This window comes from Saimiri boliviensis, chromosome 16, assembly GCF_048565385.1.
Source record: "Saimiri boliviensis isolate mSaiBol1 chromosome 16, mSaiBol1.pri, whole genome shotgun sequence".
NCBI classification, from domain to species: domain Eukaryota; kingdom Metazoa; phylum Chordata; class Mammalia; order Primates; family Cebidae; genus Saimiri; species Saimiri boliviensis.
The window spans coordinates 16,603,221-17,556,982 of record NC_133464.1 but is presented as its reverse complement, the minus strand read 5'-3'; the positions used below and the strand labels follow the sequence as shown (position 1 = coordinate 17,556,982).

General features: G+C 38.1%; 2 protein-coding genes and 2 pseudogenes across 2 annotated transcripts; 2 read left to right on the top strand and 2 right to left on the bottom strand.

Moving 5' to 3' along the window:
- Positions 1–41,088: 41,088 nt before the first annotated feature.
- HS6ST3 (heparan sulfate 6-O-sulfotransferase 3) lies at positions 41,089–788,616 on the top strand. Its single transcript, XM_074387526.1, has 2 exons — positions 41,089–42,579; positions 781,833–788,616. The coding sequence occupies exons 1-2, from the start codon at positions 41,873–41,875 to the stop codon at positions 782,539–782,541; spliced, it is 1,416 nt and encodes a 471-aa protein (XP_074243627.1). The 5' UTR covers positions 41,089–41,872; the 3' UTR covers positions 782,542–788,616.
- Positions 527,853–532,438, top strand: LOC120365612 (AMMECR1-like protein; annotated as a pseudogene).
- A 41,289-nt stretch (positions 788,617–829,905) lies between the features above and the next one.
- On the bottom strand, positions 829,906–832,083 carry LOC101029460 (heat shock protein HSP 90-beta pseudogene; annotated as a pseudogene).
- Positions 832,084–916,583: 84,500 nt separating this feature from the next.
- OXGR1 (oxoglutarate receptor 1) lies at positions 916,584–918,192 on the bottom strand. Its single transcript, XM_003928206.3, has one exon. The coding sequence runs from the start codon at positions 918,125–918,127 to the stop codon at positions 917,114–917,116; it is 1,014 nt and encodes a 337-aa protein (XP_003928255.1). The 5' UTR covers positions 918,128–918,192; the 3' UTR covers positions 916,584–917,113.
- Between the last annotated feature and the right edge of the window lie 35,570 nt (positions 918,193–953,762).

Here is a 953,762-nt window from a genome sequence, read left to right as displayed (position 1 = left end):
GATTTCCACATTTCCAACCGAGGTACCTGGTTCATCTCATTGGGACTGGTTGGACAGTGGGTGCAGCCCAAGGAGGGTGAGCCAAAGTAGGGTGGGGCATTGCCTCACCCAGGAAGTGCAAGGGGCCGAGGAACACCCTCTCCTAGCCAAGGGAAGATATTAGGGACTGTTTCCTGCACTCTGGCTCAGATACCATGCTTTTCCTGTAGTCTTTACAACCCACAGATCAGGAGATTCCCTCTGGTACCTACAAAACCACCAGGGCTCATGGGTTTCCAGCACAAAACTGGGAAGCCATTTGGGCAGAAACCGAACTAGCTGCAAGCAGTTTTTTTTTTTTTTTTTTTTTTTTTTTTTTTCATACCCCAGGTGTGCCTGGAACACATGCAAGACAGAACTGCTCAATCCCCTGGAAAGGGTGCTGAAGCCAGGGGGCCAAGTGGTCTGGCTTGGTGTGTCCCACCCCCACTGGCAACAGCAAGCTAAGATCCATTGGCTTGAAATTCTTGCAGCCAGCACAGCAGTCTGAATACAACCTGGAATGTCTAAGCTTGACCTTGGACACCTGAGCTTGACCTGGGACTTTTGAGATCAGTGTTGGGAGGGGTGTCTGCCATGGCTGATGCTCTAGTAGGTGGTTTCAACCCCACAGTGTAAGCAAAGCTGCCGGGAAATCTGAGCTGGGCACAGTGCAACATATTTCAGCAGCTGCAGGCACTGTCTCACTAGATGTTCTCACTTGGCAGGACATCTCTGAAAAAAGGCAGCAGCCCATGAAGTACTTATAAATAAGGCCCCAAACCTCCTGGGACAGAAGACATGGGAAAAGGGGCAGTAGTGGGTACAGCTTCAGCAGACTGAAACAGCCCTGCCTGGCAATTCTAAAGGGAGCAGAGGATTTCCCAACACAGCGTTTGAGCTATAATAAGGGAAAGATTACTTCATTAAGTAGCTCCCTGACCTCCTTATATCCTGACTGGGAGACACCTCCCAGCAGGGGCCTATATACTCCTCATAAAGGAAAGCTCTGGCTGGCATCTGCTGGGTACCCCTCGGGGACAAAGCTACCAGAGGAAGGAACAGGCAGCAATCTTTGCTGTTCTGCAGCCTCCACTGGTGAGTCCCATGCAAGCAGAGTCTAGAGTGGGCCTCCAGCAGACTCCAGGAGACCTGAAGCAGAGGGGCCTGACTCTTAGAAGGAAAACTAATAAATGGAATGAAATAGTTTCAACATCAACAAAAAGAATGTCCACTCAGAAACCCCATCCAAATATCACCAACCTCAAAAACCATAAAAAGATAAATCCATGAAGATGGGAAGAAACCATGACAAAAATTCTGAAAACTCCAAAAACAAGAATGCCTGTTCTCCTTTAAGGGATCCGAGCTCCTCACTAGCAAGGGAACAAAATTGGATGGAAAATGAGTTTGACAAATTGACAGAAGCAGGCTTCAGAAGGTGGGTAACAACAAACTTCTCTGAGCTAAGGGAGCATGTTCTAACCCAATGCAAGGAAGGTAAGAACGTTGAAAAAAATGTTAGACAAAATGCTAACTAGAATAACCAGCTTAGAGAAGAACATAAATGACATGATGGAGCTGAAAAATAGCACTAGAACTTCGTAAAGCATACACAAGTTTCAATAGCTGAATTGATCAAGTGGAAGAAAAAATAATCAGAGATTGAAGATCAACTCAATGAAATAAAGTGAGAAGACAAGATTAGAGAAAAAAGAATGAATAGGAATGAACAAAGTCTCCAAGAAACATGGGATTACGTGAAAAGACCAAATCTACATTTGATCGGTGTACCTGAACGTGAAGGGGAGAATGAAACCAAGTTGGAAAACACTCTTCAGGATATTACCTAGGAGAATTTCCCCAACCTAGCAAAGCAGGCCAACATTCAAATTCAGGAAATACAAAGAATACCACAAAGATACTCCTCAAGAAGAACAACCCCAAGACACATAATCATCAGATTCACCAGGGTTGAAATGAAGGAAAAATGCTAAGGGCAGCCAGAGAGAATAGGCGGGATACCCACAAAGGGAATCCCATCAGACTCACAGCAGATCTCTCTGCAGAAACCCTGCAACCCACAAGAGAGTGAGGGCCAATATTTAACATTCTTAAAGAAAATAATTTTCCAACCCAGAATTTCATATCCAGCCAAATTAAGCTTCCTAAGTGAAGGAGAAATAAAAACCTTTATAGACAAGCAAATGCTGAGAGATTTTTGTCACCACCAGGCCTGCCCTACAAGAGCTCCTGAAGGAACCACTAAACATGGAAAGGAACAACCGGTACCAGCTACTTGAAAAACATACCAAATTGTGAAGACCATCAATGCTAGGAAGAAACTGCATTAACTAACAGGGAAAATAACCAGCTAGCATCAAAATGGCAGGATCAAATTCACACATAACAATATTAACCTTTAATGTAAGTAGGCCAAATGCCCCAATTAAAAGACACAGACTGGAAAATTGCATAAAGAATCAAGACCCTTCAGTGTGCTGTATTCAGGAGACCCATCTCACTTGGAAAGACACACATAGGCTCAAAATAAAGGGATGGAGGAATATTTACCAAGCAAATGGAGAGCAAAAAATAAAGCAGGAGTTGCAATCCTGGTCTTTGATAAAACAGACTTTAAACCATTAAAGATCAAAAGAGACAAGGGCATTACATAATGGTAAAGGGATCAATGAAACAAGAACTAACTATCCTATGCACCCAATGCAGGAGCACCCAGATTTCTAAAGAAAATTCTTAGAGATTTACAAAGAGATTTAGACTCCCACACAATAATAGTGGGAGACTTTAACACCCCACTGTCAGTATTAGACAGATCAATGAAACAGAAAATTAATAAGGATATACAGGATTTGAACTCAGCTCTGGACCAAGCAGACCTAATAGACATCTATAGAACTCTTCACCCCAAATCAACAGGATATACAGTCTTCTCAGTACCACATCACACCAACTCTAAAACTGACCACATAATTGGAAGTAAGTTATTCCTCAGCAAATGCAAAAGAATGGAAATCATAACAGACAGTCTCTCAGACCACAGTGCAATCAAATTAGAACTCAGAATTAAGAAACTTACTCAAAACTGCATAACCACATGGAAACTGAACAACTGGATCCTGAATGACTATTGGATAAACAACAACATGAAGGCAGAAATAAAGTTGTTCTTTGAAACCAATGAGAATGAAGACACAATGTACCAAAATCTCTGGGACATATTTAAAGCAGTGTCTGGAGGGAAATTTATAGCACTAAATGCCCACAAGAGAAAGTAGGAAAGATCTAAAATTGACCTCCTAATGTCAAAAAATTAAAAGAACTAGAGAAGCAAGAACAAACTCAAAAGCTAGGAGAAGACAAGAAATAACTAAGATTAGAACAGAACTGAAGGAGATAGAGACACAAAAAACCCTTCAAAAAATCAATGAATCCAGGAGCTGGTTTTTTGACAAGATTAACAAAACAGATAGACTGCTAGCCAGACTAATAAAGAAGAAAAGAGAGATGAATCAAATAGATGTAATAAAAAATGATAAAGGTGATTATCATCACCAATGCCATAGAAATACAAACTACTGTTAGAGAATACTACTTGCACTCCTACACAAATAAAACAGAAAATATAAAATAAATGTATACATTCCTGGACACTTACACCCTCCCAAGCCTAAACCAGGAAGAAGTTGAATCCCTGAATAGACCAATAACAAAGTCTGAAATTGAGGCAGCAATTAATAGCCTACCAACCAAAAAAAGTCCAGGATCAGACAGTTTCATAGCTGAATTCTACCAAAGATACAAAGAGGAGCTGGTACCATTCCTTCTGAAATGATTACAAATAATAGAAAACCGGGGAATCCTCCTTAACCCATTTTACAAGGCCAACATCATCCTGATATCAAAGCCTGGCAGAGACACAACTAAAAAAGAAAACTTCAGGCCAATATCCCTGATGAACGTTGATGGAAAAATCCTCAGTAAAATACTGGCCAACCTAATGCAACAGCACATCAAGAAGTTTATCCATCATGATCCAGTTGGCTTCATCCCTGGGATGCAAGGCTGGTTCAACATAAGCAAATTTATAAACGTAATCCATCACCTAAACAGAACCAAAGACAAAAACCACATAATTATCTCAACAGATGCAGAGGAAGCCTTTGACAAAATTAAACAATGCTTCATACTAAAGTCTCTCAATAAACTAGGTATTGATGGAACATATCTCAAAATAATAAGAACTATTTATGACAAACCCACAGTCAATAGCAAAAATTGGAAGCATTCCCTTTGAAAACTCGCACAAGACAGGGATGCCCTCTCTCACCACTCCTATTCAATATAGTATTGGAAGTTTTGGCCAGGGCAATCAGGAAAGAAAAAGAAATAAAAGGTATTCAAATAGATTAAGAGGAAGTCAGATTGCCTCTGTTTGCAGATGACATAATTGTATATTTAGAAGACCCCACTGTTTCAGCCCAAATGTCCTTAAGCTCATAAACCACTTCAGCAAAGTTTCAGGATACAAAATCAATGTGCAAAAATCACATGCATTCTTATACACCAGTAATAGACAAACAGAGTGCTAAATAATGAGTGAACTCCCATTCACAATTTCTATAAAGAATAAAATACCTAGGAATATAACTAACAAGGGATGTGAAGGACCTCTTCAAGGAGAAGTACAAACCATTGCTCAAGGAAATAAGAGAGGACACAAACAAATGGAAAAACATTCCATGCTCATGGTTAGGAAGAATCAATATGGTGAAATGGCCATGCTGCACAAAGTAATCTATAAATTCAATGCTGTGCCCATCAAGCTACCATTGACTTTCTTCACAGAATTGGAAAAAGCTAGCTTAAATTTCATATGGAACCAGAAAAGAGCCCATATAGCCAAGACAATTCTAAGCAAAAAAAAAAAAAAATGCTGGAGGCATCACACTACCTGACCTCAAACTATACTGCCAGTCTGCAGTAAACAAAGCAGCATGGTACTGGTACCAAACAGATATATAGAGCAATGGAACAGAACAGAGACCTCAGAAATAATGCCATATACCTACAACCATCTGATTTTTGACAAACCTGACAAAAACAAGCAATGGGGAAAGGATTCCCTATCTAATAAAGAGTGTTGGGAAAACTGGCTAGCCATGGGCAGAAAGCTGAAACTGGATCCCTTCCATACACCTTATACAAAAATTAACTCAAAATAGATTAAAGTTTTAAACATCAGACATAAATCCATAAACACTCTAAAAGAAAACCTAGGCAATATCATTCAAGACATAGGCATGGGCCAAGACTTTATGACTAAAACACCAAAAGCAATTGCAACTAAGGCCAAAATAGACAAATGGGATCCAATCAAACCAAAAAGCTTCTGCACAACAACAACAACAAAAAACCATGTTAGAGTGAACAGGCAACCTACAAAATGGGAGAAAATTTTTGCAGTCTACTCATCTGACAAAGGGCTAATATTCAGGATCTACAAAGAACTTACATAAATTTACAGAAAAAAAAAACAACGCTATCAAAAAGTAGGTCAAGGATATGAACAGACACTTCTCAAAAAGAGACATTTATGCAGCCAAGAAACATGAAAAAAAGCTCATCATCACTGGTAATTAGAAAAATACAAATTAAAACCATGTTATGGTACCATCTCACACCAGTTAGAATGACGATCATTAAAAAGTCAGGAGACAACAGATGCTGGAGAGGATGTGGAGAAATAGGAACACTTTTACACCGTTGGTGGGAGTGTAAATTGGTTCAGCCATTGTGGAAGACAGTGTGGCAATTCCTTCAGGAACTAGAACTAGTAATACCATTTGACCTGACAATTCCATTGCTGGGTATATACTCAAAGAATTATAAATGACTTTATTATAAAGACACATGTACACATGTTTATTGCAGCACTGTTCGCAATAGCAAAGACTTGGAACCAACCCAAAATGTTCATCAATGATAGACTGGATAAAGAAAATGTAGCACACATACGCCATGGAATACTATGAAGCCATAATAAAGAATGAGTTCATGTCCTTTGCAGGGACATGAATGAAGCTGGAAGCCATCATTCTCAGCAAACTAACACAAGAACTGAAAACCAAACGCTGCATGTTCTGTCATAAGTGAGAGTTGAGCAATGAGAACACACGGACACAGAGAGGGAAACATCACACACTGGGGACTGTCAGGGGGTGGGAGGCTAGGGGAGGGATAGCATTAGGAGAAATACCTAATGTAGATGACAGGGTGGTGGATACAGCTAACCACCATGGCATGTGTATACCTATGTAACCTGCATGTTCTGCACATGTACCTTAGAACTTAAATTACAAAAAAAAAAAAAAACAAATAATTGTCCATATAAAACGCACATTAAATAGACAAAGTACACTAATAAAATGTATATTAGTAAACATTTCAGTATATGTGAGTTCAGAATAGTGGGAATGCTCATTTCTCTTTTAAAGAGAACAAAGTTAATCTAATCCAGGCCATTTATGAATATATTTGTTATATATTTTATCTTACATAGTGTTCTAGAAATTTTAATTTGAAACATTCCTCAGACAAAAGCAAGATCTCCAAGCTTGTTTTTCTATCTGCAGAGCAAAAGCGTAAGCCAATGTGATATTTAAGGTTCCTTCTATATGTGATTTCTGTGTGCAGATAGAAAAACTGAAATGCAAATATTGAGTAAATTAGCAAAGTCCACTCAAGTCAGTGGAGTAGCAAAGTATTTTAAAATTCATTATCAATAACCCTTTGACACAGATTGGTTTTGAACTAGGAACCTAACTGTACCTAAGTATTTTTAGCAAAATACGGTTCAGAGTTATTCACTTCAGGATAAAATGAATGAAAACTGAAGGCAACAGTTTCCATCATACGTGGGAGAAGTGATTAATAAGTTCTTTATAATAAGAATCTTGTGTTTAACAGAATAAATCATCTTGAATTTTTTTAAGTACAGTGTGGACTATATGTATTTAATGATAATAATGGCATGATGTGAGCATAAAGTTACTGCCAAATTATTGTGTTATATAATAAAATTTTAATTTTCTAAGTCTAAATGAAATACAATGGCTGAAATCACTTTTTTTCCCTGGTGCGGTGGCTCATGCACAATGTAGTCCCAGCACTTTGGGAGGCCGAGGCAGGCAGATTGCTTAAGGTCAGGAGTTCGAGACCAGCTTGGCCAATATGGTGAAACGTAATCTCTACTAAAAATACGAAAATTAGCCGGGTGTGGTGACAGGCACCTGTAGTCCCAGCTACTCTGGAAGCTGAGGCAGGAGAATTGCTTGAGCCCAGGATGCAGGGGTTGCAGTGAGCCTATATCATGCCACTGCACTTCAGGCTGGGTGACAGAGTGGGACTCCATCTCTTTTCTTTTTCTCTTCTTTTCCTTTCTTTCTTTCTTTTTTTTCTTTTTTTGAGATAAGAGTCTCTCTCTGTCACCCAGGGTAGACTGCGGTAATTCTCTTGAGAATCTGGGACCACAGGCACATGCTACCACACCTGGCTTATTTTTGTATTTTTTGTAGGGGTGGCGTTTCACTATGTTGTCCAGGCTGCTCTTGAACTCTTGGGTTCAAGCGATCTCTGCACCCGTACCTTTCAAAGTGCTGGGATTACAGGCATGAGCCACCATACCTGATATTATTTAGTATCTTAAATACACAGATGTTTTCTACTCATTCCAGTTGGGAAAAATTTAGATACTTACATAATTTGTTATATTTCTATTCCCTAGACAAGATTATACCAAAATTATAATCAAATGAGTAATGGTTTAGATTTTTTCAGCTTTACTCTTTATAGCTTCTTTTAAATTTAAGTGTCTGCAAGTTTGATATTTACAAGTTTGCATATTTTATTTAAGATAGATAATAAATGCCCCACAAATGTCTAATCCCAGTATGTTTGATGACTTTTAGTGAAAATTTTTACTATAGTGGCTTTCAAATATCAAATAAAAGATGTGAAATATGTAATTTTTTAATTAATCATTTTGGATGATATAAACTTGAAATTTGCTATTTAACAACCATCTATACTTACATATATGGTTAGATTGAAGTATTTTTTAATGGCAGAAAATACACATAAAATTTACCATTTTAACCATTTTAAGTGTACAGCTCAGTAGTGTTAAGTATATTCACATTGTTATGCAATCAGTGCCCAGAACTTTTTAATTTGTGAAACTGAAACTCTGTACCCACTAAACAACGATCCTCCATTCTCTCTCCAGCCCCTGGCAACCACCATTCTACTTTCTATTTTTATGAATTTGACTACTCTAGATACCCATATAAGGAGAATCACACAGTATTTGTCCTTTTGTGGCCATCTCATTTCACTTGGCATTATGTCCTTAAGGTTTATCCATGTTTGTACTGTGTGTGAGAATTTCCTTCCCTTTAAAGGCTGAATCATATTCCACTGGCTGTATATACCATACATTGCTTATCTATTCACCTGTCCATGGACACTTGGGTTGCTTCCACATTTTAACTATTGTAAATAATGTTGCTATGAACAGAGGTGTATAATACCTCCTCAAAACCCCACTTTTAATTCTTTTGGATAACCTACGCAGAAGTAGAATTACTTGATCATATGGTAATTCTATTAGGAGCCAACATACCGTTTTTTGCAGTTTCCATTCCTACCAATAGGGCACAAGGGTTCCAATTTTTCATATCCTCCCTAATACTTATTCTCTCTCTCTCTCTCTCTCTCTCTCTCTCTCTCTCTCTGTGTGTGTGTGTGTGTGTGTGTGCGCGCATGTGTCTATAACAGCAGCTATCCTAATGGGGGTGAGGTGACATCTCATTGTGGTTTTGATTTGCATTTTCCTAATTGGTCAAAGTATTTTTTGAAACACAAGTTTTGGAACTCATTTCAGAGCCAATTTATGAGCTGCTCAAGATAATAATTTCCATAATTGTATGAATGGAAGATAATTTTCTTTGTTCTCTGTCCATGTTTCACTGAATTTATTGCTTAAAAGATTGACTTGACCAGCACTTTGGGAGGTCAAGGCGGGTGGATCACGAGGTCAAGAGATCGAGACCATCCCGGTCAACATGGTGAAACCCCGTCTCTACTAAAAATACTAAAAATTAGCTGGGCATGGTGGCACGTGCCTGTAATCCCAGCTACTCAGGTGGCTGAGGCAGGAGAATTACCTGAACCCAGGAGGTGGAGGTTGCGGTGAGCCGAGATCGCGCCATTGCACTCCAGCCTGGGTAACAAGAGCGAAACTCCGTCTCAAAAAAAAAAAAATTGACTTGAGCCAACAGTATCAGTACCTCCAAAAGAGAGGCTTAAACTAGTAAGAGATTCAATTTTCTTTCTCATAAACCTGGAAATTAGCAGTCTAGAGATTTTATGACAGCTAATGATATCCAATCTTTTGTGTCTGTCTGCCATCTTTGATGTGTAGATTTTAATTCATCATCACACATGGCTTCTGTGTCTCCATGTGTCATTTACATATTCCTGGAAAGTGGAAGGTGAAAGAGCAAGGGCAAAAGACAATACTTGGGTGCCAATTGAATTGGTTATATTTAGTAAACTTTCCCAGAAGCCCTATCAAATAACTGCCCCTGATCGCTTATTAATCAGTTCTCAACCAGTTCTCTGCCCCGTAGTCATTCTTTGCACAGTAAGAGGCTGAGAAATGTAATTTTATGGCTGTGCATACGTTCTTCCTCAAGAAAATTGGAGTTCTATTACTATGGAATTAGGGAGTGAAGTGTATTATATAGACCCCTGGCTGTGTTTGCTAAACCCATGTATCATTTCTACTTTCCGCATCTCATTTTGAAGCAATGAGATGGCCTGGAAACCAGGAATAGTGAAATTCTGTAAGTCAGAGGACAATTTCTAGAACAGTATTAGAAAATGGATTGTCTCCCATTAGGACGTAACTTCTAGCCTAATGTAAGTACAATAATGTGGATTTCATTGGTTGAATGAAGCAAATGCTAATCATTTGAAAGTCAAATTGCAGTAAAAGTCCCTTTATTTCAAAAATACTGCAATTCAAATGAAAGAAAATATAAAAATTTAGGATTGAATTATTATCTTGAATCTATTATATTTGCAGCTGGAAGTGCTAAAAAATCACTTTGTCTAAAATTAGTTGTATCAAGTATCATGAGCCAGAAAAATTTACATCATTTGTGTAATTTTGGTTTAAAATGCTCCTGACCTAGCAACTGATCTTAATATAATCAAATAATAATTTGTTTCATTTCAAAAGTCAAAATTGGATTATTCTTGCCTAGCTGAAGAAAGACCAGAGAAATTCATTCTTCCCATTTACTTATTCACCTGCTTCTGAGTACATTTTTCAGCTCTAGAATTAAGAAGGGAGGGTTCTGAAAAAGAGAGAAAGAAGCATGGAGGCACATCAAATGGGGAATTTATTTTTTGTGTATATTATGTCAGATGGAGATACTGAGATATAGGCAGAGAAATGGAGAGAAAGTGCAACCAAGTTTCACAATGTTAGCAGGCTTGGTAAACCTTTTTATTTATTTTCATTTTTGTCTCCATTCTACTTTAGACTCAGTATAGTTCTTTATTCTTTCTTTTTTCTTCTTATTTCCTTTCTATGAGTCATCTGTTATCATTTATTTTTAATTTAGTGTGAATACATTTCAGAACTTAAACTAGAGTTAACACAGTACTGTCTGACAGAGTCGTGTGTTCTGCTCAAAGGTCATTCAGTTCTCCCACTTGCAGCTACACTGGAAGAAAGAGGGACCTGGAGCATGACCTAAGAGAGCACAGGTTATTCTGCTTAACAACAAAATCCTGTTTTATCTGTGCTTGTCTTCTATACTCTTTTACCTGTAGTTCACACTTCTCTCCTTACATCAACACCTTTAGCTCAGTGGCCTGGCTTCCTCACACCAAGCTGCAGCATCAACTACTACATTAGACTTTTGGTCTCACACCCCAGATATTTTTTTCTTTTCTATCATTTGGCATCCAGAACATCTGGGACTGAACCTTTTAAGGAGAGAGGTGGGCTGCATAGGGACGCGCTTCTGAGAAACCTCCCAGAGGAAGGAACAAAATAGGCAAATAGGAATCAGAGGCTACATACGACTGAGTAGAGAACAAAATGTTCCAAAATTTGACTACTGGGGAGTTGGGTTCAGGGCTTAAGCATCTTAGTGCATCATATTAATATCTTAACATATATGAATCTAATAAAAATTAAACTGCAAATGTGGGCACTTTATAGATACTCAAAATCAACAAAGAGAGGATAAAAAGTAAGAACAATTGCAGTGATTGAGATGAACTTCTCACTATTTTTTAATTCCTTATAATGTATCACAAGTCTATGCAAAACTATATTAAATAAAATAATATGTATAAAATGCCTTGTACATGCCTAGTGTATGGAAGGCACTCAAAACTGCAAATATAGGCTGCGCATGGTGGCTGTCTGGGAGTACTTTGGGAGGCCAAGATGAGAGGATTGCTTGAGCCCAGGAGTTCAAGACTAGCCTGGGCAACATAGTGAGACCCCATCTTTACACATAATGATAACTAAAATAATAGCTTGGTGTGGTTGCAAGCACCTATAGTTCCAGCAACTTGCAAGGCTGAGGTGGGAGAATGGGGTTTATGACCTCATTGAGCTTACAAGGTCAAGGCTTGAGTAAGCCATGATTGTACCACTGATCTCCAGCCTGGGAGACAGAGCAAGATGCTGTCTCCAAAAAAGTGCAAATATGTAATTAATTATACATTATCATATAATTATAATTATGTCTATGCATTATATAATAAGCATTTGGTAAGACTATTAATTAATAGGTGTCTTATAAAATTATCTTTAAGTTTCATATTGTTACAATTTTAGTGTCCATGTAGTAGAGTTTCCTATTCATAAATTTTCCAAACTGGTGGGAACACATTGGTGTGGATTTTTATTAAATCCTACTGATAATTATAAATCATATCTTCATCTAAAATTTACATTCCAAGTTTCTATAATTTAAAATGTCAGAATAATTTCCACCACTGATTCTGAAGGTGTCTCTTTCCTACCAGTTTCTCAGCTGTTTTGTCTGGATTTATATTTAAGCATTTGGCTTTCATTTTTATCTCTAATTCATCCAGGCTGGAAGAGTTGAACAGTAATACCAGCTGGCATAGAGTTGAGCCTGTATCAGCATATTGATGTTCCTGTATCAGCATATTGATGCTAGTGACACCAAAATGTTTCTCTGTCTCACTAAACTGCCTCACATAGGCATTAAACAAGTGTGGTGACAAAAGAGAGCTGACAGTAATCATCCCCAGAATGGATGAACTGTTGCCCATTGGAAGAGAAAATGTTTCACAGTGAGTTGGTGCATTATCACAATGACATGAAACAAATCAATATATCCCAACTGTCAATAAGAAATAAGAGTAAGTATATGACATTCTGCTAGTAGTTGATGATTAACTGTTGAGACAGTAACACTTTGGGTTCTGAATATAATTAAAAATAAAACTCCCCATGATAAAGATGCTTAGAAAAACTGCAGCTGCTGCTCAATCCTGATATGAAGAATAACTAGCTAATCTGTTTTTTAATTTAATTAACTTTTCAGTGAAAGAAAAACATATATACAGAAAAGTTCCCACATCATACTTGTACAGCTCAATGAATTTTTACACAGGTGTAACATTTGTGCAACCTCTACCCAGCTAATTGAATAGAACATATTGGTAGCACTTCTCTTGACTCCTAGCAGTCATTACTCACATCTTTCTTCCCAAAGCTAAACGCATAATCAATTAATTTTATCAGTATTTTGAATCACAATTCTTTGCTACTTTTGAGAGTGGTTTAAAGTGGGGAGTGCACTACCGGATACATGTGGTAGATTATTCTACAGCAATACAAAGAAGCTTGAGCCCCAAAGATCAGGTAAGAGATAATTAAAATAGTGTGGGTAAGACAGGGTGAGGAGTCAACAAAGAAGTAGTAATAGGATTTGTAAAGAGGAAACAAAAGGAGAGCCTGAATATCCAAAGCAGTCCTGAGCAAAAAGAACAAAGCTAGAGGCATCGTATTACCTGACTTTAAAATTATCTGACTGTAATTACCAAACATTTTTGTAAAAGGTTGCTGTAATAATTAAAACAGCATGGCACTGATATAAAAATGGACACTTAGACAAATGGAACAGAACAGAGAACCAAAATATAAAACCACATACATAAAGCCAATTAATCTTTGACAAACCCAACCGAAACTTACATTGGGGAAAGAACACCCTCTTCAATAAATGGTGCTGGTAAAACCGGATAGCCACATGCAGAAGAATAAAACTGGACCCCTATATCTTACCATATACAAAAAATCAACTCAAAATAGATTAAAGACTTAAATGTAAGACCTCAAACTATAAAAATATTAAAAGAAAATAAGGCAGGCAAAAAAGGCAAATATCACATGTTCTCACCTATATGTGAGAGTTAAAAAACTTCAACACAAGGAGACAGAGAGTGAAAAAATAGATAACAGAGACTGGGAAGAGTGAGCAGGGAAAGGAGAAAGGATGAAGGGAAGCAGATTATAGAGTACAAATATATAGTAAGACAAAAAGAATAAATTCAATGTCTGATAGCAGAGTAGGGTGCCTATAGTTAACAAAACTTTAAAAGGAATAATCTTGGGTGATGGATACCCTGAATTTCCTAAACTTGATCATTACACATTATATACATGTAACGTATTTTCTCATGGACCCCATAAACTTGCACAAATAAAAAAATAAAAATAAAATAAATAAAAAGAAGAAACAAACATGCATGTCTGATTTGTATAGAGCATGAAGGATCCAGGTTGATCTATAGGTTTCTCGCTGTGACAACTACATGGGTGTAGCTCTATTCACTGAAAGAATGGCACAGGTTTTACGGTAAAAAAGATGAGTTCCGCGTTGAACATGCTGACTTTGAGGTGTAAGGTGGCATAGAGATGGGTTGAGATATTAGGAAGTCAGAATGTAAAATATTTGTTGGTGGAATATCTGGGGAAAGAGCTCAGTAAAGAAACAAAGGTGTGAATCATGGTCCTCAGGACTCTGGCGTGGACAAGTTGGTGAAGGATGCAGACATTTACTGAGCTAGGGGAACCGATAAGTTTTGGACATACTAAGTTTGAGGCATGTGTTGGGAGCCATCCAAACAGGAATAGGTTATGGGTAATTGGATATGTGAGTCTGGGCTCAAAACATGGATTTATTGTTTTGGAGAATATAAAATAAAATGAGATATTTAAAGGAACTCTGGAAAGTATTGTCTGCTCCAACTATTATTTGCTATTCTTTCTGTTGACTCCGTTTGAAAAATCACTGATAGTGATATCCAACTAGTTCATGATTAATTGCTGGAAGAGAAACACCATTTGTGGTTTTGTGGAGGTAAAAGAAGACATTGACATTTTGTCCCTGATGACAATGGCATCATGCCAATCTTAGAAGTCATTTCAGGTAGTGTTCATCAGAAACTATTTACCTAAATTTTAGCTGTGAAGCAGTTCATTTCTGTGAGAAAGGAATGTTAATTTATTCTTTAAAACTGGTTACTATCAATTGTGGCACTAAAAAATGCTTTTAATTGCATAAATAATTGGTGAGAACTGAGGTATGGAACCAAGGCAAGGTAGGAGGGGCACAAACTTGAAGATGAATGATAAACTGGGCAAGAGAAATCAATGATTCATTCAACCATCAAATGCCTATTCATCAGGCACTATGCTAAGTATTCATTATGCCAAATATAAATATATATATTTTTTGTAGTCCTTATAGATGAATATGAAGACAAATATCTAGTAATTATCATGAAAAATGTTAATTATGATAATGAAGATATAAGAAACACCCCGTAGGGGAATAGCAGAAAGGAGTACTTAATACTTGCTATAAGGAATGCTTCACAGATAAAATGGTATGAAATAGGAATTGAGGGATGAGTTGAAAATTAACAGGCAGGAAAATTGATGAGACTTCCACTAGTCAAATTTATGTAATTTGAAATAAAAGATGATGGTACTTAATTATAGCACATTGAACTAAAATTATGCACAGATCCATAATCATATTTAAGAAAGAAATAAAGAAATAGGGGGTAGGGTGCAGTGGTTCCTGCCTATAATCTCAGCACTTTGGGAAGCTGAAGCAAGAGGATCTTCTCAGCTTAGAAGTTTGAGACCAGACTGGGCAACATGGTAAGACCCTGTCTCTATAAAAAATTTAAAAATATAGCCAAGTATGGTGACATATACATGTAGCCCAAGCTACTCAAGAATCTAAGATAAAAGGATCACTTGAGCCCAGGAATTTGAGGTTGTAGTGAGCCACTGCACTCCAGCCTGGGCAACACGGCAAGACTTTGTCCCCCCCACCAAAAAAAAGATGCATTTACATAGTGAGTGTGGTTGTATTTAGCTTTCCATTTATGTGGCACTGCTGTCATGCCTGCCTTGTCACATTGTCCAGGTCCTGGATCACTCTAGATTCAGGTGTAATATGGAGCCACCTCCACTGTGTGCTACAAGGATTCATTCATTTAACATTTAATATGCCCCCAGCTACAAGTCCTGAGCAAGTCAATGGGAATTCAATGATACATCAACCAAGCAGGTAATCAAAACAAATGAAAAACAAATACAAAATCCCTGCCTTTAAGGAGCACAGTTCATTCAGGGTGAAAGATAAATGGCCAGTGATAAAAATGACATGATAACTGATGAAACAAATGTGCTCACAGAGCCATTTCTCCAGGACTCCACCAAAACAAGTGTCAGGAAGCCTGGAGAGAGTTAAGAGAAATCACAAGGAAGCTACCAGGATTCTGAGGAAGTTGTAATCTCATTTCCACCAAAACAAGCAGCACATTTTTGGAATTTTGGTCTTTGTGATTTTATTAGAGTTCTCTGGAGAAACAAAACCAGTAGGATATATGATATAGACAAAGGAATTATTATGGAAATTGACTCATGTGATTATGGAGACTGAGAAGTCCTGTAATCTGTAAGCTAGAGAACTAGGAAAGATGGTGGTATAACTCTGAATCTGAAGCCAAAGGTTTGATAACTTAGGGGTCTACTGGTATAAGTTTTGCAGTCCGAAGGCTCAGAAAGGGGAGCTCCAGTGTCCAAGGCAGAAGAAGACCAGTGTCTCAACCCAAGAAGAGAGTGTTTTCATCCTTCTCTGCCTTTTTGTGATAGCTGGGCAAGCCCTCGTGGGATTGGATAATGCCTGCCCACATTGGAGTGAATGATCTTCCTTACTCAGTCTATTCATTCAAATGTCAATTTCTCCAGAAACAACTCCACAAACATATCCAGAAAAAATGTCTTACCAGCTATTGTGGCATCCCTTAAACCCGTCAAGTTGATGCATAAAATGAACTATCACAGTGATCTTAAAGGGATATTATCTCAGGACTAAGATAGGGTCCTAAACAGTCATTTTCATGCTCGTGCTTCCTGTTTCACCAGTCCAGATGCCTGATCCCTGCTCTCCCTGTCTTGACATCAGGCCTTCTTGGACCTTAGACCAGTGTCAGTGGTGGCATGTGTGATTATGACAAGGTCCTAAGGCCCTCTGAGTTGCCTTATATTGTTAGAGCCTATGCCAGACTCCAAATTTGTGTCCATTGTGCTACTGTAATATGCTTAACATATCACCAGAGAGTAATCTCTCTTAACAGACACCCTGAGGCTTTCTGTTCTTAGTGTAGCAGACAGTTCTTTCCTTAACTTTCTGTAGATGGCTCTCTCATGCCATGTATAAATGGAACCTACATCAGACTCAAGTGAAAACAAACAGTAACATCATTCTCCATTTGCTGCTGTTTGATGTACCACTGCAATTCTGGGTATAGAATTTTCAGGGAGTTTAGGACAGACGTTGCCTAAGTTCTGGCATTACATTCAGCTTTAGCCAAATTGGGAATGAAGCTCAAACTCCTGTTAAAGTCAAATCCTTATGTATTTCCAATGCAGTAAGACAAAACACAAAAACTCACTAATAGCTAAAACCAAACATTATCAGACAATCAGCATATTTGATTCAGGCTTTTGGAAATACAATAAATCACACTCTGATTATAGCGTTTCAAATTGGTAGACTAAAGAGTCCCTAATGAATTAAATATGTTCTTCTAAAAAACAGTGACTCTGTATACAACTTATCATTTTCATGACTTTAGACAGAAAATTTAAGTTATAGTCATTTAATCACTGAGTTCATGCGATCACTTATATTGAACAAAACTGTGGTGAACATGTAAAAGTTACTTTTCGACAATGCAAATGAACATCTTATATTTTTTCCATTAGTTTGAATGTGTAAAATTTTCAACTGAAGTGATTTACATGGGGTCATAACTATAAAACATGGAAGAAACAGCTTTAGAATCAATGCAAAGTATAAAAGGCAGACATGAATGAATATGTAAAAAGATCTGAAGCCACAAGCTAGCACACACATAATTAAAATGGATTTATTGCTTTTGGCTTTGATTTTTTCTCCCTGTTATTAAATCATAATAGGGATCCCTTGAGTTCAATTATAACTACACACATACACATTATAATGTATCACATATATATACTACACATATAGTCTTTAAAGCTGAACTAATATAATAATATATATGCAAATTTAAATATATAAAATTCAGGTGATTAAAAATTATGATTCCCTAAACAACATTAACATACAGATAGTTATGAATCATGGCATTACATGTTAAATTTATATCACTATGTATCTCTCTGGTAATGTGGATTTATGGTGTATGTGTGAGTTTTTAAAATTCTTTGGCTGGACATGGTGGCTCACGCCTGTAATTCCAGCACTTTGGGAGGCCGAGGCAGGCAGATCACGAAGTCAGGAGATTGAGACCACCCTGGCCAACATGGTGAAACCCCATCTCTACTAAAAATATAACAATTAGCAAACTAGCTGGGCATGGTGGCATGCGCCTGTAGTCCCAGCTACTTGGGAAGCTGAGGCAAGAGAATCGCTTGAACCTGGGAGGTGGAGGTTGCAGTGAGCTGAGATCATGCCACTGCACTCCAGCCTGGGCAACAGAGTGAGACTCCTCTGTCTCAAAAAAGAAAAATTGTCATGGGCAAGCCGATTATCCTCTGCACAAGGTCTCCTGCTTAGCAAAATAGCCCTAGATGATTGCATAAGTATAAGTGGTCTCATGATTCTCTTCCCTTGGCCACAGCAGAGATAAGGGGTGGGCGGACACCCTGATGTATAGACTTTTCAAGGGCCTGAATGGTTATTAGGGTTGAGAGCTTTGTACAAGAGAAGACTTGGTGACTTATTAGAATAATTATATTCTCTTGGTGATTTTGAATATGAGACTTAGAAAAAGCTGAGCAGTTCATAGTTAGAATTACTTTTTAAAATATGAAAATAAAGGAGATAATAGCATGTTAATAGGTGAACATTGCAACAGAGATTCACAAAATCTTGTTCTCTGAGGTGGTAGCTAGGTAAGCAAGTTGCCAGAACTGGTTCTAAACATTCATCCTCTATTACGGGTCAATCTCTATTACGGGTAAAACTGTATTCCCCAAAAAGATATGCTGAAGTTCTAAGCCCTGGTGCCTGGTATTGTGACCTTATTTGGAAACAGAGCCTTTGCAGGTGTAATCAAGTTAAGATGAGGTCATTAGGTTAGGCTCTTACCTGATAATGATTGGTGTCCTTACAAGAAGGGAGGAGAACATTGTGTTAGTCTGTTTTCATGCTGCTGATAAAGATACACCTGAGACTGGGCAATTTACAAAAAAAAGAAGTTTAACTAGACTTACAGATCCACATGGCTGAGGAGGCCTCACAATCATGGCAGAAGGCAAGAAGAGAGGGTCACATCTTACGTGGTTGGTGGCAGGCAGAAAGAGAGCTCGTGCAAGAAAACTCCCCTTATAATAATCATTAGCTCTGATGAGACTTACAATCACGAAAACAACATGGGAAAGACTTGCCCCCATGATTCAGTTACCTCCCACCGGGTCCCTCCCACAACACATGGGAATTCAAAATGAGATTTGAGCGGGGACACAGCCAAACCATATCAAATATTATGTGAAGACAGACCCCACCGGAGGAGGATGCCGCACAATGATGGAGGCAGTGATTGAAGTACTCCAGCTGCAAGCCAAGTAACACCAAGCATTGCTAAATGCTAGGAAGAGGCAAGGAAGGATTCCTCCCAACAGGTTTCAGGGAGATCATGGCCCTACTTACCCCTTGATCCCTGACATCCAGCCTCCAGAACCAGGAGACAAATTTCTGTTATTGTAGGCCACTCAGTGTGCGGTACTTCGTTATGGTGGCCCTCAGGAACAAATACACTTTTGAAGAATGAGCTCTGCCAAGTCTCCTGTTCTCTCAAGAGGACTGGTTGCCTGAATTCTGGATGCCCATGTGCCTGAGCTTCACATTCTTCTCATTTCTGTGTGCCAAGAAGTGAACTGACCCAATGTTCCTTGCAACCAGTATAAGTTGGAATCAGTGGGACTATACACACCAGAAGCTCACAGAAAATGAAGGACATGTGGAACCGATTTTGGTGATGAGGCAGAGAAATAAATGGGCAGGGGGAATTCCCTTCATGTCTGCAACAAAGTGCTGCTAGCCTGTACTTTGTGATAATGAAAGAATTAATTAAGCCATAGCCTGTTGTCTATAGATGCTGAGGCAATATACCCACCAAAGCAAGAGTTTCAGGGCTCCTGTAACTCTGAAGATTAGTTCCAAGAGGGCTGTAGGATTGTAGGGTCATCCAAATTCCTGATTAGTCCATATCTCCATGTAAAAATTTAGGGCATAATTGTCAGAGTTTGGAATTCTAATAATAAGAAAATCTGAGAAGCAGGAGAGGTTAAGTGACTTGCTCAAGGTCACACCAATTTTATGTATATTTTGCCACAATTAAAACTACTCAAAATTTTAATAAAAGCATTCAGCTTACTATGAGTCAGGCAAAAAAAGTTAATTATTTCAACTATAAGAAGATATATTGAAGATTATACATGTGACCGTTGGAGGTTCAAACTGGAACAAGATTGGTGCCAAAAGCAGCATCATATTCTTTTTTTTTAAACAGGGAGATAGGGTCTCATTCTGTTACCCAGAATACAGTGCAGTGGTGCAGTCTCGGCTTATTGCACGCTTGATCTCCCATAATCAAACTATCCTCCTGCCTCAGCCTCCCGAGTAGCTGGGACTATAGGAGTGCACCACCACACACAGCTAATTTTTGTATTTTCTGTAGATGTGGAGTTTCTCCATGCTGCCCGTGCTGGTCTCAAATTTGTGAGCTCAAGTAATCCACCTGCCTCGGCCTCCCAAAGTGCTGAGATTACAGGCATGAGCCGCCACCACACCCGACCTCATATTCTTCACTGAATAATATCTGTTGAACCAGTGAAGGACTTGTCTTACAGAGGTTTTGCTACCTTAATGTGAGCGTTTTGCTGAAATGTCCCACTAGGGAATGGAACAAAAAATTTAGTATAATCTAATCTTTATGATCCTTACAGAATGGTGCAAATGTGGAGAGTGCCTTACTGAATCTAAAACTTTGGAAATATTTGTGGCATATGGAGGGGAAATACAGTTTTAAAAGATGTAATGGGGCTGGGCCCAGTGGCTCATGACTACATTCCAAAGCTTTGGGAGGCCAAGGCAGGAGGATCTCTTGAGCCTAAGAGTTTGAGACCAGCCTGAGCAACATTCCAAAACCTGTCTCTATCTACCAAAAAAAAAGAAAAAATTTTTTAGCCAGACATGGTGGCATATGCCTGCATTCCCAGCTAGTTGGGAGGCTGAGACTGGGGGACCGCTTGAGCTCAGGAGTTCAAAGCTGCAATGAACTATGATGGTGCCATTATGCTCCAACCTGAGTGACAGAGTGAGATGCTGCCTGTAAAAAAAAAAAAATAAGGGGACAGTGATCAAGTACTTATTCACTTTTTAAGACTTTGCTCAAAAGAACACACACAATTCAGCAGTATGCTATTTACCTCAAATATGCAGTATCAGGAGAATCTAACTTTTCTAACATATGTATCCTTGATTCCAGTCCTAGTTTTTCAATGGAAACTTCAAAACAAAGGCGGAAATCTCCAGGGTTGCCCCATTCTGTCTCTGAATGGTTAAATAAAATTGAACATTAAATCTAAGTCTGCTTCCTGAATGAATCCTCATTCAGGAAGATAAAGGGTCCTCTGGTCTTCTTTTGGCAGGTTAAAATTACACCAGTCCTTAACCACCTTCTTTTCTCTTCCACACCAAACAAGCCAAAAAGCAGGCAAACACAAGAACTTGCCCAAAAACTTTCTGTGCTGCTTTGGGAATCTTCCAACATTATGCAGAAATTAGTTCCACTCCAGGGACAAGTTTTTCAACTTCACCAAGAAAATGCAAATGTTGGCAACATGCTAACTGATCAAGGACCGGCAGGAGAGCGGAAGGTGGAGTAGACATTTTTCATACATCAACTTATCCTCTCAACCCCCACTGTGATTTAGAAAGGGCTGTCTCTACTTTACGGAAGTGAAGATGTTTATTCACTCAATCAAGATTGCACAGTTAGTGGCAGAGACTGTTTTGTCTGACTCCAAGTCAGGTGCTTTCTCTTTCTAGTATATGATCTAGTCTCTCATCCTAAGAGAATGTTTATTCATGAATTGAGTGATTTTTGCTTAACATTTTCCATAACAATCTCATTTTCTTCAGACCTTGCAACAGCTAAGATCCCTTTTCTTAGGGTTAGTACATGTACACACACAAGTCATAAAGGTGGTAACAAGCAGTGGGCTAATTGATGATTCCCAAGTTTCCTAGGTATCTTTGATATGCTTAATAAGTGAACTTCTGTCAAAGAATGCCTAATTAGGCACAGCAGCTGGATGAGAAATATTTTAAAACAATGTTGACAACCAACAATGATAAGGCTTCCATTGAAGCTGTCTAAATTTTCATATGTGTGTGTATATGTATATATATATTACACTTCCTCTGAATTTGGAAAACCCTATTTCCAAGTGGATGTGTAGATTCTTCAATAAGCTGGTCTTAGAAAAAAAGAATAGACCATTATTTAATTCACAGATATATTCAAACTTTACTATTTTCATTTTACAATTTCCAATTTCTCTTTTGCTTATTAATCTAAAACTGTTCTGTTTCTTGGCTTGGAGGAGATGATGCTAACAAAATGTAATGTAATTGTTTAGAAGTAATTTTCTCCAAAGATCTAGGAAGCTTAAGTAGTTGAGCTTCCTATTACTTTTTGCCCCCTGGGTTTTACATTAGTTCTGCACTGACTTGTCTTGTATATTTGTAAGAGTAAACGATTAGGTAAGAGAGGCTCCAGGGGACCGTTCTTGGCAGTAGCAGGTTGTGTTTAACTACCTTCTACTTGCATGCACCTGATGATGTTGGTTATTAACAGAGTTTTTAGGAATCAGTGACTACAATATCTCTTTGCTTAATAGGTGTACGCAAAGGGGAAAAAAAGATGTAATAACACTTACCTGCAGGTGCATTCTATGGTCTTAATCCAAGAAACAGAATTTTGTAGTGTTGTTGACAGCTGTTTTACTTGTTCCATGTATTCACTGCACAGGTTGAGTCATGAATATTCAAAATATAGTCTGCCCAACTGTGCTACCCATGGGAAAAATCAACAAGAAACAATGTATGTGGTAGAAAGTAATGGACAGCAAAGGCTATGGGAAATGGAGTGGTAGGAATAAAGTGTAAACAACCCAGAATGACGGTTGAGATCATTAGTGGAAGATATTTGAAAATGAAAACGTCAAAATGTTGAAGTCATCCTATGTGTGAATGTTGTTTGATATTTGAGGAACCTGATGACCTCCAATTCTTCTACATTGTCTTACTGCTCCAGACAGCTGGTATGGCTGAAGATTAAATAAAGTTTTGTGACTAGTTCAGAGAAAAATGTAAAGTATAAGGTTTTGTATCCTTGTCCTACTCTCTTTCTAGGGAATAAATTTCTTATTTTTCTTACCCTCTCTTTTCCTTATCTTTCTTTCTTTCCTTCCTTTCTTTCCCTTCTCTACTTCTTTCTCCTCTCCCTTCTCTTTGTCTTCCTCTTCTTTTTTTCAGATGCAATGAACTTTTCCTTGCTGCTGGGTGTTTGAGAAAAATTGGAGAAATGGAAAGTCAGGTGGCTGTTCACAATAAACAGAAAAGGAGACATTCAGAAGGAAAAATCTGGTAGAGGGGTAGGAAGCTAGAGAGGCAATGACCAGCAGGGGGACAGGAGAGGGAAGAGGAGGGTAAGTTCAGGGTTGGGGGTCTGCAGAGGTGTGGAGCTAAATGGTACCTGGAACTTCGGGAGGAAAAGGGTGGTATAATAAGGATTTTAAGGAAGGGTTGCTATGAGATGCATTGTGTCATTCCCTTATCTGTAATTCCAACCAAACTATTGAGAAGATCAGATGGTGTGTATATGTGTGTGTGTGTTTGTGTGTGTGTGTGTGTGTGATCAACACATGTAGCTGGGTACTAGGTAAGAGAGAGCTGACCCATTGAGACACCCAAAGAAGAAACAGCGTGAAAAAAAATTTAAAAATAGGATTTACTTCATTTATTGTCCTCTATAGTCGAATGAGACCACTCACTGCTTTCTGAACCTTGTTTGTCTCTTCTTACCTTCATACCCTTGTGCCTGCACACTCTCAATCTTAGTATTCGTCATCACCTCTGTTTCACGCTTCTGTCAAAATCCTACTAATCTTTCAAAGCTTAAATGCCACCTTTCCCTTAAAGCCTTCTTTGACTTGCTGGCTGGAATTTATTTTCTTTTTATTTCCTATTTCTACACTTTGTTTCAACCAATGCCTTGTCTTACAGCCACATGAGCAAGTCTCCCTCTGCTACAGTGTGGGAGGGAACCCCTCCTAAGCAAGGGTCCTGTTTTATTCATTTCTGTGTCCCACCCAGATCTTCAGTAGATGCTGAGCAAACATTAATGGAACATTAATGGAATAATGCTTGGATCATCAAATACAGTGTTTTAACCTTCATTTTTGCTTATAATTCATGAGTTATTTTTATAAAGCTCTTTTGTAGGTAATATTTCCTTTCCATGGTACAACATTGAAAGGTAAACTTGGCAATACATTTTAACAGCCAATATCATTCTAAAACAAGCAAGATGAAAAAGTAATATAGAACTCCTTTAGAGAATACTATTTACTTATTTATTTATTTTTTAGAGATATGGTCTCACTCTGACACCCATGCTGCAGTTCAAGGGCATGATCACAGCTTACCTTGTACTCCTGGGCTCAAGTGATTCTTCCCCGTCACCCTCCCAAGTATCTAGGACCATAGGCATGCACCGTCACACCCAGCTAATTTTTCTTTTCAAGATTTTTTAGAGACAGGCTTTTGCTATGTTGCCGAGGCTGGTCTCAAACTCCTGTACTCAAGTGATTCTCCTGCCTTGGCTTCCCAAAACACTGGGATTACAGGTGAGAATACAATTTATGATTTCAGTTACTAAATTACACAGGTTTTCATCCATTTTGAAATGTATTTACAAAATAGAATTGTGTGGAACTGAAAGACAGCAAAACTGACAATCTAAAGTTTTTTTTTTTTTTTTTTTTTTTTTTATGAATGGAATGGGTCCATGCTGTTATCTTTGTCTAAAATTTAGAAAGAATTGTCAAATGCAAATTATTCAAGAATCAGGAAATGTAAATAACCTGAGGTGGTAATTAGAGGTAGTTTACATATTTCCCTTATGGAAAGAATAGATACGTATGGCTGTACACTTTCTGTTTTCATATAGTCCCTGTGTCTCCTGGCAAGAGGTAAAAAGAGAAATTCAGGTTTGAGACACTGTTTGGAGAAAATAACAGGATCCCAAAGAAAATGAATGAACAATAGTTACATATACTCACAAAGTTAATCTCAAAAACACATTGATCAGTGAAAAAGCAAATCACAAAAGAATACATACAGGATGACCCCCTTATGTAAAGTTAAAAAGCAGATAAAGCAATATATGAGAGATGTATACACGTTGTTTAAACTATAGAGAAATCAGAGAATGTTAACAAAAAATTCAAGAGGTGAACTTTATATGTCTGGGATGTAGAAGGAAGCATGGAAGGGAAGGGAAATTTAGGAGGAGCTAACAGTTTCCTTCAAAGGTACAGATAATATTTCATTTCTTTTTCTTTCTTTTTTTGAGATGGAGTCTAGCTCTGTTGCCCAGGCTGGAGTGCAGTGGTGCAATCTCGGCTCACTGCAACCTCCACCCCCCAGGTTCAAACAATTCTCCGGCCTCAACCTCCCAAGTAGCTGGGACTACAGGTGTGTGCCACCACACCTGGCTAAATTTGTATTTTTAGTAGAGACAAAGTTTCACCATGTTGGCTAGGCTGGTCTGGAACTCTTGACCTCAGGTGATCTGCACACCTCGGCCTCCCGAAGTGCTGGGATTACAGGTGAGAGCCACCACACCTGGCCATAATATTTTATTTCTTAAGCAGGGTGGTGCATTTTAAAACTGTACCTATGTGTTATGTACACTGTTGTGTTTATTATATAATTAACATTAAACAATAAATACAGTTGTTCCTCAGTATCCATGGAAAATTGGTTCTAGAACCTCTTGTGGATACTAAAATCCATGAACGTTCAAGTTCCTGATATAAAATGGCTGTAGTATTTGCATATAGGTATGCACATCTTCCTGTACACTTTAAATCATCTCTAGATTACTTTTTTTTTGGGGGGGAGATAGAGTCTCACTCTTGTCACCCAGGCTGATATGCAATGGCTCAATCTCAGCTCACTGCAACCTCCACCTCCCAGGTTTAAGCAATTCTCCTGCCTCAGCCTCTGGAGTAGCTGCAATTACAGGCTCCCGCCACCACACCTGGGTATCTTTTTGTATTTTTAGTAGAGACAGGGTTTCACCATGTTGGCCAGGCTGTTCTCAAACAGATGATACACTTGCCTTGGCCTCCCAAAGTGCTGGGATTACAGGTGCGAGCCACCGCATCAGGACTGCTTTTAATATTTAATATAATATAAATGATATGTAAACAGTTGTTAACATTGTATTGAGTAGGAAATAATGACAAGGAAAAAAGTTTGCATATGTTCAGTACAGATACAATTTATTTTTGGAATATTTTTGAATGGAGATTGGTTGAATTCCCAGATGCAGAACCCACAGATTTCGAAGACTGACTGACTGTGTGCTGTAACTTCACAGCCTGTAGTATGATAGAGAGTTGTGTCAAGAGCTATGCAAAACTACAAGATAAACATAACCACTTTGGGGTATCATTTTTAATCCAAGAGTCGTGGGCAAAATTTCCTAAAATTAAAGCATACTGGGATATTTTATGAAATGAAACAAAGCATTGGCATGAAGTGTTTTTTTTGTTTGTTTTGTTTTTGTTTTTGTTTTTGTTTTTTTTGAGACGGAGTTTCGCTCTTGTTACTCAGGCTGGAGTGCAATGGCGTGATCTCGGCTCACCGCAACCTCCGCCTCCTGGATTCAGGCAATTCTCCTGCCTCAGCCTCCCGAGCAGCTGAGATTACAGGCATGTGCCACTATGCCCAGTTAACTTTTTTTTTTTTTTTTTGTATTTTTAGTAGAGACGGGGTTTCACTATGTTGACTAGGATGATCTCGATCTCTTGACCTCGTGATCCACCTGCCTTGGCCTCCCAAAGTGCTGAGATAACAGGCAGGAGCCACAGCGCCTGGCCTGGCATCAAGTTTTTAAGATAAAATATCAAGATAAAATATCAACTTTCTGTCAAGAAAGTTACTGTTTACAGCAAGCCATTTTAAGCGTGACCCTAGACTACTTGGGGTGCTGATTTATTGCCCTTTGTAGTAATAGGCAATCTGGGGAGACTTTACGGGGCTGATGATATACATAGGCACAAAGGGCCATCGCAGAGGGATAACAGACTTCGAGACACAACAAACAGGCATCCTTAAAACTTAGGAAGGCTTTTTCAAACACTCTTTGATCCTTTGTCCAAATACACATTGGCTGTCACTTGTCCAAAGGAAAACATCAGTCTCCCTAACATATGTACATCAAGATACAGTTAAAGTTGTCTCTCAAGGTGAGCAGAGCAAGGATATTCAGAAAGTCTAGATATATGCATTCGGTGAACATTATTGAGTGCCTACTCATGCTAGCCCGTGGGGTCCAGGGGTTCCAGTGCTGAGTAAAAGCATCATTGCTGACCTTTGGAACATATGTCTAGTAAAGAAGATGCACAATAATCAAATAACATGCAATCAAATGTATGATTGGAGACAGCTAAAATGCTATGAAATGAAGGTACATGGTGCTAGAACAGAATGTGCTGCATGAGAGAAGAATTCAACATAGCAGTAGAATGAATTTTAAAAAAACACCACTTTCCTGAGGAAGTAACATTTGAGCTGCTATCTGAAGGATGAGTAGAAATTCACTTGTTGAATTGTTGGGGGAAATCGTATTCCAAAAGAGAAACAGCATATGCCAAGGTCTGTAGGCATGAGGTAATATGCATGGTCCATTCTAGAAAATCAAAGACCAGTGTGACTATAGTACAGAGAATGAGGGAAGCAAAGTGGGCATGGGAAGGGCCTTCAAGGCCATGTTCAAGACATGGTTCATTACCTTAAAAGCAATAAGAAGTCATTAAAGTGTTGTAAACAGGGGAATGGCATGATCTGATATATGAAAAGAATATTATAACTTCAAGGTGTAGAATATACTGAAAGACACAAAAGCAGGGAGACCTGTTAGTGTGAATTGTGAGCCAAACCAGTGGATAATGGTAACTTACCTTGACATGCTAATGGAAAGAAAAAATGTTTTGAGAAGTATTTAGAGATAAAATCCATAGAAATTGAAAATGGATTGAAGATTCTGGAAATTGAAAATGGATTGAAGAAAATGGTGATGAAGAAGAATTGCTAGGGGTGACTTTGGTTTCTGGCTTAAGATGGTTTTGCCATTGACTTGGGGCACACATAAGAGAAAGATCAGGAATTTGGTTATACACATGTTGAGTTGGAGCTTATCAGTGAAAGTACCAAACAGAGATATTGAGAAGGGAGTTGGCTACATGCTGGTGCCTACATGAAGGGAGAAGTTCAGGCTGGAGATCGGAAGATCTGGGAGTCCCTGATATACCGGTGGTAGATAAATGCTAGGAGCACAGGTGAGGCTTTTGATGGAGGGAGTTTAGAGGGAGAAGAGAGGAGGGCTTAGGACTGAGCTCTGGGAAGCTCTAACAAGAATGAAAAGGAGTGGTCATAGAGCTCAAATAACCTATGGCAGGTGTACATGGTAACCTATCCTTTATAGTCCTACTGGGTGTGACACAGGAAAATGAGATGCCCAGATTAAAGTCAATCATTCATTCGATTATACAAAAAGCCTCTAATATGTGTCAGTCATTGAGCTAAGCATTAATACTAATCCAAAGAAGAGGAAGGTGTAGACTCTGCCCCTGAGTAGTCCATAATGTGGTAGGAACATCAAGCTTCCAGGCTCCAGCTCCTCAATTTAATTTAAAAAAATGAAGCCATGGAGAAATCCAAACCCCACCCAAGAGAAACAATCACCCTTTCCTAGTGAGCCCTTAGATTCTCAAAAGGCAGTATTGCTATCCTCCATGAACAAAGCCAATGGATTGATTCTTTGAGGAATCAACAGTCAGTTTAACAATTGGCACCTACTTAGAGCAGTCTGGGCCTTTTATAAGCAAGAAGGGACTTCCAGGAGCAGAGCCAAAGTCTTGTTTGGAACAGTGGCCCTCAACTTTGGCTTTGCATTGGAATTCAATGGAGAGTTTTAAAAATTCTGATGTCGGCAGGCGCAGGGGCTCATGCCTGTAATCCTAGCACTTTGGAAGGCTGAGGCAGGTGGGTCACGAGGTCAAGAGATCGAGACCATCCTGGCCAACGTGGTGAACCCCATCTCTACTAAAAATACAAAAAATTAGCTGGGCGTGGTGGCACATGCCTGTAATCCCAGCTACCTGGGAGGCTGAGGCAGGAGACTCACTTGAATCCAGGAGGTGGAGATTGCGGTGAGCCGAGAATGTGCCTTTGCACCCCAGCCTGCGCAAAAAGAGTGAAACTTCGTCTCAAAAAAAAAAAAAAATTCTGATGTCTGGATCCCAGATTCTAATTTAATTGATCTACAATGTGTGCTTGATATTAGGAATTTTTAGAGCTCCCAAGATGATTCCATTGCTCATCCGAGGTTGAGAATCTCTGGTTTAGAGCAATAAACACAGAAAGACTCACCTTTTCCCATCATTACCAGCTTTTTCCTTCTATGTTTACCTGAAGCAAGCCTTTGATTGTCAGTCAAATCTGAGCCTAGCTCACCTACCTGTCTTGAGTCCTATTAGTCACATTTTTATCTGACTGATTCTATCATAATAAATCCTTATTCTTAGCAAAGCCTATAGAGTCTAAGTCTCTCCTCAAATAAAAATAATAGTAATTACACTCTTGTCCTTGGCCTTAATCCAAACCTACATACTTTATGTATTCTGCAGTTTACTCAGGGGATTTCTGCCCCTCTTACCGTCTGCGAACAGGGACTAGGACAGAGCCCAAGCAAAGTTTGTGAACTTGGGTTTTGGGTGGCTCAAGAGTCAAGAAGGAGCAAGGAAACCAGAATGTGGACAGTGACTCATGATGAGATTAGAAGCAATCCTGACTTGATCTGGAGTCACAACTGTGAGTCAATTGTCACTTTCTTAGGGTCACTATTGGACTGTGGAAACCAGCTCCTAAGAGCTGGCATTTATAGGTAAATCTGAAATGTCCTCAGCTTCAGAGAAGAGAGTACATGATGATTTGATGCGAACTTTTAGATTCAGCTATTTTTACTCTGACATACTGCAACAATGGGTCATTAGACACTCATGACAATGCATCCAAGAGGTGTCTAGCATAGGTACCCTCACTTCTATGGAAGCCCGCAAAGCCAGAGGAGGCCTCCAGGAAAATACCTTTAGTCAAGCAAGATGAGTCTATTCGTTGCTGCAGTTAAGAAGACCACATGCCATGAGGAATCATGGATTGTTTTGAGAAGAGGGAGTTAGACGGAGCTTATTTTTCAGGTCTGTGCTTGTGTTAAGTGATTTGGGGGAGGAGTCAAAGAAGCAGGGGTCTGGATTGGGATCTTTCCGAAAGCAGGCCAATTAGGTGAATGGGTATCTTAATATTTTTTATTTAGGGGGTAGGAGAAATGGAGCAGAGCTAGAGTGGACATTGGAAAGTAAGCAGTTGTCATTCATATTCTCTGGGAGATGCTTGGTTGTTTTGTGGTTGCACAGTGTCTTTTGTTTTGAACTCTGTTCAGGCAAATTTATGGAGTGGTCTTTTTTGTTTACTTTATAATTATCGTGAGTTCTCACCTGATGCTGAAATAATGTGAAGCTGTTTATACACAGCAGGAAAACACTGTGGCCTAGCTGGTAGCAACTAGGCCAGCTACTAGCTGACAGTTGTCAGGGCTATGTTTTTCTTTTCCACCAGACAATTCGGAGTAAGGGTAAGGATGACAACAGGGTCAAGGAACGATTAGGGATGAGGAATGGGATGGAAATTAGGAAACATGAGCAGAAAAAGTTAATCTAAATAGGCATAATAGATCTGCCACATTTCTTCAGCCAGAAAGCCCAATCAATCATTCCAAGGAAGTGTCTGCTCATTCTCTGAAAATTCATTTGTATGAATGGGCCAATTTTCAAAATAGTGTATTTCTTTCATCCTCTTCTCTTTCTTTTTACTCTGTCCTTCCTTCCATACTCTCATTCATTAATTCAAATCAACCAACCAACAACTGACCAGCCAATATTTTATTATGTACCAGGCACTGGGCTAGTGTGTAGTTTTCTATTGCAACATAACAAATGACCACAAATGTAATGGCTTGAAAAAACAATGATTTATTAGCTCACAGTTCTGTAGGGTACAAGCCTGGGCATGCCATGTCTGGGCTTTCTGCTTAGGATCTCATGATGCTAAAATAAAGGTGTTAGCTGGGCTGATTTTCTGTCTGGAGATGCTGAGGAAGAATCTATTTCCAATTTCATTCAGCTTTTGGCAGAATTCAGTTCCTCGAGGCAGAGAGCGTGATTGAAGTTCTTGTTTTCTTGCCGACTGTTGGTCAGGGGCTGCTTGCTCTCAGCTCCTAGAGGCTACCGGCAGTTCTCTGCTATGTGGCCCCCATAGGCAGTTCACAATATGATTATTGATTCTTCTTCCAGGTCAACATAAGTGTGCCTTTCTTCCACCCAAGTACTGGCCAGACTCAACCCTGTTTAGCTTACAAGATCAGACAGGACTGGTTGCATTCAGGGTGGTGTGGCTATACACAGGAGTGTGTCTAACATCTTCCTCTGCAACCAACTGGAGAAAATTTTCTACTTTTAAAGGTCTCATGTGATTAGGTCATTTCTAACTGGATAATATCCCTTTTGCCCTAAAATATAACATAATCACAGTTTCTGCCATACTTAACAGAATAGGATTATATAAGGATAACGGTCACTGGGACCCATCTTGGAATTCTGCCCACCTCAGATCAGTACAGATATCAATAATCAATAGTGCTTCCTTCCCCACAAAGAGCTCACAGTCTTTCATAAGAGTCAGCCATTTAAACATCATTTGGTATGATAATAGAGTGACATAATTGTAGTAAGGTTGATTAAATGGAGGGAATGAGCAACTTTGCCTGGAATACAGGGATTATGGAAATCTCTATACAGAAGAGAAGCTATGGAAGAGTAAGCTGAATCATCAGGAGAGGATGGGGAAGTTTTCCTGATGGAAGGCTGCCAGGAAGAGAGAGAGAGAGAGAGAGAGAGAGAGAGAGATAGAGAGAGAGAGAATATGTGTGTGCGTGTGTGTGTGTGTGTGTGTGTGTGTTTGGTATGTGGTGGGAAGATAAGGTGGGAGACAGGGTTTTTGTCATTGGAGTGTAGTAGACTGAGAAGAGGGAGCCGATAATCTACCAAGCGTCCCCAAACTACGGCCCCGCGGGCCACATGCGGACCCCTGAGGCCATTTATCCGGCCCCCCGCCGCACTTCAGGAAGGGGCAACTCTTTCATTGGTGGTCAGTGAGAGGAGTACAGTATGTGGCGGCCCTCCAACCGTCTGAGGGACAGTGAACTGGCCCCCTGTGTAAAAAGTTTGGGGACGCCTGACTAGACCAATAACATTCAGAGATAAAGTGGTAGAGCAGGAGCTGGTAAAACAGACTCAGGGAAGAGCAATAGTCAAAGACCTGGTAGTACTTGTTTCCATTCTCCGCAAGCAAACACTCCTCCATGGTGCTATGCTTGATTTGGTTAAATAACCATCATGTGAGGTACATGATCATTTTATCTTGCTCTGCCATTTTGTGCTTTTAGTAAATAGAACTTCTCACAACAAAGACCCAGAAAGACAGATGTTTCAATTCCCTCTTTTTGAGGGAATGAGGTGTTTTGCATTTGCTACATTAGGACAACACCTTAGAGTAAGATGCTTAAATGATGTATCATTGCCTTATAAAATCACCAGAACAACATTTAACTAACAACAATTGGGGAGAATTAGCGTTAAACGAGCAATTCATGGGAAAGAGTGATAAGTAGATATCTACAGTGGATGGAAGGAGGAAAAATGAAAAAGGAACTGTTTCAAAATGACTTTTTGTGCATAGTATATTGAATTTGAGTATCTGGGGTACAATTAAGAATTAATTAGATAAAAAGCCATGAGTCTCATAACATGGTTTTAAAAACAAATACTAATATATTAATTAATTGAATAACAATGAATACACATTGCTGAGGTTTATATGTAAGACCTTGATTTGGGTTTGGGTATGAAGATTTATGGCTACATTAAACTGTAAATTTTTTTAATATTCAGAATGTGCTTCTTGATAAAATAGAAATCTTAGAACAATAGTGAGCAGACCTCAAACCTTTACGAAAATGCACTAAGGACAGTAAGTGTTTACTGCCTGATCACTTAGAGGAAAAAAAGATAAAAAGATTCTCTATAATCACCATTATAAGGTAGCACAAAATAATTTTGTTGGGTAGCTAATATGCTTCCATGGCAAGGTGACCAGTCTTTTTGATAAATGAATACATATATTCATATATATATATATATATATATATATATATATATATATAAATGTCATGGAATTTTGCTTTTGTGTGGTATAATTCAACAGATATTTCGCTAGGAACATTGGTCTAAATGATAGCAAAAGGTCATACTAAAAAGGTTGTTATCAGTAGTAGGAACACATTGAACAATTTGCCAAGAGTCAAAGCTCACTTCACCTTAGGTAAAATGCAAGCAAGAAGTGTCAGGATTTGGAAGCTAGGGTTATGTTAGCAAAAGAGTTTGTGAAAACCCTTTTGGCAGTTTAAAAGGAGAACATATTTATTTCTTAACATGTTCAAAGAAAATTTAATCAGCTGCCTACTAAGTGCAAAGTACTGTGCTAAGTACCTAAAAAATCTAATAGTCCTACTTAAAGCTTGCTCTTAGGAGCTTTTGGACCATCTGTCTTTCTGTGCTGTTGAAAAAGGCCATCCTAATGGAGCAAAGAAGAATTGCCTAAAATATCTCTTAGAGCCTGCTTTAGACATTTGATTTCTTATGATTAAAAAAATATATCTACATATATGAAGAGAAAGAGAAAAAAAACACTTATGGCCAATGTAGAAAAGAGGAGATTACATCCTGATTCATGGCATAAAACATTATAAAACAGAAAATAGCTTTTTACCAAATGTGTTTCTACCTAGGATATTTTTTTCCAAAGGTAATAATTAAAGTTATCTGTCTTGCTGGAGACAAATTAAAGTGTATTTTTAAAACTTGCTTTCTTAAAATATAGGTAAACATTTTGAAACTCAAAACCATTTGAAAAACAAAAACATTTAAAGAATAGTCTACACTGATTTTCATGCCCAATTCCTGTATCTGTTTTGCCTTCCATATTAATGACCTTATCATTCACGTAACTTTCGAAGCTAGGACATTTTGAGTCAACCTCAATTTCCTCCTCTGTCACCCTTTCCTACTTAATCACCGAATCCTATTGATTCTACCTCTGGAATAGTTCTGAAGTGTGTACTCGTTTTTTCATTGCTCTTCCTTTTGTTTGAGGTCTCATTTATCTCTTGGACCATGGTAGTTGCTTACTTAGTCTTTTACAGATTTTGTCAACAAATATTTATTGAACACTAACTGCTACTATGTTACCTATGTTATTAAAACCACCACGTTTTAATCTCCTGTCCAGAATTATTACATGAGCTCTAGATACCATATTCAACTATTTATTTGATGTCTCCATTTAGCTGTCTTATTAGCAGTCTAAACTTAGCTTACCTAAAGCAGAACTCAGAATTCACCCTTCCTGCTCCCCACCCTCAACACTTCCTAAATTTTTCTCACTTTAGTCAATGGAACTGTCAGGCTTCTAGGAGCTCAGGAGACACCCCAAGAATCATCTTTGATTCATCCATTGTTCACTCCCTCTTATCCAATCTTTCAGCAAATCCTATTGATTTGGCTTCCAACATCGATCCAATCACTTTTTTCTACCTCTGAAATTAGACTACCTGGTTCAAATCTAAGTTCTATCACTTACTATGTTACCTTGATTTCAAATGATTTAAAAATCAGACTTTTCAAAGGGGTAAAAAAGGCATCATTTAAAAATTCTAAAAGGTGCCTTTACTATCAAGAGCCAAAGTTTAAGGACAGGCAAGAAAAGTGTGTTCTGACTTGGTCTTTTTTTGTCCTCCAAACTGGTTTTTTTTTGACAGAGAAAAGATGGGGATTTCTAGATACGCAATAGGAGTAGAATTAATGCCTAGGAAAGAGTTTATATTCTTCAGTTTGGCGTTTGGTTAGCACCTCGCAATGATTTATTTATTAGTGGCATTTATTTGGTGGGGGCAATGATAGAATTGTCTTGCATTCATGTGACTTGCAAATATTGCCCTATATCCAGAAACTGGATTATCCTTTGATATGTAGTAGGATTTCAAGATAGAATTTCATTTTTGAGATATTTTATGTTATCAAGAAGTATTTTGACCTGACACTTTTTTAAAAGCCTAGCTAATTGGGGAACATTATACATCCCCAATTTCTTCACTCCAAAACTCTATAATTTGTCTGAGTGTGTGATTGCTTCAACTAAGTTTATTCTCTTCTTTTTCTTATGTGTATTTTTAAGTCAGATTCATTCTTACTTATCCTATCACTATTTTTATTTCTGGTGTCCACAAACACCTCTGCTCTTTTATTTTCTTCTTGAAAGGAATGTCTTCTGCTCTTACTTATGTACAAACTTGAGATACTTAAAAGGCAAAAGCCTCTGAGAACTTCTTTATGTTGTCTACTGTAGTCAGGTCTCAGCATTTACACGTTGTAATACACAGTGTTTTATTAATCACTTTCTTTTCATGTTTCATTTACATTACAATTACAGCATTATGTTAATTTTTGAGAAATTGTGTATAGGTAGATTATATTATCTATGATGCTTAACTTTAGATCATTAAAGGAATTACTTCAAAACATTTGTTCAATAAAAATGAGTGCTCCATCTGATGGGGTTAAAAATCACTGGTTTGGAAGCCAGCAAGCCCCTGAGAAAAGGCCATAGAAGGGCTGAGGTGGCAGACAGAAGTGGCCTCACAGTTCAGTGTAGGAAGATGGAGACCGTCAGGACATGACAGCATAGATTCTAAGCAGAAGACCCAGAAGAAATCCAGGCTTACACCTGTGACCAGGTAGGAATAACTGCGCATGGATTGGGGAGAGTGGCAGGAAAAGGAATTCCCTCAGCCAGTACAAAAGTGCTACATAAATTCCCTAGCTGAGCTCACTGCAGGAGAAGCCAAAGAAGAAGGCTATAGGGGAGGACCACGGATCTGACTATTTATTTCAAAGATACAGAGGTTAACTCAGAAGTGACTGAATGCACTTAAGTTGAATGTTTCTCATTTCCCTCTGTCTCAGGCAATAGAATCTTAAAGGCAAAGTCTCATTCTGTTATTTGAAAATGAAGGAAGTGAAATTTTTCCTTACCAAGCCTGTGGACTCATGTCTGTAAATTATCTTCCCCACTGTTGTCAGCCTAGCCCAAATCCCCATAATCTCTTGCCTGGACAACAACACTCACTTCCTAATTGATTTCCCTGCTTTCTCTTTTATCTTTCGTAATCCATTCTTCACGGAGGCCGGTGAGCTTTTAGTATCAAGTAGTCCTGTCATTTCCTCAATGACTACTTTGCACCCAGTATGATGGTTCTGACCCTAAACCTCTCTCTCTGTCGTTTCTCTATTGTCTGTCTGGAGCCCCCTAAACTCTTTCCTGCTCCAGACCTTTGTGCTTTCTGTTCTGCTTAGAAAGCTCTTCTCCAAGATGTCTGCCACAGCTGGTCCATTCTAATCCTTCAGGACTCAGCCCCTTTGCCTCTATGTAACAACAGTCTTTTCTGACTCTCCAGTGGAAAGGCCTGCCCTATTCTCTGCACCCTGGGACGAATTCTTTTTATATCACCCTATGTCCCCTCTTAGCACTTGTAGTGTCATCTTTTGATGACAACTCCATTGTTCCAGTTATTTAGGCCCCAAACTTTGGCTTCATCCTTGACTCCTCTCTTCTTCCTTTACCCCTACACTTCAATCTGTCTGGAAACTCTGATGGCTCTGTCTTGAAAATGCAGGCAATCTGACCACTTCTGACTGCCTCTGCAACCACCCTGTCTTGGTCTGGGCTACCGTCAATTCTCACCTAGTTACTGGAATAGCCACTTAACCAGTTTTCCTGCATCTGTGTTTTTCCTCTTACAGCTGGCTCTCAATAAAACACCCAAAAGGATCCCTTTAAAACTGTTCAAATCCTCCGGTGGCTCTTCGTTTCTCTCAAAGTCAAATTCTTACCATGGCCCACAAGGCCTGACATGACCTTCCTCCCATCGTCTCTCTGACTTCTTCCCTACTGTTTTACCCAGCTGGAATTTAAATTTTTGAGGGTAAAAATTATTGTCCCTATTGTTCATCAATGTATCCCAAATACCTAAAACTACCTGGCACACAGCAGGGCCTCAATATGTATCTTTGGATTGAATGAATGAATCTTGTTTACTTCTTTATAATTTATTTGTCCACTATTAGAATATAAGCTACATGAGGACAGGATCCTTATTCTTATTTAATAACATATCTAAAGCATTCAGAAGAATATACAGTAAACAGTAAATGCTCAACAAGTCCTTGTCAAATAAATAAATGAACATCTATTGGGAAAAGATTAGTGCATCTACTTAGACTACACTGAGTTAATGAATGCATTCTACATACAGATGGTTTCCATTCATTCTCATAGGCAGCTATCTATGGTGGATGTTATGCAGTAAAGCCAAGAATGAATTGTTCAGATAAATAGAACTTTATGGAAAGTGGTATGTAGGGTCATGGTTGCCCCAAAGTTACAATCATGTAGTGAACTATCCCAATTCTTTCCGCCATTGGCTCTAATTACGTGAGCTCTGTCTGCTTAACTTCCTGAGGAAAAAGAAATCTGCCACTTTAATGGTTATTTGCAAAACTGCCTACCCCAGGGGCTTTTATGGGGGGGAAGATTGTTTACAAAACTCGAAAAAAAGTCATTTCAATGTATAAGAACACTTTCTATTCTTGTAGGAGTGAGTCATGCTGCCAATGACTTACATTATCTGTTTTATTTTCATCTCTATTGAAGGGCATTCATATCTCTCTTCCTCTGTGCACATATAGGGGATCCAAAACCATTCTCTGTGATTGTTTGGATTGCTAATCTCTCCAGGGTTTCCTCAACATTCTCAAGGCAGTTTCTGGCACCAAAGGGAAAATGGAGAAGTTGAGATGCAATTTTATCTCCCAATTGAACTTGATTAAATGGGGACCGTTCTAATCAAAAGTTTAAATCCTGGGGGAGTGCGATGCTGTTAACAGGTTTGAGAATATTTAAGAACAGAGAGGAAGTGTGCTAAAGTCAAAGCAGAGAATCAGGCAAGAAAATAATTGTAGGAAAGCTTATTAAGTCATAAAATTAGGTGAACAAATTGCTTCACAGATAGTGTTAAGCTCATTGCTAGACTGGCAAAGGAAGTGGAAGAAAGCTCTTTGAAAACATTATTTGTATTATTTTAATAATTTGTGTAGGAATCATAGTAGCTGCAATCTGTTAGGGAGAAACAAACAATTGCCAGCTGGTGTCATCGTGGAGTAACTACAGTAGGCTGAATGCAAATACGTTTTGCCTTTTTACCTGGAGAGCATTCGATTTTAGAAAGTTTCTATTCATTTTTGCCTGAATGTAAGGTCTGCCCTTGTAGATAAGGAAGCCTGTTTGCTGTGTGATTTAAGAGCTTTGATTAGGTTCATACCAAGTTCCACAACTGTAATAGGGAGACCACACCTGGAACAGACTGTATTTACACAACCAAAGTTTCCTATTATTAGAAAGTGAATTTTTGAATACATGCCTGAATTGTCTGTGTAATTGCCTTGATTCTATGCATTGTTTTCCTTGTGGTTACTTCAAGGAAATGGTGTCACTTCATTAGCTATTTTGCTGAAAACAAAAAGAGATTTTCTGGGATAATGTTCTTTGAAAAGCATTAAAGGTACACTTATTTATGGAAATATACTTTTTGTTAGCAATTTAGCTGCTATACGTTTGTTGTACATTTTTGTTTTACAATTCTCCTAAATAATTTATTTTAACAATTACATAATCATTTTATGATCATTATTGCTATTTTTCCCTCTTTCTTGGAACTGATAGACTAGGTGACAAAGTACTGCAGGATGTAGAATTGCTCTGCTTTGCCTATAAAGCCAGGAGGAGAGAACATAATTTAATTATTCTATTGCAATTCTGTTGTCTCTTCCTGCCTCTTGACTCAAATGGTCTCAAGAGGGGAGAGAGAACAGTATGGTCTGTTGATGTTAGTTGAACTTCAGTGGTGAAGTGAATGTGTTTCTGGGATATTAGTGGTTTCTAATCTTGGTTTTGCTTTCACCTAGCTTTCCTTGCTTCAGTTTCCTCTTTGAAATGGGATATTATACTTCTCTTATCTCCTTTGAGTGTTGTTCTGAGAAACAAATGAAATAATGGCTAGGAGAGTGCTTTCCACTACACAAATTACCACTAGCATTCTGGCTATCCATTTGGGTAGCTAACAAGGTGATGTTTATCCATGTGATATCAAGCAATTTTATAGGAAATGAGAAGCTTCTTCAGTAAGGTAATATAAAAAAGTATAATGATATTTTACTTAACTGAAGCAGAGCTCTGTATATATTAACCAGACACGTTCAGAAAATAATTGTTTTGTTTTATTGTTTTATCGCAGTTCCTTGTTGTGGAGTGTGGTGTGATGACATTAATAAGATTTCAAACGTAAGTGAGAGAAAAAGAAATGGACTCAAATAAGCTTTAAAGAAGCTGATTCATCTTACCCAACACCTTTCCTACTAATATAGACTCCTATATATTAGGAAAGGCACGGGTTGGAGTTGTTTATAGAGTTGAAAACAGGAAAGGAAGCAGAGGAGGGAAGTTTTGTTGAGAAGAATTCCAACTGTCTAGAATAATAAAACTAACTTCCTATGGGCAAACTTTGGCATCCCTGAAAGAGCTCTGGATCTTAACAGATGACTGCAGAGGGGACACCCTGATAAATAGGTGAGATCAGTAGAGTGTCTCGGGAAGAAACAAGCACTGCATGGCTTCATAAAGAGACCAGGTGGGAAGGTGGGCTGCTATGAAATACTTGAACACACCTGTGGAATGCCAGGTGGGGTGGATTACAGCTGGTAGTGTGGCTGGGAGGGACCCATCCGCCTGGGCCAGGGAGTCAGACTGCCTGGTCCGCATCCTCAACACATTGCTACTCTCCACTCAGACAATAGGTCGGGCAGTTTTAGGGATTCTGGTGGAGCAGTTACAACAATTTGGTCGTATATTTATTCACTATCTGAAAAACAGAGGTTGTTATTAAGCAAAGATTTAGTTCTGGGGTAATACTAAATGCAACATCTAGATGTTTGAGAAATAAAGTTTCCTAAAACATCTGCATACAAATTAGGTCTGATCATGAAATATAGGCAAGTTTAAGCCTTACCACCATTGTTGGGAAGGAATTAACCTTGAACATTTAGGCGTTCAATGTCTATTAGTAGAGTGTGTGTGTGTGTGTGTGTGTGTGTTTTGTGTGTGTGTGTGTGTGTGTTTCTTTTTCTTTTTTTAGGAGGCGATACCTAAACTCCTTTTTATGTTCTAAGTAATGCATGGTTGAGGGCTGGACTGTCTAGTGCTGAAACAAAGTGTGTGTTGAACATAGAGCCTGATACACAGTAGTTGCTTAATGGTTAATGGATGCTGGTTGAATACAGTTGCATAGTTGGACGCACCAAGTTTGTTGTTAAGGGAGGACCAGCGTAAAACTCGAGCACCAGTTAGAATGTCTTGGGTAGAAATTCATAGCAGTGTGGCGCCAGTTTCCCCTGCCGAGAAGGGAACCGCCAACCCGTGTGAAGTCTGGTCTAGGTGAGTCTTCCTGGGCGTGTGCAGGTGTTATTCCTGCGAATGAGGCCGGCCACTGCCAGACGGAGGAGCTGCCCATTCAGAGCTCTCAGATCGCTTACCTCGGGGCCTCTGCTCGCCCCACCTTTGCCTTTCTGCCAAATCTCTCCTCTCTCCAGGGCGAAGGGATTCCCACCCCCAGCTGCCTCCTCCAAAGCCCGCGGAGCAGCGGACTCCTCCCCTGGAAACTCCTCCGGGGCTGGGGAAGGCTTTGGCGCATGCTCCGTACCTAGGGCAGGTTTTTGCTGCGGGTAGCAGGGCTCCCGTCACACCGGCTGGCGGGTTGTGGCGGTGCCAGCCTGTGTGTGCGAGTGTGTCTGCGTGCCTGCGCCTGGGCGGACAGCCCCGAGCGGCAGTGCGACTCGCCGGGAGAGGCGTCTCCGCAGAGGCGCCTCGCCCGCTGCCGCCGCGCCGCGCTGCGGGGGCCGCTCTGCAAACTTGCGGCGAGCGCCGTCCGCCCTCGCGGCTCCAGAGCTCCGCGACCTGCCGGCAAAGGCGCCGGGCGCGCGTGCGGGGCGCGGTGCCCGCGGCCGGCCGGGGCGGCGGGACCGGGCCGCGCCTTCGCCCTTCGCCGGCGCCCTGGCGAGCCTCATGAAGCCCCAGCGCTCGCGGCCGCAGCTACCCGGCGGCCCGGCTGCGTGCGGCAGGTCAGGACCCGAACCCCGCTCCTCAGCGCCTGAGCGCCCCCGAGCCGCCGGCGGGATGCCGCGCGTCGCCTGAGCGCGCCGCGCCGGGGCGGGAGCAGGGAGCGGGCCGGCCCGGGCGCCCCCGGGAGCGCAGGGCGCCCCACGCCGCAGCCGCAGCCGAGCACGCCGGCGCCCGCCTCCCCCGCCCGGCTCGCAGGCCCCGGCTCCGCAAGCCCCGAGGGCCGCGGGGCCGCCAGCCAGCCACACGCCTCGGCGTCAGGGGCATGGAGGAACGGCGGGCTCCGAGCCGCGCCCCGGAGTCCCCGAAACTTCCGAGCGGGCGCCCGTCTGCCCTGCCGCCGCCGCCGCCGCTTCGCCTGCCGGCCTGAGAGCGGGACCATGGATGAAAGGTTCAACAAGTGGCTGCTGACGCCGGTGCTCACTCTCCTCTTCGTGGTCATCATGTACCAGTACGTGTCCCCCTCCTGCACCAGCTCCTGCACCAACTTCGGGGAGCAGCCCCGCGCGGGGGAGGCCGGCCCGCCAGCCGTTCCGGGTCCCGCCCGCCGAGCTCCGGCGCCGCCTGAGGAGGGGGAGCGGCGGCCCCAGCTTCCCCCGCCGCCCCGGGGGCCGCCCGAGGGGCCTCGGGGGGCCGCGGCGCCGGAGGAGGAGGACGACGAGCCCGGAGACCCCGAGGAGGAGGAGGACGAGGAGGAGGAAGACGAGCCGGACCCCGAGGCCCCCGAGAACGGCTCCCTGCCCCGGTTCGCGCCCCGCTTCAACTTCACCCTGAAGGACCTGACCCGCTTCGTGGATTTCAACATCAAAGGGCGCGACGTGATCGTGTTCCTGCACATCCAGAAGACCGGGGGCACCACGTTCGGCCGGCACCTGGTGAAGAACATCCGGCTGGAGCAGCCCTGTAGCTGCAAAGCCGGCCAGAAGAAGTGCACCTGCCACCGGCCTGGCAAGAAGGAGACGTGGCTCTTCTCCCGCTTCTCCACCGGCTGGAGCTGCGGACTGCACGCCGACTGGACGGAGCTCACCAACTGCGTGCCTGCCATCATGGAGAAGAAGGACTGTCCCCGCAACCACAGCCACACCAGGTACTGTCCCCCGCTCTGTCCCGCTTCTTCCTCCCGGCGCCCTGCCCCTCCTCCCCAGTCCCGACCCAGAGCGACCCGGCGCTCCCTGCCCCTGCTGGTGGTTCCCTGGCGTCGTCAGCGGTTGGCAATGTAGCTTTGGGGAGGGATGAGAAACCTCTGGATAGTGCCCAGGTCCAGAACTTGTTCTTCCCCCAGTCCCCCCTGCTTCCCACCACCCCCTGCCTTCACCACCTAAGGTGTGCGGAGTCACTGTGTGGATCCTTCTTGGTGTCTAGTACGCGGTGGCCTCCCTCCCAGTGGACGCTGGAAACGCGCCCTAAAATGGGGAGGGGGGTCGCCGTCTGGGTTAGAACAGCCTTGTAGAATTGTGAACTTAAGTTTTGGGAGTGCAAACCCAAACCCAGGAAAAGGCAGGGCAGGAGTTTTCCAGGCGTGGTGAAGCCCGAGACGATTATAATCCCTTCATAAGTGGCGTTTGGGTGGCAGCTCAGGAAACAATCAATCCTCTAGATGCCACTTAACACTTGCAAATTCCTGCCTCTACCTCAGTAGATAACTCTGATTCTGGAGATGGTCTTTGTTGTCCAGCAGTGCCAGGATTTCGACTCACTTGTGCTCAGAAAGATTTCCATTCTCTTCCTAGGCCATTACATCAACTTATTCCAAAAGTTCTTGTTAAATGCTTATAGGATGCCTCACAGTGTTCTAGGTGCTAAATGAGTATAAAGATAAAGTAACATCCCTTGTTTTCGGGATGGAATGACATTCTTGATCCCCTGCCTCCCACCCTTAAAAAAACAATAATACAGTGGAGAATTAGGAAAGTTAAAAATCTTAATAGCCAATGAAATGGCTTACATTATTAACATGCTTTGAGAGAGGCATGGGCTTAAGAATTTGGTTGAATGTTCTTTCTGCCCATTGCAGTTTGAAGACTAATCTGACATGCTCGCTCAAGGACGAAAATATTAAAACCTTGGAACACTAGTTCATTGAAGTTTTAATCTTAAAGGTTTCAAACAATTTGGTGTGAGGAAATAGGAATTTAAAAGCTCAAGCTCATTATGTTGATATCAGATAGCTTTTGCATTTGACGTTATAGAAAAGCATCATTTACTGGAAGCTACCCATATTCTGGAATTCACCACCACTGAAGCATCTAATTCTACTTCGTTTCTCTAAGAATGAGCAAAATTTCATTATGGGATTTTTTTACTTTGGCAATTTTTCAAATACTTTCCTCCCTGCTCCTTTTTCTGTTTCTTGGACATTGGTTAGAATAAGAAACTATTTGGATTTGGAATGAGGGCATTAGGCTCTTCCCTTTGTATATTTTATGGATCTTTGCATTTAAATATTTTTAATAGTATATTACTTTAGATCTTGCTACTCCCTGTTAGCTTAAAAGTTTTTCAATTAAATGTTACTTTCAAACCTCCTAACACATAACACGATTACTTCAGTGAGACACAATTTCTGCTACTTTACATCCAACCTTGTACTCTGTGTTTAGATTAATTCCTGATTGACCCCAAAGAGTTTGCTAGACTGCTTCCCAGCTTCCATTTTCACTAAAACTGGAGTTTTACTGATTATCACATAGAAACGTCTGCTTACTCTTCAGTACGGGCTGGTGTTATTTTTTCTCCATGTACATAAAAGTCATAGTAAATAGATGAAGATTTTGGAGGAGTTAGAGAAGGATGTGAAATCTAAATTATTAGATTTTTGCTTAGTGATGAATAATGCTACCACAGACCCTGCATAGATGGCAACCAGTAAGGTCTCACTTCTATGGGAAATACTTAATATGTCTTTACTCTGTGACTAGGAAAACTCTACCATGACCTGTTTAAACATATGATTTCTAGTGTGTGATCAGACTATTTTCTTTGTTTAGTAATGAAGCATAAACATTCATTTCTCCCTGAATCACAAGTTAGCTGACAATTAGTCACCCCGTTCTGTTTTTTTTTTTTTTTAAAAAACACAAACAAACATTTTTTTGGTAGTATTTTGCTTATAACTCACTTTACAATTTGTCTTTCTTTTCCTTCCCACCCTCTCTGTCTTCCCAGTAATTCTCAAGTACTTTCCTTGCTCTAGATACTGTAGGAAGGAAGTTGTGGCATATGTGAAGTGTCCTGTATCAAAAGCTATGGGGAAAAAGTTGAAAGGATGTTAACAGTAGCATCTCTCTAGCAGAGAAGATTGAATTAGTTGTCTGTCATTGTAATGTCTGTGTATAGCATTCTACAGCCAACTAGATTAGCCTGGATAATGGAGGGTACATTTTCACAATGTAAAATGGCAGATAATCTATTGCTACATAATGGGAACAAGGTTCTACTTCAAATAGGGCTGACTCTAAGCAAAATTGATAAGTAGATCTTGTTGATTTTGGTTCCCTAGTCTCTCTGCTTTTGGTCCCCCCCAAAGTACCTCCTCCCAGTTTCACTCAGAGATCAATGCCCTTATGGATGACATAATAAGTAAGAGTAAGGATTATGAAGTCAGATAAATATGGCTCTTGTACTTACTAGCTGTGTATCCAGGAGTAAGTTACTCTTTCTGAGTCTCAGTTTCTTCACTTTTAAAGTGTAAATAATAATTAGTACGGCCATTATAGGAGTGTTGGGAGAACTAAATGAATCAATACATGCAAAATGCTTAGCATAGTATATATATGCATAGTATAATATGCTGGCATATAGTATTTAATATGTGGATATTCAGTAATACTGTAATATCAGTTGTAAATTGCAATAATAGTTTCCCTATTCAAGGCCTTCTTCCTAAAAAAAGCATGAGATCAGTTTCTTAGAGAAGCACTGTATAAATGGGTCACCTTACAGAGCTACCATTTTATGATTTCTTGTACTAAGCATCCTAGGTTCCAAAAGTAATACGTTGGAAATTATGGACATTTGGGCATCAGTCATTGCAGGGGCAAGGCAGGGAACAGAGTTGGGGGCACACAATATAATTGGATATACATTCTGTTGATAACACAAAAAACTATCCGCAATGGGTGAGAGAGGACGTGAGAACATCCAGGACTGAAGAAAGAAGCAGGAAGCCAACTCTGAAAAAAAATACGTGGCGAACTTGAAGGGGCCATCATATGGATTATGTGGGCCATGAAGGGGCAGGACTCTGGGCTGGTGGTTTGAATCCAGCACAGACGTAATTTCTGACCACAGAAATTGGTTAGAATAGGATGATGGCACATCGGAATGACCTCTTATCATATCACTGATGATTTTTTCCCATTATTTTTGTGTTGCTTTTTTCCCCCCAGTTATTTTTTTGGAAGGTTTTTCTTTCTCACTTCCTTAATGCTTCCTTATTACTGTATGCCCCTTTATCTGCAGTTCCAGGGCCTTAAAAGACTCCTTTTCAGCATTCTTGAGTATGTATAGAATCATAGCATTTTATGGCTAAAAAAGACTGAAGAGAGAATCTATTCCCACATTTTTCATGGGGAATCTAACCATAAAAAGGTGAAATGATACACCTAAGGTGTCTTGAGGGAATTCATGTCTTCATTTTCATAATTTATATTCAATGTTTTGCTTACTATATCTTCTGTTTACTATGAAAAATGTAGTGGAGCATGCCTCAAGCACCTACTTATGTGCCAGGCACTATGATAGTTCTGGGAATTGAGTTCTGAACATTGGCAGCCCTGTGTAGCCTAGGCTTCATCTTTGGCAAGTGAGTATCACTCCCATTCTTAAATAATGATGGAAAGATATTCTATCTGTATCCTTTTGTAGGATAGGATGGCAATTTTTCTCTTTTATGACCTGCATTCTATTGGTTTTGTTAGTGTAGTTTGAACCCTGTGGATGTTATATTAAATAGGACCTTGTGTGTTACAAATGATACAAACCTAACTCAAACTTGTTTCAACCAGAGGGGAATTATTGGCTTATCCAGTCACATCACAGGAAGGCGGGGGAGAGGTGGTTTCAGGAACGACTGGAACTGGAGATTTGGGGTCTTTCTTGACATACTTCTTTGTGTATTGATCTCATTCTATCAAATTGGCTAATTCCACAATGCGGGTAAAGGTTCTTCATATCTAATATCTCCACAAGCGGAGAGAGAAGCAGGCCTTCTTGGAATTCTAGTTTGAAATTTTGGGGAATGACTCTGGTTAGCTCAGCGTAGAACTTGTGACTATTCTTTCACTCAATCATTGTGGCCAGGGAGAGAGAGAAGGCCTCTCCTTGTATCACAGAAGCATTTCTATTTGTGTGTGTGTGTGTGTGTGTGTGTGTGTGTGTGTGTGTGTGTGTGTGTGTGTGTTTTATCTGGAAGAAGAGGAGCTAGCATGGATCCAGCTCCTGGACGGACCACTGGGTTCTGGACAACCTCTCTAACGGTTTCAGCTATAGGTGCAAATACATGAGAAATAAATGAAACTTCAGATTTCTTTTTTGCATAACACTTAGGAAAAATTTTAAGCCAAACTGCAACTTGAATTTATTTGCAGCATCTGGAAACCATGTCATATGAGAATTAATTGAAATAATGTGTAATATATAACATGGAGATGAGAAAAATAAGGAGACATAAAAGCTGCCTTCAAATAGTAAAAAGAGGGAGATGTGGAAGCTGAAGGAGACTTTTTCTGTATTGCTCCAAAGGAGAGAACTAGGATAAGAAGTGATGAGATTTCAACTCAGAGTAAGAAAGAACTTAATAAAATTTATAACTGTCTAAAAAGAGCATGAACTCTTTTGTGCTCTTTTATCAGTAAAAACTTTAGGAATGTCTGGTTAACTACTGATGCTGTAAAAGGAATTTCTTCTTGGGGAAAGGCTTAGCCTGAATGGCCTTTTATTTTAAGTTTCATTAGTTCTAATCTAATCTGAGTGCAGGGTGTCTTTCTTCTCCTCCTTCCTACCTTATACATAGAAAAGAAAAAAAGGATTATAAATGAACTAGTCCTCTAGCATTTGTAAATAGTTCTACTGAGGAAACTTTTTGTCAAATCTGATAGTATAGACTGTTGTACACATTCAGGGCCAAAAGCAATAAATGGGTCCTGTGTATTAGGTTGTCTGCTTCTTAATAATAAGTATAAAGCCGGGCACGGTGGCTCAAGCCTGTAATCCCAGCACTTTGGGAGGCCGAGGCGGGTGGATCACGAGGTCGAGAGATCGAGACCATCCTGGTCAACATGGTGAAACCCCGTCTCTACTAAAAATACAAAAAACTAGCTGGGTGTGGTGGCACGTGCCTGTAATCCCAGCTACTCAGGAGGCTGAGGCAGGAGAATTGCCTGAACCCAGGAGGCGGAGGTTGCGGTGAGCCGAGATCGCGCCATTGCACTCCAGCCTGGGTAACAAGAGCGAAACTCCGTCTCAAAAAAAAAAAAAAAAAAAATAATAATAATAATAAGTATAAAAAGATAAGATGAGAAAATATAACACACCTTGCCACAAAAAACAGAACCACTTTGAAACATTATCTGGTTATTGCTTTTCCTTTAGACAGGAGGCTAAATATATATAAGGAGGTTACAGAGCTCTGTTTCAAAGACTAGAATATTATGGCCTGTACTGCTTTCGAAAGCATAATCTGTTTGATGTCTCTTCTAATTAGAATTGTTGAACTGCCCAGAAGGTTAATTTTTACCATAAGGTTTTTGTAGTATAAAACTAAAGAGCAGTGTAAAACTAAAGAGATATGAGATTGTTCTGTCTGTAGGCTGTATCTACTGATTTGTTCATTATAGGGTCTCCTAAAGTGTTGCTTCTGCTTTAAACCAACAATATTTGCTAGAAATCAGAAAGATGTTAAACCCTTCCAGTTTTTTGAGTAGTGAAGACATAAATTGAAAGTAGTAAATGGTAATAGATGATCTATGCTTCTGCCTTTTTCTTGATGGTTACCTTGGAATTTTTTGACTGGGTTGGTTTTAGAGAAATAGAAATGCTCTTGTAATAGTTAGAAGTGAGGTAAATTTAGCTGCCAACAATGTGGATTTGCTTAGACTCTTATATTATTATTCCCCAAAGCTAATTATTATCATCTCATTTTGACTAAAGACAATCAGAAGCTTATGGCATTTGAAAGTTATTTATGCATGGTAATGAACTAAACAGTTTAATTGAGACTGGCAAATCCTAATGTGATTTTAAAAGCCATAAAATAAATGATTGGGCCAAGAAATAGGTTCAGTATGAAAACAATTAGATGGAAAATCCAAATTAATATTTTGTAGTAATCACTTATCTTGTTTTTGAGTTTGTTAGATTATAGATATCATTTATAAATTCCCTGTTGATTTTAATTGGCCAAATTAATATTTTGTAGTAATCACTTAACTTGTTTTTGAGTTTGTTAGATTGCAGATATCATTTATAAATTCCCTGTTGATTTTAATTGGCTAATACAACTTTGTTTAAATTATAGCTAAGCATTCATGTATTGGGAAGTATAGTAAACATTTTTTAACTTGGACAGTGTTATTTGTTTATATCTTCCTCTGGCAAATACAGTTGCTCAGTAAGACACATGTAAAGTGCCCAGCACAGAAATTAATTTATAAAAGATTCTGAACAAATGTCAACTTTTAGGTTACTTTGAAAACGTATCAGCATACTTTGACAAGATTGTGCTCTTTAAACTATGGAATTATCAAAAGTTTTGTATCATGACTGTGTTACTTCAGGTGCAAATTCTGATTATTAATGGTTGCCTTCCATAATTAGCAAGATGCCCACTCCCCAGATTCTCTGGAAGTAGAGTAAAAGTAAGTATGAAGACCAGAGATTATTGGACTACTTGAGGAGGTTTCTCCTTTTAGACAGTATACCACACATCAGAAATTCATTTGGTTACAAAGAGATGTATTTGCCTCTTGAAAAGATTAATGTAATCATTCATTTGAGCTTTAGAAAAAAAAATCAGGCTAAACTGAGAGAATGTGAACTCTGATGGAGGGTGGGAGGATGAGAAGGTATATATTAATATAATCACTGGTTCATATAGATCTGGATTATTACTGGTCAAAGCCAGATGGTTGAGGTGGTGGTGGTTGGAGATCATAATACTGGAGAACAATAGAAAGAGATGATGAATTAGGAAAAAGACTTCAAGAGAGATTGGAGGAAAACAATGACAAATTTATCAGCCACTGAAAATCATGTGAGTGCTTGATTTATAAATGTAATTGGATAATGTTCAAAAGCATGGGTTCTGGCCCGGCATGGTGGCTCACATCTGTAATCCCAGCACTTTGGGAAGCCAGAGGTAGGTGAGTCTCTTGAGCTCAGGAGTTTGAGACCAGCCTGGGCAACATCATGAAATCTCACATCTAAAAAACTAAAATAATAAAGTAAAATAAAATAAAATAAAATAAAATAAAATAAAAGCATGGACTCTGAAGTTAAACTTCAGTAAGTGATTCAGCCACTTCCCGTCATGTGGCCCTGGGTTAAGTCAGTTACCTGCTCTGCACTTCAGTTTCCTTCTCTGGAAAATGACAGTAAGAAGAGCACTATCTCATGGTGAACTTTGGTAACCCATGTGGTACTCTTAGGACAGAGCCTGACCCATAGTGAGGAAATAATAAAAGAGTTAGCTATTGTTATTTTTTCTTGAGACTCGTCTTATACATATATGTTGTTTTTATGTAAACATAAAATGATAGTTAAACCTGCACCATGTTTTTTGTATTTGGAACTTCTCTTCCTGAATAGTGTAAAAATGAATTTTTAAGGTGTGATGCAGAAGAGAAGCCATAAGTGATAAAAGTCGTTGTTCATTCTTAGGATGCTGTGGATATTCAGTGGGTACTCAGTCCCAGAATGGAAACTTGCAGTCTTTTTTTCCCGTCAGCATGCAATTCTATTTTTTATGGGAAATTAATGAAAGAGCAATAGAAATGTTTAAACATATACAATTAAATTCATACATGAAGCAATCCTGCAGTGAAATTGAATTAGTTGCCTGTGGGCACATAAATATTTGTAGTTAATTGCTATTATTAATATCTTACCATGCTTTTATTGTTAAGTACTGTGTCATTTGTTTTCAGAACCTTGCATTTGACATTGTATATTTATGTTTGCCCCTGCTTTCTAGTTTCTTTATAGACATAAGAGGGTATAAATGCTAGCCACCTTAATGTCCTTGGTATTTGTTTATTAGATTTATGGAATATTTCTTCCAAGTAATTAAAAGTTCTGGATATTTAAGTGTAAACCTGAGAGATGGCATCTGTATTTTGGGGACTCTAGAAACGTGTAGAATTTTATGAGTTTACTTCAAATGTGAAAACAGAGACCTAGAAAGAAGAGTAAATGTGGTTTTAAAGAGAGACATGTGGTAACTTAATGTGTGTGTGTAAATCTGAAGGTAAGAGTCCTATAATATAGTAAAGAACAAAGTGACATGCCAAGGAAGAGATAAGATAGTGATCCTGTAAAGCATAAATTAGAAGAACAGTACAAATGAGGGAGAGAAGAAGAACAAAAGTAGTCAAGGTAAAGAACTGAATCAGAAAAAAAAAAAAAACTGAATCAGAAAGAAGGTAACACTGAACGTAGAAGACAGAAATTTATCAGGTCTGCAATGGTTTGTCTCATTAGTGCAGTTATGGGAAGTAATCCACTATCCAGAAGCCTATCTGATTTGGAAGGCTAGTATATTTAAATGCTGCTAATATGTATTTATCTACTTATACATTCTTTTTCTGTGTCATACAGCTGTTTTAAAACATTGGTAGCTTTATAGGTCCTGGCAGCAAGTAGAAGCACACTTTGGGATTTCAAAGGAACTAGTTTGAGAGGTATGGACAGGAATAGGGAAACCAATATTGGACCTCAAGGTACCTTGCAACCAGTAATAAGGGGAAACTTAACCCCACTGGATGTGAAGTGGCAAAAGGAGAGAATGGTGTTAGCAGTTTTCATTGCCTGCTGGAGGCTGACAGGAGTGCCAGTTTCAGTAGTAGGAGGGAGCGGAAGGAGAAACTTCTGGAGAGGAGATGTTTGCAGAAGGCAGCCACTGCTAGAACTGTAGAGCAGAGGCCAGGAGAAAGCAGTGGGAACACTTTCTCCTCCCACCTGTTCATTTCCCTCTGTTGTCTTCCACAGAGTGAATGCACTTAGAAGCGAAAGGGCAAGAGAGCTAGCTGATGCATTCCGTGGCCTTCAGCAATGGCAGAGAATGATAGAGAATGGATTTGGGGTCCAGCGATGGGAGGGATGAAAATGGAGACTAACTTGCATAGTGTCTAAAAATAGTTTGAAATTTCTTCTAATTCAGTTTATGGATGCCCTGGTTGTGTTCTACAAATGAGACTGAGAACAGATACCCCATACGTTAGTACCTGTACCTCATGTTTTCTGCATGGACCATTAATCTCCACCTAAAGAATGATGAGTGCAGCAAAGGGCCACTCACCAAAGGAACTGGTACCACAGATAAAGTGACTTTTTGCTGAGTAATAAAAATAATGCTAATTTGGGTGTTTGTCATCTTAGTACCACCCCAGGATCATCTGATAATAGTGACAGATTTGGCAAGTTGTATCTGAATTGTGATGCACTGTAGACAACACACATTTTATAAATTTGAAGTTATGTAACAATAGTTGTTAAGGCATGGCAAGTGCTTGCAAAACTGGCTATAGTTTGCAAAAACATTTATGAGATGAGACCCTTTCTATTGCTTAGATTTTCTTCCAAGAGCATTAGAATTCTCTAATTTGTGAGCTTTAAGTCTCTGAAGGTAATAGGTGAGGGAAGAAATACATTGTGTCATGTTTGAAACTATCCTCATATTTTTAGTTACAATTTTAAAGGACTTTTGAAACAGTATTTCCATATTTATTTTTGGGAGATGTGTTATGCTGAAAGTATACATGCATGTACCTTTTGGTGCAAAATGTTATAAAGAGCTTCTAGTACTAAAAATATTTACATAAAATTGGTAACTGACAAAACTCAACACAAGAACCCCCCAATATGCTGCTTTAATTCTGAGAGTCAAAATGCCATCAGCAAAACACTATTCAACATATATATTTATAGAAGACAAAATCCATATCCAATACAATGTCTGTAGGTTGTACATCTATTGAGATTGCTACATGTATGTCACGTTCATTTCTCCCATCCATAGGAAGGGATTTTGAGTTGCTGGAACAGTGTCATCTGTGGAGAATATATCAACCTGAATCCTCTTTGTCATTGTACCTCCTTACACACAGCTGCCTTTTTGCTTCACTCTTGCTCTCTCTCTCTCTTGCGCATGCACATACGCCGTTTTATGACATAGAGTCATCAATGGCTTGTAAACAGAAGGATCATTTTCAGGTCCTTGTCTCTGTGTGACGAGTCACTTGCCACAAAAATATTGCCTGAGGAATTGTTTTCTGCTGGCTATGAAAGTTATTAGTTCTAAGGAACGTGCACTCTGTTGAATTGAAGTCCAGTTAATTTAAAGAATCTGGGAGAGATACCAGAGAAGATATTTTTTTCCCCCACTTGGCTTTCTTGAGTTTGTCATTGTGCCTTCTGTATATTCGATGAAAGAGGTGGACTAATGGATATTTCTATTTGTAATATTTCTATGAATAAACATTTCTGTCACTACTTTTATTGATAAATGTCAAAAGTACTTGTGTATAAAAACTTCTCACAACATGAAGGAACCTATGTACTTTGGAAGTGTCCAATTTGTTATCAGGTGCATTCTTAATTTAAAAATATTTGCTAGTCGGACGTGTTGGCAGGCACCTGTAGTCCCAGCTAGTTGGGAGGCTGAAGCAGGAAAATTGCTTGAACCTTTGAGGCGAAGGTTGCGGTGAGCCGAGATCACGCTACTGCACTCCGGCCTGGGGGACGGAGTGAGACTCCATCTCAAAAAACGAAAAAAAAAATTGTAAACTCTCATGGACCATTCTTTGTCTTTTAAATTCAGACTTAAGCCTAAAACACAACTGCAGATAATTTCTTTGCTTTGAAAGTTTTATTCTCCAAGTTTCTTATGTGTGCTGTAAAGAATAATTAATGTAATGAAAAAATCAATACTGCGTATAAATTATTTAGGCTTTACTATCATTGTAATTTTCTCTTCAACACCTATTGATCGGCAACAATTCATTTGTTAATTTCTTCCTAATAAGATATTCATTGTATTAGGTCTGTAGTAGTGCTGTCCCTGCACTTTCGCAAGCAAGTCATGAATTAATAATGACACATGGAACAAGTTAACTTGCTAGTGAGTGGTATGAGATGGAAAACAGGCAAGGGGAGTGATTTGAAATGCAGTCCTATAGAAACACTGTGTAGGCGGACAACTGCTAATAATTAAATAAGTATACTCTTACAGGATATTAATTTGTAGTTTAAAATTTCATGGGCATGTGTTTTTCTTGGCATATATGTGTTTTCTTTTTAAAATTAATTTTAAAATCCATGATTCTCTTTTTTTGAGAGTGGGGTGGAGGGTCTGCTTTTCCCTAACCATTTAAAGTAGTGCCTTGAAATTGATGGTTATTAAATGATGCTTTGACAGTTGACAACAGAATTACCTTAGAGAGTAGGAAAAATCTGAAACCTTTTTGAAACCCAAAGAGAGATGAATCCAAGAAGAAATCAAACTGCCAAATTCATGGCAAAGAGCTTTTGCATTGGATAATTTGACAGAGTGGCATGTAGAAAAGAGCTCTAAATTTGTAATCAGGCAATCAGGGTTTGAATCTGGGCTTCCTCACTTACTTGTTCACTTATTTATTATATCACTTCCTGCCAACACATCAGTTTCCTGAGGATGGTGAGTGTGTGGTGTTCTCAACATCATCAGTGCCTAGAGTACTGCCTCGTACGTAACGGCTGTCAAACACATGTTGACTGAATAAGTGAAAGAATAAAACAAAGCAAGCGTAAATACATTTACTAATTTATTAGACAATTTGGATAAGAATCTGCGTTCTATAGCTTGTTTTTGGGAATTGCGGGGTGAGAAAATGACTATGAAGGAACTTCGTAAATTATACAGTACTGCGCTATACAAATTTAAATTTATATTGACGTAAGAAGGCTTTTGATATAAAATGGAAAAGGAAGGAGAGTTGGATTTTGAAAATGCAATGAATATGTAATTCAGCTTTCATAGAGCATTTGAAAACACTGGAATGACAAAGATGAAGTTGAAAATATGCAAAATACACATTTAGCTCAACAACTTGTTAGAGTAATGAGCAGTTCCTTTTAAAAGAGGACATTCTATGTCATAAATGACTTACCTAAGTGAATAAGTCTTTCCCTTAGACCACCAGGAAATCTTTTTTCCTACTAGGGATTTGGCATAGATCAAGGTTTGAACGTTTTTTTTTTTTTTTTTCCATTGCTTTACCTTTTTGACAACATTATCATAAAATTAATATTTTTAATTTTGTGTTCATGAGTGTAAATAATAGATATAAATTATAGCTATAGCTTAATGTATCCAGAAGGTGAACTGAGAATGTTATTTTTCTTTACTGAAGAAAATGAAGAAAATTTCTGTTTTAAGCAATTTGTTGAATTGTTCTATACGTACTTGGTTTTGCAGTTAATTACAAAGAAAGCAAGACTTTATTTTAGAATAGAAAATAAAATCTTCCAGAATCTACAGTTTACATTGCAATAAAATCTACTAGCAGAATAATTTTTGCATATATATATATATATATATATATATTTTTTTTTTTTTTTTAAATTGTACTTTAGGTTCTGGGGTACATGTGAAGAACATGCAGGATTGTTGCATAGGTACATACATGGCAATGTGGTTTGCTATCTCCATCCCCATCATCTATATCTGGCATTTCTCCTGATGTTATCCCTCCCCAACTCCCTACCTCCTGACAGACCTCAGTGTGTGATGCTCCCCTTCCTGTGTCTATGTGTTTTCATTGTTCAGCCCCTGCCTATGAGTGAGAACATGTGGTGGTTGATTTTCTGTTCTTGTGTCAGTATGCTGAGAATGATGGTTTCCAGATTCATCCATGTCCCTCAAAGGACATGAACTCATCATTTTTTATGGCTGCATAGTATTCCATGGTGTGTATGTGCCAAATTTTCCCTGTCCAGTCATGGCTTGGCATTTGGGTTGGTTCTAAGTCTTTGCTATTGTACACAGTGCCACAATGAACATACGTGTACATGTGTCTTTATAACAGAACAATTTATAATCCTTTGGATATATACCCAGTAATGGGATTGCTGGGTCAAATGGAATTTCTATTTCTAGGTCCTTGAGGAGTCGCCACACTGTCTTCCACAATGGTTGAACTAATTTGCACTTCCACCAACAGTGTAAAAGTGTTCCTGTTTTTCCCCATCATCTCCAGCATCTGTTGTCTCCAGAGTTTTTAATGATTGCCATCTAACTGGTGTGAGATGGTATCTCAATGTAGTTTTGATTTGAATTTCTCTAATGACCAATGATGATGAACATTTTTTCATATGTTTTTTGGCCTCGTAAATGTCTTCTTTTGAAAAGTGTCTGTTCATGTCCTTTGCCCACTTTTGAATGGGTTTGTTTGTTTTTTTCTTGTAAATCTGTTTTAGTTCTTTATAGCTTCTGAATATAAGTCCTTTGTCAGATGGGTAGATTGCAAAATTTTTTTCCCATTCTGTTGTTTGCCGGTTCACTCTAATGATTGTTTCTTTTGCTGTGCAGAAGCTCCGTAGTTTAATTAGATCCCATTTGTCTATTTTGGCTTTTGTTGCCAATGCTTTTGGTGTTTTAGTCATGAAGTCCTTGCCTATGCCTATGTCCTAAATGGTTTTGCCTATGTTTTCTTCTAGGGTTTTTATGGTGTTAGGTCTTATGTTTAAGCCTTTAATCCATCTGGAGTTAACTTTAGTGTAGGGTTTCAGGAAGGGGTCCAGTTTCTGCTTTCTGCACATGGCTAGCCAGTTTTCCCAAGACCATTTGTTAAACAGGGAATCCTTTCCCCATTGCTTGTTTTTGTCAGGTTTGTCAAAGATCAGATGGTTGTAGATGTGTGGCATTGCCTCCAAGGCTTCTATTCTATTCCATTGGCTTATGTCTCTGTTTTGGTAGCAGTACCATGCTGTTTTGATTACTGTAGTCTTGTAGTATAATTTGAAGTCAGGTAGTATGATGCCTCCTGCTTTGTTCTTTTTGCTTAGAATTGACTTGGCTATGTGGGCTCTCTTTTGGTTCCATATGAAGTTTAAGGTGTTTTTTTTCCAGTTTTGTAAAGAAAGTCATTGGTAGCTTGATGGGGATATTGCTGAATCTGTAAATTACTTTGGGCAGTATGGCCATTTTTGCGATGTTGATTCTTCCTAACCATGAGCATGGAATGTTTCTCCATCTGTTTGTATCCTCTCTTATTTCCTTGAGCAGTGGTTTGTAGTTCTCCTTGAAGAGGCCCTTTACATCCTTTGTTAGTTGTATTCCTAGGTATTTTATTCTCTTTGTAGCAATTGTGAATGGCAGTTCATTCTTGATTTGGTTATCTTTAAGTCTGTTATTGGCGTATATGGATGCTTGTGATTTTTGCCCATTGATTTTCTATCCTGAGACTTTGCTGAAGTGTTTTATCAGTTTCAGGAGACTTTGGGCTGAGACGATGGGGTCTTCTAAATATACAATCATGCCATCTGCAAATAGAGACAACTTGACTTCCTCCTTTCCTAATTGAATACCCTTTATTTCTTTTTCTGGCTTGATTGCTCTGGCTAGAACTTCCAATATTATATTGAATAGGAGTGGTGAGAGAGGGCATCCTTGTCTAGTGCCAGATTTCAAAGGGAGTGCTTCCAGTTTTTGCCCATTCAGTACGATATTGGCTGTGGGTTTGTTGTAAATAGCTTTTATTATTTTGAGATACGTTCCATCGATACCTAGTTTATTGAGAGTTTTTAGCATAAAGCGCTGTTGAATTTTGTCGAAGGCCGTCTCTTCATCAGTTGAGATTATCATGTGGTTTTTGTATTTGGTTATTTTTATGTGGTGAATTACGTTTACAGACTTGTGTATGTTGAACTAGCCTTGCATCCCTGGGATGAAGCCTACTTGATCGTGATGGATAAGCTTTTTGATGTGCTGTTGCAGTTGGTTTGCCAGTATTTTATTGAAGATTTTTGTATCTATGTTCATCTATGTTCATGGATATTGGCCTGAAGTTTTCTTTTCTTGTTGAGCCTCTGCTGGGTTTTGGTATCAGGATGATGTTGGTCTCATAAAATGATTTGGGAAAGATTCCCTTAAATTTTGCTTCTTAATGAGCTGGTTTTCATATGTGAGGCCTAGTACTGATCAACTCCAGGATATAAAAGAATTCCATGGCTTGAGACCGAGAAGTATATGGAACTCCCAGGCTGGGATAAGTCTTGGAGGAAGGTCAGTAAGCTGATAGAAAACCTTAAGATTCACAGTGTGATGTTTCAGGCTTTGCACCTGTACTTTGATCAAAGGCTTCTGCACTTTTGAAGGGAAAGTGACTCTGAAGGGACTGCCTTTCCTAGGGTTAGCTAATCCTAGAATTAATAAAGGACTCATCTTTTAGCATATTTTTCATATGCAAACTAACCATTGCAGAGCCTACACCCCTAACTACTTTCTTTAATGGGCCCTTAATACAGGCCAACCCTGCCTTAATCACTCCAGGGCCAAATAGCAGACAACTAGGGAAGCTCCGGTGCCCCAGGTCCTGTTGAAATGGTTCAAAGTGGCCAGTCCTAAACCTGCTTACTCTGTCTCACTGGTTTCTTTCCATGGAAACCACAATAAAGGCTCTTGCCCATGTTTTCCCCTCTCCCTCTGGCTCCTGACTGACCCATACTTCCCTTTGTGGCCTGGTGTGGTGTGGCCTACCTCTTATTTCCAGGGATCTCCCAGGAGCATAAAATGCTTCTTCCTTCTTGACGGTTGTTTATGTGTCTGCCTTTCTTACTGTACTTGACTAAAACAAATCCTGGGTATCCTTAAAACAGTTAACAAGATTGTAATTCAAGCACAGGACAACTAACGTAATTAACCAAAGGCACAGAGGTGCTTAAAAAAAAAAAAAGAAGGAAAAGAAAACTGTAAAAGCCATTGATCAGAGTATAGGTGCAAAGTCAAATTGAGACTCGACATAGCATTAGACTAATTTGTGCTCTCATACCCATGGTGAGGATTATGGATTGGTGTGAGAGATTGGAGTGGGATCCAGTCTCCAAGTCAAATGGTTCTAAGCTGTAGAAGGACATGGCTGTAGGAGGAAGGAGGGAGATAAGGGAAAGATTTATAGCTGTGAAACCCAGCAAAACCTGACACAGACAATTCCTATAATTTAAGTAATGTTATAGGCTAGGCACTGGGCTCATACCTGTAATCCCAGCACTTTGGGAGGCTGAGGCGGGGAGATCACTTGAGATCAGGAGTTCGAGACCAGAGTGGCCAACATGGTGAAACCCTGTCTCTACTAAAAATACTGAAATTATCTAGGCATGGTGGTGGGTGCAGCTGCTTGGAGGCTGAGGCAGGAGAATCGCTTGAACCCGGGAGGCAGAGGTTGCAATGAGCTGAGATCACACCAGGGTGGGTGACAGAGTGAGATTCTGTCTCAAAAAAAAAAAAAAAGTTATAAAATATTGAATGGTTGGTGAGAGAGATAAAATAATATTTAATTTTGAAGTTATTTTCTTTCTGTCACTAGCTAGATTGATTGGCTCATTCATGCTTGTACATAGCCCAATACCAGGCCCTGTAAAGAATGTGAACTGAATAGAAGACTTGGTTCTGGCTCGAAAAGAATGAAATCATTGTTATGTCATCATGGACAAAATGACTTGGAAATATTTACATCACAACATTTAAGTTAATTCCTGGTATTATAATCAGAACTATCTGTAAAAGTGCTGAAGAAGCCATTTGCAGAAACGAACAAGGCAGGCAATGAAGGGTTTGTACTGACTGAAGTGATGGGGTAATATCCAGTTGGTTGTAGAGCTGCATATAGAGGCTCTGAAAATATGCTTGACTGAGGAAGTTATTTTTGATTCAATGTGAAATTTAGAATTACTTAAAACTCTTAAGTAATAGTAGTTGTTTAAGTATGAATACATCGAATAAATTCTCTGATATGCTTTCCTTCAAGAGGTGAAGCTTAATGCATCCCTTCATGCCCAGTATTAGTTTTAATGACTTGATTCTAATGAATAGAATACAACCAAAGAGGAGATGAGATGCCCCGTCTGAGTTTAGGTATAAAAGGACTGTGGCTTTTGTTTTGGTGGACATTGTTCTCTCTCTGTCTGTCTGTCTATCTGTCTGTCTGTCTGTCTGTCTCTCTGTCTCTCTCTCTCTCCACTTACTCTGGGAGAAGCTGTTCTCAGTGGCACTATAGAGAAACCTACTTGCCAAGAAGTTGAAGCCTCCTTCCAATAGCAGTGTGAGTGAGCTTGGGAAAGGATCCTTTGGCCCCAGTCAGCTCATTACGAACTGCAGCCTTGTGAGAGACGCTGAGCCCGATATGAACACTAACAACAACAACAAAAAAACCAAAGTAGGGTGATATTTTTAAGATGATGAGAGACAATCCAATCACAGAGCACAGGAAGGATCTAATCTGTCTTCTTCCCTTTTTAACCAAATGAAGACAGTGAATTTGAGTACAGATACAGGATGGTTGGTGGAATTGACAGTTGAAAGATGAGATAGTTCTAATCTGATTGCATCTCTTTTCTCTATGAAGTTCAAAGCAAGGTCATTAGCTGAGAGCTTGGAGGAAAGGGAAGGAATGTCGGAAATATGAGAAGAGCAGAGATGTGAATAATTATCTTAGAAGTTGGGAAAACACATTTCCTAGGGAAGTAAGTTGTCTGGCAGTATTGAGTTCTGTTTTGAGATCTGTGATTATACATTTGAAATCAGTCCAGTTAGAGTGGTTCTGTGATTTTCTTCAGTAACATTTAACTGTTCGGGTAGAGGCAAAATTACACAATTCGGTTTAACCAGCACAGGAGTTTTACCCAGTGAGGAGCAAGGGAGTTAACAGATGTTTGCAAGGGAGCATTTTAGTGCCAGATCATGTCATTTAGGCTGGTTGGGAGATAAGCAAGGATAAGAGGGTGGGTGATAGATAAGAAAAATGGTAGAGTCAACACTGTATGTCAAGATTGATGGTAGAATGGGGGTTGTAGGAGTAGGAGTGCTAGAGAGTTGGTATAAGTGTGCTGGACTATAAGAGATAATGGTCAAAGAAAAGGGTGTTTGAAATTGAGTTGCTGGAGTGGAGGCTATTCTTTGTATGGTCTCCGTAAGTGAATGCCTGAGATGGAGCAATGAGCAATTGTTGGAGCTAAAAAGGCAAAAGAATGGTCGGGACAAGGTGTTGGATGGGTTATCCATGAGAATGTTGACATTAAGAATGATGGTAAGTGTAGAGTTGGAGGGGAATGTAGAGTTGGACCTCCTGGTGCTGCAGGTAAGGAGATCCACAGTGCTAGCCCCAGGGGTGAAGCGTGACAATGATGTGACATGTGCTGTGGAAGATTGTAGGAATGTAATTATTCTTTCCCCTGCAAGTCAGAGTTCTAAGCTGTTCAGTATTGCAGGAGGGTGGGAAGGAAAAAAATAAAGAGCAGAGAAGAGAGCATAAAGTAAAAAAAAAATAAGAAAGATAGAAAAGAAGTAGCCACAGGAAGTTTAAAAAAGCATTGGTAAAACCTGAATCCTGCTCTGTAGAAAAGGGTAAAAAGCTCCTCATCCCTGAGTATCCCATCAGGCTCATGGGAACTCCAGGACAGTAAGAGGTCACAAGGCAGCATTCAATGAAAGGTTAAATCTGTGACATCCACTCCTATCTCTGTCTCTGTCTCTGTCTCTGTCTCTCTCCATCTCTATCGCTATCATCTGGATCTATGTCTATATTTATATTTATGTCTATATTTAACTCTACCATAGTTAGCAAGAAATGGTTAAATTTGATTTAGCATTTATTCTTTATGGGGAAGAAAGCAGAAACATGAAGAATATTCATAAAGTTGGCTATCTAAAGGCGTTTTTTAATTTTAGTCTTTGGTGAAGGACAGTTTTGTAACAAGTGTTCCCAGATACATGAGATTTTCCAGTGCACAGATGACCTCACAGGAAATAGAGTCTGACTATTGGATCTGAGCTGGGCCCTAGTATCTGGAAACCAACTATGACTCAGCAAATCATATGTCAGTGTGTGAATGGATAAGTTTCTGGGAAATAGAGGTTTCTTGAGGAGGCAACTCACATTCATAAAAATGGTTTAGACTATTTGAAACCACTTGTGGTTTTGAGGAGATGGGCTGGAAGAAGGATGCATTAGAGCATAATTATTACAGTTTCCAAAAGGTTATGTATTGCTTATGTGTGCAAGGGAACTCATTCACAGATGGGCCTGTGTTTTGTCTAAAGCTTGATTCTCTCCGCATTTAGAAAGCTGCTTACATTTATCAGAAACTGATATCCTTTTGTTCTGTTAGAGAAAGTACAATAGGTTGAACTGGTGTTAGGGACTTTGAGGTATCAGATAAGTTAAAGGTGATAAAGGAAAGGCCTGGAAATGAAGATCCAAAAGTGGCCCAAGGTAACTGGGATGGGAAGGTGCGGATGGTGGGCCATGCACCTCAGTCAGTTGCTTACTGAGTCCTTACATTTAGCATTCAGTAATGTGGCATATCCTGGGCACTGTGAACCACTATCTAAGATATGATGTGAGCAGGTTGGAAGTGCCTTGCACTGGGCTGGCCATTGCAAATAAAAAGGTGAATCAGGTATTTTCTTTTTTCTCAAGGAACTTACAGTGGGCAGCCTCCAGTATGCAGTGAGGGACGTGCTGTGGTTTAGGCGCAGAGCTGCACAGCACAGAAGCAGAGCATAGCCAGAGTGGGAGAGGCTTCTGTATTAGTCAATTTTGTGATTCTATGAAGGAGTATGTGAGGCCGGGTAATTTTAAAGAAGAGAAGTTTATTTGGCTCACAGTTCTGCCGGCTAGATAAGCATCACACTTGCTTCTGCTTGGCTTCTGATGAAGCCTCAGGAGGCTTACAATTGTGGCAGAAGGCAAGGGGAGCAGGCATATCACATGGCAAGAGAGGGACTAAGAGGGAGAGGAGGAGGTGCCAGGCTCCTTTAAACCACCAGCTGTCTTGTAAACTAAGGGAGTGAGACTCACAACCTGAAGGGGACACTAAGCCATTCATGAGGGACCGGCCTCCATGACCCAAACATGTCCCTCCAGGCCCCACCTTGAACACAGGGCATCACATTTCAACATGAGATTTGGAGGGGACAAATATCGAAACTGTATCAGCCTTTTTGGAGGATATGGTGTAATTATAAAGGGTCATCAGGATTTAGAATAAGGAGTGGTTAATTTTCCTTGAGGGGTGTGGTGAAGACTTCAGAAGCAATAATTCAGGAAATGTGCACACACAACTTACCTTTTTAAGGAACTTTTCCAAGATCATTTTCTCACCATTCTTCTCCCATTTGTGTCCTGAATGTGTCTTGATGACATGCTGTTTGCTACACATTGGCTAGTATAAAGATATACCATAAGTGACTTCTTATTAAGAATATTGGAAGTACCGTGGTTTATGAAAAATGCTTATTGTAAAAAATAAAGAAAATTCAAGGTGACCCTGCAGGATCACTCTCATGTTCTGAAATGCTTTCTTGAGTGAGATACAAAGTGGGTAGATTTACAATGTGTCCTGAAGGAAAAAGGTTGAGTACTCCAGTTTTAACATATATAATTAAGAACAGATGAACAATACTATTCAATTATCATATAGCTTAATTACTTGTGAATGTGCATATTAAGGCACATAACATTTTTAGGCTAACTGCTTACTTCCAAATATAATTTGAGGTGATTGCAGAATTAAAACAGGACAATTAAAATTATGAGTAAAACCAAAGCCAATGAAAAGGAACAGAAAAATATGTGTGCCAGACATCTAGGTATAATTCCTTTTTGCAGTTAAACAGGAACTTAAGCTTTTAATATTTTGGCTGCTAAGGCAAAAAAAAAAAACAAAAAAAAAACAGAGAACCCTTGTCACTGGGTTAAGTTTGTCTCAGGAAAAAAAAAAAATCCTTTTCTCTGACCTTTGGAAGGAATTTATTGCTTAAAGTGACATGGGATGACATCCTGAATATCTTTCTATGATAGTTTTGCAGAAGACGCAGGAATATTCTTCAAAAGACTGTTTTTCACATCCACCTTATGAAACAGAGATTTTGGTATATCAGCAATAAGCAACTAGAGAATATAATGAAAAGATCTCAATCACTATAGTGACAAAGATATAAAATACATGGGAATAAGCTTCATTAGGGATGACTGTGACCTACATAAAGAGAACTACAGATTTCACTGGAGACAAATAGTGGCCTGAATGAATAGACAAATATTTTCTGAATGCAAGAATGCATCTTATAAGAATTGTAAATTTGTATCAAGTTAATTAATACATTTAAGAAAATAAATTACTAGTCCTTTTTTGACACCACTCTAAAATGTTTTGAAAAAACAAAACAAAACAAAACAAAAACAAAAAAGTATTCCTGAAGAAGAAAAGTGGTGAGGTAGAGTTAGTCCCAGATCTAAACCATGTTAGAAACAAAATTAAAACTACATCTCTGGATGCATAGCTCGAAGTATACATAAATAGGACAGAAAGCCCCAGAAATAGATACAATTATATTTATCAATTGAATGTGTGATATAGTAGTCCTTACAGAGTGATAGGGAAAGGAATGCTCATTTTATAATCAGTTTCCCGACAATATTTAGAAACATAGCATACTCTTTTAGATCTGTATCACGTAATTATATAACAAACTGCCTCCCAGATGAATTCAATAGTTCAAAAAATAATATAAGCTTTGGGGTAATGTAAAATTGGGCATATTTGTGTTCCTTGGAAAGAATGATTCTTTCTAGTATGTTAAGGGATAAAGGGAGGCATAAGGGAAAACATGAAAGATTTGTCTATATTTGAATGGGGAAACAGGTATATATGGACGTGGTGGCTCACATCTGTAATCCCAGCACTTTGGGTGGCTGAGGTGGGCAGAATGCTTGAGTCTAGGAGTTTGAGACCACTCTGGGAAACATGGTAAAACTGTGTCTCAAAAAAAAAAAAAAGTTAGCGGAGCTGGTGGTGTGCACTTGTGGTCCCAGCTACTCAGGAGGCTGAGGCAAGAGGATTGCTTGAGCCCAGGAGTTGGAGGTTGCAGTGAGCTGAGATCACATCACTGCACTCCAGCCTGGGCAACAGAACAAGAATCTGTTTCAATAAACAAACAAGTAAATAAATAGTGAAACATGTATAGTGAAGACAACGTAACTTAGAATGAAGAAGATGAGGACAGTGGGCAGGTGTCCGTGGGTTTGCATTGGCAAGAGTACTGCAGACACGCATTCCATGGTAAGATTAGATGACGTTCCTGGTTTATTTAGCCAGGGATGCAGGGTTTTATTGGAATGGGGAGGTCACATAGAGCAGGAGCAGATGTAGTGGATTCCAACAGCTCTCTTCTGTCTTGGAGACTTCTAATGAGGTGAGGATGTCGGGCTGCTGTGGCAGGCACTGCCCTCATGGTGCGTGTGGTGCTCCTCCACATCCGAGGAGATCAGATGGTGCTAGACCTCAAGCCTGCTTATGCTCAGGGCTTAAATCACCATCCAGGGATGAATCACACAAACACAGATTCACTTAAACTTAAGCAGGTGTTTACAATCTTCAAGCTCTTCTGTTCTGGAGCCAAACTCAACCTCCTTAAGGTCACAGCCTCATCTATGGGGAGAAGCCAGACTCAGAGCCCAGGCCAGATGTCTCTGAGTAGGACTTCAGTGACTTGTTTTCTAGAATTTTGGAAAGCTTCCCGCCATTAATAGATTGAGGAAATGCATGAGAAGTATGACAGGAAAAGATTAATGACTTTCTTAAAGGCATCCAAACTGGTAGAAAACATTATTACATTCTCAATAGATAATTGGGCAAAACTTATGTACAGCCAATTTTTTTCATTAAGAACCTTAGTAAGTAAATAACTAGAAAAATATTAACCTCATCAGTAAGCAAAGAAAGTAAATACAAATTAAGAAAATAACACAGCTTATAACTACTAAATAAGTAAACATTAAAAAGTATATATATAATATTCACTTCTCATGAAATTGTGGTGAAATGGGTTGGTTTGTAAATTTGGAACCTTCCATTGCTGGTTTTTGGAAAGTAGTCTGACTATATATTAGAAATAAAAAATCCTGCCCGTGGATGTTTATACCAAAAATCTCACTCCTGGGAATTTATCCTAAGGAAATAATTCAAGAGAAGAAAAAAAGAAGGTATATGCACTAATATATTCATTTCACCATTATTTATGATGGCAAATAGTTGGAAAAATGGAACAACTAGGAATTTGGATAGTAGGGGAATGGTTGAACTATGGTACAACAAATTGATGTAATATTATGCTCCCACTAAAATGATAATTACGAAGATCAGCATGTTAGAAAATGTTTGAGACGTTGTTAAATTAAAGAAGACACAAAATAGTTATCTATTTAGTGATCAGCTTCGTATACTTATGGCCAAGTTCTACAAAGAAACATAATAAAATGGAAAAAATTGTTTGTCAAAATGTGGGTAATTTTAATTGTTTTCTTTCTTTATTAATATAATTATTATTTTCTTTTCTAGTGACAGGGTCTGTTTCTGTCACCCACACTGGAGTGCAATCATGTGATTATGGCTTACTGCAACCTCGAACTCCTGGGCTCAGGTGATCCTCCTGTCTCAGTCACCTGAGTGGCTTGGGCTACAAGATTGCCTCTATGCCTGGTTAATTTTTTTATTTTTTGAGGAGACAGGGTATCACTGTGTTGCCCAGGCTGGTCTCAAACTCCTGGCCTTAAGTAATCCTACTTTCTTGGCTTCCTAAAGTTCTATGATTACAGGGATGAGCAGCACTGTTCCTGGCTCTTTTTCTTTTCTTTATTATTATTAAAAGCAGCATGAAATAGTGGTTAGGATTGTGGATTCTTAGATTTCTGGGTTCGTATCTCAGTTCTGCTACTTATCAGCTATGTGACTGGGGAAAGGAACTTAACATTTTTTGTGCCTCAGTTTGCTCGTCGGTGAAACAGGGATAATAATAGGGCCTACTTTATAGAGTTTTGAGGATTACATGTTTGTAAAGTGCTTAGAAAAGTGTCTGGCATATATAAAGCACTATGTAGTATAACGTTGCTTTTCATAAGTTATAGATGGGTGTAAAAACCTCCAAATAAATAAAACACTGCTCTTCTCACAGAACACCATGCCCCCAGGCCTAGTAAATAGATGTTGACTTCTCATAAATATGTCTTTGTGTTGGGAGCAAAGCTATTGACACAATAACTTCCTTTGGTGCAAGGACTGTATTTTACCCAATTGTATAACATGCTGGTTCATGGTAGGCAATCCATTTTTTGACTGAATTTCTAGATATGTGACTTTTTGATGACTGGGTTTAATAGTCTGAGTTTAGGTAGCCATAGGAATTGTTCCTCCTTGACCTTGTGCTGATGTTTAGCCCCATCTTCCTGCCTCCATTTCTGTGTGCCTGCTGCTAGTGTTGCAGGACATGGTTCAGGGGTCATTCTATTGAAGGGGTCAGGAGCTTTCTCTTGGCACAGGCATGGAACCCTATTGATATGTCTGTTATCACATTATATTAAATGTTTGCATTAGTTACAGCTTGCATACTTCCAAGTGGCAGAAATCAATCTAACTAGGCCATATTAGAAGTGGTGTTTTTGTTTGTTTACTTTAAGTTCCGGGATACATGTGCAGAATGCACAGGTTTGTTACATAGGCATGCGTGTGCCATGGTGGCTTGCTGTATCTGTTGACCCATTCTCTAAGTTTCCTCCACTAGCCCCCTATTCCCCAAAAGGCTCTGGTATGTGATGTACCCTGCCCTGTGTCCAGGGTTTTCATTGTTCAACTCCCACTTATGAGTGAGAAGAGGCAGTGTTTGGTTTTCTGTTCCTGTGTTAGTTTGCTGAGGATGATGGCTTCCAGCTTCATCTATGTCCCTTCAAAGGACATGATCTCATTCCTTTTTGTGGCTGCATAGTATTCCGTGGTGTATAGGTACCACATTTTCTTTATTCAGTCTATCATTGGTCATTTGGGTTGGTTCCATGACTTTGCTATTGTAAATAGTGTTGTAATAAAAATACATGTGCATGTATCTTTATAGTAAAGTGATTTATATTCCTTTAGGTGTCTACCCAGTAATGGGATCGCTGGGTCAAATGGTATTTCTGGTTCTGGATCTTTGAGGAATAGCCATACTATCTTTCACAATGGTTGAATTAATTTACATTCCCACCAACAGTGTAAAAGCGTTCCCGTTTCTCCACATCCTCGCTAGCATCTATTGTTTTTTGACTTTTTAATAATCACCATTCTGACTCGTGTGAGATGGTATCTCATTGTGGTTTTGATTTGCATTTCTGTAATGATAAGTGATGTTGAGCTTTTATTCATACATTCGTTGACCACATACATGTCTTCTTTTAAAAGTGGTGTTTATTTTCCGGGATGCTGAGGTGACACAGCAGCATCTCTGGAAAACGGACAATAGAACAACAGGTGACAGGAAGAGTCGTAAGAACCTGGTCAACTTCAGGGAACTCGGCAGTAGGAATTAGCCCTCCTTCAATGACTCGAGTGATAGCCTCTTCACTTACTGGCTTTTTTGCACTGCTACTACCTGAATTGTGATCTCATAGGCCTGGTTATATATTTTGGCACAGAAATCTGACTATCCCACCTCACCTTTTGGTGAGGTCCTGTGGATTGCCAATCAGCTATAGTCGGGTGTCTGTCCTGACCCATCTTGGGGGTGGCAGTAGCAAGAGGGAGTATGGTGGTGATGATATACACATGTAGTCTTCCCTAATCAGTAGAGATTTGCCCTGAGGCAGACTCTCTCAGAAAGGAACAACAGCATGGCAGATACTCCATTCCTGAGCCATGAGGTTTTCAACAGCAGATAAGCGTATTATTCATCCATGAATTCTAAGCAACGAGTGTGGTGTCTGGCATGCAGAAAGTGCTCAATATGCACTATTGAACTGAATTTTCACATACCGGATAGTTCACTCATTATAGCAAATGATATATTGCAGTGAATTTCCAATGAATGCCTGAACACTGCTACTTTAAACTGTTGATGAGAGAGGAGGGCTAGAGAGAGAGGTGCATGGAGCCAAACCACTGTTCTGTTGTGATTATGTTGGCACCTGACCTGTGTTCTCACCATTCCACTTATTTAAAGAGGCTCAGGGACTCGAAGTGGGTAAAAATATACTTAAGGAGAGATGAGCGTTTATACGAACTAAAGGGAAAAGCCGGGGTTTTGGAGGATACACATTAATTTTGATGTTGAGCTTTATCATTGGCCACATATATGAACTTCAGAAAGTCGCTAAGCCCTGTGATCTCCAATTTACTGGTCTGTAAAATGAGATAAATAATTGGACCTAGTTTTTAGGATTGTACATTTAAGATTGTGAAATAAAGTTTCTAGCATGTAGTGGGTATAAGTAATTTAATTCCCTTCCCTTTCACTCTCCTTGCTTTGAACTTCCTTAAATGGTTTGAGAGTTATTTTGAATGGAGTCCTAGGAGCCCTAATTTTTGTAGCATGAAAGAGACTATTTTGGTCTGAATATTTTATGAGAAGAACTTTCAGGAAAAACGCTAACAAGATTAACATTGTAAGATGCCCCCTATGGTCTCAACACATCAAAATAAAGCAGAAGAATAACAAAAATCATAATAAGTATCACAAAGGGAAAATAACTTTTGAAAACAATAATTGCAAATTTAAAAGAAAACCAGTTGTAATTGTGAAAGTATTTTAACACCAACAAAGAAGTACACATTTTTAGGACCAGGCATTTACATTGGTAGAGGTGAAAAACCAGTATCAGGAATCAGAAAGAGTTAAGATTGAATGATGATATTCACTGGAGAAGGTGGAAAAGAAAACATAATATCTAGAAAAATGTGCAGTGATGATGAATGACTGCAGCACATGGAAATGCTGCAGAATTGCCAAAGAACAAGCCGGGTGAGGAAGGGTAGGCCTAGAGCACTGAAGTTAAGGTTTATATTAGTTGTAAACTATAATGTTAAGTGATTGAATTAAAAATGTATAATAGACTGCAGGAATCTAGAAAATTGGTTGAGAGATAAATCTATGCTTAAGAGGGACATTGTTATGGGCTGAATCATGTCCCCTGCCCCCTAATTCATATGTTGACATCCTCACTCATGGGTACCTTAGAATGTGACTTTTTTTTTTTTTTTTTTTTTGAGATAGAGTCTTGTACTGTCACCTAGGCTGGAGTGCAGTGGCCCAATCTTGGCTCACTGTAGCCTCTGCATCCCGAACTCAAACAATTCTACTGCCACAGTCTCCTGAGTAGCTATGATTACAGGTGTGCGCCATCATGCCTGGCTAATTTTTTTATTATTTTAGTAGAGATGCAGCTTCACTATGTTAGCCAGGCTGGTCTTGAACTCCTGACCTCAAGTGATCCATCCACCTTGGGCTCCCAAAACACTGGGATTACAGGTATAAGTCACTGTACCCAGCCCGAATGTGACTTTATTTGGAGGTAGAACCTTTGAAAAGTAAGGCTAAATGAGGTCATTGGTGTGAGTCCTAATGCAATATGACTGGTATCCTTATAAGAAGTAGGATACAGAGGGAAGATCATGTGAAGAAAGAGATAAGGTTGCCGTCTACAAGCCGGAAAGGAAGGCTACAGCATGAAACCAGTCACGCCAACATTGAACTTCCAGCCTCCAGAACTGTGAGAGATTAAATTTCTGTTGCTTAAGCTACTGAGTCTGTAGTACTTTGTAATGGCAACCCTGGCAAAACTAATACAGACACCAAAGAAAATGATGGACAATTTCCATGGAAACCATAGGAAGTAGAAACTTGGAACTTTGGAAAAGAAGAACTTGTGAAAGGAGAGAGAGGAAAAATGTTGAAATGCATTCTATCAGTACTCCTAATCAAGAGCATTAAAGATATTTGCTGGAGAATTATGAGTGGAACAAATATAAAGGACAAGATGAATAACTTATGTTACTAAATGCATACAAATGACTGTGTGTGTAGTAAGCTTAAGAAATCAGCTAAAAATCGGCCGGGCGCGGTGGCTCAAGCCTGTAATCCCAGCACTCTGGGAGGCCAAGGCGGGTGGATCACGAGGTCAAGAGATTGAGACCATCCTGGTCAACATGGTGAAACCCCGTCTCTACTAGAAATACTAAAAATTAGCTGGGCATGGTGGCGCGTGCCTGTAATCCCAGCTACTCAGGAGGCTGAGGCAGGAGAATTGCCTGAACCCAGGAGGCGGAGGTTGCGGTGAGCCGAGATCGCGCCATTGCACTCCAGCCTGGGTAACAAGAGCGAAACTCCGTCTCAAAAAAAAAAAAAAAAAAAAAAGAAATCAACTAAAAATCATTGTAGTAATGAGTTTAGCACAATTACAGCATATAAGATGAATCTGTAGTCTCTAGAGCTTCATATACATATAAAATATAAAAATTAATCTCTTTATAAATAGTATACATAGCATTAAATAATTTCAATTAATTTAATGCGGGTATGGAAGCCATTTAAGGGAATTTAAAATACTAGGAGACTTTTATAAAAATTGGAAAAAACAGAGTAATATTTTAATCAAATGATCTTTCTAAGTGTACTGATGATTATAGTATCTATTAAGTAGAATTTAACATAATAATAGATGTTGATCTGTAAATTATAAAGTAAGATTTGATGCTAGATATTGTTTTATTATTAGAGTTCAGGATAGCAAAATTGAGACTCAGGACAAGTTTGGGAGGAAAATAGATTTTAAGATGGTCTGAACTACTTAAGGATTGAGATAAAGAATGTCTGATTGCTCAGTGATCAATCATTTTGACCTCCTGATTAAGTGAAATTTGCATTGGATCTATCTCACTTCCTACTACAGAGTATGATTAATCTTGAAGACTGTGAGTCAGAGGGCCTGGAGGCTCCTCTGTCTGTTATCTGAGTGTCCTTGGGCAGTTATTTAATACATTTCTGCTCCTCCAGTTTTCACTCTGTACAGTGAAGATCGGGTTGTTGTATGAGGACTAATGAGTCCTAAAATATTGCCTTATGATTAAAATTACTTTCACAATTTGCAGTGTTAAATATAATAGGAAAAAAAAAAGGAAACTGTGTTCTACCATAGGGGATTATTCAGGATGGAATTGTGTCCCCTCTTCCAGAAAATAGGTTGAAGTCCTAACCCGTAGTACTTCAGAATATGACCTTATTTGGAAATAGGATGGTTGCAGATGTAATTTAGTTAAGAAGAGATCATATTAGATTAGGGCAGCCCATAATTCAATATAACTGGTGTCCTTCTAAGAAGAGAGAGACACAGGAAGAATGCCATGTGAGAGAGAAGGCAGAGGTTGGAGTTATGCAGCAACAAGCCAATAAATGCCTAAGATTCCCAGCACCCCCAGAAGCTGGGAAGAGGCAAGGAAGGGTTGCAGAGGGGCTGGGGCTCTGCTGACACCTTGATTTCAGATTCCTGGTTTCTAAAACTGGAAGACTATGTATCTCTGTGGTTTTCAGCTACCCAGTTTGTATTAATAGTATTAGGCAATCCCAGGACACTAATAGAGGGACTGTGCAGTTTTTGCAGTAATTTAAAGCATGTTCTTGAATGTTTTAAGGCTATGAAAAACTGCTTACAATATATTAATAACTGAAAAGCAGGTTATAAGACATTCTGTATGCTCTGTCCTATTATATAAAAAATATCTAAATATATATATGTATATTCCTTCAATTTTTTTCTATACATCATAGAGTTAAACAAATTTTTTTCTCATTAGTAGTATTTTGAACTTTATTTCCTTTATTACATTTTTTCAAATTATCCAGATTCTATAAGGAGATACAAATCTATGAATTTTTTTTGAAGAAAAATGTTTTTTACTTGGTTTTGTCTGCTGTGACTTAGGCATCTATGTCCCCCAATAAAAAAATCACAATAATAAAGATTTGTTTTTCAATTTAAATTTGTGTGTATGGAGCTTGGCAGAACCATTATCAGCTCTGGCATATAAGAGACTAAACAGTAACAAACCAGTTCAAATGTATAAAATTTGGGAGGCTGATGTATCTAAAGGATATGTATTACAGAAGCAGGAAAATATTATATATTAGGTCATCATGGGTCAGTCTCATCTGGAGACTGGATAAAGTTTGGATGAATATAGTGTGTTCTGAAGCTGACGGATGGCTACAGGGCCTGGGCTGGGCTGGATAGGAAAAGTATCTAATTAAACTTGGGCACAAGGGTTTCATTTTCCAAGTCCCAGACCTAAAACAGAAACTGTTAGAATGGGTCACAGAGAACTTAAGTTTATTTGCATACCTATCTGAAGAATATTTTAAGTTATTTATAAGTGTATTTCCATGCATCCTAAGGTTTTAGAAATGCCTTCCTTTCTAAAGGAAGTAAGTTTTAAAAGTATGCAGCTTCTGAGTTACTGATTTACTAATACTTTGAATTAAGATATATTTGATTTAGCTGAATTGAGCTATATCCAAATAAGTAAGTTTTATGGGTTTCTTGGCACAGTTTATTAGAGGCTCATTAAGGAGCCAAGCAAAGGTAGAGTAAGGCTATAATGATTAGAGATGAGGGTCACCCTGTGGAATAGAGGTATCTGCAGAAAAAGCATACACTTATTGCCGTTATTAATTTATAATGTGTGTTGGCACCTTGTGGCCATCCTCCTTCCATTTGGGCAGATGGAACTTCTTTGATGCTATCAAACAATAGAGAAAACAAATGAAACAGTAGATCAATTGCCAATAGCCCAAACCAGTTCATAACAGCAACCCGAGGAGTGAGCTCAACTCTCCTCCAGTCCAAGGTCTCTTCCTGGTAGCAGTGGTTATAAGTAGGACATTACAGATCATGAAATCTTGATTTATTTTTATTGGCTATGGTGACTCCATTTGGAGGAGTAGCTGGTCCTGGGCTCCCAAACTTTTCCAGCTGTTGGACTCCCTGAATTCTGTCTCGTTTACTACCTAGTAAACCTTCCCCAAATGAACTCACTCTGTCCTCTACTCATGATTCCCTGAAATTCATCCCAACCCCGAAGAGAAACTCATAAGATTACATGTTACTCCATATTGGTTACTCATTATTGCTTTATACACTGTAATTTTTACCCGTCATACTGGCATTAGCATGATAAAAGGGTCTCATTACCATGGCAATGAGGAGTAATGTTTGGGAAACCCATTGTCACAAAAAACTTTATTCCCTTTGCTCATACTCATTTACGCTTGCTTTTTCAGTAGCTAAAAAATTTAGAAGCAATTCCTCTGAGCTGGCTAGTGCAACAGATTCACATGCTAGTACTTCTTTTAGTCATCAAAATAACCCTTTCAGGTAGATATTATTATTATTATTATTATTATTATTATTATTTATTACTTTTTTGTGATGGAGTTTCGCTCTTGTTGCCCAGGCTGGAGTGCAATAGTGTGATCTCTGCTCACAGCAACCTCCACCTCCCAGGTTCAAGGGATTCTCCTGCCTCAGCCTCTCGAGTAACTGGGACTACAGGCATGTACCACCATGCCCAGCTAATTTTGTATTTTTAGTAGAGACAGAGTTTCTCCATGTTGGTCAGGCTGGTCTCGAACTCCCGACCTCAGGTGATCCAACTGCCGCAGCCTCCCAAAGTGCTGGGATGACAGGAGTGAGCCACCGTGCCCGGCCTCAGGTAGGTATTATTATTATTATTATTATTGCTATTTTACAGCTGAGGAAATTGAGGCACAGAGAGGTAATTTGCCCAAAGTCACAAAGATAGAAAGTAGTGGAACCAGGGGTTGATATCAGGAGTTCTGACTCAAAAGCCTGCATGCTTACCTATATATATTTACTTCTTTCCAACTATGGCTTTGATTGTGTTATCTTCAGTTGTCACAAGACAATGTACAAAAACATGTTCTTCTAAATCTATTATTATAGTATATTATACTCATTTTAATTAACATAATCTCATAATTATACTTTTGCAACCCCCTAACTAAATATATATATTTTCTGCTTAGTCTAACATAATTTCTCCGCTCACATTGTTGTATGGGAAATTACACTGATGCAATGTTAGCTTTCAAATACACTGCCAGAGATCACTGAACAGAAAGACACACGCAAAATTAAGACCATCTACTCACATGCTTTATTAAATCAGTTTAAAACATATAACGAAAATCAAGGGGGAGAAGATACAGCAGGTTAATGCACTTAGGATAGTATACAAGAGGGGTGACTACACAACCTGAGTGCTGGGTTCATATTTCTGTCTCTTTGTTACATCAGCCTTTCAGACTGGGGCTCTGGTTATGAGGATGAGAATGGGGTTTGAGGAAAGGGGCCCCAACAGACAGATGGAAATCTTCTGGGGAACACAGCTGCTCTATTGGAGAAATATAAGAACATGCACACCTGCCAACAGCTTTGTGTCAATTAGATTGCCAAATAGCTTTGGGTTTTATCTTTTTTTTTTTTTTTCTGGCAGAGAGCATGTAGGGCCAGAATTGAACTGTGCTAGATAGCTGATTTAAGGATAACAATAGTTGTCAGCCCAGATTGGTTGTAGTTTTACCTTAGGACTTAGTCTTTTCAAACCTTCCAGTCATCGAGCAATGCTCTTGTTTGTTCCATTATATTCCCCATCTATCTGTCTTCAATATGTCATATGAGTTGAACTTACTGTCCATTTGTAACATACTGTGATGTGCCCATGTCTCACAAGCCACTTGTTATCTCTACTTAATACTTCCCATGAATTTTGCCTCTTCTCTTAAGCTACTAGCTTGCTTATTACAAGTGCTTAACAATCCTTGAATTCCATCCATGCCATTTGTTTTGCTTATCTTTTTTTTTTTTTAGAAGAATGAAGTATTCTTAAATAATGGAGTAAATACATATTATTCAAGTGCAAGAGATTTCCTTTCTTATCATCAACTGATGAGTAAAAAAGTATCAGATTAAGTAGAGTTTTAAATTTAGTAATCAAGTGAGGATTGGACATAATGGTCTTATGAATAGGTGGGTTTTTTTGGTTAAGGTATGAGAAAAGCTTTTGGAAAAGGTAAATTGGAGCCAATGCTCAGGTTCTTTACACCGGTTAATTTGATTTCATTTATGTCAACTCATGAGACCCTTCTGTCACTCTTAGCTACACAAATGTTAAATGATTTCCATTACTGAGGAAAACCATTCCCAGAAGTCTGGCGTCAAATATGACCAGAGTAGACATAAATTCTCTTCCCTTGAAGCAGCCTGGAATAAACTAGGGTTTACTCTCAGTGGAGTTTTGGCATGATATCTTCTGTGAAAAGGGTGAACCTGTTCCAGCTATGATTGCCTTTATAACTCATTTATACCTTAATTTTCACAATGAGTGGAGGATGCAGGTAAAGGATTTATGGGATGCAAAAATCCTTTTGAAGCTTCTTCCAGAAAAGCTAGTTTGCTGAGAGTTTGAAATAGTACAGTTAAGAATCCTCTTAGAAGTATTATAACAACCTGGTTGTTACAGAAAATTAAAAATGCAGAGCTTATTGAGATGTTAGTTGTATGCATGGGCTGATTAGGATGTTTGACCGATAGCCTCAGGTTAAGCGTGGTGAAGATCATGCATTTTAGCTCTCATATTTTTTTATATGGGGACTGAATTATCCCAGATACTAAAAAGAAGAGAAAGTAAAATGTTCAGGAGCCTACCTTAATAGTTTTTAGAACTGGGGCTTATTGCTCTCTGGATGGCAGTTTCTAGCCTGTTGTTCTACGGAATTGCCAGGAACAGTGATGTTAGGTGTGAAGTTATTAACCATCTCAGGAGGCCTATGCTTTAGGACAAGGAGTCCCACTAGGGACTTGAATTGGGGAACTGATTCCAGGCATTAAAGGTCCTTGTGGACAAAATCATTTAGCTATGCTTCTTCAGTGGGTGGGCCCCACCAGTCTGCTTCCTTACTGTGGCACTTCTCATTTCTTATTTAATGGAATAGATGTAAAATAAATAACTAAAATAAGATAAATGAATGAAAAATTAAGTAGATACTGTTTTATTCCCATTCAGTAATAGAGTGTGTAAACAACTTTGACCTGAAAAGCCTCTAAACATCTAACAGCAGTGAGGATGGACGATTCCTTGGTATGGTGTTTGGGGTTCAGATTGGATTTCCACTCTTGAGCCAGACACATGTGGGTTACATGCTGAGGGCATAACCAGGTAAAGAAATACTTTGCTGATTTAATGAGTCATCCACATTAATACATGGTTTAACTAAGCAGTTTTCTGACCTCACCACATGTGGCTTGCTACCTGCTGTTAAAGATTCTTGGTTTTGATGATACATGTAGACCGTGGCATGTAAGATAGAATACTCATAAGCAACACAACTTATTAGTGGTTTAATGTATGGTATGTTACCAGTGATATGCCATGCCTCAATATAGACTGATAACTGTAGAGATATGCCATACTCTTGGATTATATTTTACCACGTGACATTCCGCTGTATCTAGAAAAGTAAGAAAAAGATATTACAGCAGGATAACTTGAGAAATGACTTTTAGATGTTGAAATTAAGTATGCAGCCAGCAATTTTAAGTAAAGCATTGGCTATTTGGATTGCAACTAAGAATGAGATTTCTGAATATTTATTTTTAATTTATGTTGTACATACTGCAAGGGTATCTGAAGTGGCATGAAATTAAAACCATCAAACCACCATTAAATCAAAGATAAAGAGTGAGTTATAAATAATGAAGCAGGGGGTTGGTTTTAATAGGACATGCTGGGTTAAGGTAGTAATTACAACTGGGGGAAATATTTACTTCCAAATTTCCTGGAGTCAAGATCCAAATGGAAATGGAATGAGTTAAATAACTCTCCTTGTTTAATAATGAAAAATATACTGGTATGTTAGGAGAAAACTTTTAACTGGCACAAAATTCTAAGAAGAATTTATTGCATTGATCTTAACTTAAGGTGCATTAAGCTTCATAAACCAACCTCATTTCCAGTTCCATCTTACTTATTTAACTTTATTAACCTCGTCTCTCTAACTTATTTTAAATTTATTCTATCATACTATATTTTCATATCTTTGTAAGCCACCAAAATCCTACATAGCATAAGGCACAGTATAAACAAAATAAAAGTAAGTGTCGTGATGAGTAGGATCTTCAATTACAATTTTTGTATAATATGCAGGATCATTTAATGGGGTCATTTATAACTGACTCTTGAAAAAGTTTTACAAGTAACGGCAGGTGGTCAAGATTCTGCTAGAACATTTTAGCCAGTGACCATGGCTATTTAATTTTAATTCCATAAATGCATGCACTTTCTTTCCTCCGGATCTCTCATAATTACACTACTACCAGACCTGCTTGCTGACTTCATATAGACCATTAATCTCTTAGTCCTCTCCTTTTTCCACATCTGCTAGTCAGTCCCTTCTCGACTTCTATTCCTTTCCAACCTATAGGGGCCATGTGGTTTATAATCCCAACTACTCTTTCACCAGCATTTTTTTTTTTTGAGACAGAATCTTGCTTTGTTGCCCAGGCTGGAGTGCAATGGCATGGTCTCGGCTCACTGCAACCTCCGCCTCCTGGGTTCAAGCAGTTCTCCTGCCTCAGCCTCTTGAGTAGCTGGGATTATAAGCACCTGGCACCATGGATGGCTAATTTTTGTAATTTTAGTATCTTTAGTAGAGACAGAGTTTCACCATGTTCGCCAGGCTGGTCTCAAACTCTTGAACTCATGCTCTGCCCCCCTCCACCTCCAAAAGTGCTGGGATTACAAGCGTGAGCCACCACACCAGCCTCACTGGCATTTTTTTACTGTGCTACACTTAGTCTTCTCCAGCACTCCACTTTGTAAAATAAGGAATCAGGATTGATGCTACAGTTTGCTGCTTCCTCTCTACATGACCTTAGTCATTGAACCTTTGTCACAGGTGCAACTAGCTGCGGCTGGCATCATGGGTGGTAAAGGAATTTATAAGACAGTTGTACGTAAAGAAAGTCAGAGCTATTAGAGAAAGTATGAAGATACATTGCAAGGGTACATTGGGCAGCATAGCAGAGAAGGGGCTGCCTGCAAAGAGGCAGAGGCTGGAGGGAAGTCTTGCATGGCTGTGCTGCTGGGGCTCCATGCAGATAAGGTTGTGCTGCTGGGGTTATGTATGGTATTTGGGAACACGATGTTGTGCCAGTGGGTTGTCTGTGATTAGCTATCTCTTGGAACAATTGTACTCCCTAACCTGCGACCCCTTCCTCATTGTTATCTACTTATCTTTTTAGGGCTCCATAACCCTGTTGGAGGAAACTACACAAGTCTTCAGCCTGTGGCCATGACATCATCAAGGGGTCCTGGCTCAGCTGGGCTTTTGTGCCTTCAGTTTTCACCTCTCTCTTTAGTCTTCTTCTTTTTTTATTTTATTTTTATTTTTTTTTTTATTTTTTTATTTTTTATTGCATTTTAGGTTTTGGGGTACATGTGATGAACATGCAAGATTGTTGCATAGGTACACACATGGCAGTGTGCTTTGCTGCCTTCCGTCCCCTCACCTGTATCTGTCATTTCTCCCCATGCTATCTCTTCCCACCTCCCCACCCCCCGCCCCTCCCCCATTTCCCCCCAACAGACCCCAGTGTGTAGTGCTCCCCTCCCTGTGTCCATGTGTTCTCATTGTTCAACACCCGCCTATGAGCGAGAATATACGGTGTTTGATTTTCTGCTCTTGTGTCAGTTTGCTGAGAATGATGGTTTCCAGGTTCATCCATGTCCCTAAAAAGGACGTGAACTCATCGTTTTTGATGGCTGCATAATATTCCATGGTGTATATGTACCACATTTTCCCTATCCAGTCTATCATCGTTGGGCATTTGGGTTGGTTCCAGGTCTTTGCTATTGTAAACAGTGCTGCAATGAACATTCGTGTGCACGTGTCCTTGTAGTAGAATGATTTATAATCCTTTGGATATATACCCAGTAATGGGATTGCTGGGTCAAATGGGATTTCTATTTTTAGGTCCTTGAGGAATCGCCACACTGTCTTCCACAATGGTTGAATTAGCCCATTCAAAAAATGGGCAAAGGATATGAACAGATACTTTACAAAAGAAGACATACAGGAGGCCAACAAACATATGAAAAAATGCTCATCATCACTGGTCATCAGAGAAATGCAAATCAAAACCACATTGAGATACCATCTCACACCAGTTAGAATGGCGATCATTAAAAAATCGGGAAACAACAGATGCTGGAGAGGATGTGGAGAAATAGGAACACTTTTACACTGTTGGTGGGAATGTAAATTAGTCTTCTTCTTTACCTCTTTTCCTCTACCCACTACCTCTCATTCTCAGTAGATGGCCTTTGTTTTCTGCAGCATTGAGAAATCTGGGCTTATCAAGATGATCCCCACTTCTTTTGACTTCCACCTGAAAATTTAGCTACCATTTCAGCCATCTGAATTCTGTTCTTTCTAGTCAAAGACAATGAAGTGTTTGGCACTCTATTTCATACCTGTAATGGACCGAATGACAAAATTTATATGTTGAAGCCCTACCAAACCATGTGACTATCACATGGAGACAAAGCCCTGGGTGTGCAGCCTTATATGCTAATGTTGCCTACTATGCTAATTCCCATGAATACTTGCCATTCTATGTCAGTGGTTCCCAACCTTTTTGGTACTAGGGATGGCTTTCGTAGGAAACAATGTTTCCACAGACTGAGAGTGGTTGGGGGTGATGGTTTGGGTTGAAACCACCCCACCTCAATTCATTGGGCATTAGATTCTTAAAATGAACATGCAGCCTTGATTTCTTGCATGTACAGTTCACAATAGGGTTTCCGCTCCTATGAGAATCTAATGCTGCTGCTGATCTGACAGGAGGTGGAGCTCAGGTGGTATTCCTGGCTTGCCTGCCACTCCTGCTGTGTCTCCTGGTTCCTAACAGGCCACAGACTGGTACTGGTCTGTGGCCTGGGGCTTGGGGACCCCTGCTCTGTGATTAATTTCTGGTTGAAGCTGTCTGTTATCAAGCTTTCTTGATTCTCCTTTTATCTCTCTCACTATCACCTTTTCTGCCTTTCTAAAGTTCTCTTTTATCCTACCAATGCCCTTCAAATGATGGTGTTATTTAGATATATGTCCTTAGTTCTGCCCTTATTCTGGACACTCTACTTGTAGGCTCTCATACATTTTTGTAATTTCATCTACCCCTTGTGTGCTCATTGGTTGCTTAGGAATCAGAGTGAAGTCATCTACAGCTATAACATTCTGGTTTTTTTAACTGCTTAAATATTAGAATGTAGAGAAGTAGGAAGAAGTAACAGCTAGCATATTCCCACAGGTTTTGGAATAAGATCTCCACACCCACTGCAAGAGAATCACTTAAATATATATATATACCCAATGCTATCCCTGAATTTCAGAGGCAGTGTGACTGGGATAGGGCTTAGGAATCTGTATTGTCAAAGTCTTTGTGAATTGCTTCTGTTGCACACTTATCAAGTACTTACTGTATGTTAAGTGCTGCGCTAAGTTAGAAAGCCAGTATTTTGTTATAGAAATTTAAAACCCCTATCTGTTTTCTCCAGTTAATGAGTAAGCTTCCTGACTGCAGGATGACCCACAGGTGAGATCAAAACTTGCTTCTAAAAGCAGCTCTGAGTGTGCTTATAACTAACAGAGTTGGCCTAGTGTTCAGTTCTGTCTTGTGAGGGACAGCAGTGTGGTGTCAGGGATAGCAAAAGGCAGGGATTTGCTGATTGTTTTTCCCGTAGATATTCTGTCATGGACAGTTGCTGACATCGAGTTATGCTGTGCCAGGATGGGCCCAGCATGGATTGGCTTTAAAGTGCATTCCAATGTAACTAAGTGGAAGAAGTTGCAAGCTGGATGTCAGCTGAGGCTCTCCTCCTTAGTTGGCTCCTCAGGAAGGTGCCGAATGGTTTTGCCCCACTTTGGTGCAAAGGTCATCTCCCTGCAAATTTCCAGGACCTCATTTTCATTGGTTAGTTTACTGGAGATTTGGGACTCATGCAGGAATTGCATTTGGTATTTGCAGCCTCTGCATCTCTCGGTTCACTCCTTTCCTGGCTGGCTTTTCTGTCTTCTTTTTCTTCTCCTCATTCACATTCCCTCTCTTCTAAGAACTGTACACATTCTCCTCTTTATTTGATGCAGAGACCTTGATAACTACCATTTAAAAATGCGAATATGCTGGGGAGATCTTTCTCTTCATCCTGCGATGTTTATCAGAGTATTCTTTTCCCCTGTGCTTTTCTTGCTTTTTTTTTTTTTTTTTTTTTTTTTTTTTTTTGAGACCAGGTTTTGTTCTTGATGCCCAGGCTGGAGTTCAATGGGGTGATCTTGGCTCACTGCAACTTCTGCCTCCTGGATTCAAGAGATTCTCTTGCCTCAGCTTCCCGAGTAGCTGGGATTACAGGTGCTTGCCACCATATCCGGCTAATTTTTTTGTGTTTTTAGTAGAGACTGGGTTTCACCACATTGACCAGGCTAATCTCCAACTCCTGACCTCAGGTGACCCGTCTGTCTCAGCCTCCCAAAGTGCTGGGATTACAGGTGTGAGCCAGGGCACCCAGCCTCCCCTGTGCTCTTAAGAGCAATTCTGGCAATACATTTTTTTTCTGTTTCACTTTCTAAAATGTCTCCATCAAACCTGTTTCTTTTTTTTTTTTTTTTTGAGATGGAGTTTTGCTCCTGTTACCCAGGCTGGAGTGCAATGGCGCGATCTCGGCTCACCGCAACCTCCGCCTCCTGGGTTCAGGCAATTCTCCTGCCTCAGCCTCCTGAGTAGCTGGGATTACAGGCACGCGCCACCATGCCCAGCTAACTTTTTGTATTTTTAGTAGAGATGGGGTTTCACCATGTTGACCAGGATGGTCTCGATCTCTTGACCTCGTAATCCACCTGCCTCGGCCTCCCAAAGTGCTGGGATTACAGGCTTGAGCCACCGCGCCCGGCCCAAACCTGTTTCTTAAACATGACAATGTTGGTGGTGATGTAGGCAATAGTGTGAGTGGTTTATTCTGGCCATGCTTCTAGAAGAAGTTAGTTTTGTACTTCTGAGGAAAGATGCTATGGCAAGTAAACATGCATCCAGGTAACCTGATAATCGTATTAAGGCATGTGGACTAAGTTACAGAGGGTGGAACTGCAGCATAGTTTTGCTTTAAGTAATTTGGGATTGGAGTTTGGTTTATTGAAACATCTTCTATTCTGGTTCTTGTGGTTCTGGTATAATAAGGTGATTTCGTGTTCCTGGGATCTCTATATGTTAGTTTATATGAAACCAAGAATGACTGGGAACCAAGAATCAAAGTTAATTTGGAGCTTATCTTATCTTAAAAAGTTCATCTGACTTATCTTGAGTAGTAGTAATGGTCTGAAGTGTGACAGTGTATGTGATGATTTGAATTGTGTTTCCCTAAATTTATATGTTGTCATCCTAACCCCCAGTACCTCAGAGTGTGGCCTCATTAGAAGACAGAGCCTTTACCAAGCTAAAATGAGGTTATGTTAGGCTGTACCCAAATCCAGTTTGGTGACCTTACAAAAACTGGGAATTTGAAGACAGACTCACACAGAGGGAAATGGGCCTGGAATCAATCTTTCCCTGACACCCCTCAGAAGCACCAAGTCTGTAGATAGTTTGATTTTGGACTTTTCACCTCCATAACTGTGAGGTAATAACATATTTCAGTTGATGAAGCCACCCAGATTATTGTGCTTTGTCATGCCAGCCCCAGGAAATGAATTAGCAAACTAGTACTGTGCACCGCATTCCTGGTACAGAATATTAGACTAAATAATCCAGTTCTGTAGTTAGGGGAAAAGAATAGCAAAGAGTTTGAAAGCTATTCCTGCCAAAAATGAGAATATGTAACTTTGGGGAGAAGGATGCTAACTTTTTGGTACATACATTACTTTATACAGGGTTTTCAAACTTAACTTGGTAGGGAATCTTTTTTTTTTTTTTTTTTTAAGAAGTTAATAATGTACAGGTATCACTTTCTCTCCATATTCTCACAAACACTTGTTATCTTTTGTGTTTTTGATAATAGCCATTGTGACAGGTATGAGGTAATATCTCATTTAATTTGCGTTTCCTTGATGATTAGTAATATGGAGTGTTATTTTATATACGTGTTGGCTACTTGTATGTTTTCTTTTGAGAAATGTCTCTTCAGATATGTTTATTTGCCCACTTTTTAAAATCGAGTTATTTGTTTTCTTGCTATTGAATTGTTTGATTGGCTTTCATATTTTGGCTGTTAATTCCTTATTTTATACATGGTTTGCAAATATTTTCTCCCATTCTGTGGATAGTCTCCTTACTTTTTGTTTCCTTTGCTGCATAGAAGCTTTTTAATGGTACTTATTTATTATTATTTTTTGAGACAGAATCTCACTAGCAGAATGGCTTTGCTTTGGTTGAAAGGGCATGTGTGTGGTGCTGGGAGGGCATTGGTGGCTGCTACCTTACCTTGAGGTGTCCTAGAACCTTAACCCTTTAAGATACAGTGGGAATATTGTTGGCAATTATTCTGAGTTGACCTAGAAGGAACTGTGCCTGAATTAGACTCTGCAGGGATCAGGATTTGTTACCATTAAAATGAGTAACATTGTCCTATAGAGAAAACATGATTTCTGGAAAAGAGATTAATTACATCTGTCATTTGAGTTGGTTGACCAGATCCTATTTGAGGAAGCTTTTAGGATCTAAAAACGGGGTGAATACCATGGGGAAAAAACTAAAATACCTAACCAATCATTGTGAACTTGTCTTTCCTTAATTCCCTTTTCTTGAGGTAATGCCAGGAGCACCTATATCCCCAAATCTGCATTCATTATTGGCCCTATTGGTTAAGCCTTGAGCTTTTCAGTCAGCTCTGTAGTATTGCATTAAAAACTGCTTATCAAAGGATTTACATTTAATGAATTTCTGTGCAGCTTTCTCTGAGCTCTTTATCCTAATCTACCTAGTCTGGAACTTCCTACTTCAATTATTGCTGCTTTCAGATTTTCAACCTCTTCTTCTTGGGTGGCTCATTCCTTGCAGTTACTACAAATGTTCAGGCCTTACCCATTTTGCCAAATCCTAAGACACCCTCTGCTGGGTGTGCAGCCCTGCTCAGCTACCTGCATTTTGAACACTATTCCCTCCTACTACCAAACAGAGTATTTGAGGGCCAGGGGGTGTCAGGGACTGAGTGAGCATCTGCCATGCAAGTGTGCTGTTTCTGATCTTTCTAGGCTTTGCTCAGCTCACTGCCCTCCGCTTTCCACTAAAACTGCCTTGAAATCCTTTGCCAGAAACTGTAAGTCTTGGAAGGTCAAATCTTCATATCTGCTGCCTTTGTGCTGAACTCAAAACAAGTCATTAACTACATCTAAGACAACAGTACATTTTACTTTACTAAAGAATCTCTTCTATTCATTGAAACTGCTTCCATTTATTCCTTAGAATGCTCGTCTTTGTGTATTAGTCTACTTAATGCCTAGGATATTTTTTTCTTTTTAAAAAATTAAAAAATATGTCTAGTTTAAGTTAAAACAGCTTATTGATGTTTGCTTTCTTTAAACTTAAAAACCTTTTTTAAAAATTGACAAAACTGTATATATTTATGGTCACACATGATGTTTTGAAATATATGTAGGGGAATGACTAAATAAAGCTAATCAACATTATGTGTTACCATACATGCTTATCATTTATTTATACTGAGAACACCTAAAATCTATTTTTCTAGCAATTTTCAAGTACATATACATTGTTATTAATATAGTCACTAAGTTAAGTTTCTTGAGCTTATTTCTTCCATCTAACTGAAATTTTGTGTCCTTTGACCAGCATCTCTCTCGGCTTCTCTCCCTCCCCTAACTCCTGGTAACCACCATTCTACTCTTTTCTCCAAGTTCAACTTTTTTAGATTCCACATATAAATGAGATTATGTGGTATTTGTCTTCATGTGCTTGGCTTATTTTATGTAACATAATGTCCTCCAGTTTCATCCATGTTTTTGCAAATGACAAGATTTCCTTCCATTTTTCAGTCTGAATAGTATTCCAATACACACACACACACACACACACACACACACAACACACACATACACCACATTTTTTTTTCCATTCATCTGTTGATAGACACATAGGCTAATTCTGTATCTTAGCTATTGTGAATAGTTCTACAATAAACATGGGAGTGCAGATATCTCTTCAATGTATTGATTTTCTTTCTTTTGGGTATAGACCTGGTAGTGGGATTGTGAGATCATATGATAGTTCTATTTTTAATTTTTGAGGAGCCTCCATACTGTTTCTATAATGGCTCAAAATTTTATTTTATTTTATTTATTTATTTATTTTTGAGACGGAGTTTCACTCTTGTTACCCAGGCTGGAGTGCAATGGTGCGATCTCGGCTCACCGCAACCTCCACCTCCTGGGTTCAGGCAATTCTCCTGCCTCAGCCTCCTGGGTAGCTGGGATTATAGGCACGTGCCACCATGCCCAGCTAATTTTTTTGTATTTTTATTAGAGATGAGGTTTCACCATGTTGACCAGGATGATCTGGATCTCTTGACCTTGTGATCCACCTGCCTTGGCCTCCCAAAGTGCTGGAATTACAGGCGTGAGCCACCGCGCCCGGCCTATTTTTCATTTTTTAAAGACGGAGTCTTGCTCTGTTACCTATGCTGGAGTGCAGTGGTACAATCACAGCTCACTACAGCCTCGACCTTGCAGGCCCAAGCAATCTTTCAACTTAGCCTCTTAAGTGGCTGGGACCACAGGCATATGCCACCATGCCTGGCTAATTTTTAATTTTTTTGTGGAGATGGGGTCCCACTATGTTGCCCAGGCTGGTCTTGAAATCCTGGCCTCAAGAGATCCTCCCACCTCAGCCTCCCAAAGTGCTGGAATTACAGGTATGAGCCACCGCACCCCCCAGCTAATGGCTGTATTAATGTACACTCCCCGTCAATAGTGTACAGGTGTCCCTTCTTCTCCACATTCTTACTAACACTTGTTATCTTTTGTGTTTTTGATACTAGCCATAATAACAGGTGTGAGGTAATTTCTCATTGTGGCTTTAATTTGCATTTCCTTGATGATTAGTAATGTGAAGCATTATTTTTTATACATGTTTTATTTTGAGAAATGTCTTTTCAGACATGTTTATTTGCCCATTTAAAAAAATTGGGTTATTTGTTTTCTTGCTATTGAATTGTTTGAGTACCTTTTATATTTTAGATATTAACTCCTTATTATATACATGGTTTGCAGATATTTTCTCCCATGATGTGGATTGTCTCTTCACTTTATTATTTCCTTTGCTGTATAGAAGCTTTTTAAATTTTATTAATTATTATTATTATTTTTTGAGATAGAGTCTCACTCTGTTGCCCAAGCTGGAGTACAGTGATGCAGTCTTGGCTTACTGCAACCTCTGCCTCTTTTGATTCTCCTGCCACAGCCTCCTGAGTAGCGTAGATTATAGGTGTGCATTACCATGCCTGGCTGATTTTTGTATTTTTAGGAGAGTCAGGGTTTTGCCATGTTGGCCAGGCTGGTCTCGAATTCTTGCCCCCCACAACCTCCCAAAGTGCTGGGATTACAGGTGTGAGCCACTGTGCCTGGCCCTGTCTAGAAACTTTTTAGTTTGGAATAATCTCATTTGTCTGTTTTCACTTTTATTGCCTGTACTTTTGTCAACACAGACAAAAAAAAGCATTGTCCACTCCAACACCTTGGAGCTTTTCATTTATGTTTTCTTTTAGTAGTTTTATAGTTTCAGGTCTTACAATTAAATCTTTAATCCATTTTGAGTTGATTAAATATATTGAAACATTTAATCCATTTTGAGTTGATTTTTGTATGGTGTGAGGTAAAGGTCCAATTTCATTCTTCTGCATACAGATATCCTGTTTCCCCAACATCGTTTAATGAAGAGACTGTCCTTTTCACATTGTTTATTTTTGGCATCTTTGTTGAAATTCAGTTGACCATAAGTGCATGGATTTATTTCTGGGCTTTCTATTCTGTTCCATTGGTCTGTGTGTCAGTCGTTGTGCCAGGCCTTTGCTGTTTTGATTGCCATTTACTTTTGTTATTCATTTTTTATATTATGCATTTTTTAAAAGTTGAAACCTTTTTTATATTTGTCTTAGTACAGTTACACTCTTAATGTCTCAGCTTATGGTTTTGTGTATTTTAATGTCTTTACTAACACTTTTAATACTTTATATGTTAAATTTTCACGTGTGTGTGTGTGTGTGTGTGTGTGTGTGTGTGTTTTGTAACCAACTCTTTTTTGGTGTCATGGTTTTACCTTTATTTATCTTCTTTTTCATTTTCTGCATTTAGTATTTTTTATTTTGCTCTTTTTCTGAGTTTTAGTTTTTACTCATTTCTATTTTAACAATGTCATGATGTTTTCTCTTTTTATTTCTAGACTTTTGGTATCATCTATTATATAGGCTTTATTTTTATTAATTATTTGTAATATTCAAAACCCTTTCATGTTTATTTGTCTACTTCTTGTTTTCCTGGTACATATTTCATTTCTTTATTTTATTATTATTTCTTAAATTTACAGACACACAACATTTTATTGGTGATGAAAATTGTAAGGGCATTCTTGCCTCTGTAGTCTTGGATGTTTTTGTCCTGACTGTCTCTCAGAGTTGCCCTTTTGGAATTGCAGAATCTCTCTTCATATCCCTAGTATGAATTCTCCAGGTTAAATGAAATCATCATGGATACCCCTAGAATTGCATATGACACATTTTTTATCCAAGAATGATAATAGTTTTCTTTATGGAAGGGGCAAATTTTATATTAGAATTAGAGTTATTCTTTTCTTGCATCCCATAGTGGTAGTTGTTTATGAGACTCTGGACAGTGTCACATCCAATTTGTCTGACATAATCATTGGGATCTGCAAGTTTCTTTACACTGTGCCACATTACTGAAAGAAGAAGTTGAAGGGGAAGGCTGCTCCTGAGACCTGATATTGCTACAGACACTTCTAAAAGACCATTCTGGAAGGAGACTTGATAGTGAGACTACAATCATGCTCCGGAAATCTGTTCTACCTCAGCCTGCTTTGCATGTTGAGTTTGACCTGTCACCCTTTTTAGCAGGTTTATGGGAGTATCCTGGGTTTGTTGATCTTCTTCCTTCATTCCCGCATTACAAAGAATATGTGGGTTGCAGTTATCACTATGGACTTTCTTTCTCTTTTTTTAAGAAAATACAAGTATGGACAAATAAAAGTAAAATTCGACTACTCTCCATTTTGGTAAGACCACACAGGGAATCCTAAGTCTGGTCTGGAACATATACTTTAAAAATAGAATGTCGAGGTAACTTAAAAATCATGCCATATGAGGAACAGTTGAAGGAATATTTAGTCTAATTATAAGAGGAATTTAAAGAAAATTTGCTTGCTTTTGGCAGATATCTCTAGGGCTGTCATGGAAGAGGAGTTTGCTAACTAGGGCAGAACTAGATGCAATGGGTGGAAGTTACAGGGATCCAGGTTTGGCTGTGTTTATGGAGAAAAACAATTCAAATGTGAAATTGTTAAACCGCATAGCTTGCTGCTTCAGAGAGGACCAAGACAGGCGAATAGGGCCATTGTTAGAGAGGCGTTGTTCCTATTAACTTCAGTGGGGATAGTGCCAGGTTCCAGAGGCCAGAGACCCAGAGCCAGTGAATTAGATGTAGGATTTTATTGAGGACTTACAGGGATGGTCCAGTGGTAGGTAGCAGGACAGAAGAACCACTTATAAAAAGCATGAAGTTTATGTAGCATTTTCACTTAGCACCCTCACCCTCAAGAACAGCCTACACCTGACAACCTTTATGTAACCTAAAACAAAGGGCCTCTATCCCCCTGCAGCCTGCATTTCACCAGTGGGCTCAGATATTTCTCATAGATAGGGAATGACTCTCCTGGTTGGGACACTTGGAACTCCCAACACATATTCAGGTGCATCTGCCATATAGGGTCATTCTGAGGATATGCTTAAGGTAAATTATCACCGTCAGGTGCATCTACAATACACAGGTGTGTTTACCCTATAGCCAGTTAGAAGGTTCTGTGATTCTTTGACCTTGTGTTCTTTTTACCTTTGGCCTAAATTGGATTTTTTAGAAAAGAAATTTAATTGTGTATTGTATTAGTTCATTCTTTCACTGCTATAAAACAATACCTGAGACTGGGTAATTTGTAAAGAAAAGAGGTTTAATTGGCTCATTGGCTTCCACAGGCTGTAGGGAAGCATGTCCGCTTCTGGGGTGGCCTCAGGGAGCTTTTACTAATGGTGGAAGGCAGAGCAGGAGCAGCTGTCTTACATGGTAGGAGCAGGACCAAGAGAGAGAAGAGGGAGGTGTTTCACACTTGTAAACAACCAGATCTTGTAAGAACTCAATCACTATACAGTACCAAGGATGGGGGAATGGTGCTAAACTGTTTATGAGAACTCCACCCCCAGTCATCTCCCACCATGCCCCACCTCCAACATTGGGGATTACAATTCCACATGAGATTTGATGGGGACAAAAATCCAAACTGTATCATGTATATTTAAGGTATACAACATGATGTTATGAGACACACACACACACATATATATATAGTAAAATGATTACTACAGTGAAACAAATTAACATATAGTATACAAATGATTTGATTAGCCTATTTCAAAATAGGGTATTTGCATTTGCAGTGAGTTTCTTCATCCACTTTTATTTATTTTGATAGTGAGAGGATGAATATATCTATCATTTCTAAAAGTTTCCATGTATCCCTTTAAAATGTTTCTCTCCTGCTCTGACTTGCACCCAATCCCATCAACCACAGATCAGATTTCTGCCAATACGTATTCATTTGCATTTGTAGAGCTTGGTTAAGTGGATATTAAAATAAATTATGTTCTATCTGTATTGTGTTAAAATAATGCTTTTGAAGAATAATTACATGGGAAATACTTAGATGAGATATAATGTTAGGTGGAAAAATGATATAAAATTATAAATACAGACTGATTTTAAATTGACACACACAAAATGCCTTTAACACGTATAGAAAAAAATGAAGGAAACATTGAAATATGGTTTTTTATGGGTATGTATGATTATGGGTGATTTTATTGAATTTATACTATTTTATATTTTCCAAATTTAGTAAAATCAGAATATATTATTTTATAATCAGTAAGAAAGTAAAGCAAGCTGTGAATTAGGCAATCTAAGTACACAGCAAATGTTTTATAATGTAATTCCACTTGGCTGAGGAATTTTTGTTTGAAGATTTCAGCTGTAAATAGTTAAGAATGTATTCTCTAAGCCAAGGGAAAAGTTGTGATAAAGAAGCACTGTTTTTATCTGGAAGTGCTGGAGTGCTTTGGATATTAATATAATTTTTCTGAGTAATCATGTTAATAACTGTGGAATGTGAAATAATTCCTGCGGTATCTCACTGCTTAGCCTCCTGGAACTGAACTGAACGCATTATGTGAGCTCTCTTGGTAATGAAGGTTGCAAATCAAAGGAAAGAGTAAATGAAAAAAGGATTAGAACAAAAAGAGCTAAAGCTATAACTCTACATCCCTGTTATAATGAATCCTATAATTTGACAAATGTAAGCGGGTAAAAAATGGCATTTAATGAATTAAGGATGAGCTGATCTTCCCTGTTGTCAGTTGGGAATGAAACTCTTTTCCTGAAATACTGTAAGATTCATAAAATTAAAAAAAAATCCATGTGTAAGTTAATTTGTTATATATAATGAAATTATAATTCTTATAAAGTTATAATTCATGGTGAAGTGTACCTGGTGAAGAGGTGAATAGTAATTTTTCTTCATGAGTTTTGCGTATTACTACAATGTATGAAATATAAACAATAATTACAAAGTATATATATTTAGTTTTACTTACTTCAACAAAATAGTAATTGCCTGTGTTGTGTTAGTAGGCCTCTAGGAAGAAAAAAAAAAAAGCAAAGAGTGGTATCTTTGTTCTCAATACACATAAAGTTTAGTGCATTATTTGGGTGCAGTACTTGGGCCTAAAACCAAGTATCCACAGTCGACCCTTAAATAACATGGGTTTGAACTACATTGGTCTAATTATATGCAGATTTAAAAAAATAAATATATTGGAAAGTTTTTAGAGATGTGGGACAATCTGAAAAAACTTGCAGATGAACCATATAGCCTAGAAATATCAAAAAACTAAGAAAAATTTAGATAAGTGATGAATATATAAAATATACATAGACGCCAGTCTATTTTATTATATGCTACCATGAAATATACACAGATCTACTATAAAAAGTTAAGATATATCAAAACGTATGCAGACACATACCATACATGTTGCCACACATATAAACAAAGATGCAGTATTAAATCATAACTGCATGAAATTAACTGTAGTATATATTGTATTACTGCAATAATAGCACCTTCTGTTGCTATTGCAATGAGCTCAAGTGTTGTATATGCTTAAGACGTCATGTGACACTAATTCAGTTTACTGGAGAGCTGTTTATCGCTCTGGTAAATTGGTTATTTCGGTAAAAAGTGATCTCTTTTGGTTCTGGTGTATTTTTCATTGTATGTAGTACAACACTGTAAACCTTGACTAATACCATGGGACCCAAATGTAATGGCACTGGTGATGCTGGAAGTACTCCCAAGAAGCAGAGAGAAGTCATGACATTATAAGAAAAAGTTTAATTGCTTGATATGTACCATTGACTGAGGTCTGCAGATATGGTTGCCTGCCATTTTAAGATAAATGAATTTTGCATAAGGACCATTGTTAAAAAAAAAAAAAAAAAGGGAAATTTGTGAAGCCATTGCTGCAGTTACACCAGAAGGTGAGGAAATCTTGTACTTTTTGCAAACTACTTTTTATTTCATATCAAAAATGCAGCTTTTATGTAGTGCAGGATTACTATAAGAAAGGCATACTTATAGACTACTATGATTGAAGAAAACTTGAGATCATTACATGACAACTTAAAGCAAAAGGAAGGTGAAGGATCTAAAGCTGAAGATTTACTATCAGCAAAGGATGGTTTAATAATTTTAGAAAAAGGGTTGGCTTAATTAAAAAATGTCAGCATAACAGGAGAAGCAGCTTTTCCTGACCAAGTTCCCAGATGCCAGGAAGAAAATCATAAAAGAGAAAGGGTATCTGGAAGAACAGGTTTTTATGAAGACGAAAGTGTCCTATTCTGGACAAAAGAATGCCACAGAAGTATTTATTAGTAAGGAAGAGAAGGGAATACCAGGATTTAAGGCAGGAAAAGACAGTCAAACTGTACCGTTCCATGCAGATGCAATTGAGTTTATGATGAGGACCGAATTTATCTATGAAGCTGCTAAGCTCAGAGCCCTGAAGGGAAAAGATTAACACCAGATTGCAGTCTTTTGGTTGCACAAGAATGCCTGGACAATAAGAACTTTATTTCAGGATTGGTTCCAAAGTCACTTTGTTCCTAAAGTCGGGAAGTATCTTGCCAGTAAAGGACTTTTTTTTTTTTTCCTTTTAATAAACAGGGTCTTGCTCTGTTACCCTTTTGCCCAGGCTGGAGTGCAGTGGCATGATCATGGCTTACTGCATCCTCAAACTCCTGGGCTTAAGTGGATCCTCCCACTTCAGCTTCCCGAGTAGCTGGGATTACAGGTGTGCCCCATCAGGCCAAGCTGATTTTTTTTAGTTTTTGCAGGGGGTGGTCTGGAACTCCTGGCCTCAAGTGATCCACCTGCCTCAGCCTCCCAAAGTGTTGCAATTAAGATGTGAGCTACCATCTCTGGCCCAGTGACTGACTGTCTTTTAAAGTAATTTTGATACTGGGCAGTGCCCCTGACTACCTGTAATGCATGAGTTCGACACTGAAGGCTTCAAAGTGGTTGACTTGCTCCCAAACTCAGTGTCTCGAATTCATCCTTTAGGTCAGGGAGGTCATAAGGACCTTTAAGGCTCATTACACACAGTACGCTATGGAAAGAATTGTTAACACTGTGGAAGAGAATCCTGATAGAGAAAACATCATGAAAGTCTCGAAGGGTGACGTTTTTGAAAATGCCATCATCGTTATAAAGTTGTGAATAACACCAAGCCTGGAAACACTAAATTCCTGCTGAAGAAAACTATGCCCAGATATGCATGACTTCACCAGATTTATGATAGAGCCAGTCAAGGAAATCATGAAAGTAATTGTGGTCATGGCAAAATAAATAAATAAATAAATAAATTAAAAAAAAAAGGTGGCAGAGGGAGATGGATGGTTTCAAGATTTGCATCATGGAGAAATTCAAGAGCTAATCAAGGGTCAACTGTATTTTGAACCTGAAAAAATGAGTATTTTCAATACTTATTTTCATCCATTAGTATACTAAAAAGAAATGAAAATGACAACATCAATCAATATTGTTATCAATTTCCATTAAAATTAGAGTTTGGGTCATTGTTAATGAAAGAATGTATTCTGTAAAAATATTTGAAGATAATTATAAATTTTTTCTCACTTAGTGGCATTGTCCTTTTGTATTTTTTGGATAGGTCATTCTCCTGGAAAACACTTTCCCCAAAGACATAACATTTAATTATCTTGCATCCAAGATCCAAGATTAGTGAAGTTAAAATAAGACTGAAAAGAATCTAGTACTGAGTCAGTGACTCCTAAGGCAAGTGTCTCAACTCTCAATCAAAGTGTAACGGATGCTTTTATATTCAATATAATATTAATATTATGTTCACAAGTACATGCATTATACTTTGTATGATTGAAAGAGTATATATTGTACTCTAATTTTCCTGTGGCAAATTGGTGTGGGAGCTGTGGCTATGGGTAGTTATAATACAAGTGAACATCTCTTACCATAGTATTATTATAGAAGTTTAGATATGTGGTAAGCATACATGTCAGAAACAATGTATCATGAAAGTATAATTAGTGCAATTAAATATTTTATCCTTCTTGTGTGCTTATAGCCTACTTTTCTTCATAAATCCTTCCACTTATTAAAGGGAACTGATTTTTTCAGGGATGTATTTAAAAATAAAGAAATAGTAATATGATATTTCAGTAATGTCTTTTAAAAAAAGATACTTCAGAGTTAAAGTGCTGGTGCTTTCCGAGAGCTTAATTGTATTTAAAAATAAATGAAATTCTGATGACTTACATCTTTACCTCCCCCAAATCTTTCTCTAATGTAAATGCTATTTCATAAGAAACTCCTTAAGCAGAACTTGACATCTTTTAAAATCATTCACTATCATAACATAATGTAATCGGCAAATGTTTTTCACTTCATTTGAGATGTGTCTGTGGATGAACACAGATCCTATTGATAGCAGCCATCAAATGCCTCACTATCATTGCATAATGAAGCTAATATCACTATGAAATAAGATAATGAGCTCTCAAAATCCATGGAGCTCCCCAGAACTTTCTGACAGATCAAAACAAAACTTTGAGTAAAAATAGTGATACAGAAATGTCTCTTAACCATTTTGTATTTAGGCAGATTATCTTATATGTATTATTGAAACTACCTTGTCTGTTAAAAATATGTAAACATAATATACTAATATGTAAATATAATTTTCTTAAGCAGACAAAAATGTAAGTATATGTTTATATAAATATATGTATTTTAAGCAGACAAGGTAGTTTCAAGAAGAACCTTAAATATTTGTAAGTGGTTTATTGCAAATGATTATAATTGAAATTCTAAATTATTTATAATGCAGAGATGTCTAAAAATAATACTATGATTTAAGTACTTGAGATCATTTTTATTTTTAAAATGATTACCATTTACCAAAAAAATAGAATGTTCTAATTAAAAATGAATTATTTTCCCTTTCTAGACACACTTTAAACAAACCATTTAATTAAGTTCCCTCTTGATTGTCTGGGAGCTGGTTACACAGTTTGTAGATCATTCAGGCCCTCTGTTTCTCTTCTTTCTCTGGCTACTGTCTACCTTCTGTTCATATTAGAGCTCTGCAGCATCCTAATGGGGTTGGATGATAGAGGGGGAGCAATGGAAGAAGCAAGTTAGATCAGTCAATGTTTTTCTTATTAACATTAGGAAAATGTTTTGCCCAAAAGCTGTTAGTTAAAATCAGGCTTTCAATGTGCTGTTGATTTTAATTTATGGTATGTGTGTTTCTCATTAACTTGGGGGAATCCTAAACTTAATTGAAAATAAAGGCAGCATGATATAGTGAAAAGCTTTGAAATCAGTCACAGTGGGGTCCGAATTCTGCCTTTGTTCTTGCTTAACCATATGACTTTGGCAAGACCTATTTCTTCATCAGTTCAAGGGGGGTGAAATATCTGTTTGGCAGAGTCATGAGAATTAATAATTTATGTTAAAAATATAGTATAGAACATATTTATAATTTTCACCTGAGTGTGTTTTATAGAACATATTTAGTATCAAAAGCCAATTCCTTGATTATATTAAGATTACTAAGTATACTGTTATCACAAATGTCAGTTTCCAAAGTTTTGATACATAAATGTAATAACTAATTACTAGCAGAATTTTATGAAGCTGACAATCCCAGCACATAGAAAGACACTTGCCACTTTTATTCAGTGTATAGGCAATTTCCATCAGAATTAGGAGATAAACCTTAATGCTGAGAGGGTTAAAAGTGGAAAGTCTAGAGATCCCAATTCTTTTTCAGGTTGTGTTCACTATCAAATAGTTATGTATAAAAAGACCTCATCTTATGTACTTTATGAACTAGATGTGATCTTGAAATTGCTTATAAATAAAATTCTTTTTAAAAATAATATTTAAATATATTAGAAATCCCTGATGTTCAAAGAGATTAAACAAAAACTTCTGATGGATGGTTCCTAATATATATTTGGATTTATTCAAGATAGTTATCAATCATGTCATAAAGATTATACCTCTTCTCATTCCTGCCTGACCCTGTTTCCTGGGACTCTTATGTGCGCCTGGAACAAAAGCAGTTTTTTAAATGAATTCATACTCAGGCATAGTCACTTTGAAAATACATCTCTCAAAAAATTGTTTATCAAGTGTTTTATGGTTTATTTAATGTTATTTATTTAAAGACATTTAGAGAACATAAGGGTTAATACATTTAATAAGGAAACAATTATATTAGCTAGTGTTGAACTGTCAAATGGAGTTCAACCACGGATCAGGCAGAAGGTAGTATTGACTTGGATAATTCAGCTGCAAAAGAAGGTTGTTATACCATCTATCGTCAACAACAGAGGAACGTTTATTGTACTTGCCAGATAAGGAATTGAGATGCATAAAGATGAAGAAAAGTTAACAAAGCAATTAAGTATGGTTGAAGGACCTTTTAAAAGTCAGACTTTCATTTTCTCAAATTTCTGTACTTCCACACATTTTAATTGAACACAAAACAAACATGTTTTGTCATTTTTGGTCGTGATCAGCAGAGCACATAATAAAGGATTAGCTTAATTATTAATCATTGTAGTGAGTGTCATTCATAATAAATATACTTTCATTAATAAATTAAGGCTGTGTGTTTTCCCCATTTTAGCCTGTATTTTTCAGGTTACCCCAAATCACTCAAATCACAGCTAAGTTGCTCTTTGACCAGCTTATTAATTGTCTCTTACAGAGGTTCCCAGGTTTTAGTTATCACGATAAGAAGTCATAATGAATCAGAAGACTCACTAATCAGCATTCTACAGCAGGTCCTGCAATAAGTTGTTTCATTCAGTATTTTTTCATTATAACATTGTGGAGAAAAAGTAAATTGATTCCTGGCTGGGGCCATTGTCTTCTTGGAGTTTGCACATTTACATGTTACCCGTCCCCTGGCTGCATGGGTTTTCTCCAGGTACTCTGGTTTCCCTCCACAGCCCAAAGCTGTGCCCATTGGGTGAATGGGCATGTCTGCACAGTCTCAGTCTGAGTGACTGTGAGTGTACCCTGTGATGGGATAAGATGGTGTCATGTCCAGGGCTGGTTCCCACCTTGCACCCAGAGCTGTGAGGAGAGACTCTTGCTATCTGCCACCCTTAACTGGAATAAGCAATTCGGAAAATGAATGAATGAATGAATACAAATGATTTTAAAACAAAAATTTGTGACATACAATAATTATACAAATGCATAACAATAAACAATGCAGTACGAAAGCACTCGGCAAGCCTACCATATGTGTGTTATTGCTTGTCTTTGAACTGTGTGGTGGTAGGAGGTGTTCCTGACAATTGTGGAACTACAAACATTTGTTCACTGATTTCACCCACCACCACTGTGACTGTTTTCACTCACTCATCCACCAGAAATTGGATAAATAATTGTCTTCCTTGTTTGTATTAATCTTTCTTAAATGTATATATAGCTCATATTCAGCGTTTAATATTAGAAGTGTTTTAGTTCTTTATTTAGAAGTTTGGTGATGTTTTTGTAACCATAAACATACCATAGCAACTTAACTCTTGTTTGTATAATAACTAGCCTATAGTAAAATTGGTTTTGTTACACAGCATTTTGTTTAAAGTCACACTTTCCAAGAACCTACTGATGACATTGAGGACTTACTGTTAAGTGCATATTGGACAAAACTGTACATGTAATGAAAGATTAAATACATATCACAGTCTATTAATTCAAAGGTGGGAGAGTCTATCCTGAACATGGTCAGGCAGAAATACCAGTGAGTAGGGTCTGTGGAGAGAGACAAAAATAGAGATAGAGCAAAAAGGGAGGTGAGACTGTGCTAGTGTTTAGCTACTTCTGAGTTTTGACCTTCAGACTAGAGCTATTTCTTAAGTGAACATGTAAGTTAATTAAGAAAATGCACTTAAAGATTGATGTTTACACAAAGACTACTAAAGAAGTGGAAAAGCAACCTGAAGAAAATGAATTTCAGGAGAGTCAACTAGTAATTTAAATATAGGAAAATGTCATGCAAGTGGAAGGACCCATGAAAATTAGATTATTTCTTAAAGCAACAATACTTATAAGGATGGCAAGATTGAAGAGAACAGGATGAAACCCAGGTAGCTACACAGAGCTGCACATTTAAAATGCCCAAGAGTGAAGATTAGGAATTAAAGTAAGTATTAAACCAGAAATAAGGCATATCAATGATGGCATAAAAAGATGAAACCAGGAAATACACGGTGACTGGAAGGTAAAATACACTAAGGGACAGAATATTCTTTATGTATGTGTGAGAAGAAAACAAGACTGAGAAAACACATCCTCGTTAGATGCGAAGGAAAAGAGGATTGGTTCTAAAGAAAAAACAAAATTCAGTTGACTTTAAAGAAAATTTTGCCTTCATAGTAAAATATAGTCTCTCATTTAGAAAATGGAATAGGAAAGAATGTGGCTGAAGGACAGGGAAACAAATTAGACTTGGCAGGGAATTGATCAAAGAGCATTTAAATAAACAGGTCTTGATGACTTTCACATTAAAACGCCAATTATTGATGATTCTGGCTTTCGGGTGCTAAAAATAACACCTTTTTGATACCGTAGAAAACTATACTTGGTGATTTTTAGATCACTCTGTGCTGTTAGTGCCTGCTTCATTATGCTGTGTGTCAAAGGACACAAAATGAAAGTTTATTTTTTATTATGAGAGTAGCTCATGATCATTTTTTAATGCCTTCATTTTTATAGCATTTTTCATTTTTCTTTATAGCCACAATGGTGTGACCTCCCATTTCCTGTTTTGGGAGAAAATGTTCACCTCCTATTAAAGCAACAAGCATTCACAATAAGAAGTATAGATTTCTCTCAAGTGAGAAAAGCCAAGTTGTTTGTCCCAAAGCTGCCAGTGACTCAGGGCGTTAGAGAACAGTAAACCAAAAGATAAATTCATGATGCACTACTGGCTTAGTTTTAAAAAGTAAACATTTCATTTGGATCAATTAAAGAAAATATAATTCATAGTTAAAAAAATTTACACAATCCTCTCCTATAATGGCAGTTGAAAATTTTATGTCCATGATAGAAATACAAGGCACAACTTTCTATTTTACAACCAAAGGATTTGAAGAACCTGGAAAACTTTCATGAAGAACTACAACAGTCATTTATTAGCAACTGAATAATGACTGTATTTGGAATTTAATATATATTTTTTCTTAAGATATCTGAGGTTGACTCAGTTAATTCTATAGGGAATAAGGTGTTATGTGAAGATAATTAGTTATCTGAAGACAACCAGCTTTACTAGCAGTGACATTGCTAGTGGTAGTATTATGGCTTCTTCGTTCCCATAGTTTGGTGAGCGGGAGGGAGGGTTACAGCTCTTTTATTCCTACCATCTGCAGCTCAGTGAATGAATGGGTTACAGCTCTTTTGTTCCTGCTGCCTGCAGCTTGGCGAGTTACAGGTTCTTGTCCTGTAACAAGAGGAATAAGGTGTGCGGACACTGAGAGTAAAGCAGAGAAGAATTTTATTGAGTGACACAGGAAAGCTCTCAGTGGCAAGAGGGAACCCTGAAAGTGGGTAGCCCTCTGTGAGGCTGAGTCTGGGCTTTTTATGGGCTTAGAATGGGGGGAGTGTGTGCTAATTGGTCCATGGATGGTCTTGGAAAAAGCACCATTCGATTGCTTAAAAGACATCATCCAGAATGAACCAACTGAAAGAGAGTGGGTAAGACAGGGATAGAAGTTCTCACTCTGGTAGTGAACTCTATTGGGAACTGGCAGCTCGGTTTTCAGGCTTTAGAATGTCTTTGGTTTGATGGCTGGGTTTCACCAGGGACCTGTCCCTGTCTGCCTAGGAATTTGTCTGTCTCTTTTCACTATCAGTAGAATATTGATAGAATATTTACAGTTTTAAAAAATAGTTAAACAGAGATAGATTTCCAGTTAAGGTCTACATTTTACCACAGAACTCAAGCGGAAGATCTACACCTATTTTAAAAATGGTTCTTAAATCATTTTTATGACAGCACATCAAGCAATAATAGCATTGGAAATGAGACTGGATTCCTGTCCCAGTGAGTCCCCTGTGACTTTGAGCAGGATGCCTCAATTTTCTGGTTCCTGGGTTACCCTAGAATAGATGTCCATGAAGGACCCTCTTGGACATTCTGATTATATGCTGTATTTTGAATATGAAGAGAGTTTTTGATAAAGAACCTAAGTAAAATATCTAAATATACTAAACTACATGCCTACATATAATGTATAACATAATATATAATGTGAAAAAACATGTCTATATTCTTAAGGGGAACTTGAGTGAGGAAATGTGGACAGCAAATCTATTACTTTTCCTTTTGGCATGTAGGTTGTTTGAAGACATTTCTAAAGAGATGCTTCATAGGCCCATCAATAGGAAATTGGTTGTGGGACATCCATGTGACATAATGGTACCCAGTCCACTAAATAAAGATTTCCTGGATACAGGCTGGGGATGGTGGCTCATGCCTATAATCCCAGCACGCACTTTCGGAGTCCAAGGTGGGCAGATCACCCGAGGTCAGGAGTTTGAGATGAGCTTGGTGAACATGGTGAAACCCCAACCCTACTAAAAATACAAAAATTACCTGGGGATGGTAATGTACACCTGTAATCATAGCTACTTGGGAGGCTGAGGCTGGAGAATCACTTGAACCTGGGAGGCAGAGGTTGCAGTGAGCTGAGATTGTGCCACTGCACTCCAGCCTGAGTGACAGAGCAAGACTCTGTCTTAAAAAAAAAAAAGACGATCGGGATACAAAAATACTACAAGCAGTACAAGTTCCATTAAAAAAGACAGATCACACCATGATGTCTAAATAGATAAATGCATTGTCAATAGTGGTTATCCTTTGGTGGAGAGATTATAGTTGACCGTCTGTGTCTCCACATGGCACCCTCTCCCCTGGGTGCCTCTCTCTTTTTATGAGGATACCTCTCATAGTGGATTAAAGGCCTAATTCAGCATAACCTTGTTTTAACTATTTACATCTGCAAATCCACCTTATTTCTAAGGAAGGTTGCATTCTGAGATACTAAAGGTTAAGATTTCAAAGTATTTTTTTGGGGTAGGGGATACAAATCACCCCATAGTGATCCCCATATTTCAAATTTATCCAATAATTTGTGTTGAAAAGAATCTGCTCATGAATACTTTCTTTTCTGCCTCTCAAGATATAAAGTAACGTTAACTCTTCCTTTTCGCCTGTATCCAGGGAGTCCCACATTATTGAGATTTTCTGGGATACAACATTTCTCAAATATCCCCTTTGCTATTATTGCCATTCCCTAGTTGAGACTGTTTCTAGTTGAGATATTAAAGTGTATTTCCAATTGGCCCCTTTCCTCTTTTTTTTTTTTTAATACTTCCTATCAGTAGTCTGTTTTATATGCTTCTGTACGATTCCCTATGCAATCCATTCCATTTCTAAGGTGCATTTCTGATCTTTTTGTTCCCTTTCTCTAAAACCTCCAATGGCTTCTCTGAATGAAATTTCTAAAGCTTACTTCTTTGGCAGTCAAGGTCATCCATAACTTGACTCTTTCCTTTTTATCCAGTCTTAGTTCTCACAATTATCATACACAAATTCTGTGCTCTAATGTAGCCCGGCTGCTTATGATTTTCCAGAAAAGCTGTATACTTTTCTGTATCCTTAGTTTAATGCATGCTGGTTGCATTCATTGAAATGCCTCCCCATTTCCCCTTCGTACCTATTACATTAACAACCACTCTTCAGTGTCACATGAAATACCATCTCCTACCAGAGCTTTCACCAATTCCTTCATTTAGATGCTCTCTCACCTTTATTTGAACTCCCAGGTGCACACCTGAGCATGCAGACACACATACCTACACCTCCAACCCCTAAATTGTAAAGCCCTGGAAGGCAGCGTGTGTCTTGTCCGTCTTAACATTCCCCACAGTGGCCTAGGATGCTGCCTTGAATCTGTGAGCCCTCATTACAGGCGTTGAGTTGTTACTGATTAGAGCGCACAAGAGAGTGATGTAGGGTTCAGAAGCACGAGCTCAGTCAACAGGAATCAGAGTGCAGATAACTGAATGTGAGAAACAACCTGTTAAATTTGTGCAATGCTGGGGATATTTTTCTGGGGGAAGAATTACGCAGCTGCCGTAGGGAATGACACCTTGGTGTCTCTTCTCCCTCTGAGCCAGGGTTCTTTTACTTATCCTGCCCCATTCCATCCTCGCTATATGAAAGTTTAGGTTGTAGCTCTTTTGTAAATGCTTAGAAGATGTGACCATTGGATCAGTTTCCAGGACACATAGTTTATCTGAATCAAGCTCAAGTTCTGTATGCAAGTATCACAAAAGTGAGCAAAGTATTTAACTTGAGAATTCTACATTATCTTCCTAAATGTCATTTCTTCTGTTAAAACTACCAGTATGAAAAATTATGTTTCAAATCATAGTAAAGTACATAGGCTAAACTTTAAAAATGTAATCAGTGATGTCAGCCTTTATTAATGGAGGTATCAGTTGAGGAATTTCCAGTCAGAATATATACTAAATCCACTTGCTAAAATGTCCTTTTCTAAATTTCTTGAAATCAGTATTAGTATGCAGTGCATTAATACAAGGCCAGACGCTTAGTGATGAGGGACACAGGCCCTGGGTTTTCATTCTGTCCCATCGCTAGCTTTGCCCAGGTGGTTAGCCATTCTAGATGCATATTTTCTCAGTTGTAATGTGGGAAAGCTAATACCTATCTCAGAGGTCTGTTGTGAGAATAAAATGAGATTTAAAAAATTATTATTATACTTTAAGTTCTGGGGTACATGTGCAGAACGTGAGAGTTTGTTACATGGGTGTACACATGCCAAGGTGGTTTGCTACATCCATTACCCTGTCACCTACATTAGATATTTCTCCTAATGCTATCCCTCCCCTATGTCCTCACCCCTGCCCTCTCTCCCCTAGCCTCCCATCCCCTGATAGGCCCCAGTGTGTGATGTTCCCCTCCCTGTGTCCAGGTGTTCTCATTGTTCAACTCCCATGTATGAATGAGAACATGCAGTGTTTGGTTTCCTGTTCCTGTGTTAGTTGGTTGAGAATAATGGTTTCCAACTTTATCCAGGTCCATGCAAAGGATATGAACTCATCCTTTTTTATTGCTGCATATTATTCCATGGTGTATATGTGCCACATTTTCTTTATCCAGTCTATCTTTGATGGGTATTTGGGTTGGTTCCAGGTCTCTTTGCTATCGTGAACAGTGCTGCAATAAATATACATGTGCATGTGCCTTTATGGTAGAATGATTTATAATCCTTTGGGTATATACTCAGTAATGGGATTGCTGGGTGAAATGGTATTTCTACTTCTAGATACTTGAGGAATTGCCACACTGTCTTCCACAATGGTTGAACTAATTTACACTCCCACCAGCAGTATAAAAGCATTGCTGTTTCCTCCACATCCTCTCTAGCATCTGTTGTCTCCTGGTTTTTTAATGATTGCCATTCTAACTGGTGTGAGATAGCATCAAAATGAGATATTTTGTATAAAACATTTAGTACAGTATCTGGCACTTAGTGATTTTTCAGTGAAATGAGGTGATTAATAATAATGTTAATATTGTTAATATTAAGTAATATCAGATAATTTGAGATTTAGTGGAAGCATCAGTTTTAGAGTGGCAGACTCATCAGTTTTACTTAAATTCATTGAACTGTTTCAACAGTGCTTTAAAAGGTCAAGGGAGAGTTAGGGAATAAGATAATTAATTTATCTTTAATTGGCTGGCATGCCGTATTTAAATAAAGCTTTTAATTTCAAAAGATAACTGTAATTATAACAGATAGGTAAGTTTCAGGAAAAGTAAAGACTTATAAAGCCTCCAAATTGTCCCTCAAGTAGTGTCAGAACTTAATGGTGAAGTGCCTCTACAATATTTTAATTTTCATCTAATAATGATGGTGATTTCACTATTCAGCTTAGTGTAATATCAGTAAAATGTCAAGAATCATTCTAATATTCTTACTCTTAGTATTAAATGATTTTATAAGTAAAAGAGATGACCTCTTACAAATCAATAAAAAAGCAGCTTTAATAGATGAACAGATAAATATAATGAATAGATGACTCACAAAGGAAAAGTATAAAATCAGCATGAGAAATAACCATTCTCTGTAATAAAGGAAGTATTTTTTTCTTTCTAGCCTATTACAATAGGAAAAGTTTTTAATATAGAGTCAGGTTCTAGTAATGTTGATTACTCACCTAGAATATTGGTGGCAGTGAAATTGGTGTAATACTTTTAGAGACAGTTTGGGAATATGTATCCAGAACAACATAAATATTTATACTTGCAGACCCCCAATTCTATCTTTGGCAATTAAACCTAAGAGAATAATACAAATGTAGAAAAGTGTATTTGCAATGACGTGTTCATCACTATGTTATTTAAAATTATGAAGACTAGATAGAAGCAGTATTAATGCTCACCACTGTGGAAACGATTAAGTTAATCATTCAGCTATATATTGTTCAGTCAACACACGTGTATTACTATACATGTACGACCATGTACCAACTTGAAAAATGCTTATAGTTGCATTGAGAAATACCATATAACATTATATGTATGCCATAATTAAAGTTTTATAAAAATATGTGTGGAAAAAGCCTTAAAAGCCTAAATAATAGTAGTGATTACCTAAGAGAGTGGTATCATGATTTTATTTCCTCTTTCTACATTCTTTAAAATTTTTTTTGCTATAGTTTTACAACAAAATTCTACATAAAATAACAAAAAAATAATTCTTTTCTCATTGAGATTTACTTTTGGGCAAATATGTTCTTGCCTTGTGGACAAATTTATCTTGGCCTCTAGGGCAAAAGCTGAATGCTTAAATAGGTATTAATTAGCCCTAGATTCAGCACTAGGGTAGGAGTAAGATATCAGAGGTTAATACAAGTTTTGATTGGGATAATTTATACAATGAAAATTCATGTCCATGCTATTCTGGTGAGTTTTCCCTTAAAAAAGGTTAAAGACTTTTTTTTTTTTTTTAAAGACTAAGAATGGCAGGCATTTTAAATAATGAAAACCTGATAATAGAAACAATACTTCAGTATATACCAAGCACTCCTAGCTTCCATGGCCAACATCTTAAGCACAATTAGTTTATCTTGATCTGCAATTTATCATACTGCTTTTCTGTCAAAATATATGAAATTTTGGATTGCATTTAATTTTCCAAAGATGTTTCTCTGAGTAAATAGGAAGGAATCATAAACATGTGGCATTGTTTGGTAAATAACTCACAGAGTTACGAAACATTTTTTGAAAGCTCATTGAAGACCTTCTTTTAGCCAAACCCAAAGGTCACTTTTTCAATGACTTTTGAAAGCCTGAGGCAGGTGATTTCTTCCACTTTGAAACATTCTCTCCCTTTAGCTTCAAGGAAGCTACACCTTCGTGATTTTCATTCTCTTTCTCTCTTCTCACAATATAGTCGTCTAACAATCTATAAAATATCTAGCTAATATTTATTGAGTTTTACCATGTAGTTGGGATAATTTTAAGCACTCTACAGGTATTAATTCAGTAAAGAGTCATAGAAGCCCTTTGAAAAAGATAGAGTCATTGTTCCCATTCTATAGGTGAGTAAACTGAGACACAACATAGAGGCAGACTCACTCAAGTCCTTTAGTAAATGGCGGACCTGGGACTGAAACTCAGCAGTCTGGTTTCCTAGTTTAGGTGGTTTACTGTGGCATCCTCCTGCTTCCTACAGTGCAAACAAGAAACACTGAGAATACTGAAAACTCAGATGTGGTTTAGTGTGGGAAGGCATTTCTAGGAGAAATTCAGAGAGTGAAAGATACGCAGCAGTATGATTAGCTGGCATGATCAAAGGATATGTTTAAGAACACCTATAAGGCTAACAGTATACCACCAAATTTCACCAAATTGCCACCAAATTTCAGAATGGTAAAGATGAGTTTCTGGTGATATTCTTAGGCAAGATCCTGCTGACTTAGGGCAGCGTTGGCCACCATGACAGTCAAAGGATGCAGCAGGGCTGATTTTGAGGACATGGGCTTTCTGTGGGGAAAAAGATTGGCTCATCAGTTCCCCTAACTTTGAGACTTTGGGTTTATTTCTTGACTTCGGGTCCTGAGTTTTGTTTCCTTCTCTGTAAGGATATTACTGCCCCATTCACCACTCATTAAATAACTTGATAAATCATACTGGCTATTCATAGCTCATTCAGTAATTACATTAGAAAATATATTAAGAGCTTATAGCACAGTGTCTCACATAAATGCAGGCAGAGTATAGGATTGACATTCTCTTATGGGAATAATGGTGCCTGGCCAAGAACCACATGTCAGTGAGCTGAGGGAGCACCTTCAGACTGTTCAGTTTTTACCTCAGAAAATTGTTTCAGGTTGCTCCAGCATGTGGCAGGGGCTAGCATTTATCATCTGGGTAACCTTGGGCAATTACCAAACCTCTCTGAACTTCCACTTATTGATCTGTTAAACAAGGATAATGACATTTACCTTGCAGGGCTCTGATGAGCATTGAAGTCAGATAATAAGGTCTTTAATCGCTAACCTACTTTCTTATTACATTAGTATTTGATGCCATTTAGTAAATGTTACCTTTGGAAATGTCTTTGGCTCTGGTTTCTCCAGTTTTCACTTTTATTGCCATCTTCTTTGGAGCTTAGCTGCTTCTTCCTGCCTTTCAATGGGATAATGAAATTACAGAGTTTAATTCCCCAAAGTTTAGAAATAAGGAGAAGCTCATCAAAGAAATTATATTCTGGAAAATAAGAAAGGATAAAAAGAATTTTATAAAACAAAATGTCAGCTGGCAGGAAGAGATATTTCCGTTGGTTTAGAATGAGGCAAACCTAAGTAGGAATAGACACAGCACTGACATTTCAGAAGACGATGAAGTATTTGCTCAGGGACCTGTGAGATAATTTGTCATTTTGGACTTTTAAAGGAGGAGTCAAGAAAGCAACAGTAAGCAGTTGGCTGACTTGGGAAACTGGCGTGCTTAAGAGAATCTCTTTTATTTGTTCAGTGCAGGTAACTTTCAGTGGATGAGAACTTTAAAGGGTTTTATTTTGTGAAAACACTTATTTCAGGAAGAAATAAATAGTGTCATGTTAATCACCTCAAGTTTTATTTTGTGGTCTTACATAATGAATAATTAGTGTGCAAGAGGACTCAAAAATGACTTAATATAAGCCTTATTTCTGATGATGATTCTATATAAACCTTACCAGACAGATGGATTAGTTCAATGAAGTGGACGTCTTTGGAGACGCACTGTGAGCTAGGACATGGGGAGGAATGCAAGACAGCCCCTTCCTTCAAGGAGTAATGAAGACAGAAACAGAAATGAAGTGGGGTGGGACTGCTCAAAGGTACCAGAGGTGCCTGGATGGTAAACGCTGCATCACTGGTGTACACAAAGTGGTTTGGGAACATCGGGGAGGAGATGAGTATTCTTAGGAAGCTGAGGGAAAGCCTCACAAAGTATGTGGCACCTGAGTGGACATCTGAAGGTTAAGAGCGATGTAAAGGAAGGGCACCATTGTACAAGGATATCAGAGCTGTGGGCCATTCTCAAGGGAGAACTGTGGTGTGGTTAGATGGGCCACCTGGCTGCACAGGAGGAGTGCTGAGAGATGAGGCCGTAGAGGGAGATGCAGGAAGGAGGTCAAAATGAATGGTGGTTTATGCTGGGAGATGGCATGGATCTAAACTGGGAGCAAAAGGAAGTGGCTTTGAGGGAAGAAAAGCTAATTCGAAGTGGAGCATCCCAAGGTATATTGGAGAGAGAGGGAGTAGAGGGAACAAGAAAAAGGTGGAAAACCCTTAGAAACAAGGGCCAAAGAAGGAACCTGCAAATAAGACAGAGAGAAGAGAGGTCTGGAAAACAGTCAGAGGTATAGCAAGACAGCTGGTGAAGTTTACTATTAGTGAATCCCAGGGACAGTGTTGGGTCAGGGAAGAGACAACATTAAGGCAAGCTAGGGAGGGAACAAGTCGAGGAACTGAGAGCCCAGTAACCAGGAGGCTGCTGGTGACATTCCTGAGAGTGATACTGGAGTGCAGAGAGCAAGAGCCAGGGTCCTTTGGGATGATGAGTGAGCAGGGGGTCTAGAGGCGAGGACACGTAGGCAGAAAATGTCACTTAGTGAATCCTTTCAGCAGGGAAGAGAAGAGAAAGAAGGAAAGAGTTTAAGGAAGTGGTTATGTGTTTGTACGTGTGTGATACAGGAGACCCCCTGAATATGTTTGTGTGCTGAGAGCTGAGAGCAAAGCCAGGAAGGTGGGAGCAGTTGAGGGTGCAGACAGAGGGGAAGGAGTTTCCAGAGGCAGTGAAAGCAGCTGGCCGGATAAAGAGCACGAATGGGAGGGCGAGTTCCTCTAGAAGCAGGACATGTTTTTTCCTCCAAGACAGGAAGGAAAGACACAGGGATCAATGAAGGTGAAAAGGAGGAGAGTGAATCACAGGTGCGCCCTGGTTTCCAATCTCTTGCCTGAGGGAACAGTGGTAAATAAAAATAGCATTTATTTTATTTTATTCTCTTTTTCCTTGGAGTTATTTAGTCTTGTTGTTTGCTTTTTAAAGGAAATAAAGATACAGTACCAGTAAACTATTGCAGGTTTGCAGAAACCAGTCATTATCCATAGCTGTCACACATGCTAATCTGGAAATGGTTTTCTTAAGGGAGAGAATTCCGGGTCACATCTTTCCAATGTGTCTCTCATATAATCAATATCAAGACGGTCTGAGATCAGAACTGGGGACGTATTTAAAGGGCTGACTGGTGTTTATGTCCTGCTGGTTACATTGTAATTTGTAATAATTATTTCAGCAGTCATTTACTAAATGTGTTATACAAAACAAAAATAAAATAATACTTTGGTAAAAAAAAGCTGCAGATATTAATATCTAATGTTCATTGTATGAGGTCAAAGCATTTGACCAGTTTTGATCTACAAAAAGAGAAGTTTCATGGAGTTCAATATGATAATAAGGTTGGAAACATGGGAGATTCTGAACAAGTGTATCCTTCCAGTGGACACAAGTGAGGGGCAGTGTCCGCAGTGGGTAGGAGCCAGAGCCGCAGCAGCAGAGGGGGCTGGGAACATGCCACTGCTTGATCTGTTATTAGCTGCATGACTTTGGATGTATGCCTTCATCTCATTGAGCCCCAGTTCTCTTATTTGTTAAATGCAGTAATGATAGAATCTATTTCATAATATTTTAATGAGGATGAAATGAGATAATTTGTGTGGTTCTTAGCAATATCCTTGACATGTAGTAAGAGCTCAATAAATAGCTAATAAAGTGAATAATAGCAATAACTTAAAATCCATTTAGCTATGTGAGGTTTTTGTAGAAGCATCTTGTTTTTAATAGAGAGTGTTGTATGTAAGGAAAATGCTGAAAACGGTAGAAATTAGTATACACTAAATCCAGTTATGTTTATAGCTTTCTAAAGTCTTTCTGAAGAGGTTGACTTAATATGGTTTCCCTGGGCACCTAGAAAATATTATGCTGTTCTGATCAGTGTGTGGGTGAATGCTTTGTTTATATTTAATTAGTTATATTCTAGAAGCTCTCTGAATTGAGTGAAGGGGTGAAACACAACTCTGTGGATGTTTAAAGGTCAGTTTTATTCATTATGCTGTAGTAAGGGTTACTTCCTTTAGGTAAAGGGATCCAAGTTGCCCCATTCTTATGTTCCTGACCGTGGCTGCTACATACTATGTAGGAGTGTCTAGAGAGGTACTGATTGATTTTAAGAAGAACTGAATGCCACTACCAAGTTCCGCTCTTTTGTGACCCCGAGTTCATTTAGCTTCCATTTACTCTGGTTTACCTCTTAGAAAATGAGAATAACAACAGCTTCCCTTATAGCTTGAGGCTATTCTGAAAACAAATGAGGGAAAATGTGATATTTAAGCATTTATTTAGTCAACACACTTTTATTTATTTTCTGCTCCTGGAGGATATATAATCTGATGGAGCAGATGGATGCACAGGTACATTACAGGAAGGTAAATGCAGTGAAAGACGCTTGCGGGCATCCAGTAGAACCCACAGGTCTTAGATGGCCCTGGGGCCTTCTCACACAGGGAGGTGGTATTTGAGGCTGTTATAGGCTCAAAATTTCAAGGGCTAATTTCTGTTTGTTATAATCTACAGCAATAATACAAAATCCTGGTTTGGCTCTCTACTTCCTTAATGTTTAATTCCTTAATTCTTTGAATTTAATTTTATAAATACATATTTGCCAAATAGAATTTCTAGGCATTGGCTCAAGGTTCATCTCTTTTTAAAAAGTTGTCAAGTGCCTTTATATGCTGAGCATTGTGCTAGGTTCTGCTTGAAATATAGCAAGAAATAATAAATAACTTTTGCCCTTAAGATGTTAGGACCTAGTTGAAGATTCTAATGCATTAAGGCAGAATGAGATAAGTACAGAGATATGGGACCTTATAGAGGCCAAGTTAAAGAAAAGAAATGTCTGTAACATGTTGAAAGTTTCACAGGAGAGATAGTAGGATCTTATCTGGATCTTGGCAAGTAAATGGGACGTGGAAGTGAAGTGAGTAGTGCCAGCGAAGGCGGGAAACGTGAAATTGCATAGACTCTTTGGGTAGTTGGATGGCTAGAGGGCAGAGTTTGTGAAGAGATGCAATGAGAAATAGGTTGGAAAATGAGATGGGACTATATTCTCCACTAAGATTGCTAACATGGAGTTCTTTTTCCTGTTGGCAATGGAAGATCTAGGAACATGTTTTACTACTCTTTAGGTAAAAGAATAATACTAAACTCAAAGATCAGGCCCTCTCAGTGTGCAGATGAGCAATGTTTAGTTCAAGATAAATGAAGGAAGGCTATTCTAGAATCTTCCCTTTCCATACAGAACTCAGAGAAATATTTAAAAGGAATGATTATAACATCAACAAATTCATACCTGTGCTAATAGAAGAAAGCAAATGGATTAAACAGAAGCATATAAGAGCACAAGTGAAATTTTTCTCACGTGAAATAGGAATTCAGTAAGGAATTACAAAGACCTGAGGAAGGCCTCCATCATGAAAGAGATTACCATTAGTTATTACACAAGGACTTGCTCTCAAGGAAATAGAATAATATGAAACAGACTTCAAACTGAAGGTATTTCATAGCTTTAGGGCGATAAATGTCTTTACATTTATAAACAAAAACAAGCGTTTACAAAATAAGAGTGGACATTTATGAAGAACCTACTTAAAGATCTTGGAAATAGAAAATAAAACTATTAAAATGAAAAACATAACTGATGGGCCGTATCACAGCCTGGAAACAGCTTAATATTACATCAATGATTTGGGAGACCAAGGAATTTTCCCAGAATACAGCACAGAAATAAAGATATAAAAATGTATTTAAAAAATTTAAGTGATTTTTTTTTTTTTTAAATAAACATTTTCAAGGTTTGTCCAAAAGAAGGCCATCTAGGTTCTCAGCTAGCGGAAGACAGTTCAGAGCAGCTGTTGCCAGACTGCAATGCCAGTTTCTTCTACTGCAAACAGTGTTCTCTGACAAAAAAAAAAAAAAAGAAAAAAAAGAGAAAAAAAAAGAAATATATCCATCTAACAAGAAAAAAAAATTTAGGTGATATGGCAGACGGATTCATAAGCTCCAACATCCATTTAATGAGATGAAAGAACAGAAAGTAGAATAAGGGGGAATGTAAAAGAAAGAGTTGCGTATGTGGGACACATGGAATACTTGCCAAATGTCTAGATATTGAGTGTGAAAATGCGAGCTGAAGAGGGTCCTAAGAGAGTAAATGGGTAGGTGAGGGCACTACTGAATATGAGAAGAAAAAGAAATCTGTGCGCAAAGCATTTGTTTGCTTTGAGATCTTTGGATTTAGAGGTGCTGGAGAAAAATCTCTTTGGACATTTGTATCCAATACTAGAAACTTAAGTCTGCAAGCTCAGAAGAGAGGTAGGGAAGAGAAAACACAGAGGCGATACTTGAAGGATTTCAAGTGTGTGATAGAATGGAAAATGTGATAAAATGTGGTGTGAAGAATTCTGTTTGATATACAATTGTTGTACTATATGGTTTAACTTTATTAAATCAAAGTCGACTGTGATACAAAGAGGTCTGGCCCATTAAAAATTTATCACAGTTAAGATGAAAAGCAATACAGTTTATCTTATCTAGCAGTTCTTTTTCATGTTTTGTGTTTGGATTATGTAGTTTGGTTTATATTTGATATGCGAATTAACTATTGTGTTTGATTATTATGAAGTTTTTCCCTGTAAACAGTAATGTGGTTTAGTCTTTTTTTGTTGTTGTTCTACCATCCCCTTCCCAAAAGAAATGACTAAATTATGATGGCTATTAAATGATGCACATAAGAGGTTCCCCCAAATAATCTGATAACAACAAATATAATATTTTGGGATCTAACCCCAAACTTTGAACAAAAGTGGAATTATCATAGCTGCCAATTCTTAAGAAAGGAGGGAAGTTTCTGATTTTATAGAGTTGTTCTTTTGTGTGTGGAGTAACATGCTGCTTTTATAAGGCAGTGGGCATGTAAGTGCAGTATTTTTTTCTGTGTTGTTTCAATGCATTCTGATGTTTAAGTCTGAGATACATTTTTTAAAAACTAGACCAGCCTACAATATTTTCCTTGGTGCCTGTCCAGGTGGTATGTTGAACTATGGTGCTCTGTTAAGAAAAATGCCATCAGTAATGGCATACTAGTATGTATAATAGTATAGGATTAATTTATAATGATAGGCATAATGATATTTAATATATCAATAGCTTAATAAAAAATCCCTTTCCCCCTTAGCATGGATATATCATTATTAAAGTACTACTGCATGAAACGATGTACTTAGATCATTCTGTTGTGGTAAATTCTTCTCAGTAGAAGTTGTGAATCTTTCAGCATTGACAGTTTTTTATTCAAAAGTGTAGTTGCTAGCAGGGGTCTTTTTAGTAGAAGAGTTTAGATATATTACCCAAGAGTTCTTAAATATGTATAAAACTGTGAAACATTTTATAGTCCTGTTGGCATTCTAAGATACATGATTGGAGTTCTGGGAAACACAGTTCTCAATCTTCACTGATGACCCAGGAATGATTCCTGGTGGTTTACTGTAGGGGCTGTGGATACCATTGCAGTGAAGTCTTCTTCCCTTTCTTGGGGAAGAGTCACTTCAAATGGGATTAGGCTTTCTGCTCAAGTTTGTTTTTGCATATCCAGAAAGTACCCATGAGAATTAGCCTACCCATCTGCCTCTTTGTTCACAAACATGCCAACTGTGCCTCCATGTATGTAAAGCATTCTTCAAAAAGGGGTGTACATGCTTTCCAAGGATACCATGTATGGCTAGTGTGAAGGGTTTGCAGTAACATGCTGCTTTCAGGATTCTTGACTTGCCCAAGGAAGGAGGATCACTTGAAACCAAGAGTTTGAGACCAGCCTGGACAACATAGTGAGATACCATCTATACAAAAATAGAAATATAAAAATTAGCCTGCATGGTGGCATGTGTCTGTAGGCCCAGCTACTCAGGAGGCTGAGGCAGGAGTTTTGCTTGAGCCTAAGAGTTTGAGGCTGCAGTTTGCTGTGATTGCACCACTGCACTCCAGCCTGGGAGGCAGAATGAGAACCTGCCTGAAAAAAAAAAAATTAAAAAGATTCTCAACTTTTACATTTATTTCTTTTTAGAATTGCCTGAGAAAGTGTCTGTTTTGCACATTCCTCTTTACCCATCTGAAGTGTTAATGTGGTACCTTTGCCCTAGGATTAGAATCTTTCCATGGACAGAAGAAAGGGATGATTAGAAATATTAGTTTTAGAGGGCTCCTTTAATGATTAATTAAAGAAACTTAAACCTGTGGGTTTGCTGTCTTTCTGATCTTACATGTGTTTCTGATCAGGATGAAGCTTGGCCTTGCAATGTAGATTAATGGTACTTTTTTTTTTAAATTGCAGCTGTGTTTTCCAGGACTAACAAAGTTTAAAAGATACATTAGATAAAACCACGAATACATATTTCATATGGTTTCTTTCTGATTCAGTGGAATTTTCCAATAAGATAGTAAAAAACTATTTTATCAAAGCATGTCCTGAAATACTGATTTCAATTAAAGTTTAGCATCACCTTATTTTGTCTTATAAAATAATATTTCATACCTCTTATTAACAAAAAATTAAAAAACTAAAAAATTTAAAACATAATGAAAAATTTGAGGTGGCAAATGAAAAATATGTAAGGAGGTACATAATTTTGTTTTCAGAGTTCTTTTAGGGGGAATATGAGCAGAGCATTTTGAAGAACACCAAAAACAATTCTTTAAAACATCAGCTAGGATTATCTGGAGGCCTCAGTTGGCCCCTTCTTCCTATTTGGATGCAATACACATGCAGCTTTAGAAGGCCGGCGGCTTCCCCTGTGTTCTCACTGCGGGGGTTTGTCCTGGGTCACTCCTTAGTTTATAAAAGACAATAACAAAAGGCAGGCTTTTAGGAGAGAACTTACGTGTTCTACACCTTCTCTTTTGCAGTGCCAAATGCCAGAAAGGATGTGTTACTGGTTAAGACTGCTGTGGTTATGCTGTGGTAACAAGTGATCCTAAAATTGTAGTGGCTTACAGCTGCAGAGATGTAGCAGCTCTTGTTCCTGCTACATGTAGGCAAATGGGTCAGCCGTGACTGTGCTTCTGTTGTCATCACTTGCCTAGGTGGATGTGTCATATCTGGGAAAGAGACCTGTGGTAGTGGGAAAAGAGACCAAGCAAACTACAGGCTAATCCCCGGAGCATGCCCCTGGCCTGGAAGAGGTATATCGCTTCTGCTCACTTTTCACTTATTAGAGCAAGTATGCAGCCATACCTGTGTCAGTGGTGTGAGGAATACAGTCTTCCCTTAGGAAGGGGCGGTGAATATTGTCAAAACAAAAATTGCATTAGATGAAGTTAAACAGGCAAGGAAGGCCTTCTTTTAAGTCTGTTGCCCTAGGAGAGGGAGACCAGAACACAGTCTGAACTCAACTCTGCTGAAATAAAGGATGGAATGGTAGAAGAGGTGTTTTTTTTTTTTTTTGGAGACAGAGTCTCTCTTTGTTGCCCAGGCTGGAGTGCAGTGGTGTGATCATAGCTCACTGCAGCCTCAGACTTTTGGGCTCAAGCAGTCCTCTTGCCTCAGCCTTCTGAATATCTGGGACTACAGGCACATACCACAGAGAGTTTTTAAGAGCTGGGATGGGGTTGGGCTGGAGGTTAGGGTGGGGGAATCATTTGGTAATCGATGTTATCCAAAGGAAAAGTAAACTTTCTCATACTGCTCGGATCCCTTGGTTCCTATTCTAACTCATCATCACTGATACAGCCTAACCGATTCATAAGTGCTCAGCCACCAAAGCTCCATGGAGAACACTTTCTCTCCTTTAAGCCCTTTGCATGAAAAGGGAATGAATGGATGAGTGAAGCTCTTGAAACCTCTCAGGTTTATTGATTAGGAAAATAAAAATCTCTTTTAATATAATCTAGATTTTACAAATTAGTTTTTTTTTTTTTTTGTATTTTTTTGTAGAGATGGGGTTTTGCTATGTTGGCCAGGCTGTTCTCAAACTCCTACCCTCAAGTGGTTAGCTCACCTTGGCTTCCCAAAGTGCTGGGATTACAGGCGTGAGCCACTGTGTCTGCCCATAACTTGGTTCTCTCAAAGGATAGGCAATGGGGCTCACATGGTTTGGCTGTGTCCCCACCCAAATCTCACTGTGAATTTTAGTCTCCATAATCCCCTCCTGTCGTAGCAAGGACCCAGTGGGAGGTAACTGAATCATGAGGGTGGTTTTCCCCATGCTGTTCTTGTGATAGTGAGTGAGTTCTCATTAGATCTCATCATTTTTAAAGGGGCATTTACCCCTTTTGCTTGGCACGTCTCCTTGTTTCTGCTATGTGAAGAAGGACATCTTTTCTTCTCCTTCCACCATGATTGTAAGTTTCCTGAGGCCTCGCCAGCCATGCTGAACTGTGAGTCAATTAAACCTCTTTACTTTATTAATTTCCTCATTTCGGGCATGTCTTTATTAGCAGCATGAGAACAGGCTAATAATACAGGGGCAGTCTTCGAAGTTGCAAACACTAGCGATCAGATCCCTGACACTTACCTCTCTTATTTCCAGTTTTCCAAACAGAAAAATGGAGATTTTCATGCATATCTAACAGGGATGCTGGGATAATGTATGTTAATGTTTGTATACACACAGTGCTGGCACGCAGTAGGCATGTATAAATGGTAGCCATTATTAAGAAAGATATATCTTTAACTCATCTTTTTTCCCCTCTGCCAGAGTAACCACAGCAGTCATAATTACAGTATTTGTTCAGAAAGAAGGACATGCATCTATTTTTGAATTAGCTTCTGAGGGCTGCAAACTGCCATGTGCTCTGGTTTTACCTTTCCTTAGGGCCCAAAAATCTCCTATGTAACTCCTCTGCTCTAAGTCAAACAGGGCCACAAGAGGTCGGATCATGTGCAGAACAGATTGAAGCATTATCTCTTCAGGCCGCTGGGTCATTTACTGAGCCATGGTGCTTTACAGTATGAAGTATCTTGAGGAAAGGTTTATTAGACAGTCTTTACTATGTCCTCGCACTAATGTTGCATTAATCATGCTGAATCGTGCAAGTACTCAAGTGTTTCATGAATAGGTGATTAATTAAGATGTGATATGCAAGCGTCGTGCAGTATGTGAGAATTTTTATGGAAATCATTAACATTTCTATGAAAATTTCTCCTTGGGGCTATTTATAAATGTATGCCTAAAGATGTGGTATCTCTGATATATAAATAAACTCTGTTATATGTGTGTGTAAAGTTCTCGATGATGATTAAGATTTTCGTGCTGTGGGCTTAGATTATAAGGCTGGAATCTAATACTGAAAATTTTTCCAAGTGTCATTAAAACTTAACACCATTTTTTTTTTCAGTTTCAGAGAATAACTGACAAAATTGAACAAATCAGGAAGTCTTATTGGCAGTAATATTGTGTTTCTTAAACTCTTGTTGCCTTGGTTACTCTTGGAATATTAAAATAATCTGAGCCTCTAGACAGTGAAGACGAGTCCCTATTTATTTTGGACCCATGATGGTGCTAATTAACCACTCTCTAGGGCATGCATGGAGGAAATATACATGTTGTCTACAAGGAGGGATGGCTATGGAGCCAGCAGTTTGGGTTTCTGAACTTCCTGGGAGAATCATTATCTTTAAGACATACAAGTCCTTTCCTGAATGTTTCCGGTACATAAAGGCACGTCATTGACCAGTTGTTTAAAATTACTATTTTACTTTTATTTTATATAGGTTGCCTATACTCTCTTAGAGTAACTTCCAAGATAAAAATACTATTTTAGGTCAGGTGCAGTGGCTCATGCCTATAATCCTAGCACTTTGAGTGGCAGAGCGGAAGGATCGCTTGAACCCAGGAGTTCAAAAGCATCCTGGGCAACACAGGGAGACCTTGTCTCTATAAAAAATTAAAAAATTAGCCAAGGCGGGTGGTGTGCACCTGTAGTCCCAGCTACTGAGGAGTCTAAGGCAGGAGGATTGCTTGACTCCAGATAGAGGCTGTAGTGAACCAGGATCATGCCACTGCACTCCAGTCTGGGTGACAGAGTGATACCCTCAAAAAATTACTATTTTAGAATAGAGAGTGGAGAGCACCTATTGATTCTAATACTGGTTTTTACTTTTTAATTGTTTATGATAGACTTGGGGTACATGTACAGATTTCATACATGGATTTATTGGGCAATGGTGAAGATTGGGTTTCTACTGCACCCATCACCCAAATAGTGAACATTGTACCAAGTAGATAATTTTTCAGCCCTCACACCTGTCTCACCCTCCCATTTTTGTCTTTTTCTAATTAGAAGATTATTATTATTAGTTGATCTGATTATCACTCTCCCCTTTATCCCCTTTCCCAGAGAGAACCAGTGCTGAGCAAGGCATGGTCACGGAGCGCTTCTGAAAAGGTGGTGGTTCTCTCATGATTATTTCTGGCCTGCTGTTGTACCTAGCACTGCGAAGGGCTGCAACCTTATCCTAGAATCAGCATACCAGAATTGAAATGGAATGGAAGTTTTGCTGAGCTCAGTCCACCTTTTTCAGATCAGGTGACTGAGGGTCAGAGAAATGGGATTTCAACTGGGAGTTTCTTATGTCCAGCATGGCAGTTTTTTTTCTCATTCTGTATTACACTGAGGAAAGAACTGCCTTTTCCTTGGAAATCAAAGTCCCTTATTTAAATAACACTGCTATGGGAAAACTGTTTGGTAGCATTGGAGTGTTAGCAGTTGTCTTGATAGAGTTACAAGGCATAGAATCCCAGAGTGGTTTGGAATCACGGAGTGAAAAGGAGCGCTGAGCAAGTCTACAACCCATCACGCTGACTTCAGGCTCCAGCAGGAGTGTTTTTAATACTCTGCATGCTTGCTGCTCATGTCTTTGCAACCATGAGCCCTCAAAAGGTGTGTGTAGTATCAGGTACTCAGGGGACTGAGGTGGGAGGATCCCATGAGCCCAGGAGTTCTGGGCTGTAGTGTGCTATGCCTGTCAGGTGTCTGCACTAAGTTTAGCATCAATAGGGTGACCTCCTGGGAGCAGGGACCACCAGGTTGCCTAAGGATGGTTGACATGGCCTGGGACCAAATGGAGCAGATCAAAACTCCTGTGCTGATCAGTAGTAGGATATGCCTGTGAATAGCCAGTATACTCCAGCCTGGGCAACATAGCAAGACCCTGTGTCTTAACAAACAAAAGTAAGATAAATTTTTTTTAAAAAAATGAGGGGCTACAGATGTGAGGAGAGCATGGCTCGGAAGCAAGGGTATTTGTCTAAATCAGCCTGTTTTGCTTATTTGCCATATTAAGCAACCCAGTTAGAATTTTTGCCTGTTATGTTGTTAAAGTATGGGAAGAAGAATCAGAATTTGCTTATAGTAAAAATAAGCCACCTGATTTGTATTTTAAAGTGCTCCCATTTGTGTTGTTTCATGACCGTCACATAATTCACACTGATAACTTAAGTGTTTAATTGATTAGGATTTAATTAATACACTCAAGAGTAAACAACACAAGAGGGGAAGAGGGATAAATGACACTGGATGCTGTATCCTTCCTGTCAGCCACTTACATTCAGACTATACCACCAGGTGGAGAAGATGTGATTGTTAGCGTCTTACAGATAAGGACACCAGGAACCAGGGAAGTTTGATGTCCTTCTTAAGGGGACGCAGTTAATAAGTGGTCACGCTAGGATTTGAACCTGGGCTGCTGCTGCCAACGAAAGAGAAAACTTTAAAAAGAGAATAGCAACTTGATATCAGAGCAGCACAGCCTACTTACATTCTCTTCCTCTTGCCTAAAAATAAGTTATTTCATGTGATCCTGCTAGTGAGATCTTCCTGCAGGTCCAAAAAGGCAGCTAAGGAATTTTCTAAAGTCTGCAGATCTCCAGAAGTTTAAAAATGGTGGGAGAGAGGGTTCCCCTACACCCTCCCACCCCACCCGAAAGCTAGCACCTGGAGAAAGCCCATGAGTAAGGAAAATCTTAGGACTCAGATTCATAAAGATCTCACTGGAGCTGTCAGGGGGAACTCATTGCTACAGAGAAAGAAGATGAAGATGAGAAAACAGTGAACCCATTTAACTGCATTACTGAAAGGCACAGGAAGTGGTAGAAATGCTGTTATGTTCTGGAAGCTCAGAAACCAAAGTGAAAAATTGGACAATTGATAGCAAGTGAGGCCTTGATGTAGCACAGAAACGTGGTAGAGAAAACTGCACTGAGCCTCCGGAAGTAGGAATGCTAGATCAAGGGGTTTATATTATTTAAAACACACACACACACACACACACACACACACACACACACACACACACACACACGTAGGCCAATGATATTATACTGAAGTTATTTAAAAAATGAATGTTTGGGAAAGATTTAACCTCAGGTCATGCAAATAAAAGGGACTTTAAGTCTATCCACATATAGATTAGTTGGATACCTTTTCATGAAGAGATGTTGAAGCTATATTATATTTTTGGTGAAGACCATGAAATCCCATAATTTTAGAATCAGCTGATAGGAAATGCTCAGATATCAAATTAAAAGGTGAATATTATTTTAAAAATAGGAAACCTTAAGAGAGAACAGTTGAGAACAAAGTACCCCTGATCATGAAATCCTGAATTTCCATGCATTTATCTTTTACTTTTATTTATCTTTTATTTATCCTTCTCCCTTTCTTGACGCTTTCTCTCCCCTCATCCTTGCATCTGTTCTGCATGAGTGGTTTCACAGGTCAAAATGTCTTTTTGTTCTTTGGTTACAGGGAAGCTTGGCCCAGCTGCAGGGCTGTCCTTATGGAATGGAATTGCCCTCCGAGAATTTCGTTTGCAGCACTCTTAGATTTGGTGCCCAGGAAGCTTGCTCAGGCTGCTCTGATTATTGGGATATATTTTGTTTGACAATAGTCTTCTCCGAGTGGGCCCCAGCCAATCTCACACTATATTAGACTTTGTAGCAAATTTTAAGTTTTGTTTTCTGGTCTCTATAAGCAATACTGTAGTTTTGCTGTAACTCCTGTCACAGAGGTTCTCAGACTTCATCAGTTCATGGAGTCCTGAGTTTCTGAGTAATTTATTTCAACAAATAAATTTAATTGTTCTGCTTATTAAGTAGTTGGGTTCAAAGAACTTAATGAGTAGTTATGTCCTAGCAATTATAACTGTTTGAGAAATTAATATGCATAGATTGAAAGAAAAAATATTTTCATTTAATTCATAAATAACTACAATTACTTACTAAGGGAATATGGTTTCTTGTTAAGCCTTGCAGAACTTCACAAACCTCATGTTCTAATAATTATAGCTGTTTGAGAAATTAATAGCCATAGATTGAAGGAAAAAGTGTTTTCCTTTAATTTGTAAATAACTACAATTACTCACTAATGAAATATGTGTACTCGTTGAGTCCTGCACAGCCTCACAAACTTTGAAATCAGATTGGACACCATCAGCCTCATTTTTCATTCCACGGTGATACTTGCCTTTTATCACATCAACTGCCAAAACCCAGCTTTGCAAAGCAATGACATATCAAAAGGTATATCATGCAGTCCAGTGTTGAAACCATGTACCACCTTGAGCTAGTAACTTCTGCAGTGTCTGTCAGATGGTTCTCTGCTTTCTTCAGAAATTAAAAACATCTAGTGGTACCCTGTGAGTTCGCTATAGTTGCCTAAAATGAACAGCCTGAGAATCACTAATCAATCCACTTAGCATTGGGTCTACGTATTACTTTCCTGTTACTTACTCTCAACACATATGCTACTTTGATTTTATAACGAACATTTGCTATTTCTTTGTACTAGAAACATAGTAACACTTTATCAGTGTTTATAAATTATTATTTACAACTGCTATTATAAGTGTTTTCTAAACTTCCTTAAAACAGTCACTGTAGATTTCAGTCCGTAAGTGCCTCAGTTGCATCTTGTTTCTAGTGTTAGAGAAGATCTGATACAGTTAGGGATGAAAAGGAGAAAGCAGAACACAACAAATTCTTTATCTTAATCTCAAAAGGTGTTGCTTACATTCTCTTTTAATATTAGGCAAATAAGAAAGATATTAATGTAACAGACATAGAAAAATATTAATACTTATCTTTCATCAGGTGGCTACTTTTTGCCAAAGTACCAAGAATTTTACATGATATCTCATTTTAATCATCTCAGCAGTATTCTTCATTCAACCATACATTCAGGAAAGTGGATTGAGCAGCGGCTATGTGCCAAGCTTTGTATTAAGGGTTGCAGATAAAGATGAGAACAAAGTAGGTAGAACCCTATTCTCAAGAAACTTACAATCTAGTGCTGGAGACAGGCAACCAACAAAGAAAATAATAGATATACGGAGTAATTGCTGATAGAGATATGTGTTGTGATGAAGAAAAATAAATCAGATAAAAGAGAAAGAATGATGAAAATGTTACTTTAGATAGTCAGGGATGTATTTCTGTAAACTAGGTGTTATTATTCTCATTTTACAGAAGAAGAAACTGAGTGTCCCAGAGATTAAGTAACTTGTCCATGATAGCACCATTAGCAAAGATCCTTCCTAGGATTCAAGTTGCTCTAATCAACGAATTGGTGCCACTCAAAAGTCTTGAATTAATTCAATGATAAAATTATTAACATATTTTTCAAAGTGTATGAATGGATGGATACATTATTGTGTCTGTGCGCCTGAGAATTTATACCATTAACTCCCATCTATAAAGAGCTTGAGAGCTACAGAAAGATTAGTCTCGTTTACATACTTACAAAGGAGATAAAACCTATTATAAGAGAGGTGGAATCATTGAATACTCAAGCAAACATTGCTTAGTATAATCGAGCAAAATCATTTCTCTGAGGACAAACAAGACTTACCTGCTATAGCAGACTTCTTTGAAGAGGCAGAGTCACAGGTTGTAAAAAAAAAAAAAAAAAAAAAAAAAATGGAGTCCAGAGGACAGTAATATTTACTTAGTTCAAGAAAGAGAGATCATTTTCATTTTAATTGGTGCCTAGTAAATAAGAAAAAAAATCAATTGAGGGTTGCATTCCAAATTGAACACCTTAATTTCTTTTTGTGTAAAAAATGTAAAATATTTCACTCATCTGAATTTTAAGTACAGAAAAGGGCAACATGTACAGGATTGTAATGTATTTGTATTATTATTAATGGTTAGTTACATGGAAAAGAGAGCAAGAGAGTGATGGGCAGAAGGAGGCGGAGTTAGCTCCAAGGGGCCTATGTAATTTGTAGGTAAACCATGCTTGTCATACTGTGTTTTGGGCATCAAAGTAAATTATCACCTGTTAATACTACTTTTGGAAGGTTTTTAACAGATAGGAATAGCTGTCAGTTCCTTGGTGCTCTGGGAAGCAGGTTATAAATGAAAGCATATGAATACCAGCTAACCATCATTCTCTTATTCATTCTCATATTTTATTTCCAATGCAAATATTATGAAAAAATTCTAAGCATACAGAATAGCATTACCTGAAGCTTTCCAACCCCAGCTCCACTTCTCAGAGGCAATCACTTCCAGATTTTTCTGCCTTTATGTTTATATAATATTCTAGATAATGCATTATATGTTTATCCCTTGATTTTTCTACTTTAGATGATATCTCCTGAATCTCAGTTGTGAAAGAGGAATTTATCTCACACATCTTTCCCTCTTCCCTCCAACATTTTTAGAAATTTAATTAATTAATTTATTGAGATGGGGTTTTATCATGTTGCCCAGGCTGGCCTTAAACTCCTGGGCCCAAGCAATTCTCTCACTTCACCCTCTCCAGTACCTGGCATTTCAGGCACATGCCACAAGGCCCAGCATAGTAGATATATTATTTTTGGATTTTTGGTTGGGGTTCCTAACTTTAAATGTATATGTCTGTATGACTTTCTCTCTCCCCATTTTTTTTTTTAGTCCTCGAATATTAATTTTATATAAAATGTTCAAAGCACAATGTGGTTCTGTGAACATAATTTTTTCTTTTTTATTTTATTGCATTTTAGGTTTTGGGGTACATGTGAAAAACATGCAAGATTGTTGCATAGGTACACATGTGGCAGTGTGATTTGCTGCCTTCCTCCCCATAACCTATATCTGTCATTTCTCCCCATGCTATCTCTCCCCAGCTCCCCACCTTGCTGTCCCTCCCCTATTTACCCCCAACAGACCCCAGTGTGTAGTGCTCCCCTCCCTGTGTCCATGTGTTCTCATTGTTCAACACCCGCCTATGAGTGAGAACATGTGGTGTTTGATTTTCTGCTCTTGTGTCAGTTTGCTGAGAATGATGGTTTCCAGGTTCATCCATGTCCCTACAAAGGACATGAACTCATTGTTTTTTGTGGCTGCATAATATTCCATGATGTATATGTACCACATTTTCCCTGTCCAGTCTATCATCGATGGGCATTTGGGTTGGTTCCAGGTCTTTGCTATTGTGAACAGTGCTGCAATCAACATTCTTGTGCATGTGTCCTTATAGTAGAACGATTTATAATCCTTTGGATATATACCCACTAATGGGATTGCTGGGTCAAATGGAATTTCTATTTCTAGGTCCTTGAGGAATCGCCACACTGTCTTCCACAATGGCTGAACTAATTTACACTCCCACCAACAGTGTAAAAGTGTTCCTATTTCTCCACATCCTCTCCAGCATTTGTTGTCTCCGGATTTTTTAATGATTGCCATTCTAACTGGCGTGAGATGGTATCTCAGTGTAGTTTTGATTTGCATTTGTCTGATGACCAGTGATGATGAGCATGTTCAAAGAAAGTATGTTCAAACAAAGAAAGTATGTTCTTTGGCCTCATGTATGTCTTCTTTTGTAAAGTATCTGTTCTTATCCTTTGCCCACTTTTGAATAGGCCTGTTTGTTTTTTTCTTGTCAATCTGTTTTAGTTCTTTGTAAATTCTGGATATCAGCCCTTTGTCAGATGGGTAAACTGCAAAAATTTTTTTCCCATTCTGTTGGTTGCTGATTCACTCTATTGACTGTTGCTTTTGCCATGCAGAAGCTATGGAGTTTGATTAGGTCTCGTTTGTGTATTTTGGCTTTTGTTGCCAATGCTTTTGGTGTTTTGGTCATGAAGTCCTTGCCTACGCCTATGACCTAAATGATTTTGCCTAGATTTTCTTCTAGGGTTTTTATGGCGTTAGGTCTTGTGTTTAAGTCTTTAATCCATCTGGAGTGTACAGTGTCAGGAAGGGGTCCAGTTTCTGCTCTCTGCACATGGCTAGCCAGTTTTCCCACCACCATTTATTAAACAGGGAATCCTTTCCCCATTGCTTGTTTTTGTCATGTCTGCAAAGATCAGATGGTTGTAGATATGTTGTGTTACCTCCAAGGCCTCTGTTCTGTTCCATTGGTCTATATCTCTGTTTTGGTACCAGTACCATGCTGTTTTGATTACTGTAGCCTTGTAGTATAGTTTGAAGTCTGGTAGTGTGATGCCTCCTGCTTTGTTCTTTTTGCTTAGAATTGACTTCGCTATGCAGGCTCTCTTTTGGTTCCATATGAAGTTTAAGGTGTTTTTTTTTCTAGTTCTGTGAAGGAGGTCATTGGGAGTTTGATGGGGATAGCGTAGAATCTGTAAATTACTTTGGGCAGTATGGCCATTTTCACGATATTGATTCTTCCTAACCATGAACATGGAACGTTTCTCCATCTGTTTGTGTCCTCTCTTATTTCGTTGAGCAGTGGCTTGTAGTTCTCCTTGAAGAGGTACTTTACGTTCCTTGTTAGTTGTATTCCTAGGTATTTTATTCTCTTTGTAGCAATTATGAATGGCAGTTCGTTCTTGATTTGGCTCTCTTTAAGTCTGTTATTGGTGTGTAGGGATGCTTGTGATTTTTGCCCATTGACTTTATATCCTGAGACTTTGCTGAAGTTGCTTATCAGTTTCAGGAGATTTTGGGCTGAGATGATGGGGTCTTCTAGATATACAATCATGTCATGCAAATAAAGACAATTTGACTTCCTCCTTTCCTATTTGAATACCCTTTATTTCTTTTTCTTGCCTGATTGTTCTGGCTAGAACTTCCTGTACTATATTGAATAGGAGCGGTGAGAGAGGGCATCCTTGTCTAGTGCCAGATTTTAAAGGGAATGCTTCCAGTTTTTGCCCATTCAGTATGATATTGGCTGTTGGTTTGTCATAAATAGCTTTTATTATTCTGAGATACTTTCCGTCAATAACTAGTTTATTGAGGGTTTTTAGCATAAAGGGCTGTTGAATTTTGTCAAAGGCTTCTCTGCATCAATTGAGATAATCATGTGGTTTTTGTCTTTGTTTCTATTTGTGTGGTGAATTACATTTATAGACTTGCGAATGTTGAACCAGCCTTGCATCCCCGGGATGAAGCCTACTTGATCATGGTGGATAAGATTTTTGATGTGCTGTTGCAATCGACTTGCCAGTATTTTATTGAAGATTTTTGCATCGTATGTTCATCATGAATATTGGCCTGAAGTTTTCTTTTCTTGTTGAGTCTCTGCTGGGTTTTGGTATCAGGATGATGTTGGTCTCATAAAATGATTTGGCAAGGATTCCCTCTGTTTGGATTATTTGGAATTGTTTCAGAAGGAATGGCACCAGCTCCTCTTTGTATGTCTGGTAGAATTCGGCTGTAAACCCATCTGGACCTGGGCTTTTTTTGGGTGGTAGGCTCTTAATTGCTGCCTCAACTTCAGACCTTGTTATGGGTCTGTTCAGGGTTTCGGCTTCTTCCTGGTTTCGGCTTGGGAGGAGGCAAGTGTCCAGGAATTTATCCATTTCTTCCAGGTTTACTGGTTTATGTGCATAGAGTTGTTTGTAATCATCTCCGATGATGATTTGAATTTCTGTGGAATCTCTGGTGATATCCCCGTTATCGTTTTTTATTGCATCAATTTGGTTATTCTCTCTTTTCTTTTTTATTAATCTGGCTAGTGTTCTGTCTATCTTGTTGATATTTTTGAAAAACCAGCTCCTGGATTTATTGATTTTTTTGAAGGATTTTTTTGTGTCTCTATCTCCTTCAGTTCTGTTCTGAGCTTAGCTATTTATTGTCTTCTGCTAGGTTTTGAGTTTTTTTTTTTTTTTTTTTTTTTTTTTTTTTTTTTTTATCTTGCTCCACTAGCTCTTTCAATTTTGATGATAGGGTGTCAATTTTAGATCTCTCCTTGCTTCTTATGTGGGCACTTATTGCTATATATTTTCCTCTAGACACTGCTTTAAATGTGTCCCAGAGATTCTGGTATGTTGTGTCTTCATTCTCGTTGGTTTCGAAGAACATCTTTATTTCTACCTTCATTTCATAATGTTTATCCAGTCAACATTTAAGAGCAGGTTGTTCAGTTTCCATGATGCTGTGCGGTTCTGAGTAAGTTTTTGAATTCTGAGTTCTAACTTGATTGCACTGTGGTCTGAGAGACTGTTTGTTATGATTTCCGTTCTTTTGCATTTGCTGAGGAGTGATTTACTTCCAATTTTGTGGTCAATTTTCGAGTAGGTGTGATGTGGTGCTTAAAAGAATGTATATTCTGTGGATTTGGAGTGGAGAGTTCTGTAAATGTCTATTAGGTTTGCTTGTTCCAGGTCTGAGTTCAAGTCCTGGATATCCTTGTTAATTTTCTGTCTGGTTGATCTGTCTAATATTGACAAGGGGGTGTTAAAGTCTCCCACTATAATTGTGTGGCAATCTAAGTCTCTTTGTAAGTCATTAAGAAGTTGCCTTATGTATCTGGGTGCTCCTGTACTGGGTGCGTATATATTTAGGATAGTTAATTCTTCTTGTTGTGTTGATCCTTTTACTATTATATAATGTCCTTCTTTGTCTCTTTTGATCTTTGTTGCTTTAAAGTCTATTTTATCAGAGATGAGAATTGTACTCCTGCTTTTTTTTGCTCTCCAATTGCTTGGTAGATCTTCCTCCATCCCTTTATTTTGAGCCTTTGTGTATCCTTGCATGTGAGATGGGTTTCCTGGATACAACATACTGATGGGTTTTGGTTTTTTATCCAACTTGCCAGTCAGTGTCTTTTGATTGGGGCATTTAGTCCATTTATATTTATGGTTAATATTGTTATGTGTGAATTTGATACTGCCATTTTGGTGCTAGTTGGCTGTTTTGATGCTGATTCTTCATTGTGTTGATGCTCTTTACCATTTGGCATGTTTTTTACCATTTGGCATGTTTTTGGAGTGGCTGGTACTGGTTGTTCCTTTCTATGTGTAGAGCCTCTTTCAGGATCTCCTGCAAAGCAGGCCTGGTGGTGACAAAATCTCTGAGTACTTGCTTGTTCGCAAAGGATTTTATTTTTCCTTCACTTATGAAGCTTAGTTTGGCTGGATATGAAATTCTGGGTTGAACGTTCTTTTCTTTAAGGATGTTAAATATTGTCCCCCACTCTCTTCTGGCTTGTAGGGTTTCTTCTGAGAGATCTGCTGTGAGTCTGATGGGCTTCCCTTTGTGGGTAACCCGACCTTTCTCTCTGGCTACCCTTAGCATTTTCTCTTTCATTTCAACCCTGGTGAATCTGATGATTATGTGCCTTGGGGTTGCTCTTCTTGAGGAATATCTTTGTGGTGTTCTATGTATTTCCTGGACTTGAATATTGGCCTGCCTTGCTAGGTTGGGGAAGTTTTCCTGGATAATATCCTGAAGAGTCTTTTCCAGCGTGGATTAATTCTCTTCGTTGCATTCAGGTACACCTATCGAATGTAGATTAGGTCTTTTCACAGTCCCACATTTATTGGAGACTTTGTTCATTCCTTTTTACCCTTTTTTCTGTAATCATGCCTTCTTGTTTTATTTCATTGAGCTGATCTTCGACCTCTGATATCTTTTCTTCTGCTTGGTCAATTTGGCTGTTGAAACTTGTGCATGCTTCGCGAAGTTCTCGTGTTGTGTTTTTCAGCTCCATCAATTCACTTATATTCCTTTCTAAGTTGTCCATTCTCATTAGCATTTCGTCAAATCTTTTTTCAAGGTTCTTAGTTTCTTTTCATTGGGCTAGAACATGTTCTTTTAGCTCACAGAAGTTTCTTACTACCCACCTTCTGAAGCCTCATTCTGTCATTTCATCACACTCATTCTCCATCCAACCTTATTCCCTTGTTTGTGAGGAGTTGTGATCCCTTGTAGGAGGAGAGGTGTTCTGGTTTTGGGTGTTTTCATCCTTTTTGCACTGGTTTCTTCCTATCTTTATGGATTTATCTATCTGACGTCTTTGTAGTTGCTGACTTTCAGATTTGGTCTCTGAGTGGACGTTCCGTTTGTTGATGATGAAGTTATTTCTGTTTCTTAGTTTTCCTTCTAACAATATGGCCCCTCTGCTGTTGGACTGCTGAGGTCCACTCCAGGTCCTGCTTGCTGGGGGATAACCTGCAGCAGCTGCAGAACAGTAAGGGTTGCTACCAGTTTCTTCTTCTGCTATCTTTGTCCCCGAAGTATACCCGCCAAATGTCAGTCTGATCTCTCCTTTATGAGGTGACTCTTTGGATATACAGGGGTCAGGGAGTCCAGGGGTCAGGGAGCTGCTTGAGGAGACAGTCTGTCCCTTATAGGAGCTCAAGTGCTGAGCTGTGAGCTCTGTTGTTCATTCAGAGCTGCTGGGCAGGTATGTTTAGGTCTGCTGCAGCAGAACTCATAAACCACTTTTTGTTCCCAGGTGCTCTGTCCCAGGGAGTTAGGGCTTTATTTATGAGTTTTCGCTTTGCTGGTGCCTTTTTTATTTCACAGCTGCCCTGCCCAGCAAGGAGGCAGCCTAGTCACTGTCTGCCTGCAGAGGCTTTGCTGAGCTGCTGTGGGGTCCGCCCAGCTGCTGTGTGAAATTCCCTGCAGTCCTGTTTATATGGGTGTAGTTAGAACTTCCTCAGAAATGGTGGCCCACCTCTGTATTGGTGGACTTTATCTGTAATGGCAGGTTGCCTTGACAATGGTGGGTTGCCTTGACAATGGCAGGTTGCCTTGGCAATGGCAAGCAGCCTCAGCAATGGCAGGTTGCCTTGGCAACGGCAGGCTGCCTCAGCAATGGCTGACTACCTCCCTAGTGGTGGAGTGCCTTGGTAATGGCGGATGCCCCTCCCCCACAGAACTGGACCATCCCAGGTTCAGCTGCACTTGCTGTGAATCTCTCAATCCAGAGAGTTTCTGATTGCTGTTCTTTTGTGGGGGTGGGACCAGCCGAGCCTCATCACCGGGCTCCCTGCCTCAGAGCCTTTTTTTTCTTTTTTAGTTGAACAGTTGACTCTATCCCAGGTGTTCCAGTTGCCTGTTGTAAAGACGCCGGGATCTGTGTGATTTCCCATGCAGTGACTCACTGCACTGGCTTAAAGAGTGGTGCTGAGATTTGTGGCACTTTTTTTGCCCAGGAATCTCCTGGCCTTTCTCCCTGTTCAGTCCCCTCTTTAATCAGATGAATGGGCAATTTCCTCTGCCTCCAATCACCAGCCAAAAGGGCACCCGAACCAGTATATTTTGTATGGAGAACCACCGGCTGGGACGCCTGCAAAGCAGCCACGCCGGGGCAAACAGCCGCGCCGACCAAAAGAACCGCGCTGGCCACGCTGGCAACCCGTGGGGCTCCTCCACCTGGGAATCTCCTGGTCCGTGGGCAATAAAAATGTGGCGTCCACTCACCCTCTGTGCTTTTACTGGGAGCTGCAACTCCGAGCTCTTCCTAAATGGCCATCTTGGATCTTCCTTCCCCATTTTTAGTTTATTAACTCATATTGTCAGGATTTATATATTTAAATTCTTTTCTAAACTATATTTAAATGCTTAAAAACTAATAACCAATAAGGAACATTTACAATATTATGATCAAATAAATATTATTTACTGTGGAATCTACTGTATAATTTGACCTTCAGAGACTATAGTCTTACAGAACTGATCTCTTGCTTCTTAATAGTAGTCAAAATACGTTTGAAAAAAATGTGTGTTTGTTCCTCAGAACCAAATTTAGGCCATGGGTTTTGGGCCTAAAGAAACAAAACTTTCTGTTTTTCCTGGTGTTTCTAATAGTGTTGCTTTATGTTTGTAGACACAATGAAGATAAGCCTTCTTTACCATACCGTTAAATTTTCCAGTTTAAAAAAATTATGGCTTTTATTAAGTGAAATGTATTGTTGGAGATATTATTTTTGGGTTTGCATGCCTGTCATTCTAGAATTTTTTCATGACTGCTGAATTAGTCTCACTGTTTGAGCAGCGGAGATGTGCCAAGCTTTGTTTTAAGGGCTGTAGATAAAGATGTGAACAAAGTAGGTAGAACCCTATATTTAAATGCTTAAAAACTAATAACCAATTAGTTTCTTGGATCTCCTATTCTCCTTTTTTTTTTGAAGTTCTTTGTGTAATTTTCTCATAAGATATATGCCGATGCTCTTACATTTGTGTAAATGTGTTTATTTTGGCCTCTCATTTAATATTTGATTTGAAATGAAAGTTTAGGTGAGTGGAAATGCAGAGGCTTGAACTGATCTTCCCAGGAGCGTGTGCACTTCCCTATCCCCTGATGTTCATGAGTGGTCACATCCCTAGGTCCTTTCCTTTTGTAACAGTTTTTTTTTTCTTTTGAAGATTTTAAAATACTCTGTTTATCTTTGATATGTGAAATTTCACAAGGCTGGGTCAGATTGGAGTTCTGTTTGACACTTGCTGGTTCCTTTCAGTTCAATATCATCAGCCCTGGGAAGGATTGTTTTTCCAAAAAAATATTTCTGCCTCTTTTTTTTTTTTTTCTCCTGAAATTCCCATTAGATAGTTGTAGGCTCTGAATGGATCCTCCAGACCTATGAACTTTTCTCACGTATTTTAAATATTTTTATGTATTACGTTTTGTGAAATTATTTCAACTTAATCTAGCCTTTCTAGTGAATCTGGCTTAAAAAAAATCTAATTTCCCTCTTCTTTTATTTCTCACATCTTCAAAGCAGTTTATTCTTGTTTTATGGCTACAGTATCCTCTTGATTCTCTCTGAGGATATGAATTATGTTTTAAAATTATCATTTCTTTCTTTCTTTCTTTTTTGAGACAGTCTTGCTCTGTTGCCTAGGCTGAAGTGCAGTGGTGCAATTTCAGCTCACTGCAGCCTCCACCTACTGGGTTCAAGTGATTCTCAGCCTCCCGAGTAGCTGGGATTACAGTCATGTACCACCATACCTGGCTAATTTTTTGTATTTTTAGTAGAGATGGGGTTTCACCCTATTGGCCAGGTTGGTTACAAACTCCTGACCTCCAGGGATCCACCTGCCTCGGCCTCCCAAGTTGCTGGGATTACAGGTGTGAGTCACCATTCCTGACCAAATATGTTTAAATCTATGATTTTTATAATAAAACAAATAACTCTCATCCACCAAAAAGAAAACAAAAGACAACCTTTCCTTACACAACTCATGAATTACCTCTGTAAGACACAACACTCATTTTTTGAAAGTTGTTTAATAAAGGAGAAGAACTGAGGTTTGTCATGCCTTTCTTTTTGTTTGTTTTTTTTTTTGGAAGAATTGAGGAATTTTTTCTTTTAAATTTTACTTTAGGTTCTGGGGTACATGTGCAGGTGATGTAGGGTTGTTGCATAGGTGCATACATAACCAGGTGGTTTGCTGCCTCTATTCCCACTTTGACTATATCTGGCATTTCTCCCCATTTTATCCCTCCCCACTCTCCCCACTCCCTGCTATCCCTCCACTAGCCACCCCCAACTGCCCCCATTGTGTGATGCTCCTCTCCCTGAGTCCACTTGTTCTCATTGTTCAACACCAACCTATGAGTGAGAACATGTGGTGTTTGGTTTTCTCTTCTATGTCAGTTCACAGAGAATAATGGTTTCCAGATTCATCCAAGTCCCTACAAAGGACACAAACTTATCATTTTTTATGGCTGTGTAGTATTCCATGGTGTATATGAGCCACATTTTATTTATCCAGTCTATCATTGATGGGCATTTGGGTTGGTTCCAGGTCTTTGCTATACAGACAGTAACTAAGGGTAATCAAATAATTGATGAGAGGAAGTTTATAGTATTCTAGATAATAGAAGAAGGAGGAATGATACAATAAGAATATAATTCTGATGCAACTCTAATGAATACCTTGTTCTAGGCAGTGGTTATCAAGGGCTGTTAACTTTGGGAAGAAAAGGACAGCCAGACCTTTGGTACCTTGTAAGAGAAGTATACACAGCATCTTTGAAGTGGTCTTGCCAAAAAAAAAAAATTGAACTTGAATCAGGTCATGCTTCTAAGAAACTTGTCCATGTACAAGAAATATGGACAATAGTGGAATGTATTCTGACATCATGGGGTGGCAAGCTACAAAATGCAAACTTTGAGAAACTCTGTGAGACAAATGGATTTCTTCAACAAATTTAAGTTGCAGGGAAGCAAAAAGAGATGGAAAGAAGCAATTGCAACAAAAGCAAAAATTGACAAGTGGGGTCTAATTACACTTAAGAGCTTCTGCACAGCAAAAGAGTAAACAGACAACCTACAGAATGGGAGAAAATATTTGCAATAGGAAAGACACAGTAGGAAAGACATGGAATTAATCCAAATGCCCATCAATGACAGAATGGATAAGGAAAATAGGGTACATATTCACAATGAGATACTATGCCACCATAAAAATGAATGAGATCATGTCCTTTGAGGGAACATGGATGGAGCTAGAGGCCATTATCCTTAGCAAACTAATGTAGGAACAGAAAACCAAATACTGCATGTTCTCAGTTACAGTGGGAGCTAAATGATAAAAACTTACGAACACAAAGAAGAAAACAACAGATTACTGGGGTCTATTTGAGTGAGGAGGGTGGGAGGAGGGAGAGGAGCAGAAAATATAACTATTGGGTACTGTGTTTAATGCCTGAGTGATGAAATATTAATAATATTTGCAACAAACCCGCATGACACATGTTTACCTATGTAACAAACCTTCACATGTACCCCTGAACCTAAAAGTTAAAAATAAATAGATAAAAAAAAACAAAATAAAATAAAAAGACACAGAAAGAAAGTCTGTAGAGTATAAGAAACCAGGAGACTTATCAACAAGTCATAATGTGTGCTCTTTGTTTTGGAACCCAACTCAAACAATTGTATTTTTAAAAAGATCATTTACAGGACAAATCAACACTGAGTGATGATATCAAGGATTTTTTTATTTTGGGAGGGCTGTGATTTTGGTATTGTGGTTATCATTGTAAAGGGGAGGTGATACCTTTCAGAGATATATAACTATATGTTTACTGATGGAGTGTGATGGTATCTGGGAATTTCTAAACAATTACGTGGGTTGAGGAAATAAGTTGAGGTGGATAGGGTACAAGATTGGCCGTGAATTAATACTTTTGAGGCTGAATATTGGATACAGGGGAGTATATTATATTATTCTTTTGAACCTTTTATATGTTTGGAATATTTTTATAAGTATGAAATAATAAAGAATACAAAATTAGTTTAAGTTAAAATTGGGTAGCACGAATGGATTTTTTTTGGTGATTCAGTGGGGCTTCTCTGTGATGAGGGCTGACTTTGGGCTCCATGATGATTGGTGGGGACTTTAAACTGGCTAAGTTCATTTGAGGGTGTTTGAGATATGCACTGCTTGTTCAAATGCCAAAAGAAAGAGGAACTACTTCTGCCCTAGAACTATAAACTGTGTTGGTAAATTCTTTGCAGAGTAGATCTCATGCTTTCTCTTGGGGCAAGTGTCTTGGTTGTCCGTCTATCTGTGAGGGTGGGAAGTGTTCTTAAAAAAGCTTTCTGTAAGTTAGCCTGATTACTATTCTGCAGCACACTGGGGATATTTTCTACTTGAGATCTCTTAGGTTGGAGTGAATCTCTCTGTTTCTAAGCATCATTCCTATCAGATGCCCACAGAATGGCTTTGTTCTTGCTCTTTGGGAGACAGGAATGCTTCTTCATAGGTGGGGAGTAAAGAATAGGGAAGGTTGTAATCACCCCCTGGGAAAAGACACCATCACTGCCTCATTAAGCATATGTCTGATGAAATTAAAATGAATGCTGGATCTATTATTTATATTATTGAAAGTTATTGAACAAGTTTTATGTAAAAGAATATTTTCAAAAGCTGAATTATATTAGCATTGGGCCAAATACTAAGAAATGGAGAGTTTTACTAACACAAATACTATCATTTACTAAAACAACACAGAGAATCTCAGAATTTTAAATAAGTCATCAAGAACCAGGTTTAAACAGTGAAAATAGTGGGTAGAAAAGAGAGTTGAGTGTGAGAGTGCCCTGGCCAAAGTACCTTTCAAACAAGAAATCCAGACTATATTTTCAATAGATAGAACCCTATTTAATATGGGTTCTGTTACCACTGTAATAGGATTGTATTCCTGAAGCTCACTGTTGACCATCAGCAAAAACATCAGCAAACTCCCTGCATCAGTAACTAAACTCTATGCTTTTCAGTCTGTTTGCTGCAAACCAGCATTATCTTTATAATTCTCATTGAAGTTTCTGATAATGCCCTGTTTTCACTCCTTGAGCTCATCACCTAAGACTCATTCATTTATCCAGATATCCATTCACCATGTATTTATCAGTGCCTGTAAACTCCCAAGCTCTGTGCTAAGTGCTGGGCCCACTGTGAGGAACAAGATGAATATGGTTCCTGGATTCACAAAGTTAATAGTCTTGCGAAGATCATTCATGGCATCTTCTCTTTTGGGCCAACCTACAGGAGACTACTACAAGATAATCTCTTGCGTTTTATCACCTGTTACTTAGCATCTCTAAAACACTTCTCACTACAGTCTGACTTGAATTTTACTTACAAGTCTATCTCTTCCATTAGATTAGGAATAGCAATCATTTGTTATGTAATTATTTCCCACTTTTTGTATCTTTATATGTTTTGTGTTTCCTGTTTTAGTTTAATTTTATTTATTTAGAGATGGTGTCTCACTCTGTCTCCTGGGCTGGAGTTTAATGGTACTATCTTGGCCCACTGCAACTTACACCTCCCAGCTTCAAGCAATTCTCCTGCCTCAGCCTCCTGAGTAGCTGGGACTACAGGAATGCACCACCACATCCAGCTAACTTTTGTATTTTTTGGTAAAAACAGGGTTTCACCATCTTGGTCCGACTGGTCTCGAACTCCTGACCTCAAGTGATCCATCTGCCTCAGCCTCCCAAAATGCTGGGATTACAGGCATGAGCCACCATGCCTGGCCTGTGTTTCCTGCTTTTAGAATGCAATTGTGTGATTTCCCAACTATGAAGACACACACACACACATACACACACACACATGCCGACCAACTAAACTCATGTTCATTGGTCAGGGGCTCTAAAGGAGATGACCAAATGCCTACAGCTACACTTTTGCTCTCTGAGTCTGTAGATTGATCCCTTTCTCCATATTAGTCAGCTTTTCCTACTAGGAAGAGAATGAAAGTTACATATGCTTCCCTCTGATTCTAGGAATTATTGTAAGAAGTCTTCCACCTCAATTACAAGTTTTTGTTGTTCTTATTGCTTTTGAAAAGAAAAAAAAGTTGCGTTTATTCATAAAACTTTAGAGATTTTTGTTAGAAAGACAGCAAAATAAATAACAAAAAGCTAATGTTTATTAAACCCTTCAGCTGTTTTTAATATCAAAAGAATCTTGAAAACAATGAGATTAATTGTTTCATAGTAAATATTTGACATAAAAACAATAAGAATGATTGAGTACTTCTATGTACCTGGCACTGTATCAAGTCTTGTTTATGGAATAACTTATTTAGTTCTCACAACAATTCTATGGGCAGGTACCTTTGCTATTTCTATTTTACAGCAGATTAAGACTCTGAGGCTTAAAGCCATTAAATAAGTTGTTCATAGCTACCAAATGGTGAGACTGAGATTTGAACCAAAGACAATTGTGTTAAAGTAACAAATATAGTCCATCAATTTCTGCCTTCCTTCCCTCCTTCCTTTTCCTTTTTTCTTTATTAATGTGCATAACTTATAAAGAGCAATAGGGAATAAAAAGGTATGACTACATTGGTATGATGCTATAGAGAGCTAATTTACCACAACATATTTAATTTTTATAAAATAACATTCTGCTTAAGGTAGTAATATTAATGTTCTATTATCACATGCATCGGTTATTTAGGAAACAGTAGTGGCTGACTAATTTTTTTTTTTTTTTTTTTTTTGAGATAGAGTCTTGCTCTGTCTGCTGGGCTGGAGTGCAGTGTTGTGATCTCAGCTCACTGCAACCTCTGCCTCCCAGGTTCAAGTGATTCTTCTGCCTCAGCCTCATAAGTAGCTGGAACTACAGGCATGTTCCACCACGCCTGGTTAATTTTTGTTTCAGTAGAGACGGGATTTCACCGTATTGGCCAGGCTGGTCTCAAACTCCTGACCTCTTGATCCATCTGCCTCGATCTCCCAAAGTGCTGGGATTACAGGCGTGAGCCACTGTGCCTGGCCATGGCTAATTTAAGTTGTTTAAATGTACTCTGCATGTAGTAGAGAAATACTTTGTCTTATTACATAAGGTACTCAATATAACCTAATTTAGCAATTTTATCTTCTAGGATATTTGATACTAGATTAGAAAAATTAATCCTACTCAAAAAAATTTCCCCCCAAACTTTCAACTGTGAGAAACTTCAGAGGCATGTCTCCTCAGAAAAAAAAGCAATGGGTCTTCAAATGTATACGCATCGATATTTCCTACCGCAAGTCATTTACATTGACATGTTTTAGCTATTGCATCGTGCTCTTAAAATGTCAAATGCAATTATCATAGTTAGCAATGACTGGAAAAACTTTGCTCCAAATATTTTCCTGAGGAAAGGAGAGGTTTTTTTCTGCCTCGTTTGAGCTCAGTGGCCAGCAGCTTCCTGGGTCTCTGGCTGTGCTGCAGGCTTCTCAGGGCCCGGCCCTGGTGGAGTTGCAGATGGTCTGCTTTCCAGAGCTCTTGCTAGGGTCTCTGTCTTAGAGCTTTGACTGGGAAGGCTGATCCCAGGATGGAGGATGCTTGCTTCCATTTCAGAACTTTGTGAATGCCCAACATGCTCCTAAAACAGAATCCACCTTCACGAGATCTTTTAGACTGAGCATGTTTGGGAGTCGGCTAGAACCCCCGCCCCTTCAAAGCTGTTTCTCTAGACTAAAAAGAGCCTCTTAATTTATACCCACACCTCTGTCCTGGTTTGTTTCAATTTATCTTTTTTTTCCCCCACTGCAGGATATTGTAGAATACTTACTTGATGATTTTTACCCAGTAGTTAGTTTTACTTAATAATACCTTAGAGCTTTAGTAATTTCTGGCTTTAAAAGCCTATGCACCTACCCTGTGTTGTTTTATCTGCCTTGTAAGTTAGGAGGAATTTGTCAGGTGAGAAATGACAGCCTCGAGAAAGTTCAGGGACTCATGAAATGACATAACTAGTTGGCAAAGGAATCAGAACATCAGACAGAGTTCGTGACTATTGGTCCACGCCTCTTGAGACTAGACCATGCTGTTCATATAAAACATTCCCAAAATAGCACTTTCTATAAAGTCCTCTCTTACGTTAATTTGAGTTTCTGAGACCTTGCCATGTTGTCAACCCTTGACCTTTGCTGAAATAATATTGAACCCTGCAATTCATTTTGACTTCTGGGCACAATGATTCCAGCAGTTGCTAAAAGTATGCTGGGCCATAAAGGCAACGTCTTAATGATTTAAGACAAGAATCTTTTATTCCTGAAATAACTCTGCTCACTAATGTGATCAGGGAGCTCAATTTCAATTTGACAGAGGTTTCAAAATAGAACTTCATGAGGGAAAACTGCAATTAGTAATATTCTTAAGTTTGTGAAGTAGAATGTTAATGAAGAGGGGTATTGATTTTATTTTAGTTTAATTATACTACATTTGATGTTGTATTTGCTGCAGATTAAAAATAACTCTATATTGTCATCACTTTGCCTTTTCTTCTTATTCAGTACCTGTTATAAATAAAGGCATAGAATTCTTTGCAATCGGCAGCAGACATAGCATCAAACGTAATATACCTGTTGCTAATAAGCAAATAAAATTCTTAACAAAATTCCTTGTGCTAATACTTAGTTGCAAAATAATGTCATGTTCTCACCTTATTTCCAAAGCACCTCTTCTGAATGAAAGACTTCTGTGAGATTCAAGTAAAGTAGAATATCAGAAAAATAGCCTAGTCACTCACATCTAAATTGTTAGCTTCCTTTTCCGAGTCTTCTGCAATTTCTTTCTTTGTCCAAGTATTTGGAGATCAAGGATTTCCATTTTGTGGAGGACAGCTGTTGTCAGTAGCCTCCTCCTGGGTGAATTAAGGAAGTGATAGAAACTGTTTGAGAGCTGATTCTAGATGGCAGTGGAAACTAACATGGGACATGTCCCTGTTGTTTTTCTGTTACCAAATGTTGTGGATAACAGCAATCATTTTGATAACCTCCATTTTCTTAGAAAAATGACTGAATTGAAAATATAAACTTGGAAATCATGGAGTGTGATGTTAAAGCTTTTGGTTGGGGGGGAAACTTGTATAAAAGTTGATTTTTCTTCTCCTTTACTGTTATCTAAAGATATATCTTTATGTTTGGTAAGAAAGGCTGAACAGAATTGAAATGTTGATTTCCACAAAGATCCCACACCTGGAGAGACTTAGATGCTCAAGGTGGAAGAAAGTTTGGGATGATCTTCATTTTGTTCAGTGTTTCTTAGGGGAAATTGCTATGGGTACCTGGAGATGTTTTTCAACTCCTCTTTCCAGTAGTTAAGAGTTATATATTATCCCCCATCCCCTTTTAATTATAACATTATCATAAAACATCTACTTTTTCCCTTTCAGTTTGAGACGCAGACAGATTTTGTTCAGGGTTTCATTATTCTGTCCATGGCCACATCATAAAAATACCTTTCTCTAAAGGAAGTTCTTATCTGTGCTACAGTATATATGAACCTTGAGGACATTATGCTGAATGAAATAAGCCAGTTACAAAAAGACAGATACTGAATGATTCCACTTATATGAGGTACCTGGAATAGTTAAATCATGGAGACAGAAAATGGTGGTTTCTAGGAGCTGGAGGAAGGGAAAATGGGGAGGGAGTTAGTGTTAATGTATATGAAGTTTCAGTTTTGTAAGATGAAAAGAGTTCTGGAGATAAATGGTAGTGATGGCTACATAACAGTGCAAATATAATTAATGCCACTGAATTTTGTACACTTAAGAATGGTTAAGACAGTAAGATTTATTTATGTGTATTTTACCACAATTAAAATTATATTTTTAAAAGTCTCCTACCTATGTAACAGACATGCATGCTCTGCACAGGCACCCCAAAACTTAAAAGTATAATAATAAGAAGAAAAATAACAAGTCTCTTTTCATCCTGCTATCCGTTGTACCTGGATTTCCCCCTCCCCAACTCAATTATCTGACCTTTTCTAATGACCTGTATTTTTTCCCTTCCCAGCTCAGTTATCTCCTTTTTTCTAATGATTACTTACAAAACATTCACTCAGGTTCTCTAATGCAAAATCTGCATCCTTTTCCTTCTTCTCACACATTCAGCCCATCCCTGAGTTTTGGCGGCTTTACCCGCAGAATGTGTCTGTACTGTATCCGTTGCAGTCGGTCTCCACCACAGTGGCCCAGATCATGTCCTTTCCCCCGTGACAATCTCCTGACTGGGCTTCAATCCTGTCCTTTCTAGCCTTTCTCCTGCTTCTCTTTCTGCTTGAAATGTTTTTTCCTCCATATTTCACTAGGCGGGCCCTCTCATCTTTCAGGACTTCCTGTAAAAGGCCTAGCTCAAAGAGGGCCTCTGTCACCCTCTGTTTTAACATGTCTTTCCTCCCCTGCCCCCACCTCCACCTCAGTTATTCTCAGTCTCACCTCCTGTTTATATTCTGTAGCATGCTTACCACATTGTGTCTTTTTCTTATTTGATTGATTATTGATTTCCTTTTCCAGGGGAACACAAACTCTATGAGGGTAAGAATTTCATCATCTTCCCTGTTATCCCCCCAGGGCCCTGGCACAAGGTAGTGAACGTGGTAGATATTCAGTGAATTGACTGAACAAAAATATCTATCTTTTCTCATTTTCACAATTTGCAAATAATTTCTCTAAGTGTCTTAGACTTACTACAGAGTTCATCGTGAGATTGTAAAAACATGGATCTGAAGAAATTATGTATTTCTAGTTTGTTTCAAATGTATTTAAAATATATGATCTTAGTAACTCGTAATAAAAATGAGAAATTGTGCTGTAAAAGAAGCAATCTTGAGTCAGCCGTTTACCAATTTGGATGTCACAGAATGCTAGGTTTGTCTGTCACCTAGCTGTATTGAGTTTTTCTGTGAAATTGAGGTAATAATACTTTGTCCCATTTACTTTGGAGTAGTTATAAAGACTATGTTTTTGTCCCTATTGTTTGTAGAGTGCTTTAACATATATAAGCTACTTTGTTATTTATGCCTCATAGCAACCAAGTGAAGTAGGTATGACTATCTGCCCTTTATAGAAGAAAAACTTCATTTCCAAGCTCTCAGACCTAGTGAGTGGCAGGGTGAGGCCCCAGCCGAGGCCCATTGCCTGCACACTTGTTTTTCTGTCTTCTGCAGGATGCTGCCTCCTCCCTGTGCCACAGCTGAGGGCAGAGACCATTTCATACATTCTAAAGTGCTATGAAAACACACACTCTTGTCATTGTGGTTTTCGATTAAGAAGAGTTTTACCTATATAAGTTTACTGCATTTTCTCCTGTTATTTGTCTAAATGCTTAGCTGACATACAAAATACACAAACATATACATTCCATATCATTTTTTTTTCAGTAGCAGTGGTTCAATTACAAAATTTTATATTTTGCTTGAATTTAGCGAGAGAGAGAAAATAAAGTGTTCTGAATTTCATTCTGTGTCTGCTTGCCTTAGATGATCATGCTTTTGATAATGGGAGGCCATTTACCATAAGATGTATGCAATGGGAAACATTTATTCACATGTACAGAGCCTACCTGTTCCTTCCAAATTGGGCAGAGGTGCTAAAAAAAAAGTGGAGTCAGTCTAAATAAGTTACATATTGTATTTTGTGTGTATGCATGGATATGTGTGTATGTGTGTGTGTGTATATAAACATATACATGTGCATGCATATATATGTTTATGTAAAAGTACATATTTATGTGTATGTATAGTATATACACATACACACAGATATGTATGTATAAATACATTTATATGCATATATATGTATATGTATATTATAAACATATATATAGTTTTTTTCCTCCTGAAAATGAGCAAACTGGCTATTTTTCTTAAGGCATCACCATTCCTATATACGTGAAAACAGACGAGGTCTTCGAAAGTGTCTTCCCTTTGTGAAAAATGAAAGAAGAAAGGAGAGATGGCGCAGAGCACAAAGCATACATGCTCCGTCATCTACAGTGCAGCTTGAGAAAGGTGGAGCTCTTGGGATTTCATTAGCATTTGCCCTACCACATCTCCTCTACTGGCAGGAATTCTGCAAGAGACCACATATTATTGAATGTTTCTTTAACCTGCCTCTGGTATCTTTTCACCTGCTGAGACTTTTGGCACAAGTTTAAACTTTGACTTTACATTATTATGCACTCAGTGTTTGTTCTATGGATGGATCTGGAAAGTTTGATGTGATTCAAAGCAATGTGTGGATGCCTTTCCACTAAGGAGACCTTTGTGTGTGGGCATAAAACACCCCAGGACTTCAAGCTTCATCAAAAGATATTTGAAAATCCAAGTAAATTGTGTACATCAGGGTCACTATTTTCCATTATTTTTGACTCTGTGGGCAAATGCTTAGAATGCTTCTCAGAGGAAGCCTACGATATTTTTCCTCTGCATGTTCCTTCACATATCCGCTTCTAATCAGACTCTCTGATAGATAAGTCTCTTTTTCTGTTCTTAGCTCTGTGTGTGAGTACTCATAACTCTCAGCGTGGGTTTTTGCCTTTATTCACAATGGGCTGATGGAGCATTTCTTATTTTATTGTCCTTCAGGTGCCACCAGTGATGATACTAGCCTCGAGGGTAGATGTGATGGAAGAGGCCACTGTATGATTAACAGTTTCTGCAACGTAATTTGCTACAAAAACTGTTTCTTGCTTTGTGGCCTAGGACTCTCTTAGCTATGATCAGATCTGATTTACTGGGGGCCCAGGCTTTCATTCTCACAGTCTGTCCAATATGATCACCACGAGTGAGGCATCCTAACACATGTTCTCTGCTTCAGCATTTTGCAGGTAAAAAGCACACTCTTTGAGGCTGTACTTCAGTGTGCCTTTGTAAAACTATTGGTACTTGTTTGCATTCTGTTTACTTTGCAGCAAGTTTTGTGATACCACATATCTATCCCACATCTGGTTAGAACATCTTTACAGCTGAGAATACCAGTTCCAAACTGATCAAATAATTCACAACAGATAGCTGCCATTTACTGAGGACCTGCTAAGTGCCATGCATCTTTTCTGTGCTATCACATTTATTTTATTGCCAGGAAGGTAAGGCATTATTCTTGTTTTACAGATGAGGATATCGAGACTTAGAATATGAAGCAATTTGCCCCAGGTTTCCCAGTTAGTGAGTGGCAGAGCCAGTTCAGAGCCCAGGCCTCTGTGACCCCAAAGCCCATGTTTTACTTGATGTGACCCCATGGTTTCATATTAAATCATAGACTAGGTTCTGTTGGCTGTAGACTCTTTGTGAAGTGTGACTCAGTGACTCTAGGGCCAGTTTTCTTTTTCTTTCCATCTTCTTCTACTTTTTTGTTTTGAGATGGAATTTTGCTCTTTTTGCCCAGGCTAGAGTGCGATGGTGCGATCTCGGCTCACCACAACCTCCGCCTCCTGGGTTAAAGTGATTCTTTTGCTGCAGCCTCCCAAGTAGCTGGAACTGCAGGCATGCACCACCACGCCCAGCTAATTTTGTATTTCATAGAGGTAGGGTTTCTCCATGTTTGTCAGGCTGGTCTCAAACTCCCAACCTCAGGTGATCTGCCTGCCTTGGCCTCCCAAAGTGTTGGGATCACAGGCGTGAGTCACCACACCCTGCCTATGGCCAGTTTTCAAGACTCTAAATGTATTATTTATGGCAGATTCTAAACATTCTGACATGTGGACTTGACACAGGGAACTATCCTTTGATTGGTCGGCCAATGCCATGTTGGTGTTCCATCTATCTGCCCTCCTGCTGAAACACGTGTTAGCCTTTCTAACTTGGCTGGCAACTTCTTTATCTGTCCAGCAGCTGTCCAAGAATTTTCTACCCAAGTAGCAGAATTCAGTGGTAACTTCTTTTTCTCCATTGATAATGAATGACTTTAAATGAGTCTCCTTAAGGAGAGGTTGGTGTCTATGTTGGTCCTCTTCTGGCACTTGTCAAAATTTAGCCATTCAAGTTCTAAACATGTTTGTAGAGTAGTGCTGGTTATATACATAATTAACTTGTATACTGGTATACTGGTATGCAAAACAGGCATATGTTTATTTTCTGGTGTGTTCCTCCCATAGCACCAGGTCATGGGAGTGTTGCGTCTGGCCCTTATCCCTGGAGTATCGCTTAAATACTATCACAAGTGAGGCTTACTGTAAAGTACTGTGTTTAATTTAACAAACATTAGAGAACTTGACATAGTATGATATCTAGGTGTATTGCCTAAAATTTAGTAAGTATGATGTTTATAGTGATTTTTAGATAAAGTTGAATATTAATCTTAATTATAATTTATATGTAACTTTTTTTTTGTTTCAAAATTAGTCCAGGCATGGTGGCTCATGCCTGTAATCCCAACGCTTCGGGAGGCTAAAGCTGGAGGATCTCTTGAGGCCAGGAGTTCACGACCAGCCTGAGTAACATAGTGAGACCTCCATCCCTACAAAAACAAACAAACAAACAAACAAAATTAGAGTAAACTTTCTAGAAAAGTGAATAAAATCTTGATCAACTTCCTTAATCTTTTTGAGTTATTTTCCTCATCAGTAAAACAGAGATAAATATACCTGCTTCCTCACTTAGATATTTATTGTTAATAGAGGGAAATATATAAAACGTGCCTTGGATGCTGCTTGGCATTTGAATCCTCGAAATGACATTTCTCTTTTCTTATAAACTGTGAATCATTGCAAAGTAATTCTTAACCATTTTCTTTGCATTTGTTTATCACTATAGTTATTAATGTGTAATTATTTTTATTCTGATGATTGTATTGGGGATATTTATTGTTCATAATTAGAAGAGTTGGCTGAAAGATGTGAATATGAGTGTCTAGATTACTTGTATGCTAATATAAAAGCTTTTTCCCAATATACTATTTCATATTTCATTTAATTTTTGACACAAATATTAAGATCAATATTGTCACATCATAGAAAATATGTTTTATACTGTTTTATTTGAAGGAATCATTTTAATTAAGCAGGAATGGAAAATACATTTCAGTTCATTTTTCTTCATCTATAATTTTCTATAAATAAAATTTCTTGACTTGATTAAATCTATAGGAATTATAAGACTGTAAAAGAAATGAAAATTGATTATTTTTATTATCATTATTTTAGTTTTAATTCTCTTTTTTATTTATCATTTTATTGAGTTTTCTTTCAGAGAAGCTTATGAACTGTAATCTTAAAAACTTAAAACAGAGCTTGTAAGTAGGGGCTGAATACCCCACTGGTTGGGAAAATAAGTCATGGAGGTTGTAATAGAGTCAACAAGAGCAGATTCAAATTGAATTACATTTAATCATTAATATAAGTTCCTGTATTATTCAGCCATTAGTTTTCAGTTGGACACTTTCTAGTAGGTGAGGTAAAAATGACATTCTCTTGGCTGGGACTTTCTTCTAGCGTGGATCTAGGATGCAGGGCTTGGATGCAGGGCTCTCTCTCAACAGAGTTATCTGACATGGAATTTGCCTGTGAGATCCTCATTTTGAGGTTTGCACTTTCTTCTTCTCATCCCAGAGGCATTTAGTGTATTCTGGGGGTTCAAGAATCAGTCAACATTCACTGTAGAAATAACTGTCAAATCCCAGTGGCTTACTCCAGCAAAAATTTTCTTCTTGCTGATGTTACTTGTGGCTGTGAATTGGCTGTGGCTTTTGTCCAGGCTGCAGAATGACTGTGGGTCAGATCTTTCTGGATCCTAGACCGAAAGGAGCCACTCCTATCTGGGACTTCTCGTTGCCGTGGGCATGAACCCAAGAGACTAAATCAGCTCTATGATCAGATATGAAGTCAGGGCATCATGTGTACTCACAGAGTTTTGGCTGAAACCAATCACATGGCCAATTCCACAGGGTGCAGGGTAGGGCAGAGACAGGAAAGGATGTTTGTGAGCAGTAGTGCAACCCACCCCACATTGACTCAGATCTTCTGAATCTACTTACATGTTAGGGAAGAAATAAGATGGTAAAAATTTGTAATATATTGTAAATTCCCTCACCTGGCATTTATTGAACCATATAGTAGGCTGTAAATGTTAAAAAGATAAATGACCCAAAGTTGATATCCAGTGGAAACTTACATAGTGTTTTATAGGATAACATGTATTTTGCAAGTGACGATAACATATCCATCCATTCATTTGTTAACATGTACAATAAATAATTAGAAGCATTTACTGTGTTGGAGATACTGTTCTAGGTGCCAGCTTCTTTGCCTTCTTATTGGGTCTTTGCCTAGGCATTCTCCTTCAGTTCCCTGGCTTCAGTTACCATCTGTATGGTGGTGACTGAACCCATTCTCAGCAGACTCTGTCCTGAGTTGCATGTTAACTGTCTTCCACAGGGATACGTGTACTTTTATTGGTTTTATCTTTCTAGTACCTGATATTGAAATCGAACTTCTTGCACCTCCCCAAACTACTCTCCCAATGAGATCCTCACTCTCTCATACAATCAGTTATTCATTCATTCATTCACAGCATTCAACAAATATTTACTGACTCCTTACCATATACTAGGTGCTGCTCAAGGTGTTAGAGATAAAGCAATGAACAAAACAAGCTTCTTGCTTTCCTAAAGCTTACATTTCAAAAATAGGGAGACAGCAGAAAGCAGGTACCAAATAACAAAGGGAAATAAAATAAAATAACTAGATTGTTAGGTTAGGCTTCTTGAGGAGAGATGGCATTTCAGTACGGACCTGAATGGAAAGAAGAAAACAGGAATGTGAAGAGCTGGAGAAATTCTACTTTGGGTACAGGGAGCATCTGGTGAAAATGGCTGAAGGTGGGCCAGTCGGGCTGAGTGACACAAAGCTAGATGGGATTGGAGAGGTGGCCAGGACCCAGACATGATAGGCTGTGAAGGCTGCAATCAGTGTGGTCCAAGTGTGATGAGAAGCTGTTTGTGTGGCTCCATCATCACGCCAGAAGCCTGGTCATCATTCTTCATTCTTGTTTCTTCCTCATTCTTATGTCTAATCAATCTTTGTGACTTTCTGTTTCCCAAGAACTTCTCAGTTTCACCCGCTTCTCTGCATTCCCACTGCTACTTCCTCAGTCTATGCCATCATCATTCACGGCGGCTTCTGATTGGTCTTTCTGCCTCTAGACTTGCACGCTCCCAACCTGGTCTCTACCTAACTGCCAGAGTGACCTTTCTAAACTGTAGCTTTGATCAAGTCAATTCTAGTGTGAAGACATTGAGTGCTTCCAATTGCCTTGTGCTCCAACCTCTCCCATCTTTGCTACGCATACACACAGGAGCACAGTCCCACTGTGTTTCAATCCTTGTAGTTCTCTGAATGTATCACAGTCTCTCTCACTTCTGTGACTAGGAATGCTTAGTTTTTGTGCATTCTGTTTCTTCTCCATTCCTGCACCTGGATAACTTCAATTACTCCTTCAAGGCCTAGACGCAAGTAGTGTTTTTCTTCCATAGCAACCCAGTTTGGGTTAATTACCTCTCTTATGTGCACTTACTGCCTCTTGTGCTGTTCTTTCCTATTTTAGCATCACTCCGTATTTTACTCATCTGTCTTTCTCATCATGGTGTGAGCTGTTTGTCTTATTTACTCTCCTATCTGAAAACCCTAACACAGTACTCTAGTACTAGTGGATGTTTAAAAGTTTTTTTTTTCATTTGAATGAATAAATACATGTAATTCAAATGGCCAAAGATGTAAAGAAAGAAGATCTTTTTCTCTATGGGTCAGCCAGTGCTTTGTAAATAAATTGTGCTGTGTAAAAGCTAGCTGAATTAAGTAAAGTGAGAGAATAGAACATAAGCTGTTTCTTGGAACATAAGTAGGGTGAGGCATATGGAAAGACAAAGAGTGCATCTTTTCAAGTCAGAGAGCACAGGCAGCTTAGTGCAGTGGAGAGAACATTGAGCCGCACAACGCAGAGTTTAACTCTTGTTACTCACTGCAAGACTTTGGCCAAATAATTTACCCAGTGCATACTCCGGAGCCAGAGACCTGGGTTCAAATGTGACCCTGGTGTTTATTAATTATGGCCTTGGGCAAATTACTACTCCTTGCAGGATTGCTGTGAGGATTAAAGGAGGAAACAAAAGTGCTTAGAAAAATACCTGGTAAATGTTATTACTGTTATTATTAGTACTCAGATACACATATGAATATTTTCAAGGGATAGAATGTTGACCAAATTTGATAATTTTTTTTCTATTGTAGATACTTATTTTACTTTATTTTAGATTCAAGGGGTATATGTGCGTGTTTGTTACATGGATATATTGCATGCTGGTGGAGACGGACTTCTAGTATACCTAATACCCAAATAGCGAACATTGTATCTGATATATACTTTTTCAAACTTTGCCCCTCTACTACACTCTCCTCTTTGGGGTCCCCCATGTCCATTATTTCCATCTTTATGTCCATGTACACCCATCATTTAGTCCCCCCTTATAAGTGAGAACTGGTGGTATTTGCTTTTCTGTTTTTCATTAGTTTTTATGGCTATGTATATTCCATGGGCTATACACCCCACATTTTCTTCATCCATTTAACCATTGACGGACATTTAGGTTGGTTCCAGGTTGGTTCTATGACTTTTGTCATTGTGAACAGTGCTGCAGTGAACATATGTGTACTAGTGTCTTTTTCATATAAAGATTTATTCTCCTTTGGGTAGATACTTAATAATGGGATTACTGGATAAAATATGATATTTTTTAAAAGGCATGATGGACAGTAAATTAGTATAGAAATATATTAAATTAGAATGAGTATACAGTTGGGAAAAAGTGAAAAATCGTGCAATATAAGAACAGATTGAAGGAAAGAGTTTTTCTGTGCTCTCCGAGAACTATTATTACACTCAAGAGTCTTCTGAGAGGTCTTGGAGTGTCTGTCAGCCTCCTTGATTGCTGCGGTTCCTCTCTCAACAAATTGCAGAGCTGCCAAGTCCGTTACTTCCTTGATGCCAGCCCTGTCTCTAGCACTTTCTCTTATCCTTCTGATGGCATTGGCTCCAGGTTTCTGTTCAAAGACAGATGAGAGAAATCAAGGCTGCTGAATCTCAGAGATCTCTTTTTTTAGGTTTTAGGTGGGATCCTATGAATCCAGGGGATTTTCCCCATCTCTATCTTGTTCCTGAACAAAACCAGTCATGTTTTTATTGCTGGAGTAGTATCATCTTCTCAAAGCTGAAAGAAATGGGAAGGAACATGTCTTGACAGTTCAATTCCATTCCATCAGCACTTTCAGCTCCCACAGCGTACTTGATTCTGTATTACTTGGGGATGTCATTAAGGCTGTGTAAATAACCCAAATGGGGAAGAAGTGGTTGAGTAAAGGCAGAGGAGAAGAAAAGTGAAGGGGGCCTTGGTATAGGCTTTCTAAGAGAGCTGTGAAACATGATAGGGGAAGCTAAGGTTAAACAAAAATGCTGAACTTTCAGACGGTGATCAATTTAAAGAGGTCAGAGACTGTGTTGTGGATATGTCTTAAATATTTAAGACATATTTAAGGGTGATACTGATTATGGGCACACTCTTCAAAACTGGAGCAGATGTTACAGATTTTAAAAATCGAGAGGAGAAAAAGAGAGGAAGTGGGGGCTGAAAACAATAATGATCTAGCCTATGTCTTAAAAATTGGCAGTTGCTTCGATAACATCTGAGTGTACATTGCCTAAGTGTGCAGGATATTTAGAAAGTGGAGTAGTGAAGTTTCTTATGGGATTTCATTAAGCCCCTTTCTAGCCATCTTATTATTTTGTAAATTGAATCAACTCTTTCAGGCCACCAGAGCTAATTAATACTTTGGTAATCTGCTACTTCATTAAGTGGAACTCCTTGAGGAACCCAGGAAGCTTCCAAATGTGCATTCTAGGAATAAGTCTGTTGCTTTTCAGTAATAGTAACAACAAATATGAGTTATTAGACATTTACAATGGGCTAAACACTGTGATCCAAGCTTTGTGGAATTCTCTTTTAACCTGCACGATAATCCTGTGTGTAGAAGACATTTTCCTCAGCCCATTCTCAAAGCCCTGGTCTCCCTTACTTGCTGCCGTTCCACATATTGCACTTGTTTTCCTGGCATCCTCATTTCATTATATACATGATATTGGGAAACCAGGAGAACACAAAAATCTGCTTGCAGGAAATGCCTGTGTCTTCCTAAACCTGATTGTCGGGAAGTGAAACCAAAGATCCACATGTAAAATAGACAGAATGCATTTGAAGATATTTAGCTGTGGCCTCTGAATTTTTAACATAATTCCTTTAGATGAATTACTGTCAATTATAAATTCAGGGAAGTATGGGGGTCTCTATTTTCTAGATTTATCTCGGTACCCAGAATATTCATAGTTTTAAAAATTAAAAAAGTTAAAATTTATTTTCTCCCAGCTTTATTGGAATATAACTGACAAAATTATATATGTTTAACATACATGATGTGATATCTTAATACACATATACATTGTGAGGTGATTACCATCATCAAACTAATTAACACATCTGCCACCTCACATAGTTAATGTTTTTGTGTGTAGAGCAGAGGGTACCTTAGCAAGTTTCAAGTATACATTATTACTAATCATAGTTACCACATTGTACATTTGATCTCCAGAGCTTATTCATCTTGTAACTGAAAATTTGTATCCTTTGACCAAATCCCCCGCCTCCATTTTACTCATCCTCCAGCCTCTGACAACCACCTTTCTACTCTGTTCCTATTAGTTTTACTTCTTTAGTCTCATATTGTTATGTTCCTCGTATTTCTTTTAACTCCCTTTAGTGTTTCTTGTAGCAGTTACCTATAATTTCTATTAGGTAAATTGATCCCTTTTCCAAATTTTAATTAACATTTTGTTATTGATTAGACTTAGAGGTCATGTGCTGCTTGTGGAATTAATGTGAATATGATTTTTAATGGCTATTTTAAAAATGCAATTTTATTGATTTCAGATATAAAACCATTACTCCTTTCAAGAGAGCAGTATGTTGGGGGGAATGATGCTTTCACTGTTACTAGTTCAAGATTTGTCTGCTAGTTTCAAGGATTTTCTTTTTTGAAATGTCAAAACTAAAAAGAGTAACAAAAATAACATTAACAGACCCACGTAGGAAATTATATTACTTGGGGATGTCAAATGATGGAACATGTTTTTTTGTAGACTTCCCTCCTTCCTGAAAATAGCAATGAGTAACAGAAAATCTTTAATGCCATCTTTGAGCTTTTGCTTGATAAAAGGAACTACTATATAGCTTCGAAGGTTTTAAAAAAAACACTCTTTACAGAAATATTTTATCCTTTCCAGAGCATCTTCTTGTTTCTGTGCATAAGCACAGTCCCAGTGCATGCTTAATCCATCTTCCCAGCCCTACATATCTTCAAGTGTGTGCATAAATTCTGTCAGGAAGGAACTACGACTGGTCGTGAATAACTGCAAACAACAGCTGCATGTGGGACTCTATTGCTTGGTGTAAACACGGCCCTGGGTGATCACTCTGTACTTTGTCTTTTAGGGTTATAAGGATGGGTGTGAGCTCCTCACCTTGGTAGCTAACACCATGCACTTGGTAGCAAGCATTTGCTGTAGAGCCAGTACCTGAGAAGCATTGCTTGGCTATTTCCCTAAATTATCATCTACTTCCATTCACTCCAAGTGTTCACAGATGACAGAAAGTAATTCAGACCCCTTTGTGCCTCAGTTCCCTTGTTTGCCAAACAGGGATATCCTTGTATCCCTCACATAAAGTTATCATGTGAGTAAGTGAAATAAAAGCATGCAGAACATCTTGAACAGTACCTGGCATGTAGTAAAATATACACTCGATAAATGTTAGTTTACAACATTTTTTTTTCCTGCTCTTAAGAGTAAGCTTGAGTTCATAAATCCCAAAAACCAAATGATTTCTTTCTATTTTAGGTCTGCTTTTACTTGTGTGCTTTTTCCTCAAGTGTAAGGCATCATTTTGTACTCTTACAGTATGTTCCTGAGAGCACAGATATGAGTAAAAGTGAAGAGCGATTTAGTATGAAGTGTTGTGCTGGGTCTGCACATCAACTGCTTCCTCTCTGCCACTGGCTGAGGCAGCCACTGCTGGTAACCCACAGGATTCCTGGCGGCTGCCATTTCACCCTCCTACTCAAATCTCTCTTCTTATCTGGTTTCTGCCATTCTTGTTGCTTCGGTTTCATAGCTGATTTGAGCCCCTTGGCCTCACCTATTTGGGTTGTAACCCATGTGTATAATCTGCTGGGATTTTGACGGGCATCTTCCAAGTGTCTCCCTGCAGTGTGTCTCCTCTGCTCTCCACTTTTTGAAAGGTAAATCAGACAGGAGGGGAAAGGTACTGTGTTGACAGAAATCCCCACAATGACCCTATGCTGTAGATATTTAGTGTTTTTTTGGACAATTGATATAAAACAGCACAGAGAGAATGACTAACTTCTCAAGGCCATGGGACGGATGAATGCTTTGGTGTGCTTTGAGGAGCATTCTGAAGATGGTCGGTGACTTTGGTAACTGTGTAGCTTGGAGCAGGGGCCCAAGAAGACATGAGTGTGGAGCATGCTGGTGTCACTGGAAGGAAAGTGTGGTAGGTGGGCAGCAGCAATCACAGAGGGACCTTTCTGAAGAGTCTCACCAGTGACATATAGTTGGCTTCTGTCCTCCTCTTTGTTACAGGACCCCAGTATTTAGCTACTGATGTTGCCATTGGAGGCAGACAGCTTTACTCAGCTGCAGCTCTGTCCATGGCATCTGTTGATCCACTGACAGCCTTTGTTTTTCAGAGTTAGAAAGTGCCTTCCTTGCTCCAAAATGCAACTTTCTGACCAGTGTTTCTGCACCATCTTGAGGTTTATATTTCTGGCTCTGTTATTCTTTTTCTGTGTGACCTCCAGATGGAACTGTGTGATTCACAGAGGACTGCCTCATTGTCAATGACATCACAGGTGATTGAAATGCATTTGATAGATAGATGATAGAACTTTTCTTTAGCTTTTAGGGCTAAAGTACATCTGTATTAATCCATTTTTACACTGTTGATAAATACATACCTGAGACTGGGAAGAAAAAGAGGTTTAATTGGGCTTACAGTTCCACCATGACTGAGGAGGCTCAGAATCATAGTGGTGGCGAAAGAAAATGAGAGGAAAGCAAAAGCAGAAACCCCTGATAAACCCATCAGATCTCATGAGACTTATTCACTGTCACAAGAATAGCATGGGAAAATCCAGCCCTTATGATTCAGTTACCTCCCGCTGTGTTCCTCCCACAACATGTGGGAATTGTGGGAGTTACAATTCAAGTTGAGATTGGAATGGGGACATGGCCAAACCATATCATTCCACCCCTGGTCCCTCCAAATCTCATGTCCTCACATTTCAAAACCAATCGTGCCTTCCTAACAGTCCCCCAAAGTCTTAACTCATTTTGACATTAACCCAAAAGTCCACAGTTCAAAGTCTCGGAGACAAGGCAAGTCTCTTCCACTTATGAGTCTGTAAAATTGAAAGCAAGCTAGCTACTTCCTAGATACAATGGGGGTGGGGATACAGCTCTTAAGTAGATATAGTCTTCTAAATGGGAGTGATTGGCCAAAACAAAGGGGTTACAAGACCGATACAAGTCCAAAATCCAGCAGGGTAGTCAAATTTTAAACCTCCAAATTGATCGCCAGATTTCATGGGCTGGCATTGAGTGTCTGTGGCATTTCCAGGTGCACAGTGCAAACTATTGGTGGATCTACCATTCTCGGGACTGGAGGACAGTGGCCCTCTTCTCACAGCTCCACTAGACAGAGCCCCAGTGGGGACTCTGTGTGGGGGCTGTGACCCCACATTTCCCTTCCACACTGCCCTAACAGGTTCTCCATGAAGGCCCCATCCCTGCAGCAAACTTTTGCCTGGGCATCCCGTTGTTTCCGTATATCTTCTGAAATCTAGGCAGAGGTTCCCAAACCTCATTTCTTGACTTCTTTGTACCCACAAGCTCAACACCTTGTGAGAGCTGCCAAGGTATGGGGCTTCCACCCTCTGAAGCCACAGCCCGAGCTATGTGTTAGCACCTTTCAGCATGGCTGGAGCAGCTGGGAGATAGGGCACCAAGTCTCTAGGCTGTGCATAGTGTGGGGACCCTAGGTCAGGCCCACAGAATCACTTTTTATCCTGGGACTCTGGGCCTGTGATGGGAGGGGCTGCCATGAAGGCATCTGACATGGCCTGGAGACATTTTCCCCAGGGTCTTGGGGATTAACAATAGGCTCATTGCTACTCATGCAGATTTCTGCAGCCGGCTCTCCAGAAAATAGGTTTCTCTTTTCTGTCACATAGTTAGGCTGCAAATTTTCCAAACTTTTAATAATCTGCTTCCCTTATAAAACTAAATATCTTAAACAGTACCCAACTCATCTCTTGAATGCTTTGCTGCTTAGGAATTTTTTCTACCAGATATCCCTACATCATCTTTCTCACATTCAAAGTTACACAAATCTCTAGGGCAGGGGTAAAATGCCATCAGTCTCTTTGCTAAAACACAACAAGAGTCACCTTTACTGTAGTTCCCAACAAGTTTCTCATCTCTATCTGAGGCCAATTCAGCCTGGACCTTATTGTCCATACTGCTACAGCATTTTAGGCAAAGCCATTCAACAAGTCTCTGGGAAGTTCCACACTTTCCCACATTTTCCTCTTCTGAGCCCTCAAAACTGTTTTAACCTCTGCCTGTTAGCAGCTACAAAGCCGCTTCCACATTTCTGGGCATCTTTTCAGCAACACCCCACTCTCCTGGTGCCAATTCACTCTATTAGTCTACTTTCATGCTGCTGATAAAGACATATCTGAGACGGAGAAGAAAAAGTGGTTTAATTGGACTTACAGTTCCACATGGCTGGGGAGGCCTCAGAATCATGGTGTCGGCAAGAGAAAATGAGAGAGAAGCAAAAGCTTAAGCCCCTGATAAACCCATCAGATCTTGTGAGACTTACTCACTATCATGAGAATAGCACGAGAAAGACCAGCCTCCATGATTCAATTACCTCCCTCTGGCTCCCTCCCACAACATGTGGGAATTCTGGGAGCTACAGTTCAAGTTGACATTTTAATGGAGACATAGCCAAACCATATCAACATCTTAACACTAGCAATATATAAACGAATGTGCTTTACGTAGTTAAAATAGTTCTTTGGCAACCAGCAATTGTATTCTCCATGTACACTGTGGAACAATTATGGTGAAGGTGAGATTTTGTATATATGATATTAGATTGCTTTACTTAAAAAAAAGAGCAACCACAGAGTATGTCTTGATAGTTACCTATTTTCCCCTAGGACTTCAATTACATTAATTTAAAAATTAATTGTAAGCTTGCTGGCTGAAACTTAGTAGGTCTTTATGTAGCCCAGTGCCTCCTCAGCATTAAATTCATTTTAATAACTGAGTATTAGCTGTAAAGAAATGAGAACCATTAAATATCTATTGATTTTTAAGGGGGGGTGTTCTGATTTCTGCATTGCTTCTGTGTATTTCATTTCATTTTTAGTTTTAAAAGCTAGACTATTCTTGTTCTAAGACAAGACTAAGGCTCTGACAAGTTATAACATACTTTATTTTAAAATTTGACCTGAATTGTAGGAGACTGGCCTACCAAGAAACAACCCATTTACAATCTTATTCATTTTTTTTTGGCTAAAGAAAAGCCTAGGACACTTAGCCAGTGTCATAGTCAAAGGACATGCAGATTCTGGCTTCATATGGTTTTTTTTAAAATATAGCTTGCTAGCAGGGCAAATGAGAATATGATTAAAATTAAACTTTCTCAGAGTAGCCCACAGCCTTGGTGGCAGACTTCTAGGCTCTTTTTAGGAGCATAAAAATATTTCTGACACTGAAAATGAATTACATCCGCGTTTCAAGTCTCCAAATAGAATGTCTTCAAGAACTATAGGCCATACTTAGTTCTAAATAAACACTTAAAATGAACTTGCCTTACGATAAAGTATCAGAACTGAAATTTGCAAAGATCCTTCAGCTCTGTGTCCCAGTATTTCAAAAATGTCTGCCATATTTGGGAGTGGAACCAAAAAGTGGGCTTAACCATTGGAATTCTAATAGATAGTCAATTCTGCAATGGCTGCCCATTTCACTCACAGTAGTATCTCATACCCTTCAATGGTTCTCAAGGACCACATGATACAGCTCCCTTATTTTTTTTTTTAATCACTCTCCCCTTCACTTGAGCATCTTTGCTGTTTTGACAGGCCTGGCATTCTCCTGTCTTAAGACTTTGCACTGGCAGTTCCCTCTGCCTGGAAGGGTCCTCTCTTAGGTATTTTACATGGTTAATTCCCATAAGTCCTTTTTATGCTCAAATATTACACTCTTATAAGGCCTACCTTGACTATCCTATCCTATCTAAAGTTGGGACTTGGCCATCTTTCCTCTTCTCTCCCCAGGCTTTGGCATACCTAGTCCTTCTTACTCTACTTTAGTATTTCATTTTGCCACATTTTATAACTATATATTTTTTTCCCATTTGTTATATCTCTTGATTTGGGGTATCTTCCCCCAAACTACTTGTGGGCAAGAATTTTTGTTTTGCTCACTACTGTATCTCAGGTACTTAGAACAGAGCCCAGCTATACAGTGGGTGACTACAGAGTGTACATGACATCGTATTCACATTGCCTCTCATTTCAAATTCCTCCCACTTTAGATTTTGTTGAATACATGATTTGACTTTGCCTCTGGACTGTAACCCTCTTTCATCCCTAGCCTGATCCCATCATCCCATTTTTGCGCATGCTCTAGTGCCACCCTTGGACTTGTCAGGACAGGGCCCAGGCTAGAAAACTTATGCCTGTGAGTTCATGGCAGGTGGCCATGGTATTCTGCCTGGTTATGGCTGATATTAGAGACACAGTTGATAAATGACAGCCTGCCAAGCATCTATTACCACATCTCAGCTGTGCATGGGAGTGGGTGTGCATCCTGTAGATGGCTGTATGCAGATGCACCTGTTTCACTCTGAGCTCTGGCATGTCTCAGAATTTCTGACGATAGGGGTTAAATGGATGGATCAATTTGGGACCTGACTTAAGTGGTGAAATTCCTCACCTCAAAGGAAGCTCGGCCTGTAAAATGGCATCATCAGAATTTCAGATGAGGGCTGATCTGCTTTGCTATTAGCTTCCATTTCAAATTTCTAAAATCCTTGCATGAAGAAAGCCATCCTAGATTAGGCTGGTTGGAATAATGATATCTTTCACCCCAGGTTTCTGTGACTAATACTGGTCTTTACTTGTGAAGGCCACAAAAACTTTAACAATATAGCAACATTAAAAAATTGGTATAGAAAGTAAAAAGTCATTATTTTTTTCATGGAGAGTTATGTCTTTTGCCATTGCATGAATGATGCTACATTAGAATTTCATTCCTGTTGAATTGGATCCCTTCCAGTGCTCAAGGTATGTGGCTCTAAGAACCATATGATATGTGGTGTTAGCACTCTTCTTAGAGTGTAAGCTTTAAATCTGCATAGAAGGATTCTAAATAATGAGCTGAAGATTCTCTGTATCCTCTGCTTTTATAATGTTCAGCAAGTACCATGTGAGAATTATATGAATATGTTTTTATGACATTGATTAGGATGATATTTAATATTTATTAGGTAAGAAGAGTATCACAGTTTTATTACATTTTTCAATACAAAATATATTTCCATTGGTATACTGAACTTATTAGTGTTGCAAATGTAGAAAAATACTTGTTTGTATCTTGTATGTGTATATGTATATATGAAATAGATTATTTGTGTCAAATATTGGATGCTTATATCAAAGGAACTGGGCCCTTAAAATTAAGAATTTGCATATTGTGAAATAAAATGAAACATTTAGTCAAAATTAAAATCGTGATGAGTTTGAACATCTAAACCATCTTAATATAGATCTGTTTTAAAATAAGCACTCCAAGATTAACACCTGCATATTGCTGACTACCATGATACATTGCAGTGGCTATAAAAAAATTATTCCATTCCCTAAATCCTCTTTTTAATGTCTTTTAAAAAATGAATTGATCTGACACCAATGAAACTTTTTGTAATGAATCACACCAGATAACTGCATTTTAATGCCTTGATGCCCTGTGAAATGGTTAGGGGGGTAAAGGGGAAATGTATTTTTCCTATTCAGGTACTCCTTACATCCATTTGAGATTTCTGAACAGAGGTTTTAATGCTTTCTAGCTCCTGTGCCTTCTGCAGTCCACTTCCTTTTTATGTGACTGTACCGATTTCATCAAATGCCTGTCATCAAATGATTTTGCATGTCACCTCTTCTATCCCACTGTGCCATGGCTTCCTGCTCACTGCCTGTGATCATTTGTGCTTCAGCATCCCTGATGCAACCCCATGAAGTTGAATTGGAGTAGTTGCTCTCATTCATCTGCAGCTGCTCCCGGCAGGGCTGCCCAAGAGAGAAGACTACTCTGATTTGTGTTGCTTTCTTTCCATCATCTTGACCATCCCAAGAACTCTCGAGGAGTTTCACCTCTCAAAATTTTAGGAACCTGTCTCACAGGTTACATAGGGCAATCCTACTGTGATTTGCTGAGGATTTGTGACTGACTTGCCCATTGTGGAAATGACTCAAGTCCACAGAATGGAAAGTCTGGAACCAGTTTCTATGAATTCTCAGTTCTGCTCTTTGTCATTGTAGCTCTGACTTTTTCAGTGTGTGATAAACTCCAAGATGAACTTGGGATGCAAATTTGTTCTAGGTTATTGAGGAGGTTCAAGAGACTCATCAGTGATAAAGGCCTCCTCGCATTCTTTCAGTTCTTCAACTCATTCACTCATTCACTCACTCACTTACTCATTTATTCATTCATATTACTGTCTGCCTCTTATGGCATCAGCCATATTTCTCCTTATATAGAAGCATGTTGGGCTTGACATCCCACTTTCTCTCTTTAAAATATAAACCCTGTCCTAGTCCGTTTGGGCTGCTATAGCAGAATACCATAGATGGGGTGGCTTATAAGCAATGGGAATTTATGTCTGACAGCACTTAAAGCTGGAAAGTCCAGGAAGAAGCTACCAGGTAGATGCAGTGTCTTGTGACAATCCTTTTTCTGGTTTACTGGACGCTGACTTCTCTCTGCCTCATTACACAGCAAGTGGGGGCAAAGGAGCCCTCTGGGGACTCTTTTATCAGGTCACTAATTCCATTCATGAAGGCTTCACTTCTGTGCACTAATCACACCTCAAGGGCCTCACCTCCAAATACCATGACATTGGAGATTTGCTTTCAACATATGGATTCTGGGGGGACATAAACATTCAGTCTATAGCAAACACCATACTGTTAAACTATGCTAAACTAGTGTTAATCTGTTTTAAAATTAATTTGCTTCTACTGTCTTCTTTCAACATTTCCAGTTTAGAACCTCACACCCCCTTCTTACTTGGACTCCTTTCTGTGAGCTGACTGTTCATGTGGGAAGAATGCTAGAAGCCAAATACCATATGCCAGATGCCTTGGATGAAACTTAGAGGGAAACACTGGCAGTGGATTCAGTCTTGCACACTTTCCTAGTGAAAGGGAGTTCAAAGTAGGGTTCAAATTTAAAGTATCTGGAAAATACAGAAAAGTAAGGAAATACCATTCTCAATTCCTTTCTCTTTTGGTACTATATAAAGAAATGAAATGTCAGAGTCTCTGTACATCCCTTTACCCTCACAAAGATTACTATCTATTTGATTTTCATATTTATATCTTTGTCTTGAAATATCACATGGGATTATAAAGCCAAAAAAGGAAGCAAGCTAGCTATTAGTCAAAAGGAAACCAGTTGAATATGTTTTCATGGATTCATACTATAAACTGTTAAGTTACTATTAAAAGAGCGTAGTATTAAAGCTTGATATCAAGTGTCAGATTAATATGTGTCATAAAATGTAATTTTTGTTAAAATATGCACATATTGGCAAATCATAGAAAAGCAGGGGTTGCAATCCTAGTTGCTGACAAACAGACTTTAAACCAACAAAGATCAAAACAGACAAAGAAGAGCATAACATCATGGTAAAGGGTTCAATTAAATAAGAGCGAATTATCCCAAATAGATATGCACCCAATACAGGAGCACTCAGATGCATAAAGCAAGTTCTTAGATACCTGCAAAGAGACTTGGACTCCTATATAATAATAGTGGGAGAGTTTAACACCCCACTGACAATATTAGACAGATAATTGAGACAGAAAATTGACAAAGATACTCAGGACCTGAACTCAGCTCTGGATCAAGTGGATAGATATCTATAGAACTCTGCACCCCAAAACAACAAAATATGCATTTTTCTCATTGCCACGTGACATTTATTCTAAAATTGATCACAAAATCAGAAATAAAACACTCCTCAGAAAATGTGAAGGAACTGAAATTATGACAATCTCTCATACCACAGCACAATCAAATTAGAACTCAAGATTAAGAAATTCATTCAAAACCACACAACTACATGGAAATTGAATAATCTGCTCCTAAGTGACTCTGGGGTGAATAATGAAATTAAAGTAGAAATCAAGAAGTTATTTGAAACTAATGAGAACAGAGACAGCATACCAGAATTTCTGGGATGCAGCCAAAGCAGTGTTAAGAGAGAAATTTATAGCACTAAATGCCCACATCAACAAGCTAGAAAGATGTGAAGTTAACAACCTAACATCCCAATTAAAAGAGCTAGAGAGCCAAGAGCAAACAAACCCCAAATCTAGCAGAACACAAGAAATAACCAAAATCAGAGCTGAACTGAAGGAGATAGAGACACAAAAAAACCCTTCAAAAAATCAACAAATCCAGGAGCTTTTTTTTTTTTTTTTGAAAAAAATTAATAAAATACATACACCAGTAGCTAGACTAATAAAGAAGAAAAGAAAGAAGAATCCAAGGAACACAATCATAAATGTTAAGGGGGATATTGCCACTGACCCCAAGAAATAGAAACAAACATCAGAGACTACTATAAATACTTCTACATAATAAACTAGACAATCTAGAAGAATTGGATAAATTCCTGGATACGTACACCCTCCCAAGACTGAACCAGGAAGAAGTGGAATCCGTAAATAGACCAATAACAAATTCTGAAATTGAGACGGTGGTAAATAGCCTACCGACCTAAAAAAAAGCCCCAGATCAGTCAGATTCACAGCTGAATTATTTCTACTAAAACTGAGCTGGGATCATTTCTACTGAAACTCTTCCAAACAATTGAAAAGAAGGGACTCTGCCCTAATTCATTCTATCAGGCTAGCATTATCCTAATACCAAAACTTGGCAGAGATTAAAAAAAAAAAAGAAAAGAAAAGAAAGAAAACTTTAGCCCAGTATCCTTGATGAGCATCAATACAAAAATCCTTAACAAAATACTGACAAATCGGATTCAGCAGCACATCAAAAAGCTTATCCACCATGATCAAGTTGGCTTTATCCCTGGGATGCAAGATTGGTTCAACATACCCAAATCAATAAATGTGATTTATCACATAAACAGAACTAAAGAAAAACACCACATGATTATCTCAATAGATTTGATAAAATTCAACATTCCTTCATATTAAAAACTCTTAGTAAACTAGGTATTGAAAGAACATACTTCAAAATAGTAAGAGCCATATATGACAAACTTACAACCAATATCATATTGAATGGGCAAAAGCTGGAAGTATTCCCCTTGAAAACTGGCACAAGACAGGATGACCTCTCTCACCACTCCTATTCAATATACTACTGGAAGTTCTTGCCAGCATGATAAGGCAAGAGAAAGAAATAAAGGGTATCAAATAGGAAGAGAAGAAGTCAAATTATCTTTGTTTGCAGATATATGATGTTATATCTAGGAAACCCCATTATCTCAGCCCAAAAGCTTCTTAAGCTGATAAGCAACTTTAGCAAAGTATCCGGATACAAAATCAATCTGCAAAAATCTCTAGTGTTCCTAATACCAACAACTGGCAAGCAGGGAGCCAAATCATGAATGAACTTCCGTTCACAATTGCTACAAAGAGAATAAAATACCCAAGAGTACAGCTAACAAGGGAAGGGAAGAACTTCTTCAAAGAGAACTACAAACCACTGTTCAAAGAAATCAGAGAAGACACAAACAAATGGAAAACATTCCATTCTTATGGATAGGAAGAATCAGTATTGTGAAAATGGCCATACTGCCCAAAGTAGTTAGTAGATTCAATGCTGTTCTCGTTAAACTACCATTAACATTCTTCACAGAATGAGACAAATTGATTTAAAAATTTATATGGAACCAAAAAAGAGGTCAAATAGCCAAGACAATCCTAAGCAAAAAGAACAAAGCTGGAGGCATCATGCTACCCAACTTCAAACTGTACTGTGGGGCTACTAGTAACCAAAACAGCATGATACTGGTACAAGAACAGACACACAGACCAATGGAACAGAATAGAGAACTCAGAAATAAGATCACACATCTACAACCATCTGATCCTTGGCAAACCTGACAAAAACAAGCAATGGAGAAAGGACTTTCTATTTAGTAAATGGTGCTGCGAAAATTGGCTAGCCATATGCAGAAAGCTGAAACTGGACCCCTCCTTACACCATAAACAAAAATTAATGCAAGATGGATTAAAGGTTTAAATATAAAACTCAAAACCATAAAAACCTTAGAAGAAAATCTAGGCAATACAATTCAGAATATAGGCATGGGCAAAGATTTCATGATGAAAACCCCAAAAGCAGTTGCAAAAAAAGCAAAAATTGACAAATGCGATCTAATTAAACAGCTTCTGCACAGCAAAAGAAACTATAATGAGAGTGTACAGACAACCTAGAGAATGGAGAAAATTTTTGCAATTTATTTCATCTAAGAAAGGTCTAATATCCAGAGGCTAACAGGAACTTAAACAAATTTACAATAAAAAACCCAAACAACCCTGTTAAAAAAATGGACAAAGGACATGAACAGACACTTGTCAAAAGAAGACATACATGTGGCCAACAAATATGAAAAAAAAGCTCCACATCACTGACCATTAGGGAAATGCAAATCAAAACCACAATGAGATAACATATCATGCCAGTCAGAATGGCTGTTACTAAAAAGTCAAAAAACTACAGATGCTAGCAAGGTTGCATAGAAAAAGGAGTGCTTTTGCACTGTTGGTAGGAGTGTAAATTAGTTCAGCCATTGTGGAAGATAGTGTGGCAATTCCTTAAAGATGCAGAGGCAGAAATACCATTTGACCCAGCAATGCCATTACTAGGTATATACCCAAAGGAATAGAAATCATTCTGTTATAAAGATACATGCACATATATGTTCACTGCAGCACTAGTCACAATAGCAAAGACATGGAATCAACCTAAATGCCAATTAATGGTAGACTGGATAAAGAATATGTGGTACATATACACCATGGAATACTATGTAGCCATAAAAAGGATTGAGATTTTGACTTTTGCAGGCACATGGATGGAGCTGGAAGCCATTATCCTCAGCAAACTAATGCAGGAATAGAAAACCAGACACCAGATTGTTCTCACTTATAAGTGGGAGCTGAATGATGAGAGCACATGGATACATGGTTGGGGGGAACAACACACACTGGGGCCTGTAAGTGAGGGGCATGGGGAAAGGCATCAGGAAGAATAGTTTATGGATGCTGGGCTTAATACCTAGGTGATGGGATGATCTGTGTAACAAACCACCGTGGTTAACTGTGCAACAAACCCAGATATCCTGCACATGTACACCAGAACTTAAAGTAAAAGTTGAAGAAAAAAATGCATATATTGGTAAATTATGAAAAAGGAATAGGTGATATAAACCAAGTCATTTCTATAGTTTCATTTGTTGCTTTATGTTTTTGAATATTTTAAAAATATATATTATTATTATTCTAAAATAATAAAAGATTAAAATACCTCCCACTCCCTCCACATATTTTAAAAATTTCCCTCTAACACTCAGTCGTGATAAATATATTGGTCTTTGCTGGCATTTTTTATTTAATATAGATTTTTTCATTAAAGATAATCCTTTTCATGACTACAAAGGATATATTATATGTATATGTCACACCTTCTTGAGTTATTTTGCTCCTGATGGATCTTTAGGCTGTGTCTAAATTTTTGGTATTACTAGCAATGCTGTACGGAGCATTGTTGGCTCTGGATATACAGGTACATAAGTAATTCTTTCTATAGGCTAAATTATTAGATGGGGATTTCCAGAGATTTAAATTTAATATTTTAATACCCTGCCTAATTTCCTGGGGGGTCAACTGATTCTTCAGAGATTTACTAATATTAAGTATTTTAGAATAAAATATTTTCTTTCTTTTTCATGACATAGGCCAACTATTGTTAGGATCTGAGATGTTTGGGAAGAACCACTGTATAAAGATAATACGCAATTTTTATTTGATGGCTTACCCCAAACACAATGTTAGTGTTAAATGGTGGCAGTCCTTTTCTTTGATATTATGTAAATAACATACTTTGATATCCTCAGTTAAAAGGGTAAGAGATGAACTGAACAGTTTTGTTTTTTTTTTACTCCCCTTATTTTGGGATAGTTGTTAATACTACAAATAACAAGGCAGATTTTTCCCATGTATAAATATCTTCTTGGAAATAGGGAACATTGGGGAAAATTAGCAGCCACCCTTTTTGGGAAAACAAATACTGTTTTTAACATGACTCCTTTACTGAGCCCATTAACTGCATGAGTTTATGCACACTCCCAAGTTATATAACAGATAATTTCTGATTTCTTAATTTGACTCCACATACAATACTACCTTTGACTTTTCAAGTGTAAAGTTTTGAATACGGATTTGACTATAGCAGGAGAGACAGAATGTAGACATCAATACAGTAAAATAGATGGAAAGATGAGTTGTTCCTTGATCTATATATAATTCCTTGATCTTAAAAGTGAGAGAACTGAGGAAATGAACCGTTGAGCAACTTATAGAAATTGTGGGTTAGCAGTAGCGGGGATCATATTTGAATAAGGTGTCTCAACTCTTAGACCAGTGTTCTTGCTACCCACCATGCTGGATTTTGCAGAGAAGGCCCGAGGTCATGGAGTGAATGCTATACTAGGGTACCAGGGTGTAACAGATGGTTGGTGCTCCCCAGTGTTTTTCTGGTTTCCTGTAAGAGAAAAAAAAAATCTTCATTATTGTTCACCTCTAGACTTTCCTGAGCTCATCTTCTATGAACAAGGAGCCATGAGAATAGATGGATGTAAAAATAGTGGGTCTAATGGTAGTAAAAGTAGCTGATACCTTTTTGGGAGCATTTCTAGTAAAAAAAAAAAATAACATTTGGCTATAGCAATAGTAAATGTGGAAGAGTCAGCAGGCCCTTCTACAGGGTTCCCATGTGGTGGCCCTGCCACCTCCCTGACCTCTCATGCTACCCACCCATCCAGGGTTTTATTCCTTCAAATATTTCAACCTTAATCCAGCCTAGGGGTATTGTACTTGCTATTACTGCTGTTAGCCATGTTGTCCTTATACGTAGCATGGCGTCTGTCTCCTTGGTGTTCAGATGTTGGCTCCAGTGTCACGTCTTTAGAGGTCAGTTGTGACCTCTGTATCCAGTAGGGGTGGCCTTAACTCTTGTCCAGACTTGATGACATTGTGCTCTTTAATTTCCTTTATCTAATTATCACTATCTGAAAATATTATTTTAATTTCTTTGTTCTTTGCCTGCCTCCCCCAAGTATATTGTACTTCTGTGAGACAGGTCTTTCTGGTTTGGTTTACTGCTATAGAATAGAGTAGATGCTCAGGGAATTATTATTGAATGACTGAATGACTGAATGGTCCTATGGAATACTGCCTTGGTTGAGATATTTTTTCCCCTATGTGTGCTTTTTTTGCTATCCAGGTTAATTAAATATGCCTGCTAATATTGGGGAATTTTAAGAAAAGAGTTTTAAAAGCAGAAAGTATTTTGAACGGGAATTAAAGAAGTGACAAATGTAAGCTAAAGTATTTCCATTTCAGAATATTTTCATGTTGCCAAAATTTCAAACATTGAATGTCCTTCGCCCAACCGGTGCACAACTAGGGAGAGAAGAGAGTTTTCCTGAAAGCCTTCCCTGGAAGCACACTCCCTCTAGCCACTGTAGAGGCACAGGCAACTTTGCCAACTTTGGTGGGTCCTGAGGTGTGACCCTGGGTCTCCAGATTATTCAACAATCTCCTGCTCACATACCTATAGCCTTATTAGAAGGAAAGGAGAACAAATATTGCCTTTCTCTGTATTTTTTTTCGATCACATGAACTTAGTTGCCTGTTTGTGTCCTTGTCAATGTTGTTGTTTCTTTTTTTTTTTTCTTCTGAGATGGAGTCTCACACATTTATTACCATGTATGTAAATAGCATACAGCTATTTACATAAGCAGGAAAGTGCAAGCTGAACGTTGTAGTTGTGGGGCTATCATTGGGGTACACACCAGTGGGGCAACTCCAGAGGGGCTGTGGACCACGGTTTGGAGTTAGAGGAGGTGGGCGAGGCAAGAGTGGCTGCAGATGAACAGTGGTCAGGTTTCCAGAAGGCCCAGGGCTGGAACTTTATCTCACCAGCTAAATAAGTAACAGCCATGATAATAAACTTAGTTTATTAATATATCAACAGGGTTATTAATAAATAATAGTAATACAATAGTCATAGATTTATTAATAAATATTAATATAACCTTAATAACAGATTGATTAGTAAACATGTTGTCCAAGTTGGAGTACAGAGACACAATCTCAGCTCACTACAACCTCTGCATCCTGGGTTCAAGTGATTCTCCTGCCTCAGTTTTTCGAGTAGGTGGGATTACAGGCATGTGCTGCAACACCCAGCTGATTTTTGTATTTTTAGTAGAGACAAGGTTTCACCATGTTAGTCAGGCTGGTCTCAAACTCCCGGGTTCAAGTGATCCACCTGCTTTGGTCTACGAAAGTTCTGGGACTGAAGGCGTGAGCCACCACACCCAGCCAATGTTGTTATCTTTTCTGTTTATTATTATTATTATTATTATTATTATTTTGAGGCAGGGTCTCACTCTGTCACCCAGGCTGGAGTGCAGTGGCATGATTTTCGCTCACTACAACCACCACTCCTTGGTTTCAAGTGAGTCTCCTTTCTCAGCCTCCCAAGTAGCTGGTATTATAGGTGTGTGCCACTATGCCCAGCTGATTTTTGTATTTTTTGGTAGAAATGGGGTTTCACCATGTTGGCTAGACTGGTCTTGAACTCCTGAGCTCAGGTGATCCACCTGCCTCGGCCTCCCAGAATGCTGGGACTACAGGCGTGAGCCTGTAATCCGGCATCATTTCTATGTTTATTATCATGGCTGTTATTTACTTGGTTGGTGAGATAAACTTTTAGCCCTGAGCCTTCTGGAAACCTGACCACTGTTCGTCTGCAGCCAGTCTTGCCTCACCCACCCAATCATACTCCACACCATGGTCCACAGCCCCTCTGGAGTTGCCCCCCTGTTGTGCACCCCACTGATAGCCCTATGACTACAATGTTCAGCTTGCACTTTGCTGCTTATGTAAACATGTGTATGCTAGGCTTATTGAACCTCAGCTTAGTACTTTTGAGGACTGAATTAGTTGCTCCAATTTTCAGAGAACAGAGCTGTGGATTATCTAAATGTCTTTTATAATATGAGAATATCCAAAGCCTTTAAATATATTGTTTTTTTATTATTGTATTAGATATTTTCTTATTCCAAAAATCTTTATTTTCTTCTAGGACAAAACAAGATAGTAAAGAGGATGCTATTCTCTCATGGAAGTGTGGCACCATAGGTAGTTGTCTTTATATTGTGTTTCTGGGAAACTTAAAATTTTACATTCAGGTTGTATGGAACTCAGCGAAATGCCTACACATTACAATGATATACTGCTGCTTTTCTCTCACTTACCCTCTTTTTGTCAAGAAAACACAAAACCTTTTATAGATATTAACTTTCAACAACCCCAGAGAACGAGATAAATGGGAACTGGAAAGAAAGTTACAGAAAGGATAGGTAATTTTCTTGCCATCATAGAGTATACCAGAAGCAGGCAAGTTCCGTTAATTTCACAATTTCTCAAACCAGAGTCAATTTGGGTATGCCCCACTAGCTTAAATGCTTACATCAAAAGGAACTTTTGTCTGACTGTTTTGTCTGACTGGTCAATTGCTGCCAGACACATTAATAGGAAAATATCTCTAGGGTAAAAATTAAAAGAAAGTTTTTTTGTAGAATTTTTGAAATGTGAGAGAGGAATTGAATTGAAATACCAGCATCAGTGTTTTTTTTTTTTAAGAAGGAGTCTCACTCTGTTGCCTAGCCCAGGCTGGAGTGCAATGGTGCATCTTGGCTCACTGTAACCTCTGCTTTCTGGGTTCAAACAATTCTCCTGCTTCAGCTTCCTGAGTAGCTGGGATTACAGGTGCCCACCACTATGCCCGGCTAATTTTTGTATTTTTTGTAGAGGCAGGGGTTTCAGCATGTTGGTCAGGCTGATCTCAGTCTCCTGTTCTTGTGATCTGCCCGCCTTGGCCTCCCAAAGTGCTGGGATTACAGGCGTGAGCCACCTCCCCCAGCCACCAGCATCAGTTTTGATTCCTGGGATTTTTTTTAGCCATGCACACAAGAAGATATAAAGGCATTACGTATGTTAGGCACATAGTAAGTACTCAATATATATTTCATTGTTTTGAAAAATACCTGTGAAAGCCTGTTTTCATTGGGGATTATTTAAATGTCTTCAGAAGACAAGTATTATCAGGATATGATGAATTTCAGTATGTGCCTGTCTCAGCAACATCTTCTTAAACAATTAGAGAAAATTAGGAAAATTCTCTGAGTCTTATGTGCTTGTAGATCTTGCACGTGTTCAAATTATATAAATGTAGTCAGTTACATATTTTCAGAGGAAAACAAGATGCATTTTGGTTTGAAAATGAAAGGCCAGGTACCTTGGCTTATGCCTGCAATCCTAGCATTTTGGTGGCTCAGGTGGGAGGATCAATTGAAGCTAGGAATTCAAGGTTTGAAGATGGGTCTCAAATGCTAAGTTACTTTCTAGAGTTTATGTTATTTTATCCTCTTGATTGGCTGATACTTTTTTGGCGGGTAAAGTATGCAAGAATTTTGGGAACAGGCAGACTAGGGACAAAGGGCACTGAATCATAGATGTGATACGGGTTTGCCTCTTTAGTAGTTGAAGAATTCTATTATTGTACATGGCAAACTCTACATGTTCAAATAATAGTATTTCATTTTTCATTTCTAGTGACTAGATTAACTATTGAAAATATATTTTCTCTCTCCAGAACCCAAAAAAAAGAAGAAATTTTCACCTGCTAAATTTATTAACTTGCAACACGAAAGCAGATGGTATTATAGGAAAATATTGATTTTTCTATACTGACAGAGCAGCTGATAACTTATTTCTTATTTTTGGTTTGACTTAATGTATAAACTGTGAGTTAGGTCAAGGGACTTTTATGCGATTTTGTACTGGCTTATCCTGGACTTTACAAATCCAAATACTGACTTTTAAAAACCGAACTTATCCCATTGGGGTTTTTATAAGATGGTCCCAGATTTTCCTTAAAATTTTGCTTCCCTTGTGTAGGTACTTTTCATTAGCATTCCTATAATGTAGCCATAAAAAGGAAATAATCCAGTACTGGAATGTGCCACTGTGGTGTCCACACTTAGGATCTTTTTTTGTGGTCCCTGTGTTCCTTTGCTCTTTTCTCTGGTTTTGCTGGGGCTCTATTTTTAACTGTTTGCTTTGTCCACTCTTAAAGATCCCACTTTGTGCTTCTGTGAGGTGTCCTTTGTTCCTACCTGCACTATGACAGCTGGGCTGAACACCAAGGGAAGTGAATTCATGCCTCCTACCCTTTGGCCTATGGCCAACTGCCTCTGTGCAGGATTTTTTTTTTTTTTTTTTTTTGAGATGGAGTCTTGTTTTGTCACCCAGGCTGGAGTACAGAGGTGTGATTTCAGCTCACTCTGTGCAGGACATTTCAATGTCAGGGAATGATGAACCACATTTACAGTGCCTCTTTGTAAAAGGAGAAAAAACTAGAAAAACTCCTGGAATCAGTTTTGTAGGTGGATGTAGCATGTAGGTGTTTAAGGTATGTACATTTAGTTATTTTCAGAGATAAGAAGAATGCATTAACTTTACAAATGGGTCCCAAAGGATAAGTCTGGATATTTTGAGACTGAAATATTATTACAGAGTATGTATGTCCTAGATCTCTAGGTCCTTATTTCACCTGTTACATCTACCTTGGCTAATGGAGTTCTTTACACTCTGTTTTTATTGTGAAATATATATACCTATGAGAAAGTACAGAGAATAATGTAACAGTACTTACATACCCATTCCCTAGTTTGGGAAATAAAACCTAACAATTACAGTTGAAGGTCGCTGTGGGTCCTCCCAGGTCTCATAACCAGGAATCAATCACTAACTTGAATTTGGTATGATCATTTTCTACATATTTTTACACTTATCCTGCATATGCATCCATGTCTAACCAAAAACTTTGTTTTGCATTTTTAGAAACTATATAAAAGGCATTATCATGCATGCTCCCTGATATAAAGCTTCATGTCCCCCCACTCAAATCTCATCTTGAATTGTAATCTCTGTAATCTCCATAATCTTATTTGGGGATATGGTGGATGGAGGCTGTTGAACGAAGGAATTGCAGCTCTCACGTAGCCCCACTAAGCCCCCAAGAAGTAGAGTTTCATCTCATCTCTGACCACTACTTCTCTCTTGGTGGGTAGCCCTGCCATGGTGGTCTGTTTTCCCCAGACTGGTGGAGTTCTAGTCAGTTCATGTCATTATAATTTTTTTTAAATAAAAGCTTTACTGCTTAAAAAGGTCCTCATTAACTGTATTAGTCTCTAAGGATGGGCCACCTGTTTCCCAAACTAGTATTTGAAAGAAGTTTATTAAATACTCTGGATGTACATTATTTTTAATTTTTGTGCGTACATAGTAGGTGTATATGGGATGTACATTATTGAGGACCCAGAATTGGTTGGTGGAAATTTAACTGAGCCTGGAGCTGTGTGTAGGTAACCATATTGTGACCTGAACATCTCTCCAGTTAGCATAAATAGGAAACCTACAGATAGTAGAAATATCTATCTCTAAATCTGAAAAACAGAAATCAAGCTAGGAAGTTTATTATTTATGTAAGTAAATGAAGATGATCACTATGATGTTAAGACAAAAATTAAGAATTTGAGATTTAGACCATTCAAATACAACAGAATTCTGAGAAAAAGAGAGACATGCTACTTAGACTGTGAACTGAGCAGTGACACATCTTTGGTGCCAACCTGTATGTAGCTCCTTTGACAGATTTTATTGAATCCCCACCTCTGCCCTCACACTTCCTCCCCACAAGACCCATTATACCAGAGTGGGAGGGGGTCATAAAAACAAAAGGGATGTTTAGAGGGGAGGCAAGGTTTTGCCATGGGATGAGGATGGGGATAAAGGCAGCTTGCTTTTCAGGCCCTTTATCTCTGTGTTATAGTGTCTGTGTTACAACAGCAGTTTCAAAACATAGATGTGTTTTGTCCAATTGGCGATGCTGTGTATCAGCAATTTCTTGAGGAAGTAGGGACTCCCTCCTTGGGATGTGTCATGTGCCTGTGTATGGCTTTCTGCTCACCCAGTGATTAGTAATTCTTGCTTGTTAATGGGTAATGAGACACAGCTTGGATAGCTTGGAGAGAAAATCATTGGTCATTCCATTAAATTAAATTCTAGATGTGGAATGCCCATGGCAGTGGGTTTATCCAACCAGTCATAGAAAGAAATGTTACCTTTCCCAAGTGTTACCAGTCAAAATTATTTCTTGGTGATATAAAACTCTATGTACTCTTCTATAGTTCTGTGAAAAATGAATATTAAGAAAGACTTAAGGGGAAGCCATGAAGTGAGAGTTTAAATTTTGTTTTTAAGTCTAAAATGTGAGATTCTTTTGTCGTTTAAATTTCTTTGTTGTTAAAAGCTTTTTTCTTTTGAACTTTTTTCTGTCCCCCCCGACCCTTTTTTAAATCAAAGTAATATATGCTCATTGTAGAAGACTTAGAAAATAGTGCAAGGCAGAATGAATATATAGTGTCATGGTTAGGACATGGGCTATGGAGTAATATTTGGATTCATGGTTCCTGGCTTTGTATAGTTGGAGAATTTACTTAGCCCTCTCTAATGCGGCATTTTTCATCTTTTTAATGGGGTTAATAAAATCTACACATAGAGTTGTTGTGAGGGTTAACTGAAATGATTACTGCTCTTGACAATTGGTAGCTGTTGCTGTTATCAACCTATTTATGGGAGATAATAATGCATGGTAGTGAAGAGCTTGCTTCCAGGGCTGACCCCCTGGGCTCAAATCCTGTTTCTGCCACTTGCTAGCTGGGTTAACATGGATAAGTTTTTAATGTCTGTGTTTCTCAGTTTCCTCATCTCTAAAACAATCGTAGAATTGTTCTGAGAATTATACATGTTTATGTTTGTGAATAACATAAAATAATACCTACCACATAGTAAGTAAACGTTAATTATTATTATTGCACAATTTCTAGGCAATCAGTGCTGACATTCTAGCATATTTTAATGGTTTGCATTGCATGTACATTTTTTATTCTATTTTTTCACATAACCCAGGTCCTCTCCCATGCTGTAAATAGTCTTTTTGATGAGTGTTTAGTATTCCACTGACTGGGTGTGTCATGATTCACTGAGCCATGGCCTCAATATTGGCTACTTAAAGTTTTTTTTCCTTCCTGATCCCCACCACGAATAAATAATATGAACAGAAATATTCTTGTGGCTTACAACCTTGTTAAAAATCCAGATTATTTAAGGGTGGAGCTTTAATTTTGACAATACCTTATATGTACAAATAAGTATAAATAAGAGATCTCCATGACTCGACCACTGGGTTAGTGCAAGCCAGAGTGTCATCGTATAAACTTCGGATCATTCCTTGTCTAAGAACTGAGTCGTTGTGGGGTGGGTGGGGTGAGTAAAGTGTTGGGGAGTAGACACAATCTGCAAACAGCTGCCTGCAGGAAGCGTGGAGACTGCCTCCTCCCAGGTCCGTTTCTCCTGCCCCAGAGGGAGCCCCTGTTGTCACTTATTATCCCGGCCAAACCACGGATCTTCCACCATTTCCTGTTTTCGTTTAGCACACTAAGACAGGTTACAGTTTTCAAAGGGAATTTTACTAAAAATAAAGAGAACATGTAAGGGGAAGGAAAATAAAATCTGAGACGCACAGCCCACTTTTCTGTCGCCACAGACCTTGTTTTCCCTGCTCCTTCCTGTTCTGGGTTCCCTCTGCAGAGAGAAGTCACTGTGACCCCACCCTGTATTCTCTCTCTTTCATGTCTCACCTGCAACCCAGGGTGTGGGTCTGGAACCTGCTCATCTGCTTCTTTGATCCAGTCGCTTGTCCTCCCAGGCCTGAGTTGAGGAGTTGGGTATCAGGGAGCCAGTCGGAAGTTTCCCAGGGGTCTGGAAAGAGGCAACCTATTTTGAACGTCACATCTATTCTGAAAAGCAGGACAATAGCATTTGTTGACTGACATAATTGTACTAGCTGTTTCTCATATACAATCCAATGTAATTCTTCCCATTTCTCATTTAATGGATGAGAACACTGAATCTCAGAGATTTAAACTACTGTGCTCAAGGCCCATTTCTTGGCGTGGGTATAATCCAGGCTATTTTTACCCATCTAGTCCCTCTCCTTCAGAATGGAAGCTCCATGAGATAATACCCAGCACTTGCATTTTTTCAGGACATATTGTGTGTGCATCACTGAGGCCTTTACTTGTGTTTGTTACCTCACTTAATTCTCACAACTTCATAATGAGGTAGATGTTATTTCCTCTCTTTTCTCTCTCTCTGGCCATCTATTCATCCATCCATCTATCTCTCTATCTTTAATTTTACAAATGAATAAACTAAGTCACAGACAGGTGTAATAAATTCTGGCAGGATCTTAAAGTTTAGTCAAGTAGGGCAGGAATTTGAAACCAGTCTAACTTCAGAATCTGTACTGTTAATAACTGTTATACTGCAGAGAAGCAGTATGTATCTATGTATGTTTGTGTGTGTGACTCTGTATGTATATGTGTGTGCATTCATATGCATATGTGTATATGTGTATATTCATGTATGTGTGTATGTGTGTGTTTATATGTATATTAGATACATAGATGGATGGGTGGATTGATAGATGGATAGATAGATAAATGTCTTTGTCCATCTCATTTACTGGTGTATTTCCAGCACATAGAATAATGCCTAGCACACAGTAGGTGCTTTAATAAGTATTTTCTGAATGCATGAATACATTTACATGAGTCTAAGTCCCAATAAGAAAGACATGAAAGAGATGATGTCAAAGTAAAATATTTAAAGGAGACTTTATTTATGAAATGACTTCTCTAAACGTGCAAGCCAGAAGAGCCAAGGATGATTCAGGAACTCGGGAGTGGTATCAGCAATGCTCCTCACCATCTCTGTGTCCCCAGAGAGAAGTGGGTGGCTACTGAAACCAGAGGAGAGGATCAGTGAGTGTCAGAAGAGGGATATAGCAGCTGAGGGGGGCCCCAGGGAGGCAGCCAGGCTCCACTCTCCCTCTGTCTGGCTCCCAGCCTGGACTTCCCAACCACGAAGCCCAATGGGAAGCCGGGGGGCAAGGTAGCCCCTTGCCGTGGTCCTCATGGGACAGCCTCTGGAGCAGAGAGGAGGGTGGAGAAGGATGGAAAGACCTGGAGGGGCAGCGGAAGAGATCTGGCAGCGAATGGCTGTGTGCACTAATCTGTTTCCAGAATATCACGGCTCCTCTGGGAACATGCCAGTTACCAAGTGTCAGGACCCCATCACTCACAGCCATGTGGGGAAAAGACAAATATTAGGGCCATGTTTAAAAGCATAAGCCAGTAACTGGTCAGAGATGGAAACTGCCAGGAAGACACATGTTGTGGTCCGGCTACATTGTGAGGACCTGTGCTGAAGGGCCGGGTTTAGGTATCTCCTGAGCATTCTGTCTTGTGGTAATGGATGTGGTTTGCTGCTGTCCAGCATTCAGCAGATGGGCTTTGCTGCTGCTGTGCCGAGGACTCCATGTGCACCATCCCTTCTTCATCGAGGCCTGGACTGTTCTTGGCAGGGATCATCTTTGCTGTTAGTTTTGTTTTTCTCCCCAGTCCCTAGCCCACACTACTTCTCATGGATGTTGAGAACCTAGAGCTGTAGCCCATGATGGAGTCTAGTGAGCCTTTTTCTGCCTTCCACAATATGCCAATGGCTTCCTAAGCCATCCCCTCACAGGGTTGCATCTTTTCACATGAAGCTGTGACCTCTGCCAGTCCCTGTACATTTTCCCATTGCTAGTCAGTCTAAATTAATATCCACACATACAGGCATGTTTCCAGAGCCACACTAACTCCAATAGCTTGCCTGGCTCACAGATGGTCTCACTCCCCTTCACCTTCTTTTTAAAAAGTTTTTAAATTAATAAGAATTGTATATAATTATGGTGTACAATCTGATATTTTGTAATATATGTATATTGGGAATGACCATATCGAGCTAACATATAGATAACTTCACCTACTTCTCATTTATTCATGATGTGAACACTTAATATCCACTTTCTTAGTTATTTGTTTTCACCTTCTGCCTAAAGCTGTCACCTTAAATAATTCACTTGTTAAATGCTTGGTGCTTTTATTTTCTTCTGTTTGCCCATTTTCCCTTCCAAAATAGTTTTTCATCCTTGTTAAGGAATTTTAAAGGCAGAACACCATCTAAATAACACATTGCTATAGGTGATAGAGCTTGCATTTCCTGGCAAGAACAATATTTGTGGTGATGATTTCCTGTGACTGTATTTTCAACCCTATTCTATCAACATGGCATGTTGATAAAAGCGTGGACAATGGAGAAACATAGAACTGAACTCACATAACCACAGGCAGGATTCTTAAACTCTAATGGCATCATTAATTCATTCACTCATTCATTCATTCCAAGACCATTCATTAAGTACCTCCTATGCACCAAGCCATTTTTTAGGCAAATTGGAGATAGACAAAGCCAACTGCATCCTTCCCTCTGGGGCCACGTTCCTTTATAAGATGGCCAAAATAGTGTCTATTTTGGAGAGTGGCTGTTAGGATTTGGCACATAATAGTTGCTTAATAAATCTTATTTGTCATCCTTTCCCTGCAGGTAGTAAATGTGATATTAGATAGATTTGAAAGACTTCTGGGAAAGATAATCTCGAAGGAAAATATTTTTGTAGGTCTTTTACAGATAGACAATTTTCTAGCTTCATTAAAGTTTTAAAATTTCTGATTTGTCTTCTTGGCTTTTGGGTTGTAAAGGAAGATACCTTTTTTTTTTTTGAAGAGTGTGAGGTAGAACAGTTATCTTATAGTCATCTGAAGTCATTTTTTCTTCTTCTGCCACTTAAATAATAGCTCTTACTAGCCGTGACAGAGGTTCGCTCTTTCTTTGAACTGTCAGCTTATTAGAGCTAGCCAGGTTGTTTGTGATGATCTGTTTCATGTGGATAGTATCTTAAAAAAAAATTAAGAAACGTTGTTTTAACTTCTTTCCCTGCTAATAGCTTTACATCTCCTAATAAATCTGCGACATTTTATCTGGCCCAGGGCTTCTATAAATTCACATATTAGATGGCTGAGCCATATGATGTAAATTTTTAAGGCTGTCCCACTGGCTTCATGAATTTAATTCTGTAATTGTTGAAATTAATGTGGTCTGACAATGTCATGATTTTCTCATATTTTTAATGCCTCAGGATTGAAGCATCCTGTTTGCAGTTACTAAAACCATGACAGTTCACTACAAAACATTAACTGCCTTAAGAAATTACTCAATTACTCAATTTGAGTGTTCCTTGTATTTCCTGCCACAATAAATACTTACTCATAAACTCAGTTTAAAATAATTAAAAATTTGAACATCTTAAATATTATTACACATTTGGGTCAAATGAATGAACAGAAATAGCTAATAAAGAAGAAAATTTACCTTTACTAGTGTCTCAAATAGTCCTTCTGCCCTCCTTCCACCATAAAAACAAAAACAAAAGAAAACCTTTTTTTAACAGGAACAATAGGTGCTACTTTTTGGTGGAGAAACTACTTTGTGACATTTCTACTTTTGATTAATTAGAAAGCACTTAGGGTTAGAGAGAGTTTTTGGGAAATATCTATTTGTGTGGAGTACTTATAACTATTGTTCAAATTGTTGGTCAAGGAAAAGCAGCACTGATACTGGCATTGCTGTATGAACCCTACCCTTCTTTCACTTTTAATTATTTGTTGTTTCATTGTTTATGGGGCATTCCCAGCTATAGAATTCAAGCTAGGGATTCTGACTGTCCTAATAGTATAGTGTTCAGGCCTCGAGAACAATGCTCTTGGTAGTTTCCAAAAAATATTTTTGAGTGAATGTTACTAGATTTTGATTAACTGCAGCAGAATGGGAAGGAGGTAGAATTTGGGGAAACAGATGCAGGTGAATACTCTAAAGTCCATTCAACAGGCAGCAAACAGAAGAGGTCAGATACAGTGCAGACATCAAGGTGTGACGGGGTAAACTGGTGACTGCTGGAGTCTAGCAAGCTAGGAGCAGGCTGCAGAATCTCGTATGTCAGAGGGAACAAGGCTATTCACACATGACCTCTGGAATTTTAGATAGCCGGTGAATTTGTCAGCAGGTTGTATGATGTAAGCAACATAGAAGATCATAGCAGAGTGCTGGGATATAAAATAAGACATAGCCCTTATATTAGGTCATTTGTCACTTTAGCATGGGTGACTGAAAAATATTATTATGTCTTCTCTTCGAAATGGAAAAAAAATCAATCAACCTTGGTTGTCATAAATGTTCTTTTAAGATGGTGAATTAAGTGTTATTTTAAATTTTATAATAGATTTTAGATGGCTGAGCTATAAACTGTAGCATGTTGATTTTAAAATTGTTCCAATTCTGAAATACAGATGATGAAATTGACAGTGTGATTAGATAAAATCAAGTATATTTTTCCTTGGGTAACTGTAAAACATCAATCAAATTCTTTATTTAAAACTTCATAAGACAGCCTAGAGATGCTGAAGTAAATATGACTCCCCTCTTGGCCACTTTATGATGTAACAGGGAATAAATTGATTTTATTTCTTACCAAGGCACAAACCACATAAGAAAAAGAATAAATAAAAGCCTTGAAATGGGCTTTAATAATCTCTAGGCCCTGTAAGATGCTGCAGATGTCTGTGTTGAAAGGTGAAGTGCAACATTTCTTGTGGTACAGCATCAACTTCATTTTCCCTGGACTGAAGATTAATACCACAGGAAATTAAAGAACATAGTAAAGCTCAGAGAAAACTGGAGACAAAATAGCTGGTGCAGGGTCAATATCCAAGCAACGAAGTAACAAGATCAGTGAACACTAACAGCGGCTTCTAACTTTCTTTTTTTTTTTTATTGCATTTTAGGTTTGGGGGTACATGTGAAGAACATGCAAGATTGTTGCATAGGTACACACATGGCAGTGTGGTTTGCTTCCTTCCTTCCCCTCACCTGTATCTGTCATTTCTCCCCATGCTACCTCTTCCCACCTCCCCACCTCCCCATCCCTCCACCATTTCCCCCCAACGGACCCCAGCGTGTAGTGCTCCCCTCCCTGTGTCCATGTGTTCTCATTGTTCAACACTCGCCTATGAGTTTCTTTAATGAAAATTGCCCACTGAAATAACACCAGATAAGTGAGCTTAGTTGTGTTACCTTGTTGCTGGATGATTTCTCTTAGAGCATTGCTCTTTCCATGGCAGTAAGATATTCAGGCTTGACAATGAGTAATAGCCACAATGGCTGAATCAGAATTTGAAAAATCAGAATGAATTTATTTACAGAGAATTATTGTGTCTGCTAGTGAATTTTAAATAGTTTGCAACTTAGGACTTCTATGCCTTCTATGCCATTTTTTAGATTTCCATCCTTCTCCATTTGAGTATTAATTTCTCATTTATCTGGGAGCATGCTTTAGCTCATACAGTTTCAAGTTAGGACTGTTTAGTGGAGTAGGGATGACTCTTCTTGTAGCCTGTGTATATATATGTTTCAGTGGGATTTGTGGATATGACCTGGTAAAAGGTGTCAAGTTAGGAGCTTCTGTGGCATTGTTATATCATGAAACTGCAAAAGTGATGGTGGTGTGCATTTCAATTTGGAAATGGACTATGACTGCCTGATATGCCTGGATGTGTTTGTGTGTTAAGTGACTCTTACTATTGTTACCCATGATTGCTTTGGAATATTTGGTTTCATGAAAGCACGAAAAAAGTTTTTTAGTTGAACTTTCAGTATTAGCATGTCAGCTGTGTAATCCGATGAGGACAAGAATGGGCGAAATCACGAGTGACATTGGAGCAGGGAAGCAGAGATGGACAGGAAGGTGAGGCATCTTTATTTGGCAATAGGAAACGTTATAGTTGCCATTTAGCAAATGTCCTGATGGTGAGGTGGCCTCATATGTATAGGCATGCTTGTTGTATTCGACAGCACAGCCCCCAGACTCTGGAACAGGACAGCTTGTTCCAATGCCCTTTGCAGTGTGGTTGCCCCCACAGTGGCTCAAACGCCTCACTGACACCATTCAGCTAATTTCAGCTTCAGTGTTGGCAGCGTTGATATACACAGAGCATTTTTCTGATGCCCCAGCCTGGGCCTGAGCCCAAGAACCTTCTCTAGCATTGACATTCATGGATGGACCAGAGCAATTGCTTTCAGAATAGAATAGCTGTATTTTGTGGTGATACAAAATAACCCCTTACGTTCTTTCTGGAATGGATATGGAGGAAAATTCTTTTCATTTTTTACTTTTAGATTATTTATTTATTTGTGTCTAACTTAGGGGGGTGGTAAGAGAAGAAAGAAGATTGCTTAGACGTTGTAATAACATATATGCCACAATTTTGGGGAATAACCTTGTAACTGACACTGAGAGTTGCTACCGTAAAAGGTCAACAGTGCTATCTTTGGGTATCTAGTTGGGGGACTTCAATCTCCTTCTCTAAGCCATGGGCAGTTTCTTCCAGATGGCAGCTAGTTCTTTATATAATCTCAAGCAAAATATTCCCTTCCCTTCCCTCTCTTCTTCTCGTCTCCCCTTCTTCCCTTCTCTCTTCTTCTTCCCCTCCCTCCCCTCTCCTTTCCTCTGCTTCTCTCCTCTCTTTTTGCACAGTAGAAATTCGGTAAATATATAAAAGCATGACTCAGCGCAATAGCAACCGGCTGTCCATCCTAGAGGCACACATAACTCCATTCCATGTTACCTGTGGGTTTTCGAGATGTTCTCATTTCCGAGTCAGGATGTCGGCCTCTGTGGTGCTTTCAGTTATCCTGTGGTTCTTCAGCCTAATGATTGCAAAGGAGACCCCAGAGCCCCATCACTGTTAGCCCTGCTGATTTGGACAAAAATGAGTAAAATCTTGAAGCCTATACCTAATTCTAACTTGAGAAGTTTGAGATTAGCTGTTTGTCACCGTGTGTGTATGTGTGTGTGTGTGTGTGTGTGTGTGTATGTGTGTGTGTGTGTGTGTGTGTGTTTTAATCTTGCTCTGTCTGCCAGGCTGGCGTGCAGTGGCATCATCATAGTTCATGGCAGCTTTGACCTCCTGGGCTCATGAACTACTTGACTCAGTCTGAAGAGTAGCTAGGACCACAGGCATGAGCCATCATGCCTGGCTAAATTTTTAAATTTTTTGTAGAGACAGGATCTTACTATGTTGCCCAGGCTAGTCTTGAACTCCTAGGCTTAAGTGATCCTCCTGCCTCAGCCTCCCAAAGTGCTAGGATTACAGGCTTGAGCCACCACACCTGGCCTGTCTGTCACCTTTTAGAAATGAACAAGACAACCTTGTTTATATATGTTCACGGTATTAGGTTCTGGGCAGAATATAAATTGTCTTGTTTTAGAATAAAGGATACAGAGTTAGAATTAGGTAGTGCTTGATCATCGAAGGTTACAGAGCCACTAATTGTTCCATGATGCTGTAGACCAATGAGTGACCTTTCCACAGAATTCTTCTGGTAAGAATCTCACATCTCTAAAAATGAATGTCTGCTTTGCCATCCATTACTTTGATTTCTTTTAGGGCATTCTTAATTTGGGCAGACTTTTATGTTTGTTTAAGTGGAGTGTGTTTGCATTGTTACTAGGAGTGTGTTTAATTTTTCCAAAGGTTAATTGAATTATTCTGAAGTTGAATGCGTGGTTTATAGACAGCAATATATTAGCTTGTAACTTGGCAATGGAGAGAGTCCCTAAAATGAAACATTTCCTTCAAGCGTCTTAAGTATTTTGGGAGCTTAAAATGTGAATTTTGATCACAGACATCTTTTGTAGATGGCAGACTTAATTGGTCGCACCTGACAGGTATACCCATATGCGAAGCCATTTGAGAAGTAAATAGGCATCACATCAAGTTTGGCCTAATTAAATTATCTGGGGGAAATATGTGGAAATACTGTGCCATTACTACAAGTCACCTACACCAGGAGGTGCAACCAATGAGTTGTCTGGGGGTTTATTCCTTTTGGAAATCTTCTAATGAACTACCAAATCATTTCCACAGTCCACAAATTAAGAAACGTAAGACTTTAATATTTTAAAAGTCTTGTTTTTTTCAAAGGGGAAATATTTTTACCGGACATAATCACCTTACTTTTGAATTTCCTCACTGCACAGTTAGGATTATTTTAATCATGTTGAATGTGCAGCTCTTATTTTATTGATGGAGGTGGTAGTGGAAAAGGGAAGCAATGGATCTTAGAGTTCTTGTATATCCATCCTACCTTGCATGAGTCTATGATAGAATATTTTATTTTAATAGCTTTACTTTTCTGTTTTAATGAGTGATACATTTACAAATGGATTCTGGATTTTTGGTTGTTGTTGTTGTTGTTTTTCCCCCGTATTCTCTATCTGTCAATTCTATTTACCCAAAATTTTGGTTTTTATGTCTATACTTTCTCTTTGTGACCAACTAAAATTGATGAAAATTAAATATCTCAAGATTTAGGAAAGAATCAAAACCAAACTTCAACTGGGGGGACTATAAAAGAGTGAATAGAAGTATACAGAAGTCGCTTATAAGCATGCCACCATTTATGAGGAGAGTCCTGAGATAATAGTGTTAGGAAATTTGGTTTATGATCTTGCCAATGACTGGCTGATATTTGTTAAGTGTGTTTTGTTTAGTCTCAGCTTCCGTTGTCCTCAGTGGTGGTGGGAATAATCAGGTTTAAGTAAAGACACAACCTTAAGTGTCACTTTTATGTAGGATGATCGATTTTGAAGAGGGTCTGGCCCTCTCAAAAACAGATTTGATGTACAAATTTAAATAATTTAGAACCCTTAAAAACAACCAACCAGTAGATTAATGTACATTTCAAAAGTAAATACCTTGAAGATTTTTAGGATTAAGATAAAGAAATTGAGACATTATATCTTTTGTTTTGGTGGTGGTTGTATATATTTTTGTTAGTTGAAATCTGTGAACATTCTTCCAACACATACTATTTAAATGGATAACACATTCTGTAGTTTCAATTTCTGTCTTATACGTTGTGTAATATTTTTCTGTTTAAGTAAATAAAATGGCATATTATGTTCTTTGGGGCCTTTAAAATCTGTTTTTAGACATCTTGGTATGAATGCACATTTATGGCACATACATATGGTAAAGTGAAATATTAAACCAAGATAAGAAAGAATCTTTTGTCAAGTATCCTACAGGCAAAGTCTTTTAACAATGGATATTATTGATGGGAGCCAGCTACTCTTAACATTATTCACATTAATTGATTATTCTTTAGATAGTCAGTAGTGTCTTGGTGCTCCATTGTGATGTTATCTAGTTAGTGTGCTGCATAAATATTTTTATTGCATTTAAAACTGTGGCCGGTTAAATCCATAGTTGTAAGGATTAGTTCCTTTATCTTGACACAAGATAAAAGTATTTTTGGCCAATCTCTTGGGAAAAATATGCCCAAAAATATTTGTTTTGTGTGATCCCATATTTTGCAGGTACCATGCAAAAGTACAAATATGGTTTTATAATATGGATATTTCTCACATATCAGATACATTTCTTCTCAAGAGACTATACTTCCTCCAAACTTTGGGATAAATATTTACCCATCTTTTGCTCTAAAAATAGATGCTTAACAGCACTTGTGGAGAGCCACGCTAATCAATTTGATCTGGCCTCTAAAACAGGTGTCATTTTGATAAATGGTCCTAATTAAGCTGAGATATCAAGTAGGAAGCCAATTGAGTTAGTGCATTGGCACCTATATGGCCATAGTCGAACAAGTACAGATGTTATAATGAGGTATAGGCAGCACTTTATTAACTTGGTTAAGTTTCCAAGTTTTGCATCTCCCATTGTTTGACCAAAGAACCTCTGTGCTGTGACACCACTGGCTTTAACTTGCATTTATTCACAGGGAGGCAAAGGTAGCTATGGAAAATTTAGCTCTTTCAGGTCATTTGTAAATAACTGATTTCTATCCTGGAGTGAGAGACAAGTGCATAAAAATGATAAATTAGACAAGAAGCCTCATTGTTTCCAATCTATGATTCATATTTTTTCTGCACAACATGGGTTTCAACTGCTGGAAACAAAGCTCTTTTACGTCTTCTTACATTAATTTCAGAACAGATTGTCCAGGTAGAGAATGTGCAGGATGCCTTCACTGCTTGCTTCTTCATGATTTTTGGTACAAGATAACACAAGGACCTGGCTTTCTCTTCTGAATCCCAGTTGTTCGTGATCTCACAGTATCTAATTATGCCATCAGTAGTTCTACGGTTGGGTATTCCAAGAGAGGGTTTGTGATTTCTCTTTTTATCTCTACTTATTCATTAAGAAATGTTTTGTGGGAATGGGAGAGGTATGTTGAGGGCATATTTTGACAATTATGATTAGTTCAGTTGATCTTTATTAGAAGGTTATTGCCTCAGCCTTCTAATAAAGGATCAAGTAGTAGATATTTCAGGCTTTATGGGCCATGTGTTCTCTGCTGCAGCTACTAAACACTGTTGTTATGGTGTGAAACTAGCCATAGAAAATACATATATGAATAGGTATGGCTGTGTTTCAATATAACATGATTTATGGCTACCAAAATTTGAAATTTTATATAATTTTCATGTGTCATGAATATTTGAGACAGAGTCTTCCTCTGTTGCCCAGACTAGAGTGCAATGGCATGGTTTTGGCTCACTGCAACCTCTGCCTCCCGGGTTCAAGTAATTCTCCTGTCTTAGCCTCCAAGTGGCTGAGATTACAGGCGCCCACCACATGCCCAGCTAATTTTTGTATTTTTAGTAGAGGCAGGGTTTCATCATGTTGGCCAGGCTTGTCTCAACCTTCTGATCTCAAGTGATCCACCTGCCTCGACCTCCCAAATGCTAAGATTACAGGTGTGGGCTACCATGCCTGACCTGTCATGAATATTCTTTATTTTTATACAACCATCTAGAAATATAAAAATGTTCTTAGCCTATAGACATACAAATACAGGCAGTGGGCCAGTGATGGTCCATGGGCTGTGGTTTTCCACCACTTGTTTTAATGCATTTCTTGAAACTCTGTATAAAGGAATTAAGCATTGTTCTTGCCTTCAGGGAACTTTCCATTCATATGAAGAAAAAGCCACATAAAAACAGATCAATGTTATAAAACAGAGCATAGTTAAAGGCTAAAACCCAAACCATACTAATTCTCTGGCCAGCCCCAGAAGGAGGAATAGGGAACAGGAAAGGATGAGTTAAGGAGCCAGCATTGCACAGAGGAATGTGGGTGTGAGCATGGGTATGTGGAGAGCAGTGTGGGTGGAGAAGCAGAGATCCTAAGGGACATGCAGCTCAGGCTGAAGATGCTTTTTACATTTAGGAAGTATTTCAAGTTATCATAAGGGAGCCAAAACATCAGCCATTTCAAGATCTGGTTTTGCTCTTTTATATAGCCATGAAAATACCAAAAAGCAAAATTAATTATATGCTCAATTTGAGTATCATGGTCTATGCTTTAAAATCCAGAAAGGGTACTTATTTTTGTTTTCTCTGATTTTTGGGGCCTGTCGCTTTGGTATTGGACAACACATGCTATTTCTTATTCCTCTATATACATTTGGTCATTCAGTAATCACTATTACACCGCCTCTGTGAGTTAAGAATTGGGCTGGTGTATTAGTCAGCTCAGGCTGTGATAATAAAATACCATACTCTGGGTGCCTTAAAGAGCAGGCATTTATCTCTCACAGTTCTGGAGTCTGGGGAGACCAAGCTTAAGATGCTGGTGGATTTGTTCCTAGTGAGGGCTCTCTTCCTGGCTCACAGATGGCTTCCTTCTGGTGGTGTCTTCATGTGGTAGAGAGACAGACAGGAAAGGCACCCTCTGTTGTCTGTTCTCATAAGGGCATTAATCCTATCAAGAAGAGCCCATCCTCATGACCTTATCTAACCCTAATTATTTCCCAAAGGCTCCACCCTCTGTTACCATCATGTTTGGAGTTAGGGCTTCAACATACAAGTTTGGGAGTCACAAACATTCAGTCCATAACAAATGAATATTGAGGATACAAATAATAGAAGAGGACATAATTTGAACCTTCCAGGGGTTCACTATCTCAAGGGGAGACCTCCCCTTTAGGCTCTTAGTATAATGGAATGATACATGCTGAAATAAAGGGCTTATAATTTGCAGGGAAGAATTCAGACAGAAGCACTTACCTCAACTTGGAAGAGTAGAGCAAGGGAAGGACCCATAGAGTGGGAAACATTTAAGCTGTGTCTCAAAAGACAAGAAAGAATTAATGAAGAAGAATATTCTCTACAGTACGTGCAGAATTGGGAAAGCATGGGGTATGTTCAATAAATGCAAGTAATTCATGTTAGAGCATGGGAAGAACATGTTGGATTAGCAGAAGAAGAGTCTAAAAGAGCATCAGAGCTTAAAAGTTTGAAAGATTTTTCATATTAAGGAGCTTGAAATTTATCCTGTGGGTAATGGTGAGTTGTTGAAGGACCCTGAGAAGAGTAGTGATAGACTCATTTTTGTCTTTTAGAGCAGAGCGTAGAAGATAGATTGGAGTGGGAAAAAGGATATGGCATGGAAACAAGAACCCATCATTTTGGTCCATGTGAGAAATTATGAAAGTTAGAAAGGCAGTGAGGCTTGGGATGGAGAGGGTAGCAGAAGGGGAAAGAGGAGTGTTAAAATTAACTCTCAGGGTACTGGTTTTGACAACTGGATAGATGATCAACCAGATAGAGATTACTGGATTGATTTGATGGGAAAGGTAAATTGAGTTTTTGGAGTGCTGAATTAGAGGTTCCAAGTGTAACTATTCATATCCCAGGTAAAGTATGGGTCTGGAGAGGCAGACTTTGGAGTCACTCAGCATGAAATTGTAGTCAAAGCCTTGGGAACTGAGGAATCAGGGCTGACAGGGGTGTGAGTTATAGGAGAAGAGGAGGTCCAAGGATGGAATTTGGTGAAGACCAATTTCTGGGAGGGAGCACAGGAGCAGTATGGAATCCAAGGGAGGACTGGCTGGGAATGGAGGAAGTAGAGGCATGAGTGTAGATCTCTCTCACAAAAATGGAACTAAATTGCTTATAGGGGACTCACAGTTGAGAGAAGCTTTCTAAAAGATGTACAGTATCTGAGCATGTTCACAGGTTGAGATGATAGGGCCAGTGAAGACAGATGGATTCACGATATAGAAGAGAAAGGAGGCAAATCATGGAGTAGTGTTCTGAAAATGTTATGGGGGAGACAGGTGATTAACATGGAGAGGAATGGACCCTAAGAGAAGCATAAAGACTTGAAGGTACTTGTGGAAATTGACAAATGTAGCAGTTGAGGATTAAGAACCTAAGGCAGCTCCCACCTGGATTTACATCTTGACTATATAGGAGGTGGTAAGACCACCTACTCTGGATAAGGTGGAAAGAGAGATATGAAGGGTAATGTAGAAGCGGTCAGTTAGGAAAGCAGAGGGGGGGGGGCTGCCTTAGTGAAACTCCGTGATTCCTAGAGTGTGTGCATGTTGAGGAAGGGATTAGAGAAGTAAGCAGGTGGGGCTAGTACAGGGCTCCTCCATCCTTACTGTGCCTATTGATCCTGTGGGAATCTTGCTAACGTGCATATTTGATTCATTAGGCTTAGGGTAGGGCTTGAAATCCTTAGTTTTTCACACTCCCAAGTCCCAAGTGATGCTGATGATAGAGGCCTGTATTAGTCCATTCTCATACTGCTATAAAAAATGCCTGAGAATGGGTAATTTATAAAGAAAAGAAGTTTAATTGGCATACAGTTCCACAGGCTGTACAGGAAGCATAGCTGGGGAGGCCTCAGGAAACTTACAACTATGGCAGAAAGTGAAGGGGAAGTAGGCGTGTCTTACATGTCCGGAGCAGGAGGAATCAGGGGATGGGAGGTGCTACAAACTTTTAAACAATTGGATCTCGTGATAACTCACTATCATGAGAACAGTACCAAAGGGGAAATCCATCTTGTGATCAAGTCACTTTCCACCAGGCCCCACCTCTAACATTGGGATTTACAATTTGACACGAGATTTGGGCAGGGACTCAGACTCAAGCCATATCAAGGCCCATGCACAAAAGTTAGAGTAGCAAGAAAGTAGGACATTTTCTGGAACTGGCTTGTATACACTTGCTGTTTTTACTAAGATTATGTGTTTATGTGAAGGGTGGAGTTAGATGGAGACTGCTGATAGAATGCATAGGAGGGCTAACCTTGTGACACTGGCCTTGGTCTCTGTACTGACGAGTCATAAAGGGCAAATGCAAACTACTGTTCCCTCTAATGTTGGAAATAAAAATGTTAATGGCATCAGCATGAATGATTGTGTGTTTGTTTCCAGCAGCATTTGTCTGCTTGGGTGTAAGAGGGATACATATAACCCGTTGTTCTAAAGGGTAGTGTGGTAGGAAAGTTGCAGAAATGTACCACATTGACCATATTTGAAAAAGAGATAGAGCTCATAGCCTGGGGAGGGGGTTAAGGTGCAAGAGTGAGAAAAATAGGTTGTTGGGAGATTATGTTCTGAGAATGTGAATTCACAGTATAAGGTGCTAGAGCAGAGAGGTAGGTAACCTGAGATATGACACAGTTCAACACTGGCCATCAGTGTGGATTGTTAAGCAGGTGTTGGGATGTATGGGCAGGAGTTGAGGATCAGAGAAAGACAAATGTGAAAGTTTTACTGGTTGTGAAGAAGATTGTAAGGTTGTGATAACAAGAAAAAGGGAGTGTTGGGGATAGTAGAGTCAGAGGTCATGAGCCTCTGAGAAGTGTCCTATAAAGGTAGAAAAGTAACCAGAAATGGAAGAGAAAATACAAACAAGAATGCTTGTGTATCGGGTGTGAGAGAATGTGCAGTCTCCACCAGAGAGGGTTGAAAGCGGAAAACCAATCCCTAGGAAGTACAGGATCTAGATAGGGCAGTGAAGAGCTTTGAGCATCCTGAGATGAGCTTGAAACATCACAGATGGGAGTGTCGGGGGACAATGGAAATGAGCAGGAGGGTTTCCAGGGAGCCCAGAGACAGGGCCTGGAGAGGGATTGGCTGTGGGGGAATCAGGAAGAACCAGGGAAGGGAAGATCAGTAGGAAGATAAACATGGGAGAAATGATATGTACCTAAAGATGATGTCTTTTGGGGCTGTGCTCAAAGATAAGGAGAAGCAACAGAGATGTTGTTGACTGGTCTAGGGGTTCTGGCTGAAACTTGGAAAGAAATTAGCAAACTTGTTCCCAGGATGGATGTATTGGGTGGTTAAGCCTAGTGTGTTTCATGCTGTATGTGGCCTTGGTCAGCCAAAGAAGAGGTCTCCTTATTTTATGCATACCAGACAAGAAACCTCTACAGGTTTAATTTCGTACTTTTGGTAAACATGTTAAGCGTTCTTTTTGAATGACAGTGCAGAAGAATCTGTTGCATGATTGACACATTGCCTTTTTAAAATAAAATATTGACTCTGTGTAAAGAATATTTTTCTCTAATTGCAGTGTGGAAATATTTCTACAATTTGGAAAACAAAAAAGTTACAATAAAATGAAGTTCTAACTTCCGGCTCTGAGTGGGACCACTATTAGGCTAGCAACAGTAGAATTCCTGTCCAGAAAAAGGATGTTTTATTTATTTTTTCTTGAAGTTATATAAGGTACTATATGCAAAAGGCTTGTCATGGCTATGGAATGGGTAGGATATTGCAGTGCTGCAGCACTGGTTGTTCATTTTGTTCCTTTAGTATTGTGTAGTAATAGCTACTACACAAAACTGCCCATTGAAAGCAATAGCCAGTGGAAATTGTAGTTTTGAACTTGATGAATATAGAGCATTCATTTTATTATAAAGAGTTTGGAATAACTAAGAAATAAACTATAGTTTTAGGAGTTTCCATCTGAAATGGAAAGTGAGGAGGGCTGGAAAGGATACATAACAAATGAAAATAAAGCTAGTTATGAGGAAGAGCAAAAACACAGAAGGAAATTGGGAAAATAATAAAGGAAATAATGAAACACAATAGAAAACGACAAGATGTTAGCAGTTTGTGTTTACCTGGAAGCTTCATCCAGAAATTAAACTTGATAGAAAGAGGGGATGTGGAACAAGCTGATAATGACTTGGTGCTAGAAGTTTAGAGATGTGGTCGGAGCAAGTCTGTCAATAGGAAATAAAATTTATGGAAAGAATTTAAATTTAATTCAGGGAGCTTTCAGGGATTTTGTGTTGAGGATTAACATGGTCAAAATGACAGCAGGAAAGATAATTTGCATTCAGGATGCAGAATCACAAAGAATCCAGGGAGAGGCATTTTAGGGGAAAGAATAGTGTTACATTACCTACTGTGTGTTGGATGGGACACACCATGGCACATCAGCACACCCGGGTTCTGCAATGGATGTAACTTATAAACAAGACTCTTTCTTTTGAGTCTTCTTTTTTCATCATTTAAAAATAAAAAAAAGAGACCAGGTGTGGTGGCTCATGCCTATGATCCCAGCACTTTGAGAAGCTGAGACAGGCGATCACCTGTGATCAGGAGTTTGAGATCAGCCTGGCCAACATGGTGAAACCGTATCTCTACTAAAAATACAAAAATTAGCCAGGCATAGTGGCATGTGCCTATAATTCCAGCTCTTAGGGAGACTGAGGTGGGAGAATCACTTGAACCCAGGAGGTGGAAGGTGCAGTGAGCCCAGATTGTGCCACTGCACTCCAGCCTGGGTGACAGAGCATGACTCCATCTCAAAAAAAAAAAAAACAACCCAAAAAACAAAAGATATATTAGTCTGTTTTCATGCTGCTAATAAAGACATACTTGAGACTGGGTAATTTATAAAGAAAAACATTTAATAGATTTACAGTTCCACATGGTTGTGGAGGCCTCATAATCATGGTGGAAGGCAAAGGAGGAGCAAAGGCACATCTTACATGGCAGCAGGCAAGAGAGAATGTGAAGGGAAACTCCCGTTTATAAAACCATCAGATCTCATGAGACTTGCTATCACAAGAACAGCATGGGAAAGACCCACCCCCATGGTTCGATTACCTCCCACCGTGTCCTTCCCATGACACATGGGAATTATGGGAGCTATATTTCAAGGTGAGATTTGAGTTGGGACACAGCCAAACCATGTGAAAAGAATAGACCCAAGTTTGGCATCGTAAAAGGGCACTCTTAGGTGCTGCTTATACCAACTTCCTCTGAAGACAATTGGATAATATGTTTCAAAAACCTTAGAAATTCCCATTTTCTATTACTGAATAATACTATGTCAAGTGATTTGCTGTAGATAATAATATCCAAAGGTATCTTCAAAGATTTATGCCTTGGGTTCCTCATTACAGTATTATTTATATCCTAAATTTGGAAGCAACCTAGACTTATAAAAATAGTAAATTGCATAAATAAATCTCAGCTAATTTATCCAATGTTATAATAATGCATTTATTAAGACCCATATTATAGAAGAACCTTTAATGTGTTGGAAAAATATTTATGATATGCAGTTAAGGAAAAGAAGCAGCTTCCCATAGTTTGTACAATACGGGGAAATAATAGACATGACTAAATGTATGGATAGATACTGGATATTTCATTATTATGATGACTAGTAGAAAAAGATTATATTAGGGCACTGTCTAGAAATCTAGCTTTTAAGAAGTACTCTGGTTGAGCTGCCAGACCACAAGGATTCGAACTAGTCAGAGCAGGCAGTCAACTGATGTTTGAAAATGGGCTTCTCCATAGTCCCATCAAGCAGAAACTGTTTCTCATCAAAGCAGAATGCAGGCTGCTTGGTGCCACACATAGAATCAGCAAAGAGGAAGCCAAAAAAGGGTCCCAGGGGAATAAGATGGGATCACCCTTCCTAGCAAATAAATTCCTGTTTCCATCAAAAATGCCAACAAAACGTTTTCATTGAAATGTAAAATAAATAAAAAGAGTATGGCATGGTTGTTTTTGTCCCCTTGTCCTCTATTATTTTTTTAAAGATGTAGCAGTCTCCCCTACCCCACCGCCATTCAGAAACCCCAGATTCCTTAAGTGTTGCACCAAATAGATATACCATCTTTACCTTCAAATCCTTGTGATGTACTGATCTCTTGGTCATCCCTCTTTATTCATTGAAGATTAGCTCCTGATACTGAAGTCTTATCTCCTTCCCCAAACTAGATCATTATTTTTAGTGGCTGTATTAATCAGGGTTCTCTAGAGGGACATAACTAATAGAATATATGTATATATGAAGGGGAGAATTGACTAACATGATCACAAGTTGAAGTTCCACGATAGGCTGTCTGCAAGCTGAGGAGGAAGGAAATCAAACTAAGTCCCAAAATCTCAGAAGTACGAAAGCCAACAGTGCAGTCTTCAGCTTGTGGCCCAAGGCCAGAGAGCCCCTGCTAGACTATTGGTGCAAGTCCAAGAGTCCAAAAGCTGAAGAACTTGGAGTCCAGTGTTTGAGGGCAGGAAGCGTCCAGCACTGGTGAAAGATGGCGGCCCAAAGACTCCGCAAGTCAGCTCATTTCACACTCTTCTGCTGCTTTTTCTAGCCATGCTGCCAGGTGATTAGATGGTGCCCACCCAGATTAAAGGTGGGTCTGCCTCTCACAGTCCACTGACTCAGATGTTAGTCTCGTCTAGCAACACCCTCACGGATACACTCAGAAACAATATCTTGCATCCCTCAATCCAATCAGGTTGACAATATTAATCAGCACAGGTGGCTCTGACACCCCTTCACTCAACCAACCCCCAGCCTCTTGGTTCCCTTACTTTTTCAAACAATCACCTTTTCTACTGTCCCCTGCAATACTTTCTCACTGTCCATTCCTCACCCCTGCCACTCTCTCTTCACTTTCTTCCATACCCAGCTTAGACTCCATAGTTGTCCCCTGTAACTCCCTTGCTAAAACCCTCAACTTTTTTACCTTTCTTCTTCTTTATTTATTTCTAGAAAAACTCTGATGCTATGAATCTGTCATTCACTGTCTCCTTGCCAGCACTCAAGCAGCTGAATATTCCTAGAGAAAAAATACACAAGAGGTGCCAAGATTTAATTTTAAATACGTGACCACAAACCTCAAATAGCTGGTCAGCGCCAAACAGCTAGCCTACTATACTTCTCCAATAGGCTTAATTTCCCACTGAAATGGCTCTGTCCTTTCACCTGCTCTCCTCAAATCTTTTTAGACCTCTTCCTCCCACTTATCTGGCAGTTGGTGGAACCGCCCCCATGATTCAATTACCTCCCACTGGATCCCTCCTACAACATGTGGGGATTGTGGGAACTACTATTTAAGATGAGATTTGGGTGAAGACACAGCCAAATCATATCAGCTGGTGACCTTGCCTCTTAGGCCATTGATAAGATAGAAGCCAACAGAAGGAAGTTTATTTGCTTTTTCTCAACCAAATCTACAAATGCATCTACATCATTCTCTCCTCCTATTACAATAGGGAAAATATCCCTCATCTTTTTCTTTCTTCTCTTCCTTCTCCTTCTCCTTCTATGGCCCTTCTTCTTCCTCCTATCAAAGCCAGTTATTTTTCAAAAGATTCTATTCTTAATTTTCTGTCTTCTGTGGGACTCCTTCTCTAACTCATTTCTTCTTTTTACATCATTCCTCTCTTCCTTATTACCAGATCAGTGTTTAAAAATAAATCTTAAATCCTTGACCCCATATTCTTCCCTAACATCTGCTCCATTTTAATTTTCTTAGTAATCACTGTCTTTAAAAAATTGTCTACATGTGCTGTCTCTAATGCTTTACCTCTAATCTTGTTTTAAACCCCAGCACTCAGTTGCAACTCTTCTTATCGAGGTCATGAATGAGTTGTACGTGGCTTAATTCAGTGGACACATTTTTGTCGTTTTTGGTCTTAGGCTTTACTTAATGCTGGATTTAGTTGACCACTTCTCTCTTGAAAAATTCTGCATTTGGTTTTTTAAACTCCAGACCCTCCTGTTTTTCTTCATATCTTGCTTGATGATTCTTCATTGTTCTGCCTCAAAATGTTGGTGTTACTGTCAGCTAAACCAGGGCCTTGTTTTTTAACTTCCCCCACCCCCTATACCTTCTCTCTGATAGATCTTATTCTCTACCTGTGAATCTCCGATTGCCATCTTGACATCCTCAGTTACTTATCTTACGAGCTTGTCAAACTTAACACATCCAAAGAGACACCTTGGATTCCATCCTCCAAACCTGATCCTCTCTCGGTCTTCCTTATCTCATTAAAGACTACTATCTATCTAGTTGTATAGGGAAGAACTCTGGGGGGTCATCCTTACTTGTCCCTGTTGCCTCTCACATGCAATTTGTCATCCAATTCTATAGTTTTTCCTTTCTATATATCTCAAAACTGTCTGCCATAGTAGAGGCCCATGTCTATCATCAACATCCTAATCCAAGCCACATCATCCCTTACTTGAACTAACTCTCCCTGCAGCCAGTCTTACCACTTTTCATCATTTGTCAGCTGAAGTGCTATCTGTTTTGAAGGCAAATCCAATTTTGCCTGTTAGGTTAACTATAGGCCCTTTATGATGGCCAAAAAGGCTCTTTTGTTGTCATTTCAGCATGGTTTTGTCCCTGTCTCCCTTTTGCTACTGCAACCTCATTCTTAGGTCTTAGACTAAATGCAGCTAATTCAGAGAGCCATTCCTCAACCTCGTAATTAAAGTGGATCCTTTCTTCATCATTATTCTTTAGCACAGTGCCATTTTAGTTTTAGTTTTTTTTTTTACAGCACTTATGGTTTAGGATTATGCAAATTTGTGTGTTTACTGTATGTTTCTTCTGCAAGTCTGGAAGCCCCAGAAAGTCAGGTTGCTGTCCCCTCTGGTTACTGTTTTATCCCAGTACCCAGCACAGTGCTTGTGTATATTTGATAGTGTGCTTTCAATATATTTGTGAAACAAATGAACAGACAAATATTTGCCAAGTGTTTATTCTATTTGATGCCTATGTGGAGAGAAAGGGTAAAAATGATTCAGATTGTAAGATGATTGCCATGTGCCTGGGTGACACAGGATAAGTGGTAAGCGTTGGCAGTGCAACACAGGGAAACAGAAAATACAACAGCAAGATTTAGACCTTGAAAAATGACAAAATGGTTATAGCTTTTCAAAGATGGTGAAGTAGGGCAGGAAGGAATACTGAGGAATACTGAATTCCTTCCTGAGGAATGAATACTGGGAGTTCAGTATTCTGTTCCTTATGTGGGAGACCTTATCCTTACAAAATCTCTTCAGGCCTCCTCACTCAAAAATAGCATTCATGAAATGACTCAGAGTGGAATACAGAACAGAAACCACAAAGTCATTAAAGTTGAGAAAGTTTGGGCACATTTCAGGTCCTTAATATCTACATACAACTAGTGAATGTAAGCATGGAAATGCTTCATATGAAAGTTAATTATTTACATGACAGATGCTTATTGATTATCTAAGAATTCCCTGGGTGATTGTCTTATGGCTTAGAGTGTTAATACGAAAGGCATCCCTTCATCTGGCTCTATAAATGAAATTGATCATTTAGCAGCAGTTGGCTTATCACATTGCACCACTTTATATGAAAGATACTATCCATAAAAGTAATTATAATGAGTGGTTTAATAAGGCAAATGGTGTTGGAGAATACGATTCAACTGTATTCTTAGCAAATACAATGATTTTTGCAAGGCACTCATTTGTTTTATTAAAGCCAATTATACATTGATTTTTGCTAATTTTTAGTGTACAAAAGAAATTTAAAATACTTAGTCAATTACTGTGAGCATGAAGATAAAAATAATGAATGTTATCACACAAAGAATTTATATGTAAAAAGCAAGGCAGACACAAATACAGTATATGGAAATTTGTCAGAAATTAATAACTTCTATTTTAAGCTTCTTTAGAGCATCTGGGGGAAGTAAATACTTTAAATCAATGAAATTTCTGCTTGAATTCATGGACTGAGATGATTCTATCTAAACAGAATACTGATAAAAGCTCTAGTATCCACTCAAGGGAGCTGGCTTTTTCCTTGACAGCATCTTTAATGCAATAGAAAAACAAACTCTTGGTGGTTAAGTCTTTATGCTTAGTCAGTTTGGAATCTTTGATGATTTTATAAGTCATTGGAAAAGAAATGTTGAACCTGCCTTCAAGTGATAATGGAGAATTACATACTTCAAGCAAATTTGAGGTCAGGGAGTGGTGGATATACTGAGAATAACATTTTGGTTATGAATTAGTAAGAAAACTTTTTAACTTACCAACTATTCATTTATGTAGCACTGATAACATTTCAGGTTCACTACTTGGCATACAAAAGCAAGATAGATATGATCCTTGAAGTATAAATTTGATAGTCACAAAGTGAAATGAGACGTTAAACAGGTTGCTCCAGTGACATGTTATGTGTGCCATGATTGAGAAATTAAGAGCATCGCAGGATGGGTGAGGGGAGTGGATAGGGAAAAGAAGATGTTGATCAAAGGGTACCAAGTTTTAATTAGACAGACAAGAGAAATAAACTTTAGTGCTCTAGTGTACAGAATGGTGACTATAATACATTATATATATTATATATATATATTTATATATATATAATATACATATATTTATATATATGTATAAATATATATATTTATATATTTCAAATAGTTCCACAAGAGCATTCATCTCCTAAGTTATGGATGAGAGAAATTTATTTCCTGGAGGAAATAAAGTTAAACTAAGCCTTTCATTTAAGTAGGAATTGGGTAAAAAGGATAAAGAAAAGAGCCTGTATATAGGTTCTGGAGTCTTTGAAAAAAATGGAAAGGTATTCAGAGGGTGAGAAGTTGCAGTGTAGAGAAAAGTGGCAGAGATGGGTCCAGGAGATGGGCTAAGAAGAGATTGGCAGTGCCCATGAGTCATAATAAAGGAACTTTTACTTTATGCTAAACCTGGGAAGCTATTGGAGATTTTAAGGAGAGTAAGGACACTATCCAGTTTTATTTTATCCTTTCTAGCTGCAGTGTTGTTATGCATTCCAGGCAAGGTATTATGGCGGCTTTTACTTGGGCAAGACCAGGGGCAGGAACAGAGGCAAGTGGACAGATTCAGAAAGTGTTTATGAGTTAGAATGACCAATAGGTAAGTAGATAGTTGGTTGTGAGTCTTGGGAGACTCGATTGGCCTGATATATGGCGTGACATATGAAGGGCAGATTGGCAGCTTCTTCCTACTGGCTGCAGTGCCTCCCTGGGCCCCACACAGAAGCAATAGCATTTATATGGGGAAAGTGAATGATCTAAATGAGAGGGTAATAAACCTTTTTGAAACTCAGGTACTTTCTGCTTTTTTTTTTTTCTTTTCAATAAAATGAAAGGAATGCCTAATAGAACTGTCAGCTGATAGATAATTAAAATAATTTTTGATGCTAGATCACTATTTGATTTTTGTCATATAACTCGAGAGTTTAAAGAATTGAGTGACATTGCTGTAATACAACTCCTTCCATTTCTAGCACCTATTTATGTAAAAAATATTCTAGGCACTTATATAAAAATGAAAAACAGGAATAAACCGATGTAGAACATTGCTTCATTCTTTCAGTAAGTTATATTATCCATGAACCCATGAAATAATTGAAAAAAATCAAAAACATTTAAATTAATAGTTCCATCTAAATTTGTTTTATATAATTAATATATATTTGTCAAAATACAAAATATGTTACATTGGGTTTATCAATTGTATTTAATGGTAATTTAATGAGAATTCAATGCAGAAGAAAAATATTATCACTTAGAACCTTGTGGTCCCAGAAGATTCAATAAAAATTAAATTTACCAACATACATTTTTTTTTTTCGCAGAGATGGGTGATAAGGTAATCAATAAAAGACTTTCAAGCATAAAATATATTACATTGGGTTGAAATTTTTTTGTAGAAGTAGAACAGAATTATGAGTTCAAAAATAAAAAGGAATGATATAAAATTTTCTACTGTTAAAGAAGTTCTTATACATACATACATATCTATCTATCTATCTATCTATCTATTTTTTTTTCTTTTCTTTTTGAGATGTAGTCTTACTCTGTCGCACAGGCTGAAGGGCAGTGGTACAATCTCTGCTCACTGCAACCTTCGCTTCCCGCATTCAAACAATACTCTTGCCTCAGCCCCTCGAGTTCCTGGGATTATAGGTGCTCGCCACCATGCCTGGCTAATTTTTGTATTTTTAGTAAAGATGGGGTTTTGCCATATTGTTCAGGCTGGTCTTGAAGCCCTGACCTCCTCAGGTGATCTGCCTGCCTTGGCCTCTCAAAGTTCTGGGATTACAGAAACGAGCCACCATGCCTGGCTTATTCATGCTTTTTTTTTTTTTCCCTTTTTCTTTTTTTTTTTTTTTTTTTTTTTTTTTAGATAGAGTCTTTCTCTGTCACCAGGCTGGAGTATAGTGGTACGATCTTGGCTTACTGCAACCTCTGACTCCCTGGTTCAAGGTTCAAGTGATTCTCCTGCCTCAGCCTCCCGAGTAGCTGGGATTATAGGCATGCGTCAATACACCCAGCTAATTTTTGTATTTTTAGTAGAGACAGGGTTTCACCATGTTGACCAGGATGGTCTCAAACTTCTGACCTTGTGATCCACCTGCCTCGGCCTCCTAAAGTGCTGGGATTGCAGGCGTGATATTCATGTATTTTTTTTTTAACTGGGTAAAGGTGGGAATGCAGTCACTGTGGTGATTTCACATGCTTGAAATGAAATAGACATGTTTAAAAAAAGAAATAACATTTTAAATGTTATGAAGTTGACAAAATGGAGGCAATTATACACACACACACACACACACACACACACACACACATTTATTTACTTCATATTTCATTCCCAATGATAACCTATGCAAAGTTATATGATAATTATTTGATGTCAACTTAAAAATGTGAGAGGGGTTTCTCAAAATTATTTTCAGGCTAAATGAGCACAAAAGTTTGAAGACCACTGGTCTAAGAAGGAAAAGTAGGGTGAAAAAAGGAAAGAGTATAGATTAGATCACCAAGAGCATCACTATTCAAAGATCCTTTCACCTTCACCAGTGTCACAAGAAGAGGAAGCGAGAGAAGGCTGGCTGGCCGCAGGTTTGTTGACTGTGTCTCTATGGGATTGGAGATGAGGTCATCTGAGAGTGCAGGGAGTATGGGAGAGGATGTCCAAAGAGAGGCTGAGGTTTGAAGGAGCTGTTGAGGTCAAACAGGAGTATGAACTGATGGTGGAGAAGCCAGTCCTGAGGGTGGCTATCATGAGTTTAGAGTTATATTAATCTGTTTGATACATAAGTGTCTTCAAGCATTTACTGATAGGAAGTTCCTAAAGTCAATGGATAAACATAGGCATTAAGAAAAATATTAGAAATTACATGATATTAACGGCTTTGGAGATAATCTGAAGCAGAGATTATTATGTAAGGCCTTCTTTCAGAATGACAGTTAAAATCTCACTTCTTACTTTCCACTGAATATTTTAGAGACTTACCTTGTACTTCTTTATGGTATGTGTTATAGTGAATTTGCTTATGAACAGCCCCAGAAATAAGGTGAGAAGTTTGGAAAATGGTGCATGCCCCTCTATGGGACCCCAACGTCTGACCTCAGCCAAAATGCCTAACCCCCCCAAAGTGCTTCCAGACCAATCTCCCAGCTGCCCCTAGAATTCGGAATCCCAGGTCCTACCTAGAACATGTCTTTCTCCTAACTCAGCCTGTCAGTATCTTCTGGATGCTTGAAAGTTCATCCCTTCCATGAATTTTTCAAACTCCATACCAGGATGGTCCAGGAGTAAAAGAATATAAACCACAAATGTGAGCCACATATGTAATTTTAGGTTAATTTATTTTATATTTTATTGTATTATTTACTTATTTTTTATTGCTGTGAGAACACATAACATGAGATCTACTCTCTTAATAAATTTTTCAGTGCACAATACTTAAAATTTATTATATAGTATTGTTAACTATAGGCACAATGTTGTATAGCAGATCTCTAAAACTTACCTTGCATAACTAAAACTTTATGCCTGTTGAACAGCAGCTCCGTTTCCTTCTCTCACCAGCCCCTAACTACCACCATTCTACCCTCTGTTTTTGAGTTTTTTTTTCTTCTTTTTTTGAGATAAGGTCTCATTCTGTCCTGTAGGCTAGAGTGCAATGGCGCCCCCACCTCAGTTCACTTCAGCCTTGACCTCCCGGGCCCAGGTGATCCTCCTGCCTCAGCCTCTCAGGTAGCTGGGACTACAGGTGTACTCCTAGCTAATTTTTTGTCTTTTTTTAAAATAAATTTGAGGTTTTTCCATGTTGCCCAGGTTGGTCTTGAACCTCTGGGCCCAAGTGATCCACCCACCTTGACCTCCTAAACTACTAGGATTACAAGCGTTAGCCACTGTGCCCCACCTAAGTCTATTTTAGGTCCTTATATAAGTGGAATCATACAGTATTTGTCATTCTGTGACTGGCCTATTTCACTTAGCATAGTATCTTCCAGGTTCGTCCATGGTGTGGGATATGAAAGTATGTCTTTCTTTTTTGCAGTTGAATCATGAAGATAACAAGTGTTGGTGAGGTTCTGGAGAAATTGGAACTCTTGCACTTCATTGGTGGGAATGCAAAATGATGCAGCTCCTAAGGAAAACAGTATAGTGATTTCTCAAAAAATTAAAAATAGAATTACCATAGAAATCAACAGTCTCACTTCTGGATTGCTTCCTTTCAATTCTCAAACAATCAACATCAGCATCTCTAAGAGATACTGGCACTCCCATGTTCATTGCAGCATTTTTCACAGTAGCCAAGAGATAGAAACAACCTGAATAACCATCCACAGATAAATAGATAAAGAAAATGTGGTCTACACATGCCATGTAATTTTAATTTTTCTAATAGTCATATTTACAAAAATTAAAAAAATGAATTGAGATATTTAATGTTCTTTTTCTTTTGTACTAAATCTTCAAAATCCAGTGTGGATTTACACATGTAGTACATCTCAATTTGGACTAGATACCTTTCAAGTGCTATTGGCCATATATAGCTAGTGGCTTCCATATTGGACAGTGCAAATCTATATGGTAAATATTAGTGCTAAAATTTTATTTTCATTTGCTAGTTGTTTCTTGCGCATTCATTGTTTTCTTAGCAGACTCTAAGCTTCTTAAGGGCAGGAATCATATTTTAAACTCCTTTGATACTCTTAAGGTTTTTAGCATAATGCCAACCCTAGTAAGATAGCTTGATACTCCACATTCATTGAATTATTTTGACTAATGAAACTTTTTGTTAAACCACCTTGATAATACCCATCTGTTGGCTAGTCCTTTGGAAATAGGATTGCTCTATTTGGAACAAAGAAACTGTCAGAGTTGTAAGTAATTGACAAGGCTGCTAATAGCTACTGAGTGTGTAATTAGACAATCATTTAAATTTGTGAGCATCCTGGGGTTGGGGGGACTGCGGTGGCTTTTCAGCTACTTCCAGTCACAACAGCTTTTGTTTTAAGTATGAACATCTTTAAATGCAAATTAATAGTTCTTTGGAAGGTGTTAGATGTTCTTTAAAAAAATTATGAGTTTAAATTTTCCCTGGGGTGCTTATCAGTTGGTTAATATCATCACACCATTTTGATTTATTGGACTTACTTATTTTCAACTAATTTGAAAATAAGTTGACTTAGCTGTACCAACTAGTCCCTTGGAAACTTCTTTTTTGAGGGGTGTGTGTGTGAAAAAGGGGGTTGCCTAGATTCTGGAAATATCTTTATCTCCTTCTGATAAGCCTTTATGCTGAGAACTGTGGCCTTCAGGATAAACAAACTAAAAAAGGGCCCCTTGTGAATCTTAATTTGTTCAAATTAAAATGAATGTACGAAGATAAAAAAGCTGTTTTAAAAAGCTAGTCTCAATTTTAGCACAGTAGTTTTACCATTCCACTGGGGACATTACATCACCCTTACATTCAGGCTTAATGAAAAAACAGCAATTATTCAGAGTTGTATGAGTTTTTTCTTTTTTTGGCTTCCACCATTGTGAATACAGTATGAATTCAGTAGTGCAAATTCTTGAACTGCAACTATGTGAGATTAGAAAGTCGCAAAGGTGTGTTCAACAGGGAAGAAGGTTGACAAAGCGATCACTTTGTACTAATGACTTTATGCTAAAGTAAACATGTATCAAAACTGGCATTATGATTGAAAGTCTTGTATACATTTGCAGACCAGAGTTTTTTGCATAAAAAGGGAGCTTATTTTTTTCTGTAATTATGACTACTATATTAAATTAATCAAAGAAGTGTGCTAATTTTCTTCTAATACAATTGATTTTTCTGAAAGTTAAGGGAATAGGAGATGTCATCATGATGAATCAGAAATGCTTCATCCTATCACCATAGAAAGCAAATGAAGTTGTCTTGCAGTCCATCTCTTTTTCTATTAATCAATAGAAAAAAAAAAAAAAAACTGTTTTCTTCACCTAGTTCTAGATAGTTCACAGACGTGAAGAGGATTATCCAAGCTAGTTTTAAATTTATAGCAGAAGAAATAGAACTGAAAGTTGACAGCTCCGGGGCTAATTATTGAGATATATTCTGCCAGGGATTCAAATCTATGGGTGGCCTATAACAGAAGTCTGCCAAATATGATATATTCTGCTCATAGATAATGAACTGTTGTCAGTTTTCCTCAAGGGAAATTTGAATGTATTATATTTTCTCTCTAAGATAGGTGTAGCTGTTTGAAAATAAAATTGTTGTTGCTGCTAATACCTATTAACTTTAAATGTTATTCACATGTCTTTGCTCAGAAGGCACAGCACGCACAACACATTAATTTTAATCTGTTTCAGTAGCAGCAGAATTTTACTTCATAACCTACTTAGTTGAATGAGATCAGCAACTGTGGCACTAACTTTGTGTGTCATTACTAAATGATTTCAGATGATTGAAATCAAGTTTCCAGCTTTGTTTGGAATCAACATATGACATGTACAAACAATGGGATTATTCCTGGACTCTCCTTAGAGCTGGTCCCTCTGTCATCACGTTGAGTTTGAAATTTATAATGTACACAAAATTCAGAGAATTGAGTTACTGAACTTAATATTATCACACCTATTTTGACTTATCTGACTTATTTATTTTCACCTAGTTAGAAAATAAATTGACTTAGCTGTACCAACTGGTCCCTTAGAAACTTTTTCTTTTTTGAGGGGGGCATGTGGAGAGGGGTATTGCCTAGATTCTGGAAATAACTTTATCTCCAGATAAAGATATTTAGCGTTAAGACTGCTATCTTACAGTCTTTAACAGATGTAACTTATTTTTTTTTCCATCTGAAGTCTTTGACAATTTAAGGTAATAACTGTCACTTCAGTGTTTCCTCGGTCAAGTCATGGTGTTTACCTTCTCACTGGTTCCAGTTAATTTCTAGGGACCTTGTAGATGTCAAGACCTGAGGGTTCACTCTGCTCCTCTTTCTAGACCCTATTGGTTGCTCCCTACAGATTACTGCTGCCAAGTTATCCTTGTTCTGATTCTAAGGTCTGCAGAGTCCAGACTGTTCTTCGAGCTATTTCTTAATTTATTAGGTACCCTCTTGGCTTGTCTCGGGTGACTAGACACCCCATGCAAACTATAGTAGTCTTTTGGTAGGGTTGGAAAACAAGCCAAGAGACAGCATATTTTTTCCCATTAAGTCTATTGTTCATGCTAGGTTTTTGGCTTTTCAGATACAAAAGTCAAGAATTTGCTTATTTGGGTCTAGTCTGAAATAGAAGCCCCCAAATGCCTACCTGTTTCCTAGATTTTGAGAATGTGGGAATAGGGGAACATCCTGGGATAACAGGGAATATAGAGAGGGAAACTACATTAGTTAATATGTTAAATTATTATTTTCTACGAGTATAAACAAACTAAATGGAGTTTTGGAAATATTAAAAAAAAGATTAGGGTTAGTCAATCTGAGTAACAAAGTTTTCTAAAATATTAATAAAATATATTCTGTATTATATTTAATAAGGTATATATGTAGATATATGAATGGCTGTTTTGTTGTAGCTTGTAGTGACCCATTCATTTCTCTCTCTCGGAGGACAGCCATATCTGTAAAAACCAGATTTAGTCCAATACTTTCTTTTGACAATTAAGAAACAGAGACCCATAACTAGCACGGAGATACACAGCCAGTGTAGCCAACCAGGCAATGAAACCAGATTCTCTCACTGAAGAATTCTTTGCTCATTTCCTCTCTCCCTGCCCAAGACTAAGATTATTTTAAAATGGAAGAAAATTAGGTTAGCTATCAGGATGAGCTTTTTGATGCTAATAGCTTGAAACATTGAAATACATTATTGAGGACATTTGCAGTGGTTATTTTAAAAAATGGTTAGGCAGCTACCTTTTTACTTTGGCCTGGGGACAGTCCTGTGAAATCAGTGCTTATTGAAGTCGATTTCTTCACCCTGGTTTTTAGATTACATGATTTTATGGAAGATAATTCAAAAACATTTATAAATATAGACTTGATTGAAGTATTTACCAGAGATACTGCCCCAGTAGCTTCTCTGATTTCCAGAAATACACTGTGTGTGTTTCTATTTTTGTGTGTGTGCAGAGAACATCAATCTGCCCTTTCAAGCAAATGTAAGGATTTTTCAAGACGTTTAAAAACAGGAGAGTGAAATTGTCTTCAGATCCCTAGAGAAGACTGGATTGCATACAACTTTGGCTTCTTCCCCACGATGGAATGGATTTCCATTGGGAGAAGATTTATAACTTTATGGGGCAGAGAGTGTAAAAGATGTGACAGGCTTCAAAAATAATTTTTCAGTGGGACTATTTCTTGAGAATGGTAATTGATTTCGCTTAGTATCTGCTGCTAAAAACAAACCTAGAAAACTGTGTTGCATTAAATAAAAAAAAGAATAAAGCAAAGTATTCACATTCTTGTGAGGATGTGTAAAGATTTAGATGGATTTGAGAGAGATTATTTTGTATTTCATTACACCCTGGGCTGAGAGGGCTGTATTTTGGGAAGCAAATTAGACATTTCCTTTCCCTCTGGTAATATTTAAAATCTTAGCTTTCAAGAAAAATCTTTCAGAATAACTTTACTCTCCTACCCTGTACCCCGGAACACCTCACCAATCCTTGGGCCCTTTCCTCTTGGTGGCAATGTGTCTATTGAGCAGGTAATTTTGTCGTGGAAATACTTGTTTTAATATAGCCCTGATACGGTTTCGCTCTGTGTCCCTATCCAAATATCAAATTGCAAATCCCCACGTGTCAAGGGAGAGACGTTGTGGGAGGTGATTGGATCATGGGGGTGGTTTCTTCCATGCTATTCTTGTGATAGTGAATGAGTTCTCACGAGATCTGATGGTTTTGTAAATGTCTGGCAAATTTCTCCTTTGCTTACTCTTCTCTCTTTCTTGCCACCATGTGAAAAAGGTCCTTACTTCCCCTTTGCCTTCCACCTTGATTGTAAGTTTCCTGAGGCCTCCCCCAGCCATGTGGAACTGTGAGTCAATTAAATACTTTTCCTTTATAAATTACCCAGTTTGAGATATTTATTTATAGTAGGGTGAAAATGAACGAATACATGCCCCTTCCTTCCTTTCTCTCTCTCTTGCTTCCTTCCTGTCTCCCTCCTTCCCTTCCTCTCTTCCTACTTTCCTTCCTTTTTACAGTGGATGGCTTCAAATTGGCATATCAACATGACAGCATAACAAAGCCTACTTTTAATGTGGTTCTTTTTTGTTAACCTGGAAACCTAATGTACATACTGCATCCTGCAGTTTCATACTTCAGCATACTGGGTTAATTTGAGGGTCCTTTTAAATTTTATGTAATCTTAAGGTTATAGGGATAGGGTTAATTGCCTTTCCAGTACACCTTCTTACTTGTGTGTCAATTCTGTAACAGTAGTTCCTTAGACACAGAATTCAAAATTTAGATTTAATTCAGAATTAATATGACAAGTTAAAATAATCCTGTTATAAATCAGATTTACCTCTAGTCTGTTTTCCTTTTAAAGTATACAGTGTCCTTCAGTATATAAACTCTCATTATTCAAATACTTGCCCTAAAGATTTGCAGACACTTTAACCCTAAACTCACTGAATTAAACTTTCACCACAATTAATATATATGCCTGTACCAAAAAAACCCTTTTGTTGTTGTTCAGATCAGATAAGATGATGTAGTGTGAGTGGGCTGCAGCCTTAAAACCTCGGCTCAGGTTGTTTTAAAGTGTTCTCATGGTTTCTGTGACCTACCCCATCCTTTTCCCAGAAGGTTTGGCCTTTCCTGAGTCTCAGTTCACTTCTGCCAAGAGCCTGGGAGCACTTCCAACCAGCATCTAATTTAGATAGGATCTTTAGTATCTCTTACATATTATGTTGTTTATTTATATTACAGTGTATGTTCCTTGCACATATAAAAGGAAAATGAAATTTCTTTTTGATACTATAAGGAAGGATTCTTTGTGTACTGCATATAAACGTACTACCCAAAGAGTCCATTATGTGTTAAAGAATTAGGTAATTGGTATTTCAAACAACTTAATTTATATAAGTCAGAAATCCTTGCTGGATTTGGATGGCTATGCAGGTGTTTACAGCTATTTTATTGATATCTGAGGAAACTGGATAGGGGTTTAGATGGGTTGGGAACATATTAATTTTCTAATTTGCTAACATTGTATATGATAAGCTCCTACCACCTGAAAACTGCTATTCAAAGTATTTTTTAAATTGAATTCAGATAAGGAATGCCTGTATTTCTGTTCTAAGCAATCACACATACAATTTATATAGTAGCTTTTGCTAGTCAAGTTATCTCAAAATTTTGTGCATGACAAATTTTCACATCTGCCATCTAGTGTAATTGATGTGCCACCTTTTCTGTCACCCAGTAGGTTTATAACCTTTCATGGATTTCTTGACAGCTCTCTCCATTGCTGGCACCATTTCCTCCCCCTGCCTTCTGAAAGGTCATTGTCCTCTAGTCTTCTCTTTCCTCTCTTCCCTGAAGATGATTTTTATTCTCATTCCTCTAATATCAACCTTTGTGGAAACAGAGCTGAATTCTTTATCCCAAACCCTATTCTCTTTTACATCCTCCTGTTTTCCATTTTCAACTAGTTGCTTTCTACATTCATGTCGCAATGTTACTTCAAATATAACATAGTAGGGAGCAAATACATTATCTTAACACTGGGCCCCAGAAATCCCTCTCAGGAGGTGGTGGACTTTGCTTAGGATAATGCGATGCTATTTGCCGCTGCAAACTGAAACCTGAGAAAGAAGATTGACAGAAGATAAGGTGTAAAAAGGAAGCTAAATCACCCTGAATGCATAATGAACAGAGATTTGAGGTTGGAAGGAAAGGAGAGAAATAAAGTAGGAGGTGAGGAGAGGGAAGATAAGTTGAAAAACTTACAAAGAAGTAGAAACAGAGTTGGGAGAAAAGGCCAAAGAACTTTGTAAGGACAGGGTAGTTTGTTAGTCAAATTTAGATTGTTTACATTTTTGCAGTAGGAATGACTTCATCTCCCCAGTATAATCTGCTACATAATACAATAGCTTTCTGGGGGTGAATCTTTTTCATGGCAAAATCTGGAGATAATGGCAGCATCATTCATAGTTGTCAAGAGGTAAAAACAACCCAAAATGTGATATATACACACAATGGAATATTATTCAGCCTTAAAAAGGAATGAAATTCAGGTATATGCTACAATATGATGAACTTTGAAGACATTATGCTATGAAATAAGCCAGATGCAAAATGACAGATATTTTATTTTTCTACTTAGATGAGGTGTATAAAGAAGTCAAATTCACAGAGACAAAAGTAGATTAGAGTTTATGAGGGTGTTGTGGGGGAATGAGGAGGTATCATTTAATGGGTATGAAGTTTAAGTTTGGGATGATCAAAAGTTCTAGAGAAGAATGACAGTGATATTTGTACAACAAAGTGGATGATTTAATGCCACTGAACTGTAACACTTAAAAATAGAATTGGTAAACTTTATGTTATGAATATTTTACCTCACTAAATAATTTAAAAATCTGTAGATAGACGCTGTATACCATGTCTGGGGTGTTAGAGTCTGCACAGGATGAACAGATGATCCAGAAAGTGAATGACTTACTTAAGCATAGGTAGAGTTCTAGGGCAGAGGGAGAACAAACCCCATAAAACCCCTGTAGTGGATTGAATGGTGATCCTCCAAAGGATATGTTTGTTTTCTAACTGCTGGAACCTGGAAGTGGAACCTTATTTGGAAAAAGGGTCTTTGTAGATATATAAGACTCTGGAGATGAGATCACCCTATATTACCTGGTGGGCCCTGAATCCAATGACAAGCGTCCTTATAAGAGACAGAAGAGAAGACTTGGAGAAGGCTGTGTGAAGACATATACAGATTGAAGTGATGCCAAGCAATGCTTGGGGTCAACAGAAGCTGGAAAGGCAAGCAAGAATTCTCCTCTAAGAGCCTTGTAAGTAACAGGCCCTGTCAGGACCTTGGTTTCACACTTCCAGCCTCCAGAATTGTGAGAGAATATATTTCTATTGGTTTAAGCCACCAAGTTATGGTAATCTGTTACAGAGGGCCTAGGAACACAATACATCCTCCAACTTCTGTCTGCTCTGCAAAATATGACTAGACACTGGGTAGTACATTCCTTCTCCACATAATTGCTTGAGAGTTTTTATCCTGAAAAGCTTTTGAATTTTGTCAGATACTTTCTCTGCATCAATTGAGATAATTACATGCTTCTTATCCTTCATTCCATTATTGCGGTACATCACATTTGTTTATTTGCATAGTTGAGCTATCCTTGCATCCCAGGGATAAATCTCATTTGCTTATGTTATGGTGTATAATCCTTTTGATGTACTGTTGAATTTGGTTTTCTAGAATTTTTTTCTGGATTTCTGCTTCTGTGTTCATAAGGGACATTGATCTGTAATTTTTTTTCTTGTAGTATCCTTGTCTGGCTTTGGTATCAGGAAAATGAGTAGAATGAGATTGGAGGTTGTCCCTCCTCTTCAATTTCTTTGAAAGAATTTTAGAGGCTAGGTGTTAATTCTTCTTTAGGTCTTTGGTAGAATTCACCAGTGAAGTCATCTGGTCTTGGGCTTTTCCTTTTTGGGAAATTCTTTAAAAAATTATTGATTTAATCTCTACTTGTTATTGATCTATTTAGTTTTTCTACTTCTTCATGATTAAATCTTGTTATGTTTTTAAGAATGTATCTGTTTTGTCTGGGTTATACAATTTATTGATGTATAATTTTTAATAGTATTATCTTATTATCCTTTGTGTTTCTGTGGTATCAATTGTAGTGGCTCCTCTTTCATTTATAATTTTGTACATTTGAGCCATTTTACCCCTAGTCTAGTTAAAGGTTTATTGATATTGTTTATCTTTTAAAAAGACAACTTAATTTTGTTAATTTTTTAAAACTGTTTCATTTATTTCTGTTCTAGTATTTATTGTCTTTTTCCTTCTACTAATGTTGGGCTTCGTTCTTTTTTCTTGAGGCATACTTTTAGATTGTTCATATGAGATCTGTCTTTTATCTAGGCTTTTATTACTATAAATTTCCTTGTTACAACCACTTTTTCTGCATCCCATAAGTTTCAGTAAGTTTTATTTTTATTTTCATTTGTCTCAAGATATTTCTTGATTTCCCTTTTTATTTTTTCTTTGACCCATTAGTTGGTTGTTCAGGAGTATGTTGCTTAATTTCTATATTTTTTTGACTTATTCAACTTTCCTCCTGTTATTCTAGTTTCATACCTTTGTGATCAAATAAAAGATACTCGATATAATTTTCATCGTCTTAATATTGTTAAGACTAGTTTTTAATATATAATCTATCCCAGGGAATGGGATAGATTATCCCAGGCCACGTGTGCTTCAGAAGAATATATATTCTACTGCTATTGAATGTAATGTTTCATATAAGTCTGGTAGGTCCATTTGGGTTATGGTGTTATTCAAGTCTATAGTTTTCTTATTAATTTCTTGTCTGGAAAGTGGGATATTGAGGTCTCCTACTGTGATTGTATTGCTGTGTATTTATTTCTTCAGTTATATCTGCTTCATAATATTTAAGTGGTTTGAGTTTGGGTACATGTATCTTTACAATAGATATATCCCCTTGATGAATTGACCCCATTGCCTTTATATAATGACCTTCTTTGTTTCTTGTTGACAGTTGCATTTGAAGAATGAGTCATTTCCTCTAGTCTTTACTGATTGGCTTCAGGAGACAGAAATCTTTACCAGTGAGCTCACCTGACAATTCTTGGGGTCTCTTAGACCTTTTCTATGGATTCCCTTTCTCCATTCCTCCTCTTCCCATTAATGGGGTGAGTTAGGATTGTCACGCCTTCCCCAATTTTGCAAAGTCAGGTCTGATGCTGACAGCCTCCAATTTAGTTAGCCTAGGGCAGTGCTCTGAAGTGTTTAAGTGTTCAAATTTCTCCCAGTCCATCAAAGTTGAGCAAGTTGCTCAGATTTGCACCTCTGTTGAGATCTGTGTGCTGTTGGTGGGAGTGATATAGTTTGGATACTTGTTCCCACCCAAATCTCTAGTTGACATGTAATCCCCAGTGTTGGATGTAGGGCCTGTTAGGAGGTGTTTGGGTCATGGGGAGGGATCCCTCATGGCTTGGTGCTGTCCTTATGATACTGACTTCTTGCGAGATCTGGTTGTTGTACAGTGTGGCACCCAACCCGCAACTCTCCCTTGCTTCTGCTTTACCTTCTGACATGAGTCAAACCTCCCTGAGGCCTCTCATTCTGGAGAGCAGATGCTCTCCTTCTGCCACGCAGATGCTGGCACTGTTTCCTCTGCAGCCTGCAGAACCATGAGCAAATTAATCCCCTTTTCTTTATACTTAATAAATTACCCAGTCTTAGATATTTCTTTGTAGCAATGCAAGAATTACCTAATACAGGGAGCTTATGTGAGCCATGCTCAGAGACATGTGAAGTGTTACCCGTTGGGACCAGACAGAGTGCTGGGGTATGTGTTGGCTGGTTGAGAGGATTCTCAGGTGAGTCATACTGTGGGGTTCGTGGGTGGGCCTCATGGGGGAGTTTGTGAGCCAATTAGTGGAATCTGCAGTTTGCTGTTGAGAACTGCAGGCCAGTTGCTGTGTGCTCCTTCACCTACGCGTTTCTCCTAGATGTCCCCAGGTGATTCTGCTGTGCTGACTCCTTCAGTGTTCTAGGTGAGGTGCAACCTGAGTGGACCTCCTGGGTAGCATCCTGCAATGCTGGCGAAGTAGGGCGCTCACTTTTCTCCATGGAAGAAATTATGGGCCAAGGGGGACTTTCGGTACTGAGCTCTGCCACTTTGGAAAGGGATGACAGGAGTAAGGTGGCTGCTGTCCCTACTCTCTGCCATATATCAGCTCTCAGATTTTTTTTTTTTTTTTTGTCATTGTTGTTCTGGATGCTCAGCTAGACTCCAGGGCTCCCAGAAAGTATTCTCATCCATGAATGGTCGCCAGAATCAGTGTTTCTGTGGGGAGATGAGAGCTGGGGCCTCATATTCCACCATCTCACTGATGTTGTGTCTCAGTTGCCTTCTCATTTTTCTTTTCACTCAAAAGTCCTTTACCTTCCCTTGGCAACAGACAGTAGCACTAGTGAATAAATAATTTTCTTTCTAGGTGTTAAATAGCTAACATTTATTTACTCATCTGCATCCAGATCATAATGAATATAGTATTGCCAATTGTATATGTGTCCATGTCACTGAGATCATGAGCTTTTCTGTAATGGGACCACATTAATTTATCTTTTCATTCTTTCTCTCTAAGATAAGACTTTGCAAAAAGAAGGCATTGCATACTGAAAAAAATTTATCATTTTTTCTTTATTGTTTTAATTACCAAAGAATTATGTGCTTATTACTGAAATTTCAAATGTGGTATAAATGTAGATAGTGAAAAGGGCAGGTATTATCCCTAAGTCCAATATTTGTAGTACAGCTTTTCATTTTCTGGATGTATGTAGGTTATAAATATAATTTTTCTACCATAGAGCAGATGGGTCTGTAATATACTTTTTCCTTTTCACACTTACATAGTGGACATCCTTCCTTATTAGTACCTGGTGATCTACCTTATTTCCAAAAAGCCTGACCCTTTAAAAATGTAGTTTGTAGCTAATTTCACAGTTCCTGCTGAAAGAGCTCAGTTGGAATCAGCCAAAGAAAGTGATGTCATTTCAGGTTTCTAAGATATGAAGATATAGAAAAGCTCAAAGGGAAGAAAGACAGACTCCAGAGAGAAGCTCAGAAACTGTCTAGTTTAGTGAAACCAAAGAAAGTAGACCGTTTACCTAAAAGGAAAAAGTGTACTTTAGAAGAAGGAACTTTGAGTTGTCCCAGAAAAGAGAAGGTTATATGTTCTGAAAATCCAAAGAAAAAAGCTGACTAGGATGATTTTTGACCTTGTGGCTTTTTCCATAGCAGTGAATAGAAAGCCAATATTTTGTGAGAATTATAAGCGGATTTCAGCTGTTTAAAACCATTTGTGAAATGAATGAGTCAGAGTAAATGGTGAAAGTTAGGTTAGAAAAGACATTCAATTTTTCTTACTCTTGGAAATATACTTAACTTTTAAGATCCTTTTCAAAATTTATTCAACAAGTAATTAGTATCTGTTCCTAGCCAGAACACGGTTAGACATTGGAGACTCAAAGATAACCATCTCCATCCACAGGGAGTTGATCTTTTAAATTAGGGCTGTGGGACTTCCCCTGTCTGCTGCAGGCTTACTGTGACAGCAAACAGTTTTTGTTATCCTATTTCATTGCATGATGTCTTCTTTCAAACAAGGATAGAAGTCATATACAAAAGCTGACTTCCAGGTTAATAGCAAGAAGCCAAGGAGAGACAATCTTATAGATGTGAAAATATTATAAAATTTCTAATTATAGTGTCAAATATGTTATATATGTCTAGGCTTTTCTTTCTAAACTTTACAATGTATATATTTGTCTAATACACTAAAAAGTATATTAAGAATTAAAAACGTGTGATTTAAATTTGTAAAATTTTTTCCCATCTAAAATTCTAGGACTCTTAACTTCATGGAACTTTAGAAGATAGAAGATATGTATTTTAAATGGAGGCAGGCTTTCTGGTTGTGATTTTTTAGGAGATCACCAAGCAATTAGGATGTGGACTTTAATGGAGATCTACAAACTTCCATGTAAAACTTGCTCAAAGAGTGTTAAAATTAGCCTCTGTCTTCTCTTCATAAGAAATCTGTAGAAAACTTTATCCACATCAATAACTGTAGTGATTTCCAAGTTTCTCTTTGTATCTGAATCACTTCAGTGCTTCTCTGATTTTGATTCTGAATTTACAATTTTACAGATCTCTCCATTTTTACTACACCTACACCTCAAATTGAAGGCACAATGTTTGACCTTAGTTCTGTCATTTTATGTATGTCATTAAATAATTACCATTTCCTTCACAAATAGACTCACCATTGACCAGCTCATGTCCCATGAGATTCTGATGTCTTACTTTTGCTATGCTTAATGATAGCATGCCCTTCTTAAATTATATTAGCACTGACATGAGCATTTCTATTTTTTTTTGTCTTCTAATGTGCTATATAAAACAGAAAAGAAAAGAGCAGCTAAATATTCAAATACTTACACAAATGCTATTTTATAGACAATGGTAGTGCCATCAGGCCATAGCGTAGCACTGAATGTCATCAGATGATATATGCTCACTGCAATTGGTACTAGAAGGAAATGGAGTTCCACTATATAATAAATGAAAGTAAAGGTTGTATGGAACGTGAATACCTTGTCACATGTATTGAAACATTCCATCATCTCAAAAGTGCAGTGAGGGTGGGAATTACATGTTTCATTTTATTTCAGCAGTGTTCGATTTATTAATTTACTTGATCAGTGCCATAGTAACCTCCAAGCCTCAGTTTTACTCTTCTTCTTTAAAGAGGGTATTGATTCCTATCTACAGGGTTGTTGTGAAAATTAACTCATGTGCTTACAGGGTTTAGTACAGTTCTGGCTGTGTGGTAGGGAACAAGAGGGCCGCATCAGCCTCTTCTCAGCCAGCTTCAGCCTCTTCTCAGTACATACCTGGAGAGCAGAGATCACATTTTCCTGCCTCTACAGGACTTTGCACAAGTAGTTACATAGTGAATGAGTATTTTTATTTGTTAGATTTTCCCTTATTAGAATGATTTAGTAATAGAACTGAATTTTAGACTAAGAGTCATAAGACAGATGCGGTAAATTTAGAGATCTTTAGATGAGCTGTGCATGATCATCTGCAGAGATAATTCTCTCCTGTGTGTGTTAATTTTTACAACCAACCTTTGTTTGTCCATGGTGAGGAGATTGTAACATACTTTATCATCCAAACCAGTATGGTTTTGAGAGTGAAAGAGTGTGCTATAAGTATTTACATCGGGATAGCAGGAGGAATCTGGAATGGCCCCAGGCAACTAGGGGTATGTGGTCTCTCTATTTGTGGTTGACACACTTCATTTGGGATCTAGTTTAACATTTTAGGTGGAGCATTTCTCAAAAGGGGTTCCTGTTTCTGTTGAATTAATATCATAATTGCATTCTAGGGAGGAGTGGGCTTATTTCTGAGGATGCCCTTTCTCAGAAGTGTTAGAGACCTTTCCAAAGGCAGGAGTTTAGCCCCTTCACTGTACTTAATAAAACCAGAACTTAATGGTAACAGGACCTTGAGATTAATAGGTTTAACACAAGACTAGAGTATTTTCCTTTCCTAATCCTACTACCATGACCTCATAAAAGTCTTTGCCCTCTATGTACTGTGCATCCGCAAGAAAAGTTTAATTCCAGTTAAGTAATAACACCTGTAATACAGAGTTACATGATTCAAAGTCAAAGCTTATTCATAGATTATTTGCATCTTTCCAATTATTCAGGCTGATATTCCTGTCTAAGTTTGTAATAGGGATTATCATATTTATCTGAGAGGCAACCTACCGTGTAGTTTGAACAAAGATAAGTGCCAAACTGTTTGGGTTTGAAACCTTGCTTTAGCCACTTACCAATTTTGTGACCCTTGACAAGTTACTTAACTTTTTCGGTTTCTTTGTTAGTAATATAAGTGTAATAATAATAGCTACTTCATAACATTGTTGTGAGTATTAAATGAATTAACACTTGTAAAATGCTCATTACAGTGCATACTACTTAGTGAGAAGCATGTATATATTTCTAAGTAAAAATATAAATAAAGCTTCTATGTATAATAAGGTACTGGTGACAAAGTTTCCAATGATTGCAGACATAAAAATGGGAGTACAGGAAAGAATAAAAGAAAAGTGAGTGCTATAGACAGCACAGGATATTAGAAGAAGAATAGTAGGACATGCATTCCACAGGAGATTTTAAGATAGAAATCTTTGTGTTACAAGAGCTGATATTTTCATTGGGCGTAATTAACCCAAAAGACAAATGAAATTTTTCCTTTGCTTTATTCTCTGAGTGCAATTGAATTTTGAAGGAATGTCAGTGCAGTCATTTTCACTGTTGTTGCTATTGTCATCACTACCATCAATATTTTAATCATTGTCATAAAATATTAAATTCCACTGGACTTTGGCAGTTCACTGTATCAGTTAAGTACATTGGTCCAGCCTCAGGACTTAGAAGAAGTGATAGTTCTTTATTGAAGTCTGGATGAGACAGAAGTGGATTTAGTATGTCTACTGTTGAGTTCTTTAAATGAAACAGGAAAATAGAAACATTCATAGAACTGACAGCGTGGTATCTGGCAATGATTGCTTCTAAATCCTGGATAGCATGGTTTCAGAATCACTTCTACAGGATGTTCTGAGCAAGGTTATCTTATCTCGTTTCTAGTTCTCATATCAGATGTCTAAAACAACAACAACAACAATAACAACAACAACAACAAAAACCCCAAGAAGTTTAAACATTAGAAAAACATGAAAACAGAGGAAAGGGTTTTGGGGCTTTGGAATTTGGTAGAACTGTATTAAAATTCTGGCTCTGGAATTAATTGTATGAGCCTCAGTAGCTCGTTGAACTCTGAACTTGTTTATGAAATAGGATTGGCAGCCCCTCCTACAGTCAGAGTAAAGATTAAACAAGATCATGTTTGTCAGAGCAATGGGCATTTAAGATAGACTCTGCTTTTACCTGCCATTCACCAGACTTTTTCTTGATCATAGAGATCATACCTTTTTATTAGTATATCCCCAACATCCAACACAGTAGTATCTGATCTATAGTAGATACTGGATGGATATTTATTCATTATTGAATGAATAATGATCCAACTAAATCCGTTCATTCATCAACCATTAATTATTATATGTCAGTTACTATGCTAAGGGCTTGAGAAATAGTGACGAATGTAACATGATCCCTTCCCTATAGGTGGTTATAGACTAGAAAGAGAATCACACGATAACGACTGCATCATAGAGTCTGTAGAAGGGATTATGAGTGAACGAATGAGGAAGCGTCTCACTGTAACTGGGCAAAGCTTCACAGAAGAAAAGGTATTTGAGCTAAGTCTATCAAACAGATATAATGAGGGGAAGGATACTCTACATAGAGGGAATTACATATGCAGGAAATTAGAGAAAGGAGAGAGCATGTTAACTTGCTGTAAACTGCAAGCACTTTAGCTTATCTGGAAAGTGTGTGTGTGTGTGTGTGTGTGTGTGTGTGTGTGTGTATGTGTGTGTGGTTGTCCTTGTACTTCTGCACAGCTGGAGGACCCAGAGTAAAAACTCAGGTGGTGGCAAATCATGAAAGGCCTTTCAAGACATGAGAAGGCAGCTGAACCTTAAACCTTATCTTTTTTTTTTTTTTTTTTTTTTGAGACAGAGTTTCGCTCTTGTTGCCCAGGCTGGAGTGCAATGGTGCGATCTCGGCTCACTGCAACCTCCACCTCCTGGGTTCAGGCAATTCTCCTGCCTCAGCCTCCTGAGTAGCTGGGATTACAGGCACGTGCCACCATGCCCAGCTAATTTTTTGTATTTTTAGTAGAGACGGGTTTTCACCATGTTGACCAGGATGGTCTCGATCTCTTGACCTCGTGATCCACCTGCCTTGGCCTCCCAAAGTACTGGGATTACAGGCTTGAGCCACCGCACCCAGCCCACCTTCAACCTTATCTTAAAGATACTGGAGGCTTCGGAGAATTTTATGCAAGTACTGGCAGGCTGAGGTCTACAAAGCTCCTCTGCCTGTCATAGGGGATGACTGTGGACTAGGTGAGAACAGGAGGCTGTGGAAACACACAGTGGCTCTGGGAAGAGCAATAGGATAGGTCAAAGATCCTAGGATGCAAGAATTACAGGACTCTGTGGCAGACTAGATGCAAAATCTAAAGAAACCCAATCCCAGTTTGAGTTGACTCAGTAGCAATTCTTCACCATGGAAAACATTTTATGTTTTCTTATGATTTGCTAATTTTACTATAAAGATAGTGTTTTAACATGTGAAAGTCATAACCCCGACCTACCATCTTTTAAATTTTATTTTTTTCTACTTCACGTCCTTATAGACATTTAACTTTGATCATTGAGTTCTGGATTTTCTATTGCTCTTTTTTTGTTTGTTCGTTTGAGATGGCGTCTCACTCTCTTGCCCAGGCTGGAGTGCAGTGGTTCGTGATCTTGGTTCACTGCAACCTCTCTCCACCGGGGTTCAAGTGATTCTCCTCTCTCAACCTCCTGAGTAGCTGGGATTACAGGTGCCTGCCACCATGCCTGGCTAATTTTTGTATTTTTAGTGGTGACAGGGTTTCACCGTCTTGGCCAGGCTGGTCTTGAACTCCTGACCTTGTGATCCACCCGCTTTAGCCTCCCAAAGTGCTGGGATTACAGGCGTCAGCCACCGCACCCAGCCAATTTTCCATCTCTTTTACCTTTTCCTTTTTCTACCTGTTGTTGTTTAACTAGAAAACAAAATAACTATTGATTAGCATCTCTGTCAGAGAGAGAGTAGTCACAGCCAAAGAGGAGAGGTGAAATTTTTGTTTCTTGTTTTCTTGCTCAAATTAAATTTCTATTATAATATAAAGTTTAAACTATTGGCTGCATTAAACCATTATTTGGATATGCAGCAATATTTTTCATAAAATGTTATTTTCTTGGTGGTACCCTCCTTTGAGTGATGACTATGTTGTTTCCTTCTGAGTTCTGTAGAGACACAAAATGAGTCAATAATCAGAGTCTTCTGTTTATTGTATCTTTTTTTGTCAAAAATAATGAAAGCATGTAATACAACTTCTAAATGTGAATATTCTTCATTATCCTTGCTTGAATCATTTGATTACTACTTTGAAAGGATCCTAGCTTGAATGGCCTTTTAAGTATTTTCATATTTTCTTTTCACTGGGTGGACTTTCTCTCTCTCTCTCTCTCTCTCTCTCTCTCTCGACAGAGTTTTGCTCTGTCAGCCAGGCTGGAGTGCAGTGGTGCAATCTTGGCTTACAGCAATCTCGGCCTCCCAGGTTCAAGTGATTCTCCTGCCTCAGCCTTTCAAGTAGTTAGGACTATAGGCACATACCACCATACCAAGCTAATTTTTGTGTTTTTAGTAAAGATGGGATTTTGACATGTTGGCCAGGCTGGTCTTGAACTTCTGGCCTCAAGTGACCCGACCTCCTTGACCTCTCAAAGTGCTAGGATTACAGGTGTGAGCCACTGTGCCTGTCCTGGATTTTCTTATAGTTAAGTCTGTTTGCCTCTAATTTAAACCCCCTTTATAATAGATAATGTTCTGGTTTCTGGTAAAAGCCAAATAGGATTTATAAGAACAGCAATTTATATGTTTGGTAATATTATTTTTGGGGGAGAGAGTGTTCAATTAAACAAATTCATTATTTTAAAAAATGTCTTTGAATTGTATCCTGAAAGTTTTATTTTAGTTTTGCAGGAATTCTTTAGTAAATAACAGTAAGTTTTAATAACATATAACAGGAACTGATTTTTCAGTGGTTAGAAAGCTAATTTAAAGTAGTTAGAAAAATATATGTACCCCTAAAAAAACATATACATACATATGTGTGAATGATTTTATATATATATATATATATAGATATAGATATATATATATATAGATATATAGATAGATAGATATAGTGTGTGTGTGTATAATATAGTAATGATAGGCTTGAAGTGGTTGGGGTTAAAATCAGTTATAGAGAGTACCAATTGAAAAAGGGCATATGGAGCTATGAATGGAAAAGGAAATTGATTGCACACTGCTGCTTTTAAAATGTTAGTAAATCTCCCTGATGATAAATTTTATTTTCAGCATTAAATGTACACAAATACAAGACTATAGTGGATCTGTAGTGGAGGGCCAGGAGATGGCCTGGTGAAGTGGAGAAAACAGAGGAAACTGGTTTTCCTCAGCTCTGGCAGCTGAACGGTGTTGCATGAGTCACTCAGTCTGTTTAGGCCTACCTTTCTCATACAGAAAGTCAGGAGACTGAAACAATTGAACTTTAGAGTCTTTAAAATGCTATCTCCAAGTGTGGTAAGTGGTATAAAGATAGAGATATGTAGAGGCTGTGGCTCTGTAGAGAATGTGGTCCCTGTTCTTTTTTTTTTTTTTTTTAATTGTTTTGTGTTTGACATTGAAATATGAAGATAAAGGTATTTTGTGGTTCTAGACAAATCCATTTCAGCCCAGTCTGGTCAGTGTGTTTGGAATCTACAAGAACATAGGTAACCTGAACCAAGGCTCTTAGGGAAGAAACTGAGAGAAGGATCAAGCGCCTTTGTAAAGGTACAATTAGAACCCTAGAGTCATCTTAGAAAGTAAACATGCATTACCATGACAATGAGATGATTTGTCCCTGTGGTGTTTATCAGATGAATGAAGGTTATCAGAATGGTGCATCATTCAAGAATGTCTGAAAAGTAAGATATCAACAACATCACAACTAAGTATCTTTATCCCCAGGAAATTAAGAGGGGCCATTTAACTATCTGACTCTAAATAAATGAATGAGAGAAAAAAGTCATTAGCAGGTAGAAAATGTAAAACAAAACAAAACAAAAAGGAAATAAAAGGCAAACGTTTTGTTTTCTATGTTTAAAAGACTGTTACGGCCCAGGTACCTCTTTTCTAGTCGGGACTTGTTGGTTGAGCCATCTGGCAGAAGTATTTAACTGGGAAAATATGAAAGCCATGAAGAGTCTGGGTGGATAGATCTGTCTTTTGTGATGTATGTATCTGAGGATAGCATGTGTCTCGTGGAAAAATCAAGAAAATTATGACCAAGCCTAGATTCTAATTGTTTCTTTACCTGATACCTTTTAAAGTTTTTGACTTGATAAAATGAAAAATCAGATAGCAAAAAATACAAAAGAAAGATTCTCTGCAAACAATCTTTAAGATGAATGCATAAGGTTAGTTATGCATTCATCTACACATTCTGGGGTTTACCAGAACAGAAATTAGTCCTTATCCAGCTAACCTGACTGTGGTACTCATGCATCAACCAGAGAGCTGGGAAAGTTCCTTTCTCTTTAGCTTTGAAGAAAGGATATGTCTTAAAAGAACAAGAACTAATCAGAAGTGAAATCTGAAAGTAACTCAAAATAAGGCACATGATGTTATCAGATATGAGTATAGAAAGTTTTTTCCTTTTGTGTGACTTTCCTGAATTTATTCATATTAGTAAATATGGATGCTTAACTGCACTTCTTGTTTTATACCACAGACTTGTTTGTCTGTAGAAACTTATGTGTGATCTCTCAAAATAATGTTTTAAGTACATCAAATAAAATACATAGGATTATGATAGAAACCATTTATATTGAAATATTGTTTTTAAAGTTTTACAAAACAAAAATTTGAAATGGGGCAGATGTCTTAGGTACAATGATTTTGAAGTAATAACGAATTATTTAGTATTGCAGAAAAGCTGTTAAAACTTCATGTGATATGAAAATATATGTAAATTCTATTGGTGACAGTCACAAGTTTGGCTAATACTTTATGGTGACATGTTGCCTGTATTTATAATTCAAGGAAATTTAAATTTCCACTGGAGGTAGAGAAAATAAAGTTGTAATATAATTTTTTTTTTTAAAAATCGTACTTTAGGTTCTAGGGTACATGTGCAGATCATGCAGGATTGTTGTATAGGTACATACATGGCAAAGTGGTTTGCTGCCTCCATCCACCCATCACCTATACCTGGCATTTCTCCCCACATTGTCCCACCCCTCTCTCCCCACATCCTACTGTCTGCCCCCTAGCCCCCGCCAACAGACCTCAGTATGTGATGCTCCCCTCTCTGTGTCCACATGTTCTCATTGTTCAACACTTGCCTATGAGTGAGAATATGCAGTTTTCGATTTTCTGTTCTTGTGTCAGGTTGCTGAGAATGATGGTTTCCATATTCATCCATGTCCCTACAGAGGACACAAACTCATCATTTTTTATGGCTGCATCATATTCCATGGTGTATATGTGCCACATTTTCCTTGTCCAGTCTGTCATTGATGGGCATTTAGGTTGGTTCCAGGTCTTTGCTATTGTAAACAGTGCCACAGTGAACATATGTGTGTGTGTGTCTTTATAACAGAACGATTTGCAATCCTTTGAGTATATACCAAGCAAAATAATTTTTTGTGCAAATAAATTGACTCTCTGAGTTCTACTCCTGATTCCTTTGAGAGTCGAGGAGCTCAGGTTAAGAATCATTCACTTAGAAAATTTTCCCAGCCTGTATTCTACAGTTGACTTAACTTTCATAGGAGAAGGGAAAATAGATGTGAACACCCACATTAATATAACAAATGGAAAATAAGTGAATCATAATATTTATTATAATTAAAATACTATATCATAATTGAAACTATTGATGTGTTTGGGTATACCTTTCCAGCCCCAGCTTTCTCCTTAAGACATGAAAGAACATCAGTATAGTTTGGGTGGAAAATTATTCAAGAAACATGAACAAACTTTCAGAAAATGAGGATATTTTTAGTGCCCATGATACATAGTTCTTAAGCATTTAATGAATTACAAAATATTTAGTATAGATTATAGATAGTAGAAGCCAAAATTCAGACATTTAATACCTGGAGTGGATCATTGGTTTACAAGAGACAGATCTGGACAAGAACAGAGAAGCCACTGACCCAGGTCCAGATCTGGATATTTCACTCTGATTTACAGTGTTTTCTTGATTAACAAATCCCTGGGAGGGTTGGGTAGAGGAGGAGACAGTTTTCTTGACAAAATTATTCAGGGGTGAGGGAATTTGCTGCAATAGCAGTCACTTGCCTGGTCTCCAAATGGAGCCTGGTCTCCAAATGGAGCCTGGTCTCCTGGGTTGTGGGGACCACTCTCTGGCCCCCACTCTCTGGCCCCCACCTCTTAGGGCTAGAAGCCAGCCAGGGTGAGGGATGCACCTATAGGCTCCTTCCCACCCCTAGGTGTATAAGAATGTTGGAGAATTAATGGCTTCATCTGGGTGAATATCATGCCTGGAACACAAACTCATGCCTGTGTTTTTTTTTTTTTTTTTTCTGTTTTAACCTCAGATAATACAGTGTCTCATAGCAAAGAATGTTGCGAATGCATCTTCCACATTTATGCAGGCATCACTGTGCCTCCCTGGACTGGCTGTGCAAATACTGGAAGAGGTATTGAAGTGAGGTAATAGGTGAGACCTCTAGAATAAAGATGACAGAGGGGAACGTGCCTTTTGTTTACATTAGAGCCATTTTTAACTAGCTTTCACCGAAAGGTGCTGCAGAGCCTGTAAAACCAAGTGCCAACTTCTCCCTTGCTGTGGAAAACCCTGATTTCTAGGAAGGTGTTGTGGCTAGCCCTGGCTTGTCCACACTTGGGAGGCAATTCACACAGCCTGTGACCATAGCAAATTAGATCACTTCTATATCTGGTACTGCCGAATAATAATAAACAAGCTGGTCTCTCTTCAAGGTTTTCTGTCTATGAAGTGGAGACTGACCCTCATGAATGGCTGAAAACAGAAAGTAACTGGTCGACTCTGAGCTTAAACCTATGTAACTTCTATTCAAGTCCTTTTCCCAGTTTTATTTTACAGTACAGGGAAGTGAACTCTGGGGATCTGGGGAGATGAAAGGTTTTGCAGCTCTCCAAAGCAACCCAGTGTCACTATGGGTTATTTCTAAAAGGCAAAAGTATGAGACTTGATTTGTGCAGCTTTTAAAAAATTATTTGCCACTGTTACAAATTGACATTTCAAAATGCTGAAACTTGAAAATAACTTTTTAAAAGTTCCAATTAAGCAATAATAAGTAGAATTGACATTTTCTACTATTCACTGAGCAGTTCCCTAGCTAATAACCCCTGAGTATCAAATTCCCAACCCAAAGACATTATATAAATATAGAATGACATTGTGGTACTAGGTAGGAAATTGGGGTCTTCTTAGTGTCCAGCCTACTTCCACTCTGTTCTCCATCCTTCTGCAAAGTGCTATTGATGTTACCCGAAAAAGAAAACAAGAAACTAACTATTTCTTGGAAATTTTGCATTGAAATTGACTTTCTTTAAGCAATTTTAATTTAATTAATAGGCACACTTTTTTTTTTAGGCAGGGTCTTGCACTGTCACTCAGGCTAGGTGCAGTGATACGATCATGGCTCATGTAGCCTCAGACTCCTACATCAGCCTCCCAGGTAGCTGGGACTACAGGTATATATCACCATGCCCAGCTAATTAAAAGTTTTCTTTTTTGTAGAGATAGTGTCTCACTATGTTTCCCATGCTGGTCTCAAACTCCTGGACTTAAACAATCCTCCTACTGTGGCCTCCCAAAGTGTTGGGATTATAGGCATGAGACACTATGCTTGATGAGCACAACACTGTTGACTGATTCATTTAGCATCCCTTGTAACACTCCAGCTATTTTTTGTAGTGTGAAAAGTAAAAATTCCTATTTAGGAATTTAAGAATTATAGGCACATAGGCTGAGCCCAAAGAAGGAAATCTTTATGATGGAGTAATTTCAGATTATGGTGGAATTGCAGACCCATGGTGATGCGAGGAGGGGTTGGTGGACAGGGCTATGGTGACCTTCCTTCATCTTGCCCAGGACAGAGCCAGTTTATACTTGCGGTTATGGTGTTTCTATTCTCAGAAGGTACTCATTTGGATGATAAACTAGATGGTCGTCCTATTAATTGCTTGGTCCATGCAGTAGGAATTATCATCTCCATCTTTTGATGCTCTTAATGCTCTTGCAGGGAATTTTAAAAATATGATGATTCAGTTGCCTTCCACTGGACAAGGCATCATACCCTGCAAGAGCACCGTAGCAATGCTTAGCAAGTATGGATGCAAGACATTTTAGTCTAGTCTGAATTTACTCCCAGTTATTAGGTCTCTGAGTAGTTGATAAGTTGAATCATCTGATGTTTTATGGAAAATACAAGTTGCTAACTCCCTTTCATTGGGCACCTCAGATCAGAGTGCCATTCAATGTAACCAGTTTTGGAGACCCAAGCTTCTGTTAGAAGAGGTGTGGTTATTCCCGACTCCGATCTTGAGAGGGTTTGGTGCAGGTGTTACAATATGCAGAGGTTGGAGAATCATTTGCAAAGGGAATATGTGGTTGAGTGTAAAGATTCTGAGATCACCTGGGACAGAGGTCTGGGCTGAAGGGCAGGAAACAGCAACTTTTTGTTGTTCCCACTTTACACAGTAGAGGTATGTCAACAAATATTTGAAAGTAAATTTTACATTATTCATTGTTTCTCCACTCAAATTTCGCTCATCTTTTTTTTTTTTCCCTATAAAGGTGGCAGAGTTGTTTAATTGACAGGACAAAGGACTGGGAGACCCAATTTTAGATTTCCACTAATTCTCCTTTTGACTATGGGTACATCCCTTGAGATTTCGAAAATCTTTTTTACTTTCAATGATTATGAGTATTGGGTAAAACAAATGTGCTATAACTAATATATTTGACTTTAGATTTTAATGAGATTTTCATTCATGCAACAAGTGCTTACTGAATGCCTGTTCAATAAATGCCTATATGCCATACATTCCAGCTACAGATAAATCAGAAGTGAACAAAATAAATACAGTACCTGCCTCCAAGGAATGGTCAGTCTGTATGTCCTGACCTATATGTTCTAACCATTTCTGAAAGATTGGTGATATGGTTTGGCTGTGTCCCTACCCAAATCTCATCTTGAATTATAGTTTCCAAAATCATCACATGTTGTAGGAGGGACCTGGTGGGAGGGACCCAGTGGAAGGCAATTGAATCATGGGGGCGGGTGTTTTGTGTGTGTTCTCATGATAGTGAATAAGTCTCATGAGATCTGATGGTTATATAAAGGGCAGTTCTCCTGCACATGCTCACTTGCCTGCCACCGTGTGAGATGTGCCTTTGTTCTTCCTTCACTTTCCACCATGATTTTGAGGCCTCCGCAGCCATGTGGAACTGTAAGTCTATTAAATCTCTTTCCTTTATAACTTACTCAGTCTCAGGTATGTCCTTATAGCAGCATGAGAATGGACTACCACAGTTGGCATCTCTCATTTTGTACATTTACAGGAAAGAGCATTTTAGGTTTCTTCTTCTAATTGTATGTAACAATTTCTAAATCTTTAAAACTAATAAACTTCTGGTTTCAACTTAAGCTATTTCATTTCTGCTTATCCTCAATGAGAAGAGAGAAAATCTATTATCCTGACTATTTGAATGTCTTTTATGTTAATAAAAATCTGTGTTAGTCTTTCCAAGGCACTGCGCAAGTAATACCATGTAGTTACTTTCAGTATCATAATGAACTCAACTATTAGCTTACATCTTTTAATTTCCTTTATACTAATATAAACTGTTTTGTAAAGTTTAAAGTATGAGCCTGATTTTATAAGTGCTATATTATAACATTAGCAAGATGATTCCAACTAGGATGAGAAATTGTGTGAAGCTGAAAAGTCAAGAATTTCATGTGGTGGAGAGGACAGGGGAGTAGGCAGAGAAAGGGGCAGTTATGTTTTTCCTGCTGGGAGGTTGGTTACCATTGGGCTTTTCATGTGAGGGCCTTGTTGATAGGAAGGATTAAACATGGAAAAGATTCTCACCTAAATACTCAGGCCTCTTCTCCTGACTTGTAGGCAGCTTTCTTCTTGCTGTGTGCTCACATGACCTCTTCTTTACACACACACACACCGAGAGAGAGAGAAAGAGAGAGAGAGAGAGAGAGAGAGAGAGAGAGAGAGAGAGAGAACAAGCCCTGATGTCTCTTCATCTTTTATAAGGGCATCAACCCTATTGGGTTAGGGTTTCACCCTCATGATTTCTAATTGTAATCACCCCTTTAAATGCCCTATACTTAATATAGTTACAGTGGGGGTTGGGGCTCCAACCCATGAATTTTGCAGGAACACAATTTAGTCCTGTATTAGTCTGTTCCACACACTGCTACAAAAACATACTAGAGACTGGGTCATAAAGGAAAGAGATTTAATTGACTCACAGTTCCACAGGGCTGATGAGGCCTCAGCAAACTTACAACCATGGCAGAAGGGGAAGCACACATGTCCTTCACACGGTGGCAGCAAGGAGAAGTTCAGAGTGAAGAGGGGGAGAAGCCTCTAATAAAACCATCAGAACTTGTGAGAACTCACTCACTACCATGAGAACAGCATGGAGGTGACCACCCCCCTGATTCAATTACCTCCCACTGGGTTCCTCCCATGACACATGGGGATTTTGGGAACTATAGTTCAAGATGAGATTTGGGTAGGGACATAGCCAAACCATATCAAGTCTATAGTAATATAGTTTAATGTGAGAACATATATCACAGATTTAGTTTAAGAATACAGTATACAGAAACTTTTTCTAAAATTTCATCAGTAATTATGATGACTGTTACTGGATATAGATGTGAGATATTCTCATATTATACAAAACTAAAAGACACCAACTTGAAATGGTATGATTTAATTATACCATTTACATTTTATATATTGCATCTTGTATTCATATGCAGTATAACTTGACATGAAAGTTTAAAGACAGATACATGTGCGCGCACACACACTCTCTCTCTCTCTCTCTCCCTCCCTCCCTCCCTCCCTCCCTCCCTCTCTCTCTCTTTAAAAACAATCCATGAATCACATCCCTTCAAACCTGACAGTTGAGTAGCTTGACCACAGATAGCATCTATGCTAGCCTGTGAGCTAGCAGCACTCTGGCTGGCAAGCAGAAATACCTGAAATAAAAGTATTCCATGAACCACACTTGGACTCTTTTTTTCCTTTTTTTCTGCTTGCCACACTAGAGGATGCCTCATTGTCTTACATCTCTATTTTTACATATATTATAAGCATATTTCTTTTTTTAAAAAATTATTTTTTAAGTTCTGGGATACATGTGCAGAATGTGTAGGTTTGTTACATAGGTATACACGTGCCATGGTTGTTTGTTGCACCCAGCAACCCATCATCTACATTTGGTATTTCTCCTAATGCTATCCCTCACCTAGCTCCCTCTTGGCAGTCCCCAGTGTTTGATGTCCATGTGTTCTCATTGTTCAACTCCCACTTATGAGTGAGAACATGTGGTGTTTGGTTTTCTGTTCCTGTGTTAGTTTGCTGAGAATGATAGTTTATAGCTTTATCCATGTCCCTGCAAATAGTTTATAGTTTCATCCATGTCCCTGCAAAGGACATGAACTCATCCTTTTTGATGGCTACATAGTATGCCATAGCGTATATGTGCCACATTTTCTTTATCCAGTCTATCATTGATGGGCATTTGGGTTGGTTCCAAGTCTTTGCTATTGTGAATAGTGCTGCAATAAACATACATGTGCGTGTGTCTTTATTGTAAAAATAATTTATAATCTTTTGGATATATATCCAGTAATGGGATTGCTGGGTCAAATGGTATTTCTGGTTCTAGATCCTTGAGAAATCACCACACTGTCTTCCACAATCGTCGAACTAATTTATACTCCCACCAACAGTGGTGCTATTCCTATTTCATCAACTTGCCAGCCACCCTATAAATGTATTTCCACACTTGACTTTATAGTCTGAAACATTCCTGAATGATTGTGTAGCTGTTGTTATATTGTACTGTTATTTTAATGCTCAGTGCTATTATAATTTATAATTGTTTGTATATACCATAAAAATGGCTCAGAATTCATTCAGTGGTGGTGTTGCCCCAAATCAAGAGCCATGGAATAAAATTAGATGTGAAAAGCTATGTAAAGGGTCAAGGTTTTATAAGTTATTTATTCATGTGTAATTTTTATGCTATTTGATATATGTAAAATGTATATTTAAAAATGAAATTACATGACAATTGTGCTAGATTTATGAAGTCTTGGAATGCATCCCCTGCCTTACAATTTATTATAATACTAAAATTAGTGTTGAATTATGTGAGTTTTGAAAAATGCAAGGTGTTTATCAACCTATTCCTCACACAAAATGTGACTGCTTCCTGCATACTACAACTAAGCATCAATAGCTTGTTGACCTAAAGATGAGGTGGGGGAAGTCATACTGCTTTCCATGAAACATGCACTTCTGCCTGTTCATAATATACATATCTGTGATTATTTAAATAATCCAAAATTGAAAATTGTGTCCATTTCCTTGAATTAGCACCAGGATGAAATTGACATAATATCAGGAATACTAGACCCAAAGGAGCTTTGACTGAGTTTTCATGCTAAAGTCAGCTTTCCCAAAGATTATTTGATATGTGAAGCACACTTCCACTCAGAATCATTAATGTGCAATTTTGCCAAGAAGCCAGAGAATAAGCAAGATGATCTGATGTCCTTTGCAGTCTGATAAATGTAGGTAGTTGTTGGCAGTTCATAATGTAGCTATGTTAGATTTTATCTTTTCGTTGATCCCAGCTCCTCTGCTCTAATCAACTATATCAGCCACTTGGAGAATCAGCTGATAAGCCCTGTTGGTCTCTAGCTCTCTGTACACAATCCCTTCCTCCCAAAAAGACTTAATCAGAATGGAGCCAAGGGCACCATACTGTGTGCTTTGGTCAGCCATGAGAACTCGGATGTACCTGGTTATCTGTCCAATGGTCTAATTTTTTTCCACAGATTCCACTACCATTTTGTCCTTCGATATACCCATTCCTTATAAAAGAGGCAGAGACATCACAGTTTGCTTCTCTGTCTTTGTGTTTGAGTGTGTGTGCGCACAAAGAAGTCATGTGAGCACACAGTGAGGAGGCTGCCTCTGAGCCAAGATAAGAGGACTCAGAAGGGAACCTACCTTGATGGCACTTTGATCTTAGTCTCCCAGATACCAGCACTGTGAGAAATAAATTTCTGTTGTTTAAGCCATCCAGTCTATGGGATTTTATTATGGCAGCCCAAACAGACTAATCCACCTATTATTTTTTAAAATGTAATATGTTTATTTCAGTTTTGATTTTTTCTAAGTTGTAGTTAGTGATTATACACATTAAATTGTCTCTTTTAATTTGAAACCTATTATTTTAATATAATTTAATTTTAAAAGTCAGATTATGAATTTACCTTCATTTCTGAAAATTGGACAATTCATGTTGACTGAAATTTGTGTTATGAGGATTCATTCAGTTACTCACTTAGAAATATGCTGAGGGTATGTAAAGAGTTGTGCTAGGCATCTGGCAGGAGAAAGTTAAAGAATTCATGGTCTTCAACATAATTGTCTATTGAGTGACAGAGAGGAAAAATGCACGTATAACAACATTATAAGGCAGACCATGGAGACTAGGGGAAAAAAAGGGAAGCTTGAAACAATAGAGCTCAACATCATACTCTCTCTTTGCACTGTGTCTCCGTCGGCCTTTCACTTCCTTGCCAGGACCAAGATCTTTATCTCCTCATAGAATTCATCTATGTTTTTTCTTCCCTGGAATGTTCTTCCCCATCCCATCACCTAACCAGCTTTCAGAGCTCAACTCAAGTACCATTCCTTCCAAGTCTTACTTTAGGAAGTTTCCTTGAAATGCTCGGTTATGGCAGTCTCTGTGTCCTATGGTATTGAATATTTAGGTTTCTGGTACCTACCACAGTTACCAGTGATAGTTCAGTAAATGTTTAACAACTGGCTCTATGTGGGGAAGAAAAATACCCTGGTGTTTGCTGATTTAGATGGTGTAAATACTCCCAGCATGGCAATTTCAAGCTGCCAGTGTGAGGATACTGAATGTGGAGTTGGGAAGAGAGTCTCAGTAGCAAGCCATGACATAGAATTTACACCATACAGATGCAAATACTTGAGTGAAGAATCCCAAGAGCACAGAAATCATAAAAGAGAAAGTGGTGAGCTTAAAGTACTTATCGCTTTTGTTTCTCATGTAATTAATTTAAAATTGATGTAACTTAACTTTTAATATGACTATTTAATGACTGGGTTGTGCAAAATTCCTGAAAACTTTGCTAGCAGCTCAGGTAGCCAGTAGGAGCTGGCTTCAGCATGTCACTGACAATCACACAGTTATAAATGTAATCAATTATTCAATGCTTGTATTCCTCATGAGAATGTAAGCTCCTAAAGGCAGGGACTGTTCTTGCCTTGATGTATCAGGGAGTTTTGAGTCAGGACAACAGAAGCCACTTAGGTATTCTGAGTGGAAAGGAGCTTGCATAAGGAACTAGAAACTTACACTACATTGGAAGGTCATGGATGCAAGTGCTTGGGAGCAGGTGACATGTAGGAGTTTACACAGAAGCTGCCTCAGAGAATCTCCCAATCTCAGTTAGAGTTTCCTCTGCTGATCTTAGCAATTCTCAGGAACTGGTCTTCTGCTATAAGTCAGCTTGTGGCTGCTGCCAGAGAAGTCCAAATCCCACATGGACACCTCTCATTTCTTAACTTGAAACTGACACCATATGGAATGCGCATCCTGAAGGCTAGTTTCAGGGCTTTCTGAATTTCCTAGAATCTTTACAAGGGCAGAGATGATAGCAAAGAGGTGATAGACCATCTGCTTCTTGTTCACTAGCATAGCACCAGCACCTAGAGTAGTGTCTTGCACATAGGAGGTAGTACATCTTGGTTGAATGATTGAAGTTAAGGTATTTATTTAAAGTCCGTAACACAGCCATTATAAAGAATAATAGACTTTAAAGCAAAGAATATTTTTTGGCATCTCACCAAATCATTCTGTCCTAGTACCTGTGGCATTTAGGTAAGTCTGACTTAAGAAATAGTATTCTGAACGTTAATGTATAACTTACTTTCTTGGAATTCAAAGCATATTTCTGCATAATAACAATGATATAAATGGTAGTGAGGTCTCTAGACTGGTTCATAAAAAGCCATTTCACTCACAACCATGCTGAAATATGACACTAATAATGTAATAGCTCACAACCTTATAAAATATTCTAGGAGAGAAAAAGCATTTCAAGTCTCAATTCTGGTGCTAGGGCCCCATTTTCTGCTTTTTCCTCTCTGGTGATGAGTATAGGAATTCCTCCTCCCCAGTTCCTGTATAGAATTTAAGCAAGGGGAATAGAAACATCTTCACATATTCTTTGTTTTAGTCAAAACGGAGGAAGTTAAATTCTAAGTGCCCCAATAGTAGTAGATGGAAAATTCTGCATGGGAGAGAAAGTTCCAGTAGCTATAATGCAAAAGCAAATTCTATCTAAGGGATATTGCTAGTGTTTTATATTAGGGTTTTTTGCATTGTGCTTATTTAATTAAAATCAGAGTTTTCATTGCAATAGACTATAAGCTATACAGTTAAAATTAAATTGGAATAAGCTATATTAAAATTTACATTGAGGTACTTTTTTAGTAGGTCTTACCAGGTGAGTGAACCATAGCTTGGGGATATTAACTCTGGCAGTTCTTAAAGGAATCACTTAGTAAATTACTGCTACAATGAACCAAAAAATACCCTAAAGAATACTAAGTGTGTGAAGCTTCTGTGGGAGTGATCATGTCTTATTCATTGTGCTATCCTTCAAGAGTTAGTGCTAAGTCTAACAAACAGGCATACAATGAATGTCAAATGAAATAATGCATCTTTTCCAAGAGCCAAATTTAGAAAAGGAATCATACACTAAAATAATAAAACTGAATCTAAAGATTCATATAACATTTTATTAGAAAGATTAAGAGTGATAGAAAAATTGATATACAGTTAAGAGGAGAGCTAGAGTTTCTAAGTTTTCAGTGCTGCTCACCAAATAATGCAAGTTCTTGGCTTTCTGGGTAGGATGGCCCTTCCTGATGCCTCATGATGAGGTGGGGCTATGACTAGTTTGGCCAATGAATCATTGATTTAAAAAAATGCTTGTAGATATTTATTATAGTCCAGTGCTTTTAATTGCTAGTTTGAGATGCTAAAACATTTCCCCCTTCTTGTCTATGTTGACTGGGAGAGTTCTAGATACTGAGTGCTTCATCAGCTTGGGTCTCATGTGATGGCTAGGTAGCAAAAATGAGAAGTCAGTAGGGAGACTATATAATTTTTCATTACAACCAGAACACTTTTGAGACTAAGAGGCCGAGACAACAGGTATAAACCAGAACTATTGTGAGTAAACTGGGATGTGTAGTCACTTAGAACTAAACCTTTGTTCCTTTAAGCTCCTGAGGCTTGAGGTTGGTTGTTGCTGATGCATAGCCTCCTCTCAGACTGATAACTAGAGTCATTGCCAGAACCGAAGGTGGCATTCTCTTTCTGGATTGCCTTTCATTGAGTGTGCATGTGTTGGTTGGCTTTCACAAAACAGAAACTCAACTGAAATTAGTTGAGGCAAAACCAAAGAAAGTTATCAATACCTGGAGTCTAACAAGGAGTTAAAAAGTAAGACAATGAGAAGGCACAGACTGAACTGAGCCTCAGGACCAATGAGTTTGGGAACCAAATCCTGCCAGGCCCTGCTTTTCTACCTTCTGTCTTTATTTCTCTCTGTGTGCTTGCCTGCCCTCCCTCCCTCCCTTCTTCCCTCTTCCCTCTCTCCCTCTGCATCTTTTTTTCTTTCTTTTCCTTCCTTCCTTTCTTTTTTTTCCTTCCTGTCTTCCCTTCCTTCCTTCCCTTCCCTCCCTACCTTCCTCCCTTCCTTCCTTCCTTGACAGGGTTTTGCTCTATTTCCCAGGCTGTAGTACAGTGGCTTGATCATGGCTTACTGCAACCTCAAACTCCTCCTCTTTTTATTAAGGCCAACTTTCTTGCACAGGGGTATAAAACATGGCCACCAGCAGCTCCTGAATTCTAAAGTTGCGTTTCCATCATCAAAGAAAGACAGACTTACACATGTTCGCTGAATCCAATTTCAAACTTCCAGGCAGAGATTTCTGTTGGGCATAGGCTTGGAAAGATGTCAACCTTTTAACTAACCAATTGAGGCCAAGAGGTCGAGTACTGTAGGAGCAAAGCAGTTTTCCTACAAATGACATTGGACTAGGGAGAGGAACACCTTCAGGAAGGAAATTGGGTTGCTAGGAAGACAAAAACCATAGGTATTTCCTCCATGTGTGTCTATGATGTGTGCAGACACCGTTAGTAAGGTAGTTGGGTGAAACTTTTTTGAGTTATTGCTGGAATTTGGAAACATGTGTAATGTTCTTTCCTCTATATTTTCTTATGGATAAAATCTCACATTTAGAAATAGCTAGCTGGAAAAAATGATGAGTTGTGGGGCCAAGGGACTAAGTAAAGCTAACTGACCCACCTGGGCATTGAACCAGAAATGCTGCTCTCCATAGAATTATATTCTAATCAACCAAGCCATAGGAACAGAAATGACATAATGACATTCAACCAAGCTGTAGGAACAGAAATGACATTATGACATTCAAAGTGACTTTTTAAAGCTGACCATAAAATTCCATTATCAGTGATTAGCTAACATAGTCCTTTACACACACACACACACACACACACACACACACACACACACACATACATGCGCACACACGCACACGCGCAGAATAATTACATAATATCAACTGAAGCTTGTCTTCAAGGTTAGATTGTGGGGCCTATGATTCTGTTGCAGGCTCCAGCACTGGGTTTATTTACTAGTACCTTCTCTCCTGCCACACCTAAGCATAGCATTTTGCTTATTTTCAGTGTAAATCTTGGGAGCAGAAAACCTACTCCCAACAGGGTTACCAGCCAAAGTTTTCTACAGCTCTGAAGGTACCTATGATGAAGAGTTGTGTCATGATGAAAATAATTGCTTTAGTTAACCATTAAGCAGGCTTCAGGGTCAATGTGATGATGGGTTTCTTTCCATGTTTGATTTAGTAGAAGCAGTTAATGATTTTGTTTTTATTATCTTTACCCCCTGCTTCAGAATTATTTACTTAGTACATGGAAGGCAACAGATATTTGTTATTATAAAATCAATTTCATGCCTGACTAGACCATCTCTTCCACCTTTGTCATTACTCTTTGAGCTTTGGGTGTTATCATGGGCTCATTTATGTTTATACAACTAGATGGCAATGGGCCCTACCAATAATTATTTGGGGAATTTGAGTCATACAGCAGCTGGCAGTGCATTTTCATTCTCATTTTCAGAGAATTTTCATGTATTCATTTCCCCCCATTTCTATAGAAAATTCTAATCAATAGAACAATGTTTCCAAAGCTGAAGTATCACAACATACTTTCTCCAGTTACCTACATGATAAGAAGAATGCATTATGTATCTAGGGTAAAAATGCAATATGAAAAAGAAGTAAAACACACATTCATAAGCTGTCATTTTGGTTAAAAGCATTCTTCTTTGAAATCTTTGTTTCCTCAAGTTGTTTCCTTTGTTTTCCACAGCTTTACTGCAAGGCTCACGGTGACAATCATGACTTTTCTGAAATGTCAATAGCTGTGAAGTTAAATAATCCAAATGCCATAACATTCTTTTTCTTTCTGTGTTTTTCTTGTTTTGGTGGTGGCAATTCTGAATTAATTTCCAAAGCATGCATAAAATTATGTGTGCAAAGCCTCCCCATGCCTGTTAAGCATAGCCTTGGTGTAGGGTTTTGGGTGTGGGGCATGTGTTAGTCGACCTGGTTCCATTAGGACCTACCCTCTGATCCTATTATGCTTTGCCTCTCCCATCATGCCTTGGCATTCCCATCATGCCTTACCATTCCCATCATGCCTTGGCATTCCCATCATGCCTTGGCATTCCCAGCATGCCTTGTTAGCCTCTCATTGCCCTTAGTTGCTGGTATGGAGGTTTTACCAGTCAGTGCAGTTTCACTAGGAGTCACAGGTGAATTTGCTATCCCAGTTGTCTAAGCAGCCCACCATTTTTCCGCTGAGTCAGGATTCCTGCCTTGCTCCTCCCTCTAGCCCTGTCTTGTGTTCTATGGAACTGGATCCAAGACATTACCCTGACTGATACCCAGCAGACCAGTTATCTAGAGCATAATGCCACTTTCTGATTCCATTGCCTAATCTTTCTCTTTGATTGGCTTTGACCTTCAATATCCTGCAAACATTTTGTAAGCAAGTTCACAAACCTGGCTGGAAGCACTAGCTCAGCTTCTTACTGGCCATGTAATGCTTAGCAAGTTGAAAAAATTCTGAAACTCACTTTCTTTACTTTGGAAACAGGACTAAATATAGATATTCACCTGTATCTAGCTCACAATTGTTCTAAAGATTCAAAACAGTAAAGCATGTGAAAGTATCTAGTACACGTTTTATTCACAGGTTTTATTATTTTACGTCATTGGATTTCTGTTGAAAAATAAGCTCTATAATCTTTATTAGCTAATCTCTCCTAGAAAATTCTATGCTAGTGTTATAGTTAATGTTGGCACAGGTTATGTGGAAGATTCTTAGACTTTTAAGTATGCCAGAATCATCTTGGGTGATTTAAAGGGATAGATTCCTGGGTCCCATGCCCACAGATTCTGGCTTTAAGTTACCGTAAGGCTCAGGAACCTGCATTTTGAAAACCACCATGTATTAGTTTGCCTTGGCTGTGCTAACAAGATACTGCAAGCTGGTGGCTTAAATAACAGTCTCGCAGTTCTGCAGGCCAGAACTCCCTCTATGCTCTTGTTGGATAAATACTGCCAAGAGAGTAGGTTTACTCGCCTATTCAGTTTTCTGTCCATGAATTCCTCACAACTGGAGAGAATGAAATGTCTATGTACAGGCCCAATCCTGCTTTATCCTGGGACAGATGCCACCACTCTTGCCAAAGTCCCTGATTGGACATATTCAAAATTAAGTTGTTTTCTTTCTGGAACACCCTTCCTATATCTCACTAAATGTACTTTCTCCATATTTCAAGCTCTATCCAAGTCAATGTACTCAGTGCAGCATTCTTTCAATAGCAGTCTACATGCATCTAGCTTACCTCTGAAGTTATGGTTGAATTTTACCCTGTGTCTTTGTCTTGTCATTTACTGTGTTATAAATTGGTTACAACCAGAGATTATGTGTTATGTTCTGAGTATTTCTCACCACTTCTATTATAATGTGCACCTTCTATTATAGGTGCACCATTGTCTTATTTAAGAGCTATTTGAGTGCATAGACAAAGATTAGAGCTCCTTTGCTACTAAGTAAGAATTTTTGAAAAATACAAGTTAATTTCTTTATTTATTCAGAAAGGTGATAGATTTTCCAAATATCTTTGGCAAAGGTTGATGGTTGGGTATATTGTACTAATTAAATGGAATATGCATATTCATTAAAATTATAACTATGATGATTATATATCGATATGAAAATGTCACAAATTCTTTTTAAATTTTAGGTGAGAAAAACAACATAAAATTATATTTGTACTGTAATCACTGCTATGAAAACATGAATAAAAGCTGGGAGAGAACACAGTTATGAAAATAGTTATATTTGGGTGATAGATTAATGAATGAATTATTTTATTGTAATACTGCAATACTGCTTTCATAATAATGGGAAGACATAACAGTGATAGACAGTTTGGATTTTGTCAGCTATGGGAAAAAAACACTCAGTTTCCGGGACTGGAAAATGAAATGAGTGATATAGAGATTTCAGCAGCCTTCAGTGCATGAGCTAATTGTGATAGCCTTGTGCTGTTAAGTTTTAGCTTAAATAATAATGAGGACTCAGTTAATACAGGAAGTATTTGAAAGATGTGGCTAACCTGTCTTAGGAGAGCCATCTTGGAACCTTGCCATTTATCTATACTTATTGTAAGCTTGATATTTCAATTTCCTCCCAGGAGTAGAACTGCCAGTAGGATATCTGAAATTCAAGACCTATGACAATCAATACCCTAAATTTCTTTTACTCAGAATCCACATACAAGCTCTTTTTGGGACTGTCTTGTTTTTTGTTTGTGTGGCAAGAAACAGTTTCTGGTCTTTGAATCATCATGTCCTTTTCCAGCATAGTGTCCTGTGGGGTTTTCATCAGGGAAGAAAGTCAGCGCACAGGAGTAAGATTTTGCTATGATTATCTCATCATCTCTTTTCATTTGCAGTGCCACTGGTAAAACTCTTTTTTAAAGAAGGGTTCAGCAAAATGATTGACACTTGGTAAGTGGCTGATATTGAATAGGAAAAGCCAAGAGCTAATTTGAAGTCTTTATATAATGTTCTTTGTTTAAAAAAATTGAAGAGAAAAAATCCGAAATTAGAATACTAAGAACTAGAGCAGTCTTGCACCATACTGTTTTAATTGGCTGTTGCTCATGAGAAGAATCAATAATTTCTTTTGAAGTTTCACATCAACTGCTTAATTTTGATCAAGTCTGATAATTAATCAGCTGTGAATAAAATGAATCAGCTGTAATTTTAACCATGTTTTCTTTAAAAAATAGCTACAATGATACAAGTAATGGGTTATCCAACCTTATTCAATGTTTTATAAATGATTTGAGCAGTATTTTAGAGGAACTACAATTTGTCAATTAACTCATGAGTTTTGAAAATCACATTTTCAATACCTTTTAAGAACAAACTTTTTGAAATGTTAATGTAATTTTGTGTTCTTCAGGTATTGTACTTGTTTTAATTTAACTATCAAGTAATAATATAATACCTGCTGTATTTCCAACACCATGCGAGGCCTCAGAGAGGCAGAAGAGTGAGTGAAAAGCATCCCAGGTTATCCTCAAAGACCTTACAATATAAATGGAGGAACAGATAATACATGAAACTATCAGAGAGTAACTGATTTATTTATACACAATCACCGTGATACATGGTGTCTGGACTATTTTTTCCTTCTTAAATGGGAATAGAGTTTAGCTGCCTAGCTGAAGGCTGCACTTCTCACACAACTTGCATCCACAAGTGGCTACAAGGTCAAGTTCTGCCAATGACATGTAAGCAGAAGTGTGTGTGCAGCTTCTAGGTTATGTCATTGAGGTGGAAAATTTGCTCACCTTTTATTCCTTTTTGTCTATTTTACTGGGTGAGTCAGAGATAAAGTAGCTGGGAACTAGAGCAGCCATCTTGGATAATGATATTGGAGTTGCATGAATATGGCAGATAACAAGATTGAAGGAGCCAGAACCTCCATCAATTTTATCAGAATTGTTATGCTAGTCCAGAATTTTATAATATATGCAAGAGAAATAAGCCAATATCTTGTTTAAGCCATGTTGGACCTGCCTGTTAGAGTAGCCAACCCTATATCCTCACTGATACAGATGGATAGAGTTTAAGTTATCAGAAGTGTAGAGGGAAACAAACATTACATGTGAAGGAACAGCGGCCCTGGATGGGGTTTAACATGGTGAAACTGAGTTGTCAATTCTTTACCACAGAGAGTCTTCACTTATATCAAAGAATAAATGAAGTTTATAGGTATGATTTATTTAATTTCATTGTAGTCATGGAACATATTTTTAAATTTTTTGAATCCTTTTAAATTTATTGAGACTTATTCATTAGGTCTAGTTCATTTATGGTGTTGCTCAAGTTTTTCTGTTACTTTGATGATCTTCTATCTAGTTGTATTCATTATTGAAAGTGGGATATTAAAGTCAACCACCATTATTGTTGAATTGTCTATTTCTCCCTTCATTTCTGCAAGTTTTTGTGTAACGCATTTTGGAACTTTCTTAAGTTTACATATGCTTATAATTGTTATATTTTCTTGATGGGTTGACCCTTTTATAATTTGAAAATATCCTGCTTTGTCTCTAGTAAAAGAATTATCTTAAAGTCTGTTTTTTTGATGTTATATAGTCAGTTTAGCTTCCTTTCAATGTATATCCTAACATGTCAGTAATCACATTAAATGTAAATAGACTAAACACTCCAATTAAAGGCAGAGATTATTTTTAGCTTTTAGTTTTCTGTATTTTGTTTTTTTTGTTCCACTGTTCCTCCATTACTGCCTTCTTTTGTGTTAGATTTTTTCCCTAGTGCACTATTTTAATTTCCTTGTCCTTTCTTTTATTATTATATATTTTGAGTTATAATATTATAATTTATAACAATCTAGTTTGGATTAAAACTTAATTTCAGTACTATAGAAAAATTTTCTCCATCCTCTCCCTTGCTCTGTTCTCATCATATGTACATTATATGTCTATTAACACAAATTTATAATTATACAATTGTCTTTTAAATCAATAGGACAAAATGAACAGTCACCAACAAAAATATATTTCCTTTCTCATCTGTATTTATTTGGATAGTTTTAGAAAATATAATTATTTAACAAATTTTTATATAGTGATTAAAATGACTATTCACTGTTCTAGCCACTTCACAAATATTGATCTCTTTAATTCCTATAAATCTGTGAGGAAAGTACTATTATGAACCTCATTTTGCATTGAGGAGGCAGAATCAGAGATAGGTTAAGAGTCTTGCCGAAGTTCACACAGATAGTGAATGGCACAAACGGAAGTCAAATCCAGGCAATCAGACCCCAGAGTTCTTTCCTTTAATCGTTTTGCTAATGCTTCCTCTCCACATACTTACATTAATGATTACATTGGATTGTTTACTCATATATTTATTGAACATATATTATACGCTGGGTACTGTGGATATTTTGGTGAACAAGGTATATATGGTCTCTAGCATTGTGGAGTTTATAGTTGAGGGCTAGTAGAATATAAATATTAAACAAATAGCTATATAAATTATAAGTGATACAATGACCAAGTTTCAGAGTGATACAGCAGCACTCATCAGGAACGTCTAATCTTGTCTGGCTAGAAAAAGGTTGATTGCAGAAAGAAAACTGCCAAATTAAGAACTAAGAGCTGAGTAGAATTTATCTAGACCCCAGCCATAGCCAATCCTATTAAGGAATCCGGATGCTTCTGTTAGTTATTCATCTATTTTCTTACTTGCTCTATTTTCCTTGCTTCTTTCTCACCTTCTTTATCTCATAATTATTCTTTTGTGTTTTGCGTATCACATAAAGGAGTAATCATTAGCATTCAGTCAGCATGCTTCTTTAATTCTGTGTTGGGAGTAATTTGGCAATGTTTGGAAACTCTCAATTGCACCTATAGTTTGGCGTTTAGAGGTTTCTTCTCAGTGTCACATCGTACAACCATATTTTTTGCTACTTTAATTTTATTTTCTATTTTTTACAAGATATCTAATACATTTTGTTTAAGAAATGGCAAGGGATTGCAACTCTCTAAAAGGTTTGAATTTTTGCTTCTGTGGCTTCAACTGTATATGGATATAGCTTCTGGGTTTGTCAGCTGTTTGCCTTGGTCTCCTCTATCAGTAGCTTAGCAACGTATTACATTGGCAGGTTTTTATTGTCTGTCAACATAAAGCTTGCTTTGTGTACAGTATTAGCTCCTGGATAGTTCTGCAAAAGTGATGTGTCACTGAAATTTTCTTTTTTGACAAGTCTCTTACCTGGTGGTTAATAGCTGCGATGAAATATTTTTTCTTCAAGAAATGAGCTATTTCTTCTTGGCCATATGTTCTAGTCATTGATGATATATTTGCCAAAAAATTGCCAATGAAACCTTCTTTTTTTCTGTCCATTTAAAAAAAAATGTACCATTTCTCCATTCTACGTTTATTATTTCTATCAGTGAAGTGATGTGTAACTGCAGTCTCTCAGACATTATATTGTAAACCAATTGAATGACTGCCTTCAACGTGAGGGACCCAGTGTAGAGAAAGAGGAGGTGACAGATTCAGGATGTATTCTGTTCAACAACAAATGAAATAGAAAAGTAGATTTTTACTAAATTTTTTGAACAATCAGAGAGTTCAAACTCCCCGAAGAGAGTATATATTTTGTAATCAATATAAAATGACTTATGTTTTTGTCCCTCTTGTACTGCATAACACAAAACCTGGTGGATGTATTTACTGTTGTAGAGAAATCTAGAAGATATATCTAGCATATCTGTCTTAAAAGAGCTTTGTGGCCTATGCAAAATTTATGAAGATGTACTTTAATATGATAGCCATTATCTGGTGCAATAGCTAATATTGCGATAGAATAAGAAGTACATGTGATGGACAGACAAACCACATATATAAAGACATCATATCTTTATAAAACAAATGCTAACTTCAATGTAAGGTTTAAATCAAAGTAATGACGGGAGCTCTGAATTATAGATATTGGTTTTTAATATCCTGCTTCTCTTATGGGCAGTTCTTTTTAGCATACTCCAGTGTAGCAGCAGAAATTTATATCTTTAAAGATAGCCTTGAGCTCTGTAAAAAATATCTTTAAGGATAGCCTTGAGCTCTGTAAAGAAAATCAGCCAATTTCTCATAAATGTGAGTATTCCTAGCATGAAGACTAGAAACAACTGTGCATGCTTTTTTTGGTATCAATAAAATAGGTAAAATTGCAGTAAAAATGATTCAGACAACTGTGAGGAGAAAGACCAGTAGTACAGGTAATGTGTCTCTAGCACTGCAATAGAATTTTGAGGGCTATTGTAGATTTTTTGTCCTGATGGCTTTAAAAATAGCATAGTGTCACCAGTCTGAAGTGGTTAATTTGCCTGCATCCAGAAGTATTGACTAGACATCTTAAAATTACTGGAAATGGCCGGGTGCGGTGGCTCACGCCTATAATCCCAGCACTTTGGGAGGCCAAGGTGGGTGGATCACGAGGTCAAGAGATTGAGACCATCCTGGTCAACATCATGAAACCCCATCTCTACTACAAATACAAAAATTAGCTGGACATGGTGGCGTGCGCCTGTAGTCCCAGCTACTTGGGAGGCTGAGGCAGGAGAATTGCTTGAACCCAGGAGGTGGAGGTTGCAGTGAGCCTAGATCGTGCCCTTGCACTCCAGCCTGGGTAGCAAGAGCGAAACTCCATCTCACAAAACAAAACAAAACAAAATTACTGGAAATGTTTTTACACTGGGACTTGGATTATAGTTCTGGTTCTAGTACTAATTAGTTCTGTGGTCAGAGGCATATTTCCAAAAAGAGAAAGCGAAGGAGTTATATTGGATGCTCTTTGAGGTTACTTAGAGCTGTGAATTCTTTCAGACTTCCCTCATGATACATTAGGTAACCACAGTCAGTCATCATATTTTGCATGACTGTCTGTTATCCTCATGGCAAGATTACATGTAGTCAACGCTACTGGGAAAGCTCAAGAGATCTGTAATAAGAATTTTTCAGCTGGTCCACTTGGTGACATAGCTAGACTTAAGACCACTCCTTGTGATAATGCTGATATAAAGTTCTGTACTTGTGTAATTCTCTGAATTTTATAAATCCTTTGATAGGTCAACCTCTGTTGTATTTTAACTATTTTAATCTTCTAATTCTTCTCAGTAACTATTCTAAACTTCTCAAAATGCCTTCACATCTAGTGTATCCTCTTTGGTCTGCAAAATAAGCCTGGGACAAGGGTATATCATGAGTCTGTCCCTGAGCCCAGTCATACTAAGATGAGAGAATCTTGTAACAGAGGTGGAAGGTGGGGTGACTCTTCTGGAATCAGTAACGCGTGGAAGAGAGAGAAGTCAGTAGCTAGGAAGTCTGTTCAAAGTCGGTAGCTGGAAGGAGTCCAGCTAGACTTGAGTTGGCAGAAGTGTGACCTTTCAACAGGTGAAGGTCAACATCCAAGGGGTCAAGGAATAGTGAAGCAGGTACAGATCAGACAAGATGTTTCGGGAGACATATCCATGCATATTGAATTCCTGTACAGAGTAGGGGAAGATCTGATTATACTTAGTAACCCATGAGGAATGTGTGTGGGTCAGTGAGGCAAAAAGACTTACCCAGGGTTGTTCTGTCCTCATACCATGGGATGCCAGGAATTAAACCTACATCTTTTGTATAAAATATCTTATTAAAATATGTAGTTTTTTCTGTTTCTGAATACAACATTTAGTTTCTTCTCCACCCTCTCACTGTCATTATTAGGGTACTCCAAGTATGTTAAATAATATGTAAATTATTTCATAGAATTTTTACACTGCCTCATAATATACTAACCTGAAAGCAAATTTGTGAAACAAATCCTGGTCAGGAGGTGTATCATGAAAACCCAAGGCTGCATATTTGCTCAGTGAGGTTGCTTTCCTTGCAAGCAGAGTTTTAGAATTCAGAGATTACTCAAGGGGCTATTGTGATCATGAATTTTTAAAATCAGTTATTGTTTAATGTAAAACAGCAAATAAGGAATACAAGCCTGGTTACCAGAGGGCAACATTGTTGGCTGGAAAACCCATTCACTCCAGAGTTCTCCCCAGTTCCAAAAGTCCCTGATGAGTAACCTGGCTGGCATCTCCTGAATATCTTTCCCTCACTGTGCTCCAAGCATCTGCTCTCCTAGACTCATTGTTTCTCTCATTTCAGAGACATTGATGATGGTGATGCAGGGTGTTTTGTTTTTTTTTTTTTTCCTTTGCAGAAAAATGCAAACAAATGTTTGATCTATAAGTTCTTTATTTGTATATTTGTTTTATTATTTGTTACCTTTCCCTTTTTAAGTGACTCAGCATTCTTTATTATCCACCTGGATTAAATCATTATTCTTGCTTAGTAACTCTCCACAAGCTGCTAAGTGAGTCCTTTCCAGTTCTCCATTCCAGCAAAAGCTGGTATTTATGACTGCAAAGATTGTTTTCGTTCTAATGAGGTTATTTTGTCATTTTTGAAGATGTTTATCATGTAACATTTGAATATATAAACTATATGTAACATTATCATAACAGGAACACCTGTGAATCCCCCCTTGCATTAGGAACTGGAACAATTCTGTTGCATCTGTCTTGTCCTCCTCCCCTGCTTCATCTCTGTACATCCCTACTCCCAGAGGGAATAGTGTCCTAAATTGCCTTTTAATTTATAGTTTCTTCACCTGCATCTGAATGACCATTTCATTTATTTTGTAATCTCAAAATGAATATGTATGTGTATGCATATAATTATTTATAATTTGCCTTTTTCCAACAAAATTATGTTTCTAAGGCATTTCTGTTCGGATCCCTATGGAGCAGTGCTTTTGACGGTTTAATGTGCATATGGATCAACTTAGGAGCTTGTTAAAACATGGACTCTGACTCCGTCTGTCCATAGCAGGACCTGAGACTCTGCATTTCCAGCAAGCTCCAGGTCTTGCTCATGCTCTGGCTTGCAGGTCACCCTTTCAGTAGCAAGGTTATGGAGGGTACAGATGGTTCACAATGAATAAGTGTTGCCTTATTCTAAAACGGATAGCTTATTTATTAAATGCCAGCAAACCTTCCTGAAAACGTAGATTTTTTTATTCCATTTGTTTCTTTCCCTGAATCTTAACAGACAGATGGAGATTCTGAAAAGAATTATGGGGGCCATCTCCCTTTGACCTGAGCACAATGATGAGCAATGCTTTTATCTAAAAGCCGTGGGGTAATAGGGAACCAAGTTTTCCCCCATTGATGTATTGGTTGTGTATCAGGGTTCTCCAGAGGGACAGAACTAATGGGACAGATGTATATACTAAAGGGAGTTTATTAAGTGGTACTGACTCACATGATCACAAGGTGAGGTTCCACGATAGGCCGTCTGTAAGCTGAGGAGTGAGGAAGCCAGTCCAAGTCCCCAAAACTCATAAGTAGGAGTTGGGAAACTGACAGTGCAGCCTTTAGTCTGTGATCAGAGGTCCAAGAGTCCCTAAGCTGAATAACTTGGAGTCTGATGGTGTTCGAGAGCAGGAAGCATCCAGCTTGGGAGAAAGATGGAGGCCGGAAGACCAAGCCAGTCCAGTTTTTCCATGTTCGTCTGTCTGCTTTTATTCTGGCTGCGCTGGCAGCTGATTAGCTTGTGCCCACCCAGATTGTGGGTGGGTCTGCCTTTCCCAGTCCACTGACTCAAATGTTAATCTTCTTTGGCAACACCCTCACAGACACACCCAGGACAATACTTTGTGTCCTTCAATCCAGTCAAGTTGACACTCAGTATTAACCATCACAAGTTGGATGCATTTTTCTAAGGTTTTTATAGAGAGGGTACTGGTCAGCTTTTTTTGTTTTGTTTTGTTTTGTTTTAAACTGGGATTTTCAGGAAATGATAATATACATTGGCAATGCATGTATTAGTTAGTATCTTAGGGCTTTAAGATTGAATGGATATTTTAACTTTTTAGTTTTGCGCTTCATTGCTTCATGATCTTTGGCTCTGGTAAGGTCTCGACAGTGTAAGATAATCAACCAGAAAGGAAAGAACAGGAAGCCGTGTGGCAGGACTTCAAGCACCTCTTCAGGGTGATTCAGCTGAAAGATCTACAACTCTGACATGTTGATGATTTATCATCCTTGTGCTCCCCAGCACATCAATTTCAAGGAGAAGCTGACACTTCTGATCATCTTAAAGATATACTATTTAGCAATAATTTAACTTCCAGAGAGACTAAAAGATACTTTTATTTAGTGCTATTTATTCTACTTCTAAATTCACGATACTAAATTATGAAACTATAATCACCTTCCATTTTAAGAACAGCCATTTAGCCATTGAGAAGATAGAAAATATGGTCACATATTATATGTGATTTAATAAAGCAGTACAGAATAGGGAATTAGGTTCTTAAGCTCTAATAGTTATCTGCCTTAGTGAGAGAATTGGTGTTCTGAGGAATAAGTCATGAATTAGTTCACACAATATTAACCGTTACTCTAAATAATGATGAATTTGGCAGTTGTGCTGTGGATTTGAGAGTCTTTCTGGCTTGTTGGAGATACAAGAGGCGAAGTTTAACTTAAAGGACAAGGTATCGTTCCATTGCAAGGAAGAGAAACTTAAATTGGTTTAAACAGAAAGGGGAATTTCTGTGCTCACACAACTGACAAGCCTTATGGTTCTCTAGCTTCAAGCATTAATAGATCCAGGGGCTTAATCAAGTTATCAGATTGGTATATCTCTCTTCATCTTTCTCTTTTTTCCTTCTGCCTCCCTTTGGCTTTCTCTCTCCCTGTTTCTCTCCCTTTCTCCCTCCATTTCTCTCTCTCTTCTTTCTACCTCTCTATCTCCTTCTTTCCCTCCCTTACTTTCTCTCTCTCTCTCTTCCTTCTTGCCCCCTTCCTCTCTCCTCGCTCTTTCTCTTTTCATCACATCCCCCTTCTTTCTTTTTCTCAGTTCTGTTTTTTTCCCCCCCTGGGTTTTGGCTTCATTCTTACCAGTGATTGGTCAGGTTGGCAACCTGCAACTTGAGACTGACATTGCCTGACAAGTGGCAATCTGAGAGAACAGAGTGAGGCACTTTCTGTGTAGCTTAGTCATTTAGTTCTCCCCTTCTTCTTTATTTTATCTTCTCCCTCTTTTTCTGCTTTAACTATTTAATTCTTAATTGTTTAGTCTGGAAATCCCTCCTCTTTCCTTCTCGAGTTACCACTCTTTATAGACCTACAGTCTTTGAAAGCTCTGTGTGTGGTGTGTGTGTGTGTGGGTGGGGGGGGGGAGCGTGTTTAAAATTACATTGTGTAATGTTTAACATCCTGTAAAAATGTTCATAATACATTAAGTGTAAAAGCAGATCTCCAATAGCCATAAACTATGGCATCCTTCAAAACACAGATGAATAGAATTTCTAGGTCTGTAGACATGAAGACATACAGAAACAATAAGATACGCAGTAGGATATTTTCCGCAGAGTTAACAGTGGTTGTGGCTAGGAAAATATTCCAAAAATTTAGCTTAGTATCCTTAAGTCTTTACTTTGGGCAATTTGTATTCACCAGCAATGGGACCTTCATTCTCCTGTTGGGAGATTTGCTTGTCTATGCTTGGCTCTATTATCCTGGGAGCTGAGTTGAGAGGAAGACTGTGGGTTTCAACACTGGATATGTGGACTTTTGGCTAATGCTCCTGTTTTCAGGATGGTATAGATACCTACCTTAATTATGCCTGAGGAGAGGTGGGTGTGTGTGTGTGTGTGTGTGTGTGTGTGTGTGTGTGTGTCCAGGCTGTGCTGAGCAAAGCAGCAAAGCAGATGTGGGAGAGAAACAGAATCCCCCAGCACCCTATGGCAGCAATGCCAGGGCAGAGCCTCTCCTCTGGAGGTGCTTGGAAGACAAGGAGATCTTTGTCACCAAGGCACAATGTAGTAGAAGTTGACTCCAGCAGCCACAGTCCCTAATTCTCAATGTTCTCTATTAAAGTAAATCGATGAGCCTCTATATAACATTTCAGACGTTCCTGTTGAATTCATAATTAAAAATCTAAATGAATCATTTTTTATTAAGGTGTGCTTCCAAATGCTTAATATCCATGAGATAAATATGATTTACTTCATTTCAAGAAGTCTTAACCATAAAACTATACAGGAAAATCTTATATAATACCTTAAAATATTTTAATATTTGGCAATTTTAAGATCCTTAAGGAGCTTTAGCTTTTTAGAGCTATTTTAAGATCTTTAAAGAACATTATCCACATATAGCTCAATATAAGTTATTACTTACTATCAAGCTACATGTAGAAAGTAGTTTAGTGAACAATTTTAGATGGAATAATACCTAACATCAAATTTAAAGTAACATTGGTGATTTATTTAATTTTTATTTTCCTGGAATTTATGGCTCACTGCTGAAAATAATTACAATATTTTTTATCCCCACTTCATGTAGAGATGAATATTTCTACTCTAGTTAATTCTTCATTCTTTTTGCTATTAACTTAGTATGTTAGATACTGTCATACAATGGAAATAGTTAATAGGCATTGGGTGTTAACAGGCATAGTCTTCCTTCTTAGCTCCTGTTTCTTCCCTCTCCTTCCTTGTTATTTTTAAATTCTCTACTTTTTTCATGAAAACATAATGGCAACTAATATTTATTTGCTATTTGCTAGGCTCTATGCTAACTGCTTTGCATAGCCTAGATTGTTTGATTCTCACAGTGATCCTATGGGGATTGATGGTTATCTCCATTTTACAGATGTGGAGGCTGAAGCTTGAAAGTTTAATTAGCAAGTTTAAAGCTTTATATGCTGTTTAGCAGTGGTTCTCAAAACAATCCCTAGACCAGAAGGCTCAGCTTCATTTGGGAACTTGTTAGAAGTGCAGATTGTTGGGGATCACTGCAGATTTACTGATTCAGAAACTTTAAAGGTGAGGCCTAGAAATCTGTTTTGATAAGTTGTAAGGGTGATTTTGATCTACACATACGTTTGAGAGCCACTGATGTAATTCCTCCCTGAACTTGATGTGAAAATTGTTTTATATTGTTGACTTTTTTCTTTGTTACATATATACACACATATAAATTTGTTATTTTAATTTATATTACATTTTTAAGCTCTTAACAAATTATTAAAAACTTAGGTTTAGATAGATTTCTTATAGTTTATTCTGGTGATTTTTTTAATTTATATTTTGGACTAATTTGGATTACTCCAAATGTTACCAGCTAGAATCTGAGAATACTGTAATATATTAGAAAAAATAGATGCCATGAACAACTAGGGTTACTGTCTGGGACTATAACGATGGGTCAGGTATCAGGAAATCTATGAATATAATTTGCTGCATCAACAAATTAAAGGAGAAAAATTCATTATATTCATTGAAAAAGTGTTTGATAACTTTAGCAGCCATCCCCAGTAAAAATTCTAAGCAAAATGGAAATAAAAGGAAAATACTTCAGTATGATAAAGACCATTTACTAAAATAAACAGCAAACATCATCTTAAATAGTGAAACACTAAATCATTTCCATTGAAATCAGGATAGAGAAAAGGATTGCCTTCTTTTGCTGTTATTACTAGCATTGTTTTGTAGGTCGAAATAAATGCAAGAAATCAGGAAAATAAAATCACAGGTATAACGATAATTAAAGAAATAATAAGGTCAAGTTTTTTGTTGTTCCTAAATAGATTTTTTATATACCTAGAAACCCCAAGAGATGGTGCTAAAAATGGCTAGAATAGATGAGGGAACTTTATAAACAGCCTGATTATAAGAGAAATATTTAAGCTTTCTTTTTACTATTAATAGTCACTTAGAAATGGAAATAGGAAAACTATTCCTGTACTTTTCATAAAAATGACAAAAAATTCAAAATACTTGGGTTTAATTTAAGAAAGCCACAGAATTTATAGGAATGAAATTATAAAAATATTATTGAAGGGTATAAAACAAGAGTTAAACAAATAAAAGAACTAATACTCTATTTGTAATATAGAAACTCAATGCCTTTTCATTTAGAAACTCAAGTTATTTTTGGAATTGAATTACAAAATTCAAGATTAAGAAAAAACACTGGAGAAAAAATTAAAATATATTAAAAAAGAAGAATAAGCCATTTTCTTGCTGGATATCAAAACATAGTGTAAAACAACTGTGATGACAAAAATATTATGTGGGAATAGAGCAAAGATAGATTGGTGGACTGGAATAAGTATCCTGAAACAGATCTCTCTATAAATGAAAACAATCTGTGATAAAGGTGACATCTTATTTCAGTACGAAAAGAATGATTTGGTTAATAAATAATGCTCACACAACGGGCAATTAAAAAAATGGGTACCATTATTTCATATATATACAAAATTAAATTCAGAAGAGTAAAAGACCTAAATTTAAAAATTAAATTCAAGAGGAAAATTAAACATATATGTGTATTAACATGCAGGTTGTGAAGACCTTTCTAACCAAGACATAAAGCCTAGAAGCTACTAAAGAAAACCCTTTTGGCCACCTGAAAGTAAAATATTTGAGTATGGCAGATGCTACAAAGACAATAGACTGGCCATAGCTTGAGAGGATACTTTTGATGTCTGTTTTCCAAGAAAGCAGAGTCTGAGGCGATGATTCAAGGGGTGAGGCTTTATCTGTGAGGTGCATACCCAGGTTAGCGAGCATGAAGATTAAAGAAAGAGAAGCAAGGGAACATGCCCGGCTACTGCTTCCCCAAAACACACACAAGATGCAGCAAGTCACTTGGCTGGCATATTTTCTCCCCATGTCACTCTTCTCAAATGAGCTGCAAGGAGGACTTACCTTCTGAGAAGTCTGTGGGTAGGGAGGGAGGACAAAAAATATATCTGCCTACCTAGCCCCTCTCTGTGTCTTGTTTCCTATTGATAAGTGCTTATCCTATGGGCAGTTAGCTTGCAGAGGGTGTCAGTAGAGCTCCTCATGTTCCCCATTGCGATGTTTCCTGTTAGTCTAGAAGTGGCCAAGAAACTGAGCATGTGGCTGGGCAGTGCGGCACAGCAGGAGCCAAGGGGGATGACCCAACTCATCCAGGGTTCGCATCTGGTTGCATCCCTGTGTTGTTAACGGGTTTAATAGGCAGGTAATATGACCAAGGGGATCCCAGGAGAGTCAGGAGATTTGTATTTGGTATAATAGCAGAGAGAGATAAAAAGGCCTTTCAAAGAAGTGCAAGTCCTGAAAGACACCCTGACAAGGTGAGTGATCTCCTCGGTAGATGTAATATTAAAGGCATGTGCCACAGTAAGAGGGTTGGAGGCAAGAATTGCCCCATGACTCGGAGGGGTCCTGCTTTTTCTCACATGCATCCTGCTGCCACTGCTCTGGTTAAAGCTACCATCAGCTCTTGCCTGCATTAGAAGGAGGCAGCCTTTACACTGGCCTTCCTACCTCTACTCTCTTCCCACTTTGAAAGTCTATTCCCAGTATAGCAGCCAGAGTAATCTTATAAAAATGGAAGATACAGCACTTCATTCCTTGGCTCAGAACCCACCTATGGCTTCCTATCTCTTTTAGTGAAAAAACTGAAGTTCTTACAGTGACCTGTGAAGGACTTCCACCTGATGCAGTTGGTTGTCATCTCTCTGATTTCATCTGCTACCATCACCACCGTGTGCTTCCTGCCTCCAGTGACACTGACCTCTTCACTGTTCCTCCTACAGTCCAAGCGTTCTCTACCCCAGGGCCTTTGCACTTGCTGTTGATGCCCTTCCATGGGCTATGCATTGCCTTGTTTTCTTGCTTTCATTTTCATTATTGACTCAGAAGCCACCTTTTCTCTGAAGCCTTCCCTGAGCACCCTTTAAACATTCTGAAATTCATCTCTTATATTCTTCATATCCTGCTATTTTTTCTTTCATTTTAGCATTTGCTAATATAACATACTGTGTATTTACTTACTTATTATTTTTTCTATTTTCTGTCTCTCCTATAGAATGTGGCCTCTCTGTGTGTCATTCCATACTTCATCCCTAGGGCCTCATATAGTCTCTGACATATAGTAGATGCTCAATAAATATTTATTAAATGAATAAATGACCAATGAAATAAGAATAAGGGCTAGATTCTGTCAGCCTTGGACTTGTTTAGTATTAATGAGAAAAGCTGGTGGTTGTGTGAAGTCAGAGTGAGGCACCCTTGAGTTCTCAACATGCCTGGTGCAGTCCATGTTTTGGGAAAGGATAGGAACTGCCATGTTCCTGAGTATGGGCTAGGAAATAAGGAAAATCTATGTGCTAGTGGGGGAAGATGAAGAAATCTTATTGGGAATATGAAATGTCTGATTGGGATTTAGTTTGATAATAAGCGTTTGATTTTTAATAAAAACATTGATAAGTAAACAAGATAAATGCGTTTATTTTCAAAAATTTATTCTTGGAAGATAAAACCCTTTTTTATTTAATGATATGAAGAGTTATTGAAATATTGTTTTGTGCTGTGATGAAGCTTTCTGTTAATGACTTAAAACTGGAAAAGAAGTGCTGCTAGCAAAATTAAAACCAAAATGTGATTGATTTTGAAAAGCTTATCTAGGCAGGATTCCATTCCAATGAAGTCAATATAAAATAATGATCTGATTCACCATGCAGGAAGATCCTAATGATTGTTTTTTGGACAAAAAGCATATTCTTGTTCATGCCATGGAGTACTTATTGAGTACATATGGTTTGTCTCATTTGTCAAACTCATGTTCCGTAGAAAGCTATTTTACAAGATGCTAAGAGTTGTTAAGTTTTTTCCGTGATTAAATATGCTTAGAAAACCTTGACTTCTGAGATGGTAAATATATAAGAGAGGTTTTGAAATGTAATTCCCATATCATGGAATACTTTTATTGTAAAACAACTGTTAACTTGTTTGAGAATGGTGTTCTATGTAAGTGAATTTAGGATATAATCAGCATAAAATGCTAATACGAAGTCTTTAGAAGTTTAGAGAAAATGTGTGTGTGTGTGTGTGTGTGTGTGTGTGTGTGTGTATATATATATATATATTAAGGTTTAGAGGGTTTATATTACTTTAAAGTGATAGGTAATTTTGACTTTTCTGGTGTTAATTAAACATCTGTACCTCAAAGACCATGATAATCCAGTTATTTTATTTTAACAAGATAAGTTTTGTATTTTAAATTTTGTTTCTTTGAGCAGTGGTGTGATTCACCTTGGATTTGAGGAGCTGTGTCAGTTCAAATGCTTGTTATTAACAACAGCCATTTAAATTAAATATACTTTGTTAAAGCCAAATGGTATTTTGTTATTCAGGAAATTTTTCAATCTATGCAAAGAAATGGGTGAATTTTCAAATTCTTAGTTTTAGTTACATTTCTATTAAAAGTGTAAGACTATACATATAATCCTTCAGCTAAGTAAACAGTTAATAGGTTGAGAAATATTTATTGAACTTGCTACTGTGCCAGGTACTAATAAGCACTGGGGACTGACAGAGATAAGAACTCTGTCCCTAAGGAGAATTCATTGTAAGGCAGAATTCAACTTGGTAAATAAATAGCAAGATTATTAGAACAACTCTACCCTTCTTTCTAGTTATTAAATCGAAAAGAAAATGACTTTTTAATTTTATTCCATTTCAAACAATTTCACATTTTAGAGTGAAACTTCTAAATAATTTAAAACATTTCTTAGACAAAATATGCTAAACATGAGTTGCTGCTTTTATATGCTGTATTATAAAGTCCTAGTTCTCATGTCATAGATTTAGCTCACAACTAATGGATGATGATTAGTGATAATGAAGCCTGTGGTTTCTCTTTAGAAATGAGAGACTATAGAGATATTAACATACGACACCTCCACCCCCAAATCAGGATTTTATTATTGACTAATGATAATATAGATATTTATGAAATAATAGTGCCTTGAAAGAGAACAATAAAAGTTTATAAAATTATTAAACAATAGGGTTGAATTAGGAGCATGACCATCTTTTATTTTATATTTCTTCAGAATAAAATAGCAACTCTAATAAGAGTTTCTGAAGGTCAGGGCTAACAACTGATGATGTTTTGCTCTGATACCTTGAGTTTGCGTATAATATTATGCCTTTTTTAAAGCTCAGAGTAAGAACCATTAGTGGATTCATCACTTAGTTTGATATATCCAATTACCCATTTCAGATTGTCCTTCAGATAGAGAAACAGAGAGAGAGAGTGCACCATGTTTTCAATATAGTCGTCTTAGATGAACTGACTTCTACTTGACGCTCATAACCGATTCTCATACATGTGTATATTGACATATACACATACAATATATGCAGTGCACGTGGATGTACATAAACTCTCACACAGATAAGACATACACACGTACATATACACTCCCCCCTCATGTTTGCCAAGATGGAAGTGTTATTCAGAATCACTAGAGTGTCAATTCAGTATTTAATAAGTATTACATATTTTTCCTTTAATAATATTATGAAACCACGATTCTCAGATCATGTCACAACCAGTTCTTAAGCGCTTTAGGATTGATTTCGGTATCACCTCTGGAGAATATAGGTAAGAAAATGAAGTGGAAATTGTCCAGAAAGCACTGTCTTCATGATGCACAAAGGGAGAGGCTAAGATATCAAAGTGTGCAAACTGATAAGCCCCATCATCTCACAGGAAATCCCCGAGATTGAGGATTGGGGTGATAGAGGATGTTAGTTGTCCATGGACTTTTCTTACCCTGGCCTTTTCAAGAGTCTTCCAGTTGCATGGTGGTGGCAGGATCTTTAAATCATAGTTTAAGATCTATAGATCCATTGTGGCTTAGGGAGCCAATAATAGTACCATGAATGTCGAGAGGAATGACATTACATTTCGTGGGTTATCAATCCCAGATGGATTTGGTAAAGCTGTTATTGGCATTTTTTCGTCCTGTCTCTAGGCAAGAAAGGAAAAATTCTCTCTTATTATACAGAGATAATTCTATGAAAATAATTATTTATACAAATTATTTAAATGTGAATGGTTATTTAGGGAACATCAGTTCCCTAAATATGATGACTATTTGTTACCATTATAGCATTAGATTAATTTCAGAGCAATTTCTATATAGGTATCTTGAATACCTTCTGTAAGTCTATATACTTATATTCCTGGTGTATGGTATAAGGTAAGAATTCAGCATGACCGAAGCTATTACAACATTATTTCTTGGTTCCCCAACAACATCTCAAGTTAAAAGAAAAAAGTTTTTCAGTTTTGTAGTCACATTAGCCACATTTTAAGTACTCCATAACCACGTGTCGCCAGTGGCTCCTGGACAGGGGAATGCAAACCCGTGATGTTCCCCAGATTGTGGAAAATTCTACTGAACAGTAATGAATTTCTCATTCCAGAGGAGTTAACTTAAATAGAACAATATAAGTTGGTGAAGGAATTGGTGAAATAGTAATTATATTGGAGTTTTGTGTAAAAAAGCAACAATTATAAGTTTATATGCTTATATAAAATAGACTAAACCAGGCTGTTTTTATTATCTCTGACCATTTGTAGGGTAACTTAGCTTTTTAGATTCTTTTAAAATATGCTGATATTTTATACTGAATATTTTAGGCAATAAAAATGTGGATCTTGGTAATGAATGTGTTTTTTTTTTTCTGACTGAGGAGAGTATATTTATATAAATACAATATAGAATGAATGCATGTGATGGAAACTCTGCCTAATCCTTAATAGCATTGCTATAATTCTCTATAGTTTAAAATTTCCTTCCTTAGTTGTGTGAATAGAATTATTTTAAAGGACTCATAGCAAGAAACAAAACCACTGGATTTTTATAGCCAGTTTCTTTTTTTTTTTAATAGTATGTGGTTAATACTAGGGCCATGGTAACAATTACAAGAGAGTGATTTATGAATGGGCTTTACCTCCCAGCTGTTTCACCAGATGGCCATGGCTAGGTATTTTGTACCTTTTAAACAGGATACATGTAATAGAATGAAAATAATTCCATTGAAACCTTATAGATTTGCGGATAATAATACTTCCATGCTTTCCTTTTTTAGTTTTCAACAAAGATAATGTTTCTTTATTATATAATAGGTTATGCTCACCTCTTACTTTTTTTAAAGAAACATATGAAATATCAGAACATAGCAGTGTTTCTTGTTGTTGTTTTTTTCCAAGTGTTGTTGTGATTTAGAAGCCATGTTAACATAACAACAGTTGATGCTGTTGCAGATCTTTCTGTTTTAAGGTTTTTAAGGGCTCCGGGCTCTCCCCATGGATCAATACTGGCTTCAGTACAGATGTTGAACTCTCTTAAAAAAAAACAGTGCTGAGCCTGATCCAGGTGTTCCCCCATTGCCCAACACTTTGATTAACCTTTTATGAAGTATCTGCCCACAGAAATCTGGATTAGTATGCTCCCTTGTGTCTTATTAAAAGCCTGCCAGGCTTTATTGAATGCTGTGTTGATATTTTTTGTTCTCTGGACAGTTTTGGTGTCTGGTAAGCATCAAATGGAAAGCGTTAGCATACACTATGTTAACAAGGATGTCTGATGTTAGCTGTTGACTTGAGTTTGGAACGGTAACATCAAGGTTTGATGGGCTGATTGTCAGGGAAGAATAACTGTGGTTACACACGCAGGAGGGGCATGGTTTTCCATCTACCAGTTGTTAATAGAGGGCCTACTTTGCTTTGTTGGGAGACACGTGAATAGAATTTTCTGTTGTTAACAAATCCTTGAGATAGGGTTTCCAAGTTTGTGCCCATTGTCTAGACTAGTCCTGGGCCCTCAATACAGGAGCCACTAGCCATATATAACTATTTATATTTAAATAAAAATTAAACAAAAAATAAAATTCGGTTTTGCAGTCGCACTAACCACATTTCAGGTGCTCCACGTATGCTAGTGGCTCCTGCAGTGTGAAAGGCAAACCTGGGACATTCCCCCAGCTACAGCAAGTTCGAATGGACAGCGCGGCCCTCAATTTTAAAAACCAGACTGACCTATATGCTACAGAGTTTCCATTTACACTCAACATTTGTTAAAGGATTTTTCCAATGGGCTTGCGGATTTCTTTAAATTTACAGTATGAATATCAAAAGTATCAGCTCTTTCCTAGAGGAGCAGTGAGCTCCCATTACTTCTAGCTTAATGAATCTTTGGGTGAGAGATTAGAGTTTGTGATTTTAGGATGTGTTCTTGGCATAGCTAATTTTTTTTTAGATACCTGGGTAACTCACAGGAATATACTTCAGGGTTAGTGATGGTGGTTTGTAGATTGCGAAGGACAGAACAATGGCGAGAAAAGCTGACAAAAAATTTGCAGTGTTTAGAAAACGCTAACATTTTTCCAGGCTATTTTTAAAAAAAATTTTTGTATAATTAACAGTCATTTACTATTTATATAGCTGTTTTTGTTTGTTTGTTGTTTTGAGATGGAGTTTCACTCTGTCTCCCAGGCTGGAGTGCAGTGGTGTGATCTCAGCTCACTGCAACCTCTGCCTCCTGGGTTCAAGCAATGCTCCTGCCTCAGCCTCCTGAGTAGCTGGAATTACAGATGCATGCCACCACACTGGCTAATTTGTTTTGTATTTTTAGTAGAGATGGGTTTTCACCATTTTGGTTAGGCTGGTCTCAAACTCCTGACCTTGTGATCCACCTACCTCGGCCTTCCAAAGTGCTGGGACTATAGGCATGAGCCACTGGGCCCAGCCTGTATAGCTGTTAAGATGACTTTAAATGGACGAGCTCATGATTATGTTACCCTAAAATTCATTTTTTGCCTACATTGAATGAATGGGTTCAGGCATTTTTAAATTTCCCAAGTTATATTCCTTTTATAACATGAAATGTCTTTCAAACTAATATAATTTCATTTGAATTTTTTGTCAGGAACATTTCTACTGATTTTGCTATATCTGCCCTTCTCTTTATTTTAAATTGATAATGCTTTAATTTATTAATACAATTCATTGGAGACCAACATCTCTTCCCTTGTTTATGGCTTTCACCCAAAACTAGTTTTGTGGTCTCTAGTTTGTCTCCTTTCTGGTCTATTCTTGATACTGCTGCTAGCGTTATCTTGCTAAAGTGTACATTTGATCATGTCGCAAACCAATTAAAAGGCTTCTGTTAGATTCCCATGGCTTGCCGTATTACAGACTCTTTAGCATTATCACATTGGGTCTATAGTTACTTTTTGAACTATATTTCTAACTATTTTTTATTATTTATCTAAAGTATTTCTAATAAATATATCCGTCTTTATAATGAACTTTTCCCTTTCTGAATAGGTTCCTAGCTTCTTTCCTAACTACTTGTTTTCCACAATGGCCATTTTATTTTACTGTACACATTGAGGTATTTTTCTTTTCTCCTTTTCTGTTTCTACATTTTTCTATATTTTGACTTGTTTTCTTTCTCTGCTACTCTTTTAGGGGGAAGAAATATTGCTTCTCCTATCAAAGTAATTAAACCAAAGCTGAACTCTTAATCCATCCTTTAAAACCTGCAGTGCTTTCCCCACAGACTGTAGGTTAAAGTGAAAAAGCTCTTTGGTGTTCCGGGAACAGCAGGGTTCCTCCCAAATCTACTTTGCCAGCGTTAGTTCTCACACTATTCCTTCCCTGAGTGGTCCCTGAAAATGGAATGATTGTGCCCTTATTTTGCTTACTCCCTACCTTGCCCGATAATCTTTCTTCTAAATATAGTTCTCCTATCCCTCATTTGTAATCATTTTTGAGCTTCCAGACAAAAGCTGTGTCCCAGATGAAGGCATTTCTGATTCCCCCAGTGTGCAATGCTCATGTCCTCATCTGCACTCCTATAGCATGGTATTATCACTTCTACTGGCATTCATAAGCTCGCCTACTCATAGAGGAGCTTCTTGGTAACAATTTATTGCTAATTCAGCTTCTCTTATTTTCTAGTGCCTAGCACATAACCTTGCACATAGTATTTGCACCAAAATGCATCTTGAATGAATAAACGAGTGGAATAACTTATTTCCAAGCCTGAACATTTTATTAAAAGCCACTTACAAACATATATTTATTTTAAATAAAAATTTCTTCAAAAAAAAAAAAAAACTATAGTTTTGGCTCACCCATGAATGAATTCTGGATTAGGATGGGGAAGTATTTAATTTCTTACTTTAACTGGTTAGATATGATGTATTTAGATGATTACCGAAATGCTGAAGTTTGCTAGATTTACATATAGAGAAGTATCTGTTTAATAGTCGTAATTTCATAGATTCTTTGTGCTGTGCTTATATGCTAAGATGTCAGAATTTTCAATAGAAAGGAAATAATTTCAAATTAAGTAAACAGAGGTGTGTACGCACTCAAATAAGCATGGTTTGGCATGTGAACACATAAAACATAGCATGTGATGGGAGGAGGGAAATGGTGAAATTGAAAAGGTGGGAAAAGTAAATGGGCAAAAGGCAAAACCTTTAGTTACACATTCTTAGAAGTCTTTCTGCTGAAATAAATAGTATAAAGTAGGTTTTCTCCTTAAGCTTGTTGGCAAAGAACACTACTTAGATCAGACACCCAGGTTTGTAATTGTTCACTGTGTAGAGAATTCTCTGAGGCTGATTGCCTTGCCTTCTTTCTGTGTACATTCTTTGAATCCTGAGACATCTCTAATAGCCTGGTACCTAAATCAAGATAAAGCAGCACCCAAATTGTTCTACAGCAATTGCAAAATTTTTTTATAACTGAACTCTACTTCAACTTTATAGATATTAGTTGACCTGTCACAAGGAATGAGGTTATCGTGTTTGACCTCCATGTCCTCTGCCTCTTTTAAAGGCAGAAAGTAACAGCTCAGCAGAAGTGAAGCTGAATACCTATTCTTTATCATGCAGCTTTACTTCTACCAAATACATGGAATTAAGTGGAAGAAAGTGTATATTGCAGAAAATAATGAAGATTACCAATACCTGGATAAGGGAAAAGCAATATCCTTTTTAAATTTGTAAGTTCAATTGTAGTAGAGAAAAATGCATTTTGAAATATTTAACTTTTAAGTAAGTTAGAAGTTTAAAGATAGCCTGTTTCAGTAATTGTTTCTGTATCTTTTATATTAGGGAAATAAAAAGTTCAAAAGTCCTGTTTCTTTGGGCTATTTCTCGTGGTGGATTAAACTCTTTAATTTCAGCCCTTAATCTGGACACAGGGAAATTTAAAGACAAGACAGTTGCTGCTTGGGTAGAATTTGCAATCTATTGGTGAAGGTAACCAAATAAAGCAACAATGGTGACACAATGTAAGTTTAGAATACAAAACTCTATGGATGTAAGATTTCATCTGTCTCATTCACTGCTTCATTCCTGGCATCTAGCACAATGCTTTGTACATGGCAGAAGCTGAATAAGTATGTGTTAGATGTGATACAGGATTTTGCAGAGAAGGAACTTCAAGGTGTAGTACTTGATCCAGTGCTTAGAGGGCTTCCCACTGGTGCCACTTGAGCAAACTCATGAAGGAAATGTGAAAGTCACCATGCATAGAGAAAACAGCCACCAGATGGAATGGACTGTGAAGGGCATGCCAGAACAATGGAACAGAGGGGGAAAAGCACAATAGCATGAGAGAACATGCAATGTTTTTGTTGGATTGAATATCCAAAGTTAAGTCTCTAGAGGCAGCAAGTCCAAATTATGAAAAGACTTGGGGGATAAGCAATATATTTGCACTTTAGCATGAAGTCTACCATGAGCCCATGAAGTGTTTAGCAGAGTAGTGTACTCAAGTTTGCTCTAAAGAAAAAAAATGTCACTGTGACATTGGTGTTTTGAAGGAAAGTGGGAATGGGAAAATTAAAATATTCCAAATTATGATATGAAAAAGTTGTATTAGTCTGTTCTCACACTGCTATAAAGAACTACCAGAGATTGGGTAATTTATCTTTAAAAAAAGGAGGTTCAGTTGACTCACAGCTCCACAGACTAACTACAGGATACACGGCTGGGGAGGCCTAAGAAAACGTACACTCATGGTGGAAGGGCAAAGGGGAAGCAAGCATGTCTTCACATGGCAGCAGGAGAGAGAGTGAAGGGGGAAGTGCTACACATTTTTAAACAACCAGATCTCCCACTCACTACTAGGAGAACAGCAAGGGGGAAATTCATGCCCATGATCCAGTCACCTCCCACCAGGTCCCTCCTCTAACACTGGGGATAACAAATTCCAACCTGAGCTTTGGGTGGTCATACAGAGCCAAACCATATCAGAAGTCTTACTACAGAGGTAAATTTACTGTAACATTTATCAGCAGAAGAGAATATTCTTTCTTTCACGAAAAAAAGTTTAGTGAAGATAAATATTTATTAATCATTTATCTGGGGTTTTAAAATCAATTCATTCTGTGGATTTTTCTTTTAATATCAGGAATCAAGGTAGACTTTATGTCTTTTTATATTAAAAATATATAGCTTAATATGTTCATAAAATAATTATGTTTGCTCTGTTAGGTTACAAATTTAAAAATTAATTATATAATGTATAGTTTAAATTACTTTGAAAGATTTTTAATAATGGTAATAAAAACTTAATGTCCTCATGAAAAATATTTTTAAGGATGTTGATTAGACAACATTTTGCATAACATTAAAAAATGCCAGAAGTACCATTAGAAGGAAGATATCAAAGTCCAGAGTTCTAGAAGAAAGAGGCACTTGTCTTATCTATGCAATGATTCTCATCTGTGATTAGCTTTCTCTCCCAAATGAAGCAATTCTTGACTGAAAGAGGATGCCTTTAATTACTATGCTGCCCAAGAGCTGTAAGCTGAATTAGTGCCTGTGCAAACCAAGATGTATGCTCATCTCTGTGAGCAACCCACATAGCATTGGAAATATTTATAAATATATATTTTGATATATTTGTTATTCACAATGTTAACGTCTAATCCTCCTCCTGTATACAATTAAACAAAACGAAACATAAAACATTTCACCATAAAATTTGCCAATACTGTATACCTTGGTCTGAAACACTTTGGCGAGAAGAGAGAAAAATGGGGAAAAAAGTTTACTGATTACCTTTCGCTTAAAGCTGAAGTAATAGATGAACTAGAAATGTTTTTTTGAGGTCTATCAGACTGATCCAAATGTTCAGGTTATAGAGGGGAATAGGGGTTGCAAAGTGCAATGGGAAGCAAGCTTTGCTCTATCAGCCAAAGACTTGAGTGCTTGTCCTGAGTCTATCTCTCTCTATCTCTGTGACCATGAGATAATACTTAACCTCTCTGAGCCTCAGGATTCTCCGTGTCTTTCAAATGAAAGCTGAATTGTATAAAATTGTATTGTAAGAAATAATTTTCTAGCCAGGCACAGTGGCTCATGCCTATAATCCTAGCATTTTGGGAGGTTGAGGTGGATGGATCACATGAGGTCAGAAGTTCGTGTCTGGCCTGGCCAACATGGTAAAAGCCCTTCTCTACTAAAAAGACCCCCCCCCCCCAAAAAAAAATTAGTTGGATGTGGTAGTAGGCACCTATAATCCCAGCTACTTGGGAGGCTGAGGCAAGGAGAATTGCATGAACCCAGGAGGCAGGGGTTGTAGTGAGCCAAAATTACACCACTGCACTCCAGCCTGGGATCAATAATAATATTATTATTTTTAAAGGTAAGAATTAAACTTTTCATTAATGGAAGAGATGCATGTTAAACTATAATGTGATAGCATTAAGCTCATCAAATTAGTATGTATAAGACAAAGAACATCACAAGATTGGATGGCAGTGGGGGTTATGTTAATAGTTTGCTTTTGGAGTTGTGTTAGTTGAAGAAGTCTTTCAGGAAGGCAACCTGACATGTATATCAACAACCACACACACACACACACACAATCTAAAAAAACTATTTGACTACACAATTCCCTTTGTTTCTTTCTTTCTTTTCTTTCTTTCTTTTCTTTTCTTTTTTTTTTTTTAAGATTCAGCTTCTTCAGCTCACTTTCTTTAATAGGCAACTTAACAATATAACCTCCCTACAAAGCACGATGGTGAAGTTCAAATGAGAAATTGAAGGCATGACCAAACTAAAATGAATTGCTGTGCTGATGTTAAGAGTTCCTGATGACCCACTACTTGTTCATTACATAGGTCTTGATTTAGAGGTAGATTTTAACAAAAATCACAATTCCCTTTCTAAGAATTTACTATAAGGAAGTAATCAGATTGTCATACAGAGATTTATGTACAAAAAGATCCATTGTCGAGTTATTTATAGTAGCATGACAACTGGAAAGAAACACCTAGTATTAAGGAACTGATTACATGATTTGTCACATATGCGGCTGATGATAACAAAATTCCATAGCCTTTTAAAGTACTCTTGAAGATTACTTAGTGATATGAGTAAATATTTATAAAAAGGATGAATAAATCTTTATAAAAAGGATAAGTAGGTATTTAAATAGATAAATAGTTATTTATAACTCTTTATTGTTGAATAAATACTTCACAAAATTATATATATAATATGGTAATTACTTTGCAAGAAAGTACATATATAATATGAAAACTATTTATATACATGAGATTTATATGTAATGAAAGGTTACATATAGAAGGTTAACACCAACATGTTAACAGTAGCTATCTCTGTGTTGTGAGATTAGAGTGAACTTCTGCTTTCTTTTTTATTTCAAAATTTTCTTCAATATTGTTTATGTATTCTCAAAGGATAATATATATGATATGTAATATTGATATATAATAAGTATGGTAATATGATTATAATTTTTAAAAGTTTGCTAAGCTAGATGATTTATAGTGTGTTATCTCTTGTTTTAAGAAATTAAAATTAATATACCTATAATTTTATGCTAGAACAGAAGTTAGCATACCATGGCCCTCAGATTTCATCTGCCCTGCTATTTTATTTTGTAGATACAGTTTTATTGGAACACAGCCATGGACCTTCACTTATATGCTATTTATGGCTATTTTCATGCTACAATGATAGGGTTGAATAGATGTGGTAGAGACTGTGTGGCCTGCAAAGTCTAAAAGATTTATTATCTGGCCCTTTACAGAAAAGGCTTTTTGATCCTGATTCTAGAGTGTCGAATTGGAAATTTCTATCATTTAAAAATACATGAATTCAGTGAAAATATAGTTTTATATTAATGTTTAACAGAAATGTTGATGCCTAAACTTCTCTTACGGCCTATATTTTAATAATTTTGTGAATATTGAATTCATAGGGATAAGAAAGGTTAAGATCCAAGTTGACTCTTTTGCTGAAGAATCAGAGAGACTTAGATCTAGTGAGGGCTGCAGAGGTCTGGTCTGCTGCCATTCCTCTGTGACCCGACCTTATGGGCTACAAAATGTTGTTTTCAGTCTGGTTTTTAGGAAGGAGAAGGGGTTAGTGTTGCTTTTTTTGCAAAATGGTTACTCTGCTTTCCAGCTGAAGGTGAAATGCTGCATTCATTTCAATAGCAAATATTTATTGCCTGAGGCATTCTGTGGGCTGCTGGAAAGGATGAGTGAGGAGTCCCTGTCTTTAGGAACCTGAAGAAACAAAATGGAGAGATGTGCTTTCAGTATGGCACAGGAAAGATGTCTGAGAGCTGAAAAATTATGACGGTCTGTAGGTATTTGGGAAGATAAAGATAAAACGTGAATAAACTGAAAGAACTGAGTGAGTTTTGCATTGATATTAGCTGTGATTCTTTTTCACTTTGTTTTGTAATTATTTGATGGGAACTAAGAAGATTTAGCTTAAAAATCTGATTTGTGTTGGGCATGGTGTAATCCCAGCACTCTGAGAGGCCGTGGTGGGTGGATCACCTGAGGGTGGGTGTTTGAGACCAGTCTGGCCAATATGGCAAAACCCCGTCTTTACTTAAAATACAAAAATTAGCCAACTATGGTGGTGTGCACCAGTAGTCCCAGCTACTTGAGAGGCTGAGGCAGGAGACTTGCTTGAACCCAGGAGATAGAGGTTACAGTAAGCCAAGATCATGCCATTGCACTCCAGAAAAAAAAAAAAAAATATATATATATATATATATATATATATATATATATATATATATAGGCTGGGCACAGTAGCTCATGCCTGTCTTAGCATTTTGGGAAGCCAGGGAGGGAAGTTCACTTGAGCCCAGAAGTTCAAGACCAACCTGGCCAATATGTCAAAACCCCATCTTCCCATCTTTACTAAAAATACAAAAATTAGCCAAATGTGGTGGCACACACCTGTAGTCCCGCTACTCGGGAGGCTGAGGCAGGAGAATCTCTTGAACTCAGGAGGCAGAGTTTGCAGTGGGCCGAGATTGCATCTTTGCACTCCAGCTTGGGGTCAGCGAGTGAACTCCATCTCAAAAAAAAAAAAGAAAAAAAAAGGAAAAATGTGATTTGCATCTTTCAAATATATTCAGCTTTGGCATTGGCATATGTTTTCTACTCATGCAGATTCTGTTTTGATTGGCCCTCACATTACAAGGTTAGTCACTGAGGAATTACATTTCTCGGATTATTTTGAGGGTGGAGTTGCATCTCATCCAGAATAGACAGAAAGGGTGACCAGAGTCTTCTGTGCCTCTAAATGTTTTCTTCCCAATTCTTTAATTAGACATGTATTTGATTTAAAATGCCCTTCTTTGCATCAAAGATGTGATTAGTCTTAAGAAGCATTAAATTATTTATTATACATTAGTGCCAAGGCCTAATCAAGGGACCATCTAATGGAGATGTGCCTTAGTTAATAGGTGTGACTGATGATGGTAGGAGAGTGGAAGGATGATCATTTTGGAGTTGGGATGTGTTTGGAGGAAACTGAGAAATCTGATTGCCTGAGGAAGAGGAGAGAGAACAACATACATAGTTTGAAGGCTTCAAAACTGAACTACATGAGAATTCCCACTGGATAATTTTCTAATGATTTTCCTGCTCTGAGCTTTCCGTATTTACATCCTTCCACATTTATTTATTCATCAAGAGATCACAGAAATCGAATAATTCTTCTGAAATTGATTCCTGTCTCTAGATTATAGGCATTGGATACCTGGATCTTATTAGAAATAGAAAGCCTAGTGGCTTTTTTACTTGGGGGAAAAAAATTAGGGGAACACTAATGACAATGATAAACTTTGTTGTCAAATATTATCACTTGTAATTGCTTGGTATGTTTATAAATATTTCTGAAAAAAATCATATTTATCCCCTAAGTAAATATTTAATTTTACAATACTTCATGAATATTTTAATCTTTATATTCTTTGGTAGGTAATAAATTTTATAGCAAATTTTTGTTGAAATACGAAGAACATATAAAATGTATCATTTATGGAGTTTTCTAACTTGCCTTATTCTGTTCGTCAAGTTTTAGACAGCTCTGTGTCTGCACAAATTATACAGTTTATCATGTGGGATCTGTACATATTTTACCGTGTAAATATACATATTGCATATAGAATTTCTATGTATGAAAATGAAAATAATGTAAGTTTTTTTTACATTATTATATTTACATAAATAATATGTAGCTAATTTTAGAGTCTAATCCTGAGTCTCATGTAAATCATTAATGGTTTAATATCCTCAGAAGTTATACATAAAAATAATTATTAGTTATTTGTACTGAAATTTACGTATGTCCCACAATAATATACATAATATACCTTGGGCATACATAGTTGGTTCAAGATCAGTTTGTTACTTGCTTTGATATATATTGTTATCTAGGTCATGCTATTTCTCCCTTACTTACAATTTTTTTTTTTTTGAGACAGAGTTCACAGTTCATTTCTGTTAACATTTATATACCAGATTTCTTTCTTTGTCTCCTTTTTTTTTTTTTTTTTTTGAGACAAGATCTCACTCTGTCGCCCAGGCCAGAGTACAGTGGCCAGATTTCGGTTCACTGCAACCTCCGCCTTCTGGGCTCAAGTCATTCTCCTTCCTCAGCCTCCCAAGTAGCTGGGATTACAGACACGCAGCATCCTGCCCAGCTAATTTTTATAATTTAGTAGAGACGGGGTTTCACCACGTTAGCCAGGCTGATCTCAAACTCCTGTCTTCAAGTGATCCACCCGCCTGGGGCTCCCAAAGTGCTGGGATTACATGCATGAAACACTGCACCCAGCCAGTTAAAATTTTTCCAAATTATTTTTGCTTTCAAATGACCTGTATGAAGGTGAGTTAGATTCTGTCCCTCTTAGAGTAACAGTGCTCATAAGTTCCTTATCCTTTCCAGGAAAACCGGAAGAATCCCACTGACTGCTGGGGAAAGGGCTCCTCTTTTGAGTCAGTTTCTCTGCTTGTCCTGTGTGCATGGTCTGTGTTTTTGCATTTGTGTGCACGTTGATAGCTTCTTTCTGTGTTCTACTATTGCTGTCATGAAGTGTTTCACTCAAATATATTCGCTCTGTATGTTCAAGAGAAAATAGATTTACCTCTGTATAAAACAGAATTCTGGATGGTAAGAAAGCTTGACTTTAACAAATAATTTTCATCATTATCATAAGCAGATTTTGAAAGTGCCTTACCTGGAGCTGATCCTGGATTGGGCGCACAGCAGAGAGGCAACACTGATTCAAGTAAATATGAAGGAGATGCAGACAGCTCCATCAATGTTAGGATCCAAAATTCATACACCAAACAGATGATTTAATAGCATTATGACCTCTAGGGGAATAATTATATAGGAAAAGTGGTAGAGTGCCATGAAATTTCTGTTGGTCTTCTACATTCAGTTAGTCTAGGAAGTCGTTAAGAAAGAGGAGGGATTTTGGGCCGGGCGCGGTGGCTCAAGCCTTTAATCCCAGCACTTTGGGAGGCCGAGGCGGGTGGATCACAAGGTCGAGAGATCGAGACCAACCTGGTCAACATGGTGAAACCCCGTCTCCACTAAAAATACAAAAAATTAGCTGGGCCTGGTGGCGCGTGCCTGTAATCCCAGCTACTCAGGAGGCTGAGGCAGGAGAATTGCCTGAACCCAGGAGGCGGAGGTTGCGGTGAGCCGAGATCGCGCCATTGCACTCCAGCCTGGGTAACAAGAGCGAAACTCCGTCTCAAAAAAAAAAAAAAAAAAAAAAAAAAGAGGAAGGATTTTAAGATGATTCAGTGAAAGAAAGTGCTCTCTCTAATATCGTGTCTTGGGCAGCAAATTACTATTTGAGTGTTTTTCCTACATTCGTAATCTTTGGCAATTATTTGGACACATAGACATAATATATTCTCAAAACTGAGAGAGCAAGATCCACACATTTCTGCAAACAATGAGAGTAATTATTAAATGATTCCTGGAAAATTGGAAAAAAAGAAACTTACATCACTAGATAAGTAGTATCTTAAATTGTGGACATCTTGTAACACTACAGACAGTTTTGATTTTTAATGTTACATTGGATAAGTCTGTTAAAAAAACTGCCAAGGTGTATTTATTACTATAATACATTAGATAGTCTTGAGATGATTTCTGAACCTGCGGTGTTCACTAATTTTCTCTTTTTATTGATTTATTGTGACATAGGAATTAATTTATTGTGAGTTATTCAAAATTTCGAGTAATAAGATATCTCTTTTAATGGGCAGTAAATATTATATGAATATTAGTTCATCATACAGAGTGTGATATACTAAAGTGAAATTTATCACCAAAACAAATTCCTGTTTCATATACATATTTTCTTAATATACTTTCTGTGTGCTACTGCAAAGATGCTGTAATTTGTTTTTTGAAATTACAGCTCTCCACGATGAGAGGGAAGCTTGATTTGATTAATTATGCTTACAAGCTGTTAGAGTGGGGGAAAAAGAAAACGGTTTTGACTGTAGTTTTTGCATAATTGCTGCTTTTTGGATTTACATTACTTCCATCAGTTATTGAGAAATGAAGAACTAATTTATTTTAAAGAGAGAGAGAGAAGATGAAGAGTCAAGGGTATCAATACTGAAAAGTAGTAACATTTAACTACCACTTTAATATGGTGATCAGTAAGATGAGAGAAAGTATTTATGAAATTTATAGTGCCAGACTTCATGGATATTTTTCAATCTATAAGAAAATAGTTATTCTTATATTTAGAGGACTGATTCCTTAGATGATTTTCATTTTACTTAACTGACACCATTAGACATTACATCAAAAGGAACACAATCAATTCCTTACATACTGCTTCGTTGAAAGCATTTGTAATGATCTTTGAGGTTGGTATTCATTATCCTACAAGAAGAGTAACAGATTCATTTCATTTCTTCTTAGTCAAATAATTATAATTAGACAGAGAATATTTATTGCTGGTACTGAAACAATGTTTTAAATATCAGAAAACCAAATGTAGGCAAGCCAATATCCAAAATCAGGCACCTGAGTTTAAAAATTAGATATGATGGTCATTAAAATAATCAACGTGGTTTCCTCTTTCTCTGTAATTAATGAGTAGATATTTGCATCAGGCAGCAGACTTATGTAAAAGACTTTTGCAGTGGAAAAAACTTATTTAAATCCATCTTATTAACTCTGGAAAGGTAGAGGTGAAGGTAATTTCTGGGGTACCATTTTCATTCTTGCTTCTATTTCCATTCTATCCTTATTCCTTTCTTCCCGTACACTCTTAAGTCTGGTATTCGGCAAGAACCCCCATGAACAGCCATGTTTGCTTAAGATTAGCTTGTTCTTTTCAAGCTCACAGCTTCATAAATATGCATTCTATTCTGGGAAGCAAAGATTCTATCCATGACAATTTGCTGTCTAGTGGTATGCATGATATAGTCTGTTATAATGGGAAGATTGCATACACATGTTGACTGAAGAGAGTTTTGCTGATAGGAAATCAAGAAACTTCCTGGGAAGATTATGAAAATTAACCTTTGTCTAGCATCAAGGAGAGAAATTATATTTGGCGTATTTCCTCTATATTTGTACAAAATATTTACATAGACTTCGACTGTGGAAAAATAATTTTAAATATTTTCTAAGCGAATTTTCAGATCAAATACTCACATGGCACAGTTTGCAAATATTTATTTTCCTTAAATTTATTCTAATATTGTTCTAGGTTATGTACTGGGATCTCGTGGTACTTGCATTTACTCTTAGTGTTTACCGCCTTCTGTTTTTTATTATTTGTTTTTCTCACTTAGCCATGCATTTTTGAAGGGTGGGGGTGGCATTTACTTCAGCATGTGCTTGGTTTCATGCTGAGCATAGCACACAGGTACAGAGAGTGCTCAATAGGTATTGTCTAATTGCATGGTGATAATCAACATCAATGATGACAAAAATGACTTGATTTCTGACTGTGATAAAAATTTAAATGTAACATTTTAGGAGGTTGGTGCTAGCTTATGTATTTGAAATATTTCATTGAATTCCTGTCCCAAGTTATATAGTGGAAAAATTTTCACATATAATAGGGCTACTTAAATCAAGTTCTATAGTCTGCTGGGGCCCCATAGATATGTTTAACATTAATGCAGACTCTGAAATAGTTTGCAAAATGTGGCATGCATGTGTGTTTTTCCGGAGAGAGAATCCAAGCTTTTAATAGATTCTCAAAGAGCGCTCTGATTTAAATAAGATTTAATGACTGAGGAGTTGTTTTGGCAAAAAGTCCAGATTTTGTCAGTTGTCATATGTTCTCTCTATTCTTATCATTTGAATTAAACTTTGATAAAAGTTAAGTGAGATTGTGCTTTCCTATTGAATACTCTCTTCAATTTTTTTAAAATTAAAAAACACATCAGTGTCCTTATTTTTAACTATAACAGGAACCTTTATTTGAGGAGAATGTTTTTAGAGAAAATCAATAGCTAATAGAAAAGAGGTTATAAAAATTATGTATAGTGGATATATAGTTTGTAATTCAAAACATTTTAAATAAATAAAATACATTTATAAATGCATAGATAAAGACAGGTAAGATGTCCTTAAATTGTCTACAATGATTATTCCTGGGTTAGTCTTACAAGATTTCATTTTCTTCTTTTGGCTATTACAATCTGTATTTTAAAAGCTACTCTTCAAGAATTTTATATATGCATAGTGAATAGTATTCAAAAGTTCTTTCTCTTAGTCATTCTTTGCATTTTTTGTCATGCTGATTATTTTTCTTCAAACATTTAAATATAAACACATGGATATATATGTACACATATACACACACACATACCTGTATATAGAATCAATCAGCGAGCAATCTGCTTCAATGACATTAGAAGAATTTAAACATGATTGAAACGAAATTTGTTTGTCATTGTGTTATGTGACCCTGTGCTTTCATGGCCAATAAATTATCCTTTGCTTAAGAGTCTTGTGTTTGCAGAAGGTTGAAGGGTTGCCTCAGCTTTTTTGGATACAGGTAGAAAGTTTGAGATTCTAAAAGTGGGCTGGAAAAAAACAAGTTAAATCTAACAACGAGTACTGAGAAGCATAGGAGTTGCTCATATTCTCCATACAATTAGAAAAGATGATGAAGGGGGATTTGAGATATGCTCTCTCTTTCTATCTCTTTCTCCCCCCCTCCCTCCCCACTCTGTGACACACATAAAAGCACATGCATACATCACAACCTATTGCATCCATGTACTCTTTCATTGTATGTAGCACTTTTTTGGGTTCTTCTCTTTTTCAGTGCTACCCTCGATAGTCATTTAATTACAGTTCACCTTAAAAATGTGTTTTTATTTAGTTGGAAGCTAGGGGCTTATTAGCAAATACTGTCTGTTGCTTTCTGCTACACCTGTCCCTTCCCCGTATGTGTTGAATGTATACCTCTGGCCACCCCCATGAAACAGAGGGCCTTGAAAATCTTGAAATTTAGACTTACATGTGGAAATTCAAAAATATTTTTACCTCCGGTGCAGATAACTCGAATGAAGCCAAGAGAGCAAATAAGCAAAAAGTACTCTAATGAATACATTTGATAACTAGTTTTCTTATTTTATGAAATTAGGCTATAGGATACTCCCCACCATGCTATGTAGCACATTTATGAAAAGAATCCTGTTATCTGCATAGCATTGTAAGCCATCAGTGAGTCTCATATTCCATTGATAGGGAACGGTCAGGTGGATTTGCGGGCTTAGGGAAGAACCTTGGTAATGTTGCTATCCTGCTTGTTTTTAATTCCTGCCCTCTTGGTTCACATGCCACAACCTCTATACTGTGGAATGGCAGCGTGCACACATTTCTTGAATTAACAAAATGCATGAAATTTAAACTTTGGCTGTTGGTGGGAGGTTACGGGGGCTGGAGGACACTTTCCAGAAGTCTGAAAAGAGAAGGCAAAGGAAGGAGGTAAAGCTTATCAAAGCAAAGAGGCCACCTGTCCCTTCATTCTTTGATACTCCCGCCAGAGTTGTCATCATGAAACATGGGTTTAAAGCCAGTTAAAATGAATGTCCGGGTTTTGGCTGGAAGGCATCCATACTCTGCATTTTTACAGTAAACTGGATTTCCATTGAAAAACCTCTTTCTCTTCTACATATATGTCATATATTGGAGGTGGATGTGATACAGTCCTGTCCAAATAGAACATTTTGCAATGTCCTGTTCAGAGCAGTTGATTCAGAGATGGGCAAATGAGATTGAAGGAGATTTTCCAAGGACAGGGTAAATCTAAGGAAGATGTAGGTCCGTAGCTTCTAGCAACTGTCTAGCCACCAATTAGAACTTGAGAATAAAACCATTGTGGAGGAGAATGAGCTTCAAGAGGGAGAGAGAGTGGGCTCTGGGGACATTTTTTAAGCCTCTAAATAAATCTCTGATAGCTTTCTCATTTTCTTTGGGTAGTTAGTTCATTTTTTGTTTGTTTGTTTCATTAACGTTGAGTTGTTTTTCTCATCTAAAATGCAAATATTTTTAACTGATACAACGTTTGCCCCCTCCTGAAATCACAGGGATTCTATATTAACCGCAGAGTAACATAGAGCTCCTTAGAACTGAATAGCAGCACTGCATAATCTGAACCAACACCGCCTTTTGGCTTCTTTAGGTTTTGTTCTGCTAAGCTTCTAAATTCTTAAACTGTCCACTTAACCCAATAGTATCCAGCCCTTCTTCATTTCTAAGTAATGCTTTAGTTGAACATCTCAGACTTGGATATGTAGTATTTTCCAGCTTGCATTGTGGATCATTATTTGACTTATGAGTTATTTATATATTTTTAAAAATCACCAATCATATTGTTTAAGTTTTCTTCGTTATTAGTTTCTAATGTGATTGTGTTTCTGGGTTTGGGGGTTCAGTGGAGCCCTCAGTTCCCCTGAGAGGAAGTTTCTCCAGGTTCTTGGTCTGTCACTCCCCCAAGAATGGGAGAGGGGACCACGGCACAGGGTGCAGTAAATGCCAGACTCAAAAATGTTTGTAGAAAGTGATTTATTTAAGTAGAGAAAGAGAAACGGGAGAAGGAGAGAGAAAGAAATAGCAAACTCTCACACTGAGTGAGAGAATCCAGACAGATGGAATCCAGGAGGAAAGCAGATTCCATACCGAGTGGAAGGGAATAGAGAGAGAGAGATGGAGTTTAGGAGGGGAAGACAGGCTTCCAGGAGAGAGTGTGGAAGGGGACTCCAGAGGGAAAATCCAGGAGAGAAGAAGACAGCTTCCAGGGGGGTGGAAGGGGATCCAAACATGGAGTCAGAAGGGGTATGGAAGAAGGGGATTTCTAACCTGGGAGGAACCCCCACATTCTCTAAGACCCCTGGCCAATGAAAGGAGTTACTTAGAACTTCCGCTGGAATGATTGACTTTTGGTTCTTCTCCCCGCTGGCGAAAATTAAAACGGAGACTGTTAAATCTCTCTTGGATGCAGAGAAATGGGAGGCGGGCATGGCGCTGGGAAGTTCTTGCCCTTAAAACTACGCCCCCTTGTGGACCTGGAAAGAGAACACATTCCCTCAATTACATTGTGGTCAGTGAATGTGATATGTCTGATATTCATCTTTTGTAATACGTACATATTTCATTTTATAATTTTATGATAATTGTATAGTTTGTTAATTTCATTTAAATTGTTTTAAATCTTTAGTTTCCATTATTGTTCTAGTTTTAGTTTAGTTTCTGTTATTGTTCTCTTGTCAGTGAAATCTCTCTATTAAAAATCTCCTTAATGAAATGAATTTTTCAAGTGCTTTTATTCTGTCAAATATGGCTTTATTTATTTGGAATTTATGTTATTAGCTGTACATGCATTTAGAATTATTACATTTTCTTGGCCAAGTTCAGTGGCTCATGCCTGTAATCCCAGCACTTTGGGAGGCTGGGGTGGGCAGATCACCTGAGGACAGGAGTTGCAGACCAGCCTGGCCAACATGGCGAAACCTCATTTCTACTAAAAATACAAAAATTAGACAGGCAGGGTGGCAGGCACCTGTAATCCCAGCTACTTAGGAGGCTGAGGCATGAGAATCGCTTGAACTGGGGGGCAAAGGTTACAGTGAGCCAAGATCGCACCACTGCACTCCAGCCTAGGTGAAAGAGTGAGACCCTGTCTCCAAAACGAACAAACAAAAAAGCAGAATTATTACATTTTCTTGGAGGATTTAATGTTTTAGTGTTATGTACTTATCTTCTTTTTCACTAAAAATACATATTGCCTTAAAATGTATTTGTTAGTATAAATAGCACTATTACCTTCCTTTTGGGTAGTGTTTGCCTATAGACTATTTCCATCTAGGTTACTGGAAACTGGCAAATGCCTCAGGGTAGCTGCTGGATTGAGAACTTGCTTCCCACCTTGGATGCTTGCTCTGGCTTTCTATTATTTTAGGATTTCCTTAATTTTCTTATTGTCTTGCAAGCTCAGCTATGCGCTAGAATGAATTTTTAAAAAGAATTGGACCCAACGTTTTTAGGAAGTTTATTTTATCTGGTATCTTATGAGAAGTAAAATTCTTCTCCATTTTCTGCTCATTTAAATCCCTCTCATGTTTAAAGGCTCCAAAGCTACCTCTTTGGAGAGCTCTTCTGTCAGACAGAATTAATCCCTCCCTCTGGAATTCCCCTATTATTTATGCCTCGATTTAGCACTCATTTCATTTCATCTGACACAACTCTCATTTACATGTCTTAGCTCACACAGTTCTTTCCCACTTACTTTCAACAGTGTCTTCCCTCTTCTTGCCCATTTTCCTAAATGCCGTAGATTCTTCCCAAGTCTACTACAAATGTTATGTCCCCTTTGATAGCATCAAATATTCTGTTCTTCACTGATGTGTTTCATTTCTGAATTCCTATTACCTTCTTAGCTTATGTCACTGAAATAGCACTCTGGTCCATAAGCTTGCCTTGTTCTCTGATTTTATGATGGTCTGAGATAGAAACCAGAAAGAAGTTAGTCTATTTTGTTCTAACCCATCCTGGTGTCTGTTGGAGTCTCCTTGACTCTTTAATTGTAGATGAGATTGACTTGATCGATCACTGCACACTGAGCATTTATCTAAAATCCTCTCCAAGCCTGGAAGTGGTGGTTTACACCTGTAATCCTAGCACTTTGGGAAACCAATGTGGGTGGATCTCTTGAGGTCAGGAGTTCAAGACCAGCCTGGGCAATATGGCAAAACCTTGGCTCTACTAAAAATACAAAAATTAGCTGGGTGTGGTGGGGTGCACCTGTAATTTCAGCTACTTGGGAGGCTGAGACAGGATAATCGCTTGAACCTGGGAGGCGGAGATTGCAGTGAGCCAAGATTGTGCCACTGCACTCCAGCCTGGGCGGCAGAGAGAGACTACATTTAAAATAAAATAATACAATAAAAAATAAAATAAGGTAAAAATAAAATCCTTCCCAAGCTCTTTGGCTTTTCCCAGGCTGGAGTACAAGTGTGGTTCTCAAGTTCATGTACATCAACCCAGATATGAAATTCATTATCTTAATTTCCACAAAGAAACTCACACACATAAGGCAGTTATCTATAATATGCTTTACTAAGATATTAAGAAATTTGTATTCCAGCAGTACAAGGAAATTTAACTTTATTATTTTTCACATATTTTCTTAAAAAGTCACTCTTCTATCTCATCATCAGAAAGAAATGAAAGAAAGAAATTCTTCATATCTTTGAAGACTTTGGATGTAACTCAGCATTGCCAGACTAATTCTTATTTCATTCCCAAGAAATAAATCAGTCTATATGTCTTTGGAGAGGATATTTTACATAAGAAAATAGACCAATATTGTGAATAATTGCTGCACTCATCAACATGGATGGATTTCAAAAACATATTGTGGAATGAAAGAAACAACCTCAGAGGAGAATAAATTCAGAATTATTCCATTCAAGTAAAGTATAAAAACAAGTAAAACTAAACTATTTATTGTTTGGGGTTATGTACAAAGGTAATAAAAATAATTTGAGGGCATATGGGAATCCTCTATTTATTGACCTCGAAGTCAGATGCAAATATTTCATTTTATTACTGATCTTTAAATTTTGCATATACATCTATACATTTTCATATACTTCATATAATTTCAAAATATAATAAATACATAAAAGAGGCAAAAAGGCAAAAAGAAATAAAATACACCAATTTCAAGAAAGCAGAATGTGTCAGAAACTTTTAAATTTCACAAGTCTAACATTATATCTGTAGATGAACAGATCTTACCTAAATGTTTTTGACCTTGGGAAAAAATAAAGTACAGTTGTTACTAAACAGGAAGTCTTTCCTCTTGCTGAATATATCAACTGCAGAGGAGAAAATCAGTGACTCATAACATACTACACCCAGTGTCTGCACAAAGGATTTAGATTAATTATTCTTGGTTGGTTCAGACATATTTCTCTAAGATCTTGACAACTGATACTGGTTGGTTATGACCCAAGCCATTACAAAGAAACCGAAGAAACAGACTGTAATCATTTCTATGAAAATAGAAAAGGTTAAATATAGCCAATTATTATTAATAGTTGCAGAATAAACAAGAATAAACGTAACACATTGTTTAAGCTGATAACTAGGGATCTTTACTCAGAGTGTAAGAATATGCTTTTAAACATTGTTTTTATATTTAGAACAATAATTGCTACAAGTTTGCATTTAGGTTTTTAGATTAATATAGGATATTCTTTCAGAGATTAAAAATGAAAAAAAAACTAACAATTTTTCCTTTGTAGAATGTTTCAAAGCTCATGATAAAATTAAAGCTTTATATAATACTGAATGCAGTTTCCTCATTTGTTTGCATTACTTTATTTTCTTTTTACTTTATTCTCCTTGTTACCCAATATAATAAATTAAAATGTCATCTTTTTTTTTTAAAAGGACTGTTTGTGTTAATCATATGGCTTTATGTATTTTCACAGACTTAGTATCTTTAACCTGAGAGTATTTCTATTAATATTTCTCAGCATTTTCAATAGCAAGCTTGCTAGTTCTTTGAATAGGTAAAATAGATACCCAAGAGAGATGTGACTTTTTCATGAAGTCAGTGGGTTTTCTTTATAAGAAGATCAGGTTCCCTTTTTTCGTCTTGTAAGAAAAATGAGAGTTGACAGCATTGTGTAGCAAGCCAGATATACCGCAACACTTGGCTTCTCCCCGGAACCCCAGAATGCACACTTCTGGTTGTATTTTTAAAAATATTACTGTGTTGATGTTTACAGTTTGTATTGAACACATGTTTGGAGTACGGATTTGTGGTTAGTGTTATTTTGTTTTCCTAAACCAGTACTTGTGGACCACTATAGATACATAAGGTATGATTATATTAATATATATATATACACACATATGGACATGTATGTATATGCATACACATATGCATATACACATGTACTACATGCACACCTGTGTGTGTGTACAGTGGATGTGTAAGACTGTGAATGTTGAAAAGTCTCACTTTAAGCAAAGAGCTTCAAAATGAACTCAAATAAAAAGAAAACATAACTTCCCTAAGTTCCAAACTATCCCAGGGTGCTCATCTCCATTGCCTTCCTGAGTTTTCTCCAAATGCACCTTATTTGTTGTAGATTTGGAGGACCTGTGAAGATGAAATGCAGCTCTAGCAATGGAGAGGGGATAGCTAGGGAAGGTCTTTGTCCATTCAACACACCCTTCAGGAGAAAAGCCCACTATTCTGAAGTTACCATTTGGCCTCGTCTCCCCTGAATGATGAGAAAATTGCAAGTCACATCCAGTTTGTTAGTTTTATTTCAATTATGATAATTTTAGCTGAAAGCTAAATTAGAGCTTAATTTTAGTCACAGCCAGCAGGAGCAGATGCTACTTTTCTGGCTCCTGGACATTTCTTCTCATATGAACAAACATGCCTACCCCCCTTCTCTCTTCTCCCTACCTTCTGTATCCCATCTAAAGCAACATAGGAAAAAATGGACAGGCATTCTTAAATCGCAAAGAATCACCTTTTATTATTTTGTGTTTGTGTACAAATAATTTCTGTTTATTCTAAAAGTGCTTTCCACACTGAAAATAGTACAGTGTTGCTCAGAAGACAAGTATATAAAAATAAGTCTATTTTCTTTATTTTTAAAAATTTCAACTTTTATTTTAGATACAGAGGGCACATATGCAGGTTTGTTACATGGGTATACTGTACCCAGGTAGTGAGCATCGTACCCATAGGTAGTTTTCTGACCCATTTGTCCTCCCTCTAGTAGTTTGCAGTGTCTATTATTCCTATATTTATGTCCATGTGTGCTCGATATGTAGCTCCCACTTATAAGTGAAAATATGCAGTATTTGGTTTACTGTTCCTGCATTAATTTACTTAGGATTATGGTCTCCAGCTCCTTCCATGTTTTTGCAAAGGACATGACTTCATTCTTTTTATGGCTGTGTAGTATTCCATGGTGGATACATACTACATTTCCTTTATCCAGTCCACTATTGATGGGCACTTTGGTCCATTCCATGGTTTTGCTATTGTGAACAGCATGGCAATGAATGTATGACTGCATGTGCCTTTTTAGTGTAATGATCTATTTTCCTTTGTAATGATCTATTTTCTTTAGTAATGGGATTGCTGACTTGAGTGGTAGCTCTGTTTTAAGTTCTTGGAGAAATCTCCAAACTGCTTTCCATGGTGGCTGAACTAATTTACATTCTTACCAGCAGTATATAAATGTCCTTTTTTCTCCACAGCCTTGCCAGCATCTGTTATTTTTTGACTTTTTGTGATAGCCCCATTATGAGTGGTATGAGATGATATCTCATTGTGGTTTGATTTGCATTTCTCTTGTGATTTATTATAATGAGCATTTTTTAATATGTTTGTTAGCCACTTACATGTCTTAAGATATGTCTGTTCTTATCATTTGATGGAGTTTTTTTTTTTTTCTCATTGATTTGTTTAAGTTACTTATGGATTCTGGATATTAGATCTTGTTAGATGCAGTTTGTGAATATTTTCTCTCGTTCTGTAGGGTGTTTGTTTCCTCCGTTGAGAGTTTCTTTTGCTGTGCCGAAGCTCTTTAGTTTAATTAGGTTCCACTTATAAATTTTTGTTCTTATTACAATTGCTTTTGGGGACTTGACCAAAAATTATTTTCCAAGGCTGATGTTGAGAAGAGTATTTCCTAGGTTTTCTTCTGGAGTTTTTATAGTTTGAGGTCTTACATTTAAATATTTAATCCATCTCGAGTTACTTTATGTGTACGGTGAAAGGTAAAGTTCCAGTGCTGGATGTGGTGGTTCATGCCTGTAATCCCAGCACTTTGGGAGGCCGAGGTGGGTGGATTACCTGAGATCAGGAGTTTGAGACCAGGCTGGCCAACATGGCAAAACTCTGTCTATACTAAAAATACAAAAATTAGCCAGGTGTGGTGGCAGACGCCTGTAATCCCAGCTACTTGGGAGGCTGAGGCAAGGAGAATCACCCTCAGGAAGCAGAGGTTGCAATGAGCCTAGATTACACCATTGCACATCAGCCTGGGTGACAGAGACTCCATCTCAAAAAAAAAAAAAAAAAAACCAGAAAACCGTAAAATTCCAGTTTCATTAGTTTCATTCTTCTGTATATGACTAGCCAGCTATCCCGGCACCATTTATTGAATAGTGAATCCTTTCCCTATTTCTCGTTTTTGTTGGCCCTTTCAAAGATCAAATGGTTGTAAATATGTGGCTTTATTTCTGAGCTTTCTATTCTGTTCCATTTGTCTCTGTCTGTTTTTGTACTAGTACCATGCTGCTATGTTATGGTTTAGTTTGAAGCTCAGATGCTGGTCACCTATTAGACCCAAGTTCTAATAATGACATTGAAAATAAAACTTATTTTTTGACATACAGATATTCACAAAGGAAAGTGTTAATTCTGTCTTAGTATCTGTCCTTAGCTTTTTAAATAATAATCGCCTTATTAAGATACAGTTCATCCATTTAAAGTGTACAATTCAATGGCTTTTAGTCTATTTACAGAGTTGTGCAACCATCACTGTAGTCAATTTTAGAGCATTTTCTTTACCCAAAAAAGAAATCCTGTGCCTGATAGCAGTCACTCCCCATTTTTATATAACATCCCCTAGTCCCTGACAATCACCAGTCTAATTTCTGTATCTATGGATTTGCTTATTCTGGACATTTTCTATAAACAGAATTTTAAAAAAGCAGTCTTCTGTAAATGGCTTTAACTTATCACAATATTTAAATTATCACAGTATTTATCACAATGTTTTCAAGGTTCATCCATGCTTTAGCATATAGCAGCACTTCATTTTATTGTGGAATAATATCCCTCTGTATGGATAGACCACATTTTGCTTATCCATTTATCAGCTGATGGACATTTGGATTGTCTGCATGTTTTGGCTCTTATGAATAATGTTGCCATAAACATTCATGTGTGAGTCCTCGTGTAGACATATTTTTAAAATTTCTTATATATATATATATATATATATATATATATATATATATATATATATACCTTGGAATCAAATTATCAAATTACTGGGTCATAGGGTAACTCTATATTTAATCCTTTGAAAGACTGCAAGACTTTTCCCCAAAGTGGCTGCACCATTTTCCATTCCCATCAGCAGTGTGTGAGAGTTCCAATTGCCCCATGTCCTAGGCTTTTAATTTGATTTTTGTTATTGAGCCACACTAGAAAAAAAGTCTATACTTAACTGCAATGTTACAATGTTAGCACCAGAAGCAATATTTAACAAGCTTGTTATGACTTTTGCAGGTGCATTTTAGGATTTGGTCTTAAAGCACTTGAGAACAATCTTTCTATAGCTCTTTGCTGGGAGTCAGAAAGTTTTCCAATACTAGAGCTCTCTGAATACTGGAAAAACAAGATTGCTGCCCCAGAAATTGCTTTTCTTTGTTCTCTGTGGACATCAGATATGAGTCTGTGGTTTGGGCTTCTGATGAGTTCGTCTGTATGTGATTCAATGGTGGTGGGTTTTTCAGTTTACTCCTAAAATGACTTTTTCTCTTTCTGCATGCTTGTGGAAAAGGGAAGATGAAGAAAACAAAAAGAATCTGTCAGAGACCTCCCTGATGCAGTGTCTTGGAGAGTTCATGTGCAGCTTCATCTGGAAATCTTTTTTTTTTTTTGTCTTGAAAAGTCACTCTTTAGCACACATGAACACTTTGATCTTTCACACACTGTTTTCTTGGCAAAATGCTTGTCTTACATTCCCCCACTTTGGATTCTGAAATGTTGTTTACTTCTCGTTCACAACTCCAAGTACATTTGTGTCTCTTCCTTGACACCAAACTGAACTGTTAGGAGAAGAGATACTGATCCTTCACAGGGCCTTGCATTATATTGTCTCCTACCCCAGAGTTTTCATTGAGATGTGAGAACATTCAGTTCTAATAAGTTTTACTCGCTTTTTACTATTGTACATAAGCAGTGTTGTTATAGAAATAGACTGTGCTGAGGCATAAATATGTACAGAAAGCTGACAAAAAACATGGAGGGCTTGAAAATGGGCCTTTTAATCTTTGGGACTGGATTGAGATGAAACTCACCACAATGCTGATTTCCACTTTAAGTTTTCCTTACACTGGAGTATATGTTATTTGTTATTATTTGACATGGAATTTCAGCTGACTTCAACACTGTCAACAGCTGTCAGCCCCAGCATGGCCCAGCAGCTGGTGTAGAGGGTTTGGGGTTGGGCCCAGCATGCCCAGAGTCGAGCAAGAATGAGGATACTGGGTGGGACCCCTGTTTCCCACATGAGTAGGACGTTGGGTCAGTCCGTTGTCTTTGGTGACTTGGGGAGCCCCACTTCCTCACAGAGACTCCTGTGTCAGGACCCATGATGTCAGATCAGATTGGTATGGATGCTGATCCAGGTCAGCCCGGCATTTGTCTCACGCCCTTGCATATTATAATGTGGATTTCTGACCTCTTCCGAGGGCTGGAGCATGCAGCAAGCGGGATTGCCTTGGTCCAGGTACTGTTCTTTGCATAATTACCCCCTTTCATTCCATCCTGATTATGATGAATAATCAACAGCCATTTTTTTTACTTTGTCTAATAAATTCAACTTTTTTTAAAAAAAGAAGTAAGATAAGTTTGCTTCTTTCAGCTTATTGAAGATAATAGGAAATTTAAAAAATGTCCTTCAGTGTGTCTGCTTTGAATCTCATGCTGTTAGACTGAATCACCTGTGATCCCTCCATGCTGAAGTTGCCTACTTATCCCTACATCCCTCCCCTCAGTCCTTGAAGATTTGTCTCACTTTACAGCACTGTCGTAATTTCTGGTGATCTCATGATCTTTTTGCCTCTCATGTCCTGTATCACCACTCCCCTGCTGATGGTATTTTTCTTTCAGTCTTCCTCAGCTAGTCCAGCCTGTATATCATTGTTACTTATCATGTGAACTCCTCCATATCTTAATTCCAAGAATCTCATCCTCTGATCAGCATGTCCTAGGTCTCCAACTTACTTTCTCTGTACTATGTTTCCAGTCATTCTTCATCTTCTCTGGGAGCTACAGTCAACTGGCCACTTCCTTTTCACTGCCTCTCACTGTCCTTATTCCGGAACTTCCTCCTGACTCAGCGTTAATTCCATAGTCGGTCATTTTAGCCCCTCTCTTGCCCTTTCCCTTGATGTTCCTGCTCCTCTGTCATGTCATTGGACTTTCCCAGTCTGTGGCAGATTCATCCCTCTGTCTCCTCTACCCATGCAGATGAATGTGTTTGGGACAAAAATAGAGAACCCTGCTGGTAGGTTTCACTTAGAGTTACAGCCATGAATCTCGAATGAGCTTGTACCATGCTTCCCTGGTCCATTCACTCTGTGCTCTCCTAGACTATCTCATACTTCTCCCCCCAAATTCCCGACAGTTCCCATCGTCATTCTCAGCTGATGACTTCATTCTGACTTCACTGAAAAAGACAATGGAACTTATCAAAACAGAACTTCTGGACTCCCATTACCTCCTCTCTCCACTCACATACAACTTTATAACAACTACCTTTATAACAACTACCAGAGACAAATGTTTTCCTGTCTACATCAAGCCAATCTTTCAACCTAATAGATACCAATCTGTCTATTCAAGAACATTATTCCAGAAATTTCCTGCTTCCTGACCTGCATAATCTATTTTTCCTCTCTATTTGGGCATCCACATCTACATTTTAAAAACGCTATTTCTGACTGGATGCCATAGCTCATGCCTGTATTCCTTGAGAGGCCAAGGTGGGTGGATCGCTAGAGCTCATCAGTTTGAGACTGGCCTGGGCAACATGGATAAACCCGATCTCCATAAAAAATACAAACATTATCCAGGTATGGTGGTGCATGCCTGTAGTCCCAGCTTCTCAAGAGGGTGAGGTAGGAGGATACCTTGAGCCTGAGAGGCAGAGTTTGCAGTGAGCCGAGATTATGCCAGTGAACTCCAGCCTAGGCAACAGAGCCAGACCTTGTCTCAAAAAATAAAATAAAAAATAAGATAAAATTTAAAAATAAGGTAAAATGCTATTTTCCCACCTTAAAAGAAAATAAACCCTTACTTAACATCACTCTCAAGCGTCTGCTTTCTCTTAACCACTTTATAGCAAACCTCTAAAAAGAATTGACTGTCTTCATTCTACATTTTCCTTTCTTTCATGAACCTGCTATAATCAGACTTTCTTTCCGTCACTCCATTAAAACTGGTCTGTCGAGGCCACTGATGGCCTACAATGTAGTTAAATCTGATGGCCAGTGGTCAGTTTTCTTCTTACCTGCCCTATCAGCAGTTTCTACAAAGAATCACTTCCTTCATTTTCAAACATTTTTTTCTTCACTTGATTTCCAGGTCTCTGTACTCTCCTGGTGTGCCTCCCACCTCACAGGTGATTCTTCCCAGTCTTCCTCACTAGTTCCCTTTAACCTCTTCAACCTCTTTGCACTGGTTCATCGCAAGATTCAGTCCTTGGACACCTTCTTTACTTTTCCATGCTCATGACTCTAAATACTATCTCTATTTTACACTTACAAATCAATATGTACTCCCAGCCTCTGTATCTTTCCATCATGAATATATCTAACTGCATATATAGTGACTTCTTTTAGGTATCTGATAGATCAGGTGTCCCCAAACTACGGCCTGTGGGCCACATGCGGCCCCCTGAGGCCATTTATCTGGCCCCCCTGCCGCACTTCAGGACGGGGCACCTCTTTCATTGGTGGTCAGTGAGAGGAGCACGGTATGTGGCGGCCCTCCAACGGTCTGAGGGACAGTGAACTGGCCCCCTGCGTAAAAAGTTTGGTGACGCCTGCGATAGATGATCTCAAAGTAACACTTCCAAAACAACCATCCGAACTTCTCTCCAAATCTATTCCTTCTACAGTCTTCCTTACCTTAGTAAGTAAAAGCTATCCTCTGGGTGCTCAGACTAAAAATCTTGTGTTATCTCTAACCTCTTTCCTTTCTGATACCTCGAACTCAACCTTTAAGCAAGTCCTATAAATCTGTCTTCAAAACATATCCAGAGGATGACCACTATTCGCCACCTTCACCACCACCCGCAGGTCTTCCTGACTGCCTTCATGACTTTCACCTTCGCTTTCCTACACTTTATTCTCAACACGGCAACTACAGCCTCACAGATCACGGCACTCCTTTGCTCAGTTTTACTTTTATTGTTGTGCCTAGCTTGGGTCTCATACATACCTTTAAGATAGCTGTATAAGGTTCCAGCCCATTAGCTCCTTGCTGTTTGCGGAGCACACACCCCTCAGAACCTTTGCCCTCCCTGTGCCTCCTGCCTGGAGCCCTGGCCCATATGCCTTCTTCCTGTCTTTACTCAGCATCAGCTCCACTGAAGAACCTATTTAAAGTTGCAATCTGCTGCCTTCTGGCACTTTCTATTTTCCTTCCCTTCTTTATTTTGTGCAACAGTTATAACCATCTTACATGCTATATATTTTACATCTTAATTTGTTTATTTTCTTCCCACCACCAGCAGAATATATACTTCATAAGGGCAGGAATTTTTGTCCATTTCATTCAGTGCCAAGAACAGTGCCTGGCACACTAAGCCCTCAATAAATAGTTGTTGTCGCAGGAATACCATGTGGGATTTAAACTGGGCTTGCTTTCTTATTATAACCTACCTCTTCCCACAAAGCCTTGTCCCTATGAGGTGACAAGGCTCCTATAGATGAATCACTTTGAGAAGCTGGATGCTTTATTAGTCCTCTGTGTCTCCATGCTGGCCATGAAGATTTGCAGCAATAGAGGGTAGAAAGCTGGGTTCAGAGAAGAAACTGATGGTGACAGTTTCTAGCACTAACAGGCTTCCAGAAGTTATAGAAAACTCCTTTAAACATCTTCAGAAGCTTTATTGAGTGGCCACTCCACCAATAAATTCATTGCTCTCATACATATCTTTAAGATAGGTGTATAGGGTACTCTTTTATTGTATAATAAAGAATTCTAAGGAAGAGACTACAAATGCTGTGATCTCCAGCATACCCGGAGAGTATAGTGTCCTGGAAATCAAGTGAAGAAGATGTTTGAAAATGAAGGAAGTGATATGGTGTGGAATTTGCTGATAGGCCAGTAAGAGGAAGAGTAACCCCTGACTATGTAGTAAATTAAATAATTCAAGGGAAGAGATTATGAATGCTGTGAGAATTCATGATATTGAGTTAGTACCTGTTAAGGGTTGAATTATGTTCCTCTCTACAAAGATATTGAAATTCTAACTCCAAGTCCATTGTGAATGTGACCTTATTTAGAAATAGGGTCTTTGGGGTGGTCCTAGTCCAATACGACTGGTGTCTATGAAAATGGGGCATTTGAACACAGGGACACATAGAGAGAGAAGATGATATGAAGCTAAAGAGAGAGAATACCATCTATAAGCCAAGGAATGCCTGGAGCTACCTAATAGCTAGAGGATAGGCCTAGAATAGATTGTCCCTCTTGGTTCCTAGTAGGAACCAAGACAACTGACCTCGATCTCAGACTTCTGGTCTCCAGAACCGTGAGATGGTCCATTTATGTTGCTTTTGCCACCCAGTTTGTGGTGCTTTGTTATGGCAGCATTACCTGGTTGTACTTTTATTATTGTATGTTGCTTGGGCAAAATATTTTAGGACTGACAATTTATTTAAATCCCAGAGCTTTAGATTTTAATTCTCTAGAAAACATTTCCACCTATCACTTACTCACCAGTAAAACCATGGTGTATACTGTAACATTCCCAGACTCTTAATGAAAAGAAACAATTTTTTCCACCTTTTATATGCATATTGAGAGGGATAACTTTACAAATATAATGAAAGACCGTATTGAACTATTTAATGCTATACTTTTTAAAAGCATTTTTTGGTAAATATTTCTTTAGAAATGCAGTTATATAAATGATACTCCTTCAGAGTTTTCTAAGATAAAGAAATAGTTTTACACACAGTCAACTTTCTGTATCTGCAGGTTCTGGAGCCAAGAAATCAGCCTAATCTTAATCTGATAATCTATGAAGACCCTGTTTCCAAAACTCAGACCAAAAATATTCTTTAGTAAACAATTAAAAATAACAATAAACGAAAAATAATACAAATGTAAAACAACACAATAGGACAACTATTTGTGTGGCTGTTACATTTTATTGTATATTGTAAGTACTCTAGACATTTAAAGTGTATGGAAGGAGGTGCGTAGATTATATGCAAGTTCTATGCCATTTCCTATCAGGGACTTGAACGTTTAAGGATTTTGATATCCTTGGGAGTTCTGGAGCCAACCCTCATGGGTACTGAAGGACAACTGTAATCTTAAACATTTAACATTAATGACTGGGACTATGAATGGAGTCTGGAAAAAAGGATTTATCTTTGAGGGGCTAAAATTGGTCATTTAAATTGGTTGAGAAAGTTTTTAAGATATTGTGAAATCCACTGAAATTGACAGACTTTAATGTTAGTAAGAAGTAATCATTTCCCTCCTGTATTCATTATGTATGTTAAGATATGGTAATATGTACACAGAACTATAGTTTAAAAATACTTAATTTAGTTTGACATTATTGTGAGAAAGAAACAATCTAAGAAGAGATCAGTGGCTTAAAATTCCATAGTGATAATGAACTTGGAGGGAACTTTGTATACTTAGTAAATTATAGTCTAAAGATAGTGGGAAAACTGTACTCAAATAATAATATTGAAAAACATCCAATTTATTCTGTTTATGAAGAGATAATTTTAAACATATCTAATATATTCATTTTTTTCGGTTTTGATTTTCTATTCTCCAAATTTTATATCATAGTTTTAAATTTTGTTTCACAACAGTTTTGTAGAACACATTAAAGGACTGTAGATTTGCATGTATAGCGTTCTTTCAGAGCATGTAAATTTTGGATCTTAGTTCTAGCTCTAGTTTTGCTTACTACCTGGTAACCTTGAGAAATCTTTACATCTTTTTATTTTCAGCACCTGTGAAACTCTAACAATCTGTTTAATTTGCCTTCTGAAAGTCTTTGTGGAGCCTGACAAAGTTCAGATATGTGGTTCTGTCTCCTGAGAATTTACTCTGTGTGGAACCATTTGAAATATTCTCTTGTTTTAGGTGGACTTTTTGTCTTCTTCTGCTACTGGCTGTAGTTTCCCTTTATTGTTAGAGGCCCTCTTTGGACATCTCATATGAAAAAGAACTGCTCAATCTGTGAATCTTGAAGAATGCCACTATGACTGAAGGGATTACAACTAAACAAAATGAAAGCATTTTACATTTTCTGCAATTTCATTTCTGCAGGAAATTGCTTAATATCTAAAACATACACTGACTTGTGTAGTGTCTATTTATATGTTCATCGGAAACACATAGTGCATTGTCCCTGATGTTTGTATCTCCCCCAGATTCGTATGTTGAAACCTAATCACCAGTGTGATGGTGTTAGGAGGTGGAGTCTTTTGGAGGTGATTAAGTCATCAGGGCTCAAAGATTCCTCAGAGAGCTAGATCAACCTTTCCATCACGTGAGAGCACACAGAGAAGATGCCATCTATGATCCAGAAAGCAGGTCCTCCTTAGACACCAAATTTATTGGCACCTTGATCTGGGACTTCTCTGCCTCTAGAACTGAGGCATTTCTGTTCTTTATAAGTTACTCAGCCTTTGAGATTTTGATACAGCAGTCTGAATGGACCAAGGCTCATGGGTAAACATTTATTTGACCACATCTACTTAAAAAAAGGAAATGGGAATACAGGCATGTTGCTGGTTCTTCTTTTGGGCCATAGACTAATATTGAGAACCATAACTGCATATTATGACAACTGAGCTCAGAATCAAAGCAAGTGACACTCTTTGTAAAGATTCCATGTTGATAGGATGCAGAGCACTTTCCACCAAATGCTTGTGTTCTTTCTTGGAAGATCATTAACCTAAAGTGATTACATTTTAGAGAGGACTGCTGTTAGGACTTGTGGTAAAGGTCAGATGCAAGACTAGGGAAAGGTGGCCAGGGTAAGGAAGACAGTCTGGGAGCTGAGTCTCTCCTCTCTTTTTGGGGGCTTTGGGAAAGCCTGTAGCTTTACCCACCTGCTGACAAGCTTTTGGAGTAGCAGTAGTTCTGGGACTTGCAGGAGAAATACGCAGGGGTGAAAACTGAAGTTATATACAGGGTAGAAGAATGGCAGGACACTCCACACTGACACATGGATAGATGAAAGGCAAAATACTTTGTTACTTACAGCTCTAAGTGAGAGACAGCTTCCAAAGCTTCCAGGCAGGACCACACAGCAGGTTGCACCCAGTGACAGGGTAACAGCAAGCTGGAGCACCAGGGGAAAGCTTGTATATAGCAAGTTGGGTGAAGTTAGGGAAGTTTTGATGGTTCTCTGTGGATTGGCTTGTTTGAATAATTCTGCAGGTTCTGGGACATAGGGGCTGTCTCCAGATGCCTGGTACCTGGCACCAGGGCCTTTAGGGTAGGTACATAGTAGTGCAGAATATGAGAGCTCCATTAGGGAAGTGACTGTAGTGTGGATTGAATTAGCCGTGCAAAAAGGGGAACTGACTGGCTGCTAACCAGGGCCTCAAAACTGGGTCAAGACATCTTTAAAAAATTCTATTATAGTAGGTGATAGAGTTTGAATATATGTTCCTGCCAAGTCTCATGTTGAATTGTAATCCGCAGTGTTGGAGGTAGGGCCTGGTGGGAGATGATTTTATCATGGGGGTGGATCCTCCCGATAGTGAGTTCTTACACAGTCTGGTGTGTGGCACCTCTCCCCAACCCAGACTCTATGTTGTCCCCCACTTCACCTTCCACCGTGAGTGAAAGATCCCTGGGGCCTCTCCAGAAGCAGATGCCAGCATTATGCCACCTGTACAGCTTGCGGAACCATGCGCCAATTAAACCCCTTTTCTTCATGAATTACTGCATTAGTAAGTTCTCACACTCCTAATAAAGACAGACCCATGACTAGGTAATTTATAAAGAAAAAGAGGTTTAATAAACTCACACTTCTGTGTGGCTTGGGAGGCCTCATAATCATGGCGGAAGGCAAGGAGGAGCAAGTCACATCTTATGTAGGGGCAGGGAAGAGTGAATGAGAGCCCAGCAAAAGGGGTTTCCCCTTATAAAACCATCAAATCTCATGAGACTTATTCACTACCATGAGAACAGTAGAAGGAAACCACTCCCATGATTCAATTACCTCCCACCAGCTCCCTCCTACAACACTTAGGAATTATGGAAGCTACAATTCAAGATGAGATTTGGGTGGGGACACATCCAAACCGTATTTATTACCCAGCCTCAGCCATTTCTTTATAGCAACACAAGAATGGACTAACACATAGATATAAGTTCTTTATAGTTATTCTTCAAGTACCTAGTTGATGGTTTTTCTCAGCTCTGCCACCAGTTGGTTAGTGGCAAGGGAGGACAGATGTTCAAAAAACTTAATGAGCTTAGAAAACATCTTCCAACACTTTTATACAAATTGGGCTGGTGGCTGGTGGACCTCTTGACCTCCTATGGAGGCTGAGGATCTTCTTGACCTGAGGAGGGTGTCTGTTGTTACTAATTTGGGATGGCTGGTGCAGGAGGTGTCCTGTATGTCATGTGCCCATCAAAGACCATCCCCAGAAGCAGGAGAGCCTGAGACCATGCTAAGGGAGAAGGTAGAAACCACATCCAATGTGAGGTGACCCAAGAACTCTTGCAGGTTGAAAAAAGTTGAAAAGTCTCTAGAGTCATCCTGACCTGTTTTTGACCAAGGTTGGCATTCCAAGTGATGATATGTCTACTGACAACACCATATTGATTGTTCAGTGGTTTGAACTGACCTCGGTGATGAGCAGGGTGGTTTGGGGGTGCCTGTGATGTGCTTGACTGCTGGCTTTGTCCACTGAGCAGCACTGTATCTTGTCTTAAGAAAGCTTATCTCCCTTTCTCATCCTTGTTGCTCTGGTTCTTTGGTACCACTGTAAATAGGACTGTACTTAACTGCCTACACCAATATCTTTTAGCTATAGCTGGGATGAGTGTTTCCATGGCAATTCTAACTTCTGGAATGAGGAATCTATGAGGGGGCAGTTTTGGCTGGTACACATGGCCACAGTTGACTAAGGTGCCTGCCCACAGAGTGTAGTTTTATAAATTAGCTGGAGATTGCTGTAGTCCTCCTCTTTAGAGTTGGTTTCCTCTGGCCTTCAGGGTCCTCATTGATAGGATATTAATGGCTTGAATACTTCACTGTTTTGTTTTCTCAAAAGAGATATAGAAAGCAAAGAAAAAGACTCCTTTTGTGTGTGTCAGGGTAGAATAATTCTTGTTATCTTTTATACATGAGCCTTTCTTTATAGTATCGGTGCCTAGGAAGTATTATACTAAACCTAAGTGTTTGACATTTTAAAATACAATGAATTCTGGTTAGTTTATCATCATTTTCTTAGTTATTTATGCCTTAAATGTCATAAAATATTGCATCCCTTAGCATGTGGTAATAAGGTGAGAACTTTGACTAATTGGAAAGATATCTATCTATCTATCTATCTATCTATCTATCTATCTATATCTGTATAGATAGATATAGTGTGTATATATAGTGTATATTATATATATAGTATTTAATTATTATTCACATTTTCATAATTTTTTGTTGAAATACTCCAATTTGCTTATTTTTATCATATTTAAATAGATGTTTTAACAAAGGACAACTAGTTTTATAAGACTTTTAAGAGAAAAGTAATTCCCTGCCCATCCTCTGCTCCTCAGATTCCCATGCTTTGGAGACAACTACTTTGAACTCTTTGAGCTGCTTCTACTACTTGCCTCCATGTTTCTGTGACTTTTCCATTTTAGGTATTATCTACTGACTTTCTGGTTGTCATGGGCTGCATTATGTCTCTGTTAAATTCCCACATTGAAGCCTTAACCCACAGTACCACAGAATGTTACTATACTTGGACACTGGGCCTCTACAGAGTAATTAAGTTAAGATGGGCCCCAATCCAGTCTGACTGGTGTCTGTATTAGAAGAGGAGATTAGAACACGAATATATAAAGGGGGAAGAGAATATGAAGATCCCAGAAGAAGATAGCCGTCTACAAGCCAAAGAGAGAAGCCAGCCAACCCTGCCTACACCTTGCTCTTAATCTTCAGCCTCCAGATCTGAAGGGAAATACATTTCTGTTTAAGTCACACAGTATGTGATATTTATTATGGCAGCCCTAGCAGACTAATACATTGGTTTGGAAGGAAGATAATATTTTAGCTTTCTTATACTCTCATATCCTTACCTTGAGTTTACATAATCCAACAACTAAATTTATTAAATTATTCTTTGGACTTTGGAATATTATAAAACTATTACTCACAGGTGAGCCAAGAAGTACACTCTGATTAAATAACCTTTTGTTCTTCCCCAAATTAATAATTGTCCCACCTATCATGTGACTAGTTTTCTATATCTGGTTACTACTTCATCCTCAACTCTAACATGGGTCTAAATCTCTTTTCAACATTTAAAAACAGGAAGTAATTGATCAGTTTGATTTTTTTTTTTTCTTAAGGAAATTTCTTCTGGATTTTGCTGTCAGCTCCATCCCAGAGTCTCTAGTGTCATCCTGAGAAATTTCGTGGGATGAGAGATGTTATACTCCTACAGTTCTTTCCATTGTTCCTAGTTCCCAGTGTTGCTGCTGAGATGCTCAAGGCCACTCTCACTTCTGACCCTGTGCCAGGACTTCACCTGCACCTTCTCTGCTTGGAATGTGGCAGTTCTCAGCGTTCTGATAGTTCACCATGATCTACCTAAGGTCAGATAGTTTTTCATCCTTATAGCTGAGAATTCGGTGAGCTCCCTCATTTAAGCATTTAAGAATTCATCTTCTAGAATTTGAGCCAATAAAAGAAAATATTTTAATTTTATAATTTTTACCTATTTTTTCCCCTTTTTTCCTTTGGGGGCAACTGTTACTTGGAAATAAGACCTCCTGGATTGAGTCCTGAATTTTCTTATAATGTATCCCCTGTAGTCCAACTTTTGAAGCCAGTTTCTAGAAGATTTTCTCCTTTATCTTACAGTCCTTTTTTCCATTTGTGTAATCGTATTTTAATTTTTTTTTTTTTGAGACGGAGTTTCGCTCTTATTACCCAGGTTGGAGTGCAATGGCACGATCTCGGCTCACCGCAACCTCCGCCTCCCGGGTTCCGGCAATTCTCCTGCCTCAGCCTCCCGAGTAGCTGGGATTACAGGCACGTGCCCCATGCCCAGCTACTTTTTTGTATTTTTAGTAGAGACAGGGTTTCACCATGTTGACCAGGATGGTCTCGATCTCTTGACCTTGTGATCCACCCGCCTTGGCCTCCCAAAGTGCTGGGATTACAGGCTTGAGCCACCGCACCGGCCACATTTTAATTTTTAAGAATGCTTTTTGTTATGAGCATCAGAACACTGGTAGCACTTGTTTCCTGAATAATTTATAGCCTCTGCTTTCTATTTTTTTGGATGTGATACCTTCTTATCTATCTGAGGATATTCAAAATAGAATTTAAAGATTTTATTTTTCTCCATTATCTTTGCTATGTTTAGGTTCTTCTTTTATTTTGATTACTTTGGTCCTCAGTTTTTCTAGAGGCTTTTCTCCAATCTTTAGTGGCCTCTGGCTGCAATTGTTATGGGAGGGTGAGTCACACAAAGGCTACTTGAAGCTCTACAAATGGCCAGTGAGCCACATTGCTGGAAAATCACCAACCTTCAGATGTGGAGATGTTTCTCTTGGGTCTCAGTGCACAGGGGAAACGTGTGCTTGGCTGCAGTATTTGGAGAGCTACTACGGGAAGGGGACCGTGGGGCTCACACTTCTCTCTGGAGATTTTCACTTATTCCTGGTGTACTGTACATCTCTGAGCTCAGAGCTCTTCTCTCACTGCGTCCAAGGTAATCTTGCTGTTCTCTGCTGGAGCATGAGAGGGGCAGTCACCTGGCCAAGAAGAGTTAGAGATAGCACGTGAGACCTCCGCTTCTTTCAGCAGACATTACCAGTATCTGTAGCTGTCCATATGCTGCCCTACTTCCAGAGACTCCTGGTGCCTCGAATTTCTGGGGTTTTGCAGTATGGAATCTCTAGCTCCAGGACTTCCTCCTGCCGGCTTAGATGTCAGCCGTCCCCTCTTGTGGCAGTTATACCAGTCCCTTTGCTTCTCTCTCCTTCCCTCTGTTTATAGTTGTACAGCTGCCCCTTTGCTGCCCCTTTCTTGTCATTTGGTGGGATACAGGGAGCAGCGGCAGTACCCACATCGGTCCCATCCGTCACATATCTGGAGAAACTACCTTACACTGAAATTCTCTTTCAAAAAAAAAACAAGGCTCTTTGCTTTTGAGATCTTAAATAGCCAAGGGTAGGAAGTGGTGCTTTCTTTCTAGGTTCAAAAATTGGTGATCACGATTATTGTTTTACAGAACAGCCAGTTAAACTGCTGCCTGCTGCATGTGGGGATGTAGATATTGTGTCTACCAAGGATGAACTGTTAGGGAAATAGAGAAAATTTAGGACATGAAGTACGCTGCTCCTCCGTGAAGGCTTTGATGATATCCTTCAAGAAAGAGAAATGATTGAGCCAAGGATGGTGTGTTTAAACAACAACAGCAACACAGTGACACACAAGAACAGTTGGTTTTGTTAAGAAAGCATAAGAAGCTTGGCAAACCCATTGATGAAGAACAAACCCTCTTTGTTTAGAGCCTAAAGTCAGTGTTGGTTGATTTAAAAGGCAAATTCTCTCTCTAGAGCAAGCAAACATTGGGAGGTGGATTTTACACAGGAGGTAAAATGGGGCCAAAAAAAAAAAAAATAGCCAGACTTATCAGGATCTCTCACATTCTTCTCATGGAGCATTTCCAATGGCAAGGTGATCAGACCTGGGGCAGACAGTGCTTGAGGAGTGCTTCCTTGCCCAAGGCTATAGTTTCTAATTGCCTCAAAGCAGAAGACATTGAAATGAAAGCCAAGGGGAGGGCCCAGGAGCCTGTGTCCCGTAGATGAACTCACAGAAGCAAAGACTACCAAGGAATCAAATAGACCAAGAGTTTATTATGTAATTGAGGAACTAGAATGTCAAAGAAACTCCAGCCAGTGGATTATAGCCATGACTGCCCAGCTCTTCGGACAATTCTCAGGCCTCCCCAGATCACCCCCATCAATTGGGAGTAGCAATGGGTTACTATCTTTATCCCAGTCTTGGGAAGGGGCTCTTGATCTTCATCTGTGTCTCTGTGGGCCGTGTGTGGATGTGGAGGACAGTGGAAAAGGAAGATGCTCTTTGTGGGTGTTACCACAAAACTTTAGAAGGCAGATAATCAAGAAATTCTTTCCAGAGGGAGCTGGGGTTGGTACATTTGCTGATGAGGAACTAACTCTCCTATTCAGAATTAATTTATATTAATTTTCAGAATTGCCATGGTGGTGTTTTTATGGGCTACGATGTATTAGGTATGCTAGAAATAGTTTATCTTTTAGACACATGTTGCTGAATCATAGGAAACTCTATCTGGACCTAAGAAATGAACAACATGTCACCCAGAGGTCCTGGACTTGGAACCAGTTGCAGAAACGAATACTATATATGAAAACAAAAAGCAACACAATCCAAAGGACACCTTACATGGGACGGGCAGTTGATGGTTGATTCTGGGCAGTGGGTTTGTAGATAGATGGGTCTAGCTCTGTCATTTGCACTGTGCTCTCTTGAGAACATTAACTTCTCTCCGCTACATTTTCTTCCAGTATGAAGTAGGGATGATAATAGTCTCTATGTCATAGGGTTGATGTGAAGAGTGTAGAAGGCAGCATTTGTGAAGCCCTTAGCAGAATGCCTGGCATAGAGGGAGCATTTGATCAGTGGTAGCTGTGAGGACCCTGACTCCGATGGTGATCATACCGTAGACACAGGTGTGGTGCAGCACTGGGTGCTAAGACACTGAAGAACTAGAGGGACGTGCTTGGGGTCAGTCTCAGGTTTCCCAAGAATGCCACCAGCATTTCTCCCTGGGTGTCCTTTCGTTTATATGTCTGTTTCTGATATCAAGCTCTACTCTGCCTGGGCATTGCCATATGATTTACGGCATTCTCATCTCAGGACCTAACATGCTGTTCTATATAAGAGATGGTCAGTAAATGTTTTTTTGAATGGATATCTATTTATCACTAATTCTATCCTTAAACCAATATTCACCCCAAAAGTCTTCAATTTCCTTAGCTTCCAGTTTATTTTTTAAAGAAATATTGGATGTTTTATTCTCAGACATAATCACTAAACTAACAAAAAAAAAGTCATTGAAATTTAGTATTTTCTGGTTGTACATGGAAAAATCAAGCATTTATTCTCAAGTACTCTTTTACAGTGTTGGGGGAAAATGGCATACATTTTCTATGGAATAAAAATAATCTATAAAAGATTCTTCGTTTTATTTAGATCTGTCACAGAATTTGGCCAGTTTTCAAATGGAGAAGAAAAAATTCCATGTATTGCTTTAAAAGACATTTACAGTGTTTCAAAGTGGTATAAAATATGCACATTGTTAATTTTTAAATTACCTCTTCAATGTATAGATTAAAACAATCACATAAAGACTTACTCCAATTTTTAAAAATTATGTTAAACTTGAGACATACTTTTTGACTGTTGTTGGGAAGGATTCATATTTCATTTTGGAGAAGGACTAATTATTCTTCACTTTGAGCAACCTTGAACCACATGAGTCTTAAAAGGAAGCAATTTATAAACATGTGTGCCTACATATACGTGGATAGTTTTGAACATATTTGATGCAGCCCTATATACAAATCAATATTTTTTGTAAATTATATTAAGTACAAATTCCTTTTCATTAAGGGCCTACTCTAACAAATTCTGCATGTTGTACTTTTCAAACTAGAATATTCTCACCCTGGGGGTCTACAGTAATGTGCCCACAGGTGTTGTGAGGCGCTAGAGTGAATATGACTTGTGACATATCTACCTGGGGTGTCCACTTCAATTTTGTTTTGAAGAGATATGGAGGGGGATAAATGGAGATTGATGGACTCTTTTAAGTATTTCTTAAATGGTAATTAAAACATTTTTATAACACAAAGTAGGAAATTGGGTAAAAATTCTTAGGGACTGTTTAAAAATGGAAGCTTTGAGTATATGTCTCACTTGGTAAAAGTAGGACTCCCAAACTCTATGGGATGCATTTTCATTCTTCTCTACCACTAGTGTTAAATTTTCAAATAAACTTTACTATAAAGAGTTATTTAGTGTGCCTATTATAATTTACATATATAGCAGTGATTTTACATGTATATATTTTCAGCAGATGGAGGATATTCTAAGCGAGGGCTCAGATGAATGTCCTGAAATTGAACATGTCTGTGTGTACTTTTCTTCTTTTTTTGAAATTGTGCTTTAGGTTCTGGGGTACATGTGCAGATCATGCAGGATTGTTGCATAGGTACACACATGGCAAAGTGGTTTGCTGCCTTCCTTCCCTCATTGCCTATATCTGGTATTTCTCCCCACGTTATGCCTCCCCACCCCCCACTTTCCCCCCCAATCCCCCCTCTAACTGACCACAGTGTGTGATGCTCCTCTCCCTGTGTCCATGTGTTCTAATTGTTCATCACCCGCCTATGGGTAACACCATGTGGTGTTGTATTTTCTGTTCTTGTGTCAGCTGAGAATGATGGTTTCCAGATTCATCCATGTCCCTATGAAGGACACAAACTCATCGTTTTTTATGGCTGCGTAGTATTCCATGGTGTATATGTGCCACATTTTCTTTATCCAGTCTATTGTTGATAGACATTTGGGTTGGTTCCAGGTCTTTGCTATTGTAAACAGTGCCACAGTGAACTTATGTGTGCATGTGTATTTATAATAGAACAATTTATAATTCTTTGGGTATATACCCATAATGGGATTGCTGGGTCAAATGGTATTTCTATTTCTCGGTCCTTGAGGAATCTGTACTTTCCTATTTGTTATCTTCTCTTCACCACTAAACCTCCTTTTCCCCCTCCACACAATAAAGCTTCATAATTTTCATTAGAACCATAAAGGGATCTATGATAAAAATAATATTAAGAACTCATTGATTTAAATTTTTCTTTAAATGTTGTCATTCACAGTTTGAGGCTTCTATGGCAAATGGTTCCTTTTCATATTTGGATATTTATGATTTGAGACTCAATGTCAGTTTTTGTTTCTTTGCATATAATTTGTTATATTTAAGTTATTTGTCTGTCATATCTCCTTCCTCTAGACTGAGTTCCATGAAGGGTAAAATACATGACTGTATTTTACTCAGCTTTAAAGCCTTCGTATCTAATACTGTGCCAGGCTCAATCATACGTGTTGAGAGTTGAACTGAATACCAAAACACGTTCATATAGTTCCCCTGAAGCATTGCCCTTGTAGCCAACAGAACATACTGTCGCACATTTGTTTGAACTTAAATGAGTCAATTATCATGTTTACTTGCTAATGTTATCCTATCAACTGTGTTTTAGAGTTGGATATTTGAAGAATAGCTTCTTCTTAACAAGACAGAATCCAGACAAAGCAATAATCTGTCTTTACTCAACCCAGACCTAATATGTTAATTCTGATTTAATTTAATTTTCTTTGGCTCATGGCACTGAAATTTTCAGATGGTTCATTTGGTACTTAATTATCAGCTAAAAATTTCACCCTGTCTAGAGGGAAGCCGTGCTGTGTCAAGTGCAGATCATTTATCTCGGCACATTTCTGTTCTTCTCACGATTGTTGGGCTTTGTGTTGTTCAAGAAGAAATGTTTCCATCTGTGACTCTAATTTGGAGATAACGGATGTATTTTAGAAAGTATATATCTTAGCCCTAAGTATTGCAGGGCTAAATGCCATTGTCTTGCAACTTCATGTTGGTGTTGTGTCCTCAATGTTGTACTGCTTCTCTGTTCTCTTAAAGGGTTTTTGCATAACAGCCAAACTAGCTACAGTGTCATGGGTACTTTCATCAGAAGGGAATTGCGTACTAATAGGAGCTTCTGACTATTCAGCATCAATGACAACCAGACTCATCCATGCTTTTTCTGCCAGAGCACATGCTATCTTGCTACTCCTTATCCCTCCTATATTAGTTTACTCTTGCTGTGTATCCAGCTACCACAGACTTAATAGTATCAAAAAAAAACACGTGCATTATCTGTTGGTCAGAAGTCCAACACTTGCCTCACTGGGCTAAGATCAAGGTGTCAGTGAGGCTGCATTCTTTTCTTGAGGCTCAGGGAGGATCCACTTTCTTGCCTTACCCAGCTTCTAGAGCCTGTCCACAGTCCTTGGCCTGTGGCACCTTCCATCTTCAAAGCAAATAATAAACTGGAAACCATTATTCTCAGCAAACTGACACAAGAACAAAAAACCAAACACTATATGTTCTCGGTCATAAGTGAGTGTTGAATAATGGGAACACATGGACACAGGGAGGGGAAGATCACATTCTGGGGCCTGGGGAATGGGGGACTAAAGGAAGAATAGCAGGGGGTGGGGGGATTGGGGAGGGATAGCATTAAGAGAAATATCTAATGTAGATGACGGGGCAATGGATGCAGCAAACCACCACCATGGCATGTGTATACCTATCTAAGAAACCTGCATGATCTGCACTTGTACCCCAGAACTTAAAGTATAATAAATACATAAAAAATAAATAAAAATAAATGTACAATTTGAATCAGAGCAGGGGGAAAAAAAAGAAAGTTGAGCTCTTCTCATATTGCATCACTCTGACCTCCTTCTTCTACTTTTAAGGATTCTTGTGATTACACTGGTTACCTCTGGATAATCCAGGCTAATCTTCCCATCTTAACATCAATCATAATTCCCGTTTGCTGTGTAACATCACATATTCATAGGTTCTGGAGATGTGTCATTGACATATTTGGAAGGAGGTATTACTTTTCCTGCTATACTTCCCATTGTCTTTTTTTCTTCTGCCTTTTACTTTCATTTCTTTCCACTTCCCTTATTTCTTTCCTGCCACTCCTTAGTTACAGTATCTTGTCCCTTTATTATTTATTTTAACTTTATTTAACATATACATATATAATGTATGTTATATAAATGTGTATACGTAGGTGTCAGAAAAAGCTCTTTAGAATGTTAGCACTTTAGTATTCATAAGAACTCTATAAGGTTGTCCTATGGAAGGAACTATTTCTAGGTCCCAGAGAAAACAGTAATTTGACTATTCAATAATCAGTACAATCCTTACTTATTCACAAATTGTACTTATGACTGAAAGAAACTAATATAACTATAGAAGTAACATGTGAGGAAGGAGATGCTTACCTATCTTCTGTGAGATAGGTATAGTTATCTTCATTTCCAAGATTAAGTCTTAAAATGTACACTTGCCCAAGGCCAGACAGTTGATAGCTGATAGATAGTTGGAATGCCAAAACTTAAAATCTTTGTATCATGTGATAGCATCTTAACTGATGAATATTTATAGATTTGGTTATGCACTGCTGCTTCTCTTTCTCTTTGCTATTGATTGGTCATTTTGTGAACCTAGCAAGTGGGCATGTTGCATTTTGCTATATGAGTTTATTAAATTTATCCTCTCTCCTGTGGTGGTTAGTGGTACACACTGACCCTGAACTGTCCTCTATTACAAAGAAGTGTTTGGTGTGTATTTCATCTCCTTCTTTTGATGTTGCTTTCATGCTGGCTGTTTCTGTTTAATGAAGGTCATTGCTTGTGAACAATGTTGTTGGTCTAGAATACCATCCGACGAATCACGGTGATAAGCCTGCTGATTGAGGTATTATACGAATGCCTGTTTTGCTCATAGATAGATGAGAAATCTTATGACATGATCTTGTATCTTTCTCTCTTATTATTTGCTTGTCCGTGTATAAGTAATGACAGAACAGAGAATTCTTTTTCAATTGTGTGAGGATCAGATTTGAATAAAAGTAATACAGCATGATTACATTTTCCAGTAAAATTATCTTCAGGTTTCATGTTGAAGAAGCATTTGGGTTAGTAATAATCTCAGCCCACAGCATTGATTAAGGCAGCATTTGAGAAACACCCTAGAATGAGGGGTGCTAGAGACATTTTGTCCTTCTTTTGTTTTAGAAATATATTTGCATTGAATTAGGCAGGCTTCAGGAGGATTCTTCCTTAGCGTGAGCTCATAGTGCCTGTTTTCCATAAGGCTATCATCAGTCCTTGAGGGGTGCAATTGCTTAGAAAACAAAATACAGCCTCTAGCAATTTACCTGAAATGTTCTTATTTATATGGTTGTTTCAGGGCATTGTTATTATCAGGCTAGACAGCTTTTTTCTAAAGCATGTTTGTCTCAGTGACTGGATTAATTTTTAAGTGTGTGTGCATATATCTAGTGCCAGGTATTATTTATTAGGACTGTATGAAGATGTAATGTTGCTAATGGATTCCAAAAACCAGTAGGTGTGCAAGAATTCTATTTGGCCTGTAGAATCCATTTACTCCCCACCCAGATTTGCTGTTTACTTTTTCTACTGTTTCCTTCACATGTATTAGAAGACAATGTCGTAACACACTACTTGTGGGTATCCTCTGTGGCAGCAATCCCCAACTTTTTTGGCACCAGGGACAAGTTTTGAGGAGGACAATCTTTCCACAGACTGAGTTGGGTGGGGATGGTTTTGGGATGAAATTGTTCTACCTCAGATGATCAGGAATTAGATCAAAGACATCCAATATTTTGGCTTCCCTGGACCACATTGGAAGAAGAAAAATTGTCTTTGGCCACACATAAAATACATTAACATGGATGATACCTGATAAGCTAAAAAAATTACATCACCAAAAAAATCTCGTAATCTTTTAAGAAAGTTTATGAATTTGTGTTGGGCCACATTCAAATCTGTCCTGGGTCGCATGTGGCCCATGGGCTGCAGGTTGGACAAGCTTACATTAGATGCTCATAAGGAGCATGCAGCCTAGATCCCTAGCATGTACAGTTCACAATAGGTTTCATGTTCCTATGCGAGTCTAATGCCGCCGCTGATCTCACCAGGAGGCAGGGCTCAGGTGGTAATGCTCTTACCTGCTGCTCACCTTCTGCTGTGCAGCCAGGTCCCTAACAGGCCATGGATTGGTAGGGGTCCATGGCCCAGGTGTTTGGGATCCCTGATTTTTAGAGAGAGTAAAGCATATCAGATTGCTTATCTATATTAAATTCTCTATTGGAACCAGTTGTGTTTGTGACTGTATTAAATATTACTTAAAATAACAAAGTGAAGAAAAACAAGTACCTTAATCTCATGTTTGTATATTTCTGCTAGAGAATTGGAAATGTGCCAGAGCTTGGGCATGTTTTACACTGACTGAGACACACTAACTGTGGCCTGTGAATCGACCTGTAAGGCAAACTATCTTGCAGATGGCCCCCAGAGATTACAGTCCCTGGGCTTAATGATTTTGTGTGATCCTTTCCCCTTGAGTAGCTTTCTTCTGGCATAGAATATGGTAGCATTGAGAGGGTGTCACTTGCATAATTAGGTTTTGAGAAATCATGACTGCTATCATGCTGGCTGACTTTATAGCCTTCTTTGCTTGCATGCTTTGATGAATCAAGCTGTCATGTTGGAGAGGTCCCCATGACAAGGAATGGAGGGCAGCCTCCAGCCAACAGCCAGTGAGAAGCTGAATCCTACAAATAACTGCTGGATGGAGTCTTTCCTTGGTTGAGGCTGCAGATAGCACTGGAGCTTTGGCTGCCACCGTCATTGCAGCCTATGAGAGACCCTGAAGCAAAGGACCCAGGTAAGCTGTACCTGGATTCCTAATCCACAGAAACTATGTGATAATAAGCTGGAATGGTTTCAGGCTGCTAAGTTTTGTGGTAATGTGCTACGCAGAAATAGATAATGGATGCACCCTGCTTTTCTGAATTTATCTGCCAAAGCATCCATTCTGTCATGAAACATATGGAGTTGCCAACAAAAGCATGTTATGGTTGACCATTCTCAACTCCTTTTATGCCTCATTCTGGTCTTTTGCTGCCTCTTTTAAGATCCAGGCTTGATGAAATTGTCATTGTTTCCTCAATCATTGTTCAGAAAATTCAATTTCATAAATGAAACCTGAGTGAAAGCATCCTTGTGTGCTTATTCCAACACTGCTGTTTGGGGAATTTTTAAATTTTATACTGAAGGACCACCTAATATTTGAAATATATAAAAAATTCCTTCTTTCTGACTCAACCACAGTTAACATTAATAGAAATTAATAATATAATCAGAAAATATGTTGGGCAGTTATGCCACATTGTTTTTGGCTGTAGAATTCAGAGAAACAGAACATATGGTCTGTGCTTAGGAAAAATTCCACTCTATCCTCTCTGCCTTTTTATCTTTCTTTTCCCAGTCACCTATTGGAACCCAGTGAAATGATGCTCTCTAGGTACTTATCTGACTTCCCCTCTTCACTCCACCCCTTCCACTGTTACTGGGCTGAGTACTCCTGCTCTGTGCTTTCATTCCAGAGCTCTTCAACTGTAGAGCTGTTGTTTAATTCTTGACATTTCCTGATAGGCTTCAGGCCAATATTAAAGCAAGGAACATAAATCTCTTATTCATCCTGTATCTCTAGCATCTAGCACACTCTTTGGCATAGAGTAAACACTCAGTAAATATTTAGTGAAGAAATATCTTTTGAATAAATTTAAATGTCAACACTATGCAATCAGAGAGTTCTTACCAAAGGAATCAGAAAAAATGTGGGAGGAGATACTTGCCCCAGAAAAGCTACATGGAAAACTACTAAGACTTTCTTTTCTGCAGTATTAAAGCAGCACTTGACTGGAAAATTCAATGATGTTGACTGAAGGAAACTAACACAATTATTTAAAGATTCTGTAAGAGAGAAGGCCATCTAGGAAGGTGTAACATTCAAATTCATTAGAGTTAAGTTGAGGACCTATTACTGTAGTTGTATTTACTCATCAGGAGGTGTTGGCTTTCACATAACACTGAAAGCTGTGGGTTGTAACATATTTAGAGGGTCTGAGGGAAGGTGCCTCAAAGTACTTCAGTATCTGAAATAGTACTACTCAATGACTAACCATGGAAGATGAAACTTAGCTTTGTGACATAAATGGCAAATATGCTTTCTATAGCAATTTTTTTCCCAAATAACCATTTATCAAGATTACTGAACCTAACATGTATACTTGTAGATTCAATGAAAAATTGCCAAATATTGTGTTGTAAAGGTGCTGTCACAGAGGGACTTGATCTTGTTTTCACAAGGACTGCAGGCATCTATTTTGTTACTCAGAGAGCTAGCATCCAAGGCAGCTGGAATAGCCTGACTCTTTCAGAGCGGTCTCAACTGATTTCCCAAGGCACACTTAAAAGTTGTGGGCACATCTTGGAGCAACCAATCTCTTTTCACCTGCCTCTCTTTAGTTGACACATGCTCTTGAAGGTTGTACCTTTTGCTCAAAGAGGAACAAATGAAGAAAAGCCTGATAACTAACCATATCCTTAGTCACATGTGGTAGTTGAATTTTACTAATCAGATCACCAATTAAAGTTAGGGGTGTTTTGAGTGCAGACAACCAATAGGGAAAGAGATTGAACAAGTTTAAGGGTTACGATATTAAAATTTCATCCCAAATTGTATCCTGGAGCACTGTTTTTGTCTAACTAGTGATACGCTAAATGTGATACTTTGCATAAACCGGAATTTGTAAACCTCAATGAAAGATTTGCTTACCCATGCAATCCAATGTTTGTCTCTGATTCTTTTCTGAATTGCAATAATCATAAAGTAGTAGTACAATTTTCAGTTAACACTTCTGGATTGGTGGAGATTGGTCTGCTAAGTTAAGGTTAAAAAGCAAAACAACCGTTCTGAAGTTTTTAGCTTTTCTCCATAATTTCAAATAAGCATGTCAAGAGTTTCTTTTTTGCAGTATTTTTTTTTTGTGCTCTATGGTATATCCTTCTTAAGAAAGCGATTGTGTGGTTCCTTTTTATTTGTTTGTTTTGGAATCATATTGTTCTTTGCTTAAGTTCATTTCCCTCTCTTCCAAACAATTCTCTCCAGAAGTGCTGTGTCATATTTTCAAAAATTGAAATAGAATGTCACAACACCTTCTGAGAAAGGAAATATCCAGGGACAACCTACTTCAACCTCATTAAGATTGAGAGTATAGGGATTCACTCTGCTTCCAAAAGTGTATTAATGGTATAGCTTAATGCAAGTCTTAGCTTGCCAATCATGTTTCCTTAAAGCATGTTTATCTTTCAAACTTGTGTTTTCAGACTTTATGGTAACATAAGGCAAAAATTTAAACTGCTTTGTTCATTTCAGTTCAGCAGAATTAAAAGAAGAAGAGAAAAATTTTCCAAAGAAAATACGATTGAATTGTTAATGCCATATGACCTCAATATGTTTGGTAAGCAAAGATTAAGGAGAATCTATTCATATAAAAAACAAATAATCTTGGTATAAATGTTGACTGGAATTCTTATCAGGAATGCAGGAAATTAACAAAGTGTTTATTTCCAAGGAAATCATTTAACCCCAGTTCAGGTGGTTTATAAAGTAGAGATGAAACTGTCTCTTTCATTACTAAGTCATTGTAACAAATCTTACACTATGCTTCTGAAGGGTACAGCTGGGTATTAGAACAGAGTATTTTGCAGAGTCCTAAGTGTGTAGACTCCAAATCTGTGGAGTTCCAACAATCACAAAATTTCCTTGCCCAGATTACATAGTCTGTCTTGTTTCTGCTATTATTCATATAAATTCTGTAGCCATATTAAGCCAGGCTACTGAAATTAGTATTGAAATAAATCCAATTTCCCACATCTATTGTTTTTCATCAGGCTCACAACAGATGTTGAGACTTGAAAGGGTTTGAGCTGAACATGTCTGTGGTTCCAAGTTAAGCACAGAAAAAGCTAGCTTATATTTTATAGTCATTGTCTATACTCATGTAAATCCCATAATGTTTGGTGTGAGGTGACTCTACTAATGTTGCTCAAACTTGCTCATAAATCTGGCATTATGATAAGTCACTTTGAAAAGTCTTGACATAAAATTTGTCTGTAAAGCATAGAAAAAAGTCTTCTCAAGCATAAATATCATTGATACGCAAGATATGTTTCCAGAATTAGAATCTATAAAATGTGGGGGTCTCCAACTCTAATCTTAGAAGTTCATTTGCCTGCAGTTTAAAGTGCTAGATGTTCTTCTGTTAGACATAGATAAGGAAAGAATTGCCACTGAACAACTAACTGTAGGAAATAATGAGCCTTTTACTTTACCTAGTTGTTATTTTGGCTTCTTTTCCGTCACATGGATATAATAACAAAATTGAAAATCCTTGGAGGGTGTTTTAACACCTGCTAGTGTATTTCCTTAGTGCAGCACAATGAAGAGAGAGGGTTTGCAAGCTTCCAACATTATTAAAAATCAATTTATCAGTTACAGTATAGCTTTCTCTTTTTCCTGGGTTTCAAAAATGCTCCCTATTGCTTCCTGTCTATCCAGGTTCATTTTGAAAATGGTTTCTCAACTTAAATATTTCAGAAGTTGCATTACTTTTGGAAGTTATTAAAAGGAAAATTATTTGGGAAGGCTTTTTTTCCTTAAGCAGCGTCAAGACCGTATTCCCTTTTAATTTTAACCTTTTTCATTGAGAACCATGTTTTTATTTATTTCTGTAGTTTTAATTGCCACTTTCCATGGTTTAAGGAGAGAATTATTTTGGCTAAAGGTCGAGTAGCATTAAGAATAATAAATAAAAGGTAATAAACTATGACAACTGCCATCTCTTACATTTTTTAGTTATACTATTAAGAACCTGAAAGCAAGGTTTGATTTGGTATAATTTTAAAAATTATTAATGTTTTTATGAAAAATGAGAGATTATGAGGTTATAAAATAAAAAATATTATCTATTTCATCTTCCCCAAACTGGGGAAAGTGGCAGTCTTTTTTTTTTTGGAAACAAAGTCTTGCTTTGTTGCCCAGGCTGGAGTGCAGTGGCATGATCATGGCTCACTGCACCCTTGACTTCCTGGGCTCAGGCAATCAGCCTCCTGAGTAGCTGAGACTACAAGTGCCTCCACATCTAGCTAATTTTTATATGTTTGGTAGAGACAGAGTTTCGCCATGTTGCACAGTCTGGTCTTGAATTCCCAGGGTCAAGTGATCTGCCCACCTTAAACTCCCGATGTGCTGGGATTGCAAGTATGAGCCACCATGCCCACTTGATGACAGTGTTTAACTACAAGAATATTCAGAAAAATTGAATAAATCAAATTGATAAATACTGATGCCATATAATGTCTTCTACTATAATATATTTTAGAGGTAATATTTATTACTTCAGCCAGTGAAATTACAAAGGAGAAAGAAATAGCTATAAAATGTAAAACAAAAAGTGAAATTGTTATTCACATATGGTATATTTCCACATCTTAAAAATGCAAAACAATCAGTTATAGCTTCTAGCAAAAAGAATTTAGCAAGTTGGCTGGATATGAAATTAACAGAAAATTAATAGTATTAAATTGATAATATAATTTAGAGAATAAAGTGGAAGGAAATATAACAGCAACACAAATAATAAGGGAAATTATGCTAGACCTAGATAAACAAGATTTAAAATATCTACTATTTTTTTTTTTAAATTTTGCATCAATAGACTAATATGAGAAGGTCTGTTCTATGTAAATGCATCTATAAACTCAATGCCTTTCTAATAAAATTGCCACTAGGAAGGTATATTCATTATATATTGTTGTATAACAAATTAACCCAAACTCAGTGACTTGAAACAGCAAATCTTTGTTATAAATCCTTATTATTTTGCATAGTGTCTGTGTATCAGAAATTTGTGAGCAGTTTTGTTGGGCGGTTCTGGGTTGGAATCGCTCTTGAGGTTGCAGTCATGCCTGCTATCATTTGAAGTCTCGATGTGAACTGGGAGATTCACTTCCAAGATGGTTCACCCACATGGTAATGATTTTTGGCAGGAGGTGTCAGTTCCTTCCCTGTGGGCCTCTCCAGAGGCTGCTCAAGTGTCTTTACAGCATGGCAGCTGGATTCCCCAGAGCAGGAGATCCAAGAGAGAGGGTGCAGTGGGAGCAGAAAGATCTTCTATGGCCTAGCTTTGAATGCCACACATAGTCATTTTCCTAATATCCTGTTGGTTACACGGCTCAGTCCTAGTTAATGTGAGAGGAGGCTTCCCAAGAACATGACTTCTAGGAGCCATAGGTCATTAGTGACCATCTTGGAGGCTGCTACCATAAAAGGTTTAAAAACTGGGAAATCAATCCCAACGTTTATAACAGAAACAAATAACTGAGGATAGCCAGAAAATGTTCTAGGAAGAAAAAGCTAACATTTATCAAACACTTAGTATTTACCAGGCATAATTATAAGCATTCTGTACAAATTATATTAGTTATGCCTCCTAACACCTTTGTGAGGTATTTATTATTATCTTACAGATGGAATATGGGGGCACAGATCCAAATAACTTCTCCAAGATCCCACAGTAAATGGCAGAGCCAGGATTTGAACCCAGGCCTCTGTGGCTCTACAGCACAAATCCTTAACTCTAAGAGGAAAAAGGGTAGAGTGTTTACTAGACCTAGTATATTCTTAAATCTGCAGTAATGAAGGTAGTTCTTCAGTACTTAAGACAGTACTAATAGGGAAACAAATTAATGGAAGTGAATAGGTTCAAGTACATATGGGAATTTAGTGTAGAATATAGGTGGCCTTTCAGAAGTGAAACAATTTAATGTATGGTATTGTGGCCACCTGGCTAACCAATTGGAGAAAATTCAGCTAGAGTCAATCATTCTTTACACCAAAATTCCACAAATAAAGGATGAAAATATAAAAATGTAACTGGATGAAAGCATTAGAAGAAAATGTTGCCAATCTACATTTTTTTCTAATAAATGGGAAAAGTGCTTGTTTTTGTTAACCTATAAGTTATATGGAAAGAGAGTGATCAATTTGACTATATATGGAAAATATATTATAAGCAATCAAAAGATAAATAACAAGCTAGGGAAAATCATATACCTTTACTTATGCAACAGCCAAAGCTTTGATTTCCTTATATATAAAGAGTTCTTTTAAAATCAAAAAGAAAAGACATTTAATTCAAATTATAAAGAGATAACAATTGCCAAAAAATAGAGGATTTATAAACACATGAAAAGTGCTCTGTTTCATATTTAAATAAACTTATTTTCACCAATCACACTGGAATATGGCAGGAATGAAAATTTTGCTAATTCAACAGTGTTAACAAGGGTGAAGGGAAAGAGGTAACTGTCATGTACTACTGTCATTATCTCCAAAATGAAATGTTCCCTGATTTTTTGACCGATTAATAGTTACTAAATGCATGCTATCCTATGTGCTCAAAGATATATGCATAGTTATTATTGCACTATTGCTTGAAACAGTAAGAAGTAAAATTAACAACCATATGGAATTAGTTTAATAAGTTATTGTATAACTACACAGTGAAAAACTATGCATGTATTTATTAAAGAGAGTAAGCTGACAGGGATATGCTGATATGAAAAGTGATACAGATACAGTTTGGGAACCAGTCACATGCAGAACACTGGTTGCTATAAAAATCCCGTTTGTATAACAATAACATCAACAAAGGATTCACTTGCATTTATTTTCATACATTTGAAATTTCTGCAAGGAAACCTTGATAAAAACAGATGCTGTTAAGAAGTAGGGCCGGGCACGGTGGCTCAAGCCTGTAATCCCAGCACTTTGGGAGGCTGAGGCGGGTGGATCACGAGGTCAAGAGATCGAGACCATCCTGGTCAACATGGTGAAACCCCATCTCTACTAAAAATACTAAAAATTAGCTGGGCATGGCAGCGCGTTGCCTGTAATCCCAGCTACTCAGGAGGCTGAGGCAGGAGAATTGCCTGAACCCAGGAGGCGGAGGCTGCGGTGAGCCGAGGTCGCGCCATTGCACTCCAGCCTGGGTAACAAGAGTGAAACTCTGCCTCAAAAAAAAAAAAAAAGAAGTAGGAATGGGGACCTTGAGTGGGAAAATAATCTTAATCAATCATTATTTTCCATTTTGTACTCTTTTCCTTTTTTTTGGTCACGTATCTATATTACTTTTACAATACGAATTATTATCTAATTAAAAAATAAAATCTGAAGTAGGGTTTGGTTTTATGATATGTGGCATGAAACTCCATATATCTTCAAATTTATGCCTGGTCCCATGAAGAATTAAATAACATTATTGCTTATTAGATGGAAATAATAAATAATAATGTACCTGTTACTATTACAACAGTGTAAATTGCAGAAGTGACTTAAAATGGAAAAGAAAAGATAACGTAAGGATTGTGAGATTCTGTTTAATGTTACAGCACTTTACTCTCAGGATTAGTAGTTTAATACAAAGTACCCTGAAAAAAAAAAGTCCATTAAAATCAAATTAAGGAACTATTTGCTATCAAATATAGAACCATATTGTGTGTTAGTATTTCCAACTGTACGATTCCAGGCTATTCTGATTCAAGCTACCATAAGATGAGCAATAATTTCCTCAACTACCAAAATTATATTTCCCATAGAAAATATCGAAATCCACTTAAAATGAAATTTCAATGAATATTTTAGGCAACTAAACAAAACACTAACCAGCATTAGAATGTGTCCACCTCCAGGAGTTTGTATGAAGCAGATATAAATGGTCACATTTAGACAATTTAAACATCAAAAAAGGATAATTATAATGATGAATTAAAACAAATTAATAAAAGGTAAAAGCATGATTGCTCTGATGATCTGGGCAAAGTAAATTTAAAACCTCCTGGAAAGGACTCATCACTCTCGGTGCCATTAAGAACATCCATGATTCATGGGAATAGGTCAAAATATCACCCTGAACAGGAGTTTAGGAGAAGTTGATTACAACTCTCATGGCTGATTTTGAGGAATTCAAGACTTCAGTGGAGAAAGAAAATAAATCATGAGTCTATAGTTAGCATACACACACACACACACACACGCACACACACATAGATAATGTGGGTTTGGCTCCAGACTGCCACAATAAAGCAAATATGGCTATATATATATATATATATATATTCTTATAGTCTGTGTATATAGTATCTATTTATCTATCTATCTAGAATGACAGAGAAAGAGAAAGCAAATGTGGCAAAATTTTTTTTTGAAATTTCAAAATATTTATTGAACAAAAGAATAAACATAAGCTCCCCAAAAACATGACAAACTTTATATGTAAAATGTAATTTTCCTCTAATTAATATAATTGCTCTCTGTTCATGGTTTACAAAATGACTGATGTTTCCCTTCTATCCTTTTGTACCTATGTGTATCTAGCAGAAATGCTCTTAGCTCTGCCTATGGGCACACAGAAACTTGTTATCATTGATCATGTTCAAATGTTTATTTCCTTTCCCCAGAATAAATTGGGGGACTGGCATTGTCTGGGTTAATCACAGGACAGATACTCAGGAAGCTCTGATCATCTTGAGTTTCATGTTTATGAGGAAAAAATGGACACAGCGACTCTGTAACAGGAATGTTGTTGAATGTGTAGATAATGGCACCAACTACTAACAGTCTGGGTAAATGTACACAGATATTTACTGGAATAAAATAGTCTCTGGTTTGAAATTTTGGAAAAATGAAAAGAAAAATATTAAATATGGATTAATGGCTTGCACTCTTTCCAGTGGATGGTTTAGAAGGTACTTGATGTTGACTTTATCTTTACTTTCGGGGGCAATTACAATGTTTAGGAGGGTGCTTGGGAAGGACCTAACTTGGCAAGATGAAAGGGATTCTCATACTTACTAGAAACAAATACATTATGATTGATAATATAAATGAATATACTTTTAGCAGCCTCAGCTGTGGTCACTTTTTTCATCCTAAAACTTTTTGTATCTCTAATGAGATTGTTTATAATCCACGATTGACTGGGTGTCAGAGTATTGAACAGCTCATCATAAAAGATGTTGGCTTTCAAAATTATTGAATTGGATTTCTGTGTAGGAATGTGGGACACTATCTACTTATATAGGTGGATTAATCAGTACACTTTTAGAAAACCTGGGTTTTTCATTAAAGCTTTTATTTTAACCATTAACAGGCTAACAAAGTGTGGTTCTCATAGGAGCAGCTTCCATATCACCTGGGATTCTTTGTTAGGGTTTCAAATTAATCAGAACATTGGGTATGGGGCCCAACAACCTGGTTTTATTACTGAAAACTTCTATTACTGAAATCAATAGGTTGTTTCATTGGCACATAGGTTTTCAGGAATGGCACTAGTCACTTTGCTGGTCATGTAGGGCCTTGAGGAAGGGAATTAGCATCATGCTGACTCTGGAGTTATTCATACCATTGGTCTGAACATGTTGCAGGCACTGAAAACCTTCAGATTTGGCTTTACAAAGTAGGGCAGGAGAAAATGGATTAATACTGTCAAGGAGGGCAAGTGGCAAAACAGTTCTGTCCATTATTAGTTTCCAGCAGGAGTTGAAGGGAAGATTTGACAGAGGAGAAACTTGCACTGAAGCAGGAGTTGACATGGAGGTGGAGGAATGGGGACACACTATAGCCTCTCTTATTCCACCACTGGACAGGGCTGAAGGTCCAAGGGCAAGTCGGAGAAATGACGTCATCTAGGCCATCCAGACAGAAAGTGAGGGCACACTTCCGGAAGACAGGGCAGAGATGAAGTGAACAAGATGCTCTGCCATCTTGGGGTGCTCCTAAGCTGGGAACAGTGTTGGAGAGAATAGGAACTAACTCTGTCATTGAAGGATGGGGTGCTGGCACAATCCAACAGCAGCAAGGGACCTTCCTGGCGATGGGGGGTGGTGGTGCTGAAAGAGATTCCACTTTGTAGGGAGGATACGAAAAGACTCAAGGGACCTTAGCATCTGCGCCGAAAGCATAGGCACCCTTGGATGTTTTATAGGAGCTACTGACAAAAAATAGGGGAATGTCTTATTCAGTGCTCCATTTTTGGGGGGGCAGAACAAGGGAAATTAATGTTGAATCCCTCTAGGGATTACAAGTGATTAGACCTTCAAGCTAGTTGTGGAAAAAGAGAAGCAAGGCAAGTCTGATATTTAGCGCGGGCAGGATGGGCCAGGAAAGGGTGCTGGAAAAAATTTCAATCAGCCACTATCAGAAAGAGCTACTAATATCCTGTCAGGCTAGACTTCTATTGATACCAAGGTAGTAGACTTAAGTTGGGGCTACTGTTATAATAAACAGTCACAGAGAGATTAAGAGAGACAGGGAATATTATGGTTGTTCTGAAATTCTTGGGAGGGAAAACATGGGGAGAAATGCCAGATATAGTATGCACCTAAAGTAAAATAAATAAAAGAAAAATTCTCAAGAGACAGAGACTGCCCTGACTTATGTTGTTTTTGTACTATCCCCCCCAAAAAATAAATAAATAAAAGGCCAGACACAGTGGCTCATGCCTGGAATCCCAGCACTTTGGGAGGCAGAGGTAGGAGAATGACTTGAGTTCAGGAGTTCAAGCCCAGCCTGGCCAACATGGTGAAACCTTGTCTCTACTAAAAATACAAAAATTAGCCATGCATGATGGTGGGTGCCTGTATTCCCAGCTACTTGGGGAGATGAAATAGGAGAATCGCTTGAACCTGGGAGGCAGAGGTTGCAGTGAGCCGAGATCTTACCACTGTACTCCAGCCTGGGTTACAGAGCAAGACCCTTTAACAAAAAAAAAAAAAAAAAAAAAAGGAGGAGGCAAAAGGGTATTTTTCTGCCATATATTTATGAGTGCTTAACCAAGAGGCTAAGATATTAGAAACACTATGCAAGAATGATGTATTAGTTAGATAAAAGGAATAATATTATTAATTGGGCTATTAATAGCTGACAAGTTGATTCTCTCGATTTAGAGAGTGATTTGATATATATTATTTAATTAAGTATGATTTGGTGTATCTGTAAGTAATATAGGCATAATTTTATCCCCATATTGCAGGTGAAGTCCAGGCTAACAGTACTTGACATGGCTCATCCACAGAGGACTGATTTCAATACAGTCTCTGACTCCTTACTTTATCACAGTGCTCTATTTTGCCTATATAAAAATGCTTTTGGCTCTTTTTAAATGATTTTCTTTATTTTCTGTTATTCTGAATAATGGGTAATAGAAAAAATACAAGAATTTTTAAAAGACTAATTTAAAAGACTGTTAGGGAAAGCTAAGATAGTTTCATCTTCTCATCTCTCAGTTTGTATCCTAATTCACAACATTTTAAAGTTAACACTTAACTAGATTCTTCCCATCTGACAGACTCAACTATTTGAAAACACAAAAAGGGTGAGTTATCCATCCCTGAAAGTGCTAAAACAGAGAGCAGGCTACTTGCTTATTTTGGATATAGAGGAGTTTCTTGCTTTCAGAAGAGGTTAGATTAGATAATCTTTAAGATCTGACTGCCAAGATTCCATCGGAAGCTGGAAGAAAGTTAAAAACCAATGAAAAATCTTACCAACTAACCAAAGAATAACAAAACCCAGTTTCTCCATAGTCAAAGCAGATGCTGCAGCATCTGGTTATAGAATTCAACTTAGTTGGTTCATTAGAGATGCCTTCATGTATTCTTTCGGAGTCTTGCATCTCTTGTTTGAAAACATTACAATCTTATTTTTATGATTTTCTAGGTCAGTGGTTCTCAACGTGTGGCTCTCAGACCAATAGATTCTGGATCACCTGGGAAACTTGTTAAAAATGCAAATGAATCAGAAACTCTGGGAATGGGGCCCAGCAAACTGATTGTAACAAGCCCTCCCGGTGATCCCGATGCAGCTGAAGTTTGAGAATTACAGTGCTAGGGAATATGTGAGCAGAAGTCACAAATTCAATTCAGTGGAAGAGTAATATCAGAGGGAGGTGAGCTAAAAACAAAGAAATTGAATAAACCAATCTGGTCAAGGGAGATTTAATGTTGGGTTTACTTGTGCAACCCATGTTACTACTGTGATAATGCACTCTGATTTTGTTTTCTAAAAAACAAAGTAAAAAATATTTAATAATGATTTCTAACAAAATAATTTAAAAATTTAAAAACTGTTCTTATTGAATATATGTGATTGCAGAAAAGTTTATTATCTGTTGTGTTAGAATGTGTTGTATTCATTGGGTTTTATTTAGTTTGTTAGTTGTATTAGATAGGATAGGCCACACTGCTGTGACAAATCAACTTAAACACATACAATCTTATCTCTATCTTATTTAAAGTCCAAGCTAGCTATTTCTGAGCAGTAGGAAGCTCTCCTTTACTCAGTGATTCGGAAACCAGGCTTCTTCCACTTTGTTTCTCTATCATTGCTAGTGCCTTGCTATGTGAATCCCACTGGTAGAAGAGAAAAAAAGAGTTGACAAGTCACACTCAATTAAGAAAATGCTCAGCTCATGGATATCTCTTCAAGAGAAATAAACACACATGTTCATGCAAAAACCCACACATGAATTTTCACAGCAGCTTTATTATAACCCAAACCTAGACACGACCCAAATGCTTTTCAATGGGTTAATAGTTAAACTGTGATATAGTCACACTATGGAATATCACTCCGCAATCGAAAGCAAGCAACTATTGATATATGTAACAAATTTGATGAATCTCAAAGGCATTATGCTAAATGAAAAAGCCAGTCCTAAAAAGATTGCATACTATGATTCCATTCCGTATGATTCCACTTAAAGATGTTCTTGAAATTACAAAATGATTGAAATAGAGCATGGATTAGAGGTTGGCATGGGTTACGGATGGGAGAGGAAGGTCACGGTTATAAAGATGTAACACAGGTGACAGAATCGTTCTGTGTCTTGATAAGGGTGGCAGTTACACAAAGCTATAACGATGATAAAATTGCATAGGACTACACACATGCACACTCACACACACACAGACACGAGTGCTTGCAAATCTAAATACATTCTATGGGTTGTACAAATGTCAATTTTCAGCTTTTATTATTCCATAATATGTAGGCAGGATGCCACCAGTGGGAGTGGGTGAAGGGTTTATGAGGTCTTCCTGTACATTTGTTTTGCAACTTCCTGTGAATCTATAGTGATTTCAAAATTTAAAGTTTAAAGCAAGGAAATTGATCCAGAAGTGGCACACATCATTTCTTAAGACTTCATTGACAGGGACGAATTGCGTGGCCACACATAGCTGCAGAAGTACAGGGAATAAATTGGAAGAGGACAAAGGATTTTGGCAGGAAACTAGCTTTCACCACCACAACAAAAACTTCTAATTTCCCACTGAAACCCAATTGCTAAATCCAAAGGCATTTATGCTAATCCATACTACATTCTTCTTATTATTCTCCTATAGCCTTATCTTTTGTAAACACTTGTGTGGTTACGTTTATTCAATAGCAGCAATCAGTCTTTTTAGACCATCATCACAAAATACCCCTTTATCACAAAGTTAAAAAAAAGTTAAAAAATCAAAAGAGTAAGGTATTTTTTATAATGATACTTTATCCGGTTATAGATTAGAGGAAAAAAAAGATGAGAAGGAAAGGGTGAGATGAAAATAAAGTTCCTTCAATTGTTTGTATTTTATTCAGCAAGTCTTAGGGATATGTAAGTATTATGTAATGAATTTTAATTTTTTTGGAAATGAAAAAAGAACACTTGCTATTTCTCTTCCTTGTTGGAATTATTTTTTAAAACTTTAAAATAATAAAAATATGAGAAAAGAAAAATATGCCTTTACAAAATAACCTTTAAAATTTTTATTTTGGTAAATATTGGATAAGCTGAGTAAGTCTAAAATTTATTTTATTCAATATGCTTGAAGAAAAAATAATTTATAAAAATATTTGAAGCACACCCATTTAGATACCTATTATTTTTAAAGAAAGAGGAAAATCACGTTGGTGAATATGTAGAAAAATTGGAACCCATGTACATTGCTGGTGGGAACATAAAGTGGTGCAACCACCATGGAAAACAGTTTGACGACTCCTCAGAAAGTTAAACAGAGAACTGTCACATGATCTGGCAAATTCAGGGACTCAAACAGATACTCGTACACCCATGTTCACAGCAGCATTATTCATAATAGCCAAAAGGTGAAAACACTCTAAATGTCCACCATGCATGAATGGATACACAAATTATGGCACAGCTTATACCTGCAATGGAATATTATTCAGTCTTTTATTATAAAGGAACAAAATCTGATGCATGTTGCAACAGGGATGCATCATGGAGAAACGTTATGTTAAGTAAAACAAGCCAACAAGCTAGACACCAAAGAACAAATACTGTTATGATTCCACTATTAGGAGGTACTTAAGTGCAGTCTTGCTCATAGAGACAAAGAATAGTTACAAGGAGCTGCGGGAGGGAGGAGCTGAGAGTGATGGATGAGTACAGAGTTTCTGTTCGGGATGGTGAACAAGTTCAGGAAATGGATAGAGGTGATGGTTGCATAATGTTGCGATTGTACTTAATGCCACTGAAGTGTACACTTAAAAATAGTTAAAATCTCAAATTTTGTGTTGTATATGTTTTACCGCAATAAAAATGTAGGAGTAAATAGTATTGGAAGAAAAATATTTTAAGGCTTTAAGTCAATGGCTGTTTGTGCTGGTTTCACACATTACACAGGATTATGTCAGACCTTCCTCTGAAAGAGGAAGGAACAGATTATCTCAATTTATTTTAAAATTTATTTACGATCTGCCTTCTGGGTAGTAAACATTGTTTAATACAGAATTGCCAAGGGGTTATACAATGTGTTTATTTAATTTTAATTTTATTTTAAGTACTTATTTAAAGGAACATACTTCATACTCTTAGATTCTTTTTTTCCCTTCAAAGTGATCCAGTGGGATTGGACTAGGCACTCTGTTTTTCTAGGTCAAGTTTAGGCCAGGTTTTAAGTCAGAATGTCCATGTGTCAAATGACAGAAGCCTGGGCAGAGATACTCTAGATATAGTTTGCCAGGTCTGAGAGGAGGAATGTCCCTCACTGGACTGGCAGATGTCCCTCCCTAACACACTCATTTTCAGAACGTGACATCCTGTGCCACATGAGGCATTGAATGTGGGGATTCTGGCTGTGGTTTAATCTAAAAGCACATGTTTTGTGTTTATGAATATTCTTGTAGTGTTATTTTCCAGTTTTCTATGCCAGCCTGCCATGCTGGCATTTGGCAGGGCATGCGGTAGGGTGCAAAGCATTAGGCTTGATCAACCACATTTAACAAGTATTTATTATATTTTTCTCTTTTTTTCTGTTCCATCCTAGGCACTGGGACATTATAGGTGTAAAAGTAAAAGATTCGTAATAAGGAGTTCAAAATCATATTTGTTATACTATTCTCCTTATATTCTTTGATTTTGCTTTGTGAAAATTCTTGTGTTAACTGCAACATGTAGTGTGCATTAAGTAAATATTAGTAAATGTTGTTTCTAACATTGTTATTTGTGACTAAATAGAAAGATTAAAAAGAAGCCATGAGTATGAAGTATGAATATTTTCAAGTTTATCAGACTAGAAACTTTATTTTCTTTTAGGAAACATAGTGCTAATACCTATAAGGGGAAGAACATGTTTTCCAGAAAAAACATGGAGATGTTTGTGTTACAGTTTCACCACTTACTAGCTAATTCACTTGGGTAAGTCAAAAGCCCTGAACCTAAATTCAGTAATACTTAAAAATAACAATTATAGTAAGAATATTCCACAAGCTTGTTTTCATATTAAATGACAAAAATTACAAAGAAATTCTTAGACACTCTAAGGCGTTTTAGAAGTATTTATAATGATCATATCTACTGTTGAATTAGTTCTACTTCTTCCCTAGGGAGGTGACTACAGAATTAGAAAATGTTGAATTTTTTATTCACTTGAATATCTTTGAATTCTTTTCAGATATATGTAAATTAAAATTTTTCATTTCCTTATAATTTAATATGTGTAAGAATCTGGCTGGACACAGTGACTCACACTTGTAATCTCAACACTCTAGGAGGCTGAGGTGGATGGATCACCCAAGGTCAGGAGTTGGAGACCAGCCTGGCCAACATGGTGAAACCCCATCTGTACTAAAAATACAAAAATTAGCTGGGCATGGTGGCATCCCAGGTACTGGGGAGGTTGAGGCAGGGAGATTGCAGTGAGCCAAGATAGCACCATTGCACTCCAGACTGGCTGACATAGCAATAACTTTTCTCCAAAAATAATAATAACAAGTGTAAAAATCACCTGAGTATCTTGTGAGGTCCTAGACCCATGCATAGGGCCCATGCATGGAAATCCTTCTTTAGTGAGTCTAGGCTTGTGGCTTGTGGTTCCCAATTTTGGGTACACATCAGATTCATCTAGGATATTTCTAAAAATCCCCATGCCCAAGTACATCCCAGACCCATTACATCAGAATTCTAGAGGTGAGACCCAGTCAAAGTACCCCAGATGATTCTGGTGTGGGTAGCCCAAGAACTATCACTTAAAAAGAAAATGTTTCTGATATGGTTTGGCTATGTCCCCACCCAAAATCTCACCTTGAATTATAATAATCTCCATGTGTCAGGAGTAGGGCCAGGTAGAGATAATTGAATGTTGGGGCAGTTTCCCCCAAACTGTTCTCATGGTATTAAATAAATCTCACAAGATCTGGTGGTTTTATAAATAGCAGGTCCCCTGCACATGCTCTCTTGCCTGCCACCATGTGAGATATACCTTTGCCCCTTCTTCCACCGTGATTGTGAGGCCTTCTCAGACAGGCGGAACTGTGAGTCCATTAAACCTCTTTTTCTTTATAAGTTACCCAGTCTTGGTTATGTCTTTATTAGCAGCATAAGAACAGACTAATATGGTCCCTAAGGAATAAATTGCTAAACTGAGCCATGAACAATTAAGATTTGTATTTTTCCCTTGTGTAAAGGAAGATGCTAAAATAGATTAAAAATAAAATTTAACATGGTTTTTGTGAAAGAAAAGCTGATATAAGACACATACCTTAATTCTTTATGTAAAACTTTAAATAACCCTGAAATTATATTTCTAGACAATGATGATATTAAAACAATATTTATTGAAAAACCAATGATGAAAGGATTTGCACTTATAAATATTTTAATTTCAGGATATAGAGTTCAAATTATTTTTGAACTGCTTCTTTCAAATCTAATGTCTATATATTTTGTTTTCTGTAATTAATGTGTTTTACCTAAATATTGATCCACAACTTCCTCAGTTTTTTTCAATTTTGGATGCACATCAGAATCATCTAGGGTGTTTCTAAAAATCCCCATGCCCAAGATGTACCCCAGACCCGTTACATCAGAATTCTAGAGGTGAGTCCCAGGCACTTCCTCAAATCATAGCTGTTAACTATGACACTTGTACTCTTACTATGCTTTCTTTTCTAGATTCACGCCTAATCTCCTGCTTCTCAGTTCTTATTGGCTCTTTCTCCTGTTCTTAGGACAATTCCACTTCTTAGTTGTTAGCAGTGATGGAAGCGAAAGGGATGTAAATGAGTTAACCTTGAAGCTATTTGCAAAATGTAAAGAAAAACATGTTACCCATTATTATTGTTGGTGCAAAGAATTCAAGACTGTTCTAGACCTCAGTTACATGGAAGCAACAGTGGAGGAAGTAAGCAGGTCATATCCAACCCAATGGGAAGGGTTTGTCTTGAGACCCAGTAGGTTTTGTAACCTAATCTATTTGCCAGCTGCCCACTCCTCCTCTATCTTTCCCCTGGTGACTGTTCTAACTTTACATCCACAATGAGCAGCGTTCTTTCAACAAGTTTCTTTTGATAACTCAATAAAAACTCATTTCATGATGTTTACGGTTTTTTCCTTTATATACAAAGTCAAAGAAAGAGTGCACAGAGCCCAATATTTCACCCCCAAAACCCCGACTCCCCACATGGGAGTTTGCTCAAGGTTCCTTATGGTTGCTTTGCCTCTACCCCACAGAGCCCAGCATTGCTGGCTACTCCTTTATTGTTTTTCTTGGACCCTGTGAGTTTCCCTCTCCCACTGTATGCATAGTAGTTCACTAACTCTAGGTTCTTACTCTATGCTTGCAAGTTGAAACCTATTACCCATCCAAAGTAAGGGGCTGACACATAGGACCACCCAATTTGGATTGAAGATTGGGTACCTGTAAATTATATAACAAAAATTTCAGGAACTTTGTAGTAAAAGGAAGGCTGGTTTGTGTCAAAGAATGTTGTATATAAATGTCTATTATATTAAGCTTTACTATATTTGAAGAGGACATATTTTCAATCCAGCTGGTAGACTTGTTTGATGAAAAAAAAGACTTCTCACATCATGAGCATGAATCCAGATTCTAGCCAGCAAGCCTGATGTTCAGAGCTTTTAAAAAACCGTAATTTTCTCCTTCATTTTGAATTGCATGGTATAATTCAGTATCTACAGCATAATTCTTCATTTTAACAGAACCATAATAAAACTGAGTAAAAATTCAATTTTTGTCAGTTATCTATTTTCTCTCCTTAGTCAACTATCAATTGTTTAGAATGTGTCTGTGTTAGGAATCATTCCATCCATTTTTCCTCTTTCTCTTGTTTTTGAGTTTAGACAAAACAGTCTGGATTCAGAAGGAAAAGGAAAGGAGATTCAATTGGAATAAGTTAGTTATGGTATTGGAAAGGCTGGGTAATGATTCAAGAGTGGGACTATGGGAACTGATGCCACATGCTGATGTTTATTATAATTAACAATTGAAGTCTTTAGACTTCCTAATCCCTCTTTCTTTGTGTAAAAGTGGAAGGGACATGTTTATTCCCAGGAAACATTTATCTTACTATCACTGGCATCTAGGAGAGACATAAAATTCCATCACAATGTATTGTTTGTTTGGACTTAGGAGGATTAAGTCTGTAAGAGAAAAATGGCATCTTGCTGGTGTTGTTGGACCCATTGTGCTTCCATAGGTTTATCCTTTCCTCTAGAGCAAAAACCAGATCTTCAATTAGCAGGGGCATGCCCTCTTGCAGCATACTAAAGAGCCGGGCAGACACTGCTTGGAGCAAAGCCACCAAGAAGCGACCAGGAGATTCTCCTTTGGAACCAACTGCAGGAGAGTGTGCAGACAGTTACTTGGTTATTGAATCAAAGGATCACTCCCTCCTTCCACAGTTTTCTGCTTAGTGAAGTAGAAAGCAGATGCCTTAAAGGACCCAATTGCCTTAGGTATTGTTAACAGCTGTCAGATAACATTGTGTGAATATAATTTGGGATCCCAGGATATCACCATGTTTTGAGCTGCCACTGAAGTCTTTCCAGGCAAAGCCTAGAGAAAGAAGATGCTGGAAGTTGTATTTTTCATACAAATGTGCAGAGCTTCTAGCAAGCCCTGCTCACATTTGTTAGCACCTCACTGGCCTCTGTCATCTCAGTAGCAGACGCACAGCAAGACTGATGAGCACAAGGAGGAGGCTGGTAGACACTTCTTCAGGGTGATTTCCTGGGCTTTGCTGCACATCAATCAGTACAAAGTGGAGCAGAGGGTATAAAGCAGGGTGGGTTTTCCACCCTCTGAAGAAACGGAGGGGAAACAAAGATAAGGGTTTATGTCTATTCACCTGGAGAAAATTTGGAATGCCAGGGCATTGGTGACTGTTTTCAGAAGGAGATCTTTTTAAAGCCTATGTTCTTTCTACCATTTTTTTTTAAAAGTTTTAGTAGAAACTGGGTGAAATTCCTGACAGTATAATTATATTGATGAGTTAGTGGATGGCTTGAAGCCTGAATTTTCCACTAATAGAGCAAGTCACTTCTCTCTGGCCCCAGTTTTCCAACATAAAATAAGAGGCTTGGTTTAGATCAATGATTTGTAACCCTGGCTGCATATTAGGACCATCTGGCAATGGTAAAAGCAAAAACAAAAGAGAATAAACAAACTCATGACTGGTTGCCAGTCCAATAAATTTTGATTTATTTGGTCTCAGGTGGGGTCTAGGCATTGTTCTTTTAAAAGTTCCAACGTTCCAACGACGACTCTAAGTGATTCTAATGTATAGCTAGAGTGGAAAACTAGCTAAAGTTATTTTCCATTTTCCATAGCTAAAGTTATTTTCAGCTGCAATGTTTCAAAATTGTCTATATGCAGCTTTTCTCCCTTTAGAACAACGAAATTTTTGTCAGTTCATTTGTTGATTCCTTATTTTTCTTTAAAAAAATTCTAACATTTTCTATGTAAAAATTTTTATGTAAAAAATCTCTGTAACATATATGTAAGCTATGAAGCATGACAATAATATGGAAACCCATCAACACATTATCTGGCTTAAGAACTAGAGTATTACCATCAGTATTGAACTTGCTGATGTGTTCCTCTAGAATCTCATGTCTCCAGACCCTCTCAAGGGTAATTGGTGTTACAGATTTTGTCTTCATCACGACCATTAAAAATAATCCATCATTGGCTGGGTGCAGTGACTCACACCTGTAATCCCAGCACTTTGGGAAGCTGAGGTATGGGGATCACCTGAGGTCAGAAGTTCAAGACCAGCCTGGCCAACATAGCGAAACCCTGTCTCTACTAAAATTACAAAAATTAGCCAGGCACACTGGCGGGTGCCTGTAATCCCAGCTACTCAGCAGGCTGAGGCAGGAGAATTGCTTGATTTCAGGAGGTGGAGGTTGCAGTGAGCTGAGATTGAACCACTGCACTCTAGCCTGGGTGAAAGAGTGAGATTCTGTCTCAAAATAATAATACTAATAATATTATATAATACATATATATAATATATGTATGTATATATATGGTATATATATAGCTCATATATATACATATATTATATAATATTTGTATTATATAATATATATTATATATTATATGTAATTATATATAATTATAATATTCATATTATATATTATATATACATATATTCATATTATATAAGATTATATATTATACAATATATATTATATATAATATTCATATTATATAATATATATTATATAATATATAATTATATATATAATATACAATATATTTTATATATATATATAAGCAAAGCAGAAAGCAGATGCCTTAAAGGACCCAATTGCCTTAGATATTGTTAACAGCTGTCTGATAACACCATGTGATTATAATTTGGGAATCCCAGGATATCACCATGTTTTGAGCTGCCACTGAAGTCTTTCCAGGCAAAGCCTAGAGAAAGAAGATGCTACAAGTTGTATTTTTCATACAAATGTGCAGGGCTTCTAGCAAACCCTGCACATTTGTTAGCATCACACTGACCTCTGTCATCTGAGTAGCATGCATAGAGTAATGTGTGTATATATATATATATATATATATATATATATATATATAAAATATTAAAAATTAAAAATAGAACTACCATGTAATCCAGCAATCCCACTCCTGGATACATATGCAAAGGAAATAAAATTACTATCTTGAAGAGATGTGCACTCTCATGCTCATGACAGCATTATTTACCATAGCCATGCATAGATTGCTATATATATTATAAATATATAATATATGTTTATATATTTATAATATACATAGTATATTTATACATATTATAAATATACTACATATTTATAGTATATATTATATACATTATATATTATGTTATATAATAAATATATATTTATATATTGTTTAGTAATACATACATAGAGTAATATATAGTATATTATAAATATAATTATATAATTATAGTATATCATAACTATACATTAATGTATATATAGTATTATATATTAATATATAGTATATTACAAATATATTATATATTTATATATGTTTATATATAGTATATTAATATATATAGTATTATTTGATGCTTAAACACCAGACAATATATTGTTTAGTAATACATTCATAGAATAATATATATAGTATATATATATTTATATATACTACATATATAGTATATATAGTAATTATATATTTTTATATATATAAGTATATATAAAAATATATAGTATATTTATTAATATAGATTATATTATATATAAATATCAAATAATATACTTTGTTATTTTACACATTAGCTGTTTTTCACTTGAAATTATTTCTGAGTTATTAATGCTGTGTAGCTGTATTTCATCTTCATTGCTATATAAAATTCAATTTGTGTGAACAAAGCACAGTTTGATTGAGTCATCTTGTTAATGGATATTGGGTTATATGTTACTCTGCCCCATATTGTGATCACATGATGTTATCAGTCTTTAACATTTTTGGCAATCTCATATGTATGTGAATTGATATTTCATGGTGGTCTTAATTTGCATTTACCTGATTACTAAATATCTTTTAAGAAATCTTTTTATAGCTTTCTTGAAGTAAAATTGACAAATAAAAATTGTGTATATTTAAGACATACTGTGTGATGTTTTGATATACATGTAAAATGTGACATGATTACCACAATCAAGCTAATTAACCTATCCATCACCTCACATAGTTATGTATGTGTGTGTGTGTGTGATGAGAATACTTAAGATCTCTCAGCAAATTTCGGGTATACAATACAGAATTTTTAACTATAGTCACTGTGCTGTACATTAGGTCTCCAGAACTTACTCATCTTATAGTTGCAAGTAAGTACTTTTTGATTAACATGTCCCTGTTTCCCCCACTCCTAGCTTCTGGAAACCACCATTCTGCTGTCTGTTTCTGTAAGTTTGACTTTTTAGATATCACATCTAAGTCAGATCATTCAATATTTGTTTTTTGTGTCTGGCTTATTTTTAGCATAATATCTACCAGGTTCATCCATATTGTTGCAAATGGTAGGATTTCTTTCTTAGGTTTTTTAAAGGATTACTGGTATCCTATTGCATATGTATGCCATCTATATGTTTATATGTTTGTGGATCTTCTTTATCTTTTAATCAGTGTATGAACACTTAGGTTATTTTCCTATCTTGGCTATTGTAAATAATGCTGTAGTGAACAAGTGAACATGACAGTGCACATCTCTTCAAGATAGTGATTTTCTTTCCTTTGGGTATGTATCCAGGAGTGGGATTGCTGGATTATATGGTAGTTCTATTTTTAATTTTTTGAAGCATCTCCAAGCTGTTTTACATAATGGCTGTATCATTTTATATTCCTACCAACAATATGTAACGTTTATCTTTTCTCCACATTCTTGTCAGCACTTGTTATCTTTTGACATATTGATAATAGGCATCCTAGCAGGTATGAAGTGGTATCCCATTATAATCTTGATTTGAATTTCTCTGATGACTACTGATGTTGACCATTTCTTATATACCTGTTGGCCAATTGTATTTTTTCTAAAATGTCTTTCTAGTTCCTTTGCCATTTTATAATAAGGTTTTTTTTTTCTTGCAATTGAGTATATGAATTCCTTGTATATTTTGAATGCTAATTCCTTATCAGATATATGGTTTGGAAGTATTTTCTTCCATTCCTTGGGTTCTCTTTTTATTTTGTTGATTGTCTCATGCTGTATAGGAAATTTTTAGTTTGATGTAGTCCCATTTGTTTCTTTTTGCTTTTGTTGCCTGTACTTTTGGTGTCATATCTGCAAAAATTCATTGCCCAGACCAATGTCCTGGAGCTTTCCTTGTATGTTTTCTTCTAAGAATTCTATGGGTTTAGGTCGTATGTTTAAGCCTTTAATTAATTTTGAGTTGGTTTTTGTGTATTGTGTAAAAGAAGGAGCCAATTTCATTTTTTTGCATGTGAGATAAAGATCCATTTTTTGTTTTTGCATTTTATCCATGTGGATAGCCAGCTTTCCCAGCAGCGTTTATTGAAGAGTTCACAGACTTGTTTGCTTGATCTGTTCTGCTGCTGTGCTCTCTATTGCATTTTTAAATTTTATTAATTGTATCCTTTTAGAATGTGGATTTTTAAAAATTTCTATCTCTTATTTAACTTACCTTTTTCTTCTTAGGTTGAAGAGAATTTTTTTCTTTTATAGTTGTAGAGACCATAAGTTCAAAATCAAGGTGTTGACAGGACCATGCTCTTTCTGAAGGCTCCAGGGGCAAATCCTCCCATGCTTCTTTCAGCTTCTGTTGGCTCCAGGCCTTCCTTGGCTTGTGGCTGCTGCATCACTTTAATCTCTGCTTCCATCTTCATCTGGCCTTCTCTTCTTTCACGTCTCTCCTTTGTACGACTCTTATAAGGACACTTGTCATGGGATTTAAAGCCCAGTTGGATAATCCAAGATGCTATCATCTTGAGATCCTTGATTATATGTGTAAAGATCCTTTTTCCAAATAAGGTCACAGTCACATATTCCTGAGGGTTAGGATTTGGGTACATCATTTTGAGGGTCACAGTTCAACCTATTAAAGGTCCCTACCTTCCTGAAATTGAAGTACATGATCTTTATATATTCCAGTATATGGAGACCATGCATAGTATATACATAAATTGAATAGGATTATATATGTATTTTTAAAGAGCATGTTGTTAAAAAGGATTTTGGTGATGTGTCATGATTATTAAAATAAAAAGAGCAGCTGCGCATGCTCGCTCACACCTGTAATTAATCTTAGCACTTTGGGAGGCCCAGGTGGGCGGGTCATGAAGTCAGGAGTTTGAGACCAGCCTGGCCAACATAGTGAAACCTGGTCTCTACTAAAAATACAAAAAATTAGTGGGACATGGTAGTGAGTGCCTGTAATCCCAGCTACTTAGGAGGCTGAGGCAGGAGAATCGCTTGAACCTGGGAGGCAGAGGTTGCAGTGAGCTGAGATAGCACCAATGCACTCCAGCCCCGGCGACAGTGTGAAATCCTGCCTCAAACAAATAAAATGAGAAAGAAGAATATAAATAGAGATTGTTACTTAAATTATTTAGAAATCTAACATTAGAATGAAGCTTTCTGAAGCATAAGCTTTCCATTTCTGTGTGTCATTACTTGCCTTCCCCGCCAATTTGAAAATGGGGCTGTTTAGATTTTTTCATGTTGTTAACAAATATGTGATTTAAGGAGATGTAAGAGGACTGTTTTATGTGAAGCTGTGCGTGTTAAGCAAATTTTTCCTCAAGCATTCTCTGCTTATTTCAATCATGTCTGCTTTCATCAATTTGATTGAAATAAGTGGCTGGGTTTTTCCCGATGTAATCCCCAGGGTATACAAATCATGGTTTGCCTGACACACTGATATCGACCTGAAAAGCACTACTATGTCTGACTATCACAACTTCCAAGTTTCAATTATCTTATCTTGTCGTGATGTTGGTTTAAATCTGCTTTCCTTTTCCCACTTAGGGTTTTGACCATGTTAATCATGCTTTGCATTCAGGGAAAACAAAATGATTATTTTGTAAAGGCAGCCTTATAAAGTTATTTGATCCAGTTTCTTGCCCCCAAAGCAGATAAACACGTTGACTAGACCAGTCCAATCCCTGTCTCTCCAGAAGGAGAGTGCCTGTCTTAATGCTTATTAATCTGTTGCACAGTTAAATATCCTATCAAGTGTCCTTATATTATTATATTATTGTTTTAATCTTTATAGTATTTTTGTTTGTTTATATTGATTTGTTAATAAAGAACTGAAAAGAGTGTTAAATACATTAGGAAGATAATTCAACCTAATTGACAATCAATAATTGAAACATTTTTATAATACTAATTTTTGAAGTTATCTTAAAAGTGTTTTTTAGTTTTATTTTGTGTCTCTTGCAAACTTCAAGTCTTTTCGGCTTTACTTGTTAATATCTGCCTCTTATGATTATCTTAGCTTGTGGGATTTCCCATTCTCTGTGATTTCATCAGATTTCTCCTTCATGTAGCATTCCTCAAACCTTTGTCCCTGTCTCTTCCTGTAGTTCCAAGCAAGAACAGATCTTGAGGACTCTCAAGTCATCCCTCCAATGAGCTTGGAGGAAAACGTCTTGTTCTTTTTATTTCCATCTTCTGCAAAGAGCTTGAATAGCTTTCTTTAGTCATTAGATGTATGCCAGGTGATAAGGACTAGGAAAATTCCATTGGGGTTGTGAGTGGTAAAAACCATAAGCCTGCAGGCATCACAAAAAGGTCACTATACATCAGAGCACAAGGAGTTCTCCCCTCCTCACTGACTCCTCTGTTCCTCCCCTGTGCCTCATGATCAATATCTATAAAACAAAGTAGAATGGATAATCCACACATTCCCCTCCAACTCCAAAATTTTATTAATATTATTTTCTTCAAACTCACTAGCTGGCCCAGATGCACTGCATTAATTTTACATATCAACTAAGTAACAAGAAACTTCTGCTTCACCAGTTATAAGCTTTTCATGCCACAAAGGCCCTGAGAGGTGGGCTTCTGCACTTCTGTTTAACTGTATCACAGGCCACTCCCCTCCCTACTCATCGTACTATAGCCATCCTGGCTTCCGTTCTTACCCCTTAACTTAGAAAGCTCTCTGTTGCCTCAAGGTCTCTGCATTTGCTCTTCCCTGTGCTCTGCACACCTTTCTCTGTCTCTTTTCTTGCCTTGTTCCTTCACACTCAAGATTTAGCGAAAAGACTACTCTCTCAGTTAGCATTGCCTCTCAGTTAGCATTGCCTGATTACTTCGTAAAGACCTGTCTCTTCGCCCATTGGTGCTTCCCGTCACTCTGAATATTTTCTTTATAGCCTTTAGCATGACCTATGGCACTCTTGGTTTCTTGTTTTATTTTTATTGTCTCTATTCACTCAGCAACCCAGTATATAAATGCTTTGAGAACAGGAATCTTCTCTGGGTTATTTCTACTGTATTCTGATGCCTAAAAGGGTATATAGATAGATGCACAAAAAATACTCATTGAATGAATGACTTTATCTTCCTGAGCCAATTGAATTGTTCTTCTATAAAGCACATTTAATAAATTATCATCTCTCTCACAGTCTCTAACTTCAAGCCTGTGACCTGGGTCAGTGTGTATAGCAGGGTGCTTATTTTGGTTCTCAATTATTTGTCTTTATTGCTTATTAATATCTCTGAACAGGCGATAAAAGCCAATTAACATGTGCCACCTAAACTCTAGAAAATTATAATATACTAACTACACTTGACCTTGAGTGAAAATGGAATGCTGGTATTTACTTTATGTGGAAAAATACATCCATTGACTTAAAAAGTCTAAAGTTATTGGTGAGGATTTTCTTTACGAATATGACTGTGTGTGACACTAGCATTTTATTAGACCCTGGGAAGAGAAAATCATTTCTGTGTGTGTAAATGTTGAAGGATATATTTCAATGATAATTTAAGCCAGCATTTCTCCCTGGATTTATTTATATTTTGTCTTCAGTGTTTTTGAGTTCCTGGCATTTATCTTCTTTAATAATTTTGTTTTGAGATTTGCAAGTCAAGCAATATGGTAATCATGGCCCCAGAAGCATATGGAACCCTGAGTGATCAACATAATCCAGGCTTCCACCAAGTAGGTGGTGTGACTCCAGTCGTAAGAGCAGATGGAGTTAAAAAGGGTGGATAATAATATCCTAGGGACTAAGCTAAGTGAAGAAAAATAAACTTGCCTTCATGGTTTAACTAAAATACAAATTTATCTTTTATAGAAAAAATGTGCAAATATGCTGCCACTACCATTTGGGCTTTTCATGAATTGATACCTAAAAGTGCTTTTGGATTGTTAACTACAGATGCTAATCTGTTACCGTAAACCCTGTATCATTGTAGGAGACTCTTGGCAAATAGATGAATGCTTGGGAGCCATTGTACTATCTTTCATGTCAAGCAGTCAGACTGCAAAGTGATTCAATATGGACCTAAATCTGTTTCTTTAGTGTCACATTCACATGACACTAGTATGTCATATTCTCAAAATGGATTGTAGTGTCTTGTTAAGAAAAAGTTGAATTGCATCAAAACTGTCCAAGGCTGGTGGCATGGCAAGAACCTGATATACCAGGAATTGAATCCTTGATCTGCCTTTACCATTATCTATGACATTTATTGACTGTGATATTATCTATGACCTTTGAGCAAGTTATTTAGTCTTTATGAAGCTTCTCATCTATAAAATTGGAAGAGCAATGCTAATCTCACAGAATTATTGTGAGGATGTCATGAGAAACCTTATAAATTCCTGGACTATAGTAAACAGTCAGTAAATACTTATTTCTTTTGTCTTCTCTGCTCTCCCTTTCTCTAGAAACTTTGTCTTTTGAAAGTTAAGGGTGGGCATTGTGTCTCAATCCTGTAATCCCAGCACTTTGGGAGACTGAGGCAGGAGGATCTCTTGGGTCCAGGAGTTCAAGACCAGTCTGGGCAACATAGCAAGACCCCTATCTCTACAAAAAATATATAAAAAATTAGGCCAAGTGTGGTGGCTCATGACTGTAATCCCAGCACTTTGGTTGTCTGAGGTAGGAGGATTACTTAAGCCCAAGACTTTAAGACCAGCCTATGCATCATAGTGAGACTGTGTCTACCAAAAAATACAAAAATTAACTGGCTGTGGTGATGCCTCAGCTACTTGGGAGGCTTAGATGGGAGGATTGCTTGAGGCTTGGTAGTTCAAGGCTGCAGTGACCTATTGTTACACCACTTCAGCCTGAGTGACGGAGGAAGACCCTGTCTCAAATAACAACGGCAATAATAATTAAAGTAAGTTGAAGGGTTGTTCTTTTTAAGAGACTATAGCTTAATTTTATAAGCAAAAGTACACACAAACATATATACAATTATTGATGATAGTTCTCAAGTATTTCTGCTGTGTTTAAGTAGATCTTCTAGACATAGTTATGAGCACTAATGGCAGCAGTTGTATAAAAGAAACAAAAGCAGTAGTATTTGAGTTTTTTTTTCTAATTAAAGAATCAACACTCCTACAGTGGATGTAAAATTTGTAAAATAATGAACCAAATGAGACATTAAGACACAGACTTAGGATACAGGTGCTGACATCTGTGCTGTTTCCATCTGATGTGCCACTTCAGGGAAAACAATGTGAGCATTATAGTCAAAAGAGCAAGAAAATTAAGTGACTGTGGTAGAAATATGACACCATGAAAGAAACAGGAAACATCTAGAATAGGTATATAAAATAACTTGTTAAAGGGCCAGAGCTCATGACAATTAGAGAAATGTTTTCTTAGCAAAGGACATACAAGTTGGAGTAACAGAAAGAGGGAGACAATAAAATACCTGGCTGGATTTTCCCCTAGGAAATTTTCAAAGGAAGTCTATTTTTTTTACTGGGTTTTGATGGGATTAATTGAGTGACATCGTTTATAAAGTTAGTCTTGTTAATGTCATTTGACAGGATTGGGGAAGGTTAAAACAAGAACAGGGACCCCAAATCTTGTTTTAGCAAGTGAATGAAGAATGTTATTGAATACTGGACTTTAGGTATCATGCTAACTGTGTACCAGGTGCTGTCCCAGGAGACACAGCAATCAATGAGACACTATCCTCACCCTCTTCAGTTTTGCAATGTCACGAGACTTATCTGTGGTTTTAGATTCATTGCAGTGACTCTAAAGCAAAGCCCTCACCAAAATGAGACCTTACTTCAGTAGTTTCTGACTTAGCATCAGAGGAGGTGTGTGGACTTCCATGAAGCTGGTAGAGGGTGTTTTGGGGACACAATCTTAGGGGAACTTCTCCCGCATGTAGGAAGCTCATCCAACAATCTACCTCATGATTCCCGGAAACTGTTCTACCTGGTGACTTAACCTTGCTTGGCTTTATCCATCCATTCCCAGGGCAATGTCCTCAATCTTACTAGTGTTTTTACTTTTATGTTCATTTATTTCTTCATTTTCCAAAACATTTTTTGAATGACTGAGTGGGCCAACTACACATTTTGCTTTCTATGAGGCCCCTTAACTGAGGGGCAAGTGGGGCTCACATCCAGCCCTTGTTAGGGTTCTCTAGTCGTAGGCACGGGGCTGTGTCTGCTTACAGGCAGAGGCATCTTCTAATTTGCCCAAAGGAGTTGTTCATTAACCAAGCTGTGCTTGGAGGCATACCTCTACCTAAATGGCAGTGGCTTTTTCTAATTTTTACAATAATACTGTATGGATTGGCAGTATCCCTGCTGGGTTTCACAAACGTGACTAATAATCAGAAACTCTCTTGGCTGGTGGCATCTGCAGCTGGTTCATCTCCAAAGCTTGAATCTGGAGTTGAGATGTCCTTCACTACTCCTGGTCTCTCCCCCCAGCTCTCTCCATGGCACTGTGCCTCACTCTGGAATCATTAAGTCTTACTGATTTAGCCTGTGCATTTCGAGCCTTCTATTTTTTTTTTTAAACCATCCTCTTTCCAATTCTCCACTGATGGTCTGCTTCAAATGGATTATTTTAACACATTTTCTTGGCAGCACTCTTTCCCTTGGGATCATTCTGCACATTGCCATAAATGATTTAACAAAAAAACCTTAAATTTAAGTTCTGTTTGCTATGGTCTGAATGTTTATATCTTTCCAAACTTCATACATTGAAATCCTAATCCCTAAGGTGATGTTATTTGGAGGTGGGCCTTTGGGGGATGACTAGATCATGAAGGCAGAGCCCTCCTGGATGGGACTAGCGTTCTTCTAAAAGAGGCCTGGGAGAGTCTCTTGCTTGGGCCCTCCTGCGAGGACACAGTGAGACGCCATCTATGAAGCAGGAAGCAGCTCCTCACTAGACACTGGATCTGCCAGCACCTTATCTTTGATTTTCCAATTTCCAGAGCCATGAGAAATAAATTTCTGTTGTTTATCAACTATGCAGTCTATAAGTATCTTGTCATAGCAGCCTGAAGGGACTAAGAAACTATTCAAACAGATTTTACATTTTCTGAAGCAGTGTTTTTCCATGTGAAGTTGATATAATCCCCAAAGCAGGCAGATCTTTACCCCGATACAAATGCAGATTCCTTAGCCACATTTTGGATGGACTGGTTATAAATTCTGATGTGGGATACATAGCGTGGGCTTTAGAATCTGCACTTTGATAACCTCCCCAGGTGATTCTAACAGACTTATGTTTGAGATCTGGGTTAAAAATTGCCTACAGTGAGGCTGTGCTTTATCAAATATTTCTTTCTAGAAATATTTCTAGAATTGTGGCAACCGCCTAGTGCATAGACGAGTATTTTTTTTTTTTTTGAGAAGTGAATCAAGAGGAAAAAAGGAAGAAATTCTAAAACCAGTTTCTATTAAAATGATAAGATGTTTGGGGTTTCTGTAAAATCACATAGTTTTATAACTAAAACTGCTTTGAGAGCAAAGTAGGATTCAACGTTTACTCAGACAGAAATTTTCTTTTCCACTTCCTTGATAGGTAGTCATTGAACATTTTAAATATTTTCAGCGAGGAGCTCTCTGCTTCATAGAAAATTCTGTTTCAGTGTTGGTTGTGAATGGTTTCAGTTGGTTGACCTTGAGCTTGCATGTGTACATACATGTGTTTATGTTCCCAGATAACTTATGAATCTTATAACAGATACTAGTTTTACTAGTTTTAAGTTAGTACACTTTTTTTTTTTTTTTTTGAGACAGAGTCTTGCTCTTGTTGCCCAGGCTGGAGTGCAGTGTCAGGATCTCAGCTCACTGCTGCCTCCACATTCCAGGTTCAAGCGATTCTCCTGCCTCATCCTCCTGAGTAGCTGGGATTACAGGTGCTCACCACCATGCCTGGCTAATTTTTGTACTTTTAGTAGAGATGGAGTTTCACCATGTTGACCAAGCTGGTCTTGAACTCCTGACCTCAGGTGATGTGCCCACCTCGGCCTCCCAAAGTGCTGGGATTACAGGCCTGAGGTACCATGCCTGGTCTGAGTCACTGCGTCTGGTCTGGCACACTTTTTTAAGATGACAAGTTCTTAAAGATTATTTACAGGGATCTACTTTATCAATTTGTATGAAAACTATAAATTTTACTCAAAACATATATTAAAATGTTCAGAAAAAGTCTGACCGCTTAAGAAATAGTTTTGGATAAAGTAGCTACTGATGCCTTAACATGTTTTAAATAAACAATATCTTGCTTGACAGTTTATACTTTAATATTCATTTGTTTCTTCATATTCCAAAACATTTATTGAACGACTGAGTTAGATTCTGCCTATGCAAAAAGAAATGTGTAAGACCTGGTTGCTACTCACAAACAGATCATAGTCCAGGGAAAAAGACATGGATAAAAATGCAATGTGCTAAGTTTGAAACTGAGATGTTCAGAAGATAGATGGAAGCATAGAAACTGAATTCAAGAAGTGGAGTGGAGATAGCTTGAGCTGGACATACCATTTTGTGTAATTAAATCTGTGTTTAGCATGGAAAAAAGAGAGGGCCTAAACAATACTAAGCTATTTTCAAATACTTAATAAAAATGATGACTGCAGAGGATAATAACTCATGAATTGTGCGCTGCTCTTCCTTATCTGTGCTTGAGGCAATAGATAATGCTCTTTCACTTTGTGCACTCAGTGGGCACTGCTCTTTTCTTGTGTGGTTAGCAGAACTGAAATCAGAGTAACGTTTGTAGGCCCAGCTTTATATTCCTAAGCTTATATTTTTCAACTCTTTGCACCTGGTGAAGACTGTAAAATCTGTTTACCAGAGGACTCACTCATTCCAAGACCAGTGTTTCTTTTGGCGGTGGGGTTAAGAGTGCGGACTCCGGGTCCATCACATTAGCTGGCTGCCCAGCTTCTCTGAGCTTCAATCTTATTGTCTGTGAAATGGGAAGAACAATACTACTTGCCTCACATGACAGTTGTGAGGCTTAATTGAACTCAGCACAGAGTCTAGTGCTTGGATATATCTCAGTGCTCACTGTCATTCGTGGGGTGGGGATAGCTTTGGAGTTATGGATAGCTGCGGCCGTGGAGTTCTAAGGTCTGGCTAGGATGGCCTGCTCTGTCATGTTTGTACTTGTCCTGTATTTTGATCACCTTTTTTTGGTTTACCATTGATGGAGGAGGGATTCCCAGTCTCATTATGGGGTTGGGGATGAGTTACTGGGATGGGCTGACACACAGCAACAGACAGTAGGCAGGCGAGATTAACAGCAGTTTCTTACTTACAGATTCTCACAGCCTGGGGGATGAGGACACTGGCCCATGCAGCATCTTCACAAAGGGGCTGCGTTAAGGAACTTTTTTTTCTTTTTTTCTTTTTTTTAAATTGCATTTTAGGTTTTAGGGTACATGTGAAGAATATGCAAGATTGTTGCTTAGGTACACACATGGCAGTGTGATTTGCTGCCTTCCTCCCCTTCACCTATATCTGGCATTTCTCCCCATGCTATCTCTCCCCAACTCCCCACCCCCCACTGTCCCTCTCCTATTTTCCCCCGACAGACCCCAGTGTATAGTGCTCCCCTCCCTGTGCCCATGTGTTCTCATTGTTCAACACCCCCCTATGAGTGAGAACATGTGGTGTTTGATTTTCTGCTCTTGGGTCAGTTTGCTGAGAATGATGGTTTCCAGGTTCATCCATGTCCCTACAAAGGACACGAACTCATCGTTTTTGATGGCTGCATAATATTCCATGGTGTATATGTGCCACATTTTCCTTGTCCAGCCTGTCAGCAATGGGCATTTGGATTGGTTCCAGGTCTTTGCTATTGTAAACAGTGCTGCAATGAACGTTCACGTGCATGTGTCCTTATAGGAGAATGATTTATAATCCTTTGGATATATACACAGTAATGGGATTGCTGGGTCAAATGGAATTTCTATTTCTAGGTTAAGGAACATTTTTAACAACCAAGAGCTGTGGGAGGCAGGCTTGGTAGTATCCAGAGGGTGGGATGGCTTGTGGCTCCCTGAGGAAGATGTGATTGGCTAATTTGAATAATTTTGTGGGCTGATAGGGAACAGAAACCTGCTACTCAGGGAGAAGCAGGAGCTGTGCTTGGTCCCTGTGGTAAGGAGGGTTGTTTGGTTAGAGGACTTTGTCAAAGGAGCGGAGTGGGGAGAGTAACTTTTCATTAGGCCATTCAGAGCCTTTCCAATTTTACCAGATGTTAAGGAAGCACATAGCACTGAACCTTAGTTTCAGGTCTTATACCATACTGTGTGACTGAGAAATTTACTTTCATTTCATTGCAGCTCTATTTCCTCCTTTCTAAAAAAGATATGGCTTTAAATGAGTGTGTCTTATAAACTATGGTCTTCACAAATACGATGTGTTATTAGGTAAGCTATTAGTGACTATGATTTGGAAGATATTGATGGTATTCTGGTTATAATTTCCAGAAAATATATCTTGGTAAACTCCTTTGCATAAGTCAAGGTCATGCTTTCATTCTTACTGAAACATCCTTCTTTCCTTTTATTTTAGAGTCAGGAATTATGTGACAACGTAGAAAATTAATGAGTTTCAGTAAGTTTTGCAATAATATAACAAACATAACTGTCAAACTTAGTCCTATCACTTTAGAAATTAAAACCCAAGGGCTGTGCACTTCTAGAAAAGCATGAATATAATAAAATTTACCTTGAAGGTAGTAGATATCAGTTAATATTTCTCACTGATTATGTTTCTCATGTCAATATTTGCATCTGAAAAATAATATCAAAGTTATGAAGAACTATATTACTAAGATCACTTCTCTCTCCTTATCTACTTTCCTCAGTCTAAGACTACCTTATAATTTAATTTTTGGTTTTTGCTACATTCTATTAATGGCAATAAATAATTAATATCAAAGTGAAAAAAATACATGCACATGTTTAAAATATTTCCGTTGTGTCTTTATGTGTATGAGTGTATATAATAGCATAAGCTTTCTGAATCTACAGACTAGGTCAACAACTTACCCCCATACTGCGGTATACTTTTGTATGAACTGATTTACAGGGACCAAGGTGTCTAAACTAGAAAAAGATCGTCAGTCATATAGAGGCAAGTTTGAGAGGTTAGATGGATGAGGTAAAAGGAGGAGAGAGGCCAGGCATGGTGGCTCATGCCTATAATCCCAGCACTTTCAGAGGCCAATCTGGGCAGATTGGTTGAGCTCAAAAGTTTGAAACCAGGCTGGGCAACGTAGTGAAACCCTATCTCTACTAAACACACACAAAAATTATCTGGGCGTGGTGGCATGTGCCTGTAATCCCAGCTACTTGGAAGGCTGAGGCATGAGAATCTCTTGAACCTGGGAGGTGGAGGTTGCAGGTTGAGTCACTGTACTCCAGCCTGGGTGACTGAGCAAGGCTTGGTCTTGATCTCAAAAGCAAACCAACAAAAAAAGGGGGAGAGAGGTACTCAAGACAATCCAGACTCCAGGGGAGACTATGAGAATCTATCCTGATGCAAGAAGTTTCTGGAACAATGAACCACACTTGGCGATAGAAGCTGAAGCTGAGGGAGAACAGTGCTCCTAGGTCAGTCACCAACTGATCCGGCTCTTGCTTAGGCCTTGACTATTTGTACACAGCCTTATAAGGGCAAACTATGAAAAGCTCAAATTCTGCGGGCCAAACAGTTCTGCAAGGGGACCCCTCAAAGTGGCGAGGACATAGAGGAAGGGGGTTAGTTTTCAAGTGGCCAAGAGAGGGGAGCACAAGATGGTGAGAAGCAGCAGGTTGACCTCAGGGTGAATGCTGATGGACAGATGGGATCTGGGGTTAGGTCAGAGGTTGGGATGAGGCCCAAGTTTAGGGGAGTCCTGAGCCTTGTAGGGCAGGTAAATACAACCTGAGAGAACTTCTGCAAGCTGGGGCAGGATTCCATCCTCCAGAGAAGCCTGAGAAGAGACACTAAAGGAAACGGGAGATGGCGGTTCACAACAGTGCGGGAGTGGCACTGGAATGGCTCCGGGGCACTTGGAGCACATGGGGGCACCTCTTGAATACTCCCTGAGATACCAGAGGCAGAAATGAACCAGGAAAAGTGGAGGCTATCCAAGATCCTGAAGTTATGTTTGTGGAAAGGAACCCCTGACGGAGCCATAGGTGGGTCTATTAATGTAACTTCATTTGGGGTTAGAGTGAGGTGTCCTTGGTCTTTCAGACTGACTACATGTGAAATCACATTTATTTTATTTTTATCTTTGTTATTTTCATTGTTATTTAAAATCCCATTTATATTAATTTGCAAATGATAGTAACTCTGAGCTCCGACTTACTTGTGCCAAGTCTTATTTTTTCCCTCCTTCTGCTCTATCCGAGAATGTCAGGTATGGTTACTGAAAACAAAAAGCTAGTGCCCATTTGTCGTGTCTTCCACTAAGTCCAGGGAGTTGGAAGTATTGCTTTGTTTGCCAATGAGAGTTTTTTTTTTTTTTAACCTGTTGCTAATTCATGTCCATTGCTGTGGCTGTGGGGTGGAAATGTTCCTTCCTTGCCTTGGAGTTAGGTTTAGACAGAGGTATGCCTCCTGCTTCTGGTGAATTGTATCTCAAGGTCCTCTCCAGTCTGGCCTGAGTCAGGGCTAACTCAACAGCGTTCAGTAACGTTGAACTCAGGCCTTGTGTTCTCAATACCTTCCATTCCAGAAGACTGCTCAGAAGCAAATGTGTACAGCCTCTTTCCAACAATCCCAGCCTTTACTTACCAAAGGATAAGGGATACTTACTACCTAAGCTCAGATTCTGGTCAAGTCAACAATCTTGTTGTATACTTCAAAGGTAAAGTGTTGAGGAAGCTTTGGACTTGTATGATTAAAAATTACTCTTAAAAGTGTTATTTTGAGATTAAAATAAGTTTTCCTAGTGGAGAAGTTCTAGCTCCGAAGAAAGAATATAAGTGAATATGTGTCCAAAGACACTTCATTGCCTTTTAAAAAATAAAGCCTCCCTCTGCCGCGGCAACAACTTCATATCTGTGAGATCTCAGTAACATTCCTCTTTGCAAACTCATTAACACTGCAACACAGCATTGGTTAAAGGAATATGTTAAAATCACACTGGACTTTGGTAGTAATTCCAGATCTTCCCCAGTATGCTACTGCTGTGAAAAGGTAGATAAATCCCTTCCTGGCCTGAAAGAAGACTCTGGCATGGGCTAGTGGATATGAGTCACTCATGATCACAGAGAACTTTCCTACTCACTACAGATATTTACAGAATTAGAAGGTTTGGACAATGAGCATCAAAATGTATTCTTTGACACTTTTTGTCCATGTCTTAAGCATTCTTAATATGTAAATGTAGATAATGCTGTCAGTCACTGGAATATGTTCTATATTGAAGTAAAATTAATTCTAATGACAGTTATAATAGTAAGAATTCTTTTTTGAGTGCTTACTATTTTAGGTACTGTAATTTGCATGAATTACCTTGTTTCATTAACGTGTGCATTAAGTATACATTGCAATATCAATTTTATAGTAGTTAAGTAACTTGTCCCAGTCATTTATCCAGTAGGTAGCAGATTCCAGATTTAAATCTAGGTCTGGGCTCTTATTATGTACATACAGTGCATGCAGAAAAAAAAAACACAAACCAAAGCTCCAGCATGATTTAGCTATAAAATCATGTTAGGCTTGTATCTGTGTTTAAGAAACTGAAATCTAAACCAAGAAATGAGGTAATAAAAGAGAAGACCAGGAATAAATTGTGTAGAAAAGAAAAACAAAAAGAGCCATAAGAGAAAACATTTTGAAAATTTGCTTTATAGTGACCTAAATTGACCACCTGCCCTCGGGGACAAAGCAACAAGATTGATTTGTGTAAATAAATATTGATGTGACAGGAAGTCAGACACATGAATTATGTGAGTAAGTGTATCTATTGTATTTTAAACAAAGCAGTACCGAAAGCAATCTGGGAAGAAAACCGTTACAGCAGAATGGAGACCTCTCCATTTTGCCGATATCCTCTCACTTCTAAAGTAACGTGCAGAATGATGCCTTTGCCCCAAGCCAATACTCCTTCCAGATTTCTCCATTTCCCTCTGCCTGACCCATTGGACATCACACAGACTTTTCTTCCTCCCCCGCCACCAGCTTTATTGAGGAATAATTGACAAAATTTGTATATCGTTTTTAAAAATTGTCAAGATGCTAAATTTTATATGTATGTTTTACCTCAATAAAAAAATTAAAATTATATATTATTAACTATAGTCACCAAGCTGTGTATTAGATGCCTAGAATTTATCTATTTTTTTTGAAACAGGATCTTATTCTGTTGTCCAGGCTGGAGTGCAGTGGCATGATCATGGCTCATTGCAGCCTCAACCCCCCAGGCTCAGGTGATCCTTGTGCTTCAGCCTCTTGGGTAGCTGGGACCACAGGTATGTGTCACCATGCCCAGCTTTTTTTTTTTTTTTTTGTAGAGATGGGGTTTCACCATGTTGCCCAGGCTGGTCTTGAACTTTTAGGCTCAAGCCATCCTCCCACTGTGGTCTCCTAAAGTGTTGGGATTACAGGCATGAGTCACTCTGCCTGGCCTATTTATCTTATAAACTGAAAGTTTATACTCTTTGACCAGCATGTCCTATTTGCCCCAACCCCTCATCCCTAGAACCTACCATTCTGTTCCCTACTTCTGTGAGTTAAATTTTTTTAGGTTCCACATATAAGTGAGATCATGTAACAGTTGTCTTTCTGTGTCTGGCTTATTTTATTTAGCATAATGTCACACACACACACACACACACACACACACACACACACACACAGACACACCTTTCTTCATCCATTGACAGACCCTTATGTTGTTTTTATAACTTAGGTATTGTAAATAATGCTGCAATGAACATCACAGTGTATCAGTGTCATTTTTGACCTCCTTCTCTTCTTTGAGCTCTCTTTATCATGATTGTGAGAGAACACTGACTGTGTCTCTCTGATTCTATGTTAGTGTCCAATACTTCTTCTATATAGGTACTGGACACTAACATAGAATCAAAGAGACACAGTCAGTATTCTCCTGAAGCCTGGTTTATTGGGATTACTTGTGGCAGAGGCTTTGGATCCCAGCTGGAATGTGGTTGTTCTTGCTGTGGTTGAACTCTGGTGGGATTGGGAGAGATAATGAGGACCGCCTTCAGGTTTCATGGGAAGCTAGTGAGGGAAATAATCTGAGATGAATTCATATAAGCAATCCATTAACAATCTGTATTCCCTATTGATCCTTGGATCTATTTGTGCCTTTCCATTCTTTCTACTACTATAGAGCTCAATCTCATTATACTCCATTTGGTTATTATGAAAGACTCTTCTAATTGGTCTTCAAAGTGTTACTGAAACATCAGGGGTTAGGTCTCAGTCCTGCTCCTTGCGGCACAAAAAGCCAATCACTAAGACAACAGTTATTGCCAAGGAAGAAGGCTTTAATTGGGTGCTGTAATTGAGGAGATGGGAGATCAGTCTCAAATCCATCTCCCTTACCAACTAAAAATAGGAGTTTATATAGTAGGGAAGAAATGTTACAGTGTGCAAGAGGATAGGAACTGGAGGCCGGGTGCAACATCTCACACCTGTAATCCCAGCACTTTGGGAGGCCAAGGCAGGCAGATCACGTAAGCTGAGGAGTTCAAGACCAGCCTGGCTAACGTGGTGAAACCCTGTCTCTGCTAAAAATACAAAAATTAGTCAGGTGTGTTGGCATGTGCCTGTAATTCCAGCTACCCAGGAGGCTGAAGCAGGAGAATCACTGGAACTTGCGAGGCAGAGGCTGTAATGAGACAACATTGTGCCACTGCACTCTTGCTTGGGTGATAGAGGAAGACTCTGTCTCAAAAAAAAAAAAAAAAAAAAAAGGGAAAGAAAATAGGAACTACAAAGGAGGGGTAAGGAAGCAATCATGATGAATGAGGGGTCCAGCAAATCAGTGTCTGGATGTGGTGATCTGGTGAGTTTCAGTTCAGTTCTTTGATTTTTTTTTTTTTTGAGAGGCCTGAAAATGCAGATAAAACAAATGTAAATTTCAAGCTCTAAGACCACAAGAGTCAGTTTCTATGCTTATCAAAAACAAACGATAAAACCGTCTATGGGACTATTGTGTTAGTTTCAAAAACATTCCTTTTTCAAGTGTTTTTTGTGTAGTGCAACCATATTTATTTTCCTGGTGTATGAAGTCATTGTTTTACTGTTAAGCCAAAGACTATCAAGTTCCTCATTTTATAATTCAAAGATCTTCATCAGTTGTTGATTCCTTCCCTATTGAGACAACCTCTGTATCAGTCTTATCATTTCTCAATGCCATCCACCACCTAATCTAGTCCCATCTGACTCATTATTTCTCTGCCACAACTATTTATTTGATTGCTACTCACAAAAGCCACATTTGGTTTATCTCTTTGTGTGTGTGTGTGTGTGTGTGTGTGTGTGTGTGTTTATATACAGAACTTTTTTTCTGGAGCCATTTGAAACAGGTTGCAGACATGATCCATCACATGTAAATACTTCAGCTGTATCTCTCTGGAAAACAAAGACATTCTCCTACACAACCATAATGCCATTGTCATACCCAAGAATTCAACACTGGAGTAGTAGTATTATTTAAGATGTGGTCTATATGTATATTTCTCCACTTAAAAAAAGTAACCTTGCCATTTTTCTTCACTCCAGGATATAATCAAAGAAATGCATTGCATTAAGTTGTTATATCTCTTTTGTAGTCTTTATTCTGGAGTACCCCTGCATGATGTTTTATGTTTGGAGAAATTCATATTTTTGAAAAGCACATGTCAAGCTTTTTATAGAATGTCCCTCTATTTGGATTTGGATTTATCTAATGATTTTAAAAACCAGCCGAATTGTTCAATAGAACTGATGTTAATGGTTTCTTTTGAATAAACATAGAAATTGATCCTCCCATTCTTAAAACTTGTGAAAGTTGCATTTGTCTTATATGCATTCTTTTTTTAGGAAGCTGACCATCAGGCCTCTAGACAGTATCTAGGAACTGAAACTCACCAGATCACTGCATCTGGATAATGAAATGCCAGATTCCTCACCCCTCATGACTACCTAATGGCAACCTATTTCCTGTTGAACAACTCCCCTTCCTTACCCCTCCCTAATTTCTGTGTTCCCACACATAGTTACATTCTTCCCTGCTATGTAAACCTCTAATTGTAATCAGCTGAGGGGACTGATTTGAAACTGATCTGGTAGCCACAATATCCGATCAAAGCCTTCTTTCCTGGCAATACTTGTTGTCTTTGTGATTGGCTTTCTGTGTGGCAGGCAGCAGGACCTATACCAAACCTCTGGTGTTTGTTAACAGTTTCCTCATGATTATGTTCAAGTTAAGCATTTTAGCAAAAACACTGTATAGATGATACTGATTCTTTTTTCATCCTTTCTTTTCTTATGTTGCTCTCTTGCTTGAATGATCTCTCCCTTCCATTTTATTATTGCAATTCCCTTCAGTTAAATTTGGAAAATTATTATGTGATCCTTGCACTGTGCCAGATAACCTGCTCCATAAAGAAAGCAGAAAATTATCCTTTGGGGACAGCCTAGTGGCATCCAAAGAATCTTCTCTAATGAATCCTTCTTACAGTGGTCCTGCCCTTTCTGAATTTCTATGGCATTATCTTCTACAAACTGCAAGCTTACTTTGATTACTAATGTTCAGTCTTATAAAATGATATGTCTTTTTATATCATTTGTAATATATATCATTAGTAATCAAGTACTTTGATTACTAATGTTCAGTCTTATAAAATGAAACTTCACACTTTTTAAAATGTGAAGTTTCATGTCACTAAAATTCTAAGTTCCCTGAAGGTAGACACATTTCTTTTACCCTTTTTTCTTGTTTATAACACCCAACACTGTTCTAGATGAAAGGCAAGTGCTTAAAAACAGTTCAGAGTGGATTCTGTTTTTGTAATGTCTTCTTTAGTTCTTTTTCAAATGAAAGTAATTGTTGACAGCCTTCTGCAATAAAAAGGAGTCATGAAATAGCTAATATATTAATAGATAGCTTTGGGGTGCATTGTATGACTTTGGAAAATCATCATTTTATATCATCCTTATTATGTTTGTGTAAGACCATAATAGGTTTGTGCTCCTGAGTACGAAATTGAACACTGTGGAAAGATAATCAGGAGTGTGGTGAATGATTCTGATTTTTAAATTAACATGGATGATATTAAGAATAAATAATCCACACCTGCAAAATTAATTATTTAAACCCTTTCTCAATATGCTGGATTAGATGGTTGAGCCATAATATTATTCTGCACAGGAATCATTCTTCTTGTGGAGCTGTTTGTCATCTGTCGGTTAATATATTTTCTTTTCTTTTGGAGAAAAAAGGTAGTTCAAAATGCAGAGAATTATAATACAGCCAAATATGTAGATTGAACAGAATCCAGTGGAGAGGCTGGTGTTTTATAATTACTCCATTATTCTACACTGGGGAAAATGTGTTTACAGTCGTGGACCAACTGAATCGCTCCAGTTACCCCAAGGCTCCAAATATCATCTTCCCCATGCAGAATCAAAGCTTTCATTTATCATTGTTTGTTTACTTATCCATTTATTTATTTATTTGGGATTAACCAAGGCCCAGAAGCTTTGCATGATGATCTTGCAGGGGGTTCTGTAAATTGTCTCTTTTCTGCTACTTTGTGCTTCAGGGGCCATCTGCAGGTGACTGTGCCAGGTTCCTTGATTGCCAGCCATCTGGTGTAGCCTTTGCCTCTGAGTCTTAGAGCTATAGAGCCTCAGCAGTGGATTCACCACCAATTCTGATATAAAACAACAATTTGGCCAACATGATGGCCTTTAAACTGCCAACTACCCTCTAGTTTGCCTGGACTTCCATAGATTCATCTATGGTTTGATTTCTGGAAAATAAACATCAAGGTATTTAAACATATACTTTTGGTCACATCCAAATTAGTCTGTATTTCATTTGCATTTAAAGAGCTTAATCATAGAGCAATCGTGAACGAATTCTATATGGATATCCAGAATGAATCAAAATAACCACACTGAGTCATTTGAGTAATTAGTTGGATATGGTTCTAAGAGCAGTGAGTCCATGAATTGTAATTAAAACAATTAAATGTCCACAGGATGGTGTGTTATATAGTTTCTAAAGGATTGCCATCACATTAATGCCTAATAAATATATTCTTCATGAATATGCTAAGGCAATATTAATGTACTGAACTAGGTGGGGTTATAAGGAATAATTAATTGAAATTATTTCATAGCCTTCTGCAAACAAAGCTGGTTGTGTAAACAATCCTTCAAATTAGAATGGATCCATAGGCCTAGAGCTGAAGAAGTATATGAATATACCTAGAATTGCTGACAATAAGAAAGGGAAAAATGTTATTCTTTCTATACATTTTTTGAAGTTCCTGGAATTTCCTACCTGATGTAGTTTGGCTCTGTGTCCTCACCCAAATCTCACCTTGAATTTTAATCCCCCATAATCCCCAAATGTCAAGAGCAGGACCAGGTGGAGGTAATTGAATCATGGGGATGGTTCCACCATGCTGTTGTAATAATGAGTGAGTCTTATGAGACTGGATGGTTTTATAAGCCTCTGGCATTTCCCTGCTGGCACTCCATCCTGACACCCTGTGAAGAAGGGCCTGCTTTGCCTTTGCCTTCCACCATGATTGTAAGTTTTCTGAGTCCTCCCCAGCACTATGAAACTGTGAGCCAATTAAACCTATTTCCTTTATAAATTACCCAGTCTCAGGTCTTTCTTCATAGCACTTTGAGAATGGACATACACTACTGTTGGCTACATCCTTAACCTAACATATCTGGGAAAACATTGTCAAAATCTTGTGAGTTGGTTAAATATTTGATAAACTCATTAAAAATATGGCCAAATGTACAGAGACAGAAAATTAAATCATAGTTTAAAAATATAGACACATAGCATAAACAAGTCTGAATATCTCATATAAGACATGATAACTGTGGTTAACAAAATTGTATTGGACTCGGAATTTTTGTTGAATAAGTAGATTTTAGCTGCTGTGGTCATAAAAAAGTAACTATGTGAGATGATAGACAGGTTAATTTGCTTCACTATAGTAACCATTTTACTATCTATATGTGTCCCATAACATCACGTCGCAAACCTCAAATACACACAATAAGATTTATTTTAAAAATAAAAGAACTCATGTGTTGGAAATAAATATGTATATCAAGCTGATATAAATTATTGCTAATGATTTTAAAAACCTGCCCCAGATGGTATAAATAGGAATATTTTTCTCTGTATCAAACACACTGATAGGGAGACCTAACATTTTAAAATACTATTCAAGCATTTATCTAGAAAGATAAGTAGTGAATTTCAGTCTCCCTAAATCTCATCTCCTCTACCAACAGGCACTATGTATGAAAATATGAGTGTATAATATAGACGTACTTAGAACATGAGCACAATGGATAAAAGACTATTAGAAATTAAAGGAATTTCAAAAACCATTTAGCTGAAACCCTTTATTTTATAGATGAGGAAACTAAGGACTACATAGCTGAGGGAATTTCCCCAAGCTTTTAACAGTAACCGAATTAAGATTGGAACTCTGGTTTCCCATATTCTAGACCGTTGCTTTTTCTGCATTCCAGGAGAAAGTGGAAAATTAAAATTTAAAACAACTTTATGTTTACTGAGGCCCAACTTAGCAAGGAATTCGATAAGAGGTCACCAAAAGCTTGAAATGTCACTTTTGAACTTGGCTTGTAATTTTTTTGGGGTTCTTTCTCTTTTTTGTAGTATATATGACAGTATATCTTTGGGGCTAAATTAATTTTTTTTTTGCCATTTTACTTTCATTGAGATTAGAAAATATCCTTAGTATTGTTAAAAACTATTGTTTGATCTAAAATTATCTGTAATTTCTGTATCATTCAAAATATTGTATAGGCTGTATAATTCAGTCCCCTAGCATGAATTGAATGATCCTCTTCCATTAGAGGCACTCAGTGTATATATAAGAACCTTAAAGAAGACCAGCCTGACTAACATGGAGAAACCCCATCTCTGCTAAAAATACAAAGCTAGCTGGGCATGGTGGTGCATGCCTGTAATCCCAGCTATTCGGGAGGCTGAGGCAGGAGAGTCACTTGAACCTAGGAAGCAGAGGTTCGGGTTGAGCCAAGATCACACCATTGCACTACAGCCTGGGCAACAACAGTGACACTCCATCTCAAAAAATAAAAAATAAAAATGAAAGATATTTGTAGGTTGCTAAATGTACTGCCATGATCTGAATGTTTTGCTCCCCACTGCCATTCATGTGTAGAATCTAATCACCAATGCGTTGGGGCTTTGGGGAGGTGATTAATCTCCTCATATAAAAGGCTTCCAAGTGCTGCTTTGCCTCCTTCTCCCATTTGAGGATACAGTGAGAAGAGGCTTTTTATGAACCAGGAAGCAGGCCCTCGCCAGAAAGTATGTCTGTCAGTGTCTTGATCTTGGACTTCTCGGCTTCCAGAAGTATGAGAAATAAATTTCTTTTGTTCATAAGCTGTGCATTTTATGAGCTCAATGCTATTTTGTTATAGCAGCCAGAGCAGATGAAGACAGGCACACACAGTATCCTGAGATCATTCTTCCAGTCTTCAACAGATTCTTCCACTTATCTGCAACACTCAATTTCTCAGTCAATCCTGCTGTTTTTTTACCTGTTAAGTATCTCCCAACATGTGCCCCCTTCCTTATCCTTTTGGGCAGCAGTTCTAAATCAGGCTGTATCACCTCTGGGCCAATACTTGCTGCAGCCTCTTAACTGACCACCAGATTCTATCCTCTTTGCTTAGGTTTTCTTTACATCACCAAGTTATTTTTCTAAATTTCCAATGTCTAAATTGCCAATCACTCCCATAGCTTAAAAACTGTCATTGTTTCCCGTCAGTGAGATGCTAAAGCCCTAGTTCTATTGCAGCCATGTATAATGTCCTTTGCTTCTTTAAACCCGTGTTTCTGTCTTTTCTGCCAGCCTGATCTCTGATCCTAACATCCCAGCCACATTACACATCTCTACTCTGGTGATCTTTTGGACTTCCTCTTCTAATTCCTCCTTTTTCCTCCATCCAGCTGAGTTTGCCACATGCCTTCATCTTCAAGATGTACTTCATTTTCTGCTCGCTTGATAGCATTGCATTCTCAATTGTTACGTTTTACTCTCAGTACTTGTATGTTTAGAGATGTATTGTTTTTGTTTTTGCTGTTTTTTGGCTGTGTGTTCCCAGTACTTTTTGCTTTGTGGATCCCAAATATAGTTGATCCTCATTATTCACAGATTCCACATTTGACAATTTGCCTACATACTAAGATTTATTTGAAACTCCAAATTCAGTACTCATGCGTTTTCATAGTCATTTATGCAATGGCAAAAAATCTGAGTTGTGGGATATGCATGTTCTCAGCTGGGATCAAACAAAGCAACAGACACCTTGCCTTCTTGTTTCAGCTCTCATACTACTATGGATGCCCTTTTTGTGGTCTGTGTTAGTCTGCTTTCATGTTGCTGATTGATACACCCAAGCCTGGAGAAAAAAGAAGTTTAATGGTCTTACAGTTACACATATCTAGGGAGGCCTCAGAATCACGGCAGAAGGCAAGGAGGAGCAAGTCATGGAAAAGAGAGGAGCACTTGTGCAGGGAAACTCCTGTTTTTAAAATCATCAAATCTCATGAAACCCATTCACTATCATGAGAACAGCACAGGAAACACCTGTCCCATGATTCAGTTACCTCCCTCCAGGTTCCTTCCACGACACATGGGAAATGTGGGAGTTATAATTCAAGATGAGATTTGGGTGGGGACACAGCCAAACCATCTTATGGTCTATTTAATGATACGTTTTCACATTTTCGTGCTTTTTGTTGGTGACTTTGGTGTTTAAAATGGCCCCCAAACATTATGCCGAAGTGCTGTCTAGTGTTCCTCAGTGTGACATTTTGTGGAGAAAAAAATACATGTGTTAGAGTAGTTTAATTTGTTACCAAACACCAGGGGTTTGATTTAGGCTCTGTTGCTCATATCTCAGACAGGCAATTACTGAAACAACAAATATTATCAGGGAAGAAGGTTTTAGTTAGGTCCCACAGCTGAGGAAATGGGAGATCAGTCACAAATCCATCTCTCTGACTTAAATTAAAGCTTTATGTATCAGGGAAGAAATGTAATTGTGTGTGGGAATACAGGAGTTGGGGAGGGGCAGGAAAGAGGAGTTGGTTAACAGGAAGCAGGTGGCTGGTTAGGCAGTCATGAAGAATCTGGTGTCTCATTGTCCAGGTGCAGTAATCTAGTAAGTTCCAGTTTCTTTATATTGTCTGGGAGGCCTGGTGATTGTTTTTTTTTGAAAAATAAACTCAGATAACACAATTGTAATTTTAAAAAATTTTAATATTGGGAGGGTCAATTTTTTTGTTTATTCAAAGAAGCCATAAACATCAATTTCATGGGACAATGGAGCCAATTTCACATTCAGGCATGAGTTAGTGTTGTTGGTCATGATTTCAATGCCAATGAATCAAGAAGAATGTATATTAAATAACGTATCTTTAAACAGGAACACATGTAAAGCAAAGTTATGTATTGATTAGTTGATGAAAATGTTATGAGCAGAGGTTCATAACAAAGAACTTAATCCTGTATTTCTCCTAGAAGCAATGATTCCATGTTTGCTAATTTCATGTTTGCAGTGACTTGAACAAAATTATTGCAAATAATGAGCATTGACTTAAATATTAGGTGGAGGGACAGATGAATAAATGAGATACATCCATCACTCCCCTTTCTTTCCACAAATTTAGTGGTTTATGAGGGACAGAGTTTCATTCCAAAAGCCTCAATGAGAAAACCCATTGAAACTCCTTTGAAATAATTCTAGTTGTTTTCTTTTTCTCAGGTTAAGCAACTAGACACACTTGTGCATTAGCATCATGTATGGAAATAGGAGGGAACCAGGCATTGAAGACTTGGTTACATTCAATAATTATTGAGCATCTTTTCTGTACCAGTAATGATGGTCAGTGATGGAAATACAATGATGAGTAGGGAGAGAATGAGGCCCCTGTCCTAATTGAGCTTCCAGGCAACTGGGGTGGGGTAATTAGCCAGCATAATGAGACAAATAGTGCATGAAAAAGAGAACACGACTCCACGAACACTTGGAACAAGGACAGCTGACCCACATGTTGATTTGAAGGAAGTGATGGCATCCTGAAAAAGTAACACGTGATCTGAGGTCCAAAGAATTAGTTGGGGCTAAGTTGTTGAATGAAGTTGAAATGGGGTTAGCAGAGAGCTTTGAGTATACCAAATGGGTGCAGAGTCTCTGCAAAGGCCCTGTGGCAAGATGGAGAGTAGCACATTTAAAGAACTGAAAATAACTGGTATGCCTGAAGAGCAATTAGTGATGAGAGACTGATAGCAAAGAGGCTGGAAGTATAGGAGGAAGCAGATACCTCAGGGTTTCAGAGGCCATGTTGATAGTTTGATCAATATCTTAGGAGCTGTGGCAGGCTATTCAGGGGTTTTAAATATAGGGTTTACTTTAGCATATTGTCATTCTGAAAGGATCACAGGGTGATATGGTTTGGTTATGTCCCCACCCAGATCTCATCTTGAATTGTAGCTCCCATAATTTCCACATGTTGCGAGAGGGAACCAGTTGGAGATGATCAAATCATGGGAGCAGGTTCTCTCATACTGTTCTCATGATAGTGAATACGTCTCAGGAGATCTGCTGGTTTTATAAAGGGAGGCCCCTTTCACTTGGCTCTCTTTCTCTCTTGCCTGCTGCCATGTGAGACATGACTTTCACCTTCCACCATGATTGTTAGGCGCCCCCAACCATGTGGAAGTGTGGGTTCATTAAATCTCTTTTTCTTCATAAATGATGCAGACTTAGGTATGTTATGAGCAGCATAACAATGGACTAATACACTGGGCTTGCTGTGTGAAGAATGATTGCAGAGAGGTGGGAGCAGCCCAGAGGAGACCTAGGGAGGCGTTAGATAGGAAGCTGTTATAACCATCCGGGAAATGGCTAAATGTGTGACAATTTGATGTACAATTTATAATAACTTAAAAAGTGTAGTTTAAATAAAGTTTCTTCTCTTTCATTTTATAGACTGACTCCTTTTTTTATTCTTTTTTGGGCCAGAGTCTCTGTCACCCTGGCTGGAGTGTAGTGGTCCCATCTCAGCTCACTGCAACCTCCCTCTCCTGGTTTCAAGCAATTCTCCTACCTCAGCCTCCTGAGTAGCTGGGATTACAGGTGCCCGCCACCATGCCCAGCTAAGTTTTGCATTTTTAGTAGATGTTTGCCAGGTTGGTTTTGAACTCCTGACCTCAGGCGATCAGCCCACCTTGGCCTCCCAAAGTTCTGGTGTTACAAGCATGAGCCACCACACCTGGCCAGCCTGAGTCCTTTCTTAGTGATTATTATCTTCGTAGTGATGCTATAAATTTTGAAATATGCCTATAGACAAGCATATATTTTTGGCAATACTTAGAGAACATAAAAAAGATTGCTTGCTTGACAAAAAAAATCTTGATGATTTTACTTTTTAAAGAAGGGAAAGGTAAGCGCTTAAGAATTTAAACTTTGTGGCATTACTTCTTGACTACATTCAGTTGTGATTGTAAGTGTGCAGAGTTTCTGTTTTAGAAAAGAACTCAGCGGGTAGAGCTTATGGCAAAAAAGGGAGATGGGCTTGTTTAAAGATAGCAAGAATAAAGTCTCCTGCCATTCCTTATAAAATATTAGCTGTGAACTTCCAAGTTAGAAGTAAAGCTATAGGGGTGGGGTGAGGAAACTGAGCCACCCAGAATTTAACCACCCCAGTATTTGTTCTTACTGTGTTGGCATCCAGATGCTAGTGATAGTTTTTAGCTTATGATGCCAGGAAATGGTTCAATAATGAAAGTAGTTTTGGCGAAGAGTGGTCTTAGTCTTATGAAATTATTGATAGTTACAATTTTAAATGGCCAGGCAAATAAAGAGAAACCAAAATATGCTTTTTTCAGTATTTTCAGTCTCTCTTGGCAGATTGTAACCTTTGTGTTTTCTTAGCTTTCTCTCTTTAGTATCTGTGCTGAGGAAGCAGAGTAAACCAGATGTCTGGTTATAGCCGAGACCCCTTTACCTGTTGAACTTCTCCATAGCCATTCCTGTGGCCCTTACTGCCTGCTGAGAGGAGTGCTTTAGTCAGAGACATGCTCAGCCAGCTTGCCCCATTTTTTCTAGAATAGAATGGCCACAGCTGGTAACCAAGTGTTTAGCAGTGTTTAATGCACTAGCATGTCTTAGGGTACGGGAAAAAGGGTCACTCTTTAGACTCCAGCAAGGCATCAAGCTTGTCTTCCCATCCTCACTGCTGTCCTGCATTTATTTCGACTCTTTGGACAGGATAGAGGCTCTTCCATCTTTTGCAGTCTCAGTTTTAAGTCCGCATGGTTTCATTTTTTGTAAAGCAATACCTGAAGTTTGATAAATTACCTTTAGAGGTGATATGGAGCGTATCTGGTAGAAATATGATTTGTATAAAACTGTATAATCCTTATTGTGCAGAACTTGAAGAAAGGCATGAGTATAGCATATTGCCAATAATCTTTGCAATAAAGAGCTTAGCGTGTGATCCTATTGTTTGAATGTGTGCCCTGCCTTAAGGTACGTAGACTAGTACTAGGATACAGAATGGTGTAAGAACACTGAACAGTGAGTCTCATTTTTGTACAGAGTGAGGCTTGGATCTTTTAAAGGAAAAAATGTCCCTCAAAGGTGGACAGACTTGTAGTAGCAAATACTTAGAATCATTTAGTTTTATGTACTGTGTGAAACTAATGGATATTTTTATTATTTTATTTTATTGACTGTAGGAAAAAGATTAAGTGGTGGGGGTGGCTAAAATGTTGAAATAATTGCCACCTCTCCCTGTTTACACCGTGAAGATCTTTCTATTAAGGCCTCATTTGTTCATCTATTGCTTTGTGGTCTTCTCAAAAGAAAAGCTTCTGGCTAATGCACTTATATTATTTGGAAAATTTCTATTTGCTCCAGAGGGTATTGGAGAGACTCTATTTCTTTTCCCAGCACTGAGCTGAAAGATAAATTATCTTTTTGTAATGATAATAATATTGTAAAAAATTTTATAGTGCTTCGGGAGAATGACAAAGAGGGTATTTATTAGCGTTACAGCATCTCTGTGAAGTTTCTAGCAACTGCGATTATCCCTATTTTGCAATAAAACAAACCAGTTACGTCAAATTTATCTTTAATAGCAGATTAAACTCCAGCCTTAATTCTAAATAGGTGCTCCAGAACTAAGTCGGATGTTATAGTAAGAATATCCTTCTTTTCGTCCCCCACCCCTGCTGCCTTCTCATTTCTCTCTCTCTCTCTCTCTCTCTCTCTCTCTCTCTCACACACACACACACACACACACACACACACACACACACACACACTCCATCCATCTGTTTTTTCCTCCTAGTATGTGAAATGCCTAGCAGCACATTCAGAGATGGTTGAATGCTGACTTAGATAATGGCAGGCTTCATAACTCTCACTTCATGTGCTCCACCCTCAGTGTGCCTGTTCACATGGCTGTACTATGACTGCACTTATTAAAATATTTTGCAGGGTTAGTGGGTGGTCTGCCTTGACCCCTGTCCACTCCCAGTTTCAGTAGGGTTGAATCCTTGAGGACAGTACTCTAAAAATCTTTTTTTCTTTTTCTTATTGCATTTTATGTTTTTGGGTACATGTGAAGAACATGCAAGATTGTTGCATAGGTACACACATGGCAGTGTGATTTGCTGCATTCCTCCCCATCACCTATATCTGGCGTTTCTCCCCATGCTATCTCTCCCCAACTCCCCACCCCCATCCCTCCCCCATTACCCCCCAACAGACCCCAGTGTGTAGTGCTCCCTTCCCTGTGTCCATGTGTTCTAATTGTTCAACACCCATTTATGAGTGAGAACATGCAGTGTTTGATTTTCTGCTCTTGTGTCAGTTTGCTGAGAATGATGGTTTCCAGGTTCATCCATGTCCCTACAAAGGACACGAACTCATCGTTTTTGATGGCTGCATAATATTCCATGGTGTATATGTACCACATTTTCCCTATCCAGTCTATTATCGATGAAAAATACTTATGTTACTTATTTACTTTTATGTACTTGGTTATATGCACACTGCCTTGGGCATAGAAGACACCAGGTGGATTTTTAGTAAAGAATTAGAGGAGAGAAGGGGGAAAGGAAGGAAGAAGGCAGAAAAGAAGAAAAATAGAGAAGAGGTAAGAAAGAGATGGAAGAATGAAATAATCTGTTTATTACCTATGGGGAAGTTTGCCTGAGCCTCTGTTTCCTTATCTGTAAAATGGGGAAAATGATACCTACCTCCTATGATTAATCAGGAATTACTGGCTGGGCTCAGTGGCTCACACCTGTAATTCCAGCACATTGGGAGGCTGAGGTGGGCAGATCACTTGAGGTCAGGAGTTCAAGACCAACCTGGCTAATATGATGAAACCCTGTCTCTACTAAAAATTTGAAAATTAGCCGGGTATGGTAGAGGACACATTTAATCCCAGCTACTCTGGAGGCTGAGGCAGGAAATGCATGTGAGCCCAGGAGGCGGAGTTTGCACTGAGCTGAGATCACACCACTGCACTCCAGCCTGGGTGACAGAGGGAGACTCCATCTCAAAAAAAAAAAAAAAAAAAAAAAGTAGGGGGAATTACTTCAGATAACATTTATAGATTAGTATATTAATTAGTTTCTTTCCAATTCTTCCCTTTGAAAAATTCTGTTTTTCTAGAAGTCTTCCAAATTAATCCTGCCCAGCCCAGTTTAGAAATTCAAAGCCTTGCCATATAGATATATCGGTTATACTACATTAAGCTGAGTTTTATGTTTCCTTGATGTATGCCTTTTTAATCTTTTCGCTCGTGCTCTGTGGTATGCAAAGCCACCTTTTTGCATCTCCTGTTCCGTGACATACCATTGATAGCTTGAAATTGGCCATGGAAATTGACAAACATCCCCCTCCCCATCAGTTGTTAAACACCTACCAGCACACCACTGCTGTGTCCCTCCTGCCCTGCACTACAGCTGGCCTTTGGGCAAGGGCAACAGGTGTCCTGTTATCAACTATCCCCTTAGGACAAAGCAGCACTTGCAAGTGGTGACAGCGTTGATTTGCCTAAAAACAAAAATGAAAAACAAGTATATGGCAAAGGTAAAGCCAATGAATTAAAGTAAATAAATAAAATAAATATAATCACCCTTAGACTCAGAAATAACTGCCTTTTGGCCGGGCACGGTAGCTCATGACTGTGATCCTTGCACTTTGGGAGGCAGAGGCACGGGGATCACTTGAGGTCAGGAGTTTGAGATTAGCCTGGCCAACACGGTAAAACCCTGTCTCTACTAAAAATACAAAAATTAGCTGGGCATGGTAGCAGGCAGTGACCTGTAATCCCAGGTACTCGGGAAGCTGAGGCAGGAGAATCGCTTAAACCCAGGATGTGGAGGTTGCAGTGAGCCAAGATTGCCCCACTGTAATCCAGCCTGTGCAACAAACAGAGCGAGACTATGTCTCAAAAACAAAAAAAGAAAAAGAAAAAGAAATAACTGCAATTTTAGACTAAATAATTTGTAATCTAGGTATCTACTTTTAAAGCATGTTGTAGACTTACTAAGTATGCCTTAGCATTTATAATGTCCTGTAATGTTCTTACAATATTATTAACTATTTCTGAAGATATATTTTTCCCTTTGATCCGCTCATTGTTCGTATGATCCATTTTTGCCTGTCTTAATACTTTACATTTTCTCTTCAAACATATAAATGCCCACTTCTTTGATTCATCAATATGAATTGTTACAAAAATCTCTTACATTTCAATTTATTTGTGGACAGGCATTTTATTGCTTCTCCTAAAGAAAGATAAATGGAATATTTATTTTTCTTTCTGACTTCCAGGGCCTTTTCACCAGAGAATGTAGTAGGCTGATTTGCTAAAGAATCCTGAAAATTTCTTGCCAGAAAAAAAAAACAAACAAACAAAACATAAAGAGCCACTGAGTTCACTGCCCTTCCTGTATGCTCATATGTATAGTTCTTTAGAGTTTACACACAGCTTACAGCCAAGCAGCAATGATACGGCTTAGTAAGCGCTTACAGTGTGTGAAGAGCTTTACACATCTCATTCTCATTTCATTTTCACAACAACCTTATGTGGTATCTAGACCAGGGACTATTATCCTCTCCATTTTACAGATGTGGAAACTGAGGCTTAAGACTATAAAGATTTGCTGCGTAACCTAGTCTCTAGGCTTACAAAAGTGGTAGACGTTTCCTTTGCTGCCGTATAGGAAAATGAGTTTAGGATTATCAAGTTCTGCTTCTTCGTGGTTGTGTGGCCTTATAAAAGCCACTTAGTGTATCTTTGCATCACCTTTTGTACTCTGAGATGGGGGTGATAACTATATTTGACTATATTTAATAGTCAAAATAGGGTCATTTTGACTATTAAATATAATAAAAGTTGTGTGCAAAGCCCAACTCATAGGACGCGCCGAGCACATGCTGCTTTCTACTCTGTTTCTTATCATGGCAACTATTGTAAGAAAGTTTTCCAATAGCATTCTTCCCTATCTCATTTTAGTTCTTAATTATCTATTGCATTACTTATTTATTTATTTTTCATTTTTCATTTTTTAGTTTTTGAGACAGAATATTGCTCTGTCGCCCAGGCTGGAGTGCAGTGGCATGTTCTCAGGTCACCGTAACCTCCGCCTCCTGAGTTCAAGCGATTCTCCTGCCGCAGCCTCACCAAGTAGCTGGGATTACAGGCACCTGCCACCACACTCAGCTAATTTTCATATTTTTAGTAGAGATGGGGTTTGGTCTATTGTCCAGGCTGGTCTCAAACTCCTGACCTCAAATGACTCCACTTGCCTCGGCCTCCCAAAGTGCTGGGATTACAGGAGTGAGCCACCAAGCCCAGCCCCTACCTGCTGCATTTTAAAAAGTTAACGGAAGAAGTTAGTTTGCTGTTGTCACAGGATTGTTTTGCCTTTCACATTCTGGGAACAGACCCTTAGGTGACCCCATTGCGTCACGCCCTGGTGTGATCCACTGTCCTCCAGCAGGAGGCAGAGCTTGTGTCTTGCTTCCAGCTGATATAAAATGGCAAAGGAGAGAAGTGCTCTCCCTCCTGTGGATATGATATGCTGTAAAGACTTTGTCTTAGAAGTTGCTGGACCTGAAGGCTGCCTCTAGGACAGTTCTAGGAGCTGAGGGTGGCCCCTAGATGACATCCAGCAAGTAGACAGAGACCTCAGGAGCTGTATGTTGCCAACAACCTGAGCTTGGTGAGGTTCCCCAGCTCAGAACAGAATGCAGCTTGGCTGACACCTCTTGAGACCCCAAGCGCAGGACCCATCTATGCTGGGCCCAGACTCCAGACTCATAGAAACTGCCAGATAATACATGTGTTGTTACAAGCCACTAAGTTTGTGATAATTAGTTATGCAAGCAATAGATAACTAATACACACATCAATTCAAGTTTCTGAGTACTTTTCTGATTTTGACCAACTTTTGCCAATTAGTATTAGACATTAAGCTATGGCTTTAATTTGTAATTAGAACAAAATAAAATCTAGTTTTTAATTTTTTAAAAAGGGCTATTCATAGTTTTTAATCATGGCATGTGAAATTACAGAGATAAAACAGACCCTTTTAGACTCAGAGACCTTAGAATTAGCCTAACCTTTTTATTTGATAGATGAGAAAATTTAATCACACATAACTGCCTATAACAGGGTTTAGATTAATAGCAAGATGACTTACTGTTCATACCTTGTTATACGACACTGCATAGCCTCTCTACATTTTGAAATCTTCACTGAGATTTTTATACTATCATCCTGAAAGATGGCCTTAATGTGTATAAATATTCTTTATATTGTTTATTTCTAGAAGTGAGGAAATGCCCATAGTTACTTTGTACACATACAAAGAAAATATTTGAATGTTTGGCTTGCACCAGAGCCCTGCCCATCACAGGATAACACTGACCGCTGGCGCATCTGATGTGGGCCTGGCGATGTCCAGGGATCTCCCGTGTTCACTGGCTGGTGCCATCGTCATGCTGTCCATCTTCTTATTGATTGAGTTCTGACTTACAACTGAGAGACCTAAGTTTGTTAAGTTTATTTGTGTGTTTACTGTAGGATGCAATATTAGTTGTCACTGACTCATAATGCCTATAAGCAAAAACTATACTCCTTGCTGTTGAAGGCCTTTCCTCAGCAATCTGGTCTAATTTACTACCTCAGTCCTGGGACCCTCTGCTCCAGAACCCAAACTTTCTTTTCAGGGGAGACTGGTCTCATCATTTCCACCTCTAGGTTTTGTTCACAGCAACTCACTAAAAGTTCGAGCCCTGTTTTTCATTCAGAGAGGGAAGCTCAGGTCTTTCACCTTTTCAGTAGGAGACACCTCTGCTCATCTCAATATACTGCAAATGCTCCCTTCAAGTCAGTAGTGCTGAAATCACACCCACACAGACATACACACAGAGAGACACACAGACACATATACACAAACACACACACAGACATACACAGACACACATAGGCACACATATACATATACAGACACATACATGCACACATTCCTGACTCCCAAATAGTCTGGAAATTCCTTCAGAGTAGGGAATAGTGTCACATACCAACATTTATACCCCGTAATATCTAGTAATGTGTCTTGATAGGTATTAATTTGAGGTTTGTTAACGGATTAATGAATTAATTGGTTAGTGTGGATAAGAAAGTGGGTAATGGATATAATTAGAGAGGTGATAACAGGAACTTATCACTGTTGATGGGAACTGGGGAGTTGGTAATGGCTGTAATTGGAGACCTTCCAACAGAGGTGTATTAGAAAAGGGATATCGATGGGAAGATGAGGCCACAGGAGAGGAGTGATGAGAGAAGGCACTGGGACTGAAGGGCTGAAGGAATATCCCACCAATGGTGCAGGGCTTTGTGGTCTGGGAATTCGTCTCCGACAAATCTGAGAGTAGTAAAATACATGGTGGTTTGCACACAATTTGTTCCTCTCCTCACGTCTTAGTCACTTTAACGTCCTTCAGTTACACTCCATCAAGATTTCTGGGCATTTTCTTTTCCTCCCCTGAAGAGTATTCTACCTCCTGGTTTCAAGACTCAAGAGTGTTAATTTTTCATATAAGGGAGATAGAAATGGACAGTATAAACAGCTAACACCTAAAAATATTTTAAGTATACCCATCTGGAGTGAAAACAGAATAATTTGAATATGAAACTGTCACCAATTTAAAACATAGTGATTATTAAATGTTTATTTTGGCCGCATAGGGAAGACATCAAAGTAATTAAAACAATGTAGTGATGGGGAGGGTGCAGAAGGAGACTGGACCTTCCTTCTACTGGGAGTCTTTTAACAGAGATTTTCCTTGCCTTTTGTACCTGACAGCTTTTTCCACCCTAATTGAAAAGACCAATCTTTGTTACTATTGAACATCATTCTGTTTTTAACTCTGATTCACAGGGGTTATTTGAAACTGTGTCCAGCCCTCTCCACCCTTTAAGTTGATGTCAATACAAACTTAATACACATTCTTTGTTTAGTCATTGTCCAAGATGCCATTCAGAATGTCAGCTGTGTCAGGTCCTAAAATGGATAGACCTTAGCAGACAGATAACTATCTCAGAGCTATGCCCATCTGTCTTGCCTCTACAGGCAGACAGCATCTGATTGTGCGCAGTGAATCTTGGTGGCACTGTCCTTTCTCAGTTTCTCATAGTTTTATTTATTGTTACAGTTGTCACAAGTATACATATTAATGAATCAAAAATATAAAGACTGTTATTTATTTATTTATTTATTTATTTATTTATTTATTTTGAGATTGAGTCTTGCTCTGTCACCCAGGCTGGAGTGCAGTGGTGTGATCTTGGCTCACTGCAACCTCTGCCTCCCAGACTGAAGTCATTCTTTACCTCAGCCTCCTGAGTAGCAGGGATTACAGACATGTACCACCATGCCTGACTAATTTTTATATTTTTAGTAGAGGCAGGGTTTCACCATGCTGGCCAGTATGATCTCAATTCTTGATGTCGAGTGACCAGCCCACCCCAGCCTCCCAAAGTGCTGGAATTACAGGCGTGAGTCACCACAACCAGCAGGACTGTTAGATAAGTGAGCTTAGAACAGTCATTTATATAGTGAATACTATGTAAGTTTTAATTATTATTATTATTAAGTTCTTTAATAATAATGTTACTTTATTAATCAGTTAATAATTCATTAATCAATTCATTAATCAGTTAACAAACCTCAAATTAAAACCAACCGTTTTGGAATGATTAATAATATGGCTGATCACTTTTAGGTTTGTATTTACTTGTGTTATAATTTAATTTTAGGTGTGCGGCTTGATGATTTTTGATAACTGTATACATCTAGGTACTCCACAGCTCAATCAAGAAATACAACATTTGCATTACCTCACAAAGTTCCTCGTGCTGTTTTGCACTCAATCCCCATTCCCCAGAGAAAACCATTTCTCTTGCTTGTATTGCCAAAGATTTCTTCTCCCTACTATAGAGCTTCGGGTGAATGGAATCATAAAGTGCATACTGTTTTGTGTTGTGCTTTTATTTGGAAATATATTTTTGGCATTCACCCATGTGGTTGTATGTGTCAGTAGTTCAGTCCTTTTCATTGCTGAGTGGTGTTCCATTATATGAATATACATCTTATGTATCCATTCTCCTGTTGATGAACATGTCGATTGTTCCCAGTTGGGGCTTGTATGAAGAAAATGGCAATACATATTTTTATGTACACCATGTTGAAGATATATGTTACCTTTCGCTTGAGTAACACCTAGGAGGGTAATCACCAGCTTGCAGGTGATTTGAAAGAAACAGTATAATGGTTTTCAAAATGCCTTTAACATTTTATATTCTCACCAGTAATGTATGAGATTCCCAGTTGTTTCATGTCCTCGCTGATCCCAGTCTTTGTAACTTTAGCTGTTCTGGTGACATGAAGAGGATCTCATCATAGTTTTTATTTCCGTTTCCCCGTTAACTAAAGATGTACTTCTTTTCATGTGCTTGTTGGCCCTGCAAACATCTTTTAATTTTTAATTGATTCGTTTTTATTACTGATTATTTTGATGTGACTTCAATACTTATGTAACAGTGCAATTATTTGAATATGTACAGCTCATTTATGACATATGATTTCATTTGTCAATGGAAGGAAGTCACTGCCAAAATGGTTAACTTATCCTTAAATAGACTCAGTAGAGTTCCAGTACCTTGGTTTTAGAGTTTTACACCACAATCAGAGCCAGAGCAGGTGTTGCTGCCATCTGAGAGTGATCATCATTTGCAGATGCTGCATATGGTATCTCCAGTAACTCAGATCCCACATTATGTAGTTCTGAACATTTTTACACTTTTGTGACTTAATTATTTCCTTCCTATACTTGTTTTAATTTGTGTCTTCAAGAAGAAAAAGAAAATCCCCCTGAGAATAATTAGCTTTTATGAATTGATTATTTGAAGCAACTGTTTGTTTCCTTAGGTAGAGGGGAGCAACTGTCTTTTTTGGGGGACAGGTTGGGCAAAGGCTTCATCTTCTATGTACAACAATACAGCTGTGACATTTCAATGCTTTCATTAGCGTGTTTCAGGGTCATTACAGTAGTGACAGCTAAGAAATGTTAATTCATATTTAGAAAATATGTTTGTTAATAGTTCTCAGGCAAAGACTGTGACAGAGCTGCCCCTAATTCCGTAAACATAAGGCATATTAATCCCTTTAGTTGACAGGTGCTTAAATGGGCAGATTGGATGAGTAATTGGGTTGTTCTCCTAATCCTTAGCTTTGAATATAAATGAGAAATGTCTCCATATTTTTATTTGTCTTTAGTAATGTCTTCTAATTGATTTATTTTAAAATGAACTGTTTCTGTAGAATAGTGATTTCTTTTAGCATCTGTTGTTCATGTGAGGGGAGTTGCAATTATAAAACATTTCTAAAAGTTCATACCTTTTAACACTCAACCATTTTTCCAAATCCCATGTAAAAAACTGAAGAAGTTATTCTCCAGTTAATTCATTTTAAAATACATTTTATTTTGGAGAAAAAATCCCACTCCTCCCTAGGAATAAGATGAATTTCTTTGGAGGATGTTCAGTGCCTTATATGCCCCTGGGACACAATTTAGTGCAATACTGTATGACCCAAAATTTAAAGGTAGTTGTCTAAAAAGCCTAATGTACTCTCAAGAGGCAGCTCCTGTCCTGGAAAGACCTGGCTGAATATTCCTCTCTACCTGATGACAGTGAGAAATATTACATAACATTTTAAAGAGTGGGCTGACATATTTCTGAACCTTTTGTTGCAGACTCTCACCTGTCATTGTGATGAAAAATTAGGGAAAAATGTTAGAGTGAGAGTCATGGCAGAAGAGGAATAGAAGACATTTCGTAGAGCAATATAGGAAGAAAAGTTTGGAAGAAAAAGTTGGGGAGTTCTAGGGCATCAAATAGGGCCAACAAGCCAAGAGGTTGGCAAAAGGCCAATATTTTAAAACTAGCAAAAATGTCACTCTAACCACAGTAAATCAGAGGACAGTGGTGAGCCGGGGAAATTAGATCAGATAATAGAATTCTATGCTAGAAATCCAAAGAAGCACAAGGGCAGGTGATATGGTTTGTCCATGTCCCCACCCAAATCTCATCTTGAATTGTAACTCCCACAATTCTCACATGTAGTGGGAGGAACCCAGTGGGAAGTTATTGAATTATGGAGGCAGGTCTTTCCTGTGCTGTTCTTGTGATAGTGAGTGAGTCCCATAAGATCTGATGGTTTTAAAAACGGGAGTTTCTCCGCACAAGTTCTGTCTTTACCTGCCACCATCCACATAGGATGTGACTTGCTCCTCCTTGCCTCCTGTCATGATTGTGAGGCCTTCCCAGCCAGGTGGAACTGTAAGTTCAGTTAAACCTCTTTCTTTTGTAAATTGCACAGTCCGGGGTATGTGTTTATCAGCAGCATGAAAATGGATTAACACAGCAGGGGATGACCAGAGTAGCCAAAGTTTGCATGCGTATTTGTTTTTTTCCTCAAGTTTAGAGTTAGTTTTATATTTTATGTCCACATATGCCATCATTTATACAAACATTTGAGAACTTAGTTTATACACCCTTGTAAATTTTTCATTTGTTAGTATGTTTAACGTTAACAAATGTTAATTTTTTGGCAGGTTCAACAATATGAATATATTGCTACCTGTAGAACTATGATATTGCCATGTTTGGTCATGACCAATGGGAATGCCTGGAAGGAAAGGTCCTTATCTGTTCACTTTTGTACCTTCTGCATCTAATACCGTGCCTTATTTTTCATAGGTACACAAGGAATATCAGTGAACGGAATAAAATCAGATTCAGGAGCTTTCTATCTGACATGGGTACTGAATAATGATCTTTCTTGATAGAATGCTACAAATGCCTTTTCTTAAATATTAAGCACATGCTGTATTTTCTACCTTTTTTGCTGCTATAAAATTCCCTTCTTATGTAAAAAGATTATCTATGGCATAACAGAGCAAGAATCTTTGGAACGATTGTTTCCCTTGGTGCAAAAGGCCTGCCAGTGCAAAAAGGGACAGGTTTGTGAGAACAGTAGATTTCAGAGGATGGAATTTCCTTGCAAGTGCCTTTGGTGTGGTCTTTGGTTTCTTTTTAAGGAGTCATTCAAATTCATAAACTTTCAGCAGTGAGTTTTGAGCCAATTTGCTCCCCTTCCCTTTCCCACAAGAAAGGGAAATTCAGATATTTGGAAAGTTAGAACAATAGGAAATAAAAATCTCACCTTTTCCAATAAGACTTTGGAGAATGCTTTTTATTTTAATTCACTTTTCAGCTGTATGATTAATGTAGTTTCCTTAAAATTTGTAATCCTTTATGCTAGGTATCATAACTCTTTAAGGAGCTGGAATACTAATGAAATTAAACTGTTGTGTTTATTGTGTATTAGTTCAGTTTAATTACAGTCTCAGCATTTTCTAATCAGTTTTATATTTTTATTCAGACATTATTCTGCTATCACACACAGATATTTATGACAGCTCCTTAATATGAAAATAATGTAAAAGCATTCAACTAATACTTTGAAGACTATATGAGACTTATACCATAATTCTTAGGCCCAGTGATACTGATTTATTTGTTCTCAAATACTAGTGATTACCACCATTACCTATTTTTGTGCATTTCACTTAGTGTTGTAAAATTAGAGTACTTGGTTTGTTTTTGTGGGTGTGGAATACCAGTGCTATTCATTAGCTATATACTAGAACACTGAAGTGCTGTATGCATTCATCTTGCATTGGAACTTTGGAATTAGTAGAATGTTTTAACTATCATTTGTATTTCACAACCAGAGAGTTATTCAACTTAGACAAATCTAACATTGAGGTAGGAATTGTGCTACATTTATTCTCAATTTTTCTTGGAATGGCTTGAATTTTAAAAATGCAGTTAGCGTTCTTTTTAGGTAACAGGAATTCTAAGATGTAAAAGAGCAGCAGTGGCAACTTATTTAAGCACCGTGTGGCTAAAATAGGGGTTGAGAGAATGGAGATCTTTAAGTTAGACAGAGGTTTATATCCGATATTTTGTCTTCTCTCAGAAGTTACTCTAAGGAGATTTTGATTTGACACAGTTCATATGTGTCAGACAAAAATGTATAGGAAGTCTTCTTGTGTTCTCTTTCCATAATGACCCATTTGATCAACTTTTATTAAACATTTTCTGTAGGCAAGATACATACACAACTGTACATTTGGAATATACTTTTATGTTTTTGATGAACATTGCATCCTGATAGTCATTCTACAGTTCAGCTTCTAGATATTTGTATTATCATCCTATAATCCTATTGTGATTTATACAAAGTTATATTATTTTATGGCAGGCATCCCCAGACTTTTTACACAGGGAGCCAGTTCACTGTCCCTCAGATCGTTGGAGGGCCACCACATACTGTGCTCCTCTCACTGACCACCAATGAAAGAGGTGCGCCTTCCTCAAGTGCGGCAGGGGGCCAGATAAATGGCCTCAGGGGGCCTCATGCGGCCCGCGGACCATAGTTTGGGGACGCCTGTTTTATGGCATTTGAATTTAAATCCAGGGACTATCTTTGAAATGAATGTATTTGTTAATATTAAAACTTAATGCAATCATATGTTAATGTTGAAACTTGAAGTATTCTTTGTGGAATTTTGAGCTCAAGAGGGGAGAGCTATTTATAAAGTTTCTGTCTGTTTGGTCTTACAAAATATAAACTGTAATTCATCTCTTTAATGGTCACCTATTCTTACATCCTTATGTACTTCTTCAGGCAGTACAGTGTATTGGCTAAGACCTTAAACTTGGCTCTTGGATAGATTGGGGTCATATCTGCGCTCAGCCATTCACTCCCTGTTTAACTTTACTAAGTCTTGGTTCTTTTACTGGCAAAATGGGAATAATACTAGTATCTAACTTACAGAGTTGTGATGATTAAATGGGCAAGACCATGTGATATGCCTAATATTGGGCCCATATTAGGGACTTAATAGGTGTTGACCTGGTTAGATGTGTCCCTCAGTGAAGTGCTAATTACTTAAATCAGTAGATAAGATTTTGATAACCTAGCAAGATCAAAGCACTGTGCTGGGTGCCATGGGACATATAAAACAGGATATGAAATTGTCCTTGCCCGTGAAGAATTTACATTACAATTATAGATGGGGAAATAAGACTTGAATATTTGAGAAGTTTGAGAATAATTTTAAGTTAAATAACAAGAGAAATGCTAAAAGCAGAGGATAGAAAACGATCATTAAGTAAGTGATAGGAATAATAAGAACCTTAGAAGTTAAAAAAAATGCCAAGGCTCAGGATTCAGAGAAGATTTGGTTACAACTCCAGACTTCCGAATTGATAATATTCAGGATTTTTATTATTTTTAATACTGATAATGAAATGTATGATCCATTTCCCTCCCCAGTATTCATATGTCAACGTAGGTGGTGTGTTAATATAGTGCAACCAATGAGTCCGGTGGCAATGGCTTACAAAATTGAATGAAAAATACCCAAATTGGAGCACATTGCACAGATATATATCTGAAATATAAGCTACAAAATGGTAGCTTTACTTAACTAACATACAGTAAATGAGAATAGAAGATGAGCCTCATTTGCATGTACTTGTTATCAAATAGGCAGTGCGTTTGCCAGGACTACAAAGAGAAGACATAACTCTGATCCTGAGGAGGAAATAGTCACATGGGGTTGAGTGCCAGGTAGGCATACAGATGAACACAGAAGCAAGACAAAAATACTCTAATCGGGCCGGGCATGGTGGCTCATGCCTGTAATCCCGGCACTTTGGAAAGCTGAGGTGGACAGATCACCTGAGGTCAGGAGTTTGAGACCAGCCTGGCCAACATGATGAAACCCTGTCTCTAATGAAAATACAAAAATTAGCTGGGTGTGGTGGTGGGCGCCTGTAATCCCAGCTACTCGGGAGGCTGAGGCAGAGAGAATTACTTGAACCCAGGAGGCAGAGGTTGCAGTGAGCCAAAATGGCACCACTGCACTCCAGCCTGGGTAACAGAGCAAGACTCCATCTCAAAAAAAAAAAAAAAAAAAAAAAAACTCTAATTGAACATTGCACAAATGCTCTGGCAGCCCAGATGAATGTGCCATTTGAGTTACTAGAAAAAAGAAATGAAGAGAAATATCCAAGAGATTCTAATAACCTCTAATGGAGAAACTAGAAAAGACTTCATGAAAGAGAAGGTATTTGGCGGGATGTTGGAGGGAGATTATCTCTGCAAATATGATCCTGCACATGCTAGATATTTGTCCATATCTGGCATGTGCAGAATCATATTTGTATGAGAATCCTGGGCAAAATAGAAGCATGCTACTCCATGCTGATAGCCAGTAGCATTGTGTCTAGTCATGTAGCAGGGGCTAATGAATATTTGGTTGAATAAAAAATATTTCATTTATATTGTGCACAGCAGAAGCAGACTGGGATTAAAGAAGTTCTGTATAATGCTCCTATTTTTCATTTATCTTCTTATTCCTCACAATGCCTTGTAAATGGTAGGTGCTGGAATATTTGTTAAACTTATGACTCCTGGTTGGGAAGAGTGTTGATAATGAGGCCTATGTTGGAAGTAAACTGGTAAGAGTTTTCCCATGGCTGATGTGCCAGGTCCTATGCTAAGTTTCAAAATGTCATTGTGGTGCTGGCACAAGTTATCAGTCAATAAAATAAATAGGAACTTCTATTTATTGAGTGCTTCTAACTTTCCATATGCTATGATAAGCATCTCATATGAATCATCTCTAATCTTTAAAGCAGCCAGCAAGCAGACCTATCTGTTTTGTAGATAATGGAATTAGACACCAAGAAGTGAACTGACTAATTCAAGGACACAACATCAGTAAGGCCTGAAAATGAGCCACAAACAGAGAGCCCCTAAAAAGATCTGTTATGCCATATAGAACATCTTATGAAACATGGTCTTAAAAGAAGCTCAAAAAGGAAGAATTATTCAATAAGTGATACTGAAGTAAATATTAGTGGGAAAAAAATTATGTTTCTTCCTCAAATGGTATGCCAATATAAATGCCAGGTGGATTACAGAATTAAATAAAATAAAATGAAATAATAAAAATACAATAAGGTTAATATTTTCCTCATGTTCACATGGGGAAAGATATTCTATTATATTTTATATAAAATAATGTAAGAAACAACAATGAAAATAATGATAGTTCTGACTATGTAAATATTTATAGCTTCTGTAAATTAAAAGAATCAAGACCACTGTGCACAAAGTTGAAAAGCAAATGGCAAACTCTGCAGAACACTTAGACAATACACACCAAAAGGTGATGATGCATGATGTCATATTATATAATGCAATAATAATATAATAAAGTTTTTATAAATCAATAATAAAAATACAAATTGTGTATTTAAATAGGCAGAGGAAATGAACAAGCAATTTTCCAAGGAAATACAATTGATAGCAAGCATGTATAGCCTCAGTGATATTCAAAGAAATAAGAATTAAAGCCATAATGAGATATATTATATCTCAGTTTGATATATCATATATCAAACTGATATGAATTTTAAAAAGTACTTTGTCCTGGTGAGAAATTGTGAAAACAACAACAACAACATTCTAATACACTGTTTGGGTATTTGTTGTAGTGCTACCCCCAAGAGTGAAATGCTGAAAAAGAATTAAATGCCTGTAAGAGGGTAGTATAAAATTATGGTTTGTTAACCATAATTATTGTTAGCCAAATTATCCCAATTGAATTCAATGTAATACTAGTTAGCCATATTTAGATATAATATTTAATGGTACAGAAAGCACCTAGTAGCATTGTTTTAAATAAGCAACGCTTATGTAGAGAATATCACTTTGTTAAAATTGGAATACAGACAAATAACAAGACTGGAAGCAAATACATCTAAATGCCAATCATGTTGTCTAACTCTAGTTACATTATGAAAGGTATATTTTCGAAATTCCCTACACTTTAGAAATGGTGAAATAAAAATCTATAAAAATAATGAGAGTATGCTTTGCTACACAACTTGAAATTATATGTTAACCCTGAGCTCATAGCCAGGAATGAGGATGGTGAATGTCCAGGGTAAAGTTCTTTGGCCTCACCATTCAGCCACACAAACCATTATTTGTGATATTTGGGAGAAATAAGCAACCGAGTGAAGACGACTTAGGGTTCAAGTTATTTTGGGAGAGTAAAAATATATATTTAAAATGACTTATGTATTGACAATTTAGATCAGTTTTAGGATTTAATGAATAAAAGACAAAGTTTTTATTTGGAGAAGAATAGAATACCTCTCAGCCACCTCCACAGTACCCCATTCCATGATGATGGCTTCTCAGCGATCTTGGCCAGTGAAGAAGCTGCTTCTCCAGTGCCCACATTGGCAACCTGGGAACAGGTGGCTGCAGAGGAGAAAGCTTTGAAGCCATACAGAGGAGCCAGGGAGTTCTCATGGGAAATATTTTGGGACTTACATAGGCCTTAATGAGGAGAACATCCTAAGCAAAGGAGATATTCACAAAGGTTGAGATGGGTGAGATAGCATGGCAGATTCTGGTAATACCAGAATTTTGGTGGGAGTAGAGCCAAACGAGGTTTTAAGGAAATAGTATTAGATGAGGCAAAGAAGTGAGCAAGGCCAATTCTTGTGTTGTGCTAAGACTTCATCCTGTAAGACATGGGAACCAGAATAGACTTATAGGATAATTGTGGCACACTCAGATGTGTGTTTTAGAAAGACCATCTATTACCACGCTGGAGAACAGATTGGTGGGAAACTTGATTTGAGGCAGGGCAATTAGTTAGGTATTGTGGCCATTCAAATGAGAAATAGTAAAGACGTGAACAAAGGAAGTGGCAATGAGGGATGGACAGAAGATAGATCTGAAATATAAAAGGGTGTTAGGAACAACAGAACTAAATGATAGATGAATAAGGGGGAGTGAGTGATAGGAAGAAATCTGCAATGACTTGAAGTTTCAGGGTTGAGTCCCTAGGGAAATGAGGAAGTACGAACAGGAAATGTAGAAGGAGAAGGAGACTGGGAAACAGAGGAAGGTGGTATGCCTGGTATTTCTAAGAAGAGAAGTTCAGCAGAGGACTGAAACTGTCTCTGAGGCCCAGGAAAATGATTAAGATCAGAGATAAAGATTCTAAGTCAAGGGTGGGAAGGAGAACACATCCTAGGGAGAGTTTTTGTAAAGAAAAGAGGATGGAATGATATAATTCTGAGAAACATTGCCGTTTGGATGCCATGATCTGTCTTATTCTTAATCCATTAGAATAAAATGGATTAAGAAGATTCTTGGGTAGAAAATGTCAGGCACAATGGATAGAGCACTAAGAGAAGAATCAAGAGTATGTGCTGTTACTGGGCCATAAGAGAGAGAATTTCCACCATAAGTGTATCAAAACCATAGAGATCAATGAGAAAAGTATTGAATGGTTTCTGTTGAATCTCCTTCTTCCAGGACTTTGTAGACACTCAGTAGAAACTTCTTTGACTCAATTAGAAATGAACAGGTTTTAAAGAAAATAAATTCCATTCAAACCCACAAATTTCCATGTAAGAATACACGTTTGCATATATAGTATATTATATATATAAACATATATAAGTTTTAGGCATAGTGAGTAATCAATATTGACTGAATAAACAATTGAAGAAAGAGAAAGAAGAAAGAATGCAATATAAAGGGACCTTTGTGTGGTGTCCCTTCTTCCCACTCTTTTCCAAATCCCCCTCTTCCCTGTGTTACTTTCTATCTACTCCCAAGAGTCAAAATGGACTGCCTTGGTTTCGGGCCTGAGAACATGCCCATCCAGCACTGTAAACATGTGCTATGTGAGCACATTCTTACTTGAATTGCCTTTTTGAAGGGATGCTTTCTGTATTTCACTCTCATAATCACATGACTTTTTTAAATTGGATTTTGTGATAGCAGCTTCAGACTCAATAATGGTTCATCCTGCCACGAGAATTATTCATTGATTAGACAGGTTGTTTCTTAAGTGTGTGAGTAACAGTACCTTGAACACTTAATCTAGAAATAAAGTGAATGGGTATAAACAGTATAACATTTAACAGGTTAAAGCAAATTATTTTATCTTTAGAATGAGCAGAAAATAACCAGTCCAGTTGTGGCATGAAGATAATTTGAGTAAACATATGGTCAGAAAAGAAATTTAGGGTGGAAGAGATGAAAACCAATGCAAATCAGTTAAGAATTTTCAAAAGATTAATTCTTGCAAAATATTAATCTTGAGAATTAGTAGAGGATATTGCAACAAAACAATTTTTAGAAGAAGTCTTAACTATTTAATTTCAGCAGCATTCAGGTATTCACGACATGTTTGTTTTACTTGTTAGACCCTTCCTGAATTTGCTTATAATGGCTACAGTTGTGAGAATAACATATTTGATGGACATTTAAAGCTTGAATGCCTATCATGTGATAAAGGTTATGATTTGTGTTTTGGATCTAAATCTATCTCTGAAGATTTACAAACATCATCTGTCTAGAACTTGATGACATCTAGTATAATTGTCCTGTGAATACCTTTGATTACTGCTGCTATTTAGCATTTGACTTCAAAATCCATGGTGGAATTTCTTTCTTCCTATAGTTTTTGATGAGATGAAAACTATTGTTAGCACTTAGATTGCAATTATGAATGCATTCATGTTTTCAGTTATGTTAAACACAAGCAACAAAGTGTCACATAAATTAAACTGGACAATAGCCAAATTCCTTTCAGAGATGGCAAAGTCAAAATGAGAGAAAGCCTTTTAATGTTCTTTTAAATCCACATGGTGAATTTTGCTGAGTTTGTTACAGTTCTTAAGTTATCAACTAATGGCCTTAGTGATGCCTTTAAGAAATAAGGTATTTGATAATGTGTATTAAGGAGATCTATTTTAAAAGAATAAAAATTTCACCTAGGCCAGGTCTTCAGAAAGAAAATTTGTTTAATTGTGGTTTACTAAGTGTTAAATAAAGCAATTAAGAAATGATTTTATTCATATTATTCCTCAGCCAATTAAAATAATTGAATTTTAGAGTTTGAAGGGTTCTTAATATCATTAGTCTGACCTTTTAATTTAATTTGTATATGCAAAATATGAGGTCCAAAGAGGTATATTTATCCAAAGCCAAATATTAGCTAGGTTTGTGTGATATCAAACCAAATTTCTTGATTCATATTCTTTTTTTTTTTTTTTTAGATGGAGTTTTGCTCTTGTCACCCAGGCTGGAGTGCAGTGGCGCAATCTCAGCTCACTACAACTTCCTCCTCCTGGGTTCAAGTGATTCTTCTTCCTCAGCTTACTGAGTAGTTGGGATTACAGGCATGTGCCACCATGCCTGGATAATTTTGTATTTTTAGTAGAGATGGAGTTTCACCATGTTGGCCAGGCTGGTTTAGAACTCCTGACCTTAGGCGATCTGCCCACCTCAACCTCCCAAAGTGTTGGGATTACAGGTGTGAGCCACCACTCCTGGCCTTGATTCATGTTCTCATACTCTTTCTAAACACAGTGTAACATCTTACTGAATAAATATGGGCTTTTTTTCATTTTGTACAAAATTGACTCTTTCAGATTCAAAAAATGGCATATTTTATAAGAAAGGATAGAGCCTTTCTCAGAATTCTTGATATTTGAGCCAGAAATTAAACTCCCCTCCCTTCAAAGAATGAGATCATTTTAAAAGAATTCAACATGTTTTATTTTTCTTAAGCTTAGCTCCTATAGTTATATTAATTACTCAAAAATATAGCTTTAAAAATAGGATATTTTACACGTACCTGAGAAAATTCATGCTTGGACATTACTGCTTTGCAGTTATTTTCTTTGGGGAATGGGGTGACCTGTTTAACCATTTTGAATCTTCTCTCAGATTAATCAGAAAATTACGGTTTCTGAGGGAAGTTGTCTGGGAACATGATGTTCTGTACGGAGAGGGTGGGAACCTATGAGGAGAGGGAGGGAGGTAGAGTCATCTTACTCCTTTGCTGGTGACATTGCGGGAATCCATGAGGAGCCCCAAGTCACGCTGATAAAAGGGAAACAGCATAATACAACTCTAAAGCCTCTCACAGCCCAGTGATGCACTTCCATTATACTCTTGCTAAGCCACTACAATTTTCATTGACTTTGGAAGAAAAAAAAAAATAAAGTGCTCTTTTTTGTTTGGATTGAAGGGCAAACCATTTTGAACGCTGTTTTTGCTGGTTCTGCTTAATGAAGCAGCTTAGGCACCATGTGACTGGGATAGCTGGAGATGGGAGAAATAAGACCGGCTTGCATAGCTGTCTAGATGTGCACATTGGCACAGAAGACCTTTGATTGGCTTTAGAAAATAATGGTTGATGTTCTCTGTGGATCTTGCAAGAGAATCTTACTGGAGAAAAAAAGGGGGGACATATTTCATTTACGCCACTTCCTTCTGTTACTGGCAGCCCTGCAAATGATCTGGAACAGGTGGGCATACCAATAAGCAAAGAATGTATTTTATAGCCTGTCAGACTCCACTTATCTTATTTTGATGAAGATATATAAAGGGAGGATCATATTTGTACTTGATCTTGTGTTTGGAATCTGTAAAGCACTAACAAAATAAAAGGTACAATTTCTCTTCGGTAAGTTAGTTGACTATTAAAACTGAGAATAATTTTCTTGCAATTTCATAGAACCGTTTTTCATCGGTGGCAGTCATCATTTGGGGCAGGAAAAGGAAAAGCAGTCTATCAAAAACAGATAAAGAAAAGCCACACCACAGCCTGCTGTTTCTGTTATTGTGGATGATCGAGCTTGTGCACAAATGAAATCATGACAGATTCATTTATATGAAATGGCCATTGCTGATCTCCTTGCCAGAAACTAGATTGCTTTTTTATTTAGGAGATTTTCAGAGCAGTCCTTAGCTTTTTTAGTTAGTGGCAAAATGGCACCTGGCCAAACTGCCTCTTCTCATCCAGTTGGTGTTGCCAATATCTTAGGATGCATGTATTAAAATGTATTTGCAGTCAATTGAAAAAAATCTTTTTCTTTTTAAGTGTCTTAATCACTTGCGGACTTGAAATGGGTAATATCCCATTCGACTAATACTAAGATTCATACCTGGAATGGTATAAATTTGGCAATCAATAAGCATAGGGTTGGGATGAAAAACAACAAAAAAAACAACCTATGGATACTTTGTCATTTAATGGCATTTACTATTATTGATCGTCTCTGTGCGGGTTGTTCAGGCCAAATGTATTGAGTGATTGAGCTCAATAAACTGACTGATTGGAGAACATGAAGGTATTAGGTAGTCACAAAGGAGAATCCTTCTTTAGAACTGTCAACTCGCTCTGTGTGTGTGTGTGTGTGTGTGTGTGTGTGTGTGTGTGTGTGTGTATTTATTTATTTATTTGGATAGCTCTTTCACTACTTTCCACTGTCCCTTCAAGGACTTGCCTGCTTGCTTATCAGCAGAGGCATGGGGTAACTTTTATGCTGCCAGCACATGTTTAGAAATTCTTAGCAAGGGGCATTGTAACAATTATTATCAGATAAATGGACAGGTTCTGGAATTTATTTTGCAGTTTGTTTCTGTTCTTTTTTCTTGGAGGTACCAGCTGTTGGTGGGTTTAGTGAACCAATAAATTGATTCATTTACCAAACGCTACGTTCAAGGTACCTGTGCAAGGAACTGGAGGTTCAGAACAGAACAAAGATCCCTGCCCTCATGAGCTTACGTTCTAATCATGCAACACTCTTCTTCCTTACTGTACTCTTTTCCATAGCCAACTGAGAGAGAGGAATTAAACAGTGCTGATAAAAACATCAAGTTTTACTACTGATGAAGCTGATTAGAGAAGTGGATGTCCATGTAGCATCCCAAAGGGGTTTGCTAATTAATCTTTTACCTCTTTACTAGACTTGGAGGTCCATGAGAGGTATAGCCATATCTGTTTTGTTTATTGCTATCTATACAGGGCCCAGCATGGTGAAAAACACACACATATGCACATTTATATATGTAAACAAACATATTATATAACTATATATACATATACCTATATATTTATATATACATATGTGTATACATAGCCTATTTCACACACATGCACACTTAATAATCTGTCCTCATTATTCATGGTAACTGTGTTCCGTAAAGTTGCTGTGAGTACTGAATTAATGAATACTAATTGCTTTTAGAGGAAATACAGGTTTAGGTTCCTGCAAGCCTCCAGTCACAGTATTTTCATCAATGAATCGATGCATATCCTAGTTTTATGTGTGTTTCTGTTGAAGGACATACGTGGACATTTTCACTTGTGTTTATTTAATGTGTTATTAATTCATTAACACTGCCATGACATTATAACTCATGCCTGAACAAAACTCATCTGACACATGTGTTCTCTTCATAAGGCACATCTCAATCTTCTTGTGCTTAGGACTACCAGGAGACCTGTCAGCATGTTGCTTGAGACCATTTTAGATAGTAAAATCACCAACAAAAAGCACACAAATGTAAAACACATGGCACTAAATAGACCATGAAAAGAACACTTGTTTGCAGCATGAGAACTGAAATAAGAGGGTGGAGAGTAGCCTTGTTCCACCTCAGCTGAGAACAGCTCAAATTATTTGCCACGTTGAACCTGCAGTATGAATGACTGTAAACATTCTCTGAATGTTGACTTTGGCATTATGAACAATTTTAGCAAGCAGGCGATTTTGCAGATACAAAATCTGCAAATTGAGGATTGACTGTATCTATGATATATGTTAAATTGTGCGTTCTGTCTTGCTCAGTGAGTTCTGAGCTTTATCTTTGGATGAACTGCAGTCCAAAGCCTGGAAATGGCATTTTTGGCTCCAAGCAGGGAAGCAAGATAAGCCCCATCTCCTTAAGTGGTAGCTCAGCAATCTGACCTCCTCTTTCTGCCTTTTCTGCCTATAACCTGGTGGGTGCCATAAGAGATGCAAATGGTTTAATGCTTCAATCAACCCCCATATCTTGTAACTGGCCACATCCCAGGTGCTGCAAATACTGAGCTGGAGAGAAAATGGTTGGAAGAGAGGAGGCCAGCAGTAACAGGGTGGAAAAACAAAACAAAACAAAACAAGAAAACAAGCTGTCTGAGCTCTACTAGGCAGTAGCAGGGCCACACTCTGTTTTGTGCCAGGTTCTGCTTCTCAGCTCTAACTCCAGGCTTCACTGAGTCATTCCACACTTCAGAAACCTGCCAGCCTTAGCTTCCTCAGGATCAAACCCTTCCCAGCCAACTGGCTGTCCTTTCAAGGCAGGAGGGATGTGACCCATGTCTGCATCTTTGGAAATCTAAAGCTCAGCACCAGGGGTATGAAACGCCCCGATAAATGCCTTCTTGATTGATTAACTGTCTTGATGCTTTTTACAGATTCTAAGTCAGACTTTTTTTCCAGTGTCAATTGAACAGGCGGGTGCCTAGAATGCGTTTATTGCAGAGAAAAGCCTTTCATTCTGTAATTATAGAGGCAAGGAAAAGATCATAAAAATATTCAGTTGTAACAATTTAGTGTGAATGCTTTTCAGTTAAAATGTAATTAGTCAACAAATGTAAATCACTAATTATGAGTTCCTTTTCAGTTTTAATGCGAAACCATCCTTCAAGACTCTGGAGCAGGAAGAGACCTCAATACTGAAGCTGCATAAAAATGTAGGAGGGATATAGAGTGGCCAGCTACAGAATAAAACAAAGCAAAAGAGAAAATGTGACCACTTTGCATCTGACTGAGCCTAGACAAAGAAAAGCTGGGTTATGAGGTGTGGTATTTGCAAAGGCATCAGCTCTGCTTGGTATGATATTTTGATGATAGATAGATAAATGGAGGAAGTAGGCAGATAGATTGATGGAAAGAGAAAGAAAGAAAGGTAAGCAGATAACTTCATATAAAAGAGTATATTTGTTTTCTAGGGCTGCCATAACAAAGTACTGAGTCTGGGTTTTGGAACACTGGGAAGGCTCAGCTCCCTGATAGGATGTGTTCTTCTAGGCCCTTGGTCCCTCACACACCCAAGAATTGGGGAGAGGACCCTGCCAGGCGCGGTGGGCTCATTTAAGTAAATTTCAGACCCCAAAGAGTTTTGCAGAAAGTTAGTTATTTAGGCAGAGAGAGAGAGAGAAAAAGGAGAAAGAAATAGAGCGAGCTCTCATGCTGTTGTGAGAGAGGATTCAGAAATGGAGTTCCCTCCGACGTGGGAAAAGGGGACTTTTATCCTGGGAGATCTTCCTGCCCCATTCAAGTTTTCTCTCCTGTGAAGGATTCCTCTAAACTTCCGCTGGAGTGATTGATCTTTGATTTCTGACATTTGATTTGCTGTTTGACCCAGAGTCCTCTCATAGCTTCTCACGGGCTTTCCTAGACAAAGGAAGCTCACCAGACCGTCTATCTTCCGGTGCTGGCCAAAGCTTCCAATGCCTCTGAGCTGCCCGGTGGAGACGTGGGTGGAGATGTGGCGCTGGGAAGGTCTTGCCTTTGAAACCACGTCCCCTTGTGGACGCGGGGAGAGAATACATTCCCTCAGTACCGCAAACAGGGTGTCCTAAAACAACAGTTAATTGTGTATAGTTCTGGCGGCTAGAAGTCCAAAGTCAAGGTGTCATAGGCCATGCTCCCTCTGAAACCTGTGCTGAGAAGCTTTCCTTGACTCTTCTAGCTTCTGGTGTTTTGCTGGCAGTCTTTGGCCGCCTTTAGCTGTGGATGCATCACTGCAGTCTCTGCCTCCGTCACGCCTGGCCGTCTCCTCCTTGTGTGTCTATGTCCCCATAGCATTTCCCTCTTTCTATAAGGACGCTAGTTGTGTTACTTTAGGGCCCACTCCAATGATCTCATCTTAAATTGATTGCATCTGCAAAGACTCAATTTCCAAATAAGGCCATATTCACAAGTACTAGATAAGCCTTCCACATGTCTTTTGAGGGAACAGAATTTAACCCCATAATGAAGGAATAACTATCATTCATAAAAATCCTGTATATAACTTTGGGGTGTAACCTCATAGTCACACAATTTAACCCTATAACAAAGGAGTTACTCTATTATTCATAAAAATTCTGTTTATAAATTTGGAGTACAACCTTGTAGTCACACAATTTAACCCCATAATGAAGGAGTTACTCTATCATTCATAAAAATCCGGTATATAAGTTTGGGGTACAACCTCATAGTCATAGGTTAGGTTACCTTTGGATCGCTTTCCTTCCTACTGGAGGTTTTCCTGAAGTTTTCCAGTGAACAGCAGCAAACAACACAGTTGGTATCTGCCTGTGCTGATACTTTGTCCTCTAACCAGCTTCATTCTGGCTGGGCAGGGGGAAGGAGTGCTGGGAGTCGCTGGTGAGTACCTGGGTTTATATGAGGGGATTTACGGTATATCTTTGAAGGAAAAAAAGTCAAATGTTTGTGTTTGGGAGGGTTCCTGGGTTGTGCCTGCTTTTCTGGAAATCTTTATGCATCTTCCTCTTCTTTATTCTCTTCACTCTCCCCACATCCTTTATGTGGTCCTGTTTCTTTGTCAGATTCATGATATATTTGCTGAAAGTACTGTAACGTATCACTTAGACTCTGGTGGATGAAGAATTTGGGTTTGAAAAATTTATTTTGCTTTTTTTTCTAGTTTGGTGTATACTTGGGGGCATATCTAACTTTAGAGCAACAAATACACATTTTAAATGTTGCAACATAGCTGATAATTGATGATCAAATACATGCTAGCATCAGTCTTATGACTGTTTCATCACCATAGTGCCCATGTTGGTCCTTTTTACATCATCTCCTGTTATGTGCATTGAGATAAGGAGCAGGTCCTCAGCCTCTCAGCCTCTAGACCAGAAATGCCGTATCAGTTAATATATGGTATGTTTTACTTAGAAGCATGATTTCGTTTGGTTTTGAAACATTTCTGCACAGTCAAGGAATAGTATAGTTATTTCTACATTGCCTGGATGGAGTGACATAAAGAAAGTGTGAACCATTTGCTGAGGTTCATATGGGTGGTGAATGAGAACGTTTTCGGAACCTTGGTTTTCTTAGCTCGAGTTGGACCTTTTCTCCTACTCCATTACCACCTTTCATACAGTTTAACCTTTGTCATTCTTCTCCTCTTATGAAAATGTAGCCACAAATAATTTACTCTCTGTGGTGCTTTATTGACTGTTCCTGACCTATACTAGACCCCAGTTATGATGCCTCCTCCTCTAGAGGTTACTTACAGGTGGAAATCAGAGTTGCATATTAAAGCTAATAACGAATGTTAACATCAATATTAACAAATGACAAATATTCAGTATTTGTCATGAATTAACGAAAATATCTTTGGGCTGTTGCACAGAAACACCCTTTGTATGGTTGACTTTAAAAATAGGATTTCTTGGCCAGGCACTGTGGCTCATACATATAATCCCAGCACTTTGGGAGGCTAAGGTGGATGGATCACCTGAGGTCAGGAGTTCTAGACCAGCCTGGCCAACATCGTGAAACCCTGTCTCTACTAAAAATATAAAAATTAGCCAGGCATAGTGGTGTGTTCCTGTAATTCCAGCTACTTGGGAGGCAGAGACAGGAGAATTGTTTGAACCTGAGAGGCAGAGGTTGCCAAGATTGTGCTAGTGCACTCCAGTTTGAGTGACAGAGCGAGACTGTGTCTCAAAAAGAAAGAAAGAAAGAAAGAAAGAAAGAAAAATAAAGGATTTCTTTAGTACCACAGTTAAAAAAGAAGAGAAGAGATATTTAAAAATTGTTATGTTGCCAATTCATGAATGACTTCCTTTCTTCCTGTGGAGAACTTTAGTTATTGTCAATGCCTCACATCTTCAGGGAAGGAAACAGAACTGTTGTATTTTACAATCTGCTGAAGTTGCATAGCAAATCTGATTATAATATTCACCTACTTAAAATATTTCAATAATTTTCGTTTTACTCAAGTTAAAAACCAAGCTCTTCCTGAGCATGGTACCTAGGTCTTTTATGATCTGACTTCTGCAATACTCAAATGACATGTAGTCACCTGAGTGTGCCATTTTTCTTCTCACCTGGGCACAAGGTGTTGCTTCTGCCTAGAGGCCCTCTGTGCTTGATTTACTCAATGACTTGCATTCATCTCTGAGATTCTATCTTAGTAATCACTACTAAAGGTGTTCTTAACTCACCAAGAAGGATTCTATGCCCTCTTGTTTCCATGCTTCCTTAGTATTTTGAAAACAATTCTGGTAAAACAGTCCACATATTGTTTTTTTCTTTGCATATCTATTTTCTGTGCTACACTGTGAGCTCTTTGAGGTCAAGAACATTGTCTTTTCATCTTTACATGTCCAGTTTATGCATTTAGATATTTGGCATGTAGATAAGTAAATGTTTATTGAATGAATGCATGTTTTTATGCCTTGGCTCATTTTCTCCACAATTCAGCTTTTTCATATCTTTACATAATTTGTTTTATCATTCATGAAATAATTATCACCTCCTTCTGAATATATTGCACGTTTCATGGTTCCCTGAATAACACTGATTCATTTTAACACTATTTAGCTTAGAAGTCTTTTTGTAATTAAAACAAAATTACAGCACAGTGTTAAGATATACTTTTTGTCATGCACTCTCAGCCAATAAGAGCGATGACAGTCTGTACTGGCCAGACTGCTTAGCACATCACATTGCAGATTCTCAGGCAGTGAGCCACTGAGCTATTCTGAGTTGAGTGGGTTCTGCAACACGTGTAGTTTGGTCTTCAGTGGCCTTTCTCGTTGTCATATATTTTGTATTTTGGTGAGCATTTCTGCAAAGCAGGAGGATCCTTTTGGATGTTGCAATGGGAGTTTTATAGCAGCTTCAGAGTTCTCCAAATGATGTTCTAGAAAATAGAGGACAATATTTATCAAGAAACTAGGACTTGATGGAAGACCCTGGACATTAGGTATGCTACACATGTATCGCTACAGACTGGGCAGGGTGTTCAACAGTTAAGAATGGTGCCTGGAAGAAGTATGGCAGAAGGTATATCAGAATTACAAGAGATTTTGAGAAGGATGAAGGAGCAGCTGCCATTGTGTGGGGTGCATCTCCATGGGCACGATAATTTGATGACTTCATGTCATGTGAATTGCATTAGAGCTAATTCTGTTAGAGCTCCTGTTTCTATGAATGCACCCATGCACCCATTATTCCCCACTTCTCTCTTCTAAATGAAGTATGTGTATACTGGTGAAATTAAATGCCAGGTAATCAAGCATTGCATAAGAAGGAATCAAGAAACTAGCCAAAGGCAATAATAAAAAAATAGATTCTCCCATTTATCTTTTACTTTTAAAACAAGTTTTCTCCTTTTGACTTGCTTTCTTAATCGTCAAGTCCTACCACCTAGCTTCTGTAATACTATCAAATCATCAAAAGTAACATACTTCTAAATATGGACATTAAAGGAAGCCTAAATATTTAACGGTAAGAGTACTAAAATGAAATAAATATATAATTGAAACTGAAATAATCAATGGGGAATAGAACAAATGCAAAAGTCTTTTTTTTCTCTCTTATTTTTCAGGAGCTCATATATTTCTACCAAGGTTTTCTGGGTGTTTGGAAAGTAGTCATCTAGACTGAATCCATGAAGTTATACTCTTCTCTCCTTAAGAATGAGGGTCCTCTCTTCATTCTAATTCTAGTATTTTACTTTAAATCAAAATGCTCATTCATTCATGAGCTTTCACTCAATTACTAAGATTCATGCATTCATTCCAGATATATTTAGAGAATTCCCATGATGAGCCTAGCAGTTTTCTGGGTCTTGGGTCCTGGGTCCAAAAAAAAGTTTCTTTCCTTGGTAATCTTATTTTTCAGTGAAGACTATGGGAAATGACAAAATAAAGGTAGACGCTTTCAGGTAGTGACAAGCACGGTAAAGACTAACAAAGTGGGTAGATTGGCTGGAGAGTGTGTTGGGGTCAGGTGGAGTGAGGGTGACTGTCTGAGATGGGGTAGACAGTTAAGATCTCTGAAGAGGTGGCATTTGGGTACCTGGATAAAGTGAGGGCTAGCCATTTGGATTTTTTAAGGAAGAGCATTCCAGGCAGAAGGAAGAGTAGGTACAAAGGCTCTGTGAGAGGAGCCCACTCTACAAGTTTGGGAACCAGCCAGGAGGCCAGTGTGACTGAGCAGAATGGAGGCTATACTTTCTTGGCCACTGTAAAGATTTCTATCTTATTCTCCCTGTGATGGTACACCTCAGGAGAGTAACTCAGATCTAAGTTAGGTTTTAGAGGGATCACTCTGGCTGCTGTGTTGAGAACAGACTAGAAGGGGTGATGAACATGGAAGTAAGGTCAACTATGAGGCCAATGCCATTTCTAGGTGACTGCATAACACCACCCGTGGCTTTCCAACTTGCTTCATACCCCAAACATACCATTGTATCTTGGCTGCAACGATCCAAATTATCCACGTGCATTAAATATTCTAAGCCTGCTATTCCAATTTTACACTTCATAAAGACTGGATTCAAAACTACCTAAGGGACTATTCATATTCATATTATAAATGTGTGTTTCCCATAAAGCATCATCTTTCTCTAGCTGTATCAGTAATGCGAAACTCAATTACAATGAACGTATTTATTAGAGGTAAGTTTTTTCCCACAGTTGACATCACCAAATGAATTCCAGAACCGTGGAATATTTCCAATTAAAATGAGTATGTCTTCATTCATTTTCACTTTTGTTTTAATGAAACAAGTTCCAGCCAATTCCTGTCGAATCATTATACCTGCAAATGATTTCAATTAATCAGTTTCCAAACACAAAACACAATTACATAAATTTAAAAGATTATAAAGCCTGATGTCATTTGCTGCAATTTCATTTGGAAATATAATATTCATTAAATGGGCACATCTTTTGTTTTTGACAAACATCCTTTTATACAATGAACTTAACAACAACCCCGAAGTGACATCTTAGTTCCTTTGAGTTGCTGTCGTCAAATGGGTAGCATATACATGATAAAAACTGATTTCTCACAGTTCAGGAGGCTGGGAAGTCCAAGAAGGAGGTGCTGACAGATGCAGAGTCTGCTAGCAGCCCGCTTCGCTTGCAGCCCGCTTCCTGGTCCATAGGTGGTGACTTTTTCTGTGTCCTTATATGGCAAAAAGGGTGAGAAAGTTTTCTCTAGCCTCTTATATAAGGTCCCATTTGTGAGGGATCTGCCCTCATGACCTAATTATCTTCAAATACCTTTACACTGCACATTAGGACTTAACATATGAATTTGGAGGGGACATAAACATTCCATCCATTGATCCCATAATAAAAGAAACACAATTCATGCTGGTATATAAGATTGGTGGCTCTCATTTGTACACATCAAAGTAATGTACAAATAGAACGTGTAATTCTGGAATATTATTGTGGATGGATATTGTAGCAGATTTTGCGGTGTGGGGGATAAAGAGAGAGAAGTCGTGGTTGGCTGATATCCATCAGGAGAGGGGTAAATATGAGTACCGGCCCTAGTGAGAGACTACCTACCTGGGTAAGAGCCCATGTTCTGCCTTGTATAGGCATGCAACTATAGGCAAACGATCTGCCAAAGCCTTTTCTCTGTTAAATGGGAATAAACATGGTACCAGCCTCTTAGATCATTGTGAGGATTAGATAGCTAAAATGTTTAAAGTGCTAGCACAGCAAGCATGGCAAGCACTAAATAAATGTGAGCTTTTATTATTATATCCTGCAGTTTGCTGCCTAAAGCCTTGAAGAGCTCTGCAGTTCTTTTTTCCTTTTTTTTTGAATTAAATGTCCTAGAGAAATCTCTCTTTGGCATATATGAGAAAATCTGCCAAGTTCATATTTGGCTTTTCAAAGATAAAATGTTTGTGCAACAAAGAAGTTTATACACAGGCTTCATTACTAAAACTTCTAGACAACTAGGTATTAGTTTCATGTCATTCTTATAAATTGCTCTTGTTTTCCTGAGTTTTTTTGTAAAAAAAAATGACAAATCAATATTCGTATCTTTAAATCACACATATGTAAAATAATTATAAAGGTGTGTGTGTGTGTGTATGTGTGTGTGTGCAAATACAGTGAGATACCTCTAACCCCACTCCTTACCATAGCCCTGCGCAGACACCTCAGGCAGGACAGTAAATAATCATCCTCTACTAACCCTAGACTGTCAGCTGAATTGCAGGTACAATTTGATGTCCAGGCCAATTACCAGAATGATTTTTTTGGGGGGAAATATAAATCACACATGGTGGCTTCCAGGGCTTTTCAATAGGTTAAATATTAGAAAACACAGCTTTTCCCTATAGATAGGTGAATTTCTTTCATTTATTGCATGAGTCCTTACTGAGCATGCTCCGTTATTCACACAACTGTGCTTGGTGCTGTGGATGTTTCAAAGGACAGAGAAAAACTAGTGCCCCCGAGAACCCCAGGAGAGATGCAGGAGGTCTTCATATGGAAACTCAAAATAGGAAATTGCCATTTGCGTAAGTCAAATATTGGCTAATCCATCTTCAATCTAAATTGTATTTTTTAAAAGGGTAAAATTTTAAAAAGGCACCCTTAGTGTAAGACCCAATAAAGAGGGGAGGAAATGTACTTCAGTCAGGGGTCTCTTCAACCTGTCACAGCTGTGTAATTATGTAAAGCTAATAAGTTTCATAACCTCATTTCAGGGTTACTATTGTTTGCACTGCCTCTATTTGTGTTTTTTGAATCCAGCTCGTAAACCCTATAATTAGGAAGAAGCATCAAAGTGCCTACTTACGCACTTTTTATTTGTTTTCTAAGGTTGTAATTGTCTGTAAGTGCTTGCATGGCTGACAATTCAGCAAACAGAATGGTTTCCAAATACTCTCATTGCAGCTTTCTTGATGTTTCTTTCTGTTTCATTCCTCACCTTGAAGCAATTCAGTTTTTCCTAGCTTTAATTCCACTCAAAAGTAGGAAAATGTTTATTTTCAATTAGAGTCTTACATAGCTTGATGGTTTCCCTTTGCCATTTTAAAGGGACAAGAGGAAATTAAAATCTGAGACAGTAAGTCATTTGACTTTTTTTTAGTAAAAAAGATTGCTACTTTCTTCTCTTTATTGGAGGGGTTTTGAGATTTATCTCTGGAGTCAACTGCTTCTGTGTTCTTGGTGCTTCATGTAGTTAGCTGCTGAGAACTCTTCTAAAGTTGGTCCCTGTTCTCCACGTGTCTTTTAAAGAATTTCTTTTGCTTGTTTCCTTAAATAATATGTCACACAAGTTGAACTTAATTGATTTTGATAATACATGCTTACTCCTGAATAAATAATAAATAGGACTGCCTGTCTGTTGCAAAGCTTTTAGTTCTGTTCTGTATGATATTAACATTGATAAACTAGTAGAGTTGTTCTCTACACATATGAAGTGTCTGGGGATAATATAAAAATTCCGAGGTCTAATCAAATCCTGAAATAATCACAACAGAATTGCACGTAGGATTTGCACCTCAGGAATTTTTAAAGCTTCCCAGGTGATTCCAATATTCAACTAAGAATGAAATCCACAGAGTTAGCACAGATATACTTAGGAGACAGTATAGTTGTTTGGGACATAAAAATTCATACTTAACCAAGAAAACACACATGGTGCATTGGAATTAAATGGAGTTGTGTCTGAATTCAAGTCTGTCACTTGTTATGTGACCTCGGAGGAATCACTGAAATATGTTTGAGCTTCTGTTTCATCAGATGTCATATTTTATAAATAACAATGCTATTGTGAGGATTAAATAAGATAGTACCTGTTAAATACTCAGTATCAGGAGATCTCAATGTTGGCTTCTTTCTCCCCTACTTTTTTAATAAAGAGTTTATCTTAGAGAAGAATTCACAATGATAAAATATGGAATTTTTCTCCATTGGTGGTGTTTTATTAATTCATTTATTTTATTATTTGATTTTTACATTATTATTCTTGGTATGTATTACTTTTATAATACATTATTTATATTATGATATATTATTTTAATTTTGGAATAAATTTAGAATTACAAAAATATTTCAAAGATAGAACTGAGAGTTTTTATATACCCTTTACTCAACTTTCCTTAATATTTAACATCTTGCATAACCATAGGACCTTTATCAAAACTAAGAAATCTACACTGGTACAATGCTGTTCATTAGAGTATAAACTTTGTTTAGATTTCACGAGCTCTCCTCAGAGTTCCTTTTTCTGTTCCAGGATCCCACACTGCATTTAGTTTTTACGTTTCCTTGGACTCCTATAGTCTGTGGTAATTCTTGGACTTGCCTTGCTTTCTTGACTTTGATACTTTGAGAGTACTGATCAGTTGTGTTGCAGAATACCTCACAATTTGGGATTATCTGATGCCCACTCATGGACAGATTGAGTTTAGGCATTTTTGACAACAATACCATAGAAATAATATACCCTTTTCAATATGAGGGGTACATGATGTTGGTATCTGTGGGGTTCTTTACATAATTAATAATAGTTAGGGAAATGAGACACATTTGATGGTGCCATATAGTTTGATAGGGCTGCTATAGAAAGTATCACAGACTGGGTGGTTTAATAAACAAAAGCTTATTTCCTCAGCATTCTGGAGACTGGGGGTCTGAGATCAGGGTGTCAGCAGGGTTGGTTTCTTTTGAGGTCTCTCTCCTTGGCTTGTAAACAGCCATCTCATGGTGTCTTCATAGTCTTACCTCTGTGTGTGCGTCTGTGTCCTATCCTCCTCTTCTCAGAAGGACACCAGTCATTGGATTAAGGCCCACCCCAATGACCTCATTTAACCTTAGTTACCTCTTTAAAGACCCCATCTTTAAATAAAGTCAAGTACAAGGAAATAGGACTTCAGTATATGAATTTGGGGTGGCAATTCAGCCTATTCCATAGACTGAAATAAGAACATAGACTGAAATAGAACAGGCAAAGGATTTGACCAGGAATGCAAGTACTCTGCAGTGCTCCTTAGAAATAGAAGCAGCTTGTTGGCAAATTGGAGAAAACCATCACAGCAAACATAATGAAACTCGATGAGGACAAAATGCTCAATGGGGGAACCAAGCTGCTTAAGCAGTAAATAGAAGATCGTGGAAGAACATGATGGGGATGGGTAGGAACCGTCCTTGTAGTTATAAATGACTATAAGAAAATCACGTGCCTGTATTGCAGCTGTAAAAGTCAACATGCTATGGTGATACTGCAAGATATTTAAAGGTACAGAATTTTTTTTAAAGAAACATTGAAAAGGGCTTATTCAGCCAAAAGAAGAAATTGCTGATGGGGGATTTAATTATCTTTGAGTACTGTATGTGCGGGAGCTGTTAAACCAAGGACAGTGGCCAGCTGTTTCGAAACTTTACAAGAACAGATTTTAAGTAAACAGGCTTAAGTGACAATGAATGAGATTCAGATTAGAATAAAGTAAAATTGTCCTGATAGAAACAGTGGTTAAATACCAAAAAGGCGACCAGTAGATATTATAAAAAGAACATTGGATTGATGTTAGATCTATCTGTTTTAAATACCAACTTACTATTCTGCTGCATGTTCTTAGACAAAGAACTTAACCCTTGTGAAAACACTAACAGTCTCATTTGTCGGGGCACTAACTAAGCTACTGTATGTGATTTTGGTAGATTTACTAATGTAAATTTAGAAGATTTAGAACAGAGCTTGCTGCTTAATAATTGTTAGTTTGATCGATGGTTACTTTCTTTCCTGTGTAAGTTCACTCACTAGACCTGTCTAAAGAGTACAGTGTTCTTTCCTCAACTTGAGCTGGTGTATATATGGTATTATTTGAAGTCCAGAGAAATTATATTTTCAGCCCTTTTGCTGTAAGACTTTACATTTCCTATCACTAAGTGGTTTTTAGGCTTAAATTCCTAACCCTCTAAGAGTTCAGGTAAAGCAGATTGTCTGTAGGTTCGATAGAAAATTATAGGGAATAGAAAACTCTTCTTTGCTGTCAGAATAATGCAGGGGCTTGTGTTTGGGAAAAAGCATGAATTATTTGACAAATCATAGTTTATAAAATTCAGCTATGGTTAGCCACTGTGTGTTACTGTATTTTACAGAAATATTTTTCTGTCATAGATTTAAACCCCTTAACAAATAGTAAGCCCTGACAGAAAGGCATAATAAAATATAGGGACTCATTCATAGAATCTAAATTGACACTGATCACTATGCTTTCACAATTTGATTTAATGTACCTGCTGTGTGTTCATCCTCTGAGACAGCATTGCAGCTAGGGTCTTAGCATAGCTGTGGATGCTACAGGCTTTGAGTTCTAATTTGGGGTACTATCCTTTTTTAGTTTGAGGAATATCTCACAGTCTTTCAATTTTCTATCTATGAAATTAAAATATACCTAATTTCTGGCTACATTGGGGTTATTTATTTTAAGTGTAATGCATACATCTCCTGTTTCACCAGCTTGGGGAATACAAATGATGTCACATTTAGCAGTCAAATTCAAAGTCGGCTGTCTTTGTCTGGCAAACTGCAGTAGGTGAACACCCTCCCTCATGGATTCCTCATGGTTACCTTCATTATTTAACACCTTTCTAGGACAGTATCTCCATGAACTTCCTATGCTAACCTGGGCACAATCTGGCCCTCTATTCCACTTCAGAGAGCTGAACTCATTCATGCTCTCCTGGGTTGAGGCCCTCACTGTTGGCATGAGCAGAGCCTCTATTCCAAGTGTCTCAGTTGGTCCCTGGGTTCCTGCTATTGTGCTGCTGTCCTCTGTGTTAGTTTCAGAAGGCCCTGCTCTTCTCTTTACCACCTGGACTTCTAGCCATGCCCCACAGTCTGAGCCCCGAGATGGCCCAGAGGAAGGGCACCCCTGAGGCCAATTTCCCATTGACCACTAAGGCCAATTTCCTCAAAGGTTAAGGGCAATGCAGGCACTCTCTTCAGAAGCTGCTGCTCTGCTTAGATGCGTCATGGTACCCCTGCTTGACTGCAGGGTCTCTTTTGCCAGCATCCTCCTGTTGCCATGTTTCAGAGGCATATTTTCTCTCCACTTACGTCTACCTGTTGAGACAGATTATTTGGGTCCAGTCCTAAGAAAACATTTAGCCCCATGCAGTGGGTCATACCTATAGGCCCAACTACCCCAGGGCCAAGGTGGGGGGTTTGCTTGAGGACAGGAGTTCAAGACCAGCCTGGGCAGCATAGTAAGAGCCCTGTCTCAAGAAAACAATATAGCGGGGTATGGTGGCATGTGCCTGTAGCCCTAGTTACTCGGAAGGCTGAGGCAGGAGAATTACTTGAGCCTGTGATTTGGAGGTTGCAGTGAGCTGAGATTGCTCCACTGCACTCTGGACTGGGAAACAGAGACCTTGTCTGTAAAACAAACAAACAAACAACCACCACCACCAACAACAACGAAGAAACCAAAACCAAACACAAACAAATAAAAAAAGAAATTAAAGAAAACAACATCAAGAGGGGGAAAGGGCTTCTCTTTTTTCACTTTGGTTCCCTCCTCCAAATCTCATTGTTAGTCTCTCCAGAGTGATTGACAGTGGGAATGCCCAATCCCTTTGGAGCTTGCTTTCCACCACAGGGGTGTGGTTTTAACCTTTCCCTCCCAAGGCCTGTTACCAAATCTCTTCCTCACATTTTCTCCTTCTGAATTACAAAAACAAAGGACAGTTCCTTTAATTGAGGCATTTCTCAGCGTCTGTGAATTTCATTTTTACATAATTCCATGTGTTAGACTTCTGCTGGCCAGTCCAGATTGGGCTCTGTCAAGCTACTCCCGCTCCTTTTCAAAGATCTTCCACCTTCTGTATGCTCTCAGGCTCCACTTACCTGAGCAGACGGCTTGAATAAAACAAATACCTGCCCACAAGAACAAGCAATGGTTGACAATCACTATTTCTCCAGTTAGACGTCTGTGCTCAGTGGTGCAACCCTTACCTACTACATGGATGATCTCTTGCAGGGCAACTTAGTTCCTTCAAGCCCCAGCTCTGCAAACTTTCCACTGTACAATCTGTTATTTGTTTTATGTAGTCATAACTCAGTGGTCTGTACCTGTGTCTTTTCCAGAACGAAGGGCATGGTCAGCACTAAAGGTACATTCTGCTCACTCCATTTCATTCCTCCATAGCACAGTCTTTGAAATGAGTGGCCCCCTCCTGCTTCTAAGATTTCAGGCTCAAATCTCTCCAACCAGAAGTGGGTGTTATTCCGGCCCCTTCCCAGAACAACGTATGGAAATATAAACTTCCATTTCTTTTTGCCTTTTTTCCTTTACTTTTCAGACTAAAATATTTGCCCAAGTGATACCTTAGCCCTACCTTGGACCAGCTAAGGTGCTATTTTATGTAGAAATTAATAGATTCAGAAATCCCTTCAAAATTATGGCTTATGACTCCTGTAGGAAATATACGAATTACCACAATGGTATAGGTTACATTTACTATATGTTGTAAATTGCTTACCTAATACTGAGAAACTTTATAGTATTGTATTTAATGGTGTATGTCATCAGATCTTTTCCAAATAATTAGAAATTCTAATTCTCTTATCCCTTTGTTCTCTTCTTTTATATAATATCTTTTCTAGTATATTGTTAATAAAGGCAATAAACATTGTATTGAAACTTGGTTCACTGGCTAAAAGGGATCCCATATCACTGGAGTTATTTGCTGTTTTGTGGCATTTGTATTTTCTGAATTTAAAAGCTTATTTGTAATGCAGTAATATAATACTCAGATTTGCTCTGAAAAAGCTAATGGAGCTAGAAAATAAAAGTTTTACAGGCCTCAATCAGGATGAAATCATCACTTTCTTATAATAAATGTTCTTTAGCAAAAGGTCAGCAAACTCATCTTTATTCTTATAAAACGTGGGCAGGAATGAGGAGAAAGTGAGAGGACAAAAATGAGAGAATCAAAATTACTTATAATTATATCTCTATGAAGTAATAATAACTTTATTATCATGTTGCATATGTGGCTTGACATTCTAAATGAGCTGCATGAAATTAGTACCAATAAAACCATAAAGACAATTACTGGCAAATGTATAAAATAAAAGGTCTTTAAGCCCTTTTTAAAATATTGAAAATCGTAAGAGAAGACTGCATGGTAATTTTCCCTCTCGTCTTTGACTTTAAATCCTGGACAGGCCTATTTGGCTAATATATAGTAAGAAAAATGAAGCTGGGAATACTAGCTAAAGCCACAAACCAAATTTGTTCTTTTAAAAAATTTTCTCTCACTCTGTGTTTTTTGATTTTTTTATTTAAGATCTAATAATTAAATGATAATAAAATTCTCAGTGTTGCTAAGAAACAGTCAATAGTAAGGTTATACTTTTGTGTTGTAGTTCCTCAGCTGAGCAAGTTGGCTTCTTTAGGCACGGGAGAAGATAGAGGTAGTTAAGTTTGAATCAGTTTATTGGAGTGAGCCTTAATCCAAAAAAGACTGGTATCCCTAATAGAAGAGGAAATTTGAATACAGGAATTGATACAGTTTGGCTGTGTCTACAGCCAAATCTCACGTTGAATTATAATAACCCCATGTATCAACCCATGTGTCAAGGGTAAGGCCAGGTGGAGATAATTGAATCCAGGGGTGGTCTCCCCCATACTGTTCTTGTGGTAGTGAGTAAGTTTCATAAATTCTGATGGTTTTATAAATGAGAGTCCTGCACACACTCTCTTGCCTGCTGCTGTGTAAGATGTACTTTTGCTTCTCCTTCATTTTCTGCCGTGATTGTGAGGCTTCCCCAGCCATGTGGAACTGTGAGTCTATTAAATCGTTTTCCTGGCTGGACATGGTGACTCACACGTGTAATCCCAGCACTTTGGGAAGTTGAGGTGGGTGGATCACCTGAGGTCAGGAGTTTGAGAACAGCCTGGATAACATGGTGAAACCCCATCTCTACTAAAAATACAAAAATTATCCAGTCATGGTGTCAGGCACCTGTATTCCCTACTACTGGGGAGGCTGAGACAGGAGAATCACTTGAACCAGGGAGGCAGAGGTTGCAGTGAGCCAAGGAGGTCGTACTATTGCACTCAAGCCTGGGGGACAAGAGTGAAACTCTATCTCAGATAAAAAACCAAAAACCCAAACAAAACCTCTTTCCTTGATAAATTACCCAGTCGTGGGTATGTCTTTATGCAGCATGAGAACAGACTAAATAGGGGTGTACAGAGTTAAGACCATGTGAAGAATCAGGGAGAAGATAGCTATCTACAAGCCAGGTGGAGGGCTCAGAAGAAGACACCCTGCCTACTCCATATCTTGATCTTGGACTTTCAGCCTCCAAATTGTGAAAAATATTACAGATTTTTGTTGTTTTAGTTATTCAGCCTTTGTTACAGCAACCCTCATAGACTAGTATTACAGGTTGTAATATTAGTATTATATTAACTTGAGGTGTATTATGCCCCTAGGATTTGTCTTCTTATCTTGCTACTATTCTACTATAAAATCAACCTGGGGTATATAACACTCTCCAGGTTATTTTTTTCTTTTTTGAGACAGAGTCTTGCTCTGCCACCTGGCTGGAGTGCAATGGCTCCATCTTGTCTCACTGCAATCTCCACCTCCAGGTTTGAGTGATTCTCCTGCCTCAGCCTCCCGAGTAGCTGGGACTACAGGTGTGCACCACCACACCCAGCTAATTTTTGTATTTTTAGTAGAGATGGTGTTTCATCTTGTTGTCCAGGCTGGTCTTGATCTGCTGACCTTGATCTGCTGACCCCCTTGATCCACCCACCTCAGCCTCCCAAAGCACTGGGATTACAGGTGTGAGCCACAGTGCCTGGACTATTTTCTTCTTATTGTGTTATTCATCAATGCTAATTATCACAGTGGTGGCCTGATTTCCTGCCTTCTTTGACTGGTGGCTGCCTTGGCCCTGGACTTAGTTGTCCAGCCAAATGGCTTCCTACAGTCCTCTTGCCCTTTACCTGCAAAACTGATTAGCCTCCAAATACAGGTCAGGTTCACCCAAAGTTGGAGACCAGCTCGGAAGGGCACCAAGTGCTGGTGCTCTGGCTCTTCCCTTACCAGGCCTTGGCCTCAAGAGCTCTGGCAAGATCCAGGCTTCTCTTTCCAAACTTCCCATCCTTCTTCCTGAGATTTTCTGGGTTGTCTTATACCTAGATGAGAATATCTTTACCTTGATTGCTTTTATGAGAACTAAACATTCTTTATCTGTTATGTTATCATTTTCTGATTTGTACACTAATACTTTTGTTCATTTTTATCCCCCCTGCAAGATTATTAATCCCTTGACTAATTATAAATTATGAAAAAGATTTATTGAAAGAATTCTAGATTGGATTTCTTCTTTCTTGATCAAATAGTACGTGCTTGCTCGTATAATGGAATTGTTTGTCTTGATGGGCAAAACCATTTTTGTCTGCCTAATTTTAATTTATTTTTTTTCCTTTCTCTCTGGGTAACTTTGCAGTCCTACTCCGTGCTCTCAACCCCAGTCCATCTTATTTTCTCTTTTCCTGACGGTGACGATATTCAGTGCTAAAAAATTCCTTGAAGCACTCTGGAAATTTTAAAAGTGAAAATTCAAGTTGCAGTGGTTAAATCTGACCAAGAACTCATGTGGTTTCAAAAACAATTTTGAAAATGAAAGCCTTAGATAGAAATTCTCCTCATTTTTCCTTCATTTATTCTCAAAACTTGACAGATTTTTTTTTTCCATGTTTTCTTTTCTCCTTTCTTTCCAAGATAGAAGTGTCTTTATTCTCTTCCAGGGTGAACTCCTTTATGGAGTCTGTATGTATTTTTTTCATGACGGATTTTGCCTGGACTCTTCTCCGTGAAATGTATCTTCTGTTTGTTAGCTTGACATACCCATCTGGCCAGCATCAGTGCCAGCCTTCTTCCTTTGTGAGGCCTTTCCAGGTTCCCACTGGACATGTAGGTGGTCTTTCCCCCATATATCCTGTGCCCTTGGATATATGATCATTAAAACAAATAACATAGGGCCATTGTCTGTATCCCAACTAATCTGTTAAGTCTCCCGAGGAAGGGGAGAGACAAGCATAGTGCTAGGAAGCCCTCATATATTGGTTAAGAGAATAGATGGAGAATTCCCTCATTCCTTGATTCTTTAACCCTACTTCTAACTACCATCTTTTCTCTCAACCTGTTAACAAACTCTAGTGCGATCTTTGAACAAACATATAAACAAAAATAAAAACAAAACTTTCATGTAGTTTTCCCCTAGGTTATCACTATATTTTTTATCAGACTGTAGAAGAGAATCACGAATTCTTTGTACTTCATTTCCCATTCACTTTCAAGCCACGAATTTGTCTTTCATGATCTCAACTATTCTAACATTACTTTTCTGAAGACCATGAGTGGCTCCCAAGTGCCATGTCACATACTCTTCACAGAGTACTCTCATTTATTCAAACTCTTAACCACATTCTCTTTCTTGGAAAGAAGACCTCGCTCTTTCCTAAGTCTTTTCCTTCTCTTTGTCGTTCTCTTTGGATGCCAGGAACTGGAAGTCAGAATGCCCAAGCTCTAATCCATGGCTGTGTCTCTTCTATCACTCTGCCTTATGTTGCCTTGGGAACAGTCATTTGTTTTAACAAGAAGTCTTATCACCAAATTTATCTATTGAGACATTTCATCAGTCCTATAGAGGAGAAATCAAAGGTCAGCATTATCAGTTCCCAGTCTAAATTTGTAACTCCCCAGTCTTACAAAATTTTGGAGTTAACCGTTTACGTTGGAATGTATTTATCTGTACTTTTGTATAAATCCATAGTTTAAAAGTTAAATTTCACATTCACAAATATGTAAACGGTATCATGCTTTCTTCATACGACTGTACATAGTTACCAATGACATTTCCTTGATGATTAAAAATTAAACACATCCATGTTACTGGCCAGATTGATTGTTTCCTTCTCCCAGCTTCATATGTTGAAACCTTAACCCCCAGTACCTCAAAATATGACTATATTTGGAGATAGAGTATTTGAATATCCAACTAAATTAGAGTAAGGCCATTAGGGTGAGTCCTATTCCAACCTGACTAGTGTCCTTATAAAAAGAAGAAATATCATCATATTAAAAGGATACAAGATGTGCCCGTTCACAGAGAAAAGGTCATGTGAGGACACAGCAAGAAGGTGGCTGTCTGCAAGCCAGAAAAGGAGCCCTCACCAAGAACTATATGGATTGGCACCTTGTTCTTAGACTTCCAGCCTCCAAAACCATGAGAAACTAAATTTCTGTTTTTTAAACCACTCAGTCCATGGTATTTTGTTATGGAAGCCCTAGCAAACTAATATAACCCCTGTGGCAAAAGTGAACATTCAAATACGTTTATTGGTGAAGTTCTAAGTGGAGGGCATTAAAGGAGGAAATCTTTTCTGTTGTTCTTTTAACCCTTCTTGTATTCCTCACAAATTCAATGTGGGAGCATATTTTAGGACAGTGTTCTAGAGGGCTGTAATAGCTACCAAATATGTCGTAGGGTGCTCCTCACACAACCCTCACACAAAGTCTCTGTGTGGTCTGTTTTCCCTTTGTTCCTATACCAAACTCCTCTAGGTTTTGAACTTTGAGTTCTGCATTTACAAACTCAAGATGCCTCCCTGTTCTTCATGCACATCCAGATCCGGCCTGTGTCCAGCATGACCTTGTTAATTTTGTTTCCTACCAGGGAATCTCTCAGGCCACCCATTCTGCACTGATGTCTTTCTTATTCATCCTCAGTCCCTGTTGCTCCTGATACTAATTGCTGAGTATCATCAGCTGCTTTGTTTCATTATTTAGGCTCTTCAATGTTTGTCTTTTTTGAGTCTTCTTTGCTTTGAAGACTTTATGTTTTCTGAAGGCCAGGAAAATACTATCACTTCTTTCTCATTTCCGGTCTTCTCCCCACCTTTCTGCCACATCTTTGTCCCAGTGGGGCTAGTGTACCACTGAACACATGAGGATGCTTAATTCTTGAATTAAATTCAGAGAATCTGACAACTCATTCTTCATGACAATATGGGGTAAAAACAAGGGATCAGAAACAGGCTGGTATTCTGGATTCAGAAATCAGTATCTGTTTTCAGAAATGAAGGGGACATTTGAATACAAAGGTAGATTATTATTCTGGGTTGAGGCATTGCCTTTTCTTATTCAGTGTCTTTCTTGCTATAGTTAGTTCATAACATGCTAGGGAAAAGAGAACTGCTATTGACAGTTCAATACATCTGATGAAAAGACACTTAAATTATTTTAGGGGAACTTTTGTTTTTTCAGTAACCCAACTGGGGATACTCTTCATGTTAGAAAGTATGAGGATTGGTCTCTTTTCTAATTTTTCTTTCTTGCTTGCGTAAATGCACCATAAATTCCTTTGACAGTCAGAGGCACAGACAAATGTTATTGGAAATCTCCAACCTGTATTAGGGAGGAGTAACGCTCTTAACAGTGAACTCACTGGGTGACGCTCTGTTATGATGTCATGACTTCCTACTCTTTACAAATGTCAGCAACATTCATCTTTAACAGTTTCACTGGTCTAAACATATATATTTCTTGCCACTTGTTCATTCATTCAATATAAACAGCACTGTGTCCAGGGACTGATGTCTATTTTCAGTTCAGGCTTGTTTCTTGTGTCTTAATACACACTATTCACTGTGTAATAATTTGATGTCCTTTCTTCTTCACGTTTGGTATAAAACAAGAGCATTTGAAGGTTTATTACATGTATGAATTTTAACCATATGCTGATGAAAATCTTAGATTCTGACAGCATTTCATCATACTGCATACTCTCATGTGAAATTCTTATTTTACAGATAAGGTCTAGAAAGTTGCAATGGCTTATTCAAGGTCACACACAAGGTTAGGGATAGAACCAGAAGCCATATCCAGAGCTCCTAACTTCTAGTCTTGTGTTCTCTCTCTCTCTCTCTCTCTCTCTCTCTCTCTCTCTCTCTCTCTTTCTCTCTGGCTCTTGTTTGATGCACTGTAGCTCATCACAGAATAGCTACTTCGGCCATTCCATTGTTATTCACATTTCTGAGTCAGAAGAGTTATTGTGAGTATCACTTCAGTTAAAATATACTGAGTTTATTCAGAGACCTCACAATTAATTGTTCCTGACCAATAATGCATATAATGAAACTTCTTAAGTATGATTATAATGATGATTATAATGAAACTTCTTAAGTATCTTGAGAAATTATCTATATGGCCAGGTAGTCCAGAATTCTGAGATCTTTTCTGATTTAAAATATTATTGTTATGGCTGGGTTCAGTGGCTCATGCCTATAATGCCAGCACTGTGGGAGCCTGAGGTGGAGAGATCCCTTGAGGCCAGGAATTTGAGACCAGCCTAGCCAATATGGGAACCCCCATCTCTACTGAAAATACAAAAAAGTTAGTGGGGAATGGTGGCTGGCACCTGCTCCTACTGAGGCAGGAGAAGTGCTCAAACTCAGGAGGCAGAGGCTGCAGTGAGTCAAGATTGTGCCACTGCACTCCAGCCTGGGCAATAGACAAGACTCTGTCTCAAAAAAAAAAAAAAAAAGATTATATGTGACCTCTGGAGACCTTCGATTCGATCTTATGTTTGAACGTAGGCCACATTTTTTAGTGGAAAGAACAGTGGAATTGGAAACAGAACACTGTGGTTCTAGCTCTAGCTCTGTCACCAGTTGGACCTGGTCCTCTTTATCAATTAGGAAGATTATGTTAAGATCCATCCAGATAATATGTGTTTCTAAAAGTATAAAAATGTAAGATAGTAATTTTAGACTGGTTGTCGTAATCTTTAAATTATAGCAAGATGGTTCCGTTTGTCATGTAGAAATAAAATGCTAACTATAATTCCAAGGGACATATGTTTAGTGGTTTTTTTCAAAGCAATTCAGATAAATTAATTGTAAGTCACAGTGAGGAGACAGCATGTGTAGAGGGTGAGATACAGATTCTGGAACCTGATTGTGTGTCATTTACTTCACAGCTCTGGCACTTAGTGGCTGTGTGACCAAGAGCAAGTTACTCTTCCTACCTGTGCCTCAGTTTCCTGTAAACTGTGAATGATAAGAATCCTGCCTCCATAGGGTTGGTGTGTGGGAATTGACAGAATTAAGATATGTTGAATGTTTGGAATGATGTCTGGCTCAGAATAGGTATGAGGTGACTATTAGTGCTAAAGCAGTACATGTCTAGAGGCTGGGGTTGTGCAGTTAACCAGAGTGTTAGCTGCCAAAACACTGAAATAGAAGATTCTGCAAATGAGAGGATTCTAATTATGTGATTAATTCAAGTCAGCCAGTCTGAGTAATTTTGGGTAGTCAGTGGTCAATTTTCTCTTTTGCTTCAGATGGGTAGACAAAACCAGACAGAAATAGGAGATAGAACTTTCTTCTGAGTATGGTGAACTGGCACAATTTCAAAAAGGCCTGGGGCTTATTTACTGATATGTTGATATAGTGATATGCTCCATTTATACCAGTAAGTATTCTTTGGGCAGATCTTGCCTATTTGTGCCTATTTATTTATTTGCTTTTAAGGCTAAACTTGAAGTTAATTTTCCCTAATATAGAAACAAAGAGGATTGGTTGTGTGCAGTGGCTCCTGCCTGTAATCCCAGCACTTTGGGAGGCCAAGGAAGGTGGATCACTTGAAATGAGGAGTTTGAGACCAGCCTAGCCAACATGGTGAAATCACATCTCTACTAAAAACACAAAAATTAGCCAGGCATAGTGGTGTACACCTGTCATTCCAGCTACTTGGGAGGCTGGGGCATGAAAATCGCTTTAACCCAGGAGGCGGAGGTTACAGCGAGTTGAGGTTGTGCCGCTGCGTTCCAGTCTGGGTGACGGAGAGAGACTTTGTCAAAAAATAAAAAAGAAAGAAAGAAACAAAGAGGGTATTCTTAGTTCAAGATGGCTTGCACATGCTTTTATCTCCTCTTATTCTTGAGCATTTATTAATACCACACTGAAGAAATAAAACTGGCATCATCACATACAAGTGAAGAGGGGGGAAGGGTGCTAAACATGGACAATGGGGTTATAAAAATTTCTGGATAATATAAAATGGAAGAGTATTGAGAGCTAATCAGAGCAGCGGATACTATAGTGGTTTAACTTAAGGAGTCACAGCAAGACTATAAGAAATAGTCTTGAGACTATAAGAAAAAATGGGTGACAGAAATGCAGAAGAATTATTAATCCCTTTACCCCCACCCCCCCACCTTTTCTCCAGCATTTATTGCTAAGTTGATTTAAAAAATAGATGGAAGACTAAAACGGACTGAATGTTTTGGTCTCTTCCAATTCCTGTGTTGAAACCCTAACCCCATGGGATGGTATTTGGAGGTGGGAACTTTGGAAGGTGATTAAGTCATGAGGATGAAGCCCTATTGGGATTAGTAGCCTTATAAAATGAGGCCAGAGAGCTAGCTGGCTTTCTCTCTACCATATACAGATACAACATGAAGACTGGTGTCCATAAACCAGAAAGAGGGCCTTCGCCAAGTACCTGACCGTGCTTGCTGGCACTCTGATCTTGAATTTCCAGCCTCTAGAACTGTGACAAATAAATACTTTTTGTTTCTAAGCCTCCTAGTATATGGTATTCTGTTACAGTGGCCCAAACTAAGGTAAAGACTTAAAAAAATTGAATATGCTTTTTTTTTTTATGTGTAGGGGGACAGGGGATCATCAAGAAAACGAATGGCAGGGATTGTGCTACAGAGCAAAGCTTTGCACCCAGCAGTACTTGAGGAGCCATAGCACAATGATGGCTCCTCACTGGCTCACCCTAAAGTGGAGAGGGCCTGTTGACAAGCCTCACCCATGAACACAGAGACACAATTATTATTATAAATGAACACTGCAAAGAAGCTCAAGACAGCTGAGGAAAGTCTTCAGCATTACAGAGAAAGAGCTATAAGAACATGGAAAAACGAATGTTTAATGAAGCAGGTGATTCAGAGTTCAGAAAACACTGAAAATAAAAAAGTTACAATTGGCATCCTCAGAGAGATGTGAGATATTACCTCCATAAAACAGGAGCATGATGCTGTAAAAGTGAATAATCAGAGAATAAAAAAGAGCTTCTAAAGGTAAAAAATATTACTATTGATATGCAAAATACAATAGAAGATTTGGAAATTAAATTTTTAAGACATCTGAGAGAATATAGTATAAAAAGATAAGACACCAGAAACAAGAGAAAAAGATAAGACATAAAAATCAATCTATAAGTATTTAATGTTCAACTGATAGAAACTATAGAAATTAATAAGTGAAAAAAATCAATGGGAATAAATTTTTAATCATATAAGAAAATTTTCCAGTTAAAAATTATCACCAAGTTTTATATTGAAAAGACAGAGGGCTGATCAGAATGATAATAGGATTTTTTTTTTTTTTTTTTTTGAGACAGGGTCTCACTCTGTCTTCCAGGCTGGAATGCAGTAGGGTGACCATGGCTCATTGCAGCCTTGACCTCCCAGGTTCAGGTGATCCTTTCACCTTAGCCTCCCAAGTGCTGGGACTACAAGTGTGCACAACCACACCCAACTAATTTTTTGTAAAGATGGAGTTTCACCACGTTTCCCAGGCTGGTCTCAAACTTCTGGGCTCAGGTAATCCATCCATCTTGGCTTCCCAAAGTGCAGAGAATATATTATTTCCTAGCTGGGAATATATCATTTCGGCCAATGCCTGGCCAAAAATATCATTTTAAATCTTTAGGACACAAAGCTTAAATGAAGAGAATTAAACTTATTAGCTAAGAGAAAAGGAAAGATCCACTTTTTCTCTGACTGTGCATGAGCACACTGGATCCTAGAAAGCAATTGAACTCTGAAAGAACTCTCAGCCTAGAATTTTATGTCCTGGTAAATTATCAATCAGGAAACCAGAATAAAGTCATTTTCAGGCATGCACTCTTTCTTAGGAAGTTCCTTGAACATGCATAGCTGAAAAAAGAGGATGAGAATTTAAAAAATGTAGTAAGGAGCTTCAAATAGCAGTGCATCCAAGGGAGAAGGAAAACCGCAGGACAGCATTTCTGTAGCACACCTAGGAAGACCAGATGAGAGAGGAAAAGAGAGGACTTCGGGCGGTAGGGTTCTGGGAAAACAGTGAGTTCTGCATGGTAAAGAGTACAATTGGAAGTTAAAAAAAAAGTCGGAGAATATGATAAAGGAACCAAACATTAGGGAAAAAAACAAAACAGAAAAAAATCCTGAAATTCTGGGAATAACAGAGAGCTTTACAAGAAAAATCTTGGTCCACATATAAATATCCTAAATTACATTAGGAGACTGGTCAACTTTAATGAAAAACATTTCAATCAATAGAAAGAATGAAGAAGAAATTGAGCAATATAAGGTAACACATGGATAATTCTCCCAACAAAGACAAAGAAAGAAAAAATATACAAGAAAACATCCTTTAAATATAAAGCAGACTAAAATGTAGCCTAAGTTTGATCATTATTTAAAAAAAGGAATCATAACACAAATTTCTATTTAAAATGACATTACTATTTGTTCACTTACTTATTGCTTCCTTGTTACTAGAAAGTAAGTACTATGTTGGCCTTGTACAATGACTGCTCTATTTCCAGCATGTGGAAGAGTATTTGAGCCTGTATAGTTACTTGGTAAATATTCGTCACTTGAATGAAGAAGTAAACAATTTCCCTGTAGTTATGACAAAGTAAGTACTTGGTATTGGTGTTCAGCTTTTGGAATGAATCTGTAGGCAAAGACTTAGTTCTAGTTATGTGGCAGATACTGTCCTTGGTCTTGATATTGTTGGTCCTGAGACTATAAAATTAATCACACAGATTGCACTTACATGGTGTGTATCACAATCCTGATACTGCTCTACATATTCACATATGCAAACTTACTTAACCTTCACTATGAACTACTTGCCTTATTATTATTTCTGTATTACGGATTTCTGTAACAGCAGAGAAAAGCTGAGAGATGTCAGGGACGAAGACCAGTGAAGAGAAGTACAGAGTGTGAAGCAGGCAACTCTTCTTCTCTTATAGATCCTTCTGGGCTACTTGCTTTTAAATCACGGGCACGTGTACTTTGATAAAAATTTAAAAAGAAATTCTTGAATGTGGCAGGCACATGAGTTGTGGTGTATGAAGGGAAGCACCATACAATGTGACACAGTAAGACCTTACGGCTTCTTGGGAATGACCAGAAGTAATAGTCTATTTCATATGGCATGTACGTTTCAAGGCACTAACTGGGTATTTTGGAATGGACTCAGGCATGGGAACAAAACAAAAGAGAGATTTCATTATGATCATTTCCCACTAATGCACACTACATGTTTAATTAACATTTACTTAAACGGTGAGGTCTTACTCTTGTTTCTCTAAGTTGAACAAAATTTGAGTATTGTGAACAGCCTAATGATCAATCTTAATTTCTTAATGCTAGGATCTTAAAATTTTAATTTTTATATTGGAACACCAGTGGGCTTGTGCATAAATCATACTTTATACTATGCTTTCTGGGTTCAATATGATACAAAATGATAGATTTCTTATGTAGGAGTATATTTAGTAGAGTTTGCCTTTTTATGAGCAATTAAGGGACTTGAACATGATAAAGAATGCAATTATACAGTATATAAAACAGATATTGTTACTATGCTATTTATATATGTGATTTCTCTCAGGATGGTGACGTGAAAGCAAAGTATTCACCTGGTAGTTTCTCACAGACTGAACGGATGGCACTGGCTGAGAGCACTTTTCAGCTTTCCGTTTTTTCACTTTCAAACTGTACTTGGATCGCATAGATATACTCTTTGAAGATCAGAAGATTTACAGCATACTATGCTCCGTCTAAATAAAAGCATAATCTAAGTGGAAGGAGAAATTGTTAAAAAAATTGGGGTATCAAATGTAGTGAATGACTTCGGTGTATTTAGGGGTTGATTGTAGAGTCAGAAATGAATTACCCTGCATTAGAGATGCTGGATGGTACAATAGGTTGTGGAAATTGGAAAGAAATAGGCAAAAATAATAGGTCAAACCTATTACACTGGCCTTTCTTCAGTGTAATTTTGTGCTAGAAAGCATTGAACCAGATATTACCCTGTATTTACTGAAGAAGAAAACATTGAAGCTATTACATTTTTTATGAAATAAAACAGTCAGTTGGGCAAAAACTGTCAGGAGATGCTTGACATGGGTGTTGGTATCCAGAGCATATGACAGCTAAATTAGTTTTGTTCATTTACTTTTAACATTTATACTTAGAAAGTAGTTTGAAGTCTTGTACACTATATTATATATATTTTTTCATACCACCTTACCAAAAATAATAGTAATTTAAAAATTACAATGTTAGGGCTGGGTGCGGTGGCTCACGCCTGTAATTCCAGCACTTTGGGAGGCCACGGTGGGTGGAACACCTGAGGCCAGTAGTTCAGGACCAGCTTGGCCAACATGATGAAACCCTGTCTCTAATAAAAATATAATAATTAGCCAGGCATGTTGGTACATGCTTGTAATTCCAGCTATTTGAGAGGCTGAGGCATAAGAATCACTTGGACCCAGGAGGCGGAGGTTGCAGTGAGCCAAGATCACACCACTGCTCTCCAGCCTGGCAACAGAGCAAAACTCCATCTCCAAAAAAAAAAAAAAAAAAATTAAGTAAAAAATATTTTGTTTATGGAATTTATGTAAGTTTCATATGAGTCTCAATCTTTATGTTTTTTATAAAAAATGAGTTTCAAAGTAAGTTAAAATTTTATTCAGGCATTTTTTTTTAGACCAGTAAACTGAGGCTAAATTTAATTAGCATCATGTTACTATGCATACTGACATACCCAACAATAACACCTTTATATATGCATACTTTTCTCTGATTTCTGCTATTTAATAAAGAAAGAACTCTTTATATTTAACAAGACTGGTGCAGGGTAACAAGTGAGAGTATTCTTCCCCTCTCACAATAATTGCAGGGTCTCTGGTGTGACCTCCCTCTACACAGATATTATTCTGCACTCCCAATAGCCTTGAACTGGGTGTCACTATTCTCATTCTGGTGGTTTCTTTCTTTCTTTTTTTTTTTTAAATGAATTCTTATGCAACTTTGGCAGTGGAAAGGAATAAGCATATTGATGGGTCCAGGAGAGTTGTGTGTGACATCCACTGATTAAAAGTGGAATGTTCTCAGTGAACTTTTTATTCACAGAGACCGCCAATGCTGGTGTGGCCATTGGAGCACTCTAGGACTACTCCCGCATTCTATAGTTATGTAAAGAAACAGATCCGGCTGGGCGCATTGGCTCAGGCCTGTAATACCAGTGCTTTGGGAGGCCGAGGCGGGTGGATAAAGAGGTCAGGAGCTTGAGACCAGCCTGGCCAACATGGTCAAACCCTGTCTCTACTAAAAACACAAAAAATTTTCAGGGTGTGGTGGCAGATGCCTGTAATCCCACTTACTTGGGAGGCTGAGGCAGAAGAATTGCTTGAACCCGGGAGGCGGAGGATGCGGTGAGCCGAGATCACTACAGCACTCCAGTCTGAGTGACAGAGCGAGATTTTGTCTCAAAAGAAAAAAGAAAAAGAAACTGAGTTCCAGAAAGGCAAGCACTTTGTCTGTGAAATATGGCCCTTCTTCAGCATTCCTTAGGTCACATGGTGAGAGAATTATCTACTTTATTCTCTGGCCAGAAATCAGGAAGTGCACTCATTTCCACACCCCCTTTTCTCCAGGTGTGCCCTCAAGTCCTTTTTTCTTCTAGCTTTTTAATCTCCGACTTGTCCATTTTTTAGCTAGAGCCCTCAATTTCTGAATTATTCCAATAACACGTATCACCGTGAGTGCCATTCTGTATTCGTTGACTGGGATTTCTCTGGCTTTTAGATGAGCGCCCTCAGCAGAGCATCAACTTCTACTTTATTGTTAGTTAGTCCTGCTCAACAATTGTAGCAGCTGACGGATTTCTGGAGGCAAAACTCACTGGCACAATAAGGCATCCGCTTTCATGCATTCTCTCTATCCAGAGCCGTCCAAAGTAAGTCCTCACCCCCTCCTCCTCCCCCTCTTATGCCGGTTGAGACTTTACCCTCGGCTCCCAGAAGACCTGCACTTGTGTACTCCTCTCTCCAGAGCCTTGTATTTTCTTCATTTCCATCTTATTGTTATAGGAGTTATTAAGAAATTATTTTAGGCAGATAGAGCAGAAAAGGGGTCCTGGGGAAGTTTTCCTTTCTTTTAAAGCAGCGCCAGAAACATTTTTTGTCTGGCAAGAATGCCACCTTTGACATGCAAATACAGGCTATTAGAAACTGGGTCCACCCAAACGTGAGGATTCCAGCTGACTACTACTTGCCCTGGCCCTACAGGTTATCTGGCAACATGGCCCCACCCACATTTACCCACGTGTGTAGAACGTCATGGCGCCCTTCATTTCCATATTAAGTGGGTGGGTTGGGAGGGCCAGTTTTTCCCGAGGGCTACTTGAATGACAGGCCTGGTTAAACCAATCCCCTGAGGCCTATGCAAATCAGACACCACCTCCTCATATAACTGGCTGGTTTCCAATAAGCTAGGCGTTTCCACTGTCTGCTTTGGAGCTCCCCCTACCCCACCCGTCTCTATACAAGGGAGCTTCTTCCTTCCTTCCTTCTTTCTTTTTTCTTGCCTATGAAACTATCTGCTCCTTAAAAGCACTCCACGTGTCTCCTTGACATTTTATCCAAACCAGCGGGAGGACCAAGAACCCTGGTGTTCCTTCACTCATCCGAGCTGTATCAGTATTATAGAGGAGGTGGTGCTCCTCTTCCTAAACATAGAGCAAACTTCTGTCGTTGAGGAGGCTTTACCTAATTGTCCATGGTAGTTATTGCAGCTGGTTGAAGCCAGAGCTATGACCTTTCTCAAGTCTTCTTATCTTTAGTTCTGGCCTAAAACTTTGAGAATATGCAACTTATTCTTTCTCTTGACACAAAGTTTCTTGGTTACCTTTAAAAATCAGCCCACTAAATGTACATTTTATTGTCTTAAATTCTATGCCGCTTATATACACCTGCTGAATTCTATCTATTCCTTAAATAATCAACCACTGTCATCATCCTTATATAGGCTGCCAGGGTGTCTCTCATGTAAATATGATCGTGTTTTCCCGGCACTTAAAATTACTGTATGGTTTTCAAATTACTTACAGCTAAAGATCAAACAAAATGCACCCTATGGTCATCTCAGTCTACCTCTGGCCAGACTTTCAGTCCTCATTTCTCACTGCTCCCCTGAACACAGATTTCTTCTGGGTATTTCCAATGTAGTAAACAGTGCAAGACACCTAATAAATACTCAAAATAATAGTGATATCCGCCCTAAGCCATTTATGCTTCTAATAAATCATGTTCTCTTTGCTCCTGTAGGTTTTTCCTTTGTCTAGTGCCCCTGCAATTTCTCTTGCTCCTCATCCGCTTGACTTTCTGGACTGAACTCCAGAGGGCCTCCCTGGATACCCTTCCACCTAACGTCTAACCAAGTGTCCTTCTTTATTCCCACGTCTCCTCTGTAGCACTTAGTTTGTGTTGAAATTGTTTGCCTGTTCGCGTTAGACGATGACTATTTGTTCAGTTGATCTTTCTATGTCATGCCCTGCACATTAGCAGCCACAGAATGAACATATATTTTTGGATGGGGTATACTTTTTATTTTTATTTTTTCTCAACTTTGGCATAAGTTGGTATAATCTAGAAGTCTTTTCTTTAAAGACAGGGTCTCAGTTTATGAACCACCTGAACCTGAAGTGCACTAGTGTGATCGTTGCTCACTGCTGCCTCAACTTCCCGGGTTCAAGTAATCCTCCTTCCTCAGCTTCTTGAGTAGCTGTGACTACAGGTACATGCCACCATGACTGGCTAATTTTTATATTTTTCATAGAGACCAGATCTTGCTATCTTTCCCAGACTGGTCTCAAACTCCTGGGCTCAAGCTATCCTCCCTCCTTGGCCTCCAAAAGTGCTGAGATTACAGGCTTGAGCCACTGTACCTGGCATAATCTGGAAGTCTTTAGAATGACCATGCTTACTATGAACTCTTGTCCAAAAAGATACTCTTCCCCCTTCCACGCCAGGAAGATACTGCCAAGGCATTTTTTCTGACATCTACATGCCAGTCTGGGAGAAATAAAATTTATCCCTCCGCTATCAGTCTGATGATTACACTTCTTGCAGAGTTCTGTAAGGGAAGGTACTTCTCATGACTCAGGACTTTGTCTCTTTTATTCTACTCTACCTCCTGGACAACCGATTCATTGTTACCAAGTAAAGCTACCCAGCAGTTCTCTTTATAGGGTGGGCCCATGTTAAATCTCAAATAATCAAATAAATTTATCCTCAGGAGACTGTACCTCCGTATATATATTTCCCTATACATATATACATGCATACATAAATGTACATATTCACATATACACATGTATATCTAATCAGTGTATATATTTAAATATTTGGAACACTATAACAATATAGATGTTCATTATTAAAGAGAGTGCAAGTAGTAGGCTATCTAGCTTTTTATTACAAGAGACTTACTTCTTGGAAACAGTTTCCAAATACATTGAGGAATGTTGGATGACTTCTGTTACCCTTCCCCTTAAAAAAAAGATGATAAAATTTGAAAGTTAGAATTTCTGTAAGATGACAGCTGTTGTGCATTACATTATATTGCTTGCTAAAACGCTGATTTGACTTATGAAAACTACAGGTAAAACATATACCCTGAATTTAAAAAAAAAAAAAAACCCATCAAAGAGCAGCCCCAGGTTGGATAGTAATTCTTATTTTGGTTCTTTTCCCATATTTATGCCTTCCGTTCCAGAGACCCAACTAGTTGTTATATGTGGAACTTGCCTTGCTGACCTCAAACAAATGTTTTGTTCAATGGTGGGTCAGTGAATCTGCAAACATGCTCTCGGAGAGATAGGTAGTTCTTATAAATGAGTTGGCTTGAACAAAGTCATTTTTCGGGGGAATATACGTTGGCTTTTTATCAGTTTTATGACCCTTTTTGATAGACTGTTACTTTATTTTTCCCCACTGGTATTTGCCATAGGAACTTTTATGATTTGTTTTGAGACTTATTTAAAAATGTATCTATTCATCTGAACAGAACATTGATGTTTGTGAAAATTCTCACTGTGGTTGATATTTTATAGAATTATTGTGAGATCTGTTTATTTTTAGATAAAGATGCCTTTAAACATTTTGTGTTGAATACAGACCCCTGCTTGCCTACCCCTGTGCTTTTTTTCTAGCTGGGATTCGAATGACTATTGAGTATTTTTTTTCATACCCTGGAGACAGGCCATCTCTCTTTCATTCTTCAGTACAAATATTTACCAGTTTCACAAGAAGTTGAGATAATTGTCTTGAGCATATAAATTGCCCCAGAGGTTTCTGGCTAACTTGTCTATAGCAACTGTGCCTATGATTAATAAGCAATTACGCTGTAGCAATATTTTCCTTGCTGAGAAAAAGGCAGTAACTGTCCCTGCTCATTATGAAATAGATGTGGCCAAAATTGCAGTTGTAGCCTGTCATAGAGCATTTGGCATCTCTGCTAAAGAGGTGAAATTATGATACGGGAAAAACAGTCTGGGTGGGTATCAAATATATTGGTGTTAGACCAAAGCTCGGCTGTGGCTTGTGAAGTCCTAATGGGAGCCCTTTAAACTCCTATGTGAAGGGCTCAGGTGGAAACAATAGCCGATTTTTGCCGTGTCAGAAGACCAACCAATATTACAGAAGCAGATTTAGTCTCCTAGACCTAAGCAGCTAGACCTAAGCTAGTTTATTTCTAACTTTTTCCATGTTTTATAGAACAGTATTGCCTCTTAACACATAAAAATTAATCGGTGTTAGGGGGACAAAGGATGGGTAGAGGGTAGTTACATTACCTATTTTTCTACTATTGAAATAAACCCAATGATGTTGATATAGATAACAGAATTTTATCCTTTAAAAAAGCCAAAATATATTTTTATTTTGAATTTCCGGTATTGGCAAGAATGGTTTTACATCTCTTTGTTTCAGTTTTGCTCTAATCTGAGGGTTAAGGCATAGTCATATTATACAATCTTGAGTGTTCATACCAAATCTATAAAATTTAAAATGCTCTATCTTACCTTTTCAAGCAAGGATATTAATTTAATTCAGATGCTGTACTTCAGGATTTTAGCTAAATATTGAAGTTTGAATTCTCTGCTCAAGCCTCTTTAGTAGTGATTAGGTAACACAAATGCATCTCTGATTTATGCATGTCTAAAAATGGTTATGAAAAGCCGTCTTGTGCAGAGTTGATTGTTTTTATGTACAATTTTGGCCTTCTAGGCCATCTTCTTCAAACACTGTAATAAAATTGGCCACCTTTGGGATATAACACTGGCAGACTGCTTGTACTCTGCAAATTAACATTATAGTTATGGTTCTAGAAATTGAGAAGACACATATTTTTGTGGTAATGAGAGGTTGGGATGAAATTTACAGAAAAGCAAATTTATACTAGGAGGTTTTTCCTTTTTAAAGTTACTATAGATTTCTAAGTGAATTCCTGACATTTGGAAATGTTTCGCTAGTCCTTTCTTTGCATAAAGCTTTATGTGTAGCAGCCTCATTGACTTGTTTCTGTTTAGTCTGGTTTTTACGTGATCGTTTTACCTCTGTTGAATCGGCAAAAAATAGTTTAACATTTTAGCGAGACTCTAGCTGGTGCAAGAAAACTCTGAATCCAGCCAGGAATTTTTCTGTGGCCTAATTTCACATTACAATGAACATAAAATTTGCATCTTGTTTTATTTTTCACTGTTTTTACTGGTATTTGTGTAATGCAGAATTAAATGTTGTGGAGCATTAGTTAACCAAGGAGAACATAATCCTTGGCACATCTATATAATGAATCTGTTCAATTCATAGAGATTCAGAACTTGAGGGTAAATAGCCATCTTTTGGAACAATATTGTTGAGTTTGTCCTCCAAACAAATGACACTACTGAGCAGTAGTAACTCAAGTGTCTAAGGAGACATTTTTCCTTACTCCCAAGAAATTACAGAGTTCTCCTTTGTCCGCTTAAAAGATTGATAGAAATCCATTGATATGAAAATAATTTAGCTTGCTTTTAATATTTTAGAAGCAGACTGCAAATTAATATATGCAATCACAAATCCAATTTTCAATGCCATTCAAGTTTTCTTTTCAAAAATGTGAATTTTAAGAAAGTTATATTAGTTTTCCGATTTTTTAAAAAATTGCCAATGGTTCTCTCAGGAATCACAAAAGTCTTGTGTCTTAAAATAATATACATTTTTCTAATGTACAATCAAGGGGACTATTAGATTATTTAGGAAAATATGGCTGTTCCCAGGTCTTGGAGAAGTCCTCTTATGCCTGGCTCTTGATTTTCTTGTAACATCCATGCTGCAATCAGACATTGCTCTGTGTTTGTTTGTTTTTTTTCCTCCCTGGGTGGGTTAGAGATTCCATAGCCACTTTCTACACTGCTACCTGGGAGGAACTGGATGATGAAATTTTACCCTACTTGCAAGCTAACAAGTTAGGCTGCCACAGTTTTATGGATGCTGGCAAGAGACACAAGACCCTTGGGTCAGAGACTCATGCATGACAGGTGGTATGAGCTTTGAGGTTGTTTCTCCACCTTCAAGTCCCATGGAGGAGATGAAGAGCAGCATAGATAGATGCTGTGCAGACAAGGATTTGTGACACAGCAAAGGACCCCTGGGTATGAAAACCCCCTATATTTTACAATGGACAATGTGTAAACCTGACTAACCTCTGCCCTGGTGGAAAACACTATCTTTTTTTTTGTCTTTTTTTTTTTTTTTTTTTTTTTAAGATTTAGGAAGTATGAGTACATTCTTGTTACCTGGATATATTGCACAGTGGTAAAGTCTGGGCCTTTACAGTAACCATCATCCAGATAGGGCAGATTCTACCCAATAAGTAATCCCTTATCCCTCACTCCTCTCCAACTCTCCCACCTTTTGGAGTCTCAAATGGCTATTATTCCACTTTGTATGTCCTTGTGTACACATCGTTTGCTATAAAAAAGGAAGATACTATCTTTATCTTCTAAGGTTGTTTGTCATACAAACACCCTTGAAAGATTAGGCTAGCACAAAAGCTGCTATAAGATGTGAAGAAACACCACAGAGAATCATCTCTTAAAGTTGCCAGGTGAAAATAACCAGGCCTGGCCTCAATTTGCCTTTCCCCGGGTAGTACACCCATGGTGTCCTTTTAGTAGCATTGGAAGAGGCAGAAAACTGGTTCTAGGTTAGAATTATTATTGCAACTATAAGCCATTTTATTAGCTACTGGTTACTTTGCTCATTCAGAAAGCCTCAAAGTCACCATACACCTGGAAATCAAATGGACAGGAAGACTAGGATTACATCAGAGCACTGCTTAGCACATAACTCTCCTTCTTTTCTCTACATCTGAATAATCTGAAAAACTTAAGTATTTCTTGGCTAACTTTTGCTGGCAGTAATTAAGGGAGTCAGGTTTGATCAAAACATTGATATGGAAAAGAGTATCTTAAGGAGAACTATACTTCCCTTTCTGGGTCTTCTCCCCTTTATCTTATCCTCTTCTCTTGCCCTGTTGGGCATCATTGAAAGGAATTGTATAATATTATTGAGAGAAGTTGACACCAAAGGGGAAAAATCTCTCCCTTCCCTCTCCACCACTCCCCCGCCCCTAGCTTGCCCTTGGCCTTCTGATCCCAGGGTTTCCGCTGTCTTAGTGTTGGCTCTGTGGGCATTAGATGTTGTCAAGATTGAATGTGTTGCACTAGACCTTTTTATGGAGCCTGTGGATCAAGGGTCTGGAATTTAGGCACGTATTAGGAACTGAATGTGCCTCAGCTCTGGGCCATCATTGAAATCATAAGTGGGGTCTGTGCTGAGGCAGACCAGCGGTGAGGGAGTAGGACTTGAGACCTTTGCTTTTGTAATGTGAGTATGAGCGTGACTACGTATGATAGCGATCATTGATTTTTGGGATAATTTAATGAAAAATGTAGTACTATGAAAATTTGATTTTGCTGTGTAAACCTAACATTAATTGTAGTCATTTATGTGAACGACTTAGCATTTATCTTTAATTACCATGCAGCACAATGATTATTCATAATACTAACTATGTGTCAGATCGATGTTTTTAAGTTGCATTGATTATAACACTAAAATCTGCTCATGTGTGATACTGTCTTCACTTGGATGGGTGTTTGCTAAAAGAGCAGAGCTTTCTACTTACAACTTAAAACACTTAGTTTTTTTTAATGGCTGGAGAGACTCATTTGCATTAGAAAAGTCAGATCTGCAGTCTGTTTGACTGTGAGTCGCTATAGACGGTAGAACCCTGAGATCATGAGGACAGTGTTAGCAATAGTGGGAGCACTGACATTTTAAGACTTTGAGTGTAAAAACTAATTATCTGGTTCACTTCTTGTTTTATTTTTGCCCCTTCTGTGATTACCAGGGAATGATATTATTGAACCCTAAGAAAAATAACATATGCCTTCATGCCAGCCAAGCAAAAGAATATACAATATCATTGATATGCTGAAGTAAATTGAAGTTAGAGGAATTACTGTGTCTAGGAGGGTGAGTGATATGAATTCCTCCCCTTTTCTGCTTTCTGGATCAGGATTTGGTGTCTATATTTTTGTTTGTCCATCTGACTACTAATTTTACCAATGTGTGTTAACTGACATAATTTTACATTAGCGTGTTTTTTTTTTTTTTTTTTTTTTTGAGACAGTGTCTCCCTCTCTCACCCAGGCTGGAGAGTGGTATGATCATGGCTCACTGCAGCCTTCTGGGCTCAACCATCCTTCCACCTCAGTGTCCTGAGTAGCTAGGATTACAGGTATGCACCACTATTTTTTGTAGAAACAGGGTCTCACTTTGTCTCCCAGACTGTTTTCGAATTTTTGGGCTCAAGTGATCTACCTGCCTTGGCCTCGCAAAGTGCTTGGATTACAGGCATGAGCCATCCCGTCCGGCCTACAAGGGGGTAATTATCAGTTTGTCTATCACTTATTGATTATCTACTGGGTGGCCAATATATTTGTGTCTTCATCCACTAACTGATAGATAAAACAAGTTTAAAAGCAATTAGGCAAAAATTTAAAGCAATAAGGCTTGAACTTGAATAAGTGGCTATGTTTTTAGTACATTGAGTATAGTTTTGAAATAAAAGTTTGATGGTTAAATAATTTAGAATTTTGCCTTTATTGTAAACCGGTTTGAACTATTTATTTGTATTCAGGTTATTAGTTAGATTTTACAACAGTTTCAAACTCTTTGATGCTGACTCTATAATGGAAGCAGAAAGTCTGTGCTTTTGTGAAACAGAAGTAGCCAGGCTAGTGGAATTACTGTGCAAAAATAACCAAATGTCTTTTAAAAGTTGATGGTTAAAACTAGGCCCCTTGAGTTGAGTACTCACAATTTCTCAAGTTATTCTTGGTAAAGTAATGAAGCTATGCTATCATTTGTAAAGAGTCAGTTTCATTGAATGCTTTTTATTATGTGTATGTTTAGTTGGACAATAGAATTATAAAAATTCAGCTCTTCCAGGTGAACTTTTTTGTCTTTTTAGTTAGGTGTAGTAGAATGAATACAGTAAGTATTTCAGGAATAGAATGACTATAGAATCAGCGTTTTCACTGCTTTGTTATTACTGCTGTGTAATACTGAAGAAAACCAGATTGATCTAGCTGTATAATCTGCATCTTGACCTTTGTTAGAAATCATTTCTGATGTGTAAAACTGAAGAAGAGTAGATTAATCAGAACATATGTTATCTATTTATAATCAATTTCCAGATGAGACAAAGTGGTCTCACTTTATCTAAATTTGAATATCTAGCAGTCCTCTACCCCAATTACCTGAATTACTGATGTGCAAATGAATTTTCCTAAGTTGTAAATAAATACATTTTTCTTAGGGGTAAGTTATACAGTATTTAATCTTATTTATACATTCTGCTAATTTCTATTATGTGTATCTGCTACACATGTCCTTAACTTTGTTAGCTCTGATGGCTTTAGATTTTAAGTTCCTAGAGGACAGTTTCACTTCTACCTTATTATGAAGTTATCTGAGAAAGTGACCTAATATTGGAGCTTTGCAGAATCATGTTTCCCCCCAGTAATAGTGGTATTTATGCTGAGGTTTTCTTGCTCTAAACTTCTTTTTCCAATAATTTCATTTATGTGGCATTTATAAAACTTTACTTATATTTACATCTAATTTGTTTAAATAAGTCATGGATTTTACTGTGTAGTTCTGATTTTAAATATATTTTTCTTTCTCAGATTAAGTATTTGTTGCTGTCTAGAGTTCTTCTTTGGAAAACATGTCATTATGGCATATTTAAAATGCATATTTATAAGATAAGTCAATCTTTCAGAACTATTACTATAGCAATCCTTAGCATGTGCAAATGATTTTAAATTTCTAGAATTTTAATTGTAATATTTTAATACAGTAGTAAAATAATAGGTTAAAGCTGTTGATCTATATGACTTCAAGTTCCAAAAAAAGAGACTCCAGGGAGGCTGATTACATTAGCTAAATGACCCTGATTAGAATCCCTGCTCTTATATTATTTTTGCTCTGAAGTATATTTCAGTGGTCAAACACTTATTCTTTTAATAGAAAATTTATGTCATTTGGATGTGGCCAGATTGACATTTATCTTTAAAATACTTAATGGAAGCAGTTTGCTTAAATTATAAAAATGCTTAATATCCTAAACCTTAAGATGCCAGGATGGACTACTTTAAGATAACCTAAACCTCAAACAATGTACAATTATTTCTGTTAACTCTCAACTTCTGGATTCTGAGGTGGCAGAAAGAGAAACATTTGTTATTTGCTTGGTGACAAAATGGCAGTTACATAAATGTGATGCACAAAGTGAACACATAAATAATATTTCAGAAACAGAAAATCATCCAAGTCCCTGTTGATTATTGTATAGGTACTAGACATTTTAAAGGAATTGCTTCTTAATTACCAAACTCTCTTTGATAGCCATGAAAAAAAATTGGATTGGACATTATTGATTCCAAGCACTTCTGTTCCTCTTTAGGGAAATTCTGAGCTGGCAAAACACATACAGATGGCAGACAAGACTGCTTAGTTTGCCCTCTGCTGAATTTGATCAATAGAAACCTATTTCTGTATCAAGGAGAAGTGGCTCTGTTAATTTAGACCTGGAAATCTCATCATTAGATCCTCTTGAGTAAGAAGATTTAAAATATTTTACTTAAGCTGTAAATTGCATGCAGGCATTTTTTTTTTTTTTTTTTTGAGAAAACTTGTTTTTCTTTTTCTTTTTCTTTTTTTTTAAACAGTCATGTCACCTGTTTCTTTGAGTTGTTTTTTTTTTTTTCCTCAATAAGAAAGCTTGGAGTCTAAACTACTAGGTTTAGTACCTAGTAGATAAGCCTCCCATTCTACTCAATAACTTGCTTCTTTACAGTAGTATTATATACAGTTTTAGGAACCAGGGAGGAAATAGGATTAACAAAAGATAAGACCCATTTTGCCTGCTAACATGTAGTGTCTTCTTTTATTGTTACTCAGATAAACAAAATTCCTACTTTGTATTCAGGCATTTCTGTTATGTAGAATGGTCTTACCTTTATTCATTCCAAAAGCATTTACCAAGTCCTGTGTTCCAGGGTAATGGTTGAAAACCTGGAGTCAAGAATATACTGGATATTAGGAATGCTAAATTATGTTTTTCTGTTTTAAGCATTTATTCGTGTAATCATATTGCTAGTTTAAGAAAAGAGATAAAATATATGGATTGATTGCACTACATCCGATTTATGATGCTTCCATCTTATTACAAAATACCCAGAGAAGTTTTTCTTAGATATTTTCTGCTGACTTCTTCTAATGGAGCCATTTCTTTCTTTGAGTTCAGATTCACTCAAAAGGGTCAGAAGTAATGGAGAAGGAACAAAGCCTTAGCAAGCAGCTGCATTTCATAGTCAAGGTGTTCTGGCTCTGATTTGACTTTCTTTTTTAACATTTGGAATAGCTTCTAAGGGACTGTCTTGCCTACCTCATCTGTTACATTTGTCAGGCTCTCAAGACAAAAAAAAAAAAAAAAAAAAAAAAAAGTGGTCTTTGAATTGCAGTTTGAGATTTGAAATTCCTGGATCATATGTCCATTTTTGTGCTATATGTATTCTGAGGGAGCTGGGGCATTATTAAAACCATCTCGGAATTGGAGTCTGCAGGAGACATTAATAAAAATGAAGACATTTATAAAAAAGAGGTGATGTGGCTGGGCATGGTGGCTCACTCCTGTAATCCCAGCACTTTAGGAGGCCCAGTAGGGTAGATCACCTGAGGTCAGGAGTTTGAAACCAGCCCTGACTCTACTAAAAATACAAAACTTACCCTTGTGTGGTGGCGAGCACTGGTAATCCCAGCTACTTGGGAGGCTGAGGCAGAAGAATTGTTTGAACTCTGGAAGTGGAGGTTGCAGTGAGCCAAGATTGTGCCATTGCTCTCCAGCCTGGGTGACAGAACAAGACTTTCTCCAAAAAAAAAAAAAGAAAAAGAAAAAGAAAAAAGAGGTGACATAAGAAGTGGTGAAGCATTTACAATTTGTAATTTATCCTGGCAGGAGAGACTATGATTTGGTAGTAGGTACTTCCTGAGGTTATAATTAATACTTATTTGATGTTTACTAATTTTATCATAAATAAAGAAGAAAATAATAAATACATATCTGTAGACGTTCTTAAGGAAAGGAAGAAAAAATGCTTTATCTTGTTCTGAACCTGAGATATTACTGACTTCAAAAAGAGGCTTTCGGGATTATCGTGGATTTGCTTCTCATGAGATCATCTTGGTTATCATATTGGAAAAGTAAAAACAAAAAAAACTGTGAGAATCACACTAATTTCAGAATAAAGTATAACACAATATGGAAAAATACTGAGTATAGATATCTGACAGTATAGGTACAGTTCTTGGTAGATCAGTTAATAGCCCTGATATCAGGGTTATGCTTGCAGTTTTGAAAAGAAGATGGACTCTGATAATTCTACTGTTGCTGTGTTGCAGTAGTTTCATTCCTACATATTCATTTGGATAAAAATGTGATTTTAATTTTTCTCTTATGTTTCAGCAATGCTCAGTCCGATTGCATGTATGTTCGTTTCTCAGCTCTAGGCACACACACTGGCTACAGCTCCATCCCAAGCTGTAAAGAGATTGATCAGTGTTCACATTTGCTTTTGTACCTTTAAAATGATAAATTGAATAATGGGATAATCAAGATCTGCTTTAATTAGCTGGATACGGTGTGTGCATGTATTTGTAGACCACCTTTTAAAATTCAGTGTTTGAAAGTTGTAGGAGTGAAGTTTGACCTGAGAAATGTTTTGAAAGGTTATTTGCTTGATTCTCCTTGTGAGTGTAATGATGATTAATGAGCAGATTGGTTTACTTTGAATACTTTTGAGTAGCTAAATTTGCTATATTGCAGTTATTAAAGGCAGGCGTTTTACTAGACTCTTTTATTTGAAGCTCAAGGTAGAGCCAAGACATACACAACACAATAGGCAAAACACAATTTCTATGAAAGAGTGTTATTTTCCCCACAATTGAACCATTTTTCTATGTGTTTCTCACCCCACCACTGTGCCGTTATTAGTATTTGGGAGCAGAAAACAAACCCAGAATCAGACAGGAAAGTCTGGCTTCAAAGTATAAGCTAGTACTGAAAATTTAGCAAATTAAACATGTTTATGCTGTGAAAGTAATTTATCTGCTTGAAATTATTCTACTTATTTAAGTTGTAGATGGTTTTGTACATAGGAGAAAAATTCTTTTAGTTTGGTAACTAAGCTTTATCTTGGAATTGTTTTCTTTCCAGGGTTCATATATTTTCTGTAAGATTCAATAGTGTTTGGCTCATAGATTTAGTTTATCTTCTTTGAGCGATCAGATTTTGGAAGTATTATGGTGTTTTCGAAGACAGCTGGGTTAACTCAGCTGTTGGCCTGGTCTATACACCTTTTAAGACTAGATGCAGTTAGTTATTATAGATGTATTTGTTTTTCTTCAGAGAAATACATGTGCATTGGTATTGATTTTTGATATTTTTATATTTAATAGTAAACTGTGGGAGGCCATTACTTCAAATAACAGTGGCTTTAAGAATTAGCTCATATGACTCTAAATTCTGTTTGTAGGCAGTTTTCAGTTAAAGAGATAGGTCTGCTAGTGTGCCCACTCAGCACAGACCTATTTGACTTCCCTCTGTTTCAATGGTGAGGTTCACAGCATATTGTCAGAAAGTATAACTTATGTTCAACTAATGCCTGGGAGCTCGACATCTATTGCCAAAAACAAGCTGCCTGGGGGCAGAATGGAAAAAGCATCATAAGTGCTATGGAACAACTCACCGTAGGCTTTTAATTATCTGAGATTTACATAAGCAACTCTACAAAATGGGAGATATACCCAATTAAATGACAGTAAATTTACTTTGCTGCAGAATTCAATAATTTACATCTTGGTTTCCCTGCATTGCATTAATTACTGATTTGGTAGCAGATGAAAAAGCATCTGGGTGAAATTTAACCTACGTATATTCAAATTAACCAGAGATGGATTTATCTGTGTATTTATTTACTCATTTATTCAGTATGTTTATGTGCCACATGTTGAGTATGAGAAGATGCATACACAGCTTCATATCCTTGAAAAACTGACAGTTCAGAAGAAGTGATTGGCATGTAAGTTAAAATTATAATGTATTATAATAAGAAAAACCATAAGGCCGGGCGTGGTGGCTCATGCCTGTAATCCCAGCACTTTGGGAGGCCGAGGTGGATGGATCATGAGGTCAAGAGATCGAGAGCACCCTGGCCAACATGGTGAAATGCTGACTCTACTAAAAATACAAAAATTAGCTGGGCGTGGTGGTGTATGCCTGTAGTCCCAGCTACTTGGGAGGCTGAGGCAGGAGAATCCCTTCAACCTGGGAGGCAGAGGTTGTAGTGAGCTAAGACCATGCCACTGCACTCCAGCTTAGCGACAGAGCACGACTCCATCTCAAAAAAAAAAAAAAAAAAAAAAAAAGAAACACAACAGAATATGTTTACTGTAGTTGTAGTATTCATCTGTTCATTTAATAAATATTACATCAGCCTCTATACATGCCAGAGGCACAGTGGCGAGCTGAGGTAGACATGGTTATAGAAATAAAAACCGGTTAAATATTCTTAGAAGAGCACAGCCACTAGGACACCCATTTCTGGTAGTATGAAAGGCCACCTGATTAAAATAACCACAGACTAGCAAAAATATATTTTAAAAATCCTTTAAACTATATTGCTGAACTAACACAAAAAGGATGAATCTGAAGAGGCCAAAACATAAGAGCTGGAATTCTGCAAGGTGGATAAGCTCCAAAGTTGGCTTTCACCCTGAGGTTTTGTGCCAAATCCACAGAACCTTGAACTTTCACATCTGTATCAAGTGGCTCCCACCAGATACTTGGGGAACAGGTAACCATACTCCCTCTGAAAAGGAGGAAGAGAGAGCAATCCCAAATTCATTATGTGGGGCAAGCACAACCTTGATACAAAAACCTGACAAGGAGGTTAGAAAAAAATAAAAATTATAGCTTACCTTCTTCTTGAATGGGGATACAGATGTATAATAAGAGATTGTAAGCACATGAAATCCAGATACATCTAAGAAAGAGAGTATAAATTATGTTATCTCAGGAATGTTAAGTTAATTTAAGATTAGGAAATTGATTACCATATCACACAAAATACATTAAAGAATTTTTTAAAAACATTTCTCAGATAGGGTCTGACTCTGTTGCCAAGACTGAAGTGCAGTGGCATGATCATGGCTCACTGCAGCCTCAACTTCCAGGGCTCAAGCAATCCTCTCGCCTTACCCTCCCAAGAAGCTAGGACAAAAAGTGTGTGTCACCACACCAGACTAGTTTTTAAAATTTTTGGTAGAAATAGGGTCTTGCTGTGCTGCCTAGGCTGGTCTCAAACTCCTGGCCTCAAGTGATCCTCCTACCTCAGCCTCCCTAAGTGTTGGGTTTACAGGCATGAGCCACTGTGCCCAGCCCAAAAACTTGTAATAGATTGAGAAAAAAGGAATTTGATGAACATCAGCATTTAATGACTTGAATAATTTGTGGCAAACTGGTATATACTGAAACTTCATTAGTCCTACAAAGAGGATTTATACAAAACCTACAATAAGCATACACCTAATGGTGAAATATTGAAAACATTCTTTTTAAGATCAAGAACAAGATTAGAAAGCCCAGTGTCACGATTCCTCATTGATAATGTACTGGAGATTTCAGCCAATGCAATATGACAAAGAAAAAGAATGACTGGAAAAACAGGCAAAACTGTCAGTGTTTAAAGGTTATCTATGAAGAAATCTCAAGATGATTTATAAATTGCTGGAATTACAAAGGCAATTTAGCAAATTACTGGATATAAAATTAGTCAATCTATGTATCTGTGTATGTATGTATGCATGTATCTATCTATCTATCTAAATGAGTTGCATTTCTAGATGCTATCACCAAGAAGTTAGTGTAGCAATATAAATAAAGTAACAAGAAATAAATCTGAAAAAAGTTTTGTAATGACCGTATTTCCATTTAGATAATGTGTGAGGTAGGCCAATAGAACTAGGGAACAATTATAGAAGATTATAAATTTAATTTTAAAAAATAGTAAAGAAAACAAAAATGGTTGGAGAACTATATCATATTCCTAGCTAGGAAGACGTTAACTTTTCCCAAGTTGATTTATAGATTCAATGCCAAATTAATTTAGCCTCACTGGAGTTGTGTGAATTTTGTAACAAGACTAACTGTTTTTTAAAAGATTTATTTGAAAAAGGAAAGTGCAAGGAATACCCAAGAAACCCATAAGGAAGATCAAGACAAACTCTTTCAAATAATCAGGTTTATTTAAATCTGTACTTCAGTTTAGACACTGTAGGGAGTTAGAACAAGAACCCTGGAGTAAAATGCAGAGCACACCAAGAACTCAGGCAAATATTAAAACTTAATTTATAAAAACAGTATTGTAGAATAGAGGTAAATGTAAATGTTGCTAGGGCAAATAATCATATAATAAGAGTGAAGTTGGTTTCCTGTCTTCATAACAAGAGTAAATTACAAGTAATGAAAAATTTAAAAGAGTGAAAACTATAAAATGTTTAGAGGAAAATATAGGATTATGTTTTCATGACCACAGGGTAGAAAAAGATTTCTTGAACAAGACACAAATCATGCAAGATACAAAAGAGCAAACCATTTAGTAAGGATTTAACTTGACCATATTAAAACTAAGATATTGTTTATCAAAAGGCAATGTAAACAGAAAAGATAAGCCACAAACTGGCAACACATACAGCTGCCAAAAACCTAGTATGCAGATTATACCAAAGAACTTCCTCAAATCAGTAAGAAAAAGAGAATTCAAAAGACAAATAGAAAATAAACACAAGAAAAAAGGAAAGGCTTAAAACATATGACAAGATGTGAAATAACATGAGTCAAAGAAAGAATTGAAAGCAAAGTTAAATACACTTACCACCCACTAAAGTTACCAATCTCAAACATTTTGTGAGGTTATGCCAGTGGTGGAGAACCTGCATTCACTTGTGGGATTTCTTTTTCTTTCTTTCTTTTTTTTTTTTGAGATGGAGTTTTGCTCTTGTTACCCAGGCTGGAGTGCAATGGTGCGATCTCGGCTCACCGCGACCTCCACCTCCTGGCTTCAGGCAATTCTCCTGCTTCAGCCTCCTGAGTAGCTGGGATTACAGGCACGCACCACCATGCCCAGCTAATTTTTTGTATTTTTAGTAGAGACAGGGTTTCACCATGTTGGCCAAGATGGTCTTGATCTCTTGACCTCGTGATCCACCCGCCTCAGCCTCCCAAAGTGCTGGGATTACAGGCTTGAGCCACTGCGCCCGGCGGGATTTCTTAAGAAATTTAAACATTCACATATTTGCATTGAAACTGAGCCATTAGTCCCATAGACAAGTTTTTTTGGGATAAACATAGAAATTGACCCTTCTGCTTTTAAGGCTTGAAACTTATGTTTGTTTTATCTGAGTTCCTTTCTCAGGAAAAGACCCAAGGCCATAAATGAATGAATGAATGAACTGAAACTCTCCAGATCATGCATCTAGACAATGTGATGCCAAATTCATTCATCATAAATGCTTCCCCTCATTCATCATTATTGCTTCCTTACTCTACTACACAGTTCCTGTTTTCTTACACATTATTACACTTCTTCCCTGCTGTATAAACTCCTAATTTTAGTTGGTTAGGGAGGTGGATTTGAGGCTGATCTGCCACGTCCTTAGCTGCAGTACCTGAGTAAAGCCATCTTCCTTCTCAACAATCATTGTCTCAGTCATTGGCTTTTTGTGTGACAAGCAGCAGGACCTAAACTGAATTCCTGGTGTTTCAGTAATATCATGACTGAAAATACCACTTTTCAATGTATATTCTGGAAAAATACATCACTTTACACTAATGTTCATCGAATCACAGTTTGTAATTGCTAAAAAGTGGAAACAAACTTGCTTATCATATAAGTAAAAATTGAACACATAAGTATATATATATATATATATATATATATATATACACACATATATATATTTGCCCATTATATATATGTGTGTACATATATATGTATATACATGTGTGTACATATATATGCGTATTATACACTCACACACATATATATACACACACACATACAAACACACACACACATATACACACACACACACACACACACACACACACACACATATATAACTAGATAGGCAAAAACTAGGAAGTTTGATAATACCAATCATTAGGTTGTAGATGGGGACACTTATCCACCTCTGTTGGGAATAGATATTGCTATAACTACTCTAGAAAACACTTTGGTATCACTTAATACACTTGAGCCTGCAATACTCATGAAGCCAGCAACTACATTACTAAGTGGAATCCCCAGAGAACTTTTGCATACTGTATCAGGAAACATTCTTACAAATATTCTTATCAGCAGAATATGGAAACAACAACCCAAATGTCCATCGAGAGTAGAATCAAGAAATACTCACACAAGGGAATAATACACAGCAATGAAAAGAACTGAAATACAGTTTGAGACTTCCCCTAGGTAAATCTTGCACAGGCACAAGGAGGAATGAAAAGAAGCAAGCCTCCAGTCATACATAGTATGGTTTCATTTATATAAAGTTACAGAACACAACTTTAAATACGTTACTTAAGGATGCAACCCACAGGTGGCAAAACAGATGTTAGGCTCAGGGAGAGAGAGGGGATGTAGATATTCTTAGAAAAATATGGTATGATCATGGTCAGAGCAAAGAAAGAGTCTGAGGTGAGATACAATTTTCTGCTTTTGAACATGGATGGTGCTTACATAGGTGTTCACTTGGTTATGCTTCTCTAAAATGTTCTTATATTCTATATACATTGTGATCTATATATTATGATCAATGTCTCAATAAATTTAGAAATGAAGCAATAAACCAAAATATTAACAATACTCTCTATGGGCCATAGAATTAAAGATAATTTTAAAATTTTAAGTTTTTTTTTTTCTAAGTCTTCCAAATGAAAATGATAATCTAAAAGGAATGACATATATTCTTTCATGTTTCTTCTTTGTGTGTGTGTGGTAAGAACACTTAAGATCTACTATCTTGGGTGGGCGTGGTGGTTCATACCTGTAATCTCAGCACTTTGGGAAGCCAAGAAGGGCGGATTATGAGGTCAGGAGTTTGAGACCAGCCTGACCAACATGATGAAACCCCGTCTCTACTAAAAATACAAAAAATTGGCCGGGCATGGTGGTGTGTGCCTGTAATCCCAGCTACTCAGAAGACTGAGGCAGGAGAATCGCTTGAACCTGGAAGGTGGAGGTTGCAGTGAGCCAAGATCACGCCACTGCACTCCAACCTGGGTGACTGAGTGAGGAAAAAAAAAAAAGATCTATTATCTTAGCAAATTTCAAGTATACAATTCAATTACTGTACTGTTAACTACAGTCACCATGTTGCACATTACATCTGTAGAACTTATTCATCTTATATCACTTGAACTTTGTATCTTTTAACAAACATATCTCCATTGCCCACTCCTCTACCCTCTGTCCCACCCCTGGCAACTGCCCTTCAATATTCTGCTTCTATGAGTTTGACTCCTTTAGTTCTAAATATAGCTAAGATTGTGCAGTATTTGTCTTTCTGTGTCTGGTGTATTTCACTTGGTATAATGTCCCTCAGGTTTATCCATGTAGTTATAAATGTCAGGATTTCTTTCTTTTTTAAAGCAAAGAGAAAAAGGAGGATGAGAAATAAAGGAAGTGGTAACTATGGGAGGTGGTGGCTATGTTGTTAAGTAGCTTGATGTTGGTAATCATTTCACTGTGCATGCATGTGTCAAACCGTGAAGCTGGACATCTTAAATATATGCAATTTCAATTTGTCTATTATGCTTTAATAGAGCTAAAAAATGACACCCACCATGTTATTATATTTAAGTTGGAAATCTCCTATGGTGAGAAGAGTATATGTGTCTTGTAAGAAAACTCTTCTGGTCACAGAAGAGGGTGAGTACCTCCTGAATAGAATTTGATTTTTCTATACTTAGCAGGGATGTTAGAGCTAAAAGTTAGACAATTATACAGTGTTACTGAAGCCAGGGTAGCACAAGAAGCTGCTTCCCTTTGTTTCAGTCATTTCATCTTTCCATCTATGATATGTTCTTTCTGACTTCCATTGCAACATATGTATACATTTCCCTTCTGTCTCTGAGTCGGCTGTGCTTGCTTGAGTTCAACATATCACATATACTGATCCCAACCTTATTTTTTCCTAGTTGTTTCAAAAGTTCGATTACATTTCCCAACTCTTCATGTGTTCTATTTGCCTTTAAAAGGGAAGCTATCTCTCCAAGTATCACCATTCAATGTGATGAGAAGGAGAAAGGAGGCAGGGCTGTCATCTTAGCATTTGGCACTGTCCTCTGCTTAAATCTGTCCTGAGTCCCATTTCTTTAATTAGTCTCGTAGGAGAAGAGGAGCAAGATCATGCTGCCAAATGGGATATTTTTGGAATTCTCATTATTCTCGTATAATTTTGCCCCTGGTCATTTTAAACCTTTACCTTAGAAGAGTTTCTAATAAAGACCAGATGCTGGACAGCTTTAATGTGTTGAGCACCTACCATATACAAGGCTTGTTCACATTACTGAATGTACAAGGCCTGGTTTGTTTCCTCAAGGAACCTATAATCTAAAGGAATAGATACCTGTGTTAATTATAATTAATAATAGTAAGTCGTGATAACAACCACAGCATTAATTTAGCATTTCCTGTATGATAACCGTTCTCGTATTAATCCACCTAATTCTTGTAACAGTTCTATCACATGGGTACCATTTGTCACCATTTTGCCGACGAGTACATTGAGAAGAAGAAGGAAAATCATGTGCCCAAAGTCTTATAACTACTAGTTGGTACACTGAGAATTAAAAAAATGGGCAGCCAACTCATGACCCACTGTTTATGTCCAGTACACATGTGACATTCAACTTCACCATGAAATAAAGCAGAGTACAGGGTTGGTGCAAGGACTAGATATGGACTGAGAACAGCACTAGTCAGTATCAAGATTTTAGCTGAAACCCAGGAATTCAGGGCTAACTCCATTAAACCCCTAATTCTGAGGGAATGTATTCAGTGTTCTTTAGTCCTGTGTTCCTTTACACTGATATCTCAGGACTGTGTTTTCTTGATGATTATAACTTCTCTTTTTGTTAAACATACCTTATTGTTGACTCTTCCAAGCAGCGATTTGCATTTGTAAATGCCAGAAATTGCTGCACATGATCCCAAATAAGAACTTTAAGACTTAAGTTTAAGAAAATGACAAATCAGGCTTAGAAACAAATGTACAAATATATGGCATGATGTGCTAGGCATCTTGAATGGGCGTTTTTCCTCATAAATTATAAGAAGACTCAGAAAGGAAGAAATTAGGTGCCTTTAAGTGGAAATAAATTTGAATAAGAGCACAGAAATGGAACTGATAGAGCATTTATTTGGTTATATGACCATTTAATTACTTTGTGTGGCCATTTGAATTTTATTTAACACTTAGCAGGACACACGCACAAACACACCACACACACGCACACGCACACACACACGCACACACTGTAATATTATCAATTCCATTTTCTTTTTCTGTAAGGAAAATGAGGAAGCTAAAAGTAAAAGATATGCTAATGCAGGGCTGTGGTTGAATTATAGTTCCTACTGTGAGTTTAAGTCCACCCAACATGCACCCACTAAGAGCAGGATGTTCTCATCATAAACAACAAGAAAAATCTACTGTACGTATCCTATGGAGCCTTGTTTACAGAGCCTGCGGAAGCTATAATTTAGAATTTTGGACATTTTTAAGAAGTAAAATCTCTACCTTGGATCTTTTGGCATTAAACATAAAATATAACAGCTCCCAAGAAGATATACCTTCATGGAGCTTCTCTCTTTGGCAAGACCTGAAAAAGGCCATTTTTGGTGACTTTTCCATATTGATTCCCTTTAAGGAAGCTAATAAATAATTTCAGCACCACTGTTTTCCTCTTGCTTATTCATGTCTTTTACTAAAGAAAATAAATGTTTTGCTAATAGAAGAAACAAAACAAAATATTTACTCCCTGCTGTGTGTTTCTTTTGATGAGGGCCAATGTGATAAAGAAGTTTTTTTCTCCCTCATAAAATTGTTTACAGGAAACAGTGGAAGAGAACTAAAGAATAACAGTTTTTCTTTAGCAGCTGGAGGTTGTCTGAATGGAGTCTTCAATTCCCATGCATGTTTTGTAATGCAGATTTCTTTGAAAATCGTCTTGCCAGTGCACCTTAAATACATTTTAGAATTATCTTACCATGAAATTGGTTTTCTCTGTCATTGGCTTAGTTGAATCCCTCCCCCAACTTTTTTTTTTTTAAATCAATGCTGGGACATTAAAAATAAAGCCATGGTTACACATGCTGTTTTTGGAAGTTCCTATCAAAATTCCATCCTTCAGCAGGCTAGTGTGGTTAGAGCGGCATGTCTCTATCACAGTATGGCTGTGTGGGATTCAGCTCCTCCACCTTTTCCTGAGGCTTAATTCTCCACTTTCTATATTTCCCATTGGCCTGTATTTCTGTAATAATTAACCATCAGTAGAGCAAGGAAGAAGCTTCAGGAGCAAAAGTCGCCCAGAACTTGGTTGTCATTGAATGAGTGATTTAAAAAACAGCAGCTCATGGTTTAGAGATCATGCTGGAAAACTAGCTGATGTTAATGATATTTGTAGAGGTGGTAGTGGACATGAAAATAGAGATGGTGGTGTTGATGGTGATGTAGGTAGTAATGGTAATAATAGTAGTAGTAGTGGCAAGGGTATGGGAATGACTTAAAAGCATCCCAGTTAAGGTCTGGGAAATGTGACTGATGCAACACTTTAACAAAATTTTCTGTGCTCTGATCATTTTACAACAGGTAGTTTTCTGTTCATGCTAATATTTTCTGTCTCTAAATTTTAAACTATTAATTTTAAGTAGAAAGTCTTTATCAAATATTGCTACATACATGTAGAAAATTCTCAAAGCCAACAAAATCAAATTTCAGATTATTTGTTTGATACACATTGTGCACCCTTGGAAAATGAGAGTTGTAAAAGGAAACCAACCCTGTAAGATAGTAGTGCTAAAAATCTCCCCATCTTCACTTTTTCCCTTGCTGTTATACCTGAGAGGATTGTCCTGATGCCATTGCTGGTTGGCACGTGTGTTTGTCATTCCACACTTTGAAATATGAATCTATTACAAAAGGATCATGTTGGCGAGGCACTGAGGATGAGTAAGTTAGGAACAGTAATTAGTTTTTAAGCATTTCTTTTAATGATGGCAAAGCATTTCCCCCCTCCCCCAAATATTAAATAATTTCCTCCCAAGCAGTTGGTTTATAAGAACAGTTTAACTAAATTTTCATATTCTGAATGGACTGTCTTTGTCTTCTTCTTGACACATTATTTCTCAATTTCATTGTACTGTCCCTTCTGCTCATCATCTCCCACAAAAGAAACCCTCTTCCAGATCTGTCATTCTGTGTCTCATATCTGGAATGGGAAACCCTTCCCACTTAAACAAACAAACGAAACTCCCCATTGTCATCCTGTGTGTACCCCTCCCCTCTTCCAGAGTCATGTATCTTGAAAATGTAAGAGTTTCCTACTCTTGTTTCTGTTTTCCCACTCAGCTGTTCAACCCACAGCACTCTTGCCTCTGTCCTCACCACTCCACTAAAATTTCTCTCAATATTGGCCACTGCCCTTTTTTGCTCAGTTGCAAGGCCATTTCTCAGACCTTTTCCTGCCCACCTGGATGGTATCTGACCCTGTTCCTTACACCCTTTTTGGTAAACTACTTATCTGGTCATCTCCAATTTACCATTTAGGTTTCAGCTTAACTATCAGTTCCTCCAAGAGGACATTGTGGAGCCCTCCAAGTCTGAGAAAGAAACAGCATCTGTAATTTCTTTTTCATTAGCCAGGACTGTTAAAAATTTTTATTCACTTGTCTGACATACTTCCTTTATATCCCTGATGTCTAGCACATGTATGGCACAAAGCGGGCATGTATTTTCCTCCAGTTCTTTTGGATTTCTAAACAGAAACTTTCTCCAGCATAAGCAAAAGGAGAATTTATTATTATGACTTAGAGTTACATCTTGGGTCAAGCAACAAAAAAATGCAGCCAGATCATGGAGGACTGAGAATAGGAAGTGACAGCTGTAGGAACCAAGACAATTTATCTTGGATGTCCTCTGCCTTCAAGGGCCAAATGATTACTAGCTTCTGCTTCTTTCTGTGTTTTGGCCCAAGTTTTTTCCTTCTATAGACCAGCTCTCCTTCTTCTCAGCATCCCTTTCCCTCTTCTGAGTTTATACACCCTCAGCTGTAGTCCTCTATGCCAGTGGAGCAGAGACAAGTGGTAGAAGCATGGATCCTGGGGTTGTACCTTGAGGATGTTAGAGTGCCATGGGCTGCTCACGGGATGGGGATCATGAGCTGAGCAGGCACCCAGTGTATGTCTATTTTTGTGCTTGCTTAAAAATCCAGTGAATGATTGAGCAGCTGTCTTCCAAGATTCTCTCATTTTCATAAGCAATCTAAATTCTCCAAAGACTAATATTCCTCATTTACAAGAAAGTGAGTTCATCCAGGATAGCTTCAATACTCTTCTATGCTTTCCTTATTGACAAAATGGATGTATTGTTCTCATCAAAGGAGCTAATAGTCCTTAACAGATTCTGACTGAGTCGGCCATCACCTTATTCTTTTGGTTTAAGAAGCAGGGGTTGGAGGGTTGGGGAATGGACTCAGCGATTGCTATAATATAAGGCAGAATAAGAAACAATCCTCTGGATCTCAGGGACTTGTAACAACGTGCATCTATTTTTCTTGCTCATGGTTGTGTAGGAGCTGAGGTTTGGCTCATTTTGGCTGAGCTTGGTTGGGTTTGGTGCTTCTTCAAGGACCTGGACTGAAGGGACAGTGGCTACCTGGGGCTTATTCTTCTTGGGCAGGAGCCTGCATGGAAACATGGGCTGCTTCTAAAGGCCTGGGCTCAGAAATAGCAGCTGTTACTCCCACCCACATCCTGTTGTTTAAGGCCAAGCTAAATGGTGGTGAGATGTATACTTCATCTTCTCTATTCTATTGCAAGTTCCTGTGGCAGTGGGAGGGAATAAGAATTGGGAACAAGAATCCAATCTACTGGAATCCTAAAATTGCTTACATGATTTCAATGACTTTTTCATTTTCAGGGTAAAGTCCAAATTCTTTAGCTAGGCATGCTAGGTGACCAGGTGTGCAGCTACAACTGGGTGATCTCTTCAGCCTGATTTCATATTCATTTCCCTTTTACATGTACAATTTGGCTCAAGTCAGGTGGAATCTCTGTTGAGCATAGCATGTCTTCTTGCATGCTGTTCTTCCTGACTCCCCTCTGCCCTTCTTTATTTAGCTAACTCTTATTTTACCTTTGAAACTGAGGTCAAGAAAAGACTTCTTCCTGGAGGCCCTCCGTGATTTCATGAAACACACATCAGTGCTTTCCTCTGTGCTCCTTGGCATCTTGTGCTTTTCTCTAGCATGGCACTTATTATTTTGTGCTGTGTCATTGCTTCAGCCATCTGTCCCTTCAAGTAGAATTGAACTTTCCTCGAAGGCTATAGTAATACCTCAGTTAACTTAGCCTCCCTAGACTCTAATAGAGCACCTGGCACTTAGTAGGTATCCAATGAATGTTTGTGAAAGGAAAGAAGAAGAAGATGAAAAGGTGGGAGGAAAGAAGGGAGGAAGAGAAGAAAGAAAGAGGAAGAAAAGGGTTACTTGTTACGATTATAAGGGTTACTTGTAAGAGGAAGATTGGTTACTTATAAAACAATTCATTCACTGGAAGCTTATTCATTATTTATTCATTATTATTCATTCACTGTAAGCTTATGTTAGGAATATCTTATTGCTATAGTTATGAGGTGGTACCCCTTAACCAACATACCATTGTTGGCTTGATTTTGTAAGGAATACTTTTTTCATCTAGAGAATCCACATATTTAGTATGACAAGCACATACTCAGACCCTAAAAGTCCCTTTCCAAAGCCAAATGCCTGTTCTTTCGGCCCCCTCCTTGTGCATGTTTCAAGGCTACTACCTTGCCTAGCAGTGTCTGCCCAAACATGGGCAGTTTTAATTACACAGGGAGCACTCTTGCCCTGCCATTGACTGATACGTAGTTAAAGGCAGAGCCTGGCATACCCCTAGTGGAATGCTAATAAGGAAATGGGGACTTAGTTGTTACTAGGTTATTTTCTTAATGGAAAAACGAAGGGTGATGAATGCAGCCAGGACCAAGCTCCTCATATTCCAGGCATGTATCAGAAAGAATTTATCTTTATCTGAGCTCTTGTGCCAACCTTCTTAGAGCAAGTGACTACATGACACATCACGGTAAATAACGTCTTTAAAAAGTATATGCTGGCTTGTTTTAGAATGCATGCACTGTTTAAAAATAGGTAGGGAGTTTGACACACACCTGATTGCCTCTGAGATGAAATCCGAAGTGTCTGGCGTCGCCACCTCTTCTGGGGAAGGTTTCTCGTCATCTCCCCTCTTGTCTCCAGCTGCTCGGGCGGCAGCTAGGTCTACAGAGGCGGCGTCCAATTACTCAGAATATTTGTCCCTGCTCTTGGCAGGGACTTACACTTCCTGGCTTCTGCAGATGATGGATGGCACTTTTTGTAAAATGAGATTCCTTTGGAATAGGAAGGTCGAGTCAGGAAAAGGATAGGTCTTGATTCCCACAGGACAGAGCAACTGAGAATGTAAATGGCCAAAGTCAAGAGGCCATTGAGCACAGGCTGCAGAGAGATTTCATCAGAACCAGTGAGGACAGGGTTGCTCAGGAACACATTTGCTACAGAGTGCTCTGAAGTAAGGAACCATAGTTGTTTTTTGTTTAATGTGAATTTCTTTCCAATCTATTGTTTTCACCCAGTGGAATGGGAAGGGGCTGGCCAAAAGTGGTGAGCGTCCCTGTGTTGTTGCATGGGAACCACAAAAGGAGTGGAACGTTGCAGAGACTGCTGTCAGCTTACAATGAGCAGTGAAAATCAATGAGAGGAAAATGGCCCATTTTTGCTTCATTGATTTTTGCTGGTCAGTGAATCCTCTTCATTTTATGTACCCCCTTCCTTCAATTTTTTTTCCCCTGTTGGACACATCTTAATGTTACTGCTCCGCATTAAGCACAGTACAGAGAGTGACACTTTCTGTAATCACATGGCATTGTTAGTGATGGCAATGTGTCAGATTTGGAGAGGGGCACAGTGAGATGAGACTGAAGCTTGGGGAAGAGCATGTTGTTATATAGCATTGAGTAGGTTACCTTAGGGCAGGCGTCCCCAAACTTTTTACACAGGGGGCCAGTTCACTGTCCCTCAGACTGTTGGAGGGCCGCCACATACTGTGCTCTTCTCACTGACCACCAGTGAAAGAGGTGCCCCTTCCTGAAGTGCGGCGGGGGCCAGATAAATGGCCTCAGGAGGCCGCATGCGGCCCACGGGCCATAGTTTGGGGGCGCCTGCCTTAGGGACTGGTGTGACTGTGTTCAAACGGATAGGAAATGTATAAAAATAAAACAGGAAGAATGACAGATCTCTTAAATGAAGAGCAACTGTAGGGCCCTGGGAAGACAGCAGTGATAACTCTGTGTGGGTCCAATCATGGAATTCACGAGGGATCTTTGCATTATAAAATCATCATACATGACTACATCAATGTTTTGTGAGAATACAAAGAAAAAAATAACATTTGTTACAGAGGAATAAGAGTTTAATGTAATACATTAATAATTTGGAGTGATTTTCTTGTATTTACTCACATCATTAGGTAGAATAATAATTAGCTCCAATGAAGAGAAATCAGAAGTCCAGAAAAAAATGACCTCTCTGGAATGTTTGCCCCAGGGAGGCTTGTTCAACTTAATGGAAAAGAATGAACAGAAAATTATCATCTCTATCTAGACTAGTTTTAATTATCTTTTTCAAACAATCTTTGGATTGCTCTTTTATATTAAATTTTCAGATAAGAAACTAAGGCACAGGGCATTTTAAAAAATTGCATAAGAACAAATAGAAACTAAGTGCAGTGCTGAGAGGAGAACTCAAAACCTTTTTTTTGTCTATTGATTGGCTACTGAAGCACGTTACCTTATGATGAAGCAGTTGACAGTAATTGGGATTTCCCCTAGTAGAAAATGCAAGGTTCAAAGCTAAATGCAACTCTGTTCTCTCACCAGTGAGGCTACTTATTTTTTTTTTTTTTAGACCCTAAATAGGGGTATATTTTGCTTTTGGAAATTCCTGCTCCGATTCCCCAAACGAACAGTCCTGAACATTTTTAGGTTGAGAATGTATTGCATTCTCTAAGCTATTCTAGTCTTCAAAGTCTTCTACCTTTCTGGTTGTGAATCAAGAAGATGGACCATGACTTAGAAGCCTGCTTCGTGGTTTAAGCTGTGCCTTGCAACAGGGTAGTTCGTGCTCCTGTAGCTCTGGGCACACTAAACAGGGATGACAGGAAGCAGATAGCAGCTATTAGAACAGGTTCCAGGAATGCACGTTGTCCTGAAGGCTGTGGGCACTAACACAAGCATAATGGTTTAACTGCTTGATAATAAATATATAATGTGTCCTTCAAGCTAGTTTTCACAAGTTTTCTTTTATTCCCCTGGAAATGTAAGCCTGTCCCTTGACCATCAGCAATCTGTTAAGGCACATGTCAGCAAAGCTATTTGGCTAGAATACAGCTCTGAGAAAATAGCTGCATTTCCCAGAAACTGGTACCAAAAAAAAAAAAGAAAATTATCCTAAATTGTTTTGAATTTGGTTTTTCTTTTTTTTTTTTTTTTTTTTTTTTTTGAGACGGAGTTTCACTCTTGTTACCCAGGCTGGAGTGCAATGGCGCGATCTCGGCTCACCGCAACCTCCGCCTCCTGGGTTCAGGCAATTCTCCTGCCTCAGCCTCCTGAGTAGCTGGGATTACAGGCACGCGCCACCATGCCCAGCTAATTTTTTGTATTTTTAGTAGAGACGGGGTTTCACCATGTTGACCAGGATGGTCTCGATCTCTTGACCTCGTGATCCGCCCGCCTCGGCCTCCCAAAGTGCTGGGATTACAGGCTTGAGCCACCGCGCCCGGCTTGAATTTGGTTTTTCTAATGATATATACTAGTTAATTAAGAACTTAAGTCATTCCACAATGGTCACAGGTAAAAAAAAAAAAAAAAAAATCAGTTGAAATCATTGTAAGTTTGTAATTCGTAAACCTGATGAGTCACCATAGTAAGCCAAACAGACATCTGTGGCCATATGCCAGAATGAGGAATTTGCAAATTGAAATTGGATTAACCTCATCCAAAAACCTTCACATGGCTAAAAGGAGGAAGGGCTGGAAGAATCATGAAAACAAACAAATAAACAAACCGAAAAACCATGCTGGTATCTCAGCCCTAATAGTCAGACTGCTTTAGAAGAATGTAGGCTTACCTGCTGAGATGCCTTGGAGGCTGGTAAATTTTTACTTGAAGAGAACAACAATAAGCTGAAAATAAGAGGTAGCTACATTTCAGTTAAAAGGGATGAATGGTAATCCTCATAGTTGGTGAAAGGTGTTAAATTTAAGGAATAATCTGAAATGGACGTGATAAGAAGAGGCTGTCTTCATCTTTGCTGGGTGGGGTCTTAACACTCCAAAAACAGTCCTTAACACTCCAGATAATCAGGTTAATTTTCTTTGACAGTTGCTAGGGGTCTTTAGACACATGCAGTGGATGGGTTGCTGATGGGGAGAGAGAACTAGACTTGAATGATTCCTTCAGACAGCTAGCTTTCTTTCTTTCTTTCTTTTTCTTTCTTTCTCTCTCTCTCTCTTCCCTCCCTCCCTCCTTTCCTTCCTTCCTTCCTTCCCCTTCCCTCCCTCTCTCCCTCCCTCTCTCCCTCTCTTCCTTCCTTCCTCCCACCCTCCCTCTCTTCCTTTCTTCCTTTGTTTCTCCTTCCTTCCTTCCTTCCTCCCTCCCTCCCTCTCTTCCTCCTTCCCTCCCTCTCTTCCTTCCTTCCTCTTTCCTTTCTTCCTTCCTTTCATTCTTTCATTTTTCCTTTCTTCCTCTCTCTTTCTTCCTTCTTTCTCTTTTCCTTCTTTCCTTCTACTTTCTTTCTTTTCTTCTTTCTTTCTTTCTTTCTTTCTCTCTCTCTCTCTCTCTCTCTCCTCTCACCCCTCCCCTTCCCTCCCCTCCCCTCCCCTTTCATCTCGCTCTGTTACCCAGGCTGGATTTTAGTCATTCAATCTTGGCTCACTGCAACCTGTGTCTCCCAGGTTCAAGCGATTCTCCTGCCTTAGCCTCCCGAGTAGTTGGGATTACAGGAGCGTGACACCACGCCTGGCTAATTATTGTATTTTTAGTAGAGATGGGGTTAGCTAGGACGGCCTTGATCTCCTGACTTCATGATCCACCTGTCTCAGCTTCCCAAAGTACTGTGATTACAGGCGTGAGCTACCTTGCCAGGCCGAGACAGTTTTCTACCTGCAGTAACGTTAGATCTCATGTACATCGCTGGTGTTGATCACTTGGATGGGATCTCACTGGGGTGTAGTGTTTTGAATCATAGAAAGGGAAATATGTTTGTGCTGTTAATGATGGGAAACCAATTCCTGGGGAAAAGCCGATATCAAAAGCTGGTGGAGTGGAACTGAGGATAACCATGCCTTGATTTGTTGATGTCCTTGAGTTCTAAATAATTCAGAACATTTTACACAGATGAAGGGTTGAAATAAATTGTAAAGAGGAATTTCCTGAAAGTCGAGACTATTTCATATTGGACATGAGTTACTGAGAAAGGTTAGTCTTCAGCTACCTATAAGCAATGTTTTAAAAATCAACTCCTTTTAGTAAAACTTTGGCCAAGTAGTATTTCTTTTCATTTTCCTCATGAGGACTGAGCGGCTGAGTTTAAAGTACCCCCCATTTCTTCCTTTCCCCATTGCCCAAATCACACTCTACCTAGTACTAGCTGTAAGATGATAAACGTTTGGTGTTCCTGATCAGAATTCTCTCCACTATCCTGTTGCCTCATTTAGTTTAGGCAATGTGCTTTCTGGACTGAGAGACTGCGATATGGAAGAAGAGAGGGATGTGAATGGAATTTTCCTTTGGTCATCAAACTCCTTTAGGAATGAAAACAGCAAGTAACAACAACAACAACAAAACCTAAAAGTTACTATATTCTTCAATAGGTAACAATGGCTATGCTTTCTTGACACTGGTGAGATATTTCTGTTCAAGAAATAAGTGCGTTTATGTATTTGTAGGCTTACACCCTTAGAGGAAACTGACATCCATGCCTGCCCTACATTTTTGGTTCAATAAAAGAAGTAACTAATTTTTATGATTAACAAGCAAGTCTCCTACATATGCAAAACAAAATACTGTGTTAGCTGCCGAGCACAGTGGCCTCATGCCTGTAATCTCAGCACTTTGGAAGGCCAAGGTGGTGCATCACTTGAGGTCAGGAGTTCAAGACCAGCCTGGCCAACATATCCATGTCTACTAATACAAAAATTTGCCTGGTGTGGTGGTGGGTGCCTATAATCCCAGCTACTGGGGAGGCTGAGGCAGGATAATCTCTTAAACCTGGGAGGCTGCAGTGAGCCAAGATCGTGCCACTGTTTCAGTTCAGCCTGGAAGATAGAGTGAGACTCCATCTCAAAAAAAAAAAAAAAAAATTGTATTATCGATTTGCTACGTACTTCACAAAAAAAAAGAAAGAAAGAAAAAAAATGTATTACCAATTTGCTATGTGCTTCACTTAAAAAAATCCAAAGCCAAACCAAACAAATATCTCTTTCTGCCTGGGTATCAATAAACCCAAAGTATCAAGAAAGAAGGACTTTTCCCTTCAAGACATTTTATTTGAATTAAATATGGCTAATAGTTTGTAACTAATTAATATTTGCTTAGAGAAAAAAATAGGACTTAGCTCAGTGCCCCAGGCCTACAACAGTGGGCGCTCAATCAATATGTGTTGAATTAATGACTGAGGTGAATGTTGGAAGACCTGAAATTAAGGCTTAGTATTTTAAGTAAGGATAGATTGCTCAGTTTTATTTGTGTTCATTAACTGCCAGACATAGAAAAAAGAAAATGTATAGAGAGGGATTTTCAGGATGCTAAGAGAAGACACCATGGAGAAGGCAGGAAGTCATCGTAGGAGTCCTAGGTGGCAGGAAAAAGAAGAACTGTCATTGTAGTTAAAAAGTAATGTGCATAGTGAAATAGAAAGGGTGAGGGTGGCAGAAGCAGCTGGCAGAGGGTTAAGTAACATTATCCTTCATATAGTTCCATAATCTTGTCTCTGGTCGAATTGTTTTCTCTTCCTGCTTAAAATGAAATCTGATCTCACTTTTAGGTGTTTCCATTGCTGCCGTCAAGCCCATTTTTGTATGATGAATAATAACAAGAATACTCTTATACCTGCCATTTATATTTAGCATTTGTTTTGTGCCTCTCATTCAGTGCCTGTTTTATGTTCTAATACTTACAACCCCATCATGGAAATGCTGCAATTTACAACTCCATCATGGAGATACGTATAATTGCTACCATTTTACAAGTGGAGATTTGGGGCTAAGAAGGATTAAGTTGCTTGCCTAGAGTCACACAGTTTCCAAGTGGTCGAGGAATAATGTGAAGACAGATAGATTAGACTCTTAAATCCTTTCTCTTTCCTTCTGTTCGGTACCTTTGGAATAATTGAGAGGAAAAAGCAGGAGAGAGGCACATTGGATCTAAGCATTCATTCTTTCGCTTATCCATTTTGCAAATACTCGCTGGAGGTCTCCCATGTGCTGGGCCCTGAGAATGGAGTGATGGCCAGAAAACAGTTTCCGTGTCAAGCAGCTCTCCCTCTAGCAGAGGAGTGTCAAGGGGACAGGTGATTCTATATCCTGACCTTTAGCAGGAGTGAGCAGAGGCTGACAGTGGAGCACTCAGTTCAGCCTTACAAAGTCAGGGAAGGAGATGTTTGCCTAAAGAGGTTTCTAAGGAATTAGCCTAGAAAGAGGTGGACAGGTGGACAAAAGTGTTCTATATAATGGGAGTTCCAAAGAAATCTGGCATTTCTAAGACAGAAACATAGAGAGTGGAAGGTCAGGTGGTGCACATGGAGAGGGAAACGATTAGGAGGCCGTTGAAGGCCATGGAAGGAGTTCCATTTTATCCTTGAAGCTATGGGGAATCACTGAATGATTTTAGGTAAAGAAATGAAAGGCTCAGGTTTGAACTTTAGAATGGTGACTCTGGCTGTATGGGAAAATGGATTAGAATGGATCAAGAGGCAGGGAGATCTGTCCCATCAATACAGGTGAGAGGGAATGGCGACCTGATTTAAGGTAATGACTGGTTAGCATTGGATAGATCTGAGAAATATTGATGAGGTGGAATTTAAGAGAACTTGGTGATTAATAATCTGGACAAGCAGATGGTATTAGTCAGATTAAACTAAGTTACACTGCTGTAAAAGCATGACCCACATCTCTGTAGCTTAACAAAAGCTTATTTTCTTCTTACACAGAGTCTATTGTAGGTCTAGGTAACTCTTTTGGGTGATCGTTCTACATGCTTAGCAATGCAGTTGCTTCAGCCTGTGTTACCTTCATCTTAATAGAACTCCTCAGCAAACACCGTGACAATGAGAGACAATTGGGGTGAGCTTTTCAAAAAGTGACCCGCTGTATTCTGCTCCAATCTCCTTGGCTAGAACTAAAGGGCTCACCCAGTGACAGGAAAGCTGAGAAGTGCAGTTTTCTGTGTGCTCAGGAGTGGGAAACCTTCCAGATATTGGAAACACCAGTATCATCTATCACAAGGACTAGGAAGCTCTCCACTTACTTACTTACTTATTTATTTGAGATGGAGTTTCACTCTTGTCATCCAGGCTGGAGTGCAGTGGCACAGTCTCGGCTCACTGCAACCTCCACCTTCTGGGTCCAAGCGATTCTTCTGCCTCAGCCTCCCAAGTAGCTGAGATTACAGGCATGCATCACCACGCCCAAATAATTTTTGGATTTTTAGTAGAGATGGGGTTTCACTATGTTGGCCAGGCTGGTCTCAGACTGCTGACCTCAGGTGATCTACCCACCTCGGCCTCCCAAAATGTTAGGATTACAGGCATGAGGCACTGTGCCCGGCCTCCACTTTAAAAATTTAAGAATGTGTACGTGAGTTTAAGTTTGACTCTGTGTGTGTGTGTAGAGAAGGGAGTAGAGTTTGTGTGCAGCATCACTGGGCTTAATTTTCCAAGTTCTAGGCTGCTGATTCATGAGATGGGGAAGGTATGCATGTCCTAGTACCTTTTGTGAATTTGGCTGCTTTGTTGTGAAAACAGCACCAATGTTTATCAGAGTGTCTCTGCACATCACTGGGTTCTATAGGCCTCTCTCCACTGTGCTACTCTTTGATCCCCACTTCTGTCTACCTTCTGCCATCTTGGTGTTATGCTTCCCTTAAAAAGTTGTTTGGATGGAAGTTTAATCCAATACTGGGAAGTGACTCCCTAGCAATCCACAGTCTTTGTGTGGATTATCCTGCATTGTGGATTCATCTGAGTGTTGCTTTAGTGTACTCTGGAGCTTACAGTGCCCGGATACTGAAGAAATACTTACAGATACTTGAAAATGGGGTGTACTAAAGAGACTAAATGCTTAGAACACCTTTTGCTTAGATTCATTCTAAAACATAAATGGTAAATCATAAAGAAAGATTAATTGCAAAAAAAAATTTCTCTATCTAAAAGCCTTTATTTTCTATTTTATAACTTGTGATTTGGGGTTTTGATAGAAAACAAGAATTTCTTGATATTCCCTGCATAATAATTTCGAGATCTGAATTAACTCCCGAATACTTCATCCTCATCTCTGTCCTTTGCCTCAGGCACAAATTAAGTCAATGTAAGATGAACTGTCTAAAATCAAAGAGCACATGACCTAGAATTCTTGTCAAGGCTATTGAGAAAAACGTGATAGAAAGTGAGAATTTTTTAAAAATGTGTTTGTTAATTAAAAAAAAAAATCACAGGTCACAAACAAGAGCTCTGTTCCCTGCTTTTCCTCCTGTGTAAGTGAAGAGAGAAGCAGTGTGTTCCTTTTAGGGAAGATCTGGGGTCCATTTTTCTCTAGAGTAGGCCCACAGTAAACTTGCAGTGCATGAATTAAGAGTAGAAAAACCTTAATCAAGTGCTGCCTTGCCAGCTGAGGATTTGGTTTTCTACAGAAGCAGCTCTGCTTAACCCCCAGACTGGTAATAACAGCAGCAGTTACACAGACTCACACTCCACCAACCTTAAAACTTGGCGTTTGTCTGTTGCCTTCCCCAGATGCATTCTGCAGTCAGAAAACTCACACAGAGCCATCCTGCCCCTCCGCTCTCTGGCTCAGGGACTTTGGGCAACTTGCAGCTTCTCTAAGCCTCAGGTGATCAGCGAAGAAAGAAGAAGCAGGGTGGTGATCCTTGCCTGTCTGTCTTGCAGGCTTGCTGTGAGGTGGGATGAAATCATGTGTGCTAAGTGCTTTGGAAACTGGAAAGCCCTCTGGAGCTCCAAAGGAAAACTAATTATTTTTCAAAATTCTCTTTCTCTGGCCAGGCTCTCACCTCTCTCACCTTTGCGTCTTCCTTCCTTTCTTTGTTCTCTGTGTGTCCTCTGTCCTCTTCACAACATGCTCACTTCCTTGTTCTTAGATCTCCACCTTCTGTGCTTCATTAACTCCAAAAATAAAAGAATAAAAATGGGGGGAAAATCCCTTACTATTGCTGAAAGTTTCAGCAAAATGCTCTCTTGTCTTTTCTCTATGCTTATCCTCAGAGATGCTATTCACAGCGTCTCACACACACTGTGGCTGCCTTATAAATATTCTTATTAATAATAACCCAGAGAGTTACCTATTTTTCTACACCAGTGATGATATTTACTATTTACCTATGACACTGATCTTCAGGGTTCTTTCTCCTGGGGCAAATGCATGCTCATTATTTTGGTCTGTCAATCTGCTTTCTTTGCCATAGCTCCCAGTGGAGGCTGAATGAGAGACTGGTTATGATACCGAGATCATTAGCTTTCCAATCTGCCTCCTTGAAACCAAATAGAATGTATTTTCTGCTCATATGACAATAATTTTTTCATCTCATAAGATTCACCTTTTTTCCCCCCATAAAGCCTAGCTTGGAGGTAGCGTTGTCTGTCCTTTGGGGAGTAACTTTTTATTTGGTCTCCTCTGCAGTGCTTTTAGAAGCCCGTAATAATCAAATGACTTGATTAAGGTCATTTCCTGGGCTGAAGCAGCTGAATCGGTCTAGGCCCTGACCAGCTTTCAAAATTACTTTCCATCAGTTCCATCCAGCAATTGTCTTTCTTCACCTCAAGTTCAGTCAAACATTAAATATAAAGAAATGGATAAGATAGAAATCTATAGAAGGGTGCAAAGCTAAAAAGACAGATTAGGCTGAATGGGTATGTTTCACTTTTAGTTGTTCCTAGGAGACCCTAGGAAAAATTGTTAAATAGAAAAAATTTTAAAGGTAGGTAGGCCTATGCCTTTAGTGATTACTTTTTCTGACTTCTTTGATGCATCTCCACAAATGTGCATTTTCTTCCTGATGTTACTTTTAGCACGTCATATACACTAAAAGCAGTTCTTAATCCATCAGCTGATTTGATAGTAAGCCGTGTTTATTGAGTACTTGCCATGTGCCAGATACTAGGTGCTGAGGATAAATAATATGAATGCAAAAGCAGACATAGTCACCATCCTCATGGAGCTTACAGTCATTCGTGAGAATATCGCATTCATGAACGTATAATGGCAAACAGAGCTAATTTCCTGTGGAAAGGAATATGGTTTGATGGTTTGATGAATGCACTTAACCATGGGAATGGTCAGATTTTGAATATATGACAAGTCAGGGAAGTGGTACTAGAGATCTGAAAGCTGAGAAGTGAGCAGGAGTTCCCCAGATGACAGGTGGTGCTTATGAGGTGAATATTCCACTAAGGGGGAACAGTAGGTGCAAAGGCCCATTGGTGGAAAGAACCTAGAATCTTTGATGAACTGAAAGGAGGAGAGTGTGTTTGGAGCTTAGAGAACAAGAAGGCAGTGGTTTGGAATGGGGCAGAATAGGTAGACAGAACAGGGCACTAAGGCCATATAGACAATCCCTGCAATGTCATGTTAAATGACTAAAGCATTTTACTTAAAAATTGTAACATAATTAGATGTTCATTTGAAAAGAGATGTTTGGCTTCAGAATAGAGTGCTTTCAGAATTAGGAAACTGAGAAATTTGAAGTATGGAATCTGTAGTTCACTGTTGCATTACTCATCATGTTATATTGCTGTGCATCTTTGTGGGTTATGCTAAGAGATGAGCATCTTTGACAGAGTAATTTCCTTTTGGTGATGAACTGTCATATCCTATGGTCCCTAGCCTAATTATCAAGGAAGCCATTGTGGTTAGTGTTCAGAATGGCTCACAAGCAGTCATCATCAAACCCAAGGTCATCTAGGTTTTCTCTTGTGTTATTTTCTAGAGTTTTATAGTTTTGCACTTCACATTTAGGTCTGTATTCCATTTTGAGTTAACTTTTGTGAATAGGGTGAGGTCTGTGTCTAGATTCAGTTTCTCACATGAGGTTGTCCAGTTGTTTCATCCCTGTTTGTTGAAGAGACTACCTTTCCTTCATGTATTGTCTTTGTTTCTTTGTCAAAGATCAGTTGACTATATGTATATGGATCTATTTCTGAGATCGCTATTCTGTTTCACTGATTTGTCTGTTCTTTTGTCAGTACTACACTATCTTGATTACTGTAGCTTTTTTCCTGCTTTATTGAGGAAAAAAATGATACGTAGAAATTGTATATTTTAAAATGTAAAACAGTGTTTTGATATATGTGTATATTGTGAAATGATTGTTGCAATCAATTAATATATCAATTACCTTACATAGCCAGCCTCCCTCCCTCCCTCCCTCCTTTCCTTCCTTCCTTCCTTCCTTCCTTCCTTCCTGTGTGCTGAGAATACATAATCAATGTGTGCACATTGTTAATGTAAGGCATACTCAATGTTTCAGTGTTCGCAAATTTCAAGTATATAGTACAATATTGTTAACTATATTCATTATGTGGTACTTTAGATCGCCAGAATTTATCCACCTTGCATAACTGAAATTTTGTATCTTTTGACCAGCATCTCTTCATTTATCCTTCTCCCACCACCAACTATCATTGTACTCTTTGCTTCTACAAATTTGACTATTTTAGATTACACATATAAGTGAGATCATGCAGTATTTGTCTTTCTGTGTCTGGCTTATTTCATTTAGCATAATGTCCTCCAGATTCATTCATTGTGTGGCCATTGGCAGGATTTCCTTTTTCTTAAGGCTGAATAATGTTTTAATGTGTACAGACACTACATTTTCTTTATCCATTCGTCCACTGATGGACACTTAGGTTGTTTCCATATTTTGACTATTGTGAATAATGCTGGAATGAACATGGGAGTGCAGAGATCTCTACCATATTGATTTCATTTCCTTGGGATATATGTGAGATTGCTGGGTCATATGTTAATTCTATTTTAATTTTTGAGGCATAACCATACTGTTTTTCATAATGGCTGTACCAGTTTGCATTCCTATCAACAATGTATAAAATTTTTTTTTCTCCACATCCTCACTAGCAGGTTTTATTTTTGTGTTTTTGATAATGGCCCTTTTTAAAGGTGTGAGGTGATATCTTTGTGGTTTTGATCTGGGTCTTTTTCTAATCTGTATAAACCTTGAATCAGTTTATCAATATCCACAAAATAGCTTGCTGAGATTTTGCTTGGGATAGCATTGAATCCTGTATATCAATCTAGGAAGAACTGACAGACATCTTTAGAACATTGAGTCTTCCTATCCACGAACACAGAATATCTCTCCCTTTATGTATTTTCTCTTTAACTTCTTTCACAGGAGCTTTGTAGTTTTCCTCACATAGATGTTGTACAGATTTTGTTAGATTTATACCAAAATATTTTGTTTTTTTGGGGTGCTAAGATAAACAGTATTATGTTTTCAATTTCAAAGTCCACTTGTTCCATGCTGGTATTAGGAAAGCAATTGACTATTGCATATTAATCTTATATCCTGCAACCTTGCTGTAATTGTTTACAAGTTTTGGGAGTTTTTTTGTCAAATCTTTAGAGACAGTTTTATTTCTTCCTTCCTAATTAGTACATGTTTTATTTATTTTCATATTGTTGTATTAGCTAGTACTTCCAGTATAATGTTGAAAAGGAGTGGTGAGAGGGGACATCATTATCATGTTCCTGAGATTAGTTGTAAAGCTTCAAGCTTTTCACCATTTACTGTGATGTTTGCTGTAGAATTCTTATAGCTATTCTTTAATGAAATTGATGGGTAGAGGGAAATATATGAATGAACAACAGTTCTATTCACATGACATATATGGAGTTGGTTTGGTCTAGCTCAGGCATCCCCAAACTTTTTACACAGGGGGCCAGTTCACTGTCCCTCAGACCGTTGGAGGGCCACCACATAACTGTGCTCCTCTCACTGACCACCAATGAAAGAGGTGCCCCTTCCTGAAGTGTGGCGGGGGGCCAGATAAATGGCCTCAGGGGACCCCATGCGGCCCGCGGGCCGTAGTTTGGGGACACCTGGTCTAGCTCATGTAGGCTACAATACTTCATAGCTTTCAAATTCTTTTTAGAAATATATAAATTTCTTTCTTAATACTCTATATAGAGTAGCAGCTCTTGGACTATAGATAGATTGGAGGTATAGCATGATTCATATCAGTTTCTGGGGAGCCTGAAATGAGAACAGCCTTGATGTGACCTATTATACTCTCAACTGAAAAGGCAGTAAACTGAGATGACTAGCATTATTCAGTACCAAAAATGCCCTTGAGTCAGACTTCATCAGTAGAAAACACGTTCAGTTTAAAGAGTACAGATTCTGGCAAAAGTTGAATAAAGGAATAGGCTGACGGGGAACTCTAAGAGACAAAACGTTATTTGGAAAGGTTCCATATAGGTAAATAAAGATAAGATTGGCCCCATTCAATTATCAATTACCAACAAAGACCATTTATATTTGGCTGATCATCCCTTGGAAAGTATCTCACATCTACTGCAGTTGTGTTTTGTTTGTTTTTACGGATGTATGAAAAGGAGGTCTGACTTATTTTGTGTGTTTGTTTGTTCTTTTTCTTCCCAAAGGAAAATAAAATGATTATGAATATGAAAAAAATAAGACACTCTAGTAGTGCAATGTTATTTTTGAAGGGCAAGGCAAGACTCTCTTGCTTGTTTAGAAAGGTAAAATTTCAGGACGATATTTGAGGTTTTCAGAGCACATACTGAGTTGATGTTGGCTTAGGTTGGTCTGTGTACCTTATTTCCTTAGAGGCTTTATAGGTGATTGCTAAAAATATCTTAGAAAATGTGTCCTGCTTAAATTGAATTTCTAAATATGACTTTCCTGAGAAGTAAAAAACTTAAATTTTTACAGGGACTAATATTTATTGGAGGGACTGGTATCAGGATTGCTTTTTGGTAATCTCAAGCTCATACTAACGGATGATCTCCAGTTTTACCCATTTATATTTCCACATTAATGTAGAATCTTATATGTTCAAAGAAAAAGGCCATGTTTGATATTTATATGCTGTATCATCTAGAATTGGTTGTTAGTATATTTTAGAGATTTGATCAATATTTAAACAAAGTAGAGCAAATAATTAGACCCTGGGTCACATTCAGACCATTCATATTTGGCCTATCATCCTTTTTTAACATGAATTCAGATGTGACTTAAGGGTTCCTGAAATTGACTAGGGCACATTTATAATGCGACGCACACTCGATATTTTCTCTATTGCCGAATTACCTTCAAAATATAACACTAGTTATGTACATCTATCACTGTGGATGGAAACAGCTGTGTACCACCTGAGACTGTCTAGTGTGAGTGGTCAACCACATCACCTACAAATTAAGTTTACTTGTCAGAAAAAAACATTATTTAATTCTACAAACTCACACAATCAGAAGCTTTCTGTATAGAATGTTTTTCTTTGCAAAATGTTTCATTATTATTGTTAACCTGTACCTTGGATTCACCCCAAATGATTTTTCTTTCTTTTTTCTCTCCCTTTGGCTTCCTCTCTTTGGATATGTATGCACCCCATGAACTTGGCTGCTTCTCTCCTGGATAACAGGTAAGAAAGGGCAATTTTGCTATTTATATTTTTTCCTGTGTTCCAGTTATACGTGGCTAGAAACATTCCTTATCTCTTCTACTGCTGTACTTTAATAGACTGAGAATATGCCCTTAAACTTAGAAACTGGTACTTCTTAGGATGCCTCTAAGATGCAAACTTTAAATTAATAATGATACATACTATACAGTGTTACTTAAATCATGCACTGGTATTTGTATTATATATCAAGGCATTTTAGCAAGAGTAATGCGTTCTTGAAAGTTAGACTGTAAATTGGTTCATCATTCTCCGTTGGCTTATGTCATAACTTCTGATTGAGTGTTCATGGACAGTGCTGGCTTATGTTTTCAAAAGCTGAGCTTCTTTTGTTTTCTGGTTTGTTCTCCCTATAGCAGTTGGCTATTTATGAAGATTAGGAAAATGCGCTTGGAGGGTAGAACTAGGCCATGAAACTTTTTGTCAGTCAAATTATCTTGTACATGGTGATTAATCATTGCCATCTGTATGATAGTTTTTCTTTTTGAAGTGAAGGATGCATGTAATTAAACTAATATCCTTGGTCCCTTCGAATGCTTCTACTTCATTCTTCCATTCCATGTATTCAATCTTACTTTTACTACGTGTGAATATATTTCCTATCACTCACCACAAAATTTTGACATCCTTAGAAAGAATTTTTTTTTCTACTACTCGGGGAAAATAGATATAAAAAATTGTCAAGAGTGTACATACCATGGTATGATGTGTTTAATACGGTGTGTGTGATTCTTGGGGATATGTACTTTGTTTATGGGAAGAGGAAGATTAATAATACATGTGACACTCAGAAAGTCTTGTGAGAAAAAATAATATTGTAATGGGCATGTTAACTAAACTATTATTTTAAGGTCTCTAAAATACATCTTTATATTATTGACATAAAAAGAAATAGCATTTCTTGCCATTATTAGCTTTTGTCCCTCTAAAAAGCCTTTATGGTTATAATTTATTGTTGTATTTTTAACTTTTACCAAAGCTTCTTACAGCAAAATGATTACTTATAGAACAAACTACAGTTAGTAAATGGCTCTTCATGATGTTAAATTAGTGGATCTGAATCTATCAAGACACACAATAAACTCATAAGAATTTATGGCAGTAATATTTTTCTGTATGTACAAACACACACACATGCACACATACACACACACACAGAGTTTATTTCTAAAATTAGTGAAAAACAAAAATATGTTACATTTTTGACTGCCAGCTAGGAAACTTAGAATTAAATTTTCTCCTTAAACTAGAGTAGCTCTTCCACCTTAGTTCCTAGTGAAATTTTTTATTTCCATTATTTTTTCATGTTTTCTTTTAAAATTAATTATTTTTAATAGCACTGCTTATGTGTGTTGTCATACTGTGTCCCGTTAGGCAAGATTGTAAATGGTAAATAATATAATATGGATCATAACAAGAGCTAATATTTTTTAAGTTTCCTAAGTGCCAGGCACTGGAGTAAGCATTTTACATTTATTAAGTTGTTTAAATCATATGCCCATGCACACACATACACTCTTATACTTCTTATGTATTTGGAGCAGATTTTGTTGACATTTAGGGGAAAGAGTATATTTATATCATAGCATATCAGATAACACTATTCTTAAAATGTCTTCATCCACCTAGCTCAGCCAGTCTTCTTTCTCTTTTCTCCTTCTCACTTCTGCCCCCTTCTTTCTAATGTACAAAAATAAATTTCATTCTATTTTCTTATGTAGAGCAAATTAGCTCCATCCATCCCTTCTACTCATACTTAGCTCTGAGCCTTCCTTTGCATATTATAGAAACCCAGAGATGCCTTAAATAGCCTCATATAGGGACAAATACATTAAATTCCTGAGAGTTAGTTCTTTCAGTTTTATAGGCCATAATTATAAGCAATGATACTAGTTCTTGGAATTATATTATTTAAAATATTTTTGGATTCAGCAGCAGCTGAGCTTAATTCGATAGGAAAGCATCTATAATTAGTTCAGACCCAGAGTCCTAATTCTAGAACTGTTACATGTTTATGGTGTTCAGCAGAATAAGGACATCTAACGTGTGTTTTTATGGTAGTAGATTCCTAAAGAAGAAAGGTGAACATGTGCATACTAACCTAAATGAACTGGTCATTGGAAGTAACATGTTCAACTCTAAACAAGCATTTTCAGTATATTTTTAAGGTTCATAAATAAAAATAAATGTGCAGGACATAGAGACATTAAAATGATTAACATAAAAAAAGTATTACAATGCTAAAAGATTTATGAGATGACTGTTTTGCATTGACCAGACTGAGAATGCATTTAAAATATTAATATGTGTATTACAGTGCTGAAAATGCTTAGAACATTTAAATGACATGGTTACAGACTCTGTCTTTCCAAGTACTAAACAATTGCATTTCATGGTTCTGATGTCACTTGAGAGGCATACTTTATTGAATCGCCTGTATCATCTGGCCTATAAATAGAACTCCCCAGAATATCTACAAAGTGGTAATGCATTAAATATAGGGCTTTTCACAGCATTTGCAGGGTAGTAGGCAAACTTGTTGATAACCCCACGCTCTGTTTCTATTATTGTATTAACACAATCAGGCTATGCTGCTTCACATCTTAGAGCATATTGTGCTACTTGCTGTCCCAGCAATCAATATTGAATCACATCTGGATAGCTTGAGCGAGCTGCCTATGGCGAACCATGCAAGGGCTTTTTCTGCTGCCTTGTATTTAGGACATGGGTGTGTGTGACTTGAGACTGCTTGGGAGCCATTCTGAACATTTTCATAATGACGTCCTCCATAATCAGTCTGGGAGACCATAGGGTATACGATAGTTCTTAACATGATTTGCCTTCTTGAACCAGTTCTAAAGAAGACCCATGTTGATCTGAGTCTCATACTTTAGTTAATTAAGTTCAAGGGAAACACCATTTATTTGAGGAAATTATCCAATTATTTTTTGCTAACCAAACACATTTTGAAACATATTAAAAAAAAAAAAAAGACAAGTGACCACTGCTGAAAGCTGTTCCCAAAGCCATATGCATACCATCTGGTATTTCTTCCCACGGCCACTGTTTCAGTATTCTGTGGCAGGTCGGAGGGAATCAGGGACACATTTCATACTGCCATGAATAAAAGAGCAGGGAAAGTGAGGACATACTTTGTTTTCAAGGGGAAGAAAATGATTTTCTTAATGTAAAGTTATTGGCAACTTTATAATTGTTGCCATGTGCAAAAAAATACCCAGAACAGTGCAGACTCATGATTATGGGGCTTTGAGAAAAGTGTGGTGAAAATGGGGGTTCCCAGTTGTCTGCTGCTAAATGGGACATCTTTGGTAAGTGGATTGTCTGCCACTACCCACCTGCGTTCCCAACTTGCACACTCATAGACATACAGGACCCACCAGGTCAGTTCTGGTGATAAGTTATACCTTAGCTATTAGCAATATTTCCTACCAGTCAGCCCATGTACACATGGCCTCTTCCAGTCTCTGTCACATGCTAAACCCTTCATGAAGCCTAAGTCATGCTGTCTGTATTCATTTTGTTCTCATTTTCAGATCTCTCAATTGCAGCCATCTTTGTTGATAGATGTGCCCGGAAGATCTCCCAGATAACTTTTTCACTTGTTTATTATCTTCTACTCAGAGAATGAATAAAGGAGAAAGATCTAGTCTCAACCCAATTTTTGTTACTAGAGCTTCAGTTCCACTACCTGTCCCACTTAGTGGTTGTTACCTGGCCCCCAACAATGAGGGCGGTTAACTTAGTGACTGTTCTTCTCAATGGCGTACTCATGTTACAGAGGACAAGACCCCCTGATTTATCTCTTCCTCTCTTGCCTGTAGATTGTAGGTAGGTAAGATTGCTTTTATCGTTGTGCCAGGTACTGTGAGCATGTCTCACATTTCACGGATGCTGCCATTTGGTTGGTTAATCCACATTCTCCAGGGGTTGGCTCCATCTCTCTGCTTTTGCTGCTAAATTCACCCATCCTGCAGACAGTGACACTCTTTCTACAGCAACCAAAAAGACTATCAGTTCTCTCAGCCAACTTTGGAAAGGTTAGCATCTTATGTTACTTTAAAATGTGTTCTGGTAGGGAACATCTACGAGTTTTTCAGGGGCTATCCCGAGGGCTGCTGTGTGATCTCATTCTGTTGTGAGCACATCTTCCTCCCTGGCCCTGATCTGGTCCTATAGTAGGGGGCATATCGTTTCAAGTCCCCTTTAGTAATTTGAGTACTCTGCCTTGCCAGGCATCCTATCTCTTTCTTCTTTGCAGAAATGTAGTCCCAGTGTCTACAGATAGACAATCAGTTTGGAAGCATCTTCACCATTTCTAAGAGGACAATTTTTATTTTTTGAAGAATGGCCTGTACTGAGACCCTAATACATATTTGGGGGTATCTATCTGAGTTTGAACTCCTCCAGAATTTTTAATCACAGATTAAAATTGATTTGAGTCTTCTCATATATTAACAGGAAGTACAGTAGCTTCCTTTTGGGATCTTCCTTCTCTTAAAATTGTCTTGAAACCTGAGGGCTTGCTCACTCCAAATGGGGATTGAGAGGTCTTAATTTCTTTAGAAGAGATACTGGATTCTCATCAGTTTGCTAATGCTGTTGCTTGCTTGCTGCTGCCAAGTTGGGTGGCTGTTGACAAAATCATGCTCTCTGCTCCAACAGATGCCACTAATTCACATCTTCACACTGGCCAAGGGCACTCTGCCAGTGTTGACTTTTGAGCGAGGACAACTTTAATTTCTCAGAGCCAGGCTCAGAAAAAGTTGCCCTTCGCTTAGATTCCCAAGGTCATGTTTCTTGCTGTTTAGCTCCTTTAGTCGTTTTTCAGAACCAGATTCCCTGTCTGTTCCTGAAGACATCCACCTAGAGGATGGGTAGCTTTTTATTGTTGTTAAACACAAAAAAAGATCTGACTATACCCATTTCCCAGAGAGTTCATCGTTTGAAGGGAGGTTACCTTAATGATTCCAGAAGCCTTTATAATCATCCTTCTCAAGGTTTCCCTCAAAGATTTCAAAGTAATGCTCTAAGATCTCTCTCAATAAAACATTTTTTTTTAAAACATCACAAGTTAAATTTCTGGTAGAGCATTTTTCTGCACATACATATCTAAATAATGATGATGATTTAGGTTTTAGGATGTTTTACAGGGTTTAAAGTGGCTCATTATTGCATTCATTTTTTACAGCCATCCTGTCTGCAAGATCAATGTTATCATCTTTCTTTGTGACAGCGTGGGTACCTTTGGTTCAGAGTGATATTGAACTCTTCTGTTAAAATAAATTAATATTTCCCTCTTGACCTTAATATATGATCAGGAAAACGTTGATCCCTTGATGTGTGAACTGAACTACATATTTGCACAATAGCAAAATATTAAATGTGTCATAGTATTGCTTTGCCAAAAAGCTTTGGAAAAAGGATAAAGTTTTCTTTCTTTTTTTTTTTTTTGAGACAGAGTTTCGCTCTCGTTACCCAGGCTGGAGTGCAATGGCGCGATCTCGGCTCATCGCAACCTCCGCCTCCCAGGTTCAGGCAATTCTCCTGCCTCAGCCTCCTGAGTAGCTGGGACTACAGGCACGCGCCACCATGCCCAGCTAATTTTTTGTATTTTTAGTAGAGACGGGGTTTCACCATGTTGACTGGGATGGTCTCGATCTCTCGACCTTGCGCAGTGGCTCAAGCCTGTAATCCCAGCACTTTGGGAGGCCGAGGCAGGTGGATCACAAAGTTTTCTCTTTCTTATATTTTTATGGCTATGTCTTTTTAACTTCAAATAATACATGGTGGAGATCAGAGTAGTAGAATGATAGAGACAGATATAGAAGGTTGTGAGAAAAAATGCTGTGATTTATTAAAGAAAAAGTATCAGTATTTCACATTTTAAAACAAATATGACTATTATGACATTTTTTGCATAATGGCTAAGTGAATTACCTTGGATCTCATGGTCATTACTTAAAAGCCATTAGTTCAGAGTCATGACTCAAAAGTAATTCCCTTAATCTCTGATCTTGTCTTTCTACTGTGTCAATGGTTCTTAGTCTTTGTGATGCATCAGAATAACCCCTGGAGCTTGCTACAATGACAGATGCCCAGAACCACCATCCACCTACTAAATCACAGCCACTCAAGGCAGGGTCAAGGAATGTGTACTTTTATTAAACTCCAATAGACAATTTGAAACATCCCATTTCAAAACACACACACACAGACACACACACAAACGCACACACGCACACACTCACACTCACACGCACACACACAATGTAAGAGATAAGAAAAAGAGAAAATAAGCTTTTCAGCCCATCTTTGATATACATATGCTGGCTCAACCCCATTAGTGTGGGATATTAATAAGCAGGTGGTAGAATAAAACTGACTGCTGTTGTTACTGGTCCTACTTACCTGTGCTTTGGCGCCACGAGTATTGCTGGGAGATCTTCCTTCGAATCTCTCCCTGATACATGCTTAAGGAAATACAGCAATATGAGGAATACTTGGGAATGTTTTTGCACTTGGGACAAATCTGGTTTTGTGACACACAGTAGTGTGCCTGATTACATTGCTCCGTCCTCTGCGTCCTTGGCTTTCACCTTGTTCCTTTCCCTCCTCTACCTGCCCAGCTGCTTTTCTTTTCTTATTCTGTCTTGATGTCTTTTTTACTCTTCCTGACTGATATTACACTCTTCTCTTTTCCACAATCACCCTGAGGAAGGTTTTGTTTTGTTTTGTTTTGTTTTGTTTTACACCGCTCATTTATAACACCTAGTTCTTTTATCAAATGCATTCAAGAGTTTATTGCTGCAGAATTTGTTAATGAAAAGAGAACTGTTCTCTTGCAGTACTAGCATAGAGGATGCCATGTCATGAGGGTTTTTATTTCTAGGGTCATTGTCACCTGAAAGAAATATCCCTCTCCTTTTGTTTTTACTCTTATTTTTTGGCTACTTAGCAGTTTCCTTATTACCAATATTTTATAATAGACTTCATTAAGTGAGAACACCTTTCCTTCATCATTACCTCCTTAGAATTTTAACAGTGCTTTAAACACTGAGAGCTGGTGGTTTTCCATGTTAAGTGGAAAGAATTGATGAGGAAAATCACCACAGAGTAAGTGGGGAGATTGTTCTTGTTTTGTTGATGGCTTCTTTTAGTGATTTCTTCAGTCCTGATCAAGCTAAGATTATTAAGAACTTAATGAAAAGAACATATTGCCTCTTTATTTAAAGAGCCATTTAATGAAGACTCTAATGTCATTCTAGCCTGAGGCAAGGGGAGTATAATTGATGTGACTTCATAGGGCCACAAATTGTTAGTTGTGTAAATGTGTGGCCAAGACCCAACTCTCAGTATTTTTGAATGCATCCCTTTGCAAACCACTAGTACTAGATTTGCAAAACTTTACACTGTGAGCAAAGCATCTTTTTTTTTTTTTTAACTCATCAAGGTTTGGATGTATTCTCATGTACCCACTCCCTTCACGAACAGGGCAGTAGTTCCTCTCCCCCTTCTGCATAAGACCCCCACACAAGTCAGGTGTGAGCAGCGTGCTCTGGGCCTTCCTTGGCTGTAATCACCACCTGCCTCCCAACCCCATGTTAATGGGGCCTTGCAAGGGCAATGGGCAGAGGCAAAAGGGCTCATAAGTGAGATGTGGCCCCAGGCCTGTCTTGCTGTTTGGGCCACATTAGACAAAGCAGGGTGAGAAGAAAGGGCAGTGAGTTAAGCACAGGCCACAGTAAAGGGTACTCCAAGGGCAGGAACTGTGCTCCAATCCCATTCCACCCAACACCTTTTTCATCCCCTTCCTAAATGCTCCACTCCTGACTACAGTGGCCACAGTTTATTGCTGATACTCATTTTATTATTGATATTGGGCATTCTTCTTGGTGATGGAGTGACAAATGTGGGGAGAGAAGGTCCGAAGTTCCTAGAAAATATTCTATGTAACTCTGGAAGATTGTTTCCAAGAAGGGCCACCGTCAGTGCCTTCCCTCTTTGTGCACTCATGCTGCCTGAGCCATCAAGAGGGACGTCTGCATTCCCTCTCCCTGAATGGGCTAGTCTTCTGACTGGCTCTGACCACTAGAATGTGGTGAAAGTGACATTCTAGGTCTTCCTTCCTCTTGGAAGCCAGCTACCAAATAAGAGGTCTGACTACTGGAGGCTACCATGCCTCAGCTTGCCTCGTGGAGAGGCCATGTGGAAAGAGATATGCCTGTTCCCACCTCCCTAGCCAACTGTTCCAACCATTCCAGGTGGGATGCCAGACATGCTGATGGAGAAGCCAGACATAATCACCATTTAGAAGACTAAGACACAATGGGGATACTCCATGGGGGTTGTGTGCTGTCTCGTCGTGATGCTTAAGGGTATGTAATTTGGATTTGACCTTGTCTGGTGAAAATACCCAAGCTGGTCTGATCTGGTGGTTTGGGCAAGACAGCAAGGAGCAGCCATCACTAGTCCAGGACAGGTAGCAGGGTGGCAAGGGTTACTTAAGGCACCGATAGATCTCTAGTCCAAATGAAAACATGGAGACTGAATCTGGGAAACACATCAGAGGACAGGAAAAGGGACCTGCTCTGAGCCTATCCATAGGTTAATCTCAGGCCCTGCCGTCTAGTGGGTACAGGACTGCTAATATTACTACCTGCGTTGATGAGTTCTGACCCATGAACTGAAAGGGTTGGTCCTGCAGACTCATGAGCACCCCGAGGAATGTTGGGTATAAATTGTGAGATATTCCGGATTGTTGCATAGCTATTACTACCTTTCAGTCACTCCCTGAGACCCATCTAACCAATGACTTACTAATTTACAGTACTTTCTGTGTATATGCCAAGTCGATCCATTTTTATGCTCCCTCACAATAACCTCACCATAGTCTAAGCAGCCACTTTCTGTGAAGTAGATAGTTGTAGCAGCCTTCTTACGCCTCCCAAGCTGCCTTGCTCAGGCATCTCTAATTCATTCGACATGAGGCCCTCCAAGTGATCCTTTGAAAATACAATCTGATTGTGCCTGGCATGTTCTGCTTCTGCCAGGGCGATGGTTTCCCATTACGCTTAGGTTAATATTGTAAAACTCTGAGTGAGGTTTCAGAGCTGGTTAAAGTCTGTCCCCTGCATTCTTCTCCAGCCCTATATCATGTTGCTTTCTCGAATGGCTTTAGGCTCAGACTTCCTGACTTTTAAAATTGCCTAGAATATACCATGTTGTCACTATAGGGAAAATTTCCCCTTTGCCCTCTGAAGGTTTAGTAAAAATCAAGGGACGAAAAGCAGATTAATAGGAGAAAAGATGTACAAATTCACCAACATGCATCGGAGAGAATCACAGAGTGATTGCCCACCATGTAATGGAATACAGATGGTTATATAGCCTTCTTCCTAGGGGAAAAGAAGATGGGGTAAGTGTGGATGCTTTTAGGGGTGTAGTGTAAAGCCAGCACTTTGGGAGGCTGAGGTGGGCGGATCACGAGACCATCCTGGCCAACATGGCAAAACCCCGTCTCTACTAAAAATACAGAAATTAGCTGGGCATGGTGGCGCGTGCCTGTAGTCCCAGCTACTCTGGAGGCTGAGGCAGGAGAATTGTTTGAATCTAAGAGGTAGAGGTTGCAGTGAGCTGAGATCATGCCACTGCACTCCAGCCTGGTGCCTGGCAATGGAGCGAGACTCTGTCTAATAAATAAATTAATAAAATAAAATAAAAATAAAAATAAAATGATTTTGGGGGGAATTCAATGGGCTTGAAGAACACACAATGTCCTGGGACAAGGTCTGTTGGGCCCACAGAGCAGATAATGGTTTGTGACAACAGACTTTGTCCTTCTTCCTGCAATATGAGTTCATTTAATGCTAACTCAGGGAAGAGACAAGAGGTAATTGTTTTCTTTGGTGAGCCCAAACTTTATTCACTTAAGGGAACTTCAGAGAACAACTTCATCCCTTGCTTTGGAGAGTCAGAAGATTGAAAGACAGGAGGTAGGATGGGAGAAGGTCAGAAAGACCTCAACGTGGCTTCTTCAGTAAAGCATGTCCAAGCACCGTATTTTGGGGTATCAGTTTCTGAGTCCCAGCAGCACTTATCTCTGGGCCTCTTTAGGATGGCTCCTTGTCTTTTAAATCCCAGTTTAAATATCCCTTCCTGATTGAAGCGTTCCTTTCCTACCTAAAGTGACCACTCAGCTCTTATTACATCACCTGGTTTCAATTTTCTGTATAGAATTTCTTAGTGATTATATTTTTCTTATAAGTTTATTGTTAATTTTATTCCCAGAAGATCTAGACAGGTTAGTTCCTGTGACATGTCTTTCCCTAGAAAGGTATAGTCACCTTTCATAATGTCACTGTTCTTTTGGTTACGTATTCAACTTGTATCCTTTATAATAAAATATGAAATTCAAAAGGGCAGTGATCACACCTTCTTGTTCAGCCAGTGTCCCCAGTTCTTATTTGGTTTGTTTGGTTTGAGCTGAATTAAATCATTTCTCTGTCATATTTCTCCTAACTGGTGATTGGGAGTATTGAGGGGCATTTAGAAAAGACTGAGTAATCCAGGTACATTCTTATGAATATTCTGTCATTCAGGTCAGTTTGGAATATTCATGACAAAGGGAATTAAGCTGGAAAGATTGTTCACACATTTCTTCAACAAATGATCATTGAGCACATAGGAAGCGTCAGACGTTGTTTGGGGTCCTGGGGATACAGATGTGAACAAAAGAGCTGCTAATCTCTACCCTGGAGGAGCTTACATTCTAGCAGAAGGAGACCTTGGTTATTTACTGAAGGTATTGAGTTTAAAGGCAATAAAGACAAAGAAGAAAAATAATGCAGGGCTAGGGTGATGGGGCGATAAGGACAGCTGTTTCAAGTGGATACTCAGGGTAAGGCCACATAGAGAAAGCGACATTTGAGGAAAGATGTGATGGAGGTGAGGGCAGGAACCATGTGGCTTTCTGGGGCAGTCACTTTCTGGGTAACATGAACAGCCTGGGTAAGACCCTGCAGCATGAGTGTGCCTGATGTGTGCAGTGAGGCCCAGGAGGCCAGTGTGGCTGGAGCTGAGTGGATGAAGGAGAAGCAGAGGGAGATGATGCCCGAGTGTGGGTGGGAGGGTGTGTCGTATCATGTAGGGCCTGGGCGTACGGAATGCACTGGGGAGCCGTTGGACTGCTTGAGCAGAAAAGCAGCATGATCTGACTTCAGTGTTTTGTTTTTTGAAATTATAGCTTTATTCAGATATGATTCGCATACCATAAAATTTTAAAGTATGTAATTCAGTGGATTTTGGTATACCTGCAGTTGTGCAACGTCCCTGCTGATTTCAGAACATGTTCATTACCCCAGAAAGGAGCCGTTATGCCCGTTAGCAGTCAGTGATAGCAGTCAGTCTCCACTCCTCTTTGCCTCCTACCTCTGGCAACCACCGGTCGTCTTTCTGCCTCTATGGATTTGCCAATTCTGGGCATCCCATATAAATGGAATTATACAATCTATGGGTCTTTGTGACTCACTTCTTTTACTTAGCATAATGTCTTCAAGGCTCATCCATGTGTAGAAGATATGAGCACCTCATTTCTTTTTATTGCTGAGTAATAACAGTCTATTGTAAGGATATTCCAAAATGTGTTTATTAATTCACCAGTGGTTCAACATTTGTGTTGTTTCTACCTCCTGGCTATTATAAATAATGCTGTTATAAATGTTTGTATGCAGGTTTTGTATGGATATGTTTTAATTTTTCTTGGGTATACACCTGTTGAGACTAGGCTGAAGGGAGCCAAAGATATACAAGGGGGGACCAAGTTAGTTGGCTATTGCAGTAATCCAGATGGGAGAACAGGGTGAGTTCAGGATGAACTGCTGTTGAGCAACTGGAAGCCCTAGGACATAATTGATCCATGGACCCCCAATGACAGTCACTCTCTTGTGCTCAGGGTGAGTGCCATCACAACACATTGACAAGTCCACTCCCATCCTAGGAATGGTGTTAAGATTAGCACTCTGTGACATGTATTTTCTAGAGAGAGTTTTTATTCATAGATGTAATGATACTGCCCTGGATCAACATGAAATCTATTAAAATGTAATGCTCTAATAATATTAGACCTATAAAAATAACTGTAATTGGCTTGCAAAGAGTAAATATTTAGGCGTATTATTGAAGTGCTTTCACCAATTGCAGACATCCTAAGCTATGACACAGATTACAACTTATAATGTAGTTTGACAATCTCTCTCTCTCTCTCTCTCTCTCTCTCTCTCTCTCTCTCTCTCTCTCTTTGTAGAGTGAAAGCTTGGGTGGAAGGAATTGCAAGTGGAGAAGGGTAGGATTAGAAAAAAATATAGCCCACCGATTTTCTGACTATACGATGCCTTTTGGTGGAGGTGAGAGGCTAAAAGAGAAAGAGGGAAGATCTTACAGCCCACATCTGTCAAGCTGCTGAGGTGTCTGGCTGATGAGATTAGTCATTAGTGTGTTGTGCTTATGCTGCTGTTTGGAACCTAATGGTCTGTTTGCTCAACAAAAGGGTCTCAATTCTTGGAGCACCCGATAGCACATAAAATTGGTTTCTAAACAAGGGAAAGTAGAGTAAAATGTATTGAGTACTCACTACTGTAACATACTTTTTCACATTCAACTTTATCACATCCTCTCAGCAGACGCTTTTCTTAGGAGAATGAATCCTGGAGCCAAACTCCCTGTGTTCAAATTCTGGCTCATGCATGTCTGAGTTGCTGTCCTTGGGCAAGTTGTGTAACTGTGCTGTGCTCTGTGCTCTCATCTGTAGATGGAGATAATAGTAACCCACTTCATAGGGCAGTTGTGACAATCCATAAATTAAAAACATTTAGAACAGAGCTGGGCCCTTAGCAAGTGTGCCAGGAACCAATTTTGAACAAAGTTGTGCCACAGAGCCTGTGAAGATCTGAATCCCTCCTGCATTATTGCTTGTTTTCTAAATGCATAGACTAAATGGAATAGAGAGAAAATTTGGGAAGCAGCAGCTCTTCCTATCCCTCCTCCTTCTTCCTCTTCCTTTCTTCTACCCTGCATGCTGCCTCTTCCCAAAAACAGACGAACATGTCGTGCATGAGCTATTGATCTTCTAGTTTACCTATTACTTTTCTGATATGCTAGAAATTCCTGATGAATGTAAGAACTGGAAGTTCTACAGAACATCTAATGAATCCAATTAAATTTGTTGGTTGCTCAGGGCTTTAGCAAACTTGTAAACTTGTCCTTTGACGTATACATACCACAAAACTTTTGTTAGCTGGTATACAACTGCAATGCTGAATGAAGCAAATTTCAAAAACAATGAGTCTTCATTCATATTGCTCCTCCACTCTGAGTTTTATTTTATCAATTTCTCTCTTTAGACCTATAACCAAACATATGGGCCATAAATTGTGACTGTTAAGGCCTTGTATGACAGGTAGATCTAAATTTCCACCTTTAAGAAAAGATGGCATAATAACTAACAATGTTCTAATGACCCTCAGGTGCCCTAACCTTACTGTGTAGTTGGTGCTGTTCAGTTGGCTTACTGTTCCTGAACAGATTGGAGAGTTGTCTTAGGTGATATTTGAAATGCCAGTTTCTGATAGCTGGTAGTTTCATGCCTAGCAGGCCATCAGTAAGTATTAATTGGCTGATTTGCTTTCTACAGCTTTCTGGTTAGTAAAGCACCAGCATGTTGTTACCCTGCACCTGTGTCTGTAAGTCTCTTCACTTTTTTTTTTTTTTTTTGGTCTGGCAGTTTTGGACACGTTAAATGAGAACAGATCACAAGTTCTGACATGGAGAGGGAAGTGGTTCAAATTATTCCTGTCATTCTCTCACAAAATTATTCCTGTCTTTTGCTACAGTTATTATTTAAAGAACTTATTTATTATCAAGCAGGGACAAAGCAGACACACAACCTCTGTGTATATTTGATGAAGTCCCATTCTGTTAGGTGCTATAATCATGACCTTTCAAGGAAGATTCACTGGAGTCAGATATACAATATCCCAAAGTAAGGATTCCGTAGAAGTTTGTGTAGGTGGCTCTATGCAACCAGAGGTCTTGTTTTGCCGGTTTCTGGAACAGGAGCATGCACCATCTCTCATGGTTCTGGTTATAGGTATCAGTAGTTCTTCTACTTTGTTTATTCAAGGGCATGAGTGTAACTTATCTCCCTAAAATATTTTAGCCAAGCCATATATCTTGAATACTAATGAGAACCCAATTCTAACATCCTTAGTGTGGATGAACAAACCATGAATTTGACCAAGGAAAACCTAACAGAATTTTCTCTGTTGGATGATCACACTGGTGTGAGCTTCTGTCAAGTGGGAATTCCTGATTAGGCCCATCGACTACAACTGGAATGTAACTTCACTAAATCATACACAGCAGATTCACTGTCTGTGCTGGCTAAAAAAAGAGTTTCTCTTCTTAAATGAAAATTTAGTGAGCATCATTTTGTGCATATGTGATTTTGTGTGTGTGTCAAGATCTGAATCCCTCCTGTATTATTGCTTGTTTTCTAAATGCATATACTAAATGAAATAGAAGAGAAAATTTGAGAAGCAGCAGTTCCTCCTATTCCTCCTCCTTCCTCTTCTTTTTTGTTAAATGTACAACAAACTCTCCCAGGATGTTCACAACAGAGTGAATAAACACTTGTTTGGAACTTACCCATTGGTGAGCAACTGCCATTTGCGGCCTAGGTCAGGGCAGAATCTGTCCTGGCCTGATGTTTAGCTCTGAAGGTAACATGAATGCACGGAAAACAATTAGAAGGCAACACACTAGAGTATCTCATTAACAAGGAAAGGATAGGAGTGTGTAAATGATACAGAGGACATCAGGGGAAGTTCATCATGAGCTGACATATTCCTGGAACAGCTCTTGGAGGTGGTGGGCCTAGTAGGAAGAGTTGGATTTACTACTGGAGGAAGACAGGAGAGCATTCCAGCCTAGTGAGATAGGGGTCCTTATGAGAAAGAATGAACATGATGTGTTCCAGAACATCAAAGAAACGGATGAGAATGGAAGGAGTTTGGACTAAACGTTATAGCTCACATTCATTGAACACTTACCTGCCATGCAGTGTGCTAAATACTTTAAGCCTATGAACACATTTAATTCTTTCAAAAGCTATACTGTCTTAAGTCTGCTTGGGTAGCCATAGCAAAACACCATAGACTGGGGTGCTTAAACAACAAGCATTTATTTCTCACGGTTCTGGAGGCTGGGAAGTCTGAGATCAAGGCATGGGGAGATTATGTGTCCAATGAGGGGTCCTCCTCCTGGCTTGCAGATAGTTGCCTTCTTGTTCTAGCCTCACAAGGTAAAGAGTGAGAGAGATACAAGCTCTCTTTGGTCTCTTCTTATAAGGACACCCTCATGACTGAATTTCCTCCCAAAGGCTCTGTCTCCAAATACCATTACAGTGGGGGTTAGGGGTACAGCATATACATATTTCAGGGACACAAACACTCAGTTCACAGTACCTAGGGAGTAGTTGCTACTGTTGTTCCTGGAATACATAAGATGAACTACGCCTTGGCAAAGTTAGGTAGCTTGCCCAACAGTCACATAGCTGATGAAAGGTGGGATTTGAGCCCACGAAGCCTCACTCCAGACAGTACAACTCTCACACTCATGACTGCTATGCTATTTTGCCTCCCTAGTGGCTAGTGGCTGTGGTAGCTGGTGTATTGTGAACAAGGGGAAGTTTCTGGAAGTCTTGGAAACTGCAGATATTTGAAACAGATTCTGAACAGGGGTTAGCAATAGCTTAGCAATGAATGTTACTGGTGGGATTCAGTGAGGTTTAGGATGTAGACAGGAAAGGGAGACATTAAGTCACAGAGAGAGACAGTTGGAAATAGGCAGGCACAAAAAGAAAATAATAAATAAACAAAATTAAAAGGGAGATGAAGAGGGAAAGAAATTGTCTACAGTACAGAATGATGAGGTAGCGCAAACTTATTCCTTAGTGACGTTTGGTGGCACGCTTGCTCTCTGTTGCTTTGACTTAGTCCCAGGGGACCTGACAGCATTAAACATTTTTAGAGAATGAGACTCATTATCTTATGAGCATGTTGTGGTATTAGACCACAAGTTAAGAGAAGTTCAGTGGTGAAAGAATGGCTTACAAAAATATATAAAATGTCACGTAATTCTTATGTAACAGACATCAGGTAATACTACAGTTTCAAGATGTAACTGCTAAATGTAAAAATAAAATTTAAGATAATAAATGACCAACAGTCAGGCTTCTCTTCCTGTCACTTTTGGGAACTATTACCCTAGATGAGAAAATACTGATCCAAAACACTGTGTTACACACTCAAATGCTGATTTTTGTGGCATCCTTTCTGTGAGGGTGTAAATAGTGGCTTATCCAACATAATGGAAACATTTCCAGAATTTTCTAAATGATCTCCCAAAGCAGCTGAAAATAGCTTTAATGTGGAACAAATTTATTCCTTTGTAATTGCTGCTTTCCATCCTGTGTAGTCACATGGGAGAATTCCCAAAAGATTGGCAGGCTGCAGTTTAAATCCATCGAAAACATGCAAGAAAATACGAACAGGCAGACTTCCCCAAAAGCACCAATGAGAACAGCAAATAGGTCATGAAAGGGAAGCCCCATCATAGAATGTTCTCCCCATGTTCCTCCCAGCACGAGCCCTTTTAGGTGGAGGAGCTCTGCATTTGGGAAATACTTCTAAGAATTCTCAAAGCATAATTCAGGCTGAGATGGAATGTTTGAGTGTTGCATATCCTTTTGTGCATGGATTTGTCCAGCTTAAATATGTCTTTGAACTCTTACCTCCCTATAGCTCTCTCTGTCACCTAAAGAATTACTGATGTATCAGCAAACACTTGGATTGAAATGAATTGAGGAAAACACATTTCAGGAATTATTTACTTGTCTTCATTTTTTCTAAAAATACATTGCATATCAAAACAACTTTGCATGGGTAGACCTCTAGTTATTTGAAGAAGAAATTTTTTGAAGCCCTTTTAAAATTCCTTTCATAAGCACAGAGAGAAAAGATATACATTTCTTATGTTCAATAAAAACTGTGTGTCACATCAAGAAATAGAACTTAGGAAATGGTGGAAAATGTTTCCATGCATACCTTCTCTGCAAAGGACTTTTCTTTAAGAATTTTACTGTACTAGTGCTTTTAATTGGATATTGTTTTAAATTTAAAAGCTGCTGGTCCCAACTGTTTCTGATATTAATGGTTCTGAATTTCACTTTGCCACTGTGTCTCCGAGATGATGCACAAAGAATCGATACTTCTGTTTCTTTACCTGCTCTGCCATTGTGAGACCTTGAGAAAGTTTCTTATTCTTTTTAGGTCTCAGTTTACCCACCTCTAATAAGGACCTAAATAATGCAGGGATTTTTTTCAAGTAAGATTTGAATAATAGATGTCTGCAAAAGCTTTTAGATTTAGAATTTGAAACTGCTCTATAGCTGGTGGTGATAATAATAGATATAGCTTGGATTAACAGAGAACTTTTCTTTCAGAAACTCTAACCACTTTTACATTATTTTTCCATTTATTCAAAAAGTGCTCTTAGTAGGTAAGAATGAGACAGTCTCAGGTTCCTCATTTTACAGATGATAAAATGAAACAGGATGCTGGAATGAGTACTAATTTTCAAAAACAGAATTTCTGATTCCAGGAATATTTCCTGATTTCAAAATGGCAAACGTATTTTTGCAGTGTACTAGATATGAGTGGAGAAACTTCCTATGAAGACTGCCTCTGCAAGTTGTAACTGCCATTAATTCATCTCTTAAATAGGATAGGAAACCATCTTTTGCAGTTATTGCTTATTTTCCTATTGAATGCTGCCCTTCCATTTAGATGGTGATTATTGTTTCCGTGCTCAATGCAATCAGTGAATGGAGAGAGAGATCCATGTTATTTCTGCTCCCGTGAAACTGATTACATTGGCATAGTCCTGGATAAGCACTCATAAGGTACGTACAGATATCATTATGCTGCCACATAGGTTATCCATATGCTGGCATTATGATTTTCAGATGACTTCCACCTGTAGCAGTGTGTAACTGAAAACCAATCACTCCTCTTCCAAGAACATCACAAAGCCTGCTGCTGAAATGGAAATTGACAGGAGGAGTTAGATACAGCTGTACCTGATCGTCAAGGGATAAATTATTTTCTGTAATTGTTAGAGCCTCGCTAAGACCTAATGGAATGAACATGTTGTTTTCCACACCCATGGGTATGGATAGTTCTTACAAATATTGTGTGCTTGGATTTAAAGTAGTGTGAGACTGTCAGTCTGTTGACAATGAGAAAAATTAATTTGAACTGCTGATAAGGAAGGGAAACATACACAATGAATTAAATTTAATAGACTGAAAAAAATTGGTTTCTTCTTACTATTTCCATGTGGGAATATGTCAGACTTCATTTAACTCAAATAACTACAGATATCAAGGACAGCCACACTGCAGCCTCTGTTGGAGAATTCTGCATGGCAATTTGGCACATCCACTATGGACACTGTTTTGGTCAAGCTTACCTTTTAATGTGAAATGGAATGATGTGTGTCCTGAGCAGAAAACAGAGTGCTTGGCTGTCAGTGACAAATCAGACATTGTTTCTTTTCATTATCCCTTGTGTTTTTGATGTTTCAGTAATGAACAATGGAGTAAGGCCAGACCCTGATTGGGATCTCTTTCTGAGATCCTAAGAAGAGAGCTCTGCTCTCTGGAAGAGGAGGAGGTAGGGCTTTGCAACTAGGATCTCACTCAGAATAAATTTTTGCTCTCAGTTTTCTGCAATTAATATAAGGCCCTGGAAAATTGTGGGCATAGATAGCTTGTTCTTTTTTCTCTATATCTCTACTTTTATAGACTAACAGCTGATAAGAACAGCTCCAGTCATTGCTACCATGTCCTTGCTATTTTTTTCATCTTATTAATAATAATAACTTTATTATCACTGTAAAAAGGCTACAAGCATCTTAAATTTTAAACAATTAAGAAAGACAAGGAAAGTGAACATTCCTATTCAGGTAGAATCATCATTATCATTTGGTGACATCATCCCAGAAAAAGAAAATCGAAATAACTTTAGAATGTATTATACCATACACGTGATTTTAAGATTCACTATTCAGTTGAATTTTACTTGAAGTTAACAAAAGAAGCTGACAGAACCTAACACAATTCAAATTCAGGTAGGTACTTTACCAAAAATATTAGAACCTGAAAGTGTCTAAGGTTAAAAATAAGAGTGATGAAGAACTTTAAGAGTTGAAATTACAATGCTTCTTATACCTACATGTTTGAAATGTAGACTTTACCTATTGACTCTCTCCTGTGAAAGATGAGGAAATTTGCACATTTGTACCCTTTGATACCCACCACCCACTATTTTTATTAGTTACCTGATTATGTTTTATGATATCATGGCTTATAACACTTAAATTTTGCAGGGTAATATTGATCCCCAGGGTTTCATAATTGCCGTTGGATATGTAAATTAATAGACTGCTCAACTCAAGTCTTTCTACTGTAAGTTTTCTACCTGCAGTTTTCATTTATTTGCCTTGATTTATTTCATAATGGGCTGAATCTTTTCAGTAGCCATCATCCTATACCCCCCGTCCTCCACAACCCCTGGCATAATTTTCCGTTTTGTACAAAAAAATTATTTCAATAGCTTTTCGGGTACAAGTGGTTTTTTGTTACATGAGTGAATTATATAGTGGCAAATTCTGAAATTTTAGGGCACCCATCACCTGAATGGTGTACGTCATACCTAATGTATAGTTTCTTTTTATCCCTAAGTGCCCTCAATCCTCCTCCTTCTGAATCTCTACAGTCCGTTATATCACTCTGTATGCCTTTGTGTACTCATAGCTTCTCATTGTGTTTTTAATTTGCATTTCCCTGATGATTGGTGATGTTGAGACTTTTTCATATGATTATTGGCCATTTGTATATCTTCTTTTGAGAAATGTCTATTCACATTTTTGCCCACTTTTTGATGGGATTGTTTTTTCTTGCTGATTGAGTTTCTTGTCGATTCTGGATACTAGTCTTTGTTGGATATGTAGTTTGCAAATATTTTCTCCCATTCTGTGTGTTGTCTGTTTACCCAGATTATTATTTCTTTTGCTCTGTGGAAGCTTATTAGTTTACCTAGGTCTCATTTACTTATTTTTCTTTTTGTTGCATTTGCTTTTGGGGGTCTTAGCCATAAATTATTTGCCTAAACTAATGTCTAGAATAGTTTTTCCAATGTTGTCTTATAGCCTGTTTATCGTTTCACATCTTATATTTAAGTCTTTGATCCATCTTGAGTTTATTGTTGGAGAAGGTGAAAGGTAGGGATCGTTTCATTCTTCTACATGTTGCTTCCAATTATCCTAGCACCATTTATTAAACAGGGTATCCATTCCCCAGTTTATGTTTTTGTATGTTTTGTAAAAGTTCAGTTGGCTGTATGTATTTGGCTTTGTTTCTGGGTTCTCTATTCTGTTGCATTGGTGTATGCGACTACTTTTATACCAGTAACTTTCTGTTTTAGTAACTATAGCCTTGTAGTATAATTTGAAGTCTGGTGATGTTAAATTTCCAGATTTGTTCTTTTTCCTTAGAATTGTTTTGGCAATTTGGGCTCTTTTTTTGTTCCATATGAATTTAGGATTTTTTTTTTCCAGTTCAGTGAAAAATGATGTTGGTATTTTGATGGGAATTGCATTGAATCTGTAGATTGCTTTAGGCGATATGGTCATTTCTACAATATTGGTTCTCCCAATCCCCTGAGCATGGGATGTGTTTTCATTTGTTTGTGTCATCTATGATTTATTTCAGCAGTGTTTTGTGGTTCTACTTGTGTAGAGATCTCTCACCTCCTTAGTTAAATATATTCCTAGGTATTTTATTTTTATTTTATTTTTTGCAGCTGTTGTAAAAGGAATTGAGTTCTTGATTTGATTCACACCTTGGTTGTTGGTGCAGTGCTACTGATTTGTGTACATCGATTTTGTAACCAGAGACTTTACTGAATTTTATTTTATCGAACGTAGGAGTCTGTTGGATGTGTCGTTAGGATTTTCTGAGTGTGTAATCATATTGTATGCAAACAGTGATAGCTTGACTTCTTCTTTTCCAATTTGGATACCCTTTATTTCTTTCTCTTGCCTAATTTCTCTGGCTAGGGCTTCCAGAACTGTGTTGAATAGGAGTGGCAAAAGTAGGCATCCTTGTCTTATTACCACTCTCCAGCCTGGTGCTGGGGGATGTCTGCCAGGAATCCAATGATGTGACCTGTCCTCAACTTTCCCCACCATAGGTAGCAGCAGCTCTAATGGAGGTGGTAGAGGAATGATGCCCACTCTGTGAGATTCCTTTGTTATTGATAGCCTTAGCATGTTGGCTTTTTGAACACCCAACATAATTTTCAACCTCAGGGAATGAATAGTTCCTGCTCCTTAGTTCATGTGCCACAATCCCTCCTTTAAAAAATTTATTATCATTATTTTATTAATGTTATTATTAATTCTATTTTATTCTCTAATGTCATTCTTCTCACTCAACCCCACAGATAAGCATTCTAATGTGTTTGATGTATATCTCATGCATTTGATGAGTTTTTACTGTCTTGTAAAACATACAGTGTTGGTGTTTTACATAAGTAACATTGTGTTAAAGGCCTCATTGCATTTCTTGCTTTTCACTCTATATGATATTTATAGCTTCTACTTATGTTTCCGCATTTATCATCGTTTGTTGCTTTTGCCACTGCATAGTATTCTGTATAACTTGTTGTCCAAAACGGGATGCTTTGGGAGCTGAAAAGGGCCTATTGATCATTGCACCAGGACAATAGTCTAGATGTAAGTTAGTATTGACTCAGCACACTGAGGTGCATGGTCACCTTATCCACCTTTCCTACATGTTTTATATTTTCAGCACTGTGTTCATGGAGACCTGGATTGTATTAAACACTCTGCCACCACTGACGATGCCGAGATGGACATGCTTATATATATGAAACTGAGTGAATCTTTTTTTAGAAATTTATATCTAGAGGTTGCCGGGTCAGAGTTGTACAGTGTGATAGACTTTACTAATAGCCACTTTATGCTCCAGGATGACTGCAGCTGTGTAAGCTTTATCATCAGTGCAGGAGGATTCCCACAACCTCATCCCTCCAATAGCTAACATTAGGCAGCACTCTAGTTTTTCACAATCTTAAGGGTTTAAAGTAAGGACTCAATGTTATTTTAACTTGAATTTCTCTAATAACTAATAAATTTGAGCTTTCTAGCTTTTGAATTTCTTCTTTCATTGAATTGCCTACATATATACTTAGCCCATTTTTAAAATTACATTTCTTGTTTTTGTTTGTTTGATTTTGATTTGTGGGCATTCTAGATGAGATTCCACTGTTGGTGTTAGATTGGGAACACCTCCAATCTCTGAACAAAGGTTTGTTTGTCTGTAAACTTTGCACTTGGTGTCCTTAGGTGAACAGAATTTTTTAATTTAATCAAATCTGTCAATGTGGGTTTATGTCTATGCCTTGAGGCTTACATTTAAGTCTTTTTGCATTCCTAGGTTATGACAATCTTTTCTATCATTTTGCATTTATCTTCATTGTTTTCATTCTCACACTTCTATTTGAAATCCACTTTTATATACTCTGTTGGAGAGGAATTCAGTTTTACTTTTATCCAGATAATGAACTAAGTTCCCCAGCATTATGTATTAGACAGACTAATATTTCTCAATTAGTTTAATGCACCAACTTTATATATATATATGTATAAAATTATATCTAGAATCTAGAAACTCATTTCATTTATAAATCTGTCTATATAGAAGGATATACCGTTATATATAGAGAGAGATTATTTCTTTCTCTTTCCTAATTGCTCTGGCTAGGACTTCCAGAACTGTGTTGAATAGGAGTAGTGAAAGTAGGCATTCTTGTCTCGTTGACACTTTCCAGTGTAGTGCTGGGGAATGTCGGCGAGGACGTTCTCTGTAGAATTACATCTTGAAACTCCTTTTCTTGCCCCAGTACCATATTGTATTTGTTACTATGACTCTGGTACATTCTAAAAATACCTCTTAGGGCAAGCACTCTGTCTACTTTTCGTTCGCAATATTGAACTAACTGTTCTTGAAACTTATTAAAATTTTCAAATAAGTTTTAGAATGAGTTTATCAGAATTCTCCAGAAATCCATTTGGAACTCCGATTGTGGGTGCACTGAATTTTATATTGATTAATGAATAATTGACTACTTCTTAATATCCAATGTTCCCATTGAATAGATAGATATGAACTATCTATTTTTGTTTGTTTGTTTAGGTTCTTCAGTGAGTTTAAAATATTTTTATTATACATTAGGGAATCATGAACTATTTTTAACTTACTACACATTTTACACATTTGTTGCTAGTGTGAGTGGTTCATTAGTTATATTTTCTAACAGTTCATTGTTTTAGAACAATGTCACTATTCTTATAAGTTTATTTTGTATCTGTCAACTTCACAGAACTCTCTTATTAATTCCAGTGGCTTATTTGTTGATTCTGTTGGTTTTCTTCTGTGGACAATTAATCATCTATAAATAATAAGAGTTGTTTTTTTCTTCCTCTCTCACTTCTGATCTTTAACCTCTTATTACTATTTTGGGGGTTTTTTGTAGGATGGGCAGATCTACTATTTCTCAAAAGTTTTAAGGACAGCATCATAGATGTTGTCTTCCCTTGGTTCTTATATGCTTGTGAATATCATTCTGTTACACCAATTGGATGATTCCAAAGTTACTCAGAAAAAGCATTTTCCTTGAAATTCTATGGACTACTGCAGTATCACATAGCTGTGTGTGTTGCTTTGGATGAATCTGAGATCAAACTGTGTTTTTCTCTTTTTAAATGCCTTTCTTCCCCCTCCCTGCTCTACTGGATGCCTATATTATATCTCTTCTTATCCTTGAAGTTCAGTGCCTTTCCACAATATATTTTGGCCTTGATCTTTCTCTGAATTCTTTTTTTCTGGGGCAAGATCTAAAGATTTGAGCCTTTATTTTAGGAAAGTTTTTTCTGTCTTGTCTTTGAACATTTTTAAAAAATTTATCCTTTCCCCTGTTCTCTGCTTCTGAATACCAATAGTGCTCATTTGGGGTTTTCTTTTCTTTTCATGTCTGTATGTATTGTCGTAATCATTTAAACAACTTTGCTAATTTCCATTTTGTTTCATGTAATTTTCACCATGATACTGACATTTTTAATGTATATAAATTCTAGTTTTTGTAACTTTTAAATTTATCTTTCTCTTCCACTTCTTGCCTAAGTTCTGCCAGGTGACTTTATATTTCTTTACGTTGTCTTAAATATCCTTTGAACTCTTGTATCTTTTCTTTAAAACCATCATACTGTCTATAATTTATTTGAGGCAACAGAGAACTACAGTCATACGTTGCTTAAAAATAGGGATACTTTCTGAGAAACGCATTGTCAGGTGATTTCATTATGAACATCATAGGGTTTACTTACACAAACTAAGGTAAAAGGATTTTTAAATAGGGTGATGAGGGAAGTGGTGTTGTAGGAGGCCATCTTTGAGCACAGGCCTACATTGTTGAGATGCAATGAGAACCAGACCTATGACTATTGAAGGAAGGTTTACAAGCAGAGAAAGGCTCCAAGACAAGAATGTTTTAGAAGCATGTGAGGAAGAATAAGGAGTGCAGTGTGGTTGCAATGGTGTAGGAGAGGAGAGTTGGAAGAGCTGCACTTGGAGGGTGGGCAGGAGTCTGACCATGAGTCTTGTGGGGCCTCAGTGCGATGGGAAGCAGTGGGGATGTGAGTAAGGAAGTCACATGATATGACTGATTTTTCAAACATTCGCTGTGGATGTAGTATCAAGAGTAGAAGAGCAGGGTCAGAAGAGGGGACAGAGGGATGAATAGGAGTCAGTGGTCATAACCCTCAGATTCAGTGATACCAACGTGGAGTAGGCTGATGGGAGTAGAGCAAGTGAGAATTTCCTGGGTTTGGGCTTTATACTGAAGGTGCAGCCAGCAGGATTTGGGGATTAATTCAACGTGAGATATAAAGTTTGGAAGGAGTTCAATTTCACAGCTTTTCTTGCTCTGGCCATTGGGATGCATGGAAATGCCATTTTCTATAGGGGGCTGCTGTGGACTCAATTGCATCCTCAAATTCATGATAAAACCCTAGCCTCCAATGTGACTGTATTTGGAAGTGGGGTTTTTAGGACATAATTAAGGTTGAATGAGCTCATAAAGGTAGGTCCTAATCTGATAGGATTAGTGGCCTTAGAAGAAGAAGAGGAGAGATCACTCTATGTCTGGATGTGCACATGGAGGAGGTCATGTGAGCACACAGCGAGAAGGTGGCTGCCTAGACGCCAAGAGAAGAGAGGAGGCCTCTGAAGCAATCCTACCTTGCTGGTACCCCCATCTTGGACTTTCAGCCTCCAAACTGTGAGAAATAAATGTCTCTTATTTTAGCCATCAGTCTGTGGCATTTGTTATGGCAGCTTGAGCAGACCAATCTGGAAACCCTGAGTAAGGTGCCTTTTATTTATTCACTTTAGTGATCTTGAAGAGGAGTTATTAATCAAAGTGTTTGACTTTTGACAAGTTAAATTTGAGATGCTCTTAGGCATGCAAGTGATTGCCTAGTAGCAAGCAGTTCGGGGAATGATGACTAATCATGATGAAAGTAAACTAATAGTAATTTCTAATAAAAACCTTTATTAGTGTTTGAAAGTCAGAGCCACCTCAAGGCAACAGTGATTATGCACTAAAAACAAAGTGTCTTTTCTAAAATTGTCAAGAATTTGATCTATCTTTATGTGTACCTTTGCCTGGAAGGTAGGAGCCTTGCAGTTGATTGGCTGCTGCACACGCCTTCCCTATCCACATTAACATCAGGAATAATATAACATTAGTTTGCAAATACCAAATATCGGCAAACTTGAATAAACCAGGAAGACGCAGCTCTAATAAAAATTAAAATCTATGGGGTTCCCTGTTATTCCTTTATAAGAATTGAAGACAGCAATTATTATTGATTGAATGAGTCCACAGTACACTAGGAGACATTCTAAGTTCAAATTGTGGGGATTGGACCATGATTTGAAGCATTCAGTTAGTGAGTGCCTTGCTAATATTAGGCATGAGGGGATGGCCTTGTTCACATTTTAGAAAAGTTGCTTCTGCTTTATTTTTTCCTATACCTGCTGAACACATTCATGTTTTATGCATTTACATATGCTAGGATGCCTTTTCCCTGCTCTGTCTTTGCACACCCTTGCTCATCTTTCTCCTTTCATCTTACATGCTACCTGCTCTGGTATGGGTGGCTGTGTCACCACCAGCCCCATAATCCCCACGTGTTGAGGGAGGGACCTGGTGGGAGGTGAGATCTGATGGTTTTGTAAGTATTTGACAGTTCCTTCTTCACATGCTGTCTCTCACCTGCTGCCATCTAAGACATGCCTCTTCCCCTTCTGCCATGATTCTAAGTTTCCTGAGGCCACCCCAGCCATGCAGAACAGGGAGTCAGTTAAACCTCTTCTTCATAAATTACCCAGCCTGAGATGTGTCTTTGTAGCAGTGTAAGAACAGACTAATACATGCTCTAAGATACTATTCAGACTCCTTAAAGCCAACAGAGGCTCTTTATGCCATAAACTCCTAATGAAATTCTGTGCAGCATTTCATTTTACCAGTTCTTTTGTTGCATTGTTACTCTAGTACACTCTGTTGTTTGTCTAGATGATGATGATGAAGATACTAACAGCATGAACTTTTTTCTTTTTTGAGATGGAGTCTCCCTTTGTCACCCAGGCTGGAATGCAGTAGGGCAGTCTCGGTTCAATGCAAACTCCGCCTCCTGGGTTCGAGTGATTCTCCTGCCTCAGCCTCCCAAGTAGCTGGGACTACAAGTATGCACCACCATTACTAGTTAATTTTTTTTTGCATTTTTAGTAGATATGGGGTTTCACCATGTTGGCCAGGCTGGTCTTGAACTCCTGATTTTAAGTGATCTGCCCCCCTCAGCTTCCCAAAGTGCTAGGATTACAAGTGTGAGCTACTATGCCTAGCCAACATTTATGTCATCCTTACTTTGTGGCCGACAAATGCCCTATTTACTTAACTTACACTTCTCATTTCTATATTCACACATCTACTGAGTACTTAATAGGTGCTTAATAATTATCAATTAAATGGTTACATGTTGAGTAGTATTCTTCTGGATTGTCACAAAAAATAGCAAAACATTGTCCCTCCCTGATATATTTTGTTGAAATATACATGTTTTCAAATATTATTTTTGAGTAAAAGTTTAATTTATATCTTCAGTTTTCTTTATATGCATGGGATAAAACAGCAGAATAACTCTATTGGTTCAGAGTAATCATTTGCATTAGAATCTCAATGAACACATTTAAAAGAATTGCATTTACTATAGTCTTGGTGGACTTATAACCTAAATAGCTTTCAAAATTTTTAGATGTTAACCTCAGCTATTGCCACAGTAATGTTGTATAACAAATGACCAAAGTTTAATGGCATACACAATAGGCATTTATACATAGACCTGTGAATTTCTGTGGTTCAGCCATCAGGTCCTGGTTCAGTCGGTTTTGGTTCAGAGCCATGATGAGGTTCAGGTCTGTTCTATATATTTCTATTTCTTCTAAGACCAGTGGGACACATGGGCAGGCTCTTTTTAAGGCAGTGACTGGAAGCTCTCAGATGGGCAAGAGGCCTTGCTTAGAACTGGCATATCATCACTTTCACCTACATTCCATTGGCTGGAAAAAATCAAATGGGGAGGCTGGGCACAGTGGCTTATGCCTGTAATCCCAGCACTTTGGGAAGCCAAGATGGGAGGATCACTTGAACTCAGGAGTTTGAGACCCATGTGGGCATCACAGGGAGACCCTTATTTATATATATTTTAAGCCAGGTGTGGTGGCACGTACCTGTGGTCCCAGCTATTACTCAGGAGGCTGAGATGGGAGGATCACTTGGGCCTGGACTGTCAAGGCTGCAGTGAGCTCTGATTGGGCTGCTGCACTTCAGCATAGGTGACAGAACAAGACCCTGTCTCCAACAACAGCAACAACAAAATCATATGCCCAGCCTAACAACAGTAGAACCAAGAAAGATCTTCCCAGGGAGGTCAGGGGAGAGGACAGACATAGGGAACAGTGATCCGATCTACCACAGTGGTCTTTCATATTTTCTTTGACATAGAAACGTAGGTAACTGTAGTAGGCTGTGCACCTTTCTCCTTTCTTATTTTTAGGTGTCAGCTACATTTTTTTTCTTAACTTTTACTTTAGGCTAGGGGGACATGTGCAGGTTTGGTACATAGATAAACTTGTGGCACAGGGGTTTGTTGTACAGATTATTTAATCACTCAGGTACTAAGCCTAGTACCAAATTAATTAATTTTTCCTCCTCTTCTCCCTCTGCCACCCTCTGCTCTCTAGTAGGCCCCAGTGTCTGTTGTTCTTTTCTTTATGTCCATGAGTTCTCTTCATTTAGCTTCCACTTATAAGTGAAAACGTGCAGTATTTAGGTGTATTCCACAGGAACATAAATCATTCTACCATAAAGACACATATACATCAATGTTCATTGCAGCACCGTTTACTGTAACAATGACATGGAATCAACTGAAATGCCCATCAGTGACGGACTGGATAAAGAACATGTGGTACATATACATCATGGAATTCTGTGGATCCATAAAAAACAGTGAGATCGTGTCTTCTGCAGGGACATGGATGGAGCTTGAGGCTATTATCTTTAGCAAACTAACACAGGAATGGAAAACCACGCACCTTTCTTAAAAGCTCTCTTTTCTCTGACCATTTGGAATGGTTTCCTTGAAATGCTTCCTTTCGCTTGTAGGAGAGGCCTTCTCCTAAAGAGATTTTTTATTGAAATAAAAGCAATGAGATCTAGAACATTCTGAATTTCTTTCTGACTAAAACAAATGAAATATTAGTTAAATATGTCTTATCCGTGGTAATGGGCATGATTGCAAACTAATTCTTATTCCCTTTTTTTAATGGTTTTTATGGGAAGCAGTTGGAATAGTATGAGTTGATTTTGTGTGTTAGAGCAACTAAAAGAAGTATGTTTAATCTCTTTAGTACATTCTGTATATCATATAGCAACTTCAAAGCTATTTACAAAAAATATTACAAAAGAGTATTATCTTGTGTACAAAACTATTGCCTTTTTTCACTACCTGACAGGTAGTAAAAAGAAATTCAGTAAACATTCTGTCTTGTTACTTGCTTGGTATGAGTAACATTTCTTTTTATAATTATTGTTATTATTTTTAAATTTTTTAAACTTTTAATTAGTTTGAATCAGGATCCAAACAACGTCCACACATTACATTTGGTTGTCACATCCATTGATTCTTTTTGAATCTATAGCAATAGCCCTTCCCCGCTTTTTATGCCCTAAGTAAATCAGTTGAAGGAACTGAGTCAGTTGTCCTCTGGAATGTTTCATGTTCTAGATGTGTCTGCTTGCTTCGCTTTGATATTCATCACCTAAACACACTGATCAATCTTAGAATCACTAAAAATGAAATAACTAGACATATGCCTTCTGATTCAATGTGAAGTTCCCAGCGTCAACCATGACATATCTTTAACAAATAAGTGAATCTCATCAAGAAATATGAGGAATAGAAGAAGAAATTAAATGACACAATGAAGCAAGGTATGAGTAACATTTCTTAAAACTAGGAACGGCGGGGCACGGTGGCTCAAGCCTGTAATCCCAGCGCTTTGGGAAGCTGAGGCGGGTGGATCACGAGGTCAAGAGATTGAGACCAGCCTGGTCAATATGGTGAAAACCTGTCTCTACTAAAAATACAGAAAATTAGCTGGGCATGGTGGCACGTGCCTGTAATCCCAGCTACTCAGGAGGCTGAGGCAGGAGAATTGCCTGAACCCAGGAGGTGAGGTTGCGGTGAGCCGAGATCGTGCCATTGCACTCCAGCCTGGGTAACAAGAGTGAAACTCCGTCTCAAAAAAAAAAAACAAAAACAAAAACAAAAACAAAAACAAAAAACCAGAAACTAATAACATAGTCATTTCTAACCATTATCAAGGATTATGTACTATTCATAATTATATGTGCTACGATTTATTTTTATAGGTTCAGAGAATACATGTGCAGGTTTTTAAAGTTGTAAACATTAGAATGTCTGGATTAAGACAGCAATAATTTAATTATTCACCTGTGTTGTGCTCCTATTAAAAGAAGTGATCAGATGAAAAGGAAATGTTTGAAAGCATTTTTGAGCTTCTAATTCATTAGGGAACATTTTATAATGCCTATGCTTCATTCGAAGTCTTTTTGTATTCCAAGTTGTCTTATGAGGCAACATTCATGCTAAAATCATTTTGCTTATTTCTGAAAAGAACGGGTTTCTATTTTCTATCCTTTCTGTGTACAAGCTTTCAGAAAACATTTATTTTCACATTTTGGCTGAAATGGCTGTAGAATGGATAGAGAGTTTATGGTCCAAATATGTGCTTTCTATTTTACCATTTTTTATTGGTAAGTTGTCTAAAATGATAAAACACTTGTTTAAAAGCTATTTACTTGGTGCAGAGTTCATTCTGTTTGCTTTCAGATGTGTTCTTAGGGGCAGGGCAGAGAAAAGCCTGGGGAATCCCCTGGGTCTACAGCAAGGTTAAGGCTGCCTTTGAGTCACTTTGTTAATGACTGGTGGTCTCAGTTCTGATTGACTCCAATGTTTTTTTAATTGCCTGTTAGAATTGTTATCGTGTTTCATAGTCTGTCTCCTAGAGAAGAGCTATGGCTTCACTCAATGACCTATACACTTTCCCCAAATTATGTAACAGAAATTGGCTATTTTGAAGTGGTCTTGTTTTGGTTTGAATGATTGCATCTATACTGAACTTATGTGTGTTACCCTACCACTGAGGAACAGAGGAACAAATAGATGACTGTTTCTGGGCATGGTCCAACCAGTGGATATGTATTGGGTTCCAGTGACAAGGCTGGTTTTGCCCTTGGCCAGTTAAAACTTATTTGGGGAGAATTTTATTTGCTCGTTGATAGTTTAGGAGGCAGTATGATGCACAAACTTTGGAATCGGGACAAATGAGTTTGTATATTACCTATGTGAGTTATTAGTTGGGAAACTTAAAGGGAATTACTTAACTTTGCTATGACACAGTATAAAGAAGGCAAAATGATAGCACTTATCCTGTAAAGTTGTTCTGAAATGAAGTTCCTGGTTCTGCTGGTGGTTACCTCCATAGTGCTAAGTTGTAGATATATACACTTAGGTCTTGATTTGGAAAATTTAGATGGTACTCTTGGACTCTTCAATATGAAAACTGAAGGATTATTTGATTTTCCCCAGCCTTCCTTTCCTCTCTGTCTCTAAACTGATGCTTGTCTTTATTATATTTAGTAATTCTCTTGGTTACCTTTTGACAAACTATTTGAACCTCCATTCCTTGTTCCATCATGTTTAGTCAATATTTGGTGATTCCTTACAACAAACCTATGGGTCATGTCATCTTTATTCTGTCTCTTTCTCTAACTTCCAAATTGTGTCAGCTTTATCATGACCTTCTAGAAGGCCAATTGCTATTTAATTTTTTATTGAACTACATTTTAAGAATCAGCATTGTAGTATAGTAGCAATAATAGTAGCAACTTTGATGGATATCCTGAGTAATGTTTCTGGTTTTCAAGAATCCTTGGTCTTATTTTTCTTTCATTTTTTTGACTTTGTTCTTATATTTATTTAACAAATCTTTCTTGAATACCTACTATATGCCAGACACTATTTTAGGTATTTGTGATATACTTGTATATAAAACAGACAAAATCCCTGTGATTGTGGAACCTTTACTGAAGCCAGAAAAACACCATAAACAATAAAAGATGGGTAAATTACATAGGCATGTTAGAAGGTGATGGGGCTATATAGGAATCAAAAGGACAAAGGCGAACAGAGGGAAGCAGACCAGCAGAGATAGTGGTGGAGGGGAGGGTTACTATATTTTACAACAGTTTTTGGTTTGTAAAAGAAAGTGAGTAGAAAGTACGGAGTTCCCAAGTACTACTTATTCCACCACAGTTTTCTTTAGTATTAACGTATTGCATTAGTATGGTGTATTTGTTGTAATCCATGAATGAATATTCATGCACTATTCTTAATTAAGATCCATAGTTTATGTTAGGCTTCACTCTTTGTATGATAGCTTCTGTAAACTTTGACAAATATATAATGACATTTGTCCATCATTATGGAATCATGCAGAACAGTTGACTGCCCCCAAAAATCTCATACCCTCCTACTTATCCCTCTCTCCCTTGCCCTGAACCTTGGTGACCACTGATCTTTTTACTATCTCTAGTTTTGTTTTTTTTCCAGAATGTCATATAGTTGGAACCATATAGTATGTAGCCCTTTAAGACTTGCTTAGAAGCATACATTTAAGATTCCTTCATGTCTTTTCATGGCTTGAAGCGCATATCTTTTTACTGAGGGTTGCCATTTTTAGTAAAGTGAGCAATGCATGTCCCACTGATGGAGTACATACTCTCAGAGCTTTAGAAGGGGTGCCTGGGAGGAAGATTTTCTGATTCCTGGAGTCCTTGAGCATGTTAATGTTTTATCCTCACACTTAATTGATAATTAGGTTTGGCATAGTATTCTAGGAAAATGGAATGTCCCCTTAGTACGTTGAATGCATCATTTCATTGCCTTTTAGCATCTAGTGTTGATAGTGAAATGTTGAAATTCAGTAGTTTGTAGATTATCTTCATGTTTTATTTTGCTCCAGATACTTTTAGAATTTTTTGCTAATCCTGATTGTTCTAAATATCACAAAGATGTGCCAAGGCATTGCATCTCTTTATTTTCATCTGGTCTTAACATTTTTCTTCTGTTATTTGTTTGATTATGTTCTATTGCTATGGTTTGAATGTGTTCTCCAAAAGGTTACATGTTAGAAACTTAATTCCCAATCCAACAGTGTTTAAAGGTGGGACCCATTAAGAGATGATTGGGCTATAAGTATGGCACTCTCATGAATGGGCTAATATTGTTATAAATAACCTGAAGCAGGTTACTTATCTCAACAGTATGTTGTAATAAATGGAGTCCCACCCCTGGTGCCCTTCACTGTCTCATGCGCTTGCTTAGGCCTGCCATTCTTCTGCGATGTTGTAATGCAGCACGAAGGCCCTTGCCAGATGCCAGTACCATCCTCTAGAATGTGAGAAATGAATTTCTTCTCTTTATAAATTACCCATCCAGCAGTGTTCTGTTAAAGCAGCAGAGAATGGCCTACAACACCTTCCCTCTATTTTTTTTTTTCTTTTTGCAACTCATATTGGCCCAATGTTGGCTTTCCTAGATTGAATATCTTCCTCTCTTAAATTTTATCTCATGCTTCCTGTCTCCTTTCTTCTGTCTCCATTCTAGGAAATTTCCTAAAAAGTATCCCTAACTTTTAATTTTAATTTTTAATTTGATAATTTTATAATTATGAGACATAATTATAATCTTTTTCTTGTTCACATATGATTTCTCTCATGGGATCTATTCTTATTTGATGGTGGTAGTATCTTCTTAAACCTGTACAAGGATAATAATTCATGTTTTTATTTGTATAAATTTAAAGGGTACAAGTGAGGTTTTTTTACACAGATATATTGAATAATAGTGAAGTCTGGGCTTTTATTGTAATTATCATCTGAACAATTTTTAAAGTTCTCTTTTGTTTCCTGAATTATGTTTTCTCTCATGTCAATTAAGTTTAAAATGTTTAGATGTGAAATAGACTGACAACTTGACCTTCAATCTTTCTTCTCACACTAGTTTGCTTAATTTCTATTTAAAAATAGATGGGGATTGTTACTTTGCTTATTTTGCCTGGAAGTGAATTCTGAGCTGCTCATTGTTGGCACCTGCTAGAATAGAGATGGAAGGTTAGAAACTGGTATATTTCTGTAGTCACCCATTCCATTTTCTGTTTACCTCCCCTACCCTCCTAATTACCAGTGGACTCTGAATTTTCAGGTTGCTCTGGTGCTTCTCCAGGAAGATTGGCTGTTACCTCTATAGCCAACAGGTTATACCAGCTACTGACAACATAATAAGGCAGGAGCTGTGGACATTTTCCTGATGTTTTAGTCACACACACACACACACACACACACACACACACAAACACACACCTCTCAAACACACAAATTCAGGTCTTTAATTATCTATTTTGTTATCAATTATTTCAGATGACTTCAAATCCATGACTTTGAAAGATCTTCAAATGAAATTATTTTGCCATCTAGTTAGAAGGCTTTTGTCTCATTATCAAGTTTCTTTTATAATGTACCTATTAGGTCTGGACGTGATGAGAATCAGTAAATAACAAATCTAAACGTATTAATTCACTTGTTCTTCAGCTACTTACTGTGTAAACCATGAAGTGGCCATTATGTTAGACTCTGGTGACAAAGCATTTAAAGACACTGTTCCTGACCTCAAGAACTTTGCATTTTAGTCAGCAAGATATACAAGGAAAGCCGCAGTTGTAGTACTGTGTATGCATACTCTTTAGGCATGCACAGGACATTATATAAATACAGGCATGCAATATTAGATAAACTGAGTGAAGAGGAAAGTTTTCAGTAGGTTACTGAGTTGAATTTGGAGAATTTTTGGAGCTAGCTAGGAAAAGAGAAGATATGTATTCCGGGCAGATGGAGTGCCTTAGTTAAAGGTACAGAGATTTCTAATTTGGGGAACTGCAGCTTGTTCAGTTTGTTAAAGGTGAATTACGCATATGGGAAGATGAAGATGAAGGTGGGTAAAGATCCAGGTAGGACACAGATCCCAGCCGCAATGAACCTGTGTGACGAGCCACTGACGAGCTTGGAATTTACCCTGAGGATGAGGTGTACCAGTGAAGGATTTCAAATAAGTGAGTAGCATGATCAGAATTGCATTTTAGAAAGGTCACTCTAGATGCTGTGGGGAGACTTAAAATTATTTCCTCTAATCAGTGTGGTGCTGTGGGGGATTTATTTTCTTTCTGCTGAGATCCAGCAGTATTAGTTAAGGGTTAAGCTGTCCGCTCACCTCCTTGTTCTAATCCTCTACAAATTAGGAGGTATCAGTGAAGATTCTCAGTAAATTGGCAGCTCACCTTTTTCCCCCTCGTACCATTTCTAGCGGTTGAATTGGGAGTGGTTGTTCTGTTTAATCATGGCCACGATTTTAGCAAAACTTAAGGTATGTAGTTGGACTCTTTTCTTATTAAGTTGCTTCTGATAATTATTGTTATTGTCATTACTAGCTACTGTTCATAGTGTTTTTCTTCATTTCATTAGGTATGGGAGAAAGCAAATGCTGTGATCTAGTTTCTTCTTCTTTTTTTTAAGAAGCGGTGTCTTGCTGGGTCACCCAGGCTGGAGTGCAGTGGCACAATCACAGTTCACTGCAGCCTTAAATTCCTGGGCTCAATTGATCCTCCCAACTCATCTTCACAAATTGCTGGGATTGCAGGCATGAATCATCACACTGGGCTCACATATTTTTACTGGACCCCATTGATTTAGAACACTCTCCTTTATTCATTAAAAAATAGCATAGCAACAGTGTTTAAAGAATTTTTTTTTTTTGACGTAAGTTAATCTGTTCGGACAGTATTTATTGAGTACCATGTTAGAACTCTGGTGGCAAATAAAACAGTCTTAGCTTTCATAGAGCTTATATTTGAGTGCAGGGAAGCAGACAATTCACAAATAAGTCAGTAAATACGTAATGTAATTCTAGTTAGTGGTGAGTGGTATGGAGAAAGTAGAGCAGAGTATGAGAATTTCCCAAGGCTCTACTGGGAAAGACAGAGCCTCTTGTAGATAAGTGAGTCAGATAAAACATCTTGGAGGAGCTATCCCTTGAACAGAGCTACAAGTGATAAGGAGGTGAACTTCGCAGGTGGGAGGATCACCAGCAGAAGGAACTGCAAATGTAGAGTCACTGAAGCAGACATAAGATGAGTGTGTTAAAGAAAGTGCTTGTGGCTGGGGCAGAGGGAGGCAGGAGACTTATAGCAGATGGTGTGGCTAAGTAGGTAGCATTGTTCACAAAGTATAGCTCACAGACCCCTGGAGATCCCAAGACCTGTCAGGGGTGTCTTCAAGGTCAAAGCTATTTTAGTGTGTTAATATTTGCACTGATGATGGAAGCCATGGTGGAGCCCTAGCGCCTTTCAAGCTGGGGACACTAAACTCTTCTAGCCTCTGTATTCTCATTGCCATTCAGACCAGCACACATAATGCCAGGTTCACTTAAGAATGACCTTGGTAAAGCAGTGAAATTACTAATTGCATTACATCTTGAGCTGTGAGTACACATCTTTTTAACATTCTTTGTAATGAGATGAGAAATACATGCTAAATACCTCTGCCACATACTCAGATAAAATGGTTGTCCCAAGAAAAAGCACCAGGGCGATTGAATCGTAAGCTTTACCTGCAGTGTTTTTCATGGAACATATTTTTACTTGAAACAAGCAATGTCTTACAAATTAGTTATTCAGGCTCAGCTATTTAGCAAGCATTTTTCTTAAAAACGAACCTATCACTTCGAAAGTGAGCTTCATCACTTTGAGGAAAACAAATGACATTATTTGTTGCTAATGATAACATTTAAACTTTCAAGAGAATATTAAATTCTCTTGAAAGAATTTAATATTTTTCCAAAAAGAACTTTTTGGAAAACTTGTGTCAACCTCCATGAGCTGCTTGACAGGGGTCCAATACTGATGAAATTGGTGAAATTAATAAATATGTTTTGATATTATGTAATAAATTATGCCAACATTTAAAAGTTCTGCATAACTCAGTGAACCTATAGTTTCCAATGCTTAATCCGTAATATCAAAAATCATCTCTGGGAAAAAGGTTCATTAAAAGTTCAAGACAGAACAATATATTTTACTATAGCACTGTACAAAAGGTTCACTGATAAAGCTTCAGATTCCACATTGCAACTAACTCTAAAGATGTTAGCACTTACATGTTGTATCAAATAAAAATATCCCCAATTATCTGAATATCCTACTAAGATATCCATGACTTTTTGAACATATTTGTCAAGGCTAGATTTTCTTTATACCCTTCAATGAAATAACATATCAAAATGGATTAAATGCAGGAGTAGATAGGATAATCCAGCTGTCTTTTATTAGGCCAGACGGTAAAAAGATTTGCAAAATGTAAAACAATGGCACACTTTTCAGATTTTGGGAGGAAGTTAGTATAATATTTTTTCATAAAAAATATGTTCTTATCATGAAGTATGTTTACTAGTGCCTTTTATAAACAAATTAGTAAACTACTGTTTCTGATATTTCACATTTTTATTTTTTTTATTTTTATTTATTTATTTTTTAAAGATGGGGTTTCACCATGATGGCCAGGCTGGTCTTGAACTCCTGATCTCAGGTGATCCACCCACCTCAGCCTCCGAAAGTGCTAGGATTATAGGCGTGAGCCACTGTACCCAGCTCGATATTTCTCATTTTTAAATTTCAAATACAGTAGATATCAGCAGACATAACCTACATAAACAAGCTTTTTGGATTCTTCAATATTTGTTAGGAATTTAAAGAGCCCCTGAAGCCAAATTGAGAACTGCTGATCTAGAGTTAGAAATTTGGATTATATTCTAGGTATAATGGAATGACAGAGGGTATGACAAGAATTTAAGCACAGAGTATGACAAGATCTAATTTATGTGTAAAATATTATGTAGCTCCAGAAGCAAGGGCATATCATAAGAGGGGCTGTATGGAGGCCAGTTAGGATGCTCAAATTCAGAGATGAAGTCTTGAATCAGGGTAGCCATGGTAGAAGCAGTAAGAATGCATTGCACTCAGATATATTCATATTTGCAAGTTAGAACCTGAATTTACTGATGATTCATGTGTCTATATTTTACCTCAATCTTATTTATCCATATACTTTTGTTTTGATCATATGCATACATGAATTCATATAATTGCAACCATAGTTATCTAATATTTTATATTCTTCACTATTTGGTTACCTTTTTGCTATAAACTTTTTTTTTTTTTTGAGGAGGAGTTTCGCTCTTGTTACCCAGTCTGGAGTGCAATGGCGCGATCTCGGATCACCGCAACCTCCGCCTCCTGGGTTCAGGCAATTCTCCTGCCTCAGCCTCCTGAGTAGCTGGGATTACAGGCATGCGCCACCATGCCCAGCTAATTTTTGTATTTTCAGTAGAGACAGGGTTTCACCATGTTGACCAGGATGGTCTCGATCTGTTGACCTCGTGATCCACCCGCCTCGGCCTCCCAAAGGGCTGGGATTACAGGCTTGAGCCACCGCGCCCAGCCTGTTATAAACTTTTTAATATGTGGAGTCTTTATCTTTGTAACCATTATTTGCAACTTTGCCTTTTACTGTATAAACCAAATGTGCCAAAATTCATTTATGATTTTTGCTTCTTAACCATTTAGGTGATTTTAATTTTTTTAATATTATAGATAAATCTCATTGTATCTATCTGCATTTATAATGGCTTTTTTCTATTGTATTGTTTTCTTAATATAAATTTAGATAGGATCACCCTTATCTTTTATTGTCCAAGAGCAAACTGTCTATTTTAAACAATGCTCACTTCTCCCCTCCATTATTCTAGAGGTCGCTGGTAATAAGGCCAAGTGTGTCCAAATTTTATTTGTCTCAATCCCTCAAGGAATAACATGAATCCAAGGACATGGAGGGTAACAGACCAGATATTAGACTTCACGTCCTATGGTTAGATTGGAGATAGTCTCCAATGAGCATTGAATGATGCTCTGAAAATGAGGCATTTATAGGTAGAAAAACAGTGACCAAAATCATTGCTACTTAGAATATGGTCAGTGGACAAACTACATAGGATTTTATTAAGAAAATATGATGAATTTGTTGTTTTTGTTTGTTTTGCAAATAAAGTTTGAGAGTAAGGACTTGGAGCACTACCCATTCGACTTCCTCTTTTCAACTCCCAAAGTAACTCCTCAGATTCCTAGGGATTAATGGAATGTAATTTGAAATCCTATGATCTGGATAGCGAATGCAGTCATTCAACTTACATGTAGTGCATACCCTCTCAGTGCCAGATTTGAAATAGGTTGTGAGAATATAAGATAAACAACCCCTTGCTTGAAAGATGACCCAAAATAGAAGCCTCAGAACTTCATCTTAATTCTTCCTTTACACAGATATTCTTTAACTAATCAGTTTCCTTTTTCTTTTTTTTTTTTGGAAACAGGGACTCAGTTTGTCACCCAGCCTTGAGTAGGGTAGACCAATCATAGCTTACTACAGGCTAGACCTCCTGAGCTCAAGTGATATTCCCACCCCAGACTCATTATAGGCTTGAGCCACCATGCATGGCCTAACTGGTCAGTTTCTAAAACCGTTCTTACTATTTGTGATACGTCTTTTCAAATCTATTTCCTCCATTCTATTTCCAGCGACGATTTGGTCCTTATCATCAATCACTTGGACTACTACAAAAAAAACCCAGTTGGCTGCCTGGCTATGCTGTTTTCTTATTGATCATTTGTCCTCAAACTCTTGTCAGTCATCCAGTATCCTCTTGAGACACAAATTTTAATGTGCATTAGAATCACCTGGGTTCTTGTCAAATTGCAGATTTTGATTTAGTGGATCTCATGACTCCGCATTTCTGACAAGTTTCACATGAATTCTATGCAGTGGGTCCATTGACCACATTCTGTGTAGCAATGATTTAGATCATTCTTTATTGCTCCTAAGCTTCTCATCTTTAGAACATTGTTAAATGCTGATTAGAGAAAATCTCCAGTATTTCCAATATATTCTAGCCATATCTCTTTCCACTTTTTCTCTCCAGTCACCCTCCTTTATTCCCTCATCATTATGCTAATCATTCTCCCAATTAACAATGAATTCATTTGTAATAAAGTAAAAGTTTGCAAACCCCTCTTCCCTGCCATCTTGCCCCATAGCCAGACTCTGAGAGATCCAATTTCTCCTCCTGATTTGGTGACAAATTAATATTTGCAAAAATGAGAAGTCCCTTGGATTAAACCATATTTTATAGATGCTCATTCACTGTTTTTACACATATTGTGGAAGATGTGCTTTATTTATAGCTCGTTACTGTAAGATCATTTTAAGCTCAAAGTTTAGCAGGGTGTTCTGAGAATGTTCCCTCTTTGTTTTGGCTGGATGCTAGTTAGCATAAGTTTCAATTTATGATAATTATAATTAAGCCTTGAGCTGTTTCTTCTATTTATTGCTCTCCAGGGCAGGTCAGCAGGGCAGAGGGTGGTCTGTGGCCCATTAGTGCTTTTGCAGCCATTACCATCCGTCTGGCAAGACAGGGTCATTGGCTGGTCTATGGTCATCTCTACAGCGAGTGATTTGACAGTTCTAGTTTTCTTGAGGGTGCACATATTTGGGCAACAAAATACTTTAAGTAAGAAAACTAGCACAATGGACTGAGGTCAAAGAAGCTGAAAAGAAAGCTTATACTGAGAGACTGAATCCAAGGGACGTTCAGAACTCAGGGGACTGTGGAGGAATTCCATCTGCTCAGGGATTCCATTCCCCGGCACACACATACAGTAAAAAAGCAATGTGCGGTTACGTTTCAAAGGTGCACTTGACTGGGCATTACAAGCCTGGATCTCCTCGTTCTGAATCCTACTAGTTTTGTGAACTTGAGCAAGTCCCCAGATATCTATGAAACCTCATTTCCTCACATGTGAAACGGAGAAGGAAATATATTTGCCTTACTTGCCTACCTGGGGTGTTGTGAAGGCCAAATGAGACAATGACAATCATAACAGCAACCACTGCCACTGTTCTTTATCTCATAGAATTACTTTTTTTTTTTTTTTTACTGTAAAAGCCACTAGAAATCAAGTAGCTGATATGTACCAGTCATCACTGTTGAGGCAATATATGTAATAAGTAATTCCTGCTGCCTCTCTCCTGCGTCCTTTCACCTTGGAGAAATAACACAATGGTCTCTGATATCAGTTTTATCACAGACAAAGCTGGAGGAAGAAAACATGTTGGATCTGAGGCCCATGTGGGATTCCTTCTCTTTCTCACCTAAATAGAACATACCTGCTTCCCAAAGCCGATGTTCTAGACAAGCAACAGCAGGCCATTGGGTCACCTGCGCCCTACCTGGTCTCCAGCAGGGGTAGGGCCTATCCCAGGCTGGATCTAAAGGACAGCCAGGCCTCAGTGTGCAGTCACCTTTTCCTGCGATACTAGGACAGACTGTCACGAAGACTGAGAAGCGGCTCCCCCATACTTTTGAAAGGGGAATTCTTTGATGGGGAATAACAGGCATCTAAAAAGAGGGAAAAATCTTTTATTCCACATATACATTATTCTGTTTAATCTCTGCCACTAGACTTTGATATACGTATTATTTTCCCAATGAGAAATAACAAGGCTTAGCATGTTTGAGAAACTTGCTCAAGTTATTTCAGCTAGTATGTATATGCAAATGGGTGGCACACTCTCAACTCTTGAGCAATAATGAAACATTTGAGGTCTGGGGTTTTATCAGGAAAAATGTTTGCCAATGATGGGACTGGTTCATAAGGAGTAGGTTCAAAAGGAGAATGTTGATAGAAGATGTTCTAAGCGGGGCTCAAAGAAGGTGAGAAAAGCTTGACCTGAACTTCAGGAAGTAAAAAGTTACTGAAAGCTAGGAGGTCTGAGTTTGAGAATGAGGCTGCAGGAGAAAATCTGCGCCAGGCTCACAAAGCGAACCTTTCCCAACAGTACCAGGAACCCGATTGTCTACCTAAATCACTGACTGAACAGAAGAGGTGGTTGACCTGAACTTCAGGAAGTAAAAAAATGACAGAAAGCGTGGAGGTCTGAGTTTGAGAATGAGGCTGCAGGAGAAAAAGTGTGCCAGGATAACAAAGAGGACCTTTCCTAATAGTACCAGGAACCCAGGCATCTACTTAAACCACTGATGGAGCGAAAGAGGGTGGGAGGGAATCGAGCATAGACAGCCATCTTCTCAGCCGCGTTTGCTTGCCTGATGAGACCAAGCTCTCTCTAGTGTTTCCCTAAAGTGGAAGCTGTTTCCAGGAGGTGGTCTGCACACAGCATTTCTAGGCAGGAGGTTAAAAGCTCTAACATAAGATGCATACTTAATGTGATTTTCTGCTTCATTCTCCTTTAAAGATAAACTGGGGAAGCTAAAGTGTCAGTGTTTGTAGCTTCATTCTCTGTTGTAATTGGATGATATTGCTTGCATTTGAAATGGGAGCCAAGCGGAGTGAAACTAAAAACTTCTTAAATGGTGCTTTGATTCTTCAGGGGAGGAGAGACACAGAGACTGATGAGTTATTTGGGCCTTCTTAGGAAAAACCCCCGGTGTTGTCAAGTCCTCCACGTTTATTTACTTAAAAACAAGCTTCTCATTCCTGAGTTTCAAAAATGATCCTGCATGTTATTGACAAATAATAATTTAATGGACAGCCTGATTAGATGGCCACAATGAATTAGCTATCGGCCTGACAGCCGTGCAAGCATTATGTTCTGTATCTGTTTACTCAGCACTAGGTGAAATACAGAAGTCTATTGAAAATCAGATTTCCATGCTGCTTTGTCAAAGCAAATTTAATCACAGCCAGAACATGTGGCATCCATCATTTCCACTTCAGGAGACATCAACGGGGGCAGATCAGCAACAAGGAGCCGGGCTGCCATGGCTGTCCTCCACTCACATGAAAATTAAATTTAACTATAGATCCTTGATAAATGAGGCCACTGAAGCCATCAAACATGATGACTAAGTGCTCGGTATTAAAGTCATCCCCAGAGGCCCCAAACGGGAAAGCAGCACAGTCTGATTGGATCCGGCCTTGAGGTTTTTGCAGGCATTCACACCTCTGCTATGGACAGATAAATATGGGCTTTAGCATACTGCCCCCGGGGTCCAGAGATTATTTTTCTGGAACTCTTTCCTTGGTCTTTGCTTTTCCAGAAGTTTCTGTGAGAGCTATCATAGCCACTTGCCCTATCTGTCCTTTCCTTACACACGCCTTTCCTTTCTTTTCATTCTTTCCCCACCGTCAGGCATTGCTTCTCCAGCCCACAAATGACTCTTGGATTTCAGCTGTTTTTTTTTTTTTTTCAATTTTTTATTTAAGAAATTTTTTTAAATTGTACTTCAGGTTCTGGGGTACATGTGCAGATCCTGCAGGCCTGCTGCATAAGTACATACATGGCAAGGTAATTGCTGCCTCCATCCCATGCCCCCCATCACCGAGATCTGACATTTCTCCCCATGTTAACGCTCCCCAACCTCCCCCACCCCTACACTGTCCCTCTCCTAGCATCCTCCCCACAGACCCCAGTGTGTGATGCTCCCCTCCCTGTGTCCATGTATTCTCAAATGTTTCTTCTCTAGCCTCACACATTATTCCTTCCTAGGACTCCAACTTAGGGGAAATAAGACCACAGACACAGTTTTGTGGACTGCCAAGATGGGGAGCTGTTTGAGGGCAGGGACCATTTTACTGATTTATTTTTTAGCCTTAGAGCCTGCAGCATATGACACATAGGCTGGGCTGGATTCCTGTATGTCAAAGGAATGGTGAGCAAATGAATTCTCATGGAACTCACTGGAATGCTCTTCCTAATGTAATCCAGATGTATATACTGGCTCTATTATTAAATATCTCCAGGATAATTATGTATGCCTACTTTTTTGAAATTCAGTTTTCATAACTAGCTAAACAAACTGACCTTTATATGTCTCAGTTTTAAATGCTGCATTAATCCTATCTGTCCCGTGTGGTTGTTAGGGGTCCAAATGCAGTAATTCATTAATACTGGTCAGCACAGGGCCTCCATACATGAAGAATCAACGCATGTTACCTTCATCATTGTCATCGTCATCACCGTTGTGGTTGTCACTACTTACATGCTCTTTGCTCACCACCAGTCTTGGTGTTGCCTCAGAAGACTAGGAAAAAGCCACATATACAGGAACAATATATAAGAGGGGGCCAGGTGCAGTGGCTCACACCTGTAATCCCAGCACTTTGGGAGGCTGAGGTGGGTGGATTACAAGATCAGGAGTTTGAGACCAGCCTGGCCAACGTGATGAAACCTTGTCTCTACTAAAAATTCAAAAATTAACTGGGCATGGTGGTGTGTGCCTGTGGTCCCAGCTACTTGGGGAGGCTGAGGCAGGAGAATCACTTGAATCCGGGAGGCGGAGGTTGCAGTGAACAGAGATGATGCCACTGCACTTCAGCTTGGGTGACAGAGCATTTAAAAAAAAAAAAAAAAGAGAGAGAGAGAGAAATGCAGAACAGACTGTGAAAGCATAGCATTTCAAAGTAGGGCCTGCCCAGTTGTGTATAGAGAAACCCGACTTAGTGGGAAAATATCTAGGCCTTAGAAGGCAGGTCACTGTAGGCAGAAAGTCCTGAATAATGTGAGAAATGGAAGTTTGCCTGAGAGTAGGGTGGACACGTGGATCCAGGAATGGGACGTGAAGGAGACTGGCTTAACTTCAGTAGAAGGTTTGACTGGGGATTAGTAGAAGATTAAATTCCATAGGTATGGGTAGAGTTAAAAGTTGGATAATCTTGAAAGTTAAGTAGGGTTTGAACTTGTGGCTTGATACATATGCATGGAGATCTGGTTCTTTATCAGGGAATCACATAAAAAAGTGAATAATTAATGTAATTGGGGATGGGAGGCTGGGAAATGAGATAACAGGTAGGAGATGAGGGAATATGAGTAAGGGGCAGACGTAATGCATCTCCTAGAGGAGGAATCGGTGGGTTTGGGTGACTCTTCTGTGTTCATTGCCAGACGGTGAGAAACACACTGCTGTTGAGAGGCAAAGCTCCTTTCTTAACGCCAGCAAGAGGGAAAGGCAGGATGAGGTCACCGCCCTCCAAACTGATTGACTTGCTGGAATAATTTAATGTGATGCTAATTGAGAATAACGCTACAGCCTGTGAGCACTGTGCACATGGAGTTTTATTTATACCTCCTTCTTTTTAACTTCATCAAATGCCAATTTAAAAACATATAGTCAATAATCAAGGACATTTTAATTCCCCCGGAAAAATTATGGTGTGCACTTAAGTTTACCCCCATGCTTAAATTTTCAACGTGAGGCATTCAAAGGGAGTTTGAAGTGAGTACTGTGTACCTTCTTAGCAGATTTACATGAACATTTTTTGAAGTTGTTATAAAAATTGTTAAAGCCTTTTCCTGGTATCTCTTGGAAACACTTAGAAGTTTTGGCAGAAATCGTTGTCTTTGGTCTAATCACATACTTCCAAAGGCAGTTTACAAAACATGTTATTTTGCTATTTACTAATTATATTTATTTGATACACCAACCACTTAATAGCCTCTGGCTGCATTTACAAATAGTTTTGAAAAAGCTCCCGCTGTTATACTTATAATTTATTATAGACAACGTAAAAATAAGATGCTCTCTCTCTGCATGCATAACACACAGGGATGCTTAGAGAAAAACTGTACAGATCCAGAACGATCAAATATAAAGGACAGTTTTAGCTTGGAGGATTCTTGTCTTTGTAGACAGCTGGAGATTGTGGCTCTTCTCTGTCTGTGATTGGAGAGAGGAGAGGCAAGGTCATGCCTGGAATACTGACTTTGGTGGGCCAAGAAAGGTGGAAAACTGTGCCCTCCAAGGGACAGATTATGCTTGCCACTTTCTACCCTTTTTCAGGATTATCTGAAACAACCAGGTAAAATGTCGTCCTCAGGAATCTCAAAGACCCTATGATGAGTAATACTTTCTCCGGAGATGTTTATGCAAAAATAGGCTGTCTTATGCAGAAAGCATCAAAGTTGTGTCGTTTCAGAAGTATGCCAACAGCCCACATTTTTGGGAGGAAGGAAATCTTCCACCTACCTGTGCAGGTGGTCCTCCATTTTAGCCTCTTCTCATTTGAATAGTCATTCCTTAAACATTTATCAAGCACCTGCCTTGTGTCAGATGTAAGACTCCTCTGTGAAGTCCACACTGGTAGACTAAAACACTTCTCGCTTGCTTCCTGAATTAGTCTTTTTTCACACTGCTGATAAAGACATACCCAAGGCTGGGTAATTTACAAAGAAAAAGAGGTTTAATGGACTCACGGTTCCATGTGGCTGGTGAGGCCTCACAATCATGGCAGAAGGCGAAAGGCACATCTTACATGGCAGCTGGCAAGAGAGAATGAGAACCAAGAGAAACAGGAAACTCCCCTTGTAAAACCATCAGATCCTGTGAGACTTCCATGAGAACAGTATATCGCAGAAACCACTCTCATGACTCAGTTATCTTCCATCTGTCTCTCTCACAACATGTGGGAATTAGCATCTTGATTAGTAGCATCTTGAATACTACTACAATTCAAGATGAGATTTGGGTGTAGACACAGCCAAACCATTATCACCTCCTATATCTGAGGAAGACTCTATAATGAGGGTCATAACAGAAAAGTGGTTTTCACTCCAAGTTGCAGTTAATTCCATGTTAATCCCCAGTTAGGCATTGATTTCTTTGTGCTTCCTCTGCCCATTCAAATCATTTATTCTGTTTCTTATATGCATTTGTTTCTTTCCCTAAAGCTTGTAATATTGTAAATGTCTCTGAGGGTAGGGGATTTGTTTCATGCATCCTTATATAATTGGCTTACGAAATGACTACAAATAGAATTAAATGTTAAATATAATATGACATTAAAAAATAATTTTATCCTGGATCAGTTAATTTCATTAATATGTCTCAAAGAGCCGTGACACTAATCAATCAACCAATGCGAGGATGGATAAATTTTTGATAAGTTGGGTGTCACAAGTGTCTGTTTTCTATATGAGACTGGGAGAGAGTCTGCCTCTGTTTGCAAAGGCATAGGGTAAAATAGAAATTCATCATGGTGGGAAATGCAGGTGGTCAGTGATGGTTTCAAAGGGGAAAAAGCGTATCAGAAGAAGTGGGCATGAGTTACAGTCACTCTCTGCTTCAGTATCACAGTTCTGCCCAATGCCTGGCATATCTTGAGGATTATGCATCACATGTTATGGATGCAAATAAACCAGAGACTGATGCAACTGTGACGCTTACACTGTGTACTTCCAAATAGGAGGAATCAAACACGAATTAGAGCCTGAGTTTCAGTTAAAATGTTAGCAAAGCATTTTAAAGGAACTTCACTACACACTCCAAATAAAGGTGCTATTTTATTGTGCTAGTACAATATGTGAATAATTTATGAAGTAAGTCCAGTCATACTTAGTGAGAATCAGTGATGATGGCCATGCCTTTCTCTTGCCTTATGTATTAAATATCTAGTGCATTATAAATTTATTCACAGCTTGAAAGAGGATAATAGTTTTGTTTTAAGATATTATGACATCCTAGTGAAACAGTTGAGCACATGAAAATTTATTTATTTGTTTTTGAGACAGGGTCTGGCTCTAACACCCAGACTGGAGTGCAGTGGTGTGATCTTGGCTCACTGTAACCTCCACCTCCTGGGTTCAGGTAATTCTCATGCCTCAGCCTCCTGAGTAGCTGGGACTACAGGCCCATGAAACCATACCCAGCTAATTTTTGTAGAAATGGGGTTTTACCATGTTGCCCAGGCTATTCGAAAACTCCTGGCCTCAAGTGATTTGCCTGCCTCAGCCTCCCAAAGTGCTAGGATTACAGGCATGAGCCACTGTGCCTTGCTGAGCATGTGAAAATCTGTTTCAGAAGTGTCTATACCACATAGAAAATTCAAGACACATTGAAAAAGTCTTATCTAAAAACATTTGTCACTTTTGCTTTTTCAGTGGAATATATACCAATTCCACTCTTTTCTTGGTAAGGGTAGGTTACAAAAGACTTGGGTCAGAGATGATTCTGCATCTCTAATTGTCTATTAATCCTATTTGAGCAGATCCCTTGTTCTGTGTTTTTCACATGACCTCAACATTTTTCTTCTTCTCCAGTATCTGTATGGGTTGTGCTATTATCCAGGAGTAAGAGTGAGTTACTCTTCCAGGGTTTCTTGGAGAAGTATTTTCAACTGAGTATTATGTCCAGTACATCTGGAAAATAGTGGCCAACAGAGTAGGTGCTTTACACTTTGGCCATACTGGTTAGAAATAGGAACATAGAGCAAATAGGGAAAATATAAACTTACAAAACAGGTTCTGTCAGTTTATGTCCTATCCTAGCATTCATTGTTTCGCTGGTGTTCTCTGTAAACTTTAATCTGAGCTCAAATGTGTCTCCATCCTACGACTATGACTGCAAAATTCAACCCAATGAAGGCATTTGCACAACTCAGGTTGGGCACTCATTTTTACTCATTTTTCAGTATTTCTTCATTGTTTTCCCACCATTTTAATGTATTCTTGGAATTGAAAAGAGAAACCTTCTGATGGATAGTTGGCTGTTCATTAATCGGTGTTGAGTTCCCCCAGCGAACCACCCCTAGGTTCACAAAGCCACAGTAGCTTCCATTTGTACTTGGGCACATCCACGTGTTCTACCAGTTCCCTGTTAATATCTCCAGCTACTCTCCTTTATGGCCCATGCAATAAGTGTGCCAGGTATTTTGTTGTAGCCCAGGGACTAATCATTCTCCACATGAGAATCTACTTTATTCCTTTATGCTCAGAGTCTTCCTGATGAGTGACAAAAGCAGAATGTGGAGTATAGGCCATTGACAGGCCTGGGAAGTGGCTAGTGGCTGCTGGCTAAAACCACAGCAATACAGAGAACTCTTTCGTGGGGACGCAACATTGAAAACTCACTTGAGGATCACCAGATAAAGTTTTGAACTTTTCCTGGAGGTTGGGTCTTGCTGCATGGTGAGCACTGCTCTCCACCCTGCTACATACCTAACTCTTTGGCAAGTTCAGCCTGATTGCATTTCTGTCCAGGTAATTCCTAATAAATGTTTTATATTTATTTCTTGTAAGCCACTTTCCAAGACAAATTTCACCTTTCCCTGAATGCCCATTCTAGGTTTTTCACAGCACTCAGGTGTAAAGCTTACTTACAATGCCCAAATTTTTATCATGAACTTGTCAATTTATACATTTGTTTCTCTTCTTCTGGTTTAAGTTGTCCCTTCACTTACATTGGATCCACTTTATCGGCAAAATTCTAAGCAGATGAATAGCAGGAAACATTTAGGGATGTCTGCCTCCCATCTCCTCCAACAGTCACTGCCCTTCTTAGGCAAAGGAGCCTTGATCAGCCTTGTTTAGGTTTGGTTAATGGATTCTTCGCTGAGAATAATGTCTTAACTTGATAGTTTAAGCCATGCCATTAATGACTAACATGCTCTTGTAACTTAATGCCAGTTCTTTCACTTCACTCTGCAAACCATTTTTGTTCTAAAATAACTTTCATAAAGGAATCACTTCTCTTTGCTTAGCCTCAGACGTCTACATTAGCCCTAGGCATTCCTATTTATTTCTGGTTCTGAGGACCTTCTAGAATTAGATCTGACACAGAGTTCTCCACAGGGAGCTGGCAGCCGGCAGCACTGGGATGGATGATCCACTGAAAGAGTGTGGAGTAAGAGTGACCCCAGGAACAGATTAATTTCCATCTACGCACAGATCTGTGTCAGACTTATTCCTGAGAGCTCTGATATACTGAGCCAAAAAAAAAAAAAAAAAAAATCTTAGAGCTGGGGAGACTACTAGAGGCCATTTGTTTTATTTTATTATTTTCTTTTTATTTATTTTTCTGAGACAGAGTCTCACTCTCTCCCCCAGGTTGGAGTGCAGTGGTATGATTTTGGCTCACTGCAACCTCTGCCTCCCAGGGTCAAGTGATTCACCTGCCTCAGATTCCTGAGTAGCTAGGATTACAGGCACCTGCCACCACGCCTGGATAATTTTTTTGTATTTTTAGTAGAAATGGATTTCACCATGTTGGCCAGGCTGGTCTTGAACTCCTGACCTGAAGTGATCTGCCTGCCTTGGTGTGCCAGAGTGCTGGGATTACAGGTGTGAGAAACTATGCCCAGCCCCATTTAGATCAAGCCTGACATTTTACCCACGAGACTGAGGCCCAGAAAGAGGTGACTTGCTGGAGTCATAGAGCTGCTTAATACAAGAAAAAGCAGTATTAGAACCCAGGTCTTCTGGTTCCTGAAAATGCACAGGGATTTGGGTATTTAAGAGTTTTCAGTTATTCCTGCTAATTTTAAGGCTTAACACATAAGGATACCTGAGAGTTAACTAGCAAAATTGAAATGACTGTAATAAATTAACAATGTATATAGTGCCCGGGAGCTATGATTACAGGTGGTGTAAAAATGCAAAATGTAATGAGATGATAACTTCACTGAGAAGCTTCTGAAAATGAGATGATATAAGGTCTGCCTAGGGCCAAATGGGAGGTGCTTTCCCCAATCAATTGATACTCTGTGACTTCATGGAATCCATAGGAATGTTTGCCCAGTATGCCATGGCTTGCCATTGTGAAACATAAAATTATCTTCATCATTGCCAAATTATTTATAAGAGTGATTTTCTTGGTAGACTACAACTCATTGTATCATTTGATTAAGAAGCAGTCCCACAATGTACCAGTTGCTTTTCTTATTATATCCATTGAAATAGAACAGTATGGGAGCAAAGTTTAACATAATGTACATTTTCTGAGAGTTTTGTGTTTGCTTTCTTTCTTACTGTTGTTGGATCAAAACACTTTTACCTCCTGTGGACTAGTTATGCATATCTACAGATCTGAAACCTTTTGATTTAAAAATCCCTCAGGGCAGAAAGCCTCTGGGATAAATACTTAACAAATTATATTTGAACAATTACATAACAAAGAGATGGTCCCTGGCTCAGTAAGAACAACACATGACAAATTATTTCCTTTTATTTGCAGATAGCATTACTGGTCTGGCAGGTGAAGGAAAAAACCATTACCCATAGATAGAGTTTAGCTCTACAGAGCCAAAAATTCATTGAGATAGCCAACAGCTTTCTCCTGGTGGGTAGGGAGAAATTGGGCAGTATAATAATAGAGTCAATTGGGTTCCTTTCACTAAAATATCTGTATGCAAAATATTAGATTCATATCACCCTCAAAGATACCTGCAGTCCCAGTGGTAATTTTATGTAATTACATAAATGCATAATCTAACAAAGTAACAGCCTCCCACTCTTTCAAGGGTCCATCTTTTCTGGCAAATTTGGGAAGGGGAACTAGTTCTCATATTACTCCTAATGCAATCAAGGGGATTGGCTTCACTCCTGGACTGTTTCTGACACTTTCCAGCCACAGCCCCTTCTATTTGTTATATCTTCTTGTTCATGAACTTCAGCAAACTGATAAGTGTGGGAGTGACTGCATTCACCTCCACCACCCTACCTTTTTGCTGCTCTTATGACCTCCACTCAGGATTGTTCAAGTATGTGTCTACAAGAAGTCATCTTCCCCATACGACACATACTTGAACAACCTTGAGTGGAGTCTTTTCTCAGCGTTCTTGCACTGCCACTTTCAAGTTCTGCCCCATCTCAGTCCTCTTTCAACCTATTTTATAGCCAAATGTGGTAACTGAATACTTCTCTGTACAATGTTTGAGATGCTGGGACAAATGAGGGGAGATGTGATGATGGTTATAATGGTGGTTCCTGCTCAAAAGGAGATTTACATTCTAGTGATAGGAGAGACACAATTAAAAATAATCAAATAAGCAAGATTCTTTTCATTTGTCACATACCATATCCTTGTCTTTATATATCTGTACATATCTGTTGTTTGGCTCCCTGTAGGGTTTGCCACCACCAGGTACAGAAAGACATTTATTTATCCTTCAGTCTCCTCCACAGATTATGCAGGATGCAGCAGCTCCCAGCAATGCATGTCTCACTACCTGATTTGTTCAGTCTAGAATAATCTCCTGCAGGACTTCAGTCATCCTCCTTCCCGAGGTCTGATTGGATTAAGGTTTCCCTGTCATCTGCTGTTGTGTGGTGCAAGTTGTCTGTTCATCTTGGTTGTCACTCACTGGGTGATCACTGGATCCAATAGGCACTCAACCCCAAGAGTAACTCTCAGAGCATCAGAAGACACATTGAGAAGTAGAAGCACAATCTTCAGGGATGCCCTTGCCCACAGCAAGGAAATCACTTAACAACTTCGTGAGCCTTCTTCACTGACAGATGTTTGCTCTTTACACTGGAATCTTCAGGGATATAAAAGACAGAACTATTTCAGACCCACCTTCTCCCTATGGGTCATCTCTTAGCCATACAAAGGTTGAGCAGAAACTTTGCTATTAATATTTTTTTCCCTTTAAATCTGAAGCCAATCCAATTTCTTGACCAGGGCATTCTCCTTTCACCTTTATTTGAAGGGAATCAGTTTCAGGACCCATTTCTCTCTCCAAGTAACTTTCCAGGAAAGTGTGGCTGATTGTGCTTTAGTTACATAGGAAACATGCTTATCAGTTTTGTGCATGACACAAACTATGAAGGATGGCAAATATATTTTAAAGCATGTTTTCATATGACCTATTAAAAAATGTTGAATACACCAGGCCAAAAATAGATGATAGAATCAAAATTTTTTTTCTTAATAGAATGGAATGATGGTGTTTCAATCATGGATATATAATATGATGGGGATACACACACATACATACACACACACACACGGGCACACACACACACACACACACACACACACACTGAATTCTAAACCTTATCTGCACTAGTTTAGGGTGAGGGAGATCAGGCGTGACTTGACAACAGTTGATATGAGAAGACCCTAAGGGCATTAGTAAACCATGAACTCACCCTACATCTGCAGAATGGCATAGCAAAGAAAGGGCAGGTGCCTAGAACCAGGGACAATATATTCCCACTGACATTTGCACTGGTAAGCTCAAATCTGGAATACTGCATCTAATTTGGGGACTAACTCACTGACAGGCATACTTATAAACCAGAGAGCATTCAGAGTAGGTTGACTCCCATGGAAGAGCACCTGAAAACTGTATAATATAGTGAACTGTTTCTGGAGTTGAGGAATTTAATACAGAAAGAAAAGGCTCACAGTAGACATAAGTTTCTTCAAATATTTACATGACTGGAAGAATGAGTTGGTAGAAACCATGTTGTACAAGAGAACTGATGGCAGACAGATAGCAATTTCAAAGTAGAATAGTTCAACAGTGGAATCAAGCTATTTAATAAAAAAGTGCTTTGTCACTGAAAGTGATCAAGTAGGGGCTTGAACAGACCTGTAAAATGTAAATCATTATTACCTTTATTTTATTCAAGTTATTATTATGGTCTTTGTGACAATTCTTTTTAGTCTTCCTTTTTGACCTGCAGTATGGAAAAATTCAAAGTTTGAACATTTTTCAGCTTTGACCCTCTCATCTTTCTCCTCTCTTACTTGTGCATAAAGTTTTCATCACCTTTCCAAGTACTGTTCTCTGGTGAGTGTCTGATGGAGCATGGTAAGTGGTCCCCCACTGGCCTGAAAGGCTCAGTAACTACCAGGAAGTGACTGGGGCACTGGAGAAAATCTGGCTCATTATATTATTTTAAAATGAGCCTTATTAAGAAATTCACAAATGTATTGCCTTAAGATGAAGCTTACGCTAGAAGAAATACTTGAAAATTATACAAATAAAGAAACTCCTTTCAAAATTAATATTCTAGAGGAAATCAGATGAGTCTTTATTAACTAAAAAAATAGAAAATGCACTCCTTGCCTGGGGAATATATAATAGAGATGTGTGAGAACATCTCTGTATAATGCTATCTAAGTCTTGCTGGCATTATTTGTGCAGCCTGAGTCAGCCATGAGGGAGCCATGGTGGGTTCTATGTAAGACTAAAACTCATTTGTCTTTTGAATCTGTTTTTGCTTACATTTCTGCTACTTATCTGGATCATAAGTTTGATAGCTCAGCTTATTGTGCTCATGGTATCCCATGTAAAAATGGAGCAATTATTTCCATTTGCCTCATCAAACCATTGTAGGCAGACTTTTCAGCTGAACATAGTAACCAGAAATTAAATGACATCCTCCTACAACCAACGCTGGCGTGTTTGCTATTTTGCACTTGCTTCATAGGCAAGACTATGCTTTGAAACGCATAGGAAATATTTTAGAGTTTATCTCAAATTATACTCAAGCCCACCTCATTGATCATGGGAGAGAAGAGTGGCCTAACTCAGTGCTCTGCTTCCGGTAGAGATCAGACTTAAGCGTAGCAAGTCTAGTTTGTGCTGAACTTTTGTTACTCTCATAATTTCAGAAGAGAGAATCAAATCTCTCTAAGGAGATATTGTATGCTATTGTCTTTCAGGTGATTCTTTGAAACGTTAATTTCTTAACCTGTTTATTACCTGTGTTCTTACTGCTGTTGTAAATATGTATCAGTTCATTAGTTTCCATCTGTATTCCTAAGGAATTTAAAAACAGAGGTTCCAAGTAGGAAAATCCAGTACCTAATTGGAGAGCCAGCTGTTACCATCCACAGATATTAAGAACAGGTAGAACGTTAGCTGGGAAACACGAAGTAGAAAAAGCAGTCCAGAAATGCCTGCTGAACTCTATATTCTGAACAGATAGGGCATGCCAGTCTTATTTGTGTTTGTATCTCCAGGGTCTAGTGCAGTGCACTCAATAAATATTTGTTGAATTTGTAATAAATCATAAATCGAAGGTGAATTGGAAATGAAATGGCCTTACAGTATGGTCTCTTAGTTTATTATTCAAGTTATTTATAACAGTGTTGATTTAAATTCCACATTGTAACTCGGCTTAATAATATTCATATCCTTTTAGCATAGGTAGTAAGTCTCAATCTGGGCTTCACCTGAAACTCAAAAATCTCAATGCCTCGGGCTGCCCCCCAGCCCAATTTGAGCAGAATCTTCAGGGGTGGAACCCAGATAACAGAATTCTTTAGGGCCCTTCGAACATTCTAGTGTGCAGCTGAGTTTGAGAACCATTACAGGAGTGTGGGGCATGTGTTGGGTGTGTGTGTGTGCGTGTGTGCATGTGTGTGTGTGTGAAACATAATTTAAGCTCCATATGCGAGTTTTACTTGATGCTACTTCTCTTTTTTGGCAAGGGCAGGAATTGAGGGTCTGGAGGGGAAGAACTTGCACCAGACTGTAGAAAATGCATAAATATGTATGGAGAAGGAGTTGGTGCTATAAATCATTTCACTATTAATTATGCCATGGCCTGTTTTTATGTTCACTCTTCTTTATAAATGAGATGAAATAGCTTTACAATGTGCCTAACATCGTTTTAAAATGCCACATAAATTCACTCCTGTTTTTATGGGGTTGAAAAATTTTAGCACAAAAATAATTTGCCTAGCTTGAAGAATTTGCATAAAACCATCGTAGGGGTGTGTTAAAAATTACTCTTGTTCCTTTTAATGTAAGAGCGCAAGACAGGATGGAGGATAGATTTCATTCTTATGGTGCCCCAGGTGAATCTCACATTTGCATATTAAAGATTCTATTTAAAATAAACTTCCAAGTCACAATGGGCATTTACCCTAGAATACATATTTCAGCATCAGCCTGGGACCATGCAAGGAAAATTCCTAGAGGGACAGCAGTGTCCACAGTTGTTCTAGCTATGCACCTCTTGTGTTTTTCTTTACAAATGTCAGCAGGAGAATGTGGTCTGGCTAGTCCACCCCGATGCCAGAGAGAAAATGGTAAATTATAGAAACAAAACGGTATAGCAGTCTCACTTTTACTTCTCAAAGTCTTATATTTCCATTATTTCTGTGAGCAATTGGGCTCTCTTATGCGAGTAAGTTGATGAAAGCTTGTTATTACTAACAAATGCTATTGGAAGTGAGGAGATACTGGGAATAGCTTCTCTCTTAGGGAACAATAAATATTACCTAAAAGAAATGAACTCTGGAAAGAACAATTAAATGGTGCAAGGCATGAGTGCAAGTTAAGATATGCTTGGGTTTTGCTTAGGTGGCTGTTGATATCAGGACATTAACTTGGTACCAAAATTAGCTCAAGGCAACCCATCAACAATTCTAGCATCTTTTTCCTCTTTTCTGAGCTTGCCCAATCTCTCAGTCTAGTATTTCCTTATTCACTAAATGACACTGAGAATAGCCCTACCACCAGAAATATCTTTCATTAGTGTTAAATGAGAGCTACTTTGTTAATTTTATATTTATTAATTTCTTAATATTTCATTTAAAACTTAAATGTGATAGAATAGCTTTTCTTAAGGTTAACTTTAGTGGTTTCCTTGTTTAAAATGTAAAAGGCCTACAAAGAAAAAGAGAGAGAAAGAGAATTTAGCTTAGGTATTTCTGCAGAACATTTAAATTATTCTTCTCTTTCTGTAGTGTCACTGCTTTATCTGCTACCTTGATTGTTTTTGCCTCATCTTCGTTTGTGGTGTAAGTTGTTTGGAGTTCGGCCAGCGTATCTATGTGAATAATGTGTTTACGGCTACAAAGGGGAAGGTTCCAGTTTTACTGCTTAGTGTTGCTTGGTCTGTAGTTTGTTCTTGGCTTAAAAGACTTACAGGACATGGGGTGTTTTAAGGCCTGGGAGTCTTTTTTTTTTTTTTTAATCCTACAGATTTGCTTGAAAGATGAAGCTGTCACAGAGGCACCCAAGGAAGTCATGACAATTCTCTTTCACCGTGCAGCTTTATTTAGGAGAAATGCAGAAAAGTGCAGAAGTTGCAAGAGTGTAATGTTTACAGAAAAGCAAACCTAGTCTTTTTCCCTTTTGTTCAATGATTTGTTTTATTTGAAGTGTTGCTTCTCCTGCACCCCCGCCCCTGCCCCTGCCTCCCACCCCCTTGGCCAACCTAACTTTTAACTCAAAACATTTTCCAGTTCTTTTTGATTGAAAATTGGGTTCATATAGGGCATTCTGTCTTCCTCACATGATGACCAAACCCAGGCTTCCAGATTCTTCCTCCTCCAGTAGGTTACACATCACATCCAGACACGTCTTGCTTATCACATCCCCACCCTGACTCAGAGTCATCCAGGGACATGGACATCTGTAGGAATCAATCCCCTGGCACTTTTCTATCTTTTCACTTTTCTGTCTTCTTTCATACCATATCCATGTAAACTGACTTATCCATCGTCACTCAAAACTGTCTTCTGCTATCTCAACTTTGCCTGTTTCCTCATACTATTTCCTCTTCATTATTGCTTTCTCTATTAGTCAGGATTCTCTAAAGAAACAGAAGTAATAGGAGGCATATACTCATGTGCACATGTATGTATGCATGCATCTATCTATCTGTGTATCTATCTGTGTATCTAGGTATATATCTATCTTCTATCTATCTATCTATCTATCTATCTATCTATCTATCTATCTATCAATCATCAAATAAGGAATTAGTTTGTGTCCAAATCTGCAGAGCCAGCCTCCTAGTTCAAGTCTGCAGTTCATGGACTGCTGTAGAACCAGAAACAGCTAACATTTTAGTTTGTAGGCCATCAGGTCAGACAGTAGAATTGTCCATTATTTGGGAGGGCAAATGTTATTAGGAAGGGCAATCTGCCTTACTTGGTCTTTGGATTTGAATGCTAATTTCATTCAAAAACACTCTTGTGGAAGTATTCAGAATCATGTTTGAACAAGTATCTGGACACTCCATAGCCCAGTCAAATTGACACATACAATCAACCCTCATATTCTCCTTGTAAACACTTGAAGCCAGTTATGGTTACTCTCCTAGAGACAAAATTCTTCAACCTAAACATCTCAGGCCTTCAGCCACTCCTCATATGGTAGAGTTTGAGGAACATTAGCACCTTGGTTGCCCTTTCTCCTCACCTCCTCACAGTTTTATCCCAAAGCAGGGATCTGGTTTTACTCCTGTAGTTCTCCAAGGCTGAGTAGAGCTCCCTTGGGTTGTTTTTTTTTTTTTTTCTGGTTTTATTCTTTTGAGGCACTCAATGAAAATGATTTCTGGATGTGTATGCAAAATAAAGAACTTCTGTAGTCTCTAGGAACCCCAATTTATGCGTTGGTTGAGTACAAGTGTTCATGTATTTATGTTTTTCAACATACAGTGAGATAGTTTTTCAGACTGTGAAGAAATGGTGGCATGAGGTTTGAAGTTTTTGAAGCTGGCTTTATCAGAGAACAGAAGATTGGAATATTAAATCCTCACTATGTCAAGGGACAGCTGTGGTTCTGATTTGATTACAGGCTTAAATAGAAATTGTTAAACTGTTTTTCTAGAAGTAATAAAAAATACTAATATTTAAAAATAAAGCTCCTAAATTTTGTAAATTACAGTCAAAGATCCTCTGTCCTTTTATTAAATAATTATAAAAAGTAAACTTTAGCCCAATAATAATTTTTCACTTAGATCACTTTCAGAAGCATTGCTTTTACCCAGGTAACAGTTTATGAGAAGGCCTGAGAGCAATTCTGATAGTCTTTAGCACCCTCCAAGTTTCCTTGCTAGCTGTACCAAGAAGTTTGTGGTCTTTGAGCATGCCATATTTCCATGCCTTGGCCCATTCAGTTTATTCTGCCTAGAACACTCTCTCATGCCTGCCCACCTGAGACATCGTCTTTTTTTTAAATTTCATTTTAGGTTTTGGGGTACATGTGGAGAACATGCAAGATTGTTGCATAGGTACACACGTGGCAGTGTGGTTTGCTGCCTTCCTCCCCTTTACTTATATCTGGCATTTCTCCCCATGCTCTCTCTTCCCAAATCCTCACCCCCCACTGTCCCTCCCCTATTCCCCCCAACAGACCCCAGTGTGTAGTGCTCCCCTTCCTGTGTCCATATGTTCTCATTGTTCAACACCCGCCTATGAGTGAGAACATGCAGTGTTTGATTTTCTGCTCTTGTGTCAGTTTGCTGAGAATGATGGCTTCCAGACATCTTCTTATTCACAGTGCTTCAGCTCAATGGTGTCTACTCTGAAAGGTCTTCTCTGACTTCAGCAGGCCAACTTCACATTCTTTCCAGGCAATAAAGCACCATGTACATTCTTTTATCATCTCACTTGTCATGTTGTACATTGTTATTTCCACATTTGCCTTTCTGCAACAATAGTGTCTTTGAAAGCATCACACATGAATACATACTTGTTACTATTATGCTTCTGATATTAGCAATTCAATGGTGAGCATTATGGATGTGGTCTGAGAGGGTGTGGTTGTGTGTCCCCTCCAAATTGCATGGTGAAATGTGACCTTTAATGTTGCAGGTGGGGCCTAGTGAAAGATGTTCAGGTCATGGAGGCAGATCCCTCATGAATGGCTTTGTGCTGTCTTCCTGGTGTTAAGTGAGTTCTCACTCTATTAGTTCACCAGAGCTGGTTGTTTAAAAGAGACTGGAACCCCCTTCCCTCTCTCTCACTCCCTGTCTTGCCATGTGACATGCCTGCTCCTCCTCCACCTTCCACCATCAGTAAGAGTTTCCTGAGGCCCCACCAGAGGCTGAGCAGATGCTGGTGCCATATTTGTACAGTCTACGGAACTGTGAGCCAAATGAACACTGTTCCTTGTAAATTACCCAGTCTCAGATATTCCTTTGTAGTAATGGAAAACAAACTAACACATGCTCCCAACCCTGTCAACCTTCAAGCCTAATGTGGACCAAAGTCATGTCACCTTTGTTACCAGTACCTATTAAATCGACAAATAAAAATGGATTTCTGCAGTAGACTCTTTAAATATAGGGAAAATATTTTATGTTTTTTTTGGTTTTTGTTTGTATACTCAAAACTTGGCATAATTATGTGTTGAGTGAAGGGAGGAATGATTAATTTAAGTAATTTCATTGTTGACTTTCAGTTTTAGATGAGCAAGTAACTTTTCAGAAAAATCTCATTTAAATGTGTATGTTAATTTCTTTTCATAAATGCTGTTTTGAAGCTGATAATTTTAGGGGTAATGAAAATTCAAAAGTCAGGTCATCTCCCAGGGAGAGTGAGTAGGAATGATATGACACTTTTACTAGCAAGAGATATTTAGACAATTCTAATCATAGTTTCAGTAATTATAAAATTATTAACATCAACTGTCAGTTATGTTTAGACTTCAAAGGTAGAATTTAACCTTTAACTCTGTCCAAATCTGTCATGTAAACAACCTAAATTAACTATCCTTTGAGATCAAAAATTAATATCTTACAAGGGTTTACTCAGAGTATGCTAATTCTTTGAAGCCTCCTGAAAACCAAATTCAAATTCAAGACAATTAAATGTTAATAAATTTCTAGCGATCAGAGAGACAAATACAAGGAAGATTAATATTCTTTCCCCATGCTTTAGAGACAGGCTCTGAAAGTGATCAAATAAAATCTTACCTTTGAAAGTGACACCTTACATAACAGTATTTGGATGTCCTTCTATAGTTAATGAACAGGCAGAGTTTTTTTCTTCCTACTGAGCATTGAGATAGGTGCAAGGGTTGGTGAGCTCCCTTGAGGAGGTCATAGTAAGAATAAAAATGTATTCATTCATTCAACAAGTTTTTATTGAGAAGCTGTCATTGGCAGACGTTGTATTCAACACTGAGATTATAGAAAAGAAAAGCATGGATCTTGTCTTGTGGAGCTTACTGTTGGGGGGCAGGGGGATAAAAACCACAAATACACAGAAAAATGAACACAAAGTAATTAACAAATAAAGACAACATCACTTGTAAATACTTAAGAGAGCATTGTATTTCACAATTTACATTTTGACCTAATTTTAGGATGGTATTTAGCCAGATCCTTGAGTTGGGGATTTAACTGTAAATGTTTACTCAGAATGCAAAGTTTGTGCAGAGCCTCAGAACCACAGGTGTCCTCACCTACTGCTCAGCACACATCGCCACCCCTCAGAGCACACTTTCTCACTGGAGGAAATAAGGCTAATGTAGGAAGCATTTAGCTCAGCTCTATGCCAGCTCTGTATTGACCTTGTATGTTCAGCTCTGTAATTTTAAGACTTCATAAATATAAAAATACTTACTTTTTATCTTCAGTTTGGCTTTAATTTCTCTTCTCTGGGAGAACTGTAAACCTGCCAACTTTAAAGTTAGTTGATCTATTTATTCTGAGCTATAGGAATACAGAATAAGTCAGCTGTTATTTTTTTTAAAGTTAGAGCAATCTTAACTGATATCCTAGGGAAAAAGTTTATTGCATGCATTAAAAATGGAATTTGGTTTATTTCCATGGTTTTGGAGCAGTTCAGTATACATGTATTTATTGTTCAGATGCATGCTGTTACACCTATTACAGAAGCACAGAGGCTTAGGATGATATTTTCAATGTCCTTCCTCTTAAACACGTTTTACTCTTCTGAAGCTCTTCTGTATTTTTCTGACCACAGCCTCATAGGATCACCTGAGGACAGGCCTCATCGTCTTGCATCTGGATTAATAAGATCAACACAGGGGCAGCTAGGAACAGCAGCTGACCCTGGCTATTCTTAAGGGGACACACTATTTGGTTTGGGTATTTCTGGGTTCTCTATAGCTGGCTTCTGCAAGCGGTCACATCTGTGGTCAGAACCAGGTCAGCTAGAGTGGTAGGGCCAGGGGGTAAGTGTTCAGGGTCCTCACTGAGACTTTCCGACCTTGGGGGTATGGGCGCTATGGATATCATTCTGCTGCTCACTCTTGAAGCAAGGCTTGTGGGACTGCCAAAGCTGGAAATCCAGGCCAGCAAGAGCTAGCACAGGAAGAGCTTCCTAGTAAGGAGTAACAGATGCATCTGGACAAGTGGTGGGGCTTGGCAGCGATTTCAGAGGAGGCAGGCATTTGGCATCAAGGGCTACTTCAGCAGATAGGGGACACCTAGCTTGGGTTCAAAGGTGAGAGTACATACTGGAGGAGGTTTAAGGATGGTAGTGAGAAACACAAACCAAAATCCAAAGTTCAGAGGATGAGGGGAGGGGATTTATAAGGCAGAACCTTAGCATAAAGCAAAGGAATCCAGCTTCCAGAACTGGAGTGCAGGCACGTGAAGAGATAGGTCCAGTTATAATGGCTGAAATTACAGCAAATGTCCTTAAGAGTCTTACAGGGGTTTGAGTTGTTTATCTGTAGGGAGAGGAGTGAGGTAGGGGCAGAGAAAGGACACACCTGACCCTAAGGATCAACAGGTCCTCCCTGAGGTGTGGGACCTTGGAGTGACTGGAGTTAGTGCAACTTGTGAAACTCGGTGTTTTTTTGAAGGAGGCTGTGTAATTCCCCACATGAACAGTTTATTTCCATCTCTTTTCTAGTCCTTTCCCTGGGACTCAAGTGCCCATTGTTCAATATTCAGCATAGGCTTACTGAGCACCTACTATGTTCAAGGGCATTGTGTTAGATTGTCGGAGGCCTTCAGTGGTCGATGAGTCAGAGTCCCCATCTTCAAGATATGGACACTATGGTGCTGAGGCGTGAAAAGGATGCAAATATGCCCAAGTCGAAATGCTAGGTGGTGGATGGGATATGAGTAGTCCAGAAGACCACAGCTGTCTAGGGCAGAAAGATAGGGTTCAAGGAGTGTTTATGGAAGGTTTCTTAGAGGAACCCTTGCTTGAGTTGAACCTTGGAGATTGACCTTCAGTTAGTATAGAGGAAGGGATAAGGCTGAGGAAAGAGTAGTTCTAGAGATAGGAAAAGCATCCTCTTGGCATTTAGGACAAGGAGACAAGGTTGGAACTGAAAGACAGCCCTGCACAGATGTGCCCACATTTGGTAGAGCCTGAGTGTCAGATTAATTCCACTAAATCACGTTGAAGCTTCAGGTGGTAGTTGCAGAGCTTTCTCGAATATTTTATGCAAGACTAATACAATGAAGGAGGTACTTAGTTTTACACAGGGTGAATTAAATGGGCACCTAAGGAAGAAAAGCATGTCAGAACGCATATGCAATTGTGAGAGCATCCTCAAGTGCTGTGATGGTAACAACTTGATGAGGGAGAGAAAGGAATCAAAGTTGGCTGCTGTTTTGAATCCAGCTGACTCCGAGACTATTGGTACAATAAATTGCATTAGGGAAGTCTGTGTGTGTGTGTGTGTGTGTGTGTGTGTGTGTGTGTGTGTGTGTATGTATGTGCGTGCGTGCGCGCGTATATGAGGTATGAATGCAGAAGACTGAAGTACAAATAAAAAGTTGATTAGGCAGCTAGCTAGAAATAGATGTGAACATGTTCAGGCAATTAGAATGTGGTGCCAGGGGATGTGTTAGGGATTGAGACAGAAGAGAGGTCAGAACCTTGGCTTTCATGTTCATGTGAGGCACAGAAGGAAAACAAGGAGCAGGAGAAAGAAACAGAGACACAACCATTCATAATAGATGACAACCAGGAAAGTGCATTACCAAACCAAGAGGTGAGGGTTTCATGGAGAAGATACTCTATTTTGCTCTATAATAATGAAAACTTTTCTATCTGTCTATGTTAAAATGGAATTACAAATAGAAGTCACCAGTTAAGAGGGATAAGAGCATCATATTTAATCAAGTGCATACATCCATTAATATCCATTATCAGAATGTGAATAGCTTAAAATAAAAGCTGACAGAAGTCCCCTCTGTCTGCTGTCACAAAACTGGTGTTCGCTATATAAATAACTTTTAATTTTGGTTTTCTAGTGAAGAGTCTGGGCACAGTCTCCTTATCTGTGGGTCAAGGAAGGAACTGGTAACATTGCACAAAAGCCCTTTTTCATCTGCCACTGAGCATGGGAGCACCTCATCTATGTCAGCAGCTCACACCTTCCTCCAGGCATGGGGCACAGGGTCATTGTACAATCTCCTTTTGGTATTTCCCCTCATGAGCTTGGAAAAGACAACTTGGAACTTACTGTAGTGTGGTGATTGAAAAGTTCTGTGTAGCCAGGCACAGTGGCTCACACCTGTAGTCCCAGAACTTTGGGAGGCTGAGGCAGATGTATCACTTGAACCCAGGAGTTTGAGACCAACCTGAGCAACATGGCGAAACTCTGTCTCTACAAAAAGTGCAAAAATTTAGCTGGGTGAGTGTTGTACACTTCTATTTCCAGATACTTGGGAGGCTGAGATGGGAGAATTGCTTGAGCCCAGGAGGGACGCCATTGTATTCCAGCCTGGGTGACAGAGTGAGACCCTGTCTCAATAAATATGTAAATGGTTCTATAATCTGCAGAGTAAAGAGGGATGCTGTATGCTTGCAAATTGCTAGGAGAGTAGATTTTAAGTGTTCTCAACACAAAACATTGGTAAGTATGTGAGACAGCGTACATGTTAATTAGCTTGATTTAGCCATTTCACAATGTATACATATTTGAAAACATCATGTTGTATACTATAATATATACATTTTTTATTTCTCAATTAACACAGTGAAAAGCATTAGACCTAATTCTTCAGGATCAGTGGTCAAGTGGTTCACAGTAGGGAATAGTGGACTTGGTGCATACTGTTAATCAAACATTTGCCTTAAATTTCAAGTTAAATATGATATTTTTAAAGAACACTATAAGATGAGATAGAGATATATAATGAGACTAAAACTACAGCCTTACTGCAGAGCTCACTAGACTTAATGATGGAAAACCTACAGCTGCATTGTTTTTGGTGTTATCAGGGCTTGTCTATAACATGCTCTTGGTGTTAGCAAACATGGTTTATATTGTGTATGAATTACTTGGGTATAGATGTAAATATCACTTCTATATTTAGATTCTCATATTGGGTTCTGCCTAGAGCTCTATGAATGACTTTTGCTATTAGAAAATTTATGATCTGTAATTTGTAGACATGTCAAAAACGATACCAAAATGAATTAATAAAGACACTTTAAACAGATGGTTCTTAAAAAAATGTCCTATATGGGATACAGTATACTGAACTGAAGTGAGATGTGGAAGACAATACATTCTTGTCTGAAAACCTTCACAGATGTCAGTGACAATAAATGCTAGACAGAGCCAATAAATTCTGGACTTTTTAGCAGGAAAATTGCTTTGAACAATTTATATCTCCAGAATCTCAGCCACCTTAAGTTAACATCATAGATCATTGTATCTTGATCTCCTGTGCATATGAACTAAGGAGAAATGGAAAATTTCAGGAAGAGTCTGAAGGTCAAGGTGGCCCTAAGCTTTGGCTTCTTGAATCTAAACCACTCTTATTACAGTGAAAATGAATATTTGATTCATTTGAATCAAATATTCAAATGTTGACCATGTGTTGACCATGTGTCCTTTCTAAGGCAATTTTTAAATTTGGAGAAGTACAGCAGGGCTTTCCTTGGTATTAGGATAGGAGGGCTTGGTTGTTCATGAAATATTGGAATAGCCTTAGGTTTTCATGTGCCTGTATTTATACTACTTAAAAGAAGAAACCCTTCTGAAATTGGAGGAAAGAGACTTCAGTTTTAGGGCCAGTTTTGGTACTAACTAATATATAACTAGGTCATTTACATTATGGTCCTTATATTTCTGCCTTTAAAATAAAGTTGTTTTTCAGCATAAGCAATATTTTATTTAGGTTTTATACCCATTCTTAGAAACTCATTCTTGGAAATTGATATCTAAATAGACATCTTCAAATTTGTTTGAAGCGTTGGCCAGAACTCATTATGTTTACATTTGTCAAGTGGAATTACACCTTGACCATTAAAAAAGAAATCCTTCTTGGATGCACTTTTGAACTGATTAAGAAAAGTATTTGTTTTGAAAAGATGAATGCATTTTAATAACGATCAATGAGGCTTGATTGGACTATGCAATACAGGTGAGGCAGTTTTATCCTGATTTTGATACCTACTCTTTTGTGTGTGTTCCCAACCATCCACTTCTATGAGGAGAGCAAACAATAGGGACTGTAGCCCAAGCATGGGTGAGTCATTACTCATAAGAATAACAGAAAAGCAGTTTCCAATGCCAGAAGTGACATTAATGCTATATAATCATGTCTCAGGATATTTTGGCTGCCCTCATATTTGTTGGTAGCAGCTACAGCAAAGTGCCATTGTTGGGTATGCTGCAAAGAGATGTCCAGAGTCTGATGTCAGTTCCAATTTTTTGAAACACTTAATCCACATGATTTATAGGTCATCCTTAAAGTTCAGATGTGTTCACCAACTGCAAGGTTCTAGAAACAGCCTGTCCAGCTGTTCATAAGTAATATTTGCTACTGAAATCCATATTCAACAGATGTACCGAGTACCAGATATTTACACATTTATAGTCTCATTGTACCCTTGAAAGTACCTGTGAGGTGGGTCTTGTATCAACTTTCATAGATGAAGGTTAACATCTATCTAACAAAGGTTAAACATCTCATCTGAGCTCATATGACTAACAAACGGTACAACCAAGTGAGCCCTTCAGTACTCACTCCAGTTGGTAACCAGGTCTCACCTCTTAGGTTCTGATGTCTATGTAGCTACTGACTGATGAGCTGAAGTAGTGGTCTCATGAGTAATGAGAGAAAAGAGTATGCCAAGAAAAAATAAGAAAGACATCGCACCAATGAGAAAACCCAGCAAACTCAGACCCTCCTGAGCTTTCAATGAAAGGACAATCCCTACATGCCCAAGGTTTGGACTGGATTGCTGAGAACATTTATGTCTTTCAGCCTCTCAGCCTAAGTGATCCTTCAACAGTCTTTGCAAATGCATGAAGAATAAGGTTATCGACACTGAGGTATCATCATCCCAAGCTCTTAGTGAACTGCTGCACTAGGTATGTCCAAACCATGGTACACTCAGGTAGTTTATGCCTTCAAGGCAGACATCCTCTATCGTTATAACAGTGTTTTCAATATTCACTCAGTCTCTCTGCTGCCTTTGATTCCTAACTTAGACCAGGAACAGAATAAGAGAGTAATTAATTAAAGCGTTGACTTTGGAGTCAGACTGCTAGGTTTTCTCATTTTTGTCACTGACTGGCTGTGTATTTTTAAGTAAGATAGTTTACCTCTGTCCCTCAATTTACTCTTCTGTAAAATGACAATAACAATAATAGCTATCTCACAGGGTTAGGAGGAGGGATAAATAAGTGTAAAAATTTTCTATTTGCTTTGGGTTGTTCAAGTATCTTCAATAGGCCAATAAGTGTTTATGTTTAGGTATTATTTTTTATTTAAATTCTTTTTTATTCTCTTTAGCCTTTACCTTTTCGCTTTTTCATCTTCTCCTAAATGCTCTTTAAATTCCTATTTTATAAATAAGTGTGTCATCCAAACCTACTCTCTATTTATTTTACTTCTATCAACCCATTCTTTGGGGAAAAAAAAGTTCAATCACAGCTTTAATTATCACCTAAGTTCTAATAATGCTCAAACTGAGATGCATTTAAAATAGGTGACTTTGGAAGACGCACTGTGTGCCAAGTTCTGGGAGAGTGTCTCTTACATGTATTTTATTGATTTATCTCAAGAGCAAATATATACTATTATTTTGATATTAAAGAAGAGAAAGTTAAGTTCCAGAGAGATTTACTAACTTGCCCTAAGTCTCACAGCAGGTGAATAACAGTTATCACTGCTGGCTGCCTGCTGAGCTATAAGAGGTTCATTTTTCACAAACCATTTACAGATTCATTTACAAGGTGTGTAATAATGTTCTGAAGAATTTGGGCAGTATAGAAGTGTCGGATAAGAGGAAACTTTTAGCTTAAAAAAGATAATATAGTAAAAAGATCTCAGGGCCAGTTGTAAGCCTTAGGTTGGAATTTTTTTTTTCTTTTTAGCAATTTAGGATCTGTTATCTCAGGATAGTCATATAATCATTTCAATCTTCATCTTAAAAATGAGATTCATAATGTTGATGTATTTTAAAACAGTATAGATGAGAAAGGTGTTTGTAAATCTTCAGTCATTATAGAAATGTAAATTCTATTACTCTTATTATTTATTTTTCAGACATGTAGAATTCCATTTGTAATCTCAGACACAAATTGGTGAATATTAATTAACTGTTAGGCAAGATTCATTCTGATTTCCTGATATAATTTTGACTAACAAAAGATGGAGAATGGTGGGCTTGTTTTTTTAAAATCATATTTTAACTTTGGAAGGAAGCTCTGTTAGCATCAAACTGAATTTTGGAGCCATTTTAACCAATTCTAAGTGAGAATCTATTTTATTTATTTATCTATTTATTTATTCTGACAGAGTCTTATTCTGTTGTCTAGGCTGGAGTGCAGTGGTGCGATCTCAGCTCACTGCAACCTCCATGTCCTGAGTTTAGGTGATACTTGTGCATCAGCCTCCCTGGTAGCTGGGACTATAGATGCCTGCCACTGCACCTGGATAATTTTTGTATTTTCAGTAGAGATAGAGTTTCACCATGTTGGCCAGGCTGGTGTCGAACTCCTGGCCTCAAGTGATCCGCCCATCTTGACCTATCAAAGTGCTAGAATTACCTGTGTGATCCACCATGCCCAGCCAGTCAATTAAATTTTATTAGTCAATAAAGCTACATATGATTCCAATCCCTCTCTTTCCCAACCTAGTTGATTGTACTAATATCTAGCTGGTTTTTGGAGACTCCACCCTAATGAAGCTAAAACGCAGGAAAGTATGTGTAGATTATATCTTTGGTTCACTTAATGGGCTAGGAAAAAGGGGTGTAGCTGTCTCTTTAATCAAGCAGACTTTGGACTTTTTCCATGAGAATAACCCAGGTACTGATCACTTTGATGACAACACTATTTTAAAAAGCATTTTAAACACATTATACTGTAGATTATTCTCTCTTTTTTTTTCTTAATGGAGCTGTCCTTGAAAGACCATTATGCCATTCCTTTCAGATGTTTAATAAAGCAAAAGATTATAATGATCGTGCTTGCAAATAGGTTTTGTGCAGCTGGGAATTACAATACAGTAATCTTTGATCAAATCATCAAGATGCTAAAACGTATTTTTAGTGGAGTGGTGATGGGGGCTTTATCAAATTGGTTTAATCAGTATTACCTATGAACATTCATACAATTACATTTTTAATTATTGTCATCCTAATCAAAACACATGTGTTTATGACTTCTTGGTGCCCATTCCTAATTTGAGATCTATGAGAATTTCATTTTGGGACCTCCAACTAGCAACAACCCTAAAGCTATGTAAGCAACTGAATAAAGCATGGGTACATTATTCATTGTAGAAAGTGCTAGTGTGGGGCTTTGAGTGTGGGTCCCTGAATGTGCTTGTTTAGGTTCAAAATGTACATTGTGCTTATTAGTGGCCATGTGTTAGACAAGTAACTCAATCACCTATGATAATGTTACCTTATGAGAATTAAATGAGAGATAGTTTATTTTATGTAAACTGTTAGTATCAAACTTTTAGCAAGTGTTCAGTAAATGGTAGCCCTTTAAAAATAATATGCTGTGCCTCACAATAAGAGGAGTCATCTATGACAAACCCACAGCCAACATTATGCTGAACAGGCAAAAGCTGGAAGCATTCCCCTTGAGAACTGGAACTTTACAAGGATACTCACTCTCACCATCCCTATTCAATGCAGTACTGGAAGTTCTTGCCAAAGCAATCAGGCAAGAGAAAGAAATAAAAATTCATCCAAATAGGAAAAGAATAAGTCAAACTATCTCTCTTCACTGATGATATGATTCTGTACATAGAAAACCCTGAAGAATCTGCCAGAAGGCCCCTGGAACTGATAAACAATTTCAGTAAAGTTTCAGGATATAAAATCAATGCACAAAAAAACCAGTAGCATTTCTATATAAAAATAATGAACCAAGCTAAGAGCCAAATCAAGAATGCAATGCCATTTATAATAGTTGCAAAATATGAAATACCTAGGAAAACATCTAACCAAGGAGACGAGAGATTGCTACAGGATCTCTACATGGAGAATTACCAAACACTCATGAAAGAAATCATAGATGACCCAAACAAATGGGAAACCATTTCATGTCATGAATTGGAAGAATCAATAATATCATTAAAATGGCTATACTGCCCAAAGCAATCTACAGATTCAACACTATTTCTATCAAGTTACTCATTCTATCAAGTTTTTTCACAGAACCAGAAAAAACTATTCTAACATTCATATGGAACTAAAAAATAGCAGAACAATTCTAAACAACAACAAAAAAAGCCAGAGGCATCACATTACCTGACATCAAACTGTACCATAAGGGTACAGTAAGCAAAACAGCATGACAATGGTATAAAAACTAACATATAGACCAATGGAACAGAGTAGAGAACCCAGAAATAAAGCTAAATACCCACAGCCATCTGATCTTCGACAAAGTCAACAAAATAAACAATAGAGAAAGGACTTTCTATTGAATAAATGGTGCTGGGATAGCTGGCTAGCCATATGCAGAAGAACAACACTGAACCCCTGTCTATCACAGTATATAAAAATTAACTAAAGTGGAGTAAATATTTAAATATAAGATCTCAAACTAAAAGAATCCAGAAGAAAGCCTAGGAAACACCATTCTGGGAATGGATCTTGGGAAATAATTTATGATTAAGTCCTCAAAAGCAATTTCAATAAAAACAAAAATTGACAAGTGGGACCACATTAAACTAAAGAGCTTCTGCACAGCAGAAGAAATTTTCAAGAGTAAAGAGGCACCCTACAGAATGGGAAAAACAGTGGCAAACTATGCATCTGTCAAAGGCCTACTCTCCAAAACTGTAAGGAATTTAAACAACTGAACAAGCAAAAACAAATTACCTCATTAAAAAATGAGCAAAAGACATGAACAGGCACTTCTCAAAGGAAGACGTACAAGAAGCTAGAAAACATATGAAAAAATGCTCATCATCACTAATCATCAAGTACATGCAAATAAAAACCACAGTGAGATACCATCTTATACCAGTCAGAGTGGTTATTATTAAAAAGTCAAAAAATAACATATATTTGGAAGGCTGTGGAGAGGAGAGAATGTTTACATGGTGGGAATATAAATTAGTTCAGTCACCATGAAAAACAGTTTGGAGATTTCTCAAATAAAACAGAGCTACCATTCGACCCAGCAATCCCATTGCTGGGTGTATATCCAAAAGAAAAGCAATCATACTGGCAAAAAGATATATGCATGAGTATATTCATCGCAACATTATTCACAATAACAAAAACATGGAAGAACTGAAGGGCCCCTCAATGGTGGATAGATAAACAAAATGTGGTACATATATAACATGGGATACTACATAGCCAAAAAGGAATGAAATCATGTTCTTTGCCACAACATGGGTGCAGCTGGTGGCCACTATCCTAAGCAAATTAACACGGAATCAGAAAACCAAATACTGCATCTTCTCACTTATAGGTGGGAGCTAAACAATGGATAGTCATGCCATAAGGATGGCAACAATAGAGACTACTTGTGGGAGAAGGAGGACAGGAGTTGAAAAACTAACTATTGGGTACTATGCTCAGTACCTGGGTGACAGGCTTATTCGTGCCCCAGACCTCAGTATCATCACAGAATATGCCCACATAAAAAACCTGCACCTATAACCCCTGAACCTAAAATAAAAGTTGAAAAAATAACAATAATATGCTGAACATCAGAGACAATATTAATAATTAGTAATTTTTAAACTGTCTTTATCACATTGCTCTTGACAATTCAGACTTAAGAAATCTAGACCCAAAGAACTGGACAAAGCAAATTGAACCTCTTTTTTTCAGACTCATAACATTTAAAAAATTTATTTCTGGGAATGAAGTTCCAGTAAAATAATCAGCTATGTTTCGTTGTGTACGTGCAACATGCAGGAGGAAGGTTTGCCTGGGATCAGTATCTCTTACCTAGAAGTCAGGATCTAGAAGGCTTCCATGGAACAATCAGGGATGTTAGGGCTCTGGAAGCATCTCTGAAAGAAGCACTTTGTGGCTGACAAAAGATCAGGATAGGAGAGAAAGAAAACAGCAAATGCTGAAATGAGGGGTCCAGGTAGAAACTGTCAGGTTTCTGAGGACTGGCTAAGAAAGAGAAGGCCGCTTCCTGAAAGTAGGCCCAGACTGAGCAATTGGATCCAGTCAGCAGAAATAGAAGGGGGTGGGGGAGAAAGACCAAGGCTGGAAAGCCAGTTAGCAATTCAACCTATGCAATATTTACTTTTGATCCCAATTTAATGTTTCTAATAAATCAAACCCTCTAATCATCTTATACAGATATTTTAATAAAAAGAATCCATGACATAGGTTGGCTGTGGCTTAGGCAAGGCTGCATTTCCATCACATTGTCTCAGACTCTATTCCTGGCTAAATGGTGAACCTATTACACTTAAGTATATCATATCTTAAAGGAGTGAAATAAAAATAAATCAGACCCCAGATATCATAGGTGGTAACAGAGTGGTAGGATTTGTTTTTCTTTGAAAGCTCTTATTATTTTTTTGGTCTCTGCACCTTTAGAATGAAGACTCTTTAGTCTTTTGTTTTTTTCTTTGAAAGCTCTTATTATTTTTTGGTCTCTGCACCTTTAGAATGAAGACTCTTTAGTCTTTTGTTTTTAAAAGTTGAGAAAGTTGCTCTATCTTTAGATATTTACTTTTATGCTTGAAAAAATCTTACAGCAGTATAAGATAAACATTTCAAGTTATTGTGAGGAAGAATCCCAAGTATATAAGAAAGGGAAGTAAAAGGCAGGTTACAGTGGGGCAGGCCTTACTGACAAAAGCTATAATGGGTGGTACAGGGAGCCCGGGACTGTCCTGCAGAATCATGTCACTCTGTAAGGTTAAGTGACTTGCTAATGGCCATGTTTTGGAAGGCATGCCTGATGCCAAAGTACATCACCTTTCTTGATGATACAGTCTCTATGTTGATAGGTTTTTGGAAGAGAAATGAGCCCAATCGACCTCTCATGCACACCTTCTTACCCATTTTCACCTTACTGTGGCTAGCCTGTGTGCAAACACCTTTTTTACTCTTCTCCCACTTCTGTTTGTTGCCTTGCAGACAATTGGTCATAGTCCCTTCGGATATCAATGATAATAATACATATCTAGTTTATGACCTTACTCATTTTTCAATCCCCCTAAATAAGACACATAAACTTTGTTTATTTGTTGTTCCTTGCAATTGAAAATGAAGTAACAAGTTCAGCAAATGCTACAAACTGCATTTTGAAAGTTTCCTTAGAGCATCAGTAATTAGGCAATTTAGCCCAGTACTTCTGGCTGATGCATTTTGTAGAACTTTTCTTCTATCTATTCAGGAGCTCTTTGCTTAGGAAAAACTCAGCCTGCATGCAGTTAATGTGTTTTTATGTGGAGATAGCACATACTTGCAACTCTTTTGTCTTATAAAATTACTTGACACTATTTTTTCCCCTTTACGGTGAACTGGTATCATCTGTCTTTGAAAGTACTTTAAAAATACCAAAGTTGAAGTTCTATTTCCTTCACAGATCATTGGATACTTTGCCTTAGCACCTTGCATAATGAATGTCTCATTGGCATACTGCTTAAGCATCATTTAGTCACAAAACCTGAAAAAATTCCCTATTGACTAGGAGTGGCTTTTTAAAACCATAGCAATATCTACATGAAAATACAAAGGGAAAAAACCCACAAGGTCATATAAGAATTACTGTAGGATGCTCTCTCCATGAAATGACCTGGGTAAATCTAAACAAAGAGCTCCTTAATTAAATTAGCAGAAATGGCACATGATCTCACTACACTGATTCTTCCCTCATTCCTAAATTTAAAACAAACAAGGTATTCCTCATGACCCTAAATAAGAGCACAATTGACCACTAGAGTAGTGCTTAAATAGAATACTGAAATAAACAGAAAACCAAAGTAATTAAAAACATTCGTAGTAACCAAATTTCCTACCAAATCCATGAGAGAGCATCTGTTTTCCATGTGCATTTGCCGAGTAAAAGCATTCTCTTTCACCTGTGTCTTTGATGAGAGAAGACATTAGAAGTGCTATGGCAGGTGGAATGCTAAAGGAACAAGATCAGAGACCATTGTGAAATTACAGCTGCAGCTACAGTACATATATGAGAGTGAAGAAGACCTGAGACATGGAGAGCTTGGGACTTCTGCTTGACATAGTGAATTGGCCACACACATTTATCTTTCTTCCCTTCTAAAACCCTTCTCAAATGAGAGTAAAGAAATTAATCGTGCATTAACCCACAAGAACCTAAATAACAGGAGAGGATACAATAGCTGATAAGACACTTGAACAAACTTTGGAAGAAATAGAGTGGAGAAGTGTTAGTTAATTTAGCAGAGAAGTGCATTTTTAAACTTATATAAAGTAACAGAAGGGAATACTAATAAGGAGTGATCCAGTTTGCCCCACAGCTTCCCTTGAAATGTTCACCATTTAGATCCTCCGATCCCAAAAAAGGTAGGGTAAAGGACAGGACAGGTATGCCAAGTGCCCTTTCTCAGCCATAGCAGCCATTTTAGTATCATTTTCCCACTTCATGGCAGTGAGTGGAAATAGTTTATTATCTGAAAAATTTGAAACCAAGAGGCTCCAAGTTAGAAGGAAAACTTGCTAGCCATGTGCAGAAAGCTGAAACTGGATCCCTTCCTTACACCCTATATAAAAATTAACTCCAGATACATTAAAGATTTAAACATAAGACCTAACACCATAAAAACTCTAGAAGAAAACCTAGGCAATACCATTCAGGACATAGGCATAGGCAAGAACTTCAAACACCAAAAGCAATGACAACAAAAGCCAAAATAGACAAATAGGATCTAATTAAACTTAAGAGATTCAGCACAGCAAAAGAAACAATCACTACAGTGAACCAGCAACCAACACAATGGGGAAAAAATTTTGCAATCAACCCATCTGACAAAGGGCTAATTTCCAGAATCTACAAAGAACTAAAACAAATTCACAAGAAAAAACAACCCCATCAAAAAGTGGGCAAGGATATGAACAGACACTTTTCAAAAGAAGACATTTATGTGGCCAACAAACATATTGAAAGGAAGCTGAACATCATGGTCATTAGAGAAATGCAAATCAGAACCACATTGAGATACCATCTCACACCAGTGAGAATGACTATCATTAAAAAACCTGGAGACAACAGATGCTCGAGAGGATGTGGAGAAATAGGAATGCTTTTACACTGTTGGGAGCGTAAATTAGTTCACCCTTGTGGAAGACAGTGTGGCAATTCCTCAAGGATCTAGAAATAGAGATACCATTTGACCCAGCAATCCCATTGCTGGGTATATACCCAAAGGATTATAAATTGTTCTATTACAAGGATACATGCACATGGCACTGTTTACAATAGCAGAGTCTTGGAACCAACTCAAATGCTCATCAATGATACTCGATAAAGAAAATGTGGCACATATACACCATGGAATACTATGCAGCCATAAAAAAGATGAGTTCATGTTCTTTGCAGGGACATGGATGAAGCTAGAGATCATCATTCTTAGCAAACTGATAGAAGAACAGAAAACCAAACACCACAAGTTCTCACTCATAAGTGGGTGTTGAACAATGAAAACATATGGACACAGGGAGGGGAACATCACACACTGGGGCCTGTGGGGGTTGGCAGGGCTAGGGGAGGGATTCCTGGGGGGGATTGGAGAGGGATAACATTAGGAGAAATACCTAATATACATGACGGGGGGATGGATGCAGCAAACCACCATAGCATGTTTATACCTATATGAGTCCTTCACGACCTGCACATGTATCCCAGAACTTAAAATATAATAAAAGAAAATAATACTAAATGCAGAAGATGGCATGGGAGAGATAGGACCCTACAAGGGAATATAAATGAATCTATAAAATCTGAATTAAAGGAACTCAGCTCCTAGTATACCAGGGACCAGGTGTGTTTCCTCTTCAGGATCTCAGAGAAACAAATTCAACGGCTTCAAAGGAAAGAATCTATGGTTCTAAAATCTGTGAGTATCCTAAAGGAAACCCTGGCTTATAGTCTGATCACTTCAAGCTCAGCAGTCAACAAGCCCTGCCAATGTACAGAATAAGCTTCCCCCATCCCAATAAACTTTCTTAAGCCTCAGCCTTAAATGGGAATTGACACACAAGGTTTATCAGACATCTGAGAAAAGTATCCTCCATGAGGTAATGAAAACAAATCGGAAAATATAAATGCAGAGGAAACAGAGACATATCGGATCAAAATAAAAGGTGCCCCAATCAGGCATAGTCATACATATAATAAACATTCTTATAGAGTTAAAGCATTGTATTTGTGAAGTAAGAACTGGATGCTGTAGAAAAGAACAGTTGAGAAAAAAGATTTAAATATATGCTATTGAGAAAAAAAAAAAAGATTCAGTGAAATGGGAAAGAAAATTAAGGAAATTTCCCAGAAAACAAAAACAAAAACAAAAACAAAGGATAATAGGAGGACAGATTAATAATGTTAGAGAATCAATACAGAAAACTAACACTCAGTTGATAGGAGTTGCAGAGAGAACATAGAGACTGAAAGACAATGATCAAATGAATGATTTAATAAATTTTTTAGAACTAAAGGAATGCACATCCTTTGAAAAGACTATGATTGTAAACGTTAAGGAATGAGGTAACATAATTTCCAATTTAGAATTCTTTCAGCCTCTCTTTTTCTGGGAAAAACTCAGAAAAGCTCTTTCTCAAGCAAAAGGGTAAACATAAGACATTCTGTTCAGGACTCAAATATTTGACGCTAGTAAACACTCTTTAAAAAAGCTATACAAGGGTATTCTTCAGTAAATGAGGTTATTCTTGAAAGAGGAAAACATAAAACTGAAGGAAAGACCCAGCACAGGGAAGGAGCAAAGGGAAGTTCCAGTATGATGACTGGGTCATTTATTAACTCTTGTAAGAGAAAAAGTTGAACCAAAAACTAACTATAATTATAGCATAGTGCTTAGCTCTGGAGTAAACAATATTTAGGCACGATAATGTAAAGACGGATCATTGACATAAGCCAAATTTATTCCAAACCATATTGAGAAGATGGGGATGGAAGGAAAGTGTTGTGGCTGTAGTTGTGGCTCAATTACAAGCATGTCAAAAACTGAACTATTAAAAAATATCATTGTAAACATATCATTTGGAAATATAGGGACAAATAACAGAGGGAATTACTCTTAAAGGTATCCAAATTTTTTTGGAATTGAGAGTTTCAGAAAAAAAAAGAGATTTCTCATCAAAGGGCTCTCTAATTTTACAAACAAAAATCATGTTACATAAGCAAACACTTTGAAAGACTGAAAAAATGTACATACAATTTGTTAGAGGTATAGATAGAGGGAATGTTTTATTAATAATACCATTGTTTAGTATTGCTTTCCATTTTCCCTTTTTTCTTTCACGGCTTTGTTCATGTTCTTTTTCCTTTTTCTTTCTTCTCCTCTTTTCTCTTCTTCTTCACCTACAGCTCTCCCTCCTTTCCACACCCACGTCTTAAATTTAAAATCCCACTAAGTACTGAGCAAAAATTGTATTTCAGCTTTTTTTTTTAACTCACTTATAATCGCATCACTGTAACATTCCAGAGCTTTAAGCATAAATAGAAAATTATGAGTTACCGGAGAGGGGGTGGTGGGGGTGGGAGGAGACCACTTTTTTGAAGGTGTGCAAACTTGATTGGCATCAGACTTCCCAGCAACATTACACACAAAAATAATATGAAAATATCTGAGGGGAAGTAACTAAAAATTCTATCTACATAACTCCATTATATAATGAGTAAAGATAAAATACAGGCATTTCTAGATATTGGAGGATCAGAAAATTTTTTACCTACACACCCTCTCTCGAAGAACTGCCATCTTAAGACACAAAAACACAAATCATTAGGAGAAAGATTGTTAACAAATCTGACTCCATACAAGTCAACAATATGATAAAAGTCATGAAAAATAAAGCTGGAAGACTATATTTGGGACATGTTTCATGAATACATACATAATATCTAACATGTATAAAACACTTATAAAGCCAATATGAAATAGAAAATAGCACAACCAAAAAATGAGCAACCAGAACAAATGAGCATTTTTCCGAAGTAGAAAGCGTATCATGACTTACATACAGATAAGAAATTGTCAGGGTTTAATCTCATTGAGAGCCAGGGAAGTGCATAAGAAAAGATGCGATACCATTTCTCACCCGCCCGACTGGTGAAAGTTAGAATTTCTTATATCATGTGATTGTAGAGATATAGTGCAACACAAACTTTCATATACAGCTTCTGGGAATTCGTGTAGCCATTTTGGAAGGTAATTTGGCGGCATTAATGAAAATCAAAAATGTGTATGTCTTATGACCTCTGAGTTCCACTCTTAGGTCTCCAAAACAAAGCAACTTCTACTCATAAGCTCAGTAGTCATGCACATGGGTGTTCGTTACAACATTGTTGGAAGTATAAAAGAGTGACATGGTTAGATATTCTGTGATATATTCATACTCCAGTGTATTCAACAAATACTATAATTTGTCTCTCTGAATCTTTACATTCAAGTGCCTATATATTATTTCAGTTTCATTACATATATCATGTTTAGACCATAAGGAAATATTTGTCATTTAGAAAACAGGTCATATTTGAGAACACAGGGTTTGGGAATGGATTATACATACCACACGCCATATATTTTAATCTGTAGTAGCTATGATCGTGTTTTGGTGGTATACTCTGTTTGTCTTGCTGAAAATTTTATTCTGCATATTTCAAATAATGCTTGGTTGTAATCCACTGCAATTTGAAATGAATTCTGCATTGCTGAGCTTTAATTACTTCAAGAATAAGCTAAGTGTGGCCTATGATAATAAATTCTTTTCCAAAATCATCCTTAAGTGTGGAATTTATAAGCATGGATTTTTTTTCTCTGTTGCATAAATGGGAATGAGATAACACTGTCTAACCATATCTGAGATCCAGCTAGGACTAGGTTAACTTTATGTTAAGAATGTTGCTGTATTGCTTTATGGCTTTAAAACAGATATACTTTATTTTCTGAAAGAATCATAATCTCAAAGTGAAAAACTGAATGCATTTTACTTTATTTTTCTTTTTATTGTGTCACTCATAGTTCATACTAGGCTCATACTGGGCTTCTACTGCAAGTTCAATAGCTACTTGTCAAATTACCCTGATAATGTGACAGAAAGAAGTGACTCGTCTGAGCTCTTGGCTGTTAACTTGATGTCGAATGACACCTTCACAGGAAATGTGACGCTGTGGGTTTGGTCTTTATATTTTCCATTGTGTCCTTGGAATTAGGCCAGCCACCTTGCTGTAAGTCTGAAAAGGAGACTGACACCAAGGATAGAAGAGCAGAGAGATGGAAAGAGCCTGGGTCCTTAGTACTGTTGTTGATCCAGCCCTCAGCCTATGCATTATCTCCATATCCTATTATACAGGAAAATACTTTCGCATGAGGTTAAACTATTAGTTGAAGCTGGAAGGATAATAACTGGGGAAAATGAAAAATAAACTGAGTTTGCGCTATCAAAATGTTAAAAATTGAAAATCTTTTTTTTTTTTTCATAACACCCACATTTTCCTCTGAGTAACAGGTAAGATCTGGGAAAACAAATAAAATAAACTTAGAAATAGACATGGTTGAATACTCAAGTTGAAAGGAAATAAAGACCAATTTGTCTAGCCCCTTTATTTAAATAGGGAATGTGAGGTACAGTGAAATGTAAACCCTGCTCAGGGTCACTCAGCAAGTTTGTTGCATTTCAAGATTAGATGTCAGGGCTGTGTTGACCACTTTGTACTGTCTCTCTGCGGTGTTGTCAAAAAGAGAGAATATTAAATGGGAAGAGGAGACTGGGACCTTAACAAAGCAGCTACCATTTCAGTGTATTATTCAATGCCTGCTTACCTAAAACTTCACAGGGTCCTTTAAAATTGCATCATTAACTTGAAGGGATATATAAAACTGAGGCATTATTATTTTATGTTTCATTTTATAGGAATATACAATGTCAACACTTCCAGTGTTGTTTATAAATAATTAATAATTATAGGCACATTAGGGAGTTGAGGATTTTTTAAGCGATAAATGTGTCTGGTTTGGTTTATATCCTTTCTGATTAATGCACGACCTATGATACTTGTTCATTTCATCCTGATTTAATTGGGAAATGTTATAGTCTTAATTTGAGGCCTACATTTTTATACCATACAGTTTCTTTGCTTATACCTCTTTGCCAACTTAACGTTTAATATCAATTGTATTCCCACACCTCTGAATATTAAAATAGAAAAGTTTTTCAGTAATATAAATTATAGCTTCCATCAGAGGTGCTTGTGGAATTAATATCCCAGATTAATGTGACATTGAAATCTAAGTGTGTTGCACATTAAAAGGATAAACAAAGCTGCAGGGACTCTGGTTTGCAGCCTAAATTGCAGGTTAGGGAGTTGAGACTTTGGGCCTACACATGATGTTAGGAGAATTTTCCTCATACACAAATCTATGCACCCTTTACCTTCTGGCTGTCCATTGGCCACTCCCACTGTGGTTCAGTCCAGAAGCATTTATAGAACACCAACTTTATACCCAACAGGGGGCAAGATGTGGATAGCATGTTGGCAGGGGTAGAAGGTAAAGGACAGGTACCAAAGAGTAGCAGAAATATGACAAAGAATAACACAGTGATTCTGCCCATAAGGAATGTATCGTCTAATAGATAAGCTGGCTAGTCTAGTAATTATGACACATTATGATAAGTACTATGGTAATGGTTTGACCAAAGTACTATTGAATATAGAGGAGAGTACAGTTGCTTGAGGCTTCTCTGAGGATGTAACATGTAAGCTGGATCTTTAAATATGAGTAGAATTCTTACTATAAGGACACATGCACACGAATGTTCATTGCAGCACTGTTTACAATAGCAAAGACCTGGAACCAACCCAAATGCCCATCGATGATAGACTGGACAGGGAAAATGTGGCACATATACACCATGGAATATTATGCAGCCATCAAAAACGATGAGTTCGTGTCCTTTGTAGGGACATGGATGAACCTGGAAACCATCATTCTCAGCAAACTGACACAAGAGCAGAAAATCAAATACCGCATGTTCTCACTCATAGGTGGGTGTTCAACAATGAGAACACATGGACACAGGGAGGGAGCACTACACACTGGGGTCTGTTGGGGGGAAATGGTGGAGGGACAGCAGGGGGTGGGGAGTTGGGGAGAGATAGCATGGGGAGAAATGCCAGATATAGGTGAAGGGAAGGAAAGCAGCAAATCACACTGCCATGTGTGTACCTACGCAACAATCTTGCATGTTCTTCACATGTACCCAAAACCTAAAATGCAATAAAAAATATATATATATATATGAGTAGAATTCTGTGTGTGGATGAGAGAAAAAAGGATGGGAGTGTTTGGGGCCAGAAAAGATTATTCATAGTGGTAATCATGTTGAGAAAGTTATTGGTGAAGCATCTGTGAGAATGTAGTTTAGGAGGTCTAGGGTAGAGCTGTGCATGGTGAGAAATTAAGCTGAAAAATCTAGATCATAAAAGACTGATGGAACAATGCAAGGAATGCTCACTTACTCTATTCACTGCACGATTTATAGCTCAAGGCTTCTTTCTTCCTTTCCAGACGTGTTGGTCAACTCTGCTTGTTGATCAGTTATTAGTTGGTCTGTTCATCCTAATCTGCTATGGCCAGACCATCATGCATGTGCATGCAAATCAGTGGAACAGGATGGCCTTTTGTCACGTAGAAAGGATCAAAGGCTACATTTTGCTGCTAGGAAACTTCAAACTGAGACATATTTAAGATTGTATCTATGTCAATATAAATAAAGTCAATAATAAACTTAATATCAGCAAGCAAACATGAATAAAATAAGGTGAAATGGACTCTACTACTGAACAATAAGTGCATGTTTATTGGTGTCAGTTTCCTGTTTATTAATAATAGCATAAAAACTTTTCCTCATCATGCCTATGTTTCTTTGTGTAACAAATCAATCTCCAAGATTCTTTTGGAGTCTCTGCTGTCCTTGCCAAAGCTAGTCTTACAGTAATTGTTGCTTGAGAAGAGGAGATTACCCTCTTGAGTAATCTAGTAATGAGTCTAGGTCTTAGTCATGTTAATTATAGATAAGGAGCTATCATTTTTCCTTGTCATTAGAATGGTTTAGAATAGTTGACTTAGTTTCCTTTACAAATTAAACCTAGTGTTTAGGGAAAAAAGTCAAAGATTGTATATTTTTACCAACCTCATAATAACAAGGATTTAAAGCCACTGAACACATGTACTGATCTATGAAATGCTGAAAACAACACACTGAAGGGAAATCCAGAGTCCCTGAAATCCAGCAAGTTTAAGTGCCCATTGCATATACGTGTACCATGTACCATGTGGTTTAAGGTCAGAGTATACATAAAGTCATAGAAAAAGAGCCCTTGGCATTGCAAAATGACATTGGAGCTCATCTGGCCTAAGTCAGGGGTCTGTGGTCCATCTTAGAGAGCCTTGTAGAGGAGTGGAAGAGTACAAAGCAGAGAATCAGAAGACCTGGGTTCTAGGCTGGAGAATTCAATTGCTGCTATTAATAGATCTTGGGCATGTCTCTTTACCTCTATTTGTCCTCGGTGCACAGAGCTATGTTGGGACAGAAATTAGAAAATATTTATGGACTCTCTAGGAGTAGTGAAAATGAATTATTATTACTATCATTGTCACTGCTTATAGTAGGAACAGCATTATTGCTACGAGACTTTCTGATCATGTAAGTAGAACTAGACTATATTTTACCTCTCTACTCTCTGTAGAGAAAAGTTTGGCATGCAAAGTTTGAAATAAATGAGATTCAATAGCACATTTTTAATGTGCTAAAATATTTTCAAATGCTTTCCAATGCCATTTGCATATAAACAATTTGCTAATTACAGATAAATTATTCAGTTATTAAAATAGGCCCTACAGGATATGTATCTGGCAGTATTTCAGTGGTTGCTTTTTCTTATTTTACTTCAAAATAGTTGATTTGTATTTCTTCAAAAGTGTTTTGTTGTAGGCTTTTTAAAAACCATTTCACTTGTCCTCACTTCATACCCCATTCCTCCCAAATATTCTGAATCAATACATCTTTAATGAAGTAGTTCATCCAATGCTTGAAACAACTTTTAACTTTAAAGTCTCACCTGTTGGTGCTGACTGGGTCTCTGCCTATGATGAGCTACTGCATTCAAGACACAAGGGCAATGTTCTGATACAATGACTGTTCATCTTCTGAGATGCACATTGGAAAAATGTCCCAGTGAACTATATCTCATCCATTCTAATTGCAAACAACAATGATAGACACATTGTATAACACTGCATAATCCCCAAATCATTCATGTATGTCAGTCTTCAGAGTATTGTGTTTGCATTTATATTTCACATGATGGTTATCCTATTCAATAAACAATTCATTTTCAGTGTTGCAATGAATCCTCACCCAGAAGACATAACTCAAGGACATGATACAGAGAAAAGAACCTAGATTAAGTGGATTCTAATCCCATGTCTGCCAATGACTAGGTGTGTAACACTGAGCAAGTTGCCTCACCTCTCTGGACCTACTTTGCTCATAGACCTAAAAATCAGGTTAAAAATTAAAATGTCTTAGAGTTCTTTTTTACTATTTCTATTTCCTGCTCAGTATCTCCCTGTCCACTCTTGATGAAAATAGTGTTTTATATTCCTGACTGAAGTACCTTTTATTTTTTTCTTTTAATTTTTGTTTTAGGTGAAGGGGTACATAGGCCTTTTTATGCTCTCTTAAAACTTTTGGGCCTGTGGGCCTACTTTTCGCAGGAACCCACAGCCAGATGCATGGCTCCATGGAGCAGGAAGCAGGGGCAGAGCACAAGAGGTCTGTCCCTGCAGGAGCATCTGGGCCAGGAGAAAAGGTAACAGGAAGAAGGAATGGAACTGGAAGGAAGAAGTCTCATTTCAGAAATGAAATAGCTCCCCTCCTCTTGTTCTAACTGTTCTCTGGCAATACAAACTTTCTGCTTTCAGGGTCTGTAGCATTCCAGAACTCAAGTACCCAAACAGGATAGAAAAAATACATTGTGTTCCTCCACTGGAGCCCAAGTTGACAGCGGGCTGTTGTGGGAGCAGGAAGTCCAAATTATCTGGAAGTGGAGCATATAGTCAGGAGAACCAGTCCACAGCTGTCCCCAGACCTAGGTCAGGACCTCTTCAAAACCACCAGCACGTAGACAGCAGCAGCAGGTAGGAGAGTGTGTTGAACTTAACTCTGGGACCTGGAATCTCTCCCATCACACGAATGAATCCAGCATCGAGAGCACTAAGCCCCTAAGCCCTCTCCCCAAGTCTAATGGAATGGCAACAAATAATCTAGAGATGCTGCTACTGCATTTTTTGTTTTTTGTTTGTTTGTTTGTTTTTAATAATGAGTCTTGCTCTGTTGCCCAGGCTGGAGTGCAGTGGCACCATCTTGACTCATTGCAGCCTCCTCCTCCCAGATTCAAGTAATTCTCCTGCCTCAGCCTCCCGAGTAGCTGGGATTACAGGCATGTGCCACCATGCCGGGCTAATTTTTTTTGTATTTTTAGTAGAAACGAGGTTTCACCATGTTGGCCAGGATGGTCTTGATCTCCTGACCTCGTGATCTGTGGTAAAGTGCTCTATTGTTGCCTCTATGTCTTCCTACAATCACAGCTTCCTAGATTGTCCAATGACCGCTGTCTATGCTTTGTGACATGGAAGACAGAGAGTGACAAGTGCCTTCATGGCTTCATTGGGACGTTCTCAGCCATGAATCTTCATTGAGGACTCAGGGAATACATGTTAGCTGTTGCACTTACGGAAAACTGATTTCCCCTTCAATCTGAGAGGAGCTGCCTAAGCTTTTTTGCTCTGTCTCCCTCCATACTAACTTTGAGGATGCTAGTGATTACCTGGACTGGGAGATAGGGGTCCATGAGATTTAAATTGAATTCACTAATGAAAAAGGCATCAGACGTACAGCCTCATTTTCACCGGAGGTTGCTAAGGAACAAGACTGGGAGGAGATCCAAACAATAGAGACCTTGCCCAGGAAAGGGAGCTTTAAGGATCCAGTTACCAGTGAATTCAGAAATATGATCAAACTCACCAGGTACCAAAGTGAGAAGGGGACAATCAGTTTTGCAGAATATATCACTTCTTGACAACACTTTCCAGAACAATACTCCTCTTCACGCCCCACTCCCTACAAGCATTACTCCTGACACAGGGCTACATGACCAGTCCCACTCCCCCATGGGCACCAGTGGCTGTGACATCATTGGAGCAATGCCTCCTCTTCCTGGTCCAGTTATTTCTATTACAGCACCCTTTTGAGCTTCTATTGCCACAGCTGCCTCCCCTTGACTGAGAAGTGGTGGGTTACATTGAATGAAACAGAACTTGAGGGGCCTAAGCCTTATCTCAGCCTTCCCTCAATATGAGGTTCTGGTGGATTGGGGCTCCTTCCTGACCAGTGGGAATTACTGTGTGGATTCAGAAGTACCTTATCTAATACCACATGGGTGTTGGCCACACTCTGGAAGCTGGAATTGTTGATTCACGAAGGTTGAACCCACACACACCTGTGCAGCTGCCCCAGATCAAGTAGATGTATTACCCTGGTAGTCTGGAAAATGGGGACCAACGAGAAACAGTTTTAGGTTGTTTCAAATTCCTGTTTTTAGTCTTCTGGTTTATTGCATACCAAGAGTTGAATACAACTCCGATGATACATAAGTGGATGCCACATTAGGGTTGGATGTGGGCGGCATGCGTTCTTCAAGACTTCTGGACAGAGCCCCACATCAAGGTCAGAAGCCTTTTGGATGGCATTGCAGATCTCATTGCTCAGTAAGCCATGAATATTTTCACTTTCATCCCACTCTCAGCTGGATTTTCTGGCACTCTTCCTGCACTGAGCCTCCTGATTACTGAACAGAGCTCCGTGGCATAGCCTGCTGAGGAATGCAATGGAGATGCCCATGGGAAGGTGTGATGTCATCACTGGTGTGAAAGGAGAGGCCTCCTCCCTGCCACTCATCCACCTCGCTCCCCTACTGGTAGCAGTGCCTGTAGTTGGACCTACATTCTCCGAAACATAGATGGGCAAACAGTACTTGAGTTAGGCTTTAGGACACATCATAGGAGAGAATACAGGATCCCTGAGCTGGTTTTCTTTTTACGCAGACATCCTGAGGGACAGTAAGCAGGTGAGTCCCTTTTTCTAGTTTGCCTGTAGAAGTAGGAAGACCGTTGCTGTTCCAGTCCTTTCAAGACTTTATAACAGAGCTGTGTAATTTCACAAGGTGGATCTTTATCTTGCTTGACAGGTTGTGAATCTTCACCCCACCAGGGCAAATTTCTGAATAGCTTATTTTAATCTAGGCCATTCCAACTTTCATGTGACATATTTTCTCTTTTTATTGTTGCTGATTTCCACGTTTCTGTCAGTAGTATGGTTCTCCTCCTTGCTGTTCTTCACTTGTTTGGTGGCAAAGTTCATGGAACTAGGGAACTTGGAAAATGCTTTGAAAACATTGTCACAAATGCACTGCTGAAATGATGCACAGGAGAAGTGGCCAGTGGGAAGAAGGGATCCCAAGGACCTGACACTGGTTTTGAACAACATCTCAGAAAACTCTCGAAGTGGATTGGGTGCCAAGCCAGTGAACACAACCCTTTAATTATTTTCAAACGTTGATGTGGTGACGGTGTGGCTTCTCGAAATGGGCAGATATTCAAGTTAGAAGAACTTCTGCATTTTTCCCCTGCCAGGAACTGGGGAGAGAGAGCAGGGGCAGATGTGAGAAAGAACACATGTGCTGTTCTAGGCATTGCCATCAAGTTTCTGGGAAGGAACGGGCGAGGATAAGTTGGTTTGCTTGGCATTGTCCTGTGCTGCTCGAGAGGACTTGGGATGTGCAAGGGAAACATGGTGACAGGGTGCCCAGGCCGAGGCTACCTCACTGCTGTGCTTGGTTCCTGCAGCCTGCCACGTTTCCCTTGACAATGTAAACGAAGATGGAGGGATTGTTTTATGACTTTCTGCTGCTGAGAATAAATGTCTTGTTAAAAACAGATGGGGCAACAGTTACTCTTAGGTACCATGGATCGATGTGAGGGTGATCAGCTCTGGACTAAGCTACCCACCTCATATTTGTAGAGTTACATAGGGCTACACTCATTACTTTGCAAGTGTCTATGTCGAAAGTTGTGTTTAATTTTGAAGAAGAGAAAAAGCAAAAAAATTAGTGCTAAACTATCACCCTTGAGCATGCACACTCAGTGATACTGGTCATGCAGGCATTTACAGTGTCATGCTTCTTAAGCTGATTTTTTTTTTTTTTTGTAGAAATGTTGGACTGGGCACAGTGGCTCATGCCTGTAAGCCCAGCACTTTGAGAGGCTAAGGTGGGTAGATCACCTCAGGTGAGAAGTTTGAGACCAGCCTGGCCAACATAGTGACACCCCCATCTGTACTAAAAATACAAAAAATTAGCCAGGCCTGGTGACATGTGCCTGTATTCCCAGGTACTTGGGAGGCTGAGGCAGGAGACTCACTTGAACCCAGGAGGCAGAGGTTGCAGTGAGCTGAGGTCACATTACTGCACTCCAGTCTGGGCAACAGAGTGAGACTCCATCTCAAGAAAAAAATAATGTTGCTCTATTTCCTCTGTTTATCTTCTCCAATGTGTAGATTCTTTTTTCTTTTATTTATTTGTTTAAATTAAACTTTAAATTCAGGAATAGAGGTGCAGAACAGGCAGGTTCGTTACATAGGTATACACGTGCCATGGTGGTTTGTTGCACCCATCAACCCGTCATCTACATTAGGTATTTCTCCTAATGCTGACCCTCCCCTATCCCCTACCCCCTGACAGGTCCTGGTGTGTGATGTTCCCCTCCCTGTTTCCATGTGTTCTCATTGTTCAACTCCCAGTTTTGAGTGAGAACATTTTCCAAATTCCTCTAAACTGCCCTCTAAGAGTCAATTTGACTGAGGAATATTTTTTTCTTATTCATTAATGAATAGGCATCTTCCAAGCACCCCCAGACATATATAAATTTATGAAGAATGTAATCCATACTTAGCATTCAGTTTCACATAGCATATTAACATTAGCTTTTCCTAAAAGCTTTCTGTATAACATTATGATTTTCATCTTCACTAACCATGTCTGTAATGGAAGCAGCTAAGTCATGTGTGTTTGCTGCTTTGGTCAACACTTGAGCATGCACACTCAGTGATGCTGGTCATGCAAGCATTTACAGTGCCATGCTATTTAAGCTGATTTTTTCTTCTTGTAGAAATGTTGGGCTGGGCACAGTGGCTCATGCCTGTAAGCCCAGCATTTTGAGAGGCTAAGGCTGGTGGATCACCTGAGGTCAGAAGTTTGAGAAGTTTTTTTTTGGCAAAACGGTTGTGACTTATAGATGAGTTCTCAGCAGTAAGCCCATTTAAAATTTTTTATGCCTCGTGATCCTGACAACACATCAAGAGGAGCTGATTTAGGAAAACACGGATTGTTTGCTAATCCCTACTGTGAGTGACTTTCTTACTAATTATTTTTTGACTTTGAACCTTTAAAAATTTTTCTTTGAAGGTAATTATTGTGTTGAAAGATTTTTTTGATTAACCAAATATTGGCTTTAGAACCTCTCTTTAAATCATATTCTTTTTTAAGGTGCATGACTAAAATAAATTACTTAAAATAATGTTTTCTATGTACTCATTTAAATAGATTTTGGTATTTACTTACATAGAAGATTTTTCTTAGAATTCAGGCTTCTCATCTATTCCCTTATGTTTTAGTAGATACATACAAACCCACAGAATGCTTTATTTCTTTATTTCAAGCCTTTAACATTTTAATAATCAGCCTTCCTAAAATGATTGAAAATTCGATATCTGGGTTTTAATAATCTCATAAGAAGTAAGAACAAAATAATGGAAGTTTTAGTTTTTATTGGTCATAGAATCAAATTTATCTGTAGAATAAAATGAGATAGAATGGTTTAATAGAGGGGCTTTATCAAATTACTTGAAACAGAAACTTTAAAAGAACTTGCTTAATTTCTATTTCTTACATGCTTTTTTTGATTAGTTGATTACAGGGAAAATTACAAGTTTCAAACTATACGAGTATATCATTTGAAAAATGAATAAATTTAGACTCACTTTTCTCTTTGTATGCCAAATAGATGCAGGATAGTAGTCATTTCATGCAACAACTACTTTTTTTGTGAAATGGAGTCTGGCTCTGTCACCCAGGCTGAAGTGTAGTGGCATGATCTTGGCTCACTGCAAGCTCCACCTCCTGGGTTATCCTCCTGCCTCAGCTCCCCGAGTAGCTGGGACTACAGTTTTGTACCACCACACCTGACAAAGTTTTTGTATTTTTTTTTAATAGAGTCGGGGTTTCACCATATTATCCAGGATGATCTATATCCCCTGACCTCGTGATCCGCCCACTTCAGCCTCCCAAAGTGCTGGGATTACAGATGTGAGCCACCATGCCTGGCTAACAATTATAGGTTAAGTCCTTTTTTTGGATGATCAGCACTGCTGGAAGTAGCACAGAGGACAGAAGGCTCTTAGTGCTCAGGAAGCTGAGACAGTATTCTTGGTGAGATAAGATAAGCACCCACAATACCTAGAGAATGTATGCATATTAGCTTTCAAAAAGCAAAACAAGGTAATGAACAATGTTGGTACAAAAGCAGTTTAAAAAACTACTTCAAAATAATCTGGATTGAGATAAAGGAAATAGGGATTCACACCCTCACGGCTACTGGAGGTGTGGGAAGAAAGACCAAACCAAGGGGAGCAGGAAAAAAAGGAGCTTGTTGAGGATGTAGACCTCATTGAGAGTTTGTACTGAAGTGAGGAACAGAAAGCTTCTGGAGCTCTCCAGTGCTGGTTGGATAGGCATTTGAGTGGAATCCAATTCAAGTCATAATATCAGATACCAGCCAAGACACCTAAGAAAGTGAGACTTGTACATTTCTGTCTACAGAGAACATTTTCTATTCAACTCCAGCTGTTGTAGCTGTGAGCAAATGCAGATCTGGTGTGTCCAGATCTTCAGATTTTTCAAGGCATCCAGACACAGAGATATTAAAGAAAATGCTCCTAATTTTAAACATTGACTCCTTTTTAAAAACCACTGTGTGAGGCAAATTAAAGATATCTGCTGTCCTGATATAGCCTAAGAATGTCTGGTTGGCAATTCTGTACAATCTTGAGAACGATTGGAAGATTAAAAAGTGAGAATGACATAATAATAATAGGGAATGAGAGAGAAGGTCTTGGTAATCATGTGAGAAATCAGCAGGAATCAGATCTACACAAAAGCAGACCTGTGGAAACTAGAAATGGGAGGCCAATTTAAAATACATTTCCAAAGAAGTGACAGAACTTGCAAAGTTTAATAGTTCACATATGAAAATAAAATTCATGAAAAGAAGCCTATCTCAAGATCTTGGACTTGAGGTTCCAGGATGATGGGGACAGAAAATGGAAAGTTGAGGACTTCAGGGACAGTGAGAACCAATTTCTTATCTATGTTCCAGTTTTCACTGAGATACTGGAGGGATATCCTGAAGCAAATTAGACATATTGAACTAATGAGCAGAGGATATAAATTTCAGAATTGATTAGGTACTTATCTGATCTCTGTATAAACAATATATATTTGTACACATTCTTCTTCCACATATAGAAAGAATTTATCTTTCATTTTTGAACTTGGGCAATGTAGCAGATTGGCTCATTTTCCAGATATGTTCCATCCTGTATTTACATATGCATCTACTTGTCCATTCATACATGCAAAGTGTTGCCAGATTTTGCAAAAGAAATGTAGGAAGAAACCCAGTTAAAGTTTGATTTTTAGATGAACAACAAATAATTTTTTGTATAAATATGTTCCAAATATTGCATGGTATATTTTATACCAAAAATTATTTATTGTTCATCTAAAATCAAAATTTAACTGGGGTTCTATGTCTTTTTGATAATAGTCATTATCTTGCTAAGAGTTTTGCTAGTATTAGTGTCTTGCCAGTACTTTTGTCTTGCTAGTATATTTTGTTTTTTTGACAAAATATAATAGTCATTCTAACTGTAGTGAGAAGATATCCTATTATGGTTTTGATTTAAATTTCCCTGATTAGTGACTTTCAACATATTAAATATACTACTTGGCTATTTCAATGTCTTTTTTTTTTTTTTTTTGAGATGATGTCTAATTCTGTCACCCAGGCTGGAGTGCAGTAGCACAATTTCGGCTCACTGCAACCTCCACCTCCCAGGTTCAAGTGATTCTCCTGCTTCAGCCTCCTGTGTAGCTAAGACTACAGGCATTTATTACCATTCCTGGCTAATTTTTTGTATTTTTAGTAGTGATAGGTTTTCACCATGTTGGCCAGCCTGGTCTCAAACTCCTGACCTCAAGTGATCAACCCACCTCGGCCTCCCAAAGTGCTGGGATTACAGAAATTAACCACCTGGCCTTGAATGTCTTCTTTTGAGAAATGTCTATTTAGGTCCTTTGCCATTTTTTAAGCAGATTATTGTCCTATTATTCAGTTGTTTGGGTTCCTTATACATTTTGGATACTAATCCCTTGTCAGATGTATGGTTTGCAAATATTTTCTCCAATTCTGTGGCCTGTCTCTTCAGTTGTTAGTTTGATGTAATCCCATTGGTCTATTCTTGCTTTTGTTGTCTGTGCTTTTGGGATCATATTCAAAAAGTCATTGCCCAGACTAATGCCATAGAACTTTTCTCCTAATATTATTCTAATAGTTTCATAGTTTCAGGTCCTCCAATGAAGTTTTCAATCAGTTTTTAGTTAATTTTTATAGATAACATGTGATAAGGGTCTAATGTCACTTATCTATATGTAATTGTCTATTTTTTTAAATTTCACCACCATATATTAAAGAGACTTTCCTTTTCCCATTGTATGTTCTTGTCACCTTTGTTGAAAGTCAGTTAACTGTAAATATATGGATTTATTCCTGGGTTCTCTATTATTTTCCATTGGTCTGCGTGTCTGTTTTTATGCCAATACCATGCTGTTTTTGTTCTTGTAGCTTTGTAGTATATTTTCAAGTTAGGTACTGTGATGCCTCCAGCTTTATTTTCTTTTTTTCTCAACATTTCTTTGGTTATTCAAGTTTTTTTGTTGGTTCCATATAAATTTTAGGATTTTTTTTTCTGTTTTTGTGAAGAATATCATTGATATTTTGATAGGGATTGCATTGAATTTTGTCAATTGTTTTGGGGAGTGTTTTAGTCCATTTTGTATTGCTCCAATAGAATACCAGAGACTGAGTAATTTATAAAGAAAAGAGGTTTCTTTAGCACATAGTTTTGCAGACAGGGAATTTCAAGGTTGGGCAGCTGTATCTGGCAAAGGCTTTATGCTGCATCATTACAAGGTGGATGGCATCACATGGCAGAAGCATGTGCAAGAGCAAGTGGAAGCATGCCAAGATGAGACCAAACCCAAAAGGTGGCTTCACTTTATAACTATCTGCTCTTGTGGTAACATCTAGTCCTGCAAGAGTGATAACTCATACTTTCCTGAGAGATGGCATTAATTCCTTAATGAGGGTGGGTCCTTAATGATCCAAAGGCATATTAAGGCCCCACTACCTCTCAGTACTGTTGCATTGGGAACCAAGATTCAACATGTATTTTGGTGGGATAAATTATGTTTAAAGTGTAGCAAGTTGTATGGAAAATTTAACAATATTAATTTTTCTAAACTGGAAACACAGGATATCTTTCCATTTATTTGTATTATCTTCAATTTCTTTCATCAGTGTTATACATACAGTTTTCAGTTTGGAGATATTTTACCTTAGTTAAATTTATTTCTAATTGTTCATGCTTTGTTGCTATTTTGAATGGAATTGTTTTCCTGATTTTCAGATAGTTTGCTCTTAAAAAGTGTTGATTTTTATATACTGATTTTATATCCTACAACTTTACTGAATTTGCTTATTATTTCTAAGTGTGTGTGTTTGTGTGTGTGTGTACAGTTTTTTGCAAACGGGGACAATTTACCTTTTTTTCCCCCCGTATGGACACCTTTTTTTCTTGCTTAATTGCTCTAGCTAAAATGTCCAATACTATGTCGAATAGAAGTGAAGAGAGCAAACATCCTTGTCTCACTTAATATCTTTGAGTAAAAGCTTTCAAAGTGTTCCTATTGAGTACAATGTTAGCTTTAGGTTTTCGTCTATGGCCTATATTGTGTCGAGGTACAATTTTTCCATACCTAATCTGTTGAGAGTTTTTGTCATGAAAGGATATTGACTTTTGTCAAATGCTTTTTCTGCACCTGTTGAAATGATTATATGGTTTTTGCTCTACATTCTGTTAATGTGATGTGTCACATTTGCTGATTTACATAAGTTGAATCATCCTGGCATCTCTGAGATGAATTTCATTTGATCATGATGAATGATCTTTTTAATATGCCATTGAATTCAGTTTGCTAATATTTTGTTGATGATTTTTGCATCTATATTCATCAGGTGTACTGGTCTGAATTTTTCTTTTCTGTATATGTTTCTGTTTAGCATCAGGGTGATGCTGGCCTTGTAATATGTATGTATGTATGTATATATATATATATATATATATATATATATATATATATATATATATAAAGTGTTTCCAGCCCCGGCATGGTGGGTCACACCTGTAATCCCAGCACTTTGAGAGATCAGGCAAGTGGATTGCTTGATCCCAGGAGTTTGAGACCAGCCTGGCCAACAGAGCAAAACTCTGTTCCTACTAAAGATACAAAACACTAGCTGGACCTGGTGGTACATGCCTGTAATCCCAGCTACTCCAGAAGCTGAAGCAGGAAAGTCACTTGAACCTGGGAGGTGGAGAATGCAGTGAGCCAGGATCATACCACTGCACTCCAGCCTAGACAATAGAATGAGACTCTGTCTCAAAAAAAAAAAAAAAAAAAAGTGTTTCCTTCTCTTCAAGTTTTTGGAAAAGTTTGAAAATAATTGTTTTTAGTTCTTCATTACATGTTTCATAAAAGTTAGCAGTAAAGCTACCAGGTTCTGGCCATTTTGTTGCTTAGAGATTTTTTTTTTACTGATTCAACTCCTTATTCATTTTTGATCTGTTTAAATTTCCTATTTCTTCATAATTCAGTCTCATATGAATTATTTCTTCAGTATGAAATATGAACTATTTCTTTGGTAATTCATAACAAAGCCTTTGCCAGAGGCAGTTGCCCAACCTTGAACTTCCCTGACTGCAAAACCATGTGCTAAAGAAACATAATTTAGTAGGTTGTAAGCATCAAGGAAATCATGCATTTCTTTTAGGTCATCCAATTTTTTTATGTATATAACTTTTATGTTCATAAAAGTCTCTTATGATCCTTTCTATTTCTTTTGTGTCAGTAATGTCTCCTTTTTAATTTCCAATTTATTTGGGTCTTCTGTTTTCTTGTTATGGCTAAACTTTTTGTCTATTTTGTTTATCTTTTCAAAAAAACAACTTAATTTTATTTATTTTTATGTTATTTTTCTTGACTCTGTTTTATTTATTTCTGCTTGGATCTTTATTATTTTCTTCCTTCTAATAATCTTTGGCTTACTTTTTGTATTTTTGCCTAATTTTGCAGCCATAGGTTATTTTAGATCTTTCTTTTTCAATATAGGTGTGTATTGCCATAAATGTCCCCCAGAATTTATTTTTCTATATCGTATAGATTTTGACATGTTGTGTTATTATTCTTATAATTTGTTGTTTCCCTATTTTTTTGAATAAAAGCCATTTTTAAAATTTCAATAGCTTTGGGGTTACAAGTGGTTTTTGATTACATGGATTAATTGTATATTGCTGAGGTTAGGCCTTTTAGTATACCTGTCAACCAAATAGTGTACATTGTACTCAATAGGTAATTTTTCATCCTTCACTCAACTTCTACCCTCTGCCCTTGTGAATCTCCAGTGCTTATTATATCACTCTGTATGTCTTTGCATGTCCATGGCTTAGCTCCCTTTTATACGTAAGAACATGTGGTATTTGGATTTCCATTTCTGAGTTACTTCACCTAGGATAATGGCCTCTAGCTCCATCCAACTTGCTGTGAAAGACATTATTTTGGTTTTTTACGGTTCAGTAATATTTCATTGTGTGTGTATACACATGCTGTATGTATATTACATTTTCATTATAATTCATCAGTTTATGAGCACTTAGGTTGATATGATATCTTTGAAATTGTGAATTGTGCTGCAATAAACATATGCAGGTAGGTGCCTTTCTTATATAATGACTTCTTTTTCTTTAGGTAGATAATGCAGTTTTGGGATAGCTGGATAAAATGGTATTTCTATTTTTAGTTCCTTGAGAAATCTCCATACTGGTTTTCATATAGGGTGTACTAATTTACATCACCAGCAGCAATGTATAAGCTTTCCATTTTCACTGCATCTATGTTAACATCTATCATTTTTTGACTTTCTAATAATGGCCATTCTGCTATTATTAAAAAGTCAAAAAACAACAGATGCTGGCAAAGTTGTGGAGAAAACAGCAACTTGTATACACTGTTGGTTGGAGTGTAAATTAGTTCAATTATTGTGAAATACAGTGGGGTGATTCCTCAAAGTCCTAAAGACAGAAATATCATTCCACCTATGAATTCCATTACTGAATATATACCCAAAGGAATGTAAGTGGTTCTATTATAAAGACACACACTTACATATGTTCATTGTGGCACTATTTATAATAGCAAATACATAGATTCAGCCTAAATATCCCTCAGTGATAACCTAGATAAATAAAATGTGGTACATGTACACCATGTAATACTATGCAGCCATAGAAAACAAACAAACAAACAAACGGAATGGGAGCATGTTCTTTGTAGGGACATAGTTAGAGCTGGAGACCCTTTTCCTTAGCTAACTATTGCAGAAACAGAAAACCAAATACCACGTGGTCTCACTTTTAAGTGGGAGCTAAATGATGAGAACACATGGACACATAGAGGGGAGCAACATATACTGGAGCCTATTGAAGGGTGGAGGGTAGGAGGAGGAAGATCAGGAAAAATAACTAATACATGCTAGGCTTACTATGTAGGTGATGAAATAATCTGTAAACAAACCCCATGACACAAGTTTACCTATGTAACAAACCTGCACCTGTACCCCTGAACTTAAAATAAAACTTAAAGGAAAAAAATGTCATACTGGCTTAGTAAGGTAGTATCTTATTGTGGTTTTAATTTACATTTTTCTGATGATTAGTGACTGAGCATTTTTTAAATATTTTTTGCCATTTGTATAGCTTGTTTTGAGAAAAATATGAACAGATATGTCTGTTCATGTCATTTCTTTACATTTTAATTAGATTAATTGTTTTTCTTGATGATTTGAGTTTCTTGTAGTTCTGGATATTATTTATTTCTCCGATGTATAGTTTGCAAATACTTTCTCCAATTCTAAATGTGTCTCTTTACTCTATGGATTATTTCTTTTGCTGTGCAGAAGATTTTTAGTTTGGTTATGTTCTATTTATTTATTTTTGCATTTATTTTTGGAGTCTTAAGTTATATTTTTTTTGCATGGGTCAATATTCAGAATATATTATTCCTAAGTTTTCTTCTAGAATTTTTATGGTTTAAGATCGTAGATGTAAGTCTTTATTCTATCTTAATTTTTTTATCTGGTGACAGATAGGGATCCAGTTTTATCCTTTGGCATGTGGCTATTCAATTTTCCCAACACCATTTACTGAATAGAAAGTCCTTTCCCCATTGTAGGTTTTTGTCTGCTTTGTCAAACATCACTTCATTGTACGTATTTAGCTTTATTTCTCTGTGTCTGTTCTGTTCCATTGGTCTATGTGTCTGTTTTTATGTGAGTGCCATATTGTTTTCATTACTATAAACTTGTATTGCAATTTGAAGTGAGACAATGTGATGCCTCCAGATTTGTTCTCTTTTCTTAGGATTGCTTTGACTATTAGAGCTGTGTTTTGGTTCTCTATAAAATTTCAGAAGTTTTTTCTAATTCTCTGAAAAAATGATTTATCTTGGTATTTTGATAGAAATTGTGTTTAATCTGTAGGTTGCTTTGGGCAGTATGGTCATTTTCATAATATTGATTCTTCCAACCCATGAGCATGGGATATTTTCCAACTTGTGCCATCTATGATTTCTTTCATCAGTGTTTTGTATTTCTCCTTGTAGTGATCTTTTACTTTCTTGGTTAGATGTCTTCCTAGGTATTTTATTTTTTGCAGCTGTTGTAAAAGGGTTTGAGTTCTTGATTTGTTTTCGTCTTGGCCATTGTTGGTATATAACAGTGCTACTGATCTGTATACATTGATTTGTAGCCTGAGCCGTTATTGAGTTCATTTATGAAATTGAGGAGTCTTTTGGAAGAGTCTTTAAGCTTTTCTAGTTATAAGGTCATATCATCAGGAAATAGATAGTTTTGCTTCTTCTTTTCCAATTTGGATGTTTTTAATTTATTTCTACTGCCCAGTTGCTCAGGCTAGGACTTCCAGAGCTATGTTGTGTAGAAGTGATGAATGTGGATATCCTTGTCTTGCTCCAGTTCTTAGGGGCAATGTTTTCAAGTTCTCTCAGTTCAGTATTATATTGGCTTTGGGTTTGTCTTATATGGTCTTTATTATTTTGAGGTATGTTCTTTCTATCCCTAATTTTTAAAGGTTTTTATCATAAAGGAAAGCTGGATTTTATCAAATCTTTTCTGCATCTATTGAGAGGATCATATGGTTTTGGTTTTAATCTTGTTGTGTTCATATTTATTGACTTGCACATATTGAATCATCCCTGTATCCCTGGGATGAAACTCACTTGATGCTGGTGAACCGGCTTTTTGATATGCTGTTGGATTCCCTTTGCCAGTATTTTTTTGAGGATATTTCCATCAGTGTTCATCATGGATCAGATATTGGTCTGTCGTTTTTTTCTTTCTTTCTTTCTTTCTTTTTCTCTTTTCTGGATTGGGCATCATGATGCTACTAACTTTGTGGAATAGTTTTAGTATGAATGGCACCAATTCTTCTTTAAATGTCTGATATAGTTTGGCTGTGAATTTCTAGCCCTGGGCTTTTTATTGCTGAGAGATTTTTCAAATTACTTTTTCAGTCTCATTGCTTGTTATTGTTCTCTTCAAAATTTCTATTTACTCCTGATTGAAGTTGGGAAGGTTGCATGTTCCCAGGAATTCATCTATTTTTTCTAGATTTCCTAGTGTGCATGTATATAAGTTATTCATGGTAGTCTCAAATAGTCTTTTGTTTGTGGTATCAGTTTTAATGCCTTCATTTTCATTTCTAATTGTGCTTTGAGTGTTTTCTCTTTTTTTTTCTTGGTTAATCTGACTAGTGGCATATTAATTTTGTTGTGCATACTACAGTTTTGGGGTAGAAGTTTCTGTAAATATCTGTTAGGGCCATTTGTTCTACATTCCAGTTTAAGACCAGTATTTCTTTGTTGACGTTATGCCTGAATGATCTGTATAATGCTGTCAGTAGAGTGTTGAAGTCCCCCACTATTATTGTGTTGCTGCCTGTTTCTTAAATTTAGTGGTATTTGTTTCATGAATTTAGGAGCTCTGTATTTAGGTACATATATATTTAGGATTACTATATCTTCTTGTGGAGTTGATCTCTTTATAAATATATAATGACCCCTTTTTTGTCTTTGTTTACTGTGTTGTTTCAAAGTCTATCTGATATATATCCTATCTGATATAGGAATAGCTATCCCTACTCCCTTTTGGTTTTCATTGTGTGGAATATTTTTTTCCATATCTTGACCTTGAGTGTATATGAATATTTACAACTTAATTGGGTCTCTTGAAGACAGCATATATATATATTGTGTGTGTGTGTGTGTGTGCGTGTGTGTGTGTGTGTTTTGAGACTCTGTCACTAGGGCTAGAGTGCAATGGCATGATCTCGGCTCACTGCAACCTCCATCTCCCAGGTTCAAGCAATTCTCCTGCCTTAGCCTCCCAAGTAGCTGGAATTACAGGTGCCTACCACCATGCCTGGATGATATTTATTTTTATTTTTATTTTTGATATTTTTAGTAAAGACCGAGTTTTACTATGTTGGCCAGGCTGATCTTGAACTCCTGACCTCGTGATCCACCTGCCTTAGTCTCCCAAAGTGCTGGGATTACAACCATGAGCTATTGCACCTGGCCTGGTATGCTTTTTCAATTCATTATGCCAATCTGTACCTTTTAAGTGGGGCATTTGGACCATTTACATCCAACGTTAATATTGATATGTGAGGTTCTGCTCCAGTCATCATGATGATTATTATCTAGTTGCTTTGTTTTCTTCATTGTGTTACTGTTTTATAAGTCCTGTGAGTTTTATGCTTTCAAGTGTTTTTATACTGGTATGTACTTACCTTTTGTTTCTATATTTAGAACTCCTTTTAGCATTTCATATCAGGTTGATCTAGTGGTGACAAGTTCTCTCAGCATTTGCTTGTCTAGGAAATAGTTCACTTCTCCTTCATTTGTGAAATGTAGTCTTGCCAGATTCAAAATTCCTGGCCGATAGGTATTCTTTCTGAAGACACTAAAGATAGAATCTCAACCCCTTCTGGCTTGGAAGATTTTTGCTGAAAATTGTACTATTAGTCTCATAGGTTTTTCCTGTAAGTTATCCAATGCTTTTGTCTCATTACTCTTAGAATTTTTTTTTTAATATTGAGGTTAGATAGCCTGATAATTATATGCTTTGGTGATGTCCTTTTTATGCAATGAATTTCTCAGTAGTTCTTTGAGCTTCTTGTATTTGGATATCTAAATCTCTAGCAAGACCAAGAAAGTTTTACTCAATTATTCCCTCAAATAGTTTTTTTTTTAAACTTTTAACTTTTCCTTCTTTCTCAGAAACATATTTCCATAGCTGTTGGAGACTTTGTTCATTTCTTTTCAATCTTTTTTGTTTGTTTGTTTGATTGGGTTAATTTGTAAGCTTTGTCTTTATTCTTCTACTTGATCTAGTCGATTGTTAAAACTTTCCACTGTATTTTGTAATTCCCTGTGTTTATAATTTATGAAAGTTCTGTTTTTATTTTCTTTTATATATATCTTTAATGTTTTGATTCATATCCTGATTTCTTTATATTGGTTTTTAACTTTTTCTTGGATCTCATTGAGCAAATTAATAATAAGCATTTTGGATACTTTGTCTGATATTTCAAAGATTTGATTTTTATTTGAATCCATTGCTGAAGAGTTAGTATAATCTTTTAGGGGTGTTGTAGAACTCTTTTTGTCATATTGCAATAATTCTTTTTCTGGTTTTTCTCATTTGGGTAGACTGTTTCTTCTGATTATTTTTTAATTTATTTTTGATTCAACTTGATTTAAAAAATTTTTTTGAGGATGTGACTTCAATGTATATAGTTTATGGTCACCTAGCTTTGGATCTGGGTGCTTTCCATGGCAATGACTCTGTATAAGTTCCTCGTTTATAGAGAATCTTTGGTGTTCTCAGATGCTGGTTATAGTAGTGATGTGCTGGGTATGTGAGAAGGTTCACTGTCTTCTATGGAGCCAGAATGGCAGAGGTCTCATAAAGTATATTAATTCCATGGTAGAATTTTTAAAATTTTTTCCCAGTATTTTTTAAAAATGGGTTGAACAGATAGCTTCCAGCCCAGTAGGAGGTGCCTACAGGTAAAAATCAGCTGTGGCTAGGTGGGCATATGCAGTTCCCCAGTGGTGAGCAGAAGTCCTGTTTCTCTCATTGCACGAATCTGTATCTTTTTTGTTGTTGTTTACTGAACTTAAAACAGTTATTTTTGATTCTTAGTCAGACAGTATATCCATCTCCATTTCTTTGTGGCCATTTCTGGCACCTTATTTTTGTTCATTTGGTGATGTTATGTTTTCCTTATTGTTCTTGATCTTTCATTATCATGATGGCTTGTATTTTTAATAATAAGTGCTTATTTCGTTCTTCACACCCTGATTTTGACTGGGAAATTCCTGTAGCCAGCACAGTTCTGTGGCACAGTAGAAGTCTGAGGCCTTCTACAGCATGTGGGGTACTTGGGCAGGTCAGAAGCCTGCAGGCTTCAGCAGCAGATGAAGATTTTTGGAACCCTGTGTTAGATGTGGCCATTGCTGCTCTGGGGCACACCAGATGCCCTGAGCTGCTGAGGACTTTCTGGAGTGTGGGACCACTAAAGTTGTCCCAGCAGTAGTATGGCTCAGAGATCAAGTTTCCCACTATCTGGAAGGCTGGTGCTGTGTGGTCTCTCCTTATACCACAGTGGATCTAGAACTGATGTCTGTGAGTACTATCTTGCAGTATGGAGTTGTGGGGGTTTTGCCTAGTGTTGGATTTTACTGTACCAAGTCCAATGCTGGAGTTCAAGCTAAAGTCCTCTGTTCAGCTGTCTTTGTTTTCTTCAAGTGGATAATATCTCTCTTTCCAGTGTACTGCCTGGAGTTGAAAGAGGGATGACGTGTGTAATGTAAAATTGTCCTTCCTACCCTCTTCAAAGTGTATTTTCTTATTGTCATACTACAGCTGGATACTAGGCTCTATCACTTGGCTTTCTTAGCTTTTGGGAAAAATATTTTCGTGCATGGACAATTATTAATGTTTTGGTATGGGGGTAATTACTGGAGCATCTTACTCTGCCATTTTGCTCTGCCTCTCTCCACAGTGCATTTTCACAATGGGACACTACCCATGTAACAGCCAGCTACCTATATTAGGAAAAAGAGTATGGCCAGACCCTCACCAGCCCCTTTCTGTCCCACTGATTGTTTCTACCTTTCCTCTATATCAACCACCATGGCCATTTCTGTCATTACGAAGTGATTTTGCCAAACTTCAAGGTTTATATAAATTGAGTTATATAGTATTTGTTCTTACCTTTGCCTTTTTTTGCTCAACTTTATGTTTGTGATGTTCACCTACGTTGTTTTTCTTGTGGTAGTTTATTAATTTTCATTGTCTGTATTATAGCATTATATAAATATATCATAATGTATTTCTTGATTATATATGAGTTTTTTTTTTGCTATGGGATTTTACAAATAGTGTCTCTATAAATATTCAAATCCATGAACTTTGTAGATATATGTATTCTTTTCTGTTGGGTCTATACATAAAAGTGGAATTGCTGGGCCATAGGGTATGTGTGTGTTTAGTTGCAATAGATTCTGCTGAACAGTTTTCCAGAATGGTTGATTCAATTTACTTGCATGAGAAGTAAATTGCTCTATATAGAAGAGAATATTTTTCAGTGCAATAACTTATATGATTATGTTTTGACAAAAACAAGAAAAGTGTTGGCTTAAAAGAGGCTGGGCCTAGTTTGTAATAATTTAATGTATGCTTGGCATACTTCACAGTTTAAAACAAAGCTGATCACTTTATTTTGTGAAATTTTACCCATATGCCCCTACTTGAACCTACTTCAGATCAGATAATGGTGGCAAGGATCTATCGAGTCTAGGAAATTTAAATTATCTACCGAATACTGGGGATGTGGGAATAACTTACTCTATAAATGTATAGTGTTCCTTTAACTGAATCATAAAAATCATTGCTGTTTTATATGAAAAGTTTATGAGGTCACATGAATGCTTGCTTACTGTGCATATGGTAAGAGCTGTGCATTTCAAGTTAAATATAGGAGCAGTTCTGGCTGTAAAGAAGTAGTTTAAGAAATCAAGAGAACTATAAATGGCCATCTGCTCTATTCTCCATTTTTATTTGCTGAATTAACCCAGTGCAATATTTTAATGAATAATGGCTTGGTATTCCATCTGCTCATTAATTTTTTCACACTATTGAATAATCCATCATTTTTACTGAGTGGAAACAATTTTCTACTTTGTAAAAATATTTTTAAAAATAGAGTCAGTGGGTATAATTCAAAATTCCATTAATTTCAAGTGTATTTTGGAAATGGAGGTGCTGAGAACATCTTTAGAATCAGAGTTCTAGAAAAAGAATTTCAGTTCTTTGAGATGACAATGCATATTGGTAGATATATGTATTTATCAGATACATTTGTTTGGGCTTATTTTGAAACAACCAGAAAAGAACCTTTCTCTGTATGATCAAAGGTTGCAGAGATATAAATGGCATCAATGATAATATAACACTTTGTTAAGAGTCTAATGATTAGTTTCTTAAAAATAATGTAAAATATATACCATTATCAGAATTGAGCTTATAGTATCCTAATTCTGATTTAATGCTATGAATCTAAAACAAGTTCAGCATATTAGTGTGTGTGCATGCACATCTGCACACATTTAAATGAAAATTTCATTTAAGTGTATTTTTACTTTGTTTCATCATTATTGCTTCTGTCTTTTTATTTCTCTTAAGTTGGCATGGCACATTATATGATTTGGGGCCATTTAAGGTTCACGTGTCCGGGAGCAGATGTCGGTTTAATGGCGTCTTTAGTGCCTGCTGTGCTACTTCCATAAGTAGATTCTCTAAAATAGAATTTGACCAGAGGGTTAAAGCTGACATTTGGAAACCTGCTTGGTATAGTAAGAGGTGAAAAAGAAAAGGGAAGGGGATTTAAAATATTCCAGTATAGATGATTTCTAAGATTTCTACATCATTTAGCAAATTTTTTCTCTTCTGTTGGTTTTCCAGCTCAGTCAGTTCTAAATAATTTATCAACAGATTTTGAAAAGGCTCCACTCCAGTTCTTATCAGTTCTGGGACCTAAGGGTTTTCTTACCTATCCGTGGAGATATATTATTCTCTTTAAAGATAAGGGGTATGTTGTGCAGAAAGAATGGTGAATAAAAAGTAAAATTATTCCTATGGATTATAGGTGCTTGTACTACATTAATATTATTTTGAAAGAATACCTAAATGCTAAAAATTATGACTTATTGCACTAATCATCGTGCCAAAAAACAGGTAAACCACCTTAGAGGCACACATTTTAATCCCATCAGGTTTCATTTATATCTTTTGTTGTTGTTGTTGGAGTAGGTGAATTAAGGCCATAATTATTTATTTACTTTGTAGAGCTTCCTATAAACTATTACATACTTACATGTCCGAAGTCTCTTTTTTCCTACACATTGTTCATATGATTGCCTACATTTATTTTTCCCCATTTTGCTAACCAGAGTATCTAGTATAATCAGGACTGTTCCATCCCAATATGTAAAGTAAATGATATGTTACACTCTTTTTCAAGAAAAGTTTCCATTAAAACTTAAAGACCAAGCAAAAGAGAAACTCAGAAAAGTTAAATGACTCATTTCCAATTTCAAGTGGTTCAATATTAAAAAATACCAATAATTTTTGTTTGGTGAGTTTTTTATTTTTCAGCAAAAGAAACTATTAACAGAGTAAACAGGGAACTTACAGAGTTAGAGAAAATATTCACAAGCTATGCATCCAACAAAGGACTAATATCTAGAATCTATAAGGAATTGAAACAAATCAATAAGAAAAAAATTTAAAAATTAGCAAAGGACAGGGACAGATAATTCTCAAAAGAAGACATGCAAGCAGCCAACAGTCATATAAAAAACTGTTCATCATTACTTATCATCAGATACATACAAATCAAAAGCACAATGAGATACCATCTTATACCACTCAGAATGGCTATTATTAAAAAGTCAAAAAATAACATTGGTGATGAGGCTATGGAGAAAAAGGGATACTTATACACTGTTGGGAATATAAATTAGTTCAGCCGCTATGGAAAACAGTTTGGAAATTTCTCAAAGAACTTAAAACACAACTGCCACTGGACCCAGCAATCCTATTACTGGGTTTGTACCCAATGGAAAATAAACAGCTCTACCAAAAAGATACATGCACTCGTATGTTCTTTGAAGCACTTTTCACGATAACAAAGATGTGGGATCAACTTATATGCCCATCAGTGGTGGACTTAATAAAGAAAATATGTATATATACACTATGGAATACTATACATCCATCAAAAAGAATGAAATAATGTCATTCACAGCAAAATGAATGCAGCTAGAGGTCCTTATTTTACGTGAATTAACAAAGAAACAGAAAACCAAATAGTATATGTTCTTACAAGTGAAAGCTAAACATTAAATACACATGGACATATAGATGGGAGCAATAGACACTGGGGACTTCTGGAAGAGGGAGAGAGGGAGGGAGTGAGGGCTGAGAGACTGCCTGTTGGGTGCTGTGCTCAATGACTGAGTGACAGGATCATCCATCCCCATTTCTCAGTGATACACAGTGTTCCCACATGACAGATCTGCTCTAGTACCTCCTAAATCTAAAATAAAAGTTGAAATCATTTTAAAAAAAGAAAAAAGAATCAGAAATAAAAGAAAAAGAAATTAAGACAATATAAGGAAAATAAGAATGAATACACATAACAGATACGTATCTTCATAGACATGGAGGATGAAATAAGAGGAAAACTTTAAAACTCAAAAATAAACAGAAAACAATTAAAAAATGTTCAAGAGAAAATGACAGAGATTGAAGACAGGAAAAGCAATTGAATATATGCATAGTAGGAGTCCCTGTGGAAGAAACTTGAAGCAAGAAAATAAACACTAAAATGAAAATTCAAAAAGCTTTTCTAAGTAAAATGTGAAGCTACCTATGGAAAGAATACATCACATACATAAGAATATTGACTTAGAATTGCCAACATCAAGGGGAAAATGACATACAGTGGAAAGAAGATTAGACAGTTACCAGACTTTTCAACATCAATACTTTATACCAAAAGAAATTGGATAAACATATGTGAGATACTCAAGGGAAAAACATGAGACATGGATTTTATTTCCAGAAAAAGCAACCTTTTAGTAAAGGACAAAAGAAAACTGTCCCCAACATGTAAGAACTGGGATCCTATACGCACTGCTTGAGGAATTTATTAGAGAATAGGCTTGAGACAAGCACAATAATTAGAGAGACAGCATAAGAATTGGTGAAGAACATTAAATAAATTGTCACTTGTGGAGCTTAAACTAAATGGGGCAGAAAATGAGAGGGTATCGTATGTGATGGCCATAGGAACTGAGAGTACAGACAGCGTAAGAACTTTACAAATGGGAGGAGAATGGAGAAGTAAATTTATATTTTAATGTTTTCACTATTCATATTGGTGGTATTATTAGTGTTATGTTCTGAGACTATTATATATGTAACATGGGGGAAAAAACTAATGAATAATTATGGGATAGTCTAGATGTATCATCCCTTGTCCTTGAGAACCAGATTTTTGGTTTTGAAGAAAGTGGATAAAGGTGTATTAGAGAAGAAATTAAGTTAAATCAGGAATTTGAATCAGAGTCATCAAGGTAACCTCAAGAGAAATTTTATTTTCAAATGCATACTTCCCAGTTCTGTGCGCTGAAAAAGCCTAGAAACTCTGATATGGCCTAAAAAGTGGGCTTGGAAAATCTTGTAATAGTAGCTAACAAGGAAGCTTCCAGAGACTGTTAGATCCATGTTAAAAGTTGCCAACTGAATTTGAGCTTCAAAAATGATAATTGCAGTAGATTGAAGCCCATTAAATATGTTAAAATCTTTGAGTTTATAATGATATTTTAAAACAAGAAAATAATCGTTCGTCTTTGGAAGATAATAGGATACCAAATCATTATACTGAAAATTAGTTAAAGGGAAAAAATATAAACATTTATTCTGACTTTCCTACCTGAACTATACCACTAAGTATCTAAATAGTAGGTGTGGGAATGTTCTTTATAAAAGTATTTCAACTAATAAATGATAAATGAATGGTAGAACGTTGCCATTTTGCAGTTTCCAATGAATTGATGTGGGCATTTAGCACGAACACCTGCTAAGATCACATAACAGAGATGGTCGGATATTACATGCCTCCTATAATCCTGCCAAATGCCACCAATAGTCATGACAAAAGATTAAACCTGAGTCTGGTGCTTCTGGATCCAGCTGAAAACTGCAGAAGGCTATTGAGAGGACAAAGGAACATGCTGAACTGCACTTTCAAAAGGATGCATTCTGTAAAATCTGAATTTTGGAAAACTCTATAGGTCAAATTGTCTGGGTTTTCCAAAAGATAAATTGCAGGGAAGTGGCAGATGTGGAGGAGGACCCTATAGATTAAAAGCAACTTAAACTATATCAGGTTTTTAAAAATGAGCAAAACTAGAGTAATTAGAGACAGAGATTGGAGTGATAAAGCTATTTTAAAAACACAATTAAAGTTAGGTATTATAAAAATGAGGAGAATGATTATTTTGTTGAGGGGAACAAGTCGTGACTAGAATGGGGTTTCTGGAATGTGCAGTAAAGTTCTGTTTCTTGACTCAAGTGGTATCACTGATAATAATTCATTAAGCCATACATCCTTTGTGCATATATATTTTTCTTTTATTCTAAAATAAAAAGCATTTTAAAATTTCTGTTTGGTAGAATATAAATATAAAGATTACTAGACACCACCAAATTATAAAGAGAGGTTTTCACTGCTAGTTATACTTTGGAAGATTTTTTATGTGTTTTTCTTTTTTTCATTCTTGTAAAATTTAGTTTTGAAGCAGACTGTGGCTATCTTTCGAAACCTGCATTCAGTGAGATGGCACTGTAAAGTGCTTCAGGGACTATAAAGTGTAGATAACTGACAACAAGCCATTGTAAACAGGTATGTATCTGATGTGTATCTTACTGACAACTATGTCAGTCAAGGCAGTGCTACGACTAGAACACAGTCGATGCTTTCTCCCAACTTATGATCCATCTGTAGGTCCTCTCAGCTAAAGTTACATATCTGCAAGATCATAGGAACATTTTCTTCAGTTATGAAGCATGAATGTAACAGGGGAAAATTGTTATATTCTATGAAAAAATTCCTATATATTTAATGAAAATAATTCCATTAAAACATACTTCAATTGAAAATATATTAAACTTTAATGCTTCTGATAATATTTGATGAGGGAAAATGAACTAGCAAGGGCAATACAGCCTTCTCCTTAAATCTTCAGGAAAGCATACATGATAGGAACCAACTTCCTTTCTCTTTTATGGAACAATTTAGGTAAACTTCTTAAGAGCAGCTATTGTGCTTCTCTTCTTCATTGCTGTATCCCTAGTGACAACACAGTACAGGGCACACAAGCACATGGGAGGATCTCAGAAAACAGATTCAAACATAGAGGCATGACTCTGTGAATGGCTTCTGGCATGAAATAGCTTAGGTTCAAATCCCAGCTCCTAAAAGTTAATGGCTTCTGTAGCATTGGAGATGTTACTTAAGCACTCAAAAGCTTCAGTTGATGCATTTCAGTGTAAAATTAGCTACCCTTCTGGGTTATTGTGAAAAATTAAGATTTTATATATAAAATGTTCAGTTCCATGCCTGGCAGAATTTGTGTTCAACATTTGGTAACTATTTCATATAATAAATTCAGCTCCAGCTAGAATTATTCATTTTTAAGCAAAAATTTGGGATAAGAAATGAGGCTTCTACATGAATATAAAATATCCTAGAGGATTTCTTAGGACATTAATGACTTTCAGTGTCCCCAATATGATTTATTCTAATCAGCACCCAGAAGTATCAGGAACTGGTGTATTTCCCTGTGTAATGAATTGATAGCTAACTTTTAAATATGTGTTGGCATCTTGCTTTGTTCCTTTGCCTTGTAATCCTTGGTGTCCAGAAAGGAGGAAGAGCATCAATAGCTTGAAATCCATTAGACAGTAAAGTATGTTTATCAATATTCATAAAGGATATTTGATTATACTATTTGTACCAATGAAAAAGCTTGTGTTGATTATCATGTTAATTAGAATACCTTCTCTACACAAATGTTCTATACAGTCAATGTTTTACTTCCTCATGTCTCAAAGCACGTAATTTGTAGTTTTCTGAAATGGAAGAGACAGTTAGTACCAAATCTTTGCTTTATAGCCCATTCCCCAGAGAAGTTTGTAGCTGTGCTGAAAAAAAAAAATGAAAAAGACCCCACAACCTCAGGCATATTGCTTGAAAGATATACTGGCATATCATAGAAATGTTTTTTAACCTTATCATGAAAAGCTCAAGGGTATTACCTATATGATCAGCCAAAGAAATGTATCAGCCTTAAAAAAATGCAAAGACCAGAGACATATCCATTCTTCTTTTCAGTGTTACCTTTCTTTCTTTTTATTTATTTCCCTTTTCTGTTTCCTTTATTTTCCCCTACAATTTACCTATCAACACTTTAAAAATGAAGATGATTAAAAATAGACATTTATTTGATGAAATAAAAATAAATATAAATACAATTATAAAATTAACATTTATCGATAACATTTGGAGAGATTAAGTGGTAGTTTGGTATCAAATAATAATTTTAATAAAAACAAATGTTTTATCTCAACAAACATATGAATGCCAATTTAATGCAAGCAGTATGCTAGGAACTATGGGCACGGTGGCTCATGCCTGTAATCCCAGCACCTTGGGATGCATAGGCAGGCAGATCACAAGGTCAGGTCAGGAGATCAAGACCATCTGGCTAACATGGTGAAACCCCATCTGTACTAAAAATACAAAAAAAAAATGAGCTGGGTGTGGTGGCAGGCACCTGTAGTCCCAGCTACACAGGTGGCTGAGGCAGGAGAATCACTTGAATCCAGGAGGCGATGGTTGCAGTGAGCTGAGATTGCACCACTGGACTCCATCCTGGACGACAGAGCAAGATACTGTCTCAAAACAAACAAACAAAAACAAGATATGACCTCTGCCTTCAAAGAACTTCCAGTCTATTCAAATAAATAAGACAATGAACAACTATATAAAATAATTAAGTTGAAATGAAATATATGTGACAAGAATACAAACACCAAAACCTCTGCCAAGAAGTATCAGAGAAGTTCCCATCAGAGACTGGGATTCTGAGTTATCCCTGAAGGACTGAATAACCTTTGCTCAGGCGTACCAGAAGAGAAACTGCATTCCCGGAAAAAAGGAATGTTGTGAAAAAGTCATCAGATTGTGAGGATTCATGGACTAGAAGTGGGTCAAGCTTGACTAAGGCAGAATGAGCGTGGACAGAAGGAGTGGAGATAAGACTGGGGTCAACAGGAAGCACCTAGAACAGAACATCCAGGAAACTGGACTTTGCAAAGTTAGCAGGAGTCATCAGATGTTTCTAAGGAGGAAGTGATCTGGCCCGTGTCAGGAAAGTAACAGGTGGCATTTTCAAGAATGGACTCCAGAAGCAACAATGTGGAGGTTGGTGGGCTGTTAGGAGGCTGACTCATCCATCTAAGAGATCATGGGGACTTGATTTAGAGTGGTTTCAGATGGGGATAAAAGAGAGGGTTCGATAAGGGAGAATTTGAGAATGTACAACTGCTAGGGGAGATATGGTGGGCAAAGAATGGGAGAAATACTTACTAGAAGATGTCTCCTAGTCCGAGTGATTAGGAAGATGTTACTGAAGCCATGAAGTGAAATAGAAAACACAGAGTAAGGTGCCGGCTTGGGCCCTGAGAGCAGCAGTTGACTTTCTTGGCCACACCCTTCCTTCACATTTTCCCTTGGCTTCCCAGACCCCCACTGTCTCTTGGTTTCCTTCAACCCATGGGCCCCTCTTTATTGGGGTTCTTTGTTGAAGCTTCTGCATCTCCTCCCATCTCTGCTTGTTGGTTTGTTCCAAGGCTGAGTAACTGACTCTCCTAACTTGTGTATCCTCACTCATTTCCCAGTTTCATGGATCATAAAGTTATCTCCAAATATAAACAAATTTAGCTCTAGCTCCAAGCTTTTCACCCTAATCCCAGACTCATACATCCAACTGCTTACTGGGCATCTAATAAATGTCTGAAACTTGAAATGCTCACAAATGAAGTTGTGATCACTGCAAGTGTGATGTTTTTCCTAGTTTGCATATCGCATTTGATACCAACTACATTGCTCAAACTCTTGGAGTCATCCTGAATGCCTCTCTCTCAAATACCAGCTGCAATGCCCCTTTTAAAACATCTGTCTAATAAAATTGCCCTTCCGTTCTAAATTCTCCAGTGGTTTCTTGTCTCACTCAGACTGCAGGGTACAGTCCAAGACCTTGTGTGACCTGTCCCTCTGTTACACTCTAACCACTCTAACCTGGCTTCCTTCAACCCCACTTCTCCCTGGCTTTGCTTCATGAGGGTGAGTCAGTCTCCCCTGGTTCCTTCAAAACTCCAGGCAAACTTTTTCCTCGGAGCCTTTTCACAGGTCGATCTCTCTTCCTGTAATCTTCTTCCAAAAGAAAGTTGCTGACCTCCTCCATCACTGATTCAGGTCTCTGCTAAAAAGTCCCTTTATCAGAGAGATTACCTTAAATAAAACAGCAGTAAGTTACTTCCATTCTCTATTTGCTTGCCTTGCTTACTTTCTTCACGTTTGTCACCACTTGACCTATTATATAGGTGTATAGGTCTGTCTCTTTCTGGTAGAATTTAAGCATCTTGAAGTTTTACTTGTCAAGGTAACATCTATGTCAGGCAGTCTTGTAAGAACTTTACAAATCTTACCTCATTTAATATTTATAACCACCTATGCCATAGGTGGTAACATTTCCACTTTATGGACCGAAAATTGAAGCACAGACAGGTTAAATAAATTACTTAAGATCTCACAGGTCATTTGTGGTAGGCCTGGACTCAAACTTAAGTAGTCTGGCCACTTCACCACCACAAATTTTGCTTTTGAAAGCAAAGTTTTAGTTTTGTTCACTGCTGTGCTGTTTGCCTGGCACTTAGAATGTGACTTTGTTCTGTGTGTAATGAATAAGTCAATTTTGGATACATTAATATGAGGTGTTGGTATAGTATCTCTTTCCCACGTTCAGAAATCAATAGAAATAGAATGATAAAAACACAAAGCTTGTTTTTATTCCATCTGTATGTACTATTCCTTGTAAGAATATCATTTAAGTTTTTTTTAAGCTCTGGATTTTAAAATCTGTCTGCATGATTCCATTTTCTATTAAAACACTGCTATTGTAAACTCAGCAGTAAATACTAAATATTAAACACTTGACTGCTTTCTTATGGTTATAGGCTGAGTCTAGCAAATTAATCAAAAGAAAGCTTGTCTCTAAAATTTCTTCCTTTTAATTGCACTGTGGGAAATAGTCAATAAAATGTTTGGTGAGGAATGTTAGTTAAATCAAACTGAGTAAGCCTCTATTGATCATGACAGGTGCCAAGAACTGTGCTATGCAGCGAACATAAAGACCTGTAAGGTATCCCTCCATCTGAGGTGCTCACAGTTCAGGTGACAGACTAGTAAGCAGGTAAAAATGTTATTACTGGAGTGCAGCAGAAACATAAAGCTATCTCTTGGGAGAAATGGGTAAGGAGGGAAAGGTGACAGGAAAAGTCTGGTGGAAAGAATGTTAGGTGTCCTAAGAGTATATGCAAGACAAACTCAGGGTTAGGAGGAAAATAGAGCCAAGGGGTGTTGGTGGGGATAGTGAGTTGAAGGTTTTCCAGAAGAAAAAAAAAAGCATGATAGAAGCAGCTTATGTTGTAAATATTTATATGAGTTGATCTTTCATGAGGAAAAATGTCTACTAATTTGTGAAAGTCCAATTTATTACTAGCTAAGTAAATTCTACAAGGTTATTGAAGGATCAGAACTACATATTTATGAAGATTGCTGACAGGAAATAAAATAATGTCTTATTATATAGGCATTCAAAATATATTTTCTTCTAATTAGGAAAATGAAAAATGATCGTTTTATTTAACTTTTTTTTCTGTTAGAATTGACGTTTTGCCACAGTTTCAGAAATCAACCAAATTTCTACAAATGCTAAACTTTTATTGAATTTTAGGTTTGTTTCTACCTCAAATACATTTGTAATAAGACTATTTTTCACACTTATTTATAATACATCTTTTAAAATGTATCCAGTTTATCTGAGGGTAGACTTTAGAATAGATATTTTGTGGGATTCCACACTTTTTTTATATAAGATATCTTGGCTTTTAAAAGAAAATTTTATATAACAACTCATCTTAGGTTTTATGATTTTGAAAATATTTTAGTATTAGATTCGTGCAAAAGTAATTGTGGTTTTTGCTATTAATGGAATGGCAAAAACCACAATTACTGTTGCACCAAACTGAAACATGCTTTCTAACTTACAAGGACTATTGCTTCAAAATCTACTCTACCTATATTTCTTCAGTTGACCCTAGTAATAGTTCTGTGAATTAGATGAAAGATAGCTAGTTCAGAATTCCATGTACACATCCTGATTCTCTTTTTACCCACTCTTCAAATGACGGGATCTGATGAGTTTAGCTAGCTGTTGAGAGCATGTAATTGCAAAAAGGTGTCAGAGCACCATGCAAGATTGTTGATCAGATGACATGATGAGAGCAAAGCGACGTCGATGGATGGTGGGTCATGTGACCAGGGTTTTAATCAATTTTCACCCATTCATCACCTGGATATAGACCTGAATATATCACTAGATTTTTTTGAGTCTCAATAAATCATATCTGAAACTGAGTTAGAAGGGAAGAGACAAAATCCTCTCCAAGGTTCCTCTCTTCTAGTTTGAAGATCTGAAACTTGATGTGAACGTAAAAGCAAATGAAGCAGAATAAACACAACCATTAGAAGAATCTGTTAGAAGGTTCTGATGAAGCATGAAGGTTTTTAAGACCTTGTGACACAAGTGCATTTGGACATGTTATCCTAGGTATTCTACAAATGGGCAGCATCTCTTCATGTGAAATGCACCAAAAGCTAATTTCATATCCACACTGGTACCTTTTGTTATTTGCGACCTGCAGACCTGCGCTTACTTTGGTAAAGCGGTTGCTCCACTGAAGTGATCTGCTTCTAGGAGGAATTTTTAAATTTTTCATAATTATAGTAAATGAAACTCCTACTAACAATTTAGAAAGGGATTACAATAATTATTTTCAGATATTGCAGATTAATGGAAACACAGTTGACAGTGGCTAAGTGTTTGCTTGTTTCTGGTTAGACAGTATTTTCTCAACCATCTGCCTATGAAATATGGAGTGAAAAATTAACTTATGGAAGCCATTTTTAGAAAGCAAGAATAGTATCATAGGTTGATATTCCAGATCATATAATTATTTTCTCATGTTATCTCTTACATACAAATGCACCTGTATCCCATGGTAAGGGTTGGGAATTCATTATTTTCTTATGCACTAATACATAAACTAGACAGCCGGGAGCAGTGGCTTACGCCTGTAATTCCAGCACTTTGGGAGGCCAAGGCGAGTGGATCACAAGGTCAAGAGATCGAGACCATCCTGGTCAACATGGCGAAACCCTGTCTCCACTAAAAAATACAAAAAATTAGCTGGGCATGGTGGTGCGTGCCTGTAATCCCAGCTACTCCAGAGGCTGAGGCAAGAGAATTGCCTGAACCGACGAGCCAGAGGTTGTGGTGAGCCGAGATCATGCCATTGCACTCCAGCCTGGGTAACAAGAGCGAGACTCTGCCTCAAAAATAAATAAATAAATAAATAAACTGGACAATTGACTGGAAATCAGAGCTAAGGTTTATTGTCACCAGTGGTTCATTTTCTAGGGAAATGCAGAACTTTCTTTTACATCACCTTGGACTAAACACTGTATTTTATCACCAGTATTTTAGAAATTTCCTTTTCTGGAAATCTGAGTTTCTATTTGGAAAAATTCTTAATACCTTCTTGTAATCAGCACTGCCACCAGTCCTCACCTTTGTAATGATTGCTATGTAGATGCCAATGCACACAAACACAAGGTGTGTACCCTGCTCCCAGAAGTAGAAATATTCTAACCAGAGCCTATAGTTTTAGAATTTCATAGAAATTAGTCTGTTTTATGGTACTAAGATTGCTGCATGGGAACATTGGATCTCTGACCCTCCATTTCTTTAGATTACACAGAACTATTAGAAAAATAACTTCATGAGCCCAAAGCTCAAATTATTATTTTATATCTCTGAGGTGATTTATTAGACAGGTTTAATGATCCTATTTCCTTTCTTCAGGTAAAGTAGACAAAAAGTAATTGACTAATTCTATGAAGGCTGGATCAGTATCTTATCAATTTGTGTTTCCTTTGCATCTGGTAGGTGTCAGTAAATTTCTGTTGAATAAACCAAGGGCCTCATAGGCTTCCAACAAAGGACAAATACACAAGATGCTTATTAAATAATAATTCATGAGAGAATAGTGGTTAAAAGGTCATCTCTTCTTTCCATAACTGTGTTCATGAAACGTTAAGTGTTCAGAGTGAACTGAAGCCTTCTGAACCTTAATATATGTAGTGCTGGCATCTTAAACTGATTTATAGATATGACTTTTGTAGTATGTCCTGGAGATAATTTGTCTAAAATCATTTCATTGGCATCACTGAATAGCTATTCTGTAATAAAAGTCCATCATTATTATATTGAATCAGACTTAAATACAGAATGTAAGTTGTAGTCTATTGTAAAATGCATTTAAATACCTTGATTAAACCTTACTAACTCAATTTCAAATGACATTTCATTCTTTTAGTCTCTTAGTTTTTGTTCCTTACATGGTAATACCCTTTTCTTGGCTTCTAACATATTCATTTATTATATTTTTCTATTAGTTACATGAAAATTAGGATATTTATGTCATTTATGTTAACTACAGTTACTTAATAGTTTTAAACTGTGCAATAGTGAAGCAAGTTCAAATATATTTCCTCATGGTTGAATTGTATTTTAAGAGTCAGTCCGTACTTCCATCACAATCTTTCACTAATGTTTTTCCTTCCTCAGCATCTTTTGGATTCCAGCTGTTGCTAATCCAGTCTAAGGCTGTCATGAAGGGTTAGACTTTAGCTCCAATTTAGCTGAGCCAGTAAAAGGAAACCTGAAATATACTCACTGTGATTTCACTGGAGGAAAACAAAAATGAACAGGATGCTGGAATTAACTCAGTTTCTCTAGGTCAGTGATTGTCAAGGGTTGGTTCCAAAAAGCAGTATCAATCAGTATCACCTGGGAAATTCTCAGACCCATAACTAGAGCCACAGAGTGAGAAATTCTGGAGGTGGAGCCCAGATAGCTGGCTTCACAAGCCCTCCGGGTGATGCTAATGCACACTCAACTTTCAGTTCCACTGCATTAGGTCTTTTCTTAATATGAAATATTCCCCAGAGATTAAAACAACTGAGAATTATATCCCATTTCAGAAAAGTCCGGGCAACGCAACCCAAATCTCAATTAACTTGAACTGGAACTCAGTAGTGTACATGGGTTTCTGTGTCAGACAAAGTTGAGCTTTCATCCCAGTGATGCAGACAGACTGTTACCTCAGTCATCTTAGGAACTCATGTGAGCCTCAGGTTCTTTTGTTTGTTAGTTTTAAGAGACGGGGTCTCACTCTGTTGCTCAGGCTGGAGTGCGGTGGTGCAATCTGGCTCGCTGCAAACTGGAACTCCTAGGTTCAAGCAATCCTTTCACACAGCCCCTTGAGTAGTAGGAACTACAGGTGTTCACCACCACACCTGGATAATTTTAAAACATTTTTTGTAGAGATAGGGTCTTGCTATGTCACCCAGGCTAGTTTTGAACTTTTGGGCTCAAGCAATCCTCCAGCCTTGGCCTCCCAAAGTGTAGAGGTTACAGGCACAAATCACCATGCCCTGGGTGGTTCTTTACTTTTAGAGTAATTTTTTACCTTTCTGGGCCATTGTGAGGATTAGGAATGATATATAAAATACAAGAACCAGGATTGCTTTTACCATGTCAGTAATGAGGCCTAGGCATTGGAGCCCTCATTTACATAGGTTCCTTCTAAATAATGAGTCTAATTTTATTTGAGTCTAATTTTATATTTGAAGATTGTACTCTTTTAACTTACAGAGGACCCTCAAATTGTATTGGCTTCCGGCTCCATAGAATCTGGAGGCACTTCTGTCATGGTACATTGCCTAATATGTGGAAGAGGGTTGACAAGTGTTAGTTATTTTGGTGTTGAGTCTATTCACTGTTTCTGCCACGTTTTGTCATTTACATTCAAGCCTTGAACTGTATTCTAGAACAACTTACCAGCATAGCACATAGGCATATGATGGACCCATAGTACACATTAATAGATGACCATGCCGTTGAACTCTATTTAGGAAAGAAAACTTAAGTGCTGAGCGTTTTAATCTCTCAAGAAACAAGAACCTGCCTGCATCTCAGGTCAGGCAAAGATACTAGCCTTTTCATTTACATTTAGCAAATATTTGGCAAGCAAAGTATATGGAGAGTTGTGTGTTTTTTTTTTTAATGGCAAAAACCTTTTTAAACCAATGTGAAGTTGCTTGAGATTCAAATGATAGTTCTTCTCTAAAAATTGTTGCCCTCTTTTTGACAATGATTATAGTAATTGAACAGAATACAGTCTTCTCCATTGAAGTGTATGAATGTAGACACTTAAGGTTATATTTTCAAGGAAGCATGTATAGACTTAGCCATGTGTCTCCTGTTAATACCAATTGTGTGGTGCAAGGAAGTGCTTTTGCTCATTGGATTGAAAATGTACCTTATGACATTAAATGCAGGTATCCTTTAGTATCATCAATATCCCATTTTTCTATGACTTCTTTTCAATTAATTTTGTTCTGGAATGTAGAGTTATCTGATTTTTTTTCTGGTTTAATGATAGCAGTGCTTGCATTTTTAGTGTTTATCAAGTGCTAACTGGATCTTATTGGTTGAAAAGTTGGTTAGGGAAATTACTGTCAAGCTCACTCAATGCCATAGTAACCAAATTTTAATACCTTCTGAGGATACAGACATTTATATAATCTAACTCTATGGCACTGAGGTGCAGTGTATGTAGTGTATTTATGATTGAACAGAAAGTTTCAAACAGCAGCCTGTGAAATTGGATTTTAGATGTAATGTACCATAAATAAGTGCTATAAAGATTGCCTTTAATGCTATAAATCAGATTTTATTGGTTTCAGCTATCTCATTCTGGTTATTGTATTACCCACAAAATCAGAGGAAATCAAAGAGCTGGAATATTTTTTATTTTAATATCCCATATTCTGCAGTAATGGCACATGCACCCTTGCAGCTTCCTTTCTGGGTAGGTTGGACAAGGTTGACAGGTGGCAGGCCCCAGCAACTTATCAGTGGCAGTATTGGTGTAAACAACAAAACTTTGGGGCTTGAAACAGTTTAAGATTTTCTGTCTGTGAAACCTACAAGGTAGGTGAATTGGCAGATTCCTTCCCTGTCTGAGAAGCTGGTTGTCATGTTCTTCATGCTAGGCTGATACCTGTAGAGATTGGCAGGTGATGTGTGCTTTGCATCTTCTGGAAAGTTTATAGACTTTGGTGATGAGGCTATGTATTTATTGTGGATGGGGATGCCCATGCATGACTTACCCAAGTTATTTAAAGCACCCAAAACTGTTGCTGTAAAAGAAAGTTGTCTACTTAAACAATCTCCCAATATTTTATTTACAATCAATTCTTCTGCACTTCTCCCTAACACTGTGATGGTTTTCTATTAAGTATGGTTTAGTCAAGAAAACTTTTAAAAAAATGCTTGGGAAAGCTTACAGATTGACTGTTAGAGCCCAAGAAGCTACAGTAATCTAAAAATGAACTAATTAGCTCCAGAGCAGTTTTCAGGCTATTTAATGTGCAGTTTGTGCTTCTGTGTAGTTTTCCTTAATGTGTACTTACACAAGTACCCTGGGTTAGAGAGACAGTGAAGCTCCTACCAGGACTTGAATATCTTTCATTTCGTTGTGCAAAGTTGAAGCCTTAGTGTAACCTGAAGAAGCCAAGAAGACATATGTAATTTCTTGAACAGAGGTCATCAGAGTCATATGTTCTCATTATGGAACGTTTTGATTTTTTATCTTTACTGTGGGATTATGCCAGATATGCTCTCATTCATTCCCCCACCTGAAAAATAACCATATTTAGCAATCAGAGAAGACATCAAAATCTTGTGTTTTATCTTCATTAAAAAGAAATCAAATTCCACAAATGCTTCTGTGATCTTTAACCTGCTGGAAATAAAAGTCATATGTAATATACATGTTATATCTGAGTTCAGCAATTAATATGGCTTTTTATTTAATAGGAAATCTTCTTGATGCCACTTTTACTGGCTACTAAATAAGCCGGCAGAACTAGGGCGATTATGCGGATTGAGGCTTGACATTTATGACTGCCAGTTCACTGCTGAAAATACAGCCAAGGAGCTCAGTCCTAGACCTGGGAGGCAGCTGGATCCCAGAGTGTGCTTTGGCACTTGTTTTAGGCTGTACCCAATTTTCTGGGAGCCCCACGGGCTGCCTGCATTGAACAAGGATCTGTTGCTGTCTGGAAGTGCAAGTGCAGCTGCAAGCAGGAGCAAGGGGACTCTTTAAACACTTGTGACTCTTGCTCCATGTTCTTAATGGGGCATGAGGCAATCTTGATATGGTTCGGCTCTGTGTTCCCCCCCCCCCCACCAAATCTTGTCTTGAATTGCAACCTGAATTAATCTGCAGGTGTCCAGGGAGGGACCTGGTGGAAGGTGATTGGGTCCTGGGGGCAGTTTCTCCCATGTTGTTCTCATGATAGTGAATTGTCACAGAGATCTGATGGTTTTAAAAATGGCAGTTTTTTTCCTGTTGTCTCACTTCCCTCCTGTCACCTTGTAAAGAAGGTGCCTGCTTCCCCTTCACCATCTGCCATGATTGTAAGTTTCCTGAGGCCTCCCCCAGCCATGTGGAACTGTGAGTCAATTAAACCTCTTTTCTTTATTAATTACCCAGTCTCCGGTGGTATTCTTTATAGTAGTGTGAAACAGACTACTCCAAACCTCTTTCCCTTTCTCTTCAAGACTAAGCTTCTTCAAGGTGCTATCACCAACCCAGACCCTCCCAACTGATTTAGTTTCAGACTAATTGTCCTATTGATTATTTTTAATACCTTTGGTGTCCCTCTCTCTATGACTTTCTTTAGGCAAATGCTGAAAAAATAAATTGATTTCTTGGTTTGTTTGGTTTGCTTTACCTCATCTCCTGTTGTAACCTAATCAGCCTAGATCACCAGAAATGAATTTTTACTCAGCAAAGTCAGGTTTATTGCACCATTGCAATGAGGGAGATCACACACCAAGGGTATTGTGAGGTGTCTCACCAAACAAAGGAAAAGATAGAGGTTATTATAGGATTTTGAGGAATAATGGAGTTTAGGTGAAACTTAAATAAAGCGGTGTTTGGATAGGCTCAAAGCAAAGCAGGGCTGTGTGCAAAGGGTTTATCATCAAGTCTGGACTGTGAAGTGGATCTAAGGTCCTGTTTCCCTGGAAACTACACAGTTAAGATAAATGTAAAATGTTGTGTCCAGAAACCCCTTATATAATGCTCTGCACCTGGATTTGAAATTATGGGGGATTTCTGTGTCAAAGTAGTTTTAATCCTCTAGGCAAGAATGAGATGTTTCATTTTTATTGATATAATTTCCCCAAAAAACTCAAAATTTTTGATGTTATGATTTTATACAACAAAATATCTTGAGTAAAAAAAGCAGCAGTCATCCAAAAAGAGGGATTGTTACGACACTTTTAGCTGTAGAAACTACTTGGGAGAAATATTTCCTGAAGTTGTCAGCTGGCTTTATTTGCATCTATTATTCCAGTTTGTTGAATGGCCAGATATGTTTTTTTTACTTTCTCAGTCTAATTTTTACTTTTTTACTCTCCATATCATTTAGAACAGTTAGTTTGCAAAGAAAAAAGTACTCAACATAAATGGGATTAAATGGTTAAGAAAATGTGTGGGCTAACAACAGAAAAGTCTTGGAATAGAAAAGACTCAGGAAAGATTTGATCAAGCAGCTTTTAAAACAATTACTATAAATATCTTATTTCTGTCTCTTCCCATGGCTTTCTGTACTGTCTACCTTTCCCACCTCTCAAATATGGCTTCTTTTGAAACTCAATGATTCAGTTTTCACCTTTATGTTGTTTCCGTCGTAACTCTGTTCTTTCATTAATTCACATTCTTCTGAGTCCTGCTTTCTTAATAATTTTCATAAGAAAATCTCTTTTAGTTTATTCATTCTGTCTTCATATGGGTCTTATTTAGCTGTTTAATCTCTTATACTTTATGTTTTAATTACTTCATTTCTAGAAATTCCAGGTGGTTATTATCAAGTCTGCCTGGCTTTGTAATATCACTCATGCTTTTTACATAATTTCAATGTCCCTTTTAATGTCCTCAATCATTTTAAGTATATGTAGTTTTTATTCTATATCTCATAGTTCTATTATCTGAAATCCTTAGAGGTCTATTATTTTTTATTTATCTGCTGACTCTAACATAGTGAATTTTTTTATTTGGTAATTGTGCATCATAAACTTACTTTCTTTTTACTTGGTGGTGTCCTATACAGCTTAGGTGTAAGAATTAGAGTGGGGGTAGAGGAGGAGGTCAGGAATCCCAGAAGTATTACTGGCCAAGAATCAGGGTAGAGATTCAAATCCTGAATCTGTGACAGCATATCTGTAAGTATATATTCTCAAGGAAATGCTTTTTTACCCAGACTCTAGTATATCTCTCTCCTGGTGTGGGGACAGATCTTCATTTGTATCTATTATTTTTCTGAGGATTAGGCTTTAAATTTTGCCTATGAACCCATTTACAGCTTTCTGACTTTTTGCAGACAGCATTGGCCTATCTTGGGCTTCAGTTAAAAGCTGTCTCCCTGGGTGTCATAAAGGTAGCTTCAGCAGCTTCTAGGGGCACAGATGCTTAGCCAGTCTTGTTCATGTTCAGCCAACAAGATGAGTGTCTGAGTAGCTCTTTCAGAAAACACAGGAGGTTATTTAGCCCCCTCCTTCCCTACTTTCCTGAATCTCATTGGCTCATGTTTCATTAACTGTTTTGAACTAAACGATGTTGCTAATGATTGGGAAAAGCTGATTGTTAAGCCAGTCAGAGCCCACCTCACTTGTTGAGAGTGGTGTTACCTTCCCCAGTGATATATAGGGTGCCTGGGTGAAAGATGGAAATCTAAATGAAAAGCAGAACACTGATGCTAACAAAGCACGACTGATGTAGCCAATGTCACACATTCACCCATTGCATTACACACAGTTTGATTTAGTTCAATTCGACAAGCATTTATTTAGTGTCTATTTTTTTCCATGATAGGAAACAGCCCTGAGCTTAAGATCACATAATTATATTCCTTACTAAGAATATGTACTAAGTATCTACCTTTGGTCAAATCTTGCTAGGTATATGAAATGCAACATAAAAGTTGGCTTTTTTGTGATATGGTATTATTGGTGAAATATGTTTTCTTTTTTTATTCTTTTTGAGACAGAGTTTTGCTCTGTCACCAGGCGCCAGGCTAGAGCACAGTGGCTCGATCTCAGCTCACTGCAACCTCTGCCTCCTGGGTTCAAGCAATTCTCCTGCCTCAGCCTCCCGAGTAGCTGGGACTACAGGCACGAGCCACCACGCCCAGCTAATTTTTGTATTTTTCAGTAGAGAGGGGATTTCACCATGTTGGCCAGGATGGCTTCAATCTCTTGACCTTGTGATCTGCCTGCCTCGGCTTCCCAAAGTGCATATGTTTTATTTTTTATTGTAAAACATACAAAACATAAAATAATGTTTTACATACACACACACATTTTTATGTGTGCATATATGCATGTATAGGTATATGTGTATATATATATATTTCATAAAGAATCATAATAAAGTGAAAATCTGTATCTCATTACAACTTAAGAAATAATACAGTATCAATAGCTTAAAATTCCTCTCTAGCTGACCACTAAAGTTTTACTCCCTTCAAAGGTAACACTTCTGATTTTTGTATGATTTATACCTTTGGGTTTCTTGTTTCCTCCATATACTTATGTAACCATAAATCATACTTTTTTTTTTTTAGTTTTGCCTGGATTTGGATTTCATATGAATGGAAGAATAGAGTTTATTTTTCTGAATCACATTTAAAAATTTTTTTATTTTAGATTCGGGGGTAAATGTGTGGGTTTATCACAAGGGTATATTGTGTAATGGCAAGACTTAGGCTATGACTGACTGGTCACCCAGACAGTAAACATAGTACTCAATAGGTGGTTTTGCAGCCCTAGCTCCCATCCTTCCCTCGCTGCTCATGTGGTCCCCTTGCCTATTGTTCCATCTTTATGTCCATGTGTACCCAGTGTTTAGTTCCCACTTACAATGAGGCACGTGGTGTTTGGTTTTCTGTTTTTTGTGTCTGACTCGCTTTTGTTTGCTCAGTTTTGTTTTTCAAATTCACCCATGATGGTGTGTGCAGCCGGTGTATTAATCTTGTACACAACCATAAAATATACCGTTGAATGAATATAACACAACTTTTGGTTCATTATATTGTTAATTTATTTTTTTTTTCCAATTTGGGTTATTAAATAGTGGATCTGTAGACATTTTGAGCCAGTATTTTGATGCATGTGATGCAGAGCAGATTCTTGGCTTCATTCACTCAGAAAAAGAGTTCAAGAGCAAGCACACAGTAGAAGAAAAGCAGCTTTACTGAAGTGACATCACCACAGCTCAGGGACTGCTTCTTGTGGATCAGGGCTGGCCAGCCCATAGGCAGTGCACAGGGAGTAGCAACCTAGCTGTTGGCTACCTGCATTTATACCCACTTTTAATTACATGTGAATTAAGGGGTGGGTTATTTAGAAATCTCTAGAAAATGGGCAATAACTTCCTGGTGTCACCATAGCATTTGTAAACTGTCATGGCACTAGAGGGAATGCCTTAAGCTGATGGGCAACAAGAGTAACTAGAGGTTACATTTGGCACTAGTTGATTTGGGCTGGTTTCTTAACTGGTTCAGGAAACAAGTCCTTCCAGTCCCCTGTCTCACATGTGTCCAGAAGTTTCTTTGAGTTTTTATCAAGTGATAGACTTGCTGGGCTCAAAGTCATTTATATGTCCAACTTTATAAGACATAACAAGTTACAAAAATGGCTATCAATTTACATTCCTAACAGTCTTGTATGAAAGTTTCCATAGCTCCATACTGTTTCCAACACTCAATTTTTAAATTTTTTGCCAATTTAATATTTAAATTTTGCCAGTTAACACATTATTTAGGTATTAGATCAAATTATATTTTAGATGTTTATATTTTAATTATACTTTCCTAATTAACTAATAAAATTGACCATAGTTTCTTGTTTTATGAGCCTTTTTGTATATGTTGGTTTGTGAAATGCTTATTTGTGACTTTTGCCTATTTTTGTTCTCATTATTAAACATTTATTGCTTTATATATTGTGGGTTTTAACTTTTGGTTCATATATGAGTTGCAAAGAACTTGCCCCAATTTCTGTTAGTCTTTTTGATTGCTTTATGCTTGTCTTCGAAAAGAGAAATTCCTAATTTTAGCTTAGTCCAGTTCGTCAGTATTTTTTTCTCTATTTTGCTATTTTTCTGTATTGTCTACATATATTTCTATGCAACAGTTGTACAAAAATATTCTCCTAGATTGTCTTTTGATATGCCTAACTTTGATTTTTGTATATGATATAAGGTATGCAATTTAATTTTACTTTTTAGCATAGAAAACGAATTCTCCGGTACTGATTATTGAAAAAAATTTACCCTTTCTCCACAGCTTTGCAATCAATTCTGTCAATTATTAGTTTTCATGCATGTGTGGTTCTGTTTTAAAGCTCTCAATTTTGCTTCATTGGTTTATTTAAGTGTAACGAGACAAGGATGTTACTGTCTTCATATATAACACAGTAATAATCATAATGATGATATTTGATGGGACAAGTATTCTATTTTAGTTTATTCTTCAGTTGTACCTTGGTTGTTCTTGATCATTTACTATTTCATATAAATTTCTGAATCTGTTTGTCTATAGAAAAATTTGGGATCAACTGTTATTTTCATAATATTAGGCCTTTCTGTTAATGAACTTGTAATTTCTATCAAATTTTTGTTTTTTATAGACTGCTGTTTTATTTAAAATTAGTGTTTTTAAAAAGGAAGTATTGCATATCATTGGTTAAATTTATTTCTCAGTACTAAATATTGTTTAGTGCTATTCTACATAGTTTTTTTTTTAATTACATATCTTATTGTTACTGGCATATGGAAATGCAGATAATTTTGAATACTTGTTTTGTATCTAACAGTTTTGCTAAAATCTCATACATTGTAACATTTTATCAGTAACTTTGTTTTGTATGCTATGAATACACTCATAATATTTACAAATGAGGATACTATTGTTTTTCCACTCCGGTTCCTGTATTTTTATTTATTTTTATTTTCTTATTATAGGCAGGGATCTCTTATCCAATGTTTATAAAAGAAAAAGTAATAGAAGTTATGTTCATCCTATTCTGACCTCCAAGTTAATTGTTGCAAAATATTTTATTTATTGCATATGTTTTTATATGGCCCCTCCAAAAAGTCAAGGTGTTTCTTGCTATTAACTTTACTAACATATATTTTGGTTTGGTTTAATCATAAATGTGTGTTGCTAACCAACGTTTTTGTGCATGGGAGTAAAAAAAATCAAGTTTTTTTCCTTTTGGCTTTTGAAATTATAAGTTAGTGAAATCAATTTTCTAACAGTCCTGTATTTGTGGAGTGAAGACAACTTGGCTGTGATGATCATCTTTTTAATACCATGATAGTTTTTATTTGTTAATGTTTGGTTTAGGAATTTGAGGACTTCTGTATATCCATGATTTGTAATAATCTATTATTTTTTTTATCTCATACTTGCCTCTGTTTTATTGTTTGTTTTAAGGTTATATTACTCTCATAAAATGTTAAAGAATGTGTGTTTTTCCATTTTTCTGAAGAAGTTTGTGTATGCCTTGTATTTTTTATTTCTTGAATATTTATTTAATAGTAAGCCTCTCTGTAAAGTTATTTGGGCCTGGTGAAAAATATTTCTAACTATGGATTTAATTGTACTAAATATAACTATTTAGGTTCTCTCATTTTTCATGAGCCAGTTTTGATAAGTTGTATGTTCTAAAAAATATATCCATTTCACCAATAATTTCAAGTGTATTAGCAAAAATGTATTTATAACATTCTTTCATTATCATTTAAATCTCTTCTGCATCTGAAGTTATATATTCTTTTTCATCTCAATTATTATTTATATAATCTCTTTTTCTAAATTAATATTATCAATTATTTGCTTATTTTGTTTTCAATGAAATATTTTTTGATATTTTGATTTTTTTCTATTATATATTTGTCTTCCAGTTCTTTATTCTCTTTGTAAGTGTGGTTATTTAATGTGCTTTATTTGAGTTTATCCTGTTTTTCTTTTTCTAACTTTTTAAGTTGGATGCTTAGTTGATTAATTTGACAATTTTGACCATTCTAATGTATTCAATTAAGCTTATAAATTCCAGTATTTACTAACTTAATCCCACAAGTTTTAATATGCAGTATTTTAATGATCATTTAGCAATTCACTTTAAGATTTTCCATTATGATTTCCTCTATGATCTATGTTTTTCAGAAGCATGTGAGTTTTTTTATTCCAAATATATAATTTTTTTCTAGGTATCTTTTTGCTTTTTTAACTTGACTTCTTCATGTTTATGAAATATGGCCTACATGATACCAATCTTTTGAAATATATTGAAATGAATTGTGGACAATTTTCATAAATAGTTCATAAGTTCTTAAAGAAGAGGGTGTATTCTGAAATCATTTGGTTCATTTAAATCAAATTGATGCTATCCAAATCTTTATCTCCTTACTGGCTATCTATTTGCTCAATCTATCAGTTTTTGAGAGATTGCATTAAAACTTTCCAATATGTTGGTAAATTTGTCAATTTCTCCCTGTGGACCTGTAATTTTTCAAAGTATATAATTCAAAGCCACATTATTACATTTTACATTAAGTCCAAAATCATTATGTCTCACTGGATAATTAAACTTTTTATCTTTATGAAAATATCTGTGTATCTCTGCTCACTTTTTTCCCTTCTTAAAGTCTATTCCTTTTGTGACATTTTCGTTAGCATTTATTTGGTATAACTTTTTATTTTAATTTTATTGCACTTTAGGTTCTGGGGTATGTGTACAAAACATGCAGGATTGTTGCATAGGTATATACATGGCAATGTGGTTTGTTGCCTCCATCCCCCTGTCACCTATAGCTGGCATTTCTCCCCATTATCCCTCTTTAACCTCCCTACCCACTGGCTGTCCCAATCCTATTCCCCCTCAGCAGACCCCAGTATGTGATGCCCCCCTCCCTGTGTCCATGAGTTCTCATTGTTAAATGCCCACTTATGAGTGAGAACATATGATGTTTGATTTTCTGTTCTTGGGTCAGTTTGCTGAGAATGATGGTTTCCAGATTCATCCATGTCCCTACAAAGGATACGAATTCATTGTTTTTTATGGCTGCATAGTATTCCATGGTATATATGTGCCACATTTTCCTTGTCTAGTCTATCGTTGATGGGCATTTGGGTTGGTTCCAGGTCTTTGCTACTGTAAATAGTGCCACAATGAACATATGTCTGCATGTGTCTTTATAATAGAATGATTTATAATCCTTTGGATATATATCCAGTAATGGGATTGCTGGGTCAAATGGAATTTCTATTTCTAGGTCCTTGAGAAATCACCACACTGTCTTTCACAATGACTGAACTAATTTATACTCCCACCAACATTGTAAAAGCATTCCTATTTCTCCACATCCTCTCCAGCATCTGTTGTCTCCAGATTTTTTAATGATCACCATTCTAACTGGCATGAGATGGTATCTCAATGTGGTCTTGATTTGCATTTCTCTAATGACCGGTGATGATGAGCATTTTTTCGTATGTTCGTTGACCTCATAAATGTATTTTGAAAAGCGTCTGTTCATGTCCTTTGCCCACTTTTGAATGGGTTTGTTTGTTTGTTTTCTTGCAAATTTTAGTTCTTTGTAGATTCTGGATATTAGCCCTTTGTCAGATGGGTAGATTTGCAAAAATTTTTTCCCATTGTGTTGGTTGCCAGCTCACTCTAATGATTGTTTCTTTTGCTGCACAGAAGCTCTGGAGTTTAATTAGATCTCATTTGTCTATTTTGGCTTTTGTTGCCAATGCTTTTGGTGTTTTAGTCACGAAGTCCTTGCCTATGCTTATGTCCCGATAGTTTTGCCTAGGTTTTCTTCTATGGCTTTTATGGTGTTAGGTCTTATGTTTAAATCTTTAATCCAGCTGGCATTAATTTTAGTGTAAGGTATCAGAAAGGGGTCCAGTTTCTGCTTTCTGCACATGGCTAGCCAGTTTTCCCACCACCATTTGATAGCAGGGAATCCTTTTCCCATTGCTTGTTTTTGTCAGATTTGTCAAAGATCAGATGGTTGTAGACGTGTGGCATTGCCTCTGAGGCCTCTATTCTGTTCCATTGGTCTGTATCTCTGTTTTGGTACCAGTACCATGCTGTTTTGATTACTGTAACCTTGTAGTATAGTTTGAAGTCAGGTAGCATGATGCTTCCAGCTTTGTTTTTTTTTGCTTAGAATTGACTTGGCTATGCAGGCTCTCTTTGGGTTCCATATGAAGTTTACAGTGTTTTTTTTTTCCAGTTCTGTGAAGAAAGTAATAGGTAGCTTAATGAGGATAACCTTGAATATATAAATTACTTTGGGCGGTATGGCCATTTTCCCAATGCTGATTCTTCCTAACCATGAGCATGGAATATTTTTCCATCTGTTTGTGTCCTCTCTTCTTTCGTTGAGCAGTGATTTGTAGTTCTCCTTGAAGAGGTCCTTTTCATCCTTTGTTAGTTGTATTCCTAGGTATTTTGTTCTCTTTGTAGCAATTGTGAATGGCAGTGCATTCTTGATTTGGCTTTCTTTAAGTCTATTATTGGTGTATAGGAATGTTTGTGATTTCTGCACATCGATTTTGTATCCTGAGACTTCGCTGAAGTTGCTTATCAGTTTGAGGAGATTTTGGGCTTAGATGATGGGGCCTTCTAAATATACAATCATGTTGTCTGCAAATAGAGACAATTTGACTTCCTCCTTTCCTAACTGAATACCCTTTATTTCTTTTTCTTGCCTGATTTCTCTGGCTAGAACATCCAATACTATATTGAATAGGAGTGGTGAGAGAGGGCATCCTTGTCTAGTGCCAGATTTCAAAGGGAATGCTTCCAGTTCTTGCCCATTCAGTATGATATTGGCTGTGGGTTGGTCGTAAATAGCTTTTATTACTTTGAGATACATTCCATCAACACCTAGTTTATTGGGAGTTTTTAGCCTAAAGTCCTGTTGAATTTTGTCAAAGGCCTTCTGTGCATCTGTTGAGATAATCATGTGTTTTTTGTCTTTGGCTCTGTTTATGTGGTGGATTATGTTTATAGACTTGTGTATGTTGAACCAGCCTTGCATCCCCAGGATGAAGCCTACTTGATCATGATGGATAAGCTTTTTGATGTGCTGTTGCAGTTGATTTGCCAGTATTTTATTGAAGATTTTTGCATCTATGTTCATCATGGATATTGGCCTGAAGTTTTCTTTCCTTGTTTAGTCTCTGCTGGGTTTTGGTATCAGGATGATATTGGTGTCATAAAATGATTTGGGAAGGATTCCCTCTTTTTGTATTGTTTGAAATAGTTTCAGAAGGAGTGATAACAACTCCTCTTTGTATGTCTGGTAGAATTCGGCTGTGAATCCATCTGGACCTGGGCTTTTTTTTTTTTAGATAGTAGGCTATTAATTGCTGCTTCAACTTCAGCCCTTATTACTGATCTATTCAGGGTTTTGAATTCTTACTGGTTTAGGCTTGGGAGGTGCAAGTGTCCAGGACTTTCATTTCTTCCAGGTTTACTGGTTCGTGTGCATAGAGTTGTTTGTAGTAATTTCTGATGGTAGTTTGTATTTCTGTGGAATTGGTGGTGAATCCCCTTTATCATTTTTATTGCATCTATTTGTTTCTTCTCTCTTTTCTTTTTTATTAATCTGGCTAGCAATCTGTCTATTTTATTGATTGTTTCAAAAAAACCAGCTCCTGGATTTATTGATTTTTTGAAGGGTTTCTTGTGTCTCTATCTCCTTCAGTTCTGCTCTGATCTTAGTTATTTCTTGTCTTCCCCCAACTTTTGATTTTTTTTGTCTTTCTCCTCTAGCTCTTTCAATTTTGATGATAGTATGTCGATTTTAGATCTTTTCTTGCTTCTCATATGGACATTTATTGCTATAAATTTTCCTCTAGACACTGCTTTAAATGTGTCCCAGAGATTCTGGTATGTTGTGTCTTCATTCTCATTGGTTTCAAAGAACCTCTTTATTTCTGCCTTCACTTCATTGTTTATTCAGTCAATCTTCAAGAGCTAATTGTTCAGTTTCCATTAAACTGTGTGGTTCTGAGTTAGTTTCTTAATCTCAAGTTCTAATTTGATTGCACTGTGGTCTGAGAGACTGTTATGATTTCCATTCTTTTGCATTTGCTGAGGAGTGATTTACTTCCAATTATGTGGTCAATTTTAGAGTAGGTGTGATTTGATGCTGAGAAGAATGTATATTCTGTGGATTTGGGTTGGAGAGTTCTGTAGATATCTATGAGGTTTGCTTGGTCCAGATCTGAGTTCAAGTCCTGAATATCCTTGTTAATTTTCTATCTCGTTGATCTGTCTAACATTGACAGTGTAGTGTTAAAGTCTCCCACTATTATTGTGTGGGAATCTAACTCTCTTTGTAGATTGTTAAGAACTTGCTCTATGTATCTGGGTGCTCGTGTATTGGATGCGTATATATTTAGGATCATTAGCTCTTCTTGTTGCATTGATCTTTTTACCATTATGTAACGTCCTTCTTTGTCTCTTTTGATCTTTGTTGGTTTAAAGTCTATTTTAGTAGAGACTAGGATTGCAACTGCTTTTTTTGTTTGTTTGTTTGTTGTTCTCCATTTGCTTAGTAAATCTTCCTCCATCCCGTTATTTTGAGCCTGTGAGTGTCCTTGCAAATGAGATGGGTTTCCTGGATATAGCACATTGATGGATTTTGACTTTTTATCCAGTTTATCAATCAATGTCTTTTTATTGGGGCATATAGTCCATTTACATTTAAGGTTAATATTGTTATCTGTGAATTTGATCCTGCCATTTTGATACTAGCTGGTTGTTTTGCCCATTAATTGACACCAACCATTTCTTCATTGTGTTGATGCTGTTTACCATTTGGTACGTTTTTCAGGAGCTCCCGTAAGGCAGGCCTGGTGGTGACGACATCTCTCAGCAATTGTTTGTTCATGAAGGATTTTATTTCTCCTTCACTTATGAAGCTTAATTTGGCTGGATATGAAATTTTGGGTTGAAATTTCTTTTCTTTAAAGATGTTGAATATTGGCCCCACTCTCTTCTGGCTTGTAGGGTTTCTGTGAAGAGATCCCTTGTGAATCTGATGAGCTTCCCTTTGTGGGTAATGTGACCTTTCTCTCTGGCTACCCTTAGCATTTTTTTTTTTTTCATTTCAACCCTGGTGAATCTGACAATTATGTGCTTTGGGGTTGCTCTTCTTGAGGAATATCTTTGTGTTGTTCTCTGTATTTCCTGTACTTGAATATTGACCTGCCTTGTTAGGTTGGGGAAGTTCTCCTGGATATATCCTGAATAGTATTTTCCAGCTTGGATTCATTCTCTCCATCATATTCAGGTGCACCTATCAAATGTAGATTAGGTCTTTTCACATAATCCCATATTTATTGGATGCTTTTTTTCATTTCCTTTCACTCTTTTTTCTCTAATCTTGCCTTCTCATTTTATTTCATTGAGTTGATCTTCAATCTCTGATATCTTTTCTTCTGCTTGGTCGATTCTGTGATTGAAACTTTTGTATGCTTCGCAAAGTTCTCCTGTTGTGTTTTTCAGCTCCATTAAGTCATTTATATTCTTCTATAAGCTGTTTATTCTTGTTACTATTTCATCAAACCATTTTTCAAGGTTCTTTGTTTCTTTGTATTGGGTTAGAACATGATCTTTTAGCTCAGAGAAGTTTGTTATTACCCACCTTCTGAAGCCTGTTTCTGTCAATTCATCAGACTCATTCTCCACCCAGCTTTTTCCCTTGCTTGTGAGGAGTTGTGATCCCTTGGAGGAGGAGAGGTGTTCTAGTTTTGGATGTTTTCATGCTTTTTGTGCTGGTTTCTTCCCATCTTTGTGGATTTATCTACCTGTAGTCTTTGTAGTTGGTGACTTTCAGATGGGGTCTCTGAGTGGACATACTTTTTGTTGATGTTGAAGTTGTTTCTTTCTGTTTTTTAATTTTTCTTCTAAAAGTCAATCCGCTCTGCTGTAGGACTGCTGGAGCTTCACTCCAGGCCCTGCTTGTCTGGGGCTCACCTGTGGCGACTGTAGAACAGTAAGGGTTGCAACCAGTTTCTTCTTCTGTTATCTTAGTCCCAGAAGGATACCCACCAGATATCAGTCTGAGCTCTTCTTTATGAGGTGACGTTTTGAATCTACAGGGTCAGGGAGCTGCTTGAGGAGACAGTCTGTCCCTTATAGGAGCTCAAGTGGTGAGCTGTGAGCTCTGTTGTTCCATTCAGAACTGCTGGGCAGATATGTTTAAGTCTGCTGCAGCGGAACTCATAACTGCCTTTTTTCCCTGGTGCTCCATCCTGGGAAGGTGGGGCTTTATTTATAAGTTCCTGACATGTTGCTGCCTTTTGTCAGAGCTGCCTTCCCCAGCAAGGAGGTAGCCAAGTCACAGTCTGCCAGCAGAGGCATTGCTGAGATGCCATGGGCTCTGCCCAGCTGCTGTGTGAACTTCCTTGCTGTTTTGTTTATAGATGTATAGTTAGAACTGCCTCAGTAATGGCAGACTGCCTTGGTAGTGGCAGATTGCCTCGGTAATGGCGGACTGCCTCGGTAATGGCAGACATTCTTGGTAGTGGCAGACTGCCTAGGTAATGGCAGATGCCCCTCCCTCAACAGAGCTGGACTGTCCCAGGTCCAGGTGCATTTGCTGCAAAACTCTCAATCCAGAGCATTTCAGATTGCTGGTCTTTGTGGGGGTGAGAACCGCTGAGCCAGATCACCTGGCTCCCTGTTTCAGCCCCCTTTTTTTCAATTGAATGGGCGGCTCTGTCTCCCAGGTGTTCCAGGCTCCAGTTGAAATGGCCCTCCAGATTTGTGAGTTTTTGTGGGGACACCTGCTGCACCCGCTGAAACAGCCGTGCTGGAAACTCGTGGCACTTTTCAGCCTGGGAATCTCTTCATCTGTGGACAGTAATAACTAGTTTGGAAATGCAGTGTTCACTCACCCTCTGTGTTGTTCTCACTGGGAGCTGCACTCCAGAGCTGTTCCTATTCAGCCAATTCCGGTGTAACTCTTTTCATCCTTTTCCATCCTTGTATGTTCAGTGTGTATGTATGTGTGTGTTGTTTGTAGAAGAGTATGTGTATATCTGCATGTGTGCATACACATGAATGAAATGTGAATGTGTATATGTGTGTGTGTGTCTAATCCAATAAACTCTTTAAGATACTGCATAGGTCATTTCATTGGAATTTTATTTTTCCTTCAACTCTTGCTCATTTTATGTCATGTCTTGTTTTTAAATTTTGTCTTATTTTTGGCGTCCTTTTGAATTTTATCTGTGTAGTTGTTTTTGAAGTTTATTCTCTATGCTCTTTTTTAGCCTTTACTGTGGATATGTTAACATGCATAATTAGCACAGTTTAAAATTAGTCCTAATCTTACTCTCATTCCAACTGTTACAAAGACCTTAGAATGCTTTCAGTTTAACCACTGCCCTCCCAACTTGTATACTATTATTTATTTTCAACATATTATGTTCCATCTTTTTATAATCCTCAGAAATTAAACTGTCTTATACATCGGTTTTTCTTCATATTTATAATATATGTGCCAATATTTTTGCTCAGAATCTAATCTTACATATCAGACCTTCCATCTTGACTTAATTTCTTTTCTCCTGAAGCATATCCTTTGGAATTCCATGTGAGGAGAGTCTGTATGTAATGAACACGCATAGGTTTGCTTTTCTGATAATGTTTTTATTTTACCTTTGTTCTTTAACATTAGTATTGTGGGTATGGGATTCTAGGGTCATGGTCATGGATGCATTCTTTAAAGGCATTGCACACTGCCTTCTGCCCTCTATTGTACTGAGAAGTCAGTCATCAGTGTCATTGTTCTTTTGTAAGTGATACTTATTTTATTCTCTGCTTCCGTTAAATATCTGTTCTTTATTTTCAATGTTAAATACTTTCAGTATCAATATTTCTAGGTGTGGATTTCTTTTTATTTAGTCAGCTTCGAAGCCATTTTTGGATCTGAGGTCTAGTGTCTTTCAAAATTGTTGAAAAACTTTTTTTCACTGATTTGCTAATATTTGCTAAAAGTAATCTTTTTCCTACCTATTTTATTCACTAGCTCCCCTTGAAATATCATGTAGAGGACTTTAAACTTTCTCAGTCTAGCTTCTCTATATCTTTTTTACTCTTTTCTATTTTCAGTATTTTTCTCTCTGACTTGATTACTTCAGGTTCATTAATTCTTCAGTTATGTTGAATTTATTGTTGATTTATCCCACTGGAATTTTAAATTTTAAAAACATTTAATATATTCACATATTATTTTAAAATCTAGTTTATTAAAAATTATTTTTTCATATTTTCAAGACTTTCTTAGAGCATGTGAAACATAATTGTTTTATATTATGAGTACTATGTATTGAATGTATGAAATATTTGTAGGCCATTCTGATGTCTCTCATTCTTGGTGTGCTGTTTCTCTGTGTTGTGGTTTTTAAATTATAATTGTAATTTTCTTGTTTTTATTAGAATGATTTTGAGAACCATTTGATCTATGGCTTAATGTTGAGTTCCTCCAGAGAGGATTTCCCAGGATCCCTGGATACGTATTTAATTATTCTCTATTCTTGGGATTTTCCAATTTATACAGAAAGTATGAATATGGGTCACAAATTCTTTATTCCCCACAATGGTGAATGTAACTGCTAGTTCTCAGATTTACTTTCCCTTATACCTAATGGCAAGTGCCCTCACTCTCCTTTCCTGCAGGTGTTTATCATTTACTCTTCCACTTTGGGATCTCAGCTATCTACAGGGATATATTAAGTTCCTCACTTTGAGCAGACTCTGACTCTTATCTCTTCCTCTATACCCTGACAGCCACCCAAATAGAACCTCAGGGTCACAGGATTTGGCCAATATTCTTGGGAAATCTGAGGCTTTGATGTGGGCTTGCCTTTCTGGAGTTTGGCTTTCACTTTATCTGGGGGTTTCAATTCATTTTAGATTTCTTATTTTGTCATCAGTTTAGAGATTGCTTTTAAAATATATGTGTTTTAAATTATTACATTTTATTTTTTAGAAGATTTTAATGGGAAGTTGTTGAGAAAATTCACTTTCAGAAATGGGAAGCCCTTTCTAAGTTGTCTTTTTCTGTAGTGCCTGTTGGAACAAGGATATGATTAAAAATTATTTTGAGTTTTACATTTGTTAGAAGTACAGCTTGTTATTGTAATCAGAAACCAATGGATTTCAGTACCCTAAGATGTTAAATAAAGGCAGAAACATGCTCAATGTATAAGCACAAAAGCATATGAGAGATTGTTGCTAATTTCCTATCAGGAAATAAAGGTCTTCAGAAATAGGTAGTAATCATGTGAGCTGAAAAGGGGCTGGTGATATTTCAGGGAGACACCTTGTTTTCAAGTGCAGGGTTGGCATACACAGAACAGCTCATCTTTTCCCAAGAATGTCTCAGCCTTTCAGAGTGGCTTTATTTTATCATGGTTTACACAGTCTTCCTCCCCTTTGTATCTTGATATTGTCTATCAGTTCTCTTCTGTTTCTAAAAATAAATATTTAACAGCCTATGGCCCTGTGGAGGTCAAAGGGCATAGGAATTATAAATATTTTTATCATGAAATTTCAGCCATAAATGGTGTAAATTTTGTTCTCAAAAGAGTGTTAACGGAAGACACTGACTTTGTCCAGCAGTTTTCAAATTTAATCAGGTAAACAAGAATTTTTTAAGAATAAACAATGTACTTTGTGTGGAAAAATAAATAGCTACTCATTTTATTTATTTATTTTTTGTTATCTGTACCAATCCTTTTGATGAGTTATTCTCTACGAAGATTCTATTATCATTAATGACTGATTCTCAGCCCCAGCCTGTATGTTCTCACAGTTATCTGCTGAGATCCTAGACATGCTGAAAAACTCCCAAAGTGCAATTAACTGAAGTATATTTTGGCTGTATGTCATATTTCTTAAACACCAACTCAAGGTTTTCTCCAAACAATATTGCAAAATTCTCAAAATCCCAATTAATTTCAATTCGCATTGGTAGGGATGTCACATATTCCTTAAGCATTTCCAGTAATGAGAGGTTGTCAAAATCAGTACTGTGAGGTTTGTGAAAACTGCCTTGAAATCAAAATAAGAGACTCCATGCCAAAGCAGAGTGGGAAGAGCTGCCATTTGGCAAGCCTGATGCAGATGTGTCTGGAAATCTATGTAAGGGTGATTGGACTGTTCCAACAATTGGACTTGCTATGGTTTGAATGTCAGTGTCTATCCAAAATTCATGTTGAAACTTGTTGCCCAGTGCATCAATATTAAGAAGTGAGGCCTTTAGGAAGCAATCAGGCCATGAGAGATCCACCCTCATGGATGAGATTAATGCCTTATAAAAGGGCTTAGGGGCGTGACTTTGCCGCTTCCATCTCTTCTGCCCTGTGAGAATGCAGCATTAATCCCTTTTGACCCTTCTGTCCATGTTTCCACTGTGTGAGGATGCAGCAAGAAGGACCTTGTGAGACATTAAATGCTGGTGCCTCAGTCTAGCACTTCCTACCTCCAGAACTGTCAGAAATCAATTTCCGTTTTTTATAAATTGCCCAGTCTAGGGCATTTTGTTACAGCAGTGGGAGCCAACTAAGACAGGACCTAATGGAGAGTTTTTTTAATTAAAGAATATCAACTGGTGAACAGTTGTTTGTGGGGGCTCCTGGATATCAGGTAATATACCTTGATTTCTAGTTATCAAAAACATTATTTGCTTTCTGCAGTTCAATATTTTTAAATAGTGTTGCAAAGAAGTTCCAAAGCACCAACCCTTGTATATATAGGGAATTTAAGCTACCATTAAGAGTTTAAATGTATGCTCTCAGTGAAGGAAGATGGGATCATTGTTTTTGGCATTTAGCTATGGCCTGGTGAGCTCTGAGAATAGTATATAACATAAACAGGATTCCAGACTTTAGCAACTTTCATATTAAAAGTGAGTCACTGTTTTGCAGCAGTACCATTTCTTTTTATTAGCATTGGCGATGGAACTTTGATAGTTCAGACTACACACAGCACTCATGATTAAGGAAAACATTACCTCTGTCCATATGGGGCGTCTAAATACACCAGGCAAGATATTAGTAGATGTAAAAATCTGGGAATATGTGACTGAGATGGGCATGTTAACAGTGAAATCACTAAGGTCATTTATTTGTGTTTCTCCTCTCACTGTGCTGAAAGCCACACTTGTAATCAGAACCTCTTCTAATTCTTTTTCTGTTCTTTCATCTTGCTCTCCTGTCACTCTTCTAACACTGGAACTAGCAGAATTGGCAGTGTGCCTCATCCCTGCAGTGGGTGAAAACATGGAGGAGTGATGCCAGTTCCATTCTGTAAATCGGCACGGGTTTGCACGTCAGCAGGGACGGTGTTCCTTAGACTTCTGCATGGAAAGGCAGGAACATAAAGGGGAGGCATATGCACAAACACAGTGGGAAAAGCAGAAATAAAGAGCAACTGCAGAAAGCAAAAGAAGTCTCAGGTTGTTTTGGGAACACACAACACACAGTTCTGCCTGTGAAAGAACAAAATTTTTCATCACAGAAAGATGAGCTGGGGACTGCGATCTTTCTTGAGCACTGATTAAGTGAATGTAGTATGCTCCAAAGGCATTAGAGTGAAGACTCTAAAGAAACTTTAAAGTGGAGGAAAAGTTAGAAGTTTGTTAGTCTATTCCTTCAGTTCTAAGATAAGAGAATTGAGACCCACAGAAATAATGTACTCAGCAGTAGGCACTGAGCACAGTGAAGGAGTTGGTGCTGAAACTCTGACCTTGCAGAGTTTTGGTAATTAGTCTTGATGTTTTCAGGATTCATCAATATTCTTTTTGGCCACCTGTGACCCCAATATATGTGTAAATGTAGAAGTGGCTGTTATGGATTGAATGTTTGTATTCACCACTCCCCCCAGATTCATATGTTGATGTCTGATTCCCAATGTGGCAACATTTGGAGGTGGGACTTTTGGGCAGTGGTTAGGTCATGAGGATGAAGTTCTCATGAATGGGATTAGTGCTCTTCTTAAGCAGACTCCAGAGAGCTCTCTCACTCTCTTTCTGCTATGTGTGGATATGAGGAGGCAGCCATCTGCAGCCTGAAAGAGGAACTCACCGGAATCCAGCCATGCTGGCTCCCTGAGCTGGAACTTCCACCCTTAAGAACTGTGAGAACTAGTTCAACCATTGTGGAAGACAGTGTGGTGATTCCTCAAGGACCTAGAAATAGAAATTCCATTTGACCCAGCAATCCCATTACTGGGTATATACCCAAAGGATTATAAATCGTTCTATTATAAAGACACATGCACACATATGTTCATAGCAGCACTGTTTACAATAGCAAAGACCTGGAACCAACCCAAATGCCCATTAATGATAGACTAGACAGAGAAAATGTGGCACATATACACCATGGAATACTATGCAGCCATAAAAAACAATGAGTTAATGTCCTTTGTAGGGATATGGATGAATCTGGAAACCATCATTCTCAGCAAAATGGCACAAGAACAGAAAATCAGACACCACATGTTCTCACTCATAGGCAGGTGTCGAACAATGAGAACTCATGGACACAGGGAGAGGAGCATCACACACTGGGGTCTGTTGTGGAGGGGTAAGGAAGAGACAGTGGGGGTGGGGGGTGGGGAGGTTGGGAGGGATAACATGGGGAGAAGTGCCAGATGTAGGTTATGGGGGTATGGAGGCGGCTATGTGTGTACCATGTGTGTACCTATGCAACAATCCTGCATGATCTGCACATGTAACCCAGAACCTAAAGTACAAAAAAAAAAAAAAAAAAAAAACCTATGAGAAACAGATATCTGTTGTTTTTAAGTCATCCCATCTATGATCTTTTGCTATGGCAGCTGAACTGAGCAACAGTTCCTCCTTGCGACAAGTGAGAAGGGAGCATGTCCCTGGCTTCTGCATTTGCACCTCAGCACTTGTCTCATCTGTGGTTGCTGGTATGCACGGCAAGGAGGTGTGGAGAAGTCAGTAAGAAAAGCATCACGTTGGAAAGGGTTGTTTTGTGTCATCAGTACTGAATAAGGATTTGTATGTTTCGAGGTTTGGGTTCCTTTGAAACTCAACCTTTGTCCAACAAACAAAGCCTCACCCTTCACATCCCAAGGTGACAGGGTTGGTGAAAACTTAGTCTCTTTCATTCATTCGTATATTTAGTAAACACTCAGTATGAGTGTCTTTGCTACTAGAAAAGTATTTGAAGACTTGCTTATTGACAAAAAGATTAGATATTACTCTACATTGGCTTCACTCTACTGCGATGTGGCATTAACAGTTTCCTGCCTTTTCTGTGAAAATCTTTGCTACTGAACCTTCAGGAACTCTCATTCCGTCACACATGTATGTCTCTGAAATGTCTTCTCATCATTTCCAGAGGTGCCTGCTTCCCACCTCACCCCCTAAGTGGTGTCTGTTCCCAGAGATTCTCAACTACTACTTCTCTCTTTTAACCAGTTCTTCATGGAAAATTTCATCTACTCCCAAGGATTTGTTTCTGCTTCTATAAGTTTGAGTCATGAGGTTTAATCTTAATCTCTGACTCTTCGCTGAGTTTCAGACTCACATATCCCAAGGCCCAGTGAGCCCTTCAAACCACTCACTTTCCATGTCTAAACAAGCACAATGTCTTTTCCATTCTGCCTGGTATTGATGTGGCATTTCTTGTATCACATTATTCTCGGTCCTAATAACACTGCCCTAATAGAGGCTACCATGGTCTCTCATCAAGATTATTAAAATTGCTTCTCAGTTGCGTTCCCTGTTTTCAGTCTTGCACAAATAAAATTCACTCCCTTTTATATGTTCCCAGTTTAAACTATTAAAAACACAGATACAAGTCTGTTTCCCTTAGTTTTAAACTCTTTCAATGTCTATCTTTTTCATAAGAGATAGTTTTTTGGTTTTAAGTGCTTATTGGCCTGGACACTGCCTACCTCTTAACTCCTAATGTCCTCCTGTTCCCAGCCTAGCCCTTGAAATATGCAGGGTAAACTGCTTGTAAGTTCCTGCCCATCCTGCTATTCCATGCCCTTCTGCCTTAGCTTATGCCACTGCCCCTTGCTGGAACCTACCCCTCTCTTCACTAATTCTTGACTTAATGCCTATTTACTTTTCAGGACTTCATTCTAACAGTCTTCTCCCATTAGTCTTCCTAACTGCATCACCAGGGTTTCATACCCATCTGTGTTCCCTATAGCACCCTGGGCATCGCTCTATGTAACCTCCAATCACATTGTATACAAATATTATGTTTCTGAATCTGTGTTCTGACTAGCATCTGTGTTGGTCAAGGGAAAGAAATATGCAACCTCATCTTCTCCATGAAGGAGTTGCAGAGCTCTATACAGAATAGGTAGACAGCAAATTTTTTTTTTACCTGAACTGCTAGACCCCTTGCTACATGCCAGGAATAGAGTGATAAATATGGTATTGTCTCTGCCTCTGGGAGCCCACACTAGGTGTAGATGTATGTACTGGCTAACTTTCAACCCTACATGAATATGATATATGATAATACACACGAGGTCTAGAAACCACCAAATCATCCTGTGGGAAGAAAGCAGAGTAAAGAATCAGAAAATTCTACTCCTCAAATAATGTAAACCTTAATGTAAACCTCTTTTCTTCACTTATCCTCTTCTGTACTTCAGCAATTAAAGAAACACAATCCCTTAGAAACCTGACTGCAGAGGCACAGACTACTTCATCGACAATTTGATGAAATCCAACGCTTTCCCTGGGAGCCATTTCTTTCATCTGGCTTCTGCAAGTGTTTAAGCCAAGAAGAGAGGGTACATTTGTGTTTGCCAGGGACTTGCAAAATGTGCTCCTGACTGGCAAAACACAAAAAGCTTTAAAAAGTGAGGAAATTGTACAGCAAGCACTGCCATCTGATAATAGCAAACAGGCTCACACAGAAACTGGTAGAAAGGCATTTACTAAATTGTAAGTATGTGGCTAAGAGAACTAAATAGTGCTATTGCCAAACATCACTTTTAGATCTTCACTTCATACCTGCTGACTTTGGTTGAAATTGCCCACACAGACCTGAGAGGAGAATTTGGCTCCAAGTGTGCAATTTGGCCACAGCTGTAGCTCTGACTGTAGAGAAAAGAGCAGCATGCCATTGGATGTAGTCTCTGGGCAAATCAGCTGATTTCTTATCCTATCTCACAGGTTCTCTTGGGTCCAGAGCACAACATGAGTCATTTTCTTTACTCTTGGTGCCTTGTGGAGCCAGAGTTAACAGCAGCCCAGCTCTGAAAGGAAGCTTGACATATTTTTCCCGGAGTCCCTATTGCTAGAAATTCAGAATGGAATTGACATAAATCTAATGAAAAGAAGCACTCTCTCCCCCTACCTAGAATCACAGAAAGCAGTGACATTTGGAAAATTGTGTTTTAAATGGCTTGACGAGGGCAGGAGTTCAGTAGAAGCTAGTTATGAATTTATATGTATTTGTAAATTTCTGCTCTATTCCTTTCCATTCTGCTGTTTGAAGATAAATTATATTCAGCTTTAGGGAGTTTAGTTTAAATATCATGCATGTACACCTGAGGATTCCTTTTAAAGAAAGAAAAAAGAGGTTTTAGAATCAACTTGGTTATGGACAAAAATAAAATTTAAATTAAAAAAATATAAAATTAACATTTTTTATATTTAATAATATAAATAATAAATTTTAAAAAGAATAATTTCTTTAATTGCCTCCTAGAAATTATTAATAGAAGAAGAAGAAACTTAGGGAAGTTATTATATATTATTTACGCACTTAAAATTTGCTGGCGCTTGATGAATTCGAAGTTTATTATATAACTCTGTGTTAATTTGAAGTTTATTAGTTGGAGAGAGGCCCAGCTGCGACTACCTTTATGCAAGATAAGAAAAATATTTCCCTTACCAAATTGGTATGACAAACAATATTGGGAGCAGGAGTGGAAAAGTGTCTATGTCAGGAGCATTGTTAAGCACTCGATATTTTTTGCTCTACACTGTGTGGATGCAGAAAGATTTAATGTTATCAGGATGTTAGAGTTGAAAAAAATATAGCACAGATATGTGGCTTACAAATTAATTTTGAGGTCTTGACAAAGTTATTTGATCCCTCTTATCTTTAGTTTTTTCATCTGGAAAGTGGAGATACTTACTCCAAAAGCTTATTCTGCTGATGAATTGAGATGCCATCATGACTGCAATATAACAAGTAGTTCATTCTACTAGCTTGTATAGTGTTAAGGCAAGAGATGAACAAGACAGGAATAGATGATAATTAAGAGTAAGACTTTAGAAGTTCAATGTTAATTGGCTCAACAAATATTTAGTGAATACTTTTCAGGTACCAGGAATTTATTAGATGCTGTATATTCAGTGGTGAAAAAGCAGAGGAAACAGAGTAAACAAGCAAAAGAAACAATAATACATTCTTTCTTCCTCTCTAAATGGTAATGCCTTCTTGCAGAGGCATTCTTTTTATTTAAAGCCAAGGTTAAAATTTTGTCTTTGTTTTGCTTCTACATGGTGTTTCCATGGTGCCTGAGAAGGGTTACTTGTAATGGATTGATCCAGAGACACTCCTCTTGTTTAGAAGCCACTTAGGTTTGTTGAGGGAGATGGTCAGCTATAGCATTCTTATCTTTTGGGTCACAGCTCTTATCATTTCTGGAGAAAACACCTAGGCATCTGTGAAGAAACACTTGTAGCTTGTTTATTCCTTAGTATGACCAACCATCTTGGTTTTCCCTGGACTGAGAGGATTCACGGTACTTAGAAATTTTAGTGTTAACCTGGGAAAGTCTCAGGTAAACCAGGATGAGTTGCTCACACTACTTATCTTACTCACTTATCCGTCTTCAGTACCAGAAATATATGATTTCACACTGTAAAAAGTCCTATGAAGTAAGATAATAGGATGCTGTGAGATAGAATTACATTACAGTCCTTTTCTATATTGGGTGGAAAATATTTCAGATGAGGTATCATTTAAATTGAGAATTCAAACATTAAAAGGAATGTAAGTTTTGCCTACACATTTGTTTCTGATTAATCTTAGGCAAGTTATATACCCTCTCTATTGCAATTTCTTTATCTGTAATAAGTGGATTGATATGATTTGGCTGTGTTCCCACTCAAATCTCATCTTGAATTGTAGTTTCCATAATCTCCACATCATGGGAGGGACCAGGTGGAGATAATTGAATCATGAGGGCAGTTACCCCCATGTTGCTGTTCTCATGATAGTGAATGAGTTCTCATGAGATCTAATGGTTTTAGTAAGGTTCTTCCCCCCTGCTCCCTTTTGCTTGGCACTTCTCCTTCCTGCCATCATATGAAGAAGGACATGTTTGTTTCTCCTTCCACCATGATTGTAAGTTTCCTGAGGCCTCCTCAGCCCCATGGAACTGTGAGCCAATTAAACCTCTTTTTTAAATAAATTATCCATCTTGGGTATGTCCTTATAGCAGTGAGAGAATAGACCAATACACGGATAATCATCATCTGTAATCATACTGTACTTTATAGAGTACTTTAGAAAATTTTAAAAAGTAAAGTCCACTAAGAACTTAAAAGATTTCCTAGCCATTGAGTTTTAATTCATTCCATTTTAGCAATATGCATTCAAAATCATGAGACTTGCTTTATGGCCTAACATATGGTCTATGTGGAGAATGTGTTATGTGTCCTTGAGAAGAACATGTATTCTTCTGCTGAGGGGAGTCTTCAATGGATTTCTGTTAGGTCAAATTGGTTTGTAGAGTTGTTCAATATTTCTGTTTTATTCATTATTAAAAGTGGGTTATTAAAGTTCCCAACTATTGTTAGAATTCCTTTTTCTCCCTTAAATTCTGAGTTTTTGTTTCATGTATTTTGAGACTGTCTTGTTAGGTCCATGTATGTTTAAATTTATTATAATTTTTAATGAATTGGACACTTTTATCCGTATAAAATGTCCTTACTTATTTTTAGTAATGATTTTTCTTCTATAGTTCATTTTGTCTGATGTTAGTATAACCACTCAGGTTCTATTTTTGTTACTGTTTGCATGATATATCTCATTATGTTCTTTTACTTCCAACCTCTTTGTATCTTTGAAAGTGTGTCTCTTTTAAAAGCATGTAATGGAATTATATTTTTAAATTCATTCTGCTAATCTCTGCCACTTAAAAAATAATAATACATCTATTATACTTTTAAATATAACTCAAAAGATCTTCTTAAAAAATAATTTCAACTTCTATTTTAGATTCAAGGGATACGTGTATAAGTTTGTTACTTGGATATATTGTGTGATACTGAGGTTTAGGGTATGATTGATCCTGTCACCCAGGTCCTGAGTATAGTGCCCAATAGTTACTTTATCAACCCTCCCTCTCCTTCCACCCTCCTCCAACAATGGTCCTCAGTTTCTATTGTAGCCATCTTTATGTCCTTGAATACCCATTGTTTCACTCTATCATAAATGAGAGCATGTGGTATTTGGTATTTGGTTTCATGTTCCTGTGTTAATTTGCATAGGATAACGAGCACTAGCTGCATTCATGTTGCTGCAAAGGACATTATTTCATTCATTTCTTATGGCTGTGTAATATTAGTATTCCATGATGTAAATGTCCACATTTTCTTTATCCAGCCCATTGTTGATAGGCATCTAGGTTGATTCCATGTCTTTACTATTTTGAATAGTGTTGCAGTGAACATACAAATGCATGTGTCCTTTTGGTAGAATAATTTATTCCGGCATGGGGGAAGGGGTATGTACTCAGTAATGGGATTGCTGGGTGAAACGGTAGTTCTGTTTTAAGTTCTTTGAGAAATATCCAAACTGCTTTCCACAGTGGCTGAACTAATTTACATTCCCATCAACTGTTCCCTTTTCTCTGTAGCCTCACCATAATGTTATTTTTTGACTTTTTAATGATAGCCATTCTGATTGGTGTGAGATAGTATCTTCTTGTTGTTTTGGTTTGCCTTTATCTGATGATTAATGATGATGAGCATTCTTTCATGTTTGTTGGCTGCTTGCATGTCTTCTTTTGAGTAGTGTTTGTACATGTCTTTTGTCCATTTGTAATGGATTTAATCAGTTTTTGCTTCATTAATTGTTTTAGTTCCTTATGGATTCTGGATATTAGATCTCTGTCAGATGGATATTTGGTGAATATTTTTTCCCATTCTGTAGTGTGTCTGTTTACTCTATTATAATTTATTTTGCTATGCAGCTCTTTAGTTTAATTAGACCCCACTGTCAATTTTTGGTTTTGTTGCAATTGCTTTTGAGGACTTAGTCATAAATTCTTTCACAAGTTCCACAGCCAGAATGGTGTTTCCTAATTTTTCTTCTAGTATTCTTATAGTTTGAGGTCTTACATGAAAATTTTTTTTTCATCTTGAGTTAGCTTTTGTATATGATTATAGGCAGGGGTCTAGTTTTATTCTTCTGCATATAGCTAGCCAGCTATCCCAGCATCATATATTGAATACAGAGTCCTTTCTTTGTTGCCTATTTTTATTGACTTTCTTGAAGATTTAGATGGATATAGGTGTGCAACTTTACTTCTAGATTCTCTATTCTATTCCAGTGGTCTCTGTGTCTCTTTTTATACTGGTACCATAATGTTTTGGTTACAGAAGCCTTACTGTATAGTTTGAAGTCAGGTAATGTGATGCCTCTTGCTTTGGTTGCTTTGCTTGGGATTGCTTTGGCCATTAAGGCTCCTTTTTGGTTCTATGAATTTTTGAATATTCTTTTCCTAGTTATATGTGAAATGATGTGGGTAGCTTGATATGATAACATTGATTCTGTATACTGCTTTGGGCTGTATGACAAATGGATTTTCATTTGTTTCTATCATTTATGATTTTATTTCATCAGTGTTTTAAATTTCTTTCTCCTTGCAGAAATCTTTCACCTCTTTGGTTAGATGTATTCCTAGGTACCTTTTTTTGTTGTTGTTGCATTTGTAATTGGGATTGTGTTCTTGGTTTGGCTCTCAGCTTGAACTGTATTGCTGTATAGAAATGCTACTGATTTTCGGACATTGATTTTTATAATACTGATTTAAAAAAAATACTGGAGTTATTTATCAGTTCCAGGAGCCTTTTGGTGGAGTCTTTAGGATTTTATAGATACAGGATTATATTATCCATGAAGAAATCTCTGCCTTTTAATGGAAACATTCACTCCATTTATATTTAATGTAATTACTGTTAAGATGGGATTTACATCTTCCATTTTGCTATATTTTTCTATATGTCTATGTCACTAATGTCATGTCCACCACAGTATTTTCTTATGATAAAAAGATATTTTCTAATGTGCCAGTTTAGTTCCCTTGACATTTTTAAATTATATTTTTAAGTTATTTTCTTAGTTCTTGCCCTGAGGATTACAATTAACATCTTAATTTATAACAATGTAGTTTGGATTTATAGCAACACAATTTTACTACCATTCAAATATTTGCTCCTACATAGTTCATTTCTTTCTTCCTCCTTTGTGCTGTTATTATGATAGAAATTATATATTTACTCATTTTGTGCCCATGAACACAGATTTATAGGTATTTCTTTATTAAATTGCCTTTTCAGCTGGGAGACAAATGGGTTAGCAACAAACAAAAACATTTATAATATCTTTTTTTAATGTACCTATGTAGTTAAATTTACCAGTTCTCTTTATGTGAATTTAAACTACCATCTATTGTTCTTTTATTTTAACGTAAAGGACTCCCTTTAATATTCCTTACAGGTCATGAAAGAAAACCAATTTTCTCAGTTTTGGGGGGAATATCTTAATTTCTACTTCATTTGGAAGAATAATTTTGCTGGATATAAAATTTTTGGTTGCTAGTTTTTTTATTAGCACTTTAATTATGTAATCCTACTGTCTTCAGGTCTTTATAACTTATTATGAGAAATCAGCTGTTAGTCTTATTGAAGATCCTTCTATATAATGATTTTGCCCTGGCCTCTTTCATTATTATCTCTTCATCCTCATTCTTGACTTTTACCCATTTGATTATAATGTGGCTAGGTATGTCTATCATTTTGAATTTATCATACATGGAGTTTTTGAGCTTATTGGTTGTGTAGATTTATATTTCTCATCAAATTTGGAAGTTTCTGCCATTACTACTTTGAATATTCTTTCTGTTCCTTTTTGCTGCCCTTTCCTCCTTTATTTTAGGGCTCCTGGTATGCATGCATTGATTCACTTCTTGGTGTCCACAGGTCTCTGAGGCTCTGATAGTTTTCTTTTATTCTTTCTGTTTCCTACCTAGATAATTTTAATTGACTTATCTTCAAACTCACTAATTTTCATTCTTCCTGCTCAAATCTGCTGTTGTGCCATGAGTCATGTAGTTGTGTTTTCTACTTCAATTATTCTTTTTGCCTCTAGATATTCTATTTTATTCTTTTAAAAATAATTCCTACATTTATATTATATTCTCTATTTGGTGGGGCATCAGTTTCACATTCTCCTTTAGTTCTACAACAAGGTTTTCTTAAATTCTTTAAATATATTTAAAATAAATGATTTAAAGTCTCTGTAGTAAGTCCAACATTTGGCCTTCCTCAGGGACAATTTCTATTGATTGCTTTTTTTCTCCTGTTTAGGCTATAGTTTCTTACTTCTTTGCATGTTTTGTAATTTCAGGTTGAAAACCAAACATTTTAGCTAATATAATGTGGTGACACCGGAAGCTAGATTCTACTCACTCCCCAAGATTTGTTGCTATTTATTATTTGTTTGCCGAGTGACTTTTCTGAGCAAATTATATAAAGTCTGTATTCTTTTAGTGTGTGCCCACTGAAGTTCCTGCTAGGTAACCTTAGTGGTCAGCTAATGATTGGAAAGAGACTTTTTTATATGCCTGAAACGAATAAATCTCCTAATCTTTGTTGAGCTCTATGTGTATAAAGGAGAACACTTTTAATACTCATCTACACTGCTCATTCTTAGCCTTCATTTTTTACTTGTACAGAGCCTGAGTCTAGCCAGAAGTTAGACTTTGTTAGATATTCCTGAGCATACACAGCCTTAGCCAAATGCACATCCCTACACATGCACAAGGCTTTCAGATTCCCAGGAACATTTTGGTTTCTCAAAGCCTCCTATGGACATCTCATTACCCATATTTTTCTTTTAAGCTTTTTGTTTAGTGTTTTGTTTCAACTGTTATCCATTTTTTTAAAGTCATTTTGTGAAAGCTCTTTGCATGAGCTTTTTGTGAAGTTTACTGGCTGAGCTTCACGTCAGGTCACTTGCCAGCAGCCCTGTGAGTGGAATCTCCAGAGAAACATTAGTCAGGCCAAATAATGAACAATTATCTGGAAATAGGACTTTGAAGGGGTTCTTACCCTATTTTTTCCCCTCCAAATGGCTTCCCAGGCTGCTGGTGTTAATTATGATTGTGGCCTGTTGGTTTTAAAATATATTTTAAATATATTTTATTTATTTACCCCAGAAATGAGGGAGGAGATGGATGGGAATAGGGCAAGTTAAAATAAGATACAATTTACTTTTCTTAATACAATTTAGCTTTTTTAGAAAAAAATAAATGCTCCCTGAATTTCTGCAAGCCTTTGGGTTAGTGGCTGGAGTTATAAAAATGTTGATTCTAACATTTTTTGGCCAATATTCTCATTGCTTTTATGAAAGAGAATCTTTTTGGATATCTTATCAGCATTTTCCACTGATGCTACTCCTGACTATTGAAAGACCCAATAGATGATGTTTATTTATTGTTATCAATTAGCTAACCAACTTCATGGGATAACTATTATTATCATCATATTGCATATGATAATGAAGCACAAAAGAAGCAAAATACTTCCTATCTTTCACCTCCTTTTACTGTATTTTTCCCATTTCAGGTGCCAGTGAAGCTTCTTATTAGTATCCATTCTCAGGAAAAGGTTTGAAATTCATCAATTATGTCATATAGATTTGCAGTCCTATTTTACTTCTCCCAGAAAAATGTGTATTGAGTGAAAACATGTTTCTATTCTCTTAAACGTGTATGATGCCTCAATGAGAAAAGTGAAGTTTGGTTTAAGGCAAGGAAGCCCTTGAAATGTCTGAAATAGCATGATATGGGCAGTAAACCTTAGTCTTGTTAGTGGGTTTACTTTGGAGTCTACCATTGCCAAGAGATCTGCCACAGCTCATGTGAGATGATTAGGGCACTGCCTTAGGGGTGCAGAGTGAAGAGAGTAGAAGCAGCTGAACTGATTAATATACTTGGTGAATGTGGTTCATAACATGCAATCAGAGACTCAAGATAGGATATGAAAATTACTATAAGTAACCCATGGCTGTACCTTGGGATCAGAATTGTCACAGGAGCATCTTACTCAAGAAAACAAAATTGTCAGACCCTCTTGTTGGCTTCTTGATATGGCAAATAGACAAACCATGCTTCAGGAAAGCTCTGGAATTGGTTTTCCCTCTATGGGTCTTTCTGCGGGAATGACATTTCCACAAATAACAATAATTTTAAGGATGATCTCAAAGAAAATTTTTTTCTTAGGTGGGAGAAATATTCTGCCTTGTAAACTAGATCAGTCCTTTACTAGAAATACTAATTGTTTGAATTCAAATATGTGTGCTCAGTTCACTAGATGTACATCATGAAGAGATTCAGAGACCTAAGGATTTTTTTAAATAAATTTATTTCTTAATAGGGTTACTGGCATTAGAACATGGTTTAACTCTGTAGTGCTTCTCACTTCTGGTAAGTATTCTCACAATTCTTGTGAGAGAAAGATTGCAAATATAGAAAATTCAGCACAATCTTGGGTATATACTAAAGCCAGTTGTGTTCTTGGTGTCTTCTGTTTTTGTTTTTTGTTTGTTTTGTTTTTGTTTTTGCTTTGTTTTAGGTGGAGCAAAAACAAAAACCTGATGTTACTCTGATATTTACTTCTAGCCACATAGACCCATAGGATTACATGACTTCAGAAATAGTTTTATAAATGAATACATTAAAGCCCAGAGAGTCTGAGTAACTGTCTAATAGGATTTATAAAAGTCCTAGCACTGGACTTTAACCACATACATATGATTCCTTTTGTCTAGTACCTGTTCCATGTCACTGTTCTAATTCATGTATTCCACCAAGGTAAAATATAATACTGATTTGAGAGAGCCTGAACATGCATGGAAATCTCTCCAAGTGTGTTTGACCTTATAAGCACTTTGGCTAGAGGATTCATACTGTCTAAAAAAAAAGGCAAACATATTTAATGGAGAGCATCACATAGTATGAACACTGTCTTAAGATTGATATAGCTTGCATTGAACTATACCATTTTAGTCTATAAATAAACTTAGGAATGATGGTTCATCTTAAATGGTTGTTTTGAAGTTAGCTCTAATTCAGGCAAGGGAATTTGGGCTCCATTTATCAGCTTAAAGGAGAGGAAATGCCACGAAACTTGCTAAGGGAAGTTCTGGGTTTGTTGTACTGAATAGTATATAAACAACTTCGTAGTGTATTTCCCCTCTGTTTACACAATGGTTCTGTTTACACAGTGGTCTACTTGGAACTAGGAGATCTTTCAGATTTCTGAATCTATAATTTTCAATTGGATGCTATTACAAAAATGAGTTGCTACTAATAGCCAAGATGAAACTCAATAGACTCAGAAAGGCAATGTCCTAACAGATAAAACTGAGAATTTTCAGAAGAAAAAAGAAGATTCAGAATAAAGGAAGAAACAGAAGGACCAGTAATGAAAGCCTCCATTTAGAGGGTTAAAAAATAAGTAATGTTGCCATGTTATGCATTGTGATTATGAACTGCTGAATTGGCGTTTACAGTGACAAAAGTCTCCAATTTATTGGATGCATGTCATTGGAATTTGCCCTTTATTTTTATGTGTCTTTCCATGATGAATGCTAGTGCTGGGAAATGAAGAGCTCTTACCCTTTTCATACTTTGCTGGATGCTGGTGAACTTGCCAATTGATGCTTCTCTAATTTTTGCTTCAAGGTCACCTGAGTGAACAGAGTTATCCAAACAAGGTCACTGACTATGTTGAAAGTGAATGATTCTTTCTTGAAAGGAAAAGTCACAGAAAAATTAGGACACCAGGATATAATTGCTATAAGATGAAAAATGGATTAAGAGAATATTTTGTTATAAAATGTAATTCATTTAAAATAAAAAGTGATAAATAGTGCTTGGACAACTAAGGTCATTTGGTCTGCTCTCAGTAATTCAATTAGGGGAATCTGAAAGTGATAAGTGCATGGTAGGTGGGAGCTGTAAAAGCACTGGACTGTTAATAATTTGAGACTTTCTCATCCCTTTATGCTGATGGAAGTGGATCAATTATGTGAACGTGCAGGTCTCCGTATTGTTCTCATTTCACATATGGGCCCTGAGGGAGATTGCACAAGGACCCCAAACTGTGAGACAGAGCTGTGTCTTTTGAAAGAGGTTCACTCTCTTTAACTGGATTTTCAATCGGAGAAAAATTTAATAACTGACTTTTCCCCCTACTTTTCAAGTCACAAATTCAATATACTGAGAACAGAGAACTCCTTAGATTCAGAGCCTCTTCTAAGATCTAGGGTGAACATTCAACTGCAGTTTGAGAAAACATTTAGTATTTATTATAGCAAGCTAGGACTAGCTGAGCTTCCCTAGGATTGCAGACCCAATGAAGACGTGTGTTAGATGTTTGCTGATTTTTTCACAAGCATTCTTAGATTTAGTTGGGCTTCTCTGCACCATCAAGCAGACACTGGGGGTGGAATCTAAATTTAATGCAGCCCAAAGCAAGTCTGCTACGAGTATTAATACTTTTCAAATGAAAAAAAAATCAGAATACTTAATTTGACAATTATAAATACATTTATGAGAACAATGAGACTGTTCTGGAAGATTCTAGATATATGGTTACCATATGTATGCTGTAACTCAAATCTAAATAGAACTTTTAAAGTGATATCACATCTCTGGTTATCTCCAACTTGAGTTGCATCTAAACAAGTGAAGATTAATTGTACTTTTTTATTCTGTTCTTCATCAACAAAGTTGCACAAAGAAAAAGCAAATTGTCTAGATGTACTCCTCCTTTCCTAATGCCCTTTTTTCCAGTATTAGTCAGTGTAACAGTCTGTAACTGTTTAAGTGCAATGCCTTTTACCAAACGTTGGCTGGCTTAAACAACAACAAAAAATTGTTTTAGCAGGTCTGGAAAACCACATTGACCATTCAGAAAATCACATGCTATAAATGTTGGAGTATGCAGATGTCATAATAACTTTTTTGTTAATGGAAAGCTGAAAGTGCATAAAAATTATTCTTAAAAAGTTGAAACTGACATCCTTATATAGATATGATGAAGAATTTGTACCCATTCTCTGAAAGGCCTTTTTTTTTTTTTTTTCTGAATCTGGTATACTTTCATTTCACAGGAAAAAAAGTAGAAAAAAGAAAAGAAGAGATACTTTGCAAGTGTAGCAAAATGATCATAGCTTGAAAAACCATTCTGGAATTTAGCTTCTTACCTGTTTTTCTTTATTTGGAAATCTTCTGAGCTCCTTAATATGGACATTTACCTACATCCTGCCTTTAGTTTTCTTTTTATTATCATATATCCTTTGGAGATTTTATCCCTTCCTTTGGCTTTAATTACCCCTCCTTAGAAATGATTTCTCAAAATATATTTCATAACATTAATGTTGATCTTTGTATACTGTGTATCCAGTAGTGACTAAATGCAGGGACTTCAAGTTGGTAGCTCAGAATTGGTCATTATAGAGTAATTATACCAGAGAAATTGGCAAACGCTACAAATTATACTCCCCTCCCCTGCAGTTGGTTGTTAAATATTCACTAGCACAGCACTAGCTGTCACCTGAATTTTGTACTTACACCTCAAAAATAACAGGCCTAAAATAGAACTCACTTGTTTAACCAACCATCTCTCACCACACTCAGATTTTCTATATTCCCCTAGGGATGTTAGTGTTATTCTACCCAATCTCTTGAGAGCCTCTGGACCCAGTCCTTGGTTCTATGCTTTTCTCTGCCAGATCTATACCAACTTATTTGGTAATTTCATCTTGTCTCATGAATTAACCTTCAGTTCATATGCTGAGCACTTTCCACTTTCTTTTTTTATTATTTAACTTCATTTAATTTTAAGTTCTGGGACACATGTGCAGGACATGCAAGTTTGTTACATAGGTAAACGTGTGCCATGGTGGTTTGCTCTACCTATCAACCCATCACCTAGGTATTAAGCACTGCGTGCATTAACTATTTATCCTGATGCTCTCCCTTCCCCATGACCCCACAACAGGCCCCAATGTGTGTTGTCCCCCTCCCTGTGTCCATCTGTTCTCATTGTTCAGCTCCCACTTACGAGTGAGACCATGTGGTGTTTGGTTTTCAGTCCCTGTGTTAGTTTGCTAAGGGTAATGACTTCCAGCTCCATCCATGTCCCTCAAAGAACATAATCTCATTCCTTCTTATGGCTGCATAGTGCTCCATGGTGTATATATACCACATTTTCCTTATCCAGTCTGTCATTTGTGGACATTTGGGTTGATTCCATGTCTTCACTATTGCGAACTGGAACACTTTCCACTATCTATACTTTTCTCAGACCTCTCTGCAGACCCCTATATTTGATTGCTTATTTAATATTTCCACTTGGATATCTACTAGATACCTTGAGCTCAACATGTGATGATCTGGACTTCTGATTTTCCCCACAGATTTGCCCCACCCACAGTCTTTTCTGTCTCACTTTATAGCAATTCCATCTGTACTCATTTGCTCTCATGGTCCTAATAAGGAAATACCTGAGACTGGGTAATTTATAAAGGAAAGTGGTTTAATTGACTCACAGTTCATCATGTCTTGGGAGGCCTCAGGGAACTCACAATTATGATGGAGGGGAGGCAAAGACGTCCTTTCTTCACATGGTGGCAGCAAGGGGAAGCACCTTATAAAACCATCAGATCTCTGAAAACTAACTTACTATCATGAGAACAGGATGAGGAAATCAACCCTATGATTCAGCTATCTCCACCTGGTCCCTCCCATGACACATGAGAATTGTGGGAACTACAGTTCAAGATGGTATTTGGGTGGGGACATAGTCAAACCATATCACCCTCTCTCTAGTTTTTCAGAAACAAACAAACAAACAAAGCCTTTGAATTTTCCTTGAATCCTCTCTCTCTTTCATGCTTCACATCCAATTTGTCAGGAGAAAATCCTGTTGCTTCTACCATCATTCACCCTGCTCTCCAGATGCATGAATCAAGTGTCCATCCATGAGCATGCTGTACCCTCCTCATCACATGCCATCACTTATATTTCCCTATTGGTGTACAGAACTCTGATTCCTACTCCAGCTGTTACTATGAGCTAAGAAAACGTCTCCTTCAAGTAACATTTTCCTATGTCCTTCCCACCTTGGACCATATCGTAAAACTCCTTCCTTTCTCCAGTTCCCCTCTGCATCTGGTCGTAACTAACCAGGGCACTTGCCTCATATTACTTCATTCATTACTTACACACCTTTTCTCACTGAAACAAAGTTCATTAGGACTCCAGAACCATGTTCTAACCTTGGCTCTTTATCCCCACAGCACATGGTCCAATTCTTTATTAATAGAAAAGTCTTCAGTTAGTGTATGTGTAATTAATGGATGTATTCAGATTTGGCTCCATATGTTACAGTTATGACACATATCAGACATACAGAGTATTAACACCCGGTAAATAGTCTCAGGTATATAGATAGCAAATGTGTATGTGTGTGTGTGTGTGTGTGTGTATACTTGTATTAAACTTCTATTATATGTAATACAGTCATGTGATACAATTTCTGTATACACACATCTATATGTGTGTAAAATATACTGTATTGTTTCTACTACATATCTGATATGTATATGTCACACATATGTATGTACCTATATAATACTGTATTAAAACTCTACCATTAAATATAATTTCTATAGCTATATATTTACACACCTACATAAACACACATCTGTGTGCATACTTGTATATACATACACAGATATGAATATGTTTGTGTATGTACACACACACACACACACACACATTTGCTATGCAGTCCCTCCCTGTTCCTCTCCCTTTTTCTTTTCCCTTCTCTCCTCTCTCCCTTACTTCCTCACTACTTCCATTCCTTTTTTTCCCTCATGTCCTTCCCTCCACTCGTTCTTCCTTCTGTTTGTCCACCTCTTGCATTCTCATTTGTAATCTTTAAGATATGACTGTGCTTTGATGTACTTGCTATGCACAATAAAAGGTGTCGGTATTTAAAATAACCATTGTCACCTTGTACTGAATTGTTGATGTACAGCCCTATGATTTGAAAGCACCTCACCTGTTTGTTCTTGATTGTACAGTGCACATCAGAACAAATTGTTTCATATGTCTCTTTGAAAGGAACATTGAATTCAGCAACCCAGGTGTTTGGCAATCTGTGATGTGAGGTATGCCTCCAGTCTTTCAGGACCTCTCTAGGGGAAAGGGTTCTGAAAACATTGCTGCAGTTAGCAATAGGATTTATAATTACTCTCAAAGTGTACATTTGAAAAAGTGATGCCGGGTCTTCAGCCTCATGTTTGGTAGCTCTTTAGGTGTGCTATAAAAATAAGCAGCACTTACAGAGAGAGTGGGGAGAATTTTTTATTTTGTCACAGAATTCAAATCATGTGATAATAGTCATCAGTACATTAATGACCAAACTCTAATGGTTGACTGTTTTCCAATAAAATAGAAACGATGTTTTAAAAAAATGTTTTGTTTAATGTCACTCTTGTTTGGGGTCTCATTTTTGCTAAACTCTTTTCTGAGATGGATTCAGAAAAGGTAGGGGAACTTCACTGGGTTATTCAGCCCAGTCTTGAACCACGAAGGACTTTTTGAGGATTGGGAAACTTCAACTGTTGGTTCACAGCATGCCTGTGATTCTTATCTTCTGTTTTGGCTCCCTTAAGCACCCTGCTCTTCAGGTGCATTAATAAAGTGGCCATCCATGAGCATGCTGTACTGTACTCATCACACGCCATCACTCATATTTGTGCCAAAGAAACACAGGCTGAATATGAGATGATGGTGAAATATTTTAAAAATTTTTTAAAACCACTGGTTGTGAAAATTAAATACCCTAATTGAAACAAAAGAAGTCTATAGTGAAGCAGACTCTCTGGTTCATTTTTAATTATCAATTTAAGAACACACACCCTATCTGTATCACCTTTACACATTCTAGATGTGCCTGCTCCTTAAGTCATCACTATTAGAAAAGAGCCTGGAGTTAACGTGTCTGAGCTGGTTATTTATCTCGACAAGGCCAGGACCAATTTTTTCCCTGAAGAGTTTACATTATGAGATGTTGAAGAAGGAACTTCTTGGCTGTCTTGGCTGGCTCAGCAGCTATTTTCCTTATTGTTAAGCCGTTTATAAGTGAAGGAAAAAGATCACCTGAGCCCTTAGGGCATTGTTAAGTTTCTATTTTCTCTCTGCCAATATCTGTCAGGGGAGAGCAAAATGAGCATCTTACTTCCTTATTTTATGCCTTTCAGCTCAACCAAACTTCTCAATCTAACACACTCATGATGACAAGGACTAGAGAGATGGTGAACCCCTGATAGTCGCCTGTCAACTTTCCTTAAGGAGGGTAAAAAAGGGGACATTTCTGATGTGTTAGAAAATGTGCTTCAGAGACTAGTTTAGTGGGGACTACCAAAGTGTTAGAAAGCAAAAGATTACTGCATATTTTCATGAAGGTGAATGCAATAAAAAGTCATCATCCTTTTAAACTTTTACTCAAAACTTGTGAATGGAATTGTCAAATGGAGGATTGATTATTATTGTTTAGGTCTTTTCATTTGTATCTGTCCTTTCTTCCTTGGAAGCCTGTGTAAAAGAAATCATTCTTCTCTTTGTAAGATTTTTTGTTTGAAACCTCTGATATATCTATAATGAGCCATCTCTAGGAAAAAAATTCTGATCTTTTTTTGTTTACAAAAATCACTACTGTTAGTGCTGAGGAAAAGCATACTGTGGATAAAGAATGAAATGAAGTCACCAAATTCCTACTGATTTTGTCCCCTTCATACTAACCAGATATGTATTTTGTTCCTGGGAATTGGAGGAAGTTGGCTGGGAAAGGAGAGACAGGTAACACTATTGCAGAGAAAAAAATCGGTTTCTCCTAATCTTGTTTACTTGTCAATCTTCCATCAGGCTTCTCAGGGTTCCACTTCTTTCTGAAAAGAGATTCTGCATCTCAAGAACAAAGGCTGGGTGTACTTCATAGTAGTAAAAGATGTCACTCATTTTCATTGTTATTATGATTACCACAATTATAATTCAGAATCTGTGCTTGCCAAGAGGAAATTAGATAATGTATAAAACATAGCAATAGATATAATCCCCTCAAGAGCTTCCAATTTAGACTAATATTTCTGTGCCTTTGTTTATCACCTAAGAGAATTACAAAGATTATCTTTGGCCTACCTTTGAAGAAACATTATTAAAAATAACTAATGTGGCATTTGTAAAATGTAAGGAAAATAAATTAGAGTAATGAGTCTAGATTCTAGATCTAAAGTTATATGCTGAATTGAGCAGAGCCGACCATTAAAGCAATTTGCTCTCCAGTAACGCTGTCCATCTATGATTTCTCAGTTGCTTTACAAGTTACGTATCTTTGCAAGATTCCAGTTATGTCACATACCCTTTTGTTCATTAAGGGAAGCCTCATTTTATCTCTGTCACAAATCAAAAGTTCAGGTCTAGAAGTTATTAGATAGTAAAATCATGTTCCAAAGATATGACAGAAATCCACTGTTGGAACTAATTCTGACCACATTTCAAACTTCTGCTCACTTTGAGAGTAGAATAAAGGCCACAAAACTAAAAAGTTGACGTGAAAAAATATGTTGATGTGGAAGAAATATGTTTAGGGCCAAGGCTTTGTGCTCAAAGACAGGGTCGCAATGAACTTTTCTGCCTCTGGACAGCGTGCTGCTCTGAGCTCTTCGGTAGTGGGATGGAGGGAGGAAAAGGAGTGACAAAGACGATGGCACAGGAATCCTGGTGGAATCCTTCAGTGAACTGGCTATTCCGAGAAGCCAAGGCTGATGTTCCTGAGCTCCAAGCTTTAGGCAAGTTCTGAACCTTATATTTTGTAGCAAACTGACTGAATTAGCGCAATTATACATAAAACAATCTTATGCTTGCTCTAAAGCCATGCTTGCAATGTGTCACTGCTAAATGCAGTTTGTCAAAACCTGGATGTGTTATGGCCAGATGGATTACTCTGGGTTTTCACGTGTGTGTCTGTGTGTGTGTGCATGTGTTAAAGAATACATATGTGCACGTGTGTCTTACCCCACCACACCTGGGATGTGTCTCAAATGGCAAAGCAGGAAATAATCAAAGGTAGAACATAACCACACCTAATATTTATTCAGCACAGAGATGTATTATTTCCTGATTTTTATTTATTGCAAAGCAAACTTATCAAAATAAACAGGAGAAATTTTAACAAGAAAAATGACATTGTCTTATCAACCTAGAACTCATTCACCTTTGAGATACTTTAAGGCCTGGCACGGTTGTTCATACCTATGATCTCAGCACTTTACAAGGCTGTGGTGGGAAGATCACTTGAGCCCAAGAGTTTGAGACCAGCCTGGACAACTTAGGGAGATTCTGCTTCAAAAAAAAGTAAAAAACGTAGCTGGTCAGGGTAGCACATGCCTATCGTCCCAGCTACTTGGGAGGCTGAAGTGGTAAGATCACTTGAGCCGGAAAGGTCAAAGATGCAGTGAGCTGAGATCATTTCACTGCCCTCCAGCCTGAGTAACAGAGCAAGACCTTGTATCAAAAAACAAAAACAAAACAAACAAACAAAAACACTTTAAGATCAGAACACAATGTCCTGTCGATTATTGATTCAAATGAAAGGTTTTAGGTTTAAGATGCTTTGCTGTGAGTGCTTGTGGTTTACACATGCCATTGGTGGCTTTTTCAGAAGAGCTTTTGTAAAGAATGCTTGACTGTGGACATGCTAATACCAGAAATACCCAATGGAATCTTACAATATCTTACATAGCAGCAGACATGGAAGAACAGATGAACGGAGAGAGGATGGAAGATTGTTCCAAAGCTTGTTTTATCCCACGGATATCCAGTGTTTGAAATTACCACCTAGACAATTGTGAAGAACAAGGCAGAACACCATAGCTAGCAGCTGAAGTCAAGCTTCAATCCTCCCAAAACAGTTACGAGACACTTTTCATGAGGAAGCACAATGAAACCGAAGCAACACTTAACTTGACAGTTACATGTAACTGTAATATCAAAATCTAGAACAATTCTGGCATTTCAGAAAGTTCTGTTGTACCTCTTCTCCAAGGAGATGCTTTTTTTATTTCTGCCATCACTTGTTAATTTTGTCTGTTCTTAATGTTGACATAGATGTCTGTTCGTGTCCCTACGAATACACCATTTTTATGGCTGCATAGTTCATATCATCTGAACTTTTGTGTGTCTGGATTCTCAACATGTCTGTGAGATTTATTCACATTGTTACATATATTATTAGCTTGTTAATTTTTTTGTTGCTATATACTCTTCTATAGTATGCTACAATTTATCCTTCTTTTTTTTTTTTTTTTTTTTTTTTTTTTTTTTGAGATGAAGTCTTGCTCTGTCACCCAAGCTGTAGTGCAGTGGCGTGATCTTGGCTAACTGCAACTTCCACCTCTCCGGTTTAAGCAATTCTCTGCCTCAGCCTCCCAAGTAACTGGGATTACAGGTGCCTGCCACCACGCCTGGCTAATTTTTTTTTTGTATTTTTATTAGAGACAGGGTTTCACCATCTTGGCTAGGCTGGTCTTGAACTCCTGACCTCAAATGATCTGCCTGCCTTGGCCTCCCAAAGTGCTGGGATTACAGGTGTGAGCCACCATGCCTAGCCTTTCTTCTACTGATTATTATTTGGGTTGTTTCTAGTTTTGGGATGTTATGAATAAGGTTGTTATGAATGTTTTTGTACATGTCTTTTGGTGGTTATATGAACTCTTTTTTTTGTTTGTTTTGAGATGGAGTTTCACTCTTGTTGTACAAGCTGGAGTGCAATGGCATGATTTTGGCTCACTGCAACCTCTGCCTCCCAGATTCAAGCAATCCTGGTGTCTCAGTCTCCAAAGTAGCTAAGATCACATGTGTGCACCCCTACACCCTGCTCACTTTTTTTTTACTTTTAGTAGAGATGAAGTTTCACCCATGTTGGTCAGACTGATCTTGAACTCCTGACTTCAAGTGATCCACCCACCTATCCCTCCCAATGTGCTGGGATTACAGGTGTGAGCCACTGCGCCCAACCTATATGAACTCTTTTACCTTGGATTTTTGCTTAGCACTGTGGATTGCTGTGTCATAGAGGAAAAATATATATAGCCTAAGTAGAGAATGGCAGTTTTCTGAAGTTGATGCAACAATTTGTTCTTCCTTTAGCAAGACATGAATGGTCCAGTTACTCTGCATTATTGCCAACAAGTGGCATGGTCAGCTTTTTGGATTAGCTATTCTATAGAGAATGTATTGGTATTGGGTGGTTATTTTCATTTGCATTTCACTTGCTATTTGCTGATTTGTCCTTTGAATATTTTCTGTTGTAGTGTCTTTAAATCTTTTGTTCAATTTTAAAAATAGTTTCTTATTAGGTTACAGGAATTCTTGAGATATTCTATGTATATGCTCTTTGTTAGATACATGCATTATTATATGGATATCTTCTCTCTGGATTAGTTTTTCAGTCTCTTCATGGTATATTTTAATAAATTTATCACTTTTTGTTATTGCATATTGTTTTTTGGTGCTTTAATGAAGAAGTAGCTTTGTGTCCTAAGGTATGAAGATATGTTTTCTACTGTAATAGTTTTCATTGTTTTTCTTCAAATTTTGATTCATCCACTCACGTTAATTTTTAAAATATGGTATGAAATAATGGGGCAAGCATCATTTTTTCCTCATATAGCTATCTAATTGCTCCAGAATTTACAAAAATGTTAATCCATTTTCTACTGAATTTTAGTGGCATGTTTGTCACAAATCAACTGAATAGATGTGTGTACATCTATTTCTTGACTATCTCTTCTATTGATACATAAACAAAAAAGCTTATATGTTTGTTAAAAGTTACAAAAGATGTGTTTTATAACTTTTTCCCACTTATTACATTATGGTTATATTTTCAGGACAATAAACATTCAACATAATGCCACTTTTAATTGATAGATAGGATTTAATTTATAGATGCACCAATATTTACTTAATCCCTTAAGGCTTGTGAACTCAATGATTAAATTTTTTTTTATTAAGTACACTGAATCATAATGCACCCTTGTTTCAAACCAAAGCTGTAGGAATAAGGCAATTAAATTTTTAATGAAGAAAACCTCTATTGTATAGTGTGAAATGCATTAATTTAGTATCATTACAACTGAATTTCTATCAAGATTCTACCACTTATGAACTGTACAGAATAATTCTCAGCTATAATTTCATTACAGCAATACCTGCCTCGCAGAATTATTTTAAAAATAAAATGTATTAAAGGACACAGCAGCACTTTGAAAATTATAAATTATTAGTATTTTATATATATATATATATATATATATATATATATATATATAAAATTGCATTTTAGGTTCTGGGTTACATATAAAGAACATGCAGGATTGTTGCATAGGTACATATATGGCAATGTGGTTCACTGCCTCCATCCCCACCACTTATATCTGGCATTTCCCCCCATGTTATCCCTTCCCAACTCCCTACCCCGCACTGTCCCTCCTCTAGTCCCCCTCCACAGACCTTAGTGTGTGATGCTCACCTCCCTGTGTCCATGTGTTCTCATTGTTCAACACTCGCCTATGAGTGAGAATGTAAGGTGTTTGATTTTCTGTTCTTGTGTCACTTTGCTGAGAATGATGGTTTCCAGGTTCATCCATGTCCCTACAAAGGACACGAACACATTTTTATGACTGCATAGTATTTTATGCTGTAAATACACCATATTTGCCCTGTCCAGTCTATCATCAATTGGCATTTGGGTTGGTTCCAGGTCTTTGCTATTGTAAACAGTGCTATTGTAAACAGTGAACATACATGTGCATGTGTCCTTATAATGAACAATTTATAATCCTTTGGATATATACCTAGTAATGGGATTGCTGGGTCAAATGGAATTTCTATTTCTAGGTCCTGGTGGAAGCGCCACATTTTTTGTTACAAATAAATAGTAGAAGTTTGACAAATGTAAAGTCATATTAGCCAATATTTGTTCATACACAATGAGGAAAGGATAGTCTTTTCAATAAATGGTGTTGGGAAAACTGGATATCCATGTGCAAAAGAGTGGAATTTGACCCTTATCTTATACCATACATAAAGATCAACTCAAAATATGCTAAGGACTTAAACATAAGATCTAAATCTGTGAAACTCCTAAAAGAAGAGATAGAGTATAAGCTCCATGATATTGTCAATGATTTTTGCTTAATGAAACAATAGATATATTAATAGAACTCAAAGAATTATGTTATTATCAAACAAGAACCATAAGATAATAAATATTAGAAACTGTGATGGTTAGTAAGTGTCAGCTTGATTGGATTGAAGTATGTGAAGTATTGTTTCTGGGTGTATTTTGGTGTTTCTGGGTGTTTCCGGAAGAGGTTATCATTTGAGTTAGCAGTCTCGGAGAGTAAGACCCACCCTCAGGAAGGCACCCCTAATGTGGCTGCCAGTGTAGCTAGAACAAGCAGGCAGAGGAGTGGGGAAAACGGTGGAAGAAGCAAAGTTGCTGAGTTTTGCAGCCTTCATCTTTCTCTTGTATTGGATAATTCCTGCCCTCGAATATCAGACAAGTTCTTCAGCATCTGGACTCGTGGACTTATACTAATGGTTTGCCAGGGGCTCTCTAGCCTTCGGCTACAGGCTGAAGGCTACACTGTTGGCTTCCCTACTGTTAAGGTTTCAGGACTCAGACTGAGCCACTACTGGTTTCCTTACTCTTCAGTTTGCAGATGGCCTATGGTGGGATTTTGATTTTGATTATCTGCCTCGAAGATCTATCAAGTGCTGTCACTGGCATGTTGAAGTCTCCCACCATTACTGTATTTTGGTCTATCTCCTTTCTAGGTCTAGTAGTGTATTGTTTTATGAATGTGGGTGCTCCAGAATTGGGTACATATATTTTGATGATTGTTACATCTTCTTGTTGAATTGATTCCTTTATTACCTTTTTTTTTTAACCATTGATTTAAAGTTTGTTTTATCTAATGTAAATATAACTACTCCTGCCAGGTTTTGTTTTCAGCATTTTACTTTGAGTCTGTGAATGCCTTTACCCATTAGGTGGGCTTCTTGAAAGCAGTATGTGGTTGAATCTTAGTTTTTAAAATGTATTCTGCCAGTCTACATCTTTTAAGTAGAGCACTAATTCATTTACCTTCAGGGTTAATGTTGACATGTGAGATTTTGTTTCTGTCATGATATTAATTGCTACATTACATTAATTGGCTCCATAGTCATAAATGTGTGTTTGCTTTATAAGATCTGTGAGTTTTTACTTTCATGTGTTTTTATGATGGTGAGTTTTCTCCATTCTTGTTCATGTTTAGAATTCCTTTGGCATTCCTTGTAGGTCCAGTCTATTGGTGATGAATTCCCTTAGTATTTGCTTGTCTGAGAAAGGCTTTATTTCTCTTTTATTTTTGAAGCTTGGTTTATCAGGATACAAAATTTTTGTCTGGCAATTATTTTCTCTAGGAATGTTGAAAATAGGATGCCAGTTTCATCTGGTTTGTAACTTTTCTGCTAAGATGTCTATTTTTATGACTGGTGATATCACCTTTATAGATCATTTGATGCTTCGCTCTTGCTGACTTTAGGGTTTTTTCCTTTACATTGACTTTGAATAGACTGATGACTATATGCCTTGGTGATGTTCATCATGCAAACTATCTTTCAGGTGCTCTGAGTCTCTTGTGTCTGGATGTCTACATCTCTAGCAAGCCTAAGGACATTTTCCTGAATTATTTCCTCAAATAGGCTTTCCAAACTTTTCACGTTTTCTTCTCTCTCAGGAATGCCCATGACTCATAAGTTTCATCACATTACATACTCCCAAATTTCTTGAAGGTTTGTTCATTTTTCATTTAGTTCTTTTTTTTCCCCCCATTTCTGTCTGGGTTAATTCAAAAAACCTGACTTCAAGCTTGAAATTTTTCTCTGCTTGGTCTAGTCTATTGTTGAAGCTTTAAACTCTGTTTTGTAACTTCTTCAGTGAATTTTTCCCTTTCAGAAGTTCTGTTTGGTGTTTTTTTTAAACCTATCTCTTCTTTCATATCGTGTTTGTGTGTGTGTGTGTGTGTGTGTGTGTGTGTGTTTGTGTGTGTGTGTATGTGTTGTTTTCATCTTTCTCTTGGATCTCATTGAACGTCCTTAAAAATCTATATTTTGAATTTTTAGTCATTTCAACATTCTCATTTCAGTTAGAGTCCATTGCTAGAGAGCTAGTGTGATGTAACGGGGGTGTCACAACTGTATCTTTTAATGGTGCCAGAATTCGTTTGCTGTTTCTTTCTCATCTGGAGAAGTTATGACTTCTTAATTTTGAATGTTCTTTGTTTTGGATGGGATCTTTTCTCTCCCCTTGAGGGTGTGACTTTATGTTGGTTAGGGTCTTTGCTCTTCTGTCAGCAAATTTTGTACTGGGTTATACAGTTCAACCTCCAGGCCAGTAATTGGTGCTTATGGGTAACAGCCAGCAGTGGTACAAGCAGATGGTTATGTGCTTGATTTTTGTTTGTTGGGAGGTACTCTCTGTTCTTTCGGGTAATGGGCTGGTCTGTGAAATGCCTGCTGCCCCAAGTTCCCTGTTTAGCTGGAGGAAGGGACAAAGCTGGGAAAAGATGGACCACCAAGCTCACCCACAAATACTCCAATGATGAGTACAGGTACCAGCCCTGACAGGGGTGGCTGGGGGAACTCCTGGTGAAATGAACTGAGGCCACTGCAGAGGTTGAGGAGGCTGCATCAGCTTCATGCTCTGGGCAGGTGGGGATGTGATCTGTTTCCTTATCATAGCCCTGTCCCAGGGCTCCTGGCTCTCAGTTTAGACTGTTATTTATCTCCAGGCCACATTGTAGCTGAGAGTTGTGCAAAATATCTGTCCCACAGTTCTCCATGGGAGATTTGAGTAAGAATATTTTACCAAGGAGATCGTGCAGCTGACAAATAAGTGCATAATAATGTACCAAACATGATTAGTCATTAGGGAATGAAAATTAAAACCACAATTAGATGCTATTATACCCATAAGACTGGCTAAAATCAAATAAATGGAAGACACAGGTTATAGATGATAACATGAAGAAGCTGAAATTATCATCCATCTTTAATATGATCATACAATGCTATATCTACTTTGGAAAACATTTTGGCAGTTTCCTAACAAGTTAAATATAACTGTACCACACAGCCCTGTTCCCACTTCTAGGAGTCAACACGAGAGAATAAAAATATATGTTTGCACAAAGAATTGCATATGGATTTTCACAGCAGCATTTTTAATATAATAGTCCAATTCAAATGTCCATCAATTTTAAAATGTGATATATCCATTTAATTAAATGCTCTGTGATGATAAAAATAAGAAAATACTGATATATAATACAGGACAAGTAAACCAGAAAGCATTATCCTAAGTGAAAGAAGCCATACAAAATGAACAAATCTCTATATTGTATGATTCCATTTACATAAGATATCCATAAAAGGCATATTCATGGAGATAGCAGATTAGTGATTGCCTTGGCTTGGAGGTTGAAGCAGAATTGAGTGTAAACAGGTTCAAGGGAATTTTTTTTGAGTACTGAAGATGGTCCAAAACTGCTTTGTGGTGATGGTTGCCAACCCTATAAATTTATTAAGAATCATGTAGTTCTACATATACAAAGGTAAATTTTATGGTGTTATATATAAATTATACACTAATCAAGTTGTATAAAAAGGAAACCTCAGCTTTTAAATCTGTAAAGAAGGGATATATATATATATATATATATATACACACATTGTGTGTGCATGTGTGTGTGTGCACATGTGCACATTGTATGTAGGAAATAAGGTAATTCATAGAAACAGCTTTGCACAATGCTTTACATGGTAACAATGAGTCAGTGTTCAGTGTTTGTCATTGTCATTATTATCATCATCATCATCACTGTATCTTTATATTGAACTTAACCATATGTCATGTCATCTTTCAGACCCCAGTTGCTGTGCTTTGCAACAGAAAATATTATTCAAGCCAATCTGGATCAAATATCAAAACTTCCTAGTCTCTAACGTTAGCTGAATGTCAATGCTTCCTGGGAGCCCTGTGTCTCTCATTTCTACCTTCTCCCATCCTCTACACTCAGGTCTTCTAAACCCCACCTTCCTCCTCTCATTCATTCTGACATGTGAATTCCATCTCCTACCTTAGAGAGAATATAATATATGTGAGGGGATCTCTTTTGAAAATATTTCTGCATCTACAACTATGCTTTCATCTTCTTTCCTAACACAGTATCCGAATTGTTGCTCCTTCATTTCTTGGGCAGTTCTTACATCCATGGTCTGATCAAGTTCTCTGACTTTCTCAGAGACTTTACTCCATTTCTTACGATAACTCTACTGTATCTTAAATTTGTCAATTTTTTCTTTTCCTTCTTCCACATTCTCTCATTAATAGAGAAAGCCAGGCCAGGCATGGTGGCTCATGCCTATAATCCCAGAACTTTGGGAGGCCAAGGCAGGAGGATTGCTTGAGTCCAAGAGTCCAAAGCCAGCCCGGGCAATATGGTGAAACCCCATCTCTTCAAAAAATACAAAAGTTAGCTGGGCATGGTGGTGCATGCCTGTAGTCCCAACTATTCTGGAGGCTGAGCTTGGGAGGATGGCTTGAGCCCAGGAGGTCAAGGATGCAGTGAGCTATGATCATGGCACTGCACTCCAGCCTGGGCAATAGAGGCCCTGTCTCAAAGAAATTAAAAATAAAGAAATAAAGCCAAAAAAAGCAGTTGCCAACCCAAATCTTCTTCATTCTTCATTTAGTCATTCATGCATTCATTCAAATATAAGATACATTTCAATTGAATGCTTACATTGTGCCACATACCTTGCTATGGCGCCTGAGACATCATGGTTAGCAAGAGAGAAATGACCCTTGTTCCATGGTGCTTATAGTCTAGTAGCGAAAGAGTCCTTAAAATAATTAGGAAAATAACTAAAAGTTTAATTATGTATAAGTACACCAAAGAAAAAATGTCAGAATGCTAAGAGAACATATAATAGAAGCATCAAGGACAGTTGGCTGAAAACAATATATGTAAATACATTTTGAAGGATGAGTAGGATTTAGAAGACAATTGGAGATTTAGGGTAGAAGAGTGGGAAAGGAATTTCTAGCACAGGGCAAAAAATGTGTGAATGTCTTGAGGCTAACCATATGAGAACAGCTTGGGTTTTGGAATAAACAGGCCTGATTTGAATCGCAGCTCTACCACTGGCTTTGTGGCATCGTATGATCGTGAGCATTAAGTAATAGAACCCATCTGACCATCCAAGAGTACAACAGACTCTTACTATAGTACAGGAATAATTTAATCCTTTAAGTCTTGTTATTACTCATGATAGCTCTAATTATTATTATATCAAGTTTTAAATGTGAAGTCAGAAACTCACAGGACTTGATTGGCCCAAGGACACAGACTAGTAAGTGTTGAGACAGATTTTACACTAAGCCTTTTTGAGTAAACTGTGTTACCATGATTTGAGTACCTAGTAGATGATGTATTGGTCCATTCTCATGCTGCAAATAAAGACATCCTCAGACTGGGTAATTTATAAAGGAAGGAGTTTTAATTGACTCACAGTTCAGCATGGCTGGAGAAGCTTAGGAAACTTACAATCATGGAGATAGGGAAAGCAAACATGTCCTTCTTCACTTGGTTACAGGAAGGAGAAGTGCCGAGTCAATGGAGAAAAAGCCCCTTTTAAAACCATCAGAACTCATGAGAACTCACTCACTATCACAAGAACAACAGCATAGGTGTAAGCCCCTCCATGATTCAATTACCTTCCACCAGGTTCCTCTGATGATATGCAGCGATTATGGGGCCTACAATTCAGGATGAGATTTGGGTACAGTCACAGACAAACCATATCAGTGTAGAATATTGTTTTTCTTTTCTTCTATCCCTTTATTATTCTCCTCCCTTTGATCTGATAAGTCTGTCATCAATTCATTAAAATGCATCACATTCTTGCTGTTTTTTCTTGTATAACTTTCTTTTCAAAATTATTAGGTTGAGATTATTATATCATTAAAATATCATTATGGTTCATTTTTCAATGGCTGAAGATATTTTAATTTTCTCTGTACAGTTGCTCTTACTTGATACCACGTTTAGCATATTACAGCAACATGTTGAACTTCAGTTTCCTTATTTCTAGCATAAATGATTTGAACCATGTAAGTATCATCATTTCCATCTCTAACAGGTTGTGAATGTACATTTCTGGATTTTCTGTGTGATTTCATTTTCAAAATTTTACTTCTTTATAAAATAGTTATATTTTATGACTTTGTGAAATTAACTAAATGAAAATGACTCATACAGGTATTACACCTTATTTTCAAGATATGTAATTTATCTAAAGAGAATAAGTCTAGTTTTGTTACTTTTTGATGTAACATTTTATATTAATACATTTTAATTGTATAATATCATCCATGATGAACTACACCAGTAAACTTGCCCATTTTTTTGTTATGTAGGATGTCATTTAGTCATGGAATCAAAAATGTCTTTCTCATGCTAAGATAGTCTCTCAAGCCGAGATAAACACCAAATGTCCCACTTGTATTTGTTTTATTTATGATACTCATAAAATAGTCTGACTACAGATTGTACATAGAGTCATTTATATTTTGCTAATGTAAAATTCTATAAATGGTATTGAATATGAATTAAAACTACATTTGAAAGGCGATATTTAAACAGATAAATAGATAGCAGAAGTAGCAGACAATTTCAGATAGATTTTTCTATTATCTTAATTTCTAAGTTGTAATGAAATCTTCTGAAAGGGTCAGTATCCAATTAAACTCTTGCACTAAACGTTGAATACAGAATCAGTTGCTTCTTTACAGAAAATATGCCTTCTGGAAACTTCTATAATGCATGTCAAGTTATAGGATAAAAAAGCCCATTTGTTATCCTAGTTCAGAAATAATTGCTTGCCATTAGGTTGGTGAGAACGTAAATTTTACTCATTTCTGTCAGCTAGCTTGTCAACTTCCTAAACTCCATCTCCATCTGCCCCTCCAGTGACAAGCTGAATATCATTTAGCCTTCCACCAAAATGATAATGACTCGTAAATGTAAATTTCATTGAAATCACACATGTGGAAACATTTATTAACTTTTTTTTCTTAGAAATAGAGAAATCTGACGGGTTGATCTTTGTTCAGCAGTTTTATATATAAAAAAAATCTTCCCAAATTCATTTGCTGTTCTTGTTAAAATGATATAAACATTATTGACTTTTTCCTTTTTTGCAAGAATTATACATGCACTTGGCTGTCAGGGGTTAGACATAACAGTGTTACGGAAAGGGTACTTACTGTGCCTTGCTCTAGGACGGGGGAAAGGGAAGTGGAAAAAGCCACCTGCATGTACCCTTGTGCCAGAATTCTTGTCTCTAAGCCCAGAAGCCACATTTTAGCACTACAGTCGATGATTCCAGGGAAAATCTTTAATAAAATAGCTATTTCCAAAGCACTTACTGTTTTTGTTTTTCTCCCTCTAACATTTACCAAGTCCTTACTATCAGCCAGGTTCAGTTTTACGTAATGTACAGGGGTTAAGTCATTTTAATCTTCACAACAGCTCTTTGCGATAGATACTGTTATGATGCCTATTTTGCAGATGAGAAAAATTGAGACACAGAGAGGACACACACACACGTGCATACACCACACACACACACACACACACACACGCACACACACACACAGCTGGTGAAGACTGAAGCCAGAATTTGACCCTTGGCAATCTGGTCTGGTGGATCTGGTGGAGCTACTCTCTTACACACAACATGTTTTATCTTTTAATGGATGATCTTATTCAAGTCCTGAGAAAGACCTGAACAGGCAGGATGAAAAAACTGGTGCTGAAAAAGGTTAGACAATGTTCACAAGGGCACACAACGAATGCAACTAATAAGTGCTAAAGTAATGCCTGGCTGATGCTAAAGCACATGCTCAAATGCTTCCTGACGTAGTAAGACCTGCTGGCTCACCTGCCTGTACCCCGTGAGGCAGCTCCCTTTTGCAGAGGGAGAAGGCCGGAAAATCTCTCCGAGCTGCTGCTGCTGCATTCTATCCCATTCCTGGCAAAGTCTTGTCAGAGACAGAAGAAATGGCCAGTGTACATTCACTGCTGTATCACCCCAGTTCTGGGGAAAGAGGAGGATAAGAGAGGGGGCTGAGCACAGTAGTGCCAACCTTTTTTTTTTCTTTCTTTTTTTTTTTTGATATCAGGTACATTTGTTATTATGTACATTCAACCTATTCATCTAGCTATTTCAAAAAAAAGGCAGCGTAGTTTTTCTCTAAAGATAAGAGATCCTTCCACATTAGTCTTACATTTATCCTTGAGGATAAGAATTCTTGCAGATAAGAGGTGAGCTATAAAATATGGATACCATGTCTCAAGTATTTAAGGATAAAGCGATAAACATGCAGATGGAGCCATTAATGAACATTAATTGCTTTAAATTAGGTTTTATTGTGCCGTGGGTAAATTGGAAAGTACACATTTGCATTGGTAATAGAAAATTAATTTAAATGCTTCAGGAAGCAAAATATCACCTGATGTACTAAAACCTGTTATTTGTAGTAGACCTAAAAGGAAACTTGAAGGGCACTGTGTGTTCAAATAAAATAAACTATGCTGGAGGCACACAAATATATGAGAATCTTCATAGGTATAAACCCTATATGGCTATGGCTATTGAGTTTGCCTAGGCCAAGAAAGGCCCAGATGGTGACTGGTTTAATGTTACATGTTTACTGCACTGTGTTGCCAGAGAGTGGTGGTACTGTAGTGCACTATAAAACTGTAAATCTAGGAGTTATATGGGCCCTCAGGAGGTAATTGGATCTCTCCTTCTCCCTCCAGGAAAGACATGTCTTGAAGTCTTCTGGGACAGATTGTTGCCTACCCAAGTGTTGGAAGCACTTGGAAGGAAAATGTTGCTGCACCTTTCTCAGTGGCCCATTTTTCTAGCCAGAATCCACTGAGCTCACATTGAGGAAGCCTTCCTTTTAGTCTCCTCAACAATGGCTTAAACCAGGCATCCCCAAACTTTTTACACAGGGGGCCAATTCACTGTCCCTAAGACTGTTGGAGGGCCGCCACATGCTGTGCTCCTCTCACTGACCACCAATGAAAGAGGTGCCCCTTCCTGAAGTGCGGTGGGCGGGGAGGTGGGGCGCGGATAAATGGCCTCAGGGGGCTGCGTTCAGCCCGCCGGCCTGTCCGTAGTTTGGGGACGCCTGGTTTAAACCCACATCTTATTTAATTTTTAAAGAGTTGGTAACCAGGGCATATTCATGATTTGGTGATCCTTCAACTTTCCTACTCTTGGATAGAAGTAAACGTTTTTCTTCTCTTTAGTACTTTTTTCTTTTAATTTTATATTCTTACCATTGTTTTGCTCTGGATCCTGTTGTAAAAGAGATAGTGTTTAAAAATAGTAAAAATTCTCTAGTAAAAGAAGTATGTAATAAAGACCCTCTGTCCTAAGGCTAAAGTGGTAGAAAACTGTCATTATAGTTGTTATATTGACTTAGTTGTGCAGCTGTTTCTTAAGACAGAGGAGAACAAGAGTGGGTTGGGAGGAAGAAGACGAAATTGAGGCTTAAGTAGGCTAAAATACACTTGTGTGGAGTTCAGGAGACAAACAGGTAGAAATTTAAATTTGAGAACCACCAAGTTTATAGATTATTTTGACAGCCATGAAATTGGATGAGATGACCTACAGAGTAACTGTAAAAAAGTGAAGTTAATATAAAAAGTCCCTTGGGACACTTTGGCATTTAGAAGCCTGAAAGGAGGGAAAATTCATTAAAGAAGACTCAGAAGAAGCAAGATCAGAGATAAAAGAGAAAAATTAGAATGTGGTGTCCTGGAAACAAAATAAAGGAAATACTTTAAGAAGATGGGAGTGGCTAGCTGTGGTTAATGCTGCTTAGAGGTTGAGGCTGAGTGAGAGAAGCTTCTCATTGGCCTTGGCAACAGCATTTTTAGTGAGTAATAGGGACAAAAGTCTGTTTGAGGTAGATTCAAGAGAGAATGGCAGATGAAAAGCAGAGCTAGTGAATATAGACATCTTTTTCAGGGAGTTTAATGTGAAGAGGAACAAAGAACAGGGTGAGAGCAGAGGGGAACGTGAGATCAAGAGTAAATTTTTTTTAAAGGCATGAGATCTTATAGCAACAATGTATACTAGTGGGAATAATTCAGTAGAAAAGAGAAATGGTGATGCTGGAGAGAAAGGAAGTTCCAGGGAGAGGATGGAATACAAAACATGAGAGTCGTGTTGATCCTAGTCTCATGCAGGGAAAGATCATCTGTGGTTTCTGGATGGAAGTCAGATTGTATGCATGTAGATGAAGGTAAGCTTAGACGTTTAATCAAATAAAATATTGAACTGTTCTTTTTATATTGTTGAATTAAATTTTGATTTCCTGGACAATGACTAGTCAACAGAGATGGAAAATGTTTTGCATCTATGCAGCCAGAGGTCTGGCAAGTGCTTTCTGCTGGGCAGACATAGCTGTGCTTCTTGGGGGTCCACCACTGGTATTCCCCTCTGGCTGCTCCTTGACCATGCCTTCCATGCTTCCAGCGCAACCAAGGGCAGGCTGTGAACTTTAGCAACCTTAGGGATAGGCTTTACTTTACTGAACACTTAGGGATAATGAAAGTACACCACTGGAGAGTAACTTACAACTGTGACTAGGAGGGACCCTCTCAGCCTAAACTTGACCTCAAGAGAATTTTTGTTGAGCAGCTGCCTTCATGCTTCCACACAGGTTGGTGGCAGCTAGCTCTCCTCATTGTTAGGAATGTTCCAAGTGTTATCAGAGCTTTGTGTACAAGCTCAGATGCCTTTACACTCCCTCCCAAACTCTTTGGAACCCAAATCAAAAGGAAGTTTCTTCTCCCTTTGATATTTCAAAGACGGCTCATTTCTTGTGCCAGTATTTACCCTCTTCCCAATGTGATTGAGAGTGGCAGTTCTCTTCAACTGCAGCTTTGCCCAACTAATGACAAGAATGTATCCTGATCCATGTCCAGGATTGACCGGACAGTTACCATAAATCAGTCGCCACGTGTATTGCTGTAACCAAGTGCCACAGACTGGGTGACTTAAAGAACAGGCATTTATTTTCTCACAGCTTGGGAGGCTAGAAGCTCAAGATCAGGGTATTAGCAAGGTTGGTTCCTTCTGGGCGCTGGGAGAAGGATCTGTTCCAGGCCCCTTTCCTTGACTTGCAGACGGCCTTCATGTTCTCTTGGTGTTCTCCCTGCATGTGTGCCTGTGTCCAAATTTCCCCCTTTTATGGAAACATCAGTTTTATTGAATTAGGGCCTACCCTCATCACCTCATTTTAATTTAATCATCTCTTTAAATACTGTCCAGAAAAGGTCACATTCTGATGTGCAATGGGTTAAGACTAGCACATTAATTTTGGAAGGGCATGATTCAATTCCTAACACCAAATTATGATTTATTCAATCGTAAAAAATGTTTTAACACACGAATACCTAAAAATAAAATAGTAGTTTTAAAAGTTAGACTATATAACATGATATGATGAAATCAATACTCTCCTGACACACTAGCTCCAACTGCAATATTTGCTCCCTAAGAGTAGCTACATTCAAATATTTATTCTTCTGTCATTTATTCCCATATTTCTAAATACGATGCTCACACTGCTATTACTTTTCATAATAAATATCCTGCATTGGCTCCATAGTATGGAATATGAAGATTTTGCTCTCTTGTGCCCTCTTCTACACAATTCCTGTCCACCACCAATACAGATGTATTACCAAATGGTTAGTCAATATTTACTTTATTATTACTATGTATTGTTCACAGTTGATCCACATGGACATTATATTTCCTTTCTTGTACTGTATTTTGTTGTATGTAGAGCTTAAAATTGCTTTGTTATTTTGCTTAGTTTTTGTGCCTGTCACTAATTCATCCCCAAACATTCTATGAGTATTGCAAACACCTGCCAGTGTGGTCAAACATAGCAGGTCATCTCAATAGTTGTTTCCTTGGCAACCCTGTCCTGCAGCCCTCCATCTCCAACCTCAGCTGCGGATGCTGAGATTATTCTGTAGTGATATCCTGGAGCTTTCCTTCAGGTTCATCCTGTGAATCTGTTCATTGCTCTCCTATGTTGGATCCCCCACTTCCTGGATCCCAATCCTTCTTTCTTGGTTGACTCCATACTCCAATAGCTTCCTGAGAAAGAGTGCATGGGGGATAACTGTTTGAAGACTTTCGGTATCTGAATAGGACTTCAGTTTACCCTTGTACATAACTGATAATTCACTTACCTGGTCATTCACAATTATGGATGGTAAATCATATTCCCTGAGAATATGACTCTTCCATCGTCCTCTATATTTTAGTGTTTCTAATGAGAATCTTGGTCCAGTTTTGACTTTTGATCTTATGAAGGTGTATGCATTTCCTCTGGCTGTTGTAACAAATGACAACATACTGGGTGGTTTAGAGCAACAGAAACGTGTTGTCTCATAGTTCTAGAGGCCAGAGCCTGAAATTGGCAACACTGGGCCAAAATCAAGATGTCAGCAGGGCCATGCTTCTTCCAGTCTCGAGGGGAGAACCCTCCCCTTCCTTTTGCAGCTTCAGGTAGCTGCCAGTCTTCCTGTGCTGGTGGCCGTATCATGTCAGTCTTGCAGGCCAGCATCTTCAAGTCTCTCTGCTAAACCTTCACATCACTTTCTCCTCTGTGTGTGTTAAACCTTTCTTGGCCTCTCTCATGAGGAGGCTTACGGTGGCTCTTAGGGTCTGCCTGATAAGCCAGGATAATCTTCTCATTTTATGATTCTTAACTTAATCGCATTGGCAAAGATCCTTCTCCCAGCTAAGATAATTACAGGTTCTAGAAGTTAGGAACCAATATCTTTGAGTAGCCCTTACTCAGTCATATACAGGAAGTAAACTATTATTTCATTGCTCTAAGCTGTTAGAATCTTTCCTCTCTGAAATTTCAAAATGTTGTGTTTAGTCTTTGTCAATCATTTTGTTTGGTAGGCAATTAGAGGGCTGTTTAATCTAGAAATTTATGTTCTTTATTTCAGGGGTATTTTCTTTATTTATTTTTGAACTTCATTCTCTTATATTTTTCCTGTTCTTGTTTTAAAGAATTCCTGCTAGTCATTTGTTATTTTTCCTGTGTTATCCTAGGTAGATTCCCTAATTCACTTAAATCTCCTGTTGTGTTTTCCATTTCTTGAAATTTTTGCTCCAGTTCCTGAGATATTTCTTCAGTTTATCTCTTCTAACCCTTCTGCTGATATTTTACATTTCTGATATTCAAATGTTTTTATCTAATTTAGTCTTCTTCCTTCTTATGGCATCCAATTCTTGTTTCATGACCACAGTATTTTTTCATTTCTTAGGAATGATTATTTTAGATTGTGAACTTTCTGTATCCTCTCTTTTTTTCCAAGTGCTTTAATTTTTTCCCCTCTCTCTTTCGTTTGAGAAGATTGCTTCAAATGTCTGGATATTTGCTCATATTTCACAGTGAGATGATAAAATCCTAAAAAGTGATCACCACTTGTGTCAGCTTTTTTGCTGGGTGATATGGGTTGGATTTGTATCCCTACCCAATCTCATGTTGAATTGTAATTCCCAATGTTGAAGGAGAATGGGGGGTGACTCGATCATGGGGTGGGTTCCCCTTGCTGTTCTCATGATAGTGAGTTCGTTCTCGTGAGATCTAGTTGTTGGTATGTGGCACCTTCTCCTTCCCTCTCTTTCCCCTGCTCCCACCACGTAAGATGTGCTTGCTTCCTCTTCACCTTCCACCATGGTTGTGTGTTTTCCAAGCCATGCTTCCTGTACAGCCTGTGGAACCGTCAGCCAATTAAACCTCTTTTCTTTATAAATTACCCAATACCAGCTAGTTCTTTATAGCAATGCAAGAACAGACTAATACTGCATAACCTCCAAAGGTCAATTTCTCTAGTCTTTTTTTGTTGCATGTAGGTGGTCCTTCTCAGAAAGGAATCCTCCAGGCTTCTCTGGGGGTGTGAGCCAGGCTGCCAGCACTCTGAGAGCAGAGTGAAATTAAGGGGCTAGGCTTATCCTTCATGAGTAGACTGTCACATTGTCTCTCTATTAGACGTTTTCCCCGTGGACCTCGCATGACTCATTTTTGTTGAGTTCACCTCACTGTGATTCATTCTCAACAGAAAGTAAACATCCCTTCTTCAGCTGGTGGATACTGGAGACACATAGAACCTTTTTGAGCCTTTCTGTGGTTCTGTCGTGCTTTGCTGCTCACTTCTTGGTATAGACATATCTCTATTCCTCCTCCCATGCATCATACACTTATATTTCAGCTCTGATTTAAAAAATTATGTTGATGTCTGTCACTTACTCTGGCTCCTCTCTCATTCTCAAGAGAAAGATTTTTGTAGGTTTATGTCCTTTTCATTCCTTTACTGTTTTCTGTCATGTTTCAGGAGAAGGAAAGATAAATGCATGGATTTAATTTGCCACGTTTAACATTAGTAGAAAATAATAGTAATGCAGCAGATCATGCATTCCAGCTTTTGCTGTGCTGTGCTCTATCTAAGTTCAGTCCTGTATACCTTTATTGCAGGAGTCCAGACTTTACTCCTGATCTTTGAAGAGCTCATGTTTGGACAAGAATGTGAACAAAAACAAAACATAACATACATGCACAAATATACATACTCTCCCAGTATAAATTGTAATTTTAAGCATAGACTTAATTCTAAAATTCAGATCACCCTAAATCTCTATCTAAACCCAGATTTAGAGAAAACCAAGAAGTACATTTTCTAATTTTGAGAGGAATATATATGTAACAAATATATTTATATATGTCACATTTATTTATATGTGTGTGTGTGTCACTCAATTTCCAATACAAAAAGATATCTTTATTTTTATTTCATTCAGAAGAAAGAACATTTGGGTTATTTCACTGAGAATAAGCCTTCTTCAATAATAAAATGGGTGGGAATATTCTCATATCTGTGGAATAAAAATGTCCCACTAGAGGTAGAGCGTTCTCTCCCAAAGGCAAATTGAATTTTACCTTTGTAATCTTCTATCATTTGGAATAACTGGTTTTCCAGTTTCAAAACAATGTAAGATCCTCTGCATATTGAGTTACATGATAGTGTTTTAAGAAAAAGTGTGAGGCAGGAGAGATTATTGTAAGGGGAAAATGAGGATTTGAGTTGGATCTGGAAATCAGCCTGAAGCAGCTTGAAGCACTCACCTCTAGGTTTCACGCGGCCTCTCCCTGTGCTGTTACTTATTTCTGTGTGCACCTGCATCCCCTTTTTAATTTTGACTGTCAGTCCACTGTGTCCAATAGTGGGATTCCTGGAGTGAACCAGTCTGATTGGGTAGCTCCCGATCATTGTGTGACTGGGCAGTGATCTGTGCTTCTGGCCACACTATAGGGTCAGTCAGCCTAGGGATGAGTTCCCCTCAGGTCACTTGCTCATCCCTGGTCCAGTAAGATCCACCTGTGCACAGGCATCCCAGAACTGCTTCTTGGAACAGGGTCCCTATTAATTTGCTAGGGCTATCATAACAAACCTCCGCAAACCAGGTGGCGTGAGCAACAGAAATGCATTTTCTCACAATTCTGGAGGCTGAGAGTTTGAGATTGATGTGTCAACAGGGTTGATTTCTTATGAAACCTCTGTCCTTGGTGTGTAGATGGCCATCTTTTCCTTATATCTTCACTGGGGATCTTCTCTCTGTGAGCCTAGGTCTGAATTTCTTCTTATAATGAGATACTGGAGGTGAGGGCTTCATTATATGGATTTTGGAAGACACTGTAATCCCTAAGAGACTCTATATCGGCAGAGCCACTTGAACCAGCAGTTGAATCTCAGGGTGCAAACACCATCATTGTCACATCCAGTCCAATGTTCACCTCTATTACAGGTCCAGTACAGAAACATATATTTAATGAATTAAATGCAATTGAATTATTTAAGATATGAGCCACTTATATCAATTGTAGGTAGGACCAGGCTCAGTAAATTTCCCAAACTGCTTAATGATTCACATTCCATCCCCAAAGAAACAGATAACATTTTTTTCTTGAAGTCCTTATTCCTGGGTTGTGGTAATCTACCTCAAGGTTTTTGAGGTCTAAGTCATAATTTTCCAAATTATTTATGAACATGTTCCTCAGAAAGAACCAGGAAAAGTTGACACATTTTATGTAGTCAAGATTGACACCTTCTTCTCTGTTTTATCTGCAAGATCCATTACTCTGCCAACGGAGTAATTTAGATGGCTGTGATTTGTTCCTCAAAAAGTTATTTTGCTTCTTCTAACATCCTCTTGTTGGGTGTGGTAATCAGTAGGTTTTAAGCTTAGTTGGAAAATCTCACCAAGTGAACTAAAAACAGGAGGAGAGTCAAGGTCGTAGTAAGTAAAGTTGGCTTTTTAATTTGCCTTTAAAAAAAAATACTTATTACATCAAGATGTGTGCAGCAAATCCTTGGGGTAGAGCAAGGGTCATCTCAATGAGTTGTTGGGGAGATTTTCAGATGAAGAAAAATTAATTGCTTTATCAGCTGCAACTTAGATTATATTAAATGGGGGTAAAGTACAAGAATGTGTATAATGTCTTTTAAGAGTCAAAGTTTTCTGTATTTAAGTGAGTTGTTTGGGTTTGTCGGCATTTTGATAGGGTAGTTTTTCTACCAATCAAGATGAAATATAAAATGTAAGATAAAAAATACCATTAAAAGAGGAGGTACACTAGACAGTTTTCTGACAGTTACATTCTGATTGGCTTTGCATCCCTCCACTTTTTCCCATCAGATGTGGTATCTGGCTAGATTGAAAGCCTTTCTATTAATAGGATATGAGTAGGCTGATCTTCCTACAATGGTCATGTGAATTTCTTGGCATTTTAAATTTCATTTAGGGATGTAGATATGTATACATTCTGTCTCTCATACACACACATATACAAACATATGTATAGTGTATATGCATATGTGTGTGTATATAGATGTTTATAAATACACATCTTACCATTTTTTATTCAAGAAAAATTGAAGTGAAAAAAGATTACATATAATTTTTCCTTCCTTAAGTTACATTTCCTCTTGAAAGATTGACTTTCAGGATATTATTAGCAATGCCATACCCATGTCGCTCTGCACTCAATTCTCATGTTTGTTTTATGACATTGTGTAGTAAATATTTGATTACATCTCTTTCTCTCCTCTAGGATTTGCGTCATCCTAGACTCAAATAAATCTTATTCAAGATTTAAGTGAATATTGTACTTGGCTAAAATGTTTACTTATTTATTGTTTCATACTGAGTTGTTTAATTTAGAGAAATATTTTTAGAGCTTGGGCCTGTACTATTTGTCAGTACCATTTTTAATACATATATTCTGTCTTAGTTCGTTTCACACTGCTGTAACAGAATACTGCAGACTGGGTAATTTATAATCAACAGAAATGTATTGCCTCATGATTCTGAAGGCTGGGAAGTCCAAGATCAGGAAGCTGGCACCTGGTGAGGGGCTTCTTGCTGCATTATTCCCCTGCAGAAGGTGGAAAGGCAAAGAGAGGGTAAGCAAGAAAGCAAGAGGGGCATGAACTGTCTTTTAAGATATAAATATAATAAACTCAGCTTTATGATAACAAACACAGTACCTCAGTAGCGGCATTAATCCATTCATGAAGCTGGAGTCCTCATGGTCTATCCACCTCTCATTAGGCCACACCTGCCAACAATATTGTTTTGGGGATTAAGTTTCCAGCATGTGCTTTTTAGAGGACATAGTCAAACCAAGGCAATTAGTATAGCATGATGGCTAGTATTTAAAACAGAATAAAGGCTGGGTACAGTGGCTCACACCTGTTATCCCAGAACTTTGGGAGACTGAAGCAAGTGGATCCTGAGGTCGGGAGTTGAAGACCAGCCTGGCCAAGATGATGAAACCCCGTCTCTACTAAAATAATAATAATAATAATAAAAATAGCTGGGCCTGTTGGCAGGGGCCTGTAACCCCAAGCTACTCGGGAAGCTGAGGCAGAGAATTGCTTGAACCTGGGAGGTGGAGGTTGCAGTGAGCCAATATCATGCCACTGCACTCCGGCCTAGGTGACAGAGTGAGACTCCATCTAAAACAAAACAAAACAAACAAGAAAAAAACAATAAAAGCAGGATTGGCCTTCTTGACTCAAAAGCAATGTGAAGAAATGACAATAATATAGAGTTGCTTAGATTTAGATTCTGATTCACCTCATTATTTGTGCAACAACTAATTACCGCCCTATCCATTTCACTATTTATTTATTTCTCTTATTAATCCAACTATTTATGCAGCCCTTAAAGTAAGAGGAAGATCTCACAGAGAACAAAGACAGTAGAATTTCAGAGGACAGATACTTTTGTTATTTACAAAACAGTGCATTTGACCTCACCCTAGGTATGGAACTGATAGGAAAGTTACATGTATTTCCTGAGCAGGTCATAGGACAAAGAAGTCACTTTTGTAGGAACCAGGGGAATTAGTGCCTTGGCTCCGTTCATGGAGTCACTATACCCTCACCTGTCTGGCTTGCCTCTGTAAAATTCTACTATGCTTCCTATTTCAGTTCCACATGGCAATATAATCTTCAGGTACCAACATGTTCCCTTATAAGGTGGTTGGGCAGGGCCAACACTTATCTCTGGGGTCCAAGCATCCGTAGCATTTATAGAATGCTAATATCCTAGTATCCTAAAATAACAGCCAAAGTGGACTGATGTCTGAGCTAGTTAATTAATTAGCAATATGAGACTTGAGCATCTCCTCTAAAATCTCCAGGAAGGCTTGTTTAAAGCTCACTGCCATGTCCCTGTTTGCCTCACCCCAAGAGAGTGAGACAAGGCATTCCTAACCACACCAGCCCCCCAGCAGCTGTACAGCGTCTTCATGCAAAATGGTAACATGGACACATTCACACACACATATTTGGATCCTTTCATTTACTCTCCCCTTTCTCACCCCTCACCACTACCCAAGCTTTAAACCTCAGCCCCGAAGTAATTGCCTAAGGCAGAGCCAAAGACAGTTTATCCTTAGCAAGCCCCTGCAGCCGCTTTCTGGTCTTTTTGATGTGCTTCCCTTTTGTTTTAGTAGGAGGAACTCACCTGAATGCTGCTCTTCCCTAGCTTCCTGCCCCCTGTAGCCACCTTCTTTCCCAGAAGTTGCCTGCTGGTTACTGTGGCAACGGTGTTGCACACAGCAGATTGTTCTTTGAGGTATACATCACACATTCATTCATCAAACATTTAAGGATCTTGTATGTGCTGGGTTCCAACAATGTGATCAAAAGGTCCAAGAGACTTGGCCCTGATCTGAAGAGCATTCATCTGGCAAGTGACCTTGGACATCATAAGCAATAGGGGTACCAAGACCACAAAAGTCCTCTTCCAAGCCTAAAAGCAGAGGTGTAGAAACATGGGGTAGGAAAGCAAAGGGGGGAATTGGAAGGCCACTCTGGACTATAAGGAAAGGGACCCTGAGCCCTCTCTCATCCTGGCCGTCCAAGACAGGTTTGCTGCCTGCATGATGCTAATGCTTGTAGATGACGGCAGGCTGCTATGAAAGACCTTGAGCCCATCCCAGCACCTCTCTCTGGGGGACAACTCACATAAACAGGCTGTCACGCAGTCCTTGGCCTCTCAATCGTTTTCTGCACTTCTTGATGGCATCTAAGAGCCTTGTCACACCACCGTGTCATTACTACTTGGTCAGCAACCCCTTGCCCCAAGCCAGAAAGATGTATGCAGCCCAGTTTTGTAATATGGATATGTGGAACCTGGCAACCCCCCTGCATTTTTTTTTTTTGAGACAGAGTCTCATTCTGTCATCAGGCTGGAGTGCAGTGGGTGTGCAGTGAGTATGATCTTTGTTCACTGTAACTTCTGCCTCCCAGGCCCAAGTGACTCTCATGCCTCAGCCTCCCGAGTAGCTGGGACTACAGGCATGTGCCACCATGCCCAGCTAATTTTTGTATTTTCAGTAGATGTAGGGTTTCACCATGTTGGCCAGGATGGTCTCAATCTCTTGACCTTGTGATCTACCAACCTTGGCCTGCCAGAGTGCTGGGATTACAGGTGTGAGCCACCTCACCTGGCCCCCCAACCCTGCATATTTGTAAGACCTGGGAGATCCCCAGATGAATTTAAACTAAGAGGATGAATTTAAACTAAGTGTCATTCGAGGCTGGGTAGTCAGGCACTCATGTACGTGTACCCTGGGATGAAGTAGGACCCTTTAGTGCACTCCAATCTCGAGATAGAGGGAAGAAGATACTTCCATTACACAAGTGTGGTAAACTAGGTTTCAACAGAGGTGTAAACAGTGTGCTAGCATAGCTGAGGGTAGTTTTGACACAATTATACTCATAAGAGGTTAGATTGCAGTTCTTGGTTATATCTGCATGGGCTGCCATGGACCACCTTGTGAAGAAGACTGGCATGAGGGGCTGACCCACCATCTTGATGTAAACATCTTCCCTTCCAGCCATGGACACATTTTTCTTCCCACTTCAGGGATATTTAAATTTCTAGGAAATTCTATGCTTCATAAAATGTCATTTCTAGAATCCAGGCTTGATGAAAAATAATGGGGAGGCATTAGGAGCACATGGGTGAGATGGGAGAAGAGCATGAAGGCTTTGGAGCCACATAAATGCACAGGAATGCTGGCTTCACCACTGACTAGTTTATGGGACGTTGGACAAACTGTAAGTTTTCAGGTCTTCAGTTTAAAAATCTGTGAAGTGGGGCAAAACTACTTAACATCATAAGTTATTTTTTTCCTAATATCCTCAAAATGTGCCATATAGGTATTTGGTTTCTTTGTCTAGTTGAAACGGTGGACTGTGCTTATAGGGGTTCTCCACAGTTGTTGCTCGAAGAAGAGTAACACTTGATCACGTTAATTTTGTTTGCATTGGTTTGATACATAAATATCAGAAATAACTAACTAGAAAAAACCTATACTTCATGCTGATCACGATAGGAATGCTTGGTTAGATAAGTCATTATGAAGCTTGTTTGCAACCAATCCCCTTTGTCAAATCCGGGAAATGGGTTCAGACTGTTCTTTCTCTCCCATCTGCTACATTCAAATGCTTGTCAGTACCTTCTCTCCATTCCAGTTTCCTCAGTTGCAGGCTCTCCTAATCTCTTAGCTTCCATCTTTCCATTCCCGCTGCAAACCATTTTCCACCCTCCTGCTACTGGACCTACCTTCCCAAAAAGTAAACTGTTCCTCACTCACCTCATTACACCTTTCACTGGACTTTGTGTCATAGATTAACAAGGACGGGAATGAAAGGTCCTTAATTAACCTAGACTATTTTTTAATGAAATAATTTTAAAATGTATTTTCTTTTTTTTTGTTTGGAGACGGAGTTTCACTCTTGTTACCCAGGCTGGAGTGCAATGGCGCGATCTCGGCTCACCGCAACCTCCGCCCACTGGGTTCAGGCAATTCTCCTGCCTCAGCCTCCCGAGTAGCTGGGATTACAGGCACACGCCACCATGCCCAGCTAGTTTTTTGTATTTTTAGTAGAGACGGGGTTTCACTATGTTGACCAGGATGGTCTCGATCTCTTGACCTTGTGATCCGCCTGCCTCGGCCTCCCAAAGTGCTGGGATTACAGGCTTGAGCCACCGCGCCCGGCTAAAATGTATTTTCTTAACAGTAGATTATTTCTTCAAAAGAAATCTGATTTAAAGCCTGATATGGAAAATGAATAAAACTGGGCTGCTCCGTTTAAGCTCTGGAGTGGAAATCTGGAGCTCAGCACAATCTCTTCCATCACTCCCACCTCCTCCTTTTTCCTGAAGCAAGTCTAGGTAGCCCGATTTTTACCACTAAGTCTGGATTTGCTGAACATATGGTCATTTATCGAACAGTCCTTGTTCTCTCATGCCTCATCTAGAAATCTTGTTTTCTCTTTCCTTTTTTATACCATCTATGTGAAAAATACTCCCTCATTCTTTAGTATTCTGTTCAAGCAAGACCCCCAGTGCAAAGTCTGTGCTGACTACCTGGGCAAAGTCATGGGTCTATTTCATGTGATTGCTTAGATATACTGTTATCTATTCTACAGACTGAGCTGCTGGAAGCCAAGGAAGATGTATTATTTATCTTGGTGCCTGGACCATAGTGGGTACATCATAGATATGGAGGGAGCTAATAAAACACAATTCATAAACTTACTATTTTTCTTTTTTCCTTATCTCAAATATTAACTAGTACTCAAGTCTCAGCCTGGATATTGAGGATGTCTGTCCATATTCGGACCTATATATATTTATATTTATATATGCTTTTATAGCCACAAATACATACTGAACTCATTGAAATTGTGTTTGTGCACAAATATTTAGGGGGCATAATAACTATTTAAGGCATACAATCTTGATTTCTTTTACTTTTTGTTTATATTCACCAATCTCAGTAAAATCTTGCCTCCTGAAGCTAAATGTTTTATTCCTCATCTATGTTTAGCTCATCTTTTGTTTCCGTGCAGTTATGTTTAAGGATTTGTAGAAACACAAAGATTCCTTGATACATGTGGAGTTATCAGAGGGGCTCCAGCTGTAAATCAGACAAACTTAAGAGAATGATTTTGACTCTAAAGGCCACCAGTGAGTCTTAGGAAACAGAGGGCAGTGGACTATGCCATAGATCCTGGAGTTGCAATACCTGGATTATAGACCTGATACAAAAGAGACTTCAAAATAGCAAATTTTTTTTCATTAAGCTAAAGTGCTTAAGGTGAATTCATGGAGGAAACCTCATTAAAGGCCAATAAAGAAAGAAGCCCTCATATTGATATTTTAAAATAAATGATGCGTTTATTTCTTTTGTCTTGATCATGATGCAACCTTGCATCAGTTGATGGATTTTTCCCATGTCTTTTATTAGTGCCAAGTGAAAATAATTCCAGAAAAGCACCTTATTAGTGTTACCTGAAAAGGAAAATTGTTGATACATTTGCAACTTTATACACCCCCATTCATTTTTATGAACAATAAATTCTTACTTTCAGGTATTTTACAGGAGACTTTTCCTTTTTCTATATAACACCCTACGTGCATTGAATGGAAGCTGTTTGATGAAGAAGGTTTGTTTGATGCAACGTTGTTGTTATAAGGATTATTTGCATTACTTGTGCTAGCCTTTGTGCCTTGTATATTCAAAGTATCTGCTTATCCTTCTTAATATTGGCAGTATGTTAGAAATGGGAGTGTATAACATATCGTTTATGATATTTAAATGTCAAACACTCCTTCATCTAGCTAGAGTCCAGCTATATATAATTGCTCCCATTAAATCTGTCTTATCTGTGCCTCAGTTAGAAATGTCAATTAAAGGAGGAATCTAATCTCATTAGAAAAGCTCAGTGACAGTGCCATGATATTCACACTTATCTGTCAAATTGTGTCTCTTCCCACATTTTTATGTTTTAATTAAACCTTGATGTGCCTTGAAGGAATTTTTACTGATTGAGACAATTCTCTATAGCAGTCTCTCCTTTTTATTGTATGTTTAAGACATTGTAAGAGCGTGCGTACTAGCAGGTATTATTTAATTATTGGTTTAAAACATTTGTAATTTATTTGTTTTTGACATTTTTGTCTCAGACATGTGCTGGCCAAAGGACTGTGAAAACAGCACTGGTAGCCATTCATACCAAGAGATTTTAGTTTATTTGGCTAAGTAGTTGCATTGTTGTAAAATGATCATCAGTTCTGGGGGAATAGTGTCTCATTGTATGTTTACTTTCAATTGATCTTAATAAACTCTTACTTGCTTACATTTTTCTGTGGGAGGTAAAAACATTTTTATTAGTAATCATAATAACAAAACTAAACAAATCTTTAGTTGCATAGCATAATAGAAGATAATTATTTCTATCTTCAGTTTAAAAAACTTTGTGTTAAGAAAATTACAAACCACAGAATTAGAATCTGAAAACAATTAAATGTGAGTAGATGGATTTGGAGGGTAGAGTTTGTTTTTAGCAGAAGTAGGCATTTCTATGCCAAATTACTCTGCATACTCTTCTAATTGAAATGATCTTCGTATATGGGGAAATCTGAAAGGTTAAGAGCCAAGTCACTTTCTACAAGTCCTTTAATATTTACTTACCTAGAAATAGTTCAGAAGTTGTAGTTTAGGGGAAAGAAGTTTTGGATAGCACAGACAAATGCTGATTTCACACATATATGCATTTCCCCATAATGAAACTATTTTGCTCAAAGTAAAAACATTCTGTATTCTCTACGAAATATACTTTCTAGGAATTTGAGTAAAATAATGTATCTTTTTTCTTGATCTCTATTTTATTTTTTTCTTAATGTACATTTTCATTGGTTTTTCTACATGCATGCTCCAAAAGTTGCTCTGTTTTAAACTATATTTCTGCATCTAGAGACATCCTGTTCTAGGGCAATGGGAGATGTCTAATTTTTGAACAGCTTTAAATAGCTAACTTCAACATTAGCATTAATATTTGACACCATCCAACACTTTTGAAATGAAGTCTTCACTTGTAGTCAGAATTATAAGTGGAATCAGGGCTAGGCAACTTGTGTGTATAATTTTAGAGGCTTCTCCAAAACTCAAGCCTAAGAATGAATTTCTCAGTATGCACATATTGGTAAGAGGTGAAAAGAGGGCCAGCTGATCCTAGAAATAGATTCCATGGCAAAGATAGCCTGTTGCTTGACAGAGGGCCAGACTGAATGACTCTGGGATCTGAAGTACTCCCATTGTGTTGTCATCCTTTCACTTAATATCCTTTAACACTCTTGCTACTTGAACTGACAGCCCTAACCTGTTATCACTGGATTGTGCAGCTCTGTGACATGAAATGTACAGCTAATTACAATGCACTTCACAGTGGCATATGACAGCAAGGATGCTAGAAGAAGACCCATCCAAGCAAGAGGTTACTAGATGTATTTAAGAGCTGCTTCCCAGGACAGTGATTATAGAGAAATGTTCCATGTTTATGTCTATATAATACATATATAATGCATAGAATGCATATGTGTGTATATAAGTATACTGACATACCACAAACCTATTTGTACAGCATGGATAATTTTGTTCTTTAGCTTGCAGCAAAGATATATTAGAAAAAAAATAGATCAATACATAAATTGAATATTCAGCACACAGCAAACAGAAGTGACTTATTTGGCAGGGGCTGGTTCTCTTAATCTGACAGTCTTCTATTTTTAACTGATAAGTATCATTTAGCTATTATTCTCTCTGCCATAATTTTAAAACAAACCAGTGAAAAGTGATATTTCAGGTTAAAGTAATCATTTTGGCATTACATAGACCAGATATTGATTATTTTGCTTAAGTCAAAAGAATGTATGTGCAGATAGCTTATTCATCTCATTGCTTTATTTGGGGTTTCTTGACATATAAAATATAGAAATAAGACTACTCGTTGTGGAAGGAGTATTAACTTTTATTTGGCATACATATATGAAATACTGAAGTCTATATTTTGTTGCTTTATTGAAGTTTATATCATAAGCACATATTTATGTTTATGATAAGCCATCTGTGTGGTGGATTTCATGACACCAGGATGTAGTATATATGTTAGATACTGCATAGAAAATGAAGATGACATTAATACACTAACACTATTATCATATGTTGACCATGTATACATCTGAGGCATCATGCAATTAGGTGTGTAATGTATATGCACAATGTTCACTCATCTGATAGTACACCTCTTCCTTGAGGGGACAAATGGAAAAAGAGGTAGAATTATACCTCAAGAAGAAAAAGTATTCTCCTAAACACAGACACACAATGGGAAAGGTAACAGTTACTGCGTCTCATTCCTGTTTTCCTGACTCAGAGTGGCTTCCCAAAACTTCCAAGGAGTCAAGAAATGTGATCCACATGCCTGTCATGCCACTTGCATTCCCTGATAAATCATAAGGGCCAGAAAGTAATTCAGAGAATGAGATGTTCAAAGTGCATTTTAGGTGCTCACTTAATGACAGTGACAGACAAAATCACAGGTATATAGGTTTGGGGTTATCTTTTAAAACAGAAAATAATTTCATTTTTGGAGTGTACAACTTTACTCACCTAAGTTATTACTTTCCCACTGGAAATGTAACCCATCATTAAATTTTCATCCAAGGAGGAAGGCATTTGCCTGCAGTTACACACAACTCATCATCACACTTTCTCATTATCATACATGTCTCCTCCAATTCAGGATCTCATTTTCCTTAGAAACACAGCTTGAAAAGCTTCCTCTTCCCCTATTTATTCAAGCAAATTATGACCTTTCAAGCCAAGAAAATAACTATCGCAAGTGAAAAGGTGTTTTTATTGGTGTGGAGACCAGATTGTAGCTTATTCCACAGCAATGTATTTATTCCCTCCACTCAAAAATTATAGTTTATTACCTGTGAAAACAGTACTGAAATGGTATTTAGTATAACTCAGAGATCAAAGCCATCTAAAAAGTGTCTTGAGTTATTATTTCCATTGAATGTAAGGTAACTGGACCTATTCCATGGCTTCAATATTCTATCTTGTGCTGGCTAAGCACATCTGAGAAACTTTGATCATCTTTTTTTTATTGTTGTTGTTGTTGTTTGATTTTAGTGCATCTAATATTTCTATTCCTAAGACACTGAAGGCACAAGATAGCTCCTCTGTCAAGAAGTTTATGACAGAGGGGCTATCTGTCATGCAACTGAATATTAAAATAGAAAGGTTTACTGACAAAGCAAGCATTCTTTTTTTGAGACAGAGTTTCACTCTTGTTGCCCAGGCTGGAGTGCAATGGTATGATCTTGGATCTCAGCTCACTGCAACCTCTGCCACCTGGGTTCAAGCCATTCTCCTGCCTCAGCCTTCAGAGTAGCTGGGATTACATGCATGCTCCACCACACCTGGCACATTTTGTATTTTTAGTAGAGACAGGCTTTCTCCATGTTGGTCAGGCTGGTCTCGAACTCCTCACCTCAGGTGATCTTTCCACCTCGACCTCCCAAAGTGCTGGGATTACAGGTATGAGCCACTGTGCCCGGCCCAAAGCAAGCATTCTTAAGGTCAAGATAAGTTAAAATGTCTTAGTTTGTATCAGGCCCCTAATCAGGGATGTAACATTCTCACTATGGGGCTTCATTTCCCTATAGTAGAAGGAGACTTAGAAGATAACACTATATAACATTGGTGTGACAGATGGGATTCATAGCCATAGGTTACAGATACTCTTTATTACACATCTGTTATCTATAGTTACTTTTCATGCTGTTGCCCATTGTGTAGTCTAATACATTTGATAATCAGATATACTAAAATGTGGGTTTTAGTATTTAATACTCACTGGAGATAAAAGTGCAATTTAATTTATGCATGCTTGCTACTCTCTTTCCTCAGGGACTCTCTTCTCCTTTTTGTTAAACACTGAGCAAATACCAAATATATACGGGAAAAGCAAGAAGTGCATTTATTTTTTTAATGAACATGGCAGCAAAATGTTCATTTTGTGAATATTTTCATTACAACAAATATACCAAATAATTCTGTTAAAAAATAATCTGTGCAGTGAGACAAATGTACACCTTCCAGCCCCATTGAGTAAATTGTTTTATTCATAACAGAATATTTGTGCAGTTCCAAGGCAGGCTATTAAAAGTTTTTGTGGTGGAAACTTCTGGTTTGGGGATGAGTTTTTGTGCTATAACACATGGAGTGTTCTTTTTGTGTGTGCGATTTGGTCACAGTTGGATGAAAGTCAATTACTTTGAATTTGGGAAACTTATGTTTGTAACACATCTAGACAGGGTGAATTTAAAGAATGACTACAATATGCAGAATGTCTGTAAACATGCTCACAGTTGAGCTCACTTTGGTATTTTAGATTTGTAGAAAATGACGGGCAGAAATGATTATTTCCAACTCACATATAAGCAAATCTCTGAAAAATATGAAGCATTTTCTATCTCTAAAATGATCTAGTAGTGTGCATGTCAATCTGAGAGGCAGTACACACTACAGGCTGTATGCATCTAAGTATTATTGTGGCTAAGGGCAGGTGTGGTGGTTGGTGGGAATAAAGCAGTAAAAGTTGAAGGGATTGTCAAGGATTGAGACTCTCCATCTTTCTTGGCATATGGACAATAAATGGAGAAGAAAAAGCCAATGAGACAGGATGACTGACATTGTCATTTCTCACTAAACACTGGCTAAAACAATGAATGTGACAGTCAAACCCTGCGTTAGTCCTCATTTGCATAATCTTGATAAATCTGAGAATACATTTGACTATCTCTGGCTCCAAATTTGTCAACAAATGCCTTTCAAACCTCCCCCTGGTGGTACTAAGCTAGGCCAAGGTAGGTTGACTTAATGCTGTGCTTTTATGAATTTGTTTTATATTTTAAATGGATTTTGATGTTTGTGATTCATGTGGCTTCATCAAGCTGAGCTGGTGGCATGAAGAGGCAGGATCCATTCTTTGGAAGAATGGCAAATGCAGAGTGCTTTCTTCCTTCTGCTTTTAATTGCTGTCTGCACCTTTGCAGGTCTTATGAAGGATAGTGCTGAAGGAATAATGGAGAAGAGATGCTCACTTGATATAGAGCTTTATTCTAACCCCATCAACTGTCAAATTAACAACCTCTAAATTTAAGAGTGTTTTCGTTAATGAGTTTTTCTTGAACCTATGAATCTGTCAGTTGTGTATGAACTCCCTCTCCTTTAAGGTGACCTATTTAGCATGATGAAATATATTTATAATCTTCATTAAATAAGCTGCCCATCACCATGCAGAGGGCCCCATTTGGTACCCCTGGCGTATGTCCTTCGTTCACTCACTGTGGTCAGTTAGAGTACGCTGTGCTTTGCCAGTTCTCATTTGCCCAAGATCTCTCTCTCACTCTCTGATCATTCTCCTCACTGCTGTGTGTTTCAGTCCTGCTTGTGCTTCAAAATCTAGGTGAAATCCTGTCCTCCTAGAAGTCTTTTTGATCACCTCCATCCAAAAAGACACCATCTGTGGAGTACCTATTATTTGGGTTTCGTGCTAGGTGCTTGCATTTGCCAGTGAGTGGATATTGATTCACACTTTGTAGTCTGCTTGTGTTCTGCTGTTTTATCAGTTGTGTGACTGGGGCAACTTATTTAACTTCTCTTATTTTCCTCTTCTGTAAAATGAGTGTAATCAAAGTACAGCCTTCAAAGAAGTGTTCTGAGACTTACATAAAAATGACATATATAAGGGTTACCACTATGCAGAGTCAGCACCTAGCAAGTTATTACTACTCCCAAGCCTTGTTAGGGTCCTGGAAGGCAGGTATCAGTAACCCCTTTACAGCTAGTCAATAAAGGAACTGGAATTTAAATCCAAATGATGGGGACAATAAAATCCAGGCTCTTTTCTATTTTTCATATCTTGCCCTCATCTAAATTTAAGATATTGATCTATAGCAAATTTAACATTTATGATAAACTATATTCTGGTGTAGTTCATGCAGATGCCCTATAACTCCAACTACATTGCCAGTGGCAAAAAGGACAGGCATCATGGCTGATACTCAACAAGAGCGTTCCCCAAAATGTGTTAATTGGTTGCTTAGTCATCCGAATCACCCACTGTTTTGTAGTTTTTGATTTTTGTTGTTATTGATGATTGTGTGGTGATTGACATGTGGAAATAAGAATATCTGCTTTATAAACATCAAGAAAATGCAGCACAAGTTGCAATCCATTTTTAGAGATAAATAGATGTGAAGAAAAGAGAGCAGCTGCTCCATTGGCTATTCTTTTTTTTTTTTTTAATTGTCCAAACATTGGTCAATGGATATTTGTCAAGAAATAGAATTTTAGCTTTGGAGGATGTGGGTCACAGACACCTCTTTTTTTTATCATCTATGCAGGGTCCAGTTTTGATTTTGCATTAACATTGATAACTTAGCTATATAATAGACTAGTTGGAGATTCACAGGAGATGGGGGTAAAACAAGTAGGAAAAATTGGCCTGTTTTGAAGAAGGCAATAGGTGTCCTTTAAATGATTGTGTTTTAAATTGCAGGGAAGAAAAAGTTGTGATGGATGCTGGCACGGAAATCACTTCTTAAGGACTAGACATTGCTAAGTCACAGATTTGACATGTTGGACTCAGCCCTCAACTCCTTATAAGGGGGTTTTATAACATCCCATTCCTGCATTAGATTTAGTAGTATGAATGCCTCTTTGAATGAAACAAAATAGAAATTTAAAGGAAAATATTATCATTTAAAATATACTAGGAAGAAGGAATTGATGGACTCCAAATCTTAGGCAAAAGTACAAGAATACTAGAATATTTGGTTTTATTACTCAGGTTGTAATTTATATGCAGACATAGTAGACCATGTACGAGTTACTATTCAAATTACAGTCAAGTCATCTCCGATAGATTGGTATTTTGAGTTTTCATAACAAAACCTTTTCTAGACACTATTGCTTGACTCTCTTCCGACTTGTTACCTGAAACTAGATAGTGGGACATCTTATAAATACAACATATACTTCTCTAGTATGTGCCCAAAGACCTCCATGGGTCATCTGAAATAAAATCATCTCCTGGGCATGGAGGGAGTAAATGCTGAGGAAGTACTCGTGACTCTGGCATCTTGCAAAATTTACCTCCATTTGCCTGGACAGAGATTACCCTTCAAAATCTGTTAAACACTTCTGAAATTGGTGAAATGACTTTTTTGGTCGCTTTTCAAAAATGCCTCTGTGCAGCGATCATTACTCTGTATGGAAACTACCTAGAGGTAGGGAAATAAAATTCATTACAAACACATGGGAAGATCTTATCACTTGTGAAAGGAACACACTTAGTAGATTACAAGGAAATAATCTGAGTATGACTTATTCTCTTGTTGTCACTGCTCAGCTATGATTGTTTTTAAATTTTTCCATCTCTGAGCTGAGAATCATTGCCTACTTAATAAATTATTTATAGAGAAACATAAAATATCAAGTGGCTAGCACAGTCCTTGGCACACAGCAGGCCCCTAGTACTTTCCAGTTCCCTTCCCATTCCATAGAGAATCCATCACACTGGTCAACTATTATTGTGTCTACACAATGGCAAATATTACATCAGAAAGTAATAAATCAAAACATGTGACTAGTAGCCTTTAATGGATCTGCTTCATTTCACATCTCAGCAAAATGTTTACTTCAAATTAATGTGTCCTGACATAAGGAGGGGGTGTTTTCAGCCAAAATATTTAATTTGCAGCTGCTTCATGATTGATAAGTTGTCACAGGGCCGTGTATAAATGATTGCTCTGGTGACAGGCTACTGAAGATAAGGGATTTAAACTGGTGTGTTAAATGTAAGATGGCAGTCAGCTTCCACATGTCCCTAGCCTCACTCATTTGAACTCTATAGCCTTTAAAGAGTTGAACACTCAAAGGAACGCTGTTGTCTTTTTTCCTCTCGCTTGGTAGTCATATATAAAGAACAGAAAGATGGGACAATCGGCTGGAATTTAAGTGAAGATTATAATTTAGGTTTTTGACTTTGTAAGATGGCAATATTGGCCGAGCACATTTTGAGAGTTTCCGAGCAAGCTCAGAAATCTGATCAATTCTTTTTCTTTCTTTTAGTTTATTTAATTTTTATTTTCTCTTCCTCTTTTGTTTTCCTTTCCTTTTCTTCCATTCCCTTACTTTCCCACCTTTCTTTTTTTTCTTTTCTCTTCCTTTGTTCTGTATCTTTGGAACAACCTGAACACTCACTCAGCAGGGAAAAGACATCAGAAATAAGTAGAAAATTTGGTGGCTATGTAACCTAGAGAAATTAACCCTTACATGAGTGCTTACTCTTAGCTAGCTCTTAAGGCACTATGTAATCTCATTTAACTCTTATACCAGTTAATTACCAATAGGTAGGTGTTAATATTCCCACTCTACAATAGAAGAAAACAGTGGTAGAAATTAAACAATGCAGGTTCAAGGTGATACAACTTACAAGTGGGAGAAACAGCATTCAAATTGGAGCCTAAGCCTAGCTAGAGTATATGGTATTTATATTACAACTGCCATAACTAAATCATGTTTATTATGACTCAGAGAAAGACTAGTCTTAGAATATTGAAGATTGAACATTTGGTAATTAGGTAAGATTGAAATTTTTAGAGTCATTCAAACAAATAGTTATAGGAAATAAATAATTTCTTCATTTCTGCAAAATTATGTACCCTTGGGTGCCATGACAATTTCATAGCACAGTTGTCCATCCGTATTTGTGAAGGATTGGTTTCAGGATCTTCCTCGGATACAAAAATCTGTGGATGCTCAAGTCCTTAATACACATCCTCTGATATATTTTAAATCATCTCTAGATTACTTATAGGACCTAATACAATGTAACACTATGTAAATAGTTGTTATAACATATTATTTAGGGAATGACAGTTAGAAAAAGTCTGTACATGTTCAATACAGAAACTTTTTTTCCAGATATTTTGTGTCCGTGGTTGGTTGAATCCATGAATGTGGATGGAACCGACAGATACTGAGAACCAACTGTATATTCAAGGACATTTGCCACTATTATATTCTAAAATCTGTTGGGAACTTTAATCACAGGTTGCTTTCGGGGTCTTGTGCAAAGCCTAAAGATGAAAATAATTAAATTACATTAAGATTTCATACTTAACAATTAAGCAGCATCTATTTTTATGTAAAGATTAATAATGTTTCATGGGATAGCAGATGTTCATTTTTCATTTCTTTTTTTTCTGGAATAGCTATTATTGTTCAAATTTGTAAAGAAAAATTTGTATTTTCACATCCACTTATTAATTTTGATCTATTAATTCTTTTGTGATTTATTTATCTTGTGTCTTGCATCCAGAATTAGGCAAATTCAATTGCTACTATCAAAACTCACTATGTAGGAGAAAATACATTGTTAGATTGGTGCTTTTTCTAATGCACTATTTGAGGGACATTGTACGGTCTGTATTTTACCAAGCTTATATTGTAAATATTGCTTGAAAGGGACATTTTTTGCTAACTGATGGTTTCTATTTGAGAAGTTAAGTTTCACATTTGGGCACAATAGCCTCCAAAGGTTGATGTCCATCTACAATCCCCATTCATACTTTCATTTTAGTTCTCTAAAATAATACTCACCTTTCTTCTATTACCTCACTTTTAGGTAGATAAGGCTACTTTCTCTACAGGTGATGGGTAAAAATCCTCATTGTCCTGTTTCATTTGTTTTTTAAAAAAACATAGAAACAGATCCTAAGCTCATTGAATATGGAGCAACCTTCTCTAATGTCTGATAGAAATACTTTACTATGCTACTGTTTTTTGATTTGGCCAGATTTTTTTTTTTTTTTTTTTGAGATAGTGTTTTACTCTTGTTACCCAGGCTGGAGTGCAATGCCACAATCTCAGCTCACTGCAACCTCTGCCTCCTGGATTCAAGTGATTCTCCTGCCTCAGCCTCCTGAGTAGCTGGGATTATAGGCATGTACCACCACACCTAGCTAGTTTTTAGTATTTTAGTAGAGATGGGGTTTCACCATGTTGGTCAGGATGGTCTTGAACTCTGACCTCAAGTCCTGGACTCTGAAAGTGCTGGGATTACAGGCATGAACCACCATGCCTAACCGGTCACACTCTTTAGAGTTGCATTATAGTTACTGTGTAATCCAAATTGTTTTAGCTATTTATTCTCATGGTAAAATGATAATTGACTCTAAGCAGATCCTAGGGGGAATTAAGCAGGGTTCATGTGATATCATCCGTTATAAAAGTTCAAGCCAGAATGGAACACTTTAATATTCACATTCTCAATCTCTGAACATCTTTCATTTGGGAAGTGGAGAGACAATACCAGAGACTTTTCTTTAAACTAAAGTTACATGGGCCCAGATTTTAGCCTTAATTCATATTTGCTGCTGTTCTTAGCAATTGTTTGTAATTTACAGACTTAAAACTCCAAAGGTAGCTGTGGTTGAGCAGTCATTTTCTTCACATATCTACAGGAAGTGATATCTTTTATTTCCTGTCCATAGTTTTATTTCCTTTTTTAACTTTTACTTCAAATTCAGGGGCACATGTGCAGATTCATTATGTAGGTAAACTTCTGTCATGGGGGTTTGCCCACAGATTGTTTCATCACCCAGGTATTAAGCCTAGTACCTGTTAGTTATTTTTCCTGATCCTTTCCCTCCTACCACCCTCGATCCTCTGAAAGGCCCCAGTGTGTGTTGTTCCCCACTCTATGTCCTTATTATTATGTATTCACATTACTTGCCTCCCACTTATAAGTGAGAGCATGTAGTATTTGGTTTTCTGTTCCTGCCTTAGTTTGCTAAGGATAATGGCCTCCAGCTGCATCCATGTTCCTGCAAAAGACACGATCTTGTTCTCTTTTATAGCGGCATAGTATCCCATGGTGTGTATGTACCATATTTTCTTTATCCAGTCTACCGTTGATGGGCATTTAGGTTGATTCCATGTCTTTGCTATTGTAAATAGTGCTGAAATGAATATATGCATGCATGTGTCTTTATGATAGAATGATTTATATTTCTAGGGGGTAAACACACAGTAATGGGATTGCTGGCTTAAATGGTCGTTCTGTTTTTAGGTCTTTGAAAAATTGTCACACTGTTTTCTGCAGTGGTTGAACTAATTTACACTCCCGCCAACGGTGTATAAGTGTTCCTGTTTCTCAGCAAATTCACCAATACCTGTTATTTTTTGAGTTTTTAATAATAGCCATTCTGCTTGGTTTGAAATGGTATATCATTGTGGCTTTTATTTGCATTTCTCTAATGATCAGTGATGTTGAACTTTTTTCATATGCTTGTTGGCTGTGTGTATGGCTTCTTTTGAAATAATAGTTTTAAATTGTATAGGGAAAAAAACAACACAAATTTGATGTATCAAAACAAAAGTGTATGCACGTACATACAGACACTGATTTTTACAGTGACACAGACACCTAGAAACTCAGGGTCAAAACTGTACTTAAAAATCTTTTGGTCAAAAGTTCCAGCCGTTTGATGCTTGCTATCATACCAGCTAAGTACTTGAACAAGTCTAGTGATGAGAAAGCCTATTTCATGTAGGAATACTTTTGTAGTTTTTTTTTTAATTATTTTTTACTTAATGTCCTTCTTTATGTTGGTCAGAAAAAAAAAGCCAGCTATCTCTTTAGATTCTGCTCATTGGTCCTAGTTTACTTCTTTGAGGCAAAATACTGAAGGCAGCTTTCATGTAGCCCCTGAGTCTTCTCTAGATCAAACATCCCCAGTTCTTCTGAACATAAGACATCTTCTAATTCTTTCCTTTGTGATGGACAGTCTCCTTTGAAGATGTTGCACTTACCATTGCCCTTCTGAATGTCTGATAGCCACTCTCATGCATTGCAGGTGGCCATGAGAAATAGGCATGCAATTCCTGGAGAACACTTTGGCAATATATAACAAAAGATTTTAGAAAGTATTTATCCTCTTTATTGTTTTGGTCTCATTCTTTCTCCCAGACTGGAGTACAGTGACACAATAATGATCATAGCTCACTGCAGCCTCGAACTCCTGGGATCAAGTAATCCTCCCACCTCAGGCTCCTGAGCAACTGGAACTACAGGCACATACCACCACACTCAGCTGTTTTTTCTTTTTGACATGGAGTCTCACTATGATCCCCAGGCTGGTCTTGAACTCCTGGCCTCAAGTGATCCTCCCACCTTAGCCTCAGAAAGAGCTGGGATTACAGGTGTGAGCCACCATGCCCAGCCAGTATGTACCCTTTGATGTAGCAATTTCTCAACATTTTTATGCTAATTTTTTAAATAAAAAAATTAGCATAAAAATGTTGAGAGGTTAAGGTTCATATACAATGATGTTCAACCCAACATTAGCCATATTAACAGTAGTAATGGGAAGAGATAGCATGGGGAGAAATGACAGATACAGGTGAGGGGACGGAAGGCAGCAAACCACACTGCTATGTGTGTACCTATGCAACAATCTTGCATGTTCATCACATGTACCCCAAAAGCTAAAATGAAATAAAAAAAAAACAGTAGTAATGAAAACTTGGGGAAAAATATACAAAAGTAATGGGTTAGTTAAGGAATCAGGTCTTCTGGCTCCAAGTGTAAGACTAAGAATATATGTTCATATCTTCTTCCTTTGTAATAACTTATTAAAATGCAGTGGTATAAATCCACAAGCAGTAAAGAACACTATACAGGGATAAGAGTTTCTCAGTAGATGAGAGAGTTCAATAAATTTGTAGATGTATCAATGAGAGTCCCACCAGAGAAATCGTAGGAGATATGTATTAAGAAATGTATTTTAAGGAATCAGCTTACTTAACTGTGAGGCTGGCTAGGCAGGTTTGAAATCCATAGGCCGGGCTGTCAGAAGGACAGCTGGAACTTTCAGGCATGGGCTACAGTTGCAGTTCCCAGGTAGATGTCTTCTTTCTCAGGGGTACCTTGGCTCTGCTCTATGGTTTTGCAGCTGAGTGTAGCACACTCAGATTATTTCGGATAGTCTCCTTTACTTAAAGTCCCTAATTACAGGTTTTACTCTTATCTACAAAATACCTTCATAGCAACTGCTAAATTACTGTTTGATTGAACAATTGGAAACTGTAGCTTGGCCAAGCTGACACTTAAGACTGACCATCACACTACAAAATATAAAATTGATGGAAGTATGTGCTCTGATGAACTGGAGAGAAAGAAGTCCCGACATACATAATATGCTCACCAGCAACAGCAGAGGAAGGGGCTGAGGGGCCTGAACCCCAGGAACTGTGTTCAGGCAGGACTGGGAAGTCAGACTGAAAAGCATGTTTCTAGAAGGTGTGTTGGTCTCCTCACATACTCCTTTCTTGCATTCTTCCATAACAGCATACAAGCGACCTTCATACCTGAGCAAAAAAATTGAGAATTTTTCTCTAAGAAAGCAGAAGTAACACCTGAAAAGAATTAGGACAGTCAACATGGGTTTTGACAGACCAGAGTAAGGCCTACCTCATTTGGCGTTTAGAAGGGGACCCAAACCTGACAGCGAACTCAATACCTGCTCTCACCAAACCAAAAAATAATGAATGAATATAGCCCACACATACAGATAGGCCTCTCAGGCAGCCTGTTGTTCATTCTTAAATATAAATGGGCAATCAGAATCTTCAGACATTTGAGGAAGAATGCAGCACTCAAGAAAGAGCCAGTGGAATAAATATTCCAGAATTTTCTGGAAACAGAGATCACTTATAATACCTATAACTATTATATTGGGAGATTTGAGAAGATAATACATTCATAAAAGAAAAAAGATGCCATGAAAAAGAGATACAAACATGTACCCATGAAAATTTTATATCTATATAATGTATATAGTGTGTTTATGTGTGGATATATATATATATATATACACACACACACACATATATACATATACATATATATGTTTGTATATAATATATGTTTGTATATAATATATATATTATATAATATATAACATGTAAGTTTGTATATAATATATATAAATGTGTATGTGTGAAATTTTTTAAATGAATAGTTTGGATGGACAAAGAGGAAAATGTATTCCAAACATGGTAAAAATCTAACAATTGGAAAATAGGAGATAAAATGTTAGACATTAGAACCAATCCATGCACTCTAACATATGGCAATTAAAAGTTTCACCAAAGGAAAACAGAAAATATTGAAGGCTAAAACAGAAAAGAGACAATGCAATAAACTTTTTAGAACTGAAGAGGACAAGATCTTTCCAATTAAAAATTTCTACAAAGTGCTGAGTAGAATCAACAAGAAAACATCTATAGCTAGTTATAGCAAAAGTTTCAGACCACCAGAAATTTTTTAAAATCCTAAAAATTTCCAGATAGAAAATGTTTATGAAAGTGCAGCTAATCTTTGATGGTGGGCATAACTAGCAACCATACATGCTTGAAGACAGTAATACAATGCCTTTAAACTAAAAGTGTAAGGGAAAATTGTTTTGAACACAAAATTCTACTAGTTAATGGTTATCTTTCAGTGGCAAAGTGGCCACTTATTTCATTTGTCTTTGAAGTGTTTTTTATATTATTCTCTAATATTTTCCAGAGACTGATGTAATATATTTTTATACTTTTAAAGAGTGATATGCAGAAGCAAACACAATATACTACGTATAGCCAAATCAGTGTTAAATAGTGCCACTTTATTACACAGCACCTTTAAAATACTTTATTTCTATTGAGTGATGAAGTAGGATTGTATTAGCCTTCTTGGTGAGAGCAGCTTTCCTAAATCCTAATGAATTTATTGACAGTCTGGACCCCTAAACTGTCTTTCATCAGTGTATGCTTATACATCTCTCCTGTATTAGTCCATTTTCACACTGTCAATAAAGACATACCTGTGACTGGGCCGTTTACAAAGAAAAAGAGATGTAATGGACTCACAGTTCCATAAAGCTGGGAAGACCTCACAATGATAGCAGAAGGTGAAAGGTATGTCTTACATGGTGTCAGGAAAGAGAGAATGAGAACCAAGTGAAAAGGGAAACCCCTTATAAAACTATCAGATCTTGTGAGATTTATTCACTACTACAAGAACAGCATGGGAGAAATCTCTGCCATGATTCAGTTATCTCCCACCGGGTCCCTCCCACAGTACATGGGAATAATGGGAGCTACAGTTCAAGATGAGATTTGGGTGGGGATACAGACAAACCCTATCATCTCTCTTGCTCAGGACCTGAGCATTTCTTTCCTGTCTGCTTGTTTGTAGTTATGTCAAAAACTACATTATTCCTTTTATTTATTTTTTTTGAACAACCATCATGTATATTGTTGAAGTTTTTGTGGATGACTTTTATCTCATATATGATACCTAAACTAATACATCTGTGAATCTCCATGCTAAACTAAGTGGAGTCCTTTGCTTGTCATACTGCGTCTGGGTCTGCGTAGGATAGGAGGAAAAATTATCCACTGTAAGGAGAAATAGAATTTAATTCCTTCTGGCTCCAAAGGGACTGCTTGTCACACTGGAAAAGGTCATTTGCAAAAATTGTTTCCTTCTGGCCTAAAATAGATGGCACACTTCCCCTAGAGTGAATGATTCACTCTTATCTCTTTGGATTTAATCCTTAGGCTGGATAATGACTTAATGAGTATAAACTCCTTACTCATGTCAGGCAAGGGCATTGGGACATCCGGGTCTCAGTTACTTCACCGGAAGCAACATCCCAGCTAGTGAAGATTTACCTCCTAGAATAACGGTCAGAATTTAAGGGTGAAGAGTTTATTCACAGACTTGTTTCGAAGAGCATATTAAGCAGAACAATCAATCAAAATTACCATTTAACAAAAGAAGTGCTATACTTACCAAAGTCACAACGTTTCTGTCATGACGACTGGCAAAGTGTATGATTAAAACCCGCCTTTCACATTGTTTTCATTTCATCTAAGACACTACGTGCAATTTGAGACAGGTGAAATGTTAATTACTGGTCTAATGATGTGGAGAATGACTAATCGAATAATGTGGTAGCTCACTGAGATTCTATGTTATGTATAGACAAATCCTAATTATGGTATTTAAGAATAAAATTAGAAGAGGCTGCGTTTTAAATATCTATTGGAAGTGGTTAAATATACACACTTAACTTGCCTTCAATATTTTTTTTTCCCTCGGGCATAGAAGTAAAATTTAACACCATGGAGTTCACAGAGCAGGGAAAGAAAGTCAGTGAACATTTAATACTCAGAGCACTTTTTCTGTATACTGGGCACTTGTGGTCTTAAAAAGGAGTTCCCATGACAAAATTGTTTATAATTTAATGAGGAAGATGAGAAAGATGCAAGAAATGACCTATAAACATGACCAGGCATGGTGGCTCAAGCCTGTAGTCCAGCACTTTAGGAGGCTAAGGTAAGCAGGTTGCTTAAGCTCAAGAGTTTGAAACCAACTTGGGCAACATGACCAGACCCCATCTCTACCAAAGAAAAAAAAATTAGCCAGCCATGGAGGCTCACATGAATCTGTGGACCCAGCTACTCAGGAGGCTGAAGTGGGAGGATCACTCAAACCCAGGATGTGGAAGCTGTAGTGAGCTGAGATCACACCACTGCACTTCAGCCTAGATGACAGAGTGAGAACTGAAGTCACAAAGAAATGGCATATAAACAAAGGGAGCTGAGAAAAACATTATATAGCACATACAACGGATGTAAGGATAGAGGCTGTGTAAAGATAGGAACTGGAATCCACAGGCAGATGGGCTGAGAGACAACGTGAAAAGAGAGGTGATGAGATGGACCGTATCAATGGAGTTGCATGTCTTGGTGAAGTCACTTAGAGGCAACACTGGTTTTTGGTTTCATTTTAGTTGTGGGGGAAAAAATCATCGATGTAGAAGGAGAGGATTAAAGAGGATGTAGTCCACTCCCCCCATATCAAAAGCTCTTTGCAGCCCTCCCAGTAGGACAATCCAAAAGGAATCTGCTTTATCTCTAGGGATTTCCCTTCCTTTATTTATAGTCTCTGGGGCCTTTCACACAAACCATTCTGGCAGTTCCATGGGGTCCAGCCTGGCTGGCCCTTTGGAGACAATTTTTCTGTGTAGTAAAGTTGGCATTTTTAAAAATAAAATACTCTCCATTAGTGTGTAAATGAGCCAAATCTATAACATTAGCTGAGAACACATATTCCTGCCATGCTTTCAAAGTCTAATCTTGAACCTACCAGGGTACAATAAGGATCACCCACTTTTTTCTTGTTGGCACTACCTTGGGTATCAGCACAGCTGTATAAAGCCTGCTGACTATTTTTCTGTTGCAATCCTATAAAGTGAATTGCTTGATTACATGTACAGAAAAAAATGAAACTTTGGAGGGTACACTCTTTTAATTTCAGAGAGCATCCAAGAAAAACCAAAGTAAGCCCATTGGATTTAAACCTCTTTAAGGAGCTCTTAAATATCTCACATGAAATACTGTTAGTATTTAAGTTCATAAGGCCTATTAGCTAGACATGAATAAGAGGGGTGAGAGATGAAGAGGGTAGGTGATTTGGGAAAAGAAATTAAGGCTCAATTTCCAAAGCAGGAATGATATACTTGGAAGTGTTTATAAACTATAGAAGTTAAAAAGCGTACAGTGTTGTTGTTATTTTATGCTCTATAACTTTGGGCTAGCCCATTGACCTACCAAAAGACTTCTTTCTTAGCCTGATAAAGTGACAGAATTATAGAATCTCCAAGGCCAAGCTTCTTTCAAGTCTAAAAATATTCACGTATATTAGACACATTGACTCCATGAATTCCTTACCTTAACTTTAAAATCAAACCTTAATACTAGGCAGAAGAAACCTCTGTTACCAGTAAGAGCATTTGCTTCCAAATAGCAGACCCTGCATATCTATGAGATAACTTCCACTAAAGACTAACTTTTCTAAATGATCTGTTGACATTGGCTTTGCCCATCATTGATGCTTTTACTCAGCTTGCTTAAGAACTGTATTTAACAAATGGCACTGAGAATTTTTAGTTTTAACCTGAGAAGCAGCTCTGCTCATTTGCATTTGTTAAGGTTGTGAGAAGAGGAAGCAACCTGTAATTTACTGGTGCATCCTAATTAAAAATGGAGAATGAAAATAATGTTGTGCTCTCATCAGAGGCACTTAAGATTGGGTGCTTGGTTTTTGTTCAGCATAAAATTGCTGCAAATATTTTCATATGTCTAAACCGGGGATAACAAAGAAACTGCAGTAAACTCACGGGCATCAATGTTACCACTACTTACTGACAATTGTTCCATTATGTTCTATTTGCTGAATTTGTTGGGATTACTTATTTCACTGCTGGGGCACTTTACAAAGGATGCGAGATATTTTCTGTTTTAAACGAGCTTGGCTTAAGTATGTTGATAATTAGTCCTTGCCCTCACAATAGTCTGATACAGTTTGGCTCTGTGTCATCATTCAAATCTCATCTCAAATTGTAGTCCCCATGTGTCAAGGGAGGGACCTGGTGGGAGTAATTGGATCAAGGGAGCAGTTTTCCCATGTGTTCTCATGATAGTGAGTGAGTTCTTACAAGTTCTGATGGTTTAAAAGTGTTTGGCTTTCCCTCCCCCGACCCCCAAAAGCTGCCATGTAAGACATGATTTGCTTCCCCTTCACCTTCCACCATGATTGTAAGTTTCTTGAGGCCTCCCCAGCTATGTAGAACTGTGAGTCAGTTAAACCTCTTTTTTTATAAATTGCCAATACTCAGACAGTTATTTATAGAAGTGTGAAAATGAACTTATACGTAGTCCCAAATAAGCACTTCCTAATTAACACCAATGATTTCAGATAGTTCCATAATTTGCCCCAAAGCAAATAGAGATCAGTGGGTTATAATATCAGCAGAGAGTAGACTGTGTCTCTAGCTAACTTTAAAAAGATCAGATGGAATTCTGCACGTGATATTCCTATAGAGTCTGTCTCCTGTTTCTAGAATAAGTCCCGACGTGGAAGTTTTTGGTTCTCTACATACAATGTGGAACTGGTCTGGATAACATACAGGACTCACTTCCGAGCTATTCTGCCCTGAACACCCTTGCCAAGAGAAAATATTAGTAATAAGATCAGTCAAATTTATATGGATGCCTCGAATAGGAAGGTAATTATAGATTAATAAATTATAATTTGACGAGGAGCAAAGATCAGAAATCAAGATGGTAAGCAGTATGTCTAAAATTCTGTATTGGAATTAAGGTGTTGCTCTTGAGTTGGGTACCCTGAGGCATGGGCTGCAGAGAAGCCTGAGGAAGAAGCCAGATGCAGGCCCCCTGAAGAGTTGATCTCATGGGGCTTGGCAGAGAGGAAGCCAGGTATGAGGGAACGGGATGAAAAAACTGGAACCCTGAGTTTCAGGGAGACTGAGTCAGAGGATTGAAAAAGGGAGAAATTCACCCAAATTGCTTAATGTCAGAGCCCACAACTGTGATTCATAAATAACTTGAGGTTTCTATCAGGGATAGGGAGGGAGCTGTTAAGGGTTCAATTTGCCTGGACTTTATGGGAGTGCTATCTGGCCTCTTTTCAGAAAATATTTAAGCAATATTATTTTGTTAAAGACGCTATTAGGGTACTTTAAAAAATAAACTTTATTCTTTAGAACAGTTTTAGGTTCATAGGAAAACTGAAAAGAAAGTGTAGAGAGTTTCCATATAGTCCTGTCCTTCTGTATGTGTATAGCCTCCCTCACTATTGAACTCTCGCATCAGCAGTACATTTGCTACAACTGATGAGCCTACATTGACACATCATTATTACCAAAGTCCATCATTTACATTCAGGCTCCCTCTTGATGTTGTACATTCTATGGGTTTGGACAAATGTATAATAATAGGTATTTACCATTATTGTATCATGCATAATAGTTGTATTACCCTAAAAATTCTCTTTGTTCTGCCAATTCAATTCTCCCTCCTCTCCAATCTCTTGAAACTTTTAAAACTGCAAATGGACAAAAATAAGGAAAACTTTGAAAAGGGTAAAATAACAAGAGTCGGGTTAACTCTTCTGACAATGTGATTTTTACTCAGATTCTCCAGGCGGTATTAGTTATGGGATACTGTGCATTTTTGCATATTTCACTTCCTGGGAGCATTGGAAATCAGAAATTACACATGGGTGCTGCAAAAATTACTGAGCCTCAGGGTACCATCCCAGGCTCTATGTCCCTGTTCCTCCCTTGCACTCAGAGGTTGATGGTCCTTCTATATGCTCATAAGGGAAACTCGAAAGTGGGTGACTTCCAGCTCCAGCTTCACCATCGACTCCCTGCTTCTCATCTTCAAGGGGCTGCTTTGTGCCTTCCTTCTTAAAGCAAGTCCTTGCTCATGGGAGGAACTCCACAGGCCAGCAAAAGCATCCTCTCCCATCAGGCTTACCAGAGCAGGCTCTGGTGTCTCCATGGCAACATGCTCAGGCTCCATCCACCTACCCTACTGGCCTCTGCACACAAGCATAGGGGACTCTGTTCTCATTGAATCTTCATCTGCAGGTTCCATCACTATGTTTTTGCTGATTTTACCCAAGGGAAGGTAACAGGGACAAACATCTCTCACTGGCTCTCACCTTCTTTTCCTCAGAAATATCTAAATATTCTCCACTTTCAGTAGCAGAATTTGTCAAGTCTAGGCTCAACTGAGAACCTTTCCTTTTGGAGAAATTCATTTATTTCTTTCCTCACCACACTTGCCACAAAATATAATCTTAAGTTGGCCTTTTACTTTGTAAGAAAGGAAACTACTTACAACTGTTTCTCTCTTTTTAAAAAATATATCTGTCCCCAAAGATCAGAAAGGATATGTGCATATTCCTCTTCCCGTGAGACCATATCCCCCAAAGAAATGAATGTCAGTTCCTGGAAGTTGTGTTTGGGATTCTGTGTTATACTCAGAGATAGACCAAGAAGGAGGCAGCGTTGTTAGTAGCCTGAGTCTCAACAAACAAACAAAAAACTCTAGAAACTAAAGCATCACTGGAAATGTAACAGCAAGACAGCAAGAAAATATATCTATATATACACACATACCTACATATATATATATATATATATATATTTACACACACATATATATATACATGTATATACATATACATGTGTGTATATATATATGAGAAAGTAACACTTGATTTAAGATGAATAAGTGATGAATTACTAGGTTTGATATTGAGGCTCCCAAGAGGTGGGCTTTTACAGCAACCAATGGTCACGTACATCTCTTCTCAAGACAGTAGGTTCATTTAACTGCAGGGCTTTTGTTTTGCCGAGGGGGTACCTATGAGTTTGAAAGAGTTGAGTTTCTCAGGACACGAAAAGTAAGACTGACCATTGCCCCCAACCATCCATCGTTCCTTGCCTTCCCTTCTGCAACATTCTGCCTCTTCCACGTAGAAATGTTTTTTAAAAACAACATTCAAAGACAGCTACATTAGAGGAGTAACGAGTTGTTAACCTCCTCAGGAGGCTCACATGACTGAGTCTAGCTCTGGTTGCGCCAATAGATAAGAATCTTTCTCATTCCTACCCTTGCCGTTTTTGAGCATGGAGAGAGGTTCAGACCTTGCTTTCACAGCAGTCCTCAAACCTGACTTTGCATTAGAATAATCTGAGTAGCTTTCAAAAAAAAAAGGAAATATATACATTCCTGCCAGTGTGAAAACAGACTAATACAACATGCAAACACACACGACTACAATTTCTTTGAGTGTAGGAAATGCGTCTTATTTATCTTTGCATCCTGGAGGCTTGCCCAGTGGTCAGTGCTACGGACTAAATTTTTATGTCCTCCCAGAACTCTAACCCCTATTGTGTTTAAACTCTAACCCCTGTAATGATGATATTTGGAAGTGAGGGCTTCTGAAGGACTTAGGCCACGAAGAGTCTTCAGGAATGGGATAAGCACCCTTATCAGAAGAGAAAAGAAAGATTATTTCTCTCTCCTCTATGTGAGGATATAGCAGGAAAGCGGCTGTCTGTAAATTGGACAGAGGACCCGTACCGAGAGCACAACCATAATGGCACCCTGATCTCAGACTTGTAGCCTTCATAACTAGAGAAATAAATGTTGTTGCTTCAGTCACCCAGTCTATGGTAGTTTGTTGAGCTGACTACAACAGTGAGCAATCAGTAATCTGTGTCAGTATCTCTAGGGGAGTATCAGTATCTCTAGAGGTGAGGCCCATAAATCTGTATTTTAAAGCCTCCCTATTTCACTGTGATACATTTAGCCAGGCCTGACTCCAAAAACCGACGTGGGAGAACCACTGAGGCAGAGACTTCGGCAGTGTGCATATCGACTGTGCTTCCTCCTGGCTTCTGCGTATGTGCACTGGGACTCAGGCACCATCGACGTTTTCTCCTTTGCAGTCTGTGTGTTCAGCTCATACAAAGATGCCCTGACAATCCTAGGGCTCATGTACAGGTAAAAAGAATGGAAGATGAATCTGGGATTAGTTTATTTCACCCTCCTCTTTCTTTTTCCATAGACAGCCAAGCTTAGCGTGCAGTATAATTACAAAGGAAAAGTATTCAATGCCAGTCCTCTGAATGAAAAGTTAATAGTGAACCATTTCAGGCCCTCTATTGACCATTAATGATCTAAGTGAAGAACTGGAGTTAGTGAGGTTTGCTGATGGCATAATCAGCATCAGTCAGTAAGAGTTGCAACAGAATAAGGGCATTCCAGAGAGGCTTTAAAGTTAGGAAATCTAATAAAATAACTTCTGAGGATATTGGATTTGTGAACCTTTCAGCCATTCTGCGGAAAAGCACTAAGTGCTAGTGTCATGAGTTCAAGAAAACAGCTGCCAGAAATCATTATGGGACTCTGGTTTACATGTTCTCAACTTCATACTATGTTTGTGGAAAATGAATAAACAATGCACTTAGAAGCCGCTTTACCATTTTTTTTTTTTCATAATTATTTGAGTGCAGTTAATGACTTTGGATTAGGGTTTCTGAAAAACTTGAGATCCTATGAAAATCTGGACCTTCTATCTAGAGCACATAAAATGGAATTCTTAATAGTAACATTCTGTTTTTCCAAAGCATGTCCAAGTTGAGAATACTCCCGTCTCTTTCTCTGGCCTCTGTCAGGCCAGTCATCTTACAGAGGAAGGTCATAAAAATATTGATGCATAAAATCAATAATATTCAATTTGCTTAGCATATCCTACACTTATTTTCTTGTTGCCTGTACTACTGTTCTCTCTCTTTCCCCTCCTCATAGAGCCTCCGTCCTCTCCATACAATCATCCAGGCATCTACATAACTCAGCAGCTCTCATGCATAGCCTGAAACCTAATTCACTCCAGGAAAATGTGAATCCACAGAAGAAAAAAACCTCCCAAGGATCCTGGCGAGGCCACCCCAACTGAGCTGGGAGGAGTACAGTTGTTCTTTTTGACTCATCTGGGGAGCAGTTATTTCTCTGGCATGGCAAATGATGTAGAAGGCCTATCAATGAGGGACAAAGGAATGGAAAGGCAGTGTTACAACATAGATGCTGTTCAGTTGTTAATGGATAGAAGAAAGGATAGGAGAAAAAATAAAGTTTGAATACCCCTGTCCCCACCCTATTCCTAAGCAGCCTCTTCTTTTCCTCTATCTCTGTTTTACTTTCTTTCTCACACTCAGTGTGTGATATGGTTTGGCTCTGTGTCCCCAACCAAATCTCATCTCAAATTATAATCCCCATAATCACCATGTGTTAAGGGAGGAACCTGGTGGGAGGTGATCAGATCATGGGGGCAGTTTCTCTCATGCTGTCTTGTGATAGTGAGTGAGTTCTCACAAGATCTGATGACTTCATAAGGGGCTCTTCCCACTTCACTCACTCTCTCTCCTGCCACCTTGTGAAGAAGGTGCCTGCTTCTCTTTCACCTTCTGCAGTGATTTTAAGTTTCCTGAAGCCTCCTCAGCCATGCAGAACTGTCAATTAAACTCCTTTTGTTTATAAATTACCCAGTCTCAGGCATTTCTTTATAGCAAGGTGAAAACAGACTAATAAAACATGCAAACACACACACACACGTAACTACAATTTCTTTGCTTTTAGGAAATGTGTCTTATTCATCTTTACATCCTGGAGGCTTGCCCGGTGGGAAGTGCTATGGATTGAATTTGTGTGTCCTCCCAGAACTCTTGTGTTTAAACTGTAACCCCTATTGTGATGGTATTTGGAGGTGAGGGCTTTCGGATGATTTAGGCCAGGTGCCCCCAAACTATGGCCCGCGGGCCGCATGCGGCCCCCTGAGGCCATTTATCCAGCCCCCTGCCACACTTCAGGAAGGGGCACCTCTTTCATTGGTGGTCAGTGAGAGGAGCACAGTATGTGGCGGCCCTCCAACGGTCTGAGGGACAGTGAACTGGCTCCCTGTGTAAAAAGTTTGGGGACGCCTGATTTAGGCCATGAAAGTGGAGTCTTCGTGAATGGGATAAGTGCCCTTATAAGAAGAGACAAGAGAGAGTTGATTGCTCTCTCCTCCATGTGAGGTTATAGCAAGAAAGTGATTGTGTATAAACTGAAAAGAGGGCTTGCACCAAGAACCAGACCCTGCTGGTGCCCTGATCTTGGACTTGTAGCCTTTGTAACTATGAGAAATAACTGTTGATCCTTCAGCCACACAGTCTATGGTAGTTTGTTACAGCAGCCTATGCTGACTACAACAGTGAACAATCAGTACATGTCAAAGAGCTTGCTCAAGGTCAAACATTTTAAGATGCTGTTCAATTTGAATGTCCACATGAAGTGGTACATTGAAACAGAAAACTCCATGTTTCTTATGATTACCTTTTGGTAGCTTAGAGAAGATGTAAAGAAAGCCACGCACAATTCAAACAAGGGCTCTTAAGTGGCAGAGCAGCATTTGAATCTTTATCCTCAGCCCAAGTCCTTACCTGCAACTCTGTGCTGCTTCTCAGTCACCTGTGAGGAAAGGTAGGAAGGCAGATAAAAAAACTTCTGCTGCACAGTAAATAATCACTTGATTGTATTACTGTTACAGTAACTATTACTCTAATTTCCCTGCTGTATATCATTAGGCTACTAAATGTGTAACTCAGGATTTTGAAAATGGCAAAAAAAAAAAAAAAGCCAAAGAATATAGGATGAAGTAGTAGGCAGTGTCATCTGAAAATAAGCTTAGAAATGACAGATAAAGCAGGACCTAGGCTGCACTGGCCTCACGCATTTGGGGGCCTGACTCAGCAGAGCTCTGCCTGCAGGCAGCTGGTGCCATATCACCTCTGTACCCTGCACCCGCCAGGGAGGCTTCCTGAGCACAGCCTATTCAGAGCTGACTGCTTCAGGGCCCAGAGACTAAAGTGAAAAAACTAGGCTACATCAGGCCTTGGCATTTCTCAGGTGAACACAAATAACAGTGAACACAAATAGGTAAATGCACAAGTGAGGCAGATAGCACATTCTTTTTATTATTCAATAAGCATTTGTTAATTACCTACCTCAGCCATCTCTCAGCATGAAGAGAAGCAGGCTGATCACACTGTCATGGGTCCCCCAATGAACAGGCCTGAATACTGCAGGAAGACCCGAGTCATCACTACCACTCGCTGACCAGCTGCTGCCTCCCAAACCACCTCCTGCCCCTCACAAATTCAAGCTGAGAAGCCCCTGCAGAGGCACACTCCTGCTCATGGCCTGGTGACCAGGAAGTTATCTGTGAGCAGAGAGTGGTGAGGATTCTGGGTGGGAGATCCATCTACCTCTGCCCTGGGAAACAGGCCTAAATTAACTGTCCCTGTTCTTTAAGAAGAAATGGGAGCTCTCTCAGAGTGGACATAGCAAGCTGGAACTGGATGAATCATGTTGGTATTAGAATAGCACATTTCTCTCAGACTTCTTGGTGATTCTGTGCCTCAGTTGGTCTTCTGACAAAAAGCACTCTTTGTCCTACATCTTTTTTTGTCCCTTTTGTACTGCATCTGAACCTGCCTTATGTGTCACCTGCCTGGTCCAAAAAGAGGGGAGCAACCTGCATTCCTGCCTCAGTGCTTGCATCCCTCTTAGCCCTGTCCCTGCACCAGGCAATAACCTCAGCCTGACTTGTTTCCCCTTAGTTGGGCGCGCCACAACCTATAACCTCTGACCTGCCCAAATTGAATAACCCAGGCGTCCCCAAACTGCGGCCCCCTGAGGCCATTTATCCGGCCCCCGCCGCACTTCAGGAAGGGGCACCTCTTTCATTGGTGGTCAGTGAGAGGAGCACACAGTATGTGGCGGCCCTCCAACGGTCTGAGGGACAGTGAACTGGCCCCCTGTGTAAAAAGTTTGGGGACGCCTGGAATAACCCAGCATCTCAATTTCTCAGAACCTGGCCATCCAGAACAACCTAGCAGTCATAGAACGATTTGGGGGAAAATAAAGGAACTAAACGAAGTGCTCTAATGATGTGTAACGTATAACTTCCTAAATATATTCATAATTTATTTATAAAGTAATACTGTAGTCATAAAATGATAAGCAATAAGTAACATTTTAACATCCAGTGCATTTTAATTAGGAAATGGTAAATTTACTAAGCAATTCTCCGTGTGAAAATAGCATGTATGCGATTGTCATACAATGGCCCACGACTTGCCTGTCTTCACTCCCTTTGGCTTTTGTCACTTCCTGTCCTTCTGTGAACCTCTTAGTTCCCTCTTTGCATACATACATTTTTTTTCTCCTATCTTCTAAGGATGTCTCTTTATTATACCACCATCCAAAGCATCAATTAAGCACCTGCGTATCCATAGGACTTTTTCAGGGGCTGCTGTCCCACATATTTTCTATTTATATCATTATGTGTCTCATTTCAGACCGTTTATGTGTTTCCCAGTACATTTTGTGTCACACTCTCCCTGTTGGTAATTCTTTATGGGTCGATGTTTATTTATGTTTCTACATTGTGGTTTTATAACCCAGACTGCAACCAATCTGAATTATTTTATAATCTCTGATATGTTCTACGTAAAGAATGGCATTGGATATGGTTGCAATAAGTTGAGTAGATCAGTTAGTATTCTACTTGTGAAGTTAGGATTTCCTATAATGATTCTCTGCCCCAGTAGAATATAAAATATATGTATTGTATTGAACTCTATTTTCCTGGGATACCATATGCTTTTCTCTAGTATGGTGTATTTGTCAGTGATTCATAAGCCAAGTGTGGTTTGATTTCAATTCTTATCTATTGAATGAACTAGTCCTGATTTTTCTTCACTTCACTCAGTGACCTGTGGATTAGGGATTATGTGAAGGCTGCCTAGGTTCATGAAGAATGGTTGAATCAAACGGAGGTGAATGGCAGAGGGAGTTAGGACATGAACAGCAATGTAGGAGATACAGATTCATCTCTCTTGATGTCCACATCTCTATAGATGCTTCCTAATGCTTATAAGAAACTGGAATACCAATAAAGGAGAGAAGAGACATCAGTTGATGACTTGGAGCTGTGGAATGAGTTTCATGGTGATAGAATTTGTTAGATTGGAACTTTATATGCTGAACACAGTGAGATCTGAGGCTCATTGAAGCAAATGCATAGGGTCTCTATTTTTCCAGGGTGGGGATTCAGTGGTATTGTGTGACCAAACAACAAGATAATAAACTCGTCACCAGCACTGTGCTTTAATGCTTTGGGAATGCCAAATAACAGCTTCTTCTGGGCAAGAGGAGTTGGCCTACCATCCAAATCAATCAAGGTGACTCCATTTCATATGGCAGTAGGCAACTGTCAGATGGCTTCTGAAGATCCACTATATTTTCCTGACCTTCTTCAGCCCAGAAAGACTTTCCAAGAATCTGATACAAATTCTGGTCTATGACTCCCTCCCCACACACCCAGTTCATTTAAAGGACTCAGTAGGTGTGATTTTATTCTTTCATTCAAACAATGCAATGGGAATATAAGTGGTTCTAAAGGGAGAGAAAGCAGAATAGAAACCAAGGTCTGTGCAAACTGAATCAAATGGGATTGTTAAAACCAGTAAAGCTTCAAAGCTTATTTTCAGAAGAAATTGTCTTCAAAATGACTCCTACTGAGTAACATAAAATGATAATCCATTTGAGGATATAAAAAGGATGCACCAGCTTTCCTTGTTTGGTGCCACAACTTTACTATTGTGAAATGTCATCTTTTTCTGTGCTAAATTTTCTTGGCCTTTTTTGGGTGTTGATGTTAATGGGATATTTTCAAAATTCCACATCTGTCCCAAGTGACAAAGAAGCATTTATAATCATAAGCTGTAGGACTGCTAGTTACAGGAGTTTTAAATATGGACTCTAAATATTCTACATCTTTCAAAACCATTGATTGCCATTGATCAAATAGAATTAAACTGCTTTTGAGGCTTTTTGTATCCCTTGCATAAATACATATTGAGGGGCTGTTTTAAATGTCCATTAGATCTTAACGTTTCTCTTTGGAACCATTACCATTTATCATATGACTGTAAATATAGATTCAGAGATGTTTAAAACACACATTATTTACCTGGCAAGGCTTAATGGCTCCAAAAGATGCATTAAAGCCCATTTTTAACTCTTCTTCAAGAATAGATTCTGAACACCTCCCATATATGAATTTTATTTTATACCAAGGGAGGAGATTATGATACCAAGTAATTTACCCAATGTTTTAAATAAAATCTATTTTTCAAAGCATGTGCATTCAACAATTTTGTGACTATTTGTAAAAGTAATTTGCTTTGAGTAGGGCTTTGGTAGAAGCACCCAGACATGGTTCCACTGAAGCCCTTTTTTTTCCTCATAGAGCCTCAAAAGAGAAATAGAAAATTATTTGCCTTTAGAGTGAGAAATTACGAGATTTTTCCATTATTATTAATTTCTTAAGTAAATACACATATATGGCTAAAATCAATATTTCAGAAGACCTGATAATAAAAAAGAAATAATTACTGGAGCAGAACAAAGAGCCTAGCAATCTCTTTCACATTTTTGAAAATTTGGTATAACAGGGGTAGCATATAAACTAGTAGAGGAAACATGGTCTGTTCCACAAATGTTGCTGAGGTAATTGGTTATCCATAAGATTAAAATAAGACCCTTGCCTTATACTGTGTCCAAAATAGCTGCCATGTGGGTTCAACTAAATGTGAAAATGAAAAATTTTAACATTTTTAGAAGAAAATATCAGAATGTTTTATGACCTTAGGGTAGGGAGAGATATCTAAAGGTACAAAACCTCCAAACCTTAGAAGAAATCCTTGATAAATTTGAGTATTTTAAAATGTATAACATCTATATAAAAATATATACATAGTAGAAGGATAGCCTAGAAAACATTTGTAACGTATGTCACAACAAAGGTTTAAGTGTGGTGTAGATAACTTCTACATACTTATTACAAAAAAACAACACAATTGAAAAATGGGCCATGGGTAAAGAGGAGGAAGCCCAAATGTCTGATAAACATATGAAAAGATGCTCCACCTTACTAATGATCAAATAAAGGCAGAATGAAGCAAAGCAATGCCATTTTTACCTTCTCAAGTTTGCACGATTGGAGTTTTAGGATGCCAAGAGATGGAAAGATTTGAAGCAACAGGAACACTGATGTGTTGCTGGTAGGAATTTTAATTGGTATCATTAGTTTAGAGGTTGATTTGGCATGATATACTAAAGTTGAAGGTGTGCACTCCCTACTCTCTAGCAATTCACTGCTAGCTACATAACTTAGAACAATGCTTGCATGTGTATAGTGATTCATAAGTAGATGTATATTCTTTTTTAAATTGGTTTTTTTTTTTTTTAAATAAGGGACTTGCTTTGTCATCTAGACTGGAGTGTAGTGGTGAGATCATAGCTCACTGCAGCCCCAAACTCCTGGGCTCAAGTGAATTTCCTGCCCTAACCCTCTGAGTAGATGGGACGATAGCTGCACACTGCCATGTTCAGCTAATTTTAAAAAAATCTGTAGAGACAGGGTCTTGCTATTTTCTGAGGCTGGTCTTAAGCTCCTGGTCTCAAGCAGTCTTCCCACTGTGACTTCCTAAAAGCACTGGATAGGTATGAGAAACCACATCTGGCCCGAGGATATTTATGATTATTTATAATAGTGAAGATTTGGAAACAGCCCAACTGTACATCAAAGGAAGGATTAATAAATATATTGTAATCACAAAATGCTATATTAAATAACAAAAACAAAAATCCTGCATGAAGTAGGGCTGCATAATCAAGATGGAGACATCTTAAAGAAATAATATTGAAGGAAAACTTGGCAAACCAGTTATTCAAAGTGAAAAAAATACTATGTATTTTGTCGATTTATTCTTATGAAGGAAAAAAAATTCAAATGAACAAAGAACCAACATCAAGCTAGTCATTCACCCTAGGAAAGATGGGTAGACAATGGATTACAGAAGAACATTTGGTTATTTAATTATGTTTTACCTTTTTTAGCTAAAAAAAAAAAGCTCTAAAAACTGTGTAAATTAGAAAAACCAGAAAAAATATGACAAAATATCTAAATTTGATAAATTTGGGATGTACTTGGATATTTATTATGTTATTATGTATACTTTTTGGAATTCTCAAAATATTTCTGATTTAAAATTTTAAAAACACAAGAGTCTCCTTAGACTTGCTTTCATTTTTTGTACCGCTTCCCAGAGGCAACCATTATTAACCACCCTTAGGTTTCTTCTCCCAGCTATTGCTCTACCTCTAATTATGCTGAATATTCAACTGATTGAAACATTATCTATTTCCCATCATGAAAGTTGTTAATTGTGCTCAAATATACTACGTTCTACCTTCTCTCAACAATTTTTAAGCATAGTTATCTCAAGATTTTTAGTTCCTTTATTGGTTCATATACCGTTTGAAGAAACATGTTATATCTAAATCTTGATTTCTAATTCCATGAATTATAGATAGTATTTCTTGCTGCTCCCCTGGAGACACTTTACTGTTTTCCTTCTCTTCCATCTCTGAGACTTTTTCTTTTATACTTTTACATCATTCAGCTTGATAATATCTACCTTCTATTTCACAATCATCATATAATCTTCTGTGCCTTTTCTCTGTGGTACACTGAAAGATCAAAATTAATAAAGATTATTTATAGTATTGTGATTATTTAAAGTGATATAAAACACATCCAAGTAGCAAATTATGTTTTATTCTTTATTCTCATATTTGTTTTTGTGATTCCTGGAAATTTTAATCACCCCTATTTCTTGAATTACCTACCATTATTATTTTCTCAAAATTTTCAGATGTCTCATAACATCAAGCATTCCACTGAGGGGCAAAAATGATTAGGAAAGATTTTTGCTAAGTAGAAATTAACCCAAACAGATAACTGAAATCACTTACTACAGGTCTAAAGCCTAGAGAAAGTAAACTATTGGAAAACATAACCCATCATTGTTAATGACACTGATTTTTTTAATCTTGGGCTTTATACTAAATGGTTACTTCTTCAAGGAATAGCAACTAAGAGCACAACTTAAATTCCATCTCTAGAAATGACCAGGAGGGTATATTTGATCTAGACTCACCATCAATCCTATGACATGTCACTAAGTAATTGCAACTCTCTAATATGATAATTGATGAAAAAATGCTAACAGCAATATTTATCTATCATCATCTATTTACCTATTATTTTTGATCTATTATCTATGATCTATCAATCATCTACCTATCATTTAATCAATCATCTATTTATCTATCATTTCTGTATTATCTACTATCTGTCTATCTATCATCTATCTATCTAATCTAGGTATCTATCGATCAATCGATCAATCGATCAATCGAAATACATGCCTATCTCTAGCTATTTTATTTCTGTTCTTGTTCCAGAAAGCGCACAAAGTGGTTTTCAGACTTTTAAAAGATAGCATACAGTAACAGTAAAGAGGAAAACAAGAATAATAATAAAGATAGCAAATGCTCTTGACTCCTCCATTAGTGTAGGTAAATGGGCCAAGTCTAAGAGCAAGCGTTAGCCAGGAAGGTAATGAACTAACACCAGGCTGTAATGGAAGAACTCCTAGAATCACTTTCCTTCATTCAGGAGGGACTGAAAGTCAGGTCCAGCAGCTAACGAGACCTGTGATGTGTGGAACTCTGAGGGAAAATTGCACAGAAACAGGGCAGCATGAGAACATCTAGCCCTTTGTGTCTGGGATGTCAGTAAACATCCAGGATTAATTTGTGAGCAGAGAACACTGCTCAGTTTTTGAACCCATAAGTTTGAAAGGCAGGTAGTCAAGAAAGAGAAAGAAAGTATCATTTTATAGAGTAGGGACACTTGTGTGGCAGATCATAGGATTCTGCCGTCCACTTGCATGAAGTAAATCCCCTACAATGCATTGCAGTGGGCGAGTGTTTAGATAGGCAGATGGGTGGCCCATTGGCTCCTCTAGAATGGCTAAATTATCCTCTTAGAGGGAATGGGTTCTGAGAAGAGTAGAAGTGGCTGGTCCCAAGCCAATGTGAAATGTCATATTTACTGGTTTTTTTTTTTTCAGTTTATTGTCTTCCTAATACTTTTTGAGAATATATTACACACTATGTACTTTCACATAAAGAACTGCACTGAATTCTCCTGCTAACCCTGCAACCGTGTTTCCTTATTTTTATTTGCAGAGGGGTAAAGAACAAAGAAAGAAGTAAATGAAAATATAGCCTAACTATTAGTTACTAAGTACTGTGCCACGTACCATTCCTATTTAGTTTTATTTATTCCTCACAACTCCATGAGGTAGGTCTTATTTTCTTAATTTTGCAATGAAGAAATCAAAACTCAGAAATGAGACAGCACTCTCCTGTTGTCAAGCTGGAAATGGTGAACATGAACTTAACCCTGGTGTGTGTCCCCAAGAACTTACCTCATGGAAGGGCAGCACGAAGATCCCATGAGGTGTTTTAACAGTTTCACATATGCATGGGGCAGTTTCATTTTTAGTGCATCACTTGTCTACATATCTAAACTATACTTAGAGATGTGACATTCCAAATTTTAATGCATTAGGGACCATTACATTTGACTTTCCCTGATTTGCAAAGTAAAATAGTCACTAACCTGCTTTACCCCGGTCTCCCTGTCTCAGACTTCACTCCGTAGTCCTGACACCTCCCTCTTCCTCAGCCTTCCACAGCCAACAGAGCCTGCGATTGTGGAGATGTCCTGAATGCCCCAGTCTGGGTCAGCATCCCACCTAACATTTGCAAAGCCCTCTGTAGTGCTTATTGCAATGATTATTAAATAATCATCTGTGTAATTAATTTTGTTTAATGTCTATCTCCCCCACAAGATTTAAATTCCATGAGGGTAGCAAACAGTTCCTCACCACATATTTCTAGTGGTGACCTATTAAATCTATAAATAAATGCCAGGTTAAATCATTTTTGTGCAGACCTCAGATCAAAGCTTTCCTTCCATCTCTTTTTAATTGAAGAGTATCTTGAGATTATAGGACATGCTGTCATGCTGTTAAGGAACTGTTACCAACTGTGACTCCTTTTCAGCATGAATCAAGGTATTTTTTCTATGGGATGGAACTAACAACAAAAAGGGCAAAAAATAAATTGGATACTGACCTCTATAACCACCAGTTTCTAATTTAGGGGTTCACCAAAATAGCCATATTGTTTGGTGATTGACTATAAAAAATAAAGTTTACAAAATTGAACTTACGACATACACCTAACTTCATAAAATACCACTTTAGTCCGTCATATATAAAGTGAGTGGTCATGAATAATTGAATAGTGACTGATATAACTTCCAAAAAATAATATTGGGAACAGAAGAGGCCCTCATTAAAATATGTTAAATGACAGAATGAATTTAAAAGCTAATGAATGACTGAATGAATGACTGAATGTCTATATCTGGTAAATATCTACATTAGCCATTGTGGCTATTATTTTCCACTTGATTGATCAGTTATCTCTGTGCATCCTTTCTCTTTCACTTTGTAGTAAAAAGCTTTAGTAAAGGTGTATGTTTATAAAGATGTGTGTTTCTTTAGAGAGTCCAGGCGTATACCATCCAAATTTCTTTACACTATCTTTGAAATGGCACCTATGAAGTTCCTACTTTGAGAAGCCAGAGAACTGTGAGACCAGTGTTTATTCTTGGCTTAAAATACGACAGAAACAGCAAGAGAGCCTGTTTTGATGTCATGCTTTTTTTTTCCTGTAATGTTTGTGTTTTGACTTTTAAAATTATTAGGATTTTCATAAATATTTGAACTCTGTGAAAATAATCTCATCAGCATTCTTTTTCTAGGTCTATAAAGCAATTACAAGCTTGAAAGTGCTATTTTATTGTAATAAAAAGGAGTGGATTGGTGATATGTGGTTTGTGCTTTATTAAAGCCAGCTTGCTTAGACTTTAAAATGAGTAATTGCCAGCATAATTACTGTTTTACATTATGTGATCTGCACTCAGCTTTTTCGGTGAATCAGATGTCTTTCCACAGGTTTATGATGCTGTTGCTCTCAGGACTAAAGAAAATGTAGTTAAATAATTTAGCACCTATGCCGTTACCTGTAACTGCAAATCTCCCCTCTGCTAAATTGCCCTGGAGCTTCTTTGAGTTAAGCCCAGAATAAAAATACCCACACACGCCCTTGACTGCCTTGAGAGCCCTGTCTCCCTAGTGTGCTCATTTCCTTCCTCTTTGTCTCTTCTTTCTCTCCTGTCTGTGAGGAGCTCACACCTTCACAAGCAGCCGCATTTTATCCTTAGGTTATAGGGGGTGCTCTTTCACTGTCACTGACAAGGGGCTAACAAATTGCAGGGCGCATGTATCGTGGGGCTCCAGACACCAAAGCATCAGTTGTGTCTCAACTTTGTTTCCCCACTCCTCCTCTCTCTTGCCTTCCTTTTTACATCCCTAGACACTGAAGGCAGTAATTAAACATGTCACTCGGCCTCCTAAAAATGCCTGCAGTGTGTATAGGTTCTAAGACCCGGTAATCACTCATCATACACTGCCTTCTAAAGAATTTGGTTTGTTTGTGTAGTTTTATCTCACAAAATAGATTATAAGCTCTATAAGACCATGGGCATCTTTCTCTTTTGTTATATAAATAGTAACTTGAATAGAGTGGGTAGTGATTAAGTACAGAAGGGAGAGACTAACCCTCCAGGATGCCTCTTCCCTCATCTGAATTAGCCCCTGAAAGCCCCAGAGAAGGAAGCAAACCTAAGACTTACATTCATTCTGCCACCATCCTTGGGTTTGGGACTGGCTTTATTTTGCTTTTGAGGCTTATGGGGGACTCAGGAAAAACAAATGAAGAGAGAGTCTTCCAGTGACATGCTTGGAATCTCCTATTTTCTCTCTGACTTATTTTTAAGTGAGCCACCATATCTGGTTAGCTATAGTTATCATCACTGAGTAGGCTCCTGATAACGCATTTTGTTGCTATTTCACCATCCTTTGCTTTTATTCTCGTCTCAAAATAGACACAACATGTACTGCGAAAGGAAATTTCTTCTATTGATGCAAAGCAATATGGAAATTAAGATTTTTTCCTCTTCTGGTTATAATCCTTGTATCTTGATAGGCCTCTGGCTCCTGAGATGATGACATAAATATGTTTTGCAATATTTTGAAGTTTGCTGCTCACTTAGGAAGTCGTGTTTTATGTCTTTCCTATCGCATGTTTAAGGGTGTCATTAAAAGAACAATTCACATTAGCATATCATCCTGTTCTCTCTTCCTTGCATATCTTTATAAGAGCTCAATGAAATACTATACAATGATAAACACTGCAGGAAATCGAAGAAAAATCATACAATTGATAGACTTATGGTGAGCAGATAGTGGCGACCTAGAAACTGTGAATTAACAAGGAGCCTCTGCAGCAAAGTTTTAAATTCTTCAAAATCCTCTCCTGCTGATTGTCTCTATCCTGAGCCTAATGATAATTCCTCTTGTTATTGAAGAGCAAGGTGTTTATGTGCTTTTATGGTGCATATCACCTGAGCATGAGGTGCTTAGATGCATAATTTTAGAACAAGACACAGCATTTTTATATCTTTATCGACTTAATGACCTCATATTTGCCTCTCCTCCAGTGAGCCAGTGACTTGTGTTCACTTAGGAGTCTTTGGGGATTTACCACACATTCGGTGTTGTCTCTGAGGGAGATTTTTCTGTGACCAAATTGAACTGGGTTAATTAGAATGTTTGCATAAATCTTAATATTTCTCTAATAATAATAACGTCTAAGAAGTTTATATTCAAGGAATATTTATAGACACATCATTTTCATGAAAGAAAATGCACATCAGGTATTGACTTACGGAGCCAAAGTCAAACAAGCCAATCTGGCCATGGAATAATAATAATAATAATAATAATATATTATACACTTACAAATTTCTCAAGTCATCCCCATTGCTTTCATAGATATTATCTTATTTGATTTTCAATAGTAGAAAGATTGATATATAATCTCTATTACCTTATCGAAACACATAGGGCCAGATACGTTTCTTAAACAGAAGTTTCAGACTGTTTAAGATGGCAATGTGCATTGGACACATGACACCCAGGGCTTGTCTGGCAGTTCCTGGAGCCACACTTGTTAAAATTGCTTTGGTGAAACTTATGAATAGTTAAACAAAATAATTTAAGTAATAAATATAAAGGATCTCACTTCACTTTAAATCAGGTTTTGAGAATCAATGATTTAGGAAAAAAAGTGGGAGTTTTCAGAGATTGTGGATTTAACATTTAAGTATGGGATGGTTGCCCTGTATGAAATACATGTGGGCAGGTGCAGTGGCTCCTGCTTGTAATCCTAGCATTTTGGGAGGGCGAGGCAGGCAGATCACCTGAGGTCAGGAGTTCCAGACCAGCCTGGCCAACATGGTAAAACCCCGTCTCTACTAAAAACACAAAAATTAGCCAGGCGTGATGGAGGGTACCTGTAATCCCAGGTACCTGGTGACTGAGGCAGGAGAATCACTTGAACCCAAGAGGCAGAGTTTGTAGTGAGCCAAGATCTTGCCACTGCACTCCAGCCTGGACAACAGAGCAAGACACTGCCTCTCAAAAAATATATAAAAATAAAAAAGTAAGAAGAAATACATGTTAAAGTCTCAGGTTTTCACTGGCAAAGCCAAAATATTTCATAGGATATTGCATTTCAGTTTCTTATTATAAAAATAGTCTCAGAAATCTGTCAATGCACTGTCCTTTTTTTTAAACAAAATCTTTAGTTATTCTGCTTGAGTCTTCTGCTTCTTTTTTGAATTCACATTTATGCTTTTCTCAAGAAACTTCCCCCTGGAGTCATGACTCTGAGGTTTTTGTTTTCAACTGTGAAAAGAACACATGGATCTTCACTTTGGATCCAGACAGATCTAGATTTTAATCCCACTGAGGCTTTCCATAACTTACTTGAACTCTGGGAACCTTATTTTATTTACCCCTACAATGGGAATAATAATATCTACCTTGTAGTTTTTATGTGAAGGTTAAAATATGTATGTTGGCTGGGTGTGGTGGGTGACACCTGTAATCCCAGAGCTTTGGGAGGCTGAGGCAGGCATATTACTTGAGCTCAGGAGTTCGAGACTAGTCTCAGCAACATGGCAAACTCCCACCTCTACAAAAAATACAAAAATTAGCCGGGCATGGTGGCATGCGCCTGTAGTTTCCACTACTCAGGAAGCCGAGGTGGGAAGATTGCTTGAGCCCAGGAGATTGAGGGTGCAGTGTGCCATGATCATGCCACTGCACTCCAGCCTGATCAATAGAGCAAGACGCTATTTCAAAAAATATACGTGTGTGTGTGTGTGTGTGTGTGTGTGTGTGTGTGTTTACAAGATACAAGAGTATTTAGCCTAAAGGAGTTGGTAGTAAAGATTGCTAGTTGTGTACCCAATGTTTCTATTTTCCTCCTTTCCCTCTTGATGGCAGAACCTTAATTTTAGCTGGTGCATGGCAACATCTCCCAGCCTTCCTTGCAGCTAGGTATGATAATGAATGAAGTTATGCCCAATGAAATGAAAGCAGAAGTTCTGGGTGGCACCATCCAGAAGACCTGAGAAAACAGTGTGCATGTACCTTTTGTTATTTATTTTTTTCCTTCCTCTACCTTGGGATCCCCATAAGCTTCCTCAGCAGAAACCCCTGGACCATGATGAAAAACCCCACCCTGTGCATGATGGAGTGAGGAGCAGAACAAACCTGGGTGGCTTCTGATGACACTGCAGAGCTGACCTGCTGGCCCTGCACTGCCTATGCCCAGGTTTCCTGCATGTGAGAGGAAAACAAAAGTCCATCTTGTTAAGCTATCGTTACTTAGAGGTGTCCGGTGCCTACAGATGAATGTAATACTAACTGATAAACCTTTCAGCAAATGTTTCTCACTTCTCACAATCTGCTCTTCATCAGCACCTTAAAACTCTCTTTGCAGTTCTTCTGAACCTTCCAGTCTGGGTTTACTGCGTAATTCCTGTGGTGCATTCACAGCCCAGCCATGGATAACCTTCCGGTCCTCTCCCCTGGCAAGCACCTTCTCTCTCTCTACCCTTCAACATGATTTTGGTTTAACTAGCAGTTTGTAATATAAGGCATTTACATGGCATTTCTGTTCTATCCCACTTTCATTTCCTGCAGGCTCTTAAAGATCTTTTTAATAGTCTCATCTTAAATTCCTTTAATTCCTATTTTATGATTTTAGAACTCTTTTGGTGTTTCATTGTGAAATACTTTACCGAGATTTCTTTTAGCTTCCTCTCTTCCAGCTTCTTCATCACATCTTTTCTTTCTTGTTATTCTTTTCTTTACTCTCCTCTTTCCATTTAAAAAAAAGTTTTCTCTGTATTGCTTTATTTCCCTCTTGAGATTATTTTCTTCTTCCCAGCAGGCTCCTCAGCTTCAGAAGTGAAGCTCATATATCTTTCACAACACTCTGGAGAGATTAAAGCCAATAAAAAGTAATGTGCACATTATATTAACATTTATGAACACTTAAAACACACAAAACAATAGTATATATTATATGGGTATACTAAAATGTAGAAAAAGTTTAAAAAATGCACCGAGCAGATAGAGATCTGCTTTAGTGGTAATTACATATGTGGAAACAGGGAGTGAACTGGCTAAGGTAGGGATTCATAGTTATAGCTCTAACTTTTTAAACAGTGCCCATAAGGTATAATTGATGCACAATAACAAGGCACTTTAAAAATGTACAGTTTCATAAATGTTGACATATGTGTGCATCATGAAGTCATCACTACAATCAAGATAGTAAACAGATCCGTCCATTAGCCCTGAACTTCGCCTTGTGGCCTTTGGTCATTTCTTCTCTTGGCTCCCCATTCCCATCCTTATCCAGCAAACACTCATCTGCTTTCTTTGCCTATAGATTCGTTTTCATTTTGAAGACTTTTACAGAAATGAAATGATAAAATATATACTCCTGTGCTGTTTTGCTCTAGCCTCTTTCCCTCAGCATAATTATTTTGAAATTTATCTATATTTTGTGTGCATCAATAGTTCATTCATTTTTATTGCAGAGTAGGAAGTAGTTCATTGTATAGAGATACCATTATTTATCTGTTCACCTACTGCTGGATCATTTGGTTGTTCTCAATCTTGGGATATTATAAATAAAGCTGCCAGGAACATTTCTATCCAAGCACCTGCATTAACACACATTTTCTTTCTCTTGAATAAACACCAAGGGATGGAATGACTGGATCATATAGTAGGCATATGTTTAACTTTTTCAGAAATTGCCAAATGGTCTTCCAAAGTGGCTGTAACATTTTATATTCCAACCAGCAGCATATGAGAGTTCCATTGCAAAGTAATTACTACAATTACTCCTCATCATCCCTGACACTTTGTATTGGGGATGTGAAGTATCTAATAGATGTTTAGCAGTATCTGATTGTGCTTTTAATTTGCATTTTCCTAATGACTACTAGTGTTGAGTATTTTGATGAACTTATTTGCTCTTCACATATCTGTTTAGTAGAGTATCTCTTCAATACTATTTTTATTCATTGTTAATTCAGTTTTGAGAGTTTTTACATATTTTAGATACAAATCTTTTGTCAGATATGTGATGTGCTAAGATTTTTTTCCCATAATATTTGGCTTGCCATTTAATTCTCTTAGCAGTGTCTTGAAGAGCAGAATTTTAAAATTTTGAGTAAGTGAAGTTTATTATATTTTTCTTTTATGGATTGTAATTTTGGTGTCATAGCTATGAAATCATCACCTAACCCAAGAACGCAAAGATTTTCTCCTGCTCTTTTTTCTATGTTTTGAGTTTTAGCTTTTACTTTTAGAATTATGATTCATTTCAAGTTAATTTTTATATGTGTACAAAATGTAGATAGTGGTTCATGTATCTACTTATTTATTTAGTATTTCTTTATTTTTGCATCGGGATATACAACTGTTCTGACACCTTTTGTTGAGAAGACAGTGTGTGTGTGTGTGTGTGTGTGTGTGTGTGATTATGTGAAACTGTCTATCTATCTATCTAGAAAAGAGAGAGAATCAGGACTCTATTCTGTTCTCTTAATGTATTTTTCTGTCTTTGCTAACACCTTAGTGTCTTGATTATTGCAGCTTTATCATATGTCTTTAATTAGGTATATTAATCTTTCAATTTTGATGTTTTTATCCAAGGTCAGTTTGACTATTTTAGATCTATAGTGTTTCCATATATATTTTAGAACATCTTTACAACTTCTACAAAAGCACTTGCTGGGATTTTGATTGGAGTAGTGTTAAATCTATAAATAATATGAGGAGAATTGAAATTATCACAAGATTGAGTCTTCCTATCTATGGATATGGTATAATTTCCCATTTAATTTTTCTCATAAATGTTTTGCTGTTTTCAGTGTACAGGACTTCTATGTCTATGGTAGGATCGATGCCCAAGTATTTCATATTTTTGACATTGTAAATTAGTCTGTTATAAAATTTCAAATTCCTAGTTTTTGTTGCTAATACATGGTTAGTAATGAGTTTTTAAATATTGATCTTTATTCTATAACCTTGCTAAACTAAATTCTTATGGCTTTTCTTGTATACTCCGTTGGATTTTCTGCATAGACAATAATGTGAATCTGTGAATAAAAACAACTTTATTTCTTCTTTCCTGTCTGTCAAACCATATTGCCCTCTAGTATAATTTTCCATATGCCTTCCTCTGATATTTCTTGGATTAAAGATATGTTGGTGATCAATTATTTCACTTTTAGTACAGCTGAAAGAATATCCTATCTTCCTTTTTAGAAGATATTTTTATTGGTTGTAGCCACTTTTTTTTTTCTTTCAGTACTTTAAGCTTGTTGCTCCATTGTCTTCTCATTTACATTATTTCCAGTGAGAAATCAGCTGTTACTCTTCTGTTTTACCACTGTATGTTTCATGTCAGCCAGTAATTCCTATGCTTGTGCTGCTCAGGGCTCTGTTTTAAGTTCACAGCTATACAGTAGATATGTCTGGATTCATTTGCTTTCCTTGCTTCTCTGTGTGATATTAGACAAGTTATTTAACTATTCTTAGATTCCTTTGTCATCTATTTAAGGTTTTTACTCACTTCTTTGGTTAAAGTCCATCTTTCTATCAGTTTGAAAGGACAAGGATCATTTTCTGTCTTGTTTAATATTTTTTGCTCAGCACCTAATATTATTTGTCAGAAAAGTAATGTGAACTTAGTAAATGGATTTAGATACACTTGCCTTCAAGCATAAGAGATCTTGAGGAGGCCTTGGTTTTTTCATCTGTAAAGTGGAGATAATAATGGTGCCTATATTATGGGCTTGCTGTGAAAAATAAAGGATCACAGACATGAAAAATAATTCATCATAGTACCTGGCATGTAGAAACACTCAATATGCATTTATTCTTCTGATACTTAATATACATTAGTTCTTATGAGAATCACTATCACTATCATTTTCACTAACATTTCAATCTCCGCTACACTAGGTCAACTCACTATTGCTTCTCATTTAGATTGTTACAATGGCTTTGAGTCCGTTTTCTCCTACAGTCTGTTCTCTGCTCCAAAGCTAAAAGTTCTTATTGTAAAATAAAAATCATAATCATATTGTTCTCAGCTTAGACTCTTTTAACAGCCAAAATAAAAAAGTTAAAGCCTCAGGAAGGAGCCAGAATAACAAGTCAGCTTAAAAAGCTGCTTGGTACTCTGTTCTTAGTCTCCTTTACCACATACCTCATGGTTTGACAACTTTTTCTCATTTCATTTCCATTCAATCACACCCAATTATTCAATCTTAATAAATTACTTTTAATTTCTCATTTCCCAAAGAGTTATGCTTTCTTTTACCCCTCAGCCTCTTCCCATGCTATTTCTTTTTGGAACATCTGCATCATCTGCATTATTCATCTGGCTAATTTCTATACAACTTTCAAATTTTAGTTCTGCTGCCATTTCCCCAGGAATCTCCTGACTGCTCAAGTCTAGTTTAGGCATCCTTTGATAAATTTTATACAACTTTTTAGTCCTCATCGTAACTCTGGTTAGGCTGATTGTAATTCTCTTTTTTCTTATCTGTCTATTCCAGCCCCACTGGTTGGCAAAATGTACCTTCTCAATAAATACTTGTTGGATAAATGAGTAAAATAAAGTAGGAAGAACAAGTACACAAATACTGAAAATACAAGATAAATAAGTAAAGTATACTTTTATTATTACATATGTTCAGAGGTAAGAGGGATTACTTCCAGTTGGTGGTGCTCTATAAATATTTAATGAATAAATAAAGAAGCTCAATATTATATTCATTCACCTAACTTATGTTAGACACATGTTTAGAATTCAGGATTCAGGTCTTATAGATTAGGGCAGTTTCTGTGGTATCATTCTGTCTCCCTAAAATATGGACGAGACAGAGAGACACTTTAGAGTTGAGATTAAACATAATTCAGGGGACACCTTAAAAATTTATAAGAAATGTTTTTTCTAAGATTTAATAATGTCTATTCCTGAACATTGTCTTCTACTCACCCACTGCTTGAGTAATTTTCTAGATGTTGCATGGTGCAAAAGATAAATAGAATAGGGAGTCCTTTTCAGAACTGTAAGGTCAGTGATCTTGCATTCTTTTTTTTGCAGGGTGGGGGTGGGGGTCATATTCTCATAGTATGACAAGCTCAAATGTAGGAAGGCATTATCTTGGAACCCAGTGAATGTGGCATCTTCTCACAATCATGATTTTAGTCAATCATCCCTGTTCTGACAAATGAAACAATCACGTTCAAGGAAGAACCACAATTTTTTTCTGGGTGTCATTAAAAGAGGTACTTTCTACCATAATATTTCCATCCAAACTATAAGACAGTGGTTGTGCTGATGGAAGTTACCTTCCTCCTTCATTAGGTGTAGGTCAGAAAGAAAGAGGGTGAAAGGGCCAGAAGTTTGCTTCATATCAAATTGCAATTTTTCATCTTTAGGTGAGTAATATGTGCCCAACCAAGCACTGAATCTTTCCTGTAAGAATGTGTAGGATATGCTAGAGGAGTAAGAGCTGAAGCCTTCTTTCATTGTCTAATCCAAGAACAAACATAGATAACAAGTATTGTTGACAGAGAGCAAAAAAAGAATAGGGTTCTAGTTGCAGTGGTCAATGGCAGTGCCCATTGGTAGGGTGGGAGTGTGGGGAAGGGTGTTTCTCCTTTACAGTATTAAATAGAATGCCAACTCTGGGCTGGACTCCAACCTCTTGTACTCTGAGCACAGAACCTTCACTGACTTCAAAAAGTAATACTATCCTTGCATCATCCCAGACTTGATGTAAATGCAAAAAGAGGTTCTACCTCCAAAGGATCAGAGAGAAAGCATGGGCCATCCTATACCCCGAACCTAAAGCAGGACAATGGAGCAAAACCTGGGTGCCATGAAATTACTTAATTCAGTAATCTCTTCCAATATCGACTTCATTTTTTTTTTCAGGATGGAGTCTCACGCTGTTGCCCAGGCTGGAGTGCAGTGGCCCAATCATGGCTTACTGCAGCCTCTGCCTCCCAGGTTCAAGCGATTCTCCTGCCTCAGCCTCCTAAGTAGCTGGGATTACAGGCCAATCCCACCACACCTGGCTAATATTTCTTGCATTTTTTTTACCTTCAAAAAGTGCTTATTATTTATTATATATATATATATATATATTTTTTTTATTGCACTTTAGGTTCTAGGCTACATGTGAAGAACATGCAGAATTGTTGCATAGGTACATACATGGCAATGTGGTTTGCTGCCTCCATCCCCATCACCTATATCTGGCATTACCCCCCATATTATCCTTTCCCAACTCCCTAACCCCTGCTGTCCCTCCCCTAGTCCCCCCACCACAGACCTCAAAGCCAGAGTTTCACCATATTGGCCACGCTGGTCTCGAACTCCTCGCCTCAAGTGATCCACCTGCTTTGACCTTCCAAAATGTTGGGATTCCAACTTTTTAGTTGGAATCAACTTCTGTTTTAGTGTTTATTTCAGGCTTTTAAAAATGACTTACACTTTCTGTACTCAAAACACCACAAAACATTATTACTTCATTTGGTTAGCAATTGGCTTTCCAATTTCCTCTTTATTTTCTGTATATGTAACACTTTTGTCTCTTTTGATTTTATTGTTTTACTGGCTTCTCTCACCTCTGATACATGTTCAATCCAATTAACATTTATTTTATTTTTCAAAATTTTATCCTTTTTATAGAATACAATGGTTTTTAACATGAGATTTCAGGCAATTATATCTTTTCTGTATGTGTAACCTTCATTTCTTGCTATTATTAGCTTTTCCACATAATATTATCTCTCTGTTTTCACTGGTGAGCTTGACAATTCCCTATTTAGTATCATTTGGAAATTTCATTAACATAGGTCTTTTTCCAGATTGTTAATAAAGTTGTAGCTCAAACTGAATCTGACATTTATTCCCATGACTCTCTTCTGGTCATCTTCTTGCAGCTCATCATGTTGCCCTCTATTATAGGTTGTTGTTTTTTTTAAGTTATTTTTTTGCCAGGTGCTTTTCTATCCTCCAAATATTTCTAATACCTAGCCATTTTAAATAAATTTTGTGATTGGTGTTTCAGAATCTCATAGAGTGCCTTGCAAGTAAAAAGCACTAGATAAGTACTAGTGAGTTAATTGGGTCACCAGGTCAGCCATTAGCTTTATTCAGTTGCATTTGACTTTCCCCATCCCTATCCTCCCCAACAAATATCCTTTTTTGTTTGACGCATGTTTTATTAACAGTTAAAACTGTGTGTATTTATCATGTACAATGTGATTTTTTTTTTTTTTTGAGAAAGGGTCTCATCCTGTTGCCCAGGCTGGAGAGCAGTGGCACAATCGTGGCTCACTGAAGCCTTGACCTCCCAGGCTCAAGCAAACTTTCCAACTCAGCCTCCCAAGTAGCTAGGACCACAGGCACAGGACACCAAACTCTGCAAATTTTTTAAATTTTTGTAGAGATGGGGTTTTACTCTGTCATCCAGGCTGGAGTTAAGGAGCACAATCATGACTCACTGCAGCCTCAGCCTCCTAGGGTCAAGCAATCCTCCCACCTCAGCCTCCTATAGCTAGGACGACAGGCACACACCACCAAACTCAGCCAATTTTTTTTTTTTTTTTTTTTTTTTTGAGACGGAATCTTGCTCTGTCGCCAGGCTGGAGTGCAGTGGAACAATCTTGGCATCTCGGCTCACTGCAACCTCCACCTCCTGGGTTCAAGCAATTCTTCTGCCTCAGCCTCCCGAGTAGCTGGGACCATAGGCTCGTGACACCATGCCCAGCTAATTTTTGTATTTTTAGTAGAGACGGGGTTTCATCATGTTGGCCAGGATGGTCTCCATCTCTTGACCTTGTGATCCGCCCACCTCGGCCTCCCAAAGTACTGGGATTACAGGCATGAGCCACTGCGCCTGGCCAAACTCAGCCAATTTAAAAATTTTTTGTAGAGATGAGATCACACTGTGTTGCCCAGGCTGGTCTCAAACTCCTGGCCCCGAGTGATCCTCCAGACTCAGCTTCCCAAAGTGTAGTGTGATGTTTTGAAGTATATACACTTTTGGAATAGTTAAATTAAGCCAATTAACATTAGCATTACCTCACATAGTTATCATTTTTGTGATGAGAACACTTAAAATCCACTGTTACCATTTTTCAAGAATACAATATATCATCATTAACTATAGTCACCATGTTGTACAATAAAGCTCTTGAGCTTGTTCCTCCTTTCTAACTGTAAATATGTATCCTTTAACCAGCAGCTTCCCAAAGTCTCCTCTTACCCCAATGACCCCAATCTCCAGCTAACCACCATTCTATTATTTCCATGAGATCAACTTTTTTAGATTCCATATGAATGAAGTCATGTGGTGTTTGTCTTTCTGCGCCTGGTTTATTTATGTTATTCAGTTAACATGATGTTCTTCAGGTTTATCCACATTGTCGCAAAAGACAGGATTTCCTTCTTTTTCTGGCTGAATGTTGTATATATACGCTACCTTTGTGTATATATGCTACCATTTCTTTATCCATTTTATCTACTCATAGATACTTACATTGATTCTATATCTTTGCTCTTGTGAATAGTGCTGCAATAAACATAGGGATGCAGATGTCTCTTTGATATATTGATTTCATGTCCTTTGTAAATATATATACCCAGTAGTGCAGTTGCTGGGTCATATGATAGTTCAATTTTTTGTTTTTTGTTTTTGCTTTGTTTTGTTTTGTTTTGCTTTTTGTTTTGATATGGGGTCTTGCTCTGTCACCCAGGCTGGACTGCAATGGTGTGATCACTGCTTACTGCATCCTTCCTCTGGGTTCAAGCAATCCTCCTGCCTCAGACTCCCTAGTAACTGGTACTACACACATGTGCCACCACACCAAGCTAATTGTTTTTATTTTTTTAGCGATAGGTTCTTGCTGTATTGCCTCGGCTGGTCTTCAACTCCTAGGCTCAAGCAATCCTCCTGGCTTCATATTCCAAAGTGCTGGAATTACAGGTATAAGCCACTCCACACAGCCTATTTTTAGTTTTTTGAAAAACTTCCATACTGCTTTTCATAATGGCCATATTAATTTACATTCCTACCAACTGTGTGCAAGGCTTCTCTTTACCCACATACTTGCTAACACTTGTTATCTTTTTTTCTTTCTTTTTTTTTTTTTTGAGACAGAGTCTTGCTCTGTCTCCATGCTGGAGTGCAGTGGTGCAATCTCGGCTCACTGCAACCTCTGCCTCCTGGGTTCAAGTGATTCTTCTGCCTCAGCCTCCCAAGTAGCTGGAATTACAGGCATGTGCCACCATACTTGGGTTATTTATTTGTATTGTTAGTAGAGACAAGGTTTCACCATGTTGGCTGGCCTCGATCTCTTAACTTTGTGATCTGCCTGGCAATTTCTGTTTCTTTAAAAGCAAAAAGAAAAAAAAAAAACACCCCAAAAAACAAAAAACCACAGGCATGTGCCACCACACCTAGCTAATTGTTTTGTATTTTTAGTAGAGACAGGGTTTCACCGTGTTGGCTAGAATGGTGTCGATCTCTTGACCTCATGATTCACCTGCCTCAGCCTCCCAAAGTGCTGAGATTACAGTCATGAGCCACCGCGCCCCACCTTGTTATCTTTTATCTTTTTGAAAATATCCATTCTAACTGGAATGAGGTATCTCCTTGTGCTTTTGATTTGCATTTTCCTGATGATTCGTGAAACCGAACATTTTTTCATATAACTATTGGCCATTTGTATGTCTTCTTTTGAGAAATATCTATTGAGGTCTTTTTAAATTTTTTTTATGGCATTTTAGGTTTGGGGGTACATGTGAAGAACATACAAGATTGTTGCATAGGTACACACATGGCAGTGTGGTTTGCTGCCTTCCTTCCCCTCACCTGTATCTGTCATTTCTCCCCATGCTATCTCTTCCCATCTCCCCACCTCCCCATCCTTCCCCTATTTCCCCCCAATGGACCCCAGCGTGTAGTGCTCCCCTCCCTGTGTCCATGTGTTCTCATTGTTCAACACCCACCTATGAGTGAGAACATGCAGATGTTGAACAATGAGAACATGCGGGTTTGATTTTCTGCTCTTGTGTCAGTTTGCTGAGAATGATGGTTTCCAGGTTCATCCATGTCCCTACAAAGGACACAAACTCATCGTTTTTTATGGCTGCATAATATTCCATGGTGTATATGTACCACATTTTCCCTATCCAGTCTATCGTCAATGGGCATTTGGGTTGGTTCCAGGTCTTTGCTATTGTAAACAGTGCTGCAATGAACATTCGTGTGCATGCGTTCTTATAATAGAATGATTTATAATCCTTTGGATATATACCCAGTAATGGGATTGCTGGGTCAAATGGGATTTCTATTTTTAGGTCATTGAGGAATCGCCACACTGTCTTCCACAATGGTTGAATTAATTTACACTCCCACCAACAGTGTAAAAGTGTTCCTGTTTGTCCACATCCTCTCCAGCATCTGTTGTCTTCGGATTTTTCCATGATCGCCATTCTAACTGGTGTGAGATGGTATCTCAATGTGGTTTTGATTTGCATTTCTCTAATGACCAGTGATGATGAGCATTTTTTTCATATGTTTGTTGGCCTCCTGTATGTCTTATTTTGTAAAGTGTCTGTTCATATCCTTTGCCCATTTTGAATGGGCTTGTTTGTTTTTTTCTTGTAGATCTGTTTTAGTTCTTTGTAAATTCTTGATATCAGCCCCTTATCAGATGGGTAGACTGCAAAAATTTTTTCCCATTCTGTTGGTTGCCGATTCACTCTACTGACTGTTTCTTTAGCCGTGCAGAAGCTGTGGAGTTTGATTAGGTCCCATTTGTCTATTTTGGCTTTTGTTGCCATTGCTTTTGGTGTTTTGGTCATGAAGTCCTTGCCTACGCCTATGTCCTGAATGGTTTTGCCTAGATTTTCTTCTAGGGTTTTTATGGTATTAGGTCTGATGTTTAAGTCTTTAATCCATCTGGAGTTAATTTTGGTGTAAGGTGTCAGGAAGGGGTCCTGTTTCTGCTTTCTGCACATGGCTAGCCAGTTTTCCCAACACCATTTATTAAACAGGGAATCCTTTCCCCATTGCTTGTTTTTGTCAGGTTTGTCGAAGATCGGATGGTTGTAGATGTGTTGTATTTCCTCTGATGCCTCTGTTCTGTTCCATTGGTCTATATCTCTGTTTTGGTACCAGTACCATGCTGTTTTGATTACTGTAGCCTTGTCATATAGTTTGAAGTCTGGTAGTGTGATGCCTCCTGCTTTGTTCTTTTTGCTTAGAATTGACTTGGCTATGTGGGCTCTCTTTTGGTTCCATATGAAGTTTAAGGTGGTTTTTTCCAGTTCTGTGAAGAAGGTCATTGGTAGCTTGATGGGAATAGCGTTGAATTTGTAAATTACTTTGGACAGTATGGCCATTTTCACTACTTGATCCTTCCTAACCATGAACATGGAATGTTTCTCCATGTGTTTGTGTCCTCTCTTATTTCGTCGAGCAGTGGCTTGTAGTTCTCCTTGAAGAGGTCCTGTACGTTCCTTGTTAGTTGTATTCCTAGGTATTTGATTCTCTTTGTGGAAATTGCAAATGGCAGTTCGTTCTTGATTTGATTCTCTTTAAGTCTGTTACTGGAATATAGGAATGCTTGTGATTTTTGCACGTTGATTTTGTATCCTGAGACTTTGCTGAAGTTGTTTATCAGTTTCAGGAGATTTTGGGCTGAGACGATGGGGTTTTCTAGATATACAATTATGTCATCTGCAAATAGAGACATTTGATTTCCTCCTTTCCAATTTGAATACCCTTTATTTCTTTTTCTCGCCTGATTGCTCTGGCTAGAACTTCCAGTACTATATTGAATAGGAGTGGTGAGAGAGGGCATCCTTGTCTAGTGCCAGATTTCAAAGGGAATGCTTCCAGTTTTTGCCCATTCAGTATGATATTGGCTGTTGGTTTGTCATAAATAGCTTTCATTATTTTGAGATACGTTCCGTCAATACCTAGTTTATTGAGGGTTTTTAGCATAAAGGGCTGTTGAATTTTGTCAAAGGCCTTCTCTGCATCAATTGAGATAATCATGTGGTTTTTGTCTTTGGTTCTGTTTATGTGGTGAATTACGTTTATGGACTTGCATATGTTGAACCAGCCTTGCATCCCTGGGATGAATCCTACTTGATCATGGTGGATGAGCTTTTTGATATGCTGTTGCAATTGGCTTGCTGATTGTATTTTATTGTATTGTATTTTATTGAAGATTTTTGCATCTATGTTCATCATGGATATTGGCATGAAGTTTTCTTTTCTTGTTGAGTCTCTGCCGGGTTTTGGTATCAGGATGATGTTTGTCTCATAAAATGATTTGGGAAGGATTCCCTCTTTTTGGATTGTCTGGAATAGTTTCAGAAGGAATGGTAGCAGCTCCTCTTTGTATGTCTGGTAGAATTTGGCTGTGAACCCATCTGGACCTGGGCTTTTTTTGGGTGGTAGGCTCTTAATTGCTGCCTCGACTTCAGACCTTGTTATTGGTCTATTCAGGATTTCGGCTTCTTCCAGGTTTAGGCTTGGGAGGATGCAGGTGTCCAGGAATTTATCCATTTCTTCCAGGTTTACTAGTTTATGTGCATAGAGTTGTTTGTAATAATCTCTGATGATGGTTTGGATTTCTGTGGAATCTGTGCTGATATCCCCTTTATTGTTTTTTATTGCATCAGTTTGGTTATTCTCTCTTTTCTTTTTTATTAATCTGGCTAGTGGTCTGTCTATTTTGTTGATCTTTTTGAAAAACCAGGTCCTGTATTAATTGATTTTTGAAGGGTTTTTTTGTGTCTCTATTTCCTTCTGTTCTGCTCTGATCTTGGTTATTTCCTGTCTTCTGCTAGGTTTTGAGTTTTTTTGATCTTGCTCCTCTAACTCTTTCAATTTTGATGATAGGGTGTCAATTTTAGATCTCTCCTTTCTTCTCATGTGGGCACTCATTGCTATTTATTTTCCTCTAGAGACTGCTTTAAATGTGTCCCAGAGATTCTGGTATGTTGTGTCTTCGTTCTCGTTGGTTTCGAAGAACATCTTTATTTCTGCCTTCATTTCACTGTTTATCCAGTCAACATTCAAGAGCAAGTTGTTCAGTTTCCATGAAGCTGTGCGGTTCTGAGTTAGTTTCTGCATTCTGAGTTCTAACTCGATTGCACTGTGGTCTGAGAGAATGTTTGTTATGATTTCTGTTCTTTTGCATTTGCTGAGGAGTGATTTATTGCCAATTATGTGGTTGATTTTAGAGTAGGTGTGATGTGGTGCTGAGAAGAATGTATATTCTGTGGATTTGGGGTGGAGAGTTCTGTAAATGTCTATTAGGTTTGCTTGTTCCAGATCTGAGTTCAGGTCCTGGATATCCTTGTTGATTTTCTGTCTGGTTGATCTGTCTAATATTGACAATGGGGTGTTAAAGTCTCCCACTATTATTGCATGGGAATCTAAGTCTCTTTGTAAGTCATTAAGAACTTGCCTTATGTATCTGGGTGCTCCTGTATTGGGTGCAATATATATTTAGGATCATTAGCTCTTCTTGTTGCAGTGATCCTCTTACCATTATGTAATGTCCATCTTTGTCTCTTTTGATCTTTGTTGTTTTAAAGTCTATTTTATCAGAGATGAGAATTGCAACTCCTGCTTTTTTTTGCTCTCCATTTGCTTGGTAGATCTTCCTCCATCCCTTTATTTTGATCCTTTGTGTACCTTGCATGTAAGATGGGTTTCCTGGATACAGCACACTGATGGGTTTTGGCTTTTTATCCAATTTGCCAGTCTGTGTCTTTTGATTGGGGCATTTAGTGCATTTACATTTAGGGATAGTATTGTTATGTGTGAATTTGATACTGTCATTTTGATGCTACCTGGCTGTTTTGTTGGTTAGTTGATGCAGATTCTTGATTGTGTTGATGCTCTTTTACCATTTGGTATGTTTTTGGAGTGGCTGGTACTGGTTGTTCCTTTATATGTGTAGAACCTCTTTCAGGAGTTCTTGTAGAGCAGGTTTGGTGGTGATGAAATCTCTGAGTACTTGCTTGTTCGTAAAGGATTTTACTTTTCCTTCACTTATGAAGCTTAGTTTGGCTGGATAGGAGATTCTGGGTTGAAAGTTCTTTCCTTTAAGGATGTTGAATATTGGCCCCCAATCTCTTCTGGCTTGTAGGGTTTCTGCTGAGAGATCTGCTGTGAGTCTAATGGGCTTCCCTTTGTGGGTAACCCGACCTTTCTCTCTGGCTGCCCTTATCATTTTCTCTTTCATTTCAACCCTGGTGAATCTGACAATTATGTGCCTTGGGGTTGCTCTTCTTGAGGAATATCTTTGTGGTGTTCTCTGTATTTCCTGGATTTGAATATTGGCCTGCCTTGCTAGGTTGGGGAAGTTTTCCTGGATAATATCCTGAAGAGTATTTTCAAGCTTGGATTCATTCTCTTCATCACATTCAGGTACACCTATCAAACGTAGATTAGGTCTTTTCACATAGTCCCACATTTCTTGAAGATTTTGTTCATTCCTTTTTGCGCTTTTTTCTCTGTTCTTGCCTTCTCTTTTTATTTCATTGAGTTGATCTTCGACCTCTGATATCCTTTCTTCTGCTTGGTCAATTCAACTGTTGAAACTTGTGCATGCTTTGCAAAGTTCTCCTGTTGTGTTTTTCAGCTCCATCAATTCACTTATAATCCTCTCTATGTTGTCCATTCTCATTAGTATTTCGTCCAACCTTTTATCAAGGTTCCTAGTTTCCCTGCATTGGGTTAGAACATGTTCTTTTAGCTCACTGTAGTTTCTTACTATCCACCTTCCGAAGTCTGATTCTGTCATTTCATCACACTCCTCCATCCGGTCTGGTTCCCTTGCTGGTGAGTCGTGATCCCTTTTAGGAAGAGAGATGTTCTGGTTTCGGGAGTTTTCATCCTTTTTGCGCTGTTTTTTTTCCCATTTTTGTGGGTTTATCCACCTGTTGTCTTTGTAGTTACTGTCTTTCAGATTGGGTCTCTGAGTGAGCTTCTAGTTCATGGATGCTGAAGTTACTTCTTTTTTTTTTTTTTTAAGCTTTCCTTCTAACAGTCTGGCCCCTTTGCTGTAAGACTGCTGAGGTCCTCTGCTTGCCTGGGGATCACCTGCAGCAGCTGCAGAACAGTAAGGGTTGCTACCAATTTCCTCTTCCGCTATCTTTGTCCCAGAAGGATGCTCGCCAACTGTCAGTCCGTTCTCTCCTTTATGAGGTTAGTCTTTGGATCTATGGGGGTCAGGGAGCTACTTGAGGAGACAGTCTAACTTTTATCGGGGCTTAAATCCTGAGCTGTGAGCTCTGTTGTTCATTCAGAGCTGCTGGGCAGGTACGTTTAGGTCTGCTGCAGCTGAACTCAAAAAGCACTTTTTGTTCCCAGGTGCTCTGTCCCGGGGAGTTAGGGCTTTATGATTTTCCGTTGTGCTGCTGCCCTTGTTTTCAGTTTCAGGTCTGCCCCGTCCAGCTATCAGCCCACCTGGCCACTGTCTGCCTGCAGAGGCTTTGCTGAGCTGCTGTGGGCTCCACCCATCTGCCCTGTGCTCTTCCCTGCAGTCCTGTTTATATGGGCATAGTTAGAACTGCCTCGGCAACGGTGGCCCCGCCTCTGTTATGGCGGACTCCCTCTGTTGTGGCAGGTTGCCTCGGCAACAATGGGTTGCCTCGGCAACGGCGGCCTGCCTCCATAGTGGTGGAGGGTCTCAGTAATGGCGGACACCCCTCCCCCACTGAGCCGGACCGTCCCCGGTTCAACTGTACTTGCTGTGAAACACTCTACCCAGGGCATTTTCAATCACTGTTTTTGTTTTCCTTGTTGTGAGGGTGGGGGGGTGGGACCAACCGAGCCTGATCACCTGGCTCCCTGACTCAGAGTCTCTTTTTATATTTTTTAAGTTGAACGACCCAGTGTTCCACTCGCTTGTTGAAAAGGCGCCGGGATCTCCCGTGCTGCAACTCACTGAGTCGGCTCAAACAGTGGCACCGGCTCCTGGTGGGTTTTTTTTGCCTAGGAATCTCCTGGCCTGGCTCTCTATTTCAGATGAATGGGCAACTCTGCCGTCTTGGGGCTCCAATTGCCAGCTAAGTGGGCTCCCAGACCAGTGGCTTTTGTACAGAGAACCGCCACAACAGGGCGTGGTCAAAGCAGCCACATGGGCCAAATCAGCCCTGTGGGGGCCAAAATAGCCACACCGGTCGGAACAGCGGCGACCCCTCCACCTGGGTGTCTCCTGGTCTGTGGGCAATAAAAATTCATCTGGAAATGCAGCGTCCACTCACCCTCTGTACTTTCACTGGGAGCTGAAGTCCTGACCTGTTCTTAGGTGGCCATCTTCCCAGCAGTCCCCCTTTTTAAAATTTTTAAATCAGGCTACTTCCCTGCAATTGAGTTGTTTGAGTTTTTTATATTTTCTTCTAGTAGTTTTATAGTTTCAAGTCTTAGATTTAAGTCTTCAGCCCATTTTGAGTTCATTTTCATATACAGTGTGAGATAAGGGTCTAAATTTATTATTCTGCACGTGAATATCTAGTTTCTTCAACAGGATTTATTGAAGTTTTTCTTTTCCCCATTGTTTGCTCTTGGTGCCTTTACTGAAAACCAGTTGGCTGCAAATACATGGATATGTTTCTGTGCTCTCTATTCTGTTCCATTAGTCTGTGTGTCTGTTTTTCTATGACAGTACCACCCTGTTTGGGTTTCTATAGCTTTGCAGTATATTTTGAAGTATGGTAATGTGATGCCTCCAGCTTTATTCATTTTGCTCAAGATCGTTTGGCTATTTCAGGGTATTTTATGGTTTCATACAACTTTTATAATTGTTTTTTCTATTTCTGTGAAGAATATAACTGGCATTTTGATAGTTATCAAATTTTGCATTTAATCTATAGATTGATTTGAGAATGGATATTTTAACAATAGCATATTTATAATCTGTGAGCATGGGATAGCTTTCCATTTATTTGTGACTTCTTCAGTTTCTTCCATCAACGTTTTATTGTTTTCAATGTAGAGATCTTTTCACCTTGTTGGTTAAATTTATTACTAAGATTTTTTTGTAGCAATTGTAAATGGACTTGTTTTATTTATTTCTTTTGAGATAATTTGCTATTACTTTATAGACACTATTGATTTTTGTATCTTGAATTTATATCCTGCAACTTTGCTGAATTTGTTTGTTATTTCTAACAGCATTTTGGTGGAACCTTTAGGGTTTCCTGTATATAAGAGATTTTGCCTGTAAACAGGGACAGTTTAACTTCTTTCTTTCCAATTTGGATGCCTTTTATTTCTTTCCCTTGGCTACTGCTCTGGCTAGAACTTCCAGTACTATGTTGGATAGGAGTGATGACAGTGGGCATTCTGGGCTTATTCTGGATCATAGAGAAAAAAGCTTGCAAATTTTCCCCATTGAGTATGGTGTTAGTTGTGGTTTGTCGTCTATGGCCTTTATTGTGTTGAGTTGCATTCCTTTAATATATAATTTGCTGAGAGTTTTTATCATAAAAGAATGTTGAATTTTGCCAAATGTTTTTTCTACATCTATTAAAATGATTATGTAAGTCTTGTTTTTCAATCTGTTATTGTGCTATATCATGTTACAGACATTTAAAAACAATGTTTAGCCATGGTCTCTGGCCATTTTAAGTATTTAAGGATTCTACATTTCTTTTGATAGTTTATATACTCTCTTTTCCAGGTGATCATATAGATAGTATAAGCAAGCAAGATATCCAAACACAATATATATTCTATAACAATTTTCATATTTGTCAATTTAAAAAATGTCTTTGTAACCCTACCCAATTCCTAGGGAGATTTCTTCACCAATGAAATGGGTATAATAATAAATGATTGAGGTTTTGTGAATGTCATCGATAATGTAATGAGCTGGGAAAACTCTTGCCATACTGTGAGCTCTGGACTTAACTCACCTTCCATTTCCCCAATCACAGAAGATAGTTCTGTCCCATTGTTTAAGAGAGACCTTCGATTGCCTTCCTTTCTCCTCCACATTGAATCAGTAGCTAGTCCCATTGCCCTTTCTCCAGAATACCTAAAATTCTCCCACTGCCACCACAGCCTTGCCCCTAAGCCACTGCTACAGACTTTAAGTTTTTCTGTTTCAACTCAGCCCACCTCCAGTGTATTGCCTACAAAACAGCCAGATTTAATTTTTTAAAGGTACACATCAGATCCTGGCCATTTCATTGCTTATCCTTGCAGGGATTTCTAATTGCCCTTGAAATAAAATCTAATCCCTTATTTACTTATTAACTGGCCCCTTCACTCACACCCCAAGCTCCAAGAGGACAGGACCCAGATCTGTCATTTCAGTGCATGCTAGCAGTATGCAGCACATTGCCTGACACCCAGGAAGCGCTCACAAATATGTGCACACAGAGGAAACACTCTACCACTGCTACAAGGAATAAAGAAAAATCATTTGCTCCTAGCTTGGTCATAGACTTTCTCTCTAGGTCAGTATTTTAAAATAGGTTGTTTAAAGATGTCTAGCAATGAGATATGGTGAAACTATGATTTCTCCTACATTAGTCCCACCTTCATTATCCAGACTTTGACATTTAATAATCATTGGGTATTCAAGAATGCAGTCTTTAGATTAAAGTAACTATTTGTTAGAGAGGAGAGAGCTAAAATTAAAATGGAGAATCCTTTGATGAACATTACATTCAAATCATTAGAATTTCATATAGATGTAATTGCTCCCTCAGAAATAGATTAAATATACACAGCATTTTAAATGACATTTTTACGTTGTTATAGCACTGTTGATTATAAATTATGAGTATTTTAAACCAGGCATGCTTCCTCTCCATCAATCAGTGTTATCATGGCCATCTCTTTAATAAGATTATTTGCTAATGCAAAACTGAAATGAGCAATGCCTGAAGCAGCATTAATGCAGAGCGATCAAGTGACAGCACACCCACCATTTGATTCTCTTTGCCAGATCAATGTCTGGAGAAATTTGCTTTCCTTCATTCAGACCCACCAGTGTAGCTTCTGCTAATGGATATTTTTCTTTCAGATGAGGAGTCATGAGTACCTCTAAGCTTTGAGGTGCTAATCATTAGCAGTTAAGATGCATCTTCTAGAACAAACTTTGGCATTCTCCCTAAAAGCTGAAGGTTGACATGCCACAGGGCTATTTTGGATGCTGGATTTTGACATTTTTACTCATTCAAATTAAGAACATAGTATATTAAGTTGACAAAGAAAGTCAAGCTATCAGCCTTTCAATTGTACAATGCAGTAGACTACTCAGCTGGGTGCATTAACCAAAATAGTTTAATGTGCTATTTACCTGCACATTTTTTAAAAAGATTCTGGGATGTTATATGATGGAAATCATCTAAAGAAAAAAAAAGGAACACACAAAATTTCCAAGGGAAAATACATTTTTATTTTAAAAACCTAAGAAGAGTTTATGTGTTTTGCATGGGAGATCTGGGAGGGGGATATGGGAAAGAATGATGCATGTTCAGGAATACTGGGAATCACACTGGAAAGTTATCAGAATGGAAACCTGTCAATAATATCAATCATAGGTTACTTATACCTTTTATCATTATAAGTATTCACTATAAAGGAGGCATTAACATAATAAGGGAGGATATTACGCATTAAGACTTGTTAAAAACATAGGAAGAATGTTGGTATATTGGATCAGAAAACAGAGTGCAATATCCCAAGGAACAAGCAATGAAGAGATCCAAGATCTTCGTTCCTGCAATTTAAGAGTCAGCCCTGTCTACCTTTCCTCAAATTTCCTGAGTTCTTCACACTAAACCAATGGAAACTGTTCTCTTTTTTACCACATAGTAAGCAATTAAAAATGAGCCAAATCAGTAAAAGTGGAGCTAAGACTAAATATTTCTATCATGTAAAAGTTTAAGTTGTCTACACTCACCTAAGGGAAAGATGCTCAGGCAACACAAAACCCACCTGGATGCTATAGAAAAAGAGGACTCCTAAAACCAAGTGGCACATATACACCATGGAATACCATGCAACCATAAAAAAGGAATGAGATCATGTCCTTCACAGGGAAATATATGGAGCTGGAGGCTATTATCCTCAGCAAACTAGCATAGGAACAGAAAACTAAATATGGCATGTTCTCACTTATAAGTAGGAGCTAAATGAGGAGAACTCATGAACACATGGAGGGGAACAACATACACTGGGGCCTATCAGAGGGTGGAAAGTGAGAGGAGGAAGAGGATCAGGAAAAATAACTAATGGATACTAGGCCTAGTATCTGGCTGATGAAATAATCTGTACAACACACCCCCATGACACACGTTTACCTATATAATACACCCACACATCCTGCACATGTACCCCTGAGCTTAAAATAAAAGTTAAAAATAAAGCTAACAAGTGACCACTGAAAGGAAGAAGTCACAGGATGGGCAAAGACACCCCAGGTGGAGGCAAATGCAAATATGAATAAAGCACTGACAACATTGGTGATATCAGATGAATTTGATTCCGGGCAAATTTAGACAAAGAATGGCAGTTTATAAGGATAAGAGTGCAGTTCTAACAGTGGAAGTATCTAATCACCAAATAATGTAGCATCAAATTCATTATAAACATCATCATAAATACAAGGCAATATTGGAGACTTTAAGCTATTTACTATAGTCATCAATGCACCCAACGTACAAAACATAATTAAGTGTATAGAAAGCCTAAATAACAGAATTAACAAGTGGATTTAATTCTTATAAATATGTGTAAATAGATACACATAGATATCAATATATCAGCCTCCTTACCCCCAAGAGAATATCTTTTTTTTCAAGCACTCAAAGAGCATTTGCAAAAATTAATATACTGGCCATACATAAAACTTCAGCAAATTCACCAAGGCTAAAATAGGACTGAAAACATTTTTTGATTGGATTCAATGAAAATAGAAAATTCAAAATATAATTATTTTGAAATAATGAAAAGCACAGCTATTTGGAAATTTCAAAATTTCTTTTAAACAAACATGGAGACAATAAGAAAATCAAAACCCAAAATGTAATACGTTCAGGAGATACTGATGAAAGCATGATATAACAGAACCTATAACATACATCTGAAGTCATGCTCGAAATTATATCTCTAAATAATTAACAAACAAAAATTAAATTTCTAACTAAGAAAAGCAAAATAACAGGAAGGATAAAAAGAGATTTTAATTATTTAGAAAACAGAAAAATTATATAGCTATTCAGTAAACCCAAAAACTGGCTAACAGGAAAAAGGGGTAAATTATTAGCAATTTAAACAGAGAAAAAAAGGGAAAGAAAAATTTTTAAAAATTGACAATAAGTACAAATGCAGTAGAAATTAAAAGGATTACAAGAGACTATTTTGCTCAGTGTTATGCAAACATAATAAAGAACATAGATGAAGAGGATGAATTTGTAAGGAAGCAGAATATAGAAAATCTATACAGACACATTTCTATAAAAGAGATTATTTTCAAAGCACAAGCTATTGAACTGTTAAATGACAGAAAACTCTCGTGCTGTTCAAACCGTTTCAGATTATGTAAAAACAAAGAAAGTGTCTATGTTATTTTAATAAAGCTATCATCTCTAGGTGAGAATTTATTTTCTTGCCTTTCCAGGTTCTAGAGGCCTTCACTTTTGGCTCTACCCCCTCCCATCTTCGAGCTGGAAATCGCATCCTTCTGACCTGGCTTTCTGACATTCTTCTCTTTGCATTATGTCTTTGTAAATTAGTTCAATCATTGTGGAAGACAGTGTGGCAATTCTTCAAGGATCTAGAACTAGAAATACTATTTGAACCAGCAATCCCATTACTGGATATATACCCAAAGAATTATAAAACATTCAACTATATAGACACATGCACATGTATATTTATTGCGGCACTGTTCACAATAGCAAAGACTTGGAACCAACCCAAATGCCCATCAAAGATAGACTGAATAAAGAAAATGTTGCACTTATACACCATGGAATACTATGCAGCCATAAAAAGGGATGAGTTCATGTCCTTTGCAGGAACATTGATGAAGCTGGAAACCATCATTCTCAGCAAACTAACACAAGAACAGAGAACCAAACACCGCATGTTCTCATTCATAAGTGGGTGTTGAACAATGAGAACACATGGACACAGGGAGAGGAACATCACACACTGGGGCCTGTCAGCGGGTGAGGGGGTTAGGGAAGAGATAGCAGGGGATGGGGGCATTGGGGAGGGCTAGCATTAGGAGAAATACCTAATGTAGATGACGGGGGGATGGATGCAGCAAACCACCATGGCACATGTATATTTGTGTAACGAACCTGCATGTTCTGCACATGTACCCCAGAACTTAAAGTATAATATAAAGAGCCTTGTGGTTACATTGGGTTCACCCACGTAATCCAGGATAATGTCTCTGTTCTAAGATCCTTATTATTCACAAAGTTCTTTTTGCCCTGTAATGTAATATAGTCACAGGTTCAGTGGGTTAGGATGTGAGCAGCTTTGCGAGGCCATTATTCTGCCTCCTACACCATATTATCAAAGATAATATGTTTGGTCACACCCTATGTTCACCAAAGGTGTGGATCAACAGGCATTCTCAGACATTACTGAAGACTCATGTAAGCTTTCTGCATGGCCATTTGGATTATCCATAAGATAATTGCACTTTCAGGAATTTCTCTTTCACATTCACCCACACATGCTAAGGATGGTTGTATGTCAAGGATATTGACTCCAGTAACATCAAAGAATAGAGAATATATGAATCATTATCAAGAGAAAGCTGGTTTTAAAAGTTCTGATAAAATGGAATATACTGCCATCAGTGATGCTGTTATCTTTGTATTCAAATGGAAAAAAAAATCCAGGATACAGATCATGTTTCATTATTTATGAGAGGAAATTTTTAAAAATGTTTAAGCATTTTATCATCTCTGAAATCAGGATGTATATTTCAAATAATGGCCTATTATGGTTTGCATAGTAGAACTTTTTTTTCCTTTTGTAGTGGCAAAATAGTAATGGTGTGTCTTGTGGTCAGTGAGTATGTAAATGTGATGAAATACTGAAATTAAGCAAAAAAAGATGAGTTTACTATGTAGCTATGTAGCCTATATGCAATAAAATAAATATATTTAAATCTAGTTACATTTTTCCTGTTTATGAGATCATTACTATCAGCATTCAAACTAGCTTTTTATTTCTCTCATATAAATAAAAAAACTCTTGGTCATATTTCACCCCTCTTATTACTCCTTTTCTTGACTTTCTTTTACAGCAAAACCCCTCGAAAGAATTAGTCCATATTTAATTTCTCTAGTTTCTCCTGCACTCCCTACTCCTAAATCCATTCTCATTTGTTGTTGTTCCACTTAAACTCTTCTTGTCAATATGACCAATGGCCTCGATCTTGCTAAATCATTTAACAGCATTAGACTGTCATGCCTTCTTGCAATATTTTTCTTCTGTTGGTTTCCAGGACACCACATACTTGTTTTGTTTTGTTTTGTTTTCTTCCCCTTTGCTACTCCTTCTTAGTCTCATTGCTTTTTCCTCCTATCTCTTTTACTACCAAATGTTAGAGAATCCCAGGGCTCCATTTCTCACACCCCTTCTCTTCTCTATCAACATTTGCTTTTGTGTGTGTGCATGTGTGTGTGTGTGTGTGTGTGTGTGTGTGTGTGTGTATTGGAGTGGGGGGATTCTCTTCCAATTTCACAGGTTCAAATATCATCCCTTGGCCTTTGACTCTCTAGTGTTTATCTTCAGCTCAAACCCATTTCCTGACTTTATACTAGTATATCCAAGTGCCTACTCAGCATTTCCACCTTAATATCTAGAAACCTCCCAATTTTAGGATATCCGAGACTGAGCTGCTCACTTCCCCCCTCCCCCAAAAAATCTACTCCTTCAGTCTTTCCCTTCACAGGTAATGGCCACTTCTTTTAGCTGTAAAATCCTTAGAGTCACTCTTGACTCCTGACTTCCTCTCACAGCCTACATCCAAGCCATGGTTTATTCTTGTTGACTCTACCTGTCCAGTACATCCAGAATTAGACCATTTCTCACCATGACGACTCTACACCAATCATCTTCATCTTTTGACCATATAATTGCAATGCTTTTTCTTAATGGTCCCCCACTCCTCCTCAGGCTATTCTCAACAAACTATTCAGCGCAGCCCACCAGAACGTAAGTTAGATCATATTATTCCTTGCTCAAAACCATTCAATGACTCCCAAAGTTTTTTTTTTTTTTTTTTTTTTTTTTTTTTTTTCAAAATGAAAGCCAACTTCATCACCATAACAAATCCCAGATTGATGTGGTCCACTGTGGACCTCGACCTCATTTCCCACTCTTTGCTCCCGAACTCTCTCTTTCTGGATGCTCTTTCCTGATAGCCACAGGACTCACTTATACTCCCCCTTCAAGTCTGTGCAAATGTCACTGTGTCCATGGAACATTTTTGGACCATCCTAAAATTTTGCCACCTATTTCTTTACTCTCCCAAGACTCCCTACCTACATTCTATTTGATTTTTTTCTCCATAGTAACAATCATCTCCCAATATATTATAAAATAGCAATTTATCTTATTCATTGCCTCTCTCCCCACACCAGAATGTACATTCCTTCAGGGTATGGGATATTAACTCTTTTGTTCACTGAAATGTGCCCCGAATTCAATACCTGACACATATAGACTGCTCAATAAATATTTCTTGAAAGGGCTATTGGTTCCTCATTTGTGCATGGCATAGTTCTGGAAGGACACATGAGAGAATGAACACAAAGGCTCCTCTCTGGAGAGGAACTGGATTTCTGGGGGACAAATGAGGAAGGGAAACATACCCTGTATTTTATAAATTTTTAATCTTTGACGTGTATGCTTGTGTTACATATTTAAAACAATAAAATTCAATTAGTTACAAACAAATTTAAAGTATGAGGGAAAGGCTAAAATCTCAGCTATGTGTTGGGATGGAGTAACAGCTTTTGAACCAAGAGTATGAAGCCTTCCATGCCTATTTGGGGCTGTTAATAACTGTCTTTGCTATGGACAGGGTTCTCTACTAGTGATACGGTAATTTAATCTGCCAGTAAAGGGAGAATTGGTGATATTCTCAATCACTGGTTTATTCTTTCTCATGACATTGCTTTACTTTTTAAGAGAATTCATGGCAAAGTAGTATTCAGGAAGGTAGTGCTCCTGAGATCAAAGTCAAATTAGTACTTCAGCCACAAGAAGAAGATTTCATCTCCTCTTCTAAGGGGAAGACAGAAGTCAGCCTGAGGCTGGCAGATGGATAACTGCTCACAAATGGACCAGCTCAGAGTCTCTGGCGGCAAGGCTGAGGCAGAAACAGTACTTGATTAAACAAGTGCCAGATAGCAGCGCATAATTGTGGGAGGTTAGAAGTAGCATTTATGATATTGCCAAGCAAGGCGCTTTGTTAGCAGTAAGCATTTTCCCCTTCAACTGAAATATAAACCACAAGGGGAAATTAGCCATTCTTTATTATTTTTAAAAGTAGCTTCCTGTCTGGAAAACAATTTACTGTCACCAGAAATGTCTTCTTTTAGAAAAGTATATAATTGGCTGCCATTTGACATTATGTGGCATTATTAAAGTCTTGAAATTCTCATAATGTGCATTCCTTTTGTTCTTGCCACTGAGCAACATTTTCATAATCCCAGAGATTCCCTTGCTGTTTTACCCAGCCTCATCTATTTAAAAAGCTTCTCAGCTAGGGGTGATTTCAAAAGAATCAGGTTCTTGGTACATCTTTATAGGATTAAATGTGTAAGACAAATATAAGGGTCAAATGTAATCATGGTCATTATTATTTTGATTAACTTTTTTATTCTGCACATCACACTTTCAAGACCTTGACAAGTAATACCTAACAGACTGGTTTATAGCTTCCTTGTAGAATTCTGTATCTCTTTGTTCTAGTGCAACTGCCTACCTCAATGTGGGAAGCATTTATAAAGCACCACTGTGTGCAGAGTTGCCGAGACAGACTATCCAAATATTATCACACTTAATCTTCATCTAAGAGGTTGCTTGATAAAAATACAAATCCCAAGATCTTCCCACAGACTGGCAAGCTTTACCCTGCGACTTTAATACACCCTAGGGTTTGAGAATCACTGAATAAGAGGATGGAAAATAAATAGAAGAAAATATATTTGTTCCTTTGAAATATACCATGGTATCAGCTAACACATTCCTTACAAATGAAACAGTTTGGTTTTATTAACAATAAGTATGTCAATAGCACAAGCACTTCACAGAAGTCCACTCATTGAACACATGGATGGATAGATGTGGGGGTCTGATGACCACACTGCTCCATTCCATCTTCTCACTCATGCCCCTTGGACTGCCTTCTAGGTGATTTGTTGCTTTCCTGAGGTTAACAAAATATCCCCTGGCTCCTCAAGCCAGATTAGGCTTTGTCATCTTTAAAGTTATATGAGCATCCTGTTGAGAGAGCATGTGTGAAAGCAGGAGTTATGACAATGGTAAAAATGCACAAAGTGCTTCACTTACTTTGAATGAATCCTACTTAATATCAGCAGCTACAAAATAAGCTGAAGAATAAAAATAGTGTCTGTCACACCCAAGCCAGTGGCAGGAGGCAGGGGAGTAGAATTTAAAAATTTGAATACAAATATGGCAGGAAAGAATGAAAAAATAGATAAAAGCAGAACAAATAGGAACAATAAAATAAGATGATTAGAAGTAATTCCAAATACGTCAATAATTTCAATAGATAGCTGACCAAACTGTAGCTTTAATACAAAGATATTATTTTGAATAAAAGAAAACTAAATTCAGCTATGTTCTGTTTATAAGTGATACATGTAAAATGACACCCCTAAAACATACAGGCACAGATGATTGAAAGTGAAAGGATGAAAAAACATATACCAGGCAAATGTTAACCATAAATGTGCTTGTGGTTGAGGCCACTATAGTCACGTTATTTGTTACCTGTTGCTGTAAGATTTCAAACTCATACACATCTTAAAAGAATAAGAGCACACAGTTAAATACCACAATTTCAGGTGCATGACATTTCAGCTACATATGCAGACTTGTTTTAAAATTCTGAGGTCATTTTTTCCTAGCAAAATGCCAATTTCTAAGTTTATTTCTATAAAATAGAGTCCTATTTCTATGATTAGGGATATTAATTTCATTTTCTTATTAAAATGCTGCAGATGAAGACACATTTTATATGTAACGAGTTTCAGTAGGAAATTGCATCCTATCAGTTTCCACTGTAGCTCATGAACACGAATATCGTGATGCTACAATCTAAGTCCAGTGAAACTAGGGAATATTGAGAATTAACAACTTCCTTAATAAAACAGTTCAGATTGCCAATGTTGGGGTGGAATCTTCTCTGGAAGTGGCAAGTGTCCACTCTAAACTTTGTCCTATCCTTCTAGGATAATAGAGAAACATGGCTGATTTTTTTGTAGTGGTAATACATATTTTTCAGGTAGCAACAGTAAAGAATATGAGCTCTCCAAAAAGATCATGTTTCATCACCAACCTTGGATTATCAGGTCCAGTTTTTATTAATACCAGGGAAGGTGTCTAACCTCCTTATGGTCTAACCAGTGATTAATTTATTGCTGTTTTAGGTCATTCTTTGCTCTGCATTATTCATCAGGAGTTTCTCAAGAGCAAGTCATTTAATGTAGAAAATCAAGTTTCAAAAACATTGAGGGGTCCAAATTTGTGCTGAAAGAATGTGAAGGATATTGAACAGTCACTCGGGCAATCCCGATATTGACTTGCTGTGGCTTCATCGGCAGTCCCTGAACTGCTCATTTGTATTGAGAAGGAAAACCTCTAAGATGACCCAGGTTTCCTTAGAGAACATGGTCATTAAGCTTCCTCTATTATTCTCTTCCAGGAGTGCTGCATACTGTGAGTGAAATCCCATAATGACAGTAGAAATCTTACTTAGCGAATAACTGGTCTTTCTATTAGTTTTTGAAGTGAGGAAATGGGGGCACGTTTCTTTCTAGCTTTTCTGAAGCTCTGAGTCCTTGTGCTGTGTGAAATAAAACCAAAACACAGCTTGTGGTCTTTTCTTTCTTAGTTTGACAATGAGGGTGTTGTGAATTGCGAGATTTTCAAGAGGGCTCTGTTGTAATATACATTTGGGGTAGGGTCTAATTTTTGAAGATTTATCAATCTGGTGCTTGAAGAGGCATATCACAGAAAATGCTTTGTACCTTACAACTCTTTTTCCTGGCTATGATTTATTGGAGCATGCTACTATAAATCATGCTTTTTGACTCCCCCTTTTTTTTTCTGAAATAAGTGACTCATTCTGTAGGGCCAAGCTTGTGCTTTTTTCTTTTTCTCCTCTTTTTGAATTTTCACTGAAAACCTTGTTTTAATCTGCCCCAAATCTATACATGTGATTTTTTATTTTAATTCTCATTTAAAAAATACTTCTATAAGTCACATCTCATATAGTAAATGTAAGACGTTAAACATATAAAACATTTGAGTTTTTCATAAAACGCATAGACTGGGAACATGTTATAAATGAAATTTTGTCTTATTTTTATTTTTTTCTCTTTCCATAAGAAGTGTAATTTTCAGTGGGCTTAGAAAATATGAATTCAAATTACAAGTCAGTTTGCATGCAGTGTTTATTTTTTTAAAGCCAAACTTCTAGAAAACCATAAAGAAAGTAATCATATTTTTTACAACACTGCAGGTAAACAACAAGCATATTTAGAAACTAGGAGATTTTAAAGTGAACATCAGGGTAAATCAATAACTCCCACATGGAGGGAAGAAATGATTTTCTATTCAGGATATCAAACAAAACTAACATGATATTAATGGCTGAACGAACAGGCTTTCCATTTGCACTTGCATGAGGGGGAGGTTAAGGATTGGCAGTTGCTCATATAAATCAAGTCTGGTAAGAACTGTATGAATAAGTGTTTGACATTTTCAGTTGGAAAGGAGCAGCTTGTCTTCAGTTCTGAGAAGCCTTCCCCTTGTGACAATCATCTTTTTCTTTTTTTGATGAACCAGATTTTTAATACCAACTTTGCATAAGCAAATGCACTGCAGTCATGAGGGCAGAGCTTTCTGCCGTGACAGGATAGCCAAGATGAAAGGGGAAAATGTGACCAGATTTACCCATCAAAACCAAATCTATCGCTTGTGTATTTGCCTGGGAAAATTTTAAAATAGGCAAAAAGCCAAGTTTTACCTGGGCCCTTTCCACATACTTAGGCTGTGTTTTACAGTTCTTAAGTCCAAAGGAACAAAGGGAAAATGGTGACCTATAAATCAGATTGCTTTCTACTTTATGTCAACTTCACAGAGGAATATAATTTCTTACTGATCAAATATCTTACGTGACAATTCCATGTTGAATAACTACTAACCCAACATTTCCTTCTGAAGGCCTACTAAATGTCCGGAAATTTATATGATTCATATGAAAGAAAAGATACCTTGCCTCTTAAGTACGAAAGATCACCCAAGACACCTGAGTTCTGCTCCAGTCTCTACCACTGGTCCTGCCATCTGTACAAACCACCTAACCTCTTGACCTTTGCAAAAATTAGGAAACTTACATAAATATTTTCTGATGCACCTTCTAGATCAAACATTATAGCCTCAATTATTTTAAGCTACCCTCAATCTGAACCTGCTTCCCAAACTATGGAAAAATTAGGTGGAAATCAAAAGGCATAAGAGAACAGATAAAGTGCAAAACAATTTTAGTGACAAAAGGTGTTAGGATTTAAGGCAATGCCCAGCCACATGGCTGTAAAAGTGGTGACCTCTCATCTGGTGTAGACATATACAACTCCATGTCCATTTAAAAGAGATTAATAGGATCTTCAGGAGCTATGTGTTAATAGCTAGAGACATTTACATTTCAGCAATGTAGCAGAAATCCTGAGAGTAACCTTGAGAGAGTCACCATGCCCCCAGTGAAACTGGCTTGGGCATGGAGGAAAAGGATAAAACCAGACCTTTTTGTAAAGGGCAAAGAATTTCCAGGATGGGTCAATTACAGTTAATGCATATGCAGTACCTCAGAATTCATTTCAATGTATTAGATTAGTTAGGTCTCTGGCTTGACTCATACTGGAGGTGGTTAGATATGCACTCCTAGAGCTTTCTGCTTTGATTCCAGTATTACTCTTATAGCCAGCTTCCACCTGGCCATGCCATGCAAACAGACTTTCTCTCAAACCCACTTCTATGTGCTTGACATTGTTCCTGGAACCTTGCTTTCATCTTTAGGCTTTCCCATTGCTGCAGAAATACAAAGCCCAGGCAGTGTATGGTAGCATGATAGCAGCAGTTTCTGATTAGTTTTTCTAATAGGCATAGGTTGTCTAATTTGTTTGTTTGTTTTTAAAAAACGTTACCCCAGAAATATCAGGACTACACCCAAGAAATGCATTCAATTCATTGTAAGTACAAAAACTTCCACTTGACAATTATCCAGCCCAACTCCCAATTTAAAGAGAGTGTAATTTTTTTTTTTTTTTTTTTTTTTTGCCAGGATTAAGTAAAAGTAAGGGACCAATCCAGGCACTTTCATGTAATTATGTATCCAGCCTTCTCAATAACCTTTAACATTTTTAATATAATTTCAATTTTGCATTGAGAAATGGAAAGCTTACAAAGGTTAAGTAACTTATCCAAGGTCATTGAGTTAATATATGGAAGAATTGGATTAAAACACTTGCCTCCTAAATTCTATTAATTTTATCTGGCTATCTCTTTTAACAAATACATAAAATAACAGTTATAATCATTTCACCCCAAATTCTAAAGATGCAAAAAAGAATAGTAATTGAAAGACATAAACAAGGAATATAGAATGTGCTAACCATATTATTAGCTCGTTTAGATTAGTTAGTTCAGTGCTTTGGGTAGAATAAAGAAAAATGTAGGTGCTTCCCATATGAGATTGGAATTCCATTTTTTTTTGCATTTTAAGAATAACATAAGTTGGACTTCTATATTGATCCCACATGAAATCATGAAGTATATTTATAAATGTTTGTTTCATGAATATGAATAATAATTTTTAAGTTGAAGATGTAATATTGAACACTTGCTCTGTATTAAGTATTACTTTGAAAATTCTATTTTTAGGTCAAGATATCCCCTGGAACTCTAATCTAATTAATGGTATTACATCTTTTGATTATAAAGTGATTTTAGATGACACCTATATGGGAGTCATCAATAGCCCTGAAAAATCTAACCTCATTGATAAAAAGTTAATCACTAGTGGACATCCCTTAAAGCTGGAAGGTTCTTATGCCATATATTCTTGCCATGGTACTAATAGATATTTTTGGTTTGATGTCAGATGTTTGTCAGGAAATTATAATAATGTTTTTCAAAAAGCTTTGCTTTGACTTCCATTATACTGCGAGACAATTTTTTTCCCCCAACCTCCCTACCATCTGTCTTGATTCTACATTGGAAAATCTCCCAGATATGCCATCCAGAAGGGCTTAGTGAAATCAATATGGCAGCAGCAGATTGCTGATGCATTCCAGCTTTTAAGTGGGATGTTGTTATGATTAACAGTGGCCTAGCTCTTTACCTCTCTATTATCCCATTGCTATCTCAGAACACTTCAGTTGCTCATCAATTTCAATTAATTCTATATGCTTCCTAACAAATGCAGCATAAGGCTAAAAGAAATATGAAGAAAAAAGATCAATTATATTTAGCTTTTGGTGGGATTGGAATTATACGGTTTTCCTTTTTATCTATTTTGGTTAAAGACTGATCAATATATAAGAAGACCATGTGTTTTAAAATAGGTGCTATGAAAATCATTACAAGAGCTATTCTTTTATGTGCCATATGCTTAGCTACAGATTGTATAGAAAACTTGAGATTTTAAAAGTATTACTACCCCAAATAAGAAAGAATATTTTCAACACTTTATGGCTAGTTTTATTTGTATAATTAATGTGATTTGCTTTATAACTAATGAACTTTATATCTCATTATATTATGCAATACATGGCTACTGATTTTTCATAGTCTAGCTACTAATAAATATATTTACCTATATATAACTAATAAAAATCAGGCTATTACTAGGAGAAACCATTTTGCAATGAGGCAGTTCTGGGTAATGAGAAGGGTCTCACTGTGGCCATGGAAGTGAGTGGTCAAAGTAGACTGAAGTTTAGGGGAACGACAGACAGTGTGCTCAAAAAATGATGATGCTCAGGTGTTCCATATGAGAACCCATTCCCAAGTGAAAGTCTCTCAGGAGCTGGGTACCTGTTAGGAAGGTATATTTAGGAGGAATATTATTTCAAGTGTCAAGAATTTAAATTAATATAAAAATCAAATTCTTTGGCTTTTGTGAGTGAGAAGGGTGCAGGTCTCTCTCAGTTCACATGTCATGTAGAACATTTTTATTGATCCATCTCTCATATTGGCTTGTCTCTTTCACTTTTGTGTTTACTTCATCCTTTGCTGTTACAAAACAATCACTCCCCATATGGTATGGAAGAAAGTTATGGCATCCCAAATTTCTCCCATCCCGGTAATCAGAGTATGAAGAGGACTTGTGTCTTACAAGGCCCACATACAACTCCCAGAATGAGATTCTCTATACCTCTGCTTGAATCCTGTACTCTCCCCTGGACAAATGGCTGTGATGAAGAAACAAGAGATCCTATGCTTGCTAGACAAGGAGAGACGAGATGTGGTCCTTTGGTAGCCCAGACCTAGGGGCTCTCTGAGTCAGCCCTGTGACACCTTCTTTAAGGCTCTGCAATTCCTGGTGTCTCCAAGCTCCTGGGCACCACTGTATTCCCTGAAGGGTGCTCAAGGTTAGGCTTGCCTGCCGCTGTAATCCAAGATGTTGAGTGTTATGAAAAGGGAAGGAATTGGGGGAAAACCTTCTAAGACAGATGGGGAAGAAGACCACAAGCCAGGAGCAAAAGTCCTCCGTTAATATGGAGGAAAGCTTTTGGTCCTCGCTACTGAGTTAACCATAGCTAATCTTACACAGGAGCAGCCTAACTTATTCAATCGTACAGTATTTAGCTAGTCAGCACTACGCTGGTTTGCAAATATCTCAAATGCAATCTTTGTTACCCTCCTTGTATACTTTTCCATAAATGTTTTGCCTGGTCTCATCCACTACAATCTAAATGTTCAAGCTTCACTGAGTGACTGTGCCTCACTCAGTGTGCCTCACTCCTCTGCCTGGCTTGTAGTAGACCCTCGAAAATGTTTATGAACTAAATAGTAATAGTAACCATACTCCTTCCTTCTTTTATAGAGCAACTGGTAGAGTCTGGTTGTCACTAAATGTTCTGCCTCAGTACAAATTCTTACCATTATCATTGCCTTCATGTGAGCTGGCACTTGGTAACATCCTGCAAATTTCTGGTCTCTTTTAACTCCTGCCTTTCCTATTATACTTTAGGAAAAAAATATTTCAGTTAAATACTTTTCGCTCATCGTATTTACCCTCACTGCCTTCTTTCCATTTTTTTCCTCTGCTGTTAGTTTCTCACTAAAAGAAAGTTAACAGTTGATTCCACAGTTATTTGAGGAGTTATTAAAACTATATAAAATGAGCAACTTTCAGTTATTTGAGTATTTCCCCTAGTATCACAGCAGACATGCTGTGTTGAGCACAAGTACAATTTTTTATTTTGCCATAAAGTTATAATTTCAACAGAGTACTTTGTGCCTAATAAAATACTATCACTAAAGATAAGTCAAGATATTTTTCACATTTTAAATGAAAAAAAGCATAATATGTACCACCTGTGTTATTTATGTATCATTACATATAGAATTATACGTATCTCCCTATATGTATATAAATAGTATGGATTAAACATATATACACCATTTGTCAGTACATATATAGATTTATTTTGCTAATATTTTATTTGGGATTCTTGTATTTAATTCATAAAAGAGAGTAAATTTTGGATTGTATGTGTGTGTGTTCGTGAGTGCTCGCCTAGCCCAACTTAGGAGTCAATGTTATGTGAGCGTTGTAGAATGAGTATGAAACCTTCCGTTTTTTTTCTAATCTCCAGAAGAGTTTAAGTCAGATAAATACTTTTTATTGCCTATTTTTGGTATTGACTTATAAAATTATGTGGGTTGGTAGAACAAATTTTAGTTTCTTCTGGTCATTCATCTGCTGAAGTATTTTAAATCTTTGTGAGTCAATCCGGGCAATTTGTGTTGTCATTGAAAATTGTCCTTTCCCACATGTCTTTAAATGTACTTCTATCAGATTATGATAGCATTATCCTACAATTATTAAAATCATGTCTGTATATATAATATTACTTTCCTGATATTATTTATATTTCCATCTGATTTACCCATGTCTACCTAATCCATGGACATAAGAATAAATCACACTTAAAATTCTTGGCTCTGAGCATACCCTTTGATAATTATATTGAGGAAGATGTAGTTTTGTGTAAAGAGTTTAGTAACTACAGAGACCTTGAACACAATTTTCATTTATCAATGCTATCAGTTTAACAAGAAGACAAGTGAAATAATCAAAAGTTTCAAATCCCCCTTATTTACGTATTTAAAACCCTGGCACTGTAAAAGAGATCTGGTAGCAGTTACTAAGTTTTGCCAGGCTGGCATTTGGTAAAAAACTCACAAAGTGATAGTTACATGGCCCAAGAAAAAACACCCATCCTTTTGATATGCTGCTTGGTTTTGTACAAGCCCCAGGGATTATAAGAAACACGATATCCATTGCGGCAACCTTCAGTGTCATTGAACTGGTGGTCATGACCTCGGTCCTGTCCCAGACCTCCCCTTCCTCACTGGGTGAAGAAGACAAGCCACATCCCTTCTTCAGCATGCCTCTGTCTTTGAAGTGAAGTGAAGATAAAGGCATAAGCCATATACCTCCTAATAACTCTTTCATTAATCAAACAAGAGGAGTGTTACTGTGAATGAGACGATTGTTTTAAATGCTTTGTATATGTGTATATGTATGTGCCTTTGGCCAAAAAAAAAAAAAAAAACATCTATTTCAAAGGAAGAAATGCTCCAAGGTCCTTAGACTCATGTAAATAAGTCTGACCCCTATGCCTTCTGTTGAGAGGAAGCGATTAACCATGCAGACATTCAAGAAAGACTGGAAACTTTGCCCAATAGGCAAGAGACCAGCCATGGCATATCAAACTGTGAAATACCATTAGCTTTCCTTGAAAATTCTGTCGACCTAAGTTAAAATGTAAGTGCAGATTTAAAAATATAAAAAAGAAACATGTCAATAGCATTTTAGTTTCAAAATGAAAAGAGTTTGATTTATTTTGCTTATAAAAATTACAGTCTTATTGAAATATTTTCATACCATATAGAGAATACAGAATTAAAATTGCTTATTTTCTTCCACACAGAGAGAATCAATATCTGGCCAATACCCTTTTCAGACATCTATCTATGTTTATTTTATCTACATATTTACATTAAGAGAATCACAATGACTCCTTTTTTTATTTACCATCATCATATGTTTTGAATATTTATTAAAACAGTATTTAAAATAAAATACATAGAGATATGCTTACTGATGTGGATTGAAGGATGCTCTTCCTCCCAGAAAATGTCTACTTGGAACTTGTGACTATGACCTTATTTGGAAATAGGGTCATTTCACATGTAATTAAATTAAAGACATTGAAATGAGATCATTCTGCACTATCTGGATGAGCCCTGTAAATCCAATTATGTCATTATGGGAGAAAGGCAGAAAGAAACTAGAGAGACCTAGAGAAGAGGGTGGGGTGAAGATGGAGGCAGAGATTGGAGTGACTCAGCCACAAGCCCAGGAATCCTGAGGGCCACCAGAAACTGGAAGGGGAGGGACAGAATCTCATTTAGAGCCTTTGGAGGGAGCAGAAACTCAGTACTACCTTTATTTCAGACCTCTGGCCTTCAGATCTCGGAGAGAAGAAATTTCTGTTGTTTTAAGCCACCAAGTTTGCAATAATTTGTTATGGTAGCCCTAGAAAAGCAATATAGACACATGGAAATTTATGTAAGTGAATACATTTTTAAGTAAAGCCTGGATTCCTAATGTGTTCCAAGAAGACAGGCATGTAACTAATTATAGTTAATGTAATGTTTTTCTTCGATATTATGCTTAAGGAGAAAAAAATGCTCTATTTTCAGGGGTTTATGTGTATGTTTGTGTGTATATATATGTGTGTACATAGACATATAAATATGTGTGTATGTGTTTATATATACACACACATGTGCATGCACATATATAGTATATTGTATTTATATTGTATAACATAGCCTTCACATCCTTCTTTAAAAAATGTATATATATATAAACTATATGTATAAAATCATATGCAAGTTATACAAATAATTTAAAAGCTAAGTCTCACACACTGTCCACTAAAAGAGGTTAAGAATGGGATTATTACTAATACTGATGAAGCTACTTGTATGGTCTCTCACATGCCCCTGAATATTTCCAATGTAACTACTGTCATTTTTAAAAATCATTTCTTGTTTTATAAAAGTTTTAAAAATACATCTGTCTCCTGAAATACTTTACTGCTCTTTTCGAGTTTATTTATCAGTATCACAATCCCTGTAGTCATTTCAGATATGCTGGTATCATTCGACAAACATTTCTAACATTTGTTCATGTGCTACATTTGTTTGTGTATCCATTTTGCTGTTGGTGGATACTGGAGGTATTTGTAGCTTTGCTAGTACTTGCTGTTTACAGTCATGCTTGAGCATGCATCACTGGATAATGGACTTGCACATTGTCAAGGTGTGCACATGTTCAGGCATGCAAGGTAATGTCCAGTTGCTTTGTAAAGTTTAAACACACCACCAGCAGTGTTGGAATGCTTTCTGTTGATCCACATTCTCTCCAAAACTTGATGATGCAAGACACTTTTATTTTGCCAGTCTAGTAAATATAAAATAGAATCTAATTATGATCCTGCTTTGCATTTTCCTAATTAATAGCTGAGTTGAGTGCTGCAAAATATGTTCTTAGAACATTTGAATTTCCCACTATGTGAAATACCTATTCATGTCTTTCATTCATTTTTCTACAGAATCATTTGTCTTTTTTCTATTGACATTTAGGATTTCTGGACATATTCTAGATACCTTGTCAATTACATATGTTGTAAATATTTTCTCCTAGTTTGGAGCTTGTCTTCCATTCTTTATATTTGTATTTCTTGATGATAAAAGTTTATATTTTAATGCAATTAAATATATCTGTTAATTCCTTTATGTTTTGTGTCTTTTAAAAATTCTTTCCAAATTCTTAAGATATAAAGATATTTCCCCTACATTTTTAAAAGCTTTAAAATTTTGCTTTTCATATGTAAAACATATAGAATTTATTTTTTGTGAATGGTGTGAGGTAGAGTTCAAATCTCATTTCCCCCACATATCAATGAACAGCTGTGCCAGAGCATGTTTTTAAAGAGGCATCTCTTTTCCCAGAGATTTATGTTGCCAGCCATGTCATAAATGAACTCTCTGTCCACTCCAAGTTCATTGGTGTTTTTATCTATCCTTGTAAAAATACAACAATGTTTTAATTGCTATAGCATTAAATTGGTATTATAAGGCAAGTTCTCACAACCTTTTAATCTTTTTCAGTAGTATCTGCCTTGTTGCCTTTTAATATACATTTTAGAATTATTTGGGCAAGATTCTTAAAAACAAAACAACTATGATGAAGTTGGAATCTTTCAATAGATTTGGAGAGAATTGTCCCTTTAAGGATAGTGAACTTTCCTACCCTTGAACATGTTACATCTCTTCACCTAGTTATGACTTCTTTGATTTATATTCAGTAAAGTTGTAAAATTGTATCCATAATGACCTACATATTTTATTAGATTTTAGATATGATATATTTCTGTTATTTTAAATGTTATGTATTTGTTAACTATATTTTCTTTATTGTTATTGATGGTGTAAAATTTGATCTTATTTTTAGCCAAATTGCTAAACTCTCTTATAAATTCTAATAATATCTCTGTTAATTGTTTGTTAATATATCATCTGTAGAAAATGATTCTTTGTTTTTTTTTTCTGTTCCAATGTTTATATGTTTAAATTTATTTTCTGCATGTAACTGCCAAGTAAGGACCTTTAGTGCAACTCCAACAGAAGCATATAGTGGATATCCTTCTCTTGCCTCTGACTTCAAAGTGTTTAAAGTGATTAACTTTACTTTTAGTGATTACAATGTACTATTAGAATTTTTTTTTTTTTTAAGACTGAGTCTTGCTGTACTGCTGAAGCTGGAGTGCAGTGGCACATCTCAGTTTACTGCAGCCTCCGCCTCCTGGGTTGAAGAGATTCTCCTACCTCAGTCTCTCCATTATCTGGTATCTCAAGTGCCCACTACCACACTTGGCTAATTTTTGTATTTTTAGTAGAGATAGGGTTTCACCACGTTGGCCAAGCTGGTCTTAAACACCTGACACCTCAAGTGATCCACCTGCTTCGGCCACCCGAAGTGTAGGGATTATAGGCATGAACCACCACGCCTGTTAAAAATGTTTTTTGATCCAGGTTTTTGGAGCATTCTTTTTTTTTTTTTTTTTTTTTTTGAGACGGAGTTTAGCTCTTGTTACCCAGGCTGGAGTGCAATGGCGCGATCTCGGCTCCGCCTCCTGGGTTCAGGCAATTCTCCTGCCTCAGCCTCCTGAGTAGCTGGGATTACAGGCACGCGCCACCATGCCCAGCTAATTTTTTTTTTTTTTTTTTTTTAGTAGAGACGGGGTTTCACCATGTTGACCAGGATGGTCTTGATTTCTTGACCTTGTGATCCACCCGCCTTGGCCTCCCAAAGTGCTGGGATTACAGGCATGAGCCACCGTGCCCGGCTGGAGCATTCTTTTATTGAACTCAAAACATCCCCTTTTTATTTCTACCTTACTAATGACATGTATCATAAGTAACTTAATTTTATTATTGGCTTTTTTTCATCAATTGAGAAGATTTATTATTTTTTCTCCTTTTGTCTGTTAACATGGTGAATTGTATTTAAAGATGTCTTCTGCCAAATCCCTTTTGTATTGTTGGCATAAACTAGGTTTGATCATATATAATGCTATATGGTCATATCTTTTTCAAACATTACTATATTACGTTTACTGATATTTTGTTTAGGACATTCTATGCCCTTGAAGAACTCAGACTCTAATTATCTTTTCCTACACAGAACTTGCATACTTGAGTACCAAGGGTATAACTACATAAATGAACACAAATGACATCTCTCTTTTTCTATCTTACTTTTGTTTACCTGAAAATGTCTGTATTTAAAGTTCAGTGGGTCTATAGCTCTAGGTTGATAGTTTTTAATTATCAGCACATTAAAAATATTATTCTACCTTCTTTTGGTTTCCAGTGTTTCAAGGAAAATTGGTGACTCTGAAGTAAAGTCAGTTTAATTGTTTTGCCTTGTAGAAGATCTGTATATTCTTCTATTTTTTTGATTTCTTCTTCTTTCTTTGAGATTGTTTAATTTCACTAAAGTATGTCTAAGTATGGATTTCTTTACACGTCTCTTTATATAATGTCAAGAATACATATTATATTATAGATGTAAGGTACATATATATCATATATGATAATAAAATGCAATCTCCATGTCTAAATCTGTAATTTGTTTTTCCTGATTATTTTATCTTATGCTGGTATATTTCCTTCTTAACTTTCTTAATTTTTAAAAATTACGCTAATATTAAGACTGTGGGATGCACAGATGTTAAGTGTACAATTTGTCAGTCTTTGATGAAGTTACGTGTCTGTGAACTGACCTCCAACTTAATATACACGTTTTCTTCACCCCAGAAAGGTTTTTGTACTCATTTCTGGCCAGTTTCCCAATGTAGATAAGCCATGTCTTGATTTTGATCACCATAAATTAGTTTTGTCTATTCATGAACATAATCTAAATCAAATTAGATGGTCTTTACACTTTTGTGTCTGCCTTATTTATCCATAAATATGCTGGAGACACTCATGCAGCTGCATATATCAGTAGTTCAGTTTTTTTATGCTGCTGAGGAGTATTCCATTGTATGAATGTAAGCCAGCTTTTAAAAATCCATTCTCCTATTAATAGACTTTTGGAGTTTTACCATTTTTGTCCTGTTTTGAATAAAGCTGCTCTGAACACTTATGTATGCCATTTTGTGACATACACTTTTATTTCCCATTGGCTTATACCTAAGAGTGGAAGTGCAGTGTCATACAGTAGGTGAATATTCAACTTGGTAAGAAATCACCCGTTTTCTGAAGTGGTTGTACCAGTTTATACTCCCAACTGTGTGCATCCCATTTGCTTCACTCTGGGGGTTATTAGTCTTTCATTTTAGCCATTTTAGTTAGTGTGGAATGTTATCTCACTTCAGTTTTAGCTTACACTTCCCTGTTTTTGAGTGATGTTTGATGTTGAACACATTTTTATTCTTATTAGCCATGTCAATATCTTCTCTTTTTGACCAATTGAGTATCTTGTCTTGTGACGTATCTGTTCAAGTCTTTCCCCCATGATTAATTGGGGAAGCAATATTAATTGTTTTCTTTTTGGTAAGGATTTAGAAAAGTTATTTGTATATTCTGCTTACAAATCTTTTGTCAGATATATGAATTATGAATATTTTCTCCCAGTTTGTGGCTTGCATTTTCATCTTCTTAATGTTTCATGTTGGTAAGCAGAACATTTTAATTTAGATGAAATTGAACTTATTTTATTTTATACTTAGCGTCTCTTGAATATACTCTAAGAAATTTTTGCATAATTAGGATTGCAGGAATATTCTCTCACACTTTCTTTTAGATATAATATAGTTTTAGTTTGATATATTCCTTATGCATTTTATAATCAGCTTAGTAATTTCTACCAAGAAAAGTTTGCTGGTGTTTTGATCAGGATTTTATTTAATCTGTGGATCAATTTGAACATACTGGATCTTAAGAAAAGAAAGTCTTTCAATGCATAAACATAATGTATAGTATTTAAAATTTGTCCCAGTGTAGTTTTATTTTTGTTATGGAAGGCTTCCATATGTTTGGTTAAGTTTATTTCCAAAAATTTTATTTTGTTTAATGTTATTGTAAGTGAAATGGTTCTAAATTTCATTTTGCACTTGCTTGCTCCGTATGTGTCTATCTGTCAATCTAATTGAAATTTATAAATTGTCCTATCTTCTGAGACATTGCTAAGTATACATTGTATTTATTTTCTATGCTGCATTACAAATCACTACAATTCAGTGGCTTAAAACAACACACATTTCTTTTCTTACAGTTTATGTGGGTTGGAATTCATGTAAGGTTTAGCTAGGACTTCTGCTTAGTATCTCCCAAGGTGACAATTAAGGTCTTGGCTGGAGCTGTGCTCTCATCTAGTGGCATACCTGGGGAAAGATCTGCTCCTCTGTTTTCATGGTTGATGGCGGCATTCCTTTTCTTTTGGCTATAGAATTCATATAATCTTGCTTCTTTAAATCCAGCAATGAAAAGAAAGACTCCATAGTGAGTCTGTATGACATAATATAATCATGGAAACAGCACCCTTTCCCAGTCATGCAATGTAATGTAATCAAGGGTGGCATCCCAAATCTCTGATATATTCTATTGGTTAGAAACAAGCCAGTGGGCTGGCCCATAAGAAGAGCGAATTACATGAGTATGTGAACACCAGGAGGTACGTGTCATAAATACCACTCAGAGTCTGTCTACCACACATATATTAATTCAGATAGAGGTCTGTAGATGACTTAGGCAGGTTGTCTGATAATACAGACAAAATCTGTATTGATAAAATACAATTGATAAAATCATCAATACAGATGATTTTACTTCCCCCTTTTCAATATCTGAGGTTTTTAAAAACATACTTTTACGTACATTGTTGTACTGGCTTGTACCTCTAGTAAAATGTTGAATACAATTGCTATGATTTGTCTTGATCTTAGGGTAAAAGATTTCAATATTCTATCATCAAATATGCTGGTAACTGTAGGGTTTTTGTAGATGCTCTTTATCTGATTGATGTTCCTTTCTATTGTAAATTTGCTGAGAGTTTTTAAATGATGACAGAGTATTCAATTTTGTCATTTTTTTCCTGCATTTATTGAGATGCTCATGTAATTTTTCTCCTTTATTTAATGAATATAGTGAATTACGTTGATTGATTTTCAACTGTTAAACCAATCTTCCGTTGCCTGGACAAACTACATTTCTTCATGACTCATTATCTTTTTTATACATTATGAATTTAGTGTGCAAATATTTTGTGTGCTTTGAAGTTCTTAAAAATATTAATTTGAATTTTTCTTTTTTGAGATTTCTGTCAGACTTGGGTAAAGAAGGTATGTTGGTCTCATAACATGTGTACATATTTTCTCTATTTTCTAAACATGTAAATTGACATTTCTGGCTTAAATTATAGAATGGCCAGCTAATCTACCTGAGACAGAAGTGTTCCTTATGGAGATTTTTAAAATGAATTTAATTCCTTTAATACATATATTTTAGCTATTCAATTTTTCTATTGCTCTCATACCAGTTTTGAAAAGGTATGTGTTTAAGAAGTTTGTCTGTATCATCTAAGTTGTCAATTATTTTGCAATAAATCTTCTCCATACCATATCTATTTATCTATCTAGTCTGTCATTGAAAATTTGTGATTTATCTTTTTCCATGATTGATGCTGCTAGAGGTTTATGATATTTTAAAAGATATCTTTCAAAGAACCAAATTTTAGCTTAGTTAATTCCATCTGTTGATCTTTTTTTCTATTTTGCTGAGTTCTGGCCCTTATTATTTCTTCCTTCTCTTGTTTTATTTTACTTTTCTTTTTCTAGGCTCTTTAGGTGGAAACATATAATCGTTATTAAATATTAATATATGTTTCCCTTTAAAAACTGCTTTAGCTTCATCTCACAAATTTTGATGTTTGTACTGTTATTCAGTTAAAAATATTATCTAACTTACTTTGTAATTTTTTTTTGACCCATGAATTATTGAGATCAGCAAAGTTTAATTTCCAGATACTTGGGGATTTTTGAGATGTCTTATTATCATTGACTTCTAATTCCTCTGTGGTGACAGCTATTCTATAAGATTTTCATTTTTCTTAATTTATTGAGTCTTATGATACAACATAATAATCTTGGTGAACTTTTTATTTTGCGCTTAAAAAGAGTGTGCATTTCAACTGCCCTGTTGGATGTAGCATTCTATAAATATTTTGTTTTGCCTTTTTTCTCTGTAGTTGTTTAATCAATTACTGAGAAAAAGTTGTTAAAATTTTCTATTATCCTGAATTTCTCTGTTTTTCCCTTTAGATTTCCCAGTTTTTGTTTCTTGTATTTTGAATCTATATTATCAGATTTCGCACATTTTAATTGTTATGTATTCCTAATAAATTAACCTTTTTATTATAAAATGGCCCTCTTTATTTCTGATCTTGAAGTTTACTTTGTCTAACATTGATATATTACTAGCTTTCTTTTGCTTATGTTTTACATGGTAAATCATTTTCCCCTTTTTATTTTTAATCCATCTGTGACTTATACTTAAATTATGTCTCTCATATAGGATAACATATAATGGGCCATACATTTTTACCCACTTGGAAAATTGCTGCCTTTTAATTGTAGTGTTTGTATTTTTTAATTTGTAGTCTATTGATTTGTAATATAATTATTATTATATCAGGTTTTAGTTCACCATTTTGTAGTTGAGTCAACCCATCAGTTTTCTGTTTCTCCTTTCTTGCTTTCTTTGGGTTAACAGAACATTTTCAATATTTCAGTTTTGTTTATCTACTGGCTTTTTAAGAATACCTTTTATGTATACTATATTTACTCTAGGGATTATAATATGTACAATAAACTTATTATGATCGACTTAAAGTCAGTTTTACTACTTCATATAAAACATGAGAATGTACCACAACACAATTCTTAACCCAATTCTTTGTGTTATTGTTGTGATATATTTTAAATTTACATATATTGTTAACCCCACAATATAATGCTATAATTTATAAATTACACATTTATAACTGTAAATGACTTTTAAAATAAATGATCTGTTTGATAATTTGGGGTTGTTAGCTCATATTTTATTGAATTTCATGTTTGAGAATTCTTAGAGTGCAAATTTGGAGCACTCTCTTTCAGAGAAGATCTGAATTCATTTCTGCTAAGAGCTACTAAGTGTTACCAACCATGGATGTGAAGAGTCTATGCTAATAATTGATTCTTAGCTTCAATTGCTCCTTATTCCCTAATTTAATTTCCTGGTATCTGTTCTATTAATAGAGCCCCAAGCAACCCCAGCTTTAAGTGTTTGCCTCCAGCTCACCTTTCAGGACTTAGGACATGTTTTTTTACTATTGTTGTTTATTATTTGAAGATTCACCTTGTTTTCTTAAAAATTCAGCAATGGTTGTATGATTTATCGGCAATCCAATTGTAATGTGGTAGGAGGGCCTTCAGATTATTTAGTCTATTGTATTTCTAGAAGGAAAATTCTCTGCCCCTCTAAAGTCAAACTCTTTAAATTTTTTGTTTTATATTACTGCATTACCATGGGAAAATTTTAAATTATAAAAATCTAAAGTCAGAAATAAAGACTTCCCTTCCTTAAGTGTCAGGTAGAAGCATGTATGGAATTTTTATCTTGTGATTATTTTGAATTATATATCCTTACTTACAGTTCTTGATTTATCGGCTTCATTTGGAAGTATTGACTTCCTGCTATGAGAGCTGAGAAACTTACCACTCATATTTTTGCTTCATTTTATTTCTGCCTACCTATTTAGGTACATGATTTTGCATTGTCAAACCTCATAATACTTACATTGTTGAATATGTTATAATAGTTAAATATGTAAAAATAGTTAAATATGTTATACTTTGTCTAAATATAAGTTTAAACATTTAAATATTATTTTTAAATCTGCATTTACATTATTAGGAAATGTAAATATTAAATTCTATTCACTGTAGCACCAAGAAATATTTGAACTGATAATGAAAATAGATAATATAATCATATATCTTTACATCAATAAATCATATATCAAATATCAATAAATTACTAGAAGGAGAATCATCCAAATATCTCAGACTTATTATTTTCTAAGTTTAAATTCTGTATTGTCCAATTATTTTATTTTTTGCATTTCTCATCAGGAAGTTTTTTCCTCATTTTCTTTATAGCATAGGAAGCACTGGTGGGAAAATTAGTGAGTTTTTTTTACTTTTAAAAGGGTGTGTTTTGTTTGCATTCTCATCCCATTTGTAGATTGGATGTGTAGATAATTTTATATTAAAATTTATCTTTTCTCTGCTCTTTGAAAGCATGACTATGTTATCTTTCAGCATCCAATGCTCTTGCTAAAAAGACTAATACTAGTGTTAATCTTCGCATCTTTCTTTGTAAGCAACCTAGTCTGTCTCTAGAAACATTTCTCATTTTCTCCATATATATGAAGTGTTTGTTTTCACTTTTTTTTTTTTTTTTTTTTTGAAATAGATCCTCACTTTGTTGCTCAGGCTGGAGTGTTAGTGACACAACCTTGGCTCACTGCAGCCTGGACCTCCCTATGAAGTGCTGAAAAATTGTTTTATCAAGGAGCATAGTTGGGGTCCAAATAGTCCAGCTGTTTCATCAGCAGTTATATAATTAACTATCCTGATGATTTTCTCTCCAGTCCAGTCCTAGTCTTCTTTTTTGATTTGTAATTTTATAATCTCATTGGGTTTTGGTGGCTCCTTTGTGTGAGACAGTTCTTATCTTTGTTGTTGGGTTGTGTATCTCCTTTGTTGTTTTTTGTTAATATTATTCCATATTTTTTCAAGTAAGTAAATGTATAAACATCTATGCATCTACCACCCAGAATAAGCAACTGTTTTAATTTGTTTCAGGTAATTACTTTTTTTAATAAAATAGATGAAGTTGAAGGCTGCTGTGTGCCCTTCCCAGTCTCACTTCCTCCTCTCCAGAGGCCATCATCACTCATGTAAATTAAATTTGCATCCATCTAGTTCATATCTTCATAAATTTATTTCATATATTTCGGTAAACAATATGTAATATTGTTTTGAGAATGCTCATTTACATAAATATATTGTGAATGGAACACACATAATTTTTCAAATTGCTTGATTTTACACAGTTCCATGTATTGACATACACACGTACACATATTTACTGCATTCATCTTAGGGCATTTTATTCTGACCTTGAGAGGAAAAAGATGTACAGTGTTTGAACAGTATTCTGTTTTGAACTCTGAGCCTAATAAATAATAAATTTTAAAAATAAGAATTGTTTAAACATGAAATGAGTGAGTATAATATTATGGTGTACATACACATAGTTATATAGACACACACAAATATATGTAGCTATAAATTTACTACATTTATTTTTATGTTTTAATACATATATATGCATATATGTGTAAACTAATGAGATTAGAACTTACATTGCTTGCAATTAAAATCTGTAGCTAGTTAGATACCTACTATCAAACCAGAGTGAGGGAGTTCTTTAAAAATGCTCTAAATATTGAGCGTTGGGACACAAACTGTAAACATCTTCTACTGCATTTCCTTGGCAATGGAAGGCGATGGCTTCAGTTGTACTGATCTCTCTCAAGGGCTGGTTCTGTGTAGACTCCAGCTGGAGTCTTAATCTCTGATCTTCAGGTGTTCTTGCCACACTGTGAATAAAGTTAACAAAGGGTTGTTCATTGGCTCAAGGGCTGTTTTCAAGACTGCTTCTCTATGGGAGAATAAGGTATATTTATTTGAAGTCCAGCCTGTTCTTTAACCACTCAAGTCACTGACTTTTTTAGATAATTAGCAGTTACCAAATTTATCTTGAAGCTGACAGGTCTTCCCTACGTGTCCTTATTCCCTCCACTTACCTTTCTCTCCTTCATTGGACTCCTCACCTCTCTCTGTTCTCTTAGTCTTTCTTCTCTCCATTTTTAATCCTTAGATTGCAGGAACAATGTAATAATGTGAAAAAGATAGACTAGGACCAAGTTTTCATCCCAATATGGTCCTTGTTCAAGAGGTGATTTAGTTTTTCTTGAGAAACATGATTCACATGTATGGGATGATGTGGCATGTTGCCTGCTTAGGCTCTTTGGAGATAAAGTCTGAGTCAGGAAGAGGGTGTGAGGAAGCAGCTCTGAGAAAGAAAAATGTGGTCTACTAAAAAGTTTTTAGGCCAGCTAATTTTACAAAGGTTTTTTTTTTAACTGTTAGACATAAGTATCTATATGAATATTTACTAGAAATATGTTTAATGGAAACATATTTATATAATATGTTTAATATATTTCTATGTAATATAAATAAGAAATGTATCAGTATAAATGTTTAATATGAATATATTTATGTAACTAGTCAGGAGTGGTAGGACATACCTGTAACCCCAGCTACTGGGGAGGCTGAGGCACGAGAATCACTTCGACCTGGGAGGCAGAGGTTGCAGTGGGCTGAGATGGTGCCACTGCATTCCATCCTGGGCAATAGAGTGAGACTCTGTCTCGACATATTCATATAATATAAATTTATATAACACATTTAATGAATTTTTATATATTTAACCTTCAATATATATTTAATATATTACATTTATTTATTTATAAAATGAGGCAGCATTACCTAACTACCATGGGTTCAAATCCTGGCTTCACCGTTAGTAGCTCAATGGCTTGGAGAAGATTCTTGCCTCCTTTTGCTTTAGTTTCCTCATATATAAATTGGATATAGTTATGGTGCCTAACTCACAATGTTGCTGATTAAATGAGTTAATTTGTGGAAAGAGCTAAGAATATTGCTGAATATATAGTAAGTCCTATGTAAAGCATCCTAACTAGATTAAATAAAAAATAAATACATAGGAAAAATTTGGACAAGAATGTAAGATACAAGTCATATTGCAACAATCTGTTTTTCAAGCATAATTACTCTTGGGTAAGTGTGAAGTTAGAAACTAAGCAGATTTTCAAAGGAAAACGTGGTGTGCAGAAAAATAGTAGAAATGAAAATATTACAATGGCTTGCCATTATACCGACCAAATCACAGTCATTTGTAGCTTAATTTAAAATGGTTCATAGTGTTCTTAATTTAACGTTTACTCACATGCACGTCTTTAGATTCTAAGGATTTCTTTACATAGTCATACTTCTTTAAATAAAGCCTTTTCTATTGAGTACATGAAGAACACTAATTTTAGCTCCAATTGTTATATTTCCAAAGAAGCTTTAAAAAGTATTAAGCTGGACTGTTTTCAAAGAACAATTCTATAACGAGAAACTAGACTATAGTTTGAAAGTGATTGGTCTTATTAACTAGAGAGGGAAGCATGGTCTGATGGAAAAGAAAAAAAGGGACAAGGTGATGATTATATCTCACACTTTCATCTTAGGCTTCCCAAAGCACCTGAAACCAAGCCTCATTATCATTTCTTTAAATAGATGAAGCAAGTCAGATAGTGAGTTAACTGTGCTTCCCAAGGTCACACTCTAACTTGCTAACATAGCGATAAAAATCCAATATCCTTGATGAGCGTCACTGCCCACTCATCCTCTCGGCATCGATTAGATACAGAAAGTAGATGGGCAGGATGGTCCTCAAAGTCTTTCCAGCTAGGCCATCTTGCTCAGTGGCCCCTTTTAATTAATCGCTGATTGCACCAAGAAAACCTTTCCTTCACTTTCAGAGCAGGCAGGATCCTTGCTTGTTGAGAGGTGAGAATGACATATTTGTTCCCTGGCTGTCCTTTTGTGCCACTTCAGATCTTACTCATCTTTTCAGCTGTCTGGGAAGAATTTAATTCCACAGAGGTGTTTTTGCTTTTTTATGGGTCTTTGTTCTGTTGATAACTTTCCCCTTGGAATGCCTGTTGCATTTGTGGTTGGTTTCAGAAGGCTTTGTAGATTTCATTAATTGTGAATGACTTTTGTCTTCTTAATGATCTTGAGTTTAATCCATTGGCCATGTCTTTAAGCCTAGTTACCCATTAGCCATGGCAGCCTATTGAAATTGAAATGGAAAGTAACTAAAATTAGTAATTCAGTTGCACTTGCCATATTTCTTTTCTTTTCTTTTCTTTTTTAAGACAGAGTCTCACTCTGTCACCCAGGCTGGAGTCCAGTAGTTTGATCTCAGCTCACTGCAACCTCTGCCTCTGGGGTTCAAGCGATTCTCCCTGCCTCAGCCTCCCAAGTAGTAGCTGTGATTACAGGCACTTGCCACCATGCCCGGCTAGTTTTTGTGTTTTTAGTAGAGATGGGGTTTCACCATTTGGCCAGAGTGGTCTCAAACTCCTGACCTTGTGATCCACCTGCCTCGGCTTCCCAAAATACTGGGATTACAGGTGTGAGCCACTGCATCTGGCCATATTTCAAGCAGTCAGTACCCACACATTGTCTGTGTCACCTGTAGCCTCCTCTACTTGGAGGGGAAGAATTGGATTAGGTGAATGTAAGATTTCTCTGGAACTTCTGTTTTGTGATTTTTCCAGGGACTTTTCGTGGGTTTGGACTGCTATCTTGGATTCAGACTACTACCTTGGGTTCAGTTCTTGAACGTTTCTGTGAGCAGAGATGCTCACTCATGTGTTCTCTCTCTCTCTCTCTCTCTCTCTCTCTCTCTCTCTGTCTCTCTCTCTCCATCTAACATGGTGTACCTCTCATATTCTCTTTGTATGTTGGAACCAAGTGCTTGACAAAGAATATGGTAATGTATTCAACAAAACTTTGTGTACTAAATATAGACTGAGTTTTAAAGAGCGTTTTTTTTTTCTTTTAGGAGTGTTGGCAGGTGTTTTACTATGAAACAGGTCTCAGAAAGCAATGAGGACATGTTCTACTTTGAGATAAAAAAGCTTTATCTGAGATGTAGAAATGACATTGTAATAAATGCCATTGCAGTTAATGAAATCAGGATCGCAGTTTATTTTTATTTGATTGTTTGAGGCAAATTCTTCCCAATTTTCATGTACAAATTTTGAGCATAAACTGGCAGTTCAACCTATTGTCAGTCAGTCAGAGCCACTAAGTTGGTCTAAGCTCCATTCCTTTTTGTAGCCCTGGGTTGTAAGAAAAAAAAAAATAAGAAAAATAGCTGTTCAAATTGCAGAGACTTCAATTTACCTCTTCTTTACCTCTACTTACATCAAAAGGCAGCAATCAATTATCCATGAGAAACATTTATAAAGCTTAGTTTACAAACTGGAACAAATGATTTAAAAATCCTGTAATGCAGAACTTCTGTTTATACCTTGAAAAGTAAATGAGACAGCATGGTGTTAATCATCTTAAAAAGGGAAATTTTAAAACCCTGACTGCGGCAAATTTCCAAAGCACTGATTATATGTGCTAATTGTCTTTTGCTTGTTATTTCAGTTCCTTAGCTGGGAAGATTCTTAGCTATGTCTATTTTCTCCCTTTTTCTTCAGGCAGGAATTCCCTTAGGGTAGGTTGCCTGACAAAATCATTATGTAGACGTTTTATGAGCCTAGGTGGGATAACATTTGGAGATGACTGATTACATGATTGCAGCTAATTGTTTGTGGGACTTGGGAAGTCTCTAACATCTTTAAGGGGAGTCCTTTCACTTGTAATCCATCAAAAGAATTGCAGTTTTCTCCAAGGATCGGCTTCCTTTGGGGTGTCACAGGGAAATATTTCTGAGGCAACCTTGCACCAGCCTCAGTCTTTTTATTTTCTGATGAAAAGAATACCCTCTTTGTCACCAAAATACAATTTATAGCTACCAGGCCATCCCCAGCCACGATGTTTGCCCTTCAACAAGATTATCTGGGACATCTTCTGGTTGCATGCAGGAAATTATAGACAGTGCTAACTTTGTCGCATTAGAACCCCACTGATCTGCAAGAATTGATAAACTTAACAAATCGTCTGACTCGGAGGGTAACTTACGTTTGAACAGAGCTAATCTATAAGTAAATTACCTTAAGCATTTTTAACTTTAGTGTATTTTTATGCCAAGTATAATTATTACTCTGTATTTTCAGCTATTCATCCAAAGCTTTGAGATAGTTTAATAAGTTATACTTAATGAATAACCATTAACTGTGAGTCTACAGTGACTCCATCGTGCCTGGAATTCCCATCCCCACATCAAAATCCTACCCATGGTCTTTGTGTTTTATATCTAAAACAGGACAATACTAGTAACAAAACAAGTATTCAACAACTATTTTCAATAATTCATTAAACAAACATTCACCAAATACCTTCTATCTGTAAAACAATGTAACTAACTTAGTCACTGTAGAATTACATGTTGATACACAAGCACATGTGTATGTATACACACACATATACACATGTCCCCCACTCTTCAGGTTCAAGAAAAGGAAGGTCATCTATGTCTCAAAGCTCTACCTACCTTGTTCTTATTACCACTGGTTTGGAAAAGTGTGTGATATTGAACAGTTATGAAACAATGGCTTTGGTATATACGTGTTGCATAGGGTAGTGAGAACTGCAAAAACATAAAAAATCTTGCTCATTTGTAACCTGTTAGATATCTTGTATGAGCTTCCGTGGTAGTAGTATAAACCCTTGAATTGCAACCCTGAAATAAAACTGGTTTGTAGTTGCTGTGGCAAATACAGATTTTGACACCATTTCTGTTCATTGGAGGCCTGAGTGTTGCCTGGTGATAAATAGTAGCCGATGCCATGTGGAATTGATAAAGATGAAGAAATTGACTGAACTGAAGAATGCAGGCTGTGGTACAAAGCATGCCAAGTTCCTATGTAGTCCAAATCTATGTCAGCCCAGAAATTAATTATTAAGTGGGTAAGAAATTGTACTTGGAGCTGAAAGTGATAAAAACAGGTGTCAAGACAACTCTATCAAATAGATCTTCATCAACCAAGTCTGGCTAAGAACCTGGGTCCTTGGAAGGCACTTACATTACAATCAGGTAACTTCCTTGTTCTGCCTCCTTAGGAAATCATAATACTTTTGCTATCCCATGTGAGCTAAAAATGGGCCAGGAACTGGAAAGGAAAACATCCCTGAGGTCATACCACCTTGTTTTCTTTTCTCTGTTCTCATTCAGGCAGACACAGTAGAGTCTTGAGACTCAAGCTCTTTTCAAGGGCCTGAAAAGAAGAATGCTTTCATTATTTTTCCAATCACTAGCTCCCACTTCATCCTTTCTTTGTTTACCTCGCTGATGCTTGGAAGGTAGGTCACACTTGCTTAGCATGCACACACCACTTCGGACTGCCTTTGAAGCAACAGATTAAGGAAAAAGGAAATGAATACTGTATATGCAAAAGGGAGAATGCTTAGCGTCACTCCCTCAGCTAGTTGACCGTGCAGAAAAGTAATTGCCAACAGTGATTTGGGCCCTGCGTTTTGCAGGCAGCACATTTAAGTACATGCATAAGCCTTTCTTAGCAAATGATCACAAACTCTGACTCTGTCACTTTTGTATTCTTATCTAGCTTTTTCTTCCTTTCTCCTCAGACACCGTTGTTAGGGTATAGAATTTTAACATGAATACACTCAAACTCCATTTCTTGTGCTCTAACTGAAGTGTGATTAAACTTAGAATAAAATGCATTCCTTCCTACCATGTAAACTGTAATGCAGGAGGGGAAACAGACTCTTCACACCACTTTACTTATCCGGATCCCATGAGCGTGCCCTTCATAGAAGCAATATCCACACTCTTCAGTTAGTGTGCAAATGATGCCATCAATCCCGTGAGCCATTTAGATGGAATCTAAAAGGCAATGTTCATGTCGTTTAGTCCGCTTGCTTATACGCACTTTATTCACAGCACAATATCAAGCTGTCCCCTTGAGTCAAGAAAAACTCTAGACCCATACTTCAGAAACTTTAATGAGCAGAAAACATCTCCTGCAGTTTGTAAACACAGATTCCTGGGCTCGACCCCAGAATGTAGCAGGTTGACAATGGGAAAGATCTGATCATTGTTCCATCTCTAACAAACTCTGGGAGGATTCTGATGTTGCTGGTCCATGAGCCACTTGGGGGAACACTGCTCCTGGCTGAAGGGCCCACATTGAAACCCCCCACAACCAGGCACCTAAAACAACGCACAAGAGCATGCAGGTGGCCACCCCCCCACCCCCGCCACTCACCCCCTACACACACACAGTCTGCTTTTATTTAAGGCAGGGTATTTGGTACGTTCATTTCAACCGGGCAGTAACACTTACCTTCTTTACATCTCAGCTACGTTTAAAGAAATAGCAGAGAGAGTTAGAGAGCCATTAGGGTAGACCACTGAGAACATCCCTGACTTTAAAACCCCAAACAAAAGAGAAGCCATTAATGCAGGCATACGTTCTGTGTCTGCTAGGGACAAAGTATTGCTGACACATTGTTTTAGAAGGACCATTTAAAACCTCTAATCAATTGGTAACTATTAATATTTATTACCGTTCTGATGAAACACTCAACATATATTTACTTTCTAAAGATTGGTAATAAAAGCAGATAAACTGATAAACAGTTACTCTTTTGGGGGACTTTCTCCTTGTTTCTCATTCCACTGTGTGTGTGTGTGTGCACATGTGCATGTGCGTGTATATGTATTCTAGTTTTGCTATGAGGAAGAAGTAAATTAATACCCCTACTCTACTCCGTTCTTATTTTGGAGCTGTACAATTACATCATTAAGTTAATTATGCCATCAATTTAAAATAATCTAGTTGTTTGGGAATCGTTATTCAGAATGAATTGCTCCTTAATGCCTCTACACATGGACTGGTTTGATGGGAGAGAAAGAAGTCTGTAGGTCAGTGAAATATTTCTTTCTGCATTTTACTGTCAGTGGCTTTCACTCTCGTCCTTGAAAGGCTCAGAAGTACTGGATAAACCACATTATACCAGTCCTTATCTTTCTTATGGGTATTAGGGACAGATATTCTCATTAACTCTCAGCTTGTGAATTATGGGCCAGCCATTTACTGTACAGAATAATAAATTGTCCAGAACTATGTGTGCACAGTTATTGGCTCTGAATGTTGGCTTTCCTGCCCAATGCAGTCTAGTTATTTGTAGAAGCCAGTCTGGAGTTCCTGTGAATGAATTTATTAATTGAAAATGGATCCTAATTATGTTTTTGCCATTTACCAATTCTTTCTCTTGAGCATAATTTTAATGCTGGCATATTCTGATTTTTTTTAAATGACCAGAAACTTAGACAAATATAGATCAGAACTAACACTTTCATGTCCTACTTACATGCCTGCCTTTTGGAACAAGTGATTCTTAATTGGATATGATACTTACTTGACATGAATAGTGGTTTTATAAGGCAAATTTTTGCTTGTGGCAATATATAGTAAATGATAATGCAAAACAAATTGTGCTTAATTTTCTCTGTGGAGAGGACATAGAAGGATATTGGGAAAAAAACTACTAGATTCTACGGCACAATGAGCATTCAATAAATAGGTATTGAATTAGGGATTGACTAATTATTGGATAATAACCACCAGAATTCAACAGACGGCTTTGAAACAGTGCTCACTTTCATCAAGCTTGAGTTGGAATCTAAGATCTATGGTCACGGTTTATAGGCCTCTCTGCTGCTGTGCAGGGTGCCCCATCGAGGGTAGTTTTGATGAGGTTGCATGTGCAGAATCAGTTATTGTCTCTGAAAGGAGGGTGTCACTGCCATAAGGCAGTTGGTCCACTGGCACAATGGCTCTTTTGGATCAACAAATAAGCTGATACATGGAAAGCAAGAGGCCTCTTTTGAAAGAATACAGGGATACCAGGTAAGCATGCTACTGTTCATTCTAATGTAATCACTCTACTGTTCACAGAAGTATCAAATACGCCAACCAAAAATGGCCGAGGGGGTAGGGAAGGAGAAACCTAATGATTCCAGCTCAGAACAGAGAAAGCATATGTACATTTAGGAGTGTTGTAATAAACAAATGTGCATTATTTCCTCTTTCAAGGTGCCAAGCCTTCCAAGATTTTGGCAGCTTTGTCCTGTGCCACAGCAGGCATTCCATTCTCTCCCAGGCAGTTAGAGCAGATCCTGACATGACTGCTTTTGATACTCACAATCACAACCTGATGGAAAAAAACTCCTGAATACATTAGGCATCAACCTGAAGACACACTCTTAGGAGATGCAAAAAAAAGATAAAAGATGTAAAAATAAGATGCGTTTTGCAGAGGAGACCATCTTCCCCTTGTTTCTTTAACAAGGATGAGCAGGGACAATGAAATACTATGAAATACAAGTTTATGTGGTATAAAAAAAATTGTACTATGAAATTGTACTATAAAAATTGTACTGGTACTATGATATATGAGTTTATGTTTCTGGTACTGTGTTGTAATTTTGTGGGGTTTTTTTCATATTTAGTAAAGTCCTTTTTTTAAATTTCACAGTATTTCAGCTTTGCTAAGGGATAGCAAAGGAAGCTGTCTGGGTTTATGATTGGGCCAGCATTTTATATGGGAAATAGAAGGCATTTGGCAGTCGAGACACGCAAATGAGACACACAAAAAGGGGAAGTGAAACTTGCAAAGCTATCAGCGTTGGGGCTACTTAGACCAGCTGCCTCGGGCCTCCTGCCCATTCCCAGTCTGGAGATGCATATTCTAGAAGCAAAGGGGCCTGCCTGATTTTAACAGAGGTTGTAATATGTCTCATTCCACTGCATCCCAAGACCAGGGATTATAGATTTCAGTGCTGTTCTACAAGCAAACTCAATTAAAGAAGAGCAAAGAGAGCATGGTTATATTGGACAGAGGCAGAAGATGGGCCCCAGAATACAAAAGCCATGTTTTTTAGGGCCATGATTATTTAATACTAAGGATATTGTAATATAGATATATTTGTAATAAATAGCAAGAAATAAAAGATCATGTTGGACTTATCTATTGAAAAATTTGTTCCAAGGGCAAAATTATGAGGAAACAAATTGATATTTATTAAGCACCTTCTATGAGCAATGGGGCTAGGATCATTCTTTGAACAATGGCTAAGGGATGTTAAGAAATCCACCAAAGTTATATAGGCACATCAGTGTTTATGAATGGGTATGTAATAAGCCTTCAATAAGAAGAACATTTCTGCAAGTTATTGTAATATTGGCTAAAGTGTGGTCCTTCCTCTCACATAGATTATAGTATTGATTGCCATCATAAGAAGTTTTGAATTTCTTTTTTGGGAATGAAAGAAGTGTGAAATTTTCTCTGTTAGAATTCCTGGAATGGCTAGCAAGATGGCCGAATAAGAACAGCTCCGGTCTGCAGAGTAACGTGCAAGGCATGTGATTTTTGCATTTCCAACTGAGGTACCCGGTTGGGCTGGTTAGATGGAAGCCCCAGTCAGGGCCTTATAGACAAAATTCCCATCTCCCTGGGAGAGAGCACCCGGGGGAAGGAGTGGTTGTGGGCGTAGCCTCAGCAGACTTAAATGTTCCTGCCTGCCAGCTCTGAAGAGAGCAGTGGATCTCCCAGCACAGTGTTCAAGCTCTGCTAATGGAAAAACTGCCTCCTCAAGTGGGTACCTGACCCCTGTGCCTCTTGATGGGGAAACATCTCCCAGCAGGGGTCAAAAGACACCTCATACAGGAGAGCTCTGGCTGGCATCTGGCAGGTGCCCCTCTGGGATGAAGCTTCCAGATGAAGGAACAGGTAGCAATATTCACTATTCTACAGCCTCCGCTGCTGATACCCAGGCAAACAAGGTCTGTAGTGGACCTCCAGCAAACTCTAGCAGACCTGCAGAAGAGGGGCCTGTTAGAATGAAAACTAAAAAACAGAAAGCAATAGCATCAACTTCAACAAACAGAATGACCATGCAAAAACACCCATCCAAAGGTCACCAACATCAAAGAGCAAAGGTGGACAAATCTATAAAGATGAGGACCTACAAAGAGACTTAGACAATCACACAATGATAGTGGGAGACTTTAACAACCCACTGTGAATGTTAGATCAAAGAGACAGAAAATTAATAAGGATAATCAGGAATAAAACTCAACTCTGGACCAAGTGTACCTAATAGACATGTATAGAACTCTGTACCCCAAATCAACAGAATACACTTACTCTAAAATTGACCACATAATTGAAAGTAAAAACACTCCTCAGCAAGTGCAGAAGAATGGAAATCATAACACTCTCCCAGACTACAGTGCAATCAAATTAGAACTCAGGGTAAAGAAACTCACTCAAAACTGCACAACTACATGAAAGCTGAACAACCTGTTCCTGAATGACTAATGGGAAATTAATGAAATTAAGACAGAAATATATAAGTTATTTGAAACCAATGAGAACAAAGAAACAACATACCAGAATCTCTGGGACACAGCTAAAGCAGTGTTTAAAGGGACGTTTATAGCACTAAATGCTGACAGGAGAAAGAAGGAAAGATCTAAAATCAGCACACTAACATCACAATTAAAAGAGCTAGAGAATCAAGAGCAAACAAATTCAAAAGCTAGCAGAAGACAAGAAATAACTAAGATTAGAGCAGAACTGAAGGAGATAGAGACATGAAAAACTCTTCAAACAATCAATGAATCCAGGAGCTGGTTTTTTTAAAAGATTAACAAAATAGATAGACCACTATCCAGACAAAGAAGAAAAGAGAGAAGAATCAAATAGATACAATAAAAAATGACAAAGGGGATATCACCACTGATCCCACAGAAATACAAACTACTATCAGAAAATATTATAAACACTTCTATACAAATAAACTAGAAAATCTAGAAGAAATGGATAAATTCCTTGACACATACACCCTCCCAAGACTAAACCAGGAAGAAGTCAAATCCCTGAATAGACCAATAACAAGTTCTGAAATTAAGGCAGTAATTAATAGCCTACCAACCAAAGCAAGCCTAGGACCAGATGGCTTCACAGCCAAATACTACCAGAGGTACAAAGAGGAACTGGTACCATTCCTTCTGAAACTACTCCAAACAATAGAAAAAGAGAGACTTCCCCAACTCATTTTGTGAGGCCAGCATCATCCTGATACAGAAACCTGGCAGAGACACAACAACAACAACAAAATCTCAGGCCAGTATCCCTGATGAACATCAATGCAAAAATCCTCAATAAATTCCTGGCAAATTGAATCCAGCAGCATATCAAAAAACTTATCCACCACGATCAAATCAGCTTCATCCTTGGGATGCAAGGCTGGTTCAACATATGCAAATCAATCAATGTAATCCATCACATAAGCAGAAACAATGACAAAAACCACATGATTATGTTAATAGATGCAGAAAGGCCTTTGATAAAATTCAACACCCCTTTATACTGAAAACTCTCAATTAAACTAGGTATTGATGTAACGTATCTCAAAATACTAAGAGCCATTTATGACAACTCACAGCCAATATCATAGTGAATGGGAAAAAGCTAGAAGCACTCCCTTTGAAAACCAGCACAAGACAAGGATGCCCTCTCTCACCACTCCTATTCAACATAGTATTGGAAGTTCTGGCCAGAGCAATCAGGCAAGAGAAAGAAAGAAAGGGTGCTCAGACAGGAAGAGAGGAAGTCAAATCCATTTGCCAATGACATGATTGTATATTTAGAAAAGCCCATCATCTCAGCCCAAAATCTCCTTAAGCTGATAAGCAACTTCAGCAAAATCTCAGGATACAAAATCAATATGTACCAATAATAGACAAATGAGAGCCAAATCATGAGTGAACTCCCATTCACAATTGCTACAAAAAGAATAAAATACCTAGGAATACAAAGTACGAGGGGATGTGAAGGACTGTTTCAAGGAGAACTACAAACCACTGCTCAAGGAATTAAGAGAGGACAGAAAAAAAAAATGGAAAAATATTCTATGTTCATGGATAGGAAGAATTAATATCATTAAAATGGCCATGCTGCCCACAGTAATTTAGATTCAATGCTATCCCCATCAAGCTACAATTTATTTTCTTCACAGAATTAGAAAAAACTACTTTAAATTTCATATGAAACCAAAAAAGAGCCCACATAGCCAAGACAATCCTCAGCAAAAAGAACAAAGTTGAAGGCATCATGCTACCTGACTTAAAACAGCTTGGTACTGGTACCAAAACAGAGATATAGAGCAATGGAACAGAACAGAGGCCTCAGAAATAATGCCACACACCTACAACCCTCTGATCTTTGACAAACCTGACAAAAACAAGCAATGGGGAAAGGAGTCCCTATTTAATAAACAGTGTTGGGAAAACTGGCTAGCCATATGCAGAAAAATGAAACTGGACCCCTTCCTTACACCTTACACAAAAATTAACTCAAGATGGATTAAAGACTTAAATGTAAGACCTAAAACCATAAAAAGAATTCCCTCTATGAGAATGGAAATAGAATTTACTCTGTAGGAATTTGTCCTATGGGAATGGGCTGTTATTGAAACATTTTGAGTTGCTCAACAGCTATATCAGAGCTGCATTTGAGAAGGATCCCTGTGAATATGATGCAAAAAATACATTTGAGTTTGGAGATCATGTGGAGGGAAGAGCATGAATTGAGGGATTTGGACATTTTGAGGATGAGGAGCTAGCAGAACATACGTGCCAAGATGGATGTGGTAACTGTGAGAAATGCAGAGTCTAAGAAGAGATTCATGGTGAAAATAGAAAGTGGAGGAGTGCTTCACGTGCTGTGCAAAAGAGAACATGAGGTCAGACCAGTGAACCTGGTGAGACAACTCATGGCTCTTTGGCTCTAGGGTTTGTCCCAAGATTAAGCATGTATACTTACTTTTTTAAAAAACACTGTTTTTATTTATAATGCTTTTCTTTGGAGGCATTTGCTTCTGTGTTGACTACCTGACAATGATCACATTTCAAGTTGAGAGACTGGAAAGAAGTTGAGATAGGTCATAACCCTATGACCAGATTGGAATGCTGTTGGTGGAATGTATTGCTGAATGGCGTGATTATTTTAAAAAGCCTTGGCTTGATCCTGTCAGTGTGAGTAAGGCAAAGAACTGGGATGAGAACTAGGCAGAGCGAGCAGAGGGCATGGAGGAGGTTGACCTCAGTGGCAGGCCTGGAACACAGTTCCTAAGGCAAGGCTCAGAACTGGATTTGTAAACAACTGGGAGAGGTGGGAAGTACCAGAGAAAAAAGTGAACAGGTATCCGGGACTCAGAAGCTGTGAGGGAAAATGGAGAGTAGCGCTGAACGAGCCATGCAGAGACTGACGGCTCCTATAGCGAGCAGTAGTAAGCACTTTTGAGGTTATGAAGTTTGCTTTAGCTCAGGTTAGGTGTGGTTTTCCTGTGTTAATAAGAACTACTGGCCTTGGACAGCCCAAGTCTTATAAAGGCGGCAAGGAGCTGGACAAGGTGGTTCTTGACATATTCATTCTAGGTAAGAACTCCGTATCCTGGAGTAAGGAAGAAGTAATTTTCCCTACTTCTTCTCCTCTTTCTTTCCTTAGTCTAGCGCTGTAGTTCTTAACCTTTGGATCAGGGGCATTTTGAGAACTGAGTGAATGCTAGAGACCCGCTCTTAGGGCAACTTCAAAGACTCATGTACCCTCAAATATTTCCTATAATTACATGGGGTCACAGACTCCTCTCAGACCTCTGGCTGAGAACACTAGCCCAGGATAAGAAGTCAGCTCTCTCTGCAGCAACTTCTAGCTGCTTCTGAGGGCAAGTTAAAGCCTCTGCCTCCTTCTAATATGTGTATGGCAAGCAGAAGATGAAGTGGAATTGAGCTAGCGTCGTCACCTCTAGGGTATTCTTAGCTGCACATGTGTCTATGGAGGACCTGGTCTGGCAGAAGGACATTCTTAACTGGAAGGTGTGAGGAAAGATGAGATTCCAGCCCGATAAAACAGGAGCAGCAGCAGCAACACCAACGACAGCTGCCAAACATTTCAGGTCTATTACGAGCCAGCCACTAGATTATATACTTTACCTTGCTGTGTAAACATTATTACACCCAATTTACTGATGCGGAAACCAAGCCTTGAATAGTCCATTTTAACTTATTCAGAGGCAGACAGCTATGTCTGTCTAACTATGAAGGCACTCATTCTTCCACCTCTCCAGTTTCCCCCTTTTCCTTGTGGAGATACTCTCTTCTTGCTGCCTTTTACAGAGCAAAAATTCATCTTCACATTTTGGAGTTTTCCTATTCCATGTTAGCTGCCAAGCTAAATAGGACTGCCACTGGCCCATAAAGTGCCTCTGTGTGAATTAGGGAAAGGCAGGTTGTCTTCCAGGTGACGCAGCCCTAAGCCAGGGCCCATGGTTCGGTGAGCAGGGCATGAGATGGCTTTCAGTCTCCTCGCTCCTTTGGCCAGATGCCCTTGTGAAGTGAGCAGCCTGCCCAGCTCTACATAGTAGGCTTGAGCCAAATTCTTTAAAATGCTATCACAGCTGAAGCGTCAACAACAAAGCTTTGTTCTCGGGAAAAGCTGTAGTGTATTCATGACAGTTCCTCACTGATCTTGATATTCAGTAGCTGTATCTTCTTAAACAAATTGCTCTGGAAGTTTACTCTTTTGAAAAGGCATGTACTATAAAAATGGAAAGATAAAACTCTCAACAGGAAACCAGGGCAGATCATAACTCTGCTGCAGTTCAGCAAATGAAAATATATCAATAATGAGAGGAAGCCCAATTCAAAACAACTTATGTTGTCTTCGGGCCTCAGAAATAATCTCTTTCCCATTATTAAGGAAAATGTGAATCCTTTTTTCATTTCTTGTAAATCCAAATCTTGTTTCCAAGACATGATCATGTTTAGCTAAAATTGCTTCCACTTAGCTATCACAGTGGAATGACAAATACGTTATTGTTGGTGTTTATTGGCATTGTTATTAGTCAGTTGTCAAACCTTGAAGGAAAAATCAGGGGCTGAAACCCTGAAAGAGTAATCTTATTTTCATAAATATGTTTCCCCCAAATTATCTCATGTCTGACATCCACTTAGCCTTAATATAAACTTCTCATGTGAAACAGGAATGGTTGCAGATAAGTTAGAAATGTTTGGAAAACAAACAGAAATGATAAGCTGTATTTTGTGATATATTCCCATCTGAAATTATTGTGAACTTTCATGCTTGTATCAGCTGTACTGGTGTTTTTCCAGAGTCTGATGGTTTTCTTCAGAGAACATAATCAATTTACCAATCTAGCCCTGAGGCTGCCCCCAGTTTCCTCTGCTTATATACGTTAATCTTAAAGCCAAGAAGGCTGCTGAATTATTTAAGCAAGCAAGGAGGTAAAAATCATCCCGGAGTTAAGGATTACTGATTTTCTTCATGTTCCCCAAAACAGTTGCCTTGAAGACGTCACACCAGTGCTAAGTAAGATAACTTTTCTTTGTTTCTATTGGTGTTTGGAGTCTTTCCTTGCATATGGGTGTGGCACTGTGGGCTGGTAGGTGGTCCCTTGCTAGCTCTAAGACTGTGAACATACTAAGGGTTACTTGGGATTTGGGAGGCTTTATTTAACAAGGATTTGGGCTAGAAATGAGTGACTTGTGATACAGGGAAATGGAGCTGATAGGGACAGTTAGCAAATGTGATGCTCTTTCATGATCTTAGTGCTGTGCTGTTTATTTTGTCTGTAAGTTTCCTGTGCCCTGCTTTCTCATTGCTTATCCTTGCCATGAGATAAAATTATCCATACTAAGATTGTAGGTTGCCTACACAAGGAAAAGTTTGACTTTAGATAGTCCTTTAACTCTGCCAGTGAGCAGAGAGAGGAGAACCTTTCTGCCCACCCAACATGCCCATTGTAAGGCTCATCTAACTTACTGATTCACTTAAAATCACTCATTCTAAGTAGAAAAAGAAAAAGCCTCTTCCTCCCAGAAATACCTCAAGTGGAAAATTCTGGGTCTCTATTATCATGGGAGGAAAAGAAAATGAGCAGCCATTATCTGTGGCAAGAAAGATGAACTCTGAGAGGCCAGAAATTCTCATCTGTAAGAACAAGCAGAAGCAGTGGACCTGAAATAATTCACAAATAAGTTGAGTAAATTATTTTGAACAATGTGATTCAATGAGGGCAAAATAGAGCACTTTATTTGTTCAAGAAACAAGGAGTCTTAGGAACCAAGCATCTTAGGAAGATACATGAACATGACACAAAAATATAAAAATAGAATTATGGAACTGGCTGACCCCGGACTGTCTCAATGCACTAAGGATGTGTGTTAGGACCATTTGTTTCTTAGGAATACAACAGCTATGACTAGTCTTTGAGCTCCTGAACTGGGCTGATTTGTCCACATACTGCATTACGACTGCTTTTCTTACTTCTCATTCTATTAGGGCATTTGACAGCCTACAAACAACATCAAGAGGTAGGCTGAATTTTTTATTTTTTATCCAGTGTTTTAGTGTTACATATCGGCAGCAATCTCTACTACATTTTTGTCTTGTCTTAATTTTTGTTATTAAGTTTCATATTCAAAGCTATTTTTTTTCCTGAAGAAATTATGAATCCTACAACTGATGACTGCTGTTCTCTCCCCTCCTCAACTATGGGGTATTAGAAAAATTAAGCTGGGTTTTTAAATTTTTGTTTTTGTCTTATGTAAGGAGAAAAATGTCTTCCAGGGGCTTGGTCACTGACACCCTCATTTATGGATAGGATGGAGTCATTGCAGGTTTGTTAGGCAATTTGAGACAATATAAGCCATTTCCTTTTACTGGGGGATGAGCAATACAATTTCAGCTGTGAGAACTCTTGAATAGGAAGATAAGATGTGATTCCTCAGAGCCCGGAAGTGATGTGATCTTGCATCATGAGATCACATGAAAGCTGTTATTGATTAGTTAGAAAAGAGAGTGTCTTAAAACCATTATATTTGTTGTGTCATTGATCTTCAGAAACTCACCATGCTGCACCCCAGCACTTCCTGATTAGTTTAATAACAATACCCTGAAGAAAGAAATACTCAGTAGAAAGAGCAGAGGACCTGAGGTCCTGGAGGCTTCTCTTGATCTTCATATTTTTGAGCTCTTCCAGCTGTAGTCCTTTGATTCATCACTATTGGGAGATTGGAGGCCGAGGCTGAAATTCACTTCTTGCAGAGAAGAAAAAGGAGCTCTGATAAGAATAAATAAGTTGCATGTTTATTTGTATCAATATCTGTTTTATCTCCTTGTGAGAATCTGGGAAGAGATTAATGACAGTAACAAAGCCCCTTGAGAAATAAGTATGACCTACATGATTGACCTATCTGGCTGCAAGACTGTGCCTGCAGAAGTGGGGTTAGCAGATGTGGCAATGAAGGGAGAAAAGGGAAAGAATTTTAACCAGCTTATCAGGAGCTGAGTCCTTGAATTTCGTAATTTTTTTAATTTTTATATTTTTATTTATCTTAACTGAGAGCTGGATACAATGACATATACTAATATACTAATATATATTATTATACACAAGCATATGCACATACAATGTTTTGGGACAATTTTAGAGTAGCGTTCAACAAGAGCATGATAATGTCGTCATTATTGTTTGTGAGCAGATAAAATGGGTTGGTTTAGAAATCAGTGGAGAATAGACTTCTATTTCAAACAACTAATTAGATGAAAATATTGTTCAAAATGCATTTTATGGCTGTTATATATTATCCTCAAGGAACTATAAATTAGGTGCCTCAAATTGAACATGCAAACAAGACCCATATCAACTCACTGGATTAGTTAGACTTGTCTCTAATTCTTTTGTACCGTTTGTCAAGCCCTTCCTCAATGAAGTAATAGAAAGTGTTCCCTGCAATGAAACCCTAAAATGTTCCTCATAAAAATGTAACAGAGATTAAATGCTTTTAATGTAAAATTCAGTATTCAAAAGAGTTTCTCAGGCCAGGCCTGGTGGCTCACACCTGCAATCCCAGCACTTTGGAAGGCCGAGGCAGGTAGATCACTTGAGGTCAGGAGTTCAAGATCAGCCTGGACAACATGGTAAAACCCCGTCTCTATGAAGGATACAAAGAATTAGCTGGGCGTGGTGGCACACACCTATAATCCCAGCTACTAGAGAGGCTGAGGTGGGAGAATCTCTTGAACCTGGGAAATAGAAGTTGCAGTGAGCCGAGATCATGCCACTGCACTCCAGCCTGGGGGACTGAGTGAGACCCTGACCCCCCTGCTTCAAAAAAAGTTTCTTTTTTGAATTTTGATGATGTAACTCCAAAATGAGCCTCCTGGCAATAGGTTAGTGACAGAGGCAGTGTGCTAGAGAGATGGATGCTCACCTATGCTAGTGAGAAAGGGTGTGCCTTTGATGAACATGGCTTGATTAGAATTACAGAATGTAGAGCGATAATGGGTCTCAAAAATAATGGCATCTTCAGCAAATGAAGAAATAGCTCAGATAAGTCAAAGTCACGCTTTGGAGTGCTACAAAGCTGAGCTACGTGAAATTGGTTCAACCTGATTCTACTGGTCGTGACCTCCCAAAATAGCCATTTCACGTGGCTCAACCAAATAGAATGTGAGCTGCCTTTCAGTCCACTGTGACAAGTGGGCAAAAGAGAGCAGAAACCAGAGGCTTTGATTGTGCCTTGTGCTTGAGTACCTGCTAAGATTCTTCTTCCAAAGTCAGACAGATAAGCACAGCATGGGCTGGAACAAAAACAGAAAACAAAACAAAAACAACACCAAACTGAGGGACTCATGCAAACAAGAAAGCAACAAGAGACATGCATACACTCACAAAAAGAGACAAAGAGAGCAAAGAGATACAAGAAAGAAAGAAAGCCTATATTTTAATGAGCAGCTACTATGGAACCTGCACAATTCTAGACATACACATATACATAAAATTCTCACAGAAATATTGCTCTGTAAATAGTGTCTTCACTTGGCATATGCAAAACCTGAAATTCACAGTTAAAAGCACTTCCTAAAGATGACATTGATAATGTAAACCAGATTATAGCTGCTCCTTTGCTTAAAAAAAAAAACAAAACAATAATAACAACAAAAAACTGTGGTTTCCCATTACCCTTAAAATCAACTAAACTTTGTGCCGTAGCCTAGGAGGCTGTACAGGGTGTGGTTACTTCACCTCTCTCCTTTCCACCCTTACAGCACTACAGCCACATTGCTTCTTCTTTTGTTCTCCAAACACACTGGACCCTTTCTTCCCTCTGTTCCCTTCCACTTGCTGCTTGCTGCAACAGAACACTCTTTCCCTACCCCTTTGTGTGGATGGTTCATTGCCATCCTTCAGGTCAGATGTCCTATTCTTCCCAGACCCTCTAACTAAAGCAGCACCTACCCCATTCTGCTCCAGCTCCATGTTCATCTTTCTTTTCATTTTCTTGACAGCACTTACCATGTTTTATAATTACCTTATTTGTCTACTCTAGCATTGTCTGCTTAGTGTCTGTTTCCCTCATGAGATTGGAGATTCCTTAATGTCAAAACATCTGTTTTATTTATCCTTCTATCTCCAGAGCCTGGCACATACCTGGCACATAGTAGGTGTACAGTAAATATTAACTAATAAATGGATATATTTTGAGGCAAAAATTTAAATTCAGTCTTACCCCTAAAGCATGTATTTCTTCCATTAGATTAAAAGGATCTCCTATTGTTGGTTACATAGGTCAGCAGTTACATGCAGAGGCAAAACACATTTGTCAAATAAAAGTTACATACTTTCATGGGAAGGCATTATAAATTTAGAATAATTTGCCATATGATTGAAAAAGACTTAATTTTTAAATTATTTTTAAATTTATGTATAGATATTGACTTTTCTTGGTGTACAGTTCTATGAGTTTTAGCACGTGTATGGATTCTCGTAACAACCTCTACTACCAGGATGCAGAACAGTGCCGTAACTCCCCAAATCTCCCTTATGCTACCCTTTTTTAATCAACCCTTTCCATCATGCCAATTCTTGGTAACCACTGATCTCTTCTCCGTAACTATAGCTTGTCTTTTCAGAATGTCATAAATTTGGAATCACATAATATGAATCTTTTTGAGATGACCTTTTTCCACATAGCATATTTCCCTTGAGATCCATTCAATTTTTTGTGTATCTTAATTGTTCTGTGTTATTAATGAGCAATACTCCATTGCCTGGATGTCCCTCAGTTTGTTTATCTGTTCACCTGTTCAGGGAGATTTGGATTTTTTCCTGTTTTTAACAATTATGGGCTGAGTAGCTATAAATGTTTGTGAACAAGTTTCAGTGTGAAGTTTTCATTCTCTGAGGTAAATATTTAGGAATAGGAGGACTGGAAGATGTCATTCCTACCACAGGAGTGGTAAATAGATGTTTAGCTTACTCAGAAAATGCCAGTGTTTTTCAGAGCGGCAGTTTTTATTCCTATCAGTAATATATGAAAATTACAGTTGTCTCCCATCCTTACCAGCACTTGCCATTATCTCTTATGTTTATATATATATATATAATATATATGTGTATATATGTATTCACGTTAGCCATTCTAATAGATGTATGGTAGTGTATTACTGTGGTTTCAATTTGCATTTTCTTAATGGGTAGTAATGTTGAGACTGTGTTATCATGCTTATTTTCATCTGTATATCTTTTCTACCGAAATGTCTGTTTGAATATTTTGCACATTACTATTGAGTTGTCATTGCATTTTAAGAGTTCTTTATGTATTTTGTAATCACCTCCTTGAATAATATGTGATTTGCAAATATTTTCTCCCAGACTGTAGCTTGTCAGTTCTTCCTCTTGACAGTGTTGTTCTCAGAGCCAAATGTTCCATTTTGATGAGGTCCAAGGTATCAATATTTATCTTATGATTTTCTTATCATGCTTTTGGTGTCATATGTAAGGACTCTCAGAGTACCTCAAAGTCAGGAAGGTTTTCACTTGTTTTCTTCTATAAATTTTCTAGTTTTATATTTGCTATTTAACTTGATTATCCATTTTTAATTTTTATATAAGGAGTCAGGTTTGGGTCAAGGTTCATTTCTTGACCCATGAATGTCCAATTACTCCAACATCAATTGTTTAAGACACTACTGTTCCTCCATTTAATTGATTTTTCACCTTTGTCAAAAATCAGTCGAACATGCTTGTGCAGATCTATTTCTGGGTTCTGTGTTATGTTCCATTTCTATCCCTTTGCCAAAACCACACAGTCTTGGTTACTATAGCTTATATTAAGCTTTAAAATCAAATAGTGTGAGTCCTCCAACATGAATCGCTTTCCAAATTGTTTTTTCTATGCTTTTTGCCCTCTCCAGTTTAATTTTAGTGACAACTTACCTATGTCTACAAGACATCCTCCTGAGGTTTTAGTCGGTGTTTCACTAAATTCATAGATCAACTTAGGAAGAATTAGTGTATTTAACTATATTTAATTGGTATCTTAACTATATTGATATCTTAACTATATCTTAACTGTATCTTACCTATGGTGATATATATTGACATATCATGGTCATCTATCTATGAATGTGATATATCAGGTCAGTTATTAATTCTTTGATTGCTTTCATCAGCCTGAAGTTTTTAGTGTGTGGTTTTGCTGTTCTTTATGGAATGTTCTACAAATGTGAATTAGATCCATTGGTTGATGGTGTTTTTGGTTCTACATCCTTGCTTATTTTCTGTTTACTTGTTACAGTGGTAAATGAGAGTATTGTGTTGAATTGCGACTTGCCTGTTTTTCCTTTCAGTTGTATCTGTTTTTGCTTCATGGTTTTTGAAGGTCTACTGTTAGGCATATAAACATTTAGGATTATTATGAGTCCTTGGTGACTTAACCCCCTTATTATTATGTAATTTCCTCTTCTATCTACAGTAATTTTCTTAGTCTAACAGTCTACTTTTCCTGAAATTAATGTAACAACTCCAGCTTTCTTTTGATTAGTGTTTGCATGAGTAACATTTTTTTATCCCCTTACTTTTAAATTACTCATGTTGTTATATTTAAAGTAGTTTTTTAATAGGTATCATGTAATTGGATCTTGTATTCTGTCAGTCTTTCTCTTCTAATTGGTGCATAGACTATTTACATTTCATTATTGGTATGCTTGGATTTAGGCCTATCATTTGTATTCTTATTTTTCTCTTGCTCGTTCCTTTTGTTTTTAATTATTTTCTTTCTTCTTATCTGCTCTCAGCTAGATTACTTGAATAGTTTTTTTATTCCATTTAATTTCTCTATCAATTTTTAAATATTTCTCTTTGTATTGATTTTTAGTCTTTGTCTAGCGATTATAATATACATACTTTTTATAGTCTACTTAGACTTAATATTTCATTACTTTAAGTGGAATATGGCAATTTTATCAACATAGAGGTCCTTTGGCCCTTCTCCCTTTATTTTGTAGTCTTCCTATGTATGACACCTATACACGTTGAAACCCCAGTCAGATAATGTTACTATTTTTTGCTTGCAGTTGTCATTGAAATGGATATTAGAGCCATTGGAGGATGGCTCAACCAGTCATTCATATTTAAAGAATAACATGAGAAAAATTGTCTATCATATTAACCAAGTATCTGCCATTTCTGTTGCTCTTCCTTCATTCCTGAAGTTCTGAGTTTTCCACTCATATCATTTTGTTTTCATTTAAAGAACTTTTTTCTTTTACAGCAGATTTGTTGATAATGTAGTCTCTTAGGTTCCGTTCTTCCGAGAAGGTCTTTATTTCACCTTTATTCCTGATGTGTACTTTTGCCGATGTAGGCTTCTAGATTGAGAGTTCTTTTCTTTCAACTTTTAAAAAATGCTATTGTATTGCCTCCTGGTCTCTATGGTTTGTGATTAAAAAAAAACACACACACACAAAAAAAAAAAAAAAAAAAATACACAGACATTTTAATCATTTTTGTTTATGTATGTAATACAATATTTTATCTGCTTGCTTTTAAGATTTTTTTTCTTTGCTGTCAGTTTTTAGCAGTTTGATTATGATGTGTCTAGGTTGGGATTTTTTTTAGTTTACCTTGCTTGGGATTTATGAGCTTCTTAAATCTGTAAGTTTGTTCCCTCTCAAATTTAAGGTGTTTTGAGTCATTATTTCTTCAAGTAATTTTTCTGCACCACACTTTTTCCTTTCATTTTGAGATTCTAATAACTCAAATACTTGTTGGTAATTTCCTGTGAGTCCACAAGACACTGTTTGCATTTCTCAATCTCTCCATTTTTTCTTAGATTGCATGCTTACTATGGATCTACATTAAGTTTACTAACTTCATTTTGACATCTCCACTCTGTCATTGAGTCTATCCAGTGAGTTTTACTTTCATACTTTTTTATATTTTCCAGTTTAAACTTTTTTTCTCCCAATCTGCTGCTAAAATACATATATGCAAACACACACACACACACACACACTTCTCTTCTATACTATGTGCAGCACTTAGAGTCATTGTTGGAAATGATCAAAAACTTAAAATTATGAAGTCCTAAACACGCAGTCAATGGGGATAACACATAAAATTAGGGAGTCATAAAAACTAATAAAGTTTCAATATTTACTGAGTCCCTAATGAATGTTAAGTAACATGCTGTATGAAATATATAGACTGTTATAAATGAAAGAACGACTGAAAATGATGAAGTCTAAAAATATTCTAACTTAAGATTCAGATTCAACCAATATTTTTTAAGTTTCTACTGCATATTAAGTACTATGTCAAGTATTTACACAAATATGATTTTCCACTTATTTATTTCAAAATCTTCCCTGTCCAAATAGAACTTCAAAAGACAGTCTGTTAAACTTTGGTAGTTTTCAATACTATCTATGCATAAGAATTTTTTGAGGCCATCATGAAATACACATTTCGGATCCTGTGCAGGAAGGTCTGCATAATATGTCTTGATAGCAGTCACCTTCACAGGTGATTCTAATATTCAAATGTCCAGCCTTGATTCAGAGTGACTTTGGCTGCCTCATGAATTAATTCCCTCCCAAAATTCTGATAAATGTTTACGTAAACATTTAAACATTTCTCTTGTATGTACCACCTCCTATATATTTAGTAAAATGTCTTTAGTGTTACAAGAGAACATATGCACTTTGATTTTCTAAGTTGCTAGTCATGAATTGGTGTTTCTTCTTTTTGTTTTTGAGATGGAGTCTCGCTCTATCACCCAGGCTGGTGTGCAGTTGTGTGATCTTGGCTCATTGCAATCTCCGTCTCTCAGGTTCTTGCAATTCTCCTGCCTCAGCCTCCTGAGTAGCTGGGACTACAGGCACACACCGCCATGCCTTTTCGTATTTTAGTAGAGACAGGGTTTCACCATGTTTCCCAGGCTGGTCTCGAACTCCTGAGCTCAGGCAATCCACCTGCCTCAGCCTCCCAAACAGCTGGAATTACAGGCATGAGCCACTGCGTGTGGCCATGAATTAGTGTTTCTAGAGATCTTTTTCTCCCTGCTATCTCTACTGATATTAGATACAGTTTGGAGGCATCTTCTTTTTCCTTTAACCCTTAGTGACTATTTCTAGGACCACATCATCAAGTTTTGCAATGTGAAATATGTTCTACTGAGGTTGAGAGATGACTCCTTCATGCAGCAGCAATACTTTTTTTTTCAAATTTTTGAATCTTGATGAAGCTTTATCACATTGGGAAGCTTCTCTTTGCTGTACTGATTTTCACCATCCTCTAAGTTCTGACCCTTGGATCTTTTGGTTTTGCATGCTAATTTTCCATTCTTCATCGTCAATATTAAACAATTAATATAAGTACCTATTAGGTACAGGGTGAGACATGGTAAGTACAGGTTGTGTAATCTCCATCTTCCTGTCTTGTAGCCACAGCAGAAATTATTTGTTAATTGTCCCTGGTCCCTCTGAGCCTAGATGTAGCCTCAGAATCTTAAACACAGGGGACCAGGCAGCCACAACAAGCCATCAAACTTGACACATGGGATAAAGTTTATTTACCATAAATACTCCAGGCTATAAAAAGTAATAAGTATAAGTAATACTTGTAACCTTTTTAAGTGTGGCCAGGTATTACAGAACAAGAAAGAATACGTTTACCTTGAAAATACAAGAGTCTTCACCTCTTCCTTTGTCTTCCCTTCTCATTTATGTGCTTGAATTTCAGTTTGTGGTATCCTATAGTAATGCCATGTGTTTTAGATATTTGGCTTTCTGTTTCTGATAACTGTTTTCAATTAATGATGACTTCCTGTAAGTCTTTGTTAAGGGTTTGCCTGTCTACTTTTGATTAATATAATAGTTTTCTGAAGCAAACTAATATGGTTATTATTTACTGGTGTATTTTTGTATTTATATATAAATAGTACACACACACATATACCATACCATATATATGGTAACATATACATGGCATTATATATGAATATGTTCATGCATATATACATATACTTTTATATACATGTATACATGGGTATACATATTAAACACATACACACGTGACTCTAGGTCTAAAATGAAAAATAATTGTCATTTCACTACAAGTTCAAAGAAATGGAAAAATTAAAAATTATCTTTTGTGGACAAGGAGATTGTTTTCTGAGCTCTTTGTGGTCTTTGTGAAAAGTGATTACCCACAGTTTCCAGCAAGACTGAAACTAATGTGCAGTGGTAGAGTTACACATATGAGCTGAAGAATGGAAACATACTTTGATTCTTATTTGGAAATGACAGTCCTGATGGCTTCTTGGGAGCTCACAGACCTAGCACATCTTGACATATTGGAGAAACTAAATTTTTAGTTGAAGGTGTGACGCCCCCTCTGGTGCTATTCAGAACACTTCCTATTTTTGTCACCATGGTCTTCAACTTCTCTGTGGTTGCCCATGGAAATTGCTCATCTCCCCAGGTCCCTGGCCATCTATTGCTTTTAAGAGCCTGTAAAAAGTCCCTTACTTGGCTTCAGGCACTAACCTAAAGGCCAGGACACTGCCGTTGGTCCATATGAGTACAGATTGCCAGTTGAGAGGACATTTTAGAATCTGTGTTTTGGCCTGGATAAAGAGGCCTCTGATCCATGTCCACTTTTCCAGAAAGAAGGAGGACTATTTACCTTGAGGATAAAATATTTCAGGTGCAGTAGGGGAAGCTTTTCCTATCTAAGTGAGTTCAGAGCTTTGTTTATCTGGAGAGATTTTGCAACGTGGCAGCCTGGCAGTTTGACTCTAAAATTTTGATTCTGCATTATCATGCCTCTTGTAATGAGAAACTTGTGGTGGCATATGTTTATTAATCTTAGTTGAAAGATACTTGCCCAGATGGTTTATACCTGGGAAACATTCGGAGTCATCAATCTTTCTCTAATCAGCAACTTTTGCCTTCCCTCTCGGCACCACACCAATTTGTTGGAATGACTAAGAGTTGCTTCTCTTTGGTTATGTGTGGTCCATGCTTTGTAAGTGAGAAGGATGGGGGGAAATGAAACAAATTGCTTAGTTGTGAGGAGTGAGTGAGCTTGTGTCTCACCAGCATACCCTCATAGCCCTTGACCTTTTAGTTGAGAGGATTCAGTTCACGTTATTCTTTTCCTTACAGTCTCAAAGACCTGGTAATGAGGTGCCCTCTCTGTATCCTCTCACTCCGACAGGCTGTACTGAGAAGAACAGCTGCACACAGCAGGATTCTAATCACCACTTTGCAAGGGCTATGACTGATAAGGCATTAGAAGTGGGTGCTGTTTTTTGATTGGAGACGTTCTCCTCACCATTCCAGCATCCTTTACCATGGCTTCCTGGAAATCCCTGGGTACCTTTGCTTGCCACAGAGGCTAGATGTCTATAAACAGAAACGTTATTCTGGATTGAAATTAGCCAAGGTATTAAACTGATAAATGTGATGGCAAGCAGACCTGATAGTTGGGAGTCAGAGAATAAGCAGAAATCATCTGTGAAATACAAAACAGCCCAGGCTATTAGAGAAGGAGGGTTGGTGAGTGGTGGGCCTGCCCATGGAAACACATTATTTCTCTGCATCCCATTATGTCAAAAGGAGATTTACTGTATTTTCACCTCAATGTTGCCTGCCAGGTTTTCAGTTGGAGGAATGTAGTATGTGACTTGATAATTTAAACAATCGTCATTAGACAATGCACATTTGATGTCTAATTAAATCTCTTATACCACGGGAACACAACCACATTTTGTCATCCTGGGATCTTTAGAGTCTGCTACAAACCAGAAAACAAAAATGTGTGCAGTCAATTCTCAGAAGGCTACAGAGTTTGGGATTTATTTCCACCCTAATGCTCTGGGACCTATGTGCTAGTTTTAAGTAATCCCGCGGGAGGCAATGAGGGTATGATTCTAAGAATTATCTCTCCTACAAAATATTGTTTAAGTATAAAAATGCATTTTATTTTAATTTTGTCATGACCAAAATATGTTCTTATTGAGTGAGTACTGTCACATGCTAAGGAGGAATGGAATCACCAAGAAAGATTTTGGCATACGTATGTCTGACGACTTTTGTTTCTACTGATTTTGCATTTATAAGACCTTTTGTGCTCTCAGACAAATGTCAAAGGAGCACTGGTTTTCTTTATCTGAAAAATTCAGACACTTTAGTGTCATCCTTCATGTGTCAATTCATTTCTTTCAATCCCTGATCACAGATTAAACAGTACAACTTTCAGACACTCACCTTCTATGTGAAAATCTAAAAGTCTGAACTGAAAATTATATGTATATGCAAAACACATCTAATAAATATTCCTATGTGCAGGTTAGAATTTTAGAAAACTATGTAATAAAAGGTAGGCTCTAACTTGAGAAATTTACAATCTTTAAAAAATAGACATGTTAACAATGAAGATTCTTTTCAATATTTAGATTTCCTGAATATTTGTGGCCAAGTTTTTAAAACATGGATTTTAAAATGTCTCCATAATTTCAGTGCTCTGGAAACAAAAGTAAATCTTCTATTTGACAAATTACTTTACCTGCAAATAAGATATTTGACCAAGTATGTATTTTTTTTTCTCCCCTACTTTTTGGGCTGATAATTGGACTTATATTCTCGAATTCTAGTGTTGACTTTTGATAAGAACTTGAAAGATGAAGAAAGGAAACGGCTTACATTGTGTTAGGTTTGGGTCACTATACCATCCTCTGAAAAAAATAAACCAGGATAAAGCATGTTGTTTCAGCCAACAATTCTTGATTTGATGTATAAGGTCATCAGATGAAACATGAAGGAGAGATGGGCTTTCTAACCAGCTGTGTATTTCAGTTCCAGCTGACTGACAGCACAAAGAAAATGTGTCAGTCATGAATATTAAGTTTCTTTCTAGCATTTTTCTTCCAGATGGAAGTAACATGCACATTGTAGCAATGAGTCTTCCAGCTGATGAGTTTTCTTATTTATATTTTTGGCAAAGCATATTGATTTTCATCTGTGACTTCTACCTTAGTACCCTACTGTCTGGTTTAAAAATATGTTCGGCTTAGTTTTTAAAAAATAGCTCACTTCCTAAAAAATGTACTTATATCAAAGTCATTCCAGCACAGCCTTTTTAATATCTCAAACTCTTCACTCTTTTTTTTAATCTTCTTTACTGTCTTGCAAAGTACATATTTATAAACCTACCTTTATAAGTCACTGATAGCGTTATTACCCAGTCTTATTATCACAATACTATAATAATATTAATAATTAATTTTAATACTAAAATCTTCTATTTTTAATGTCTTTGTGCCAGGTACTTGAAATATGCTTATTATCTGTTACTATTATTAATTTATCTGATAGGTCTCTGAGTTAAACATGATAATTTTCATCATATGGATGAGAGGACTAAAGACAAAGAGATTATGTGACTTTCCCAAGGCCACGTAGCTCATCAGTGGCAGGAGCAGGATTTGAAAGCCAGTCCTTTTGAATCCCAACCTCATTCTCTTAAATGCTAACCTATCAACATTCTATTACATTGGTGATTCTATTAGTCATTAATATCTGCCTTATATTTTTCTAACAAAAATGCAACAGGAATATAACTGTAAAATTATGTTGAAAGGTTGTACTCTTACTCATTCCAGCTTCCAACAATTGCAAATTATTTCCAGGCTGACCCCCAGAGAGCCCAAAGAGAATTCCATCTAAAGGGATGGATTTTATGCTGGGAAACCAGTTTCTATTGAAGAGCATTCTTCCCTACTTTTATCCCCATAGCAACAAGCATCTATCTGGATTCTACTTTGAAATTTCTACCAAATGGCAAGGAGCTGAAATTCTTTTTTTTTTTTTCCATTTCTTATTTATTTATTTATTTATTTTATTGCATTTTAGGTTTTGGGGTACATGTGATGAACATGCAAGATTGTTGCATAGGTACACACATGGCAGTGAGCTGAAATTCTTAAGGGGCTGCTGCTGGTTCAAGGTGAAGCCGAGTGGCCCAGCACAATGAGGATCGCTGTAAATGCCCAGATGTGGCCTTGGTTTTCTGATTTTTCTGGTGACAGAGAACAGATATTTGGAGATCTTTGGAAGGAAAAAGGTAATGGAAGCCCAAATTACCGTCATCATAGTCCTTAATGTCACCATTAGTATTGACAGAAGATATGTTTCCAATATGTCTGTTACCTTTCAGAAGCATTATAATTCACAGGTTTTAAGCAGCAGTCACCACATCTAATTTATCCAGCATTTATTCAGGCTTTAGTCTGTCTAAGTCAATCACTGAAAATGGAATCTTGCCTTTTGATGTGTTGCTCGCCCTTATTTGAATGGGAAAAGGGAAACTTCACATTTGAACATTTCAAGCCTCATCATATTTTCCTTCTCCACATGACAGCCATAAACAGATCTTGGCAAAACCTGACGGAGAAGAAATTTTTAAAATGAACCATACTGTCGTTTCTTTTGAATGATATAGCAAATAAACCAATAATTCAAAGGATCGCTGAACATGTAGACTTCTAAAGCAAGAGAGTAGCTCAGTCTGGTGGTAGGAGGAAGCAATGTTCAACTTAATGAAGTTTCAAAGGTTAACTTTTTAAAGAAAACTCCTATTTTTGGAATGTCAGTGGTGATTGGCTGAGAGAAAATTTAAAAGAGTGAAAAGACATGGGCTTTGGTGATGGAGAAATAATCTCAGATGCTTTATAATTGTGAGACCTTGGACACGTTACTTAAATTCACCAAGTTTTGGTTTCCTTAATAATCATAGAGAAGTAGTAACTGGTGGCAGCTTGCAGGTTTATTGTCAAAAATAGAATTAGGATACATGAAAATACAAAGAAATGCCCTGTTATATAACAGTCATTCAAGAAACTGGCTACTACTGTTTTACTCTCATTGTATTTCCTAATAGGTCATGGTGTTATTACTTGTCTATGAGAGAGTTGATAGAGTGGATGAGCATTTATTTGGTAGGGGACTATTGATCAGGCAATAATGCAGTGAATATCATCTGTGAATCCTCTGCATATGAGGGTGTGTCCTTACAAATCTGAGGACTCTGACTACCACTTGCAGGCATCAAACTATACAAATCAAGAGGCTGAGGGCGTCTGCCACCTTTCAAAACCCTCATGTTTTAAAAAATCCATTTATGAGATGGAGAGGGTTGGCTCTCTAAGGGAAGACACTCAGAGAAAGAGGTCCAGTTGGATGAGCCTTTTAATTATATTTATTGACCCTTCAAGTGGAAGTCACCCAGTTCCCAGACAAGGAGGCACAAGGGAGATTTTAGGCTTCACTTTTAATGCAAGTGAAATGCTTCAGGGTAAAGAAGAGAGCACAGATGTTTGCAAAGCCATGAGATCCATGGCTGCACTGATACAGGAACCATCTGATGGCCAGACTATCCCAGTAAATGGGGTCCTGATCAGAGTTCTGATCTAAGCACTTCATTGCAAAACTGGCAAGCTATAAACCCCTGGAGTAACTCCAGCTGAGATGACAACAAAGGCAGAAAGAATAAACAATTTGGTTAATTGAGTTTGAATGATAGAATTGCAATAAGGGACCAATAAAAGGTGCAATAAGAAGGATGTTTAAAAATTCTAATAAACCTTGAAGAAATAGTGGTCTTGGAGCTCTGAAAACAACAACAATGGCAAAGCTATGAAATCATAGCACATTGACTGTAAATCTATTTAAGAATGAGGTTATGCAAAACAGAGAAATTAATGGTTCTTTTTTAAAAATCTGTTTCCGTGACTTCAATTATCTTACAATTACCTTTTAAGGAGATTATGTGGACAAAACATACATTTCCTTCACTCTCACCCCACAGCAATCAACAGTGAAGACTTCTATGACCTCTAGTCACCAAGCAGTGTGTGTGGATTCTCCCTACCATCAAGACAGCCATCAATTCTGCAGTGGACACTAGCTGAGTGTCCTTCAATTCAATTCACTCCTGACACCATCTATCTGAAGACAGTGTCAGATCCCACAGGTTGAGGACTCAGTCCCAAGACTGCCTACCACATCACACTTCTGATGCAATTCACAAGCCCCAGATTGGTTTACCTGTCCTGACTGACTGTAAATAAGAGTTCCCACAACCCCTTCCATGGGTTCAATTAATCTGTTAGAGCAGCTCACAGACCTCAGAGAAACCCTTATGCTTACTGGCTTTTTATGATGGATATAAACAAAAAGATACAGATGACCAGATGCAAGACATGTGGTGAAGGGCATGAAGTTACCATCCCTTCCCCAGCTGTACCATCCTCCAGGAACCTCCTTGTCTTCAGCTATCCCGAAGCTCCCCAAACACTGTCTTTTGGGAGTTTTATGGAGGCTTCCTTACATGGGCCCAACTGAAAAATCAATCAGCTCAACCTCTTTCCTCCTTGGAGACTGGGGAATGGACTGAAAGTCCCAACCATTTAAACTTGCCTTTGTCTTTTGGGTGACCAGCTCCCATCCTGAAGCTACCTAGGGGCTTCCAGCCAACAGTCAAGTCAATAGTGTTCAGAAAGACACTTACCACTTTGAAGAATTCAAAGATTTTAGGAGTTGTGCGTTAGGTAATTGGGATGAAGACCAAATAGATATTTCATAACATCACAGGGATCCTATAGTTACTAGGCACTTTGTAAGCATTTACCTATCATATGTGACCTTGAGGAAGGTCACCTAATTTTTCTGTACTTCAGTGCCCTCATCTATAAAATGAGGATACTAATGCCTACCTTGTAGAGTTAGGGTAAGAATAAAAGATTATATACGTGTGTGTGTGTGTGTGTGTGTGTGTGTTTGTGTGTGTTGATCTGTTAGGGTTGCCGTAACAAAATACTACAGACTCTATGAGTTACAACAATAATTTATTTTCTTACCATTCTGGAGATTAGAATTCTGAGATCAAGGTGTCAGCAGCTTTGTATTCTTCAGAGACTCTCTTCTTTGCTTGCAAATGGCCACTTTCTCACTGTGTCTTCACGTGGTCTTTTTTCTGTGCACAGTTAGCTCAATGTTTCTTTGGTGTCCAGACTGCCCTTCTAATAAGAACACAAGTCAGATTAGATGGAACCCTAACACCCTTATTTTAGCTTAATCACCTCTTTAAAGGCCCTATGTCCATATCTAAATATAGTCACATTGTGAATTACTGGGTATTAGGGCTTCAACATATGAACTTTTTAAAACTGTGTTTTAACACATTTATGGGCTGAATTGTGGACATCATCCCAGTTGTGGGTTGGTTTTGGTCTTCATCCCAGTCTCCTAATATACAATATAACTTCCAAAACCCTTGGAATTTTCAAGTAGTTTCTTTTTGAATACATATATATATGGAAGAAGAGCGAGACAGAGAGAATAGTTCAGAATTACAGCCCACAAGTAGAGATCCACAAGCAATAGCCCTTATTACTCTGAGCATTATTATTATTATTATTGTTCTCATCTAATTTGATTTTCATATCAAATATATAAGATGAAAAATATTATTAAAACAATTTTATATATAGGTAGGGAAAATGACATGCAGAGAAAACATAATATCTGCTCAATAGTCTATGGTATGCGTCAGTTTTAAAGCTGGAATTTCACCTCATTTCTACTGACCCCCAGTTTTTTATTTCCAAGCACATTGCGCTGCCACCAAGTATTTGGAAAATGATTAGAGAGCTGATTTTCCTGTTAAACTCATGACTATCCTGTCCCAAAGCATTTATACTACACCTATTCCAAAGAAGTTGTTCATTTGAGCAGTGCAGTGTCTGAACCATTAGGAGTGTTCTCCAATCGAAGTTCACTCTCCTTTCTCAGAATTCTGTGCTTTTATCCCAAAGTCAAAACTTTGAAATCTGGGGCAAGGTAAAAAAATATATAAGACTTTACCATTTCTAGGAAATGGTTTATCTTTTGAGTTTTATATATTTTTTGTTCAGGATGGAAACCAATAAGTAGAAATCCACTTACCTTCTCATCACCAAATCCACCCATGTACCTGCATCTGTCTCCACCCTCCTTAATGCTCATCTTTTATAATGAATAAAGTCTCCCAGATCCCACCAAATGCCAGATATCTCACCATTAGCTCCCCTTCTCGACAACTGTACTCTCTTCATCACCTCCCTTCTCTCTGCTCCACCAATTTCTCCCTCTTTTGTGCATCATTCACAGTAGTATATAGACATGTTTCATTGTCTCTTATCTCAAAAAAATAAGAAAGAAAAAGAATACCTTTGTTGGTCCTCTAGTTACTGCCCTATTTCTATTTATCTTGTCCTAGTAAAACATAAAAAGTGCCATTGTCCCCAATTTCTCAGCCCTCCTTTAATTCTCAACCCAATCCAGTCATGATGTCATCTCATGCCTTCCTAGAAATCCTAAGGTTCTCTTCCTTGCTCTTACATCATTTGCTCTTTTAGCAGCATTTGACACAGTTGTCTACTCCCTCCGTCCTTCATGAATGCTTCTCCTCTCGGCTTCTCAGTCAGCACATTCAATGTGTTCTTCTCCCACTTACATCAAGTTGCTCCATCTCTGTGTCCTTGTTTGACTCTTCTCTGACAATCTCTGGCAGTCCCAAGGGTGCAAAACATTGAGTTCCTCTTGGATTCAAGGTTCCAAAAGTATCTTCCCTCAGAGTCCACGGTCCTAAGAGATCAGACCAAAAAATACTCTTATTTTTGCTCTTAATTCTGGATTAGGTGTTTAAAAAAGGCTTTCAGTCCTATACACAGATGCTGCCCAATATACCATATGTCTTTCTAGGTTTATTTATCCTCCTGCTTGAATGGTGTTAATTTTCTCACTTGATTTGTTTTCCTGTTGAAAACAGCTGTCAGAGTTGCCTTTATGTATATGTGTGTGTGTTTGTATTTTAGATATTGTCACTGGGAGTACATACTTTGAAAACGTTCTCTTGTATAATCTCATAAACTGCCCTTATGAGATAGTGGCTGTTGTCCCTTGAGGGACAGAAACTTGAGGCTTAAAGAGTTGAAGTGTTTTTACTCAAGCTCAGACGGTCCACGACAGAGTCAGGATCCAACTCCATGCCTGTTCCTCTTGCTGGTGCGCTACATAAACATGCAATCTTACATTTCACGTTTCCAGAGCAAACTGGGACTGGCGAAGGACACGACCATTTCTTTTGGATTTGTGAGAATGTCTTGGCTGCAAACAACAGAGATCTCAGTTCAACTGGAATAAATCATAATGGGATTTATCATCTCACATGAACGGAACTCCAGAGGGACATCACAGCAAGACTGGTAGCTCAAGAATGGAAGAACTCGGGCTCTGATTTGCTGTCCTGTGTGTTGACTACATCTAACGGCTATTTCTCCCCATCATTGCCAGATGGTTGAAGTTGTTACAGAAGCACTCCAATTATATTATCCAGCAATGGAAGAGGAAGGAGTTCTGACTTAAGAAATTTATCAGAGAGGAAAACGCTCAGAAGCCCCCCAGTGGACATTCTCTTACATCTCATTGACAGAACTGGCTACCTACACACCTGTAAACCAGTGCTTTGCAGCAATGGACCCATTGTTCACGGCTTACACCTATCAGGATCTACCTGATTCATGGAAAACTGGAAACCAGAAGAAAAGTCACGGCTGGGGCAGAATAAAAGAAAGAAAAGTGACTATTTAAACCAAGAGGGTCTACTCCATCTCTCAGGAAATAATTCAGGTGCAGTATCTGTGTCTGCACATTTGCGTTTGTGTATGCTTCATTTTCAAGCTTTTTTCTCTTTTAACAAAAACTTTGTGAGGAAAGGCTTTTCAGCTGTTCTTTATACATACTCTTTTCCAACAGTCTCATTAGACTATGTTGGCAAAAGCCTTAAATTAAACATGCATCTTATGGTACCAAGAATGCTTAATTATCCATCATTTGGTCTGTGACTGCTCTGTGTAAAATTTCCAATTCTTCAAGATGTACTGGGATGCTCAGGGATTAAACACATTCCCAAACCATTCAGGAACTCAGGCAATTATAAAGTTTTCTCCTTAGAAACAAGTTGTCCAAGCTATATAATCTCTGATCACAACCAACAAGTTGAACATCTTTCAGTAAATTCCCCTTGGATTGCCCGTGATCCGGATGCCCTGTACTGGTCTCGCTTTACTCTTATTTGTAGATTCACATTTTCAAATACTTTTCCCATGCTCTTTCCTATGGCTCTAAAATAAACCATATTTTCAAGTGGCATTTTCAAGTCTTACTATAAAAATACCTTACCAATCTGCATATTCAGCTGTGCTGCAGATCACATCTTGTCCAAGTTCACACATCAGCACCTAACCTCCTTCATCCCCAATAACATGGAAACAGATAATCATTCTCCTACCTTGACTCTTCATTTTACTTTATGACAAGCACTCTCACAACCAAAGGACTTTCAAATTATGAATTCCAGTGTTTCCCAGCTGCTCTGGTTGTCAGAGTTACCCATGGGACACAATTAATAGCACCATTACCTCATTCCCCCAGTGGAGGCTGGACAAGTGTTTGTTGATTCCAGTATTGCATGTCAAAATTGTCCTGCCTATTTCAACTCCTCTTAGCATCTACTGCCTATAGTTGTTAATTTTTGAGAATTTAATAAAGTGCAAAACAACAACACTTCTCATCTTCCCAGAGTTGACAATTAACTAATTAGCCCATTAACTCATTGAGCCAGATTTGTACCAGTAAGTTAAGGGATTTGGGAGGTACATTAATCCTTTAAGGCCCCTAGAGCAACATTCTCAGCTAATGGGCCCATATCCCTAACTTAATACCAGGAAGGGACTAGAGTATTGTTAGGAAATAGAAGCCATTAATCCTCACCGTACCCAGAGGGGTAGGTGAGAATGACTTTGCACAAATTGATGAGAAAATGTGTTTTGTTTTGTTTTTCTCTTTTAAGACCAAAAGGAGACTCTGAGTTAAACCCAGTGTCGGAACTCAGTATTTCCTGGCAAACAGCCCTATATTCAATTTTGAAATCTTGCCAGAATTTACTTATTTGCCTGTTGATAGTTTTAGATCCAGTACTAAGAGTGGGTAGGCAAGTGGTTTTGTGCTGGGGGTTGGGTAATTCTAGCATCTGGAGTCTTTGACAGTAGGAAAAGAATTTTGTGATTTTGTTTCTGTTCCATAATGTACTTAAATAAATACTTAGTAATGTGGAATATACATCTAGATTGGTGTGTATTGGTGAGGGGAGGGATTATGAAAAAAATATATATTTCTGACACAATTTGTGCTCTGCAGAACCAGACTGTGGGAGTGAGGTAGGTCCTGCCCTCAACAGCCTGTGGCTTATCTGAAGGAAAAGCCTTTCAGGCTCATGTCTTCTTCTGACTTTGGTTGGACTTGGGCAGGGATCTGGGGGTAGCATCTAAAACCTGAGCTTATAAACTTGCACACAAGAGCAGTGGAGTAGTCACTTGTGTTAGCATTCTGTGTGAGGTTTTCAGTCCTGTTTTGCCAAAAAACAAAAAGGCATGGAATCATGGTACCAAATCCGGTGAGGCCAGAAATAGAAATGGTTAGTGGTAATGATGGAAGGGTGTGCAGCTAAACTTGTTGGAAAAGAAAAAAGCCAATCTCTATAAAGAAATATGGTGCATATGGCAGCACCAAATGTCCCTTATGTGGCTTCTGAGGCCACGTGGTATAAAGAGGAGGAGGGAGGTGCCTGAAGTGGTTAAGGGTGCAGCCAGGAGCTTACAAACACACTTACAAAGTTGTTCTTTATTACACATACAGAGCCATAAATGCTTACGGCCTCCATGTCTGGCTGCCCCCTTTTCTTACCCTGCAGATTAATCACAGTTACTATTGGGAGTAAAGATAAATTGACTTTTTGTTTCCTTAAAAGTAGTATTAAAATTCCTGCTTAGATAAGTTCACCATGCAATACTTAGGTTACCTATAAAACACACAAAGAATCATGTTTCTTTCAGCTATTGTGATGTGTTCCCAGGGTCCTTCCTTCCTTCGATGCAGTTTCTGTTCCAAATCAGAAAAAAAGCTTTCATTTCAACAATAAGTAGCATGGAATATGGGAGAAACCACACCAAACTCTTTGATGGGACTCTGTAAAAATTTAGTGAAAGAGCATATTCGGTGGACTTCTAGACGCAAAAGGCTGAGAGCTACGATTTAGAACACAGGAATTGTTCCTGCTTTGCTACTTTCAGTACAAGTCATTTCACATCTCTGTGATCCATCTGTCTCCTTTGAAAATGAACATACATATGTATGTATGTATTAATAACTCACCTTGTTTCACAAATGTTGTAAACCTGTATCTAAAAGTGTGGCAAGAATGATCCCAGAAATGTGTGAATGAGAAAATTGGTGGAAAAATAAAATGACTAAGGTTACTTGAGACATATATAAAGTAATTTCACTTGGTAGAGATGGCCATGAATGTGCTTTGGAAATTTCCAATCATATCTGCCAAGAGAATAATATGGTTTGGCTCTCCGTCCCACCCAGATCTCATCTCGAATTGCAATCCCCATGTGCCGGGGGAAGGGCCTGTGGGAGGTGAGTGAGTCATAGGGTGGACTTTCCCCTTGCTGTTCTTGTGATAGTGAGTTGCCACAAGATCTGGTTGTTTGAAAGTGTGTGGGACTTCCCCCTTCGCTCTCTGGCCCTCCACTGTGTAAGACATAACCCTGCTTCCATAATTGTCAGTTTCCCAAGGTCTCCTCAGTCATGTGGAACTGTGAGTCAATTAAGCCTCTGTTCTTTATAAATTACCCCATCTCAGGTAGTTATTTAGAATGGACTAATACAGTGATTACAATAATGATGACGATAACAACAGTCATGATGAGACAAATAGTCAACACTTATTGTTTACCATGTGACGAGCACTGTGCTAAGTAAGTGTATTGTTGGCCTTAACCCGTGATATCCCCTCTTAAACCCTATGAGCTGGGTACTTTATTTCCATCTTTCAAGTAAAGAAACCAAGACTTGACCATGCAATTAAACAGATTTTTCAAAGGAAATGGAATAAACAAGAGGTCAAAATGCAATGTAGTGACCAATATCCCCCAAAATATTTTTATGGTGAAACTGAGTTAGACAGCATTAGAAATCCATAAAGCTGTTACTTTACATTGATATCCAAGTGAAGTTTAGTTACCAAAATGACTATTAGAAGTTGCACAGCTTTGTTTCATGAATGCAGGATTCTAATGCTCTGGCTTAAACTAAAGATGTATTTGAGGGTATCTAGAGCCATGGGTAGTGCTATTCTCAAACCAATCTTCCTCAAATTCTATTTCAGGGTTTTCATGAAGTATTTATGCTCCCTGACAAATCCTGGAATTGCAGGTGCCTATATCACTTGTCAAGTATAGCATATAGTTAGAGATGGGATGGATTCTATCTTATAAATGTGGTGGAAACTAACCAGGACAAATAAGCAAACAGGTCATTGTAACTTCACCCAGAGAATATCCTTGGGCAGGTCCAAAACATTCCTGAATTGTTTCCCAGCCCCAGAATAATGTATAATCAAAGTTTAATTAATGCATATATTCATGCTCTCATAGAAATTTTACTGGGCATGTGCCAGGTATTAAAGGGATAATGGACCCAGCCCCTGTCATCACTGAGCATATGACCTAGTAATAGATACTGATAATTAAATAAGTGATTAAAATGAAGCACAGTAGAACCATGATATGATAGTTTTGGCCTCTGGGAACATGTGGAAATGTATCTTTTTTCCTTGTGGGAACACCTGAGAAAAGGCTTTCCTAAAAAAATGTCATTTAAGTACAAATTAGAAGGAATAATATTAGGACCTAGTCAGGTTATTGTCACAATAATCTGCTTGGGAGAAAAGCATATTAATGCAAATACTACAAAGTATTTACCTGGGTCACTAATAAAAGTAATGAGATCAGCACCAGTAAAGCACCCACTGACTCTTCAATATTTCTGGTAGTCTCTTTGTAAAGTGAAGGCTTCATTAACTGAAAGGGTTGATGTACATCTAGAGCGAATTAGCTATGAATCTGTTTAATATTAACTATCCAATTACAGGTGAAATTCATATATTTTCAGATTTTGACAGATTCTGGAATGTCCAAGCTTTTTGTAAGTTGGTATCTGTCACGTCTGTATCTTCACCTGGGACAACTGCCTGTTAGATCCCCTCTTTCATGGGCTTCCCCCCAGGAAGAAACATCATAGAAGATAAGAAAGAGCAAGGCTTTTGGATCGGAAATATTCTGGGTTCAAAGTCTTCCTCTGCTCCTAATTAGCTGTGAGACCGTGCCAAGTGACTTAAATTCTCTATTCTCTGTGGTTTAATTTCTAAGCCTCTGGAAAGTGGAAATGACAATTTTAATCACCTGGTGAGAGCTATAAGGGAGCTAAAGCCCCGAAGCAATGAGCAACATTCCTGATGTAAGCATCCAGAAAGATGATGGTTGCTGTTATTACAATTACATCACAAACCAAACTGTCTTCCCCCATCTTTCCTCCTGAATGCCTAATTGAGTCACTATCCTCCTGTTATGGATTAAATGCTGTCCCCTTAAAAATTCACATCTTGAGGTTCTAACTTCTAGAACCTTAAAATGTGGTCTTATTTGGAAATATAATTGTTGCAGGTAATTAGTTAAGTTAAAGTTGTACCAGAGTAGGGTGGGCCCCCTACTCCAGTATAACTGTTGCCTTTATGAAAAGGGGAAATGTGGAAACAGATGTGAACACAGGGAGAATGCCATGTGAAACGAAGGCAGAGATTGGGAAGATGCAACTAACTGCAAACCAAGAAACACCACCGATTGCCAGCAAAATGACGGGAGCTAGGAGGGAGGCCTGAACAACTAAGGAAGGAGTATTGGAGATGATTGTTATAAGAATTTAACTGAACCAGTAGCACAGAATGAAAGTGTAGTGTTACAGTTGTGAGACTTTAACCAGAATTTAAAAAGGTAAGCAATGCCTAGATATGCTATTAAATGCCGATCGCACACTCTTAACTGTGGTAGATCAGGTGAGTGACTTCCAAAAAGATACAATTTCTTGTCTCAGGGGATATCAGACATACATACATAAAATAACAACTTGGAATATGTTTTCATTGGACAATGCCCAAAATAATGGAACAGAAAGTAAGAATTCTAAGACAAAGAAAAAAGAGACCACTGCCATAGAGATGAGCCTTGGTCGTAAAAGCAATAGAAATTGTATTTGAACCCAACCTTTAGTATGGATAAGATATGAAAAAGTACTTTTGTTGGTCATGAGGGCTGTTCACCAATATTTTTGTCTTATTCCAACCACTAGTAGGATTGCATATCCTGACCCCATTGTGGCTGGGTGGGACCATGTGACTAGTTTCAGGAGAGTGAAAATAGTAGGTTTCACTTCCAGATCAAAGCATTCAATGGCCAGTTTGAGTCTCTCCACAGCTCTCTTTATCCTCTGGCATGGCAGCCAGCAGTGTTTGAACTGGCTGTTTCATTGTTTAACTCTGTAGCATGGAAGACGATGGTGGCTCCATGCTCGCTTAAGATAGACACGTGACTTGAACATAAACTAAGTCTTTGTTGTTTTTAGTCATGGGGAGTAAGGGCTGTTTAGTTACTACAGACAATCCACCCTCTTCTGACTGATCCAGCACTTGTAGAAAATGCAGAAGTGAAAGCATGGATTTGGGAATGTAAATGTCACAAGTAGGTAAATTATTGGGAAAGTGTGACTTCAGAATAGAAGCAGATTCTGGAAAAGAGATGAGGGAGCCCAGATTACAGAGAATTTCCCATGTCAGATTAAGAAGCAGGAACTTTTTGTAGGAGCCTGTTACTGGTTTTGAGGAAAGGGTAGATAGAGAAGTTAATTTGATGCTTAATAGGAAAGAAATGGTCCTTGGAAATTAAAGAGGAAGACAGGGATGAAAACAGCCCAGCCAGGCTACAGCAGGATGCAGATGGAAAGTGAAGAGACAAGAAGTTTTTCTGAAATGATGGCATTACCCTCCATCAAACCACCAAACAGAGCAAAACAAAATACGTGCCACTCTGGAGGAGGATTTATAGATTCACTTCTAACCATTTGAGCTATTGGCTTAATATTTTAGATTCAAGGAAAAAGCTCTGGGTCCTTGGATTTCATGTTCATCATGTTTGAGTTATGGTTCTTGTTAGCCCTATAATAATGTATTCTCTTTTTTTAAAGTGAAGCCTAGTAATAAAATCTTTATTGTAATCCAATGCTAACATGACTCTCCCTAACTAAGAATTATGTTTGGCAGATTTAAGCAACCCCAGAAAAGATTCAGGCTAGGAATTTAGAAAAACAAGTTTGATGAAAAGAACATCCTTATGGATCACTATTATAGGGGGATTTTCTAAAAATATGCGATTTTGTATCCTGTCTTGTTTTTTACTTTTAGATTTGGAACTAATGGTTTTCAACATTTAATTTATTTAAGAATGGCCTGGTGACATATTAACAAATGCAGAGCCCTCAGGTCCGCTGTAAAGGGATTCTGATTCAGCAAGGCTGGTGGAAGAGGTCCAGGAGCTTTCACATAAAGAAGTAGCTCAGGTGATGTTGTGCAGAGGATCAGCAGACCACACCTGGAGGGGCACTGCAATGACTCTGAGCTCCCAGACTCGGCCATGAGCTCTGGGCAGGCAGAGGTGTGTTTTATTTATCTTGGTATCCCAGGCACTTAATTTCTCTGCATAGGAGGCAGAACTGTATGAGGCTGCTTTGCAGTCAGACAGACAGACCTGGATTTCCATGCTGGCTGTAACTTACAAGCTCTGTGACAAAGAGCTTTAACCTCTTTGGTCCCTTGAAAGGTGAAGATAATAACACCTTCCTCCCTGAGGCTTATGGGGCTTAAATGAGGTTATGTTTCCATAGAGCTTGGCACAGGGCCTGAGACCTGGGATTTGGAGTAAATTGCTGATATTTGTATGATGGTGAGATAGCTGGTACACAAGAACGCTAGCACCAGGGTATATAACTGTGGAAACGAACGTTCCACTTGATTAAGGGCTGAGACAGCATTCGGTACCCTCTGATGCTGAAGCCAGGGTAAGGCTGATCTGGAGAATGTGGGTTAGATTTGGAGGCCAAAGTGAGGCATCCCAGCCTCTCAGGTACCCTGATAGAAGTCAGTACAGGGTAGTCTCACCATGATGACTTGTTTTGATGGTTTAGCTGCCCTTCCTATCAGAAAACATTGCTCCATTTTGTCCTGGGCTTTACCCAACATTATTAGATGTTTCTTCTCTTTTCTTCATAAAGGGAGGGAGATGAAGGGATAGAAGAGAGAACAAAGAAGCAGACCTTCCCCACCCCTAACCAGGCACATAGGAAGTGTTCCATAGATGGCGTCTGTTGGGCTATAATTATGTACCGTTATGACCCTAGAGCTCTGTGAGTGTCGAGAACAGCTGCCCTTCACTTAATGCTTAGTCTATGATAGTCTGTGCAAATTCTCCATATGTGTGTCTCAATGAATCCTCCCAGGAAAACCTTGGAGATTGGTACTATTTTTATCACCATTTAGACATAAAAGGAGTAAAGTTCCAGAAAGGTTAAATAATTTGTTCAAGTAAGTGGTGTCAAAGCTTGGCTTCTGTCTAATGAGCAAGTCTTAGGATGATGTTAAAAATGGATTTCTAGTTAAGTAGAAAATAGAGGAAAAGCATGAATTGCCCTGAGTGTGGAATCTTTGCGGCCGACTGAGGGTTCGCATGTGTGTGAAGGGGTGAAGGGATCTGCTTTGCCTTTACAGAATGGCAAACTATCCACAAAACGCAAAATGAGCAAAACAGATGAAGACCAAGGGCTTAGGCAATTTTTCTTTTACTTGTGTTAGTCAAAAATAAGAAATTACAATTCAAGTTTTCCTGTAGTCTTAATTATAGGCCTCTGAGCTGTGAACATCACACCAAGTACTAATAATAGAGACCATCCAAAAGCAAATTCTCCAGAGATCCCCTCTCCAAAACTCCAGTGTGTCTGTTTAGGACAAGTGATAAGGAAACAATGTTCTGTACAAAGGAGCAGCAGGCCCCAAGACAGTTGAACCTTTTTCTTGTTAATGAAGTAAAATGAACATTTTTACTGATGTAAATCCAACATCAGAAATGAAAAGCCATTCTTGTCACTTACCTCAGGGCTGCAAAGGAAATATCCACTTCGTATGTAAAGCTAAGAAGTGATAAGGCGACATCAGAAGTCCATGCTACCTCGCCTTGGCAGACCCGACCGGGAAGAAATGGTCCTATTTTTAAAGGGCTTTTCAACTTCTGATATGATTTGGGCCCTGTTCCTAAATCATCTTTGAATCAGAATAGCAATTCTTTTTCACCCACTTGGCTAGAATGTTAAAGAATCCTTGGAGACTGTTCAATGAATGTCTGGAGCTCTATGTAAATAGGAAAAACACAGTTGTTTAAGAAAAGAATATCAAAGAAGAACTTAATATTATTCCATTTTTTGCTATATTGGGAAGCAAATGCATTTATTACAAAGCGCAAAAAGGCAGAATTATTTCAGAGAATAGAACATCCACTTGGTTGCAACATAGTAGGTATTTAAGTATCTGTTGAATGAATTAGTGAATAAAAAAGCATGTGAATAGGAAACCTCATTAAAAACAAATTAGAAAGTTGAGCACATATAATAAATAACCATTTGCACCTGCTATTATAATTTAGTCTTTTACCACCAAAAGAAGGCATTGTTTAATATGTGAAGAATATTAAGGCTAAAATTCAAAGACGAAAGCAGAAGAAAAATTAGTAATATCTGGGTCTCAAGCCCAAGTCACTGCTAAGCTACCAAACCCAATTTCTATTAGATTGCGAAGAATATGCTTAGAACTGACTTAGTCAATGGGGAAATCTTGGCCAAAGAATAGATGTGCTTAGGGTGTGAGGCAGGAGTAGTAAAGTTAGAATCAGAGCCTGAAGGGTGCCGGGGGTTGGGGTGGAATGTATTCCTCACTACACTTTCTATGAACTGTGAGGACTTCATTTCTATTCAAGGTCACCTTTACTCTAACATCCTGAATAGAGTGGCATCCCAACCTTGCCACAGCTAAAGAACTCCACCCCTTTTCCTCCATTGCCCCAATCTGCCACCCATACCAGATATTTGTAGAGAAAACTTTACTGATGGCGTGGAGTGGCAGAGTCACACAGGAATCTATTTAAAAATTAATGCTAGTCATCCCTGTTCTTCAAATGTCTCACCTACGCCACCACCAAAAGTTTCCTGCTGGCCAGTATTCCCCCATGTGCCTTTGCCTTTCTCTTTCTTGGAGCCTTTCTTTCCTTTCTACTTCTTCTTACTCCAAATTCAAGTTAGCTTCCTATAGAAAATATTTGAGCCTTTGCTTTAATCCAGCTCCAGCCCCTCCATGCTAAACATGGAGCATCTTCTATATAAAAACACACCAATATAGACATGTTATGGAGCAAAACCAGTTCTCTGAAATGAATTCTAGAGTCGAGTCTTAAAATAACCTTCCATCACTTTTTTCCTCCTAACTAGCATACAAAGATAATGATGAGCTACGCAGAACAACAGTTTGTCTAATAATTGTTAGCTTTCTAGCAGTTATATTTTCTTCTTCAAGCTTTGAGATCCTTGTTACTTCACTTCTTAAGTGAAACTATTCCCATTATGAAGTTTTCAACACATTATGGTATCTTTTCCCCTTCTGGATATGAGGAATTATCTTTGTATTTAAAAAGAACACACACACACACACACACACACACACACACACACACACACACCCCTAAGGCTTTGGTGTTGGGCGCTAGGAACATATCTTTGATACCCAACTTAGGATTTGCTGAAAAGCTCCATATTTTCAGTGACTCTTGGTTATTTGAAGCTGGGGGTGTCTGGTGTAGGGTCATCGGCTTGCTGTCATGAGACCACCTGAGGACAGAGACTCGGGATGGCAGGGTCTGCTTCCTGCTATGCCCTCCTCTGATCGCAGCACCTCAGGATCAGCACTGCCTGCCCTCTAATCCTCTCTCTCATCTGGCAAAGGAACTGTATTTAAAGCTCTTGCTTCTGAGACAGTTGGGTATCAAGATCAATTTTGCAATTTACTTTCAGAAAGATAGCAGCCTAAGTACAGGTTTACCAAGCCCACAGCTATCTTAGAATCTGACAAAAAGGAGTAAGAGCAAAAATAGGACGGAAAATGTTAAAAACACAGAAAAAGAGTCTGGTATAAACTGCATTCAATTTTGGGAGAATCTGTCCCACAAAATGTTACTTGGACCGAATGGAAGGATATCAAAGGGCCTCAACAGGCAGCTCTCCTTTCTGAGAAGGATAAACGCCATCCATGCACCCCAGCACTAACATTGTCACTGCACAACATAGAATGAGACCCTGAGCCACAGCCTCCCCACTGGGGTTCTGCTCTACTGTTACCTCTGTTATGTAGGAGCCCAACATGTATTTGTTACTCAGTGAATAAAAGCTTTATGTCTTTCTCTGTCACCTAGCAATATATTGAGTCTCCACTGTGGAAAATGAGGAAATTCTTGTATCTTTACTTCCCTTGACAACCCCTCAGCTCACCCTATGCCCAATGTCAACTGGACTTACCTTTATTCCATAAGGCTTTCGAACATTCACGTCTGGCCTTCAATGTAGCACAGACTTTTAAACTTGTTCTCTATGATGATTCTAAAAATCAAAAAGCCAATAAAAAACATACATAATGTGACCCTGTAAATACTCAAATGGTGTGGTTGAAAACTCACAAACAAGGAATGGACACTGGTTCTTCTAACCCATGCCAAGATCAAATGGATTCTACTTTTTTACACTTCTAGTTCTTAAAATAATGCCACGTTTTCGTTTGCTTCACAGCTGGTTGTAACTTTCTCTTTCAGGTTTTTGTTTTTCTGGGAGTTGCTAATTGTCTTTTATCTTATGGAGAGAAGAATTATATGACTCTTTCATTATTATTATTTTAAATATTCAATCTATGAATTCTGGTATCTGTTGAAAGGGAAACAATTTCCACTACTGTATGTTTCCTTAAAAATGTCTAAATTGTCAATCTTGTAAATCCTTTCCCTACACACTGTGTTAATTCCAGGGTCTTAGATCCCATCTCTTTTATATGGATTCCTTCTTATTTATATTGGGATGCTTTTTAAAATATAATCCTTTTTTTCCTGCAGAGTTCAAAGGAGGCAAATATTCTGATTGCTATTGCATTTATATTTTACTGATAAATTTAACTGATAATTTGGCTAGGTATAAAATTCAATGTTTAAAATCATTTTCCTTCAAAAGTTTGAAGCTACTGATTTGTTATTTCTAGTTTTCATGGTTCTGTTGAGAAAATTGTGGTGAATTGATTTTTATCCCATGTATCCAATCTCTTTTTAGATTCTTCCTCTCTGGAAGCATTTGGATGTTCTCTTTATCTTTTTGAGGTTCTAACATTTCATTCAGACTCCTTAAATTCCACAGACCTTTTCAATTTGAAAGTACAATTTTTCAGACTTAGGAAATAGTCTAATTTTACTTTTATTATTTCTTCTCTTTTGGTTCTTTGTTTCTCTTTACTCTCTATTGGAGATTTTTTTCAAGATTGATATTATACATACAGAGTCCATCTCCTTGTCTCTTAAATTAATTTCTTGTATTTTTGCATGTCTTCCCCCTGCCCTTTCGTATCTGACAAGTTGCCTGGGCACCACCATTTGTCTTATCTATTGGTTCATTTTCAGGCTCACCATATATGAGTATAAATTAGTTTCTAAGAACTTCTTTTCTTCTCCTATTGTGGTTTCATATATACAATAATAGATAGTCACAGGATACTCATAATCATATTTTTAAAGCTGTCTTTGTTTCTCAAATATTTAGTATACTTGATGGTCCATTTATATTTATTAAAAAGACTCAGTTTATTAATTAATGCAGGTCTCGTGTGTCATTATGTTCATCTGTCTCTCCAATAAAGATACCCCTTGTATTAGTTTCCTATGGCCGTGGTAACAAAAGTACCACTAACTGGGTGGTTTCAACAGAAGTTTATTTTCTCACAGTTCTGGAATCTGGAAGTGCAAGATCAAAAGGTGTTAGCAGGGTTGGTTTCCTCTGAGGACAGAAGACTCTGTCCCAGGCCTCTATTCTATCTTCTGGAAGCCTCAGTCATTCCTTGCTTTGTAGATGGTGTTCTCTGTGTCTTCACTACAGATGTATCTGTCTCTATGTCCACATTTCCCCTGTTTATGAGGACAACAGTCATAATAGATCAGAGCCCACTCTAATGACCTCATCTTAACCTGATTATCTGCAAAGACCCTATTTTTGAAAAAGGTCACATTCCCAAGTAAGGGACAGTAGGGTGATGGTTAGGATTTCAACATCTTTTTTGGGGAAGGGGCACAATTCAACCCATAATGTCTCTCAATGGAAGATCAATGATAGATTTTGTGTTTAGTAAAGATCAGCAGTTGGACTGGTCAATTTTTCATTGAGAAACACTGGTCTTCTGAAGCCTCACCCCTAACCTCACCCATCATAGCAGATCATTTAATCACTTCATTTCTTTAGAGAGCAGTTCTCTGGTCAGATACTACTGTGACCAGATGCACTATGAGAGGGGAAGGGTGGTAAAGGAAGGGTCCACTTACTTTCTTTAAAACACCAAACTTTGCCTTCTGCTTAAAGGAGAGGAATTCCTTCTCTTTATGACTTTAAATTATTTAAGTTTTCTAAGGTCAAAATATATTTTAAAGAAATGTACTTAAACTTGTAGATATGCTCTGTCCAAAACCACAATCCCCCATGAGCTGCTAAGGATCTGGAGATTTCTACCTGTGGAATGCCTGCCCATCTCCCTCAGGGGGTCTGCCTCAGTCCGAGCTGCCCTTAGGAGAGGCAGGGCTCTGAGTGGGAATTGAGCAGAGGCTCCTTGTCTATAGACACAAGCCCTAGACTGAATTTAAATCTCCAGGTCCTGGCTGCAGTACTCTAATAAGGAAGGCCCCACTAGAAGGTCAACATATCCTGAGGTGCTTAAATGCCAGCAGTGTTCTAGATAGATGCTGGAAAGCACGAAAGTAACTTGCAATGTGATTAAGAGGAAGGATTTCAATGGAAGCCCGGACTAGACCTGAAAGCAACAAAACAGGGCTGCTCCTTCAATTCCAGAAGGCACCTTTTGAAATTCTAAAGAGAAATGACTGAGGCAAATTAAAAAGGGCTACTGCTCTTTAAACTAGGACTGAAACTTGGGGTACCCGTGACTCTAAAAATCCTAAGCCAACAGTCTGTGCAGTTTACATCAAGGTTTGGTTCACGTTATACTGGGGGCATTTGCCAAGCAATGTAGGATTTCACAACAGAGAAATTCGCTGTCCCAGAATATGTCTCTTGGGAGCCTGAGTCTGAACACTGGCCTTCTTAAGTGGGGGATTTGGTCAATAATGATTCCTAATTTCAACAATCAAAATAAATGTGGAAGCATGATGCGTGAAGATCCTGATCATGAGGGACAATTGTGCTGTCCCCTCCTCCATGACCCCTCTTCAGGAAAGCCAGCTGTCCAGGGGAAAGGGATCACATCCCCCACATGCCACGAAAGTGCTCCTGCCCAATGGCAGGTTGATGCTCACCTTTCTTTAGGATGATTTTCCCATTAAATTAGAGAAATGGCAGTTGTCAAAAAGCTATTTCATATCAACGCGCCAAGGGGCTTTCTGATTTTGTGCCAAGATTATTTGGGTATTTTAAGTACTCTGATACAATGTTTTTGGGGCATTTCTGTTCCTCCATTTTCCCTTTGGTAAGGGGCTAGGTGGTATTCTCTCTTCTGCTGGAGCTGCAATTCCCATCTGTTCTAATTCTGCCCAAGTATCGCATGAGATTCTGCCCCTGTCTACTGGCTTGAACAGAAAATTAAAATACCTTCTTGAATTCCAAGTGCCTTTTGTAGTGCAGGCTGTAAACACCATCAGCACCATCAGACTCTCAGCATGAGCTGAACACCTCCAGAACTAATGGCTGTCGCAACTTCCCACTGCCCCCAGAAAGGGTCATTGCATTTTAACTGTTGTGTCACCCTCCACGGCTGTTTGTGGGGTGCACAATGGAGGAGGAGGAGGCAGAGAGCCTTTAAAATCCGTCGGAGGTCAATGTATTCCATTATATATACAGTGCTTCACATTCAATTTTAACCTTCGGTGAAATTTGCAGTGTTGAGATTTTTTATGCTAGAGCAGACACAGGAAATCACAGGTGCAACTAATTTCAGCTTTGACTTACAATCACTGTGGGCCCCTTGAATTTTTATATGAAATTCTCTCTTTAACTTGAATGTAAAGTGTCAGAAGTCTGTAGCTTGTCTCTGTAATGTACATTAATAGGTAATATTGATTTGTGGAAATTAATTACTAGAAAACCAGCTCTCAGCGCTTAACCAGTGTTTGGGAAGATTCGAGAGCCCCCTTGTGGCTATAATGTTCCTAAACTGAAAATCAATCAAAAGCTTTTAGCTGGTTTTTTTTGTGGATAGGTTTTCTGCCCCCTTTTTCTTTTGCTTTTGGTTACAGCTGTTTGCTTGCTTTATGTGTATGCTTTGAATTGTTTCTCATTTAGATTAGCATCAACATTACACGTCATTTCAAGAAAAGACGCAGAGATAGTAGCAGGTGTCAAGAACAGGTGACCTTTTTTTCTGTTTCTCACCAAGAAAAATAACACAAAGGGGCATGCTTAGGGAAGTTCACTAAGCAGGGAAATTACAGTTGTATGATTCTGTTGCTTAAGGGATGCACCTCCCCCACCCCAACACACCGTTTTAATCATGTATTGATTGCATAAATGAAAAAGCCACCTCTTGTAGCCCTAAGCTACATTTACTTTGAAAGTCTTAAAGATTATTTTCTCAGATTTACATACAGCAGCAAAAAGTGGGAAAGTGTCCTCATTTGAGTGTTTTTAAATCTCTACGAAACGAATGTTGAAAACTATTACCTCTCGAAGCTTCAATCGTGCCTGAAGAAAAATATTTGCAACTTAAGGTCAGTGCTCCACAGTTGAATTGATGAAGGGAACACCCAAGGCAAAATTTAAACAAAACGAATTGATTTTCTTCTGGGAGACCTAAATGATCGTGCGTATATTTTTCTAAATGCCTGTCATTACTTTATTAATTAGGCAGAGTTGCCGCAGTGCTTTTGAGCCACTGCAGCTGAAAGACCCCATTGAATGTCCATGTGCTAAGCTGGGCTTCTGGAAGAAATGCATGCTAATTATCATGAATACGTGTATTTTGGAGAGAACCTGATTAGGGCTCTGCATTACTTCCAGCATAATTTGGTTTTCCCTAGATTAGTTTGTGGAGTGACACTGGCATCTAGTCACAAATGAATTACTAACCCTGCCTGTTGTTCATAGCATGGAGAAAAATATCGTGGGTGGGAGCTGAAGTAGAAAAAGAGAAGCAAAAATGAAAGAGAAAAGCCCCAGTGTTTGGGCCTGGATAAACATATGAAAGTTAAAGATTGTGTCTGTTTCCCATTTTGTCTTCAATGCACAGGTGCAATTAGCAAAAATACTAGTTACACCACTTGGTTGGGAGTGAGAGAGGAGGCTAGTGCACAGGTAATGCTGGCCAAAGGGAAGTGTTGAGCAGCAACCACTTTGCTCTTTAGGAGCTGTGGAAAATTCCGAACTCTCACACTATCCTTGGTCTTTTTTTTGATACAGAGCATTTGCAGTGTGCAAGTACCTTTCAGAATATTCATAAAAGGCTACAAGGGTTGTTGTATCAAAAGAACTCCAAATTCATATTGAATAAGCTCCCACTAGCCAAAAATTGGAAAATTGAGCATCAATAAGGATAATGAGTACAGTGTATTGAAACTTCTTAGGTATGTTTAGATTCATGAGCTCATAGGATGTTAAAACAAACACACAACTATTAAAATCCCCTTTGGAGGAGACTGTAAGAAAGCAACCCACTATTTTGAAAATTAGGAAGTAAAATGAATCAAACATTCATCTGCCTCTCCTATATGAACTCTACCTCAGGATGCCAAATAGTTGATAAGGGTAAGTTTCTTTTTATAGAGGCATTCCAGCTAATAAATGAAAAAAGAGATGACAGAATAAGACTTTCACCATTTTGCAGCCTTCTTCTGGATGAACATCAGTGGCCACTGCCATCAGAAAAAGAGACCCCCCAGAATTTATGTGCCTCCAGATTGAAGTCTGGAACACTGCCTACTTAGAAATGAATGTATTATTTAGTAACAATTCTTCCACAATCAAAAAACATACCAGAAGGCATATCCATATTCTGGCACTTCTGGCTTATTCTCTTGGGTCTTCTTTTTCAGTTGATTTCAAAGAAAACAAAAATGAGCTAATATCAGTGAAACCTTGAAACTTGTAGAATAAAGTACTAATTTTGTGTTTTCTTTCTAATTCTTAACTATGTGTGAGCAAAATAAGATTGTATTGGGTAGTCAATAGATGACTCAGCACCTTAAGGTTGGGCCACGCTGTGCACCATTATATCCCAAGCACTTTGCATAGTGTTTTTCATGAGATACAGAGCCAACACGTGTACTTAAACAAACAAACAATGAATACAGGAATCGAAGTAAAAAAAAAAGAAGTCCCAGCTCTACAACTTTTTACCTGTTGGCCTTAAGAAAATCCTGGATATGGCCAGGCACAGTGGCTCACACTTGTAATCCCAGCACTTTGGGAGGCAAAGGCCTGTGGATCACCTGAGGTCAGGAATTGGAGACCAGCCTGTCCAACATGCTGAGACCTCGTCTCTACTAAAAATACAAAAATGAGCTGGGCATGGTGGCAGACACCTGTAATCCCAGGTTCTAGGGAGGCTGAGGCAGGAGAATTGCTTGAACCTGGGAGGCAGAGGTTGCAGTGAGCCGAGATCACAGCACTGCACTCCAGCCTGGGAAATAGAGTGAGTCTCTGTCTCAAAAAAAAAAGAAAGAAAGAAAGAAGAAAGAAGAAAAAGAAAGAAAGAAAGAAGAAAGAAAGAAAGAAGGAAAGAAAGAAAGAAAGAAAATCCTTGGTTATCTTTGAGCATCAGTTTTCTCATCTGTAAAAGTGGACGAAGAATCTTTCTTTTGCTACCTCTGACATAATCTTATAGTAAGGATCAAATGAAATAATGGATGAGGAAAGTAGTTTGAAAACAAAAAATGTTAGACAAATGAAAATTGCTTTAGTTTTTAAAATATTTATTAACACATCTTGTTTAATATTTAAAATTTCACTCTATTTGGACAGTTTGTGAGGCTCTAATAATCATAGAGAAGGGAGGACGTTGAAGCGTGGAGTGTGTATATAAATGGTGGGGACCTGCTAGTTATCAGCTACTGCTGGGCCCTTTATATTCATTATCTTATTCATAATTCCCACAACACTGTGAAGTAAGTACTGATACTTCAGCTGCTTAGATAAGGAAACTAAGGCTCCCAGAGGTCATATAAGCTAACTAAGTCACACTGAAAGTGAGGTGGGTCTAACATCGGAACTTGAATCTGTCTGACTTCAAACCTATTTTCTTTTCACTCTATGTAAAGAGAAATTCCCAACATTCTTGAAATTATGCACTCATGGTTTGTCCAAATGAGTACAGTTTGATTTGTACTTTTCTTAAATCTCTTCCTGAATACAGGCTTTGGGACAGCCAACTTCAGGATTTAGCTACCTTCCCTGAACACTTTCTTGAATAGCATTGTATTCAAGGAAGATTTTAAGGCCAGAAAGAGCATTATGGCTTGGAATCAGCTTTGGCTTTATTTCAATTCTTTTACACAGCTATTTTCAGCCTTTATTGTTCTGAGATTACTACAGCTTTTGGTTTCTAGGTTACTTAGTTGTGTTAAAAATGAATGCACCTGCAGTAATTCCCCCTTGTCTCTAATGCCCCTTCCTCAAGTGTAAATTTGTTACAGCTTTCTGGGTGTGCTGGGCTCAGGAAAACTGTTTTTATAGCTTCTTCTAAGCTGTAAATATTCAGAGCATCCTCTGGACCCATGCACTCCTGTGCTAAAGCAGAATAAAAGCCCTCTGTTCCTCCTGCTTCATGTCCACCCTCGGCCTTGCAAGATGCTGCCTCTCTCTTATCTCCTGCTGCCTCCCTGCGGATAGACACAAATCCCTCACCCAGTGATGTTCATTTTGCATCTAAAGCTTTGAGTTCAACAAAGACTAGGCCATTGCATCAGTAAGTCATAAACTGAATCTCCAAGACAGCCTGATTTTTACAAGATGATGGAAGAAACTGCCAAAACTGTTATCACTCTATGAATTACAGACATTATCTAAAAGTAGTATGTGACTCAAAGGGTTGTTGGATGACTAAATTGGTAAACACAGGCACAGCACTTAGAAATGTACATGGACACAGTATGGACTCAATAAATGGCCACTTTACTGTTATTCATATCAATTTTTCATTGCACATGGAACTTCCATATTTTGAGTTAGCATCCTTCTTAATCTTTATTGAGGAGATGACCTTGGAGACACTCTATGTTTGAGACTTAGGAAGGAATGGAAGCAAGTTGGAATTTCACAAGCATTTTGTTTAATATGCTAAAATGATGACCTGGTCCCGATAGAAGAATGAAGAAAAAATCCTAAGACAGAATAATCTTTCATATAACAGAATGGCAAAATCTAGACAGAGAGAATTAAAAAAAAAATTCTTGTGATGTTTTTGGAAAATCTGTATCAAAGCTGCCAAATATATATTCTAAATATTGGCGCACGTGCCTTGCTCTTAAATATTCTGATTTACTTCTTTTCCTGTCCAAATTCGCTGGCACTAAACAATTACAACAGAGACACCTCATGGTTTCTACCTGTGTAATTCTCACATTCCCTAAAAGCGGTGCCTGAGAAATTTGCTAAGAAGAGAGCATGGCTGAGCACGGAGGGCCCGATAACACAATCTGAGTGTACTATCTGGTGTTCTGCTTTGCCCGGCTGGGATTAGAGCTGCGAGTGAGACTGAATTGGGCCTTATCTCACTCCAGGGCGGCTCCAGGCTTCAGATGGGTACCCGCATGCATAAACCACAGCTTTGCAGAGCACCTTGAGACATTCTCATGCCCAAATCCCAGTGATGCCACGCAAAGCAGGGCGCCTCTGAACCAAATAATCACGGAAGTCCCTGAATAATGCATGAGAGCAGGACCCTCCCTGGCACATTTGAAACTGTGCTGGGAGAACTGTACTCAGCAAGATAGCAAAAACAAGCCCCTGAAACATGCATTCCCTGAAATTTATTCTTGCGGCAGCCACTTGGGGGAAAGTGAAAGCAAATGTGACAACCACTCGAAAATCATGGCATTTTAGTGAGTTTGAGGCTCACAGGTTTCCCGTCAATATAAGGCAGCGACGTGACAAGATTTGAAATTTCCTCTTATTGATAAGTACCATCTCTCCGTCTAGGGAAGTAGGGGGCTGACTGATCATCATTAAGAAACAACCTGTATCATGGAGAAGCCTCTTCTTTGATGCTTTTGTTTGGTTAGTTTTGTACAATATGTGGCTTCCCATGATTAAAGTGAGCTGACACCCAGACGTTGCATACAAACTGCATCTCACGAGGTCGTTTCTCTGAGGACTGGCACCGAATATAATCAGATAGAGGCGAAGGACCTCTATCTGATCCAGATGTTGGCTTTAATAGAGCTGCAGTGCTGATGAGTGGGATTTGATTTCACACATGTTTAGTCTAATTTGATATTCCAGATGTTCATTAAGTGGAAAATAAACAAATCTCTTCGGAAAGTTGTTTCCCCAACATCTTGTCACCAACTCCAACCAGGCTGTCCTGAAATAGCCGTCTCAGACAAAGGTTCCACACAGAGCACCTTCCTGGTCCAGCCAGAAGGGGGTAGCGCCTCTTGCCTCTCAGGCAGCCATACTTCCTGGTGCCCCATGATGTTAGGCCTCATGGAATAGTCAAGTCCTCCCTGGCTTTGACTGTACCTGGATACTATGGGCAAAAATTGTATTTAAGCATTTTGACAATGAAACGGGAGAGAGTCTCTTGACTCAGGGATTCTACTCCTAGGAATTTATTCTCTGCACAAATATTCATGGCTTAGAATGTTCATCAGATTATTGTTTAAAATAAACCCCCAAGATAGAATGTTCCTAGTCCCAAACTCGAGATTGGTCATATAAATTATAACACATCCATAAATAGAATATTATGCTCTTCTGAAAGAACATTGTACTCTTATGAAAGAATATTAAATAAAATGGAAAAATGTTCACCCTGTGTTTTTAAGTTACATGTTATAAATATGTTGTACATTATGAATTCAAGTAACAGATATGAGATCATAATGTAAATATATTTATAACTTTACATAATAATAAATATATATATATTTAACTGTTGCTAAATATGAGTAAAGTGATTATAGGTAATTTTTATTTTCTTCTTTTTTTTTTTTTTTTTTTTTGAGACAGAGTCTCACTCTGTCACCCAGGTTGGAGTGCAGTGGTGTAATCTTGGCTCACTGCAACTTTCACCTCCCGGGTTCAACCGATTCTTCTGCTTCAGCCTCCCAAGTAGTGCCCAGCTCATTTTTGTATTTTTAGTAGAGATAGGGTTTCACCATATTGGCCAGGCTGGTTTTGAACTAGTGACCTCAAGTGATCCTCCCACCTCAGTCTCCCAAAGGGCTGGGATTACAGGTGTGAGCCACCGCCCAACCTACTTTCTTTCTTTTTTACTGTTCTACAGTTCCCATATTTTCCATAATGGCAGTACATTATTGCATATTTAACTGGGGGAAATAATCAATAATTTTAAAAAAGCAAGAACAGCTAAATCTGAACTATTCTTCCTTTAAAGTTATGTGGTGCATAAGTGAGGAGAGCCATAACCGAGCCTCTCCCCTCCTGAGGGAAGCCCCGTGGGCACTCCTATCACCTGCATCTTACCTACTGAAGATAGTCAAGAGCCATGGGCAGTCAGTAGAATAAAAATGCATGAACACAGACAGTCTGGCTGCCTTCCAAGTCAGCATGAGGGAGAAGGTAATGGCAGCATGGTGCCATGCGATGTGTGGCTTCTGTGTGAGGTAAGATAACCACGTGCATGCATCTCCATTTCCTCCTTCTCACATCGTGAGCACCCTCGGAACCAATCTGACACACACCACTGACAGCTTCTTAAAGTTCTCTATTACGATACTTCACAGTCCTAGTCTCCAACTTCCCATTGGCTTAGAATATCGTTCTTAAATCCCTTAATTTGTTTTCAAGGCTTGAATCAAAGGCCTTTTCAAAGCTGTGCCAAAGGGCAGTCTGATTGCTAAGCCTTAACTACTGCAATACCCCTATCAGATACCCTGCAGGGCAGAAAATGCTCCATTGAGATAATGAAGAATGGACAGCCCATGATGAGTACACGGCACCAAAGAGAGCCAAGAAATGAATTACATTCTGAACATTTGGAAACTGACTCTTGCACACAGCAGAGCAGGGCAGAGGGAGCTAAGCTTCACTTTTTAAAAATGCACACATCAGCTGATGATTAAGATGTGCTGGTCGCCTATGCATGCTCCGTGGTGAGGATCAAGAGTCTCCTGTAGATGCCCCAAGTCTACCCCTTGCAATCGTTCACAGTGTTCTTTGTGAGACACGGAGCTTTGGCAAGACATGGTTCGATGGGGAAAACTCATTCCAAACTGCAGCGTAAGAAAACCTGGGGGAAATGTATTATTTCCAACATACTTCACAAGCTCTAGGAATCTCCGAAAGAGTGGCTGATAAATATTATATGTTTATTCACTCCACAAACATTGAACAACTGAACACAAGGTCATGCATTTTATGTTCTGGGGAATCAAAGGTGAGTCAGGCAAGCTTCCCTCTCTTAAGTTGTGTAAAGCCTGTACATGTCAGACTCGTTGCTAGAATAAACATAGCGTATGAGGGGATCTCAAGTTTCAGGGGGCAGTGAGGGAGAAATGCCTTCCACAGGGGTCATGAGAGCAGGCTGGGTGGAGGAGTTCCTACCTGATCTGGTTTTTATGAATGCATAAAGCTGTGGAATGTGCAGCTATTAATTTTGTTGCTTTGTTTTATGAGGGTTAAGCTGTTGGTGGAAGGAATCTGTTTACTAAACTGCATGAACCTAGCATTTTGTATGTTCTTTCAAGTGTGTTCTCATTGGATAGGCGAGTCAAAGCCTCACAAACATGAATTGTTTAAAATCACCACCAGCAAAGTGATTCCAGGGACTTATACTCCTCATTCTACCGTTTGGATGAAGATACTAGTTCTGCCTCTTATCTACTGCTGTATTGAAAAGGAAGGATTTGCTAAAAGGAAAGAAAGAAACAGAGAAGAGGAAAAAGTAGCATAGAGAAAGCTGACCACAGAAAGCGGGGGAGAGCAGTGGCAGGTGGGTGCATGGCACTTCCTGAATCTGTCTCAGATTCTTTCTCTTCAACACCCACATTCTGGGGTTATCCCTGCCAGTCTCTTACCATGGCTGCTGAATGTCTCCTGTGGTCTCTACCTACTTTACATAGAGCTCTTCACAATTGCTGAATGAGTCTTTCTAAATTAACACTTTCAATTTTAGCAATTCACAATCACATTCAGAGCCTATGGCAATTGGGTCTCAACATTCTGCTCCAGTTTATACCATCCTTGCATTCATTCATTCATTAAATGCACGTTTAGTGAAATGCAAAACATGAGCTTCTTGGTCAAGTCGGGGTACTCTGCTCTAGGTACATTCTTGAAGAGCTCTCTTAAGTATTCTTTGTCTACTCCTGACCTCTGTAGCTTGCTAATGAATGTGTTTTTCTACTCTATCACACTTCTGCAGCAATACCTGAGAGCATTTTCTTCTTCTTTTTTTATGTTCTCAACATTTCCAGCAGTTCCTTACACATAGCAAACCCTCAATAAGCATGTGTTAATTAAATGACTTGCTAATTAAGGAAGAGAACAAATTATACAATAAACTGCTCAGTGAAACATAGGTTCTTGAAACAGTAGGGAAGAAACCTAGCAAATTTAATTTTAAAAATAAAAAAAAAACTTCATTGTTACTAATTACTTGTTGTTTAAAATATTCTCCTTTTTGCTCTGAGTCTGTGTTGACTGTTTCTCTCCATATCACTAACCATCACAATCAAATGACAAGTGCATTAGAAGATTATGTATCTTTTTACTCTTTGCACACATTTTAGGCATTTAAAAATCTCTCACTTTAGTTTTAGGAGAGGAAATAAAGGCATATTTATCAAAGGCAATATTAGACTTGGTTATTAAAATATACTTATTTCATGTAATAATTTTCTTTTACATAGCAATCATTTATTGAACATGTGCTGTGAGCAGGGCTTTGCAGTAGGTGCTGGGACTTTTGCTAGGGATCTGAGGCCTAAGGTAGGGTTATCAAAAAGGAACTTAGAGGGTAGATGTGGCCAAGACAGCTACATTTAAGTTAAAAGTGCAGTAAGTGATACAGTAAACTCTAGGCTGGAAAGTGAAGGAAAATGGATGTGAGCCTTGAGCTGTGCCAGGGAAGATGACCAGGATACCAAAGAGCAAAGAAAGGGAAAGACTTTCAAAGTAAGAGAAGGCAGTAATGCCTTTGTGTTGTATTTAGGATTTTTTTTTTAGCATAATCACCTTACAGCAGAACAAGATACTACAAGCGGTTTGAAACCATGAAGGAAATATGTGTGTTCCATTTGGTGGAACTTTAGTAAGCCCTGCCAGCCCATATGATAATTACCAGTTAAAAATGATTATTGGCTTAACGTTATTCCCTAATCGCTCTCAGTATTTGTCCTCATTACCCTCATGGCCACCAAACAGCAATTCTAAAGGGCTCCAGTTGCTTTACAGACATTCTTAAATGCATTCACCCAAACTCTCAGCGAGTAGGTGACAAATGGAAGATCTGCTGACAAGATGCTGTCACCAAGGCAAACAAAGCTATCTGTCTGAGGGACTGCTCTGGGCCAGGGATATTGGTGTAACATTCGCTTAAGTTGGTAGTTCGCATTTCTTTCACTTTACCAAAATCACTGGGTGCCCAAAATCTCCTTGGGGACAATGACATATTAGACTTTGAGTCCTCAGTGCCTAGTCCCAAGTGTTGGGCAAACAGATGGGGCTTAATTAAAGTTTGGAAAATTGATCAATGAATGAACAGATGGATTGAAGGTGGGGGGGCATAGGAGTTTGCTTATTTATTGTTTCACTATGTGGGAAGAGCTTAGGTTAACCATAAGGGAAAATATACAAACAAGTGATATTGTCTATGAGTAGGAGATTGAATTAAACGGAACAGAAGGTTTTCTGTATTGTGGCCACACAGATCTCAGGTGCTACTCATCCTTCCTCTCTAGTCTTCATTTTACCTACTTAAAAAATGATTTCCCAACCCCATTGCACTGTTGAACAAGTAAGACCTAAAAAATAAAGTTGGAGATTTCAGTATTACTGGATCCTTTAAGTGCTTTCATTAGAGACTGAATTGGGAGCTATGGGAGCAGGGGAAAGTGAGTGGGGAGGAGATTCATGAAACCAAAGCAGAGCTTGTCAACAATGAAGGTTGGACGTGTGGCCTGGAGACAGACATCATTTTAACAATGACTTGAGTAGTTTTCTGTCTGAAAGTAGAGAAGCAAGTGAAAAAAGAGAAAAAATTGATATGAGAAAAATGATTTAATTAATCACACTTTCAGTTGTTTTCTGTTTCCTTCAATATTTGAGTGTTCTTCAACCCTATTGGTTCATCATTTATTATTGAATTCTTCAACCCTATTGGTTTATTATTACTTTCTAACTTTCTATTTAGTCTGCTTTGCAGGATGGAAACAAACAACATGTGCGTGAGAACATGTCTGTCTAAAGCAATTTCCAGGTGCTTTTAGCTACTCAGATTCAGAACCGTAAGATAGGATGACTTTCTACTTCATCAATGAATATGTTCCACTAAGACGTTTCTGTTTTGATGTCAGAAAAGAGTTAATTTCAAATTGACCCCCAAGGCTGGCAGAACTTCAAAACCTTTAGGACTTATTTTATTCATGTAAATGTCGTCCTACAATTTAGCTTGTCAATGTTGGACACAATGTTAAACTGAATAAAGTTAAATTTGGACCCAAAACCATTTGAAGCCTAAACCAGTTTTCGTCAGCTTTGAGATTAAGTGGAATGAAGATGTGCAGTGGAATGAAGGTACTGGAAGGTCCGTGGCCAATTTTCTCAACTGAGACAAAAGCCTGAAACATGAACAAGTCCCAACATAGGACTAAAGCAGGATTAATAATGACATGCCATATGATATTCAGCTATAGTAATATCCTCTCTGGGCAAAACTTTATCATGAGTATTTCCTCTTGAAGCCCAGAAGCTGTGTCAGTCATTTTCTGCTTTCCCTGCTGACCTTTTGGGAAATTTTTGGACACTGATGAAATTGTCATTCTGTCACAGCGAAAGACAACAGAGTCATGGAAAATGGTGACTGGCAAAAGCAAGAGCTCAGACTGTTCTGTCCTTGGCAGTTTCAATAAATTTCACCTCCTGATTTAAAGGAAAATGAATGTTACTTAAAGATTGTGGAGTTTCTTTAGCACATTTCAAAACTGCCTGGCTTACCAAAGGGTAAGACTAGACAGTCAAGATAATAGAATATAGAAAACTTATAGTTTTAAATATTGTAGCTCATCAATTCCTCTTTAAAAGCAGAATAACATTGTACTCTTCCATTTCTCATTTTTTGAAAGTTGCTTTTAGTTGGTATGCATTTTTTTTTTAATTCAGTTTAGCTTGGCCAAGTTACACACATACTAGGTTGAGTTTTTCCTACAAAATAGGAGGTTTTCCTTTATTATAACATAGTGACTATTTTTTAAGTAAATCAGTCCAGATTAATCCAAATTCTATAACTTACTACCAATATAACTTTGGACAGCTTATTTTACATACCATTCCATCTGTAGGCTTCTCAATTCATGGAAAGGATTTTCCTTATTTTGAACCAATATTTACTTTCCTGTAGTGCCTACTGTTTCTCTTTCATTTCTCAACTTCTCCATCTCTCTTCCTCCCTCTTTGCTCTTCCCTTGTCCTTTTAAACCACAGGTATCCTAATCTCTATGTGATTATTCTAAAGAGAACCATTTAATAATAGGTTTCTTTTCAGTAATCCATTAGATGGCATTAGGTGAGATCTGTGATTGTAATAATCAGAGACCCTAAAATTAATAGGTGCTCAATACATAGAAATTACAATTTAAATACTAATATGATGCACAGGAAAGCATGGGAGCTTTGAAATCCAATAGGCCTGACTTAGATTGCAGGTCAGGTATTAACTTGCTCCAGGGTTTGTGGCTGTATTTTTCACCTTTCTGAACGTCTGTGGCTTCAGCTTTTATTTTAAAAAGTAATGATAAAACCCATTTTACAAAGTTGTCTTGAGGATCATCTGTGCAAACATCCATACAGCATGTAGCACAGTTCCTAACACATTGTAGGAGTCCGATAAATATTAGTCTTCACATCCAACTCATCCTTCCTCAACCCACCTACCTCATAATCCCAAACAACAGTATAAAGAGATTAAGGAGGCCGGCAGGCACACTGGCTCACACTTGTGATCCCAGCACTTTCGGTGTCTGAGGCGGGTAGATCACCTGAGGTCAGGAGTTCAAGACCAGCCTGGCCAACATCATGAAACCCCATCTCTATTAAATATACAAACAATTAGCTGGGTGTGCTGTCAGGCATCTGTAATCCCAGCTACACAGGAGGCTGAGGCATGAGAATCGCTTGAACCTGGGAGGCAGGGCTTGCCATGAGCCATGATTGTGCCACTGCACTACAGCCTGGGTGACAGAGCAAGACTCCCTCTCAGAAAAATAAAAAAGAGAAAGATTAAGGAGAATACAGGTTCGGCCTTCTTCTTTCTAGTACCATGACCTTGGGTAAATCACTTCAACTCCTTCATGTAACCCTATCAGGTAGAACCCCATCTACCACAAAGCTTTGCTCTAAGGATCAAATGAAACAGATGGGTAATAACTTTTAAAAATCATGGTGTTTTCTCTAAGTGTAAGGTATCGTTATTGCCAGTAGTAATCTATCAGTGAATAATTGCTGAATGAATGAAGAAATGAACTATCTATTCTTTCTACCCCATCCCTCCCCACACTGGAGCAAGGAGGAAAAAGCTCAACAAACTAAGTATTGAACACTGGTGTATATATCTTATGGAAACATATGCATACATCAATAGGCACAAAAGCAGGCAAATACTCTCACGTGGACATTTGGCAAAAGAGTCCCTTGACTCAGTGCTGATGTAAAATTATAGAAGTTAAGATCCCTCCTGTTAGAGTTGTCAACTACTGACACTCTTCCTCTAATTTCTTCTAGGAATTTCTATTACATCACAATGTTACGGGACCCAGTGTCGCGTTACCTGAGTGAGTGGAAACACGTCCAGAGAGGGGCCACGTGGAAAACCTCTCTTCACATGTGTGATGGAAGAAGCCCCACCCCCGATGAGCTGCCTACCTGCTACCCTGGGGATGACTGGTCTGGGGTCAGCTTGCGGGAATTTATGGATTGCAGCTACAATCTGGCCAACAATCGCCAGGTGCGCATGCTGGCTGACCTCAGCTTAGTGGGCTGCTACAACTTGACTTTCATGAACGAAAGTGAAAGAAACACCATCCTGTTGCAGAGTGCAAAGAACAACCTGAAGAACATGGCCTTCTTTGGGCTCACTGAGTTCCAGAGGAAGACACAGTTTCTCTTTGAGAGAACATTCAACCTCAAGTTCATCTCCCCCTTCACGCAGTTCAACATCACGCGGGCTTCTAACGTGGAGATCAATGAGGGTGCCCGCCAACGCATTGAGGAGCTAAACTTCCTGGACATGAAGCTTTACGAATATGCAAAAGATCTCTTCCAGCAGCGCTACCACCACACCAAGCAGCTAGAGCACCAGAGGGACCGCCAGAAGCGGCGGGAGGAGCGGAGGCTGCAGCGGGAGCACAGGGGCCACCAGTGGCCCAAAGAGGATGGGGCCGCAGAGGGGACTGTCACTGAGGACTACAACAGCCAGGTGGTGAGATGGTGACCCCCTGCCCTCTCCTCTCTCAGGAGGGGGAGGATGAGCAGGCACACTGACCTTCTGTTGAGTTACCTCGGAGAAGCTGGGCCGTTCTGAGGACATTTGGCTGTGTGTACTTGATGTGGACATCTGCTTCCTTCTTTGTCTTCATTTTTATCCAGCTGGAGATTATCCATCTTCTTCTTCTTCTTTTTTTTTTTTTTTTTTTTTTTGATGTTTTGAAATTGGTGATATTAAGTAGGGTAGGAGTGCATCCCATATAGATCATTTTGAAGGCCAAGGATAGCAGCACCAAAAGCAGACAGTTCCTTTGATCTCCTTTGAAGGAGCATAGAATAGTTTGTGTACCAGGAACCCACAGAGGCATGCATGAAAAGCCAAATTATGGCTTGGATGTTCTGCTGAAACTGGTCTATGTCATACTCTCTCCCATTATGAGAATACCAGTCTGCATAAAGAGAGAGACAAAGAAAAACATTTCAGCTCTTAGATGAGGTCTTATGCCAACCCTCACTAGGCTGTTGGTTAGCATCTTTGAACTCTATTTGAATGTGACTTAAATCACAAGTAATGTGTTTTGTTGTTGCAGTTGTTTTGAAACAAAATTATCCCATTAACGACCATAGCTAGAGACCCACATCCTGCAAAATCCGGACCTTAAGCCATGCTTTTCCTTCCATCTCTTAGGGAATGGGGAGTGGGTCCAGGACAGGTGAGGTTGTGGCCCCTGAGAAATGAACGTTGATCGGAGCATTTAAGAGAAAACTTCTTATTTGCTAATGCCTAAAGGGGTCTCACTTTACCATTGTTACTTGCAATGTGAGGAATGAATGATAAATTGAGAGAGAAAAAAATATCAGGAAGATCAATATATATGCCTAGCATTTCTAAACTGGCTACATAACCTTAGATTTTAAAGGAAATATTTCAAAGTTTAACCTTTATGGAGAAGTTATCTTCTTTAATGGGGTACTACCAGTCTTGAAATTTTGCCACCACAGAGAGAAAGATGTTTTTTTTAAAAACCTTGGCCCAAAGAATAGGAACTTAGTTCAAAAATAAATTTGAGGTCACGAAATGAATAAGAACTCTGAATTAGGCCAGAAGACATGGAATACCATTCATGGGCTGCTTCTCCCAGGCGTTTAGACAGACTCTGCCTCCCAGCATCTTGACTATCTCCAGCCTGGTCACTGTTTTCTTCCCACGCCGTCTTTACCTGTTGTTAGACTGTGGCCACAGCCAGTAAATCAGGCCAGAGTGTCTAAAACTGGAAAGAAGTGTGCTGCATTGCCAAGTTCTTATTTTCACCTTTTCACAATCCCAACTGCAATAACAAGAATTGTATTGAATAATAAGGGGATATGTATGGAAGAAAGAAGAGAAAGCCTTTGTCTAGCATTTATTAGGAGGATCAGAATGAGTGGGAAGTTTTTCAGCAGATTGATCTGATCAATCCCTTCAAGGAGCTGAAGGCAAAATGTGTGAAACCCCTAAATCAGATTGAAAAGCCTATTTCATTGATATCCAACATGTTTGATGTTTAAGCCAGCTTTATCTAAGCCACTTCTCAGCCTCCGGATACTCTCTCTGGGGTTGTGAGTCAATCAGCCCACAAGCATTCATGGAGTGCTCACCTGCATAGAGGGGAGTCCAGCGGCTCCACCAGACAGACATCTGGAGATGCTTCTCTCACTGTGCTCAGCTTCATCTGGGGTGCAAGGGAAGGCATTATTGGGTGGCTCCCTTGTTCCAGGAACTGGGGGAGGCCCTTTTCATACCTTGAATATATTCTGCACAATGAATGGATATTGTTAGGCTCCATTTCATAGATGAGAAAAGTCAAACCCCACAGAAAATAAGTAGCTCCTCTATGGGTTGTAAGCTAGGTCTAGTTGACTGCAAAGGCCAAGTTCTCTTTACTCCATCACCATATCCATGTGGAATAAGGGCTCATCCTGCCTAAAGCTTCCTGCCAATGATGCAAGAAGCCAGCTGCAATTGCCCAGAAGCATCTGTCTCTAACCCATGCGGGTAGCCCAACTGTGACAGCGCCACGCTAACAGTGACCCAGAGCCATGCTGCCTTGGGTCAGTCCAGCCCTCTCCACATCACTGAGCCATCAATGAGCTGAGAGATTGATGATTTTTTAGAAAGCTGTGTTTTATGCAAGGGTAAATTAAAGGAGGCCAAGTAAATATTGCTTGTTACTTGGTAGAGATTAGGCTCACAAAATATTTCTCCATTTTCAATGATTTGTTCCTAAGGTAAGAAGTGAAGGAGGATTGCAGCTGGGATTAATGAGGGGCTATCTCTCCAGCTTCTCATTTCATTGTTAGGATCTAATGTTCTGCCTAGAATAGCAGGACTGCAAATTATCCTTCTGCCTACGCTTGTGACATACACATGCACACATGCGCGTGTGCACAGGCATACACACACACACACACACACACACACAATAACAATCCAGTGTTTTGTCATGTGGAAAATCAAAACAGGTTATAAAGCATTCGGACTGTTTCTTTTAAACTCACTTTAAAATTTTGGCGAGGAATTCATGCATAGCTGAGACTTGGAGGCAGCCCCTGCTCACTTCACACTGTTCCTCAGGCACCTCGGGATTGGTATCAAAGGCTTCTGCTGCCTTCTGCTGAAGGCATGATGTATGGGGCTCCACTTGAGACCAGGTATCAGGATGTTCAGAGGGAGCCAGCTCTTTATGTTGGCCCCAGGCCAGTGCTGAGCAAATTAAAAAGACCGACATGGGCTTCCTCCCTCATATAATTTCATTCTAAAGCAGCAAGCTTGTCAGACCCATGGGGTCCTATGTTGATAGAAATGGAGAAGTAGGAATGCAGTTTATTCTCCAAAAATTGGCTGCCCACTTCCATGCTGAATGATGCTCAGGGAAGTGATGCCAGCAGAAGGCGTCTGGGCCCAGGGATCCATGGAAGTCAGGAGTGTTAAGTCCCAAACCAAATCAACTCCAGATACATCAGTGTCAAAAGCCCAAGAAAAGCCAAAAAAGAAAAAAAACAGTCCCCAAGGGTTCTACATCCTGTTGACTCCTGCAGCTCTTTCCCTTCTCTTGGCAATGACAGCTCCACTACCCAGACTGGAGATTGAGATGAGACATCTTTGCGTATACGTGCACACGTGTGTGTGTGTGTTTTATTAAGGACTAACATACACACTTATCTATTCTGTCTCCTTCTAGCTTTTAGGCAGCCTACTCTTGGAAACTGGATGAAACTGCCCTAAGAATTATTAGAACACTCATAATAATTGGTAACATTAACAATCAGTGTTAGATAACAGAGAGGGATATCATGTATTTTTATCAAAAATGATAAAGACATCTTTCTTCTCATCGAAAAAGGTAACTTTCTTGTAATTAGTTTGTTCAAAAGTTTGAAGTATGAGGACTCTGTTATGCCTTTAAGGTAGTTTTTTCAAAAATCTGAGCAGGGATATTACTAATGTTGGCAGGAAGGTCCCCAAGATAGACCTAGCGAGGAGATAAGAATAGATCATTTAAAAATAAATATAAATGGATTGGATAGAATTCCCATTCAGTTGTTTTAACACAGAAATTCAAAATAGTGACTTAACATGGAAGCTATTTCTCTCTTACTTAAAGGCAAACTGGTTTGACAGCTCTGGTGTGTGACATTACAGAAGCCTAGGCCCCCTCCTGTTGCTCTGTCATCCTACTATGCTGCATCCACCTCATGGACCAAGATGGCTGCTGCAGCTCCTGCCATCATGTTTACATTTAAGATAGTAGAGAGGAAATAGAGGGAAGTTGCACATATTGCTTCCAGTCACATCTCATGGGTTAGAACCAAGACATTTGCCACATCTAGCTGCAAATAAGGCTAGGGAATGTCTTTATTATTGATTGTCATGTGCCTTGGTAAGTGTGAGGGTTCTGTTATTAAAGAAACAATGTGGAAATGAATACCAATAAATACTATCAGTATCTGACACAAAAGGGAACCAAACAATATTTCAAGTGTTTTTAAATGGCACTTACTTCATCTTATGTTTTGCAAAAGATAAAACTAAAATTCACCACTTTGTGTAGCATTTAATGTTTTTCAAAAGACTTTTGCATTTGCTGTCTCCTTTGGTCCTCATTACAATCTTGTGTGCTAAATAGGACCTCTGTTCATTATGTCACTTGCTAGTTTGGGGTGGTGAGTCGGAGATGTTGAGAGATTTCCCAGCGACTCTAATTTATGATCAAGAAAGTTGCTTAGAGGCCCAGTATTTTGACTTCATAGCCTTTCCTACTATTTTATGCAGCTCAGCATCAGTGTTGGGATTGGGAATTGCAAGAATATGAAATCTAAATCTTTATTGATTTGTATCATTCCTTACCTTTTTAGACTTGGAAAATGCCAGAGACACTGGCCACGTTTACTCTCAGCTCCCTGCCTCTAGTGAGGAGGGTCTCTTATTAGGAATGAAATATCCAAGATGGGTGGTGTTGCAGGGGAGACCAAAACTCAGAGGGTGCATTCAAATACTTCTAGCTGGGCGTCCACTTCATCTAACTCAAAAGCCTATTCAGTATGAAGGCAGAGGGAATATGCTCACAACTCCTTACTAAGAGAAATCAGTATACCCCCTCCTCAAAAAAAAAAAAAAAAAAAAAAAAATCTCCTTTTTTTTATGTCTTCTTCCCCAGGCCTCTGGTACATTGTCAGCCACACACTGCTTTCATTCTTAAAGGTTTTATTTGCTATTGAATGAGTCCCTTTACATACTCACTGAAGAGAGGAAATGCTTTCAGTTGTCCTAAGCTAACATCTGTACACAGAGAGTTTATCTGATTCCTTATCAACCATGACCTCTATCTGAGGTCCTGGATAATGGGATCATTTAGAGATGGGGATTAGGGAGAGTAGGAGTAACTCTAGACGAAAGTGTGGCTCCTAAAAGGAGGCAGATCTTTCCCAGGTGGAAAGATGACGAATTAAATATATGCCACGCAATACTGAAAAATAGAAAAATGACTAAGATACAGTTTCTGTCCTCTAGAACTAGGGCAGCCTGGAAACATATGGACTATAATTCTTTTAGCAATTTAAAAGAAATGAGTCAAAAGGATATTGAGACAGGACTAGAGCACTGGAATGGTTGTAGGAACTGAAAGCTGAGTTGGAAGGATCAGATCAAAGAGAAAGCTGATTTGGACTTACAAAAGAATATCCTGATCTGATCGCAACTGTGACTCAAGGTTTACCTTTCCCATAGTTGCTGTGCTCCCATTGGACACCCGAACAACTGCATGTATTCAGGTGGGGTATTAGGGCTGGCTGGGTCTGATGATTCTACCCATTTTGTGCCATCTGGGGAGCATGCGAGGGTTCTTTCTCCAAGGCACTTTTGGCCTTCCTTCTTCTCTTACACTGTCCCCACTGGAAATAAGCCAATGCCTGCTCTCTTCTCTCCTCACTACATTCACCTGGACACATCTGAACTGATTCCTTGAGACTTCAACTTAGCCCTTCTGAGCAAGTGGGCAGGTTCTGAAACCTGGGTGTTTTGCAGCCTAATGAATTGATGGAGTGCACATGAACCCATCTTTATAGCATGTCAAAGAACCAACCTGCTTGGCAGAGGCACAGAAATTTCCGGAGGACTGGCCTAGCTATAAACACCAGCAACATCTGCAAGACAAAAGCCCTTGAACTTCTAGGCAAGGACTCACGCTAACATAGCAGTACTCCAGATCCAGGAACGCAGATGGACAGGTGTCTCTTGAGCCTGTGTTCCAGGATGTCTGTGGAAAGGATTGCAACTGTCATCCTTTGGCACACTCAGTGGAACCTCTGTGAGCTACATGTTCTGCTGCACTACGGGAACTCATTAAAGGGCCAGATTGACATCTTGCCAGAAAAACCAGTGTTCTGAGGAGCAAAAGTTTAGTGTACTTCGGTAATTGTCACATTTGTCTTCCACCTCCTTTACATTTTTTTTGTTAATCATGAGATCATCTTTTTTCCCCCTTTCCTTTTATTCTTTCCCAGAAGCACTTCTGGAGCTTTGATTGCATTATTTCTCTTTTAATGTATCATCTCAGTGTTGGAAAGAAAAATCTGGATCTTTATGTGGTGACCCATTTTAGATGTAAAGATAGTTATTCGATAGATAGGAAATTATTTCTTTTAAGAGATATTTCCTTTTATTTCTGTACAATAATATGTATGAACTCAGTTACTAGGGGATTGTATTGTGACATTATCAACCTTTATTGCTATTTAAAAATGATAGTTTGTAGAACTGAGGATTTCCATTGATGTGAAGCACAATTTAATGAATAAGTTAAAATATTAAACTGTTGTGATGTCAAGAGCAGTTGTTTTCCCCTGTGTTTTTGTCAGAGACATTTTTGCAAAATGAGCGAAATCACTTCAACATTTTAAGGGATTTATGGAAATGGAATCCGTAGGATCAGCTTTGTCAAACTCAGAAAATCCATGCTTTGGATGCAAATATAGTTATTGGATGTGAAACATGAAAATCCGTAAAAGACAAAGAAGATATGGGTTGAAACAATGTAGAGCCGCTGAGGCCGTAGGATTTCATAAACTCAAAAACATAGGCTTCTAAAACCATGGCTCTCAGTAACTCTCCCCCTCCCTGCCCACCCCAGCACATTGAAATCCACTGTGAAATGTGAAAAAGCCTCCTGGAGATGAAGGGATGAGGTACAGATTTGAAAAACAGTAGTGGGAGGGAAACAGGGATTGGAGCAAAGGATCTGGGAATTCAGTCTAAAAGAAAGAAAGAGAAAAAGAAGGAAAGGAGGGAGGGGAGAGAGGAAGAGACAAAACAGCAGAAGAAAATCACAAGTACTAACATGGGCCTCTCTAGAATGTTAATGTGTATTTCTCCAGTGTGAGATTTTATTTTTAAATAACTAGTTCCTATAATATAAGCAAAGGAGACATTTTTAGTACAGGAAAAGCTCATTCATTCAAAAATTTGTTGAACAACGCAACTTACTTGATACGGTTCAGCTGTGGTCCCCACCCAAACCTCATCTTGAATTGTAGTTCTCATAATCCCTGCAGGTTGTGGGAGAGACCAGGTGGAGATAATTGAATATCAGGGAGGCAGTTTCCCCCATGCTGTTCTCGTGATAGTGAGTTAGTTCTCACGAGATCTGATGGTTTTATAAGAGGCTTTTCTCCGGCTTCGCTCTGCACTTCTTGCTGCCACCATGTGAAGAAGGATGTGTTTGCTTCCCCCTCTGCTGAACTGTGAGTCCATTAAATCTCTCTCCTTTATAAATTACCCAGTCTTTGGTATGTCTTTATTAGCAGTCTGAGAACAGACTAACACATTTTTTTGTTCTGTGGAAGTAGGAATCGTATATTCCTTTCTTGCTTATGGGTGAGATTTGTAACCTTAGAAAAGTGTCATTTGACCATGTCCCTCTATCTAGTGGCAATCATAGGCAAGGGCACTCAACTTTAAAACAACTGAAGTAGACACAGGAAAGGGTCCAAACGACAGCAAAAGTCAAAAACACAAACACGTCATGCATACAACACACACACACACACACACACACACACACACACACACACCGTGAAAGAATTTGTGGGCTTTTATCTTCCAAGAAAAACCTCAGATAAGAAAAGGCCCTAGAAACATAAGGTTCAAGTGTCTCTTCCCATTTACCCTGGAAATAGTGTTGAAACTAATATTGAAAAAAATGTTGAAAATATTAAAAACCTACTTTCAGTATAATATGGTTTTACTCTCACAGATCAGTTTTAATATAAAATATAAATTTGCAAATTAATGGAGTATAAAATAACATATTTTTATTTTTTATAACATGTTAATTTTTTATGATTGTAAAGTAATACATCATCTTAGATAATATGGAAAATACTAGGTAGTTAAAAATCCATACATTATAGAGCCAAACTCCAAGATTATTTTGATCAATCTCTTTCCATACTTTATATGCATTAGCAATTATGATAAAATTTTAAATAATGAATATTCTTAGGAAATTGGAATCATACAATCTATGCAGTGGAAATGCATATATTAATATCTGAATAACTATTCTTTTAAAATGCAGTTTTAATACCTGCATGTAATTTTGCCACTCCCATATTTTTGGTCATTTTAGTCATTTTCAATGTTTCCACTAATATAAATAACACTGAAATTAATATATTTGTATCTACAAAGTATCTATTTAGAAGTCTCTGGATGCCTGTTTGAGATAGAACAATAGACCACTTTGTTGTATTATCCCAACAATCTGGAAAGAAAGAAATATTCGAGATTGTCAAACTTACCTAGAAGCAGCTAAAGGAATTGTGGGAAAAAAATTCTCATCTATGTAATCAAAGAAAATTATATCTATCTCTGTAGAACCACCCCACCTGGCCCAGGACTGAAGTGTTCATTCTTCAAGATGTTGGGAGTGTTGGCTGCTGACCGATAGCTCTCAGCTGAGTCTCTCTTGAGGACTTGCCCTTAATTAGAAAGACACTTCCACCAAGGTCATGCCATCTTTGGTGCCGTCTAATGATGTTGCTGTGGAGGTGGAGGCCAGGGCTTTTGACTAGTGACAACTCTGAAGGATTGTTTTTGCACCAAAGCGTCCTGTAGGATCAGCTGAGGACTTTCTTGCAAAGCACCCCAGTTCGCTATTTCCTTCTGCCCATGCTGGTTCCTTTGCTCCCCACGATGTGTTCCCAACCAACTTTCCACACACACGTCTCCATCACAGACTGTGCTTCTCAGAACACTAGACCATGAACTTGCCAAAGAACCCCAGGTTCTCACCTCGGTAGCCTTCTACCTGAGCTACTTCTGTGTCTGAGCACCTGGAGTTGTGCTCTTCTCTCTTTTGAGCTCAGCTATGTTTTTAAACCTATTTTGGCTTATTTTTTTTTCCAGTATTTCTCCCTGTTTAAAGCTTAAAGAGGAATCCATGTTAGCTTAGTTGGTCAACTTAATAGAACCAGTCTGCTCTTAAATTTAAAATTTTCCTTTAAGTCCATGTTTCTATTGTTTTTCCATTTTTCAGCTCTTCATCACATCTTTTCCATTTCAAGGCTTTAGATTTTCCTGATTAACTTTCATTCGTTTTCTACTTTGGGGAACTTTTCTCCCTGTTTGCTCATCTCTTTCATAAACCTTCCTGTTGATATTCATTTCCTTTAATAATATATTTGTTCCCTATTTGTGCCTATGATTTACATATTTTACCTATTTCTTTAGTTCTCATTTTTAATTTTATGTTTATGATTAGATTTTTCATCTTGATTTTCTTTGCTTTTTAATTTATTGCTTTAAAACTTAAATTTTATTTGGCTAGTTTTTAGCTTTTTTAAAAAAAAATCAATTTAATCCCTCTCTTAATGCCTTCCTTTCCTTTATATTGATAGTTTATACTCACTTTTCCATGAAAGTTTATTTTAGTATCTCATTGCTATTTGTAGCTGTTCCTTTCCTTTTTTGAAACAAACTTGTTTTATTTCTGTTCTTTTTAACTAATATATACTGCTCAGATAATTTCACCTACAAAATTTTTACTTTTTGAACTACATTGAGATTCCTTTGGGTTTTCTATGTGATCAATTCTTAGACAAATTTCACAGATACCTAAAATGAATATGTATCACCTTATCAAATTATATATATGGACATAAATATATAAAGTATATATGTAAGTATATATAATCTATATTTCTATATATAATAATTGAAATTCTATATTCCTGCTTATATACACATATATATGCATAAAAGCATATTTATCAGAGACAGAATGTGTACCAAAATATTTTGCCATAATTGTGTTTTTATCAATTCATAGCAGTTTTAGCTTATATATTTTGGGGATTTGTTACTTAGTGTTCATGATGTTTATATTCTTCTTTGATGAGGCTACCAGTCTCAATACAAATGGACTTTTTGTATCATTTAATAACTTTTGCTTTAAATTATTCTCTCACTTTAGTGTTATTTTTAACATTTTATAATTTATGATTGGTATGTAGTTTAACTTTTCTTCACATAATCTAAATCTTTTTATTTTGAACTGTTATAATTTATAGATTACTGTCTTCTGTTGTTTTCTTGTTTTATAATTTTTACTACTTATGCTTTTCTGTTTTATTTTCTCTCGTGATAGGCTATGATTATTTTGTGATCAGTGGTAGGAATGCAATCACATTCATTTGACTTTCCTTTATGTAATATGAAGATGTTCACATTTTTATGCTTCCATTTTCCTGCTTTCAAGTATTTATTTTAATTATCTGGATAAAAACTCTGGGTTATAAATAAGATGAGACTGTAGATTCATACTGTTGTTGCTGCGATACTATTATTATAGTTAGTAGGTAACTATATCAAAAGACATGGGGAAATTATACAAACTGAAAACTCTTATCGTGATCTGAAAATACTGAGTTACTTTCAAAGTTAGGTCTTCACAGTTCTGAGTAATGCTTGCATGTATCTGACTATTTAAATTATTCAAACGGTTGTTGCCTGTGAAATAAGAAGACATGAAGATAAAGAGGAAATTCGGATCTCACAAATTAGTGTGTAAAAGCCATGGGGACAGCTTGTTTTCACAATGTCATCAGTTCCTTGAATAATATGTTTGTTCAGAGAAAAAAAAATGAATGAAAATTTTATCAGAACGACAGAAATACTACTGTTTTCAGGTTTAATTTATAACTTGCTAAACCCATCATAATATACACAAGAGAGGAGGAAGGAAGTGACCTTCTGTAGTAGATAGCATGATTTTTTTCTTAGTTTGGGAATATAATTTTTAAATATTTTCATGTAAGAACACTGGGAATTTTAATATTACAGTAACAGTTATTGAATAAATATAACACAAGGAATTTTTTTCTGGAAAGGAAAGACAGTACCTTCACAAATCCATGGTGCTCATTTTATCTGGGGCACAGCCAGGTGCTAATTTTCTCCCCTGCTTGTCTCCATCCCTACAGGTGTTAGACTACAAGAAGTCATTAAATCCTTGCAAATTAGGGCATCACTCCCAGGAGCCCTGCTAGGAAGCCTGCCCGTTAAGATTTAAGCAGAAACATATATATTACTGTTCTTCCAAGAAGCCACTGCTGTTGTTTAGCATTCACCTAGCTGCGAGTCACCTCCATGAATCTCCTGCTACTCCCAACCTGCTCTTCATGAGAAGGTAAAAGCAGAAGCACACACAGTATTAGTCCAGTCACCACTGATGAGCCATGATCTTCTACTAACAAACACCCTGATTTTCTTTGCTCTCTAGGAAAGAAAGCCATCCCTAGATGAGATTCCCAAATTTAGAAAAGTTACCCAGTATATTCAGCATTGCACCGTGAAGTTACACATCTTGGTGTTATGAATTACCAGTTTTACTAAAGGTCATAGCTTTCAATAATTTTCAACAGTTCCTAAACTCAGACTACCAAGGTTTATTTGCCCCGTAATGATCTCTATGACTTGATAGAGAATCAGTGGAGATTCTACCATATTTTCACAACCTACTAAATCTAGAACTCAGAATGATAATAATTTAAGTATTTTCACTCTTTCTATCTTTTTATGATACCTTTTGTTTTCCATTCTAAAACTTTCACTAAGCATTTTCTATGAGGCAGGCACAAAACTAGATGCTAAATTAAGAGTAGGGTTGTTTTGAGCCAAACACTGTTTTTAGCAGTCTCTTCAGCACTCACAAGCCAAGTGACAGAAGAATCTAGAAAAGATTCTTCCTTCCCCTCAAAATAACCTTAGAGAAACTCTCCACCCTCAACCATCTGTACCTGCACACTTTACCTTCCTTGTCCCCTGTACACAGTTGATTCTAAATCAATGTTTTACTCTGTGCCCAAATGCTCTCAGCCTTGACAGTCTTCCCTCTTCCTTGTGCCATAATCCGCAACCACAGACCCAGCTCTACCTCACTGCATGCCTAGCTCAACATCCAGGCATCCAGCTCAGCACAAACTTGGATTCCTGATAGCCCATGATTAAAGATCAGGGGCACCCTTGGCTCTCTTTGATCCTGTATCCCAGACTTTAGGTCCTTAAAGTCAAGGATACCTTTTGCCTGTTCACTATTGTTCAATAATTCTGAGCCTGGCACATAGTAGATATTATATATACATATTATATATATATATATATATATATATATATATATATAATATATAGAAATATCTATCTATATATATCTATATCTATATATATATAGATAGAAATATATATCTATATATCTATCTATATTATATATGTAGAAATATCTATCTATATATCTATATATATATAGAGAGAGAGAGAGGAAAAAATATATATTTCTATATATATTTGAATATCAGCATTACTATGTGATATTAAACATATTGGGTACCTTTTCTAAACATATTGGATGATTAAATTAGTAGGGAAAGGAATCAATGAGAGAATGAATTCATTACCTCCTCTTAGGCAAGCTAAGCAAATCCCACAGTGTCTTCAATGACCTATATTCTGATGAGTCTCAAACAGACAGTGTTCTCTGGTCCCTAGTTTTAGTGAATTTGTGAACACCTGCACCTCAATGTCTTTCACCCACCCCTTCAATTCAACTTAACTTATCCAAAATGAAATGCATTACCTGCTCTTTTGCCATTGAAAAAATCTGTTCTTCCTTTTGTATTCCCTTGTAACTCCCAATTGAGTCATGACCTATACTATTCATGGGGTCATACAAAGGTAGAACACCTACTTGCCCTAAATCCTCTTACCCATTTTCATGACACTGTCTCTAAAGTCTCTTTTACTCTCCATTCCCACAACCACAAACCCAGTTTAGAATTGCATCCTGTCTCATCCTGTTTGCCAATAGAAACTTTTAATCATCACAGAAATACCAAAAGGCATTATCTTTTTTTCTAATTAGAAAATTGAGTATCAGAGAAAGTAAATAATAACCACCTAATGATTCTATAATTGATCAATATTGGAATTAGAATTTGAACTCAGTTTTGCTTCAACCTAAAGCCCAAGTTCTACTAAGCAATTATTCTTCAAGCCTCCAAAACCTTTCTTCTCAGCTCAACTTACTGTTTCAAAGACCTGCTTATGTCACTTCCCTGTTCAACCTTCTTATTGGTGACAGTTGACCTTAGGATAACAGCTCTGTGCCATAGCAATTAGGACCCATCAACCTATACCCTGCCCCCAAACCATGTCATCTTACTCTCTGCTAAATCTGACCTCTGTTCTAGTTACACAGAATATTTAGAGAATTTCCCCAAATGTTCTAGGGAAAAAAATGCCTCAGGGAATCATTGAGTGGGTAAGGATGGAGTTGATTAAGAAGATGAGGGAAGAAGTAAAAGGGCAGCAGAGACCTGGACAACCCTCAAGGTGGTGGGCCTCTGATAGCTGAGTAGGCAACTATGGTTCCACCTCCAGTGCAGAAGGAAGAGCAGAGAGGAGGAAGGGATATTGAGAGAGAATTCTTTGAGAGCTACACACTCTAGAATCATAGTAGCTGAGAATAGTCCAATCTGACATTCAGATACCATTGCAATAAAGAAGTCACAGGCTCTAGACAGGAGACTATGTCTGTAAGGACATTTCTGACTCTTCTAATGAAAAGTTTTTGTGTGCCTGTTATAACAAGGAAGAACCCACTGGGGAAATTTTGTCCTACTTCTGCACAGCTGTCTTTGGAAAGAGAACCTAAGTGTGTATTGTTATCCCAAAAAACAAAAAACAAAAAAATTTCAGCAATCTGCCAAAATTACTGTGGTTGGTGACAAAGAAGAAGGAATCTGATTATGTTTATTATAATTTTAATATTCTATTTTTAATTCTTGGAGGACATGTAATCCTAACCTAACATTTGGTAAACAAGATGTTTTCAGTTTCTGTTTCCCACTGATAATAATATTCTTGATGATTTTGCCTAAATAAGTGGGAGCTTATCATGAAGCAATACATTTTCGTTTGAGTTTGGCCTTTTAGTTTCTTTTCCTACTTTAGGACTCACTATCTTGTTAGCGTGTGGTTCCTGGACTGTCTATAGATTTCTTTGATGAAAATCTCAAGGTAAATTGGTTTGCTTTACCTCCTGAGATGGTAATTTAGATAGACAAGAAGAATCAGAGTCCTGAACACTCTCATTGGCCTTTCATGATCACATCTTCCCATAAACAATCAGAAACAGGTAACAGTGGCGATTAACTCCTTGCTGGCAAAAAGAAAACCATTCTGGACTAGGGATCAGCCCAGCTCTCACTGCAGCTCACTCTGCCATCTACTCCTAGAGTGCCCCATCATAAAGCACCCCACATTTTCAGGGTCAAGAGCAGGTATCCCAGCAGAAGCCCTGGCCTGCCGCCCGTTCCACTCTTTCTCACCTCTCACTCCATCTTGCGCTCTAAGGGGAATGGTCTCAAATCTGTGGACAACTCAAGCCAGAGGTTCAAGCTGTGGCCAACCCTGCCACCAAACACTTACCCTTTGGATGGACTCCCCAACCCAGGCCAGGATGGATCTTGGGAAGAGGTTTGTGCAGGTCCTGAATGCTGTGGGGGATTGTTTGGGGCTGATAATTTTGGGGTTCTCAGTACCTGGAACATGGAATAGAAGGGGGAGGGCCACAGACTTCAGGGAACACATCTGTCCCAGCCCCACATGTATTTTTCCCATGAGGAGGTACACAGCTGGAAGAAGACCATGGGGGCTGTGGTTGCTGAGGTCCCAGGGCTGGTGTTCATGCTCAGCCCCTCTGGGCCTCAATACCGGTAGGAATTGACAGCATGGCTGGCCCTGATCTCACAGGCAAGCACTAGAGAGCGACTGCTTGAGAGATGGAAGAGGGAGTCGATGGTCTAGTTATGATAATTTCCTTAGCCAATCAGAGGGTGTACTCGAAGTTCTTCTAAAAGAGATTTGCTCCTTTGGGTATTCAAATGTGAAATAATCCCTAAGAATCACATTAAAATATGAATGCCCACAACCCCTGTTCCCTTCATCTCTGTATTTCTAGGCTCTGGAAATGTAATTCATAAATAAATATCAGATCAATGTAATTGAACGAAAATTCCCGAATCAGGTCATATCTTAAGGTCTTCTCAGCTGCTATCTGAATGGATCCTCCTCTTCCATGATGGTTGGCTAGGAGGGAAGGAGGCACTGGAATTGAGGCAAGGCTGTGTGAACTCTCGTGGAGGGAACTGCTGCTTCAGATTTCATTGCACACCTACCCTAGAAATAAATCAGCCTTTCCTCAGCCTCTGCATAGTGGGCAGGGGGCTTGAGCAAAGCGGGAGGGGACAGCCCTTAGGGTGGCACATCACCTGTATAATCCCGTGGGCGGGCTGTCAGAAGCATGACTCCCAGAGACATCAGCGTGTTCCTTTGGGTCCTTTCAGACACTTTGCAGGCATGTCAGTGCCCAACATAAGCCCCTGGTTATTTTTCAGGGATGTGGAAACATTGACTTGCTCTGCTCCTGCCCTGAAGTATCTGTTCTGGTTTCAGATCTAGCCATCCTATTTAGCAGTACGTTTCATGTCGTACCTGCCTCAGCTTCTCCCAGCAGTAGGGGGAATATGAAGTGTAATTAAATAAGTAAATACCTGATGTATATTTGTACTGGACAGTCTGTACAAACTGCAAGAAGAGGGTTTGCATTATTACCTTTTGGGTTTTGTGAGCAAGTTTGTTTCTAGAATGAAGTTGTAAAGTGTACTGCAAATATAAATGGAGAACTCAGTTCCTTTATTTGAGGCCCCTGACCATCTTCCGTTGTCACCATGGAGATGTCATATCTGCTGTTTCTAGGGGAAAATGTGGCCCTTTGTCACTATTAAGTTATTTGATTCTCTCTTTTCAGCAGACACACATGCATACACATACAGGAACAGTTTAATGCCTTCTTATTGAAGACCATAAGACTTTGCATGTAGCTTTGAACCATCCTGACACCTGGAACATTGGTTTACAGAAGTGGGAACACAGCTCATGTAGCTTCTCCTTTTGCAAATATTTTAAACTATGGTCCAAGATCTAAACAGTTATTGATGGCCAGCTCAACATCACCTTCCAAGTAGTCTCCTCCGAAGCAAACACTATTGTGAATATCCTTCCTTTGTCTCTGCTTCCATCACATGGCGAGAAATCAGGGCCACAGATTTCCATCATTATCCACCTCCATCTTTATCTACAATCTCTTCTCAGGCTGACTAGATCGCCACCCAGACTCCACTCCTGTCTACAGCACAGAGTAGTTGAGACCAAGAGCAATGGGGTTGATGGTAGACTGTGTGACTCTTCACTGAAGTCCCTGTGCCTCCCTCTGGGAGGGTTATAGGTTACCTTTCCCTGCCCCATTGGACTCAGGCAGGGTCAATGAAATGTGACTGGAGAGAAATGTGTCACTTGTAGGTTGATGTTTTAAGAGCAAGCATGTTCTTGAGCCTCCTTGATTTCACTCTGCCCAGTAGCTAGTGATGCTCAGAGGAGTGGCTGCTCCACCAGCCTGGCCCACCAAGTGCAGGTGATTATGTGGGTGACTTAGTGAGGAGAGCCCCAGCTGACCTGCAGCAGACAGGCAGCATGAGGGAGAAATACACCTTTGTTACTTTAAGCTGCTGAGATTTCCACAGCCTATTTTGGATGATATCAAGTCAAGCATTAGTTATTTTCAGAAGAATGGGAGGTACATTCCAACTCAGAATACCTGGCTTCTAGTTCTGCCTCTTCCTAGAAGGGAGATATCAGCCAAGGTATTTAAACTTTGTGAGTCTCTTCCCAGCCTATTGATTTCAGAGGGTTATTGCACAAAATAGATAACAGGATGTTTCTGCTTTACCAATACTCCAGTGAGAGTATTAGCACTAGTGAGAGTTTCTGAAAACCAGAAAGAGCAGGAATTAGAGTTCTTTAGCTCCTGAATCATCCAAGGACTTCCTTTCCCTCCCTTGTTCTAGGCGGTGAAGGGGAGTGCTGTCCAACTTACATGTGACAACTGGGGACCTGTTGAGGCTGATGATGGGAAGGTGACAAAGAAAGAGAAAGAATGGCTTCTGTCCTCAGAAGGCTGGCCCCTAGAAGAAATGGCACAAAATATGCAAGAAAGATATTCAAGATACTTTCAATGGACACGTTTTTAATGGTGGGGGTAAAGTGGGGATGAAAGAATGCTGACCCACAACCTACAGCAGCCTTCAGGGAAACCAACCCATTCTCTATGGTGACCTGACTGGGAATCCAACCTACTATCTATCCCTTGTGAAAGGCAGGTTACATCAGAGATGGCAGAGAGGGATCATACCCATCAGGGCAGTTGTACTGAGACACTAGGAGCGGGGAGGTTGCCAGATTTAACCCTGTGTGCTCTCTCTCTCTCACACACACACACACATACACGCACGCACGCACATACAGCACTTGATGAGGTCATTGTCATTTTATGTTTCTCAATGAGAAACCAGAGGCTAAATGCAGGCCTGCATGACTTCAAAGCCTGTGCTCTACAGCCGGCCACCCTCCTGCCTTCCTGGAGACTGCTTTGAGTGGCACTTCCTGTAATGTGTGGACCTGGAAGTGCCAGTGGCATATTCCATTAAAGCTTGTGCCCTCTCTCCTTCCCTCCCAAATTAGGTGGTTAAATTTTCTCTTCACAGGGTGCGCCTTTGGCAGCTTCCACTGCCTGCAAGGCCTAATTGAGCAGGAGTCTCCCGGGGACTCTGCGCTGCTATTTCCTGATGAGCCAGGGGAGAAGGGAGTCTGGAATGCGACCACTCTCATTAATGAGGGACCCCCGTTTGTCATTCGTCTTATCGCATCATCACTATTTTAATTAACCATCTTTGCCATTGGACCTGCAAGTAATTGTTCTCTGCATTGTTCAAACCACTAGGATGGATACTTTCCAAGGTGCAGGCTTTCCCCTCCATCAGCCATTGCTAATTAAAGCAGGAGAAACTTTAACTCTCTCTGCAGAAGGCCTACACGTCAGGTAGGATGCGACCCTCATTAGCAGGGGGAAGATTACAAGCCCTGCTGTTATTATCCAGGCCCCAGTCCCCTTCTGAAAGTCACCACTTGCTAAGAGGGAGTATTGATCTGATGTAGATGTTTGACCTACAGAGCAAAGGAAAAAGATAATTTTTTAGTCTAGCAATGGGATGAGATAGCATTTACCTTCCTATGGGCAGGGTAATTTTCTAGTTAAGCAGCAGGTAAAAAGCAAAGAAAAAAAAAAACTCCAAAGTCTGACTGTGGAAAAGGTATATTAAAAGGAGTCCAGTAAAGAAAGCTATACTGCATCTCAGGATTGTGAAGATAAAGACTCTCCTGGGTCTGGTTCTAGACAGGAGGCTGTGGTGGTAGAGTTCACTGAAATGCTGGCTGTGGAGATAAACGTGACAGAAAAGTAGGTGAAAAGTAGATGAAAAACTTTATAAAGTGTGTTGTAGCAATGGCTTCACAAAACTGCTTGCAGATCCAAACAATCAAAGGAAAACCAAGTGTGGCTAAAACAAGCAATTTGAATGGAACTGATGACTGGTCAGTGTTCCAAATATCTGCAGCACAGTATGGTCAAACCATCCTTGCGGTATTCACCAATGATCTGTCTATGAGGCAGTGCAAATAGCAGCAGGTTCTCCTAATCCTTGTGTGACTGGAGCTTCTTAAATCCATTTGTAGGAATATCCCTGATTTAGTTCAGAACCCCATTTCTTCAGAGCCATTCTTCCTTCTGAGAGACTGACTATAGGAACAGACAATGGCTAAACCATATATTGAAATAGAACTCTGACCCACGACGTGCAGCAATCTGCCCAGGAAACCAACCCATTCTCCCTAGTAACCAGGCAGCGAATCCAACCTACTATCCCTAAGTCAATTGTGTGAAAGACCACTGTCTCTACTAATGATCCAGGAAGCTGAATGATAGCTCCTACAACGATCAGTTTCAGATGGCCAAGACATGATTAATCATCTACAGTGTCTTGATTTTTGTTCCTACTTCCAATCCAGGACCCATCTAAGAATTCAAATATGCCCCGTGATGTGATTTGGCTGTGTCCCATCTAAATCTCATCCTGGATTGTGACTCCCACAATTTCCACCTGTTTTGGGGAGAACCTAGTGGGAGGTGGTTGAATCGTGGAGCCCGTCTTTCCCATGCTGGTCTCATGACGGTGAGTGGGTCTCACAATGGTGAGTGGGTCTCACAAGATCTGATGCCTTTATGAAAGGGAATTTCCCTGCACAAGCTCTTCTCTTGTCTGCCACCATGTGATACATGGCTTTCCCCTTCTGCCATGACTGTGAGGCCTCCACAGCCATGTGGAACTGGGAGTCCATTAAACGTCTTTCTTTTGTAAATTGCCCTGTGTCTGGTAGCCTTTATCGGCAGTCTGAAAATGGACTAATGCACCCCCAAGCAATCACATGGCTGCCCTACTCCTAGTTGGTTGCCCCGGGATCCCCCAGGCCAATGGCCTCTGATCGGGGCACACCTGAAGCTATTACTTGTGTCTGCTATAAAACTATCCCACTCTCCTTCCTGCCTTTGCGTCTCTACCAGACACCAGTGATGGTGGCCGGCTCTCTTGCTACACAGCAAGCTCCAAAAAATTGCCTGTGCTTTTCAAATTTGGTTGGTCATTGTTTCCACATTTTTCTATCTATCCTCTGCCCCAGTGCTTCCTGGAGTCTTTTTTTTTTTTTTTTCCTTCTACGTCAGGGTCACGTGTTTAACAACCTCTTATTTTCATTATGTAAGACCCTTCATTTCTTTTCCTGAGAAACTATCCCAGGTTATCCCAGGTCAATTAGTAAATTAGTTATGTATTGCGAAAGAAACTACCCCAAATCTTAGCAGCTTAATATGACACCCATTCATTGTCTTATAGTTTCCATGGGTTAGGAATCTGGTGGGCTGAGCTGGGTGCCTCTGTCTCCAGTCTCTCATAAAGCTGTAATCAAGGTCTCTTCAGGAGCTGTAATTATCTCAAGGCTCATCTGGGGCAGGATCTGCCTCCAAGCTCACTCAATGATTGTCAGAGGGCTGCATTTTCTCCTGGGTTGCTGGACTCAAGGCCTCAGTTTGTCCTGGGCTCTTGCCCAAGGCCCTTTCTACATAGCCACTCCACAGGACAGCTCACAGCATGGCATCTGGCTTCACAGAAGTGGGCATTAGAATGAGAAAGTGTCAGCCAGATGGAAATTGCCTTTTATCATCTAATCTCAGAGGTAACATCTCATTACTTTGGCCATATTCTGTTCATTAGAAGCAGATCATCAAATTCAACAAACAGTTGAGGAGAAAGTATGATACAAGAGCATGAAGACCAGGAGGCAGGATCATTGGGACCCATTTTAGAACACCGCCTACTACAATGAGCCAGGGAGTATGTAGCCTGCTCTCTTTTCAAGCCTATCTGTGTTTCCTCTGTATATAAAACTCCCCCTTATTCTTGAGCTGGTCCCCCCTTACCCACTCCTCCCAAAAATGTACCAGCAAAATCTTCCTATTTTTCCCTTTGAGTAAACATCATAGGGCTCTATTCTTTTTAAAGTTATTTTAGGTCTACCGTCTCACCTTAACAAAGAGTCGCCATTGTTGTTTATAAACCCCCAGGGAGATTATTTTGCTTGTGGCCTCTGGCAACAGAGCACCGGGCAAAAGTTTGGGTTCCCCTTTCCTTCTCAGTGAACTCAGATCAATGAACACATTGCAGTTCTACCTAAAATCCTGCTTTATACCATTGGAAGGATCATGTGGATCAAGAGATGTGAACACTCCCCAAAAAGCTCATGACTGTTTTAAGGTTGCCAGAATTAAGGATGCCACTGCTTTCTGGGCTGGAGTGGAGCTGACTCTTGAATTATATTTAGAGGCAAATTCCAATATTTAGATATGACATGTAGTTTTCAGCTCACAAACACAGGTAACATTCATGGATGTTCAGAACTGATCAGGACATCAGAGCTGGTGTAGCGAAATGACCAGGTGGACACAAAGGGAATTTGCCTTCTGCCTCCAACCACAGTCACGCCACCGTTGAGCGACAAGGGGGAATTCTTCCCACAAGCTGAGGGGATGTCCTGATCTTTTTTCATAATCTTCCCTGGGGTAGAGATTGCCGCCCACAGCGAAATTTATTAATAACCTCCCCATGCTTTAATCCTGTAAGGCCCATGGCAAATTTCCATTAGATGTTTCTTCCAATTCAATTGGGAAACAATGGACAAATCTCTATATGCAAATTTAGGAGACAAACTTCCTAAACAAAGGAACTTCAAAGAAAGAATATGTATATATTATTCATGTATCTCCAGTGTAAATTCAGGGAAAAGGGGATTGACTTTGGCCTCCCACAATCATGAAGACATTTATAATATTAATAACCTCTGATTTCTGTAAGCATAATGGGGAAAAATGCAATGTGGCTTTGCTAGGGAGTTTGAAACTCATTTGGGAATTTTTCTGAGGATCTCCATAACATGCTTTAAGAATGCAAAGGCAATTTATGGATGTGTTTATCACACCTACTGAGGCAAAGAAAAAACTCACAGATAATGCAGCCTGCTTCTATTGTATGGCCATTTCCATTTTGAAGAGACTGGGTGACTTCTCACATCCCACACTATCCCTTGCACCCATCCTCGATATTCAGTGTTCATTCCTGCTGGGACTGTGTTATCTCCAAGCATTTACTAAACTCTCCTGGCACTCAAATTTGGAGATATGAGGACTATAAATTACAGAAATCATTTTCCTTGGCAAGATCTGGAAAGCTCATTTTAAAATTAGCATGCAATATCCAAAATTGTTAGCTGTCACTACAACTTCCTAGCTACACCCTGCTTCCCAAGTGGCAGAGTTAAATTGCTCATTCTTTTAATGATTCCTCATCTAAAATGACCACAGTTAACCCAACAAGCTCAAACGAAACTCCATGAATCTCACTTCCCCTCTCCATGAATCTCACTGACCTTCTCCATGAATCTCACTCCACTTCTCTTTCTGTTTTGTCATGATTACACCACACGTGGAATTAGTCACCAAATTCTGCAGCTTATTCTTCTATACTTCTCTCACCATGATTCTTCCTTTAAACTCATAGACCCAGCCTTGGTCAACCTTCCATCTCTTTTTCGTCTTGTTATCCTAGGCTTCTGCCTACCCTCCATCTTCTGCTCTGAAATCAGAGGGAACTCACAAAACCATCAGTCAGGTAATGTCAATGCAAAATTCTGTTACTGTTTCCAGAACGAGGCTCAAGATCTTTATCTTCTCTTTTTCTCTCATGCCCATAGTCAAACCTTTTAACATATCCCAAAGTACCTCAGTAATTCTACCATTTGTTACCACCTCCACTGCTTCCGCCCTGGTAAAGTCACTATCATCTCATGCCTGGATCATTGCAGTAGTCTATTCTTTGTTTCCATATTCTCTGCCCTTGGCCCTTGTGGGACGATCCCATCACAGCAGACAGAGTGACACACTCTCAAGCAATATCAGATCATGTCACATCTCTACTTAAAACTCTCTAATGGTTTCCCTTCTCACTCAGAATAAAAGCCCCAAATCCATAAAATGGGCCCATCACAATCAGTCCCCCTTCCTCCCTGCCTGTCACCTTGCTAAACTCATCTCCTGCCACCCTCCCCTCCAATCCCACTTCTTTCCAGTCATATTTCCCTCCCCTCTCTTTCTCAGACACACCAGGTAAACTCTACTCTTAGGACCCTGACATTTGCTTTTCCCTCTGTCTGAAATATTATTCCCTGAGATGGCTCCCTCCCTCACCTCATATATATATATATATATATATATATATATATATATATATATATATATATATATTTTTTTTTCATTTATTTATCATCTGACATACATTTGTCTTGTTCATTTTCTCACCCAGTAAAATGTAAACTCACAAGGAAATGCATTTTTAAAAATGAGTTTCTAATGGTTAAGTCTCCAGAATCTAAGATACTGCCTGGCACCCAGCAGGTACTTGATATCTACTTGTTGAATGAATTAATAAGATGTGCAAGGACATAGAAAACCTTCCTTAGCAGATCAGTACTCACCCCTCCTCATCACAGATATATGATCTTATCATGCTTTATCATGTACCTTTCTTCCAAAGAATCATAATTAAAATATGTATACACATACCTGTACCTATAATTCCATTTGTCATGTTTTTGTTTTCTCTGTAATGTGCCCCAATAGAGAAACTCCTATTTATCCTTCAAATCCCAGCTTATAAGTTACTCTCTTGCTATATGTCCGCCAGGTTCTTTCTTTCGTTTAGTTACTCCCTAATCTCTCTCATCAGAATTCTTTGTACCAACCTCTAATATAATATTATCTAACGTTGACACAGTGATTGTTTAGCTATCTCTCCTGGCTTCTTCATCTCTGTGACTGCTGTAATACCCAGCCGAAGAGCTAAAGGCTATCAATACAATGGATATATTGCAACAGAGATTGCAATAAACATTTATGGCATTCTCTATTACACTGGACAAGAAGAAGAGAAGGATTTCTGAAGTTGTTTCTTACACTCTAAGTAGGTCTGAAAGAACTCAGCACAGTGCTAGGCAAATACATAATAAATTCCAGAAGTACTTGTAGAATACTTCGTGAAGTGTTTCCCAAAATGCCTGAGTATAAAATACTACCTGGAAACCCGTGAAAAATACATATTTCTAGGATCCGATCCCTACACACCAAATCAGAATCTCCAGGGGGAGAATCCAGAAAAGCTCTGCTATTAACAAATGTCACAAAGACATCTTATGTCCTAGAAAGTTTGGGAAACCCCTTGATAAACCCACTACAATTAATGTGGGAGCTTGAAGCACATATGAACTTTTGTTTACTTTCACTTGAGCTTAAAAATGGATGAAAAGTTTTCAGCCCTGACTCCTTCCTTAAAAATTCTAGACCACTGCTCTGTGCTGGTTGGAATTTAAGCATAAAGGAGCAAGGACTCATGGGTTTTCCTGAATGCTTTCTCACAGAGTCATGAGTTAACTTTCAGAGATGTGTCTTCTGTTGGCCTCAGTTCACCCATCTGTAAAATGAATATGATGCCACCTCCTCACAAGGGTATTGGAAAGTTTAATTATATTTTGAAATTCTTTGCATCTGTCAAAGAGTAAAGACATGCAAAGTCTAATTAGGAGCAATGAGTTAGTATTCTTGGGTTATCATGCTGTTAATGTCATGTCTGCATTTAAACTAATGGATTAAAGGGCCCCTGGGTTTTCATTTTGCATCACTCCCATATTCCCTTGTGTACTGGGGCCCTGCCACAGAGTCACTCTTAGGCCAAGGTGCCATTTCTTAGGCTGTTGTTTTTGGAACTCTTGTAAGTCAGCACAATACCAGTCCTTACCCAAGCTGGGCTCCAATCTGTCCCCTGACACTTGAGCCAACTTGGCCTCAGTTACCTCATGTGCAAAATGCAACTATGCAAAGGGACATAGTGAGAATAAGAGAATAGAAATTAAATAAACATTAATTACTTTTTAAAAGAAAAGGAATGTTAAGAAAGCAAAGATCAAGTACTGGGGAAAAAAATTTACTGCCAAGAAAAGGACCTTATACAGTACAGAGTCTGTGTTCTCATAGATATGGGATTTGGGAGAGGTGAAATTGGGGAGATCTTTGAAAACCAAAAGACCCTGAAGCATCTATTTTCGTATCAGGAAAAGCAAGGCCCTGAGTATTGCCTATGCAGGGTGGGGTGGGTATCTGGGCTCGTTGCTGTACTCAGCAGCTGAAAATGTTCCTGATTGTGCAGCTCCCACTTCAAGGTCTTGGCATTCAGTTCACCTCTGCCGCATATGTGACGTGCTTGAGTTGAGATTTGTCTTGCAGTAACGTCATGCCTAGTTTGGGGTCTATGATACTATAATGCTGATTATTAATAATATTAAACATAACGAATTGTTCTCCTATCTTTTTGCCTTCCTCTTAGGCATCTTTTCCAGCTATTGTTCATCACCTTTTAGACTGCTCTTATCTGCCGTTACCCCTCAGATCTTCTCAGCATCAGAATAAAACTCCATATAGGAGCTGATATTATGTCTCTATTTTCAGGATCCAAGGCCCAGTTGCCTAGTCAGAAATTTGCCAAACTAATGGCCTAATGGGTAGGGACGCTTTTGTGGACTTCAGTAATGTCCTCCTATTGATTTTCCGAAACAAACATGTACGTTAGCTGGTAGACTATGGGATAAATAAAGGAGGGGGATATTTGGGGACGGATTGCCAGCCATCCAACCATTCCTCCTAGGGAGCAGCATAGCTACCCTGTGCAGTAAAAGTGAGATACTTGTATTTGCCAGGGTTTCTTAGAGAAGCAGAACCAAAAAAAGAGAGTAAGAGAGAGACAGAGAAATATTTTAAGAATTGACTCATATGATCGTGGGGGCTGGCTGGCTGGCTGAAATCTGTGGGATAGCTTGGCAAACTGGAGACTCATGTAAGAGTTGCTATTGCAGTCTTGAGTCTGAAATCTGAAGGGCAGCCGGCTGGGAGCACAAGAAGGGTTTCTAGGTTGCAGTCTTAGGATAAACCTTCTTTAAGGCTTCCAAGAGATTGGATGAAGCTACCCTCATTAGGAAGGATAATCTGCTTTCCTCAAAGTCTGCTGGTTTGAATGTTCATCGAATCTAAAAAAATACCTTCATAGTAACATCTGGATTGGTGTTTGACCATACAGCTGTGCACCATAGCCTAGTCAAGTTGACACATAAAATTACTCATCACAATGTTCGACTTCATTCTTACGCTGCTGCCCTTCTGCAGTGGAAGAGACCAGTTGCTATCCCTTCTTCTTCTCAGTTTGTCACCTTTTCCTTTTCTATTAAGGCAGAATGTGACAGGAAGAGCAAGCATACTGACAAACAGAGGAAGGCGGGAATGAGGGGCAACATAACTTTTATGCAAAGCTACTGTTGTTTCCGTAAAGGAACCAAGTCACTTTTCAAAATATACGCTTGCTTTAAACCTTTGGATTTGGTTAACTCAATGTCTACTGCCACCCCCAACTTCAATTCTTTACGCTTAGGACAAATTGTCTGAGGAGAGTTGGAGATGTTGTGGTTATTTCCTCCAGAGAAGAGACAAAATAATTGTTAAAGTGTAGCAAAGGATAAAAAATGGAATCCAGATGAAATGCATGCAGACTCTGGCACACAGTGAAAGTACCGCTTGCTAAGCATCTTGCCCAACAACTTATGAGGTATGGCACCACCCAGCCTGGAGAAGAACAATCCTCTTATCTTCTTGGGCCAGCTGGCTGTTGGTGTTCTCCAGGCAATAGATCAGAGAGAACTGTTTCCAGCTCCCGGCTTCCAACCAGCAATCCAACGGCCTCCCTGCCTTCCTGCTGCCTGGCTGGTTCTGCTTATTTCCATGGCCAGTTTTAAAGATGGGCCATAGGGATGCTCCTCCACTTACTACAGGAGTATGTCCTAATAAACCCATCATATGTGGAAAATACCAGAAGTCAAAAATGCATTTAATACGGTTGACCCTTGAGCAACATGGGTTTGAACTCTCGAGTCCATTTATACTGTTTTTAAACTATAAGTCGTACCAAGTGTGCCTGCCTCTCCTGCCTCCCCTTCCACCTCCTCTGTCTCTTCTGCCTCTGTCATCTCTGAGACAGCAACACCAACTCCCCCTTTTCCTCTTCCTCAGCCCACTCAACATGATGTTGATGAGGAGAAGGATCTTATGATGATCCACTTCCACATAATGAATAGTAAATATATTTTCTCTTATGATTTTTAATTTTCTTAATAACATTTTCTTTTCCCTAGCTTATGTTATTGTACAAATATAATATATAATATATATTATATACAAAACATATGTTAATTTGTTTCTGTTATTGGCAAGGTCAATAGTAGGCTAACAATAAAATTTGGGGGAGTCATAAGTTATATATGTGGATTTTTGGCTGCATGAGGGGTCAACTCCCCTCAGTCCTATGTTATTCAAGGGTTAAACGTATACCTTACTTACCAAACATCATCACTTAGCCTAGCCTACCTTAAACGTGCTTAAAACACTTATTTTAGCTTAGAATTGAACAAAATCAACTAAGGTAAAGCCTATTTTATAATAAAGTATTGAATATCTCACATACCACATATCACTAGCTTGGGAAAAGATCAACATTCAAAGTGCTGTGTGAAAATGGCATGGTTTTGCAACATATAAAGTTTAAAAAGAATAAGTAAAACCACTGTTAATTGGGGACCATCTGTACTTAAGTGATTGCTTGGGTGAGTGGCTGCTGGTGTCAGCCCCGTTTTGCAGAAGGAAATATAAAGTAGGTGTTGAGTTGCTCTTCGATGACAGGGTCAGAAGCAGAATCCACAATAGCTGGTTTCTCCAGTTGATTAATGCATCAGGTCAGGCTGCTAAAGTCAGTTAGAGCTAAACTAAATTCAAATTCTATAAGATCCAGACAATCATCAGCAATAATTGCACTGGGCTGTTTTCTGACTGTCTGGATGTAGATGATGATGATGATTATGATGATGATGATGATGATGATGATGATACCACTTGTGGAGCTTCTATTCTGTGGTGTGCACGCACTAGCTCATTAAACCTGACAGGCTAGGAGTTTTCATCCTCTTTTGCAAATGAGGAAACTGAAGCCTGTGCTTCACTCTCTAAGCATGAGTAGCACAGCATGGGTTCAAACTCTGATGTGACTGACCCACTCTGCTAAGATGCTAAGCTCTGAATATGTGGTTCCCTTAGGAATGCTGACTTAATTGCTTTAGAATCTGTGATGTGTGCCAATTATACCCATCCATCCATTGGGAAAATAAAGGTTGGTTTACCTGATTTTGAATTTATCAAATTAAAAGTTGATTTCATGAGACCTTAGATTTCAAACCTGAGGAATTTTCAAGCCAGAGTTTGGCATCAGTTTTAATATAGATAAAGTATAGTATTACTCATTGACTTCATTATATAGAGAAAATACCTAAGTCTAAGGAAAAGTCTAAGGAAGAAGTCTAAGCCAGAATTTCAAAGAAATTTGTTGCATCATTGAATACAAGAAATGCCAAGGTTGGGAAACTTATGCAAATAAGTAATAAACAAGGTGGAAATGACAATGGCCAGAAGTTTTGCTCTTATTGTTTAAGGCACTATATTATCTAGTACTCTATGTCATGAAATTGACCACTATCTTTTGTCTTTCCTCACAGAAATGCGTCTTTGTATTATTTTTATTAATACTTCTCATTTATTGTGAGATTTCTTTCTGTGAAAACTCCCATTCAACTTCTTTTGAGAGTTTCCATAGGAAAACAGATTTCTTTTTAAGCAAAGAGATTGCCTTGTAATTGTCTTTGCAGAAATGTACGTGCTCTGTTAAGTGATGGATACTGAGATATCTTGGTGGGCTCAGAAATTAATTTCCTTTAAGTTTCATGGCCTTGCACACTGGGTCCCACTGTTGATTGTTACTCATATATCACTCTATCCAATTATGAACACTGCTTGAGAAAAACTGGCTGGAGGAAACATAAAAGTAGATCAATCATAATATTTATACCTCCTGGGAAGAAATCCATTCTAGTTTCCTGGCCCACAAATACACTATTAAATTAACTTTCCTTTAATTTGTCAAATGCAAGGCAGTTACGCATTCAGCAAATATTTATTGAGTGCCTAATACATACCAGACACTGTTGAAGTGGCCAGAGATAGAAGTAGCAAATCAAACTCTTCAAAAACTTCTGTCTTCATAGAACTTACCTTCCAGTGGCACATATGTGTGTACATGCACACACACACACACACACACACACAAAGTTTAGTTTAAGTTTAGTTTAGATGTAAATAGATAATAACCAAATGCTAACACTTGAGGGGTTAAATTGATTACTTGACACGTTTGTTCACTAACTTTCAGAGTCTTAATAACTTTTTTAAAGATGGATTCTAACTCTATCACCCAGGCTGGAGTGCAGCAGCACAATCAGTTCACTGCAACCTCTGCCTCCAGGGTTCTATTCTCTGCCTTAGCCTCCCGAGTAGCTGAGACTACAGGCACATGCCATTGTGCCCAGCTAATTTTTGTATTTTTAGTGGAGACAGGGTTTCACCATGTTGGCCAGGCTGGTTTCAAACTCCTGACCTCAAGTGATCCACCTGTCTTGGTCTCCCAAACAGCTAGGATTACAGGCACAAGCCACCACACCTGGCCTCATAGCCTTAATAATTGTAATAGCAGGTATAACATATTTATAGAGAAGTACAGACATTGTAAGTGAATGGCTCAATGAATTTTCAAAACAAAACATCATTTTAGCCATCACACATTGTAGTTAATTATTACCAGCCTCCCCCTTTTGCCTGTGCTAGTAACTAACCCTTTCCTCACAAATAACCACCATCCTAACTTCTATCACCATCAATTAATCTGTTTTAACTTTAAAGAAATTGAGTCATACATAAATACTTGTTTTATGTGTCTGGTTTATTTCATTTAATCTTTTTTGAGATTTCCCTAAAGGGTTGTGTGTAACAGTAGTTTCTTCATTTTTCTTGCTTCATATCAAATTATCATAATTTATTTATTATACTATTTGAATTTGGCTTGTTTCTAGTTTGGGGTCATTAATAATAATGCTAATATGAACATTCCTTTACCTGCATCTGGGGGTATGTATCTGTGGATTAAAACTCTAGAATCAAAATTGTTTTGTGGCAGAGTGGGCACAGGTTCAGTTTCAGTCAATACTGCCAAATGAGTTTCTGAAATGATTTCATTTTACACTCTGATAAATTGTGTAAAAGGGTTCTATTTCCCCTACATCCTCACCAACACTTAGTGTTTTGCATAATTTTAATTTTAGCCATCTTGGTTGGCTAGATGAGGAATTTTTACTTAGTTAACATGTAAATTTCTCTGGTGACTACCAATGCTGTACACATTTTATGTTGGGTATTTGGCTATTATCTTTTGTAAAGTGCCTCTTCAAATCTTTTGACCAATTTCTACTGTATTTGATAATTCCTTGTTGAGTTGTAGGGATTCTTTTTAGATTCTGGATAAGAAGCTTTGTAGTATTACTACTATCTTTTTACACTATGCAGCTTGCATTTTTCTCTCTCAATTTGGCTTCTTCAATAGGAATTCTTAATTTTAAAGTATGGTAGCCCAGTTTTTCAGTATTCTTTTTCTATGGTTAGTCCTTTTCATGTCTTGCTTCAAAATTGTTTTGTCTTACCAGATCCTGAAGATCTTTTTCCATTTTCCTCTAGAAGATGTATTACTATTTACATATATAATTTGCCTGAAATTAATATTTGTATACAACATTGGTGTAAGTGAAAAGGCATTGTTTTTCTACATTGATATTTTGTGTTGATGTTTGAGGGAAATGAAATAGATAACCAGGAAATGCAACTAAAAATAATATTCAATGATGAAAATAGCAAAGACTTTATGTAGCCCTTGTGTGCAAATACTGCTCTACACGTCTCACACATGTAACTCATGTTGTACACTATGACTTAAACAATATTATTGTGTTTCCCATTTTACAGATTAAGAAACTAGGGTTCAGAGAAGCCAAACAATTTTTCTAGGGTCATACAACTAGTTAGTGACAAAGCCAACATTTGAACTCATTCATTCTAGCTCTGGAACTAGGCTACTCAATATATCTTACATTGTTTGTGGTTCATTGTAAGTGGGATTGCAGTGTCTAAATTTGGGCAGCCTGTTCACACAATGCAAATTATATTACTTTAGAGAAATCAAATTTTAAAAATGTGTAGCTGCAGGATTTTAGCTGTGTTTTTCTTTTCACCACTCTCTGATTTTGCTCTGATTTTTTTTTTAATTTCAGCTTCCTTGCAGTTTCATTTATAGAGGTATAGTTAGAACTTGCCCTAATTTTTGTACCTCTGCTTACATTTCAGGCAAACAGAACTACTCTGGAAGCAATTTTTCTTTAATTTTAAAGGGTGTGTTGCTATCTTAATTTCAAGTACACTAGGCATGCTAAACATGAAGCACTTAGGTCTACTTTTCCATTATATACCTTTCCCTTTCCTTTAGCAGTTGCTGGAATTTTCCCAGAAAAGCACAGTTTTCATTTCAACTTTGCTTGTTTCTGTGGCTTGAAGCCAGCCCTTTAAAATCAATTTTCCTTGCCCTTGACTCTAGTGGTTGAATTTCTACTTGATTTCTATTTCTTATTCTTTCTTTATTTTATTAAAATTCTGGCTTCCATTAAAAATGTGAGGAGAAAATGAGCTAGCTCATTTGACTCCTGATGCCACCTGCAGATTGTATGGTAACAGCCCACTGCATTGACTCAAGACCTGTACAAAGTATATCTGGAGTCACCAATGGCCACTGGCTTGTGTGTGGAACTGGGGTAACCTACCTCAATTGCAACACATGGCTCCACCATTCATCCAAGAGAAATCGCCAAGGAATAGTATGTGGTTTGGGGTTTTTAGATGAAATGCATCTGCATGCTGAGAAGGAGTCAACAGGCAAACCTGGTAGAGAAGGTGCAATTGGTCTTTCTCAGACCTTATGTGAGAGAACCATATTGCATCACACAGCTCTAATTAGGCTCCAAATCAATAGCCCATATGACTAAACAGTTTATAAATAGAACTTTAGATATAGAAAGCACAAGCATGAAGTTTAAGTTAGGAATAAATGAGTTTGAGCTAATTAAAAGTTATTTGAGGTGATGTTGAGGGAGTTGCTCAGGCACCTGGGGAGGCAACTGTTAGTACTAACTTTGAAGCATGAACTTCAAAATGCAATCGTGCTGCTGGAAATGAATCTCTATACTGAGTGGTGGGGGATGGGGACAGCTATTGCAAAGATCTAGGAAATTACACACACACACACACACACTCAGAGAGAGAGAGAGAGAGTACAGCAAAACCCAGACCAAATTTTCCCTAATGAATACCAGGCATTTAAAACTTATGTTTTTGGTTTGTGGAAGGTTTGAAGATGTTACAAGACCTTGTCATTTCTGTGGTTCATGGTCTCTAGCTTCCCTAAACCCTTTGGGGAAGGAAGGTCATGTGAAAATATCATGGATTCTTCTCAGCATTTATGTGACCTCTGAAAGTCATGAACCCCTCTCCGACTTGTACATTTATCAAGGGCAAAGACGTGTTTTGTAGAACATGGTCCCTAACAGTGAGTGGTCACTCAGATTTTTGTTTCATGAAAGCGGACACAAAGGAAAAATGAAAGAGATGTAGTTAAATGATATTGAAGTTCCCTTTGTGTTTTTGCTGCAGAAACTTAGTATTGTATGTTTCTGCAGCAAAAAAAAAAAAAAAGTGTTACAATGAGCAGTTCAGGAACATGGTACTTATGTTTATATACTCAAGCAGTGAGGGTGGGTAGGGGGAATGAGCTGCCCTGGAAGGGGACCGTGTTTTACACTGACATGTTTTAGAATTGTAACTACACGGTAATGACAAAAGGGCTGGCTTTATGTTCATTTTACTGTTGTGCACTCACTATGTACCCACTCCTTGGCAACTCACACTGCCAAGTATCCTCAACCCAAGTGACTTCAGCTTCTTCTTATCTTTTCTTATTCAACATCACAAACTTTATTAAGGTTTTTTCCATAGCGACTTTCCTAAAGAGCAGTCAACTAGATGAGGTAAGAGGAAGTCATATTTATATAATGAAACTGTGTTCAGTGGCCCAGGCAGGTGAGGCCCCATACAGGTAATCAATAAATACAATTGTAGAACACACTGGCAAAACACACATGTAAGATGAGTCCTGTCCTCACGGTTATTAGAGCGATAAACTACATGTTCTTTGGAGGTTCTTAGAACCAAAGTGTGTGATGGGCAGCGGCAGCAGCAATGTTAGGAGACATGAGAATGTTTCAAACTTCAAATTTTAGTTTAAATAAACTGGTCTTTGCTGTACTTTGTGGAGCACCAGGGTTGGGCTGGGTGCTTGCAGTGAATACTTCCCTGACCTAGCTCAGCCTAGGTGCCCCTAAGTCTTCGGAACCCTCTTATACTCCCACTGCCAGCAGTGACATTGCACACAAGGTTCTGAATTCACTTTTCAGAACAATTGGACATTTTTCAATCGTTTTTATAAGGAAATAAGTAATTCGGTTGACTTTTGATTTAGAGAGGAAAAGAGAGTTTGGCTTTACTAATGGTATTTTTCTTCCTTTTACTCCCCTCTTTTCCTTTTTCCTGTTCTTCCCTTCAGAAGAAGGCTGCCGGGGGCTTGTGACTTCTAAGACCCTCATTAGCCCATTTGGGGTGATAGAATCATAGCCAGGTACAGAGTGGCAAGTGGCCTCCCTTGTCTTCCCCTGTTGCAACCTCCTGGTCTCTTCCAGTATCCAGCAACCAGAAACTGGTTGTTTGTGGAACAGTTTTCAACAATCCCACATCACATCACTTTCAGTTCAAAGAGTCAGCATCAAAGAAAGCAGCTCCAAGCTTACTCCGAGGACAGAAATGTATTTAAATTAATTGGTTTCTGAATGATAGATTCATTCTTTAAAGGGCATAGATTATGCGGCAGGAGGACTGATGTACCCACAGGCATTGACAGGTGGTTGGTCATCTGGCCAGATGATGTGGCTGATGTTCATGAAGCACCCTCCACAAACAAAGATATTCTGTCCAAAACACAAAAACATACACACACACACACACACACACACACACACACACACACACACTCACAGAGAGAGAGAGAGAGAGAGAGAGAGAGAGAGAGAAGTATTATTAAGGAACAAATATACTTTTACTAAGTTGAGTCACAGCATCACCTGCCAGAGTGTTTCCATGTAAGTGAGTTGCATTGGAGTTCCTTATATGCCAGGCACACTGCTAGGCACTCAACCTTAACAGACAGTATAAAAAATGAGAACAATAGTATTAACAAGTTGAGCTAGCACAGAGAAGGGGGAATTCTGCCTAGGGGCACTGGGAAGGCCTCCCAAAGGAGTAATGGTTGAGTTGAACTTTGAAGAATGAGTGTAGTAAGTTCACTTGAAGATGTGCATAACTATAGCAGCAACGAATTTACTGCTTTATTTGATGAGTTGGTTTCTATCTGTCACCCCTCGGCACAGTTCCAAATCAAAGGCATGCAAGATAGGTGAGATTTTGGCGGAGAGAGATGAAATTGAGAGGTCAAAGCATACAGGTGAGAGAGAACCTTCTCCTATTCCACAACCTCTATGGGATGGGATGTGAACAGAAAGGTCTCAAAAGCTACTTCATGTATTTCTTGGGGTGACCCTTGTGGAAACATGTTTCTTTATATTATAGGCTTGAATGTTTCACAAAAGAGCAGGTTGTTCTGTTTGGAATTTAGGACCACACCTGAATTTGTGAACCATACATCTCTAATAAAAGAATTTTTTTCTAGGTGAAATTCACGTAAAATGAAATGAACCATTTTAAAGTAAACAATTCAGTGGCATTAACATTAACATGTACAATGTGATGCAACCATCATCTCTCTAGTTCCAAAATATTATCATCACCCAAAAGAAAACGCTATACCCATTATACAGTTACTCCTTTCAATCTTCACTCCGCAAAACCCCAGGCAACTACCAAACTGTTTTCTCTATCTGCAGATTTGCATACTATGAGCATTTCATATAAATGGAGTCATATAATATGTAACCTTTTGTGCCTGGGTTCTCTCACTTAGCATACTGTTTTTGAGGTTTATCCATGCTTCTTTTTTATGGCTGTATAATACTCATTACATGTACATACAATTTGTTTAATCATCCAGCAATGAACATTGGGTTGTTCCCACCTTTTGGCTATTGTGAATAATGCTTTTATGAACACACATGTATATGTTTCAGTGTCTGTTTTCAATTGTTCCAGTTATATACTTAGTAGTGAAATTGCTTGGCTATATGGTAATTCTATGCTTAAATTTTTGAGGCAGCACCAGACTGTTTTCTGCAGCAGCTGCACCGTTTTCCATCCCCACTGGCAATACACAGAGTTCTAGCATCTCTACATCCCCTCTAACACATATTATTTTTTGGATTTTTCATTGCATCCATCCTAATGGATGCAAAGTAGTAGCCCATTGTGGTTTTGATTTGCATTTCCTTAATGAGAAATTACGTCTAGTATCTTTTTCATGTGCTTGTTGACTGAACATTTTCTTTTTTTTTTCTTTTTTCTTTTTTGAGACAGAGTTTCACTCTTGTTACCCAGGCTGGAGTGCAATGGCGCAATCTCGGCTCACCGCAACCTCCGCCTCCTGGGTTCAGGCAATTCTCTTGCCTCAGCCTTCTGAGTAGCTGGGATTACAGGCACGCACCACCATGCCCAGCTAATTTTTTGTATTTTTAGTAGAGATGGGGTTTCACCATGTTGACCAGGATGCTCTCGATCTCTTGACCTCGTGATCCACTCACCTCAGCCTCCAAAAGTGCTGGGATTACAGGCTTGAGCCACCGCGCCCGGCTGACTGAACATTTTCTTTGGAAGAGTGTCCACTTAAGTCCTTCGCCCATTTTTTAATTGGATTGTTTATCTTTATGCTGGTATGTTGTAAGAGTATTTTTTAAACATTATTTGATATACTAGTCTCTTAGCAAATGTATGATTTGCAAATATTTTTCCCCATTGTGTAGGTTGTCTTTTCACTTTCTTGATAATGATGCTCGATGTGCAAAAATTTTAATTTTGATGAAGTCCAATTTATCTTTTCTTTCACTTCTTATACTTTTGGTGTCATATCAAATAATCAGTTGCCAAATCCAAGGTTACAAAGGCATGCCCCTGTGTTTTATTTTTAAGAGTTTTATGATTTTAGCTGTATATGTAGACTGCTGATCTATTTTGAATTAATTTTTTTAATATGATGTAAAGTAGGAATTCATTTGTTTGTTGATATTTGGCTGTGTCAGCAGCGTTTGTTGACAAAACTATGCTTTATCCATTGAACAATAGTGGCAATCTTGTCAAAATCAAATTGGCCATAAATAGATGAGATTATTTCTATACTCTTGATTCTCACACCTCTCTATCTTTATAAAATTTTCATGATAAATATTTCAGCCACAGTAAATTCCAATTTTTTAATTTCTGTTGATTACTAGACTTTTGAGAGATTTGCAGGACCTGTAATCTCAGCTTCATTTTTCTTTTCTCATTCGCTAAAGAATGTCTTGGCCTCTTTTCTACTGATGCTACTGAATAATGCAGTGTATTAATCCATTCTCATGCAGCTATGAAGAAATATCGGGGACTGGATAATTTGTAGAGGAAAGAGTTTTAACTGACTCACTGTTCCACATGGCTGGAAAGGTCTCAGGAAACTTACAATCAAGGTAGAAGGGGAAGCAAACATGTCCTCCTTCACAAGGTGGCAGGAAAGACAAGTGCTGAGCAAAGAGGTAAAATCCCCTTATAAAACCATCCATTCTTGTGAGAACTCACTCACTATCACAAGAACAGCATGAGGATAACTGCCCCCATGATTCAATTACCTCCCAACAGTTCCCTCCTATGACACATAGGGATTATGGGAGATATAATTCAAGATGAGATTTGGGTGGGTACACAGCCAAACCATATCATCTAGTAACACCTGAGGACTGGAAAAAAAATTTTTTTTGAATAGTTTTCAAATGGTAAATGTGGCCATTGGCCATTGTGCTGATGTAACCCTCATAGTGCAAAGTCCAGATGAATAGAGTCTCTTGCATGGTCTTCCATTTTTTCTCTTGAGTTCTCTTGAAAAGTAGCCATTTATTGGAAGTAGGATTATTTTACCTTAAAGCCCCTTTTCTTGTTTTATAGGAATAAAAACAAGGTTTTATTGTTATGAGTTGTCACTTCTATAGCTTTTCTTCTAAATTTCCTCCACCTGTGAGATTCTGTGCCTTGCTTCACATTTGTAGTTTGCTGGCCCAAGCTCTCCAACTGATTATTTACCTGTTGAAATATTTGCATTGACTCTTTGAGGCCACAGTTCCTTCTGGCAGAATTACTGTTTAGTCCCAGTGGGCCACTATCTGAACTTTTCCAACTGAAAAGTTCAGAGAGTTATGGGGACTGACAATTTTTAATTTTGTAACCTCTGTGGAAAGCTAGATGGGGCAGACTTAAACAAATAAATTAGTGTGAGCTGGCAAGGAAATCCACTGAAAACGGCCATGGGAGGAAAGAAGAGGCAATTTAACTCTAATGAACCAAGAGGGGCACTGGATGCTCCTCCAACAGTGTCAAGTTGTGTCACCGTGTGGACTGGAGGAGGTTTGAGTTATTAATCCCTTAAATCTCATGTAGGCCTTGTCCAGTTAAGAGCACTTAGCCAAGGTTCACTCAGTTTCTTCTGATTCAAAGAAGATTATTTACTGATTTATGATGTCTCAGAAATACTGCTGTTGTCATGATAGTCCTTCTAGATGTCCTGACCACAAAGTGGCATTCATTGGAATTTTGTCTTTGATCTGAAGCCCCTTCTTTCTACTACTGTAAAGGAGAGACACATGCCCGTGCCATCTCCTAAGATGCTGGGACAGGATTTGTCACTGCAGTTCTTGAATTGTTGCTGTGGGCAATGGAAAAAGAATTCGAGGCACCCTGCTCTCTGAGGAGTGAGAAGAAATCTTCTCTCAAATCAGACATTTCCTGCAAAACTTGGGGAAAACATAGACTATTTTGCACTCCCTGCATTTAGTCTCTCCAGATTCATATGGGAAATTATAGAGAAGGAACTTTGTTAAGTAAGTGTTGCAAAGAAGTCACAGAACACTCAAGTGTTTCTAATGTAGTTTCCAGACTCAAGTTAAGAAATATGAGTCTGGAGAATGGCTTGTAGTACTTTAACTTCTTTACCTTCTTTTTATTGAACTGTTATAAAATTAGGCTTTCCCACTGCATTGTTCTACCCTTATGATGCTGCTCTCTCAAAGTGCCCACACTGGCTTGATCTTACCTGTTCATTCCTGAAACACTTGCCTCCTTTCAGTTCCAAAACCTCAATCTCTTCGGCTTCTCCTTTTACTTCTTTGATTGCTCATTCTCAGTTCTTCAATGGTTTCTTGTCTTTTGACCCTGAAGCTATATTTCCTTGAAATTTCTGATCTTTACCTTCTCATCTTCTCATTCTGCATGTTATGTCTGTGTGACTGCAGCTCTGCCCATGGCCTTAGTTATCACCTATATCCTGGGTACCTTGCAAATATATAAATCTCACCTGTCTACCAAACACCAAGCACATTTACTACTACCTTCTGGACACCTCCACAGGAGTTCCCTATGAAATATTCATATGAGTAGATCTACAGCATACCTTTCTGAAATCTATAGAAAATATTTTTATTCTCTAAATCCTACCTTGGTTAAAAGTCATCAACTATATTGCCACCTTCTTCCATACCCTAAGTGATACGGTTAGGCTCTGTGTCCTCACCCAAATCTCATCTTGAATTGTAATTCCCATAATGCCACATGTCAAGGGAGAGACCAGGTGGAGGGAGTTGAATCATGGGGGTGGTTTACCCCATGCTGTTCTTGTGATAGTGAGTTAGTTCTTATGAGATCTGATGCTTCTCTAAGACCAAACTCCAAGCACATTTGCTTGATAATTAATTTGTAAGTTGTCTACAAAAGCAAAACTTTCCCCCCTTCACTCAGCACTTATCTTTCCTGCCACCTTGTGAAGAAGATACCTTGCTTCCCCTGTGCCTTCCACCATGATTGTTTGCAAGGCTCCCCACCAGCCTCCTACTCTTGTTCTGTTCTGCACAGTGGCTTTCCACCATCGAGAACCAACAGCAAAGTACTTCATCTTTCTGTGGGGCTGTGTGTAGTGAGCCCATGTATTGTGCAAAGGATGGAGAATAGGTCACCTCCCCAACCCCCATAAGTTATCTACAGGCACTCAAGAGTATTCCACAGAGATGACAACTAAAGAGAGGAACTTGCCCAGCTAACCTGAAAAACTGATTTCGCTGACTGCTGCTGGAAGCCCTCACCTCTAGCCCCCACAAGACAAAGCCTGGTGACTTAGTTTCATGCCCATCAATTTCCTTATCACACTTCATCAAGCATTACCTCCTGAGACAGAATTGATGGCTGTGTCTTCAGGCCTTGGTCGTCATTCTTGGGTCTCTCTGTTCTTGACTAGATCCTGAGTTTGTGAAGAGCAGAGCTTTTGACTCTACCTCAAGATCCTTAAGAACCTCACTCAGAGTCTTGTGCCTTGTGGCCACTCAATAAATATTATTGATTTGGCTTTTACAGATGCTGTCACTGAGGCCCAAAGCAATTAAATGGCTTTTCCAGGGCTCTGCAACTTGTTAGTGGTTGAGCCAGGACAGGATGGCAGCTCCTTCTTTCAGACGGAAAGCTCACTGTTTGCAGTCTAAAAATTTTTGGTTATTTGCATATATTTACTTAGAAAGGGATTATAGACTATAGTCAGTGCTTATTCTGTTTAACCATGTTATAATCTAAAGTAGCAGTTTTCAAATGGAAGGCGGCATCACGCAGTGAGGTCAAGCACAGGCTTCAAAATCAGGTGGACCTTCTGGTTAGATGCTCACAGGCAAGTTCTTTAACTCCTGAGCTCACTTTGTTCACCCATGAAAAGAGGATACTTGTATTCACAGCCCAGAGCTGCCGTAGGATTAAACATGCTAGGAGGAGATCTAACACTTAGCTATTCAAGTATATCATTTGGGCAATAACTATACCAATTACGTATTCACTTTATTTTTTTATATAAAAATTCACTTAAAAGGTGACAAAAAAATCACAACAAATTACAAATTATCAAAACTAAAAATTACTTCAAATATTATCAAATCCAGTAAATACCTTGAAATACTGCTATAATTACTTTTTTAAAACATATTTTAGCTGCATACTTTAAGATTGTTTTTATTGTGGTAAATAAATATAATAAAATATGTCACTTTAGCCAGCCATCTTTAAGTGTACAATTCAGTGGCATTCAGTGCATTCATGATGTTGTGCCATCATCACCACTAGCTGTTACAGTAGAGCCTGGGAGAGCTATTCTCTTAAAACATGATGGGTAGGACACCATCTTGAGTTGTGCAGCATCAAGGTCCAGAGCATGCTACCCTCTTTCACTTCCACGCTTTGGGAAATTTTTTTTCCTCTTCCAGAAGCACCCTAATCCAAAACTTCTGCCTCCTATTCTGCTGTTCCTACTCACTTCTTAGTCTCGGGCCAGGTAGATGTTTGAAGCCCTTATGAAATCCCCCCAGATTAGACTGGGTGCACGTGCTCTGCACTTCTACTCCACACGTACCCAATTGTAGTGATTTCCATACTGTTTTGCTTCCATTGATCTTTCTGTCCTTCTAGACTCTGAGTCCCTCCAGGGCAAGAACTGTGTTTTATTTACTGTGAGTATCCCATGCTAGTGATTGACTGGTGGGTTATTCTACAAATATCTGATGAACAAGTGAATGGAATAGACAATCACCTACCAGTTTTTCATTTAAGGGCTGCTTGGAAGTTTCCTTTACCCAGATTATTTCCCTCAAATCTATTAATTCATTCATCCTTTCAACAAATATGTATTAAGCATCTTCTCTATAAGTCTTGGCTGCATTGTAAATGATTGTACTGATTGTAGATGACAGCATAGAGTAAGAAACAAAAGTCACTGATCTTGTGGACTTTATATTACAGTTGGGAAGTGAGAATGTGTAGAGAAGCAGAAAATAAATAAATAAGTAAAATATATAGCATGCTTAACAGATCCTTAGGTGATAATACTTGCTTTAAAAATGTAAATACAACTCTGCAAGGAAATATTAAGATGAAAGTGTAGAGGGAGGAAAAGTGTTGGAGTGCATGGTACTGTGGTAGAAAGTTTGACTCTGGGGGAAGGCTGTCAGGATGGGAGATCTGGGGCATTGGGAGAATACTGGGTGCCTTCCCTAAGGATGGGGGAGAGGAAGACCAGGGAAGCGAAAAAGGCAGAGAAAAAGGAGCAAAGTCCTGAAGCCAATCAGTGTTACCAATGTTTTGCCCTAGGTCTAGGGTTGAGTAGGGGGAATCAACAGTGGTGAAAGACCTGTTGGGCGAGGATCATGGGACAGTTACCAAGGGCATCCAAGAAATTAGTCAGAAGATGCTTCCTGGAAGATGCCATCCCATGATACTTCTAACCTCTTCTTTTCCAACTGCAGAAGAAAGACAATACGCAGTATAATTTTTTTAATTACGAAGAGTCACTGGGTGGGAGTAGAGCCTTCTATGAGATGTGACATCTATAACCCTAGAAACGGTCCTTTAACTTTAACTATAGAATTAAAATAGCTTATGTCAAAATAATCACTTTTAGAGAACCTTAGAGAAGTGTCTGTAGGTAGTTTGGAAATAGAGTAGTGTTTTTTGTCTCTCTCTTTCCAGACTCCGTATTTCTTCAGGTCAGGCAACCTGAAAACCTATTAACAATAGTAATTCATATTTCACTGATTTTTTTTAGCCTCCTTAATGCAAGTCCTCAAATCCCTGAACAGTTATTGTGCTCCCCTATCCCCCTTAGTTCTAAACTGTGCTAAAAAATCTGTATTAGGCAGCGTTCTTTACAGAAAAGGACTAATTATATATAAAAAACAAGGAATTCACTGACGTGACTACGGAGGGTCATTGTAAGATGGTGATCCAGGAAAGCTGGTGGTGTTTAATTCCAGTTCAAGATAGGAAGCCTGAGAAGGAGGGTATCCAGGGGTATAAATCTTTGTCCAAGGGCAAGAAAAGATGAATACTCCAGCTCAGGTAGGCAAGCAGGAAGAAAAAGGGGCTAATTTCTCCGTCCTCTGTCACTTTGTTCTATTTTTGGCTCTCGGTGGATTGAATAATGACCACCCATACTGAGAGGGCAATCTACTTTACTGAGTCCACTTGTTCAAATGCTATTCTCATGCAGAAGTACCCACACAGGCACTCCCAGAAACAATCTGGCACCCCATGGCCCAGTCACATTGACACGTAAAATTGACTCTCACAGAATCCCAAAGAGCGAGAGTCGTGGACCCATGTTCACAAAAGCTTAAGCCATTATTTGTGGCATTTGGCCCATTCCCATTCCACAGCTATGGTCACCCTCAATTGCGTCAGCTGCCTACAAAACTGAGTGATGGGATGAAGCTCTTCTTTAAATGACCACTCAGAGCGCCACTCCCTCCAGCCCCATACTCTCCCAACCCCCAGTTAAGAAATTGGAGCTCTGGAACCCTTGGGTAGCCAAAGGGCCCTTGATGCAACTAACTCTGACTGGTTTCAGGCAGAAATGTGGAGACCAACACTGTCTCCCCACAACCAGCCGTATGTTCTTACTGAGGCAATAGGGCACTAGAAAAGAATTTCTTGTCTTCTGACTGTGGCTCCCATCCCCCTTGCCTAAGCTCCATGCCAAAGGACAGGTCTTCAGTGTATTTGCTGCCCCTTTAGTGCCTGAGCTCTGGGATTTTCCCATGAGAAAATTTATCTGACTCTTAACTTACCCACCGCCATCATCCAAATGCTTGTGTCTTTCCAAATACATATCTTAAAACCTAATTGCCAATGCAATGGAATTAGGAGGTGGAAAATGATTAAGTCATGAGGGAAGAATCCTCATGAATGAGATTAATGTCCTTGCAAATGTGGCCCCAGAGAGCTGCCTGCACTTGCTACCACATGAAGATACAGCAAGAGGGTATCATCCATGAACCAGTAAGCAAGCTCTCAGCAGACATTGAATCTGCCAGCACTGTAATCCTGGAGTTCCTAGACTCCAGGAATTGAATTTCTGTTGTTTATAAACTACCCAGTGTATGGTATTTTCTTATAGCAGTCTGAATGGACTAAGACTACCCCATACCACACCACCTCAACCCACCCTACTATGCACAAACATCTTCAAATCCCAACAGCAGGCCCATTACAGGCTAGAGCTTGGACTCTTGCTACAAATACAAAGAAAGAAATTGACGAGTAATTAAATCAAATTCAGAGATTGCTATTGTTAACCTTTTAATGATTTTCTTTCCTTGGTGTTTCATTACACATTTACTACAAAATTCAGACTGTGTGGGATATGAATTTAATATACAGCTCTTAAAAAACCTTAGGGTCAGAACATTGAATGCATCATGTCTTTGATTGTAGAATACATCATCACTGACCATCAATGTAAGCAAGGTGCTTTTCTATTATAAGTACAATAATAATAACCACCACCCTTATTTCTCTCTGACAAAGATACTTCCCTAACAATTTTGAAATGAAATTATTTGATATGAAATAAATTTGATATCAAATTTTATTTTGATATGAAATCAATTTGATATGAAATATGTTGCGATGATATAAACTGTTTTTGATGTATGCCATATATTGCATTCTTTTATGTATGTGTTCTTTCATATTCATTTTTCCTGAAATCTCATTCTGTCTTTCCTTTTTTTCCCGCTGACAACTATATTTTTCATATTTATTGATGTGTGTACCATCTAGTTTTTGTCATTATGTAGTACACATTTACTACATTTTGCTTATTATTTCCTCCAGTGTTGACCGTGTGGGTTACTCTAACTTCTCCTTGCCACAGTCAGTGTCATGACAGACATCCCTTATGTGTCCTCATAGGGCCTGTGTAAGAATGTGTCTGTGAGATATATCCATGAGTAAGTCATGGGGCCTTGACTATCCTAAGTACCATCATATTGCTTTCCAGTGTTATTCAAGTCTCCGTCTTCCCACTTTATTATAGACTCCTTGTATCATATATTCTTCTAAGTTTTTGCTATTAGGATACCTGTAAATCAGTATCTCATTTTTATTTTTATTCATATTTTTCTGACTGCTCTGGAATTCTGACATCTTTTCATAGAATTGCCAACCTCTGAGTCTTCTTCTTCTGAGAAATATACATTCATAGGCCGGGCGCGGTGGCTCAAGCCTGTAATCCCAGCACTTTGGGAGGCTGAGGCGGGTGGATCACGAGGTCGAGAGATCGAGACCATCCTGGTCAACGTGGTGAAACCCCGTCTCTACTAAAAATACAAAAAATTAGCTGGGCATGGTGGCGTGTGCCTGTAGTCCCAGCTACTCAGGAGGCTGAGGCAGGAGAATTGCTTGAACCCAGGAGGCGGAGGTTGCAGTAAGCCGAGATCGTGCCATTGCACTCCAGCCTGGGTAACAAGAGCAAAACTCCATCTCAAAAAAAAAAAAAAAAAAGAAATATACATTCATAGATTTGCTCACTTATCCTATTTTGCACTTAACATTGTCTTTTGAATATTTTCTCATACTATCTATGAACATTATTTATAATGGATTTATAATATTCCCTAGTATGTCATATGTTGTTTAACCATTGCTGTTTTATTAGGCCTTTATGTGATTTCCAATTTTGGCTAACTCTGATAAACATCCCTATACATACATTCTTGTCTACAAACATGCTTATTTTTTTTTTTTGGCTATGTCTTGGAAGAATGACTAATTCAAATGATATGAAATATTTTAAGTCACTTAGTAGATACTGCTGAATTGCTTCCCTAAAAGGTTTCCATTATATTACAGTTTTATTAACAGTGCATACGAGTACTTATCTTGCCATATACTTGTATTTTCCAAATCATCACCAACCTAAGGCATAAAATGTTCTAGCTCATTTTTTGCTTAAATTGGTCACTAGTGATATCTGAACCTATTTAATATAGTTTAGAGATTTGTATTTCTTCTTTTGTAAATTATATGCCACTTTCTCTAGACTTTTTGTGCTACACAGTTCATTTGCAAGAGTTCTTTATATACATAGTATTTACTCATATTACTTTCCATATCTGTGGCGTATGGTGGTAGTCCTAATACTTGAAAAGATGGCAGTTATTTGGAGCTTGTCTTTTGTGGGTGGCTAAGAACAGTGGATTGCAAGAATGCCACTAGACATCTGCAAAAGCAAGAAAAGTAGCTGGAGGCAGCAGAGGAGTTTCAGGTAACACTTTCTAGGAGTAAAACAATTTTAGATGAGCTGCAAGTCTCTACCAGAAGAGTCGACTATTGCCTTTCAGCAGAGAGATGCCAAGAATCGCCTCTGCACCACATCTGAGCCCTTTGCTTCAATGTACTCCTGCTCATACGTGACTGCATTAGGAGCCTCTCATTGATGACAGAAGGACCAGGGCCTTGGCGGTAAAGCAGGAATAATGACGAGTATTCAATAAATTCTAACTTTAAGACAAAGGCTGTAGGCAAACAGTTATTTTCTTAATATCTGTTTTTAATGAGAGTTACAGATCATTCCATTTTATGTAGTTTCCAGATCAGACCGGTTGTACCATAAACCTGTTTGTAATCCTCAAGTAGCTAAGAGCACAGCACACCTTGTTCTCTGCTGTGCCAAATTTTGCTGAAAGCCAGTACATTGACCTCCAGAGAAGTCTTGAAAATATGTGAACAGTGCTCCTGCTTGCACTTAAGGCCGGGAATGTGTAAGGCTAATCGAAGAACCATGTAACTGTCATGCTGCAAGGGCCACTGAAATCCCACCTGCCTCTGCTTCACTTCAGAGATTTTGTCCCCTTTCTCCTGAGAGAGGAAAGTAGTCATTTAGCTGATAACTGTTCACTAAGTGGCTGCAGAATAGAGAGCTTGTGCTAAATAGTGCTTGGCACTTGACTTCTCTCCAAATCTTCAGCTGGGAGAATGTCTGCCCAGTCCCAAGCCCCTCTTTCTTGGATACCATGTGCAGAACCTACACACAAATCTCTGGAAACTTTTACAAGTTGGATGTTTCCTATAGGGCAATCAAAAATAATTTTCACTACTTGTGTGCATGTCTTTACGTGTTCCAGAGGGAGATGTCCATATGCCTTGAAAAACTGGATGAAATACTATGTCATTTCTATGAGCCTGATTCACTCTGATCATGCTACTTTTATGTCATGGCTTCAAGGTTTTTATCTGATTACTGCATGTCCTCATAGGTGTCTATAGAGGGGGAGAAATGCTTTTTTTTTCTTTTCCTTATTTCTCTAAGAAAGAAAAGTGTGCTTTTCTTAAACATACTTTTACATTGTAAAGGTATACAATTTACTTGCAATAAAAATTGTATAAAAAAGGTATACAATTTACTTATAAAATGCACAGATTTTAAATGTAGTTTGAAGTGTTTTGACAAATGCATACATCTGTGCAACTACCACTCCAATCAAGATTTAGAATATTCCTATCACCCTGTCATCTTCGTACTCATTCTAGTCAGTTCATCGCTGTCTTTGCCACCTTGTTTCTATAACTATAGTTTAGCTTTGATTATTCTAGAACTTCATAGAAATAGAATCACTCAGCATGAATTCTTTTGTACCTTGTTTCTCTTGCTCAGTACAATGCTTTGAGAATTAATCTATGTTGTTGTATCAGCATTTCATTATTATTGTTATTATCATATTTATGTTAAAATATCAGTTTGTTTATCCATTAAATTGTTGATAGGCATTTGAATTGTTTCCAGTTTTTGCTTTTTATGTCATTTCATGGATGTATGTTTTATCAGGACATAAAAAGCATTAACCGTAAAAAGAAAGACTAATAGTAGGACTACTCTAAAAGTAAGAATTCCTGTTTATCTAAAGGCATACTGAGACCAAGAAAGGCAAATTACTGAGTGACAGAAGATAGCTGCAATGCTACCAAGAATGCATAACCAGAATATACAAATAATTCTTACAACTCATTTCATTTATTTTGTGTAAATACCTAGTATTATAATTCCTATGCCTTAGGTTAAGATATATTTGTTTTTATTTAGAAAAATGAATAAAACTACTGAATCATTTTCCCAAGTGGTCTCACTGTTTTGCAATCAGCAATGTATGAAAGTCCATGCTCCACCTCTGGGCCAACATTTGGTACTATCATCTTTAATTTTAACCATTCTAGTGAGTATAAAGTAGTATCTTACTTTAGTTTGAATTTGCACTTTCCTGATAACTAAAGTGTTGAGCACCTTTTCATTTGCATACTGGCTATTCATATGTCTTCTTTTTTTGTATAAAATGGCATCTTCTTTATTTTGCATAGATTAATTTCAGAACAAAATAAACAAAAAAACCCACAATATACAACATCCAATCCTGTTGTCAAATGAAAGAGGAAATGGGGCTTTATGCCACTGTTTCCTGGCTTAGATACAAAGATGGGAGCGAAAAAACACTAGGCATCATCAGAGCGAGGCAGCTGGGACAGGGCCACTCAAGGCTGTGGTGGGAGCCCTGAGGGCACTACACAGAGGGCACAAGGTTTCCAAGCATGAACTCCCGATCTATTTCTTCCATTTGAGACACATCCTCATTGCCCTCAAATGGGGGGATCTCATCAGGAACAGTAGCACTGGGTTCCCCTGCTGTCACTTCATCTTCGTCAATACCTACACCTAGCTTGATCATGCAGTAGATGTGGTCAGAGTGGGTCTGAGGATCCTCAAGGGAGAAGCCAGAAGAGCAGCTTGGTTTCCAACAGCAGCAGCACCCAGTCCCTGACAGCCTTGTTGTTCTTTTTCTGCCTCAGCCTTCTGCCACAGCATCTTCACAATGGGGTGGTCACAGTGATCTCCAGGTGCCCTTTGGCCATCACGTCACTCATCATAGAATTGTCCCAAAGTGCCTGGGCTTTCATGATCTGCTCCATATTGGCTGTCCAGCCATATGTGCTGGTCACAATGCAGCAGGTGAATACTCAAGCCTATTGGAAGCTGTCACCTTTTCATCCAAGATTTTTTTCATGTGCTTGCAGATGTTCTCAAGATTCACCTTGCACTCTTCCATTTTCTTCTTCTCCCCTCACCCTCAGGTAGCTCCAGACCCTCTCTGGTAACTGAGAATAGGCTCTTCCTTTCAAATTCCTTGAGGTGCTGTATGCAGTACTCATCACTGGGCTCGGTCTTATACACTACCTCAAAACCCTGCTTCTGCACTCACTCCACAAAAGCAGAGCTGGCCACCTGTTCATTGCTCTTACCAGTGATGCAGTAGATGGATTTCCATGTCTCCTTCATGCGAGAGACATGTTCTGACACAGATGTCATCCCATCTCCAGACTGGGAGGTGTAAAAATGAAGCAGCTCAGACAGGTGTCACCAGTTAGGGGAGTACTTGAAGATTCCAAACTTTAGATTTTTAGAGAATGCCTCATAGAATGTTCTGTAATTCTCTTTGTCTTCTGCCAACTCAGAGAAGAGCTCAAGGCACTACTTAACAATGCTTTTGTGAATGACTTTCAAGATTTTGCTCTACTGGAGCATTTCTCAAATGTTGAGGGGTGGATCCTCAGAGTCAACCATACCACAGATAAAGTTGAGATCCTCCGGTATCAACTCATCACAGCAGTGCACGATGAACACATGAAGGACGTAGAGTTTGATGGTGTCTTTATTCTTATCATTCTCAAAGAAGTCAAAAGGTGCCTGACAAGGGATGAATAGCAATTCCCTGAATTCCAGCTGACATTCTCTAGAGAAGTGCTTGACTACCAAGTGGTCTTCACAGTCATTAGTGTGGCTGTTATGGAATTCTCTGTACTCCTGGTGATGTAATCATGGCTTCTTGTCCAAATAGGCTTGGTCTTGTTTAATTCCTCCTGATCAATGTATTTCTCCTTGATCTTCCTGGTTTTCTTTTTTTTAATCCTTACCACTGTCATCCTCCTCATCTGAACCCACATTTTTAATCTTGGGCATTTCCTCATTGCCTTTATCTTCCTATTATTTCTTGCCTTTCTCTTCCTCTGCCTCATCTTCACTGATTTCCTTCTTTCTTTCCTTCCTCAGATAAAGGGTAATGGGATAGCCTATGAACTGTGAGTGTTTTTTCACTGCATCTTTGACCTGTCTCTCTTCTAAGTACTCTGTCTGGTCTTCTTTAAGGTGGAGAATCATTTTGGTGCCCCTGCCACGATCAGCACATACAGTGAAGGAACCCCCACCAGAAGACTCCCAGGTTCACTGTTCATCATCATTGTGCCTTGTGATCACAACCACTTTCTCTGCCACTAGACAGGCAAAATGAAAGCCAACACCAAATTGACAATCATGGAGATGTCTGTACCAGCTTGAAAAGCCTCCATAAATCCTTTAGTATCAGACTTGGCAATGGTTCCCAAATCATTTATGAAATCAGCTTTCTCATGCCAATGTCTGTGCCCACCAAAGTCAGGGTGCATTCCTGATAGTTGGGCATGATGTTGATTTTCAGCTCTTTACCACTGTCCAACTTGTAACTGTCTGTCAGGCTCTCATATGGAATCTTGTCTAAGGTATCTGAAGCATTAGAAATCAACTCTTGAAGGAAAAGCTGCTTGTTGAAATAGAAGATATTGATAATGACAGACCTGAGTTGGGTAACTTCTGCCTGAAAGGCAAAAGTCTCTACCTTCTCCTCTTCATGGTGCACTTCCTCAGTCATCTTGAAAAGAAAAGCCTTACAAGTACTAGAGAGTAAGGTGGGGTGGGACTATCCCACATGCATGGCCCACCAAGGCTGTACAGGGGTGACTCGGAGCCCATATGTCTTCCTTTGAATTGTCTATTCAAGTATTTGTACATTTTTCCAAATGAGGTTATTGTCTTTTTATTATTGAGTTTTAAGAGTTTCCTAATATACTCTGGATAAAAGTAATTTGTCAGATATTTGTGTTGCAAATGTGTTGTGTTTTGCTATTTTCTTAATTTTGTCTTTTGATGAGCATGCACTGATACATATACATAAAGTGGAATACTGTAAACCCTTTAAAAAAAGAAAATGCTGTCATTTACAGCAACATGGATGGAACTGGAGGACATTATGCTAAGAGAAATAAGCCAGGAACCAAAAGACAAATACTGCAAGATCCCATTTATATGCAGAATCTAAGGAAGTCAATCTGGTAGAAATGGAGTAGAAAAGTGGTTGCCAAAGGCTAGCATAAGGGGGATGGATGGGAAAAGGGAAGATTTTGATCAAAGGATACAAAGTTTCAGTTAGACTGGAGGAATAAGTTTTAGTGATCTATTGCACTGCATGGTGACCACAGTTAATAATGTATTGTATATTTCAAAATTGCTAAAAGAATAGATTTTTCGTTTTCTCACCATCAAAAGAAAGATAATTTGGCAATATGATGTGAAGGTCCCAGAAATGATGTTTTGAAAACCTAATTCCCAGTGAAGCAGAGTTAGGAGGTGAAGCCTAATGGGAGACACTTAGGTCATAAGGGTTCCACCCTCACAAATGAATTAATGCCCATTGTAAAAGGGCTTAGAGCTGCAGTTTCAATCTCTTTCTCTTCTGCCATAAGATGACGCAACAAGAAGCCTCTCCCAGATGCCAACCTCCCAGTCTTGAACTTCCCAGCCTCCAGAACCACTAGCCAATAAATTTTCATTATAAATTAACCTACCTGAGGTATTCTGCTACAGCAGCACAAAACAAATTGAGACAGTTGGTGAGGGAATGGACATGTTAATTAGCTTGATTGACTCTTTCTACAATATATACATAGGGCAAAACATGTTATACTCATAAATATACACAATTATTTGTCAATTAAAAATTCAAAAATAATATTTTTTTAAAAAACAATGTCATTCAGTGTCCTAATTGGTGAAATTCCCCTTCTCTTTCTGTTATTGATTCATAATTTAATTCTGTTATAGTCATATAATATTTTATATTATTTGACTCTTACAGATCTTAATTTACTTTGAGTTCATTTACAGACTAGAAACAACCTACCTTGATAAATGTTGTATGTATGCTCACAAAAATGTCAATGTTTGTTGATTGTGTTTTTCAGATCTTATATAGCCTTACTGATTTTCTGCATACATTTTCTATCAATTATTGGGAGAAGAATATTGAAATTTCCTATATAATTTTAGATGTATTTATTTCTCTTTTCATTTATAACAATTTTGCTTTGCATATTTTAAGGATTTTATTTTGCTTTTGAGATGGAGTCTTGCTCTTTTGCCCAGGCTGGAGTACAGTAGTATGATCTCAGCTCACTGCAACCTCCACTTCTCAGGTTCAAGTGTTCACCTGCCTCAGCCTCCCAAGTATCTGAGACTACAGGCATGCACCACTATGTCTGGCTAATTTTTGTATTTTTAGTAGAGACAGGGTTTCACCATTTTAGCCAGGCTGGTGTCAAACTCCTGACTTCAAGTGATCTGCCCCCCTCACCCTCCCAAAGTGTTGAGATTATAGGTATTAGCCACTGCACCCAACCTATTTTGAGGTTTTGTTATTAGGTACATAAGATTTTATATTATTGTTGGCAGACAATAGTCCATGTTGCATTTCTACAGATTTTCTGAGCAAAGCTAAGGTATTAATAGTCTGAGCCATTTCATATTTTGATTATTTTACTGCTTTTTGTAAAATAGTTTTGCTAGACATAAAATTATATGTTGATAATTTTCCTCTTTCAGTACTTAAAAGATGCTGCTCTCCTACTTTTTCTTTGTATTATTTTGGACACTGCTGCCATTCTTACCTTTGTTTCTGTGTATATATGGTCTTTCTTTCCTTCTGACTACTTAATTTTTCCCACTGAAAAACTACTGATTATCATATTGTTTTAGACCATTTTCAGACTGCTATGAAGAAATACCTGAGACTGGGTAATTTATAAAGAAAAAGAGGTTTAATGAAATCACAGTTCCACATGGCTGGGGAGGCTTCACAATCATGATGGAAGGTAAAAAGGAGAAAAGGCATGTCTTACATGCAGCAGGCAAGAGAGATTGTGCAGGGGAATCACCCCATATAAAACCATCAGATCATGTGAGACTTAGTCACAAGAACAGCACAGGAAAACCCTGCTCCCATGATCCAGTTACCTCCCATTGGATCCCTCCTATGACATGTGGAGATTATGGGAGCTACAATTCAAGATGAGATTTCTGTGGGGACACAGTCAAACTATATCATTCCACGTCTAGCCCCTCCCAAATCTCACATCTTCACATTTCGAAATGAATCATGCCTCCCAAACAGTCCCTCAAAGTCTTAACTCATTTCAGAACTAACTCAAAAGTCCTCAGTCCAAAGTCTTATCTGAGACAAAGCAAGTTCCTTCCACCTAAGAGTTTGTAAAATCAAAGCAAGTTAGTTACTTCCTACATACAATGGAATTACAAGCATTGGGTAAATACTCCTGTTCCAAATAGAAAAAATTGGCCAAAACAAAGGGGCCACAACTCCCATGCAAGTCTGAAATCTAGCAGGGCAGTCAAATCTTAAAGCTTTAAAATGATCTTCTTTGACTCCATGGCTGACATCCAGATCTTGCTGATACGAGATGGGGATTCCCATGGTCTTGGATAGCTTCTCCCCTGTGGCTTTGCAAGGTACAGCTGTCCTCTCTGCTGCCTTTGTGGGGTGGCATTAAGTGTCTGTGGCTCTTCCAGGCACATGGTGCAAACTGTCAGTAGATCTACCATTCTGGGGTCTGGAGGATAGTGGCCCTCTTCTCACAGCTCCACTAGGCAGTACCCCAGTGTGAACTCTGTGTAGGGGCTCCCACCCTACATTTTTCTTCCACACTGCCCTAGAAGAGGTTCTCCATGAGGGCTCTGACCCTGCAGCACACCCCTACCTGAACATCCAGGCATTTCCGTACATCCTTTGATATCTAGGCGGAGGTTCCTCAATGTTAATTCTTGACTTCTGAGCACCCACAGTCCCAACACCACATGCAAGCTGCCAAGACTTGGAGTTTGAACCCTCTAAAGCAATGGCCTGAGCTCTACATTAGCCCCTTTTAGCCACAGCTGGGATGCAGGGCACCTTGCTCCACAAAGCAGCAAGGCCCTGAGCCTGGCCCACAAAACCATTTTTTCCTGCTAGGCCTCCAGGCCTGTGATGGAAGGGGCTGCCATGAAGACCTCTGACATGTTCTGGAGACATTTTCCCATTGTCTTCATGATTAACATTTGCCTCCTGGTTACTTATGCAAATTTCTACAGCCAGCTTAAATTTTTCCTCAAAAAATAGGTTTTTATTTTCTGTTGCATCATTAGGCTGCATATTTTCTAAACATTGATGTTCTGCTTCTTGTTGAACATGCTGCCACTTAGAAACTTCTTCTTCCAGATAACCTAAATCATTTCTCTCAATTTCAAAGTTCTACAGATATCAAGGACAGGGGCTAAATGCTGCTAGTCTCTTTGCTAAAGCATAACAAGAGTCACCTTTGCTCAAGTTCCCAAAAAGTTTCTGATCTCCATCTGATACCACCTCAGCTGGGACTTTCTTGACCCTCTCACTATCAGCATTTGGGTCAAGCCATTCAGCAAGTCTCTATGAAGTTCCAGACTTTCCCATATCTTCCTGTCTTCTTCTGAGACCGCCAAACTGTTCTAACCTCTGCCTGTTACCCAGTTCCAAAGTCATTCTCACATTTTCAGGTATCTTCAGAGCAGTTCCCCACTACTTCGTACCAATTTATTGAATTAGTCCCTTTTCACATTTCTATGAAGAAATACCCAAGACAGGATAATTTAGTTTTTAAAAAGAAGTTTAATGGACTCACAGTTCTCCATGAGTGGGGAGGCTAAAAATCATGGTAGAAGGCAAAGGAGCAAAGACACATCTTATATGGTGGCAGACAAGAGACTGTGCAAGGGAACTGCTTTTTATAAAACCATTAGATTTTGTGAGACTTATTCACTATCATGAGAACAGCATGGGGTTCAATTACCTTGCACCTGGTTTCTCCCTTGACATGTGGGGATTATGGTGAAGCAGCATCATTCACCTGGGGTAATACCCAAGGTTTGTTGCTTCACACCAAAAAAATCAAGGATGTGGACACACAAGGAGTAAGGTTAAGATCAGAGGTTTAATAGGTGAAAGAGAGAGGAGCTCTTTGTATAGAGAGGGATCCCAGAGAAAATGGGTTGCCCCTTCCTCAATGAAATGCAGAAGGTTTTATAGATGAGCCTGAGGAGGCAGTGTCTGCTTTATATAAGGCAAAGAAGATTGGCCAGACCAGGTATGCCATTTGCACAGCGTGTGAAGAAGCTGGTCAACCCACACATGCTGACAAAGAAAGGGGAAGATTAAGCCTCCATGTTGAACATACCTGGCTTCCAGGTAGCCCTTTTCTATTGGCACAGAAGCTGGCATTCACCCATGCAAGCTTCCCGCTGCTTATCTATGTCTGCAGCTCAATTTTTCAGACTGCTGTTTGTTAGAAAAGTAATGATTTGGGGGCTGTTTTTTGTTAAAAGGGAAGGCTTGCTGAGGACTCCTTTACCTTCACTATTATCATTCTTTGCTAATATTATCATTGATGTCTGCATTAGTTATCAAAGGCTGCCATAACAAAATCCACAAAAATGCTTAAGCAAAACAAATGTATTATCTTACAGTTTTAGAGCCCAGAGTATGAAATCAAAATGTTGGTAGAGTGGGCTCCTTTTGAGGACTATGAGAGAAAGATCAATTCCAAGCCTCTCTCCTTGACTTATAGTTGGTAATCTTCTTTCTGTGTGTCTTCACAACATCTTCCCTTATATGTATTTTTCTCTGTATCTAAATTTATCCCTTTTTAAAGGACATCAGTAATATTGGTTTAGTAGCTACCTTAAACCTCATCATAAATTAGCTAATTACTTTGGTAATTACTCTATTTCCAAATAAGATGCTATCTTGAGTATTGCTAATTTAGGACCTCAACAAACAATTTGATGGGATGGGGGACACAATTCAATGAATACAATATTATTTCGACTTGGTTTCTATTGTTTTATTTTTTCTACTCATTCTTTAAATACCTGTTTATTTTTGTTTGGATGTCAGATGCTATGAAATGTACATTCATTATGGTTTGCTGGAGAATTTTGTATTCTTTTAAATATTTTTGGTCTTTGTTCAGAGACACACTTAAATTACTTGGAAACAATTTAATCTTTTTCAGGTTTGTTTTCAAGCTATGTTATCTGGGTCCAGAACAATTTTTATTCTGGTTCTTCTTGACTCCATTACTGTGACAATATCTTTACAAGGATGGTACTTGATGCTCCATGGATGAGGAGGCATTTCCACTCTGGCTAGTGCCATCATGGATGATTCTGTCAGATCCTTCCTGCTATCTTTTCCAGGCCTGATGTAGTTTCCTCACATGCATGCACTGATCAGTACTCAGCTAAAAATTCAAAGAGATCCTTCCATGGATGTCTGGAGCCTCTCTACATGGCTCTCTCCTCTCCATTCCTCTTCTCTATGAATTCTTGCCACCTTGGACCCCCTAGATTTTTGTCTCCTCAACTTACGTATATTGCTTAGCCTCTTCCTGCATTATGCCCTGTGAATTCCTTTAAGGCACCCAACTGAGGCAAGTTTGGGGCTCACTTTGCTTCCCATTATCAAACATTAAAAAAAACTCATTAATTTTGTTAATTTTTCATTTTTTTAAGTGGTAATATTAATTTGATCCTCTATGTCCTTCTGGTCAAAGTGGTCTTCAAATTTGATTTTTTATTTTCATTCAATGTCTATTTATTGAGTAGCTACTACTATGTGTCAGGGACTGTTCTAAAGGCAGGAAAATGCATCAGTAAACAAGAGGTGATAATAATCCCAAAGAGTGTATAATGTGGGAAACTAAACACTAAAGAAACAAATTTGCAAGTGAACTGTCAGAGGGCATTGTGTGCTAAGAAGCAAATTAGGCAAAAAAAAAAAAAAAAGGGTGGGGACCAAACAGAGAGTGCTAATGGTGAGAGAGGACTGTAATTTAAAATGAAGTGGACAAGGAAGATGCCACAGAAAAGTAATCATTACAGCAAAGACCTGGAGGAGGCAAATGAGCAAGGCATGGAGATGTTTGGGGAAAATGGTTTCATCTGGGGGAACAGGAAGCACAGAAGCTCTGAGGCAGGAGCATTCAGGAGTGCTTAAAGAAAAACAAAGAGACCAGTGTGGCTAGAATAGAGTGACGAGGAAGGAGTGAGGGCGGGTGAGGTCTGAGTGGTTGTGGCTGGGGATGGGGAGGCTGATCTTGTAAGATGTTGAAGCCCATTATAAGCATTCTGGTTTTTATTTTTAATTATACAGGGGAGTAAAATGCTTTCACTTTTGTTTGGGTAGGATCTCCTTAGTTATGTTAAGAGCAGAAAGGCAAAATGCAAAGTGTTAGGAGGCCTTGGAATAATCTAGGCAAGAAATGCTGGTGACTGGAGACAAAAGGGGTAACTGAAGAGGTATGAAAACTAGCTAGACTTTGGATTGATTCTGATGGTTGACAGGATTTGCTATTATTAGGTTTTAGACTTAAATGCCTCCATTCAATGAGGGTTCAGTATTACCTTGTAATGCTACAAATATAAGAACTGGAAGTTCATACTCCTTATGCTATTTTATCATGCTAGGCTGAGCCCTGTGGGAGAGTCCAGAGGCTTCCTTCAGAGACAGTGACAGAAGCAGCCATTAATGTGCTTCTCCTAGAAGTATGAATCTGCCATTGACTTCATTTTTTAGTATTCACCGATCCCAATAAGTCTGTTTTGTAGTGCTTTTGACTACCTGAAACAGTAGGAAGACTATTTTTTTAATCAATGTGCAAATGAAGAGGAGTTTGTATTTTCTTTCAAATCTGACTTTGAATATTCTTTACGAACACCTAGGTGGTATTTTAAAACTGTCAACAAAATGAGTTCTTAAAAGTTATCCATGTACTTAAGCATTTGCGGGCCTTTCTGATTTTTTTTTAGCTTACCTATGTTTGAGAATATTTGTTTGGGGTTTCAAAATGGACCACCTTCAGTTTTGCTATGTAAGTCAAATATGGCTTGTTTTAATAATATCTCTGAAGGCTTGATACATTATTTTCATGTATTCATTTGTTAAACAGACATTTATGAAGGGATATGGTGACTCCCACCTCTAATCCCAGCACTTTGGGAGGCCGAGTGGGACAATAGCCTGTACCCAGGAGTTTAAGACCAGCCTGGGCAAAAAGTGAGATTCTGTCTCTACAAAAAGTTTAAAAATTGGAAAAAAAAAAATAGCTGGAGACAAAAGGGGTAGCTGAAGAAGTATGAAAACTATCTAGACTTTGGATTTCTTCTGATGGTTGATAGGATTTGCTATTATTAGGTTTTAGACTTAAGAAACGCCTCCTCTTCCATTCAATGAGGGTTCAGTATTACTTTGTACTACTACAAATATAAAAAGTGGAAGTTCATACTCCTTATGCTATTTTATCATGCTAGGCTGAGCCCTGTGGGAGAGTCCAGAGGCTTCCTTCAGAGACAGTGACAGAAGCAGCCATTAATGTGCTTCTCCTAGTTCTTCTCCATGTGCTGGTACATGCCTGTAGATCCAGCAACGTGGGAGGCTAAGGTGAGGTGACTGCTTGAGCCCAGGAGTTCGAGGCTGAAGTGAGCTATGGTGCCACTGCACTCCATCCTGGGCCACACAGTTTTTGTTTCTCTAAAAACAAAACAAAACAGACATTTATTGAGCAACCAATACGTATCAGGCTCTGTGCTGTGTGATGAGAGATAAGCTATTTTTAAAATCATATATTGTAAATTCTTAGTCCTCAAGGAATATGTTAATACACATAGAATATACAACATATGATGTGATAAAAGTTGGGAAAGCTAGTAGAAACTTGCTGGCATGGGAAAACTTAGAAAGATTTTTTATGCCAGTTTTGAGGATGTGAGTTTTCCATTTGGAGGGTTCGTAGTACAGGGATTAAAGAGTGAAGAATGAATATTCCTGTAGCAGCAATGTGCATAAAGGGTATAGGGTGAGAGAAATCATGATACACTGAGAACCTGCAAGAGTTTTGGAATGGTTGGAGCTCTCTATTAGGCTACAGAGCAGGGGTACTAAGGAGTCAAACATAGGACAGATTGTGAGAAAGGTCACTCTGACTGCAGTGTGAACAATGCATTGTAGGATGACAAGATCAAAGTCAGAGAGACCTGTTAGGAGGTGCTGCAGTTGCCCGGGAGAAGGATGCTTATAGCCTGAAATAAACAGCTGCCAAGAGGAGAATTAGAGAATTTCAAAAGATAAGAGAGAGTCCAAAAAAATTGGTGTGATTGGATGTGGTTTGTGGGAAAGAAAAAGATAAATAAAAATCCATGTTTTCTGGCTGAGACACAAGGCAAAATAACAGTGCCACTGAGACCTATTGGGCACAGATGGAGAAATAGATTTTGATGATCCATGATGAATTCACTTCGGAAAAAACTGAGTTTAAGTTGTCTGTGGATATCTATCTGAAGATGTCCACTGGTCTTATTCACATAGGTTGGGAGCTCAAGAGAGCTTGAAATATATTTGAGGGTAAGAGCAAACAGATGGTTATTAGAGCTTTGAGGGTAGAAGATATCACCGAAGAGGAGAGTCTGGAGGATTGAAGATGGGCCTCTGACATTTTAAAAAATTCATAAGGAAAGAGGAACCAGCAAAGGAGACTGTGATGTAGCAGCCAGTGAGGTAAAAAGAAAACCATGGTATAAGAGTGGAATTGCCCAAGGGGTTCTTGCTGCACAAATAAAGAGCACAGCATTGCAGTAAAGAAACTTTAATTGACATGAAGCCAGCCATGTCACAGGGGAGACAGAGTTAGTACTCAAAGCAATCCCCCTGAAGCCCTGTCTTTTTCAAAAACAATTTGGGGATGGGAAAGGGAGTGGTTAAGTAATTGGTGCTTACTGCTGACTGGTTGTGTTGGAGATGAAATCATAAGGCATTGAAGCTGTTCACATAAGCCAAATTGCTCCTGGGTATGGCCACAAGAGCAAGGCTGGGGAGTCCATGTGGCGGCATCAGGAACCAGTGATGTCAGACATGCAAAAAAATCCTGAAAAGATACCTCAAAAGACCAATCTACAGTAGTAGTGTTACCTGCAGGAGTATCTTCTGACAAGTCCACATGCCTTAGCAGAATCAGGCTTCTCTCTTCCCTGTAGCCTGGTGAACTTCATTAGCTTTGCAAAGATGGTTGAGTTTTAGAGAAGGGCTATTATCATTTAAACCATAACCTAAATGTCTTCCAAAGTTAGCTTGGCCCAAAAGCCCAAGAATAATTAAGGGAAAGGCAAGGTGAGGGTGGGTTAGATCAGATCTCTTTTACTGCCATAATTTTCTTATTGTTAAAATTTTTGCAAAGGCTGTTTCAAGGGGAATGTGGAGGTGTAGAATCTGAAACAGGTAAGGACTTCCAGAAGTGGGATAGGTCAACAGTGTTAAAACGTGATGAAGACTCAGGTAAGAAGAAGCTTATAGCACCATTGCGTCTTGCAAAAACAAAGTCATCCCCTGTTGTTAACGGTCATCACATGAATGAAGTAAAGAGTGAGGAGGCCGTATTGTCATGAACTGAATGAACAGGCCCTATAAGCAAGTGGAGAGAGCTGATGTAGACTCCCAAGGAAAAGACAGCACAGGGCCAAAGGTCACTGTTTCTTGAGGTAGGAGAGACGTGAACTTGGTTAAATGATGATTAGAATGAATTGTATGAAAGGAACAACTGTAGTTGTCAAAAAGCAAGGTGGTGCCTAATTAAATAGTGTTTCTGAGGTAGCAGGAATGATCAGACTCCAGAACATTTGTGGAGGGAGTGCCCACACCTAAAAGGAAATGTACTTCTGAAAAGATTAGGCAGGGTTAAAGGTGGATACCTATTATGGATAGGAACTATGTCTCCCCCATATTCATGTATTGAAATCCTAATGCCTACTGCCTCAGAACGTGACCTTATTTGGGAATAAGATCATTGCAGATGTAATTGTTAAGGTGAGGTCATACTGAAGTAAGGTGGGTCCCTAATCCAATATGTTTGATATCCTTACAAAAAGAAGAGGATGGCATGGTGTTTCATGCTTGCTTGTAACCCCAGCACTTTGGGAGGCCAAGGGGGACAGATCTCTTGAGGCCACGAGTTCATGACCAGCCTGGCCAACGTGGCAAAACCCCATCTCTACTGAAACTACAAGAATTAGCCAGGCATGGTGGTGCATGCCTGTAGTCCCATCTATTCCAGAGGCTGAGGCAGGAGAATCACTTCCGCCCGGGAGGCAGAGGTTACAGTGAGCTAAGATCATGCCACTGCACTCCAGTACAACAGGGCGAGATTCTATCTCAAAAAATAAAATAAAATAATTTAAAAGAAGAGGCTGGTACAATAGCTCATGCTTAGAATCCCAGCACTTTGAGAGGCCAAGGTAGGTGAATTGCTTGAACCCAGGAGTTTGAGACCAGCCTAAGCAACATGGCAAAATCCCATCTCTACAACATACCAAAAACATACATATATGTATGTGTATGTATATCTCCAGGTGTGGTGGTACATGCCTATAATCCTAGCTATGTAAGAAGCTGAGATGGAAGAATCTCTTGAGTCACAGGGGAGGTCAAGGCTGCAGTGAGCTGTGATCACACGACTGTACTCCGGCCTAAACAACAGTGCAAGACCCAGTGTCAAAAAAATTGTTTTAAACAGTGAGAGGTGGGAATTTGGACACAAACATGCACACATAGAGAGAAAGGCTTGTGGTGAAGGCAGAGATCAGGAGATGTAACAAAAGGTAAAAAAAAATAATGTTGGCCGGTCACAAGTGGCTCATACCTGTAATCCCAGCACTTTGGGAGGCAGAGGCGGGTGGATCACCTGAGTCAGGAGTTTGAGACCAGCCTGACCAATATGGTGAAAGCCCATCTCTACAAAAAATACAAAATTACTGGCCATGATGGCACATGCCTGTAATCCCAGCTACTTGGGAGGCTGAGATAGGAAAACTGCTTGAACCCAGGAGGCGGAGGTTGCAGTGAGCCAAGATTGTGCCACTGCACTCCAGCCTGAACAACCAGTGAGACTCTGTCTCAAAAAAAAAAAAAAAAAAAAAAAAAAAAAAGCCAAAGATTGCCAGCAAGCTACCTAGGAGAGGCATGGGACAGATTTTCCAAGACCACCTTCAGAAGGAACCAACTCTTGATTTCATGCTTCTAGACTTTGGCACTGTGAGAGAGTTAAGTTACTGTTGGCTAAGCCACCCAGTTTGCAAACAACTCAACTTTGTTACAGCAGCGCTAGTAAACCACTGTGGTGCCAGTGAAAGTAAGTTTGCATGTTGAAGGACAGAAAGCCAAGGGAGTACTGACTTGATGGTGCTGCTTTTTCTTTTATTAAGAACTTGGACCCAGTGGTATCTTTGGAGAGTCTTTGAGGAAGGTGGCTTGGGACACTTGGCGATAAGTGGAGAAGACTTGAAATAACCATTCTGAACAAGGAAAGATAGTGGTCTAAAAGAAACCATAAGGATGCTTGGAAGTACTGAGGCCCCAGTTGAGTTTGGACCTCAGGAGTTCACTGTGTGTGTGTGTGTGTGTGTGTGTGTGTGTGTGTTGGGGGTTTCTGTTATTTAAAGAGTTCTTCCAGTGGCACTCCATCATCCAGTGTGATTATTTTCAGAATATATTTTTCACCACTGAAATCAAAGCCAAGTGTCCTTTTCTGCCTGCCTGACTTTCCCTAGACCCAGGTCCTTAGCAAAGGTACAAAGTAATAAAACTATTTTATTTGTAGGGAAGGCCATTAAAATTATTCAGCAGGCTCTTTGCCAATGTGCCTCTCGCATTCTCCCACCACTAAGAGCTAATCCCTGGGGTTTCGCTTATAAAATCCATGACTAAAAAATGTTTTTGTCTTTCATCATAGGCTTTCTCACAGATTTGGTGGCTCTGGGCTATACTCTGGAGCTGAAATGTCTCCTTAAGGCATTTTTCTTCATCCTTAAGTTCAAGGATGCCATAGAGGCTTGTTTTCTCTTACCATGAATATGAATCAAGCCACAGCAGGGTCTGTAACTAACCAGTTCTAAGGAAATACAGTAACACAGTTGATGTCAGAAAACTTTCCATTGCAAACCTCACAAGCATTCATTTTTTTTCACACAAAGCATCCATTTTTTAAAGTAAAATATGGCAACGGATGTGATTCACATCACATGAAACTAATGTAAAATACAACAGAAAAACAGGACGTTGATGTTTACGAAACTTGTATTATTCCCACTGCTTAGTAAGCCAGTTTTATTTTTAGATCCCATCCTCTGAGTAAGCAGCAAAGTTCAAAGCCCACCAAAAAAAGTGATGAATTTTTCAGAGATATTGCAGGAGAATTGTAGCTGCTAGGCAATGTTTATTAGGGAAATGGAGGAAAAGGCTGGAGCCTCCGACATCTTCTAAAAGAAACACGTGGGCATAGGGAGGGGAACATCACACACTGGGGTAGTTTGGTGGGTAGGGGGATAGGGGAGGGATAGTGGAGGGTGGGGAGGCTGGAGAAGGAAACACTGGAAGAAATGCCTGATGTAGCCAGCGGGGGTACAGAGACTGCAAACCACCATGGCATGTGTGTACCTATGCAACAACCTTACGAGATGTGCACATGTACCCCAGAGCTTAAAGTACAAAATTTTAAAAAATGAAAGAAAACAGCCAGGAGTAATGGTCAGAGCAGGACAAAAGCAGCAGTGTCCTATGGTTTGTGCTAGCCTCAGAGCATCCTGTGGAATGCCCTTGACAACATTCCCGTGAGTACCCGCCCCCCACTGAAGAAGTCAATGACTCAAGTCCTAGCAGCAGAGTCTGGCTGCCCAAGGCTCCAAGGGCTCTGTAAGGGAGGAAGCCGTCCAGTTAGAAGGTACTTAGTGATAGATCCGCATTCGAACTAACTCCAGCCCCAGTGGAAGTAGGTCCAACCCTGCAGCAGGATTCATTTACCGGTGTGTGTAAAATGTTTTGTTTTAGCGGGAGAGGGGAGATGGCATTCTGCATTCTCGTTCTTTATCCATGACCCTGTGTGCTCATCCATACACCTCAAACTCTAAGCATCTGTCTTATTCACACCACGCTCTCCAAACTCTAATCTGATCATAAGAAAAAGGCTACAGTGTCATTTAGAGACAATTTAATGCGTCTGCGGCCGTACCTACCCCGAACAAACCTGACCTCGTCGATCTCTATCTTGGAGACAATTTAATCCATCACCTCCCACCCCACCCTCTCCCTGCATACACATCATTATCACCGCTAGTACCATCATTATTTTATAGAAAATGAAATAAAAACTGAAGCCCAGGACTTAAATAACTTGACCACATGGCTTATTGCCGACAGAACTAATATTAAACCTATATATTTTTATTCTGTATTCAATGATCTTTCTACGGCATCATGCAGAATGATTCAGAGACTGGTGATCAGCGATCAGCAAGAAGTATCCACTGGAACAGGCTCAGTAAATTTCGATGTTACAGAAACAGCTCTGATCTCTATGTCGCTTGGGTAACGGTCTCTTCCAATCTAGGCGAGTCTTTTCCATGAGCAGGTATTTGAGAAGATGGATTTCATTTTATCCATACTGCCTAATTTATTTCAAAATTCTTTCCTATATTGAATTTCATTTAATCCTTACTACAAACCTGTGAGAAAGAGAAGTTTGGTATGATTTGGTGTTATTAGCTCCATTTTAGAGATGAGGAAAATGAAGTGCAGAGAAAAGTGATAGCCCCAAGTTCACAAGGCTTATAATTATTAGGACTGAGATTGGATCCCATCATTTACTGACTTTTAGCCCAATATTTTCCCACTACTCAACAGATACTCATTAAATTCTTACTGTATATAAGGGCCAACACCAGAGGCTGACACATTAGGGACCTAACTAGAAGATGTCTAATATCAAAGATTTGAGAAATCTGACAAGAAATCAGATAAGCACACAAATAATTATATTCAGGAAAAAGAAAATTGTTTACTTGTGACCATCAAAGAAGTCATTTAGTTGTTCTGAACCTTGTTTCCTCATCTGCAATAATACTTTCTTTGTAGGGTTATTTAGAGTACATGCAATGTAGAATACATGCAAACTATGATAAAATAAGAGTCAAATTTTGAATACATAAAAATTTCATTTTCATACTTACAATATTATAAAGAAGCTCTGAAGCTTCAAGAGCAGAAACAAGATGCTTACATTTGAGGGCAGTGAGTGAGAGAGTTCCAGGCAAAAATTCTCTGTCAAAATAGAAATTTTGCTTCACTGAACTTAGAAGAACCAACTTCCCACTGATTCATACCATACTCTGTAAGCCCCTACAATCTTTAGGGTAGGGACCAAAGCCTATAGGGTTCCTTCACACAGTATAATAGATCTTGGAGAGATCTATTCTGACTTGAAATTTGCTCACATGCTGAATGAATAAGAATGCATTGCTTACTTTCTCTGATTCTGAGCCCTGGAGGGCTGGAAAAGCATAATTATCCCAATACATAACATAGCATTATAAGTCTATAATGGGATGGCACCTTCCTGGTAGCTAGACTGTAATCGTGTAAATTTAGACCTTGAATTTGCCAAGGTGCTTGTTACTGCAGGGTTACCATGGGTTTATTATATTCTTTTGGTCTGGAACATGGCTGTCTCTGCAGCTGAGTTCATTAGGTAAACAGCTGGTGTAATTGATAATGTGAATACCACTTCATTTCCTGCTGCTTTGAGAGAATTTGCTTTGAGGTAGAAGAAAATGACCAGTTCTGCTACTGTGAGTCCTGGCCAGTTTTTCTCAGGGAACATACTTTAGGTTGAGTGTTTGCAAATTGTCTTCTTTCCTCTAAGAGAGGGGACCATGGGAGGGGCCCTATCAGTCACTCTCTCACAGTGAGGTGGGACTTCTGAAGTCACATCTCCCTTAGCTATCAAGAGTTTGACAGAGAGCTTCCCAGACCTCTCTGGAAAACTGTGCCAACGCCAGAAGAGACCCATGGGTCAATCAGGAAGAAGAAAGATGATGAGCATTTTTACTGCTGTCTGCCTCAGCCCGGGCATTCTGAATGTGGACAAAGGGTCGTCCTGGTTTCATGGGGCTTAAAACACATTCAGTGAAGGAGATGTTACTTTTTGGGAGAAAGAAAGGGAAATAAAATTCTGCTGGATGGGAAGAAATATTTTAACTTGTAAATTAATTTATGCATTCAAAGCAATTTCAATACAAATCTCAGAACAGCTTGTTTAGCTTGACAAAATTATTCCACATCATGTCCAAAAATGTATGATAAAATACTTAAATTTTGAATAATTTAAATAAGACATGACTTGCACTTGCAGAAAATAAAATATACTATCAAGCAACAGTTGTTAAACAACGTGTTTCTAGAACTAGAATAGACACACATATCACCAGAAGTGAATGATTTCAGATGAAAAAGAGACCCAAATTCATAGGGGAAGTACAGTGCAAATAACATTATTTAAAAGCAGAAATTACTATTTTGTTTTGCCTTCTTGAGTATGGTGATTGGGAGGGACAGCAGCATGATTGAGATAATCATATCCATGGGTAACTAATATTTATCATTAACCATTTAACAACACAGAGTGCCTGAAGGAGACTTAGAAATTTAGGCTTTTCCTTTTTTAGTGGAGTGAATGGGGCATTTTTAAGAATGATACTAAAAGCAAGTTACATAAATGGAAAGATTATTTGGTCTACAAAAATAAATGGAAATGTGAGTTTCAATTTTCAATATAATGTATGTGTTTACCTGGGAAAAATATTTGTAACATATATTCTAAAGGATTCCCCAGTATGCAAAGAGCCTAACAGAACAATTAGGAAAAGATAAACAATTCCATTTTTAAAACAGGCAAAAGAATTGAAGAGGAAGTTCACAATAAGATTCATAAAAGCACAAATATTCACATGAATGATTGTTTTAACTTCACAAAGTAATACAAAAGAAAACAATGATGATATTATTTTGCTTGTCAAATTGACAAGCACAATATACACTTTTAATAATCATCGTTGAGGAAGCAGCAAAATGCACAGCTGATGTTCTGTCCAGACTATCATAGGTAATCACAAAGATTTATGTGTAAGTAATTTAAGCACAATGTTCATAATTTAGAAACAACAAAAAAAGTCTCTTGACATTGAACTGGTGGGGTAGCACAATGTAATACAAGGAAAGCCAGGTGACTATTGTACAGTACAGTGTAGAAATATATGTAATGATATGAACAATATTCTTTACTAAATTACCTGAAAGGAAGTTTCCACACCTGCATGATGACAATGATTTTCTCTTGGTAGTGAGATTACTGTGATATTTTTTCTTTTTATGCTTTCTTCCACCTTCAAAAATTTCAACAGTGAACATTTAATGCATTTAAAATGTATAAACCATTATGTCCTGTTATATTTGCTTTCTAGATAACTAGTATAGAAAAATTCAAAGTATATTACACTCAGAGCCTGAAGTGACCATCTATCTCTTCAGTGGTGGTGGTGGTGGTGGTGGTTTGTGCTAGTCCCCGAGACTACAGGGTACTTCGGGTCCAGAACATTCCAATTGCAGCTGCTAGGGTGGATCTATACCTATGATCCTAACCTGGACCATCAGAGCATCCCTTCGCCTAGCCAAGTGATTAGGTCATAAATAGGCAAGGGACATACTCTAGCTCATCGGGCCCCATTGGGCTAACCCCAAAATTTTGCTTGGGTGACCAGAAAGTAGGTGTTCTCTTTCTTATTCAACTGGACTTGGAGCTGTGAAGTGTCTTCAACTGCCACTGAAACAAATCTTTCCAAAAATGAGGCCAGCAAGGAAAGACAGAAAACAGAGGGATGGGGAGATAATCAATCCCCATGACATCGCCTAAGTCCTTCCGTCAGTTCACACCTGAAACTCAATTGACTCCACCCTGCAACAACAACGACAACCACAACAACAACAAAACAGAAGCAAAACAAAACAAAAAACAATGTCTCCGTTAAGAGAGAAAAAACAAAAAGCAATACTTTTAACCACTTTAAGCTGGTTTGGGGTTGGTGTCTATTACTTGCAAATGAGAGATATAATCAGCACAGAATTCAAAGAGCTTACAACCAATTACTCAAAAATAAACCAGAAAAAGATTTTAAGGATAAGGTGCTCAGAGTGAGCACAGTTTACCTTTATCACCTATCTCTCCTAAGTGGAAACCTCCAGCCAAGCTGGGCCAATGTCAATAGGATTTCCAGGCTTTACCACCTCCATTTAACTAGTCCTAGTAATGTAAGTAAGAGACACTCACCAGAAATTGTAAGAGATCTCCAAATCTTCCTGCAACACTGATTGAAATGCACCCACATCATTCAGATACATTCTGTAATGGCATGGGGCTACAGGCTTGCTGAAAATCTTTAACTAAAAATGTTTCTTGTGAAGTATACATGCAGCTTAGACCAGTATTTCTTTTTTTTTTTTTTTAATTTTTTATTTTATTGCATTTTAGGTTTTGGGACCAGTATTTCTAAATGTCAATGTATTACTAAGGTCCTACCAAGAAAGCAAAACCATCATGAGTAATATCGAGTAAGGGGGTTTATTACAGGCATTGGATCTATTAGGTCTATGGAATGATCTGGGAAGTAGAATAGAAGAATTACAGAAAAGTCATTAATGAACCTCCCTTCCTGAAGCTTTGACATACAATGTCCATTGGTGAGGACCAGTTGGAGCTTCCAGGGAAATCTTAGAAGTCAATGGGAACAAGAAGGGCTGACAGTGAAGTCTGTGGAAGGCTACTGCCTCCTTGTTTGGAGGCGGGCTGAGAGTTCCTGTGATGGAAAGGATGACGCTATTGTCTTTCCCTAGAAAAAAGAGCTGGATGTAGAGTGGAAGAGAACTAAGAAAGGCTGGATGGAACTCAGGGAACTGTATTTGTATGCCTCATGGCAGCTATGGAGACCCTTGGAGAGCAAGGGGTACTATTTCACTTCTACCTTGTAAATCTCATGCAGATTTCTCTTTTGGCCATTTCTAATTTGACGCCTTACAGCAAGGAGACCCTGGGAAATGTCGTTCCAGCTGGCCAAGGTGACACTTATAAAGCCAACACAGACTTGGATACAATCCACCTGGAGATATATTCAAATGCAGATTCTGATTCATTAGTTCTGCAGGGAAGAGGAACACGGGGAGGCTGAAATTCTGCACTTTGAGTAACAGGACTTGAGAGGGGGAAAAAGCACATTAATGAGCATCAGAACAAGTGAGGAAGCTCTTGCCAGTTCCATTTTATTTTCTTTTAGAAATAATAAATACCATTTAAGCATCCCTCATGAGAAAGTAGAAAATTGGCTCGTTTGTGATGAACAAAGGGCAAATTTAAAAATTCTTAGTCTTTTGCTTAGTATTACGTTAAAAGCAACCATGGCAATCACTCCCCTCTACTTGAGACTGAATAGTTGGACTTATCTTTGATCCAAATGACCCTTTACCACCTGGCATTACATCAGCTTTTTGTAGGGTGCCTGTTTCCATCTTTTCTCCCTTGGTCAAAAGCAACAAGACCAAATGCAGAAACCTACTGTTAGCAGTGAAAAGGGATGTTTTATTTGGGTATGCATTTCATCAACTTGCTTCTTTGTGAGAAGCTGCCCCAGATTTTGATTTGTAGAGCTCATGACCAAGTGACAAATTAGGGCACATATATCATTATATAAGAGATGAGTTATTGGCGTAATAAGCACGTGTAAATAGCATTTACATATTTAACGACCATTTTATTCTATAGCAATTTTGAATTAAATATTCACAAATAATGTTCTCTTTACTCACATAAAAGCATTTTCTCAAGTGCATTATTATTAGTCTGGGAAAAGAAACTCTATTATGCCATTATGTGGCATGTGATGGCATTTAAACCTCATTTCTATGACAGACACCTGGAAGTCCTCCTCTCTGCCAGCCTTATGGGGTCACCTTTTACTGCAATAGTGAGGTGAAATGGCTGGAGTTTCACTCTCTTGTGACAAGGAAACCCCATTCCCAGTTTCTTCATCCTCCACCTGCCATAGAGCCAAAGATTTTCAAGGGCTTTTGTTTCTTCTCATCTCTTTTTGTTCCCTTGCAATATGTCAGTGTTATTCTTAACTTCCCCGGAAGCTCACATTTTGTGACTATTCCTTTCACTTCACCCCATTACCAACCTGCAGAATGCTGATTCTTCTAGATTTTGTTTTGCTGTCTTCAAAATACAATTCATGAAACCCGCTTGTGGTTAGAGAGATTTCTACTAACTTGATGTGCAAGTTAGGCTAGAGATAATAGCACAGCTAAGCACAGCAGACAATTTTAAACAGAGCACTGGTCTGCCCTGCTCTACATTGAGTTTCTGTCTGGCAGGTTTCTCTCCCCAAGGGCCAGCAGCCCTCACCCTGGTCTCAGCCTTCCCTGTGATGTCTGTTTTTATATCCACTCTCCGGCAGAACATCTCATCCTTCACAATGATTTCCTGAAACTCTACAGTGTCTTTCACTTTACCAGCGAGAGTGATGTGGCTGTCTCTGGTGAGCCCTGCTTAACTAGGCCATACCTGAGTGCTTCCTAACTCTGGCCAAAATGAGCCATCAAGACATCTTGCTATACACACACAAATGTTCCTCATCTCAGGAAGAAGGACTCTTACTACCAACTGATACATCTTCAGTGCAGTCAATCCTTGAGCACCACAAGTACAGGTCCACTTTTATGGGGGTTTCTTCTGTATCTGTCACTTCTGAGAGAGCAAGACCATCCTTCCTCTTCCTCTTCCTCCTGAGCCTCCTCACCTCAAAGACAAGGATGAAGACCTTTGTGATGATCCACTTCTTCTTAAGGAATAGTAAACATGTTTTTCTCTCCTTATTATTTTCTTAATAATATTTTCTTTTCTCTCACATAGTTTACTACAGAAATACAGTACATACTACACAGAACATAAAATACATGTTAACCAACTGTTTATGTGATAAGGAAGCCTTCTGGTCAATAGTAGGTTATTAGTAGTTAAATTTGGGGAGAGTCAAAAGTTATAATTCTTTTACTGTGTAAGGGTTGGAGCCACTAAGCTTTGCATTATTCAAGGATAAACTGAAATCATTTTGGTTTTTTCTCTTCTCTTGGCAAAACCATGTCTTTGGGTTTTTTTTTGTTTTTGGTTTTTTTTTTTTTTTTTTTTTTGAGACAGAGTTTTGCTCTTGTTACCCAGGCTGGAGTGCAATGGCACAATCTCGGCTCACCGCAATCTCCACCTCCTGGGTTCAGGCAATTCTCCTGCCTCGGCCTCTTGAGTAGCTAGGATTACGTGGGTTTTTGTTTTTTTTTTTTTTTTTTTGGACAGTCTCACTGTGTCACCCAGGCTGGAGTGCAGTGGTATGATCTTGGCTCACTGCAACCTCCACCTCCAGGGTTCAAGCGATTCTCCTGCCTCAGCCTCCCAAGAAGCTGGGGTTACAGGCATGCATCATGATGTCTGGCTGCTTTTTGTATTTTTAGTAAAGGTGGAGTTTCACCATGTTCGGCAGGCTGGTCTCAACCTCCTGACCTCAGGTAATCCAACTGCCTTGGCCTCTAACAGTGCAGGGATTACAGGTGTGAGCCACCACATCTGCCCTCTCAGTAAAACCTTTGCATCTCCTGCAAGGGCATCTACCCCTTAAATTTGTACCCCGAGAGATGTATAGGGGTTCAGGAAAGACAGAAACACATTGTTTTCTGAGAAAGCCTGAATAATTATTCAAGTTGATCCCCAAGACAAGATGCTTTACAACAATGCACCTGCATCATTTACACTTTGTGCACTGTGAGCAGTGCATTTAAGGATCACTCTGAAGTGGGTGTCTCACACTCCCTATGCATGTTCTCTACTATTACAGCTCTTATTTTCTTCTTGTTTCTTAGGGAGCCTAATTTCACAGAGTGGGAGTTACTAGCAGGTTTCTGTGAGGGAAGCATAGGTGTTCAGCATCCCTTTGGTGGCATGGTGCCGAGACAAGAGCACTCCTCATTCTGAGGCTGGCAGGCTCTTTCTCTAAAGGAAGCTTTCCTGCCAGCACCCCCATTCAGAGTAGGGCAATGCTCCTTCTATTTTGGGCACTCTGTGCAGCCAGCAATCCTCTTCAGAGTTCTGATTGCCCTTTCCATGCCCAGAGCCCTCACTAGCAGGCTCTGGTATAATGTTAAGTTCCCCAAACCTAGGTGGCTTGGTTTCCATTGTCCTATTCCAAACAGACTCCGGGTTCCTAAGTAAAAGACAAGTGAGCTGTGGCTCTTCTGTTCATGGCCATTTGCTTCAGTTACAGCAGAGTGGACGGCACCTGAGTGGACGTCAAGATTGGCATCACGCTTTGGTGTCGGGGACACAGTCTCATTGTTGAATCTTACCTGCAGCGACTTCCACTTCCTGTGTCTGCTTTGGACTTTCAGTGCTGACCCTGCTGTTCTAGATTTTTCCTAAGGACAGCCAATTCTGCTCTCAAATGTTTTTATCCTAATTTAACTTAACCTGGCAAGAATACTTCAAGAATTTCTATAAATCTCTTGTGCCATTCCAGTTCATTTTATTCCAAAGAGTTTTACAATGAAATAGTCTCAGAAATCCTTTGTTCTTCTCTGTATCCGACAGCTCCTCTATACTTTCCTTTGCAATAATCATTCTAATATGTGTATCCGTCAATGATTTTTCTCCTTACATTTGGTCAGAGTAAAAATTTGTACCCATAAATGCTGACTACATTTCATCCTAACAAACATTTGTGGGCTCTAAGGCAGAAATCTCATGGCACTGAGCCATTTGAATTTCTATTTCCAAGATCTCAGGATAGAGGCTCCTAGCTTTTCCATCTCAGAGATGTGCCAGTGTCGTCACAGATGCTTGATGTGTTTCTTTCCATGTTTCAAAATCCTTACTCCAATTTCTGCACTCTTAAGACAATCCCTGGCTTGGGGTTGTATGCAGTCTATATCAACTGGGCTATTCCACTGGGGATCCAGTCTGAAAACTTTTATTTTCAGAAAATCATGATTATTCATCTGTAAGGAATTGTGTGTCTATAGATGTTGACGCAGAGGGATTTGCTCATCAGCTTTCTTCCTTGGAATTTAATCGGGCTGTGTGCGTTCTCAACAGAACATTATCTGCAAAGTTGGAAGACCAATTTCACAGAAGTTTCCAAGTGTCTATATCAAGGTTGAGACTAAGGTGAGGCAATGAGGTGCCTGCTCAGGAGCAAAATAAAAAAGAACAGCAAACACTCCACTAATCAAGATAAATGGTGTGTTTGATAAATACTATTTAATGCAATACATGAAACAATCAAAATTAATGCAGAAATCCCATGGTGAACATAATACCAAAGTTTTACATAAAGGCAGGATCAATATTCCTGGTTTTTCTTTTTGCCTCAGGCACCAGCATGGCTAGGCACATCACTGGAACTGATCCTGACTTTATTTAAAGTGTTAATATTATGTTGAAGATGAATTTTTTGCCTTAATTTGATTTTTAAATACTGCATTAAATATTTATTTTGATTTGGCAGCCAAGGTAAGTATGACACTCACCTAGCCCCTGTCTGGGCTCTAATTGATTTTCCTTTTAGATGATAACTCAAGGGTCAGCACAGCTTAAGCCCTGGCTAGCTGAACTGCAGGACAGTATGGAAGAGTACTGAGACCTTAAGGTTTGAGAAGAATGGCAAGGCATTGTAAAACAATGAAGCAAAACAGAAGCTTCCCTTGGGACGTTGTGGTTTGCATGAGACTTCTCACTTCTCATGGTCCTCTGCCTATTGCTAAACTTTTATCTTCTTCCTCCCCATCTCATGGATACTTTGGTAGCTATCTTTCCATGACCAAAACAACAAATTAATGAATTTATTTAACCGAAATGTGTTATTTCCCACTAAATAATTAGAAAACCAATTTTTAAGCAAACATTTTTCTTACTCTGGAACATTTTTTTTTTTTTTTAGATGAAGTCTTGCTCTGTCACCCAGGCTGGAGGGCAGTGGTGCCATCTCGGCTCACGGCAACCTCCACCTCCCAGGTTCAAGTGATTCTCCTGCCTGAGCCTCTTGAGTAGCTGGAACTACAGGCACACACCACCACACCTGGCTAATTTTCGTATTTTTAGTAGAGACGGGGCTTCACCATGTTGGCCAGGCTGGTCTCGATTCCTGACCTTGTGATCTGCCTAGTGATGGCACATTTTTTAGCAAAAGTTTGTGCCTGCCTACTAGTGGCAAACACTGGTAATACAAAGATAAAACTTGCTTCTGGCCTGGAGGCAGTGATACTGTCTCCATGGTCATCAATCAGAACGTGCCAAAGTCTCCACACTAGACTGAATGTAACCGGATGTCTGAAGGTCATACCCAGCATCTATATTGTAGTTGTGTTCCCAGTTGATTCTGATTCACAGCAAGAACTGAACACTGTTGTGTTAGCTGATGAGCAGACACAAATAATTGTCAAAGAAGACCGTTTGCTTTGACAAAAGGTCAAGTGGAATAGGAAAAAAGTGAAAGTAAGGATTAGTTCTGCCTGGGGCTGGGAAGGTTTTTACAGAGGATGCGACACTTGAGTGAGACCTTGAAAGATGAAAAGAAATTGCTAAGCCAACCATTACACTCTGGACACTGGAAAAGTGTTTGTTTAGTTTTGACAGAGCAAGGTGACTGCATGAGTCAGGACCTGAAATTACCTACAGTTTGCTCAGCAGAACACTGGACACACAGAATGCCCGTGTGTGTGTATATGTGCGTGGGTAGGTGTAGTGTTGGAGGAAGATTCTGAGATGTGATTCTGTGGTCTGATGTGTCTTTACGAGGCTGCGTATTTCTTTCCCTTCTGGGAGATAAACATTCTATATTAGTATATTGAAGGCTCTAAGACAGGGGTCCCCAACCCCTGGGCTGTGAACCAGTACTGCTCCATGACCTGTTAGGAACCAGGCTGCACAACAAGAGGTGAGGAGTGGGCGAGCGAGCTTTACCTCCTGAGCTCTGCCTCCAATCAGATCAGCAGCGGTATTAGATTTTCATAGGAGCACAAACCCTATTGTGAACTGCATATGCAAAGGATCTAGGTTGAATGCTCCTTATAAGACTCTCACGCCTGAAAATCGGAGGTGGAACAATTTCATCCCAAAACCATCCCCCTGGGCCCCATCACAGGGCTGTGGAAAAATTGTCTTCTGCAAAACTGGTCTCTGATGCCATAAAGGTTGGGTACCACTCCTCTAAGGAACCCTACAGTGACAAGTTTGACATCAAATGTATATAACATTCATCTGATCAACTCTTTTTTTGTTTTGCTTTGTTTTGTTTTTGCTGAATGCCTTAACGTTTTAGACCTAACTAGTGTCCTGTGAAACACACAGAAAATATTGGCAGAGACCAGAAATTCCCAATTGTTTCTCTGTAGAACAGCTGTTTCAAAATTAGACTACATGGCAACCACAATAGGAAAAATAGAAACAAAGAAAGATCATCTAAACTTCCATCAGCAACTGCTGACAGTTTTGTTTTGCTTTGCATTCTTTTCTCTTCCTGATTCAAATAAACAACTTTAAAATTTATAATCATAACATAGATGATAGTTTATGTTTTTGTTTTCTCACTAACGTTTAGCTATAAATCTCTTTTCTTACTATTCCATGGTTTTAGTAATAATAATTTTTACTGATCCACCAAGAAAGCATCATAATTTATACATGATCCCTGTTTGCATGACTCTAAGGTCAATCCCAATGGTTGTGCAATTATAAATAATTTTATAGCCAAAAAAACAGGTAAAATCATATCTTCTCTTTTGAGTTATTTCCTTAGAATAAATTCGCAAATGTATGATAACCCCGTTATGGGATCTGAACATTATTATGCTGATGGAAATATTTGGTCTTGATGGAGTTAATAAATTTATATCTCTGGAGTGAAGTTAAGGAATGGATGAGATTCTCAAAAGCTGTCAAGTGGTCTCTTTCTTGATTTACCTGTTGAAATCAGATTTCCCAGTGGACAGATGCAATATATAGAAAGGATCCTCATACTCAGAGAGAACAGGGCCTTTCCAATACTGTTTATTTAACTATTGAGTCTACAGAGATAGAGTAGGTATATATTTTAATCTCCATAATTCTTCAACAACCTGCCAACTTCTTTCCTTTCTTTCTCCTGATGTCTCTTACCCCAGGAGCCATTCATTTCTGGCACTGTGGCACTAAGATGTTGCTACCCACTCTCCAACTCTGGAACTGGAGATAAATGCCAATTTAGGATATATCTTTAAAATAGAGGATTGCCTGTGGTTGAAAAGATTTAGTGTCTCATTTCTGTAGCTGTAATATTTTAGATCTTAATACCCAAAAGAAGAATCAAACCAGAAAAAAAAAATTGTATTTTCTTGTGAAAATTCAATGTGATCAGAGTATGGGTATATGGATATAAATACAATTAAACTTTAAGTTTGAGTTGCCAGTGAGAAAGTTTGCAAAAATAAATGATAATTCCAAGGGTCCTTTCTGACCCTGTGGAGCAGATAAAAGTACAGCATCTATATTATAATTCTGGAACTGAGTAGAAGATCAGGAATCACTCTATGCTTCCCTCACTCTGGAATGCTGATTTTCTATGTCTGAATGAAAGCATCGAAGGAGCTACGAGCTCAGAACTCAGGCTTGCCCCTTGGTTTGGTGACAGTGATTCTGTACTCCTTCCATGTAAGGACTTGATGTTAGCATAGTTCCTTCCTGAAGCTTCTGATTCAGAATTTCAGAAGCAAGATAAACCTTGAACATGGGCTATTAGAGCCACAGGAGTATCTTAACACATATGACCACCAAAGGGTTACTGAAGTAGAATAGTATTCGTCATGTTTATTCCAGGAATTTTAAGATGCTCTTATAGTCTTATGGGTTTTTGTCCTGATGTTTTTGTTGTTTACCCTTCTATCCTATCTTTCAACTGACATGATGCTACAAAGAAGAAAAAAATGCATGAACTAAGGTAGAAAGTGAGAAATAAACTCTGAAGGCAGTATTTTAAGGAGAATAAACCTTTAAAAATTATTGAATACATGCTATTTGCAAAACACTGAATAGAACAATAACAATACAACAAAGCTGGAAAAATGGAAGCGGAAATACAAAAAAATTATATAGTCAAACTAGAACATACAATATCTAACTAAAAAAGCATTTTAAAAATGAAAAGCATTACATGTTCCTTCTCAGTCATGGTGGGAATGTAAATTAGCACAGCTACCATAGAGAACAATGTGGTTGTTCCTCAAAAAAACTAAAAATAGAACTACCATATGATCCAATAATTCCCCTTCTAAGTAATATCAAAAAGAAACAAAATCATATCAAAGAGGTACCTGCATTCTCATGTTTATTGTAGCACTATTCACAACAGCCAAGATACAGAATCAGTCTAAGTGCTTATTAATGGAAAATGGATAATGAAAATGTGGTACATATATACAATGGAGTACTATTTAGCCATAATAAAGAATGAAATCCAGTCATTTGTAGCAACATGGAAGGAACTGAAGGACATTATGTTAAGCAAAATAAGACAGACAGAGAAAGACAAATGTAGCATGTTCTCAGTCATATGTAGGACCAAAAAAGTGGATCTCATAAAGTAGATTGTTGGGTTACATTCCCATTGACAGTGAGTGAGGGTTCCTCTTTCTCCACATCCTTACCAGATTCCCTGTCTTTTTGATTTAAAAATAATTCATTTTAACTAATGTGATGATTAGTAATATTGAATATGTTGAATATTTTTTCATATACTTGTTAGTCATTTGTATGTCTTCTGAGAAATATTGAGTCAGGTATTTTGCCCAGTTTTTAGTGAAATTATTTGGTTTTTGTTTGGGTTTTTGGGGTGTATGTGTGTGTGTGTGTGTGTGTGTGTGTATTCTATTGTTTGAATGTCAGATGGATAGTTAGCAAATATTTTCTTCCATTTAGGGGGTTGTCTCTTCACTTGGCTGATTGTTTTCTCTGCTGTATAGAAGCTTTTCAGCTTGATATAATCTCACCTGTCTATTTTTACTTTTGTTGCCTGTGCTTTTGAGGTCATACACAAAAATTCTTTGCCCAGGCCAATGTCCTAAATCATTTCCCCAATGTTTTCTTCTAGTAGTTTCATAGTTTCAGGTCTTAGATTTAAGTCTTTAATCTATGTTGATTTTATTTTGTGCATATGGTGAGAGGGGTCTCGTTTCATTTCTCTCCATATGGTTATCTAGTTTGTCCAGCACAATTTATTGAAGAGACTGTCCTTTCCCTATTATACATTCTTGGTACTTTTGTCAAAAATGGGTTGGCTAAAAATGCATGGATTTATATCTAGGTTCTCTGTTCTATTCCACTGATCTGTGTGTCGGTTTTTATACCAATACCATACTGATTTGGTTACTATTGCTTTGTAGTATATTTTGAAGGCATGCTGTGTGGTGCCTCTAGCTTTGGAGGCTTTTGTATTTCCATATAAATTTTAGGATTTTATAATATTTCTCTGAAGAATGGAACTAGTATTTTGATAGACATTGCATTGACTCTTTAGATTGCTTTGGGTAGTACAGTATTGTAATTTATCAATATTAACTCTTCTAATTTATAAGTATAAAATATCTTTCCATGTTTTTATGTCCTCTTCAATTTCTTTCATCAGTGTTTTACACTTTTATACTTTTCCTTATACAGATCTTTCACATCTTTGATTACACTGATTCCTAAGTACTTTATATTCTTTGTAACTATCGTTAATGGGATTGCTTTCTTGATTTTTTTTCAGGTTTTCTGTTGGTGTATTTAAACGCTACCAATTTTTGCACATTGATTTTGTATTGTGCAACTTTACTTATTTTGTTTATTAGTTCTAATGATTTTGGGGTGGCATCTTTAGGTTTGTTTAGGTATAAAATCATGTCATCTGCAAACAAGGCTAATTTGACTTATTTTTCAATTTGGATGGCCTTTATTTCTTTCTCTTGCATAATTCCTCTGGCCAGGACACCTGGCCAGAGGAATTATGCAAACATCTTTGTCTTTTTCCAGGTTTTAGAGATAAGGCTTTCAGTTGCTCTTCATTTAGCATTATTTTGGCTATGGGTTTGTCATATAGGCCTTTATTATTATTGTTGTTATTATAATTTTTCTCATCCAGGTTCCAGAATGAATATATAGGCTTTTATTATTTTGAGATATGCTTCTTCTATACCGAGTTTGTTGAGGGTTTTTTTCATAAAGAGATGCTGAATTTAATAAAATGTTTTTTCAGTATCTGTTGAAATGATCATAGGTTTTTTGTTCTTAGTTTTATAAATGTGATGTATCATGTTAATTGATTTGCATATGTTGAAGCATCCTTGCACCTCGGGATAAAAAATGATCTTTTAAATGTGTTGTCAAATTCAATGTGCTAGTATTTTGCCGATTGTTTTTACATCTATATTCATTGGTGATATCTGCCTGTAGTTTCTGTTTTTTGTTGTGTTCTTGCCTGGTTTTTGTATTAAGGTAATGCTGGACTCACAGACTAAGTTTGGAAGTATTCCATTCTCTTCAATTTGAAGGGGTTTGAGTTGAATTGTGATTATTTCTTTTTGAAATGTGAAGTGAAGTCATCGGATCCCAGGTTTTTCTTTGATGGGAGACTTTTTAATCATAGCTTTGATCTCATTACTCATTATTGATTTGTTGATGCTTTCTATTTCTTCATAGTTCAACCTTGGTATGTTTTATGTGCCGAAGAATTTTTACATTTCTTCTAGATTTTTCAGTTTGTTAGTGTATAGTTTTTCCTAATAGTCTCTAATGATTCTTTTTATTTTTGTGGTCTCAGTTATGGATTTCTATTATGTCTCCTTTTTTTCTGGTTTTATTTATTTGGATCTTCTCTTTTTTTCTTAGTCTAGCTAAAGGTTTGTTGGTTTTGTTTATCCTTTCATAAAAGCAACTTTTTGTTTCATTGATCTGTATTGGGTCTTTTTGGTCTCAATTTCATTTATTTCTGCTATTACTTTTATGATTTTTTTCTTCTACTAATTTAAGGTTTGATTCATTCTTGCTTTTCTAATTCCTTGATGTACATCATTAGGTTTTTTATTTGATGTATTTCTACTTTTTTAATATAGGCATTTATTGCTATAAACATCACCCTTAGTACTGCCTTTGCTGTATCCCATAGACTTTGGTATGATGTATTTCCCTCTTAATTTGTTTCAAGACATTTTTAATTTTTCTTCTTAATTTCTTCATAGACCCATTGGTCACTCAGGACTGCAATGTTTAATTTCCATGTAATTGTGAAGTTTCTGAGGTTTCTCTTGTTATTGATTTTCAGTTTTATTAGATTGTGATCAGAAAAGATACTTGCTATGATTTCTACATTTAACAATTTGCTCAGACTTGTTTTGCAGGCTAAAATATAGTGTATTCTGAAGAATTGTTCCATGTGCTGATAAAAAGAAAGTATATTCTGCAGCATCTGGGTGAAAGGTTCTTTAAATGTCAGTTAGGCCTGTTAGGGATGTTTCTTTGTTTATTTTCTATGTGGATTATCTGTTCATCACTGAGAGTAGAATGCTAAAGTCCCCTGCTGTTATTGCATTGCAGTCTTTCTCTCCTTTTGGATCTGTTAATGTCTGCTTTATATACTTATGTACTCTAGTGTTGGGTACATAGATATTTATAAATATTATATCATCTTGCTGAACTGACTCCTTTATCATTATATCGTGACCTTCTTAAATCTTTGTCTTGTACTTTATCTGATATAAGTATCTCCTGATCTTTTTTTGTTTTCACTTATGTAGAATATATTTTTCTACTCCTTCACTTTCAATCTCTGTATGTCTTTATAGGCAAAGTGGGTTTCTTGTAGGCAGCATATAGTTAGGTCTTGTTTCTTTTTCTATTCAACCACTCTGTGTATTTTAATTGGAGAATTCAGTCCATTTATGTTTAATGTTATTATTTATAAATAAGAATTGAATCCTATCATTTTGTTGCTTGTTTTCTGGTCATTTTATAACTCTTTTATTCCTTTCTTACTGTCTTCATTTACGTTAAGTGACTTTCTCTGGTAGTATGTTTTAATTTGTTGCTTCTTATTTTCAGCATATCTATTATAGATTTTTGCATTGAGGTTAACATGAGGATTACAAAAAAATCTTATAGATATAAAAAGTAATTTTAAAGAGATGACAACTTATTTTAGATCACACAAAAAAGAATAGAAACAAGCAAATAAAGAAAAACTAAAAAGAACCCTTATACTTTAAGCCCATATCCCCTACACTTTAACTCCATCCCTCCTCCAATTTTTACTTTTATTTTTAATTTTTTTAACTCTGATTTGGTATTTTCTTTGGCTAAGTTGCAAAACGGAGTGTCCAGGGCTGGGTTGGTAGTCCTACCTCCCATCATTGTTTTTGGTTGTCATCAAAAATATTTCTCCCCTCAGCCACTAGTGATGTTTCCTTTGGATTAAAGCAGGGACAGGTCTCCTGCCAGGGAACTCAAGATGATGGGGAAGCCAACTGTCCACCTTGATCTCACTTTTTCCAGTGCAGAAACCTATGAGTCAGGAAGAGATTTTCCACATGTTTAGTGCCAAACAGATTGTGGGGAGGGGTGTTGCAGATATTGAAGTCTGATTCTTTTGCTGTCTACTCAGAGTTTATTTATTTATTTTTTTTACATCTCTGTGGCCCTGGTAGTTGTTTCATTTTCATATTTGAGTTCTGGGATATCACAGTTCTGTATATTTGTTTCATATTTTCTGTGGAGAAAAGTGAAGCCGGCTTTGTTTGTATGCCACCAGGTTGGAACCAGAAACTGAATAATAATGTGTTATGTATTTCAAAATGTCTAAAAAATTATAATTTACATATTTTTGCCACAAAAATATTGATAACTATGTGAGGTGATAGATATGTTAATTAGCTTGATTTAGCCATTCCACAATGTATACAAACATCACATATCAAAATATCACATTGCATCTCAAAAATTTATACAATTATCATTTGTCAATTAAAAACTAAATTTTAAAAATCTGTGTACTCACTGAGACATGGAGGCAAAAACAAAAACAAAAATAAAAATAAAAATTCCACTCTCCCCCAATAATGCTGTATTGAAAAGGAGAATTGCCCCTCTAAGTGCATTTCCAGTTAGCTGAATTTCAGACAGGGGGGTTAGTCTATTGAGATGAAATGTCTTTCCTGGTGACTTGTCAAACAAGTGGGGAAAATTATTTACTACTGTACTCTGGAGACCCAACAAATGAGCTGTTGAACTTGAGAACCAGAAGGAATCTTTGAAGTTTTGCTACTCATCTTTATTTTATAGGTGAGAATAATGAAGCCCAAGAGGAAGACCCAATCACAAATAACTGGTGGCAGAACCCAGGAAAACATCTGTTTCTCTAACTCCCTCTAATGCTTTCTTTCAATGCCAACCTCATTTCAAAACTTCAAAGCTTTTTCTTTTTTTTTTTTTTTTTTTTTTTACCACACTCTGGTATCCCTTGCCTGCCCCCATATCCCTAGAAAAATGTTCGCATACAACTTATATTTGGAAAGGTATTTACATATTACATAATATAATTATTCTTCCAGAAAATGATTTCAAATTATATCCTGAAAAGGTGAAAAGATGGTCATGTATAACTCTGTGTGTTTTGTTGGTTTGGTAGAAAACAGTATCTATCAAAAATGATTGCAGTAGATAAGGAGTGGCTGCTCAGCTACAGTCCCACTACCAGGTTATAACTACCAGGTTTTAAAGATGGTATGTTATAAATGCTGAACCCCCATGCAAGACATTTATTAAATAACATTAAGCCAGCAGGCAAAAATGATTTGCATAAAGTGTTCTGTAAGTGTAATGAAGTTCCAGCTCTCAGTCCTTTTAAGTATTCTCACTTAATTTGCATTAACTATTCTCTTGAACCCATCACAACAACATTCCAGAGATAGTATTCTGACTCTGAAGTCAGCATCAGATAACCAGAAATTCTTTCTAGCTAATTGCTGGATGAAGGACCATTTAGGGATCTCAGGTTCCATGCCTGAATGTGCAGTGTACAGGCCTTGCTGGTCTTTTATACTCTGATCATTGCAAGATGTGAAGGATGCAGAATGGGGAAGGTGTCTTTAAAATATTTTAGCTCATTGATGTATCTTGAAAACCTTGATTTCGATTCCTGAGGAAGATGACTGAATAGGAACAGCTCCAATCTGCAGCTCCCAGTGAGACTAATGCAGAAGGAAGGTGATTTCTGCATTTCCAACTGAGGTCAATGGCTCATCTCACTGGGAATGGTTAGACACTGGGTGCGGCCCATGGAGGGCAAGCAGAAGCAGGGTAGGGTGTCACCTCACCCAGAAAGTCCAAGGGGTTAGGGAACTCCCTCCCCTAGTCAAGGGAAGCCACAAGGGACTGTGCCCTGAGGGATGGAGCCATTCAGCCCAGATACTAAACTTTTTCTACTGTCTTCACAACCCACAAAGCAGGAGATTCCCTCTGGTGCCTACACCTACAGAGGCCTGGGTTTCATGCACAAAAGGGGGCAGCTGTTTGCACAGACACCAAGGTAGCTGCAGGAGTTTTTGTTGTTGTTTTCCAGTGACACTTGGAACACCAATGAGACAGAACCATTCACTTCCCTGGAGAGGGGGCTGAAGCTAGGGAGCCAAGTGGTCTTGCTCACTGGATCCCACCCCCACGGAGCCTAGCAAGCTAAGATTCACTGGCTTGAAATTCTCATTGCCAACACAGCAGTCTGAAGTTGGTCTGGGGCACTCAAGTTTGGTGTGGGGAGGGTGTCTGCCATTACTGAGGCTTGAGTATGTGGTTTTCCTCTCACAGTGTATGCATAGCCAATGGGAAGTTTGGATTGGGCAGAGCCCACCTCAGCACCCCAAAGCCACTGTAATCAGACTGCCTCCTTAGATTCCTCTTCTCTAGGCAGAACATCTCTGAAAGAAAGGCAGCAGCCCCAGTCAGAGGCTTATAGATAAAACTCCCATCTTCCTGGGACAGAGCACCTGTGGGAAGGGGCAGCTGTGGGTACAGCTTCAGCAGACTTAAATGTTTAGGCCTGCCAGCTCTAAATAGAGCAAATGGATCTTCCAGCACAACACTCAAGCTCTGCTAAGGGACAGACTGCCTCCTCAAGTAGATCCCTGACTCCCATGTATCCTGACTGGGAGACACCTCCCAGTAGAGGCTGACAGACACCTCATACAGGAGAGCTCTGGCTGGCATCTGAGGAGTGCACCTCTGGGATGAGTTTCCAGAGGGTTTAACAGGCAGCAATTTTTGCTGTTCTGCAGCCTCCACTGGTGATACTCAGGCAAACAGAGTCTGGAGTGGACCTCCAGCACACCCCAGCAGACCTGCAGCAGATGGGCCTGATGGTTAGAAAGAGGACAAACTAACAGAAAGAATAGCATCAACGTCAACAGAAAGGACATCCACATGGAAATCCCATCTGAATGTCACCAACGTCAAAGACCAAACAGACAAATCCATGAAGATGAGAAAAAATCTGCACAAAAAGGCTGAAAATTCCAAAAACCAGGATACCTCTTCACCCCCAAAGGATCACAACTCCTCACCAGCAGAGGAGCAAAACTGGATGGAGAATCAGTTTGACAAATTGACAGAAGTAAGCTTCAGAAGGCAGCTAATAACAAACTCCTCTGAGCTAAAGGAGCATGTTCTAATCCAACAAAAGGAAGCTAAGAACCTTGAAAAAAAGGTTAGAGAAATTGATAATTAGAATAATCAGTTTAGAGAAGAACATAAATGGCTTGATGGAGCTGAAAAATACAGCATGAGAACTTTGTGAAGCATACACAAGTACCAACAGCTGAATTGATCAAGCAGAAGAAAGGATATCAGAGGTTGAAGATCATTCTTGTCTTCAAACTTAATGAAATAAAGTGTGAAGACAAGAATACAGAATAAAGAATGAAAAGGAATGAACAAAGCCTCCAAGAAATATGGGACTATGTAAAAAGACCAAACCTATATTTGATTGGTGTAACTGAAAGTGATGGGAAGAATGGAACCAAGTTGGAAAACAAAATTCAGGATATTATCCAGGAGAACTTCTTCAACCTAGCAAGACAAGCCAACATTCAAATTCAGGAAATCAAGAGAACCCCACAAAGATACTCCTTGAGAAGAACAACCCCAAGACACATAATTGTCAGATTCACCAAGGTTGAAATAAAGTAAAAAATGTTAAGGGCAGCCAGAGAAAAAGGTTGGGTTACCACAAAGTGAAGTCCATCAGACTAACAGTGGATTTCTGTACAGAAACCCTACAAGCAGGAAGAAAGTGGGGGCCAATTTTGATTCTTTTCTTTTCATTCTTAAAAGAATTTTCAACCCAGAATTTCATATACAGCCAAACTAAGCTGCGTAAGTGAAGAAGAAATAAAATTATTTACAGACAAGCAAATGCTGAGAGTTTTTCTCACCACCAGGTTTGCCCTACAAGAGCTCCTGAAGGAAGCACTAAATATGGAAAAGAAAAATTGGTACCACAGCAAAAACACAACAAAGTATAAGCACCATCAACGTTATGAAGAAACTGCATCAACTAATGAGCAAAATAACCAGCTAGCATCATAATTACAGGATCGAATTCACACACAACAATATTAACCTTAAATGTAAATGGGCTAAATACTACAATTAAAAGACACAGACTGACAAATCAGATAAAGAGTCAAGACCCATTGGTGTGCTGTATTCAGGAGACCCATCTCACGTGCAAAGACACACGTAAGTTCAAAATAGGGAAGGAGAAAGATTTACCAAGCAAATAGAAAGCAAAAAGAAGCAGGGGTTGCAATCCTAGTCTCTGATAAAACAGACTTTAAACCAACAAAGATCAAAAAGACAAAGAAAGGTATTACATAATGGTAAGGGGATCAATGCAACAAAAAGAGCTAACTATCCTAAATATATATGTATCCAATACAGGAGCTCCTAGGTTCATAAGCAAGTTCTTAGAGACCTACAAAGAGACTTAGACTCCTACACAATAATAATGGTAGGCTTTAACACCCCACTCTCAATATTAGACAGATCAACAAGACAGAAAATTAAAAAGGATATTCAGGACTTGAACTCAGCTCTGGACAAGCAGACCTAATAGTCATCTACAGAACTCTCCACCCCAAATAAACAGAATATACATTCTTCTCAGCATCACATCACACTTATTCTAAACTTGACTGCATAATTGGAAGTGAAACAACCCTCAGCAAATGCAAAAGAATGGAAATCATAACAAACAGTCTCTCAGACCACAGTGCAATCAGATTAGAACTCGGGATTAAGAAACTCACTCAAAACGACAGAACTACATGGAAACTAAACAACCTGCTCCTAAATGACTACTGGGTAAATAACAAAATTAAGGGAGAAATAAATAAGTATTTTGAAACCAATGAGAACAAAAACAATATACCAGAATCTCTGGGATACAGCTAAAGTAAAGTTTAGAAGAAAATTTATAGCATGACATGCCCACAGGATAAAACAGAAAAGCTCTAAAATTGATACCCTAACACCAGAATCAAAGGAACTAGAAAGGCAAAAGGAAACAAATTCAAAAGCTAGCAGAATACAAGAAAGAACTAGGATCAGAGAAGAACTGAAGGAGATAGAGACATGAAAAATCTTTCAAAAAAATCAGTGAAACCAGGAGCTACTTTTTTGAAAAGATTAGTAAAATAGGTAGACTGCTAGCCAGACTAATACGAAAACAGAAAAGAATCAAATAGACACAATAAAAAATGACAAAGGGGATATCGTCACTGATCCCACAGAAATACAAACTACCATCAGGGAATACTATAAACACCTCTATGCAAATAAACTAGAAAATCTAGAAGAAATAAATAAATTCCTGGACACATACACCCTTCCAAAACTAAACCAGGAATAAGTCAAATCACCGAATAGACCAATAAAAAGTTCTGAAATTGAGGCAATAATTAATAGCCTACCAAACAAAGAAACAAAAAAAGCCCAGAACCAGGAAGATTCACAGCCGAATTCTACCAGAGGTAGAAAGAAGAGCTGGCATCATTTCTTTTGAAACTACTCCAAACAATAGAAAAAGAGAAACTTCTCCCTAACTTATTTTATGCGGCCAGCATTATCCTGATACCAAAACCTAGTGAGACACAACAAAAAGAAAAAATTTTAAGCTAAGATCTCTGATGAATGAATCAGTGCGAAAATCTTCAATAAAATACTGGCAAACCAAATCCAGCAGCACGTTAAAAGCTTATCCACCGTAATCAAGTCAGCTTCACTGCTGGGATGCAAGGCTGGTTCAACATACACAAACCAACAAACATAATTCATCACATAAACAGAACCAATGACCAAAAAGCCCATGATTATCTCAATAGATACAGAAAAGGACTTTGATAATATTCAACCCCCTTCAAGCTGAAAATACTCAATAACAGAAAAGGCCTTTGATAATATTCAACCTCCTTCAAGCTAAAAACAATCAATAAACTAGTATTAATGGAACGTATCTCAAAATAATAAGCACTGTTTATGACAAATCCACAGCCAATATCATACTGAATAGGCAAAAGCTGGAAGCATTCTCTTTGAAAACTGGCACAAGACAAGAATGCCTTTTCTCACCACTCTTATTCAACATAGTATTGGAAGTTCTGGCCAGGGCAATCAGGCAAGATAAAGAAATAAAGCATACTCAAATAGGAAGAGAGGAAGTCAAATTATCTCTGTTTGCAGATGACATGACTGTATCTTTAGTAAACTCCATTATCTCAGCCCCAAAACTCCTTAAGCTGATAAGCAGCTTCAAGCAAGTCTCAGGATATAAAATCAATGTGCAAAAATCACAAGCATTCCTAGACACCAATAATAGAGAACCAAATCATGAGTGAACTTCCATTCACAATTGCTACAAAGAAAACAAAATACCTAGGAATACAACTTATGAGAAATGTGAAGGACCTCTTCAAGGAGAACTACAAACTACTGCTCAAGGAAATAAGAGAGGACATAAACAAATGGAAAAACTTTCCATGCTCATGGATACAAAGAATCAATATTGTGAAAATGGCCATACTACTCAAAGTAATTTATAGATTCAATGCTATTTCCATCAAGTTACCATTGACTTTCTTAAGGAATTAGAAAAAACTACTTTAAATTTTATACAGACTATTTTATATTTAACTACTTTAACTCTTATATGGAACAAAAAAGAGCCTGTATAGCCAAGAAAATCCTAAACAAAAAGAACAAAGCTGGAGGCATCACACTACCTGACTTCAAATTATTCTACAAGACTACGGTAACCAAAATAGCTTTGTAGTGGTACCAAAACAGATATATAGACCAATGGAACAGAACAGGGGCCTCAAAAATACCACCACACATCTACAATCATATGATCTTTGACAAACCTGACAAAAACAAGCAATGGGGAAAGGATTCTCTATTTAATAAATGGTGTTAGGAAAACTGGCTAGCCATATGCAGAAAGCTGAAACTTGACCCCTTCCTTACAACTTATACAAAAATTAACTCAAGATGGATTAAAGACTTAAATGTAAGACCTAAAACCATAAAAACCCTAGACGAAAACCTAGACAACACCATTCAGGACATAGGCATGGGCAAAGACTTCATGGCTAAAACACCAAAAGCCATGGAAACAAGAGCCAAAATTGACAAATGGGATCGAACTAAACAAAGAGCTTCTGCACAGCAAAAGAAACTATCTTCAGAGTGAACAGGCAACATACAGAATGGGAGAAAATGTTTGCAATCTAACCGTCTGACAAAGGTCTAATACCCAGGATCTATGAGGAACTTAAACAAATTTACAAGAAAAAAAAACAAACAACCCATCAAAAAGTGGCAAAGAACATGAACAGATGTTTTATAAAAGAAGACATTTATGCAGCCAACAACAACAACAAAAAGTTCATCATCACTGGTCATTAGAGAAATGTAAATCAAAACCACAATGAGATACCATCTCATGCCAGTTAGAATGGCAATCATTAAAAATTCAGGAGACAGCAGATGCTGAAGAGGATGTGGAGAAATAGGAACACATTTACACTGTTGGTGGGAGTGTAAATTAGTTCAATCATTGTGGAAGACAGTGTGGCAGTTCTTCAAGGATCTAGAACCAGAAATACCATTTGACCCAGCAATCCCATTACTGAGTATATACCCAAAAGATTAAAAATCATTCTACTATAAAGACACATGCACGTGTATGTTTATTGCAGCACTATTCACAATAGCAAAGACTTGGAAGCAACCCAAATGCCCATCAATGATAGACTGGATAAAGAAAATGTGGCACATATACATCATGGAATACTATGCAGCCATAAAAAATGAGTTCATGTCCTTTGCAGGGACATGGATAAAATTGGAAACCATCATTCTCAGCAAACTGACACAGGAACAGAAAACCAAACACTGCATATTCTCACTCATAAGTGGGAGTTGAACAATGAGCACATACGGAACAGAAAGGAAAACATCACACACTGTGGCCTGTCAGAGGGTGGGAGCCAAGGGGAAGGATAGCATTAATAGAAATACCTAATGTATTTATTGTAAATGATGGGTTGATGGGTGCAGCAAATCACTATGGCACATGTATACCTATATAACAAACCTGCACATTTTGCACATGTGTCACAGAACTTACAGTATGATAAAAAAAAAATAAAAATAACCAAAAAAAGGAAACCTTAAATTTTACCAATGAGATCCCATTTCTAACAGTCCTCATACTAGTCAAAAGAGCAATATTTCTTACCAATAAAAAACATTTGTGACATCCAGTATACAAATCAACACAGTGTGGGTTGATGAAAGTTTACCTACGAAAAATACATATAATAGCTACCTCCTAAATGTGTCATGTTCCAATGTAATGCCATCTGACCTCCCCTGGATCATGCATTCTTGAGTAAAACAAGCAATTGCATGTGGAGTTAAAGCTGTACTTTACTAGCACATTCAGAAGCTTTCACTATCTAAGATGAAGTATTTAAGGTATATTTCAGAGTTCATGACAAAGTAGAACAAGTTTCATGACTGACCTTGAGTCAAGTCACCTGGACTCCATCCTTCTAGGCCAGGCCTTGTTTCTTTCTCTTGTTTCCATGGTGGTTGAACAGGTCTGACTGGTTGAACAGTTTACCTTGGTCTATGGTTTCTTTTCCCGAGGTGCTTAGAACACAATCCTAGAATAGTCACCTTCAGGTTGCTAGATATTTTACCTAATTGGCAATTTAACGCTACGCGCTAACATGGGCATTTAGGAAGTGGGATGTTACAATTGCTGCACGTTTATTAAGCAGCTAATCACATTATTTTCATCATCTTCCACATTAGCAACTTTTTGCTTGTAATGTAGAACCATAACCAGGCAAAAAAGCAAAAGCAGAATACAGTGGCCATAGTCTAAAAGGTCTAAAAGGAATTGCCAAGCGGTCCTTTACCTATTTCCACATGAGTAACAAATTATAGTCCAATGTCCTTGGATTTTGACCTGCCATACTGACCCAAATATTTCCTCTGTAGACTAACTGATGTTGAATTATACAACTTGAGGTTTATGCCTGCAACTTAAACTCTTGCCATGCCTTAAAATGCAAATACCTGCAAAGACTAGTATTTGATATTAAGCAATAGACCAATTCAGGAGATAGTTTTCATGGAGGATGCGGATTTGGACAGACCTGTCCCTTTGTCCTTCAAATCAAACTTTGTATTTACCTATTTCTTCTACTTGCTTGAAAGATTTGCATTGATAAGAAACAGAACTAAATCTTCTTACTCTGACACATCCAAATAACCTTGTGATAAGAGATCAAAAGGAGTTCAGGTGGATTTGTACTCCACATGTATAATATTTGCCTTGTCTGATTTATCATTTTGTGCAAACATTGGCTATTACTTTTATGGCTAGTAGAAGGGCTGAAGCCAATGCTCTGGCAGAGAGTAAATAAGATATTCCACAGTGACGAAAGAAGACATTAAAAGCTCATAAGGAAGAGAACTGCTGCATGTGGAGCCCATTCTTGTGATTTACAGCATTAATGCTCGTTGCTCACAGCCCCTCCCTGTCATTAGAAGCTGACCCTTCTTGAAATGGAAAAATTGTGGTAGTTTTATCGGCATTATTTGGGATCTATTGTGTGTGAAAGTGTGCACTGGAGAGAAAGAAGCCTGGAAAAATGGCATTTCTGACCCGCAGTGCTCAGCAGTTTTTCTGCACATGTCCCCATGGCCCTTGCCTTATAGGTAACCACAGGCAGGGCCTGGGGGATTGGAAGGTCCAACTCAGATGCTTCACCCAGATTCAGACTCCATGCTGTCCTTGCTCCACAACTACCATGTAACAGAACTGCCCACTCACCGTAATCTGCCCTAGGGCTCTAACTTGTTTTGTCTAACCATTAAGTTTAAGTTTGGGAGGGGTCCCTCCTCCCATCCTGCAGAAGTACAAGGGATTCTGGAAAGGCGTGTGTGTGGTTGGGAGATTTGGGGTGCTCTATAGGAGAAGATAATAATTGCAATTGTAGCTGACACAGACAGCAGTGCTCTAGGCACTGCATCAGGAAATTTCCATGTATGGATTCCCTTAATCATACAATAATCTCACAAGGTATAAATTTTTGGAGAGGAAACAGCATAGATGGGCAAAGCTAGGAACTGAGTGGTTGAGAGAAGATTCAAAGCCATGGAGTCTGGCTTCAGAGTCTGAGGTGAAACAAAGGCTGATGGCATTGGGTAGCCATTTGCCCTCCCCTTGCAAAGCTAGCTGCCATCGCAGTGTAATGCTAGTTAGGTGACAGCGGGGTGAGTTACTTGTGAGGACTGACTTAGAAGTTACTGGGAACTTGAGCAAGGCCCCTGCAGCTGCTTGGGTAGGAGCCTCAAGTGTGGACTACTCTTCTACCTGGAGTGCAAGATTCCCATCACTCCTTCTCACTTTAGGCCACCCATCCTCTCCCCTATCATCATTCAATATTAAGCGCTTAATTCCCTTTCCAGGTCTCATAAAGGGGACAGGAGAAAAAGCAGCTCGTGATGGCCATCATCTGGGGTGGTGCTCATCAGCGTCCCTCAGGGTTTCCTTGCTAAACATAATCAATCTAACAGACCATCATCTTCAGACAAGATGATAAAGCAAGATGAAACCAAGGCCAGTAGGTGACCATGTTGGAACACAAAGACATTTTTTGTGCAAACCACAAGAAATGGTCAGGCATCTCCCTCTCTTTGTTTTGGTTTGTTTGTTTGAGACAGAGTCTCTCTCTGTCGCCCAGGCTGGAGTGCAGGGGCATGATCTTGACTCACTGCGACCTCTGCCTCCTGGGTTCAAGTGATTCTCATGCCTCATCCTCCCCAGTAGCTGAGATTACAGGCATGCACCACCATGCCTGGCTAATTTTTTGTATTTTTAGTAGCAACGGAGCTTCACCATGTTGGCAAGGCTTGTCTCAAACTCCTGACCTCAGGTGATCTGCCTGCCTCACCCACCCAAAGTGCTGGGATTAGAGGTGTGAGCCACCGCACCTGGCCACCCCTCCCCACCCCCCGCTCTTAAGGAACTTGTGTGACTCCCTCTTCTTTATCAATTAAACATTTAACCTCTTTCCATTTTTTCTAGATAAAATTCATTAAGATACCCAATTACCCAATCATAGATTACCCTTGCTTTCTGACAATGCCATATCCAGATCATATTCTCCCAAAAAGCACCTTGCACAATCTCAGATCATGTAAAAAAACAAAACAAAACAAAACAAAACAAACATTAAAACACTTCTTGGGATGGCCCACAGTTCCCCAGGGTGTGTGGTCTCTGTTGCTGCAGTGAACATGTATTAATCCAACTCTGCATACAGTTGCATTCCTGGTGAAACAAAACAAAAAACCTGAAATGAAGCCTCTCAACAGCAGTTAAAACTAAAGCCCACATCACTTGAAGAAAAAGTACTTCTATTTATGAAACCAAAATACCCAGTTCCCACTTCTTTTGAGGGCTGGGATGTCAGTCTGCAGAAACACAGTTGCAGGGTCTTCCCTTCCTGGAGGGGAGAGATAATTTGTCTCAGATTTATGTTTTGCCCTAGAGAAGGTCACCTCAATCACCCATCCACTATCCACCGCAATGAGATTCTTGAATTCTATGCAGTATGAAAAAGCCCAAAACCAAGTTAAATTTTCAAAAGTAAGTGGAATATTAATATCCCTACTGCTGTAGTCTAGAAGCACTGAGGTCTGAACTGCTCATTCACATATTTCTAAGCTGCATAGAAATGCCACTTAAATCCAGTGACCCTCTGTTCCATTGCCTCTGCTTAGTTGCTTACTTCAGTTGAGATACTCATCCCCTCTATCCTAAATTATTACAATAATTTCCTACCTACTCTCCATCTATCCAGCCATAATCCCCTCCAAGTAAGCTTCCTGATTTGGTCCAAGAGATTTTTCTGAAGCAGTTAAGTTGCCCATGTTGCTCTATTGACTAAAACCTTTCATGGGGTGACTGTCCTGTCTGCCTTCAAGCAAAACCCTGAAAGCAGAATCAGAATGCTTCACAAGCTGCAACCCAATAACCTTTCCAGGTGCACCTCTCAGATTTATCCTATCACAATTCAAGTCTTCAAATAGTCCTTTTTTAAAAAATGCTGCTTGCCATTTGTAATATCCAGAGTTTTCTAGAGGGACAGAACTAATAGAATATAAATATATATATATATATATATATATATATATATATATATATATATAAAATATATTTTATATATAATATATATACATACCCTATTACATACATACATATATATATATATATATATATATATATATATATATGGGGATTTATTAAGTATTAACTCACACTATCACAAGGTCCCACAATAAGCCATCTGCAAGCTGAGGAGCAAGGAGAGCCAGGCCAAGTCCCAAAACTGAAGAACTTGGAGTCTGATGTTTGAGGGCAGGAAGCATCCAGCATGGGAGAAAGATGTTGGCTGGGAGGCTAGGCCAGTCTAACTTCTTCACATTTAGCTGGTGCCCACCCAGATTAAGAGTGGGTCTGCCTTTCCCAGCCCACTGACTCAAATTCTTTTTAGACAACACCCTCACAGACACACCCAGAATTAATACTTTGTATCCTTCAACCCATTCAAGTTGACACTCAGTATTGACCATCACACCAATGTACATGTGTTTGCTGCCATTTAAACTGTCCTCAACTTTGCCTCTCTTAAGAAAACCTTCCTCTTACTGTTACTACTACTTGGCTCAGGTAATGACCATCAGGTGGCCCGCACCAACAAGTCATGGGTAACCAAGGCAAGAGTCCAAACCGAGGCCTCCATACCACTTAAAACTTATAATAGTTAGAAGTCATAAATTATGATAAAACCCCATTAAATAGAACATGTTTTATCATTCTATCTGGATATATGTATTTCTTTCTATAAACAAAATAGATACATAGCTATTATAGATATATGACTGAAAATCAGCAAAATACCAGAGTAACTGAACTCTATTATTGTGCAAGCCTGTGTATTCTGTGACAGAACTAGCAATATTTAGATTAGTAATAAACTAGAGATGACAAAGGACTCATAATTATTTTTTCATGAAATCTATTTTTCTTGTCTATATTTCAGAAAATTTGCTAATTGTGCAGTCATAATTAATGTTTTCACATAATGAGTATTCTAGTTTGCAAGTAATTTTCTAAGTAATTAAAAATTAAGTTAATTGCATTAAAGTGTTTAGAGTTTGAATATATTTTATTGAAATGTAAATTAAATAGACATAAAAATTAAAAACATCATTTTTGTATCTTTTCAGTTATTTTTCCTTTGAAATATTCAGAATGTCTATTAAAACTAAAAGACAAAATAGAATTATAATCAATTTATACCAAATATCTTTAAATAAAGCTAAAATTTTAAAATACTGTAAAATATCAATAACATAATGAACATATTTTTAAGATAAAATTTAAGATGCTATTTAAACTAGTATTAAAAGTTACCCTAGTTGCCCATATAGAGTTAGCATTGCCTCTCATACATATTATATCTAGGCATATATTTATACAAATTTAACAGTACTATGAATTGTTAGTGCGTCAAAATGTGCCTCAGCCTCTCATGTGCAACTGCTGAAATATCTCATGAATTCTTGAGTATCTGTGGAACCACAAATTGGAACATCTAGAGACACAAGAAGATGAACACTTGGCACTAGCCAGAGGAAAAAACCCACTTTGTTATTCAAGAATATTGTACTTATACTCTTTGAGAGGAAAGATGAGCATGTTCATTCTCTGACTTGGCAGCAGAACAACTCACACGGCTTCCAGAGGACCCACAGGGCAAAACATGGAGAAGCATTTTCCCCTGGGGCGTGCACAGTTTTGGTCTCCAAAATAGATGTTTACTGTTAGGTCACTGTGCTCACCGTGAGCACTGGATCCCCAGTGATATCAGGAACCATCTACTTTAATTCAATTAACTTATATCATGTTTTGAAAAATGCAGGACCCTGTCACCCAGGTCTAATGAGGCTACTGGTGATCAGGTGAGGCAAAAATTATCCTCCAAATCATGCCAGATATTGCCTATAGTTGAAAAGGGATTTTTATTTGTTTGTTTGTTTGTTCGTTTGTTTTGAGACAGAGTCTTTCTCTGTCACCCAGGCTGGAATGCAGTGGTGCAATCTTGGCTCACTACAACCTCCATCTTCTGGATCTAGGAAATTCTCCTGCCTCACTCTCCTGAGTAGCTGGGATTACAGCCACCCTCCACTACGCCCAGTTCATTTTTGTATGTTTAGTAGAGACAGGGTTTCACCATGTTGGCCAGGCTGATCTCAAACTCCTGACTTCAAGTAATCTGCCCTCCTTGGCCTCCCAAAGTGCTGGGATTACAGACATGAGTCACCACACCTGACCAGGATTTGTATGATAGGAAGAATCACCTGTGTAGCATTTCTGAGGTAAATGCAAGGCAAAAAGGTAGGTATCCACTGTCATGTGGTAAGGTTGTAATAGAACATCTTGTGGGTTAGCAAAAGTTGCCTCTCTGACACCTGTTTGAAACATGAATCTGGAATTGGTATGAACCAAGTCACCTAAAAACTTCAGGCTTTCTGGAAGAGAAAAAGACGAAAACCTCACTCCCTGCTCACTGAAATTTAGTTAGAGGGACTTGTAAGAGTGGATTCTGGAGTCTCTAACCAAGAAGTACCAGCTATAAAAGGCATCAACTACCCCCTTGTCCTCAGGAAGAAATCATTGAAAAGAAAGAAGCCTAGCCAACCTCAACACAAACCCTCAGGGGTTTGGAAAGAGGAATGGCTTCAACCCAAATTGGCATCTGACTCTAGAATTTCCCTGAACACAGTCGCTATGATACTGACAAGGGCACTGCTACAGTTGTACATTGGGATCTACACCATGAAGTCTCTTGCTCAAATCCTTGTGGGGCTGCAGATTATTGGACTTTCCAGGTCTCGCTCTCTTTCTAGCATTTGGAAGCAATATGGCCTCCTTTGGACAGAGTAGGCCCTAAGATTCTTAGCAATAGAACTAGGAATTGAGGAGACACTAAATATTTTGCTAAGAGGGGCAAATGGTCTTGAGTGATTTGTTGGACAAACCAAGTGGAAGTGACTGTATTTGTTTTCCACACTGGTATAGTGCTGGCATGACTTACATTTCCATTCAACCACATATGCAGTAAGCATTTAGAACTTTTGTTTTCAGGAAGTTTAAGCTGGTGAGGGCAAACACAATTAGGTGTGTCAGGTTCTGCAAAGGGGAGTTAGATATTTAGACTTTCCTTTATGGATTTTTTTAAAGTATCTCTATCTATATTTATCAATTGTACCCAACATTTTTAAAGCATTTGACAAAGTTTTCCGTAAGTATAAACCAAACGTTGTGATACAGTGTGAGGAGTATCATGATAAAAGTAAACACAGACAACCAGTGAGCATGGAAGAGGGGAACCTTCTCTGGTGTAGAGAGGCCAGGGAAAGCTCCCTACGTAAGATGATGCTTTTACTGAGCCCAATAGTTACTAGCCAGACATATGGCCTTAAAGGCATTCCAGGTAAAGGGAGCCACCCACATAGGTAAACGAAAAGAGATCAGGTTCCTTGAGAGAAATTCTCATAGAGGAGTATGACTTTCTTGAGAAAATTCCCAAAGCCTTCAGGTTGTATTAATCTGGTTTTGCTTTTGGGAAGTATGTGGCAAATGTGCAGGTATATTGTCCTTTGGTTATTTTCTGTGTGTTTGTCTCTGCATTAGAAGGAATGCTCAGGAGCATTCCTGAAAGCATTGTGATGCATGAGACTGAGAATAGGGACCTTTCAGTGTCAGAGAGACCTAGCACTGCCTTTTACTTACCATACCACTCATGCAGGTGTCTGTAGGCACAAAGCAGGTACCCAAAACAATTTTTGAATGAATCAAGTCATTTGACTCCTTTGAACTTGAGTTTTCTAATGTGTAAATAGGAATAATGCCTATGTGGCTGCAGGGACGCCAGTGAGGGACTCATGTAATAATCTGGGTAATTAATAATGGTAGCTTGGATTCAGGTGGGGGTATTAGAAATGGAGTGAAGTGGATTGATTCAGGGTGTGTCCCAGAAGAATTGCTCTCAGAACCTTCCAATGGATTGGATATGAGGAAGAAAATAAAGAAAACAAAAAGAACTTGATCTTATTCTTAACCCTGAGTTCCAAGAATCATTTAATGATACCAGAAAACTGGGACATATGCTGCTGAGTAAAGGTATTAGATAATCAGTTAGATGTAAGAGTCTGGCATTTAAAAGAGCTGGGTATTTACAAATGTGAGGCTTATTTCCCTCTAAATGACATTAAATGGGACATGTAGAAGAATATAGATTGGGAAGAAAAGGGGTCCCGGGACATATCCCTGTGGACATTCCAACATTTCAGTGCCAAGAAGGAAAGCAAGAGTCAAAAAGAGAAACTGTGAATGAGTAACTATGAATATATGGCCACAAGCAAGTGACAGAAAAATCAGGAGAGAGTCATATCACAGAAGCCAATGAGAAAGAGTGTTTGAAGAAGGCATGAATGTCCACATGTGTCAAATACTGCTGAGAGATCAGGTAACACAAAATATTTTGCCTTATTTTGCAAAGTGAAGGTCATTTGAAACTTCAGTGAACAGTTTTAGTGGAACACTAGTGTGTAGTAAAGACGGACGCTCTAGAAAACTCTTTCAATGATATTTGCTTAAAGAGTGTAAAGCAGGGTAATGGATTTGGAGCTTTTACCCCTTCCTGAGTGCAGCAGGCAGGTCACACACTCTGTCAATGTTTCTCTCAGTGCCCTTTTCCAAGTGCACTTAGTATATCGCAAATGTATCAAGAGAGGTTTTTAAGGTTCTGTTTTGTTTTGTATTAAAGATTGAGGGCACTTTTGTTTTGCATTAGACTGATCTGGAACAAAGAGGAAGCTAGTGATGCAGGAAAGAGAAGGAGTACTTACATGAGTGAGGTTCCCGGGAAGGAAGGAGAGGATGGTGAATATGTGGTTGACAGAAGCAGAGAGAGTTTATTCACTGTAGATGAAGGGAAGGCAAAGAGGTTAGGTTCTGTATGTTCTGTATGTTGGTCAATTTAATGGAGGTAAGGGGAAGAAGGACTTCTCATGTGATAGCTTCCAGTTCCTCTTAGAACTTTATGCCAAGGTTTTCTGTTGAGAGAGAGAGAGGGTAAAGGGGAAACAAGAGATTTGAGTCAAGACAGTAATGTGTCAAAAGCCCATTTTGGAGAATGAAAAACAGACTCTACTAAGAAGCCATAATATGATTAGGAAGAGGTATTGAATTGTCTGACCCTGTTTTAAAGTGAAACAAACATAAAATTGTGTGCTTTGCTAAATGAATGTGTGTCTGCTCAGCTGCAGGAATGAAATAAGTAGATATTCCGTTTGTCCAGCGTTGTTCTTGTCCAGGCTGGTTCAGAGAAGCAAGAGAATTAAAGGTGTTTACAAAGAAAATGAGAACACGAGCCGGGTAATAGCTACGGCTGAATCAATGATAAATGGATGGATGATGTAGAACAGTGAAAAATTTGAAGTGAAAACATGTGTCATTATTGAGTTACTTATCCTCTAAATAATTTTTTCTTTTCTGCTGCAGTGGCTATTGAATGTGGATAATCTCCATGCTGTTGCCTGAAGCTTGAAGTTCTCATCTGCCCCGCTATCAGCATGTACTTGTGAAAGCTGCAGACCTCATCTGGGTTGAGGTAACCAAGGAGACCAAAATAAATGATTCCTGCAAAAAGCTTGAATGACATTTTCAGAGACACAATCCCTGCTTCTTATTAAGATGGCTATATAACATTGTAGGTTGGGAGGGTCAGAAGGCTGATCACTGAAACGTCTCAGAAGTAGAGTGGTGTGTGGGAGGAGGCAATGACTGAGGTAAGAGGATAAAATGCAGAGAAGGAATCAGAGTGGGTCACCACCCTCTTTTGTTTCTTCCCACTGTATGTGACCCCAAGGAAGCCCCTCAGCTACTCCTACTGAGTTCTCTGTACCCCTTCCTTGTCCCCATGACTCACAGGCAGTGGTTGAACCACAGCTGTCTCTCTGATAACACCCTTCGGTGTGAAACAGGTAAGACTCCAGATTCTTGTTTATTCTCAGAATCTTGACTGGCCTTCTGTAATCATTACATTTTATTCCTCTCATTTGATTGGCTTTCTTTCCCCGGTAGTTATTTTCTAACCGTTCTTCAGCTGACAGGAGACTCACAAATGAACACAGCAAACACACAGGCATCTGTGTCTCTATTCAGAAGTATCGCAAGTGAAAGGAGGATGCCCACTGTCTGGGGCCCCTCTTTCTTCCACTTAGCCTGACTACTGAACTGGCAAGTGCAGGTAACAGCTTTCTCCCGGAGTCTCTGAGCACCGTGACTGTGTGATGACAGCTGTGGTTGGAGGGCCCAAAGCTGCTGCACAAATACATTTACTGTCCCTGAGGAAATGGTATATGAATTGGGTTTTTTGAGCGCTGGAAAGAGAAGGCTAAAAGGTGCTTTAATTTATCGTTTTCAAATATATGAGAGGATGGGATCTTTTTCCTTCTGAGGAGAATGAAAGCTTCGAATGCCTACAGTGAAATATGAAGTAGTAAACTTACAGCAGATAATTTTTCCATTGGCGTGAGAAAGCAGCTCCTAACCGTCATGCCTGTGGAAACACTCAAATGTGCTACTGAGCAGATTTGCTGGTGTCTCTCTTGAATATAGTAAATGTGTGCTCAATAAACTTAGTTTTTCCCCTTTCTGAATGTAGCAGGCAGGTCACACACTCTGTTAATGTTTCTCTCAGTGCCCCTTTGCAAGTGCACTTAATATTTTTGGCCACATCAAATTAGAATTTGCATGTCTGCTCCTCTTGGAATACGTGTCCACCTCTGTCCATCTGATATGCCCTGCTTTTCCTCTCCTAGGAGAGGAAGAGAAGTGGAAACCGTATTTTTTTAAACACCTGCCATGCACCATGCCCTACCGATGAGAAAACTGAGATTCAGAGACATGAAGTCATCCACTCAAGGCCTCCGGCCAGCCTGACTCAAATGCAAGCGTCATCTGGTCTGCAGCAGCACATTTCTAAAGCCTTTATAATTCACAGCCTCTCATTTTGCAGAGACTCTCTCTGCCTGGCTTATTTGTTCCAGCTTCATGGCAGCTTTATTTAGGTGATAATAGAAGAACCCTGCTGCTTTATGAGGTGATAATCCAAGCCCTATGTGGATAACTATTCTTTTAGGTTGAGTGGTTTATCCCTTTGATAAAAAGAGGTAGATTATTGTTCTGAAAACCCAAAGTCTTTCTTTCATTCTTGCATTAGACAGTGAAACTTACATATTTACTTTTAGCAGCAGCCTCAAAGGGAACCCCAAGCTGAGATGAGCAGACCCTCTCCCAGCAGAAGCCAGGAATCGGAAATGTTCTTCCTTCTGTGATTTGAGGAAGTCACCTTCGATTTTTGGGATTTTCTCCTTTTTCCTTTTATTTGTACTTTTAATGGGGTTATAGGGTGTGTGACTGTCCCATTTTTCCCTGGGACTGTCCTGGTGTAAACACTGAAAGTCCTGTATCCCAGAAAACCCTTTAGTTCTGGGCAAGCCAGGATAATTAGCAACCCTGCTTAAAACCTCAGCTGGAAAAATAATAAGAAAGACTAAGTGGACAGGTAAGTGGAAACTAAAAGAGAAGTTTGTTTAAAAATAATTTACTGTCTCAAGGCATTGCAGCCACCTTTACATTTTTCTGGTGACAGAGTGGGTTCTTTTAGGAAAACAACCTAAAAATCCGTAACTGGGAACTGGATAAATAAAATTTGAATGCTCAATCCTGGAATATTATGCAGCCTTAAAAATTAAGAAGGTAGATGTATACATGACCATATTGAATAATTTTCAAGATTGGAGCAAAAATAAGCATGTATAAATATTTTGCACATACTATTTATGGAAAGGTACCGTATGAATTTTCTATTACTGTGTAACGATGTCACCTCAAACTTAGTGCTTAGAACAACACACACTGATCTCCCAGTTTCTGTGGGTCAGGAGTCTGGCCATGGCTTAGTCAGATTCTCAGCAAGGCTACCATCAAGGTGGTGGCAATGGCTGTGTTCTCATTTGGAGTTTTGACTGGAGAAGGAGCTGCTTTCCAACCCATGTGGTTGCTGGCAGAATCCAATACTTGCGGTTGTAGGACTGAACACTTTCCTCTATCAGCACTGTCTATCCATGGGAGGCCACTCTTGCCTCCTACCAGCTGCCCATGGTTTCTGGTCACATGAAGTTTCCAGCCTGGCCATTTGCATGACCTCAAGGTCAGCAAGCAAGCAAGAAACTCAAGTAAGACAGCACTACAGTCTTCATAATATAGTCACATCATCACATAATCGTCATCACATATAATCCACCCCCTTTCCTGTGATCTCTTAGTCAGAAGCAAGTCATAGGTCCTTCCCTCCTCAAGGGATGGGAGAGCTCAAGGGTGGGAAACAAGAAGTTGGGAGTCATTAGGCCACCGTAAAGGTCTGTCTGCTACTGTGTCTAAGAAACTGGCAGCAACACCTGCCTCTAAAGAAAGGGCCCAGAGCACAGAGTGGGCAGAGACTTACTTCCATTCTTTTTCACACATCACTTTGGTTTTGTTTGCCAAGTGCATTCATTACATTTTTATTAAAACAAAACACACACCAAAAAACAAAACAACAAAACAAAAAACCTCCAAACAAACACATTTCACCAATTAGTTAAGAAAATAAAAGACAAGGGACACAGCCTTTGTCCCCTGGGCAAATGCCATCGCAGCCCTTTAACTCCAGCATTATATATGCTCAGCACCAGTGCCTGGCCCATGCTGACGGACGTATAACTTCACCTATACATGAAATTCAAGGAGCGTTTTATGACAGCTTTAAGACTTTGTAAACAAATGCTATTGTGTATCTCAGCCAGCTGCAGTGGCTCACGCCTGTAATCCCAGCACTTTGGGAAACTAAGGCAGGTGGATCATTTGAGGTCAGGAGTTCAAGACCAGTCTGGCCAACATGGTGAAACCCTGTCATTACAACAAATACAAAAACTTAGCTGACACTGTGGCCTGTGCCTGTAATCTGAGCTACTCTGAAGGCTGAGGCAGGAGAAGCTCTTGAACCCGGGAGGCGAGGGTTGCAGTGAGCTGAGATTGCATCACTGCACTCCAGGCTGGGAAGAGAGCAAGACTGGGTCTCACCAAACAAACAAAAAAGATATGCTATCGTAGCTCTTAAAGATTTTGTTACGATGTACTCGGTTGTTTGGAAAGGTTATACTGTGAAAAGTGGTCCATTCAGTATTAAAGAATAAACCAGAATAATGCCATCTGTGGTATAAATGAGGAGACTACAACCATGCTGATGTTGGCTCCCAGGGATGTACTAAGAAGCTACCTGGAAAGCAAACAGCATTCAGGTCTCATAAACCTCCAGCATGGTCCATGGGCCAATATCATTGCCATCACCTTGGAGCTTGTTAGAAAGGCAGAATTTCTACTCACACCCTGGATTTACTGAATCAGAATCTGTGTTTTTAGAAAGTTCAAATGCATATTAAAGGTTAAGAAGTTTTCTAAACTACACCATATTACTCCATAGAGTACAATACAGAACCGGAAAAACTCACATTTTCACAGGAAATATCACACAAGAATGCTTATTGCAGTATGGTTTATAAGAGCAAAAAATAAATAAACCTGGAAAAATAAAACAATTGATCACTTGTATGAGGACTGAAAAATCAGCTACAGTGTATTTACCGAAGAAACACTGTAAGAAGTTAAAATTAACAAGCTACAGCTACATACATCATGGATATATAGACAAATTAACATGTGGATAAATTTCATAAAGAAACTATTTACCGCAAGAAAAAGGGGGGGGGGGGAACAGAAACTCAAGTTGCAGAAAGGGATATACAATGTAATACCATGTATGTAAAGGTAAATATATGATGTATGGATGCATATGTAGGTAGTGAAATAAGCATGAGAATGACAAACGCCAGGTTCAAGACAGTGGCTTCACTTGAGACAAGGAAAAAGGAAAGGTAAACAGAGCATTTTCAGTGTATATTTTTCATGCTAGGTGGAAGATACATAGAGGTTTATTATATTTTCTCTACCTTTTTATATACTAAAAATATTTCACTATAAAAAAAAATACAGCTTTTCTAGATGATGCCAAACTTTCCTTCAAAGTATGTGTCACCCCACAAGCAGCGAGTGGGGTTCCCATCACTCCATGTTCTTACCCAGTCTCAGGTGGTCAGACTTCTAATTTTTGGCTGATCTGATAGACGGGTAAGAAATGGCATCATATTGCTGCTTTAAGCTTTCTTTCTCTTTTTTATAGGTGAGGTTGAACATATCCTCATGTGCTTATTGACCATTAACTTTCCTCTTCCAGGAACTGGATTTCACATCCCTTTTGCATTTTTTTCTATTTATTTGCTTTTTCTTATTGTTTTGTAGGAAACACTAATTAAGAGCACAGGGAATACAAGTTGATGTCCTTTTTCTGTTTAAGTTACAAGTAGCTATCTCTCTTACACCAGACAAAGCAAAGGCTAATGGAAAATGTCTAGATACAGACTGGGTCACATCTTAGGTTTACCACTAAAACCATGCACTTAACATTTTTGTTCATTACTTTTAAATGTATTACTATTAATGCATCATTATTAAATGTGTGGCTATGGAAAAGTAAGGTCAACCCTAAAAATCACAGAAGCAAAAAATGTTTCCATATGAAGTTAGTATCTTATGGTGTCTTCAAGTTGATGTCACTCTTCTTGCATTAAAAAATATAACAAAAATAATCAAACAACTAAATGCATGGGATTAGCAACTCTACATATTTATCGTTGGTAACCTTATATTACCTTGCAGAGCTTCACAATTTTATTCATTTTTGCTGCCATTTGTAGGGGAGAAAAAACCAACAATGACATAAATAAGCAAAAAATTTTGAGATTTTCCCAGTTAGCTCTAATTTGTATTAGTCCTGTGTGTGTGTGGGTGTGAGTAAGCGTGTGTCTGGTCTTTAAGAAAATGACAGTCTCTGAAAATTACTTAACAGAAGAAATTTCTTTTTGTATTTGTTCCTTCTACAATTATCATGGTTTATACCTTAAAAGAAAGACACTTATTTCTAATTTAAACTAGGAGGAATCAATTTCTTTAGAATGCTGGAAAATCTCTATGTTAAACAATTAAGGAATCTCATTTATGTGATAGATGTTCCTCAGCATATTTTTGGTAGCAGCACAAAAAAGCTTCAGTTCCATTTATGATGGGAAAGGTAGCGTTGCCTTGGTGAATGAGAGACTTATTGCTTTAAGTAAAAATAGGCCGTTTCTCAGCCCTACAGTGTCAACGGGAATTTTAATCATTGCAAAACAGAAACTTCACAGACAAGTGTTACAATGCTTAAGTTTGAAGTTTAACCCTGTTTCCAGGGACTGGCTGTATTGCTCTAAAATTTTAGATATATTTAAAATCCTCAAAGACTTGGTCATTTGCTCAGTGATTCTCTCCTTTCTGTGCTCTCCCAGATCTCAGTGCGGCCTTCGGTTGTGAGTCAGCCCACATCCCTGCGTTTAGCCTGACGTTAGGAAATGGAGGGATTGCACGGGCACAACGACTACCAGGCAACGCCAGGCTGAGCAGGGCAGGCAGCAACAGCATGTCAAGGACACTGTCTTAGACTGGCCAGGCAAAGGAAAGATTTGGAGAAATCCCATCTGCCCCCAAATAAACTTTTACATAACAAATGGTGCCAAGATACTGGGGCCAGGGAAAGTCTGTCAAACAGGATCTGCCTGAGCATTCAAGGAAATGGGATTCTTAAGAAATACCATGAGTTCACCTTGCTCCTGTCATCAACTTCTTTTTCCAGCTTTGTCTGGAAATTAGTAATTGAGAGTGAAGCCCACCACCTCTGGGCTTCTGCCGTTGTATATTGTGAATCCATTGGCTGTGTGTGAGCAGGAGCAGATGGAACCAACAAGTTCCATGAAGCAAATAAGAACAAAGGAGAAACATACAGAGTAAGAAATTGAGGAGGCTCTGTGACATGAAATAGCTTGCCCATAATTCTCATGGCTAGTTGGGGCATATCTGGGATTACATCCATAGGTATGACTCTCAAGCAATTATAAGTATCTAATATGGCATAATATGAAGATTAACTCTCCCTCCTATCTCAGAGTGACAACATCTTATTGCCACACTTCTTGGCTTAATCTTAATTAAGACTTCCAGCTCTCTCTCCCATTCCCAGTCCACTCTGTCTCTCTCCACTCCTGTTTCTAGCTGCTCATCTATGCTTTCCAGCCACCTCGTCACTAGCTCACAATACTTCCCCAGCTTGTCTGGGGACTGCTGTGCCCCAAAATGTGAACACACACAGCCCAACTTCTCCCTTATCTCCCTCATTCTTCCAAACACTAACTGCAATCACATAGTCAGGTCGTGAAGGCACCAAACTTTCTCTGAAGGGTTTAGCGTATCAGTGCTTAACACAGTGCTTGACACAAAACAGGTCAATAAAAATAATGTTCACAAATGTAGGTATGATGGAAAGACACTGTGTGGTATGTTTGACAACGTATAGTTGGGTGTCGGACTTCACTGTCTTGATCGTTGATTTGCGGCTTCCTGCTGCAGGGAATATCCACAATGATCTTTGTCCTCTGCTGGTTCCAGCGGGCTCCTGTCTCTCCAGAGACCTTCCTCTCTATTTTACCACCTCTCTTCTCTGAGTTCAGCCTTCCTCAAATTCTCCTTCTTTGTTGAGCTGCTAAGAGAAAACAGAAATTTCTTATTATTTAATTTGTAGAATAATTTTGCTTGTTTGTCTTTATCTTCCCACTTAACCCTTGGGCCCCACATGTTATCACCAAAAATGTCATTCACATATTTTCCCTTAAAAAAAAAAAAAGCTAAAGTCTCTAAAATGTGTAACACAAGAACAGAAGGAGCATTTAAAATTACAATGTTTTATGGCTTTATATATATATTAGATTGAAATCTCATAATAATTGTATTAACATTTCCTTGAATGATTACTGAAAACAGCTTAAGTAATGTTTTACAGGGAGTTTTTTTCCTTGGGGTATATCCCACTGTGGTTATATAATGGTTTAAGTTTTTTTAAAATCATGTAGAGTAACTTTTCTCTGTGTGGTTTTGTCACCAAATGGATAAATGGGTAGGATCGTTTACGTAATTTTATGTTCAATTCTAACTAATTCCTTTTTAATTTATTTAAATGTTTTTAATAGACTATTTACAAGCTTCCAAAGTAAAATCTACAATGCGTGGTACGCATCCTTTGTGTCCTCTTGTTCCTCTCAAATCAAACTGGACCTGACATTCATAACGGTCTTTGCAAAATGAAGATCCTGTGACCCTTCCCCCTTCCTGCTTGCAAACATTCACTCACTGCTCCAGACACCTTAACATGGTGACCTGTACTGTGTGTGAGCAAGCAAGCCCTTACCTCCCTCTCCAGCTCATTCTCCATCCTTACTCTTGCTGCTCCAAATAAAACTGAATTCACTCAGAGGCTTGAAAGTATCAGGCCTTTCTTTTGCTGGTGCTCTTGCCAATTTCACTCCCTTTGTCTGAAGCACTCCCACTGCTCACATACTGTGTGGTTTTACCCCCATTATTTCTTTTGTTCAGGCATATGGTGTGGCTAATCTGCCTCATGGAACTGGAACCGCCCCTTCTTGAATGCCCAAGTTCTCTGCCTCACACTGGGAGAAGACCCTCTCCAAATGCAGAGAACCTTTAGAATAATCCAGGAAATATGTTATTTGAGCAAGAAATGTACAGGTGTCAGCCTGTCCTCCATGTTGCCAGCTATACCTGCTCTAGGAGGGTACTCTGTGGATCAGGGTTCTCTTCTGTGCGCCCATGACACTCCACATACATGACATTCAACACACTATCCTACACATGTCTCCTAATATGTCTTCATCCTGCACTGAAATGTACACTTTGCAAGGAGAGAGACGTTGTCTGTTGGATTCACCAGAGAGAAAAACTTGTCTGACTCCAGGGCCTCCAGCACCCTATACAGTTTCTTTGTGAGTGGCTAAGTGCTTTTCTGCAGTCTACACACTGGACAGTCATACACAGCAGCCCTGCCTGGCATAAAGAATTTTCTCATTAAATATATGTCAAATTAATTAATCCTTGCTTTTGACACGTACTTCCTAATAGCTTTATTGCTGATCCTCTTTTTCTTTTTAAATTTTATTTTCGGTGTTTTGAGCATTCTTTAAACATGAATTTCTCTGAAGATTGCACTACCAGTTTTCAAAACAAAGTTGACGCTTACAGTGTAACTTCATTTCACAAGCCACACACCCCACCCCTCTGCACCAAGATGCCCACCTGATCCACCAACAGTGACAAGCGCTTTTTATTTGAAAGCTGGCTTCTTCTATTCTCAGTTCTTTGAAAGAATTGTGGGTGGTATAGCAGAGGATGCAGCTGGAACCATTACTGTTTGTTCTGCAGAGACAGCAGGCCCTGTACTTTGTCTATTTCAAAGCTTGTAAGAATTTGGAAGCAGAAAGTTCACAGTTGCTACTGTGCAGTTTTACCCTCATTATTCCTTTTGTATACACACAGGGTTGCAGCTAATCTGCCTTGTGAAACCCACCCCTTCTCCTTGAATGCCCAAGCGGTCTGCCTCACATTGCAAGAAAACCTTCTCCACATAAAGAGAACCTTCAGTATAATCAAGGAAATACACCATTTGAGCCCCAATCTTCCTTTCCTCCACACTGTTGAGAAAATTGTCAAAATACTACTTTTGTTATAATTAAGGTTCTTCAAAATACAAATATATTCATGGAGAATGCTTCCTCCCACGTTCCATCACAGCAGAGCTGCGTGCTACAATGAGAGCCCGATGGGCCCCTCATGGCCTGCATTCTAAAGACAGGGCAGCTACTCTGCCAGCCCCTGGCTGGGCCCTTTTTAGGTCCTCTCTAAAATACTTCAAATCTGGAAAGATTGCACTGATAAAGTATTTTCAGAACTATGCTTTTTGTTTTCCTGCTTAAAGAACAGGGAGAACACATGTAAGTGTTATAGGTGGAGGATCTGGACACAGATCTATCTCCTCTTCAAGCGTTCTTTCCAAGTCTCCTTGTATTGCTTCCTGAAATATTTATACGAGCAAATACCTGACTTATCATAAGGAAAGTCTGGGATGACATAGTCAAACACATTCATTTACAAAAGAAGATACAGACTTGCAATGGTTACTGAGGTGGCCAACTGCCGTTCAACATTCAGATCTGTTAACAGCAGTAAGTGTACATTAGTAAAATCATTTTTTTTCTTTCACTTCAAGAACTGGGCAAATACATGATCAAGAAAATAATTATATAAAGGGAAGACTTAAAGATTTGTGTTGGGAAAGACTAAAGGTGACTCTTTCACACGTACCTAAAGCAGGGGCAGAGCTCTTAGGCTGTCCAAAAAATTCACTTATTTATTTTCTTCTGTACTAAGCAGTTATACAACTTCACTTTTGAAAGCATTTAACATGGTTTACCTGAAATTATTTTTCTATTAGTTTTATATGTTTCTATCTTTCCATAGGCTTATTTTTTTATCTTTTTAAATGAATATTCATTTTTAATGAACAAATCACGTTTGCCTCACTAGAGCTCTGCGGGGAAAGACTTTTCCCCACTGTATTCTCAGCAACAAATACATAGAAGAAAATCAATAAATATTTGTCAAATAAATAACTTTTCAGAACCACCCACTATAAGTAATAACGTCATTAAAAAAGAAAGTGCTTACTGGGCTGGTATTCTGTGGCTGATACATTCTAAGGGTTTTACTTGGGTTCTTTCATGCAGTGCTCACAAAACTCTGCAAGATAGGGATACTTATTATTATAGTTTAACCAGATGAGAAAATAGAGGAACAGAAAAAAACAGGTGTGACACAAGTCACAGACAGGAACCAACAGACTAGTCTGTAAAGAAAGGCAATTTAACTCCAGGATCAGTTAAGCTATTGCCCTCTACTGCCTTTGAAGCCAGAGACACAAGGAAGGAAAGTAATTAATATGACACAAAAAAAGTGGAGTCTGTCCCGGGGTTTGATTGTGTCTACAAGGGTAGCCCTCACTGTACAGATTCCAATATACTGGAATTTCAGTCATCATGGTTTAGTTGAATAGTGTCAGTGCCTGAACAACTTGAGGTTTTTTTGGTTTTGTTTTTTGTTTTTTTTTTTTTGAGGCAGTCTCACTCTGTCCCCCAGGCTGGAGTACAGTGACCTGATTTCAGATCACTGCAACTTCCACCTCGTGGGTTTAAGTGATTGTCCTGCCTCAGCCCCCAGAGTAACTGGGATTATAGGCATGTGCCACCACACCTGGCTATTTTTTTTTTTAATAGAGATGGGGGTTCCACCATGTTGGCCAGGCTGGTCTTGAACTCCTGACCTCAAGTGATCCACCCGCCTTGGTCTCCCAAAGCGCTGGAATTACAGTTGTGAGCCACCACACCCAGCCAACAATTTAGTTTAAATTTTACTTCCCATAGTAGATTGACTGTGAATAATGACATGAAGTACAAATTTTGCTGCAAGCTCGTCACTTCTTAAATCACTTTGTAAGCAACAGATGTACATCATGATCAGTATCCAACCTGATCACTTCTTGCTTAGTGTACTGTTGCTCCATCACTGTTGCATTTGTTGTTTGTTCAGTTGCCACAGACAACAAAGCATGTAGTTGTGTTGCCTCTTTGTCTCCCAGCGATAGACCCATGTGACATTTTATAAAGATAGGCAATTGAGAGAGGGAATTGGCCAAAAAAGCTGTCCATAAAAAAAAAGAATGAAAATTGATAGCATTGGATGTGAAATTCAACTCAGCATAAATAAATGGAGTCACAGAAGGAATAACTGGCCATAGGGATGTTGATGCTGCTGCCATTGAGAGACTCAGTATGCAGCCAGAGGAACTTAGTGACAGTGAGCTTATCAACCTAAATGACAAAAATAGTTGTGAAGAAAAGAATGAAGATGTCTTAAAGGAAGTGAAGCAGGTAAGAAGATAACTTCACATTAAAGGAGTTCTCAGAGATAACTGCAAGACATTGATGACACAAAGAATACAATGGTGCAAGCTGATCCAAATTTAGAAAGGAGTACGACAATTAGATAAAACACTGAGAAGATGCTGGCTCCATGTTGTAAGTTTTATGATGAGACGAAGGTAAGCACTGCCTACTCTTTCTTTTTTTAATGGGAATTAACTTTTATGTCTATACCATATAAAAGGTATAAATAGGACTTACATAAAAACAATAACCTGTACACACAAACAGAAATTATGTGAAATTAGATTATTGATATATCTCTTTAAACCAGAGGGAGGAGGAGAAACAGGATGAGTTCCAGGAGGTGCAGCGTAAGTCTTAGCTTCTGTGTTCAATGAAGGTAGCTTGCCAGGCAGTGCGTCAGGACTACAGTGTGGAGAAGGGAAGTGGGGGGTTGGGGGAGGGGATGTGATAACGAGTTGTGAGGCTTCCGGGCACGGCTGTGAGGGAGGCACTTGAGGGGAAGTATGCCTGAGATGTAAACAGTCTTGACCACACTCAGCAGGTGGGACTTGTTGGTGGGGGCAAGTCAAGGGTCTCCATAGTTCCCAGTTGACTCTCCTTCACATGCTTATCTCATGTGGTGCAGGAATAGGCAGGGATAAGACGTCAGTCCACAGCAGGGAAATCATCAGGAGCAGCCGCCACAGGTGCCTCTCCCAAGGCTGGCAAACAGTTATGCACGCAAGGGCTGTGACCGAACGGTGCTGACAGCGGAGCGCCCAGAACCCCTGTGTTCTCAAGGTGTAGATGCATTCTCGGAAGGGTGAGCTGGTGTATGAGTCACATAGTACACGGAGGGCTGCTGATCATCCGAAAAACTTAGCAAAACACCTTTCGCGTCCCTGAGGCAGGCTTGAGGGGGCCAAGGAAGAGTCCCAAGCTCTGCCACATAGACCTTGAGGGCTCGTGTCCACCGGTTAATCCTCTCCAAAGCCTCCCCTGCCACCTGTTTGTATTTTGTTTTTGTTTTTTGGGTGGTTTGTCGTTTCGTTGTGTTGTGCTTTGTTGCTGTTGTTGCTGCTGTTGTCGTTTGAGACAGTCTCGCTCTGTGGCCCAGGCTGGAGTGCGGAGATCTCCGCTCACTGCAACCTCGGTCTCCCGCCTTCCAGCGATTCTCGTGCCTCAGCGCAGTGGGCCGCCGAGCGCGCGCTCCCGAGCCGGTAAGTTTTTCTGTTTTTGTAGAGCCGGGGTTTCGCCATGTTGGCCAGGCCGGTCTCGGCTCGGATCCACTCTCCTCTGCCTCACAAAATGCTGGGATTACAGGCTGGAGGCCCCGCACCTGGACCACAGTTCCGCCATCTTGAGAGCAAGCTGTCGTGGTCATTTCGTGGTCGGAATGGGATCCGTTCCTGATTCACCGTCATCTCGGGAACGATCACAGACGTTTTCCTGGGACCTTCAGACCCCGCTGCACCCGTTTCACAGGAGGCCATAGCCAGCTTTTGCCGAGTGCGAGCCTTCCCTCCAGACTCTGGCCTTGATGGGGCAGACGCCGCAGTCAGAGGCTGCAAACTTGGTTGCCCTGGGGTTGGATCTAAGTTGGTCAGTATCATGTTCCCCGTCACGAGATAAATCAGTTGGATCAGTGGAGATAAGGCAGTTGGATGTTTTGCTCTTTTTCCGCTTTCTAGCTGCAGGAAGAAATGTCTTCTGATTTTCTTCTTTTTCCAAGTACATGCAGTAAGTGGGGCAGAGGCCCCAATCTATTCCTTTTTTTTTTTTTTTTATTCCTGATTGTACGACATCTTATTGTGACCACTTTGAGGGGCAGGACTAAAAAGTCCTCCAGGCCTTCCACCTCTCCCAGTCAGTTATGCGGACGTTGGGCTGCAAAACCGGAACCGGAAGCAAAGTCCTCTTCACGGCTCCCAGCTCCCAGTTCGTGACGTGCCGGGTTGGGCAGCCGCACAGGAACCGAAAGCAAGGTTCTCCAAGCCCTCCACTTCTCCCAGCTCATGACGGGCGGGTTGGGCAGCCGCACAGGAACCGGAAGCAAAGTTCTCCGGGCGCTGCACTTCTGCCAGCTCATGACGGGCGGGTTGGGCAGCCGCACAGGAACCGGAAGCAGCTGCATCTGTGGTCGAGTGCTGGCTGGATACGGAATTAGGTTTTTGTTTCTGAACATGTCGTCTGGGATCTTGTTTTCTTTCCTTCTTCTTTCTCACTATCAGTCTCCTCATCAAAGTTCAGACTGAGATATTATTGTTTTTGGAGACTCTTCTGAAGATATGGCTTGGAAGCAGTATCCAGGTTGTTTTTCCCACCAAGACTTCTTTCAGTATTTTCTTCCAGAACAGGTTAGCTGAATGAAAGAACACGAACTTTGGTTTCCAAATCTTTAGTATCTGGCTTCAGGGCAACCCGAACATCAATGCCATGAAGACAACATGGCTGTGGGGCGTATGAAAGTCCACCAAAGGAGTCAACTCCTCGTTGGCCCTTGACTTCACCTAGCATAGTATGGCTTCGGGATTTCGCTGCACCATGGATGGCTGAAGGTGCTTTTTTCTCTGCTGCTTCTTGAGCAGTGCTCTCTGATTATCCAGCGCCACCTGTTAAAGTTTCTTCATCTCATCGTCAAAGGCACTGACTCGGCTGGTACCAGGCCGGCAGCACCACGTGTCCATGCCTACCGCCAAGTAAGTGGCAACCAGGTCCTCACTCCTGGCCGCCCGTGGCTCTAAACTACTTTTGAGAGCTTGTGTGGAGAGTCTAGCAGGGGAGCACAACCACTCCTATACCTGTGATCCAAGGCTGGACTTCTTCTATCGGGGATGGACGTCTTCTTCCACCCAGCGTGCAGCTTCAGGAGGGACGCATATGGAGTGGTAGGAGAAGAAGGGGACGCACGCTTAGCCAGCCAGGTCAGCTGAATCAACCCTGGTGATCAATGGGGTAACAGATATCTCAACCAGATCACCCTCACATCCTAAAGTATCCTTAATAAATTTTTTACAAATTAATAAAATGCTTTCATCCTCAGTGTTTCTGTTTTCAATTATAGTATACTAAATGTTAATTTTATGATTTTCATCATTTTCTGTACATTTACAATACTTGACAATAAGAGTAATGTTTTCACAATTTTTTTTTAAGTTTACAGAAAAATAATTTTCACATTGATTATTAAAACCATTTTGCATGGTTTCAGCTTACATCTGCAAAGTAGGGGCAGCTAGTATTTAAAGAACTTCATGAGTAAATAGTGAACGTGTTTGAATTATGAATCACAAGTTTAGATAGTTCAAAGTATTGCTATCTTCTTGCAATATATATAAAGGGAAAGGCTTTAAGACTGTTTAGCTAGCTTACAAGTCCCATGGGAAAAGCTGGTTCCATGAGAACAGGAAGATGCCAGGAGAAAAAGGCTAGCTTTTGAGAAGCAAGAACCTGAATTACGTATTGGCTTATCAATTCTATAGTCTTGAGCTCTCATTCAGTAGCTGAAGCTTTTACCTCATCTGTAAAATTTAGAGTAATACAGATTTTGCAGGATAGTTCTGTGTATGAGAAAAATATGCATGCATGTGTATACATGTGATGGGGCAGAGAGCACTTCCAAAGGCAGCCTGCTGTTTGGATGATCATGGACATCCCCATGCAGGGCATAGACAGCTCTGCATGGTAGGCCAAAAGCTGGGGCTATCGATGTGGCATCTTGGATTTTCTAATAAAAACATTAGATATTCCAGAAAAGATTTGCAAACTCTGCAGTGTCTTTTCACATATAGTTGTTTCTCGAATTCTGCATTCATAGACAACATACCACAGCTTCTTTGTTTCTCTTTTCATTTGAGTACAGTACAAAGAGAATCAAATTTTAATAACTATTATTATGTGTTTACATGTAATGAGGCTATTTCCGTGTACGCACAGATGGTCTCGAATAACTGAACGTTATTACAACCAGTTCTCATAAATGTGGAGATTCTCTACTAGCTTCTTTGATCTCTATCAATAAAATATTTTCATTTTGATATTCATTTTTGTAATAAACTTTTATACTATACTGGAAATTTGCTAGAATTGTAAGTTGCTTGTGTTTCCTTTGTAGGGGAGTCAGAAGAAAGGTTTTCACATTGAGCATGCTCCTGCCTGGAGTTTGCATAAACACATTTAGGTAGATGGTTTGTTAGCTGGGATCTGAAAGAGAGTCGAGGGATGCCAGAGTTGTCCTTAGAAAGAGTCTTGGCCCCTGCTTGTCTCTCCAGCTTAAGTCTTATTACTTCTCCACACATTTTATGCTAAAACACCCTGAGTTAGGGGTCTTTTTTCCTGAAGCTCATCTTCTTTCTCATCTCTGTACCTTGAAGCAATGTAATAGTATGAAAAAGAGATGTCATAGACTCAACTAAGGTAGTGCCAGAGTGGATGGAGATCAGGTCTGATTAGGAGAGAGGTTAAAGAAACAGATTCAAGGTAAATTCCTCACCAACATAAGAATACCTTTTGATATCTACCCATGTGCAACTGCCTATCATTTTATCCCACCAGCCATAGGAATCATGCACTTTAGACACCCTCTACCTCCTGCAATTTGCCACTTGTTCTATATTCACCTCTATCTGGTCTGTTTGCCTGATACATTTTTCTCCCCAATTTTGCCTCCTTTATTTCCTGGAGAAAACGTTCCTTTATCTGACTCTGGTGGACTATTTGTGCCCCACCCCTACAAATTCATATGTTAAAGACTAATACTCAGTGTGATAGTATTTGAGAGTGGAGCCTTTAGGAGGTAATTGTGTCATGAGAATGGAGCCCTCATGAATGGGATTAGCATCCTTATTTAAGACACAAAAGAGATGATCTCCCTCTTGACTATGTGAGGATACAGCAAGAAGGCGACCATCTACAAACCAGGAAGTGAGTGTTCACCAGACACAGGATCGGCTGGCACCCTGATCTTGTAAGTCCTGGCCTCCAAAATTGTGAAAAATATAATTTGTTGTTTAACCTACACAGTATATGTACATTTTGTTATTATAGCAGCCCAAATGGACTAAGACACTGACCTTCCCTGGTAGAATTAACCACTTTGCCAGTTGTTTAAAAAGCCCCTTAAGTATACTTCTGCTAAGATATAATATGTACAAAATATAACATATATATATATAATTTTGTTGTCGGCATCAAAGTTCCTGTTAGGGAAATAACTATTTTTATTTAAGAAAATATACTGAAAAACTGAAGTTAACAAAATGTGAGGCCTCAAAGGGATGAGTTAGCAGGAACACAGAGATAGATTAAAGAAGTGTGTCCCCAGAAAGGGAGTATGAAACTGGGAGAAGACAGAGGAGAGAGAAGTTGCTGATGAGCTGCAGATATATAAAGAACATGGTGGAAATTACCAGAGGCAGAAGTTGCCAGAATCATTGAGAGACTTAAGAAGAGAGAAATCTAATATTCAGCTTAAGGTCTTCTCCCATATGGTGATGAGGCACAATTCTCTCATGCCATTACTCCAAATTATCCCCAGTAAAAGTCCGCTTACCGTGGTGGCATCGAGAGTGGAACTTTGGGATATAAAAGAGAAAGATCTGTAGCCTCTGTTTCAGTTGCCATCAAGAAAGACAAAAAGGGATAAGGATCAAGGAAAACATATATAAAAAGAATTCTGAAGACAGAGGGTCACCAGAGTCAATAAGGGAATTTAGAAAAAGAAATCCCATCCTTCCTTCATTCCAGATCCCTGCCTCTATTCACCATTGTGAACCATGTACAATGCCAGTAATTTCCCCACCTGTAAATTTAGAGAGATAAACTAGATGGTCCCTCGGGCCCCTTCTGTTTTAATATTCTATAAATCTATAAAGCGCTGTACCACACTAGGGGAAGACAAAAAAACTTGTGTCCTATTGTAGAAGAATGTTTGGTGATATGAATTAACTTGATTAGGCACAGGAGATGATACAAATAATGACACTCATTTAACACCTAAGGAAAAAAAAAGAAAAGAAAAAAATTAAGAGAAGTATTCTCATGGCACCCCAAAACGGCTTGTTTATATTATTCTGGCAGCTTTGTAACATCTGCTCTAAAAATTATGATGTGTTTTGAAATTACTACTTGTGCGTATATACAATGTGTGTCAGATATTTTTGTAATTATGTTCTTTAAAAAAAAAACAGTTCCAATATTTGTTGGATACAAACATGCTGATATAAGCAAAAATCAATTTCCTATTCTCTCCAAACCTGGCAATTTAAAGATAGTTAACACCAAGTTAACATTAACTTAAACTGTCAAGTAACAATTAATGATAAAGGATTGGTCCTTCCCTTGATTAAAATGCAATTATCTGGAAGGAAAATATTAAATTATTTCTATTTATCCACCAGCAGCAATTATCTGATTGTGTTTAAGTAACTCCCGTTACAAAAAGGTACTATTTGGAAGAAGTAAGTGTGTTGGTTGGGTCTACTCACATAAATGATGGTGGGTCTGTCTGTTTTGCAGTGGAGAGACTAATGCAAGAAGGCAGGGGAAACTATTGTAATTTCTAAAATGAGCAGATACTGATGTAACTAAGTCAATTTTCCATCAGTCATATATTAACTGGATGCATACAGAACCAGTGGTGTACTGTGCAGAGTTCTGGCCTGGATTTGAATTCTGACTCCAATGCTTATTGTTTGTATGATCTTAGTTACTATCTGTGCTTCAGTTTATTTCTGTGAACTATATATATACACATATATGTATTATATATATGTATAATACATATAACACACACTATGTGTTACATAGGTGTGTATTAATTTTGTTAGAAAATTTGCCAAAAGAAGGGATTTAGAGAAGGTATGAAATATGTAAGAAATAGGCAAGTGTTTCCTTTTTGCAATATTGGGAGGAAAATTAAGGGATTTAAAGACAATACAATATAATCGTAGAATGGATATAGGCAACTGGGGAAAGAGAAGGGACCTGTTTATATTTATTGCCGACTGTATTACAGACATTGGAATAGACCCATTACCTGTGGCAACTCATACAAACTAACCTCCTAAGAAGTTATTATATCCATCTTACAAGTATAGGAATTAAGGGCTCAGGGATGCCAAGTTAGTTATCTAAGATCATGGAGCTGGTAAATGGGTAAGTCATGATCAGATTCAAGTCTGTAGACAATAACTTTATGGTCTTTGTACCGCTGCATGGCACTTCAGACCTGGTAAGGCATGTAGCTTATAGCCACTAAGACTAGATATCTAAAGCAGAATTTCTTAAACTTTTGGGTCTCAGGACTATTTTACACTCATAAAAAAGTATTGAGGACTTAGAAGAGTTTTGGTTAATGTGACTAATATCTATCACTGCATAGCATTATAGAAATTAAAACAGAAAAAAATTAAATTATTTAAAAATGAAAATTATAAACCCATTGCACAGTGGCACAAATAATGTCTATTTATAAAAAAATAAGACTTATCAAAGCAATAAATACTAGTAAGAAGAGTGGCATCGTTTTATAGTTTTTGCAAACCTCCTTAATGTTTGGCTTAACAGAGGACAGACAGTAGTTTAAATATGTTGTTTTGGTTGAAATACCTGGAAATAAAAGGAGTATTTTAGGAATCATTTCAGATAATTTTTGACCTTCTTCTCTGATATAATACCAAAACTCAACAACTAATCTTTCTAATCTTTCTTAAAGATTAGTTGTAATGTGGAATATCTGAATCAACTTTTCATGTCTTTTACATTAAAATTTTTTCCTATCGGGCTGGGCGTGGTGGCTGAAGCCTGTAATCCCAGCACTTTGGGAGACCAAGGCGGGTGGATCACGAGGTCAAGAGATCGAGACCATCCTGGTCAACATGGTGAAACCCCGTCTCTATTAAAAATACAAAATATTAGCTGGTCATGGTGGTGCGTGCCTGTAATCCCAGCTACTCAGGAGGCTGAGGCAGGAGAATTGCCTGAACCCAGGAGGCAGAGGTTGCAGTGAGCCGAGATTGCGCCATTGCACTCCAGCCTGGGTAACAAGAGTGAAACTCCGTCTCAAAAAAAAAATTTTTTTTCCTATCTTCACTTGAAATAGATCTTTACCCTTGTTTGATTTTTTATTCTTATGTATCGGTCATTTTGATCCTATTGGTTTAACAGCTTCCTAATATTGACATATTTTATTATTCAATGCCAAAAAATGACATTTGCTAATATTATCACAAATCTCATCAGAACAGCCTTTAAAAATTGGGAAGCTGTCAAACCCGTGAGACAGATATAAATTTTCCATAATTCTAATTTTCTCATGGAAGCTTGAACTTCATCACTGGAAATAAATATTGTTAGTTTGTGTTCCTTGAAATGACAGGTGCATTTTGTTGATTTTCCAAAACTCTTGGCCAAATGCAGAAGTCTGAAAAGCACTACTTGTCTATTAGTCATTCTTTCAAAAAAAAAAAAAATTCATGGAAAAAGCATCTACTTCGACTTGCAACTTAAAAAATTGCACAAGGTGCTTTGGCACAAGACATCTATGGATTGAAGAATACAGAACTGCTTTAAACATACTCCTCATTTTGTCACACACGACCTTAAAACCATGTTCATTTCAGAATCTAGATGTTTTAAAAATTAATAATAAATGTTACTGCTTCATTAGGAATATTTTGAGTGAGATTGAAATATTCCTTTTTTGCTGCAAGTATGTGGAAGTGAAGAATGTGATGACTGTTAGTTAGCACAGTTTGGTGCCACTATCTTGCTTTGTGCTATAGGACCAGAAGTTAAACCCACCATTATATTTGCATAAGCAGGGTAAATGACAGTGAGAACGAAACACATTTTAGTAGTATTACAAAAGTAGCTTTGACATCGTGGATCCCACAAAAGAATTCTGAATCCCTCAGAAGACCTTCAGAGATAGGCAGATCACACTTCGAGAGCTAGGGTCTAAAGGATTATCTTAATGATTAAATAATTTTAAAAATGTCAAGCTTTTAATCAGATAAATTTGCTAAGCAAAAGCCTTAAATGTGTATAATTTGAATAAATAGAAAACCTATGTATTGCAGCATTTAATTTTGCAGGGAGTACAAGAATAGGCAAATTATGTCAATGAACACAGAGCCACACAAATTCTCCCTCAATGTTTTTTTTGGTTTAGGAGTTTCTTTAGGTTTGATCAAAGTCATTGAATTTTTAATTAAGATTCCTTTTTTTTTTTTTTTTTTTTTTTTTGAGATGGAGTTTCGCTCTGTCTCCCAAGCTAGACTGCAGTGGCATGATCTCAACTCACTGCCACCTCCTCCTACCAGATTGATGTGATTCTCATGCCTCAGCCTCCAAGTAGGTGGGGCTACAGGCATGTGCCATCATGCCTGAGTAATTTTTGTATTTTTTTTTTTTTTTTTAGTAGACACAGCGTTTCACCACATTGGCCAGGATGGTCTCAAACTCCTGACCTCAAGTGATTCACCTGCCTCAGCCTCTCAAAGTGCTGGGATTACAGGTGTGAGCTACTGTGCCTGGCCAATGTTCTATTTTAAAATGATTAATGGGAAAAAAACTTACTTTCAAAGAAAGACCCAACACTTCATCACATCAGCCCTTGTTAAAGTTTCTGAACTTCTTGGCAAAAATAAATTTTATACAATTCTTCAGTATATGGAAAGGTCTAGAAAAGAAAGAGGAAAATGGGAATAAAGAAGAGATAACAAAGGAAGAGATGACCTGTCGAGTAGGTGACACCAGTGGCTGAACTTGTCTTCTTTGCACTACACCAAACAACCCCTTCCAGGTGACAAGAATCTGCAAAATTGTGGAGGATTCTCTTTTAACATGGTGTATTAGTAAGTTCTCTTGTTGCTATAAAGAAATACCTAAGACAGGGTAATTTATAAAGAGAAGAGGTTTAATTGGCTCACAGTCCCACAGGCTGTACAGGAAGCATGGCAGCATCAGCTTGGCTTTTGGGGAGGCCTCAGGAACCTCACAGTTGTGGCAGAAGGCAAAGGGGAAGCAGCACTTCATGTGACTGGAGCATGAGGAAGAAAGAGAGGGAGGAAGTGCGGCAAACCAGGTCTCATGACAACTTACTATTGTGATGACAGCATGAACGGAATGGTGTTAAACAATGAGAAATCACCCCGATGATCCAATCACCTCCAATCACCTCCCACCAGGCCCCGCCTCTGACATTGGAGATACAGTGTAACATGAGACACAGATCCAAACCATATCACCTGGATTTCCATTTAATATTGTCATACGTAGATTTGTTTTCTTAAAAGTAAATATTTGAGGTACTACTGCATGTTTTTAAATACATAATCTGATGATAATGTGTAGAGAAAACAAGAAGACAGCATCAATTTAATGTTCACCATACATGAGGCAAACTTCTTAATGTGCATAGAGATCCAAGTCAGCTGGTCTGGAACACCTGAACTACATGGGCTTACAGATTTCCACATTTTACTCACACAACAATAAGTACTGAGAAAAAAAAATGCAAACTTAGCATTTTTATTGTTTACAAAAGCAGCTCAACCAATGGTAAAAGTGTAGCCCCTGAAACAGACTTGCTTGAGTTCAGCTCCACTTCCACTATTTACTATACATGTGACCTTGGGTGAGTCCCCTAATCTCCCTGTGGTTCAATTTATTTCCCTCTGTAAAATGGACACCAAGATAACCATTTCTAATGCATAGAAATTATATGTCGGTTTTCTAACATGCAGTCTTTAATAGACATTACATTTTGGGGGTTAATTGTTATAAGGGTTAAATGAGTCAATAAATGGAAAGTGCTTACAACCAAGAACTACAAGGAGTTTGTTTTCCTTGTCACCATCATCATAATTATTACTATCATCATTATCACATGGTTTAACAGATTCTCTCACTTACTTCTAAATAAAATGTCTCCACGGTAGTACACACCAAGGCAAGTATAAAATTAAGCACACATATTGCTTTTTAGGAGGAAACTTAGTCCTTGTGAATTCTGCTTACTTGAGATCCTTCTGGCATCCAAGGGGATTTTATGTGAGTTTTCCGGGAATTCTTTGACCTGTTGCTGAGGATGAGAGTTCCATTCAAAAGCTTCCAATTGTGCTTCATCCATGTTACTACTCTCAAAGACAGCCATAACAGCAGTTTCCATGTTAAATTTTTTTTTCCACATACACTCAATTAGAATGGGGTATCTCCTTTGGTTCATTTTTAATTTTTATTTGTTTTTCTAATCTTCTACAAGTTCCATTTAACCAAATAACTCACAAGATTATCTTTTTTATTCTTTTTTCACAATTTCTCTCCTGACTTTCATTCTTCCTGCAGATTTGAAACTAATGATTGCCAGTTGGAATACACAAAAACTTCCCTAAGCATCTCCTCTTCAGCCCACATACTCAGCTCCATTCTTTACTAGGCAGTTGCACCCTCAGGGTAGGTTATTTTTTTCTTTATGTATCAATGCTCATTTGAGTTAGCTTGTAACTCACAGGGATTTTGATTATATGGAGATACTTTGTACTTCAGCAGACACAGAGAAAACGTTGTTGGTGAGGGAAGTTGTAGCATGATCTAGAAATTCCTTTTTGTCATGAAGCTGAACCCTAAAGCATTTCCTTCATTTTGGAGAGAAAGACACAAGGAGATACAAAATGAACATCACCACCAGTAACAACCACCTCCATCAATGCAAACAAGAGCCAGAAATCAACCAGTTGAAGGATTAACTAGCCACATGGTCATTATCTTACATCCCAACAAGCCCAGGGAAAATTAGGATTCCTAAAACAGGATCCTTTTTCCAAATAAAATTTCCACAATATATCCCACCATCTCTTTTGGTTTAGGCCTCCCTTAGAATATTTACTAGGCACAGCAAATTAGGAAGGTGTTGGTTTTCTAACATGCAGTCTTTAATAGACATTACATTTCTTTGGGTTAATTGAATTATATGGCAGGTTAGGAACTGCACCTCATCGGTGAAAAAAAAAATGTACATTTACTAATTTTGTCGGTTTGATTTATATCCCTTGGAAGACTCGTATTTTGTAGAAAGATATTCTATAAATACAAACAACCCATCCTCACGTTGCCTTTCTCAGAAATGAATATATTTGGCTAAGAAGGCATTTCAAACTTTCCGTTCTTTCAGGCACTTTTATTTCTAATAAGGTTCTCTGCCCTCTAGTGGTTGTTTTGTTTCTGGCATTGGAGTCAAGGTAATGTACAATTAGGAAGCATAATTTTGCCTGAGGATTTTTAAAGGAGTAGTTGTGTTCTCAATTTAACATTTAAAATGGTTTCTGGAGGGCCATGAGGATGCCAGGGGATTCTAGGATGACTTCACCTCATGTTGCACAAAAACAGGTGGAAATCTCTACTTTATTTTTCAACCTATTTCTCTTTGCTGGGGGGATCTGTCTTGTTTAAGCTACATATTATAGTCTATTATAATAATTCATTATTTCCATTTGCAAGTTAACAAAGAAGAGTTTATGTATGGCCTTAAATTCTAGCTGCTGGATAAAATGCTTGAAATTCACTCTTATGAAAAATGATAAACGAGTCCTGTCAATTTTGAAGGCCATAGGGTAGATCCATATGGTGTGTTGTGGGGCCCATCTTCCTATATCCAAGTCCAAGGAACTCTTTGGGAATCGGTCATACTCATGCTTGGGCTTTGAAAAAGCCAAGGTGATTTGGAAAATGTGTTCTGAGATGTAACAGCTGAGCTGCATGATCAGAGGCAGATTTATTTTGGCACAGCTGCCAGGCCCTCGTTGTGCCTTCTGTAAATTTTAATTCCTAGTAATTATTGGAAGTGACACCAAGTCTTATTAATTAACCCCTTTGACACAAACAGAAGGTGTGCTTCCTCCAGAGGACTGGGGGGTGAGTTGGAAAAGAGGTCATGGCGTGGCACTCTCACCCCCTTATTCACCAACCCGCAGAAGATTAAGATGGTCAGGTGGATTGGTTTGGAACTGCTACTTCATATTAATCTAAGAAGCTAGGCTATCCACTACTTGTATGATGATGGGGGAAAGAAATAATTCTAAAGAGGAAACTAGAATAAAGAAGATGGATCAAGTGTTGCAGAATATGTCCAGTGCAGTTACAGTATGACTTCAAATCACCTTTTCTACAATTCTTATGTCATATTCTCAAAAGATTATTGTTTTAAATACTTATATTGTGAAATAAATTATATATGCATGTGTGTGTTGTATGTGTGTGTGTAGTTTAAAAGAATAATGAGAAAACAAATACCCTTGTACCCACTACCTGTATGAGGTAACGCCAAACTGTTTTCCAAATTGTTGTGTAAATGTCCCTTCCTAACAACACTGGAAAGAGTTTACTACACCACACCACCTTACCAATACTTCATATTATCCAACTTTTAAATATGTACCAACCTGACAGATATCAAATAGCAGTTCTCTGTAGCTCAATCTTTCATGTCCCTGAATTTTAATGAGTTTAAGCAAATTTTCATGTATCTATTGATGTATTTTTACCTATAGTTTCTACTGAACCATTTGTCTTTTTATTTATTTGTAAGAATCCTTATATCTTCTGGATATGTAAGGTCAGGGGTTTATATTGCAAACATCTTCTCCTGGTCTGAAGGTTGTCTTTTTGCTCTCCTTGTGGTTTATTTTGATGAATAGAAGTTCTTAATGCTTTATTCATGTAGTTGAATTTATCAATAACTTATTTGTGGTTTATGTTGTCTGTCGTTTATTTAAAAAAATTCTTTTTTTCCCCAGATTCTTAAAATAGTGTCCTATGTCATCTAAAGTGTTATTTCACTCTTTTGTATCTGTGGTAAGGAAGGTTAACTGTCCACCAAGTGTTTGTGTCTCTTTTCTTTAGAAGATAGAATTGCCAGGAAGAAGTTGCTCAGTCGGTGATTAGTTAACCCTTCTTTGCATCTAGATGGGATCATGTTACTAGTTCTTGTTAATGGAATATGAGTAGACATAATGTAGTGCTTACATAAGAAGGGTATCAATTCTCTCCTTCCCCATCCACAAAGATGCAAATACTCTGGGATCCTAGGATCCAAGAAAGCCACAAATGGAAGGAACATAGACCCTTAAATGACAATGTGTAGGTAAATAGCCTACTACTATAGACTGACTGCTTCTGTTCCTCTGAAATTTGTATTTTAAAGCCCAACTGTCAGTATGATGGTATTAGGAAGTGGGGCCTTTGCAAAGTGATTAGGTCAACCCTGTTGAATGGGATTAGTGCCCTGATAAAAAGAGACTCCAGAAAGAACAGCAAGAAGGTAACTTTCTATGAACTAAGAAGCAGGTCCTTACCAGAACCCAACCATGTTGGCACGCTGATCCCAGACTTCCAGTCTCCAGAACTGTGAGAAGTAAATTTCTGTTATTCATAAGCTACCCAGTCCATGGTAGTTTGTTGCAGAAGCCCGACCTAAGACACCTGCCAACCAGGAACACCCATATTCAGCAGCCACTTGAGCAAAAAAAGGATTTCTATTATGTTGATGCTAAATTTTTGGCTATTTATTTCATCACGTAGTATTAAGACCCTAACCAATGTAGAAATTGGTATCTAGAAGTGGAAAGCTACCTTAACAAATTCTAAAATATGTGGCATTGACATCGTGGATGGTAATAGAAAGCAAGTAAAAGGATAAAGCAAGACAGAAATATGGAGAGCTCTGTTATGCAGTAGCATAAAATGGTGCCTGCTGTAACTTTGAAAGCAGACCAAATGCCTTGTAGATATGTAGCTCTGCAGGAGGTAATTGGAAAGAGCTAAAAATGTGAGTGTTGGTTTCTACTCACTCTTATCTCAAGGTATAAAAAGAAGAAGATGAGTCCAAGCAAGAAGTCGTTATTGTCTTGAGAGCAGAGAGGGAAAGGAGTGGAGAAAGTCCAGAAATCTGGAGATTCAAGGATTAGCAAAGCTATTTCTGTACCCTAAACCATGATTTTAAAATTAGACTGGAAAAATAACTTAGAGCAACAAAGACTCATTAGTAATTCTCAGTTACACAGAAGGATTCGGCCTTGTGGCAAAGATCAAATTAAGTTTGTTTCTGTCCAATTCAAGGTTATTTTATGAAATGGTCTCAAGGTACCTGCCCTTACATTGACAAGAAAGGCAATGGTAGGAAATAGGGAGCAAAAAGCAAAGACATACATTGGATTGAGAATTATGTCTAGGGAAGAATGAATGTGGTTGTTCATACATGGGATTTACTAAAATCAAATAGATGAGAAGTTTGTCCGGTCTGTGAGAATTATATTGTTGAATAAAATGCAATCTGGCTTTAAAAAGCCTGTGACTATAAAATAGCCCTCATGCCTCCAAACCTGCCCCAGCAAGAAGCTGGCAGAGAAGATCCAGCCCTCTCAAGGAGGGTAGACCTCTCAAAGCTCATTTCAGATGGGGTCTTAGGCAGCGGGGCTCTCCACATGTGGTCCCCAGGCCAGCAACATCAGAATCACCCAGGAGATTGTTAGAAATGCACATTACGCAGACTCACTAAATGAGAAACTTTATGGATGGGGACCACCCATGTGTGCTGTAAGCCCTCCAGGTGATTCTGATGCTTGCTAAAAGCTTGAAACTGTCTTAGAGGAGAAAAAGTAAAAAGAATGTTCGGGATAGTCGAGAAGTGTAGAGAGAAAGTTTCTCCTAGAGAACAGACTTGAGTCTCATCAAGGAACTTCCTCTGTAGCCAGGGAACAGTCTTCCTAATGCCTACATGGCAGGATTGAAATTCGTTTGACTATTGTCTCCTATTTTTTAATTTTCTTCCTGAAGGATTATTTTATATTGCAGTTATCTTTAATCTGCTTTGTCTTTATGTTTTGAGGTTGGGGACAGTAGCCACATAAATTGTCTTTTAGTCCCTAAATAGCCATATCATAAATATCTACAACTGGATCAATGGAGAGAGCAGAGAACAGTGATTGCCACTGGAACAGAACAAGAGGGTGATTAAAAGGAAGTCTCTGAGGTGCTGGGCAGTGGAGAAGCCACGAGTTGAAAGGAGTTTGGGTCCCTGAATCACTGTGTGGACAAAAGCTACCTTCTGACTGGGAATACCTACACTGATTTTGAAAAACTAATAATAAACTTTTATTGTGTTGAGACACCAAAATTTTACAGTTTATATTCTTCTCAGTACCGTGTAGTACAGTTTAGGTTATCAATCCTCTGAGAATTAATTTTGTAAAAGGTGTGATACGAGAATCTCTATTTCCATATGAATGGTCAGTCTTCCCAGCCCTATTTATTGTTAAGCAGTTCTTTCCACACATATACCTACTGTGACTACTCTGTCATAAATCAAATTTCCAAATCCATGAGGATTGGATCCTAGGCTTTCTATTACATCACACTGTTTAATTTTCATGACCCCATACCAACACTGCATGGTTGTAAATTCACATAACTTTGTAGCAGAGCTTGATGACCTCCGCCTAATTGTGTTCTTTGAAATGTCTTGGCAGTTTCTGTCTTTTACAAGTTTTGTATTTTTTTTTTCTGCCTTTCAGCCTTATACTTTTGCCATTTCAATTTCTGGCCAGGGTAGAGTAATAGACACATATCCTGAAAAACAAAATTTTCTGAAAGAAATTAAAGAATGCCTGAATAAATGGAAAGATACACCATGTTCATGGATCAGAAGACTAAATATTGCTAGGGTACTGTTTCTTCTCACTTGACCTGTTGGTTAAATGTAATCACAGCCAAAATGTCAGCAAACTCTTTGGAGAAATTAATAAAATGATTCTAATATGTATATGGAGAGCCAAGGGATATAGACAAGTCAAAACCAATCAGAAAAAGAAGAACAAAGCTAGAAGACATTAAGTAATTTAATGACTTACTATAAAACCACAGTCGTGAGACAGTGCAATGTTAGACTAAAAAGAGATGTATTAAACAATAGAACAGAATAGATGGTTAATAAATAAATAAATAAATACAAATAAATAGACCCTTATAGACCATTAATTTTTAATTAAAATGACTAGGTAATTCAGTGAGAAACAAGTAATGTGAATTGTTGCTGTAACAATTTGATATCCATATGCCAAATAAGGGCCTTTGAAACTTACCTCACACCATGTACAAAATCAACCCCAAATTGATAACTAAATGTAAGAGCTGATTAAATATAACTAAAGATAAAAGCTAAAACTGTAAAAATTCTAGAAGAAAGCAGTGAAAAATATTTGAGACCATTGACTAGGCAGAGATTTCTTGTAGGGCACAAAAAACACAAAGTAAATCTGTCAATTGAACTTTATCAAAATTAAAACCTTTTCCTCTTCAAAAGACACTTTTTAGACAAATGAAATGTCAAGTCACAAACTGGGAGGATATGTCTGTAAACTGTATGTCTAATAAAACACTTACATCCAGAATATTGAAAGAACACTTATGATTCAATAATAAAAGACACATATCCCATTTACACTTAGGCAAACTTTACAAAAGAAGATACAAAAATTGCCAATGTGCACATAAAAAAGATACAGCATTATTAGTCATTAACTAAATGCAAATAACAACAACTTGCTATCACTACATACCCCCTGGAATGGCAACATTTAAAAAAAAATTACGATACCACCTGCTGGCAAATAAATGAAGCAACTAGAAAGGTTAATCGTGGCTGCTGAGAATGGAAAATTGCACAGCCACTTTGGAAAGCAGTTTGGCAGCTTCTCATAAAACTAAACACACCTTTACCATATGAATCAGTGTTTTATCTCTAGATGTTTACCCTAGGGAAAATGTAACATATATTCACACAAAAAGCTGTACTCAAATATTTATAGAATATTTAATGTATAATGCCAAGAAATAGAAACTACCACTACCTGTTTTCTTCTTATGGTGAAATGTATAAATAAATTCAGTTATTTCTACACAATTAGAATACTAATCATAAATAAAAAGGAGATAATTACTGACACAGTGCAAAAAATTGATAAATCTCAAAAGCTTTATGCTAAGTGGAAAAAGTTCAAAAACAACATGTCACAGTATATCATTATATGAAATTTTAGAAAATGAAGAAAGCGGATCAGAGACATTCAGGGGCTGGATGTAAGGGTAGAGGACTGATAGATAAAGAACATATGAGAACTTATTGGCTTGATAAAAAATGTTCTATATCATGATTGCGGTGCTGACTACAAAACTGTATATTTTTCGAAACACAATTAATTGTACATTTAAAGTTGATTAATTTTATTGTATGTAAATTATACCAAAGCAAAGCTAAATTTTTTTTTTAAAACTTTGGTCACTTTAATTAATTAACTAATTAATCTGTTGTCTTTCTGCCAACCAAAGCAGAGGTCATGCAGCTCTTCCTTTAAGGGACCAGATAGGATTTGTGGTCCATACAAGGTCTGTTGCAAGTATACAAGTCTGTAGTTAAAGCATCAAAATAGATGATACATAAGGAAACAAGAAATCATTGATGGACAGTTAAATTTAAATTTTGTATAATTTTCATGTGTCAAAAATCTTCTTTTGATTGTTTACCAACCATTTAAAAATAAAAAAAAAATCATTTAGTTCATGGGCCATATAAAAACAGACAGTAAACTAGATTGGGTTAATGGGCCACAGTTTGCTGATGCCAAGATAGGGAATTCTCTACAATGTTGAATAAAAATAACAATAATGAACAGCATCATTTTGTGCCTCATCTTAAGAAAAGGCTGTTGGTGGTTTACCATTAAGTATTATATTTATTAGAGGTTCCTTGGTAGAGAGGTTAAGGATGTTCTCTTCTAGTTCTAGTTTGCTAAGCGTTTGTATCAAAATCATATGTCAAATTTATTAATCTTTTTGTATTTATTGAGAAGCTTGTATTGTTTTCTTATTTACTTCATAAGGTGAATTATATAAACTGATTATAATAATTAACCAATCTTACATTCCTGAAATTAAATTCATTTTAGTTATGTTACATTTTTTGCTAAAAACGCATTATTAATTTAGTTTTGCTTTTTTCTTTTTTACAACTTTTAACATCAGTGCCTAAGAATAAGTTTAACTCATAAGTTTTTCTTTCTTCTACTGTTCTTTTACTAGTTTTTTTTTTTCATCAACCTAGCCTATTATCCATTTTTCCATTCATAACATTTTATGGAAAACTGAAATGAGACTCTTGTTGAATGTTTAACAGAAGTTACTTGCATGTTCATATGGACTTAGGGTTTCTTTTTTTTTTTTTTTTTTTTTTTTTTTTTTTTTTTTTTTTTGAGACGGAGTTTCACTCTTGTTACCCAGGCTGGAGTGCAATGGCACGATCTCGGCTCACCGCAACCTCCGCTCCTGGGTTCAGGCAATTCTCCTGCCTCAGCCTCCTGAGTAGCTGGGATTACAGGCACGTGCCACCATGCCCAGCTAATTTTTTGTCTTTTCAGTAGAGACGGGGTTTCACCATGTTGACCAGGATGGTCTCGATCTCTTGACCTCGTGATCCACCCACCTCGGCCTCCCAAAGTGCTGGGATTACAGGCTTGAGCCACCGCACAGGGCCAGACTTAGGGTTTCTTAACTGGAAAATCAGAAATTTCTAATTCTATTTCTTTCATTGTTATAGATCTGTTCCTTTCTTTTATTTCTTCATAAGTTAGTAAGTTGCTTTAAATGTGTCTAAAATCTATAGACAAAAATCTACCAATGTGTCTACAGTCTATATTTGTCTCTTTAAAAGAACATACATTATAGTACTTTTAGTGTAGTTTGAAAGTCTTTATTTTTTTAACTGGAATATTTAGTGTTTTTATATTTATTGTGATTACTGACATATTTGTGTTTATTCTTTTATATTATGGCTTCTGCTTGCCTCTTATGCTTCTATTTCCCTCCTCTTTCTTGATTTCTTTTGGATTAATTGATATTTATTTATTCATTCATTTATGTATTGATTCATCTTTAAAACTCTCAGGTAAACAGAATTAGATTAATCATACTCCTTAGTTCATGACTGATTCCCATCACTGGTGTATGCAAAGTCTTCCTTTGCCCAATTTATTTGTTTACTTGTTTATTAAGACAATAAACATTTGCGATCTAATTATCCAATTGAATATAAATAATATTGAAGCTAACTTACCTGTGTCCTCTGTGCTACTCCTCCTGTGCTCTCTTTTTCTTGTTCCATGTTTTCCTTCCATTGCCTTGGATCTTAGATTCTTTGGATTTATTTTCTGAGATTTTTTTCCTTGATGTCCTCACACTGAAATTTAACACAGCCAAAGTTACTCAATGTATTTACTCTCTTCCCAAATGTAAATGTCTTGCTGTATTAATCACAGTATCACTTCTCCCAAAGTAAACACTAACAGTATTATAGGAGTTATTAAGAAATTGTTTTAGGCAGATATGGAGGTTAAGGAGTCTTTGGTAAGGTTTTTTTCTGTTAAAGCAGCTCCAGAAATGTTTCTTGTCTAGCAGAAAAGTGACTTGAAGGGCCAGATCGGCAAGCTTTAATATGCAAACACTAGCCATTAGAAACTGGGTCCATCCAATATGGTGATTATTGACCTCTTCTCCTTGTCAGCCTGTGTGCTAAGCATCATGACCATCCCCCAATAACCTCACCTATGCAGAGCATCATGGTGCCCTATATTTGCATATTAAAAGGCTAGGGTGTGGCCGGGCGTGGTGGCTCAAGCTTGTAATCCCAGCACTTTGGGAGGCCGAGGCGGGTGGATCACGAGGTCAAGAGATCGAGACCAACCTGGTCAACATGGTGAAACCCCGTCTCTACTAAAAATACAAAAAAAAAAAAAAAAAAAAAAAAAAAAAAATTAGCTGGGCATGGTGGCGCGTGCCTGTAATCCCAGCTACTCAGGAGGCTGAGGCAGGAGAATTGCCTGAACCCAGGAGACGGAGGTTGCGGTGAGCCGAGATCGCGCCATTGCACTCCAGCCTGGGTAACAAGAGCGAAACTCCGTCTCAAAATAAATAAATAAATAAATAAATAAATAAATAAATAAAAGGCTAGGGTGGGAAGGCCAGATTTTTTATGGCATGCATGAATGTCATACCTGGTCAAAATAATCCTCTGGGCCCTATGCAAATCAGACACCAGCTCCTGCAGCCTCCTAATATAACTGACTGTTTACCACCACTCTTGGGGTTTCATCTCTCAGCTTGGAGCCCCTTTCCCTCTGTCTCTGGAAGGGGGAGCTTCTTCCTTCTTTCTTGCCTATTAAACTCTCCTCTCCTTAAAACCACTCCATGTGTGTCTGTGTCATTTTTATCTAAATCACCATGAAGCAAAGGACCCTGGTGTTAGTCAGCAGAGTCATATCATTTTAGTGCATTGACCAGGAAACTAAGGTGCAGCATTCATCAGAGTGGTAAGTATGGGAGTGAGCTTAAAATCTGTTCTATCATTCTTAGGTGCTATTTTTCTCTATTTTAAAATCAAACCAGATCAATCAATGGGCATCCATCAGTTGGTTAAACAGTCTTGTTTAAACATATAAGTTTTGACAGCAATAGCACAGAAGTTAGAGTGAGTAAATGGAAAAATACTGTTGTAATGTTGTTACATTTTGAAGATAGAAGAAGTGGGAAGAGAAAAATACAAAGCATCAAGTATCAGGAAGAGAAAAGACAGTAGGGAGTGGAAAAAATTAGGTGTGAAGTATAAAATAAACACAATTGGCTCTAAATCATTTATGATACTTAAGGTAATATATTTATAGCCCTAGAAAATTACTATAAAATAAAAATAATTTTAAAATATAACTAAGAATCCAATAGAGGAAGTAAATAATATTAAAATACTTTATTTTTCTAATAGGAAACACACAAACGTGCAGGTTGGGGAAACGTGATAAACAACAAAATGGAATTAAAACAGCCTGACCTGCAATGTGGAAAATTCTACAGGACAAATGACTTGACTTGATTTCTTCAGCAAATAAATGGCAATAAATAAAGGAAAGGGGACTTCTAACAGATTAAATTAAAGAGTCATATCAACTAAATGCAATGCAATGGAGCTTCCTTTAATCCTTATTGGAAAGAAACTATAAAAATATATTTTGGGGAGAAACAGCAGAAATGAAACAGGGATTAGTATTAGATAATATTGAGGAATCAGTTATTATTTTGTTTTAGTTTTGTGTGTTTTGAAGTAAGTCTGTGTTGACACATTTATAGGTAAAACTATGTTGTCTAGAATTTGCTTTTAAATATTCTAGCAAAAAAACGTGAGAAAAGAGATAAAACCTTAAGGGTGGGATGATGACTATTGATGAAATTAAGACATGGGTTACATATGGTCATTTGGCTCCTTTTTAAATTTTGTGACTATTTGAAAATCTCCACAATAAAGAGTTACAAATAATGGAAGGGATTACTGTGTCTCAGAAGTTTGGAACAGGTTTTTCTGGCTTTCCCATATGCAGGTGCAGTGAGCCTGACTTGCACTTTTGGGTCTCACACAGCAAGCAGACCTGAGTCTCTGGTGGACACAGTCAGAACTCCACTTTTTTGTTCTTACTCCGTGTCTTTCTCTGCCTAGCCTGGTTGTATGCAAGCTCACATAGGTCCCATTCTAGCCTAGGAAATAGCATCAATCCCGTCTTTTGGCCTCAGTTCAAAACTGCTTCCTCCAGCACAATTAACCCAGAACTCTTGACTTTGTGAAATAAAACTGACCCTTAGAATTAAATTTAGCTTGGATCTCTGTGATTCTGTTCTAACCGCAGAACGCTGGAGGGCAGACTGTCATCTGCACCCAACCCACAGCTGTGGGAAACAGATCAGGTAACAGAACGACAGAAAAGCTTCATCAAGGGGAGGCATTTTTCGGATAATGGAAAATTATGCATGCTCCCAAGCTAAGGTCAATTATCCAGGGTAATAAAAATGTAAAAAATGTGAGAAAGTGAGATTGAGAGTCGGAGCAAGGTCCCTAAGAAAGCAAAATAAAGACCAGAGATACAGTGCAAGAATTCCTGCCAGAGGGATGATTTATTTTTCTGTACATTGGTAGGAAGAAAGTTAAAAGATAAAAGAAACTACAAAGATGAGTTGAGAAAGACATGAAGGAGGTTGAGGTGGTTTTTCTATGGTGGGTGAGCTCTTTGGAATAAGAAAGAATAAGATAGAGAGAGAACAAAAAGAGATTTGTGCACAAAGCTAGAATAATGACAGCAGTGGGATACGGGCAAGTCTGTCTGCACTTTAGTGATAGCCCAGGGGCTGGTCTAGGCCTCAAGGAAAAGAAAAAGATCTAGCAGTTCCAAATGGACCATACTTCTTGTTGCTGTACAGCCAGCGCAGATGAGAAAGTCGGGGTCCTCTAGTGAAATAGCTCATTCCACATATTATAGAAAGGCTCAGAAGAAGATGGCTCAGAAGGTAGGGGTTGCAAAAAGCACCACTGTCCAGAAAAGTTCATATTCAGATCCACTGGCTTCCTCTTCCTTCTCCCAACGTGCTCTGAAGAGGTTCCTGATGAACATCCTCACTTAGATCTAAGTCAGATGTCGTGTCCTGAAAGAACTGGAACATCAGGAAGAATTTCTATGGTACCCTTCCCTCTGAGTAAGTCAACTATTTCAGCTTTATTTTATATTATTGATTCTTAACTTATTTTTGTTCCTAACCACAGAGAAAATAAGTTTCATGTAAATGTAATAGTGATAAAACTGCATTTTCACAGAAAAATATGACCAAACAGCCTGTAAGATAACTATAAATAAGTTTATTAATTGTAGTAACATATTTATGAGAGTTTTAAATATCCAGACCAGTTATTTTCTCAAATATTTATACTTACTGATAATTAAGCACACATACAATTCAAAAATACATTCAGCTATTAAATAGACATGCTCACTGTAGTCATAAAAGAACAAGAAATCTAAAGAGAATTAATGTTTCTTGGAATATTTTTCCACAAAAATCAAAGTAGCATTAGAAATGATTGAACACCCAATATATACATGATATTTGAAAGTGACTTCTGGTCCTCGAAAGTTTCCCTTCCTTCCCCAGGACATGTTAATTATGATGAATACAATTTGATAAATTTTTTTATAAATTCAAAAAACACTTTTTAAGTGGTCTGCAACAATAAAGACAGAATACTCCAAATATGTTGCAGGTACTAATTTCAGCTATCTGCATGAACGTCCTTGAATTATTTCAAAGGTATCATACTGGCTTGCAAGTAAAATACAGATCTGGCTAAACCCAGTTTTACAATATCAAATATAAGCTGGAAGGAAACAAATTGTAGAGCTATGAAATGTAAAAAATAAATATTAAGTAAGATAAAAGTAGTGGTTTGAATTGTGTAATGGTTCAATATAAATAGGTCCGGATTGCAGAGGAGCATTAAATGATGAGTGAAAAGATTGGTTTTCTCCTATCTTGGCACTCATTTACTGAGCAATCCAGGGCAAGGGTATGAAATTGGTTTCCATGTATATATGATAAGTTGGTGGGAACAGATGTTCTCTAAGATGCCTCTGAGTTCCAGCAGCTTGTAATACCAAGTCTGAATAGGTTGCTGCATCCCATTCTTATATCTCTTCAATGGAGGAGCTCAATAAAGAGATTGCAAATAACTAGAAGCCTTTCCCTGGCTTTGGCACATGGTTATTTGAATACACAGTATTTACCGGGAGTTCCATTGAGGAAGACATCCTGAACATATTAGGAGTGCTAGGTAAAGTATCAGCAAGTATTTATGTTTGGTTAAGTAAATGAAGTATTTCAAGTGTTGTTTGAGTAACTGGTTTTCTTTGCATGCTCAAGGTCCCTGCTTGCTTTGCATCTCACTATTGAGCAGACAGCCTGCTGAAAGTTGTCACTGACCACCACATACAGTAGCAGGTTACCAAAGGTGTTCAGAGCAGCGAATGGTCTTGAAACGATGTAAGCTTCATGGATCTGATTCTCAATGGAACAGCTGATTGAAAGCAGGCGAGATTCGATCCGAATGATCCTCAAGATATGAAAGGGTAACAAACATACATAAAATACGAGGAGTAGCAGAATGGCTAGCCTTCGAGCTTTCTGCTTAAGGCAGCTGTGAGTTTGTAGTCCATGGGTCAGAGTGTGGATAATCGTGGTATAGCAAAGTGTCACTATCACCAAGGGGAGGCAGAAGGTGGTTGCAGTCAAAATCAGGTTGTACCATTTAATAGTCCTGAGTTCATCTGAACTGGTGAGATCAAGACAGGCTGATCTGTTGGTCCTGTTGGTTGATGTGATCAAGAAGGTCATGGGAATGACAGCTACCAGTGAAATGATCCACACCACAGCGCAGGCTACCACTGCCCACCGAGTTTTGTGAATGGAAAAGCAGCTCATAGGGTGAATGATCACACAGTAGCGGAAGATGCTGAAGCAGGTGAGGAAGAGGATGCTGCTGTACAGGTTGAAATGGAAGCCGAAGCGGATAAACTTACACATGAAATCTCCAAAGATCCAATTTTCGCCATTGGCATAGTAGTGAATCAGGAAGGGGAGGCTGGTCAGATACAGCAGATCTGTGCAGGCCAGGTTCAGCATAATGATTGTGCTGCTCTTCCAGGGTCGCATTTTGAAAATGTAAATGGAAATCGCTACTGCATTCCCTGGAAATCCCAGGACGAAGATAATGCCATAAATAACAGGGAGGTAGTGCATCTTGAGTGGGATGTTTTTGTCAGTGCAATTTCCAAAAGCAGCTGCATAATCGGGAAAATCAGAAGCATTTGCTAAATTGTCTAGTGGCTCATTCATGGTTACCTCCTTTCATCTTGCAGGAAAACAAGAGAGTTCAGTTTGGCAATACGAATCGAATGAGAAGTAACTTGCTAATAAAGGAAAACAGAAAACATTAATGGTAGGGTAATAAAAACAAGGATCTACTTTTAAATGAAAATTGTTTTAACATCCTAAATTTGCCACTTCTCTCTCTCTTTAATCTCAAAAGAGACCCTGTGGAGAAGAAATTGCATTTCCAAGAAAATGACTGAGGCGAGTTACTAAATGCATTTAATAAAAATATAAAAGTTAAATTATCACGAGAATTAAAATGAAGGATTGGAAGAAAATAAAGCCACATGTAGCTCTGGAAAACAATTTGGCAAGGTTGCCATTTGGGCAAGCCATAGGGTATTGCCATTAGAAACTTAGCAACAGGACCTACTATTAGCAAGTGTGATGCAAGCCACCATCACTTCACTTCTACACAACACAAAATACTGAAAAGTCTTTCTTATTACCTCTATTTTACAAGAGACAGAAATGTTTTGTAGCTCATCTCTGGTAACACATCCAGTGGCTTAAATGGGATCCACACTCAGGTTTGTCTGACTCAGAAGACATTCTCTTTCTACACGACCTCTCAGTACTGCCTCTCAATCTGTGTTTTGTTGATTTTCATCAGGATTGCCCTAAATAATGGAGGGAACTAGTGTGAAGACAGGAAAACACTGAATACTGTAAATTTTAAAAATATAGATTGCATACATTGCAACATTTAATCGCACATTTCTGTTCTTACAATTTCTTTTAATAGCTCACATAATTTGCTTGTGCAGGGGAGTGTGTGTGGTAGGGTGGATGGGGCAGGATCACTGGTATAATGTAACTGTTAAGAGCCTGAGCTCTGAAGCCAGATGGCCAGATTTTGACGCTCAGGTTAGACATTAAGTAGCATGTTCCTAAGCAAGTTGATTAAGCTCTCTCGGGCTGGAAGGAGTGCAATTTTAACTTCCTTCCTCTTACTTACTAATGTTTTTAAAAATTTTGACGGTGAATTTTTGCAATGAGAAAAATACTGCTAAAAAAGAGTTACAATTAGCTTATTATTTGAATTAAATAGCTCTTGGTAAAATGCATCCAAGTACACATTTATGGAGTGCCCACTGTGTATTAGATCCTTTGTCAAGTCCTAGCAATAGAAACTGAATAACATACATGGATGTATAAGCCACTGTCACAACCTACTGGGGGAAAGTGGACATGGAAAATCATTTTAACAAAATATAAACCCACCTCACGGAGCTGTCAATATTATGTTAAAAATGGGAAGAAAAACACTTGGCATACTACTGGGCACATAAGAAGAGCTTAATAAATGTTAGCTGATGTTAGTTGCTAAGTCATTTGATGTATGAATGGTACAAGACTACAGAGATCACAAGGAAAGGAGGAAACATCAGAGTTTGCCACCATTATTACTAAAATCCGATACTAAATCTACACTATCCAGGATTTCCTGAGAAGAGTACAGAGGTATATTTCAAACTAGCCCAACTTAACAAACCCTAAATTAGCAGAATCAGTCCCTGTTGACTGCCCCTGAGCGTACTCTTCCTGGTCTCACTTAGTCCAGGAGGTCTGGGAAAGTTGTAATGAACTCAGCATGGTTATGAGACATTGGGAGATAAAGTTGAGAAGGAAAAATAGGTATTAATAAAAAAATAATAGTACAAAGCTCTACTATAAGTGTCTTACATATTTAAATCTGTTTAATCCTCACCACCAATGGTGAGGTAGTGCTGTGATTGTTCCCCTTTAACAGAAGAAGAAACTGAGGCACATAGGAGGCAGTGATGTGCTCAAGGTCAAGCTGCTAGTTAGGGCGAGCCAGGATATGATGGGGGCAGTCTTGTTTCCAGTCTGGGCTGCATCTTACAGTGAGTAGGCAAGAGGGAAATCTGAAGAGCCTGTAATCACAAAGACCACTTAGCACATGACCTCTCAGTGCTGCCTCTTAATATGTATTTTTTTGATTTTCATCAGGATTACCCTAAATAACTGAGGGAATTACAAGTGTCAAGACAGAAAAAGTCTGAATATCTCAGAAAAGCTCAATAAATCAAACACTGTAGAGCTATCCCTTGGTATCTGCAGTGAATCGGTTCCTGAACCCCCAAGGATACCAAAATCTGCATATGCTCACGTCCCTGATATAAAAATAAAATGGCATGGTATTTGCATGTAACCTATGTCCATCCTCCTGCATACTTTAAATTGTCTCTAGATTACTTATAATACCTAATGCAACATAGATGTTGTATAAATAGTGATTATACTATATTGTTTATGGAATAATGGCAAGAAAAAAGTCTGTACATGTTTATTACAGACATTTTTTAAAAAGTATTCTCAATCCACAGTGGTTGAATCCACTAGTGCAGAACCCATGTATCTGGAGGACCAGCTGTAATTGTGTGAACCAGGGATAAATTGTTAATAATAATAGTGACTGCTTTTCCCTGGATTGAGAGAAGATTAAATGATTTTTCAAATAATCTCAACTTATATTTTAGATTCAGGGAGTACATATGCAGGTTTGTTAGCTGCATCTATTAAATAGTGCTGAGGTTTGGGGGTTTGACTAATTCTGTCACCCAGATACTAAACGAAGTGTTGAAAAGGGTGTGTGGATCATGCTAAGTGCTACATCAGAATCTGCCACCATTATAAATATTCTCTGATACTGAATCTACACTATCCAGCATTTCCTGAGAGGAGTGCAGAGGTGTATTTCAAACTAGCCCAACTTAACAAATCCTAAATTAGCAGCATCATTCCCTATTGACTGCCCTTGAATATACTCTTTCAGATCTCACTTAGTCAAGGTGCATATCAGAATGCATTTACAGGTTTGCTACTTTTATTCTGTATGAACTGGGGAAAGAATAGCCCGAAACATAGAACTTGCCTCTGGGCAGCTGTTAGGTTCTCAACCGGAGAGGCTGGTGCTCCCTGGGACCATGTATTACCCATGAAAAGTGAATGCTTCTCTCCTTGCCAAGTTAATTGACTCTAATTAAAAGTGCTATTCAACTGTCACTTACACAGCACTGGAGTTCATAGGAGTCAGGGACTGCTGACCGGTGAGAGTGCTCTCAAGCCAGGCAACCACAGTGGATGGCTCCTCCCTTGGCAGAATGTCTTAAATGGACTCATGCATAAGGAGCAGGAAGTCACTTAAAATTGAAAGGAAATGGTCACAGCCAAGGAGTCCCAGAAGCAGCACATCCCAAAGACAGTTCTTAGATTATATCAAGAGGCCGCTAAGTAGCTGGCACAAGAAAGTAAAGATAGTTTTAGTAACACTCAAAATAATTCTCTGGAGTTATTTCCTTCTAATTGGGATTTGCCTTAACAGAGAAGTGAGAAGAAGAGAAGGGGAGGGAATTCAAGTCCAAGCTGCGTATCTGTCAGCTCCTTGAAAGCAAAATCACAAGTCACCTCATACCCCAGGGGCTGGCACACAGAAAGTATGTAGTAAATATTAATTTTTGCTGAATGCATTAAAGAACAATCAGTAACATCGGTAAAACTTACATGATACTGAGGGACTAGTAAAATGGCAACTATCACTAAAAAAAAAAAAAAAAAAAAAGCTTGGGCCGGGCTTGGTGACTCACGCCTATAATCCTAACACTTTGGGAGGCCAAGGCAGGTGGATCACAAGGTCAGGAGATCGAGACCATCTTGGCTAACATGGTGAAACCCCATCTATACCAAAAATCCAAAAAGTAGCCGGGGTTGGTGGTTTGTGCCTATAGTCCCAGCTACTTGGGAGCCATGCTATGGAGGCCATTTTAAACAATAATTCAATCAGTAAAATACAGGTTATAGGTAGAAACAACTGCCTTATTGTTGTGAAAAAATAATAGTTAAGATTAGGATTGAATGAAGACTGACTAGTCAATTATAAGGGTGGAGGGGTTGACTGGGAAGCTTAGCGTCTCTACCATAAAACCTCATAAAAGTATAGTCTGAGTTTACAAAATATGTGTCATGTTAAGAACAGCACAAAAAAACCGGTCTGGGCTGTGAGCAGGTAGAATGAAGCTGTTTCTTTCCTCCCTAGCCTCAGGGTCTGGTGCAATTCACTGCCACCACGCAGAACACCAGATGGTCTACAAACAAATCATTTAAGCTCAAAGGACATTAAAAACAAATGCGGCACAACCCTGCTATATTCCCTTCTCTTAATACAACAGTAGTTCTCAAACGAGAGGATGTTACAAGTCACCTGAAACTAATGGGCTCCTTGCAAGCAAGAAATAATGATGAATTAAGTTTCAACATAACCAAAATGTAAGTGTGAACTAAGCTAGGTTCAGCATGCATAAAAGCAAGCATCAAAGTTTGGGATAAACTTGTAAAAATAAAAAGCTTATAATTTCAGTACAATCACTATGGAGAATAGTTCGGAGGTTCCTCAGCAAATTAAAAACTGAGCTACCATATGATCCAGCATTTCCACTATTGAGTATATACCCAAAAGAAAGGAAATCAGCATATCAAAGAGATATCTGCACTCCCATGTTTGTTGCAGCTCTGTTAACAACAGCCAAGATTTGGAAGCAATCTAAGTGTCCATCAACAGATGAACGGATAAAGAAAATGTGGTACTTACACACAGTGGAGTACTATTCAGCCATGAAAAGGAACGAGATCCTGTGTTTGCAACAACATGGATAGAACTGGAGGTCATTATGGGAAGTGAAAAAAGCCAGGCATAGAAAGACAAATATTGCATGTTCTCACTCAGTCATGAAATCTAAAAATCAAAACAAGCACACTCATAGGCATAGAGAGTAGAAAGATGGTTACAGAAGTTGGAAAGATGAGTGGAAGATTAATTAGTGGTAGATTAATTTGTACCCATTAGCCATCCCTGGTGGAGAGGATGGCTAATGGGTACAAAGAAAAGGTAGAAAGAATGAATAAGACCTACTATTTGATAGCACAATAGGGTGACCATAGTCAATAATAACTGAATCTCACATTTTTAAATAAAAAGCATAAGTGGATTGTTTGTATTAATAGCACAAAGGATACATGCTTGAGTGGATGGATATCCCATTCTCTATGATGTGATTATTTCACATTGCATGCCTGTATCAAAACATCTCATGTTCCCCACAAATATATATACCTAAGTATCCACAAAAATTAAGAAATAAAAAAATTGTAAGAAGCTTACAATTTTAGCCTTTTCTTCTCTCTGAAATTGGAAAGTAGCTGTGATTGTGGAAAGTAGATGTCAATGTTTGGGAAACACACTGCTCGTGGAATGCTGTCCTAATGCCAGCATACTCAGGAACCTCACAGATTGGGATTCCAAGATTTCGTAGTAAAGAAGGCAGGATCAGAAATGCTATCGACTTAAGTGGCAGCAGATACTACTTCACCTCCACAGCGTACTCCTACCCATTTGGTGGGAACAAGGCAGGTGGGATTAATGATGAAACATGATTTTCCTAGGGTGTCTGTTCATTTTGCAGATCAGTTTTGTTGGATAAGTTAAGCTCCTTATCCAACAATGCCTCTACCTCTCCCAGCTTTCCTCCCTCTCCCCTGGCCTCCCTGGGTTTTTCTGGTTCTGCTCCCATGCTGATCACGGTCACAGCTGGTTCTTTCCTCCTTTTCCCACGATACCAATGGACCGGGGAAGGGGGGGTGGTTCACGGTTGGATACTTCATCTGTCACCTTCTCTCCAGAGTCATTGGAAGCTCTGAAGCTGGGGTCACTTTGGGTTGTCCAAAAGAAACTTAAGAAGACCTTTCATTCATAGAGACTCACTTTGATTTCCCAGTCTACATATTTGAAAACTAATTTTACTTTATGCTGGTAGAAAACAGACCAATTCTTAACATAGGTAAATTTGTGACTGGGTGAGTGCTGTCCTCCCCTGTCCCTGAAGGAATCCTTCCCCCCAACCCTTCTGGGAGCCTCAAGGCTCTTCCCTCAATCCCCACTTTATTGTTTGTTTTTGTTTTTATTTTTATTTATTTTTTGAGACAGAATCTTGCTTTGTTGTCCAGACTGGAGTGCAGTGGCCATGATCTTGGCTCACTGCAACCTCTGCCTCCCAGGTTCAAGGGATCCTCCTGCCTCAGCCTCTGAGTAGCTGAGATTACAGGTCCATGCCACTGCCCTGCTAATTTTTTGTATTTGTAGTAGAGACAAGGTTTCACCATGTTGGGCAGGTTGGTCTCAAACTACTGACCTCGGGTGATCCACCGCCCTCAGCTTCCCAAAGTGCTGGGATTACAGGCACGAGCCACCGCCCCCAGCCAAACCCCAGTTTTAATAAGAATCTGCAACTCAGTTTCCCTGAAGACTGTTAAGGGGCCATGTTGATGGAGCCCAAAGATATGGTTTTTACCTATTTAATCTTTGGGAGAAACAAATACAATATCTGAAAGCTCGCTTCAGAAAAATGAATGCATGGACACACAAATATTATACATATTTGAGGTTTAGAGAACATCACAAACTAGTTTATGAAATCCATAGCAACGAAACAAAAAAGACAGAGGAGAAAGACATTTCAGGGGCCAACATTTTCCTCGCTTGTTGGGGGTGGGGGTGGAGCAGTGTCTTTGGTCGTTGCCACCACCACACCGTCCAGCACGATGCGGGGTGAGTTTTGAGAACATTCAGCAGGGCGGTGATCAATGGGGTGAGGGATTAACTGTTTGTCTCCTAAGCAGTCTCTCTGCCCGCCTCCCAGACCCCTCGCTTGGGTGTGAGAAAAAGTATGAGATGAAATCAGCAATCCCCAAATCCCCCAGGTCTCTCTAAGTCAAATGCGTCCTCGCCCTGGGCTTTTTGTTCCCTAGAATGAACCTTTGCTTCCCGCCACAGGATCTGGGGTGCTTCTGCTGCCGCCAAAGAAGAAGGGGGGCGCTGCTCTATCCCGGCCTGCTGCAGGGACGTGAAGGAGTGCTGTTTCCCCTGCGTCCCGGGCACCCCGCGTTCCCTCTCCCAGGTCAGCGCAGGGTCCCCCGCACCCGCTCCCTCCGGCCCGTGGGCCCCGCTCCCCGATCGCGATCGCGCGTGGCTCACCTGGCAGCCCCGGCGAGGCGGACGTGCGCCCCGCGTGCCTGCGCGGCCTGGCTGGGCCCGGACCGCGGACCTGTACGGGGGGAGGCTGCGCCCCGCCCCGCCCCTCCCAGCCCTCGGAGGCCCAGCGAGCAGGTGCGTGTTCCCGCGTCCTCGCCCCGGGCAGCCTGGCCGGCAGCATCCAGCCTCGCCCACTTCCCAGCGGAGACAGGGACAGCAGCTTCCACTCTGCGGATCTCTGGACATCCTCCGTCCGGGTTTGGATCTCTGGACATCCCACTGACCCAGGGGAAAGTGTTTGCAGAGGGTCCAAACAACCAGCCCCGCGGGAGGGCTGTTGCCCCAGGAGGTTTGTGGCCGCCTTGTCTGGATCCAGAAATATCACCGCTCTCCTACAGTTTAGCGCCTCTTGTTTAGCGTGGGATAGAGGTGACTTACTGAAGCGTTGTCTTTCCCCGGTACCCAATTACAACCCTGCCCTCCAGCGCTTAGCAAGGTGGTTTAAAACTAATTTCTATCCCTGCGAAGAGCATTTGTCTGTATCTCCAGATCCAGGGCGTGGGTAGCCTTCTTGCTACATAACTTAGGAATCGCCTTTTCTCTTCTCGGAACCTCAGCCACATCGTCCAAGCTACTAAGCCCCCTGAACCATTGAACTGCAAGATCTTTTCCCGCATCAAAGAGTAGTTCACTATGTTAGCGAATGGGGGTGATTGGAGAATGCCCTCTATGCTCTTCCATGGATGGGCATTGAATGTCTCTTCCGCACTTCCACCTTGATGGACATCAAACACCCTGTATAGTCCATCCTCTGGGAATGCCAGCCAGCAGCAGCAAGAATGTTAGGCCAGGTGTCCCTCCCACCAGGGCCCAGGTGGAAAGACTCCGCCCTGGCTGATGGTTGGGATAGCCCTAGTTACACATTTTTATTATCATGCTTATCATTATTATTATCTGAGTTCCAGCCTCTCCAGGAAAATATTTTGCATTAGGAGAAAAATTATTCTCTAACTTTACTATGTTTAATCATTTCTTCAATTATTCATTTGGAAATATTTGACCCTGTTTTGTTCCTACCTGTTGATTCATCAGACATTTGCTGTTTGATTATGCTGTGTCAAGCACTGACGAGATAATGAAGAACAATACATCATCTTCGCCTTTCAGGAGCTCATGTCTCATAGGAAATAAGATATAATTTAAAAACGTGATTAGGGCTTGCCACTGGTAAATAAAAGTGCCGGGAACGCATATAACTCAAATGAAGGCTTTCTGAAGTGAAAGACTTCCCAGCATTTTTCCACGGTAAGCAAGATTTCCAGCTAAAGCGGAAATGGCCTACAGAGGTTATTTTAAAACAAGTACTGGGTCCAGAACTCTAGACATGGAAGGGACACTTAAAAATATCCAGTTCTCTAAAGTTAAAATGGTGCAGGTGCTATGGGAAAAAGTATAATGGTTCCTCTAAAAATTAAAAATAGAATTATGACACAAGCCAGCAATTCTGCTTCTGGGAATATACCCCGAAGAATTGAAAGCAGAGACTCAAATAGACACTTGTATACCTGTGTTCATAGTGGCATTATTCACAATAACCAAAATGTGGATGCCGCCCAAGTGCCTATCAATGGATGAAGAGAGTGTGATATATACGTTCCATAGAGCATTATCTGGTTTTAAAAATGAAGGAAATTCTGACACATGCTGCAACATGGAGAAGCCCTGAGGACATTACGCTAAACAAAAGGAGCTACTCACAAAAGCATAAATGCCATGTGATTCCGCTTACATGAGGTACCTGAGTTGTCAAAGTTATGGAGACAGAAAATAGAATAATGGTTGCCAGGAGTTGCAGGAAGAGGGAATGAGGAATTAATGAGTATGAAATTTCCATTTTGAGAGATGAAAAGAGTTCTGTGGTCTGGTGGTTGCACAACAGTAATGCCAATGAACTACACTTTGGTGTGGTTAAGAGAGTATATTTTGGCCAGGCACAGTGGCTTACATCTGTAATCCCAGCACTCCTTTGGGAAGTTGAGGTGGGTGGATCACAAGGTCAAGAGATCGAGACCATCCTGGCCAACATGGTGAAACCCCATCTCTACTAAAAAGACAAAAATTAGCTGGGCATGGTGGCATGCACCTGTAGTCCCAGCTGCTGGGGAGGCTGAAGCAGGAGAATCACTTGAACCCAGAAGGCAGAGGTTGCAGTAAGCCAAGATTGCACCACTGTACTCCAGACTGGCAACAGAGCAAGACTTCGTCTCAAAAAAAAAAAAAAAAAAAAAAAGTAAATTTTATGTTTATTTTCCTATAAGTTTTTAAAGGAAAAAATATATATGATGGTTAAAAATAATTTGTCCTATGTATTTATTTTACAAAGGAGGACACAGAATTAGAGAGGTCTAAATGACTAGCTCAAGGTCAGAGCCACAGAAGTCTGTGTAAAACCAATGTGCCAAGTCTTCTGTTCTTATTACTACGTCCTAGGGGTGGCTAGGTCACTTGATTGAAGCTATTGCTTTCTCAGACAACAATGTACTATGATCTAATACTCTAAATTGGCTCCATCAACAGGATGATTATTATGAACAAATTGTGTCTTGTATCTTTTAATGTTTACCTGTAAATATGACTTCTAACCACAACTCAAATTTTTTCTCTCTGTAATAGTGCTTTGCAGGAAAAAAAATAAAGTACTAACCAATAAAGATTTCAGTCCCTATGTAAGGAGAATAATATATATATTTAAAACAATTTGCATTAGAGTGTGATGTCACTATTTTAGCCTATGTATTAAACTTCAAATTTAGGACCTTGAGGTTGTCTTTTAATAACCCTAAGTCAAAGACTTATATGAAGGTAAAATTCAACTTCTATTTAAAATTGGTCTCTTGCCCAGATTCAGAAATTCACGCTCTTCCTTAAAATGAGCACCAAATAGAAGAAGATTCCAGCATTTAAATTTATAGCTACTTGAGCAGCACAGGTGTCACCTGTGTGATGTGCTGCAATTGTTCCTTTAAAGCAGGAAATGGGGTTTATTGTCACGATAATCAAGAAACTCAAAAACTTCTCTTCTAACTAGGAGACACTGACATCTTAAAGCCTCGTGCTCCAAAAAGGCCCGTGAAATTCTGCATAGAAGGCAGTGTTAGTATTCCAGCATTCTCCAAGAGCCATTAATGGATCAGTTGGGGGGTAGCAGGGGTAAAATATTCCAAATCATCTTGGCTCTTACTCAGAGTTTTATTGAGAAAGGAACAAATAGTTGGTGACAACGTGGATCACTCTGTTTCCTGACTGGAGCCTCCATCCACTCAGCTGTGAATTGTCATACTCAAACTTCAGGTGATCACGCTCCCAGATAGTATTCCAACCGTGACCGACCTTATCATTCCCAACCGTGTATGGCCTTGTCAGACTTTTTTTTTTTTTTATTTTTATAACTTTGGCCACAGTTTGATATGTTTGGTATAACAGCAGTATTCTCATGAGATGAATGGCCTTGATTTTTGAAAAGTGATTAACTTATTTTCTAGTGCCTTTAAAATGAATTGCTTCGTTAAGATGTACTGATTAAATAAAGCGAGTTTGTAATCTACGCTCTGCTAGGCAACAAATTCAGATATTGTGATGCCTTCCAGATTCCTACAATATTTCTTTGGTGAGAAAGATAATGTTGTGGTATAGCAGAGCAAGAGAGTACTAGAAATTTGAGGCCTGGATTTCAGTTTTGAAAGAAATGCACTTAGCTGGAAAAGAAATTTCACGTCTAGGTATTTTAAGTCCATTTAGAAAAACAGTGGTTGGACAGATCACTCCATGAGGCCAAATCTAGATTAAAGGGAACTGAATGATGAAAATTTAGGAGGGTAAAGCTCTGTTTCTGAGAAAAAATAAGTATGATATTGTTGCGCCAATGTGAGCCACCTGCTGTGCTACTATGTGAACATTTAAAAATCATGCTACTTCATAATTGTTTAATGTTCTTGAAATAATATGTCTTTGTGGACAGCCCTTTGAAAAAAGAACTCTTCTGGGGCAGACAAAAAACTGTTGGGAAAGAGACTGGTTTATTTTTTATTCGTTAGATCCAATCCCAGTATAATTTGGGAGATGCTGTTAGGATCTTCTAGAGGTGGTTAAAGAGCCTGGCAGTTAACAGATCTACGTAGATGCACAGCTAAGAGATGGGATTGCCAGTCTGCTCAGGAAGAGTTACAGTGTGAAGTGTGTTGACCCACGGAAACAGGGAGAGGTGGAAATTGGAGACAAAAGAAAGCATTAGAAGAGGAGTACAGAAAAGCCAAAGAATAGAGAAAACCATCATCAAGAAATTGAAGTGCCCGTGCATGAACTACCCTTTTCTCACCTCTCTGATTTGAATCTTCTAAATTACTTCAGGTTTAATAAAGTACTCTATGAGTATTTTTTCCAAGAAATACAAATTTTTCTAACTTGAATACTTGCAGTACATGTGGTTTGTGCCATGCAATATGGCATTTATTCATTTTTAAACTGCTTAATAATTTTTAAAATGACAACAGTTTTATAAACTTGAGTCTTGCCATTCAACAAAGATTGCATCTCGAGAGAGCAGTTTATAGTCTCCTCTTTGGATAGTACACAGCGCCTTAAATAAGTACATAATAAGCAATAACAATTGCCTATAGTTACTAGGCAGTTATTACTAGAACTATAAATCTGATTCCTCATTTGACCTTAATTAATATTAAGTTCTTCAGACATTTGTTACTAGTTAAGACTAAGCTGTTTCCCACTGTTCTCTGTCCAATTGAGCATCTGAAAAGGAGATGGGGAAAGAGTGGTCAAGAATTAAACAGAATGAGGCAGGGCGCAGGTGGCTCACACCTGTAATCACAGTGCTTTCTGAGGCTAAGGTGGGAGGATAGCTTGAGGCCAGGAGTTCACGACCAGCCTGGACATAATGAAGCCCTGTCTCTACAAAAGATAAAAATTAAAAAAAAAAAATACTAGATGGGCATGGTGGCACGTGCCCATAGTCCTAGCTACTTTGGAGGCTGAGGCAAGAGGATTGCTTCAGCCCAGGAGTATGGAGGCTGCAGTGAACCGTGATTACACACTGCACTCTAGCCTGGTTGATGAAGTGAGACCCTGTCTCTGGGTGGGGGTGGGGGAGAACAATGAAAACTTAGCTGAAAAGATTGAATCAGGCAATTAGGAAATCACTGGTGACATAAAAGCCATTTCGGTGGCAGTAGGGGCCAAAGTCTATTTGTGCAGTAAAATAGAAAGTTACAAATTGCTGGAAATCATGGAAAGAAAGAAATAAGGGTGTAGCTTAAAGGCTGACATATTTAAAAGAAGCATTTTTAAATTTATTCCTTCTTTGGGATAGAGGAAACCTAAGCACTAGTGTAGAGTGAGGGCGATTAAAAAAAAAGTCAATGGAAAGATTGAAGAGGCATGACTGAAAGACAATGGACATGCAATGTTGGGAGGTACGACTCCATGAGCAATAAACACGTGCTTGGATCCTGGTTCCTACTTTTACAAGCTGTATAACGCCCCTCTCTAACCATCATTTTGTTTATTCCAAAAAGCATGATTGATGCAAGTGTGAATGAAATAATATATGAAAATCATCAGCATAGAGCAAGCATTCATAATAATCACTATTATTAAGTCAGGACCACAATTGAAAGGGGAAAGACCAGCAGTTCCTCAGAGATGGGAAAGAAAGATGAGGGAAGGTCTCTGTGAACTCGAGGTGGAATTCTATTACCTCTGAGGCAAATCTGAAGATTCTCAACCCTGGGAACATATCAGAATCAACTGAGGGCCTTTTTAAAATACCAGTGCTCAGATCCCACCCTAGACCAATTAAATAGTACATTCTGAAGGTATAAGTATTGATTTTATTTTTTGAGATGGAGTTTAACTGTATCTTTGGTGCCCAGGCTGGAGTGCAATGGTGCAATCTCTGCTCACTGCAATTTCTGCCTCCTGGTTTCAAAGTGATTCTCCTGCCTCAGCTTCCCAAGTAGCTGGGATTACAGGCACCTGCTCCCATTTTTGTATTTTTAGTAGACAAAAGGTTTAAGTATGTAGGCCAGGCTGGTCTCAAACTCCTGACCTCAAGTGAGCTGCTCGTCTTGGCTTCTCAAAATGCTGTGATCACAGGCATGGGCCACTGTGCCTGGCTAAGTATTGATATTTTTAAAGGTCACTAGGTTATCATAATAAACAGTTGAAGCTGAAAAAGACTAGAATAAATTTTGATTCTCAAACTTGACAGCACATTGTAAATACTTTAAACATTTTAAATAATAATGATGCCAGACGTGAATGAAACTCAAAAGCATGTTGGCAAAGGAAGCCAGCGACAAAGGAAACCACTTGTATGATTTCATCTTTCATTTTGATTTCATCAAAATCAGGCAAAAAGTAATCTAAGAGGATAAAAGTTAGAATAGTAGTTGCTTTTGGGAGGAGAGGGAGGTTGACCAGAAAGGTCAAGAGGAAGCATTCTGGGTTGATGTAAGTGTCCTGTATCTTGATTACAGCATTGGCTACTCAGATGAATACATTTGTTAAAACTCATTGAACTACATACCTAATATCTGTACATTTACTGTATATAATATACCTTGATTAAAAAATAATTAACTCCAAAAAAAATTTGACTTAACTTGTAATGAAATGAGTTGTGTATTGAGATATCTATGAGCCTCCCAGGTTGTTGTAACATAAAGTTGTGCATTGAGATATCTATGAGCCTCCCAGGTTGTTGAACCACTGAGCTCAGTCCTCTGCTGACGTTGAATGAGATGAGTAAAAGAAGGAACCACAAGAAAACTGATAAAGACTCAAAAGTGGGGTTGAATAGTTACAACCTTGTTTCTCTGAATGTGATCACAGATTATCTGCATCAGAGAACCTTATGGTACTTGAAAAAAACATGAAATCTTGGAACCCACACCAAATCTATTGATACACATTCTGGGAGGGAAACGTAGGGATTTGCATAAAAATACATTTCCCCCAGTGATTCTCATACTCTAAAGTTAGGGCATTTCCTGAATAGAGACCAGCTGAGGATGAGAACTAAGCATTTCAATAAAAAGAAGAGAATTCAACGGAAGGCAATTTGGGAGCAGGTGAGAGCATCTCTAACTTGGAGTAAAGACAGTATTTGGGGAAACAATGACAACCAGGGCAGAAGGAATTGAGGAGATGATGTACAGCTATAATGTGAAAACACAAGAAGACAGAAATCAAAGGAAGGAAAGGGATAGTGCAGTGAGGAGGCCATCTGGAGTCTGGGGGTTACTCCATGGCCCAGTGATCTTCTTGGGATGTACTTTTTGGGCAGTAGACATTACTTCTAGAAATAATTACTCTGAAATGAACCAAAAATAACGGCAGCATGGAATTTTCACGAGAAACATCGGCACCGTGTTTCATTTCAAAAAGAAATACAGCATACCTTTGAGATACACCTTCACCCAATGTAGGTATTTATAAGAAGAAATTTCAGGAAAAGGAGTCTGTTTATAAAAAAATATAGTGGCTTAGAACTGAAGAAAGTACTTAGGTAATAGCATGAGGCCCAATTTTCCTGAAATACTGTGTGTGTGTGTGTGTGTGTGTGTGTGTGTGTGTGTGTGTGTGTGTGTGTGTTTAAGTAAATCTAGGAGAGCTGGAAGGATGGATAAGTCCTAAAAAGTAAAAATGGGAGAGCATATTGCAGCAAAACTCTACTCTCTCTCTAAAACCTAAAGAAAAAAAGTAAGTGCCGTGAATCCTCCAGCTTGCAAGACAATGACTTCTGCCAACTTGAGGGAGCTTAGAAGCAGATCCCTCCACACCAAGCCTCTGATGAGAAACCAGCCCTGGACAAATAGGTTGACTGCAGCCTGGTGAGCCCCTGAGTAGAGAACCAGCTGAGCTGTGCTCAGACTCCTAACCCTGGACTCGCAGAAACTGTAAGATCATAAATGTGTATTGTTTGAAGCCCCAAAGTTTGTGATAATTGCGATCAAATTACACAGGCCCTGTAATTTGATACCACGGGGAGTGTTTGAGTAGGGAAGTGTAATAAACACTGTCAGCACCTTCTTGTCCACTGGGTTTTCTGTTGGGAAGTATTTAATTCAAATATTTTATCAGCAAGGTTCTACGAAGGAAAAAAATCCTAGAAAACTGTTTGAAGAAAGAAAACTAGCTGCTGTTGTTACCTTAAAGATTAACCTTTCACATATTTGGTAGAATTTATATGTTGGGTTGTATTAATTATATATTTTGGTTGTTTGTTCAGGTTTTCAACTTCTGGCATTTACTTATATGGTTAAAATTTCATTTTCCTTTTTTTTTATTTTGGACCTTTGAAATTATAAAAAGAACTTTGGATGAGAATCACATGGTTCCTTAAACTATCTTCTGGTTTTATGAAAGACAAATAGATTCAAGGGCCAGTGCCAAGTCTGTTGCCAGCATAAAGAAGCTTTACCATAGCAGCATATCACATAAACACTCTCTCTTCAACTCTGAGTTCATAAAGAACTTCCATTCCACCCACGTACATATTCAGACTCCCCCCATGGTAAAACTATCCTCACATTCTCTCCATTGCCAAGGTACCTATAATGCAACCTGTGATTTTTTTCAGCCCCATGTGTCATTACTAACAACCCGCATAGGATGGTTAAGGAGGATGTGAATGGTAGAAAATTGTTTCTGCACTGCTGTCAGCTCCTGTAGCCCTACCTTGCTCTATCACTGCGTGAACACAACATTAATCACACACTCTGACAAAAGTTCAGAGCTTCACATTCTTCAGTGCTGAAGTGATGTTAGTCCGTATTTTCCATAGCGGCCAATGTTGATTTCATTGACTTCACCTAACATTTAAAAAATAATTTGTTGACCAAGATTCTTTTCCTATCTCTGTTAAAATTTTTCATTGGACTTTTTAGAGAATATTAGGTCATCATGAGCTGCTAAAATTTGTTTCCATGTCCTGCTAATATCTCATGTCCCTCTTCCCCTTCAGCAACCATGATTGAGCACCATCATCTTATTTTCTTTGTCATGCTTCTGCCTTTGAATTAAAATGCCTTAGAAATACACATAATAGGCATGGGGATTTCTTTATTACAGCATTTTCAGTTTCTTCCTTTTGACCTCTTCTATTGCTTTCATGATTAATTTTTTTCTAGGGCTCTGTTGACACAATAGGCCACTGTACTAACTAACCTATTAACTTTTGAAAAATCAGAGTGGAACTCTGATTTGAGGAAGAAACTCAAAATAGTTTTCAACTAGCCTGGGTTTTACAAACAATAAACCAGAGAAGTTTATCTCTGTGATGGACAGGGTCTGCACGTGGAGGAGTCGGTGAGAATCAGAGGAGGTTGAAATGGAATGTGCTAGAGCTAAGATGTAAAGATAGCATCCTTTGAATCTTAGAGTAGCTCATCCTAGTCATCACTTTCAGAAAAAACAAAATCATAAGTAGTTTATTTTAGTAGTTATTTATTCCTTTCTTTGAATTCTCATAGACAATCCTCGAAGTCTGTTCTTTTCTGCTTTGCGTGCCGATATATGATTGTTAGTTAAAATTATTAAGCTGTTTATTGTTCCTTCCTTCCTAATTATAGCAGATTGATATTTCATTAAGTTGAAAAAAAACTAATCCTCTCTAATTGTAAATCCTGCTTTAATCCAAATTGTGGGTTTAACTGTGTTCAAAGTTTTGTTAAATTCTTAAAACTGTCTAATGATAACTGTAAAGACAATGCATGCTTCATTTGGTTAACCTACTTTCAGAGAGAGTGACTCACTCAGCTCTACTGTGCTTTCAAAGGTGGTTTATTCCTAGCCTTTGCCAACCTTCCTAGCCATCTTCTCCATGTCAAAGAAGACTGATCACCCATCCTGTGGTTTTAGAAATTCTTTGAAACTTTATATCTGAGCTTTCTGTTTTATTTTTTGTTTAAAGGCAAATAAGGTCATTATAATCTCAAATTTATATTCTTTGAAGAAATATATTCATATTTTGTCATTTTATTATGTATTTATTTGAAAAGAAAATATTGTCACTCTGTTCTTTAATGACTTCTTTAATTTAACTTGATTTTCTTTACCTCTGCAGTTATATCCCAGTGATTCTCATTTGGATGGATAGCATTGAGTCTGAGAGTGTGTAAAGACAGTGTAGAGAAGGGAGTGCTGAAAGACTTTCCTCATAAAAACCAACCTTCCAGACCAATTATGATAAAAGAACATCTCATGGGAAGTCTTGTTTTTTTTAAATCATGTTATATACCCATTGGCTTTGGGCTTCGGTCACTTTCCTGGTGGAGGAGCTTAGCCCTAGGATAATATTCTCTCTGGTCTTTATTGCCAGGAGTGTGCACTTAACACAGTCACTTTCCACCACGATTCTATGAGCTTATTTAGACCTTGAGCAGGGCCAGCTATGTAATTCACAGGTTTTAGTGTTGAAAATGTGAGGATCTTAGTTTAAAAAACAGGAGAGGCCGGATGTGGTGGCTCAAACCTGTAATCCCAGCACTTTGGGAGGTCGAGGCGGGGGAATCATGAGGTCAAGAGATCCAGACCATCCTGGCCAACATGGTGAAACCCTGTCTCTACTAAAAATACCAAAATTAGCTGGGTGTGTTGGCGTGCACCTATAGTCCCAGCTACTCTGGAGACTGAGGCAGGAGAATTGCTTGAATCCGGGAGGTGGAGGTTGCAGTGAGCCGAGATTGTGCCACTGTACTCCAGCCTGGCGCCTGGTGACAGAATGAGACTCTGTCTCAAACAAACAAACAAACAAACAAACAAACAAAACGAGAAAAGTTCCTTTAATGGTGTTAAAGCTTTTTTCATTTTTTCAAGTCTTTCTCTTGACCTGTCATGGTGGTTTTTAAAAATTTGATAGCTAATATCATTCTAAGTTAAAAATTAAAATTTTGAAGTATTTGCATGAAATTTACTGCTTATATAGTACAATGCCAGTTTTAAATGCAAATACAAGAGCATTTAACTAATATGAATCATCTTCAGAAAGACACAAGTCATCTTTCAAAGCTCATATATGTATGTGCATTTTGTTTTTACCAGAGTAATGAAAACACTTTTACTTTTTCATACATACATACTGTAACAACGCTGTCTCTCTCCTTGGCTTACTGATGAGTCAGGAAAGACTGAAAGGAAAATGAACTATGTATTGCCCTATCTTTCCCTAATTCTGTGTCGTTGTTGTCCGTATGTCATTGGTTTATTCAGGGAAGTAACACAACAAAAGAGGTGACAGAGTTTTTTGCACATTAATGTTTCTTAGGATGCCATTAGCTTCTTTCTGAAGTTAGGCAAATGTTGGTTCAGACAGAAAGCGTGACCTCTGGGGACTGTCAATGTCCCTTTTTCCCAGGTGTAGAGGTAACACATGCACCCAGCACTTGCTCTAAGTGCTGCTGAACTTCATGGCTTTGTGGGCCCACCAGAATTATTTGCCCACTGGGCTTTGTAAATGCTATTTGTAAATAGGGCTGCAAGGAAAGATGGTGAGGATGCATGTTACACGTAACTTCTCTGTCACTCACATGTGCTCCATCGTCCCATGACATCTCACTAACAAAACACAAGCTCAACGATCACATGCGTAGGAATTTCAAGACAGCCACAGCAGAACTTCAAACCAAATGCGGGACGCTTTTAAGCGTGGGACCCCGGGTTACTGCTCAGTTAGCATGCCCAGGAAGTCAGCCCTGGCCTTGAGTTAGGAAGTCATTTGTTTGTCTTCAATTGCAACCTTGGAAAAGTTAGCAAAGTCAAGAACATTTTCAGAAGTTCAATTTAAAGAAAGCATTTAAGTCACGATTTCCTATGTTTATAGATCACAAGAGACATCAAATATTGGTTAATTTCGATTGAAGTCATCCAGATGGCTTCTGTTATCTCTGGTTCCCTGTTGTATGCCACAGAATGATTTGTAAGTTATGAATGAGCTGGATGGTTGCTATCTTCTGTTGCAGTTTTTTCTCTGATTGACTGCATGCACATAAGAGTCTCAGCTCCTTCAGACTTAGGTGGCAAAGCCATCATCTTTTCTTTATTATGGGTCATTCTGGCTCAGAGCCTTGAGTGATGATCTCTTTTAGACATTGCATTTGTGCATATGTAATTTCTTAGACACTTCCATCCCAGGTGGGCTCTGTGTACACTGGATGGCTCTCCATCCACAGGGGTACAAATTATAAATAATTATGCCTTAAGAGACAAAAGAGGAATTGAGAAGATCTTTGCAAATTTACCCAAAAGGAGCCATGTGATCATCCACAGCATTGTATACAAACACACACACACACACACGCACACACACACACACACACACACACACACGGTTGGGGGTGCAGGAAAAAGAGAGAGAGAGTAAAGAGGAGTAAAAAAAAAAAAACAATTTCCCTCCTTGAGGACTTTGAAATAGCAAATTATCTATTTGCATCTGACATTTTTTAAGCTGGCTGTGTATGCAATTTAAGCTTTCATTTTATTAAACTGGAAACCAGGGGGATACTAGGACTTTGCAAATAATGTGTTCTCAGACATGCCAGGCCAGTTGCCAACCACTCCTTACTTCTTTCACTTTCTTCAAGGAATGATCTTGCTGCATATTTACAGAAATAATCATGGGTAATGTGTACATGTTTCTCTAGTGAGCTGCATTCTTGCCACATGAGTCTTTTTGTGTACTGTGGAGAGCTTAGGAAACAAGCTCTTTACCCCTCGGCCATTTTCTTGGGAGCAAGGAATGCAAATTAGACAGGTCTGTGGTATTCAGGAGCACAGCGTACTGGGTTCTGAGGTCGGAGTAGTAGTGACCATCCTTCCTCTCCTTGCCTTGTGTACTAACCCCAGCCACACATGTGTGCAAGAATAAACAAAGTCCAGACTTGTCTCTGCTGTTGCTGTCAGTCTCTCTCTCTCTGTTAGTGACCTATACCCTGCAGTACCCAGACACTGAAGACATGGTACCCACAGCTCAGCGAGCCCAGTGGGCAGGGCTGAGTCTAGAACACTGCAGAAGGGCCCCATATCCTCAGCGTGTGTCACATCCTCCTTCGGGAACTTCCCCAGGCACCCAGCATTCTCCATGACTGATGTTTCCATCCGTCAACTGAAATGGCCACAGATACTAACAGAGAGCCGACTAAGGATGTGCTGATGACATGGGCAGGGCAGCCATTAACTTTGATAAAACAACCATCATATTTCAGAATTTGGCTCTGGGTATTTCTAACTGGATGGCCTCTAGCAAGTTATTAAATTTTGAAGGTCTCTATTTTCTCAATAAAAATAACTTGCTGTCTACCTCCTGGTTTGTGGAAAGATTGGAAATGTTTTCAAACTGCACATACAATAGTATGCCATAAAAGAAACTGTTAAGTGCTCTTGCAATTCTAGGTATCACCATTAAGTGCCTAGTACCATGCCAGGCAGGGTGGAATAAAAATGTCTAAAATTTCACACCTATCTGAAAATAAGCTCACTGTCTAGCTGGGAGGAAAGGCTTAATGCATGATAATATATGCTACTTTATGTCTACCTATTGTGTGTTATTGATGACAAATAACAGCTCATTGTATGAAGTTGGCTCTATCGTTATTCCCATTTTACACATGACATCACGAGACAGAATGAATAACTGCCCAAGATCCAAGAACTGTGGCAGATCAAAAATAAGAAACTCAAAAAATCTAATTCCAGAGCCCAAACTCCACCTTGATCCCATGCTTTTTTCTTTTGTGGTACTAAATGAACGTTACGGACAAAAATTAAGTGGACTTAGTTACGGAAGAAATCGATATGGTAATCCTCTCAAAGATCCTACCTGAGTATCTCTCCCTCAGTGCCCTATTTTTAGCTGTATGATAAGCCATAGTAATAGCCTCAACATAAAAACTAAGCCTCCTTAATGTGGCTCCCCTCTGAAAGTCTTCAAAATCCGTCAGCCTATTCACAACGTAGAGCTCTTTTTAAGGCCTTTATGGAACACTGAAGACTAGAGACTCTCACACTTTTCATCTTCCAAGAAATCTCAGAACATGTCCTATAGATGCCAACACATAGGGCTGCCCACAGATAGGGCTGGTTTTGCCAATAAACACCTTATTTACTGGTGTATAGTATAGGAATATATTTTATGAGGCCTCCTTACTCAAAAATAGTGGTCTATTGCATAGTGCCTGTGAAGCAGTATTGATCCCATGCTACAATGGTGTGGAATAGGATTTAAGAGCATTTCTCACTTTCTGTGGCAGGAGGATCAGAAGCATATGTTAGATGATAAGGGGCAAATGTTAACATACCAAGGGGCAGCACAATTCAAAAAAGAATTCCATGTGAGAAGGAATGTGACAAACGTGAAGAATCATCCCATGTTTCTTCTAATATCTGTGAGAGCTCACTGGGCCCTGAAACTTCGCTTGCAGTTTTTGGTGCCTTCTAAAATTAATTGAACCTTGGCATGACTGTCCCAATTATTTATTTATTTATTTATTTATTTATTTATTTATTTATTTATTTTGTGTGTGAGATGGAGTCTTGCTCTGTTACCCAGGCTAGAATGCAGTAGCGTGATCTCAGTTCACTGCAATCTCTGCCTCCCAGATTCAAGTGATTCTCCTGCCTCAGCCTCCCAAGTAACTGGGATTACAGGCAACCTCCCTACCCTCCACCATGCCCAGCTAATTTTTGGTAGAGTCTGGGTTTCACCATTTGGCCAGGCTGGTCTCAAATTCCTGACCTCAAGTGATCCACCTGCCTCAGATTTATATCTATCTATTGTGTGTTATTAAAGACAAATAACACCTCGTTGTATGAAGTTGGCTCTATCATTATTCCCATTTTACACATGAAATTATTCATGTGTAAAAGCGGAGATTTAAGAGCAAAATCATTCATGTGTAAAATGGGAGTAACAAGTGCCGGGATTACAGGCATGAGCCACTCCCAGAGTGCTAGGATTACAGGCGTGAGCCACTGCACCCAGCCTACTGCCCCTAATTCTGACTCTGTTAATGACTATTTTGTGTGACTATTTTGCGTGACTTTCAGCTCAATCACCCCACACTGCAAAATGAAATACTGAAGCCATATCTTCAAGAATTTCGGATAGTGATGCTAAAATGCCATAGACCTCTTCTTAAAGATGGGGTTTTTTCTCTAAATGCCTTTTTAAAGGAATTTTCAATTAGTGTTTAAATATTGAAGACTAGCCTATTCCATAAGGCATCCGGCACACTTTATTGGACACCAAACTTGCATAATTCTCCCTGTGCTCAGGTGACCACTTAGTAGACATTTACTATTTCCTCGCCTCCCGAGGACAGTTCATCTTGGTACGGTGGTTCCTCAAAATCAGATGTCACAATGGGGAGACTCAAAGTCAGATAACTTCCCAGCACTTTTGTCAGTGAATTTCTAAGAGATATAGAGCAAGTAGACATTTGACAGCCAGTCAGGTATATGGCCAAAGAGCTTCTGGAGGTTAGCAGACGTCAGATACCTTTGGGTGTGCAGCAAGTTTTGGACTTTTGTGCTCTGAAAGAAGTTGGAATTAAGGCAGGCCCTTTAAGGATCTAATAAGAAACCACAAGCCAGTCGCAGGATGACCTGAACACAAATGCTTTCAGGAAGTTCTAACCACAGCAAGATTTAGAAGAAACATCTCATATGAGTTACTGGCCAGGGTTTGTCTTCTCCACTAGATGGCAAGTCTTAGCTTGTTCACTTCTGTTTTCCCAGCGATGACTACACAATTTGGTGCATGGTAACCATAAATCAAGGTAGAGTAGTTATTTCAGGGAGTAGGCACCTTGGAGGCCAGGCCTGGTGAGGCATCAACAGACCTGAAAGTTTTTACGCAACACGGATGGCATTGGAGGCCATTATCTTAAGTGAAATAACTCAGAATCATAAAGTCAAAACCACCTCTTCTCACTTATAAGTGGGAGCTAAATAAGGTAGACACACAGACATAGAGTGTGGAATGATGGACACTGGTGATTCAGACAGGAGAGAGGATGGGAGGAGGATGAGGCATAAGTTATTTAATGGGTACAATGAACATTATTCTAGTGACAGCTACACTAAAGTCCAGACTTCACCAGTACGCAATATATCCATGTAACAAAACTCAGCTTTTACCCCTTAAGTTTATGCAAAATAAAAAATTTTTTAAAAAATTTGTTTTAAGTTTTCATGCTGCCGTTTCCTTGGGGTCAACTCTGGTGGCTCCCAAGTGTGAGTACGCTTAAGGAAAGCAGAGAAGAGTCTGCATTTCTGAAGCCTTCTTAAATATCTCCCAGAGCAAACTTACTCCAGCTGTCTCCCAGAACAAGTCCCAGTTTGTATTCAGGTTTCTTTTTTCTTTAATTTCAAAGCTAAGCTTGTTAACAAAAATTGAAAAGATTTAAATAGACTCACTAGCGACCCTTAGCTTTGTGGGAAATGCACCTCTGTGTCCAGATAGCAATAAAAATGTCCAGCGCAGGCAAGTTAGAGGCAGTAGAAGGCGCTTCCTTACAGAACTGCAGCAGCCCAGTGTTTTGGTATTGGCATTGTTGATGTGGGTTATATAATATTCTATTTTTAAATTGGTTCTTCTGTTTTCCTCCTCAAATCAATTTGTTAGTAGGGATGCTGAAAAGATTAAGGATTTATATTAATTTGGATTTTGTGGGAGTCATTCCAAATGCAGAGTCTTATTGCTGGATGGATTTGTAGGGGTTACAAATGTTTCCTTTCCTGTCTCCAGATGCAGGGGCTTTAACTTGTCATGAGAACTGAAATTTTATCACCCAATTCTTTCCCACAAAGAAGGCTAAATTCCCTCAGTGAATCAGGAAACTTCTCCTTTGGTTTCAATTCATGTAAAAAATATTAAGCATATGAAGAGGCATCTTAGTAAACACATTTTTGCAGGTGCAAAACCACAGCTATGTGCATTTTCTCAGTTATTCTCATAACACCCCTATGAGGCACCATAACATTGGTCTCCCTCTCTTAAGGTAGGGAAACTGAGCATCAGAGAAGTTTTTCAACCTGACCAAGGCCAAATAGATTATACCAGCTATTATCTCAGGTTGTCTGTTCTCCACACTCACCCTTCTTTATCGTGGTTTGTGAAGTGGGCTCCACAAAATTTATTTCTCCTCTGCCAGCCAACAGAGAGCCCAGGAGGGAGGCAGTGAGACTTGCATTTCTGTCCTAGGGCTGTGGTCACCAGGTACTGCAAGCCTGTGTGGCTTAAACAACAGAAACGTATTCTCCTGTTGTTTTGGAAGATAGAAGTCCAAAATCAAGGTGTCTGCAGGGCCATATTTCTAAGGCTGGAGAGGAGAATCCATTTTACAATTCCTTCCTCTTCCTTCTGGTGTTGCCAGCAGTCTTTGGCATTCCCTAGCTTATAGATGCAACCCTCCAGTCTCTGGCTCCATCTTCCCTCGGTGTGTCTGTGTCTTCCCATGGCATTCTCTTTGTGTGTGTTTGATTTTGTATTTCACTTCAGTGGCTGTGGCTGTCAGGGTCTCAAGGCAGGTAGACACCAGGGAGTCCTTCTCCCAGGACAGATGTTCCTCCAGCTGCCACTCCTTCAGCCCAGAGGCCCAGTCACACATCTCTTCTCCTCTTCTATAAGGATGCCAGTCATGTTGGATTAAGGGCCCACACTACTCCAGTATAACCTCATCTTAACTTACGTCTTAATTACATCTGCAAAAAACCTAGCTCCAAATAAGGTCATAGTCACAGCTACCAGTAGTTAGGATTTCAGCATATCTTTTTGGGAGACATCATTTAACCTTACCACACCAGGACGTTGCTTTTTCTCTGCTTCTGTTTTCTTCTGAGATCTAGTCACAGGGCAAGTGGCGGTCCCAGCAGAGTTCACTGCAGTGGCTATGGTTGTCTGGGTCTCAAAGCAGGTAGACACCAGGGATTCCTTCTCCTAGGACAGGTGTTTCTCTAGCTGCCACTCCTTCAGCCCAGAGGCCCCAAGTCTCAGCCCTGCAGGATCCTCCTCAAGATCTCTGCTTTCCTCCCTAGTTCACATCTCCCTCAGTCTTCACGTCAGTAGCTGCTGTCTACACCTGCTACTCCTGTTAAACCTCCAGTTCTCTTTTGCCCCTTCTGCTAGCTAGTCGTCTTTTATCAAGTCAAAAATTCTTTCCATTAAATCTTCTTCATTAAAATACTGAGCATCTAGCACAATTTCCAGAGAATGAAAGGATACAAGTTTTTTTGGCATTTTTTGCCAATGTTTGGAAAGTGTTTACTGTTACGGTTTATAATTAAGGTATATATAATATATTAAAAGTGTTTGTTTCTTTCCTACTGTGAATCTCTGTTTAAAAATATTTTTATTATCTATTGTCTGCCTATAATCATTTTTGCATTTTCGTTACATCTCTGTGTGATGCATTTTAAAAAGTTATTTTAATTAAAATTTAAAAAATTGAATTAGAAAACTGCAAAAACCCTAGACCATGGCACACAGGTGGTGGATCAGGAATTTATACTTAAGGCAGTGTAGTGTCATGAACTGTGTCACCTGAAATGCGTCACAGGAGAAAGCACTTTTTAATGGATTGTTTTCTATGCCATGGTAAAACAGCACAGAGAAAAACCATCCATCCTTACTGGTTTCCTGGGAAAAGGCCAATAAATCTGAGAAGCTTCTAAAAATCTGTTGTGGTTTCTAGGCGTATCCAAGTGATGAAGGACACCACCACTCTCCTGCTTGTACTAATCACCAGTGCTGCCCACTGTCTGGTAGCCATTAGGTTTGTTTACAGGTACCTGTTTTTATCTCCTGCTGGGCACATAGTACCATTGCCCCTGTTGACCTCTTTGAAGTGAGCTGAGGCCATGACTACCTTTGGCCAATGAGATGTGAACAGAAATGACCCTGTGTCATTTCTAAGAGGAGATTTAAGAGCGAATGCCTAACTCACCATGCCCATTTTCCCTGCCCTGTCAATCCTGGAAGCATATGTCAAAACACAACATCCATCAGCCCATGTCCCTGAGTGACTACAATGAATAGAGCACCTGGCCAACCTGCGTTGTGCATGCACCATTAGTGAGAAATGAATGCTTGTTGGAGCATTTTTTTCAGCAGTATACCAGAGCCTGTGCTGCTTATTAAACACAGATTCCCATGTCCAGGGGCAATCCACCAAGCTATTTTTTTGTTTGTTTTGAGAGAGAGAGAGAGTTTGCGTTTTTGTCCAGGCTGGAGAGCATTGACGTGATCTCAGTTCACTGCAACCTTTGCCTCCAGGTTCAAGTGATTCTCCTGTCTCAGCCTCCCTAGTAGCTAGGGTTACAGGTGCCCACTACCATGCCCATCTAATTTTTGTATTTTTAGTAGAGATGGGGTTTCACCATGTTGGCCAGGCTGGTCTCGAACTCCCGACCTCAAGTGATCCGCCCACCTCAGCCTTCCAAAGTGCTGGGATTACAGATGTGACCCATTGTGCCCAGCCAAGCTCATATATTTTAAATAATTTTCTCACGTGTCTTCTCGGACATTGTGCTTTCTGGGAATTCCTTCACCCTCATTGGCTTCTTTTTTTTCTCTGTAAATGCTGAAAGGACTCAGGGCTCAGTCTTCAGCTTCTTCTTCTTTATCTATACTCTCTCCCTAGAAAATCTTACTCAATCCCACGAAGTCAATGTTTATCTGCCCAGAAATCTCCCTTAATTATCATACATATATAATGAACTACCTATTAATCACCTCTATCTGGATGTCTCATTGATCGCTTTAACTTTCAAATGTCTAACAATTTTTGATTCTGCACCTTATCTGCAAAATCTGCATCTCATCTAATTGTACCAGCATTTATTCAACGGCTCAAACCCTAAACCTAGAAGTCATTCTTGATTCCAAGCTTTGAACCCCTTCTCCCAGATCACCAAGCAGTCCATGAGTAAGTCCTGTTGGCTGCAATTTAAACAATTTTCCAAATCGAATCACTTATCACCACATCTCCCCCCATCAGAGTCACCACCAGTGGACACCTAGTAACCACCAAAACCTCTTATTGAGTCTTTCTGCTTTCACTCTAGACTGCTAATATCTATTTTCCACACAGCAACTATTGTGTTCTTTTTAAAATATAAATTATATCATATTGTTCTTCTATTTCAAAAGCCTCCAATGGCTTTCTGTTGCCATTAGAGGTAGCATTGCTTTCCACTCCAATGCATTTCTGTTAGAATAAAATCTAACTTCTGCAGAAAGAGTTCATTATAACACCCATATTTGTTAATTAAAAACAATGTGATGGCCTCCACTCCACGTTTAATAAGAAATCTTGAAAGAATGGAATATTGTTGGCATGGTTCTTGAGAAAACAGCTCAACTGGCATTACTCATTTATAGATAAATAAAAGAAAAAATAGGTAATACATACATACTAGCTACTCACAAATTTAAGTGAAATCTTTGCTTATTTTCTTATGCCCTCATTGGGTGAATTTACATCTGTCTACTTACAGAAAAGCTTTTAGACCTTCTTAGAAATCTCAAAAGGGTTCTTACAAGTCCCAAGGGCTGCTGACATGTGTCCTTGAGACTAAGAATGTCGACAGAGGAAATCACATTGGTGAGATTGTTGGTGTAGAAAATCACGTTTTTTTCAACTAAAATTATTAACTAAGTTTTTCATGAGAAAATTTTGCCCAGCAATCTTATGTTGATTACTTCACTCTGATAGCCTTCATCTGCCTCTGATGAAACCAACCCCATAAGAGGACTATGCAGATTCTTTTAAAACTAGAAACAGATCTAGAAGTATTTTTCCTTGTAATAGTTTGCAAGCCATAATAAATTGTTTTTAAAACACATTAGCATTTTGTAGAATGGCAGAAGGCAAATGTAGAATCCCAGTCACTTCTGACTTTGGCTCACAAGGTCCTGTTATTGCATGAACACCTTCCTCTATGAAATTGTTGCCTCTTAGCGTTTTTCTTCTTCACCACTTTCAGGCCCACTGGACTTGTCAATGTTTACAGAGCGCTGAAGCTCATTTCAAAATTAAAGCTTGTTGATTCCCCCTGTCTGATCTTCCCAGGCTCACACCTATTTAATGTCCAGCTTTGGTTCATGTGTCAACTCTTTCAAGAAGTTTTCCAACAGTGCTTTATCTAGCTTCTCCACCAAACCCCAATGCCCTGTATGTTTTCTTCATTTTACGTATTATCTGAAATTGAGTCATTTGTTATATGTTTAATTGTGTTCTCTGATTAGAAATAAATTCCATAAGAGAAAGAAACGTGTCTGTCTTTGATATCTTTCAGCTCTGTGTCCCCATCCAAATCTCACCTTTAATTTTAATAATCCCTATGGTGAGGTAATTGAATCATGGAAGCAGGTTTTTCCTGTGCTGTTCTCATGATATTGAATAAGTTTCACAAGATCTGATGGTTTTATACAGGGGAATTCCCCTGTACATCACTTCTTGCCTACTGCCATGTAAAATGTGACTTTGCACCTCATTTGCCTTCTGCCATAATTGTGAGGCCTCCCCAGCCATGCAAAACTGTGAGTCCATTAAACCTCTTTTCTTTATAAATTTCCCAATCTCAGTTATGTCTTTATTAGCCGCATGAGAACAGGTTAATACAGTCTTGTTCATCCATTTCTCTCTGGAGTCTCGAACTTTGTTTAATCTGTAGCTGGCCATATAAAAAATAGTGGAATGAGTAAGTGTTTATAACTTCAAAAGCATCTTAATAGATAGTAATAACACAGTATTAGCTCATATATCTAGAAGGATTGGGTCCAAGGACAATTCTATAATAAGAACATTGCCAAGTTCAAGAGTATAGGACACATCTTTTGTGGGCCGCAGCTCTATGTAGGTAAAGCTGATTTGTGTTTCATATTAAAGGCCACTTGAAAATCAACTATGTTGATCCACCTGTGAATTAACAAGGACTCAGCCAGCGATCTCAAGCTTGGAAAATGATTCTTGCCGCTGTACATTTTGAAAATTAGACTGAGCTGGTACTATATATAAGTAACATTTGTTGAAATAGCTATATATAAGTAACATTTGTTGAAATAACCATAAAACCTGGTGGATGCAGAAGGTTGTGATCTCATCTTTTAGTTTTGATTGGCTTAGGAGCTAGTGCAGGGCATGGCCAAAGACTTGCCCTTCAAACAGATCAGGTCTGAGTAAAGAAATCACAAGCCCCAGCTGGTGTTAGACCCTCAGAGCTGGATGTGTCAGTCAGACTCTAAAAACCAGCTGGAGGAAAAACGAGTAAAATTTCAATATGAATTTTAATTTATAGTGTTTGTTATTTCTAGCAGAGATTCAAAATGGCTGCATTGCCCAGAAAAATAATGCCCGACTTCTGTTATCTGTTTCTTAAAAGCTTGGTAGGCTGCACTTGTACAACTTTTTTGGCCTGGGCTTTTTGGTTATTACAATGTCAATTTTTAAGATGGTTTTTAGTTCATTTGTGTGTTCTATTTCAATTTTTTAAAATGGTTTTTGCTAGAAATTTACCTTTTTCACCTAGGTTTTAGAGTTGATGGTGACTTAGTTGTATAACCACATACACACACACATATTTAGAAATTCGGTTTTATTTTTAGTTATTTCCCTCTTTTAATTCTGCATCTGTTGTGTTGGTATCTTCTATCAATCTCCTATTTCTCTTCTGGTATCTTCAGGGCTGGCCTGGACATGCAGGGAAACTGGCAGCCTGTGTGTTGTTGAGCGTCTCACCCAGCAAGATTTTAGCTTGCTTTTAAAAAGTCTTCATAACCAAGAGAGAGATTTTCTGATGGATGAACCAGTAAGGGCTGGAGTAAACAGTGATACAGGTTTTGCAGTCATAGATGGGCCCCGTCTGTAGATACCTGCTTCTCTTTTGAAAATCCCATTTGAAAAATGAGTTTAATTAGGAACAAACAACAAATTAACACATTTTAGTATTTTGCCGTGAAACTCCTTACAGATTCATTGACATTGCTTCATCCAATGTCAATACTTTTATCCAAACGTTTTTAAAAAAATGAACTAATTTTACTTTATCGGTTAGTTGTTCAAGCCTGTCCTTGGAGCAGATTAAGATGCATTGAGTTTCGTGGTGAGGCAAGCATTTTTTGACAGGCTGCCTTTTTTTTCTTAAAACAACCTCAAATCTGACTGGCACTGATTTAACTGTACAAAATTTTATCTGTTTCTGCCCTCTTATATGAGTTTAATCTTTCAATATGATTATGAAACTGACCTAATTGCTTTCTTGGACAACATGGAGAAGTAGAATTCTGCTAATTTTGCTTGAGCGTATGTTTGATAAAAACTTAAGAATATAAAAAACGATCCTCATATGGTTGATACAAAAAAGTGTCGACAAGTTGCTGCTCTGTTTCTCTGTGAACCTGTGTACTGCCATTCTATGGCCCTACCAGGGGTGCAAACGTCCCTTTTAAAACCACAAAGAGGTATAGGCTGAATTCCTAACATCCAAAGCATAGGGTAAATCATGGTTATTGTCGTCATTTTCTAGAAAGACATTTGTAGTGGTTGTTTTTATTAGGTAAAATTTTTTTTTTCTTTTTCCCATAAAAGTTTATTTAGTTTTTTTTTTTTTTTTATTGCATATTAGGTTTTGGGGTACATGTGATGAACATGCAAGATTGTTGCATAGGTACACACATGGCAGTGTGATGTGCTGCCTTCCGTCCCCTCACCTGTATCTGTCATTTCTCCCCATGCTATCTCTTCCCACCTCCCCACCCCCTCGCCCCTCCCCCATTTCCCCCCAACGGATCCCAGTGTGTAGTGCTCCCCTCCCTGTGTCTATGTGTTCTCATTGTTCAACACCCGCCTATGAGCGAGAATATACGGTGTTTGATTTTCTGCTCTTGTGTCAGTTTGCTGAGAATAACGGTTTCCAGGTTCATCCATGTCCCTACAAAGGACGTGAACTCATCGTTTTTGATGGCTGCATAATATTCCATGGTGTATTTTTAATCAATGTGATTTAAGTGATGCCACTTAACATATGCTGGCTTTTGGGATCTTCTTATATTTAATCTTCTTATTTTAATTTAATGCCTGTTGGTTAATAATGTTAAGATATAGCTATTTTAAAATTGTAAAGTGAAACCATTTATTTGGGATCCTAAAAGGACTCTATTCTAATGCAAAAAAAATGACTTTCTATTTTTTTCTCTTGAAATTTTCAGTGTATTCAATGGCTCGTAAAAATAGAACTAAATTAGAAATGTTTGCTTTACCAAAAGCTAAAATTTTTTCTTCTTAATTTTGGAAGACAGTTTATACATTTTACAGTTGCCTGGCAGATTCTTTTTGCCATCAAGTTGGCTATGATGAAATAACTGCTATTTTTAAGGTTCTTTGTTTTATTTCACTTCCATTCCTTCTCCAGATAATTATTCAAAATTAATATGAAACATTTCATAACACTACCTAAATGTAATAATAATACTACTTAAATACATAATGATACTAAAAGTAATCATATTTAATCATTAAATAATAATGATGCTTAAATATATATTACTTAATAATACACAGAGGGTGCTTACTATGTGCCAGGGACCATGCTAAGCACTTATACATATTAGTTCATTTAATCCTCTTGACAACCCTATAATGTAGATATCATTGTCTTCATTGGCACCTTACAGATGAGAAAGCTGAGCCACAAAGAAATGTGGTAACTTGCTTAATGTTATAGCTGTTAAGCAGAAGAGCTGGGATTCAAACCCAACTGTGCACCCTAGAACCGATGTGTCTAATCACCGTGCTGTACTAGCATGGTTGAGTGTGACACAAGTTTGTTGTTCATTTGCCTGTTTTGTGCCTTTGTACAACTGGCACAACTCCAAGTATTTTTCAACTTCAAAATATCCTAGAAACGTGAGGTCCTCCAGGCAGTTCTCTGACCCGCTCACTCATTTTGGTTAGAATCGTATATGTATGTTACTCACATAGTAAATAACATTTGCTCATCAGTAAGAATACATAGTGCAACACTTTTTAAATCACATAACTGTGGCCAGTAGACCTATTTTCATATAAACTCAGAAAACGGCTGAAAGTGTTTCCCTCCACCAGCAGATGTCACTGTTGTCTCTTAGCGCGCATGCTTACCGTTGACTGAAGGTTAAAACGGAGAACAAGAGCTATTTTATTAAAAGTTCTGCAAAGCGCTGCTTAGGAGTGACGTTGCTTTTGCATGAATACACACACACACACACACACACACACACACACACACACACACACATACACAAAATGGGAAAGCAACCTGTCTCCTTATTTCTACAAAGCGCAGTGAGTTTCAGACAATCCAGTGTCCCTCTGACACCGGAGGCAGCAGACCCCGAATGAGGAATGTGCGCAGGCTTTCCTCTGTGATCGGCCTAGATCCGGTCTCACTCCGTGCAGCCAGCGGGACTCCACGAGTTGAGGCCACAAGGGCTAGGAAACAGCCGTGGCCACAGGGTGGTCGTGAACTAAACTTGTTTCTCAGCATATGCAAAGCACTCGTTATTAATTCCTAGAAATAATTAAGAGAGAATTCGCAGAGCCTGAAGGTCCTGTACTGGCAGGTGGGACCAAAAGCAATAGAAATGAGGCTGATCCAAAAGCATTCTAAGCATCTCTGCTGGAGAGTGCAGGCGTAAACCAGAGACAGCCCTGGGCCCTGTGCTCACCCTGAGGGCAACAGGAATGTGCAAGCTTTTCTGGCAGGGCAGAAAAAATGTGGCTGTGGCCTTTGTACACCTTTATTCCCCAAAATATTCTATTATTTTTTGAAAATAGATTTAAAAGAGGGGTAGCCTTCTGAAAAATCACCGTATTTGCTTTCAGTAACATTTGGATAAAATCATCAATTATTTGAACCAGTCCATGATCAAGTAATAGAACGTCTGTTAAGTTGCATCACCTACAGATGTATATATTACTTAAGGTTTAAAAAAAAATCTCCTGCTCCAAAATGTTTGCTTATATTCTAGCAAAGTCTGTTGCCTAGAATTGCCAGGGAATATAGTCTGTTTATTCAAAGACGTTGTTTTAGGGTTCATTAAGTAAAACTTTCTAAAATCAATCAGTACACTTTTCTAACTTGGTCCTGTGATTTCAAAAGCTCATTTGGCAAAAGGACAGGATGTCAGTCTTTCCCTCTGCATGTGGGTTATATTTTGGGCAAATGGGTTGGCAGTAAGAAGGCAGCTGGAGGGTAACTCTCAGCACTAGGAGGGGAGCAAAGGGGCTGCCTTCACTTGAACTAATGTTCAAAATTACATCACGTGAGAAACACAAATTCCTAGGTCATAATTAGTTTGGAACTAAATGGTGATGCCTACTTTGTGGAATGATTCTCTAACAAAATTAAAAAATCACTGTGATTTCACTGCCCTGGCCTTTAGGCCAAACTTTCTCCTGATTTTCAAACCCATACATCCCGACTGCCTAAAGAATATTACCGTGGCGCGTGCCTGTAATCCCAGCTACTCAGGAGGCTGAGGCAGGAGAATTGCCTGAACCCAGGAGGCGGAGGTTGCGGTGAGCCGAGATTGCGCCATTGCACTCCAGCCTGGGTAACAAGAGCGAAACTCCGTCTCAAAAAAAAAAAAAAAAAAAAAAAAAAAGAAAGAAAGAAAGAAAAAGAATATTACCATTCAGATGTCTCCAGACATCCCCCAAATTCATAAGGTTACCAGAACACTCATTTAAAACGGAATTTCCTTTATGTGTGTACATTCTATAAGTATTCCTCTTTGGGACATCCTTAAACTAAAAATGTGCTCATGTCTTGTCTGAGATTCCAATTTAACTGGATGTCCTATTATTTTATCTGATAACCTTACAAGCTCAGCATGTCTAAAATAGAACTTTTCATCTTATTGGACAAGGCCACTTCTCTCCCTCTGGAATTAGGATATGGCACCACCAACCACCCACATGACTTTCTCACACATTAAACCCAACGAGTCATTAAATTGTTACACATTTGTTAAATTATAGCATCTCTTAAAATTTCACAAACCCGCCCAATTTTTCTCTGTCTCTACTGAACCTCCCCCTGCCCCAGCCTGTCCGTCATCAGATTTCGTCTTCATTTTTGCACCAGTCTCCTTCTTTCTCCATATCATAGCCACAGTGGTCTCCCCAGTCTATAACCTCGTCATACATGAAAACTTCTGCATAAAACCATCAAATGGCTCTTCAGGGTGACCAGTTGTACGGATTTGTACAGGACTATTTCAATTTGGCGCTGAAAATCCTGCGTCCTGAGAAAGCACTCAGGCCCGGGAAAACTAGAATGGTTGGTGACCCTATTTCAGATAAAGCACAAATTCTTAGTCTGGTTTATAAGACCCTTTGTGCCTTTCCTGACCCCCTAATTACTTTACGAAATGTCATTTCTTGTCTCTTGCCTACTCACAATCTGCATTCCAGTCATGTTAATTTCCTGCCCATTAAAAAAGAATTCCATCTAATCTTTTGCATCTCCAGGCCTTTGCATGTAGTATTTTCTGTCTGAAAGATATCCATCATCTGGTTTCCTTTCTGTTCCTCTGGTTCCCTCATCTTACGCCATCACACATTCTTCCTAGTTCCTACACATTATTTAGGTTTAAGTTTAGACAATTCTTCCTCTAGAAAGCCTTTTCTGAACACTCAATATGTTACAGAGCACCTCCCATGAACACCCAAAGCTCCCGGGATTTAATGTGGTAATTTTAAATTAATATAAAATTAATTAATATAAAATTAATATAAAATACTATAATTAATATGGTAATTTCACTTATGTTCTTTATTATAATGTCTATACTTGTCTTTTGAAAAAAAAATGTATAGATGTTATTGTCCTTTGCCATTAGATTCCATAAGAGAAAGAACCATGCCTATGTGGCTGCACATTGTGTTGCCAGGACCTAGTAGTGTGTCTGGCACATAGAGATTGGTCAATACAGATCTTTTAAACACAAAAAAGGGAAATTGAAATATCCAGCCCACTGGATAGCTCTACCTGCTTCTCCCCTAGTTGAAGTCACCTCCTCTCTAGCACTCCCTCCCCCACCTCTCAACTGCTCAGCTTTCTCCTTCCTCTGAATTCTTCCTCTCAGTAAAGATGTGTGTCTCTTGTCCTGCCCAAGACAGATGTCTTGCAGGCATTCTTTTTTCACCCACCTCCTACCTTCATCCTCCAGAGCATCACTACATTTGATCGCTTCTCACTTCTGCGTATCTCAAGAGTTTGCTTACTTCTCTACCACCACCCCAGTCCTCCCCATCATGAACAGAATGCTGAACCTCCCCCCTGGCTTTTTACCTTTTCTTCCTTTTCCTTTGTAGACACCAGTTTTCACACTGTGGACAAGGTGATCTGTTAAAATGACCGCTGACCTTTTCAACTTTATCTTCCTTTATACCTTCCTTGCTTCTCCGGTCCCTCTCCTGGAAGCTTTTCCTGATT

Coding starts and splice junctions, on each gene's coding strand:
- OXGR1 (XM_003928206.3), bottom strand. CDS start 918,127: ATGAATGAGCCACTAGACAATTTAGCAAATGCTTCTGATTTTCCCGAT.
- HS6ST3 (XM_074387526.1), top strand. CDS start 41,873: ATGGATGAAAGGTTCAACAAGTGGCTGCTGACGCCGGTGCTCACTCTC. Junction 42,580..781,832: donor CGCAACCACAGCCACACCAG/GTACTGTCCCCC, acceptor AATTTCTTCTAG/GAATTTCTATTACATCACAA.